The sequence below is a fragment of the Pan troglodytes genome, chromosome 16, assembly GCF_028858775.2.
Source record: "Pan troglodytes isolate AG18354 chromosome 16, NHGRI_mPanTro3-v2.0_pri, whole genome shotgun sequence".
NCBI lineage: Eukaryota > Metazoa > Chordata > Mammalia > Primates > Hominidae > Pan > Pan troglodytes.
In genome coordinates, this window is record NC_072414.2 from 45,759,561 (window position 1) to 46,912,993 (window position 1,153,433).

The 1,153,433-nt window shown below is 36.8% G+C and overlaps 1 protein-coding gene, 1 long non-coding RNA gene and 1 pseudogene across 5 annotated transcripts; 1 reads left to right on the top strand and 2 right to left on the bottom strand.

The window, feature by feature from the left end:
- The first annotated feature begins 67,809 nt into the window (after positions 1–67,809).
- UNC13C (unc-13 homolog C) lies at positions 67,810–855,363 on the top strand. 2 transcript variants are annotated; one of them, XM_054667546.2, is made up of 34 exons: positions 67,810–67,904; positions 107,730–107,910; positions 109,024–109,148; positions 243,394–246,641; positions 372,594–372,616; positions 373,196–373,260; positions 465,119–465,197; positions 467,707–467,778; positions 480,269–480,488; positions 494,491–494,718; positions 495,678–495,819; positions 525,497–525,666; positions 529,429–529,544; positions 531,828–531,991; positions 553,543–553,699; positions 563,447–563,515; positions 565,164–565,253; positions 569,945–570,073; positions 624,717–624,850; positions 646,650–646,735; positions 726,391–726,517; positions 731,868–731,964; positions 732,622–732,765; positions 738,918–738,995; positions 743,548–743,625; positions 757,305–757,393; positions 764,663–764,812; positions 778,468–778,591; positions 781,364–781,420; positions 787,073–787,153; positions 799,441–799,588; positions 849,116–849,208; positions 850,588–850,747; positions 853,579–855,363. In XM_054667546.2, the coding sequence occupies exons 4-34, from the start codon at positions 243,650–243,652 to the stop codon at positions 853,862–853,864; spliced, it is 6,648 nt and encodes a 2,215-aa protein (XP_054523521.1). In that variant the 5' UTR covers positions 67,810–67,904; positions 107,730–107,910; positions 109,024–109,148; positions 243,394–243,649; the 3' UTR covers positions 853,865–855,363. The 2 variants fall into 2 exon arrangements, with proteins under 2 accessions (XP_054523521.1, XP_009427440.1); XM_009429165.5 differs by lacking the exons at positions 67,810–67,904; positions 107,730–107,910; positions 109,024–109,148 and adding an exon at positions 208,899–209,633.
- LOC104002374 (intraflagellar transport protein 80 homolog) lies at positions 278,917–281,707 on the bottom strand (annotated as a pseudogene).
- Positions 716,912–745,825, bottom strand: LOC107968627 (uncharacterized). Of its 3 annotated transcripts, none has more exons than XR_008539589.1 (7): positions 745,615–745,825; positions 741,979–742,078; positions 738,886–739,238; positions 733,855–734,057; positions 724,539–724,654; positions 719,433–719,554; positions 716,912–717,064 (listed from the first exon to the last, which is right to left on the bottom strand). It is a non-coding gene; the product is annotated as an uncharacterized LOC107968627 (long non-coding RNA). The 3 variants fall into 3 exon arrangements; XR_008539590.2 differs by lacking the exon at positions 716,912–717,064 and adding an exon at positions 718,187–718,306; XR_008539591.2 differs by lacking the exons at positions 724,539–724,654; positions 733,855–734,057.
- Positions 855,364–1,153,433: the final 298,070 nt, after the last annotated feature.

Genomic DNA, 1,153,433 nt, shown 5'->3' on the forward strand with positions numbered 1-1,153,433 from the left:
AAATTATTTGCCAATCATATATCTGGTAAAGGACTTCTATCAGAATACAAAAGAATGCTCCAGACTCAACAGTAAGTACACTAACAATTGAATTTTTAAATCTGTTAAAAGATTTGGCCACTTCACCAAAGAAAATGTTACTGATGAAAAATGAACAGATGATGCAATGCCCCACATCATTAGTTATTAAAGAAATGCGCAGTAAGCCACAATGAGATATTACTAAGCCCCTATTGAAATAGCTGAAGTTTTTAAAATATTGGTATTATGAAATGCCAGTGAGGATACAGAAGATTTAAAATTATCAAACAGCGGTGGGGGATTGTAAAATGATACAGAAATTTTGGGTAATGTTTTCCAGTTTCTTCAAAGTTAAACACTTGCTTTGTGATCTATCAATGCTACTCCTTGGTAAAGTGATAAATGAAAACTTATGTTCATATAAAGTCCAGTTTGTGAATACTTATCATAGCTTTATTCATAAGTGGAAACAGCTTAGATTGGTGAGTATACAAACTCTCATATATCTATATATTGGAATGCTACTCAGTAATAAAAAGGAACAAATTATTAATGCATGCAACAACATGGCTGAATCACAAGCGCATTATGCTACATGAAACAAGCCAGGTTGGAGACTATATACTTTAGTGGTTGCCTTGGAGATGGAATACGTATTTTGGATAATAAAACTGTCCCATATCTAGACTGTGTTGGTGGTTACATGACTGTATCTATTTGCCATTTTTGATAGAATCAAACTCCACAAAGTGTGAATTTACTGTAGGTAGACTTAAAGAAAAAACCTAGGAACTAAAGGGTCATTCATTTAACCATTAACCATGTATTAAATAGAACTAAGCAGAGACTAGAATGTGTTTATCACCAGTGTAATAACAACTCACCAAAAGAAAGCAAAACAGTTCAGTGACTGAGTAGACCAAGAATCATTTCAAGAAATATCATATCAGGATGACACTTTACAAATAGAAAAAGAATGGGTTCAAATGCCTCTTTTGTGCAACCTTTACAATATTTATTTGAAATTATTTGCACTTGAAATTATTTACTTTTATGCTTTGGTAGATAATCCCTGAGTCTTCTTTAAAGCAGAGACTTCCTTTTACTAAAACCTGAAATTATTTTAAATTCACGAAAGAGCCAGAGATTTGTGATCTGTGAATTCTGGGCCTGACATTATGTATGTGACTGTAAACAAATCACACAATCTTCAGAAACATATTTATTTTTAACAGTCAGGGGCTCATATATAAACTGTAAGCAATATGCACATGTGAGACATAAGAATTACTAAACTAATTCTGTCTCTGCAGAGGTGCAGACACAGACATGGAGTCTCTTCTTTCTCTCTCTCCCCTCTCTCTCTCTCTCTGTCTGTCTCTCTCTCTCTCCCCTGCATTCTGGCTTGCTGCTAGGTGACTAGGGACAAGCCATCCTTCTAATGACCAACACTAGAACTGCACATAATACCTAAAGGAAGGTACCTTGCCTTAAGGGCAGGATCTCTCCACTTTAGTTATAAAACTCTGTAAGGTCATGCATAATGAGTGTATATCAATTTTCACTGACGAAAGCCTATTCTATAATTGAGACCAAGGATGCCAACTGACCACCTGATCTCAAAAGGCTTGTTAGAGATCCTTGCTCTAAGCAGTTCCCAAACTTTAAATTTCATAGGTCTAAATAAAATTTCAAAGAAAATGGGGGTTGCCAATTTTTATTTTCTGAAGTAACATCATTAAAAATAAAACACATTAAAATTGTTATTAAGCAAAAAAAGTACATTATTATTATTGTGAATTTACAGAATGCCAGGGTTTACGAGGAGATTCTAAAAACTTTCAGAGAGAAAAATAAAGGTTACCTGCAAAGGAACAAGAAGTGTAATTGTTTTAGACTTTTCAGCAGCGATGTGGGATAATAGAAAACAGGTTATCAAGGCCTTCACAGTTTTAAGAACAAACTATTTCCAGATTTGAATTGTATATTCTGCCAAGTTAACAACAATTATAAGACATTTTCATAATGCAGGAACAAAAATGTAAACCTCCCATACACACTTTTTAGGAAGCCACGGAGGATATCTTCAGGTAAACAAATAAATTAACCAAGAAAAAGGAAAGCATGACATCCAGGAATGATGGGAATGGGAATCGATTTGAGAAAGCAGTGAAGGCAAAACACAGCATGAGATACGTGCCCAAAGCCCAAATAGTAGCCAGTTTGTATAGCAGGAAAAAAGCGATGCAGAATAGTCTTTAGAGGAGAACAAGATAGAATAGATGAATTACTTGATATGTATGAGCATTTCAAAAATGATTGGTAAATATTTGACTAGTCGGTTTGAACGCTGGGGAAAAATACTAAAAAATTACCCAAATGCGAAACAATACAAATACTGAATTCAACATTATTTAAAATAAAAGATAACAATTACAAAGATAATAACAGCTAACATTTATACATAAAAATATATAAATAGCCAGGTGCGGTGGCTCACGCCTGTAATCCCAGCACTTTGGGAGGCCGAGGCGGGTGGATCGCCTGAGGTCAGGAGTTTGAGACCAGCCTGACCAACATGGGGAAAACCCGTCTCTATCAAAAATACAAAAATTAGCCGGGCGTGGTTGTGGGCGCCTGTAATCCCAGCTACTCAGTAGGCGGAGGCAGGAGAATCGCTTGAACCCAGGAGGCGGAGGTTGCGGTGAGCCGATATCGCGCAACTGCACTCCAGCCTGAGTGATAGAGCAAGACTCCATGTCCAAAAAAAAAGAAAATATATATATATATATACACACATACACACATATATAAAGTTCATTCTACTTAAAATTTGCTATGAGAAGATTATAATGGACATTTACTCTTCTTTTGGGTTTCTCAGGTTCTTGGGACACTATTTGTAGTTGGGGAAAATTTCCCACTTAACCCACTGCTAACTCCCCAAGATAGAAGGTAAAATATCTTTCCCAGTTTACTTTGAAGCCCGGGTTCAGGTACATAACTTAGGCTTACCAATCAGATGCACCCATAGATTAGCATCAATGCAACAAAGTAGGTGCTTGCAGAATTCAGCCACATTGGCAGCAGAGACCTCTACTTCAGAGGCATCTGTGGCAGTGGCTCTAGTGATAGGGTCCAGAGTACAGCAATAGTGGTGAGAATTCTGCTTCCTGTGCCAATAGCAGTGGTATTCACATTTCCACAGAGCAGTTCTAAACTCTTAAGTTGTCCTTAGCAGTCCTCACGATAGACTTAAATAAACTACTTTTCCGCTTAAACTTCTGGAGTAGGTTTCTGTTGTTTACTACTAAAACTAAAATCATCAGTGAAGAATAAGAATTTAGCATTTACTATTGACATTTCACATGCATACTTTCACTAGATTTTAATCCCCTGGATCAAGAATATGTAATAGGAAAACTATGATAAATACCTGATAATAGTAAAGAATTGAAGAGACTGCAAATGTGTCTTTCTGATCAATCATCAGAGAGGAAAGTCCAGGATTTTCCATTTTTATGCTATTCCACTAAAGTCCTAACTGAAAATTAAAGAATTGTAAACATTATCAAGTCCAACACCATATTTTAGCTAGGATATTAGAAGCCTTAAGAAGTTAAGGGTTTTCATCAAGGTCATGCATTTCGTTTTGACAAACCTGGGCTCAAGTATCAACCTCACTGGTCACTGATCTTTCCCCTAATCCCCATTGTCTCAGTTAAGACTTAGATCATGCTAGTAACTTCTCACTTATTACTCAAATCAAGGACTTAATGTTTTTATAAAAATGAATTTGTAAAGATATGTGGCTTATAAAATAAAACTGTAAAGATAGCCACCCATGTGTGTATGTGTGTGTGTCTTCTTTCCTGAACTGGCAGTGGAACTGAAGATCCTTGGAATGACTTTTAAAGAAGTTATAAGCCTGTATAACTAGGAGCTTAAAAAAATGATGGCAGATTCTTTATTATAGCCATGCCATTGAGCAGCCCTATAATATAACATTTTAGGTGAAAAGTAACATTTAGACAGGCTATTTTTCTAGCACCTGATTTCAAGGTCAAATACATTTCTTCTTCATGTTTTGGAAGTGCCTATATTGAAGGCAAAATGAGAAAAGACAAGTCAATGTATTTTTAAATGACAGAATTCTGTGTCTTAAAAAAGGTGAACATTGAACAATTTGAAATTGTTACTATAACAGTGGTAAACCTAGTTATTTTCCATGCTTTAAATGCTCTGTGCAAGAGCAGAATAATTGCCTGAGACGATGTTATAGAATAAATGACCCAGATGCAGTTTGGATTTTGCAGTCTCCTTGTGAATTCTTCTCAGCTGCCTATATAAATGACTGCAATATTGTGTACTTAATCATCAGCAAATGGAAGTTTCCAGAAGAAAAACTGTGCTATAGATTATAGCACACTCTGACATGAAGGGAAGTTAATTCCCAGAACTTAATTATATTAATATCCCAGAAAAGGTCAAAGAGCAGAGTAGTCTATAGTTAGTATCCTAGTCCTATATTTGTTATCCTGAGAAAATCAATTTAGAACTAGGACTGAATTCCAATTTATGACAGCAACAACAATGCCTTACATTTCGATAATGCTTCTTTAACAAACTTTCATCTATATTGCATTAACTGATCTAATGAAAGGAGAAGATACATAAATAGTAGAGAAAGAATATGACATAGAAATCATTTGCTTTGGACTTTGCATTGTTTTTGGCAATTTTACGTGATGTCATCATTTTGAAGTGAACGGTAATGTCATCCTGAGGAGTTGTTCTTTTGGAATATCTTCATGTCTTTGTCTTCTTAAATAATCCAGCTCATTTCATGGATAATATAAACTTCCTTCAGCTCTCAAGTTTACATTCTCAGAAATATTCCAGATCATCTCCAATTTATCACTCTTTTTTTTAGAGTAACAGATTTTATTTAATTAAAATAGATTAAAAACAGACTATAAAATAATTAGCATTCTCAATAATTTACTATTATTTACATTAGCAAATGTCGGTCATTAGTAGAACCTGTGAGGAGAGAAGCTGACAGAACTGGGACCCTCCACTGTAGGCGAGGGAGCCCCGGCTTCCCTCTTGCTTCTCGGTCTTTCAGGTTCATTATGGCAGCTCCATCACTGAGGGCACCAGGGCAGTGACTACAGCACCGGGACCCATGCTGAAGGCCAAGAGACCTCAAAAGCCAGGAAGAAATTCCTTTCCTCTGGGGAGAATCATCAACGCTCAGTCAAAGCTCAGATGGGCACCTGGTTGGCAATGCTTTTGCCCTCCCTGTAGCCAGTACTCCCCACTGTGCTGGGCCTTCTGCAAATACTCTTTGGGTTGACCCAAACTCAGTTTCTACATAACCTCTCCTCCATCCCCTCCCACAGCAACCGCACAAAACATTTTAGGGAGGATTTTGACAATTTATCCACTCTTAAATGCTGATCCATCCTTTTATGTTTCCTGATTCTTTAACAAACTTTCATATATGTTATTTTAACTGATTTAATGAAAGGAGAGGATACATAAATAATAGAGAAAGAATAGGACATAGAAATCATTTGCTTTTGACTTTGCATTGTCAAAACCTATGACCTATTTAGTTCTGAGTTTCTACTCCCATTATTTCCCTTCCTATTTTCTCACTATAGCTCCCATTTTTTTCTTTATAACAAATGTGAAAATAGTTGTTATATATTTTCTTATTGTTTTCCTCACTGGAGAATTATAAGCTCCATCATGGCAGTGACTGAATCAATTTCAGGACTGTACAGTTAGTAGTGGCCAGAGTGCTTAGCACATATTAGATGTTTAATAAAACTAGTTAAATAATGAAATCAATTACTGAATTTGTGTTACTAATTCAGCACTTGTAAATAAATTAAAATTATACCCTAACTCATATCATATTAAATAATTTTCAAATGAACTATAGATTCAGAAGTAATGAAAAAGAAACTACAAAATGTCTTGAGTTAAATATTAGTAAATATTATAAAATTTTAGTGTGGTAAAGAGCTTTCCTTGTCTATATTTTCCCCCATCTCCTCCACTTTTTTATTTCTTCTTTTTCTCTTCCTCTTTCTTTTTCTTATATTTTTATTAAAAAAACTTATAAAAATCATACACATTTATTATCTTTTAAAAATACCAAAAGATTATGAAGAAGATGAATCTCTTCATAGTCCATGCACTTCCCACCCAACACAAACCAAGATATCTTTTTTTTTTTTTTTTTGCTTTTCATTTAAGAAGAAAATTTTGTATATGGGCGAGAAGTTGGGATAATCTCAGAAGTGACTGACAAATTTTACTGTGTATAATTTAAAATCATCTACACATCGAATCCATATGAAAGTTAAAGGGCATATGACACACTTCAAAAAATACTTTTAAGTCACATTAAAACCATTATGATCTGTAGTAGATGTAAGATGGCAGCAAATTATTTGTCACTCCTCCATTGAGAGGTATCCTTTATTTGCTATCCTCTTGTATCTGGGCTGGCTCTGTAGCTGACCCTAAGTCCTACTATTCCATGAAGAGGGAGAGAGGGTCAAGCATCTGAGCATCCATTTCAGCCTCCAAATAAATCCAGCCTGGGATGCCAATGATGTCATACTTGAGAGACATCCCAAAGGAAATTAGAAGAATTATCTTACTGATCCCAGTCAACTCCACAACTGGGAGATATAATAAAAAGGTTGATGTTTAAGATCTGTACCAAAATATCTCATGTACTCTAAAAATATATACAGCTAGTATGCACACGCAAAATTTAAAAAAAATTTAAGGTGCTGCCATAATGAAAAACCTGAAACACATGCCACTGGCTTTGGAACTAGATCAGGAGTCAAAGCTGGAAGGAACTCAAGAAGACTGTGAAAGTTGGCTTAATCATAAACTCATCTGTACCCTCAAGACATAGCACAGTGTCCAGAAAATGGTATAGATGCTAAGTGTCTGATGAATAAACAAATGAAGTCTTATAAGCTAACAAGTAAGATGAGTATCTCTTTTACTCATGTTATAAGATGGGTACAAGACGGGCAAAAAGAATGTTTTAGTCTGCTCTTAAACCACTAATAAAGACACACTTGAGACTGGGTAATTAAAAAGGAAAGATATTTAATGGACTCACAGTTCCACATGGCTGGGGAGGCCTCACAGTCATGGCAGAAGGCAAAGGAGAAGCAAAGGCATGTTTTACGTGGTGGGAGGCAAGACAGCGTGTGCAGGGGAACTCCCTTTTATAAAACCAAAAGTTCTGAAATAATCTCCTTTGACTCTATGTCTCACATTCAGGTCTTGTTGATGTAAGAAGTGGGTTCCCGCAGTCTTGGGCCACTCTGCCCTTATGGCTTTGCAGGTACAGCCCCCCTCCCAGCTGCTTTCACGGGATGGTGTTGAGTGCCTGATGCTTTTTTAGGTGCATGGTGCAAGCTATTGGTTGATCTACCATTTGACAGGGATAGAGAGTGGTAGTGCTCTTCTCATAGCTCCACTAGGCATTGCCCCAGTGGGGACTCTGTATGGGGGCTTCAATCCCACATTTCCCTTCCACACTGCCCTAGCAGAGGTTCTCCATGAGGGCCCCACCCCTGCAGCAAACTTCTCCCTGGACATCCAAGAGTTTTCATACATCCTCTGAAATCTAGGTGGAGGTGGCCAAACCTCAATTATTGGCTTCTGTGCACCCCAGGCCCAACACCACACGTAATCCACCAAGGCTTGGGACTTACACCCTCTGAAGCAATGGCCTGAGCTGTACATTGGCCCTTTTTAGCCATTGCTGGAGCTGAAGCAGCTGGGATAAAGGGCACCATGTTGCCAGGCTGAATAAAGCAGGGGGGGCCCTGAGCCTCGCCCATGAAGCCATTTTTCCCTCTTAGGCCTCCAGTCCTGTAGTTGGAGGGCCTGACAGGAAGGTCTCTGACATGCCCTGCAGATATTTTCCCCATTGTCTTGGTGAATAACATTTGGCCTCTAGGTACTTATGCAAATTTCTGCAGCTGGCTTGAATTTCTCCTTAGAAAATGGAATTTTTTATTGCATTGTCAGGCTGCACATGTTCTGAACTTTTATGCTCTGCTCCTCTTTTAAACATAAGTTCCAATTGCAAGTTATACCTTTGTGAATACATAAAACTGAATGCTTTTAACAGCATCCAAGTCACATCCTGAATGCTTTGTTGTTTAGAAATTTCTTCTGGCCGATACCCTAAATCATCTCTCTCCAGTTTAAAGTTCCACAGATCTCTAGGGTAGGGGCTAAATGCCACCAGTCTCTTTGCTAAAGCATGACAAGAATCACCTTTGCTCCAGTTCCCAACAAGTTCCTCATCTCCATCTGAGACCATCTCAGCCTAAACTTTATTTTCGTGTCACTATCAGCATTTTGGTCAAAGACATTCAACAAGTCTCTAGGAAGTTATAAACTTTCCCACATCTTCCTGTCTTTTGAGCCCTCCAAACTGTTCCAACCTCTTCCTGTTACCCAGATCCAAAATTGCTTCCACATTTTCAGTTTTCTTTATAGTAGCTCCCCACTTCCCAGTACCAGTTTACTGTATTAGTCTGTTCTCATGCTGTGAATAAAGACATACCTGACACTGGGTAATTTATAAAGGAAAGAGGTTAATATGGTTTGGTTGTGTTCCCACCCAAATCTCTTTTTGAATTGTAACTCCCACAATTCCCAATTGTCATGAGAGGAACCCAGTGGGAGATGATTGAATTATGGGGACAGGTCTTTCCTGTGCTGTTCTCATGATAGTGAATGAGTCTTATGAGATCTGATGGTTTAAAAAATGGGAGTTGCTCTGCACAAGCTCTCTTTGCCTGCTGCCATCTATGTAAGATGGGACTTGCTCCTCCTTGCCTTCTTCCATGATTGTGAGGCTTCCCCAGCCATGTGGAGCTGTAAGTCCAATTAAACCTCTTTCTTTCATAAATTGCCCAGTCTCAGGTATATCTTTATCAGCAGCACGAAAACAAACTAATACAAAGGTTTAATGGGCTCACAGTTCCACATGGCTGGGGAGGCCTCACAATCATGGTGGAAGGCATAAGTGAAGCAAAGGCACATCTTACATGGCAGCAGGCAAGAGAGTGTGTACAGGGGAATTCCCCTTTATAAAACCATCAGCTCTTATGAGACTTATTCACTGTCATGAGAACAGCATGGGAAAGACCCACCCCATGATTCAGTTACCTCCCACTGGATCCCTCCCACAACACATGGGAATTATGGGACCTTCAATTCAAGATGAGATTTGGGTGGGGACTCAGCCAAACCATATCAACTTACAAATATGGTGGAAGAGGAAGCAAACATGTCCTTCTTCAATAGTGGCAGGAAGTAGAAGAATGAGAGCAAAAGGGGAAAAGCCCCTTATAAAACCATCAGATCTCATGAGAACTCACTATCATGAGAACAGCATGGAGGTAACTGCCCGCATGATTCAACCACTTCCAACCAGGTCCCTCCCACAAGACATGGGGATTATGGGAACTAAAACTCAAGTTGAGATTTTGGTGGAGACACAGCCAAACCACATCATTCTGTCCTGGGCTCCTCCCAAATCTCATGTCCTCACATTACAAAACACAATCATGCCTTTCCGATAGTCCCCCAGAGTCTTAGCTCATTCCAGTATTAACCTGAAAGTCCAAGTCCAAAGTCTCACCTGAGACAAGGGAAGTCCCTCCACCCATGTGCCTGTAAAATCAAAAGCAAGTTATTTACTTCTTAGAAACAATGGGGGTACAGGCATCAGAAAATATACCCATTCCAAATGGGAGAAATTGGCAAAAGAAAGGGGCTACAGGTCCCATGCTAGTCCGAAATCCAGTAGGGCAGTAATTAAACCTTAAAGTTCCAAAATGATCTCTTTTGACTCCGTGTCACACATCCAGGGCACGTTAATGCAAAAGGCGGGCTCCCACAGCCTTGGGCAGCTCTTCCCCTGAAGTTTGCAGAGTACAGCCCTTCTTCCAGCTGCTTTCACAGGCTGGCATTGAGTTTCTGTGGCTTTTCCAGGCACATAACGGAAGCTGTAGGTGGATCTACCATTCTGAGATCTGGAGGATGATGGCCCTCTTATCACAGCTTCACTAGGTACTGCCCCAGGGGGAACTCTGTGGGGGCTTCAACACCACATTTCCTTTCCACACTGCCCTAGCAGAGGATCTCCATAAGGGCCCTGCCCTTGCAGCACAATTCCTCCTAGACACGCAGGCATTTCCACACTTCCTCTGAAATCTAGGTGGAGGGTCCCAAACCTCAATTCTTGACTTCTGTGCACCCACAGGCTCAACACCATATGAAAGCCACCAAGCCTTGGGTCTTGCATGCTCTGAAGCCATGGCCTGAGCTGTACGTTGGCCCCTTTTAGCCATGGTTGGAGCAGCTGGGATACAGGGCACCAAATCCCAAGGCTGCACACAGCAGGGGGCATTTGATCCTGACCCAGGAAACCATTTTTCCTCGTAGGCCTCTGGGCGCTTGATGAGAGGAGATGCCATAAAGTCCTCTGGCATGCCCTGGAGACATTTTCTCCAGGTAATGCTTTGGTAATTAGCATTCAGCTCCTCATTACTTATGCAAATTTTTGCTGCTAGCTGAATTTCTCCCCAGAAAATGGGATTTTCTTTTCTACAGCATTGTCAGGCTGCAAATTTTCCAAACTTTTATACTATGTCACCTCTTGAACACTTTGCTGCTGAGAATTTCTTCCCCCAGATGCCCTAAATCATCTCTCTCAAGCTCAAAGTTTCACAGATCTCTAGGGCAGAGAAAAAACGCCACCATCCTCTTTGCATAGCAAGAGTGACCTTTACTCCTGTTCCCAACAAGCTCTTCATCTCCATCGGAGACCACCTCAACCTGGACTTCATTGTCCATATCATTATCAGCATTTTGGTCAAAGCCATTCAATAAGTCTCTAGGAAGTTCCAAACTTATCCACATCGTTCTGTTTTCTGAGCCCTCCAAATCTCTAGGAAGTTCCAAACTTTCCCACATTTTCCTGCCTTCTTCCAAGTGCCTCCAAACTGTTCCAAACTCTGCCAGTTACCTAGTTCCAAAGTGGCTTCCACATTTTAGGTATCCTTATAGTACTGTCCCACTACCTGGTATGAATTTCCTGTATTAGTCCATTCTCACACTGCTAGTAAAGACATACCCGAGACTGGGTAATTTTTAAATAAAAGAGGTTTAATTGACTCACAGTTCAGCATGACTGGGGAGGCCTCAGGAAACTTACACTTATGGCAGAAGGGGAAGCAAACATGTCCTTCTTCACATTGCAGCAGAAAGGAGAAGAATGAGAGCAAAAGGGGAAAAGCCCTTTACAAAACTTTCAGATCTCATGAGAACTCATTCACTATTCCGAGAATAACATGGAGGTAACCACCCCCATGATTCAATTACCTCCCACCAGGTACCTCCCACAACACGAGGGGATTATGAGAATTACAATTCAAGATGAGATTTGGGTGAGGACACAGCCAAACCATATCAGAGAATAAACTGGCATTTCACTCACAATACAAGTATTTCACAGATATATAAAAACTTGCTAAATCTCACTAACATTTGAACAAATTAAAATGGTATCCTGGCTGGAGTTTTAGTTCTTTTTTTGTTTGTTTTGACTATGAAATTGATCAAAAGAAAACGGAATGATACTATTTAGTGTTAGTGACAATCTAGCAAGACGTCCACTATTTGCTTGTGTGACCGAACATCAGTAAGACATTTTTTAGAGGAAGGTTAACTGTATGTACTAAATGCCTCAAAAATGCATATGCTCTTTGACCCAATAATTGTATTTTTAGAAAATTTTCTTGAAAGAAGAAATAAGAATGACACAAAGTTTCAGCAACAAGGATAATCTGAATGCAGCATGATTTTATTGTAATTTTTAAAAATCTGACTTTTAGTAAAACTATAGATTCAGGTGAAACATGTGTAGGCTTGTTTCATGGATACATTGCATAATGCTGGGGTTTGGGCTTTGATTGAACACATCACCCAAATAGTGAACATAGTGTCTGATGTTTCAACCCATTCCCAACCTTCTTTCCTCCCCACTTTGGAATCCCCAGTGTCTAATGTTTTCATCTTCATGTCCGTGTGTACCCTTTGTTTAGCTCTCACTTATAAGTGAGAATATGTGATATTTGATTTTCTTTTTCTGTGCTAATTTACTTATGAAAATGGCCTATAGCTGCATCTGTGTTGCTGCAAAGAACATGATTTCATTCTTTTTTATGGTCAATGCAGCATGTTTTTCTAATAACAAAAATTTGTTTCTGATTGGTTTAGAAATGAATGTCACTGTGGTGCAGCAAAAGTGATGTCACACAATTGTATTTATGGGCTTGAAAAGATGTTCGTAATACATTTCTAAACTAAACAAGCAGATAACACAATGATGTGTTTGGTATGATTTCATGTTTATTAAAATATCGTGTAATATCTAATATAACAATATGTAATATTATTTACACATATATAACCTTTCATTTCAAAATCTTTTCTTTCTAGTCTTCCTTTTCACATATATATTGAAAATATATGTATGCTTTTCAAATATATATATTTGAAAAGAAAAAACGTCTGAGAAAGCATCCAAGGGAGTACTAACATGGTAACTGCATAGCGTGAGTGAGGCTGGAGATGCAGGCAGATACCAGCTCACCCAGGGCCTTCAGTCTGTGGTAGAAAATTTGATTATTTCCTCTATAGAAGCAAAGAGTCTTTGTAACATTTTAAAGCGGGGTAACAATAAGATTTGGTCGTAAGTTGTATTAGTCTGTTCTCACGCTGCTAATAAAGAAATACTTGAGACTGGGTAATTTATAAAGGAAAGAGATTTAATGAACTCACAGTTCCACCTAGCTGGGGAGGCCTCACAATCATGGCAGAAGGCAAAGGAGAAGCAAATGCACAAATTACATGGCAACAGAAAAGAGAGAATGTGCAGGGAATTGCCCTTTATAAAACCATCAGATCTCATAAGACTTATTTACTATCATAAGAACAGCACAGAAAAAAACACCCCATGAATCAATTACCTCCCACTGGGTTCCTTCCATGACACCTGGGGATTGTGCGAACCACAATTCAAGATGGGATTTAGGTGGAGACACAGCCAAACCATATCATTCCACCTCTGGCCCCTCCCAAATCTCATGTCCTCACATTTCAAAACCAATTTTGCCTTACCAACTCCCTAAAGTATTAACTTATTTTGGCATTAACTCAAAAGTCCAAGTCCAAAGTCTCATCTGAGACAAGGCAAGTCTCTTCCATCTATGAGCCTATAAAATCAAAAGCAAATTAATTACTTCCTAGATACAATGGCGGTACAGGCATTGGATAAATGCTCCTGTTCCACATGGGAGAAATTGGCCAAAACAAAGGGGCTACATGCCCCATGCAAGTCTGAAATCCAGCGGGGCAGTCAATACTTAAAGCGCCAAAATGATCTCCTTTGACTTCACGTCTCACCTCCAGGTCACGCTGATGAAAGATAGTGGTTTCCATGGACTTGGGCAGTTCTGGCACTGTGGCTTTCCAGGGTACAGCTTCCCTACTGGTTGCTTTCACAAGCTGGAGTTGAGTGTCTGTGGCTTTTCCAGGCTCATGGTGCAAGCTGCTGGTGGATCTACCATTCTGGGGTCTGGAGGACTGTGGCTTTCTTCTCACAGCTCTAGTAGATAGTGCCCCAGTGGGGACTCTGTTTGGGAGCTCTAACCCCACATTTCCCTTCTGCACTGCCCTAACAGAGGTTCTTCATGAGGGCTCTGCCCCTGCAGCACACCTCTGCCTGGTCATCCAGGCATTTCCATACATACTCTGAAATCTAGATGGAGTTTCCCAAACCTCAATTCTTGTCTTCTGTGCACCTGTAGGTCCAACACCATGTGGAAGCTGCCAAGGATTGGGACTTGCACCTTCTGAAGCCATGGCCATACCTTGGCTCCTTTTAGCCATGGCTGAGGTGGCTGGAACACAGGGCACCAAGTCCTTAGGCTGCACACAGCAAGGGGAGGGTCTGGACCTGGCCCAGGAAATTACTTTTCCCTCCTAGGCCTCTAGGTCTGTAATGGGAGGCGTGGCCCTGAAGGTGAGACATTTTCACCATTGTCTTGGTGATTAACATTTGGCTTCTGGTTAATTATGCAAACTTCTGCTGCAGGCTTGAATTTCTCCCCAGAAAATGGGTTTTTCTTTTCTATTGCATTGTCAGTCTGCAGATTTTCCAAACTTTTATCCTCTCCTTCCTCTTGAAGGCTTTGCTGCTTAGAAATTTCTTCTGCTAGATACCTTAAATCATCTCTCTCAAGTTCACAGTTCCACAGATCTGTAAGGCAGGGGCAAAATGCCACCAGTCTCTTTGCATAGCAAGAGTGACCTTTACTCCAGTTCCCAAGAAGTTCCTCATCTCCATCTGACACTGCCACAGTCTGGACTTTATTGTCCATATCACTATTAGCATTGTGGTCAAAGTCATCCAACAATTCTCTAGGAAGTTACAAATTTCCCACATCTTCCTGCCTTCTTCTGAGTCCTTCAGACTCTTCCAACCTTTGCCAGTTACCCAGTTCCAAAGTTGCATCCACATTTTCAGGTATCTTTATAGCAGCACCCCACTCTACTGGTACCTGTTTACTGTATTAATCTGTTCTCATGCTGCTCATAAAGACATACCTGAGACTGGGTAGTTTATAAAGGAAAGAGGTTTAATGGGCTCACAGTTACACATTGCTGGGGAGGCCTCACAATCCTGGCAGAAGGCAAAGGAGAAGCAAAGGCACATCTTACATGGCAGCAGGTAAGAGAGCATGTGCAGGGGAACTTCCCTTTATAAAATCATCAGTTCTTGTGAGACTTATTTACTGTCACAAGAACAGCACAGGAAAAACTTCCCATATGACTTAATTACCTCCCACTGGATCCCTCCCATGACACATGAGGATTATGGGAACTACAATTCAAGATGAGATTTGGGTGGGGACACAGCTAAACCGTATCATAAGGAGTGCTGTGTGAAATTATTTTGAGTTAAACAAGAGTGAAAACAAGGAGACCAGTTTCGAAATTATTGTTTTCATCCAAGCTTTGGTCTGTAATCTAAGCTAGCCTTTGATTCTGATTTAGGGAAGAATTGTGTCTTTGACTCAGACTTATTTATTAATTTAATGAGGGCATTTGGTGGATGGGGAGGGAGGGGGTTGGACAAGAAGCAGGTTGAATTAGGAGGATGGCGTACAGAGGGTCCAAGCTCCCAAGCTGTTCTGTATACCTCCCTTCACATAGTGCCCTCACCACGGCACGCCATACACCATGTGTGTTGTCTTAAACTTAGATCTCATGACAACCCTAACAGGTGAGTATTATCGTCCCATTGCAAAGGTAAGAAAACAGCAGAGTTTCAAAGAGATAAGTAACTGGCCCCAAATCACACAACTAGGGAGTCAGTGTGCTGCGATTTAAATACTAGGCCATTCAATTCCAAAGCCCTTATGCTTTCCTTTACACTGTCATTTTTTTCTGAGGGGTTGAACTTTGCTCCAGCGAACTTAACCATCAATCTATAAAAACTCCCTATGTTTGAGGCACTGTGCTAAATGCCTTTATTACATCATCTCACTGCCTTCCCTACTTTATGAGCAGTGGCTGTAGTATAGTGGCTAAGGACTTGCACTCCAGAGCTAGTCAGTCTGGGCTGGAATCCCAGCTACTCCACTTACAAGCTATGTTACCTCAAGCAAGGTATTTAACCTCTCAGGACCCCTGCCTTCATCTTCTACAATATGGTGATAGTAATAGTACCTGCTTTCCAGGAAGGCTACAGATTAGGTATTGCAATATAAATTATTCAGAGTAAGGCTTAACACACATTAAGCTTTATTTTTTACTGTAATTCTCCTTTTAAAGATAAGGAAATAAGCTCACAGAGGTAAACTAACTTGCTCAAGACCATACAACTATAATATTGCAACAGTGGTATAGCTTGGTGTTGATGATGAAGTGGAATGATTGGAAGTTTCCTGGGTTACAGTGTGGCAGTGTGGCATGCCCCATCACCAATTAATGTCCCAAAGGAAGAAAAACTACTATTGAAAATGCAACAATATATCATGATGGCACCTGCATATGCATATGTCTTATAATAATAATAATAATATATGTAAAACTTGAGTGAAGTTCTGTGTTTTTCTCTGACTGCTGTAAATATTGAATATTTTTATCAAGATAAAAATACAAGACTAAAAAGTAACAAAGTATACTATACCCTGGAAAGTTTTACCCAAACTATGCTATTAGCTCCCTCCAATGCAATGCTTTTGCTCCTGAATTTGGGGAGGAAACAGTGATATACACTCCTCTGGGATTTGAACCTATAACTACCTAACCCCAAAGTTTATGCTTAGTCCATTGATTTACAGGCTTTCACGCCTATTAAAATACATCGCTGTGTGGTCGATTTAGGACTCCTGAGATAACATTATGAGAAGCTCAAATCTCTCTGAACAACACGAAGTGCCAGAGATGATTTACTGGCAGGTCTGGCTGTTGACAAACTTGTCAAGTGGAAGAAGCTGGTGTAACCTTAGCCTTTGGGATCTCTCAGCCAGTTTGTTTATTCCGGCTCTCACTTCAACTTATTACCACTCTGACAGCACTCCTGTTCCTAGCTTTCCTCCTCCTAAATCCCATTCATTAGCGAGGACATTATGCCCCCATATGTCACTTTAGCCTGTGCTGATACACCAATGGTGCAAGTGGATTATTCCATTCTGTTGTGCATTCACATACAACATTTGAGAAATGTTTAGCCTCTTATTACTTACTTAACAAATATCTAGTGAAGGTCTGTTATGTTTGAGGTGTTGGAGAAGAGACAATGAACAGGCTAAAGACCTTATTACTGTCTTATAGATTAAAATACTTGCATACTTTCAAACTGATTATGTGAAAGTGTAGGAATAATTTCTCCCAAATAAATCTCTTACTTTGTATTCCCCCATTACTCTCTCTTTCTTTCCTTTTGTTTACTTATTCTCCATTATGTATCACAGAAAAAGGTAGAGGTATTGACATTTTCTGTACTCCTTAGCAGAGAATCAAGGCATTTTTAGCTAATGCAGTAACCAATAGTTAGTGTTTTTATCTGTCTTTCTTAGTGGAAAATATTATAATTTTCAAAGCCTTATGAAGAACCTACTAATTTTAGGCTATTTTAAAAACTGATTAGTCCTTTCTTCTCTACTCATTTCTACTTAAGACATTAATTTGAGTTCCTTTGGGTTCTAGAGCATGTACAAGAGTGCTAAAATGACACTGTTTTTACCCAGATGAAGAATCAAGTGATGAAATATCAGACACCATAATGGGGCCCAAAAGATGAGAAAGAGTCACATTTAGAAAAGGAATCCAATTTGCTCAACCTCCTAAGACACTTCATGGGTGCAAATACAAGTGAGGATTATTAAAAAAAATACTCAAATTAAGAAGCCTTTGCTTCTTTTGCAGGATGATAGAATGGTAAGGAACTTGAAAGAGCATCAGGCAGTAATACTCCTCTGGTGGCCGTAACTGCCCATTGTATTGGTTGTCACAATGTTTGAGGTTGTTCCTGGCATTTGGTGCCAGGGGCCCAGGATGGTTGCAGTGCAGCAGTGCTCTAATATGCAGCACTGCTAGTCTGCCCCTTTGTCGACAAGGAAGGAAACATGAGTGGGTCTTTCTCCCAAGGTCTTATGCCCAGCTATAGCATCAAAGCTGGAGACAGAACTTGCAACTCTATTTCTGGATTTGTTTTTTCCACTAGAACCAATTCTCAGTGTGACTGTTCCACAAGTAGCCAAAGGAAAATTGTCCCACTCAAAAAAGCTTCTTTAAGATGTGATATTCTCAGTCACATCGGATGTCATTTCTCTTACTCTAAATTCTACTTTCAGAATGGTTTTTAGTGATATTTCAAAAATCACATACAACCAGTCTTATTATTTTGTAGTTGTAATTTTTTGGGGAGGAGCAAGTGGTTATTTTGTTTGTCACTTCAAAAATGCTTTTATTAAGCTTGATCAGTGGTTTTGTTTACCCCCACTTAAATAAACTTTGACTTCTTTAGAAAATCAAACCTACCTTCAAATGTGTAAGATGTCCTGTTTTTAAATATCGAAAGGAATGAACATACGGTTCTTATTCAACATATAACATATATTGCAAGTGTTTCATAAGCCAGGTTTGTGTTAGGTGCTAAGGGTGCAAGAGATATGATCTTAAAGGAAAAAACCATGGTTCTTTTCTCAGAAAGCCACTTAGTGAAAATAGACAGGAGAGAAGGCAAGTCCAACATTGTGGTCATAGGAGCATGATGAAATGCAGAGAAAGGGCTCTTACCCCAAAGTAGGTGGTCAGAAAGCCCTCCTGAAAGGTTGGCAACCCAGTGAAGAACTGAGATGGTGATCAGACGAATGTCAGTAAGAAGGGGGTTAGGCGGGAGGCGGAGTTTGCAGTGACAGTGAGCCGAGATCACGCCACTGCACTCCAGCCTGGGCGACAGAGCGAGACTCTGTCTCAAAAAAAAAAAAAAAAAAAAAAAAGAAGGGGGTTAGGGCAAGAAGAATGGGAGATGGAAATCTAGACAGAGAATGGAATCTGCAGAGTTTAGGTGTAAAAGGAGATGTGTTGCCATTCATTAGATGTAGAGTACCTGGTTTGAAATTCTTGTTGAAATTAATCACATCCACTTCCATCAAGGTTGTAAAATATGTTTCTGAACCTGGACTGAGTTTGGCATGGATTCTTTTTCCTTCCTCCACTCATTAACAAGACCTTGTCCCCAACCAACACCCTAATTAGGGCTTATCAACCCTGGGAAGAAATGTTGCCATAGTAAAACATAAGGAGACATTAGTTCTGAGTACATTAGGACAGTGTCAAAGAGGGAGGATTTATTGCATTATTGTACACACAACATAATTAAATATTAATAAGAAATGTCACTTTTCCTGTCATTACCAGGCCTTTGTTTTGCAAAGAAAATCTACTGGACCATAGGGTGAAAGATTAACAGTGTTACTAACAAGAGTGTTATTAACAACGCTTGAAAATGGAAAAAAAATGCTTTCACAAATTGCTAAAGGGTAAATGAGGAAAAAGTGATCACTGGAGATACATGCAATAATTAAATAAGTGTTTTTGAGTACTGGCCAAGAACTGTTTTTAATGAGTAACAATAGAAGTACTCTACTGACATTCTTCCGCATTAAATTAACACACCAGCCACACCCACAATTTTACTTTGTAGGTGCTGTTGCATTTCACATCCTGATGTACAAGTGAAAATTCAGTTTGAGCTTCGATAAAATGGAAGAGAAACATTCTCCAGAAGATTAACTATGAAAAGAAAGTAATAAACATGGTAGTGGTAGAAAAGTAAAGGTTTTCTCAAGATAGAAGAGCTTTGTACTTGTTTAAAATCAAATGGCAAGAACACAGGTGGCAAGAGATTAAAGATGCTTCAGAAAAAAAAAAAAACAGACCGTTTAGTTTTTTCTGAGACAATGTAAAAGTATGAAAGAAAATAAACTGAGAAATAAGAATGTAGAGACAAGTGGGTGAGAAACAGAGTCATTGTTTATTTATATTTCATCTATTATCTAAAAGAATTTGAGGCAGCTTAAAAAAAGAACATAGAAATAATGAAGTTAATAAACAGAAAAAAAATCAGGACTTAGAAAGAAGGAAGATGCAAATATGATAGCCATGAGAGCCAGCAGAATTGGAGTGACTGAGTATCAGATTTGGCTCTGAAGTTCTTGGCAGTCAGGGACAAGGGGAAATGTGATATACTTCCATGTACCTTTTGTTGCATAACAAACCACTTCAAAACAATGACTTGGAACATGAACTTATTATCTCTCATGTTTTTGTGAGCAGCTTGTAGGTCAACGAGGAGGTTCTGACTCTAGGTCTCTCAGGGAGTTGTAGTCAGCAGCTAAGCCTTCAATCATCTGCAGCCTCGCTCATTCCCACATCTGGTGCCTGGGCTGGGAAAACTCAAACTGCTGGACTGGACAGCTGGGGACCCTCAGGTGTCTCTGTCTCGATGTGGTCTTTCCAGCTTGGCAGCTTCAGGTAGTTCCAAAGGCACATGATCCAAAAAGAGGCAAGCAGAAGCCATACTTCTTTTATGACTTAGCCTTGGAGGTCACTCGCCATTGCTGCTCAGTAATTCTTTAGAAGCAAGTCTCTAAGGCTGACCTGTGTTCAAGGGAAGGGGAACTAGATTTTCCTTTTTGAAGGGAGAAATGCCAAATAATCTCTAACATGTTTTAACAGATTTAACCATATGGTGTAACAGATTTCTCATTATCAAAAGGGTAGGAGCATATTCAATTGTCCAAGCTCACATTTGATGTTGTCAGTCTTTTCTTTTAGGTGAAGTAAGAAGGAAGATGATCAATCATAATAGTAGAGATGAAGGGAAGGACAGATTAGGGAGAAATGTGTGTTTGGAATATTTCTTTATAGAGCATATAACACCAGCACACTAGAGCCTTGCTTCTTAAAATACGGTGTAGGATCAGCAATATTCATCTACTAGGAGCTTGTTAGAAATGCAGAATATCAGACTGTTGGGGAAACCAGCCCCACACCACCCGGCAGGTACCCCGAGTCCAGCGGAGACAAAGGAATTAGAAGGAGACAGAATAAGAGTTTAAAAGGCAGGTCCAGGGGACCGGAGTGTCGGAGGCTTCCTCACTCCCCGAGCTCCTGGCCTCCACCCAATTTATTGGTTTACAAGCTCTTTGTTCTTAGGGCAAATGGGAGAGGGAGGAAGGGATGAGGAAAAGGATTAATCAGTGAAGGAGAACTCGTGAGTCATTCAATAAGATATATAGCAGTGGCGGTTTCTGTGAATTTCCTCAAGCCTTGTGTGTCTAAACTACTTAAGATCTTTAACTTATCGGGACTGAAATGGGTGGGAGTGGATTTCAGGAGAAGCCAAGATGTTTGATTATACTCCACTGCTTCAAGGCAGTGTTATCTCCCTGAGCAACCTGTGGAATGCCACAGAGCAGTTATGCTCTCGGGGCATAAAGACATGAAGGCAATAAGGAGACTTTTCTCCTCAGAGGCTGCCCATGGCTTCCCATGGGTGTCTCACACAGGGGAGACCAACTCATCTGGCATCCCAGAAGCTCTCTGTCCCACATAGACCTCACTCCAGACCTTCTGAATAGGAATTTCACCTTAACAAAACCACAAGTGATTCCTACACTGGGTAAAATTTAAGAAGTACTGCTCAAGAGGTCAAACAGAGTTGCTGGGCAGTGGAGAGGGACAAATTATTGCTGGGTACACACTTAGAGCAGGCCACATGTGGGACAATAACAGAAGGTGAGTAGGAATGAAGACATTACTACATAGGTCATTTAAAGTTCAAAATTTCATACATTCACTGACCAGAGTGTTTAGGCTGTGTCTTGGAAATATAGGTGGAATTGAAACGGGAATAGGATCTAAATGAGGACAAGGTGCACTTATGGAGGCAGCAGTGTGAAAACAATAGTTGGCCAGGTGTGGTGGCTCATGTCTGTAATCCCAGCACTTTGGGAGGTCCAGGTGGGAGGGTGGCTTATGCCCAGGAATTTCAGACCAGCCTGGGCAACATAAGAAGACCCTGTCTCAGAAAAAAAAGACAGAAAGAAAAGAAAAGAAAAGAAAAACATAGCTGGGCATGGTGGCATGTGTCTGTAGTCCCTGCTACTCAGGAGGCTGAGATGGGAGGATCAATTGAGCCTGTGAGATCAAGGCTGCAGTGAGAATCGATGGTGTTACTGCACTCCAGCCTCCAGCCCAGGTGACAGAGCAAGACCCTGTCTCAAAATCCCCCCAAAAGGATACAAACAAAAACCCCAACACAACAAAGGTTGGAATAAGGCTGGAGAGTTGACATTGCAGAAATATGAACAATGGTATACAAATAGGTAACCAGAAGAAGAAAAATACCAAGTTAGTTTTCAAAGAAAAATAAATATTATTTTTGCATGTTGTAATTGTGTTGTACAGAATGTTACTTGAAGCAAGTAGATTATTTGCTGAGACATTAATTTTGTTTTACAGAAATATCTTCAGAAATGACATTTGTTAGAATGATGAACATCCTGTATATAGTTAAAAGCAGACAGCCAATAGAATAGTATTAAATATTAGCAAGTTGTAGTACATCATTACTGATATTTCAAACAGGCTTGCATGTGTGATTTGTATTAAGAGTATACAAATTAAGAGGGCTTAAAGAGTATAGGGATCCTTGAAGAAATGGCAGATACCAATTTTGGGCCAGGAAATGCATAAAATATATCTGAAATATTCTGTCTTACTGAAAGACAAGGAAGCTATTAGAAATAACTGGGTTCATGTTAATTGGATCCCAGATCCAATTTGAAGGGGATTACACTGGGAAAATACTAGCAACAAAAAAAGAATAATAATGATAATACATTAAGACACATCAAATATACAAAAACTCATTAGTTCTTAAGGATACTCACATACAAAAACTCTCAGTCACCTTTGGAAGATGCTATGAACCAATACTTTATTGTAAAAACTGGTAAATTGAGTAAAATGATCAAGCATTTACATCATATTTCTTGGACAAATAGTATTTTAGGGTACCAAACAGTTAATTTATAAAAAAAAGACTTTTAAAAAGAATTACAGCAAATAAACCAGAAAGCAATAGTAGAATTAGAATATCATCATATAACTCCTAATGAAATAATGGATTTAGGTCATAGTTATCAATGGCTACTAAAACCATTAAGTGAATTGCTGATAGGGAAATTTATAATGGTGATGAGGCTGACAACAGCAAACCTAATGCCCAGCCTTCATGCCACAAAAAAGGGAAAGAACTAGACATTATGTGTCTCTTAATGGAACAACACAACACCCATATACAATAGTCATGCCATAAATCTAAGCCAAATTGGATCAAGACGTTAGCTCTACAGATAATAAAGAAGCCAGAAGAATGTGTGAAAACTCCCCATAGGAGGCAATAAGCAAATTTTAGAAGGTAAGAATCTCTAAGAGGTGGCCCATTTTCCTTTTCTTTTTCTTTTCTTTTTTCTTTTCTTTCTTTTTCTTTTTTTTTTTTTTTTTTAGACAGGGTTTGCTCTGTTGTGTAGGCTGAAGTACAGTGGTGCAATCATGGCTCACTACAGCTTCAACTGCCTAGGCTCAAGTGATCCTCCTGCCTCAGCTTCCCAAGTAGCTGGGACCACAGGTGCATGCCATCACACCTGGCTAATTTTTTGTTTATTTTTAGTAGAGGCAAGGTCTCACTATGTTGCTCAGGCTGGTTTTGAACTACTGGGCTCAAGTGATCTTCCTGCCTCCGCCTCTCAAAGTGCTGGGATTACAGGCATAAGCCCCTCCACCTGCCCTCCCACTTTCTTCAACAAACATATAGTGAAAGAAGAAAAACAGTAAGAGAAAATTTGCAGATTAGAAGGTATGTAACAGACTTACAATTTCACCTCCAACATAGATAGAGCTTGGAAATCATCATTCCTGTCCCTAGAATAATTAAAAATGCCTAAGAAACTGAAAATCAGTCTTTTCTTAGACCCATCTGGGAACTGAGGACACAGGGCAAGAACACCCCAAAACCTGGCAAGATAGGTAAATACAGAGAATCTCAGCCACGGTCAATTTACATGGAACAGAAGTCAGTAGAGCCATAAAGAGGTGAGAACACTAAAATGATAGTTTTGATGAATTTCTGTAGGCTGAGTGCGGATTAGCTTGAGAATGAGAAACCCTGGAGGCTCAGGCTTTGGAACCCTCCACACTTTTGTAGGTTTTACCTCCATAAGCCCACTAGGTTCTCAAGGTAAAGATCTAGAAAAATCCCATTTTGGGCAGGAAGAAGGAAAAGTAACCATTTGAATTATGGTCAGGGAGAAACAGCTTTTGAAATATTCCCATAGTAGATTTCATAACAAATACTGGTCTCCTTAATTTAAGCAAGGGTAAACACTTTACCAAAACATTATCTAACCTGGGGGAAGGGAAATTAGCCAACTTTACGTTCTCTAGCCTTTCTATCTCATTTAAAGAGAGGGGAGAAAATGGCTAAGAAAAACTTGTGACATTTATAGCTCAGGAAGACAGTCCCACTAGAAATCTAAAATATTATCAAATGATTATAGAATGTTTCTTCTTCCCACACCTTACCATCATGTTCTCATCTGTTCATGGCTCCAGGAAGCTCAGAGAACACCAAATACAATAAAGAACAAATAGAATAAATACCAAGAAATAAGCATATTTTACCAAAGCAGCAGAAATTCAAAGACAAAGAGAACATCGCATAAGAATTCAGAGGACGAAATAAAACCAAACAAAGCACCTTATCATTAAAACAACAAGAAGAATTACAGTGGAATACTTGCCGAAACCATGCAAACAAGAAGAGAGTGGAGTAAAATGTAAGTATTGAATAAATAAAAAAGCCACCAACCTAGAATTCTATATTCATGAAATTTATCCTGCAAAAGTGAAGAAAAAGAGTCTTGCTCAGAAAAGCAAAAACTGAGGGAATTCATTAGCAGTAGATATGTCCTGCAAGAACTGTTAAAGAACTTCCTCAGAGATAAAAATAATATAGGTCAGAAACTCAGATCTACATGGAGAAACGGTTCATAGAGAAGGAATAAATGAGAGTAAAATGCAACATTTTATTTTTCTTCTTCTTAATTGATCCAACAGATAACTGTTTGTCTAATTAATAATAGTTAAAATATGAAGGCATTATAGCATATGGATAAGTAAGTAACAGTAATAGCGGATGGGAAAGAGAAATTGAGAATGTTCTGCTATAAGATATCTGCACTACTGGTGAAGTGGCACAGTGTTATTTGAAAGTGGACTTAGATTAGTTGTAAAAGTATGTGGTATACTGTAGGGCAACCACTAAAATAAGGAAGAAAATAATTATAATTGATTTCCTAAGAGAGAAAATAAAATGGAATCATGTGAAATGCTCAATTAAAACCAGAGGTGGCAGAAAAGGAGGAAGATTTAAAAAAAAGAAAAAACAAATGCAATAAATAGAAAACAGGTTAAAACATGGTAGATATTATTTCATCAATATCAATAGTCACTTGAAATGTGAATGTTCTATATTATCAATTAAATGACGGAGACTGTCATAGTAGATAAAGACACAAGACTCAACTATCTGTTATCCACAAGAAGTTTACTTTAAATGTACAAACCCGGATAAATTAAAAATAAAGAGATATAGAAGAGTATACCATGCTATAATAAAAAGAAAGCTGAAGTAGCTATATTAATATCAGACAAAATAGACTTCTGAACAAGGAAAATCACCTGGGATAAAGAGAGCATTACATAATGATAAGTGAGTAAAGTTTCCAAGAAGATGTAACAATACTTGACTTGTATGCACCAAACAACAGAATGTCAAAATTTGTAAGGTAAAAGCTGAGAAAACTGCAAGGAAAAATAGGAAAATCTATTATTATAACGGAAGAATTGAACACTCCTCTTTTAGTAATTGATAGATCCAGAAGGCAGAAAATCAGTAAGGATATGACTAAACTGAACAGTACCATCAATCAACAAAATCTAACTAAAATTTATAGAATATTTCATCTAACAACTGCAGAATACACATTGTTCTCAAGCTCACATGGACACACACTGATTGACCGTGTTGTGGACGATAAAGCACATCTTAAACTTTTTTAAAAAATAGAAATAATTCAAGTTATGTTCTCAGACCATACTGGAATTAAGCGAAAAATCAATTATAAAAAGATAGCTGTAGGTTAAACAACTCTATACTTGATATTAGCCAAGTGGCAGAGAAACAATAACAAACACTTTTAAGTAATACATGGGTCAAAGAGAAGTTTCAAAGGATATTAAAATATTTTAAACTAAACAAAAATAAAAATACATCTTATCAAAATTGGTGGGACGCAGCAAAAACAGTGCCTTGACAAAAATTTATAGCACTGAATGCATATTATTAGAGAATAAGATAGATCTAAAATCAATTTAAACTTCCAACTTAAAAGATTAGTGAAAGAAGTACAATGTAAACCTAAAGCAAGCAGAAGAAAATAAATAATAAACATTAGAGCGAAAATGAAATAAATTGAAAACAGAAACTAGATAGAGAAAATCAAAAAAACCAAAAGCTGGTTCTTTGAAAATATTAATAAAGCTAATAAACCCTTAGCCAGGCTAACCATGAAGAAATAGAAGACAAAATTTACTAATATCAGAAACAAAAAAGGGGTTCACACTGTTGATATTATGGGCATTAAATAAATAATAAATGAGAGAGAAAAAAACAAACAGGTGGAGCAACATGGCAGAATAGAAAGCTCCACTGATCATCCTCCCCATAAAGACACCAACAACTATCTACATAGAAAAAACAAACAAACGAACAAACAAACAAACAAAAAACGCCTTCACAAGAACCAAAAATCAGGTGAGCACTCATAGACCAAACTCAACTGACACCGGCCCACAGAAGGAGCATTTAAAGCAGCCCTAGCCAGTGGGGAATCAAAGATCCAAGCAGTCTGAACTTGAGTGCCCACAAACCTCCCCACCAAGGCTTAAAGGGCTCTTGGTCTATAAGTAAACTTAAAGGCACTCTATGCCATAGGACTGCAGCTCATAGGTGAGTCCTAGGGCTGAAGTAAGCCCAGAGAGAGTGGACTGGGGGTGAAAGGGAATGACATACTGAGACACCAACTGGGGCAGCCAAGAGAGTGCTGGCATCACCCCTCCCCTAACTCCAGGCTGCACAACTCGTGACTCCAAAAACAACACCCCTTCATTCTACTTGAGGAGAAGAAAGAGAGGGGAGGACATTGTCTTGCATCTTGGATACAGACAAAATTAAAAATTAATACCAAGAGGAATTTTAGAAACTATAAAAATGCATGGAAATTAAACAATATGCACCTGAATGGCCACTGGGTCAATGAAAAAAATTAAGAAGGAAATTAAAACATTTCTTGAAGCAAATAATAATGGAAACACAATACACCAAAACCTATGGGATATAGCAAAAGCAGAACTAAGCAGGAAATTTAAAGCTATTAAGTGCCCACATCAAAAAAGAGAAAAAATTTCAAATAATCCAATGATACACCTTAAAGAACTAGAGGAACAAGAGCAAACAAAATCCAACATCTGTAAAAGAAAAGAAATAATAAAGATTGGAGCAGAAATAAATAAAATTGAAATAAAAAACACAGAAAATCAATGAAACAAAAAGGTAGTTTTTTGAAAAGTTAAACAAAATTGACAAACCTTTAGCCAGACTAGCTAAAAAAAAAAAGAGAGATGATCCAAATAAATAAAAGCAGAAATAAAAAAGGAGACATTACAACTGATAGTGCCAAAATTCAAAGGATCGTTAGTGGCTACTATGAGGAACTCTGTGTCAATAAATTGGAAAACCTAGAAGAAATGGACAAAATTCCTAGATACATAGAACCTACCAAGATTGAACCAGGAAGAAACCCAAATGCTGAACAGATCAAAAACAAGTAATGAGATCAAAGCTGTAATAAAAAATCTTCCAGTAAAGAAAAGCCCAGGACCTGATGGCATCACTGATGAATTCTACCAAACATTTAAAGAAGAACTAATACGAATCCTACTCAAACTATTCTGAAAAATAAAGGAGGAGGGATACTTTCAAACTCATTCTACATGGCCAGTATTATCCTGATACCAAAACCAGACAAAGATACCTCAAAAAAATGAAACTACAGGCCAAAATCTCTGATGAATATTGATGCAAAAAACCTCAACAAAATACTAGCAAACCGAATTCAACAATATATTAGAAAGATCATTCCTCATGACCAAGTGGAATTTATCCCTGGGATGTTTCAACATATGCAAATCAATCAATGTGATACACATATCAACAGAATGAAGGATACAAAAACTTATCTTTGTTTTGTAACTTTGTAACTTTCAAGCAATTGGTAAATTTCATATAAGTTATTAGAATCATGAGTATAGCATTGTTCTTAACATTCATTTATTATGATTTTTTAATCCACCTCCTCAGACATTTATCCATTGAGTTGCAAACAATCCAATTATACTCTTTAAGTTATATAAAAATGTACAGTTTTCAAATGTACATCATTTCAATTGATGCTGAGAACGCATTTGTTAAATTCAACATCTCTTCGTGATAAAAACCTTCAAAAAACTAGAGATAGAAGGAACATATCTCAATATAATAAAAACTATATATGACAGATCCACAGCTAGAATCATATAGAATTGGGAAAAACTGAAAGCCTTTCCTTTAAGATCTGGAACATGACAAGGATGCCCACTATCACCACTGTTATTCAGCACAGTACTGGAAGTCCTAGCTAGAGAAATCAGACGAGAAAGATATAAAGGGCATCCAAATTGGAAAGGAGGAAGTCAAATTATCCTTGTTTGCAGATGATGTGATCTTATTTTTGAAAAAATCTAAAGGTTCCCCAAGAAAACTATTAGAACTGATAAAGAAATTCAGTAAAGTTACAGGATACAGATACAAAATAAACACACAAAATTTGTGGGATCTAAAAATCAAAACAATGTGAACTCATGGACATAGAGAGTAGAAGGATGGTTACCAGAGGTTGGGAAGGGTAGTGGGGGGGATATGGGGGAGTAAGCCATGGTTAATGGGTGCAAAAAATATAAAGAATGAATAAGATCTACTATTTGATACCACAAGAGTGTGACTATAGTCAATAATAACTGTACATTTTTAAATAACTTAAAGAGTATAATTGGATTGTTTGCAACTCAATGGATAAACATTTGAGGAGGTGGATTAAAAAATCATAATAAATGAATGTTAAGAACAATGCTATGCTCATGATTCTAATAACTTATATGAAATTTACTAATTGTTTCAAAGTTACAAAACTTTCAATGCTACCCAAACTCACACAAGGAGAAATAGGTAATCAGAATAGGCTTATATTTATTAAGAAATTAAATCAAGAAGCAATAACTTTCAGAGGGGTTCAGATGGTTTTATTGGTGAATTCTACCAATTATTAAGGAAGAAATTGTTCATGATATATACCAATGATACTCCACAATCTCAGAAACACAAAGCGTAGGGATCATTTCCTAATTCTTAAGAGGCCTGCATTATCCTAATACCAAGACATTACAACAAGGAAACTTATAGACTAATATCTCTCAAAAATATAGATATAAAAATCCTGAACAAAGTAGTAGCAAATTGATTGTAATAATATACAAAAAGAATTGGATATCACAAACAAGCAGGATATCTCCCAAATATGCAAGGCTGATACAACATTTGATTATCAATTAACACTATCAATCACATCAACAGGCTAAGGAAGAAAAGTGATATGATCATTCAAATAATGCAGAAGAAGCATTTGGCAAAATACAATACCGATTCATGATAAAAACTCTATTCAAACTAGAATTGGGTGAGCTTTCTCAACCTTATAAAGAACATCTAAAACAACCTACAGCCAATGTGATACTTACTAGTGAAAAACTAAATAATTTTCTCCTAAAATTAGGAGCAACAAGGTGACTATGGCTTTTCTCACCACTTCTATTCAGCCTTGTGCTAGAACTCATAGATAGTGTAATAAGAAAATAAAATGAAATAAAAGTGATACACATTAGGAAAAAAAGGAATAAAACCATTTTGATTCACAGATGACATGATTCTGTATCTAAACCATTGCAATTAGTTGACCGATAAAACATGCCACAAACACCCAAAACCATCCAAAAACCAACCCCTGAAACTAATAAGTGATGATAGCAAAGGATACAAGGCTAATACACAAAAGTATATTATGAAAAGGTGGTCAACGTCACTAATCATCAGGGAAATGCAAATAAAATCTGCAACGAGAAATATAACCACACCAGTTAGAATGGCTATCATCAAGAAGACAAGAGACAAATGTTGGCAAGGATGTGGAGAAAAGGGAATCCTTGTACACTGTTGCTGGGAATGTAAATTGATACATCCATTATGGAAAACAGTATGGAAGTTCCTCAAAAAATTAAAACCAGAACTACCATATGACCCAGCAATCCCACTCATGGGCATGAATCCAAAGGAAATGAAATCAGTATCTCTAAGAGAATCTGCTCTCTCATGTTCATTGCAGCATTATTCACAGTAGCCAAGACGTGGGAACAACCTAAACGTCAGTTGATAGATGAATAGGGAAAGAAATTGTGTTGTATACAGAAAATGGAATATCATTCAGCCTTAAAAAAGAAGGAAATACCACAATTTGTGACAACTTAGATGAATCCTGAGAGAATTATGCAAAGCAAAACAAGTCAGACAAACACAAATACTGTATTACCTTACTTACATGTAGAATTTTAAAAAGTTGAACCCATAGAAACAGATAATAGAATGGTGATTGCCAGGAGCTGGGGCTAGAGGAAATGGGGAAATGTTGGTGAAAGGGCACAAACTTTCAGCTATAAGATGAATACATTCTGGGGATCTAATGTACAGCATGGTGACTATAGTTAACGATACTGTATTGTACACTTTAAATTGTTAATAGAGATCTTAAATTGTTCATACCACACACATGTACACACAAAAGGTAACTAGGTGAAGTGATTGATGTGTTAACTAACCTAATCATGATAATCGTTTCACAATGTACACATATCAAATTATCACATTATACACCTTAAATTTATACAATTTCATTTGTCAATTATGCCTCAATGAAGCTGGAAAACTTTTTTAAAAACACAAAAGTATGTGGATAAACAAATAGTGGTATAGCCATACAATTGTGTGTGTGTGTGTATATATATATATATATATATATATGAAAGGATGAAGAAAAGGCAACGGGATCAGGGAGGGAGGGATGGAAGTGAGGCAGCCACAAGTCAAGCGAGGATTGCTGGCATTGGCCAGAAACTAGAAGAGGCAAGGAATAACTTCTCACCTCCAGAGAGAGCACAGGTTGGCCAACATTTGGTTTTTGTCTCAGTAAAACTGATTTTGGACATATATATATATTTGTGTGTGTGTTTTTTTTTTTTTTTTTACTCTTGTTGCCCAGGTTAGAGTGCAATGGCGCAATCTCAGCTCACTGCAACCTCTACCTCCCGGGTTCAAGCGATTCTCCTGCCTCAGCCTCCCGAGTAGCTGGGATTACATGCATGTGCCACTAGACCTGGCTAATTTTGTATTTTTAGTTAGGACACACATCTATTTTTTTGCTCTGTTTCTCCATGTTGGTCTGGCTGGTCTTGAACTCCTGACCTCAGATGATACACCTACTTCAGCCTCCTAAAGGGATGGGATTACAGGCGTGAGCCACTGCGCCCGGCCTTACAATAGGATATTATTCAATTATAAGAGGAAATGAGCGATTATGCCATGAAAAGACATGGAAGAAGCTTAAATGCACATTTTTAAGTGCAGAAAACCAAACTGAAAATGTTTGCAAATATATATGACATTCTGGAATAGCTAAAACTATAGAGATAAGAAAAATATCACTGATTGCTAAGGATTTTGGTGTGTGTGGGGGGTTGTGGTTGGGGGGATGAATAAGTAAAGTATGTGGGATTTTTAGGGTGATAATACAATCCTGTATGATACTGTGACGGTGGATACTTGACATTGTGCATTTGTCAAAACTCATAGAACTTGACAATAAAAGGAGTAAATGTTAATGTATGCAAATTAAAAAATCTATCAGGATGTTTTGGAGTCACAGGAAAAATGCATATTGTGAGAAGATAATCTAGCTGTATCACAAATGTATGAAACAAGCACACTGAGGGATTTGGGGAAAAGTTGCTGACCTAAGTAACTTTGGAAATAAGTGGAGTCTGTGAGACTAAAGGCAAAAGGAACTGCACATAAGCACTATGTGCAGTTGATACGTTTGTTTCCCTTAAGGATATGGAGTAATGATTCTCATACTGCCATACATTATACTAGAACTGAACAATGAATGGTGGATGGTGGGAGCCAGGTTTCTCAGCATTGTTTTGGGAATATACAGATAAGCAAGGGGAGAGGGCTAGAATGATCCATATGGTAATGGATTACATTAGTAAGAACTAATGTTTAATTTAAAAGAGATACAGGTGATTACATATAGAAATATTTATGAATATGTATATATACATGGGTTAGGACACACATCTATTTTTTTGCTCTGTCAGTTTCTCTAAACTGACCCTAAAAGAAGCAACACTCTAGTAGCAACTAGCATATCTAGTACCCAGATCATAGTTTCTAATACCATTCTCCAATGAAAGGAAGTAGGGCTCCTTGGAGCAATGGCTAATTCTAGGACTGTAGCAGGAAATATACAAGATGAGCCTGGAGCATCTTGTAGTGTTAGAGTGAAAGGAAATGCTCAAAAAACAAACAAAGAGAACAGAAAAGAAACCCACAAACTACCTTGATGTGGGTATGTCAAAGTGGCACAAGAGCTGTATTAAGATAAATAATGCCCCCCAAAAAGTATCAATCAGTTTCTATTCCCTGTAACCTGGTAATGCTATCTTATGAGGAAAAATGGTTTTTGCAGAGTGAATAAGTAAGGAATATTATTTCAGATAATCTGGCTGGACCCTAAATACAATCACGTGTATCTTTTTTTTGTTTTTTTTTTCTCTTTTGAGACAGAGTCTCGCTCCGTTGCCTAGGCTGGAGGGCAGTGTTGTAATCTCAACTCACTGCGGTCTCCACCTCCTGGTTCAAGCGGTACTCCTGCCTCAGCCTGCTGAGTAGCTGGGACTACAGGCACACGCCACCACTCCGGGCTAAGTGTTGTAATTTTTGTAGAGATGGGGTTTCACCATGTTGTTCAGGCTGGTTTCGAACTCCTGACCTCAAGTGATCCATCCACCTCGGCCACCCAAAGTGCTGGAATTGTAGGTGTGAGTCCCTGCGCCCAGCTGACATGTATCTTTATAAGGAGGCAGAGAGAGATCTGACACAGTCACAGGGATGAAGAAGAGGCAACATGATCAGGGAGGCAGGGATGGAAGTGAGGCAGCCACAAGTCAAACGAGGATTGCTGGCATTCGCCAGAAACTAGAAGAGGCAAGGAATAAATTCTCACCTCCAGCGAGAGCACAGATTGGCCAACACTTGTTTTTTGTCTCAGTAAAACTGATTTTGGACTTCTTGCCATTAGAATTTTGAGAAAATACATTTCTGTTGTTTTAAGCCATGGAGTTTGTGGTAATTTGTTACAGCAGCCCTGGGTGATTAATACAAAAGCCAACTGAAAGAGCTCCCAATGTCTGAAGCTGAAAGAATTTGAGTAACAAAATAAAACAAGTAGTACTCGGTAATAACTCAAAGTAAAAAATAAATATCCATGAATGCATACTGATATAAATAAATGATTGAATAATAAATAAATAGGAAGAAGAGATAAATCTCCCATGTAGAATAATTCCAAATAAATTATGCAGATACTCCCACATCCAACAAGGTGAAGCATAACTCTGCTCTTTAAGTGTGGGGTGTGCATAGTGACTTCCTTCCAAAAAGTACAGAATGAAATGGGAGAAAAAGGAGTATCTTTTCAAGCACTATTTCAGTTTGGTGATCAAGTTCACCATTATTGGTCATAAATCATGTTAATAGTCTATACCCTTGATATGTTATAATAAAAATGGCAATTTACCTCTGTTATCTTTCTCTCTAAAACTCATAACCCCAGTTTAATAATGAGAAAAAAAATCAGAAAAATTCTTTTTTTTTTGCTTGTAGTAGTAGCTTTATTCATAATTGCCAAAACTGGGAAGCAACCAGGTTGTCCATCAGTAGATGAATGGATGAATAAATGAGAGTTAGTATATTCAGACAACAGAATATTTTTCAGAGCTAAAAAGAAATGCATTTATCAAGTGATGAAAAGACACTGAGGAAATTTAAATGCATATTACTAAGTAGAAGAAGCCAGTCTGAAACGGCTACATACTATGTAATTCCAACAATAGGACATTTGATCTTAAGGTCTCTGAATACTCTTAAATCATGCCAAATAATAACTATATTATTCTATGTAAAGTTAATACTATGCCGTACATTTACTACACTTCAGATTCATAGAGTTGAAAAAGCTTTATAAATGTAAATACTAAGGCAGGAGTTAGGCACAAGTGTATACAAATGTAACCTACGTTTTTCTTAGAGACCCTGGTTGATACTGGGTCTGATGAACACTCACTTTAGAGAGAAATATAGTTTATTATATATTATGAAGCTAAGAGACAAGCTGATAAAGTGATTTAAAGTTAGAGTAGATGAGACTTGGGTATAAGAAAAGATACTCAAGAATCTCTGGCTGAATATCTATTTAAAACCAGAGAGTTCACTATCATGGGAGGTCTTAGAGGTTATCCAAGTCACCAACTGTGTTCTAAGGGTGTCAAAGAAGCATGCCTGGAAAAATTAAATGACCCACACATCACATAAAAGAATATAAGTAGATGTTTAACATCATGTTCGGTATACTTCTCAAACATCTGAGGTATGAAAGAACCCTGACCTATGAAAGTATACAATCTTGACTTTTAACACCCTGATTTATACACCTACCAGAAATATGAGCTTCAGAGGAAAGTATCTAACTGGAGAGCCTAATTGGAAGTATCAGTTTTGACTGTATTTCCAAAGTGGGTATGACATTTTTCTTTTTTTTTTGAACAGAACAGAGCCCTCAGAAATAACGCCGCATATCTACAACTATCTGATCTTTGACAAACCTGAGAAAAACAAGCAATGGGGAAAGGATTTCCTATTTAATGAATGGTGCTGGGAAAACTGGCTAGCCATATGTAGAAAGCTGAAACTGGATCCCTTCCTTACACCTTAAACAAAAATTAATTCAAGATGGATTAAAGACTTAAACGTTAGACCTAAAACCATAAAAACCCTAGAAGAAAACCTAGGCATTACCATTCAGGACATAGGCATGGGCAAGGATTTCATGTCTAAAACACCAAAAGCAATGGCAACAAAAGCCAAAATTGACAAATGGGATCTAATTAAACTAAAGAGCTTCTGCATAGCAAAAGAAACTACCATCAGAGTGAACAGGCAACCTACAAAATGGGAGAAAATTTTCGCAACCTACTCATCTGACAAAGGGCTAATATCCAGAATCTACAATGAACTCAAACAAATTTACAAGAAAAAAAAAACCCCATCAAAAAGTGGGCAAAGGATATGAACAGACACTTCTCAAAAGAAGACATTTATGCAGCCAACAGACACATGAAAAAATGCTCATCATCACTGGCCATCAGAAAAATGCAAATCAAAACCACAATGAGATACCATCTCACACCAGTTAGAATGGCAATCATTAAAAAGTCAGGAAACAACAGGTGCTGGAGAGGATGTGGAGAAACAGGAACACTTTTACACTGTTGGGGGGACTGTAAACTAGTTCAACCATTGTGGAAGTCAGTGTGGCGATTCCTCAGGGATCTAGAACTAGAAATACCATTTGACCCAGCCATCCCATTACTGGGTATATACCCAAAGGACTATAAATCATGCTGCTATAAAGACACATGCACACGTATGTTTATTGCAGCACTATTCACAATAGCAGAGACTTGGAACCAACCCAGATGTCCAACAACGATAGACTGGATTAAGAAAATGTGGCACATATGCACCATGGAATACTATGCAGCCATAAAAAATGATGAGCTCATGTCCTTTGTAGGGACATGGATGAAATTGGAAATCATCATTCTCAGTAAACTATCGCAAGGACAAAAAACCAAACACTGCATGTTCTCACTCATAGATGGGAATTGAGCAATGAGAACACATGGACACAGGAAGGGGAACATCACACTCTGGGGACTGTTGTGGGGTGGGGGGAGGGGGGAGGGATAGCATTAGGAGATATACCTAATGCTAAATGACGAGTTAGTGGGTGCAGCACACCAGCATGTCACATGTATACATATGTAACTAACCTGCACATTGTGCACATGTACCCTAAAACTTAAAGTATAATAATAATAATAAAAAAAGAAATAATAAAAATAAAAAATAAAAAACAACAAAAAAACCCAAAAATTCTAATAAAGGGGCATCCTACAATATAGTTGACTAATGCTTCTCAAAATTGTGAAAGTTACAAAAATGCCAGAAAGTCTGAGAAACTGTCACAGCCAAGAGGAGCCATTTTGTTTAGTATTTTGTTTAGTATTTAGTATTTTCATTTATTTATATCCATTATGTTTCTTTCACTTCTCTGCTAATCGTACTATTTGAGTCATTTTGAGATGGGTTTATCTTGACTCTTTTTGTTCTTTAGCATTGGTCATGTGCTTCCATGTCTTTGCTTGAATCATACATAATAGACTTGGAGAAGGCTGATTTTTATTCCAGTCAACAATTAACATGGCTGGACTCAAACTCCATCTGTGTCCCCTGAAGTCAACAGTTTCCCTAGGATCTGTAGTTTCCAGCTGCTGCTTTTTAACTAGTTCCCCTGTGAAGTTTAGCTGAGTGGTCAGCCTACATTTCAGGCCAATATTAGCTGCTATTTTGGGACACACCCACTACATGACCCCTTCTCTTCCAAGCTTTCTGGCTGCTCCCCAAACCCTAAACTCTGGCCTTTTATGCTTCAGAGCAGTAAGTCTGCGATGTTCTGCTGCCCTGAGCTGCTGTGCAGACTGGAGATTGTCCTCAGGCAGGAAGCTGTACATTCTCCAATCTCACCAGCTGCAATTTTTGTTTTGTGAGGGCTCCTTTCAGCAAATGGAAGGGCTGGGATCAAATCCAGGAAGTTTTGTCTCAAAGTTTGCGCTCTTAACCTCTAACAATGCTTCCTCTCAAATTTATTTTCCCTGAAGATGAAATACTGGGGATAATTGCTAAACCCACTTATATTTTAGTCATAGCTAATTCTTGTGTTCTATTAAAAAAAAACAACAGAGAATTAACTCGGAGATTCTGAATGCCCCTCAAATCATGCCGTATAGTCTACAGTCATGCTCTTTATGAGAGAACACAAAATAGAAACCTACATCAAGATATCTTGATTGTAGGGCTGGCTCTACCATTAAGTTCATATGTACCTTTGGTAAACTGTCTCTTATCTCTCAGCTCCAGTTTACTCACCTATGAAATGGAGTGATAGTACATTTTACTCTAACAGTAAAGTTACAGAACCATCAGAAGTCATCCACCTGTGTATTTCCTTTTAGTCTCCACTAGAGGGAGAAGCAATACCAAACAGATTTGCTAAAAATAAAAAACAAAAAACAAAAAACCTGACATAGAATCTCCAGTGTCAGTTTATTTAAACATTTTTTTCTGATTATTTAACCCTCTTCATTATAGAAAATGTAGAACATATGAAGAAGCATAAATAACCAGAAAACATCGCCAAAAAAAATCACTGTTGTGTACATTTTTCATCTCTTTTGGCTGCCTGACATCAGGACCTCTTTCGCTGTAGAGGTGAAAATCCCTGCTTTCCCTACCTCCTCTTGCAGCTGGGATGTGGACACATGACTGAGGTTCTGCCCCAGAAGTGGGTCTGAAAACAAGAGAGCATAAGCAGGAAAGAATCCACGCTGGTAAGAGGTGCAGCGCCAGGGAGTAGCAGTGACCTTGGCTCCTGAGGCAGCAACGTCAGTGATGCAGGGGGCACTGATGAAGCCCTGCCCTGCCCCTGGCCCAGTTCATTTGGGAACTGGGGTTTATTGAGTTTCATGGATCTTTCACCAAATTGAGGAAATTTTCAAACAATGGATGGCACAGTGGGACCTCACTAAACTGCTTTTGGGACGATTTTGAACATTGCTCTTGGATTCTTGAACTGGCTTCCTTTAGCCCTTTGTGCCACGCCCAACCACTTCCTGCCTCAAGAGTCCGTGAACTATTTAAAATCTTCTTTTTAAATCTCCTTTTTACTGTTTAAAACAACTAGTTTTTTTTTCTTCTTCTAGTACTGGCAACGATAAATTTTACCCGAAGCCAACTTTCCTGGAGACAATCACTGTTGGTATTTTGGTAAATTTTAAGAGAGCCTTTAAATAATTTTAAAGAATTTGTTAAAGAGAGGGATGTATGGGCTCCAATACAAGTTCCCCAGATGTATTTTTTAAAGTGTTCCAGGTTCATTGAGATGTATTATGGTTGGAGGACCTCTAGTCTTCTGGATACCTCCACTGGAATGTGGATATTCCATGAAGTTGAGTTCACTTCATAACCTGAAAGTTTGCTTCATTTCCTGTATTCCCTCCCCCCACCCACCTTTTTAATGGAGCCTTCTAGTTACCTAAGTTAGATATCTCAGAGACCTCTTTGCCTACTTTCTTTCCCTCACATTCTACACTTGATCTTAGCCAAAAGGCCGAGAAGTGATCCCTCACATTCTATACTTAATCGTTTACATTTATATTTTATTGATGTCTGCATTTTACTGATGCCTGTTACCTGAGGTGTAATAGAGATTTCAGCTGGTTTAGAACTAGATTCTAATGTGGCTAGTATGTGGAGCTAGTTTTTTCTTCTCATCTTATCTCCATGACCTCTAATTGTTCTGACAGACTGATTTTCAGGAAAATTGAGGACACTGATGGACGTAAAGCATGAACTCTCTTCACATTTGGAGTTCAGACAGGGCTGCCAGATTGAGGGTTAGGTTACAGGCAGGTAAGAAAGTATCAGGTTGGTGCAAAAGTAATTGCGGTTTTACCATTACTTTTAATGGCAAAACCGCAATTACTTTTGTACCAACCTAACACACACAGAGAGAATTCATTCTAAGCCGGGAAGGTACCTAGCATGGACCTTCAGCCTCACCCAAAGGGACTAAGGGTCAGAGTGGTGCAAGGTACCATGTAGTAATTGGTAGGTAAACTCATTCCAGCTCAGCTATCCTGGTGATATGTGTGTTCCCTGGAAAAAAAAATGAATTGTTTGTACCCTAAAGACCTCTGTCACTAAACTCTATAGCACCCCATTGCTCCATCTACCCTGCTATGGACGCCCCTCAATTAAATACAATAGGGGTAGGGGCCAGGGGGATGAAACTCCTTTCCACTTAATAAGAGATTGCTGGGCACGTGCTGTACCCTGAGGACCAAGAGCAGTGGTGGCCAGAGAAAATCAGCAAATTTCTAATTTCATCGTGGAAGATGCTAATGGCAAGTAGCAACCTGAAATTTTTGTTGTTGTTCTGTAAACATATGTAAGAAATCGGTTGCAAACTCCCAGACATTTTTTGGAGTGTCTGTGCAGAGGAAGTGCTGCTTCTCTAATGCCCAACCTTGTTTTTACTAACCCTGTTTTTTGACTCTCCCTTAGCTAAGAGAGCCAGACAGACTCCATCTTGGCTCTTTCACTGGCAGCCCCTTCCTCAAGGACTTAACTTGTGCAAGCTGACTCCCAGCACATCCAAGAATGCAATTAACTGATAAGATACTGTGGCCAGCTATATCCGCAGTTCCCAGGAATTCGTCCGATTGATAACACGCAAAGCTCCACGTCTATCACCTTGTAATAGTCTTAAAGCCCCTGCACCTGGAACTGTTTACTTTCCTGTAACCATTTATCCTTTTAACTTTTTTGCCTACTTTACTTCTGCAAAATTGTTTTAACTAGACCCCCGCCTCCCCTTTCTAAACCAAAGTATAAAAGAAAATCTAGGCCCTTCTTCAAAGCCGAGAGAACTTTGAGCATTAGCCGAGAGAACTTTGAGCATTAGCCGTGTCTTGGCCACCAGCTAAATAAACGGACCCTTAATTCATCTCAAAGTGTGGCGTTTTCTCTAACTCGCTCAGGTACAACATTTGGAGGCCCCAGCGAGATTATATTCAGGTACAACACTTCTGCAGGTGGCACTTGGAGCTAGTAAGATTAGAAGTTAAGGGTACATGTAACTCAATCTGCCCTTGCAGGTTTGTGAGGTTAGAGAGCCCCGGCTTCCATAGACGCCTCAAACGTGTCTCCATCCCTCTCCTCTCCATGCTGCTGCTTATGTTAGCTCTTCATTATTTCTCACCTGGAATACTGTGCCAGGCTCTTAACCTGGATCCTGCCTTCTGTCTTTCTCCAACTTTTAATCCATGCTCCACGAGTGCCAGATTAATTTTCTGTGGCACAAGTTAGATTATGTCATTCTTCTGCTTAAAATCACAATGGCCTTCCATTTTCTTTAAAAAAGCATCTGATCTCCTATTGATTTGCAAGATTTTTTTATGATTTGGCTTCAGTTATGCTGCATAGACCTTTCCTGAATTCAGCTTTCCCATCTGGCACCTTACACTTTCGTCATACTTTACTGTTGGTGGTTTCATGAGCTTAGCATGTATTTTATATTTGTGCATTTGAATGTCTTCCTTGTCTTTAGATGACTAAAAGAGTTAACTAAAATGTTTGACACAATTCTTTTTATAGGAGAGTCACAATTACATCCTCTAAGAATTGTTCTTTAGCAAAACGAAGCACAAATCTTTCTTTTTATTCAGAGCCAAGCATCATCTTGTATATGTGCATTTACAGCATTAGCAGTATCTCTGGATCCAACTATTTAATTGTGAGGATCCACTTTGAATAGTTTGTGTTTGGGGTTAAGAGTCATGTTTTCTGCCCACTTGAGGCACAACTTCCTTTTTAAATTTTTGACTCTTTGAGAACTTTTAAAGTGGGAATCAGAAAGAAATTTATACTGTCTTGATAGATACCTTAAGACTGTCTGTCCACCAGATGTCACCCTGACTTCTTAAGAGCCATAGAAAACAAAAGAGCTAGACTTCCTTGTTTGTTATTTTTGACAGTGCATATATAAACTGATGATAGATTAAGTCTTAAATAGGGGCCGGGACAGGTGGGATTGGAAAAAAAAAAACAAGGTTTATTTCTTTATTTATTTGAGACGGAGTTTCTCTTTTGTTGCCCAGGCTGGAGTGCAATGATCTCGGCTCGCCGCAACCTCTGCCTCCTGGGTTTAAGCGATTCTTCTGCCTCAGCCTCTGGAGTAGCTGGGATTACAGGCGAGTGCCACCATGCCTGGCTGATTTTTTGTGTTTTTAGTAGAGACACAGTTTCACCATGTTGGCCAGGCTGGTCTCGAAGTCCTGCCCTCAGGTGATACACCTACCTCGGCCTCCTAAAGTGCTGGGATTACAGGCGTGAGCTACCACACCTGGCCTTTAGTTTTTTGATTTTATTTATTCAACTTTTATTTTAGATGCAGTGGGTGCATGTGCAGATTTGTTGCATGGGAATATTGCGTGGTGCTGAGGTATGGAGTAGGAATCTCATTACCGAGATAGTGAGCATAGTACCTGACAGGTAGATTTTTAACCCACCCCTCCACCCTGTAGTATTCCATGGTGTCTGTTGTTCCCATGTTTATGTCCATGTGTCCTCAATAAAACCCAAGTCTTTATGTTTCTCCAAATCCCTGCTTACCTGAGAGAGGCACCTTTCTAGATAACACTGTCAATTCAACTTTCCTTTCACTGCTTAGTTATAGTTTTAAAAGTACTCTCAGTTAAATTCACAATTCAATTTACAAAACTTTTGCAAATAACCTAAAGTACATGGCCATTCTGCAGATCACATAAGGCTTCTCTTAATTTCAGTGAAACATCTATTTAGACATCATTCACGGTGATAGTCTTTGATAGAGGACCATTGACACAACTTCCAATCAAGTCAGACTGCTGGGTGGTCTCACAAACAAGCAACATGTGTTTTGCTTTTACTAGTCTCTATTATTACAAATAACATTTTTCACTGTCAACAATTAGCATCCTTTTATTCTGCTCTAATTTCGCCTTCTTTTAAGGATTCATCTGTTGTGAGCTTTAATTGGTGTATGGGCGTGTGTGAGTGCTTATACAGTGTATAATAACAAACCAGAACTGCCCTTTCTCATCAGAGATTTTCTACTATCTTCCAAAGCGTGTACTTTGATATTTTAATTGTTTACAGCCGGGCACAGTGGCGCGCGCCTGTAATCCCAGCAACTCGGAAGGCTGAGGTGGAAGAATTAGCTGAGCCCGGGAGGTTGAGACTACAGTGAGCAGAGATTATACCACTGGCACTCCAGCCTGGGCAACAGAGTACCACTGCACTCCAGCCTGTAAAACGAGACCCTGTTTCAAAATAAGTAAGTGTGGATAAAGAATCAAAACTTACGTAGCATCTACCATATGTCGGGCACTTTGTATATATGATCCAAATATGAGTTAAAGTCTTCTTTGTTTTCTGAGAGATTTGCCCCTGATTGATAGAAAATCCCAACCTGGTTGGGTGCCATGGCTCATGCCTTGTAATCCCAGCACTTTGGGAGGTCAAGGCAGGAGGATTGCTTGAACTCAGGGGTTCAAGACCAGCCTGGACAACATAGTGAGACTTTGTCTCTATAAAAGAAAAAAGAAAAAAAGAAAATCCCATCCCATGCAGAGTGAGAAAACATCTGCCTGAGAATTCTTTTTCTTTTTTTCTTTTTTTTTTTAAGACAGAGCTTTGTTCTTTCGCCCAGGCTGGAGTGCAGTGGCACAATCTCAGCTCATTTCAACCTCCACCTCCCAGGTTCAAGTGATTCTCCCGCCTCAGCCTTGGAAGTAGCTGGGAGTACAGGTGTGCGCCACCACACCCTGGCTAATTTTTGTATTTTAATAGAGATAGGGTTTCACTATGATGGCCAGGCTGGTCTCGAATTCCTGGGATCAAGTGATCCACCCTCCTCGGCATCCCAGAGTGCTAGGATTACAGGCGTGAGCCACTGTACCCAGCCTGTCTGAGAATTCTTTTTTGTTTTCTTTGAGACAGGGTCTTGCTCTGTCACCCAGGCTGGAGTGCAGTGGTGCAATCATAGCTCCCTGCAGTCTTGAACTCCTGGGCTCAAGTATCCTCTTCCCTCAGCCTCCCAAATAGCTGGGACTACAGTCAAGTGACATCATTCCTGGGCTAATTTTATTTTTGGTGGAGATAGGGTTTCACTATGTTACCCAGGCTGGTCTTGAGCTCCTGGTCTTGAGTGATCGTCCTGCCTCAGCCTCCCAAAGTGCTGGAATTATAGGCATAAGCCGCTGTGCCTGGCCCATCTGAGAATTCTTGTTGGCAGAGAGAGTGGTGGATGGCTCAATTTTATTGCTTGCTTGCTTGCTTGCTTGCTTGTCTTTCTTCCTGCCTTTCTTTCTTTTTCTATTAAAAAACAAACAGATTAATTGAGCTTTAACTTTTAAACCAAAAAAATAAAAACAACAACAACAAAAAAAACTGTACATATTTAACATACGCATAATTTGATGAGCCTGGACATAAGCATACACCAGTGAAGTCATCACTACAATCAAGTAATAGATATAACTATCACCTCTAAAATTTCCTTGTTTCTCTTTTGTTTTGTTGTTTGTTGTTGTTGTTGTAAAGACACCTAACATGAGATGCACTTCCTTAACAAATTTTTAAGTGCGCTATACAGTATTGGTAACTATATATTCTATGTTGTACAGCAGATCTCTAGAACTTATTCATCAAGCATGACTGAAACTTTATTCCCATTGAAAGGCAACTCTCAATTTCCCACTCCTGCCAGCCTCTGGTACCCTTCATTCTACCGTCTGTTTTTTTCTGTGGTTATGACTATTTTAGATAACTCACATAAGTGGAATCACACTTTATTTGTCCCTCAGTGGCTGTCTTATTTCACTTAGAATAATGTTCTCTAGATTCATCCATGTTTTGTCACAAATGGCAGGATTTCCTTCTTTTCAAAAGCTAATATTCCATTGTATTATACTATGCTTTCTTTCTCCAAGCTTGGCTTTCTACAATAGCTTTGCTATTGTAACTAACACTGCAATAAATGTAGGACTGCAGATATCTTGTCAAGATCTTTATTTTAATATTTTACATATATACGCACAAGTGGGATTGCTAGGTCCTATGGTAATTCTGTTTTTAACTTTTGGAAGAACCTTCATATTCTTTTTGATTGCACTATTTTACAAGGACTCCCTTTTCTCCACATCCTTGCCAATGCTTATTATCTTTTTTTTTTATAATGGTCATACTAACAGGTGTGAGATGATATCTTGTGTGGTTTTGGTTTTCATTTCCCTGATGATTGGTGATGTTGAGCACCTTTTCATGTATTTACTGGCCATACACTGAGGGAAAGGAGAGTCTTTTCAATAAATGGTGCTGGGAAAACAAGTTATCTACATGCAAAATTATAAAATTGGACACCTATTTTTATACCATACACAAAAATAAAGACAAAATGAATTAAAGGATTAAATGTAAAAACTGAAATTATAAAACTACCGGAAGAAAAAATAGGGTAAAGTTTCTTGACATTGGTGTTGGCAATGATTTCTTGGATATGATACCAAAAGCAGAGACAAACAAAACCAAAATAGACAAATGGGATTGCTGTAAACTAAAAAGGTTCTGTAGAGCAAAAGAAATGACAGAATGAAAAGACAACTTACAGAATGAGAGACAATATTTACAAACCATATATTTAATAAGGAGCTAAGGGCCAAAAACAAAAACAAAGGAAAAAAAACTCCTACAACTTAGTAACAACAACAACAACAACAACAAGAACCCAACGAAGTTTAAAAATGGGGAAAGGGCTCTAATAGAAATTTCTGTAAATAAGTAACATTTCTTTTTCTTACTCTGGCTCCATTTTTTGGCTTCCTGCTGAAGCCCTGATCTCACTTGTGTCTCCCTTTCTAAGATTGTTCTTCTCCATGCTCTCCAAAGATCCACACGTGGGACAGAACATGTTTTCCTCTATTTGCCTCCAACCACTAGTCAAAAAGAAATTCAGAAAGTTTAGGTAACATGCTCAAGAGAGCATGGTGATGGAGCAGGGACATACTTCAAGGTTTTCTGCCTGAAAACCAGAGCTATTCCTATTCATCTTTCTTTCTGATGTATTGGCCAATGACATATGGTGGGCAGGGAACTCATGAAATGAAGTGAATTTGACTTATCATGAGATAGTAAAACATTTGAAGTGGTGAAAATTTAAATATTTTTCAAAGAGAAAACTTTTAATATTTAGAGCAATGATTATTTTACTAATATTCATTAATTGGAGATAATGTTCTTATTATCATTATGTAAGAGTTATCTATAAATAAAATTATCTAACGTTTCAATAAGTGGCAAAGTATTTAGTTTCTTTTTTTTTTTTTGAGACAGAGTCTTGCTCTGTTGCCCAGGCTGGAGTGCAGTGATGCGATCTCGGCTCATTACCACCTCTGCCTCCCAGGTTGAAGCTATTTTCCTGCCTCAGCCTCCTGAGTAGCTGGGGTTACAGTCAAGAGCCATGGCACCTGGTCTTCATCAATAATTTTTAGTGTATAGAGTCATGAAATCAAAAGATTTGAGAACAGCTTTTGTAGCCTCTACTGAATTTTTAGGATTTTCAAGACAGCAAAAGGAAATACATAATGTTTTTCTACTTCATACCAGAGATTTTACATATTTAATCATGTTTTATAAATTTTATCTTTTCTTAATTATCTTAATAGAATTGTAAATTTTACACCCATTCCATAATTGAAGAGCTTGAGATCTGGAAATGTTACTTAAAATCCTCATAGGTTAACAAAGGGCAGAAGAGAAATTAAACCTAGGTCTGAATGACTCCAAAGACCATTCTGTCCTGCACTTAAACGTGTAGAACTACAACTGTGATGTGAAATGAGGTGGGCTACAGACATGGCTTTTCAGGTACAGAGACTAAAACAATCTAGGAAGTCCACATCTACCAATTGTGGCTGTAGCTCAGTACACAGTTTTCCAAAACATGGTTTCATTCTTGACAAAATGAAAAAAAAATCTTGTTTGGAATAGGAAGTCAACTTGATTGGATGCATTTTGGGGCCACGAGATCAAACAGAAGACCTGGATAATCTTTTTGTTATATTAATATTTCACCCAGTGTTTTACCATTGCCTATGGGCAAAGAATTGAATTTGACCTGCCTTGGAATTAGATTTTCTTTTTAAATTTTCCATTAAGAAAATATTGCTGACTCTTGTCCTAGATTTTCAGTCTATTAAAAAATATTCTCATCCATGGCTAAAACACATAGAAATTTTTACATTTTAAGTTCCTCCTTAGAACTTAGTGTTTGGGTCTCCCTTTATATCACAATTGGAAAAACATTAAAAATATGAAATTAAAGCAAAATACCTGGAAGCAACTGTATATAGAATCACAAATCATCTATCCAAGAGCTAAGACATTGCTGCTTATTACTATTTATATATACAAAATTAATTAAAGATGTGATAGTTCTCTTCCAAGCTAAACCTTGAGTACCCTTGGAACAGAGACTGTCTCATTCTCTTTGGTCCTGACCTCAAGTGATCCACCCACCTCAGCCTCCCAAAGTGCTGGGGTTACAGGCGTGAGCCGCGGCACCCAACAGTGTCATTCCCTTTGGCTAGCCCATTACCTGCATAGCAACTGGAACGCAGGAAGTACTCAACACATTTGTTTAATTGTCAAATGTAATTGACTTTATTTAAAATGCATTTTTTTCCTAATTTAAATGTCTTTATTCTGCTATGTAATTCATCTCATTATATAATATACTCATTTCCATATCATCTAATTACTTTGGAAAAACAATAAGAAAAGTTGTTTGGTTAGGATCAACGCATTGAAAATTCACAAAGTTTTCTACTATATAATCTAGCTTCCCTAGCAGTTTTTAAGATTTTTCCTTTATCACTGGTAGAAAACATTTTTCACAAATAGAACTTTTTGTTTTTAATTGTAATTAAGGCAGATGGCTAACTTAGTAAATGGGTATTGTTGGGGAAATATAACTAAAAACAAAAACTCCTTATCTAGAAATCATCTCTACAAAGGTAATAGGAAAAGAAAACATTTTTAATATTGAAAACATTGCAACATAATGTAATGGGTATCACAGGCAATCCACTAAGACATTGCTCACCCTTATATACAGCCAAGCAGACAGGACCCATTGTATGCATGTTTTCAAGGTGAACAATAACTCAAGTAAGAGGACTTGATAGCACTGTATGTCACACATAGGTTACCATAATTATACCTGTTATTTGAGTACAATTAACTGTGCTAGTTAATTTGCTTTATCCAGAGGAAATTCAAACTTCTTATATCTTTAGGACAGGAAATAGTTTTGCAACTTGGAGCAAGGTGCCCATCTAAGTCAGACTTAAGCCTACCCCAAAGACTGGGAGATGTAGGTACTATCCTCCTTGATGTTTACATTTCAAAGAAATGGCTACCAGGGACTTGAGAAAGACATTTCTAGATTACATAGCTGACAAAATGCCAATTTAGTCTTCAAAAGAATTTATATACCTTTCAAAGAGAGGAGAAAGAACTTGCAATAATAAGTTTTCTAAAGTAAATGCTCAAAGTAAACGGAGAGAAAGAGGTATTTTTTCTTATTTTCAAAATGAGTAAGAGTCTGATTTTAAATGTGCATTTGTCTTTACAGTATTTACTGTCTAGTTACTTCATGCAAATATTTATGGTAATTGAGTGGGGAGGTGAAGAGAGAGAGGAAGCACTACTATCATCTCACTCATATGTTGTTGCTTTTTATGATTTGCTTTGTTCTCATGTTTCTGAATGTTAAATTTGGTATTTCTTGGCCTATTCATGAGCTAAGGTAACTACTGCTGTGTAGGGGAAAAAGGATCCTTTAGGTTTGTTCTTCAAGATTATGGCCTCTGAGAGTTCTGGGAACAACTTTCTTGACCTCTTAATTGCTCTCTGTTCCCCTAAATGTTAGAAAATCACACAGTTATAGGTGCATAAATACTAAGTTAATAAATAAAGAGGTTAACTGTCTGTTGATGGAGAAAAGAAAAATACTCTGTAAAATATTTAAACAGGTTTATTCTGAACCAATACAAGCAACTGTGGCCCAAGGAACAGTCTCAAGAGGTCCTGAGAAAGGGTGCCTGAGGTGGTTGATGATTGAGTTACAGTTTGGTTTTATACATTTTATGGAGAGCAATATTATAAGCAAATATTTAAATCAATACATTGATTCAGACCAAAAAGGTGGGACATCTTGAATTGGAGGTAGGGTGGGAGAAGTAGGGTAGGCTTACAGGTCATAAGTCGGTTCAAAGACTTTCTAATTGGCAATTAGTTCAAAGAGTTAAGCTTTGTCTAAAGACTTGAAGTCAATAGAAAGAAATTCTTGAGTTAAGATAAGGAGGTTGTAGAAGACTAGGTTCTTGTTTTGTTATGTAGATGAAGCTTCTAGGTAGCAGCTGTCAAAGAGAAAAAATCATAAATATTTCTTTTCAGACCTTTAAAAGTGTCAGACTCTTAGTCTCTCCTAGATGGAGAAAGTCCTGGCTGCATTAATGGAGATTCTTTACAGAAGTAAACTTCCTCCAGAAAGGACAGCTTTGCAGGGCCATTTCAAAATACGTTAAATAAATATATTTTGGGATAAAACATTTTGATTTCTTTCAGGGTCTGCTATCTGTCATGTGATGCTATACCAGAGTCAATTTGGAATTTGGTATCTTATTGCCACAAAGCATCTGTTTTGTCAGTCTTATGATCTCCATTTTAACGTTAATACTGGTGGTCAGTTATGACTGAAGTCCAAAAGGGAAGTGGTATAATGAGGCATGTCCAATGTCCCTTCCTGTCATGGCTAGAAATTCAGTTTTTCAGGTTCCTGTGGCCCAGAGGGGCTCATTCATTCGGTTAGGGGGGTGCATAGGATTCTATTTTTGTTTGAATGTCCCTTTAATCATCACCCAAACTATGTCTTTTTTCCCTTTTTTTCCTCACGTTGAAAAATTATTCTTTGTTATAATCTCCTACTTAAAAGATTTTTGTTGTTGTTACAAATGGCACATTCCAGGTACAGTCCAATAGAAAGTAGGGTTAAGATCATCCCTTTAATGAATGTGTCTGGAAAAGCTTTCATCTCTTGCTTCTTGTGACGCTATACTCTCCTGGTTTTTCTCCTACTTCCCTCACCACCACTTCTCCGTTTCCTTTCAGGTTCCACCTTTTCTACTTGACCTCAAAATGATGGACTGCTTCTGGGCGGAGTCAAGAGTTGTCTGTTTATTTATTGTCATTCCATAGGTGGTTTCTCTTAGTCCTGTGGATTTAAGTACCGTGTGATATTGATGAATCTAAATTTCTACACCTCTGATCTCTTCTGTTAGTTTCAAACTTGTATATACAATAGCCTACTTGAAACTTCAATTAAATGTCTGATAAGCAACTCACATTTAATATGTAGAAATAGGACTCTTGTTATCTCTCAATCTGCCCTTCCCCCAGGCTTCTTAATAGAATGAATGACACCATTACATTCAATTGCTGAATCAAAACCCAAAACAAAATATAATAAAACAGAAACAAAAATCTAGGAGTCATTGACTTACATGGTCCATAACAAACCCATCAGTAAATTCTGTTGTTTCTACCTCTAAAACATATGCTATATCCTCTCCCTTTTTTCATCTCTGTAGCCACCACCCCAGTCCAAAACACCATCCTTTCTTATAAAGACTACAGTTTCCTTTCAACCAGCCTGTCTGCTTTCACTCTTTAACCTCTTCCCCTGTTCTTTCCCCATATATCAGTCACCATGATTTTTTAAAAAATATGAATTGCATTAATTCAGTAATCTCATGATAAAACTTTAAAGACTTTCCATTGACTTAGAATAATATTAAAAATCCTTACTGGCATGTTCTTAACACATTTTGTTCAAATGACCTAGATATTTAAAATGGACAACTAAGAGTAAATATTGGAGAAAAATTCCTGGCATTAAAAAAATAATATTTTAAAATAAAAAGGTCATATTTCTTCTAAAGATATCAAATTAATTGTTAAAGATAATAAGCAAAATATTTTGTAATATTGTCTCAGTGAGATGGATGGGATTTTTTTTATTAGACCATATTTCTAGAGATTAACTTTTTTTTATAGCTAGAATAAGATGGAGTTCAGAGTTCAGCATTAGTTTCATCCCTAATGTGTGCTTTAGGATTATTTTTTGCATAGGCAAATGTCAATTATATAGGTTGTCCAAATATGCCTTAAGAAGCTTAATAATTCATCTTAAGAGATGAATTCTTAAGAATTCTTGTATGTGGTTACCTATGTAATTTTATTTCATAGTCAAAAACTATTAAATCTGTAATTATGCATTTGACAAACCAAGCACATTCTTATCAACATCTGAGAGAGTGGAATTCAACCTAATTAAACAAAACTATACTTCTATATTTCAGAGCATAACTTTCTGGATTGTAATTTGGGAACATTTTGTTCTACACCTGTACTTCAATGGATATTAGAGAGGACTTTAATCAACTTTGTAGAAATTAACAGCAGCAATAAGAGAATGAATTAAGTATGAGCTTATGAATAATACACTATTTACAGAAGAATCTGTAACATTTGATTGTAAACCAAAAATAAAATTCTAAGTCCCCCAACCATCTAAATGGACCCTTCTTCTCAGCCAAGGGCATTCCAAAGTTAACCTGGAAAACTAGTTCAGGCTGTGACAGGAAGGAGTTGAACATACCTCATTACACTCTCCTCCCTTTTGGAATTCGGGCCCACTTGACCAGCATTAATATCAACACAGACCTTAAGACTGATAGACTGTCTGAGTCTGGCAAGAAACATTTACAGTCTATTCTCTGAAGCCTGCTACCTGGAGGCTTCATCTGCAATAAAACCTTGGTCCACACAGCACATTATCTTAACCCCGACATTTCTTTCTGTTGATTTTAAATCTTTAGACAATACTTAACTCTTTTAACCAATTGTCAATCAGAAAATATTTGAATCTACCTATGACCTGGAAGCCACCCCACCACCACCTTTCCGGACCAAACCAATGTACCTCCTACATGTATTGATTGAAGTCTTATGTTTTCCTAAAATGTATAAAGCCAAGGTGTAGCCTGACCACCTTGTATCCATGTTCTCAGGATCTCCTGAGGGCTGTGTCATGGGCCATTGGTCACTCATATTTGGCTCAGAGTAAATCTCTTCAAATATTTTACAGACTGTACTAGTTAGTTTTCGTACTGCTATGAAGACATACCTGACACTGGGTAGTTTATAAAGGAAAGAGGTTTAACTGACTCACCGTTCCACATGTCTTGGTTAGCCTCAGCAAACTTACAATCTTGGTGGAAAGCATCTCTTCACAGGACAGCAGGGAAGAGAATGAGTCCCAACTGAAGGAGGAAGGCCCTTATAAAACCATCAGATCTCGTGAGAACTTACTATCATGAGAATAGCATGGGGGAACTGTTGGAACCTTGCTCAAGATTCTAAGTTCGAGAGGGGCCGCCGCGAGAGACTACTTGACACGGAGGTCACAGCAAAGAGACACTTTTTATTGCTAGCGCGCTAGGGTCTTCAGCACAAGAGGCCGAGAGACCTCGAACGGCTGTTACACACTGCTCATAAAGGCAAAAACTACAAAGTCACACAGGGGGAGGTTACAAATTAAAACAGGGTGGGGTACAATAAGTTGATTGGTTCACACATTTGAAAAGGTTCAAGGCGCGAGGTTTGGAAGCAACTGATTGGTTTCTAATTATGGCCTGAGCCAGCTGTCCTACACTGGTTGGTCAGGGGGCTCAAAGGCGGGAAGGGGTATTTCCTGGAAATGTTTTTCTACTTTGGTTCTGGGAATGTAGGGGACACTACCTTGGACATCTGGTGTCCTTGATAGCTACACCTGGACCTGGACTCCTGTCTATCTGTTGACACACTTGGGTGGGGTACTGTCTATCTGGTAAATGTTTTTCTGACTTGTTTTTCTGAAATGTTTTCCCAAAGTGTTTTTCTATTTTAATGGCTATATTTTTCTAAGGTGTTTTCCCAAAGTGTTTTTCTATTTTAATGGCTATATTTTTCTAAGGTTTCTCAGAACTGCCCCCATGATACAATGATCTCCCACTGGGTTCCTTTCACCACATGTAGGGATTATGGGAACTACAACTGAAGATGAGATTTGGGTGGGGACACAGCCAAACCATATCACAGAGTTTGACTCTTTTCGTCTATAGATTATTACATTTAAATCTGTTAATTGAAATCTAATAAATGAATCATGGGAATAAATAAAAGAGTAGGTAAGTGACTGAATGACAAACAGGAAAATTTCACCTAGTAAAATAAACAAGTATGATTTTATAGTATCCAATCATCTTTTAGCAACAATAAATGAGATGTATCTTTTCCAATGCTGAATAAATATTTAAGAAAAAGAAAACCCCTCCATCTTATCTTAAATATATGTGTACCTTCTTTTTTATATAATATTGACATGAAGAAAATAAACTTAGAAAATTATTTGACTCCTTACTTAAAAAGATCATGCAAAACATGCAATTGAGACACAGGCTAACTCATGGACAGAAGTAGTGTGTAATATCTCTTGGCTGTTTTGCCAGAACTCACCCCCAAAATGGCTTTCCTTTGTGAACCCTGAATATCTCAGACAGGTCTCAGTTAATTTAGAAAGTTTATTTTGCCAAGGTTGAGGATGTGCACCCATGACACAGCCTCAGGAGGTCCTAATGACATGTGTCCAAGGTGGTTGGGGCACAGCTTGGTTTTATACACTTTAAGGAGACATGAGACATCAATCAATATATGTAAGATGTACATTGGTTCTGTCCAGAAAGGTGGGACAACTCAAAGTAGGGAGGCAGCTTCCAGGTCACAGGTAGGTGAGAGAAAAATAGCTTCATTCTTTTAAGTATCTGATTAGCCTTTCCAAAGGAAGTAATCAGATATGCATCTATCTTAGTGAGCAGAGGGATGACTTTGAATAGAATGGCAGGCAGGTTTGCCCTAAGCAGTTCCCAGCTTGACTATTCCCTTTAGCTTAGTGATTTGGGGGCCCCAAGATTTATTTTCCCGTCAAATTTCCCCCCTTTTCTTTTAAAAATATTTGGAGGAAGCATTTTAGAAGACAGTGAGTCTCTGGTCTGGTCTCTCATGGCTAGGACAGTTTATTCCTAGATGGGTAGGTTTTAGGTTATTAGGAAAGCTCATTTTTAGCAGCTTGTGAAGTCTCATGTCCTGTGAAGAGAAAACAGAGGGAGGAAGGGAGAAAAACAACAACAACAAAAAGAACAATCCTAGAAAATTAATATAGCCACATTGCTCTGAAGTCCATATATCAATAGGCAAGTATGAACGCGGCTTATGTATATAAATAAGTTGTTATTTTCTTCTGAAGTTTAAGTTGTCTAGCTTCAGTTTGCTAGGATTTAAGAAAGCATGGCTTAGTTTCCAGTGATTTCAAACTAGGAAAAATGGGGAAAAAAGGTAAAGAAAGAAAAAAAAATTGAAAGCATTATTTTGGAGACTTATAGCCAGGAAAAATTAGAATTCAGTCCAAACTGTAGAAAATAATAAAATTCAAAAAACATTAGGCAAAACTAGAATGTAACAACAAGTATGCTGTAGTTTTTGAAACATATTTTTTTCTCTCTCCAGTTTCCCATTTTTACTAAAGACAAATCATGGTAGGACCAATTTGCTTTATTATACTAGGCCAGATTATTTGTATAAAGTGCAGCAGGAATAATTATTTTTTCCACATAGGCTTTTTAAATTGGCTTTGATGAAACTTTGTTCCATAGAGGGAATCTCAGATAAGACTACTGTAAAACCAAGCCCAGCCATGGATTTGTACCATCAAATATCTATGAGTTGGGTGAATTCCACTCCTCTTGTGGTCCTCAAAAAACATGGGGCTCCTGGGCCTGTCAGAAAATGACATTCTTTACTTACCACAGGACAGGAACTGGGACAGGAACTGCGTAGACAAGGTATGAAGCCAGTTTTCCTAAGGGGCTTTTATTGGCAACTCTATAGGTCAAGTTTAATTTCTTAAAGGAAATCACACCATTCCAGTCAAAGCCTTGGTAAAATAAGCAGTTTCTCCAATTGTGTTCTGTTACAAATGAAAACAGATTCTTATTGCACTTATGCAAATAACTATTGCCATAATTAAGAATACTCACAAATAGTTTCTGAATTCTGGAGAAATAAGGTAGAGAGAAACAAATATGCTCCACATTTTGTTCAGGAGTATACTTAATTGTTAAAAGCTGTTGAAAAGAGCCGGGCGCATTCCTCAGCCCCGGGCTCAAAACAAACAAGCCCAGTACAAACACATCCCATCCTCCCATCCCACCACATATCACCATATATCTCTTAAACTTCCCCCAGGCTCAAAACAAACAAGCCCAGTACAAACACCACCAGGAAAGTCTCCGATAAGGGGACAGATGAGGGGATAGCCGTTCAAAGTTTTACTGAAAGAGCGGGAACCAAAAGAATTCCTTTGTTCCCCTGTAACTTTCAGGCTATAAAAAAGCAAACACTTGCATTGTTCGGGGCCCTCTTGTATGCGGTGGAATGGAGGGACCAGGTTTGAACTTGTAGTAAAGATCCTTGCCGCTTGGCTTTGACTCTGGACTCTGGTGGTCTTCTTTGGGGAACAAACGGTCTGGGCATAACACTGTCAATAGCTCAAAATAAAAGTTTTCTTGACTCTGAAAAACAAAACAAAAGATCAGCAATGTTTTAAGCAAAAAGTCTAAAAATTACTTCTGTCTTCTATTAGTTCAGCCCATGCAGCTAATTCCTTGATATTCATGAACATTTCAGCTCTCCATGAGTCCTGAAAATTTTTCCTCTATTCTGATATCACAGTCTCCAAACTTGTCAGAAACCTGCATTCAATAGCACCCGTTAGAGTTTTATAGCTGATTATAAAACCACCTTCTAAAGTGGACCAAAACAAAACAACTGTCTGTAGATGACAAAATGTTTTAGGGCAGCCATTGTCAAGACATAATTGACAAGGAAATTGTTACCTCTGTGGCACACAATAATTTAACATAACAATTATGATTATTATGGATAATGTACACTAAGTCATATCAGAATTACAGGAGTTATTCATAATTTTGGAACACATACCAATAACATATTTATATGACTACAGCCGAAAGAAAACCAAGCACCATTTCATATTTGACAATGCTTCCTGTACAATTTTTATACTAAATAAGCCAAATATGTCATTTTTCAACTTTAGGGAAGCTAATATCTTAAAGGATTAATTAGGTCAGAAAAAGACATAATTTATAATTTGATTTGGAAAGTTTGTCAAATATCAAAGGTTAAAATACTTGATATCACAACATAGGATCACAGGTCATTGTCAGATAAGTCATTTAACTGGAGTGATATCTCAAGGATTTTTTTTTAAAAAAAGTGAAAACCTTCATTCTTTGAGAGAGGAGACTTAATTTTCCAAATACTAAGCCCTAATAAAACAGGATGAAGCCAATTAAATTTGTTTTTCTAAATGATCTATAAAATTTTAATTTTGACCATAAGATATAGCTTCTGTAAGACTTTTATAACCATTATTAAGGAGTCAGTTAATGCTTCAAGAAAACCATGTTAACCTGACACAGGGGCCCATATGCTGGTCTTGTATCAGTGTGTGCTTGACATTGATGGTTAATTCATAGAGAAAATGTAATTATTTTCTCTCTCAAAATTGGCCCTCACAATCTCACACACCCACCTCTTCTGCAATAGTCCCTGAGCCTCGAGGAGTTGAATAGCTTTAATTTCTGGTCCTGTGTGTCAAGAACACAGTTTATTTTGATTGGCGTCTTCTACTGAACCTGAAGATGAGGCTTTCATTGCTGTCAGTGTTTAAGACTTACCAGGACTTGACGTCCTTTTTAGACCTAGGAATCAAAGCCCTGTAACTCAGTGTCACAAGGACTTTAAAAGCACATACAGAAAGATACGCAGGTGTAATAACCTTAATTAAAAATAATTTTAATCTCAAAATTTTTTCTAAACAAACAAAAACTTAATAATAATGGTATAGGAATTACTCAATAAAAGATAAAATCTGTTAGGTCAGTTACCAGAAGGCAAAAGAAAAGACCTGCAGTGCACAGAAAATTATGTTGGAAGAAAACATTTCCTTTATACCTTTAAGAAAACATTGTTAGCATCAGGCAACAACAAACAGAACCTGAGGGGGAAAAAACCTTAAATGAGCTGAAAATGAGTTGAAGGAGAGTGTTACTATCTAAAGTAGGTCTTTGGTAAAATGAGGCTCACAGTCACTGATTCTTAGAGTATACTTCAGATACAGATTTTAATACATACCTTTCTCTTCAGATTTTTTTTCTAAAAAGACTTAGAGTTATAGAGTTTCAATGGATACCATGGCATTTTGTTTAATTTTTTCTACTTACAGGGTCAGTATCACTTTCAGAAAATTATAGCATTAAAAATGTATAATTTTTAAATAGTATGTTTTTTCCAGAAAAGTATTTTAAAATTTAAATATAATTGAGTAATAATTTTTAAAAAGATAAGATGGTTTCATCATTAATTTTTTTTTTCAAATCAGATACTTTCTGCACCTGTGGTTTTCTTTTTTTAGCTTAATTCTTTTAAAAACTACAATTCAGATTGCAGATACAGTCACAGCAGGCTACCTTTTTAAGGTACGGGTCATTGTATGAGAACATATGTACTTGTTTGTTCTCAAAAAACAGACTCAGCAAGAAATAGGGCATGGTATTTATTCATGCAAGATAGAGTTTTGTAAAATACATTGTAACTTTAGGATATATTTTGTATATTATCTTGAATTTGGTATATGAGCCCATTAATACTATTTTATTTTTCTACACGACAAACAAGAAATATGGATAATCCTAGAATTTTTTTTTATTGTAAAAGTAAAACATATCAAAGATGGGGAAGTTGAAGGAATAAAATACCATACCATTGGCAGTGTAATGGTTTGGAGCACAGACTTTAGGATCTAATTGACTAGATTCAAATTTCACCTGTGCCATTTACTAAAAGCATGTACTTGGCAATGCTATTTTACCTGTCTGGGCCTTAGTTCCTTTATTTGCAAGGTAGAGATCATGTTAATAGTAACCATACCATAAGGTTGTTGTGAGATGAAATGAGTATTCAGGTAATCCATCTGGTTGTATTCACTAAGTATTCACTAAGCATTGCTAGCATCATTTAAGACTACCAGCTGATGATTTCCTAGTGTGCTTTTTCCTCATGTATTTTTTCACATTTGTTATAAAAATATATGTATGTACATATATATGCAACTTGATTTTCTTTCTTTTAAAATTAACATGTAATAATGCTTATTCTTTATAACTACAATGTTGCTAAACACTCTTTGTAGTCACACACACAAAAAATGCAGATAACACACTGGCTCAAAAATCTTGTCCTGGTCATAGTAACCATTTAAAGTGCTTTTCCTAGAGCGTCTGAGAACACTGATCCAAGTAACTGAGAGCAGCCCTTTTCATCTGTGCGAAGGCACAATGTTACAGAAAAATAGATGCTTGTCCCAAGGGAAATTAGATATTCATTTTCACAATGTGTCTTCTGAGGGCACTTATAATGGGGTCCTCATGCTGGCTGCCTCAGTGATAGCTATGTGACTTAAGCCAGTGTCTCTTAGGGAAACAGTCCCGTTTTCCCTCGTCATCAGTTGCTATCTTGTTTCACCCAGAATGGAATTCCCAGAAGACTGCTGAACAAGAAGAAAGCTCTAACATTTTGTGGATTAGAAATATCAGAAGGCTGCTATATTCTGTAGGAGGGAAGAATAATTCAGAAAATGTAAATTCTGGCTGGGCACGGTGGCTCACACCTGTAATCCTAGCACTTTGGGAGGCCGAGGTGGGCAGATCACTTGAGGTCAGGAGTTTGAGACCAGCCTGACCAACATGGTGAAACACTGAATCTGCTAAAAATACAAAAATTAGCCAGAAGTCGCTTGAACCCAGGAGGTGGAGGTTGTAGTGAGCTGAGATTATGTCACTGCACTCCAGCCTGGGCAACAGAGCAAGACTCCATCTCAAGAAAAAAAGAAAGAAAGAAAGAAAGAAAGAAAATGTCAATTCTGTAATCTGGGTGAGTGCATTCTCCTTTTTCTCCTGTGGGACAGAAAGGGAATTTCTCCATTTTGTTTAACATCTGACATAACGTGATCATGAAACATGTAATGAATGCCTGCTGTGGGTCAGGAACTTTTCTAGGTCCTGGGGCTTGAACTCTGTTCTTCAGAAACTCCGATGCGTCATATGTATCCAGACTCATCCTATGATTCAAGTTTTTTCATGATTTGACCTTACCCATTCAGCCAAACTTACCTCCTACATAATGCTCCACTGTGACCAACTCACCTGACTTCATTTATTCATGTCACAGATCCTAGTGAGTGCTTACCACAAGTTGGGTATGTTGTAGGAACTGCAGATATGGAGGCAATCTAAATAAAGTCCCTGCTTTCATAATTTTTAAAACCAGTATGAGATTCAGACTATAAACAAACATGATAACAGTAAATGTCATTATGCAGAAAAAATAAGAATGGAAGGAGAGAAAGCAACTTAGATGGGTATATGTGCTACTTTGGATAGGGTGGCCAAGGAAGTGCTCTTGGATGAGGGGATCATTTAAATAGATGCTTGAATAATTAAGCGGGGTAGTTGTGTGACTATTTAGGGAAAGGGCATTCCAGGCAGAGGGTAGTGTAAGTCAAAGTTCTTGAAATGGAAACATGCATGAGGTATTTGAGGAATAGCAAGCTGATCAAAGTGGATCAGGTGGAATAAACTAGGGGAGACAGTAGTAGGAAATGTAATTAAAGAAATAGCCAGGGGCCAGATCATACAAGACCAGGGGCATGGTAAGGTCAGCCTTTGAGTTTCCTTTCAAGTATTGTGGGAAGCCCTTGGGGGTCTGGGTTGGAAGCATGTTGAGAATAGAAGGTGGCAGATCAGTGTGAAAGCAGGAGGCACTGTTGGCTACTGCAGCTGACTGGTTTGGAAGACCCCTAACTATTATGCTCCTCCCATTTCTGCTTCTTCCCTTTGCTCTGACCCCTTCTGTGGGTGTTATCCCACTCTTCTCTCCACTTACTCAATTATTTGTGATACACCTCATGTCATTGACTGATTTCATTCACTTCCAGTATATTTTATACTGGAAAAGATATTTCAGGGAAATCCTCTTCACATCTTTCAAATAGTTTAACATTTGTGGATTCTGACAATTAAATCTCTGAATTTAAGAATGACTTTTTAATTTTCATCTTTAAATAGATTGGCAGAATTTTTAATGATGAGGATTTGAAAAGAAATACTAAAACTTGATTTAAAATGAATCTAAACCATTCAAGCTTAACCTAAATATCTCATTTTCTTATTCCACGTTTATGATGCTTAAAATATTTTTTTACTTTATTTTTTACGATTCTGTCTACTAAAGTAACATTTTTCTTACCTAGATAATTCTGTTTACAAATAGAATGCAGAAGAGAACCCAGAAGAATATGCCTCTGGGTTGCCAGAAAGGATGCCTGAACTCCATGCTCTCACGTCTACATATTTTCCTCTTATAACCTCATTTCCACAAATAACAGAAGAGTTACATGCTAAATGTCCATGGTGCACTGTGTCAGGAAGCTTCCTTCCTTGCTTGTTCATAGGGATCTCACTTATTATCACACTGCGTGCGAAGAGGAACTTGTTTCTCCCCAGCTGTTGGAATGGTCCACGCGGCACACTGAGCACCATGCAGGGTGGAGTCAGTTCCATCTTGTCTAAACCACTCAATAAGCGGGAAATACTGGGGACACCTGCAGGAACAGCCTGAGGCATTCTGACTGGAAGGAGCAAAGATATATCTGACTTTTTTTTTTTTAAGTTGAGAAATGAAGGGTCATGGGAAAACTGTCATTGACAAATTAGAAAGCATTTCTAAACATTCTGTTATTTTATCCCCACTTCTACTTTCGTCTTCCTCTTTGTCTATTTGTTTTCCATCTCCCTACCTGGGAGAAAGAAGGGTGGGTTTTGTGTATCATCCTCTCTAATTGTTTGGGTTTTTTTTTTTTTTTTTTTTGAGAACTAGAGAGAGATTTCTGGAAATAATGAAAAAATAGAGCAGAATCCATAGAAACATCTCAGGAATGCCTGTGAAAGCACTATTCTTGATAATGGCTTCTGCATAATGCATCTGTATACGTTTAGCATCTATTTTGTATGTTGTAGAGTTGGCACCTGAATTAATCAAGATTAATGAGCTGGTCCTGCAAATAATGAGCCGTGTCTCAATGACTGTGGTGTTCTCAATGAATGCCTGTTGAATTTAATTCAATTTCAATAATAATCTGCCTCATTAAATGAATGACACAAGTCCTGAGAAAGGCAACTGTATATCTGGCTAGTAATTAGGATAGCTGTGAGCAGATAGATAGGCCCTTGTGGACTCCTTAGACAATAAAATGGGCATTTTATTCAGGTTTTCATCAGGGGAGAGTGTGCTAGAATTGCTGTGACATGGCCTTGGACTCTAATAGATCTGGCTGGAAACCTGATATTACTAGTTATCAGTGACATGAAGCATAATTTCACTCAATTTTCTCATTTATAAAATGGTAGTACTGACTGATACTCCCCTTAGACTTTGACAAGAGACCCTGCATTGGACCCTTCCCTGGTACTTTTCTGGCTGTGTCCCTACAGATGATGTGAAGAGTTAGCAAGGTAAAGGAGATGTGCCACCCAGAGGCTACAGTGCCCCTCGCTCTGCCCCATAGACCGACTCCAAGTATGTGGGACTCAGAATTTCATGTTTGAAGGACTTGGAGCCTGGTTTTGGAGCCTGCAAGAAGCGGCCAAGGACTCCATTTGAGAGGTAAGAGGAGTGTAGATGAAGCTTGTATGTTCTGTCCACAAATGTGGGTGTCCACAAACATGCATTTTAGAGAACAGGGAGGAGAAGAGAATAGGAGTGCTTCTGAGATGGGGCAGCTTTCCTAGGCAGCTGTGTTCCCATGGAAAATTCCAAGTCAGGGTATCTGAAATTTGAACCTGGTGTAGCAGGACGAGCCGCAGACAAGAACCCCTCAGACACCGAGTTGTGGAAGGAAAGGGCTTTATTCAGCTGGGAGCATCGGTGGACTCACGTCTCGAAAAACCGAGCTCCCTGAGTGAGCAATTCCTGTCCCCTTTAAGGGCTTACAACTCTAAGGGGGTCCGCGTGACAGGGTCGTGATCGATTGAGCAAGCAGTGGGTACGTGACGGGGGGCTGCATGCACCAGTAATCAGAACGGGACAGAACAGGACAGGAATTTTCACAGTGCTTTTCCATACAATGTCTGGAATCTGTAGATAACATAACCGGTTAAGTCAGGAGTCAATCTTTAACTGCCAGCCCGGGAATGCAGCGCCAGGCTGTCTGACTACTGATTTCACTTCTGTCTTTTCTTTAACTCCTACTTTTTCTTTGAGGCAGAAATTTGTCATAAGACACTATGAGGGGTGGTCTCCTCCCTTACTGGAATTCCAGGTAGTTAAGAAGCCTATTTTTCAAGGCAGGAGTATAGAATATATTTTATTTAGCAGCTTGTCGCTTGATTTTTAAACTATTTTTAAACATTTTAAAAATTTATGATAATTGTAGATTCACATGCAATTGTAAGAAATAATGCAAAAAGATCATTTGTACACGTTGTCTATTTTCTCCCACTGGTAACATTTTGCAAAACTACAGCATAATATCGCAATGAAGGTACAGACATCTATACAATCCAAAGATCTTATTTTGATTCCCTCATTGTACTTGTATTCATTGGTATGAATTGGAGTGTATTAAGCTCTACACATTTTATCACTTATGTAGTTTCCTGTATTTGCCTCCATGGTCCAGACACTACACAGTTTTAATACCACAAGGTTTCCTTGTGGGCTTATTTTAAATAAATAGATATATAGTGAGCAAGGAAAAGAAAATCTCAGCACCCTAAACTCACTATGCCAAAGGGAAAAATTAAGCTTGGAAGCTGAGTCATGCACAAAAACAAACAAACAAAAACCCCAAAACCTGCCTTTCCTTTTGTTCCTAAACAGTTACAAGATAAAAGGCCACATATCTCCCCAGGTGGCATCCCTCACCCTGAAAATGTAAATTAACAGCTTACCTTTATGAGTGTGGGACAAGAGGAGACTAGAAATTGTCCCCTCCACCCTAAGGCAAATGCATATTTGACTTCTTCCTCTACTCTGTGTTTACTTTATCTTACGTAAAGTGCAGTTTTACTGAGCAAATACATAACTGACTGCTCCTCTACTCCCTCATTTTCATATGCAACATGTGGATTCCGTGAGCGCTAATGAAAGCCTCACAAGAATGTGACCATACTCTTTATCTCTCTTTTTTTCTTTCCTCCTTCCCCCTCCTGCCCACTTTTTTCTCTTTAAATATTGAAGCTCTCAAAATTCTCTTTGGAAAAAGTGCAGGCCGCAGATCCTACTGTGCCTTGTGTCTCTTTTTCCCAGGTGCATCCTCAACCTTGGCAAAATAAATCTCTAAGTTGATTGAAGCTTGCCTCAGTCATTTTATTTGGTTTACAATAGAAGTCCCTGGCAAATGAGGGGGAATAGCACTACAATTAAATGTTTGGCTTAGGCTGAATTAAGAGTAACATGCCAGAATGGAAGACTCTTCTCAAGGGGAAAACTCTTCCCAAAACAGAATCCTTGTACTAACCCACAGACTCTACTGAGGATGGTTTGTGTTTAAACCACAGATTCTACTGGGGGTAATTTGTGTTTAGAGATGGAGATTGTGGGAGAATTTGCTTCAAGTTGCTACCTCTGGTTTCTGGGACAAGTTCATACTCTGTCCTTTACTGCTCAGTACTCCACATCTATGAACACAGGAAAAACTAACCCTGGGCTAACCCTTATATTTCAGCAAAGCCCTTGGGTTTCCTGGTAGCTCTGATTTCCAAGAGCTTGTAGGAGGGTTAATGGCCATCTTGCTAATCTTTCAGGAGCCCATAGATTTCTCAGTCTTGCATTCTACTCTAGGTATAGACTTTTGAAGCAACCAGACCAACTCAAGTTCTACTGGGGCAGTTAAGGCAAAAGGAATTGTATTACCTGCTAATCGTGGGAGTTATAAAAAGGATGTGTGAAAAAATGGGAAGCACCATGGGAGGAAGAGATAAAAGGTAAAACTCTCATGGGATGTAATCAGATGAAAAGAACTGTAGTTAAATCATAGCCAGCGTTCAGGTTTGGAAAATTCCCACCTCTAAGCTCCCTGTAGCTTGTCCCAGATGTTCTGTGGTCCGCCCTGGTAACCCCTTAGTGGTTGGTAGGGGCTTCTATTCTGCCCCCTCCACTAGCTATAGCCTGTTTGCTAGTGGACAGTCTGGCTCACTCTGTGAACTCTTTTCCAGTCTTTTGGCTTCTAAGTCTCTGCTTTTTCAGCAGTTGGTTGACTCCTAGCAGAAGCTAAGATCTAATCTGGGAATGACGCCAGGGTTCAGGGCAGCCAAAAGGCAAGAATTCGCTGTGAAAATAAATCTAGTACTGCTTCAGTGACTCTGGGGATGTTTAGCAATGTTATGAAAGCAAACCATTTGTTTATTTTAGCATCCATATTTTTGGTCCATATTCCAAAAATGTGGACCCTAAAATAAATAACTGGTTTCCTTTTGTTTCTCTGTGTGTGTGTGTGTTAGACAAATGACTGGGACCCCAAATTTAGTGTGACTGCAAGCGTGTGTCATGAGTAGTTGCTAAGAACATAATTTCAGGTAGCAAAATTATGTAAGGAAGAGCAGGGGGGAACGGAAGGCAATTTTATTTGCAACTTGAGGGCTGTCAAAATGTAGTCAAAGGGCAGTTGATTTCAGTCTTATAAACCTTTTTAGTTGCTTTAAATTTTTAAATACACAAAAAATTATTAATAAATAAAATTATCATTTTACCATACAGAGGAAAATCACCATTAGTCTTTTGTTTTGGTTTCTTTTATCTGTATGTTTACCATAAATCATATTTGTAAGAATTTTAAAGTAATTTATGATAATTATAGAATATATAGGAAAAATAAAAGATAGGAAGAAAATGAAAATAATTTATACTTCTATGCATAACACCACCACTGACATTTTTATGTATATTGTTCTAAAATATGTATATGCCATTTGTTAAAACGTATGCAATATATACTTTAACAAAACTGAGATTATAGTACATTTTATAATCTACTTTTTCTACCTAATGGTGTATCTTGAACATTTCTTTTATTCTTATAAACCATAACTTTTAATTACCTAATAATATTTTATCACATAGGCATGCCATAATTGACTTAACAGTTTTCCTCTTTTGGATACTTCAGTGGTTTCTAATTTATAATTGTGGAATAGAAAGTGGCAGAAAGTCAGCCCTTCTGCATTTGGCGTCAGATGGCCTTGCTAAAAATGACTCTCCATTCTGTCTGGTGCTTCCAGCCCCTGCTGTTTCTGGAAACTTGTTGTATCTGCACATGGATCTTATTATAAGATGGTATAGTGTCGGGACTGAGAGTGAGGCTGCAGTAAGGCTAGACAGAGCTGGGTTCAACTTTTAACCTGCGATTTTCCTGCTCTCAAAGACTCAGTTATCTCATGATTAAAATAGAGTTATTATGAAGATTACATGAGGTAGTGTATCTCAGTTTATGTAGCTACTTAGCTAATAGTTGTATTATCATTTATTGGTTCTCTTTTTGAGTTGTATTTATTGAGCATTTTAATGTGACAGGCATTGTGCTCAGTGCTGAAGATAAAAAGATGGGAAAAATAAGTCTAGTCCTGGTCTCGTGGCTTTTACAGTCTAGTATTATAGAAAATCATCATGTAATTATGTTTAACAAAATTCAAAATTGTGGCTATGCCAAGTGCTAAGAAAGAGAGATACCTGTTCTCATGAGACCTTTTAATAGGGGATTGGCCATAGTCACAGATGGGCTTTTGTGTTCTCATAAAAGCTGGTCAAGAGAGGGCTGCGGGAAGATTGATATTCAGCAGAAAACATACTACTTGCTCTAAGATCTTTTTTATCTTCTCTCTCAGATGAGCAGAAACTATATGAATGTGATTTTGCAATAAAATGCTCCAGAATGGAACCAGAAAGAAATATTTTTAACTCTTTCCTGCCTGGTGCATCACCTTTGATCATCTTTCTTGTTTATGGCATCTATGCTCACATAGCTTTTTGCACTTGCCTCCGGGATGAACAACTGTAGGAGGCTTCTTTGCCCAAGTGTCTAGTGCTTCCCACCTTCTTTACCTTGCCACCTTGGCAATCTTTGTATTGCCAGCACTTAACAGGGTACCTGGTACACAGTGGTTCTCACAATGCCCAAAGCCAGCTGACTTAAAAGTTAATATGATATTTCAGGGCAGGGCAGACAACACCTGCCTAGGAAGATGGAGAGAGGAAGGAAAGGACTTCTCTTCCCTGAATATGCCAGAAATATAAAGCAAGGAGTGGAATGAAAACATCAAGGGGCAGCTCCTTGAAAGAGTTCAGTGAATCATCTTGTGGGGAAGATAAGAAATGTTTTGAAATATGTCTGAAAAGGGAAGAGGGCATTCCAGATACAGGAGACATCAGGTACGTAAGTAGGAAGGTATGAACAATATCACCTGCAATAGAAAGTGTCGCGATATGGGTGTGCCAGGAACAGAGAGAGACTGGGGAAAGGCTGTTAGATGAATAAATAGGAGATGACCTGGGGAAGTAGTTGGAGCTGAGTTGTGAAATATCTTATGTTTGTCAATAGTTTAGATTTTTTATTATAAGAAACAAATATACATACAGATTGGGGAAAAGCATAGGGCTTTGCAAAATACAAAATTCAATACTGCTAATATCTTACAGAAAAACAACACAGAACAAAACAAATCCTCTCAGCTGTGATCAGCATGCTTAGATCTTGTCTTGAACTTCACAAGCCTCCTAGGGATGAAAACCTACATGGTATGGTACCCTTGCTCCTCTTGCAACCACAGAGTTAATATCAGCTTCACTGTGTGAAGGTAAACAGGCCTTTACACCAGAGAAATATAGCATCTTGTTTTTAAAAATACGTCTTTGGTTAGTTTTAATATTTTTACTTTAAAATATATATTAACGGTAAGATTTTGTAACTATTCCATGAATATATTCCCTCATTATTATCAAAGTTCTTCATATACTAACAGATTAGAAAGTTTTTTGCATAAAAAGTTTATGCAAAAAAGTAAGAAATCTGGCTATTACTGGAGTAAATAAGTGCCTAATATGCCTGCTTCCATTTTGCAATCTATGAACTACAGGTAAGTTTTATGTGAACAGATTCTTGTGTGTAAACTGGTGGTTCCCAATATCTCACTTAATTACCTCTCATCCTATTCCTAGAAGCACACTTAGGGACACATATTGGCTGGGCTGTGGGACTGCCAGCTGCCTAATTCTGATCTCTTCTTTGAGGATTCAGAATTGCAAACCTCAGTCAGAACAGGTTACACTAACTAGTAGACTGTCACACACATTTTGCCACCAAACATTCTGATTCAGTGCCATGGTTGGGGAAAAATAGGTGTTTAAATCAGAGTGCAAGAAAACAGATGTTATGTTCCAATTAGGATAATTTGAAAAGGATATATTATTTATGAGGAACTAATGACAAAATTTTGAGAGAGTGAAGTTCATATCAGAATTTCTAAGGGCCAGAGTAAATGCTTTAATACCCAGCTTTGCATGTTGTTAAACAAAGTTTATTGGAGGCCGTTGTTGTGAACTAGCCTCTTGCACTTGCTCTTAGCAGACTGGATCAAACCAGAATGGAGTCACTTAGACTAAGGGACGGTAATCAAACAATTTTGAAATGGGCCGGTTTTCCAAAACACAGGAGATTCCAGTCTGCCTGACTCAGGATAGTAAGGAAGTTCCCTCAGTTTTAACCCTGTGAGGATGGTAACTTTCTAATAACCAACCCGCCTTGTGTTCTGTATTTCTGCTTTCTTCAGCCATTTTCTGCTTATAAAGCCAAATTTGTCTTCTCAACTCATCAGAATACTCACTCTATGTTATAGAATCACAAGTCAGTGAGATCTTTAAACTAAATTTGTTGTAATTTTGCCTTATAATATCATTGTCTGTTTGGAAAATAAAATGCAACATACCTGTGTGCATACATCAATTATTTTATGGACAATTGACAATTGAAATGAATCGAGAAGGGGGAGAATTGAAGACGGGAGAAGATCTACCACAGCAGTCAGAATTTGTTGAGTCAAATCAGTTTTCTAATTATGAATGCATCACCTCAAGGGAACACAGTTTAAGCAAAAAGCAGTCATTTTGTTGTTTGTTTATGAGACACCCCTGTCTGCTGCTGGGACACATCAGCGGCATCATGATTCTCCAGCTCCAACTCTGCAGGTGTGTTTGGTTTACTGATTGGCTGCCCGCCAAATCAGGAGCTGTTCTGCCTTATTGAAAAGCCCTGTGGTTCACAACATGTTTTCCTAAGTTTACTAAGTGGTATAAACCTCTTAATCTTAAACTACTCTACAGCACCTGCCCTGCCACTTCAAATTAACTTGGTCCTTGTTCTTAATCTTGATTCAGTGCATAAGCTTTTCACTGGCCAAGGTGAGTGCTGAAGTAGTTTTAGCTGCTTTTTTACCCAAGAGGTACCAGGCAGCACCAACTAGCACACAGCCAGCATTAGGAGGCAGTAGTAGAGGTAAATGACAGTCTCTTCTGAAAATTTTAATGCTTTGCTTTTGTATCTGAAAATTTCACTGGAATTGATTTCTTGTATGTAGTATGAGATAGGAATCTCATTTCACTTTTTACATGGCATTTCCCCAAAGGATCATTTATTGAATAGTCCATCTTTTCCCTACTGGTTTGAAATGCCACCACTGTTAAAGATCACATTTATGTTTATATGTGTTGATCAGTTTCTAAGCACTGTATAGTATCTTATTGGTCTGAGTTTTAAAAAAATCAATGCATTATTTTAAATGAAAACTTCATTAACTCTTTAAACTTATTTAGCTTAATCTTACTATTTTGTTGAATAATACTCCCTTGCTTAATCATCAATTTTTTGAATTAAAAAATTTTGCTATAAAAATATAATTTTTGCTAAAAAAGTTCTACAAAACTTTTAAATTAGTTTATAATTTTTCCATGAAAATATCTTGTTTGGATTTTAATTGGAATTACATAAATTTATGAGTCAATTTGGGAAGGATCAATATCTTTAATGTTTGTCTATAAATACGATGTGTTTATCCATCATTTATGTCTCCCTTAATACTTTACAAACTTTATAATTTTCTCCATAAAATATCACAAATCTTTCATGCCACTCACTCATTCATTCATTCCTTTATAGTTTTTAGAAGGCTTACTTGAACCAGAACATTTGCTAGCATACTTGTAGCATATAGATTTTTAAAATGTTTTTTCCATCAATATTTATGGTGCTTCCCATAGATTTTTATGGATATGTTTTTATCAGGTTAAATGTGCTCCCTTCTAGATTTAACTTTTCCTATGAATAGATGTTTAATTTTATTGAATGCTTTAACTCATCTGTTGAGACAGCTAAATGGTTTTCTTCTTCAAACTAAAAGTGGAAAATTATACTAATTGATTTTTAACATCTCTAATATACATTCAACTTGATTATAATGAACTATATTTATATATCTTTTAATTTGGATTGACAACATTTTATTTAGGATATATGTACTATTTTATAAGAGAAATTGACCTATAATTTTTTGTTCTCTAATTTTTTTATCCTTATAAAACAATTTAGTGAAGATTTTCTCATTTTCTGTTCTCTGGAAGAGCTTGTTAAAACATGTAAACATTTAGCATAAATTACCAGTAAGTCCTAAAGTCTTAGAATTTTATGGAGGAGAGAGAGTTGGTTAAAATTTATTTATTCAACTTCTGGTTAAGGTATATTCAGACATTTAATTTGTTATTAAGTAATATTTGATAAATACTTTCATAGGAAATTGAAAATTTGTCCAAGTTTTCAAATTTACTGGTGTAGTTATTCAAAATATTATATTACTTTCTAAATGTTACTTTATCTTTAGCTATGAACTTTTCTGATTCCAAATATTGTATATATGTGTTTCTCCTTTTTTTACATGATTTCTAAAACATGTGTAAAATGTGTATATGCATGTATATATGGGCAGGTGTATGTGTGTGTTTCTTCTGCTGTGAGACATCTGTCTCCCAGCAACATGTTTACTATTTTTTACTGTTCTTCCCATCCCCCAATTAGGACTCATATCTGTAGGTTTCTAAAAACTGCTAACATTTCCAGTGATTCTTTACTTATAACAAGATGAGCAGGATGAAAGGGCAACTTCTCCAACTTCACAGTTACGTGTCTCTGCTAAGATTCCAATTCCTTCAACCCTATATAGAATTAGCAATTGATAACATTATTTATTATTTAATTTTATAATGCATTTAAGATAGTTTTAGAATTGTTTCATTATACTATTTAGTGTCACTCTTTACAAGAATGCTTTTGGTCTTAAAGATAATTTTTTAAATAAAATGTAGCTTTACTAATTTTCATCATTTTCTATTCAACCTTTCAATATCTTTATATTTTAACGTTGACTTCTATAAACAGTTTATGAATTTTGTTTATGTACTGTGACAGTCTCTGTTTTTTAACCTGTTATTTTAGTTCACCTACATTTATTATGCTTACTGTGGGTATTTGGGCTTATTTCTAACATCTTATATGGTGCTTTCCATTTTTTTTCCCCCTTCTGCTTTCTCCCCTCCTATCTTGCCTTCATTGGATTGATCATTGTTGCTCTGTTTGGAAGTTATATATACTATTTTGGTTTTTTGAAGGTTGCCAATTAAATTTTGATATGTATGTGTAATTTAATAATGTCTCATATTAATATCTTTGTTAAGGATTTATGGAAGACTGAACTCTTATCACCAGTCTCTCATTTTGCACGTTATTGCTGGCAAGTATTTTATTCTATCCTGTTTTTTACCATTCTTCCCATCCCCCAATTAAGACTCATATCTCTAGGTTTCTAAAAACTGCTAATATTTCCAGCGATTCTTTACTTACAGCAAGATGAACAGGATGAAAGAGCAGCTTCTCCAACTTTACAGTTAGGTGTCTCTGCTAAGATTCCAATTCCTTCAACACCATATAGAATTAGCAATTGATAATATTGTTTATTATTAAGCATAGAGAATTGTTTCCTACAACAAAAGAATACTAATAGGAAGAAGAATCCATGTTCAGTATTTTAGCTATGAGAAAATGTCTTGAAGACTGCACTATATGCGTGAGAAATTTTCTTCTTATTCTAAATGTCTAATAATTGCCTTTTATTAAGATTTTAGCTCTGTTAAATAGAGATTAATGTGCTAAACTCAGTAATTTACTGAGCGCTTGCAATGGAGTTTGTCAATATTCTCTAGAAAGCCATTAAGACTGTGATCTTTTTCTAGCCAAGCAAAACTAGAGTCGTAATAGGAAGGGGCATGAAAAAAAAACAAGGAGAAAGACCTAGAACAGAGGCCTGCAAGACTTGAGCAGTCATGAGGCAAAGTATTAAGCACCTGAGGTGAAGCCTGAGGACAGGGTTCAAGACCATAGTAAGCAGCAAATGGTTAACACCATCTCCTTTTGCCTTGATGTACATACAGGTTCTAATAACGCTTGCATGCCTCTTCTATTAGCATCTTGTGTCCCATTTTGACTATGAATAAAGGCACTGAGGAAGTATCAATGTGAGCCTTCAAGTTTGGGATGGAAGGACAAAGAGAAACAGATGTAAATAAGCAGGATTCCATGATTACTCATATGTGACCAGAGCAAGTATAAGTATGAGGCATAGCATGTACGCCATGGCCTCATACTGCTCTGCTCACATAGGAGTAATCATGGAATGTATGAGAAGTATGAGGCATAGCGTGGGTATATCATCCTAAAGTATTGGAATTCCAGTGTAGTAACTGCAAGTGCCAAATTCAGAGGGTTATTCTGGCTCAAAGCTATCAGCAGTGAGTGAGAAGTCCAAGTCTAGGAGCTCTGGTGTCGGTGAAACCAATGCGTGGATGGTCTCACAAACAGAAATGGTTTGCTTTCATTTGCCTTTTTGACCACCTACTGTGTGCCACGCAATTCATATACATTATCTCTAATGTTTCCAAGAACCTTAGAAAATTGGGGAATTACAGATCCCTATTTTATATTAAAAAAAACTGAGATTAAAACATATCAAGAGACTTGACCATTTTACAACTACCAATTGGTGGAGCTAGGATTTAATACCAGTTTATTTGACTCCAGAGTCTCTGCTTTCCCCCCTACCTTTGCCATCTCCCAGTGAAATAAACTCCCATTCCTTCCAATTATATCTTGAAAGCTTCAACCAAAAGCAAGGCTAAAAAATACACATTTTTTTCCTTCTCTAAAATATATATCGTGTGGATTATCTTATTCTGCACTTTTACTGAATATCTTCTTTCTCAAGACATAATCTTTATTAAGCACAAATCTGCCGGCAACTAACAGACATTAAAGAAGTTAGTAAAAAAATAAGATATTTTTGTTGAGAATAAGTATATGAAAAAATTGCTACCTACTGCATGAAATTTTGAAGAAATTATGGCATATGTGACAAGAGCTCCCCACAAGGTAGCTGAGGAATAGAAAGTTTATGATTCTTGTTTGGAAAAAAATGTTTTAACATAGATCTGTAGTTGTATTTTTATTTTTTAACTGAAAATGAGGACTGGAAGATTGTCAGGGGTCTCATGTGGATTTGCACTACTTGCCAGAGAAAGTAAATAAGATTGTCACTGCAGCTGATTAATTTTCAGGACAAAATTTGCCTCTTTTCTCTTCAGTTACTGTTGCCATGGTGATGTTATGACATCAAATTTTGCACAGGAGGTTACTACTTCTTAACTGTAGACTCTTGCTTTAGCTGGATAGGAAGAATTTCTGGGTCACTTTGGGGAAGATCTTTATATGTTAAAGCAAGAGTAAGGGTGGAGAGTTATCCATTAAGATGTTGATGTCTTTTTAAATATTCTGAACATGAGTAAGAACATTGAACTCTGACTTGTATTTGCATAAATTGAAGCTTTCAGTAAAGTGCTTTTCTTTGACACTAAAAGTGCAGAATCTCTTACTAGCACTGAGCAGGAGAATGGGAAGCCTCACATAGTGAAAAAAGTATTAGTCTTAAGAGGGGGAAATGAAAATCCAATACTGTCTTTTACTATGTGACTGAATTTAATTCCTCTGACTTTTACTTTGCTCATTCATAAAGTATAAATAATTTATGTTGTTGAAAAGATAAAAGAAAACTTTACAGATATAAAGTATCATTGTAGATACATTTTCTGGCCACTAGCATTCTGATTTACCTTTGGGGAAATTATCTCCACTATTCTCAATTCATGATGTTCAGATAGGGCTGACAATTTCCTAAGATCATTGGCTGAGTTTGTGACTCAGAATTGGCTGATTAGAGTTCTGCATTCTTCTGGGCATAATAAATGGTCAGGATGGACTTGGATTAATTCAAGCCGGGCCACTGAACCCTTCTTGAGACTTTCGTTGAATACATGGAGAAAGTTACATTGTCTTTCAGGTATGTTGCTTAGGTGGTAGGATATAACTCTAAATTGATAGGCATCTTTGTTATGGTTGGAGATATTAAACCTGAAAATGAAGTTGACACACAGAGAAGCTGAGCTGAGAGAGAGATAGAAATTGTATAGTTTGACAACTTGCACCCAGAAGTGACTGACATCTGCTCCTTAACTTTCCTCAAATTATAGTAGCTGATTTATTGCTTAAGCCAATTTGAATTGGGTTTCTATTACTTGAAACTGAAGAAATTTTGAACACCAGGATCATTCTTGTGCTTATTTATATATAATTTTAAGTTATATATATATATAAAATGTAAAAATTAAAATAGATAATAAAAAGTTCTTTGCAATTTAAAAATTAAAATAAAGAACAGAGAAATTTTGCTAAATAACTAGAATTTTACTCACAACTAGAATGGTCAAAGGCCACCCATCTCTGACTTTGAAGTCACTTGCCCTTCAGATGTTTCTCATTCAAATATTTCTTTTCCCATATTAATATTTCTATTTCTGAACAATGAATTGGGTCACCTATTTGGTAAATATAATTCACTTTTGCAGTGGCTTAGGCCTGTGATCCCAACATTTTGGGAGGCTGAGGCGGGCAGATTGCTTGAGTCCAGGAGTTTGAAACCAGCCTGGGCAACATGGCAAAACCCTGTCTCTACCAAGAAAAAAAACCGCAAAAATTATCCAGGCGTGGTGGCTCATGCTTGTAGTCCTAGTGACTCAGGAGACTGAGGTGAGAGGATTGCTTGTAGGAGGACTGCTTGAGCCCAGGAGGCAGAAGTTGCAGTGAGCTGTGAGCGTGCCACTGCACTCCAACCTGGGCAGCAGAGTGAAATCCTATCTCAAATATATACATACATATATCACTCTTTAGGGTGGCTCTTTTTTTTTTGGTTTGTGTGTTTTGCTTATTTTTTTATAAGCAATTAATCATGAGATTAGTAATGCTGTTCTAGGAGGGACCAGTGGGTGAGAAAAGGACCAAGGCTAGAGGTCTGAAGAGGATACTATGTTGTATATGTGGAGAAAAAAGAACCCATGAAGAAGACTGAAAATGAAGGCCATGTGTGCAGAACAAAGTCAAAGGAGTAAAAGAAACATGTAAGAAACATGCTAATGGCCAGCACATCCCAGGTCAGCACAGAAGCCTGATAAGTTAGATACTAAAAAGTTTCCCTTGAAGTCAGGATTTAGGAAGTCACTAGTGAGAGGAAGTCCATGAGATTTGTTGAGAGGCTCTATTTCAGTGGAGTGAGAATTAAGTGAATATTAAAAAGTGGGCATTGAAAAGTAGAGATAACTCATTGAAGATTCATGGAATAAGAGGAGAAAAGAAATCAGATGGAGTTTAAAATCTTTTCAGAACAGAAGAGCCTGAGCATGCTGATTGGCTGAGGAGCAGCCATTTTAAAGGAGATGTGACATATAAAAAGGGGAACTGATAACGGAAGGTCCCAGCTGAAGGGAAAAGAAGTGAATCCCAGAGCATACGTAAATGTGTTTCCTGGAGCAGGAGAGACACAACCTCTGAAATCAGAGGAAAGAAGGAAAAAGTGTGTGTCACTGTAGATAAGCATGTTTGTTGCAAATCAGAGAGCTAAGGAAGATCACCACTGATAATTTTAATATTCTTGGTGAAGTAGAAGGCAAGGTTATCTATGAGATAAGGAAATTTGGTCACTGTTAAAGAGAAACAGAGTCCAATGTCCATTAAAGGCAGCAAGCAGATTTTATTCAGACTACTGCAATGAGAGAGAAATACTTTGGTATTGACTGAGCTCAGTTTTGTTGAAACAAAATGTGGGAGTGTTTGTTTGCTGGGGTGTGCCAAAGGAAAAGTACTGAAGGACACTGAGGCAGGGAAGGTGGGTCAATGTGATAAGGTCATCTGTGTATTTGTTAACTGGTGTTTATCAAAGTTAGGCTCCTGCACTCTCACATAGCCTGGAAGACAGAGCTTTAGCATTCTTGACGATGACATTTCAAAAGGTTGACTTTCAGGTTCTTGAGAATGACATTTTTGGGTTGCAGAAGATGCATCTCAAAGGGACAAATATTTTACAATTGCAAGTTTTCTCAAGTAGAAGGAAGGGTTCCTAAGAAAAAAGAGATCAGGGACCTATAGTCAGATTTCTGCTGGAACAAACAGTAAATTCTTTGGCCAGCATTAAGCTTTTTCAAGCAGGCATGTTAAGGGGACTAGTGACATCATCCTAGAGGCACTACCTTGAGCTGTGAGAAGCCACGCTAGAGGTTGGACAAGGAGAGAGTGTTTGTCACCATGTTGTCTTTGACTTTCTCAAGCTCATACTGAAATGGGTGATACAGGTTTATATCCAGGTGTTAAAGCAGTGAGCCTGAATGTATGAGCTAAGTTTAAGCAATCTCAGAGAAAGCTCTCTAAACTGATTATATTAAAAATTGAAGGCGGGGCACAGTGGCTCACATCTGAAATCCCAGCACTTTGGGAGGCCAAGGTGGGTGGATCACGAGGTCAGGAGTTCGAGACTAGCCTGGCCAATACAGTGAAACCTCGTCTCTACTAAAAATATAAAAATTAGCCCGGGTGTGGTGGCATGCACCTGTAGTTCCAGCTACTCAGGAGGCTGAGGCAGGAGAATCACTTGAACCTGGGAGGCTGAGGTTGCAGTGAGCTGACACCACACCATTGCACTCCAGCCTGGGTGACAGAGCGAGAGTCTCTCAAAAAAAAAAAAATTATAACAGAATGTTCAGCATGGAACAGTATAGAAAACTGAAATAGAGAAGTAGATCAAAAAGAATACAGCCTCACAACTAGAATCAGAAGAGCCTGTGAAGCAGAGCTGGAAGACAACACAGCCCTCCTACTTTGCCTACAGCCTTCAACACAATGTCCTATGATATGAAGTTGGTTTTAATACCACAGCATATTATTTCCTTATGCATTCAGTGTTTTGATCATTCATGAAATTTATTGAATGCTTACTCTATGCTAAGCATGGGTCTAGGGATGCAAAGTTCAATATAATTATAACTACTTATTAATTATGTGTTGTATGTGTTATATTTCAGCTTAATTTAACTGTCAGTAAATTGTATGTGATTCAGTCCATGAAGTGGTACTGTTTTATGAATGAATCTTTTTATTTCCTATAATGCTATGAATCCAGGGAAATTTTAGGTATTAATAATGAGACATGTTTGAACTGTGGCAGACCCAATTGACACTTGCAGGAAGCATCATTTTTCCTTTCTGGGGCAAAATCCTAATATAAACAGTTCCCCGCTTAGGATGGTTTGACTTACTTCTCTTTTTTTTTACTTTACAATGCTACAAAAGCCTTACACACTCAGTAGAAAACATACTCCAAGTACCAATAAAACCATTCTGTTTTTCACTTTTAGTACAGTATTCAATAAATTACATGAGATAGTTAACACTTTATTACAAAATAGGCTTTGTATTAGATGATTTTGCCCAATTGTAGGCTAATATAAGTGTTCTCAGCCCATTTAAGGTAGACTGGGCTAAGCTATGATGTTCAGTAGGTTAGGTGCATTAAATACATATTTTCAATTTACGATGGATTTATTGAGGCATAACCCCATTGTAAGTTAAGGAGCAACTCTACTGACATGATTTGATCAGATCTTTGCATTCACATGGCATTGTGTAGTGTGATGAGGTTTACAACACATAACTAATGAATCTATGCGATTGGTAATAATCTTCATTTGGTAAATCAAGTTCAGTTTTTATGGTGGATTTTAAAAAAATTTGTCGGCCAGGCGCGGTGGCTCACGCCTGTAATCCCAGCACTTTGGGAGGCCGAGGCGGGCGGATCACGAGGTCAGGAGATCGAGACCATCCTGGCTAACACGGTGAAACCCCGTCTCTACTAAAAATACAAAAAATTAGCCGGGCGTGGTAGCGGGCGCCTGTAGTCCCAGCTACTCGGGAGGCTGAGGCAGGAGAATGGCGTGAACCCGGGAGGCGGAGCTTGCAGTGAGCCGAGATCGCGCCACTGCACTCCAGCCTGGGCAACAGAGCGAGACTCCGTCTCAAAAAAAAAAAAAAAATTTTGTCTGCATGCACTTTACATCGTTTTTATGATAACCAATGAGTCCATGAGACTAGTGATGCCACAAACTTGGGTTTGAATTTGTGCAAGTTACTTATTTTCCACATTTGTGGATTTGTGCAAGTTACTTATTTTCCACATTTATAAGAAGAAAATTTTAGTATTTGCTTTACAGAGTTAGATGGGAATTAAATAAATTTTTGTAGGCTACTCATACAGCCAAAGCTGAGCATATTTATGTATTAATATGGTAATATCTGTTTGCTTTAAGACATTTTTAGGTAGTTTTAATGAATGACAAATTTTTTAAAAAATTGTCCAGATTGTAGTATATAGAAGAGATACTTCATATGCCTTATATCCTAATCCAACTTATTTTCAGAAATAATATTTTCAGGAAGGTAAGCCATTTAATAATTCCAAGATCCTTTAGGTAGAAGCTTTAGTTATACTGTGGTGATGTATAATCAGACTGAGAATGAGACAGAGATGTCTCAGAACACCTCAGCAGGAGAGCAAAGCTCTGTGACTGTGAGTCCATAATCTGGCTTTGGAGGAGTCACGTCTTACAGTGTAGGGCCCAGCTGCAGAGGTCAGCGTTGAGAATAGTTGTCCTAGAGAGACCTCACTAGAGCCACTGTTCTGGTCTATAGGTACTTGAGTGCAGGATTGAACCACGATGTCAAGAACAACAACAACAAAAAACAACAAATGCTCAAGGAAGGGGAAACTAGACCCTACATAAAAACAAACAGTTATAGGGACTTTGTGCTAAAATATAATAACTTATTAACTTTCTACAAACCAAGTTAAAGATTTAGCCTAGATCTTGGAGTAGAGCTGAACTTGCAGGTTTTTAACTTTCACTACTTACCAATTTGTATATCAAGAACGTGGAAGATGTTAAATAATTCAGGCTAACAAAAAGAGAAAGGTTATAGAGTATGAACTAGGTAAGGCATTTCATTAGCTATTTTTTTTTTTTTTGAGATGGAGTTTAGTTCTTGTTGCCTAGGCTGGAGTGCAACGATGTGGTCTCCCCTCACTGCAACCTCTGCCTCCCAGGTTCAAGTGATTCTCCTGCCTCAGCCTCCCAAGCAGCTGGGATTACAGGTGTCCACCACCATGCCTGGCTATTTTTTTTGTTTGTTTGTATTTTTAGTAGAGATGAGGTTTCACCATGTTGGCCAGGCTGGTCTCAAACTCCTGACCTCAGGTGATCTGCCCACCTCGGCCTCCCAAAGTGCTGGGATTAGAGGTGTGAGCCACTGTGCCCAGCCTCATTAGCTAATTTTTTATATCCTCCCTAGATTGAGAGGACATGGCCTTTAGATACAGGAAAATCAGCTTCAATACAGGGATGACCCAGTGGAACAAATACCAAAGATGAAACAGTAAGATTAAACATGCACCATTGTGATAAGATAAGCATATATTTTCTTTGCCTACTCAGGAACTCTCTCTCATTGATTGTGTGTTTTGGATGAATTTGAACCTCTGGTGACAGAGGTAAACATGCAAAGATACTTAAGCCAATCAAAATACTTCATGACCTTGACATAATTTATTGAGGATGGGCACATGACATTTCATCTAAGTTATTTTAGTAGTCATAAAATTGTTCATATTTCCTTATCACCCTTATGATGTCTGTAGGGTGTCTAGTGATGTTCTCTATTTCATTTCTGACATTGGTAATTTATTTGTATTCTCTCTCTGTCTTATTGATCAGTCTAACTAGTGGTTTATAATTTAATTACTCTTTTTAAAGAACCAGTTTTTTATTGATTTTGTCTATTTCCTTTTGTTTCACTGGTTTCTGCTGTTATTTGTTTTATATTTTTCGTTCTATTTGAGTTTAATTTGCTCTTACTTTTATAGGTTCTTTTTGTAGAAGATTAGATTATTGCTTTCGTCTATAGCTTCGCCCTCACAAATTATATTATGTCATGTTTTCATTTTCATTCATTTAAAATATTTTCTAATTTGACTTGTGATTTCCTATTGAGATGTGTGTTATTTAATTTCAGATATGTATTTTGGACCTTTTCATAGATAGTGTTCTGTTTTATTGCTCAATTTAATTGCATATTGTCAGAGAACATACTTTGAATTATTTTGTTCCTTTTAAATATATTGAGACTTAGTTTGTGGATAAGCACATGGTGTCTACTGGTGAATATTCCATGCGCATTTGAAAAGAAAGTATATTTTTCAGATGTTGGACACGGTGTTCTCTGTGTCAACTAGGCCAAGTTGATTCTCGGCGTTTTTTAGGTCTTGTGTGTTTCTGTTGATTTCTCTGCCTTCTTGTTCTATCAACCTGTTTAGAATATGAAGTACTGACATCTCAAAATGTAATTTTGGTTTCAACATAATTATGGTTTTTAACTACTTCTTCTGTGTTTACATCTTTTACTTTATGTGTTTTGAAATTACGTTACTAGATCATGCTTTTTTATTGTATTTTTATATCTTCTTGATGAATTGACCTCACTAACATTACCAGCTTCTCTCTCTATTCCTTGCAGTATTTCTTGTTATGAAGACTCTCTTGTGTCATATTAAGAGCAACACCAGACTCCTTCTATTAATGTTTGCATTATATAACTTTTCCCATTACTCTTAATCTACATTTTTATATTTAAAGTGAATTTCTTGCAGATAGCTGCTTATAATCTATTTAGATTTATATTTAAAGTGAAAATTTTTATATATTTTTATATTTAAAGTGAATTTCTTGTAGAGAGCATGTAGTTGAATCTTGTCTTTTCATCTAATATGATATTTTCTGCCTTTTGATGCATTTTGAACATTTAAATTTATTGTGATTATCTATGAGGTAGAATTAAACCTACCATGTTGTTGCTTATTTTTTATCTTCAGCATTTGTTTTGTGCCATCTTCCTTTATTTTTTCCTTCCTTTGGAGCAAGCAATTTTTATAATTACATTTTATGTCCACTATCAATGTATTATTTATTGTCTCTATTAGTACTTACTGTAAGGTCTACAATATAAAACATAATTTTATGGTCTACCTTCAAATAATATTATAAAACTTCTTTATCAAATATAAATCTTATAACATTATACTTTAAGTCCATTCTACTTTTTAGAACAATATTGCCATTAATTTTAAATTTTCATAGGTTATAAACTCCAGAATACATTACTATTGCTACTGTTTTTCCTTTGAGCACTTATATATTTTTTCTTTTTTTTCCAAAAAAGCATTTTCAGACCCAAAATATTTCTTCTTATTGCATGTTTTCATGTTTAATGAAGGCAAGTAAGCCATTAGATTATGAGTCACAAGATTCCCATTCTTTTCCACAAAATGTATTCTGGCAGCAACCATCAATTCTCATGGAAGGGCAACCCTTGTGCTTCCAGGAGATGACATTACAGGGGCTCCTAAGACATTGGCAGCTAAGGGCTCTGGGCATGATGCAGGCCACTGTAAAAGGCCAAGAAGAATAAGCAATATGCTACACATACATATGTGAGACAATGAAGAAGGTGGGCCATGTGTTTAAAAAATTTAAACAATGAATAAAGCATATATTTTAATATTTTCCCACAGCGTTACCACTTACAGCCTTCTTTGTCTTGTCTGTAGATACAAGTTTCTTTTTAGTGTCATTTTCCTTTTGCAAGAACTTCCTTTAACATTTCTTGTGCTGCAGGTTTGCCTTAGTTCCTGTTTGCCTTCATTTTTGAAAGACTTTTTGCTGGATATAGAATTCTAGGGGGCGCTGGGCATGGTGGCTCACACCTCTAATCCTGACACTTTGGGAGGATGAGGCAGGAGGATCAATTGAGGTCAAGTTCAAGACCAGCCTGGGCAACATATCGAGACCCCATCTCTACAAAAAATAAAAAAATATAGGCAGGCATGGTGGCATGCACCTATGGTCCCAGTTACTTGGGAGACTGAGGCAGGAGGATCACTTGAACCCAGGTGGTTGAGGCTGCAGTGAGCCATGATTGTGGCACTGCGTTCCAGCCTAGGTAACAGAGCAAGATGCTGTCTCTAAAACTATTTTTTTAAATTAAATTTTAATTAATTAAAAATATTTAGGGGGGTATAACAACCCCCACTCCCACTTAAGTTCTTTAAAAGATTGCCATTTGATTGTCTTTTAAAATGTATATTTCTGATATGAATCTGCAATCATTCCTTGTTGCACTGAAACAATGTCTTTTATTTCTGGCTCCCTTAAAATTTTTCTTCTTTATCACTGGATTTTGGAAATTTGATTACAATTAGCCATGTGTGATTTTCTTTATGTTAATTCTACTTAGGATTCATTCAGCATATTTGATGTGTGGGTTTACCATTTCCATCAAATTTGGATAAATATTGTCTATGATTTTCTTTTTTTTCTTCTTTCCTGTTCTCCCTTCTCTCTTATAAGGACTTCGTTAGGCATGCATTAAATCTTTGATATTTTCCCACATGTCACTGAGGCTCTGGTCATTTTTTCCAACCTTTTTTTTTTCCTTTTCTACATTTCATTTTGGAAAGTGCTATTACTATGCCTTCCAGTTTACTGATCTTTACTTATGCAGTGTCTAATCTGCTTTTAATTTTATTCTGTGATGTTTTTATTTCAGAAATTTTATTTTTATATTTCTTGGAGTTCTAGTATGTTCTCTTTCGTATCTTCTATTTCTCTTATTATTTAAATTTTTTCTTATATCCTTGAGCATATATATCATATTTAAGTAAACTGTTTTAATATCCCTTGTTATTTATAACTTTGATCATCTATGTCATGCTTAAGTGTGTTTTAATTGCCTTTTTTCTGGTTATTGGTGAAATTTTTCCCACCTCTTTATCTAGTTATTTAAAATTTTCCATTTCTGAATGTTTAGATTTTGTTGTTTTCCGGCAGAGTACCGGACTTTGTTCTGGGAGACTGAGGTTAACTCATTATCAGTTTGATCATTTTGAGGCTTGATTTAAAGCCCCTTCAGGTTAAAAGTAACAGGAGCTACCTTTACTTAAGCCCCAGTTTTAATGCCTAGCCCCTTATGCAGTTTTTAATGAATACTCTTTTTGTTCACTGGGATGTTCAACCATGGTTTCTGGCTCATAACTCTCATAGCCCCTGTTACAGTAAACAGAATCTCTCTCTCTCTCTCTTTCTCTCTCTGTGTCTCATCTCCTCCTGTCCACCTTTCACCTGCCCAAGGCAGGACTCTAACCTGATTGTGGGTCATAAACCCTCATTCCAGAGGGGCCGTGCCCTGTACCCTGGAGGAAGGAATGCTGCACAGAGAGACCAAGAAGAGTCTGAACAGCAAGCCCTTGCAGGCTTTAGATCATGCCCTTTTTGTCCAATCGCATTGTGACGTGGTTGTCCATCGTTCAATCATGCCTGTCCAACGAAGTCTCCATAGAAGCCCAAGAAGACAGAGTTTGAGAGCTTCAGGACAGCCGAACATGTGGAGGTTGCTGGAAGGTGGTGCGTCTGGGGAGGACAAGGAAGCTCTGTACACCTTCCCCTGTAACTCATCCCATGCATCTCTTCATCTGTGTCCTTTGTAGTAATACCTTATAATAAGCTGGTAAATGTGCTTCCCTGAGTTCTGTGAGCCACTGTAGCAAATTAATGGGATCCAAAGAGGGAGTTGTGGGAACCCCATCTTGAAGCTGGTCAGTCAGAAGTTCTGGAGGCCAAAGTTGTGACTGGTATCTGGAGGTAGGGACAGTCTTGCAGGATTCAGCTTTCAACCTGTGGGATCTGACATTTTCCCCAGGAAGATATTGTCAGATTTTAATTGAATTAGAGGAAACCCAGTTGGTGCCTGCCGCTTGGTGTGTGGGGTAAACCCCCACACATTTGGTCACAGTGTCTTCTGTGCTGATTGGATTGTTCAGTAAGAGAATAGATAAAAACACTTTTGAGTGTGTTCGACATTTTTTCGAACAGGCCTTTTACTCTAGCTACTGGAAGCTTGAATGATTCCAGGCCTTACGTGAGCTCTAGAATTTTTCATCTACGGTTTTCTACAATTTCTCCTTTCCTAGAAGTTTTCCCTAGCTTGACATCATGGGGTTTCTCCCTACGTATGTACAGATGGATATTCAGCCACAGACTTAAAGTCACCCCAACATAAATTTCTATAACGTTTTCTCTGCATATTCTATGTCTGTGGAAATTTTAGCCACTTCTGCCTCTCTGAAATCTGAGCTCTTTGACTAGGCTGTTCCAGATCACTCTCACCCCTTGCCCCATGCTGCTGTCTGGTAATTGCCTCAAGGTAGAAAATGTGAACAATTACAAAGTTTACCGTATCGTGTCCATTCTGTCTCTGCCGTCATAGCCCTGCACTACCTATATAGTCCAACATATGAAAATAGTGTTTGTTTTCTATGTATTTTTTAGTTTTCTAATTGTTTATGACAGGAGATTAATTCTGGATTCTAATACTCCTTCATGATTGGAAGTGGAAATCTAGTTACCTGTTTATTTGGGTAGCTAATGGTGAAAGAAAGAAAACTGTGTTATTTATCTAAGAAAATTGCTACAGAATTCATAATGAGTAATCTTTTATGTTTGTGCATGCACTCTGCCTCCTCCCCCATCCACTTAAGGAAATATCTTTTTTTTTTTTACTTCAATTTTTATTTTAAGTACAATGGTACATGTGTAGGATGTGCAGATTTGTTACATAGGTAAACTTGTGCCATGGTGGTTTGCTGCAGAGATCAACCCATCATCTAGGTATTAAGCCCAGCATCCATTAGCTATTCTTCCTGATGCTCTCTCTCCCCTCACCCCTAACTGCAATAGGCCTCAGTGTGTGTTCTTCCCCACCATGTGTCTATGTGTTCTCATCATTCAGCTCTCCCTTATAAACGAGAACATGCAGTGTTTGCTTTTCTGTTCCTGCATTAGTTTGCACCACCCATGCAGATCAAAAGACATGATCTTGTTTATTTTTATGGCTGCACAGTATTCCATGATGTATATGCACCACATTTTCTTTATCCAGTCTATCATTGATGGTCATTTGGGTTGATTCCATGTCCTTGCTATTGTGAATAGTGGGGCAATGAACATACGTATGCATGTGTCTTTATAAGTGAATGATTTATATTCCTTTGGGTATATGCTTATTAATGGGTTAAATGGTATTTCGGCCTCTAGGTCTTTGAGAAAACTCTGGTCTGTCTTCCACAATGGTTGAACTAATTTATACTCCCACCAAGGTTGCAAAAGCATTCCTTTTTCTCTACAACTTCGCCAGTATCTGTTGTTTTCTGACTTTTTAATAATAGCCATTCTGTCTGGCAGGAGATGGTATCTCATTGTGGTTTTGATTTATATTTCTGTAATTGTCAGTGATGATGAGCCTTTTTTCATACATTTGTTGCCCACATGAATCTCTTATTTTGAGAAGTGTCTGTTCATTTCCTTTGCCCACTTTTTAATGGGGTTGTTTGTTTTTTTCTTGTAAATTTGTTTAAATTCCTTGTAGACTCTGGATATTAGACCTTTGTCAGATGGATAGATTGCAAAAATGTTCTCCCATTCTGTAAATTGTCTGTTCACTCAGATTATAGTTTCTTTTGCTGTGCAGAAGCTCTTTAGTTTAATGAGATCCCATTTGTCAATTTTTGCTTTTGTTGCAATTGCTTTTAGCATTTTCATCATGAAATCTTTGCCTGCGCCTATGTCCTGAATGGTATTGCCTAGATTTTCTTCCAGGGTTTTTATAGGTTTTTTTTTTTTTTTTTTTTTGAGATGGAATTTCACTCTGCCACCCAGGCTGGAGTGCAGTGGCGCAATCTTGGCTCACTGCAACTTCTGCCTCCCGGATTCAAGTGATTCTCTTGCCTCAGTCTCCTGAGTAGCTGGGATTACAGGCACACACCACCATGCCTGGCTAATTTTTGCATTGTTAGTAGAGACGGGGTTTCACCATGTTGGTAAGGCTTGTCTCAAGCTCTTGACCTCGTGATCCACCTGCCTTAGCCTCCCAAAGTGCTGGGATTACAGGTGTGAGCCACCATGCCTGGCCAAGTTTTGGGTTTTATATTAAAGTCTTTAATCCATCTTGAGTTAATTTTTATATATGGTGTAAGGAAGGGGTCCAGTTTTAATTTTCTGCATATGGCTAAGCAGTTCTCCCAACACCATATATTAAATAGAGAATCCTTTCCCCATTAATTGTTTTTGTCCGGTTTGTCAAAGGTCAGATAGTTGTAGGTGTGTGGTCTTACTTCTGAGTTCTCTATTCTGTTCCATTGATTTATGTGTCTGTTTTTGTACCAGTACCATGCTGTTTTGGTTACTGTAGCCTTGCGATATAGTTCGAAGTCAGGTAGCGTGATGCCTCCAGCTTTGTTCTTTTTGCTTAGGATTGTCTTGGCTATTTGGGCTCTTTTTTTGTTCCATATGAAGTTTAAAGTAGATTTTTCTAATTCTGTGAAAAATGTTAATAGTAGTATAATGGAGATGGCATTGAATCTATAAATTACTTTGGGTAGTATGGCCATTTTAATGATATTGATTCTTGCTATCCATGAACATGGAATATTTTTCCATTAGTGTGTATCCTCTCTGATTTCCCTGAGCAGTGGTTTGTAGTTCTCCTTGAAGAGGTCCTTCACATCCCTTATTAGCTGTATTCCTAGGTGTGTTTTTCTCTTTGTAGCAATTGTGAATGGGAGTTCATTCATGATTTGGCTCTCTGATTGACTATTGTTGGTGTATAGGAATGCTTGTGATTTTTGCACAATTATTTTGTATTCTGAGACTTTCTGAAGTTACTCGTCAGCTTAAGAAGCTTTTGGGCTGAGACAATGGGGTTTTCTAGATACAGAATCATGTCATCTGTAAACAGAGACAATTTGACTTCCTCTCTTCCTATTTGAATATGCTTTATTTCTTTCTCTTGCCTGATTGCCCTGGCCAGAGCTTCTAATACTATGTTGAGTAGGAGTGGTGAGAGACGGCATCCTTGTCTTGTGCCAGTTTTTAAGGGGAATGCTTCCAGTTTTTGCCCATTCACTATGATATTGACTGTGGTTTTGTCATAAATGGCTCTCATTATTTTTAGGTATGTTCCATCAATACCTAGTTAGTTAAGAGTTTTTAAAATGAAAGGATGTTGAGTTTTATCAAAGCCCTCTTCTGCATCTATTGAGATTATCATATGGTTTTTTGTCTTTAGTTCTGTTTATGTGATGAATTACAGTTATTGATCTGCCTATGTTAAACCAAGCTTGCACCCTAGGAATGAATGATCGTGGTGCATAAGCTTTTTGATGCGCTGCTGGATTCGATTTGCCAGTATATTATTGAGGATATTTGCATCGATGTTGGTGAAAGATATTGGCCTGAAGTTTTCTTTTTTTGTTGTATCTCTGCTAGGTTTTTGTATCAGGATGATCCTGGCCTCATAGAATGAGTTAGAGAGGAGTCCCTCCTTTTCAATCTTTTGGAACAGTTTGAGTAGACACGGTACCAACTCTTCTTTGTACCTCTGGTAGAATTCAGACCTGAGTCCATATGACCCTGGGCTTTTTTTGTTGGTAGGCTATTTGTTACTGCCTCAATTTCAGAACTTGTTATTGGTCCATTCAGGAATGCAATTTCTTCTTGGTTCAGTATTGGGAGTGTGTATGTGTCCAGGAATTTATCCATTTTTTCTAGATTTTCTAGTTTGTGTGCATAGAGATGTTATAGTGTTCTCTGATGATTGCTTGTATTTCTGTGGGGTCAGTGGTGATATACACTTTATCATTTTTGAATGTGTTTATTTTATTCTTCTCTTTTTTCTTCTTTGTTAGTCTAGCCAGTGGTCTATTTTATTATTATCATTGTAAAAAACAGCTCCTGGATTTGTTGATCTTTTGAATTTTTTTGTATCTCTGTCTCCTTCAGTTCAGTTATAATCTTGTCTTATTTATTTATTTATTTTTCTTGTCTTCTCTTAGTTTTGGGGTTTGTGTGCTCTTGGTTCTCTAGTTTTTTTTTGTTGTTGTTGAGATGTTATATTGTTAACTTGAGATCTTTCTAGCTTTTTGATGTGGGCATTTAGTGCTATAACATTGCTTTAGCTGTACCCCAGAGATTCTAGAATGTCATCTTTTGTTCTCATTAGTTTCATAGAATTTCTTGATTTCTGCCTTAATTTCATTATTTACCCAAGAGTCATTCAGGAACAGGTTTTTCAATTTTCATGTAGTTTTGTGGTTTTGAATAAATTTCTTAATCTTGAGTTCTAGTTAGATTGCACTGTGGTCTGAGATACTGTTATGATTTCAGTTCTTTTGCATTTGCTGAGGAGTGTTTTCATTTATCTGATCAATTTTAGAGTAAGTGCCGTGAGGTGATAAGAATGTATATTCTGTTTTTGGGTGGAGAGTTCTGTAGATACCTATCAGGTCCACTTGATCCAGAGCTGAGTTCAGGTCCTGAATATCTTTGGTAATTTTCTGTCTCAGTGATCTGTCTAATAATGACAGTGAGGTGTTGAAGTCTCCCATTATTTTTGTATGGTAGTCTAAATCTCTTTGTAAGTCTCTAAAAACTTGCTTTATAAATCTGGGTGCTCCTGTATTGGGTGCATATATATTTAGGATAGTTAGTTCTTCCTGTTTAATTGAACCCTTTACCCTCACCTCGTGATCTGCCCGCCTCAGCTTCCCCCAAGTGCTGGGATTAGAGGCGTGAGCCACCACGCCCGGCCCCAATCTGGCTATTTCTGTACCTAACTTCCATTTTCTGTATATCACTTTCCTTTTCGTGCCCATGAATCTTTTTCCACCATGTGGTCACACTGGAGTCTCTGAGCCTACTCTGGCTCAGCCTATTCTGTCTGATTCGTGAATGGATCTTTGCTCAATTAAACTCTTAAATTTAATTCAGCTAAAGTTTCTCTTTTAACAATATAATTACTTTTCATAACCCAAATTTTTAGTAGAGTTTGTTAGACACCAAAATAAATGAGTGAATTTTATAGAAATTAAAGAAGAGAGTTAGTTTGTACATCTGGACTGGCACAAGGCAGAACAGAAATAGCATGTATGAGATGGCAAGGCTATCCTAAACTAAGATAATATTGGGACCAGAAGCTCAGAATCAGATTTGGGAAAACTCCTGAGAATTTTTAGAAGTCTTAAGAAAGACATTACATTTGTCAAACTATAAGGAACAGAGCTTTAGCAAATTATTATTGCAGATCTATTGAGCAGAATGACCCTAAGTGACCTCTGTGTTAACCTTAGGCTCTGTGCTGTCTATACCAGTAATATTCTAAGATGCTGAGCATCTATTATTAACCAACTGCTGCTGGCAATGGCAGTCTGCTGGGAGAAAATTATGCAGAGAAAAGATTCCATTTCTCTCTCAAATGTTGGCAGATGATTAGGAGGAAAATTATCTTAAAAGTGAAATTATATAAATGTTATCTGATTAACTTTTTTGGTGACACTTCATTTATCAAACTGAAAGTACAATGGTGAGCTGATGTTAAGATTTTCTTCAGTATTATTTAATAATAATGAATGCAGAGTTATTTTTAAAACAACTTAGTCACCCAGAATTTATTTCATTCCCTAAGGTAGTTCATATATTAAGATTTATGCTTAACATGCTGCTTTCTTAATTTGGAACATGTTATTAAAAGAAAATGACAAACATTGTTTTAGGGCTTTTAATTTAGCTCTTGCAGAAATGATAATTTTAACCTCTATATGAATGTCATATGTCATGTTTAATTTCTTCATTTTTGATATGTACATCTATAATTTTGGTGGCTAGATAAGGTAGGCAACATATTATCTAGCATTCCATCAATTGGAACTCTATAACATTTACATATTGAAAATTGAAGACAATATAAAACACTGAGATTTTGATATGCATTTTAAATGTTTGCTTAGGAATAGTATTAAGTTAAATTATGTTTGGTTTCACTTTAGTATTTTGACATGATATATAATTTTTATTAAAAACAACTTACAGTTGTGTATTCATTATCTCATTTTCTCCTCATAATGAGTTTTTTTTTGTATTTTTTTTTGTTTGTTTTTTTTTTTTTTGAGATGGCGTCTCACTCTGTCGCCCAGGTTGGAGTGCAGTGGCATGATCTTGGCTCATTGCAACCTCCACCTACCGGGTTCAAGTTATTCTCCTTCCCCAGCCTTCTGACTAGCTGGGATTACAGGCATGCCTCACCACACACAGCTAATTTTTGTGTTTTTCATAGAGACGGGGTTTCACCGTGTTGGTCAGGCTGGTCTCGAACTCCTGACCTCATGATCCACCCGCCTCAGCATCCCAAAGTGCTGGGATTACAGGCATGAGCCACCACACCTGGCCCAGATAATGAAATAGGCTCAGAAACAAAAACATGTTTATCTGTGGCCTAATGGTTAACACACTGCTTCTTAAATTTTATAAGTATAAATATGCATATGGTTAATATTAAGGAGTCATTTTAATACTCAAAATATTCATACAGTAGTTAGAATAATTACCCAGCATAACTTGGTCATAGTCACATGATTCAAACTATCATTTTATGCCATAGATATATGTTACTTGATATTAAAATATTAAAAATTATTGTATGTGTTTAGATATATTTATGGGTAATGGTAATTAATATTTGAAGTCTGATAAATCTAAATATTGAAAATAATTATCTTTGATTTTTTTCTTATTTGAGTTTTGTAAATGGGCATGTACAACTCATAGAAGAAGAAAGCTAGTTAACTAGCATTCACCAAAGCATTACCAAAATAACTAAATGAAACAAAAAAGAACCCTATGAAGTCTTCGTAATATTTTAATGTTAATTTAAAAATTTTTAATGTCTCATCGTTAATAAAATAATGTGTTGTGATAGAAATAATTTGTATAATTATTGCTAGATGAATTGATTCTTTTCAAACTTTTTCTTTAGTCCAAATATATCATCCTGACTACCTCACAAAAATTATAAATATGAATGCATGTTCTGGGCCAACCATTTCCAGATTTTAAAATTTCACAGACTACTGAAATTACAAGAAAAACTAATGGAAGGGATAGCCCAGGTTTGTCGATATTTCTTATTCCCACTGAAAACATTAAACAAAACAAATTCTTTGCATTGTTTTTGCAAAATTCTTTATCATTATTTTATAAAACAGAGGGTATTAAACACCAAAAAAAGAAAAAGATAAAAGGAAGGTTGTAATCTTATACTGAAGGAGTCTTTGATAAGAATGATTTATAAAATAAGTACAGGCATACACACACACACACTCATATTTAGTTTTCATTTTTAATGCTATGAACTTCCAACCCCGTATTCAGAAAACTTCATCTAAATGGATACCCAGGGAAGACAGTTCTAGGCTGTTTCCCAGATCCTGCTTTTATCTCCCTGGCCAGATTCTTGGCTCCACGTCTCATTTCTGATACCTATTTGTATTATTTCCATGGCTGAATCCTTCTGATTTCACTCCAGGCTTGGGGGATCTGTTTTCTCTAACAGTTTTGGACTATGTGTTCTCCTATGGTTTTGTCTTTCTCTGCTTCTTTAGGGTGAGAAATATCTGCACTGTCCTCTTGCCCCTTGGAATTCCCACACTAGCTGTGATTCCCCCAGTTTTGATAAGAAATCCGGATATGTTTTTCTCTATCTGAATTCTCTATCACATTTGAGTTCTGCTAGTTATAGCAACACAGACCATCTTCTCTTTCTAGATATTGATGACCCCTTGTTGACAATGACATTTAAAGTAAGAATGCACGTTGTTCAATTGTATAATATAGTTATCTCTTTGTCTTAAGCTTTCAATATGTGTATGGATTTTTTTACTTTAATAATTTATTGAGGTTAGATTCAGATGATAATCATGATATCATGTGATAAGTCACATGATATCATTTTCAAGCAATATTTTACAGGTTGCTTTTATGACCTAAAATGTTAAAAATTTCAAAATTAAAGAAGGATATTTTGAGGATCCTCAGGGAGGTAACTCAAAATCGAAGGGACCAGTAGAAGTCATTGGTCCATCATCCCAGCCACAATTCAGAATCATGATAAATGAATTAATTCGTCATGCAACCCCTATTTAGATGCTTCAGTCATGGGGAGGTAATTGCCCCATAGGGTTTCTCATTCCATTCTTGGCCATCATCATTGGAAATTTCCCTCTTAGAATGACCTGAAATCTGAATCTCTCTTAGAATGACCTGAAATAGCCTTATTTGAAGATAGCTGTGAAATCTCCCAGGAGTCTTTGCCTCTCCAAGTTAAACATTCCTAATCCTTTCAAACCATTCACTCTTCGTATAACATGCTTTTCAGATCCTTAATCTTTTAGACTTTTTTTCTGAATATGTCAATAATTTTAACAGTCTTACATTGTCTTCCAGAGCTGCAATCAATATTACTGAAAAAGTCTTATAAAATTGAGCATGGTAGACTATTATTTCAGGTCATCTGGACAATGTGCTATTATCGATGCATCTTCTTGAAGAGGAGATTCACATAAATGTTGTGATCAACTGAAGTTCCTAGATTTAATCTTTGCTGCTGAAATAGGTTCTTTCTACCCAGTTCATGTACATTTGATTTTCTGAACCAAAATATGGGGCTTTAGACTTATATTTGATAAAATTCACCTTGTCAATGTATTTAAATATTCTCTGAAAGCTAGAGATACTTTACATTATAGAATGACATCATTCTGAATCTTAATTTTATTCAAAATATCATATATTTCTCTTTATTTCATATTATTTGCACATTTGGTTTAGCATTTAAAATAAATTTATGTCAATGACAAGCATTAAAATGAATATGTTCAAGGACTCTATATTTGAGACCTCCTGCTAAGTTTATACTTTGTAATTAATTTATATTACTTGGGTATAGTTATCTAAAAGGCAAGAATCTAATCAAGTATGTTTTATTATTCAGTCTTTGCGTTTATACAAGGATATAATTGGAAACTTTATCACTTGCTTTCTAAAAGATAATGGTATTAAATAGCCATCTGAAACATAAAATGACTCAACTCCATATTTTTTGCGTGTTGTTATTTTTGTTTTTTTATAAGTTCATTGGATTTCTTTCTATCATAATAAAAATATATCATCTTTATCACACTTGTTCTTAGTCAAAAGGCTGAGAAGCAATATATGGTGCTTGTCAAAACTCATTTCTTAGCACGGGTCCTCTAGAAAACAGAGCCTGGGGCAACAATTAAAGTATTGCTGCCTATAGAGGTGCAAACACATGTGTGTTAAGATAAAGGAAAAAAGAAAAGTGAGGTAAAGAAAGACATGAAACACAATGAGTTGGAAGCAGATCCAGCAGATTGCTCAGTGGGCATGTTAGCTTGGCCTTCATTACCTCTCCAGAAGAATTGTAAAGAGGAATCATAACCTCAGAGTAGTCCACGGAAGATAGGTAAAAGGGAGAAATGCAACTGCCTACCTTTCTCTTGTCTCTTGTTTTGTATTAGTTGATGTTCACCCACACTAACTCCCCATAATTCCCACCAGCTCCACTATCTTGTCCCTCCAACTCAGTCCTTGCCTGGTATGTTGTTACTAGCCAGTGTATCATCAGGAGGCATTAAATCTCGGCTGTGAAATGACACCAGATGTATCAGTCTGCTTGGGCGGCTATAACAAAATACCATAGACTGGGTAGCTTAAACAACAGAAATTTATTTTTCACAGTTCTGGAGTCTAGAAGTCCAAGATCAGAGTGGCAGCATGATCGGATTCTGGAAAGGTCTCTATTCCTGGCTTGTAGACAGCCACCTTCTTGCTATGTGCTCATTTTCCTGCACAGAATGAGGTCCAGCTGCTTGTTCTTGTGGTCCAATAACCAGATGCAGACAGACTTGGAAAAAGGGAGTTTATTTCTGCAACAGGTTACAGGGAGAAAGTCAGAGTAACTCACCAGACAGACTCAAAGTTACAAGTTTTTTTCTAGTGCTCGTGTATATTTTAAGCTCAATGCCTACGTGTGGGAGTGCGGCCACAAGCAGGAGTGTTTCATGCAATCTATATCTAATCTTTAACTAGAGCCTGGGGTCTGGAAAGCTTTCTCTAGAGTCTTGGAAAGTTTCTTAAGTGTGTTCTGGTACAAAGTGTATGCATAAGAATGCCATTCGATTAGACTTTAGGGTCTGAGAAAACCCAGGCAGGGTCTTAATAGGTTTGTTTTCACATTCCTGCCCTCATACACCCAGTTTCTCCAGTTCTTTAATGTTTAACTTATGCGTTCATCAAAATTATAGTAAAAGGTTAGTGGAAACCAACTGTTCTGGTTGCTACTAGAAACCTGGCCTGCCACAGTCACATTGGGGAGACAGAGCGAAAGCAATCTCTCTGGTGTCTTGGGGGCTTCAGGACCTCATCTTAAACCTAATTGTCTCTCAAAGACCCCATCTGTAAGTAACATCACTTTTTAGGTTAGGGCTCCAGCATATGATCTGAGGGGTAACAACATCTACTCTGTAGCATTCTGTCCCTGGCTCCCCCAAATTCAAGTCCTTCTTGCATGTAAAATACATTCATTTCATCCCAGTGGCCCTCCAAGTTTTAACTAATTCCAGCATCAACTCTAAAGTCCAAAGTCTCATCTAAATATCACCTAAATCAGATATAGGGGAGACTGTAGGTATGATTCATCCTGAGGTAAAATTCCTCTCCAGCTATAAACCTGTAAAATCAGACAAGTTAATGTGCTTTCAAAATACAATGGTGGACAGGCCTAGGATAGACATTCCCACTGCAAATGGAGGAATCAGAAGGAAGAAAGAGGTGACAGGTCCCAAGCAAGACCAAAGCCTAGCAAGGCAAATTCTATCAGATCTTAAGGCCTGAGACTACTCCTCTTTGGACTGATGCTCTACCCTCCATGCTGTCTGGGGCGGCAGAGTCATGCCCAAGTCTATGTAGGTTGGCCTCACCCTTAGATCAGTATTGGGCAGGAAACTGCAGAAGTGACACACATTTCTAATTGTGTAAATTAGTACAATCTTTCTAAAGATCAACTTTGTGATACAAATCAAAAGTCTATCACATATCACAGTTTGTGATATGTATAAACTGTTACATATCCCTTGATGCAGTAATTCAAGTGATAGCTGTTTATCATAATGATATTGTTATACATGCACAACAGATTTTAATACAAGAATGCTTATCACAATTTGTATATTATAATGAAAAAGTGGAATCCTCAAGTGTCAACAATCAGATATTTGTGCAATCATTCAATAGACTAGTATGTAGCCAAAAGGATTGATAATTAATATCATACTCAGAGCATTTAATATTCCATAAAAGATTCAAGGTGTAATAAATGAATAAAGCAGGTTGCCAGACAACATTATATTTGTAACAGATGCTATGTATTATGTATGCCACACTTGTGTATCTTCACCCTCACTATTCCAGCATATGCTTACTGTGCTTCTAATTTCCAGCATTGACTTCTCTTTGTCTAAATTTTCTTTGCCCATGTGCTTAGCAGGCCAATTATGCCCCTTGATGAACACTCATTCAATAACTGGTGGAGTCCACGATGTAACCCCAGTGGTGAGGTTACTCACCACTTTGAGTCACTTTAAGACAGCTTTGAGGTCCATGTTCCATGCTGGCTGCCAGAGTTCCTCATTTGGAACATTTCAGCTACCACAGTGGTAATGTCCTTGTAGGTACACTTTTTTGGCTGCTTTCTATGCCTTGTTTTACTTTTCCACTGTCCTTTCTGTGTCTCCTGACATCTTCACCCACATAAATGACCAGCACTTGAATCCCTGTCTCTAGGTCTTTTTCCAAGGAAACCCAACGTAAAACACCAATTCAAGCAGAATTTTATTTAAAAACAATATTTATTGAAAACTGACTGAAAATATCTCCATAAGCAATATTATTTATTACTGAGTTTGGTGTGATCACAAATGAGTATTTTCTTCCTTTTGCTTATCTGCATTATCTTTAGTGATTCTGGAAAGGAAAATAATAATAAAAGTTGTGTCAGAGAGGCAAAATCAACCAATACTTTTTCCTCAGTTTACTCTTTCTCAATCCCATTCTTTCTCTTAACCTCTTTCAAAGAAAGCTACTTAATATGAATTCCATTGATTCATAGCGCAGACTTATTGCATAATTATATAATGACTTTTAGTCAAAGGAATATTAAAGGCAATATAGGCCTCAAGTAGTTCCTGTGAATTTCAGTTTTAAACTTTCAATATTCTCTCTACCTAGGCTATATCCTTACATATTTCAGATCTAAGAAATTCTTTTCCTTTTTCATCAGAAGAGGATTGATCTGAAGAAACCGATAGTATTTGCAGAATCATAGATACAGATGTCCCTGAAGAAATACCCTCTTCCTAGATTGTATTATTTATAATAAAGTAACCCTGATTTATTCTGGATAAAATGGCATCGGAGACCATATGATAGGCTTCAGAAGTATTCATTTCACAAAGCATGAAAGGCAGTTGTTTGACTATCATGCAATTCGGTTTGTAAGGGTAGAGAGAAAAGTAAATTTTCTAGACAAATCTGAGTCTATATAATGAATGGTGTAGTAAGTACAAAAGGGCATTAACCAGGGGTCAGAAGTCCCGAATTCTTAGCCTTGGACCAACTACCAATCTCAATTTGTTCAGCTGTGGTTTGGTAAATTTTAGGCAGAGAGAAAAGAATGAGCAATGAGATAAAGTCTGTTGGGAACAGTCAAGTTACACAAATGAATAAATTGATTGAATTTGTACTATTTTTTATTTTTCTACTTTAATGGATATTTAAGTACTGAGAAACATTTCTGTAGCTTAAGAAAATCAACAGTGCAGGTGTGACTGATGAATAGCAAATGCATTTGGCCTCAGTCATAAAGCTGTGGCAGGAACTTCATTCCATTGAGTGACCGCATTAGTCCACTCGGGCTGACAGAATACAGACAGGGAGGCTTAAGCAGCTGAAACTTAGTTTCTCACGGTTTTGGAGGCTGGAAATCCAAGATCAAGGTGTCAGCAGGTTTGGTTTTTCCTGAGGCCTCTCTCCCTGGCTTGCAGGTGGCTGCCTTCCCATCAAGTCCAACTTGACCTTTTTTGTGTGCATGAGCCCCTGGTGTCTCTTCTTCTTCTAAGGACACCAGTCATATTAGATTAGGGCCCCAACCTAAAGGCCTCATTTTAACTTAATCACCTCTTTAAAGACTTTATCTTCAAATAGGGTTATAGGTGTTGGGTGTTAGGATCTCAACATATGAATTTTGATGGGGAAAAAATTTAGCCCATAACAGTGACATGAGTAGGAGAGCAAATAAATGCTGAAGGCTTCAGTATTAAGATCCGCTGAACTCCATAATTTAATAATCAATAAAAATCTATTTAAAATCATACACTATATTTTAATATAGCTTTGAAAATATATATCTAAAAGTATATATTTTATTTTGAGTTATGAATATAGAAGTTTTATAAAAATTGGCTCCAGTTAAAAGTAAGTTGACTGTGAAATATTCACATACAAAAAATCGATTACATATCAAGCCAAAAGAAAAGTGTGAATAAAGTTCCCAGAGTAGAAATTCTGAACCTATACAATAGAATAAGAAATAAATAACTAAAAGATGGCAAAAAGAAAACAAAGTCAAGGAAGACAGTAGAATTACCACAAAGAAATAATTTTTAAAAATAAACTTCTAAAAACTCAGATTAAAGAGGTAAGTAAAAAGTATGTGGTAAACAGGGATAGTAGAGAAAACTTTTCAACTGCTATTCTTCAGTACCTACACGTTATTTGTCATGTGGTTATATCACATAAAAATAAATTAATAAATGCTTAGAAATATGTGGCAGTGAAGACGAAACATTAAACCTTTCAAGTTTTGAAAGATTTAAAATATATGTGCTATACATTTCACTTCAGAAGGCAGATGAATTGCAATGCTAAAGGAATAAACACAACTAATGAAGATAAAAGCAAAAATTAATAAAATGGAAAGCAAAAATTTTGTCTTCAGAGCTGTTTAAGAAGACCACATAGACAACACAATATGCAACATCAGTAATGAGGAGCTGTTTACTCAGACAATAAAGAGATTTAACAATTTTAAATGAATACTAACTATACATTTACACCAATGCATTTTAAAATGTGGCTTAGATAAGTAACTCTTGTGAAAATATTAGCAATTTGGGTTCAAGAATAGTTAGAAACAATAAGGAAAGACAGAGTTCTTTCTCCCACCTTGCCCCTGACCCGCAGGCACCAGATCCAATGTCTGAGCAGTAAATCCAATCCAATCGAATCTTCGAGGCACAGAAAATTCAAGACATTGAAGCTACTGCAAAGCATAGATAAATTAGTTGCTAGAAATTTACTCATTCATACAAATTAACAACTCATTCTATGAAAGTGGTAAGTCACTAATTCTGAGAGTGTTGAAAGATAGCACTAAAAAATAAATTTACAGACTCTTCTTACATATGAACACAGAACCAAAAATATGTAAAACCATCATCTAACATAATCTAGCAGAACCTTAAAACCAGACTATGCCATATTTCAGAAATGTAAAGATGGGTCAACATTTGGAAATGGTTTCAGGTTATTCACTATATCAGTAATTAAGGAGTCAAAGTATATGATAGTTGCTAAAAAGGCCATTTGATGAAGTTCAACATCCATTTCTGAGGAACATCCTCAGTAACTTGGAAATCATATGGCTTAATTTAAAAGCAACATTTTATCAGCAATTAACAGTAGAAATCATATTTCAGTGAGAAACAATAGAGGAATTTCCAGTAAATTTAGGAAAAAGGCAAGGATGCTCACTCTCATTACTGTTATAAAATATCACATATCATACTGGAGGTCAAAGAATACAAATATGCTGGTACAGGAACACAAATAAGCAATGAACAATAAACATGAGAAAACATCTATAGTAACAATAGGAACAAAAAAACTATAATGAACTAGAATTTTTATGTATCAGATAAAACATTAACAATGTTTGATTTTGATGAAATTGCTTCCATTAGTTAAGCCCTTCTTAGGGAGGCATCCACATCCTGCCTCCCTCTCTCAGCAGCCCAGCGTCTGTCTGTACAGATTAGTGAAAGCCGCTTTACAACTTCTGAAGTTCTTTACTAATTCTGAAGCCTTGAGGCATCCACTGAAAATCAATGTCTTTCTTTTCTGGAAAAGACTTTGCAGGTGAGAAAGTTATGAGTAATTGACAGAGGGATGGGATAGGATTGCTGGGGCAGGGAGCTCTGGTCCTGTGGATGATGGCTGTATTTTTTCTTAAATCTCCAAGAATAAACTCACCTTGCCACTGTGAGGATTGATTTCCTTGCTGCCTATTAATATGATTTGAATCCTATTTCCTGTAAAATAATAACTTTTGCATTATTTTGCTAAGGTTTGCTCTTGCCTTTCTTGTTCAAGTGTAAATAACAAATTTTGTTTTATTTTTTAATTTTTTGAGACAGGATCTTGCTCTGTCACCCAGGCTGGAGTGCAGTGGTGCTCCCATGCCTCACTGCAGCCTGGATCTCCCAGGCTCAGGCAATTCCTCTGCCTCAGCCTCCCAAGTAGCTGGGACCACAGGCGCCTGCCACCATTCCTAGCTAATTAAAAATATATATATTTGTAGAGAAGGGGGTCTACCTATGTTGCCCAGACTGGTCTTGAATTCCTGGGCTCAAGCGATCTTTCTGCCTTGGCCTCCCAAAGTGCTGGGATTACAGACATAAACCACCATTCTTGGCCACAAACTTTTATCATATTAAACTATCAATGGGAAATGGCCAGGGAGCTGCTCTCTAATCCCCAGAAGTTTCTGCTGACCACCCTGAATTTGCAGGCAGGCTGTTGGGAGTGGAAGACATTGCAATGCACTTTCCCTGAGAGCAATTGGAGGAGCAATTGTATTACATTCTTGGACTGATCCGCACAAAACCCAGCCAGGGACCATTTGAAATGCCAGTCTATCGTTCTTTATAACAAAAGGGCTAATTTAAGCAAATAAAGTAGGTGGAAAAAATTCACTGGAGGATCTGTCCCTGGGTGATCTTTGCTGGATGTGGAGGTGAATGCTGGGTCTATACTGACTTGTGCCCTAGGGGTCAGGTGAGGAGGAGACTAAGGAGGCCCGGCCTATGCAGTCTGCTCCCCACAGGGTTCTTCTCTTAGCTTAATGTATAAGATATTCCTGCTTGTGAAAATGCCCTGTCCACAAAAAGTCATAGATCTCTCCCTGTTTAAGTCACAGGCAGTTAGGGTTGTTAATTTTGCTCTTGGTCAATCCTTAAAGAAATAAAAATGACCCATGCGGTCTGGAGGGAAAAAGTAAATTTAAGAAAAGAATAAGTTAACTTTGAAGCAGGAGATTCATATTACTCAGAGGTGTGGAGCTGTCATTTGAGGTTTTCTATAGAGATCTCACTAGGGCCATATTAAAAACAAGAATGGGTGGGGCTTGATGGCTCGTGCCTGTAATCCCAGCATTTTGGGAGGCCAAAATAGAAGGATCATTTGAACCCAGGAGTTGAGACCAGCCTGAGCAAAATGGCAAAACACCATGTCTACAAAAAATTTAGTCGGGCGTGGTGGTGCATGCCTGTAGTCTGGGCTACTCAGAGGCTGAGGTGGGAGGATCACATGAACTTGGGAGGTCAAGGCTGCATTGAGCCATGATTGAGCCACTGCACTCCAGTATGGGAGACAAAGACCCTGTCTTAAAAAAAAGTCATAAATACAGAAAGCAAATTGATAATCCATCATTTTGGAAAAGAGATAGACCCTGGATCATGATCTGGGATTTGAAGATACAAAGCTTTAGGGCCCTGGGTGACCTGCAGTTACGTGGATGGCCACATGGGGAAAGCAAACCATTGCAGTCATGAAGTGACCAGTGCCTCCTGTTCAATGCTGCCTGTCCTGAGCTGCCTTGTAGCAAGTGGTCATACACAGGCATATACATTCATGACATTGTTTTCTTTTGATGATGTTTCATGAGTAGAAGAAAATCATTAATATTTCACTCCACGATGTCATGCCAATAAAAAGCGTAATTCATACTAATTCCCTTGTGGGCTTAATCATTTTTCTTTCAATATTAGGATGAATATTAGAATCTTCATTAGAATAACTCCTTGAAAACAGTTAATAATATTTAATTATTAATTAGTAATAATTAATAATACTTAAATTAATTCTTAAATGCAGGGGTCTGTCCCGCAGACCCTGACCCAACGACAGATGAATAATATATGCTGACACAGATATTCTGCCTGTCAGTCTGGCTAAGGGTCTGAGCCCCTCACAGATACCAAGGAAGGTGCTGTAAAGAGTAGCAGTGGCAGCCCCCTCAGCCAGTGAAGCTCGTATTTATTCAGTATAGATTAAATGACAAAGGTCTTGAGTAAACACCACTAGAGGGTAATTGACCCAGTTGCCAACTCCCCAGAGTAGAGAGAAATTATGCACCAGCAGTTGATCAAAGGTTGGTCTTGGGACAACATGAGTAAACAAGCTATTTAGATAAACTCCTCTGCATTCCTTTGTACCTACTGTGAGCTATTTACACAAGGTAAGGATTAGACTGCTTTCAGCCATAACACTGTCCTAAGACTTTTGCAAAATCTTCGAGCCTTCCAAGAAGATTCGTGTCTATATTCTATAACTTCATTTTAAAGTTTTTCCCACCAACCTGACTGGACTCCTACGCTTACAATGTCCCTTTTACATGAAAATAAATCCTTTGAGTTCCTCATTGTCTTATATAATATAGTTTTGTCTAAATCCTTCTCCTTTGATAAAATTGGAAATGTTTTAAGTTTAAAACTTTTTATGTTTCAAGTTTACCAAGTCTCACCCAACAGAAATGAATTTTTTCTATTTTTCTCCTCTCCTTTGAGAAGTCACTTTCTATTTTTCTATAATATTAACATATATCAAGTATTGCTAGTGGCTGATTGTCCCCTGATATGCATTCTCACCTTCTCTGTACCAAAAGGCACAACTGCAGAATTTGGACACGCTGTCCTTTTTCCTTCCCACCCACCCCACCCCCCGCACTGGCTGGAGTGGAGATATCCTGGACCATGTGGGTGAGTGCCTCATCCCAGTGATTACAGAGCAACAAGGTAGAAGAGTCCATGGCCATTCAGCTTACCTTCCTACCACTGCTTATACCTGGATATAAGAAAAATGCACTTCTGTCTTATATAAGCCACTATAGTTTTGGGCTTCTGTTACAGCAATTGAGACTATGTCCTAACTCATACAAACACCTGATATATGCCAGGCAAGAGTTCAGCACTTCATGTACTTTACCCCATCTTCACAAGCCCTCTAAAAAGAGGGTCTTATCCTGATTTTTATTTTACCAATAAGTAAGCCAAAGCACAGAGGTTTAAGAAGTTTGGCCAAGGTCACCCAGCAATTAACTGAATTAACTGGGAGAAGCAGAGCCCCTGCCCTAAAACAGCACACCATACTTCTACTCTAGGATGCTTCTGTCCCTTCCTCATGTCTTTCTTATGATCAAGACCAAGGCCTGCCCAGTGCCCTTGACAATAGTGTTGGAGCCATCCTACACAATAACTCCAACACTATTGTCATCCTCATGCCATCTAATTGCTTTCCCAGTTGCCAGTCACGTTGTGCTCTAATTCTAGTTCATTCTCATTTAGTCTCCAAAATTACGTGCCCCACTCCCCCAAATAAATTTGATTGCTGTATGTGGCTCTTGATTTCTTCTCAAATTCCTTTACAAAGGTGTTCATTGCTGATATGGGTCCTGAATGTCTGTATGACCTCTCTATTTTTATCCCTCTTCCTCTGTCAACCCCATCCCTATGCCCTCATTTTCTAGGCTCCAGTGATGTTCATTGACCTTCCATGCTTATGCCATGTTTAGCCATGCTTATGTTCATTCTTCTCTTGCGATTTTTGCCCATGTAATATTTTATAACTTCTTAACTCCCCCTGACTGACTTCTCCTTATTTAGGTTCAGCTTACATCTTTATTCTGGGAAGCAGTTTCTCATCTCCCAGTCTAAGCTGGCTGATCACTTCCACAGCAGGCTCTGCTCATTTATATCAGATATCACCTTTCTTTTCTTGTCTTTGGTGCCTTCTATGCAAGGCTGTGAACAACTTGAGGGAAGGTCTATTTTGTTCATTGCTGTGTTCCAGTTGAGAGCACAATGAGTGGCACAGAGTAGGTCTTTAGTTAATATGTTTCGCATGAGTGAATAAATGAATGAGGTGAGGAGGGGGCAGCAAATTTCCAGGAGACTCCCTAGATAGCCTGTGGCTGGACTTGGTTCAGGTCTGAAATTGTGAATCCCAGAAATTGGACACATTCATTTCTTATGGTTTCTTCATGCTCGCCTAGCATCTTGATTGAAGCAAGTACTTAAAATGGTCTGCTCCAACATCAATCCTGACGCCAGTGGAAGTCATTACAGTGAGTATTGTGGAAGTGGGTGCTTGTGTTTGAACTCTTCAACTTGAACACACACACACAAAAGAAAGTTGTGCAAGAAAAACTTCCTCTGCTGCTAGTTTCTATAGTTGATGGTGTTAGAATGCTCCTGCAGTGTGTGTATGGAGCTGATGAAACCCTCCCTTCTTCAGGAGAACCTGCAGAGAGCAACTATTATGATGTGTTGAAATGACATCTGATCTAAGATTCAGGAAATCTGGATCATTTTCACATTTCTGGACTTGTAGTGAATCTTTCAGAGAGCCATGAGCCTTCCTTACTGCCTTTGTTTCACTTTCAGTAGATTTCACCATATGCCCCAGCTGCATTTTCAGAGCAGGCAAGAATTTGTGGTGGTGGTAATAGCATTTTTGGGAGGAATATGTCAGATAGGGAGTGGATAAGTTTTTAATGAGTTGGAAAGGTGAAATGACTCTAAGCCACACACATCTCTTCACATTTCTCTCAAAATGACCGCCATTCATAGATTTTTTTTTTTCTTCCAGGTAAGGGGTTGGAGAAATGAGGGAGTAGTGGCCAATGGTAGTCATAATCTAGGTTGAAGAACTTCAACTCAAGTTAGAATTATCCTTTATTCTTACTCCCTAGATTTAGATGGTTGTCTAAATATTTTCATTCCACATGTAAAATGCCACTGCTGTTTATCTCTTTTATGCCGTTTCAACAGTTGTCCCTGTGGTGTAGGCTCCAGTTACTATGAGTCATCAAAATTATTATGACAACTTCCTCTCCAGTCTCCATGCCTTTAGGCTCTGTGTCTTACAATCTACCCACAGACTAGAGCTCAATTAATCCTCATAGGGGCCTGTAGTGACCTGGCCCCAAATCTTCAATGTTCTCGTTACTTTCAGGATGAATTTCAAGTCCTAATAATTCAAGATTCTTACAATCTGGACTCAGTTTATCCTTCCAATATCCTCTCTCATTATCCTTCTAGGCTGGTTATACTGAAATTGATCTTGTTGGGGGCACACACATTAAACCATATTATTTTCTCCAATCCTTTCTTCAGCAAACTGAACTTATTGAAATGACAACGTTTTGCCATGTTCCATGGCTTACAGATTTTTGGTTGCTGTAGTTCTCAAAGCATCCAGAGCAATTTTAGACTTTTTCTTGTCCTTCCACAGGCTTCATCCATGTCTAGGAGAGCTTCAGGATGGGAAGATATTCCCAGCTGTTGCCTTCCTCTTCCTTTCTTCTCCTGGCTATAGATCCTTTGGTGTGTTAAGGAGGAGAAGGGGGACAGGGACACATTTTTTTTCTTTAGTGGCTATTGTTGTAGTCTTTCCTCTGGGCTCAGTCCTGTTTCTCTAACACCAATCACATTCAATGCCTTCTGAGTTCTAGGCCTCCAACTGTTGGTTCTGGGGAGGGAGAGTTGTGAGTTTTCTGTGGAGATTGGGGTTCTTGCAAAAGATCCATTCCGAACCTACCTCTTCCCATCCTTTCTCATTCCCTGACTAAGTAGTACCCCGCAACTTGCTCCTGGAGTATGCCTCTCTTGTTGCTCGCAAGATGGCTCAACTTGCCTCCTCTTCCACGATGTCCATCTGACCCACAGGAAACTCATGGAGCAGCTTTGCCTTGTCAAATTGTGAGCTTGGGAACTGCTCCACAGCCACACCGCTTCTTCCTTTCCCTCCCCTCTTTTGGATTTTTTTTCCTCAGCTCAAAGAGGCTCAGAAGGCAAATCATCTAGCAATCTATATAAATATACTTCCAATTGTGGGAGAAGACATCAGTTACCCTGATGCATGAAGTGATTCTCTTGGAGGCCCTCTCACTTGGCTTTAGGTCGGGGTACTGAGCAACACCTCCCTCCTTCCACGAGGCAGAAAGGGGGAAAATAAGACACACAACTCTTTTTCTAGCAGATGACTTGCATTTCTGACATTTGTTCTGATCTCCATCACCCACGTGTGGACTGAATGGGAAAGTTGTGATGGGGTGATGGTTGTAGCATAGGGGAGATGGCTTAGTCACCTCTCAAAAGACTTTTAAGAGGTATCGGATCTGCCAAGAATTTTCAGAATGCACTATTGTCAGCTGCTGACCATTAGCTTTAAGTTCTAGTCTCTATTTAGGGAAAACAGAAAAAGTCTGAGTAAGTGTTCTTATACATTCCCAAATAAGAATATTTCTTATTTTTAAAATTATTTTTAATAGAGACGAGGTCTTACTATGTTGCCCAGGCTGGTCTTGAACCCCCACGATCAAATGATCCACGCTCTAGTGTAATCACCATCAAGTGATTACAGGCATGAGCTACTGTGTACAGCCAGCATCTATCCCTCTCTCTCTCTCTTTCTTTCTATCTCTTCCCTTCCTTCTCCTTCCTTCCTTCCTTCCTTCCTTCCTTCCTTCCTTCCTGTCTTTCTTGTCTTTCTGTCTGTCTCAGGGTCTTACTCTGTTGCTCAGGCTGGAGTGCAGTGATATAATCATGGCTCACTACAGCCTTGACCTCTAGGCTCCGTCAATTTTCCCATCTCAGCCTACTGAGTAGCTGGGACTATGGGCATGTTTCACCACACCCAGCTAATTTTTGTATTTTTTGTGGAGACAGGGTTTTGCCATGTTGTCCAGGCTGTGGCATGTTTCTTATAGTAAAAATAATAGCTAGATTTTACAGGGAATTTGCTCTGCTCCAGGTATTATACAAAGTACCTTAATACATTATTTAATTTAATCCCCCTAACAACCCAATGCAATGTGCATAATTAGTATTATTCTCATTTTATAAATGAAAATAATTGAGTCTTAAATAAGTTATGCAACTTTTCCAAAGCTACACATGTGGAAAGTGGCAGTACCAGGAATGTCTGACTTCTATCCCCAAGGTGTTTACCTCTATGACATATCTCTCCAAAGACACTATGGACTATGCCTTTACTTACGTTACTGAAATTGGGCTTTAGAGATTATCCAACTAGCTATTTTCATTATGCGGGTGAGAGATCCTTTACCCAGAGAGGACAGGTGAACATCAAGGTCACACATTAGAACTTTCTTTCTTGAAATGCCTCCTTTACCATCCTGTATATCCAAAGTCTATTAGCCTTCAATATGTAGCTCAATACCTACTTTTCTGCCCAAAGCCATCTCTCACATTCCTTTGAAACTTATACCAGGTACTGCTGGTACCACTCACTTGGCACTTCCACATATACTTGGTACTTCTTTAATTGCCATGTAAATAATTTTAAAAATCTTGGCTAGGCGCGGTGGCTCACGCCTGTAATCCCAGCACTTTGGGAGGCCAAGGCGGGCGGATCATGAGGTCAGGAGTTCGAGAATATACAGGCCAATATAGTGAAACCCCATCTCTACTAAAAATACAAAAATTAGCCGGGTGTGGTGGCATGCACCTGAATCCCAGCTACTTGAGAGGCTGAGGCAGGAGAATCGCATGAACCCGGGAGGTGGAGGTTGTAGTGAGCTGAGATTGTGCCACTGCACTCCAGCCTGGTGACAGAGTGAGACTCCATCTCAAAATTAAAAAAAAAAAATCTTATATGCATGTGACTTTCCCCCACATCTATTGTAAGTACATTGAGTAGTGCTTTAAAAATATTTTCTTATATGGCAATTTCAATTTAGCTTATTGAAAATGTATTGAGCACCTACTAAAGTTGTGAGGAGAAAGAAAAGCAGTGTTCATGGTAGAGCCAAGGGCTTACTATGCCATCCTGGGGTGCAGTGTAGCATCTCAGCAGGTTGATGGCAGACTAGCGCAAGATTTCTTTTTTCAGTTATAATCTGAATGTTGTTGGGTATGTTCTGCCTAGTCTGTGTGCTCACTGTAGTTTTGCAACAGGTTGCTGCACATTTTAGCTTTCCTGCCTAGACTCTGAAGATGCTTGAGTGAGGACAATAGCAGGAGGTTGCTGGTAAGGTGATTTGAAGGCTCATATTAGATCAGGGGTGAAGATTTTCCAAAAAACAAGTCACTGGGGAGTAACTTGAGTTTTTAAGCTAGAGTAATGTGATGGGAACTGCATTTGAGGATGATGTATCTGATAGTGATGTGTAAGATTGATTGAGCAGGGAAATGGGGACCAGGTAAGAAATTAATGCTCCCTTTGTTCCCTCAAAGGCTGTGGCACATGTAGTTATAATATAATTCTGCAATAGTTTTGTGGTGTGCATTACACCATTTAGCACCATCCTGTGTTCGATTTTCTGTTGTGGCATTCTTTACTCAAGCACTAGGGTCTGGGCCATGCCTTGCATCTTTGGTGTGTGTCACACAGTGCTTACACATGGCAGACACTGCAAGAAGTGTTGTTTGACTGACACTGACGTGTCAATATTAATTCCTGGGAACAAAAGGTGGTAAGGAAAGGATGCCAATTCATGTGCTATGTCAAGTTAAACTAGAAGTTCTCTCAGATATCTGAGCACAGGGTATGTGTTCTAAAGTGCTTTGGTTTGGTTTTGTTCCCACGTAATGATTTTTTATGCTAAATACTCTTTCCTGTTTAAGATAAAATATTTTTCTTTTTCTAGTGTGACAAACATTCAGATGTGATCTGAATTATTCATGATGACTTTTAGCTTTCGCTCATGTTGCATTTTGAAGTCCAATATTGCACAGACATTTTGGCAGAAAGTGGCACTAAACGAACTCATCAATTCACTGGTATCTCTGGTTTTCTAATTCAATGGAATGTTCAAAGCTCAAGTACCAAACTTCCATTATATTTCAGGGAGGCACCTTCTCAGCTGAGCCCTTCTCAAAATCGGACCTTCTCATTTCAATATTATATTTAAAAATGGAGGCTCGAAGGATTGACTGAATGCCGTGTTAATCTTTGTAGAAATACCGAGCAGGCCTAGCAATTCAGAGGCTCCATGTTATCTACCATATTGCAAAACCAAAATGTTGACATATTAAGAAAATGTTACAGACGTGGATCAGTTTCTTCCCTCTAAAGCCGCATGTCTCGTTAATGCTTACACAGCTGCCATCTTGGAAATCAAAACAGAAGAGCAGGAACTTCTGTTCATGTCAGGTTTTTTGGGTTTCAAATGGTTTTTACTACATTTTTTTTTTGAAAAGTCTGCTTAGATTTATTTATTTTTTCAAAATGAGGGCCACAAAGTGGGTATAAACTGTTATAATTACCCACTCATCTCCATCTTATTGTAGAAGTATTTTATGGTATCTTTAGTCTTTTTATGATTATAAAAAACAACATAGTAACTGTAAAAGCAAAATCACAAATAAATACAGAGATGAATAAGATAAAGAAGGCTTTCTATTATTTCTCTTTCCAGAGATAACTATTGTCAACAGTTCCAGTTTGATGTCTAGTGAGACAGATAGAGAGAGATATGCCAAGATAGTAAATCACGGCATTTCTGTATGTCTGACTATGGAATATTCTTCAGAAATCACTGAGACCATTTATTTTATATTGGAATTTCATCTTGATCTAAGATCCATCAACTTCAGTAGGTAAGTTGGTTTTGGTGAACTTCCTAAGTCCTAGAGATTCTGAAAGTGGTTTCTGTCAGTAATATAGCAAGTTGTCAAGAAAAGGTCCTTCTGGTATAATATGCCAAAAATCCGTGTTAATAAGTTACTTTAATATAATTACTCAATTTGATTAGCTGAATTATGCAAAAGCACATCAGTGTTCCACAGGGGCTTGCAGCAGAGCTCTGAAGGACTCCTGTTCTCCTTTGCCTTGCCCTCTCCAATGCCTTCTGCCCCATCCAGCCCTTCAATGCCATGTTCCCTCCCTGAGAGTGAGAGAAGCTCTTAGAAACATAGGCTCAGGGAAGACAGACCCTAGTTCAGGGAGGTTTCTGCTCTGAATTTCAAAGGACTGGGTAGGGTTAATCCAGCCAAAACCTAGGTTAATATTCATAGAAATTAAAGAGAAAGGGCTTTACTTCCTCAGGGACTAGAAGAGGTCAGGAGAGAAACTAGGTTAAATAGGAAGGCTAGTGTGTTTGTGGATACAGAGAAAGAGAGAGAGAGACGGAGAATAGGGAGGAGGAGGAGGGCTGAAGGAGAAGAAACAAGAAGAGAGAAGAAGGGAAAATTGACCTTTTACAAAACATGTTGAGGTTAAGTGTATGTATGAATAGAGAAATGTACAGATGTTAAGCGTAGAATGAGATGAGGTTTGACACATGTACTTATCCATGTAAACAATACCTAATAAAGACATAGACCACTTTCCTTTGCCTCAGACAGTTCCTTCATGCCCCCTTGTACTCAATATGCCAATTCCACCCTCCTGATCTCGCAACTATGGGGATTTCCATTAGTATACATTCATTTGGACATTCTTGAGCTTCATATAAATGGAATCATACAGTATGTTCTCTTTTGTTTGTTTCATTTATATGTCTTGCTCTTTTTGTTCAATATACATTTTTTAGATTCACCATGTTGATCTACCATAATGCTTTTTTGCTTAGTATTGAGTATGGTTCTACTTTATGAATATACCACATTTGTTTATCCATGAAACTTGCATTTAAAAAAAAATGGTTTGTCTCATTTGTCTTCTGGTTGACACAATTTCAAACTTTGAGCAGGACGTACTTGTGTTCACAGGATTGCTTGGAAATGGATGATAACTGAAATTTGCTGTCAACTTAGAAACTTCATCTGTGATCACTATTATCACCTCCTCATCGCCAAACCTCAAACCAAAGCTGTGCCCTCTGAATCCAGTTGTGGTAAGAATTTTTCATACTCATACAGGACTTTAGAGTTTCTGAAGCATTTTTATACACAACATTTTCTTTTACCTTGATCAACACTCAGAATTTCTAGGTGCCAGGTTTTGAAATGGAGAGTCAGGAATACAGACTTTCTGTTCTCTTTCCTCAAAATTCTAATTTTGTGATGCGATGCTCTGTCAGATTGATTTGGGCCTGCAGCAGGAATTATCATTTCTCGGCATGGCCATAAGGGCCTGGCTGGGGTTCCATTTAGCCAGCCCTGTAGTCCTGCTGATGAGATCGTGTATCTAGCCATGCACTTCTTGTCTGTGCTGCTGTTTGTGTACTTTTGGGCTTTCACACAATAATTTTAAGAAATATTTGGAAGCTATCCTTAAAAAAAAAGAAAAAGAAAATGGAAGAGCTAGCTGCCATAATGAAGATATTCCTAATTCAGTTTACTTCTGAAATCACTAAAGGAAGAAACAACTTTTGTTATAAGTGTCTTATTGCATTGATAGAGATTTACTAATACAGGTCTTTGCTCATGGAACCAACCAACCAAATGAACCTCTGAAGCAATGAATATGCAGATAGAAGCCATTTGATATCTGAAATAACTTTTAGAAAATTTACAATATTATATTATGAGCTCTTTGACTCTAACTTTAAAACAATTTTTTTGCTTTTGAACAATTAAATCAAATCTGAGTATGGCTCCCTGAAAAAGAGTCACCTGCAAATTCTTTTTATGATGATGACATACCTTGTACATTCTGATTCCCTTGTAAAAATAGTACGTAAAAAAAATTACTTTTTTTAGCGAAGAAAATAGTCCTCCAAGATTTTTAAATGGGTTCGATATTCATTCATTCATTCATTGATTCATTTATTTTTAGACACAGGGTCTCACTCTGTTGACCAGGCTGCAGTGCAATAGCACAATCATGGCTCATTGCAGCTTTGACCCCCAGGGCTCAAGTGATACTCCCACCTGAGCCTCCTGAGTAGCTGGGACTACAGGCACACACCACCACACCAAGCTAATTTTTGAAATTTTTAGTAGAGTGGGATCTTGCCATATTGCCCATGCTGGTCTCAAACTCCTGGGCTCCAGCAATCTTCCCACCTTGGCTTCCCAAAATGCTAGGATTATAGGGGTGAGCTACTACACCCAGCCCTTTTTCAATTTTTATATCAAATGCATGTATGGAAATAGTATTTATGTTAATTGTTATATATAGGAACTTGGTGCTTGCAGCTCTTTTAAGTATACTTGTTATTTTTTTTAAGTAAATGCTAATTCTCTCTTTTTATTTTTTTTGAGACGGAGTCTCGCTCTGTCGCCCAGGCTGGAGTGCGGTGGCACTATCTCAGCTCACTGCAACCTCCACCTCCCAGGTTCAAGCAATTCTCTGCCTCAGCCTCCCAAGTAGCTGGGATTACAGGCATCCACCACCATGCCAGCTAATTTTTGTATTTTCAGTAGAGATGGGGTTTCACCATTTTGGCCAGGCTGGTCTTGAACTCCTGACCTCACGATCCACCTGCCTTGGCCTGATTCTCTTTTTAAAACTGGAAAACAAAATTATTATTAGATACAAGCCATGTAATCTAACATAAGACATACGGTATAGTGAAAAAAAATTAAATTTATCATGCTGCGTGTGTGTGTTTGTGTGTGTGTGTGTGTGTGTATATATATATATATGTAATTTTTCTTCTTTGTTTTTAGGGAACACTATTTATCAAGGATGACTGGCATTTTTGTTTAAATCATGTAGTTACTCTGCAAGGTCAAAGGAGGGCCACTAACATGTCCATTTTTACAGACAGGGAAGATAATCCTGCATTATTAAATGGCTAGGAAGAACGAGGCTGGGATTAAAATGCAGGATCTCCGAGACGTATTTTCTAGCGCTCTTTTTGCTACAGTCGCAAATGGCAGAATAAGAGCTCTTGATGCACGGTAGTTTTACTCAGATCTGAGAACCAGAAGTTGGCTAAAACAACTGTATTATAAAGATTGAAGGAACTAGATAGCAAATCAATATTCACACAGAATAAACTGTAATGACCAATTACTTCAATTTCAAAGAAGTTAACTTGTGTTGCGGCTGCTTTGCAATTGTTTTCTGAAGAGCTGAAGGAATAGCTCAATAATGTCCGAACTGCACGTTTGGTTTTCAAAGAGCACTGTGTGCAGTGATTTAGAATCCAACGGCGGGTCAGCATTTAGTGACAGCACGAACAGCCTTCAGCTTCAAGAAGCTTCCTGTGAGGTCAGCTGACAGCTCTCTCGGGACCAAATCCTGACGTATTATAAGGATAACCCAGTCTGCTCTTAAAATGAGAGGATTTCTAACAGGAATTAGTCACGACCTCTTTTTCCTCTCTTTAAAAGCAAGTTGCTTTGTCATCTTTTTTTTTTTTTTTCTGAAATCATCACAAAGAAAGAGTTTGAAAGGGAGTTGTTCTGCTTAAAATATTGCAGCAGATAATAGACAAAATAAGATGGCAATTATTGCTTACTGCCCCTCCATTGCCTCTTACTCTCCTTACAGAATACCCAAGTGGGTTTTAGGATAACAATGGCTGGATTTTTAATGTTCATGAATAAGAGAAGGTTGTAAGTGAGAGTCTGAATTTGGAAGGCAATAAAGAAGCATAGCAAGAGAGAAAAGAGCTGAATTGGAGGGAATAAAATATAAGCAACCCTTTTTCTGTATTGCCCCAAGTGATGCTGGCCTTGTCAAATGCATCACAGTCTGAGCCAAGTTTTCAGCAGTGTGGGTGAGCCACAGCAAGGAAATAAATCTATCATTTAAGGGCTGCATTAACTCCTCTAAGAAGTTGGGGATTGTGTGTGTGTGTGTGTGTGTGTGTGTGTGTGTGTACATGTAAATTTAAATCTAATTGTTTTTGTTTCTTTTGCTCTGTGAAGGAGGAACTTATAAAGTGTCCAAGGTTTTATTCAGAGCCTCAGGGTAGCCTTACTGTTTGGAGAGAGTGCAGCATACCAAAGCTTGCATGGTTGTGGAGTGTTAGAGCTGGAAATTGTGTCCAAGCATGTGGAATGCTTCCCGTATTGTCAAAGTGGCCATTAAGTATCTTAAAAGTTAAGTGCTTTGTCTTGCACTGGGATCATTACTTCTGATTTGAAGACACTTGAAATCAAATTCATGTAAATTTTAAAGAAGTTCCGCTTAAGCACACCTCACTTTCAGCCACTTTAAGTCAGGTTGCCATGAATGGGAAATAATGCAAAGAACAATCTTCAGAGAATGAATAGAGGGTGTCAACTTCTAACTCCTTGGTCACAGTTGGATTGTCCAGTGGTGGACACCTGTCTTTAGCCAGTGATCGGAGCTTTTAAGCACCTGATTTGAAAGTCCTTTAGCCAGTTCTTTCTTGTTACGGAAATTGTGAAGTTTGAAAGCTACATTTTGTTACTTGTAGAGTCCCAACTAATACCTTCATTCATTCGTTAGAGGGCTCATGTTCTCAAAAGTTTTTCAATGGCGTTCCAAGAAGTGGGATATTCCTACTTGCACAAAACCAAAAAGGACCTTGTTAAAATACAAATATTATCAAACAGGGCTGTGCATCATGCCTATAACCCACATGATTACTTTCACATTAATTATCTGTCTGCTGTCCAGTCAGAAACCTTTTCAAGTCTTGATAGAAAACTCAGCACAAGCCACTTTTGAAAGAAAAGAAAGGCCAGAAACAAGGGTCATAGTAGGTGGGGATGAGACACTTAGGTTTGAGGATATCCAGAACGTGCATGATTGTGAGAAATTAACCTCTAAAATGCATATAAAATTATTTCGCTCTGAGAGTTGAATGAAGATTAATTAGGAGAGTGCAGTTTAAGGTACGGAATATGGAATCTAGCTTTTATTTTATATTCAGTAAATGTCATCTATTATCACAATAAAATATTAAATGTTTAACATAATTGAATGTTTTTGGTTTATGAACAAGTTCAAAAGCTTCCATTACCTAATGGTTTGATTTTTATTGTACAGTTCTGTATACAAATATAATATCTTTGGGATTTGCAAGTCTAGGAATTAGTTTTTTCCACACTACTTTTGCTTATAATAAAATTTATATATACTCAAAGTTTTTATTATAATTCATTATTTATGATACTTCATGTAACCCAGTCATTATTTCTATTTGAGTTTGTATATATTTGTTCACTTAATTTTATAATATGTCTGAGTCATGACAGGGAGTCAGAATTACTCACATTGGCAAGCATTGATGACTTGTATAGTCCTTTAAGAAAAGACATTTCAATACTATTCTACTGCCATTTGGTAGGATAACAGGGCCAAATGAAGCATAATTTACATTTATTGAAAATGCATTTGGTGATGGTGGCCCACTGTCGTCCCAAAACTTTGTCAAATCAATATATCCAGGACACAGTTTTGGTGGAGTATAACCAGTGTATTCTTGGGTTCTTGAGTTATGGATTGATATAATCTCTACAGAGGTTACTAAGCATTAAATAGTTAAACAGCCTTTGGAAAACTAGTGTTCTCCACTGAGGATGATACTATTATTTTTTATTAGTAAACTACTTCTGGTCATTTTGGAACAACACACACTGGGGCCTATCAGAGGGTGGAAGGTAGGAGGAGGGAGAGAAGCAGGAAAAATAACTAATGGACACTAGGCTTAATACTTGGGTGATGAAATAATCTGTACAACCACCCGTATGACACACATTTACTTATGTAACAAACCTGCACATCCCGCACATGTACCCCTGAACTTAAAAAAAAAGTTAAAGGAAAAGATTCAGAAAATCTTGGAAGAGCACTATAGCTACCACACCAGAGAAAACTAACTCTGTAGGAAAAGATTTAATAGTGAATCAGCAATTGAATTTTTTTCTACTTAAAATGATGAAATTTATTATCTTACTATGAGGCTTTAGTATCAGCCTCAGAAAAGGGCAGTAAAGCTACTGTTAGAACTGAATTGCTAGCTGTAGCTTTGGGAGCCTCAAAAATGCGGAATTGGTTAATTTTCACTTCTGACATCAAATACTGTTGCTGTTTGCTTTGAAATATTTCCTCTTGGTATCAGCCATAGCCCTGGAAGGGCTGACAAGTAGGATACATGTCTCAGGTTTTGGGGCGGAGTCACAAGCAAAAGATAACTTTAAAGATAACTGTCTTTTGGCATGGGGTTCAAGAGTTACTTTAAATTTCTTAACCTGAAAGGAGAGGACCAAATGCCAATCGGGTCTATCACACATCCTTTCGTAGAACTATTGGTAAAGCAATCAAATACATAAATGACAGAAATGACAGATGTTGGTTCCTTTATTGCTATTTAATGCAGACAAAGCATGTTCTTTCCCAAGATTAGATTTTGTGACAAGACTTTTTCTTTTAGTCGTTATATAATACGAATGGTTATTTGTCAAAGGAGTTATATTTGTCTTTGGCTGTTGCAGAAATCTCAGAGGAAAAATCCTCAGGCTTGATTTTACTTTCAAGAAGTACATAAACATTAACAGTGAGTTTTTTCTTTCAAAATAGGTTTTGTTTTGACTTTGAAAGCCTCACTATTTCCTCAAAGCATTCTAATATTTGGAATAAGTATATAAAATGTTACAGGGTATTTGTATTGCTCTTCCATCATAATTCAGGGCTAAAATTCCTACAGAAAGTCTGAGGGTAGGTTCCTTCTGTTTTTCTCTCTACTATTTCCAGTTTTGCCAAGTTGCCTTGATGCTGCGATCCTGGGGAAATGATGCCAGTACCGTGCATGGCTGAGTTAGGGTGTCCACGAGACCAGTTGAGACCATCATTGTTGTTAAGATGGTTAATAAAAGAGAGTCACAGAGTGCTTAAGGCTGGGAGGGATGGACCACATTAACTATACAATCCTGTTATCTTTCAAATGGGAAACTGTGGAGCAGGAAGACGAAGGGACCTGTCCAGGTCATATGATCAGCAAGCATGAGAGTTGTGATCCAGACTTAGTTTCCATCAGGCAATTTTCTCAGTAATTTCCCAGGATCCTAAACTCTTCACTCTTCACTCCTTCCCCTGCCTATACACAGGGCCTTGTTCTGTCATCCAGGCTAGGATGAAGTGGCACAATACTAGCTCACTGCAGCCTGAACTCCTGGGCTCAAGCAATCCTCCCACCTCAGCCTCCTGAGTAGCTGAGACTACTGGTGCATGCCACCGTGCCCAGCTAATTTTTTGTTTATTTATATTTTTGGAGAAATGGGGCTCACTACATTGCCCAGACTAGTCTCAAACTTCTGGCCTGAAGCAATCTTCCTGCCATGGCCTCCCAAAATTCTGGGATTACAGGTATGAGTCATTGCACCTGGCCAACTACTTCACTCTTTACTTGCTTCCCTTCCATTCCATTCTGCTCTTTGAATATATTGAGTGAGTGGGATTTTCTCACCCTGAGTCTTGGCATTCTCTGAGTAGTTTTTACTTGGACTTACTCTTTTGGAATTTTAGTTCCTGACAACCTAAAGAAGGACTCCCTTCTCTAGTTCCCCCCTCTTTCCCTTTACTCCTACTGCTGCTACTTCTGCTCCTACCAAATGCCTTCTGGAAAAGACAAAACTGTTGAGAAAGATTCATCAGTGGTTGCCAGAAGTTCAGGGGAAGGCAGAGAAGGAAGACTAGGTGAAATCAGGATTTTACAGAACAGTGAAACTATTAGTGACTAATACTGCAGTGGTAGAATCATGAGAATATGCATTTGTCAAAATCCATAGAACTTTATCACACAAAGAGTGGATCTTAATATATATGCAAATTATTTTTTATAAATAGAAAGTCAGGGGATTTCAGGAAGCAATGTGACAAGTGGATACCCCCAAAGTAGGGCGCCTTGTCAGGCTCAGTTCTTTGAACAAACGGAAATTGGAAAAGCCTCAGAACCAAGGTCTTTCCGAACTTCTCCTGCCTTTCTGTTTCCCACCCAATTTTATTCCCCAGTGAGAGTCTTAGAAATCAGAATTCTTCTTCCCTAAGGTGGGGCATAAAAACCAGAACCTCTCTCTTCCAAAGCAAGCCATTAAATCTAGACAGGCCACTGTCTCCAGGCTGACTTCTCCTTTAAAGACCCTTATTCCAGAGGGCTTCTGTTCCATACCTGGGAAGGTGAAATACTATGCAGAGAGGCCAAGAAAAATCTGAACAGACAGGCCTTACTGCATTTGGTGTCAGTCTATTGTCATTGGATCATACTCTTGTGTCCAATAACATTTCTACACGACTGTCTGTTCTTCATCAAACCTAAGCATAAAATACTTTTCCCTGGGTCTTTGGATCTTTATTTCTGAAGGCTCCTATGTCACATAAAATTTTGATGACATAAATTTGGTATGCTTTTCTCTGGTCAACCTGTCCTTATAGGAGAATCGATCATGACCCTTATGATGGGTGAGAAAAGTGATCACACCTTTCTGCCCCTACAAAAGAGAAAATAAATGTACCATAAATGTGTGAAACAACCTCGCTGAAGGGAGTGGGGGAAAAAGATGCTGACACAAATAAGTTTGAAAACCAGTGGAGTGTGCAATACCAAAAACAAAAGGAGTTGGTCATTAAGTCCTGTACTCTCATTAATAAGGTTGTTTCTCATTGGGTATGGGTTAACAATTCTGTCACTGCTATACCTGTATACTGGAATTGATCAATTATGTGAATGAATGGTGGATGGTGGGAACAAGGTTTCTGACTGTTGGGTTGGGAATTTACAGATAACGAAGAGGAAGAGGCTGGAATGATCTATATGGTAATGGATAAGAGTTGGAGACATTGGTGGGAACTCATGTTTAGGTGGTTACATACAGAAATATTTATAGATATGTGTATTTCTATTGGTATATATAAGAAATGACACCTTAGTACCAACAAGCATACCGAACACCCAATCCTGGTTTCTAATATCATTCTCCAACAAAAAGAAATAGAGCTTCTGGGAGAAATGACTGCTTCTAGGACTGGGGCATATACAAGATGAGCTTGGAACATTTGTAGTTCCAGAGAGTTATGAAGTGAAAGAAAACCAAACAAAAACAAACCCAAACCTACCTTGATAGGGATATGTCAAAGGGTCACAGGAGCCAACAAAAAGAGCTTTCAATGGCCAAAGCTAGAAAAAGGTGAGGAACAAATGAAGTAAAGTAGTATTGGACCACAACCCCAAGTATGAAATAAGTATTCATGAGTCCATACTTCTATAAGTAAATAACTGAATAAATTAATAAGCAGAGGAGGAAAAATCTCCCGCACAGAGGAACAAGTGATCTATGAAGACACTGTACCCTAAAAGAGAGGCAGTATAATTCTTCACTCCTTAAGTTTGGGCTATGCATTGTGATTTCCTTCTAAAGAACACAGCATTAAAAAGGGAGGTAGGGGAGTGGAGGAACTCTACAGTGGAGAAAACTGATAAACATTATTTCAACTGGATGATCAAGGTCAGTATCACTAGTTGATAGAACCTGACATAAATCAGGTTGATAGTATGTACCCTTGTTATGACATCATGAAATTGACACTTTACCTCTGTGATTTACCTCCCGCAAATACATGACTCCAGTCTAATCATGATGAAAACATCAGATAAGTCGCAATAGGGCAGCATCCTACAATATACGTGAGGAGTACTCCTAAAACATTTCAAGGTCATCAAAAACAAGGAAAATCTGAGAAACTGTCACAGCCAAGAGGTGCCCATGGAATTATGACAACTAAATGCAATGTGGTATCCTGTATGGAATCCTGGAACAGAAAAAGGACACTTGGTGAAATTAAGAAGATCTGAGTAACTATGGACTTTGGTTAATCCTATATCAATATGGCTTCATTAATTATAACAAATGTGCCATACTAATCTAAAATGTAATAATGTTTGTGTGTGGAAGGAGAAGGGTTATGGAAACTCTCTGTACTATCTTCTCCATTTTGTAAATCTAAAACTGGTCTAAAAATAAAGTTTATTAAAATATTGACTGCATTAAAAATGTCAGTTATTGATATCCTTAAAATCCCCCGTTATTTAATATGTTTATTCTTTTTATTCTAAGGTAATTCATTTTATTATAGGAAATGTGAGGGAACAAAGTATATTAGGGGTAAAATAAACACCCCAAACCATTATATTAAGTGTAACTCTTATTAACATTTTTTACTGCTTATCCTCTTTTTTAGATATACATGGGATTTCATGATTTTTGCTTTTTAATAAGTTGAAGACATATCAGATATGACATTAATATTAGGCAATCCCCTTTCTTCATGTTGCATGGGGTCTGTTTCTTTTTCTTTTTGTTTTTATTATACTTTAAGTTCTGGGGTACATGTGCAGAACATGCAGTTTTGTTACATGTGCCATTGTGGTTTGCTGCACCCATCAACCCACATACATTAGGTATTTTCTCCAAATGCTATCCCTCCACTACGCCCCACCCCCCGATAGTGTGATGTTCCCCTCCCTGTGTCCATGTATTCTCATTGTTCAACTCCCACTTATGAGTGAGAAAATGTGGTGTTTGGTTTTCTATTCTTGTGATAGTTTGCTGAGAATGAAGACTTCCAGCTTCATCCATGTCCCTGCAAAGGACATGAACTCATCCCTTTTTATGGCTTCATAGTATTCCATGGTGTATATGTGCCACATTTTCTTTATCCAGTCTATCATTGATGGACATTTGGGTTGGTTCCAAGTCTTTGCTATTGTGAAGAGTGCTGTAATAAACATACGTGTGCATGTGTCTTTATAGTAGAATGATTTATAATCCGTTGGGTCCATACCCGGTAATGGGATTGCTGGGTCAAATGGTATTTCTAGTTCTAGGTCCTTGAGGAATCACTTCCACAATGGTTGAACTAATTCACATTCCCACCAACAGTGTAAAAGTGTTCCTATTTCTCCACATCCTCTCCAGCATCTGTTGTTTCCTGACTTTTTAATGATCACCATTCCAGCTGGCGTGAGATGGTATCTCATTGTCGTTTTGATTTGCATTTCTCTAATGACCAGTGATGATGAACATTTTTTCATATGTTTGTTGGCTGCATAAATGTCTTCTTTTGGGAAGTGTCTGTTCATATGCTTTGCCCAATTTTTAATAGAGTTTTTTTTTTCTTGTAAATTTGTTTAAGTTCCTTGTAGATTTTGGATATTAGCCCTTTGTCAGATGGATATATTGCAAAAATTTTCTCCCCTTCTGTAGGTTGCCTGATCACTCTGATGATAGTTTCTTTTTCTGTGCAGAAGGTCTTTAGATTAATTAGATCCCATTTGTCAATTTTGGCTTTTGTTGCCATTGCTTTTGGTGTTTTAGACATGAAGTCTTTGCCCATGCCTATGTCCTGAATGGCATTGCCTATGTTTTCTTCTGTGGTTTTTATGGTTTTAGGTCTTATGTTTAAGTCTTTAATCCATCTTGAGTTGATTTTTGTATAAGGTGTAAGGAAGGGCTCATGTTTCAGTTTTCCACGTATGGCTAGCCAGTTTTCCCAGCACCATTTATTAGATAGGGTATCTTTTCCCCATTGCTTATTTGTGTCAGGTTTGTCAAAGATCAGATGGTTGTAGATGTGTGGTGTTATTTCTGAGGCCTCTGTTCTGTTCCATTGGTCTAAATATCTGTTTTGGTACCAGTACCATGCCGTTTTGGTTTCTGTAGCCTCGTAGTATTGTTTGAAGTCAGGTAGTGTGATCCCTCCAGCTTTGTTCTTTTTGCTTAGGACTGTCTTGGCTCTGCGGGCTCTTTTTTGGTTCCATATGAAGTTTAAAGTAGTTTTTTCCAATTCTGTAAACAAAGTCAGTGGTAGCTTGATGGGGATAGCATTGAATTTATAAATTTCTTTGGGCAGTTTGGCCACTTCCACGATATTGATTCTCCCTATCTATGAGCATGGAATGTTTTTCCATTTGTTTGTGTCCTCTCTTACTTCCTTGAGCAGTAGTTTGTGGTTCTCCTTGAAGAGGTCCTTTGCATCCCTTGTAAGCTGTATTCCTAGGTATTTTAATTCTCTTAGTAGCAGTTGTCAATGGGAGTTCACTCATGATTTGGCTCTCTGTTTGACTGTTATTGGTGTATAGGAATGCTTGTGATTTTTGCACATTGATTTTGTATCCTGAGACTTGGCTGAAGTTGCTTATCAGTTTAAGGAGATTTTGAGCTGAGACAATGGGGTTTTCTAAATATACAATCATGTCATCTGCAAACAGAGACAATTTGACTTCCTTCCTATTTGAATACCATTTATTTCTTTCTCTTGCCTGATTGCCCTGGCCAGAATTTCCAATACTATATTGAATAGGAGTGGTGAGAGAGGGCATCCTTGTCTTGTGCTGGTTTTCAAAGGGAATGCTTCCAGTTTTTGCCCATTCAGTATGATAACAGTTGTGAGGTTTGTCATAAATAACTCTTATTATTTTGTGATACATTCCATCAATACCTAGTTTATTGAGAGTTTTTAGCATGAAGGGTGTTGAATTTTGTCAAAGGCCTTTTCTGCATCTATTGAGATAATCACGTGGTTTTTGTCATTGGTTCTGTTTATATGATGGTGTATGTTTATTGATTTGCATATGTTGAACCAGCCTTGTGTCCCAGGGATGAAGCCAACTTGATCGTGGTGGATAAGCTTTTTAATGTGCTGATGGATTCAATTTGCCAGTATTTTATTGAGGATTTTTACATCAATGTTCATCAGGGATACTGATCTGAAATTTTCTTTTTTTGTTGTGTCTCTGCCAGGTTTTGGTATCAGGATGATGCTGACTTCATAAAATGAGTTAGGAGGGATTCTCTCTTTTTCTAGTGTTTCGAATAGTTTCAGAAGGAATGGTACCAGCGCCTCTTTTTTTTTTTTTTTTTTCTTTTTGAGACGGATTCTCACTGCGTCACCCAGGCTTGAGTGCAGTGGTATGATCTTGGCTCACTGCAAGCTCCGCCTTCTGGGTTCACACCATTCTCCTGCCTCAGCCTCCTGAGTAGCTGGGACTACATGCACCTGCCATCACGCCCAGCTAATTTTTTGTATTTTTAGTAGAGGTGGGATATCACTGTGTTATCCAGGATGGTCTCAATCTCCTGACCTCGTGATCCACCCGCCATGGCCTCTCAAAGTGCTGGGATTACAGGCATGAGCCACTGCGCTCAGCTACCAGTTCCTCTTTGTACCTCTGGTAGAATTTGGCTGTGAATCCATCTGGTCCTGGACTTTTTTGGGTTGGTAGACTACTAATTACTGCCTCGATTTCAGAACTTGTTATTGGTCTATTCAGGGATTTGACTTCTTCCTGGTTTAGACTTGGGAGAGTGTATGTGTCCAGGAATTTATCCATTTCTTCTGGATTTTCTAGTTTATTTGGGTAGAGGTGTTTATAGTATTCTCTGATGGCAGTTTGTATTTCTGTGGGATCAGTGGTGATATCCCCTTTATCATTTTTTATTGTGTCTGTTTGATTCTTCTCTCTTTTCTTCTTTGTTAGTCTGGCTAGTGGCCTATCTATTTTTTGACCTTTTAAAAAAACCAGCTCCTGGATTCATTGATTTTTTGATGGGTTTTTTGTGTCTTTATCTCCTTCAGTTCTGCTCTGATCTTAGTTATGTCTTGTCTTCTGCTAGTTTTTGAATTTATTTGCTGTTGCTTTCCTAGTTCTTTTAATTTTGATTTTAGGGTGTCAATTTTAGATCTTTCCTGCTTTCTCTTGTGGGCATTTAGTGCTACAAATTTCCCTCTACACATTGTTTTAAATGTGTCCCGGAGATTCTGGTATGTTGTGTCTTTATTCCCATTGGTTTCAAGGAACATCTTTATTTCTGCCTTCATTTTGTTATTTACCAGTAGTCATTTAGGAGCGGGTTGTTCAATTTCCATGTAGTTGTGTGGTTTTGAGTGAGTTTCTTAATCCTGGGTTCTAATTTGATTTCACTGTGTTCTGACAGACTGTTTGTTATGATTTCCATTGTTTTTCATTTGCTGAGGAGTGTTTTACTTCCCATTATGTGGTCAATTTTAGAACAAGTGCGATGAGGTGCTGCGAAGAATGTCTATTCTGTTGATTTGGGGTGGAGAGTTCTGTCCATATCTATTAGGTCCACTTGTTCCCGAGCTGAGTTCAAGTCCTGGATATCCTTGTTAATTTTCTGTCTCGTTGATTTGTCTAATATTGACAGTGGGATGTTAAAGTCTCCCACTATCATTGTGTGGGAGTCTAAGTCTGTAGGTCTCTAAGAACTTGCTTTATGAATGTGAGTGCTCCTGTATTGGGTACATATATATTTAAGATAGTTAGCTCTTCTTTTTGAATTGATCCCTTTACCATTATATAATGTCCTTTTTTGTCTCTTTTGATCTTTGTTGCTTTAAAGTCTGTTTTTATCTGAGATTAGGATTGCAACTCCTGCTCTTTTTTGCTTTCCATTTGCTTGCTAAATATTCCTCTGTCCCTTTATTTTGAGCCTATGTGTGTCAATGCATGTGAGATGGGTCTCCTGAATACAGCACACCGATGGGTCTTGACTGTTTATCCAATTTGCCAGTCTGTGTCTTTTAATTGGGGCATTTAGCCCATTAACATTTAAAGTTAATATTGTTATATGTGAATTTGATCCTGTCATTATGATGCTGGCTGGTTATTTTGTCCATTAGTTGATGCAGTTTCTTCATAGTGTTGATGTTCTTTACAATTTGGTATGTTTTTGCAGTGGCTGGTACCGGTTGTTCCTTTCCATGTTTAGTGTTTCCTTCAGGAGCTCTTGTAAGGCAAGAGCCTTACACCACCACCAGGTGGTGACAAAATCTCTCAGCATTTGCTTGTCTGTAAAGGATTTTATTTCTCCTTCACTTATAAAGCTTAGTTTGGCTGGATATGAAATTCTGGGTTGAAAATTCTTTTCTTAAAGAATGTTGAGTATTGGCCCCCGCTCTCCTCTGGCTTGTAGGGTTTCTGCAGAGAGATCTGCTGTTAGTCTAATGGGCTTCCCTTTGTGGGTAACCCAACCTTTTTCTCTGGCTGCCCTGAACATTTTTTTCTTCATTTCAACCTTGGTGAATCTGATGATTGTGTGTCTTGAGGTTGTTCTTCTCGAGGAGTATCTTTGTGGTGTTCTCTGTATTTCCTGAATTTGAATGTTGGCCTGTCTTGCTAGGTTGGGGAAGTTCTCCTGGATAATATCCTGAAGAGTGTTTTCCAGCTTGGTTCCATTTTCCCTGTCACTTTCAGGTACACCAATCAAATGTACATTTAGTCTTTTCACATAGTCCCATATTTCTTGGAGGCTTTATTTATTCCTTTTTATTTTTTCTCTAATCTTGTCTTCTCACTTTATTTCATTAAGTTGATCTTCAGTCTCTGATATCCTTTCGTCCGCTTGATTGATTCAGCTATAGATACTTCTGTATGCTTCATGAAGTTCTTGTGCTGTGTTTTTCAGCTCCATCAGGACATTTATGTTCTCTAAACTGGTTATTCTAGTTAGAAATTCATTTAACCTTTTTTCAAAGTTCTTGGCTTCCTGGCATTGGATTAGAACATACTCCTTTAGCTCAGAGGAGTTTGTTATTACCCATCTTTTGAAGCTTACTTTTGTCAATTCATCAAACTCATTCTCCATCAAGTTTTGTCCCCTTGCTGGTGAGGATTTGTGATCCTTTGGAGGAGAAGTGGTGTTCTGGTTTTTGGAGTTTTCCGCCTTTTTGAGCTGTTTCCCCCCATCTTTGTGGATTTATCTACCTTTGGTCTTTGATGTTGGTGACCTTCGGATGGGGTCTTTGAGTAGACTTGCTATTCATTTCTGTTTGTTAGTTTTCCTTCTAACAGTCAGGCTCCTCTGCTGCAGGTCTGCTGGAGTTTGCTGAGGTCCACTCCAGACCCTGTTTGCCTGGATATCACCAGCGAAGGCTGCAGAACAGCAAAGATTACTGCCTGTTCTTTTCTCTGGAAGCTTTGTCCCAGAGGGGCACCTGCTAGATGCCTGCCAGTGCTCTCCTGTATGAGGCGTCTGTCAGCCCCTACTGGGAGTTATCTCCCAGTCAGGATACACGGGGGTCAGGGACCCACTTGAGGAGGCATTCTGACCCTTAACAGAGCTTGAATGCTGTGCTGGGAGGTTTGCTGCTCTCTTCAGAGCTGTGAGGCAGGGATGTTTAAATCTACTGAAGCTGCACCCACAGCCACCCCTTCCCCCAGGTGCTCTGGTCCAGGGAGATGGGGGTTTTATCTATAAGTCCCTGACTGGGGCTGCTGCCTTTTTTTCAGAGATGCCCTGCCCAGAGAGGAGAAATGTGGCAGTCTGGCCACAGCAGCCTTGCTGAGCTGCAGTGGGCTCCGCCCAGTTTGAACTTCCTGGCAGCTTTGTTTACACTCTGAGGGTAAAACTGCCTACTCAAGCCTCAGCAATAGTGGATGTCCCTCCCCCCACCAAGCTCAAGCATCCCAGGTCCATCTCAGACTGCTGCTGTGCTGGCAGCAAGAATTTCAAGCCAGTGGATCTTAGTTTGCTGGGCTCCATGGCATGGGGCCCAAAGAGCCAGACCACTTGGGTCCCTGGCTTCAGCAACCCTTTCAAGGGGAGTGAACGGTTCCGTCTCGCTGGCATTCGAGGTACCACTGGGGTTTGAAAAAAAAACTGCAGCTAGTTTGGTGTCTGCCCAGTTTTGTGCTTGAAACTCAGGGCCCTGGTGGGGCAGGCACTGGAGGGAATCTGCTGGTCTGTGGGTTGTGAAGACCATGGGAAAAGTGCAGTATCTGGGCTGGAGCACACAGTTCCTCAGGCTCCTTCCCCCACGGCTTCCCTTGGATAGGGGAGAAAATTCCCCGACACCTGTGCTTCCCAGGTGAGGCGACACCCCACCCTGCTTCGGCTCGCCCTCTGTGGGTTGCACCCACTGTCCAACCAGTCCCAGTGAGATGAACTGGATACCTCAGTTGGAAATGCAGAAATCACCCACCTTCTGTGTCAATCGCGCTGGGAGCTGCAGACTGGAGCTGTTCCTATTTGGCCATCTTTGCTAATATTGGTATTTATTTCTTAATGGCTTAATAATAGTCAGTTGAATGAATGTACAACTGTTTACCTAAATATTCTTATAGTTGCTTTGGCAGACACCGTAGGTTGGCTCAACAAACCCAACCCCTTTATCCCTTTCCTGATTACTATAGAGAAAGTGAAAATCAAGTATCAATTTTCCAGCTTTCCTTATAGCAAGAAGTGGTCATCTGACTGGCCTGGAGTTATGGGCGAAAGTCTGCTGGCACAGTCACTTTCCCCTCTTACGCCTTGAATGGAGGCATGATGGCTGAAGTTGTAGCTGCTGTCTGAGAAAATAAGGAAGACAATTGTTGAGAGACCTGAGTATCTTGAGACTTCTTGCTATTATGGAAATAGACCCCCATTTATTTATGTCACTTTGGTTGGGTTTTGTTTTAATTATCAAGAGAAACATTTCTTTCTGAAATATTTATTTATTCATTTATTTGACTGTAAATGAGTTTTTTATAATTTTGTAAAACTTTTATTATAGCAAACTTTTGATATTTACAAAAGTCAAGAGATTAGTGTAAATTATTGCCCCATTAACTCTTCACCATGTTCAATAATAATCAACTCATGGACTATATTATTTCATTTAAATATTCCTTGATCACAATTTGTTCCACATAGTATTATATTGATAATTATGTTTATCAATATTACATTAGATATCACTAGATAAATATGTAATTATCTAGTGATCAGTTTCCATGAATAAAGCTTTTACTGTTATTAGGATCATTCCTTAGAAATTTTTTGTCGAGGCTGGGCATGGTGGCTCATGCTTGTAATCCCAACACTTTGGGAGACCAAGGTGGGCAGATCACTTGAGGTCAGGAGTTTGAGACCAGCCTGGCCAACATGGTGGAACCTCGTCTCTACTAAAAATATAAAAATTAGCTGGGTGTGGTCGCAGGCGTCTGTAATCCCAGTTACTCTAGATGCTGAGGCAGGAGAATAGCTTGAACCCAGGAGGCGGAGGTTGCCACTGCACTCCAGCCTGGGCGACAGAGTGAGATTTCATCTCCAAAAAAAAAAAAAAAAAGAAAGAAATTTTGTGTCATGTAATGGTCTTTGTCTTTTGGAAAACAGGTTGTAAGTAATTTAGGCATGGTCTACTACTGCGTAAATCTTAGAAGAGATCATTGAATGTTCATAAATTGATAAAATAAAAACATATATTTTATAAATATATTTCAGACTGTTTTAATAAACATAATGAAAAGATATCCCAGCTGAAGTAAGCTGTATATCTAATTAGTAATACATACAAATCCCTTGTAGACAAGTTTTCTATTCTCCAGCTGTCTGTGAGATTAGAATGTGTGCAGATAGCTGAAGAATGAATAGTGCTTTTTGTGTTTCTTAGGCATTACAGACGAGAAGGATTTACTCGACTTTGAATTCATTATATCATTACTATTTCCTCCAGTTTTATAATGTCAATTCCAAATTATTCAAAGGTTTGTGAAATTGCTGTTCTTTGAGCATTGAAAATATGAACTAAGACTAACATTAATCCATTGTTCAATCTTAATGTCTTTAACAAAGATCGGTCTCTTGTAAAATGTAAAAAAATTAAGTCTGAGTCTGTAGGTAAGATTGAGGCCCCTTAGTCCAGTATATTTTAACTTTAGCATTCTCTTTCTTCAGAGCTCTGCCAACATTTTATTTGATTTTTACTTTAAAATGCATCTCAAACAAAATGATAATAAAAACAACACATGAATTTAAATATGCTAATGTCCATTAGTGACCATCATCAAGTCAACTTTAATTGCCAATGTAGAGTTCCTTAGGAGAACACTTCTCTAGTCATCTTCATGAATACATTTGAATATCATATAAACACATTTTTGGTTGAAAAGTGTGTAACTATCACTGTTTCATTTGGTGTTTGATTTTCACCTTACTTGTAACAAATGTAAAAAAAATACTACTAGAGCATATATATACCAAATACAATTAAGTGACAGTAAGGCAAGATCTAATAATGAATTGTGCCACAGTCTTTCATTGTAGTGTTAGCACTTCCTCTAAGTTGAGTGCTGCTGTGCTCTTCTGGTTCAATTTAGTCAATTTTTCTGAGCTTGTGTATTTGTTTAGCAAAGGTGTCATTTGTAAATACTTCTGTGTGAATCAGTATTTTCTTCTTAATGTTGGATATTAGTATGAGTATTATTACAATATTCAATGTTATTATCATAATAATACATGGGATGGTGAAGTGGATATATGTTTTTCACCCCTAAGCCTTATGGCAGACTAGATACTTACTTAATTTCCACTCCATCCCTCTTCCTTAAAGGGAACCAGGTCATGCTCAGGGCAACTAGTTGCTCAGCTGAAAAGTATTCATGTTTCTCAGCCTCCCTAAAGATGTAAGGAGTGCCTGCTGTGGATTTTTAGGAAATTCTGGCTTTCTAAATGTGGGGACTATCCCATATTCTTTAGCAATTTCTTTTTTATTATGTCTGGCATCATCTTCCATTAGCATTAAAAACCACACCCTAAGGTGAATAGAAACATCAGAGACACCCAGGACACTGATGACCTCATGAAACTACTCCACCTGTCCTGGATGACCTACCTCCTAACTTTTTCTCAAATGAGAAAAATAAACTTCTATTTGGGAAGCCAACATAGTTAGGTTACTGAGGTTTTCTGTTACATGTAATTACTTAAAGACTGTGGAAATCACTGACAGAGTCCAGCCTCCTCATTTTGTAGAGAAAGTAACTGAACCCTGCTTTCCTCCCTCACTTCATAATACCTTATCCAACAGTGAAACTATATGTTTATTTACTATCTGTCTTCTTCACTAGAATGTAAGTTCTATGAGGTCAAGGACTTGGTCTTTCTTATCTATTGCTATATCCCTAGCACCTAGAAGTCTTGTCTCACACAGAGGAGACAATCAAGCTCATTGAATAAATGAAAGAATCAGTGAGTCCTCAATGGGGTCCAATGGACTGGATCCGGAAAATGGTAAAAATAGAGATTAAGATCCAACCTCCTGATTACCAGCTCAGTCATCTCTCATTATACTACTTGATGCTTTGGGAACTTTTTCGAGTACATGGATAGCAACAATAATTTTATACATACATTTATTTTATTTTTTCCTTGTTTTTGTAGAGATGGGGGGTCTCACTATATTGTCTAGGCTAGTCTTGAACTCCTGGCCTTAAGTGATCTTTCCATCTCAGCCTCCCAAATAGCCGGTATTATAGGCGTGTACCATGGAACCTGGCTATACATACATTTAAATCGCAATACATTACCACTCAACTGAATTGATCCACAAGGTCATCACACTGTTATAGCATCATCTATTCAGGCCTCACCCAATGCCATTTTGGCCACTTTTCCTGAATTTCCTTGATGAGAAGCTATCCCTTAAATGACACTCTACGTAGACCCCTTTCTTGGAAAATCAGAAAGTGTATTAGCATATTAAAAGTTCTTCTATGTGCTGTAATTTTAAAAATCCATTTAACTGTACCTTGACCCTTTCCAGATTTATTTTCTCTGAGAATGCCCTGACTGCCTTCATTTTCTGTCTAACCCCTACTAAAAATCCTGGGGGATTAATGTTGTACTTTGAAAAACTCTTGGTCTTGATAACTGTAGTTCTAGTTGAGTATTTGAAGTCCTTTGATTTTGTATGATAAAAACCTTGCTGAGCACTGGCATCTTGTGATAAAAATGCTGCTCTATACAAATGTTCTCTTATTGGGCTAACTCTTCCAGCTGTGAGACCCATGCTGATAGTTCAATATAAGATCTTCTGCATTACTTCCTCCTGCTGGTGCACATAGTCCTAAAAATGCAGACTTTCTCCTTTTATACAGAGATAATGACCACCACCACCACCATCATCATCATCATCATCACCATCTTCTACTGTTAAAGTTGGGACTATTCAATTATTTTTAAACCGGTCATGCTTATCTTTTAAATATGGTGCTAGTGAAACTATTTGAAATGATCAGAGCAAGATGGTAAGGTTATTGAGTGCAGCTTTTCTTGACCTGATTCTAAAAGTCTATTGAAATTCTTTTCCAGACACATACACACACACACACACACACACGCATACACACACACTTTTTTTCTCCTAATAGCTATATTCTTCAAAAAAATCAAACATTTCCCCAAACAGTAGCCTAAAGAGGGAGGTTACCCTGATCTCTTCTGATTCCCTAGTAAATGAGAAAAGAATCAAAAGGTATTGGCTCCCCAAGGGAGCAGGGAGCTGACTATTGACTGGGCCATTTTAAAGTTAGTAGGTTTTTATTCTGGCTTTATTGAGGTATAATTGACAAAATGTGTATGTATTTAAGGTGTACAATATGATAATTTGATATATGTATACATTATGAAATGATTCTATAATTAAGCTACTTAACACATGTATCACCTAATATTCCAATTTTAAAAAAATATAAGAATACTTAGTATCTACTTCCATAACAAATTTCAAGTATACAATACAGTATTATTGGTAATAACTATGACTATATTCGCTATGCTGTACATTAGAGTCCCAGAACTCATTCATCTTGCAACTGAAAGTCTGTCCGCTTTGACCAACACTTCTCCATACACTGCCCCCCACCCCATCCCCAACTGTCCGCCACACCATGCTCACTTCCTCTTGAGGGCTTTGTGCTTATCTCTACTGGCTGGACATTCTTCCAATGTGTTTCCATATAGTAACCTCATTTTCATCCTTGAAGACTCAGATTAATGTCACATCTCAGAGAAGCATTCTCTGATTATATTAACACCATCAGTATTCTGTGCACTATATCCTGTTACACTATTGCACTTATTTATGTATATGTTTATTATCTGCCTATGTCCACTGGAATATAAGCTCTTTGAGGTCAAAGAATTTGATTATTGTGTATCCTTAATGCCTAATAGACAGCATCTCATAACAAGTGCTCTGCAAGAATTGCAAGAATCTGTTGACTCTCTGAATAAATCTAAATTGTTATAAACACATCATTTTCCTCTTTGTCTCAAATCGCTTCCTTCAAACCACTTTCCTTCCAAATTAAACTTCTTGAAAATCAACTTCTTGTGTTCAAAAGCATGCAGTAGCTTTGCTTTCTAAAAGAATTACATTCCAAACTTCTCTTCCAGAATTTCAAGAGACCAATTTTCTTAACTCACTCTTCTTATGCAAACTTTTTAGTCACTGTTCACCAAAATGAGCACTTAGCTGAAAAACCAGTCTCTCTACTTTTTTTTTAGACGGAGTTTCACTCTTGTTGCCCAGGATCTCGGCTCACCGCAACATCCACCTCCCGGGTTCAAGCGATTCTCCTGCCTCAGCCTCCCGAGTAGCTGCTATTACAGGCATGCGCCACCATGCCTGGCTATTTTTGTATTTTTAGTAGAGAGGGGTTGCTCCATGTTGGTCAAGCTGGTCTCAAACTCCCGACCTCAGGTGATCCGCCCGCCTCGGCTTCCCAAAGTGCTGGCAGTCTCTCTGCTTCTGAGATGGTTCCTTTTTAGTTTCTTATCTTTGCTATTGTCCTTCCCATGAGAAAGTCTCACCCAGTTCTGCATGGTTCAAGTCCCATCTCCCCAACAGATAACTACCCCACCCTAGAGAAAGCTCTTCGTTTTCTGCCATATGTATATTTTATTTTATATTGTCATCAGATTAGTATAACATATATCCTATTTCATCTTTGTGTAGAAAATCCTCCAGAAAGTCTAGCCTGAATCCTACTATTAAAATACCCCCTCAATCTTCAATGACATTATTCCGCAAATAGTACATCTATTTAATTCAAAATTAATGAGGGACTAGAATGATACCCTATGGATTTAATAAGGAATTATAATTTTTTAGTATTAAAATATAGTAAGCAGTTTATGTTATTAACAAAATGTGTCCCCAGACTTATTCCAGGATTGCAGACATAAGTGTTTAGGATAGCCATGCAAGTTATAAAAATTGGAGAAGAGGGCCTGATGTATGAATATCAGACACAGAGGAATATTCTGTACTTAAACAATTAAACATGTTCTTTATTTTTCTTGAAACATATGGGCTTTTCAGATTATCTTTTCTTTTAGCTTTACTAGCCATGGTGACAGAGAAATGTTTATTTACTGTAAACAATAGTAAAAGCAAGAGTAATGACAAATAGCAACTGCTGTTTGGACTCATTGTTAGGAAACCAGTGAGATATGGTGGGGATTGTGAATCACTGTAGCTACACAGTTCCTCCAAGGAGGGCAACCATAGGATGTTCAGGGGATATTGCAGTATAAAAATAGAGGCCCAGTGTTCATCAAACTTCTATTTTTTTTTCACTGTGGGCCAAAAATGCATTATCTTCTACTTTAAATCATCCAACTTTTAAAGACTCAGATCAATGTCACATCTCAGAGAGTTCAACAGATCTGGGTCCCAAATCTGCAATCTTGATTTTGTACATTTGCAATACTGACTCATAAAATGTACTATGTTGTTAATCAATTGAGCTACAGGAATAGGCACTTTATGCTCCCTGCTTTATCTTCTTTTTCCATAAGGGTTTAACGTACATTCATTTTTTTTCCCTCCTTTTCAACATTAGTCTTGATAAATTACCAAAAGATGAATTTAAAAGTTTGGTATGTATTTTCTCATAACAAAAGTAACATACATCTCTAAAAATGTGGAAAATACTCAAAAATATATATAAAGTATAATAATAATTATTCTATACACTTATGATTTTTATTCATTTTCTTCTATATTTAATTTATTATATTCGATTAACATAATAGTCATGGGTTTATTTTTTATAAAAAGAATTTCTCCATTAAATTAAAGATTCTTAGTAAGCATCATTTTAATGTCTTCATAGATTTCTTTTTCTTTTTTTTTGAGATGCAGTCTCACTCTGTCATCCAGGCTGGAGTGCAGTGGCACGATCTCAGGTCACTACAAGCTCCTCCTCCCGGGTTCACGCCATTCTCCTGCCTCAGCATCCCAAGTAGCTGGGACTACAGGTGCCTGCCACCATGCCTAGCTATTTTTTTTGTATTTTTTTTTAGTAGAGATGGCGTTTCACTGTGTTAGCCAGGATGGTCTCGATCTCCTGACCTCAGGTGATCTGCCTGCCTCGGCCTCCCAAAGTGCTGGGATTACAGGTGTGAGCCACCATGCTCAGCTGGTAGATCTCTATTACTTGGATGTGCCATAATTTATTTAGTCCCTCCTCTATCTATAGACAATTAGGTTGCTTCCAGGATTTTTCCTTATAATGAATAATGTTGAAATTAACATTTTTGTATATAAACTCTGTCTTTATTGTAAATTATTTTATGAGAAATAGTCAATGGAGTCAAACATATGAATATTTTTGAGGCCAAATTGATTTCCAAAAACATTTTGCCAATTTATAATGCCATCAGAAATTTGAGAGTGCATGTTTACTGCACCCAAGACATTTGGATATTCTCATGAACGAAAGTTTAAAGGTAATTGATTATTTCATGTTTTCACTCCTCTCTTCAAGTCTCTCTTATCTCTGACTTATCTCAGCAGACCACTTTTTTTATTTATGGTGAAAATTGAGGATTCCTATCCCTCTATCTACAAAATTAAGTTATTACCCATTTCCATTTTCCTCAATGGAAGAAATGACCTTTATCCTAAGACTAATACCGCCACATGTGCGTCAGTTTTCACCTCTCCATATATCCTTTAAGATCATGTTCTCTCAGGCATACTTTTTTTCTTCAATATTTTCAATATATCCTACTCTTTTGGTTCTTTCCTCATAGCATATAATAATACTTAAATTTGTTTCATAAAAAATCCTTTCCTCATCCTAGTTTTCCCTTCTAGTCCAAATGGGCTCTTTTTAGGAACCATTCTCCTTGTCCTCTATGATCCTTTAATACTCCCTAACCCTAATCCCACCTAGGTATACCTTCCTAGATACAGGAGACAGACAGATTGAAAGAGGTTGCAGCCAAATTTCTGCCTCAACAGAGCTGGCAGTTGAGGCCAAGATCTGGCAGTAATGGAAGAGAAAGAAGACTGATATGGTCAGTAAGTGTACTGAAAAAAGGAATAACCTATCAGTTAGTGATTGCAGAACATAAGGACTTAATATAAATAGTTTAAAGCAGCAGAAAACAAACATGGTAGTAGAAGGAGTAATTAGGGAAAGAAGAAAACACCTGTAATGACAGATGGGAACTATAAAATATTGAGACTAGCAAGTCTGCTTTATTCAATAACTTATTGAATTAACTCATATTAAACACTTTCTACATGCAAGGCAGTGGGAATATAGTGCTTAAGGGGGTATATAATTCATTGTCAATACCAACAGAAGCAAAAAATTTGGAATGATAGCAGCCAATACAGAAACAGATTGGTAAGGGGTCTTCAGAAGGTTTAGGGGGCTCAAAATGCTTGGTGAGTACTGCATCAAATGGATTCTGATATCAACAATAGCAAAAAGGCCAGTGAAATTCATTTTGCAATAATACAAGGTATGAAGGAAGAAAATAATGGCATAAGAATGGGTGATAGACCAGATGGAGGAAAAATTGAGAAGTAGAAGCTTCAAAGGGTTGGTAGGGACAGTGGTGGGGCTGGAATGCTGGGACATAGTTTCTGATGAAAGCAACTTTGGAAGATGGCAGTTATGATCATACAGTCAATTTGGATTTTGATCCTGTTTGAAATAAAGACAAGATAATGCCAATGTAATTATTTGCTTGTCTAAAACATATTCTCCAACACAGAGGATAAAATAGTCATTAAAAATTCAAATACATTAGGTGACATATAGATATTTGTCTCCATATTGGAACTGCAAAGCTAATGCAGACTGCATAACATCAGATCATCTCAGATTTCAAGATTGGCTTGATCCCAGCAGATGTAACATATTACAGTTCCTGGTGTAAAAGAAGGGCTCAGACATATTGATCGACATAACATGATTCCTTGATGGAGCCTATCAAAATAAATCAGAAGCACATCCATCAAATGTCATTTGAAATATTTCAGGGTTTAATCTCTCAAGAGGAAATGATTTCCATTCTAATTAAGTTTCCTGAATTTGAAATCCAACCAGAGCAACACAAATCCAATCAAAGCCCTCTTCACTATTTTAAGATTGTGACAATATCTCCATGTGGAACTGGATGGCCACAAGGCCAATCAGATCATTTTGTCCTTTTTCACTACCATTGCCCTCAGCCAAATCAACAGAGTGAGAATTCCCATAATCTCCAAGGTGTTCACAATGATCAGATCAGTGACACGACTGTTCAAGACCTACTCTGACAATGTTCTGAAGCCTGAAAGTAGGATAAGGAAAGCAGGCAGTAGACAGTATCTTCTCGGAAAATTGGATGTCGAAGGGCTGTGTTCAAGTCTAGGTTGGACAAAAAGCCATATGTATAACCTAATTTGGTGTGAATGAGAAGTTACTTAATGACTGAAAACATTTCTGACAGCTACATTGGTGTTGTGGAATAGTGAATATAAAGGAAGATATTGAAATTTCCATCTGAGATAGAGAGCAATTAGTATTTAAATCTTGGAAGAATATTAAAAGGAATTATGATATGAAGTACAGTGACACTGTGCAGGGACATACAAGGTCAAAAAACTTGAACTTCAGTGGCTCTTTAATATGAATATCACACACACCTAATAATTTTTAATTGGTTGGCTGGCTTATTGATTGACTAGTTTACCTGGCCAAATGCAAGGCTTAGAATTATGATTTTTAATCTTGTTGGATGTTCAATAAGGAAACCCTTTGGTTGGGGAAAACTGAACCTTCCTGCTGAGATGGTAGACTCTCTTGGTTCAGTTTCCATTTCAGAATAGTACCATATTTATCAAATAATTTCTTTAAGTAGCATTTGAGGAATTTATGGGATTTTAACTTTACTCATTTGTTACTCGTGATAAAACATTTGTTATATCCAAAATAATTTATATACATAAATGTACATTATAAAGCATACTAATTTGTAATACAAATATTATAAAGAAAAAATAAATCTCATTTAAATTTCTATCTATATGCACTGTGCCCTTGCCCTGTACAAATAGAAGATATCATCATAAAAATAATTTCATTAAAAATGAACAAAACCATTGTTTTAGTGTTTGCTGAACTAACTCTTTTCTGTTTGCCTCCAGGTCATGAGGGAGATCATCATATTACTTTCACAAAGTAATATTCTATTTTGGAAAATTCCAAACATACAAAGTACGATATTCTGAACCTTATAGGAAAACCTTAAAATGTTGACATCTCAAGCTTTGTTTCTTGAATAAAATGTTATTTTCATCAACCTCAAATCAGATCATTGAGAAAAGACTCCATGTTTTTATGGGCATGAGCATACATTTTGGAATCAGCTTCTGTGTTTATACCCTGGCTCTACCATTAATTAGTTATGATACCTTGGGCAAGTTACTTAGCCTTTATGATGCCTCATTTTATTCATCTGAAGAATAGTTATAATATTAGTTCCAACCTAGAGATGTTGTGGATTGATGAGACAAGTGAATAAGAACTGTAACAGTACATAGTAAGTGTTGGATATGTTTTTTAAATCTCTCTAAGGAAAATAGACATTCCAAGGGCCTTGGAATTGAGGCATGCATAGACAGAAAATCACAAGCAGATATGACTTATATTTGTGGGACAATGAATGCATAACACACGAAACTCTGCTTAAGTTTAGGTTTTAAAATATAGAAGGCATGTAGTGTAACTATTATGGAAAACAGTATGAAGGTTCCTAAAAAAATTAAAAGCAGAACTACCATATGATCCAGCAATCCCACTACAGGTATAGTCAAAGGAAATGAAAACAGTATCTCACAGAGCTATCTCTACTCTCATGTTCATTGCAGTGTTATTCACAATAGCCAAGATATAGAAACAATCTAAGTGTCTTAAGTGTCCTTTGGCAGATGAATGTATAAGATTTCATCTTTATATATATATTACATCATACATATTACATTTATATTATATTACTTTATACACACACACACACATATACAATGGAATATTGTTTGGTCTAAAAATAAAGAAAATCCTGAACATGAATGAACCTGGAAGACATTATGCCAAATGAGATAAGCCAGGCAAAGAAAGACAAATACTGCATGGTCTCATTCATATGTAGAATCTAAAAAAATATAACTCATAAAATCAGGGAGTAGAATGGTGGTTGTCAGAGACTGGGGGTTGGGGGAAGTGGGGAGATGTTGGTCAAAGAGTACAAAAAGTTTTAGTTGTGTAGGATGAGTAAGTTCTGGAGCTCTAATGTCCAGTAAGGTGACTATAGCTTACTGTATTCTACACTTGAAATTTGCTGAGGGTGGATCTTAGATGTTCTCACCACACACACAAAGGTAACTATGTGAGGTGATGGATATATTAATTAACTTGACTTTGGTGATTATTTCACAACATATATGTATCTCAAAACATCACTTCATATATCTTAAAAAAATAGAGGGCAGGTCCCTACTTTTATCATACTAAGCAGATTGAAATAACAGACACTGTAATACAAATTTAGAGAATATGTAAATATCTATCATCCCAAGCTCTTGCTAGGATGAGGTGTTTAAAGACTAAGGGAACCCTGGGAGTCCATTAAAAGTCTCTGCAATAGGCTTGGCACAGTGGCTCACATCTGTAATCCCAGCACTTTGGGAGGCCGAGGCGGAAGGATCCCTTGAGTCCTGGAGTTCAAGACAAGCCTGGGCAACATGACAAAACCTTGTCCCTACAAAAAATTAGGTGGGCGTGGTGGTGCATGCCTGTAGTCCCAGCTACTAGGGAGGCTGAGGTGGGAGGATCATCTGAGCACGGGAGGTGGAGTCTGCAGTGAATTGTGATTGCACCACTGCACTCCAGCCTGGGTAAGACCCTGTCTCAAAAAAAGAAGTCTCTGTAATTGAGTTATATGAATATCCCAACTACTGCACTAGGTCTGGCAATCCAACATGGACTATTTGCATTCCTGCCTGTGATTTCCACAAAATTATGACACTCAGCATCCACTTTAACAATATGTGCATAGGTAGCATCTGAGGAATCTGTCTAGCAACTATTCTTCTTTTCTTCTAATAAATGGCCCCTGTCTCCCTTTTTGCATGGCATAGAGATGGAACTGTCAGTCAGGATGTCCCATCTTTCCTAGCCAAGGGATCAGCCAGGACAATTGAATTTTCCCTTCAGGAATTGAATCTTGAGTGGAGTGACTCAAGGGCTAAAATGGTTGTTGTCAATTCTTTCAGATGGCCAGACCCAGTACCCTGTATTAGTCCATTCTCACACTGCTGTAAAGATACTACCCGAGATTGGGTAATTTATAAAGCAAAGAGGTTTAAATGACTCACAATTCCACTTGGCTGGGGAGGTCCTCAAGAAACTTATAATCATGGCGGAAGGCGGAGGGGAAGCAAGGACCTTCTTCACATGGTGGCAGGAGAGAAGAGTGAAGGAAGAACTTCCAAACACTTATTAAAACATCATGTCTCGTGAGAACTCACTCACGATCATGATAACAGCATGGGGGAACCACCCTCATAATCCAACCACCCCCCTCTCTCGACACGTGGGGAGTATAGCATGAGGATTATAATTCAAGGTGAGAGTTGGGTGGGGACACAGATCCAAACCATATCAACACAGAAGAGACTGTTTTTGTGTGTTTGGTTGATTTTTTGCAACTGAGAACCCTAGTGCTATTCTGCTTTCTGCTTCTTCCAAAGCCTGTTTCTGAACTTTTTCTTTGGGTGTATGAACTACCAAACATCCTTATGATAATGTCATTATTTTTAACTTAGAATATATTTCTATTTTATGCAAACAACACCAAATATCAAGAGGTATTAATATAGTGAAGTTCACTTCATGGTTTTCCCTATTTTCTCTGATGGTTGATGTAAATTCTTAAAACACCATGTACCAAAAAGAAAGGATATATTTAATTTTTGAAATAAATATTTTTAATCCAAGTAAATATTTGTAATAGAAGATCAGCACTGAGCAGACTAATAGAATAGATGATGTATGATATAGCGAAGAAAGCCAGATGGGAAGAGCTCTTCTTCAAATTTGCCCCAGGAATTGAGTATTCCTCTTATATTTTCTTGTTAAGGACCTTGATCAAGTCACTTAACCTCTCTTTTGGAGTCAGTTTCCTCATACGTAATGTGGAGATAATAATGCTATTATTAAAAAGTTCCTATAGTTACTGACTGAGATGATGCATATGAAAGTGTCTGGCATATAACTTATGAACTTTATAAATAAAAGTCATTTATTATTATCTAAAGAATTATTCAGGTATTTCTCCTTTAGCAGAGAGCAGGGTCTCTATCTATCTTCATTGCTACTATATCTCTAGTTCCAAGCACAATGCTTAACATAAATGATGCTACTTAAATATTTGTTGAATAAATGAGTAAAATAAATAAAAGCAAAATAATAAACAGAGCCATTTTGGAGATTACATCACCCTTGATATTTAATTTGTTTCTGGTTTTATTCTAGTTAGAATTTAGAAATTACTAATTTTCATAGATATTTTAAATACATGTATCTTGAAGTTTTAGGATTTACTGCAATTACTGAGTAGTTAGAAAGAGGGGCAGTGGGAAAAGTATCCTTTAGCTGTTGAATATTCTACCACTTGTTAGCATTTCTTATCAATGTCAACGTAAGAGGAGAATAGGGGCTTAGAAATATTGTCCCTGTTCAGTGTTAGGTGCCCACTCATTGTCCACAGCATATCAGGAACATGCATGTGTCCTTATCATTTAATGGGTGCTCCTTTTTTTGTCCTACTTTTCTTGTTTGTCCTATTTTTACCCCAGCAACCTTACAGAGACTTGCATTTTAGAAGAAAGACTTAGGGAATACTGTAAAGTTTCTAAGTAATGGCATATATACAAGTTCAAATACATTCTTAGGCTTAATAGTAGTTACATTATTCCAGGGCGTACACACACAAAAATGGTCAGGCTAGCAGCACACAAACCTTTGGGGAGTATACATTATGTTAAAAATGTAGTACGCATGCCTGTAATCCTAGCACTTTAGGAGGCTGAGGTGGACAGATAACTTAAGCCCAGAAGTTCTAGACCAGCCTGGGCAACATGGAAAACCTTGTCTCTACAAACAAACAAACACAAAACATACAAACCCAGGCATGGTGATGTGCACTTGTAGTCCCAGCTTGGGGGACTGCAGAAGGAGGATCACCTGAGATTGGGAGGTTGAAGCTGCAGTGAGCCAAGATTGCACCACTGCACTCCAGTCTGGGTGACAGAATGAGAACCTTTCTCCAAAAAAAAAAAAAAAAAAAAAAAAAGTGTATCTAAATATTTGGTTTTATACATTTTTTCAAATATTGCTGTTTTAGAATACTTAATTATATTTAGCATTAGTTGAGTGTTATGGCACAAATGATACATGCTAATTTAGGTCACATTAGCAAAATTATAAGAATATTACAAATGATTTTATTGTTAACATAAACATTATTAATCATTGGTTCAACATATCTATAAACACGTTTGTATATGTGGTTTGTTTATATATATGCACTATATAGTGGTATAAATAATATTGTTTTATCAAAAACTTATATGCATAATAAAAATCCAAGTGATAAAAGTTTATTCAATGTAAACTAAGTTTCCCTCCAAAGGCAGACTACCAAGACCCACTTCCTGAGTGCCAAAGTCCTACTCTTCAGAGAAAATTGCCATCACTAGTTTTCTCCTTATTCTTGCAGAAATGCCCAACATGTATGAGTTATTTATGTGTATCACTTTTTAAAATTCAATATCAGAGCACTTTTCTGCACTGTGCTTTTTTTTTTAACCATTTTATCATGGAGATTTTATTCCATATCAGCACATATTAAATGATATATCTAACAATGAAATATGAATCAAAATGTAGTGTAACCCCTGAAGCACCAAGACATGATTCTCCTGCTGATAGAATCCTACTTCACATTTTAGGGATGAGGAGACAGGCTCAAGAAGGTAATGTGAAAATGAAACAGTGGCTGGGCGTGGTGGCTCACGCCTGTAATCCCAACACTTTGGGAGGCTGAGGTGGGCGGATCACGAGGTCAGGAGATCGAGAGCATCCTGGCCAACATAGTGAAACCCCGTTTCTACTAAAAATATTAGCTGGGTGTGGTGGTGCATGCCTGTAGTCCCAGCTACTCGGGAGGCTGAGGCAGGAGAATTTCTTGAACCTGGGAGGTAGAGGTTGCAGTGAGCCAAGAGTATTCTAAGTCTGGTGACAACCCCCTTTTAAGCTAATTTATCCAAAACCCTTATTTCCCTCACTTCTTTTTAATTCTTTCTTTGAACTATTGCGTTTCATGTTGAGTTTATCCATCCATATATTGCACCTGTCAGTCAAGTGGACATATTTTTTAAGAACACATTGTACAGAGAACCACTTGAGCACTGAATGCAGAGAAAGCAGTGTTACCTCGGTTTTGCTGGAAGTAGGCTTCTTGGATAGTTTTCTTTCTTTGATGAAGTTTCTGTATTTTCATGTTGTAAGTGGAAATAGTTTTTTTTTTTTTTTTATTTGCCTTGGAGCCAAAGTTTTTGTTCCTGGTGGTAGGGAAACTGTGCCTGCGGGCCACAGGACTTATAGGAAAACTGTGGTATGGAGCTCTGCTTGAATTAAAAACTTTTTTTTTCTTTGAGTATCCTTAGCTACTCATCTGGCAAGTGCAGGACCCAGGTGTTGGCCTGAACTCTGCCAAACATATGTAACACTTAAATGTGTGCCGTTTCCCTTCTTGCTACATCCATGTTGTCACTTAACCCCAGGAGGTTTTTATTATCTTTTTGTTAATGTCAGGCTTTGAGGTACGTGGATGTGATTTGGTCAAGGAATAGGCCTAGGCAGATACCCAGGCCTGCATGACTCACTGAGTTTGGCATGCAAGCACACACCTCCACTTATTATATAACCTGTTTGTGTAAGTTCATATTTGGCTTTGAGCCACTATTGCTGTAAAAGGTATAACTGCCCTGTTGACACTGTGCACAAGAGACGTGGCTCTTGGGGCTCGGCTCAGCTCAACATGGCTTGGCATGGTGGGTGCAGACAGAGGGGAGCCAGGATACAGCTCGGCTTGATCGTGCCCAGAGAAAGAGTTAAGGTGCTGACCCTAAAGCCAAGGGAGAGCAGGCCATGCAGTTGCAGGTGTGGGGTCAGCAGGAGCCACAGAGCCAAAAGCAGACAGCCGAGATACAGGCGAACAGTGTAGAGAGCTAGTGTGAGAAAGCTGTTGATGAGAGCTGCTGCTGAATAAAATCATTTTTCACCTGCCTACGGCCCCCCGAGTGTTCTTTCTGCTCACCTACCCACTCCCTCCAGACCTCAACATGACCTTTGGCGTAGTCATGTACCTGACAATTGCGACGTTGGCAGGATGAAGTGAGTAGGTCTTTGGCCCCTGAGGGCTCCTGGGTCAGCTATGTGGCTGCAGCACGGGCTGTACCCAGGGGCAGCGGTGCTGCTTGGATGAGCCCCAATGGAAACGCGGGAGGCAGTGGAGAGGTCTCCTGCAAGTGTGCGAGCACACAGCACCAAGAAGGAATACACCTTTGCTGGCAGCGTCGGATGGGCGTTTCTGACAGCACTGCAGGAAGTACATGCTCAGTTCCACAGGTAAGGGACCTCCCAGCACAAGCTGAGCCCCTGGGGGCCCAAGTGCACAGCTTGGAGCAGGACCTGGGGGTGGGGGACCTCCAGGTGCAAGCAGGGCACTTAGAGGCCCAGATAAATAGCCAGGAACAGGAGTTAGCAACAGCTGTCAGCCCGGCCTTGAGCCCATCCTCCTGGCGGGACACTCCCATTCAGTCTGATGCTGAGGAGGAGGCTCCTCCACTGCGGGATCACCCTGTGATCCATCAGAAGGTAGAACATGAGCAGCCAATGGGACCCCAGGGGAGATCCCAGGACCCCTCACAGTGGTGGCACATACCTCTTATAGTGCTTATACCCCCACTGATTTGAGGGAAGTAGGTAAACAGTCTGGCAGCGTCTGAAGGAGCTGATAGCATTTCTTGCTCCGCCTCTGAGATGGAGAATCTGGCTTCTATCACAACTCACCCTTCCCTTCATCGGCGGCTGCAGCTGTGCCAACGGTTGACACAAGGGCAAAGTGACTACATGTAAATCAAGTGGCTGATGGCAGCCATACGGACTGTTTGGAATGATGCCGGAGAGACCCCAGAAACTGTGAGTAAATGGCAATCATATACTGATTTCGTGCAGTTGCTCTGGGAGACGGATATGCGATATGCAGCAGGCTGTTTGATCGGAATATCTGGGGCCAGATGATGAACGCTTTACCTCCCCCATGAGGGATCTTGTGCTGAGTTCAGCACCCCCGGATGCCTTGGCTCTCCAGCTGCTGTTCTCACCCCGTATGTAGGACACCGCATACACAAAGTGACTATTGCTATGGCAGCCCTTGGGGAGGCAGAAGGCCATTGGCGGGACCTGGGAGTCCACGCCATAAAGAAATGGAAGGTGCACCCTTCACAAGTAACCATCCACGAGATTAAAAGGGGCCCAAGCGGGTGACCCACATGTGGATGTGGATTGATTTACTTGCAGCTGGGGTTGCTAGGGAGAAAATTGACAGGCAACCCAATGGAATGCTGTTGGCTCTGTGGAGGCAATCGTCCCCAGAGCTGCAATTCTGAAGAATGCCCAAGGAGGGGCGAGACAATGTTGTTCAACCCAGCCCCACCTGGAAACTTCAGCTCAAGGACTATTTGCAGATGGGAGAAGACATTAGGCCTTTCCTGTTTGATTAGGGAACTGGCTGAGGTGCCCAATTCGGGGGATCTGGACAACTGGAGGCTATATGTGGAGCTGGCAATCCTCTGGTCCCCTACTAATGTACAGCGGGTCCTAGCACTGGTAGATACTGGTGCAGACTGCAGTCTAGTTTATGGGAACCTGGATAAGTTTCTGGGAAAAGCTGCATTCATTGACAGTTATGGGGGCCAGTCTGTGATGGTGAATCCATATTGGCGTTGGCTACTCTGCTACCCACCTGTACACTCTGTATGTTTCTCCTATACCTGAATATATTCTGGGGGTGGACATTTTGCATGATCTGGACTTACACACCACAGCCAGAGAATTTGGAATCCTGGTTCGTGTAGTAAAGCCAGTACTCCATACACATCACCAGCCCCAAGTTCTGCCACAACCCCAACAACTTACTTCTACTTGTCAATACCGTTTACTGGGGGGTGGTGGGGAGCACACAGAGATAACTGAGACTAATAAGACGTTAGAGGAGGTGCACCCATAACCCCTATGATTCTCTAGTATGGCCAGTCAAAAAGCCTGATGGAACTTGGCAGATGACAGTGGATTATCAGGAACTGAATAAAGCAACATCCCCTCTGCATGCAGCTGGACCTTCCATCATAGACTTGATGGCTGTTTGACAACGGAACTGGGACAGTACCACTTTGTGATGGGACTTGGCTAATGCATTCTTCTCCATTGACATTGCTCCAGAGAGCCAGGAACAGTTTGCCTTCATGGGAGGGTGACGACGGACTTTCACAGTGTTGCTTCAGGGCTTATATGCATAGCCCCACCATATGTCATGGTCTTGTTAATAATGTTATATTCACTTCTGATTCTCTTGCAGGTTTAGAAGCAGCAATGCCCTTCTTGCCTGGGATTGGGATGATGCAGCTGAGACAGCCTTCCTGGTAGCCAAGTAGGCTATTCAGCAAGCACAAGCCCTATGGGTAGTTGACCAGAGGTGCCCATTTAAGCTAGATGTGCATGTGACCACAGATAGTTTCAGTTAGGGCCTATGGCAGTGCGTGAGTGCCTGAGTATGCCAGTAGGCTTTTGGTCCCAATTATGCAAGGGAGCTGAGCTCCAGTATTCCTTGATACAGAAGCAGTTAGTAATAATAGGATGGGTGTGTTCATGGATAACCACCCCCTGGACTGGGAAAGCAGTTAGTAACTGTATATACTGCCCTTCAGGCTCATAAGAGCATGGCAGGAATGGCTACAATCATCATGCAGACAACTTTCCCAACAGTGAGGTGGGTACACTCGTGGGTAATGACCCCATGGACTGGGACAGCACAGACATCCACTTTAGCAAAGTGGGGAGCCTACTTACAGCAGTAAAGTACACTGATTGCAAGTCCCTTAACAGCAGAGTTACAGGAAGTCTTGGGACCTGTAGTCCTAATGCCAAGTAAGGCCATGGGGCCTGAGGCACCCCTAAACCCTAAGCCTTCATCATTAGGAAGGGCATTCTCCCATTCCTAATAGGGCTTGGTACACAGATATGTGTAGGCAGGGAGCTACTGCTGCCTGGATTGCTGCCGCAGTCCAGCCTAGTACTAACACCATATGGGTTAAAACAAGGTGTAGGCAAAGTAGCTAATGAGCTGCACTCAGGGCAATGTGAACAGTAATCACCAAGGTTGCAACACCTATGGTAATCTGTGCCAATATCCGAGCAGTTTATTGAAGCTTACATATGTGATGGGCTTGTGTGCCCAGAGCCTATGTATAAGGCTTATGTGTCAGGCCTATGTGCCCAGAAGTCTATGTGTATGTATCAGGCCTGTGTGCCCAAAGTTTATATGCCAGGCCTGTGTGCCAAACCTGTGTATAAAACCTGTGTGTCCAGGGCCTATGTCTCCCTCAGCCTAGGGGGTGGAGTGTAAGGTACATGGATGTGCTTTGGTCAAGGAATAGGCCAAGGTGGATATCCAAGCGAGTTTGGTGCGTGAGTGTGAACCTCCACTTGTTATATAACTTGTTTGTGTAAGTTCATACTTGGCTCTGAGCCGCTATTGCTGTAAAAGGTATAACTGCCCTATTGACACTGTGCACAAGAGACATGGCTCTTGGGGCTTGGCTCAGCTCAACATGGCTTGACATGGCGGGCGTGCTGGCGTCCACAGAAAGAGAGAGTCAGGGCTGTCCATATTTGCAGATGCTCCCTGGGGAGCCAGGATACAGCTTGGATTGCTTGTGCCCAGAGAAAGAGTTAAGCTGTTGGCCCTGAGGCCAAGGGAGAGCAGGCCATACAGCTGCAGGTGTGGGGGCAGCAGGGGCCACAGGGCGGGAGCAGACAGCCGAGACACAGGCGAACAGTGTAGAGAGCGAGTGTGAGAAAGCTCTTGATGAGAACTGCTGCTGAATAAAATCATCTTTCACCTGCCTACGGCCCCCCGAGTGTTCTTTCTGCTTGCCCACCCACTCCCTCCAGACCTCATCATGACCTTTGGCATAGTTGTGAACCTGACATAGGCTCATTTGGCGGTAATGAGATATGTGATAACTGTTTTAGGTTTATATGACCCTCTTCTCCTTTCCCTCCCCCTAAATATGTGTGTGTATGTATACATATATATTATGTATATACTGTATTCCTTTGTTTCTTTGTCTACTAAAACCAACCATAAAGGAGGGAGCTGCCTTCAATACCTAAAGTATAAGAAGGGTGCCGGGGAATGTCATAATGGAGGCTTTCCCAACTGAATTTGGATTATTTCACTAAAGAGAACATGAGTTGACTCAGCCCTTTCCTCACAGGAGGGAGGGTTCAATTCCCCTGACTTCACACACTCACTCCGTAAGGCCTGCTTTGGCAAAACTGCCACAGGGGCCTGTGGAGCTGACTCTGGTCCTACCTGGTTTCAGTAGAAGGTCCACTTTTTGTTTTTCTGTTTAAAAAAATATGTCCTATGTGTCCTCAGAAAACTGTACTGGAAGAGTGGGTGGAAGGAACTTGTATAGTTCAGCTTCCAGCACTTTGGAATAGATTAAAAAGAGAATCTTTTAAATGAAATCTTAAAAAATAACAAATAAAAGGGCAATATAACAACCGGGCTGTAGAGAAGACAGTGTCTCAGGTATTACAGAGGCCTAAAGAGAACCTGTGAGGAAGACAATTATGAACCTTACCTCAAATTGTAGTAGCTTAGTTAATTAATTAGTATTATAGCACTTATGACCAATGAAGGATAGATGTTTGTAATATGTAATGTTTTCATATAAATAAAAAGTCACAAAGGACTCAAAACACACATGGCAAATAGGCAAAATATTTAAGGGATACCTCAAAAGTGATAGAATATGATTAGTAAATATTTTTAAAACAAGTTCAACTTTACTAGAAAGAAAAAATGAATTAAACAATGTTGTATCATATTTTGCTTAGCATATCAGCAAACATTTAAAAAGTCTATAAACCAAAGTTGTTGCATTGTAGTGCAAAAATAAATATTTGTCAGATCAATCAATAAGTGGAGAGATGGATTGATGACTATTAGGGAAAACATCACATACAAAACCATGGTTGAAATCTATGCATATGAATTAAGGTACATATAGATGCATGGAAAAGTACTTGTGGGATGATATTCATTGCTCTTTAGGTTCCTTGTCTGTAAAATGAAAATAAATGCATTACTTAGGATTCTTTTGTAATTTTTCCCCAATTTTCTTTTTCCCCCAAGTTTCTGTTATGATGTTACATTTCCTGTATTTTTGAAATAAAACTGTAAAATAAGGGTTTAAAACTGTTTAAAAACGGGAAATTGGACATAAATTACTGTGGTGGACTGGGAGACTAGACAGAGTTCAAAGAATGGTAATAGAAGAGTTTGGATCCCACAATTGCCTGTAGTACAAATCAACGTATTAGCTATACCTAAACTTGAAAGGCAGACTATGGGGACTGAGCCCTGTGACTATAATCCAAGTCTTAGGGTCTAGTGGCAAGATTTTCAGGTCAATAGGAAGTAGTCCAACATGATCCATTTGAGAAGGACATCCTGAACAATGAGAATTCTATTTGTGATTTATCTCTACTGTAGCTGCATATTCACTGAAATATCTTTACTCTTAATGAAGCTTCCTTGTGCATTTGAATCAATAGAGTAGGCTGACCTGGAATGGAAAGGATGAGGGGAAGCAGCCCTGAGAAAGAAACCAGAGAGAGAATGGGAAAGGCCAGGACTTGTAAGATGAAAGAAAACTGAGACCTAGCAGTAGTGAAGAGTTGGGAAGTAGAGCTGCTTGCATCGTCGAGCACCTAGAAGCTCTGTGCAGTGTGGCTAAAAGTGTGCTCCTATTTCAGAACTACCAGAGTTCTTTCTAAAAATGTGGATTGCTGGGCTTAACTCAGAAATACTGAATCCCAGTCCCTGAGGATGTGCATTTTAAATGTTTCAAAGTGATTCTCATGCACTTTAGAAAGGTTTGAGAACCATCACACATCAGCATGCTTAAGAAACATCAGGAAGCTTATAAAGAAACTATGTATTCCTGGATCAGATCCCACCACTACAGTTTCTGATGCACTGAAGCTGGGATGCTGTCAGAGTATATATTCTCAGCAAGCATCTTGGGTTTTTGAGGCAGGTTGTTTACAGATTATACTTTGGGAGACAATGTTACAGGTTCTTTGAATACAGTTAAATATTGGCATAAAAGAATCAGATGACCAGACTATGATTTGAAATTAAGCACAGCATCAGTAATGGCCCATTAATTCCTTCTTTGTTTATTCATTTATGATTATGACAGTCCAATCCTGGTGAATTGGTTTAACATTTAAATAGACATATGTGAGAATTTTGTGAAATAATCTTGTTCTTTCTCTTCCCCACACTATCACTATGGGTTATAACAGCAGGGAGTGACTTTTGTGAGCTCACTTCCAGAATGGAAGAAGTAATTTCACCTGATTAATAAGCCTCCCAGCATTCTTTAACAGTTGGGTGCAGCTGAAACCTGCATCAGGAGTAGCTAGTCTCATAGTATCAAACACCTTCTTTCTAGCTGACTCAGCTTTTAAGACTGGAAACCTGAACAAACTGAGAAAGAACTAGGCTCCCGAAAAAAAGAAAAGGAAAAAAGAAAGTTGAGTTCTCTTACTGGCTCCAGAAGGAACTCCTAAAAGTGAGTACCTAGTTCTTAGGTAACAAGTAATCGTTGTCATTTGCCTGAACACAGGCTTGATACTGGTGGAGATCCAGGGAAATGAGCACTTCAAAACTCTCCTGGTGAAAATTTTGGATTTAGAGTAGCATAACTCAGTGGTAATTCAGACCTTGGACAAAAATGTGACACAAAGGGCCTCTTTTCTATCTCCTCCTCTCTTTCCCCACTCCACTCCTCACCACACACAGACATTTTAGTTATTCTGTCATTCTTTCCCTAGAAAGTAACAAAGTGGATGGGCAAGGAATGTTCAAAGTAAAACCAGTATTTTAGGGTTAGGACAACAGGATTTGAGACTATTTAAAATTCTTTGTCACTTACATTGATTTTGAGAAATGGCACTTTTTATTTTATTGTCATTTTCTTTTTTTGCCCTTCCTAAATTTTTAGTAACTTAAAGCACAGTCACCTGTCTTAGCTAAGATAAAGATTTAAAAGGTTTCTGCTCAATAATGTTGAGTTTAGCATGTTTTAAGGAAAGTAAGACATTCTTTGGGCCGGGCACGGGGGGGTAGCAGTTGGAACAAAAGAAGTTGATTGAGAATGCTTGTATAATAAATTCTCTGCCCAAGAATCTCCTGCCAGAATTTTATTTGCTTAAAATGTGGATTGTTTTAAATTTTGTTTTCGTAAGAATGATTGGCTGTTCACTTTCAACCCTTTCTTCCCCTGTGTTTTGTTTTGGCTTTTGAAAGCCACTCCATCGCAGAAGCAACAGGGACGCAAATCAGTGGAGTCTTCAGCCCCTGAGTGTGCTGCTCTCACAGGCTAAGCTGCAGCTCCAGGGAGATGAGCAGGTATTTGGCCTCGAGCCCAGTTTTCTTCCTGTTGTCAACAAATTGTTTATTTCCCTACTCAGATTTTTTTTTTTCTCACTCTCTTATCACAAGTCATGTTTACTAACAGCTTGTTAACAGTCTTTTTGGTTGGGACAAAGGTGACAAATAGTAGTAATTTAACCTTCAACCTTTCATAGTTTACAAAGTCTCCCACTCCCTCAGACGCAGCATCAGTCCATGACCTTGATATTTTTATGTCTCACTATTGAGTCATTTTAAAGTCTGTCCCTGGCTGTGACAGCCAAGGCAGTGCTGAGCACAGGGACTGTCCCCGTTCTTGTAGCTGATATTACACATTGTCTAAGGATAGTGGAGACTGCACTCCCATTGCCTGGTGACTGCTGGGTCCCACAGGGACTCAGAAATGGGCTGTTTTCCAAGGCAAAGACAAGTGGTAAAGTGAGGATTCGGAAGCCAGATGCTTCTTCCTGGAAGTGCCTGTCATCAGAGAGCCTCTCTCCCCCACACCATGGAATTTATCTGGTACTATAAGTCATGGGCTTGTGAATGTGTTTGGGCCATTGCACAGAGCTTCAAAGTACTTTTGAAAATGATGAGAAGCAATTTTTCGACAGTCACAGCATATATGCTTTCATGGCTCTGCAGCAGGCAGAAGTGAATGTGGGATTTCTTTCTCCTATTTTAGTTTGTTTCTGATGATATATGAAGTATAGGAAGCTCTATACTTCATGTGAATTTAACAATATAGGATTGAACCAATTATTTCCTAACTCGCCAATTTTTTTTTCTTAAGTTTTGCAGACTCACATTTTCATAGTACTGCGGAGTAATGCTTAAATATGTGGGTTCTAGGTTTAGTTTCTGACTTAGAACACTTACTAGCTGTGTGAGCTTGGGCAGGTTAAATAATAATTATGGTGTCTCAACTACTTTAATTAAAAAGTGGGGGTTAATCATAATGCCTAATCCGTAGGGTTGTTGTGAGGATGAAATATTGGTATGCTCAGTGATGTGTCTGGCACATCAAAAACGAACATCAGTTATTGGCATGAATAACAGAAGAACTTACTTGTCCTAGGTGACCATGTGTGCCTCAGTGAATCAGCGCTCTTAGAGTAGAGCTCACCTGGTTGAGTAATGAATTAACTTCCTAATTGGAATCAGGGAGGAATTCTCAGAGGACAAATTCTTGGAGCTGCTCAGGTGTTGATTTCTAAACAGAATGCAACTAAGTTCATTTATATTCCACACCAGCACGTGTCCATCTCCATTACCACCATGTGACTGAAAGCACGCTGTAAAATTCCAAGGAGCTGACACAATCTTTTTTATGGAGCAATGTTAATTTTGGATTGTATTTAGGTATATTCAATAGCCATAAATCATAGAGTTACCAAGAATGAGATTGAGAGTCTGTTGGTACTCACAGTCTTCATTCAAAGGCATGACCCAATTGTTCTTTACACTGGAAAATATACAACATATAACATGCTATAGGATTCTCAAAGTAGGTATCTAAAGTTTTGGTTAAAAATATTTTACAGTCAGACTCTGAGTATTTATGTATATTTTTAAATGATTCTCTTGATACAAGTAATATCACAACAAAAATAAAATTAAAATATTAATTATCACACTCCCATATCAAGTTGCTTTTCTTATCCATGTTTTTTTTTTCCAATCCATCTTTTTAGATTAATGTTTGCTTTGTATATTAGAAGACAGCTATATAATTTGGTCTTTTGTCCTTATTAGCCTAATTTACTATGAATATTTTTCTTTTTAAAAGATAATGTTCATAATTAATCATTTCAATGTATAGATAACATTCTATTGAATGGATGTACCTTGTTTTACCACTTCCTTCTTGTTGGATATTAAGGTTGTTTCTATAATATTGTTAAGATAACGCTACAGCATATAACTTCACACAAAACCTCTTTCCCTTTCTCTTGGATTCTTTCTTTAGTCATCAACTTAAAAAGCAGAATTAGGCCAGGCAGGGTGGCTCACACCTGTAATTTCAGCACTTTGGGAGGCTGGTCAGGAGTTCAAGACCAGCCTGACCAACATGATGAAACCCTGTCTCTACTAAAAATACAAAAATTAGCTGGGTGTGGTGGTGTGTGCCTGTAATCTCAGCTACTTGGCAGGCTGAGGCAGGAAAACTGCTTGGACCGGGAGGCAGAGACTGCAGTGAGCTGAGATTACCACACTGCACTCCAGCCTGGGTGACAAGAGTGAAACTGTCTCAAAAATAATAATAAATAAAAAGCAAAATTATATTTATAATTGCTAACTTGATTATTTTATTCTCATAAAACATTAGCTCCTTGGTGTAGAAGGCCTTCAAAGAATAAAGATGTAGCATTTGGAGGAGGTCACGAAGCATAGCAACTGAGAGTGGATGGAGTCTTCTCCATAAGAGAAGGATTTACTTTCTCAAAAAACATTAACTTAGTATTTTGCATGTTACAGGCACTCTATTAGGCCCTGAGGGTAGAACAGTGACCAAAAAGGCACAGTTCTTGTCCTCTTAGAGTTTGAATCTAGTACGGGAGTCATTTTAATCAAATAATTGGACAAATAAGTAATAAATCACACTTCTATTAATAGCCACAACAATAAAAGAGGCATGTGCCATGAAAGTTTAACTATGGGAGTGACCTAGGGAAGAAGCTAGAGGGAGTAATATTTGAAATGAGTTTTCAAGGATGAGCAGGAGTTAAAGTAGGGTGCTGGGTGTTTTCTAGGCAGTGGGGAGAGCATCTGAACTAGCCCTGTGGTAGGAGGGGAAAGGCTCATTGCGGACAAGAAAACCATGCTATGGTAGGTGGGGCACAGACATTGAGGTATCTTTTTTCTATGACGGGAAAGAACATTGCTCTAGAATATTTACTCTAAATGTGAATGGGAGAATTGAATCAATGTCTTCATTATTTTTACTCTGCGAACTTCTCAGCTACTATAAAAACTGGTTCTAATAAAAAGGCCTTCAAAGTTGCTTTGTGGGCTATTTATGCTTATTAGAATATTCCATTTATGATAAGAAAAAGCTGCCATATTATTATATAGCTCTTTTTAAAAGGAAATTCACATCTGTAACTTTATGTCAGTAAAAGACATTTCATTGTCAAGATGATCTCTGAGTGAATATAAACATTCTGGTTGACATTAAAGTTGGCCAATTCTCTGTGGAGACTATATATTGCATATGAAAGGAAGTCAAATTGCTTAAGCATCTCTTTCTCAGAGTTCTCCAATCTAATAACTTCTTCACTGGGATATCAACTTTCTAAATGTCAGGACAAATTACAGCTATTTATGACAGTCTTTCTTGAGCTGTTGAAGACTCAAAATGCCTGCCCTTACCCTCTGGCATGGAGATAGTGATGAGTGGAGTTTGCAGTGCTTTGGGTCCATATAGATGCTCACATGTGATAAATGGGTGTGTTATGGCCACCTCACATTTATATAGCACTTTAAATTTTCTAAAGCATCTTCATGTTTACTTACTGTATTAAATGTCCAGTTTTAGAACCGGAATGGACTTTAAGGGTCATTTGATTTAAATGGGGTTTTTAATGAAAAAAGCATGTGTGTCATGTAATCTAAGACAGTATTTTCTAACTGCGACTTGTGAGTTAGTTGGTTACAAAATCAGTTTAGGGGATTGTGACTAGGATTTCAAAAGTATAATATATTGAAATGCAGTATGAATAATGTTTTCTGAAACTTTTGTTTCAGTAGCATTTATGTTTGTAAGCATAAGCATGTGTTTATTTGGTCATGCTTGAAATTTAAATGCTATGATAAAGTGAATAAGTAATGGTATTACTGGTTTTTAAAAAGCAATGGGTTTGCGAGCTGTGTTCAAACTGTAGCCTTGTAACCCACTAGCTAAGTGACTGTTGGAAAGTCAAATTCTCTGCAACACAGTCTCCTCATTCTAATACCAATTATGTGAATCTGGCTCAAGTTATAACGGAGGGCATATATGAAAAAGGTTCCCAGAAGATGTTTAATTGATATTAATAGTTTTTGAAATCCAACACATATTCACTTATAAACTGAGAGACTTACAAATGAATGGCCAGGTATTATTGACTTAATTTTACAAATGAAGAAATGGAAGCCAATGGGGGCAAATGGCTAATTCAAGACCACTTAACAAGAATGAATCACAATCAAATCCAGCTCTCCTGGCTCTTGGTCTTTCGTACTTACCTCCATTCTTGTCCCTCACCTTTGGAATTTCTTTTCCTGCCTCAGGTTCTTTATTCCTTTTTATATTAAGCAGAAAATAAATAACAACCCTCTTGTGTTTTATTAACCTAAACCTCTGACCTCAGAGTACCATGCTTACGTATTACAGAGGACATCGCTAACCATAAACTATTGACTTACATCAACAGAGCATGCAATATTGAAGAAAGAAACAATGGGATGTCAGAAACTTTTATTTACAGTATTTTTAATTTCAGTGATTAACTGTGATTTTTAAATAAGACATTTAATCTTTCTGTGTCTTACCAGAAAAGTTGGATTGAACTAGGCTATAGCTGAGAACTTTTTTGCTCAAAATATTTTGAGAATATAAGTATTCATTACTTACCAGAAGCGATTATTAATGGTGAAATGCATAAGGTGATCAGTAGTTCTTGTTTACTAAGCTACTCTATACATTGTTCTAGAGGCTTTCTATTAAAATATTTCAGTCTCAGGTTTGTAGAGACCTCCCATGGGAATTAATGTATTCATTTGCATTTATATGTTTGTTAATTTCAAGAGGAATAAAATACTACCCTTTCCATTCCTTGTTGCTGAACTACTGCTTAATCTGTAAGATTCAGAACAAATGATATAATTTCTGCAAAGCTGTCCCATTCACCCAGGTGGAAACAATCACATCTAAAGCCCTTAGTTATACCACTCACCAAAAGGTAATGTGATTATTTTTGTGATATATACAAGACTGATGTATCCTCAGAATCCAGACTACTGCCTGGCATATAATGGAAGCCCAATAATTATTTACTGGATGAAAAAAGACTCTAGAAAAATTTGTTAAGTCTCTGTGTATCTGTCAGTGAATGTAGTAGACAGAACAGTTTACAGATTCTTCCATGATAGAAGGATACATTTACGGTAGAAACAATAATGAAGAGGATTGTGATAACTTGACTAACCAACAACCTTGATAACTTGAAGGATACTTCCCCTATGACCCTTGAGCCATCCTCTAAAAGCAGCCCTGCAACCCATACATTGCATCTTCCTTCAATATTAGCTGTCTCTACAGAGCTCACATTGTTTTCTGGTGGAAATCATTTATTTAGAGCTGCAGAGAGTAGGATTCAGTTGGAAAGAGATGAGTGCACAGAGAGCATGGGATATTGGGAGAGAGTGTGCTTCTTCCTTGGAATGGAACTAACACCTTAAGAATCATCTCTGTTTGTAAGTGCTCCAAGGCTGCTTCTCAGGCACTTTCCTCCCATGCTTACCACATTTGGATAGATGGAGCTAGAGTTAATTCACAGCAGATGAGCAACCAATAGCAATTTAGGTTCTAAGTTGATTAATCCAGGTAAGGGCAAAGTTTATTCAAGAGAGATAGCACGGGCTGGGTGCAGTGGCTCGCGCCTGTAATCCCAGCACTTTGGGAGGCTGAGGAAGGCTGATCACCTGAGGTCGGGAGTTCGAGACCAGCCTAACATGGTGAAACCCCATCTCTACTAAAAACACACAAAAAAATTAGCCGGGTGTATTGGTGGGCGCCTGTAATCCCAGCTACTTGGGAGGCTGACGCAGGAATATCGCTTGAACCCAGGAGACGGAGGTTGCAGTGAGCCGAGATCACGCCATTGCACTCCAACCTGGGCAACAGAGTGAGACTTTATCTCAAAAAACAAAACAAACAAACAAAAAACAAAAACAAAAAAAGAGATAGCACGGCACAGTTCAGTGCTAATAGACTAGATTTGTTTCCAGTGTTGCCATTTACCAGCTGTGTGACCTTGCAGAAACCTCGTAATCTTTTTGAGATTCAGCTCTTTATTTGTAAAAAGGGAGGAATGATGCTTTCCCTTTTCTTTCATGAAATTGTTGTGAAGCTCAACTTAGGAAATAAATAGCTAAATGTTTATAAGTGTAAAATATTAACCTTTTCCATTTATATTTTTATGAATTAAGGAAATAATGACAGAGCAAATTAAGGAAATAGTGAGAGGGTGCACTGTATTTTTAGCCTGTAGTAAGGATAAATTTTAGGTTTGTGTAATAACAACAATGCTGATTATCTTGTGCTTTGTTTAACCTAAATAATTATGTAATTTACTCAGAAAATTACAGTGACTTGATATGCCATACAAACTGGCTTTTAGTTAGAAAAGCTGAAAGCAAGAAGTATCCTTTCCTAATCCCAAAGAAAGCCTATATTTCATTTGACTAAAATCATAGACTTTTGAACACTGAATCATTTTGAACACAAAATTCAAACACCAATTCTTATCACAATCAAAATTTACTTTTTAAAGCACAAATAAATTCTGTTGATACCAAAAATTAATGTTTTCCCTTTAAGATGGAATGTTGTTTATAAACTACGTGTTTAGGGTATATGGTTATACGTGTTTTCTAGCCTGCCTATAACTAAGATTCTCAAGGTGAGATGGGATTTAAGCTATCAATAGAAAATTGTGCTTTCATAGCTGTTATGGGCCAGATATTGAATCAGAATGTTGTTTCAGTCAATGGTTCTTATAAAGAGAGAACAGCGCTTAGTTTCATGGGGAATGTCACAGAAAAAGGGGAATCTGTTTACATTATTTTGAGTCTTTAATGGAGGGAATAAATGTAACCAGCTGATTTGACTGGATGTTCATGGATTTTTACAGTAATTACATGAGATTCTTATTTCAGATAGTCTCTCATAGGGTAGATATCCTCCCAAAATAAAGGTAAAAGAAAGTATACATCTTTTCTTGTTATAAAAAGTTAAATGCTATAGTCTATAAAAGAGGAAACACAACAAGACGCTTTGTTTGGGACCTGTCAAGATTTCAAACCCCAAAGGGTCTGTGTTTGGCAACACAGCCTGTCCTTCCCATGAGCCAGAGGCTTGTTTTCTCTGTAGCAGTTAGCATTTGCCACACACCTGGATTTGGAAGGACTTCTGAGGTGAGAAAAAACTCATTTTAGAGCTTTAGTATAAAGCTTGTCTTGCAGAATAGAAGTGTCAAGCAGAATAGAAGTGTGTTTGCATGTTAAATTCCGGCTTTTCTTAAACTCCTTAGAAAGACAGGCTATCTCTTTTGTTTACATTTTAAAGACATAGCTCTCCCCGTAAAATGACAGGCTCCGAGAGTCTAGCTGCCTCATTTAATTTGTAGTGTCGGGAGAAACAATCCCTGGTGAAAATGTAAACACCAGACTATTATTTACCAGTGACACTAGCTCGCAGTCTAATCTTCAGGTGTCTCCGAAAACTATTTTTAAAGAAAGATCTTCCTTGTTCGGATCTTGTGAATGATCACCATGCCTGACCAGGTGCTTCTCTTTTGTGACTATTCCTGGCTAGGCCTGTAAAATATGAAATGAATTTGCAGACAAGGCTTCGTTATCTGACTCCAAGAACTTTGTGCCCTTGAAGAGCAACCATGGATTTTGGTCAAACCCCAGTGGGAACACAACATATTTTTAAAAGACACCTGTCTGGGAGCTTACAAAGCATATTTGTAAGTAATGAATGCATTTGGCCAGGAGCAATATTATTCTTGTTGATTAAAACAAGATGATTAAGTTTTTTAGTTTTTTTTTTTTCAGTGGGAGAAGTATAACTCATAGACATTAAAGCAGAGGTGCTTTCTGAAGAAGGTGTAGGGAGTAGAATCATTATTTTCCCAGAGTTTAATACAAAATAGTCATCTTCAAGGGAGGGTAGGTAATTGTGAAATGGAAAACTAATTTGTAGGATTTGGAAATGCAAGCCCTGGATTTGAATAATGGCTGCATGATCCTAGGGAAACCACTTGATTTTTGAAACCTCAGTTCTCTCACATATGAGAATAATTATTTTTCTGTCTTTTATTCTATGGATCAAAAAAGGGATATAATATATTTTAAAGTGTTCTATGTATATTAAGGCATCATGATATCACTGCTAATACGATTGAGAGAGGAAAGAAAACACGTAGAGGATAATGAAACAGAAATATTTGTTGTATCCTATATTCCATGCTAGTTATTATGCTATGTATCAAAGAGATAAGGATACAGGACACAGTCACTGGCCTCAAAAAGCATGCCTAATAGGGGAAGTAGGCTTGTCAGAAATATTGCAAGGCAGTGTGGTAAAGGGAATAATAGAGATATCTGCCAGATTCTATGACAGCACCACAAAGGAAGCGAGTAACTTGGCTTGGCTTAAAAGGAAGAAGATACCCAATCTTTAATGCCTGAATGATTGGTGGGAGTTCACTTCATGTTCCAGAGAGAAGGACATTCCAGAGAGAAGGGCATGGGGGAATGGAATGGCAGCACAGGATCAGGGATCTGCCAATAATTTTCCATGCCTATAGCTCTGCCCTTATGTGGGATAAACTGAGTTGGACTGGACAGGTAAGCAGGTGCTGGATTACGGAGGGTTATTTTCTATGAGTAAGCATTTTCCTCCAGAAAAAGGTCTTAAGCAGATAGATTGTCATCCATTTATTTAACACCCATTTATACAGTATTGTACTTTCTATATTCCAGGCACTGTTCTAAGAGCTTTATAAATGTTAACTCATTTCATCCTCATAACCACCAGGCAAAGTAGATACTATTTTTATTCCAATATAATTCTGAGGAATACAAAACAGAAAAGTTAAATAACACTCCCAAGATGAAAAACTAGTGAGTGATGGAATCAGGATTTAACCTAGGCTCTGGAGTCCACGTTTTTAACCACTTCACTCTGCTGCCACTCAGGGTTAGTTCCATGGAGATCACTTTGGCTACTATGCAGGGGATGGACTGGAGAGGAGGAAAGGCTGTAGGCAAGGAGAACAGTTGGGATGTGGGTGTAAGAGTCCAGATAAGAAATGATGCATCAGTGAGGTAAGAGAGAGGGAATGGATGGGTTCAAAGGATATGTTTGGAGATACAATTGATAGCAACTGGCATGGACTGACTGTGGAGTGTAAGGGAGAAGGAGCTAAACATCTCAGTTGTCAGGGTGGGTGATAATTCCACTAACAAGACACTTATTAGAGTAAGAATGGGAGGAGAAACGTCATGTGGACTTGAAAGCAGCTGTGGAATATGAAGGTGCCATGTACAGAACACAAGTGGTTATATGAAGCTGGAATTTCAAAGGAGAGTTCTGAGCCTGAAATTTAGATTTGGGAGTCATCAGTAGAAGTTGTGGGTATGTGTGTGATTGCCCAGGGAAGTTTTAGAAATGGATCCCTACCGGCTTGATCTGACTTGCAGATGTAAGTAGATGGTTTTGCTTCCTTTGGCATAAACTGAGAAGAGCAGGGAGCTTGGAAGAGAATTCCAGGGAGAGCCAGCTACCATCATGTCTCTAAGAGTGAAAGAATGAGAAGAAGCAAAGTAAACGATAGAATGAGCAAAATTATATCACTGTCTTCTGCCAGCAATTAGTTGAAATAGACATGTAACTACTCAAAGTTTGACAACTTCAGAAATAATAGTTTATTAAAGAAGGGATAAAGGACGTCTACATGTTGAAGATTTCAGCACAGAGATTGCCGAGACCAGCTCGGTCAGGGAGACCCTAACCCAGTGGCGCTAGAGGAATTAAAGACACACACACAGAAATATAGAGGTATGAAGTGGGAAATCAGGGGTCTCACAGCCTTCAGAGCTGAGAGCCCCGAACAGAGATATACCCACATATTTATTAACAGCAAACCAGTCATTAGCATTGTTTCTATAGATATTAAATTAACTAAAAGTATCCCTTATGGGAAATGAAGGGATGGGCCAAATTAAAGGAATAGGTTGGGCTAGTTAACCGCAGCAGGAACAGGCCCTTAAGACACAGATCGCTCAAGTTATTGTTTGTGGCTTAAGAATGCCTTTAAGCGGTTTTCTGCCCTGGGCGAGCCAGGTGTTCCTTGCCCTCATTCCTGTAAACCCACAACCTTCCAGCTTGGGCGTTAGGGCCATTATGAACATGTTACAGTACTGCAGAGATTTTGTTTATGGCCGGTTTTGGGGCCAGTTTATGGCCAGATTTTTGGGGCTTGCTCCAAAAACAGAGCATAGAATATCTAACTATGTAAAAAAAAAAAAGTTCTATTTAGACTCTCCTGGAAGGACATTTGAATATGTCTACTTTGAGCTTTGTTATAAGCAAGGTCAATGTGAGTTCTTGCAGTTGGGATTAATCATACAGTTTGGTTCACAGGGATGAGCTTTTTAAGTGCATTTCTGGAGGTACTGCTGCTTTCACAGAGTACTGGGAGCTCTAACTTAGCATTTCACCCACTGTATAAGTGATCTTAACATACAAAAGATTATGTCAGTGGAATAACCAACAATTTCAAGAGAAGAGCATGTTCTTTATGTTCTCTTTGGGAAGACTTCACGTTGAAATTCAGCCTTGAAGACAGTGGTGATGATTACATCATGACAAGAGTCATGAAAGAAAAGGATCATACTTAGTGTTTGCTGGGTGATATTATAGGGATTGTATTAGTCTGTTCTCATGCTGGTAATAAAGACATACCTGAGACTGGGTAATTTATAAAGGAAAGAGGTTTAATGGATTCATGGTTCCACACTGCTGGGGAGGCCTCACAATCATGGCAGAAGGCAAAGGAAAGCAAAGGCACATCTTACATGGTGGCAGGCAAGAGAGCTTGTGTAGGGGAACTCCCTTTATAAAACCATCAGATCTTGTGAGACTTATTCACTATCGAAAGAACAGCATAGGAAAGTCCCACCCCCATGATTCAATTACCTCCCAGTAGGTCACTCCCATGACATGTGAGAAATATGGGAGCTACAATTCCAGATGAGATTTGGGTGGGGACACAGCCAAACCATATCATTTTTACCTCATTGTACCATGTAATTTTGAAATGCCACTAAGAAAAAATGATATCACCAGAGACTTTTTTGATGAGTGTATTTACCTCAGTAATGTTAAAGCATCAACTACTAAAATTTAGAATGATACAGTAAGAAGTCATTTTGATTAGAAAAAAATTAATATTTAGAAATGTTTAACATAGATCAGCTTAGATCTCAATAATATTTTTAGGTGCGTGTGGTAGGGCAGACTACGTTAAATTTGGGCCTTGCTCTTGTACTTACTACTTAACTATCAGCAGAATTTTAAGAGGAAAACTTCTATGTTTGAATATTTCAAGTACAGTGAATTTGATTATAAACACTTTAGAGAAAAACTGTTTCCATTATAATAAAAGTCATGTTATCTGGCACTGCACCCATTGGAAAGTTTTAGAAACCAGCATTTTTCAAATGTAGGTCTTCATTCTTGAAACTTGTTTCAACACTACAACTAAAGCAACAGGCTAGAATTCCTATGAGAATAATATCAAAAAGAACAAAAATAAGATGCTACTGGTGATATAGAAGGAGAGAACTGTGATGTCATTTATTTTAGATATATCTTACTATGTAACAAACTACTCATAACAAAGGCTGAAAATGACAATGGTTTATTATCTGTCACCATTCTGTGCATTGCCTGAGTGGTCCTTCTGCTCTGGTCACTCAGCTGGCCACCTTGACCTGGTAACTGGGCTGGAATGAAGCATGCAAGGTGGCCTTTCTCACATGTCTGGGGCCTTGAAGCTGACTGTCAGCTAAGCTGATTAATTTCTCCTCCAGGTTTTCATGTGTCCTCTCTCTCCACAGTTTCTCCACATGGCCCCTTTCTTCATGGCCTCTCTCTTCCTCATAGCACGACAGTTGAGCTCCCAGAGAGCAGGAGTAGATACTACCAGTCCTCTCAATGTCTGGACTTCAAACTCACACAAGCCTCTACCATTGCATTCTATTGGTCAAAGCAAATCACAAGGCCAGATTCAAAGGAGGGGAAATAATCTTTACCTCTTGATGGAAGGAGTGGCCTGTAACTAAAAGAACTGGTGGAATTCCTGGTGACCATCTTTGGAGATAATCAACCATATCATTAAGAGTAGATTTTCTGGGAAGAGGGCTGCTTTGGCTCTTTCTAGGGCAGTGGTAAATACACAAACACTGGTAGTTATTAAAAAATCTGAATACACAAACTAAATACACAAACACTGGTACTTATAAAACACCCTATTGGTCTGTCTGTGCTAGGAAAAATTGTTCCTCAGTAGCCTTTGCTGGATTTTATTAGATCTGCCCCTTTGTACTCACACTTTATACTCATTACTTGACAGAATCATTATAATTTACAAAATTTAAGATTATACTCTACTAAAGATTATATTTCTACTAATTGTTAGGTTAAATGCTGGGGAAACAGCCATAAACAGCCAGACATAGTTGCTTCCCTCATGCATTTTAGTACTGAGATCTTAAGGTATTTTTCAGTGTAAAGATTTTTAGAGCATGGAAATAAAAGTAAGATTTACACTCAAATGAAATTATTGTCGACCTCTGCAGAGAACACTTAGTTTTGTCAAATGAAAAATACTCTCTAGTCAAAATGAGCTTTTGCTAAATTAAATATTCTTAATTTAAAGGGACACTTAAGAGATTTGCCAGGGAAAGAACCAGCAGTTGACAACTGTCTAATGCCATTCAATGACAGTGACTTCTGCTTAAGTGAGATGAGCTTACCATCTCAGACAGAAAGTTGTTTTATTTTATTTATTTATTTATTTATTTATTTATTTATTTATTTTTGAGACAGAGTCTTGCTCTGTCACCCAGGCTGGAGTGCAGTGGCACGATCTTGGTTCACTGCAACCTCTGCCTCTCGGGTTCAAGTGATTCTCCTGCCTCAGCTTCCTGAGTAGCTGGGATCACAGGGGCATGCTACCACACCTGGCTAATTTTTGTATTTTTAGCAGAGACAGGGTTTCACCATGTTGGCCAGGCTGATCTCAAACTCCTGACCTCAAGTGATCCACTCGTCTTGACTTCCCAGAGTGCTGGGATTACAGCCGTGAGCCATTGCACTTGGCCTTTTTTGGCTTATTAATCATAATGTTTGCATTACAAGGTGGGTGGGGTGTATGCATATGTGCGTACAAATTGTCTTTGCTTCCTTGTTCCTAATCTTGTATGCTTTCCGCTTTCCTGGGTGATGCAGGGTAAGGGCTGATTTACAGGGCTCTTGACTTCTGGCTTATATGCCTAGTCTAAGCTTTAAAATACATGGTTGAGACAACTAAATCAAGGTATACACTTGGGTAAGTTTTGAAAGACTCTGCGACTCTTCTCTTAAAAAGGGGTGAAATCAATAGAGGTGTGTTTTTGTTAAAATCGTCTTTCACTAGCAGGAAGTATGCCTAATGCCACATATAGAACATATGCTACAAATCAGGGTGAGTCCTTGGTGTTACAGTGCTGTCAACGATTCATATCGTAGGCATGAAATCATTTACCAAAATGGAAATGATTAAGCTGATTGTTTAACATCTGGCCCACCATCAGTGTTAGTGTTTTTAATCATCCAAAATACACCCCTCATGTCACTCTTAATGTGTTATATACTAGGTGCTGGGTTAACAGTGCTGACCTAAGTCCGGGCACAGTGGCTCACCCCTGTAACCCCAGAACTTTGGGAGGCCAAGGTGGGCAGATCATGAGGTCAAGAGATTGAGATCAGCCTGGCCAACATGGTGAAACCCCATCTCTACTAAAAATACAAAAATTAGCTGGGCGTGGTGGCACGTGCCTATAGTCCCAGGTACTCAGGAGGCTGAGGCAGGAGAATCGCTTGAACCCGGGAGGCAGAGGTTGCAGTGAGCCGAGATTTCACCACAGCACTCCAGCCTAGCAACAGTGAGACTCCATCTCAAAAAACAAAACAACAACAACAACCACAACAAAAAACAGTGCTGACCTCAGGTATTTAAGTGACAGACCAAAATGTTTAAGTACAGAATAATATTCACAGATACTCCATTCTAAATTATAGACTTTCCATAACCTGTGATGTTAAAATTAATGCAATTTGTCTAACTGCAGGTACTCGGTAAATACCTGAAAGTGTTAACAAGAAAATGAACAAGGGAATGCTTTTTACCCAAGGCAATTAGACATACTAATTTTCTTCAAGAAACTCTCTCTTACCTGGGCTTCCATGACTCCTGTCTCTGTTCATACTCTTCTTACCACTCTAACCTTTTCTTCTGAGTTTCTTTTTCTGCCTTTTCTTCCTATTCCTTTCCTTTAAATATTGCAGTTTCCTTAGCTTTGACCTCTTTTCTTAGTCATTTCACTCTCTGGCCACTCTTATTCATTTGTATGAGCTTTTGATTCTAAGTCCTTAAGTCCTATGCATACTTAGGCCTAGGTCAAATCTCTTTTCAGAACTTTAAAACCCACATACTCAACTATCTCTTAAACATCCCCATTTAATTTTCACAAAAGAATTTTATAATTAAAGATGCCAAAAGAGGAGCTCATTACCTTTGTCACCAAACCTCCATTCCTAAGCTCCAGCCATTCTTGTTGGCACTGTCATCCAGTCATCACCCCAGGAATACAGGATTCATTTAAAGATGCCTCCCTCTTCTCACTTTGATTTCATAAGTGACTAAATCCTGTTGATTATTTTTGTGTAAGATCCTCCAATAACAGGCCTTGCCTTTCTCTTCAACTCTAAATCTACTGCCATAGTTCAGATCCTTATCATCTCAGCCTGGACAATTAGGATAGCATCCTGTTCTTCCTTCTCTAACCTATACTCTATGCTGCCCACTTCCCCCTACCATGAAAGCTTTTTAATACAAAAATTTTATTACTTTGTGGCCCTGCTTAATAATTTAGCAGTTGTCTTCAAATTTTGTAGATATATAATGTACTTCTTCAATAAAGAAAAAACATCAACATATGCATATATATATATATATCTTAAAAACTGTCAACATGTATTACCACACAAATATAAGATGCACACAAATCAAAATGATGGTATTACTATAATGTAGTTAGACATTTAAATATTTACTTCCAACATTTCAGCACTGTATACCACAGCACTGGGGGTGGATACACCCCGCTGTGGAAGCCTCTGAACGACTGGATACATTCCAAAGTTTTAATATGGTTTACACTGTCTGGTCTCTCTCTGCCTCTCTAGCCATAGACCTTAACACGCACAGTTAGCATGCTGTAATTTAGTCATTCTGAACCACTGTAGCTCCCTGAGTGCACTATGCTGTTGAATGCGTCTGTGCCTTTGCTCCCTCTGTTTTCTCAGCTCGTAGCACCATCTTCAGCCTTGTCTATCTGGTGACCATTTATTGAACTTTTAGGTTTCCATTTATAAACCTTCTCATTATTGAAGTTTTTCCTACAATTTTACTCAATAATGCTCTGTAGAGAACTTCCGCAAGAATGATGTGTTAGGCCATTCTTGCATTGCTATAACAAAATACCTGAGACTGGGTATTTTATAAAGGAAAGAGGTTTAATTGGCTCATGGTTCTGCAGGCTGCATGGGATGCAAGGTGCCAGGCATCTGCGTGGCTTCTGGTGAGGCCTCAGGAAGCTTAAAATCATGGCAAAGGCAAAGGGAGAGCCAGCATATTACATTGCAAGAGCAAGAGAGAGAGTGAGGGAGGTGCCACATACTTTTCAACAACCAGATCTCACAAGATCTCACTTGCTATTGAAAGGACAGCACCAAGGGGATGGTGCTAAACCATTGTTGAAAAATCTGCCCCCATGATCCAGTCACTTCCCACAAGACCCCAACTCCAACAATGGATATTAACTCTCAATATGAGATTGGGAGGGGACATCCAAACTAGATCAAACACTCATACCTCACTGCATTTCCTTGTACCTATAATTGTCTACTGATGCCAGACTCTGTAATCTGGTGTAGTAGAGTTCTTTCCAACCCCCGCCTTTTTCTCTCACTTTGTATTTCTAACACTTAAGAAAATAGTATGATTACATGTTTGTGGAATGCATGAATAAATTTATGTTTATCTTAAAATCAGAAGGTAAAGCCAAGTCCTAGAATAACAAGCAAAGCTACCAATTAAAGAGAGTCAGCTATTTCTAGACAACTGTAATATGTTTGTAATTGACATTATCTCCAATCCCTCAAATAGTCGTAGAAGGTATATGTCTTATTCTGTTCATGCTGCTATATCAGAATACCATAGAATAGGTGCTTATGAGTAACAGATACTCATTTCTCATAGTTTTCAAGGCTGAGAAATCCCAGAGCAAGGCACCGACACAGTCAGTGTCTGATGAGGGTTCTGTTCCTTGATTCACAGAGATCTGTCTCCTCACTGTGTCTGCTCATTGTAGAGGAGGTGAGGATGGTCTCTGGGAGCCTCTTTTAATAGGGTACTAATCCCATTCATGAGGATTCCACCCTTACGATCCAGTCAACTTCCAAAGGTCCCACATCCTAATATCATTACACTGGGGAGTAGAGTTTCAACATATGAAGTTAGGGGGACATAAAGATTCATTCCCTAGCAGCATATATTCTTATATCTATTTTACATATGAAGGAGCCAGGATGCAGAGATGAGAAGAGTTTTCTGCACATCAACCAGGAAGTTTAACTATATTGCTGGTGGTGGCCATTGTCACAATATCTCCTACTTTTCTTCTTTTTCTTAATTACTTTTATCCTCCTGATTAAAAAAAAAAAAAAACTCTTTCAATGGTTTCTGATTTGAGGAGGAAGGGGGCCACCCATTATGAGTGTTGCTTACCACTGAGAACACTCCTTCCCACCCACCCACAGTAAGAAACCATAATGTATGAAGGGCATTTCTTAGTTCTTAGCTTTATTCCCCTCTGTTCATTTATTTGGGAGATTTTAAATGACTTTTCTTTGGTTTCAGAGATATGGGGTTTTGTTTTACTTTTCTGCATCTGGTTCTAGATCCATGAAAAACTACTTTGTAATACTTAATCATAAAGAAATGTATAGAATAAAAATAAGGTAAAAAGCAGAGAAATAAGGACTTCTCATGATCCACCTACCCAATTTAAAAATTAGTACATTTTGGCCAAGATGGCCTATTTGGAAGCAGATACAGTCCGTGGTTCTCATGGAGAATGAAAATGGTGAGTTAATTCCATATCTTCAACTGAGGTATCCAGGTTCTCACATTGGGACTGACTAGGTGGGCGACTCAACCCACAGAGGGTGAGGAAAAGCAGGGTGGGGTGATGGTCCACCTGAGAACAGCTTGGAGCCAGAAGAGTCCCCACCCTCAGCCAAGATAGGTGGTGAGTATTATGTGACCCTGCCCAGGAAGCCACACTTTTCCCATGGATCTCTGAAACCCACGGAACAGGAGACCCCCTTGTGAGCCCATGCCACCAGGGTTTTGGGTCCAAAGCACAGAGATGTGCAAAGTCTTGGTGGGGTGCAGGGTGGCCACTCCAGCATGCACAGAAACCTAGGAGTTGTTACGCATATTTTAGCCCTGGGAATTCTGGCAAAGCAGGAGATCTGATCATTTATTCCCCTAGGAAGGGGTCTGAATCCAGGGAATAAGTGGCATCATTATGCGGGCCCCACTCCCATGGCACCTCACAAGTTAAGACTCATTTGCTTGGAATTCCAGCTGTTTAGGAGCAGCAGGCTGAAGACTGCCTGAGACTGCCTGAGACAGACCAAGTTCCTGGGGGAGAGTCAGACACCATCTCTGCAGTTCCAGTCAGCCATTGTAGCCTGCTGGCTCTGGGGAGTTTGGGCAGTCCAGAACAGCAGTCTTCCACAAGGCAGCAGATCATGGCCAGACTGCTCCTTTAAGTGGGACCCTGATCCATCCCTCATCACTGGGTAGGGGCTCCCTGTGGGAATTTCAGCAACACCAGCCAGGGTTATACAAACAGATCTCTGATCTCTCCCTAGGATGGAGCCCCTGGGAGGAGGGGCAGCCACTGTATCTGCAGTTCAGCTGACTTACCTTTCCTGCCTGCTGGCTCTGGAGAGTCTGGGTAGTTTGGATGAGGGGTGTTTCCCCTAGTGCAGTGCACTTGCTCTGCCAAGGGGCAGCCAGACTACTTCTTTAAGTGAGTCCCTGGTCCCATTCCTCCTGACTGGGTGAAACCTCCCAACAGGGGTCTCCAGACACCTACAGGAGCATTCAGGTTGGCATCAGGTCTGTGCCCCTCTGGGACAGAGCTCCCAGAGGAAGGAGCAGGCTGCCACCTTTGCTATTTCACAGCCTTCACTGGTGATAGCTCCAGATGTGGGAGGGACCAAGGTGACTAGGGTCTGGAGTGGACCCCCAGCAAACTGCAGCAGCCCTACGGTTGCTAACAGTCAGTGGCCTGTTTGTTAAAGAAAAACAAATGGAAATCAACAACAACATCAACAAAAAGACCCCCCAAAAACCCATTCTGAGGTCAGCAACCTCAAAGACCAAAGGTGGATAAGCCCACAAAGATGAGAAAGAATCAATGCAAAAATGCTGAAAACTGAAAAAGCCATAGTGCCTCTTCTCCTCCAAATGACTGCAACACCTCTCCAGCAAGGGCACAGAACTGGGCTGAGGCTGAGATGGCTGAATTGACAGAAGTAGGCTTCTGAAGGTGGATAATAACAAACTTCAGTGAGCTAAAGGAGCATGTTCTAACCCAATGCAAAGAAGTGAAAAATCATGATAAAACAATATCGATGTTGATAACTAGAATAGCCAGTTTAGAGAGGACCATAACTAACCTGATGGAGCTGAAAAACACAAGATGAGAATTTCATAATGCAATCACAATTATCAATAGCAGAATAGGCCATGCAGAGGAAAGAATATCAGAGCTTGAAGACTATCTTTCTGAAAAAAGACAGGCAGGCAAGAATAGAGAAAAAAGAATTAAAAGGAACAAACAAAACCTCCAAGAAATATGGAACTATGGAAAAAGACTGAACCTATGACTAATTGGGGTACATGAAAGAGATGGAGAGGACAGAACCAAGTGACAAATCATACTTTAGGATTTCATACAGTAGAACTTCCCACCCTAGCAAGACAGGCCAGCATTCAAATTCAGGAAATGCAGAGAACCCCAGTAAGATACTCCATGAGAAGATCAACCCCAAGACACATAATCATCAGATTCTCCAAGATTGAAATGAAAGAAAAAATGTTAAAGGCAGCCAGAGAGAAAGGCCAGGTCACCTACAAAGGGAAATCCATCAGACTAACAGTGGACCTCCCAGTGGAAACCGTACAAGCCAGAAGAGAGTGGGGGCCAATATTCAACATTCTTAGGGAAGAGAATTTCTAACCCAGAATTTTATATCTGGCCAAACTTAGCTTCATAAGGGAGGGAGAACTGTGTTCCTTTCAGATAAGCAAATTCTGAAGGAATTTGTCACCACTGGGCCTGCCTTGTGAGAGCTCCCGAAGGAAGAACTAAATATGAAAAGGAAAAACCATTACCAGCCACTACAAAAACACAATGAAGTACACAGACCAGTGATACTGTGAAGCAACCACATAAACAAGTCTGCAAAATAACCAGCTAGCATTATAATGACAGGATCAAATTCACATGTAACAATATTAACCTTAAATGTAAATGGACTAACTGTCCCAATTAAACATTACAGAATGGCAAGCTGGATTAAGAGCCAAGACCCATTGGTATGCTGTCTTCAAGAGACCCATCTCATGTGCAAAGACACACATAATAAAGGGATGCAGGAAAATTTACCCAGCAAATGGAAAGCAGAAAAAAAAAGAGTCACACTCCTAGTTTCTGACAAAACAGACTTTAAACCAATAAAGATAAAAAAAGACAAAGAAGGGCATTACATAATGGTAAAGGGTTCAATTCAACAAGAAGAGCTAACTATCCTAAGTATATATGCACCCAATACTGGAGCACCCAGATTCATGAAGCAAGTTCTTAGAGACCTGCAAAGAGACTTAGACTCCCACATAGTAACACCTCACTGACAATACTAGACAGATCATTGAGACAGAAAATTAACGAAGATAATCAGGACCTGAACTGAGCTCTGGATCAAGGAGACCTGATAAATATCTGCAGAGCTGTCCACCCCCAAACAACAAAATACACATTCTTCTCATGGCCAAATGACACGTACTCCAAAATTGGTCACGTAATACGAAGTAAAACACTCCTCAGCAAATGCAAAAGAACTGAAATCATAACAATCCCTCAGACCACAGCACAATCAAAATAGAACTCCAGATTAAGAAATTCACTGGAAACCACAAAACATGGAAATTGAGCAATCTGCTCCTGAAGGACTCCTGGGAAAATAATGAAATTAAGGCAGAAATCAAGAAGTTTGTTTGTACTAATGAGAACAAAGAGAGAATGTACCAGCATCTCTGGTATACAACTAAAGCACTGTTAAGAGGGAAATTTATAGCACTAAATGCCCACATCAAAAAGCTAGAAAGACCTCAAATCAGTAACCTAACATCTCAGCTAAAAGAACCAGAGAACCAAGAGCAAACCTCAAAGCTAGCAGAAGACAAGAAATAATCAGGATCAGAGTGAAACTGGAAGAGATAGAGCCAAGAAAAACTCTTAAAAAAATCAGTGCATCCAGGAGCTGGTTTTTTGCAAAAATTGAGAGAATAGACTACTAGATAGACTAATAAGGAAAAAAGAGAAGAATCAAACAGATACAATCAGATACAAGGGGGATATCACCAGTGACCCCACAGAAATACACACAACCATCAGAGAACACTATAAACACTTCTATGTACCTACACTACAAAATCTAGAATAAATGGATAAATTCCTGGACACGTACACTCTCTCAAGACTGAACCAAGAATAAATTGAATTCCTGAATAGACCAGTAATGAGTTCTGAAATTGAGGCAGTAATAAATACTCTACCAACCAAAAAACCCCAGGACCCGATGGATTTACAGCTGAACTCTACCAGAGGTACAAAGAAGAGCCAGTACCATTTCTACTGAAACTATTCCAAAAATTTGAAAACAAGGCACTCCTCCCTAACTCATTCTATGAAGCCAGTATCATCCTGATACCAAAACCTGGCAGAGATACAACAGAAAACTAAAACTTCAGCCCAGTATCCCTGACAAACATTGATGCAAAAATCCTCAATAAAATACTAGCAAACCGAATCCAGCAGCACATCAAAAAGCTTATCCACCACAATCAAGTTGGCTTCATCCCTGGGATGCAAAGTTGGTTCAACATATGCAAATTAATAAAGATAATTCATCACATAAACAGAACTAACAACAAAAACCACACCATTATCCCAATAGATGCAGAAAAGGCCTTAAATAAAATTTGTCATTGTAAGGTCAGCCAAGAGAAAGGACGAGAGAGAGAGAGAGAGAGAGAGAGAGAGAGAGAGAGAGACCCAAGTTCAGGCAAGCCTTTATTTAACCTGCTGGCTGTTCCATTACAGACAGAGGAGACAGCCTTGAGCTTACAAGATGATGGGTTTATATTGGGGAGAGAGATCCTGGGGTCGTTTGTTGGTTAACTTTGCCATATGTCACCTTGTGATGTTTATGGTAGCAGCTAGATGAAGGAACTTACAGGAGGGAGTAGGTAAAGTTTGTTTATGCTTCCCACCATCTCCCTCTGTGTGGTCTGGATGGTTTGTAATTGGGGTTTGTTTATTGTAGCAAGACCTGATAGGTAAAGTCTGTTGGCTTCACCATGGCACTTAGATAAGGGCTTAGAAATGTAAAAAGGTTTGGGGGAAGGGTGGGCAGCACGGAGAGGTTTGCGGGGAGTGTTGGCAATACCAAGAAGTTTTTGGGGTGGTTTGTCCCTGACGGTTGTCCCTTTATGTTAAAAACCCTGAATGAACTAGGTATTAAAGGACCATGCCTCAAAATAGTAAGAGCTGTATATGACAAACCCACAGCCAATATTATACTGAATAGGGAAAAGCTGGAAGCATTCCCCTTGAAAATCAGGACAAGATAAGGATGCCCTCTCCCACCATTCCTATACAACATAGTATAGGATGTTCTGGCTAGGGTAATCAGGCAAGAGAAAGAAAGAAAGGGTAATCAAATGAAAATAGAGGAAGTCAAATTATCTTTGTTTGCAGGTGACATGATCCTCTATCTAGAAAACTCTATTGTCTCAGCCTAAAAGCTTCTTAAGCTGATCGGCAACTTCAGCAAAGTTTCAGGATATGAAATCGATGTGCAGAAATCACTAGCATTCCTATACACCAACAACAGACAAGCAGAGAGCCAAATCATGAATGAACTCCCATTCACAATTGCCACAAAGACGATAAAATGCCTTGGAATACAGTTAACAAGGGAAGTGAAGGTCCTATTCAAGAAGAACTACAAACCACTGCTCAAGGAAATCAGCACACAAAGAAATGGAAAAACATTCCATGCTGATGTATAGAAATAATATCATGAAAATGGCCTTACTGGCCAGAGTAATTTATCAATGCTATTCCTATTAAACTACCAGTGCCATTTTTGACAAATTAGAAAAAAAATCTATTTTAAAATTCATATGGAATAAGAGCCCAAATAGCCAAGACAATTGTAAACAGAAACAACAAAGCTAGAAGCATCATGCTACCCAGCTTCAAACTATACTACAAGGCTACAGTAACCAAGACACCATTGTACTGGTACAAAACAGACACATAGACCAATGGGACTGAATGGAGAACTCAGAAATAAGGCCACACTCCTACAACCATCTAATCTTTGACAAACCTGGCAAAAGCAATGAGAAAATGATCCCCTATTTAATAAATGGTGCTCGGAGAACTGGCTAGCCATATGCAGAAGATTGAAGCTGGACTCCCTCCTTACATAGTATACAAAAATGAAGATGGATTAAAGACTTAAATATAGAACCCAAAACTATAAAAACCATAGAAGAAAATCTAGGTAATACCACTCTGGACATAGGCATGGGTAAAGATTTCATGACAAAAATGACAAAAGCAATTGCAACCAAAGAAAAAATTGACAAATGGGATCTAATTAAACTAGAGTTTCTGCAATTAAAAGAAACTATCATCAGAGTGAACAGACCACCTACATAATGGGAGAAAATTCGTGTAATCTATCCATCTGACAAAGGTCTAATATCCAAGGTCTACAAGGAACTTACAAAAAATTACAACAACAAAAAAATCCCATTAAAAAGTAGGCAAAAGACTTTTGGAAGAAAATTTGTGTAATCTATCCATCTGACAAAGGTCTAATATCCAAGGTCTACAGGGAACTTACACAAAATTACAAGAAAAAAACAACCCCATTAAAAAGTAGGCAAAGGATATGAACAGACATCTCCCAAAAGAGGACATTCATGGGGCCAAACATATGAAAAAAAGCTCAACATCTCTGATCATTAAAGAAATGCAAATCAAAACCAAAATAAGATGCCATCTCATGCCAGACAGAATGGTGGTTATTAAAAAGTCAAGAAACAACAGATGCTGACGAGGTTGCCGAGAAAAAGGACACTTTTACATTGTTGGTGGGAGTGTAAATTAGTTCAACATTGTGGAAGACAGTGTGGCAATACCTTAAAGACCTAGAACAAGAAGTGCTGCTTGACCCAGCAATCCCGTTACTGGATATATACCCAAAGGAATATAAATTATTCTATTATAAAGATACATGCACATGTATGTTCATGACAGCACTATTCACAATAGCAAAGACATGGAATCAATCCAAATGCCCTTCAATGGCAGACTGAATAAAGAAAATGTGGTACATATAACATGGAATACTATGCACCCATAAAAAGGAGTGAGATCATGTCCTTTGCAGGGATATGGAAAGAGCTAGAAGCTGTTATCCTCAGGAAGCTAATGCAGGAATAGAAAACCAAACACCGCATGTTCTCATTTATAAGTAGGAGTTAAATGATGAGAACATATGGACACATGTGGGGAAACCACATACACTGGGCCTGTTGGTGGGGATGAGGGGAGAGAGAGCATCAGGAAGAACAGCTAATGGATGCTGGGCTTAATACCTATGTGATAGGATGATCTTTGCAGCAAACCACCATGGCCCTTATTTACCTATGTAAAAAACCTGCACATCCTATACATGTACCCTGGAATTTCAAATAAAAATTGAAAAAAAAAAGAATTAGTTCATTACCAAGGCATTTGAATCTGTGTGACTCATTATTATGCCTATTTTCCAGGTAATGATTTTCCTGAAATATTTTTCTCTGTTTCTGTTTTTGAGACAGAGTCTCACTCTGTCACCCAGGCTGGAGTGCAGTGGCGCGATCTTGGCTGAGTGCAACTTCCAACTCCTGGTTCAAGCAATTCTCGTGCCTCAGCCTTCCAAATAGCTGAGATTACAGGAATGTGCCACCATGCCTGGCTAATTTTTGTATTTTTAATAGAGACGGGGTTTCACCATGTTGCCCAGGCTGGCCTCAAGCTCCTGGCCTCAAGTGATCCACCTGCCTTGGTCTCCCAAAGTGCTGGGATTGCAGGCGTGAGCCATTGTGCCCAGCCTATCCTGAAGTTTTTGCTTGATATCTTATTTATGAAATCTTTCTTTTCACTAAGAACAGAAACATGTTTGTTTATATTTTATTCTAAAATTTAAAGTTTGTCATTGACAAATCTTTAATCACTGGAATTGATTTGATATAGATATTAGAGATCTAACTCCATTCTCCATTCCAACCTCCATTTTAATAGCCAATGGTCAAAAAATTTAATGAAATGTTTTACCTTTCCTCACTGACTGGCAGTGCTGCTTCTTCATGTATCAAGTTTAAGTGGCTCTGTTTCTGAACGTGCAATTCTATTTTATTTGCTAATTTATCCATACTTAAGACAAAATCACATTCTCTTGTCACAATCACATAATACATTTTGCAATCTGATAGGACAAATTGACCACTTACTTTTTCTCCTTTTAAGTATCTTCATTATTCTTGGTTCTTTGTAATTCTCAAATAACAAGAATTATCTCCTCTAGTTTCTAAACAGCAACACAATAAAAACAAGAACAAAAATAATAATTTCTCTTTTATTTTGAGAGGGATTGATTTGAAGCCATATAGAAATTTTGGAAGAACTGATATTTTGTTGTCTGTGATAAGCAGATGTCTCTATTTTTAACTGTTTTAAAATATTTATTATTTTATCCATAAAGGGCTTATGCATGATTTAAAAGTTAAACTTCCAGAGTTTTTTTCCCTAAAAAAATTATAGTATTGTACTTCACACTTAAGTCCATGATCTGTTTGAGTAAATTTTTGTATAAAGCATGGATTTATGATTTGTCTATTTCTCCTTTCAGTTCTATCAGTCTCTGTCTGACATATTTTGAGGATCTGTATTTGGTACATGTACATGTAGGATTGCTATATTTTCTTGGCAAATTGGCCCTTTTATGACATTTTGACTCTGGAATGTCTAAGTATCTGGTAATTTTTTTTTTCTCTGAAGTCTGTGTTTTTATCTGATAGTAGCATAGTCACTCCTGCTTTCTTTGATTAATGTTTACATGATATATCTCTTCCCCTCCTTTTACTTTCAGTGTGCATATATTGTTATATTTGAAGTTTCTGGTAGACAGCATATAATTGTATCATGTTTTTAAATCTACTCTGTCAATATCTGTCTTTTAGTTAGTTTACTTGGGTAATTAACACAATATAATTATTTACATTGAACATAAAAGGCTTATGTCTGCCATCTGTGATGCCTCCAGGCTTCCTAATTGATGTGTCTTAAAACTTCAAAAAGAAAAAAAATTATTTTATTATTTTAATCATTTAATTTGGCTTATTTTTTTATTTTAAACTTTTATTTTAGGTTCAGGGGTACATGTGCAAGTTTTGTTATATAGTTAAAATCATGTCACGGGAGTTTGTTGTACAGATTATTTTATCACCCAGGTACTAGGACTAGTACCCAATGGTTATTTTTTATGATCCTTTCCCTCCTCCTGCCTTCCATCCTCAAGGAGGCCCTTGTCGTTCTGTGGTTCCCCTCATAGGGTCCCTGTGTTCTCATCATTTAGCTCCCACTTACAAGTGAGAACATGTGGCATTTGGTTTTCTGTGTCTGCATTAGTTTGCTAAGGATAATGACCTCCACCTGCAACCATGTTCTTGCAAAGGACATGATATCATTCTTTTTTATCGCTGTATAGTATATATGTACCACATGGTATATACGTACCACATTTTCTTTACCCAGTCTGCCATTGATGGGCATTTTGGTTTATTCCGTGTATTTGCTATTGTGAATAGTGCTGCAATGAATCTATGCATCCGTGTGTCCTTATGGTAGAATGATTTGTATTTCTTTGGGTATATACCCAGTAATAGGATGGCTGGGTCGAATGCGAGTTCTGTTTATAGCTCTTTGAGGAATTGCTACACTGCTTTTGATGGTTGAATTAAGTTACTCTCCCACCAACAGGGTATAAGCATCTCCTTTCTCTGCAACTTTACCAGCATCTGTTATTTTTTACTTTTTAATAATAGCTATTCTGATTGGTGTGAGGTGGTACCTTACTGTGGTTTTAATTTGCATTTCTGTAATGATTGGTGATATTGGATTTTTTTATATGCTTGTTGGCCGCATGTATATCTTCTTTTGAAAAGTGCCTGTTCATGTCCTTTGCCCACTTGTTAATGGGGTTATAATTTTTCTTGTACATTTATTTATAGATGCTGGATATTAGTCCCTTGTCAGATGCATAGTTTGCAAATATTTTCTCCTGTAGGTTGTGTTTACTCTGTTGATATTTTCTTTTGCTATGCAGCTCTTTAGTTCAATTAGATCCCATTTGTCAACTTTTGCTTTTGTTGCAATTGCATTTAGCATCTTCATCATGGAATCTTTGCCAGTTCCTATGTTCAGAATGGTATTGCCTAGCTTATCTTCTAGGGTTTTTATAGTTTGGATTTTATATTTAAGTCTTTAATTTATTTTGAGTTGATTTTTATATATAATATAAAGAAGGGGGTCCAGTTTCAGTCTTCTGCATATGGCTAGCCAGTTATCTCAGCACTATTTATTAAATGGGGGGTCCTTTCCCCATTGCTCATTTTTGTCAGCTTTGTAAAAAATCAGATTGTTGTAGGTGTGCAGCCTTATTTCTGGACTATCTCTTCTGTTCAGTTGGTCTTTATGTCTGTTTTTGTACCAATACCATGCTGTTTTTGTTACCATAGCCCTGTAGAATAGGTTGAAGTCAGGTAGCATGATGCCACCAGCTTTGGTCTTTTTGCTTAGAATTGCCTTTGTTATTTGAGCTTTTTTTTTGGTTCCATATGAATTTTAAAATACTTTTTTTCTAGTTATGTGAATAATATTATTGGTAGTTTAATAGGAATAGCATTGAATCTATAATACTGCTTTGGGCAGTATGGTCATTTTAATGATAATGATTCTTCCTATCCATGAGCATGGAATGTTTTTCCATTTGTTTGTGTCATCCTTGATTTATTTGAGCAGCGTTTTGTATCTCTCATTGTAGAGATCTTTCACCTCCCTGGTTAGCTATGTTCCTATGTTTTTTATTCTTTTTGTAGCAATTGTGAATGGGATTGATTTTCTGATTTGGCTGTTGGTGGTGTATTGGAATGCTAGTGAGGTTTGTCCATTGATTTTTTAATCCTGATACTTTGCTAACATTGTTTATCTGCTGAGGGAGCTTTTGGGCCAAGGCTATGGGGTTTTCTAGTTATAGAATCACGTTGTCTACAAACATGGATCATTTGACTTCCTATATTCATATTTAGATGCCCTTTATTTCTTTACCTTGACTGATTGATTTGGCCAGGACTTCTAATACAATGTTGAATAGGAGTGGTGAGCGAGGACATCCTTGTCTTGTGCTGGTTTTCAAGGGGAATGCTTCCAGCTTTTGCCCATTCTGTATGTCAGTATGATGTTGGCTGAGGGTTCATCCTAGATGGCTCTTATGATTTTGAGGCATATTCCTCCAATACCTAGTTTACTGAGGTGTTCTTTTTTTTTTTTTTTTTTTTTAAACGGAGTCTTGCTGTGTCACCCATGCTGGATCACCTGAGGTCAGGAGTTCAAGACTAGCCTGGCCAATATGGTGAAACCCTGTCTCTACTAAAAATACAAAAATTAGCTGGACACAGTGGCACACGCCTGTAGTCCCAGCTACTCAGGAGGCTGAGGCTGGAGAATCACTTGAACCTGGGAGGGGGAGGTTGCAGTAGCTGAGTTTTGTTTTTTTTTTTTTTTTTTAACATGACAGGGTATTGAATTTTATCAAAAGGTCTATCTGTGTCTATTGAGATAATCATGTGGTTTTCATTTTAGTTCTGTTTATGTAATGAATCATATTAACTGATTTGCAGATGTTGAACCAACCTTGTATTCCAAGGATAAAGCCTACTTGATCATGGTGGATTCACTTTTTGATATCCTGCTGGATTTGGTTTGCAAGTATTTTGTTGAGGATTTTTGCATTAATGTTCATCAAGGATATTGTTGGCTCACTTTTTAAAAAGTCATTAACACAGAGTCTAGTGGGTTCTAATAAAAGTTCTATTAATAGCTTGTTATGCTTGGAATGTAAGCAAACAAATGAAACTTTCAGTTTTTCATCTTTTGTTCCCAATATTTCCAAATATAAGTATAAAACTTGATCGTAAACCTATGGTGATGACTTATATGTAACCAATTAGCAAGCCATATGGTCTGTCCTGGACTATTCAGTCTATGTTCTGCTGAGTTCCAAAATTGTATACTTCCTGGATTTTCCAATAAGGCCTAAGAAAAAGCAGGTGGATAGATGATATTAGACTTTTAAGCACCATTAAGTTACAGGCTGTGTCTTTTTTTCACAACATCATATTTAGAGCATAGTATAATGTGGCACATAGAAGATTTTGATTAATATTTGTAAAATGGATGAATGAACAAATGAAATAGAAAGCTGATTTATTAGCTCTCAGCTCAACAACAGTCCTCATTTCATCTTCTTCTGTCCATACTCAATCCCATCTCCAAGGTACGGTTTGAAGTTCAATTCCTTTTGCAGCATTTCCTTAATGCTCTACCAACTGGAAGTAGCTGCTCCTTTTCCTGAAAACTTAGACCATCATGCCTCTGATCACCTTGTACCTCTCATTGGTGATGTTTGTTCACATCTTTTGTTATGACTCTTGAGCTCTTTTTATTTTTTGAAAGGGTCATCTATGTCCCTTCGATCTTGTCACCGCAGCTCCCAACACAGTGTTTTGTATCCATCAGAGGCTTTCATTGAATTTCTACTGCAGAAAATTGTGACTGCCTGAGATGGCTGTTGTTCTCATCTGGGACTTGTTCCATTATAATGGTGAAGGGTTGTCAAGGTTGGAGGATGACTCTTTAGGCTTCACTGTAGAGGAACACATGGGCAGAAAAATATCTAGAATCAAAACTTGTATGTGGTATCACAATGACTTTGTCTTCAGAAACATATCATGATACACATTTTTGAAACTGGCAGCCAATACCTTCTGAATTAAAATTTAATTGTTTTAACTTTATCAGAAGGATTGATTTGCTATCTGATTCAGTAGCGCAATTAGGTGAACATATTCTTAAGGTAAATGAACAAGAACTGAAAATAACCAAAAGAGTAGGCTGGGAGTGTAAGCCAAAACCAAAATCTTGATTTAAAGGTATTTTCCATCTCAAAAGCTACTCATGTAAGAACTAGCTAGATTTTCTAAAATAATAAATCTTGTTTGTTTACTCTTTTTATTTTTAGTTCTTTAAAGTGCCAGGTTACTGTTATTTTTTGAAAGTGGTTCTTGTGGAGATTAAATATGGAAAAATGATACTGCTTTCAGAAGAAAGTACTCTGTTGAGAAACTTCTGTCATAAGAAAGAGCTACCAGTGCAGAGGCTCATGCCTATAATCCCAGCACTTTGGTAGGCCAAGGGGGGCGGATCATGAGGCCGGGAGATTGAGACCAGCTTGACCAACATGGTGAAATCCCATCTCTACTCAAAATACAAAATTAGCTGGGTGTGGTCACAGGCACCTGTAATCCCAACTATTCAGGAAGCTGAGGCAGGAGAATGGCTTGAACCCGGGAGGCAGAAGTTGTAGTGACCGGAGATTGCGCCACTGCACTCCAGCCTGGGTGATAGAGCAAGACTGCATCTGAAAAAAAAAAAAAAAAAAAAAGAGCTATCAATAGAAATCTATTATACTCTTTCAACATAGGGCTAGGAACTTTTATTTTCTGAACTCTTAAATTACAAAAAGGTTGGAGAGGGTAGAAATGATGCGAGAAAGATGTGTAGGAATTAGCCAGGTGAGGAAATGACCTTTCAAGCAGAGGAAAAGGGGACAATGAAGGCACACAGCTGACACAGAGTAGGAAGTATGGAGAGACCTGAGGCTGAATCAAAAGGCAGAAGAATAAGAAATGAAGCTAGAGAGAGGAATCCAGAGCCTTGCATTTATTGTACTTAAAGAGCTTGGAATTTATTCTTTACATAGGATAAACCATTAAAGGTATTTTCCATTAATCTGTTATAACTATTTATTGTGCTAGGCACTGTTCTAGGGATTGAAGATACAGCAGTGGGCAAGACATAATGTCTTCCCTCAAGGGACTTATAATCTACAGAGGAGTACAGAAAATAGATAAGCAATTATAATATAATACATGCTTTACCTTTGCAGTGAAGAATCTTGGCACCTTATTAAGAACTTACCAATATTTTAGGTTGTTCACTCTTCGTGCAGTTTGGAGTATGGCTACAGGTTGACAGAATGTGAGACACTGACCTTATTTAGATAAAGTGCCTGCTACATAGTAGATATTCAGCCAGTGTGCTAAATCCCGGACTGCTTTCTACTTGTTGGGTGGGAGACTTGCAGCTGTTTAAAAAAAATTTAGCACCTGGCTGGGAATGATTTATTGATATAACCCAGGAAATCCATAGACATTTATTTTGGTTCTATGATGTCTGTTATTTTGAGAGAGAAATAAGAAAACTACAAGTTATCTAAAATAATTTTTGTAGAATAATTTCTCAAAGATTTGACTATGATCTTGAGCACTTAGTCATTTTTGCTTCTATTTCTCTATAGCACTCAGTATACAACTCCATTAGTGCTAATTGCAGTGTGTTAATCATCTGATTATATATCCCAGGTTTGGAGAACTATGAGCACACCAGGACTCTGAGATGAATCCCAAACAGAGGACCTGGCACATCAAAGAGAGATTTTTCTCAAAGTATCATCCCAGGACTACCTGATGGGCTTGCAAAAATGCAGATTCCTGGAACTCTGCTCCAGACAGAATGAATCAGATTTTATTAGGAAGGTTGGGAATTTGCACTTTATAGTCCTCAAGATTCTTATGTATACTAAAGTCTGAATATAATGTTTGCTGTAACTGAAACTCAAGAACTTACTCTTTTTGAGTAGAGAAGGTGTCTTATAATAAATTCAGGTTTAACTAACATTAAATTTGACCTTAAGCTCTGCTATTTGTTTTTTCATATTTTTGGAACCACTATTCTCAATGTCAGAAACACAGGAAGAAGATAAAAATGTCAATACACAGAAATGTATCTAGACAAACATCTGTGACACTCTTACCTCAGTACCTTATAAAAGTAAATGTTGGGGGAAAAATCCACATTAACCCCAGTCAGGCAGGCAACTGAAAGAGGCATCTCTATGACAACTTCTAAAACTTAAAATGCAAAGAGGGGGCTTGGTAAAGATGATCAGGTATTGAAAGCCCATCACGTGGAACAAACCTTATATTAATTTGTTTAATTTTCACAGTAGCCATGTGAAGTAGACAATAATAGTCCCATCTTATAGACAGGAAATTGAAACTTGAAGAGGCTAAGCAATTTGCCCAGAGAAGATCTTCATTTTTATTTTTTCTTAAATAAGTTTTTTCCCCTTTTCCTTTTTCTCTTTGCTTAGAAAAGTATCAGCAAAGACTAAAATAAAGATTTTTTTTTTTTGCCTCTGTAGGACTGGATATTTAGTAGCTAATGTGATGGTAGCTTTTTCCAGTATAATTCCTCAGTACTCTAATTTTATAATAATTTCTCATCTCTAACAACAGAATACAATAGCTGGGAAATCAAAGGTGTCAACTGATACTACAAGTGTTTTATATTTAATTTTAGATTACATGCAGTAGATCGGTCTCTAGCATCCAACCACACTGTAAGACATGGAATGCTTCTGTAAGACAATAAACCAACTGGAGAAAATCACATTTGATTCTGGATTCAGGGCTGAAGACACAGAAATAGCCAGGGTTTATGCATTTTTCTCAGCTGAGAGAGCAAGCTCAGGGTTGGCATTAGGTTACCACATTTTGCATTGCTTAGAGAAGACACATCTGTGTTCAAAGAGGGTTTCAGGAAGCCAACTAAGACAAGTCCATGTCTTCATCAACGTAATCCTAAAAGTTTCAGGTCTTTTTGTAACAACAGTTATTATATATTACAAAGCGAAATATAATATAGCAATCTAGTGAAAACAGCCCTATAGTTATACTCTGCTCTGTGATTCTCACGGTGAGAAGAATATGGGTAGATGAAGCCTTTTCTCTGAAGATATTTCTTAAACTGTAAAATATGAGCAGTAAATTCATATTTTTAGGACCTCATTTCTAAGGTCCTTTTGCCAAACTTTTAAAAATGATGATTTATATATGTCTGCAACAAGTGTGAAAATATCTAACATTTCTCTTAATTCTGATTTAACTCAATAAACCTACATGGCTGGGTGACTTGGCATCAGAAATGCCCTGACAGGGAGTCAGCATACAAGCTGAATTGGGGATATTGAATTCCAACTTGACTCATTTCAACATTTTACCCTGATTTCACATCTATCTAATGTATAAAGGCTTCCTATGGTATTCAACACAGTAATGTGAATAATCAAGCCATTTTTTGGGCTGCCCACTATGTGGGCTGACCCAGGTTTGCCAGGGACAGATTGGGTTTAACTCCGTTACAGATTAATTAAAACCTATTAATTATTGTGGTGACCCCTTTCACTCTCAAAAGTGTCCTGGTGTAAATGGTAAATCACATGGCCACCCTATTCTTCACAGCCTTTGTGACATAGGTATTGGTCTCCTAATCCCACAGATAAGGAAATGGTAGTTGGCTTTGAGAGGCTAAGCAACTTGCTTAATCTAGCTAGTGGTGGGGCCAAGATAAAAACTCAGTTCTGTTTGGCCCGCAAATCCATGTTTTTAACCACTACCCTTCAAGGATCCTTTTTCTTCCATATGCTAGGAAAAAATCACTTATAATACAGCGCTGAAACGGGTATCATATCCTTTATTTGTTTTTAAAGTGCAGATAACCTTTCCTCCTAGGACATTTATCTTTATGTTAAACTTAAATTCATCTTATTGAAAATTCAAGTGATTCTTTGGGCTCTGTCCCAGTGGATCTGGAGACCAGCTGGTCATGAGGATTTTAACTTTTTTCAAGTGTATTTATCCCTCAAGCCTCTGTAAATGGAAAACTTTGACTGCAAGGAGCAAAGCCTAGCAGTGCTTTGCATAGCATCCTATACTGCATTGGTTTATGTATCAGCAATAGGATGATGTGAGGGTTTGGGCAATGCTGAGGCATGTAGTCATGAGTTGAGGTGATATTCTTAAGGCCAAGGACACAGTAAACCATTCCTTGGTTGTCCTGAGAAGAAAAGAGGGCAGTATTTCTAAAGAGTAGGGATTCTGAAGATGTTGAATACATTGCCCTAAAGGTGTGCTGATCTGGAGAAAAGTGGGGTATTTAGGAAGTAAATGTGGCAATAGTGGCTAAAATTATGATGTTACCTGGCAGGACAATATCATCTCTATTGGACAGAAAAGGAAATAGATTCATTCAGCTTTTGACTTGCTTGCTCAAGGTTACACACAAATAAAAAGGCCAGATCTTGAATTCAGGGTTTCTAACTAAATAATTCTCCCGTTCATTCTCTCTTCCCCCATCAACTCACCTTCTAACCTATCAATTAATTTATGTTACTAGTTATCAAACATTTGAGTACCAACTTTTGTACCCAAATAGTTCTCAAATTTTGATGGCTATTTGAAACACCTTGGGACCTTTAAAAAATACTGACTTCTTTCTGGCTGCCAATATGGACTTCGTAATTTAATTGCGTGGGCTGTGATCTGGGCATCAGAATTGTTTTAATAAAAAACTCGCCAGATGATTTTAATGTATAACCAAATTAGGAATCCGCTGTGCTGGCACTTGATTGAAGCTAGGCATAAGATGACCCAGACAAACTGATGCTCTTAAAAATTGCAAGGAAATAGGGGATTCAAAGTCCATCCTTCTTACTTAAAGTATACAGAGAAAACATTTAAGCACAGGGACCTATGGTGTTCATAATATTCAGGGCATATGTAATAAAAGTTTCTAAATGTTGCAGTATCTTAGTGTGTCTAATTTTTTTTCCCTTGAGCGGTTTGGGGATGAACACAGCAAAATAAGATTTCTTCAGTGTCTTGTACTTATGTGAAGTGTACAGAGTGAAATATATGCCACTTCTATGTTCAAAACCTGAAGTGAAATAGATGTGAATAAGCTGTAATTGAATTAGCACCTCACAACAGCTGCTTTCAGGGGGTAATTTAGGCTTCTTTTTATATCATGCTTCAGACTTTGATGTGATGAGAGGATTTCAGAATGTACTTTCAGAATTCTTCTTTTCCTCAGAGTCACATGGTTAAATGATCAGAGATCACATTTTATTTCTGTGTGGAAAAACCTCCATTAATCTGATGCAAAGTAGGCACTCTTGAATCCTGAGGGAAATGAGAAGTGGTTTTCCTTTTAAGAGCTTGCCGGCTAAGCAGGCACCTAGGCTGTGCCCATGGGCGCCTGCCTTGTGGTGCTCCAGGTGTTTCTCCTCAGGAGGGCCCCAGAAGTCAAGGCACATTAGCAATGAGTCTTCAACTTCTGTCCAATTCAACCCTAAGGACTCTCTAGATCCAGGGATGTTTCTGGAACAGCAATATTAAGGCATCACCCAAGAGTATTACAAGAGGAGCAAAATAGAGATTCTCCTTTGCAGACTTGAATAAAGCTTGAACCAGTTTGCTGTAAACATGAATGCATTACAAATTGGGGGCAGTTGCTTTGTGGCAGAGACTGGAGGCAATGGCTCAGAGGCAGAATGAATATTCAGATATAACCTGCATGTCCAACAGCCTTTGTTATTACGTATGCCAGCATATTAGATATTAATTTAACCTGTGAGGTCATAGAATCAGAAGGGATAATATGAAGAGATCACAGGGCTTTCTGATTCCCTGTTCAATTGCCTCTAAGCTATTTAACATTTAGGATTTATAAGTTTCCGCATCACAAAACTCTCCTTGCTCTTCCATCTGCTGGAAGCAGTGTCAGAGCACAGTCCAGACCTGCTTGTTAATTGGTGGATAGATGCTACGTGCAGTTGGCATCAAGACTTCCATGGTGACTGTAAGGGACACAGTACAGCCAGGTTGGGGGTGCAGGGTTCCGAGCTTCATAGTGAAGGAGCAGCAAGGCAGCACAGCTTTTCATATCCTCCTTTATCTTTGTCTCCTTTCTCATTCATCATTTCCTATCCATCTTTTAAAGAGCCTGAATTTCTTGTATTCATGGATTGTAAATGGAAAAACTACTAGGTGCCCAATTTTACATACATAATCTCATTTAACACAATCGGTTGGAAATGGTTATCATCAGCTTATTGTTTTCCTGCTGCATTCTTACAGCATGTTCCATGTGCATATCTATAGTGACACAATGTTTTCTATATTTGTCCCACTAGAGTGTGTGCTTCTTGAGAGGAGAGACAATGTTTCTTTCTGAACTGTTACTGTTAAGCACAACAGTTTCATATGATGATAGATGCTGGGCATAATTATAAATATATTTAAAAATTTAGTACCTGGTATTTGCCAAGGAAGTAAATATTGAGTGAAGAAAGAAAACTAAAGTCCAAGAAGTGGAAAAGTGTTTTACACAAAGTTACACATAGTTATAAATTGATTCTAACCCCAAAGCTATCATCCTGCTATCATGCAGTCTCCTTTGATGAAGATGAAACCCAACATTAGATGTCACCGTATGTTTTCACAACTTGCTATTGAGTGAGCTGCCCAGGTTTTGCCATCTAATTATAGGCTTCAAATGGGTTATGAGTTAGATTGGCCTGTTACAAAGTTAGGAATTTAGATGGTTCTCAGGGCAAGCTTATAAAGAAATAGTGATTTCCCTTAATGTTTTGGTTCGTGTTTAAGAGAGAGGGCATTCTCATTCTCTCAAACTTAAAGGAGAAGCTTTATATGAATTACAAAATGCTATGGTTAAGTTTGTGCTTCAAAAAATACAGTAAATAGACTATATGCTTCTAGCCTTACACAGAGTATCAGTGTACTATTAGGTTGTACCATTAGGCTTTCATATCGAAGTCAAAATGACCAAGGCACCAGCATATTTTCACAGTCCAGCTATAATGCTAAAAAGTGAGCTGGCTAGGACATATGAAATTCAACTTGTGGCTCTACTTACAACATTTTCATGACTATAAGAAGAGAACTGGAACATAGATGTTCAGTAGCATAAGTGCCAGAATAGTGCCATTAAGTGCAAAGCAATTTCAGGTGAACATACATTTTGATTGCAAGCTATCTAGATAATATCTTCAATTATCTATAGTATTTCCCCTGCATAGCCACAGATGCTGAATTGCTTTGTGAAGATTTCCGCTTCCTTTTGTACTATGATATCAAAGCTATGACTTTTTCTTACACACACACACACACATACACACACACACATATATAAAACTAGGAGAGAAATCACAATGGGAAAAGAACAACTTAGAAATAGTTTTTGATACCAAACATACTGAAATAAGAAATAAAAAATTATGAGATGGGGTTATTAAAAGACATGATTTTTCAGCTGCTGTATTCTTGTTATTTCATTAGAAAGATATAAGTAGGAATTGAGAAAAGTTGAAACTGCTCCAGCCAAAAAGATGTAGGTAATTAGAGCAATCTACCCTTGGCTGAAACACAATGAAAGTGACAGGGCTGTTGAAATTCCATCTCTAAAGTCTTTAAATACAGTTTGAGTATTTTCTACAGAAATTTGAGGCAGTGATAATGTGTAGGGATATAAATGGGAAGTGGCAGCAGCTCAAGAAAACATGGAAAATAGAGTGTACAGAAAGAGGATTGGTTTTAAAAATCTGGAGGCTTTAAACATGCTCCATCAGCTGGTCTAGTGATAGCACAGCCACTTACCTTCCCCATTCTGATGCCTCTTCATGCTGGCCATTTTAATCCGATTTCACCCATTTAAGAATACTGAGGAAAGAAAATAAATTGTTCTACCATAAAGACACATGCACTCCTATGTTCACCACAGCACAATTCTCAATAGCAAAGACATGGAATCAACCTAGGTTCCCATCAGTAGTGGAGTGGATGAAGAAAATGTGGTATATATGCACAATGGAATACCATACAGTCATAAAAATAATGAAATCATGTCCTTTGCAGAATATGGATGTAGCTGGAAGCCATTATCCTAAATAAATTAATATAGAAACAGAAAAACAAACACCACATGTTCTCACTTATAGGTGGGAGTTAAACAATGGGTACTCACGGACAAACAAAACCTGACAACAGTAGAACTGGGGATTCCAAAAGGGAGGAGGAGAGGGGCAAGGGTTGAAAAATTAACTATTGGGTACTATGGTCAGTTCTTTGGTGATAGAATCAATCGCATCCCAAACCTCAGCATCACGCAATGTACTCAGGTAACAAAGCTACATGTGTACCACCTGAATCTAAAATAAAAGTTGAAATTTAAGACAAAAGAGTATTTAGGGGTGGGAAATTCACATAGCAAATATGTATTTGCTGCCTATAATGCCTCCACCAGTGCCAGCTGCTCAGAAGGCTCAGAGATCAAAAACAGATGTACACCATTTTGCCCCAAACTCTTGTTCTTAACTTTTATGTAATCAGGTCTTAGATGGGGTTTGTCTATAAAACAAAACAGAGAGGTAAAGAGGTTTAGGGTATAGCAAGAGTGTTACTTAGAACTGAAGCTTCATAAGTTAGCAAGTGAAAAAGGGAGAAGCTTGATGATTGGAATAAAGTCAGGAGCTTGAAGGGATGGATGACACAGAGAAATTGAACAGGGAAAACCAAAGGAAACTCTAAGCAGGGAATGATTGTGTAGTTGAAGGAATTCTGAGTAATGCCAATGTCATGATGTGGTCCAGGAATGGATGGTGGAAATAGAATGGAGAGAAGGATTATCAGAGTTGAGGATGTCATGGAACTGACAGGGAGCATTGTTGGCTGGGTTGTCCACGGGACTGGTAAAGTTAAGCTCAAGTGTGTGTGTGTGTGTGTGCGTGCGTGCGCACATCCATGTGTGTAAAACATGGCAGCTCCGCATGTCCAAGCTTATAAAATAGGAGCTGCATGTATCATAAAGTTCAAAACACTGATATTATCTTCATAGAAATATTTTTCACTAAAACAAATGCCAACAAATATAATCATTACTACATATGTGTTCATTATGACAATATTGTGATATTCTAACATGCAAAGTGAGAATTTTCAGAAATGGGAATGTTCTCTTTTGTTTGTTTGTTTGTTTTTTTTGAGACAGAGTCTCACTCTGTCACTGAGGCTGGAGTGCAGTGCCACAATGTTAGCTCACTGCAACCTCCACCTCCTGGGTTCAAGTGATCCTTGTGCCTCAGCCTCTTGAGTAGCTAGGATTACAGGTGTGCACCACTACACCTGGCTAATTTTTGTATTTTTAGTAGAGATTGCGTTTCACCAGGTTGGTCTCGAACTCCTGGCCTCAAGTGATCTGCCCACCTTGGCTTCCCAAAGTGCTGGGATTATAGGCGTGAGCCACCATGCCCTACCAAAAATGGGAACGTTCTCAAAAGTGTTTTTAAAGGCAGTGGCTCCATTTCTTTTGGTAAATATTTTCATAGACTTTCAATATAATTTTTAAAAAATCTCACAACATCGTGAATGTACTAAATGTTGCTAATGGTAAAGTTTACACTATATATATAGTAGTACAGTAAAAAATCATCCCTTATCTACCCTAAGCAAATCATTTTGTTTTATAGCCCAGAAATTCTGAGTAACTTGATATAAGTACCAATTTCTGTTGTTTTTGTTCAATATTCACTTACAGCATATTAAATAAGTACGGGAAAGAGAGGAGTTTGGCCTTATTTTAAACGTAGTTTAAGTCAGCACACATTTATTGAACTTTCAGTAGATGCTAGGAATAGTGCTCAGCCTTGCATGGGCATCAGCAACAAACACCAAATAGTCCCTGTCCCCAGGAGCTCGTAGTCTAGAGGTTAACAGAGGCATCAGTAAACATCTTTTATCAGGAAAAGATATATTTAATGATTTCAACATGGGCTCAGATTTTTTTGTTTGTTTTTTGTTTTTTTGTGTTTTTTTGGTCAGAGGAGAAGGTGGAGATTGAGATAATTTTGTTCTTTATTTCTAGAGGACTTTAAAAGAGGTAATCAAACAGTAACTTGTTTCACATCTAAATTAATAGGAGCATGAGAAATACTACAGCCACTTCTTAAAGAGAGCTGTAGATAATTTTAGACGAAGTTTGTCACCCAATCCCCTTTTTTCTCCCTACCTATACCAATGTTTAAAGAAATGAGGGCAAATTTCTAAAATCAGAACAAACCGAAATTTGGACAGCTCTAGAGACAAATTGCAACATCCCTTCTCCCGAAAACCATCCTCAAATTTCAAATGGACTCAGCCTCAGGGTTTCATATGACTGCCTAATTTAGATCATTCTTTATCTCTTTGTTTTCTCCACTACCACAATCAAAGTGAAATGAACACCTGGGCTTATTGTTGTTTTGCCTTTTTACCTGGTCTTGAAGCCTTTGTGCTGCCTTACTTTCAGTGAAACAGTCTGTGCTCCAAGAGAAACTAGAAAGGGCTGAATACAGATGCTTCAGCTTATTGAGGAGGAAACGGAGGACTTGACTTGCCCAAATTATCCCATCTTTTGATAGTGGAATTATGATGATAAGGCTCAGGCTGTCTTATCCCCATCACAGGCTACTCCAATAGCCTCTGCATCCTGTCTTATTTGTTTTTTAAAATTATTTTATATTGGTATATAGTAGTCGTACGTATTTTGGGGATACACATGATAGTTTGATACCCTTATGCTATGTATAGTGCTCTAATCAGGGTAATTGGGATATCCATTATCTCAAACATTTATCTTTTCTTTGTGTTGGGAGCATTACAGTTCTTGTAGCTATTTTCAAATATACAATCAATTATTATTAACTATAATTACTGTACTGTCGAATACTAGAACTTATTCCTTCCACGTAACTGCATTTATGTATCCATTAAGCAACCTCTCTTCCTACTTCCATCCTGCTTGCCCTCACAGCCTTTGGTAACCACCATTCTTCCTTCTACCTCCATGAGAGCAACATTTTTAGCTCTCACATATAGGCGAGAATGTGAAATATTTGTCTTTCTGTGTCTCACTTGTGCCACTAACATAATCACCTCCAGTTCCATCCACGTTGCTGTAAATGACAGGATTTCATTCTTTTTTATGGCTGAATAATTTACTGTGTATATATCACATTGTTTTTATCTGTTCATCCTTTGATGGGCACTTAGGTTGGTTCCATATTTTGGCTATTGTAAATAGTGCTGCAATAAACATGGGAATGTAGATATCTCTTAGATATACTGTTTTTTTTTTCTCTTGTATATATTCCCAGCAGTGGGATTCCTGGTTCATATGGTATTTGTATTTATAGATTTTGAGGAACCTCCATACTGTTTTCCATAATGGCTGTACTACTTTACATTCCCGTTAACAGTGTATAAGACTTCTCCTTTCTCCATATCCTCACCAGCATTTCTTATGGTTTCTTTTTGATAATAGCCATTCTAACTAGCCTGTCTTATTTCTTATCCTTGTTCATGCTCATGTTGGTGGTCATCTTAGTTTAACTCTGTTGATTTTTCACCCATACCTAGTAGCTTACCCACTCTTTTAAGACTCAGGGTGTCATTTGGTTTTCAGGGCTCAAAGACCTCTAACTCAGTTTGGTAATTTATTGCTTGCACTTCTACTTGATAGAGATTTCATGGCTATGTTTTGTATATTAAGTCTCACAACAGAAAACAGATCCAAGCTACAATATTAAAGTGGGAAACTCAATATAATATAGATGATCCATGTTAATCAGAATAAATCTTACAGCCAAGTTCTTCATAAAGTGGATTTCTATTTATATTTCTTCATGGACTTCATTACAGTATCTGAGCTGGGTATCACTGCAATAAATTGAAGAAGCAGATTTTTACAAATCGCATTTTAGAAAAAGAATTATTGTGGTATTTTAATAAATGGGGTGAACTAGGTAGAAGGCAGCATTTAGAACTCCTGGGATAAGCATTACTTTTCCCATTAAAAGTTTTTACAGTTTACAGTTAAAAATAACAGTGAGATCACCCTCTCTCTTACTCTCTCTGAGACACTAAGGAGATATGCTACCTCCAAGTAGTTGTCTATTTTCCTCCATTTCATGCAATTACGAAGGTTTTTTGAATCTGACTAGAATGAGATCTGGGTTTGGATCCCCATTCTGCTATTGTCACCACAGGCAATAAGTAACCTAAGTCTTAGTTTCTTTACCTGTGTGTTGAGGTAATGCCTACCATAGGGAGTTGTGAGATTGAGTATGACCCTAGAGCAGACGAACCAAGTCTGAAGACTTATGTATATAATCTATATCGTGGTTTTTTTTTTCCTAAATGGTAGCTTGGGTTTTATAGGATCATAAGAATGGAACCAGAATGTCCCTACTCTTTGAGAGACTCTTTTGTATTCTTTGTCTTGTTCAAAGTTTTATTACCCTTTTCAGACAACTAGTGTATCATTTAATGAAAAGCTTTTGAAATAAGTTCAAGGACTATAGTCTGGAATGTACATATGAATTATGACAAAAATAAAACATTATTTGGAGTTTCTATGAACACACAACACAAAGTAAGAATGTGATCTGGAAATGACCCAGATGACTCGTTAAATGGTAACTAACCACTCTGACAACCTAGATCCCAAAGTAGAGTGCTTCTGGAGGGTGGAGCATCATTTGGTCAGTTTTATCAGTTTTTATAGTCAATCCTTTCATATCCATGTCAATAAATCCTAGCATCTAATCAAGTTACATGTGATGGATACTCCCATCTTCTCTGCAGCCAACCTGTTACCTTCATCCCAACTATGCACATATTAAATTACTGTCCCCCACCACATAGCTTTCCTGACTTTATATATCACAGACAAAAAATATAATGAAGTATTATAAATTATTCTTAGGTAATGGACGAGTTATAAACTTCTTTTTAAAAAGTCTCAAAATTGTTTGCTCTGTGTATGTGTGTTTGTATATGTTTGTGTATATGAGTGTATTCCTGCACCTAAAATGGATAGAGGGGCAAAATTCAACTTTTGAGCAACTGCCTATTTTTTGATGGTTCCTAGGTTTTCCATCCTTATGCTTTCCTTCATCCCTGAGGTTTTGCTGCAGCCAGTAGTCAGTGAACAATTTCCTGAGCTCTCTGGGGGCACTCCAGCCAATACAGCATGGCCCAGCAGGGGGATATCTGTTTCTCCCAAGGCTTGCCCACTGGCACAGCACCGGACCATGAAGCCCCTGAGCCTTGGTGCTCTTATTCCTTTGCTGGGGGACTCTGCTGGGGCAGCCCTCCTCTCTGAATTGCTTCACCTCTCAGGAAGTTACTTTGTTTGCAAAGAGGGCTACAGAAGCTGGTGTTCTAGATCTTTTGTCTGAAAGACACTGCCCTTAATTTGTCTTCATGAGGAGGGATGAATGTACACATTGTCATTATGATTCTTTTGTCAGTGGGGCCTTGGATGCATGGTGCACAGTGGTTAAGAGCAGGTTAGAATCAGCAAGGGCAGCATAGAGTGGTTAACAGTTTAGAAACTGTTTGAATCTTGATTTTCTTACTGTGTGACCTCTCTAAGCCTTCATTTCCCTAACAGTTAAACAGAAAAAATGAGGTTGCTGAGAGTATGTTAAATTGGTTAATATATGTCCATGCCAGGAAAAAAGTAGTTTTTAGCCATTGAATAATATTACTGCTGTAACAAAACAGACATTCCTGAAAAGCCTTGTAACTAGTTTCCTATTTACCACACACATATGAGACAATTCACCAAATACAAATATGTACGGTAGCAGAATAACCTGCATTGTAAATGGCACATCAGCATGAGAAATCTACAAACCTACTTCTTAGTGTCAAAAATTTGGGGGAAAAAGAAGGCAGAGAAATTACAAACTCCTTTTCTACTCTTCACTTATTCTTCTTTCTTATCTTTAATGTCTTTCTTCATTTCTTCACTTCTGATTTTATTATCAAATTTTAGGAGTTACTGAGTTAATGTGTTATGTTTTCTTTAAGAGATAGCTCCTCCCTATCTCCATCAAATAGCATGAAATTTGAGGCTTGTGTACTATCAAATTGTTTGCATTATTTTTAATCCATGACATTGATGATAGCTATAATATAATCTCAGATTCCTGATTCCTGCTTGTATTTTGTTTAAACTCTACTATCTATTTAATATCTGACACTGCTAAGCATTTTGCTGGCTTACAGAATATCATTTTTCATGCTAATAACTTTAATGAAAATATCAGACAAATATATAAATCATTATATGTGAAATAGAAGAGTCAGCACAGACTTCAATACACTAATTTGCTAACCATGTTTAGATATTATTACTTTCAAATACTGGTGATATTTGAGTAAATATTTTGATATTCACTCTCTCATTATACGGTTATGATTTCTTTCAAGTATATTATTTGAAATTATTTTATTTTCATGTGTGAGTATGTGTGTGTACTTATTATATTCCAGTTCCACCCCTGTTTCTTACAGCACACATGGCTGATTGCATAATCACATCAATAGAAAAAATATGATTCCCTTAGCCCTAATAGATGCTGTACCAAACAGTGACAGTCCACCTGTCTCAAGAAAGAGACAAACTTATAAAATGCTGACTGTTCCATTTAAGCATTGCCATGCTCATCAGATAACTGGCTGCAAAAATGAATACTGCATTATTAAAGAGAAGAGAGGAATAGACTGGAGCAAATGCCATGGTTTTTAGTGACTTTCTTTTTCTTCAGACATAAAATAGAATCACAGAGGTAAGCCTCTGCTCTAATTAATTCTCTCCTTGGTTACACTGTGAGCCTTCCCTTCACTGCCCTCATCAGAACCACCTGAAGGGAATAACTAATAAGAGTTCATCTGTCATCCTTTGTACATGATAAAATTCAGACTGCTTAGAAATCAAAGGTGCCAAGTTATGCCCACCTGCAAAGAAATCATAATAGAGAATATTTATGTAGCTTTCTCGACTGCATGATTTTTTCACATTACCTTACAGAGGTCAGGAAGCTGATTCTGCTGTCCTAAATTTAAACTACAGAAGGTAGGGTATGTTTTAATGACCCTTCAGCTGGACACAAATTAGACACACCAGCAGAGGGCGAGCATTAGCCATAAGAAAGGCTGAGGTTTACATTATGGTTTATAGAGGCAAACTCTCCCCCACTTACACTCACACAATTATTTTGGGGGCCTTATTTTAAAAGGTTTCTGTTATATGAAGACCCTCAACTTCTGTCTTCACAGCCTACCAAACTTATACTGAGACTTTTGTTATAAAAACATTTTCAGGTTTAGGGAAGACAGACTGTCACAGTGAAATTCATTAAGCTTTGAAATAAATCAAGCCTGCCTGGGTTTGAACCCTTGGAAGTTGTGTGACCTGAAGCAAATTTCTTGACTTCTCTGAGCTTCAGTTTCCTCATTAGTAAAATAGAGATGAAAAGGGTACCTGCCTCATTGTGTTGTTGAGATACCCATATGGGACAATACACGTGTAAAGGATTTAGCTCAGTATCAGCCACAGGGTGAAATTCTGATAAGTATTATCTATCGTTAATTCTCAGTACAAATCCTGGGAAACAGTAGACACTGAAAAATAATAATAATGTCTATAAGAGGAGCCCTGCTAAGAGTGGATTTGGGAAGGCTTGTTAAAGATGAATCTGCAGAACTGAAGGATGAGATGCCCAAGGAAGACATGCATATTTCATTAAGAAGAGGTGAAACCTACAAGAGTGAGGAACCAATGACTGACATTCATGGTTCACAAACTTAAAATGACTAAGAAATTATCAGGGGAATTGAGTGCTGCACATGGAAATGGAAATAAAACAGGCTGGATGGTTTTATATCCAGAAACATAATTTAGTCAAGCAATTGTGTCAGGATAGAGGGATTTTCTACATCTATTTTAGCACCCAAGTTCTTTCTGGCAGGATTTGGGGAAGAACACATATTTTGGAATTTGGCAAATCACAAACAGGCCCATCTGTCTGGAAAGAAATGGTCTTTACCCATTTTTTTTTCCAGCTTGAAACATGAAAGATGTGATTCTAGAGGCAAAAATGGGTTACAATTTTAGGAAATAAAATCAGTAAGGACCAACATCTTTACAGAGTAGGAGTACTGACAAATCTCATGGGAAGAACTGTATCTACCCTTTCATTCTAAATGGTGTATGCAGGGGCTACTAAATCAAACAGCTTGACTAAGTGGGTTTGAAAGAGAATTAACAATTTTGCAGAGGTGTTCATCTACTTGCTGAAAAGAGTTGGTATGATTGATCTGTCTCCCTAAATCCTGAATACTGTATGGAAGTAGGCTCTTAAATCTAAGAATTACACTTAGTACAAACACTATATTTTTACAGCTACTTGCACAGAGCTATCCCTATGGGTGTCAACCAAAAGTAGATAAAATGGTCTTTCTTCAAATAATTACTGGGTAGCCAATATTTTTCTATACTCTAAGGACATGTAATGTACCTCAATAAGGTGAAATATTAGGTTGTAATGGCAAAAACTGCAATTACTTTTGCACCAACCTAATAAATTCTAAAGAGATGTTCAGGTATTCTTCTGTGGTATTTAAATACACATCTAAATAAAACAGGCCTTACTACCTACCTGAGCCAGAAATCTATCCATGAAACAAAGACTATTAAAGATGATATATGAAATGCCACATTTAAAAAACACTCCAAGTAATGTTTTAAAAATAGCATGTCATCTAAAGCCAGATGAAGATTTGAAAACACACAAGACAATTTAGAATCTTTTGGCACTTTGGAGGATCTGACAGCAGCTAGTGTCGCTGGAGGGAAGAGGTAGCACATCTCGAAGCCACGTTAGCCACAGTCATACATGTACATTACATGTATACTAACAAGACGTAGCCTGCCCCAAGATACACATCTTTTAGGTAAGAAAATACAATTGTTCAGAAAAACAATGTTAATGATTCTATAAGTTTTCTTCTCTGATTATACTAATAAGTCCAAAACAAGTTTTTATTTATAATAGTTTAGAAACATTTGGTGCATTACACTCACACAGGCAACACAGCACAAAATAACTGGTTTCTTCACAATGTATTAGGCATAAGACGATTTGAACTATGTTTTATTATGTAAAATTTTTAATGTAAAAAGTAGGCAAATTATTATAATGAACACTCACGTGCCTATCAACTGGTTTCAGTGATTATCAACCCATGACCCTTCAATCATTTATAACCCTCTCTTCCCCTCCTCAGCTCGTATTAATTTCAAATCTCATACATCATATCATTTTACCCTTAAACATTTGAACTCTTTTTAAACACAGCCTTCAGTACAATTACTTCATATATTCACAATGATTCTCTAATACTGAATATCAATTTGGATGTTTAAATTTACAATTATCTCACAAAGAGCTCTCTCCTTTTAATCAGAATCCAAATAATATTTAAATGTTGAATTTATTTATGTCCTTTCAGTGCACTTTCTTTTTTTTCCCTTATTTATTTATTTATTATTATTATTATTATACTTTAAGTTTTAGGGTACATGTGCACAATGTGCAGGTTAGTTACATATGTATACATGTGCCATGCTGGTGTGCTGCACCCACTAACTCGTCATTTAGCATTAGGTATATCTCCCAATGCTATCCCTCCCCACTCCCCCTACCCCACAACAGTCCCCAGAGTGTGATGTTCCCCTTCCTGTGTCCATGTGTTCTCATTGTTCAATTCCCACCTATGAGTGAGAATATGCGGTGTTTGGTTTTTTGTTCTTGCGATAGTTTACTGAGAATGATGATTTCCAATTTCTTCCATGTCCCTACAAAGGACATGAACTCATCACTTTTTATGGCTGCATAGTATTCCATGGTGTATATGTGCCACATTTTCTTAATCCAGTCTATCATTGTTGGACATTTGGGTTGGTTCCAAGTCTTTGCTATTGTGAATAATGCCACAGATTCAGTGCACTTTTATCTATAGGTTTCCCTGTGTCTCTCATTCTCCTTTTTTTATTCTTCTGAAATGTATTTGTTAAAGAAATTAAGTGGATCATTCATAAAAGTCTCATATTCTAGATTTTGCTGATCATATTCATGTGGCATAGTTGACATATTCTTCTATTTATATTTTCTATAAGTCAGTAGTTGAACCTACTGGCTTGATTAAATTCAGGTTCAGTTTTCTTGGGCAAGACTGTTTTATTGATGGTTGTATCTTTTTCTATAACAAGGCACCTGATATCCGGCTGTCTCTCTTTTTGTGATGTAAACAACTATCAATGCTGAGTGTTAGCACTATTTTATGCCAACATTTTTCCATTTGTTTTGATTACCTGAAGCCCTTTTTATAGTCTATTCCTCAAGGAGATATCACAAGAATAATATTCCTTGAGTATTTAAATGTTTATAGCAGATTGTACTCTTTATCCTTGAAGGTGAGTTTGTTTGTGTTGGATGAATGTGTTGAATATCACATTTATGGTTCATATTTTCTTTACTTACTTTATTTTTTTTAACTTCATTGCCGGTTGGCATAAAATTTGCCAAAATTCTGAAGACAGTTTATTTTTTCCTTATGAATGACTTAATCTTTTTTTTTGTCTGGATATCAAAATAATTTACTAGAGTATATCCTGGCATTGCTCTTTATAGATTGATTTTTCTCAGGCATGCAGTATGCCCTCTCAAAACAACATATCTCAATTTTTTTGTTTTACATTTTAGTAAGCTTCCTTTGAATTTAAGTTTTTACTATCTTATTTTCTTCTTTGGGGAAGGGGTTCATGGGTTCATATTATATCTATGTTAGAGTTTCTTTTCTTAGCTTCTATAGTTGTCATTTTATCTTGAATTCTTTTTACATACTTTTATTTAAAGCATAATTCATTTTACTTATTTTCCCAAGGTAATAATACCAGTTGTGTTTATATCGTCTGCATTCTTTCACTTCTAAAATAATATTGCTTCTATTTCTAATTCTTTCCTGATCTGTGTACCCTCACCTCTAGTTTTTCCAATTCTAATTTGTTACCTTCTCCTATCTTGTATCATTTTAATAAACATTTTGAACTTATATGAACTATGAACTATTAGGTTACAGTTTATGTTTTGTGAGCCTGTCTTTATATCATGTTTTCATTTTCTGAGGGGATATCGTTATGATTCATATACTCATTTTTTTTCCTGTAGCAACTTTGTATGGATTTTGAATGTGTTTTTGCTACTTACTTTTTTATAAAATGAGTTTTTAAAAGCACAATTTTTGTTTTGTTTTGTTTTGTTTTTTTCGAATCGTCATGAGTTGAAGTATGTACCTGCTGTTCTCAAGTGACACACTGTGCTTTCAAGTGAGTACCTTTGTTTATTTGGGGGTTTACCTGTTCTCAAGTCCTTTACATTTCTTATTGCTTTCTTCTATTTCCTCTCATACAAAAGCAGACACCAGAAGGATTTTATATCTTTGTTTGTCCCCACTTGCTTATATTTTGTGTTCATAAGAATATCCTCTCAAGGACTTTTATTTGTTATCTGGATTTTTGCTTTGCTATCCTAGTTACTCTCTCTAGTTTCAAGAGATGTTTCCTTGAACTATTCTTAAAGAACAGCTCACCATGTGATTAAGGTGGTGGCAGAAGGGAAGGGGAAGTGTAAGTTACATTGAGCTCTTTTGCTTCAGTGAAGTATTTGCCAAATGGAGATAAATAACTAGAGTTGGCACAAGCCAATTCATTGAAATTCGTTTGGTGGTTTCATATAGATAGTAAAATATGAAACAATACCAACTGTGATGCTTTGTTTTTAAAAAATGTATCTGTAGATTCTGTAGTCTTTGTTCTCAAATAGGTGGCTTCATTTTTTTTTTCAATTATCTGTAGATTTCAAAATATTTTGTATCTTTAGCTTGTAGAAACTACTCAGTACCAATTACATACCTGGAATTGATCTGTACTCTGTGTACAATGGAGAATGTCTCTGATGGTAAAGTGTTATTGTTCTGATGGTAAAGTGTTATTGTTCTCATGGTTTTGCAGACTTGAGGACTTGAGTCTGGATACTAAGAGAAAAATTGTCCTTGTACCTGAGGGTGAAGGGAAAGGTGATCCAACTAAATGCTTATCAAAAGCATAATTTAGACAGGAGATAAGAGACTGCATTATGCAGTATTACTGAAGCTCATTTCCCTAGGCAACCCCCGTGGGTTCAGATTGCTCCTGTGTGAACTAGTTCTTAAATGAATTTTAAAATTCAGTTCACAGTTGTTCTTAGTGAATTAGGCAGGGGACCTGGCTATTGGAAGGCTTCTATCAATCCAAGAGTAAGATACTATTAAGAACCACAGAAATATAGAATATATCAAACACTTACAGTGAGGAAGAACCCAGAGAAGATGGTGGAGTTAAGCAGATATACCCAGTATATTGGGTGACAAAGGAAAGGGGGTTCTTAGTATATTCACTGAAATTCCATAGAAGGAGCTTAGAAGGAGAAGCCCCAGAAAAGGTATTCTGGTATTTCCTTAGCCAGGAAGCTGAGGAAAGATCCTAAATCCCAGGGTCTCACAAGGTCCTGCGTTTGGATCTCTCCATGAAAAAATAGGAGTCAGCCTTCCTTTTGTTAGTAATTTGAGTTCAAGAGAGGATCTAAATTTCTTATCTCTTTGAGCTTTATAGCAAGAATCAAAAGCTGATGGCCAGCAAACTGGAAAGAGTCCAGTTTTTGTTTTCATTCAGATTGTTTTAAACGTTGCAAAGATTTACACAACATTCTGTATTTCTGCTCTATTTTGAAAACCAGCAGATTTAATTGTCTTGTGCTCCTCTCATTAGGCAACTATTGCTCTAGAGAGAGCAGGTACTCTGCAGTTTCCTACAATCCCCACAATCCCCATCTTTTTGAATTTTATCACACTCAACTGACTTAATCCACTGACATAAGCTTCCTTACTATTAAAGTATTTGTGTTTGCACCTCTGTTTTATAGGATAAAGAGAATAATTACATTCCAAATGCCTGGGTTGAGTTTTCATTCCAGAATCTCTGGAGTTCAGAGATCTATCCACAGATAGTAGAAGGCACAGCAGGGGAAAGTGATTGCACATTGATAAAGAAGAGAATCAGGGCAAGATAACTGACTATTGAAAATATGCCTAAAAGAGACAAGAGTAGGGAGGGAGAGTATTTGAGAAAGATGAAACACCACAGGGCAGCCCTGGTCATGCTCTAAGATGCTCAGGATGGAGACAGTTGCAGCATTCTATCCTCTAACTCAAGCAGGAATTTGATAAATTATTTTCGAATGTTAATACATAGCCTGATGCCTCCTTCAGATAGCAATTTAAAAATTGTTGTAAACACACATAATACATTTTGGGAGGCTGAGGCAGGAGGATTTCTTGAGGGCAGGGGTTTGAGGCCAGCCTGGTCAATATAGTGAGACCCTGTCTCTATAAAAAATTTTTAAAAAAATAGCCAGGCATGGTGGCACACACCTGTAGTCCCAGCTATTCAGGATGCTGAGGCAGGAGGGTTGCTTGAGCATAAGAGTTAGAGGCTGCAGTGGGCCATGATTGTGCTATTGCACTCCAGCCTGGGCATCAGGTAAGGTGCTGTCTCAAAAAAAAAAAAAAAATCAAATGAACAAACAAAATCCCATCACTTAACATAAAATTTACCATCTTAAACATTTTTAAGTGCACAGTGTTAAGTATATTCACATTGTTGTGGGACAGATCTCTAGAACTTTTTCATTTTTTAAAACTGAAATTCTATACCCATTACCTGACTTTCTGTTTTCCCCCTCCCCTTGCTCCTGACAACCACTCTTCTGCCTTCTGTTTCTGAGTTTACTACTTTAGATATCTAAAATAACTAGAATCATATAGTATGTTTTTGTTTGTTTGTTTTATGACTGGCATATCTCACTTAGCATAATGTCCTCACAGTTCATTCATACTGTAGCTTGTGACAAATTTTCCTTTTTTTTTTTTTTTGTGAGACAGAGTTTCACTCTTGTTGCCCAGACTGGAGTTCAGTGGCGTGATCTTGGCTCACTCCAACCTTTGCTCCAACCTTTGCCTCCCTGGTTCAAGCAATTCTCCTGCCTCAGCCTCCCAAGGAGCTGGGATTAAAGGCATGTGCCACCACTCCTGGCTAATTTTTCGTATTTAGTAGAGACAGAGTTTTACCATTTTGGTTAGGCTGGTCTCAAACTCCTGATCTCAGGTGATCCACCCGCCTCGGCTTCCCAAAGTGCTGGGATTACAGGCATGAACCACTGACCTCTGCCATTTTCTTTCCTTTTTAAGGCTGAAAAATATTCCGTTGTATATAAATACTACATTTTCTTTATCCACTCATCCATTGATGGGCATTTGAGTCCTTCTAACTCTTGGCTGTTGTGAATAATATTGCATTGAGTACAGTTGTGCAAATACATCTTTGAGATCCTACTTTGGATGGAGCTGGAAGCCATTATCCTCCACAAACTAATGCAGAAACAGAAAACCAAATACCACATGTTCTTACTTATAAGTGGGAGCTGAACGATGAGAACAGATGGACACATCGGGGGAAACAACACACACTGGGTCCTGTTTGGGGGATGCAGAGGGAGGGAGAGCATCAGGAAGAAAAGCTGAGGGATACTGGGCTTAATACTTACATGTTGCGTTGATCTGTGCAGCAACCACCATGGCACATGTTGACCTATATAATAAACCTGCATACCCCACACATGGACGCTGGAACTTAAAAGTTGATTAAAAAATAATAATTCTTTTGGATATATACCCAGAAATGAAATTGCTGGATCGCATGTTTATGCTATTTTTGAATTTTTGAGGAACTTTTCTACTGTTTTGCATAGTAGCTACACCATTTTTCATTTCCAGCAACAGTGAACACAGGCTTCAATTTCTCCACATCTTGCCAATACTTATTTTCTCTTTGTGTGTGTTTTATAATGGCTACTCTAATGGGTGTGAAGTAATATCGTGGTTTTGATACGCATTTCTCTAATGATTAGTGATGTTGAGCATCATTTCATATTCTCATTGGGCATTTGTATATCTTCTTTTGAGAAATGTCTATTCAAGTTGGCAAACCACACAGTGGATAAATGACAGCCTCTTCAACAAATAATGTTGAGAAAACTGGATATGCTACTGCAAATGAGTAACATTGGATGCTTACCTTACACCAAGTACAAAAATTAACTAAAAAATGGATTATAGTTTACAACGTAAAATATAAAACTATAAAACCCCTAGAAGAAAACATCAGGGAAGAGCTTCAAGACTTTCTCAGTGATTTGTTAAATATGACAGTAAAAGCACAGGCAACAAAAGCAAAAGTAGACCAATTAGACATCAAACTTAGAAACTTCGGTATGATGAAGGAAACAGCAAAATGAATAGGTAACTAACAGAATGGGAGAAAATATTTGCAGGAAGAAAATAAAAATGGAAGTATTTTTATTTTTTAGTATAGGATGATTCATTAAAGTCTCTTCTAGCTGTTGGAATTTCAGTGTTATAAGAGGGCAATATTTTAGAGTAGAAGATCTTTCTGGAGTTTTAAAAAGTATACTTTCTTTTAAGAAATATATCTGGAAACTGGAAAATTCGTCTATATGAGAAAGATTTTATTATCTCCCTTTTAATTCTTACTATGATCCTATCAGATATTGCTCCCTTCTAGCATTTCCAGAGGTAAGTATCTCTTCCTCTAGCACCTATTTATAAAATGACAATGATGGTGTTGATAAAAGGAACAGCTGATACTGTCAAGTACTTTATATTTTTAAGTCATTTGGTTTTTACAACAAAAACATGAATAGGTAACACTCTTTATTTTCCTTCATTTTATAGATGACTCATAAATCAAAATTACCAACTGCAAAAATACCAGTTAGAATTATTTTTAAATGACTATGGGTTCATTGTCTTGACTTCCTTTTCCTCCCATGTGATATATTTTATTAATTTGTGATTTAGCTTTTGGTACTTTATAGAGCTTTCTCTCAATAGAGATTGCCAAAGTAACCAAAGAGTTTGCCGAAGGAGAGAGAAAAAAGGGCAAAGACCTGGACAGTGAAGGGTTCTGAAGAAAACGTTACTTAGCTCACAGCTGACCTAGAGTCAACCCTTGTGATGCTTATAAGAGCTTCTTTCTCCCTGGCCCTAAACCAGAAATTAGGGTTTTGTTTTTGCTTTTGCCCTTCTGGGCTCTACAGAATATGTGGATGTGCTCTCTGGAGATAACAACTAGGAAACGGGAGAATCTGAAACCCTGTAAAAAGAAAGGATGCTATGTCCAATCATATTAAATAAAGTGCTCTATGTGGATCTATTTTGATACAAATATTTTAGACCATTTCAAAGAAATATGTTCTTGACTTGCTTCACACTTTATACACATACTAGGCAGTTAGGTGGAAAGGTCTTTCAGTATGATTCTTGGTTATAACAAGAAATTGGGTAATTAAAATATCTCTAGTACCAAATATGGTTTCTAAAAACCTGTTAGACAAAGGACATCGCCACAAAATTTTGAATCCATGCAGTTTGTGGTCAATAATAATTCTCACCCAGTCATCAGGAAGCTTCTGTCACGGTTATTTTCACTGCTCTTGGGGTCATCAGTGCATATTGAATAACTCCTGAATGATTGGCATGTGATGTTATTCACATTTGTACTCTAGCCTTCAAAAAAAGGAAAGGAAGTCATTTTTTCTTGGAAGAAAAACCCAATGATCATTTATCACTGCGTACATACGTATTTAAGACATTCATCCTTTCCAATATTGAACAAGATTGCTCAATATATATATCAACTTTATTGTCAAGCATGGAAAAATGTCTAATGTACATAAGACATTTTGTGAGAATATGAATTTTTAAGATTATAGTTTTCATTTTTGTCAAGCCAAATTGAAATTTGCATTTGGAAATCTGTAAAGAATAGAAAAGGAAAAAAGAAATAGACATATTGAACACATAGTATATACAAACAGAAAACTGAGGCTCAGGGAGATTACATAAATAGCATATGGCCATACAGGTGGAAAGTAGTGGAACTCTGAATCAAATAATGGCTCTTTGGTATTCTAAAACTTATTAAGAATTTTAAAACATTTACTCCTCTGGAAACATCACCATTATGAATGGAGGGCAGATTATAGTAGAAAATGACAATATTTGATAAGAAGTTTAATATATTAATTATTGCTAGCTAATATTTATTGAGTACCTACTACATAATAAGTATATACTATCTAAGTTGCTTTACATGGATTATCTCATTTGATTCATCAGCAAGAGTATAAATAGAAATTATATTTATACCCATTTTGCAGATAAAGCAAGCTTAGAAATGTTAAGAAACTTGACTAAAGTCAGAAAAATTGTACTTGCTAAAGCCCAAATTGGAAACCAGGCACCCTGATTTCAGAGTCTGAGCTCTTCAATGCTGTGCCATATCACTAAATCAGTTTCCTGAATCAACAAAATTTTAAAAAAATCCCCAAAAAGTGGAAAAAAAATTTTTACTTGAGGTCATCCAAATGCTGTGTCTTTTAAAAAATTTAGAACCTCTTTAAAAGTCCCTTCATCTGATGATTTGCTGGAATACAGTGCTGACACATTTTTAATTTTACTGAAGGAAATAAAAAATGAACAACAGAATGAAAGTATAGATGCCGTCCCACCAAACAGCATTCAACATCAAATGATATCTATCCAAAGTCTAACAATCATTACCCAAGCAGAAATATTCTAAAAAAGTGTCTGCTTGAATAATTTACTCCATTTAATTATTAATTTTTTTTTCAAAAAATTACAGATTGTGCCATTTATTATGCTTGTATAAGTAAATACTTGTCTGCTTTACAGGGGAACCAGTTTTGAAGTAGACATTCAAGGCCTGATTTTTAATCCAGTCTTAACCACTTACTAGTTCTGTACAACCAGATAAGTCTTGCAAGACTTTGAGCCTGTTTCATCATTACAATATGGGAACCATAAAATACTACTATAATGTTTTGCAGGTTTTTAAAGATAAGTATCAAATAAGAAAATGTATGTAATAACACTTTTAAGGGTGTTAAGTTTTAGACACCATTATTGCGTTACTGACTCACTATTGTTGGAATATATAGTTAGAAGGTTTGTTCTGGCACAAATTTGTGAGACAGCTGGTGAGAACTAAGGGCACCATTTGGACCAAGAAATAGAACAAAGCTAATTGGCTACACAGAGACTCAACCCGTGTCCTTAGCCTCATTAACTCTGTGCTTTACTAGGCAAGCACACTATTATTCACTCACTCATCAACCTACCTTTTATGAGTCTAGCCTTCAGCTGGGCATTGGTGATATAAAAATGAATGAACCATGGTCTCTGCCCTCAAGGAGCTCACAGTCCAGCAAGGAAAATCAGGCAGATGAGTAAAATAGTAGTTAGCATACTGTATAATAAATCAGTGCCACAACAGAGATTTATGAAAGCGCTTAGAAGGCACTGTCAATACTGACTGGAGAAGCACAGCATCCGTATCTTGTGACAGAATTTGTTGAGCCTAAAATTTTACTTCTTAAATCACTTAGATGCATTTAAATCCCACAGTTGAAAAATCATCTCATTCCTCAGTTGGAGGAGTCAAAAGCACTTTTTTTTTTCATTTAAACAATGAACATTTGTTATCTCACAGTTCCTGTGGGCCAGAAATTCGAGAATAGCTTACCTGGGTTTTTCTGCCTCAGGGTTTCTCATGTGGTTGCATTTAGCATGTCAGCAGTGGTTGCAGTCATTTGAAAGCTTGAACATGGTTAGAGGGTCAGCTTCTAAAATGGCTCATTCACATGCCTGTTGGCAGGAGGTCACAGTTTGTGTCTGGCTGTTGGCAGGTGTCGTTAGTTCCTTGCCACGTGGACTTCCCCCTAGGCTGCTTGAGTATCCTCATGACATGGCAACTAACTTCCTCCAGAGTGAGCAAACCAGAGCGGGCAAACAGGAAGTGGCAGTACCTTATGTGGCCTAGTCTCTAAAGTTACATACTGTCAATTCTACTCAAAAATGCCATTTTAAAGTGACCCATACTTTAATGGAAAGCTTTAATTTAAGAACAGAACTTAACGTGTGTTTTACTACCATGTAATCTATGCTAGGCACATCTTTCCAAATTGCATAAGATGGTTTATTTCCAAATAGTCGTTCTCCTATACATTATTTACTTATATAGAGCTAGAAATGCCAACTTGCTGTTTTAAACATAATCATATTTTTCTCCGTAATTATCTGGACAACTAATCCGTTTTGCCAATCCATTTGCATGGAAACAGAGAGCCAATGATTGGTCAGAGTATCGTTTTTTAAAAAATATAATAGTGAGGTTCAATGGTTGGTTACCAATTCCCTAAAATAAAGATCGAAGTTTTCTAAAACACTGAAAACACAATTCCATGCACACAGGATTGGTTTATGCTTTTTCAAGGATTCCTCTATTGCTTAAAGCCAGATATACAGGCCATGACAGAATTCTACAAGAATGACCCCTTTACTTGATTCTTTTGGTTTAGTCAAGCTTCACTACTACTGTACTAAAAAATAAGCAGTGACCCAGGTTCCTTGCTTTTCTTCCACCTGAACCATAAATGAGACAAATGATCTGGCTCAGCTTATGTCTTGGGGTATGAGAGGTGAATGGTACCCTAGAGGTTTTATTCTTTCTGAAATGACTGCTGAAGCATTTGGAGGAGAAATGATCTTATTATTTAATCCAACCATCTGTAAGTTTTGAGGCATGTACCTATGGATGGGGTGAGTGTATAAGTAGAAATTACTTCTTATCCTGTGTTGTTTAATGTTATTAATTCGAGAGTTTGAAAAGCTCTGTAGAAACAGAATGCATCCTACTGATAAGAATGTGGCTCTTACTGTTGAAATCTCATCGTTGTAATTACATGTTATTCAAATCAGGTACTCAGTAGTGAAAACTACTCATCAAAAGCCAAAACATTTCTACTAGGGATTTTGATGTCCCTGCAGGTCAATAAAGTCATAAAGCTCTGTCACTCTAACGGCAACATATTTTATTAGCAGCCAGTGTCCCTCAGATACATGATTCCTGCCACTTTCAGAGATGTAAACAATTTCCATTTTGAAATATATGACCAGAATCCTGATTATTAGAGCTTAGCACTGCATTCATGAAAACACACATGCTGGCATCGAAGCATTCATGAAACATTATTTCTTCTTTCCAATAAAAACTAATGATTACCACCCCTGGTGTGATTCATTTCCTCTACGAGAATATTTGAATTAGAGCAATATTTTCAAACTTTTCATGGCACTACATACATGGTGGTTTTTTTCTTCTTTTTCTCTCTCTCTTTTTTTTTTTTTTTTTCAGTCTTGCTCTGTCGCCCAGGCTGGAGTGCAATGGCGCGATCTTGGCTCACTACAACCTCCGCCTCCCAGGTTCAAGTGATTCTACTGCCTCAGCCTCCTGAGTAGCTGGGATTACAGGCACCCGCCACCAAGCCCGGCTAATTTTCCTACATACATGTTTTATAGACCACTCATGGTTAGAATCATCTTTCATTTATTTCCTTCTGTAGGTTTAAACATTTACATCACTGACATTAAATCCAAATTTACTGAAGACGTATGCACATTTACCTTATTCTGGGTGCTAGGGTCTCTCAGCTGACCACAGCTTCTGTACTTTGCAGTGGTTATTTCACACCAAAAAATGAAAACAGATTCAGTGAATAGGTGTTCTTTTCTCTATGTATTAAAACACGTTCTTCAAAATAGTGTATTGGCTAGCATGAGTTTTTCTGTATGAAAAAGTCAAGTTTCGCCCTATCAGGTACTTCTAGGTCTAACCGGTTTTCCTGTGCTACTCTCCAGTGCTTACAGCCGGGGGCAGCAGAGCTTTGTCCTGCCTGCCACTCCCGTGATGAGTGAAGACAGGAATAAGACTGCCCTGGTACTTGCCCCTGATGCAGATCATTAGACCTTGAGCAGCTGCTCAGGTCCATTAACAGTCACTTAAGCAGCAGGTAAGGGAAGCTGTGCTGCTCTGAATTAAAGGTGGGGCTGATGACTGGGAATGGGGAGGGCTCAGCTGCTAGTACCCAGCATATATATTGTGTCACATTTGGGGACACTGTTTTAAACATCATGGAGAGGTTATTTATTGGTTGTCACATACGGTAGGTGAAATGTTTTGCCACAAGTTTTGCCACAAAATGCTATATCCGGTTTAACTGTTTATTTTGATGGCAACTATTATTATTGAATATTTAGGTGGAGTCAATTCTAATGTCAGTCAAGACATATTCATCCCTCCATGTACTGAAAAATGCCATACAAATCTGTATATATGCTTCCTATACTGTAACCACAGCTGCTAGTTGACGTTCTTCAGTCCTGGAAATATCCTTCCATTTTCTAAAAAGCAAAGAAAAGTAAAATTTTAAGTAAGCAGTAGAGCAGATGTAGCTTAAAACCTCCAAATTATTTCAGGCCTCAAGCTGCTTTAAGGCTCTATTTTAAGATTCAGTACTTTTTTATTTGTTTCAACAGGAGGATTAGAGGATTGAAAATGCTTTATTGATGGAAAGTGGGAACTGTTACTCCCCCCACCTCCTCTACTCAGCAAAACTAAAAGAGAAAGCAAGTCCATTCAATTCCCAGCCAGATCTTTAAAATGTTAACATCAAATGAAAAGACATTATTCCTAAGTGAGAAGAAAAACCTTTGCATCACTGTAAGTTACCCATCATTTCCCACTTTGATTTATGCATGTGTCATTAATTCAAATTGTTCAGGAATCACCTTCAAATGGTTTTCCACAAAAATAAAAGGAAAAACCAACTGGGATGGGATATCAGTATCTCCTCTATTTAAATACAGGGTCCTGTTAGCTGCATTTGGTGGCTAATAGGGAATGATACTGTGTGCGGTATACTTTCATAATTCCAAGTACAGTCAAGTACATCTGAAACAGTCATTGTTGAATAACATGGGTAATTTAGTATTATCCACGCTATTCCACTAGCAGAATTGGCCATGACTGTCTCCTAGGTCATCATCCAGCGATAAAGGGAAGATAGGCTGAGGAAGCTCTGGCATTCAGGCGTCTCCCAGCGATGAAGCTGTGTCCCACACAGTTAGTTGTCAGTGCGGTGGTGAAGGCCACACCTGGCAGTGGCTACAGTGCGTCTCCTGTGAGCAGGGGCTGTAGCTCACCCTCTCGGAGCTGCTCCGTGCAGCTACGGCGGCAGGAGAGGGAGCCCGGGCGCTCTCGGTGGAGGAGGCTGGGGATCGCAGTGCCGGTGCTGCATTCAGAAAAGCCTCAGCCGCAGCCGGCGATGTGTGAAGTTCCCAGCACGCACTCAGCCCGGCTGCTCCTCACCCTCAAATGTTGATGAGCCTGGACGCTCCTCAACACACGGGAGAGATCCCATTTTGCTTTCTGGGAGAAAGAGATGAGAAATGAGCCGCGGAAGGTATTTGGCAATGAGAAGAGTGAAAGGCAGTTTCTTGCCAGCAGCTAAGTTGTAGAATTGCTTCGGAGGCTACCCGGGGAGTGCGATAGAATTGACAAGAAAAGAACAGACACCGTTGCAGACCAAGGCATGCCTGATTGCACGAGTCGGATCCCTGGGACGCAGCTTCCACTCCTGTTCTAACTATTTGTGATTGAAAAAAGGAAACGAGACTAGAAACACAATTGCAAGTGGTGTTCCTAAAAGGAAAACACATACACTCCAAAAGGAGGGGAAGAACAACCCAGTTGGCGTGCACATTTTTTTTTAAAGGAAAATTCCTCAGGTATGTTCTTTCCTCCGTTGCACGCACTGCTTCATCTGCATGCGATTTTCTGTCTGTATTTTCCTGTCCCTTCTTTTTGTTTGCACTTGGGAATCACAACCATGGGGTTCTCTTAGCGTAGCAGATACATTTGTAAAATCTCGGCTCTCCTGTTTTTATAATGTACATGATTCTATGGAGCATCATGACTTCTCAGTCATTGCTTTTTAAAAAAAAAATCAGAATGATAAATGACTGCTTAGTTTCCAGTCAACTTTCAGGAGAATATCTACATAGGGACAAATAGGGTTGAGATGAAAGGCTGGGATATTCCATAACCCCTTGGAATTTTGGAAGAAAAAAATAGAGCTCAACAGAGAACAAAAGTTGAGGGCTTCTAGGAAAGGGTTAAAAGCCAAGATGTCATACACTAGTGTGTCACCCAAGTGTTTTTCCAGCTCAGCATCCAGTCTGAAGCAAAAGAAGCTTTACCAATGATTTTTTTATTTCTGGTTCTTCGTCAGTTCTTCAAGAAGAAGATCCTGCAGATTTACTTTCAAGAGATGAATTGCTTAAATTGTGTGCTTGGTTCTGTTTTACAACTGTTCTGTGGTGCTCAAGGAGGCAGTCTAAAAAAATCCCTTTGGTCCAACAGCATGAGTAAACCCTAACTTCTGCAATTACATCATCAATATACTTGTATCATCAAGAGTAAGACAGATATACAACAATAGTAATGTTGACTGTCTTTAGTACCTAGACGGAGATGACAACACTTAAAAATCAATTTTCCTCGTTAGGCTTTTAAGGAAAAACAGGAAAGAGGTTTGAGGGTGGGTAATGCATATAAAGATTAGTTTTAAAATACTCTGCATTTCTTTAAGAAGCTAAAATTGTAAGTTTATATAATTTTGAAATTAATGAAAAACTTAATGATTTTTAGAAAATCATCTTACTACCTTTTGCTCATCAATACTTTTCATAAAAGTGGGTTAAATTGTCAATAAATTAAATGTGTATATGTCTATATTAAATGAGATTTTCTGGAGGGGAGAAATGAGAATAAGAAAGTACTACATTTTTGTATATATAAAATATTTAATAGATTTTTAGTGTTAACACAGAGTTAATGTCAAAGCTCTAGGACCCTGGCTTTTAATTATTGTTGTTCCCACTTTCTTATGATTAAAAAGTTCAAATGCAATAGAGGTAAGTGGGCTTTAAATTGTCATTTATGCATACTGTAAAGTAAATCACCACCCTGCTCTTTGAAAACTATAAACCTCATTTTTGCCAAATGGTAGCGATCTGGAGCACTTAGGCCGTAAACAAAATGAGGAAATCATTTGTTTTAAAATTCCACGCATGACTATAACAATAACAATGTCAAAATATGGTAAGTATAGGCAATTCTTGATACCAGAGGAGTGATTTAGAAAATGAGCAAAGTATTAAGTTTGTGTTTGTTAGTAGGGAGTGAAAAATATTGTGTGTTTCTTCTTTGTTGACATCTTGTATAAAGAAGCTTATGATGTCTGTAGGTGAAACACTATAGCAGTAATTTTACTGAATCCATTAAATAGTTTTTTAAACTAATAAACTGATCAAGGATCATCTAAAAGAATATTTGAAACTCTAATTTACAAAATTGTATTTTCAAGCTATAATGGAATTTTGTTGAGAAAGTAATTTCAGTAGAATTGCCAATGTTTTTTTCAGTAGAATTTGAAGGTGGATAGTAGGTAAGGGTTTATTTCCTAGCATTCAATAATTTGTTGTTAGACTTCCATTAAAGAAATCTGGAAACTCCTTCCAGAGATCATCATCACTATGTGCTAGGTAAATTCATGCCCAGGTGAAATACGAGGTAAAGTGTTAGCAAAGCCTAGAGAAATCACTTTTCATGGGCTTATTGTTAATAAAGTAAACTGTTTTCCTTTCCAGGCCATATAATAACTTGCTATGGTTGCTAATCTTTAAATGTGAAGCAATATAGTATGTGGTGCACAGAACTAGTTGCTTAAGAGCCCATGGGTCATTGGAAACACAGGATAGTTGCAGTGATTCCCCTTTTAAAGACAAAACACACCAAATGTATGTTGGGGCTGAGGTGGGGTTGGGAGGAAGGTCAGTGCAGAAGAGTATGTACTTCATTGTCTTTGCTGATTTAGGGCAAACCTCTGTTTTTTGTAATATCAGACACTTTTGGTATGATAATATCTTTTCCCCGATTCTCCAGGCACTTTCATTTCTGTTAACCTTTTCAGCTAATGCAATGCATAAACCCTGCCATAACTTCTCTGAAGTATTATGCCACCTGTACGTTGTCTTCCAGTTTCAACATATACGTTTCTGTTATTCATTCTTTCCATCCCATAGTCTTTACTACAGAAAGGCATTCTCTAGAATTTTTGAAGACATTAGAATCGTTTTGTCACCCAAGAAAAATAATCCTGCTTTGATCTAGAAATTTTAAGAGTTTTAAATACATGCCAAGTTTGTTTCTGAAATACACTTTTATAGCCAGAAAGCCACTTTCTAAATAGGTCATAGTTTGTACCTAATATCAATTCATTTGGTAATATGCATTTAGAATAACTGTAGCAAAAATTGCAAATTTAAAGTATCAAATTTGTATTTCTGTTGTTATTACAAATCCTTTCTGGATCTTAAGTTGTCTGTGGTTGGATCACTAGGCTCCAACTTTCTTCTAGCTTAAAAAAAAGGATTTATTAATAGCCCTCTCAATCTGTAGCTTTTGAGAATGCAAAAGACTGATCACCAGTTCTATAATCTCTACAGAGAAAATGGATGCCACAGCAGTATTTGTTTCACTTGTAGTCTTTTAAGGCATAGGAAGGGAGACAGGAATAAATATTCTAACCTCTAGGTCAAAAGTCCTCCAGAGGAGAATTAGACAATAAGACACACTGAATCGTTTCTCCATCTCTTGTCAAAATGGTTGTGATGCAGTAGGCATAAATGTTTCCCATCTCTTTTATATCCTAGTTATATTGTATATTTTAGTCTCAGCATACAGAAATTAATTATAATCTTGATATGGAAGAGAGTTTTATATTACTCTTCCTATGTAAAGAGTTAAGAAAATATTTTGTAGAAATAAATGCTAGATAGAAAGATAGGAACTCAACATAATAAATTGTACTCAGAGATTTCGAAGTATTTTTTAAAAGTAATCATAAAAGATGGGCTTCCCTTTCAAATATTTTGTTGTCTCCCTACATTTTCACAATTCCATCTTCAGCTTGTCTTTTGCTCCCAACAGCCAATTTTTGTTGGCCCAAATCCTGTATTCAGGATAAAACATACTTTGTTTCTGAGCCTTCTGGTTCTTGAGAATCTGGGTGCAATATGTCTTTTTGATGGGGAAAAAGTGTTTTGCATGAAAATATTTTGCTTCATGTGTTTTATAAGTTGAAATTATTTACTCTAGAAGTAGCTTCTCCAAGCATGTAAAATATAAAAGAAAAAGAGCAGTGATTGGACAGAGTGGGTGGCTATTTCCATTTTATAGGTGGGAAGAACTAATGGCTTAGGCACATTCCCTGAGGCACGTTTCTGAAAGGGGGCACTGATGATATGGTCTCAGAATAACTGGAGGAAGAAGGGTTGTGTTTTGAATCACGTCATTGTTAAGTGGCACACAACTGAAAAAGTCTAAATAGTTGCTTTATTAATGAGAAATCTTAAGTAAAAATTACCAGTGAGATAAAGCTAGAGAATTAATGACACATTCCAACAAGAGTCCAGTGCTTTTTCCTGTCTCATAGAAAGTACTGTAATTAATCAAATCCTAGCTCAGTCACCAATTGTCTGGGTGAACTTTGGCCATCATTTTCTTTGTAAGCCTTTGTTGTCTGTTGGACTGGTTAGATGTTCATGAAGATCGCTTCTAGTTCCTCAACTCAGAGATTCTATAAAAACTGCACTGTGCAGACTCTGTAGGCTTGACTCCATTTCAGATGTAGTTATACAGAATTACTTGACTCTGACTTGCTTCTCCTGAGAGGCTAGAGGCTTGGTAAATAACATTTGTCTACCTGATAAACTGAAGAAACAGTGTTCATGGTTTTAGAATTGAGTAAGAAATTTGTCAACTTGTTTTCCTTCAGACAACAAGGCAGAAGTATTGGCTTAATTATAATCCATGTAACTGCACGTTTTGTATAAGGCTCTTTACTGTGACTCATTAAATATTTGCTGTAGCTGTGATAGATGTTGAAGTACTGCTACTTTGTTAACAAGAAACAAATAGCATTAGGATACTTAGCTGCTAACTTTTTAAGAGTCATTTATGGAACAATGCTTTTAAAAGTAAAGAATATGTACCTACTCTACTTAGTTACTGGAATAGATTGACTCTCTCCAGTGCCTTCCTCTCTGGATTGGCACACTCAATGAGAATATGTTAGACAAAAGAGGGCTGCAGGGAGCTCTCATGGCTGAAGGGGAAATTTAACTATGAAGCTTCTCAGACCTAAGGAAAATTTATATTTCCTTGTCACTTTCAAAGAAGGTTGATTGGTAGGAGGCAAAATATATGGATAACTTCATATATGTAAAAATTAATACTTGATTCTTTTTAGAAAATAATCCCTAAAATTAGAAGATTTTGCTTAATTACACAAAAACTTGCCACAATATTACTGGAGAGTGGTTGAAGAGCATATTTTTTTAAATAATAAATGTAACGCTTGATAAATAAATACAGCAAGTTAAAAAAATTGCCTACCGTAATTGCTTTCATTCTCCATTTAGCCTTGAGTGGGAACATTCCTGATACTCTCTTTCTACTTTTTGTCTTGGTGATCTGAATTTCTTCAGTGGCCTCTATTACCGCTTTGACAGGATTTCCACTAACACGTCTCAAAAGTCAAGAAATTCAGCTCTGGGTCTCTCAAGCAGCTCCTCTTCCTAATTGCTTCAGCTTCTCAGACCCAAATCTCAAATCATCCTCACTGCCTTATCCTTTCTCATGGCTCATATTCAGTTACTCTTGTTTTCTCTTTAACATGTGGTCTCCAGCCATGTCTTCTGTTATCTTCCTATTAACACCACCCTAGTTCAAGTTCTTATAACTTTACGCCTAGAATACTGCTTGAATCTTCCAATTGTTTTATCTGTATGATTCTTTTCTCTGAGCATCTGTTCTGCATACTACTGCCAATTTCATTGTCCTAAAAAATGCTTTGAACATGACATATGTCACTCCCTGATCAAAAATTTTCAAGGACACTATATTGCTTATAAACTAAAGCCTTAAATACTTAGTATGGCAAAATATTTTTTTTTACAACCAAATCTGACTGCCTTCCCAGCTTTCTCTCTTTTTCTATTTCCTTATCCAGTCTCTGCCCCAATTAGACAGATTATGCACAGTTTCCAGATACTGACATTTTATACAATCCCACAGTAGTAAATGATTTGTCTGATTGATTTACTAATGCATCATATACTCTCTTATGAGATTTCTTCTTTGGTCTTGGATTATAGTTAAAACCTATATTTTTGCATGTTACTTTTTAAAAGCCTTAGCTAGAGAATAAATCCCTTAAGTACAGTGTTTGTGCAAACTTTGGCAAGTTACTTAAAATTTCTGCATCTGAATTCTCAACTAGAAAATAATGACACTATAAAGACCATTGCTTCACAGAGTTTACAGGAGGATTAAGTTAAATAATATAAAGGAAGTTCTCAGTGAGCACTGGCTGTAAATTTGTCATTATCTGTGTATTGAAGATAAATGCTCAGTAAATATTTGCTTTTATATTTGAAATGTACATGTTATTAGAGGAAAAGACTGGTAAGGGAAGAAGAGTATGGTATGCAAAGTTGGAAATAACAAGAAAAATAATTCAAATCAGAAGCAAACTGAAACCTCTGCTGTGTCCTAAAATGGTAATGACTTTATCGGCACATTTATGGCAAATTGGGATTGTTTTGGACAGCCTATTTCTGATTAAATCAATTGCCCCAAGATTCTAATATAAGCTTATATGTATTTTCCATAGTGTTATGACAGCAAATCTTAGCGACTTTCTTTTTTTTTTTACTCTTTATTTCTTCTAAAGAAAACACGGGAATACATGTGCAGAACGTGCAGGTTTGTTACGTAGGTATACGTGTTCATGGTGGTTTGCTGCACCTATTGACCCATCCTCTAAGTTCCCTCCCCTCAATCCCCACCCCCCAACAGGCCCTGGTGTGTATTGTTCCCCTCTCTGTGTCCATGTGTTCTCAATGTTCAGCTCCCACTTATGAGTGAGAACATGTGGTGTTTGGTTTTCTGTTCCTGTGTTATTTTGCTGAGAATGATGGTTTCCAGCTTCATCCATGTCCCTGCAAAGTACATGAACTCATACTTTTTTATGGCTGCATAGTATTCCATGGTGTATATGTGCCACATTTTCTTTTTTTCTTCTCAGTTTTTTTTTAAATTTTATTATTATTATACTTTAAGTTTTAGGGCACATGTGCACAGTGTGCAGGTTTGTTACATATGTATACATGTGCTACTATGTATACATGTATACATGTGTTACTATGTATACATGTATACATGTGTTACATAAGTATACATGTGTTATGTATACATGAACTGTCTACCACCTGCTCCTGGGAACAAGAAGAGAGATTAGAGTCTGACCAGCAACCTGATTTATTCTTACTCTTCAGGCTTCTGATTTCAGTAACTGTGGTGAACATGAATGTCAGGATCTAGTGTATATGTAGCTCATGAACACAACCACTGAAAGGCAGAAGATGTATAGCTATGAGAGTGGTGGAAGACGGATTTTTATTAGTAGGGGAGCTGCCTACCTGATGTCATAACCATGTCACATTATAGGTCAATGTCAACTCACTGTGGCGTTTGTCTTCCTCTTATTGATCAGTGGGTTCTGAGACTACTACTTTCGTCTGTTTGGTTTTTGTAGTAACAGTATTTTCCTCATTGGGTGTGTATCCCTTATCCTTCCTCTCTTCCTTTGGTCTAAATCTTCCCATTTTGACTCCAGCTGATAATCTCAACTTTCATTTACCTCCCTCCTGAGCACATCGAACGTGTTTATGTTGTTGTTTCTACTACTGTGGGTCCTGCTTGATGGCATCTAGCTCCCAGTGGATTTTTCAATAGCCACGATTATGGAAAGAAATCCAGGGAGGAATCCCCAATGATCTTTTTTAAGTTTTCTTGGGGAAATTCTTAGAGCATCTATCTACTTCAAGACAGGAGGCAGTGTGCCTCATTATAGACAAGTACACTCACCTGTGATATTTTATGTTGGAAGAAAATTTCTCAAAGAGTGAACAAAAGGTCTGAGCAAAATATGTCTTGAAGTCCTTGTTTGAACTTGAAATGGGGAGGGAATGCCAATTAGGAGAGACAAAGTGTGGGGTCAACTCTAGAATCTACTGAGAGAAAATTTGAGCCTAGCTTTGTAAGTTTTCCTTTTGTTTCTCGATTTCGTGTTACCTTTCTCTTAAGACACTTGATACTATAAGCCTGGATGAATTTCTCTTATAGTTGATTCCACTTCTCTGTAACTCAGGCCCTACTGGCAAGATATTATTTGTTGATTGTTGTTTTAGAAATATACAGAATCCTTCTATAAGAATGAATAAGACATTTCTTAGAATTCTGAAAATTTGATAAGTACAGAAGATATGAAAAAATTCCAAATTTAATTAAGATTATAAAACACTAGATATGTTTTTTAAAAATTATACAGTACCAAGAAAGTACTTATTAAAGTAGTTACAGTTTCTGGATGTCTGTTTTTCAGTTGCTTCTCAGTTCAGTCACATATTGCCTCACTTTTCATTGTGAACTTAATCTCTTAGTTCAGTTATCTAAAACTCCTAGAGGACAGATAATTTACTGTACTACTTAACATCAGATGAAACTGGACCAAAAAGCAAAGCCTGTTATATGTTAATGCAAATAAATTTGTTACTATATGTCTGTGAAAGTGAGTGATAAAACCAACCAATCTGAAATGTAGTGGAAAGACACTCTGAGATCCTATTTATCAGGAATTCAAACATTAATGAACAATTAACTAATTTATGGTAGTAGCTTTAGAATAAGGATAAATATAATAGATATTTACAGGTGAGGATACTACTTATAGATTGGCTTACCTTTGTCTGCAATATTGCAGAATAAGATATACATTATAATGTCATGAAAGATTCGTAAGATTTCTCTTTAGTGTTTTCTACAGTATAAAATATTAAACTATGTTTAGCATAATTTGTCTTCATTTCACTTCCTAATTATTTGAAATTGATAAACAGATATTTTAGATAAATAGGCATTTCTTGGTTGGTTAAATAACACATTGTTAGTGATGAGGAATGGCTGTCTGGGTAATTCAAATTTTATTTTATTTGGCTTGGGAGGTAGTAGAAATTATTGGGAAAGTAAGTTAACCTCCTATATGGATTATTTGCCTTGGGAGAAATAGGCCTGGATCCTAACACATAATCTTGCCAGAGGAAAACAATTGGTTTTAAAGAGGAATAGAAAAGAGATTGCAGTTACACAAAATCCATCACTTCCTCCAGAATAGCAATTCAAAGCCATCATCCTACAGAAAGGAAAGTAGAACATCAGTTCTAAACATGAAAGACAGGCTTTTTGTTGTTGTTGTTGTTGTTGTTTAATATTCTGCAGCACTAGCAGGCTTATCTTAGTTACCTTTTGCTTACAGTACTTCTGCAATTCATTTGCAAAAATGTCCTGAGGACTCAGCAATTGGCTCTGAAAGAAGATGGGGCGGGACTGTCATGGACAACAGCAGATAGCCAAGCTTGGGTTTGAAACATGCCCACAAAATTCGGTGTAGCAATCCCAGTGCACTGATGTGACTGCGTTTACATTTTCTGTTCTTGCTGTGTGCCTTAGGCTATCTGAAGGATGTCTCTGTTCTTTCCTCATTGAGAGATATATTTCCTGTCTCGAGTTGCTGCTTTTGCCCTAATTAAACTATCTATAAAACATTTGGCATCTAGGGAGTTTCTTCTGGGTTAATTACAGAACTGTGAGAAGCTTTTGCAGGAGAAATGAAGTTCAGTTTCAGACGAGATGGGTTTGTGTGAGTTTAATGTGTGGTTACCTGTGCAGAGGCCTAAAGGTTTGGCTTTCCCAATACTTCTCTCCCTCACCATCCAGGCTGGTCTGAATTTCTAGTGCCTGTATCTGGCTTCTCTTCTATTTTCACTAGACTGTGAGTTCCTTGAGGGCAAGTCTTATGCTGTTGTTCTCTTCACTGCAAAACTAGTAGAACGCTTACATATTTTAGGTATGGGAGGAGGAGGGAAGGAAGAAACCCTGGTGAATTAAAATGGTTCTGATGAGATACAGCAGTTTCCTATGTTTGACATTATTAATACAAAAAATAGTTCTTACATAATTTTCTTGATATTTGAAAGAAGAGGGGATGATATGTATTATTATTGGTCAGGGAGAATATTCTAGACAAAATGCTTATGGGACATAAAAAAATAACAAAATTGTTGTGAGTAGAGAGCAGGAGGCTGTTTTTGTTATTTAAAAAGCCTTTGGGTACTTCGCTAGGTTGCACAGAAGAAATGTGAAGATGAATCAAAAAGGATCTACCATCACAAGCTCTTGCATCTTTTGGGGGAAGGAAATATGAATACAGAATTATAAGATTTAGTATTGCAACAGGAACGGTCTCCTAGGGAGGATTTGAAAGTACATTCTTTCCAAGCAAAGAGGTAAAGAGATATCTTGGGTTAGAACAGAGAAAAGTATAGTAAGGGGCAGGGCTATTGTTGGGTCTGAATTTCATGAAGTAGACATCAAAGAGTCACTTCTTGCTGCAGGGAAAATCTACTGTTTGTTGAAATTGCTCACTTTCCAAACACTCTCTGTTCATTCCATTCTTAGAGGGCAGGGTCTGTTGCTGTTTGGCTCACCATTGTGTTTCTCAAACCTAGTATAGTTCACAATATGAAGCTGGTGCCCAGTAAATATTTATTGTGTGAATGAATAAAGTGTTGGTATCTCCATATTGTCAGTATTTTTAAAGCTTTTGAATTCAAATCCAGGTTTCTAGCTAGCTAGATTCCCCTTGAATATATCTTTCACTTCTTCATCATCATCAGTAATCTACTCTGTGTTGACTACCATGCAGGTAGTGGGCTCATAAAAGATTCTTTTAAATAGATGCCATGCTTGGTGTGAGTAAAACAGTACAGAGGAAATTGAGCTGTCTCTCTAATGTCAGCATACGGGTCAATATTTTTGAATTTGTTAAATAGATACCTCCCCTCCAAATTGTGATCAAATATTTCTCATCTAGACACTGTATCTCAATTGCATTTATCAATGAAGGCAAGGTTATGCAACCTCAATTACAGTCCTGGAAAGCTGTCAACAAAATCTGATTAACAAGCACTGCTTAATTGTTAAAAAAAAAAAATATAGGCATTGTTTCTTGGCTTCTGCCTGAAATAATAGCCTGGTAGGAAATTCATGGATTTAAAAAAAAAGAAAAAATATTAATCCAAACAGTTCCTGAAGACACCACAGCAGGGCAGTGGCCTTAATTAAAACTATAACTCCTCATGTTTTACCTATTTTGCCATTAAATCTATTTCTTCTTTGGCAAATGTAGGATATTTCTGTTTTGTTTATTATGCCACGTAAAACATGTTTTCTTTTTTTTACTCTCAGATATACAAATAGCCAAATAGAATAATATCTGCAAGTTAACCATAATTTTAAATTCTCTAGGGAATGAGCTTTTTGTTTTCAGGAAAATTGTGCTAAATGCCTTTGTAAAGCAGTACTCATCTTGATTTACCTGTTTTTGAAAGTATGAACTTATTTATACTAATGTATAATTGCACTATTCTTGAAGACAGCAGTCAGCATGGCTACTCTGACAGCTGCTTTAAAAGGGGGCTAATCCTAAGTGCTGACAGGTAGCACTTAGTTCAGCAATAGTTCGGCATCTCAGAGTTTGGAGATCTCTGACACTGTCATGATAAGGAAACCAGAGGAAAAAATGGGTGAAGAGTCTGACATGATTCGATATTTATGTTTCTTCCTGTGACCCTGTCCATTATTCCTAAGTAGGTTAAAGGACAAGGCTTACTTACTTGAGGCAAAATTCATAAAGGGAGAACAGGTCAGCTTGTCCAAAAGCTAAACAGGCCATGATAACCAGGAGTTTCTCTGCTGAATCTTGGGTAGGCTTGCCTTCTCACTGAAAGAGAGATAGATATGTTTACCCTATTAAAACATACTCTCTTAAAGACTCTCTTAAAGGACTTTAAAAAATATATACCTGTTTTTGTCCCATTCTCTTATTCAGGACTCTTTGAATTATCCCAGACATGCAGATAATTATTCCATGTATCAATGGGGTCATCGATGAAAAAGAGATTATGAGTGAAAAATGAATACAGAATTATAAAGCTTTCAAAAAACCCAGCAAAGGTTAGGAAGATTAAATGCAGAGCGAGAATGAAGGGGCTCTTCTGTCTTGCCCTCTGCTAGCCAAGAAATTGGTGATGCACCTCTAGCTTCAATTGACCTATTTGTATCTGTATATGAAGGACATATTGGAGTTACACTGAAGTGCTATATAATAAAATTTTAAAATCTTTTGTTTTTACTTCTATTTTTCAGTAGTGATAGATGCACAGATCTTTCCTATCTCAAACCCCCTTCCAAAAACTAAAAAATTTCTTTATACTTTCACTTTTATAGTTTAAGTGGATTCAAGTTTCCCTACTAGTAAAGCTTGAACCTCTAGAGCCATCTTGCCATTTTGTTCATTTACAATCAAATTGGACCAGGGTTATGAAGCATTTCCTCAGTGGCTTAACTGGGTGACAATGTATTTCTCCTTGTCCCTATCATGTAATTTCAGCCCTACATTTTCTTAAGGGTCAGAGTCAATTCCTCCTGCCAAGTCTAAAGTGGCCAGGTGGCAACCATATGTTAAAAACCATATGATTTATCCACTGTGTCTCCTGATAGAAGGAGACCCCCTCTGGTAACTAGGTCCTATATAATGACAGAGAACGAAGTTGTAGGGATGGGGAGTACAAATACTCCAGTGGAACACTGAGAGTGGTAATAAGTAGGGCCACACCTACTTCCATTCCTTGGTTCCCAGACTCATGTATTTTATCTACTGGGGGCACAGTACCATGTGATAGTCATGAATTTAGGGTATATACTGCTTTCTGAATTATGAGACTTCTTTCTATTAGGGTATCATTTATAACCTGGTACTTGAAATATGCCTTAGAAGGGTATATATATGTATATGCAGATTGGAATTCTCTGGGCTTTGTTGTGATAGGAATAGTAGAGGGGTATATAATGTTAAATTGTAAATGGTGTGTACTTCCGTGGGTCCAATGCTGCATCTCCACTAAGATGAAGTAGACCGCTCGGTCTAAAATTATGTGGGTGGGAAAGGTAAACATATCAAAAATCATGTCGATTCTAATTAAAATAAAGCATTGTTCTTTCTAGAGCAGAGAAAGTCCAATGTGATCAATCTTTACCAAGTGGCTGGTCCATCTTCTTGAAAGCCGTTGTATCAGGTGCTCAACCTTTGTCTCAGCTGCTGGCAGATTGGGTATTTGGCAGCAGCAGCACCTAGATCAGACGTGGTGAATCTTACTGGGAAGGCTGTCCTCAACCTTCTAATCATCCATTATTTCTTTTGCTTGTATAAATTAAACAATTTCTGTGGAGCAGTGTGCATCTGCTTGCCTCTAGGAACTGCATTCTATTAGCCATCTCCATAGCTCTAAGTTAGGCCTCCATGGCTGCCACTCCAATGTTGCAACTTATTATGGTAATTGCATCCACATTGTTTCTGATAGTTAAACACTACTACCTAACCTCAATTGTTTTTGGGATCCTATTATTTCCCTTGTTATCAGAGCCTAGTCCTGTAACATACCTGATATATAGATGATAGGTATCACTGAGTTACTCAACAAAGTTGTTCAGAATCTCACAATGACCTTACTTATCTCACTGGTGAATGGTGTGTACTCCTATGGAATATTCTTGGCTGATAGGTTTTCTGGCATTATATAGTATATTCACTCTAGTACATCTACTTCTCTGAGACTTATTATCCCTTTCTCTACCGTTTTCCATACTATTTCTTAGTGCAGACCATGAATTTTCAACCTTTTAAGAATTACTCTAGTTTTGTGTTAACATACCTCCTATGGGTCCTTGCCAGGTGTTAAATTTAATATCACTGGAGAAGGAATGTATCCCATAATGATACATTCTTTTCTGTTTAACTTTGTATACCTCTCCATTGATGTAGCACTGACCGAATCCAGTTCATATGTGCTCTCCCAATTCCTACTTGTGCATACATATTGGTGAGGTCTTACACCTTCTTCAATATATAGTCTTTCTCCTCTCTTAACAGACCCTTCCATTTCTCAGCTGGAGAATGCTATGACTTTACTCTAGTTGTTGGTCTGGAGGTCCAGGAGGTTGTTTGTGGTAGATCTTCATGGTGGATGCAAAGATTTTCCTACAAGTAAGAAGCCTCCATATTGTCTTCAAGCAAGGATGAAGTGCTAGCGCCAACAAGAAGGAGAGGGTGACTTTTGCAATCTTAGAGGATTCAGGAAAATCCAGGGATCCAAGAGTTTCAGGTGAATTAACCCAGATGTCCTATCCCATGACTCACAGTCCTATTTTTCCTAAGGCCTTGGCCTTGGCAAATCCAACCTGCCCAAGCTGAGAATTCAACCTTCTCTAGAGATTTATAGCTCTTATGATTAATTCCTGGACCTGGTGCTCAGCTTTATCTGAATCTGTGGCAAGAGGGAAGAATTTATATGGTGACACTGGAGGTCTGTTGTCTTTCAACTCAGCTTTACATTAGTAATGAATCACTCTTCACTTTTGTTGTCTTTCTGTACTGCATCAAGAGGCCCTAGCAACAGTTACTGTATTCCAGAGTATGAATCGCTTCTTCCCCTGAACCTCTCAAATACCTGAGATAGAGTATGTATGCACTAATTCATTCCCTTCTACTCATATCCCATCCCAGTCTACTGCCAGTGAAAACGTTAACAATCACACTGCTATAATACACCACGGACTATCCATTTTCTACATAGCATCAGTGATTAAGTCCTCATTTCTAGTCTAACTGAGGACATAGATAAAATATCTTATCTGGAGTCACTTCCTCAGTGCTCCCTTGCTATCAATTTTCTTAGGTCAGATTCCCAGGGAAGTAGGCTATGAGACAGAGAAATATATGCTGAACTTCTTTTGGATTAGGTAGAGGGAAAAGCTGAGCTGCAATGCATTTGCAATAGAGTCTTTGACCAATCTCACAGGAAACTCTGATGTCAATATGGTCCCTGTATTAAAGCAAGGGGTTCAAGCAATTGAACTCCCACATCCATTAGTCATTGGATGTATAAAGCAGCAGAAGAGAGAGAATGAGCGCTTGACCGTGAACCTCTCTCAGGGAGTGAGTCAACTATGAACTCTTGGCAGCCAACATAACATTTTTGAAAGTTGAAGGGATGAGTGACTTAGTCCTGAAGTGGGTATCTGTGTGGCATGTTATGGCTGTGCCACATCATGTCTTTCCATTCATTCTGAGAGAAGGTGAGGATGGGAGGCTGGAATGCAAAGATTATGGTCGGCATTACATTGACTTGAGTATTAGGGATATTCAGAAAGTGTATGCACTGTGGGATACCTCTTCCATGTCCTTCTTCCTCCAAAGACACAAAAGTTTACTCAGAGGATATTCTAATTGTTGTTGTTGTTGTGTTTTTTTAATCTGCAATGTTTTAGAAAATAGCAGATTGTGGTCCCATGATCTGTGGTGTCAAAGATAGTCTCTCTAATTTCCTACAACATTCTTCTGGGTCTTTGCTTTATAGCTGTAGTCAAGGCCTCAATAATGGTCTGGGCTATGTAAGGGGAATGGACAAACACAAGTATAATTGGAGCCCTATTCTTAATGTAGTTTTATTGAAGAGAGAGATTTTACCTTCCTTTTTGAGAAGGAGCTTTTGATGGATAGACATTGTATATTTTTACCCCTGTGCTTATTATAGGTATAAAAAATTTCATATTACCTTCTTAATTTCTTCCTATTATTTCAATTACACCAATACTTGGACTTGCTATAGATGAAGTTATTAGCTATATCTTTTGTGATTATTTATTCTCAGAGCTTGCTGATACTAAGCATGTTTTATTTTCAAACAGAAGAGACGTTACATGTATAATTTGGTATCCCACAATAAGAATATCAAATTTTTAAAGAACTGGACTTGATATTTAATTTCCTTATTGGCAGCATATATTACCTATACTTATATGGAATGTACTCTATCTTTGCAGAAAACTTTAAAAGATGTCTTGCTATCAGGTATTTTGAAATAATTTATTTATGGATTTACTTAAAGAGCACCTTAAGATACAGGAAAATGAAATTGCAGCTCTCTTTAGTGTGATGCTAATTTAAATTTTAATTATAAATGCCACACCCATTTCACTTGAGTGCCTTGAAGCATAAGTAATGGGCTTTTATCCAAGAATTAGAATCAAATGAAGTTCCATTGTGTGAAGAGAATCACACTAGATCAAATACTCTAAAGAGGAAAAGAGGGGAGGATTCTAATTCTGTAAGCATCTATGTTCTAGTCTGTTTTCTCCCGGTGCAACATTCATTAAAACTTAAAATTCTTACTTTTACTACAAAAGAAGGATGCATTTAGAGTTTTGCACAATTAATGAAGGGAGAACAGCTTGGAAGCCATGTCAATAGTCAAGTGTAAATCTGTGTGGTGAGGATTAATTGAATGTGTTTTTTAATGTGTATAGTATAGTGTCTGAAATATTGCAGAACCTATATAAAAATGTTTAATATTTTTAGTATTTTTAAAATAAAAAAACAAGATAATGACCTCAAGGGAACACTGATGAGGGCCTGAACTAAGGTGGTAGCTCTGGGAATGGAAAAGAGGTAGGAGGTATGGGAATGAGAGAAATTGTGAAGTTAAGGTTCATAAGATTTAGAAACTGGTTAGAGATGTGTGACAAAAAGATGGAATGAAGGGTGAACCTGGATGTCCAGTGTGTATAATTAGGATAACATTGCTTTTGTATATAAATATTCTATGAGAAACTGATGTGACATTATAGTTCATGAATGAAGATAAATTTGAAAATATTAAATATGAGATGTTAATGGTTATATAGACCCAACTGGTCAACAAACAAATAGGAATTAATGCAAAGAATAGAAGATAGATGCAGACATATTGATTTGGTAGTTAGAAGAAAGGGGAAGAAAAGTCTGAAAAGAGGAGAGGGGCCAGTGAAGGACTTTGTTAGGGCTTATTTGTAAAGAAGGAAACCTACTTAAATTGGTATCTTACTACCCTTCAGATAAAACTCTCATTAGCCCCAGTCTTCAACCTAGAAATCAATCAGAAAAAAAGGCAGCCCTTCCCTCTGGGGCCATCTGGTCTCTTATTTCCCCTCTTCTGCCTCTTGTCTGCATTCTTTGCCCGCCCACCCCACCCCCCTGAAAGTTTTTTCAATGTTCAACTTTTACAAGGTTTATACTTGACTGCTTAAGTAAAAACTTTGTCACTTTCTTGTTGAAATGCCTACAAAGGCCTGATGAAAGACTTCATGTTCTCTCTCAAGTTCCCAAGAGAGAAACTTTCTGGACGAGTCTTAATCATGTGACCACCCGGATAGAAGTAGCTGTGGTCAGAGAGAGGCTCCAGCAGGTCCCATTGTCGTGGAAGTAAATAGACTGATTTAAAGAATGCCAAGTAGTTAATGGTTTCAGATGCAGTGATAGGTTGGAGAAGATTAAGATTTTATACAAATACTTTTTATGCCCAATAAAAGAGAAATTTCAGTAGAGTACTGAGGCTGGAACTGGATGGTGAGAGGTTGGAGATGAATGGACTTGTGGAGAAGTAGAGAGAGAGAGGTTTCCATGATGCTTTTCAAGAGTTAGGTGGGAGGTGCAGTAGCTGGAGGAGGTAATGCTATGGAAGGACGGCCGAAGGCTCTTGTTCATTTGTTTGTTTTTTGTTTACAACATGGAAGATATAAATATGCTTATTGCTTAGGCTGGGTGGACCCAGTAGGGAAAAGAGACTGAAGATGTGAGCAAAAGGAGAGATAACATTCCTAGAGGTGGTGAGATGTGATTCCATTAAGAGAACAGGAAGAGATGTGATCCTTGGAAAGGAAGAATTCTTGCATATTAGAGATGTACAGCAAACATACAGTACTGAAACACGTATCTTTTTGAATACTTATTGTAATTTTGTTCCAATTGTATGACAGTGAAGCTTTGGACAACTTCAGTTCGTCTTTAATCAAGAAGACGTTTCTGTATCAGGTAGAGGATTTCCAAGCAGGTTTGAGAGGTGAGGCCTGGTCTTTGCGGTAAAGATTAATGTCAGAAGAACTTTTTATTTCTTTAACACACTGCTTAGGCCCTTATGTCTTTGATTGCAGGGTTGAACCACTTTTTCTGTATATATTCTTATTTTATTATTTACATATTTTTATTGGAGTACAATTTACAGTGAAGTGCATATATTTTAAGCTTGCAATTAAAAGAATTTTTAAAAATGAAAACACTTAACCACTCTAAGATATAGAGCATTTCTATCACCCTAGAAAGCTTTCTCATATCCTCTTCAAGTCAATCTCCACTCTTCATAGCCAACAGTGTTTCAGATTTTGATTATCATAAATTATTCTTGCTTTGAACTTAATATACATAAAATCATAGAGTATGTATTCTTTTGTGCCTGGTTTATTTTGCTCAGCATAATGTTTATGAATGTCACATGCAGTAGTGGTTCATTATTCAAATATACCATAATTTGTGTATTCATTCTCCTGATGGATTTTTTTTTCATTTTTTGGCTATTATTGAAAAAAGCTATCAGAAAAAATCTTATACACATTTGTTTGTGAAAATATGTTTATTTCTCATGGGTGAGTACTTAAGAATAAAGTTACTGAATCATAGGGTGCATGTAGGCTTAACTTTGTAAGAAATTAGCCATTCCTAAGGTGATTTTATTTTACATTGTCCTCTGCAATGTATAAAAGTTTCAGTTGCTCCACATCCCTTCCATCATTTGGTGTAACCAGTCTTTAGAAATTTTAGCCATTTTCATCTGTATGAAATGGTATCTCATTTTGATGTTTTTATTTGTATTTTCTTTATAATTAATGCTGTAGAGTACAGTTTTATGTGCTTATTCGTCATTTGAACACCTTCCTTGGTGAAGTGTTTATTCAAGTCTTTTGACCTTTTTTGTTTATATTGTATTTTTATTGTTAATTTTTTGGGTTGGTGTGTGTGCATGCATGTGAGTGTGATACAAATCAGATGTGTGCATTGCAAAGTCAATCTGTGACTTGCCTTCTTATTTTGTTCGTGGTTTTCAAAGAAGACAAGTTTTTAATTTTGATGAATTCCAAGTTATCAAATTTCTGTTTTATATTTAGTGCTTATTTATACTTCTAAGAAATTTTTCTATACCTTTAGTTTGCGTTAACATTCTTTTATATGTTATACTCACAGCATTACAACTTTACTTCAGCTGAAATTAATTCTGTATGCAGAATTATCTACTTTTCTCGTGTTTATAAAATTGTTCCAGGATCATTTATTGAAAATATCCTAATTGAATTTTTTTGTACCTTTGTAAAAATTAAAGTTATCTATACACATATGTCTATTTCTGGACTTTCTTCTATTCCAATTATTTCTTTTCTCTAGTTATATCAGTATCACTACTACTGCAGCTGTTAGTAAATTTTGAAATTAGGTAGTGTTAATCCTCCAATATTGTTTTATTTTATTATTATTATTTTCTTTTTGAGACCGTCTCACTCTGTTGCCCAGGCTGCAGTGAAGTGGCACAATCTTGGCTCACTGCAACCTCCACCAGCCAGGCCCAAGCTATCCTCCCACCTCAGCCTCCCTAGTAGATGGGACTACAGGTGTGCGCCACCATGACCAGCTAATTTTTGTATTCTTTGTAGAGACAAGGTTTCGTCATGTTGCCCAGGCTGGTCTAGAATTCCTGGGCTTAAGTGATCTTCCTACTTTGGCCTCCCAAAGTGCTAGGATTACAGGTATGAGGCACCACTCCTGGCCCAATCTTGTTCTTTTTATAGAGTGTTTTAAGTATTCTAGAATCTTTCCATTTCCATATACATTTTAGCATTTTATTTCCAAATTCTCAAAAACAAATATGCTGGGATTTTGTTGTGGTCTATTAAATCTATAGATCACTTTGGGGAGAATTGGTATATTAATGTTGAATTTTTAAACTTATGATCATATATTATCTCTTTAGTTATGCCTTAATTTCTTTCAGCAATATTTGTAGTATAGGAAAATATGTCAGTAAATTTTTTCTAAAAATTTTATGATTTTTATATTATAATTGATTTTTATCTTATTTTTCAATTTTTTACTGCTAGTAGTGAGAAACGTAATTTATCTATACTGAGCTTATGTTCTGTGAGCTTGCCAAATTTAGTTTTCAGTTTTTATACTTATTTTGAAGATTCCTTAAGATTTTCACATAAATACTCATGTCAACTGTGGAAAAATGCAATTTAATTTTTTTCCTTTCTAATACTTTTGATTTCATTGTTTTGCCTTATTGACCTATCTAAATCCTCCAATTCGATGTTAAATACAGGTGGTGAGAGTGGATATACCAAGCTTAATCCCTATCTAAGAGAAAGCATTAAATATTTTGCCTTCAATTATAAGCTCATATGTGGATTTTGATTTTATTAGATTGATGACGTTTTCTTCTATTTTGCTAAGAAATGTTTTATGGCATAAATGGGTGTTGAATTTTGTTAAGTGCCTTTTTTTCTTTACATGTACGTAAGTGATTATATGCTATTTTTCTGCCTTTTTAAAAATGTGTTCAATTGCATGACTGATTTTCAAAAATTAAATCAGCCTTATATTCCTGGAATAATTATACTTGATCGTGATCTATTAATCTTTTTACACATTCCCATATTTTATTTGCTAATGTTTTGTTAAACATTTTTCATCTACGTTCATGAGGGATACTAATCTGGATTTTTTCTTCTCTTGTAACGTTTTTGTCAAGTTTTGAAATCATGGTTTTGTGGCCAAATAAAGCAATTGGACAATGTTCTTCCCTCTTTTCTGAAAGAGTTTGTTTCAAATTAACACATTTTTCCTTAAAGGTTTCTAGAATCCTCTAGTTTAAAAATTCCGCCTGGAGCTTTCTTTATGGAAGATATTTGATTACATATGTATATGTAAGATATCTATATATATAAATCTATTCTCTCATACATATAAAATATACATAAGATATATATACATAGTGAAAAATTCTTCCTTAGTTTTTATAATATGTGGTTTTGAAGGAATTGATATATTTTATCCATTATTGAATTTATTGACATAAAGTTTGTATAATATTCTCATTGTCGGTTTAATATCTGTATGATTTGTACTTATATTCTGTCTTTCAGTTCTGATATTGGTAATTTGTATTTATTATTTTCTTCATCAATTTTTATTACCTATTTGTTAACTTCTGGGTTTTTGTCATTGACTTCTTCTCTTATTTTTGTTATTTTCTTCATTCCACTTGCTATGTATTTAATTTGCTCTTTTTTTGACAGCTTCCAAAGGTGAAATTTAGATGATAGATTCTTAGATTATTTAAACCTATACATTCATTTTTAAGCACTGCCTTTAGCTGTGTCCCATACATTTTGGTATGTTTTTTTTTTAAATTATTCATTTCAAAATATTTCAGTTTTGGGGGGTTTTGACCCATGGATTATTTAGAAGAATGTTGTTTAACTTTAAAAGATAGCTGTGGAGATGGAGTGTTTATAGATATTTCATTCTTATTGTTTTTTAAATGTCTTTTATTATGGTCACGATATATAAGCTCTGTAAGATGTTAGTCTTTTGAAATATTTGAGGCTTATTTCAAGGACCAGGATGTGTCTTGGTTAGTGAGCTCTGTGCATATGAATAAAGCATATCTCTTCTACAGTTTTTGTATGTAATGAGTATGTGATATTTTGACAGAAAAATTAGATGACTTCCATATTTTCCTTACTTCAAAGACAGCTAAATTGCTTGAGACAGGCAATTCTGAGGGAGAAGTTTTAAGTTAGAGTGGAGTATGCCTCCTAAAATAGAGTCTTAAAGAATGATTCAAAGACTTCAAGAAATGTCATAAAGATATCAGAGTCAAGAACAGCATCGGGTTATAATAAAAAGAGTCAATTTCCACAAGCCAAACTAAAACTACTGGATTTTAGTTTTGTGCCCTTAAGCAAGTCAAGTAACCTCTCCAAACTTTGATCTACTGAAGATAATGACACCTCCCTCCATGGCTAAGCATCCTAACTATTCTTGGAATCAAGCCACAGAATATATATGAACATGTTTTGAAAGCTAAGTCAAATGAAAATGCAGGTGGTGATATTATTATACCATCACATAGCATAAATCTATAGCTAATTTTAGTAAAATCTAAGAGTAAAACCAATTTTAGATGATCTATCAAGTGGTTTTAACATTGCTAAAATTCATTAAGTCAGCCTCTTGTTCTTCACAGAGGTCTTAGAAAACCACATTAGAAATCAGTCTGAAATTGCCACTAATTACTAAACCCAGTGTGTTGCTTTTAAGGATGTTCTTTTCACATTAGAGTGAGTTTATAGACAGATAGAATGTAATAAAACTGAGCAAAATGAGTTAGCAACACCTAGTCATATGTAAAGAATACTTTTTGAACAGATTTTTGTTTAGACACTCGAGGTGCGGCACTCTTTAGACTTCATAAATTAGACTTGTGGACATCTAATCAATGTACCAACTTCCCAGCAATATTCCTAGTTTCTTGTTATACGTATATTTAATGTAATTTTAGCAAAGGACATATTTTTGGCCAAAATACTTCATTTTGTAGGCAACTCTTAGAGAAATACAAAAAAATTTTTTTAGTTTGAACCTTACTCTTTTGTAATGTGTGATAATTTTTACATCTTAGGAGGGTAATAGATTTGTATTAAGGACAAAATAACTCTTTTCCTCTTCCACCCTACTAACATTTAGGTCAAGTTCTGTTTGTAGCTGAGCAGGCTGGTGATAGTTCATGACAGGTTTTGATAAATTTATTACTTTTTTCCAATGAAAAGTCATTAAACAGCTATTAACTATCAGACACCCTGGTACATTGCTTTGGGAAAATTGAGGCAAAAATGAGGGATTATATTGCCTCATGTTAGATCCTATAATACATGTCATACAGTATAGTAAGGGTGTTTGTATGCATTGGAGAAGGTATCTGTGATGATCAAATGAGCCTGTGACACAGATGGAGGAGTGAATTAGCTCCTGTCTGGGAATTTAAAACACTTTTAACTACATGTAACACTATAGATTTTTATCGTCCTCACGAACTTTCAAAATTAGTGTGAAATTTACTATACCTTAAAAAATAGACTAATGCAACTGAGCAGCTTGCATTAGTCTAAATGAACCCCAAAGAGCGTCTGTGTCACTGTGGTGATTTCTTGGCTGACCTGCAGTCAGTAAACGAGTAGGGGTAGAGGAAGTGTCTGCTCAGATGGGAATCGTATTATTTAATAACAATGTTAACATTTTTAGTACTTTTGATGTTGTGGGCACTTCTCTAATTATTTCTTATTTAGTCATTATAGCAATATGAGGAAGGTGGTACCATTATCTTATTTGTTAAATGAGGAAACTGAGAAACCGAGAGATTAAATAGTTTGCTCAAAGTGCGCCGTGGGGACATGGCACAGCCATGATCTAAAGTAGCCAATCTGACTTAAGTCTTTCCTCTATACCTTCCCCCACCCACAGGGGATGATAGAGCTCAGGTGGGCACCAAATGACACACATGACTCCGTCCCATCAAGGATGGAAATGCTCCGTGATTTAACTGATGTTATCCCACTTGAACAGTATGATGCCGTATGGTTTGGTAACCATACAGAAATTATTCAAATCAGCCAGGCGTGGTGGCTCACGCCTGTAATCCCAACACTTTGGGAGGCCGAGGCGGGTGGATCACGAAGTCAGGAGATCGAGACCATCCTGGCTAACACGGTGAAACACCGTCTGTACTAAAAATACAAAAATATTAGCCAGCGTGGTGGCGGGCACCTGTAGTCCCAGCTACTCGGGAGGCTGAGGCAGGAGAATGGCGTGAACCTGGGAGGTGGAGCTTGCAGTGAGCCAAGATTGCACCACTGCACTCCAGGCTGGATGAAAGAGTGAGACTCCATCTCAAAAAAAAAAAGAAAAAAAGAAAAGAAAGAAATTATTCAAATCCTAACTGTATGTTTGAGTAAGTCTCGAGTAAGTCGCTTAGAAGCTCTGAGTCTAGCTTTTTTTTTTTTTTTTTTTTTTTCTCTTCTGTCTTTAAAATGAGAATAGTATTTTACCTTGCGGGGTTGTTTTCAAGATACAGATTAATCCAGAGAAGAGGCAGAATAGACCTTAGGAGACACAGAGGAGCAGGTAATTTGTTTAAATAGGAATACGGCTCTTTGCCTTGGTATAGGACACTCGGGTGGTAATGTGTCAAACGTGGGGAGAGAAGACGTGAGAAACATTTCAGCTAATGGAAGCTTTTGCTCTAGAATAGCAGTGGTCCTCAATGGCCTTCCTTTATACAGCTTAACTCTCCATCAATAATTCTAACAAATGTCAAAATTGCTCACAGGATTTACTTTCAGAAATCTCTTTTAATCTCAAACAGTTTCCAATTCCAGAAAATTACAGACATTGAGTGTAGAGAATCAAGGTAAAAGTCAAATTATTTAAGGACAGAGTTAGATTGCCCTATCAAAGAATGTTGGGCACAGTGGGAAGGTGCCAAACCCTGGGATGTGATTGCTATAGAGGAAAGGCAGCGCAGCACAGAGGAAAGAATAGTGAAGTCGGGGTAGGAGGCCTGCGTTTTTGTTCCAGCTCGGCTGTATGAACTAAGGCAAGTGTTTTGACCTTCCTAGCTTTCCTTTTCATGCTGTGTACAATTTGAGGATCGGTGCTGTTCAAACTGCACTCCCCAACCTCAACGACTCTGTAGAGGGTTTCTGTAGGCCGCAATTTTTGTGGAAGCAGTGAAGTGGGACTCTAACCCTGCTGCCTTAATTCAGCTAAAGGAGCTCTGCTTTTTCAATCATATTGAGTTTCAACATCTTATTTTGTTGGAAAAAAAGTGGGAGGGGGCTTGTTTCTGAGGATAAAAATCAAAACAAAACAATACCTTATAACAAAAAAACTCATCTTTGAAATGTTAGAATTCTAAGTTGCTTATCTGTAAGCCAGGGTACCTGTACTCTGCTCTCTGTGCATGTGATTAGGAAGATGTTGCAAAGATTGAAAAAGCAATAGTGCTTATCATCATGTAGCTGGGAACGGGGTCGGGCCACGCCAAGATAGTAAACAGGCAAAGCTTATTCAAGGCTCCTCAGTATCTCATTTCTGGAATACCCTCTTACCTGTCCCCTTTGAAGGTGGACTGTTCCCATTCTCAGACTTTAATTTTTTAAAAATTGTTTTGAGTGCATAGTAGATGTATATATGTATGGGGTACCTGAGATATTTTGATACAGACATGCAATGTGTAATAATCACAGTGAATAGGGTATCCATCCCCTCAAGTATTTATCCTTAGTATTACAAACAATCCAGTTATACTCATTTAGTATTTTAAAATGTACAATTAAACTCTTACTGACTATAGGCCGGGCGCAGTGGCTTAAGCCTGTAATCCCAGCACTTTGGGAGGCCGAGGAGGGCGGATCACGAGGTCAGGAGATCGAGACCATCCTGGCTAACATGGTGAAACCCTGTCTCTACTAAAAATACAAAAAATTAGTTGGCATGGTGGCAGGCACCTATAGTCCCAGCTACTTGGGAGGCTGAGGCAGGAGAATGGTGTGAACCTGGGAGGTGGAGCTTGCAGTGAGCCGAGATCCTGCCACAGCACTCCAGCCTGGGCAACAGAGTGAGACTCCATCTCAAAGAAACAAACAAACAAAACAAACAAACAAACAAAAAAACCAAACTCTTACAGACTATAGTCGCCCTAGTATGCTATCAAATATTAGATTGTATTCATTATTTCTACTTTTTGTACCCATTAACCATCTGCCTCTTCCTTCTACCTCCCCGTTACCCTTCCCAGCCTCCAGTAACCATCCTTCTACTTTCTATCTCCATGAGTTCAGTTGCTTTGATTTCCAGATCCCACAAATAAGTGAGAATATGCAATGTTTGTCTTTCTGCGCCTGGCTTATTTCACTTAACATAACTCCAGTTGTATCTATGTTGTTGCGAATGACAGGATCTCATTATTCTTTTTACGGCTGAATAGTACTTTATTATGTATATGTACCACATTTATTTATCCATTAATCTGTTGATGGACACTTAGGTTGCTTCCAAATCTTGTCTATTGTGAACAGTACTTCAACAGGCATGGGATTGCAGATATCTCTTTGATATAAGGATTTCTTTTCTTTTGAGTATATATCCAACAGCAGGATTGCAGGATCATATGGTAGCTCTATTTTTAGTTTTTTGAGGAACCTTCAAACTGTTCTCCATAGTTGTAGTAATTTACATTCCCACCAATAGTATACAAGGGCTTCCTTTTCTCAACATCCTCACCAGCATTTGTTATTGCCTGTCTTTGAGATAAATCCATTTTAACCGGAGTGAGGTATCTCATTGTAGTTTTGAGTTGCACCTCTCTGATGATCAATGATATTGAACACCTTTTCATATGCCCATTTTCCGTTTGCATATATTCTTTTGATAAATGTCTATTCAAGTGTTTTGCCCATTTTTAAATTGGATTATTAGATTTTCTTCCTGTAGAGTTGTTTGAGCTCCTTATATATTCCGGTTATTAATCCCTTGTCGGATGGGTAGTTTGCAAATATTTTCTCTCATTCTCTGGGTTGTCTCTTCACTTTGTTGATTGTTTCCTTTGCTGTGCAGAAGCTTTTTAACTTGATGTGACTCCATTTGTCCATGTTTGCTTTGGTCACCTGTGCTTCTGTGACTCAGGCTTCTTAATGTTCTCTCTACTCTCCCGCCAAGTCCTGAGGGATATCCTGATAAACCATTTATACCAAAGTACAATGTGCCTGATAAGCCTTAAAACCTAGGGGCCCAGTGGTGAGACTTGCATTTCAACAAAGACCAAAATTTTAAATAAAAGAAATAAAGCTCTAATAATAAAAACTAGTATAGATTATTCTTGAGTAGGGGAGTTCTTCAAACATACTACGTAGGTCACCACCTATTTCCCTAAGATTGGTCCTCCTGGGCACAGTAGTATAGCATAGTGTTTATGAGAAAGGACTCCAAAACCAGTCACGTTGGTTGCAATGCTGGCTGCATCACTTCCAGGCTATGTGGCTTTGGACTAGATACTCAGGCTCTCGTATTCTTCATCTGTAAAATGGGAATTCATAACAGTATCTACCACAAGTTTACTATCGAACATTAATGTAATCTATAAAAAGCACTCAAGACAATGCCTGGCATATAATAGACATTAAAAATGGAAAAACATATGTAAGAGCTGTTTGGTAAACAGCTTAGAAGAATAATTAAGGACTAAATATCATGGTTCAGACTATATAGACTGTAAGGACTATAAAGAAAAGAAAAGATGACAAGTTAAATAACTTTTGTGGAAAACATGAGTCTCGATTTCTCATTTGAATGATTTGGAACAGATTAGGTGGAGGACATTCTAGACAGAGTGAAGAACAAGAATAAAACAATGGAAGAATACATGTGTGCATCCACAGTACCATGAAGTGGCCTAGAGCAGAGGGTATACAATCATTCATCGGGAGAAGGAGGAGAAGAAAATGATATTTAAGGGAAATTAGATGGGATATTTAAGGGAAATTAAATCAATGGGGAGGTTTGAAATGGTGGAGGATATTACTTTAGGGGGCCAGTAAACTACTGTAGTATTCTATGTCTAAAATAAGGAGAATGTAAATTATTACAGTAAAATAATTTTAGAGTTAGGCGATTTGGGCAACTACTTCAGCATCTCTGAGGCTCAGCATTCAGCATTCCTGATCATAAACTGAGATACTATCCTTACAAGATTACCATGAAGATTATTTGAGATAAACCACACAAAAGGACTTTGTAGATCCTAAGTGCTATGGAAATATTAGTACTCAGTGCCATTGTTTACTCTTAAACAAAAGTAGCAGCAATGGGAATGAATAAAGTATGTATGTGGGTTGTAGTTGGGTGAAGAAATTCACAAAATAACTGATTAGCTAGAATTAAAGAGTATGCTTGAGTCATTTGACTTTCATTCTTGGGGGAAAGGGATCTTTCTGTTTGTTTTTAAAAAATAGTATATTAGCTTAGGATAAACCTTTTAATCACTTTCTGATTTGATCATTTTTGTTGAAATATTTTAATATTTATTGGTTTATTGCTTTTGCCTTAAAGTAAGGCAAAAAACTAACAGTTCCCCCAAACATTATTTAATGTGTTACTGTGTTCCAGCAATTCTGATTGTCAGAGTCATCCCTGTGATCATCAGTCACATTATATACACATCCTTTTACTCCTTCATGTGGAAAGGATATATAAAACAGGTATAAATCTTCATTGACCTGATAAAGACATTCTAGAGGATGCTTTTTAAAATTTAATCTTTAATATCAACCTATTTGCTCATCATCTGCCTTGTCCCAACTTGTTCCACCTCGACATGCTCCCCTTTATCAATTCTTGTGGCTCCTCACACGCTATTGGTGTATCTGGCTTGCCCTTCCATCTCCAGCTACTCTGGTTTTCTTCTTTGCTGTGTTTGGAGGAGCCTGCTTATAAAGTTAATTGGTTGGTGTGCTGCTCAATGCTGTTTTGCACAGGGGCCCTCTTGCTCAGTTGCACCTTTTCTGCACTTTGTTAGGGTTGCTTCCTTCTCTGTTGCAGTGATTCTGCCCTCCTACCTGATGGGAAGCTTCTTTGAGTCAGCTACTTTTCAAATCACCAAGAATTTACTGTTGAACAGATATGTGGTGAACCATATTTATGTATCACCCTTTTATGTATTTTGAAAGAATTTCTTTTAAATCAGCAATTATAGGGCATTTACTGATGAGGTGCCGTTGTATTGAAAAGCAGAGGCTTTCTTTCTATGTTCTTGTAGGAAAATAATTCTAATCCTAACACAGTCCAGGACACGTAACACAACTTAATGCAAATGAAGGAGCAGTTAAGAGTAAGGTTATTCTATTAGTCTAGGATTAAGCAAATAACAGTAAAGTCAAAAAGTCAAGTGATTCAATAGCAAAGACATGGAATCAACCCAAATGCCCATCAAAAATAGATTGGATAAAGAAAATGTGGTACATAAACACTATGGAATACTATGAAGCCATAAAAAGGAATGACGTCATGTTCTTTGCAGGGACATGGATGAAGGTGGAAGCCATTATCCTTAGCAAACTGATGCAGGAACAGAAAACCAAACACTGCATCTTCTCACTCATAAGTGGGAGCTATACAATGAGGACACGTGGACTCAGGGAGGGGAACAACACACACTGGAACCTGTTGCAGGGTGGGTTGTGGGGAGGTAGAGCATTAGGAAAAGTAGCGAAATGTGTGCTAGGCTTAATACCTAGGTAATGGGTTGACAGGTGTAGCAAACCAGCATGGCACACATTTATCTATGTAACAAACCTGCACATCCAGCCCATGTAACCCAGAACTAAAAATAACAAGAAAAGCCAGGTAATAAGCATATTTCTATACCAAAGACAGGAATACAGATCAGAATAAGGGCCAGTGAGACAAGCGTGAGTCCTGAGGCCAGGACTTGGGGAGGTGAACTCCTTGGGCTGTACCATAAGAGGTCCTGTCCCTTTGTCTTCTTTGTCTGTCTTGAAAGTTAACCTCTAAATATCCAGCTCACCTGGGTATTTAGTACTTTACTGCCTTTAATAAGGAACATAAAATACTTTACTGCATTTAGTAAGGAACATAAAATTGTTTGTTGATCTGAAAATGCTTTAACTTAATTCTGGTAATGATTTAGCAATAAATTTTTGACTGTTTAAAAGTTCATTATCTCCTTTAGCTCACTAGGGTATTAAATAGTTCTCTTAAAAATGAATATGTTAACATATCTGCAAAACATATTTCCCATTAAACACTAATATTAGTTTCCGAGTTTACACACTTTCTGTTCAAATCTGGGGTTCGGAGTCAAGGCTGTGTTTCATGTTAATCGCATGACCTTAAGCAAGTTTTCAGAAACTAAAGCTTGAGTCACTTTATCTGGAAATTAAAAATACTTATTTTTTACAATTATTGTGAGAATGAAATGAGATAAACTTTAGAAAATTGCATATACAGTGCTTGGTACATAGTAAATAATAATTGAATGTTATTACTAAGGCTTCCTATAACAGCATAGTCTATTGTTTTAATCTCTTTCAAAGACTTTCTTTCCAAAGTCTTAAATCTTATCCCTAAAGTTCATTAATGAAGACAATGTGTAGTTATTTAACTAAAGTTAAAATATCTAGAGAGTAAGTTGGAGCTTTGGAATTCAAGTAGTTGAGATGATGTTATCTTTGCATTCACCCTCCAGCTACCTCTCATCTACCTTGAGTTTTTCCTGATTTGAGCTATTTTACTTTAAAAAAATGAACTTCAGAGAGAGGAGTAGGTATGTGGGTTTGTATGGGCTGGGTGTAAGGGTTTGTGTCAGTTACCACTGGTAACATTCACTTTACGTACAAATGATTGTTTCATAGACTCCAGGACTAGGACCAAACTACCTTTTTGCTTTGTTTAGCTGTGCAGTTTTTGGTTGTATCTCTTTATCTCTTTGAATCTCTTATCTCCTCATATAATAGGCATAATAATGCCTTTTTAAAAGAGTTTCTGTGAGGATTACGGAGATAATTTAAGTTTCTGAAACATAACAGGTGATCATTAAATGTCATCTTCCTTTCCTATCTCAGTCACTTGTCTGAAGGAAGTTCCACGCTGGTATTTTGGACTCACCAACTCTTTCCCTAAAGCATCTATGGTTTTATGATGGGATTGTATCACACACAAATACAGTAGGAGCTCAGTAACTAGGAAGGTGAGATTTCAATATTAGGAAATTTTTGCTGGATCATAGAGATAAAAGGTATCTTCCCTTTCACTTCTGACTGCTTCTTTAGAATGCTTTTGTTCTTCCTCTTTCATTCTGCAACCTAGCAGAATTCTTAGATTGCCCCCCACTATATCATAATTTTCACATCAGATACCACCTGATTAGTCTTCTGTAATTGCTTCTTGAACTTTTTCACTACTCTTCTCAGCACTAGTAATTAATATTTACTGGGCTTTGCTATCTTCTAGACATTGCTCCAAAAATTTACATGTATTAACTTATTTAAACCTTACAACTATCCTATGAGGAAATGCTATTTCTGTCCCAATATAATTAATGTACAAGATAAAGCAGTAGGAAAGTAATTTTCTTCTTCTTCTTCTTCTTCTTTTTTTTTGTTGAGATGAAGTCTCGCTTTGTCACCAGGCTGGAGTGCAGTGGCGTGATCTCGGCTTACTGCAACCTCTGCCTCCCGGGTTCAAGTGATTCTCCTGCCTCAGCCTCCTGCGTAGCTGGGACTACAGGCATGTACCACCACACCTGGCTAATTTTTGTATTTTTAGTACAGATGGGATTTCACCATCTTGGCCAGGATGATCTCGAATTCCTGACCTCATGATCTGCTGCCTTGGCCTCCCAAGGAAGTAACTTTCTTATGACCACACAGCTAGTGTATCACAGAGTTGGGACTCCATTGCAGGTAATCTGGATCAAGGGACTGTGCTGAAAGCCAATAACCGTTAGTGCCTATTCCTCAAATGGGATTTCTTAAATTTCAAAACTGTCTACCTTCTGATTGTATTTTGTCAATCCTCTGCTCCCCGTCAGAGGCATCCCTCTCTGGACAAAGTGGATGCTTCTCCACCTTTGCACATGACATGAATGTCTCAGATGCTTCCCTTCTGCTCACACTGCTTCTCCTTCTCTGGATTGTGTAAGGCCCAGTGCAGCCAGTTTAGGCTTACTGGAACCTATATTGTTTATGTATTAGTTCATGGTTTTATTACTTTCATTCATTTACATAATCACCTATCTGACAAACAGTATGAGTCTATTATGTATAAAGGAATATAAAAATTTAAAGTTAAATAGAATATGGCTCCTGCTCTTCAAGAGTTTATAGTCAGATAGGAGAGGCAGACATACAGATAAAATATTTCACATAAATAATTATGGTATTTTGAGAGTACAATGCAGGAGCACAGAGGAGGAAGTGCTGTATGCTGAGGAGGTAAAATGAGCTGATGTTGATCCTTGGCTGGGTCTCAAATGTATAGATATTCTATAGATATTTATGAAAGAGACATGTGAATAGAGAGGGGAAGGGGAAAGGAATTGGAGGAAGAAGGAACAGAATGGAAAAAGGCCCTTTAGTGAGGTAAAAATATGGTAATCAGGGAACTGCTACTACTTCACCATTGCTGAGGCAGATGTGCTTATGGGAGTGACAGAAAATAAGGCTGCTAAAATAGTGTTTCAAGAAGGAGGACATATATTTTTAATTGTATGAATTTTAGAAATTTAGGATTTGAAAAAAGAGTCAAATTATCATTAGGAAGACCACGTCGGATACAATTGCCATAGTCTAGATGAGAAATGACAGTGTTCCTTACTGAGGCATTGCTATGTCACCTCAGGTATGAACATGGGATGGATGACACATGATCTAGAATGACTCCTGGGTATATGCTGTGGGCAAGTGGATGATTATGATGACATTATTGAGATTAGTAATTCAGGAAAATTGCTAGGTTCTGGATGGGGTTTAATTTGGGGCAACTAGGTGGAGATACTAAGTGGCTGAAATGTGGCCAATTCTTCGATAAAGAGTGGCTAGGAGAGAGATGAGCTCAGTTTGGGTGGTTGCTGAAATGGTTTTGGAGTTTAAACATAATTTTTACAGATAGTGAGGGCTGGATAATGAATGATATTCTGGCTAGAGAGGACATAAAAGTTACTGGGGCATGAAAGAGTGTGGAGCCCTTAGTGAATAACAGGTTGTTCTCTGTGGTTGGAATACGAGCAAGTGAGTTCGTGTGTGCAACTGTGGACACCTGTTCCTGAGTTTGCATTTGGTGGGCTTCATTTCACATTGAACTTTCCCGCTCAAACTTTTTCTAACAATTGTTGCCTAGAACAGTAGCTTTGAACCAGTAATGCCAGTCAGGAAATTTAGATTTGAAAACATCAGAGGCATTAACAGAATTGCTACTTTGATTTAAACAAAAAGAAGCATCTGTTTCTAAGTTTGGAAGACCAAAGATTTTGGATTGAGTGATGGGTAGAAAATTTTATTCGACCAAAATTAGTTTAAAAATAATTTATCTACCTGATTGCAGCTTAACTTTCCAAAGCCTTTTCTTCACAGGGAGATGTCACATAGGAGTATAAAAAATGCTTTTTAAATTAACTCAAAAGTAAATTTCTTGACATTTTTATTAGTAGAAAATAGGTCCTGGTTTGTGTTTGTGAATGAATACCAAATTGTTTCAGAGCGGAAGAGTTATACCCTGATAGTATTTGAAACCCAGAAAGACTTGGACTTCTTTAGAGTTCATCTCTTTCGCTCCATCTTTTCTCCTCCTCTTCTATGCTCCCCTTGTCTCTTGTGGAGCTTGGCTCCTGGCCAGAACATGTATCCCCAAATCCCCTGCAGAGCCTGATTGAAATGAAACTGGTAGATTTCCAAGTGGAGAGAGCTGATAAAAGAGCAGATTTCTGAGACAATCTGTAGTTTATGATGTGTTCTTTAACGAATTAAGTAGATTATCTTCCCAAACACATACTGGAATACCAACAAAGCCTTTTGACTGTTACTATTATTCTGGGTTACATTTCACTGATAAAATATTAAGTTCAATTCAACAAAACTTTGAGTTCCTACTAATATGAGGCCCTGTGCTGGCAAACCAGCAAAATTAAATGTAAACGTTATTTTCTTTTTCTTCACATAATTCAAGAAACTAGTCATCACAGAGATTATTTATTTATGTGGTCAGAAAAAGATTATTTGAATGAATCAAAAGAGGTTATATATATATAGATAATATTAATTCGTGAATTTTGAATATCTGGGATGTGAGGGGAATATACATAGATTTAAATCCTTACATTTGTGTAAGTAAACATGATATTAGGAAAGAAAGTAGAGTAGAAATGATTTTATGAAGTCAATATGGCTGTATAAATTGCCTGTCATATTACTTAATGTTTTCTAGATAATCATAATTACCTTTTATTACTATTTCAGTTGTGTCCACCCATAAATGATTTATCAAAAACATTATAAACATAGTTATTGGTAGTGATTTGCTTTAAGAAGTTATTTTAAAAGTAAATTTACATTGAAATTCATATATTCTCCTACTTCCTCTGCAATTTTTCACACATTGTGTATTATGAATACTTTTGAAACGTGTTGGAAATGGAAGAAATCTAGAATTGAATTCTGATATTTATTTTAACATTCATTTCTTTTTAGACACTACATGGAGTTATGTGGAAATGAGAGAGATTCATGAAACCCCTCCTCCAGGAAAGAATGTCTTTCACAGATGGAGCTTTGCTTCTGGTTTGCACAGGACAGCGACAATGTGGCAGAGCCATGCCTGCCCTTCCTGCTCTTTCCAGTGATTCACAGAACATCTGAACAGTGATGCTTGCCTTGGATTTTCAGATTTTCATCCTGATACTTGTTTACTTTTCTGGGGCAGAAAAGCTTGCACTAATTGCTCTCCATGGTGGCTAATTTTTTCAAGAGCTTGATTTTACCTTACATTCATAAGCTTTGCAAAGGAATGTTTACAAAGAAATTGGGAAATACAAACAAAAACAAAGAGTATTGTCAGCAGAAAAAGGATCAAGACTTCCCCACTGCTGGCCAGACCAAATCCCCCAAATTTTCTTATACTTTTAAAAGCACTGTAAAGAAGATTGCAAAGTGTTCATCCACTCACAACTTATCCACTGAGGAAGACGAGGCCAGTAAAGAGTTTTCCCTCTCACCAACATTCAGTTACCGAGTAGCTATTGCCAATGGCCTACAAAAGAATGCTAAAGTAACCAACAGTGATAATGAGGATCTGCTTCAAGAGCTCTCTTCAATCGAGAGTTCCTACTCAGAATCATTAAATGAACTAAGGAGTAGCACAGAAAACCAGGCACAATCAACACACACAATGCCAGTTAGACGCAACAGAAAGAGTTCAAGCAGCCTTGCACCCTCTGAGGGCAGCTCTGACGGGGAGCGTACTCTACATGGCTTAAAACTGGGAGCTTTACGAAAACTGAGAAAATGGAAAAAGAGTCAAGAATGTGTCTCCTCAGACTCAGAGTTAAGCACCATGAAAAAATCCTGGGGAATAAGAAGTAAGTCTTTGGACAGAACTGTCCGAAACCCAAAGACAAATGCCCTGGAGCCAGGGTTCAGTTCCTCTGGCTGCATTAGCCAAACACATGATGTCATGGAAATGATCTTTAAGGAACTTCAGGGAATAAGTCAGATTGAAACAGAACTTTCTGAACTACGAGGGCACGTCAATGCTCTCAAGCACTCCATCGATGAGATCTCCAGCAGTGTGGAGGTTGTACAAAGTGAAATTGAGCAGCTGCGTACAGGGTTTGTCCAGTCTCGAAGGGAAACTAGAGACATCCATGATTATATTAAGCACTTAGGTCATATGGGTAGCAAGGCAAGCCTGAGATTTTTAAATGTGCCTGAAGAAAGATTTGAGTATGTTGAAAGTGTGGTGTACCAAATTCTAATAGAGAAAATGGGTTTTTCAGATGCACCAAATGCTATTAAAATTGAATTTGCTCAGAGGATAGGACACCAGAGAGACTGCCCAAATGCAAAGCCTCGACCCATACTTGTGTACTTTGAAACCCCTCAACAAAGGGATTCTGTCTTAAAAAAGTCATATAAACTCAAAGGAACAGGCATTGGAATCTCAACAGATATTCTAACTCATGACATCAGAGAAAGAAAAGAGAAAGGGATACCATCCTCCCAGACATATGAGAGCATGGATATAAAGTTGTCTACTCCAGAGCCAAAAATCAAGAAGAACAATTGGCAGTCACCTGATGACAGTGATGAAGATCTTGAATCTGACCTCAATAGAAACAGTTACGCTGTGCTTTCCAAGTCAGAGCTTCTAACAAAGGGAAGTACTTCCAAGCCAAGCTCAAAATCACACAGTGCTAGATCCAAGAATAAAACTGCTAATAGCAGCAGAATTTCAAATAAATCAGATTATGATAAAATCTCCTCACAGTTGCCAGAATCAGATATCTTGGAAAAGCAAACCACAACCCATTATGCAGATGCAACACCTCTCTGGCACTCACAGAGTGATTTTTTCACTGCTAAACTTAGTCGTTCTGAATCAGATTTTTCCAAATTGTGTCAGTCTTACTCAGAAGATTTTTCAGAAAATCAGTTTTTCACTAGAACTAATGGAAGCTCTCTCCTGTCATCTTCGGACCGGGAGCTATGGCAGAGGAAACAGGAAGGAACAGCGACCGTGTATGACAGTCCCAAGGACCAGCATTTGAATGGAAGTGTTCAGGGTATCCAAGGGCAGACTGAAATTGAAAACACAGAAACTGTGGATAGTGGAATGAGTAATGGCATGGTGTGTGCATCTGGAGACCGGAGTCATTACAGTGATTCTCAGCTCTCTTTACATGAGGATCTTTCTCCATGGAAGGAATGGAATCAAGTAGAGCAAGGAGCTGATTTAGGCTTGGATTCATCCACCCAGGAAGGTTTTGATTATGAAACAAATAGTCTTTTTGACCAACAGCTTGGTGTTTACAATAAAGACCTAGAATACTTGGGAAAGTGCCACAGTGATCTTCAAGATGACTCAGAGAGCTACGACTTAACTCAAGATGACAATTCTTCTCCATGCCCTGGCTTGGATAATGAACCACAAGGCCAGTGGGTTGGCCAATATGATTCTTATCAGGGAGCTAATTCTAATGAGCTATACCAAAATCAAAACCAGTTGTCCATGATGTATCGAAGTCAAAGTGAATTGCAAAGTGATGATTCAGAGGATGCCCCACCCAAATCATGGCATAGTCGATTAAGCATTGACCTTTCTGATAAGACTTTCAGCTTCCCAAAATTTGGATCTACACTGCAGAGGGCTAAATCAGCCTTGGAAGTAGTATGGAACAAAAGCACACAGAGTCTGAGTGGGTATGAGGACAGTGGCTCTTCATTAATGGGGAGATTTCGGACATTATCTCAATCAACTGCAAATGAGTCAAGTACCACACTTGACTCTGATGTCTACACGGAGCCCTATTACTATAAAGCAGAGGATGAGGAAGATTATACTGAACCAGTGGCTGACAATGAAACAGATTATGTTGAAGTCATGGAACAAGTCCTTGCTAAACTAGAAAACAGGACTAGTATTACTGAAACAGATGAACAAATGCAAGCATATGATCACCTTTCATATGAAACACCTTATGAAACCCCACAAGATGAGGGTTATGATGGTCCAGCAGATGATATGGTTAGTGAAGAGGGGTTAGAACCCTTAAATGAAACATCAGCTGAGATGGAAATAAGAGAAGATGAAAACCAAAACATTCCTGAACAGCCAGTGGAGATCACAAAGCCAAAGAGAATTCGTCCTTCTTTCAAAGAAGCAGCTTTAAGGGCCTATAAAAAGCAAATGGCAGAGTTGGAAGAGAAGATCTTGGCTGGAGGTATTCATGTTTAAATGCTACATTGTGAGCTAATTGTGTTTTAACATTGGGTAGCACTTCTTTAGAGCATGTTCTGTGTTTACTTGGGTGAAAGAGTTTACTTGCAATGACTTTTCATGCTTTACTCTGAGGAGCATTTTGTTTTACTCAGGCAGCTCTCCTAAGAAGTTGGGCTTGATGATTTAAAATCAAAGAATATGTTAAATGGGTCATATTGGAATGAGCCCAAACTTAACCCAACACATTGTGGATCAGATTTCTCTGCTAAATTTAGGCACAAACCTCATTTTACATCAACTAACTTTGTGGCATCAGTTGTCAAACAAAAGTTGAGTGAAACCAAAGGTTAAGCCCACAGCCTGGCATCTATTTCTTGGTTCCATTAAGTTTACAGGGATGGAGAGAAAGGTGTAATCTTAAAAAAAATGTGAAAAGATGGACTCTGAGACTTAACCACTCATTTTCCTATCCATTCAACAATTTAGGGGTTGCCCATAGGAAAAGTTGTGTGTGCACAGGACAGTCCCATGGAAGACCATGGACTCCCTTACAACCTACTGGCACAGTCAGGGAGAGCAATAGAGCCAAGGCCCTAGGTCATGTCTGAGTGGTCACAAGCTATTCTTTGAGAAGAGATCAGTAAGGGGATAGAGTTTAGTGGTTACCTTCTTAAGAATAAAGTCCCTTCTCCACCATGGAAATGAGAAGAATACCTTAACTAACTATTTTAATTGCTTTCTTGTGGGAACAACTTTGGATTATATACTTTTGGAAAGTGATAGTTATATGTAAATGTAAGAGTTTGTTTACTTTCTATTTCTCAACCCAACTTCCTCCGCACTTATTCCAATCCCTTACCATTTATTTTAGTTGCATGCTAATTACTTACATTTTTGGAATAGTCTGTTACTATCTAAATTTAAATGAATTGCATATTATTATTATGTTCCCTGATCATGGGATTGTCATCATTAACTAAGCTATTACTCTACATAATACTTCATAAAGGTATATATGACCAAGTGTTACTTGCTATTATCAAATAACATAATAATATCTGCAGCCAGTAGCTGGTTATGTCTTCTCTGTCTTGACCAAAGCTGTGATCATACTCCCCTAAATGAGCCATTTTGTGGTTGATGTGAGTAGATTATTGAATAATCAGAAATCTTTACTGCTAAACTATTTGAATTTCTAAGACAACTGAAATAACTAGGGTTTGCCACTCTAAAAATCTATCTTTATAAAACAACACAGTTTATGTAATTTATTTAGGAATGATATAAGTCAAAGGGATCTTGAATGCACTGGCTGTTGAGACATTTTGTGTTTTTGTTTTTTTTGCAGGTATGGGTAGTTCTCAACTATATTTAAAACTGATTTAAGAGTGAAAAGTAGTCAAATGTTATGCAAATGTAATGCATATGGTAATAATATCTATCTTATATTGGAGTGATTTTTGAGAGTCAGATATCCTTGTTACTGAAATTCATTTGCTATTTCTTGGGATACAGGCCAGCAGTTTGACAATGTATTTTATTTGCTGTTGATTCAGAGTTTACTCAAAGGCAAATGAAGACTAAGAAGTGCATGAGCATGTGTGTGTGTGTGTGTGTGTGGTTTGTATATATCTGTTGTGACATAATAGAGAAATGTTTTAATGGCAGTTGGTTAATGTAGTTGCTTGAAATGTTAGGCAATATCATAAATAGGACAAGATGATACATTTCAGAAAAATGGATCTTCTTCAACTTCTAAAAATTCCAAATTAGCAAGCCTCTGCAAAGCAGATTGTTACTGATGGTGACCCTTCAACCAGCTAACAAACTTAGTCATCCAGTGAGTGGCACTTAACGTTGGAATACACACATGCTCTTGGTTATCTATAGCCACCTGGTTAAGAATAAAACCACAGATAAAACAATCCTGTGCCATTTACCTGCATATGAGGCCTGGCTATAGAGGACTCAGAACCCTCCATCCTCTTGGAGCTTGGCTTCTCATTATCCTGTGAGCCAACTTTGAATGGAATCTGTTGGATATCATCTGTCCTAGAGGAAATCAGCACACACATCTTTAAGATGGTCTCTGGTTGCTGAATGGTACCAGATTGACTACCCAGGAAGCTGCGGTAGCCTAGATTTTAAAGGCTATCTCTGCTCCCCTTGGCAGCAGTCAGGCAGTTTTCCCCATCCTGTGCCACCCATATGCCTCTGAAGGAAGGACAGCCAAAGAAGGACATTTTCCAGGCCCCTTTCCTGCTCAGAGCATCCCAAAGAGATGCCAATTGTCATGATGGTTTCTGTTCCCATGGCCATCTGCTTACTGGGCTTTGGGCAGATGCCAACATATTTTTTCTCTCCATGGCTACGTAGTTATCATGAGGTAGCAGTGCTGTCTTTTCTCCATAAGTAACCTTAGCCAGATTGGAGTGCAGAGCTCTTGCTGTCAAACTGTGGGATGCTGTCTCTCTGACACAGCTTTATGGAATTATAAGCTCACACATCTGAATTATTTATTTCAACTGTTGTCTTCAGGATCCAGAGGACCAGAAAACTCCAATGTTTATAGATGTGGATATTTGATGATAATGTTTCAGAGAACTTTCACCTTAAACAGCATTCCAGTAGGAAGAGACCTTAGAGTGTGTGTAGCCAGAAGCTTCCCCATGAGGTCAAATTCTTCCATTGTTGCTGGCCCCTGCTGAGTTGGCACCATTTGTGCAGCTGTCTTGATTCCTACACCATGATGGTGACTCTCTGATCCCCCACCTTCAGCCTCGTACCACCTATCAACTGGAATTAACTATTTATTGTCTCCTCAAAATTCCCATGTACTTGCCTCGTATCACACTGACTCTCATATTTATGTGCATTTCTCATTTTCTATTCCAGAATAGTCTAGAGGCAAGTTGTCTTTTTTTTAATCCTTTAACTTGTACTGTGCCTAGACCAGTGTTTTATACGCATATGGCATTGAGTTAATATGTGTTGGATAAATGCCTGAATCAAGAGAGGTGGGATACTAAATAAAAAAACACAAACTTTAAAGTCAAATCCAAATTCAAACTGTGGCTTTTAATTGCTAAGACTATGACTTTATCTCCTGAGAGCTCAGAAGAATAGACATAAAAGCTTATTACTCAGAATTACTATATATTAGGCCCTTTCCAGGCTGTTTACCTGTTTTTCATTCTTTTACTTCTTATAACACCACTATTAATTTTATTTTATTATTATCCCATTTTACAGGTGAGGAAGCAGATGCTGAAAACTTACCTAGCTTAATGTCATTCAGCTAATAAGTGGTGGATCCAGAATTACATGGATTGTTACTTTGGCTATTTAGAGCAGCACTATGCTTACTCACTTCAAAGGTTGTTTTTATTCAAGTTTTAAGTTGGAAAAACTGATAAAAGATGAAGAACAGAGTCAGCCACTAGGTTTAGTTCAACTCAGAGATATTCACAAGAAACCAGTGTGAATATGAAAGGCACTAAGTTTCTGGGACTCTCAGGTTTTGATGTGAAATAGTTCATTCTCAGTGTTTCTACTTCAAATCCTTGGTTCATTTTATAAATCAAGATTTGTAGAGTGCAATAAATACTGTACTATAACAGCTGCTTGAAGGATGTTGTATTTGCAGTCTGATACACTTTACCTGAAATCAGAACCTGACGTCAGTTTGAAGTATTAATAGTTTTCCTAGCAGAAGACCAAAAATCTTGTTCTGAAAGAGACTGTGATATTGGAAATTAGCATACTTCCTAGTTTTTACATCATGTATATATTTTGTTTTCTGAATGGTTATAAAACTGTCAGAATATGTTGACTTCCAAGTAAGGATATAAAACTGAAGGTATTAAAATTTCCTAAGGTAGATACTTTGTTAGACTAGTGGTTCCTAATCTGGCTAGTTGTTAGAATCATCTGGAAAGCTCTTGTAGTAGTTGTTCCTGGGATGTTGTTTTAAAATGACCAATTATTAGCATATTTTCACAGATTATTGTGACTTGGTGGTCCTACAATGGGACCAGGCATATGCCTTTAAATTACACGAGTTACTGATGTAATACATGCCCTTTAATAAAACAACAGCAACAACCACACACACAATTAAAAACATAATAAAACAAAATCTAAAATGAAAAGTAAAAAAGCTCACCTGTGGACAGTCCAGGTCAGGAGGATGCAGTCTGGCTATTCACATGCTCCCTTGACGGTTCTGAGGGATGTGATCATCAGAGCACATTTGAAGAGCACTACTAAAAGCTATGTAGCAAATATACCTGCTCACACGACATTCTTAATTTCCCCCTTTTTTAACTTGAAAGAGATAAAATCAGTCTAAGGAAAAATATTAATAATTTTTTTCTTTTTTATTTCTTTTTTTTTTTTTTGAGATGAAGTCTCATTCTGTCGCCCAGACTGGAGTGCAGTGGCACGATCTCGGCTCACTGCAACCTCCTCCTCCTGGGTTCAAGCGATTATCCTGCCTCAGCCTCCCGAGTAGCTGAGACTACAGGCATGCACCACCACGCCCAGCTAATTTTTTTTTTTTTTTTATTAGAGATGGAGTTTCACCATATTATCCAGGCTGGTCTCGAACTCCTGACCTCGTGATCTGCCTGCCTTGGCCTCCCAAAGTGTTGGGATTACAGGCGTGAACCACGACACCCGGCCGATTTTTCTTAACTTAAAGACAAAAGATGTTTTGTCAACCTTTCAGAGTTAAGTAGATTATTACATTTTGTGAAAAGGCTTTAGTAATATCTACATATGAAAATAGAGCAATAAAGATGTATTCCTTAAAAGGTATGTATGAATTTAAAATTTTAGAAATCATCTGTATCAAAAGTCCTAGGGGATTTTCCTGTAGAAACCATTTAGTGCATAATTTTGCCTACAAATAAATTCCTATCATTCCACATTTTATCTGACAACTTGGGGCTTTTTTTTGTTTGTTTTTGGTAAATCTTCCTTCAAGCATAGCAATACTGGTAATAGTAGAAGGCAACTTATTTGCAAAATGTTCCATAAAAATGCAGTGCATAACAATAACCTTTTGTCTAGTATTTTTTGCTTCTAATACACTAGAATTATCTATAAAGTGATTCTCTTGTTTTTTTTAATTGACATTTTTATTTGACAGTAACATTTTTAATTGACAATAACAATTGTGTATATTTATGCGGTATAATGTAATGTTTTGAGTTACATATACATTGTAGAAAGATTCAAACAAGCTAATTAACATATCCATCACCTTACAAACATATTTTTTTTTTAGTGAGAACATGACAGATCTATTCTTTCAGTAATTTTGAGATATACAATGTTATTATTGACTGTGGTCACCATACCGTGCAGTAGATCACTAACATTTATTCCTCCAGTCTAGCTCAAACTTTTTACCCTTTGATCAACATCTTCCCTTTTCCCACCTCACTCTCTACCCCAACCCTTAGCCTCAGGTAATCACCTTTCTAAAATCTGTTTCTCTGAGATTGACTTTGTTAGATTCCACATATAATTGAGATCTTACAATACTTTTCTTCCTGTGCCTGACTTATTTCACTTAGCATAATGTCCTTCAGTTACATCTGTGTTGTCACAATTACAGATTCCTTTCTTTTTAAAGACCGTGTAGTGTTCCATTGTGTGTACATCTACTTTTTTATCCATTCATCCGCTGGTAGACACTTAGGTTGCTTTCATATCTTGGCTATTGTGAATATTGCTGAAGTAAACATGGAAGTGCAGCTATCTCTTTGAAATATCAGTCTCAATTCCTTTGGATATGCAGCCCTGAGATGCGTAATGACACTTCAGTTGATGATGGACTGCATATATGACAGTCTGTATACATGATGGTGGTCCCAAAAGATTATAATACTGTATTTTTACTGTACCTTTTCTATCTTTGAATATGTTTAGAAACACAAACCTTTACCAGTGTGTTACAATTGTCTACAGTAATCACTATAGTAACATGCTCTATATGTTAAACTGTAAATGTTTATGTATCTAAACATATCTAGCAGCAATAGGCTATACCATATAGCTTACGTGTATAGTAGGTGATACCATTTACGTTTGTGTAAGGTACAGTCTATGATGGTCAAGCAATGACAAAATCACCTAATGACTCATTTCTCAGAACATATCCTTGTTGTTAAGCAACACATGACTGAATATGAAGAAGTGGGATTGGTAGATCATATTTTCTAGTAATTATATTTTTAGTTTTTAAGGAACCTCCACAGTATTTTCTGAAATGGCCGTGCTAATATACGTTCCTACCAACAATGTACAAGAATTTCCTTTTCTCTACATTCTCACCAACACTTGTTATTATTCATCTTTTTGATTGTCATTGAAACAGGTGTGAAGTGATATCACACTGTGGTTTTTTGGCTGTTTCTTTTTTTTTTAAGCAACAGGTTCTCTGTCACCCAGGCTGGAGTACCTTGACGATCATGGCTCACTGCAGCCTCAAACTTCAGGGATCAAGTGATTCTCCTGCCTCAGCTTCCAGAGTAGCTGGGATTACAAGCAAAAGCCACCCCAGCCCAGCCTCTTTGTGGTTTAATTTGCATTTCCCTGAGATACTGAGCATTGTTTGATATATCTTCCATTTACATCTATCCTTTTGATAAACGTCTGCTCAGGTTCTTTGCCTATTTTAAAACCAGGTTACTTATTTTCTTGCTATTGACTTGTTTGGGTTCCTTATATATTTTGGACATTAGCCCCTTATCAAATATATGGTTTGCAAATAATATTTTCTTCCAATTCATGGATCATCTCATCTTTCTGTAAATTGTTTCCTTGGCTATGCAGAAGCTTTTTACTTCGATGTAATTCCATTTGCCTATTTTGCTTTTGCTGTCTGTGCTTTTGGAGTCAAAGGAGACCTTTGAGGAGTGAAGTGGCCAAGGGCTCCTGGAAGCAGTAGAGAACCAGCTAGGGACACTACTTCTTGCTAGAGATAAAGCCTAAAAGATCCAACAGTAAAATTCATCTAGGAGGCAAGACTAGAATCCAACAAATACATGTGTTTTTAAATTGGTTCAGAGGGGAGAAAGATAATATGTATAAGGAGATTAGTCCCAACTGGAGCCAAAGTGTTTAAGTGTATTCTGGTGTGAGATGGAACTAAGAGAAAGGGAAAGAAACCAATAGGTATGCTATTCTATCAGACTCAGTTCTAGGCATTTTAATTTCATACTTGTCACCATAGCTTTGGGAAGAAGGTACTGTTAGCCTCATCTTACAAGTGAGATGACTGAGTCTCAGAGGAGCAAAACAAGGAAGGCCCAACATCATATAGCGAATTAAGGGTGTTGGTTGACTCCTATTGTGCCTTGCCTAGAATCCAAAGTCGATGCTCTTTCCCTGACATCCTGTTGCCAATGCAGGCCAGTCTTGTCATGAAAGATTAAGGCTTATGTTTTTAAGCATCTGTGTAAGTTGTACATTTAAAGTCAGCCAATTTTGTGTTAGCAAATGTAGTTACATACTGAGCTCTCTTAATAAAAGGTGAGTGATAATAGTTTGTGCTAAGAGATAGTATCATCTTTTTAGGAAGTTTTGTAAGTCTGGGGAGGTGATGCTAGTCACTTGAAAAGATTTTATTAGGGGTGAAGAAGTTAAGTGCCAATAAGATTAGTTTTTGAGAATTAAAAAATTTTTATAGAAGGTAAGAAATTCAAAAGGATATACAAAGACCCATGAACAGGAACAACAAAAATGTTGCAGAGTTCATAAACACAGTTAAGTTATGTTATAACTATTAAATGGCTCCCAAACTATAAGACTGGAATACCTGTATTTGCAGGGAAGCTAAAGGCATGGTGCATTTTTTGAGGAAAATATTAACTGACGATGAAAGCCGGCAATTTCCAGGTTGTACTAGGAATGTTGTTGCAAAGCGTACAATGCAAAATACTGTATCTCAGAGATTCAAGAAATGATGTTATGTCAAAACCTCAGATGAATAGTTTTTATTTGCTTGTTTCTGCTCATGTCATCATTCATGTTATTTCTTCAAGCTCAGAGACATATTTTTATAGAAATTATAAATCATTTTTGAGATTGCTGTGTGGAATAAGATAAACTCTGAACTCTGGTGTAAGGTAGCAAAGGATAGCCTAATCAATTATGATGAATTATGTGAGAATGGGGTAGATGGAATAGCTATATCCAGTGGGGCAATTTAGGCTCTGGCATAAAACTCAGGAACAAGAGAGGAGACCGACTCCAGTGCAGCAGAGAAAACCTGCCACCTGGAGAGTACACCTCAGACCACAGATGATGGCTTCTAAAGCATTTAGGACTCTAACTCTGGATATCACTTGGATAGGCTCTCAACATCCCAGAATGAGAACTATTAAGAGAAATACAAATCCTAGGAGGGATTGAGGTACTAGAGAGGTTATCAAGAGAATTACCTAGTTACCTAAACTAAGACCCAAGGTGAGAAATGAGTATCTGAAACAGGTAAAAGCTTTATTGTTCAGAAGGTATCCAAGGACTGAGCCCAATTTGCAAGCAAAATGTTTTGATGCTGAGTCCAAGGGAGATGGACTCAAATAGAACTGTTTCCTGCACTAAAGATAGTAGCTTAGGTTGCCTCCATAGGCTGTAAAACTGGACAGAGCTAAATGCATTGATTGACTTCTACACCATGGCTCATTTCAGCCTATTGTATGCTTCTGTTAAAAAAATATGCTATGAATGCCGGGCGCGGTGGCTCACGCCTGTAATCCCAGCACTTTGGGAGGCCGAGGTGGGCGGATCACGAGGTCAGGATATCGAGACCATCCTGGCTACACGGTGAAACCCCGTCTCTAAAAACACAAAAAATTAGCCGGGCGTGGTCCCGGGCGCCTGTAGACCCAGCTACTCTGGAGGCTGAAGCAGGAGAATGGCGTGAACCCGGGAGGCGGCGCTTGCAGTGAGCCGAGATGGCACCACTGCACTTCAGCCTGGGCGTCAGAGAGAAACTCCGTCTCAAAAAATAAAAAATAATAAATAATAAAAAAAATGCTATGGAATTTTGCTAACCACTTCATTCATCAAACTTGATTTACTGACTCTCAGCTACTTCCAAATATTAAATAAACCATCTGAAGATAAAAGTGATTAATAATTAGCAGATTCAAACAACTGTGAAATAAGAAGAAATGATCCATAGGCAATGCCAAAAGGTCCCAAGATATATTGAGCAATGTCACTTTATTTAGAATAAGTATATCCCTCATCCCTCCAAGCATCTTCACTGCCCTCAACATATCCTTCATTTTCTCCCTAACTCAACCATGATGACTTCAAAAAGGATGCTTTTTATTTTGGAGTATGAAATTTGTTATGCGTGTATGTGTTTTATATAGCATTGGCACACACAAGCACATACTTTCTTTAGTTTTCTTAAGAACCCTAGAAGGTGTGGAGCTTAATAATGGGTAACATTTATTAATTCCTTTCTTATGTGCCAGATACTATTCTAAATACTTCACTAAATCATATCTTCACAATAACCCTATGAAATGGGTATTATATTTGACCTCATTTTATGGATGTGAAACAGAAATACTGTAACCTATCTAAGAGGAGGGGGAAGAAAACCCAGAAGTAGCAAATCCAGTATTTGTACTTTGGCGTTTATCTTCCACATTCTGTGTGCTTAAGCATTACCCCATGCAGCCTAGTTTAGGATTCCAGAAATTAAGTGTCGGTGTTCAAGTATATAAGATGAGAAACTGAGGTGGTAAATATTGATTTACCCGACAGCACCAATTTGTCAGTAGAACTGCAATTACAAGCTATTTTCCCAAATCATAAGCCAGCACTCAAACGATCAGATCTTTCTCCCATTTTACATGATGATATTACAGGCAACATGATTATCCAGGTGTCATTTCTGTATAATTTGTGATAAAAGAAATTGTTGACCGCATATAATCATGGCAACAAGAAATGACAGCTTGAATATAATCTTCTTATTTCCCAGAGATGTAGGTTAAGCTTCTCCTGCCCTTTTAATGCCTTTTCTGATGCTGACAGTGTCTTGTGGAAAGCCCGTGGTTTTAGATTTACATTTCTGTTCTTTAGTGATTACAGTTAAGGCACACATACTGGTGTTCCTATACACATACATAAAATGATAATTTACTTAATGTTTAAAAAAGCATTTTACTATCTGAGAGAAATGAATAGGAAATTCTCGAGCTGATCAACATGCCCTTTGCATTTTCTAGAAACAAAATGCAAATGGAATATTTTTAAAAGTCACCTATCATATATATTGAATCCTCATAAAACATTAATGGAGTAGACTATGGCTGAAGTCACCAAGTCTCTATTCCCTGAAGATAACTACCGGTCATTAATGTAGGTTGTAAATGTAGCATATGATGAGATCAGGTGACAGGCCCAGGATTTCTGAATCCTCCTCTGGTATTCTTTGCACAATAACATGCTCTTAGCTACTTGTGCACGTTTATGCTTCTTTCTTCTAGAAGTTAGAACACCTGGCCTATAATACAAACTTTGGGACTGCGTCAAGGGTATTTCTCTACTGATTGCTAAAGTTAGTGGTTCTCAGGTTGCGGTAAAATCATCTGGAGTCATTTATTAAAGACATAGATTCCTTCATCCAGTCTCCAGCTGATTTTGCTCTAGGGTAACCCATGGATCACATTAAGAAATACTTCATAGTTGATAATTAATATATCATCCCAAGTACTCCTTTCACTCTTTTTTGAGTGATTTGATTAGTTCCATTGGCTACTGTTATCATCTGTATCCTGATGATCCCAAATCAGTGTCTTTGGGCTAATTTTCCTCTGTCAAACCTAGACTGTTATATATATTTATTCTTTCAGTCATTAATTCATGCATTGGTTCATTCTTCAATAAATCTTTAATTTCCTGGCTGGGCATCTGGGATATAGCAGTGACAAATCATATTTGGTCTTTGTCTTCAGTGAAGTGGGTGAGAGGAATTTAATTTTAAAAATTACACAAATATATTGTTTCCAACTTTGATAATGGCTGTAGAAGAAAATCCAAAGTGTTAAGAGAGCACGTTACAGCTTAGAGGTTACAGAAGGCTTCCATAAGGAAATGGAATTTGATCTGAGATTTGAAGAATGAATACATTGAGCCAGGCTAAGAGAAAGGAAAAGATCCCCTCAGGCAGAGGAAATAGCATGAGCCACGTTCTATAGGCAGGAAATGGTATGATGTATTTGAGGAATTGAAAAAAAAAAGAAAAAACAGGAAAAGCATGTAAGACAAATCTGGTGCAATAATCAGAGGCCACCTTTTCTGTGTCTTTTGAATCTTTCGGAGATTTTATTTTTACTCCTAGACACTATGGAAAGCCATGGAAGAGGGGTAAGATAATGAGTTGTAGGAGTTATGTCAAACAAGATATCCTGTTGAACTCTCCTCTTTTGTTTTGTTTTTGAGACAGAGTCTCGCTCTGTCGCCCAGGGTGGAGTGCAGTGGCAGGATCTCGGCTCACTGCAACCTCCACCCCTCCAGATTCAAGTGATTTTCCTGCCTCAGCTTCCCAAGTAGCTGGGATTACAGGCGTGTGCCATCACGCCTGGCTAATTTTTGTGTTTTTTAGTACAGATGGAGTTTTATCATGTTGGCCAGGCTGGACTTGAACTCCTGACCTCAAATGATCTGCCTGCCTCTGCCTCCCCAAGTGCTGGGATCACAGACGTAAGCCACAGTGCCTGGCCTCTCCCTGGGTTTTCTGTCTCAACAGATGGCACCACCATCCTCTGTTTGCTCAAGACAGAGTTGTCCTCCTTAGCAGCTTATTTGACACACTGTAGTGAAAATTTGCACATTTCCTTTTTTTTTTTTTCCTGGCTTTTCAGCATCTGAATTCCTTTCTTATTGGTGTCTCCTTACTAGTAGGTAAGCCCTTAGAAGGAAGTAGTGCTTGGTGTGCTATCACAAAGCTGAAGGGAATAGAAGCGCCTTCTTCCCACCCCTATCAGCCATGCCTTGAGCACATGTCAAACTTGGCTAACTGGAAATGCCTGCCCAGAACTTTGAATTGGGAGGAAGTGCTAGGAGATAGGGATAATTAGACATTGTACATTAACACTGTACATAAACTAATAAATCCAGGTTAATAGTTGCAGCTGCCCATGGTTTAAGTACCAGTAGTGGTGAACTTACTGTAGTGAGTGTTGGCTGGGATCTATGTCATCTTGACTCCTATATCTCAAGCCAAGTTTTTCAGACTTTCAGTTGATTTCATAATGTACACAATGAACTATTTTCTCCTTTTATTAGCAAAAGTGAATTTTCCTATGTGGGGTACATTCATCACCTCAAACTCAGTCATTGAATAAGGCCGGGCAACTTTGCCTTCTAATTGTCTCTCAATCTCCATTGAACATCGGACAACAATGTACCATTGCTGTAGCCTCACAACTAGTCTCCGTCTCTATTTCTTTCCCCATCCCTGCTCTGCCACTAACCCATCACGTCTCAGCATCCAGCGATACATATAAATTGGCAAAACTAAGAATGTCTTTATGTAACTTTTAGAGTAAGGGCAAAATGACAGCGAGCCCATAGCGCTGAAAATTGCTGTTTTCCTGCTGCCTCCCTCATCTCCTGTGAGGCAAGTGGTATGCCTGGTACCCTTGGCATTTTTCCCAGTGCCCGCCAGTGGTCAACCATGACTCAGCCAAGCACAGTGGTTAAGACCCTGGCCTCCAGAGTCAGCCTACAAGTCCTTTTTTTTTTTTTTTTTTTTTTTTTTGAGACGGAGTCTCGCTCTGTTGTCATCCAGGCTGGAGTGCAGTGGCCCAATCTTGGCTCACCGCAAGCTCCACCTCCCGGGTTCACACTCTTCTCCTGCCTCAGCCTCCCGAGTAGCTGGGACTACAGGCGCCCACAGCCTGCAGGTCTTAGGAGCTTGGGCAAGTTGTTTAACCTCACTGTGCTCCATTTCCTCACTTAAAATGTGGTGATAAAATAAATACATAAAAGATGAATTTTCAGCCAAACCAGTAAGTAATCAGTAGGGAGGCAACCTACCTAAAACGCACAGACTTCTTTTGATTTTAAACTATTTATGAGAAATATTAATCAGAAGCCAAATGCTACAATTACCTTCCTAAATATTTCTTAACTAAACCATCCAGAATGCATTTTGGGAATTGATTGTGATTATTTTTGGGTTTGAATTCTTGAAAGACTCTGGGCACAGACAGCTTGGTGAAACTGGACTTAGCATTAATAGCTTCAGTTATTGATGTTTTCATGAAACACAAAAAATGTGCCTCTGCCTGTACTCTCTGGCTTTTTAACTGTGTTGCCTCGGGGCAATTTCAACATAGGGAACCAAATAAGTCAATCAACATTTATTGAGTGCTAGTAGTGTGATGAACTCAAGATTAGGGCTGCAGGGAGAAGGCACATGATACAAACACATGGTTTCCTTCCTTCATACTATTATGATCCGGTTCAAGTGAATTCACAATTATTTCTTGAGCTGACTGTTGTGAGAGGCATTGTAGCTGATACTCATATTATCATTCAATTGTTTTTTGAAAATATTTATTAGCACCTACTGAATGTATACTGTGAATGACATCATGGTTATAAGTAGAAGAGAAGACACAGAAAAATAAATAACTGGATAATTAATGACATTACAATTAAAATACTAATTATTACCTATTCATTAGTATTAGTAATAAGCAAGAAAGTAAGACAATGCCATAAAATGGCACTTATGCAGCCAAACTGACAGAGGTGAGCACTTTGCATGCATTTTCCCACTTAAGCCTTCACACAGCTTCAGAAGGTGCGGCAGAGGTTCCTGGGACCCTATGCGACCCTACTCAGCCTTGCTCTGATTTCAGCTGCAGCTCTGGTGGACCAGAGCATATGGTCATGCTCAGCTTCATCTTTCACTCAAGTGAACACCTTCATCTTTTCAGATCTCTGCCTCAGTCTTCTCTGATATTGAGGGATTCCACTCAGCAACCCTCAACCAGTAAAGGACAGCAGATCCAGGATAAATGCTGCAGCTTTCCACCCTTTGGGAGGGCAATTCAGGGCAGCACACTGAACCCAAGTCTGGAGGTCTTAGCTGAGTCAAGTCCCTATTGTCTGCTGCTGCAGCAGCGGCAGCAGGTTCAGTCATTCATCCTTATATAGGCTTTTTCATCGCCTCTACCTCATTCTCCCTGCCCCCCTTCCTGCTTCCAGGGACCACCTTCCAAACTACCCACCCCCATGTCCGTGTCCCAGGCTCTACTTTTGGCAAGACCCAAATTCAGACCCGAGGTCATGACTATTAATATCCTCATTTTGCTCCTGACGTGACAGATCCCTAGACCATTAAGCTGAATGTTACTTACTTAGTTAACGCCCCTTAAGCAGAGCCAGTATTCAAATACCTGCCCCTGCTGTTAGTTGTTATACAAACTCCTGTGAAAAATATAAAGGTAACTGTGAAAAAGGTCTGACTAATTGCAGTCCAGGTGTGAGAGAACTTAGAGATAATCTCAGACAGTAAGGTCAATCGGGTAGAAATTATTGTTAGTGGTAGTAGTAAGTAAGCAAAAACTTTTGTATAAATGTTGAAAACTATCACAGCAAAATTATGTAGAAGTAAATGTGGCTTCCATCATCCTCTTCTTACCCCCATCTTTGTTTGTATTGCTATAACAAAATATCTGAGACAGGGTAATTTATAAAGAATAGAAATTTATTTTCTCACAGTTCCAGAGGTTGGGAAGTTTAAGTCCCGGTTCAGTTTTCCAGTGAGGGCTGCTCTCTGCTTCTAAGACGGTGCCTTGAATGCTGCATCTTCCAGAAAGAATAAAACACTGAGTCCTCAGGTGGCAGAAGGAGGAAGTGCAAAAAGGGATGAACTATCTTTATTAAGCCCTTTTATAAGAGCCCAAAATCCCATCTGTGAGGGCAGAGCCCTCATGATTTTATTACTACCTTCTAATACTGTTGCATTTGGAATTAAGTTTCAGCATGAATTTGAGAGGATGAAAACATTCAAACCATAGTACACCTCTTTTTCCAGTCACACTCCCCAGTCTCTTAGGCCTGTGATGCTGTGTCTCCCAATTATCAAGTATCTAGTAGCTCATTGGTCTTTGCTTCATCATCCCCTGACCTTCCTTTCATTGCTTTGTAGAATGAGTGATATTTATTGTAACTGATTTTCAGTTGATAAGCTGCATCTCCTGGAGATGTTTGCATTTTATGTCTTTTCTATTATCAAATGGAAGCACTCCTGCTGATAAAGATATTTAGGCATTGGAAATTCAGAAGGGTGCCGTTTTTGGATAGCCCAGGCTGGAGTGCAGTGGCACGATCTCAGCTCACTGCAAGTTCCGCCTCCCGGGTTCACGCCATTCTCCTGCCTCAGCCTCCTGAGTACCTGGGACTACAGGCAGCCGCCACCGCGCCTGGCTAATTTTTTGTATTGTTAGTAGAGACGGGGTTTCACTGTGTTAGCCAGGATGGTCTCAATCTCCTGACCTTGTGATCTGCCCGCCTCGGCTTCCCAAAGGGTGAAGTAACATTATTTTAGCAACTGAACACACATCAGGCTGGGCTTGAAGGAATCATCTTTGGACAATTTGAAGTTTCTACATTTTGACAGGAAGTTATTACTGATAGAGGGACATAGAACCAGAGCATTAGTTGTACCAAATATGTAGGAAGATGCACAAGTGTATGTGTTTGCCTGTGTGCATGTGTGTGCATGCATAATGACTTACCTGTACAGGTAACTGAGCAAATGGCTTTCATTGATGCCTTTTATAGATACTATAGAAATAAGGATCAAATATTAATACAATAAAGCTTTGATATGGCTGCATAAAATTAAGCATAATTATAGTCAAGTATGTTATCTGCTTACATGGTCATGTTATTATCAAAACAAATTATGCAAAATAAATTATGGCATATCATTCATGAACTTTATCATACATTTTGCTTGTTACAACATTTAATTTTTCCACAGGGCTTGATCTTTATGGTCTGCTGCTTAGGTAAATCACTTTTCTTACCACAATGTAAATAGCTACCGGAAGTATTAATTAGAAGGATTTTTTTGTCTTATGGCAAAGGCATGAGTCTACATGTCTTAAAGACTGAGGATGATTATAGAATGAGGAAATATATGTACTTTGCAGTTCAGGGTCAGATGACTGCTTTGTCCTGAGAGGTATTACTCAGTTGCAAATGTACTCATTTATTACAGTAATTTGATTCAATTGGTAGCTTTGCTTTCTCTGGCGTTGTTCATTTTTAGTATGAATGATTTAGAAAGAATAGCAATTTGTGTGGAAGGAAGTGATTTTCATGTCAAGGTACATCAAATCAGGTTGATAGGAAAACACTCCTTTGATTACAAGGCCGGATAAACATGAGAGATGCTTGGACAGGCCTAGCAGCCCAGTCATCAAATAAACTTTTCCCACCTTCCCGGGTGCCTTCATTGCGTTGATGAGTGGTTGCTCAGGTTTGAAATTCAGGTAACTAGTATGGAGTTGTTTATTTTGTTATAATCTATTTAGCACAAGGTATCCAATTTTTGAAAAACTCTCGCTTTTAAGATGCAACAGTAGACAACAAAGGAAGATATATATATATATATATATATATATAGTGACATTTCTTAGAACTCCAGGTTTTCTAGGCTGGAAGGGACCTTCTAAATCATTTAGGCCAATCCTGTCACTTAAGAGCTGAAATAATAATAAGAGCCTAAAGGTTAAATATTTTGTCCGAGAAAATACAAGTTATTGCGCTGGAGGATTTCCTAGAAACTGGTTCTCCTCATGTGGTCCCCCATAGAAGTAATAACAGTATGCTGATATTAAAATAGATTTTCCTTTAAATGAACTAATGGGATTTGCAGCAATCCGGATGGGATTGGAGACTATTATTCTAAGTGAAGTAACTCAGGAATGGAAAACCAAACATCATATGTTCTCACTCATAAGTGGGAGCTAATCTATGAGGAAGGAAAGGCATAAGAATGATACAATTGACTTTGGGGACTCAGGGTGAAAGGGTGGGAAGGTGGTGAGAGATAAAAGACTACAAATTGAGTTCAGTGTATGCTGCTTGGGTGATGGGGGCACCAAAATCTCAAAAATCACCACTAAAGAACTTACTCATGTAACCAAATACCACGTGTTCCCTAAAAACCTATGGAAATAAAAAAAATTTAAGATGTTCCTTTAATAATGGCATAGATGTAATTAATAATGAGATTTATTGCCTCAGAACCCACCCCTTAGTTTATAAAAAAAAGATACAAATAAAAAATACACAATGTACTTCTATTTACCAGTATTCTAATAAAAAGCTGAAAATGCAAAACATAAAATGTTCACACATTTTGGAAGAGGTTAGAGAAACACTGTTACTTTGGATATACCTTAGTTCCTAATTTTTTTAATTAAATGACAAGAAAAAATTCTTTGGATTATTTTCCTAACTTATCTTATTGACTTATCTTATTGTCCTGGGATTTTTGAACTGGAATCTGTCTTGAAGATCATTGAGAGCAGCTGTTCTCAAGCCTGGATGCATGCCAGCATCACCTGGGTGAAATTTTATATACACACATTCCGTGAACCACACACCCAAGGATTCTGATTCAGTGGGCCCCAAGAAGGACCTGGGAATAAGTATTGTGAATAAAATCCCATAAAGTTTTGGAGACTGGCCACGTTAGAGAATCCTCTATCTAATTCAGTCCTCTTGTTTTGCAGATGAGAAAAGCCAAAACCCAGAGATATTATGTACCTGGGTAATTTTTAAATGTTAGGACAGCACATGATATGGTGAGAGAGGGATCTAGCACCCCTCAGGAAAATGATCCAAGCACAAGCCAAATGAAGGTTCTCACAGTGAACTTCTTGAGCATAGGATATCTGTATGTCCTTTCACTTTTCATTTCTGTGGGCTAGAAGAATTATGCAAAAGCAATGAGCTCTCTAATATAAGCCTCTGCTATATACAGTGGTGTTTCATCACAGGGTCATTGAATTTAGTCCAACTTTGCTGGCAAAGACAAAGAGAAAAGGAGATACGGATAATAATTTAAATAGTGCTAGTGATTTCTCTGGCCAATCCATTCTGCGAGCTTTTGTTCCAGAATGGACTTCCCTGGCTTGCTGTCTGTCCCAGGAGGCTGACCCCTGTGTATTGGGTCACCCAGCCTTCTTTGCCAGCAGGCTTGTGGTCAAGTTTGCAGGTCAAATAGCAGAAGGGAAAGGTCAGAGTGTCTTTGCTCACTCCCTGTTTTGGTGCCTCAGCTCTAGCTGTAAGTGTGTGTCTACCACTTACTGCTGTAAGCCACTGAAGCAGCTTGTGTTGGGCACCAAGCACACAATTTCCTCCTTTTGTCTTAGGTGTTAGGCATGACAATCATTTTCTTGTGTACAAAGTCTGTCTCTCTCTGGGGCCTTACCATCTCTTTTTGTTCCCTTACCTTATCTTACACCTCTGTAATTTGTGCTTTTGTTAAAGAAACCTATTTGAATTAGTGGTATTAACTCTGTTTTCTTCAGGCACCTAGGTTAATACAAGATGGGAAATATAATTGTTTCTCTCAATAATTCTAAATTTTTGAGTTTCCTTAAAAAGTCACTATCTCCTTGAACCGAAAATGATTAATGTTTAAGAATACAATGATGTGAAATTCTTAGTGTATTTGCTTGATTTGCATGGTACATTGCTGTACATTTTATCATCTTGCATACATACTACTGTACAGATTTGTTGATACAAAACTATACACAATGTACTTTGTGAGCTGTTTAAGATGTTTTGAAAGATAATTTTGACTACATGATCTTCACTCCTTAGAAGCTGACTTCAGAACCTCCTCAGTGGTTGCAGTTCAGTTCAGTTTGTTTCACTGTATCTATCACAAAAGATTTTAAACCTGGGAGACTACTCTGAAGTAAGAGAACCGACGTAGAAATAACCCAGTTTATCTAATCCTTTTAACCTACAGTTTGCTGTGGCCTAGGAGTCTGAAACTCTTCTTCCCAATGACCACTTCAAAATGCCTCCCAGAAGATATAAACTAGTACATCCACTTCCAAGGATGATTTGGCAATATTTAGCAAAGTTTTAAATTAACATACCCTTCTTCCATTGTTTTTTTTATGAATGACTCTTCAGATATACATTTATAGGGATATTCTTTGCAGCATTGTCTTATGAAAAACAGTATACAACCTACACATGCCTAAAGGGGCCTTGTTAAAAAATGTATAATGTACCCAGAAAATGTATTAGTCCACTTTCATTATAAAAAATGAGGCATATCTAGATGCTTGCGATATATTAAGTCAAACAAAAATCCAAAGTGCAGAATAGCATGTTACATGATTACATATACACACTGTATCTATTTCCCTTTATATCTTCCTATGTTTTTATTTTTTTGTTCTTTCTAAACATCATAGGCATGCATGATTTGTATAAGAAAAACCAAAATGCTCCAGTGATGGTGATGAGAATTTGGAAGCACCCAGTAAACACTGTTAGTCAGATGACAAACTTCATAGGAACTCATTTTCTCCAACTGAGAGATCCTTCTGTATGGGAAGCTCCCTCTACATTTCACTGGCCTTCTTCTACTCACTTTAAACCTAGAGCCCATTCTTAGATGCGTGCACCTTTGTCACTGTGGAGGTGACTGGATTTCTGACCCGATTTACAGAGAGATGCCTGTGTCCCAGCACCATCACTCAGAGAAAAACGTGGAAGCCAATTTGCACAGGCATGGGAAGTTTTCCATCAACCAAGATAGCAGCAACACAAATGAGAATAGATGAGCGCACCCAATGCTAGGAAGCAGAGAGTCTGGGGCAAAATTCCAAAAAGCCGAGCCACTTACAGAAAAGTTTCACAAGGTGGGGAGGTGTTGCAACACCGAGAGGATGATTTGGATTCTTAAGTGCAGCCACTGGATGCCAGAAAGATAGAGAAGATGAAGATATGGTCATACATTTCTGTCTTGAAAAGCAGATCTGGTAGTAATACTTCAGGGATTTTGTAGTCTTCCCATCTAGGAATTGAGGTTATAAAGAATTATTGTCATTCTAGGTGACTGCAAGCCAAGTTGAGAGGTTTCTCTAAAGAGAATGACCCCTTCCTTTCTGAGGACACTTGATTGTCTCTGTCAGCCTTCAGTCTTGTATCCATTCTCAATGAACCTTAGAATTCCAGGATGTGAGAAATTAACCACAAGTTGTTATTGATAAAAGCTTCAAAGTTTCCCTGGCACCCTAATATGCCAAGGCTGAAGATGTCTCTATAATGGTCTAATTCAGTGGTTTTCAACTTGAGGTGCGACTGACACTACTGGGCAGAGGCCAAGGATGCTGTTGATCATTCCGTAGTGCCCAGGGCAGCCCACAACAAAGAATGATCTGGCGCAGGTGGAGAAATCCTGATGTTGTTCAAATCCTTCAATTTACGGAGAAAGAAACTGAGGCCCAGAAATGTTATGCATTTCCTAAAGCCATTAGGGACTGCATCTCTCACTTAACACATTCAAAAGTCGTTCTGTCTCAGTTCTTCAGAAACTTCTTTTGGGGACTCCTTCCAATGTGCCAGTAATATAAATTCACTCAGCTTTGATTTCCACATACATGAAAAGAGGGGAGGGATAGAGCCCAAGTAACTTTCTGCTTTGGCCTGAGCCTGTCCAGGATAACGCAGCCATTCCTTTCTGTGTTACCTCTCCTTAGCAGCACTAGATGCAGTTAAATCTGTTTCTCTCCTTTCTTCTCATCCACCTTCATCTGTCATTCCTGTAATGGATGGAGTTGGGGCAGTTTGCTAAATTGTAGCAAAATTTGAGGTGTTCAAAGACCAAAACAGAATAGATAACTTCCAAAGTTCTTTTGCCTCTGAATTTCTATGACTTTATGAACATGGAAAACCTTCGGTGATTCAATTGAGAGGATTCTGGGAAAGCAGGGAGAGTCATTAAATGAATGGACCTTCTGCTCTTTCTTAAGTCACCAGAAGCAGGCCACTGTGCCTGCATGAAGGGCAGGAATGCCAAGAAAATGAGCCTGCTATGGATACTAAATGTAATTTATTTTATATGATTTGGGCTACTGGAAGACCTAGCATTAAGGGGAGACCTGTCCTAAGTATTTCTGTGTGCTTTCCTAAGGTTTAGGTGTTCCTAAACCTTAAATGCTTCTTGAAAGAGAAATAGCTGCCTTGAGTTTAGCACCACTGCTTCCAACTATTTTGAGTGCTAGCTACCTTTCTAGGATCTACATAATTTTGCAGGTTTCCTGTTCTACAGTTGTTGCCCTTTTAGGCACTCCAGTGATGTGGTTTAAAGTAGGTGCTTCACAGTCAGAAAGATACAGTTTTTTCCACCCTGAGCATCTCCACAATGTGCCATGGGCAAATAGTTTAAACCGTCGGTTCCCTACCTTCTACAGCTGTAAAATTGCGGTAATAAGAGTATTTTTCTCATTGATTTATCATGCAAAAATAAAAAAAAAATTGTCCAAAAGGCTTAGCACAATGCTTGTCATTTAAGTGATTACAAGGCCAATAATTGTTTCACTGTTTTGGAGGAAAAAGCAAGTTTGAATTCATTTATACATCAAAATGAATTTATATGCTTTTTAAAAATTATGCTAGTATCTATATACATTTGACATATGGTAGGAGATACTTCTAACATTAGAGATTTGATTGTTCTGTTTTTGGATGTGGTGTTCACTTATTAGAATAGTTGTCTGATTTATATAAGATACTCCCATAAATTCTTCTGTAAGTGATCTAACACCATTCACTTTGCACTTAGGGACAAAATGGTTAGGTTTGCCATTTATGCAAGTGCTGTTATGGAGTACATTCATTTGGGCAGTTTTCTTTGTGTACTATTAATGTATTTTTTATTAATATTTGTATAGTATATAAAATTTAGCAAATATATGGAAATCTGTATTCTTTTACCAAAAAGTGAGAAGTGTAAAAGCAATGGAGGTTTTTTGCTGTCTTTGAGGCAGCTTCTGAGCAAGTACATTCTGTTTACATATATCATTTTAAAATTAATATTTAATTTATTACAGTTACCTTAAAAATAGATTCTCTTATGCTTTTATGTTATACTTGTATGTATATGTGTGTGTGTATATACATATACATATATATATATATATATTATTTTTTTTTTTTTTTCCTGAGACAGAGTCTGTGTTGCACAAGCTGGAGTACAGTGGTGTGACCTTGGCTTACTGCAACCTCCTGCTTCCCTGGTTCAAGCAATTCTCATACCTTAGCCTCCTGGGTAGCTGCAGTAGCTGGGATTACTGGCACGTGCAACAATGCCTGGCTAATTTTTGTATTTTTAGTAGAGATGGAGTTTCACCATGTTGGCTGGGCTGGTCTGGGATTCCTGGCCTCAAAGTGATCCGCCCACCTCTGCCTTTCAAAGTGCTGGGATTACAGGCATGAACCACTGCTACTGGCCCCATTTGTATATCTTATTCTATTTTAAATATAGGAGATGTTAGCAATCACTTGTTAAAATTAAGGAGGCTTTAAATTAATGTTATCTCCCATTTACAAATGAGGTTAGCAAAACAATTTTTAACTTTTTAAACTGCAGTTATACTTGAAAATATTTAGTTTTCTTTATAAAAACTTTGACTGATAAACAGAATCTTTCCAAGTGATTAAGTAATTCTTTAAAATGAATTAAACTTATGAAGTCAATATCAAGTTATCTTAAACATCTCAACACTGTTTAAGAAACCTAACAGTTCTCTTTGAATAACTAAGATCACAATTTCAAAATCAATTATGTTTCAATTTAGAATCCAAAGACTCCTAAGTTTAATCAAATTATCTTAAGTATTTCTAACATTTTAATACATATAGGTTATTTCCATTTTTACATAAATAATTTTCATGAACTTAACACAGTTACAATGTAATTGTGGGCTTGATGTAGCCTCTCTGTGGTAAATTCCAATCCTTTCTGTTTAAAGAATGGTTGTACTATCTTGGGCCAGTAAAGGCTACAAATTAATGGAATATACGGGGTCTAGATGCAGTTGATTCTCCACTTGTCACTTACCTACAAATCGACCTGCTTTTTATAATTGCTATAGCAACAGGGACCTCATGCCCTTTAGAAGACATTGCCATCTCTTGCATTCAGATTATTGTTATATAACATTTCTGTCCAGTCTCATCGAGATTGTTTGTAATTTTCTTCACTGTTTTGTTAGGTTTTGCACTTATTTGATTCTCTTAGTATGTTTTAATGTTTTCTCATCTGGCTCAAAACACATTTTCTTTCCATTCCATCAGATGTTTCACATGCTTATGTAATACTTTTGAAACTTCATTTAATTTTATTTGCCTGATTTGAGTTGTCAAAATATTCTAGATTCTTTTCATATTGTTCCTGACTGGCAGGGTGACAATGAAACAGAATGACATGCCATTGGTGTTGCATATCCCTTGGGTCTTTGGCTCCACAGATGACACTAAAGTCAAGCTAATGAAAGTAAGGAAAAATAACCAACTAGAATCCCTCCACACAGATATTTCTACCATTGACTTTGAGCATATTCACTTCCAGTTTTCTAAGACTGCAGTGTTCCAGGGCTCAGTTCTTGGACTCTTTTTTTTCCTATTTATGGTTGTATATTTTCCTACTTACACTGGCATTCTCGATGATCCCATTTGGTCCCATAACTTTGAATGCCACTTGCATGCTGAAGATGACCACACTTATATTTCCTAGTATGAACTTCCCTCCTAGACTCTAGCCTATTAGGATGTAACTGTTTCCTTGACTGCTTCACTTGGGTGTCTAGAATCTGATGACTTCTTACATGTCACTCCCCCACCTTCATTTGCTTCCCTTTCCAGCCCCCCATCCTTTGCTTTCATCATCTCTGCACTGGATGCAATGGCCTCCCTGCTTCTTCCCTTGACCCCCACCAGTAGCCAGAGTGAGGCTGTTAATGTCAGTATGTCATAATGTCATCCTCTTTTCAAAACTCTACAATGTGCCTTCCCCACCCCACCCCCATTTTACTCAGAGAACAAGCCAAACCTCTTACTGTGGCCTTTATGCTCTTTCCTCATTACCTCTCCAAGCTCCTTTCTTGTTCTTACTGCTGAAACCTTCAATCACTCTGTTCTAGTCACCTGCATTCACTGTGTTCTTCTAGTTTACCAGGCTCATTCCTATGGGTAGGGTTCCCCCAGAAGCAGACAGACTCTAAGACAGGGTAAATTCAACTAGTTTATTTCAAAGGTGATGCCAAATTAAAACTGTGGGAGAGAGACTAGGAGTCAGGTATAGAAAGGAAGCTGACAAAAGATAGACTTAGGCTGTAGGCAGGTGGGTCCAATCCCACTTAAGAACCCTGACCTTGCTACTTAAGGTGTGGTCGGTGAATCAGCATGATGCTATCACCTGGGAGTTTGTTAAAATGAGATTCAGGCCCCACCCCAGACCTACTTAATCAAAATCTTGTTAAAATTTTAACAAGGGCTTCAGGTGATTCTTACACCCTAATTAATGTTTGAGAAACACTCTCTAGGGGACAGTGTGGAACATGTCTCTGTGTTATCCTACCCAGGCTGGGAAAGCTGGCGGTATTTTTCAACAACTCCCTAGCTGTCATTGGTTGAGTTTTGCTTCCAGGGCTATTAACTTCCAGCTTGCCCCAAGTACTGGCTTAGGATGCTCTTTGGCCTGAAAATAAAGGCCTGCTGGAAGTGAGTCACAGGTGTTTGCAGTAAACTGTCTTCAGGTGTGTAGAGGTGAGCACCCAGAATATGCGTATGGTACTAACAGTGTCTGCAACTGAGCCTTTGCTGTAGCTGTTCTCTCAGCCTGAAATGTTCTTGCCTCAGGTATTCACTTGGCTAAATCCTCTACCTCCTCCCAGTCTTTACTCAGATCATACTGTCTCAGTGAGACTTATCTGTATTTAATTTTGCAACCTGCATGCACCAACCCAGCATTCCCAATTCCCCTCACTCTGCTCTGTTCTCTTTGTAATTGCACTTAGCCTTTGAATTCACTGCATAATTTATCCACTTAATATACTGATTGTTTACGTGCTTCCATGGAAAGTTAGCTACACCAGAGCAGCAGACTTTGTCTGTTTTGCTTATTAATGGATAACGTAGAGGAGCTCTTTACTGTTTGTTAAATAAATACCTTTCTATATTTTAAAATATAAGATGGTAGTATATATAAAACTTTGTATCCTGCATTTGGCTTAGCATTATGTCACAAATATTTCCCATATCATAAAAATCCTTAAATATCATTTTAATTGGTAGTCAAATATTTCATTGTCTCTACAAATTATAATTAAACACTCTCATAACACTTGGCATATTTTCTATTTTCTTTTTGTGATTATAAATAACACTTCTCTGTATATAAATCTGTTTCATTTTAAATATTATTTCTTTAGAATAAATGCATAGAAGTCAAAATATCAAAGACTAAAAATGACTGTCAAGACTCAGAGAGATATGTAAGAAATTGTCTTTTGGAAATGTTGTTCCCATATACCTCTAACCAGCAATGAACAGACATGCCTGGAACACCATACTCTTTTCACCAACCCAAAGCTACATAGCATAGTAGTTAAGAGCATGATTTGGAGATAATTGTCTTGGATTTAATACCAGCTCTCTGATTTATGAGTTGTGTGACATTGGCCAAGTTGCTTATCTTTTCCTCACTTTGTTCATTTGTCAAATGAGAATAATGAAAATAATATTACCTCATGGGGTTGTTGTGAAGATTAAATTACTCAGTATAGATAAAGATGGATATCTGGTACATAATAAATGCTATGTAACTGTTAGCTAATACCATATTGAGACATTTTAAAATTGATAAAGTAATAAATAGTACTTTGTTTTTACTTTATTTGCATTTTGAAGTTGGGGGTATAGTGCTGTCAGTGGTGAAGAGGATTAGTTGATAAGATTTGTGTAATCTTTCACAATCTGATCGAGTACATCTCAACTTAGCATGATGGTGCTGGGGCTTGGCATTCCAGGTTGAGCATTCCTAATCCGAATATTTGAAATATGAAACATTGTGAGCACCAACAAGATGCTGCGATTTTTAAATATGGGATGCTTAACTGGCATATAATGCAAATATTCTGAAATCGGAAAATATTAGAAGTGGAAAACACTTCTTTTCCCAATATAAGGAATACTCAACCTCTATAAAATATCACAATACTTCAGAATCAGGTTTTGGAGCCCTAGATCAAATAATTGTCGGAAAAATCTTATTTTTGACATAAAGCATGAAATGAAAATACATAGGGATTTATCACTGATGAATTTTGAGCTTATCATTGAAAATGTGAATCTGTAGGGATAACTTCAATAGTGACTTTTCAACCCGAACACACCTGCAGGTTTAGGCAAATGGGTAAATATACTGATACTGCTAAGAACAAAAGTTATCCCTATGAAAGAGGAAAGATACAAATACAAAATAGGGGAAGTGAAGAATCTTATATTCCAGTGGATGACAACTGATAGATGGTAACCACATGTCACCTGGTTATTTGTCATTCATTAACTTAGTGGCTTAGAAACCACTTACTGAGTCCGAGTGTGGTGGGTCACGCCTGTAATCCCAGCACTTTGGGAGGCTGAGGCGGGTGGATCACAAGGTCAGGAGATCGAGACCATACTGGCTAACAGGGTGAAACCCTGTCTCTACTAAAAATGCAAGAAATTAGCCGGGCATGGTGGTGGGTGCCTGTGGTACCAGCTACTCGGGAGGCTGAAGTAGGAGAATGGCGTGAACCCGGGAGGTGGAACTTGCAGTGAGCCGAGATCGTGCCACTGCACTCCAGCCTGGGTGAGTGCACTCCACTGCACTCCAGACTCTGTCTCAAAAAAAAAAAAAAGAAAGAAAGAAAGAAAGAAAAAGAAACCACTTACTGAGAATCTACTGTGCATAACATTGAGCATCAATGTTACGAAAGTACGACAAAATGAGTCTATCACACTCCTTGTCCTTCAGAAGCCCACTAGATGCTCCCTATTCAGCCTGGAAACATGACTGCTGCTCTATAAGGAAAGGCTTATTGCATGTTCTTGCCTCAGAACAATAATGGCTTCATCCCAGGACTCTACTAAAATAAGCTTATGGTAAATTTACCTTATATGTGGATGGGTTTTGAAATCATACATTTTTAAAACCATATATTTTTTTTCACAAAGTGGCTAAAATAATTCTGGACATGGAAATTTATTTTAATGCATTTATGCAATAAAGGAGGCAGCCTTGAGCAACATGTCAATTTCATCAGGAGATCACTATGCAACAGACAGAGAATTTGGGCAACATTTACACTGCAATTTCTGGAGATATTAAGCCAGCAGATACAGGAACATGTGTCACTTCATGTATGCCTTGCTAATTAAATGTACATGGACTTTGAATTTTGAAGCCCAGTCAAAGTTTCCCAGTTCTCTTTTAGCAGCAGTTTATTTTTACTCTGGATCTGGTCAGATGTAGAAACCACAGAAATGGAGGCTGTAGGATTCTGTCTTCTCTAAGCAAGTTTGTGCTTTTTTCCTCTGGCTTCCCTCTTAGGTAGGAGCAAAGATGTATGGCAGAGGAGTTTGTAAACATCCAGCCATTTGGGGTGATTCATTTGGTTCTTGTCAAGGGAAGCAGGTTTCTACTCTTGCCACAATTTCTATGCAATCTTGTATTAGTTAATGTGTAGACATCCAGAACTTGGGATACCCTATTTTGGGATGATGTTTTGTCCCTCAGTGGGGTGTCCTGCTCTTTTCATCTATTCTGTGCGATCATACGACTTCATTTACATACTCTTGGGTCCTGGTTTGATAGATGGCTCTATTGACAGGTGGCATTATTAAAGACCATTTCCCTTTGGGCCTTGTATCACTCACAGCTTAGGCTTTAATTTCAGAATAAGTTTTTCTTATTACAACTTTATCAAAATAAATTTACGTAATATAAAATCCACCCTTTTAAAGTGTAAATAAAATTTAATAATTTTTAGCATATTTAGAGATGTACAACCATCACCATAATCTAATTTTGGAACTTTTGTCACCCCAAAAAGAAACCCCATGTTTATTGTCGTCACTCTCTTTTCCCCCTGCCCCCAGCCTCTGGCAACCACTAATCTATCTTCTGTCCCTGTGGAGTTGCCTATTCTGAACCTTTCATATAAATGGAATAATATAAGATGTAGCCTTTTGCATCTGATTTCTTTTACATATTATAATGTTTTCAAGGTTTCTCTATGTTGTAGCACATAACAGTAACTTCATTCCTTTTTGTGCCTGAGCAGTATTTCATATTATGGATATACCACACTTGTCTATCCATTCATCCCTCTATATGCTGATTGGAAAAAGCTATTTCCACTTTTTGGCTATTATGAATGCGGCTATGAATATTTGTGTACAGGTTTTTATGATAACATATATTTAAAGTTTCCTTGGATGTAGATCTAGAGGTAGGGTTACTTGGTTCAGTGGAACTCTTTGTTTAACTTTTTGAAGAATTTCCCAACTGTTTTCCAAAGTGGCTGCACAACCTGACAATCCCATCAGCAATGTGGCAGGTGGGGTGGGGGGTGTGGGGGAGTTCCACTTTCTCCACATTCTCACCAGCACTTGTTATTACCTGACTTTTTTGTTATACTCATCCTGTTCGTGGTGAGGTGGTATCTCATTGTGATATTTTTAAAAATAAATTTTATTGTGTATATTTGAGGTTTACAACATGATGTTATCAGATACATATACATAGTAAAATTGTTATTATGCAGATTAACATATCCATCATCTCATGTAGCTGCTAGTTTAAATTTGCCTTTCTCTAATTACTAAGGGTGTTTTTCCGTGTGCTTATTGGCCATTTGTATATCTTCTCTGGAGCAAAATATATATTCGAATTCTTTGCCCAGTTTTTAGTTTGGTTATTTTTTCTTTTTATTCTTGAATTGTATGATATTTTTATATATTCTAGTTACAAGTCCCTTATGACATATGTGATTTAAAATATTTTCTCTCAATCTGTGAGTTATCTTTTCATTTTCTTGATGGTGTCCTTTGAAACACAAAAATTTTAAATTTTGATGGAGTGTAAATTATCAATTTTTTCTTTTTTTGCTTGTGTTTTTGGTATCATATCTAACCTTCGCCAAATCCAAAGTCATGAAGAGCTATTTATATGTTTTCTTCTAAGAGTTTTATTTAGTTTTCAGATTTGTTTTGAGTTAATTTTTGCATATGGTATAAAACAGGGGTTTAGTTTCATTCTTTTTTATGTGGATATCTAGTTGTCTAGCAACATTTGTTGAAAAGATTTTTCTGTTCCCCATTGAATTTGTTTAACAACCCTGTTAAAAATTCAGAATACTTTTAACCTACACATTTTTCTTAAAAGATATTTATTGGTGAATTTCCATCTTTTTTTTCCCCTGAATAATACAATTGCTCTCTTCAGTATAAATTTTATATATAAGCATTGATGCCCATAAATTTTTCAGAACACCTGTTCTTAACTGGAGGTGGAATTATTACCATGTGTGGTGGGGCCTCTGACCAGCGGGAGGTCGCAGTATTTTTCCTACCACTCTAGATGAACTGATTCTGTGGTGAGTCATACTAATGGGGAGAGTAGGAGTAGCTAATACAACCTGACTGCCTGGCTGAAATCTGTCTTTCTTAACCATACACCTGAGGTGTTTACTGAACAAAGAGTAAGTTATTTTAGTAAATAAATAATCTCTGGGGAAATACTTGGAGATTCTGAGAATATCCTATTTTTCATCAGTCTTCTACAAACTAGCTTTAGCATCCATTGATAATTCTTGCTTGAATTGATAATTACCATCAAGTTTGCAAAATGATGGTTTTTCTAATTCTATCAGTCTTTTTACATGTATTAATTGGCATTCTTCTATAAAGAAGATTTATCATCTCCTTTAATTCTCTTTTTAAAATTTATTGTAGTATCAGTACAGATTCCAGATTCATTCGGTATTCAATATTCTCATCCATTTCCATCATTTCTCACTTTGATATTCAGTTGTCTCAAGTTTGCTGTTTTTTTACCCAACAATCTATCTTAGAGATTACTTCAGTACTTTATGGAGCTCTTTGTCATTGTCTTTATTGCTACATAATACCCCTTTCTGTGGATGTAACAAAGTTTAATCCTGCCAATATCTTGTGAATTGGTGTCTAATAACTTACTACAACAATGAATAGCACTGTAGATGTATTTTTCTATGAGGCGTGTCATCAGAGTAAATACCTAGGGATTTCTGGGTCAGTGTATGAATAGGCTTGTTAGGTTTAGCAATTATTCTCCATAGGGATTACGTCATTCTGGATTGCCATTAGTAATATATGAGTATGCTTGTTTTTCCAGAGTCTCATCAACAGTGTATATTGTCAAACTTCTATATTTTGCCACTCAATTGACATATTTCAACATAATTTTAATTTGCATTTATTTTATTGTGAATGAAATCAATAATCTTTTCATATGTATAAAGATTATTTTTATATTTGTCTTATTCCAAACCACCAGTGTATATAGTTTTGTTCATTTTTCTAGTGGGTTTTTTCCTTCAAACTTTAAAAATATTTTTATATTGGCTATTAGCCTTTTTTGTTGTTGTTCTAGAACATAGACACTTTATTTTTTACTTTTTTATTGTGGTAAAATATATATAACAAAACTCTTCTAACCATTTTTAAATTTTTAAACTTTTCATTGAAATATAACAATATAGAAAATATATAAACAGTACAACTTAGAAGTACACTGCTCAATCAGATTTCATAAACTGAGTACACTCTTGTACCCAGTATCTGGGTCAAGGGCAGAATATTCCAACATTCCAGAAAAGAAAAGAAACATGTTAAAAAGAAAAGATTACTATTAAAAAAAATAGACATAGTAATTCAGATAGGGGTAAGAGACACAATCCCTTTATCCCTTTATACACATGTAACATATTTATATGTAATTCCATATATACACATAAACACACTCTATAATGTACAATTTCCAAAAATGGGTTCACATAAGATTTTCTAAGCGGTATTTATTTTTTAAAAAGTTATGTGGTAATAATTTGGAGACAGATGATTAAGACTAGTCAAAAAGGTTTATCATTTAAGAAGATTTTCACAAATTCAGACTTCAGGGCCTATTGCCTGACCATCTCAAGTCAGGAAAGGAATGAGGAGAAGCCTTCTTACCCATTTTAGATATATTTTTAAAATTATGATAAAATATGCATAACAAAATTTACCATTTTAACCATGTTTATGGGTACAATTCAGTGGCATTAACATTCAGAATGTTGAGCAACCATCATTACCATTCATTTTCAGAATTTGTTCATCCCGAGCAGAAGCTATGTACCCGTTAATCAATAGCCAACCCCTACCCTTCCTTCTCCCCACCCGTCTCTGGTAAACACTGTTCTCCTTTCTATATGATCTTGTCTATGCTAGTACCTCATATAAGTGGTATCATAATTGATCTTTTGTGTCTGGCTTATGTCACTAAGCATAGGTTTTCAAGGTTTATCCTGTTGTAGCATTTATCAGAATTTCATTCATTTTTAAGGCTAAATAATATTCCATTGTATGTACTGTACCACATTTGTTTATCCATTCACGATAGATATTTGAGTTGTTTCCGCCTTTTGCTATTCAAGTAATGCTGCTATGAACTTTGGCGTATAAGTATCTGCTTTTTACACATTTGTGCAAATCCATCCTCAAGTATTTTTGTTCTATAAATAAACTTTTCGAGGCATTTCACAATTTAGAGGTCAAATAGAAATTAATAATAACATACATTTTTAAATAGTTCAATGTTTTATAATCAACATTCATATTTGTTCAGGCTGAAGATTCAGGGATGAAATAATGGGCAAAAAACTGAAATATAATTAACACTACACAGGCATATCATAAGTATACCATAATATTTTGCTACTTATTAGTTTAGAAAAATATAAAACCAAGAAGTACATAAATTACTTTGTGTTTCGTCTTTCTGAATGTACTTTTACATTAAATACACAGCAAGTGCTTATACTTATTTAAAGATTATCCTTTTTTTTATCAGCCAAAACATGCTTATCCTTAATTAATCAGAATTCATTTCAAAATACAAAACTTCTTAAATATAAGCATGGCATGTAGGGCTTTAGACTCATACTCTTACTGGATTGGCTGCTTGATGATTGTTCTCCTTCTTTTGTAATTTCAATCCCAATTTTGGCTTTGATTTTTCTCTCAATCTATTTGGAGACCTTCTGCATGCTGCAAGTATTGTTTATGTTTCCTCTTTACCAAATGTCTCCAAAAACTTTTCTTTTGACACTAAGCAACAACCGTATCAACATGTGTTTTGTATTTTGCAGCCAATTCCAGTGCCCTTTTCAGTTGTAGAGATTAATATTGATCTGGATTGCTTGACAATGAGGCCAGCCTGAAGAAGTGCTATTTCAGCCTCCTGTATGTTTCCACTAAACTTTAGTATGTGGACCATTTTTTGACTCTTTAAATGAAAGACTTTTTATAGAATTGATGTACTGAAACTTATCAATTTCACCAATTGCTGCATAGCCTATTTCTGTAATAGTAATATTTTGATTAGCAACTGCCATAGCAGGTAGACAAGCTCACATGGTTTGCTCCTTAACAAAGCAGCAAAGTCTTACATCATCTTCCCATTTTGAACTGCCTGCATATTCAGGGAGAATAACAGGATATGGTGATACACTGATGTGAACCAGAGGGCCGTTAACTCTTGTTATAGTTACCTGATTTCCAAGAAAACTCACAATTTGGGAATTTTTACTGAATTTATTTGTATCCCTTTCATGTAATGTTTTAGGCAAAGTGTCACTGTCCACATAAACCATATTGGAATAATACCACACTGTAAATTGAGTATCCTGAAGCCTGCAAAGGACATTGCATGTATCACTCCATGCCAAAGTATGCACCATTGTTCCAAGTTTGAGAATTTTTTCTTCCTTCCCAAATTGTTTCACAGAAGTGATATAGATATCTCTATTTTTATCAATGAAAGTGACTTTTCTGTCATTGGTAAGTCCTTTTTGATCCAGAGCAATTTTCAAGATTGCATCCTTACGAGGAAGAAGCTTTCCATCATCTAATAGTTTTCCAGTTGATACCTTGAAGAAAAAGATTATTTTTTCATCAGCTTTGTCTCATTGCTATGGTATCATTACTCAGAGACACAGTCTGTGCATTCAGAATATCTGTTCTCACTGCAGGAAATTTTGGAGATGAAATAAAGGGCCCTTCATATGAATATAAATCGATACTACTAACATCTACAAGAAGAAAATGTCTTTCTGCCTGCAGGATAAAACTAACTGTTCCTTCTTTGAGATCAAATATAATTGGTGTATTCCAGTTCTTTGTGGAGACCACATAACATTGAAGAGACATTGAAACAACTAAGTGTGCAGAGTTCAAAGATACTTTAGTGGCCATGATGGAATTCCAATAAGTTCACTGCATCATTAAGAATGTTACGAACCTGTATGGTCCTTCTTTTAGTTAATATTACTTGAAAGTTTTTCCACTCCCAGTGTTTTTCCACCACAGGTGCAAAAACAATATGCCCAATTCCACACACTCCAGCAGTCTGAGTGCCATCAGTTGACCACGCAATATTAAATATGCTACCAGTGTTTTTCTAAAGCATGTGATCACCCAGTTTTATTACACAAGTGTAAAGTATGAAATGATCCAATAGCAAACAATTCTCCATCTGGAGCCCAGGCAACTAAAGTAATAGGATGCTCATGAGGTTGTGAATTGTACAGTGGGTGGCTGTAACTATCCCATACCTTATATTTACAGTCTTCACCAGCAGATAAGATTATTGACTGAGTTCCAATCTATTTTTAAAATGATGCCATCATAAGCCTTCTGTAAAACTTTAGCATTTGATCGAAGAGGTTTCTTTTTGTGAGACAGAGTCTTACTCTGTCTCCCAGGCAAGGGTGCAGTGGCGTGATCTCGGCTCACTGCAACCTCCGCCTCCCAGGTTCAAGCAATTCTCCTGCCTCAGCCTCCCAAGTAGCTGGGATTATGGGCGCCCACCACCACGCCCGGCTATTTTTTTTTTTGTATTTTTAGTAGAGATGGGTTTCACCATGTTGGCCAGGCTAGTTTTGAACTCCTGACCTCAGGTGATCCACCCACCTCAGCCTCCCAAAGTTCTGGTATTACAGGCGTGAGCCACTGTGTCGGCCACTGAAGAGGTTTAATGATTAGCTGCTTGCCTGCTGTATAAAGAACCTTTTCTGAATCAGGACCCCACACTACTGAATACCATTCCTCAGAAGGCACTCCTCCTTTTCCTGTACTTGATAAGTATATTTTCTGGGAATATTCTCTGGGAGTAGTCAGGAGCTGACCTGGGCTTGCTAAGCTAAAGTTGATCTAAGCATCCAAGTCTTCGACCAAATTTTTATTTGTCCACCTTCTCCAATTGTAACTAATGCTGTTGCTTCATCATTCTGTCTTCCTGCAAGTATTCTCCAGAGTGAGCTGCTACACTTTTTTCCACTCTTTCTAACTTGGAAATCAAATTAAATTTATCATCAGAACTTATGAGGACAAAGCTTTCTGCTTGAGTTTGTCTCATATACTCAAACTCTTTGGAAACCAGTGAAGATCTATAGGGTAAATATCATCAGGAAGCATTACTATTTGAGTTGTTCCACTAGTGAACAAGTTCCTCTTCACTATCTGGTGATCATCACTATATGAATACAGGCCTTCAGCAGTAGTCCAGGCTACACAGCTTACTAATTCTTGATGCTTTGGTTCTCTTAAAAGAGATATCTTCAGTCTCATGACTCCACTTCCAGCAAAAATTTAAAATGCCACTTGATTGTATTTACTCAAGTTCCAGGAAAGCAGTGGCAATTGCTTTCATATAGCTGGTACCAGTTACCAAGAAGCCTCTCGACCTCCTGGTCACCATAGTGACTTCTTGACTATTAGTCTTTTAACTATGATGTATGTTGCAAACATTTTCTCCCAGATTTTTATACTCTTTTATTGTGATTTTTTTGCCTTATAAAAATTCATTTTTATAGAGCCACATTTATCAATCTTTTATTGCATCTGTATTTTAGACATAGAAAGGTTTTCCCCACACTCAGGTTATAAAGGAATGGCTCCATCTTTTTTTCTAATATTTTTATAACTTCATGTATTTCATTTGTATTCTTGATGCATTTGGAGTTTATTCTGACATATGGTATAAGGAATGGATGCAATTTAATCATTTTCCAAATGATTATAGAGTGTCTTGACACTCATTATTTAAAAAGTGTATTTTTTTATCTGGTGGATTGAGTTGACATTTATATAATATACAAACTTCTATTTGTATTTGGGTTTTTTTTCCTGGACTTCCTAATTTTTTCCCCACTGCTTAGTCTCTCTATTCAATGTACTATATCACAGTCTTTCAAATATAGAGACTTTAGTACATATTTCAGTATCTGGTAACACTAGCTGCTGATCAGATAGCTGTGGTTCTATGATGGATATGATTTTTCATTTTCTAACTTCATTCTGTATGTTTCTGTTATACAGACTTTAAATCTCACTTGCTGACTTTGAAAATTTTTGTTGGTATTTTACAGAGGTTATAATAAACACATGGATTGAATGATAAATGACATGTTTATGGTGTTGAAGTGTTTTATCCAAGAAGAAAGGATGGCGTTCCAGTTGTTAAAACCTATCTTAAGTTTTTAATATTTAACTCTTTATGTGCTTAAATTTGTTTTATAAGTTGTTTCCTTCCTGGGTTGTAAAGGTTGTGCTTTAATCATTTATGTATTTATTTAGTTAGTTAGTTTGCTTTCACTTGTCACCTAGAACAATGTCTTCAATATAGTTGTTAATTTGATTTTATAAGTATCCAGTGACAGAAATAGTACTCAGTGATGTGGTTACTATCCAGCTAAAAGGATATAGAAAAATATTAGGTTGGTTGTAATGGCAAAAATCCACAATTACTTTGCACCAACTTAATAAATTTAGAAATCCAGTTGACTCTTAAATTTTCTTATTATTGTTATTATCTTTTAAGATGGAGTCTGACTCTGTTGGCCAGGCTGGAGTACAGTGGCAGTGGTGTGATCTCGACCCACTGCAACTTCTGCCATCCATGTTCAAATAATTCTCCTGGCTCAGCTTCCTGATAGAAGGGACTACAGGTGTGCACCACTACAGGTGTGCGCCACCACACCTGGCCAATTTATTTTTTATTTTTTATTTTTAGTAGAGATCTGGTTTCACCATGTTGTTCAGGCTGGTCTCGAACTCCTGACCTCAAGTGATACACCCACCTCAGCCTCCGAAAGTGTTGGGATTACAGGCGTAAGCCACCATGCCCAGCCTAAATTTTCTTATTCTTAACTCGGAATGTGTTCTAGAACTTTGAAACTGATTTTGCAAAAATACGAATGTAAATTCCACAGTTAACAAATAACCTGAGTGTCGCATTATTTATAAAGCTTTCTGTGACATGCTTCCCTGCCTACCTATATATTTTTTAATTTATGGTTTTTATTGGCTGTATATTAGATGCATATATTTATGGGGTACACAACATATTTTGATACAGACATACGATGTGTAATAATTGCATCAGGGTGAATGGGGTGTCCATCACCTCAATAATTTATCCTTTCTTTGTGTTACAAACAATGCAATTATACTCTTTTACTTATTTTTAAATGTACAATAAGTTAGTGTTGACTGTAGTCCCTTTGTTGTGCTATCAAATACTATATCTTATTTATTCTAAGTTTATTTCTGGACCCATTAACCATCCCCACATCCCCTTTCCTACCCCCAACTACCCTTCCTAGCTTCTGGTAACCACCGTCTACTCTCTATCTCCATGAGTTCAATTGTTTGAATTTTTAGCTCCCACAAATAAGTGAGAATATGTGAAGTTTGTTTTTCTGTGCCTGGCTTATTTCACTTAACATAGTGGCTTTCAGTTCTATTCATGTTGTTGCAAATGACAGGATCTCATTCTTTTTTATGGCTGAGTAGTGCTCCCACTTTTCTTCATCCATTCGTCTGATGATAGACACTTAGGTTGCTTCCAAATCTTGGCTATTGTGAATAGTGCTGCAATAAACATGGGAGTGCAGATATCTCTTAAGTATACTGGTTTCCTTTCTTTGGGCATATACCTAGCAGTGGGATTGCTGGAGTATATCATAGCTCTATTTTTAGCTTTGAGGAACCTCCAAACTGTTCTCCATAATTTATGCCTACCTATCATTTGACTGTTCTTTCTCTGCATCTCCATGTACCACATAGATGATTCTGTATTAGTATCCATCCCACTCTAGTGCTCTTGTCAATCTCTCCCTCTTAGACTGTAAGCTCATTGGAGGTATTGACTGTGACTGATTTGTCTATGCATCCTGCTATCATAATACCTATCTTAAGGCTGCCCTCTGTTAAATTGTCACAGGATGATTTCCTGCTAACAGAATTTTGTGAATAGAATTAAATGTTATGAATCTAGAATTTTATACTGTAAGAACACGCTGATATACCATTGCAGAATCAAGAAGATAGGATCATTAAGCTGGATGTTCAGCATCTACTTGCTGTTTATAATTTAAATATGGGAATGTGACCCAGATTTGAAAGATTTTCTTCACTCCTTAAGAACTTCCCACTTTCTCTACTGGTTTTATAATGTACCATGTTGACTATTTTCAACTATAAAGGCATATCACAGTATCAATTATTTACATTAAACCTGTATTTTCTGTCTATACCCTGCCAGGTAAATGAGAGCCCAAATGACATTTTCACCAACATATTTATTTTTTGTTTTTATTTTTTTCATTTGTTTTCTCTTGCTGACCCTTAATGAAGGCTAGGCAAAAATGGAGTCGACTTTGATGCAGTCAATTTTAATTTTTGCTTAGTGCTCATGAAGTCTGCTGCCCAGTGAGTTTTATCATCTGCATTGTTGTAACATCTGAATCAACTGTGGCCTACACTGTTTGATCAGGATGACAAAATTGTCTTATTTATTCTTCTTCTACAATTATAGCCTGCAGATAAATAGGCATTATTATAGGGGTCAAGCTTGATCATGCTGCTTGTTACATTACAAGATTTTCTCTGTGACTACAATGGCAAATTGATTAGATAAAACTTATTAACATGCAATGCCAAATAATTGATTTATTATACTAAAATACCTCTCATGCCTAAATCAGTTACAATAACTCATTTTTAGTATGGAAAAATCATGCTTATGCATTTTGGGGTTTCCCTGAACACTAAATTAGCTACTTAGGAATTTGTCCTTGCCAACTCAATTATCATATCATATCATTAGTCTCGTCTTCTTTTCTGTCATTTCTCTAGTAAAGTTATATCAGACTAATAATTCAAGTATACTATGGTGAGTGCTTACCTTGAAAAAATATATTTCTTGAGATTCTATTTTTTAATTTAAATATTCTTTTTATATGCGCTGCTACAAAACAAGCAAGTGCTATTGTTGTACTGATAACAGAGATTTATTTGGCTCCTCCAGCTGATCAACTGAGGGATTTTAGTTTGTAGCCACGTCTAGACAAAATGCAAATGTGAGTATTTGATGCTTTTTCTTACCATCAGTATGCATTTGGAAAGTGTTAAGCATTACTTCTCTGAGTTGTTTCATAGAACTAATTATCAAGATTTCAAAGACATCTTTGCATAGATGGTGTTTTATTTTTTTGGAATAAATTTATCCCTACATTTGTTTTCTAGAAAGACACTGATAGAGTCATTCTCATAACAGGATGGGATGGAATTAAGGTAACACTAATAGTTTGGGCATATACCTAGCAGTGGGATTGCTGGAGTATATCATAGCTCTATTTTTAGCTTTGAGGAACCTCCAAACTGTTCTCCATAATGGTTGCACTAATTTATGCCTACCTATCATTTGACTGTTCTTTCTCTGCATCTCCATGTACCACATAGATGATTCTGTATTAGTATCCATCCCACTCTAGTGCTCTTGTCAATCTCTGCCTCTTAGACTGTAAGCTCATTGGAGCTTAGTTTCATGAAAGGTCATGAAACTAAAATATATGTTTTGCTTCCAATGGGTACATTTATTATTGACAGCTGGAAATTTCAGGACACCTGATGATGAAAGAAGAAAAATACTCAAAATGACTGCAAGAGAGTTGTGGGTACTCTCTTCACATCTACTGGATAACTTCCATTAGCTTCTGTGCTTCTCTGTATGATTTCTCTGATTACAAGAGCATGTAAGTCCCAATTGAGTACAAGTAAAAAAATGTCAAGAAATTAACATCCAGCTGAGGAATGCAGCTCCTCACCAGCAACGGAACAAAGCTGGACGGAGAATGACTTTGACTAGTTGAGAGAGGAAGGCTTCAGAAGCTCAAACTACTCCGAGCTAAAGGAGGAAGTTTGAACCAATGGCAAAGAAGTTAAAAACTTTGAAAAAAATTAGACGAATGGATAACTAGAATAACCAATGCAGAGAAGTCCTTAAAGGACCTGATGGAGCAGAAAACCACGGCACAAGAACTATGTGACGAATGCACAAGCCTCAGTAACCGATGCGATCAACTGGAAGAAAGGGTATCAGCGATGGAAGATGAAATGAATGAAATGAAGCAAGAAGAGAAGTTTAGAGAAAAAAGAATAAAAAGAAATGCACAAAACCTCTAAGAAATATGGGACTATGTGAAAAGACCAAATCTACATCTAATTGGTGTACCTGAAAGTGACGGGGAGAATGGAACCAAGTTGGAAAACACTCTGCAGGATATTATCCAGGAGAACTTCCCCAATCTAGCAAGGCAGGCCAACATTCAAATTCAGGAAATAAAGAGAACACCACAAAGATACTCCTTGACAAGAGCAACTCCAAGACACATAATTGTCAGATTCACCAAAGTTGAAATGAAGGAAAAAATGTGAAGGGCAGCCAGAGAGAAAGGTCGGGTTACCCGTAAAGGGAAGCCCATCAGACTAACAGCTGATCTCTCGGCAGAAACTCTACAAGCCAGAAGAGAGTGGGGGCCAATATTAAACATGCTTAAAGAAAAGAATTTTCAACCCAGAATTTCATATCCAGCCAAACTAAGCTTCATAAGTGAAGGAGAAATAAAATCCTTTACAGACAAGCAAATGCTGAGAGATTTTGTCACCACCAGGCCTGCCCTAAAAGAGCTCCTGAAGGAAGCACTAAATATGGAAAGGAACAACCAGTACCAGCCACTGCAAAAACATGCCAAATTGTAAAGACCGTCAAGGCTAGGAAGAAACTGCATCAACTAATGAGCAAAATCACCAGCTAACATCATAATGACAGGATCAAATTCACACATAACAAAACTAATCTTAAATGTAAATGGGCTAAATGCTCCAATTAAAAGGCACAGACTGGCAAATTGATTAAAGAGTCAAGACCCATCAATGTGCTGTATTCAGGAAACCCATCTCACATGCAGAGACACACATAGGCTCAAAATCAAGGGCTGGATGAAGATCTACCAGGCAAATGGAAAACAAACAAAGGCAGGGGTTGCAATCCTAGTCTCTGATAAAACAGACTTTAAACCAACAAAGATCAAAAGACACAAAGAAGGCCATTACATAATGGTAAAGGGATCAATTCAACAAGAAGAGCTAACTATCCTAAATATATATGCACCCAATACAGGAGCACCCAGATTCATAAAGCAAGTCCTTAGTGACCTACAAAGAGACTTAGACTCCCGCACAACAATAATGGGAGACTTTAACACCCCACTGTCAACATTAGACAGATCAACAAGACAGAAAGTTAACAAGGATATCCAGGAATTGAACTCAGCTCTGCACCAAGTGAACCTAATAGACATCTACAGAGCTCTCCACCCCAAATCAACAGAATATATATTCTTTTCAGCACCACACCACACCTATTCCAAAATTGACCACATAGTTGGAAGTAAAGCACTCCTCAGCAAATGTAAAAGAACAGAAATTATAACAAACTGTCTCTCAGACCACAGTGCAATCAAACTAGAGCTCAGGATTAAGAAACTCACTGAAAACCACTCAACTACATGGAAACTGAACAACCTGCTCCTGAATGGTACATAACGAAATGAAGGCAGAAATAAAGATGTTCTTTGAAACCAACAAGAACAAAGACACAACATACCAGAATCTCTGGGACACATTCAGAGCAGTGTGTAGAGGGAAATTTATAGCATTAAATGCCCACAAGAGAAAGCAGGAAAGATCTAAAATTGATACCCTAATATCACAATTAAAAGAACTAGAGAACCAAGAGCAAACACATTCAAAAGCTACCAGAAGGCAAGAAATAACTAAGATCAGAGCAGAACTGAAGGAAATAGAGACACAAAAAACCCTTCAAAAAATCAATGAATCCAGGAGCTGGTTTTTTGAAAAGATCAACAAAATTGATAGACCGCTAGCAAGACTAATAAAGAAGAAAAGAGAGAAGGATCAAAGAGACACAATAAAAAATGACAAAAGGGATATCACCACCGATACCACAGAAATACAAACTACCATCAGAGAATACTATAAACACCTCTATGCAAATAAACTAGAAAAGCTAGAAGAAATGGATAAATTCCTCAACACATACACCCTCCCAAGACTAAACCAGGAAGAAGTTGAATTTCTGAATAGACCAATAAGAGGCTCTGAAATTGAGGCAATAATTAATAGCTTACCAACCAAAAAAAGTCCAGGACCAGATGGATTCACAGCCGAATTCTACCAGAGGTACAAGGAGGAGCTGGTACCATTCCTTCTGAAACTATTCCAATCAATAGAAAAAGAGGGAATCCTCCCTAACTCATTTTATGAGGCCAGCATCATCCTGATACCAAAGCCTGGCAGAGACACAACAAAAAAAGAGAATTTTAGACAAATATCCTTGACGAACTTTGATGCAAAAATCCTCAATAAAATACTGGCAAACAGAATCCAGCAGCACATCAAAAAGCTTATCTACCATGATCATGTGGGCTTCATCCCTGGGATGCAAGGCTGGTTCAACATATGCAAATCAATAAATGTAATCCAGCATATAAACAGAGCCAAAGACAAAAACCACATGATTATCTCGATAGATGCAGAAAAGGCCTTTGACAAAATTCAACAACGCTTCATGCTAAAAACTCTCAATAAATTAGGTATTGATGGGACGTCTCTCAAAATAATAAGAGCTATCTATGACAAACCCACAGCCAATATCATACTGAATTGGCAAAAACTGGAAGCATTCCCTTTGAAAACTGGCACAAGACAGTTTTCTCTCACCCCTCCTATTCAACATAGTGTTGGAAGTTCTGGCCAGGGCAATCAGGCAGAAGAAAGAAATAAAGGGTGTTCAGTTGGGAAAAGAAGAAGTCAAATTGTCCCTGTTTGCAGATGACATGATTGTATATCTAGAAAACCCCATTGTCTCAGCCCCAAATCCCCTTAAGCTGATAAACAACTTCAGCAAAGTCTCAGGATACAAAATCAATGTGCAAAAATCACAACCATTCTTATACACCAATAACAGACAAACAGAGAGCCAAATCATGAGTGAACTCCCATTCACAATTGCTTCAAAGAGAATAAAATACCTAGGAATCCAACTTGCAAGAGATGAGAAGGACCACTTCAAGGAGAACTACAAACCACTGCTCAATGAAATAAAAGAGGATACAAACAAATGGAAGAACGTTCCACGCTCATGGGTAGGAAGAATCAATATCGTGAAAATGGCCATACTGTCCAAGGTAATTTACAGATTCAATGCCATCCCCATAAAGCTACCAATGACTTTCTTCACAGAATTGGAAAAAAGTACTTTAAAGTTCATATGGAACCAAAAAAGAGCCCACATTGCCAAGTCAATCCTAAGCCAAAAGAACAAAGCTGGAGGCATCACGCTACCTGACTTCAAACTATACTGCAAGGCTACAGTAATCAAAACAGCATGGTACTGGTACCAAAATAGAGATATAGACCAATGGAACAGAACAGAGCCCTCAGAAATAATGCCTCATATCTAAAACTATCTGATCTTTGACAAACCTGACAAAAACAAGCAACGGGGAAAGGATTCCCTATTTAATAAATGGTGCTGGGAAAACTGGCTAGCCATACGTAGAAAGCTGAAACTGGATCCCTTCCTTACACCTTATACAAAAATTAATTCGAGATGGATTAAAGACTTACATGTTAGACCTAAAGCCATATAAACCCTAGAAGAAAACCTAGGCATTACCATTCAGGACATAGGCATGGGCAAGGACTTCATGTCTAAAACACCAAAAGCGATGGCAACAAAAGCCAAAATTGAGAAATGGGATCTAATTAAACTAAAGAGCTTCTGCACAGCAAAAGAAACTACCATCAGAGTGAACAGGCAACCTACAACATGGGAGAAAATTTTTGCAACCTACTCATCTGACAAAGGGCTAATATCCAGAATCTACAATGAACTCAAACAAATTTACAAGAAAAAAGCAAACAACCCCATGAAAAAGTGGGCAAAGGATATGAACAGACACTTCTCAAAAGAAGATATTTATGCAGCCAAAAACACATGAAAAAATGCTCATCATCACTGGCCATCAGAGAAATGCAAATCAAAACCACAATGAGATACCATCTCACCCCACTTAGAATGGCGATCATTAAAAAGTCAGGAAACAACAGGTGCTGGAGAGGATGCGGAGAAATAGGAACACTTTTGCACTGTTGGTGGGACTGTAAACTAGGTCAACCATTGTGGAAGTCAGTGTGGCGATTCCTCAGGGATCTAGAACTAGAAATACCATTTGACCCAGCCATCCCATTACTGGGTATATACCCAAAGGATTATGAATCATGCTGCTACAAAGACACATGCACACGTATGCTTATTACGGCACTATTCACAATAGCAAAGAGTTGGAACCAACCCAAATGTCCAACAATGATAGACTGGATTAAGAAAATGTGGCACATATACACCATGGAATACTATGCAGCCATAAAAAATGATGAGTTCATGTCCTTTGTAGGGACATGGATGAAGCTGGAAACCATCATTCTCAGCAAACTATTGCAAGGACAAAAAACCAAACACCGCAGTTCTCACTCATAGGTGGGAATTGATCAAAGAGAACACATGGACACAGGAAGGGGAACATCACACACCAGGGACTGTTGTGGGGTGGGGGGAGAGGGGAGGGATAGCATTAGGAGATATACCTAATGCTAAATGACGAGTTAATGGGTGCAGCACATCAACATAGCACATGTATACATATGTAGCAAACCTGCACGTTGTGTACATGTACCCTAAAACTTAAAGTATAATAATAATAATAATAAAAGGAATCTAAATTTAAAAAATAAAAAAGAAAAGACAAAAAAAGAAATTAACATTTAGGAGCAATCTTTATGTAACAACTAGAAAGGATTGGTACTAGAAAGGACTAGAGTACTAGAAAGGTACTAGAAAGGACTAGAAAGTCTAGTCCAGTGTCTGATTCTTGGTGGACCTCACCTAAGACATTGAATAATGTCTATGCTCCCTCAGAATTTAGGTGACTGGAAGAAAAATGGTACTCTATTTAGTAAATTTTAGTTGTACAAACAAAAGAAACACCTCTTTGCTCTTGGAAGCTTGCCTCCTTTTTTCCCTGGACCAGAGATATTTTTTTGCTAATTGGATCACTCTCTGTTGAAGTTGGGTTGGAGCACAAAGACCAACTTAAAGGCCTCTGAGGAAGTATACAGACCCTATGTCCAAATCCAAACCTTGGAATCTTACCTCCCTTGTCAGCATAATGGTACAGCAAGCCCTTTTAGGCATGCTTAAGTAAGAGAGAGCAAAGGAAACAAGACAGTGGAGAAAAGAGGGTGAGTTTCTCAACATGGTGCAAGAGAAAGTAGAAGGAGGGCTCTCATTCTATAAAACCTTTTCGTAAGCAGTGAGCTTGCTCACTGTATGCAGCCTGATAATGGCTCTAGAATGCCTTGGAGGCAGAAAGAATTAAGGAGAAAAGAAGGAAAAGGGAGAAGATTGAAAACCAGAAAGAGACTTTGTTTCCCCTTCATTCTTAGCATGGGTATGTCAGTTAAATCAGGGTCATGGATGTTTGTAAATTTAAAAAATGCCCCTCAGAATTTGGGCAGCCTGTATCAATTATATACCAAGAACTTCAATTATTCATTCATGCCAAGATGGGGAGTGACTCAAGATGACTTCATATATCTCTGAAGAATCTCCATCCTCAGCTGGGCGTGGTGGCTCACACCTGTAATCCCAGCAGTTTGGGAGGCCTAGGCAGGTGGATCACCTGAGGTCAGGAGTTCGAAACCAGCCTGGCCAGCATGGTGAAACCCCACCTTTACTAAAAATACAAAATTAGCCAGGCGTGGTGGTGGGCACCTGTAATCCCAGCTACTCGGGAGGCTAAGGCAGGAGAATCGCTTGAACTTGGGAGGTGGAGGTTGCAGTGAGCCGAGATCGCCCATTGCACTGCACTCCAGCCTGGATAAGAAGAGCGAAACTCAGTCTCAAAAAAAAAAAAAAAAAAAAAAAAATCTCCAACCTCTGTGTGATTCTCCTAACATGGCAGAGGTCATAGTTTCCTATAGAGGATGATCCCAGCACCACATTCTAAACTGACATGATTCTTCCATCCTAGCCCTAAACTCTCTCAATTCCATTTTTCTTCTTCTTTTCACAAAACTCAACTTTCCAGGAAGCAAAATGACACTGGTCCTAAACATGTGGTGCTTTTTTACATCATTATGTTGTTGAGTATATAACTTCTACTTCAGGAATGCTTTTTACCTTCCATGTGGAAGTACAGTTTAGTCTAAAGCAGTGGTCCTTAGTGTGTTGTCCTTAGACCAGCAGTATGAGTATCAACAAGGGAGCTTGATAGTCATGCAAAATTTTAACCCCACCCAAGCATACTGCTGTTAGAAACTCTACTGGTGGAACCCAGGAATCTGGCATTCAATAAGCCCTTCAGGTGATCCTGATCCTCCATAAATTTTGGGACCTACTCATGTAATAATTGACCACTGCAAATACTGGGAACTGAGACATTAAAATCTCACTGTAGCTTGGTGTAAGTCTAGATATCCCAGTTATTCTACCCCATCCCCTTTCATTGAGAGACAAAATTGTAACTAGGAATGCTCATTGGTCTTGATTCAGGAAGTTGGTGAGAGGGGAAAGAAAGGCTCATTAGTTCCCATTAGGGATAGGCCTGGAGAATTGTAGTGGGGATAGATGAAGAGAAAACCTGTGGTATTTGGTTTTTTTCCTTCCAGGAGGAGAGAGGATGCCTTCCTGTTTCAAAATATCTCCTCCACACTGACTGAAATTTCACCAATTAGAGCTAATAAGAAAACATTCCAGAATATGTTAAAGAGTATGTGGGAAGATGATTAGTCATAAACTTAATGTGAATTAGCTTTCATTCTAACCTGGCTGATATGCTTTAAGTAAATGAGAGTTTGATTTTAGGGAAGGGTAATTCCAAAGCAAGACACACACAAAGCTGAGTAAGAGGTGTGTGGTGGGGAAGGGGGCGATAGGCAAGAATTTAGGATGTTAGAGTCCTTGGAGAGCTTGGACAGGGCACCAAGTGGGAGAAGAGAAGTACTGAAGGTATATGCCAAAGCCAATACCAACTGTTTCCTTCATTTCAGATCCCTCCTAGGAGTCATCAGCTCTCGGTAAAGGATAGTGGTTATTTGATTTTTTTTTTTAACATCCTCACTTACTTCTCCCTCACTCATTTTTATTCTCCTAGATTCAGAACATTGGAGTTTATGGAAGCAAACTAGTATTTTTCCAGCAATAGCATGGAAAATAAACTGCAAAGAAGATTCTGTCTTGAATGAATTCTAGGGACCAGTAAATGCTACAAGAATCACTTGACCTTTTAAAAAATGACTAGTCTTTGTGCTAAGTGTGAAAGCAATGCTATGCTTCCATTGAGTTCCACAAATCTTTTTGGTGCAGGAAAATGCTAATGGGATATAGCACAAAAGCTTCAAGGTGGGAGACACAGCTGCCTTAGAGAGTCTGTCATTGAGAAGGAGGGGAAAGGGCCATTAGACAAATCCGTGTGGAAATACAGGATTTTTGGAGGCACAAAGGACAATAGGAGTTTCATGGATAAAACAGATACCGTTTTTTGACACCCAAGAATTTCTAAGATTTGGCCCACAATCAGGTGAAAACAGGAGATGGATTTAAAGAGCTTTCTTATCCCTCTTTGTGTCTAGCTTCTCACCATCCTCCTACCTCAATTTTTCTTTTTCTTTTTTTTTTTTTTTTCAGATTTGTCAGGTCTGTCACATTTTGTGTCTAGCTTTTGGTTAAATTACTCTCATGAAAGATACTTAACCTATAAAGGTCAAGTGCAGAAAATTGTTCAGAGTCACTAACTTAAGGTCATATGGCTACCTAGTGGCAACAGAGGGATCTATGGCTCCATGATCTTGCCATAATTTCATTTGTTATTTCTGCCTGTAAATAGACCTACTGGCTCTGCATAAACCTGGTTGATTTGTTGCTAAAAAGATTACAAAAATAATTGCAACCTCGAAGTTTGAGGACCTGTCTCTAGCTCACTTAAGGTCTTTCCTCACACAGTGGGGGCTGGCAAGTTGATGCCTCAGATTTCCACTGTGCTCCATAGGATCAGCAGAGAATAAATTTGTATTGAGTCTGTACAGTTTCATTCAATATGCACGTGGAAGCAGTGAAACAAATGCAGTGTAGCTGATTTCCCAAGAGATGCTGCTAACATGAACCAGAAGCTCATTCAGAATAATTAAATGGACATATTCCAAATATATATTTACTCACATCAGTCACTTCCCTCCCCAGTTTCCGGTGCTTCTCGTTCCTTTGTACTCAATCTATCAGCAGGAACCACTACCTATAATCTTGTTAAGAGCAGTTAAATAGGAATAACTACAGGTACTGTTTAATTCACTTTCAGGAAACAGGCTTTAATTGAAGAGTTCCCATCACTTTCCATGCACTTCCCAAAATATTAGAGGTTTTAATTTGCTTTTACTGACCATCATCATGTAAGAAAGCTTTCATGGAAGAAAGTCTTATATGAAGTTCTCAAAATCAGAGAAAGATGAGAGTATTTGAGAAGTAAAATATGTAAATAAATTCACTCTGCAAGGAATTCTAGCTGATGAATATTACTTTTGTTATAGAAAACTTCCTATGTTTAAGATTCATTCACCCCAATGGTATCCTTGGAATTCTGAGCCAATATCTAGATCTCCAAATTAGATATGCAAACCAGACTGTCTTTCTCAGAGGTCTGGACGGCAGTAGGCATTTCAAATGATCTGACTACGCAGGAGCTCACTTTCTAGCTTGGATCAGAGAGATAAACACCAGGTACAGTCAGAAAAGTCCTCAGGGGCCCACCTCTCTGTTGGTGGCCTGCCTTTTGAGCCCTAACAAGGGAGCCAGCTACAGGACTTCTGCTATTGTTTCCTTTGAGTTGCCAACAGCCTTAGTTTCCTTAAGTTCCCAATTCCACTCTCCGATATGCTTTTTCTGCATTATACGATCTCTGCTGCCAGCCCTCACTATTCACCGTTTCCTCACTGTACCCTTTTATATCTCGTGTTAGTTTTTGATAATGAACCATGCTAAGGTGACACAGAATATTGGGCCTGAGCCCTTTCTTTGATATCTGGTTTGTATTGGTAAGCCCCTGTAAGAAACATCCCCCAAATCTCAGTGGCTTATCATAACAAGGATTTATTTTTTGCCTATATCACAGCTCAATGCAGATTAGGAGGCTGTCTTCCAAGTAAGAATGCAAGAGGCTGGGCTCTTTCTTTAGGGTGGCTTTGCCATCCTGGAATTCTTCACTTCCAGTTAGTGGGAGAAAGACCAGTACCTCACAAGAACTTTTGGGGTCCAGTCCGTTCCATTGGCAAGAGCTAGTTCCATGGCCCCAATCTAACTGCAAGTGAGACGGGGAAATACACTCTTTTTGTGCATCTTGGAAGAGGAACGGAGTTGGTGAACACCAACCTACTCTCTGCTATCCTCGTTGCTGAATGACTTACTGACTTCCAATGAAGGGAGCAATATTAAGGAATCACTGTACTGGCTAATGGAAAACAAAGCAAGCACAGTTTGAATTTAATTATTTTTTCTTCCATGATTACTTAACCATATCCCCCAATTTTACTATTTATTAGCATGAACACCTATGCAAAATTCTGAAGATCCAAATTACTTTATCTCTAATTATGACTTTGATATTACTTCAGCAGTTTTAAACAAATAGAAAAAGTTCAAAACATTCTTAACCCAGTCAGCAGAGTCATCTCCAGAGAAGCTTCTGGGAATAGTTTATCTCACTTTTGTGGTGTCAATAAAAGATATGCATGGATGATCTGAATTAATAAGTAAGGAGTTATAGATTGATTAAGATGATAGCTAATGCTTTTCCTGTCTTCTAGCATGATGGCCAGCAGCCTAGCACATAATAAGAGCTAAGAAATACAAGCTGATTTCTTTTTCCCTTCTCTGATGAGTAATTTCTCTGGTGAACCTGAGAATGGTCTTTGAAATCCCTTGTTAGGAAGTTGAAGCTTATGTTTGTTAGAGTTAGTCCATTTTGTGTATTCACTGTTTTCAAACATTTTGTTTTTTCAGACTTGGAAATCCATGGTCAAATTCAATATCATCTGTGCACTTATGTGAAAACACAGAGAGGCGCTATAGGCCAAGGATTTCATTCAGCTCTCAACCCCACTGCAAGGTGGCCACAGGGCTCTAGAGAGCACTCCTCCATTGAGGAAATGGAGACCCACTGAAGTGAGATTTGTGAGGCTCAGAGGTCACGTGTTATGCCTTCAGAAGATGATTTCTAGGCAGTTAATGAAGTTTCTAGGCAGTGATAGGCCATTTCCCTATTTTGAGTAGTGCAGACCAGAGATGAGACCAGTGGCTACGGTATTTGGGCACTGAAAATTGAGGAAAGGGAAAAAGTGCTGTGATGTTAGTGCTAAGATGTCCATCTGGTTTTATCCAGCACGATACTCCGGAAGGCAAAGTCTTGTCCTGCAGAAATATCTAAATTTAATGCCTAGATTCCAAGGATCAGTGCTGAAGGGGAAAACAGAAAAATTGTTTTCTTTTTTTTTAATTTAGGAAGAATAGATTTTGCCACACTAATGCAGGATGTTACCACACTCACTCCATCTAAGACATGGCTTGTTTTGACAGTCTTTTAGCTTATAGCCCTGGCTCATGCTGATATTTTTTAATGTAAATGAGTTTCTTAGATTATTAAGGCAATAATTCTTCCCTATACTCCTATTTGGTTCGACTTCATGACTGACTGTTTTTTAAATCTTGATTGAAGATTCCTGAAAGCGATGTTGCCTCAAATAATTACACTTACCTCAAGGAAAACTGTATTGTCGTCACATAAACATCATCAAATATTTAAATCCATGCCATATTTAAAATGTCTTTTAATCCTTTATTTTATCTCCTGAGAGAACAGTGTATCTTTTAGGTTGACTTTTAGGCCAACACACTCCACACCTAATTTTGGATTTTCTAGTTTCATATTTAATTAACATCTTATGTTATAAAAATGTTTAAATATTTGACTTGTTTCAATTGATTTAAGAAAATGTCCTTTCTCCCAGAGAAGGAGAATTCATTATTTCAGTCAATAAGTCATGCTGTGACAGGTAAAGCTTGTCTCTATGATAATGCATTTGAATATTGTTTTAGGAAATAGCTGTAAGTGTTGCACTGTATGGACAAAATAGAAGCATAACTGCAGTTTTGCAGTTTACAGTTTTGATAGATATATATTTATGAGTACCTATTGTACAAAGCTGTAGGTCCATAATGAACGAAATATTTGTATCTCTCTGAAGATGCTAGGGGATATTCAGACTTATGTCATTAGCCCTCTGAGATTAGATAATTCCTAAGTCCTGACACCTCTACTTTTTCCTGATTAGAATGAAGATAACGATCCCTGTGCCCAATATGTGGGATGCTGTGAGACCTAGTGAGCTCAATACATGTGAAAATACATGTGTAGAAGTGTCAACAGTCTGACTCCTTTTTAAAATTAAGGAGTTAGAGTAATATTGCCAGGTAAAATACAGGATACCCAGTTAAATTATATTTCAGATAAACAACAAATAACTTACACTTGCTAAATCTGGGAATCTTAAATTGGAGTTATTGAGAAGCAGTCTCTGTCATTTTCCTAAGGAAAGAGAAATTTCCCATCCCTTCAATTTCATTACCTACACTGGTGACTGACTTTTCAGGAGGGCCTTTTGGGAGCTCCCGTAGTCAGTGTTAAGGAAAGCCCCAAAGTTTTGAATGTAGCAGCAACGTAACCTGAACAATTCAATAGCCACAACCATTTAAGAGATTTTGATAACTGATTCATAGACACTTTGAAACTGATGTTCAAGAAAAATCATCTAATTTGTTCCATTTAGAGATGAAGACTCAAACCCAAAGTTGTGAAGTGTTTGCCATTATAGAGGTAGCTAGAAGAACGGCCGCAGCTAGAACTTCCTTCTCCTGACTCCCAGGCCAATGTTCTTCCCACTTCACCACACCGGGTCTGGGGGCTAAATCCAAGCAGCCACCTGCTTTTGTAAATAAAGTTTAATTTGGAGCACAGACACATCCATTTGTTTACATATTGTCTATGGCTACTGTAACTGTACAATGGCAAAGTTGAGTGGTTGCCACAGAGACTGCAAGGTTGGCAAAGCGTGTATTTATTATCTGGTAGTTTACGAAAGAAGTCTGCCAACCACTGCTAAAGGAGAATGTGTTGATTGTCTTCACCTCATGATTATAAGTATATAACTGGCTTTGTTCTTCTAATTATCACAGAACCATACTAAATATATATATTTATTCAAAAAGCATAAGCTGCACAATACCATGGATGAACACATAGATTAACTGTAGTAGTCAGTTTCAGAAAAGTGGACTAGAAATTGTCAGAACTTTTCTTTTTCCTCTTAACACTTTTGATCCCATAATGAGGGCAAACTACAGGATTAGTGAGTAATATTGACAGGTCACTGTGCACAGGGCATTATATCTATTTTAGGCATTCTGAAATAAGTTATGGTGTTTGGATGCTGCCATCAAGATAAGCAGTAAGTCACATTAAAAAGTTCATTAGACTTACTTTGTATTACCTAGCACATCTTAAATAATTCTAGGAACACAATGTGATACTCAGTATATATTTATACAAATACAGATGCTTACACTTTAAGCTATCCTGAATATCTTCAGAGAGCAGACTAAGAGACAGAAACAGATCTAAGATCTTGTCTTAGTGTTATTCCTCTCAATATGGCAATGACAAAGGTTATCACTAGAAGGAGTGCGTTCCTCTTCTGTCTGAAAGTGTTTAAGCAGCTCCAAGATGACCTTTGGGAAGTTGTAGAGAAAAGGGCTGGACTACTTGGCTAAATCCCTTTTTGTGCAAAGGTTCTATGATACCAGTCTATGACATTTTGGAAGCCTTGTGTACTGTCTCCTTTGTATCACAGTGACTGGAGTCTTGTCTCAGGCAGCCTATAAGGATAGACATTCATAATATCACAAGTGTGTTTGAATCCTGACCCACTGTCCATGTTTTCCTAACAAGACTGTTTTAGAAGTTTGTTATGTCTGCATAAAATAATCCTGAAAACCACATCCTTAACTAAATTGCTCTCATGTATATATTGAAAATTATTCATGGCTCTATGCTTGGCCAAGTTTGTGTCAAACGTTGTTTTTTATTTTATTTCTTTGAAGCTAAAGATAACTTGTCATGGGCCATGTACTTGGAGAGGTACTTCAATTGCTTAAAAGGAGAAGAAAGAATGTTCAGGTCAGCTCAGAAAAACATAATTTGTTTGAAATCATACAAGTTACACTGTAACGTTAGATAACGCCTTGAACTACGGTGAGGTAGGTATACCTGACCTCCAGGGATTCTGCAGCAGTTACTGGATCTGATTTTCTGTAGATAGTGAAGAGCCATGTGAGGAGTAGTCCTCAATCTTCTGTAAGAACCTTTCTCTTTCCTTGGCCACAGAAGCGATGAAGAGAATAAGCAGTAAATGACATTTATGCTATTCCACATGCTTTATACATTACTTCACTTAATCCACAGAATAAGTTGAGTATTGTTAACCTTCCATTTTGCAATGATCCTTAGACAGTTATGTAATAAGCTCAAGGTCATAGAGCTTGAAGCAAAGGAGCTGGTATTCTGATTTAGGTCTGTTGGATTCCGAAGCCCCTACTAGGGCGATTTTACCACAATGTCTCCCACCGGCAATGAAGAATCCAAGTAACACAGACTTTGGCTTTATGATTTAGCCAAAGCTATTTATAGCCTGTTTTTACATCAATTCAAATGTTTTCATTAAGCCCTTGCTGTGTTCAAGGCACTGAGCCAATTGTTACAGAAATTCAGAAATACTTCATCACCCTCAAGGACCCTCAAGGATCTTATAATCTAGTTAGGCATAAAAGACATGAAGATATGAAAAGATAACTGAAAATGGAAGGCAGCCCGTGCCAACAGCTGACTAAGTGGAATATGTAAGTGCTACAGGGGCTTCAAGGCAGGCAAGTTACCACCAGCTGCAAGTAAAAGCAGAAGGAATGAAATTTGAGTCTGAATGCAGTATAAGATGATGTTACAGCCCATCAGTCAGATGAGGATTGCAGTCTGTACATCACAGTTTGTCTACAGACCTGTTTTGTTAGCTTGCATAGGTTTTTTTTAATCCTAAAAAATTCATATATAAATATGGTTCTGTTTTGTATCAAATTTTTCAGGATACTTGGACCATGCATGTTCATGTGACAAAAGACAGGGCCCATGTTTTCCAGTTAGCTGTGGCCTCTGCTCTCCCGGAAGCTACAGTTTCTCGGCTTCCTTCATCTACATTTCTCATCTGGCCTTGTGGATATTTGGTCAAGATAAGGAAAGTAAAATCCAGAGAGTGAAGTAAAGTTTATTAAGATCCCAACTCATTACTTACAAGCTGGATTCGACCCAAAAATTTCAAACTATTAGTCCAGTTTTATTTTAATAGACCACACTATCATTCATGGGATTTGGTTCATACTTTTTGGTAGAAGATATATAATTTATTATTCAACATCTATAGGGCCTGATGTGTTTGGAAAGGCAGTTTTTTTAACTTTATAAAGATAATACTATTCCTATATGAACTTTTATGAAAGAGTCTAGCAGAGTCTGGTGTAGCATCTGATAATTAATATTTTTAACATGAAATGTATGAATGTTCACCCCAAGTGGCAGAAATAAAGACTAGACATAGCCACCAATTCAGATCAGATTTTTATATCAAATTTCCTTTTTTTAAAAAAATTTGTAAACTTGTAGGATTTCAGAATTGCAGATAAATTGTGGATAGCTATAAATATCAATATTCTTGTGTTGCTCAGGATTTTTATCTATAAATGCAGATAGCAGTTCCTACTTCATTAAATATTTAATACTATATGTAAAAAACAGTGCCAAGAGCATAGTAAAATCTGTAGAAGTAATGGGTATTGTTACTATTTTCTATTATTGGCATTTTTGTGTAAAATATGTATTTCACAAATCAGATTATTGATATTTCTTCTGCAACCAACTCATAAATGTTAACTTTCAAGCATGCAGAGGTACCATACACAAAAAAATGAGACTCCATATGATCAGTTCTGAATGGCTCACTCCAATCCAGTGTAGGCAAACAATGGTCTATGGGCCACATGTGGCCTGCTACCTCTTTGTAGGAACAGCAAGATAAGAATGGTTCTTATATTTTGAAATGGTTGAAAAAAACAAAAAGAACACTATTTCATGACATATGAAAATTACATACAATTTAAATATCAGTGTTCATACATAAAACTTAATTGAAACAGTCATGCCCTTTTTCACATCGTCTCTGGTTGCTGTAATGGCAGCGTTGAGTATTTGCAACAGAGACTACATGTTCCTCAAAGCCTAAAGTATTTATAATCTTGTGCCTTTAAAGGAAAAGATTCCTGACGCCTGCCCTGACTTACTGCTGGTCACGATGTCTCTTGATATCTCTGGCTCCTCACTTGGTTGCCCTTCTGCTTCCTTGTCTGGCCTTCCCAAGCAAACTATTTCACTCTACTTGGTTTCCTAAGATGACCTTAGATTTGCTTCTACTGCCATCTGGGACATCCCTCCTTCTCTGTTGCAGAATTTGATCTTCTCCATTCTTTTATTACTTTTCCCATAGACTTTGTATCTCTTTGTTTTCCTAGTTCTGGGAGTGGAAAGCAGGACTCTGATCTATGGCTGACCTAGAATTAATGTGTGGAAGTACAGGGTAGTGAGCCGGGGTGCATTTCCTCTGGGATAATGCAGTTTGTAATTTCAGATGTTATTTCAAGCTTGTCTGAGATGCCAAACGCCCAGCCTAAAATAAGCCTTCTTTTAGAAAAATCTGTATTTTCACACCATAGGGATTTTGCTTCCTAGTGTATCTACAGATAAAATTGGTAATAAACCCAAATCCAGGGCAACTGAATTTTCCATCAGAATGCCCAGCAAAAGGCCTGGTAGCTGAGGCTGTCCTTTGCACTCTTTTGTTTCTTCAATGGAGCCAACAGAGCATGAAGAGGGGAAAATTGCGCACATCACCCAAAGAGTTTGGAATACCCCATGTTACTATGATATGGGTCTTGACTTGCGTAGATAACACAAGACCTTTTTATCCCCCCTTTCTTTCAAGCCACTATGTTTTCTTTTTTCATACTTTAATGATTTTAATGGGAAGTTCAGTATAAGGTAGGCAGAGATAAGATGGGAAAGGAATTTGAATCATCTGGGAACTCTTAGGAGAATTTTGTCCTCATTTGTCTTATGTAATACACACTTTTGAGTCCTCATAATGATCTGAATAAAAGAACATTTTACTACTTGTAGGTATAATTATATAACTGAGTAATGAATTTACTAACCAAACCTTGACCTTGCCAACAATTCAAACTGCCATTGATCCACAGCCTCTTTCTTCTTCTTCTTTTTTTTAAAATTATAGTTTAAGTACTGAGGTATACATGCAAAACATGCAGGTTTGTTACATAGGTATACATGTGCCATGGTGGTTTGCTGCACCCATTAACGCGTCATCTACATTAGGAATTTCTCCTAATACTATCCCTCCCCTAGCCCTCCACCCCCCGACAGGCCCTGGTATGTGATGTTCCCCTCCCTGTGTCCATGGGTTCTCATTGTTCAACTCCCACTTATAAGTGAGAACATGTGGTGTTTGGTTTTCTGTTCTTGTGTTAGTTTGCTGAGAATGGTGGTTTCCAGCTTCGTCCATGTCCCTGTAAAGGACATGAACCCATCCTTTTTTATGTCTGCATAGTATTCTGTGGTGTATATGTGCCACATTTTCTTTATCTAGTTTATCATTGATGGGCATTTGGGTTGGTTCCAAGTCTTTGGTATTGTGAACAGTGCTGCAATACATATACATGTGCATGTGTCTTTATAGTTGAATGATTTATAATCCTTTGGTTATATACCCAGTAATGGGATTGCTGGGTCCAGTGGTATTTCTGGTTCTAGATCCTTGAGGAATCGCCACACTGTCTTCCACAATGGTTAAACTAATTTACACTCCCATCAACAGTGTAAAAGTGTTACCATTTCTCCACATCCTCTCCAGCATCTGTTGTTGCCTGACTTTTTAATAATCGCCATTCTAACTGGCATGAGCTAGCATCTCATTGTGGTTTTCATTTGCGTTGCTCTAATAACCAGTGATGATGAGCATTTTTTCATATGTTTATTGGCTGCATAAATGTCTTCTTTTGACAAGTATCTGTCTATATCCTTTGCCTACTTTTTGATGGGGTTGTTTTTTTCTTGTAAATTTGTTTAAGTTCTTTGTAGATTCTGGATATTAGCCCTTTGTCAGATGGATAGATTGCCAAAATTTTCTCCCATTCTGTAGGTTGCCTGTTAACTCTGATGATAGTTTCTTTTGCTGTGCAGAAGCTTTTTTGTTTAATCAGATCCCATTTGTCAATTTTAGCTTTTGTTGCCATTGTTTTTGGTGTTTTAGTCATGAAGTCTTTGCCCATGCCTATGTCCAGAATGGTATTGCCTAGGTTTTCTTCTAGGATTTTTATGGCTTTAGTTGTTACATTTAAGTCTTCAATCCATCTTGAGTTAATTTTTGTATAAGGTGTAAGGAAGGAGTCCGGTTTCAGTTTTCTGCATATGGCTAGCCAGTTTTCCCAACACCATTTATTGAACAGAGAATCCTTTCCCCATTGCTTGTTTTTGTCAGGTTTGTCAAAGATCAGATGGTTGTAGTTGGGTGGTATTATTTCTGAGGCCTCTGTTCTGTTCCATTAGTCTATATATCTGTTTTGGTACCACTACCATGCTGTTTTGGTTACTGTAGCCTTGTAGTATAGTTTGAAGTCAGGTAGCGTGATGCCTCTAGCTTTGTTCTTTTTGTTTAGGATTTTCTTGGCTATGTGGGCTCTTTTTGGTTCCATATGAAATTTAAAGTAGTTTTTTCTAATTCTGTGAATAAAGTCAATGGTAGCTTAATGGGGATAGCAGTGAGCCTACAAATTACTTTGGAAAGTATGGCCATTTTCACGATATTGATTCTTTGTATTCATTAGCATGAAATGTTTTTACATTTGTTTGTGTCCTCCTGTCTCATTTCCTTGAGCAGTGGTTTGTAGTTCTCCTTGAAGAGGTCTTTCACATCCCTTGTAAGTTGTATTCCTAGGTATTTTATTCTCTTTGTAGCAATTATGAATGGGAGTCACCCATGGTTTGGCTGTTTGTCTATTATTGGTGTACAGGAATGCTTGTGATTTTTGCACATTGATTTCATATTCCAAGACTTGGCTGAAGTTGCTTATGACCTTATGGAGATTTGGGGGTGAGACAATGGGGTTTTCTAAATATTCAATCATGTCATCTGCAAACAGAGACAATTTGACTTCCTCTCTTGCTATTTGAATACCCTTTATTTCTTTCTCTTGCCTGATTGCCCTGGCCAGAACTTCCAATACTATGTTGAATAGAAAGATCCACAGCCTCTTTCTATTCACAGTTCTTCGAGAATTGGTTACCTTAAAGCACTTTCTTAACTGGTGATGTAGGTTTTTAGTATCATCAATATCGTGTAGTTGGAGTCAGTCAGACCTGTGCTCCAACATTTACTATGGCCTGAGCTGCAATTTCTATATCTGTAAAATATCTTATATCACTCAAAGAATAATAACACAGTCAAAGGAAAGGGTGTATGTCAATGATTCAGTTGGTGCCAATGTAATTGCAGTTTTTACTATCAAAAGTCATGTCCAAGGCCGGGCGCGGTGGCTCATGCCTGTAATCCCAGCACTTTGGGAGGCCGAGGCGGGCGGATCACGAGGTCAGGAGATGGAGACCATCCTGGCTAACACGGCGAAACACCGTCTCTACTAAAAATACAAAAAATTAGCCAGACCTGGCGGCAGGTGCCTGTAGTTCCAGCTACTCGGGAGGCTGAGTCAGGAGAATGGCGTGAACCTGGAGGCGGAGCTTGCAGTGAGCCGAAGCTTGCAGTGAGCCGAGATGGCGCCACTGCACTCCAGCCTGGGCGACAGAGGGAGACTGTCTCAGAAAAAAAAAAAAAAAAAAAAAAAGGAGTGTCCAAAACTGCAATTGCTTTTGCAGCAACTGAATACTTTGTCCAGTATGTCAGACTTCTTGAGCTTTCCATAAGTGATGGTTGTTAATACTATTAGAAGTATTGAGCAGCGATTGTGGAATCTCAGTGTGGCCAACTGCATTGCAACTTACTGAAAATAACTCATGCATAATTTGTATATGTATTGCATTTATGAATATGTGTGTGCTCATATTTAGAAAACATTCCCTGTTTAACTATCATCTTCAGATATAATAATGCCAGAGAATAATTTTAAATATTAAATGAACATGCAAATCAAAATAGTTTTAAATCTGCAAGCTCAACAGGACTTTAGAGATTATCTAGATAATTGCCTTCATTTTACAGATGAGGTTACTTAGTAATTTGTTCAAAGTCACACAGCTAGTTGATTGCAGTGCACTTCAGAATAGGGTTTTCTAGAGTTCTAGGTCACCTCTTTCTGCTCCTTCACTTAGAATCTTATACTGAATTTAACTTCCATTTAAATGCCCTCCACCATTTATAAATGTGGGAAACATTCAGGTTAATTATTTTTTAGTGTTTACAGTTCCCTGGAAAACACCACATTTATTGGGTAGTGGAAATAGAATAGGAGGTTGCTGGCAGAAGAGTGATAGCTAGTCTCTATTACCACTTGATAACGAGTTGGTTTCTGCATAAGAAAACTAGAAATTGGAATTGTCATTACCCACCACCCAACACACAAATACACACCTTTACCTTCATTTCCATGTTCGGTTTTAGGTCAGATCCCTGTGGGAGTATTCTTTGCTGTTAAGTAGGAATAAAGGGGGAAAAATGGACATAGCTGAACAAATATTTCTACTTGCTTTCTTTCCACCAGAGTTGAACTTAACATTATCAGATTGATTTAGAGAAATTATTATGAAAATCCTCTTTGTAATAGTGGTCTTTATGAATTGTTATATTTTTCTAATCTGTAGAATGGATATTTTATCCCCATATTTATGTATAAGAAAATGGTATCTGAGAGATGAGTAGCTTATCAAGTTCACATGGTTAATTATTGGTTAAACTGAGTCTTGGGTTTTGGTCTTTAGGCAACAAGTCCAGGGGCCTGTTATAGTGAAGACTATGAGTCTCTTTCTTCCCTGTATTTATGGGTCTCAAAAAACCTTGGAAGCAAAGGGAACGAGAAAAGGGAATAGGCCATTTCTTACTGAATATCTTGCTTGGAAAACTCTAAAAATGCATTCTTAATATAGATTATTAAACATGTTTCTTATGGTGCATTTTAATACATTTTCTTATTTGCAAATTGTATTTCTTCAGCAAGATTTTCATTCTTAAAACATCTATTTCTTTTTTATTTTTCCTTTTCTTTTCTTTCTTTCTTTTTTTTTTTTTTGAGACAGAGTCTCTCTCTGTCTCCCAGGCTGGAGTGCTTTGGCGTGATCTTGGCTTACTGCAACCTCTGCCTCCCAGGTTCAAGCGATTCTCCTGCCTCAGCCTCCCGAGTAGCTGGAGCTACAGGCATGCACCACCACGCTCAGCTAATTTTTGCATTTTTAGTATAGACTGGGTTTCACCATGTTGACCAGGCTGCTCTCAAACTCTTGGTCTCATGTGATCTGCCCACCTAGGCCTCCCAAAGTGCTGGGATTACAGGCATGAGCCACCATGCCTGGCCAACTACTTCTCAAATTGGCACAAATAGATGCTGTTTTATTAGTCCCATAACATCTAATTAAATTTAATAGCAATAATACAAACCAGTTTGCTAAATTAGAAGTTGCCAACTAAAAAAATAAGCCTGTGTAATTTTCTTTTCCTGTCACCTTTAAAAAAATTTTATTACAGATTTAGGGGTACTTGTGCAGATTTTTTACGTGAGTATATTGCATAATGCTGGGGTTTGGGCTTCTAGTGAACCCATTACCCAAATAGTAAACGTATACCTAATAGGTAGTTTTTCAATCTCTTCTTCCCTCCCAGCCTTCCCTACATTGGAGTCCCCAGTGTCTACTATTTCCATGTTTATGTCCATGTGTACTCATTGTTTAGCTCCCACTTATTAGTGAGCACGTGGTATTTTTTGTTTCAGATTTATTTCACTTGATATAATAGCCTCCAGCTCCATCCATGTTGCTGTAAAATACAAGATGGATGAAGCTGGAGGCTATACATGTGGTTTTATAGCTGTGTGGCATTCTATAGTGTGTATACATATCATATTTTCTTATCCATTCATCCATTGATGGACACGTAGGTTGATTCCATAACTTTGCTACTGTAAGTGCTGCAATAACCATAAGAGTCCAGCTATATTTTTTTATAGAATGATTTATTTTCCTTTAGGTAGATACCTAGCATTAGGATTGTTTAATCGAATTTTAGTTTCACTTTTAGTTATTTGAGAAATCTCTATACTCTTGTTCATAGAAGATGAGCTAATTTACATTTCTGCCAATAGTGTATAAGTGTTCCCTTTCTCTGCCTCTTTGCCAACAAATTTTTTTTAAATAACAGCCATTATGACTGGTGTGAGATGGGTTTTCATTGTAGTTTTTATTTGCATTTCTCTGATGATTAGTGATGTCGAGCATTTTCTCATATGTTTGTTGGCTGCTTGTATGGATTCTTTTGAGAATTGTCTGTTCATGTCCTTTGTCCACCTTTTAATGGAGTTGTTTTTTCTTGCTGATTTCCTTAAGTTTCTCATAAATTCTGGATGTTAGTCCTCTGTTGAGTGTGTAGTTTGCAAATAGTTTTTCCTATTCTGTAGGCTGCTTCCTCTGTTGATTGTTTCTTTTGCTGTGCAGGAGCTCTTTAGTTTAAGTTCCATTTGTCTATTTTTGTTTCTGTCGCATTTACTTTTGAAGTCTTAATTATAAATTTTTTGCCTAGGCCAATATCCAGAAGAGTTTCTCCTAGATTTTATTCTAGAATTTTTATAGTTTCAGGTCTTACATTTAAGTCCTTCATCCATCTTGAGTTAATTTTTGTATATGGCGAGAGATGGGGATCTATTTTTATTCTTCTGCATGTGTCTAGCCAGTTTTCCCAGCACTATTTATTGAATACGGTGTTCCTCTCTCTTTGTCTATTTTTGTTGAGTTTGTAGAAGATCAGTTGGTTATAGGTGTGTGACTTTATTTCTGTGTTCTCTATTCTGTTCCATTGATCTATGTGTGTATTTCTGTACTTGTACGATGCTCCTTTGGTTGCCATAGCTTTGTAGTATAGTTTGAAGTCAGGTAAGGTCATACCTCTGGCTTTGTTCTTTTTTGTGTAGGATTGCTTTGGCTATTCTGGCATATTTTAGTTCCATATTAATTTTAATCATTTTTTTCTAATCCTGTGAAAATTGATGTTGGTAATTTCATAGGAATTTCACTGAATTTTTAGTTTTTTTTTATGGACAGTATAGTCATTTTAATGATATGAATTCTTCCTATTCATAAGCAGGGGATGTTTTTGCACTTGTTTGTATCACTTATGATTTCTTTCATCATTGTTTTATGGTTCTGGTAACGGTCTTTTACCTCGTGGTTAGATGTATTCCTGGGTATTTTATTTTTGTGTGTGTGGCTATTATAAATGGGATTGAGTTTTTCATTTGGTTCTCAGCTTGAGCACTATTGGTGTATGAAATGCAATTGATTTTTGTGCATTAATTTTGTATCCTGAAAACTGCTGAAGTCCTTTATCAGGTCTAGGAGTCTTTTCAAAGAATCATTAAGGCTTTCTGGTTATAGAATCATGTCATCAGTAAATAGAAATAATTTGATTTCCTCTTTTCCTGTTTAGATGCTTTTTCTTTCTTTCTCTTGCTTAATTACTCTGGCTAGGACTTCCGGTACTTTGCTGAATAGAAATGGTTAGAGTAGACATCCTTGTCTTGTTCCAGGTTTTAGGAGGAAGTCTTTCAACTTTTCCCCATTCAGTATGATGTTAGGTGTGGGCTTGTCATATATGGCTTTGATTATTTTGAGGTACTTCCTTCAAGGCCTGGTTTGTCGAGCGTTTTTTTTTTTTTATCATAAAGTGATGTTGGATTTTATTGAATTCTGTTTTGGCATCGATTGAGAGGATCGAATAGTTTTTGTTCTTAGTTCTGTTTATGTAGTGAATTACACTTATTGATTTACATATGTTGAATCATCCTTGCATCCATGGAATAAAACCCACTTGATTGTGATGAACTGACTTTTTGATAAGCTTCTTGATTTGATTTGCTAGTATTTTGTTGAAGATTTTGGGGTCTACGTTCATCAAGGATACTGACCTATAGTTTTCTATTTTTGTTGTGTCATTGTCACATTTTGGTATCAGGATGACACTGGCTTCACAGAATGATTTAAGGAGGAATCTCTCTTTCTCAGTTTTTTGGAAACATTTCCGAAAGATTGGTATCAGCTCTTCTTTGTACATCTGGTAGAATTTGGCTATGAATCCATCTGATCTTGGGCTTTTTTTAGTTGGTAGATTTTTTATTACCGATTCATTTCTATAACTTGTTATTAGTCTGTTCAGGATTTCAATTTCTTACTGTTTTAATCTTGGGAAGTCATATGTTTCTAGGAATTTATCTATTTCCTCTTGGTTTCTATTTTGTACACATAGAAATGTTCATAGTAGTCTTTATGGATCTTTTGTATTTTTGTGGTGTCAGGTGTGATGACACCTTTATCAATTCTGATTGTGCTTATTTGAATCTTCTCTCTTTTTCTTGGTTAATCTAGATATTGGTATGTCAGTTTTGTTTATCCTTTCAAATAACCAACTTTTTGTTTTGTTGATCCTTTGTGTGCTTTTTGGGGTCACAATTCCATTTAATCTTTGTTGTTTCTTTGCTTTTGCTAACTTTGCATTTGGTTAGTTTTTGTTTTTCTAGTTCCTTTAGGTGCAGCATTAGGTTGTTAATTTGAGAACTTTCTATCTTTTTGGTGTAGGCATTTAGCGCTATAAAATTTCCTCTTAACACTGTTTTGTTGTATCTCCATTGGTTTTGGTATGTTGTGTGTCTATTTTTGTTTGTTTCAAAATTTTAAAAACTTCTGCCTTAATTTAGTTGCTTATTCAAAAGCCATTCAGGAGCAAGTTGTTTAGTTTCCATATATTTGTGTGGTTTTGAGGGTTCCTCTTGGTATTAATTTGAAATTTTGTTTTGTGGTCCGATAATATGCTTGATATGATTTTGATTTTAGAACTTACTGAGATTTGCCTTATGACCATTTTAGAGTTTGTTTCATGCACAGATGATAAAATGTATATTCTTTGGTATTGAATTGAATGTTCTGTAGATGCCTATTAAGTCCATTTGGACAAGAGTCCAATTTAAGTCCTGAGTTACTTTATTAGCTTATGCTTTGATGATCTTTCTAGTGCTGTCAGTGGAGTGTTGAAGCCCTTCACTATTATTGTATGGCTGTCTGCCTCTTTTCTTGATACAGTAGTATTTGTTTGTGAATCTTGGTACTCTGATATTGGGTTTGTATATACTTAGGATAGTTAAATTTTCTTGTTGAATTGAATCCTTTATCATTATATAATACTCTTTTATTTATTTTTACTGTTGTTTTAAAGTATGTTTCATCAGATACAAGAATAGCAATCCCTGCTTTTTTTTTTCCTTCGCTTTCCATTTGCATGAGAGATCTTTCTTCATCTCTTTACTTTGAGTCTGTGGGTATCATTACACATAATATGGGACTCTTGAAGGCAACGGCAGGTTGAGTATTGTTTTTTAATCCAATTTTCCACTCTGTGTCTTTTAAATAGAGCATTTAAGCTACGTACTTTCAAGGTTAATATTGATATGTGAGGTTTTGTTCCTCTCCTAGCATTGTTAGCTAGTTGCTTTGTACAACCGTGTAGCTGCTTTATGGGATCTGTGAACTTTGTACTTACTTGTCCTTTTACGGTAGCAAGTATCATCCTTTCATTTCCATGTTTAGAACTCCTTTGATCATTTCTTATAGGGCTGGTCTGGTGGTTATGAATTCCCTTAGCATTTGCTTGCCTGGGAAAAGTTTTATTTCTTTTTCATTTATGAAGTTTAGTTTGTCAGGATATAAAATGCATGAATGTCATTTATTTTCCTTTAAGAAGGCTAAAAGTAGGCCCCTAATTTCTTCTGGTTTAGAAGACCGCTGTTAGCCTAATGGGATTTTCTGTATAGGTAATTTTGCCCTTTACTCTATGCCTTCAAGTTGTCTTCATTAGCATTGACCTTGGATAGCCTGATGATCATATATCTTGGTGATGGTCATCTTGTATAGTATCTCGCAGGTGTTCTCTGAATTTCTTGTATCTGGGTCTTGAGCTCTAGCAATATTAGGGCAATTTTCCTGAACTATTCTTTCAAATATGTTTTCCAAGTTGCCTACTTTTTCTTCTTCTCTATCATAATGCCGATTAGTCATAGATTGGGTTGCTTTACATAGCCCCATGTTTCTTATGTGCTTTGTTCATTAATTTTTTTTAAATTTTGTCTGACTGGGTTGCTTTGTGTTCATTTCAACTTTCCCTTGGATCTCATTGAGTTTCCTTGCAATCTATACTTTAAATTCTTTATCTGTCATTTTAGACTTTTGACTCTGGTTGGGATCCATTGCCAGAGAGCTAATGTAATCTTTTGGAGTTGTCAAAACACTGTCTTTTTGTACTGTTCTCCTCTTGTACAAGTTCTCCTCTTGATTTCTACTCGTCTTAAGGAACCGTCGCTTCTTATTTTTGAGTTTTCTATCATTTTGATGGGACTGTTTTTAATTTTTTATCTTTTCCCTTGAGGGTATGACTATGGTATATGTTGTGTATAATCATCCGGTTTTGTTTCTGGGTGCTTTTGTGGGGGCCAAGGCTCTGAATGGGTTCTTTGGTTGTGGATAGGTTCTGTGTGATAGGTTTCTAAGATGCTGCTTGTTGTAGGGATATATTGGACATATGAGCCCATACACCATCTCCTGCTGTGCTCTGGGTGTGGAGGTCTCAGGGAGCACATCTTCTGTACTAGCAGTAAGACCCTCCGGAAGATTTTTAATTTGGTGGTGCAATTCAGGCTCCATTCCAGTAGGTGGCAATGAAGAGTAAGAGCCGACTCACTCTCAGCTCAGGGGGAAGTGCCCACCCTGATGGGGAGAGACCATGTTGGGGTGTTCTAGGTCCCTGGGGTAGGGAGTGGGAGTGAAGCCTTGTCCTGAGCAGCCAGGAACACGATTCCCTTCCCTATCATGGTCCTGTTGCAGGGCTCAAAACCTCCAGTTCATTTAGACTTTGTTCTTTGGCTCCCAGCTGCAGTGTGGCTGTGGACCTTTGGATGTGGCTATGCCCCTCTGGCAGCGACCACCAAACTGGGCTCAGGGCACAGCCTCTTCCCTCAGTCTGGAGCAGACAACTGTATGGCTTGTCTGGCCTCCGTTGCCAGGGTGCTGCTGCTCTGTGTAGGGAGAGGGAGTTGGGCCCCAATCTTCATGCAAGTCCAAGCAGCACAGGCTCACTTTCTGCCCCAAGAAAAAGCACTTTCTCCAAGTGTACATGTGTCAGCCCCCAGTGGGGAGAACCTCTGCTTTATCCACAATAGTAGATGGGGTGGGGGTCGGGAAATAACGCCCTCTCTATCCCTCTTCCCAGCTGCTGGGTGCTGCCCCTTCCAGAGATTGGTGATGCGCCTTCATTTCCTTTGTCCCAAAAAGAGCTTTGATGGGCTGCACTCCCTCCTCCCTTGGGGCAGCCTACACCAAGGGTTAGATCTCTAGGGACCCCACAGCTCCCCAGGGACTTGATTGTCTGCTGTGCTTGTGAAAGTCTGAGGGGATTATAAGGTATGTTTGCTGGGGATCTGCTGGTGCTTTGTCTTGGGGGCAGAGATTTCCCAGGCAGGACAGTGGCCAATGATAGGTACGTAACCAGTATGGTACTCACCATCTCAGTTTGGGTCTGAGTGGGATGGGGGAACCTCTGTGCGAACTGGCTACCTGGTCCTCTGTCCTCATGAAGTTTCCAAATCGCCACGGACAGTGTTGTCCAGGGCTGTGAGTGCAGGGGGTCTTCCCCACAGTTTGGCAGGCAGCAGATTGCCACAGAGGTGAGGGGAGCAGAGAGGACTCCCACTACCCTTTCTTCGGGGCTCCACGTTGCTCTGGGGTCGGTCTCAGCCAGACTCTTGCTACTTTCCTTTTCTGCACCCCAGCTGTCCTGACTCTCTTCCCTCAGTTTTCTGTTGAGAGCCCGTCCATTCACAGTAACTGTGATCCATGTCCCCTTTTTTCTTCAGTTCTGTACTCTTTCTACTCTCTTTCTATTGGTCAGTTGGATTTAAGTTCCTCATATATAACGGAATGGGTGGGTTGGATTCTAGCAAAGTTCATTTTTTGCAGTTGTGTTTTATGGGTATATGAGTTGTCTTTATAACTCAGAAATAATGGTCGTGAAGACATATCTACCTTCTTTCCTTCTTAAATAAGTTTCATTTATTTCTGGCTTTATAAATTCCCAGCCTTGTGTTTGAATTATTTTCCACATAATTTTCAAAAGTCAGGGGTCCTGGGTCTGAATGTGTCCCCTTTATGGCCATTGCCATTTTTTGGCACGTATCCTTTAATGGGTCATTTCACTTCTTTGAGCTTTAGTTTTCTCGTTAGTAAATGAGAACTATTAATATCCACTTTAGATGTATATTATAAATATTAAATAAGAAAGTATACATAAAAACATGCAGAATATTCAGGTCATATGCTAAGGGATCCATAAATATTACTGCTAGTTGAGTGACTTGAAAAAAATTATCTTTTCTGTCAGAAGAAATACTCTCTTCTCATATAGATGAGATGCTAATGCCATTTGGTCACTCTTTTTTGTCACTATGAATCAGGGCCCCTCAGCCTCAAGATCACAATTGCAAGAATTAAGAAAAATGATCTTTATTTTGCATTCAAAAGTAGGTACATCCTTATTTTAGATAATGTATAAAAATTTATTTTTATAGAAATAAATGGTTCAATTTGTCCAAATTATTATGATAAGAAGACTTCTGAATGTTAATTATGACTTCTGCTAACAGTATTGGTAGAAGAGTAATTTGGAATAACCCTCCCTATGGAGGGAGATTAGAAAATCTAGGCAAATAATTTACAGATATCAGAGAACAAAGAAGCTAGTAGAGAGTTATAGGGCTAAGATCCTAGAGGAGACAAAAATATACAAAGATATGCTCAAAATTTAGGGCTACTTTCTCCTGGTACATTTACCGATTCTAGAAGTGTCAGCGGGAAGTTTAGTTGCACTTTTGACAGGCCCTTAAAGCAAAAGATACAAAACATTAGAGTCCAGAGTCTTACAAAGAAGGATCCCAAGTAATCCCTATACTCAACCTTTTAGTTAGGGGTTCCTCAGAATTTGCTCCAGGCCAGACTTCTAAGAAGCTATAGCTTTCAGTCATCTCAGTCATTGAATTTGCATTAAGGAGACTCTGTATTGTCAGTGCCCAGAAGCCTAGTAGAAGCAAATAAATATCTTCTCTTGAAGAAGATACACCAACCTTTGCCTCGAAGTATTTATACTTTTTTCCAATAAAATTTTATTTATTTATTTATTATTTATAGAGATAGGGTCTCCTTTGTCACCCAGGCTGTTCTCAAATCCCTGCCCTCAAGTGATCCTCTTGCCTTGGCCTCCCAAAGTGCCTTTTAAAAAATCTTACCACACAATAAAAGAAAACTAGGCACAAGACAAGGGTCGGGGTGCTGACTGACACTTCGTGACATTTGTGGGGGTGTGATCAATTTTAAGCTCTGTATTTTATTTTGTGCAATGCACTTTTCTGTCTGCGTATTTAAAAATGATTAAAAAAACAAACAATTATGAAACGATTGTTGGAGCACCTTGGAGACATGTTTGGCCCCTCCTTTTATTTTAGTTGACATGTAATATACATATTTATGTGATACAGAGTGATATTTCAATACATGTATACATGTGGAATGATCAAATTTGGATCATCTGGGTATTTATCACCTCAAACATAGCATGTCTTTGTGTTGTAAACACTCACAGTCCTCTCTTTTAGCTTTTTGAGGATATACAATAAGTTAGTTAACCATATTCACCTTATAGTGCTGCAGAACATCAGACACATTTGGTCTATCTAGCTGTAACAGTGTGTCTGTTAACCAGTCTCTCCTCCTCCCTATACTTCTCAGCCTCTAATGCACACACTTCTATTCTCTATTTCCGTGTAGCCACTCCTATATTTTGCATTCCAGTTTTAAGAGACTCGGAGTGGAGAAAGATATGGGAATACTATAGGACATTCAAAAAAGTTTTTTTTCCTTCGCAAAAGGGATTTATTTCTAAGATCTCAGAAATTATGTTCCCTGTCTCCTTATAACCAAAAATTTTTCAGCAAAATGGTAAAATTGAGGCTGCTCAGTCTCTCAAAATAAAATGTTCATCAGAAGGCCTAGAAAGTAGGCGGGTTTGATACTCCTCTAACAAAGGAAGAACATAAATCCCTTCTCATTTGTGTTTGTTTTGTAATCTTAAGATGAAAGTTCAAAAGAGGGAGAGTGAAATGGCGAAAAACAGGAATTATAAATCTGTTGAAATGCAGCAATGTGCTACCATGGAAATTATCTTATTTGTTTGTAACATTACCATTTATTTCACATGTACTATATGTTGCTTATTTTCTTTCTTTTTTTTTTTTTTTTTTTTTTTTGAGATGGACTCTCACAGTCACCCAGGCTGGAGTGCAGTGGCGAGATCTTGGCTCACTGCAACCTCCGCCCTCCAAGTTCAATGGATTCTCCTGCCTCAGCCTCCAGAGAAGCTGGGATTACGGGCACCTGCCACTGACCCAGATAATTTTTTGTATTTTTAGTAGAGACGGGATTTCACCATCTTGGTCAGGCTGGTCTTGAACCCCTGACCTGATGATCCACCCACCTCAGCCTCCCAAAGTGCTGGGATTACAGACGTGAGCCAACGCACCTGGCCTTTTGCTTATTTTCCACTTCAGTACTTGTCAGTTACTGGAAGCACTATTTTCCTGTCTCCTAGCACTGGACATTGAACATACTTGATTTAGATGTGTCATTCACCTCCTGTGATGTATTTTTCTTATTGTTTTCATTTGAAGCATTATTTTCAAATAATTTCCACTCCAGAAAGTAGAGTGCAGTTTTTTTTTAGATAAATCAAAGACTCTTAAAATTTAGAGAGCCCTTAGAAATCACCAGTTCATCATCAGTACAGGTATACTTTCTATCATATCAGTAGCAGATGGATTTCTAGCCTGTACTTAAACACTACTGGCATCAGGGAGCCCATTATCTGACAGGACAGCTCTGCATTTTTGCAAAACCCAACTACTGAGAAAGTTCTTTTCTGCATGAAGTTCAAATGTGGAACCCTGTATATTTCACTCATCTTTACCCACTTGTATCTTTATTTATGATGTGATTATTTTTATTTCAATTTTCTCAGTAATCAGCATCTGGTAATTAGCATATGCATTGCCAAAGATTCCCTCATGTCCACAGATGGGCATATTACAGGCTTAAATTAGTGTGATGTGGGTGACTACCACAGGTAGATCTCCTATGCCAGAACTACTCCAGTTACCACTGAGGGGGCCTAGAGAGCAGTTGCTTTAGGCAGAGCCTTGTCTATGATGCAAAAGAGGATTGTTACTGATTAGCTCTTGGAACTAAGAAGCTGGATTAAATATAGCTTTCTGTATTATGTTCTTCAAGCTCATTTTCAACAGTTACCAAAGTTTTTGTCTGTGCCAGAGACTTTCCTGATTGAGGAAATTATCAGTAATTTCCACTTCTAACCAATTCTGGTTAACTTAGATATTGGGAGAAAAGGCACTTTAAGGCAACTTTCACTATTGTTTAGAACAAAACTAGTCAACATGTAGACCAAAATGGAAAGAATGTAATTTTACTTACATTTGTCTGTTCTTATTGAAATGCCTACAAGTAACATCTATATAGCCTACAAATCCTGAATATTATATATATATATATATCTTGATTTTAAAATGCCTTAAAATTCCTATTAAAATTGGCTCCTATATTTTTTGTATCAACTGAATAGTCCCTCTTTTTTCCTAATACATTGGCAAAAATGTAGAAGCAGCCATGGGCTTCCTTTTCCTTTTTTTTTTTTTTTACCCCCTCATCCAATCAGCCAGTTCATCTCCTTTCATGGCCGTAATTTGTCAGGATTCAGGCCCCATGGATCACTCCCCCGACATCCTTGTGTATCCTCTTCCAGTTTGAGGCAAGTCAGTCTTGGGCTCTTAGGAAAAGTTGGGCAGACAGGGGACATGCTATTTGGACCATGAAGGGAGAGAAATGTTTTTAATCCACATTGGTGACAATGTGATTATAGATGCACTTCCAGACAAGAGATGCTTTACGTCGGATGGCGGTTCTGCTGATCCATAGGACATTTCATTGTTTTTCACCAAGTCATTATTGTTATTGTTGTTGGTATTTTTGAAATCAGAGGTTGATTACAGACAGGTTTATCTACTTCTGGACTGTAGCTCTGATCAGAGCATGTTACTTCCTTTCTCTACACTGTTCCCCTGAGGGTAAATTTGGTGTGGGAGTTAGGATTGCAGGTGAAGAAGAACATGAGTGCTCTCTGTCTGTTTCATCTCTAAGTCTATAGACAGTGGACACAATGTGATGTACAGTTTGAAGCAGCGTTCACATTGGAAGTAATAAATGGGGATTTAAACATTTTCTGCCTTTTCTTGCATAGTTTACTGTTATTTCTTCCAGTGATGCAGCATGTAGAATTTAAGGAGGAGGAAAACCTAATTTTACACTATTGAAACAGAAGAAATCTTGGATTGGTCCCTACCTGGCTTTGGGGTCAGATAACTTGGTGGGGGGGAACATCCACATGAAGTTACAGAAACTTGATGCTGGCCTTGGCAATGTCATAGTCCTGTCACATACCACAGGCTCATGCCCCAAACATTCTTAGTGTCCCTTTTCCACCCTTGTCCTGTGCTTACTCCTCTGCCTCTTTCATGCCTCCTGCATGCTCCTGCTTTGATAGTCCAAATTCTTTTCCATGTGGTTCAGGAACCTGCCAGGTTATCTTCCCTGTGTGTGTAACATGGAGTTAATGATATCTTCCTTGCTTGACTCTCATGAAAACTAAAAGCAAGGTATGCCTAGTACTAGTGCAGTGTCTAGAACAAAGAAAGCTCTCTGTAGTCAGCAATTCATTATTTGGAAGAATGTGTCTACACTTACCATTACTTCTTTTAGCTTAATGAGGGGGACTTGGGAGACTTAATCGGGGTTTCCTGGGTTTGCGCTTGAGATGGAACAGAATGGCCAGAGAAGCAAAATTTCAATTACTCGTGTGTAGATTTCAGATAAGAGCAGTATTCAGGCTGTATCCTCTTCAAGGTTAGAGGAGAAAACCTGTGAGTATGTGTCTGTCATCGTATGTGCATGTGTGTTCACTGGGGTAGAGAGTGCTGAGTGGAGGAGAAAATATGGCCTTCCCATGTTATTTTCTATTTCCTAAATTTTCAATTAATCCAGTGAAAGCACTTATGGTTATTGCTTCCAATATCTTTTTTTTTTTTTTTCCACAACATGCATCCCTTGCTGGTTGTGTGTTTGATGCACTTCACCTTTGGATTCAGAATGGGACATTCATTTTTACTGTCTGGAGAGAAATTTTAAAGATTCACATGTAAAGTAACTCAGAAATTCAACTCATCATAAAGGTGTTACAAGGTGTCAATACAATTCCCGAATGTGAGGTTTGGTTCCATGTTCCCCTGCTGACTTGTGGGAGTGGGAGTGGAACAAGCGGTAGGACTTCCAATGTGCTGCTTCGGTCCTCAGTGGACTGTGTGAGAGAGAATGCAGATTGCAGCAGAGCTCTGACCCATTTTATTGGGAAGGACTCTGGCACAAACAGCCTGGGGCTCACATGTGTTTCCTTTGCTGATGTACAGGAGAACTCTGACATTGCTTACATTTCTTTCTCCGAGGACATGCATCACCTGCAAATGTCAAATGATAATTTTGTGCTTGCCAAAGGGAATGAGCTCCCTGAAAATGGAACCACTTCAGGATTGCAAAAGGCAGATGTATTCTGTATAGACCTCCTCTTTGGGTCCTTTTAGACTCTGCTGGGGAATTTTTTCAGGTACTGTTTGAGAAAAAAGTATCAGTTATGACTCTGTTGTTTCTATAGAAAACAAAAAAAAAAGCTGGTAAAAAGGCTTAAGGATGAAGGGACAAGAAGTCTTCTCTACCTACTACTAAATGTCTAATTTAAAATAAGAGCAAATGCTTTGTAGTACAATGAAATAATCATGCTACTAAATACTTAGTATATTTGCTCATAATCCTCACAAACATCTTATGACATATTAACCCCAGCTTACCAAAGATAGATTAAGAAAAGTTAAGTGACTACTTACATTTAGAAAGTGGCAACGTCAAGATTCAAATCCATACATTCTGGCTCAAGTTTATGCTCTTAACCAATTATGTTGTATTTAGCCAATCACCAGGAAGTTATTCTGTACACTCCCAAACATTGTAATATTTCAAAATATCTGAAGGATAGGGGTTACTCATCCCTTTTTCCATCTGAATGTCAATATCCTATAGAGATGGTAGTTGTTACAGCATTTAATGGCTCTTTCTGGAGAGACTCTCAGCCTGAAAGCTCCCACGCCCCCATTGATGGGCTAAGTTGCCTGAGACTTTGGCAGGTGCATCAGTTCTGGGAAGCATTAATGTGGCTCTGTCCCTCTATGACCGAGAATGTGTGGTGTAACTGGCACATGTCAGTAGGTACTTGATGATCTTATGACTGAGAAGGACTAAGAAGAATTTGAGGCCTCTGTGCAGAGAGATGAGATGCTCTTGGTGCACACTTAGCCTCAATTCTGTAAGCTCTGAATGTCATCCCAAAAAGCCTGTAAGTCACATACCTTCCACAGAAGCTGGGCGGGGTGGGGGGAGGGGGGTTGCCTCAGTATCCAACCACGACCTTCCTCAGTGGGGTTCCCCTGCCTTCTGGCTGACACTGAACTGCTTTTTGAGGCTAGTTTGATCCTTCTGCCTCTGACCTTTTCAGTTTAAGACCTGTAATTGTCTCTCCCGCACTTAAAACCTCCTCTTTCGTTAAATGATCCTCTCTGGACATGTTCCTCAGCTCTGTTTAACTTGTGCTGTTTCAGCTAATAACCTCTATTTTGTTCTCACCTTGCAGAGCTTCAATTCCATTTTTTTCTTGACTCTTTTCCCCATTTATTCTCGCAGATGGATTTTATAGTCCTTTCTTAGGTTCAACATCATCATTTGAAATTTGTATTGAAGCTGCTTTAAATTCATGTGTTGATTTAGGAAGAGTTGATTTGTTTATAAGGATAAGTCCTTTCGTATCTACTATTGTATGGTTTTCTATTTATTTGAGATTTATTTTCCATCTTTGTAAATTTTTATATGCTTTAAATTTAGTTCCTATTTGTTGATGTGTTTATTTCTATAGATTTTATATTTTTATTCCTTCTTTGAATGGGAATATTTTATTGTATTTTCTAACAGGATATTGCTAGTATATAAAGCCACTATCAATGTCTGAATATTTATTTTATAACTAGTGTTCTTTCTAAAATTTTTTGTTATCTCTTATAGTTTTTCAATTGATACTTTTTTTTTTTAAGAGAAATCATTTTATTGAATTTTTGCTGCACAGGACTTCATGTTTTCCATTTGGCTTGATTCCTGCTTCCAGCATTTTCTCGTTGAGATTTATTCCTTAAGTCTTAGTGTTCTCATTGTTGGCAAACTTTACTTATTATGCATCAACCATATTTCTTTTCTTAGTATTTTTTCAAGAACATGAATACAGTTACTCACAAGTTTGATATCAATATTTACTTGTATTGGATTCAACTTTACTACACCTCTTAGACTTAGCCATTTGAACACGGAGCCCCTCTCTTAGGAGCAGAGGATTGTTACTATCTTCTTAATTTTATTCTCCACATTTCTACCCTTCAAGGCTTCGGCTGTGTTCCACCTTCCTCACTGGTGGGATGTGAGATCCCAGAAGGCTCCTTAGCTGGGGCTGCACAGTGTAGAATTATATATGACCAAATAATTAAAAAATGACAAGGTATAGCATTATGGAGTCAAGTATTTAACATGACTTATTTTTACTGTGAGCTTCCATAATCTTTGAATTTTGAGTTTGTTTTTGGGCTGATAGGGTCACAAAGCATATTCATTACCCAAGTCTTTACAGAGGATCTGCTATAATTTAAAAAAATCATAACCATGATAGTGATAACAATACTAGCAACATTTTATGATTACTGTATCTTGTATTAAGGCTTTACATTCCATTTCTTCTCATAACACAGTGAGGTAAGTGTTATAATCCCTCTTTTAAATCATGTCTTGAAGAGGTTTACTAAGTTGCTCAAGGAAACACATTTAGTGTTGGAGCCAAGGTCTGAACCTGACAAAATCTGTCCCCTTAATCCCCAAGAACACTCCTAGTTGCTAGCGATGCAAATAGTTTGAAGAGAAATACTTAATATCTTTAATATCTTTAGAAGTCCATTGCGGAAGGTAGACATTCAAATAATGAACTCACAGTATAAAAAGTATAAATATACTATAAATGGAGATATATGTGAGTTGTAATGGGAATATAGGGAGAATAATTCCCTATGACATTACTTATTTGTCTTTTAGTGTGGATTTTGGTATTACCTCATTGGCCACCTCAACCAAAAATGGTTTTTAAACTTTCATTTATTGTATGACAAAGATAGGGGAAATTTTTTTACTGCTTAAAGAATAAAAAGCTGACATATACCTGACACAAAATCTTCCTCTGAGAGAAAGGTGAATAATGATTAGAATCTGGAGGGAATCCCTTAGTTTTCAAGATCAAGGTATTCCAGTCCCCTTTAGCCTCCACTCATTCATGTCCTGTGATGCTACGTTCCTTAGGGTCCTATCCTTATTTGTCATCTATTCTTGCTTATAAGTCCTACTTCAGCTTATATTTATGCTGCTATTATTCATCCCCAAGGCTGTGTTCACAGGGTGCTAAAACATGTAAATTACAAAAAAAAAAAAGCCAAAATCAATCTTGTCTATTTTGTTCCCCAATAAAACTTGAGTCAGCCAAATATGTTTAACCGGCTTAATCAATATTGCATAGATAAAATAACTGTTGGAATTAACTTTTTGCTTTTCTCAGCGTGCTTAGTTTTATGTTGACTTAAGTAGGTATGGCTAAACAGTTAAATTAGTTGTGTTTGTTGAACGTTAGTATTACTCCTTAAATTGTCCTTTGCTTTTATGTAAACGTATAATTTGATGATTAACAACTAATGAAAAGCCTGAATTATAATCTTTGTCAAACTGCTCTCTTGAGCAGTTTAATGAGAACATCTTTTATTTTTAAATGAATTTTTATGTTAAAATGTTCATATCAGTGGATAATTACCAAATGCACGTGGGTGCTGCAATGGTCTTGACTTAGCATGATCTGAGAGCCCTTGGAAAGTCACATTTGGGTTCTTCTACAATAATTTAGTGAGTTCTGGATCTGGTGTGACTGTTGCTTGCTGTTGAGCATATGTCTATATCAATAACACCTTTTCAATTCCGATGGAGAAAAGTCACATTCAGCTTTTTATCAATACATTCTATAACACCTGAAAATATGACAGCATGAGCCATGATTTATCCTCAAAATGGTCTTTTCTCAGTTCAAGGTCCCATGGCAAAAATAAGTAAGTAAATATATTAAAAATCTGAATTACTTCTGTGGCAGTTATGAGAACGCACTCCTTGGACTGTGGGGAGCATAATTGACTTATAGCACCAATTGGTGTGCATTGAAACCTTTACTTCATTTCCAAGAAGACAGGCTTCCCACGGGCTACACTCATCAATGACTGAGTGGAGGCAGCAATGCAAAGGCAGACCTGTTTCTTGGTGACATGGAGCTCCTGATAATAAACTTTGGCTTAAGGACTCCGAAGGCCTTACTGACCTCACCTAGAATTGCACTGCTGTCTAAGATGTCTCCGCTAAACTTTCCTTCCGTGTGTCCTTCACCCAGGGTACAAGTCAATTCTACACGGTAGTTTGACAGCACTCCCAGCCTCTCCTGACTCCCTTCTTATTTTCCCTTATGGATGTTACCTCTGATAAATCTCTGTGCAGCTGATCTCTCTCATCTTGATATCTGCTTCTTGGAGGACCTGTTTTAATACTAGCACCTTCAAAGCTAAGACAGTATTATGGGCTTAGTTTAAGGCTAACTGATACTCATGAGTGTGCATTTTATATTGTGCTTTGAGGTAACTATGTAATTGTGTCTTTCAACAAGCTAGACTCAAAGTGTAGAACTTTAAAACAACTGTTTGTCTTCTACTGCCCCTTCAAAATTGTTTTTAGAATTTGTTCTTCCCACCATCTTAGATGACAACTTGAGCAGATCCCACTGACTTTTATTCTCAGATAGCAAAAATGTCCTTTGAACACTTCCCTAAAGTCTTAGTTCATCAATTAAAGTGCTCACTCCTATAAAATAAGCAAAAATCTATTAAAGTTTTGTTACAATTCTCTCTCTCCCCCAGTTAAGGCCTGTGCAGCTATCTCTGAGTTTTGGCAAGTGTTATAGCTGAGCCATTCTCTTTGGGATTGTTGGGGAAACCTGTCATCACAGGGTGTCTCTCACACCTGTTCCACTGATATGGCCAAGTACAAAGTGATTCAGACATTTTAACTGCAATTCTCCCTTATCCCTGAGGTATCTATCCTAATAGCTTCAGCATCTTTCTGGTGAGGTATCCAAACCCATTCTGGTGGCCTTTCTGTGCAACATCTAAGACAACCCCACACAGATTCTCACACAGGTATGGTCCACATTTCTTCCATGGAAAATAATGCATGTCATTTGTCCAATGAACTCTGGGCATGCAGGCTCTCCCAACATGGAAGCCTCACTACAGAACACCATCCACCCCAGCAGGCAGACAGTTACAGTCTCTTTTTCTTTAGATTTCTCAGGCATCGTGCCTCTCAAACTCTAGGACATACAACATACAAATCAAATTCTGTATCAGTCCATTTCATGACATTCTCCCTAGGCTTAATGGTTGAAAAAGGATCTCCTATTTCCCATAGATCGGGTTGTAGTGGGGTAAGCAGGACCATCATCACACAGCATTCTCTCCAAAATTCCTCTAAACTCCAGGATCCTTCTTGGTTACTCCAACCTTACAAAAGCTGGAGTTGAATTTTCTGTTCCATGTCCATGTCACCAAACTAATGTTAAGCAACCTTCTCTACTTTTGTCGTCCCACTTTGCAGCATGAAAATAGTTGGCACCTATTCAGTAGATTGATATTCAGTTTGTGGTCTTAGTACCAGCAGCAGCTTCACCTGGTAGCTTGAAGAAATGCTGAATCTTAGGTCTCATCCCAGACCTACTGAATGGGAATCTGCATTTTTACCTGGTGCCCAGGTGATTTATATTCACAGTCACTTTTGAGAAGCACTAGCTTAGAGTACTCGGACGAAACAGAAATAAGAAATAACCCATTTTAACACTCTGTTACAACAGTATTATTCAACAAATTTATTGACCACTATTAGGTTCAAGACATATTCAAAAGGCTTACTTAGGGTCTTATAGAAAGGATTAGTATATATTAGTAGTTCCATGGGATTTTAGAGGGGAAAGATTATTTTATGACCAGAGATTCAGAAAGGGAATGATTTGACTGGAGTCTTGAAAGACACACAGCACGTGTCCATGTGGAATTGAGGAAACTGGCCATTTTATGTAAAGGGATTAGAGTAAGCAAAGGTGCAGACCTTAGCTATATTTGACTAGAAAGAGAGCATGTTAAGACAATAATGGGGGCAATACGAAGGAAGATATGTAGCTATGTGTGAGCCTTGAATGCTGAATTGGAGTTTGAACTTCATTTAGAAATGAAATGAGAGGGTCACTTTGGTGGGGTGTGGAGTGATTCTCCTTAGCTGCTGCTGCTGAGTGACAACTTGAGACTTTCATTCAGATCTGAAGCTTAAAATATGGCTGGTGCAGAAAGCATAGGTCTGGAGATGAGGGCTGGTTTGTGCTAGGTCAGGGATTCCACGTTTCATCACATGGTCTTTTGATGCTGCTCATTTCTCTATTTGGAAAAAAATAAGTCTGTGATAGACCAAGAACTATGGCCTCAAGAACTCTCAGCAAATTTTAAGAGAGGAACATGCTGGATATAGTATTTTGGAGCCTGTTCTGGAGAAGTGCCAATTTTCTTTCCCCCTTAACAGCAAAACTTATCTAGTTGTCTGTATTTACTGTCTCTGATTCTCCAACTCTCACGCTTTCTTCAATATGGATTATGCCCCATTCTGATAGTGTCTCCTCCCCAGCTGCCAGAGTACCCTTTAGAAATAATCAGATTATAACAATTCCCTGTTTTTGCATGTTAACAACTTAGAATACACACTAACTTTCTTACCATTGCCTGACATTTAGAATGGTCTGGCTCCGACCTTTCTCTCCAACCCTGTCTTGTACTCGTCTTCCTCCTTTAACTATACTGTAGACTTCCAGGCCAGCAGCAGAATAAAGCATGAAGTAAGAGAGATCTAGGGAAAAAGAAAAAGAAAAATTTGCCTATTTCTCTCTCTATATATATGTATGTAAATATGTTTTTAATATTCAAAAGGATATATGATAAAATAACAATTATAGCTATTTTAGGTGAGAGAGAGGATATCGAGCTTAAATGGGAAACTTTTGTCTATACTATTTGAATGCAATTCTCTGCAATAAAAATATATTCCCATATATTTCTGAAGTATATTCCTGAAATTTCTGAAGTCAGAGACTTAACAAAAAGTCTCAGGATACAGCCTTTCCCTTCTCCAAATGCCTCAAATAAAGACAATTTGATCATACCTACTTAGTGTTCTCACAGTAGTGTGGTTATAGCTCTACTCTAACATTGCTTTGTCCTTCAAATATTTATGGAACACCCAGTCTTTTGTATTTGTCTAAGACAGTCACTGCTCCTTCTCTCAAGTTTTACTTTGCATAATTGTTTTGGTGTCCATCTCTCCTTCAAAACTATTATCTATTTTACCACATGTACTATTTGTTAGTTGGCTTTGTCCATTTTAACAACTTGTCTCAGAGGTTTTTTTCCTACAGGAGATATGGATCTACCTCAATCTCCCCAATGTGTAAGAAAATTAGGTGTTTTAATGGAGAACTTGAGACAGCTCTTTCTAAGGAGATTATGTGGTACTGATGAATTACAATGCCTGGTATTCTATGTAGCTTGATGACTATCAGGCACTTTTTCATTTATTTCTCCTTCAACTTGTAATGGAATCTGGGCCCCAAGTGAAATGAGTTATTTTCTAGACAGAAAATATCAGAGGCACAGAAGTTTAAATAACTTAATTATCTTTGTAGCAACTTCTAGGAGTGGATCCAGAAGGAGTTGTGACCTCAAGTCCTCATGTAATTCATCTAGTAGTAATTCATCCATTTGTTCACCTGTCCATCTCTCTTGGTCCACAAAGGATTTGAAATGGTTAACCGTGTGTAGTTACGTGACTGATATTCTTAGATGATTGATCGCTAAGAGGAATTCATCAAAATAATATTCAGATCATTGTTAGAATATCTTGCTTGTAAAATAAGTATTGTGATGGGAACAACACTCATTTATACATAGACTCTGGGGTTTTTAGAAAAGAGTAAGGCTTCCTCTTGAAGAGACATTTCACGTATGCGAAATGACTGTGAACGTTTCTTTGCTTTATCAGTTTAAATGTGCACTGACTGTTGGAAAAGAATACAATTAGGTGTGATTTTGCCAGTCCAGAGGTTAGTAACAAGTCATAGAAGATTCAGTAGTCTCAGCTGGACAGAGTGGCCAGGACAGGCCATTCTGGGGATAGCTGGGCTAAAGCACATGCTCCACTTTGGTGACTCCCTCTGTAGCATTTTTATTTTATTTTATTTTATTTTGAGATGGAGTCTTGCTCTGTTGCCCAGGCTGGAATGCTCTGTGGTGATGTTGGCTCACTGCAACCTCTGCCTGCTGGGTTCAAGCAATTCCACTGCCTCAGTCTCCTGAGTAGCTGGGATTACAGGCATGTGCCACCACGCCTGGCTAATTTTTGTATTTTTAGTAGAGACGAGGTTTCACCATGTTGGCCAGGCTGGTCTCAAACTCCTGACCCCAGGTGATCCGCCCACCATGGCCTCCCAAAGTGCTGGGATTATAGGCGTGTACTACCCCATCCGGCCCCTCCATGGCTTCTCCTTCCTCCCAACTTCCAGGAATTGTAAGAAGCAACAGATTCCCAATCCACTTTTACACACATGGCTCCATGTTCTTTCTAAGAATAAACATGTTGTTTCACTTCATGTTTTTTTTTCTTAGTAGATTATAAAAGAAACACCAGCATAAGATAAACAGGTCTGTATCATAATAGATTACATTTTTCTAAGTTATAATACAGCTGACAAATGTATGCTGTTGAACTTTTTACCATAGGTACACTTTAAAACATTTCACCAGTAAAACATTTTGACCAAGAAAGTCAGTGTTTTCTTTCTGATAGTTTGCAAATGATGATCTTTCTAATCGAGATTTCCATCTTCATCAAATGTCAGCGAATCTCTAAAGGACATTTTCATTCCCTAATATACTGCTAAAGAGGGTTGGCTGAGTTTGAAATAGGTGAGGATGGAAAGTCTGACCACAACTGCCTCTTTAAGTCAGAGCCAGTACATGGATTGTTAATTCTGCGGCTTGCAATGTGTTGCCTTATGTATTTTATCTACCAAATAATTCTCCTGAGAGAAAACTTATCAGAGGCTTAGCAGTCCCTTGGTTTTAATCAAATATGTCCAAAGATGTTGATATCACTTGATGAGCTTGTAAAGTTCTTTACTTGACCAAGGGCAGTTTTGTCAAGAGTTGAACCAAAAGTGATAGCAACTTCAGGATGATCCCCAGCTTCTCTGTGCCTAAGAGTGACAGAACTTTCCAGTGTTCAGTGTAAGAGGCTATAGCATTTAAGTTGGATGAAATGCTCCCCTTTCTATCTTTCTCCCATGGAAAAAGCCAGGTCAGGGTTAAATCTAATTTTCCTCTGGCTCCAAGACTCTGCTGCAAATCGTATTACTGAACTTTGCTTGGGAAGATAGCAAACCCCAATACGTGGTCTCACTATAAATAGATGGCCATGCATCTCAAGGTGACCCTCTCCAGCAACCCTGCTGTATTTCTTCAATACATTTGCTTCCTAATACCCCAAGATGGTCACTTAATTGTCTTTTCCTTTTTCCTTTCCTCCTCACCATTCATGTTCACATTCTGATGAAATTTTTCAAACTGTAAAAGGAAACTGGAAGCATTCAGAGGAGAAGCCCATCATCATCTCACCATCACTGAATTCCTAAACCTAAGTGCATCTGTACTCGAATATTCCCCCTTTGATTAAAATGAAAGAAAATCTCTTGCACTTCATCTGCTTGCAAATTTAGAGTGCAACCCATCCACTCTAAGTTTTTCAAGCATTTTCTCCTATAAAGTAGAAGTGCGCTTCAATATATCCCACATTTAAAAAAATACTTGGCTGGGCACAGTGGCTCATGCCTGTAATCCCAGCACTTTGGGAGGCTGAGGCGGGTGGATCACTTGAAGTCAGGAGTTCGAAATCAGCCTGGCCAGCATGGTGAAACCCTGTCTCCACTAAATATATAATACAAAAATTAGCCAGGTGTGGTGGTGGGCACCTATAATCCCAGCTATTCAGGAGGCTGGGGTATGAGAATTACTTGAACCTGGGAGGCAGAGGTTGCAGTCAGCAAAGATCCTGCTACCGCACTCCAGCATGGGCAAAAGAGTGATACTCTGTCTCAAAAAAAAAAAAAAAAAAAAAAATTAAATTAAATTCTCCTTGCACTCCTCCAAGTACCTTATTTCTTTTCTCCCCTTCACACAATGCAAGAGTTTTCTCTATTTGTTGTCTCTACTTTTTCACTTCTTGTTCTCCTTTAAATTTACTTCTTTGAGAGTTTTCCCACCTGTACCTTGGAATGCTTCCATCAAAGCCAAAAATAAAATCCACACAGTCAAATCTCATTTTCACAGCATAACTTGGTGTGACTGGTCACTCTCTGCTTATTGACATATTCTCCACTCATGGCTTCTTTGACACCACATTCATTTAGCTTTCCTCCTACCTCACGGGCCACTCCTTTTCAGAAGTGTCTCCAACTCCTGCATACAAATTCTAAATTTTGGGGCATTTCAGGCCTTTGACCTGGGCCCCTTTCTCTTCTCCATTTACACTCTCTATGTGATTCCATTCAGCCTTATACTTTTCTTTAAATTGCATTTTTATGCTGAGAATTTAGTTTGTATCTTTAGCCCAGATCTCCACTCTGAGCTTAGTACGTCTATATCCAGTTACCTATGTGAGAGGTGTTGCATACACTTCTCCAACTCAATATCTCAAAAAAAAATAGCTGTTGAAACCAAAAAATTCATTAGCAATCCAATTAACATTATTTCAAAACCTTTCTTTCTACCTGCTCCGTCACTGCCACCTAATCCATGCCATCATCTCTTTTGGTGACTGACCACATGGATTTTTTAAGCACTTCTCCCTGCTTCATTCTTGCTCACTCCTCTTCTCACTCCCCAGCCCATTTTCACAAGCAGAAGGAATGAATTACAAATACATTGACTGAGGTATAATATATAATACACATATAGTAAAGTGCGTAAATCTGAAGTGTACACCAAGTAATTAACATCCAGATCAATACCTGTTGTTAAGCCCATTTCAATTTTTTAATAATTTTTATTTCTAAGATTTCATTGGATTTGTTTAATTTACATTTCTGTTTTATGGAGGAATTCTCCATCTTGTTACATATTTCCTTCAATATATTTATGATGGTTTTTTTTTAAAGCCTGCCTTTGATAACTCTAATATCTGGATAACCTGTTAATCTGCTTCTATCATGGTTCCTTTTTTTTCTTGATTTTTAGTTATTTGGCTGGTAGCACAGAGACAGAATAAAATCCAAATTTCTTGATTCACAGGCTATTACTATTTTTACTGCCGGTCTGCTGCTATTTCTCTGCCTCTGTCTTTTATTGCCATATTGAGTTATTTTACAATAGAGATGTTTCCTTTTGTTCTCATCTCTCAGAGTTCCTATTCCTTTCTCCATTGTTTATAGCTATACTGTATAAATACTTTTAAAGCAAAAGAACCTAGTTTTTTACTAAATAAAATTGTATTTATAATTCCCAAAATAAACGAGGTAAAAGTGGAGTTACTTCAGGTCAAGTGTTGGAGAGACATGGAGTTCATTCTATTTGCTCCTCCTCATTATCCTCCCCCCCCTTTGTTTTTTTTTTTTTTTTTTTTTTGACAAGGAGTCTTGCTCCATTGCCCAGGCTGGAGTGCAGTGGCACGATCTCTGCTCACCGCAACCTCTGTGTCCCAAGTTTAAGTGATTCTCCTGCTTCAGCCTCCTGAGTAGCTGGGATTACAGGCAAGGCACGCATCACCACACCCAGCTAGTTTTTGTATTTTTAGTAGAGATGGGGTTTCACCATATTGGTCAGGCTGGTCTCGAACTCCTGACCTCATGATCCGCTCGCCTTGGCCTCCCAAAGTGCTGGGATCACAGGTGTGAGCCACCGTGCCCGGCCATCCTCCCCATTCTTATACTTGGGTAACCTAGAGAGCCAAAGAACAGATTTCAGAAAACACTGGCATGTGAATCAGTTCAAATTATTAAACTGCTTGCCTTTGTTCAGTGCTCTTTGCATTGCAGCATTCTTGCATATGTATTATCTCATTTGACGCCTGTCTACTAGATCCTGTGTGAAGTATCTAAGACGTGGAATTTGACCATAGTCATATTATAAGTGACTCACTTATAATATGAAAACTGAGACTCACACAGATTAGGCAAATTCCCATAAGTCATACAGATAAACAAATGAACCAAAGTATTATAGCTTGGAGTCTAGTAGGTTTTCTTTCATGTGCATGCATATAAACTTCTGCCAGATCCTTCTTAATACAGTGGACTGAGAGCTAGACACACAGTCTAACCTGAGAATGTACTGGCATAAAGTATTTTTATTAAAATTCAGTTTTTCAACTTTCAAAGATGTCAAAGCGTGTTCAGAAGTACCTTGAGAGCCTCCTGTCCTGCCTGAAGGATTTTCAAGTGCAAAGCAGCCTTGCTGCTGCACGACATGCTTGTGTATGTCACACTCTGGATACACAGAGCTGTCACCTACACACATCTTTCCCTAAACTCTTAAGGCAGGTCTGCAGAACTGGGAATGTGCTGCTCCAGTAGAGGTGTTCTATCCATGTTTTATAGGATGCAAGAAAAACAACAACTAAATTATAGTAAATACCTTTTCTGTATGTAGCTACTATTTTCTACTTTCTCAATGTGGAGTACTTTTAAAAAGCATATTCTTTTAAATGTTTAAATGTGTCTGAGTGTTCATTCTAGTGTTGATGAAATGCTGTCTTTCTTCCTCTGCGTCTCTCTTTAGCCGTATTTCCCTCATATGCTCAGAAGATGCACGCCAGGGGCGTTCACCCAGTTCTGGTGACTCTTGTCTCATGGGGATAAAAAGAAGAACATTTGATTGGTCCTCCTGGAGAGTAGCATTCTTTGCTAATGCTGTTGCCATAGTTCTGGTGTCACTGTCAAAAATAAGTGATCCCTTGGCCAGCTGCAGTACTTGCATCTTGCTGGAAGCCTGTTGGTGGCTGTCGTAGATTAATACTTCTAGTCATGACAGTCGTTTTTCTGGAAGGAAGGTAGATTTTGTCCTCTGTGACTGAAGTTCATTGTCTGGCAGTTTCTGAGGGTACAAATTGGGGAGAGAAAGCTCTCTTTCTGCAGCATTTTTCTCAGAAGTATTTGTTTCATTCCGATCAGAGACTTGTGGTCCAATCATTAGAACTATGATACACAAACACACACACACTCTCTCACAGTACATACACATGCTCTCTTACACATAGACATACATCTCACCATTCTTTTACACACATAGAAACACCTGTTCTCTCACACTTATTTTAAGGAGTTCACCAGGGTAACTAAGCACAGCCTGTCTTCCTTACCTTATGTTCAGGCCTTTGGGAGCTGAGATCTTACATTCTTATACCCAAAGCACTTTCTGTTTCCTGGAACAGGATGAATAATATTTCTTCTAAGAAAAATGCATAGCTGGTCATACGTACAAAGCAAATTATAGTTTACCAACTGTGTTCAAATCAACTTTTCTGAAAACACAATAGTATTACTTCACTTTTGTAGATTAAAAATATTTTTGTCAGTGCAAACCCAACACAATCCTTCTACTAAATTGTCTTAGCTGACTATCTTGTTTCCCTATCATTCTTGATTGCCTTGTTCTTTCATTTAATTAATTTCTGTGACCCTGTCATTATTTTTTTTCTACCTGTGCCATCACCATCAGACCTATCAGACAACTCTCAATACTGTTTTCCAAACACGTAGTTCTTTTTATTTTATTTATTTATTTTTTATGAGACAGAGTCTCACTCTGTAGCTCAGGCTGGAGTGCAGTGGCGCCATCTTGGCTCACTGCAACTCCACAGTCCCAGGGTCAAATGATTCTCCTGCCTCAGCCTCCTGAGTAGCTGGAACTACAGGCGCCCGCCACCACACCCAGCTAATGTTTGTATTTTTAGTAGAGACAGGGTTTCACCGTGTTGGCCAGGATGGTCTCAATCTCTTGACCTCGTGATCTGCCCGCCTCGGCCTCCCAAAGTGCTGGGATTACAGGCGTGAGCCACCATGCCCGGCCACACGTAGACCTGTTAAGATATTGTGTCAAGTCCTTTTCTTTCTTTCATGGTCCTTGGGCCTCTCGCCTCAGTGAGCCCAGGTTTGGACCCATTGCTCTGGATACTTGCTGTACCTGCTTCATTGCTCTTCCTGGGACTTCTGTTAGCACTCATTCTAGGAATTCCCTTCATTGTCCTTAAATGATGCCTGGATTCTATATCTTTTTGGGTTTGTCTTTTGGTTTTCATGGAAGTCAGTAACTTCCAGAGAAATAATCAATAAGAAAACCACTTTTTCATCTTTTTTTTTTCCCTTGGAGAATATTCATGTTTGGAAATGTTTTTGTCTATGCTAACTTAAAAAAATATATTCTTAGATTTTTCCCCCTGGCCACACACAAATTTCTTGATTCTTTTTCTTTGGATTTCCTTTAAGATTTTCATGATTGATCTCTAATGTTCTTATCTGTTTTATTTTCCTTCCCTTTTCTTTGTATTCTAACTTCAGGTGATTTTCTGAACTCCTTTTCTCAGCCCTTAATAGTTATATTTCAGCTATCAGATTTCTAATAGTCAAGAGTTCTTTCTTATTTTCTGATAGTTAAATTTTAGTAGTGTCTTATGCTGCAGTATAATTTTTAGTTTCTCTAAATAATTATATTTACAGTTTTTTTTAAAAAATTCTGCTTCCTAATTGTGTCATATGCTGATTGTGGTTCATCTGGGTTTTGATTTTCCAGTTTGATTGTATCCACCTTTCATATTAGTGGTTTGTCTTTCATTGTTTTGTAATCCTTATCTGTTGGTTCATATTGTAACAATAAGACACTGAGAAGGTGGCTGGTGCTCTGTATTCTCTGCTGGGCTTTGGTAACTGGAGAGTTACACTCTGGGGTATTAAGGAGGCAAGGCTGAATTTGCATTGGTGTGTATGTGTTTGTTTGAAAGTGCTGCCAATGTCACTTTCTGGAAATCTCATCTCTAAGGCTCTTCACTTTGTCTGGAGGAAAGGCCCCAGTTTTTCTACCTGAGGGATATACACCTGCTCCTGTGGTTTCTGGGAGCAGGATGGACAAGAGAACTGATAGTTCAATAGTTCTTATACAGGATTTTATTTAACTTTTTAATTTTTATCTCAGTCTCACTTTTTACCTGGAGTTTCTGGATCCATAGCTTCTCAGAGTTAATTTCTCATGAGAATAAACCTTGGGTATTCTTCCCGAGGCAGTAACAGTCTAACTGCCCATGATGGTGAACAGGACATGGGGGGTCTCAGCAGTGTTTTCAGATGGTCAATTATTCTCTTGCTTTCAGCTCCTTTCTCTAGGCCCACAATTCTTCCCATCTGCTGCATCTCAATGTGGAGCCTGTCAGGGTTCTTCTGATAAGAATAAATTGAATAACTGCCCACATTAGGCCCTTTCCCATTCTCTTTCCTTCATTCTGAAGGTTTTTGTATATTTTTTATTATTATCCTTTGTGTAAAGTCACAACAGGGAGAAGAAATTCATGTGTTTGGCCAATTCGTGAAGTTTAAACGGAAGTCACATGTTGCATTTTAGTCTCAGGTGAATAAGGAATAGAAAGCTGTAAACACTATTAACTACACATGAAAAAAACATTTCTACTACTCTGTGATGAAAATATAGAGACAGAAAAACTACACAGACTATTGCAGAAATCATGAAAATCTGAACTATGTCCTAAGGTAGTAGGAATGAATAGAAGAATGTGAAAGTGAAGAGTATGTAAGTGGTGGTTTCAACCAGATTTTGTGACTGACTGAATATGACAGTAAATAGAATAATTGGAATAAACAAGTAGGATAAAAAGCATGAGATTATTTTATGGCTTTTGACTAGAGGACTAGCTAGAAGCCATCACCATCCTTTGAACAAAGGGAATGCAGGAGGAAGATTGGCAGAGTTGCAGTTCAGTTCTATTTTAAACTTACTAGAGCGGAAATGATCACTAGGTAGATACTTTCTTCTTGGAGTTTGAAAGACAGTGACTCCAGTGAGTGCTGGAGTCTTCTTCAGTGAAGTAGTTGTAATGAGTCCTGATAATTCTGTGTTGGTACAGCAGTCTTTCTAGATCCCTTAACTTATTAAGCAGATTTTAGTAATAAAGTAATTCATATTCAGAAGCATCTACCTTTATTTGAAATAAAGAATTGTAAGACCTCATGAGTTGTAAAAACTCATGTTTATAGAAATAGGAAATAATATATGTAGAACCAGCTCTGAAGCCTACAGTTTGGGATTGTCAAAGTGATAATTTCCTTTCTTATAAAAATGAATCATTACTGATGTTCAAGTCTTGAAGAGAATAAATATTAAAACAAGAACTTGAAATTCTCCAATGACCACCTAAAACTTCTCTTGTTCTTAAAAAACACATCAAGCAAAAATATTTTCAGGTTTGCTTTTAAAAAGTGATTCAGATTTGAGAGGTTACGCAAAGTGACTTGCAGTGAGTTTTCTCAGTAACACTTAAGTATCATTTCATATACATCCTTGTTCTCTTATTGCTCTTCTTTAGTTTCAGCAGAAAAAAAATTATCTCCCATCTTTTCTTTAACTGAAGTTAATCCTTCATTTTCTGTTCCATGTGCCATCTCTTATCATTTTCCCCACCAAATTTATTTCTCCTTCCTCAGTCATTCTATCCTTCCATCCCTCATCTGAAATAAACATTTAATAGATACCTACTATATGACTCAGTTTTAAACTGACCAAAATATCAAACCAGCCCATGTGATTAATGGCAACTAGACAATAGTGAACATTGAATTGAAGGTGGCAGTAGCAGCTGGTGGTGAGGCAAGGAAGAAAAGAAGTGCTTTTCTTGTTTCAGAGTTTTCAGACTAACAGCCACATGGCAGAATACTGGCTCAGGGGCACTCTTGCTCTTATATGTTCCCTGCTGTGTAGAATGAAAGATACTTTCAAAGTGGAGTTACATTCCTGAAAACATACATTATCCAAATTAGTTTGTTTCATAGGTTATTATACAGTCGGTATCATGTGACCATATTGAAATTAAATATATTTTTGTGTAGAACTATATCAGAAAGTTAGAAAATACATTATTACAACTCCTTAAAAGAAAATTGTGACTAATATTTTTGACTGTTTTATTTATTTCAAATCTTAATTCCATATTGCAATTATGCCTGAGCCTTTGTCTAAATTTTTAATTTTTAATACACCAATAATTGAGCTAAATACAGCTGAAAAAATGAGGGCTACCTAGGTTTGAGGGGAAAGAAACATCTATAACAAAAAAATGTATTTTAAATGATAATCTTTCAAATATTAACAAGCATTATAAGCATATAATTAAAAAGCATTTATACACCAGTGTGTTGGTTTAGTTTTTGATGCACTTGAAGTACTTTGATGCATTGCTTGATAAACATAAGGATGTGCCCGGCATTGAGTTAGAATATAGAGTCTAATATAAAGATGATGACCTGGTTCCCATTTTTCAAGGAGCTTGCAGTCTACAGGAGAGGAAGTGAAGTAACACAGTTTTTAAAGTTTATGATATTAATTCAACTTTGGAACCCAGCTGAGAACAGGAGAAGAAATGGACTTCAATTGATGCTGCTTCTTTTATCCAGAATGAGAACTCACCTGTTAGTTTAAAGGGAATTATTATTGCGATATGTAACACAGAGTAGAGTCCTTTCTCAAGCTTTTGTACTAAATAGCATGATTCCCATTACTTTAGGGTGGTTTTACTGTTTACTTTAGAGGAAGCATGAGAATAGATTAGGTCATCTCTCAAAGTCTCTTTATATTTATTCTAGGATTATGTAAGAACTGTAAAAACATCCTTTGGAAAGAAATTTTCCATTAAAACATTTGAGTTGAGTCTTGAGAGGATTGAAATTTTGTCCTTTATTCTAAAAGTTATTGAAAACCGGTATGAGCAAAGGCAAAAGAGTGACGGTTTCTGTGACTTTGAGGCCACAGTTTGTAAAAGAGTAAAAAACATACTTTAGAGAGAAAAGTTTTCAAGTGTCTAACAATATACAAGGATTATCTGGGTTTTATTCTGTTTCGCAGGAATCAATGCTTTGGATCTCTAGACAGCATTTAGAGATAATGGTTGGATGATAGTTTTCTGTTATTTCAATGGAAATGTAGTTTGCTAAATAATCCTTTTTTTTTTTTTTGAAACAGAGTCTCGCTCTGTCGCCCAGGCTGGAGTGCAGTGGCGCGATCTTGGCTCACTGCAATCTCCGCCTCCCGGGTTCAAGCTATTCTCCTGCCTCAGCCTCCCCAGTAGCTGGGACTACAGGCGCCCGCCACCACGCCTGGCTAATTTTTTTGTCTTTTTAGTAGAGACGGGGTTTCACCGTGTTAGCCAGGATGGTCTCAGTCTCCTGACCTCGTGACCCGCCTGCCTTGGCCTCCCAGAGTGCTGGGATTACAGGCTTGAGCCACCTGTAATCCCGGCCTTTGCTAAATAATACTTTTTAAACATCTCAATAAACCATGTAGGCCAAGAAAAAAAATAGCTTGTAAAATAATCATAGTATTATAGTAGATTTGAATTTCAAGTGTCAAATTATAGCAAGTTTTCTTAACTTTTATTTTTCCCATAGCACATAGATTTACCTCCAGTGCTAGATAGGAACCAATGACAATCAAATAAAAAGGCTTGTCCTATTCTGAGGTATAATGTGACTTTCTCTGCTTCATTCTTATTACTTTGTCTGGAAAATAGGGGAGATAAAAAGAGGTGGAGGCATACAGTAAGCCAAATTTCTCTCTCTTGGTTGATTTCATGATGACAAAAAGGAACGTGCTATGGGAGATACTACAGATTCAGGCAACTCTTCAGATATAAGCACTCAGAGGAGGAAGCATTCCTTGTAGTTGTTCCATCTTAGCGTGGTTTGCTTTTCTACATTTAGCCTGGCGGAATTCTGATGTATGGAGTGAGAGTCCGAATCTGGAACATAGGTGCAAACTTTCAGTCCTTTAATCTAGAGTGGGATTCCTGTACTCACTACCTGCCCAGGGGGAAAGTTTACTCACTTTCTCTCTATTATGCACCTCCTGTAATGACAGACGTTTCCTATTTGGGATCACAAATGTTTTTCATCTGTGCTATCTTAGCCTCCAACTAGTGCTTTACAAAGCTGAAGGACAAAAATAGTTAGCAACCTCTCTGCTATCAGAAGTGAGCTTTTTACAAACTATATTTCATTTTCCTTTCTTTCCTTTCCTTTCCCTCTCCTCCCCTCCCCTCCCCTCCCCTCCCCTCCCTTTCCCTCCCTTTCCTTTCCTTTTTTTTTTTTTTTGACAGTCTTGCTCTGTCGCCCAGGCTAGAGTGCAGTAGTGTGATCTTGGCTCACCACAGCCTCCACCTCCCAGGTTCATGCCACTCTCCTGCCTCAGCCTCCCAAGTAGCTGAGATTACAGGCATGCACCACCACGCCTGGCTAATTTTTGTATTTTTAGTAGAGACGGAGTTTTACCAAGTTAGCAAGGCTGGCCTGGAAGTCCTGATCTCAGGTGATCCATCCACCTCGGCCTCCCAAAGTACTGGGATTACAAGCATGAGCCACTGTGCCCGGCCTACAAACTATATTTTCTAATACAGTTGCTATTTTACTTCACGACTTCATTCAGAATAATCCACACCTCATAAACCCTATACACATGGTAATCCTTAATATGAGGTAGGGTCATTATGAAACTGGATTGTGAGTTGCTGGGGTAGGGATGGAGATATTATAGGTGGATATCTCCCTCCTCCCAACATAATCTGTCCAGACAGACTCTGTGACAGCCTTTTCTCCATGAAACTCACTCTGCTTGGTGGCTATCCCATCTGTCTTGGACATCAGCAAGGAAGGAGAGGCCTATTTTCAACATCATTTCCAGCTATTGTTGCAGGTCCTTCTGTTTAAAGTATAAATATTGGCCGGGTGCGGTGGCTCATGCCTGTAATCCCAGCACTTTGGAAGGCTGAAGCAGACAGATCACTTGAGGCCAGGAGTTCAAGAACAGCCTGGCCAATATAGTGGAACCCAGTCTCTACTAAAAATATAAAAAAATTAGCCGGGCCTGGTAGCACACACCTATAATCACAGCTACTCAGGAGGCTGAGGCATGAGAATTGCATGAACCCGGGAGGCAGAAGTTGCAGTGAGCCAAGATTGTGCCAACCGCACTCCAGCCTGGGTGACAGAGTGAGACGCTGCCTCAAAAAAAAAAAAGTATAAATATTAATAGATACTTCTTAACCTAATCTGGGAAGTCCCACAGAAGACAAACAGTACTTTTCAAATATTCTATGCCATATAGCAATACCAATAGAGAAAAATATTATCATTCTGTTTGTTAGGTCAAATGAGATCTGAATGTAAAATCAAATTCTGTCTTCAGTGTATAACCTTGGAAATGAGATCGCTTTCTATGTTGAAAAGATTTGTGGAAAAATATTACAGGAATAAAACAATGCATTTTGTGGTTGTTGGTTTCAAAATGATTAAAAGAGGATTACACTTATTAAGAAAAAATAGGATTGCATGTTATTTGAACATTATAGCTCTAGCTATATGATGTCTTTTTGAGAAAATTAATTATTAGTTTTCCAAACCATTAAACCAGAGCCTGGAGTAGAGATCAAAGTTGTTTTTTTTTTGTGAATTTTCTTTGGTACCAAATATAATTTTTTCCCTTTCTAGTGACTTCCTTGAACAGAACTGATTGGCCTCATAAGTGACCCTTAATAGAAATCACCAAACAGAGGCAGAAATGGAAGCTTGATGACTTAGTCCTTCCTCTTGTAACTGCAGATAAGAGTAAATAATTGTTTTCCAAAAGTTTGCATATACCATTGCACTTCCTTTAATGAGAAATACTTGTTCACAGGGTTACAGCTAGGTTAAATGATCCAAAAGTTAGCCCCATACCAGTCGATTACTCTTATTCTTCCAACAGTTAGAGCAGGGCATAATGCACACTACAAAATTTGAGAGAGAAAATTCTTTTCCTTCTTCCCTGACTTTATACCAGAATTGCTATGTTGGTAAATTAAACATAATTATTCTTTCACTTCTGACTTTACTCTTGGAGAAACATCCTCCTGTTTATGTAGTACAATAAGATGGACAATAGACATCAAAGGCTCCCATATGTCTTCTTTAATGGCTTCCCATAATGCTGAGAATTGTTCTGTAAACATCAAATCATTTAAACCTAGAACTATGTGACCTTGGTAGAAAATGACTTTAACTTACTTAACTTTTCATTTCCTCATAAAAATAAAGTTAATGCCAAAACTCAATTGTTCATCCTTCTTTTTTAGAGAGAAACTATTTTTGTAAATGAAGTCCTATTTGGAATCCCAATTATAAAGCAAATAACATTATAACTGTTCTACTTGATTGGAGGCAGTGGATGCAGAATCCTAGATGTGAAGACCTTGCCTCAGCCCCTGAAGCCTCTCTGGGAAACCACAGGGCCTCTCAGAACACAGTTTGAAAATCGATGGGCAATATGATCACCACAAGACCTTTTGGTTCTGAGACACTTTGATTCCAATAAGTAATTACTGAATGTTTCCATGTTATTTGCTCTATACTCTGGTATAGTTCATGGGAATCAACAGGAGAGGTCCCACTCATCAGAGAATTGCATGATTTGGGTAAACGGAAAGCCTAAGAATTTTTTAGGGTAAGCAGGACCACTGCAAGGGGGCAGAGAGGAGTGCTGTGTTTGGTGGTGAACAGTGAGACATGAAGGGAGATACTGCCCTTCCCCAAAAGGTGGGGGAAGAATCACCAACCTTTCAAAGTTGGCATGCAAAGTCTTTGATTTATAGAAATCATTGCATGCAAAGTCTTTGATTTATAGAAATGGTGGCATGCAAAGTCTTTGATTTATAGAGAACCTTTTGCCACAGAGGTTGAGGCTGGGATGCAACAATGGTGGAAACTGCCATTACCACTTGGCCTTCCACCCAAGCCACTGTGTGATATAAAGCCATCTGCTTGAAGCCAGGGGCACAGGTATAGTTAGGGAACCTGTGAAAATTTTCTTGTTGAAATTCTACTTTCTAAAAGAAGGAAGAAAGTTACTATCCCAAACATTTCCTCTTCACAAATTATGAAGCAACATCATTCATCTGGGGTAATACCTGAGGTTCGTTGCCTCATGCCAAGGAAATCAAGGACATGGACATTTGTGGAGTGAGGTTAAGAGCCGAGGTTTAATATGCAAAGAAAGAGAAAAGAGAGTAGCTCTCTTTCCTGCAGAGAGAGAGGGGCTCCTGAGTGGGTCTTCCAGTCCCATCGTGAAGTGCATGGGTTTTTATAGACTGGATTGAGGAAGTGGTGTCTGATTTACATAGGGCCCAAAGATTGGCCCAGGCATGATGTTTACATAGTGCCTGAAGGAGCTGGCCACCCACCTTAATCTATTATGCAAATGAGGTTTCTACCTGTCCAGCGCCATGTTGTCTGCTTCTTACTGTACACATGGTTGATAAAAGGAAAGATGGAACTGTCATGTTGAATATGTCTAGCCCCTAGGTAGCCTTTTACTATTGTCACATCTGCCGACATTCACTCGTGCAAGCTTCCAGCTTGCTTATCTATGTTTGCAGCTCAATTTTACAGGCTGCTTTTTGTTAGAAAAGAAATAATTTTGGTGCTGCTTTTTATAAAAAGAGAAACCTTACTGAGGACTTTCTTACCCTCACTATCTGCCAAAATAATTTCTTTTTAACGCTCACGTCAGTTGGACCTCTCTGCTCAGAGCCAACCCAAGTTACAGGTTGAGGTCCATGGACAGTACTACCCCTAAACATTGCTTTCCTCTGATGCCAAAAGTCCACATTAAAATGAAAATACTTCTGAGAGAGTGAGTTATGCCTTGATCAAACATTATCTTGCATGTAATAGTAGGTGAAACCAGAGTATGAAGCAACAGGGTTGCAAATAGTTACAGTAAATAGTGTTTTTCAGGTTAAATGGATATGCAGATGTATCTTGATAAATTGTGTCATATTTTACTCTTTATCACGTTAGGCGAGATTTTTTTTTTCCACCTCTCCTCCACACTCAACCCAACCTACATCTTACCCCTTAAATTGCAAACTCGTTGGGAGAAGAGATTATTGCATGTAAAGTCTGTCAATAAATGTTGGTTAAGCAAAAGAGAGATAGAGAAGAGGGAGGGAAGGAGAGAGAAAAGAAAGAATGCTACTGCATCCACTCTGTGTAGCTTTATGGCATTCATGATCTACTAAACGCTGGGATTATTTTAGAGATAGTAGGAAGACAAGTAGTGGGAAAATCAGCATATTTTAACAGTTGGTTAAAGAAGAATATAAGCAGAAAAATCAGAGTGGCAACTGGAACAAAGAAGAAAATCAGGTCAGATATCTGCAGCTGTAGTAGGAAAGAATGGAGTATTAGAAGCTGGTTAGGTCCAGGGAAATCTTTCCGGGGATATTCACACAAAGCAAGCTGTTAAGTTCTGCAGGTTGCTTGTTAAAACATTATAAGATGCTGTAATCCCAGCACTTTGGGAGTCCGAGGCGGGTGGATCATGAAGTCAGGAGATCGAGATCATCCTACCTAATACTGTGAAACCCCGTCTCTACTAAAAATACAAAAAATTACCTGGGTGTGGTGGCACATGCCTGTTGTCCCAGTTACTCGGGAGGCTGAGGCAGGAGAATTGCTTGAACCCGGAAGGCGAGGTTGCAGTGAGCTGAGATCGCACCACTGCACTCAAGCCTGGGCAACAGAGTGAGACTCTGCCTCAAAAAAATAAAGAAAAAATTAAAAGCCTTTAAGTTTACATAGTTTAAAAATAATCTGTAATAATTAAAAATGTACCTGTGTTTGGATTCTGGAAGTGGCTCCTATAAAGGTTACCTTTAGCTTGTCTAGTATAACAGTGTAGTAGATTCCTTCACACCTCTGAAAGGCTTACTTTGTGCATTTACTCAGGGTCTTCCACCTGAACATGCAGCTCTGCCTCACCAGTGTTCACTCACACTATGACTGGCAGCTCTTGGAGACCCTTTTTTATCCCCAAACCACTGCCAAAAACACTAGTATGTAAATTTTGTAGAAAGCATGATGTTAATGTATGCACCCTCTTTCTATGGATTATTTTCTGCAGTCTTAAGGACACACTATGATCCCAATAGCCTGCCACTGGAATACTTTTCATTGACACTTTTAATTAAAAGAAGAAAGCACTAAGGATAAAATTGGGGTCTCCTTATTTGGCTCTCTTGTCCTATATCCTTCCTTCCTTAGGGGCAATCACTATAAAAAATTTAATGTGCGTCCTTCCAGGTTATGTTGCATTATTTTACTATTCATAAATATAGTAGAAGTGGAGCTTTGTGATTTTAAATTTTTTATACAAATAATGCTATACCGGTTGATCTACAACTTGCTTTTTTCACTCCATTTTAGATTTTTGAAAACTACTCACATTGATGCCTATCAGTCTAATTCATTCATTTTAACATATTCTACTATATAAACATAGCAAAACTTATCCATTCCCTATTAATAGGCATTTATACCAGATCATATTATTTTTGCTACTGCAAATAATGCAGTAAACATATTTCTACATATAACCTGCTACCTATATGTAAGAGTTTATGTCATGTACCTAGAGGCAGAATTTTGGGGCAAAGAGATTAGCAAGTTTAAAACTTATTAGATATTGCTATTTATTTCTTCAGAATCTTTGTATAAATTTTTATTATTGGCAGCATTACATGAATGTTTCCATGCATAAGAATGTGGTAGTCTCAGGTATTTAATTATTTTCCATTCCAGTGGCTGTGAAATAATATATCACTACTATAGTGACTGCACAATCTTCATGGCTGAAGATTTGAGCATCTTTTCCTTTGTTTTTAATTCAGATTTCCACTTAATGAATTGGAATTTAAAATGCATTCCCCACTTTTCTATTGGGTTGTTTTTCAAGTTCTTTTATTATAGATGCCAATCCTCTATTTGCTCTATGTTCTGCAAATATATACTGTTCTTTTATTTTTTAATTTTATTATATATTTTTACTTGTAATGTGCTTAAGTTGATCATTCTTATCCTTCATGACTTATGCTTTCAGAGTCCTAAAATATTTTTAGCTCACTGTTTTACATATACTTACATATTTCCTATATTTTCAAATGAATTTTAGAAGATTACATTGATGTTTTAATGTACAAAAATGTATTTGGGTGTATGCTTTGAGAAAGGAAGCTAATATTTTTTAAATTCTTTTTTCCATATGGAAACCAGTTGTGCCAACATTGTCAATTGCATCCTTCACTGTGGTTTTGTGCTGCTGTTTCTTTATTTTATAATAAGTCAGTTCCCATGTACAGGCATATCTTGTTTTATTGTAGTTTGCTTTATTTTGCTTCACACTTCACAGGTACCATTTTATTTTTCTTTTAAAAATTGATACATAATCGATGTACATATTTTGGGGGTACATGTAATAATTTGATATTCATATAATGTGTAAAGATCAAATCAGGGTAATTGGGATATCCATCATCTTAAATATTTTAAAAATAATTTTATTTTAATTTTTTCTTTAAAGTTGTATCTGCTTTCATTTGGATAAAACTTAAAAGGCAGTATCAATCATAGTTTGCTCAAGGATGTGGAAATTCAAAGAATTCATTTTCAGAAATATTCATTGATTACTATATTCCTAGCCCTGGGGATACTGAGGACACTAGGGATACTGACATGAATGACATGATTTCCCTCAAGACTCTCAATCTATAAGGAGATAAAGGCATGTGATTTATAAATTATGGTATGACTTTGATGACCTGATAAGGCAGCAATAGACGCATAGAAGAAGGAGACAGTAACAGTATCAAGGACTGCTTTCCAAAGAAGATGCCACCTCATTGGGTTATTTTTATAGTCATTTTAAATTTTTTTAATTGAGATAAAATATACATATAAAATTTACCATCCACATCATTTTAAGTATATAGTTCAGTGGTAATAAATACATTTATATTCTTTTTTCTCCTTGCCCGCCCCCTCCCCTTCCCAGAATTTTATTGGTTTAATTGAAACATAATAGATGTACATATTTTCAAGGTACATGTGATAATCTAGCACTTTTCTTTAATGTGTATATATCAAACCAGTGTAATTAGAATATTCATCATCTTAATTATTTGTCTTTTCTTTATGCTACAAACATTTGAAATATCCCCTTCTAGCTATTTTGAAATATACAATAGATAATCATAAAGTATAGTCACCCTTCTGTTCTATTGAACATGATGTCTTATTTTTTTGTCTATCTAACTCTATATTTGTGCCCACTAATCAGCCTATCTTTATAACCTCTTCCCCCATACCCTTCCCAGCCTCTGGTAACCACCAATGTACTGGCTACCTTCAAGAGGTCCACTTTCTTAGCTCTCATAGATGAGTGAGAACATGCAATATTTGTCTTTCTGTGCTTAGCATATTTCAGTAATCATAATAACTTCCAGTTTCATCCATATTGTTGCAAATAACAATATTTTATTCATTTTCATGACTGAATAATTTTCCATCGTGTATATATGCCACGTTGTCTCTATGCATTCATCCACTGATGGAAACTTAGGTTGATTCCACATATTGGCTATTGTAAATAGTGCTGCGATAAACATGAGAATGCAGACATTTCTTTAATATATTGATTTTCTTTCTTTTGAGTTTATATCTAGTAATGGAATTGCTGAACCATATGGTAGTTTTAAGTTTTTTGAGGAACCTCCATATAGTTTTCCATAGTGGCTGTACTAATTCACATTCTTACCAGCAGTGTATGATGGTTCCCCTTTCTCCATATCCTTGCCAGCATCATTATTACTGATCTTTTTGATAAAAAACTGTTTTAGCTAGGGTGAGATGATATCACATTATGGTTTTGATATGCATTTCCCTGATGATTGGAGATGCTGAGTTTTTTTTCATATACCATTTGTATGTCTTATTTTGATAAATGGCTATTCAGATATTTTGCCCATTTTTGCTTCCGATTAGTTTTTGTTGTTGTTGTTGTTATTGAGTTATTTGAGCTCCTTATATATTCTGATTATTAATTCCTGGTCAGACGGATAGTTTGCAAATATTTTCTTCCATTCTGTGGGATATCTCTTCATTTTTTGATTGTTTTCTTTGCTGTGCCAAGACTTTTTACCTTGATGTAACCCAATTTTTTTTATTTTTGCTTTTGTTTTCTGTTCTTTTGAGGTCTTACACAAAAATCCTTTGCCCAGTCTGATGTTCTCAAGTGTTTTTCCAATATTATCTTCTAGTAGTTTTATAGTTTCAGGCCTTAGATTAAAGCCTTTGTCTATTTTGATATGATTGTTGTATATGATGTGAGGTAGAGGTCTAGTTTCATTCTTCTGCATATGGTAATAGAGTTTTCTCAGAACTATTATATTTCTCTCTCTCTCTCTCATTTTCTCTATCTCTCTCTCTCTCTCTATTTAGAGACAGGGTCTCACTCTGTTGCCCAAGCTGGAGTGCATTGGGACAATCTTGACTCACTGCAGCCTCAACCTCTGGGCACAAGTGAGCCTCCTGCCTCTGCCTCCTGAGTACTTGGGGCTACCGGCGCATGCCACTAGTCCAGCTATTTTTTGCATTTTTTTTTGTAGAGATGGGATTTTGCCATGTTGCCCAGGCTGGTCTCGAACTCCTGAGCTCAAGTAATTTCCCTGCCTTGGCCTCCCAAAGTGCTGAGGTTACAAATATGTACCACCACGTACATATTTGTAACAATATGTACAGGTACAAATATGTACCTGGCCCCAAACCATATATTGAGAAGACTGTCTTTTCCCTATTATATGTTCTTGGTGTCTTTGTTGAAAATGAGTTGGCTGTAAATGTGCAGATTTACATCCGGCTTCTCTCTTCTGTTCCTTTGGTCTGTGTGTCTGTTTTTATGCCAATACCATGCTGATTTGGTTACTATAGTTTTATAGTATATTTTGAAGTCAGATAATGTGATACTTCAGCTTTTTCTTTATTTTCAGAAAAAAAAAGATTGCTTTGGACTTTTGAGTTCTTACGTGGTTCCATATAAATTTTAGAATTGTTTTTTCTATTTTTGTGAAAAATAATATTGGCGTTTTCATAGTGAGTACATTTAATCTGTGGGTTTCTTTGGGTACTATATTCATTTTAACAATATTACTTCTTCTAATTCATGAACATGGAATATCCACTTTCTTGTGTCCTCTTCAATTTTTTTTCATCAGTGTTTTTTAGTTTTTCTTGTATAGATATTTTACTTCTTTGGTTAAATTGATCCCTAAGTATTTTCTTCTTGTAGCTATTGTAATTGGATTGCTTTCTTGATTTTTTATTCAGATTGTTTGCTGTTGATATATAGAAATGGTACTGATTTTTGCATGTTAATTTTCTAACCTGCAACTGTACTGAATTAGTTTATCACTTCTTATAATTTTTTGGTGGAGTCTAGGTTTTTCTAATATAATATCATGTCATCTGTGAATAGGGATAATTCAACTCATTACCTTCCAGTATGAATATCCTTTGTTTTTCTGCCCTACTTACTCTGGCCAGGACTTCCAGTATTATATTGGATAAAAGTGGTAAAAGTGGGCATCATTGTCTTGTTCTAGATTTTTGAGGAAACGCTTTTAATTTTTCCCTGTTCTGTATGTTAGCTGTGTGTTTGTCATTTATGGCCTTTATTATTTTGAGGTATGTTTCTTCTATACTCTGTTTGTTGGGGTTTTTATCATGAAGGGATGTTAAATTTTATCAAATGCTTTTTCAGCATCTATTGAAATGACCTTACGGTTTTTGTTTTTTTTTTTGGTTCTGTTAATGTGATGTATCACGTTGATTGACGTGAGTATCTTGAACCATACTACTTGGCATCCTAGGAATAAATCCCACTTGATCATGGTGAATGAGTTTGGAAGTATTCCCTCCTCTCCAGTTTTTTTTTTTTTTTTAAAGAATTTGAGTAGAATTGCTGTTAGTAGTTCTTAGATATTTAGTAGAATTCAGTGGTGAAGCCATCAGGTCCTGGGCTTTTCTTTGATCGGAGACTTTTTATTATAGCTTCTATCTTATTACTCAGTAAAGGAAAGCTGAAAGATATTGCGTTTTTTCACAAATCAAAGGTCTGTGGCAACCCTGCATTGAGCAAGTGGTTAGGTAACATTCTTTCAAGAACAGTCTCACTTCATGTCTCTGTATCACATTTGGTAATTCTTGAATTATTTTAATTTTTTTCATGATTATTATGTGTATTATAGTGATCTGTGATCAGTGACCTTTGATATTACTATTGTAATTGTTTTGGAACACCGCATACTGTGCCCATTTATAATGGTGAACTTAAAAAATGTTGTGTGTATTCTGAGTACTCCACATATAGGCCATTACTTCTCTTTGTCTCTTTTTTGGCATCCTGATTTCTGCAGACACAACAATATTGAAATTAGGCCAATTAGTAACCCTACAGTGGCCTCTGAGTGTTTAAGTGAGCTCAAAAGTCACACATCTCTCACTTTACATTGAAAACTAGAAATGATTAAGTTTAGGGGGGAAGGCATGTCGAAAGTCAATAGGCTGAAAGGTAGGCCTCTTGTGCCAGTTAGCCAAGTTGTATAAGGAAAAGTTCTTGAAGGAAATTAAAAATACTACTTCACTGAATACACAAATGATAAAAAAGCAAAACAACTTTATTGCTAATATAAAGAAAGTTTTAGTGATCTGGATAGATCATATCAGCCACAACATTCTCTTCCTTAAGCCAAAGCCTAATTCACAACAAGGCTCTAAGGCTCCACAATTCTATGAAGGGTAAGAGAAGTGAGGAAGCCACAGAAGAAAAGTTTGAAGTTGGAAGAGGTCAGTTCATGGAGTTAAAGGAAAAAGCTCTCTCCATAACATAAAAGTACAAGGCAAAGCAAAGAAACAAGTGCTTATGCAGAAGCTGCTGCAAGTTATCCAGAAGACCTAGTTAAGATAATTGATGAAGGTGACTACACTAAACAACAGATTTTCAATATAGACAAAACAGCCTTCTATTGGACGAAAACAGCACCAGGACTTTTAAAGCTGGAGAACAGAAGTCAATGCCTGGCTTCCAAGCTTCAAAGAACAAGCTGATTCTCTTATTAGGAGTTAATGCAGCTGGTGACTCTAAGCTGAAGCCAGTGCTCCATTTTGCATTCTGAAAATCCTAGAACCTTTGGGAATTATGCTGAGTCTACTCTACTTGTGCTCTGTTAATGGAGCCACAAACCTGGATGATAGCACATTTATTTGCAACATAGTTTACTAAATACTTACACTGCTCAGAAGAAAAAGAAAGATTGCTTTCAAAGTGTTACAGCTCATTTACAATGCACTTGGTCACTCAAGAGCTCTGAAGGAGATGTACAAAGAGATTAATGTGTTCACACCTGCAAACACAACATCCATTCTGCAGCCCATGGATCAGGGAGTAATTTTGACTCTCAAGTCTCATTATTTAAGAAATACATTTTGTAAGGCTATAGCTGCCAAACACAGTGATTTATCAGATGAATCTAGGAAAAAGTCAATTGAAAACCTTCTGGAAAGGATTCGCCATTCTAGATGTCATTAAGGCCATTTGTGATTCATGGGAGGAGGTCAAAATACCAACATTAATAGGAGTTGGAAAAAGTTGATTCCAACCCTCATGGATGACTTTGAGGGGTTCAAGACTTCAGTGAAGGAAGTAACTACAGACGTGGTAGAACTAAAAAGAGAACTGGAATTAGATATGAAGCCTGAAAGTGGGAGTGAATTCCTGCAAACTCATGATTAAACTTCAGTGAGTGAGGAGTTGCTTCTTATGGATGAGCAAAGTAAATGGGTTTCTGAGATGGCATCTACTCCTGGTGAAGATGTTATTGAACATTGTTGAAATGACAAAGGATTTAGAATATTACTACGTAAATTTAGTTGATAAAGCAGCAGCAGGGTTTGAGAGGATGGAGTCCAATTTTGAAAGAATTCCTACTGTGGGTGAAATGCTATCAAACAGTGTCACAAGGTACAGGCAAATCTTTCCCAGAAGGAAGAGTCAATGAATGTGCCAAGCTTCACTGTTGTCTTATTTCAATAAATTGCCACAGTCACCTCACACTTCAACAACCACCACCCTGATTAGTCAGCATTCATCACAATGGAGGCAATAACCTTCATCAGCAAAAAGATTACAATTTGCTGAAGGCTCAGACAATTGTTAGTATTTTTAGCAATAAAGTATTTTTAATTAAGGCATGCACATTATTTTTTAGACCTAATGCTATTAAACTAGGAAACCAAAAAAAGTGTGTGACTCACTTCATTCCAATATTTGCTTTATTATGGTGGTCTGGAACTAAGTCTGCTATGTTTCTGTGGTATGCCTGTATGTGTGTGTTTTGTGGCCTTCTGTTTTGTTGCAATAATTATTTTTTAAATGTGTTGTATGACAATATCATAGTTTCTCAATTATCACAGCTTTTTAATTTCCCTTGATATTTAATAGGGCAATGATGCTCTTCTTTTTCTTCTTTTTTCAGTGTTTGCTTGACTATTTTTGTAGAAGTCTTTCAAAAAAATCTTATTGTGCTATTGATTCTGAGTGTATTGTCTTTATATATTAATTTTTAGAAGACTGTATCTTTATATACTAAGCTTTTTACCTATAAAATTTTGTCAGTTTATTCATGTATTCTTTTATCTCTTTCAAAAATGCTTTATATTTTTCTCTATAAAGGTATTGCACTGCTTTTGTCAGATTTATCTTGTGGACATAATATAATCATTATGTTATTGTGAATGGGTTATTTTTGTATTGTATTTCCTATTTTTATCATTAAAATATGGGCATAGTGTTAAGTTTTTTATGTTGATCTTATATGGAGTGACCTTAACAAGTATTCTTATTGATTTTAATAGGCTGTCTATAGGTTGCTTTGGACTTTTTATGTAGCCAGTAATATTTGCTAATATGACAGCTAGTCTGTAAATTATGATTTTGTTGCAATCTTGTTCCATTTTTTTTTTCTTATTTCATTAGTTAGGGCTTTGGAGCACTTTGTTAAATTGTAGAAATGATAACAGTCCTATGTGTCTGATTTCTGATCTTACACTTAATAATTTCTAAATGGTGTACCATGTTTTTAATAAATACATTTCATCAGATCAAGGAAATTTCTGGAGATTTTCTTAGTTTCTTAAAATGCTTGTGCTTTGTTTTGGTTCTTTAGTTAGTTTTTGGTAGTTGTGAATAAATGTTTAATTTTATTAAAAATAGTTTACTGTATATAATGAGATAATTTTAGGTTTCTTTTTTTTCAATCCTTTAACATAGTGAATTGTACTGATGGATTTTTAAAATTAACTTCTTTGAGGTATAATCTCTCTCTCTGTATAATGCATCCATTGTATGTGTGCAGTTTGATACATTTTTGGCTACTGTACGAATCCTTGTAGCCAATTTCACAATCAAGATAGAAAAAAAAATTAATCACCACAGAATGTTCTGTCATGCCCCCTTGTAGTCAATTATCTTTGCTGTAAAGGCAACTGCTGATCTGATTTTCATCAAGATCAAGTTTTGCTTGATCTTGAATTTCAAATAATGGAATAATGCAGTGTGTACAATTTTGCATCTAGCTTCTTTCAGTTAGCACAATAGTATTGAGAGCTATCCATATTTGTATGTGTATCAGCAATATATTTCTTGTTGTTTGGATAGAGCAAAATTTGTTTATACATTCATGTGTTGATTGACATTTATGTTATTTCCAGTATTTGGGTATTATTAATAAAGCTGCTATGAAATATCACATTTAAGTATTCATGTGAACATGTATTTTAATTTTTCTTTCTAGTAGTGGAATACCTTGGTTATATGGCAAACGTATGTTTAAATTTTTAAGTAATAGCTACCCTGTTTCTAAAGTGATTGTAGTTTTTTACATTCTTCCCTGAAGTGTAGCAGAGTTTGTGTTGCTTCACATCTTATCAACACTTATTATTGTCAGTCTTTTTAATTGCAGCTATTTTAAAGTATGTGTCATGGTATCTTATGGTTTCAAATTTCATTACCCCAAGACTAATGATATTGAGTATCTTTAGGTGTACTTTTCCCTATTCATATATTCTCTTGTACAGTCTCCATTCAACTCTTTTGTCCACTTGTAAATTGGTTTGTTATCTTGATATAGTATTCTAGATACAACTAGAGAGAGATGTAATGAATATCTATGTGTGTTTATATATACTTATATATACATTTATATGGATGTATAAATGATATGGATAATATAAATTATTTTCATATGTATTTTTTTCTTAGTATATATCTTAGTATGTTTTCTTAGTATTTCATTTTCTTAAAGATATCTTGCAAAGAGCAGAACTTTAAATCTTGATTAAATCAAATTCAAAAGTAATAAATCAAAGTAATTTATTTTTCTTTTAACACTGATTTTTAAAACTGCTTATTTGAAAAAAATTATGGATTCACAGGAAGTTATAGACATAGTAGAGAGGTGACAGGTATCCTTCACCAGTTTCTCCCAGCAGTTACATCTCATTACGTAGAGTACAATATCAAAAACAGGAATTTGGCATTGGTGTAATGTGCAAGTATGGTTCTACGTCGTTTTATCACACGTGTAAATTGTATAAGCACCATTGCAATCAAACTATAGACCTGTTCCTTCACCACAAAGCTCTCTCCCTGGTTCTGTCTCTTTATAATCACTCGCACTATTCTCCTTAACCATTCATAGCTCCTGGCAAGTGCTAATGTGTTTTTTATCTTTATAATTTTGTCATTCCATGACTACTATGTAAATGAAATTACAGAACTTCTGACCTTTGGAGACTGGCTTTTTTCACTTAGCATAATGCCCTGAGATCTATCCAAATTGTTGCATGTATCAATAGTTCATTTATTTTTACTGTTGACTAGTGTCCTATGACATGGATGTGCCACAGTTTGTTTAACTATTCATCTGTTAATGAACATTTTGGATATTTCCAGTTTGGGTTATTAAAATAAAGCTGCTATGATTAATCATATGTAGATTTTTGTGTAGACATATTTTCATTTCGCTAGGATAAATGCCTAAACGTGTAATTGCTAGTTGAATTATGAGTGTATGTTTAGCTTTATGACATCGTACACGAGACCCAGTTTCGCAGCATCCTCTCCACCATTTGGTATTGTCACTGCTTTTTGTTTTATTTGTTCTATTAAGTGGGTAGAGACATTTCACTATGGTTTTTATTTGCATTTTCTAAATAGCTACTAATATTGATTATCCTTTCATAAGCTTGTCATCCGTATGTCCTCTTTAGTGAAATAACTGTCTATATCTTTTGCCAATTTCCATATGAGATTTTTTCTGTTGAAATTTGAGAGAATTCTTTACATATTACAGAAACTAGTCCTTTGGTGGATTTGTGATTTACAATTTTTTTTCTTCCAGTTCATTGCTTGTCTTTTTATCCTCCTAACAAGGTCTTTCTAAGAACAATTTTTTAAATGTTGAAGTCCAAATAATTGATTCTTTTCATATTATGCTATTGGTATCATTATTAAGAATTAATCCCCAAGCCCTATGTCTTGAAATTTTCTCCTAAGTTAGCTAAGAGTTTTACATTTTTGTATTTTACATTTAAGTCTATGGTTCATTTTGAGATAATTTTTGCAAAAGATGTGAAGTTTAGGTAAAGTTTCCTCTTTTTAAAATTTATTTTTATTTTTGCCTATGAATATCCAATTGCTCAAGCACTAGTTGTTGAAAAGTTTATCTTCCATTGAATTGCTTTTGAATCTTTGCCAAAAAAAATCAGTTGACCAGAAATGTGTGGGTCTTTTTCTGGGCTCTCTATTCTGTTTCATAAATCTAAATGCCATTCCATCTACCAGTACAACACAGTCTTGGTTGCTATAAATATAAAGTAATCTTAATGGAATAAAGTAATCCCTCCCATTTTATTCTTTTCTATCAGAGTTGTTTTTAGCTATTGTAGTTCCCTTATCTTTCCATATAAGTTTTGGGGAACTCTTGTCCTTAACTATAAAAATAATTCTAGGGCTGGGCACGGTGGCTCACATCTGTAATTCCAGCACTTTGAGAGGCCAAGGCAGGTGGATCGTGAGGTCAGGCATTTGAGACCAGCCTGGTCAACATAGTGAAAACTTGTCTCTAATAAAAATACAAAAAATTAGCCTGGCATGGTGGTGGGTGCCTGTAATTCCAGCTACTCAGGAGGCTGAGGCAGGAGAATCGCTTGAATCTGGGAGGCGGAGGTTGCAATGAAATGAGATTGCGCCACTGCACTCCAGCCCGGGCGACAGTGTGATTCCATCTAAAAAGATAATAATAATAATAATTCTAGGTTTTGGTAAAAATTGTGTTTAGCCTTTGTATAAATTTGGGGATTATCTGTATCTTGCTATGGTAACTTTTCCAATTCACAAACGTGGTACATCTCTTCATCTATTGAGATATTCTTTGAATAATTTCATCAGTGTAATAGGGAGTGTAATAGGGAAATTTAAGTCTCAAACAATATTTGTGTATTTGTTTATTTTTCCTTAGGGTCAGATTTTGCTTTATCTATTTTGCAGCTTTTTATTTGGTGCATGTTCATTTTTGATTGCTATGTCTTCTAAGTAGATTGACTTCTATATCATTATGTGCCTCTCTGTTAGTTTTCTTTGCTTTGAAGTCTGCTTTATCTAATATTAGCAAAGATACTATTGCTTTATTAGATTAACGTTTGTATGGTCTTTTTCCATTGATTACTTTCAAACTGCCAATATCATGAATTAAAGTCCGTGGTAATTTTTAAGCAAAAGAAAACTTATAAACAACACAATACGTACAGTAACCTCTAGAAAAACAATACAAAGAAATATTCTAAAAACTAAAAAATGTTCAAGTAATCTAAAGCAATGCAAGAAAAAAGAAAATACAGAAATGAAAATCAGGGAGAACAAACAGATGACAAAAAATAAAAGGATAAACTTAAGCCTTAACATATCAATAATTACATTAAATGGTGTAAATGCACCAAATAAAAGTTACAGCATAATAAAGTGGATTAAAAAACATGCCTCAACTATATGCTCTCCGTAAGGAACTTAATCCAAATGTAATGATATTGGGAGTTTGAAAGTAAAGCATGGAAAAAGATAGGCCATACAAACATTAATCTAATAAAGCAACAGTAGCCATGCTAATATTAGATAAAGTAGACTTCAAAGCAAAGAAGACTAACAAAGAGGCACATTATATAATGATATAGAGGCCAATCTTAGAAGACATCGCAATAAAAATGAATATGCACCAAAGAAAAAGCTGCAAAATAAATAAAGCAAATGCTGACACAAAGGAAAAACAAACAAATCCACAAATATTGTTTGAGACTTAAACTCCTATACTACACTGATGAAATTAACTCAAGGTGGATTAAAGACTTAAACCTAAGACCTAAAACCATAAAAATCCTAGAAGAAAACGTAGGCAATACCATTCAGGATATAAGCATGGGCAAAGACTTCATGACTAAAACACCAAAAGCGATGGCAACAAAAGCCAAAATTGACAAATGGGATCTAATGAAACTAAAGAGCTTCTGCACAGAAAAAGAAACTATCTTCAGAGTGAACAGGCAACCTGCAAAATGGGAGAAAATTTTTGCAATCTATCCATCTGACAAAGGGCTAATACACAGAATCTACAGGGAACTTAAACAAATTTACAAGAAAAAAACAACCCCATCAAAGAGTGGGTGAAGGATATGAACAGACACTTCTCAAAAGAAGACATTTATGCGGCCAATAGATATATGAAAAAAGCTCATAATCACTAGTCATTAGAGAAATGCAAATCAAAACCACAATGAGATACCATCTCACGCCAGTTAGAATGGCGATCATTAAAAAGTCAGGAAACAATAGATGCTGGAGAAGCTGTAGAGAAATAGGAGTGCTTTTACACTGTTGGTGGGAAAGTAAATTAATTCAGTCATTGTGGAAAACAGTGCAGCAATTCCTCAGTGATCTAGAACCAGAAATACCATTTGACCCAGCAATCCCATTACTGGGTATATACCCAAAGGATTATAAATCATTCTACGATAAAGACACATGCACACATATGTTTATTGTAGCACTGTCCATGATACCAAAGACTTGGAACCAACCCACATGCCCAATAATGATAGACTGGATAAGGAAAATGTGACACATATACACCATGGAATACTATGTAGCCATAAAAAAGGATGAGTTCATGACCTTTGCAGGGACATGGATGAAGTTGGAAACCATCATTCTCAGCGAACTAACACAGAAACAGAAAACCAAACACCGCATGTTCTCACTCATAAGTGGGAGTTGAACAATGAAAACACATGGACACAGAGAGGGGAACATCACACATTGGGGAGTTGTTGGGGAGTGGGGGACTAGGGAAGGGATAGCATTAAGAGAAATAGCTAATGTACACGACGGGTTAATGGGTACAGCAAACCACCATGACACATGTATACCTATGTAACAAACCTGCACATTCTGCACATGTATCCCAGAACTTAAAGTGTGTGTGTGTGTATATATATAGTAATATATATGAAATATATATTTTATATATATTTCATATATATTTATGTATAATATAAAATAATATATTTAATATAATATTTAATATATATATTTTAAAAAGCTTGAACCTTCCTCCTTGGGAACTGTAACTGGGACAAGACAAGAATACTCACTCTCATCACTCCTGTTCAACATGTACTAGAAGTCCTAGCCAGAGCAGTCAGGCAAGAGGAGGAAATGAAAGGCATCTAAATAAAAAAAGAAGTCGAAATATCTCTCTCCTCTGAAGATACGATTCTATACCTAGGATATCCTAAAGACTCTTCCAAAAGACTCCTGGCACTGATAAATAACTTTAATAAAGTCTCAGGATATAAAATCAGTAAAAATGTCAGCAGCATTTCTATACACCAACAAGGTCCAGGTTGAGAGTGAAATCAAGAACACAATCCCATTTACAATAGCCACAAAGAAAATGAAGTACTCATAAATATAGCTAATGAAGGAGGTGAAAGATTTCTACAAGAACCACAAAACCCTGCTGAATAAATCGGAGACAACAGAAATAAATGGAAAAATATTCTATGCTCACAGATTGGAAGAATTAATATCATACGAATATTTATTTTTATATCCTTAATTTATTTGCTACAACTTTCTACTTCTTCACAAAACTTTCTATTTTTTTCATTTGTTTCAGATATATTTAGAATTGTTTTAAAGCATTTTGTTTTAGTGGCATTGGAATCCTTGTCCTGTCATCCTAACATCTGTGTGTGAACATTTGCATCTGTTGATTGTCTTTCCTCATTCCCTTTGATATCTCCTTGGGTCTTGCTATGACAAGTAAGTTTTGCTGGAAACCTGAACAGTTAGGGTGTTATGTTTAAGACTTTGGATCTTATTAAAATCTCGTGTTTTAGCAGGCATGGTTTGACATTTCTCTAGTGATTGAAAGGGAGTTCTGATTCATTTCTACCAGGTTGAGTTGGAAGTCCGGGTTCTTTAGCCTGCCCCCACGGACACCCAAGTGGAAAGGGCTTTATGTTACTTCTGGAAATGGCTGGGAGTTGAGACTTCCCACTGAGTCTCTGCTTACAGAACCCTAGTTGGGAGGGAAATTAGTACCTAACTGCTGCTTCCCATCACTGATATCAGGGGAGTAACCTCCTTAGTACTGAGAAGTGGTCAAAGTCCTGACTCTCAACTAGGCCTCTCAACTGGGTCATTCTCTTGCTTAAAATCAATCTGATTCCACATTCCTCCTCTAACACCATTCCAGTGAGGAAGAAAGGGGCACATCACTACTGCTTCTTTTGGGTGGAAGTTCAGGCTTTGCGTCCCAAGATCAATAGCTAATCTACCGTCTTCTCTCCAATTTTCAGAGTTTATCATATTTTACATATAATGACCAGAATTGTTAGTTGCGTTTGGTGGGAGTAATAGGGAGAGTAGGTCTATTTTTCCTGGAAGTGGAAGTTCCACTAATGAATTTTACATTGTTAAAGCACGGTTTTATCACGGGGGTAAATACAGCTTGGCCAGATGCGTACATATGTACATACATCCACACTGCTAGATTAATTGCAAAATATTCTTTAGGATTTTACTCATCTGTGACACTGGTATGTAATCTTATCATGTACTTTCTTTTCTGATTTCAGTATCAAGCTTATACTAGCCTTAGAAAATTAATTAGGTGCATATCTTTCTGTATCCTACTTCTATAGTCAAATGTATGCTATGTGGAAGTTATCGATTTTATAAATATTTGTTAAAATGTGTCTAATAGTTTAAAATATTAGATATTCTTTCATAGGGAGAATTTTCTACTGATTCAATTTCTTTAATAATTGATATTGTGCTTAGTTTTTCTATTATTTTTGAGTAAATTTTGGTAATTTATATTTTTAAGAAAATTTTTATTTTGATAGTTTAATAGTCTTAGAAAATTATCCATTTCCTTAAGTTTGACCATTAATTGGCATAAAGATGTATATATCATTCTCTCAGAACTTTTCAAAATCTTTACTGTACCTTTAACTATATCCTTTTACATAATAATAATATTGTTTATATGTACATTCTATTTTCTTAGTCAGTGCTGCTTAAGATTTATACTTCCATTAAAACTTTAAAAAAGTCTTTATTTATACTGATTTTTCCATGTCATAAGTTTACATTATTATTTGTCTCTTTTTTGTGTACTTTGAGTTTATAATGTGTTTTTTGTTTTTAGCTTCTTGAGTTGCACTTAAACTGATCTATTTTACTTTTTTGTTATATTTTAAACAAAGTTTTAAGGTTATAACCTTTCTTCTGTTACATTAAATTTATCTCACAAATACATGTATGCATGTGATGTGTTTTAGTGCATTTAGTTTTAATTTTTATTAATGTTTTATCATTTCCATTATGATTTCTTTTCCTATAAAATAAGGCATGCTTAAAAGTTTTCAAATGTGGTTTTCATTTTTGTTTTTGTTATATTTTGTTTTGTTATATTTGAATCACCATTGTTGATTTCTTATTTGATTGGTCTTTTTGATATTCTGTGGAATATGTTGAGGCTTCTTCGTGGCCAGGTAGATAATCAATTTTTTTTTTTTTTTTTTTTTTGGGAGACGGAGTCTCAGTCTGTCTCCCAGGCTGGAGTGCAGTGGTGCAATCTCGGCTCACTGCAAGCTCCGCCTCCCGGGTTCACGCCATTCTCCTGCCTCAGCCTCCCGAGTAGCTGGGACTACAGGCGCCCGCCAACACGCCTGGCTAATTTTTTGTATTTTTAGTAGAGACGAGGTCTCACCGTGTTAGCCAGGATGGTCTCTATCTCCTGACCTCGTGATCCGCCCGCCTCGGCCTCCCAAAGTGCTAGGATTACAGGCGTGAGCCACTGCGCCCAGCCCATAATTAATTTTTAACAGTATTTTATGTGAAAAGAATAAATATATTTCAGTTTGGTATGAATTCTGAACCTACATCTATATTTGGTATAGGCTTAAGATTCCTATCTTCATAGGCAAATCTTTTCCATTCACGTTCCTAGGTGGAAAGAAAATTTCCCTCTGTTTCTCCACTTCCGTAGTTAATTCTTATCTCATGCTTTTATATTTTATGAGTGTTTTTAATAATATTCTTTCTAGTTTTATTCAAATAGTTCTAGAAAGTTATAGCTTTTCTTGTGTACAGATTCTATTGTACCTGGGTTTACCACTACTGTAAAAGTTGCATGACCAATGGTGTTATTTATCTTGGTTTTCAACTGTTAGCATCCCCTGTCCCTAGCACAATGCCTAGAACTTAGGGGCACTTGGTGGATGGGAAACGAATCAATGAATGGAATGTTTCAATATTCCTGTGAGCAATTTTGATTTTTACTGCACTGAAGATTAGTTTTGAGTTGCTTCTTCATTTGTAATAATTGGGAGATTATGTTTGATTTTGAGCTTAAATATGTTTTAAAGTTTAACAAAATCATGTTACCTAGTATTTGTGCGTCTGCATGGAATTTTGGTATATGTGACCAGAGGGAAGAATCCTTCCATGTGGTATCTTATTTTGCTTTATTGCCTGGCAGACTAGAATGGATTTTCAAAAACAGAAAATAAAATTTTGATTGTGTTATATGTCATTCTCTTGCTTGAAAACATTGTGTGATTCTACATTGCAATTAGGATATAATTTATATTCCTTAATACAGTAGTCTCCCTGATGTACTATTTACTTTCCATGGTTTCAGTCACCCATGGTCAACAGCGGTCCAAAAATATTCAATGGAAAATTCCAGAAGTTAATAATGAGTAAGTTTTAAGTTGTATCCCTTCTGAGATAGGTAATGAAATCTTATGAATTCTGCTTTGTCCTTCCCAGGACGTGAGTCATCCCTTTCTTCAGCATATTCATGCTGTATACACTATCCATAGTTAGGCACTTAGTAGTCATCTCAGTTATCACATCTAAACAATGTAGCATGTTTAGGGTTTGGTTGTTATCCTTGGTTCTAGGCATGCACTGGGGATCTTGGAACATATCCTCGCAGGGATAAGGGCTGACTCCTATAAAATATGTAAGGACTTTTATGTTATGAACCTTATTCACTCTCCTTTCATTTCTTGAAATTGTTTACTGTCGCACTCCCATGTCTCAGTCCCTAACACTCTATGCTCTTTCAAGCTTCAATGCCTTTTGAAATCCTTTTTTACTCTGCCAGGAATACCTTCACACATCGACAAAACCCACTCCTCTCCGGAATGAGTCCTTCCCAAACCCAATGTTCTCCATGGCTGAAGAGTTACGGGATCTCTTCTCTGTGCTTCCATATCACTTTGTTCATATCTTTAACATCCTTATGATACTGAACTGTCATTGCAATTCAGTTTTTTTCTTTTTCTTTTTTTTTCTTTTTCTTTTTTTTTTTTTTTTTTTTTTTGACGGCGTCTTGCTCTGTCACCCAGGCTGGAGTGCAGTGGCGCAATCTAGGGTCACTGCAAGCTCCGCCTCCCAGGTTTACTTATGCCGTTCTTCTGCCTCAGCCTCCTGAGTAGCTGGGACTACAGGCGGCTGCCACCACACCTGGCTAATTTTTTGTATTTTTAGTAGAGATGGGGTTTCACCATGTTAGCCAGGATGGTATCGATCTCCTGACCTCGTGATCTGCCTGCCTTGGCCTCCCAAAGTGCTGGGATCACAGGCATGAGCCACCGTGCCTGACCAATTCAGTTTTTTTACATTACTGTTGAGGCTGTGAATGAGTGATCAAAGGTATGTGAGTTATGAGTTAAATCAGCATTAACCTCCCAGCACTCATCCAGTTGCATCCAGAAGTATGTCTGAAACATACACCATCCACAGGTACTTCCTCTGACCTGGAAGCATGTGCTCCTCATTAATAATTCACAAGACAGTTTAAGGAATTCAATAAAAGGGAAGATAAAGTTATTTGCAGACTCATCTAGCATACAGTAGGTACTCTGTAAAGGCTAATGACAGCTCAGCAACCCTCTGATTTCATTAATGATTTTTCTTTGCACTGTTTTTGGCTCCCATGTGATGACTTTCAGGCATACTACACATGTATCAAAGTCGTATCTCTTTTAATATGGTGACAAATAGAGCAAACTGTTTCCAAAGAAGATAATGAATTATCACCAGTGGGAAATTGATACTGTGTTATCACTGAAGAACCTCAGAGCAAAGATGTTTAAGGGAATTCCTAAACTAGATAGGGTGGAACTCAATTTACATACAAACTTGGAGATCTCTTCTATTCAAATTTCCTTCAAAAAGTGTGTTATAATAGAGGTAAAACATTGAGGGAGAAAATACAACATTTTTACTTTTATCTTAGAAGATTGTAAATTGACTATGTCTATCCATCTTAATCTTAAATGTAGGCATTAGGTATTATGAATATTTATTTTTCGTGGTAACTGGTGAATAAACATTCCTCGTTTTAGTGAAAATTCACTACACATACCAAAAGATATCATAGAATTTAGAGCTAGAAGATTTAGATAGATGCTGGTCAAATATTCTTAATTTAGTTATATATGAAGGAAAACTGAGGGTTAGGGAGGTGACATGTTTCCTTAGATTATGTTCAGATTTACTTCTTGGGGATGCTCACACAAGAACCTCTGATGGATCTAATACACAGGAGACACACATATATTATTTGTATTTCTATATACTGAGAATTTTGGTTTTATAGGTCACCATGCAGCATGGTTGAATAGAATAGTGCTGTTCGCCGAGTAAATATTTTATGTTTTTTTATTTTAAATTGTTTGTGGAATCTGAAGACATTAAAATTGTATAACCACTACAAACTTACTTTAATCCCATTTATAGGGGTGGTTTCACTATAAAGTAGATGGATGTACTGTGGTCTCGCATTAATGACATTAAATTGCTGAGCTGCAAAATGAACCTGTTGTGAGATGATATGTGCCTTCTAAGACTAGGAACATTGGGAGCAGCATTACAGGGAGTACCCAGCATGTAATTACAGACATTTTACCACAATTTTACTAAGCAGAACAACTGTATGTAGCATAAAAGGCAATTTATCAGCGAACAAAGACTGTGTGTGTATTTACTATATCTATCTATATACACAATATCTGTATATACATATATGATTATCTGCATATCTGTACATGTTTTATATATATATTACACTGCCCCTTGAATAATAGCCAAGATTTTTGCCTATTGTATGCATTTTACATTTTATTCTTTCCCCAGCTTTATTAAGGCATAGTTGACAAATAAATTAGCTATTTCAAGGTGTTAAAATATAATGATTTGATATTCATATACATTGCGAAATGATTACCACAATAAAAGCAACTAATACATCCATCACTATACTGAGTTACGTGTGTGTGTGTGTGTGTGTGTGGTGAGGACACTTATATACTATATTGACACATTTTGAGAAAACAATGTAGTATTATTGGCTATAGTGGTCATGGTGTGTATTAGATCCCCAGAATTTATTCATCTTATAACTGAAAGTTTGTACACTTTGACCAAAAACTATTTTCCCCACCCCCAGCCCTGGCAAGTACTGTTCTATTCTCCACTTTTATGAGTTCAGTTTTTTTTTTTTTTTAGATTTTACTTATAAGTGAAATAATATTTCTCTTTTCTTTTTCTGCCTTATTTCACCTAGTATATGTCCTCTAGATTAATCAATCTTGTCATGAATGGCAGGAGTTTTTTCTTTTTAATGGCTAAATAATCGTCTGTGTGTGTGTGTGTGTGTGTTTGTGTGTGTATACACATATATACACATAACATTGTCTTCATCTGCTGACAAATAGGTTTTTTGTTTTTTGTTTTTTGTTTTGAGACGGGGTCTCGGAGTCTCGCTGTCTCGCTGTCTCCCAGACTGGAGTGCAGTGGCGCGATCTCGGCTCACTGCAAGCTCCGCCCCCAGGGTTCACGCCATTCTCCTGCGTTAGCCTCCCGAGTAGCTGAGACTACAGGCGCCAGCCACCACGCATGGCTAATTTTTTTTTATATTTTTAGTAGAGACGGGGTTTCACCAAAATAGGTTGTTTTTATACCTTGGCTATGGTGAATAATTCTGCAGTGAATATGGCAGTGCAGGTATCTCTTCAACATGCTAATCTCATTTTATTTAAATTTATACCTATAAGTGAGATTGCTGGATTATTATGGTAGTTCTATTTTTATGTTTTTGAGGAACCTCCATACTGCTTTACTTAATGGCTGTACCAATGTATGTTTCTGTCATCAATGTACAAGAGTTCCTTTTTGTCCACGCCATTACCAACACATTATCTCTTGTGTTTTAATTATAACCATTCTAACAGGTGTGAGGTGATATCTCATTTTGGTTTTGATTTGTATTTCTCTGCTGATGAATGATATTGAGCACCTTTTTAAATGTTTATTAGCTATTAATGTCTTTTTTGAAAAAAATACCTGTTTTAGACCCCTAGCCAATTTATTAATCAAAGAGTTTGTGATTTTGCTATGGAGTTATACGAGTTTCTTATATATTTTGGATATTGACCCTTTATCAGACATATAGTTTGCAAATATTTTCTCCCATTTCACAGTTTCCTTTTCATTTTGCCGATTGTTTCCTTTGCTGTGCAAAAGCATGTTAATTTGATGAACCTGTTTATGTTTTATTTTGTTGCCTGCATTTCCAGTGTCATATCCAAGGAAATTATTGCTATCCTGGCCAATACGTTGCCAATGGTAAATTTTCCTTAAACTTTTATCTTGGAGCTTTATGGGTTCAGGTCCTACACTTAAGAATCCATTCCAAGTTAATTTTTATGTGGTATAAAATAAGGATCCAATTGTATTCTCTTACATGTGGATATCTCATTTTTCCAATACCATTTATTGAAGAGACAGTCCTTTCCCCATTGTGTATTCTTGGCACCTTCATCAAATATTAGTTTGCCATATGTCTGTGGTTTTATTTCTGAGCTCTCTCTTCTGTTCCATCAGTCTATGTGTCTATTTTTATGCTGGTACCATATTGTTTCAATTACTATAACCTTGTAATATAGCTTGAAATCGGGACAAATCATGCCCTAGCTTCGTTCTTTTCTTTAAAGATTGCTTTGGCTATTCAGGGTTTTTTTATGATTCCATAAAAGTTTTAGAATTTTTTTTCTATTTCTGTAAAAAAGCCATTGGAATTCTGGTAGAGAGTCCTTTGACTCTGTAAACCTTTGAAAAAGCCATGGGAATTTTGGTAGAGATTCCTTTGAATCTGTAGGTCACTTAAAATGCAAGCATTTTAAGGATATCAGTTTTTCCAATGCAGGCACACTGAACATCTTTCCATTTATTTGTGTTTTCTTCAATTATTTCATCGATGTCTTTTAGTTTTCAGTGTAGTCTTATAGTTTCCAGTGTACGGATCTTTCACCTCCTTCGTTAAATTTGTATGTAAGTATTTAACATTTTGATATTGTAAATTTTAATTTTTAAAAATTTCTTTTTCAAGATGGAGTCTCACTCTGTCACCAAAGCTGGAGTGCAGTGGGGTAATCACTGCTAACTGCAGCCTTGACCTCCCAGCCTCAGGTGATCTTCCCACATCAACCTTCTGAGTAGCTGGGGCTATAGGCATGTGCCACCATGCCCTGCAAATTTTTTTTTTGTATTGTTTGTAGAGACTGGTTTTGCCATGTTGCCCACTGTTTTAATATTATTTTTTCAGATAGTTTGTTATATTAGTGTATAGATTTTTTTATCATGACACTTTAGATTTGTTTATCCGTTTTAAGTTTTTTGGTGGAGTCTAGGGTTTTCCATATGTGAGTTATTGTCACCTGTAAACAGAAACGATTTACTTCTTCATTTTTTTATTTAGATGCCTTTTATTTATTTTTTTCTTGCCTTATTTCTCCGGTGAGAACTTCTAGTACTATGCTGGATAGAAATGATGAGAGTGGGAGCCCTTGTCTTGTTTCTGATCTTAGGGGAAAATCTTTCAGCTTTTCACTGTTGAGTATGATGTTAGCTATGGGCTTATTGTGTATGGCTTTTATTATGTACAGGTGCATTCCCTTGATATCTAATTTGCTAAGAGGTTTTATCATGAAAAGATGTTGAATTTTGTCAAGAGCTTTTTCTGCATCTATTCAGATCATTATATAATTTTCATCCTTCATTCTTTTATTTTTGTGTATCACTTTTTTTTAACTTTAAGACAGGGTCTTGCTCTGTCACCCAGGAGTGCAGTGGCACAATCTAGGCTCACTGCAGCCTCAATATTCTCAATCAGTCCTCCCATCTCAGCCTCCCCAGTAGCTGGGAGTAGAGGTGTACACCACCATGCTTGGCTAATTTTTGTATTTTTAGTAGAGATAGTGTCTTGCCCCAGCTAGTCTTGCCCAGGCTAGTCTTGAACTCCTGGGCTCTAGTGATCTGCTCACTTGGGCCTCCCAAAGTGTTTGGATTACAGACATGAGCCACTGCACTCAGCCGTGTATGCCATTTATTGATTTTCATTCCTTGAAACATCCTTGCATCCTAGGGATAAATTCCATTTGATCATGCTGTATGGTCCTTTTACTGTGCCATTGAATTTGGTTTGTTAGCATTTTGTTGAAGATTTTTTTGCATCTATGTTCATCAGGAATAGTGGCCTGTAATTTTCTTGTAGAATCCTTGTCTGGCTTTGGTGTGAGTAATGCTGGCCCATAAAATGAGGTGTAAGTATTATCTCCTCTTCAATTTTTTGAAGAGTTTGAGAAATACTGGTGTTAAATCTTGGCACACAATGAACTATCTTGTAATGGGCTTTCTTTGTTGAGAGATAATTGATGACTACTTCCATATTGTTACTCATTATTGGTCTGCTCAGAGTTTATCTTTCTTTATGATTCAGTATTGGTAGGTTGTATGTTCTAGTAATTTATCCATTTCTTCCAGGTTATTCAATTTGATGGCATGTAATTATTCATAGTGGTCTCTTAAGATCCTTTGTAGTTTTGTGCTACCAGTTGTAATGTTGCTCTTCCATTTATAATTTTATTTATTTGATCCATTTCCCTTATTTTCTTGGTGAGTCTAGCTAAGAGTTTGACAATTTTGTTTATATTTTTCAAAAAAACCCTCTTAGTTTCATCTATCTTTTCCATTGTCATTGTAGTCTCTATTTCATTTATTTCTTCTGTAATCTTTATTATTTCCTTAGTTCTGCTGACATTGGGCTTAGTTTGTTTGGTTTTGTATCTAGTTCTTTGAAGTAAAAATTTAGGTTGTTTATTTGAGATCTTTTTTTAAATGTGGGTATTTATCACTGTACCCCTCTTAGAAGTGCTTTTGCTACATCCTGTAAGTTTTGGTATATTGTGTTTCTGTTTTTGTTTGTCTCTAAATATTTATTAATTTCACCTTTGACCCATTGGTTCTTCAGGAGTGTGTTGTTTTATTTCCACCTATTTGTGGATGTTCTAAAATTCTTCCTGTTATTGATTTCTACTTTCAAATATTGTGGTCAGAAAAGACACTTGATATGATTTCAATGTTTAAATTTGTTAAGATGTGTTTTGTGGCTTGAAGACTTTTCCAAAATGTACACTCTACAGGAATATATATTCTGTTGCTGTTGGGTAGAATATTGTGTCATTTTAAAATATTTTCAACAATATGATTATTAAATAACAGAATCTTGGAAAATATAAGAGAATATGAATGAATATATTAACCTATTACTGAAGATTAATAACATTATGGGGATGTTTTTCTCAAGTCTATTTCTATATATAACTGTTTTTGTTTTTACATAGTCACCTTATAACCTGAAGTAACCTCAAACATGAGGTTACTTCCTAATTTTTATTTTATACATCAGGAACATTTTCTATATTTTTATTTAGCCTCTAAATGCATTGATTTTAATGGTCACAGATTATTGCATCAAAGTCATAGAACATAATTTTCAACCCATAGTTCTATATTTAATCATGTATGCTTTTGCAATTTTTTTGTAGTAAATAATGAAACAGTGCCAATCTTAACACATTTTTTAGTATTTAAATTGTATGTTTGCTGGGGTTGCCATAACATAATATCAAAAATTGAGTGACTTAGACTAGCCAAAATTTATTCTCAGAGTTCTGGAGGCTGGACGTTCACTATCAAGGTGTTGGCAGGGCCATACTCCCTCTGAAGGAACTAGGGGAGAATCTACTGAGGCCTCTCCCCAAGTTTCTGGGAATTGCTTGGCTTGTGGAAGCATCACTAATCTTTACTTGATATTATTGTGTGTGCATATATCTCCAAATTTCCCCTATTTTTTTTTTTTTTTTTTTGATACGGAGTCTCGCTTTGTCGCCAGGCTGGAGTGCAGTGGTGCGATCTTGGCTCACTGCAACCTCCACCTCCTGTGTTCAAGCGATTCTTGTGCCTCAGCCTCCCGAATAGCTGGGATTACAAGCACGCACCACCATGCCCAGCTAATTTTTGTACTTTTAGTAGAGACGGGGTTTCACCATGTCAGCCAGGCTGGTCTCAAACTCCTGACCTCATGATCTGCCCGCCTCAGCCTCCCAAAGTCCTGGGATTACAGGTGTGAGCAACCGCATCCGGCCCAAATTTCCCCTTTTTATAAGAACACCAGTCACAGTGGATTATGAGTCCACCCTGCTCTAGTATGGCCTGTTTTAACTAGTTCCATCTGCAGTGGTCCTATTTCTAAACAAGGCCACATTGTGATGTACCAGACGTTAGGACTTCAACATTTAAATTGGGAGAGGTGGGACACAATTCAACCCATAACAAAAATAATTTCCTTAACAGCAGTTTCCAAAAGTGGAATTTTCCTGTCAAAACAGTGTATTGATAGACATGTTTTGAAAGTTATTTTTTAACTTGTATTATTACAATTTTCATGCTCATCAACTATGTATGATAGTGTTTGATTAATAGTATTCTCAACAGTCTTGGGAATTATTTTTAATATCATTAAAATCAGTATCTTTAATCTTTATTAATTTTGTAATCATTAGTTGTAGTTTTAGTAAAATAGATAATTTGTATGCATATTTACCATTGTTGCATTTTAATTTGTCAATTATCTATTAAGTCTAAATTTAAAAATCTCTTTCCATAGGTTTAGTAAATATTCCTTTCTCTTTTTACTTGTCTTTCTTCCTTTAATTATTCTATATTTAAATCTTTAATGTATGTGGAACGCGGTGGCATATGTATGAGATGAGGATACAAATGGATATTATAGATACTTAACCTATTGTCTAAGCACCATTTACTGACTAGTGCTTCTCTTTGTCTTTAATAAAAAATGTTTTCTTAGTCATTAAATTCTTGAGTATAAGGGTTTCTTAATTATATTTTGTGTTTCACTTTTAATCTATTATTTTGCCAGGACCATACTGTTTTAGCTGTTATAAATTATTAATATTTTTATAGATTCATCTCATAGTGCTTCTTTTACAAAATTTTAGATATTTTTACTTGTTTATTAATCCAGTTACACTTAAAATTGGTAAAATTTCAAGTTACAGCAATCTGCCATTAGGATTTTGACTGTGAAATCTACAAATCTGTTAGATTATAATTAATCATCACTATATAGAAAAATGAAATAATATTTTCCATTATTCAGATTTTTAGATATTCCATGAAGTGGTGTAGCTTATTAAAATTGTCCATTCCAATATTTAAGAAATGGTTATTAGTCATCTCCTATATTTCAGGAATGTGGTAAAAGTAAAAAAAACAGAGAGAGAGGTTAAAAAACAGACTACCATCAAGGAGCTCAAATTCTGAAAGGATTGCAGATAAGGAAACTGGCAAAGGATGAAGATTAGCAAAGAGGAATGCACAGTGCGCAATACTGAACCCAGGATGACAGCAGGGAGAAGTGTCACAAGTTTCCAGAAAGAGAGGTTGTGCTTCAGCTAGGTTTGGGACATAACAGGCAGTCCGCTCCATGAGGATGGAGAACAGTTGTTTCACAGGGAGGAAACAGCAATGCAAAGGCACATAGATTTCAAAGAACATGGCACAGAAATGGAACTTCAAGAATGTAATTGTGACTGAAGTTTATGACGTGAATGAGATATAATGAGTGATGAGATTGCATTTCACATGGATTTTACGTTCTTTCATGAGGGCACTGTGTGTCATTGGTGGGTTTTAAGAAGGAGAGTGACATAATTTTATCTTTTTTAGAAAGATTTCAGGGAAGAATACAGCAGGGAGACAAGAAAGCAGTCAAAGTGAACAAAAAAGGTTCACTGGCAATAAATGTGTGTTCAGTGAATGAATGAAACATTGAAAGAACTGATGTATTACCAGATTTAACAGCTGAAAAGTAATTGATGACCTTGTTAAGATTACCTTTATTTAGTGGGATGGTTGAGATGGAAGACAGATATCAACAGGAGATAATGAATATAAAGTACTCGTTCAAAATATTGCATATTTGAAATCATATCTTATTTCATTGTTTTCCAAACTAGTTGCTAGTGTATAGGAAATAACATTATTATTTTGCTTATGGGTTGACTATATAGTTACTCTGTTGACTCTTTTGTTTGCTGTAATAGTTTTCCATGTGATTTTGCATGTTTTGATTACTAGATATAAAATTATAATTCTTGTAAAAATAACTTTCTATTTTGACTTCTAATAATTATATAGTTTATTTTGGTTTGTTTTAATATATAGGCCAGAATTTTCAGAAAGAAGTGAAAATCATGCTGTGGACAGTTTCGTTTGCTTTTAATGGTGATGGAAATGCCCTACTATTTCACACATAAATTACTGACTGTAATAGTATATGTAATACTTTTTTAACATATTACACTTAAAGAAGACCCATTACAATCCCATTTTAAGGAGGTTTTGAATGACTAGAAGGTTTTGATTTTTTATTAGATGACTTTTGCTCCATATGAAAATTAAGATATATATTTTCTGGCCAATTGATATGTCATATTAGATTAGTCATATTATTTTAAATGATACTTTGGGTATAATTTTCTTGAATATGGTATATTCTTCTTCTGCAGTAATGCTAAATTTTATTTATTTTATATAGTATTTTAAAATAATTATGGCCATAAATAAGATTTGTCTTTTATTACTTTACAATACATTTTACCCTGTTTTGCATTTGAAGATACAACCCTGAAATACTGAAAAATCTGCACCAAAATATTTGCTTATGATAGTTAAGCAGCCTATACTTAATGAGTCAAGAGAAGTAATGCATTTCAGATTTTCATCACTAAGGGTCATCATTGAGCTACATGACCTTGGACAAATTTTAATCTTTCCATTGCTCATTTATATAAACAAGGGATTTGAACTAAGTAAACTCCAGTGTCACTCCAGCTCTAGCATTTTGCCAACTTGTATCCATAGAGAAGTTTCTCCAGTTTTATGCTAATAAGCAAAGATGAATTAATGAGTTTCAGAGCAATAGTACTGTGTAAGGTAGTAGTAGACTCTGTCCTATGACAAGGCAAATTTAAACCTGTGTTTAAAAAATGATGATGCAATAGTCCATTCTCCATCTCCTTGTGTCCATGAGCAGTTGGACCTGGAAAATATTGGCCCTATGATTTACCTTACATTGCATCTGAAAGCTGTAGACCAAGCACCCTTCACTGTTCTGTTCAGCTCACCTGAAACATTAGATGTAAAGAGCACCAGATGGGAGATGAGGAGCCCTGGATTTGTGTCCCTCTTCTGCCACTTACTAGCTTTGTGATCTTAATCAAGTCACTTAACCTCTTTAGGCATCAGTTTTCTTATGTGTAAGATGGAATCAACTTAATCTTTTAACTCGTAAACTCTATGATATGAGAAGCCATAAATATATAATCTCTTAATAAAACAACTTTAATCTATAGAGTCATCTGAGGTTTACTTTCCCAAATACTGAACTCAATTAATTCTATCAACAATGTTGCGAGGCAATTAGTCAAAGTATTTGTGATTGTATTTCAGAGTTGGATCTAGGCTATTGACTCCAAAGAGTTTGGTAGCTTATCCAATGTGTTTAGTAAGTGGCAGAGCCTCAGCTGGAGCCCAGGACTTCTGATTCTTCAACTGTGTTCTTTTCTTAATATAACACATTGTCTTTCATTAAATCCTGTAATCACTTTTATACTTTTCAAGCATTCTATTACATTTCCCTGCACTTTAAATTATGAGAACCAACTATCCTTGTACCCTTGGGCTCAACCTTGAAACTCTGTTTATTTATAATTTTAAACAATGTAACATATTAACACTCTGTTCGTGTATATGTTTAAACGATTTCTTGAAAAGTACTCCATCTAACATTTATCCCTTCTTTTCCTGATTCTCTTTCAGATAGCAGTTCTGTGGATGAAAAGGTTTTAAATCATACTTATTCTTCCCTCCTGAGGAATCTTGTCTTTTGTACATGTTTGTTTGTGACATATTAGATCTGTTTGATTCCTCTGTTTTAGTTTTGAAATGTGCATGTTATCCCAGCTTTCCATTATTTGGTTGTCCTTTAAGTGTGCCCCTGATATGTTGCACTTATGGAGAGGTCACACCTTGCCAGCTGCGCTTACCTTAGCTATACTTGCCAACCTAGGGGTCTGCTACTGTCAAACACAGCATCTTTTCTTAAGTCTGGCTAATCATGACCTTTCTGACTGATTCATGATCTTCACTGCACATATCAAGTTTTAAGGGCAAATAGTGCTTGGAATATGACATATTTTCCTGGACTCTGCCAGTGCATTTGTTTAAATGCTGACAGCTAATTTCAAAACCTCTACTCATAAAAACACAGTAGCTTTGACTTGGAGCTGACCCTGCTTAGCATCTGTCATACTAGGTGTTACGTGTGTAGTGCAGCTGACCTGTGTCCCAATTTCGTGTACATAAAACTGTAGTATGCTAAAAGCCTGTTTGTTTTGTTTTTCTCTCACTCTTCATTTAAGGCTCGAATAGTAAGTGGCAATGATTTGGATGCTTCCAAATTTTCTGCACTCCAGTTGTGTGGTGGGTAAGTACCTTCATACCTTTCTAATTTATTCCATTCATAGATGGCACTTGGCTGTGTTCTCAACATATATGCTTTGAATGCAGGATGCTGCATGATTAGCTAGCCTCATTGTTACTTCATTTTACAATAAAGTTGACATTATAGTGTTTTCTTAAAAAAATGTAATACATGTTGACTATAAAACAATTCTAAAAATATCAATACGTATTTGATTATATATATGTCAAAATCACCTAACCAGTTTAACTGTTAACATTATCATTACATACCCAAATAGAATCACATAATTTTATATGAATGAATTCATATTGATACAATTAATGCTCTCTTTCAATGTGCTTGTTTGCACTTAATGATATATGTGCATGAACATTTTTCCTGTCAACAACTCAATGAATATAATCTATACTATTATTTTTCATAGTTGCATAGTATTACACTTAACATAAGTATCAAAGTATTTAAAATTTAATCACAAAAATAATGTATGAAATTTATTTTCTATGTAAAAAATTCAAGCAGTCTCGTCTTTAATGTTAAAAGTTACGCACTGGTATCAGTGTGGCATGAATGTTCATAGGCATTTTTCTGCATGTTTGCAATACATATGTATGTTCATATAAAATAAGTAGTTTTGCATTGTGGTTTTTTTTTGCATTTTAACACAAAACAGTCCACTCTGTTTAAATAAATAAGCATGAATTTAATGCTGACTTTGTATCTAGTGCTGTTAAAATTGTTCTATACATAATGACTCACTTAATCTTTACAATGGCCGTATGAGGTAAGTACTATTTTGACTCTAATTTTACAAATGAAGAAACCAATCCACAAAGCACTTAAGAGATGTTTCCTTCAGACAGCTAATGAGTGACAAAGTAAGTATTCAAGCTCAGTTAATCCAATTCCAGAGCCTGTAATCTCAATTTACCTATCACATTGCCTCTGCAACTTGCCGTTTTCTTTTTTTCCATTTAACAACAAATGCTTTGCCAAATTTTCTACTTTATTATTTTGAAGTGATGCAAATATTTGAAAACATTCATACAACATGTTTTATTCTTCTATTGGTGGGTTTTCAAAATTATTTCTAATTCTTAATTGTAAATTATGACATAATTATAGATACTATGGTAAATATATCACAATAGATTTTAAAAGTGTAATTTGTGGATCAATGCTTATACACAGTTTATATATTCATATATACCTCTTTATATATGAATATAGAGAGATATCTATATAATTAATTATCTATCTATCTGTATAGATTTTTGTTTTAAAACTGAGACCGGGTTTTGCCATGTTGTTCAGGCTGGTCTTGATCTCCTGAGCTCAGGTGATCCACCCACCTTGGCCTCCCAAAGTGCTGGAATTACATACATGAGCCACCGTGCCTGGCAAATAATTTAAATATATATACATATATATGTATATGTGTATTAGATGTTTTATAAATGTTGAAATTTGAATACATTTATGTACAGTATAAATAGAAGCAAAATTTAGAGGCATGTTTTAGTTTTTTTATCTAGGCAAAAAGTTTCACAGTTCTGTTTTATAATACACTCATTTTTTGAAAATCAGTTTGTTATTAAATACATCCACATGTGACTTATTTTAAATAAAATATTTGTAAGATTTAAAGTTTTAAATGTAAAGCTCCTACAAATTAATATATATGTATCATTTTTATTTTGATGTTTCCAAATAGAAGTGATTAAGATGTTATTTCTGTTACATCTCTAACTTTAATGTCCTTGAAATATGTGAAGAATTACTCTCATTCATATTCTAATGTTATAGTAATTTAAATAAGTTATAAAAGCAGCTGTGGTGAAAGATCACTATGAATTATTCAGAGATATTAAGGTAGTGAATAGACTACTCTCTCTACTACAACATCACGAATACTGTGTCTTTAAGTTGACCAGCAATAATAATTTGACAACTAAATAAAATGATTGTCTTAGGAAATAATTAAGTTGAATTCTAATTTAGTTATGAAAAATGTTGGGACGTCGTGTCATGCACCTGGAGGTTTATCTGAGTTTATGATGTTATAGATTCTGCACCTCCCTTCGCCTACAGCATCTATCACTTTGTAAAAATTTGATTTGCTACCTCATGTCTGAATATGGACGTGATCCTTGTCAGAGCAACAGAGTTAATCTACATCCATGCTTTTGTTAAGCACATGCAGTATAAATGTCTGGCTAAAATAGTTCCTCTTTGCATTTCGAATAGATCTTTCCACATTGTTACGTTTTCTGAAAATGCCTCTTTCAACGACTTTCTAAGGGATTTTGGAACTGTGATATATGGGAAGGGGGTGATAATTTTCAGTCATCAAGAGAATTTGTCATTGCCTGAATGCTTATTTTCTCTTAAAGAACCTGAAGGGTACGTTTACATATGAGCCTTCAATCACAACCTCTTTCAGAAAGATGTGCTTATTTTACTTTTTCTATAAATATTTTAGAATATATTTTTAAAATAAAATGAAATACTATTTAAATATCACAACTTCGATTATCCTAAAAAACTATGACTGGGGCAGACTTTTGAAATACGGAGTCATTGCTTTTCTATTACAATGCTGCTAAATCTTTCACTTTTCTACCTTCGCCATCCCCAATCAGTTGAGAGCCAAACGACATTCATCCTTCCCTTAGTTTACTCAAGTGTCAATGAGAGCATAATCTCTACACACTAAAACCAAATTAATAAACTATATACACTGAAACCAGATAATGAAATTAATAATTCTGCTTTCTGATTTCTGCTTAGCTCTCTGTACATTTCCTGTAAGTGTTGCCAGAAAAGACATGACAAATGTCATTCTGTTTTTCCTATCTGTCACAATGAAAGTTCAGACAGGCTCTGGGGAAAAATTGGAAGAGGGACAGAGAAGAGGTGACAGAAAAATAAAAGGAGCAAGAGAAAGTGGGAAAGATACATGTTTTGGTGAAATCAATGAATTTAACATTTATGCCCTTTAGTGGTTTTATAAGATTTTGTTAACTTTTATCATCTACGTAAGCAAAGAGTCATACAGAAAGCACACAGCAACTCAATATGAAAAGTACAAGAGGTTTAGTGGACAGAAATGTCTCAAAGATAAAATGGAGAGGTAGCAGAAGTAGGTGAGAAGAGCCTTTGGACCATGACACAGTTCTTACGTTTGCAAAAGTATATGGAGCAGGAAGGTGAATTGAGTATGAAAAGCCTGAAATTGACTATAATGAGGCTAAAAGAAAGTCATTCAGACAAATGGAGAGGAAAGTTTGCTTATTAGAGGAGTCTTTCATTGGGTACAAGTAGCCAGCTCTATTATCTCCACCAATTTTAGCCATTGGTTGGGAGCAGCTTGGGGAGGGTGTAGCCTTGGGGTGAATGCTGCAGTGGATACTGGAGGTGTGGCAGCTGGAGGCTCTTGCCCAACTATCCTGCAGCAGATTCTCTCTAAGGGATATCTGAGTGATACATGCCCATGGCAGCTACCGAGCATCAATTTGAGGAAACTACCTTTTTTTTTTTTTTTTTTTTGAGATGGAGTCTTGCTCTGTTGCCCAGACTGGAGTGCAGTGGCACAATCTTGGCTCACTGCCAGCTCTGCCTCCCGGGTTCATGCCATTCCCCTGCCTCAGCCTCCTGAGTAGCTGGGACTACAGGCGCCCTCCACCACGCCCGGCCAATTTTTTGTATTTTTAGTAGAGACGGGGTTTCGCCATGTTATCCAGGATGGTCTCGATCTCCTGACCTCGTGATCTGCCCGCCTCGGCCTCCCAAAGTGCTGGGATTACAGGCATGAGCCACTGCGCCCAGCCTGATGAAACTACTTTTATTCAATGATAGTGAACAAAGTCACATGAGTACCTTCTCCAAATGTGAAACACATTTTTAATTAGAATAACACTCCTTTGGTGCTTTGATTGTATATGACTTAAGTTTACCTTTCCCTTGACATTTGTAGTTAGAACTCCACTGGTTGAATTATAAGAAGCATCACAAGGGGTGTGTGTGTGTGTGTGTATTCTGAAAGTACCACAAGTCTATAAAACAGTGGTTGAATTATAAGAAGCATTGCAAGGTGTGTGCATGTGTGTGTGTGTGTGTGTGTATGTGTGTGTCTATTCTCTAAGCACCAGACTTGCATGCCCCACAATTTGGGCAAGTGTATAAAGCAATGGTAGGATTAGGGAAAAACAGTTTGAGGAGGATATTACCATCTTTATTTTCTTTCTTCACTAGTCATTGAAGTTCTTCTCTGCAGCACAGTTCTCATAGCACTAAGTTCCTTGAGCCGATGTGAAATTCCTCTGTCCATGATTCTGAACTAGGCTGGTAACTTCTGTTCAACCTCTACCAGAATGATTGAACCTTATCAGGAAAGAGGCAGTGGTTGCAGAAGTGAAATAATGCAGAGACAGAGAAAAATGAAGAGACACTGTTGAAGGAAAGGACACTGAGATATTGTTAAATTAAAACAGAAGCTTCTATTTTGACCTCATTTTCAAACAGGTACATTTACCAAAAAATATTAATAAGAAACGTATGCTGAGATTTCCAAGGTTGTTCAATTATCACCAGGAACAACTATCTTGGTAAATGTGAACAAGCCAATTTTCATCCAAAGTCCTGCACAATTCCATTGTTTTTCTTAAATTTACCTTAATTAAAATACCCATTTTTTGTTACTGTTGTAGAACTCAATGTCAGTTAGGTTGTTCAACAAAGGAATAAAGCTGGTTTAACATATTTTTAATTTTCTGTCACAGTACTGACATTGCTTTTTTATTTGTCTATAAAGTTGAGATTGCCTACTATCCTCACACTCTCTTCCTCTTTCATGGTCTTGACTTCCATGTTTAGCCAGGGCCTAAAATCTTCCACTTAGCATAGAAGATAAAGTTGTTCCTACTCTCCAGGGGCTCTTCACCTAACTTTTCTCATTGCAGCAGTCTTATCTCTCATAGCTGAGAACTTTTTATTTCAGTTCTTCCTATCAAGTCCACTAATTTGATTCTTCCCTGTTCCCTGAGATAACTTCCCTATTTCTCAAGGGTCAGAAATTCTCCTAAGCCTAGACATGGGCTGTTTCAACTGCCCTTTCTTCTGAGTCAGTGGTTTACCCTACAGCACCATCCTTGCATGCTCTGAACCAGGTTTGCCAAATATTAAGAAAATGACAGCCCCCACATAACACAGTGCTTTAATCATGGAGGAAGGAGCGGTTGTCTTTTATATGGTTAGGTTGTGTCACCTAAATCTCATCTCAAATTGTAATCCCCATGTGTCAAGGAGGGACCTGGTGGGAGGTGATTGGATCATGGGGGGCAGTTTCCCCCAGGCTGTTCTCCTGCTAGGGAGTTCTCATGAGATCCGAGGCTTTAAAAGTGTTTGGCAATTCCCCCTGTCCCTGGCTCTCTGTCTCCTGCTGCCATGTAAGAGACGCCTTTCTTCCCCTTTGGCTTCTACCAGGATTTTACACTTCCTGAGGCCTCCCCAGACATGCAAAACTGTGAGTCAGTTAAACCTCTTTTCTTTATAAATTACCCAGTCTCATGTTGTGTTTTTATAGCAGTGTGAAAATGGACTAATATGGTCTTTGACCTTTTAGTTAGTTATTTTTAGGGAACAGTTTCCTTTCCCTCCAGAGAACTTGGTATAGAAGGAGTTCACTATAGAGTTAGGTAAGAGTGAAATAGAGATTTCTACTTATTATAAGGGTTAACAGATGCAAACAGGGCCCACTTTCATAATTCATTATTGTATAGCCAGTGAGTCATCATGCCCATATTTTTTCAGCTTATTTGTATTCACATTACCACTGATCTAGTTTTAGTCCTCAGTACCTTTTACTTAGGCAATTGCAAACTAATCTTCTGAGACTGATCTTCTAACCAATCTTCCTTTGTTAATTTCTTCTTCCACATTAAATCTAATCTCTACACTGTTAAAGATCAATGTCTTTAAAGCACGGGCCTTTCTACCTAAATATTTTTAATGACTCTTGTTTTTCTTGAATGTAAAGGACAGTTGGACCTCTGTATCTGTGGGTTCTACATCTGTGGATTCAAACAGCTGTTGATTGAGAATATGCTAAACAATAATAATAAATAGCAATGCAACAATAAGAAACACAAATAGAAATACAAGATCACAACTGTTAATATAGCATTTACATTGTATTTGGTCGTGTAAGTAACTTAGAGATAATTTAAAGTATATGGGATGATGTGCACAGGAAATACACAAATACTGTGCCATTTTATATAAGGCAGTTGAGTATCTGCAGATTTTGGTCTCTGACAGGGGATACTGGAACTAATCTCCTGTGGATACCAAAGGATAACTTTATAGCTCTTTTCACATGGCTTTGAATATATTTCTTGATTTCTACTTCTCTCTCTTTTTACTATGGTAAAGTATTATCACTGTTTTTAGTGTTTCTATTTTTTTGGTGTCAGTTCTGTAGCATATATTAGTTTGATAAGTTGCATAGATTTAACAAGATTCTTATCCTCCAACTTGATTTCAAATTCCTAAGGAGTTTAAAATAAGTTGATTTGCTTAAATTATTACAGGAGAAACAACCCTTGACATCTCTTGGCCAGTGTTGGGCACAATCATGCCACAAGGCAGTTGCAGCTGCTCGAAAGGAGCCTCATGTGAGACTTCAGGGAGTATGCCCAATCACCGACTCTTGATTGTATCATGCCTGTTAGTCCTCAGCACACTGTCTGCAGTCCTCACGCAGAGCAAACACATAATGTCCTATGCACAAAGGCTTAATCTAGACAGAGAGTTTCTTAATTAGGAAAACTGTTAACCACAAGGCCGCCAACTTTCTAAAACCCATGAATCAAGAAGTGGTGGCTGAGCCATTAGCTTCCTGTGGTCAAGAAGACTGCCTATCTAATTTTGGCCTACCTCCAGCTCTCTCTAGTCTCAGGAGCACTTGATATCTTCTCTACTTAGAAAGTCATAAGATCATTAGGTTAGCTTTTGATATTAACTACAAAGACCAGACATTAGGGTGACTACTTCAATGTGTGGATCTATGAGACCTCACAACCCCAGACCCATTTAGTGGGAAATATACTTTGGTACAGCATCTATGAAATTAAGATAAAATTTACTATCTATATTCTCAACCAGGCTTAGTTAAACCATAGTTTTCTTGGGGTAGATTATAAATAGTTTCTTTTAGGCATATTTTATTCCTAAATTTATGGTGGCAAAATAATCATAAAACTGACTCAGAAGATTAAGAAAATGGAGCTGTCATCCTGAAGTTGCTAATAGCTCATAGTTCACCAAGTTGTAGATTGGCACCTTTTTGATCATCTCACTTTCTGGCTTGGGTTTATAGCTTAACATTCTTTCTTACTCAGCGGTAGACCATAAACCCAGGAAAAAATATTTGACTATTTCCCACGGTTGATCAGGGATACTGTATAAGACTCCCCCATCTTCAGGTAATATTAGAAAATAGGTCCATCCATCCTCACACATATATAAGAAACCTGATGTCTATTGTAATAGAGGCCATCTTCTGAGCTTTAGGAGGCTGACCATAAAAAGTTATTCCCCCAAATCACATTTTTTACTTCCATTATTTAATAGTATTTAAGAACATGAAACCTCAGGATAATCCTAGTACATGTAAGCCAGGAGAACCTCCAATTTTACTCATTATATGAAAACTACTCTTTTATTCCTTTTTTTTTTCTGAGATGGAGTCTCACTCTCACCGAAGCTGGAGTGCAGTGGCATGATCTCGGCTCACTGCAACCTCTGCCTCCTGGGCTAAAGTGATTCTCTCGCCTCAGCCTCCCGAGTAGATGGGATTATAGGCGCGTGCCATCATGGCTGGCTAATTTTTTTGTATTTTAGTAGAGATGGGGTTTCACCAAGTTGCCCAGGGTGGTTTTGAACTCCTGAGCTCAGGCAATCTGCCACCCTGGGCCTCCCAAAGTGCTGGGATGATACGAGTGAGCCACAGCGCCCAGCATTTACATTCCAGATCAAGATCCCTTTCAAGCCACGATGCACACAATGGTTCTACTTTGGGGAAGGAAATCAGAGCTGCGATCAACTCTGACAACTTTCCTTTAGCCAGTTCCTGGTGCTGGAGGGTTCCATAATTGATCTACACAGCTCTGGTTGGCTTCTTAGAAAGGGCCTGCTTTTCCTTTCATCTTTAGGTGACTGCCGATAAAAACACACTCAATAGGAAATTTACCTTTCCCTGATTTCTGTGAGCCACTAACTCGACCTCATAATATTTGAGATGTACTTTAAAAGAACCCCAAATCACGCACTTCCAAAGGACTAGCATTTGGTAAGACCGTCTCCATATTAGCGATATAAGTTTCATCACACACCCAACTCCCAAAGGCAGTCTTTTCTCAATTAGAAAACTAAGGCCATCAACATAAGCTTAAGCATAGTACTACTTCTATCCCCTCACCCTCATGAACTCATTCACAATTTTTTTTCTCACTCCAGGGTCTATATCTCAAGCCAGTGCTGGTACTCACTTCTGGCTTTGAGTATCACAGGAGTGCCAACTTAATATAGCAGCTAGCGGGGCCAATCCAGCCTCAGAAAAATGAAATTGCTAGTTAAGAAACCTGAAGGCAGTATATTTGTTGATGAGAAAAAAGTATTATATTGAAACACATTTCCTTCTCTGTGTTCAATTTGCTTATTCAACATTTATATATTAGTATACATTTCAGCTCTTTATATATCAGATTCTTAATCATGACCCCTAAGTCTCTAGGGCTTAAATTTATGAGGAAATTAATGAATCTTAGCTACATCAGAGTCAAGCTTAATCTTCTAATGCCTTCCAGATATTCTTGAGTTTGAAGAGTAGCAAATTAAAATCACTAATACATCCTTTATGAAGGCAGTGTTTGAGTCGTCAGTCTTAAAGTGGTGCAAGTTTAGTAACTACAGAAAATATCATGTTACATTGAGCAGAATAATCACTTGTGTTAGAAAATTACCAGCTGTTAGCTGGGAAACACTGAAAATAACCCCACTAAATAAGATGGAAAGTGTAAGAAATACCATGGTTTCTGCACCTACTGGTTCTTTCCAAGCTGTAATTGATATGGCTGTTGAGCACATCTAATATATATAAAAGTCTTAGAGAGAAAAAAAAAAGAGGAACACTGAGGGTGATAATTGTATTTTCCAATGAAGCATATATAGAGTATGTTTTTAGGTATCTTTTAATGAATGAATACCTTATTCCATGAAGGTAGATGACATAGATTCCCTCTTACAGACAGACTATATAGTAGTCAGAGAGAACAATAAAATAATCACTGCTAAAAATGTGTGCTGCTGCTGCTATAAACTTGTAAATAATTACTCACTTCTTATTTAAAGCAACAAGTTTGCTTAATCCATATACTTTCTTAAATATGAAACAGCTTGCTCAAAGAACTGCGCTGTAATCCATATTTTCAGATATGACAAAATCTATCTAAGACTAGCAGATTAAGAGTTCTTAGTTTTTAGTCTGTCTTAACATTTAGAAAGAATATAAAATAAAATAATTAAGCAACACTTTAGATGTCATTTAAAAATGGTATATCTCAAATTCATAATTATTATGATATAAGTAATACTTTTTGAAATGTTGTAATATAACAGACCCATATCTGAGCATTCTTTAGCATTACTTCCTTTAATTCTTGTAGCAACTTTTTGAGGTAGGTATGATAATTATTATTCATATTTTACAGATGAGATAATTCAGAAATCCAGACACTAAGCAAATATCAAGATCAGTGACAGTATCAGAGCTGAGATTTGAACTAGATCTAGCTGACTCCAGAATTTGATTGCTTTGCTTTTATGCAAAATTGATACAATTTTACAAATCAATAATGCTCATTTCTGGATCTGTTCTATTAAATATTGTACTGTACACTTACGTTATATTTTAAATTTAACATTACATTATGTATTGGTCTGAAAAGATTTCTAAGTATATGTACCAAATAAATGTAGATATATTTCTAGATTTCAAAAGTATATTTGCAAAGGAATTTCAGGATATATCCTAGAAAAATATGACCTAGATAAACTAGTAATAGGTTGAATGACTGGACCCAAGGTGTGATAATTCATGATTGATATTGTACTCAGGGGTGGCTCTTATTGAAATGCCTCAGGAATTGCCTTTACATAGATTTTTAAAAATTGGTATATAATAGAGGTACATATTTTAGGGGTACCTGTGGTATTTTGATTTATTCATATAACATGTAATAATTAAACCAGGGTAATTGAAATACTCATTACCTTAAACATTTTTCTTTATGCCTGGAATATTCAAATTATTCTGTACTAGCTATTTTGAAATATATAATAAATTATATATTGTTGTAGTCACTCAACTGATTTATTGAGCACTAGGTCTTATTTCCTCTATCTAACTATATTTTTGTACCTATTAACCTCTCTTCTTCCCCACCTCCTCTGTATTCTTCCTGGCCTCTGTTATTCACCAATCTACTTTCTATTGGTATTTTGATACATGTTGCATTGAATCTGTAGATTGCTTTGGGTAGTATGGACATTTTAGCAATATTACATTTTCCAGTCCATGAATATGGACTTAGATTGTTTTTAACTGGAAAAGATAGAAATATAAAATACATACTTATACAATTTAAGGGTGACATATACCTGGGATAATAACTAGTATATTAATAATGGAATTAATGTCTAAAAGATCTTAGCATATTACAACAATGAGCTGAAACTAACAAGATGGAGTATAAATAGTATATTAACCAAGATAACCTAGGTTATGATACAGTAATTAACAACTACCAAATTTCAGTATATTAATTAAATAAAATGTTATTTCTCATCCATGCCACATTTCCGTTTTTTCCCCTTATTTCTCAGAATTTAAGCATGCAACATTTTCAATGCATATAGATATGAGGAGGAGGGTGCACTTTGATCTTCATAGTTGTTCAGGGAACCATGCTGACAGAGGCTTTGCCTTCATACACGCTGAATCTAGAAAAGAGAAGGTTCAAGTGAGAATTCATGTTAAAGGTCTTCAAGTATTCAAAAGATTAGGTTATAAAAGGGACTATATTGTCCTGAGCTTCTCATTGGACAGAACGTGGATCATTGAAGAAATTGTGTATAGGCAGGCTTCTGATCAATATAAGAAGATATTTCCAATAATAAGAACTGTCTTTGTAAATACTAAGTTTCCTACTGCTAGAGACTTTTAAATAAATTAGGTGCTCAGTTGTTAGAAATATTGCAAAAGAAATTTAAATATCAGATGCTTGATTATTTAAAACCTATTCCAATCTTAATGTCCTATCCTTATATTCTATCATAATACAGTACCTGTATCAGTTAGACATTGCCATGTAACAAACTACTCCAAAACTCAGTGGCTTAAACAATGAATCCTTGGATCTTGTCTACATTCACTCAGGTATGTGTGGTCAGCCCAACAGGGGCCATTGCTCACATTTCTGGAGGCTCTTTGGCTATTCTGGAGTGGGGGCAATTGGGCTGTTATTCATCATCCAGCTGGCCAAACCAAACTTGATTATATGATGGTGACAGGATTCTAAAGAATAAGTGGAAGCATGCAAGGCCATTTGAATCCAAAACTGGAACTGACACCTATCACTTTTGCCACATTCTATTGTGAAAACACGTCATAAGTCCCACTGAGATTCAAGGAATGTAGAAATGAGGCTCTGTTTTCTTTATAAGAGGAGCGAGTGACTGAGGCCATTTTTAACAATAGAGTATAATCATGTATATTCACAATTAAATATTCTTCAAATTATATATTTTCCACAATTTAGAGAAAATAGAATATCATTTCTTATATTTACTTCCACTTAATTATTTGTATTTTAAATAATGGAAAAATAGATATTGCCATGAAAACATCAGAATCTCATTTTCAGTAGTACCTAATTATTCTGTTACAATATGAGATAAAGAGTAATGTACTTTCCAGATGGGTGAATAAAAGTGTTCTGTACATTTAAGAGAAGATGCATTTCTGATTTGGAGTTCTCAGTGCAGACTTTATGGAGAAGGTGGAATTAAATTGGGCTTAAATGTTTGGATTCAATTTTGACACATGGATATGGAAAATAAAATGCAGACCAGAAAGCAGTACAAAACATGAGTTGCATCATAGGCAAGAAAGTGGACAGTAGTATGTCCGATCATGTGGAGGAAAGAAGTGGAAAATATGTTGGGAAATGTAAGTTGAAAGTTTGAATGCCTGACCAAAGATACTAAATATATTAACCTTTGAATAACATATTTCTGTAATTTGAAATACCTACATCTTGTGAAAAATGACTCACTTATTCTGGTCAAACAATAACTACAGGGTGATGGTGAAAATGACAGGGAAGAAACTGATGGATTTAAATTCACAAGATTGTATGATTTTCATTAACTAGAGCAGAATCATCTGCCAAAATCTTAATTTTTAGAAAGACATTAGTCTCCAGAAGCAGGTGCACTCAGGCATAGCAGGCATCTTTTTTGCTTTGAGAATTTTTACACAACTCTGTCAACCATGATAAGCATCACTGTAACGCCTACTCATTATCTTGAGGCTTAGACTCTAAGGTGCCAGGTAGGAAAGGCCAAATCAGGGGATTTGTAGAAGCCATCACTGCTGAGAATCATCTGTATAAATCTTTTTATACAAGATGACATCATCTGCCCTATAATCTTCACATATAAAGACCTCTTCAGGAAACAATACTTGAAACAGTTATTCCAGAGTCACAGAGTGACAGCTACAGAATCTTATAATTTAGAAGTTTCCCCACGTTTAACAATAAGTTGCATTTATTTCTATCAAGTGTGGGAGGCACAAAGCTGTAGTGCAAGTGTCAAGGAAACCACAGATTACATGTAACAGAGTATCCTTTCCAGGCTAGAGCTGAGACTCAGATTTGTCCAGTGTGACATCTGCAAAATCTCTTTCCAATGTGTATGTTTGCTTTCATTGGTTTACACAGGGTCTGAGAATAGAGAAGCTGGACGGTGCCTGCAACTGTGGTTCAAAACTAGACATATTTGATGAAAGACTGTGTCAGTAGCAGTGAAATTGATGGGCAACATAATTTTTGAAAGGCACATAGGTTTCCTGTGAGAAGTCTTATCATAAAGGAAAAAAAGAACTGGGGATGGCAATTCAGACTCAGCAGTTGGAACTAGACATCAGAGGAAAGATGTTCTCATTACTCTGTGTGTGGGTGGGTGTGGCCACCCTGGTTGTATAAGTAACTTTTAAGGAGAGAGAAAAGGACTGTATGTGAACTTGAGCTGTTTCTCCGGGATCAGGGCAAAACTGCTGAGTTCGCCTCTCACCAATTGAGTACAAGCCAGCCATAGGTTACAAATTAGAATTAACACTAAGTGAAGGTGAATAATGTCTTTGCTTTTTCCATTTAGCCAATGGGACTTGAGAAGGGAAAATTCCCACATTGCTTCTGAGGAAAAGACACATGATAATGTGATATACTGACAAATACAAAGAACTTCGAATTAGAAGGCCTAGTTTTAAATCTTGACTCTATTGCTTATTAGTTCTGTTAGTCTGGGCAAGTCATTTAACCTGTGAGTCTTAATGCTCCATTTGAAAACTGTAGATTATACTCATAATCACATTATAATTGCAAGATCATTTAGTATGTTTTACCTTTCTTTTTAAATCTAGCACACATAGAAAATAATAGTTTAATAATACATTATTAAAAGGTAAATCCTTGCTCATGGTGATCAGAGGTAGGGTTTCTTGGAACTGGGGAGTTTCTTAAGTTGCAGTAGTTTTAGTGCTAGAACCAGGAAAGCCCTGAGCAAACCAAGATGAGCTGGCCACTTTATGAGTTTTGAGACACTCTAGCTACCCCAACGGGCTGCTCAAAGGGTTCTTCTGAGAAGATCAGCATAGCTGTAAAACATGTATAGTTCACTAGAAGCTCTCATTTAGAGAATTAAATGTCAAAACAGCATGGTACTGGTATCAAAACAGAGATATAGACCAATGGAACAGAACAGAGCCCTCAGAAATAATACCACACATCTACAAACATCTGATCTTTGACAAACCTGACAAAAACAAGAAATGGGGAAAGGATTCCCTATTTAATAAATGGTGCTGGGAAAACTGGCTAGCCATACGTAGAAAGAGAATTAAATATATTTCTATCTACTCCTAATGGTCTTCTGCCTAAGAAAATGTATAGATTCAAGCTTGGAAAAATAGTAATTGCCTACTCCAGCCCTCTACTTGGCATATATCTTTAGCCATAATTGTTTACCTCTTGAAAACAAGAAAATCATACCTCAAGGAACTCATCTCTAGAAAGACAAAGAGACAAGGAAGAGAGAAGCCTCAGGATAGAATGGTGAGTTCTTTCTAGAACTGAATTGAGTTGTGAGAAGGAGCAACTTTTAGAACAGAAATTTGTTTTGTTGCCTATTTGAGCAAGTAAGTAGACCTCATCAGAGATTCTTCCCTTTCTAAAAACTTTGATGTTTGAATGAATACCTGGCAGATGCTGCCAAACTTCTTTCCTTTCCATGCATGGTGCAGTGTCATTTACTCTTTTTTTTAATTTTTTTTTTGAAATGGAGTCTCACTCTTGTCGCCCAGGCTGGAGTACAGTGGCCCAATCTCTGCTCATTGCAAGCTCCGCCTCCCGGGTTCTCACCATTCTCCACCTCAGTAGCCTGGGACTACAGGCGCGCGCCACCATGCCCAGCTAATTTTTTGTATTTTTAGTAGAGACGGGATTTCACTGTGTTAGCTAGGATGGTCTTGATCTCCTGACCTCGTGATCCACTGGCCTCGGCCTCCCAAAGTGCTGGGATTACAGGTGTGAGCCACTGCGCTCGGCCTACTCTTTTTAATATTAGCTTTTTTTCTTTTTATTTTTTTAAAACTTTTTAGAAATAGGATCTTGCTGTCACTCAGGATGGAATACAGTGGCACAATCATGGTTCACTGCAGCTTCAACTTCTCCTACTCAAGTGATCCTCCTACCTCAGCCTCCCAAATAGCCGAGACCACAGGCCCATGCTACCTCACCCAGCTAATTAAAAAAAAAAAATTATGTAAAGATGAGGTCTCACTATGCTGCCCAGGCTGTTCTCAAACTCTTGACCTCAAGTAATCCTCCCGCCTGGCCCCAAAGTGCTGGGAATACAGGCATGAGCCATCACACCCAGCCAATATTAGCTTTGTTATCTGCTCAGCTGAGACCAGCCTTTTTTCTTCCTATTATTGCAAACTGGGGCATGGGCAGGATTTTATTTTGCTATCTTTGGCAGGAGTGCCCACTTTTCATTGGAGTTAAAGCTAGATACAGATCTTGGCACTACTTAGAAACTTGACACTTTCTGTACCACACCATTAAACATCTCCCTGCTGGCAATGTGTCTTACTTATTATACTTTAGCTATTTCATGCTCACTATTGAGCAGGCTACAATAGAACTGTCGAGTAAACATGCTGATTCAATAATTTCGAAGTTTCACTAGCATTCAAATTCTTCGTAGACCGCAGACCAGGCAGAATGAACACAGTAAATATCTTACACAGACTGAATACCAAAGGATGTGAGTGGAGAGGAAAACTAAAGGAAGAAGACTATACCATTTCATTCAAAACCAAGTCAACACTTTATTAAGTGTGCACCAAGTACAAAAGCACTGTTCGTCCTATGAGTCTTTTTTGATTAGAGGATGCAGATGCCTAACGCACTGTTTCCTTGTGCATGTTGTATTTAGCTATGAAGATAGTTAAAAGGATCAGACAGGCAAGGGACCACAGGAGCTGCAAAGAAAAAACAGGTGTCCCTGTGGCTAAAATGTGTCTTAATAATCTGGCGTTTAAGGGCCTACTTCTGGCATGAACAAACACTTGGACATGGGAACTAGTGGGTCAAGTTTGGTAGATGTATAAGGCTCATGGGGATAATACTGGCACAAAAGGATTTTGAAGATAGGTGAGTGCCAGATTGGAAGGGCCTTAAACATCAGCTAAGAAACATGAGGGTTTTGCCTATATTTTCTAACCTGCTTTTGTAACTTCAAATACCTGAAGGATATTCTGGTTTACCATTATGCAGTAGTGCACTAGAGAGAGGATTAGAATTGTGAGAAGGCAGGGGAAGAGTAATACGTACCTTCCTCTTCCCTTAGTTACTATTAAATTATCTGCCTATCCTGTCCTTCCTTGGGCAAAACATCAATTGTATGCAATTAGAAGTCAGCAAAGGCATTCAAGCCATGAGTTTAAAAATTAAACCTTTGTTGTGTGAAGATTGAGGTAGAAGGAATATATGATACATCACGGAAAACTAGACAATTGGAAGACTTTTGGAATACTATTGGCAAAAAAGGACATAGAAGCTACTCTGTCAGAATAAATAATGATGCTAGCTTTAAGCATGTTTTGCTTGGGAAAAATATGAAACGGATAGTTAAATGGAAGTGTTAGGTAGACTGTTAGTGAGGATCTAGGTCATGGGAGAAAGTTTAGGATTGATATAGTGATTTGAGATTCAGCTCTACAGAAGTGATAGCTAGATGAAAATGACAAAGAGAGCATAGAAGCCTAGACTGAATGATTAAGAAAGAAGGATGTTATTACACCCTCCTAACAATGCATACTAGATTCATTTATATCAAGCAACAGAAAGCTATGACACATGCTTGTTTCATAGAAACTATGAAAGTTGTTGATCACTCCAGGATATCCTTTACTTACTTATGTTCTGAAAAAACTAAATTACAAAGATCCAGAGTCACTTAAACTCTTTTTTGATTTAGAAATAGAATTCATGATCTTCAAATCTGGTATAAGACTCTGATGTCTGGAATAAAGTTCTTGCTAAATAGCTATTCAAAAGTATAGCTGTGGAAAAGCTTCCTAATTTCTCTAAAATGATTTTTATATGCATAAGTAAATAATTACAATTTTCAACTCATTCAGTTGCTGTCAGTATTAAATGAATTGACGTGAACATTTAACACAATTTATGACACATAGCAAATATTTTTTACATGTTGGTCATTAGTAATTGTTTCTGGTTTGTAAATATGTTCTAATATCTATATCTCTAACATATTTCTGATAATTAGTTTAAATCTTTATGATAAAGCTATTTTAATGAGAATGTAAGTAATATACTCTTTCAAATGTGAAAAATCTTTAATTTGCACATTTCTTTTGAAGGTTGATACCTTAGCCTAAAAGGGGTTGGGAAAGCTGTTGTGAGTAACAGGACAACCTCACAATTAAACAAAAGAGCTCAGTTGATCTACACTGAGTGGATTGCTGTAAAAGAAATATTAGCTTTTTTATTTTTAATTTTTTTAACTATTTAGAAATAGGATCTTGCTCTGTCATGCAGGCTGGAGTACAGTGGCACAGTCATGGCTCACTGCAGCTTCAATTTCTCATGCTCAAGTGATCCTCCGACCTCAGCCTCCCAAATAGCCGAGACCACAGGTGCATGCTATTTGTTCTATATGTAGTCTCAAAGTTTTTAAGTTGAATAATAAACAGGGACATTAGGCCAATTTGGACACAGAGAGTGGAGATCTTGGGCTTTTATGTTAGTCATAAAGCCATGTCTTTCTGCCAGGTACACGGACATCGTTTGACAGTGGTACAAGTCCGCTATTTGACAGTGGTAGGCCAATGATTTTGTCTAGTGAAATAGTAGCTGGCCAATTTAAATATTTATTAATTTAATTATATTTTAATATACTGAGAGCATTAATAACAACCACCAGAATTTCTCTTATATTGGGAATAAATATCAATATTTATTTCTATAAGTTCAGAGTTGTTCTCGTTTTGGTGTTTTTAGGTTTTGTTTTATATTAGATACAGTAAGCTTTTTGTCAATTATCATTAAAATTTTGACTTTTTCAGCTGGGCATGGTGGCTCACACCTGTAATCCCACCACTCTGGGAGGCCAGGGTGGGCATATTACCTGAGGTCAGGAGTTCCAGACCAGCCTGACCAACACAGAGAAACCCTGTCTCTCATAAGAATACAAAAAAATTAGCCAGGCATGCACATCTGTAGTCCCAGCTACTCGGGAGGCTGAGGCAGGAGAATGGCTTGAACCTGGGAGGCAGAAGTTGCAGTGAGCCGAGATTGTGCCACTGCACCCCAGTCTGGGCTACAGAGAGGGACTCCATTTAAAAAAAAATGGCTTTTTCCAAGCAATTACATAGTCTGTGTCATAGAGGGATTTGTGATTTTGCTGAAGCACAAATTTATGTTGGTCATCCAGCATTCTTATTTTTTGGCTGCTTTGCTCTCTAGTCATTAGGAAATTACATATGATAGAGTCATGTTGTTGTTACTCATAAATTCATGTGCATGTGTGTAAGTGGCTGATGTCTATAGTTTAGGATTTGTTTTGCTTTTTCTTACAGCAGATGATCTATAACTGCAAAAGGGTTAAGGTGAACTCAGGCAAGTGACTAGATATAATCCCCGGTAATTTGACTAAAAGGCAGGGACTGGTCCATTTCCTTGTCTGGTTCACTCTACTGCCGGTTACCTGTGATTGCAGAATTTAGAGACCTGATTCCTTTGGCTTGTGACACTATGCAATCATGGATAGACAGACCAGAAGGCATTCAAAGAGAATACCTGGGCAGCTCTTGCAATCAGACAGAGAACATATGAAATATTGCGGCCTCATACTAAAAGATTTCCTGGTAAGGAAATTTCAAAATCTCTCTCCCCATCAAATACAATCTGATATTTTGTCACTTTCACTATCTGAATAAGATTCTTTCCATCAAAACCAGAGTCCTGCTTTTACATTAATTTAGCCTATTATGTCCTCTATCCATTGAGACCAGCTCCAGGAAATAGACAGTTCCTTGGCTATTAGTGAGAAAGATTTCCTGGAACTTTCTCCATCTCCTTCCATTGCATACAATACAAACTACTTTATACTTTAGTTAATATGACTCTTAGTTTCCATTTAATTCATTAATTCTCTAAGATCTTACAGAAATGTATTTTTTTAAAATCTCATGTTGGTTTAAAATAGTTCCCTGAATAATCCCTTGTTAAAACTCAACAAGATTAAGCATGAGGGTGAAATCAAGAGATAAACAGATATTGAATAATGCAACATCACTGAGTTTAATTTTGTTTTTTTAAACTATGTTCCCTGAATAGGTGAGACAAGGTAACTGTAGATAAAGTGCCGCGTTTTAGGATTTTCTTTTCTTCTATCTCACTCCTTGTGGTAGACGGCATAATGGCCCTGCAAAGATGTCCACATCCTAATTCCTGGAACCTGTGAATATGTTACCTTACATGGCAAAAGGCACTTTGCAGATATGATTGAATTCAGGATCTTGAGATAGATTACCCTGGATTATTTAAGTGGACCCAATATAATTACAAAGGTCCTAATGAAAGAGGTGTCAGTTTCAGAGAAGATGTGATGATGAATGGGAAGCAGAGACTGGAGTGATACACAAAGGGGCTACTAGCCAAAGACTGCAGGCAGCCTCAACCTCTGGAGCAGGAAAAGACAAGGAAACAAAATCTCCTACAAAGCTGCCAGACGGTGCAGAGCCTTGCAGAGACCTTAATTATAGGATTTCTGGCCAGAATTGTAAGATGGTAAACTTCTGTTGTTATAAGCCATTAAATTTGTGATAATTTGTTACAGCAGCAATAGTAAACTAATATACTCTCCATCAATTTTTTAAATGTGTCTAAATCATTTTTAAACTTTACCACCAGAGTGCTTTGCATCTTTCGGAACACCCACTGTTCTTCTTTTTCATTACCTTCTTCTACCCAGGATGTTTGTTTTATAACTAGAGCCTATTGTGCAAATTCACTGCCATTACTTCCTGAGAATTGGGATTGCTTTTATCATCAATCTAACGGAAGTCATTTACCCAGTATCTGCTAGGTGCTTTATGCTGTGCTAGGTATTATTTTAATGTATCCCTTTCTCTAAGAGATCACAATCTCTTTTGTAATCATGAGTTGAAGAATAATTTTGGAGAGTGAAGTTACTTGGAATCAGAAGAAATAATTATAGTGTTTTCAATTAACTGATGTAGAAAAAAATTTCTAGCTGAAGAATTATAGTTCTCAGAATGTAAATCATAAGCCTGCCTGATTGTGAATTTACGGGATGAATAAGACTAGAGAGCTAATATGCAGTATGAATAATATGGCTGTAATAGCATTTGGTATAGTGGGAGTTTGCTAAGAGAGTGGATTTTAGATGCTCTTACAGAAAAAAAGGGTAACTCTGCAAAATGATGCTTGTGTTATTTTGCTTGACTATAGTAACCATTTCATTATGTGTAAGTATATTAAAACAGCTTGTTGTATACATTAAATATATTCAGTTAAAGAAAGAAAAAAGGAGAGCTAGCTAGCTAAAGGTAATTATATGTAAATAGTTGGAATTTATGTGTCGTTTAATTTAAATTATGTATAATATATACACATGTAATTTAAATAACCTAACTTGAATACACTTTAAAATATGTTTATGCTCCATCTTTTTAAAAAATTGTAGTAGCTATGTAGACATAAAATTTGGCTTAAATGTAATAAACTGTATATCACATTTTCCTAATTATACTGTATATCATTTGGTATACCAATGTGAACCAAGTTAAAAACACTGTCTTCATCTTAGACAATGTGGCTTGGCCAAATATTTGTGTGGATGCTATAAATAAGTAAAAAAATCTAAATAAATAAGTAAATAAAACATCAGTAGGACAGTGCTAAAATTAAAACAACAGAACATGAGCCTTACATCTAGGTAAGAACAGGTATTGCAAGTGGTTACAGCATCTGCTCTGTCAATTCAGCCGGGTTTCTAGAGCCATCAGCCTCTGGCAGTGTTGCTTTCACTAAACAATTATGGAATGTAAATTTGCAGCTCAGTGTCAAATGTTCTGGATTGATGTAAACGATTTGGGTTTAATTTTTCTCAGAACCATCTGGTTGGCACTGAAGGACTAGCAAAAAGGACAGTTCTATGGTTTCTAAACATTAAAAAATCACAGACAGCTCTAGTATTGGAATAATTTCATCATGATATTTTATAATTTGAAATTTTAGCTAATGAAGTAACGGTTGGTTTATCTATAGGTTTTGATATGTCTCATTATATTGTAAAATAACTTTTATTAAAATATGCAAAATATAAAAACAAAATCACTTGTAAAATCCTATATCCAGAGGTAAGTAGAGTGGACAGTTTGTGTATGTGTGTTATTTTAAAATCAATACTCATTTTAAAATTTCAAAGACTCTTGAGAGTGAAGTAAGTTTAAAAAGTCACCTTCCCTTTGCTTCCAGTGTCCCCTTTCCCACTTCCAACAGTGAATCACTGTTTACAATTTTTTGAATACTCTCCCAGAAATACTTTAAAGAAATATCTGTGTGTTTGTGTGTGTATATATGTGATTTTCATAAATATGAAATCATGTTGAGTACAATATTTATAGCTCTATCTTCACCTAAAGATGTTAATAATAAATCATTACTATATGTATATATTTCAATAAATTCTGTAACAATATGGAAAAAATGAACTGTTATAAGCGCTATGTGTCAGGTACTAGTATTTTTTATCCCATTATTTCATTGAATTCTCACAACTATATTAAGTGGTTCCCATTGCTGCAATTTACAGATGAGGAAATGGAGGGATAAAGATGAAGTCTAAGGCCACACAGTCAGTAAATGACAGAGCTAGGTTCTGATTCTAGCCCTGTGTTACTTCAGAACTTAGGTATTGTAGTTCTTACATCAACAAATAAGTTATCATCTTTATATACTATTGTAAAACATTCAAATAGAATAATATAACATAATTTATTTAATCAGCATTTTGACATCAGGTTTTAGGTTACTTCATTTTTATTATTGTATGTAATGTGTTTTCAAAATTATTGCTCTAAATTATTTAAAGTATAATTACTGATTTAGTAAATTGTCCTCAACATATATTTTATTTTTAAAAATTTTGGTTCATTTTATAATTCTCTCTGCTTCCCTCTCTCTTTTTCTGTCTTCCTTTTTTTCTCCCTCCCTCCCTTTCTTCTTCTCCCTTTCTTGCTGATCTGAAAGGTCAAAATGCATCTCATTTTTAAAATTTGTATTTTTTTAACAGATGAATTCAAAATGTTTTCTTATTTCTTGCCATTTGCATTTGTTATTTTGTGATTGTTCGTCTATTGTTCTCATCACATTTATCTTCTGTGATAAATTATCTTTATTAAGGTTTGTAGGAGTTATTTATGTATTAAGGGTATTTTTGGCTTATGTATCAAAGTCACCTTTCCAGTTTATCATATTTTGAATGTTATTATAGCATTATTGATCTTGAACAGATTTTTATTTTACTAAATCTATCCATATTCTCTTGATTTCTGCCTTTAGATAATGCTTATAAAACTATTCCCAACACAAAAATTATGAGAATATTTGCTTCCAGTCTTCTTAGAGCAAACATTCGTATATTTAGCCTGTATTAATTTATTTGAATGTATGATAAGAGACATGAAAAAATATAACTTATTTATTTATTACCCAATCATATCTTTAAAATATTATTTCTCCAAATATTTAACATTTTTATTATTATGTACAAAATTTTATATATTTGTAACCAAATTGTGTTATTTCTGAACTATTCATTTTCTATAAATTTTCAGTCCAATTTTACAGCTTTTTAAAACAAGTATAGGCAATTAGGCAAGAAAAATGGCACAAAGATTGGAAAGGAAGAAACAGAGCTGTCTTTATTTGCAGACAGAATGATGATTTGTATGGAAAACCTTAAGGATTCTGCAAAACAATTACTTGAACTAATAGTGATGTTAGTAAAATAGGTTTCAAGGTTAATATATCAAAATCAATTTTTTTTATCAGCAAACAATTATAAAATGAAATTTTAAGAATTTCATAAAGCTGTATCACAACACAAAACATATGTAGGAATAAATTTTAAATGTGGTACAAGTTCTATAGCCTAAAAAACAGAAACATTTATGAGGGAAGTTAAAGATGACTTAAATAAACAAATTTGCTATGTTAGTGGATTAGAAGGTGCAATACTGATAAAATCTCAGTTTTCTCTCATCTAATCATTGGATTCAGTGCAACCCTACTCAATCTCAGCATTATTTTTCACAAGAATTGACAATCTGGTTCTAAAATTTACATGGAAATATAAAGAACTTGAATATTCAAAGTAATCTTTAGAAAGATGAACAAAGTTTGAGGATATATACTACCTGACTCCAAGATATATTATAAAGCTACAATAATCAAACAGTGGTAAACTGGTATGAGAGTGAAAGATATGAAAGCAATAGAAATACACCCACATAAATATGGGCATTTGATTTTTGACATAAATGATAAAGCAACCCAATAGGAAAAGAGACGGGGCCGGGTGCGATGGCTCATGCCTGTAATCCCAGCACGTTGGGAGGCCGAGGCGGGCGGATCACGAGGTCAGGAGATCGAGACCATCCTGGCTGACATGGTGAAACCCCGTCTCTACTAAAAATACAAAAAATTAGCCGGGCGTGGTGGTGCGCGCCTGTAGTCCCAGCTACTCGGGAGGCTGAGGCAGGAGAATGGCGTGAACCCGGGAGGCGGAACTTGCAGTGAGCCGAGATCACGCCACTGCACTCCAGCCTGGGTGACAGAGCGACACTTGTCTCAAAAAAAAAAGGAAAAGAAAAATAGGAGAAGATACTCTTGAACAGATGGTGCTAGAATGAGTGAAATGAGTGAAAGAATGAGTATCCAAATAGGAAAAAAAAAAAAAAAGAAACAAAACCAAATCTCAACCTCTCACAACATACACATAGGAAAAAATTCAAAATCTATCATATTTTTAAGCGTAAAAGTTGAAACTAACAAACCTTAAGAGGAAAACAAAGGACTGGTACGCAGGGTATATAAAAAAAATCCTACAACTCCATTAAAAAAGTTAAACAATCCAATAAATTATGGACCAAAGGTTTCAACAGTCACATCAAAAGAACATATAGGAGTGGCCAATAAGCATATGGAAAAATGCACATCACTAGTTTTTAGAAATATGAAAATTAAAGGCACCAGGAGACACTACTGTGCACCTACCAAAATGTTAAAAACTAAAACAACTGACAACATCTAATTTTGGCAAAGATGTGGAACAACCAAAACTCTCCTATGGAGAAAGGGAGAACTATCCTTTGGAAAGTGGGATGGTTATATGAATAGATACGTGATAGAGCAAGTATAGTAAAATAATTATAGTAGAATCTAGGTGGTGAGTATAGGGTATGCCTTTAAACATTTGTTCAATTTTGCTGAATGTTTGAGATTTTTAATAATAAAACATTAGAAAATTATAGCTTTCAAATATACTTGACCATAAAGTCAGTTCCCATGTTGTCTTTAAAAAGTTGCTGGCTATTTTCGCTTGTTTACATTGCTATTCTAAAAAAATATCACTTTGAGATTTGTTTGGCCTTTGGTTTACTCATATTAGTGTGGCAATTTCATCGAGTTTCGACAGTTGAAATATAGTTATGCAATGTGTAATTTTATGTTTACATTCATTGTTAAATTTGTTGCTAGATATTAAATATTTCTGGTTCCTTGTAAGATTGGGATCTCACTCATTTTTATTGTAATTGGTTCTTTCTAATACAGATGCTCTTTTAAGAGTTTTCAACGTTCAACTTTTATATGCTACTAAGCAAAAGTGAATCATTCTGTTTATTAATATTTAATAGAAAGGGTTTTTGGCCACGGTCATTTTATTCTTGGACAGCTCAGATATGTCTTGCTTCCTGTTCTTGATTATTTTTGAGGTAGTTTATGAATAGTATAACACAACATGTCTGTTAAATTCAACAGCGGTGTGAGGGTCAAAAAATTAAGAATTTTAAATAGAGTTCTAGGATTATATTGGAAATAAAAGTAGAAAAAATCAGCGAAAACTAAAAATAAAATATAATTATTACACATGCATATGATACATTTTTAACAAACTGAACATTAAAGAGGGCATAAATGAATCTTGCAACTCATAACAAGTGCTGTGTCTATGCAATTAGCAATAATCACCAAGAATCAATAAAAGTGATTAATAAAATGGAAAAATGCTAAGGGTGTGGCTGAAAACATATTTCAATTTGATCACATATCAACCTAATGTTAACTGAGTTGGACAAGTGTAATAGATTCCTGCTGATAAAGTTTTTGTCACATGTTGGATAGGCTAAATGGCGAGGAAACATTTTACAGGGAACTCAGTTATTGAAGAAGTAGAACCAGGCAGAGACCATCAAAGGAAGCAGGCATTTGCTTAAAAGTTTTTCAAATTAGACGAAAATTTTCCCTTTTAAAAAGCCCAAAAGAATGTTTGAATTACTATAGCTGTTTAAACAGCTTTAATGGACCATTTCCCAAGCCTATTTGATAGAAATGCATCTGATGGCTATACGTTTACATTTCTCATAGTCATTTTGAATTTTTGAATTTATGAAATTATGAACACCTTTCCAGAATCCAACCTCTTCCTAAATATCGGATTTTCTCCATGTAGAGGGGCTATTTTTTTTCTTTTTAGTATTTTGCCCATTACTAACCATCTACTAAGCTCTCTTGTCAATTCCTACAGTAATTAATTGCCTACTCGAGTTTCCAGGAGGCATTCTTTGTAAATAATGGCACCTTATGACACTTCTTAGAATTGAAATTCAATGTATTTAACATGACCCAGAAGGCCTGGGCTGCCTCTCCAGCCTCATTTCATGCCTCTCTTTCCTTCCTTTGCTGCACTGCCCACCATTCTGACCTGTTTTCTTTCCTTGAATATGAGGATTGCCCTTTCCAGCCCTAGGGCTTTAAGCTTTCTGTTCTTGCTGTTTGGAGTGCCCTTTGGGACACATCACCTCTCCTCAACAACTCCTGTCCATACTTTACATCTCTACTATGGGGACCTTCTTCCAAGAAACTTTCCCTGGCTCTATAGTTTATATTAGTTCCCCTACCACCCACCTCTTCTGTCTCAGAGCAGCTGGTTCTTTTTCTTCAGGGAACATTTCGCAGTTTATGAATCTATCTTTTATGTGATAATGCATTTGATATCTATCTCCTCTCCCACAAGGTTGTAAGCTTCATATCAGCAAGGACAATATCCTTTTTCTTTTTTTTGTTTTTTTAACATCGCTATATTCTTAAACCTATCATGTACAGGGTACATAAGAGAAAGAGAAATTTCATAAATATTATTTAAACATTGAATTCTATCAAAATGGGTTCCTGTTTCTTGCAGATAAGACCTTACTCTCACATATTTGTTTAGAAGAAAAAAAGAAAAGCTTGTCTCTATTGTGATACTTACGTCTGATAGTGACTTTATAGATTTCCATTTGAGAAGCATTTGTATATGAGAAATATACAACGTGTTAATAAAATAGAGATTCTAATGATGAAATTCTCAAAAATAAAACTACAGGGCAGTAAGGGGAAAAAGATGAAAAAAACAGAATCATTTAGCGTATAGCACACAGGTGATTATCAACTCCTAGCTCCACATTTGGGAAGACAAGATCTAATACATAAAAATATGAAGGGAGTATAAATATATAAAAAGAGATGATCTATATATTCTGGGGAATTTCAAACAACGTCATTATCATTACGTGTGGTACTGAGAGACTGTCAAGTTTTCCCTTTTTAAAATTAAAAATATTAGTAAGTGTTTTTTTATTTCCTTTTTTTTTTCTTAAAATATCTTATTTTTCTGAGGAAGAGACAGCCATTTCATTTGAACAGGTTGAAGGATTTTATCTGTTATACTATACGTCCTGTACTTTAAGCTATTTGAATGTTAGATTAGAGATGGTGCTCAGAAGGTACGATAGTCTGCTAGAGAGAACGTGGCAATGAAGGTGCCACAGGTGATTCCTTTGTGTAAGGATGTTTTGGCTGTAAAGACCCAGAAATCCTCATTCTTTCACAGATACCTAAAAAGTAAACTGGCCTAGCTATATTTTTTAAAAGTCTGAAGAATGTCTGCCTAAAGGTATAAGCCATTGTTTCTGTGAGGGTCTGCGCAAGACTCAGATGGCATCCCTAAAATGGAATTGAGGGGGTTTGTTTACAAAAGGACTATTCACAAAGTCCACGTGTACAAAAATCACAAGGATGGGCATATACGTTATATGCAGTAAAACAAGCCCTTTTTAGTGTGCCAATTAATGAGTTTTGTCAAATGTACACATGCTTATATAACCAGCAGCCCAATAGAAATTCAGAACATTTCCATTATTGCTAAACATTCCCTTATGTCTCTCTATAATCAATCCCAAACCCTAGGTTGTGAGCACTCACTGACCAACTTGCAATTACTATAGATTAGTTTTGTCTGTTCTTGGCAACCAATGCAAAAATGGACAAACAGGATCAGATCAACTTAAAAAGCTTCTGCATACCAAAGGAAACAATCAGCAAAGTGAAGAGACAATCCACAGAATGGGAGAAAATATTTGCAAACTACCCATCTGACAAGGGATTAATAGCCAGAATATACAAGGGACTCAAACAACACTATAGGAAACAATCTAATAATCCGATTTAAAAAATGGGAAAAATATCTGAATAGACATCTCTTAAAAGAAGACAAACAAATGGCAAACAGGTATATGAAAAAGTGCTCAATGTCATTGATCACCAGGGAAATGCAAATCAAAACTACAATGTAATATCATCGCACCCCAGTTAAAAGGACTTTTAACCAAAAGACAGACAATAACAAATGCTGGTGAGAATGTGGAAAAAAGGGAATCCTCGTATACTGTTGGTGGGATTGTAAATTAGTACAACCACTTTGGAGAACAGTATGGAGGTTCCTCAAAAATCTAGAAATAGAGCCACCGTATGATCCAGCAATCCCACTGCTAGGTATATACCCAAAAGAAAGAAAATTGGTATTTCAAAGAGATATCTGTATTCCCATGTTTATTGCGGTATTATTCACCACAGCTAAGATTTGGAACCAACCTAAGTGTCCCATCAACATTTGAATGGATAAAGAAAATGTGGTATGTATACATAGTGGAGTATTATTGAGCCATGAAAAAGAATGAGATCCTGTCATTTGCAGTTACCATGGATGCAAGTGGAGGTCGTTATGGTAAATGAAATAAACCAGGCACAGAAAGACTAAGTTTACATGTTCTCACTTATTTGTGGGAGCTAAAAATTAAAACAATTGTACTCATGGAGATAAGAGTAGAATGATGGTTACCAGAGGCTGGGAAGGGTAGTGGTGGGGAAGTGGGAATGGTTAATGAATACAAAAATAGAGTTAGATAGAAGGAATAAGATGTAGTATTTGACAGCACAATGAGATGACTGCAGTCAATAATGTATTATACATTTTAAAATAATTAAAAGAGTATAATTGGATTGTTTGTAACACAAAAAAAGCATACATTCTTCAGGTGAAGGATACCCCATTTACTCTTATGTGATTATTATGTATTGCATGCCTGTGTTAAAATATACCATGTACCCCATAAATATACACACCTACTAGGTACACACAATTTTTTAAATTGCCTGTTCTTGAATTTTATATGAATGAGGTAATACAGTAAGGATTCTTTGGCTCTAGCTCCTTTAGCTCAGCATAATGTGGTTGAATGTATTAGTAATTTGTGCCTTTTTCTTGATGAGTAGTATACCATTGTATAAATTATACCACAGGTTATCAGTCCTCTGCTGAAATATACCTGGAATGTTTCCATATTATTTTTCATAAAGCTTCTATAAATATTTTTGTATGATGCTTAATTTATGATGAAGTCAAATATATATATTAATTTATGACAAAGTCAAATACACACACACACACAGATATATATATATATATATATATATATATATCTTTACTCTATAGGTCATTTTGGGTCTTGTCTAAGAAGTATATCCCTACCCCATGGTTGTGAAGGTTTTATTCTATGGTGAGCTTTAGAATCTTTATAATTTCAGCTTTTATATTGAGACTTGTGATCCATTATAGTTAATTTTTGTGTACATCGTAAAGGTAGGAAATAAGATTTACTTTTGCTTATATGAACATACAGCTGTTCCAGAATCATTGGTTGAAATACTAGCATCTCCCTCATGAAATTATCTTGGCACTTCTGTTGAGAATGAGCTGACCTAATATGGATGAGCCAATTTCTGAACTCTCTATCCTGTTCACTAATCTTTGTGATGATGCTGATATCACATAATCATAACTTCTATAACTTGATAATAAGCCTTGAAAATCAGAGTGTATTTCTCCAATTTTGTTATCTTTTTACAAGGTTATATTGTAGCCATTCCAAATACCTTGAATTCCCATATAAATTTTTACAAGGTCTACTAAAAACAACCTGCTGGGATTATGATTGACAATGCATTAAACCTGTTGATTAATTGAGGGTTACATCGTCACCTTAAAAATACTGAGTGTTCTAATCAAAGAACATGTAATATGTCTCCATTTATTTAGGTTTTCTTCAATTTCTCTCTGTGCTTTTTTTGCGTGATTTACATTGTACAGTTACTGCACGTTTATTAAATTTATCTCAAAGTATTTTATAGTTTTGGATGCTGTTAAAATTTATATCTTTAAAATTTCATTTTTCAGTTTTTTTGTTTCTCATAAGGAGAGATTAAATTTATTTTGTAATATTGATCTTGTATTCTGCAACTTTGCCAGATCACTAATTTTCATAACATTGTTGCAGATTGCTTAGGAGTTTCTATGTATATGCCCTTGTTATCCACAAATACAGTTTCACTACTTCCTTTCCAAAGTGTATGGGTTTTACTGTTTCTTTTCTTGCCTTAATGAACTGACTAGGCTCTCCAGTAAAGTGATAAATAGAAGTGATGACAATGGACATCCTTGCTTTGTTCTTAATTTTAAGCAGAAGCATTCAGGCTTTTAGCATTCGTGAACTATGTTAGCAGTAGGTGTCTCAGAGTTGCCCTTTATTAAGTTCAGTTCTCTACCTAACAGTTTTTTTTTAATCATAAATGTGTGTTGAATTTGTCAAATGCCATTTATATATCTATTGAGATTATCAGGTGGGTTTCCCCTTTGTTTATATAGGGAATTAAATTGACTGGTTATCAAATTGTTGCATCAATATTGTATTCTTATGATAAACTTCAATAGGTCATGATATATTTCCCTTTTTATCTCTTTGAATTTGCTAAATGCAACTTGTTAATATTCTGTGAAGGAAATTTTTGTTTTTATGCTCATGAGGGCAACTGGTCGCTAGTTCTCTTTTCTATTAGTATCTTTGTTTGGGTTTAGTATAAAGGTCCTGCTGTCCTCATTAAATAAGTAAAGAGGTATTCTTTCTTCCTCTATGTTTCTGAAACATTATTTTCTCCTTAAGTGAGATTATTTTCTTGTTAAGTGATTGCAAAACAAAAATAGTTTTCTTTTATACAAATTACATCTTCTTCAGGAATATGGGTTTTCTTCCAGTAGTGAGCTGGCTTATTTGCGTGATCAACTTTCATTTATTTGTGGAGAGATTTTTCATAGCAAATCTTGTTTTTAATTTTTAATGATAATTGTGCTGTTTTAACTCATATTCATAAAATTTGGCAAATGGTTTAGTTTAGGTATGATTTAATCACTGTATTCTCAACTATAACTTAATGTAGCCTCAAGAAATTAAAAACAAGTTGATTAAAACCAGCTTACCCTTAGAACATACCAAGTTATTTGAACAGTACAATTAAATATGATTCTATCTTAATCATAAATTCTTAAACAAGCAAAGCAAAACGAAGCCTGGGCCATACAATAACTCCAACAGCCCCATCCCCACACACTTCAGAATCAGTTATTTCCTCTAAAGTAACAACATTTAATAATAATCATTTCAAAAGCCCTCGTTTCCTTTTCCAGCTGTGAACAATTTGGGTCATGTACTGATTAAAGCAGGTAAGAATGGAGATACTCCTCTTGATTTCAATTTAATTAAGATGCCAGTTATCCAAAGTTCACAATCTTTGAATTTAAACCCAATCGGAAGGAACCTCACATGAGATTAAATTTTGCTTTTGTAAATCCTTTTGCTGAGCTCAAGCCTATTGACCCCACATGTTTCTCCTTGCACTCGCCTAAGCATGCTATCCCAGTGGTAGTGAGAAGCAGAATAACCTGCGCCTTTATCTTTCTCAACTCCTTAATTCCCCAGCCTTTGGCTACATTCATGACTCCAACAGGGGCATATTTCCTTTCCCCCACTTTTGTTCTCCCTGCAGCAGAAACTAACTTACCATGGAAAAGAAAGCCCTAAATCTTATCTCTCCATCAGCTTTTCTTTATGTAGGATTCCAAGCAAACAAAATATTATTTTCTTAATACCCAGACCGATGTTTGATACTTTAAACCCTGGCCAAGGAAAGACTAAAGAGGAAATAAAGTTTCAAAACAAGCACAAGAGGAGCAGAAGCCATGGTGTCCAATCTGTCTCCAGTAGCACCACGTTATTTGCCCACCACAACTATAAAACAGTAAACCAAGGTGAGTCTTCCCTGGTACCAAATGAATCCTCTTTCCAGTAGGAAAAGAGGCACTTTGTTCCCAAAAACACTGTTGTTGTGGCCCTATACTTTTTTTTGTTTGTTTGTTTGTTTGAGATGGAGTCTCGCACTGTACCCCAGGCTGGAGTGCAGTGGCGCGATCTCGGCTCACTGCAAGCTCCGCCTGCCGGATTCACGCCATTCTCCTGCCTCAGCCTCACGAGTAGCTGGGACTACAGGCACCCACCACAACGCCCCAGCTAATTTTTGTATTTTTAATAGAGACGGGGTTTCACAGCTCCACAGAGAAATACACAGAAACTGGGAGTAAGTTTAGAAATTTTATAGGGATTTGGCATTGCTCTGCCATTCAGACTCATGACGAGTGGACTTATCTTATTGAAAGGGTTATGGGTCATGTGGTGGCACACTGCGTATTTATGAGCCGTGGTTATAAAACTGGTTATGAGGTTTTAAAACCACATACTGGTCTATACTAAATAGAAATTTTTTTGAAAAATTGCTTTTCAGCATAGTGTGAGAAGCACTAGTATAAAACATATATTTAGTGTCTAAAATAATGCATCTGTCATATATAGGATATCTCTTTCCTCATCTCTTACACTTAGTGTAGATGTCTACTCTTTTTTTGTTGCTTGTGGTTTTTTAACATGCTTCTGCATTTCAACTTTATGAAATTTGTGTTAAAACATCCTGAAAAGAATCTGGAAGCACAGTGGGTTCAACATTCTTTTTAACGACAATCTTCAAGATCGTAGTTTTTTTTCTCTGCTAAATTTTATTAAGGCTGCTTCCAGTGGTGTATAAGAAAGTGTCTCCCACTTTTTAGTAGCATCTCTAAATCACATTGTGGACCAGTGGCTTCTAGAAGATAGGAGCCAATTACAGTGAAAGTAGAGATTATTATGTTCTATTAAAGAAACAATATATATTAACTTTTAACTTAGGTTGTCTGTTCTGTTCTGTCTTTTTTCCTCAGTCTTTCTACTTTTTGAGATCTGGCTTACCTTGGCCCTGTAATCTACAGTTACCTTTTATAATGTCTCCATTAGCCCCTGTCTAACCCTTATGATAATATTTCTACATATATTACACAAAAAAATGAAGTTGAAACAATGTTGAATGACTGAAATCCTTTATCAAAAAGTTCTTAAGTAGCAAATTATGATTATAATAATTCATATCCATCTTAAAACCAGGGAGCATGAAACAAAATTGAGCCAATAGACTCAATACTTTTTATGAAAGTCTGACATTGAAGAATAAATTTAATAATATCAAATAGCAACTTAAAAGCACAAATTTGACATGGGTTTAATATTTGAAGACTAAGATATTAAAATCTAATGTTAAAGTTTTGGTTCACTATGTAGTTATAATTTCTGCCTTGCTCTATGGAACAAAAAGATGAATTGTTTATAGAAGATGTCTTATAATGCTATAAAAGAAACATAAATGCTACTGATAAATACTCATCACATTAAGATGAAAATAGATTAATATTCTTTATCATGGGAACACCAGTAGCACTGAGATTGATGTTATCAAACTATCTTCAAACTGGCAGACCGCATATGTGATTGGGTTGCCTGACCTCCCAAATGAATACTTTTCTCTTACTATATAGCCTAGAAATCTGAAAACCTAAAGTGTTTCAAAGGCATTCTGAAAAAAAGATCTTAAAAAATAAAGCAGCAGTATCAAACAGCAGGGACATATAATTTTAGGACTATACCATGCGCATGTGTAGCAGGTAACACACTTAAAGAGAATTGATCCTATGCAGGTACAATTTTATCAAATACTACCATAACTAAACAATAGTGATGGTAATAGTTATCAGAGGTACTGTATGTATAGACTGAGATAATGACTGCATTGATTCGTTGGGTTCTCTGAAGAGGTTCTTTACAAGTTAAGACTATTTTTTAAACACACATACACACAAATTAGCTAAGGCAATTTGCATACTCTGGAAAAGTACTACATGTAGCTCACTCTATGAATACAAATATGCATGTAATCTTCAAGTAAAATACAGGTAGGCATTATATCTCCAGCACGAGTCAGTAGTCTCTCTTCACTAAGAGGTTAAAGAGAGGCCATAAACCAATGGAAAGGAATACCAGAATAAAACAAGCAAAGCTTTATTTTTCACTTTGCTTCTTTGATTCAGTGTGTATTCTCTTCTGTGAGTCTGTTTCCTGATAATTTAAAATGAGTTTTTATGTAGGCATGATATGTATAATTTCAGGTATTGTGAATTGTTAAACTTCCAATCAGTGTACTCAGCCTCCAGTTGTTATATAATATATAGCTATTACTACCTATCTATAGTTCTTACTCTGTATCCATCATCTTCCTGAGTTAGTAAAATAGAACAGCCATGTTATTTCAGTCCCAATAACATGATTTTCTATAATAGATAAAATCCTGTGATATGTTGTATGTAGGCAGTATTATTAAACATTTTTTCTCATTTTTTTCTCTCTCTTTCTATTGCCTTTTCCTTTAGTAGTTTGCTGCCTATGATCACACGAATTTATTACTCAGAATTTTTTAAATGTGCATTTTTATTGATTTTTTATAAAAATAAAAACACTATACCCTACTTTCCTCTATCTTTCCCTTTAACTTCTATCATATTTTTCTTTTAAGCAGGAGAATTATTCTCTATTTTTCAGCTACAGTAAATCAAGTGTTTGATCATCAAGCATGGTTTTCAATCTATACAATCCTGTATTTAGGGTCTCATTGGCTATAAGTTGGTGATGTAAAACCATTTGAAACAGATCTGTTTGTTTGAAGTGGGTTGTAGGGAACCCCTGTAAAAAGAGGGATTCCTCCCTCCCCATATCTTCTCTCCACATGGTCTTTCTCTGCCCAATGCAGAATAGCCTTAATGAGTTTCCATGGTAATTCTTGGTTTTCTTATGAATAGCTTAAAAATCGATGGATATTTAAGATGTAATCCATCGATTTTTAAGCTATTCATGAAGTATCTCAAATTAAAACACAAAGAAAATATCAGCAGATACACAGAAGAGTAACTCCTAGCATCTTAAGTGAACTGTGTTTAATAAGTAGTTCCTAGAAACAGCTGTGGAAACGAAAAGGATTAAATAAACAGATTCCAAGAGGGATAAGCCTTTCCAAGGTGCAAAATGGATGCCTGTTGTTTTCGTCCCTGGAAATAATTACCAGTTCTCGGTATGAATTAAGGGTCAGGCTTTGCTCACACAAAGGATAAAGTAAAATAACAAGATTTCTGTGCAGAACTTGCACAATATTTAAGAAACTCAAGGAGCCCAGAATTCTGTTTGCTTTCTCACCTATTTGCCAAATCTGGGGGTCATGCTGAAGGCCTGGGAGCTTTACAGAGAAGTCTGACCTGTTCCCATACCTTCACAGAATTAAGGAAATAAAATCCCGCTTGAGGAACAGGCCTGCCTCAAACACATAGTTTATCATCTTCTCATGATATCTACCAAATTTGGAAATAGCATGGAATGGAAGGGCAAACAGAAAAACCCAAGACCTACAAAGGCTGACTGAATTTTCATAGTTATTTAGAGTTCAGGAAGTATAAATCTACCAGTTTCCGAAGAGGAAGCTTGGAACATGCCTGAATAACATGAATGAAGCACCAACCCAGCCAATTATTCACTATAATCCATGATTGAGTAGAAGTGATTAACACCCCTCACATGTACCCTACCCATCTTACAGAATTCAACAGGAACCCTAGAAAAAAGGTAAGCTCAACCAGATCCTTTATGTTTCCTTAATATATGATATACACATACAATAAAAAATTATTGAAAATGTGAATAAGCAAGAAAATGTGGCTAATAATCAAAAGAAACAAAATAAGCAGACTAACAATCCAATAATGGATTTAGTCTGTATCTACAGACTTTAAAATTGCTATTATTAATATATCAAAGGGCAGAAGTATACATGCACTAAATGTAGGAATACATGGAGAGTTTCACTAAAGAGTTGAAATACGTGAAACAGGTTGATATTCTAGAGCTGCAAAATACAATATATACGATTAAGTCCTTATTGGATGGGTTTCACAAGAGAAGGGACATAGAGAAGATACTATAAATACAATTAGAGATAGTTCAATACATCTAAAGGAAGCTCTGAAAGAAAGAATACTAATTAAAGAAAAAGAAAATATCAGTATATGAGCTACAGTGAGAAATTCAAATATATGTGCAATTGGAATGCCAAAATGGAGAGCAAAGACAACAGGAAATCAATATTTAAAAACCAAATCAATATTTAAAAATCAAAATAACCAAAAATGTTCCAAAAGTAATAAATGGCATCAAGTTACGAATTCAAAAGTCTAACAGCACCCAAGCAGGATAAATAAGAAATGATCACAACAAAGATCACTGCAGTCAAATTATTAAATATCAAAGAAAAGGAAAAAATATTTAAAAGCAATAGTATGTTCTTTTCAAAAGAGAAGCAATAAAACATAAGGTTAATTTTCCAATAGTAACTGTGAAAGACAAGAGAAAATAAAATGATATCTTTAAGTGCTAAAATAAAAACTAGAATTTTATTGACTTTATTTTACTTTCAGGGGGTATACGTGCAGGTTCGTTACCTGGGTATATTATGTGATGCTGAGGTTTGGGGTATGAATGATTCCATCACTCAAGTACTGAACATAGCACCTGATAGTTTTTAAACCTTTGCCTTTTCTCTTCTCCGCTCTGATAGTCCCCGGTTTCTATTGTTACATCTTTATGTCCATGAGTACCCAATGTTTAGTTCCCATTTATAAGTGATTACATGACATATTTTGTTCTCTATTCCTGGACTATTTTGCTTAGGATAATGGCCTCCAGCTGCATCCATGCCGCTACAAAGGACATGATTTCATTCTTTTTCATGGCTACACAGTATTCCATGGCAATATGTACTAAATTTTGTTTATCCAATCCACCGTGGATGGGCACCTAGGCTGATTCCATGTTGTTGATATTGTGAATAGTGTGATGAACATGCGAGTGCCTTTGTATTTTTGGTAGAAAGATTTGTTTTCTTTTGGTTATATACCCAGTAATGGGATTGCTGGGTCAAATGGCAGTTCTGCTTTTAGTTATTTCAGAAATTGCCAAACTGCTTTCCACAGTGATCAAACTAATTTACATTCCCACTAAGTGTATAAGTGATCCCTTTTCTCTGCATCCTCACCAGCATCTGTTGTTTTTGACTTTTTAATAGCCATTCTGATTGGTGTGAAATGGTATCTCATTGTGGTTTTGACTTGCATTTCTTTGACGATTAGTGATGATGAATTTTTTTTTTCATATATTTGTTGGACACTGGTATGTCTTTTGAGAATGGTCTGCTCATATCTTTCATCCATTTTGATGGCATTATTCATTTTTTTGCTTGTTGATTTGTTTAAGCATCTTATAGATTCACGATATTAGACATTTGTTGGATGTGTAGTTTGAAAATATGTTTTCCTATTTTCTAGGTTGTCTGCTTACTCTGTTGATAGTTTCTTTGGCTGTGCAGACTCTCTTTAGTTTAATTGGGTTCTACTTGTCAACTTTTGTTTATGTTGTAAAATTGCTTTTGAGGACTTAGTCATAAATTCTTTCCCAAGGCTGATATCCAGAATGATGTTTTCTATGATTTCTTCTAGGATTTAAGAATCCTAGTTTGAAGTCTTGCATTTAAATCTTTAATCCATCTTCAGTTAGGTTTTGTATATGGTAAAAGGTAGGGATACAGTTTTATTTTTCTGCATATGGCTACCTCGTTATACAAGTATCATTATTGAATAGGGAGTCCTTTCTCCATTGCTTATTTTTGTAGACTTTGTTGAAGATCAGATGGCTGAAGATGTGCTGCTTTATTTCTGGGTTCTCTCATCTGTTCCATTGGTCTATATGTCTGTTTTTGTACAAGTACCAAGCTGCTTTAGTAGTTGTGGCTTTATAGTATAGTTTGAAGGCAGGTAGTATAATGGCTGTGGCTCTGGTTTTTTGTTTGTTTGTTTGTTTTGTTTTGTTTTGTTTTTTGTTTTTTGTTTTTTCTTCTTAGGCTTGCTTTGGCTATTGGGACCCTTTTTTGGTTCCATGTGAATTTTAGAGTAGTTTTTTCTAGGTCTATGAAAAATGACATTGATAGTTCAATAGGAATAGCATTGAATCTGTAGATTGCTTTGGGCAGTATGACCACTTTAATCATATTGATTCTTCCAATGTATAGAGCATGGTATGTTTTCCCATTTGTTTGTTTCACCTATAATTTCTTTTAGTAGCATTTTGTAGTTCTCCACTTACAGATGGTTTACCTTTTTGGTTTAAAAAAATTTTTATGGCTATTTTAAATGGGATTGCACTCTTGATTTGGCTCTCAGCTTGAATGTTTTAGTGTTGTATAGAAATGCTACTATTTTTTTGTATGTTGACTTTGTATCCTGAAACTGTACTAAAGTCACTTGTTAGTTACAAAAGCCTTTTGGCAGAATATTTAGAGGTTTCTAGATATATGATCATATTTTCCATGAAGAGAGACAGTTTGAGTTCTTCTTTGCCTATTTTATTGCCTTTTATTTTTTCTCTTGCCTGATTACTCTGACCAGGACTTCTAGTACTATGTTGAATAGGAGTGGTTAGAGTGAGCATCCTTGTCTTGTTTTAGTTGTCAATGGGGATGCTTCCAGTTTTTGCCCGTTCAGTATGATGTTGCCTCCGTGTTTATCATAGATAACTCTTATTATTTTGTGGCATGTTCCTTCGATGCCTAGTTTCTGAAGTTTTTTATACTGAAGGGATGTTGGATTTTATTGAGAGCTTTTTTCTGCATCTATTGAGATGATCATATGGTTTTCATTTTTAATTCTGTTTATGTGATGAATCACATTTATCGATATGTGTATGTTGAACCAACCTTGCATCCCAGGAATGAAACCTCCTTCATCGTGGTGAATTAACTTTTTGATATGCTGTTAAATTCAGCTTGTTAGTATTTTGTTGAGGGATATTGGTCTCTAGTTTCCTGTTTTTGTTGTGTCTTTGCCAGGTTTTGGTATCGGGGTGTTGCTGGCTTCATAGAATGAGTCAGAAAGGAATCCGTCCTCCTCAGTTTTTTGGAATAGTTTCAGTTGAATTGGTACCAGCTCTTCTTTGTACAACTGGTAGAATTCAGCTGCAAATCTCTCTCAACCAGGGTGTTTTCTTTTTTTTTAACAACCCACGATTTATCCTCCAGGAAAATATCCTCTAAAAAACCCTGAAGTAATTCATCAGCCTATCTTTACTACAAGACATATTAAAACATTATTGAAATTGAAGGAAAATAATTCCAAGAAGCATGGAACTTTAGGAAAGATAGAAAAGTACCAGAAAGAGAAAATATCTAGGTGGTTATAAAGGAGTATTGATTGTTAAAGAGAAATGATATACAGCCTATAACATATGCAGCAATAAAGTAAATGAAAACAGTAATGGCATAAAGTATTGAGTTAAATATTATGTTTCATTCATTGTTCAGGAAGCTAAAGTACTAATTTCATCTGACTTTAGTAGGTGAGTATTCATGTTTTAATATCTAGAATAACCACTATAATAAAATAGATAATACAAGCTAGTAGAGGAGAAAAATAAAATAACAAAATAAAAACATTTTACAAACCTGAAAGAAGTTAAAAAAGGTGAAATAGGGGGACAAAAGCAGAGATGGGAAAATGAATATCAAGTAGTAATACATATTGCTTCCATTTATTATTGTAATATAAAGTTGATAAATACATTCTTTAAAAGTCGGTTGAGTTTAAGAACAACATTAAATAAATAAATGGTGCTGATTGTACATAGGTGACAGAAATTTGGAAAATGCTGGCACAATAACTACTACAGGGAAGCAGAAGAGAATGTTTTCTGAATTTAGGCAAACTAGATGCAGTTCTGACTATGCTATTAGCTATCTAAATAACCAGCAAATAGCAACTTGTCTTTGCAAAGCAAAAGATTATTTTTCAAAAACTTTCATATATATATGATTTTGATTCCTCAATCACTTTTTATTGAAATGATTACTATTTGCCATGTGTGACTATTTACATGTGTAGGTTATTAAGGGCCAATATATATTTTTGTTTGTGTTAAAATGTCCAAAAGAAATTTACTCACATAGGACATTTATAGAACTGAAGGGCCATGGATTATCGAAACGATTTTCGAGAATATGAGTGATGGACCATAGCCATTCATGCAATAACTATTTATTGATTATGTAATATATGTTAGTCTTTGTGCTAGGCTCAGACATTTTGAGACAGAAAAAAAAAAAAAAAAAAACATGGGACCAGTCATTGCAGACAGTATTAAGTAATAGAATAAGGCTAAGTCTCAAACTGAGCAGTGGCACAGGGAGAGGAACAGTTTGTTTTATTGTGTGAGATCCTGAAATCTTCACAAAAGACCAGACACATTAGCTATGCCTTAAATATTTAATAGCTCACTTACTTGGGGAAAGGACATTCAACCAGTTTTGAAAAAAAAATTGCAAATAGATTCACACTTTTAAAAAGTACAAAAATTACTTGAAATGGATGATTTAATATGTTTAGCATTATAATCTCTGAAATGCAGACTGTACATTCCCTTCACATGAATTGTTACATCTGATTTAGTATGTTTTTAGATTGGTTTTGTTTTGAGGCAACTGATGCTAATAAGAAACTTAACAAGAAAGTAAGCCAAGGCATTTTCCTTTGTTAAAGTTTTAAATGTTTCTCTATTAGATTCATTATCCATTTGCTTTGTAGTTTATTTTTATTTATTTATTTATTTTATTATTATTATACTTTAAGTTTTAGGGTACGTGTGCACAACGTGCGGGTTTTTTACATATGTATACATGTGCCATGTTGGTGTGCTGCACCCATTAACTCGTCATTTAGCATTAGGTATATCTCCTAATGCTATCCCTCCCCGCTTCCCCCACCCCACAACAGTCCCCGGTGTGTGATGTTCCCCTTCCTGTGTCCATGTGTTCTCTTCGATCAATTCCCACCTATGAGTGAGAACATGCAGTGTTTGGTTTTTTGTACTTGCGATAGTTTGCTGAGAATGATGGTTTCCAGCTTCATCCATGTCCCTACAAAGGACATGAACTCATCATTTTTTATGGCTGCATAGTATTCCATGGTGTATATGTGCCACATTTTCTTAATCCAGTCCATCATCGTTGGACGTTTGGGTTGGTTCCAAGTCTTTGCTATTGTGAATAGTGCCGCAATAAACATACATGTGCATGTGTCTTTATAGCAGCATGATTTATAATCCTTTGGGTATATACCCAGTAATTGGATGGCTGGGTCAAATGGTATTTCTAGTTCTAGATCCCTGAGCAATCGCCACACCAACTTTCACAATGGTTGAACTAGTTTACGGTCCTACCAACAGTGTAAAATTGTTCCTATTTCTCCACATCCTCTCCAGCACCTGTTGTTTCCTGACTTTTTAATGATCGCCATTCTAACTGGTGTGAGATGGTATCTCATTGTGGTTTTGATTTGCATTTCTCTGATGGCCAGTGATGATGAGCATTTTTTCATGTGTTTTTTGGTGGCATAAATGTCTTCTTTTGAGAAGTGTCCATTCATATCCTTTGCTCACTTTTTTACGGGGTTGTTTGTTTTTTTTCTTGTAAATTTGTTTGAGTTCATTGTAGATTCTGGATATTAGCCCTTTGTCAGATGAGTAGGTTGCAAAAATTTTCTCCCATTCTGTAGGTTGCCTGTTCACTCTGATGGTGGTTTCTTTTGCTGTTCAGAAGCTCTTTAGTTTAATTAGATTCCATCTGTCAATTTTGGCTTTTGTTGCCATTGCTTTTGGTGTTTTAGACATGAAGTCCTTGCCCATGCCTATGTCCTGAATGGTATTGCCTAGGTTTTCTTCTAGGGTTTTTATGGTTTTAGGTCTAACGTTTAAGTCTTTAATCCATCTTGAATTAATTTTTGTATAAGGTGTAAGGAAGGCATCCAGTTTCAGCTTTCTCCATATGGCTAGCCAGTTTTCCCAGCACCATTTATTAAATAGGGAATCCTTTCCTCATTGCTTGTTTTTGTCAGGTTTGTCAAAGATCAGATAGTTGTAGATATGTGGCATTATTTCTGAGGGCTCTGTTCTGTTCCATTGATCTATATCTCTGTTTTGGTACCAGTACCAGGCTGTTTTGGTTACTGTAGCCTTGTTGTATAGTTTGAAGTCAGGTAGCATGATGCCTCCAGCTTTGTTCTTTTGGCTTAGGATTGACTTGGCAATGTGGGCTCTTTTTGGTTCCATATGAACTTTAAAGTAGTTTTTTCGAATTCTGTGAAGAAAGTCATTGGTAGCTTGATGGGGATGCCATTGAATCTATAAATTACCTTGGACAGTATGGCCATTTTCACAATATTGATTCTTCCTACCCATGAGCATGGAATGTTCTTCCATTTGTTTGTATCCTCTTTTATCTCATTGAGCAGTGGTTTGTAGTTCTCCTTGAAGAGGTCCTTCACATCCCTTGTAAGTTGGATTCCTAGGTATTTTATTCTCTTTGAAGCAATTGTGAATGGGAGTTCACTCATGATTTGGCTCTTTGTTTGTCTGATGTTGGTGTATAAGAATGCTTGTGATTTTTGCACATTGATTTTGTATCCTGAGACTTTGCAGAAGTTGCTTATCAGCTTAAGGAGATTTTGGGCTGAGACAGTGGGGTTTTCTAGATATACAATTATGTCATCTGCAAACAGGGACAATTTGACTTCCTCTTTTCCAAATTGAATGCCCTTTATTTCTTCTCCTGCCTGATTTCCCTGGCCAGAACTTCCAACACTATGTTGAATAGGAGTGGTGAGAGAGGGCATCCCTGTCTTGTGCCAGTTTTCAAAGGGAATGTAGTTTAAATTTCCTTTGCTGAAAGTCGATGAAGAAAATAAATTCTGGTATATACTTGACACTTTAAAAATTATATCTTAAGCCACAAAATAACTGTATGTAATCAATTGGTATATCAAAATAAAATATTTTCTACTTAATTTTATACTTCAGGATTCTAAAAATAAATTTATCTTTTAATTTCACATCATACAGTATAATTTTTCCTCCAAGTGAAGAATGTATGTTATTATTTTAATATTATAACAGAAAAAAATCCACCCACACTGTGGGAAATATTTAATCATGAATTGTAGTAAGAATGGATCAATACCCACTCCATATAAGAACAAGTTAATATTTCTGAGCTTCTAGAGAAAACCTTAATCATGCAGTGGAGAAGTAAGTGTGTCCCTTTGGCTTACATATTACTTAATGCTCACTGCCCTTAATTACCACATTATCATGTTCACTGACACATACAAAGAACATAGTATATATATATATATTTTGTTGTTGTTGTTGTTGTTTGTTTTTTGAGACAGAGTCTTGCTCTGTCACCCAGGCTGGAGTGCAGTGGCACAAACTTGGTTCACTGCAACCTCTACCTCCCAGGTTCAAGCGATTCTCCTGCCTCTGCCTCCCAATTACCTGGGATTACTGGCACATGTCACCATGCCTGGCTAATTTTTGTATTTTAGTAGAGACAGGGTTTCACCATGTTGGCCAGGCTGGTTTTGAACTCCTGACCTCAGGTGATCTGCCCGCCTCGGCATCAATTTTACACGTAAAAGTTGGTATGAGCTCACACATATGCATTTCCTGAGAGTAATTCTTTAAATTACATCAAAATTATAATGTTTAATAAAATATAATATCTCCTGAATCTCTCCTCTTCATCACTACTGCCCTACCTTGACTTGAACTTTTACCGTGCTGTCTTAATTGGCATTTCTACATCCACTCTTGCTCCACAAGAAGATGTTCTCCATACCATAGCAGGAGTGGGCTATTTCAAAATGTAATTATGATCAGGTGATCCTACTACTCAGACTTCTTTAATAACTTTCCATTGCTCATAAAGATCAAAACCATTAATAAGAAGGCCTGACACTTCTCAATAACTCTTTAGTTTTGCTCTTTGAATTCCAGTCACACTAGGTTTCAGTTTCTAAAATATGAATAGGTTTCTCTACAGTTGGCGCATTGTCTCTGATACCCCTCTGCTCAGAGTAGCCTTTCTACCTCCCTTTGCATAGCTAACTCCTCTTCACTGAATCTCTCAGTCAGCCTGTCCTCAGAAAAAGCCTTTCCTGACCTCGCTGACAACATGATTTTTTTCTATAAAAATTTCTTCTGGCGTCATATCTTTATAGCACTCAAGCAGCTGTATTTATACCTTTTAATAATTTGATTAATAATGTCTTATCTCTTCACTAAATAATAAGGCCTACCAGGATTCACACTGTATGTTTTGTTTTTTTGTTTTGTTTTGTTTTGAGACAGAGTCTTGCTCTGTTGCCCAGGCTGGAGTGCAGTGGCACGATTTTGGCTCACTGCAACCTCCATCTCCCAGGTGCAAGTGATTCTCCTGCCTCAGTCTCCCAAGTAGCTGGGATTGCAGGCGCCCACCACCCCACCACCATGCACGGATAATTTTTATATTTTTTGTAGAGATGGAGTTTCATCATGTTGGTGAGGCTGGTCTGGAACTCCTAACCTCAAGTGATCCACCCACTTTGGCCTCCCAAAGTGCTGGGATTACAGCCGTGAGCCTTCGAGCCCGGCCACACTGTATGTTTTTACTCACCACCTGCTCCTCAGCATCTAGAAGAGTGAACTTGGTACATAATGGGATTGAATACATTCTTATTTCATATTCGTACATTATTTAAACTAAGTAGAAAACCGTAACATTTGAAGTTAATTCCAACAGCATAAAAAGGTACACACTCACCTTGTTTTGGATAAACCAAAAATGTATTAAATAATTTTCTAGTTGTGATTATAAAGAGGTAAACTACTTGTGGAACGCATATGCTGGCAACAGGCAAATAATAATTATATAAAGAATTTTATTTTTATTTTCTATATGTATAATTTTAATTGAATAATTACATACAAAGATTTTATGATAATGATAATTGAGTACAGCAAACTACATTTATTTTAAATTCATTAGTGAAGCGGTACTCTGCTAAACAGTTTTCAAATATTACCTTATTTTGTCCCGATAAGAGCAATCGCAAATGATTTTCAAAGCCGGATTGCTTTACTTCAGAGCCTAAGTTCTTAATAAGTACACTATTGCTTTGCTGTGGCAATTTTATGTATGTTATATATTAGCCCTTATTTGTTAAGCATCTGTTATGTGTCAGACACTCTAAAAGTACATGATCTCACTGATCCTCATAGCTGGATAGGCACATATCATGATCCCTATTTATTAGATACCCTATTTGAGGAATTGCATTTGTTGGAAATTTAAAATTGATGATTACAAATAGGGGCAATCACTAATGCTTAGATATAATTATGTTTTCCAAATCAGAGCTTATCTTAGGAAGAAATGCAATCTTACTCTTCCATTGTTACAGTTTCCAAATGCTCTGGAAACAATGCATATGCTTACATAATACTGTTTTGGTAAAACCACATTAAAAATAAGGACTGTTGTTGCTTTGAATGCTGGTTTTTAGGTGAATGATATTCTCCTGCAAAAGTCAACTACTGGTAGATAATTCAGAGATTTATGCACCAAAAATAATAAAATAGCAAGGATAACTCATTGCCTATTATGAGTACTAGTCATCTGTATTCATATGAGACTAGATGAAAAGCTCATTTTCTTTGTCCCACAGGTCAGTGTCTGGAATAAAATTAAAATGTGTAAAAGTGGTTCATAAAATTCTGTCTCCCAGATAAATATTCCCTGGGCAAAAGGGAGAAATGAATTGGAGGATATGGGTGTTAAGTTTGCCTGCACATATTCTACTCAGAATTTCTTTTCTTATAAAGTGGGCCCTCTGATGGTACCATTTTTTAAAAATTCAATTTATTTTAATAGTTCTTCCAAGAAAAACAACAGCGTCATAACACCAGTTGCCTGCTGAATCTTTTATAGCTGTTAGGAAAATGAGCTCCACAAGTAATAACTACTTCAATAGAAGTTCTTAGGAAACTTGGAGCATATTAGAGTGTGGAGCTGTGTCTGCAGAGGCACATGAAAGAGACAGCTGAAGCAATTATGTAGATATTTCGGGAAAATGGAAACAAGATAATTAAGATAATTTGATTAAAAATTGAATTTTTTAATGCAACACAAATGGAAACAAGATAATTAAGATAATTTGGTTAAAAATGAATTTTTTTAATATAAGAAGTTGCCTGGTCATGAGTCAGCGTTAGTTGTGGCAAAGCTTATAGGGCCATGTTCAGATCAAGTTTCCATACAGGGGAGAAATACATGCCACAAGCAGCTGCTTGATTGCGGCGGCATCTTGATTCTTTGATGCCACTTAATGCCCATTTTGGTAAAGATTCTATTTTGGAAAAATGTCGTACTGTAAAAAAATAGAAGTGATTTAGGTAATTCAGGAAAAAACTTAGAAACATATTATGTAACATGTTAGGTCAACAGTCCTAATTTTAGCTTAATGTTTTGCATTTATAAAAGGTTTTAGAGACTAAACTGATTCTACGAAATTGTCCAGTGAGGGAATGCCTTACTCTTAGTACAGGTTTCTAAGGTAATGGATAAGGTCACACCTTCTAGTGTTTTGGTCCCTGCAGATGGCTTAACCAACCCTACAAGTTGGTTAATACTCTTACCTCCATTAGGGTGATAAGGAAACTGAGTTAAGCTAGCAAGCACAACCAATTAAGTGGCAAAGCCAAGACTAAAAAACTCAGACATACAAGCTTTTCTTTTTCTTTTTTTCTTTTTTTTTTTTGCTTAAAAAAGTTTAACAAAACAGGGAATTCCTATGGACAATAAAAATTCAAAAGGCAAAAAGACTACATAGCAATAAGCAAATCTCCCTCTTTCCTGTGCTTCTCGCCACCCATCCCTTTTCCTTAGGGAGAGCTCACTTTACCCATTTAATTTTGTATCTTTTTAGTGATATTCTATGTACATCAAGCATTTTTATATAGGTCTTTATGTATGTAAATAAACAAATGATAGATTATGCGCCATTCTCCACCCTTTTTCAGTTTTTAACATAACATATAGGTCTTTACCTACAAATATAGAGTCACTTCATATTTTCTAGAAGATATATTGTATTCCGTTGTATAATGTATCACAATATCCATGAGGGACAGTAAGTTGTTTCCCATCATATTTTATTACTAAATATACTGCAAAAATTATTATTTTTTATGTGTCCCATTTAGTAATTTTGTTTTAGGTGTGTATTTTATATATAATAGATAAACTTTGCTTATAAACATAACATTTTATTGTTTGAACCATTTACACTTATTGATATAACAGGCCTAGTTCTATCATTTTTGTTTGTTCTTTTTATAATCTGTTTTGTTCTCTAGTCCATCTGTAATTTATTTTAGTAATTTAGAAAGTTGATCTTTTTCATTTATAATATATTTATTCATCTCATTTTTGAGACATTATGTATGCATTTTCCATGATAAGCAATGATAAAATTAGTTTAGTCCATATTAGTTTAGTTCCTCAATTTTTTAGTTTAGTTCCTTAATTTTTTAAGCATTTTTAAATTATGCTTTAAGTTCTGGGATACACGTGCTGAACATGCAGGTTTGTTACATAGGTATACACGTGCCATGGTGGTTTGCTGCACCCATCAACCCATCATCTACATTAGGTATTTCTCCTAATGCTATCGCTCCCCTAGGCCCCCACCCCCTGATAGGCCCCGGTGTGTGATGTTCCCCTCTGTGTGTCCATGTGTTCTCATTGTTCAACTCCCACTTATGAGTGAGAACGTGCAGTGTTTGGTTTTCTGTTGCTGTGTTAGTTTGCTGAGAATGATAGTTTCCAGCTTCATCCATGTCCCTGTAAAGGTCATGAACTCATCCTTTTTTATGGCTGCATAGTATTCCAAGGTGTATATGTGTCACATTTTCTTTATCCAGTCTATCATTGATGGGCATTTGAGTTCGTTCCAAGTCTTTGCTATTGTGAACAGTGCTGCAATAAACACACGTGTGCATGAGTCTTTATCATAGAATGATTTATAATCCTTTGGGTATATACCCAGTAAATGGGATTGCTGGGTCAAATGGTGTTTCTGCTTCTAGATTTTTGAGGAATCGCCATACTGTCTTCCACAATGATTGAACTGATTTACACTCCCACCAACAGTGTAAAAGCGTTCCTATTTCTCCACATCCTCTCCAGCATCTGTTGTTTCCTGACTTTTTAATGATCACCATTCTAACTGGCATGAGATGGTATCTCATTGTGGTTTTGATTTGCATTTCTCTAATGACCAGTGGTGACGAGTTTTTTTTTTCATATGTTTTTTGGCTGCATAAATGTCTTCTTTTGAGAAGTGTCTGTTCATATCCTTCGCCCTTTTTTTGTTGGGGTTATTTTTTTCTTGTAAATTTGTTTAAGCTCCTTGTAGATTCTAGATATTAGCCCTTTGTCAGATGGATAGATTGCAAAAATTTTCTTCCATTCTGTAGGTTGCCTGTCCACTCTGATGAAGCTGTGGAGGAGCTCTTTAGTTTAATTAGATCCCATTTGTCAATTTTGGCTTTTGTTGCCATTGCTTTTGGTGTTTTATTCATGGAGTCTTTGCCCATGCCTATGTCCTGAATGATACTGTAAAGGCAATTTCTTTATTCCTGAATTAGTTTTTGAGTGCAAGATAATGTGTTTGTCACAATTTATATTTCTTCCAGAAAAACTTTTTATATTTAGGGAATATTCTTTCTTGTCATTTGTTTTTTCATTTCTTCTTTGTTTTTGTAGTCTTTGTGACTATCATGTATTAGTTTCCTATTGTTGTTGTTGTTCTGTCATTTTTTAAAAGGAGATGGGTTTTTCTTGTGTCATCTAATAAAGGAGCATTGCAGGCAAGGATAGATTCTCCATGCTTCAAAGTAGTACATTTGGACACAGGGTGATATATCCATGAATTCTTTTAGCCTTTATGTCTTTCCAGACAACTGTGATTAGCAGCTGCCAGACTCTTCACAATACAGCCCCTTTCCTCCACCCTGGTTCTCTAACATCTTACTCATCACATTACTGTATCTGGATAGTTCCTTTGTTTGTTGGTTCTTCCTTGATTTATTTTACTGTCATACCATGTTCAGGACATATCTTTTTCATCATTCCAAAGAATTATTGGCTTTATAAATCAGAGTGGGATCTGTAATTTCAATCAAAGAGTTCTGTTAGTTTCACTTGAGATCTGTAGCTGTAGCACTACTCGGCTTCCCGCTGGGCCTTCAGTCTTCAATGTATTTGCCAGTCCTTTCTCATATATTGTGTTTTGAATTACAGACAATAGTTTTTATCTAAGACAAGTTTGGTTTTATCTAATACAGGTTTCTCTCTCTTTCTTTCTCTTTCTCTGTGCCACACACATACACACACACACACACACAAACACACACATTAAGATGAAAGGAAAAAGGAAGTGAGATTTTTTTTATTCATTTTTTAAATGGAAACTCAAGTAACTCAAAGCTCACACTTGAACTTACTGTACATTACCAATGCCCCACTATTATTTTCCTAAGCATCTAGCATCTTAGATTCATTTTCATCACAACTGAGGCTTCAGGTATTCACAAAGTTGTTTTCTTTTACTTTATAAAGTACTAAGTGAGATGATATTTACTATGTTGTAAATGAGAAACAAAGTGAAAGATTTGGGCTTTAAGACAATTTTTTAAAGTTCTGTTAAGAGTCTTTACATATCTCCTTATGAATCATAAATTCAGCCTCAATTACTACTGGTCACTTATGACCATGTGATATGCTTGGAGACTTCTTGAATCCCTGCTCTAAAAAGCTTGAGTGTATATACAACACATGTTTTCTATCTTTATTCAGTATGTCTTGACATCTCCTCATTTAGGAAATAGCTTCTTTCTTTCAAAAGTTTATCCTTTTTATTTTTTGCCCTAAAGGCAATCACCTTTTACCACTTCCTTATTCTCTTTTTCTCCTTCCCCTCTATCTTAGAAGCTTCCATCTCTGTTGAGCCTCCAATCAGCTTTTCAATGTTCCCTCTGGTTCCACCTACCAAAAAGTCTGCACTCACACCCCCCACCCTTCAGTCAACTCTACCATTCTGTTTTACACTTTTCAAATAAACTAATCGAATAGCTAGGCAACTTACTGTTATTGTTTCTATTTTACTGATAAGAGATTGAGGTGATAAGATGTTAAGTGATCTAGACTTGTACTGTAAGGCCATCTCTTAAGAGAAATTCATCTCCCTACAAAGATTTCCCTGTTACCTCCATAGCACTGATTGCCAAATGTACAAATATGGATTTGATTTATCACACTGCTAGAGAGTGCCAGGGTAGCTTTTATGGAATAATTTTCAAAGTGACATCTGAATTAACACCTAGGTAATGAGATCTGGAGCTACGATGGTTCTGCTGAAGAGAACAGAGGTAGGAATGAGCTTGGCCAACTAGAGGAACTGAAAGAAGGCCAGTGTAGTCCGAATGCAGTGAACCAAGGGAAGAGTAGGTAAAGATGAATTTATAAAGATGCAAAGGCCATATCTCTGAGGGCCAAGTGGGCCTTCATATAGGATGTGGACCTCCTTTTAAATTTAGTAGGAAGCAAGGTTTGCAGAGATCACTCTGGCTGCTCCGTGTAGACCAGTTTGGAGACTATACAATGACCCAAGTTAGATGGGATGATAGTTTAGACTAGAGCAGTGATATGTACTATAGATGATCATATTTTGAAGGTACTTCAAGGTTCTTAGGCAAATGCTGTTTTATCAATATCTCTTGTTTTCCCTGATGTATGCTCTTAAATTGCACCCTTAGCTGAAGGAGTGATTTCTTGTGTGTGGTAACAATAACATCCTCCGTTTGTAGAATATTTTTTATTCTTCAAAGTTCTTGGACATTATTTGTGGCAAGGACAATACTGATCCATATTTTAGTCATAAAATATTTAAATGTTAAAAGACAGTGTTAAATGAAGTTTTAAGGTTGACACCCAACCTATCAAATTTAAGAATTCGATAATATAGTTTGAGTCTGTGGATTAAAACAACATGATATAAAACTCTCCATTGAATGAACATTGCTTCAAAGCTACTTTATGAAATTTAAGTGTGAGATCTGGGTAAAAGGACATGAGCTGCATTGACTGCTGAAGTAGGACTCAGGAGTGGAGTGGGTATGAAGTTGAAATGGAGTGGGATACCACTAGGAGTATAAGAAAGGACACTGTCTGAGCCACAGATCAGCCAGACAGACAGGTCTACACAGACACAGCTGAAGGCCTCTGAGTGGGCTTCTGGTATTAGGTACAAAAATTTAAAATATTTATTTTTGAAAGCAGCATTAAACACTAAACATGTTTTTGTGAGAAAAAAAATAAGACAAAAATCCTCAATGAAACTCAAACAGGAAAGGATCAAAGAATTCATGATTTAGACTCTATTTCCATTTAGTTTGTCATCTTTTCTCAAAAATTACATTTACCTCCTGGCATTCCACGAATAGAATATTGAGTTGGGTTAGCTTTTCAGGATCGGAAGTTTGGTGTGGATGTGTCTGCAATTTTTTTGGTTCTTCCCCATGATCTCTGATACTGCACATACAAAAATGGAATTTCAATCCTGGTTATTCTCCAGCTGTACCATAAACAACTCTGGTAGCAGAGGAAAAAAGCCTACACTCTAAGCAGGAGCCAGGTTTATGCCCTACACCCCTGTTTACATCATTGGCTGGCAGATAAAATGTAGGCTGAGAGAACAGTCGTTAATTTAACAATTCAAACACTGCCATTCCAAGACATTTTTGCACTGTAGCTCTGCTATGGAACAAAGGCATAATGAATAACATTTGTTTTGGAAAGAGCTGTGGGGATGCGAATTCTTCCTTTATTCATTCAGTAAATAGTGTTGTGTGGTCAACCCTGTACTGTTTGGATAGTGAGGTGGTAGAGTAGCAGGACAGAAGCAGCGCCTTTTGCACCATAGATAGACAATGAATACAGCATTAATGTCATGAAGTTCCCAGGTACAAGGTAAGCCACGCTTTATATAACCTAAACTTCTCCTCTGAATATTGAGAATCCCCTAATAGTTGCTCTTTCGTCTCTATACTCTTACAGATCATCTCTCATTACCATTTTATTTGTACTTTCTCTTCAGCAGTGTTTAGCAAAGTGGTTTTGTTGTAAGTGGTATAATATGACATTGCAGAGAAGTGCAGCCAGGAGAGAGTGCTAATGGTTGCAATGAAGACGTCTTATTGCAGTTGGTTAAAATTGTTCAAATTACCTGTTACTTGATAATATACCAAAGCTGAATTAATTTAAAATCATCTGCCCAGCTTACTTTACCACAACTGTGTCTTATTCTGTCTTTTTACTGACACCTTGAATATGTGCAAGTTCTCCCCCTTTCTCATAGAACCAAGTATCCGTGACCATCTTTATCTCATGCCAAACTTATGAACACTGAAACAGTTCCCTGTAGTCATCCAAGCAGATTATGTTTTACCATGTGGGAAAGCTCTTTTATCAATAGGAGATGAGGTTTATTTTTCTCCCTACTAAAAGTATAACACACTCTTATTTTCTAAATAAAATATAATCTCCTCAAGTATATAGGTGAATTTGCAAGAAAATAAGGGAAATTCTTACAGGTCAAGCAACTAGTGAAAGTGGAAATGCAGGGAGACAAGCAAACAGCTGTCAACTGTTCTGGGGCAAATGTTGATCTCACAAGCCCAGATCTTCAGCTTTAGCAGCATGCAGCCTACTGGAGAAAAAAAAAATCCTGCAACCTCCAGAAATGAGACTTTATAGTAGAGATCCCTGCAAAAAGTGGGACTTTTGGATCTATTCCACATTTAATTTTCCATATAATAGAAAAAGAGAAAACATTCTCCAAGTTATTTTATGAAACTGGCGTAACCTTAGTACCCAAATCAGATAAGGACAGTACGAAGCAGGAAAGTTGCAGACCATGTTCACTTATGAGTTTAAATAAAAAATTAATAAATGGAATATTAACATCCAACAATTATATATAAAAGACAATATATCATGACCAAGTTCAGTTAAATCCAGGCTTTCAAGTTTAACTTGACTTGCAGTCAGTAAGTAATGTACCAATCTAGAGTAGCTGATTAAAGGAGAAAAATTATGTGATCATTTCAATAAATGAAAAGTCATTCAAGACTAAAAGTCCTTCATAATTTTTGAGAAAGAAATTCCAGTAAATTATATGGAAAATATCTTAACCCAATGAACTTATATAATAAAAACCTATAGGAACAGTCATGCTTAACAGTAAAAAACTGAAATATTTACTTTAATTCCAGGGATGAGAAAAAGTATCTATTATATCATCACCTCTGCTCAGTATTGTTTTGGAGATTCTAAAGAGCACCATAAAGCACACCAACATGGCACATGTATACATATGTGACAAACCTGCACGTTGTGCCCATGTACCCTAAAACTTAAAGTATAATAATAATTAAAAAGAAAAATTAAAGGTATAACATTTGGAAAATAGAAAACAAAACTTTCATTATTAGCAGATGATATGTTCTACATAGAAAATGCAAAAGAAACTTCAAACAAATTATTAGTTTTAATAAGTACATTTGGCTGGGCACAGTGGCTCACGCCTGTAATCCCAGCACTTTGGGAAGCCAAGGCAGGCAGATCACCTGAGGTCAGGAGATCGAGACCAGCCTGGCCAACATGGCAAAACCCCATCTCTACTAAAAATACAAAAATTAGCCGGGCACCTGTAATCCCAGCTAAGTGGGAGGCTAAGACAGGAATCACTTGAACCCAGGAGGCGGGGGTTGCAGTGAGCCAAGATCGCACCACTGCACTACAGCCTGGGTGACAGAGTGAGACTCCATCTCAAAAAAAAAAAAAAAAAGAAAAATTAATAAGCACATTTAGAAAGATGCTGGATAGGTTTAATATGCAAAACTCAATTGCATGATTACATTTTAAGCACATCTCTGTAAGGAGGCTTTGAGAATAATTGAGTTGTGGGTGCAAACTTTTTCACATTTAAAACTTTGCCTGAAGTGCATCTTCTGGCTGTAAAAGGAACTTTTAAAAATAAAGCATCTGGGGGATATCAGATTAAGATGGAGGATAGGAGGCAGGACTGGCTTGCAGCTCCTGCTCAGACAGAGAGAGCAATATGTGAATACTCACATCATGAACTGTTGCTCCAAGAACTAGTGCAGGAACATACTAGGAAAGTCGAGAGAGTCCACAGACCCTCTGAAGGAACTGGATCACTGCTGCAGGCTCCCTGAGAAAAATCTGTGTCTTTTTGCATTATCAACAAGGAGGCTCGTGGTCTGAGGCAAGTTCTCAGCCCTGGTCACCAGCTGCCTGGAAATAGACTCGGTGCTGTTGGAGGGGTATGATGGGAGTGAGACAAGCCTTTAGGACTGCAGGCTCTGTGGGAGTGGGGTGAGGCTTGTGACTGCCAGCTTTCCCTCACTTCCCTGGAAACCAATATGGCTTAGCAGAAGCAGCCATAATCTCCCTGGGAATGTAACTCCTTTGAACTGGGAGCCACACCCCTATCCCACACAGCACGTTCATCAAGCCCTGCCGAAGGAGGGGCTGAGCTCAGACATGCCTATCCCTACCTCCACCTGGTAGACTTTCTCTACCTGCCCTGGTAGCCAAAGACAAAGCTCATGATCTCTTGGCCCTGCCCACCACCTGAGAAACCTGAATACTTAACCAGATGCCCCTAGGGGAAGTTTGCATCCTCCCTGTAGAACCACAGCTGATGTACTCTTGAAAACACCACCTCCTGGCTAGAGGCCAATCAATACAAAACCAGCATACTAAACAAAAACACAACCAAGGATCCTCACAGTGTCCACTTCACTCCCCTGCTACCTCCAGTGGAGCAGATGCTGGTATCCACAGCTGCAAGACCTGAAGATGGATCATATCACAGGACACTTTGCTGACACTCCCCAGTACCAACCCAGAGCCTGGTAGCTCCACTGGGTGGGCAGACGCAGAATAACAAAAACAATCACTATAGTTTGGCTCTCAGGAAGCCCCTCTCCTAGGGGAAGTAGGAGAGCACCACATCAAGGGAGCACCCCGTGGGACAAAAGATCTGAACAGCAGCCTTTGAATCCCAGATCTTCCCTCTGACATAGTCCACCCAAATGAGAAGGAACTGGCAAAACAAGTGTGGTAATATGACAAAACAAGTTTCTTTAACACCCCCAAAAGATCATAAGCAGTTCACCTGTAATGGATCCAAATCAAGAAAAAAATCTCTGAATTGCCAGAAAAAGAATTCAGAAGGTTAATTGTGAAGAGAAAGGTGAAGTCTAACTTAAATCAAAAATGCGATACAGGATATAAAATGAAAAATCTTTAGTGAAACAAAAAGCATAAATAAAAAACAATTACAGCTTCTGGAAATCAAGAACACACTCAGAGGAATGCAAAATACACTGGAAACTCTCAGCAATAGAATCAAACAAGCAGAAGAAAGAACTTCAGAGCTTGAAGACAGGCTTTCCGAGTTAACCCAACCCATCAAAGACAAAGAAAAAAGTATTTTAAGAAATGAACAAAGCTTCCAAGAAGTTCAGGACTATGTTAAAAGTCCAAACCTAAGAATAATTGGTGTTCCCACAGAAAAAGAGAAATCTACAAGTTTGGAAAACATTTTTGAGGGAATAATTGAGGAAACCTTCCCCAGCCTTGCTAGAGAGCCATACATCCAAATACAAGAAGCTTCAATAAACCTGGGAAATTCATTGTAAAATGATTATCCCCTAGGCACATAGTCATCAGGTTATCTAAAGTCTAGACAAAGGAAAGAATCTTAAGAGTTGTGACGTAAAGCATCAGGTAACCTATAAAGGAAAATCTGTCATATTAACAGCAGATTTCTCAGCAGAGATCCTACAAGCTAGAAGAGATTGGAGTCCTATTTTTGGCCTCCTTAAAAAAAAAAAATTATAAGCCAAGAATTGTGTATTCAGCAAAGCTAGGCTTCACAAATGAAGGAAAGATACAGTCTCTTCCAGACAAACAAATGCTGAGAGAATTTGCCACTAACAAGACAGCACTACACTCCTCTAGAGCTGTTAGAGGAGCTCTAAATCTTGAAATAAATCTTCTAAATAAACCAAAATAGAACCTACTTAAAGCACAAATCTCACAGGACCTATATAACAAGACAATGAAAACAAAAACCAAGGTATTCAGTCAACAAATACTATGATGAATAGAATAGTATCACACATCTCAATACTAACATTGTATGTAAATGGCCTAAATGTTTTACTTAAAAGATACAGAATGGCTGAATAGATGAAAATTTACTAAGTTTTTGCTATTTTCAGGAGACTTATAACAAATAAGGACTCATATAAACTTAAAGGGGTGGAAAAAGATATTCCATGCAAATGGACACCAAAAGTGACTAGGAGTAGCTATTCTTATATCAGACAAAACAAACTTTAAAGCAATAGCAGTTAAAAAAGACAAAGAGAGACATTATATGATGATAAAAGGACTAATCCAACAGGAAAATATCACAATTGTGAATATATGTGCACCTAACACTAGAACTCCCAAATTTATAAAACAATTACTTCTAGACCTAAGAAAGGAGAGAGACAGCAACATATTAGTAGGGGTCTTTAATACTCCACTGATAGCATTAGATGAGTCATCAAGACGGAAACTCAGCAAAGAAACAATGGACTTAAACTATACCCTACAACAAATGGTCTTAATAGATATTTGCAGAACTTTCTACCTAACAACTGCAGAATACACATTTTATTCATCAGCACATGGAACATTCTCCTAGATAGACCATATGACAGGCCACAGAACAAGTCTCAGTGAATTTAAAACCATTGAAATTGTATCAAGTACTCTCTCAGAACCCAGTGGAATAAAATAAAAAGAAAGGAACCCTCAAAACCATGAAAATACATGGAAATGAAATAACCTGCTCCTGAATGATCATTGGGTCAACAATGAAATCAAGATGGGAATTAAAAAATTCTTTGAACTGAACAGTACTAGTGACACAACCTATCAAAACCTCTGGGATACAGCAAAAGTGGTGCTAAGAGGAAAGTTCATATCATTAAATGCCAACATCAAGAGTCTGAAAGAGCACTCAGACAATCTAAGGTCACACCTCATGGAACTGGAGAAACAAGAGCAATCCAAACCCAAGCCCAGCAGAAGAAAATAAATAACAAAGATCAGAGCAGAACTAAATGAAACTGAAACAAACAAACAAAAAATACAAAAGATAAATGAAACAAAAAGTTTGTTCTTTGAAAAGGTAAAATTGATAAACTGTTAGTGAGATTAACCAAGAAAAGAGAGAAGATCCAAATAGGCTCAGTTAGAAACGAAATGGGAGATATTATAACTGATACCACAGAAACACAAAATATTCAAGGCTACAATGAACACCTTTATGCACATAAACTAGAAAACCTAGAGGAGATGGATAAATTCCTGGAAATATACAACCCTCCTAGATTGAACCAGGAAGATATAGAATCTCTGAACAGACCAATAACAAGCAGCAAGATTAAAATGCTAATAAAAAAGTTGTCAACAACAAAAATGTCCAGACCAGAGAAATTAATAGCTGAATTCTATCAGACATCCAAAGAAGAATTGAAACCAATCCTATTGACACTATTCCAAAAGATGGAGAAAGAGGGAATCCTCCCTAAATCATTCTATGAAGCCAGTATCACTCTAGTACCCAAACCAGGACAGGACATATCAAAAAAAGAAAACTACAGACCAATACTCCTGACGAATATAGATGCAAAAATCTTCAACAAAATAATAGGGAACAAAATCTAACAGCATATCAAAAAGATAATCCACCATGATCAAGTGGGTTTCATACCAGGAATGCAGGGATGGTTTAACATACTTAAGTCAATAAATATGATACGCCACATAAACAGAATTAAAAACAAAAGTCACATGATTATCTCAATAGACACAGAAAAAGCATTCGATGAAATCTAGGATCATTTTATGATTAAAATCCTCAGCAAAATTGTCATAGAAGGGACATATGTTAAGGTAATAAATCCATCTAGGACAAACCCCCAGCCAACATTATACTAAATGGGGAATAGTTGAAAGCATTTCCCCTGAGAACTGGAACAAGTCAAGAATGCTCACCCTCACTACTTCTATTCAACATAGTACTGAAAGTCCTAGCCAGAGAAATCAGACAAGAGAAAGAACTAAAGGGCATCCAAATTGGTAAAGAGGAATTCAAACTGTTACTATTTGCTGATGATGTGATTGTATACCTAGAAAACCCTAAAGACTCATCCAAAAAGCTTCTAGAACTGGTAAATGAATTCGGTAAAGTTTCAGGATATAAAATCAATGTACACAAATTGGTAGCTCTGCTATACACCAACAATGAGCAAGCTGAGAATGAAATCAAGAACTCAACCCCTTTCACAATAGCTGCAAAAAAAATTAAATAAATTGTTAAGAATATACCTAACCAAGAAGGTGAAAGACCTCTGCAAGAAAAACTACAAAACACTGCTGAAAGAAACCTTAGATGACACCAACAAATGGAAACACATCTCATGCTCATGGATGGATAGAATCAATATTGTGAAAAGGACCATACTGCCAAAAGCAATCTACAAATTAGATACAATTCCCATCAAAATGCTACCATCATTCATCACATAACTAGAAAAAACCATTGTAAGACTCATATGGAACCAAAACAGAGACCTCATAGCCAAAGCAAGACAAAGCAAGAAGAACAAATATGGAGGCATCACATTACCCAAATTCAAACTATACTATAAGCCATAGTCACCAAAATAGCATAGTACTGGTATAAAAATTGGCACTAGACCAATGGAACAGAATAGAGAACCCAGAAATAAACCCAAATACTTAGAGTCAACTGATCTTCAACAAAGCAAACAAAAACATAAAGTGGGGGAAATCATCCCATTCAACAAATGGTACTGGGATAATTGGCAAGCCACATGTAGAAGAATGAAACTGGGTCCTTATCTCTCACCCTATATGAGAATGAACTGAAGATGGATCAGACTTAAATCTAAGACCTGAAACCATAAAGATTCTAGAAGATAACATTGGAAAAGCCCTTCTAGACATTAGCCTAGGCAAAGATTTCATGACCAAGAATCCAAAAGCAAATGCAATGAAAACAAAGATAAATAGATGGGACTTAATTAAACTAAAAAGCATCGGCACAGCAAAAGAAATAATCAGCAGAGTTAACAGACCATCAACAGAATGGGAGAAAATCTTTACAATCAATACATCCGACAAAGGACTAATATCCAGAGTTTACAGGAACTCGAACAATTCAGCAAGGAAAAAAAATTCTATCAAAAAATGGGCTAAGGACATGAATATACAATTCTCAAAGGAAGATATAAAAATGGCAAAAAAAAAAAAAAGGCCAACAAGCATATGGAAAGATGCCCAACATCACTAATTGTCAGAGAAATGCAAATCAAAACCATAATGCAATACCATCTCACTGCTGCCAGAATGGCCATAATAAAAATATCAAAAAATAATAGATGTTGGTGGGGATGCAGTGAAAAGGGAACATTTTTACACTGTTGGTGGGAATGTAAACTAGTACAACCACTATGGAAAACAGTGTGAAGACTCCTTAAAGAACTAAAAGTAGATCTACTGTTGATCCAGCAATCCCACTACTAAGTGTCTATCCAGAAGAAAAGAAGTCACTATACGAAAAAGATACTTGTACACTCGTTTATAGCAGCACAATTTGCAATTGCAAAAATATAGAATCAGTCCAAATGCCCAACAATCATGAGTGGATAAAGAAAATGTAGTGTGTGTGTATATGTGTGTGTATATATATATATATACACACACACACATATATATGTATATATATACACCTATATATATTTTATGACTGAGTAGTATTTCATTGTGTGTATTCCATATATTTTACGACTGAGTTGTATTGCATTGTGTGTATTTTATAAAATGGAATACTACTCAGTCATAATATATACATTTTCTTTATCCACTCGTGATTGATTGGCATTTATACATATATATGTATATATACACACATATATACACATATACATATATATGTATATATACACATATATACACATATACATATATGTATACACACACACATATACATATACACATGTGTATATATCTGTGTATATATGTATATATACGTGTATGTGTATATATACACATACATATACACGTATATATACATATATACACAGACATATACACATGTGTATATGTATATGTGTGTGTGTATACATATATGTATATGTGTGTATATACATATATGTATATGTGTATACATGTGTATATATACATATATATGTATATGTGTATATATGTGTGTATATATACATATATATGTATAAATGCCAATCAATCACGTATATACATGTATATACATGTATATATACATATATACGTATACATGTATATATACATATATATACTATATATACATATATACACAGACATACACACATGTGTATATGTGTGTGTATATACATATATGTATATGTGTATACATGTGTATATATACATATATATGTATATGTGTATACATGTGTATATATACATATATATGTATATGTGTATATATGTGTGTATATATACATATATATGTATAAATGCCAATCAATCACGTATATACATGTATATACATGTATATATACATATATACGTATACATGTATATATACATATATATACTATATATACATATATACACAGACATACACACATGTGTATATGTGTGTGTATATACATATATGTATATGTGTATTTATACACACACACACAATGGAATGCTACTCAATCATAAAAAGGAACAAAATAATGGCATTTGCAACAACCTGGTTGGAATTGGAGACTATTACTCTAAGTGAAGTAACTCAGGAATGGACAACCAAACATTGTGTGTTCTCACTCATATGTGGGAGCTAACCTATGAGGACACAAAGCCATAAGAATCATACATTGAACTTTGGGGACTCGGGAAAGGTTGGGGGTGGCAAGGGATAAAATACTACACATTGGGTACAGTGTACGCTGCTTGGGTGATGGGTGCACCAAATCTCAGAAATCACGAAAGAACTTATTCATGTAACCAAACACCACTTGTTCCCAAAAACCTATTGACATAAAAAGATTAAAAATTGAAAAAAAAAAAAAAAACCAAAACCACCTCAATTCCGTTTTTACATACTGGCAATAAAGATAAATATAATTCAATAAAAAAGAATTTGCGATATTAACAGTAGTATAAGGGCTGTAGGCATAAACTAGATTGTGGTTGATATTTATGCCATTTATGGAAAAAAAATTAAAGATTAAACAAATGGAGATATTTACCATGTTTACAGATAGGATAACCAAATATAAAGTATCAAATTCTCTCTCAATTTGTCTACACGTTTAATGTGATTACAATTAAAATCTCAACAAATTGTTTTTATTCACTCAAGAAAGTTGTAAAACTTTTCTGCAAAATAAAGCAAAAATAGCTAAAATCTTAAGAAAAAGAACAAGGTAGAAGTACTTACTTTACCAGATTAGTAACTTATTTTTAAGCTAATGATTAAGACAGAGTCATGTTGAGGAAAGCAAGTGAATTATTATCACAAAATTCAGGATAGTAGTTAACCTTGGAGGAGAGGGAAAAAGAGAATATTTGGGAAAGTCGACAATATTGGAAATGTTTTTTGAACCGAGTAGAAAATACATGAGTGATTTTTATTATTGCCATGCATATGTGACCTACATCATTACATATAAGTCATTTAATCATAAAACAGTTTCAATGTCATGTTAAAAATCATTTTAATTCTAAAATATGTTTTATTCTTTTAATATTTACCATCAGACTTCTGTAATCCCATAATTGGGAGATATTATAAGTAATGGTTTCCTAATCCTGACTGATAATCAGAGAACTGAAAGAGTTTTAAAAATATAGATTTTATGACTCCCTAAGGGTCTGTTAAATCAGAATCTTGCTAAATCATATCTTGGGTCAGGGAATATGGTGAAAGAAATAATGATTGGTAGTGTAGTACTCTGTTTTAAAAATCAAACATCCACTCCTCTCCCATTTGTTATTGTTTTTGTTTAATTCTCCTGGTGAGTCTAATGATCAACTAGTTAAGAGAACCACTGATTTTCTAGTTTCTCTTGTCCCCCAGTGTAAGATTTTTCTTTCTGTGCTATCCTAAAAGACAATTTGTCTCAGCTTATGTATTTCTATAGGCGACAAGCTCATTAAGCAATTATTCAACTAATATCAGGTTCTTATTGTTCAAAAGTGTTAATGGTAAAGAAAAATGAGCGAGATACTTTTTGTATAACTCTTAGCATCATGCCTCATACCTGCCACACAGTAAAGGCTCTATAAATATTGGCTATTTTCATGTTTATTATAACTATAGTAATCGATGATGGGTCAAATCCTAACTCTCTGTTATTTCTACCATTTAGCCCCAGTTCTGCTGTCTGGAGCAACAGAAAACAGGCTCCTTTTTTCTGCCATGGGACTTGATTTTTAAAAGCATTGTCCTGTCATCTTTTAAGCTTCTCTACTTTTTGCAGAATTTATGAAGTTCTTATAAGTGTTCAAAGTATAAATTGAAAGGCAAACACCTCACTTTTCACAGCACACGTCTCAGAGTTTATTGTAGGACACAACAGTAGTGTGTCTACAAAACTGGTTACCTGTGAGTTAATAAGGAAGTAATCCAGTCAGCTGAGATTACAGCTGGGCTTCTGAGATTTTAGGACTGCCATAGGATTACATTCAGCACATCTAAGCACAAATTTCTCTAGCTGAACTAATAAGTTGTTACTTTGAAGACATTAGGGTATAATTTAGTTTTAATCAAGGATTTCCTCTCTTTAAAAGTAATATAATGAAATCAGTAATTTTATAGTATTAATGCATAAGAGATTGTCGATTTATAGTAAATATTTAATCCTATAAAGAAATTGTTATTCCTGATGTTATGCACATCACAAAAACTCAGAAATTACCTTCCTAAAAATATTTATAGATGATTATTTTTCTGTTTTTCTTTTTGTCCTGTAATAGTTTCTCTCCCTTCTCTTTGCACTAGTCGCTTACAACCCATTATCCCCTGCTTAACTGATCTTCTTAAGGCTCCTATCCCTCATCCTCCAATCAAGTCAAGTGATAATTTATAAAAATAAAAGTTTTGATAACAGAAAAGGTTTGGAGATTTTTTTCCCATTGGAATTATTCTGAAATCAGCTCCACCTTCTTGAAGTAGTTCAGGGAGACTTAGCATTTCTTAAAGAAAATGGTTGACAACCGGAATATTAATTGTTTTGTTTTGACTTTTAAATGGCTAATGGTTATTACAGAATGAACCATTAATCAATGCACATACTATATAAGGATTCTATCACCTTGCTTCTGCTTCCTTAGACAAAACAGATCATCCTCACAGCTGGGCAGTAAACTAGGATCAGGTGAAGGAAATATCTGAAGGATATAGCTCTATCTAAACCAGACAGTAAATTGTATTAAAGATATTTGTGGCACTTGTCAGGAAGTACACTGTGAAAATGGGAGCCTCATCGCACTTCTAATAGATATACTAAGAGTGAATGTAAAGAGTCAACTCAGTGTGGTCAAGCAATCTTAGTCTAGAAAGTTATAGCGAAGTGAAACTGCACATCAAGAGCTCTTGGCTTATGAAATTGCTCTGGCAAGAACACAGTTCATGAATGTCAGATGTCTATAACTTTGGCTTGTGTTTAGATCGCCAAAAGAAAGCACTGTGCTGAGGTTGTTAAAATATAACCCATTCCTAATGGAAAATAAAACCCAAGGTACCCTAAGTAGCAAAAATACCGTGGGCCCTAAATAAAAGTTTGGATCTCACAGTAGCAGAGAGGAAGCATCCTCAGGCAATGCATTGTACCAAGGTAAGGTAGCAGTGGCACTTTATTGATGATGATGATGATGATGGTGATGATGATGATGATGATAATTACAAGGATTTGAATGCTGGTTGTTCCAAACAAAACTCATGCTGAAATTTGATTCCTGATGTGGCAGTGTTGGGAGGTGGGAACCAGTGAGGGGTGTTTGCCATCATAAATAGATTAATGCTCTCCCTCAAGGTGAGGGAGTTCTTGCTTTCCTGAGAATGGATTAGTTTCAGAAAAAAGCTGGTTGTTAAAAATAGTATAATTTTCTTATTTTCTTTCTCTCATGTCCTCAGTTGTCATGTGATCTCTTTGCACTCCTTTTTCATTTTCTGCCACGAGCAGGAGGAGCATGAGGCCCTCACCACACATAGCTGCCCAATGTTGAACTTAGGGGAGGGAGAGAAGGAGAAGAAACTGTGAAAGTAGAAATACGCCTACTGGCATTTTACAATTAAGTTTTTGAGGGAATGGAATAATTCATCTAAGTTAATTATCCAGATAACTGAAGTACCCATTAAAGATACATATAATGGGGATAATTTGGAGATAATTTTGATTAGATATTTTTCTAAAAATTTGTACATCTCTGACTTCTTAAACAATATTCAGAACACAATATATGTCTTTTCTTAAAATGACTCAATGCCTGTCATGAATATCATTCACTACTGTAGTGATCAAGAGATGTACTCTGAAACCAGACTGGTTGGGTTCAAATCTAAGCTTTATATGTGTCAGTTGTGTGATTTTGGAACAAAATACTTAACATCTCTGTGTTTTAGTATGCTAATGTAGAAAATAAGCATAATAGCAGTTCTATTTCATAAGATTTATTGTATGGCTTTGTCTCAGGCTATTTTTAGTATAAAAGAATACTTAAACTGTAAAATTATTTTAAAGAAAGAGGTTTAATTGGCTTACAATTCTGAAAGCTGTACAAGAAGCATGGCACCAACACCTGCTCACCTTCTGGTGAGAGCTTTGGGAAGTTTACAATCACAGTAGAAAGTGATGGGGAGCCAGCATGACACATGGTGAGAGCAGGAAAATGATAGAAAGAGGAAAGAGGTGCCACATACTCTTAAACAACCAGCGCACATGAACTCAGAGCAAGAACTCACTTATCACCAAGGGGATGGTGCATTCATGAGGGATGACCCCCGCCCTGTGATACTAACACCTCCCACAAGGCCCCACCTCCAACACTGGGGATTACGTTTCACCATGAGATTTTGAGGGGTCCAATAGCCAAACCATAGCATGATTCAGTGAATTAATGTGTGTATGTAGCTATAACAGTACCTGCCAAATAATAAGGGCTGCATAAATGATTATTATTGAACATCTCAAAGTTGTTTACTCATTTATTCATTCCCATAGGATTTATTGAGCAGCTACTGTGTGCTAGGTGTTATTCAAGGCATTTGGTAATAAAGGCCCCTGCCCTCACAGAGCCTGAATTCTAAGTAGAAATGATAGATAATAAAATAAACATAAGTACCTTATGTGTATGATGTGTGTATGATGGTCATAAGAACTATGAAAATAAGAACTAAACCAGAATAAAGGGAATTGGAAGTGCTGAGGCAGGGTAAATTTTGGCAGGGAAGGAGCAGTATTAAATAGAATGGTAAGATTATATAAGTCTCATTGAAAAGATGAGTTTTTAAAAATCTTATGTATCACATACAATAAATAGCCATAAACTATAGTACTTTTGAGGTAAAATAACTTTTTAGTTCTCTCACTTATATATTATTTTGCCCCCAATACATTTATGCTCATCCCATTTGTCAACACAGGCAAGCCAAAATGACGCAAGAACCCTTCCTCTGTGTGACGCAAGTCTCCAAAAGAGAAACATTAACTCCTTTATGCAAAGCAAGTCCATGGCTAACAAACCATGTCACCTAAACTTTGACTGCCTTGCCCTAGACTTTATCATGGCTCAGTGCTCCTGTCCTGAAAGGAAGTCTCTCTTGGGTACTACAAACTAGTCTTTCAGGCCCTCTGATCCTCCTCCCACTCTACTGTGAATGTTCAGCTATATGGAGATTTAAGCACCTGAGGAGGGAGGATTTCAGAGTAGAACTGGAAGCACAATGGGGTAAATGTCTTAGAAACCCAAAGAAGGGAAAAGGGCTCCTGTATTTGAAGTTCTGTATTAACTTTATTTGATATTTGCGAGGAGAGTACAAGCAACTTGCAACCACGATTCTATACTCCAGTTATAAACTAACCCAAATGGTCTAGGGATTCAGGCACAGAGTGAAGTGTATCCTGGACTGACCCTTTACATTTTAGTGTTTTGTTTTTTGTTTTTTGGTTTTTTTTGAGACAGGGTCTCACTCTGTCACTCAGGGCTGGAGTACAGCTGCACAATCACGGCTCACTGCAGACTGGAACACCCAGGCTCAGATGATCCTCCCTCCTCAACCTCCTGAATAGCTGGACTACAGGCACAGGCCACCATCCCTAGCTAACTTTCTGTATTTTTTTGTAGAGACAGGATTTCACCATATTGCCAAGGCTGGTCTTGAACTCCTGGGCTCAAACAGTCGGCCCACCCTGGCCTCCCAAAGTGCTGAGATTACAGGTGTGAGCCACCACACCAGGCCTACATTTTATATAAATGTTTTATGTGTACAAATATCTAGAAGGTTCTACCTCTTAATATCGGCTAAACAACGATTACACATTTTGATTTTAATGTCAACATGATCCAACAAACTAATGCAACTTCTTTAGAATTGGGATAGTCAGTTTATCTATTAGGTTGAAATAAATAAGATAAAATGAGATAATACAGGCAAAAAGTATCTGGTAGATGTTAACATATTTTATTTAAGGTGTGTGTGAGACACTGTTTCATAACTACTGAATATTTTTGAATCAATTTTCTCTAACTATATTAACTTTGAACAAATTATTTAACTGCTGTGAAACACAATTTCCTCCTCTATATGTTAGAAATAATTCCTACTTGAAAAGTTATTGTCAGAGTTACAAAGAATACTCATGAAGAATCTCGTATACTACCTGACATATAGTTGTTGTTCCACAAATGAAATAAATATTTCTTATATTATGCAAAGAAAACTTACTATATATAAAATATATAGAGAGAGTTAACTGCATATAACCAAAATATATATAGTTAACTGCATTAACATATATATATATATGGTCTAACAAAACCAGTGTTAAATGTTTCTTGTTTATTATTTTATTTAAAGGTATTTCTATATTAGCTCTCTAAATCAGTTACTTTGTCACTAATTAGATGATTAATGTTCCCATATAACAAGCATGGTCATAAATGAGGATTGTGTGGCACAAAATATTTATTTTTGTACTGAAATGCAATGCTATGTCAAAATTACTTCATGATGAGAGATTCAAGCATTTATTATAAAAATCTCTTCCTTTTTGAACCATTGGATATAGCTTTATATATTTTGGTTATATGAAATTCAATTATTTATAATTCCATGCACTTATGCATCATCACATATCTCTTTATATGTTTATATGTCTCTTTAAGGTCAAGAATAAACTTATTTTATGTTCTCTACTTTAAGAACTATGAATTTCTGATATTTTACCCTACTTGAAAGCTGACTAGTTAGTCTGCCACAGTTGCATGGATGCTGGCAGAAAATACCATAATCCTGATACAAAGGTCAGCGACAAAGGATTTTATTATTCATGGCAAAGCAGACGCATTGGCTTCTTGTTTGCAATGGTTTCCCTTGTCCCAGTTCCCACAGGATGACTTGGAGGTGGGCCTTTGTGGATGCAGGACACGCAGTGGACTTAAGCAAGTCAAGCCAAACTTTGCTTCACGGGGAGACATTAAATTTATTACACTGATCAGCAAACAAATCTGTACTCTATTCCACAGGAGTAGATGCTACAAAAGGCAGTCAGAGCCTCTACTAGCAAGATGTAAAGAAATGCAGGACATTCATGAAGAATTGTCTGGCAGCACTCTATAGCACTTAGTAGGCTAGGTATCATAGTAGAAACTCAGTGAATGCTGAAGTAAATTAATTTGACCAGGGAATCATTTCAAAGGAGCACTGAATTGAAGTCATCACTGTAAATTACGCAGCTATTTATGTGAACCTCTATGCTGGCTTCCCTTTCAATTGAAGTTCTAAGAAAGATACTGATTTTAAAGAACTCAAATATTTCTATAAATGTTATGTAAAATGATGCTAAGGGTCCATGGCAATCAAAGATAGAGATAAAGGGAAATGAAAATTCAATTAGTGAAGTGACAAATTATAGGAGTTCCTTACTGGGATATTAGCAAGAGTTATGATTAGTTGTGTGCTGGTAAATGTTTAATACTTGTAGGTTTTATTCAAGTAGGAAAAAAAAAGTCCTACTTGGTAGCATTTGCCTTTTTTCCTAGTATCAAGTTATCCTACTATGATCAGTTTCAAGCTATCAATGTGATTATCTCTGAATGTGGAGTTAGGGAAATAGGTCTACAGTTTGCTCTTCCCCTAGAACCGTGGGCTAGCTCCAGTGCACCACTGGTTGTGGTGTACAAAGTGGAAGTAATAACACCAAAAGTTCACTCCCCCACAAAGCTCCATCCTTTGTCCCAGTGTTCCCCATCAATATGAACAGAGTGTCAGGTGCAGTGCTAGTGGGATTTCATGGGATATCCATATTTGGCAGATCTAACATTCATTGCTTAGTCTACAGAAGAATCAAAGGAAATGAGCTTGTATTACAACTCTCAACCCTGTGAGCAGGACTGAGGTCAGGATGCAGCCTTATTTTTCATCCCTTCCAATGCTATTATTATAGATGCAAAAGTCTTCTCCTCCCTCTTACATTGTCCCCGGGTTGTGAGGTAAGAAACAGGAGATTCCGTTTTGCTGGCTTATTCACTCCCACGACCCATTTATTTTATATGGGGGTCCTAATTGTCAGTAGCTCAGATGCTTTAGCTTACACAAGGAGGTTAAGTGACCAAGTTATGAACACTAACATATTTTGGACCAGCACTTGCTGACTGGTTCAACATTGCTACCTTTGTTCCATTATCATAGTGCTTGAAATTTACAAACAAACTTGACATGTTCTCTTTACCTCATTTCAAGGTGAAATAATCACAAAATGGTAAGTAGCTAAGCTTTCATCATGCCAAACTGCTGAGGAGAGATCCATGGGAGAGGTATTATGGACAAACAGCAAGCAGGCATGCACCCAAAGGAAAAATTCAGGTAGATGTTTGTATCATTTTTATGTTACTATTTTCAGAAACATGCCTGATTTTAAGTGACTTACTTACATTCTACTGTTCAGATGATTCTTATCTAAGTCCAGAGAATCATATACAGTCACTGGAAACAGCTCCCACATCAATGTATATTGAAAAATGACTGTTAAATTATGTACACAATACCGTGCTCCTTGTGGGATCTGGGAAGAATAAACAAAGTCTTCTTTTGCTTCTCCAGCCAGCACAACCAAATATCCCAAATCTACATAGTTTTTCTCCCTTCTTCTCCCTCAACCTCAATTAGATCTATGTCTGTTTGTTTGTTTTAACTACTGGATTTAAAAAGTGCTTCCAGAATACAGTACTAGTTTGACAGTCGCTAGCAGAGTTGATTACACATTAAACTAAACATAGATGCATATGTCCTCTTTCAGACAGCTAAAATTACCTTTTGGTTGGGTGTCTGTTTTGGAAAGCTCAATTTCAGTTCCAGCAACTTTACACCTGAAAATGCAAGGCATACCCATTAGGAACAAACAGTACTTTTTTCTCTGTTTAAACCCTGATGGCCTTGAGGAGGCAAACTGCCACGATGCTAAGCACAGTAAGAACAACATTTTGGATTAGAGACATAATGAATCTATTTGTTTTTCAATTTTTAGAGAATCATACCGGTTAGAATAATAACCTTTGCTTCAAACCCCGAGGCAGAAAAGAAAACTTGGACAATCTTCTAATTTCTAATTACTCAGGACCTTCAAATGTGTGTCTATATGCTTGTTTTTGCTTTAGTAAGAAGTGTTTTAAAAGATGAATATTCCACAATGTTTACATATATTGAAACATTAGGTTATACCCTATAAATATATATAATTATTATTTGCCACTTTAAAACTTTTAAAAATGAAAAGAATTCTTTCATTCATTAATTTCATTACTTATTTATTAAGTATTTAATATGTGTAAAATCCTATACTAAATACTAGAGAGGAAAAGTATGTTTTATATAGTTCCTATTTTGGAAGGGTTTTTAATCTAGTGAAAGTCAAACATGTGCAGACAGCTTTAGCACAATTTTTAATGTGTATTATAAAAGGAATAAATGTAGTGCAATGGTAGCGTGGTGAAATGGGTTCTCAACTAATTGATAGTTACTTAGAAACATGCAGTTAAGTCTTGTTAACTTTGTAAGCTTCTAATCATTTGCACAATCCTGGGAAGTTGCCCCTCTGGGTACGTTCATGGGTTGCAGACAAATTATTTTTACATGGAGAACATGCATTTATTCTTGACCTTAAAGATGCAAGTCGTTGAAGAGATGTGTGGTGATGTGTAAGTGCATGTAAGCATAAAGCACTGAATTGCATATAACCAAAAATAGATAAAGCTATATCAAGCAGTTCAAAAGGGGAAAGATTTCTTATTTTGTAGCAGATAGGTAGATTGGGGAAGACATTTCCCAACTGGCCAACCTAACAGGTAGTATTGCTGGAAACTTTCAGACGTGAGGGAATTTTCTCTAATCCAATGGCACCAGAAGTTTACCAGCCAAAGGCAGCCAAAGCCATTGAGATCACATATCCAAGGAGGCAAAGGCACAGACGGAGCTACCAAGGGAGAGAAATAACACATTGCAAATTAATGGTCAGAGAAACTTTTAAAAATTGACACTACAAATTATTATATCTTATCCTTGCCTGTGTGGATCAGTTGGAATCCCTCCAATACCCATTCCCTAATTGCCAATTCATTAAAACAGTACCTGATGTACAGTTTTTGCTTTTTTAAAAATTATGTTTTAATTATACCCTAAAAATTCCATAATTTCTTTTAAAATAATGAGACAACCATGGGATAACAAACAACCAGAGCTTGGCTCTAGTTGTCTGTGAATAGGCTACTTCCTGATGAGATACACAGCCCAGGAGTTTTCTTTATTCTTTTCTTTCGCTAGTCTTTGAAATGAGCAGGACCTGAAAGGGCATTCTTGGTACTGTCTATCAAAGCTAAACTACTGGGTGAGATGTGTCTTTAATCTGAGCTAAACTCTGAGTTATGTTTTTCGTTGCAGTCAACTTTGAACTGTGAAACTATATAAGAGGATGCAAGAAACATTGTCTAATAATAAGAGGGGTGGGCTGTGAAAGTCTGACAACCACTTAATAGTGTTAGTAGTCTCTGCTGTCAGGTACTGCTAATTTTCATTAGTGATAGAAGAGGGATTATTAAACATTTTAGGGTTTATATAGGCAGCATACTTCTAAAGGATAGTGTAATTAAAAGGAATAAAGCGTTTCAGCTTTAAGAAATGTAGTTTCTTTGCTGTTGGAGATTTGATTCTACTTAATGACTTTAAAGTAAAGCCTATTAAGAAGTTGGTCTTTCATTAATTATGAATGATCATACTTTAAAAAACTATGTGTAAATGGCTGCTGAGATTTTCCTGAGATTACTACGAAAATTAGCTTCAAATCAAGGAACATTAATGCACACGATTTCATATTTACTACAGCTTTGAACCACAGAAGTGTGACTTAGATGTTTAAAAACTGACACCCTAAATTGAGACCCTAAATAGCCTGAATTTTAATTAAAGGGATTTTTTTTCAAAAAAATAGTGGATGCTATTATTATGAGAAAGTTTTGGGGCTGCATTTTTTGTTTTCTGTTCTGTAGCATGTCTGAGGCTAATTTAGGTACACAGAACATTATGGAGGGAGTAAGGTTTTTGGTATAGGTAATTGCAAGCTCTAGAAAAGTCTGTATTTTCTACTTGACAAACAATGTGTAAAGAAAATGAGTCCTAGAAGGTACATATTGTAATTGAGTTGTTAAAAGTTAATTCCTGACACTGACATTGTTCCCAAGCCTACCATTGAGAAAACCTTCAGGAGATTGTTGAAAGCTGCATTTAGGCTTTTTTACTTCCTCAACTCATTATACCAAACACCTAGGACCATTTGGTTATTTGTTTTTCTATGAAAAATATTTTTCATTACTGTAAATACAACTTGAAATTCCCTCTGTCATCAGGATAGTGTATCATTCATGTCCTCTCCCACTCTTTGAAAACTTTAAAAAATGGCATTAGCTTTAAAAAATAATGTAAAGGTGAATAATGAGGTAGTCAGCACTTCTGAAACCATGTTTCAAAGGAACAAAGGTTTGAAAGAAAGCCTGCCTAAAGTGTTAAGGAGCATTATTGAGCTTTAATAGGTCAAATGCACAAGAAAAGAGAAAGTAATTTAGTAGAATACAAAGCCTCTCCTTGACAGTGAGGCCATCTTATCTTTAAAATATTATGGCAGTTTGAATTGGGACTTTTACCAGAGTTCATAAAGTGGCATGGAGGGATTGAGAAAAATAGTGGTGAAATTACCTCAGTCAAAACTCTCATTAAGAAGCCCATTAAGGAATCCAGGATTATTTCGACAATCTTTGAGACCACTTCTCTGTCTCCTTTATTTGTCCTCCAATCCATCATGAAAAGCACTCCCAGACTAGTCTTCTTAAAACATCATTTTAATCATGTCAGTTTCACGGCTAAATACCTACAGAAGATAGATGCAGCCATTTTGCCCAACATAAATTGAAACTGGGATAAGCTGGAGATGGGGAAAGTGGTTATTAGAAAGTCAACAAAAAGAGTTCCAGGCGTAACACAATAAAATTCACAACAAATGTACATGGTGATCCAAATATAAAGATGCAAATGAGAGAGGATGTGAGGATGAGAGACAGTGAGTGTGTACATGAAGGAAAGTGGACAAGATTTGATATCTCTTGGATACTACAGGCAAAGGAGGGGTAAAAGACAGGACTGCAGCGAAAGCCTGGAGCCCTGATTATGTCTATCTTGCTGCCAATAATCTGGGTATCTTGCACAAGCATTTATTTTCTTCGCAGCTCATTTTCCACATCCTTAAAATACAAAAATATTGGAATATAGCATTTTTTAGGTTGCTTCAATTCTATAACTCAGATTAGCTGTTATTTAGTATTTTAAACCTCTTTGTGAAATTGATGGCAATACACAAAACAGAGACGAGGAAACAGCTAAAAAATTTCAGGGAAAATAATTGGTTCTGGAATGGATATATTGTCTTGAAATTGCTGGCATGTTTGTGAAAATATTTGAAAACTTTAAAAAAATCGTTTATTGACAGCCAGTGTGTTAGAGGCACTCAGCAGAACAGACATACTCCTTCCCTACTTCAATGGAGTCATTTCCTATACAAATTTACTAGAGAGAAAGCAAGAGAGGGCAAATATGACACAGAGAGAAATAAAGGAAAACATTTAAAAATGATGGGCAATTCAACATGCCACTTAGTTCAGTATTTTATTAATACATGCCCAGAGTGAGCGAGATGAAAGACATTAATATTCTATGCCCTATTTAAGTTTCATTTTTCCCTTGCCTCACAAGCGTGAACATTGTTGTTCTGCTGAGAGTTATTTTATATATTTTTCATGCAACCATGACCTCTGAACTTAAGCCAGTTACATCATCTTATGTTCAACCAAGGGATGAGTGATCATGACAACACAAGAACTATAGCCATACTGGTCTTACTGCGAGATGGCATGTTGGTTTCTAATGTGGCTCCCTCCAAAGAGATCATCAGGTTACTTTAGAGTACTATGTGTTGTTTCCAATAAAGAAAATCATTCTGCTTTACAGCAACAGTTAAGGTATCTAGGAGTTAATGGAGAGAAGATGTGAGAGTCTGGAACAATTAGTACTGAGGAGGAGCTTTATTCTTTGAAGTTTATTTCCATTTTGAGATGGGGCTTAGAAAGATATTTGAGAGGATCAAAGTAGTGTTTTTCAGATATTAGGGTTCATAGAAAAATAAACTTGGTGGAGTCATCTGTGAGACTCTTGTCTGATGTGAAATTAAATAACTGGGACTAGGATTGTGGATGAGGGCAAGGCAAGGAAGTAGCTCAACCAGGATGTGGCATCATCAGAGCTAAGTTGCCAACCAAGGATCAGTAGAGGAAAGAAAGTCTGGAACAAAGCGTAGTCAGAAGAGGAAATGAACAGAGCCAAAAATACAATAGGGGGTATGATCAGAACTTTGTCAACCTGCCCTTCTATTCTTTTAACTCTCTATGCAGATGGGTACCTACAAGTTCATGTCTGCCAGAGACTCTTTCATTAATCTGTTCCTTAGTTTGGATGATTGTAAATACCACAGGGCAGCAGGTGGGCCAGCACACATTCAATCAACTTTAATTTTGTTTCTGTTGACACAAGTCTCTGATCAAATAATTGCTACCAGTAATACATAATCTACTTATCTGTATTATCTCCATCAGTGCTCCCAAAGATGCTTTAAGGCAAGTAATTTTTTTCATTTTCCGCAGTAGATAGATTCATAGAGGATACAAAATATTTACTGGCCCAGGAAATTTCAGGCTCTTATCTTCTTCCCTATGACTTAAGTTCTTGCTGACTAACCCTCTTTAGTGTGAGGTCTCTGACTTCTGCCAGGTCCGTAGGCTTCCATCTTGCTCTTTCCAGGCATCATTTCTGGGATAAAAATCTAAATTTTAAAACAGAACCATGGACTACTTAATGTCACATCCCTCTAATGTCAAGGCCTATTCACCTGAACCTCAACTTTTCATTCATCCTTGCTACATGCCAGAACTAGTTCTAGGAAAGTAGAGATGAGTAATATCATTTTATTGATTTTTTAAAAATTTGTATTATAGTGGAGACATTCCCTGTGAACAAACAGAATGCAGTTTTATAGGGGATATGACAGAAGACTTAAAACAATTGTTCTCAGACATTTTTCTGCTCCAGTTCAACCAAAAAGTAGGACATCCTCCTGTCAGTAACAAGTGTTTACCTTTCAACCCACACATGTGCTGGCAACACATTTGAGGGAAAACAGACATAATTTTCTCCTCCTCTTTCTCCCCTCATTCCCCATCTGTTTTCACTGAGAAATCCTGAAGTTAAGGGTTACAGAGATAGGGAAGAGGGTTACCTGGGGATAGGGAGGAGATACTTATGGATCAGTGAGTGTGATATTACTGTCTTACTTGAATGGTAAGTAGGTGTTAGCATTTGCTACTCAGTGAGGAGGCCAGTACCAGTAGAGGGAATGGTGGAGTAAAAACAGAGAAGTGTGGAATAGTATGATGCCTCCCAAAAACCTACAAGGAGTTCAGGATGGCTGGAACAATGAAGCTCAAAGACAGAAGTTGAAAGAGATGAGCTATGAGGGGGCAATTAAGCCTCACTGGGATGTAAAGGGGTTTGTTCTATATCCTATAAGCAATCAGGGATAGTGAATATAAAAATGACATGCTTAGATTTTGTGTTATGGAAAAATCACTCTGTTGGCAATCCAAAAAATGGGCTGAGGAAAGCTGGGCCATTAGGTCAGAATTCAAGAAGTGGAATAGGGCACTATTGATGAGGAGCTTCAGGAGGGGGACAGATGGCAAAACATCCTATTGTAACAATTCTACAACATACATTTTTAATACATTATAAAAAATAGAAATGCATCTTAATGGGACGTGAAGGACCTCTTCAAGGAGAACTACAAACCACTGCTCAATGAAATAAAAGAGGATACAAACAAATGGAAGAACATTCCATGCTCATGGGTAGGAAGAATCAATATCATGAAAATGGCCATACTGCCCAAGGTAATTTATAGATTCAATGCCATCTCCATCAAGCTACCAATGACTTTCTTCACAGAATTCGAAAAAACTACTTTAAAGTTCATATGGAACCAAAAAAGAGCCCGCATCGCCAAGTCAATCCTAAGCCAAAAGAACAAAGCTGGAGGCATCATGCTACGTGACTTCAAACTATACTACAAGGCTACAGTAACCAAAACAGCATGGTACTGGTACCAAAACAGAGATATAGATCAATGGAGCAGAACAGAGCCCTCAGAAATAATGCCACATATCTACAACTATCTGATCTTTGACAAACCTGACAAAAACAAGCAATGGGGAAAGGATTCCCTATTTAATAAATGGTGCTGGGAAAACTGGCTAGCCATATGGAGAAAGCTGAAACTGGATCCCTTCCTTACACCTTATACAAAAATTAATTCAAGATGGATTAAAGACTTGAACGTTGACCTAAAACCATAAAAACCCTAGAAGAAAACCTAGGCATTACCATTCAGGACATAGGCATGGGCAAGGACTTCATGTCTAAAACACCAAAAGCAATGGCAACAAAAGCCAAAATTGACAAATGGGATCTAATTAAACTAAAGAGCTTCTGCACAGCAAAAGAAACTACCATCAGAGTGAACAGGCAACCTACAAAATGGGAGAAAATTTTTGCAACCTACTCATCTGACAAAGGGCTAATATCCAGAATCTACAATGAACACAAACAAATTTACAAGAAAAAAACAAACAACCCCATCAAAAAGTGGGAAAAGGATATGAACAGACACTTCTCAAAAGAAGACATTTATGCAGCCAAAAGACACATGAAAAAATGCTCATCATCACTGGCCATCAGAGAAATGCAAATCAAAACCACAGTGAGATACCGTCTCACACCAGTTAGAATGGCGATCATTAAAAAGTCAGGAAACAACTGGTGCTGGAGAGGATGTGGAGAAAGAGGAACACTTTTACACTGTTGGTGGGACTGTAAACTAGTTCAACCACTGTGGAAGTCAGTGTGGCGATTCCTCAGGGATCTAGAACTAGAAATACCATTTGACCCAGCCATCCCATTACTGGGTATATACCCAAAGGACTATAAATCATGCTGCTATAAAGACACATGCACACATATGTTTATTGTGGCACTATTCACAATAGCAAAGACTTGGAACCAACCCAAATGTCTAACAATGATAGACTGGATTAAGAAAATGTGGCACATATACACCATGGAATACTATGCAGCCATAAAAAATGACAAGTTCATGTCCTTTGTAGGGACATGGATGAAACTGGAAATCATCATTCTCAGTAAACTATGGCAAGGACAAAGAACCAAACACCACATGTTCTCACTCATAGATGGGAATTGAACAATGAGAACACATGGACACAGGAAGGGGAACATCACACTCTGGGGACTGTTGTGGGGTGGGGGGAGCGGTGAGGGATAGCATTAGGAGATATACCTAATGCTAGATGACGAGTTAGTGGGTGCAGCACACCAGCATGGCACATGTATACATATGTAACTAACCTGCACATTGTGTACATGTACCCTAAAACTTAAAGTATAATAATAAAAATAAAAAAATTTAAAAAAATGCATCTTAATAACTGATGGTTTATTAAAAATATTGGTAGCCAAGCAAATGTTGTGTGTTTCATTGCCTGCACACTTGTAAATGTAGTTAAAAGTACACTGGGAAAGAATCACTTTTTGACTGTTTTAGTGGTGGCATTGCTAAACAACTGCAATGTCTTATTGTTTCATTAAAAAAATAAGGATAATTAAGGGATGGGTAGGAGGCTTGATTGACTGTTTTGGTGCTTTTGGTAAGATTGAGAACCTATCAACATCAAAACCTGTAGCACAGTGGTTTGCTACTTGGGATGAAAAAGACAATAATGGTGTATTATTTTATGTAATACTAAACCACAGATGCTCTTGCTGGCTTAGAAGACAATATTTTGGAAAACATCCCACACGTTGACAATTCTGATGAAGTCTAATTCCAAAGATTTAGACTCTGAATCAGAAGTTTAAGAAATAAGTTAACAATTTATTTTGTGTATATTTTCCCTTCATGTATTGACAAAAATGGTAGATAAATAACAAAAGTCTATGTCATACATAGATTTTTCATGTCAGTTTATGAGGGACCTAAATTTAAATTCTAATTGCTAAGAAAGCATAGTGTCATAATTTAATTTTTTTTCACAATGTTGTATAAAATAATGAAGAGAGATGGTGTTATAGCTCTGACGAAATATGAAATCAAAAAATCGTTAGGATTAATTGTATGTGGAAAGCGAATCACCAATTGTACAAACATAAACATTCATTCAGTGTTGTCAATAATTGAAAAGAGAAGGGAGGATAATACACTCTGAATGGCTAATATTTAGCAGGTGGAAATTATATGAAGTCTATAATAGTCATCAGGAAAATTGTATTATATATATAAAATACATAATGTTAGGCAAAAATGCAAATAGGTTTTCATAGGTTATCATCAAATAACTAACTAAATAAAAAGAGTTGTTTGTAAAAGTCTAACAGACTAGAGTTGTATTAAAGAAGAGGGATTTAGAATGATTGGTTATCTTTTACCTTGCTTTAATGTTCCATAATGCTAAAAAAAAAAAAAAAAGATTAATCGCATAGCCCTATCGAACAATTGTTTTGGCAACACAGAAATAAACAGAAACACTGCATTTTCTCAGACCCACAGTCTTCAATTAATTCAAGAACTCCTTCAGATACAGAGTCTACAAATTTTCTGATTTGTAATAGAAAATAGCAAGTCTGTGAATATTAGCTAAATAACTATCAACTGTCCTCTTGTGGAATGGCAAACTGTTGTCCCAAAATCAGAAAGATTTTTATTTGAAAAATTTGCTTGATAGTTTTTTGGGAATTTTTGTTTTATTTTAAATTTTAAATTTTTGGGAGTACATAGTAGGTATAGATATTCACAAGATACATGACATATTTTGATACAGGCATACAATGCATAATAATCACATCAGGGTAAATGGGATATCCATCAACTCAAGAATGTATGCTTTCTTTGTGTTACAAACAATTCGATCATACTATATTAGTTATTTTTAAATGTACAATAAATTATTGTTGACTGTAGTACTATGAAATACAAGATTTTATCCATTCTATCCATTATATTTTTGTACCCATTAACCATTCCCCCAACCCTCCTCCACCCACCCCTACCCTTCCCAGCCTCTGATAACCATCATTATATTCCCTGTCTCCATGAGTACAATTGTTTTGATTTTTAGCTCCTACCAGTAAGTGAGCGTATGCAGTTTGTCTTTCTGTGCCTGGTTTATTTCACGTAAAAGAATGACCTCCAGTTCCATCTATGTTGTTGCAAATGACAAGATCTCATTTGTTTTTATGGCTGAATAGTACTTCATTGTGTATAGGTACACATTTTCTTTATTCATCTGATGATGGACATTTAGGTTGCTCCTAAGTCTTGGCTATTGTGAACAGTGCTGCAATAAACATGAGAGAGCAGGTATCTCTTCAGTATACTGATTTCCTTTCCTTTGGGTATACACCTAGCAGTGAGATTGCTGGGTCATGTGGTAGTTCTATTTTCAGTTTTTGAGGAACCTCCAAACTGATCTCCATAGTGCTTGTGCTAATTTACAATCCCACCATCAGTGAACAAGGATTCCCTTCTCTCTATATCCTTGCCAGCATTCATTTTGCCAGGTATTTGGATAAAAGCCATTTTTTACTGGGTTGAGGTGATATCACATTGTAATTTTGATTTGCATTTCTCTGATAAACAGTGATGTTTGAGCACATTTTCATATACCTTCTTGCCATTTGTATGTCTTCATTGAGAAATGTCTATTCAGATATTTTGCCCATTTTTAATCAGATTATTAGATTTTTTTCTATAGAGTTGTTTGGGCTCCGTATGTATATTCTGGTTATTAATCTCTTGTCACATGGATAGTTTGCAAATATTTTCTCCCATTATGTGGGTTGTCTCTTCACGTTGTTGATTGTTTCCTTTGCTGTGCAGAAGCTTTTAAAGTTGATGTGATCCCATTTGTCCATTTTTGCTTTGGTTGCCTGTACTTATGGGATATTACCCAAGAAATCTTTGCCCAGACCAATGTCCTTGAGAGTTTCCCACGTTTTCTTCTAGTAGTTTTATAGCTTCTGGTCTTAGATTTAAGTCTTTTATCCATTTTTATTTGATTTTCGTATACGGTGAGGGATAGGAGTCTAGTTTTATTCTTCTGTTTATGGATATCTAGTTTTTCTAGCACCATTTATTGAAGAGGACTATCATTTCCCAATGTGTTTTTTGGCACATTTGTTGAAAATGAATTCACTGTTGATGTATGGATTTGTTTCTGTGTTCTCTATTCTGTTTCATTGGTCTGTGTGTCTGTTTTTAGGCCAGTGCCATGCTATTTTGGTTACTGTAGCTCTGTAGAATAATTGGAAGTCAGGTAAGGTGATTCTTTAAGTTTTGTGTTTTTTTGTTGTTTGTATGTTTTGTTTTTGTTTTTGTTTTTGCTCAGGATAGCTTTGCTTATCCTGAGTCCTTTGCAATTCCATTTAAATTTTAGGATTTTTTATTCTTTTTCTGTGAAGAAGGGCATTAGTATTTTGATAGGGATTGTATTAAATCTGTAGATTGCTTTGGGTAGGTAGTATGGGCATTTTAACAATATTAATTCCTCCAGTCTATGAACATGGAATATTTTTCTGTTTTTTGGTGTTCTCTTCAATTTCTTGCATCAATGTTTTGTAGTTTTCATTATAAAGATCTTTCACTTATTTGATTAAGTTAATTTGTAGGGTTTTATTTTATTTGTAACTATTGTAAATGAGGTTACTTTCTTGATTTTGTTTTCATATTGTTTGCTGATGGCATATAAAAACGCTACTGATTTTTGTATGTTGATTTTGTATCCTGCAACTTTACTAAATTTGTTGATCAATTCTAACAGTTTTTTGGTGGAGTCTTTAGGTTTTTCCAAATATAAGATCATATCATGTGCAAACGAAGATAATTTGACTTCTTCCTTTCCAGTTTAGTTGCACTTTATATCTTTTGTCTGATTACTCCAGCTAGGACTTCCAGTACTATGTTGAATAACCGTGGTGACAGTGGGCATCCTTGTGGTGCTACTGATCTTAAAGGAAAGGTTTTCAGTTTTTCCCCATTCAGTATGTTACTAGCTGTGTGTCTGTTGTATTTTTGGCACTTTTAATGTGTTAAGGTATGTTCTTTCTGGGAATTTGAAGGCTTTTATAATGAAGGAATATTGAATGTCATCAAATGCTTTTTCAATATCAGTTGAAATGGTCATATGGTTTTTGTCCTTTATTCTGTTGATGTGATGTATCACATTGACTGATTTGGGTACGATGAACAATCCTTGTGTCCCTGAGATAAATCATCTTTGGTTATGATCAATGATCTTTTCTATATGTTGTTGAATTCGGTTTGCTAGTATTTTGTTAAGGATATTTGCATCAAATTAGTGTTCATCAGGGATATTGGACTGTGGCTTTCTTACTTTCTTTTTTTGTTCATGTGTCTTTGGCTTTGGTATCAGGGTAATACTGGTGTTATAGAATGAGTCTAGAAGTATTCACTTCTCCTACATTATTTCTCAGAGTAGTTAGAATAAGATTGGTATTAGTTCTTTTTAAAATGTTTTCCAAAATTTAACAATGAAGTCATCAGGTCCCAGGCTTTTCTATGCTCAGAGGCACTTTATTGCAGCTTCAATCTCACTACTTGTTATTGGTCTGTTCAGGTCTTGAATCTCTTCCTGGTTTAATTTTTGTAGGTTTTATGTGTTTAGTAATTTATTAATTTCTTCTAGGTTTTCCAATTTATTGGCATATAGTTGCTCATAGTAGCCTCCAATGATCCTTTGAATATCTGTAGTATTGTTTGCAATATTTCCCTTTTCACCTCTGGTTTTACTTATGTCTTCTTTTTTTTTTCTTATTTAACTTGGCTAAAGGTTGTAAGTTTTGTTTATCTTTTCAATAAAATAGCTTTTTTCATTGATCTTTTGCATTATTTGTTGAAGATTAGATGGTTGTAGATGTGCAGTCTTATTTCTGAGTTCTCTGTCTTTTTTTTTTTTAACTAGTACCATGCTGTTTTAGTTACTATAGCCTTGTAGTATAGTTTGAAGCTGGTTAGCATGATGCCTCCAGCTTTGTTCTTTTCGCTTAGGATAGTCTTGGCTATTTGGGCTCTTTTTTGGTTCCATATAAACGTTAAAATAGCTTTTGCTAATTCTGCGAAGAATGTCAAAGACAGTTTAATGAAAATAGAATTGAATATATAAATTACTTTGGGCAGTATGCCCATTTTCACAATATTCATTCTTTCTATCCATGAGCATGGAATGTTGTTCCATTTGTTTGTGTCCTCTCTGATTTCCTTGAGTGGTGGTTTGTAGTTCTCCTTGAAGAGGCCCTTCACTCCTTGTTAGCTGTATTCCTGGGTATTTTATTCTCTTCGTAGCAAATGTGAATGAGAGTTCACTCATGAATTGGTTCTCTGCTTGTCTGTCATTGGTGTAAAGGAATGCTTGTGATTTTTGCACGCTGATTTTGCATACTGAGAATTTGCTGAAGTTGCTTATCAGCTTAAGAAGCTTTTGGGCTGACAAGATGGGTTTTTTAGATACAGGATTATGTCATCTGCCAACAAAGGCAGTTTGACTTCTTGTCTTCCCATTTGAATACCTTTATTTCTTTCTCTTGCCTGATTGCCCTGGCCAGAACTTCCAATACTATGTTGAATAGGAGTGGTAAGAGAGGGCTTCCTTGTCTTGTGCCAGTTTTCAAAGCAAATGCTTCCAGCTTTTGCCCATTCAGTATAATTTTGGCTGTGGGTTTGTCATAAATGGCTCTTATTATTTTGAGGTATGTTCCTTCAATACCTAGTTTATTGAGAGTTTTTAACATGAAGAGATGTTGAATTTGATTGAAGGCCTTTTTGCATCTGTTGAGATAAGCACATGGTTTTTGTTTTTAGTTCTGTTTATTTGGTAAATTACATTTATTGATTTGTGTATGTTAAACCAACTTTGCATCTCAGGATGAAGCCAAGTTGATTGTCATGGGTAAGCTTTTTGTGTGCTGCTGGATTCAGTGCCAGCATTTTATTGAGGATTTTTGCATCAACGCTCATCAGAGATATTGACCTGAAGTTTTCATTTTTTGTCATTTCTCTTCTAGGTTCTGGTATCAGGATGAGAGTGGCCTCATAAAATGAGATAGGGATGAGTCCATCCTTTTCAATTGCTTGGAGTAGTTTCAGAAGAAATGGTACCACCTCTTTTCTGTACCTCTGGTAGAATTCAGCTGTAAATCCATCTGATCCTGGGCTTTTATTGATTTGTAGTGTCACAGGATCCTTGGAGTGTCAATTTGCTAGCTGGAAACCTCTGTTGCCACCAGGACCTTCTGCTTGAGTATTGCTTATGACCACTTACCTTGTTCCATCCACTTGCCCCAGCCAACTGTGCTTGGCTTACGCCACTGGCCCAGATCCTACACCAGCCAAGGACAAGCCAGGTGCAGAGTGGCAAGGGGTGTGTTGGAGAGCAAGCCTGGGGTCCAGCCACGGTGTAAAACCAAGCTGAGGCTGGCCGCTGAGGCAGGGCAGGCAGCTCCAGGCACCAGCACACATGTTGGCTCTGTGAGAAGGTACAGCTGGACCAGATGTACTCCATGTGGCTTGCGCTGTAGGCACCTGTGTCTGGACAGAGGGATCATGGTGGTGCCTGGAAGCTTGGAGACATCAGAAACTGCAGAACTCCTTAAAGTGTGTCAGACCCCTGGCTCAGGGAGACCTTAGGTCTGGGATCCTGGAGGGCAGCAGCTCTTCTCCTTCTCATTACCCACAGCGTGGCAAGCAGGGAAGAGTGGGGGGCATGTTTCAGCCCTGTTTATGTTACAACTCTTTTAGTCTCACCATTCAGTGGGTCCTGAGTTCTTATACTTTGTCCAGGAAGAATGAGGCACGCAAACAGCTGGAGGGTGAGCAGAGAAGAGCTTCATGGAGTGGCAGAATAGTTTTCAGGAGACCCAAAGTGGGTAGCTCCTTTCCTCAGGCAGATCGTTCTTATTTCTGTTTAAGTCTGGCTGAGTTCAGGTTTTTATGGGCTCAGAAGGGAGGAAGTGTGTGCTGATCGGTCCATGGATGGCCACGGGCGGGCCTGGAAAAAGCACCATAAGTTCTCACTCCTGGCTGTGGACTCCACCCAGAAATGGCAGCCCAGTCCCCAGGCTTCAAGCCATCCCTCGCTTGACGGTGGGGTTTCACCACAGACCCAACCCTTTCCACCCTGGAGCCTGCCTGCTGCCATCAACGTACCATTCATGGCACCCAGGCTGCTTGTGCCAAGGGGCACCTGCCAGCCCATGCTGAGCCACCTGCAGCACCCCCTCCCTCCCTCCCTGAGCTCTTTGGTGCCTAAATCTTCAGAGGGAGACCGAGGGGGCAGGGGGGTAGTGTGTCAGGACTTCCCTGAGTGCACACACACCAGCCAAGTCATGACAGCATTCCAGGCTTGGCTTCAACCTTGTTCCAAAAGTGGCCCAGAGTGAGAATTTTCCAGGCACCAGGAGTGGGTAGAGGCCAGGGAGTGAGATCATGCACTTCCAAACCTGTGGGGACAAGGGGGCTTCCCGGGCCCCCAAGAGCTCAGGGATGCCCATGTCCAGCACCACAGCTAGGTGAGTACAGCTGTGTCCAGACTACCACTGGTAATGTGCTGGGTCAGTCTTGAAGCCGGTATAGTACTGGGTCTTGCCCAAGGCCTGTCAACCACTGACTGGCTACCACCTATGTTCACTTAAGGCCCTGACGCTCCACAATAAGCAGGTGGTAAGGCCAGCCAGGCTTGTGTCCTTCCCTTCAGGATAGTGAGTTCGCTCTCATCGCTGGTGGGTCCAGAGATGCCATCCAGGAGCTGGAGTCTGAAGTCAGAAACTTTAGGAATCTACCTGGTGCTCTATTCTCCTGCAGCTGAGCTGGTACCTCAACCGTGCTACAAAGTCCTACTCACTTTCCATCTCCTTTCCATATAAGAAGAGGTGTCTCTCCCCATAGTCACCACTGCCCTAGGCCCATAGTGAGTACTGCCTGGCTACAGTCAACATTCATTCAAGGCCCAAGACCTCTTTCGTCAGCTTGTGGTGAATACTGCCAAGCCTGGAGTTCTTTTTTCAAAGCAATGTGCTCCCATCTGGCCCAGGGAAGGTCCACAAATGCTGTCCAAAAGCCAAGGCATGGAATCAGGGACCCCAAGAACTCTGGGTGCTGTACCCCACTGTGGCCAAGCTGGTACCTAAGCTGCAAGACAAAATCTCCTTCACCCTTTTCTCTCCGTTTCTCAAGCAGAATGGGTCCCTCCCCATTGCCATCACAGCTGGGAATGTGCTTGGTTACACCAAAGCCAGCATGTCTCTGAGTCTCACCCAAGGCCCATGGCGAGTACTACCTGGCTACGGCTCCTGATTTTTCAGGGACCTAGGGTATTTTAGTCAGCAGGTAATGAATCCTGCCAGGACTGGATTCTTCCCTTCAAGGCAGCAGGTTCCCTTCTGGCCTAGGGTGTGCCTAGAACTGTTGTCTAAGAGCCATGGCCTGGAATGGGAGTCTCAGAACTCTGACTCCTTATTCTACTATGGCTGTGCTGGGTTCCAAGTTGCAAGACAAAGTCCTCTTGCTCTTCCCTCTCCCCTCCTTTCCTCAAGCAGAGGGAAAGTGTCTATCCCAGACCTGTGAGCTGTGCTGCCTGGGGTTGAGGAAATGGGTGGTACAAAGTCTCCCTGAGCCACCTAGATGGTGTATCTCTAGTTCATTTGCCCAAGTCCACTGGCTCTAAGCATAGCACAGCACGAGGATTTTCAGTCCTTGTACCTAGACTACCTCTCAAGTTTATTTAGGACCCAACAGCATTGTAGCCTTTTAGTGGTGAGGCTTATCAGAACTCAGGATCCAACTGCTGGGATGGGCTAGTCCCCACTTGCTAGGGCTGGTGTAAATGCTCCTTCTGTGGGCACTGGCTGAGTTCTGCCTGTTGTTTCTTTCTGCTGTGACAGGACAGCATTGAGTTCCAATGTTCCAATGCAAAGTCCTGCAATTACTGCATTCTCTCTCCCTCAAGCACTCAGATTCTCTGTCCATGCCATGTGGTCACTGCCAAGGGATCGGTGAGGGGTGGCATCAGTAATTATATGCTGTCATTCCGATTCTCTCCAGTGCCTCTTTTAGTGATATGAAGTTAAAACCAAGTATTATAATTGCTCACCTGATTTTTGGTTCTTATGAAGGTGTTTTTTGGTGGATGTTTGTTCAGTTTGGTGTTCCTGTGGAGAAGATGATTGCTAGAGGCTTCTATTCAGCCATGTTGCTCCACTTCCTTGAAAGCTGAGTCTTTTTATTTTCAATCACCTTACCATTTGTTTATTATTATTTTTAAGTGATTGGAATAATTGTACGTATTTATCATGTACAGCTTTATATTTTGAAGTTCATTTACATTGTGAAATGGCAAAATCTAGCTGATTAACATATGTGTTACCTCACATAGTTATATTTATGGGGTGAGTACACTTAACATCCACTCCATTAGCATTTTTCCAGAATACAGTATATTGTTATGAACTATATTCACCCTATTTACAATAGATCTCTTAAACTTACTCCTCCTGTGTAACTAATTTTCTGTATCTTTTGACCAATATCTCCCTAACCTCCCCTTCCCTGCCATCCACCTCTTGTAACTACCACTCTATTCCCTAGTTCTGAGATCAACATCTTTAGGTTGCACATGTCATCAGGATCATGTGGTATTTGTGTTTCTATGGATGGCTTATTTCACTTAACATAATGTCCTTCAGGTTCATCCATTGTCACAAATTGTAGGATTTTTTTTTTAAGACTGACTAGTATTCTATTGTGTATATATACCACATTTTCTTTATGCATTAATCCACTGATAGACACTTAGGTTGATTTCATACCCTGGCTATATTGTGAATAATGTGGCAATAAATATAGGAGTGAACATATTTTTTCAACATATTGATTTCATTTTATGTTAATATACACCCATTAGTAGGAGTAATGAATTATATGGTAGTTCTGTTTTTTACTTATTTGAGGAATCTACACCTCGTTTTCCACAATGGCTGTATTAATTTACATTCCCAACAACAATGTGCAAAGGTCCCTTTTTCTCCAGAGCATCACCAACACTTGTTATCTTTTATTATTTTCATGATAACTCTTGTATCACTTGTGAGGTGATATTTCATTGTGGTTTAATTTTGCATTTCACTAATAATTAGTTGTATTGTGTATTTTTTTATATCCTGCTTGATAGTTTTCACATGATATTTTCCTGGTGTCTTCTCAAATTTCTTTTGCAATCTGTATACATTCAATATGTTATCAGTCAATTTTGAGTGAAAATAATAATTAATCTCTACTTAATCAGTAAAATCAACTTTTATTTTCTTTATCTAAATATGAAGTGTCTTAAAATTACAGAACATATGTAATTTGTATACTCTATTTTGCATTTATTTTATAACAAGACAATTAACTGAACCTGAGTCAAGGCACATAGCAATATACTGTACATCTCAGATTTTATTAAATTCAGTAAACTCATTTTAATATCATTATGGAAAGAACTGAGAAACAAAAGAAAACCACTGAAAATATTTAAGGTATGTTGGCTAAGAGTGTATATTTTAAAGGTCTCGCTACAAAAAATAAGTGAGGTGACAAGTATGTTAATTAACTTGATTTAATCAGCCCACATTGCATACCTATTTCAAAACATCACATTGTACCCCATAAATGTGTATAGTTATGATGTTAATTAAAATATTAATAAAAACTTTGTAATAGAGCTGACATTGAATTTGAGCATGCTTGATTTAGACTTTAAAATAATATCCATTTTGTCATTTTATGTGGCCATTGACTTTCCAACTACTTCCATCGATGTCTTCAGTTTTTTATCCTGTCTGTAATGCCTATAGTCTAATATGTCTTTTTTCCTAAGAAGAACACTTGAATACTTGGGCAGGGGTCATTTGAGGAAGACTGAGGGTATTTTGTACAATGAAACAGGATTGTGATCTGAAGATAATACCTTCCTGAAATACATTGAAAAAATATCCAAATGATGGCAACATCCCTGGATCAACTGGTACATGTGTCTTATTTCTTCTTAGCAAAATGCTTATTGATTATTAAGAACATTAAGTCTGAGGTAAAATGATCCTGCAGTGGAAATCAATCTCTGCAATATATTAGTTTCATTAAATACAAAATAATATTAATTGTAGACCTCAGTTCATATGAGATTGAGAGATATAGGATATCCCAATCAGATAAGCAGTGGAGCACGGTAAGTCATAAACTGTGGGCTCAAACCTTGGCACTGCCATTTCAGATCTTAATAATGACCTTGGGTATGATTTTGAAGGATTCTACGTCTTCATTTTCTTATTTATAAAATGAAAGAAATAATTGTACCTATACCTCATAAGATTTAAAAAAATAAAATGAGTTAACATAAGTAAAGTGCTTAGAATAATAAGCACTCTGTAAATGTTGGGTACAAATATTAGCATTATATCTGTCACCTAATAAGCACCAAAAAAAATTAGTTATCCTTAGTGAGTTTTCTGTCTACAGTCAATGACATCTTAAAACAATCAACTATACCTAAAAGGGCTGAAATGAAACAGCTTCTTTTCTTATCAGACCTTACCTTTAGAGTTACTTGTCTGCTATGGTCTGTTCTGATAACTTCATCTGACTTCTTGTTCATCAAGTCTAGACAGTTTCTTCTGGATTTTAACTATGGTGCATGAACTTAACATCTTGCCTAGAAAGTAAATGATTTATTTATATATGAATATTTCTACTATTTACTAGTTTGTGTTACTTAATCTCTCCAAGATCGCTCCTGGTAAGAAGCCTCCCAATAAATATTACAAAAATAGTTTGCATTTATGTAGACCTTATGTATATTTATCAAGTGCTTCTCTATTCATGAGGTGAGGTCAGTAAGGTAGACTTTTTTCGAAGTCATGGTTTATGACAAAATTTTATATTATTACTTGATGGATAGGCTTATCAAAGTTTCTTGTAGTAATGATGAAAATATAAAAGTATAAGGAAACATAACCTGAGAAGGCTATGTTTTGAGGCTATCTGTGAAGGTTGAGAAAGTGTTTTCATTGTCTTGCAATTTTCCAAATTATAAAATGTAAGTTCAGTGAAATTCAGTGGCAAACTCAAAAGAGGCAGAGATGAATTTTGGATACATGTCTGCTCACTTGGGCTTGTTATTCTGCAGTGCTCATATTTGTCCTAGGTCCTTGGATATCTCTGCTCTGATGAGATAAGCATAGGAGTGAAGTGTCAGGCCCAATAATGCACACGCTTATAACTGTTTCCCAAATTTGTGGGTAAATAAGTTTGATTCAAGATTCTGGGTGTACTTTGAAAATTTGAATTAAGTTTCATGGAAAGGAAACCATAAAAGAAATAATGATTATGATAAAAGAAAATTCACAACTCGTTTATATAACACTTTGCAGTTTATAAATCAGTTTCTCAACCATCATCTGAATTGAATGTGTTTCTTTACATAGCTATGAAAGTTGCATTGTTAGGAAGTCAAAACATTTCAAAATACTTGAAGGTTTATAGTTAACATGATTAATAGGTGCTGTAATGGGAAAATATTTATTCATGCATGTTTTAGTTCATTATTGATACTGTTCACAGAGGAGAGAAAGTAGAAACTACTTGGAATGACAGCCTAATATTGGAGCACATGAAACTGGAAGAATCCTTCTAGATACCCATTCACTTAGCCTTTTTCCATGTATTTGATGTTTTGAATGTGGAAGGGTCAAGTATGAATTGGCAGGGGGTGGGAAGGAATATGGAAAGATGACAGGAGGGAAGCAAGAAGTTACTGATGGAGTAGTGCTGTGTATTCTGAAGGTGGGGCTTAAGAAAAAAAGTTTATCATTCTTTTCCCTTTTCTACTCCGCAGTCTCTTGACATTCAAAAGAGTATGTCACCAATGATTCTTTCTTGTGATGTACATTCTCAAACTTTGACTCACGGTGACTAGCACAGCCCTTAACCTAGAGAGTGCTAATTGTCATTATTCTGGGCAATGAGGGAATCATATTAGCTATTTTATCATAGAATTAGTGGAGAAAGGGGTCTTTTAAATGTCACCTTTCTCCCTGAACACATTCTCTTCAGTTCTTTTCTTCTCTCTTTTCTTCCATCTTTCTTGACCTCTGCTTCACACGTATTCTATTTCTTTATGATCAAAATTAAGGGGGACATTTAGTTGAAGTGCACGACTCTGAAAATCATTTGCTCATCCTTGACATCTTTCTTACACATTTGCAATGGTTTTAATATTTCACACTCACTGCATTTGATCCTCACTTCCAAATACATGTTATGGCATCATTACTATGCATTTATTAATTCATTTTATCTTTATTACTACTTTGTTTTCATTTCTATTGACATGAATTTTATGACACATTTAGTTACTTGTTAGTAGTACCGTGTTAGTAGTAGTGGATAACTGAAGAAGTGTTGGAGTTAGGCTCATGACGACTAAGAAAAATCCATTAAGACTAAGTTTCCTTATATTAAGCTAAGCAGCAAGAACATAGAGGCCATCTCTCTGCTGACGGAAAACTGGACTATAAAATGCTATTAATCTGTCATTAGCCTTTGTAGCCTGTTGCAATGACAGAGATGCCTAGCTATCACCGAGGGGCATGAAATGTGTTGTTCATGGTGAATAAGCTGACCATGGGCAAGAGGTCAGCAAGGGGTTTTGTAGTTCAAGTAAGCATAAGGAGAAGCTATCATCAGTAATATTAGCATCTTGTTGGTTATATTAAATGACTGGATTTAATGCAATAAAAAGTCAAATTCAATATATCAAACTCATTCTAGAGAAACAAATGTTAACACCTCTTAGAAAATTCTTTTAATTGCAAAATAATACATGCTTATTTAAAAATTGAACATTACCAAGTTTATAACAGGGAGTTTTCTCTTTCTCTCACCCATTTTCACTCCACAGAGGTAACTACAGTTATCAATTTCATGATTATTTTTCTAGATGTTTTCTGTGCATTCATAAACATATATACACAAGTTTAGTACACTCCCATGTCAGTACATATATATATATATATATATGGGAGTATACTAAACTTACTAATATGCGAACTTGCTTTTTCACTAAACATCTTATGGGTATTTTTTATGTATGCACACATATATTTACCTGTTTCACTTTAATTATTCTTCCCATTGATTCATTTAATCAATATGCTATTGATGAACATGTAAATAACCTAGCTTTTATTGCTATTATTTAAAAATGCAATAAACATCGTTCTACAACTACTTATTTTAATTCTGTGCATTTACCTGTAGGATGAATTCAGATAAGGGGAACTTGTGGTATAAGGGTAATTACCAATATCTTAAATATGTCCATGACTCCTTGAGACATTATTCTGGAGTTTAATTTGTGAAGCAGAAGCACAAAATAACTGGTATTTTTATAATGAAGGTAATTTATTTAGCACCACAGCCAGACCAAACTTGCACCAAAAATGGTTTGCTTCTGTTTCCTCCTGGAGGTAAGAAGTTCCACAGATCTTACTTTGATTCTTTTGTCTGTGATACTAACAGAAAACAGTGTGTCCATCCAGGCCATGTATAGCTTAAATTTTCAACTATCCAAGAAGATGAGTGGTCAGCAATGTGGTAGCTACAGTCTTTTTTCCTCACTCAACAAAGTCCTAGAAGCTTGTATCTTTGCAGCTTTGTGAATCATTTGAAAACTATGGTATCCATTTCATCTTTTTCACAGACTTTATACCATGAACGGTGGATGTTTTTCTTACAAGAAGTCATTTTACCCATTGCAATTATTGGTTTTATTTTCTCTTTCAGGGCTGGAGGTGGACTTTATGGTATTGACAGCATGCCGGATCTTCGCAGAAAAAAAACTTTGCCTATTGTCCGAGATGTGGTAAGTTACAACTGTTTAATTCTCTTCGATTGCATGTGTGGTTTTTTTCCTTACTAAAATGTAATGTCCTTCTCATTCACTGTCTAGCCTGTAAATATTTCATGGAATAAAAATATATGAGGCCAGATGCTACCTGCTGTTATATTTATTATTATTTCTTTAAAATCTATTAGATGGAGGAGATAACTTAAACCTTTGATAGCTTTTGATATAAGTGGAAATTACAATTAAGTGACTATGACCCTAATAATTGGAGCAAAAAGAAATCACACAGCATGCCAAGCAAGTGAATAGGCTTTGATGTGTTTAGTGTTATGAATGACCAGAAGTTTAATTCACAATGCTTGAGGCTTTATTTAAACTTCTTCACCTTAACACAGTGGACCTGAATACTTTATACAGCAAGCAGATAACATTAATCAACTCTTCATTTTATTATATTAAAGTCAGTTCTAGCTAAATTAATAAGCTCTTCTATTTAAAGAAAATGATGGTTCACTTTGGGAGGCCGAGGCGGGCGGATCATGAGGTCAGGAGATCAAGACCATCCTGGCTAACATGGTGAAACCCCGTCTCTACTAAAAATACAAAAAATTAACTGGAGTGGTGGCGGGCACCTGTAGTCCCAGCTACTCTGGAGGCTGAGGCAGGAGAATGGCGTGAACCCGGGAGGCGGAGCTTGCAGTGAGCGGAGATTGCGCCACTGCACTCCAGCCTGGGTGACAGAGCGAGACTCCATCTCAAAAATAAAAATAAAAATAATAAAAAAGAAGAGAAAACCAAGGTTTTCAAGTTATTAACATCATTATTACTTCTGATCATGACTCTGAATAAATCTGTTTCCTATATTGAAATATGCTGCGGCCACCTTGATAAATGCAAAAAATTGACCATGGCCTGCATTAGATTGTAAAAAAAAAATCATCGTGAAAAAGTGTCTCTTCTATCATCCAAAATATCTTCACATTTTATAGGCATATTTTTAATATTATATGTGATATGAAAAATATATTTTCCCCCATAAAAAGTAAATTTTCTTTCAGCAACAATGTACATAACTTTTTACATCAGTAATTTTTAATTTTGCTAAGAAAGCCTTCATCTGAAGGCCACCACTTTAGTTTTAAAATATGATCCTGACTGAAAAGATCTTACACTGGAAAGTATAACATGTCAGTACATTTAGTTCAGATTTCTGTCGTCACTATGTGGAAATAATTGTAAAGTGTTAGGCGAATTTAACATTGTTATACTCTTTTCCTACCTTTCATGTATCTAATTATTTACACTTTGTTTCCTCTCACTTCTGGAATCTTCAGGCCATGGTAAGTGCTTTGTTATTTATTTAATTAATATTTTGCAGTCTTCTCAAACATAAACTGCACTTACTCATGGGGTAAAAAATGGCAAGAATGGAGAAATGAAAAGACAGACATACAAGAATAAGAAGTTTGTTCTGCAAGAATTTAACCTCTGGTTCAATTCTGAAAGAGAAAATTATGTATGCAACAGGTGCAAACACAGACCAAAATAGGATACAAGTGTGGTTTTAGGGAATATATTTTTCAAAGATGAAACATTTTCTTGGGTAAACTCTTGGAAGTAAGTCTTCAAGGTAAATGTGGAGATGAGTGGAGAGTGACATTCTTACTCAGGTGTGTGCTGAATTTTATTTGAGTTAATGACTTTGTAATGCTGAGGAGATATGTATATGACCAGATGGGTCTCAGGTGATCAAGAATGCATTATTCCACAATGACATCCCTTTGCTCCTAATGGGATAACAGTTTTACTGTTCCCATATGGAGCTTCTGATTTCCAACGTTCTCCATAGCACTGCTGAGTTTCTTGTATTTCATATATTTTGGGTAGGAATAGATAGTGGTGGTTATGGTTCTATTTTATGTGGTGAGGAAACTAAAGGGACTTGACTCTTATTTAAGATCACTCAAGTTACCAGCATCGAGTGAAGAAAATGAATCTGGATATAACAATTCTCGATAAATTAAATGAACACTTAGAAAAAATATCTTGAATAGATATGGAAGAATATTCTAGGGAACTATGAACAACTCAGGAACCATCTAATACTAATTATGATTCAGGGCCATCACCAAAGTCAGGCTGGCTCTCTACCAAAGGTTATGTATTCTGAATGAATATATCACAACCACCTTGAGGAATAAGAAAGTTTGAGAAGCCTCTTGCTAGCCTGAGGTGGTTGAGGGGGCTGGTCATCTTAAGACTGGTCATCTTGCCTTTCTGGACCTCAGTTTCATCATCTATAAAATGTAGGGGTTGGGTTTGATGAGTTGTGGGGACCTTTCCAGTTTTAATATTGTATAAGTCCATATTCTGGGTGAATCGGCTGATTACCAAAATGGCAGGTCCTTACTAACTAAAATATGAACAGTGATAGCCGATATTCTTGCATTTTCACCTTCTGCTGAGCAGTATATGCACGTCAACCTCCCTATGTATTAATAAGTCATAATTCTGTTTGTTTTAGACCCTGGCTGCCCGGAAATCTGGACTCTCCCTGGCTATGGTGATTAGGACATCCCTAAATAATGAGGAACTGGTAAGTACTAGATATTGCTCATAATATCTAACGAGATATTGCTCATAATCACAAGAGAGAAACTGTTCTGCTTGAGCTACTCATCTGTGATGTTTAGTCCAATGTTCGGGAAATAACTGGGAGCATGAGGAAAGCCTGACTCCAAACAAACTTCCTCAGGGACTCAGCCAATCATTGTCTTCTCCTCAAATACTTATAAACCTTCCTATCTTTACAAATGCTGTTGAATTCTAACATAGCTTCCCTGTTATTCTCCCTGTGGAAAAGTCCTACTGATTTTTTACATAGTTTAAGTTTTGCCTCTTTTACGAGGTTTTCCCCAAACATCTTCCATCTTCCTGCCCTTCCAGCTGAATGATTAATTTCCTCCTCAGGACTTTTATAGGTTTTTTTTTTTTTTTTTTGAGACAGAATCTCACTCTGTTGCAGGCTGCAGTGCAGTGGCATGATCTCGGCTCACTGCATCCTCCACCTCCTGGGTTCAAGCAATTCTCCTGCCTCAGCCTCCCTAGTAGCTGGGACTACAGGTGCGTGCCACCATGCCCAGCTAATTTTTGTATTTTTAGTAGAGATGGGGTTTCACCACGTTGGCCAGGATGGTCTCCATCTCTTGATCTCATGATCTGCCTGCCTCGGCCTCCCAAAGTGCTGGGATTACAGGCGTGAGCCACCACACCCGGCCCTTTTATAGCATTTATTCATGACCTCCATAGGGTCATATGATTACGAGTGAAGTTGGCTTGGTATGAGTCCCATCTGTGCCACTTAATGAGAATTATTGTATCCCACAGGTTGTGTTACTTCTTCAAGCCTGAGTTCTCTCATCTACAAAGAGAGGTGACAAGGAAACTGAGAGGATTAGGAAGTAGATACATGCTTAACATTCAGCATAGCTTAGGTTATAATAAGCAACACATACAAGCTTCTGTTTTATTATTTTTATTACAATTATTTTGATTATTTTGCATACACCTTTTCTTTTAAACTCTGATATCCTTGAGGGTGGCACTATAACTTGTTTGTTGTTCTTGTTAAATGATTCTACCACTATGGCTTAGCACACTGTCTGGCATGAGGTGGATGTTTGTAAATTCTGATTGAATGAAAGAACCACACTGATAAGAAGATACAAGTAGGCTGTAATTATTTAGGTCAGGGATTCTTAAATCCGGCTCACTGCAACTCTTGAGGGAGCTTTAAAACATACAGTGATGGGGTCTCATTCTCAGCCACTCTGATTTAATTGGCTTCAGGTGTAGTTCGGGTGAAAGGGATTTTTAAAAAAAATTCTTGTGTTTTGTGCCTGGCATGTTCTGTTCCAGTAAATGTGTCTTGCACATTCTGCTGGGGATTTACTTGAGACAGTTTATCTGCGTCCCTCCCTATGCCTGGAGACTAATATATCCTACCTCCCCAATTTTAGCAACTTTGTCATTCTTGTAGAATAAAAATTCTGCCACAAATATTATATTACCCATTTTAACTTTCTGTAACTTAACATTTAAACACCATTTTTATGTCTATATTTCTCATTCCCTTCCTTCTTCTTTCTGTCATTGTCATCTTTCATCCAAATGTCAATCTTTCCTGGGTTTTTCCATCAGCAAGCTCCCCTACCCAGTACATATCAGTAAAACAAAACATATTCGTTTGACTATCTGGAGGCTACAACAAGTTGATACATTTTCTATTGTGCCACAGGAGAAAAAATGGATTGCATTCTCAGAGTATTATTCTTTCTTTCTCTCTTTCACTCTTTTTATTTATTTATTTTTTGCAGAGGTCTGGCTCTGTCATCCAAGCTGGAGTGCAGTGGTAGGGTCATAGCTCACTGCAGCCTCAACCTTCAGAGCTCACATGATCCTCTGGCCTCTGCCTTCTGCATAGTTGAGGCTAAAGGCATATGCCACCACACTCAGCTAATATTTTCATTTTTTTTTTTAGAGACAGGGTCTCACTATGTTGCCCAGGCTGGTCTCAAACTCCTGGGCTCAAGCAGTTCTTCCACCTCAGCCTCCCAAAGTGCTGGGATTACAGGTGTGAGCCACCATGGCCCCCACCTCCTTATTCTTATCTGTTAGATTTATGATGCCATGTAATATTTTGAGTATAGTTTGGGCACAAGACAAAGCAGACATCCTCTGGTGTAGGAGAAAGCTGCGTATTGCTTGCTGAATCTCAAAGCATCTAGTCTTCTTTTGAGTAAATAATAAAGGCTGAAGAATTTTATTGATAAACTCCTACACTGTTCCTTTCTTATGTTTTAAAACATGGTATTTGATTTGAACTATGAATACCAATTCATTTGACAAGTTAACAGGAAAGCTTAGAAATTAGTGGAATGCTAGTGTATTTTCTGAGTCCTGGACAGGGAACATATCCTCGCTTTAAGGTTAAATTAGCTATTGATCTGCTTTTCAACAACTTAAAAATATCACCTTTACTCCTTTAGTTTCAGAAGGCTTCAGTAAAAAAAACTCTGTGTTGGTGTTGAATGGATGAATAGAATCCATCAGTTACGTCTCAGATTCGTAAAGCCCATTTCCCTGGGACTCATGCCTCAAAAAGTAAATGAACTATGACTTCTGTACAACAGGCATATTAAATGTCACTGTTGACGAGCTGTCGCATTCAGTCATTACACAGGCAACTAACATAAATGCTGGAGCAGATAATTTGCACTCCTTGGTGCTGAAAATCTTCCTAGGCACACTTGATATAAAAGCATAAAATATTTGCTTTTATGTGAAGGGAAATGGCTTGGTGATGTGGAAAATATCAAATGGTACCACTTCTATTTTAATTAAAGAAATGTACACTTTGAAGCTCAGTCATCTTTTCCAAGGACAGAACAGACACTAATGCCTGATGCAGGATGACAGTGGGTCACCTAGCACTGCCTCCTCCACTAACGCTCTGCTGGCCATGGGTGAAGCATCGCCAGTGCCCCCAACCATCACCAACTCCACCTTACCCATGAGGCGCTATTAGGACTGATTGAGAATCTCAGCTTAATAAGCTGTTAAGGATTATGATTTCTGAAAATTTCCATCTAGCTTAGTAACATAGGGAGGACCAACCAATCTAGCATCTAAATACCATAGCAGTAGTCTTCCTAGCACTCTGCTATCCATCACTGTGCTAGTTTCACAGACTGATAATTTCTTAGGTGTGAACCTGACAGTGGGGCAATCAAAGTATATCCATTCGGTAATTCAATACGTGCTTATTGACTATCCGCTATGTGTCCGGTGTTGTTTCAGACTGGAAATAAAGTAGCGAACAACTCAGCCAAAAATCTCTACTTTCATGAGGCTTACCATACAGTGGGAGGGGGATTGAGATACTTAATTTTGTATCCACTGTTGCTGCAAGTCACATGGAAGCTTCTAGTAGGCAAGATCATTGAAACCAAGATAGTCTCGGATGAAGTTTATGGGAAACCAGGTAGAGGGAGAAATGAAAATGACTAAGCATAAGAGGGATCCTAGAGCCCTGTTGGTTCTGTCTGGGTTGATGGGCATGTTAAGGCTGGCAGGCTTCTAGGAAGTGTCCATTCTCAGTAAGGGGAAGTTTGTCTAGGATTCAGACTTCGTGAAAGGGACTGGCAAGAAGTAGATGTGGAGGTAATCAGGAGATCAAACCTGAGCCCTATTTCTAGTATGACACTAGAAAGATAACATGGAAGGAGAAAACTGCTCAGAACACCTCTCTGAGACTTCAACTTCAACCAGAGCTGTAGGCTTACAGCACACCCAGGTACTTCAGACCCCTGCTCAGGAACAGGAACACTTTCAGGCCACCTGGATAAGTTTTGGAGTGAAAGGGGCCTGAATTAGAATCTCAACTCCACCTCTCACTAGCTTTGACTACTTGTTTCTTCTCAGTATTCTTCACCTTCCTGAGATAACTTTGCTTCATCAATAAAATGAAAGTAATAATAGTTACCTCACAGTTTGTGAGAATTAAAAGAAATAGCTTATGTAGAAAGCTCTTTGTTTAGTCAAACCCTTCCCATTCCCCCTTTTCTCTTTATACAGTGGCCGGCATGGCAGGTGGCCATCAGCGCAGTAGGGCAGGAACTTGTGATCAGGGCTGCAGAATACATGCTGAGTCTAATGCCTCCCTGCCCTCTTTGCACCTGGGGGTAATTTTCCTTTCCAGGAAGTACTGACATGGAAGCCAGCAATAATGACACCAAAGTAAAGATTATCTCTTGTCTGCAAGTATTGCTGTTGGTTCTGTTATTCTTCATAAGCACGGACTTTGACTTGAGATCCATGTTGGTCCAGTTCTACAATTTACCTTCTGTAGGGCCTAGGGCAAGTTATGGAAACTTTCATGTCCTTGATTTTCTTATATGTTTACTAATTATATCATATTTTTGCATCTACTTTGCATCATAAGGTAAAAATGACTATGTTTTTCTGTGTTCTTGAACAATTTTGGCATCATTATTAAACTAGCTTAATAAGATAAGCGGGGAAGATTTCCTTTTTTTCCTTCTCTGGGATGGTTTCTATAAAGTAAATTCTGTATCTTGAAGGACTGGCGAAACTTGTCCTCCAAAACCACCTGAATATGGTACTTATTTTGAGAGTAATTTTTTGACTGTTGAATCAACTTATTTAATATAGTGATTATGTTCCCTAAGCATTCATTCTTGAGTTAGTCTAGACAATTTATATTTTTTCAGCAAGTTGTCTTGTTTTTCTAAATTTTTGAATTTAATACCATCAAATTGTTTATATAATTATATCATGGTTTATATAAAAATGTGGGCCATTTTATCCTATTGTTATTTATGTGTATTTTCTCTCTCTTTTGTAAAATTAAAACTGCAGGAAATTTCTCTGGCTTTGCTTTGTTGACTGCATATTATCTCCTTGTTTTCTATTTCATTTATTTATGCTCTTGTCATTTTTAGATTTTTTATTCTTTGTATTCACCCTGAAACTACTTTTCTAAGTTATAGAGTTGAACATATAGTTATTGATTTTAATGGTTCTTATTAACTATTGCATATACACAAAGTAATATTTACAACGTAAGTGAAGAAAATAAATAGTAATAATAATAATCTAACCATGTATCCATTTTTGATGCATAAGTACATACTAAAATTTAGTTAATTTTGTGATTAACAATTTTTCACCACACAGTTTTCCATGGTTCCCTGACTGACTTTGATTGGTTACACAAAAGGAGAGTTACATGGGATCTATTTATAGGAATGGTCAGCCCCCTCCTCACCTTTGTTTTATAAAATCCTAAACATTCTTCTCTTTTTTTTCCTTCAACTTTTATTTTAAGTTCTGGGATACATGTGCAGGATGTGCTTGTTACACAGGTAAATGTGTGCCATGGTGGTTTGCTGCCCAGATCAACCCATCACCTTGGTATTAAGCCCAGCATCTATTAGCTATTCTTCCTGATGCTCTCCCTCCTCCCACCCCCACCCCGACAGGCCCCATTGTGTGTTATTCCCCGCCGCATGTCCATGTGTTCTCATCCTTCAGCTCCCACTAATAAGTGAGAACATATGGGGCTTGGTTTTCTGTTCCTGTATTAGTTTGCTGAGGATGATGGCTTCCAGCTCCATCCATGTCCCTACAAAGGACATGATCTAATTCCTTTTTTATGGCTGCATAGTATTTCATGGTGTATATGTAGCACATTTTCTTTATCCAGTCTATCATTGATGGACATTTGGGTTGATTCCATGTCTTTGCTATTGTGAACAGTGCTGCAATGAACATCTGCATGCATGTATCTTTACAACAGAATGATTTACATTCCTTTGGGTATATACCCAGTAATGGGATTGCTGGATCAAGTGGTATTTCTGCCTCTAGATCTTTGAGGAATCTGTCTTCTACTATGATTGAGCTAATTTAATTCCCACCAACAGTGTAAAAGCATTCCTTTTTTTCTGCAACCATGCCAGCATCTGTTGTTTTTTGACTTTTTGATAATCACCATTCTGACTGGCATGAGAAAGCATCTAATTGTGGTTTTGATTTGCATTTCTCTAATGATCAGTGATGTTGAGCTTCTTTTCATGTTTTTTTGACTGCATGAATGTCTTCTTTTGAGAAATTTATGTTCAAGTCCTTTGCCCACTTTTTAATGAGATTGTTTATTTTTTTTTCTTGTAAATTTGTTTAAGTTCCTTATAGATCTTGGATATTAGACCTTTGTCAGACAGATAGGTTGCAAAAATTTTCTCCCATTCTGTAGGTTGCCTGTTCACTCTTATTTTAGTTTCTTTTGCTGCATAGAAGCTATTTAGTTAGATTATATCCCATTTGTCAATTTCTGCTTTTGTTGCAATTGCTTTTGGCGTTTTTGTCATGAAATCTTTGCCCATCACTGTGTCCTGAATGGTACTGCCTAGATTTTCTTCTAGAGTGTTTATAGTTTTGGGGTTTTATATTCAAGTCTTTAATCCATCTTGAGTTAATTTTTGTATATGATGTAAGCAAGTGGTCCACTTTCAGTTTTCTGCATATGGCTAGCCAGTTCTCTAGCACCATTTATTAAATAGGGAATCCTTTCCTCATTGCCTGTTTTTGTCAGGTTTTGTCAGATGGTTGAAGGTGCGTGGTCTTGTTTCTTATTTCTCTATTCCATTTCATTAGTCTATGTGTCTGTTCTTATACCAGTACCATGCTGTTTTGGCTACCGTAGCCTTGTAGTATAGTTCGAAGGTGGGGAAGGTGATGCCTACAACTTTGTTATTTTTACTTAGGATTGTCTTGGTTATTCAGGCTCTTTTTGGTTCCATACAAATTTTTAAAAAGTTTCTTCTAATTCTGTGGAAAATATTCATGGTAGTTTAATGGGAGTAGCATTGAATCTATAAATTACTTTGGGCAGTATGGCCATTTTCACAATATTGATTCTTCCTATCCATGAACATGGAATGTTTTTCGATTTGTTTGTTTCCTCTCTAATTTCCTTGAGCAGTCGTTTGTAGTTCTCCTTGAAGAGGTCTTCCACTTCTTTTGTTAGTTGTATCACTAGGTATTTTATTCTTTTTGTAGCAATTGTGAATGGGAGTTTGTTCACAATTTGGCTCTCTGCCTACCTGTTGTTTGCGTATAGAGATGCTACTCATTTTTTGCACATTGATTTTGTATCCTCAGACTTTGCTGAAATTGCTTATAAGCTTACTCTTTTGGACTGAGACACGGAATTTTCTAAATATAGGATTATATCCTCTGCAAAAATAATTTGACTTCCTCTCTTCCTATTTGAATACACTTTATTTCTTTCTCTTGCCCAATTGCCCTGGCCGGAACTTTCAATACTATGTTGAATAGGAGTGGTAACAGAGGGCATCCTTGTCTTATGCTGGTTTTAGACTCATAAGAATGCAGTCTCCACCCCAAGCAGTAAATCTTAGACTTCCCACATTAAAATGGCTAAAGTTTCCCCCAGTGTAGAAATCCATAGTATTCTTAGTTTCATGTATTTATCAAATTAATTATCTCATACCACTCGCATCACTTGTATACATTTTTATTGAAAGTTTGAATTGGGAAAAAAGAACATTTATAGTGCATAAAATCTATCATATTTTGTTTTCAGATTATGTTCTGTGTCATAACAAAGGGCTTATGTTATATTGTGCTCTCCTTGAATTAAGGAATCATCTATGTTATTGTTCTGCCCTCTTTATTTGGACTCACCCCATAAGTTTCTTAGGACAATGTTAATTTATATCTGTTATAAAGCAATAGAAGTGAAAGAAAACTACTTACATTCTCACATAGATAGGATATAACTTTTAGTCTTTGTTTGTACTTTCTGCTACAAAAAAGTCACCTGAATAATTTTAGCTCCTACAGTCAATCAATTTTATAGGATGATTACTTAAATGAGCAAATCAGCACTGAAATTATGTCTGTTTTTATAGTCAGGTTTTTATCCTAGCATTGTTCTATCTTCATGTTTATAACAAATTTCAAAAAGATCATATTGTACCTAATGTTTGGTCTGCAAAAATTCTGATGTTTTTGTCCAGAAAAAATAACACTTATACTTCACCAAAGAGTAGATATATTTTTTTCTGGAAAGTGTACATCAAGTATACGAAAAACGCCTCAAAACAAGAAGCATTTTTTTTCTTGAAAGTATCAAAATGTGATATTTGGGGGTATAGGAAAGGTGTGGCATACATAATATCACGAGGAGGATTATTTCCTTCACAGGATGAGGAGGAAAATAGAACTTCATAGGTTAGTCACTGGTTAAAACAGAAAGGAAAAAGGAGAGAAACAATGTGGCAAATGGAGGCAGACAAGCTTTGTTCATGTTATAATTATTAACAGTTGGTAGATTAGAATATTGATGGTCTGAAAACACTAGTCATTGCTCTTGGCAGGAAGCCTGATTCCTTTAAGTCTCAGGCTCTTTTTAGTTTCTTCAGGTAGTGATCAATAGAAAAGGCAATTCATTTCTTTCCAGTGTCCTAATTGTTCCAAAAGTGACATATTAGTTCAACTTACTTTAAATTCATTTTTTGGAGAAGAAAGTTCTAACAAAATATTTCTCTAGGGTGTGAGCATCCTCCCCAGTGTAGTCTATATGTTGTGCTTGCCTACAAAGGCTTATCAGAATGTGAAAACATTCCTTACTCATTTCTACAGGTAAACAAGATGTCTATAACAGCAAAAAAAATTGCCTTCTTTTTTGGAATGACTTAAGCAATGTGAAAATAATGTTTTTTTTTTCTAATTGCAAGAGTATTACGTCCTGTCTATACATAAAAAAGAATATGGGAAGGATATGTATCAAATAATGCCTAACTTTAAAAAGCTAAATTGAATATTTTTATTATTTATATTAGTGCCTTTGTGTTTTATAAGTTATTTTTACAATGAGCATGCACTTTATTATAATCTTAAAATACATATTTTTTAGAAAATACATTTTTATTGTAGAAGACTTGAAAAGTTGTAGAAGATTTGTAAAGTTTAGAAACATTTAAAATAGACTAGCAGCTGATGAGAACACATGGACACCTAGAGGGGAACAACACACAATGTGGCCTATCGGAGGGTGGGGGTGGGAGGAGGGAGAGCAGCAGGGAGAATAGCTAATGGAGGCTGGGCTTAATACCTGGGTGGTGGGATGATCTGTGCAACAAACCACCATGGCACATGTTTACTTATGTAACCTGCACATCCTGCACATGTACCCTTGTACTTAAAATAAAATTTGGAAATTTAAAAAGTTAAATAGATAAGCAGCAAGTCACTCATTTTGCCAAATCCTGCTGTCCTTGGGTCCTAATTCTATTAATTAGGTTTTGCTTGTTCTAGGAATCTCCATGTGTCTGATTCCAAGTTGTTTACCTAGGCCAGAGACCCTCTCTTGATAACATACTCAGTTCCATCCTTCTCCTTCAGCTCTTATTTACAGCTGATTATTAATCTGCCTGCCCTTAGTGTTACTTTTCTTTTTAATGGCTTTTCATCCCTTCAATCTGATTCCTAATGGTAAACTATAGACTTTCATTTGCTTCCATCAATAGCAAATTTTGGGGTTTCCCCTTATTTTCCCCTGCCATGCTTTTATTTAATGCTTCTCGCTCTTTTCACCTTATTCCACACAAAAACCCACACTTTTTCCTTCTTATAGTCTTATTTCATCTTGCCTGATTTTGCTGCTGAGAAAACATCTTGCTCCAAGATGCATTATCCCCCTGAAATACAAGAATCCTCTATTATGAGATTATTTTTATATGCTTTTCCTACCTATTAATTTCATGTTCCTAAACTATCAACTCAACATATACTTTGCTGAAAAAAGAATGTTTTCGTATGGCATTTATTTCAGAGTAATTTTCAGCTTTGATAAATACATGCCCATACCCCCGAAAGTCAAGAATGAAAAGGACTCATCATTTCCCTAAAATGATGAGATCTTATTAAAGGGGATATATACCCTCTAGTAGGTTGTCTAATGTTTTAATGTTTTTCTCTAACTTTAATAGCTCTTAAATATTGGGATTTGTTTCAGTGCCCCATTCAATTGCTTTTCAATGGGCTGTCTAGTAAATGTTTCATGTTTTTTTTTTATTTTTGGAAATGAGCTTTACTCTCCCTTTACATGAAATGAATTATGGCTCCTTAGCCAAACCAAACAAAACATTTTAATGAAATCTGCTCAGCTGTTTATTCAGAACTTTTACTTGTTTTCCTCCAGTATGCTTAATTTTTTAGCAGGGTTACTTATTTTTATTACTTCTACTATAATCTATGGACTTAGAGTACTGACTATCACTTGACTTCAGTAAAAGGAAAGTGGACATAGGGAATTAGATCATATATATTAATCATTTACTTAATCTTGAAATATGTGAATAAGTTCATGTTCAAAAACAACCTTATTCCCAACTCTACTTTCTAAATTTATGTAAGGTACATTACTTACTTTTCTTCCTTTCATTAGCAGATTCTGTTTTATTCCCACTCAGTATTCCATGTAATTAGAATATTTTATTATTCTATTTTTATTATTTTATTGCCATTAAAACAAACGAGTTGCCTGATGCAATTGCAAGTATATAAATTAGTTCCCTTCCTAATTTTTCTTCTAGACCACAAATGCTACATTACGCACACAAACACACACACAGCCCCTCAGCCCAGTTAGAACAGGAGACTCTGTCTGTGGGTAGCTAATGAAAAATCTGTTATGCCAAGGATTATTTCATTTATTTTAATGATAGTGAAGATACTCACTATGCTAGATATTAAAGAGGAGGCAAAGGTGAATAATACATGCTTCTAATTCTCAAAGAACTCTTAACAGTTCTTTATAAGACATCTTTATTATGAAATGAAGCCAGGAGATTTACTTGCTTCAGACACTCTTTATTGAAAAGTGATGGATCCAGTTTTTCTATCTGAATAAACCCTAATATTAGGATCTTCCCCTTGAGTGATGCCTGAATTTGACCATACTGCTGCTCTGTAGACTCACTTGAAGTATAAAGAGCTCTGGAGTGTCCAGCCCCTTATCTAATAGCAAGGATGGATCTAGCCATTCAAAATTAGAAACATTTTTACTGAGGCTCCGTTCCCTGGTAGGGGACCTCCTAGTACCATTACCAAACATATTCTGGGAAAACACAGAGTGAGGGGAATGTAGTAATAAAGGGAAATATGCTGTTACCATACTGTGGAATTGAAAGTTAGTCATTTCAACACTGTGGGAAAATATTCTGAAATGAGATTTAAGGATAATTAATGCAAAATATAAATGCTTCCCTTCTAGTATGACTTACCAGCTAGACTCTTCCTACAGGGTGTATGTAAATATCCATTCATTATGCATCAGGCAGTTGTGTGAAATTATCTGTAAATGTAACCTCTAAGAGTGCTGGTCTTTCTCTCAGGAAGTCACCTGCTTTGTGGGATATGAGAAGCATAGAAAAGGACTCGTTTAACCAATTCTCTTTTCTATTGGCCTGTGTTTATTGTTGTTGGTGGTTTTTTTTTTTTTTAAATCCAGCATCAATACTAAGTGCTTATTTGGTGTTTTGAAGCCTGTAGACTACTTCTGTTATCATTATATAATTTGATCTTCAAAGTAATACCATTTTAAGCAGAGCAGAGGAGGAGAGTGAGTCTTAGAGCCCTTACATTTCTCCGTAGATTACAAGATTCATAAGTGGCAGAACATTTATTCATTAAAAGAAATGTACCTCTACTATGTTCCAGGGACAGTGATAAGCTGTTCAGGCACTAAGAAGAAAAACATGGAAGACAGTTCCTGCTTATAGAGGCCCCTTTTAAATATCATGTAGTTGGGCCTAGGAGAACTCAGATCTCCTACCTACTTGTTCAATAGATTTTTTTTCACCTCACTAATGACTTGTCATTAAAGAGTCCTTCCATATGCTATTAGAAATTATTTCCTTTTAAAATATAAATCACCATGGGAGAGTGCCTCATTTGACCTTATCTACTACTGATGCTTTCTTATGAATTAGGTGATAAGATCCTTCCCTGGTGACGGGTACTGAAAGCAAATTTCCTGCAGATTGAATTACAGAAGCATTCCTTGGGGCTGAGGAGGGGTGAAGTGTCAGGGAGGACAAGGGGATCAGGAAATAACGGCCTGCGTAGAAAGTAAAAGAGGCGTTGGGTTTACAGCATAGCAGGGACTTAGACACTCTCAAGTAATTAGACCTGTGTGCTGCTGGGAAAGAAGCTGCAGACAGTGAAGCCCAGTCCAGTCTGGAAGATTAGGGAGTTCTTTGTGTACAGATAACTGAATTGGGCCCTAAAACATTGAGAGAAGAAAAGGTTAGCAGAGTTATTATGCTTACTGTCATCATGACTTGAATCGGTGATCCAGGGGCTCTCTCAAAATACCATTTTCAGAGAAAAGTGATAAAATGGTTTGTTTTATTTTGAAACAATTCAAATCCACTGACTTGGCGGTGCATTGGTAACTTCTCTCATGTTCACAGAAAATGCACGTCTTCAAGAAGACCTTGCAGGCACTGATCTACCCTATGTCTTCTACCATCCCACACAATTTTGAGGTCTGGACGGCTACCACACCCACCTACTGTTATGAGTGTGAAGGGCTCCTGTGGGGCATTGCAAGGCAAGGCATGAAGTGTCTGGAGTGTGGAGTGAAATGCCACGAAAAGTGTCAGGACCTGCTAAACGCTGACTGCTTGCAGAGTGAGTACTTGGTTTGGCTGAAAAAGTGGTATGCAGAGCCTGCCTTATTCCATCTGTTTCATGTTAGATCACTTCAACTCTTGCTGGTTGTCAAGAAATCCTACCCGCTCCCCTCCCACCACTTACACAAAGATACACATACTGTCCATCAAATCACAGTTGATGATGCATTCTTACAGTGTGGAGCTAGGTGCTATTAGAATCCTCAGGGTGAGTACCTGGAGTGAAATTGCACTCTCATCCAGCATAAACCTTCAAAGTGACTTCCTATCTATTTTCTTTTTTGTCTTTTCTTTCTTTCTTTTCTTTTTTTTTTTTTTTTTTTTGAGATGGAGTCTCACTCTGTCGCCCCAGCTGGAGTGCAGTGGCACGATCTCAACTCACTGCAAGCTCTGCCTCCTGGGTTCATGCCATTCTCCGGCCTCAGCCTCCCAAGTAGCTGGGACTACAGGCACATGCCACCAAGCCTGGCTAATTTTTTGTATTTTTAGTAGAGACGGGGTTTCATCCTGTTAGCCAGGATGGTCTCCATCTCCTGACCTCATGATCTGCCCACCTCAGCCTCCCAAAGTGTTGGGATTACATAGGCGTGAGCCACTGCGTCCGGCCCCTATCTATTTTCTTACTCATACATCATAATAGTTCCATGAGGTAAGTGGGAATATGTAAAATCAGGTTCCCCAAACAGGGATCAAGATATGCTTCTGCATTTACAGCAACTGGAATTCTTTTTTCGAGCCTATCTGGTGCCTGTCTGGCAGGATCCATGTCCTTCTACAGTTCCTGCACAGGCCTTGGAAATGGGATGTCTTGGGTTTGAATGTCAACAACATATGTAACTTACCAGATATGTGACTTTGAGAAAATATTTTAACTTCTTGAGGCTTTATTTTTCTCCACTCTATGGGCAGGAATAACAAAATTTACCTTAGAGGGTTATTGGAAAGGCTAAATGTAATAGTCTCTGCTAAGAGCCTGGCACACGGTAGATGCTCCATAAATATTAATAACCTTTCCATCCTTTCACACTCTTGAATGAGTACATGCCACTTTGGTTTTTATGACAAGTTACCTTAAATTTTTCATTTCCAAAAAAATCCTTTATTTGTTACTTTAGGTCTAGAAATGCTAATGCATCACATTGTAAAATACACATAATTGACTTTTCACTACTTTATTTATTTGGTAGTGTCACTTAAAAACTGCCAAAAAATTATATTTCAACATGATGTTCATTTGCAAATCATATTTTTTCACATCTAAATATTGTCCCCTCTCTTTGTTGTTTATATGGATGTAGTCAATGTAAGATATGTGGATTGCTTGACACTGAAGGGAGAAGAGGAAAATGTCAAAGATTAAATCAGAAATGCTGTCACAGCTGACTTGTTGTAGCCACGATCACATACATTCTTAAGTTTTCTCTATCTGATTAGTATTCTCCATACAAGATTAGATCAGATTGAGGCTGTGTTAATGGTAACAAGTGCATTTTTTAAGCAAAAGAAGTGGTATTCTTTATTTGAAAAATAAGAAGTATAGTTAAGAATAATTATTTTAAAGGAAGGGGGATTGACTTGATATTACTCATTTAATTTACATGCAAAATCTCATAATCTGATTAAAATTCAGCCCAACTGTTTAAAAAGTGAATTGCGTATAGGCATCTTAAGAAATAAGCATATTAGGGCAATGACATTTAAGAAAATAGAAAACACACTGCCATCTAAGAACAAATGGCTTAAATTCCTTAGAGAAAAAAATGATGCCACTCATACCTACGAAATGAATTCATTCTTCTAGTCTTTCAGAAAGGACAGATGCTACCCATTCGTTAAACTTTAGAAACATGTTCATAATCTATTTCCATTTCTTAAAACAACATTTATTATTTTATATTTGTTAAATAAATTATGCAATCCAAAATTTTCACTGACATTGTTCATTAAAATGCACACATAAATTGGAAGAATCAAAAATAGTGCAGAACGGTGAAGGTGGGTATGCATGCCCCAGGGAGGGTTTTTATAAATCCATTTTTACCTTTTCCCTAACATTGACACTCTCATATTGATCAGAAAGAGGTCCTACAAGTATGTATACTTAACTTCATAGCTTTCCATGATAACTATCAATAAAATTTGAAATTCTCCCTACAGAATCAGTGACATTTACCTTAAGAAATGTATCTTATTCATTGTTTTAAGCCAAAAAAATGGCAATGGTGACACTATATATGAGATAATTTCATGAATGCCAACACTGAAGAAAGGGAAAGAATAAAAAGCTAAGAAAATCAGAGTTAGAAGGTATAGCTAATTCAGTCCCCTTTAAATGTAAGACAGTTCTATGATTTTCTTTATAAAATGGCCATTCAATCTCGTAACATTTCCAGGGAAAATTTCAACCCTTGGTAGACAGTTTAACTCATGACTTTAGAATGCTAGTTCATAAATTAAAATTTAAGCCAAGGAGTCTTTCTTTGTAATTTCTACCCATTAAGCCATATCTTACTTCTGGTGAAAATATTTAATGAATTCTATTAAATATGACAGTTTTTCAAGTACTTAAATTAATTATCTAGTTTTCTATAGGTTTCTAGTACTCTTTATTTTGCTAATTCTTTTCTGAATAATTACAGTCTATCAACACACACATGCTAAAAGAAATTAAGTTCTCTACATGTGGTCTGACCAATGACCCATGCAAAAGAGAGAGTATGTAAAGTTACTTCAAATTGATTTAAGTTAGGTGTTTCCTTACCATGAAGTCTTGGGTTTGTGACTTGTGCACCTTCAGTCAAGTGGAATTAGACCAGGTGATGGTGAAATCCAACTCACTGCTCCAGTGCTTCGTTGTGGGTTCAGAGATGCATGGAAATGTCCAGTCAATTCCCCAAAGAGCTTCATCTAACACCCTCTCTAGCTAATTGTACTTGATGGTAGTTCATAGATTTTACCACCTTCTTGGCCCAAAACTCACAGCCACAGGGTGGTAAGAAGGAGACCAAATGGAAACAGGGAGAACAATGAGAAAAGAGACCTGATTTATACTCCTTCAATAAAATCAGTGGCAGCAGCCAGAGTTCACCTGCTTTTTCTTTAATTAGTTCATTTGCGTCTCGTCGCCTAAAAAGACATTTTATTCTTTTTTGGAAAAGGCATTTGGTGGTGAAATAATTTAATTATAATAAATGGAGGAGCAGGTTGTGACCCTGAATTATGTTAACATAACGTGTAAGGAACTTGCTGTAGCACCTCAGTGGTGGTTTTAAACTAGAAAAAGGCCGTGTTGGCTGGGATGAGGGTTGTGTGCAGTGAGTCATCTGTAAAAGAGACATCATATGTAAAATATTTTCCTTGATTATGTTTTCAGTGTAGAAAAGAGACAGCTACAGAGATTGGAAAAAAATGCAAATAATCATGGCACTTTCCTTACACATCTCCAAAGAAGGAATCCCAGAGTCTTACTGAATAAGCATTCTGCCTACTTTTAATTCCAAACTAGAAATTTCAAGCACCTGCATGAGGCCAGAAAATATTTCACGAAACGCTCAGCAAAGAAGCATTTTGTGAGATGTGTTCTTTAGTTCTATGTGCTTTCTACTGACATTATGTTGAACTTATATGTCCTAAGACAAGCAATTAATAAATTCGTAGCATTAATAAAATCTGTTTAACATACTCTTGTTTGCAAATTAGATATTGATTCTCCTTTCTTTGTTGCCCTGTTATCACATTTTGAAATCACATTTTAAGACAGTCAAATATTTGCATATATTGAGCAACTATTGTGGGTAGGAGCTTTATTCTGGGCTCTCAGAGCTGCAAAGGAAGTAAGTGGTATTTTTCCTGGACTCAACCTTATTTTCTAATACATAACTTAGATGAACAGACGTGAACATGTATCTTGGAAAGTTTTGACATTTTACTCTTTCAATAACAATTTTACAGTATATGTTTAAGTAATGAGTACTCAGGAAACTTGGAAGTAGGATTCCTTTTATCCACTGCTACTTAACACACATTTAAGCAAAGGAGCTGCTGAACAAATGTGGTTAAACTAATCAATGAAGGAACAAGAACTACAACTAGAAATAACCTGTTGTGGTTTAAATATCATCTTTCCATATAGGCATACGCTATTAAAGGAGCTTCGAGATTAGTGAGTTAGGAAACTCAGTCTACTGCTTTGGCTGAGTTCAGAAGATTTAGTGTCTCATCAAAAAGAATCAAGCGAATAGCGTAAGCAGGATTAGAACTCAGGTCTCTGAACTCAGCCTGGTGTTCTTTCCTAACTTATAAATAAGTTTGCAAAGTCAATCCTAGGGGGAAGAAAAGGAAAGTTACTGCATTTTATTTTCAGTGCTGTCTCACTTTTTATTATGGGAGAAAGCACATAGGGTACCCCTGAATTTGAGACATTCTATGCTGCCTGCTGTAGCCTCCAAGAGTTCCCCGCCATGATAACTCCTCAGGACCCGCCATCTACAGCCAACCGCCAATAAATCCTCAATGCTCCTGAAATAGGAAAAGTTCCCATGTCCTCCTTGCAGGGCGTGTGATGGGGTGTAGCTCGCTTCTTCAGTGCCCCGCTGCTCAGACTTCTAGAGGAGTATACAGATGGGTAGGGAGCCCCACGGCAGTGTCTAGAGGTGAATGTTTATAGCTGAAGCCCCAGTAGGCATATGTTACAGGGTGCTCTTTAAGTTTAGCTTCCCGCAGGTGGCCTGTGTTAGTCAACTCAATTAGACCCCTCCCTTATCGCAAGGACAGAGGGCTTTCTGTATCCCAGGGTTCTTGCTTTGGTGTACTGGAAGAATTGGATCACAGGTGGGCTTGGAGAATGAGTGCAAGGTTTTATTGAGTGGAAGTAGCTTTCAGCAGATGGGGGAGCCAGAGGAAATGGTTTTCCCTGGAGTCAGGCCGCTTGGAGGCCCGGGCTCTCCTCTGACTGCCCTGGCCAAACTCCACCACGTTCTGTTAGTTGATGGTCTGCCGACGTGACGATTTCTGTCCTGTGCTCTTCCACTCGGCATGCTCCCATCGGTGTCCTCTCAACATCCAGCCACTTGTGTCTTTTTCTACCAGTGTGTTCGTCTGGATGTCCAGCCGCCTGTGTGTTCCTCTGCTGATGTGCTCCTCTCCACATCCAGCGGTCTATGTGTTTGCTGGCTAGAGCCTTAGGGTTTTTATAGGCACAGGATGGGGGCGTGGCAGGCCAGGGTTGTCTTGGGAAATGCAACATTTGGGCAGGAAAACAAAAATGCCTGTCCTCACTTAGGTCCCTGGGCAGAGGCCCAGGGGTGGAGCCCTAGCCAGAGACCAAGCCCTTCCCCTTCAGGCACTTCCCTGACCCCCTTCCATATCACTACCACCTCTCTCCCAGCATGTTATTGCATTGACTTTTCAACAACACTAAAAGGGAAATGAATGCAACGGTCAGTTCCTTAACCCAAAGGAGTAGACTAATAATGGAGCATTTTCAGGTGTTGGGGTTGGCTGCTCGAGAGAGACAAAGAGGATGAATATGCTTTGCATAATGCCATAGAGGTATTCTATATAACATACTCAATGGATATCAATGCATGTTTTTTCATAGTATTGAGCTACTTAAAAATAATCTGACTTCCAGTCTTATTGCAGCTATAATGTTTTTAAAACTTCCCTGGGCGTCATTTTCCTCATCTGTGAAAACAGTTAATAATACTTGTCAATGACCTCCAGCTAGAGACCACCAGGAACACACCCGTAGTTTTAAAAAGTGTGTTTTATCACTTATTACTGTGAGGGAGAACATACACCAGGATGACTATAGGGCATCTCGGCAAGATGGTGCTAGAAAACAGAGGTGTACTCTGGATGGGGTGTTACGTGGAAGTGAGGACAATTCTATGATATTGTGTCTGTAAACATCTAATCTAGAAGGAAGGCAAAGTAGACTGAAGCCACAGCTTTACAGTAGTCCCACCTTATTCGTGTTTTCACTTTCCAGTTTCAGTCCTCCGCAGCATGGTCCAAAAATATTAAATAGAAAATTCTAGAAATAATGTATAAATTTTAAGTTGCACACCATTTTTAGCAGCATGATGAAATCTGCCATCCTTCTTGGAAGGAAAGTCATCCCTTTGTCAGTGTATCCATGCTATAGATGCTACTCACCCCATAGTCACTTAGTAGCTTTCTTGGTGATCAGATTAAAATAAAATAAAACAATGACAACGACAACAACAACGAAAACACTATACAATAAAGATAGAGTTTGGTACTATCTGCGGTTTCAGGTATTCCTGAAGGCTTTGGAACGCATTCCCTGCGGATAAAAGAGAACAATTATACTTCCTAAAGCAACAACAACCACTCGTATTAATTAGGAAAGAGAATATTTGATATTTTGTGGTTTACGCAGTGCTATGCTTTTGTCTATGCTTAGGAAAAATAAGGAAGCGGCCTTGTTTGTCTTACTTTAACACTGTTGCAGGGTGACCACATCTAAGTTTGGCGCTCTTTGAAATTGTTTAGGTACAAGAAAAGAACAATGTAGCCTAGCTATGAGTACCAGGCCAGCTCTGAACAACACTGTGAACTAGTTGTGTTAGCAAAGTTCCTAGAAGTCAGAGTCTAGTTATGAAAAAATAGAAATAAATCTTGTTTTGAAATTTTTGGTGTTTAATTTTCTTTTGCTTTGTATTTTTTGGAAAAGTATATGAAGAAATCTATGAAACTAAATGTGATACAAAGAAAAATATCTTCCTCCTGCCATCGCTCTCTTGGTTTCTTCTCTTTCCTTGCTTAGTAAAAATATTTTGAAAATTGAGCACATTTTGAATCATAATTAATTTGTTCCCCTAAACAATATAGATAGCTTTTGACTCTGTGATGACTGGGAAACCTCTAGAAAATGCTGATGAGATGTATTACCTTTAACATACTGTTATGCAAGCACATTCCTGATTTTGTATTTTCAAAACATGCTTGTTTTCAAACTTGTTCTAAAAGTATGCATATACCAATAATGAGATGATTGAATATGGTGGGTATGGTACAGGCAGAAGAGAAAAAACAGTTTGGCAGTTTTTTGTATGCTCTTGGTGCCAGGCTCCCTGACACTGGTCATTTTAGAGAAGGTGGTAGTTCCTTGGGAAGTGGGCTACCTTCTTGTATTTTCCCACTGTCAGTGACAGAGTTACCTACAGGCTCTCACCTACACGAATGGGAGATGACGCTATGTTAGATTTGTGCTCCTCCAATTACCTACTGTTAAATGTCAGTCCTTTGTTGTTTGCGAAAAATAAGGAGTGTGTGGCTTTGATTCTACAGGAAAAAGGAGGCTGCTAAATTGAAGACTGGGGGAGTTGCAGGTCTGTTCCTTGAAAAGACTGAAGGCATGTTAAAAGAGGAGGGTTCGTATTATCTTGGATATAAAACATCTAAAAGAAATGGGTAGAGAATGGCAACTGAATGTCCACCCACATGATTTTACGGGGGCAAAAAGCAGAGAGACAATGAAAGCAGGCCCACCTACATGTTTTTACTGGGAAATAAAAGAAAAGCAGTAAAGACCCATTTCCCATGTCAGAGAGGCTCCTGGAGAAAGAAAAGAATACAAAAATCCCTCAATATCAGACCCTCTGAATGCTTTCAATGGATGTTAACCACCCACTTTCTCTGGGTCCATCAGTCTCAAATGCAGGTAAGGCTTTATGGATGTCAAAAAAATAAATAAGTTATTTTCTCTAGTTTTTTTAAACTCAAATTTCTTTTATCTTTAAGCCCTTCCTTGGCCCTCATCTAGCAAATAGATATAGAGCATCCAGCATACTGCAGACACCATCCGCGTGAGAGTTTTCCAGTTGTTTCAGAGGTCAAGTGATTATGCAGCTCAAACCCCTAAAATTTCTTACTAATGTGAAATTATTATTATTTTTTTGAAACAAAGTCCCACTCTGTCTCCCAGGTTGGAGTACAGTGGCACAATCTCGGCTCAGTGCAACCTTCACCTGCCGGGTTCAAGCCATTCTCCTGCCTCAGCTTCCCAAGTAGCTGGGACTACAGATATGCACCACCACATCCGGCTAATTTTTTTGTATTTTTTTTAGTAGAGATGGAGTTCCACCATGTTGGCCAGGCTGGTTACGAACTCCTGACCTCAAGTGATCTGCCTGCCTCGGCCTCCAAAAGTGCTGGGATTACAGATGTGAGCCACCACTCCTGGCCTGAAGTTCTTTAATAAATACCTATATCTTCACCTTTTTGACATGCTGAAATCACTATACTTATTCCATTACTATTATTAAAGCTATATGTGTTATCTCATTGAATCCTCATACTGTTAAGGGAGACACTACTACTATTCCTATCTGTTTTTCAGATAAAGAAGCTAAAGTTGAGAGAGATAAACTAACAAGCTCAAGACTAAAAGGTTAGGATCTTAGTCTGTTTCAGCTGCATAAGAAAGTACCATAAATTGGGGGGCTTATAAACAACATAAATTTATTACCCACAGTTCTGAAGGTAGAAAGCCCAAGATGAGGGTTTCAGCACTGTCAGGGCCCATGGAGGGCGATCTTCCAGGTCGCAGACTACTGACTTCCTGCTGCATCTTCACATAGTAGAAGGGGCAAGTGAGCTCCCTTGAGCCTATAAGGCCACTAATCCCATTCTTGAGGGCTCTGCTTTCATGATCTAGCTACTTCCCAAAGGCCTCATCTTTTAACATTATCACATCGGGGATTAGGTTTCAATATATGACTTTCAATGGGATGCAAACATTCAGACTACGCCAGTTAGTTAAGTGGCAGATCAGGATTCACACTCAAGATTGTCTCCTCTACCCAAGTGTATTAGTACATCTTCAGGCTGCTGATAAAGACATACCCAAGATTGGGTAATTTATAAAGAAAAGAGGTTTAATGGACTCACAATTCCACATGGCTGGTGAGGCCTAACAGTCATGGCGGAAGGCGAAAGGCATGTCTTACATGGCATCAGGCCAAGAAAAAGAATAAGAAGCAAATGAAAGGGGTTTTCCCTTATAAAACATCAGATCTCATGAGACTTATTCACTACCATGAGAACAGAATGGGGCAACTGCTGCCATGATTCAATTATCTCCCACCAGGTACCTCCCACAATCCGTGGGAATTATGGGAGCCAGAATTCAAGATCAGATTTGGGCGAGGACACAGCCAAACCATATCACTGAAGCATTGATAGGTACTGTGCACTTTTACCTTATTTAAAAGTGATACTCTTTATATATTTCTTCCATTTATAGTTGGCATTCATGTTCTTGCTTTATGCTGACTATGTAAGTGCACGTGGCATGTAGGTTAACCAAATTCTGTTATCTAATGATGGGAATACAGCCTCTGTTTTCAAAGAATTGCAAATCCAAACCCAAGGGCCAGGTGTATTTTGTCTTTTCATAAGATTTATTCCGCAGGATATTTATCATTTTATATCCAATTTATTCCTGTGGTTTTTTTTTTCCAGAATTGTGGCCTTAGGGCAGGAGTTTGCAAGAATTTCATAACACATTAAATTAACCCAGAGCCAAAGTAAATATTCAATTATGCCAATCATTTTTTCTTCGGCTCCCTCAAGAAGTATTTCCTGTATTTATTGAGTGTATGCTAGTTTCCAAACAGTGTGTGAGACACTTGGAATACACATTTAATAAAATTTGGGCCTTATGAGGTAGCATAAGGAATGGACATATATGCAGGTAGCTATGTCAATGGTGATTGTTAAATATGAAAGAATTTTGTGAGGCATTTGCTTGGAATCAGCTGTTAGAAATATTTACACCACAGAAATCTGCTAATACTACAAATCAGGTTTGGGTTTTTTTGTGTTTCTGTAGGAGAGGAGAGAAAATGTGACTGTTGTGTTTAAAAGACCTCTATTTCCTCTTGAGATAAGATCACATGCTGAGAATGGAGGGTAATGGAGGTGAGGTAGGTGACTTGAGAGTAGAAATGTTTTGGAAGAGCTGTTGAGAAAAACAGCAAAAGGAAAGAACTGAGAAGAAGGAAGAACACTGAAGTTATTATATACATATCTATGTGTATACATAGATATGTATACATATATTCTATATATAATAAACACACATATATGTATATGTATGTATATTATGTATATATGTGTGTATGTATATGTATATACATACACACACCTGTAGTTTTAAGTTTTTATATATATAACTTTATATATGTATGTTTTATATATAAAGTTATATATAATCATATAATCAAAATATATATAACTTTATATATGTTTTATATATAAAGTTACGTATATAACAACTTCAATATTCTTTCTTCTATTTTTAGATTATATCTATAAATTCTATAATTATTTGTAGAAATTATCTATAGATACTTCTTCAGAAAAAAACACAAAAATTGTAAATTGTCATATAAAGATGGTAAAATTGTTAATTTCACCTGAAGTTTAGATGCTTTGTCTGATAAAAATTAAAGAAAAATGAGTTCTAGTTAATTGTCCCATTAAATTACGTAGAAGAGAACCAGTTTGCCCCTCTGTCTAAGGTTGAATTATGGTTGTGTTGTCCGTAATTATATTGTCTTATCTGTCAAGTAATTATTTTTAAAAGTATCAATGATGCATTTCATTTGGATATTATACTGTACAAAGTGCTTTTAGTTTACATTATCTCTTTTGATCTCATCTATTGTTGATCTCTGGTTGGCATATTACTGTATTTCAATGACACTGCTAGACCTTCTACCACACGCTTTGAAGAAAGACTCATGTAAAAGCAAATTTAAAGTTATCTCTGATGACTTTTAGATAAACAAATAAGCCTGAAGAAAAATAACCCAAAGGGCTGGAAATTCATGGCAAATTGTAACTATTTAAGAAAGAGTTTCATTAGAAACGTAAGATATGTGGGTTTGATAAAGAATAGGGCAATGGAAAGTACTTGTAAATCAGTGACAAAAATTTATTATGAATTTGTCTCTATCTCTGAGCTAAACAATCTAAGATGAATAATTTTCTTCTGATCAAAAATGCAAAAGTAGAAATTTTTGTTTGTTTGTTTGTTTTGTTTTGTTTTGTTTTGTTTTGAGACGGAGTCTCGCTCTGTCGCCCAGGCTTGGGTGCAGTGGCGCGATCTGGGCTCACTGCAAGCTCCGCCTCCCAGATTCACGCCATTCTCCTGCCTCAGCCCCTCGAGGTAGCTGGGACTACAGGCGCCCGCCACCACGCCTGGCTAATTTTTTTGTATTTTTAGTAGAGACAGAGTTTCACCATGTTAGCCAGATGGTCACAATCTCCTGACCTTGTGATCCGCTGGCCTTGGCCTCCCAAAGTGCTGGGATTACAGGCTTGAGCCACCGCGCCCAGGAAATTTTTAAAAGCTACATATATTTTTTTTCTAGAAATAACAGAGAAAATGCTTAAACATATGTCTCTATTAACCTGCTGTCCACCGATTGGCAATTTCAGTTTATGGCTTTTTTGTCTGTACATATTAGAATAGATATTCTATAATAACAGCAATAATACATAAGAATAAGTGAAATTTCAAAGCTAATGCTCAAGCTTTCCTAATTATTTTTTTTAATAACAAGAGGCAGTCGTTAAGGACAGAAGTCTGATTCCTGTAGATGAAAAATCTCTTTATATTCTAGCTTTGAATTTGGCAGCTATTGTTTGAGCATTTATTGTGTGCATGGTAGTTAGATGGGCTCTTCCTGAATTTAGAAAAATAATCCAAAGTATATTTAACTCTCCATGACTTTAGCACTCCTTCCTAGAGCCTTTGGGAGCATTAACAGCAAAAATAAGAATAGCTGTTTGGAAATTTGGGAGAGAGTCAACATTTTTATGACATTTCTAACCTTTAAGACATTCCTTGCCTGGCTGTCACAGACCAAACTTTTGAGTCACTTTGTGTCTTGTAGGGAACATTTTCCAGTCACCACTGTCCTTTCCATTTAATGAATATTAACTACTTGAATAAAATATGCCTATCAGATAGTTTCAACTATTTACTCCAGCCTAAGCTAATTTTACTATTTAAGAATTATGGACTGTGTAGTTAAACCAATATTGATAAATTAAAAACATATTAATTGCATGCAATTTACAAATTTGTAGCTATTCCAGGGACAAGTTTCAACAGTGTAGACCATTTACAATGTCCTTTTAAATCATCTTTAGTGGAATTCATTCCTTTTTTTGTCTTCCTTTTTTTTTAAATGTTGTTTAGGTCCTCAAAGTTTAAAATAAAAGATAAAGACAGGTAGACTGCTCTTTCTACCACTGGAATATTCATATCTTTTTGCTTCCTCTATTCACACTCATTATTAGGAATATATTTTTCCACTCTAGGAAACAGGTATTACACTTTCAAATAAATGAACATTTACATTAAATTATTGCTGTCAAATTGTATATGAATTTATCATAAGTAAAGTTAATAGTTGACCTTTCATCTCTTGTCTTACTTTCTATACTTAAATTGGGCTCAACATTCACAAATTAGGTTCAGAGAACATTACTGATATTATCTTTTATTGTAGAAATTGTGCTTGCCTATAAATTATCCCATTTAATCTCTAAATAGTTTATGAGATATTAGTATGCCTATCTCAGAAATATAATAGTTCAGAAAAAAATGAGAATATAAATTAGGCAAACTTACAGTCATGTCAAAGAAAATTAGAGCAATTACTACCTATGAACACAAGTCTTTCGATTATTTTCACTGTATTTCAGTTGCTTCTGTACCAAAAAAAGTTTGATTTTAGCAGTGGCAGTTCCTGTCGACACTGGTACATGACCTTTTGCTTTCTTACTTTAAACTCACTAAGGAATTGTGGAAATTGAAATCATGGTCCGTTATTAACTTGTGTAATACTGGGCAACCCAGAAGGCCATACAGAACAATGAGAATATCTAGCCAGTAGCTTAAGGTTAGGGATCCAATAATGGAATTTTAGAAATCTTTCATTGACAGAATGATTTGTGTTACAAACAAAAATGCCCAGAAAGTTGAGACCAGTCATGAAAAACAATGTCCCAGAAATAAAAAAAGTTTTTAGTGGAAAATGAGTATTCAGTCATTTAAAAGCTCTGGATATATTAGAGAAAGAGAGCTCAAGTCGGTGTTCTATCAGTTACATTATAGGTCATTTAGCCTAGTAGTGTCCAAATCTTTTTTAAACAGCTCAATCATTTTCTTCCCAAGTAGAATCTTACATTCTATTTTAATGTTTAGCAAATAACAGTGATGTGTTTGAATTATTGCTTTCCAAGTGACATTTGCCATTTATATTCTGTCTATTTCTCAATTTCATTTTGGATACCCATTGAAGAAATATGTGTGGTATGTAACACGTTTGATTGTGTCTGTTCTTTTTGCTGTTTTTGAATTCTTTTTAGAAAATTTATTTTCTTTTTTTTTTTATTATTATACTTTAAGTTTTAGGGTACATGTGCACATTGTGCAGGTTAGTTACATATGTATACATGTGCCATGCTGGTGCGCTGCACCCACTAACTCGTCATCTAGCATTAGGTATATCTCCCAATGCTATCCCTCCCTCCTCCCCGCACCCCACCACAGTCCCCAGAGTGTGATATTCCCCTTCCTGTGTCCATGTGATCTCATTGTTCAATTCCCACCTATGAGTGAGAATATGCGGTGTTTGGTTTTTTGTTCTTGCGATAGTTTACTGAGAATGATGATTTCCAAATTTTTGCACAACACCTGATTTAGTTCAGTAATACAAAAGAAAAGCCTGGGAATCATAGGAGGTCAATTTACCTGCCAATAACACAAAGGAGTACTAGTTGTTGTGAATCTCAGCATAGCATTTCATTATGATATTTTTCTAAAAAGCCACCTGACTCCACAGAATGAAAGCACTCATTCATTCTCACTTCCTCCTCCTTTTCCTCCCTCCTTTAGCCATCAAAAAGTAACGGCATTTCCATTCACATCACCATTGATGTTTCCATCATAGGAGCAGCAGAAAAGAGTTCTAAACATGGTGCCGAAGACAAGACTCAGACCATTATTACAGCAATGAAAGAAAGAATGAAGATCAGGGAGAAAAACCGGCCAGAAGTATTTGAAGTAATCCAGGAAATGTTTCAGATTTCTAAAGAAGATTTTGTGCAGTTTACAAAGGCGGCCAAACAGAGTGTACTGGATGGGACATCTAAGTGGTCTGCAAAAATAACCATTACAGGTAAAAATAAGTCTTCTTAAAAATTTGTATTGTAAATTGAGATTTTTATGTGCCCTAGAAATAACTGCTAATAATAATTATAGGTAAAATAAATGATTATTTTTTGAATCATGTTAATATGAACAAGACTAGTTGGTACTTCACATTTTGAAAATACATACTAGATAAGTGAAATAATTTTAGTCTGTGTCTTGTTCTAATCACAAGTTCTTTCATAGGAAAAAGTTTCTGTTTTTCAATATATTCACCTGCAGTGTACAAGAAATGAGCATTTTTGTTGCCTACCAGTGATAAATTATAACAGTAGCTAATAATCTGTTCAGTTAATCTTTTTAAATGAGAAAATCGATGTTATTTTACTTACTCCTGGCTCAACATCCCTCATCCATTTGGTCCTCGAGTCAGCACAATTTGAGTTTAATGATATCTAGTAAATTGGACTTCTGAAGTTGCTTGTAATGTCAACAGCGAGTGACTGTGCAGCCTGTTAACATTTACCAAGACTCTTTACTTACTCATTTTGTATTTACAAGATAAACAAAGATGCTTTCTCAACTATGTAGAGTTGATCAATATCGACGGCAGACTCATAAATAAATCAGTTTGGATTACAGGCCTTTGAATTATGTTGGGTAATTTTTCATATAAGTGTAGGTATATCTTCCTCATTCCTCTGTACATGTATGCAGTAATGTGTATGAGTATATAGCTAATATGTATATGCATGTGTATGTATATAGCTACTTTTCATTAAAGACAAGAGCAAAAATTCCAGATTTTAATGTTGTATATTTATTTTTATTAAATTTTTTTAAAGTTCTGTGAGTCATGAGAATGAAAGCAATGGGGATGCATCTATAAACCCAAAGAACCAAATGACAGAAAAATTGTCTTTGTTATTATTATTTTTTGTTTCTGAGGACTCTGTATGTTAAAATGTTTATTTTGGTTTATTTCAGTGGTTTCTGCACAGGGTCTACAGGCAAAAGATAAAACAGGGTCTAGTGATCCATATGTTACAGTTCAAGTTGGAAAGAACAAAAGAAGAACAAAAACCATTTTTGGAAATTTGAATCCAGTATGGGATGAGAAGTTTTATTTGTGAGTATATAATGTGAAACCTTTACAAATATTAAATTATTTAACAATGAATTTAAGACGGGCATAAAAAGGATGCAATAATTATCTCATATTTTAATAATCTCTTACCCAAAAGTAATAAAAAAGTAAAAGTAATGTTATAAACTCCCTCAATACTCTCATAATATTTATTATTTATTCTTCATCTTTGGAAGCAAGTGAATAAGAAGAATACTTCAAATCAAAAAAAGATGGCATGACTGGGGTGGCTTTGCAGGAGATAAAAAAAGATATACAACATGATCTATAACTTGAGATGACCCAACATAGCCAGAAATGTAATCTTGATTTAACAGTATCTTGACATCTGAAGATTTATAACTAAAGCCAGTAGACTTAGAGCATCTCCTGGCCCATCACTTGGGGTGGAACCATATCTACATTAGCTTATATTATTGAGATGGTTGATGATAAATTTTATAACCTTGCACATTCCATGAGGGCATTTATTTTTAAACCTCTTATATCTTTTACTGAAAAGCAGAAACTCATTTTTCTCTCAAAAGTTCTTTTTTTTAACACTCCTTTGTAAAAAAATGAATTTCAGTTATTATTTGGTAGAAGTAAAAATTCCTACATGAGTTAAAGACAGTCTTTTTTCTTTAGTTCTCTCTTTGCAAATGCTTTAAACAGGAATCTCATTACCATGGTAGGTAAATACACCCAGAACATATAGCTTATTTGGGAATGTGGGCAATATTGTGTAAGAAGTGGAGTTTCTTGCATATATGGCCTGATGAAGGAAGTCTTAAGAAATAGGTTTGGAAAATCAATTGGAACCAAATAACAGAGGGTACTGTAGAATGAACTAAGGGATTTGGAGGATTTCTCCCTTCAGAGTTCTGGGAGAGATTAATATCCCTTTACATGTTAAAATAGAAGACAAGAAATCAATTGGAAGTTAAAATTAAATTTCCTGTTGGAGTCACATAAATGAATAAAGCAGGAAAGGAACAACAAAGGGGAGGGATGAAGACTATGGAAAACTGGAAAACAGGTGATTCCCAGAAAAGAAATGGCTTCCGTTGCCATACGATCATGTAGACAAGATGTAGCTAGAGCTTCCAGTTTTTCAGGAAGCTGGATATCTGAAACCTTAGAAACAGTTTTATTGAGGTGTAATTGACATTACATAAAATCTACACATTTAAAGTGTACATTTTGTTAAGTTTTGACATATGTGTACCTCCTGTCACTACAGACAAGATAATGAACATATCCATCAGTGCCCCAAAATATTCTTTATGCCTCATGGAAAGTCATCCCTTCTGACTTCCCGTGTGCAAAGGCAGTCTCTGGTTTGCTTTCTGATGCTATAGGATACTTTTCATTTTGCATTTTCTAGAATTTCCTATAACTAGAACAATATGGCATGTAATGCTTTGTGTGGTTCTATTCATTCAACATAATTATTTTGAGATCCATCCAAATTGTAGGGTATGTCAATAGCTTATTTTTATTGCTTGTTAGCATTCCATTTTATTAATATATCACAGTTTATTTTACCATTCACCTCTTGATGGATATTTTGGTTTGTTTCCAGTTTTTGGTTAATGACAACAAAATGATCCATATGTTAAATGAATGACTCATACTAAAACTGACATTTGTATGTAAATATTTGTGTGGACATATGTTTTTATTTCTCTTGACTAAATACCTAGAAGTGGAATGAATAGCTGGATCACATATTCGGAATATGTTTAATATTTGAGATATTTTTTCCAGATGAGTGTACCATTTTATCCTTCCACTACAAATGTCTGAGAGTTCTAGATCAAACATATCCTTCCAATACAAATGGTCCTCGACTTATGATAGTTTGACGTAATGATTTTTTACTCTAAGATATATTCATCACGATGTAATCCCATTGTAAGCTGAGGCGTTTCTTAGGATCTATAATTGGGGTATGGTTTCTATTAAATGCCTGTCACTTTTGCACCATCATAAAGTTTATAAATCCTAAATTGAACCAACATAAGCTGGGGACCATCTGCTGTGTTGCCCATGTTTAGTGCATTTTCAACTTTTGATAGTTTTGTCTTACAGTGGGTTTATCATGATGTAACCCTATTGTAAGCTGAGGAGTATCTGTACTTGGTAAGGCCAGTTTTTGACATTTTAGCCATTCTGATCCATATATAGTGTTATAGTGGTTGTATTTTGCATTTCTCTAAGGACTAATAATTTTGAGAATGTTTTCATTTGCTTATGTGCTATGTATCTGCTTTGGTTAAGTGTCTGTTCAAATATTTTGTCCATTTGGTATTGCTTTTGTATTTTGTATTTGTATAGCTTTTATGGTTTTGGGTTTTACATTTAGGCTTATGATACATTTTGAGGTGATTTTTGAGTATGGTATAAGTGATAGACTTAAGTTCATTTTTTTGCATATGGACATATACTTGTTTCTGTGCCACATTTGAAAGCACTATTTTTCTCTACTAAATTGCTTTTACATCTTTGATAAAATTCAGCTCTCCATATATATGTGTCTGTATTTCTGAACGTCATTCTGGTGGTGGTGGTGATGGTGGTTGTTGTTGTTTTGAGACAGAGTCTCGCTCTTTTGCCCCAGCTGGAGTGCAGTGGCACAATCTTGGCTCACTGCAACCTCCACCTCCCGGGTTCAAACGTTTCTTGTGCCTCAGCCTCTCGAGTAATTGGAATTACAGGCATGCACCACCATGCCCAGCTAATTTTTTGTATTTTTAGTAGAGACAGGGTTTCACCATATTGGCCAGGCTGGTCTCAAACTCCTGACCTTAAGTGATCTCTCTGCCTCAGACTCCCAAAGTGCTGGGATTACAGGCATGAGCCACTGCATCTGAACATGTCGTTCTGTTTCTTTGATCTATTTATCTGTTTTCTAATAACACACAGTCTTGATCATTGTAGCTTTATAATAAGTCTGAAAATTGGGTAGAATTAGTCTACCAACCTTCTTATTTTTTCAAATTTATTTTGGCTATTTTGTAACCTATCAATTATTCGATATTAATTTAGGAATTGATTCATCTTTTTTTTACAAAACAAAACAAAACAAAAAAACCCTGATGGAATTTTGGTTGCTTTAAAGCACTGGCTAAGATTTCCAGTATGATGCCAAATCAGAGGTAAGAGCAGACATCTTAGTCTCATTCCCAATCTCAAGTGGAAAACTTCATTTCTTGATTAACTATGGTATTAGCTGTAGCTTTATTGTAGATGCCATTTATCCAGTTAAAAAGTGATTTTTCTATTCTCAGTGAACTGAGAGTTTTGACCAGAAATAGATGTTGCATTTTGTTACATTCTATTTCTGTATCTATTGAGATGATCATATGATTCTGAATGTCATTTTAAATTTTTTTTGCTTTTTCAATAACAAATCTGCAGTTGTCCACATTTTTGCTTCTCTGTGTATAGTATATCTCCCCTACTCCTCCAACTGCTTTTAAAATATTTTTTCAACTCATTTGTACAATTGGTTTATGATTTCACATGGTGTAATATTCTTCCTTTTTCTAGTGTTTAGGGTTTGTTTAGCTGTTTGGGACTGTGGGTCTACAGTTTTCTTTCAAATTTGGAAACATTTGGTCATTATTTCTTTAAATATTCATTCTGCTGTCTGTTTGGAGGCTCTACTTGAATACATATTAGGCCTCCTGAAGTTGCCTCATAGCTCCTTGACACTCTGAGGACTTTTCTTTCTTTCTTTCTTTTTAAATTTTACTTTAAGTTCTGGGATACATGTGCAGAAAGTGCAGGTTTGTTACATAGGTATACATGTTCCATGGTGGTTTGCTGCACCTATCAACCCATCATCTAGGTTTTAAGCCCAGCATGCATTAGGTATTTGTCCTAATGCTCTCCCTCCACTTGCGCCCCACCCCGCAACTTTTCTTAATTTCTTTTTTTTCTTATTTTTTTCTTCTGTATTTCACTTTGGATTACTTCCATTGTGTGTGTTTAAATTCACTAAGCTTTGCTTCTGTAATGTCTAACCTGCTAAAATATAAGCCACTGTATTTTTCATATTAGGCATTTTCTTTTCCATCCTAGGAAATCCTAACTGGGTCTTTGCATCTTCTATGCCTCAACTTAAATTTTTGAAAACATGCAATATTTATAACTGTTTTGATGTCCTTCCCTACCAATTCTAACATCTATGTCCAATCTTGGTCACTTTTGATTGATGGATTTTTCTCCTCATTATGCATTACATTTTTCTGCTACTTTGCTTGCCTGGTAATTTTAGCTTGAATTGCAGACATTGCAAATGTTACTTTGTTGCTTGCTGGATATTGTAGCATCCTACAGGTATTATTGAGCTTAGTTCTGGACATACTTAAGTTACATGGAAATATTTTTGTGCTTTGGATCTTGCTTTTCAAATGTGTTAAAGGGGAACGAAATAGTGCTCAATTTCAGGCTAATTATTCCCCATATAATGAAGGCAAGACTCTTCAGCATACTCTTCCTACTAACTCATGAATTAGGAGGTTTTGTCTTCTGCCCGGTAGAAATTAGTATGATTTCTAGAACTGGCTGTGTGTTGGGCACAATTGCATCAAACTTTTAAATCTTAATCTGGCCTTGGGCAGTTTCTTTATGTGCATGCACTTATCATTACTCAACTCATTTCTCAAGGGGACCCCTGTGCAGATGGTTGAAATCTTCCTTCTGTTCAGCTCTTTTATTTTTGATATTATGCCCTGTGACCTCTAGCTGCCTTGGTCTTCCCCAACTTTCAATTCTGTCTTTCAACTCAAAGAGTCTAATGGACTCTACCTTGGTTTCTTTTTTTTTTTTTAATTTTTTATTTTATTTTATTTTATTTTTATTATACTTTAAGTTTTAGAGTACATGTGCACAACGTGCAGCAAACTATCTACCTTGGTTTCTATTCTTTGCACAGTGATTGGAAAACTCCCTCAAGGCAATAAGCTGAAGTAATCATAGGGCTCACTTTCTTTCTTTCTTTCTTTTTCTCTCTCTCAGGTATCACTGTTCATCACTGACATATCTCCATTATATTGAAAACCACTCTTTGATATATTTTGCTCACTGCTTGATTTTTTTATGTGGGAGGGTATCTCTGGTCCCTGTTAATCCCTCTTGACTAGAATACAAAGTCTGGAAACCTGAATTTGATTGATAAGCAAAAAACAAAATAAAACAGTATGAGAGCCAACATAGGGCATGTCAAAGAGAATAAAATTTCTAGAAATATTGATCCAGTTGTAATCAGTAAAATAAAATAGAAATATTTATTGTATTATTTTAATCCTTCAAAGGGTCCTCCTTGAGAAATCAACTGAGTAATGATAAGTGCAGCCAAATAATGATGCATGTGATAAAACTACCTAGGACCACCCAAGTACTTGATGTGACAGTTCGCAGTGCTCATCCAGACCAGGGCTAGTGCTTGTTCCCACCAGACTGGCTAAAATGCATCATAGTTCATGGGGAAAGTACACAGAAGTACACACCGGAATGGACCATTAAACTATGAATTATCTGTATTATTATTGGCAGTTTTCATATAATTTTCCATGTTGTGTGCCTGGTTTCCTTTTGATAGGAGGCTGTATCTGTACTGGCAGTAACAATATATGTATTTTTTAAACAACATCATTTCAAAGAAGAAATTCAAATTTAACACTGTACCTGGCCATGCATGAACTATATATAAGTACATAATTTTTCAAAATATTTTCCACTTTACTGATAAAATATTTATTAACTTTAAGTGAAGTTACACTTGTAATTCTTTTCTATTTGTCTCCTTTTTAAATGCCAACTTTTTTAACATTAGTTCTTTCTGTCATCAGTTTCCTGAATTCTGAGATTTTATTCTTATTATACAGGTTCTATATCACTGGCTCCAGAAATACTATTTTGAAGCTACCAGTGCATGTTTTCATTTATCATAAAAATGGCATGAGAATTGCAAAGTTACCTTTTCTTTATAAATGGTTCTCTTTTGCAGAAAGAGTTCACAGTGAATTTATGTTCAGACTTTGAAAAATGTATACACGTCACAGATGAACTCATCCATACCTTCCCCTCCCCTGACAGTTCTGCCCTGTGAACTGGGGTGGAAAAAATATATACTGACATTCTGAAAATAAGATGTTTTATTAATAGTGTGACTTTAACTTCTGAGCTTTAGCTTGTCTAATATGAAAAATAGGGATAATAACACATACCTCACAGAATTGTTATGTTTTTTGAGGTAGATACTATATATGAATTTCATAGAACTTGTTAAGTGTTAAAAATGATAGCTGTATTATTATTAGCATTAATAACATGATTATATCTTTGTGCTGAGCTTCAGGTCTTTACACTAAATATGACAGTAATAGTCCCATGCCAAAAAAGTTCCAACTTGAATAGTGAGGCCAAGGGAGAACCAATGAATAGGTTGCTGTAAAAAGAAAAAAAAAATTCTACTAAAATAAGAATCAGAGAACTGAGACTGGGAAATGGATCTGAGAGATAGTTTTGTCCAACTTGCTCACTTCACTGATGAGAAAATCAAAGCTCAGATGGGTTGTAGTACATTCGACACTACAAAGTAGTGCCCTGTTGTGAAGCCACAAATAAGATACAAGCAGAAATTGGGAAGTGTGATTTTTTTTTCCCCTACATCCAAACTCTTCACTTGAAAAATTGCTGCAGACCTAATCAAGGCAAGCAATCACAAAACTGGTAAAATGAAAAGGTAGTTGAAATAATTTTTCAACTTTGGGATTTGGCCTTAATTATCCCCTCATTAATTGCACTTTAATGCCCTCTAGAGATTTTAGTGCTAAATAATTTCAATTTTAATTTTATTTATCTTACTTTAAAACAAAGAGTTTGAATTTATAATCTTTAAAATACTACAGATGTTGTGTGATTTCAGAATGGGGCACTCTGGACAGCATTTGGAGAGAACAGAGGCATAACCAATTAAGCCCTTACAGAAATCTGAGTTACAAGGGGTTGTAAACAAATGTTTAATTCCTAAAATATCACGTGAAGATTAATTAAGATAACACATATGAAAGCACTTTGAAAATGATAAAGTATCATATAAATCTAAGGTGCTGGTTATCTTTGCTCTTTGATCCTAAATTGTATAGTTGATCATTTCATAATTAATTATGACCTTCAATTTCACTTTCCTTTGCTACTGTTAATGAAATGTCTTATGCTTATCATAAACCATTCCCTCAGGAGGAAAACAAGTAAGTCTCTCTCAGTGAGTTATAGAGAGAAAATGCCAGTATGGTCTGCCAGTTTGAATAAGAAATTTGAGAGTTAGGAGATGACATTTTGTTCATATGTTGATGCTGTTCCCTGAGGACTCTATAGTTGAGGCCTTGGTGCCTCCTTTTTGCAAACTTCTGAAATAAAAACAAATTTCATGCTGACTCCCTGCAAGAGTTGAGGTAGGTCATAAAGCTGATAGTAGATATGTGTTACTTAATCTGTTTTTAATAGATATTAACCATTGGAGTAAAGAATTAGGTTAATGAAAGTCTAGTCAACAAAATGCCTGTGATAGGAGTGCAAATTTGTCCTCATTTATAGTAGCATTGAATAGGCATGGGAATGGTAGTTAAGTATTCTACGTATGTAACCGACTGGACAATCAGCTCCACTTACTTCTTGGAGTATCCATTTAATTCCACCTAATTTCCTGAGTGACCGTTATATGTAAAGCACTGTAGTTAAGTACCATGGAAAGTATTGACTTAAAGAGTGATTCCACGTTATACAAAAAGCTCTCTGGCCAACAAGATTATAAACCTGAACACCAGTACTATTCTGGGTCTAACATGTTTCTTGACCAATCCTTAACCTCTTTGAATCTCAATTTCGCCATGGGAAATGTGCTAAAAGTTATTCCCCATCTTGACAGACAGTAACACTAAACTCATAATGCTGTAGTTTAGAAGCATGATTGTTTTGGACCTTTTGAAGTATATGGCAGCCACGTTAAATTCCTAGCTACCCAGATGTGGTGCGCAGAGTGCCTCAGGCCCGTGGGTCTCCACCATGCCATGTGCTGCTCAGCCGGGTCTGAGTATGAGTTAAGCATAAACTAAGCTCTATAAAAGATAATTTATTTAATACCATATTTAAAATATTTTGATAGCATGCAGACTAATATTTTTAAATGACAGCCTGAACATAATCATGCATCTGATTTATTGCCTAGATTACCAACAGTCTTTTCCTAGGCTATGTGGGAAGGGAGTATTTCCTCAGTTGTCTGAGCCATTTTACAGTGATGGTACCAACATCAGCAAGTCATTTGTCACAGAATATGGTTCCACAGTTTCTAAAGCAAGGAGTTTAGTCACACTTTATGGGATTAGAATTTATTTATTTATTTATTTCTCTTTTTTTTTCTAGTCATTGCCTACATTGTGATTATGTCTAGCAGCAGGAAAATAATAATAACCAATTCTACTGTTCGCTTGCTAAATGAGATTGAGCCATTACCTATCCACATACAGCGAAGCCAACAGAACAGAATTTACATTATCACTGCTTCTCACTAGAATCTAAGGGTTTTATAATAAATAGCGGAAGGAGTTATGGAGAGATCTAAATTGAATGTCATAAAATATGAACTTAGGGTCACCAAAGAAAATTAATTCACAGTCAGTAAACTAGAAAATATCAAATCAAGATGCATCTTTAGAGCTATCACTGTAATATTCCATAGGCAGGCGTGCAAGGTGCTATGAACTTGACTTAGTTTTAAATTAAGAACCAAACAGAACTTAAATAAAATCTCCCAAATCTTTAGGGAGCAGTTGAGGGTACAAACAGCAATCTTTGGGGGTAAAACGGACTGTTCTGCAGGAATCTGTCTCAGTCAGAGGAAAGAGAACCCTCTACAATTAAACTAGTACATGGAAAACGGATTAGGTGAGGACAAATTTTAATATATGAGAACAGAAAGTCCTTGCAGAAACCAGGAAAAGACCAACAAATTGTCCCAAGGGCAGAAATGATTATGCTTGTTTATTCCTCTCTTCTTCTCTGAGAGTTTATTCACCTATATCTGTTTTTCCATCTTTCCATTTGCACACACACTCCTTTCACTGTGTCCCTATCTCCCTCCTTTCCCCGCTTTTCCCCTTCCTCGCTTCTCTGCACACTGATCTGATTCTTGATCACTACTCAATAGATTTTCTTGTTTCTCACTTCCCCATGGTATATAATAGCCTTGGCCATGTGTTTCCCAACTCTAGCACTCAGTTTGCTGCTGGAAACCTCTTTGGGTTTTTCAATAATTAGCTCAGTTCATCTTTACAAAGCACCACACAAGTCCTGGGTTATTGGTCTATCAATGATTGGAACATCTTAAAACTATCACTTGTATGTTTCATGTGTGGAATGGAGACCAGGGAAGTCTTAATGGGGCGTGCTAGTCACTCATTTGTGGGTTGAAGCAGTTTCCCCTGAGTGTAGTATTACACTACAACCAACTGATCTAGCAGCATTTTCAAGATCCGAAAACTAAAATGGCAATCTATCTCTACTTGGTTCATTCCCTCACTTCTTGGATGTACCCCTTGTGTAGACCACCTATTTTGAAAGCAGAAAAAGATCGACACGCTAGTACTGTCCCTGGCCAAACTGGGAGTCTGCAGATCCCTGTTGACTCAGATCCATATAGTGTAAAATTCAGCTTTCTGAGCATTTTTTTGGTTAGTATCCGCCCCAACACTCTGTAGATAAATAATTCGTTGAACATGTATTTAAGTGTGAGGTACTCTCCACAGTGTTACAGACACTGAGGTAAATATGTAAGACACATGATTTTTTTTGCCCCAGAGCTTTCATTTTTGCCCCAGAGCTTTCATTACAATTGGAGTGGAGATGATGCTGAGGCTAACATCGTCAATAGGGGGAGCCAGTCCTAGGGAGGTAGGGGAGAAGTGGTCAGTTCTGCCTGGTGCTGCCAACTTGACTTGACAATAGGATAGATATTTGACTCCAAATAAAAGATGTTTAAAGCAATGTAATATTTGAAAGCTGGGCAAAAGAAGTTTTAAATAGGTAAGCAATGTGTTGAAGAAATATTAATGGCAAGGAAGAAATATCTAAAACAAAACCCAAATCATTGCAAATATCATTATAATTATAGGCATGGATATTTGTGTGGTCATTTACTGTATCTCAAATCCTATCATATGTATAATACTTCACAACTAATCATTGTCATTATGATTGTTGTTATCATTTTACAAATGAGAAACCTTTGGGAGACCAATAGATTTGTGCTAAATAATCCATCCCAACAAGCAAAATGGAAGAAACACAACTCATGCCTGTATCTTCTATTATCACATAAATATCCACTTAAAGGTGTGTACTATAAACTCTAAAGCAACCACTAAAAAGAGAAAACAAAAAATGTTATGGTTAAAAAGCCAATAAAGTAGACTTTTTTTTTTTTTTTTTTTTTTTTGAGACGGAGTCTCGCTCTGTCGCCCAGGCTGGGGTGCAGTGGCGCGATCTCGGCTCAATGCAAGCTCCGCTTCCTGGGTTCATGCCATTCTCCTGCCTCAGCCTCCCGAGTAGCTGGGACTACAGGTGCCTGCCACCACGCCCAGCTAATTTTTATATTTTTAGTAGAGACAGGGTTTCACCATGTTAGCCAGGATGGTCTCAATCTCCTGACCTTGTGATCCGCCTGCCTCGGCCTCCCAAAGTGCTGGGATTATAGGTGTGAGCCACCACGCGCGGCCAAAGTAGACAAATTTTAATATCAAAAATGATAAATCCTATAAAGGGGGTAAAATAAACAAATGGGGGAAAACAGAAAGCAAATAGCAAGATGATAGACTAAAACTTAAATATGCCAATGATCGCATTGCATAAAAAACATCTAAATGCCCCGAATAAAAGGCAGAGATTGTCAGATTGAATAAAAAAGCAACATGCAAGCATATCCTGCCTGTAAGAAATACACTTTAAATAAAGACACAAATAGTTATACTACTCGTAGGTATGCTACTTAGAACACTTTGCCCAACAAGAACAGAATTATCTATCATTTTAAAGTACTCACAGGAGATTTGTGTTGATAGCAAATAAACACATGAAAATATGCTCAATAGCATTAGTTATTAGGGAAATTCAAATTAAAACTATGTGAAAATCACATCATACTTAGTATAATAGTATGTTCTTTGTCCCCTAGTATTATTTTTTTCTGCCCTTTTTTGAACCACTTGAATATTTTTTATAATTGTATATGATATAGTTTGTTGGGTTATTTATATCTCATTATTTTGTTATTCTAGTTATTGCTTTAGAGTTTATTATGTATATACCTTTAAGTTATAACAGCCTACCAGTAATATAATATTAATACTACTTCACATACAATATGAGAAAGTTATAATAATACGCTTCTAGTTGTCTCCTCTATACCTTTATCCTGTTGTCACTAAGTGTTGGTGAGAATTCTGGTAGAACTGGAATTCTGTTGTTGGTGGGAATATAAAATGGTAAACCACTTGGGAAAAGAATTCATTCATTTATTGAAAAGAAAATATGTGTCCATACAAAGACTTGTATACAGATATTCATAGCTACTGTTTTGTAATAACTTAAAACTGAAAACAACCCCAAGTCTTCATCAGTAGGTGAATAGATATCAATAGGTGAATAGATATAAGTTGTGGTAAATCCAGAGACTGAAATACTAGTTAATAGTGAAAAGGAATGAGCTGTAGGTATACACAATATCTTGGGTAAGTCTCAAAATAATTATGGTAAGTGACAGAATTCAGACAGGAATTCTTACAGTATAATTTCATCTACATAAAATTATAGAAAATGCAAAATGCAGACTAATTTCCAGTGTAAGAAATCAGATCAGTGTTTTCCTGGGGAGTAAGGAAAGGAAAGGATGAGAGGAACTGATTACAAAGAATCTCAAAGGAACTTTTGGAGAAACTTTTGAAATACAACTTTAATTATGTTAATCATGGTGATGATTATATAGGTGAATGCATATGCCAAGACCTAAAACTATTGTACATTTCAAATGTATGCAGTTAATTGTATTTTAGTTATACCCCAATAAACAGTTGAAAAAAAAACTCTGACAAAAAATAATTCATTCACTGTGTTAGCAGAGTCAGTATTCCACTAATTACTCACACCCCACAAATTCAAGATGATATAAAATTGCTGCTTCTACTATGATGATTATGACCACACAGTAATATCAGTGACCCTGACCACCACCATCCTTTGTGGTCTGGCATTAATGGTTTATAGTGTTCAACACATCTAAAATCTAAAATACAGTATCATGTGCATTTACATCCTTACATTTATGGCTGAGAAAAATGTCTCAGACTTTTGTGAAATTGTAGATAGTATAGCCAGAACTCCAAGTTCCTTAATGGGCTAATTAGGATGTAATACTGTTGTGAATTTTTTATACCTTACTCATTGAGTTCTATATAAAAAATCATTACTCAAAATTAAAAGAATGTGCTATCTCAGGCATATCTACTACTTGCCTTTAACATTTTTCCCCATTAGTCTTACGACATTTGAGACCATTTTTGATACGGTCCTTCCAAATTTTTATGTACTTTATATATGTTACTATAATTTTCCTCACCTAAGTTTTGAGCTACTTAAGGACAACCTCCTAAAATAATTTTGGGTATAAAGTAAGCATAAAAATATGTTTAATAATTATTTTCAAAAGATAATTTCTATAATTGATTTTTTTACCAATGAAAGCATCTTCTATAAACTTTTACTGTTAATTTAAAAAATGTATTCGCACTATTGCTTCACTCTTATTTCTCCTTTGTTTTCAATGACATTTTCTTCCAAATAATTCCAAAGACATTCCTTTCTTTTCTGTGCACGATACTCGAACATTATGATATGAACTCAGATGTTGACATTTTTATCAGCATCTCCACAATGTTTTCCTGCCTGATGAAATGTTAAGAATGCCTTTAGTCTTCATTATATGTTTGTTATTTTCTTTCAGTTATGTTTCTACCCAATAAACTTTGAAGCTGATTTTGACTAGAATTGGACTGGGAGGGACAATAAAATGGATAGCACTTCTTTTGACTTAGTTAAAGCACTAAAATAAGAAGTAGGAAGTAACCTCTTGAGCTTTTATTATGATTAGATCCATATCATCTTTTTTCACCCTGTCCTTACAGAACAACATATAAGGTTAAGAAAGAACAAGATGGAAACCTACCACTAACTCTGGGGGAACATTTGGCATGACTTTTCACTGCAAGATGATGCCTAAGGCGCCCTCTGGCATTCATAGGTTTATTACTTTATAGAACTCTACTGATTGGCAGATAATTAAGTATATGTGCTGGGAAATTTCATCAAAAAGGAGACATTAACTTTATCTTTTTAATATTGCTGCTACAAGGGCCATATTTAAAATGGTTTAAGACATGCTTTAATAAATATTTAATTTGAAGCAATTATTTGTTCCTTGCTTTGTTCCAAGGACGAATTAAAACAAATAATTCAGTTGTATTTTTCAACTGCATGTTCAATCACAAGGATTGAGATGAAACCAAATGATTTGAACCCAATCTATTTCGTAATATGAGAGTAATGTTGTAGAAAAAAAATGATACAGTTGGGGGAAATTAAGTAGCTGATAAATTTATGAACTGGCACTCTAGGCGATCTCAGATTTTGGAGTCTACTCTACAGTTAGAGTCCTTTAAGTACAAGTAGTAGCCGGTGCACAATCAGAGAGAAACAATCCCCTTAGATAACTTTCTGTTTATGGAAAAGTGATCAGCGTGGCATGCAACTCAAAAATAACTCTTATGTCAATGCTCTCTACCGACCTAACTTTCCTTACCATCTTTGGCCACTCCATCCTGACCTGAGACCTCTGACTATTTTGCCTAGCTTTTGCTGTGCCTTTTTAAATATTGGCACCCAACTCTCTTTTCACCACTTTTTAGAAATCTTACCCTTTTTCTTTATCAACCACTCCTTATGAGTATGGATCTTGCGATTTTAGAACTCCAAGAAAATTCTTAACAGCCAGAAGTTTCTTTACTGCTCCCTACTTTAGAGTCACATGTCAGGTTAATATTCTCATGTGAGCTTGAAAGCTTTAGATTTCTTTGAGTAGACAAAATTAATCCCCTATCTGGCGAGAGAGGAATTGGGAAGTTCCCTGAGGAATGGCTGAATTTCTGGAAAAGCATTCACTAATGTCTAAATGATCCTCTCTAGGATCAATGCTGTTCTCAAATGAATCAAATTTAGTATATCTTGATGATCCCAGGGCTTCCTCAGCTTTGTCGTTAAGCTGTACAATGCCGTTCTTCTCTCCATCTCCCCGACACTGATCTCTTCAGTATCTTGATTAATAATCAGACTAGGTTTTGTGAATGCACTAGTTATTTTTTTAATATAATAGTCTTTCTTATACTTGCAAAGTACATACTGGATTTTCAGTTAGGACACATCCTTCTTCATCATGCAGAACTGGTCATTACACAATCGAGCCATGTGAAATTCTTGACATTTGACCCTTTTGACCTATAAACATGGAAATATTATATGGTTCAACCTAAAGTAATCGCTTTCATTAGAATGATTTCTATGTGAATCACCAGTCTTACCTCTTTATCATCGAGAGCACAGTATTTGTTATACTTTTAAAAACATAAGCTATGCTTATGTTTGATCAAATTGGGTTGTTTTATGTTTTATTACACAAACTTTTGGAAATATTAAATACATTCAAACAGGTGTCTGGTAAATTTTTCATTCAGCTGTTCATAAACATATTTATTCAACTTTAGTTCTTATGGCACTTAAGTTTGAATTTTAATGATAAAGGGCAATGCTGCAGACAGATGAGTACCAGTGCCAAAATATGACAGGTGTTGCCAAGTGTTTTGTGGTATTTGTGCAGTGACTTGGCATTTTCAAAAATTCCATCTCTTTGCATTTTTCACGTCTAGCAAAAGAGCCCAGAGAGGACTGAGGTATAACCAACATTACTATTTGTGAATTCTTAAGAACATTTGCTCCGTTTGAGATAATTGGTTGAAGCTTAGACTTAAGTGGAAAAGTTAATTGGAATGTGAGATTTCCTAACATTTCTCCAGCAGTTCCTTGGTGATTAGTACAGTCTTCTTTGTATAAGCCTGTACTGTGCTGTTGTATTGCTCATGTTTGGGATGAGAGGGATGTTAGTTGACAGTGTTTACTTTTGTGATTGCCCCTCCCGATTCAAGTTTGGTGTTCAGATAAAGTCTGTTTGGGAAGCTGATGGAACCACAACTTGCTACTGGCATTTCCGTCATTGCCTCAAAGTTTCTTGAAAGATGGCAGCTCTTCTTTTCTAGCAAGGAAGGTGAGGGAATAGCTAGGAGAAAGGATGCCAGGTGTCTACAGAAATGAATGCTGACTGATCCTGTTTTCTTGCCAAAAATAAACTCTGGCTATTGATTTTGTTTAACTCTTTTTCTCTGGCAAGAAATATTTATTATCTCCTTAGAGGTCTTTTAGATGTGGGAATGTGAAGCTTTTCTTTAGAATTTTTTTCTGTTCAGATAGGCTGATAAGGAAATAGAAAAGTATCGCATGAATATTTATGCCTGTATTTTGTTTACTGTAGGATGGATGTGCTCCCTAAAAGTCAATATAATATAAAAAGATAGGTTTTCAATGATCTCATCAGCAAATATTAAACAGTAAAAATTCTTAGTGTTAATGAGAGTACAGAGAAGCAGATAGAAGGGTAAGCACATACGTGTTTCTGGATAACATTTTAGTAATGTGCATGTATACAGATATGCATATAATATGCACACCTTTAAATCTAGCAAAGCAACTTTTAATAATTTGACTAACATATTTTCACAAGTTTATAAACATATACATATACAAGGGGTTCTGTGGTTCTGTGTAGTATTGCTTCCAACAGTAGATAAATGGAAACTACTTAAATGTCTATCTACTGTACATAGGGGAATAGTTAAATAAATTAGGACACAGTAATATGATGAAATACAATATACTTATTAAAAAGTATGATGTGTCAGGATGTACCCAATGTGTTAAGTTAAAGGGGTAAATGATAAGTACAATACGATCCCATATTTGTCACAATTCAAAGTAGATACATGTATCTACTTTGATAACAATATATCAAACTTTTTAAAGGCAAATACTAATACTAAATAATAACTTTCTATTAAAATATTGACAATAACATTCAGTGAGTCAAGTAATGAACTGGATACAGCTATCACAATAAGAATTGTGCTCATTGGAGATGGGAATTGGTAGAGGAGAGTTCCATATTTCTGAAAAACACATTGTCTCTCTCTCTCTCTCTTGCTCTCTCTCCATATATATGTATACATACAAGTATACATATATAAACATATATGTATGTATATACATACATATACATATATAAACATATGTATACATGCATATATATAAACATATATGTGTGTGTGTGTGTATATATATATATATATATATATACTTTTTAAAAAAATTGTGACAGAGTCTCACTCTGTCGCCCAGGCTGGAGCACAATGGTGCAATCTCTGCTCATGGGAACCTCTGCCTCCCAGGCTCAAGGGATTTTCCTGCCTCAGGCTCCTGAGTAACTGAGATTACAGGCATGTGTCATGATGCTCGGGAAATTTTTGTATGTTTAGTAGAGACGAGGATTTGCCATGTTGGCCAGGCTGTTCTCAAACTCCTGACCTCAAGTGATCCGCCTGCCTCAGCCTCCCAAAGTGCTGGGATTACAGGAATAAGCCACCATGCCCGGCCAACACTCAATATTTTTAAGTCTTTAAACTATCCATATACTTATACAGACTGACTATATAAGCATTAAAAACAATTATAATAGTTTATAAAGTGCTATTATTTTTCCAAAACTTTTATATCCACAATTTTCTTTCCAATTCACTCATTGTTACTAGTGCAAAATGTTTATTAGTCTTTATACAGAGGTTTCCTTTTCTGAAATAAGAAAGTTGGATCATACACTCCAGAAAAATGCTTTATGTTTAAGATTTATTATCAAGACACAAATGCTAAGATCTTTCAGAGAAGGACAAAGAAATACTGAAAGGACTGAGAGAGAGAACCAAAGATATACTTAAAGCTAAATATGTAGTTGTATGTATCTTTTCATGGCATTTTCTTTATGGGTTTGGCATGTGGTGTGCTGGTCATTTGCCTTTCAGCTCTTCTATTCCTTAACTGCTGTTATAGTTTTCTGGTAATTTACAGAATGCAACAGTGGGAGAAATTAAAACCACCAACTCTCAGTCAAATACGAAGTTGAAAAGAATGCATGCATTCATTCCAGAGATACTTACAAGTATTGCCTATGTATCCATACACTCCAAAGTGCTATACTAAGTGATACACATGTACACATTAATCCATTTAATTCTTACAACAGTATTATGAGGTAGGTATCATTATTATTATCACCACTAAACAGAAGACAAAACCAAGGCAAAGAGATTAAGTAGTACAATAGTCAACAAGTGGTGGAACCAAAAGTGAGCTCTCATTTTCATTTTTTTCTTGTTAAGTTTTACTATAGTATAATATACATATGATACAATTTATTCATTTTAAGTGTGCATCTGGATTTGTTCATGTAGCCTAATGTTTTTGAGTTTCATTCATGTGGGGTATGTCTCAGTAGGTGGTTTCTTTTTAATAATGAATACTATTCCATTGTATGTGTACACTACATTTTGTCTATTCTCCAGTTGGTAGAGGTTTGAATAGATTCTACTTTTAGGTATTATGAATAATGTTGCTTGAGCCCTTATTCTTAACCAACATTCTGAACTACATCTCCATAATATGAGTGATTTTTAGGTAACTACTGTAAAAAATTTTGCTATCTCTAGTTCTGATCATGTATGTAGTTATATATACAGAATCATAAATATATGAACACATGTATACATACATATACACATACATATATATCATCAATTCAATATGTATATATGTGTAATTATGATGTGGGATATTTCTCAGCCCCTTCGCCAGACTTGTAGAAGGGGCGCCCTCTCTACTTGTCCCACTGCGCTCAACCTCTTGCAGGAGTGAGCAAGTGGGCGTGGGATATAGCCAGCTGCTCTGAGTGCCAATATAGGAGTAAGCCCCATGTGGGACCTGTGGCCAGACCAGGTGTGTCACTTCAAGGGGAACATGGCACTGCCCAGATAAGGGTGCCCACGACCCCAAAACCCCAGAGGGGGTGTTACAGTGCTTCTTTACTTTTGTTGTCCATGGATGGTGGTGTGTTAGCAGCTCAGTTGGCCCCTTGCCTCATCATGTGGGGTGGCTGCCCTCTGCTGACAAGTGCAAAGGGCCAGTGTGACAGCCTTTTCTTCCTACCTGTACTCAGTGGGTCCCAAGCTCTTGTCTGGTGTCCAAGAAGAATGAGGTCATGTGGACAATTGAAGGATGGTGAAGGCGGAGAATTCTATTGAGTGATGAAAACAGCTCTCAGCGGAGAGGGGACAGGAAGTTCAGGTCATCTTTGCTGGAGTCTCATTGTCTCTCCCTCAAGGTCAGGCCGTCTCTCCTCTACTGACTGAATCTGGGGTCTTTATAGGCACAGAATGGTGTGTGCATGCTGACTGGTTTGTGAGTATGCAAAAAAGGTTAAAGTGAAGACCTCACTCAAAGGTGGACATGAAAACGTAGAAAACCAATTAGGAAAGGGCAGGTATGTGTAAAATAGATGAAGGGTGGGGATCAGTCAGAGGATAGCACATCAAACAGGAAGACAAGTTCTGAATCCAGTCCGAGGATTTAACTTGCAGCTAGGCTTTCAGGCTTTAAACTGTATTCAGCTTTGAGGAGGGGTTTCACCTGCTACACAACCCTATCTGCCTAGGCATCTGGCTGCCTCCTGTCACTATCAATTATATACATACCTTCAACAATATGGGTATATATACAAATCCACATAAAACAATGTATATATCCAATCATATATATACACACACAGAGACATAAATATATATACAAAAGAATATAAAATTTAAGTATTAGAATCATTATAATCCCTACATTATAAGTTTTTTTTGTCTCGGTGATCCAATGTAAAAATTTCCACATTGTAAAAGATATTGCTAAACCTAAATTTTTAATAATTGAATATGATTTTATTGTATCAGTATATATACATTATTTAATCAATCTCCTGGGTTTTATAATTAGGAAATTAGAATGTATTGTATTTTATATATCTATGTTGACATGTCCTTTGCTGTTAAGGGTGGAGTATATTTATACATTTGAATAATGTAATTAGTTACAAGCAGTTACCTGTAATTAAAAATCTAAGTGCCTAGAACATTTCTATGTGATATATATGTGTGTATATATGTGTGTGTGTGTGTGTGTGTGTGTGTATGTAATATTTAATCCCCTTAAAAGTAATTATCATTACTTCAGTTTTCTCGATTGGGCGCAGAGGCTCAGTGCAACTGAGCAACTTTCCCGAAGTCGTATTGCTAGTGAGTGGCTCAAATGGAATTTGAACTAGACAGATCTTTTTCTAAGCTAGTTCTATTATTCCATCATGTCTAATACATATTGACCTTGAAAGTGAAATACAAAAAATGTGTAACTAATACTGTGAATCCCAGATCTTTGAATATTATAGCTAGAATAAGAAAACCACAAACAACAGCAACAGACACTGTTCCAGTCCCTTTACAGTTATATGATCTTTTGTTCCTCATTACAACCAATGACTTTAGAGATTATTGATGTTTAGCTCTTTGTTCTATAGACGGGTAATTTTTTAGAAAGAACACATATCGCCACTTAAATAAAAGTCAGATTTGGGAAGATAATTTCCTTATTAAAATATCAAATAAATATCAAACATACATCCAAAGTGGATCTTGTTTCTTCAAACAAATAGTTTAATTTCTGCTACAATAATTATGCCACTAATTCAAACAAGTATGTTTGTAATATCTAATGAGAAATAAAAAAGAGAGTATAATTACTCCTACCTGTGATGTTTCTCTTATTTATTATGCAAACGATTTTGAATACCTACTTGCTGCAGGCACTAGAGCTTGGAACAAACAAAAAACTCCCAGGACACTTTCACACAGGGATGAATCTTTATGTGGGTTTTGAAAGACAGGTAAGTGTTCACCAGAGGAGTAGGGAAAAGACATCCTTAATGAGGAAAAACATGAATACAGGGTTTGAGCTGGGAAAATACAAGGTGAACCAAAGCAATGGTGAATAGAAATCACCACGAGCACATGTGCACACTTGTGCACACACACACACACTTCTAATTTCTTGAGAGAATAATCTGATCTGCCTGTTCGCTGATATCTCTCGTCTTAAGTGGTCTCTCTTTTCGTAGCAAAATGAACACGGGGTATTTTCCTAAACATTTTTTTATGTTTATTATTTTAATAATTATATTTTACATTATAATTTTGATAGTATTTTAAAAGCTTAGTATTCACTTACTGTTATTATTCAACTGTTTTAATGTTATTTATTAGTCATCAAAACAGCTGTTAAAACAAGTTTATTCTGCAACTTTATCTGCGGAGAAATTATTAGATATAAACATATAATACAAGACTGAAAGATTTATAATCTAATTGTGGGTTCTAGAAGGTGGTTCAGGGAAATTAATGTAGTTTATAAGGTCATATTTTGCCCTTTGTTTCTATGATCTGTTAAAACGTAAGTGCTTTCTTCAGTCAACCCTTAAAAGCCAGTGCATGAACTCCTCTTTTCCTTTTCCAAAAGTCATGCTAATAATATAATTCCTTTCTTGTTCTTATTTTCATTGTTTCCTATGTTATTGACTTCTGAAATGGATTTACAGTGCCTTAATACTACAAAGAAAAACTATGAGAGAATTTAAAGTGTTGAGGACTCTTTTTTTTTTAAAACTCCAATACTCCAATAACTAAATTGCTCCTGTTAAATGTAGGTGAGAAAAGTTTCTCTGCATCAACACTGGGTTTTGAACTCAGAGTTTGTCCATCTACTATAATAGAATTTGAAGATAATAGTGTTAGGGATCTTCATGCAATAACAAGTGAGATACCGATATTGCAATAGAAGTGGGTTACATAATTCATGATCAATCACTAACAGGAAATGTGAAAGTTGAGTGTCTTATAGTATTTCCATTTGCTGGGTCAGAGTTTAAGGAATTAAGCTGTAACTAGAGAATTTAATTACTGTTTGAAAGGCTGCCGCGGCTGCTTTGCCTCGGGATGGCTCTGGCAGGAGGTTTCTGCTGATGATTTTCTCAACTGATGCCCTGCCTTCCAGGCCCAGCTAGAATGAGATCATTCATAATTACTAGAAGACATTTGAAACTACATTTTTTATTGTAACAGAAAATATATAAATAATAAAATAACATTTTTCACAAATTCTATCACCTATATTTTGATATTTTGATATATACGCTTATAGCTTATTTTAATGAATATATATTTTTATATATGTATATATTTATTAATCATGTATATTCAGTAGTTACTTACTTTATTTATTTATTTATTTATTTATTTTTAAGACAGAGTCTCGTTCTGTCACCCAGGCTGGAGTGCAGTGGTGTGATCTCAGTTCAATGCAACCTCCGCCTCCCCAGTTCAAGCGATTCTCCTGCCTTAGCTTCCTGAGTAGCTGGAGTTGCAGGTGTCTGCCACCATGCCAGGCTAATTTGTTTTGTATTCTAAGTAGAGACAGGGTTTCACCACTTTGGCCAGGCTGGTCTCGAACTCCTGACCTCAAGTGATCTGTCCACTTCAGCCTCCCAAAGTGCTAGGATTACAGGCGTGAGCCACTCTGCCTGGTCCATTATTTATTTTATCAGTATATCTTTTAATAAAAGCTGGTACAATACTATTTTAAATATTACAGGATCTTTTTACAATTAAAATATGTAGCTAGAAATTTTAGATGTTCTTAACGAACATGATTTCTAATGGTGACAGCACTTACTATTGACATTTTTCTGGTATAGTTGCAGTGTGAAGTATATTTTAGTTGCTTCATTAGATCTAGCCCAACTATAAGTGCAGTTTTCAATATTTAACAGCTCTCTTCTACTATACTACTTCAGCAATGCTGTTGTATTCCGAGATGGTTACTTGGGCAGGAATTTGTTTTTTTCCATTGAAGTCAGGCAATCAGGCTTTACTGACTTTATGAAAGCCATGAGCATTTCTCTAGGTAGAGCGATCCATCTCATGATGGGTTAAACTCTGATAACTTGGCCAAAAAAAATTTGCTTTAATGATAGGAAATATCTATTTAGACCATATCTAGGAGACTCTATATCTGAAAATACTTGCAAAGGTGGAATAAGCAATTATAAGGAAATTAGTCATTTTGATGACTGCCAAAAGAAAATTGGCCAAATAAGTGATTGGCTCTGCAGAGATATAGCACCTGTAAATTAGAAACTAAAATCAAAACAAAACACAGACACACATACAATAATACTGAGGCCAGAAAAGGAATATATTTTTCTTTAATTTTGAATGGAATAAAAGACCTATTCCCATGGAAACAAAACCAGCTCTCTCTTTAACAATGAAAACATTTAAAATTAGAAATATGAATCACCCTTTAATAAGAGAATTATTTTTAATTAAAGGAAAACTGCAAAACAAATAACTTGGCTCTAGCAGTACTTTATTTATCAAGTTTGTGCAGTAAAAATTCTTAATTTCTGTTGATAAAAGAAAAGCCAAATTCACAAACTGGTAAATCCTAAACCCGGGGTCTTGGTTAACAAATTATTCAGTTCAGAAATGGTTTAGTGAGACTATGCATTCTCCCTCTATTACACATGATAGATTTTTTTCCTCTTGTATGTGAGGATATTTCTCTTGCTGTCAAATTGTTTACTACAAGAGCCTACCATTTCCCAGCTAAAATGCAAACCTGTATATTTTCATAAAAGTCAAGGTTTGTGAAACACATTTTAAATAGCTAAGGAATACCATAGAACACAGCAAGTATAAAAACTAATAAGAGTTCTTAAACTTATTTAAATTTATTTCAGATATAATCAAACAAAATGAACTTACTGTTTTTTATTCTTTTCCTACTTGATCCAATCAGAATTGCATTAATCTCACATTAAGCCACAGCTTTATCAAAGAAGACATTCATTTATTTCATTCAACAAGAAGTTCAGATATAAGTATGGTAACTCAATTATCCCTTCAAAGAACAAAGCTTATTTTATCTTCCTATTTTAACATTTTTAGTGAAGGCTGTTCTACATCCATGTTTCAGGGTAGTAAAGGGAGAAAAAAGAGGAGACAGCATCAGAAGACTATTGCTCATATCTCTTTGGAAGAACTTTGTCTAATGTCCATCTCTAGTTGCAGAAGAGGTTGGGAAATTGCATAAAACTAAAAAAGGGAAGGAGGGGAGTGGTTTGAAAGGTTGTTGTATGAGTGTACTTATAGCATCTGCCACCAACAACCTCTTTAGCTTCTCAGCATGTATATATGACTTTTCTACATGTATGTTTACTTTAAATGAAGTGAATTCATTCTCTTCCTTTCAATGTAGGTAATCTAAAAATTATATTCAGTTACTGCATTTAGCTTGAAGTCCAGGGTCTTTCTGTAGTCTCTTCACAAGCTTCAGGTTTGGTTCTTTGTAGATCCTGGGACACAAATTAAACACTATGTATCTTTGTCCAACACTCCCAATGTATTGTGGAGAGAAAAGAAAATAGGATAACAGCAATTTAAAATTTCTGATTTAGTAAGACAGGAAATGGAAAATACATAGTCTTTGTATGTAGCAACCATAGAGTCCTGCTGGACAGGTATATTCAGGACTTCCTGATCCTAGCAACAGAAGTAGTTTCTGGGTTAGTCAATCTTGTATGACCTGCTGCTTTCTAGATGAATTTCATTTATCAATTTCCCTCTACTAGTTTGAGTCTACATATGGGTAAACCTTCTTTGCTCATTTTATCAGTGCCTACACTCAAGGGTGAGTACTGTGAAAGGTGAAAGTAAATTAAAAAGGGCTCTAAAAGAATGAAAAGTCATTCCATTATCTACAATATCCATAAATGAGGACCATCCCAGGAAATCCAGGCATGTGGTCTTCCTAGCTGGGGAGATGCTCTACTTGGAGTCTTTTTTTTTTTTTTCTTTTAATTGCTGTGAGTGCAGGGACCCAGGAATTACTTTAAGCACAGCTGTAGCCAGCCAAATGTGAGACACATTGGCTAACGTCCATCTCTAGTTTCAGGGGAGGTTGGGAAATTGCATAAAACTAAAAAAGGGAAGGAGGGGAGTGGTTTGAAAGGTTGTTGTATGAGTGTACTTATAGCGTCTGCCACCAACAACCTCTTTAGCTTCTCAGCATGTATATATGACTTTTGGGCAATACTGTTTCCTGGAAAATTTACTAGGCTTCCAGGAGACGGGCTCTAAGACAATTTTATGAGCAAGTAACCACGTAAGCCTGGACAATTTTGTCTCTTAGCTCTTGGCTCCTCTGTTCTGATCAATTCATCTCCCTTAACCTAATGGCTGCAGCCTCAGTTCCTGAAAAATAATATGCCAGGGTGAGAATGCAACACCTTTAATTTGGTTTTTGCCACTAAGCTACCATTCATTTTGACTAGAAGACCTCTTAAAGGATGGTGCTGGAAAAGCCCTAGGGCAACAATTTTATCTATTTCTGAAGTTGCACTTAGAAGCCTCTGCTTGTACAGGTACCTTTTTGTGTTCAGAATCAGCTGGCTTTTCTCAACCCTGCAGAGTTCCAAATTATGATATTCTAAGTCAATTTATATTGCAGGACACTAGCACTTGACCCTCTTTTGAACATGGCTGCTCTCCTTTGCATCTCTACCTATAAACTGTCTAGATTCAGTCTGAATGTATTTCTGTGTATGGTAGTATATTCTTGAAAGGGGGAAACATTTGATAATCACTTGCCAACATTCTGAATTTTATTTCCCACCATTCCCACTAATAAAAAAGCTTCAGCTGGCATGGTGGTCAAAATTTATAGCGAGCAAGATTTGACCAGCTGTTTTGCAATTGCATATCAAAATGTATCGGCTTTCTAGCCTGAGGTGATTAAATCTTCACTCTCTGTGCCAGCATCTCCTCCACAGAGTCGGTTCTATGTTTTTAGACTCTGTTACTTGCCACTCCCTTCATGCTTTAAAAATTATTATGTTAGTGAGTATTCTTAGTTGCAAACAACACAGTCTACTTTGGTTAGTTTAGGCTGAGAGATTATTTGTAGACTACTAGGTCACTCAAGAATGATTGTAGAGGTTAAAGTACTAGCTTCTGAAGCTACTGAGTGGGAACTGGGTCAAATTATGTGGTGACATTTCTTTGGGGAAAACACCGATCAATACATTTGCCCCTCGGGACTAAATAGTACTGTGAAACGCCGTGTCACAGTACTACATAGCATCCACTGTTGGGGAAAAAAAAAAGCAGTTCCCATGATATGGACACTGTACACTGTACCACTTTGAGTTTACACCTTGCTTGAATGCAGGGTAAATACCTGGAACATAGCTGCAAAGGAATCCAGGAGTGTGAGTTATCTAACTTCAGTCTTCAGAAGATGAGCAATACAAGGAGGGATCTAGTCAAAATGAAAGCAGAATGCTTGAGAGGCTGGGCATCCATGCCTATGCTTCCCCACCACAGAATCATAAACTGAAATCTCCAGTTTCAAACCCATCACAACACCCTTACGTAATCTTCAACATTTGAAACAGCAGCCTCACTCTTACCTTTGCTCTGTGAAGTAAAACTGTAAGTTTCTGACAGTTTAAATGTGAAACATAATGGCAAACTTAATATTCCTTAATATTCCTCAAAAAAAGCTGTTTGGAGAAAAAATGTAAGAGCTGGCCAGTCTTTACGGGGAAAAAGTAGAACCAATGTTAGTTGCGACAAATATTAGTAATGTGACAGGTTAATAAGAAATAATTAGGGTTCAGGGCCTAGAGAAATGCTCTGTGCTATTGTTGCACAATAATCTTCTGTAAATCTAAAATTATCCTAAAATAAAAAGTTCATTTAATTAAAAAAATGAAAAAAACAGTCAACCAGAAATGCAGAGAGACTCAAACTCCCAAGACAAATTGCAAGTACGCTTATACAAGGAACATCATTGGTCATTTATAGTTGTCCTTCATCTATTGGTATCACATTTATTTTGAAAAGAAATTTGGAAAGAAAGATAATATTGTCTCTCCCTCCTTTTTCTATGTCATATGTATGTATTATGTAGAAAGACACATGCATATGTCTGTATGTTTACCCATATAGTTACTACTATTTTGTATGGATTGCTATTTGTATGCATATTTAACCACTTAATACAGCTTTACCTTGCTTTTATAGCAAAAACTAGAATCTCAAAAAAATTTGCCTCAAAATTAGATGGATATTTTTTCTTGTGAAGGAATAGATTCTAGAAATGTTTACCAATCTTTATTAGCTAGAGCTTGCTATTTATTGTGCCTGCTATTTGCAGGTAAAAAATGCATTAGAACTCTGTCTTCCAGGGCTTACATAAACTCTGATGATTTATTTATCAAAAACTGACAAAAAGGGACATCTTTCTGCATTTGCAGTGTATTGAGAGTTAAGTTTAAGACGATAACTGTATCTTTTGCTACTCTAAAATGCCTATCTTTTTCTAAGATAAGAATGAAATAAATAAACTAGTAGTTGTGTCTTTGTTTCTACTTAGACTTTTCTTCTTTTTGATAGCAAAGAACTTAAAATGTTAGCCACTTTTAATATAAATTTTGGGTAAATTACCAAAGGGGTTATCATCCAAATATGCTTGCTACAGTAATTTCAGGTGTGGGTTCATAGTTATCTTGGGAATTCTGAGTCGGGAGACAGCTGTGCTGTTACTATTCCGACTGCTCTCCATGGTTGATTGTGGGCTTTGTTAGCTGCTCCAGACACAATGTCATGGATTAATTCTTCCTTTCTCCCCACAATTTCTACCTCATTTTACTAATAAAATAGCTCAAACTTAGATATTTGTATGAACATATTTCTAAGAATGACAAAATTATTTTTTCTTCAAATGTAAAAGGGATTTTATTTTGGTGAAACTTTACAGACTTTAGTGAATATTTGTTGAAAGATACATGCCAGAAATTGTCAATAATAGATATATTAAACATAGGCTCTAACTTCAAAAAGAACGTGGAACTTGTGGAACACTGGCGTCTTATAGCTAATATGGATGAAACATTGCCTGGCACTGTGCTAACTGCTATAAGGTATTATCTACCATTTCCCACAAGCATTTTCTAAGACAAGTGTTATTACCCCATGTTATTTATAGATAAAGTAACTGAGATTTATAGAAGTTAAGTTAGGTAGACATAGTAGTTCTCAACCCTGTCAGACCCAATGAATCACTTTTATGTAAAATAATTCATAATGACCCATTTTATGCTGAAACAAAGTAATGCATGACTTAACCTATCTATAGATGTAATTTGAAAAATCAGTATACAATGTTCCAACTTAAAATGAAGCAGAACTAAAAGTATTCTAATATGTATTTTAACGTGTAAGGGCTTGGCTACAACTACCCTAGAATACATAGTAGACACAGGCTTTCACTGTTGATAGAATTAAGATGAATGTGACCATTTCAAATGCACACTGTTACAAATACTATAAATACTATAGTTCAAATATTATAGTTCAAATACTTTGTGTAGTTTCGACACAGGTGATGTAATTTTTCAAAATGGAAAGCAAGCCTTGGTGAAGTTCTTAACAGCAACAACAAAACCTTCTTTGATTAGTGATTGACATACTAGTTCCTTTCCAGGACATTTCAGTGTCTAGTAAATCATGCAAAAGACATGGTGTTTCTACCTAAAAGAATTACATCCTGAGCTAAGATAATTATCAATGAGTTAAGAAATTTCCTTAATGCCTGATGGGTCATTTTAAATCATGCACACTGTCCTGTACATGGTGGGGTATCTAAATCTCTAGCCTATTCCACTGAATGCCAGTAACGTCCTTGAATGTTCGTGAAAACCAAAAATGTCCCAGAAATTAGTAAAATGCTCTGTGTTGAAAACTCCTATGTTAAGTAGAAACAGTGGTGCTACAATTCGTATATAGGCCCATCAGATTCAAATATTATTCTTGTATGTGCTGTATTATTTTGCCTTATAAGTTAATGAAAGAGACATTATACTGTTAGGAATTCTCAAATACTTTTTGCACCATGAACCTGTTGGGAAGTCTAGTGAAAACCATGGATGTCTTTTCAAAATGTACTTTTTCATATAAAAAATAAAATTCATAGAATTAAATCAATTATATTGAAACATAGTTTTAGTTTAATGATAGGTACAAATAATATTTTAAGGTTCATAACACTTATAATGTTATATGTAAGTATCTGTGGTTGTATTGATGACAAAAATGCTGTTGTGGTTTGTTGCCTATATTCATAATTGAAAATATAAAGATGATCTCTTCCTCTCTCTCTATATATGTGTTTTATACATATATCTATATTAATTATAGATAATACATATATAGATTATATATAGAGATAGATATCTATATCTATCTATATAGATTATATAGATAATGCATATATAATATGTATATTCTCCTTATATGTGTGTGTGTATATACATATATAATATATGTATTTTAATCCAAGTTCAAGAATGCTCAGAACTCATCCATGAACCCTGAAATAAAGCACCTGTGCTAGAGGAAATCATGTACAGGATACACAGAGAGCACAGAGTTGATCGCAACTAAATGGTTCGATAAGTTGCAGGAAAAGTGATATACATCAGTTTACTTGCAGATTCCTAAAGATTGATTGGTTAACAGGCAAAGAAGCCTAGGGAAGAGTGTATACAAAAATCACAGTGTCAGAAAAGACCATAATGTGTGTAGGCAATACTAAGTAGCTTGCCTCAACAAAAGAGGGTGAAGAAAACCTGGAAATTAACCATGGACTAGAATGCACAGTTTGTTCTTTAAATCAGAAGGATTTTGCTCTAATTCTACTTGATTCAATAATACCTTATGTGCTTACTGAGATTTTTAGTTTTTCAAGTCCTTCAGAAAACTATTATTGTCATTTTGTAGTCTGTGAAGTCCACATTCTCAACACCCATTGCAATAAAATTAGCTTTATTTTTATGGTGAAGAATTTTCCAAGCATGGATATTTTTATCAAGATAACTATTGTCAATAGGAAATATGGCATAAGTGAAAATATCACAAGCAAAGATTTCTTACCCATATTTGATTATATCTAAATCAGTTAAAGGAAATAGGATGGAACGGGATTTGATTTTCCCTTGTTAACATTATTTAACTTTTCTTCAGTATATTTGCATTATGTGCCTGCAACATCCCATGGATAGATGAAATGGGTTATCTCATTTACTATGTAGTGTATTATGCCTTTCTAGAATAGATAGAAAATAAAGTACTAACATCAAATGGAATTTAGAGCAGTTTTCAATTGTTGTTAACTTATCCACATTTATTTTCAGTGAGTGTCATAACTCCACAGATCGAATCAAAGTCAGAGTATGGGATGAAGATGATGATATTAAATCCAGAGTCAAGCAACATTTCAAAAAGGAGTCAGATGATTTTCTGGGACAAACAATTGTAGAAGTGAGGACCTTGAGTGGAGAAATGGATGTCTGGTACAACTTAGGTGATTTTTTCTTTATCTACTTGAAAACGAGTTAAATAAAACCCCTGAATACCTGTGGCATGTATTATATTCCCATATAAGTAAAAATAACCAATGCCTTTCCAGGACATTCTGTTGAACTTTAGATGATTCATTTCATTGACAAGAAAAGGCTATTCTTTTTTCAATACTGTTGAAAGACTTTGGTAAATTTGAGGTGAAAGGAGAAAACCCTTTCCAAGAACTACCTAGATGTCTTTTAGAGAAAAATGTTATTGCATTCTTAATTTTTAATGTATGAAATACAGCTTCACAAACCCTTGCCAAATACATGCGAAACAAATAACCTATTATTTAATGCTATTTGACTTATTTCCTTCTTGTCCATTAATGAACTTTTGGCAATGAAGGAAAAATGTATTTTGAATTGCTTTCAAATGATGGTATAAAAGTAGGCTTTGGTTGACAAAGTCAAGTAAATATGTGAACTCATGCAGACTCTCTTGATGAAGATACTGAGAAGGTGATTAATTGGAATGATTTAAAAAATTATTATGGAACCAGAAATTAAATAAGGTAAGTTTTAATTTAACTTTTACTAGAATAAAATAATAACATAGAATTTTCTGTGGTGATTTAATAGTAGTAAAAATATATGAGTCACCTCAGTTTCTGCAAAGGCACGATCTGAAGATGTCTTAATCATATCCTATAAAGTGTTTTAATTAAACTTTTGAGGGCTGGCTGGATATGGATATGAATTAAAGAGTTGACACATTCCTTGGGTTACAAAGAGTTACCACTTAGGATACCAACATATGTTAACAAATTAAAAAGTGCTTTTGACTTTAAAAAAAATCGCATACTTTTAGTAATGAAATAATTGACAAACGGAAAAGGTCACATAGAATTCACAAAACTCTAGATTATAGAATAATTCAATGAAAGAGATATTTAATTTATCTGAACACGGATGATTCAAGTTAAACTAAGAACTAATTATTAAAACTATCTTAAGAAATCTTCCTTAAAGAAGATTTGTACTCTTATGTATTGGAGTAGAATTTTTACCTCTGCTATAATGAGCCACCCCCCAAAGCTTGTTTTAACTATTAAATGACTTCATATATGAAAATAGAGATACTAACTGAGGGTAAATTTCAGGCCATTAACTCTGTGGAACATTCACAAATTATTTCTTTATGAAAGAGGTTTATCTTTATATGGACTTCTTTTCTGTAATAAGTTAACATATTCTTGGGTCGAGGCAGTAAAGTTGTAATTCAGAACAGAAATTTCTCCAATGTATTCTTTTAATAAGACATATATGAGTACCTGGCACAGTGGCTCACACCTGTAATCCCAACATTTTGGGAGGTGGAAGAGGGAGGATTGCTTAAGGCCAGGAGTTTGAGTTCAGACTGGACAACATAGTGAGACCCATCTCTACCAAAAATTTAAAAAATATTAGCCAAGCATGGTGCCATGTGCCTGTAGTCCCAGCTACTCTGGAGGCTGAGGCAGGAGGATCACTCGAGTCCAGGACACTGAGGCTGCAGTGGACTAAAAGATTATGCCACTGCACCCCAGCCTGGGTGACAGAGTGAGACCTTGTAAAAAAATAAATAAATAAGAAGAAGAACCAAAAAAAAAACCATGTACCAGAATATATTCAGAACTTGCTGAGGAATTTGAATATGCTGCTATTAGTAAAATCAGCCATCTAGCTCTTATGCTGAAACTGTCCTTCAGTCTATGAGATGAAAATGTGATGAAACACAATATTGTAAGTCTTTACCTACCCACCCTCAGTAGTTTTTTGCCCTCATTGCTGATGTTTAACCTTTGAGAGTGTGTACAGGTTTTACCTTTTTTAGCTTTGTGTAAAATCTCTAAATACATTCTATCCAAACAAATAACCTATTTCTATTCTTGACACAACCCTCCTTATCACTTAAAATTCATTCCACTACACAAAGGAAGTTTTGACTGAAAGCCTTTGGTGTCCAAGCAGAGCCTGCTTCCCAAAGATCCTTAGGGATGATGACAGTTAAAAATCAAAGAACCAATAAAGCTCCCCTGGAGTTCTGGAAAGAAGTGTGTGACAAAAAAAGACCCTAGGTCTTGCATTTCTCTTGGTCCCAGCAGAGAATTTTTATTTTTATTTATTTATTTATTTTTGAGACGGAGTCTCGCTCTATCCCCCAGGCTGGAGGGCAGTGTCGCAATCTTGGCTGACTGCAAGCTCCGCCTCCCAGGTTCACGCCATTCTCCTGCCTCAGCCTCCCGAGTAGCTGGGACTACAGGCGCCCGCAACCACGGCCGGCTAATTTTTTTTTTTCTTTTTTTTTTTTTGTATTTTTTTGTGGAGACGGGGTTTCACCGTGTTAGCCAGAATGGTCTCGATCTCCTGACCTCGTGATCCGCCCGCCTCGGCCTCCCAAAATGCTGGGATTACAGGCGTGAGCCATCGCGCCGGGCCCAGCAGAGAATTTTAATATTTCTTGAGAATCAACTCCCTCTCAACCAGTAGGAAAATCGCTTATGATCCTGGCACTTAGAAGGGAAGAATCTTTGCAACACAAATGACGATTAAAGAATAACAGTGAAAAGTCAGCAGACATTCCACAAGAGGGAAGTCGTCTTCATGATTTAACTGTACCTTATACGGCTAAAGATACAGCTGTGTTTAGAAAGAGGGCCAATTTAAAGTCCTCCGCACTGACTTTGTGTCGCTTACCTAAATCCTATTTTCATTTGTGAAATGGGTCAGATTGCCTCTGTGTTTTGTATCTGAAACGGGTCTTGAACTTAGGACCCTCCACTACAATCACAGCCTAGATTATGCCTTTATTTATCGCAAAGCTGTTGCTCAGTTTATACCGAACACATACACACGCACATTTTATGGCTAAATTGACTGTATGTTGTTTCCATTCAAATAAACAATCCAGCACTTATAAGTTAGCCTAGGCTATGGACTGTAGGTCTTTATAAATCACTGACAATGAAAACTATTAACATTTTTTTATAAACCAGAACTTTGGCTCATCTTTTCAAGTACAGAAACAAAGAGAAGAAACCAAGCAGTGACAGCTTTCAGATAAAATAATTTCCTATTTTTACACCGTTTTTCTTGATTTTGATTGCCAAATAACTTATTTAATTTCATTGTATAAACTGATCAAATACACAGAAATACATGAGAATGGCAGGGTCTTCTGATTAGTTTTTTTTATTTGGAATATCTGTAAGACGCCTGATAATTACAATACCACAATAGGCAAATATTTTTAATTGTATTTAGGGGAATCATAGTTACTTTTTTTGCATTTTTAAATAGAGACAGGGTCTCACTCTGTTAGACAAGGTGAAGTGCCCTGGTGTGATCATAGCTTAGTATAACCTCGAACTCCTGAGTTCAAGAGAGCCTCCTGCCTCAGCCTCCTAATTAGCTAAGACTGCAGGCAAGCACCAACACATCTGCCTAATTAAAAAAAAAAAAATGTAGAGACTAGCTCTTGCTATGTTGCATAGGCTGGTCTCAAACTCCTAGCATTAAGTGGTCCTCCCACTTTGGCTTCCCAAAACACTGAGATTATAGGCAAGAGCTACCACATATGGCCTCATTATGGTTACTTAATAAGCAACTCTGACTCAGAAAAATAGCTTTTAGCTACTTAAGCCGTTTTTTTGTTTTTTTGTTTTTTAGCTTTTGAGAGGTCGTATGAGAAAAACATTATTGTCAGACATGACTGACCAATTGCCTTTTTGCTTTATCAGAGAAAAGGACAGATAAGTCAGCTGTATCTGGGGCCATACGATTGAAAATCAATGTGGAGATAAAAGGAGAAGAGAAGGTTGCTCCATATCATATTCAATATACATGTTTACATGAGGTAAATAAATGGAATTTTACTAATACAAAATATAAGAAATGTTCTTGATTATGGATTATAAAACAGAATATTTGTTTTAAAAATCATTGAATTTGTAGAGTGGTTCCTGGAGTTCTGACTCTATACTACAGCAGGTGATATACTAAGATGTCATAAATTCTATGTATTGTATTACCCCTGACGAACTTGTCATCTAATGAGAGTTTAGAACAAGCCTGTGAGGCAGGTGTGAATAGGCAATAAGATGATAATGCATAAGTAGATACAAAAAAATTAATGTTCTTCCAAAGAGGAAGAAGAGTGTTAAAAATATTGATTGAAGAAATGAGTCATGCCACATATTTTGGAAGCATTAAATATGTAGTAGTTTGGTATTGCAGGAGAGGATCAAATCGTAATTGTGTTTGAGAACTCCGAGTTAGAGTTCAGATTTTATTGAAGATTTAATTAGGACTCTATTTATAACTAGAAACATAAAAATATGGTGCTGTTTTGATGGCTTTTGGGAGCCAATGTAATAAGCAGTTAATTTTTCTTCCTGTTTCTGAGTACAACAAGCAGTTTCATACATACTGCACAGTCCTCCGTGTTAACCTCTCTTTCTACAAACATGTGAGTATGGAGAGAATGAAGATGTGGTTACTCACCCAAAAAGTAGGGCCTAGTTGGCTTGGAGAGAGGTAAACACCACCCAACATCAATCAAAAGCACAGTTTCACCAGTTCCCTTTTGTGTCTCAGTACAGAAGCACAGACAAATCATCTTGGGAGTCTATCAAATGTTTGTCGCTGAGAGCTTAGTTAGAGGTGTCACGGGAGACTTTCTCTGATGCAAATGATACTTGTCTCATATCAAAAAATAGGTGAAGCTGAGGAATGTACTCTTCTTCATGTTTTTCAAAGTAACAAAGTACCTTCCTCAGAAAAAGACAAGTGAAAGATAGTTCTACTTTTGTGCATATTATTTTTTCTAAATATATTCATGAAAATTTATACATGTAAATATTTATACCCCATTTTACTAAGAAAGAAATGAGGAACCGTGTTTAAATCGTGTGTATATTACACAGTAATTAGGCATAGGACCTAGGCTTAATTTCATAATCACAGTTTTGTGGTTAGTGATATCATTCCCTCAAGAGAGATGGTTCATTTTTCAGACCAATAAAAAGAAATCCCTTGAACTGGCATGATGGAGAATTCTGGCCTTAAAGTGTGGGCAGAGAAGATCTGCAGACAGAGAAACAGCAGTACACTTCACTTTACAAAGTCTTTTCTACTGGTCCAAGTACCAGAAAGAACTGAAATCTAAGAAAAAGTCCTTCAGTTTACCCTGGCTTTATCAGAGTAGCAGTTGCTAAACTTAGAAGCAAAAAGGAATTGAGAGTAGTAATTTTATTTCATTACAAAATTCTCCAACATTCATTTTCAACCTCGATTCATTGCCCTGACTCTTACCATTTTGCAGCCCAAATCCTTTAGTATCATTTACACAGCTAAATTTTGCCTTAACATAGTCAAAATCAGATTATTCATCCAGGGCACTATAATTTACTCAGAATCCCCGAATGCAAAATACGCTCTATCGTGTAGAAATGTTTTCAGGCAAAAACACTGACTTCCTTCTGCAAATGGTTTGGTATGTACAAAATATTTGAATCATTGATTCTGTGTAGACCCACCCAACTTTACTATCTAAAGTGCCTTAGGAAGGTACTTTATCACTTTGAACATGAATAAGGGTACATTCTTCAGCCTCATCTCATATTTTTTGATGTAAGACAAGTATCATTTGCATAAGGGAGTCACCGGTGATACCTCTAACTAACCTCTCAGCTGCAGTGTAATAGAATCTAATTCTGAGAATGGAACTTGGCGATGTATGGTTTAATAAGCCTTCCAGGTGATTCTCATATACTTTAAAGTTTGAGAACCTGTGCCGTATTTGCTGAGGAAACTAAAGCCTTGATTTTTCCGAGGTTACAAAGCCTGTTACTGTCAGAGACCTATCCAGAGCTATTATGACGTCTTGTCCTAAATATTAAACTATGTCCTTCCTTCCCATATTTATATCAGCGCTTTTACCCAGGCAGAAATCAAAGCAGATTTTGCATAAAAGATGAATTGAGTTAGAATAAAAATTCAAGGTATTCCTATTGCTTGCAGATGCTGATGAAACATTAGAGGCAATGACAGTGCAAGAGCATTTTACTGGAAGTTTTAGTTAAATATTTCTTGCCTATTCTGAGGAATCACTGAACAATAAAAAACCACTTGCTTTTAGAATCTGTTCCATTACTTGACTGAAGTGAAATCTAATGGTGGAGTGAAAATCCCAGAAGTCAAAGGGGATGAAGCCTGGAAGGTTTTCTTTGATGATGCTTCCCAAGAAATAGTTGATGAATTTGCTATGCGTTATGGAATTGAATCCATTTATCAAGCTATGACGTAAGTACTACAGAACATTTACATGGTCAATATCTCTATTAAAATATAAAGAAAGAAAGGAGCATTCATCTCACTTCTAATTCAAATGAAACTGATTAAAAAGAGGATTATATTTCACTGTGCATGTTTGATGCTGACTACTCTCTCTTACAGCTGTAAAGTATTAATGACTTGGTAATTCACTACCACCATCCTCCAATCCTTGTTCAGTTCTCCAAGTGTGGTTCCTTGACAAATAGTATCAACAGCACCTGGCAACTTAGCAATGCAAATTATCCACCCCATCCCAGACCTACTGAATCAGAAACTCTGAGGGTGGAATCCAGCAACCTATGGTTTAACAAGTCTTCCAGGTGATTCTCACATACTTTAAAGTTTGAGAGCCAGTGACTTATTCCATATCTGAGGTAACTAAAGCCCTGGTTTGTCCAAGGTCACAAAGCCTGTTAGTGAGAGATACAGGTCCAGAGCTATTATGGTGTCTTGTTCCAAATTTTAGACTATGTCTTTCCTTCTCATATTTATATCAGTACTGCTAATTCAGTAAAACAAAGATTTATTTAGCACCCATAGAACCCAAACAGTATAAAAAATGTGATACCACAGAATTAACTTATTATACTTATAATTTCAGTTGAGGATTTAGAACTGAATTTCAGTAAGGGTTTAGTAATGAACAGAAGTATTCATTACTTCCCCATAGTTTCCTTTTTGAGACCTGGTCTAATTTTATAAGTGCATGTGGTTCAGATATATACCAGGTGTAATTTGTAAATTATTTATATTAGATTACTTTTTTCATATTAACAACAAGATCTCATTTTCATGTAAACTGAATAGATACTGGTCCAGATAAGGAGTCAATTTCAATCATCTTAATGACGAATGAAGACTGGGCCAAAATCAGTGTTCCTTTTCTTTTTCTTTTTTTTTTTTTTGAATATAAGTTCTGGGGTACATGTGCAGAATGTGCATGTTTGTTATGTAGGTATACATGCACCATGGTGGTTTGCTGCACCCATCAACCCATCATCTACATTAGGTATTTCTCCTAATGCTATCCCTCCCTTAGCCGTCTACGCCCCAACAGGCCCCGGTGTGTGATGTTCCCCGCCCTGTGTCCATGTGTTCTCATTGTTCAGCTCTCACTTTTGAGTGAGAACATGCAGTGTTTGGTTTTCTGTTCTTGTGTTAGTTTGCTGAGAATGATGGTTTCCAGCTTCAACAATGTCCCTGCAAAGGACATGAACTCATCCTTTTTTATAGCTGCATAGTATTCCATGGTGCATATGTGCCACATTTTCTTTATCCAGTTTATCATTGATGGGCATTTGGGTTGGTTCCAAGTCTTTGCTATTGTGAACAGTGCTGTGATAAACATACGTGTGCATGAGTCTTTATAGTAGAATGATTTATAATCCTTTGCGTATATATCTAGTAATGGGCTTGCTGGGTCAAATGGTATTTCTAGTTCTAGATCCTTGAGGAATCACCACACTGTGTTCCACAATGGTTGAACTAATTTACACTCTCATCAACAGTGTAAAAGCATTCCTATTTCTCCACATCCTCTCCAGCATCTGTTGTTTCCTGACTTTTTAATGATCACCATTCTAACTGGCATGTGATGGTATCTGATTGTGGTTTTGATTTGCATTTCTCTAATGACCAGTGATGATGAGCTTTTTTTTCATATGTTTCTTGGCTGCCTAAAGGTCTTCTTTTGAGAAGTGTAAGTACATATCCTTTGCCCACTTTGTAATGGGGCTGTTTGTTTTTTTCTTGCAAATTTGTTTCAGTTCTTTGTAGATTCTCGATATTAGCCCTTTGTCAAATGGATAGATTGCAAAAATTTTCTCTCATTCTGTAGGTTGCCTGTCCACTCTGATGATAGTTTCTTTTGCTGTGCAGAAGCTCTTTAGTTTAATTAGATCCCATTTGTCAATTTTGGCTTTTGTTGCCACTGCTTTTGCTGTTTTAGTCATGAAGTTTTTGCCCATACCTATGTCCTGAATGGAATTGTCTAGGTTTTCTTCTAGGGTTTTTATGCTTTTAGGTTTTACATTTAAGTCTTTAATCCATCTTGAGTTAATTTTTGTAAAAGGTGTAAGGAAGGGATCCAGTTTCAGCTTTCTGCATATGGCTAGCCAGTTTTCCCAACACTATTTATTAAATAGGAAACCCTTTCCCCATTGCTTGTTTGTGTCAGGTTTGTCAAAGATCAGATAGTTGTAGATGTGTGGCATTATTACTGAGGCCTCTGTTCTGTTCCATTAGTCTATATATCTGTTTTGGTACCAGTACCATGCTGTTTGGTTTACTTAAGTCAGGTAATGTGATGTCTCCAGCTTTGTTCTTTTTGCTTAGGATTGTCTTGGCTATGCTGGCTCTTTTTTTATTCCATATGAAATTTAAAGTAGTTTTTTTATAATTCTGTGAAGAAAGTCAGTGGTAGCTTGATGGGGCATACTTCCCAAAGTAATTGATAGATTCAGTGCTATCAGTGTTTCTTTTCAAAGTTTACTGTTCATAGCCCTTAATCTCTAATCATAATTCTAGAACAACATAATGTAAGCATGAATGATAATTATTGATAGAGAAATTGTGCATGCTTTTTCAGTACATAGAATGTCCTTATGCTAAATAATAAAGATATATAGATTCTTAGATGTGAAAAAAAAATAAGAAGCCTTAGAGATCACCCGATTGAACCTCCTCAAATCTAGAAACTTTGTTATTGGATCCCTGACTAATGGTCATCATCCCTTGTTCATCCACATCCAGTAATAGGGAGCTCACTACTTTGGAGGGAACTTGTTTTATAATTGGTCAAGCATAATAGAGTCTGTGATTTTGACATCTGTTCCATCCCATGCCAAAGGCTATGATTCAGAACACCTAGTATAAAGTTATAGCACAATTAAAATGCAACTATGATGAACAGTCTAAGAGAAATGAATTGTTCTGCCTAAAGAAAGGTAGGTTACAAAATCAAAACAACCTGCTGCTGGATAGAATCCCATTAAAAGAAAAGATTAAGTTAAATTTATTCTAAAATATCTCTGGGAGCTGATGTTAGATTCATTCATTTCCATCTTTTCTGTGTTCTAAGAAACACAGTCATGTTAATATAGAAAAATGGTAAGTATGTATCACATAGATCGTTGGAAAGAGGAGAATTAGCCCTTCCTTATTTTATTACATTGTATAATGTGGTAACTCTTGCCTCTCAATCTAAGTAAAAGATAAGTATTTTTCTTTTTTTTTTTTTTCCAGTTGATTTAGAAAGCTTATTTTGCCAAGGCTGAGGACAGGCTCCCATGACATGGTCTCAGGAGTTCCTCACGACACGTGCCCAAGGTGGTCGGGGCACAGCTTGGTTTTATACATTTTAGGGAGACATGAGACATTAATATACGCAAGATGTACATTGGTTCCATCCAGAAAGGCGGGGTCAACTCAAAGCAAGGAGGGGGCTTCCAGGGCACAGGTAGAGGAGAGACAAATGGTTGCTTTTTTGAGTTTCTGATAAGCCTTTAAGATAAGTATTTTTCAAAAATATTTTGGATATTTATTTGGTAGCAAGTGACCTGCAGATATGTTGGGTCTCATTGTATTTATAAATCTCAGGAAAGGCAAAACTCCTGTTCACACTAGACAACTGTCTAAGAGCAGGGGTTGGAATTTTTTTTTCTGTAAAGGGCCAGATAGTGAATATTTTGTAGTTGTACCAGTCTCTGTTACACTGCTTAGCTCTGCAGTACTACTGCAAAGCAGCCATAGATATTAAGTAAATAAATGGAAATGGCTGTGTGCTGATAAAACTTTATTTTAAAAAACAGAAACTCGGAATTTGGTCAGGGTTTGGCATGAGGGCATGAGGGCCATAGATTCACTGGTCTAAGGAGTGAAAACAAGGCAGATAGAAATAAAGAAAAAGAATGCCTTAGGTTTTGTGATTCATTGACAATTACACTTCAGTGACAATAATGTGGTAGATTATGTGTACTTGTGGTTATACATTTGATTTAAAAATATTTTTATATATCACATGTTTCTTTTAGCACTGAATACTTATCATGACAAGCCTAACGTTTTTCCCAGCTTAGCAAAACTTCAGACAGGCTTCTTTCTGCCTCTATCGCCCTGACGTCCGTTTCCTCCCAGCCCTTGCAGATTCCAAATGACCTAAACCCACAGGCCTCTGACCTCCTTTCCCTTACAGCATTTACTTTAGAAAACTTACCATTGTAAATTCTTTCTCTGTTCCTTTGAGATGTAATTAAAAAAAAAATAAAAACCTTACCTGATCTTGTCCCTGTTGCAGTAGCCTTAATGAAAATTCCCTTGTCTAATTAACTTTGGTGCAATTTTTGCTTTGGCAGTACAAAATTTTCCATTACTTTGCCAGAAGAAAAAAATTATGTTGACAATCTGATCAATCCTAAGGAAATTACTACCAACATAGATACAATCTCTATTGTACCAATAAAGATTTTATGAATACCAATATTTTTTATTGGTATTCATTAGTTATTAGAAATTATTGTTTTTATACAAAAATATACATGTACTCATTTTATCTCAATCTGTTAATATAATTGTAATCTGTAATTATATCCAGGAAAGAGAATAGAATGGAACAGCATAGAGGTGCACTTGAATTCTATTCCACGACTTACAAATTGAAATTTTGAAGAGAGAAATCATATCTTTCATTACTGCTTCATAAGAAGTTCTTGATACATGATAGAAACTCAGTACATATTTGCAATTGAGAGAATCAGAGGCAGAAGCTCTTTATCAGAATTACATTTATTTTTACCTTCTCCTAGTGTGTTTCTAGATGCCAGAGTTTTTCAGTTGCCAAAAAGAAAGTGAAAATGAAAAGTTTAATTGAGCTGATATAGGGGTGTATGTCACCATTTATGTTGTAATAAGGGTGAGAGCACACTACATTGATTGATCGTTTTTAAAAATTTGAGGAAGTTTCAGAGTACTGACTTCTTTTTTCAGTTAAGAGTTGAAATACAGCTTTCAGAGATAGTTTCCACCATACTTTTAAAATGATGCTTTTGCAATTGAATTGTAACTTGAGCCCTAAGCTATTGCTGGCCAAGCACTAACTCAACTGAAAAAAAAACCTGTTTATGAATAAATCTATCTTTTAATTTAAACCGGTTGACTAATGAATAGGTATTTTTCTGTTGTTCTGAAACCTTGCATCAGGGAACAACAACAATAAAAGTAACCGGAAAGCCAACCAACCAACCAACGAAAGAACAACAAAACCTAGAACGCAACATTTGAAGACTCTCTCAGAATTACTTCCTTTTAATTCTTAAAAAAACAAAATTGGGAAACTCAGCTACAAGGAAGAAATGCTGTCTTTTCTCTATAATAAGGATACTTAACCATTTTCGAAAAAGACAAAAGTCCTTAATTCTGTGGATTTTCCTAGACACTATTTGATCAAAAACAGAAATCAAATTGTACCTTCTTTTGATATTTAAATACTCTTCAGGGTTAGCCAAATCCCCGGGTAATTTCATAATCTTCCTCTTTTATTAGAGATTTCTTGGTTTCTTTTGAGCACATTCCCATTTCTTTGAAGATGGATTTGGAGAATAAATAAATAAGGGGAAGTATGTTTTAAGTCAGAATCTGGTAGTACACTATGGAATTTTTCTCTTGTGAATTTCTCTTCAGACAAAAGAGTCTGAAACTGTTTTGCTGGTAAACCTGAGCATTAGGACTCAACGTCCCAGTGCTCCAAGGTACCTCCAGCTTACTATAAAGCATTCCTCTTTCCACAGAATATTTTCTGTGAGGGTACCATTTATTAGCCCTACCGGTTACATAAAAATAACCCTTTGTTCTGGAGCATGCGTCAGTAGGAGAGGGATTACAATTTTCCTGTTTGGACAAGTGATTGATCAAGGACCTGAAGAATTTGTTCCCACATGGCAAATGCAACCATCCATCTAAAATAAAAACAATTTTCTAACTAATGACAGTAAGAATGATAGGCTGTTCCCCTTCTCTAAGGAACACACCATTCCACATATTTTGCATCATGGGGTGAGGCATAGAACTTGTTTCCATCATCAATATTTTGGGAGTTCTTGATGCTTTTCATCTATATATGCAATGTGTATGTTCCTAATAGTGTTTTGACAGACTAATTGTTCACAGCTGAACACATCCGGGGAATTTTATATCAGTCATTATGGTTTAAACCATCCTCTGGAGATTATTTCTGTCAAGAAAATACATTTTCTTGAGTGTTTAATCAGTCATTTATTGTAACATGAAGGCTAAGATGTCTCACAAAGTCTGAGATTCTGTTAGGCTATGGTTTTGCCTCTACAATAGCAAAGGAGAGGAAAGCATTAGGTCAGTGTTTTTTACCTTGATGTGCTTACAAAACAACCCGTAATGTACCCTGGCACTGGCCATCTTTATCTAATTTATATTTAAATCAGAACTGTTTGGATACAGGTTACTTTAAAGTCACAGTCTGTTTTAACTGCTTTATCCAGGAATCTATCTGTAAAAAAGAGTGCTGCTTAACGGAGTCATTCATTCGTTTAAGAAATATTTACTCAGTGCCTATCATGTGCCAGAAACATTTCTATGGTTACAGCAGTGAACAAGCAGTCAGTCTAGTTTCTCATGAACCCCACATTCTAGAAGATGAAATTAATTTATTCAATAGATTTTCTGAGTATGTAAGTATGAGGACTTATATAGAATGTCTTAGTCTGTGAGGCTGCTATAAAAAATACCATCAATTGAGTGGCTTATAAACAACAGAAATTTATTTCTCACAGTCCTGGATGCTAGAAGGTCCAAAATTAAGGTGCCATCAGATCTGGTGCCTGATGAGGGCCATTTCCTGGTTCATTTATGGCTATCTTTTCACTGTGTGCAATCTTCACATGGCCAAAGGGATGGAAGCTCTCTGGGGCCTCTTTTATAAGACAACTAAAATCCCATTCATGAGGGGCTCCCCACTCATGATCTAATCACCTCTCAACAGCCTCACCACTTAATACTACAACCTTGAGTCATAGGTTTCAACATATGAGTTTTTCGTGAACACAACTGTTCAGACCACAGCACAAGGCAATGGGGAAATAGCAGTAAAAGATAGCTCTTGTCTCTAGTAAGCTCCTGATTTAGGGGGAAGAGAACGAAGAGATAAATAGTAACAAGCATGGGGGCTATAATGGCATAGGTATAGAGGAAGCAAATCCAAGCACAGATGAGAAGTGTCAGAGGAAGCCGATGGGCAGCCTGAGGGCCCCACCCTTACTTGTCCTTCAACTTCTGTCTTCCTCTAAAATGTGTGACTTTTATTTATTTTCCAATCACACACCATTGCTCTTGTACTCAAAATCTCCATAATTGGGCTCTAGCAACCCATAGCATCTTTGAGAAGCTATGATGTTTTTGGTCAAAACAGAAGTGACATTTAAGTGTTTGAGTCATCTTTAGTGACGAGAATGAATAAAATTCTAACTTATCACTGATAAGTTAGAATGCTGAGCTGAATTTGGGGGAGCAAGTGTGATGAATATTGTTTTAGTGTATTTCTAACATCAGAAATGCAGATAGTCTTTCCTTTCATTTTGCATAGTATCTCTGAAATTGCTGCAACAATCTAAGAATCATAATCTTCCTTTTGGTACTTCTTTCCAATCACCTTGTTCTTCTGTTCATTGATTATTTTTAAACTTTAGATGAAAGGCATTTCTAGTCTTTGAAAACCACAAGTTCCGTATGATTTCGGACACCTGTCCCTGAACTGGCATGTGAGTTAGAGGATTGTTTTATTTTTTTTGTTCAACAATAGCAAGTGACATTAACCCAGATGTGCTATTTGAAATACATATTAGGCCAATAATATTTTGACTATTAATGGTTAATAACTTTGTAGCAGTTGCTTTAGCCAAAAACTTGCCAGTAACTATCTCATTATTTGCTTTTTAAATTTTTTTAAAAATTGATTGATAAAATTTTATGTATTTATTATATACAGCATGATGTTTTGAAGTATATATACATTGTAAAATGACTAAATCTAGCTAATGAACATATACATTACTTTACATAGTTATTTGTGTCATGAGTACACTTCCACGCTGTTAGCATTTTTCAAGAATACAATGCATTGTTATTAACTATCATCACCATGTTGTACAATAGGCATTTTGAACTTATACCTCATATCCAAGTGAAAATTTTTATGCTTTGACAAATATCTCCCAGCACCCACCCTGCTAGCCAACTCCAGCTCCTGGTAACTACCATTTTACTCTCTAATTCAGTAAGTTCCTCTTTTTTTATATATTTCACATATGAATGAGATGATCATGTGGTATTTGTCTTTCTGTGCCTGGCTTATTTCATTTAACATAATGTTCTCCATGTTCATCCATGTTGTTGCAAATGATAAAATTTCCTCCATTTTTATGGCTGAATACTATTCCATTGTATGTATATACATATTCTTTATCCATTTATCTGTCAATGGACAGTTACATTGATTTCATATCTCGGCTATTGTGAGTAATGCTGCAATAAATATGGGTGTGCGGATATTTCTTGACATACTGATTTATTTTCTTTGGCTATAAGCCCAGTAGTGGAAATAATAGATTATATAATAGTTCTATTTTTAACTTTTTGAGGAAGCTTCTTACTGTTTGTCATAATTGCTGTAATAATTTACATTACCATCAACAGTGTACGAGATTCTGTTTGCTCCACCTCCTTGCCAAGGCTTGTTATCTTTTACCTTTTTTGGTAATAGCCATTCCAATAGGAGTGAGGTGATAGCTTATCGTGGTTTTAATTTGCATTTCTCTGATGATTAGTGATGTTACATATTTTTCATATACTATTGGGCATTTGTATGTCTTCTTCAGGGAAATGTCTATTCAGATCCTTTGCCCATTTTTTAATCATGTTATTTGTTTTCTTGCTGTTTAATTATTTGAGTTCCTTTTATATTTTGGATATTAACGCTTTATTAAATGTATAGTTGGCAAATTTTTTCTCCCACATTGTAGGGTGGCTCCTCACTTTGTTGATTGTTTCCTTTACTGTGAAGAAGCTTTTTAGGTTAATTCAATCCCATTGTCTATTTTTGCTTTTGTTGCCTGTGCTTTTGAGGTTGTAACTAATACATCATTACACAGACCAATGTCATGCAGTTTTTTCTCTATGTTTTCTTCTAGTAGTTTTACAGTTTTGGGTCTTACATTCAAGTCTTCAATCAATTTAGAGTTGATATTTTATATGGTGTGGGATAAGGGTGGGTCAAATTGTATTCTTCTGCATGTGGACATCCAGTTTTTTCAACATCATTATTAAAGAGATTATCCTTTTCTCATTGGCAGTCCCGTTGAAAATCATTTGTCAGTAAATGTGTGGATTTATTTCTGGGCTCTCTATTCTGTTCCATTAATCTATGTGTCTATTTTTATGTCAGTACCATGTTTCATTATTTGCAGTAAGTATTATCTTTTTAGAGTTTATTACTCTAACTTTTCCCATGGAACTAAAATTCCATTTGTTGAATTCTTCTGACACTAGCACCATTTACTTGCAAAAGTAAAGTCAAGTGTTTTAATGTTAATCCATTGTTTTTAATCATGTCTTTAGGGGAGAATATTAAACATTTCCAGAGATTGCAACAGTACTTTTTGACCTTTTTTTTTGAAGATGTACTCTCTGGTTTTTGAAGAAGTGGTTTGCAGCACCTCTGAGTCAGTCATTTTTAATTACTGGTTGTACTTGTAATCCTATTTCCACCCTGAGAATAATTTAAGTAGTGTTAGAACTGTAGCTGTTAAAAGTAAATGATTTTCAATGAATATGGTTAGAAGCAAGAAAAAGTTTGCCTTGGCTGTAACTACACATAAAGAGAGAACCCGTGCAAACTCAGAGGCGGACATCTTGCCAAATTGAACCTCCTGTAGAAGCCCATTAGCTGAAAGCTCTGCAAAGAGCAAAGATTGCCTCAGGCTGACTTCTGTGTCCAGTGCTTTCTTGCTATTTTTCCTAACCCCTGGCTGCAATAGAATCAAATGCTGATGGTGGAGAGAAGTGATGAATGCAACCGGACACAGCCAACATGTTATTTATATTCAGAAAGGCATAGCATGTTAGAGCATGTAAGGATTAGATCTTCTAAAAATCCTTTCATTTTGCAGATGGAAAAACTGAATCTAGAAGTGATGAAGTTACTTTGTAAGGTCACAGAAGAGGGCTAGGTTTGGCGTGAAGCATCTTTATGCCTTGGTACTTTTAACTCTAAATTGGCCACCCAGATTCCTTTTATCCCGCCTCATTATTTTATATATATATATATATATATATATATATATATATATATATATATATGTATGTACATATACACATGCACACACACTTTGCTGACCATTTCTTCAAGGTTTCAAAGAAATGTAGCCACTAATACTGATTCATATTTTTCCTTTTGTAAGATTTGTCTATTTTTCTTTTTTCCTTCAACCATCCAAGAAATGTTTACTTTGATGCATACTAATACCACCTTTATCACATCAATTGCCTAATCATTTACTATTTAGAGTCATGGAAAGGCAAGTTCAACATAGACTATTGTTTTGGTACTAGGAGCTACCTTCCTTAATTTAGCATGCTTTTAATCACAGTTTCTAGAAAAGGATAGGTATTTTTACCAAACTGGGGAAAAAATTATTGTAATGACCTGAAAATTCTGTTGCTCAGTTTCAGTATTTTATTTTGTAAAATCAGTATCAAATGAGTAAGCTTTTAATCTTGGCTCTCAACCATTTGTTTAAATCCCAAGTCACTAGTTATTTCTAAGAAGTTAATTTTAATGTAAGTTCTAACAGGTGGCAACTACTCCTAAGTATTGTATGTTTAATCTTTAGGTGTATTAAAAACTGTTTAATTTAACTATAACTAAATTTATTACTCATATTTAAATTTTTGACATATTTACATTTCCTTTCAATCAAACAACAGAAGTTTTGCTGATTAATTAGCTCACAAGAAAAACACTATGGTAATGCTAAGTTGTTATTGAAACTGGTAATAAAATATCTAGTGGAAAGAAAAGTAGCATTAAGTGAAATGCTTGGTTTTTCTTATTAGCCTTTTTTGATTTTCCCATATTCACCATTCTCATACCTTTATTTTGCCTTAGGAACTTATGCACCAAGATCATTTCATTAATATCTTTAAAATTCTTGAAATATTTTACTAAGTAAAATTAAACTGGTATCTATTTTACAGTAATTTTATTATATCATGAGGCATGTACTCCTAACTAGAAATTACTTGTCAGTAATACATTTTGAAAGAGAAAAGTCATTTTGTCAGTGATTTGTTTGACTTCTTCAATAAAATTCTTGTTCAATGATATTTTAAAATATTGTAGGTTATACAATTTTGCATGATGTACTTTAAAGTTTATGTAGTTTTTTTCAAAAGGAAAATATGTACAAATAATTTAGTTAAACAAGAATAAAAAACATGTTAAATTATCTTATTAGTGCTTAAGGTTACAATGAGACTTTTAAAATCAACAATAGGCAAAATTTGAATTAGCAAAATTTAAGATGTGTATTTTATATATTTTTTTCTGGTTAGGGTAATAAAACACGTTAATGCTACATTTAAAAATATACAATGTACATTTTTTAAATAACAAAAATGTATAACGCCAACCAGAGATAACACTATGATCATATTTAGCAGTATTTCCTGCTGGGTGTTTGTTTTTGTGTTTTCATGTAGACATATATACATATCTATTTGTGTTTGGTGTGTGTGTGTGTGTGTGTGTGTGTGTTGAAATAGTAAAATGTTTTTATCCTGCTTATTTTGGCAACTTACAGGGTTTCTTTGAATACGTGTTTGCTGACCACCTGGATGTTGTCAGCATCCACCTGTAAACTTTAAACTGAAAGACCAGCCCCTAAAAATTTTCCACTTTCTGCCATTTCTTTATTCAAATGAAGCACTCTTTTAGACTGGGGAAAAATATTTTTTAGCTTCTATTGGTGAGTTTTCTAAGCATATTTCTTTTTCTGAACAATGTAAACAACCAGTAAATTTTGTCTTGCTAAAAGCAGAGCATAAAAGATTCTATATAATCCCCAGGGTATATTGTTCCCAGCGTTCTTCCAGCCCTTTCTTCTAAGTAGCTTCACATCCCATTGCTCATTCCCTATTGTACAGGCAGTATTAGAATCTTGGGAGTTTTATGCTCTTTAATGGATATAGAGTGAGAAGGTGTGGGAAAGGAGAAACAGCTTTACTGCCTGGGGAGTCCATTAGCATGAAATAGGGAGGGATTGATAGCCTTGCTTGGCAGCAGTCTAGGCCCCAGATCTCTGATAAAGGGGGCAGACATTGGAAGGTTTCTAGAAATACCCTCCCATTCCTCTCTGTCAGGTTAGTGTTTTAGGAGTTTATGTATCAGCAGTCACTGAATAGTTCTCCATCTAGCCAGCTGCCTAAAGTTAGAAAAAGTTCCTTCCAGAAACTGGGAAATCTTTGATTGGTAACCTTAATTTCCAATACGGTTGTGATTTTGCATCCTTTTTGGTTTTCTCGGAAGTTTCCATGGGATGCTTAGAGGGATTGAGTCAGGTGCAGCTAGCTACCATCCATCATGCCCCAGAAATCACCTCAGTTAATTTTAATCAAAATGTAAAATATTTCTGTCAGCTTTCTAAGAGGAATACTGGCTTAATGCTTTAGAAAAGTTAAAATGCTGCTTTCAGTTTACTGATTATAAGTAGAATATTATTCGCCTTCAAAGTAGCCATTGTTATTACAGTTTTAACTGCTAAGTACTTCCGCCACATTTTCACAACATAATTGGATGTCTTCATAAACTGTCATACTCAAGCATATGTCCTGTACACTCTAACTCTACATCAATACCTTTAGTTTATATTTGGGTTCATATTACTTTAATTTGTTTTAATTAAGTAATGTTTCTTGGTCAATTAGTATGCACAAGAAAACACTGTGCTAAATATGGGCTGGATATATATCTTAAATTTTGCTGATTCAAATTTTGCCTATTGTTGACTTTAAGAGTCTCTTTGTAACCTCAAGTACTAAGAAGAAAGATAATTCAACTTTTTTTATTCTTTGATAAACTAAAAACTTATGTATATTTCTCTTTGTTTTTGTAAATAAAACTGCATAACATTTAAAGTATATAATGTAAAACTGTATAAAGCTATAATACTTATTGGGGAATAAGTCAAACAAATCAATAACACAATGCTTTTTTTTCTTTCAAAAGTTATCAAAGCATAAACCAAACACATTCCAGAAGGAACAGATACGTATACAAGTAATACACAATATTGAAGAGAGAGGGCCAAAGTAAATAAAATCATTATGTCAAAGATATATCTGTAGTCCCATGTTCATTGCAGCATTAGTCACAATAACTAAGACATGGAATCAACCTAAGTGTTAGTCAATGGGTGAATGTATTGAGAAAATGTACTATGTACTCACAATGGAATACTTTTAGCCTTAAAAAAAAGAATGAAATCTTGTCATTTGCAACAAGATGGTTAAACCCTGGGAATATTATGGTTAAGGGAAATAAGGCAGGCACAGAAAGACAAATACTGCATAATCTCACTTATATGTGGCGTCAAAAAAAAACAAAACAAAACTGGAATTCACGGAAATAAAGAGCGGAATGGTGATTACCAGGGTCTTAGGGAAAGGAGGCGGATTGTGGAGCTATTGGTCAAGGAATACAAAATTTTAGTTAGATAGGAGGAATAAATTCCAGAAATTCATTTTACAACATGGTGACTATAGTTAATAACAATGTGTTGTATTCTTGAAAAGAGCAAAGAGAATAGATTTTATGTTTTCTCACCACAAAAAATGATAAGTATGGGAGGTAGTGCAAATGTTAATTAGCTTGATTCAGCCATTCCATATTGTATACATATTTCAAACCAACATATTGTACATGATAAACATGTAATTTTTGTCAATTAAAAATAAAGAATTTTGTTTTTTTAAATAAAGAGAGTGAGGAGGATAAATTAAGAGAAGCTATACCATGGTGGATGGTTAAGAAGGAGTCTCTAAAGATACACTGCCTGAATTCCAGTCTTTGAGAACCTTACCTGCTCTGTGACTTTAAAGAAAAAAAATTAAAAAAGGAAAGAAGTGTTTAATTACAACAAATACAGAGAGGACATTAGACTTCAGAAACACTGGCAAAACAAAAGCAATTAAGTATTTAAAGACTAAGGTTACCTAGTTTACTTGGTGTTTTCATGCGGTTCATGGTGGGAACAGCAGCTTTCCCACTTGGTTTTATATTTTCAGAGATCATTCTAAATCTTCAGTTATTAACACTGTCAAAATTAGGCTTAAAATTGTTTTGTTAGGAAGTTTGGGTACTACAGAAAAATTCAAGGTTTTGTATCTTAGAGATCAGAAGCAGACAGTAATTCTGTGATATTTGGATTATCTCCAGGTACAAAGTATTTTTTTTTTCCTTCTGACTGTGGTATGTGAAGTGGTCGTTCTTAATGGAAGCATGGCAGGAGTGTCCATTTTCACTTCTACACTTTCTAAATTGTTTTTCTGCTTCCACTACCGACTCATTTGAATCCATCTTTATACCACTTTAGAGTCATCTTTTCAAATTAATCTGATAATGCTAGTTCTTTCTGCAGAAATCTCAGGTAACTTCATGTAGTTCACAAGAGAAAATCAAAACTCCTTGGCTAGATATTGTACCAATCAAGGTTTGGCCTTGACCTACTTTACCTTGGTCATCCCCTGGTACCTCTTCACTTTCCATCTTATTTCCTCTTAGTGCAAACTCCTGTCACTCTATTAACATTGATCTTGCTAAGGTCATGATGATGTTTATTTGTCAAGTCAAATAACTTCTTTTCTGTCCTATTTTATAAGACTCTTACTACACTTAACAGTATCAATCATCCTTTTATCAAGATTATCCTGATTCCTGTTTCCTGGGTTTACTTTTACCTATCTAGTATTTATTTAGTCTCAATTATAGAATTTACTTTTTTTCTTCTTGTATAATTTCCTTTTATATTGCTATTTCCCAGGTGACATTCTCTAACATTTCTTCATTTATTGTACACATTTTCCCTAGGTAATCTTATCCTTTCTCATGGTTTTTGATAATTCATGATGATGATCCCAAATCTAGGTGTTTAGTCCATGTCTCCAAAAACCAGTAACATTCCTACATGGAAGCTCTATGAGCACCTTAAGCTCATAGTTGACTAGATACATTATCCCCACCTTCAATTTTTTTCAATTTTTAGTTCCCAGCTCACTTGGCAGAAGAACCATTCACGTAGTCACTCAAACTAGAACCTTGAAACTTAACCTTTTCTCTTCCCCATCCCGCTCTCCTTATGAATTCTAAGTCCTGACAGTTATTCCTCTCTGAATATTTCTCAAATCCATTTCCTCCTCATCATCTACACATGACTACTCTAGTTCAGACATCCATCGTCGCTTCTCTTCATAGCCTCCTAATTGGACTCTTTACTTTCACCTTCCTTAAACTCATCCTCCTACATGCTCCTTCCATCAAATTAACCTATTTAAAATCCAGATCTGATTATTTCACTTCCTAAGACATGTTGAAGAACTAGAGTTCCTTGCTAATACTTTTTAACTTATATTTACTCTAAGATTTTGAACTTTCTCCAAAAATGTTTTTTGATGCATAGAATAGATCCAACTTATCTAACATGTTACATAAGACTCTCTGTAAATCCCTCAGACTTATCTTTGGCCATACCAATCCTAAATGTTCTCCTGGAAATTTGTGCTCTGTTAACCTAATATTGCTGGAGTTCACTTTACACAATATTTTCTTTCTTTCCATAGTGCCTTGATTTGTACTTTTCCATTCCTCTGGAATACATTCTTTATCCATCAATGATATCAAACTCTATGCCACGCTTGGCTATCTCTTAGTCATTCATTGACTGTTAGCTCAGCCTCATCTCAAGACATCTCCCCTGACCCTCCTCACCAGGCTGTGATATACACATTCTAACTGAGTGTCTTCATAGCACTCTTCTATGCCTTTTTCATAATTTTTGCATAACTGTACTAAATTTATTACATGACCAATTCCCCCAGCAGTCTATAAGCAGATTCATTACTGCATATCCAAAGCTAATATAGCATCTGCCATGTAAGTGTGCTCAGTAAATATTTGTTGGACCAACTTGTAGAGACGCTAAGCTCTTCACTCTTTCATGATCATTACCTCAACTCTCATTCTGTAGTCCTTGTGTTTCCTTCTGACTTCTCCTCTCTTCACCACTATGGGACTCAATTCGGCCTTTGGAGGATTGCCCTGCACCTCCAGGCCTGCTCCTCCATCCTATGGCCCACCCAAACCTTTTGGCTGCCTCTATGATTGCACTTTCTGCTGTACAACAAAATTAGGATTCGAGGTGTGTGCTTCTCAATTAGGAGTATGCATTTTATTAGATCAAGACTATGTTTTAATCAACTCCAGATCCTTACCATTAAGAAGAGTGCCAGGAATACAGTAAGTACATAACCAGTGAAGAAAGTGTACTCTGACCAGATGGCTTTAATAGGAATAAAGTGGTTAAATACTAGAAAACTCTCAGAATAAATTATAATACTAATTCTAATCAATTTTCATAGATGTATGTATATAATTACTATTTGACTATACATTGAAGTTATTTTTAAAAGAGAAGCTTAAAGTGTGAATGTAAGTTTGACATTACTTTTTTCTAACTTTTCTGTGAATAACATATGTTAGCACTAATGATAAAAGTGTGGCGAAGATTGTATTAAACTATATAACTCAAGACTGCACTTATTTACATGACGTTTCCTGAATTATACAAATTTTCACATATAACCTATGAATTATTTATTAACCTCTCATTTTGGTCATGGAAACACTGCTCTGGCATTCAAAAACCACAGTTTCTTAGGGTATTTTTATCATCAAGATGTTTGCTTAACCATCTCAAAGCATAAAATAGGCAAAGGGTGGTTTTTGATACTTCTAATCTTCCCATATTGCATTTGTATTTCCCTCAGATGACTTTTAAGTAGTGAGCAATGTTCAATAATTGTGTCATTTACTTTCAAATTTATTTAGTTTATTTTAAACTGACAGATAAAATTATACATATTTATCATGTACAATATGATGTCTTGAAGCACATATACCCTGTGGTATGATTAAATCTAGCTGATTAACATATACGTCATCTCACATAGTTATCATTTTTGTGGGAGAACTTTTAACATCCATTCTCCTAGAGTTTTTCACAAATACAATATATCATCATTAACTATAGTCACCATTCTGTAAAATAGATCTTTAGGACTTATCCCCCCATTTAATAAAATGTTATATCCTTTGACCAGGATCTTCCCAACCCTGCACCCCCTAACTGCTCCAACCTCTAGTAACTACCTTTCAACTCTCTGCTTCTCTGACTTCAACCTTTCAGACTGTACATATGAGTGAGATCATGCTGTATTTGTCTTTCTGTGTCTGGCTTATTTCACATAATGTCCTCCAGGTTCATCCATGTTGTTGCAAATGGCAGGATTTCCTTCTTTTTATGACTGAACAGTATTCTCTGATGTATATAACCATATTTTCTTTATCCATTCATCTACTGATAGATACTTAGGTTGATTCTATTCCTTGGCTGTTGTGCTGCAATACACATGGGAGTGCAGATATCTCTTTGACGTGCTGATTTCGTCTTATTTGTAGATATATCCATTAATGGGAATGATGAATCATATGATTGTCCTATTTTTTAGGTTTTTGAAGAACCACCATACTATTTCCCTTAATGGCTGTACTAATTTACATTCCCACCAACAGTATACAGGGTTCCCTTTTCTCCACATCCTTGCAAAACACTTCTTACCTATTATCTTTTGGGTAATAGCCATTCTAATAGGAGTGAGGTAATATCTGATGTGGTCTTAATCGGCATTTCCCTGATGATTGGTGATGTTGAACTTTTTTTTTATATACCTTTCAGCCTTTTCTGTGTCTTCTTTTGAAAACTGCCTATGTGGGTCTTTTGCCCATTTTTACTCAGATTATTTGTTTTCTTGCTACTGAGTTGTTCGAGGTTCTTATATGGTTTGGGTATTAACCCCTTATCAGATGTACAGTTGACATTTTATTACAGTTGATTACAGTTGACAGTTGATATTTTCTCTCATCCTGCAGGTTGTCTCTTCACTCGCTGGAATTTTTCCTTTGCTGTGCAGAAACTTTTTAATTTGATGTGCTCTTGTTTATCTGGTTTTGCTTCTTTTGCCTGTGGTTTTGAGGTCATATCAAAAAAAAATTATGTCATTTTTTACATAAATCTTTTAGTTTCACTTATAAAAATCATCCTGTGAATGCCTTAAGTAAGTTATTCCTGTGTCGCTCTACTATTTATGCTTCAAGTAACCACTAAGCTGCTGTTGCTTCCTTAACCAAGCACCAAAAATCTCAAGGTGGCAGCTAAAAAAGTAAAGCCAAGTAATATGGCTGTTTTATGAGAGCACCAATCCTTTCTGAAACCAAGAACAAGATTACTCAGCCTGATGACCTCCAGTATCCCTCTAAAAAGACAATGCAGGGTCTGGGTAATAACCCCCTTGTTTTTGAGTGTCCTAACAATTTATTTTCAAAATTGACTATGGCATTTCTATATCTCTTCTTCCCCCTAGTTCTTTTATTGTCACCTACACCATTTTAGGCATTACATTTTCCACAACTTTTGACCTGTGATTTTAGTCTGACAAATGTAATTACTTGTGAATTGTTGGAAAAAAAAAAAAAGAAATGTGATAGCATAGCTCTAAGAATTTTTAATTTCTATTTTTAACTAATATTTTTTGTTAAATAAATAATATTGTTTGTGGATTCTTAATACATATTAATTATAATCAATTCAGTGTATAATAAAGTCATAACACTTATCATTTCCTTAAAGAAGCAGTCATTAATAATCTAAATCCAGGGTTAATTTGCACAAATCATGGAACTCACATAGCATAAATTTTTATTCGTGATTCTTAAAGATGCAACTTTAAAGATTTAACCTTTTTTGTTAATCAGTATTATGACAAAGTAGGTAGCAAGGTGCCTGGTTAAGATCTAAGAAAAGCCACAGTTTTCAGGACCATCATTTATTTTTTGTGAGTGCCACTCAGGGCAGCTATTTATGTATGTGTTCAATAATACAAAATTCAGAAATGTCTAGATGCTTTGGTGGCACAGTAAGATATGAGAGCAAAATAGGATCACATTATATAGTGAAATTTTCTTTCCTCCATGTATATTTTATCTTTCACTGTTATCATAAGCTGTGCTTTCCATTTTCAAGTCTTTTGTTGTAGTTCAAATGAAAAAGGTTTCCTTGAGAGAAGTAACAAAATTGGACCCTTGATGCTTCTGATGGGTATAAATGATACCATTATTCAAGGTTTAAAAGAAATGATCTTTAAGCATAAAGCTGGCATTATTCAGTCTGTTCTCACTATTCATCTGTTTGCCTAATTAAATCTTGTCTGTAACAAAGTGCTTAGAAAAGAGAATTGCTTACAGAAGATATTTCTTTCTGAAAAAGCATACAAACTGGACTCAAGTCACAGGTTAAATTGACTTATTAATTCAATGTATAATGAGAGGAGGGTGTCTTGCTACTTTACAACTGTGAGAGGCATACAAATGCAAAACAACATTTTGGTGAAAATATGGCATTTCAGGAACCAAAATAAGTAGAAGCAGGGTTGAGGAAGTAGGGAGACTCCTGCGCAGTTGCTTTCCGATGGTGCTAAATTCCACTGGAAATTATACTTTTGGTGCATACATGCAACATTCAAAGTTGAGTTTACACATCTTTGTGGCAAATTACGTTCTTTTTTTTAAAGACACATTTATTCCGCATTATGATCAAACTATTACATTTAGCAATCAACATCAAGGGTGCAAAAAATATCTGCATTAAAAAGGTTCACTGGAATGCTTTACACAAAACAGAAACTAAAATAACGTGTTATACAATTGGTCACAAATATAATCCTTGAGTTTTTGGCCCATACACATGAGTATTGTCTAAAACACATCTTCTTTGACAGCAGCAAGGCCCTGTCACCACTGTGCCCAGCTGAATTCACAACTGTGTTGTAACCCATAGCTTCCTTGTCACTTCTCTGGCTCTCTTCTCCTTCTTAACTTTGGTTCCTGGCAGTAATTAAGATCTTCTGCCACTGGCATAGCTACTGCTGCTACTGGAACCACCATGACCACCTTGGTTTCCTGGTTGGTAAAGTATTGGCCTCCATGACCACAGGAACCAGAGCTTCCGCCTCCAAAGTTTCTACACTTCATTCGTCCAAAATTTGAAGATTGAATCCTATCATTGCCAAAATTGTTGTAGCTTCTACTACTTCCAAAACTGCTTCCATTATTACCAAATCCATCATATTCATCCCCACTGCCACCATATCCACTACCACCACAGCTGCCACCAAAGCCACACAATCACTAACGTTTCCTCCATGACCAAAGTTGTTATTGCCCCGAAACCGCCTCCATGGCCACCACCAAAGCTTTTAGGACCACTTTGACCTCTTCAACTGGGTGAGGCACTAGCCATCTCTTGCTCTGACAGGGCTTTTCTTACTTCACAGTTGTGGCCATTCACAGTAAGGTGTTTCTGAATGACAGCCTTATTTATGGAGCCATGGTCATCAAAGGTTACAAAAGCAAGACCCCTTTTCTTGCCACTGCCTCAGCTATGATTTCAATCACTTCAATTTCCCTGTACTGTTCAAAATAATCTCTTGGGTGATGTCCTTCAACGTCTTCTTTAATGCCACCCACCAAGATCTTTTTCAAAGTTAAGTGGGTACCTGGTCTTTGAGAATCTTCTCTTGAGACAGCTCTCTTTGTTTCCACAACTCTTCCATCTGCCTTTGTGGCCTTGCGTTCATGGCTACATCCACCTCCTCCACAGTGGCATATGTGACAAACCCAAAGACCCTGGAGCGCTGGGTATTTGGGTTTCTCATTACCACATAGCCTGTGAGTGTTCCCCATCGCTCCTCAGACTCACATTAACTTTTTTCAAAGCTTAACCCTCTGATGCAGAGCTTCTGCAGCTGTTCAGGCTCTTTCAAAAACTGACTTCGACATGACAACAGTGGCAAGGGAGACTTTAACAATGCTTTCTCGGCAGCGTCCATGGGCAAAAAGGGCAAATTACACTCTAATTAAGGCACTTTACATTTGTGAATGAGAAATTTTCAAAAGGCCAAAATTGTTTTTCTTTCAATTAGAGATTGTGCAGTTTTCTCTCCTTTTCATAGATGTAGCTGTGGAATTAATTGCTGATGTTAGAAGCTCTGTTGTTGCATGAATTAATTAATTTCTGTCTTAAAAACACTTTATGTTTTTTGTCTTTCAGGCACTTTTCATGTCTGTCTTCTAAATACATGTGCCCCGGTGTCCCTGCCGTCATGAGCACCTTGCTGGCTAATATAAATGCTTTTTATGCTCACACAACAGTTTCAACAAATGTACAGGTTTCTGCCTCAGATCGATTTGCTGCTACCAACTTTGGTGTAAGTATAATTTTTTAAACTTTAAAATTCCTAGCAGCTTATGGGAGTTACATTTCAAGAGACTTTGAACTTAAGATATTCTTGGAATCTTATTGCAGAAAGGACATTTTAGGGAATAAATTCCCATTTAGGGAATAATGGGTTCCAGCTCAAAGTTCATTTGAAACATTTTTAGTAAATTAACTTTGACAATCAATAAGAATTTTCATTAGATTGAATCTTCATATCTTAAAGGATCTTTTTCAGTGAGGGAAAAACATACATTTTATAAAAGAATGCTGGGACTTTATAGGGAATTCTCAACATATGCAAATTTGGTATTCAACATTTCAGATTCACTGCCTTGTAGATATAGTTCCCTAGTAAGTGTGAGCTTGGCTGCCATCTCTGGAACATATTAGGCTCCATTTGCACTTCCTATTGGTTCCTTCTGGTACTGATGGATAGTGGCACATCCTCTAAGTAAAACATGGCATGTGTTTAAGGAGCCTACAAAAAACAATCTGTGCCTAATTAAGGCTGTCCATCTGACATATGCAAAGGCATCAAGAATGCATTGAAAAGTAGAAATTCAGGGAATCAAAGGAGCCCCAAGAATTCGTCTGTTGCATCCATCATTGTAACTCTTTCTCTGCAAATATACTGTAACTGAAATTGGCAAGACTGGAAATAGGATGTAAACTAAGAGTATTTCTAGTAAAGTGGTAAGAGTCAGAATTAAAAATGAGTGGAGATGGAGAAGAGAGAATAGATACCAAAGGTTTTCAGGGCATAAAATCAGCAGCCTTAATAGCATTTGGTACGTTTGGGGACATGGACAGGGAGGGAAGGAGAAGATGCCTGGAAATATTCCCAGGTTTCTGGTCAAGGCAAATGGGTAGGCAGTAGCGCTGTTCAGTAATCCTGTGAGACAGGTTTTTTGTTCTCTCTTTTTTTTTTTCATGGAGGAAACTAAGATCAGTTGTGGGAAGGTGATTTTTCATGGCACAATATTGTTTCCTCTGCACTTCCAATTTAGTTTACTGAATATATTTTTGTTACAGAGTATATTGTTTAGAAATCAAATTTTGAGTTATGTGTCATAGAAAAGAAACACTTGAGACACAGCAAATATAAGAGTGAAAACCCAATAGGGAAAAAGATGTGCTCCTGTGTTTACTCTTTTTCTGTCCTTTTCCTCTAAAAGAGAAATGCATGCGAGGTGTATGAAGTGAATTAGAATAATCAAAGGAAAGTATAATTGCTATTTAACGCCAAATCAAATAAAATGCCAGTAAAGGAGACTACTCTTTGGGTTAGGAGTTATGCAGTTTCCGTTTTTATTGAAATTTAGCAAGTCAGTTTAGTCATCTAAGCCTCAGTTCCTCAACATGCTCAATGAAGAAGATAATTCTTACTTTAACATGTTTCTCAAATTTAAAATAATGATAAAATGAGATAAAAGATGGCAAGCCAGTTGATAAAAGTTAAAAGTGTCAGTGTATAAAATATGAGAATTTTGTCTCTCCTGCCTTACCTACAGTATAACCTACAGTATCAGCTACTTTTGTTAGACAGATTGACTCTTGCAGAAGCTGGAACCAAAGAACGTTCCCTAACCAGTTCAACAAAATCCTGTTGTTACCAAATACCAGATCATAGAACAGCTTTGTTATAAAAACCTCATCTTAGTAACAGCACTTGCTGTCTTGGGATTTTACCTATAATATAAAGCATGCTGCACTATGAAATTGTTTTGCTTCTAATATTCCGTCTGTGTATATTGTGAAGAAAAAGCCACCATCATGGAACATTGAGCCTTTCTCCCTCTGAGAAAGATGTGTTTAAGTGATTAATATCCACCATAAAAACTACCTAGAGGAAAATTAGATAACATGCTCCTTTACTTCATGTTGACCCAAAGAAGAGACAGCAGATTGATTTCAGTACATTTTAGTATTTCAGTGTCAGCGTAGTTATAACAAACTTCATTTTGTAAATCCAATAACTTATTATAGAATAGGGCCAAAAGAAAGAGAAATGTTTCTTCAAACTACATCATGAAAAGTTGGTGGTTTGGTATATAAATTTGACTATATTTTTCTAACTATCAAAAATAATGCCATTTGATGAGTCAAATATACCTAAGTATATCTCCTGCCTCTACATTGGAACCTCAGGTTTTTATTCACCTAACTTAAAGCTGATTCTGTCATCTGGGACTCAATGACAATTATATGCTCCCTTCTTGATCCTTCTCAAAGGTGCATAGCCCACACATTTTGAGACTCCAAATAATAAACCTGTAGAAAAAGCTTTCTTACCTATGAGAATTGTAAAACAGATCTTTAAGAAAAGAAAACCATTACACATTTAGACCTTTTCAAGTATAAGTCTTATCTGAAATCATGATGTGGATGAAATATGTTCAAAAATAAAGTGGAAAGGACAGAACCCTTGGGTGTGCAGAAGAGATGCAAGCAAAGTTTACCTAGGAAAATGGCTAGACCAATTGGATGACAATGATTTTTTTTTCAATGTGATTTTATCGCACCATTGCACTCCAGCCTGGGCAACAGAATGAGACCCTGTCTCTAAAAAAAAGTGATAACTGTAAAAGGTAAGGTAAACTATTTTGGGAAAAGGGTAGTATATAATATCATTAACTGTCATAGAGAGTTCAAGTAAAATGGAGAAAGAAATCAGCCCATTGAATTTGGCAAGTAGAAGGTCATTGGTCAGTGAAGCAATTGAGGTTGAAGCCTGATTTCATGAAGTTTGTTCAGTGAATGGCATATAACAAGCTTGTCCAACCCACAGCCCATGGGCCACATGCAGTGCAGAGTGGCTTTGAATATAGCCCAATACGAATTCGTAAACTTTCTTAAAACATTGTGAGACTTACGCATGATTTTTTTTATTGCTCATCAGCTATCATTAGTGTTAGCGTATTTTATGTGTGGCCCAAGACAATTCTTCTTTTTCTATTGTGGCTCATGGAAGCCAGAAGATTGAATATCCCTGGCATAGAAGCACAGTTATATAAATTAAAGCTCAATTATTCCATAAATATGATACAGTCATTAAAAATCGAGTTTTTATGGAAGAGGTTCAATAATTGAGCAGTGCCCATGATAATAATAAATGAAAAAGGTATGCTAAAAAACTCTATATGCAATTTAATTCCAACATTGAAGACACACACACACATACATACACACACTCACACACACACATACAGGTTTAGAGATAAGACTGGAAGGAAATGTGCTCAAATACCAATGATGTAGCCACCTAGTTGGGTTATAGCTGACATTTTGTTGGTTTTGTTTTATATGAATCTTTATATAACAGTCTTTTTGTTATTATTTTACTTTAAGTTCTAGGGTACATGTGCACAACGTGCAGGTTTGTTACATAGGTATACTTGTGCCATGTTGGTTTGCTGCACCCGCCAACTCATCATTTACATTAGGTGTTTCTCCTAATGCTATCCCTCCCCCAGCCCCTCACCCCTCGACAGGCCCCGGTGTGTGATGTTCCCCTCCCTGCGTCCATATGTTCTCATTGTTCAACTCCCACTTATGAGTGAGAACATGTGGTGTTTGCTTTTCTGTTCTTGTGTTACTTTGCTGAGAATGATGTCTAAAATTTTTTATAAAATACCTTAAGTCTGTATTAACTTTATAACAACATTCTGAAAGAAGGCATGAAATTGGATGAGGAAACAGACTATTCTTTCAAGGAACTTAAATCAGAAGATAAAAAGAGAGATTGGGCAAGAGTTAGAAGGTTTTTCCATATAAAAAGAGACTTTATTTTTTTTTATCTGCTTGGGTAGGGATTTTTAAACTATTTAATAAGGTAAATATAAACATGTTTATAGAGTGTTAGGAAAGGAGTTAGTTGCAAGAGTGAGGTTGCGAATTTCTCAGATGGGAGAATAAGTGACTATAAGTACTATCTCAGAGGAAACGAAGGAAGTGCAGTCATGAGGGCAGAAGGAGAGGCTAGCCTTTAGAACGAGAAAGGACAAACTCTGTTCTGAAATTCAAGGAAATAGTGTGAGAGTCCTTGCAGAGAACACTAAGCTTTTGATATAGAAGTGAAAAGTTGGGGTAGTTGTACCTTATTTTTTAATCCTTCTTTAAAGTTGTCAGGAAGGACAAGCGTTGCTCATTAACAAAACAATGGGCTGTGAAATGGTTGCAGAGGGGAAGGGGGGTGGTAAAAGTTTGGATAAGCTACTGAGGGGAATACAAAAAAGAATGTTTCAGGGACATGTAAAAGAAAATCCTAGTAAACTGAAAGTGTCATTTGCTGTTGGGCACTATAAATGTGTTGTCACAATTCTTGTGACAGTGAGACTTTCTTAGAGTGTGTCAGCATTCTGATGCTTATCTACTAGGAGATATAGCTGATGGTTGGATTGACTCTAGGCTGAAATTTTGCAGAAACGAGGCCATGGGAAGGTAAGGAAATTCATATAAAGATAATGGGGTGAAGGTAAAGTGATTTGCCATTAGCTCTAGTTTTGGTAAGTGGAACCATGAAAAGCATGATGGATAGCAAGAGAGAAGGAGGGGAGAAGTGGGGAAAGGGACAGAGAGAGTGGAAGAGAGAAAACAGGCAGAGACAGAGGATTGTGGGAGGAACATATTAATAGCACCTTTCAGTTAGCATTTTGCAAGGGAAGTCTCAGGTCCAAAAGGTAACTCAGGGAGTAGATTGTTGAAAATTGATTGTAGAACAGTGGTGTGCTAAAACTGGCTGGTACCTGCTCATGAGAACTGATCAGTAAATTTTCAGGAATATTGCAAGCTTGTTAAACACAGCCATCCTTGAAATTGGACATATTAAAAGTATTTACAACATGAAAGTTAGCAAATGCTAAAAATCAAGGCTTTTTGCTTTCAGAGAGCCACTTTACCAGCGCATCACTGAGTATAAATGTTATTTGGAGTCCAGACAAAGAACTTTACTAGATAAAGTGTCTCTATGTGTGTTGAACGCACTCATGGGTAGATCAGGAGTTGAAAAGGAACAAAATTCCATGAGGTGGGAGGCAGTCAATATTTTAATTTTGAAGGTGTCTTTAGGAAATTTATTTAGTGAATTATCTTGAAATACAAATATCAAATAAATCAATCGTAAAATTAATATTTTTGAGCTGTTTGTTTACTTGAGTATATACATGCTCAATATATATAACCAAGTATAAGTGATATTTTTATTGACTGACCAACCTCTATAATATTTTCTTTCTACACATTTTTGGCTGCATTTTCTTTGATCACGTCATATGACAAAAAAATTGAAATATTATTTTTATAATTTTTTTTTTTACTTAGCTGAGTTGACATATTTTTTAATGGACACTTTAGAAGAGTTTATTTCACTTTCACAATGCCACATGCGTTTTAGTGATTTTCATAAAATTTGGGAAAACACCAATTATTTTTTTCATATGTGATGTAAAAGCAAAAATTACAGCTGACAAAGTTAAACAGGCAAGGCAAACTTTATTCAAGACTATTGCAATAGGGAAGAGAGGCCAGAGCTCAATTAGAGCTCAACTCCACTGAAATGAAAGGCAGGGCTGAAATAAGGAGAAAGTATTGAAGGATGATAGTGGGGAGGTTGATCAATGGGATGTAACCAGTGCACTGAGTAATTTTGAGTCTGTAATTTTTTCTTCTGCGATTAGGCCATCTTTGTTTGCTAATTACAGCCATGGAAGTTAGGGTCCTATCTTCCCAAAGAGGGTGGGAGGTAGGAGTGCTCTCTCCTTGATGATTACATTTCAAAGGGAAGGCTCCCAAGTCTTTTAGGAAGGCATTCTTGGATTATGAAACTGGCAAGAGGCTTTAAAAAATATTTCCATGTCAAGGGGCAGAAAAAGAATGTACTGTTACAACTTTTCTAAATAAAATGCTTTAAGAAAAGGGAGGTCGAGACCTAGAGTCAGGAAGAAGCCTATCTAAAGTTTAACCAGGCTGAGGGGAAGGCTAAGCATGTCTTGATCAGTGAACAATAACATTTCAATGCTTTTCAAGTTTTCCTGTGAAGGGCCTCTTCAAATATACTTTGAATTGATGAAATTTATTAATTATTTTGTCATTGAAAGCATCATTTTAGTGGCCTTTCATAATAGTATGATATTTCTTTTGGTATCAGAATTAATCTCAAATCAATAAGAGCTATAAATATATGTCCAATATGTTCATGTTTAACACTAATTGAATTATTTAAAAATTACCAAAATTGCCTATACATTACTTCTGTTTGAAAAGTCTTTCTTAATGAATTGCTGTTTTTGGTATGATCTGGAAAAAAAGTGTTACAATTTGCTTGTCGTGTTCTGAATTATTTTTATCTTATTCCTGAAAATTTTACAAAAATCTAAGATAGCATGAATACATAGCCAGCTCCTCCCAGGGTTGCTAAAGAAGGTGAGGGCTGAAGAGCTTAAGCATCATTAGCTTCTGGTTAAATTCATCCCTGCTGTTGAAGCCAGAGTTTGAGAAAGAAAGAAAGAAAATAATGAGAGATGCTGAGGATGATGCAGAAGTTATCATACCCCTTCCTTACAAGAGCTTTTCCTTCCACGGTTCCCCAAATCCTGGGGGGAACTTCCTGAAGGTGCACAGTCCGGGGAGCAACTAACTACCTCTTCCCCCTGCCCATGGGCCAAATGCAGTCCACTAACTCACCAACTGGTTTTGTAAGGCCCATAAGCTAAGAATATTTTTTAATATTTTCTAATGTTGAAAAAAAATTTTAAAGACTGTTATTTTGTGAAACATTAAAACTATCTAAAATTCAAATTTCCACATCCATAAATCAAGTTTCACTGGACAACAATCATGCCTATTAGTTTACATATTGTCTATGGCAGCTACTGTGCTATAGTGTCAGACTGAATAGTTGAGACAGGGTTGGCAAAGTGAAAAATATTTACTAAGTATCCCTTTGTAGATAGTTTGCCAATCTCTGGTCTGGTTATTCTGGTCAACTAATTAAACCAAGTTGTTGTTGGTTTTTTTTTTTTTTTTTGCTTGGATTTACCTTTTATTATTTTTTTTAATTTATTTAAATTTCTAATTGGATACATAATAGTTGTACATATTTATGGGGTACAAGATAAATTTTGATACATGCATACAATATGTAATGATAAAATCGGAATAACTGGAATATCTATCATCTCAAGCATTTATCATTTCTTCATGTTGGGAACATTCCAATTCCACTCTTTTAGTTATTTTGAAATACACAACCAATTATTGTTAACTATAGTTGCCCTATTGTGCTACCAAACACTGGATCTTATTCCTTCTAACTGTATTTTTGAACCTATTGTAATATTTATTATTATGTTTATTATTGATTTGCCCCCTACTAGACATATGTGGCCCTTATTTAATTAAAAAACTGAATAATGTGGCAGTTTTAGATATTGTGCCATGTCCCTTGGGGAAACATTTTTTAATCACCCAGTCTTTCGTTATTCCACAAATCACACCCTACAGGCAGTAGGCTTGCTCTGCTCTGCAAAGGGAATCTCACTCTAGTTAAATAGAAATGTTGTAAATAAAATTAAAGTTCAAGCTGTCCTGCTGTTTAAAGAATCTCTATGAAAATTCAATCAGCAGCATACTTTTAATTTCACATCATCTGATGTTGTTCTGGCTTTCAGTGACAAGAAGCCCAGCAGTTTTCTTCACAGTTTTCTATTTTCCTTGAATGTAAATTTTCCAGCTGGGCACTGAAGACTAGGTAGGGAAACCAAATGTGTGAACTTTATCAGTCAGAAATCTTTTCAACTCCATGAAACAGAAACTCACGAAATACATTTAACTAAATAGGATTTCCCCCTTTGCTCCCCCGCTCATGGAACCTAAGTCCACAGAGGTAGGGAATTCAGAGCTGGTATAGCTGCTCAGTATTGTAATATTTTAAAAGAGTGGGCAGATGGGGTAAGATGGATGTAGGCAATCCTTTTTTTTTTCCATTCGTTCTTTCCATTTTCATCTAATGGGCATGAAATAAGCACTCTATCTTCTGGAGGCTATTAGAGTTTTAGGTGGGAAAAGGGAAGAAACACAGAGGGCAAAAGTTGAAAAGTCTGAATGCTATACCTAACAAAGAATTATGCAGCAAACACTAATGTAACAACAACCAGCACCATTTGCCCCAGTGAATATAAGAGGGCCGATGATTTGGGCCACAGTATGGTTGATCAGTCACTTCAACTGTCTTGATGATTTGTGCCAATCACAGAGATAAGATAAGGCATCCAGAGATGTTACACGAATCACACTCACTTTGATAATCATCTAAATGATTAACTTTACTGTGGCCTAAACTAATTATTGTAGTGATTCTTCTGTTTTTCTATCTGGATTGAGGGCCACCAACCCAAATGCATGGAAGTTGGAGAGTTAAGAAAGGACTGTATAGCTTGCCTCATCCCCTGGGAAGGTATAATGGAGAGTGGCAGAGAAAGATCTAAGACGTTCAACTCATCTGTATTTTCTGTAGGTTTGTTGGGATAAAGGGTCTTAACCTGCCTAAGAAGATTGCATACTTCTGGAAGGCAGGGCTCATTTCTTAGGCTCCTTTATTGCCTCCACAGAGGTTAACACAGAGATGATACTCAAACTTTCTTATACTGATGTATAAATCTGATGATGGCAGTTTATTCAGAAAATTGGAGTTTCAGCTTAGGAACAATTTGTCACCTCCTGTTAATATTCAGCTCACTCCATCAAGATCAGTGACTTCGAGGCATAAGAGTTATATACCCCATAAATCCACCTCCTCTGTGAAACTACTGAGAAAAGCTTTCATTTTTGTCAATATCCTCCAAAGTGCAATTTGGTGTTTACAGAATATTAATGTTGGCAGGGGCATTTTATGTCATTTAATCTTACCTCTCCCATTTTATTTTTTGATGAGAAAACTGGAATTCAGAATAGTGGAGTGTCTACCTATAAGGTTTGTATGTGTGACTTTTATGTTTTGACTTTGTTTTTGTTTAATCCACCCAACTTTAACCACACACTTAGTAAGAGAAAAGCTCTTTATTCTCACCATCTTCAAATACTTCTGTTAAGAGGACAGTTCAACACTGATACTGCATCAAGTGGAAGCAACAGAAGTTTTTTGGCTGCATGTTTCTACTAATTTTAGCACTAAATCACACACAGCCTTTAAAAGCAATTGATCCTTTCAGATTATGAAGTCTGCATTTGCTTCCAAAAAGAAAATATTTTTTCAAATTGGTTTTGACAAAAACAACACCTGCTCCCACTTCCGTAGGTGGTAGAAGTGTAAAAAACTGTAATATATTGTCTGGAGAAAGGGCATGAAGTACAGGAATAAAAAGAAGAATGGGTTGCATTTTCTCTTGCTGACGCATTATATTGTTGTGAATTATTACACATAGAGAAATGTACTGGCAATTTATTTGTCTGATCTCTTTCTACAAAATGCAAGTCTCTAGATACTTTGTTAGAACAGTTACACATTTCTCATTCATCATAGAGAGGAAGTATGACTTATTGAAAAGACCATGAATTTGGTGTCAAAGAGACCTGAGTTTGAATCACTGCTATGCCACATAGTAACTTTATGATCTTGGACAAGTCATTGATATATTTGATCCTTCCTTTCTATAAAATAGAGACAAAACTCAGAATTATTATGAGGTCTTTAGAGTGGTCATTTATTTCCATTCTCCTATTTTGTGTTTGCTTTGTACAGAGGGAAAAATTCATAAAACTACTGGACCAGTTACATAACTCTTTGAGGATTGATCTGTCAAAGTATAGGGTATGTACAAATTTACTTGCCTAAAAGAAAACTGTTGTTTGGTCTAGAGAATTTCTTGCCATATTGTAAAAATTACCCATCATGTAATAGAAAAATAAAAATATTGATCTCAGGTGCTGTCACCCTTAGAAATAATCCAGCAGGTCTCCTTTTTTGTTCAGATTCTTTGCCCCACGTAGACTACAACAATACTCTGTGTGTGTGTGTGTGTGTGTGTTTGTGTACGCACTTGAAGCTTTAATTTTGTAATTTTTAAAATAGCCATCAGATTCAATGACCCTCAGCTAATTCATGAAGTGGACTATGGCCCAGTCCTCATTTTGAAAGCTCATCCTTTGTTACTGAAATACTCTTCTGATATTTCCCCAATTTCTGAGCTTCCTACTTAATTTACTGCTTCATTCTCTTTCCTCCTGGATCATGGTACCAAGAGTACCATGTGTTCTTGCAAAGCTGCCCAGAATTCATTGTCAACAATTCTATATATCACCTCCTGGGGAAACACATACACATACCACAAATATATTCATGTACATATGTGCATAAATATACACACATATAATTTTAGTTACAAAATATCTTAGTTATAAAAATTTAGTTACAAATTTTAGTTATAAAATGTCTATAGTAATAACTAATAGATGCTCTCTTGTATTTTACATTCTTTAATAATTTATCCTAAACATCTTTTCTTATTTTAACATATCTATCTCCCATGCATTCATTTTTAATTAGTCTTTTATTGACAGATACTTTAATTGCATACTTATGGAAGTTATAATACCAAATTTAATTTGGTATTATTTCATGTTGGTTATTTCATGTTGGATCTGTGGCCAACATAATGAGAAGAGAACAACCATTAAGCCATTGAGAGAGATATTTGGGGGCAACAAGGACCTGAAGCCACCTCATTCACCATCTCATCATAGGCACACTAACCCTGTTCAAGTTCATGAATATCTCGTAATTAGTGATGGTTTTCCTAATGGCTCTTTAGAAAAGCATGTTAACATGTGAAATTGACCAAAGTAAAAATTGTTTCTTAGTTCAAACATTTTATCATTATAACTTTTCATTCCTTCAAAATTATAAACATCTGTATTTTTAAATGATACTTCTCATCAAACCTCGCTAAAAGAAACCTTTTTTTAAAATCCATAGTATTTCAGGAAAGACTATATGATGCAAACTTATTTTTTTTAACTTTTAAAGTTTTTTTGTGACTAAAAGTAAATGCAGCACATGTATAATTTCCGAAGTGTTTTTTAAAAAGTAGTTATCTTGAGAAAATCATGAAAATTTTTTCCTATGTATGCTATACTTCCTCCTTTTAGTAGCAAGACTATTTTAGAAGCAAGCATTAATAACATCATAACATTGTAATAATGATACTGTTTTGCATTTATTGCATTGTTAGTATAAATAGAAGAGTGCAGCTTTCCAAGAGTAAAAATATAATATTTCCAAATTGTTTATGTTCTATAAAGTTTTATGACAAAAATATTTTAAGAATACCTTAAGAGTATTTTTAAAATTGTATACAGTTTACTTTCCATTTTCTTTCATGAGAAGCTAGTTTTAGTTTATTTTCCCACTAGAAGTTTACTGCTGACAACCTTATCCATTTTGTTTCCTAATTAACCAGGAAAACTTTCCTGCAAGCAATACTGAAAGACTGCAAGACCTGAAATCAACTGTTGACCTGTTAACAAGTATCACCTTTTTTAGGATGAAGGTATCTCATTTTATTTCTGTCACTGTTTTGGTGTGACATAGAATACATTCATCCCCTGGTAAAGTCTTGCCTTACCCTCCTCTTGATCAAGTACTGTGTTAACCCCATCGATTAAGCTGTACTATCTTTGCCTGAACTCGATGAATCTTCCAATATAAGGTATAGTGAAGAAGAGATTATCCTAGACACTTAAAATACTCTGATACATTTGGCTCTAATTTAGTTCTCAGTTAAATTTGTCTTAGATAAAGCTCTCTAGTAAGTGGATGTGGCACTTACAAAATTTCCAAAGAACGTTAAATGGAAATGGAGTTCACTTCTAATTTTAGTTTTAACTTAGGTGTTTTGCTGACTTTTTTGCTACAAGAAAGTAGCTGACTCTTTTAAGTTTACCCCAATTGTGGCAACTTCCTATTTTCAGCACTGGGAATGTCTGTGTAGGAATATATTTGATCACCTATCTATTGGTATAATTGGCTAGGCCTTACAAACCAGGTATTTCTTTTTAGATATATCATTTCTGCTTTAATTGCAAGTTTTCTGCAGTCATAGTTCTGGCTTGCAGTGCAACTTATGTAAAGCATTTTCAGAAACTACTTGCCAGGCTGTGGGCTAAAATATACGCTCTTTGAAAGACAGTATTACAATGCTTATTCAGAAAATTCCTAAATAGGAACAATTTTTTTCTTTGCATTTGCCCATAATTTTTTTCACTAGAACCTCTAAAAGTGGCATTTTGTAATAAAAGAGAGACACAAAGGGAAACCATACTATATCAAAGTTCATTTAGATTCTTTAAAGTTGAATTAAAATTCATTTGGTTTAAAATCAGGCTAACTAGGTGACTAGGATAAATAGACTTTACATCAATTCTAATCTACTGTCAGTAGCTACTGGAACAATGTGCAGCTAATGATGGTGAGACCCAATCAAGTTGACTTAGATTGACAAGTGATGTCTGCCATTGACACTGAGGAGTGAGGAATGGGAGTGAGGGTAGGGTGTGAAAGCACAGTGCTACCCATCTGCCATGCCTCCTTGTTTAAAAACACTATCTCCTTAAACTTGTAACTATTCTTCCCCAACCCTCACTACCAGTTGATTACTTTGCTTCCTATTTCAATGAAAAAAAAAAAATAGGAGGAAAGAAAGAGGAGCATCCTCAAGCTCCAATCACATACTCCCACCACCTACCCCAGTAGGTACTTCCTTGTATGTGTCCATATATTCTTTATTTATTTATTTATTTATTTATTTTTTTTTTATTTTTATGATACTTTAAGTTTTAGGGTACATGTGCACATTGTGCTGGTTAGTTACATATGTATACATGTGCCATGCTGGTGCGCTGCACCCACTAACTCGTCATCTAGCATTAGGTATATCTCCCGATGCTATCCCTCCCCCTATTCTTTCTTTTTTAGTATTGATGAGCCATCTGTTTTCTTAGAAAATGTGGTCTCTTCTACTGGTGCAATTGATTTTGTCTTCTCTTGTGCACTAAAATATTGTTCCAGCAATCCTCTCCACTCTCCTGAATTGCCAACTTTCCCCTATGTATGTGCTATTGATTTTACAGTCTTCAAAATACTGCTTGGCATCACTTTCTTCTATAGCTACTACCCCAGTTCATTTCCCTTAATAGCAAAACTCCTTGAAATAGTCATCTATACATTTCCTTCCAATTAATTTTCTCCTATTATCTTTTGAACAAATTTTCTTCTCCTGTTATTCTTTTTTCTCATTGCAGAGAGTAAAAATCACTCTTTTGTTGTACAGTCCTATTAGTTTTGACAAATGTATAGTCATATAACCACCAGAGCAATAAGATACAGAACAGTTCCATGAGCCTACAAAATTCCCTTGTGCTATACCATTGTTGTCAACCCTTCTCCCACATGCTGGTAACCACCGATTTGTTCTTTGCCTGTAGGTTTGCCTTTCCTAGAACATCATGTAAATGAAATCATACACGATGTAGCATAACACAATAGAGATCATTGGTGTTGAGTGTATCAACAATTCACTTCTGTAAATTGCTAAGGAGTAATTCTTTGTTATGTATGTGCTATCGATTTATCCATTCCCTCACTGAGAGAAGTTTGAGTTATTTACTATTTTGGTTTCTTACAAATAAAACTGTTTTAAATAAGCATGGGATTATAGTTGTAAACATACGTTTTTATGTTCCTTGGGTTAAATCCTCAGCAGCAGTGTGTGAGAGTCCCAATTGTTCTGCATCCTCTAGCAAAACTCTTGGGATTTTCCATGTTATGTATGTATGTATGTATATATTTATTATTCTAGTAGAAGTGACGTTGCATTATCTTAATGTATTAATTTTATTTGTCTAAAAATTAATAATATTGAGAATTTTGGAGGGGTGGATTTTCTATCTGAATATCTTTTTTTGTGAAGAATGTTGAAATTTTTACCCATATTTATTAGCTGGTTTTCTTACTGTTAAGGGCATTTTAATTTTAATTATTTTAAATTGATAGATAAAATTGTATGTATTTATTGTGTACAACATGATGCTTTAAAATGTGTATACATTGCAGAATGGCTAAATCTAGCTAATTAACATATGCATTACCTCACAAAGTTATCATTTTTTTGAAGAGAATATCTAAAATCTACTTTCTTGCATTCTTCAAGAATACAGTAGTCTCAAGTTTTGAGAGTTTTTATATGTTTTGAATACAATTTTTTGTCAGATATGTGATTTGCTATTATTTTTGCCTTGTTTGTGCCTTGTCTTTTAATTGTCTTAAAAATATCTCATATAGCAAGTTTTTAATTTTGGTCTACTTTATCATTTTTTTTTCTAATTATGGATAATGCTCTTGGTTAAACCAACATCACAAAGAGGTTTTTTTGGTGTGTTTCTTCTAAAAGATTGGTTTTACCTGTTATATTTGGGCATATTTTTTATTTAGAATTTTGGGGATTGTTTTGCTGGTTGTTTTTGTTTGATATAAGGTGTAAAGTGTGAATCAAGGATAACATTTTACATATTTATGTTTAATAGTTCCAGCAGCAGTTATTAGAAAGATTTTCCTTTCTCCATTGAATTGCTTTCATATTATTGTAAAAAATTAAATTGACCATATATGTATGGGTCTATTTCTGAACTCTCTATACTGTTCAATTGTTTGTACATCCACCACTATCATCCTGTCTTGATTACTGTGACCTTATAGCAAATCATTAAAAAAGATAATGTGCATCCCGCCTCGTTTCTTCATTTTTCACAATTGTATAGGTGATTTTCATTCCTTCTGGGATTTTAATTGAGATTGCATTTCATCTATAGATAAATCCGGAGAGAACTGACATTTTAACAATATTAAAACTTCAACTCTGTCCTTAGTTTTTGACCACACTGTAATCAGACTTTTACTCTCTCACTTCACCAAAAATAATTTGTCAACATCTCATGTTTTATTTCTCTCCTGTACCATTGGCTCTTTTGGGAGCGGGGTGAGGGTTGCTCTCTACTGCTTTATTCCTTCTCATTTGTCTGTTGTCACAGATTTAGAATTATGTAAGATTTAACCGGATTTATTTCTTGGACCTCTTCTCTTCACTATCCATACTCAACCAGCGTTGTTTCTTTACATTCTTCTGTAAGCTAATAATTTCCAAATTTATATCTCTAACCAGAACTTTTCCACAACTGTAGATTCATTTATCCAAATATCTTCTTGAAATTCATGTATATGCCTAATAGGCTTCTTAAACTGTTCAGAATTGACTCCTGAGCTCCCATCCACAGTTTTTCCCATTTAAATTGAAGACACCTCCCTTATGGCAGTTGCTCAGGCTAAAATATTGGGGTCAACTGGAGTCAGCTCTCACACCAGTCATCCAGTCTGTCAGAAAATCCTGTTAGCTCCTTTTTTCTAAATTTTACCAGAATATGATTTCTTCTAATAATTTCTAATTCTACCACATTGGTCAAGCATCATCTTCTCTAGACTAAATTTTAACATTATTCTCATAATTGGTCTTTCTATTTTTTTCATAGCCCACTTTAAGGCAGCGTAAGGGAGCCTTATAAAAGTTAGTTATTTTGCTAAAATTAGGCCATTTTGCTCTTATGCTTAAACTATCCAGTTCCTTCCCACCTCGCTAAAAGCTAAGATTTTTATAGCGGTCTATATGTAGTTTCCCCTTGTTTTCATCCTACAGCTTCATTTACTATTGCCGTTTATTGTATTAATTCTATTCCATTGAAACGCTTCCCATCCTTCCTCTGTTTTACTTTTCAACATGCATCATCATGTAATATATTTTACGTATTTATTTTATTATCTACTTGAACTTAAGCCCATGAGGAAAGGGATTTTTGTTTCTATCGTTCATTGCTGTATCACCATTATCTGGCATATAGTAAGTGATGAATATTTGTTGAATGATGGAATGGAATGAAATCAATGCATGAAGTACTAACTGGTCACATTAAGTGTTTTCATTTGAGTGTTTACAGCCATTATCATTTTCAGTAAGTTTTCGTATCAGAAAGTTAAAATGTTTACACATTTAAAACCACATGGTAAGATGACACTTACTGAACATAGAAAAATCAACTGAAAGTATTTATTGAATATATATTTGAGTAGTTTATACTAGATTAAAATGTGTTATTGTTGCATTTGAGAAAATAAATGTCTGTCTTTGTCTGTCAGGTTCTGGAGCTGCAAAGCCCCCCAAAAGCGAGCATGGTGGTGAAGGACTGTGTAAGGGCTTGCCTGGATTCTACATACAAGTATATTTTTGACAATTGCCATGAACTCTACTCCCAGCTAACAGACCCGGTAAGAAAATATGTATGTCTTTTATAATCGCCACTTTTGTTTCTAGTATCTGTTTCAATAAGTTTAGCATGATAGTAAATAGAAAAGTATGTTCATTTAATTTCACATTAACTGCAAATTTGAGAATTTCCATACCTTTTCTTCATATTTGAATATCACTTTCACATACATGAACTAATTCGCTCCTTAAAATAACTTTATCTAGTAAAGGCACATATTATTTAAGGTTTTAGCTGGAGAATCAGTTTCAGAAAAATGAAGACATTTTCTCAAGGTCACAAGGTGGGTAAGTGGCAGATTTGGGACTAGACATTAGGATTCCAACTCCTGTTTCTATGTTCTTCCCCTAACTCATACTGCCTCCCATATCATTTTATTTTATTTATTTGTTTTTTGAGATGGAGTCTCACTCTGTTGCCCAGGCTGGAGTGCAGTGGCGCAATCTCGGCTCACTGCAACCTCCGCCTCCGGGGTTCAAGCGATTCTCCTGCCTCAGGCTCCCCAGTAGCTGGGATTACAGGCATAAGCCAGCATGCCCAGCTAATTTTTTTTATATTTAATAGAGACGGGGTTTCTCCATGTTGGCCAGGCTGGTCTCAAACTCCTGACCTCAGGTGATCCGCCCGCCTCGGCCTCCCAAAGTGCTGGGATTACAGGCATGAGCCACCACGCCTGGCCCATATGTTAATTTATTAAGAAATATTTCAAAAATACAATTTAAATCAAAACCACAATGAGATACAATCTCAAGCAGTAGTAATGGCTATTATTATTATTTTAAATTTTTATTTCCATAGGTTTTTGGGGGAACAAGTGGTATTTGGTTACATGAGTAAGTTCTTTAGTGGTGATTTGTGAGATTTCGGTGCACCCATCACCCAAGCAGTGTACACTGAACCCAATTTGTAGTCTTTTTTCCCTCACACCCCTCCGACCCTTTCCCCAGAGTCCTCAAAGTCCATCGTATCATTCTTATGCCTTTGCATCCTCATAGCTTAGCTCCCACTTATGAGTGAGAACATACAATGTTTAGCTTTCTATTCCTGAATTACTTCACTTAGAATAATAGTCTTCAGTTCTATCTAGGTTGCTGTGAATGCCATTAATTCATTCCTTTTTATGGCTGAATAGTAGTATTCCATTATGTGGAGATATATATATATATATATATATATATATATATATATACATATATCACAGTTTCTTTATTCACTCGTTGATTGATGGGCATTTAGGCTGGTTCCATATTTTTGGAATTGTAAATTGTGCTGCTATAAACCTGCATGTGCAAGTATCTTTTTTGTGCATGGACTTCTTTTCCTCTGGGTAGATACCCAGTAGTGAGATTTCTGGTTTAAATGGTAGTTCTACTCTTAGTTCTCTAAGAGATCTCCACACTGTTTTCCAAAGTGGTTGTGCTAGTTTACATTCCCATTAGCAGTGTAGAAGTGTTCTCTTTTCACTGCATCCATGACAACATCTATTATTTTTTATGTTTTTACTATGGCCGTTCTTCCAGTAGTAATGTGGTATTGCATTGTGGTTTGGATTTGTATTTCCCTGATCATTAGTGATGTTGAGCATTTTTTCATGTATTTGTTGGCCATTTGTATATCTTCTTTTGAGAATTGTCTAATCATGTCCTTACCCCACTTTCTGATAAGATTTTTTTTCTTACTAATTTGTTTGAGTTTCTTGTAGATTCTGGATATTAGTCCTCTGACAGATGTATAGATTGTGAAGATTTTCTCCCACTGTGTGGGTTGTCTATTTACTCTGCTGACTGTTCCTTTTGCTGTGCAGAAGCTCTTTAGTTTAATTAAATCCCACCTATTTATCTTTGTTTTTGTTGCATTTGCTTTTAGGTTCTTGGTCATGAAGACTTTGGCTAAGCCAATGTCTAGAAGGGTTTTTCTGATGTTATCTTCTAGAATTTTTATAGTTCGAGGTCTTAGATTTAAGTTCCTTGATCTATCGTGAGTAGATTTTTGTATAAGATGAGAGATGAAGATCCAGTTTCATTTTCCTACATGTGGCTTGCCAATTATCCCAGCACCATTTGTTGAATAGGGTATTCTTTCCCTACTTTATGTTTTTGTTTGCTTTGTTAAAGATCAGTTGGCTGTAAGTATGCGGGTTTATCTATGTGCTCTCTATTCTCTTCCATTGGTCTATATGCCTATTTTTATACCAGTACCATGCTGTTTTGGTGACTATAGCCTTACAGTATAGTTTGAAGTTAGGTAATGTGAGGTCTCCAGATTTGTTCCTTTTGCTTAGTCTTGCTTTGGCTGTGTGGGCTCTGTTTTGGTTCCATATGAATTTTAGGACTGTTTTTTCTAGTTCTGTGAAGAATTATCATGATATTTTGATGGGAATTGCATCAAATTTGCAGATTGCTTTTGGCAGTATGGTCATTTTCACAATATTGATTCTACACATCCATAAACATTCAGAATGGCTATTATTAAAACATCAAAAAACAATACATGCTGGTAAGGCTGCAGAAAAAAGGGAATGCTTATACACTGTTGGTGGGAATATAAATGTGTTCAGTCACTGTGGAAGGCAGTATGGAGATTTCTCAAAAAACTTAAAACAGAACTACCATTTGACCTAGCAATCCCATTACTGAGAATCTATACAAAAGAAAATCAGTTTTTCTACTAAAAAGATAAATGCACTCATATATTCATCACAGCACTATTCACAAAAGCAAAGACATGGAATCAACCGAGGTGCCCATCCGTGGTGGACTGGATAAAGAAAATGTGGTATATGCACACCATGGTATACTATGTAGCCATCAAAAAGAATGAAATAATGTCCTTTGCAGCAACATGGATGTGTCTGGAGGCCATTATCCTAAACAAAATAATGCAGGAAAGGAAAACTAAATACTGCATATTCTCACTTATAAGTGAGAGCTTATAAAAAGGGAACAATAGAAACTAGGCCTACTGGCAATGAGAGAGGGCTTAAAAACTAACTATCGGGTCCTATGTTGAGTACCTGGGTAAGGGGATCAGTCGTACCCAAACCTCAGCATCACACGGTCTATTCAGGTAACAAACCTACATATATACCTCATGAATCTAAAATAAATGTTGAAATTATTTTTAAAAATTTCAGGAATACAAAAAAATATATAGAAAGCAAATCAAACATGTATATGCTTACTACCTATGACCATGTTAACATTTTCCAATATTTCTCTGCTCTTGTTTAAAGACATTAAATGTTACACATAAAATAGTATTTTGCTTGGGAGGCCGAGGCAGGTAGATCACGAGGTCAGGAGATCGAGACCATCCTGGCTAACACACTGAAACCCCGTCTCTGCTAAAAATACAAAAAATTAACCAGGAGTGGTGGTGGACGCCTGTAGTCCCAACTACTCAGGAGGCTGAGGCAGGAGAATAGCATGAACCTGGGAGGCAGAGCTTGCAGTGAGCCGAGGTTGCACCACTGTACTCCAGCCTGGGCGACAGAGCGAGACTCCGTCTCAAAAAAAAAAAAAAAGTAGTATTTCGCTTTGTATTTCCCAATCCCATCCTACTCCTTTTTTGTCCATTGGAGACAGACACTATTCTAATATTGGTGTGTTTGAACGTATTTTCACATATGATCAATGAACGCTTGAGTTTTATGTTCTGTGAATTGCCTGTCAATCTTTTGTGTGTGTTTCTCTTGGTTTTCTTGTCTGTTATTTTTTAATTTATAGAAAAATCTAAAAATATTGTGGATACTAATCCTTTTTTGGTTATATGGATTTCATAGATTATTTCCCTCTTGATGACACATCTTTTTGTTATATTGAAGTTTTCTAATGCATACTATGACATATATAGCTATTACTTCTATAAAATTGGAATTTACAAATGTATTCTAGCTTGGGCAACCTGGGCAACATAGCAAGACCCTATCTCTACAATTTTTTTTTTTTTAATTAGCTGTGTATGGTGGTATGTGTCTATAGTCACACCTACTTAGGAGGTTATGGTGGTTAGAATGAGCCCAGGAATTGGAAGTTAGAGTGATCTATGATTGCTCCACTGCATTCCAGCCTTGGTGACACAGCAAGACCCTATCTCTATTTAAAAAGAAAAATGTGTCTATCACCTATCCTTTCAGGAAGAGTGCACTTGGTCCACTAGATATTAAAAATTGTGTGATTATCCATGAAACATTCTGTTTACTTGGGAGAGGCAAATTCTAGAAAGCAAATATCAGATGAAGGCAAGTAAGACTCTTCCAAACTGGATTTTTAGCTAGGTTTCATATAGTATGATATATTTCTGGGGTCACTGTTTTTTTTTTTGTTTGTTTTTTGTTTTTTTGTTTTGCTTTATAAGAAAACAAATTAAGCTGAGTTTGGCATTGCATAAGCAAAACAATATATAACCGCATACTTGTTCATAACTTTAGCTTATCAACTCTGTTAGATATGCTTAGTTTTAAAACTTGGTCCTCCAGGATTTCTAGGAGCTAAATCGGTGCTCACTTGTACTTTCCCATGAGTAGTTTTCTAATGACCTTTCTTTGTCTAATCTCTACTTTCCATCTTCCTATCTTCCTCCCATAGGACTCTTTCAATTCTTTTACATTTTTCAACATCATTATCTTTATTTTACCTAAAGGCGGAGATTGAAACTTTTTATTGTACCATGTAATTACCCATGCATAACTTTTTTTTTTTTTTTTTTGACAGAGTTTTGCTCTGTCACCCAGACTGGAGCGCAGTGGCGCAATCTCGGCTCACTGCAAACTCCGCCTCTTGGGTTCAAGTGATTCTCCTGCCTCAGCCTCCTGAGTAACTGGGATTACAGAGGCCCACCACCACGCCTGGCTTATTTTGTATTTTTAGTAGAGACAGGGTTTCACCACGTTAGCCAGGCTGGGCTCGAATTCCTGACCTCAGGGGATCCACCTGCCTCAGCCTCCCAAAGTGCTGCGATTACAGGCGTGAGGCACCGCGCCTGGCCCCATGCATAACTTTATAATCAATCTTACCAGACATTACCAGGTTCAGTTTCCTACTCCTCACACTCCTGAATCAAACTGCTCTGCTCTCATGAGCCCTAAATTTTATAATTTCCATGAATCAGCCATCCTTTTTCACATCCCTGCATTTATGCATCCTGTTCCATATGCCTGAAAAAACTTTCCCTCCTTCCCTGCTTTCATCAAAATCCAGCTCAAATATGATCTTTGTTGAAAAAAAAATTATTCATTACACCTATTAAAGAATGGTAAGGCAGACTATTCAAAGAGTACTATTACAATAGTTATACAGGAAGGCTACCGCAATAGGATTTTATAGTAGAAAAGAGAAATTGAGCTCAACTATGAATACCACAAGGAAAAGTGGGAATTTATAGCCAAGGAGCTGAGTTAAGGGGAGGGGCTTACTGGATAGAAATTACTAAGAGGTAACATTTGGGGTAAGGGAGGTCCTGGCTAACAGATCTGATGGGATTCTTGCTGAAGGCAGACCAGGGTGATCAAATATCACCAGTAGCATTGTAGAGGAAGGAAACCTGATCAGATATCAAAGTGTGATCAGATATCAAAAATGAAAAATTCTGGCTAAACTGAGAAGATTCTTGCTAAATTGGACAATGCAGAAACTAACATGGAAGTTCAAAAGTTGGGGCCTGGTTAAAAAGAGAGCTCAGAAGAGTTTGACCAAAGTTTGGTCAAAGAGAGAATCTTTATCATTTCCTCATCTACTAATTAATACTCAGTGGATGAATTAAGCTGCCAAAGTGAAGTGGCATACCTTACTTGATGTCTTTCTAATACATAAATAATAACAACAACAATAATAAACAGTTTATTTCTGTAAGAGAGCTTCGTAGGTAGTTCCCATAAAGCAAACATGCCCCTAACAAAAAGTAAATGAATTATGTCACATCAAAATAATCTAATATAGCTTAATATTTTCTGACTTGGCTTTCAGAAAAGATAATTATATAATTTTCTTACTGGTTTTATTTTTAGGTAGATAGATCTTAGATTTTATGCGAAATTTTGTCAATGTAGGGAATGCTTGGGGCTAAGCTTTAAATCTTGGAAAAATACTTTTTCATCAACATTGTTATTATTTGAAATTCTAAAGGAAGCATCCATTGGAGCTGAATTATTTAGGGGGTTAATGCTCTCTTGAGCCCTTTTGAAGCCATCTAGGAATACTTCATGTGATTAAGGCTTATCTCCTCTCAGTTGGCTGCAACTCCATGCTCCTAAGAGCTCAAGTTAAGACCTTTTTGTCTTACAGCATATGTCTCACCTGTCTTCAAATTCTAATTATTTAGTTCAAAATTAAATACCTTCATTTCAAAATATATCCAGAATCAGACCACTTTTCACCAGATCCATGCTTCTATCCTGGCTCAAAACCATAATCATTGTTCACTTGGATTACTACATAACTTCCTAAGAGAGCTCAATGTGTCTACCCCATCATCTTATGTCTGTTCTCAACAGAGCAGCCAGAATTATTTTTTAAAAAAGGAAGTCAGATTATATCGCTCTTCTGCACAGAATGTTTTAAGGCCCTTCATTTAAGTTAAATTCAAAGTCCTACAAAACTCCACATGATCTGGCCTATGTTACGCTTCTCACCCCTCTTACTCTAATGCTGTCCCCTTGCACATGTCACCATGTGACTGGAGAGCCAATGAAGAGTTGATGTGCAGGGAAGTAATGTGAACAATGCTTTACCCCTGCTTTTTATGACAGAGACAGAACTTAGGACAGTGCCGAGTAGGTGTTCACAAAAGCATTTGTTTAATGAACTGAATACATAAATAAACTGATTTTTCTCCAGTAATACAGTAAGAAATTATAGGTATATTTCACCTATTATAAACAAGATTGAATGAAGTGCCCTATTCTGTGGTAGACTCTCAGTGCTTGCCTAAAGCCTCTTGCACTTACTCTGGGTCATGTGGCAGGATCCCAGATGATGAGATATGGGAAAAGTAAATGAAGGCCACTTCTAGTCCCAACCCATAAAAACATCTTGTCACCTGCAGTGCAATAACCTGGAAGGATACATATTGCAGATGGCATAGCTACCAGGTGGTGAAGGGCTGCCTAGTCAGCCTCGGACTTTGGATGTTTAAGAAATAATCTTTTATTGCATTAACTCACTGATATTTGGATATTTATTTGTTACCATAGCACAATCTGGCTTATTTTGACTAATAGAACTTCAGTTACTTTTCCAACCTGCCACCCCACTATATATTTAAAATATATCCATGTTTACGTGACTATCCTATTTACAAGTCTGGACCAGCTCCCCATTTACTCAGAGGATGAAGTCCAGACTCTCCCATTATCCACAGTGCCTCTAAGGTCTAAGCCTTGATTATCACTCCTGACTTCAACATCATCTCCACATTGCATTCCATGATTCAGTACATTAAACTCCATGGTGACTTTGCCTGCCTTATATTTACCTGCCTGGAGCGTGCATCCCTTCTCCAAACTTCCCTCCAAACAGCTAACCCCAGCTCAGCTAACCTTTTCTTCAGAAAGCCTTTATAACCTCTTCTAGCTGGATTTGGCGTTTCGGTTCTCTATGCTCATAATACCCTGACATGTCACGACCACTGCACTTATCATGGTGAATTTATCAGGTGCATCATGTGATATCAGTTAGACCTGTCTTCCCAGCTAAACCGTGAGTTTCATCTTTGTATTCCCAGTGCCTGGTGGTATACCTGACTCTGAGTAGGGTTGATAAACAAAGTAAATATCTAGTAAAAATAACATTTAAAAAAAAAGGCAGTGCCTTAGTTACTTATTTGTAGTATCCTTCAGTGACTCTACATTAAAACCTATGGTAAGGAACGTAATCTCTGATATTAAAACCCCTGAGTTCAAATTACAGCTCTACTTTTTAGCATTGTGGACTTTGTTAAGCTATTTAGCCTCTTCATGTCTGGTTTCTTCATCATATTCATGCTACTTCTGTTTTCTTTGAATCCTCTCCAGATAATATAATGCCTTGCCTGAAACAAGAAATTAAGAATTCCAGCACTGTTAGACACAGTACAGTCTGATTATTTAAATGTGGAATCATACTTTCTCCCTCCAGAGGGATTTTGAAGAACCATATAAAAATAAAATGCTTAGAATAAGAAAGGAAAATCGATTTGATAGAAAAGTAGAAAGAGCTGCAGTTAGAACAAGCTAGAAGTGTGGTCTCCGGAGGCTGGCTGTGCACTCGGTAGGTGGTATTTTCCTTGGCTGAATTGCCAGGCTCCGCATCTGCACTTCAGTTTAGCTTAAGAACTCCAATGTGTCAGTGTAGACAGAGGTCGCTGGACTCACAGAGAGATACACAAAAGATCAATCTATAAACTGGATAGATATCTATCCAGCAGATACCTAATCAGCCCTATTATATGCCAGGCACTGGTGTAGGCTCTTAGGACATATCAGAGAACAAACGATAGTTTCTTTAAAATAAAAAATAAAATTTCAAACAGATTGAAAATGTTTTAGTTTACACTCTCCCAGGTGACCATCTATGTGAAAATAAAACCTGTAATCTGAAGGTTATTTTAGGAACCTGGAACAAGAGCAGGATGAATTAGCTGGATAATATTAATAGTGATTATTGCTAGCATGAACACATCCATTTTAATAAAATCTACATAAAGAGACCCCCAATTGTGGAATGAGGAGGATAGATAAGACTTTCTTTTTAAATGTGTTTTAAAAGAATTATGCTGAGCTAATGTCAGCATTAACTCAGTTCCGTGGAAACCACTCAGCGAAAGAACTTTTCTGTTGAACAATGAAAACCTTTATTAACTGATTTTACAGTCTCCCTCCAACACCTACCCTGAGATCAAAACTTGTTTACACAGAGGTCATCCACAAGAAGATGTCAAAAACCAATAAAACCTTTCTGCCTAAGATTCTGCTATTTTAAATTTATATATTTTGGTAAATTTTAAGTTGTTTATTGAATGACTACCTAAGAAAATTGTATTAAGATATGCCTTAACTAAAACACACGTACACTTTTAGTTCTGAAGCACACTTAGGGACTTTTTAAAATCTTATTTTGAATCTGATTAGAAGGTTTGTAACTAAAAACAGGAACAAACGAAAGTTCTTGACATTCATGTAATGATTTCTTTTGAAAATCATTTCTCCAAATGACTGTGTTTTGCTATAAGGCAGCATGAGTGATACAGATAGATGAATGCAGAGGAAAATGTGCTACCTACAAGTGGGAGTTGTATGTAAAATCAGTAGAAACATATTTCTCTCTTTATTGACTTTTGGATACATACACACACACATGCACATATATGCTTAGTCTCTTTGTTTCCCTCCCAAGTCAAATTCTCTCACTTCTTATCTCAAAGGAAATCTGTGTTATGAATTTCTTATTAGCTTTGATGAACATAGTTTCATCTTTGTGTACATTTATTACATATATCTATTATTTGTGATACTGTCTTTATCTCTATCAACCTGTGATATAATACATTTTAGAAATAGGTAATACAGTATTATTGTTGTATATACTAATTCTAGAACCAGATTGTCTAAATGTAATGATTCTTCTATAATTTTTAAAGCTCAATATTAATTTTTGAGAGCTATCTATGCTGATTCATGTATGTACAGTTTATTGATTTTTACAACTGCCTACAGCATATACGGCAATTTACACATCAATTCCGATTTTTCACAATTACAAATAAGGCTGCAATGAATATCTTTGTAGTAGGTGTGTAAAAAATTCGGTATGGTCTCTTAAAGGAGAAGGGAATACCCTTCTTTCCTCTACTTTTTCCCTTCCACTAGACAGAATGTGGACCTGATTTTGAGCCATCTTGTACCATGTGGACAGAAGCACCCTTTACTTTTCACAGGCATTAAAATACCTTTTGTCTGATACCCATGGTAACATTGAGTTTAGTGAAAACAGAAACTCTATTTATCTTAATATTGAATTTGTAGCATATAACACTGTGCAGAGATCAATTAATACTTACTAAATGAAAATTCTATCAAAAAACATCTCTTTGTATTAGACGGAATGTGATATGTATACCACAATTTTTGGCCACGTTATCCTCTGAAAATTCTTTGAGAGAGAAAATATCACCGTAGAATAGTCTAAAGGGGCAACTTACCTGAATTTAAATGTGGAAAATTTCAGAACGTCCATGCTTAATTTGTGGATGTATCTTTCTCAGTTATTTTAACCCAAAAAGTTGATTTAGCAATTTGTCTTTTTCCCTTTCTTTTGGTTTTGCTCTAGCCAATTTCTAAATAATTCAGCAATGAAAGAAAAGTTAAAATGTGCCCTGAAATGTACATGTAGAAAAATATCCAATTCTATAACTCTTAATTTGAAACATGATTTAAATAGTAATCATTACAAAACTGGCTATACTATGTCCCTGATTTTTCTTAGATATTTTTCCAGCAATGTACTTTCTTATGTAATCATTGGCATTAGTTAGGGAATGATGTTTATTCTGAAAGAAAGGTGCCTTTTTACCACCTTATGTGCTCCTTGTCTTAGTTCTAAATCTGAGTAAATATAAGCATAACTTAGAGTTAATATGTTTATAATTTGACATATACAAATATATCAAATTATAATTTATAAAATATTTATGTTATAAATATATAAAATATCATTTGATATTCTATAAAATGTATAGAATAAATGTTATGAAAAGAAAATTTCTTTTTAAATGCCAGCTTCATGACTAGTATATAAAATTTTACTTGTAACAAGAAATTGTTCAAAATGAGTAGTATATTGCCATGTCTTATGTATTTTAAAGAAGAAAAATATATGAAAATTCAGAGCCTGAAAAATGACTAGCCAGTTATGCTTCTATCACCATATGCTTTAATTTTCATAACAAGGTAAATAAAGTAAAAAATGAAACCATAATAAATTCTTAAAATATCAATAACATACATAGTATGTTGTATTAGTAAAACTAGTGAAATTTTGATTCTAAAACTGAATTACGACAATACATGAAAAAAATTATAACCTCACGTTGTTAATAAACATTGATGAGAAAAGTCTAAGTAAAATATTAAATATTAAAGAACATGACTTGGTCAAGTAATTTCATCTCATGAATGCAAAAATGGTTCAACAATAACAAAAAATGATCAATTATAAATTTAATGGTGATATGGGACATTGGAACCTTCATGCACTTTCAGTTGGCAAGTAAGCCGGGAGCCAGTAATCTAACTCTGGGTACATATTTTCACAAAGTTCACCAAGGGCATGTTTACTAGGATATTCAATATAGCATTGTTTGTGAGACTGAGGAGATGGAGGCAACCCAGGTATCCTTCACAGAAAAATAGATCCATAAAATGTAGTGGGTACATACCATGGAATATTGTGGGGCACTTAGGAAAATGGGTTAGATGTCTACATAGTAACATGGATAAAAAGTAAAAACAGTGATAAGTGGAAAACAAGGGAAGAAACATAATGTTGTATATTAGCACAATAATATTTTCCTTTTTTTTTTTTGAGACGGAGTCTCACTGTGTCGCCCAGGCTGGAGTGAGTGCAGTGGCACGAACTGGGCTCACTGCAAGCTCCGCCTCCTGGGTTCACGCCAGTCTCCTGTCTCAGCCTCCCAAGTAACTGGGACTACAGGCGCCCGACACCACTCCCGGCTAATTTTTGTATTTTTGGTACAGACGGGGTTTCACCGTGTTAGCCAGGATGGTCTTGATCTCCTGACCTCGTGATCCGCCTGCCTCTGCCTCCCAAAGTGCTGGGATTACAGGCGTGAGCCACCGCGCCTGTCCTATTTTTCTAAAATTTAGATAAATACACAAAACAATAATAAACATTTTACAAGACTGAAAAAAATAGGCAAACACCAAACTCAGTATGTGGTCTTATGTAAGTCAAAAGGAGATGAAATTGTAGAATGGTAATTAGAAAGAAATAGAAAGATAAGGATGACGGATGGAATGAATCGACAGGCAGACAGGAAACTTGCATGATCTAAATTCCTAAACAAGGTTCTAACCTCTCCTCCACCTCAAAAAAAAAAAGAGTAAGTCTAAAGGTCTGCAGCAAAATATGCTATATTTGTGGTATCTCTGGAGTCAATTACCTAAACTTTGTATAACTTTTCAATTGATACGAATTTAGCATCTAACAAGTATAAAACTCAGATTTAATGTTGACTCTTTCTGCCCCACGTGGCCATACACGAAATTGAAATGGCGACCTCTGAAATTGTGTCGTGTTATAGCCATAAAACTGCTGTAGTGGAGTCAAGAGGTATAATCAATATTGTGTCATGTGATTTTTATTTTAATGTGTTCCTTCTTCAGAAACTTTCATTCTTTAAAGATGTTTTTCCTTCACAAATGGTGATAGGAAAAAATGAATTCATCTACAATGTGCTTCTTTATATTTTAATACTATCAAGTAAGTTGTTTGGAACATATAATATTTCATTGAAGACTATGGTTTGAGTTACTTCACTTAAAATTTTTCTATTTTTCACATTGTGACTTTGTATAATAGTTACCCAGGAAATTGATGAGTCTTGAATCTATTAGTTTTAAAATATAGTTGTTGATTGGGATGGGACATTTTAGTAAGTCAAATTACTCCAAGCTCATGAAAAGTCCAGTAAACATAAGAAAATGGAAACATAATTTTTTTTTACAATTGTTTGACTCTAGTATTTCCCAAATTTCCTGCTGCTAAAGGGTTCTTGGCTACTTCAGAAAATACAGGATATCCAGTAAAGTGCGCAGGAATCTGTATTTTTTAACAAGTTAATAGAATGATACCTGACATTAAGCAACTATTCCATTAAATAGAACTTTGTCACTATGGATTCTGATATTCTATTTACTTTTTAGTTTTTCTTTTTAGTAAGTATCTAGAGAAAAACTTGCACTGAAAATTAAACTGTGAAAAGAACTACAGTATGTAAAAAATCTGTTTAAGAACTGTTTTTGCCTAATAGTCTGTATTATTTCCCAAGGCTTGCGCTCCTCTTCCCCAGTTTCCCAGAAGTTACACAATTCTTTATATAATTCCTTTTAAAGAGAAAAAAAATGGTAGATGTTACTTATATTACTGAATCCTTGGTAAAACAATACAGCAATTAAGATCAACACGGAGGCAGTATGGTGGAGTATATTATAAAACCCTCCAGTGTAGGAATTTTATCTCTCTTGCTCACCAATGCATTTTTTATATCCAACCTAACGCTTCACACATACTAGGCATTCCATAAATAGTGGATATAATAGTTGCCATTTTTATTTATAATACATTTTATTTATAATCAAAACCATAAGATTTTAATTTTAATTTTAGTTTTACAACTCCACTAATTATAAAGAATTGACAAATCACTCAGTAGCCACTGTTTTCTCATCTCTAAAATAATGCAATATCTTTTGTCTCTACTTCAGAGGTAGTAGAACTCTGATTCTAAAATCAGGAGGTGTTTACACTTAGTGAGGCAACTAGTGAATTAGAAAGTAGTGTAGAAACATAAGTAATTAAAAGAGAGAAATATACAGAGATAGAATTAAAGTTAAAATATCATTTACTCAGTGATTTCATGGAAATCTTGGGGTGAAAGTTAAAATTTAAAATGAAATTTTAAAGCAAGAGGTCAGGAACTCTAATCCATCTAAAATTCTCTCTATATGGTTAAGTTTAATGCATTTTTAATTGCTATTTTCAGCCTTCCAGGAAATACTGATGTAGTTATTCTCATAGTTTTGATTTTGTTTATATATTGTGATTATACAAATATATAACACATATATACATTTATATAATTATATTTATATAATTAATATATATTTTATATAAATGTAATTATATAAATGTATATATATACATATATAGAGAGAGAGTGAGTCAGGTTATCCTCTCTGAAGAATATTATTGGTCATAATTGTTTAATTCATCACCAGCAACAAAATCATGTGAATAAAATGGTGTTGCATTAATGAAATGGTATTTAATGTGCTGATTAGACATAGTCTCTTTTATTAAAAGTCTCATATTTTGTAGCATGTTTCTTCTAAAGTTCCTGATTCATCAGAACAGTGTCAAACAGAAGGCATAAAACAAAAATACAGCAATTAATTATGCTAAATTCTAGAATATATATGTATTTTTGCTATCACTCATAAGTGGTGTCTATATGTAATCTCTGATAGATGGCTAGCAAAGACAGACTAGATTGTAATAATCCAGTAATCCAATTTCCCCTTGCTCTCTCCAGAACAAGTTAATGGATAATGGAATCTCCCCAGGAAATGAATTGGTCCCTTTCTTTATTTCCATGATGCGTTTTATTTTCCTTAAATATGCTATATGGCTCTCTATAGAGGTGTTCAATTTTGTTACCATTCCTTAAAATATCTTATTAAAAATGCAGTTTATGTATCCTGTTTTATTGATTTTTACAATTTTATCTGTTGAAAACTTCTATCTTTGAGACATTCTTCTTTGGCAATGGTGAAAATGGCCAAGAGGAAGCATTCAAAATTATGCAGGAAGATTAGTTTTGAGCTTTCTGTCTCATACAGGAAAAAGGATTTAAATGTAATTCATTTATTCACATATATACAATAAATAAAATTTGTTGACTTCTTGTTGTGTACCAAACACTAAGAATAAGAGAAATTGCAGTGAACAAGACAAACACAGTCAGTATCCTCATGGGACTCTAGCCAGAGAGGTGAGCATTAAAAAAATTATTAGACCAATAACTGAAATAGTGTCAGATGCCAGGCAGGCAGGGAAAATATGATGTAGTATTAAAAGAAAAACCCATCCTAGTCTGGGATGTAGGGAAGAGTAGAATTTAAAATAATATGGTTTCTGTTAGAAATACATCCAGACAGACTCTGCTGGAGGTGGTAATTCTGGAGATGTGTCCCTACAAAGACCAGGGAAATGTCACAATCAATCAATCAATCAGTCAATAAAACAAAACAAAACAAAACATTATCTTACTTTCATTCAAAATCCCAGTGTAGTAGTACCTAGAATTCTATAGAGAGAGTTGTATTTTTCATCCCAGCGAAGAGGTACGGTAGAATCACTTTCGTTGGGCTTCTGCTAAAACTATCTTAGCTCTTTCATCTGTACTGTGCCTAAACCAATGGTCAATCATCTGGCCTCATTTACTTAACCTCTCAGAAACATTTGTTATTGGCCACTCCATCCTTCCTAAAATACTTTATTTTCTAAATGTCTAATTGCTATTCTTACCAGCTTTCCTCTGACCTCACTGACTGCTCCTTTTTGAATTCTTTGCCAAATGCCATCCTCTACCAGGCCTGTAAATGTTAGAACTCCTGGGGTTCTGTCCTTGGCTTTTACTTTGGCTACACCGCTTCACACACAAAACAGTCCCATAAAAACTTGGAGGACGCCAACCAATTGAAAAACAGAGTTGTCTCCAAGCCAGGATGAAGGAGCCAGACCCTTTTGCTTTGATTCTGGAAACAGCTCTTACAATTCCTAGGGAAGAATTGGTTGTCCTGCCTGCTTCATGTCAGCAAATAACCTTGTTTTGTTTTGGCAAGTAGTGGATGTCTTAGGAAGAGATGCAGCTTTGAAATCAAACCCACCTGGATTCAAATAGAGGCTCCCATCAATTAGGAAGCTATTGAGTCTTGGACAAGTTACTTCGTTCTTCTAAGCCTCAATGTTTTCATTTAGAAAAAAAAAAGGATAACAATAATTACTCATAGAATTGCTGTGAGGATTAAATGAAAGAATGTTTGTGAATCATCTTACTCATAGGTATTCAGGAGATGGTCCTTTTCTTTATTCCAGCAATACTTGCTTTGTTTTTGTGCTAAATTCACTGACCAGACAGGAGTTTGTGCTATAACACCATGCACTGAAACACAAACAGTTTTTGATTCGGTGCTGCTTCTACTGATTCTGTTAGCCTTATAAAAATGGAGGCGATTATAACACACAAAATACATAGTTTGCTGGACCTACCAGGATTACTCTGAAATGCATATACTGTCACTCTCCATCTGCTTGCAAAGCATCTTCCAGGTATTTGGAAGCATTGGAATGTGCTCTCTAATTAAACTTGGCACTGACAGCCTATAAAAATTACTGGAAATGTACTTCATTGTGCTTTTCTTCTTTTTGGCCACATAGCTTCTGGAATAGGTTTCCTTCAGTGATAGTAAGAGGAACAAGGTTGTACAAACCAAAGTAGTACTTCCAACTCAAGGAATATCTCAACTTTACTATTATTCAAAGAAAACAACTTAAAGATCAGTGCCCCCAAATTCTGCATAAAATGTAACTTGGAATTAAATAATATGGGAATAGTTACTTGCTATGGTTTGAATGTTTGTCCCCTCTAAAATTCATGTTGAGATATAATCCCCAATGTGGCAGTGTTGACAGATGAGGCCCTTAAGAGGTGATTGGGCCACAAGGGCTCTGCCCACATGAATAAATTACTTCATTTATGAATTATTGTGTTAGTGGGCGATCATAGGAGTAGAGTTGGTGGCTTTATTGGAACAGGAAGAAAGACCTGAACTATCATGTTCAGCCTCCTTGCCACGTGATGCCCTGTGCCATCTCCAGACTCTACAGAGAGTCCCCACCAAGAAGGCCTTCACCAGATGTTGCCCCTCGACCTTGGACTTCTCAGCCTCTGCAATTATAAGAAATAAATGTATTTTCTTTATAAATTTCCCAGTTTCAGGTATTTTGTTACGATCAGCAGAAACAAACTTAAAACTTTACTTAAGTAATTATCAAGTATCAAAGACAAGCAAGAATTAGAATTATTTCTATGATCATGCAGTCTACACATGTCATGTTTCATTTCATTATCTCTGAATTAATCTTGATTTTTAATCTCACTTTGCTTTTTTTTTTGAGACAGAGTCTCACTTTATCACCCAGGGTGGAGTGCCATGGCGCGATCTCGGCTCACTGCAACCTCTGCCTCCCGGGTGCAACCTATTCTCCTGCCTCAGCCTCTCTAGAAGCTGGGATTACAGGCACGCACCACCAAACCTGGCTAATTTTTTGTATTTTTAGTAGAGACGGGGTTTCACCATGTTGGCCAGGCTGGTCTCGAGCTCCTGACCTCAAGTGATGCTCCCACTTCGGCTTCCCAAAGTGCTGGGATTACAGGTGTGAGCCACGGCACCCAGCCCTCACTTTGCTTTTAATTCCAGTTTTATTTATTAAATTTTTTGTTAATATATTTCTCAGGCACATAATTTAAAAGATTTTTTTTTAAAGTATAAAGTAAAAATTTTCCTTCTCATACTTTCCCCAAGTACTCAGCCTCCCCTCCTGGAAATAAACAATATTATCACCTTTCTACATATCCTTTCAGAGATACTGCATTCATACCTATGTATATATATGCTTTCCAAATATGAACATGTCATAGATGTATATATAGATATGTTTGTATATATGAAGACATGTACACATACAGATATATGAATCACCTTTTTTACACAAATAGTAGCGTATTATACATACCGTACTGCTCTGTGCTTCATTTAACAATATGTCTTTGAGATGGTTTCATCTCCAATGCACTAAAATATTCTTATTTTTTATGTCTGCGTGGTATTCCACTGAATGGACATTTCACAGTGTATTTAGCCTGCCCCTGTTGGTGGAAATTCAAGTTGTTTCTAAGGTTATGTTTTCACAAATGATGCTAGAAAGACATGATATATATCTTTTTGTAACTCATAAAAGTATGTATCAAATAACATTCAAAATGTGTATTTGATTGATGGAACAAATGTCATATAGATTGGGAATTTTAGTAGATACCAACAAATTAACCTCCAAATAGGTTTTATTAATTTTCAGTCCCTCCAGCAATCTCTAAAAGTGTTTTTTTTCCATACCTTGTCCATATACTGTTCTACCCAAGATGTCTTAGTCCTTCTGGGCTGCTATAACAAAAATACCTTAGACTGGGTAATTAATAAACAACAGAGATTTATCGCTCACAGTTCTCAAAGCTGGGAAGTTCAAGATCAAGATGCCCATAGATTTAGCGTCTGGTGGGATATGCTCTCTGCTTCCAAGGTAGTGACTTCTTGCTGAAACCTCACCTAATGGAAGGGGCAAAAGCAGCTTTCAGCCTCTTTTATTAGGGCACAGGTCTCATTCATAAGAGCAGAGTTTTATTATTTGATAATTCCCCAAAAAGTCCTAACTATTAATCCTATCACATTGAGTATTAGGAATACTTTAGCAATAAAACATATGAATTTTTGTGGGATACCCAACATTCAGACCGTAGTCATTGTCTTAATAGTTTTTACAAATTTGATAGATATAAAAAATTACTGCTGAGGAATTTCAATTTACATTTATCTAAATATTGATAAGTTTAAACATATTTGTATATTAAAAAGGCACTTCAATGTTTAATCAAAGTTTTCTTCATTTTTTATTGATTTATGTATTCTGATCTATAGGACCTTGTTCTATTTTAAGGAAATTGCACTTTGTCTTGATAAAGGATTCAAACATAATTTCTTTAGATTTTGTTTAAATTTCTTTAGTTTTTTTTTTTTTGAAGTTTACAGTGTTAATTGTATCAGTTTACAGCTTATAGGATTTATGTTATGTTGTAAACTACAGTCCCCACTTTGAGATTATTTTTAAAAATCTCATCCCATCTTTCCATCTAGAATTTTTAGAGTATTTTTAGGTTAAATGTGTATGACTCACCTGGAATTTATTTTTATATAAATTGTGATGAAAACATTGTCTTAAAGCAATGTTTTATTATAAATTTCAAAATAAAAGATAATTATGAAGTATAGAGCAGAATCAAATCAACAAATGTTTTTGCTTTGCATTCTCTCCATCCTAAAAAACAACCTGGAATATTTTTTAAATATTCTTATTTTCTTCCATTATCCGACAGGAGTTTCTGCACATTGTTTTCATGAAATATTAAATTTGAAAATATTTGTTAAGCTCAGCTTTAGGAAAAAATAATTTTTTATTCTAATATTATTTGAAATTCTTAAATTTTTAGCATTATACATTTAAACATACTTTTTGTACACTGATAAATATTCTTAAAAGATAAAGCAGAAATTGAAGAGGTTTCAGCATATGCGTAGATTAAAAAATAACTTTAAGACTCTAAAGTTAGCGTAAAATTAGACATATTAGCAGGTATAAACGTTTTAGGAGAAAGTAATCTGGGGAGATAATTACTGAGAAATCCAGGGGAAAAATACAAACACATTCCTTCAACCTTTCAGTAAACTGTTCTTTGGTTTCCATATAAATTTCCCTTGCTCTTGGAGTAGGACTTACAAAACACATTTTTCGCATATATATGAGAAAAAACACACACACACATATGTGTGTGTGTATGTATGTAAACCATTATTTTATATGTGTGTGTATGTATGTATATACATTAATCTTTTCTCTATTATTATCAAAAGCCCAAAAGCCAGTGAGACTTGCCTGTACTAATCATAGTGCACTAAGATATCTATTAACTCTTTTTATTTAAAAAATATCTAGGAGTTTCTGCATTTACTCAGTATGCAATCGAGCTTTCCTAGCACCATTTATTAAGGACTGTCTTTTCCCCGGTGTATATTCTTTCCAACTTTGTCAAAAATAAGTTGGCTGTAAGTATGTGGATTTCTTTCTGGGTTCTCTGTTCTATACCTTTGGCCAATGTGTCTGTTTTTATGCCATTACCATGCTGTTTTGGTCACTACAGCTTTGTGGTATGTTTTGGGGTCAGGTAGTATGATGCCTCCAGCTTCATTCTTTTTGATTAAGATTGTTTTGGATATTTGGGTCTTTTGTTGTTCCATACAAATTTTAGGATTGGTTTTTCTATTTCTATGAAGAACATCATTGGTATTTTCATAGGGATAACATTAATCTTTAGCTCCCTTTGGGTAGTACAGACATTTAATATTAATTCTTCCAATGAGTGGACACAAGACACAAAATGTCATTCCAATTATTTGCATCTTCTTCAATTGATTTCATCAGTTATCTTATAGTTTTCAGTATAGAGATCTTTGACCTCCATGTTTAAATGTATCACTATTTTATATTTTATAACTATTATACATTGGATTACATTCTTGATTTATTTTTCAGATAGTCTGTAATTGGTGTGTAGAAATGCAACTAATTTTATATGCTAATTTTGTATGCTGCGGCTTTACTAAATTCATTTATTTACTGGTTCCAATATTATTTTCGTGGAGTCTTTGGGATTTTCTGTATTTTTAATCATGCTGTCCTCAAACAGGGATAATTTGACTTTCTCCTATCCAATTTAGATGCCCTTTATCTCTTTCTCTTGCCCAATTGCTATAGCTAAGACTTCCAGTATTGTGTTGAATAAAAGCAGTGAAAGTGGACATCCTTATTTTGTTCCATAACTTAGAGAAAAATGCTCCCAACTTTTCCTTATTGAGTATGATGTTAGCTGTGGTTTGTCATATATGGCCTTTATTGTGTTGAAGTATATTACTTTTATATCTAATTTGTTGAAGATTTTTTATCGTGAAAAAATGCTAAATTTTATAGAATGTTTTTTTCTGTGTCTACTGAAATATTCATATTTGATTTTTTGTTTTTTGTCCTTGATTCTGTTAGTATGATGTATTACGTTTATTGATTTGCATGTGTTGAACCCTCCTTGTATTCCTGGCATGATTCCATTTGGTAATAATGAAAGATCTTTTTAATGTGTTGTTTAATTTGTTTTGCTAGTGTTGAGAGTCTTTGCATCTATATTCAACAGGGATATTGTCCTATAGTTTTCTTTTTTTGTTGTATCATTGTCCGGTTTTGATATCATGGTAATGCTGACTTTATAAAATGAGTTGAAAGTATTCCCACCTCTTCAATTTTTTATGATGAATTTGAGAAAAGTTAATATGTGTTCTTCCTTAAATATTTGATAATTCAATATTATTGGCAAATATTTATTAGCCGTGAAGCCATCAGGTCCTGGACTCTTCTTTGATGGGAGAGTCTATTATTGCCTCAGTCTTGTTCCTTATTATTAGTCTGTTCAGGTTCTCTATTTCTTCATGATTCAGTCTTGGTAGGCTGCATGTGTTCAGGAATTTATACATTTCTTATAGATTTTTCCACTTGTTGGCATATAATTGTTCACAATATTATCTTTTGTATTTGTATTGAATCATTTGTATTTCTGTGGCATCTGTTATGATGTCTCCTTTTATCATCTCTAATTATGCTTATTTGAGTCTTCTCTCTTTTGTACTTACACTAACTAAAGGTTTATAATTGTTGTTTATTTTTTGAAAACCAAGTCTTGGTTTTGTTAATCTTTCATATTTTTAAAATCTCTATTTTATTTATTTTTGTTCTGTTCTCTGTTATTTCTTTTCTTCTACCAATATTAAGTTTAGTTGGTTTTTGTTTTTCTAGTTTCCTAAGGTGTACCTTTCTTGATGTAAGTGTTTATTGCTGTAACTTCCCTCTTAAAACTGCTTGTGCTGTATCTCATAGGTTTGGGTATGCTGTGTTTCTGTTTTCACTTGTCTCAATGAATTATCTAATTTCTTCATTGACCCATTATTGTTCAGGAGCATGTTGTTTAATGTATGTGAATTTGTACAGTTTCCAATATTCCTTTTGTTATTGATTTTTAGGTTTTTTCATTGTAATCAGAAATGATACTTGATATTATTTTGATTTTTAAAAATTTAGTGAGACTTGTTCTGTGACCTAACATATGATTTGTACTGGAGAATGTTTCAAGTGCTGTTGAGAAAAAAATTTATTCAGCAGCTGTTGGATGACATTTTCTGGAAATGTCTGTGACATCTATTCAGTCTTGAGTGCAGTTTAACTTTTATATTTCTTTGTTGATTTTCTGCCTGAACGATCTGTCCATTGCTGAAAATGGAGTACTGAAGTAATCTACTATTATTTTATTGCATCAATTCCTTTAAGTCTATTAATATAGTATTTATATATTTAGGTGCTCTGATATTGGGTACATATAGATTTAAAATTCTTGTGTCTGCTTGCTGTATTGACCCCTTTATCATTATATAATTGCCTTTTTTTCACCATGCTTGACATAAAGTCTATTTTATCTGATATAAGCAAAGCTACTTTCAGATTAAAGAACTCGCCTTAGCATTTTTCTTGTAAGATAGGGCTAGTGTTAAGGAATACACTCAGCCTTTATTTGCCTGGGTAAGTTCTCTCTCCTTTATGTTTCCTGAATAGCTTTTCTTGGTACAGTATTCTTCGTTGGCAGGTTTTTTGGGCTTTTTATTTTTCCCATCAGCACTTTGAATACAGTATTCCACTCTCACTGAGAAATTCTCTGAAAGGTGTATTGGGGCTGTGTTGAATGTGATATAGTTCTCTGCTGTTGCTGTTTTAAGTATTCTTTATTTGACTTTGGTTGATAATGTGATTATTATTTGCCTTGGGAAATTCATTTTTGGCTTAAATTTGGTTGGCAATCTCTGTGTTTCTTGTACCTGAATGCTGTCATCTTTCTCCAGATTTGGGAAATATTCAGCCATTATTTGCTTAAATATGCTTTCTGGGACTTTTCCCTTCATCTCCATTAGGAATTTTTATTAATATTTGGTGGAACTTAATTCACTTGATGGTGGCTCATAATTCTCATAAGACTTCTTTACTCTTTTCTATTCTTTTTTCTTTTATCTCCTATTTCGTATATTCTCTCTTCAAGCTTGTTAATTATTTCCCTTCTTTGATCAAGTCTATTGTTGACGCTTTCTAATGTGTTTTTCAGGTCAGTTATTGTATTCTCTATTCATTGTATTCAGTATTCTTCAATTTTAAGATTTCTGCTTGGTGTGTTTTTACTTGTGTAAACACTATTTCTTTGTCAATTTTCTCATTTTATTATTAGATTATTTTTCAAATTTCATCAGTTTTCTATCCATATTTTCTTGTGATTCCCCTGAACTTCTTTAAGGAGATAATTCTGAATTTTCTGACAGACATTTCATAGATAGTCAATCTGTGCCCCTTGCTGAAGCTTTGTTGTTTTCCTTTGGTGATGTCATATTTCCCTGAGTTTAACAATGCTTGCATTGATGTCTTCACATTTGAGAAGAGAATCACCTTGCCCAACTTTTGCAGTATTCTTTGGTGGTATTAGACCTTTACTACTTAGTACCAAAAGTTAATCCTTTGCTTCCAATTCTGGGGAGGACTTATAGCGAGCACTAGAACTAAAACACTGCACTGGAACTAAACTGCTACCCTACCTTTCTTTCGCGGTTTGAGTAAGACTTACTCTGTGAGTTGAAGCTGAAATGCTGCATCAGAACTGAATTGCTGCTCTGCTATTATTTCCCAGTCTGTGGAAGACTTATAGAGACTATAAGAACTTAAATGCTGTACCAGAATTATATTGCTGTCCTATTTTTCTCTGGTCTGATGAAGACTTAAGTGGCACCAAAACCTAATTCCAACATTTTAGTTATTTCTAGGACAGGAGAAAGATTCACATGAACATCTGGGTTTGTAAAAAATATGGCCAGGGATTTGGGCCTTCTTGCATATTGTACCTACTGTAGCTCTATGTCTCCAGCCAGTCTCCTTACTGTGGCATCCATGCTGATTAGAGGGAAGAATAGCTGCCAAGATCTGTGTACCACTCACTGTGATAAGAGACGTACTCTTTATCCAATTTACCCCAGGTGATTGAGCCTTCCTGGCACTCCCAGTCTTTCCAGTGGGATGGAACTGGAGTTGGCTTCCCATGAAGATTATCAGACCAGTGGAGAGATTGAATATCTACCTCCAACTCCTTCCTCTCACCTCAGAACCCACAGGTCTAGGGAAATTCTTTGCAAATGGTGTTATGCCAGCTTGGAGGAAGGAGCAGCACAGACTAAAATGACTATTTCTCCTACTGGTCATGCCTTCTCTCGATACTGTAGGCCCAAGAGATTTCTTCATTACTCCCCTGAATTCAGGGTGGTGGTCTTGTCTTTGAATAGTTTCTAATTATATTTTTGTGGGAGTAGTGATACAAGGGAATCTTATATTCCACCATCATGCTGACATAACTTCTCTCAGTTTTTTTCCATTGCAGGGTTCACAAAAACAGAGTTACAGAACCATAACATCACTTTCAGATATATGCATCCTTAGGACCCACTCAAGAGCTACTGAATCAGAAACTCTTGAGGGTGGGGTCCAACATTCTGCATTTAAACAAGTCCTCCAGGTACACTCTAATGATCAAAAATCACTCATCTACTGCATGACTCAGACAGGTAAAGGGAAAGTTAAAATGTGGAAAAAGCTCTGAGAGAAAAAAAAGGTGTTCTATGAGCACATAGGAGGCTCACATAATCCACTGGGGATAGACAGATCATGAAAGGCTTCTAGGATGAGAAGAAGCCATATAAAGAATAGGTAAGTTAAGTGGGAAGGATGTGTTAGGGAAAAGAAGGATGGGGCATGGTGATGGACAAAGGGCCATAGAGAATATTACAAATAAAGAAAAGTCCCACAAGTGCAAGATCTCAGCGGTAGGAGAAGGTTGATGCCTTTCAGAGCTGAAAACTGAAGCAACCGTAACCAATTACAGTGCTGAGCTAATCACGAGGTTTGTTTTGTTTGCTTGTTTTTGAGACAGAGTTTCACTCTTGTTGCTGAGGCTGGAGTGCAATGGCACGATCTCGGCTCACTGCAACCTCTGCCTCCTGGGTTCAAGTGATTCTCTTGCCTCAGCCTCCCGAGTAGCTGGGATTATAGACACATGCCAGCCCACCCAGCCAATTTTTGTATTTTTAGTAGAGACGGGGTTTCACCATGTTGGCCAGGCTGGTCTTGAACTCCTGACCTCAGGTGATCTGCCCCCCTCAGCCTCCCAAAGTGCTGGGACTACAGGTGTGAGCCACCTCACCCAGTCCTAATCATGAGGTTTTTATCAAGGTGAATATGTCACAAGTCATTTGATACTAGTATCAGTGAAAGTCATAAGGACTGAAAATTATTTCCTTTTACTGGTGACAAGTCAGGTTAAAGAAGAAAAGGGATGTTTTGTAAACCAAGTTAATGGATTTGGATTTGTCCTGAAGGAAATGTGGAGCCACTGAGAATTTTAAGCAGCAGCATGGCATGATCAGATATGTGTTTATAAAAATGTATCTGACTACAGAATTGAGAATTAATTGGAGGGGCGAGACTGGGAGCAAGTAGAACAGCTATAACAACAGACTATTTGGATAATCTGTCTGTGTTAAATTTCCTGATTTTCTCTTGCTAAAGAATTCATTTACAAAAATATGCCCTAGCTTTTTGATGTATGTTGAATAAAAATAATACATACAGAAAAATTAAAGTCTTATGTCTTAAATAAGGATTTCCATTTTAAAGGTCCTGAGCAATTATAGATATTTGTTAAAAAGTAAGGGGAACTAACAAGCAATTTTCAGTATATTAAAAAGCCCAACAAGTGTCATACATTTGTGTAAATGCAAATTAAAAATTCATGGTTTTCTTTTTAATTTGGGGCGAATTACATCAATTCAGTACAGGCACTCTAGTGATTTAGTGCTGATTGGAAACTCCAGCTTGACCTTTACATATTGCTGGAGAACAGAAACATCAGAAAATGAGCTTTTTGCTTAACAGATGCTATATGAAAGAAAAAACAATGAAATTCAATGGTAGAAAAATAAATCCACGTGTCTTGATAGTTGAAGATTACAAAACATGACATTTAATCTATTTTATAATATAGCTGGACCCAAGTGAATTAGGTAGTCATCTAAGTATTTATTAGACCAAAAAATGACTCCCCCCCAAGAAAAATTTAATTGCATGAAAATAGCTTAATTTTTGAGATAGTCATATTTTATTTGTAAGTAATTACACTCAGAGCTTCTATGAGAGGGAAAAGTTAGCCACCAACAAAGCTCAGAGACATCAGAATTTGAGCAGGGTCCCAAATCAATGTTCGTTTTTCTTAGATGTAGGGAGCTACTGGGGTTTAATGTCGTTTTGTACACATTTAAATTCAATTTAGTATCATCTTTTGAGTGGCAGCTTCTTTTGGAAACTGACTGAGCTGATGACAGTTTATACTTTTAGTGAAGTACAGTAAGACTTCACTGTAGTGACTTTTTTGTTGGAACAAACTCACACAAATCTAAATAAGACATCCAAAACCTTTATGGAAAATAGTGCCCACTAGAAGTGTAATATAGTACTGATTGTACCTATGATATTCCCATTAAATGACTTAATGAACCTTATTCAATGTAATTTGTGTCTAGATGGTGCTGGTAACACACTTAGCTAGTGATTGATTCTCACTGATGAGTAGCTATGTGAATTAGAAAACTATGAATGAGTCTAATTATAGTATGCTAGAGCTACTGCTAGATGTACATAAAAACGATCAAACTCGGGCATAACCACTGTGCAGATGAATGCTTTTCCATATGTGGATGCTCACACTAGCGCTATGTCTATGGCAATAGCTCTGATTAGATTGCAAAGTAGCCCCTAAGATGGCACAGCTCAACTGCCATTCCAATTTTGACAGCCTTTTTTTTCTTTTTGCCATTTAGAGAGAGAAAGAACTCCCCGTCAGATCTGCAAAGCTGCAAACCCAGCCACAGGCTTGGTCTGTTTTCTTGGCCCTCTCAGTATTTTCCTGTGTCCTTTCTGTTCCTGACTTGGCTGAATGCAGGCTCCCCACTGAGATCCTTTTCTCTGTATAACTCTTCCCCTTCTGGCCAGCTGGTCCTTTTCGGAGGCTAAGTTCTTTGTATCCATTGGAAGTCTCCCTCTCATTTTCATAGCATCTTCGGGAAAGGTGTTTCTCTGATTATTGCACAAGGTCCTTGAATTTAAAGTAGTTTTCCTCTTTTTTAAAAACCACTTTGTTGAGGTATGATTGATATATTTAAAAACTATACATATTCAGTCTATACAACTTGATAAATTTGGGGATAAATATACACCCATGAAACCATCACCACCATCAAGGCCATAAACATATCTATCACCTCCCAAAGTTTCCTTTTTATTTGCCCAAATTAATTTAACATATATTCATAAGATATCTTTTGTATTACATAGGAATTTGGGATGGCATATAAGACCATGTTGATTTATGATTTTATGTGTTAACTATGAGCCTTGGGAGACTCAGGATTTATGATGAAAGAGTTGGAGTCTTTCTAGTGGGCCCTTATATGACAAATGTCCTAGGCTCCTCACTGGCACTGCTCACCGCTCAAAAAAAAAAAGAAAAAAAAAAAAAAACTTGACCCAAGAGACAGTCCCACTTTGTGAACATCGTATATTCTTTAGAACTTTTTTAGTTATACTATGTCTTCCTGAAGGTTCAGTACTTGGCCTGCTTATCTTAGTTGTAAAATCATCGCGAGTTTTTATAAGGGAAGGAAAATATATCATTTTCAATTCTCCATCTTGAAGACCCTTAGAATTATGTTAACTGTTGTGACCTTTGCAGCACATTGGGAAAAAGTGTTCCAGGAGAGTTTGTGATTATTTAATTGTTCCACAGAAGAAGAGCTAGTTGGGATATTGCTGGGATATATTATTTTATGTCCTATTTTTTTAATGACTCCCTTTGAATTACAGCATCTCTCTGTTAGATGAAAAGGCCTTATATTTATTTCAAAAGCATCGTTTATTATGGTTATTCTGTTATTTAGAATTTATTGCAGATGTTTCATCTACATATAATTTGGGTGATGCATTTTCTAGTTGCTATATAACAGATATATTTCCATAACATGGCAAAATGTAAAGAAGCTGGCAGCTTGGGGTATTTATGTTCAGCCCTCTTCAGATTTTCCTTATGGTTTTACAGATATGGATTTTAATCATGCTTTGTACTTTGCCTGAGATTCATTTTCCAGTCCAATTTTAAATCCCCAGGACAAAAAGCATTTCTACCTGAAAACATTTTACTGTATTTTAGTTATGTGCATATGAACACACATACACACACATACATCCATCGATATGTGGTACATTTAACCCACTGTAGTTTTTTGTTATTTTTTTGATATCTTAGGTTTACAAGGTTTGTGTGCTAAAATGGTAAATATTATCTATTAAATAATATTTTTAGAAAATAATTAACTCTTTGACCCAGGATATTAACAGTAATTGAGAAAATCAGGGTTGGCTGGAAGAAACAAATCTGACCTATTGCTGGAAATAAAAAAGAGCTCTCAGTGATTTTTTTTATTAAGCATCATCTTGGCAATGAATGGTGTTTTGTTAATGCAGTGTTTTTCTTCATTTTTCTGAAAAATGGCTAACCTATCTTTAAAGCAGATTTGGACAACTCTTGACTATATGCATGGAATACACTCAGTCCTCTGGTGGCTACAAGGCCCTAACATCCCTGTTACAGCACAGCAGGATACTATTCCTTAAGAGCCAGTTAGGCCAGGAATTGTTGAGCTCTCACACAACTGTCTTCTCACAGGAAAACTGGGTGGCTGTCATTGAACCTCAGGGGATACAGTGACCTTATGATTCATGTAATTTAATTATGCATAAGATCAGGCAGATTAATGACATGACATTTATTAATTTAAATATATTAGTATTAAAATTGTATTCACATTAATATAGTTTCTCAGAAGCTATCAGAACAGAAAGTACCAATAAAACATAAGAAATATGCCAACCCCTACACACTTTATATTCCAAACCAACCAAATAGTTCTTCCCATGTATGGCTCAGATTTTCCTCTAACCTTGACTTTTCTCATTAAAAAGGTAGTAGCTCTCCCTGCACCTATATTTACATTTTCCAATCCTACCTATTCATAAAGGCACAATGTGAATACCATCTTTTCTGTAACAAATTCTTGATAGATTTAACAGTAAATAATTTCTCCCCACCCTTAATTCCTATTTGGGAGTTTGTTCCACTTTATGTTACTGTTATTTTTTGCAAGTCTTAGCTTTCCCATTATGCCACAGGCTCTTTGAAGGGAGGATCTGAGTTTAATTCATCTGTGAGAATCACTTCCTTGCCCCTGTCCATACACAGTACTTTCCACAAGGTATCTGCTCCATAAATACTGATAGAACGAATGAATCAAAAATATTTAAAAGTTTTTAGACAGAGAATGTAAATGATCCAACAAATTATAGCATACTAAAAGCTGCTTTTAACCCCTCCTTCATTCTGGAGTCCATTATAGCATCTAGTCTCAGTTAAATCTTAGGTTGTAGACTGAGGCAAGTCAGTTCTGTCCCACAAAATTGTCTGTGATGGTAGATATATTTTATACTTGCACTATCCGATATGGAAGCCTCTAGCCACATGTAGCTGTTGACCACTTGAATTGTACCTAGACCAATTGGATTAGTGAAGTTTGTACTTTATTTACATTTATTTTAAACTTAAATAGTCACATTTGGCTAGTGGCTACTGTATTGGAAAACATAACTCTGGAACTCAGAACAAATGGCGACGTTCATATTGTATTAAAAAACTTCAGCTGGACTGCAACTAGGGTTCACTAGGCTGAGACTTTCAGGGTAATGCAAGTACATGGTTGACCCTTAAATTTTGCACTCAAGGACACCCCATGTGCTTCACCTTAGTCTCAGCCATGCATTTCAGAGATTACTAGCCAGAGTTTCTTACTACTGACACTTTACCCTATGTTTTTGGGCCCATGTTAAACCACAGATGGCACTGAGATGCTATTACTGACTATTGGAGAGTCATGTTATCTAAAGAATGAATTGTTCACAGATCTAATGAAATTTGTTTTCTGCTACAGTGAGAATTATGATGTTTTCTTTTATTCTTTTCCTTTCCCATAGGAGCCTTTTAAATTATCAAATATCCTTTCCATAATCAAATCGAATGTTATCTCCTCTATGAAGTGACTCTTGGTGCTTTGTATATTCACTTCTCCTGACAAAAGTGTGGTAGAAATGCCAAGTGTTAGCTCTATAGAAGTGCCACAACATGTGAGTTATGGCAAAGAAAAATTCAACAAGTGCTATTAGGTACAACCAATGAGCCCCCGAGAAACCAATGTGGTCTGCTATTTCTTACCACCCTTAAAAACACAAGGAGAATTAACTTCACTGTGCCTCAGTTCCCCCACCCCACAGCATGGTGATGCTAACACCTAATTTATGTTAATTTTCTTAAGTGCTGTTTAATGAGTATCTGCTATATGACTGATATTTGCACTAAAGGCAGAGATTTTATTCATCAAGAGAGATTTTGCTTTTTGTTTCACAGAATAGACCCAACAATTAAATAAGCAATTGCAATAAATGTCTATCATGACTACAAAACTCTTGTTTTAGTGAATGGAACAGAGTAGGCACTCATTAATTCCAGTAATATCCTTTCAAATATTAAAGCTGAGGAGTCTATTTCATAAGGTCCAAAGAGTAAATGTGTTAGTAGGACATGACCATGTTAAACAATTGTAGATTAATTTTACCAAAGCTTGTTGGTAAAGGAAGAACCATTAGAATAATCTCCTCCATGAAGTAATGATTTGTTCAAGTATAACTTATAAAGTCCTTCAGAGTTAAAAATGAAAGGAAAAAATACATTTTCTCTAGTTAGCACAATTGGTAAAATTAAACATCCCTGTATTTTGATAGCTACAAGTAGATTATAGAAATAGACCATCTGGGATCGATGATTAACCTCCCCCCTGCAAAAAAAAAGTTGAATGCTAGAGGACATCAGTTGAATGCATTTTAATTTCATGTTATTATTGGTAGTTTTGAGCTGCAGTTATTTGGGATAAGGTTAATTCGTAGACTTTCTCCCACAACAAAAGCATTGCCTTTGCTGAAGCCCTTTTGTTGATTTACTTGCTGATTGCAATCCAGCATAACAGCCACATTTACAATTAAATTGGTAATTGACTATTTAGATCACTGTTCCCCATGCAACACTAAACTTGTAAGTAATGATTCAGGCATTAATAAGCAAGCCACACAATTTTAAAAATGCACCACAAATTTTATATCTACCTAATGAATTGATAAATCCAGAAGAAAATTCCAGTTAGATACTATCTGCTATAAAATTAAAGATAGAATATGAACAAAACATAGCCTAACTTTAGTTATTTACAGATGAGTTATCTAGTTTGAAAGATTCTTAGATTCTTTTCTATATTTTGGTCATCACAATGTCACTGACATTACTTCACCAATGCATGGATAAACAATGAAGAAAAAACGACACTCAGATTAGTCAACTTGCATGCCTATAAAGGGCTTGTAATAGTGTTGAGCCTGAGATAAGAAGAAAAACCAAAAGGGTATGTGGGCCTGTCTGTGCTCTTCTAATAACGCATCTCGCTTGTTTCTACTATTTTTAAGAAAAATGAGAGTTGGCTGTATTAGAATCTCTGGTTAGTTAGGGATCCTCAGTTTCCTGTTGACTACATACTCTCCTTGTGTTTTTAAGGGTGGTGAGAAATAATAGGCCACACTGGTTTCTTAGGAGCTCATTGGTTGTACTTAATAGTGTTTGTTGAGTTTTTCTGTGCTATAACTCACTTATTGTAGGACTGCTATCGAGCCAACGCTTGGCATTTCTGCAATATTTACTATTTTCTTAATGTGTTTATTAACTACTTCCACCTCTTTCTATGCACAGATAGGGGGAAAAAGCCAATATGGTGGCTTGCTACATCTTTTCAGCAAGCGTCAAATTGTACAGATATCCAGTCTCTTCACTGACCCCATTTAGTCTGGCTGTTAGATACTGAGAAATAGTCATTTTAAGAACAGCAAGGCCCTAGGAACTGTCTATTGTTGCTAACCCTGAGATACATTTTGGAATCCTGAATCACCCTCAAGTGATTTAGTTCACTAAATACATCATAATGAAATATAGACATTTAGACATATAGATTTACTTACTTGTCATTAAGCCTAGGGAAAACCAGGACTTGCAATCTTTAAGTCCCCTTTCAATTCTAAAACTCCCTGACAATGAGCAATCTGACAGTTATATCATGATACGATCATGTCTGCCACTGCTTCAGTGCTAATTCACATTGAATTGCCCTTTCCTGCCTCTTGACTTTCAGATTAGTTTTGATAAAACACGAATATGGTATTTTCTAGCTGATCATTCTGATTTCTAATCTGACATGTTGTCATATTTTTATTTATAGATTTTGGTTTACAAGTCAGCACTCCAGGGAGATTTCTGGTTTTTTGACCTTCACTAAGGGTCTCTTACATTCAAATAATATCTGAATATGGTATAAGTATCTGAATTTCACTCATATTATAAAGCTATTTTTAAAAATCTCAATTATAAAAATTAAAATATCCTGCATTAAAATATAATTTTTTTACTAATTATAAACTTAAAAAGTTTTTAATTGACATGAAATCACATGTTAGTGTACAACATTTTATTTTGAAGTATATGTACATTGTGGAATGACAAAATATAGCTAATTAACATATGCATGACCTCACATAGCTATGATTTTTGTTGTGAGATTACTTTATATCCACTCTCTTAGCACTTTTCAAGAATGCAACACATTGTCATTAACTATAATTACATATTGTACAATTGATCTTTTGAACTTATTTCTCCTATCTAACTGAAATTTTGTATCCTTTAATCAAGGTCTCCACAACCCATCACCCAAACTCCTACCCCTGCCCGACCATTCCAGCCCCTGGTAACCATCATTTTACTCTCGGCTTCTAAGAGATCAACTTTTTTAGATTCCATATATGAGTGAAATCATGTGATATTTGTTTTTAATACCTGACATTTCATTTAACGTAACTGGAATGATTATCAAACATTATCAAAATGACGGAAATGTATAGAATATAAGCTCTTAGGTCCAATTAAACACATACACTACTCTTCCGCCATTCTTGCCATCAACATTGCACCCCATTAAGTTTCCAAGTTGAATAAAGCGGAAGGCTTTATTCAAAATGTCATCTCAAGACTTTTTTGAATGGCCTGAGGCTTAGGAGCAGTTCTTAGTTCAGTAGTCTATTGTGGTTAAGAAACTTTATTATAGAAAGTTTTAATGTGATATAATTAAAAGTTTTGCCATTCTGTTTGGCTTCTCCAATCTTATTTCCATGTGTAATTTTTTGATATTCAGGATTTGTTTATGGCTTTACCACAGCTTTAAAATAAAATACCCCTATTTAATAATGGATATATATATATATACACACACACACACACATACCAGTGGAATACTATTGAGCCTTAAAAAAGAGGGAAATCCTGTCATTTGTGGCAACACGTATGAACCTGGAGGACATTATGTTAAGTGAAATAAGCCAGGCACAGAAAGACAAACACTGCATGATCTCACATATTTGTGGAATGAAAAATAATTCTACTCATAAGAACAATGAGTAAAGTGATGGTAGCCAGAGGCTGAGGGAGGGGAGATTGGGGAGATCATGTCCTTGTTGATCAAAGCACACAAGTTTTAGTTAGAAGGATAAAGTTCAAAAGATCTATTGTACAACATGTGACTATTATTAATAACAATATATTGTATATTTAAAAATAGCTAAGAGAGTAGATTTTAAGTGTTCTCAGCACAAAAAAGCATTATAGTATGTGAGGTAATGCATATATTAAAAAGCTTGATTTAGTCATTCTGCAGTGGATGCATATATCAAAACATCATATTGTGTACCATAAATGTATACAATTTTTACTTGTCAATTAAAAAGTATAAAATTAAAAAATATAGTAATATGTCATATCAGTGAGCTTTATCTTATACTTGTTTTCTATTAGTAATAGAAAACATATCAGTTACCTTTTCCTTAAGAGCCTAGATTATTGAAAAAATATTTTATTGTGAAAAATGTCCTACATAAAAATAGTGAATATTTATGATTTATAAAAAGATAATAAGATAAGCACCTTAATACTAGTGACCCAAGTTTAGAAAGAGAATACACTGATAACATCAGTCTCCAAAAATAACCACACTCTTGAAGCTTCTGTCAATGATTCCTTTTCTTTTCATTATAGTTCTACTACATATAAATATTTATATACTTTATTATCTAATCTTGTTTTTAAATTGGTATATATGGAATCATACTAAATATGTTTTTCCATGTTATGTTCCTTGGCCTCCACATTATGTGTTTGGTATTCATTCAGGCTTCTGTTTGTAACTGTTTGTTTTACTTTGGATTCCCTGAAAATAGATTCTGAGGTGAAGAATTGCATGCAGAAATTTCACCTAAGAATGCTCTAAAGCAGTGCTGGCCAATAGAACTTTGTGCAGTGGTAGAAGCATTCTATACCTGCATTGCCTAATAGAGTAGCTGTAGCCACTAGCCATAGGTGACAATCGAGTTAGTCAATTTAAAAATTTAAAAATAAATTTCAACATCCACATATAGCTTGTGAACTATGGTACTGGATAGCAGAGCTCTAGAGAGACATACCTGTAAGAAAGTAGGAAGCAGAATTGGACAGAGGTAGAAGCTGACTCAGCCAGTCCTCTGGGCACATCTAGAACTGGGATAGGCTGTCAAAGGTGTCCCCAGTTGAAGCAAAGCAACTGAACTTTAGTATGACAGCATGAGACAGTCATTGGTGCTGCCTCCTAGAAGAAGGAGCAACCTTGGCTGAGTCAGCTCTTCACTGGAAATTAAGGGCAATTTCCAGTGAAGAGCATATCTGTGAGCCTTTAGCAGCCAATATTACCAGAAGCAAGTATTACAGGATACTGGGAGTGTTGCTTCATTAGCCAGAAAACTTTGTGGCCAGTGGCACCTTTGCCTGAGTTTTGCTCGAGCCCACTGGACTTGTTTCACCCACTCACACTGGCAGGCCATGCTTGGCTTGTGCTACTGGCCTGGATCCCATTCCTTCAAGGGTGAACCAGGCATGAAGCAGTGAGGGGTGTATGAGTGAGCAAGCATGGAGTCCGGCTGCTCTGCACAGCCAGGCACACTGGCTGTGGTGGGGCAGGCAGCTCCAGATGCTGGCATGGGTGCCAGCTCCCTGCAAGGCTGCAGCTGGTCCAGGCTTGCCACAAGCAGCTTCCACTGCTGGCACCAGGGAACATGGTGGTGCCTGGAAGTCTGGAACACCAGGAACCATAGAGTCCCAAAGAAGGTGTCACAGCCCTGGCTTGGGAGCTTCTAGTCTGGGTTCCCCGAAGGGCTGCAGCTCTTCTCTTTTTCTCTCTTCTCTCCTTCTTATTGCCCGCAACATGGTGAGCAAGGGGCATGTTTCTGCCCTGTTTGTGTTACAGCTCTTTTAGTCCTGCTATTCAGTGGGTCCCAAGTTCTTGTCTCACATCCAGGAAGAATGAGGTACACCGATAACTAAAGGGTGAGTAAGGTGAAGAGGTGCTTTATTGAGCAACAGTACAGCTCTCTGGAGACTCGAAGTGGGTAGCTCCTATCCATAGGCAGGCCATCCTGTCAAGGGTGCAGTTTTCAGCAGACAAGAAACCCAGAGTGGGTAGCTCCTATCATCAGGCAGGTCATCCCAACATCTGCTTAGCTCTCAGCTGAAAGAAGACCCTCAGTGGGCAGCTCCTCTCTGCAGACAGGTCCTCTGAATGTCTCCCCAAGTCTGTCTGAGTCTGGGGTTTTTATGGGCTTCAAAAGGAGGAAGTGTGTTCTAATTAGTTCATGGGTGGCTATGAGAGGGCCCAGAAAAAGCACCATAAGTTCTCATTCCAGTCTGTGGAACTGGCAGCCCAGCCCCCAGCTTCAGGCCTTCCCAGGCCCTTTCCACCCAGGAGCCCATCTGCCTCCCACTGTCATCAGCCTGTCAGCCCAGGTGCCCAGGCTATTTGTACTGAGGGGCACCTGCAGGCCTACACCAAGGCAGCCTCAGTAACCCCCACCCCGGCCTCCCTCTCATGCCCCTCAGCACCCAAAGTCTGGAGGGGCCAAGGCAGCAGGGAGCTGGCATTTCAGCACCACCTCCAGCAAGCAAACACACCTCTGGGTTGTGACAGTGCCCAGGCTTAGTCTCAACTTTGCTTCAAAATTGGAGCGGGCACCAGGAGCAGGAAGAGGCCAGGCAGCAGGAGCAGGCATTTCTGAGTCTGCTGAAGAAGGGAGGCATTTCTGAGCCTGCAGAGGAAGGGAGGCCTTCTAGGGCCCCTGAGCTCAGGAATGCTCAGGTCTGCAGCTGCGCCCAGAGGGGCGGGATTTCCATTCCTCCAACTTGGAAGGGGTGGGGGCTTCTGCCTGTTCCTGGCTCCTGCTAGCTCTGTGGAGCATGCAGTCCTGGCTGCGCCTCGCCGGCTGGCTGCAGCTGTCATCTTCACAACAGCCTCTCCAGATGGGCTGCCACTGCCATCATTAGGGGATTGGTGCTAAGCTCTGGAGAGATTCTGAGCAGATCACTGCAGTATCCATGATAGAGCTGATCATTTATTTTTACTGCTCTATAAGAATTTAATTCTATAAATAAACCACAGTTTACTAATATATTCTATAGATGATAAGAGATTTAGGTTATTTCCAGTTTGAGGAGGTATGGCTATGGTAAACCATGTTTCTCTAAACAGTCCTGTATATGTCTTCTGGTGAATAAATGCAAGAATTTCTGTAAGATATATACCTGTAAGTAGAATTACAGAAAGTTAGGATATGTGTGTAATTGACTGCACTAGGTAAAGCTTGGATGTTTTCCACATAGTTATAGAGTTTACAAATTGCAGCCTCTCATTCAGTGCCTCAACTGTATCAAATGAAAGGTTTATTCAAAATTTCTAATCTACCTTGCAGAAAATAAGCTTGGATATTTTAACATCATTTTTCTCTGAATGCAGTGTTGAAATAAATTTAACCCTGTAGTGGTTGGCACTAAATTCTAAAATAACCACCAGTGAGTAATGCTATTGTTTAATGCTTTTCCCTTGAATCTTGACTGAATCTGTGACTTGCTTCTAGCCAACGGAGTACGGCAAAAACCATAAACAAAAACAACAAATATAAATTCACATTTAGATTATTTTGTAGGTTAAAGGTAAAGGATTTTTACAGATGTAATTAAGGTCCTTAGTAAGTTTGAATTGAATCAATGAAAAGAAAGACTACATTGTGTGAGTCTGATTTAATCAGGTGAGCTCTTTTAAAGGGGGCTTCAGCCTTTTCTGAGGTCAGATACATTGTTTTTCTGGTCTTAAAGAATCAAGCCTTCCTGAATTCTAGAGATGCAAGGAAATTAATTCTTCCAACAACGATGTGAGTTTGCGTGAGGACCCTGAACTCAGATGAAACACCACCGCCAGCCAATGGCTAGATTGCAGCCCCCTGAAACATAGAGCAGAAGACCCAGCGGAGCTGTGCCTGGACTCCTGACCCATTAAAACTATGTGACAATAAATGTATATTTTTTTAAAGCTGCCAAAATTGTAGCAATTTGTTACACAGCAAAAGAAAACAAACACCCATTTGCAGCAAAATTTCCCCTTTTTTTATCACAATATTTTATTTTCTCCATCTGACTATTACCTTTTCTTGAGTATTTTTTATTAGAGTCAGAGACTGTATTCTTTCTGTCTTTAAGACAATCCTTAATTCCTGGAGAAGAGACATTGAATATCATTCAAATTGCTTTCATGTAGTATCTAGTAGTAACTGTGTCCTTTCAAATAAATTTTTAACTTTCCCAAGGATAAATGTACTTGTAGGAATTCAAGGATTGAATAGAAGTTATTTATGTTTATTTCAAAGATAAAATATATAAAAATAAATTTCCTGGAACATCTAAGAATACCTAAGTTTAAGAAAAGAAAGGTATGGGTTACAGTATTTTAAGATTCCTCTAAAGACAAAAAGGGGTTTTAAGAAGATAACAATGACAGAAACATAAGGAAAATTTGGATGATACCTGAAACATAACCAGAAAAAGCATATACGAGTTTAAATTTTATAAAGAACAATGGAATTATGTTATTACAGATAAAACTAGCTGCTAAATTAAATACATTTAAACTCAAATATGAGTAATAAGTTTTATTGTTACATGAAAGTCTAAAAATCAGTCTGACTGATACTCAAGTAGTCTTCCTGTCATAGTTTGGGTTGTCCAAGAGCAGGGCCTAAGAGAAAGACTCGAAGGTAGTTTATTTGAGATGTGATCCCAGGAAAGAGAAGCTGAATATGTAGAGAAAATGACATAAAGAACAAAGAAAAGCAGTAACATGTGCTATAGTGAGCTGGTAAATCTATGCTCTGTTTCTCTGAGAAGCCATTGAAAACCACATGAAACATATTTGAGAATTGTCCCAGTGGAAGATGGTGAGTTCAATAGGTTTAATGATGTCCCCCAGAAAGACTTGTTGTTCACCCAGAACCTCAGAGTGTGACCTGATTTGGAACAAGTGCCTTTGCAAATGTAACTAAGGTAATCATCTTGAGATGAGATCCTCCTAGATTAGAATAGGCCCTAGATCCAATGACAGACATTCTTAAGGGAGCCAGAAAAGGAGCAGACACACAGAGAGAAGAAGCCCTTGTGAAGGCAGAGGCAGAGATCAGTGTTATGCAGCTACAAATTGAAGAATATCACAGCCTAGCAGCCGTCAGGTGCTAGGAGAGAATCATGAGATGGATTTTCCTTCAGAGCCTCCAGAAAGAACCAACCACTGCCCCATAGGGCTGCTTGGGCTTCCTCACAGCATAATGGCTGTATTTTAAGAGCAGATGTTCAAGCATCAAGAGCAGAGACAAGCATTGAGAATTGCATTTCTTAAGACTACAGCCTGGAAATAGATCGATTCTGCCATATTCTATTGGTCAAAGTCACCCATGTTCAAGGGGAGAAAAACAGACATACTTTTTGAAGGAAGAATTGACAAATAATTTGAAACTATCCTTAACCCTCCACACTTGTTAGGTGTGTACCCAAGAAAAAGGAGGAACAGATTAGGTGAACAGCTATTCAGCCTCTGTCATGATTGGAGCTTTTTAAGCTGTTTATCCTTTTAAGCAGTAACTGTATATTTTCATCAACATCCTATGAAGTACTTAAAACTTGTCTTAATCCATTCAGACTGTTATAAGAAAAGTCCTTATACTGGGTAATTTATAAGCGACAGAAATTTATTTCTCACAGTTCTGAGGCCAGGAAGTTCAAGATGAAGGTGCTAGCAGATTTGGTGTCTGCTAAGGGTCCATTCCTTATAGATAGCACAATCTTTCTGTGTCCTCACATGGCAAAAGGAGTGAACCAGCTCCCTCAGGCCTCTTTTGTAAGGGCATTAATCCTCTTATGGAGGGTTCCAGCCCCATGATGACCTAACAACTTCCCAAAGGCCTCACCTCTTAATAGTATTGCATTGGTGATTAGGTATCAATGTATGAATTTGGCCGTGGGGATTAGACCATATCACTTATGGATTACGTTTTCATATCTGTGAACTTAGTTACAAGTATATAATCATAGGAATGCATATTAACAAATGCACAGGGCATGTAATCAATTTTTAGATACAGTATGGGATTTTTTTTTTGGTACAGCATTCCCTGAAAAAAGTGATGTTTTTATATATAGATACCCATGTGTACCTGGAAGTTTATAACATTTGGAGACATCAGATACTAGAACATTTTTATTATGTTACACTAAAATCTTCTCTGTTGAACATTTTACTCACAAGTAAAAGTATTAGTATTATTTTCTTGACCACAAGAAACAAATCCAAGTTATCTTCTAGTCTTCTGTACAACAACCCATCATGTATTTGAAATCAGCTATCATGTTACTCCACAGTTTGTTATCTTTGTTCTAAGCACTACCAGTGCTTTTAAAGAGGTGATATATGAAGCAGAAAATAAATGCTAGCCAGATATGATCTATTGCATTTTTCTTTTTTAATACAAGTGTAATTTACCTAAAGAGAAAGGAGCAGCTATTAGTTTATTAAAATGGTAGTGTTTTATATTCAAGAAACTTTCATATGCATGTCTCTTGGATCCTCAGGGCCTCGTCAATTACTACAGCATATACCATAAACTTAATTAAATGTAAGTATTCCCCCATTTTGGTAATACATATATAATATTAAATATATTCTACACATACACTTGCTATAACTATCAGAAATATAGAAATATATATGTATATATTATCATTTCAATATTAGGAATCTAAAGTTTTGAAGAGATTAATTCTTTGCCCAAATTTATACAATAAATTAAGGGTAAGCTGAGACCAGAGTATAAGTTTCTGATCCTATGTTCAGTTACTATTTTTCTATTATACCGTGCTGTTAAATAATTTATATATTTAAAATTCCACATTCAGAATTGTAATATTTTATAATTATGTATAGTTTAATTGACTATGTACAGTCTATTCAAATTCAAGGAACAATTTTGAGATGTTGAAAACCACTTAGAGTGCTCAAACACTTTGAAATGCAGTTTTGGCAATTTAAATGTCAGGATACCTCTGACTCATTTAAACTGAAAGGACCCTGTAAAGACTATTGAATATTTTACGGTAATGAAACTGAAATATTCTAATATATGGAAATTCCTAGTTTTGTTTCTAACCAAATTAATGTATTTTTAGCTTTTGATAATTACTCTTAAGACCAGTAGTTGCTCAGTTTTTTTGTTTTCAGTTATTAATAGCAACAGTCTTATTATGTTACTTGAGAAAACTAGTAATCCCTTAGTAACTATTAATTTTAAAAGTAATGTTTTATATAGGGTCTAGTATGAAAGTCTATCAACAGCTAGAAAGGATACTACATAAATACCTAGTAAACTATTTCACTTCCTCTTAAAATTAGGAAATTGTGTGTAGTTGGAAATTCATCAGGTCTGAAGGTGAAAGATACATCTTTCATTATCATGACAGAATACAAAAATCTAGCAAACTCATGACTGATACTGGCACCCAAAAGTAAGTGTATTACTCTTGTTTCTAAAAAGCAAGTCCTGTTTTTAATCTGACTTTATTATAAGTTACCTTTTATAGCCTTTATTAGACCTTTTTTTATACCTTTATTATAAGTTACCTTTTACAGTGAACTTTTCCTATGAACATGAGACTTCATAAGAGCAGTGCTATGTATGTAAGGCCAAATTTGCGGGCCATATTTTCAGTTATCCTGATTTAGTAGGTCTACAATAGGGGCTCTAAAATCAACTGTATTTCTATCAAGCAACCTACATGGTTCTGATGGAGAAGATCCATGGACCAAACTTAGGAAAGCAATGGTCAATAGGAGCTGTGAATATTGGCCCCAATTCCATTCCACATACGTTTCTTTTACATTCTCTGTATAATTTGCAAGTCACACTTTGCTCAGGTATTTTTGGTATGGGTTTTAAAATTATTATTTTTTAATTGAAAGATAAATTGAATGTATTTATCATGCACAACATGATGTTTTGAAGGATATATACATTGTGAAATGACTCAATCTAGCTAATTGATATATACATTGCCTCACATAGTTATTATTTCTATGGTGACAACAATTTATATCTATTCTCTTAGCATTTTTCTAGAATACAATATACTGTTAACTATAGTAAACATGGTGTACAATAGATCTCTTGAATTTATTCCTTCTAACTAAAATTTTGTGTCCTTTGACCAACAGCTCTCTAAGCCCCCACCCCCAACCTTACCCTAACCACCCCTGCCCCTGTTAACACCATTCTACTATCTACTTCTATGAGATCAACTTTTTTAGGTTCCATACATGAGCGTGATTTTTGTCTTTCTGTGCCTGGCTTAATCTTAATCCCCTTAACATAATGTTCTCCAAGTTCATCCATGAAGCAACATTTCCGTTCTTTAACACTACATAGGATTCCACTGTGTTTATACATATGTATGGTTTTTATCCACTCATTCATTGATAGCTACTTAAGTTGATTCCATATCTTGGCTATTGTGAATAATGCTACAATGAATATGGGAGTGTCACTATCTCTTTGACATACTGATGTAATATCTTTTGGATATATATACAATGGTCAGCTGAATCACATGGTAGTTCCATTTTTAGTTTTATGAGAAAGAGACTGTTTTCCATAATAGCTGTACTGATTTACATTCCCACCAAAAGTGTGCGAGAGTTCTCTTTATGTCCTAACCAACACGTGTTATCTTTTGTTTTTTTGATAATAGCCATTCTGACAAGTGAAAGGTGATATTTCATGGTGGTTTTAATTTGCATTTCCCTGATAATAAATGATGCTGAGCATTTTTCTGTATACCTGTTGACTATTTGTATATCTTCTTTTGACAAATATCTGTTTAGGTTCTTTGCCCATGTTTAATTGGGTTATTTGTTTCCTTGCTATTGAGTTGTTTGAATGTCTTACAAATTTTGGGTAGTAACTCCTTATCAAATGTATAGATGGCAAATATTTTTCTGGTTCTATAAGCTGTCCCTTCACTATTTTGAGTTCTTTGTTGTACAAAAGAACAAAGTTTTTGTTTAGTGTAAACCCATTTGTTTATTTTTGCCTTTGTTTCCTGTGCTTTTGGGATCACATCCAAAAAAATCTTAATCCAGTCTAGTGTCATGGAGCTTTTCTCCTATGTTTTCTTTTAGTGATTTAATAGCTTGTGGTCTTACATTGAAGTCTTTAAAGATTTTGAGTTGGTTTTTGTGTATGGTGTCAAATAAGGATATAATTTTATTCTTCTGCATGTGGATGTCTAGTTTTCTTAACATCATTGATTGAAGAGATTGTCCTTTAACTATTGTGTGCCCATGGCATATTTTTGAAAATCAGGTGGCTAGGATTTATTTTTCAGCTCTCTATTCTGTTGCATTGATCTGTGTGTCTGCTTTTATATTAGCACCATACTGTTTTGGTTACTATGGCTTTGTAGTATATTTTGAAGTCAGGTAGTGTGATGCCTCCAGCTTTTTTTTTCTTTTTTTACACAAAATTGCTTTGGTTATACAGGATCTGTGGTGGTTTCATACAAATTTTAGGATCGTTTTCTCAATTTCTGTGAAGAATGCCATTGGCATTTTGATAGTGATTGCATTGACTCTGTAGATCACTTTGGGTCATATAGATATTTTAACAATGTTACACTTCCAATCCATAAACATTGGACATCTTTTTATTCATTTGTGTCTTTTTAAATTTCTTTTATTCCTATTTATAGATTTTAATTTAGATGTCTTTCACCTTCTGGGTTAAATTAACTCTTACATATTTTTTGTAGCTATTATATATATGCACCCAGATTCATAAAGAAAATATTACTAGATATCTAAAAAATCTAAAAATATCTTTTAAAAGGATACAAACTTCAACACAGTAATAATGGAAGATTTCAACATCCTACTCTCAGCATTAAACAGATCTTCTGGACAGAAAATCAACAGAGACATTGGACTTAAACTGAACTTTCGACCAAATGAATCTAACAGATACTTACAGAGCATTTTATCCAACAACTACATATTCTTCTCATCAGCATGTGGAACATTCTCCAGAATAAAACACATGTTAGTCCACAAAACAAGTTTCAAAATATTTTAAAAATCAAAATTATGTAATGTATCTTCTCAGACTACAGTGAGTAAAACTAGAAATCAATAGCAAGAAGGACTTTGGAATCTATACATATACTTGGAAAACAAACAACACACTCCTGAATGACCATTGGATCAATAGGAAAATTAAGATTTATATTAAAACATGTCTTGAGAGAGAGAAAAATGGAAATATAAAATATTAATTTCTGCAGGACATAGCAAAAGCAATGCTAAGAGGAAAGTTTATAGCACCAAACAACTACATAAACAAAAAGTGAGTCTGGGTTCAGTGGCTCACTCCTATAGTCCCCACACTTTGGGAGACTTGGGAGGCAGAGGCAGGTAGATTGCTTAAGCCCAGGAGTTTGAGACAAGCCTGGGCAACATGGCAAAACTCCATCTCCACAAAATGTACAAAAATTATCCTAGTGTAGTGGCATATGCCTGTAGTCCCAGATACTCAGGAGGCTGAGGTGGGACCCAGAAGGTTAAGGTTGCAGTGAGCCAACATTGAGCCATTGCCCTCCAGCTTGGGCGACAGAGTGAGACCCTATCCCAAAAACAAACAAAAAACAACAATGAAAAAAAACTCAGAAAGATTTCAAATAGTCTCATTGTACACTTCAAGCAACTAGAAAAGCAAGAATAAATCTAACCCAAAATTAGCAGAAGGAAGGAAATGATAAAGGTGAGAGCAGAACTAAACAAAATAGAGACTAAAGAAACCAATGCAAAAGTTGGTTGTTCAAAGAGATTTAAATATTTGATAAACTGATAACTAGACTACCCAAGAAAAAAAGCAAGAAGCTCAAAACAGACGACCTCAGAAATGAAAAAGGAGACATTATGACTGATATTTTGAAATACAAAAGATCACCAGAGATTATTATTAACAACTATACACTAACCAACTGAAAAACCTAGAAGAAATGAATAGATTCTTGGAAGCATACAACTTACCAAGATTCAATGAGGAAGAAACAGGAAATCTAAACAGGCCAATAATGAGGAGCAACATTGAATCAGTAATGGAAATTCTATGAACAAATAAAAGCTCAGGACAGGATGGATTCAATGCAGAATTCTACCAAACATATAAAGAAGAATGAATACCACTTTTTCTTAAACTATTCCAAAAATTGAATAGAGAATTCTCCCTACTCATTCTATGAGGCTAGCATTTTCCTAATACTCAAACCAGACAAAGATACACACAAAAAAGCTATAGACCAATATCTCTGATAAATATAGATGCAAAAATCCTTATGAAATACTAACCAACTGAATGCAACAACACATTAAAAAGATAATGCATCACGATCAAGTGAGATTTATCCCAAAGATGGTAGCATAGTTCAACATATTCAGGTCAATAAATGTGATCTATTATGTCAGCAGAAGGAAAGACAAAACCCATAGGATTATCACAATAGATGCAGGAAAATATCGTTCTTTTATAACAACGCTGAGCAAACTAGGCATAGAAATATCATACCTCAAAATAATAAATACCATATATGATAAACCCACGCTAACATCATACTGAAGGGGGAGATTTGAAAGCATTTTCTCTAAGAAATGAAACAAATGGTGAAAAATGCCTGCTCTCACCACTTCTATGCAACACGGTGCTGGAAGTCTTTGCCAGAGAAATCAGGCAAGAAAAATAAGTAAAAGTCACCAAAATTAGAAGAGAGTCAAACTGTCCCTTTTTGTAAATGACATGATCTTAGGTCCAGATAATCCAAAAGACTACCAGAAAATTCTTAGAACTTATAAACAAAGTCAGTAAAGTTGAAGGATACAAAATCAACATACAAAAATCAGTAGCATTTCTATCCACCAATAATGGCATACCCAAAAAAGAAATTAAGAAGGCAGTCTCATTTTCAATAGCTACAAAAAAATACCTAGGAATAAATTTAATCAAGGAAGAGAAAGACCTCTACAAGGAAAACTGCAAAACACTGATGAAAGGAATTGAAGAAGACACAAACAAATGGAAAGACATTACTTGTTCATGAATCAGAAGAATTAATATTATTGAAATGACCATACTACCCAAAGCAATCTATGGATTCAATGTAATTCCTATCAAAATACCAATGCCATTTTTTACAGAAATATAATACACAATTCTAAAATTCATATGGAACAAGTAAAGAGCTGAAATAGCCAAAGCAACCCTGAGCATAAAGAACAAACCTGGAGGCATCATGCTATCTGACTTCAAAATATATTACAAAGCTATTGTAACCATGACAGCATGGTATTTGTATGAAAGTAAACACATAGACCAATGAAACTGAATAGAGGACCCAGAAATAAATCCACATATTTACAGCCAACTCATCTTCAACATAGACTCCAGGAACATACACTGGGGAAAGCACACTCTCTTCATTAAATGGTCCTGGGGAAAATGTATAACTATATGCAAAAGAATGAAACTGGACCCCTGTCTCTACTGTATATACAAAAGGCAACTCAATATGGACATGTTAAACCTGAAATTATAAAACTACTAGAAGAAAACAGAGGGAAAATTCTTCAGGATATTGGTCTTCCGAAAATCTTTCTAGGGAAAGATTTTATGGCTAAGAGCTCAAAAGCATAGGCAACAAAAACAAAAATAGACTATTGAGACCACAGTAAAGTTAAAAGCTTCTGCACAACAGAGAAACACTCAACAGAGTGAAGAGGCATCCTCTTGAACTAAAGAAAATATTTGCAAATTATTCATCCTACAGGGCACTAATATCTGGAATATACAGGGAACTCAAACATCTCAATAGTAAAAAATAATAATTCTATTAAAAAGTGGGCAAAGGATATGAATAGATATTTCCCAAAAGAAGATATACAGATGTCCAACAGGTACATAAAAAATGCTCAGTATCACTAATCATCAGGGAAATGCAAATCAAAACCACAATGAAACATCACTTTACTCCAGTTAGAATGGCTATAATTTTTAAAAGACAAAAAATATCAGATGCTGGCAAGGACGTGAGGAAAAGGGAATTATTACACACTGTTGGTGAGAGTATAAATTAGTACAACTACTATGGAAAACAGAACTACCATAGAATACAGCAATCCCGCTACTGGGAAACATGTACTCATGTATTTATTGCAGCATTATTCACAAAGATTAGTGGAAAGATATGGAATCAACCTAAGTGCCCATGGTGAATGATGCCCACTTTCACCACTTCTATTCAACATAGTACTGGAAGTCCTTCGGTACTGTGGAAAGATATGAAATCAACCTAAGTGTTCATCAAGGGAACAACAGATAAAGAAAGTATGGTATATATTCATAATAGAATACTACTTGACCATAAAAATAATGAGATCATGTCATTTTCAGTCACATGGGTGGAACTGGAGGTCATTACGTTAAGTACAATAAGCCAGGCACAGAAAGACAAATATCACATATTCTCATTTATATGTGGGAGCTAATAAACTTGATGTGGAAATAGAGAATAGAATGATAGATACCAGACACTGGGAAAGGTGGGTTGTGGCAAGGGTTGGAGGGGGGCAGGATGAAGCAGGGTTGATTATGGATATAAAAATATAGTTAGATACAAGAAATAAGTTATAATGTTTGATAGCAGACTAGGGTTACTATACTTAGCAATAATATTATGCACATTTCAAAGTAATTGGAGAACAGGACTTGAAATGATATCAACAAATAAAAATGATAATCATTCAAGGTGATAAATACCCCAAATATGCTGACTTAATCATTATATGTTCTATGCATGCGATGAACACTCACATGTACCCCAGAAATTTGTAAATTATTATATATCAGTAAAAGGAGAAAAAAGAATGCTCTAAAACTGGGTGAAAATCAAATGGAAATTAACTTACAGCTAGACCTTGATTGTGCCTATAATTCTCAAACTGCAAATGAGTGCTCAGGAGTTGTGACGTTTGAGAACTCAGGAAGTGCAAAGGCATTTAACAAAGGTATCAATCATTTTGTTCTCTGAAAGCTTTTCTTCTCATTCAAGATATATAACACAAAATAAAAATTAGCTCCATATTATTAATGTGAGGTGATGGTTGCCATCTGTATCTATAAACTCGACCAGGTCTTGGCATTGAGGCTAAAGAGAAAAAACCAAGGCTACTAACTTGTGTTATGTGCAGTTAAGAGGATGTGGAAATTAAGATAACCCTCAGTTTACTTATCTCTAAAGTGATGATAATGGTATTTGACTTTAGTATTTGGAAATAAATGAAGAACATCCAAGTGAGAATAGACAGTTTATTTATTCAGACATTGCTATAGCAATGAAGTCAGCTACCATCACTAGCACTTGGCAGAGATTGAAAGTCAGGCAGGGAAGTGGAAAAGCCTTATAATAAAAAACATGGAAGGCCTCAGGTGTGATGTGTTTGGAGCATGTTAGCATGGGAAAGCTAGGAGTCAGCTAAATGGAAGTGACACATCCTGTGTGATTTGTTTAGGGAGTATATTTGGCTTTCTCTTGTTGGTTTTCAGTTAAAAATTAGGGCAAAATATAAGGAAGCTGGCAGCCATTGACCAAATCCTTACCATTCCAGGTCAGTTGCTGCAAAGGTTGTGGTTTGGCCTCCTGCACTTGTTGATGCAGAGATTGTGGGCCAGAGTTCTATCAGATATGGTCTAGACATTATTCATTTGTATGTTCAGTCTTCATGGCTAACAGTTTTTTTAATGAGAATTGAATTGTAATGAGTTGAAAATATGCTTCTGTTGCTGCTTTTGGAAGTAGTGGAGATAGCGTTAGGTGGTAAGTTGAAGGCAGCAGTATCTGGAAGAGAGAAGAGGGGCATGTGGCTCCACTGATGTCAGGAATGTCCCAATAGGTTACCTTGAGCTAGGGGAAGAGGACTTAGAGAAATTCTCTTTCTCAATCCTGTCTAAATGTAGAGTAGAATAATTGCCCTCTATTTTCCTAGCTGATAAACTGTCCTCATTGCTCTTCACAAGGATCCTTGATCTCCTGGGTATCTGAAACTTTAGGTTCTACTTATAAACTGATGGTGAACCCCAATATTGGGGCCCAGACAAGGAGTGTTCTTGGCATCATGCAGGAAAGAATTCAAAAATGAGCCAACGGAGTGAAGTGAAAGCAAAGCAAGTTTATTAGAGCAACAGAGTACAGGAAAATGCCTGCTCCATGACAAAGCAGGGCTACCCCATAGGCGGAGTAGCACTTGTGGATCTAGCACCAGTTAGCTAGATTTATAGCTACTCCTTAATTATATGGTAAATAATTTTCTAGAAAAGGGATGTGGAGTTCCTGGAACTGAGGGTTTCTTTCCTTTAAACCATGTAAGATAACTTCCAGGCATTGCCATGGCATTTGTAAACTGTCATGGTGCTACTGGGAGTGTCCTTCAGCATGTTAATACATTATAATTAGTGTATAATTAGCAGTGAGGGCAACTAGAGGTTGCTTTCTTCCCCATTTTGATTTTAGCTGGTTTCTTTACTACATTCTGTTTTGATCAGTGGGATCATAACCCCACTGATTTGGAGAACAAGTCCTGCTGATCTCCTACCTCAAAACTAATGAGAGAGGGCCCATTTTTCTAACCTATGAACTTCTATAGCTAAGATTTCCTTATCTCAGAATTATGAATAGGTAAACAATCAATTTGTATTCAGAAGAAGTTGCAAACACATCATATGAGAGCTATCTAGTGAATGATTTAATGTTATTTTATCTTGCCACATATTTCTCACATTTTAAAGCTTACCTCTTTTAAAATATTCAGGCTTACATCTATCTTGCTTTCTTTTTTGTTTCTTTATATCTACCCTGTCCTGATTATTCAAATTCTTGGCATCAGCAAACCTTGTTGCTAAGATCTTTAATCATTGCTTAGCTGCCATGACTACAGCTACCTTGCTATGCACATTGCAAAGCACTTATACACACACACAAGCACACAAATTCTTTAAGTTATGTTCAGAAATACCACAGTCCCTTTGGCCTCTCCTAGACTTCCTCATTTCTAGAGCCCTTCACCTAATCTCCATTCTTGATTCCTATTCCCATGAGCTGAATGACGAAACACAAATATCCTACTGACCTCAATTTCCTGTCCTGCCTTTTTCACTCCTTGTTTCCTCTAGATCTGTTTCTTCACCTTCCCTTCCTTTTTTTCCTTCCTTCCTCCAGACCAAAATATATAATTTGTTCTAGCACTTCAGTAATTCTCTTCAAATATTTAAATCTCATTCTCCTTTCCTGTTTTTATTGTATGCTCCGGAAGCACATCCAACATTCTGGCTTTTAGGCTTCAGCATTCAACACTGGAGAAAACTCATAATAGTCCAGCGTAGTGTCACTACAAGTTCAGAGATCCACCCCACACTGCTTGGCAATGCCACTATGGGTCCAACTCGAGGCTGTCTCTCATTCCTCACAGGTGCAATTTCAAACTTTTACTACCCCACCAGTACACTGTGCACCACCTCTTCTCTGAAGAAGGAAATTCCTAGCTAATTTTTCTCACCACCAACAAGGCTTATCTGCAAGATTTTTTTATTATCTTACTCAGAGCAAGTCACATTCTTATTTATGCTTGAAGCTAATTATTCCACATAGACTCTGGATCTCATTCTCTTCCGTTTCAGCAGGGGCCTCTCTCCTTTACCTATGTCTCTTATAAAATTTTATTCTTATTGTTTTTTAGACTTTTTCTCTAAGGTTTTGTCTGTGGTCACATATTTATCTCTCTCTTTTTGAGTAATCTAATTTACTCCATAATTTCGGCTGCCACATATATACTGGAATTTTTTTTGATCTACATCAACATGTTCAGAATGCTTTTGAAACTTCAGACAGGTCTACCTAATTACCTTCTAGATTCCTCCTTTTCTCTTTCTCACCCATTAGTCAATAAGTTCCAACAATTTTACTTCTTAACTCTTTAAGTTAATAAGTAAACTGCCAAGTCATTTAGAACACAAATGTAACCAGGTACTCCTATGTTTAAAATCTTTTAATGGTCCTTATCATGTTTGGTTTCAATGCAAACTCCTTGACATGACACACAAAACTTTTCATGATTTCACCCCTGCATTTATCTCTCTAGTCTTTTATTTCCCAAAGCATGTTCAGAAGAACACTTATCCTGTGAAAAGTCTGGCACGATGAGATGGGGGAACAGGAAGGGAATGGAGGGCTTTAGCAAGTTCAAATCCATTTAAGAAACTAATGCTTTAGTATTACCTCTTAGAGAAGTGGTTCTCAAATTGGTTTCTGGAGCAGAAGCACCAGCATTACTTGAAAGGTCACTCTCAATACACATTTTCAAGCTTTACCCTAGACCTACTGAATCAGGAACCATGGGTCCCAGGACATAGCAACCTGTCTGTGTTTGTGAGCTTTCCCAGTGGGGCTGATATACACTAAAGTTGGAGAACCACAATCTTAGAGAATCACCATGCACATTAGCATATTAAAGGCTTCAGGAAATCTGAAAATAACGTATTTAACTTTGTTTAAGCAAAAATTTTGAAGTTAGTTGAGCATTGGCCCTTGTGTGTGTAAGTACATGATACTAACATAGAGTAGAACAAACGTTGGAGAAGCACACTTCATCAAAAGCTGTTATAGCCCATTTTACTAGTAATTATTCAAATATAGTAGGCATCTGTCATGTGGTTTTGTGTGTACACAGCCTGTCTTTGCATTTTTCTTTCTTTTTTTTTTTTTTCTGTGATGGAATCTCGATCTGTTGTCCAGGCTGGAGTGCAGTGGCACAATCTTGGCTCACTGCAACCGCCACCTCTCAGGTTCGAGCAATTCTCCTGCCTCAGCCTCCCAAGTAGCCGGGACTACAGGCATGTGCCACCAAGCCCAGCTAGTTTCTGCATTTTTAGTAGAGATGGAGTTTCACTATGTTGGCTAGGCTGGTCTCCAACTCCTGACTTCAGGTAATCCACCTACCTCAGCCTCCCAAAGTGCTGGGATTACAGGCATGAGCCACTGCGCCCGGCCCATCTTTGCATTTTTCTACCAGAGGTCTCCTCCCAACCCAAGTCTTGTCAGCTCCTTAGAAGCAGCGTTTCACAATTACATGTTTATTGAATGAATACATTGAATGCCACAGAAATATTTTATAACAGTTTTAAAAGTATTGTATAAGTTCCACTAAGTTGAAGATATCATTTGTTATTTCAATACTGTCTTTTGCATGTAATGGCTCTTTCTATATACTGATCTCTTCTTGATGGAATATACTTATATTTTCTTATGTGATATCATGAAAGTGTAATATACATCCCATCAGCTTGTCTGTAAAAACTTTTCTCTATATGCTTTTCTGTAATGAAATGACTTTGTAAACATGACCATTGGAACTTTCTTCAGATAATCCTATAACCTGGCAACTTTCCACTTTCAAAAAATTACCTCCCCATTATACCCTTACAGGTTTTCTGTAAAGTCTGTTTCTTCAATAATCTATTAACAAAATAATTTTAGTCACTATTATAATAATTACTATAATTATGATTGATTTACTGGGTCATATTTTAATAAATGTATTTTTATTTGCTATTAAATGATTTATAATTACCATATTTTCTTGATATAACAAATGTTATTTCATAACATTATTCATAGTAATGTTTCAGTCAATATGAATATATTTATTATAAGCTTTTCTTAATTTCTACTACAATAACCTTAATTTTTCCAATCATAAGGTTAAATGCTCTATTAGATTTCTAGGGTATATTAAAAAGTTTCACATAGAGAAACTTAATTCTTAAGAAATCGAGTAAATATTATAATACACCAGATGAGACCTCATCCTTTCAGCATGCAGTCTATTACAATATGCTATTAAAGTAGGGAAAGCCTGGTTTATGATAGTATTGTGTGCTATATAAAAACTTAATGATTCAACATCCAGTTTGATTTATTCTAATGCAACAAACATATGATGTGAAAAATAGCATCATCAGTAATCTTCTGGTGTCATAAAAAAGAGTGATGGAAGTACAATTTGCGACAGGTAAGGACTTGGGAATGAATGCATATTTCAACTACTTCCGTCTCTCCTCCTTTCCATGTCACTCTTTGCAAAAATGATAAGTGGCTGTGATGTTACACATATCATGTTTAATAATTTTCTTTCATTTAATCACATTACTTAAAATATATAAGACATATATTTTGGCTATGTACATATGACGATAATTAATGATAGTGTTCTAATACAAATATCTCCCCACTGTGGCTATTGGAAGTAGTTTTATTTATAACCTTCACAACTCACCAGGTTATCTGGATTTCTAAATCCTTTAGAAATCTATTGAGCTTAATATAATGCACAAATAATTACATTATAGTAGTGATAACAAAATTCTGTTTACAAAATAAAAATAAATTTTAATAAAATTTCTAACTTAAAAGGCAGCAAAGCTTGACATTTGTAAGCCTGCATTACTGTCCATTACTTCCTAAAGATTCACTAATATAACCCAGGAATTGAAAGAAGAAGCTTGCCAAGAACTTTCAAGTTGTTCTCGGGGATCATATATACATACTTCTTAAAATCCTTTGGAGATTGCTTATCATTTATTCTGGATATTTGAAGTATTTTGTGTCAGCCACTAATTTTTTTTTACCATTTTAATCTAGTTCTGCAAGTTTTAACATCTGTTGCATTTCAAACATAAATGTAAATCAAAGGCTCTTGGATGTATCCTAGGGAAATATATGCTCTTAAAAGTACATTATAGTCTAAGAATAGAGGTGTCTAGTACTAAGTGAGTTCACTATAGGGCTGTCTTTCAAGTTACGCGAGAATAATTAAATGACAACTCAACAAAATATGGTTACATATCATGATTTGCACTGGAACATATGCATATACAACCATTCAGCCGAGAGGGTGGCTGATCTGGTCACAGCAGAAGACATGGCAATTGGATATGGCAATAGTTTGGGCCAAATACAATCTAATACCCATTTTACATTAGAGTCTTTGAGTTTCTGGAGCCATAAGTTGATGTTTTCAAATATCCTGCACCTATAAGCTTGTAAAGGGTTTAGCAAAAATTTTCATATACTTAAGCGAACATGTATCTCTGCCTATATTTTTAGCCAATTTTAACAAGTAAATGTAAAAGAAGTGCTCTAAGAGGAACACCCACCAAAATAAATGACCAGAATAGCTTATCTCTATGTTGTAAAGATTTGCATATGTTGAGTATGAAATTTATATGTGAAACATTCAAGATTGTTATTGTACTCTGTTAACCTCAAAGTAAATCTAGATCATCCTATGTCACATTCTGCTTTCTAGACTGAGAGTTGAAGACTTTGAGCAGTGAGGTAAATTGAGAAAGATTCAAAGACATTTTTAAAAAAGGAAAAAAAGAGAAAAAGACAAACTTACAAAATTTTAGTTACCTAGATAAATTTGTGCGTAAGAAGGGAGAATTTAAGTCAATTAATGTTGCATATATAGTGTGGGATTTAACAGTACTGAGTTTGAGTAACAGTACTGACAGGCAGCTGTCAGTTCTGCATACTTACTGCTGATGTAACTTTGAGCAAAATATTTAGGCAAGATAAATTTTATGCATACACACACGCACACACAAACACACACCTTTGCACACACAAAATTCAATCTTCATCCTTGGAAGAAGCCACATTAAAGGCATAATTTCTAATAATAATAATTCTTAAGGTCATGAACTGTAATCATCAGAGGCAGGAAAAACCTCTAATCCAGAACAGCAACAACAACAGCAACAAAGCAATGGAAGTTAAACCAAAATTTAAAAAGTGATTAGAAATACAAGCCAGGCCACTGTGAGTTTATTCTATTGGATGTCATTCAATGAATAAAAGAAACCTGAGTTTAACAGCTTTGACTCCCATAATCTAAGTTTCATTTCCACAATCATTTTTCTTTGATCTTCTATTTGACAGTGACATCTAACTAAAGTCATCCCATTTAACCTTTTCTTTTGCATGTTGCTTGAACTTGTGAGCAGAGTAAGAAACAGGATATTCCTCGGGAAGATCAGGGACCAACCACCAAGAATTTGGATTTTTGGCCCCAACTTATTACACTGATGGTTACTATTATTGATGAAGATAAAACTGCCTACACACCTGTCCTGAATCAGTAAGTACAATGTTTTGGAAATGAATGGATTTTATTCCACTAAAGTTCAAATAATACATATTTTAAGCGCAACATATTCTGACGACAATAATAAACTTTTCCATAATTAAGCTATAGAAAATAGTATTTTTCAACTTTTATCAGTAAATATCAATTAAATGATATTATGAATTTTTAGTTTGAGCTCCATGGAGTATGATTCTTTGGATATGGAGAAAAATATTTTCCAAGATTTGATGTTTATGTAATGTAAAACTTTTCCTCCAAATCCTTTCATAGCTATACCATTGTCTCAAAAGAAAAAAATGTACACTCCCCCAAAACTAAAAATAATTTTGAAGAGCTGGTGTTAAACATATTGCATTGTGACTTTTTAATAATAAAGATTTGGCAAAAAACCTGCTTTCAAAATAGCTGTGCATATTGATTTAACAAATTTAATAAAATATTTAATAAAACAAGTTGATTTTCACAAATTATAATCTAAAGTTCATGCCTCTAAGACATGGCAGATGAATTAAAATTCATGACCATTCTAGAAGAGACCGTAAAAATCCTCATTTTATCAAAATACAACTAGCTGTGTGACCTTAGGCAAATTATCTAATTTCCCTGGGTCTCAATTTCCTCCCAACTAAAATAAAGGTGTTATTATTAGATGATTTCCAAGATCCAATCCAACTTTAATATTGCATATTTAGATTTTATTTTACACCCACATATTAAAGACCATAAAAGCAAAAATAACATCAGACTACCAGCTAGGCACTTGCAATCTGGTTAATGAAGAGGATTGTCTTGACAATATTAGTTAGACCTGAAATGTTTTGGGTAGCAAAGATAGCAGAAATAGACAAACAATGAAGTAGAACAGTGAAGTAGACTCAGACTTACTATGGATAAATGACTGTATTCTTATCCTCTGTACTGGTCAAGACCGTTAGGGTCATTGTTTATGTTCAGTCCAATTAAAATTCCAGTTAAAGAAGAAATACATTTAAGTATTTCAGTCTTCATCCTTTTCTACTTACTATTAACCACCCATTTTCAACAGTCCCCCAATTCCTCCTAATTGTGGAGAGAGTGGTCCTATTTTTGGTATACAATCATGATAATATCAAGTTTGCCCTTTCACTTTCTTCTCCCTTTTCCCCCACACCTAATTCTTATATCTGCCTTTTCTTCCTGATGGCCTTTGTGTTTCCTAATCTCTGTACAGACTTTGCTCTTCTATTCTCTTCTGTTAGGACTAGAAGATCTTCTCTCAATCTATAACATGTCGTCATCGCATCATGGGTCCTGGGAAGTACTTCTCAGGTCTCTGACAGCTTTGTAGAATAGAGTTGTTTTCTTATTTACTCTTTGGACCTTTCCTGAGGACAGAGTAGGTTTCTGAAAGATTGGGAGACCGACAACTTGTTTCAAGACTGTGTCCTTGGACTGGGATAGGCCATTTTACAAATGGATACTGGTTGAAAACAAACATCTACTGAGAAACACAAATTCAGTTCTATGAAGAAACTTTGGCTTTAATAATCAAAGAAATTTCTTATGTTTACCAAGTATCTTAAATCAGGATTTGACCAGTAAAAATACATTATAAAATCATGGAAGAAATTAAAGTATCCATGATTTATTTGTAATCATGTGCCACAAAATATATACAAAGATTTTAGTTGACTTTATGTAACTGTAGTAAAGAAACTGGAATAAATACGTTTATTTATGGCAAAAATAGATTTAAAATTATGAACTAAATTAAGCCTACCAAGTATAAAAATTAGCAATGACATGTGCAAAGGAGAAAATTGTTTTTGTTTTTTTCAATTTTGTTTTTAATGTCAGAGTTTAAGTCCACTTTTTTCCTTTGGAAACCTGTCCCTGAAAAAACCAAATGCCTTCCTCTATTTGGAATCCATTTTTTATTATTGTGTTTGGTCAGATTTTAAGGATGCTGTGAAACTTTTTTTCACATACTGAAGATCATTCAATTTAGTTTCTCATTTAATTTAATAAATGCCTTAAGTGAACTCATCTGGAGACCAAGATGGCATCCTGGTGGCCAATGCTGCATTTGTATAATGTGGTGAGATTTCATTTATATCTGTTTCTTTGTTTGAATACTGCATCGTCACATTTATGCTTAATTAATCATCTCCTTGGTTACCTAAACTAATGCAGAATTTCACAAAGTAAAAAATCCAGACCACTAGGGTAAGGATCACATGGGCTACTAGCTGGATTTGCAGATCTGAGCCCCATCCCAAATCTATGGAGTCAGAAAACCTGCAATTGACACAGAAGTCTGCAATATTAATAAACGATCCCTGTTATTGTGTCTTATGGTCACTAGCAATGAAGGCACAGATCAATATGTGAAGGGCATGTTAAAAGTAGCTTGGGTTTTGTTTTAGAGGCAAAGGCAAGTGTATTTAATGATTTTAAAACATAGGACATTTTAAAATCTCTTTCAATGTAATCCCTGATTATTGATTCAGATCATTTAGTGAAGTTCTTATTGTTATCATGAGTTTGAGAAATCATTGTAGGCTTTTGCTTACTCAAATTTGATAACAAGTTTACAGTGACGGTAGAATATAAGCATGAGGGAAAAGACTTGTATTTTGTTGACTAATGTATATTCAGGCATACATATTTGTTGAATGAATTAATAAATTAAAGTAAATTTATACATGTAGTCAGTGTTTGTTCTGTCTATTCCCATGTTGATTTATTAATGAATTACAGTGTTTGAGTAATATTTTCTCAATTTTTAAAATTATTTATAATGAATTTTAGATGTTTTAGAAATTTCAATATTTCATTAAAACTAAATAGTATTAAGCAGGGTACTTTCAGATTTAGGTCCAGGTTTCTGTCTCTTTTTCTTTCTCTCTCTTTCTAACAGGTTTATTGAGGTATAATTGAATATAATAAAATTTCACGTATTTAAATAGTCTAATTTGAATAGTTCTGGCATATGTATTTAGCCACAAAATTATTGCTATTTTCAAAATAATGAAGATATCCATTACCCCAATAATTCATCCACTTTTGTAATTCATCCACTCCTCCACCATCCCCAGGCAATGCCCCTCATCTGCTTTCTAATACTATGAATTAGTTTGGAAATGTTATCATTATGTGTAAATGTAATCATAGATTCTCTCCATTCTTTCGTCCGGCTGCTTTTATTCATTACATCTATTTTGAGTTTCACCCATGTTATTTATTCATTACAACTATTTTGAGTTTCACCCATGTTATTGTATGTTTCTTTTTATTTTTGAGTAGTATTCCATTGTACATATATACCACAATATGTTTATTCATTCATCTGTTAAAATTTGTACTTTTTCAAGATTAGGTTGCTATGAATATTTGTTTACAAGTCTTTGTATAGACATACTCTTTTATTTCTATTGAGTTACGTGGTAAGTATGTACTTAATATTAAAACTGCCAAACTGCTTTCCAAAGTGGCTGTACCATGCCAACACTTGGTTTGATAAATCTTTTAGTTTTACCTATCCTAACAGGCATATATTATCTAACTATGATTTTAATTTGCACTTTCCTGAATCCTAATGATACTGACCATATTTTTATCTGAATATTTGAAATTCATATATCTTCTTTGGTGAAATTTCTGTTCAAATCATTTTCCCATTTCCAAATTAGGATGTTTATCTTATTATTGTTAAGTTGTAAAGGTCTATAATAGATAAGAGTCTGTCATCAGAAATAAATGTTGCAGTATATGCTTCTAGCTTGTAACTTTCTTTTCCATTATCTTACTAGTGCCTTCTGAAGAGCATAGTTATTGCGCATTTTTTAAAAAATTTTGATGGAATAGTCCAATTTATTGATCAGTTTCTTTTATAGTTTAAGCTTTTAAAAAAATTCTATTTTAGAAATCTTTGCAATCTGCACAGTCAGCTTGCAACACCACAATTTTCTTCTAGACATCTTACATTTAAGTCTATAATTCATTTCAAGCCAATTTTTGCTTGTTAACTGGTGTGATAATCAAGTTTAACTTTCTTTGGATCGTTTTCATATGGTTATCTATTTTTTTATCTCTACTTGTTGAAAATTATTCTTTCCTCATTGAATTGCTTTGGCATCTTGGAGAAAACTCAATTGACTGTATATGTAAGAGGTTAATTCTGAAGTTCTTTGTAATCTGTTCCACTGATCTATATATCCGTAATTACACCAGTACTGCATGTCTTGGTCACTATCATTTTCTAACATATTTTGAAATATTATAGTAAAATTTACTCAACTTTGTTTATATTTTTGAAAATAGTTTGGCTCTTCTAGCTCCTTTGCAATTCCATTTAAATTTGTATCAGTTTGTCAATTTCTACAAGAAAAAGGTCTGCTGGACTTTTGATTGATATTGCATTAAATATATAAATCTATTGGGGAGGAAAGAAAACAGCAATATTGAATTTTATAATCCATTAACACGGCATGTACATGCATTAAGGTCTTATTTAATTTCTTATTTTGGTGAAAAGGTGTTACATATTCTTTGTTAATTGGTTTCTAAGTATTTTTATTACTATCTTAAATGGTACTTTTAATTCTAATTTCTCATTCTTTGTTAATAGTACATAGATATACAAATATATATCTTCAGCCTTTCTAAATTTACTTTTTTGTAGGTTCCTTATGATTATTTAAATAAATTATATTCTTGTCTAAAATAAATATGGTTTTACTTATTTCTTTCCAATTTAGATGTATTTTATTATTTTTCTTGCCTTATTGTTCTGGCTAAAATCTTCAGTACAATGTTGACTAAAATTAGTGAAGAGCAGACATTCTTGCCTTATTCCTAATCTCATAGGGAAAGCATAGAGATTTTTACCATTGAATATCATGTTAGCTAACTGTTTTTCATGGATGATGCTTTATCAAGTTGAGGAAGTTCTGTTCTGTTCTTATTATTCCGAAAGTTTTTATCATGAAAGGGTGTTGGATTTTGTCAAATATCTTTTCTGCTCATAATAGGGTAATCACATAATTTTGCTTTTCAACAATCAGTATGGTGAATTGAACTAAGGAATTTTTAACTTTAAACCAACCTTGCATTCCTGGAACAATCTCCACATGGTCTTGATGTATAATCTTTCCTACATAATATTATATTTTATTGATAAAATTTTGTTAAGTATTTTTGCCTTTGTGTTTATGAGGATATTGCTCTATGGTTTTATTTTCTTATAGTGCCTTTTTCTGTCTTTTATATCAATGTAATGATGGTTTTATAGAAAGAGTTAGACAGTATTTCCTCTAGTATAATTTGCCAAAAGAGTTTTTATAAAATTTGACATTTTCTTTTCTGAATTTTTGATAGAATTTACTGGAAAAATCATCTGGGCTTAGAGTTTTATTGTAGGAGGTTTTTAAACTAAAAATGTTATTTCTTCATTAGATATAGGGCTATTTCGTTTACCTATTTGTTCAAATAGGTAACCTAAATTTAGGTTTTTGTAGTTTGTATCTTCAAGAAAGTTTTCCATTTAATCTAAGTGGTGAAATTTTCCATCATGTAGTTGTTTATGCCAGTCTATTATTATTTTTTTATGTCTATTAAATCTGAACTGATTTTTCCTCTCTCATCCTTAATATTGATATTTTGTGTCTTCTCTCTTTTGTTCTGTCCAACTGTCTGAACGTTTATAAATTTTACTGGTCTTAAGAAACAGCTTTTGATTTTATTCAATGTTTTGTTTTTTGTTTTAAATTAATTTTTTCTCATTCCTTTACTATTGTCTTTCTTCTGTTAGTGAAGATAAATCTTAAATGGTTATAGCAGTAATCCAGTGAGAAGATATGAAAGCCTTGTATAAGATGATGGAGAGTTAAGGTTAGATTTGTGAAATAAATCAAAAGATCTTTATGACTAAATGCACTGAGTGGAGTGTTAAGGAAGAAAGTAGAGACCATGGAAATGTCATATTTATAGGGGCATCATTATTGGAGATAAGAAATACAGGAGGAAGTATCCATTTAAAGAAGTTCACAGTGACTTATATTTTGATATACAGATATTTGGTTACCTGTGGGTCTTCCAAGCATTATATGCAACAGACAATTGTATACATAGTAAGAAAGTCCTTTAGGTTGATATCAATTAAATACATAATGTAGAGAAGTTTTGCTATATGTGCCTAAAAGTAAGCAATCTTAATTATTTCTAAATATTCATAAAATTTTACTCATTTTACTTAAACTATCATGACTTCATATTACTTTGTTTTTGTTATGCAGACCAAAACATAAGCAGAAATATGTTTCATCCATTCTGTTATCTCATTTGTTCTCATGCATTGTACTATAACATGTAATTTCTTTTAGTTTTCTCCAAAAGTATACATACAGTGAAGTCTCAACTCATTTTCTCTCTGCATTAAGTGTAGATAGCAGAAAGTATCTCAATGTATTGAGTAGAAAATGGAACAGTTTTAAAAGTTGTCTTTTCCATTTGCAAGGATAAAATCTGCCTATTTTTCCCCTCTCAGGGTTATGTGATGAGCCAGAACATTAGTTTCAAATTGCATGTTTTTAAAGATAGTACGTTTTATTTGCTGAAGTGAGGAAGTTTAGGTTTAAGCTACTTTGATCAGGGATTTGCCCTTTGTTCTTTCTGTTTTGGAAATAATGTTCAGAGTATTAAAGTTATTGATTTGTTTGCTTACACTATGGCTTCCCTAAATTACTTTTATATTTAAGAAATTGTTATGAAAGTGTTTATCCTACTATAAAGTACAGAGACTATGCAGTAGAGTCCTGTATATCCATTATTCAAATTCAACAATTATCAAAGTTTGTGATGTTTTCTTCATCTATACTCTTGAGTTTTCACCTTCTTTTTCTTTTGGCTGAGTTATCTTAAACAAACTTGAGACATTTTATCATTTCATCCCTTCTTAGTTTAGTATTTATCTCTAAAAATTATGGCTTTCTTTTGTACATCACAACTGATAACATTAACGGTAAGGCCCTGGTATTGTGTAATCCCTATTCCATAATCAAATGCTCCTGATTTTCTTTAAAGAAGATATTTTTACATTGGTTTGTTTCAGTCAGGATCCAAGTAAGGTATTAGCATTGCATATGGTTATTATGTGTTACAAGTCTCTTTCATACTAGTTAAGTCCCGCCTCCCTTTTATTTTATTTATACCATTGACTTCTGAAAGAAGCTATGTTCATTATCCTTTGGAATATGCCACTTTCTGGGTTATTCCATTTGCTTCCTTGTGGTGCTATTTAACTTGTTCCTTCATAGTCAATACTCTCCATAGCTGAACATCTCAGATTCATTTTTTTAAGAACACTTCATAAGTGACTGTGTGTATTTCATACTATATCACATCAGGTAGGACATTATCTGGTTATTCCCTTGCAGTGATGTTAACCTTGATTAGTGCTGACAGCCTTATTTCTTCATTGAAAATTTCTTCATCAACCTTTCCTATAATGGTTTCATTTATTTATGATCACTTCAGAATTTGCTATTTTATTAGGGATGACAAAACGGTGGGTTTTTATATTTTTTTATTATACTTTAAGTTCTAGGGTACATGTGCACAACGTGCAGGTTTTTTACATATGTATACATGTGCCATGTTGGTGTGCTGCACCCATTAACTCATCATTTACATTAGGTATATCTCCTAATGTTAAGAAAATGTGGCACATATACAACATGGAATACTATGCAGCCATAAAAAATGATGAGTTCATGTCCTTTATAGGGACATGGATGAAGCTGGAAACCATCATTCTCAGCAAAATGGTGGTTTTATAAGGTTATCATTTCTTCAACATTTATTCATTAGAATTTTTTGTAAAGAAGAACTTTCTTTCATTAATTAGGTTTACTTACTTGGTTACCCATATGTATAATAAATATAGGAAAGCTAAGGTAAATATTTAATTATTTCTTTTAACGTATTTTATCTCATTCTTTTCTTTTCTGCTCTATTGGACTTTTATCATCTTTCATTAACAGTTTCATTTCAATTTAATAAATATGTATTGAACCCTTAATATATGCCAGTCACCATGCAAGGCTAGAGTCACAAGTATTTAATTTGTAAAAGAGATATATACGAAATTAATCAGGAGTCTGAAAGTGGTTAACTACTGTGCCTGCCACAGTCACAAGTCATTCTGTGATTAAACTCCTCCTACACACCCTTGTTGACGCAGCCTTATGAGAAAAATTTTGCACAATAAGAGAAACTAGGTTCACTCTCTGGAACTGTACCAAGAAATACTAAGAGTGAATCGGCTGACAGGGAGAATAGACACTGAAAGTTTATGAATTTGGAGATACCTGTAGCAGGTGATCAACAATCGAGAATAAGTCAGAATGAAGTATGAACAGGACCAAAGATCGCGTTGAGAGAGAAGAAGGTAGTTGACAGTGAGTGGAGGGAAAGGATACTTGGAAGGAAAAGCAGATACAAGAATAGCAGAGTCACATACTGGAGGACTTTGTACCTGAAGATCCACATCTGTGGTCGTTCAATGCACTCTTCAGCGCTGCCTTAAATCCGGAAGGAGCATCTTGTCTGTCTTGTCTGAGGGTCCCTGAAGCCTAACTCCAGGGGCTGTTTGACTCCAGTAGACAGAGTTCAGCTTTTCTTGGGTTCCAGTACAATGTGATAATGGAGTTTAGTCTTGTTTCTCCATTACCCAAAGTATCCTTACAAAAATTACTTTTTAATTATTTGTAGTTACTTGAGCCTCTGATTTTTGGAACCAAAGTAGCATAACTAACCCAATATAATATTATATGAAATGACACATGTATTTCAATATAGTTGCAGTTTGTTTGCTGTTGAAATGTAAAAAAAAAAAAAAAAATGCTTTAATTTGAATTCTTAGGATCTAGGTGAATGGTTCATTTCCTACAAGCGATCAGTTTTGCAGACCTGCAGTTCATAGTGGGCAGAATAGGTAGCGAAAAAACCCACAGATCTGTTAGAAAAATCTACCTAACACTAAAGATATAAAGTAAAATTTCAAAAGTAATTTAAAAACTGTTACTCATGTATATCATAGCCATTTTGAATTTTAAAACAGATCAAGTGTGTTACTCTGCAGTTTTCTAAAGTATTACATTATATGGAAAGAATTCAAATACTTTTCTAAGTGCACAAGAGTACTGCCAAAGAATGCTTACCAATAATTATACTAATTTAAACACCTCTGAAGATTTCAATTTTCTACCTCCCTGACCACATATCACAGAGGTGAAAAAGAGTTGATATTGAATTTTTCAAGGTTTGTCATGCTTGCTGAAAGATTTTAACACAACTAGATATTTATATGTTATAAATATCATAATCATTATATAGGGAACCATGGGGAATTAGCTGGAGACAGGCACTATTCTAAGCATTTTTACAGTTTAATGTTTAATCCTAAATTTATTCTAATGATATCAGTACCATTATCATCCCCAAACTGCAGATGATGAAACTTAAGCATAGAGAGGACTAACTTACGCAAAATGACTTATCTAGTAATAGGCAGAATCAAAATGTAAGCAGCCCTTTGAAATAACAAAAGGGTTAATGGTAACAAAAGGATCCCATAAATAAGATGGTGAGCATTAATCCTTCCAAACATTTCTGATATTTTAATGATTAATCTGGATCTGATTGCAACATCTTTTAGGCTTTCTATGTTTTAGAAATTAGGAGGCAAAACTTAATTCATGAGACCATATCAGGATTTGTAGAGATAATGCACAGAAAGCACCTGGCCTAATGCCTGCATTGAGTAGGTGCTCCACAATGGTAATCTCCATCTCTGCTCTACTGCCTTAAGCTCCCTGCCCTGCAATATGAACATGAGGACTTGCTTGTACCAGGTCTTGCAGTTCAAGAAACAGTTATCTAAACTCAGTAAATTCTGTTGACTATTTACCCCATGCACATCACACACGTTATTTAGGCTGTCCCTGGCCATCTCCAACTCCTTTGTCATACTGCCAGGTGGTATTTTCATTGTCTTATGCAATGCTGATTTCAAGAGTTAACTTAGAGCTGGGCTCATGCTGGTAGGCCTAGCTACTTGGGAGGATGAGGCGGGTGGGTCTCTTGATCCTAGGAGTTCAAGGCTGAAGTGAGCCATGATCAGACCACTGCACTCCAGCCTGGGTGACAGAGCAAGATCCTGTCTCTGACATAAATAAATAAAAACTTTTAAAAAGTGGAAGCCAGGAGCAGTGGTTCACACCTGTAATCCCAGCACTTTGGGAACCCGAGGCAGGAGGATTTCTTGAGGCCAGGAGTTTGAGATCAGTACATAGTGAGACCCCGTCTCTACAAAAAAATACAGAAATTAGCCAGGCATTTTGCCACATGCCAGTAGTCCCAGCTATTAGGGAGGCTGAGGCAGAAGGATCTGCTTGAACCCAGGAGGCAGAGGCTGCAGTGAGCCAAGGCAACACTCTGAGCAATAGCCTGAGCAACAGAGTGAGAACCTGTCTCAAAAAAAAAAAAAAAAAAAAAAAAAAGCTTACATGGATCCATTCACAATTTTGTTTTTCATGTTAAAATTAAATATATACTTAAATATCTGAGTTCATTAAAATAATGCCTTGAAACAAAGAGAAAGCAAAAAGATAAAAAGGGTGATTGGCTTCAAATGGCACTTATGATCAACTTGCTTTATGGTACAAGAGAACCTAAGTACAAAAGGAAAAATTTCTACCACAGCATTAATTCGTAAGGATGGCTTGTAATTTACTAGTAGAGTCCTGATTAATAAAATTTGTGCTTAGTTGTTCACTACATTCATGATAATAGCAGTTAATTGCACTAAATGCATGTCAAGCATCTTAAGTACAGAGCATACTAACAAAGGCTTAATAAGTTTTATAATGTAAAAAGGGCACAACAAACTATCTCTTAAGTTCTAGCTATGACAAAGAAATTTCAGATGCATACACGACAGGCAGTTACAGAGAACCATTGCTTACTTATTTGTAATAATTAACCTACTTTTCTTCAAAGACAAACTTCGCATATCAAAATAATACTTCTCATTTAATGGATTCTAATTTTATCCATTGTGACTGATGAATCAGTATTATCAAATTTGGCAATGACAGATTATGTTTTCCTCATTTCATGAAGAAATTTGCAAGATAATAAATTGGGTTATTAAATTGTTGTGTCTCATAAGATTCAAGATTTAAAACATTTGTGCTTTGTTAATTAATTGCTGCAAATTAAAAACAGGAGACAGTCACAAAATGATGGAATGGATCAGTTATTTCATTAAACCTCCTCTTTATGATGGTAGATTAAGTTAAGCTATGACTGCATTGAAAATGAAGAAGAGGTGGAGCTCTACCTTAGAGAATTTAATTTGTGCACAAGAAAACCTCATGAATTCAGACTAGTGTGAGAAGGGTTAATTTAAATATATATGGTACATAGGAATATTTAATATACCATATTTATGTGTACTTCTTTTAACTTCTAAGTATGTACGACAATTTCTACAAAGTTACAAAATGGTTGTGGAAAGGTAAACCTCTTTCAGTTTTGCTTCTATCATAGTTAGGAATTTATTTGTAGTTAATGTATGAATTGTTAGTGTACAGCTCAATACTTCTGAAGTTCATAAAACCATTCAGTGCTGTGAGTACATAAACATTTTCCTTTGCAATCAAGTTTATTGCTATTAACTTTATTAACAAATTTTCTCCTACAGACTAAATACCTAGTAAGTACAAATATAAATTTTCATTCACTTTATGTGATTATTTTTATGTTAGAAATCAATGGAATCTAAATAATATTTTCCTGTCTGTCTCATTTATACTTAGAATTTCATCATTATCAGCAGGAAACATTTATTGAGTACTCACTATGTGCCAGTGACTATGCAAAATATTTACATGTAAAATCTCATTTAATCCTCACAGCAGCCCTAGAAACAGTCCCAAGTTACACAATTAATATCATCCCCATTTGACAAGTGAGAAAATGGAGTTTTGAAGATTACTCACTGCTCTACTGGGTAAATTTGCTAAGCAGCAGAGGAGAAATGAAATTGCTGTCTTTTGGAATGCATTGCTATTTAACTTCTATATTATACTGCTATGTATTATGCAGAAGAAATAGACAAAAATGTGTTAAATTTTGGAAAATAAGCCTCTAGCAAATATGCAGATGGTATAGACTCCTTAGGTAGCCCCCACCAAAAGGCAGAAGTATTCAATTGTGGAATGTCAGAAAAACAAACTCTGCCTTTTAAATAATGATTTGATACTGGGACTACAGCATAGAAAAAGCGTATAAAAAATTTAGTGTCAAAGTGAGATTACATATTTACAAGTCTATAAAGGCAAGTTAGACATGGTGAAAAAAACGCTATTATGGAAATATTATTTTGTGGCCCCTTAAAAATTAGAAACGTAAAATGTAGCCATTAGTTACCCAGAAATTGATAAAATCTATGTTGTCTGAAAAATGGAGTGTTTCTCCTTTCATTTCCAGTACCGGCTTTCCTCTTTCACTTACTGTATTTTACTCATAATTGTTCATTTTTTCTCCCCTATTTCCACAAGGCAGAAAAAAATAAAGAATTGTTTGGGAAACTGTTAGCTTTGCAAATGTTACTAAGTTATATTCTGGCTGCTAAAATGGTTTAAATAGTATGGAGAGAAAAAATTATATACATATGTAGGTATTGAGAAGACTGTGTAAATGTAATGAATACTGTTAGGTAGTAAAGAGATGCTATGTTGAGAGAAGTGGGGGCGGGGAAAGAATATCTTATCCTTCTATCCTCTGAGTCCTCAGCTGTAGTCACTATAACAAGATCCATTAACAAGAGAAGAGCATACAAATTTATTTAACATAAGCTTTATATGACATGGGAGACTTCAGAGGAAATAAAGACCTGAATAAATGATTAAATTTGAGTATATTTTGTGCTAGGTTCGACGAAAAGTGGAGAATTGAGGGGACATGTATAGAAGCCCCCAGAAAAGTATAAATACAGTAAACTTGGAGAAGCAGCAAGGCCTGCTCATTCACATTCCTTTTGACATCCCTGTCTTCAATGATAAGGATGCTTCTTTCTTTCCTTTTGATATAGGAGCAGCACCTCTCACATAAGGATCTTATTTCCTGCTTCAGAGAAAGATCAGAAAATCCTTTCTAGGTTTTATGTCTTGCTGCAGGGGAAAATCATAAAGTCCTAACTGCATGTGCCATTTCTCAGATTCCTTCCACTTGAAATATGCAATTTGCCAAGGTGCCATATTTTGGGGTAGCATGTCCTGAATCCTGTCAGGAGAAATGTTTTATAATGCTAGATGAAATTGGTTAAAGAGAAAAAATGTTATTCCCCTTATTTTCATCAGTTTGGAACTACAAAGCAAACATCAATAACATTGTGCCAGTTCAGTTAAACCTTGTGTCACGAGTAAAATTACGGAATTTCCACAGTATAAAAGCACCAATCCTGTCACTAATTCTTAATATTAAGTGAGCTCAGACCCATTTATAGTCACTATGCACTTCTCTTTGCCCTTATCATTCACAACTATTTAATCATTGCTAATTCTGCCTTGAATACAACAGAACACTTAAAGGGAGGTGATACTTGAGCTGTGCTTTCCAGGGAGAGAGAGAGGTTATTATCTCATAGAAATTAAGAAGAAGAGAGAACAGGAAGGTGGAAAATGATCAGAAGATATATAGAATGTCAGGCGTGTCAAGAAATAATAAATAATAGGGGTAGCTAGATTATTCATGGTAAGGGTTGGGAAATGAAGGTGAAAGAAATGAAAGTTGGGGCCAGATGGTCAGAGCAGGATAGTCATATTAATGAATTGAAACTATCATATGCTAATAAATGTGTGACAAGCAATTTATGGTTTTAAAGCAGTAGTTAGAAATATGATGGCCTGTGTTTTTAAAGGTAAATTTGGTGATAATATAGAAGATGTATCAGAAGAGGGAAAAATAGAGGCAAAGACATAAACTAATTGATTAGTGCAATTATTAAGGCAAATGAAGGTAGCGACTTGAATTGGGGGTGTGATATTAGGAACAGGGAAGAGAGAGGCAAATTCCATAGGTAGACCAAAGAAAAAATTCCCAGGAGGGTGGAAAGGAGGGGACGCTGTGGATCGTGGCAGAGGTGGATGACTCTGGTAGCTATCTAAATTCATTAGCTAAATAGTATTGCCATTAATTTAACTATGAAATACGTAAGAAAGAGTAAGAAAAGTTCTTCCAAATGTACAAAAAGTACCATAGAGTGGAGGTAAAGTAAAATAAAATACAGGCTTCGGAAGAACTTGTGTAACTGTTAAAGAAAGAAACTTTGCATTCTTTTTATTTTCTATCATGGGATATCTATTATCTCTATAGGTAATAGCACAACCAAAATTGAAACCAGTGTATCATAATGTTTTATAATGGAAAAAAACTTCTAAAACTGATCAGAATGAGACCTCAGACCCCAAATATTGTTTTCGGTATAGAAGCAGATCTTAGCAAGAAGTAGATCTTGAGATTTAAATTTAAAGAGGGACTACTACATAAAATATGAAGCCAATAATTTAAACTGTAAATATTTTGAGGAAAAACCCAATAGCCTAATACCAACAAAAAAGAAAGAAAAAGTTAACTGTGAAAACATTTTCAATGCATGGGAATTTTTTTGTTGTAAAAGAAAAGAATGGGCTGGGTGCGGTGGCTCACACCTGTAATCCCAGCATTTTGCGAGGCCAAAGTGGGCAGATCATGAGGTCAGGAGATCGAGACCATCCTGGTGAACACGGTGAAACTCCGTCTCTACTAAAAATACAAAAAATTAGCCGGGCATGGTGGCGGGCGCCTGTAGTCCCAGCTACTCGGGAGGCTGAGGCAGGAGAGTGGCATGAACCCGAGAGGTGGAGTTGCAGTGAGCCGAGATGGCGCCACTGCACTCCAGCCTGGGTGACAGAGTGAGACTCTGCCTCAAAAAAAAAAAAAAAAAAAAAAAAAAAAAGGGCAAGAACCATAGGTTCTGTTTCTGATTCTGTCTTTGATTCATTTCATGTTCTAGTACACTTTCCTCATCTCTAACGTTACTAAGTCTAAAATGAACGTTATTAAATTTCCCTTTACATCTCCTCTAAATATCAAACAAACTCATTGAATATTGTTTTTTCTTTATTGGAAAGATCTCAGTGCTTAACTCCTGACACCAATTTTTAAATTAGAAATAATAACAACTGAATAGGGGTTTTGTGAGAAACAAATTAATATTATCCATCTTTTAAAAGAACTCGTGTATATAGTAAAACTCCGATTGATTCTACTTCAAAATTGAATTTCAAAAATGATATGATTACAAAAATAATCATATTCAGCTTCACAGGCTTTATGAAGTAGAAAATAAGAGTTCTAATGTTTATTTATCATTTCTGTGAAGTAAATCAGTAAAAATTAAAAGCGTGACTCCCCAACCTAAGCTTTACAAATTTTCAGTAGTTTGGTGTGTTTTCTTCCAGCTAATCTTTCACACATATAAACATAGAAATTCATTTAATAATGTTTGCTTCTATAGTGTTTTTTATGAAATATACGATCATATTTTATATGCTAATCTATAATTTGCTTTATTCACCTAATACTGCCTGAGAGACATCTATTCATGTCGATTGAAAGAGATCTGCCTTGGTCATTTCAATAGCTGCATATTTTTCCGTGGTATCATTTAACATCAGGATGATGCAGCCAATGAGGGGACTCCTGGGGCACAGACAAGAGAAGGGGATAGGGACAACACAGATATTGGTATAGAAAAGAACTGAAGTCCTGTAGAGAGTCATTAGATAACTATTAGAAAATCAACTTCAACAAAAGCCTGAATTTTCATCAATTTTTAATTGTTTCCAGTCTGATAAGTAAAAAATTTTTACTCTTATTAAGGTGAACAGCTCCTTTCTTGTGTCTATTAGGCTTTGATTTTTTTTAAATTTCCCTTTCATCTCAGCCACTTTTCCTTTCATTTCTTCTATAGATTTTTAACATGTTAATAATATTATATGTTCCTTTTATATTAATAATATTCTTTTTGTCTTTTATATAACCTGTATATATTTTTCCAGTTTGTTGTTTTATTTTAAATGAGGGTTTTTGTTTTGCTTTTTCTTTCCAACTTTTATGTGAGGTTCAGTGGGTACATAGGCAGGTTTGTTACATGGGTAAATTGTAAGTCATGGGGGTTTGATATACAAATTATTTCATCACCCAGATGATAAGCATAGTAGCCAATAGGTAGTTTTTAGATCCGTACTCTCCTCCCACCCTCCACCCTCAAGGAGGTCCCAATGTCTTTTGTTCCTTTCTTTGTGTCCATATGCACTCGATATTTAGCTCCCACTTATAAGTGAGAACATCTGATATTTAATTTGTGTTCCTGAGTTAATTCGCTTACACTGATGACCTCCAATTCCATCCACGTTGCTGCAAAGGACATGATTTTATTCTTTTTTATACCTGTGTGGTGTCCTATGGTACAAATGTCCCACGTTTTCTTTATCCAGTCCACTGTGTATGGGCTTCTAGGTTGAATTCTATGTCTTTGTTATTATGAATAGTGCTGTGATGACCATACAAGTGCATGTGTCTTTTTGGTAGAGAGATTTGTTTTGGTTATATGCCCAATAAAGAGATTGCTGAGTTAAATGGTAGTTGTATTTTACATTCTTTGAGAAATCTCCAAACTGTTTTCCACAGTGGCTGAATTAATTTACATTCCCACTAGCAGCGTATAATTGTTCCCTTTTCTCTGCAACCTCACCGGCATCTGTTATGTTTTTACTTTTCAATGATTGCCATTCTGACCAATGTGAGATAATATCTCATGGTGGTTTTGATCTGCATTTCTGTAATGATTAGTAACATCAAGAATTTTTTCACACGCTTTTTGGCCATGTGTATGTCATCTTTTGAGAAGTCTCTGTTCATGTTCTTTGTTCATTTTTAATGAGATTGCCTGTTGTTTTTGCACGTTGACTTAAGTTTCTTACAGATTCTGGATATTACCTTTGCCAGATGTATAGTTTGCAAGTATTTTCTCCCATTCTGAAGTTTGTCCCTTTACTCTGTTGATAGTTTCTTTTGCTGTGCAGAAGCTCTTTAGTTTAATTAAATCCCACTTGTCAATTTTTCTTTTCATTGCAATTGCTTTTGGGGTCATCATAAAATCTTTGCCAAGGCCTATGTCCAGAATGGCATTTTCTAGGTGTTCTTCTGGGTTCTTATAGTTTCCAGTTTTACATTGTCTTTAATTCATCTTGAGTTGATTTTTGTATATGGTGAAAAAGATCCAGTTTCAATCTTCTGCACGTGACTAGCCAGTTATCCCAGCATCATTTATTAAATGAGGAGTCGTTTCCCCATTGCTTTTGTCAGCTTTGTGAAAGACCAGATGGTTGTAGGTGTGTGGCCTTATTTCTGGGCTCTCTGTTCTGTTCCATTGTTCTATGTGTCTTTCTTGGTGCCAGTATCATGCTGTTATGGTTACTGTAGCCTTGTAGTATAATTTGAAGTTAGGTAGTGTGATATCTTTGGCTTGGTTCTTTTTTCTTAAGATTGTTTTGTATGTTTGGGTTCTTTCTTGGTTCCATATGAATTTAGAATTTTTCTTCTAATTCTATAAAAATGTCATTTGCCAAACTGCTTTCCAAAACAACTATAACATTTTGCATTCTCAAAAGCAATGTGTCAGAGTTCCAGCTCGTCTGCATGCTTGCATCTTTGCTAGCCCTTAGTATTGGTGGGCTTTTGCCTTTTGTTTATTTTAAGCTATTCTAATAGACATGTAGTATCACATCATAATTTTATTGGCAAATATCTAATGACTAATAATGTTGAGCCTATTTGCATGTGTTTATTTCCCATCTAATTTTTTTCTCTGCTGAAGTGTCATTCAGATCATTTGCCCATTTTTATTGCGTAATGTTTTTTCTCTATTATTGAGATTTTAGTGTAATGTATATATCCTGATATAAGTCCTTTGTCAGTCACATGTTTTGCAAATTTTTTTCTCCCTGTCTGTGGCTTATCTTTTTGTTTTCTCAACAGTGTCTTTTGAAGATCAGATTTTAATTCATGAAGTTCAATTTATCAATATTTTATTTTATGGGTTTACACCTTTGTGTTACATCTAGACAATTTTTGCCTAATATAAGGTCATAAGGATTTTCTACTATGTTTTCTTTCAGAAGTTTTATAGTTTTAGGTTTGGCATTTTGGTCTGTGGTCCTTTTTGAGTTAAATGTTTAATTTGTTGCAAGGTATGAGTCAAGATTTATTTCTTTTTTGCATGTGGATATTCAAGTATTTTAGCATCTCTTGTTGAAAAGACTGTCCTTTCTTCACTGACATACTGTTACACATTGTTGAAAATTAGCCACTCTTGTAAGAGTAGCCACTCTTGTCTTGTAGTTGAAGACATTCTGTATAAATTATTATATTTTCATAGAAAGCTGCAAATACAAGTAATGTTTGTTCTTTACTTTTAAAAAAAACATTTTTTCCTCTTCTAGTGCTTTTACTTTGCTATGTCAATTTTAGAATCAGTTTGTTAATTTCCACAAGAAATTCTGCTAGAATTTTGATTGAGATTGCATTGAATCTATGAATCCATTTGAGAAAAGATAAAATTCTAACATTACTGAGTGTATCAGTCTATAAATACAATATATTGATGTAGGCCTTATTTAATTTCTTTTTTCAATACTTCATAGATTTCTTCATATAAATCTTGCATATATTATCTTAGATTTATAAGTATTTAATAACTTTTGATGCTGAATTAGTCCATTTTGACACTGCTATAAGGTGCACATCTGTAGTCCCAGCTACTTGGGAGGCTGAGGCAAGAGAATCGCTTGAACCCGGGAGGTGGAGGTTGCAGTGAGCCAAGATCGCACAACCGCACTCCAGCCTGGGTGACAGAGTGAGACTTCATCTGAAAAAAAACCAAAAAAAGTGCCCGAGACTGAGTAATTTATAAAGGAAAGAGGTTTAATTGACTCACAGTTCCGCATGGTGAGGGAGGCCTCAGGAAACATAATCATGGTTGAAGGCTGAGGGGAAGCAAGCAGCTTCTTCACAAGGCAGGAGGAGAGAGGCAAGAGCACAGGAGGGAACTGCCAAACACTTTTAAAACCATCAGATCTCATGAGTACTCACTCACTATAAGAGAACAGTATGGAGGAAACTGCCCCCATGGGGATTACAGATCCCTCCCTCAACATGTAGGGATTACAGTTTGAGATGGGATTTGGGTGGGAACACAGAGCAAAACCATATCAGATGCTATTATAAATGATACTGTTATTTTATTTTGAATTTCCAATAGTTCATTGGTAGTATACCAAAATACATGATTTTATATTCTGTGACCTTATATTTTGTAGCTTCTTAAATTAGTTTTTTAGACATTTTCTATGCAGACAATTTTTAGTATGCCATTTTTTATGTAGAAAACCATGTTGTCTGTGAAAAGTCTTATTTCTTCCTTTGCTATCTGTATGCCTTTTATGTATTTCTCTTGCATTTTAACAGAATTTAGGAACTCCAGCACAATGTTATGTAGAAATACTGAGAGTCAACATCATCATCTTCATCCTTAAGTATCAAGTGTGAGACTTAACTATAATTTTAGCAGTAGGGTTTTGTAGATTCTCTTTATGAGGTTAAAAAAGTTCACTTTACTGTCTTTCAGAGGGATTTTAAATCATGAATGAATGTTGAAGTTTGTCAAATACCTTTTCAGCATCTATTGAGATGATCATAAAATTTTTCTTCCATAGTCTAACAACATGGTAAATTATGTTGATTCATTTTTGAAGGTTGAATTAACATTGTATTTTTGGGATAAACCTCTCGATCATAATGTATTATTCATTTTATATATTGTGAGATTAAATTTGGTATTTTTTGTTGAAGATTTTTACATCTATGTTTATAAGAGATATTCTTTAGTTTTTTGTGTGTTTTAGTTTTTAGTTTTAGTTCTTTGTTTCTTGTATATTGTACTGTAAAGTTAATATAATCTTATTCTTGATTCAAATAAATTAAAATAGCTAAGCAATTTTGCCTTTTTATAAGCATAAAGTACTCTTATTATATCACTTACAATTTTGATGCCGCATATTAATTACATAAAATCTAATGTACTACAAAATGTGTGATGCTAGTATTTATGCTCAAATGAAACCTTTTGAAATAAATTGTTTGCCTAGGGTTATTTTTATATCAGTAAAGTAAAATTTAATATTGAAAACTAATTTATATGTATTCAGATTGTATTAAATTTTTTAGAAAAGTTCTGAACTTAAATACTTGATAAATGTAAAGCTTCTGATTTAAGTTTTAAAATCGAATGCCTTATTAGACAAATTGATAAAATTGGCAGTCAGTAAGGGAAACTGATGCAACACACTCTAATTTTGATGGAAATATGGACTAGAGTAGTTCTGTATGTGTCAATAGTCTTTTCTTATTTGAGGTTGTCTTGAGGTCATATTTCCTTAGGTAACACTTTCCATACAGGATTATACTCTTTTTTATTCGAACCCCCAAATGTGGATGAATGTGAGAGCTAGCTCTGTTCTTTGATATAAATATTTTTATTCATGTGTGCAAGTCTGTATATATATAGACAGAAAATACTTCTAGTCTTACATTCTGGCATGGAGTGAGTGTTTACATTGTAATAAAAAGACTCGGTCATCATATTCATTGGGCTTATATTATTAGGAGCCTTATCATGAGACTGAAAACACATGCAAACAAAATAAATTTTTAGAAGCAGTCAGAATCTTGTTTTTAACCTAAGCTTGTTTAGTCTAAAACACAGACCTGCCTGGAAGTTCTGGAGTACAGATTAGTGGGTGTGTCCACCAGGAGCCATTTTGCCAGAGGGAGTGAGGAATCTTTGTTCATATAATTCACATGAAGATAATAGATAATAGAAAAAATAGAAGTACTTAATTGTGCTTCAAAGAAAATGGCTGAGGGGCATATATGAGGTGTGATTTTTTAGTGTCATATGGTGATTGCTTTTCAGCTTCATCTGATCTATCCTCAAAAGTGAGACATAAAAAGACGGAGTCGGCCAGGTATGGTGGCTCATGCCTATAATCTCAGCACTCTGGGAGGCCAAGGTGGTTGAATCACCTGAGGTCAGGAGCTCCAGACTAGCCTGAACCAACATAGTGAAACCCTGTCTCTACTAAATACAAAAAATTAGCCAGGCATGGTGGCACACGCCTGTAATCCCAGCTACTTGGGAGGCTGAGGCAGGAGAATTGCTTGAACCCGGGAGGCAGAGATTGCAGTGAGCCAAAATGGCACCATTGCACTCCAGCCTGGGCGAAGAGTGAGACTCCGTCTCAAAAAAAAAAAGAAGAAGAAGATGGAGTCTTCGATAAAAGTGAAGGAGCTCTTGAGACACAAACACTCATCACAAGACATCCACAGGGAGACCCAGGCACCATTACTTTGGCACTGATATAATGAAGTCTCTTTTCTTACCATCCAATAACTTTTTAACATTAAACTCTAGTGTGTAACATTTTTTTTTTACCTACGAAAGTTCATAAAGAGAAATGTCATAAATAAAAGTATTTATGAACTATGTAATAACTACTGTGGTATATATGTAAAATGCTGTATTTTGGTTTTTAGGCATGCTTTTCTTCTTCATACACTAATACAATGTGTTTGGTTTTAGGTTTCCTCAAGAGCTGAACATGGGAAAAATAAGTGCCGAAATTATGTGGACTCTTTTTGCTCTGGATATGAAATATGCATTAGAAGGTAATTATAAATATTTATACTTATTCGAATACATGTTAGAGTTAAATGGTGATATTGTGTTCTTGGCTTTAAATGTTAAGAATTGAAACATTAAAACACTAATTACTGTGATCAGTTTAGTTCTAAAACTTATTTCCGTATGGTGAAAAGATAAGGTCTCAAAGTACTCAAAAAGCCCTAAAGAAGTATATACATTTTTAATTATATGGTCTAAGTTCTTGGATCATAAAAGTATTTCACTGATAGGATTATGCTCATATGCAAGAATACTTTATGGTAGTTCATTTACCAAAGCAGGCCATATTGAGGGGGTGGATGAGTTGTTTAGTCCAGATATTTGTCTACGTGGACTTGGAAATAGTATCCACCAGGAGGCGGGTCAAAATCCTACCAAGTTTGCTCAAGAACAATGGCAGAGGTCTTCACCCGAAACTCCACTCTGAATAAGTACAAATCATTCAGTGTAGAAAAGAGAAATACAGCTCTAAGTTAAATAATTCTATAAATATTCTTTGTGCACCCTCATTCTGTTTACAGTTAGAGATAGAACCATAGACCTGGTTACTATCCTCTAGAAACTAACAACCTAGTAGAAAAATTTCTTTGTACTTATTCAGTGAATCTATATTGAGCCCATAGATACTAAATGACCGTTGGTGCACTGGATGTAGGGGATGCAACAGTGAACAAGATAGCCCTGGTCCCCACCCTCATCAAGATTGCAGAGGAGGACTACAAGAATGCAAACAGTTGCAATGTGGGGTGGTGAGGACTTATGATGACGGAGTGTCTGGAGAAGCACCTACAGCAGACCTGGGGCTAGGGGCCAAGGCAGGTTTACTATGGGAACTTCCTCTAAGAAAATGTAACTTTGATAAAGACCTAAAGGATAGGTAGGAGTAAGAAGAGCTTTTGGTAGGACAGAGCACTAGCAATTAGAGAAAGCACAAGGTGCATTTGAGAAGAGAGAACTCAGTGGGCCCAATGATCAAGAAAGAGGTAGCAAGAAGTAAGACAGGAGAAATTAGCAGGGACCAGCAGACAGGGCCTTGTGGGCCATCGTGAGGAGTTTGACTCTGTGCTGAGAGAAACAAAGTCCCATAAAGGATTTTCAGCAGGTGCATGTCTTACTTAGATTTGCAACTTAGAAAAATCATTTTGATTACAATATGGAAAATAGGTTGCGAGAGTGAGACAGGTTTTATAGCGTTTGTGTTTATCATGCTAATGTTTAATAGCTTTCCTGTACCAGGTTGCAGAGGGAACATTCAGTTTTTCTTATTTGGAAAAAAAAGGTACTAGATAGATCATAATATCTAGTTTTGTGATAAAGTCAGGCTCTCCCACTCACAAATAGAGAGGTTTATCTAATCTTTAAAATCACACCAGAACTGCTCAGAGGTACAATTCCTTACTTTGCAATGAGGTGTTTCTTCTACAGTTTATTAATGGCCCAGCCCTTCCTACCTCTTCCATCTTTGTCTCCTACTAACCACATCCTTTTACATCTCTCTGCTTTCACTGTCTCTTTGGGACCCCAAGATTCTCTTACATCAGACAGGAACTACCAGTCCACTCAGCAAATAACTTTTTTTCAGAGAGCATTCACTACCCTAGGCCTATACTCTGCATCCCCCAACCCTCCTTGAAAGTCTATCAGGCATCTGAAAATTTTTAGGGTCTGTATAGATTCTTAATCTCCTTTGTCAGAACAGACTCTTCTCTGCTGTTCCCTATAGCAGTTATTGGTGCCACCATTTATGCAGCTACTTAAGCACTTACGGGTTATCATTGATTCCTTTATTGTCTTCGCTACAATAAAAGTTTATTCCTGCATGAGGGATTTTTTGGCCAGCTGCTCTGATGCCTGGATTTTTCTTCCCACCAATCTTCATAAGCAGCCATGTAGGGCTCAGCTACTGACACCTCCTCAGAGAAGATTTCCCTCACCGCATTATCTGTAGTAGCTCCCAGGAATAACTTTATTTTAATCTGCTGCGTAACAACTGATTTTATTTGTTTATTTGTTTGTTGATTTGATTATGTATGTGTCTTTTTTACCACAATGTATTTTTTTTGTCTGTGACTTTTACCAACGTATCTACATTGCCTATAATGATGTTTAGAAAATAGAAGCTACTCAATAACTACTTGTTGAACAAATAAATTGCCAACTTTACCAGGTAATCCCAACTCAATGGATTAGTGGCAAGGGCAGTAGAGGAGACATCATTTTGTGACCGTCTTTTGCTGTGTGACCTTGGGAACATTCCAAGAGCTCAACACCTTTGTGTTTCACTGTTCTCCCCTTTTGTTTGAGTAGAACAAAACTCAGTGCATTTTCAAACATTTATTGCCTTTTTGTATCATAATGTATAAGCTAAATGTTATAGAAAGTTGACAATTAACTTTACCATTTAAGTTTTAGAGTAAATTTAAAATTTACTCTAAATCTATGTCTTAGAGTAAATTTAACTGGGGACTTGGGTACAATTCTGCATAACCGTATTTTCCATATTTAACTATGATTCAGCATACTTCATATATATTTTGAAGATTAAAGTGTTTTAATGCTTTTTAGTAGAATAGATGGTCTTACTAGTGACATTTTCAATTATATGAGATTAGAGCTTTTTGAAAAAAAGAACTATGTTAACCATGTGTCAGTCCTTAACACAAGCCTGGCATGTAGTAGTTGCTCAATAAATAATGGTTGCATGAAAATCTAAGGTGCACTAAAGCAGTGTGTAAATGAATATATATGTGTAGATTAGCGACATAATTCAGAACTATTTTCATTTATATTAGAGCCAGGCAGTTGTACATTGTTAAAATTTCCTATATGTTTTATGTATGTTTGTTTGTTTGTTTGAGACGGAGTCTAGCTCTGTCGCCAGGCTGGAGTGCGGTGGTGTGATCTTGGCTCACTGCAACCTCCGACTCCCTGATTCAAGCCATTCTGCTGCCTCAACGTCCCAAGTAGCTGTTTTCTAGTCCCTTCTATATTGAAGTACATTGTTCATCAGTTTAATTGTCCATGTTGATATTTGCACAACAGAATAGTAAAGCTTTAGCTCATCAGAATGGCTTTTAGCCTCAATCCTTACCCAAAGGCTTTCTAATATATAACAATCTATTTTACATTAGCAAACACAGCCCACAGAACATATGGCAAAATGCTGCTTTTATGAGATAAAACCACATTTTAGCCATCAAACAGATTCCACAGACTGGTTAATAAAAATCAGCTATCAGGCTGTCTAATACAAAGTCGAAAAATATTCCATTAAATCCCCTATGTCGTTTTAGTGGGGAAATGGAGATCAGGGAGAATAGACGTTGAGAAGCAGGGCAAGACCAAGGTGGACAGATGTGTTTCAGGCTCACCTTCCTCTGCTTGTTCTGCATGTTTCTTCCCACACCCTGTCTGCCCTGCCCCTTCTTTATCTATATCTTATGAGCACCTGGTGCGTTTAGGGCTTTCGAAGAGATTAAACACACTAAAGCATTTGGGGCATCCTGGTTATCCCTTCCAAAAGATCTGAAATCACAATAAGGAAATAAACACATTATAATTAAAAACTGGGATGGTTGGGGGGTTGGCAAATATATCCTGCATACACTGATGAGCTGGAAGTGGCTATGTGGGAATAAACATAAAAGACAATAAAATGGGAGCAAGAAATGAAGCTAATTAGCATCTGCTTTTCACCTCTAAACATATATCTCAGAAATTTAGGAGATTCTTGCCTCCTTTCATCTTTACATTGAAGGAAAGCATCAGTGTTAATACCATTGACCTAAACTTGGAAGCACAGTTCCTCTTTCACACTTATAGTAAGCACATTCCACAGTTTCCTCCACTGGCAGTTCCCTTCCAACCCGCACATTCCCTCCTCCCTTGCAATTGAGTTGAAACTACTTGTTTTGTATATCTGGAGTAGATAGAGAAGGCAAGCTCTGTATAATTAATCTAGAAACATGCTGACTAAACTATTTGGTTTCTAAATAACAGAAGAAAAATAGACATCTAAGACTGTTTGTAATGCTATTATTTAGGTACACCTTTGGCCATCTACTAAATCACTTTGTTATCTATTTCGGTAAAAGATAATTACAATATGTTTACCTGACTAATATACCATGCTCTTTTGATAGAGATGAATACATCAGAGTAGGTGTGTAATTAACTGGTCAGCCACTTTCTCTGGTCCAACTTAAAAAGTAATCAAATGGTAAGAACAGGGCTAAACTAACTTCTCAGGTCCCACTTGTAGTATAGGCAAATCTATTTGTTGAACACACAGCTGGGTGCTCTGATACTATTAGAAGTTCAATGGCTAATAACTTCAATAACTTTTAAATCTGTCTTTCTATTATACGATGGTGAACTTTAGCAGAATCTCACGTAAATGGAAATGAGTTTCCAAAAGCCCACTGAGCTGGTATTAGAATCAGGATATGGAGACTTCCCTGTTTAGATATTTTTAATTAGTAGATGGTCACTATATAAATAGAACATAAGGCCTTGATGAGTATTTTATCCCTGCCTGAACTCAAACTCTAAGATTCTAGTTTTATCTCATATAATTCTGCCTCTTTGGTTTTGAAATAAGGAACAACAGTGGGCACTGACATTCAAGGATTTAGTTAAGTTACCTGGTCATCTGTGCTCCTGGAAAACACTGAGCTTTCTCACATTTTTTTGTTTCAGATGGTATTAGAATTTAAATTTCTTGTTAACTCAATTCAGAGTCTGTGTTGTCGTGAATACAGCTGGTCTCTCACTGTTGAGCTTGGTACTCACTCAAGTATGACAACTTTTTTTCTTTCTCTCATATGTGAGGCCTCAGGAGACTAAAAGCCTGAGACTGGGTGATCTTTCTGTCTCCCACGTACAACATACCCACTTTCTAGTTAATTGTTTTAGTAGCTAATTATTTTTGGTGTGCTTAAGGAGTCAGAAAAGAATAAGATGAACAGATCCCCTGCAGTAGCACCAAAATAGTAAAAGAGAAACTCTCAGCTTGGATACCTAAAAAATATAAGGTTTAGGGTTAGTGTATCAGTTACCTATTATGATATAATGAATTATCCCAAAATATAGTGGCTGGCAACATACATAAGTAGCTCCTGTTGTTGAAGAACTGATGGGCTGGGGGATTGCTTTCCTAGGTGACATACTTACATGGCTGTTGAGCAGTTGTGGGCTGTCAGCATGAGACCTCAGTTGTTCTCAGCATGGACCTCTCCACAAACTCCTTGACCATCTCCAAGATACAGCTGCTAGCTTTTCCCAAAGTGGGCAATGCAAGAGAAAAGTCAGAAGCTGCCATCTTTATTATCTATACTGTGAAGCCACACTTAGTCACTTCTACAATATCTCGTTGGTCGCACAGTTCAGCTTGTTCAGTGTGGGAGAGTATGCGAGGTGATGAACTCTAAGAGTTAAGGATACAGGTGTCATCTTGAAGGCTGGCTAGCACAATTAGTATTTGCCTTTCTGATCATTTCTGTATAATATTAGCATATTCTTATTTTAGGTCAGGTTTTGGTTTGTGATGATTTTAAACAAAAATAATAGTCAGTGTGGATAAAACCATTTTTTTTCCCTTCGGCTTCATTTCTCTCAGCCCTTCCCATAACAACAGGAAAATGAGGTGAGCAAGAAATGACTGTTGAAATTTTATAAAAATAAATTATTTTCTAAGATGCTAAAGCTCTTGTTAACCCTCTCTAGTTTTCCTCACCAAGCTCCCCTGGGAAGGGAATTCTGGTTCACTGAAAAGAAATTAACCAGACACTTTCAGGAAAGGCATTCATTGATCTACTGTGCTCTCTTCATTTCAGAACAGTGGTTTTCAACACTGATTATACATTAGAATCACCAAGGGTAGAGCCTTGGCCTTTTGAAACATGCCCAGATTTTTAATCTTATTTAGCAGTTGCCTATTTAGCACTTGCTAGGTACTGGTTTAAATGATTTATGAATATTAACTTATTTGATCCCCACAACAAGCCTATGAAATAAATACTATCTTTATCCCCCTTTTAGAGAGGTTATTTTGCCTGAAATTATATTGCAATTGAATGGAAGAGCCAAGATTCCTGGTGATTCTAGTATGTATTCATACTAGATTGATGTATTCATGATTGAGTACCATTATTCATAATGTTAATTACATTTTGGTAGCCTTCTTGGAGAATCTAATAAAATATGTAGACTGTATTACTAGAAAAATGCTAAATAGCCTATACATCAAAACTCTGCATATATTCTCCCAAAGATAGGTATACAAATGCCCTATAGCCCAATCATTGACTTCTTCCAAGGATCCATGAACCCCAGGTTCAAAACTTTTGCTTGCTAGAGCAGTGATTATCCCTGGACCGGCAGCATCAGCTAGGCAGTTGGTGGAAATGCAAATTCTTGGGCCCCATCCCACGTCTACCTAATCAGACATCCTGGGAATAGGGCCCAGCAATTCCTGTTTTGACAAAACTTTCAGTTGCACCTGATGTGCACCAAAGTTGAGAACCACTGCTCTAGAAAACCGCTGTGTGGAAGCAGGTGATTTAACTAGCAAATGAACCCATTTCATGATTCTTTATAGACATCTCATTGTTCTTGGCTCATCCTTATGCAAGTAGAAACTATCTTCTGTTAAAACTTGGCTTATTTGATAAAAATGATCACCAAAGGAAAATTACTCACAAATATTCATTTAATTTTTCATTAATACACACACTTATATATTGTGTATTCAAGGAATTCCCAGAATGCTTGCTCTGTGCCAGGCATTATGCTAGCAAGGCTCAATGCAACACAACAGGCATGATCCCTGCCTTGAGAAACTTTTACTTTACAATAAGCAAATAATTACACAAATAAACATATAAGATTTAATCAGTGATATGGATGAAAAAGCATGTCCATTAGACATCTCTAACTTAAATGTTTAAAGTAAACCTAGAAGTACAACCTTCTCACCCAAACCCTATTCCTCTCTTGGTCTTTTTTATTACAGCAAAATATGTTACCATTTGTGGATTATCAGACATTATCTTTGATTCCTTATTTCTCTTGCTCTACCACCATCTCCAGACACTTGACATAGACAAATCCATAAATACTTACCTATTCTAGCTCCAAAGCATGTTTGGCTCTCACACTTCTCTCTATCTCTACTACCTCCAACTAGTTCTAGCCACAGGCCCCCTTCACTTTGATACTTATCATAGCCCTCTAAGTAGTTTGCACATTTCCACTCTTGCTTTCTTATGATCCATTAGCTCATAACATTCAGATTGACTTTCACACACTTAGATTACACCAAGACATTCCCTGGAATATAAAAGTTTCCAAAGGCTTCCTCTTTCAATTGACCAAAATCCATTATTTTTACTATGGCGTATAATGTAGCATGTAGTCTGGGCTCTACCCATCTTTCCAACTTTACCTCATTCACTTTCCTCTCACTCAAATGTAGCCACACTGTCCTCATGACTTCCTTAACTGAGCCAAATGTCTTCCCACACCAGGGCATTCATATTTGCTTGCTTTTCTGCCTATGAAGCTGTTTCCCTTCTCTTCATAGAGGGCTCTTTTCCATTCTTCAAGTCTCATTTCATGGTCACCTTCGTTCACAACCCTACCCTGACCATCCCATCCCTCAGAACACTCCCACGCATCTCCAACTCTTTTTTCTCCCCAAAACACTTATTATATCTGAATCATATTATTTAGCCTGGTTATTTGTTCACTTCTTTACTACTTTTTTTCTGTTTTTGATGCCTTTTCCTTTTTTCTGTTTGTACATGTTTTGGTCACAATCCAAAGCAAAAAGAAAATACACTTCTACAGCAATATAGTACACACACACACACACACACACACACACAACCAAAACAAAAACTTCATGAAATATAAACATCATGATAAAGATAACAAATTCTGAAATTGTATTTCTTCATAGCTGTGTGTGTACATTATATATATCTGTATATACATGAAGATATTACATGTTTATAATATATAACATACATATATGACATATTGCATATAATTTATGTATATATATTTAAATTCTGGTCATAACCCTCTAAATTGATGTTATGACCCACTGATGGGTTGAAGCTAGCAGTTTAACAACACTGTTCTTAAAAATAAGCTTCATAGAGTATGAAACTTTGTGATTTCATTTAAAATTAAATACTCCTATTCAAAAAATAATAATTGAATATTTTGAAAATATATTATGCCACCTTAAATCTCACAAAATACATATTTTAGATATATTCAGATATATTTCTATGTTGATAAGTTTGCCAGTATAATACAGCATATAGATAATTTCCCCAGCAATATTTGGAATTTGACACAATTTGGGGCCTGCTTTTGTGTACCTAGCTCTTTATTTCTAAATATACATAAAAAAATGTTATATTTATGCATAAAAATGTTTTCTCTTCAAAGAAATTAAGATATTCGTGGTGAATGATCACATCTCTTGGGCAAGGTATTTGAATGGAGCATTTGAAAATAAAAATCTATAGAAAGCCATTATTGCCAGAAGGAAAAATATAGTAAGAGTTCAATCAAGAAAATAAAGTTGGTATTGTCTGAAAACAAGGAAACAGAGCTAACTGCATTTTGCATATGTCATTATCATAACATGGTAGGTTTTCACTTATGTGAAAATTATATATTTAACTTTATATTTTTTCTATCGTTTTCCTGCTATTAGTTTTTCAGCCATGTACCATCTGGGAAGAGATAGGAGGAAAAAGAAAAGGGAAAGTGATGAAAACTTGCTTAGATTTTTCTTCCTTATTAGTGGTTTTTAGAATTTTTTTAGAGAAATAATAAATTGAAAGAATTGTTAAAATTAGTTTAGAAAATTTCGTTTTAAAAAAGAAACAGAAATATTTACATGTTATGGCCTTAGGTGCTCATTGCTGCCTTGCTACCTATAATAAAGAGGATAAAATTATTTAGGAACAAATGGATATTATCTAAACTACTTGAACTTGAATTGTGGAACTTGTAAATTTGGCTGTCTCCTCATTAAATCAAATGAATCACAAGCCCAACAATGCATGTAGATATGTAGATATAACCAATGAAAAAAAAATAGCTGTGACTATTTTTGTAATATTTCGGTAAAAAAATCTGTGACTTTGTTTGAAGACTGCTGATACTCAGCCAGTGAAAATGTTTTGGCAACAAAAGAAACTTGGGAAGGAGGTAGCAGTTGGCATGAAATCAGCTTTCTAGAAACTTTCTCCTGATGAGAAGCTTAGGAAACCATGTTTTTTGTTTGTTTGTTTGTTTTTATTTGGAAACCTTCCAGGGAAAGCTCTGAAGAAATTACCTCCTGTTGGTTCTGTTGGGTTGACTGTCAATTACACATGTTTGTTTTAAGTGTGACCTGGCTGCAAATTGAGGAGAAGGGGAAAGGACTTGGCTAAAGCCGATTTATGCTTTAGCTCAAACCTTTTCAAGCATTATAGATAACATTCACATGTGTGTTATGCTATCAAGAGAATACCTGTAAATGGTTTGTGGTGAGTAACTTCACAGACATATTAATCCTATATCAATGGGATATTCAATTTGGCAAAAACAATAGAATTAGGGGCAAGAAAATGGCATTTTTAGAATCATAGTAGAAGAGGAAGATATAGGCTAGACCTGTTGACAGTCTGCTGGCTGGAAAGGACAGGAGCAGCTTGGATCATGGAGAACATCTTGGAGAGAAAACAAAAATGTTTCGTGGGTAAATTAGTGTATTGTGCTGTGCTCTGCTCTGGTCATCCCTCTGCGTCTCCCCAAGAAACTTCATTGCACTCTGCATTACTTGTCATTGGAAGGGTTCTTTAAGAATGCTCCAAAATGCTGATCTTAGCTTCAAAATGTGTCCTGATAAGCCAAGGCTGACATGCTATGTATACAATGCCATGTGCTACAAGAAACTCCAGGCCTTTCTGGCCTACCAGGGACCACTTCAGCATGTGAAAGAGTATGAGTGACATTAGGATATAGTTTATTCTTTTACATGAATAAACAAATTATTTGTAAACCTTAGTACCATCACTAGAATGAGTAGAAACACATTACAATGAGTAAAAACTCACAATTCACTATGTAGATGGCAGAGTTCAATGACACCATGACCCCAAATCACTGCTCTGGCTTATTGGAAAAATACGAAAGCAGTAAGTAAAAGGATAAAAACTGGACCTGGGGCTACAAGAGAAGATTTCTACAATGAAGGGAGGCAACAAGTAGTAAGTGGTTTGCAAATGGGAGAATTCACAGTACAGGTGAATCACAACCCAAGTTATGAGGCTAAAGAATTTTCATGCTATGCTCCACATAAGAAAAACTTACATGGACAACCAGGCATGAGAGATCTTACTAACAGACCCAAAGGCAAATGACACCTAGAATTAAGTGATTCCTTTCTCAATTATTGTAGTCCCTCTTAGTGCTACTATTCAAAGAAATTTATTCACCTCCTGAGAAGTTAGTCTAGATCAGTGGCCTTCACACTGCGTTCTATGGAACACTAAGTTAAAACTTCAGGGACTGCTTTGGTGGTAGCTAAGGTTCAGAGAAGAATGACTACTAGCCAGCTATTTTTTCCTCTGTGTGACATAGTGTGTTTATTAGTCATCTATGCAACAAATTATCACCAAAGTTAGTCCATAAAATGATGCAAATGCAAGTATATCATCTTAGAGAATTTTGTAGGTCAGGAAGTCTGATGTGGGTTTCACTGGGTTAAATCAAGGTGTTGGTAGACAGCCTTTCTTTCTGGAGACTCTAGGAGAGAATCCATTTTGCTTTCTCTCACAAGCTTCCAGAGGCTTCCCACATTTCATGGCTGTGGCCATCTTCCAAATTCTTTGTCAGCAATATCCAAGTATTTTTCTCATGACTCTAACAATGACTCTCCTGCCTCCCTCTTCCACATTTACATGTCCTGTTGAGTACATTGAGCAGAACTAGAAATCCAGCATAATCTTTTGTCTTAAGGTCAGCTGATTAGCAAACTTAATTCCAACTGAAGCCTTAATTCTTCTTTGTCATTTAACAGAACATATTCATATTCAGTAATCTGGGCATGATTTCACTGGGTCCTCTGTCCTAGAGTCTCTTACAGGCTGAAATGAAAGTGTCATACAGGACTTGGCCTCATCTGAAAGTTCAACTGGTGAAGGATCTGCTTCCATATTATCTCGTATGGTTGTTGACAGAGTTCAGTTTCTCAAAAGTTATCACATGGATGGCCTCACTTCTTCCTTGGCATTTGGCCTGTGGCCACCTTCATTATCTTTACAAGTAGTCCCCTCCAACATGGTGCCTTGCTTTATCAAAGTATGCAAGTCAAGAAACCAAGAGTCTGAAAACAAAAAAAATAAAAGTTGTAATCTCTTATAACCAAATCACAGAAGTGAGAACTCATAACTTTTGTTGTATTTTAGTAATTAGAAGCAAGTCATTAGGTCAAGTCTATGTTTAAGGGAAGGGGACTACTCCAGAGGGGGTAAATAGTAGGAAGTAGAGATTATTTGGGATTATTTTAAAGGCTGCCTACCATGGAGTGTTGTTTAGTCTCAAAGACATTGGCTTTAGTCAGACAAGATGAGTACAAAAATCTGTCTCCATTACTTACCTGCCATGCAACACTGAGCAATTGTTTTGTCAACTCTGTACATCAATTTATTCTTCTGAAAAATCATATTGTTGTGAGGATTAAATTAGGTGCTACGTGTAAAATGGTTAGAGAATTTCCTGGTACATAGTAATAAGTGCTCAAATATTAGCTTTGGTGATGATGATCATCAGTCTTCACTTGAATGAAGAATTCAGTGCTAAAACCTGAGTTAACCATTCAGCTAGATATATTCTAAAGCTATATCTGAATAAAGAATCTATATGTTTCATTAATGACCTACAAATTCAATTTTTCTACTCTTAGAATATATAAAGCATAACATTTTACAAATACCAGAGGATAATATGACCAAATAATTTCTTCCTTTACTATTGAAAATGTATATGATATGGTTTGGCTGTGTCCCCACTGAAACCTCAACTCGAATTGTGTCTCCCAGAATTCCCATGTGTTGTGGGAAGGACCCAGGGGGAGATAATTGAATCATGGGGGCTGGTCTTTCCCATGCTGTTCTCCTGGTAGTGAATAAGTCTCACAAGATCTGATGGGTTTATCAGACGTTTCCACTTTTGCTTCTTCCTTATTTTCTCTTGCTGCCACCATGTAAGAAGTGCCTTTCTCTTCCCACCATGATTCTGAGGCTTTCCTCAGCTATGTGAAACTATAAGTCCAATTAAGCCTCTTTTTCTTCCCAGTCTCAGGTATGTCTTTATCAGCAGCATGAAAACAGGCTAAAACAGTATATTATTTTTCTGATTTAAAAACTTAGAAAAAAATTGAAAAATACAAAGTACAAAGAACTTCAAAATTACCCAGTGTATTTATCCAAAAATTATGTATACACTTACATATTTGCTTTTCACACATTTAATACAATTTTATATAAAACATTTATAACTTTAATTTTACATAATAATTAACCAAAATACTTTTTGTGAAAGAAATTGTAGCTTATTATATTTTACTATTGACAACTTTTCTTTTTATAGTCATAAATGTTCTCGACTTAGTTATTTGGTCAGCCTGTACCTGCAGGTCAATTTTTTGAGGGGAAATATTCATGGATTATAACGTTGTAAGTCCCTGCATGTCTGAAACTACCTCTGTTGTGCTTGAAAGACAGTGTGGCTAAGTATATAATTCTTAAGTGATACCTATTTTCTCTCAGAACCCTGTGGCTACTTCTCCATTGTCTTTTGGTATATAGGGTTATAGCAAAGAATTAGAAGACCAGAATAATTTTCTTCTTTGAACACAGCCTGTTCTGTTTTGTTTCAGCCTAGATGTGAATAATACTTTTTATTTATTTCAAGGTTGAAAATAAACTGAAGGGTTTCTTTCATTGTTAGTTGTGCCTAGTACTCCATGAGTGCTTAAACTTTGTAGACTCAGATATCTCTTTAATTCTAAAACATCTTTCTACTGTTTCTTTGTTTTGATCTGACAAAAATCAAATCATGTCTCTCTTCTGTTCATGACCCTTGTCACACACAGAATGAAATCCAGTCTTTACCCTGAACTGGAAGGCCCCGCATTGTTGCTGGAGGCCCTGTCTCTGAACTCATCTCCTATGACTCCCAGCTCATCCCTTTGCGACAATCACTCTGAACTCTTTGTCCTTCCCCAATCACATCATACAAACCTGTCCCTCAGGTTGTCTGCATATCTGTTCCCTCTGCTTGGAATACTCTTTTCCTGAATATTCATTTCAGGTTTCTGATAAGGAAATCCTTTACTACTTTATAAAATAGGAAAGTAGAGCCACCCCCAATCTATCAGCCACTGATATACTTATTTGTTTATTGCCTGTTTCCCACCTTAGACGGTAAGCTCTGTGAAAGGTACTTTTCTGTGTTGTCTACTGTTATAACCCTAGCATCTAGAGAAGAATCTGTCATGTGGAAGGTAGGTACCTAACACGTGTTGCATGAGTAAATTCCTCAGTTTAGGTTCCTGGTATGCCCTCTGCGCTAGATCTAAAGTGGATATGAGTAAGCACAGCTGCAGAATCCCCAGGCAGTGTGCCCTTTGATCCCTTGTTTGCTTCTCCACATATTGATAGATTGCAAATGTGCTTGTACTATCCCATGGTGCTCCCTGACTCCTGCCCCACCCTTTCTCGGATTGGTGGTTGATCAAGCACTGAAGGATTTCTGCCTCTTTCTTCACATGCTTCTCTCTCTTCCCCCCAGCCCCCAATCGGGTCCCGTATTTCCCATATATTGTATAATTCCTTAAAGTTTCTTGCATGTGAATGCTATTCTTCTCTAGAGTCTAGGCTTTTAAAGGATTTTGTAGCGATGAAATGAAACAATGCTCAAAATGCTTTATTACATTAACAGAGTTGTGCAATCACCATTATAATTTAAATTTATTCATCATTGCAAAAAGAATCTTTGTACCATTAGCAGCCACTCTCTGTCTTTCCCTCTCATTGAACTGTAGACTTTAAATGGGTAAACTTTATGATATATAAATCATATTTCAATAAAAAGTAATTTATAAGTGAAAGTATTATACAAATGTTTTTAATTATTATGATTGAAAGAGCAATACAGAAATTCCTGAGGACAAGTTAAAGCATTTTTCTTTTATGAACTTCCCATATTTTTCCATGTCTTTATCTTTCTAAAAGTGTAATGATTTCTAATGTTATCACATTATCCATAATTTTCCCAAATCACAACAGTTATTTCCCACAAATGATAAAAGGCAGTATAGAAACATATAGTTATATTTAGCCTTAACATATTAACTATAACTAGTATTTCTCCCATTATTTCTTTAATCAAATTCATTTATGTATAGCACAATAGAGGTGGATAATTTCCATTATAAATAGGTATTGATATTTGTGAATATTTATTCACTTGTAATTTTAATCAGATTTTTTCTTAATTGAATTCTACACAAGGTACATTCAGATTTTATCATTTACTAATTTTTATTATTTATCTCCATGGGAATTTGATATTGACATATTGAAGGCAGTGTAACGACAGCGTTGCCATTTTGCTATTCCTTTAATTTATTTCTATTTGCCTAAGGAGAACTATGTCAATCACTCTGGGAGTAAGTAACAGAAAGTAAAAAGTAATATAGTTGTGGATAAAATGTAAGTGATTTGATTTGGAGAATAAAACTGAATTTTAATGGTATTTTATCTTTTATACTTAAAAATGCATATGATACGTCAAAATGCACACTTGTAACTAAAACACTTTATTTCCAAAATAATATGCCAATTTGAGGGTGGGAACATGGGAGCAAATGTTTGTATAACTATCGCTTATTTTTTACAGTATTCTATACATTCAGCATTTTTTTAATTTAACCCTAAGATAACCTCTAATCTAATAGTATGTTGACATGTTTGATAAGTGAAAATTTCAGATTCTATATTCAGATTTTTGTGAATAAGAAAAAAGCTATTCATTCTATTTTTTAAGTTGTGCTTTATCAATTCTTGTATCACTTAACTTACGGTGATAAAGCATTTTTACATTTAGTTTTTTACTCTTCAAATTATGAAAGTGTCTGGAGCATATTGGTTACTGCTTGATGACCAAGTCCAACTGATATCAGCTATTAAGACTTTTGGAAAATTTGTGGTCAGTTGTAAAAGAAATCCAAAATTATTTTACTACTAGTCTTTTCATGCTTCTTTCATATTGAATTTTGCCTTTCATTTATATGTTTGGATTTTTTTTGCTTTCTTATCATGCTGAAGGTTTAGACATTTTTTTAATGTGTTAATTGCTCAAACTCATTAGCCTGTTAAGCCTCTCAACATCATATAAGGTAAATCAGCATTAAATATTAATAGAAATTAAGGTACACAGAGGTTAAACAACTTGTCAAATTACATTTTCTATACCATTGCTGTTAAAGGAGTTATCTTAAGTCTTGTTTTATCTTGTTTAAATTTGCACTAACTGAATAAAATTTTGCATGAGAATTTAAAACACATTTTGTTTTCACTGCACTAAATACTATCTCAGGAATTTCAAGAACTAGAATGAGCTTTCTGGGAAATGGAGGTCTTTCATTCAGTTATTCCACTGAGAGGTTCTGGCATTTGATGACAATATTTAAATAGCTAATGTAACTGAGGGAACAGTTGGTGAGTGGGTTTGAACAAATCTTGCCTCCTTAGTGATCCAAGTCTTCCCACGGGAAATTTCAGATGTCATGAACCATGTTGCAACTTCTCTTTAGAGAAAACCTCGGCAGAAGATGGTACACCCAAAGCAGTTACATTAACACTTTTTACTTCCTACTGCCCTTGCAAACAAAGTAATTTGTTAAGTCACTACTCAATCAAGAATATTCAGAATAATTATTGCTGACAGAGTACTGGACTTGGAGATTTATTTTGTGAATGTTTGCATTTGTTAAATTATATATCCAAGAAATTTAATGTATAAAGCAGAAATTCAGGTTTATTACATGTGCAAATTTCCTGGAATAATTAACAATTTTAAATCTTAGATCTTCTCAAATATTGTGTGGCCATATTGGGGGATCATCTCTGCCAACTTTACTTCTCTGAATCACAAGCTTTTTTTTTCTGCCTAGAGAGCCAATACTTTTTCTGTGCCTTCACAGTAGTTCTGAGAACTTATCTCCTTTTTCCATTAATGGCTAAATATTTGGAATGTCTAATAGGGTATCTAATATGCAATATCACATATTGTCAGTACATATTAGTATATTAGAGTGTACAACTATCTGGTTTTATCTTAAACTCTGAAATTTGATGTCAAATATTTTTATTGTTTCACTATTCTTGCAAAATCCAATTTTTATAAAACAGATCTACTTAAAGTTAATATGCACTGCAGTCTATGTAATATGAATTAATTGCAACTGAGGAAGTATTTTTCAAGACTGTTGGTTTTACATTCTTCAAATTACTTTCTTTGGTAAAAAACTTCTGTATAAATTGGAAAATCATATGTGCAATAAGCACAAGCTCAGAGAATTATACCATATGGTCTCTGTAGCTATAATACTTGGAGGTATCAGATAGTCATTCTTTAAGATCATTTTAAAAATCTACTGCACAGATTCTTTCTAGAGATCACATTAATCAATTTTTACATTTCAAAATAGCTAGAAGAAAATAATTCACATATTCCTAGAGTAACAAAAAGATAAATATTAAGGTGATAGATATTCTAATTACCCTAATTTGATTATATGAATATATCAAGTTAGCACATGTACCCTGAAAACATGTACATCTATTATGTATCAATAAAATAAACAATTTTTAAAGATATGACTTCTATATATTTATATTTAAATACATTTTTAACAACCACAACAATGTTACTCATTTGACCATTTAATAAGCTAATATTTAAATAGCTACTCTGTGTCAGGCACTGTGCTAAGTACTTGGGACAATAAAGACATAGAATCTCTGCCCTAATAGAGTCCATAGAGTCAGGGAGATAGGTATTTAACAATTATTCTTGCTTATTTAAGTAAGAGCGACTGTGATACCTGTTAGAAAAAATGAGTGTGTGGTGTTAGAAAAATAATTGAGAGGGGCATTTTGTCAGGTGATTCAGAAAAGTGTTCCATGAGGAAGTGATTTTTGTGCCAAGATTTCACAAACAAGCAGGATTTAACCAGTTGAAAAGGGTTTGTGCAATCAAATTAGAACTCAGGATTAAGAAACTCACTCAAAACCGCACAACTACCTGGAAACTGAACAACCTGCTCCTGAATGACTACTGGGTAAATAACAAAATTAAAGCAGAAATAAATTATTTCTTTGAAACCAATGAGAACAGAGACACAACGTACCAGAATCTCTGGGACACAGCTAAAACAGTGTTAAGAGGGAAATTTATAGCACTAAATGCCCACATCAGAAAGTGGGAAAGATCAAAATCAACACCCTAACATCACAATTAAAAGAACTAGACAGGCAAGAGCAAACAAATTCAAAAGCTAGCAGAAGACAAGAAATAACTAAGATCAGAGCAGAACTGAAGGAGATGGAGACATGAAAAACACTTTAAAAAAATCAATGAATCCAAGAGCTGGTTTTTTGAAAAGATTAACAAAATAGCTGCTAGCCAGATGAGTGAAGAAGAAAAGAGAGAAGAATCAAATAGACAAAATAAAAAACGAGAAAGGGGATATCACCACTGATCCCACAGAAACACAAACTACCATCAGAGAATGCTATAAACACCTCTACACAAATAAACTAGAAAATCTAGAAGAAATGGATAAATTCATTAACACATACATCTTCCAAGACTAAACCAAGAAGAAGTTAAATCCCTGAATAGACTAATAACAAGTTATGAAATTGAGGCATATCCTACCAACCAAAACAGCCCAGGACCAGATGGAGTCACAGCAGTATTCTACCAGAGATACAAAGAGGAGATGGTACCATTCCTTCTAAAACTATTCCAAACAATAGAAAAAAAGGGACCCCTCCCTAACTCTTTTATGAGGCCAGCATCATCCTGATACCAAAACCTGCCAGAGACACAGCGAGAAAAGAACATTTCAGGCCAATATCCCTGATGAACATCTTTGCAAAAATCCTCAATAAAGTACTGGCAAACCAAATCCAGCAGCACATCAACAAGCTTATCCACCACGTTCAAGTCAGTTTCATCCCTGGGATGCAAGTCTGGTTCAACATATGCAAATCAATGAACATAATCCATCACATAAACAGAACCAATGACAAAAACCACACAATTATCTCATTAGATGCAGAAAAGGACTTCAATAAAATTCAATACCCCTTCATGCTAAAAACTCTCAATAAACTAGGTATTGATGGAACATATCTCAAAATAATAAGAGCTATTTATGACAAACTTACAGGCAATATCATACTGAATGGGCAAAAGCTGAAAACATTCCCTTTGAAAACTGGCACAAGGCAAGAAGGCCCTCTCTCACTGCTTTTATTCAACGTAGTATTGGAAGTTCTGGCCAGGGCAATCAGGTAAGAGAAAGAAATGAAGCATATTCAAATAGGAAGAGAGAAAGTCAAGTTGTCTCTGCTTGCAGCTGACATCATTGTATATTTAGAAAACCGATTGTCTCAGCCCAAAACTCCTCAAGCTGATAAGCAACTTCAGTGAAGTCTCAAGATACAAAATCAATGTGCAAAAATCACAAGCATTCCTATATACCAATAATAGACAAGTAGAGAGCCAAGTCATGAGTGAACTCCTATTCACAATTGCTACAAAGAGAATAAAATACCTAGGAATACAACATACAAGGGACGTGAAAGACCTCTTCAAGGAGAACTACAAACCACTGCTCAACGAAATAAGAGAAGACACAAACAAATGGAAATAAATTTCATGCTCATGGATACGAAGAATCAATATCGTGAAAATGGCCATACTGCCCAAAGTAATTTATAGATTCAATGCTATCCCCATCAGCTACCACTGACTTTCTTCACAGAATTAGAAAAAGACTACCTTAAATTTCATATGGAACAACAACAACAAAAAAGCCCGTATAGCCAAGACAATCCTAAGCAAAAAAACAAAGCTAGAGGCATCACACTACCTGACATCAAACTATACTACGAGGCTATAGTAATCAAACAGCATGGTACTGGTACCAAACCAGATGTATAGACTGATGGAACAGAACAGAGACCTCAGCAATAACACCACATATCTACAATCATCTGATCTTCAACAAAATGACAAAAAGAAGCAATGGGGAAAGGGTTCCCTATTTAATAAATGGTGCTGGGAAAACTGGCTAGCCATATGCAGAAAACAGAAACTGGACCCCTTTCTTACACCTTATACAAAAATTAACTCAAGATGGATTAAAGACTTAAGCATAAAACCGGAAACCATAAAAACCCTAGAAGAAAACGTAGGCAATACCATTCAAGACATAGGCATGAGCAAAGACTTCATGACTAAAACACTGAAAACAATGAACAAAAGCCAAAATTGACAAATGGGATCTAATTAAACTAAAAAGCTTCTGCACAGCAAAATAAACTATCATCAGAGAGAACAAACAACCTACAAAATGGGAGAAATTTTTTGCAATCTATCCATCTGACAAAGGGCTAGTATCCAGAAACCACAAAGAACTTAAACAAATTTACAAGAAAAAACAACCCCATCAAAAAGTGGGCAAAGGATATGAACAGATATTTCTCAAAATAAGGCATTTATGCAGCCAACAAACACATGAAAAAAAGCTCCTCATCACTGCTTTTTTTGATTTGAAAGACATGCAAATCAAAACCAAAATGAGATACCATCTCACGCCAGTTAGAATGGCAATCATTAAAAAATCAGGAAACAACAGACGCTGGTATAGATGTGGAAAAATAGGAATGCTTTTACACTGTTGGTGAGAGTTTAAATTAGTTCAGCAATAGTGGAAGACAATGTGGCAATTCCTCAAAGATCTAGAACCAGAAATACCATTTGACCCAGCAATCCCATTACTGGGTATATACATAAAGGATTATGAATCATTCTATTACAAAGACACATGCACACATATGTTTATTGCAGCACTGTTCACAATATCAAAGACTTGGAACCAACCCAAATCCCCATCAGATAAACTGGATAAAGAAAATGTGGCACATATACACCATGGAATACTATACAGCCATAAAAAAGGATGAGTTTATGTCCTTTGCAAGGACATAGATGACACTGGAAACTATCATTCTCAGCAAACTAACACAAGAACAGAAAACTAAACACCACACGTTCTCACTCATAAGTGGGAGTTGAACAATGAGAACACATGAACACAGGGAGGGGAACATCACACACCAGGTCCTCTAGGTGGGTGGGGTTGGGGGACTAGGGGAGGGGTAACATTAGGAGAAATACCTAATGTAGATGATGGGTTGATGGGTGCAGCAAACCACCATGGCACATGTATACCTATGTAACAAAACTGCACGTTAGGCACATGTATCCCAGAACTTAAAGTATAATAGATTTAAAAAATAATAAATAAAAAAAGAAACTATCATCAGAGTGAACAGGCAACCTACAGAATGGGAGAAAACTTTTGCAATCTATCCGTCTGACAAAGGGCTAATATCCAGAATCTACAAGAAACTTAAATAAATGTACAAGAAAAACAAAACAAAACAAAACAAAATCAAAAAGTGGGCAAAGGATATGAACAGACACTTCTCAAAAAAAGACAGTTATGTGGCCAAGAAACATATGAGAAAAAGCTCATCATCACTGGTCATTAAAGAAATGCAAATAAAAACCACAATGAGATACCATCTAACACCAGTCAGAATGGGGATCATTAAAAAGTTAGGAAACAGCAGATGCTGGAGAGGATGTGGAGAAATAGGAATGTTTTTACACTGTTGGTGGGAATGTAAATTAGTTCAACCATTATGAAAGACAGCGTGGCTACTCCTCAAGGATCTAGAACTAGAAACTGGTAATTGTTTCGTGACTAAAATATTATTAGCATAATCAAATAGCTAAAGATGGACACGTATTTCTTCTAGAAATACCATTTGACCCAGCAATCTCATTACTGGTTATATACACAAAGGATTATAAATCATTCTGCTATAAAGACACATGCACATGTATGTTTATTGCAGCACTATTTACAATAGCAAAGACTTGGAACCAACCCAAATGCCCATCAGTGACAGACTGGATAAAGAAAATGTGGCATGCATACTACACCATGGAATACTATGCAGCCATAAAAAAGGATGAGTTCATGTCTCTTACAGGGGCATGGATGAAGCTGGAAACCATCATTCTCAGCAAACTAACACAGGAACAGAAAACCAAACACTGCATATTCTCACTCATAAATGGGAGTTGAACAATGAGATCACATGGACACAGGGTGGGGAACATCACACACCAGGGCCTGTCGAGGGTTGGGGGTCAAGGGGAAGGAGAGCCTTAGGACAAAGACCTAATGCATATGGGGCTCAAAACCTAGATGACGGGTTGATGAGTGCAGTAAATCACCATGGCACATGTATACCTATGTAACAAACCTGCACGTTCTGCACATGTATCTCAGAACTTAAAGTAAAATTAAGAAAAGAAAAAGAAAAAGAAATTTAGAACAATAAAAGGAATAGAAAAAAATGCGTTTTTGCTATGCAGTTATTGTATTAATTTTTTAATGAAAAAATGATAAGCAAAAAGTGCGTAACAAAATGTTTTTATTTAAGCTGCTGGTTTTAAATATTAACACTGACCCTGTTAGTCCATAGCCTGCAAAATTTGAAATTTACATTTCTCTGATGGCTGCCTACAATGAGATTATTTAGTTTATGTGCATATGCATTCACCGATTTGGCATGTCTGGTAACAAACTTGTCTTTTCCCCATTGTAAAATTAGTATCCCCTTGGATAATTGCTTTCACTGGTCACCGTTTTGCCTCAAATATTTTTTGTGTGTGTTGGCAAATCCCCAGAAAGTTCCAAAAGAGGAAATACATGTCCATCTTTAGCTATTTGATTATGCTCATAATATTTTAGTCACGAAACAATTACCAGCTGGCAAGCTTTACATACATATTCAATAGCATCTAAATATTGTTGTTACATCTATTATATAAGCTTCAAAGGAACTCACTCAACAGATGCTCTAAAATTTATAAAACTTGTAACTCTCAAAACATTTGGGCTTCTTGGTAATATAATCTGAGTCTAATCTATGACTGATTTGATTGTTCACATTACAGCTTTTCCTTCCTTAGATCTATCTAGTTTGTTTATTTTTGAGGTTCCCACATGTTCCATTTCTTCAGGATTGAGCCATTTTCCTGTAAGTCACACCACAAAGTTTAATAATACAATAGCTTTTGAGGGGAGAGTCTTGCTAGGTTAGTTAGCACTTAAGGCATATCAGAGAGTAGTCAGTTAGTCCAGTTCTGATCGATTGCAAACAGGAACACTGTTGACAAGGAACAATAATGATCACTCAAGGTCACACAGGTGGTTAGAACGCAGAGGACATGTTTGAACCCATATCTGCAGAGCCTATCCGTATGGTTTCTGCTATACATTTTATAGGATCATGATTAAGACCAAGTTTTGAAATCCATGAAATTAAAAGGATTTTAAGTAAGGTACTTACAAGCATCTCAAGGTTTTGCTACATTTTAGGTATACGATAAAAGCAATGTTTCATTCCTATGTCCTTCAATCTCTTACCTTGTATTCTTTGAGTATCTAAAACTCTTACATTTTTCTAGTTAGCAGGAGTAAGTGCATTCATAAGAGGAAACTAGGGTAAAATACATTTCAAGTCATCACCAGTTTAGTCTCTTTACAAAATATTTGGTGAGGTTACTCTTAAGGAAAGCCTATAGACTCATCTATAGAAAAAAAAGGGCACATGTCTGGAACAGCTCGCATTAACTTTTCAATGTAAAATCACCTATCCAGCAGGTGTAGTCCCATAGAACTTCTAAACTGCATAAAGTCAGTGACTGAATCCTTCCAAACTCAATGGATTCTCTGAAGCGTGTCTTCTAATGGCTCTGATTCCTCTACTAAAATATGGATGGAATATAAAGATGTCCAACTGTTTGCTCTTCTTCTAGTAAAGACTACAAGATATGTCCATGTCTACAAAAGAGCTGCATTTTAAACATTGAATTCTTTTGTCTAAGTCTTTGTGTTCACCAATTGTAAGCAAGCACATTTTTAAAATGTAGATTTAAACGGGGCTGACCACTCTGCTCTAGTCAACATAAGGAGTCCTCTTTCTAAGTTCCTGGTTTCATATAACCAGAATCTTCTTCCAGTCTCTAAAATGGCAAGCAGAACATACCTTAATGTTTATGTCCTTGCCATCAAGGCATAATTTCTCTAATTTGTTATCTAGGTAAAATTTCTCAATCTCTTAAACTGCTTATAATTTATACAACTATAAGTTGCAATTAGTACCTCTAGAGAGTTGGTGGTGAGGAAATATTTCTAGAATCCCACCAGTACATCAAGAATTTATCCTCTCCTCAAACCTATTCTTTCTCCTATATGTCCTACTTTTAATTGTACTTGACAGCTTCACTCTGACCTCAGTAACCCTTCAAGATCGCTAAGTAACATTAAGTTCTTCCCTCATATTTACACTTTACTCAGAGTTCAAGCTCTTAACTCAATATCTTGTGTTGTTTGTAAATAGCTTACTCAAATATATTTTTTAATTTAATGGGTTTTAGAAGTTTAACTTATAAAGTTCTCACCCTTAAGTATCTGGTTCTCTTACCCCTTCTTCTCATACTTACCTGTTACTGCACTAGATCAGGACAACATTATCTTCCCATAGAATCCTTCCTAGATGCCAGGCCGCTCAAATTACCTATGTCCTGCTGCTGTATAACATCCATCTAAACTCAACGCATCTCTCTCACAATCTCTGTTACATGGAATAGTTTGAACTACAAAACACTTCACTGGGATACCAGTAATAACAGTAGTAAGTCCAAAATCTTTTAAACAAATTAATTACCTAATCCTTCATGAAAGTGCCATTTATGTGTAGGTGTGTTACTACTCCCAAAAGATCAGTAAGAACCCAGTGCCTTTGGTAGGTTTCTTTAAACTATGTAATCTAGAGTTTACAATAAAATATATAAAATAGGATAAAATTCTCTTCTTCAAGGAAAATGAAAATTGATAATTTTGATAATTTTGAAGTTATTTGACTTGTATATATTGCTTAATTATAATACAAATAAATTTTAAATTTTAAATTACCAAGATCCTACCATCCTATTTTCTAGTCCTATATAAGCATACAAAATTTTATATAATTGTAATGATAGCATAGATGCATTTGTGTATTTTCACATATTTTTAGATTTTTGCATATTGATACAAAGTCTCAAGTTTTTTATCAAAATGTGATATTTGTACATATTTATGGGGTACATGTGATATTTTGTTCCATGCATATAATATGCAAGGACCAAGATAGGATATTTAGGGTATCCATCATCTCAAATATTTATCATTCCTATGAATTAGGAATATTTCAAATCCTTGCCTTTAGCTATTAATATTTTGACATACACAATATATTATTGTTAACCATTCTCACACTACTCTGCTGTTGAACATTAGAACTTATTTCTTCTATCTATGGTTGTAACCATTAACCAACTTCTCTTCATTTCACCCCCACTCCTACCCATACACTCTTCTCAGTTTCTGGTATCTCTGTCTCATGGTTTGGCTGTGTCCTCACCCAAATCTCATCTTAAATTGTAATCCCCATAATGTATCAAGGCAGGGACCGAGTGGGAGGTTATTGGGTCATGGGGGTGGGTTCCCCTATGCTGTTTTCTTGATAGTGAGTGAGTTCTCACAAGGTCTGATAGCTTTATAAGTGTCTAGAATTTCTCCTGCCTCCACTTCTCTCTCCTCCTGTCACGTGAGAAGGTCCAAGGTGCTCCCCCTTCACCCTCCATCATGATTGTAAGTTTCCTGAGGCCTTCCCAGCTTTGCAGAACTGTGAGTCAATTAAACTTATTTCCTTTATAAATTACCCAGCCTTGGGTATTTCTTTATGGCAGTGTGAAAACAAACTAATACATTATCATCTACTCTCTAATGCTGTGAGAATCACCTTTTTAGCTCCCATATATGAATGAGAACAGGCAGCACTGTCTTTCTGTGCCTGGCTTATTTCAGCTAACATAATGACCTCCAGTTTCATTCATGTGGCTCCAAATGACATGATTTCATTATTTTTTATGGCTGAGTAGTATTCCATTGTGTATAAATACCACACCATCTTTATCCATCCATCCGTTGATAGGTACTTGGGTTGGTTCCATATCTTTTCTATTGTGACTAGTACTGCAAAAAAGATGGGGCTGTAGGTATCTCTTTGAGGTAGATAATTTCCTTTACTCTGAATAGATACCCAATAGTGGGATTGCTGGATCCTACAGTAGTTCTATTTTTAGATTTTGGGGAAATCTCTTTACTGTTTTCCATAGTTGCTATATTAATTTACGTTTCCACCAACAGTGTATAAGTGTTCCCTTTTCTCTGTAACCCTGCCAGCATCTATCATTTTTAATCTTTTTAATAGTAGCTATTCTAACTGGGATAAAATGATATCTCATTGTGGTTTTGATTTGCATTTCCCTGATGATTAGTGATGTCGAGCATTATTAATATACATGTTAACCACTTGTATGTCTTCTTTTGATAAATGTCTATTCATGTCATTTGCCTACTTTTTGATAAGATTATTTATTTTCTTACTGTTGTGTTATTTGAGTTCCTTCTATATACTGAATATTTGTTCCTTGTAAAATGAATAGTTTGCAAATATTTTCTCTCATTCTACAGATTGTCTCTTTACTCTGTTGGTTATTTCATTTGCTCTGCCGAAGTATTTTAGATTAATATAGTCCCAGTCCCATTTGTCTTTTTCTCTTTCTATTGCCTGTGCTTTTGTGGTATTAGCCCTGAAATTCTAGCCTAGACCAATATCCTGAAGTGTTTTCTTCAAGTTCTCTTCTAGCAGTTTTATTATAGTTTCAGGTCTTATGTTTAGGTGTTTAATCTATGTTTGGTTGATTTTTGTATATGATGAGTGATAGGGGTCCAGTTTCGTTCTTCTACATATAGATGTCTAACTTTTCTAGCACCATTTATTTAAGAAGTTATTCTTTTCCTGATATATGTTCTTGGCACCTTTGGAGGGAATCAGTAGGCACCCTTATCAAAAATCACTTAGCTATAAATATGTGAATATATTTTAGGGTTCTCTATTGTGTTCCATTGTTCTATGTGTCTGTTTTTATACCAATACCATGCTATTTTGTTTACTATAGCCTTGTAATATGTTTTGAAGTCAGATACTGTGATGTCTCCAGCTTTGTTTTTTGATCTGAATTTCTTGGGCTATTTGGTGTCTTTTGTGGCTACATAGGAATTTTAGGATTTTTTTTTCATTTATTTGAAAAGCTACATTGGTATTTTAATAGTGGGTACACTTAAACTATTGATTGATTTATGTGTATGATTGTTTTAACAATATTTCTTCTTCTAATCCATGAGCATAAGATATCTTTCTATTTGTGTCATTTTCATTTTCTTTCATCAGTGTTTTGTAGTTTTCATTGTAGAGTCTTTTATCATCTTTGTTTAATTTATTCTTAGGTATTTCTTTGTAGCTATTATAAATGGGATTTTCTTCTTTCTTTTTAAACTAATTCATTATTATTGTATAGAAACACTACTGCTTTTGTGTATTGACTGTGTATCTTGTAATTTTATTAATTTGTGTATACATTTTAAGAATTTTCTGATAGAGTCTTTTATTCTTTTCCAAATATAATGTCTTCCACAAAGAGAGATAATTTGACTTATTCTTTTCCAATTTGATGCCTTTTTTTCTTTTTCTTGCCTGACTGCTCTAGCAAGGACGTCCAGTACTAAATTGAATTGAATGAAATTAGGCATCTTTCACCACTTGTTCCAGTTCTTTTTGTTGTTGTTGTTGTTGTTGTTGTTTGAGAGAGGATCTCACTCTGTTGCCCAGGCTGGAGTGCACTGGCTCCCAGGTTCAAGCGATTCTTCTGCCTCAGCCTCCTGAGTAGCTGGGATTACAGGCATCTGCCATCATGCTCAGCTAATTTTTGTATTTTTGTAGAGACCGGGGTTTCACAATGTTGGCTAGGCTCGTCTTGAACTCCTGACCTCAGGTGATCCACCTGCCTCAGCCTCCCAAAGTGCTGGGATTACAGGTGTGAGTCACCACGCTCAGCCCCAGTTCTTAGAGGAAAGGCTTTCAGACTTCCTCACCCAGTATGATGTTAGCTGTGGGTTTGTCATGTATAGTCCTTATTATGTTGAGTTATGTTCCACTATGCCTAGTTTATTGAGAAGTTTTATCATGAAAGGATGCTTTTTCTACATCCATTGAGATGATCTTTTTTTGTCTTTCATTCTTTGATGTGATGTATCACATTTATTGATTTATGTATATTGAGCTATCATGGCATTCCTGGGATAAACCCCACTTGTTCATATTGTGCTGTCTTTGTGATGTGCTGTTGGATTTGTTAGCTGGTATTTTGTTGAGGACTTTTGTGTCTATGTTCATCAGGGATATTGGCCTGTAGTTTATTTTTGTTGTTGTGTCCTTTTCTGGTTTTAGTATCTGGGTAATTCTGGCCCCATAGAATTCACTGAAAATAATTTTTTCCTCTTAATTTTTTGGTAATAATTTGAGGTTAATTGGTATTAATTCTTCTTTATATATTTGCTAAAATTTGAGAGTGAAGTCATCTGGTTATGGGCTTTTCTTTCTCCACAGACTTTGTTACTGATTCAATCTCATTGCTCAGTGTTGATCTGGTCAGGTTTTCTGTTCTTCCTGATTCCATCCTGGAAGTTTATATGTGCCCAGGAATTTATCCATTTCCTCTAGGTTTTCCAGTTTGTTAGCACATAGTTGTTCCTAATAGTCTCTGATGATCTTTTACATTTCTGTAGTATCAGTTATAATGTCTCTTTTTTCAATTTTGACTTTGTTTATTTGGATCTTTTTCATTTATTCTTGGTTCATCAAGCTAATGGTTTATCAATTTTATCTTTTCAAAAATCCAATTTGTTTAATTGATCCTTTGTATTTTTTAATCTCTCTTTTGTTTAGATTTAGTCTGTTCTTTATTATTTCTTTCTTTCAACTAATTTCGGATTTGGTTTCTTCTTGCTTTTCTTGTTTCTTGAGGAGCAGCATTAGATTGTTTATTTAAAAATCTTTTTACTTTTTTGATGTCAGCATTTATTGCTAAAAATTTCCCTCTTAGCACTGCTTTGACTTTATCACATATATTTTGCTATGCTGTGTTTCTATATTTATTTGTTTCAATAAACTTTCCGATTTCCATCTTGATTGCTTCATTGACCCAATGATCATTCAGGAGCATGATTTATAAATTTTCATGTATTTGTGTAGTTTCCAATAGGTCCTCTTTGTATTGATTTCTAATTTTATTTTATTGTTGTATGAGAAGATACTTGATGTGATTTTGATTTTTAAAATTTGTTGAGACTTGCGTTGCAGCTTAACATATACTCTATCTTGGATAAAATTTCATATACTGATGAGAAGAATGTATATTCTGTAGCTGTTGAATAAAGTGTTCTGTAAAGGTATATTAAGTTCATTTGCTCTAAAATTTAGTTTAAATTCAAAGTGTATTTGTTAATTTTCTGTCTAGATGATCTGTCTAATACTGACAGTAAGTTCCCTACCATTATTTTAGTGGAGCTCATCTTTCCCTTTAGATCTAATAATATCCACTTTATATATCTGGATACTCCAGTATGGTTACATATATATTTAGAACTGTTATGTCCTCTTTCTGGATGATCCGTTATCATTATATAATAACCTTCTTTGTTTCTTTTTATAGTTTTTATTTTACTTAAAGTATGTTTTATCTGGTGCAAATATGACTTCTCCTGCTCAATTTTGGTTGTTGTTGATGTGGAATATCATTTTTCATTCCCTTACTCTTGATATATGTATATATATACACAAATATATATGTCATATATATACATATATATAATATGTCATATATACATATATAATATGTCATATATACACATATATATGTCATATATACATATATAATAAGTCATATATACATATATAATGTCATATATAGTCATGTATATACATATATATGTGTATGACATTTGTATATGTCTTTTCCATTCCTTTACTTTCAGTCTATATATGTCAGATACAGGAAAAGTGATCTTTTGTAGGCATGATATAACTGTATCATGTACTTTCATCCATTCTTCCAGCCTATATCTTTTAAGTAGGAAAATTTAATTTATTTCAATTCAAGGTTATCATTGATATATGAGATTTTGTTCCTGGTATATTGTTAATTGTTCACTGGATCATTTGTATATCCTTTGTTTCACTTTTTCTCTCCTATTATTTATTATTGTGGTTTGGGATTTTCTATAGTGGTAACATTTAAGTCCTTTCTCTTCCTAATTTTTGTGTGTGTGCTCTACCAGTGGGTTTTATCCTTTTGTGCATTTTTATGATGATGGATGTGATCCATTCACTTCCAGGTGTAGAACTGGCTTAAGAGTTTATTTTTTATATATATATTACTTTTATATATATGTATTTTTTATTGTACTTTAAGTTCTAGGGTACATATGTACAACGTGCAGGTTTGTTACATATGTATACATGTGCCATGTTGGTGTGCTGCACTCATTAACTCATCCTTTACATTAGGTATATCTCCTAATGCTATCCCTCCCCCCTCCCCCCACCCCATAACAGCCCCTGGTGTGTGATGTTCCCCTTCCTGTGTCCAAGTGTTCACATTGTTCAATGCCCACCTATGAGTGAGAACATGCAGTGTTTATTTTTTTGTCCTTGTGATAGTTTGCTGAGAATGATGGTTTCCAGCTTCATCCATGTCCCTATAAAGGACATGAACCCATCATTTTTTATGGCTGCATAGTATTCCACCGTGTATATGTGCCACATTTTCTTAATCCAGTCTATCATTTTTGGACATTTGGGTTGGATCCAAGTCTTTGCTATTGTGAATAGTGCCGCAATAAACATACATGTGCATGTGTCTCTGTAGCAGCATGATTTATAATCCTTTGGGTATATACCCAGTAATGGGATGGCTGAGTCAAATGGTATTTCTAGGGAATGGGCACACTGTCTTCTACAATGGTTGAACTAGTTTACAGTCCCACCAATGGTGTAAAAGTGTTCCTATTTCTCCACATCCTCTCCAGCACCTGTTGTTTCCTGACTTTTTAATGATCTCCATTCTAACTGGTGTAAGATGGTATCTCATTGTGGTTTTGATTTGCATTTCTCTGATGGCCAGTGATGATGAGCAATTTTTCATGTGTCTGTTGGCTGCATAAATGTCTTCTTTTGAGAAGTGTCTGTTCATATCCTCCGCCCAGTTGTTGATGGGGTTGTTTTTTTCTTATAAATTTGTTTGAGTTCTTTGTAGATTCTGGATATTAGCCCTTTGTCAGATGAGTAGATTGCAAAAATTTTCTCTCATTCTGTAGGTTGCCTGTTCACTCTGATGGTAGTTTCTTTTGCTATGCAGAAGCTCTTTAGTTTAATTGGATCCCATTTGTCAATTTTGGCTTTTGTTGCCATTGCTTTTGGTGTTTTAGACATGAAGTCCTTGCCCATGCCTATGTCCTGAATGGTATTGCCTAGGTTTTCTTCTAGGGATTTTATGGTTTTAGGTCTAACATTTAAGTCTTTAATCCATCTTGAATTAATTTTTGTATAAAGTGTAAGGAAGGGATCCAGTTTCAGCTTTCTACCTATGGCTAGCCAGTTTTCCCAGCACCATTTATTGAATAGGGAATCCTTTCCCCATTTCTTGTTTTTGTCAGGTTTGTCAGAGATCAGATAGTTGTAGATGTGTGGTATTATTTCCGAGGGCTCTGTTCTGTTCCATTGATCTATATCTCTGTTTTGGTACCAATAACATGCTCTTTTGGTTACTATAGCCTTGTAGTATAGTTTAAAGTCAGGTAGCGTGATGCCTCCAGCTTTATTCTTTTGATTTAGGATTGACTTGGCAATGCAGACTCTTTTTTGGTTCCATACGAACTTTAAAGTAGTTTTTTTCCAATTCTGTGAAGAAAAGTCATTGGTACCTTGATGGGGATGGCATTGAATCTGTAAATTGCCTTAGGCAGTATGGCCATTTTCACGATATTGATTCTTCCTATCCGTGAGCATGGAATGTTCTTCCATTTGTTTGTGTCCTCTTTTATTTCGTTGAGCATTGGTTTCTAGTTCTCCTTGAAGAGGTCCTTCACATCCCTTATAAGTTGGATTCCTAGGTATTTTATTCTCTTTGAAGCAATTGTGAATGGGAGTTCACTCATGATTTGGCTCTCTGTTTGTCTGTTATTGGTGTATCAGAATGCTTGTGATTTTTGCAATTTGATTTTGTATCCTGAGACTTTGCTGAAGTTGCTTATCAGCTTAAGGAGATTTTGGGCTGAGATAATGGGGTTTTCTAGATATACAATCATGTCATCTGCAAACAGGGACAAGTTGACTTCCTCTTTTCCCAGTTGAACGCCCTTTATTTCTTTCTCCTGCCTGATTGCCCTGGCCAGAACTTCCAACACTATGTTGAATAGGAGTGGTGAGAGAGGGCATCCCTCTCTTGTGCCAGTTTTCAAAGGGAATGCTTCCAGTTTTTGCCCATTCAGTATGATATTGGCTATGGGTTTGTCGTAAATAGCGCTTATTATTTTGAGATACATCCCATCAATACCTAATTTATTGAGAGTTTTTAGCATGAAGGGCTGTTGAATTTTGTCAAAGGCCTTTTCTGCATCTATTGAGGTAATCATGTGGTTTTTGTCTTTGGTTCTGTTTATGTGCTGGATTATGTTTATTGATTTGCATATGTGGAACCAGCCTTGCATCCCAGGGATGAAGTCCACTTGATCATGGTGGATAATAAGCTTGTTGATACGCTGCTGGATTCCGTTTGTCAGTATTTTATTGAGGATATTTGCATCGATGTTCATCAGGGATATTGGTCTAAAATTCTCTTTTTTTGGTTGTGTCTCTGCCAGGCTTTGGTATCAGGATGATACCTCATAAAATGAGTTAGGGAGGATTCCCTCTTTTTATATTGATTGGAATAGTTTCAGAAGGAATGGTACCAGCTCCTCCTTGTACCTCTGGTAGAATTTGGCTGTGAATCTGTCTGGTCCTGGAATTTTTTTGGTTGGTAGGCTATTAATTATTGCCTCAATTTCACAGCCTGTTATTGTTCTATTCAGAGATTCAGCTTCTTCCTGGTTTAGTCTTGGGAGGATGTATGTGTCAAGGAATTTATCCATTTCTTCTAGATTTTCTAGTTTATTTGCATAGAGGTGTTTATATTATTCTCTGATGGTAATTTGTATTTCTGTGGGATCGACGGTGATATCCCCTTTATCATTTTTTATTGTGTCTATTTGATTCTTCTCTCTTTTCTTCTTTATTACTCTTGCTAGTGGTCTATCAGTTTTGTTGATCTTTTCAAAAAAACCAGCTCCTGGATTCATTGATTTTTTGAAGGGTTTTCTGTGTTTCTATCTCCTTCAGTTCTGCTCTGATCTTAGTTATTTCTTGCCTTCTGCTAGCTTTTGAATGTGTTTGCTCTTGCTTCTCTAGTTCTTTGAATTGTGATGTTAGGGTGTCAATTTTAGATCTTTCCTGCTTTGTCTTGTGGGCATTTAGTGCTATAAATTTCCCCGTACACACTACTTTATATGTGTCCCAGAGATTCTGGTATGTTGTGTCTTTGTTCTCATTGGTTTCAAAGAACATCTTTATTTCTGCCTTCATTTCGTTATGTACCCAGTAGTCATTCAGGAGCAGGTTGTTCAGTTTCCATGTAGTTGAGCGGTTTTGAGTGAGTTTCTTAATCCTGAGTTCTAGTTTGATTGCACTATGGTCTGAGAGACAGTTTGTTATCATTTCTGTTCTTTTATGTTTGCTGAGAAATGCTTTACTTCCAACTATGTGGTCAGTTTTGGAATAAGTGCAGTGTGGTGCTGAGAAGAATGTATATTCTGTTGATTTGGGCTGGAGAGTTCTGTAGATGTCTATTAGGTCCACTTGGTGCAGAGCTGAGTTCAATTCCTGGATATCCTCGTTAACTTTCTGTCTTGTTGATCTGTCTAATGTTGACAGTGGGGTGTTAAAGTTTCCCATTATTATTGTGTGGGAGTCTAAGTCTCTTTGTGGGTCCCTAAGGACTTCCTTTATGAATCTGGGTGCTCCTGTATTGGGTGCATATATATTTAGGATAGTTAGCTCTTCTTGTTGAATTGATCCCTTTACCATTATGTAATGGCCTTCTTTATCTCTTTTGATCTTTGTTGGTTTAAAGTCTGTTTTATCAGAGACTGGGATTGCAACCCCTGCCTTTTTTTGTTCTCCATTTGCTTGGTAGATCTTCCTCCATCCTTTTATTTTGAGCCTATGTGTGTATCTGCATGTTGGATGGGTTTCCTGAATACAGCACACTGATGGGTCTTGATCTCTATCCAATTTGCCAGTCTGTGTCTTTTAATTGGAGCATTTAGCCCATTTACATTTAAGGTTAATATTGTTATGTGTGAATTTGATCCTGTCATTATGATGTTAGCTGGTTATTTTGCTTGTTAGTTGATGCAGTTTCTTCCTAGCCTCGATGGTCTTTACAATTAGACATGTTTTTGCAGTGGCTGGTACCGGTTGTTCCTTTCCATGTTTAGTGCTTCCTTCAGGAGCTCTTGCAGGGCAGGCCTGGTGGTGACAAAATCCCTCAGCATTTGCTTGTCTGTAAAGGATTTTATTTCTCCTTCATTTATGAAGCTTAGTTTGGCTGGATATGAAATTCTGGGTTGAAAATTATTTTCTTTAAGAATGTTGAATATTGGCCCGCACTCTCTTCTGGCTTGTGGATTTTCTGCCGAGAGATCCACTGTTAGTCTGATGGGCTTCCCTTTGTGGGTAACCCGACCTTTCTCTCTGGCTGCCCTTAACATTTTTTCCTTCATTTCAACTTTGGTGAATCTGACAATTATGTGTCTTGGAGTTGCTCTTCTCGAGGAGTATCTTTGTGGCCTTCTCTGTATTTCCTGAATTTGAATGTTGGCCTGCCTTGCTAGGTTGGGGAGGTTCTCGTGGATAATATCCTGCAGAGTGTTTTCCAACTTGGTTCCATTCTCTCTGTCACTTTCAGGTACACCGATCAGATGTAGATTTGGTCTTTTCACATAGTCCCATATTTCCTGGAGGCTTTGTTTGTTTCTTTTTCTTCTTTTTTCTCTAAACTTCTCTTCTCACTTCATTTAATTCATTTGATATTCAATCACTGATACCCTTTCTTCCAGTTGATCGAATCAGCTACTGAAGCTTGTGCATTCATCACGTAGTTCTCGAGCCATGGTTTTCAGCTCCATCAGGTCCTTTAAGGACTTCTCTGCCTTGGTTATTCTAGTTAGCCATTCGACTAATCATTTTTCAAGGTTTTTAACTTCTTTGCAATGGGTGTGAACTTCCTCCTTTAGCTTGGAGAAGTTTGATCGTCGGAAGCCTTCTTCTCTCATCTCGTCAGTCATTCTCCGTCCAGCTTTGTTCCATTGCTGGTGAGGAGCTGCGTTCCTTTGGAGGAGGAGAGGCACTCTGATTTTTAGAATTTTCAGTTTTTCTGCTCTGTTTTTTCCCCATCTTTGTGGTTTTATCTACTTTTGGTCTTTGATGATGGTGACGTACAGATGGGGTTTTGGTGTGGATGTCCTTTCTGTTTGTTAGTTTTCCTTCTAACAGTCAAGACCCTCAGCTCCAGGTCTGTTGGAGTTTGCTGGAGGTCCACTGCAGACCCTGTTTGCCTGGGTATCAGCAGCGGAGGCTGCAGAACAGCGAATATTGCTGAACAGAGAATGTTGCTGCCTAATCGTTCCTCTGGAAGTTTCATCTCAGAGGGCTACCCGGCCATGTGAGGTGTCAGTCTTCCCCTACTGGGGGATGCCTCCCAGTTAGGCTACTCGGGGGTCAGGGACCCACTTGAGGAGTCAGTCTGTCCGTTCTCAGATCTCAAACACTGTGCTGGGAGAACCACTACTCTCTTCAAAGCTGTCAGACAGGGACATTTAAGTCTGCACAGGTTTCTGTTGCCTTTTGTTCAGCTATGCCCTGCCCCCAGAGGTGGAGTCTACAGAGGCTGGCAGGCCTCCTTGAGCTGTGGTGGGCTCCACCCAGTTCCAGCATCCTGGCTGCTTTGTTTACCTACTCAAGCCTCAGCAATGGCGGGCACCCGTCCTCCCGCCTCGCTGCTTCCTTGCAGATGGATCTCAGACTGCTGTGCTAGCAATGAGCGAGGCTCCATGGGCTTGGGACCCCCCGAGCCAGACGTGGGATATGATCTCCTGGCATGCCGTTTGCTAAGACGATTGGAAAAGCACGGTATTAGGGTGGGAGTGACCCGATTTTCCAGGTGCGGTCTGTCACAGCTTTGCTTGGCTAGTAAAGGGAATTCTCTGACCCCTTGCGCTTCCCAGTTGAGGTGATGCCTTGCCCTGCTTCAGCTCACACTCGGTGCACTGTGCCCACTGTCCTGCCCCCACTGTCCAACAAGCCCTAGTGAGATGAACCCAGTACCTCAGTTGGAAATGCAGAAATCACCCATCTTCTGCATTGCTCACACTGGGAGCTGTAGACTGGAGCTGTTCCTATTTGGCCATCTTGGAACCACCCAAGAGTTTCTTTTAGGGTCAGTCAGTTTTTGCTTGTCAGGGAAAGACTTTATTTTGCCTTTATTTATGAAGGATAACTTTACTGTGTATGGTATTTGTGGTGGATACTTTCTTTTTCTTTTCAGCACTTTGAATATATCATCTCTGTAAGAGATGTAAGCTTCTACGTGTTATTTTGTTAAATAGAGTTGTTTAAATATTTTTTCCTCTCCTTCTGGGTCACTGAAAATTCACATATTTAGTCATTTTATGCTAAAGAGTTTATTGCAGGGTCAGTCTAGTGATGAGGAATTACCTCAGTTTTTGCTTGTCAGGGAAAAACTTTATTTTGCTTTTATTTATGAAGGGTAAATTTTTGGGGTATAGTATTTTTGGTGGATACTTTTTTCAGCCTTTTGAATATAACATCTATGTAAGGGATGTAAGCTTCTACCTAATATTTTGTTAAATAAGTTTTTTTTTATTTTTTCCTCTCCTTCTGGGCCTCTGAAAATTTACATATTTAGTCCTTTTATGCTGTGCCATATGTCATGTAGGCTTTGTTTCTTCTCTTTTTAAAAAAATTGTCTGACTGGATTATTTTAAAGACCTGTCTTTAAGTTCTGAAATTCTTTCTTCTGCTGGATCTAGTCTTTTGTTGAATAAATGCATTTTTTACTTCATTCAATGAATTCTTCAGTTCCAGGATTTTTTGGTTATTTTATATTATAGCTATCTCTTTTGTACATTTCTCATTTATATCCTGAATTGTTTTTCTGATTTCTTTGTGTTAGTTATCTGTATTGTGTTGTTCCTTACTGACCTTATTTAATATCATTACTTTTAATTTTTCTGGTATTTGATAAATTTCTTTTTCATTGGAATATGTAGCTGCAGAATTATTGTGTTTTTTTGGAAGTGTCATATTTCCTTCCTTTGTCATGTTTCTTGTGTCCTTATCTTGGTATCTGTGCACCTGATATAACAGTTGCCTCTTCCAATTTTTTGGATTTGCTTTCATAGGGAAGGACTTCATACTGAAGGTGTATCTGTGATTTTGGTTAGGTAGGGAACATTGGCTTTGATTCTCAGTGCATGCAGTAGTGTATTATTTGTATCATTTATTTGACCATACACAGCCAAATCAGTGGTATCTGTGGTTTCCTCAGTGACTTAGGGTGTGATTCTTAGTGGAGACTGTGGCGAAGCTTTGCTTAGGATGGAGACATCAGCTGGGTGAGTCCTCAGACCCCAGTGTGAGCAGTGATGGAGCAAATGTAGCTGTTCTTGAGCCCAAGAGCAATGTACACTGGCCTCCATATTGGCAGGTCCAGGAGGGCCAATTCTTAGGTCTCCACTTGGTTTGCTCAGATGCCGGCAGTGGCAGCAGTTGGTCAGGTAGATGGGTGGGTCCTTGTGGCCCTGGATAGTGCATGGATTATGGCAGTTATAGTGGTGGCTCAATGCTCTGGTTCCCAAGCCATCTGCACTGGTGTTGAACATGGCTGAGACAGGCTGGGCAAGCTGGTCTTCTGTCCCACAGGTGGTGTGTAGGGGTGGGTACCTACAGTGGTGGCACCAGCAGGCTGGATGGGCCCATCTTCAGCTGCTGAGAGGAATGTTTAGGTGCAAATGCTGGTAGATAGGGCAGGACAATCCCAAGATTCCTGGACAGCATGATCAGGTACTAGGGGAAGTTGGAGAAAGCCAGGTTGGGAAAACCTGTCCTCAGATTTCCCCATGGTGCATAGAGGTTGGCTGTGGTCAGACGCAGTGATCCTCAGACCCCGGCAGCATGCTTTTGTGGAGATGGCTGCATCTGCACTGTGGCCCTGCTACTGCTAAGGGCCAGTTTGCTTTCAGTGTCAGCAGCCATAGGTAGCTGGCTGGGGAGTGTGCACTTTGGCCCCAGGTGGCAGCTGCCAGTGGAGCAGCCACTTTTCTATGTGCATGAAAATGCACAGCAGCCCTTCTTTCTGGGAAAATAGAGTTGCTGCCAGTGGCTCACATTTTAGCCCAGGTGGCAGTAGCCAGCAGCAGAAGTGGCTCTCAGCAGGGGATGACAATGGGATTCTAAGGGTGTGGAAATGCAGAGGCTGTTGAGGCCCAGGGCAGGATGCATTCTGGTGGTGGCTAGGTTCTCAAAATGGCACCATTTTGTAGCTGCTTAGGGCTTGAGTTTCCAGTATGAGGGACCAAACCTGAGCTCATTCTCTCTCTCTAAAGCAATGCCATTGCACAGTCTCCAGGCAGCTCTCTATGTTTATCTCTGTGCCCACAAGTGTCAAGAAACATTCCCTTGGTAGGATTGGAGGGGTCCATGGTGGGAATGTAGACTGCTAGGGATCACTCACTTACCCTTTTCCTGCACTGTGGAGTCTCACTGGGCTCCCAGATGATACTAGCTGAGCAGGCTACCTTGCTTCTCTGTCCTTCCTTCTTTTACATGTCTCCTGTCACTTCTCTGTTGAATCCTGATGTTCTCTCTTAGAGGATGTATTGAAAGCATGATTACCAACTCACTATTTGTTAGATGCCTCTAGTCAGCCATCTTGAAATCCCTCTTCAGATGGTTATATAATATTCCACCAAATCCATAACCTTCAGCTTTTTAACTACACCCTATATTTGGATAATCAGGTTGTTAGATTTTTTAAGTACTGTAAATAATGCTACAGTAAAAAGTTCTTGTATTTTGCCTTTTCCTCATTTTGTTTACATCTTTGTGCAAATTATCAGGAATGAATTTACTGAGTCAAAGATGATTAACATGCTGTACCTTTTGAAATATATTGACAAATTTTTTTCTGATGTTTTCAACAGTGTTCACTGCCACCAGCTATAAATAGATATTCTCAGTTAAGCACACTTTTGACAAAATGGAATGTAGGAATTACTTTTTTTGATATAGTATATTATTTTTAATTTAGGTGAAATACACATAAAATTTACCATTTTAAAGTGTGCAATTCAGTGGCATTTAGTTTATTCACAATGTTGTGCAACGAGCACCCCATCTAGTTACAAAATATTGTCAGTTTCCCCCTCCCTCAGCATCTGATAACCATCTATTTACCTTCTAGCTCTGTGGATTGGCATATTCCAGACATTTCATATAAATGCAATCATAAAATATGTTGCCTTGTGTCTGGCTTCTCTCACTCAGCATAATGTTTTCAAGGTTTACCCATATTGTAACATGTATTAATACTTTATTCTCTTTTATAATTTTTTATTGTGATATATATATATATGTAAAATACAATTTACCATTTTAACCATTAATATGTGTACAAATCAGTGGCATGAGGTGCTACATTCACAATGTTGTGCTACTATCACCATCTATTTTCAGGGCTTTTTCATCTTCCTCCCCAAGAGAAACTCTGTACCCAATGAACAATAACTCCCTGGCGGGGTGCAGTGGCTCACGTCTGTAATCCCAGCACTTTGGGAGGCCAAAGCAGGCAGATGACCTGAGGTCAGGAGTTCGAGACCAGCCTAGCCAACATGGTGAAACCCCATCTCTACTAAAAATACAAAAAGTTAGCCGGGCGTGTTGGCGGGCACCTGTAATCCCAAGCTCTCAGGAGGCTGAGGCTGGAGAATCACTTGAACCCGGGAGGTGGAGGTTGCAGTGAGCTGAGATCACACCATTATACTCCAGCCCAGGCAACAATAGTGGGAAAAAAAAAAAAAGAAAACAATAACTCCCCATGCCCTTCCTCCAAGCCCCTGATATCTTCTATTCTACATTCTTTCTCTATACATTTACCTATTCTGAGTACCTCACGTAGGTGGAATCATACAATTTGTGCATGGCCTTTTGTGTCTGGCTTCTTTCACTCAACATAATGTTTTCAAGTTTCATCCACAGTGTAGCAACTCCCAGTACTCTATCTCTTTTTTAAATTTTATTCATTCATTCATTCATTCATTCATTCAATAGTTTTAGGGGAACAAGTGGTGTTTGTTTACATGGATAAGTTCTTTAGTGGTGATTTCTGAGATTTTAGTGCACCCATCACCTCAGTATATACACTACACCAAAACTGTAGTCTTTTATCCCTTACCACCCTTGCCCCCAAGTCTCCAGAGTTCATTATATCATTATTATGTTACATTACCATAGCTTACCTCCCACTTATAAGTGAGAACATATGATCTTTGGTTTTCCATTCCTGAGTTACTTCACTTAGAATAATGGTCTCCAACTCCATCTAGGTTGCTGTGAATGCCATTATTTCATTCCTTTCTATGGCTGAGTCATATTCCTCTCTCTCTCTCTCTCTCTATTTCTCTCTCTCTCTCTCTCTCTCTCTCTCTATATATATATATATATATATATGTAACTTTTTTAATCCACTCATTGGTGGATGGGCATTTAGGTTGGTTTTGTATTTTTGCAATTGCAAATTGTGCTGCTATAAGTATGCATGTGCAGTGTCTTTTTCAAATAATGGCTTAATTTTTCTCTGGGTAGATACCCAGTAGAGGGATTGCTGGATCAAATGGTAGTTCTACCTTTAGTTCTTTAAGGAATCTCCGTACTGTGTTTCCACAGTGGTTTTACTAGTTTACATTCCCTCTAGCAGTGTAAAAGTGTTCCTTTTCAGCACAACCACACCAACATCTGCTTTTTTTTTTTTTTTTTTTTTGATTATGGCCATTCTTGCAGGAGTAAGGTGGTACTGCATTGTGGTTTTGATTTGCATTTCCCTGATCATTAGTAATGTTGAGCATTTTTTCATGTTTGTTGGCCATTTTATATCTTATTTTGAGAATTGTCTATTCATGAACTTAGCCTGATTTTTGATGGGGTTATGATTATTATTATGATTATTATTTTGCTGATTTATTTGAGTTCCTTATAGATTCTGGATGTTAGTTATTTGTCAAATGCATAGATTGCAAAGATTTTCTCCCATTCTGTGGGATGTCTTTTACTCTGCTGATTATTCCTTTTGTTGTGCAGAAGCTTTTTAATTTAATTAAATCCCATCTATATATCTTTGTTTTTGTTGCATTTACTTTTGGGTTCTTGGTCATGAACTCTCTGTTCGTCATTGTCTAGAAGAGTTTTTCTGATATTATCTTCTAGAATTTTTATGGTTTCACGTCGTAGGCCTAAGTCTTTGAGTTGATTTTGCATAAGATGAGAAATGAAGATCCAGTTTTATTCTCTACTTGTGGCTTGCCAATTATCCCAGCATCATATGTTGAATAGGGATTCCTTTCCCCACTTTGCCGAAAATCAGTTGGCTGTAAGGATTTGGCCTTACTTCTGGGTTCTCTATTCTGTTCCATTGGTCTACATGCCTGTTTTTTATACCAATATCATGCTGTTTTGATAATTATAGACTTGTAGTATAGTTTGAAGTTGGGTAATGTGGTGCTTCCAGATTTGTTCTTTTTGTTTAGTCTTGTTTTGGCTACGTAGGCTCCTTTTTGGTTCCATAGGAACTTTAGGATTGTTCTTTTCTAATTCTGTGAAGAATGATGATGGTATTATGGGAATTGCATTGAATATATAGATTGCTTTTGGCAGTGTGATCATTTTCATAATATTGGTCCTACCCATCCATGAGCATGGGATATGTTTCCATTTGTTTGTATCATCTATTTCTTTCAGCAGTGTTTTGTAGTTTTCCTTATAGAGATCTTTCACCTCTTTTGTTAGGTTTATTCCTATGTATTTTATTTATTTATTTATTTATTTATTTGCAGTTGTTGCAAAGGGGTTTGAGTTCTTGATTTGATTCTCATCTTGGTCACTACTAGTGTATAGCAATGCTCCTAATTTGTGTACATTGATTTTGTATCCTGAAGCTTTACTCAATTCGTTTGTCAGATCTAGGAGCCTTTTGAATGAGTTTTTAGGGTTTTCTAGGTATATGATCATATCATCAGTAAACAATGACAGTTTGACTTCCTCTTTACTGATTCGGATGCTCCTCATTACTTTCTCTTGTCTGTCTGCTCTGACTAGGACTTCCAGTACTACGTTGAATAGAACTGGTGAAAGTGGGCATCCTTGTCTAGTTCCAGGTCTCAAATGGAATGCTTTCAACTTTTCCATGTTCAGTATAATGTTGGCTGTGGTTTGTCATAGATGGCTTTTATTACCTTAAAATATGTCCCTTCCATGCTGATTTTACTGAGGATTTTAATCAGGAAGGGATGCTGGATTTTATCAAATTCTATTTCTTTGTCTGTTGAGATGATCATATGATTATTGTTTTTAATTCTGTTTATGTGGTGTATCACATTTACTGACTTGCATATGTTAAACCAACCCTGCATCCTTGGTATGAAACCCTCTTAATTATGGCATGTTATCTTTTTGACATGCTTTTGGATTCAGATAGCTAGTATTTTGTTGAGGTTTTTTGCATTTATGTTAATCACGGATATGTTCTGTAGTTTTCTTTTTTTATTATGTCCTTCCCTGGTTTGGGTATTACAGTGATACTGCCTTCATAGCATGAGTTAGGGAGGACTTCTTCTTTCTCTATCTTTTGGAATAGTTTGAGTGGGATTGGTACCCATTCTTCTTTGAATGTCTTATAGAATTCAGCTGTGAATCCATCTGGCCGTGGACTTTTTTTGGCAATTTTTTTAAAGACTATTTTAATCTTGCTACTTGTTCTTGCTCTGTTCCGAGTTTCTATTTTTTCCTGGTTTAATTTAGGAGGCTTGCGTCTTTCCAGGATTTTATCCATATCCTCTACGTTTTCCAGTTTGTGTGCATATAGGTGTTCAAATTGCCTTGAATGATCTTTTGTATTTCTGCGGTATCAGTTGTAATATCTCCCATTTTGTTTCTAATTGAGCTTATTTGGATCTTCTCTCTTCTTTTTCTTGGTTAATCTCACTAATGATCTTTTGATTTTGTTTATCTTTTTAAACAACCAGGTTTCTGTTTCATTTATCTTTTGTATTTTTTTGTTTCAATTTCATGTAGTTCTGCTCTGCTTTTCGTTTGTTTTTTTTTTTTCCTTTTTTTTTTTCTGCTACTGGATTTGGGTTTAGTTTGTTCTTGTTTCTCCAGTTCCTTGAGGTGTGAGCTTATATTGTCTACTTGTGCTGTTTCAGATATTTAGATGTAGGCATTTAAGCTATTAACGTTCCTTTAAGCACCACTTTTGCTGTATCCCACAGGTTTTTATTAGTTGTGTCATAATTATCATTCGGTTCAAGGAATTTTTAATTTTCCTCCTTATTTCATTGTTGATCCAAATATCATTCGGGGCAGATTATTTAATTTTTATGTATTTGTATAGTTTAATAGTTCCCTTTGGAGTTAATTTCCAATTTTATTTCACTGTGACCTGAGAAAGTACTATATATAATTTTAATTTTCTTAAATTTATTGAGACTTGTTTTGTGGCCTATCATATGGTCCGTCTTGGGGAATTTCCCATGTGCTGATGAAAAGAATGTATATTCTGCAGTTGTTGGTTAGAATGTTCTGCAAATATCTGTTAAATCCATTTGTTCTAGGGTATAATTTAAGTCCATTGTTTCTTTGTTGACTTTTGGTCTTAATGACCTGCCTAGTGCTATCAGTGGAGTTGACATTGAAATCTCCCACTTTTATTTTGTTGCCATCTATCTCATTTCTTAGATATAGTAATAATTGTCTTATAAATTTGGGATCTCCAGTGTTAGATGTGTATATATTTAGAATTGTGATATTTCCTATTAGACTAACCCTTTTATCATTATAGAATGTCCCTCTGTCTTTTTAAAACTATTGTTCCTTTAAGGTCTTTTTTTTTTTTTTTAAAGGGAGTAGCTACTCCTGCTCACTTTTGGATTCCATTTCCATGGAATATCTTTTCCACCCCTTTACCTTAAGTTTATGTGTATCCTTCTCTGTTAGGTGAGTCTCTTAAAGACAGCAGATACTTGATTGGTGGGTTTTTATCCATTCTGCCATTCTGTATGTTTTTAGTGGAGCATTTAGGCCATTTATATTCAATGTTAGTATTGAGATGTGAGGTACTGTTCTATTCTTCATAGCAGTTGTTGACTTAATATCTTTTTTTCATTGTGTTATTGATTTATAGGTCCTGTTGATTTATGCTTTAAAGAGGTTCTATTTTGGTGTATTTTGAAGTTTTGTTTCAAGACTTAAAATTCCTTTTAACAGTTCCTGTAGTGCTGGCGTGGTAGTGGTGAATTCTCTCAGCATTTGTCTGAAAAAGACTTTATCTCTCCTTCATTTATGAAGCTTAGTTTCTCTGGATAAAACATTCTTGGCTGGTAACTATTTTGTTAAGGAGGCTAAGGATAGGACCTCAGTCCCTTCTGGCTTGGAGTTTTTCTGCTGAGAAATATACCATTAATCTGAAATCTACTGTTTCCTTTATAGGTTACCTGATGCTTTTGTCTTATAGCCCTTAAGATTCTTTCCTTCATCTTGACTTTAGGTAACCTAATAACTATGTCCCTAGGTGATGACCTTTTTGTGATGAATTTCCCAGGTGTTCTTTGACCTTCTTGTATTTGGATGTGAAGATCTTTAGCAGGATCAGGGGAGTAATCATTGATTATTCCCTCAAATAAGTTTTCCAAACTTTTTGATTTTTCTTCCTCTGCTGGAACACCAATTATTCTTACATTTGGTTGTTTAATATAATCCCAAATTTCTTGGAAGTTTTGTTCATTTTTTTCTCTTGTTTCTTTGTCTTTGTCAGTTTGAGTTAATTTGAGAGCTTTGTCTTTGAGTTCTGAAGTTCATTCTTCTACTTGTTCAATTCTATTGTTGAAACTTTCCAGTGTATTTTGCATTTCCCTAAGTGTGTCTTTTATTTCCAGAAGTTGTGCTCATCTTTTCTTTATGATGTCTATTTATCTGGAGACTTTTGCATCCATATTCTTTTTTTTTTATTTCTTTGAGTTACTTTTCACCTTTCTCTGGTGCCCCCTTGAGTAGCTAAATAATAATAATCAAACTTCTGATTTCTTTATCTGGTAATTCAGAGATTTCTTCTTGGTTTGGATCCACTACTGGAGAGCTAGTGTGATATTTTCTGAGTGTTATAGAGCCATGTTTATTCATATTACCAGAATTACTTTTCTGGTTCCTTCTACTTTGGGTAGACTGTTTCAGTGGACAGATCTGCGGCTCAAGGACTGCTGTTCAGATTATTTTTTCCCATCGGGTGATCCCTTGATATGGTGCTCTCCCCCGAGGAATGGGGCTTCCTGAAAGCCAGACTCGAGTGGTTGTTATTGCCCTTCTAAGTTTGTCCACCCAGTAGGGCTACTGGGCTCTGGGCTTGTGCTGTGGAATGTTTGTAAAGAGTCCTGTGATGTGATCCATCTTCATGTCTCCCAGCCATGGATACCAGCACCTGCTCCAGTGGAGGTGGCACAGGAGTTAAGTGGACTCTGTGGGAGTCCTTGGTTGTAGTTTTGTTTAGTGTGCTGGTTTTCTTGAATGCTGGTTATGCTAGTAGTGAAGCTGTCACTTCAACAGACTCAGGACCTCTGATTAGCCAGGTTATTGCTGGCAGTAGAATTAGCTGTTGTCTTCTCTTTCATTGGAGCAGGGTTGTTCTGTTATGAGTGGCTGTAATGGCTGGAGTTGGTTGGCCTCCAGCCAGGAAGTGGCACTTTCAAGAGAGCACCAGCTCCAGTAATAGAAGGGGGATATAATCTTACCCTAAGTTGGCCAGGGTAAGTACTCGGGTTTCTCAGGCAGTGGGCAGGGTCATAGAGCTCCCAAGAGTTTATGTCCTTTGTCTTCACAGTTTTCCAGTTGTCTTGCAGCATTTGCAGTAGCAAGCTGCTTCTTTCAAAGGGTCTGTGAATTTTTTTTGGTTTTTCTGGTATGTTCTTGCAGTGGTCCTTGAAGCAGAAGTTCACAAAATGAATCTCCACACACTGTTCTGTCCATCCAAGTGGGAGCTGCACGTTAGTCCTCTCTCCTATTGGCCATTTTCCTCTCAAGTCTAGAATATAGGAATAACTTCAAATCTGCTGTTGTAATAGTTATAAATTAAAAGCTTATTTTTCGTTTATATTTTTTATTTATTTTATAACAAAAGAGTGGAACATATTTTATATTTGTTGACTAATTTTATTTCTTGCATTTTTATTCATGACTTTCCCCTTAAATATTGGTCTTCAATCAGTATTGTTTGAATTTCTTATTTTTATGACTTATTTATAAAATATAATTTTTAATTTTTAAAACAATTGCTGCATATATTTTTCTTAGGATATTTTTATTCAAGTTATATTATTTTTGTTGTAAAGATTTATTATAGGTTGAGCATACCAAATCCAAATACTCAAAATCTGAAATGTTCTCAAATTTGGCATTTTTTGAGTGCTGACATGACACTCAAGGGAAATGCTCGCTGGAATATTTAGAATTTGGATTTTCAGATTAGGGATGCTCAATCAGTTAATATATTGCAAATATTTCAAAATTCAAAATCCAAAACACTACTGGTTCCTAGCATTTTAGATAAGGGATATTTAACCTGTATCTCATATAATCTATCTTTGTATTTACGGTTTCTTTTAGCTTGAATGTCATCTAGCAAAATATTTTGTTAGTCTATAATTTGATTTATATATGTGTGATGTTCTTTAATCTCCATGGTCTTCATTTTAATATTAAAAATCCATTAATAATTGGGAAAATACTACATGTATTTATGATTATGGGAATAATTTAGTAGACAGAGAAAAATTGATAATGCAGAAGAGAAAGTACACAATTGTGACAATTGAGTCATTGAGTAAATCAGGTAGGATTCAGTAAATAAATAGACTGGCTACTCTTAGATAATAGTATGAGTAGGTCAGCCACAGTAGCAGAAGGAGAGGCAATGTATATGTCTACAGAAGAGGGCAGATTGGTAAATGTGGTAGTGGTAGATGTGGATACTAACTGATCAGTTGAGAGTGAGGAGATTTGAGGGGTTGTTCAATGTTTGAAGAAAAAGAAGAATACTGGTATGAAATACTAACTTCTGAGAGTAGGAAGCAAAGATAGTGAAATGCAGAGATCACTGTCAGTACTGGTCTTACCTTCAAGTGATGACCACAAACCTTTTGAGTTTTGTGGCCATCACTTGAAGGTACGACTAGTCAGCAGAGTTGTATGTTTTCCAGTCATGTTTAGGTACTGGGATACAAGCACAAAATAGATAAGGATTTGGGTTTACCCAAGTTAGGCCTTTGCCAGGGGTGTGTGACAAAGAAAAAGAGAGGCCAAGTAGTTGAGCATGTATATAAAAGAGAGACTACTATCATGAGCCACAAACTCATAATAAAAAGAAAATAGAATTATGAAGGGATTATTTATAGAGAAAATGTAAATCTCAGTGGATATAAGAGGGAGTGAAATTGAGAGGTGACAATGTGCTGGTGGCCCTCACTCACTCTCAGTGCCTCCTTCGCCTCAGCGTCCACTGTGGCCATGCTTGAGGAGCCCTTCAGCCCACAGCTGCACTGTGGGAGCCCCTCTCTTGGCTGGCCAAGGCTGGAGCTGGCTCCCTCTGTTTGCAGGGAGGTGTGGAGGGAGAGGTGCAGGCCGGAACCCGGGCTACGTGCTGCGCTCGTGGGCCAGTGCGAGTTCTGGGTGGGCGTGGGCTCGGCAGGCCCACACTCTGAGCAGCTGGCCAGTGCCCCCGGCCCTGGGGAGTGAGGGGCTTAGCACCTGGGCCAGCAGCTGCGGAGGGGGCGCCGGGTCCCCCAGCACTGCCGGCCTGCCCGCGCTGTGCTTGAATTCTCACCAGGCCTCAGCCACCTCCCCAGGGGCAGGGCTTGGGACCTGCAGCCCGCCATGCCTGAGCCCCCCTACCCATGGGCTCCCACGCAGCCCGAGGAGCCTCCCTGACGGGCGCCGCCCCCTGCTCCGCAGCGTCTGGTCCCATCGACCACCCAAGGGCTAAGGAGTGCAGGCATGTGGTGCGGGACTGGCAGGCAGCTCCGCCCATGGGCCCAGCGTGGGATCCACCAGACGAAGCCAGCTGGGCTCCTGAGTCGGGTGGGGGCTTGGAGAACTTTCGTGTCTAGCTGGAGAATTGTAAATGCACCAATCAGCACTCTGTGTCTAGCTTGGGGGTTTGTGGATGCATCAATCAGCACTCTGTGTCTAGCTAAAGTTTGTAAATGCACCAATCAGTGCTCTGTGTCTAGCTAATCTAGTGGGGACTTGGAGAACTTTTGTGTCTAGCTAAAGGATTGTAAATGCACCACTCAACACCCTGTGTCTAGCTCAAGGTTTGTAAACGCACCAGTCAGCACCCTGTCAAAATGGGCCAATCAGCTCTCAGTAAAATGGGCCAATCAGCTCTCTGTAAAATGGGCCAATCAGTAGGATGTGGGTGGGGTCAGATAAGGGAATAAAAGCAGGCTGCCTGAAACAGTAGAAGCAACCCACTGGGGTCCACTTCCACGCTGTGGAAGCTTTGTTCTTTCGCTCTTTGCAATAAATCTTACTGCTGCTCACTCTTTGGGTCTGCACTGCCTTTATGAGCTGTAACACTCACCGTGAAGGTCTGCAGCTTCACTCCTGAGGCCAGCAAGACCACGAACCCACTGGGAGGAATGAGCAACCCTGGAGGAGAGGAACAAGCAATTCCAGACGCGCCGCCTTAAGAGCTGTAACACTCACTGCAAAGGTCTGCAGCTTCACTCCTGAAGCCAGCCAGACCACGAACCCACCAGAAGGAAGAAACTCCGAACACATCCGAACATCAGAAGGAACAAACTCTGGGCACACCATCTTTAAGAACTGTAACACTCACTGGGAGGGTCGGCAGCTTCATTCTTGAAGTCAGTGCGACCAAGAACCCACCAATTCCAGACACAAAATGAAAACCAGGTAAAGGAGTAAGATGCTCGTCAAAAGGCAGAATTCTTGAAATTGAGAGTTGAAGGGAATGCCATTGTTGGTAATGACATGACAGAGGGTAAGACTATGGGAGGGGATGGCTGAGATGGAAGAAGGGACAAGCCCAATGGAGAAGAGAAGGTCAGAGACTTAGAGCCAGGGCACTAAAAAGGTCATCTACATAGTTATTAAAATCGCAACAAATGATGACAGGAGTGATGGTGACGATAAAGAAGCAGTTAACTAACGAATGTAAATTATAAATATCAGTAGTAATTTCTATGAAATTTTTATCATGTAAGATTTCCATTAACAGCAATTAAAAGTGCGTAATTCTCCATATCTTGCCAACACTAGGTATTATCAATATGCTCAATGTTTACTAATATCCTAGGTGAAAAACAATATCTTGGAATTTGAATTTTCCTTTTTAATAATTGATACAGTTGAGTCCATTTTCCTATATGATCATTTTTATTACATTTTCCATTCATGAACTTTATCAGTTTTTCTGCCAGCATATCCATCTTTTATTAGCTATTTAAAATAAATCTTCCTGGAATACAGAAAACTTTCTCTGAGCTATCATTTATCTTCCAAGTATTTTTAAATTATTTTTGTGTTGATATTTTGGTGAAGCATTAAATTTTTTTATTCTTGAAAATAAACATAATTATTTATTTGTTGATTGTACATAAAACATCAGAATGATGAGATGTATTTAATAGACTTTTTCTTCTAAAGGATGAAAACTCACTGTATATGAGTTAAATGTATTTTTGAAAATTCTGTAGTGGTCATAGTACAAGGAAAAGGACTTATCTTAAGTTTAAAAACTTTTAAATCAAATTTTTATTTGAATAATTTTAGAAGGAAGAACCTTAGATTCCCGATAGCAGTCACATACATAGAAGAGGTGGTATTGCTCCAGATAAATTCAGATTATCCAGTAGAAAATGAGTGTAAATTAATGTAATGTTAGTAGAAATGCATGTTTATTGACTATTCTCCTGGCAAGTAAAAGGTATTAAGGACTTACAAATGGAATGCTTTTAAATGATAAATAGTATTCAAAGGTATTCATGGATTGCTTTTTTTTTTTTAACCTCTTAGAACTTCTATTACAGGCTTCACTAAAATTGTCATTCATTGTCTAGCCCCAATGATTATAGAAGTTGATTTGTTATAACAAATATATACAAATAATGCATTATACTCTTTCTGTATATTACACAGATAATACATATCTGATGGCAGCATTCAGTATCATATAATTTCAATATATATTGAAGCTATTGTTATCTACTTTTGGAATATGCTTGTGAGGTACCACAGCTTGAAAGAAATAATGAATAAAACTAAAAGGAAACAGTCAATAAGACAGTGACCAGAATAGGGTAAATTCTAAGATTTCAAATGAACCGTGCTAGTATATGATTCCACTTATCTTCAGTTTACCCTAATACAGTCAATCGATCATCAAGAATACACCAGAAAATACTTAAATGTTATAGTATTCATAGTTTATTTAGCCAATCCTTCCAATCCTTTTGGCCTCTGAATGCTGAATTTAAATTCATTTATTTAAACATTTTATGGCTTCTATGCTTTATAAATACTTTGGTAGATACGATAAAACAAATAAGGATCTGAGTTATAGCCTGCTTATGGGGAAGGGTTAATAAGAAAATGAAAGGAGCCATTAGTATAACTCCCTACTGAGTAAGAGGTCAACATGGAATGGTACTAGTTAGTAATAACTTATTGAATTATGAGAATTTGAAGCTACATTTAAGTAAAATGATGACTATGGCTGAGGCTAGATAAAATGATAACTCATTCAAGATGGGGAGAAAATAGTCAATGTGAATGCACAGAGGCAGGAATAGTAGTATGATTCCAGAAAGATGGTCAAAGTGTGGCATTTTAATATGACAGATATTCAGCTAACAGGATTGGGGATACATAATGAGGATTAGACTTTGGAATTCAGAAACAGAATTACCAGAACAAAGATATCAGGTTAAGACTACATAAGAAGCAATGTAAGGAGGATGATGTTGCATATATTTAAGTTATTTTCCCCTAAAGCCTGAATTATTCCTAGAAAAGTGCTTTCAGATGTCAATGTGCAAAAAGATTATGTGCATAGACAAGAATCTTGTCCATCAACAGATGAATAGATAATGAAAATATGGTCTGTATACACAGTGGAATATTATTAAGCCATAAAAAGAATGGAATCCTGTTATATGCAGCAACATGGACGGAACTGAAGGTTATTACATTAAATGAAATAAACTAAGCACAGAGAGTCAAATTTTGCATGTTCTCACTCATGTGGGAGCTAAAAAGAATTGATCTCATGGAGGTGAAGAGTAGAATGGTGGTTACCAGAGGTTGCAAAGGCGGGGAAAGAGGTTGGTTAATGGGTACAAAAATACAATTAGATAGAAGAAATAACTTCTAGAGTTTGATAGCTCAGTGGGGTGACTATAGTTAACAAGAATTTATAATATATTTCAAAATAACTGCAAGAGATTTAGAATTTCAGAACACAAAAGAACAGTAAATGACTGAGGTGATGTATATTTCAATTACCCTGATTTGATCATTTCACGTAGTATGCATGTATGAAAATATCTCATGTACCCCATTAATGTCTACAGCTATTATACATCAATTTCCAAAAAAGTCAGCTGAACTCTGGATACTGGTATTCTGACGTATGTGACAAAAGGGCATGTTGGAGATCAACTTCAGGCTGAATTTGCCTGTGGAAGTAAATTGATCTTGAGACACTATTGTGTCAGGATGTTGCATCTTTAAGACAAAAAAATTACATATGTGATTATTCTCTTTTGGCAAATAAAAACAGACCCCACCCCCACACACATATTTGTATTCCTAAGAAGCGTATCAGTGTTCTATGAACATTCAGTGGAGGTGGGGTGGGATTGGAAGATTGATTTTCCCATTTATTCCAACAATCAGGTATTATTTTAGTAATTTGAAAAATATCAAATAAAATTCAAAAAGAGAAAAATGTAATAAAAGATTAATAATGGCTATGCAAATAAGCAGTAAATAAAGGTGACAACAAGAAGCATCTTAAAATATTATGATAAATTGGGAAACTAATATTTGATCCTAAAGAAATTAGGAGACCTGTGAATTTCCAGAGCTACTGTATTGAACAGCGTTATTCTAGAGAAGTAGTTCCAAACCTGACTGTGCATTAAAATAAACTGTGACAGTTGTTAAAATATTCAGACTTCTGGGACCTACATTGGAGTTTCTAAATGAGAATGTCTGGGCACAAAACCATATTATCTATATTTTAAACAAGGACTGGAAATACAGCTGTGAACAAGATAGACATGGTTCCTTCGTTCATGGGGCTTACATTTTAACAGGGAAACGTAATTTTAAATAACTCAAGAAGAATTTTTCAGTAAATGATGGAGTTTTCCAAAATTGTAGTTATTTGATGAAACTAATTATGATAATGATGGCTATTTAAATCCAAATATTTGCCGACAATTTCTAAACGAAAAACAAAAAAGGACACAAACTTAACTTGAGTATAACTAGAGGACAGAGATGACTACAACTTTCTTTTTTTTTTTTTTACAAGATTTTAAATTTTCATCAGTTTTATTATTGTTTTCATTACCTCAAATATTTATCATTTCTTTCTGACGGGAACATTTAAATTCCTCTCCCTTAGCTATTTTGAAATACACAATAAATTATTATTTACTGTAGTCACCATGCTATGCAATAAAACACCAGAACTTATTCCTCTTGTTTAACCTAAACTGTCTATGGTTTCACTAATATATCCCCTTCCCCATCTACCCTGCTCTCCCATCAGCCTCTGATAACCACAATTCTATTCTCTAATTCTTTGAGTTTGACTTTTTCAGATCCCACGTCTAGGTGAGATCATATGGCATTTGTCTCTCCATACCTGACTTATTTCACTAAGCATAATGTCCTATAGGTTCACTCATGTCAAAAATGTCAGACTGCCCTGCTCTTTTAAGGCTCAATAGTATCTCATTGTGTGTATATTTCCCATGTTTTTAAATCCATTCATTAAATGATGATCACTTCAGTTGTTTCCCACATTGAATAATATTTCAATGGACATGGGAGTGTAGATGTAGATATCTATCTCTTCAAGATACTGATTTCAATTCCTTTGGCTATACACCCAGAAGTGGGATTGCTGGATCATATAATAGCTCCATTTTCAGTTTTCTGAGACACTTCCATACTGTTTTCCAAAGTGCCTGTACTAATTTACAGTACCACCAACAGCATGTATGGGTCCAGTTTTATCCACATTTTCACCGGTACTTTTTATCTTATATCTTTTTGATTATAGCCAATCTAATAGTTGTGAGGTGATATCTCATTGTGGTTTTAATTTGCATTTATCTGACATTGAGCATTTTTCATGTATCTGTTGGCCATTTCTATATATTCTTCTGAGAAATGTCTACTTAGGTCTCTTGCCTATTTTTAAATAGGGTTGTTTTATTGTTATTGAGTTGTTTGAGTTCATTGTATTAATGTATTTTGGATATTAGTCTTTTATCCAATGTATTTATTTGAAAATATTGTCTCCCAATCCATGGGTTGTCTCTTCACTTTTTTGTTTCCTTTGCTGTGCAGAAGCTTTTTATTTTGATTCATTCCATCCATTTTTGTTTTGGATGTCTATACTTTTGGAATCTTAGCCAAGAAATCGCTGCCCTGATCAATGTCGTGAAGATTTTCCCCTGTGTTTCCTTCTAGAAGTTTTACAGTTTCATGTCTTACTTTTAAGTCTTTAATCTATTTTGAGATGATTCTTGTATAAGGGGTGAGTTAAGGGTCCATTTTCATTCTTTTGCATGTGGCTATCCAGGTTTCCCAGTATCATTTGTTGAAAATACTGTCCTTTCCCCATTGTGTGCACTGGCGCCTTTGTCAAAAATAAATTGACTATAAATATGTGGATTTATTTCTGGGCTCTCTATCCTGTTCCATTGCTTAGTATATCTGTTTTTATGTCAATACTATGCACTTTGTTTATTATAGCTTTGTAAGTATTTTGAAATCCAATAGTGTGATGCTTCTCCTTTGGCTCAAGATTACTTTGGCTATTTCAAGACTTTTGTAATTCCTTACAAATTTTAGGATTGTTTTCTCTATTTCCGTGAAGAATAGCATTGAAATATTTATAGACATTTTGCTGAATCTATAGATTGATTTTAGCACTATGGACATTTTAACAATATTAATTATTCCAATCCATGAGTAAGGGATGTCTTTCTATTTTCTCATGTTACCTCCAATTTCTTTTATCAATGTTTTAGAGTTTTCAGTATACAGATCTTTCACCTCCTTAACTAAATTTCCTTCTGTGTTATTTTTTATGTTATTGTAAATGGGATTGTGTTCTCAATTTCTAATTCAAACAGTTTATTATTACTGTATAGAAATGATACCAATTTTCATAAGTTGGTTTTGTATCCTGCAACTTCACTGAGTTCCTTTATAAGTTCTAGGAATGTTTCTTATGTAGAGTCTTCAGGATTTTCTTTATATAAAATCATGCCATCAGCAAGCAGATTTTTTTTTCCTTTCCCATTTGGATGCCTTTCATTTCCTTCTGTTGTCTAATTGCTCTGGTTAGGACTTTCAATACAGTTACCCATCAGTATTCACATGGCTCTGGTTCCAGGACCCCCTATAGATACCAAAATCTGTGCATGTTCAATCCCCTTATCTAAAATGGCTCAGTATTTGCATATAATTAATGCATATCCTTTCATATACATAAAATCCTGTCTAGTTTACTTATAATGCCTAATACAATGCCAACACATCACTTCATTTATGTGGGTTCAGGGTAGTACTTGGTACACAGCAAATTCAAGTTTTGTTTTTTGGAATTTTGTGGAATTTTTTGTGAGTATTTTCAATCAATGGTTGGTTGAATCCATGATATAAAACCAACAGTTATGAAGGGCTGACTGTACTATGCTGAACAGAAGTGGTGAGAGTAGCCATCCTTATATTGTTCCTGAGATCAGAGGAGAAGTCTTCGGCTTTTTGCCATTCAGTATGATGTTAACTGTGAGCATGTCATATATGGTCTTTACTCTATTGAGGAATATTCCTTCTAAAACTAATTTGTTGAGTGGTATGTTTTATCATAAAGTGATGTTTAATTTTATCAAGTGCTTTATCTGACTCTATTAAGATGCTCATATGGTCTTTGTTCATTCTTTAATATAACATGAATCACATGTATTGATTTACATATATTGTACCATCCTTGCATCCCAGAGATAAATCCCACTTGATCATGGTGTTCATTCTTTTTAATGTACTGCTGAATATAGTTTGCTAATAATTTAGTTGAGGATTTTTGCCCATCTATGTTCATCAGGATATAATGAAAATAAATGTATCTGTCTGGCTTTGGTATCAGTTTAATGCTAGACTATGAAATGTGATTGCAAGTATTCCTACCTCTTCAATATTTGGAAGGGTTTGAGTAGAATATGTATTAGTTCTTCTTTAAATGTTTGGTAGCATTCAGTTGTGATGCTTCTGGTCCTGGACTTTTCTTTAATGGGAGACATTTAATTACTGATTCAGTCTCCTCACTCTTTATTGGCCTACTCAGATTTGCTATTTCTTTGTGATTCAGTCTTGGTAGATTTGATTTTAGGACTTTATCCATTTCTTCCAGGTTGTCTAATTAGTTTGCATATAGTTGTTCACAGTACTTTCTTATGATCCTTTGTACTTTGTGTTATCAGCTGTAATATCTCTTTTTTCACTTATGATTTTATTTGAGCTTTCTCTCTTTCTTCTTAGTCTAAGAAAACAGCTAAAATTTTTTCAATTTTGTTTATCTTTTTAAAAGCCAATTTTTTGCTTCATTAGTCTTTTAAATTGCTTTTCTAGTTTTTATTCCATTTATTTATGCTTTGATCTTTGTTGTTTCCTTCATTCTGCTAATGTTGCATTTAGTTTATCCTTGCTTTTTAGTTACTTGAGATGTAACTTTTTTTTACTTTTAGGTCTTTCTTTTTTAATGTAGGCATTTATTGCTATATATTTCCCTCTCAGAACTACTTTTGCTGCATCCCATAATAATCTCAAGATATTTTCAAATTTTTTTATTTTTTTAACCCTATAGTTTTTTAGGAGCACATTGTTCAATTTCCATATATTTGTTAATTTTACATAATTTTTCCTGTTATTGCTTTCTAGTTTTATATAATTATGGTTGGAAAAGATACTTCATATGATTTTGATCTTCTCAAATTTGTTAAGACTTTTTGTGGCCTAATATTTGATCTATCTTGGAAAATGTTCTGTATGCACTTGGAAAGAATGTGCATTTGTCACTGTTGGATAGAATATTCTGAATATGTGTGTTATGTCTGTTATAGTTCAAGCAAATGCTTTTTTAGTTGATTTCTCTATTTGGGTTATCTATCTATTGTTGAAAGTAGGATACTGAAATTCCCTACAATGATTGTGTTGCAGTCTGTGTCTCTCTTCAGATCTCTTAATGAGATCTGTAGTTGCATATGTAGGTGCTTCAAAGTTGGGTGTATAGATCTTTACAATTGTTGTATCCTCTTGATGAATTGACCCTTTATCATTTTATTATGACCTTTGTTTTCATAGTTTTTGGCCTAAAGTCTGTTTTGTCTGAAATAAGTATAGATGCCCCCATTCCCCTTTGGCTTTCTTTGCATGTTCTACCTTCTCCTATTCCTTCACTTTCAGTCTATGACTTTTCCATAAGGTGAAAAGACCTAACTATATGCTATATGTAGGTAGCATATAGGTATAGTCTAACTTCTTAAGACTTATTTTGTGGCCTAACATATGATCTATCTTGGAAAATTGTTGGTTTACACTTGAAAAAAATGTGTATTTTGTTGCTGTTGGATGAAATCTTCTGTATATGTATGTTATGTCTGTTTGATGTTGTTCAAATTAATGCTTTTTAAATTGATTTTCTATTTGGATTATCTGTCTATGACTTGTCTATAAGGTGAAAAAGATCCAATTATGTGTTATATGTAGCTAGCATATAGTTGGGTCTTTTAAAAAATTAATCTATTTAGATACTCTATGCCTTTTGATTACAGAATTTAATCCACTTACATTTAAAACAATTGTTGATAGATAAGAACTTACAAGTGCCATTTTGGTATTCGTTTTATGATTGTTTGCAGATCCTTTATTCCTTTCTGTACCTTTGCTTTCTTCCACTGGTTTCATGGCTTTCTGTAATAATATGCTTTGGATCTTTCCTTTTTATCTTTTGTACATCTATTATAGCCTTTTTCTTGTGGTTACCCTAATGCTTACATAAAGCCTCTCATACTTTAAAACTGTCTATTTTAAGCTGATAATCACCCAACTTTGATAGCCAAGAAAAACTCTACACTTTTATTTCCTCTTCTCCTTGTTTGTGTTTGATGTCACAGTTTACATCTTTTAATAATATGCATCCATTAACACATTATTTAAATTTTAGTTGTGTTTAACAGTTTTGCCTTTTAAACTTTTTACTGAAGATTATCATTGACTTGCCCATTGTTATGTCAGTTTTATAGTGTTTTGGATTTGACTTTTCTTTCATTAAAAAGTACTTACTTTTACCAGTAAGTTCTATACTTTTATATGTTTTCATGTCAGTAATTAGCATCCTCTTCCTTAATCTTAAAAATTTGCTCTTAGCATTTCTTCAAAGGCAGGTCTAATACAGATGTACCAGTGATAAACTAGACCCGCCATTCTCTTCTTTTATTTGTCTGAGACAGTATTTATCACTCCTTCCTTTTTTCTGAAAAACAGAGTTGCAATGTATAGTATTATTGGTTGACAGTTTTTTTCTCTTTCATAATTTTGAGTATATCATCTCACTTACTTCTGGCCTAGAATGTTTCTTCTGAAATATTTACTGATAATCTAATAGACGTTCTCACATATATAACAATTTGCTTTTCCTTTGCTGCTTTCAAGGCTCTCTTTTTGTTTTTAACTTGTTTCCTTTTTTAAAAATAATTTAAACATGTATTTCATATTTGGGGAGTCGGACATGTACAGATTTGTTGCATGGGTATATTGCATTATGCTGAGGCTTGGAATATGAATGATCCCATTACCGAGGTAGTGAGCATGGTACCCAATAGTTATTCAACCCTCTTTTCCCTCTCTCCCCCACCACATCTAGTACTCCCCAGTGTCTGTTGTTGCCATCTTTATTTCCATGAGTACCTAATGCTTAGCTCCCACTAAAAGTGAGAACATGTGGTATTTGGTTTTCTGTTCCTTCGTTAACTTGCTTAGGATAATGGCCTAAATATGTATGCATTAGATGTTTGTTGGAGATTATTTTATTGATTATTTGTTTTATTTTATTGATACATAATAATTATACATATGTATGGGACATATAATATTTTGATACATTCATACAAAGAGTAATGATCAAATCAGGGTAATTAGGATATACATTGCCTTAAACATTGATCATTTCTTTGTGTTAGGAACAGTTCAAATCTTTTAGTTAGTTTGAAATATACATTGAATTATTGTTAACTTTAGTTACCCCCGCTGTGCTGGCAAACACTACAACTTTCTTACTCTTTCTTTGTAACTTTATGTTTGCACCCATTAACCAACCTCTCTTGATTCTCTCCTCTACCCTTCTCAGCCTCTTATAACTATCATTCTACCCTCTAACTCCATGAAATCAGCGATTTTAGCTCCCAAAATTTGTCTTTCTGTGCCTAGCTTATTTGACATCATATAATGACCTCTGGTTCCATCTATGTTGCTGCAAATGCAAGATTTCCTTCCTTTTTACAGCTCAATAGTATTCCATTGTGTATATATACCACCTCTTGTCTTTTTTCTTTTTTTAGTTTTTTTTTATAAATTTATATATGTTTATGGGATACAAGTGCATTTTGTTACACATGTAGTGGTGAAGTCAGTGCTTTTAGGGTATATATCACACGAATAATATACATTGCATCCATTAACCAGTTTCTCATCATCTTTCCCCCTCCTACCTTGTCACCCTTCTGAGTCTCTATTATCTATCATTCCACTCTCTACATCTGTGTGTACACCTTTTTAAATGAGAACGTGTGATATTTGTCTTCTGTGTCTGGATTTCTGCAAAAGACATAATGTCATTATTTTTATGGCCAAATAATATTCCATTGGGCTTACTGCATTTTTTAATCCATCTATCCATTGATGAAAACTTATCTTGGCTATTGTTATTAGTGCTACAATAAACACGGGGGTGCAGGTATTTCTTTTATATATTGATTTGTTGATTTGCTTTTTTTGGGAGGGGTGGTAAATACCCAGTAGTGGAATTGCCAGAACATATGGTAGTCTTATTTTTAGTTTTTATGATAAATCTTCTTACTGTTTTCCATAATGGCTATACTAATTTACATTACTACCAAGAGTGTAAGAGTTCATTTTTCTCTGCGTCCTCACCAGCATCTGCTATTTTTTTCCTTCTGATAATAGCCATTCTAACTGAAGTGAGATAATTTCTCATTGTGGTTTTGATTTGCATTGCCCTGATGATTAGTGATGTTAAGCATTTTTTCATATACCAGTTGGACATTTGTATGTCATTTTTTTTTGAGAAATTATTCATGTCCCTTGCCTGCTTTTTAATGTAATTATTTGTTGTGTTTGTTTGTTTTGTTTTGCTGTTTACTTGTTTGAGTTCTTGTATGTTCTGGATATTATTTTTGTCAGATGAATAGTTTGCAAATGTTTTCTCTCATTCTATAGGTTATCTCTTCACTCTGTTGATTGTTTCTTTTGCTGTGCAGTAGCTTTTTAGTTTAATATAGTCCTGGTGTTGGTCCATTTGCACTGGTATAAGGAATACCTGAGGCTGGGTAATTTATGTCTTTTTGGCTTATGTTTCTTCAGGCTGTACAAGAAGCATGGTGCCACTATCTGCTTCTGGTGAGGGCTTCAGGAAGCTTCCACCCATACCAGAAGAAGAAGGGGAGCAGGCATCACACGACAAGAGAGGAGAAAAGAGAGAGGGAAGGGAGGTGCCAGACACATTTTAACAATTAGATTTTATGGGAACTAAAAGTGAGAGTTCACTGAATCCCACAAGAAGGATACCAAGCCATTAGTGTGAAGAGATCCATCCCCATGACTCAAACACCTCCTATTAGGCCCTACCTACAACATTAGGGATCAAATTTCAACACAAGATTTGGAGAGGACAAATAGCCAAATTATATCACTCTGATTTGTCTGTTTTTTCTTTTGTTGCCTGTGCTTTTGAGGTCTTAGCCATAAAATAGTTGCCTAGACCAGTGTTCTGAAGTGTTCACCCTGTTTTTGTAGTGTCAGGTCTGATAGTCTTTAATATATTTTGAGTTTATTTTTGTATATAGTGAGAGATAGGGGTATGGTTTTTTGTTTTTTATTATTATTGTTATTATTATACTTTAAGTTTTAGGGTACATGTGCACAATGTGCAGGTTAGTTACATACGTACACATGTGCCATGCTGGCGTGCTGCACCCATTAACTCATCATTTAGCATTAGGTATATCTCCTAATGCTATCCCTCCTCTCTCCCCCCATCCCACAACAGTCCCCAGACTGTGATGTACCCCTTCCTGTGTCCATGTGTTCTCATTGTTCAATTCCCATCTACGAGCGAGAACATGCAGTGTTTGGTTTTTTGTCCCTGCGATAGTTTACTGAGAATGATGATTTCCAATTTCATCCATGTCCCTACAAAGGACATGAACTCATCATTTTTTATGGCTGCATAGTATTCCATGGTGTATATGTGCCACATTTTCTTAATCCAGTCTATCATTGTTGGACATCTGGGTTGGTTCCAAGTCTTTGCTATTGTTAATAGTGCTGCAATAAACATACGTGTGCATGTGTCTTTATAGCAGCATGATTTATAGTCCTTTGGGTATATACCCAGTAATGGGATGGCTGGGTCAAATGGTATTTCTAGTTCTAGATCCCTGAGGAATCGCCACACTGACTTCCACAATGGTTGAACTAGTTTACAGTCCCACCAACAGTGTAAAAGTGTTCCTATTTCTCCACATCCTCTCCAGCACCTGTTTTTTCCTGACTTTTTAAATGATTGCCATTCTAACTGGTGTGAGATGGTATCTCATTGTGGTTTTGATTTGCATTTCTCTGATGGCCAGTGATGATGAGCATTTTTTCATTTGTCTTTTGGCTGCATAAATGTCTTCTTTTGAGAAGTGTCTGTTCATATCCTTTGCCCACTTTTTGATGGGGTTGTTTGTTTTTTTCTTGTAAATTTGTTTGAGTTCATTGTAGATTCTGGATATTAGCCCTTTGTCAAATGAGTAGGTTGCGAAAATTTTCTCCCATTTTTTACGTTGCCTGTTCACTCTGATGGTAGTTTCTTTTGCTGTGCAGAAGCTCTTTAGTTTAATTAGATCCCATTTGTCAAATTTGGCTTTTGTTGCCATTGCTTTTGGTGTTTTAGACATGAAGTCCTTGCCCACGCCTATGTCCTGAATGGTAATGCCTAGGTTTTCTTCTAGGGTTTTTATGGTTTTAGGTCTAACGTTTAAGTCTTTAATCTATCTTGAATTAATTTTTGTATAAGGTGTAAGGAAGGGATCCAGTTTCAGCTTTCTACATATGGCTGGCCAGTTTTCCCAGCACCATTTATTAGATAGGGAATCCTTTCCCCATTTCTTGTTTTTCTCAGGTTTGTCAAAGATCAGATAGTTGTAGATATGCAGCGTTGTTTCTGAGGGCTCTGTTCTGTTCCATTGATCTATATCTCTGTTTTGGTACCAGTACCGTGCTGTTTTGGTTACTGTAGCCTTGTAGTATAGTTTGAAGTCACGTAGCATGATGCCTCCAGCTTTGTTCTTTTGGCTTAGGATTGACTTGGCGATGCGGGCTCTTTTTTGGTTCCATATGAACTTTAAAGTAGTTTTTCCAATTCTGTGAAGAAAGTCATTGGTAGCTTGATGGGGATGGCATTGAATCTGTAAATTACCTCGGGCAGTACGGCCATTTTCACGATATTGATTCTTCCTATCCATGAGCATGGAATGTTCTTCCATTTGTCTGTATCCTCTTTTATCTCCTTGAGCAGTGGTTTGTAGTTCTCCTTGAAGAGGTCCTTCATGTCCCTTGTAAGTTGGATTCCTAGGTATTTTATTCTCTTTGAAGCAACTGTGAATGGGAGTTCACTCATGATTTGGCTTTCTGTTTGTCTGTTATTGGTGTATAAGAATGCTTGTGATTTTTGTACATTGATTTTGTATCCTGAGACTTTGCTGAAGTTGCTTATCAGCTTAAGGAGATTTTGGGCTGAGACAATGGGGTTTTCTAGATATACAATCATGTCATCTGCAAACAGGGACAATTTGACTTCCTCTTTTCCTAATTGAATACCCTTTATTTCCTTCTCCTGCCTCATTGCCCTGGCCAGAACTTCCAACACTATGTTGAATAGGAGTGGTGAGAGAGGGCATCCCTGTCTTGTGCCAGTTTTCAAAGGGAATGCTTCCAGTTTTTGCCCATTCAGTATGATATTGGCTGTGGGTTTGTCATAGATAGCTCTTATTATTTTGAGATACATCCCATCAATACCTAATTTATTGAGAGTTTTTAGCATGAAGCATTGTTGAATTTTGTCAAAGGCCTTTTCTGCATCTATTGAGATAATCATGTGGTTTTTGTCTTTGGTTCTGTTTATATGCTGGATTACATTTATTGATTTGCATATATTGAACCAGCCTTGCATCCCAGGGATGAAGCCCACTTGATCATGGTGGATAAGCTTTTTGATGTGCTACTGGATTCGCTTTGCCAGTATTTTATTGAGGATTTTTGCATCAATGTTCATCAAGGATATTGGTCTAAAATTCTCTTTTTTGGTTGTGTCTCTGCCTGGCTTTGGTATCAGGATGATGCTGGCCTCATAAAATGAGTTAAGGAGGAGTCCTTCTTTTTCTATTGATTGGAATAGTTTCAGAAGGAATGGTACCAGTTCCTCCTTGTACCTCTGGTAGAATTCGGCTGTGAATCCATCTGGTCCTGGACTGTTTTTGGTTGGTAAGCTATTGATTATTGCCGCAATTTCAGACCCTGTTACTGGTCTATTCACAGATTCATCTTCTTCCTGGTTTAGTCTTGGGAGAGTGTATGTGTCGAGGAATTTATCCTTGTCTTCTAGATTTTCTAGTTTATTTGCGTAGAGGTGTTTGTAGTATTCTCTGATGGTAGTTTGTATTTCTGTGGGATTGGTGGTGATATCCCCTTTATCATTTTTTATTGCATCTATTTGATTCTTCTCTCGTTTTTTCTTTATTAGTCTTGCTAGTGGTCTATCAATTTTGTTGATCCTTTCAAAAAACCAGCTCCTGGATTCATTAATTTTTTGAAAGTTTTTTTTTTTGTCTCTATTTCCTTCAGTTCTGCTCTGATTTTAGTTATTTCTTGCCTTCTGCTAGCTTTTGAATGTGTTTGCTCTTGCTTTTCTAGTTCTTTTAATTGTGATGTTAGGGTGTCAATTTTGGATCTTTCCTGCTTTCTCTTGTGGGCATTTAGTGCTATAAATTTCCCTCTACACACTACTTTGAATGTGTCCCAGGGATTCTGGTATGTTGTGTCTTTGTTCTTATTGGTTTCAAAGAACATCTTTATTTCTGCCTTCATTTCATTATGTACCCAGTAGTCATTCAGGAGCAGGTTGTTCAGTTTCCATGTAGTTGAGCAGTTTTGAGTGAGTTTCTTAATCCTGAGTTCTAGTTTGATTGCACTGTGGTCTGAGAGACAGTTTGTTATAATTTCTGTTCTTTTTCATTTGCTGAGGAGAGCTTTACTTCCAACTATGTGGTCAATTTTGGAATAGGTGTGGTGTGGTGCTGAAAAAAATGTATATTCTGTTGATTTGGGGTGGAGAGTTCTGTAGATGTCTATTAGGTCCGCTTGGTGCAGAGCTGAGTTCAATTCCTGAGTATCCTTGTTAACTTTCTGTCTTGTTGATCTGTCTAATGTTGACAGTGGGGTGTTAAAGTCTCCCATTATTAATGTGTGGGAGTCTAAGTCTCTTTGTAGGTCACTCAGGACTTGCTTTATGAATCTGGGTGCTCCTGTATTGGGTGCATATATATGGGATATCCAGCTCTCCTGGCACCATTATTGAAGAGGGTATCTGTTCGCCAAGGTATGTTCGTGGTGCCTTTGTAAAAATTCAGTTGGCTATAAATCCTTGAATATATATGCTGTCCAGTGCTTCAAGTGCTCTGCAGTGCTTCAATAATCACGGGGATTATTGAAATCCCCGACTATTATTTTATGGGGGTCTCTCTCTCTCTTTAGCTCTAAGAATATTTGCTTTATATATCTGGGTGCTTTGGTATTGGGTGCATATATATTTATGATTGATATATCATCTTGGTAAATTGATCCCTTGATTATTATATAATGTTCTTCTTTTTCTCTTTTTGTGTTTTTAATGTAAAGTCTCTTTTGTCTGCTATTAGTTATTCCTGCATGCTTTTGATTTCCATTTTTGTGGAATAATTTTTTAATTCCTTCACATTCAGTCTATATGTATCTTTACAGGTGGAGTAAATTTCTTTTAGGCAGCATACAGTCAGATTTTTAAAAATCCATTTAACCTGTTTACATCTTTTAATCAGAAATTTAAAACAGTTTGCATTCCAGGTTATCATTGTTAGGTGATAACTTACTCCTGTCATTTTGTTATTTGTTTTCTGATTGTTTCATATATCCGTTTTTCTTTATCCATCTTTTATTGTTTGCCTTTACAATTTGTTGGGTTTTCAAAGTGATAATGTTGGGTTCCTTTTAGTTTTTTTTTCTGTATGCACTCTACTAGTAAATTTTATACTTTTTTGTTTTCATTATGGTAGATATCATCTTTTCACTTCCAAATATAGGGATTCCTTAAGCATTTCTTGTAAGGCCTGTGTAGTGGTGATGAATTCCTTCTGTTTTTGTTTGTCTGGGAAAGAATTTACTTGCCTTTCAGATTCAAATAGTAGCTTTGCTGGGTATAGTATTTTTTGTTGGCAGTTTTTTTGTTGTTGCTGTTTGTTTGTTTTTCTTTTGCACTTGGGATATTTCATCCTATTCTCTCCTGGCCTGTAAGCTTTCTGCTGAGAAGCTACTGTTGGTTTGATGGAGACTCCCTTATATGTGAGTTGACTTTTTCCTTACTGTTTGGAGAATTCTTTCTTTGTATTTGACTTTTGGCAGTTTGATGATAATATTCCTTGGAGGAAGCTTTTGGATTGAATCTGTTGGAAGATCTGTGAGCTTCCTGTATTTGAACATCCATATTTATTGTAAGACTTGAGAAGCCTTCATTTAGCTCTGCTGTGGTCTTTATTGTTTATTTATTATGTAAGCTATTATATTTAATAATATAAAATGGTTTTCTATTCCATTGGCTTTCTTCTCACCCTATGGGACACTGAAGTTTTGAATATTTTGTCACTTTATAATGTTTCATGTGTTACATAGGCTTCGTTCATTCTTTTTTTACTCTTTTTTGTTTTTTTAGTTTTGTCTGGCTGGGCTATCTCAAAAGACCTGTCTTCAGGTTTATAAATTCTTCACTCTGCTTGACCTTCTCTATTGTTGGAGTTCTCAATTATGCTTTTTCATTCATTAAATATTTAGTTCCATGATTTTTTCTTTATAATGATGTTTATCTCTTTGTTGAATTTCTTATTCAGATTATGAATTTTTTAATTCATTCGTATTGTTTATCTGGGTTCTCTTGCACTGTATTTCTTTAGTATTACCATTTTTAATTAATTTTTAAGTATTTCATATATTTCCTTTTCTATGAAATTTGTTACTAGAGAATTATCGTGTTGCTTTGCAGGTGTCATGTTTCCTTGCTTTCTCTTATTTCTTGGGTTCTTGCATTTACTATCTGCACACCTGGTGTAACAGTCACTTTTTCTAATTTTATGAATTAGCTTTTATAGGGAAAGCCTTTTTCCTATAGTCACCTGTAAGGAAATCAGATTAGCAGCAGATTTCTCAGCAGAGGGGATGTCAGCAGGGCTTCAGGGATCTATAGATGCACTAGCTGTAGGGTCTCAGGGTACAATGTATTCTCATGAGGACTTGGCTCTCAAAACCTATGTAACTATAGTATTGGTTTGGTAGGATGCTTTGGTTTTGTTTCTGGCAGGGCATAGTAGTGTGTTCTCTGTACCATTCCTTTGGCTGTAATCAGTATCATTAATGTCTTGGAGTTCCTCTGTGGTTTAAGCTGCCGTTATTAGTGGAGGTTATGGCAATGCATTGCTGTGGATGGGATGCTAGGCATGCTGGTCCTCAGGTGCCAGTGGTGGTGGCGTCAGTATGCGTAACATTGGCAGTGGCAGTAGTGGTGGTGAGCCAACCCTCAGGCCCATGAGTGATGCATGCTGGAGCCACAAGTGGCAGTGCAGGACTGGGCAGGCCAGTCCCTGACCCCTGAGAAACACACCTGGGTGCAGACTGCAAGAAAGAAATTGGCCTTTCCTAATGCTCCTGGATGACATGCACATGCTACAGTGGGGGACAGGGTGAGCTGATCTTCAGGGTTTTGGAAGGTGTGTGTGTGTATACCTGCAGTCGGCAGGTGGGTTGGATCAGTCCCCAGGTCCAGGATGATACATGCAAGTACTGGTTGCAGCAGCAGTGGCTTTCAGGGCGCAATATAGTCTGGTGAGGCTGGGCTCTCAAAATAGCAGAATGCTGCAGCTGCTTGGGTTTTGGGGGGTTTATGGGACAAGGATGGGCCTGTCTTTGGGTCCCTGGATGCTGTATGCAAGCACCAGTGGTGGTGGGCAGGACACAGAATCCAGAGGACATGAAAAGTTGCTGCATCTGTGGTGGGTAGAGCAGCCCTGTCCTCATGTCCCCTGATGGTGCATGGGGATGCCAGCAGTGGCAGGCAGGATGGACCAATCCTCAGGCCTCCAGATGACCTGTGTGGGTATAGGCAGCAGTGGTGATGTGCAGGACAAGTCTCTCCTCAGGTCCCAGGATGACATGTGGATGGGCCCATAACCAAGGCCCTTGAAGGCACTTGCAGGTGCGTGGCAGCATTGCTCCTGTGAGGGGCAGGGTTGCTCTGCATGGCAGTGGTCCTAGGCAGGTGGCTCTCAAGCCCTGGGGAATATACACTGTGTCTCGCTTTTTTCTCGTGGCAGCCTCTCTGGTGTGCTGTACCACATGTTCCCTGGGGTGTAAGGCACTGCATGGGCTAGAGTAGTGGAAACTCAGCTGCACTGCCATGTCCAGCTAGTGTCATGATACTGCAGTCCTCGGGAAGGACACAGGGGGATGTCAGCAGAGCTTCAGTCATGTAAATGCAGGAGCTTTTAGTCCTCAGGGCACAGTGTAGTCCAGTGAGGGCTAGGCTCTCAAAATAGCACAGTATTGCTGCTGTTTGGGTCTTGGAGGGGTTACAGGACCCAGCGTGAACTCCTTCTTTGAATTAATCCAATCAAGTGAACTCGAAGCAGCTCCTATTCCAGTCTCAGGGCCTGTGAGAGCCAAAGGGTTCTCCTGTGTTAGGAATTTAGGAGCGGGCGGTGGGAATTTAAACCACTGGGGATCTTTTGTTCACCTTTTTCCCACAATGGGAGGTTCCTCCTGACTCTGAGCTGATCCTGAGGGGCCAGCTACTTCACTTCTCTCTCCTTCCTCGCCTCAGAGGTTCTCTGTCTCTTCCCTGCTGAATTCCACTGTTCTCTCCCAGATGCTGTATTCCACATGTGGTTACCTACTTGGTGTTTAGGTCCCTCTATGTGGAGGAGGCAAGTGCCAGGTACCTCTAGTTTACCCATCTTGAAGTCTCCTGCAAGTGCCAGGTACCTCTAGTTTACCCATCTTGAAGTCTCCTGCAAGTGCCAGGTACCTCTAGTTTACCCATCTTGAAGTCTCCTGCACATTTAAAATGTTGATATATATTGCCAATTTTTCCCTAATGGGAAAAGCAGTGTATATTTTACTTTTTGTCAGTCTGACAAATATCTCATTAAATTGTCATTTCTTTAAATATGAACATAGTTATACATTTTTCACATGTCTAAAGGCCATTGTAAATGAGAATTTCTTATCCTCTGACTTTTTAATGAACTAGTTTATTAATTGTTATTAATTTATAAAAATCATTTGAATATTAAGAAAATTTAACTATTTGTCAGAAGTGCTCTAAACATTTAGGTAGCTTTTAACATTATTCAATTGAAATTTTACAGTGAATATTAATTTTCTAATATGGTGAATACTAGAGCTGCAACTCCGTCATAATGTGTAATCTTATTCTCCAAGTGTCTTTTCTTCTTATGGCTTTGTTTTATTATTTCATAGAAAATAAGACATCATCTTACTACTTTGCATGCTTTTAAATTAAATTTATCTTCTGCTCTTCAGCTGGTTTTTCAGAGATCTGTCTTAACCTTGGTGACAGTGTCTGTCAACATATGCCAGTCAGGTCACCTGCATTATATTCATCTGAATGCTTATATGCACCTGAATGCTTATTCCAGACTTACCAAATCTCTGAGAGTAGGGGTCAGGAATCTGCATTTTAACAAGCTCACACTAAGGTTTGTGAACTCCTACTCTAAATAATCCAGATGATTATTTAGAACAATTTTTCTTTGTTTTTAATTTCTTTTCATGAGAATTACCCTGTTTTCTTTTCTTTTCTTTTTTTTGAGACGGAGTCTCACTTTGTCGCCAGGCTGGAGTGCAGTGGCGCGATCTCGGCTCACTGCAATGTCCACCTCCCGGGTTCAAGCCATTCACCTGCCTCAGCCTCCCAAGTAGCTGGGATTACAGGTGCGTGCCACCATGCCCAGCTAATTTTTATATTTTTGGTAGAAATGGGGTTTCACCCCGTCTTCCTCTGCCTCCCAAGGTGCTGGGATTACCGGCATGAGCCACTGCGCCCAGCCCTGTTTTCTTCACGTTACTTATTTTCTGTCTTTGCCATTGCATAGGATGTTAAGGTTATTTTAATTGTGAGAAACACTCTCCCTACAATGCAAAATGCCACTGGAATTTCTTTGTCTCCCTCTCACCTTTTTACCTACCTTTTACCAACAGAAACACACATATTCACGGAACATACACAAACACACACAGTACATACACACACACACATGCACGCTCACACACTTCCTGGCTAGTTATCTTCTGGAAGTGGTCTTCCATACCTTTCATATATTGAATTATTTGTTGCAGGGTTGGGAAGGATTATGAATCAGAACTCTGGCTTCCCTGAAAAAAAAAAAAAAAAAACCAGCATCTAGGAAGCTGATGATTGGCTACACAGTTTTCTCTTATATGCATTCATACCTGGCAAGCAACTGGAGGTGAGGAAGAGATGAACAGCAAGAGTAAGGATTATAATGGGAGACATGGTCTTAGGTGCTCAAACACATCTGAATGGGTCATTGTATTGCAGTTTTATAAATCCAGTTGTTTTGAAAATTTCCCCTAGGTCCTAGCCATGGTTATTGATTGGTTTTACTTTTTAGCGAGCATGCAAGTATTCATAATTTTCTGTGTTCACTTATGCGTTTTCACTGTAAAATTGAGACATGATACATTAGGAACTCCTATCCAGATGTTATTTTAAAACCATGAGCTGAAATTGAACATGTCGGAACTAAAATGGCATACAGAGAAAGGAAATTTAGACTTATTAAACAAATACATTATCAATAAAGTAAGTAAATAACTATTCCCGCCAATAATACATTTTAAATTGATCAAATATTTAGGATGTTTTTACTTCCTGTCAAAATATAAACTAAGTGAACATGTTTTCACTTTATCTTCATGACCTATCAGTTGGGCCCATCTCCTTGGTAAATAATAAGGAGATGAAGGCAAACTCAGAAAAGCTAAGGAAAAAATAGCTTAGTTGAAATCTACCAAAAAGAGAAATTCCTACAGTTTGTTTTTGTATGCTGTAAATCATTGATAGAAATCAATTTCCTCCCACAAAAAAGGATCTCAATTACAGGTTACATTTAAATAAGTAATGAGAAAATGTACCATAAATTTCAAGAGATAAAATCCACAAAGATTTGAGTGTTTTAATAAAAAACTATAAGTAATGATTTTGTAATAAAAGTTATAAGATTCTGAGACATACTTGAAACTGATTATTTATGAGTGGTTAATTTGAACTATTATGGATGAATTTTTTTTTTTGTTTTATCAACAATTCTTAGAAAAAAAATTGTTGGCCTTTTATTTTAATACAGAAAAAAAAAATGAGTAAGATGCAGCAGTGACTTTTTCCCATTGGAAGCTATAAACCAGCAAAGTTGTAGGCCAAGTCCAATGTTGATTAGTCTGATTGATGATCCACTTCATTCCCAGTAAGACCTAGAAGAAAATGAAGAAATGGAAATGGCAAAGAAACTGGATACAATCTTTACATTCTTTCATCCATTTATCTATTCATCTATTCATCCATCTATGGTTCTAAGCAAACAAGATTGAGCAAGGATACAAAATTTCAATAAGTTACCATTTCTGGTCTCAGGTTATTTTAGTAGGAAAGAGGTGAGAGGTAAGGCTATGTAGTGGAAAGACACAGAACCAAGATTAGACTTCATGCCTCACCGCTTTTACCACAATCATCACTGCTACCACCCAAGTGTCCAAGCTGCCCTGTCCCTTGTTCTACTGCAGTAGCCTTCTGCATCTCCTTCTGCCTCCACTTTCTCATCCCTGTCTTCTGTTCACCAGATAGCAACCGAAGTCATGTTTTACAGATGTAAATCAGACCAAAATCATGCAGTTTTATTCCATAACTCTTAGAGGAAAATGTCTCAGTCATGGGTCACAAGATCCTATGTGACCTAGTCCGGGTTTCTCTCTGAACCCAGATCTCAACACTCTCCTGAACTCACTTTGCTTCAGTCACACTGGCCTCCTTGCATCTCTTTGAGCTTGTCAAGCACACTTTTTTGCTTGAGGGCCATTTCACTGTCTGTATTCTCCACCAGGAGTGCTCTTCCAGAAGATGGCTCTGTGGTTTGCTTTTTGACTTCATTCAGTTCTGCTCTCTTGTCATCTCATGAGCCACCTTCCGTGAGCACCCTATCAAAAACGGCACTCCAGGCCCACTTCCTCCCCTTACATTACATTATATATTTTTTTTCCAGAACACATACCTCACATTATACTTCACATTATATTGAATGGCATTTATTGTCTGCCACTTGTCACTATATTATAAGCTCCATGATGGCAGGGACACCGTGTCTTTTTCTTTGCTGTATTTCCTGTATAGAAAATAGTACCCAGTGGCCGGGCACGGTGGCTTATGCCTGTAATCCCAGCACTTTGGGAAGCTGAGGTGGGCGCATCACTTGAGGTTAGGAGTTCGAGACCAACCTGGTCAACATGGTGAAAACCCAGCTCTATTAAAACACACACACACACACACACACACACACACACACACACACACACAATATCAGTGTGGTGGCGGGCGCTTGTAATCCTAGCTGCTCCAGAGGCTGAGGCAGGAGAATCACTTGAACCCCCAGGAGGTGGAGGCCGCAGTGAGCCAAGATCGCGCCACTGCACTACAGCTAGGGTGACAGAGCAAGACTCCATCTCAAAAAAAAAAAGAAAAAGAAAAAGAAAAGAAAAGAAAAAAGAACATAGTACCTGGTTCATAGTAGAATAGTCAATAAATATATGTTGTATAAAGGAATGAAATCCACATTTTAGTCCTTAGTTCTAATTCTCACAGATATACTTTGTACTATATTTGTAGGATTATGGGTAAATATGCAAAGTAAGTGAAACTTATTTTTTTTAATACACTTGGTCAATGATTTGTCAATTAATGCCAAGAGCTTTGGACACCTATCTTTTATCACTATGATCCAGCCTGTTGGCTGTCTCTTTTTTAAAAATGCTCTTTCTCTTTCCATCCCATTCTTTTTCTTTATAACTATCCATCTCTATTTCCAACATCAGATTATGTGGATCTACCTGTATACTGCTTCCTAATTTTTCAGGTCTATGGCTTGGACAAGTCATGCAGCATTCTTCCAAGTCATATCATGGAGTGACTCTTCCTCTAAACATACCAGTATGGCTTTAGATCTAGACCAGAACTATATATAAGCCAAGATTCAAGTAGGTCAATCAGAGAGTATATCTAAGAGGATGTCCAACTGGAACATACCTCATAGATCAAGGCCAGAATTCTAAGTGGATCAATCAGAGAGTATATCTATGAGGAATGTCCAACCTCACATCATTCCTGGTTTAATGAACCCAGGGATCCTGGATTCATTCCGGGTTTCCGCTGAGGAGTTGTTTGTAACTATGAGCAGAACTACCAGCTGCTACTCCTCTCAAGAGTAAAGCTTCCTTTGGCATGAGTTTCAGTGGTCATAAAGTAAGGCACTATTTCTTTAATTTTCTTTGCTTTTTTTCCTGGTATTTTGCTAAGATTTGATATCAGAAATGTGTCATGAAAGAAACTTCTATATCTTTTTTCTTACCCTACAAAAATTAACTATATTTGTTCCTCCAAAGTCATTGATTCTAAAGAAAGTTTATTACCATAATGGCCAGGCACAGTGGCTCACACCTGTAATCCCAGCACTTTGGGAGGCTAAGGCGGGTGGATTACTTGAGGTCAGGAGTTTGGGACCAGCCTGGCTAACGTGATGAAACACCATCTCTACTAGAAATACAAAAGTTAGCCAGGTGTAGTGACACTCACCTGTAATCTCAATTACTTAGTAGGCTGAGGCAGGATAATTGCTTGAACTCAGGAGGTGGAGGTTGCCGTGAGCCAAGATTGTGCCATTGCACTCCAGGCTGGGCAACAGAGCAAGACTCCATCTCAAAAAAAAAAAAAAAAAAAGAGAGAGAGAAAAGAAATTTGATTACCATAATTCACAATTGTGACTAATCTTTCCTTTTTGCCTATTTTCCTCTCTAGAGGATTTACATTGGTCCAGATGATTTTTCCTGACATATTATGTATAGTCATTTATTTTTTCATTTTTATTACTCTAACCTTTAACCTTGTTAACACTATAGCTTACTTTTGGCAGCCAGGATTTTGATGATTTCTTGCCTCCAAAGATATCCCAACATTATAAGATCTTTATAAAGTTTCTCTAAAATGGAAAATGGTAACTCATCCTACCTTATTTTTTCAACTTCTAATTACATGGCTTACCATTCTTAGCATATAAAAAAGAACTCATGATCCCATCTAAATATTGTTAATGTGAAGTTATAATTACCTTGGAAATGCTTACATGTGTTTTGTATCTATCATAGTCTGTCATAGTTTAGAACCAACGTTTCTTGGTGATAAAATTTTGTGTTTGTGAGCACACAATAGCTAGTAAAACATTATACATACTGAGTCCTAATACAGGCTTTTTATTTCATATTGTTTCCAGACCATTCATATTACCACCTATTAGAGCTAGAGCAGGCTGTGAAACATGGAGAGGGATGATTAAAATAGTCTTAATGAAATTATATGTTACAAACTATAGGATAAAGCAGTGTTTATGCAATAAAATGATGTCACAAAGTAAGGACTGGAAAACAACACTGTGATGATAGCAGCAAATTTTCCTTTGGCATGAGAATGGGTCAAGAATATACCATTCCTGTTATGTAAACCAAAACATAATTGTACACTATACAGAAAAAAACTCATGAATAAACACTGACTTTCTGAAGAAAATACATTATTTTCAAGTGAATGCTGGTAAGCACCATTTAAAGGAAAATAGTCACATTCTTCCCAATTGCCAAGCCTTTTCCTTGTACAGTTTTAATGAACCATTTTTATTCTGGTAGTAAAATATTCATATTTCTCATTGAAATTCAAAGATTAAATTTTGTACAAAATTATACTGCAGTGTGGAAAACTAATTAAATGTTTTATTTTGTAAATGTAATGAGCTAGTTAAATCTTTGTTGCCAAAATTAAAAATGTAGGAGGATTGATGGCTAAAGAAATTCTAAGAGTCATTCACATCAGTTGAGATTGATGCCATTTTGTCAACGCAGTCTACCACTAAGCAGAAGATAATTTGAGTAGAAATAAAGGTAATTTGAACTATATTTTTGAATTTGATATGACAATATCTTACATTGATTATTTGGTAGGCATTAGTTAGGATATAATTGTAGTTTATTTTAAATATCTCCTGTATAATATGTGATTACTCATTATGGAAGGCATATATGAACACATAAGAAAAACAGGCACTTGGATTTTGGAACAATAACAGCTCACTTTTTATAGAATCATTTAAGAGGCATTAACTACCCAGAATGTAACTGAGAGACCATAAATATGAAACAAGGATGACAGGAAGGTAAAATATGTATTAGATTATCCACAAAGCCTATGTATTTTACTTGTATGATTACTCCCCATTCAAAGCCTGTATACTTTTATCTTAGCATGAACTTAACAAATTTGATTAACTGGTTTTCTGTGCAGTGGTGCATCAATTCATAGTGGAGTCAGCTAGAGTTACACTGATACAGTTCCAACAGGGCAAGGAGACAGCCTCAATGTATGTGTGTATATATACATCTATATGTATGTATATGTATGCAAGAAGAAAGAAGCAGGAAATTAGAAAGCAGAGCACTCTGGAGGATAATTAATAAGTGGGTATTAAGCTTGGAAAATCTTGTTGTGATGTAGCAGAGCCCGAAATTCAATCATACAGCAAGGAAGCCTGGAAAATGTAGTCTGGTTGTGTACTTGAGAGGAAAAGGACATAGTTTGGTAACCAGTTAGTTAAACCTGCCACAAATACTGGGGTTCATGATGATTTCTTTACTACAAGTCACTGCAAACAAACCAACAAAATCTTATGTTTAGTATTTGCCACTTAAGGGCAAACATCACAGGTAGATCTCATTATATAGAAGCATATCATTTCTTTTCCTTTTTGTTTGTACTGTCCTCAAGATCAGACTTGTATCACCAATTAACTCAATGTATTGAAAATCTTTTATTATATCAGCTGAAGTGCATAATGCATGAAAAAACCCAATTACTCTTTTGTTGAACTGGCAGAATGGGCAAACAGATACTGAGCTCCCCTGTTTCTGTCCACAGAGAACAATAAATATCAGCTGATAGTGCATGAGAGAAATATAGCATAAAGGGATAAAGATTAATTCCCATGGGTTTAGAAGCAACTTTGTAAGGAGGAAACTATTAGTAATTTTTCTAATGTTTTTTCCCAGCAAAGAGGCTGGTAAAACCCTGATACTTAGAGTTATCATAGCAGGTACACTCTTAGGAACTAGAATGAGTAGTCTCTAGATAAGAATAAAACTAGTTTTAATTCTTTAGAAAGATTTAGGTATCTTTCCTATCTCCTTTCCCATATCCATCCTCAACGGGAAGACTTGTGAAGTGAAGAAGTGGTCTGCCTATGTGTGGCTGCAGTAAAGTAGACAGAAGTGTTTCTTTTGTGGGAACAACAGGAATGAAGAGACTGCAGGAATGTAGGGAGTTTGCAGAGTCCAGGAGGATGAATTGGAGGAGATCTATAAGTTCTGAGCAGAGCAGCCAGATAAGGAGGAAGAAACAACTCGAATGAAGAACAGATGGGTTAAGCAAATAAACTGAAGGTCTTGTCTGAAAAACTGACCAGAATGCGGCCTACTGCTGGCTTTTACCTGCTTTCCAAAGTGTAGAGGCTAATGCATTGCAAGGGACAGGGATTGGGAAACTTTTTTTTTTTTTTAATGGCATGGCATAAATTCAACATTCACCCAGACTTACCACCAAAATATTTAAAAACATGAGTAGAGAGACAGGAAAAAGCTCAAGGTTTTAATTGGAAACATAGTTACATAATTTTGCGGACATGCACACATCTTAAATAGTATCCCATTTAAGTAAGAAAAATGTCTTGTTTTATGTTTCTTTTGACATAAATTCCTCTCTCCCACTAAATACCACTATCAGCAGATCATTTCATTATTAAGTTGTTCACTTAAAGCACAAAGTACAGCTAAATTCATCTCCTCCAGGAGACCACAACATCCTGTACCTGTTGAAAATCAAGGCACTTGCCATATTGTATTGAATTGAAAGTTAACCTATCACCCTTTCCTCCCTAAGCTCCATCCACTTCAGATCAATGTGTTTATATTTATCTTTCCAATGCCTCACATGCAACCTGGGGCAAGAGACACACCCAGTAAACATTTTTTGGTAGTAAATGAAACTGAGTTGCTTTTTTCTTTAGCATTCTCTTCATGTACAAATGCTCTTGGAAGAAATAACACATTAATTCAGGCTCATTCCTAACATTTGCAGAGGCAAGAGCAGAGATGAAGATCCACATATCATAGACCTAAATAGTTATAATTTATAAATCTAACTAATAAACTGTTAAATAAAACATATCCTAACTTCCTACCAAAGAAAAAAAAAACCTTCATATCAACATGATAAAAGTTGTACGTAATAGCAGTTATATTTTAAGATGCTAAAAGCTGGAAAAATGCAAAAGTTAAAATGTAATTATCAATATGCATATTTGAGTGTTGTGCTTAGATTGGTAATATTTTTGTTTTTAAATAAATGTATGCATAAATCAGTATATTTTTTCAGAAAATATACTTTCTCACCTTTATTTTAGCAAAATCACTAATTTGTTCTTACAATAAAAATTTTCAAATATTTTGCATTTGGCTTAATGTGGTGCCAAACAATACCTTTCCTAAGTCACATGATATCTGCTTGCTTTCATTATTTTCTGTTTTTAAAATTTAGGCACACCTGGCCGGGCGCGGTGGCTCACGCTTGTAATCCCAGCACTTTGGGAGGCCGAGGCGAGGGGATCACGAGGTCAGGAAATCGAGACCATGGTGAAACCCCGTCTCTACTAAAAATACAAAAAATTAGCCGGGCGTGGTAGCGGGCGCCTGTAAGTCCCAGCTACTCGGAGAGGCTGAGGCAGGAGAACGGCGTCAACCCGGGAGGCGGAGCTTGTAGTGAGCCGAGATCACACCACTGCACTCCAGCCTGGGCGACAAAGCGAGACTCCATCTCAAAAAAAAAAAAAAACAATTTAGGCACAGCTTCATTTTGAAATGTTTTCTCTCTTTTTGCTTTTCAGCCTTTACTTTTTCTACTCTACTTATATATTTTCTTTTTCTACCTAATCATAGTTTACACACCTTGTTAATATTTAAAGGATTAAAAAATAAAAGGTTGCCGTATTCCAAACACACATTTGAGTCTATAGTTTATACAAAGGTTCAATTTAAACTTTCAAATACAAAAATTAAAACAAAATTATCTCTATATGTGTTCTCAGATACAGTTTATATATAGTTTTCAGAAAGTTTTTTCTAAAGTACCCAAAATATTTATTTAAATGAAAACAAAATACAAATTATTAATATTAGATATAAATTTCTAAGGTAAATCATTTGAATACAGCTAAAATTTAGTTAAACCTCATGTATCTAGATTTTAAAAATAAAATAAAACTATTGACGATTTTAACATTAAATGGCCATCTAGTTGGCAAAGAAGTATCAGGCTTCATGTGTATTAACATAGAAATTTACATGCATAAATTTAAACATAATATGAATTATTTAATACTTAACATAGTTCTCAGCCATTATGTGCACCTGTTTTGATTAATGGTACTGCAGTGATTTATGAGTATCTTCAGACACATACAGTTGAACCAAAGGAAAGTAAGCAAGTGGGTGCTTGTTAATGATGCTTTATTATGCAATAATCTGCTGCATTTCTGCTATCCAAAGGAAGAATTTGGCAAGTTAATTAGTTTGCCCCTCCTCTTACCTAAGTGCTTCCAGAGCACAAATTTCTCCCCACACTCCAAAGCAGTATCTTTCTGTTGTCAGCAATGGTACAACCCGCAAACCTTGGTAGCATTTGGACATTGTCACCTTTTGTTTCTAGGACACAGGAGGAAAAATGTTCCAAAATGTTTCTCTGGGTCTTAGAGGGTGTTAATCATAAGAGTAGGTGATGTTACTCACAAGAGGAAATATTTAGTATTCTGGCTTGTTCTGTGCCAGCACCAAGTGTAAGATCCCAAGTGATAGAGGAGCCCAAGAGCTATTTAATGATGAGTCTATATTTGTGATAAGTTGAACCTTCTAAATTCATCAGTCGAGCGAAGGTCTCCATGATCTGGGTTTCAGGGTAGTATTGTGTGAAATTTCTACCTGAGTTTATCGAGTAAATGTTTTCTCTTAAAGAGCACAGGGATATTAGACATCTGAAGAAAGACGTTAGGGGAGAGCTTACACTGAATGGTGAAAACAGTGAAATGAATTTGGAGGGAGCTAAAGCAAAATATCATCTTGACTAAAATCTTGTTTGGGAGTTTGGTCTAGAAGTATTAGTTTATTACTCTTGGTTCTATGTGAGTACATGTCTTTATGTTCCCCTCCCTCCCTTCCTTCCTCTCTCCCTCACTCTCTCCTCTCTCTCTCTCTCTGCTCTACAACTTGTCTTAAATTAATCATTGTTCAGATAATTTGGAAATGTTTGACCTGGGGTTGAGTTCTCTCTTATGTTCACGATTGGGATTTTACTCCCTCTATATTCCGGTTTTGAAAAGCAGGGATGCCTTTAATTTGTTTATAACAATCTAATTCTTCAAATAGTGTTTTAAGAATTTAGCTTGGAATGTAAAGTATAGGATGTTTCTGCTATAAATCAAAGTCCTTAGGAGACTCACAGACCTCAAGCAGAATTTCTCAGAGGGCACATTCAACCTGGATATAGCTAGGTATATTTTAGTTTTCATTATGTTTACAGTTGTAGCGAAAACTGGCCAAATATTATTAAGGAGGGAAAAATAGCATAGATAAACATTCTCAGTAACATTATTATTTGTCTCTATTCCCCAGCCCTGTATGTCCAGGTCACAATAGCTTAACAACTGTGATAAGCTATATTTTTTGAGCAAGAGAGAAAAAAATGCCACATATTAGGAAATCCTGCTAAGAATGTATCAAAAAAGCCAAAGGGTGCAAGATAACTTTAGGTAAACCTACAGAATGAAGAATAAATCATGTGCCTCATAAGTTAGAGATATTTTCTCTCCTTTTCAACTATTTTAATGCTTTAGGGGGCAAATAACTAGGCCAGAAATGTGATCTACTCACTTCATATCTCCAATATTGATTAATCAATGATTATAGCTCCTGACTCATGTTTTATGCATGCTTAGAACAACATGGCACATGTATACATATGTAACAAACCTGCATGTTGTGCACATGTACCCTAAAACTTAAAGAATAATTTTTAAAAAAGAATTTTAATTCTCTCTGTCACTTTGTATCAAGCTAAAAGCAGTAAAAATATGAAAATTTGCAGATAAACAGAAATTTTAGTATGTTATTACTCTGTAACTACATCTGACTTTTCACATTTTTCAGTAAGCTGGATTAGAACATTGAAGTTATTTTGCATTACTGCTTGACCTATTCTATGTGGGACTTATAATTATTTCTGCATTTTATAAAATTTTAGGTCTGCTTTTAGCAATTCATTATACCTTTACATCTAATATACTATTTTCTTCCTTTTAGAAATTCTATTAATAAAAATAGATTGGAACATAGCAGCATTGTTGGCAAACCAAGCTTTATTAAATATTTGATTTTATCTGTTATAGAACATGAAAATCAGCGGTTATGCAAGAGCACCGATTATATGAATTTGCATTTCAAAGTTAAATGGTTTTATAATGAATATGTGCGTGAACTTCCTGCCTTCAAGGATGCTGTTCCTGAATACTCCTTGTAAGTAGTGATTTTAACACACACACCCTCAGATCTAAATTCACATTCCTGTAAAATTACACCTGAATTGTGCAGCACTAAAATCTCTTCACATAATCTTCATTGGAATGCAGAAATTTCCATTATGAAGTTAACATTAAAGGATTTGCATGTCTTTGGGAACCATATTTAATTGAATTGTGTTGCATATTTCAAATACGCCCTACCTGGATATTCAACTCAAAGACAAAAAACGCATAATAAGACCTGGCTCATGTGATAACATGAATGATTTTCTGTAAAAATACCAGAACACAGATTTTTTTTTGGGAAAGTATGGTGCTTGTATATTGACCTATATATTCAGATTTTCCTTTTTATTCAAACTTGTAACTCTCTTAGGAATTCATATTTCTAAAAATAGAAATAGTGGTTTAACAGGGAACTTTCTCATAAATATGCCTCTTTCAAACACATTTTAATCACACAAGGACTCATGTAATACTTTGCATTTGATATGTATTAGAATTCTGTTTTATTCTATTGATGGGGTCTTCCCTATGCCAGGCACTTTCCAAGTGCTGTAGAGCAATAGAAAATAAAGACCCCCACCCTGAAAGGAACTTATACTCTAGGAGATGCTGATAAGCTTAAATATCATTATAAAGCAAGGCAAAGTGAAATATGTGCTAATTTAAGGAGCATAAGCAAAGCGCAATAGGGTTTCACAGAAGAGAGAAATTACCTCTATTTGGGGAACTCCACACAATATTTATAGACAGGATAGCATTTGATGTAGACTTTATAAAATTTGCCAGGTTACAGAAAGAAAAGGGAGAAAAAGCATTAGGATGAAAATGAAAGTTATGAGCATAATTATGGAGGTAAGAATATATGAGCTATCATCCATAGGAAGTGAGGCATATTTCCATTTTTATAAAATTAATAGAAAGTAATGTTTTAAAAAATAATGTAGGAAAAGTAGTTTTGAGCTAGATTGTTATAAATAAATATTGTGAAGCTTGTACCACATTCATCAGGCATTGCGGGAGTTGGAAGAGACAAGGAATGGGGGGCAGAGAAGAGATTTAGAAGGTAAGTGATTGAAGTGAGTGATTTAGAGATGAAATTAGAACAGCCCTTTAACACAACTTTTCTCATACAAAGTATATAAGAAGTAAGGGGACAGTGGGATAACTTAAAAATGCTATACTGTAGGGTATAGGGTGTTGGGGAGATTTTGGTCAAAAGATACAACATTTTAGTTAAGTAGGAGGAATGAGTTCAAGAGATCTATTATACAACGTGGTGACTGTAATTAGTGTATCATACTCTGAAAAGTTGCTAAGAGAACATATTTTACATGTTCTCACCATAAAAGTGATAAGTATGTGAAGTAATGCATTTGTTAATTATTTCAATTTAGCCATTCCACAATATATACATATTTCAAAACAACATGTTATACTTGGTAAATACATACAACTTCTTTTGTCAAATAAAACATACTTAAAATAAATACAATAAAATTATAGTCTTTATGTTAAATAAAGGCCATACTGAAAATATAGAGTGATTGCAGCAAGTATGCAAAGGGTGAAGATGTGGGAGAGAAATTTTGAAGATAGAATTTACAGAATTTGTCAACTAAAGACATATGGGGTTAAAAGAAAGAGGAAAGGTGAAGATTCCTTAAAGAACTAAAAGTAGATCTACCATTTAATCCAGCAATCCCACTTCTGGGTATCTACCCAAAGGAAAAGAAGTCATATACAAAAAAGATCTTTGTACATGCATGTTTATAGCAGCACAATTCACAATTGCAAAAATGTGGAACCAGCCCAAATGCCTATCAATGAACGAGTGGATAAAGAAATTGTGGTGTGTATATATATATATATATATACACACCATGGAATACTACTCAGCCATAAAAAGGAATGAAATAATGACATTCACAGCAACCTGGATGGAACTGGAGGCCATTATTCTAAGTGAAGTAACTCAGGAATGGAAAACCAAACATTATATGTTTTCACTCATAAGTGGGAGCTGAGCTATGAAGAAGCAAAGGCATAAGAATGATACAATGGACTTTGAGGACTTGGGGGAAAGGGAAGTTGTGGGGGAAGGATAAAAGACTACACATTGAGTACAGTAAACACTGCTTAGATAATGGGTGCACCAAAATCTCAGAAATCACCACTAAAGAACTTATGCGTGTAACCAAACACCACGTGTTCCCCTCAAAACCTATTGAAATGAAAAAATTTTAAAAATAGAAAAATAAGAAAGAGGGAAGAGTTAAACATGAAGTCTGTATGCCTAAGTTGTTGGTAGTATCATTGATCAGGAATAGGGAAGTAAAACAGAGGAGCTATTTGCCAGATGCTTCTGCTTCTGGCTCTGTCTAGACACTCTACGCTAAACTAAAATCAGACTAATATTTTCCCTGATGGCCAACAAAAAAGGTAAATAAAATTAAACAGCATCAGAAAGACAACAAAGACAACAAAGGCAACCAGGACTTGAGAATCTAAGATCCCTGAGAAAAGAAAAATGCACTAAGGTGAGTCCTGTATTTTGTTGCATCTTCTCTCTCATGTTTTCACCCCCATACATCTGGCAATTTGCAATACGGGGCTTGCAGAGCAAACAGCCAACAGTAGCTCAGAGTTTACAGCTGTCTCCCTGGACTGGAGAAACAATATGGGTTATGGGGCTATGAAGGCTGCTTGGATTTGTGAGACCAAGATCCCAGAGAAAAGGAAACCACAGAGATATGAGTACAACATTCTACAGGCAGTTCCCACTGAAGGCATTTTCTGATGCCTAATTTGCCTATGTGTTGAGATTGGGGCAGAAGAAAATCAAGTAGAAAGTGGCCACTAAGAGATTGGGAACTAAGTAGATACTTTAGCAGTCTCATAGTGCTGAAGGGACAAATGTTAGAGGTCAAGGCTGATCCCCTTTGTGCCTACTTACAGTAACAGTGTCTCCTTCTGTTGCAGCAGTAACCACCTTCTGATGCCTAATAGCATAGATTAGTTTTATAGATTTTTATACTTTATATAAATGGAATCATACATTGTGTACAAAAAATAAGAAAGAAGGAATATTATAAACACTCTAGGCTTTCAGGTGAGATTTTTGAAGGTCTCTGCCCTAGAAATAATGACAAAGTGGAAATAGACCAACCTAAAACCCAACACTGTCTAGATCAAAAGTCCACAACTTTTCATGGACAATATATAACATTCATCAAAAAATTAAAGGCTACCAGACAAAAGGACTAAATAACTATCTGGAGATTATGCTTCTTCAGCAATGAATTGAAAAACCAGACCCCAACAAACAGTAAGAACAAAGAAGTTTGAAAAATCTGAATAAAACATTTAGAGATACCTATCTATATAGGTATGTACTTTCTATATCTATATCTGATCATCCAGAGTTTCCATAATTTTTCATTGACAATGCTTACACACAAGAACACCCACATAAAATTTATAAACAAAAATGTTAAAATACATATTGTTATTAGGTACACATGTACATTTACCAAAATAGACTGTCTCCTGAGCCATAAAACAAAACTAATACATGTTAAGGGGAGAAATCATGTATTATATATTCTTGACACTGTAGAATTAAGACACAAATCAACTCCAAGAAGATAATTAGATAACTACAGAAAAGCAGCAGAATATTCTAAATACTCATGAGTAAAAAAAGAAATGATGGTAAAAATTACAAAATATTTTGAATTAAGTGCTAATAAAATATGGCATATCCAATTTTGTAGAATGCAGCTAAAACAGGAAGTAGATGAAAACTCAAAATGTTTTTGAAGTAGAATTTTAAAAGTAAGTGTGGTCTATTTAAAACTTTATTAAATTTCTGTATTATAGCCACAAACAATTAGAAAATCATATATAAATTGTACCATTTAAATAACATTAAAATCACCACAAATAAATGTGATGAACGGCATACAAGCCATGTTTTCAAGCAACTATAAAATATTATGAGAGAAATTTAAGATGAACTAAATGAAATCTGTAACATTCCTAAAAAGATGCATTATTATAAAGATAGCAATTCCCCCCACATGGACCTACAGTTTCAATACAACCCTATGCAAATTTCAAAAGATATGTTTGTGCAAATTGACAAGACTTTTAAAATGCATGTAGAAATGCAAAGTGCTTAAAAATACAAAGGCAATCTACAAACTGGAGAACTACATTATTGGTTAGCTAATAAAGTAGAGTTCTTAAGAGAGTGTCATGTTAATGCATTTCTCAGTCCGTTCTCACACTGCTATAAAGAAATACCTGAGTCTAGGTAAAAAAATAAATAGGTTTAATTGGCTCACAGTTCTGCAGGCTGTACAAGAAGCATAGTGGCTTCTGATTCTGGGAAGTCCCCAGGAAGCTTTCAATCATGGCAAAAGGCAAAGAGAGAATGGGGCATCTCACATGGGGGGAGCAGGAGCAAGAGAGAGTGAGGTGGGATGTGCTGCACAGTTTTAAATAACCAGATCTCATGAGAACTCAAACACCATCACAAGAACAGCACCAAGGGGATAGTTCTAAACTATTCATGAAAACTCCACCTGCATGATCAAACCACCTCCTACCAGGCCCCACCTCCAACATTGAGGACTACAATTTGACATGAGTTTTGGTGGGGACACAGATCCAAACCATATCAGTGCATAACAAATAAACCAAGGGAATAAAATAGTCCAGAGGCCAATTCACATGTATGGCATAATGACCTGATTTGCATCAAAGATGCAAATTCAATGCGGTGGGGGAATAAAGGGTGTTCTAAATAAATGGTGCTAGATCAACTGGGCACACATACAGAAAAAAGAATTTATGCTCAGAATGGAGAAAAAAATATCCTACACAATTTCCAAAAATCAGTTGTCCATAGATTATAGATCATAACTAAGGAGTCTGAGGTAAGCACCCAGGATCGGTTACAGATTAGTGTGAATGGGTAGAAGCTATACGGCAAAGAATTTAAGAATGAGGAAATGTGTTGATAGGGAAGAGAGCACACAAGGTCTACATTTTACAAGAGTTTGAATTTTGAAGGGAATTACAGAGTAACTATTGGAAACTAAGCATATTTGAGGCAGCATGTGAAGAACCAAGACAGGGGTAGAGGTTGGAGGTAAAGAGGAGGAGATTGATTTGATGGAGAACAGGTAAAGGTCTCTGAGGAAGCAAAACTGCAAGAGAGAATGAAAGGAGATTGTTGATTCTAAATTACTCTCATATACAAAAAGAGCAGCATTCCTGTTAATTGTATGCAAATGATGTCCTTTGTGGTATGTAACATTATTAATTTGTTGTAGGTGGTTTGAACCTTTTGTCATGCAGTGGCTAGATGAAAACGAAGATGTCTCAATGGAATTCCTTCATGGAGCACTGGGAAGAGACAAAAAAGATGGAGTGAGTTTAAATTACCTTAAGAAAGTTCATTGCCATGATTCAGTCACATTGCTTGCTTTTAACCTAATGGGAATTATTAGACTCATTGTTATTAATTGTTTCCATTCCCCAGTGACCAAAATTAATTTAAAACACAATTTCAGTGGTCTGGTCAGAACCCTAGAAACTTGCCTACATTTATTAAAAAAAAAAAATCAGTCACCCATTTTTCCCAAGATTTTCTTTAATTCTTACATTAATCTGAATCTACAGGTTTCCTAACCTTGTACAAAACATCTTTGTTGTCCTGGAACTTTTCCAGGATTTCTAGATTAGGAGCAGACATTCTCCCAGTCCCTGTGCAGCAGCTCCCAAAATCTTGAGCCACAACCGGCTTGCTAAGCTAACCTATTGGCTGTGGAGAAAATGAAAGACAAAAGAACCAGTACCTCAATTCAGCAGTGGAAAAACCAATTAGCAGTAGCTTGCCCCATGATATTAGTTCCACCACACTTTCAAGAAAAAGAGATTAATGATTTTAAAGTGGGTAAGCATTTTATTACTGGGAAATGTAAATATATGATACGGGAGATTCCGTTGTTGATGGGAAACAGTGAAGATTTTTCCATTCCGCCTCTAATGTACTGTTTGGGATGGTTTCACCTCCTCTCCCCACAGTTCCAGCAGACATCTGATCATGCTCTCTTTTCTTGCTCCGTGGTTGATGTCTTTGCTCAGCTGAATCAGAGCTTTGAAATTATTAAGAAACTGGAATGCCCTAATCCTGAAGCATTATCTCACTTAATGAGAAGATTTGCAAAGGTAGGTTAAATAAAATGAATCTTCTTTTTTTCTGGGTCTGTGGCAATCTGAAAAATGCTATTGTTTTGTGGTGTTAGTCTTCTCTGTCACCCCTATCCCAGTTTCTTTGTAATTCTGTACTAGTAAATTCAGTCGTTTCCAGGATTCCCATCTGATTTCCTACACTTCCTATTTCTTTAATATGGATTTATCATCTTAAAAACCTATTTATTGTTCACATCGAGGACTCAGTTACTTATAATCGAAGAAATTACCATGGATTTCCAAATTACTCCCATTTCGAATGTGGTGTTTTCTAGCTGAAAGTAAGCCTTGGCAATTTCACATTCAAATTGCCAAGTGTTTTAGCAGACATTGTAGTATAGTGCAATGTATATTGAACTTGGAGCCATGAAAACTGATTTCTGATTACAAAACAACCAATAATTGTAATTGAATCTCAATCGTTCAAGTTTTTTATGAATTTAGTTTTCATATTTGACATATTGATTTTGATAAACCAAGTTCATCTTAAGGCCCTTTCTCCTCTTAAAATCTAAAATGGCTTACCATGTGCTTACTACTTTGCCAAGAGTTTCAAGGGAAATATAAGAAATAAAAGAAGCAGCCACTGTCTATCAAATCTCAAAAAAAATCCATATAATATGCAAGACCACATGACATAAACTAATTGAAAGATGACGTGAAAAGGGACAATTCAGCTTCAAGCTTAGTGAGATCAACCGTAAATTGAGTGGAAGGAAATCTGATGAGAGCCGAAATAGACAGAGGCTTCATGACAAGGGCAGGGCTCGTAGAAGACTAAAACGGAGAAGTTAGAAAAGTATTCTAAGCCAGAGGAATAGCAGGAACAAAGGAAGAGGTAAAGCTGAGACTGACATGGGAAGGGCAGGGAGAAACAACCCTTGTGGGGAGAAGCAGTAGGAAATGTTGGAAGAGTGAAGATACCCCAGATCTTGAAGAACTTTGCTTCCCAGGTTGAGAAGTTTAGACTTAATGTGCTGGTCAGTTTAGGAAACGCAGAACCTTTGGAGATTTTTATGCAGGGTAGTGACATAACAAACATAGTAATTTAGGGAAACTACTTACACAGTTCTATGTCTGGCTGATCTAAATATAAGTCTGGTTCCATGGATTGAATGATGACTGAGGTTTTAGGCTGTTCATTCAACAAGTGCTTGCTGATATGCCTCACTCGCACACACTATAAGCCACCTTGAGGGATGTAGTCATGAATAAGCATAATCTCTGACCTCAGAAAACTTGTATGGAAGGGCCAAAGCTGCAAACAACTATGACAAAGTCAAATGTTATAATCAGAGCATCTCAGAAGTTGAAAGAGGCCCAGAATATAGATAAAGAAGCAGAGACAGACAGAGAGACACTAAACTCTATTATATTTATTTGCTATGAAATATTCTGATCTTGTCTTCATTAATTAAGAAGACTAGCCTCCTACTTTTAAAATATTAAATAACAGCCAATAATCATTTATTTAAACCATTCTTAGAGCTGACTTTCTGAGTCCCCTTAGATGATTCTAATTTCCCAATATAGTGAAATCTGTAGAGCATAATTCTAAAAATTCTCTAAGTCTTTTCTTGATGAGCAGCTGTGTTTGGGTGAGTGCCAAGAAAAGAATGAAACTGGGTCATTAGGAATAGCGTTTGACAAAGTATGTCACGTACTATTCTTGGAATTCTGTAGGATGTAGCGGAAGCAGGCTCATATGAGAATTTAAAAATCTCAGGGTTAATATATTAAGGTTAATATATTTAGTAACATATGATAATTGTACCTGATATTAGAAAAGTAACTCGAATTCACCCTCAGAGTAGTCAGGCAGGTAGGTTATGTAAGTTGGGAGACATGAGTGCACGGTAACAGAGTAGAAAGAATGCTGAATTGAGATTCCTAGACCCTGAGCTGCAGCCACCCGTTTGTAGCTGTGACCTTTCTTCAGCTGTAATACTGAACATAGCCACAATATGCCTGCTTGGGTATGACCAAATGTACTGAATGGAAGTATAAAAGGGTGGGAGGTCACAAGGAAGGTCATATTAGAATCACACTCAGGAAAACACATTCTCTGAAGCAAGAAGAAAAGAATCAGCTTCCATGTATTACTGAGATGTGTGCTTTTACTGGTGCAATAAAAAAATCAATTAAGTAAAACATTTTTAATCCATGGAAATTCAACAATATCCAATTGTCAGCAGGAAATAATGTAAGAACAATGAGAAGCATTTTCTGGAAAAGAAGAAATTAGTAATTTTCATTGAAAAAGAAATTCTATTTTATTGGAATGATTTAAAAATCTCTTGCCAGCATTTCTCTTTTTAACTCTTGCAGTGGCTTACTATATAGAATAATAAATAAAAAGCAAAATCAATTAAACATAAATATAAAAATAAGAAACATCAGTCAAATCCATTTTACCATTATCAGCCTTTCCTTTTTTTTTTTTTTTCTTTTTGAGACAGAGTCTCACTCTGTCACTGGAGTGCAGTGGCACAATCTCCGCTCACTGCAACCTTCACCCACCGGGTTCAAGTGATTCTCCTGCCTCAACCTCCCAAGAGTAGCTGAGATTACAGGTGTTCACCACCATACCCGGCTATTTTTTTGCATTTTTAGTAGAGACAGGGTTTCTCCATGTTGGCCAGGCTGGTCCCAAACTCATTATCAGCATTTCTATCTATAATTTGTATTTTATATAACAAAGTAGATAAAAATCGTTTGTGTTTACTACAATTAGCCATTTCACAAGAACTGCAAACTATTGGAATTTGTTTTTATTTCATCAGATGTGACTGACTAATTAGTCTTGAAAACTCTACGCTTCTAAGTATTGGAATCCTTATATCAAAATATACTAAAATCCCATTATCTTTATGGGATTTATATTGATTTAAACAGTCTCCTGGAGATCAGACACATTAATTGTATCTGTAGAGATTTAAACATTTTTGCATTTTAAAATGGGATTTAAAGGGACAATTTATTCTTACTAAACAGGATATAAGACTAAAAAAGGTACCAAACAAAATGCTTCAAATTTCATATCAAGAACATTCAGAAGCTATCATGAGTGATAAAATGGGCACATGAGTAGTTAATATTCCTATGACCATAGTGCTGCTCTTGACAAGTATGAGTAATTTAATTTAAAAAACAGATATGAAGTAATGTTATTTTTAATATTGCTTAGAAACAAATAAACAAATATTAAGTCCTGGGTATGAGTCTGGCTGTTTGCCAGGTGCTGGAGATACTGTGGTAAATGATGCACACATATTTATTTCTATTCCTTGTTCTCTGGGAACATAATTCTAATTTTTAACAATAATAATGATAATTCATTGAGCATTATTATATGCTAATCACTTTATACATTTTCTTATTCTTCACAACCATCTAATTAAATGGGTACTATTATTTTCCCTAATTTCCATCCATGATGAAACAGACTAAAAACGTTTAAATAATTGAAATGATATGGATAGAATCCTTTCAACCACTAAACTATACTCACTTCTCATTCTGGTGTGATCAGAATTAAGTTAGAAATTTGGAGAATAGAATCTCACTATTTGTTTTTTACCCTTAAGGTCAAACCTAGGCATTTATGGTGACAGAAATGGGAGACCCTATCTTATGTTGGATGTGTTAAAATACATTACATAAATCCGTGAAGTCACATTTCTAATGTTGCTGGATCAATATGACAGTTTTCTTGTCTTCCTTGTGTTGCTCTAATACTGCATTTTTCCATGCATAAAATGTGAATGAAAAGATGGATTTTGAACCACACTTCTTATCTTACTGATCATAAGAGCAGTACACTAGATGGAATAACTGGAAGTGTTGACAGGATATTTAGCTCACTCCTAACAGGGTGGCATTAGCTCAGAAAAACACAATGCCTTTGTCTGAGTAATTGATGGCTGTCCCACTCAATGCTCCACCAGTACCTGTGTGTCAAATCAGACCTGATTGTAGCTGAAAGATATTTTAGTCACCCTGTCTAATCCTTTAAATGCAGCAGAATCACTCTCTGTACTGCCACACTCCTATTAGAATTTCATTTTATCTAATCTGGAACTTTTTGAATAGCAGCTCTTTATAGGCATCCATAAAAGAGCCCTCTACTCCTCATGACTATTTCTTTAGAACAAGATGCAACAGTCCCTGCTAGGCTGTTTGTTCCCTCTGTCTGCACTATACTCTCTTCTGAAGACCAGTAGTTCCCCAAAGATAAAATCATGACCTAAGCTCACACACCCAGAAGTCTTATGTTCCAGGCCTTGCCAGGTGCCCCTTCCATCACAGCTTCTCTCTGAAGAGTTACCTCCACCCTGCCATGCATTCGTTAAGATAGTGGTTCTCAAACTTTGTATGCATTGGAATTACCTTAGACTTGTTAAAACCCAGACAGCTGGAGCCCACCTCTGGCATTTCTGACTCAGTAATTTAGGATAGGACCAAATAATGTGCATGTCCAACAAGTTCCCAGGTGATGCTTATAATGCTGCTGATTCCAGAACTACATTCCGAGAAACAATGAGTTAAGCATGTCATAAGCAACAGCTTATTAGTATTAAAGAGCTATTGTGTGATAGTGGTTTACTTAGCTGAATAAATTAGAATGAAATTGAAGTTGCCCACAAAATGTACTTTGCACACTCTCATTCAAGTGTACATTGTACATTAGTAAAGATGGGAGTTATTACGGCAGTGTACTTGCAACTCTTATAGGCACACAGCTTTAAGCTATATTCTTTTTTTTTTTTTTTTGAGACAATCTCGCTCTGTCGCCAAGGCTGGATATATTCTATATGACTGTGCACTTTGTCTTACCTGCAGCCCATCCTGACTTGCTAACCATTGGCATTTGTAGGCTATTACGTGTGAGATCCCGGGATTCCTTGTCTCTAAGCATAAATTCAAGGGACTAAGGTTTTCCTATGAAGTAGACTCAAGCTGTAGGCCATAGGGCATACTTCAAGAATTATTGTAAAGGTTATCCAGCTTGCTCTTTCTTCTTTAGAAAATGATAACAAAGGCAAAAAACAAAATCTATGCTGTTCAGCAAGTCACCCGGCAGCTGTAGGATGTAGGGGAAGCAGAATCATAAGAATTAAAAAATCTCACATGGCAGTAAGTTGTAGAGGATTTTCACACAGCCCAAACTTTACCTTAAGCAAGTTACAATGTCTGAGTTACAACGATTGCCTAAAGTCAGGTTTATGGTTTGTGTTTATATGTTGTTGTGTATGCAATACAATATAATAATTCTTCAAGTTTATAATGTCATCAAGAAGCTGTAGAATGAGAGTAGTATTCATACGTACAAATGAATAAGTATTTCATAGGTAAGTCCAAAGTAATTCAACATTATGTCTAAAGTAAAATTTGAAGAGACACATTTGAAGATAATTCAGTCTGATCAGTCATCTGTTTACCAGGATTTATTGGTCTGCTGCTTGATGAGATTTTATATTTTCAAGGTCAACTTTCTATTTGAGCTGATGCATATTATCACGTTACTGTGTACTTCAACGAAGTATTGATTTTCTGTCTGTGTGTTATCTCTTATTTCAGGATTTCATTGTGATTTTCAAAGTGTGTAAGCAAGCTTATAATCAATTTAGCGAATTCAGGTTTATAAATTAAACATCTCTTCTTCAGCTTAACTCTTTGGAGTGTCTCCCTCAGTTGATTTTGAGCCACTAAGAAAATTCAGGCATATGTTGTACAAATAAGAAAATAAAAGCTTTTTTGTCTTTACTTTTCTATCAAAAGAGATGACATTTCTACTGCTATTGTTGCCTTATCTCTTCTAAGAAAATCATATCTACATTTGGCTTATGATAATTTAATCTATGTATAAAAGCAGTAGAGTGCAAACACATTCATGCATCTTTAAGTAATTGAAATAAAATTTAATTAACATGGTTTATTTTCCTCTGCTTTGCATAATTAATGAAAACAGAGGGCATTCTTAGGCTCAGAAACAGTTGTTAGAGGGAGAAAAAAATGTAGAACTAAGATGAAAAAGACAGCAAGAAGTTAACTTAGGATTAAACTTTTTAGCATATTTGTAAACTACATACTTACCTGGGTAAAGTTCACAATGTTTTCTTTCTTAGACTATCAATAAAGTGCTGCTCCAGTATGCTGCAATTGTATCAAGTGATTTCAGTTCACATTGTGATAAGGAAAATGTGGTAAGTAAAAAATGTCTCTACTTTCAAGTATCTCTCGGTTGAGATTTACTTCTTCAAAGTATGAGTAGGCAAGATAAATTGTTGACTTTCAGTTTTCACATAGGATAATAAGAAATAAGGATCTTAGGAAGCTGGAAACTTCTCCAGGGTTCTTGAACTGGTTTTAATACAGGATTTACAGGAAGGTAGAGAGTGTCTCAATGCCAGCCAACTTGTGGTTTTCCATGTAGATAAGGAACAAGACTAGAATAAATCATTGAAAATCAACATACTCATAAAATACTGGAGCTGAGAAAAACAAGGGACTTAAAAATTAGATGAGTATTGGCACCAACTAGTTTCATTTTGGCATTAATACTCAAATAAGTGTAATTTAGTCTTTCAGTTTTCAAATAAATTGCAAACGTTAATATATGGAACAATGCTGATTTCTATTCTGAATTATTAAAATAGCTTTTTTAGATGATTGAGAAAATATTTATAAAATTCAAACTAGTATTGCAACTTAATCAAAGGCATAAAGAAAAGCTAGATAAAGGTATTTGAAATATAGTAAGATTTATTTTATGATGGAAGGTGAAAGCTTTCTTATTCAATCTGTAATATTAGGAGAAATACATTGGCAGCATTGTAAACATTTTGAAAAACAGTAGCTCTGAAAAAAAAAAGTGTTTAAAAAGTGAGTATAGGGTTTTTTTTTTAAAAAAAGAAAAACCAGTTTTTTCCCCCTCCAAAAATCAGTTTCGCTATCAGGTGAATCTAAATTATTCTAAAGAAAACTACTAGTTTTCTCCCTGAAACCTCAGTGACCTCTTGCTGACAGCTCATTAAGATAAGTCAGTCCTAATGGTTCTTGAGAATTCCATAAGATGCTTCTTTTCCTTAAATTAATATGCTGCCCAGAAATTTTATTAGAACTTTTTGACAACTCAAACAATTATTTCTTATTGCTATTGATTATACTCAAAAAGCAAGATATTTATTTATTGAAAGTATATTATTTCTGATTACAAGATAATACATGTCTAAAGTGTTACATTGAAAATCAAAACAGTATCTGATAATTTCACAAAAGGATCCTGTTTATACTAGGACAGCCAAATTGAAGATTTTGAAAGGTGACCATGAGCTCCTAAGGCTAATTCCTGCCATTCAGAAAGGCAAATTAGTTTTTAAAAGCCCCTGCAGAGTTCCACTTTATGTATTAACATTCTATATTATATTTTACATTTAATAAACACTGAGATAAAAATCATAACCCAGTATTTATTATATTATTCTATGTACTCTTTCTGTAGGTTTTATACTTGGAAAAATTAAATCTTTATAAAAAGAAACAAAAGCCCTCCAAATATTACAGCAAAGGAACTTCCTTTTCCTTCCCTCAGTGCTTTTCTTCCATAATTACTAATATCTTGACCAGCCTTATACACTGTTGCTTAAATGCCAAGTATCATTTTAGCTTTTATAAAAGAATATCACTTGATTACTAGGCTTATGTTTTCATTCAAGGCAAATTGAAATGCTTTTGTACATTTCCATGAGTATATATAGTTACTATTCCAGATATTTATGATTATTTTAATATCAGATTTCAATATCAAGATCACTGAAACTTGTACCTCTTTCAGTATATCTATGGCAATATATCTATTTCATCTGCAAATTGAGCTAGAAACATCTAAATATAGACATCATTTAAGATACGACCATAATACAGGCCGGGCGCGGTGGCTCACACCCGTAATTCCAGCACTTTGGGCAGCTGAGGTGGGTAGATCACCTGAGGTCGGGAGTTCAAGACCAGCCTGGCCAACATGGTGAAACCCTGTCTGTACTAAAAATATAAAATTAACCAGGTGTGGTGGCGTGCACCTGTAATCCAAGCTACTTGGGAGGCTGAGGCAGGAGAATTGCTTGAACCCAGGAGATGCAGGTTGCAGTGAGCCAAGATTGTGCCATTGCACTCCAGCCTGGCCAAAAAAGAGTGAAACTCTGTCTCAAAAACATACAAACAAAAAAGATATGACCAAAACATTTGAGTTCTCTGGGTTCAGAATTAAAGACCAGAGTTAAATAAAATATCCATGTCAGAATAATTTGTTTTCTACTGTAACATTTTAAATTGGAAATGGGTCAAAATATTTTTATTTATTTAATTTCACATTCCAAAATATAGCAAGACATCACAATATAAATTAGAATTACTTTTATTTTAAATAATCTTTAAAATATTTTTAAACTCAGAAACACTTTGGCCATGTAGAAGTGTTCCTAGTCTGAAACTTTCATATTCACTATGTTTCAGTTTCCTAACTTTGTTCCAGATTGAGATAAAATTAAAGGTATTATTCTATTTTTAGGGAAAAAAATCAAGATATAAAAATAGGAGGATACAAATTGACTAACATAGTTTGTTTTATCTTACTAAACTCAAAAAGCAATATCCCTGAATTAGGGTAATGTTTCCTTTGCTATCAGTTTCCTTTTTTCATTTACTATGAAGTTGTTCTTTTTTTCATTTACTATGAAGTTGTCGAAAGTAAAAACTGTTTCATGATTAAATTTAAGGTGAATTTGTATAATCTGTTCCCAGTAGCAGTTTGATGAATTGATTCAGTAAAACTGCACTTTGAACATTTCAAGGTCAGGGAACTCTTAATGAAAAGGGAGAGTCTCAAATTTATTTTTGTTTCCCTCCGGATAACTGCATCTCCTCTTTTTTCTCTGTAGTCTAACTTGGGGTCAATAGCAATCCATGTCAAGTGAGCCAAACTGTCCATGTTTATTTTGTTCTCAGTAGCTCTTTTTCATCAGAAATCATCATAGAAGAGTTGGCAGTTGGCCTTTATTTATAAAGCTAGTACTAGGGTCCTGTTACATGTGACAATAAAGATTAGCTTGAATGTTAATATCAAATAATCTACGAAGAGTCTATCAAGCTAACTTAGACATGGGAAACAAGGTGATAATAACCACTCACCTGTGTAGTCTTCCTGTTTCTCATTATAAGTCATTGTTTTACTTTGACCTTGGATTTCTCCCTGGTAGGATTGCCCAGATTCACACCAAATCTTCCCTTTCTGCAATTAAAAGTAAATGTCAATGACCCTACCTCCTAGTGAAAAGATAGGCTATTGGCTTAGTTTGTGGATTTTGGGTCAAGATGCTGAATCCTCTGAAAATGTGGCCCTACCCACTATGGAAAGGACTAAGCCCAGATCAAGTAGTACTCACTTATGGCTATGGATCAGAATCATTTGTGGAACATTTTGATTCAGCTAATTAAAACAGAATATTTGGGGGATACATCTCAGATATCTGTGTTAAAAAATAAAGTTTTTAAGTGACTGGAATCAAGGAAACAGAAAGGAATTATTAAATTGTTTGCATAAATCAAAGTGATGATGTGGTCATTTTAAGAGTCAAGTAGAAAGTTTTTCAAAGGTCATTAATGTGGCTCAAGTAATAATAAAATCTTTCCACTGATAAGACCTAACACCTCTCTGACATCCCTTGAGTCCTTTGCATGACTCTGGTTATTGGGTTATTTCTCAGCAACTTGGAAGATACATCCATTTTCCTTCCTTTGTCTATTTCTCTTTCTGTGTCTGTTTTTCTCGGATATACTGGCTCTTAGGAATCAATATACAGCAAAGATTAAATGATTCTATAACTATTATGAATTGTTTTCTAATTATGAATTAATGTTTACTATTCTAAGTTCACATCTAGACCTGTCGCAAAGCTTTACATCTTTGTTATTATTATTATATTATCTGGCTCCTTGGAAACAAGTGGAGAAACATTTTCTAAGCATGTATTATATGTACACCACTGTGCAGTAGTTTGTGAGTAAGAAAAGCAGAAAGAGACACAGCAGCATGTACAATGTATTTAAGGTTAGCTGGTGAGAGTGAAAAGCAACTCAAATGTAAAGCAATGTAAAACAAATGCCAAGTGAGTGATAAGATAAAATCCAGGAAAAAAGAACGCTCTAACCTGAATGATGGATATGAGTCAAATAAGCAAGTAGGAAAATGAGAAGAAAAACACAGGTTAAAGCCAGAAGAAAAACACTTCGAATACCAGCATGTGGTCTTTACCTGCAGCCAGAAAATATATTTAAGTTTATTTTTAAAATGTTTTTGCATTTAAAAAATCACATGGTATTTTGTTTTCCAAAACAGTAAAATAACAGAAGAATTTAAGCTAACCTTTTTCTAAAAGTAAATCTATAAAAACAAAAAGTGTGCTTACTTTCTAAGTATGAAATGTTACAATGTTAAAGATAAAAGAAACTTTAGCAGCAAGTCTCCAATGGTTTATTGTCTGAGTATGTTATTAAATTTCATTCCCCAATGTGGCATTATGTTTCTCCATTTCCATTCTTAACTGTTACAAACTATAATGTTGAAATAGCAGAATTAGTATATACATCTAATATAATAGGAATCCAAGATAGCTATTTTCCACCACTTATAAGTTAAACTCATTCAATAATTTTATATAAAAAGATTGCTCATAATAGTCTTTTTTTCTATATTTAAAGCCCTGTATCTTGATGAACAATATTCAACAACTGCGGGTCCAGCTGGAAAAAATGTTTGAATCCATGGGAGGGAAGGAGGTGGGTATCTTTTTCTCCTACATTTGCTAAAAACCTACTTAGAGATTATTAGCAGCATATCTCTTGCTATGAAAGTGTCTTAATCAAGTTTTTACATGGTTAACTAAGAACAGGAAATGATAATAATCTCAAATGTCATTAACAACTAAAATGATTATTATCCGCAACAGAATACTTTAGAAAATACATTAGAAGTGAATGGGAGGCAGAAGGTCTTATGTGTATGCGCATGTATGTTTGTGTATGTAGTCATATATACACACATATATATTTGTATGCTAATGACTTGTAAAATTCCACAAATTGTGTTTTTCACTGTCTTGTACAATGTCAGCTTGATATCAGTGTTTGGTCTGAAATATGCTTTGTGGTGCTGTTGGTTTTTGAAATACTGGAGTTTATTTTTCACATTGAGAAAGCTCTGTCAAAAACGTGTTGTGTGATGTGTCTGTAACGTGTCATGTCTTTGTCCAACATCTTTGACTTGCAATTCCATGAGCAGAAGAAGGAAGGAGAAAGATTCTTTTATGAGGTTTGTGATAGTAAGCATCTTATCCCTTACCTGGCTGTTCCCTCCAACCCTCACTCCATACCTAAAGACCATTGCATTTTCTACTTATTCCCATTTGCTTGTTTGGAACAGGCAGACGGTGAAATACTAGCTCTGCACCTGCATCTTCCTGCCTGCCACAGTCTTTTCTTTCATAAACTGACCTAAGCATTCAGGGATTGAGGACTGGAGAAGGTGCTGAGAGGGAAGGTCATGAAGCAGGGTTTCTCCCCATGCCCTTATTCCCCTGGAAACAATCTCAAGGGCAGCTATGTCAAGAGTATGTAGATACGTACTTCTGTTTAAGATTCCTTTACATTGTTCCTTCCCGTGGGAAAGTTTCTGAGATGTGCGTAATGCTAGGATGCATTTCAAAGTAAATATCCCTTTTATTTCTAAATTTATGTGACTACAAATGTTTCTTTTAAGATTGGTTCCTTCCCATGTGATTTTGCTTTTAACCCCAAGGAGATGTTTTTACACTTCCCCAATGTCTGTTTCTTTTTCAATATTTTGAAAAATGAACTTGCTATTTAGCATTCTACAATGGTGAAGCACTAGAATATATGTGTGATGATGCAAAACTTTAAAAAAATGAACCTTTATGAGCTGTGCCTTCATTGCAATCTCAGTTTTATTTGTATAAAATAAGACCTCATTCCCTAAAGTGTGTTAATGCTTTATGTAAAGTTTGAGGGCATTGATCTTATTTTAAAATTATTCTGCTGAATTAGGTAAGCACAACCAATTAAGGAACATAATGTGAGATTTCCTTTTCAATTTTACTGATGTTTTATATTCAGACTTGAAGTCCACTTAGCATTTAGAAAAGTGATGAAGAAATTATTGATTTCATGTGGGAAATATTATCTCCTTCCTATAAATTTTAAAACCCACAAATCATTTAAGAATAAAGTTATATTTAAAATGTCATATTTCCATAAATTTATCCTTATGCTACTTATGCTATTTCATTACTATTCTGTGTTTAAACTCTAATGTGAATAACATATTGTTGAGCTGAATTTAACCAGATAAATCAGACCTGTACTTAAAGGAACCTGGATGGGCCAAGCCACTTGCTAATTAAAAATGTTATGAAGTGGCTTGTTCACCAATCAAAAATGAATTCCTTATTTCAGATAGAATTGCTGGTTTGAAATATACAGGTTTCACACTGTTCATTTTATTTCAAATACATGACTAAACCATAGAACTCCTCCTCTTATTGAAGAACATAATGAAAACAGAAATACTGAGCTTGGTACCTTCTCCCTTTAAAACTCTTGCAATGTCTACTTGCTAAACTCCTCAGACACGATTTAAGAAGAAAACATAAATAAATCAGTGACATAAAATGAATGCCTAGCTTCTAACAATGTAATCTTCTCCTTTCTTTTTCTAAATATTTTTTTCATTTCTTTCCTTCCTCTCTTTACCCTTTTCTGTGATTTTCTGTTTCTCCTGTTTTCTTTTTCTCCTCTCTATGCATAGATCTTTTCTCTTACTGTCTTCCATTTTCAGCTCAAAGTTTTAGGTAGGGCCAGTCAGCATTTGCATAGAGATTGATGAAATGTCAGGAGGAAGCAAGACTTGCATTCAAGTCTGAGTGCATCATGTGTCCTCTCAGAAAATAGAAGCTTAATTGATACAGAATTATGATAGAGATTCTGATTACTCTGTGGTCTCTAGGCAACAGAATTTCAAAATAATAAGCAGAGTTCTTCTGATATTGTTGTATAAACATGGCAGTATCTAAATGGTTTCCTTAACTTGGGGCTTTTATAAAGATGAAAAAGGATTTGATTGAAAATTATAGAATTCACCCTTTGATATGAGAAAATTACAGAATTCACCCTTTGATGTGCAACGCTTGATACAGACAGGTTCAGGGGCCTTTAAAAGTTATGCAATGTGTTCTAATTCAAATTCCCAGTTTTTTCCTTACAGTGGAACTGGTTGTAAAACCTTTCACTGGTATTATAACCAATTCCACTGTAAATAAGGGAAATAGTCCAGGCTAGACCTTATTCTTCATTTAAGAGTTTCTTTTTATTTTATCCCCCACCATCTGTGCTGATATATGTACTTCTTGCTATAAAAACTAAATAGCAAATAATTGCTTGTGCACTTGCTCAAAATGGTTTTTAATGCTATGTGTTTATTAGCTGGCTTCTAACAACAGCATTGCTTTCCTCTAATATTATACTATCTGCAAAGTGCTGGCTGCTTACAGGCATGACTGCGTGCTACTGCAGCTCCCTGCTGCTTTAACCTGATCACCATGTAGTTGAGGCAGCTGTTTTTTCTTCACAGAATCAGCCTCTTTTCCCTCTGGAAATAAAAAGAGTGTTTAAAACCCTTTTTCAGTGGAAAAATTCACTCTCTGTATGGAGTTCAAATGGAAGCATTGCTTAACACCATGATGATCTTGGGATTATGTTGTTGACAATGGTTCCAAAAACAGTCACTTAAGCAATCATTGTTAGACAGTTGCATGGACAATATCCTATGGGCCATGTCAGCACATTTACTTTCTAATGCCCTATTTAGGGAAAAAAAAGTCAAAAGAGAAAAGCAAACCACTAATTTTCTTCTCCTATAAAGTGATTTTCCAACACACTTCTCTGCATACAAATCAGGGGCATGTTTTGGCATAACATCTCTGATTCCTCTAGAGAATATATAAAAAAAAACTCACAAACCATGAAGAAAAACTAACCTTTAGGAATGGAGTACAGAGTCTGTTTTTTTAAAAAGCACCTCTGGTGATTTTTTATGTGGATAGAGTTTTGGGAATCACTATACTAAAACAAATAAAATAGCCAACCCATGTTATAGATGTACTAGAGCTACAAGTTAATTTGCACTACAATCCCCATATAATATTACCTGTCCCTTTATAACACAATAACAACAAAATGATTATCAGGGTGCCATGTAATAATTTTCATTCATTGGTGAGTGATTACGTTAGGTTACATTATGTTAATAGCTTAATTATTTCATGAATATAATTTATTATCTATCAATTGCAAATAATTACTTAGCTTGTATTCATTTTGTAACAAAAACCCATTGCTGCAGCCCATGAAAAGGACTTATCATTAATTTGTAATCTAATATATACAGGTATATGAAAAAAATCCAAAATTTAATTTCTTTTCAGGAAGTTATAAGATATGGATTTTGAAACTCTAAAGAACTTGTATTATGATCATTGATTTAGAAGGTGCATTAATCCTTCACAATATTTTATTGGTGTAGTCGTTTTAAATGCTGGACTCCGTAGTTATCCATAAGCCCACTAACTGTTGATGTTACTTCAAATTGTAGTTAGCCGTTGTTAAGACATTTAGGGAAAAAGGAGGGTTCGTTTGTTCAGCTAAATTATTTTCATCTGTTGACCACAGGCAGCTCCATTAGGTATAATGATAATGCTATTTGTATTGTTATGACTCAAAAAAGGATTGACTCTTCTGTGTCATATCATGGTGGTAAAATTTCCCATGAGAGTAACTTCACATAAGTCCAAGCAGAATAGAGCCAAGGAATCTGGACCATAACCCCATCATTTTAAAAATATGGATATTGTAATGGTCAACTAAATTATCCTTTTATTTCAGAGATGTATATCTATGTCGCTTTTAATTTTTAATGACAAATTTGATGTGTCAACTAGAAATTGCATCTGACTGCCCAAAAGTGTGTGTATGTAGCTCATTGAAATTCATTGTAATACCTATTAGCCACATGGACCAAGTCATTAGCTAAGCAACCCTAGACCAGGAAGGAAAAACATTAATCATCATCATTTTTCACTTGCCACTAGCCTCTCAACTTTATACGTGCTGAGGCAACAGGAGATGAAAGATCAGAGCTTCAAAGGAAATAATACTCCATGCCAGTAGTTCTTCTTGAACTTCAGCACGCATCAGAACTACCTGATGAGTTTATGAAAAACACACATCACTGAACTCTACCCCCAGTGTATGTGATTCAGTACGTTTGGGGCAGGGCCAGGTGATTTGCATTTCTAAGGAATCTCTGGGTGATGCTGATGCTACTGGTCTGGGGACCATGCTTTGAGAATTACTGCTATATGCTTTCCGAAAAAGAATCAGGCCAGGTGTGGTAGCTCGTTCCTGTAATCCCAGCACTTTGGGAGGCCAAAGTGGGTGGATCACCTGAGGTCAAGAGTTCGAGATCAGCCTAACATGGCAAAATCCTGTTTCTACTAAAAATACCAAAAATTAGCCAGGCATGGTGGTGGGCGCCTGTAATCCCAGCTACTCAGGAGGCTGAAGCAGGAGAATCACTTGAACCCTAGAGGCGGAGGTTGCAGTGAGCAGAGATCGCACCACGGCACTCCAGCCTGGATAACGGAGTGAGATGCTGTCTCAAAAAAAAAAAAAAAAAAAAAACGAATCAGATAATTAGAAAATAACACAGAATACCCGTTTTTCTTATTTGTACACCAGTCCTGACCAGCCTTTCTGTGTTTTGAATCTTAAGAACACCTGAGATTCAAGGTGTTTGTATGGAAATTGGAACAGCATGCAAGAGTGCAGGCAAGTATTTGTATAAAAGAATAGGATAGTCCCAAAATAAAGGTAGTCAATTTGCAATCATATACAAAATTCTTGCAGTTTTTTAAGATTCTGGCCTTTATGCTTGAATTTTATATGTAATCTTATAAAAAATGGTGTTATAGTTAACAGAGGCCAAATTTTACATTCAGGTTTCTAATCTGTCTCGCCTTTTCTTCTTAATATAGAAATATAAGTTACTAGTTAATAAATTAATAAGAATCTACTGTTCTCATATTTTCAGGAATTACAAAATATAGACTAAATTATAAAGTATATATTAGATAATAAAATAGACAATTTCAAATTGTCACATTATATCTTTCAGTTCTAAAACTGTTTTCTAAAGCAATTTGAAAAGTTCTTCTTATTTAGTTAGAATATCCATTGTTGCCTATTTACATGTAGTTTATCTGCAGGTGGGCAGAAATTGGGGTACAAAATAAAAACATTTTTTAATGCCTGGGGCCTCAAGGAGATTACAAGGTGTAAGGGACTTGGTAAAACATAATTAGACTAGAGATGCCTTTTAGCACTTACTGAAGGATATTCAGAAGCCAGCTGTTCCACGTCTTTCTCCACCTCTGTAAGCATCTCTTCCCCTTGGGGCTGACTGCTGTATGAAAAAAAGATCTGAGCACACTGAATATGATGACAGAATTTACTCCTTCACTAATTCATTCAACAAATATTTATTTGCTGAGCACTTGTTATGAGCTGTAAATTTTACTAGGAACTGGAGATACATTAATTACTAAGATACAGACCCCACCCTCAAAGAACTTAGAAGTTTTTAGGGGAATCAGAGCAATTAAAGAGATAAGGTTTGTGAGAGAAAAACAACAAGGACACTCCTAAACGTGAAGATATCCTTCAGATGAAAGTTTTAATTGTTATAACTTATCCTGCAACAATTCAGAAATAAACTCAAACCTCACCTCTTGTTGTATAAATAGAGGTAAAAAGGGAAATGTAATTTGGCTGACGTCAGTAAAAGCAACCAGTTATAGCCTCATAGCCCCAGATAATAAAGAGAATTGAATATTTGAAGTGCTGGCCTTTTATTCTGGCAACATGCACAGACTGCCTGGTTTCTTTCTCCTCCTAACCATCTCTGCAATTAGATTTAATAAATTGAACTTAATGGAAAATTAAGAGAATAATAAGGGCCAATAAAGCAAATTATATTGAAGCGATTTAATAAATATGTTTAATAATTTAGCACTACTACCACATAAAGTTTAGCTAACTGCTAAGCTTGTGAAATTAAGAAAAGGTGCTGCTGAGGAGGTTGAAAGGTTTTTTGGTTGGCGAGCCATGTCAAAATGAAATACAGACCGAGGCAGGTGATGCTTGTTAACCTCATTTCCCAGAGCATTTAAGAGAGCTCACAGGGTTACTCATATACTGCCAAGTCTCTTTTTAAACTCACCTCTCTCTGAACCTTAAGAAAACTTAAGGAGAAAGGACACATGCCCCAGCAAGGAAGGAGAGGGAGAAGGCTTCACTTTAACTGCCATCTTCTATAATAAATCTATTTCATTATCTTGTTGTGATCACCTTCAGTTGCTCATGCCTGCTTTAACAAACCATAAACCAATGCCATTACTGGTAAAATTTAACTTCTTTAACCCAGTCAATTCTCTTTTTTGCCCTACTAAGCAGAATAGTCCTCAGACACCCTGAGATAATGGCTCACAGAGAACACTCTGTCCCCAGAACTTGATGGTCAACAGGTCCTGAATTCAGTTGACTTGGTGGACTATATTCACATCGCTGAGCAGTGGTTTATAACACATGCAGGAATGTGAAGAAACAGCCAAATGGGTCAGACAGAGTAGGTCAGGGGAAAAGGGCAGAACAAAATTCTAAACATAAAGTGTCTCGTTGATTCTATTCCTAACTTATCCCTACCCAGTCCATTTTCACACTTAGCCAATAGATGCAACATATAAGCCCTAAATTCCTTTCCCATTGTTATAAAACAGGGATTCCTGTTTTTTTAATGAACATTTTCAGAAGAGAATTTCTTCAGAGGAAATAGCTTCTAAGAATGCAGCTCTTCAGTCCCCATGTGGCTCCAAAAGCATAACACATTATCTGTGCTTTGGTTTTACCCATTTGGAAACAACGAGGAAGTTGAACTATGTGATTTCAGAAATTCTTTTTTTTCCCTAAATTTCTGTCATTATAAGGACAATCCACATGTTAGCAATCCATGAAGTAGAGGAATAGTGTATGTGTTGTAGGTGAGAAGGGAAAAAATGTATAAGAGAAAAGAATGTCACATCACTCATATAAAGCCTGAAGGTGTAATTTAAAGGAAAACAATTCATAGAAACAGAAAAAGCCAAAATTCCTTATATTCACTAACTCAGAACTATATTGAGTGAATTATAAAAGGTAAGGCAATCTTTTTTTTTCCTTCAGTTGTCTAGACTGAAGAACCTCATTTAACATATCTCAAAGGCATTTTGTTGATTTGAAGCACAGTGACAGTTGGATTTACTGCATACTCTCTTTAATTAGGATGGGAGACAGCTATTGATGTTCAACTTTTTGAAACCCAGAAGTTAGAAACATGAATTTATACAACTGATACCTCTAGTATAACATTCATGCGAATCTGAATAGGATAAAGAAAATGCCATAGTCTGTCTCAAAATTGTCATGTAAGTTCTTGGAGTTTCTCCTTAAGAGGCATTTTAAAACGAAACAAAAAACAGGGTAGTATGGTTAGAGCTGGGCACATTTGTTTCCAGTAGAGAGGACCATGTATTCTTTTACTTCTGACAACAAACCACAGTATTCATGCTGACACCACAGGCTTATGAAGTGATTTAGGGCATTTCCAGGAAAGTACCCTACTTCTAGATTCACTAGGGAATTTTTGCTGAATTCTCAGTCATATATTTTAAGTTGAAGTAGACCCTATAAGATGAAAAGATTCCGGTCAAGTGGAAGATTTGAAGGAAAATGATCTTTTAAAAAGAAAAAATAAAAAAAGCAAGAGCCCAGATAAGATTGTGAGAAGTTGCTTGAAGCAATTCCCTGGTGGAAAGCCAGCTTGAAGGATGATACGCCAGTGTCATGATCATATTTGGGTTTATTACACCAGTTAGGAGGATGAAGGGGGGAAACAGGAAATAGGAACACAATGTGTAGATGATTACAGTGGGCTAGAGGAGAAAAATTCAGAATCTGGAAGTGAAGAGGAAAAGACAGGTGGATAAAACATTTCAGAGATATCACCAATCATATTTGGTATGGAAGTAAATATGGAGGGAAGAAAACAGAAGTCAAAGATGACTTTCACATTTCTGCCTTAAACAATTGTAGGCCATTAACCAAATCAGAGGAAATAAGAAGATAAATAAATTAAGAATGGTAATAAGTTGTGCTTTGATATGCTACAGCTGAAGTATGTATGAGCCATCAAAGTGGAAGTTTACTAGGGACTTGGAAATATAGACATGATTCTCAGGCATGCTGTTAAGAATGTTGATAATAGATTTGGGGCCCTTAGCATATGGGTGATAATTGAAGCCATGGGCATGAATTTAATTGCTCAAGGGGAGTACAGAGTAAAAAGAAAAGAAGATTGAAAAAGGAGAATTGAAGGACACTAATATTTCAGGGATATACAGAAGAGGAAAGTTAACAGAAGACAGACAAATCACAGGCAGTTAGAGAAGCAGGGAAGGACCTTGGGAAACAGAGCAAACAACAGTATGAATGAAGGCTAAGATAAATAAGGTCCTTGAAATTAAGAAATCATTGGTGACCATATGGAAACACGTCAGTGGCATATCTGTAACAGAAGCAAGCCACATTGCAGAGAACTAATGAATGTTTAGGAGAAAAGGATGTGGAGTCAACAAGTCTGACACTGTTGTAAGCAGTCTGAAGATCAAAAGAAGGAAGGATATTGGCTAGATGTCAATGAGAATGTAGTTCCAAATAAGTTTGGCTTCTCTTTCATTGTCTGTTGTTTATTTTAACATAAATGTTACTTGAGCATATTTATAGGATGGGGTAATAAAATTAATGGTAGAGGGAATGAAAAGGGAAAGAGATAATTGATGGAACAAAATCCGAAAGAAGGAACCAAGAGTGCCAGTTAAACAGCATTTTTCTTGGAAATAAGGCTTTTTCATGGAACTAGAGGTGAAATTTTTATTTATTAATGTTTTAATGCAAAAATATTGGAGAGTATGAAACCCACCAGAATGATTAAATTTTGGCCCCTGGTGAGATGGCCAGGAAGTTACCTTCCTTCCTGATTTGCACTTCTTTACAGAAAATAACAAACCGATAACACTGATGAGCTGAACACAGGAAAGATAGCTTTGTAGCCTGTAGGAAATGAAGGAAATGAGATAGTAATAAAGACTGTGGAGAAGAAATAAAATTCACACTAAAGATCTTTAATTTCTTCCATGCAAAGTCTATTTTTCAAGAGTTTATATTGAGCTATCTGACGAGTTTAAATGACTTTTAAATGACTTTGCAACTCATTGCTTGTAACTCTAGCAAGAGCTTGAGGGTCAGTTTAACAATTGCTGCTGTAAGAGAATATATAACATGTATTTTCTTTAGACCTCTAGGGAAATAATCTTTTCTGGAAAACAAACAAACATGTAGTGTGGGTATGGTAACCATTCTTCTGAACCAAACAAATAGCAGGGAAACACCTGACATGGTCTGGCAATGAGATAGATATTTGAAATCAGGATTAACTTGATAACTCTGGAATATATGGTTTCTAAGGAATGAAAGATTTCAAGGGCAAAATATCCTATTCATAGTTAATGCAAGGTATCAGTCCAAGGAGATGAAGATGATATAGGACTGCTTCTGTGAGGGAATTTTTATTCTTCTGTCTATCCTCACTTCCTTCCTCAACATGTGGTGAATGCCCATGCATGCAGGACACTGGGACAGATACCCAGGATAGAAAAGTATGAACAAGTTCTATGGAAGAGGTAGATTTATAAGAGAGCATTTAGAGAGAACACTGCATACACAGTTATAGTAAAGAGCATAGTCAGTGTAGAGGCTAGATCTACTAACTGCCTAGGGCTAGCTACACTTGAGCGAAAATTTGCAAAAGGAGATAAGTGAATTACCTTTTAAAGAAAAAGGAAAAGTAAGCCTTAAGGAAAATAACTTAAGATGAAGGAAAATAACTTAAAAGATGTCTTTCTGGCCAGGCGCGGTGGCTCACGCCTGTAATCCCAGCACTTTGGGAGGCCAAGGCAGGTGGATTACCTGAGGTCAGGAGTTCAAGACCAGCCTGGTCAACATGGTGAAACCCCATCTCTACTAAAAGTACAAAAAAAAAAAAAATAGCTGGACATGGTGGCAGGTGCCTGTAATCCCAGCTACTCTGGAGGGTGAGGCAGGAGAATTGCTTAAACCCAGGAGGTGGAGGTTGCAGTGAGCCAAGATCGGGCCACTGCACTCCAGCCTGGGCAACAGAGCGAGATTCTGTCTCAAAAACAAAACAAAACAACAACAACAACAAAAAAAAGTCTTGCCTACTAGCTGGCTCTCCCAGACAAGTTATATCTATTACCACAGCTCAGTGGTATAAAATACCTCAATGGTGTAAAACTCAGTTAATACCTATGTGGGATTATAGTTTATTCTGATCATCTGAACCATACTTTGGCAGCCTAGATTTTGAAATTCCCAAGCCCTTCGTAGAGTGGGGAATTAAATCTGTCTTGAAAACTTTATTTTAAATTCAGAATTTGACTCAAAATCCTTAAATTTTCATTGTGTATATTCCTCATTACATAGAAACTTTATTTTTTTAGCCAGCCAACCAATTAAGTTGTTCATACACATGCTAATTGAGTTTCTACTTTAGAATACACTGTGACTTATGAATATTCGAAATTTTTCTGTTCTTTCCCTCTTAATTTTTGCTTTTAACAATAACTCTAAATAACAATACAAAAAGATTCAAGATAATTTTGATGTTATATTACTTATATAACTAGGATAAGGTTTAAATCTTTGAAAAAAGATTAGATTGCCTTTTACCTTTACAAGGTACCCAATAATTTTAAAAATATGCTATTGATAATTCAGGCAATGAGCTCTCAGCTCCCAATCTATTATTTCTTAAAATTTTACAAAATTTGTAGGAGTAAGAAAAATGTCCTCAATTTGGACACATAGAGTAATGCAGAAGAACTCAAAAACTGGTAGTTTTGCTACCTAAAGAGATTGTTTTATTATTAGATGAGTATGATAATTATGTCCATTATGCTCATTATTGAAAAAGATCTGCAATTTGAAGAGCCATGTACATTGGCCTCAGAATTGCTTTGCCTGTTTTAATGGTATGATTCAGATCATGTAAACGTTAAATACTTAACTGAAACTAAAACTTTTCCTTTTGTGGGAGGGACTGGTTACATAGCAGAGACATTCCGTCTGCACCTGCTTAGAAACATACCTATGTATCCAGAAATTAAAATTGTCATCCAATGTTCAAATCACTGTAGTCTGGCAGTTTTAGGTTGTCAAGTAATAATTATTTGATAAGAAATATCTATTCACCAAATACCTAAGGTGGACTAAAATAATTCTATAAGAAAATAGCATAATTTTGTGCAAGTGACCTATGTAGCCATTTCTGTATGACTTTGAAGGGCTTATCTGGTGATAATCCTACCTCAATGTGAACAAATTACCTCAGTGTGTATATTAAACTAATATGGAAACCAAAACACATTTTAAATAAGAAGCAACCCCCATTTCCTGAAGGAAATGCTGCTTTCAGAGCGATTCCGTTGGAAGTGGTGGAGGTGGTAGAGGTATAGGTGGGGAACTACCACCCATGTGAGCAAGAAGTGGAGAGCCTGAAGAAAGCCACATGGGAGAACTCATCTCTCATTCCCTCTTCCCCAACATTTTTATCAAATGAAATCAAGGTAAAATTGTTATTAGCACAATAACAAGAAAATATCATTTTAAAAAAATTCAGCCTGCATGATTCCTTAGGATTGGAGTGGAAAATCCACATATGTTTTCTTGGTTAGGGGTTAGGGAGTTATACTTTGTTAGGCAAATTGTGATTAAATTCATTATCCATATTTTAAGTCTTTTTAAAATAAGTATGTACTATCTAATTGTCTTTCTGAATTACTTCCCTGCAACTGGTTATAGTTGAATAGAACTCTGGAAAGTATGAAGCTCACAGATATGTTAATTTTCTCACTCTTATAGAAGTCTCTATCTGTTATGGTAGCCTGTGTGTCTGGACAAGAGCTGTCACCATAACTGATTACTGAGACAGCAGAAAAAAGATACAAGGAGTCCAGAAAAATCACATTGCCTCTGATAGAGGGCAGAAGCTAACCAATCCTGAAAGTTACGCGGATTTGAGTTAAAACTGATATAAAGGATTGGTTTGATATAATTAATAAAGTCTCAAATGCCAAATGCAATATTTGATTTTCATTCCAATGTTTTTAGTCACATCAGTACAACTTAGAGCTACCCAGCTGCAGAGATATGTAAATAATTCTTCTTCCTAACAGTTCCTTAGTATCAGAAAGTAGTCTTGGAGGATTATAGGACTTATGTCCAATGCACACTCATAGGGATACTTCTTGGTTCTGTATCGGCTCCCAGGAGTTTAAACTGATATTAGGTCCTATATTTAGTTGGCATTCTTAGATTCTCTTACTTATACTAAGTCATGCTTTAATTTGTTTTACTCCCCAAACTTGGCTTTATCCTGTCCTCTTCTTTTCAATAGTAGATCAGCTTGGGCAAGAACTAATGATATTAATGGTAGGAAACTAAATTTCTAAAGGTAGAAAGAAAGAAAGAGTCACATTCCAATTTCAGAGAATATTTCAGATTGCTATTTACGTGAATTTCTCTCTGCTTGATACAATAGATCTATTATCCTGAACTTTCAGCTGTAAATTAGCAACCAGTAAGAAAAGTCAGGCCTATCGTCTCCAGAAAAACATGGGCGTGCTTGGATACCTTGTCTATCCTATTACTCTTAATTCCAAAGTTGGGGAAATATGAAAACACCTTTAAATAATGCACAACACAATATTCAAAAGTTAATTTTTAACAACTTTTATTCTTAATGTGCCTATTTATTTACAGGGATATTTAAGATTTAAATAAATTTTGAAGCAACACATATATTCAGCTGAAGTATAACAGGTTTTCTAAATTACAGAATTATCATGTTCTGGAGGATATTTTTGTCATGCCTTGCATCTCATTGCTATAACCAACAAAGGCTTTGTTATCTAGCTGTTACTTGTATGCATGCCCTGCATTTCAAACAATTTTTTGTATATGAGAACCCCTTGGTTTCTTTAAAGTTTCCTAAATGTTTAGATTTGATTTCAAAGACCAAGAAAAAAAAAAAAAAAAAGAAGAGAAAAAAGCTTACATGTTGTTGAAAGTTACCATATAATAATCAAAATGCTTGTAAGCAAAACAGAGGCATGCTTTCTCAAAACTCCAAAGTAATATTGTTTATGGTCTCTCTGCAGCTAGATTCTGAAGCTAGTACTATTCTAAAAGAACTTCAGGTTAAGCTCAGTGGGGTCCTGGATGAGCTCAGCGTCACTTATGGTGAAAGGTAAGTGGCCTCTGTTGTCATTATCTAAATTAGATAATTAGGTGTCAGTTCATGATATTCTTGCCTTCAATGCTGTTTCCTCTGACTGACTAAATCTACTTAACTTCAAGACCCAATCTAAATGTCATTTTCTCTGAAACATCTGTTATGACCCCACAATCTAATAGTGCTATCTCGCTATGCACTCCCTAGAACTCTGTGCATCCTTCGGTCGGATAACACCTATAACACTATCCTCAGAGTTTTGTTTTACCTGTCTATTTCCCACACTCAGGACAGAAACCATATCTCACACCTATATGCAGTTCTAGTGTTTAGAGCTGGGTGACTGGCTATTGAAAGACTAAAGACAGGGAGGGAAGAAAAGAGAAAAACTTCACATATATAAGAAGTATGAGTTGTATTCATACCATGCATATCAGTGTGGTTGCCGTCAGTATAGCTGGATCAACAACCCTATACCAAATTGTCAGGATTCTTGGTTTTAGGGCCTAGCAATCTGAATACAACTACCCCATGGGAAGGAGTTTGGAAACTATTGATATATCTATATATTTTAAATGTTTGTTAAAACTGGCTTTATCTGTGATATGAATCTAAAGAAAGATAAGTTCACCCCAGTTAAATTTCACTTCAGTTCTGTAGGAAAAAGCTATCACCTCATCAAAATGTTAAAATAGCTAGGAAAGAAAATATATTTTTTAAGAGGTTCATTAATATAGAATTTGCTTTAAATATGAGTTCAATAGCTGATGTATTATTTTAAACTATGTGTTCAATTTTCAAAAGAGACTATAAAGATTGCTCTTCAGGGCCGGGTGCGGTGGCTTATGCCTGTAATCCCAGCACTTTGGGAGGCTAAGGCAGGTGGATCACGAGGTCAGGAGATCGAGACCATCCTGGCTAATACAGTGAAACCCCGTCTCTACTAAAAATATAAAACAAACAAACAAAAAAGGAGCCAGGCGTGGTGACGGGCTCCTGTAGTCCCAGTTACTCAGGAGGCTGAGGCAGGAGAATGGTGTGAACCCTGGAGGTGGAGCTTGCAGTGAGCCGAGATCGCACCACTGCACTCCAGCCTGGGCAACAGAGACTCCGTCTAGAAAAAAAAAAAAAAAAAAAAAAGATTGCTCTCTTCAGGTAGGGACTATCTCTGGCCACCATTCATCACCTGTTGTTGTGTTTTAGAAAGATCCACTATTAATAAACATTTATCAATTAGTTATGCCATTTTTTAAATAAGAAAAACAAAAGACTCTGAAAGCATCATACTTTTCTTCTTAGATGTAGGAATAAAGCAGAGTGAAGAATAATCTCCCACTTAGCCTTCTCTTCATTATCAGAGGTGTGTCCGTAACTTCCTTAAGCAGGGTGGCCTTGTCTTCATGGAACTCACCTTCAGGGCTCAGCTGCTGAGCCAGAGCAGCCTTGCTGTGTTGAGCCAAGGGTAGTCATTCTGCCTCTGCAGTGTTGTTAGCTGATTCGATGATCCTGCCTACTTCATCGGGATGTTAGTCAGCAATTTCAAGGTTCTGTTTACCTGAAGTTGGAGAAACATAGATTGTTCCAGAGATGTAGGGTTCATTGGCTCTGACTTGGGGTGACACTGAGAGATGAAGAGGCCTTTGCTGAGCCATTTCAGGTGTGTCTCTCTTTGTTCTAGTTGCAAATTAACATGGGGTTAGCAGAAAGACTGTTGCCTTCAGTCACAGAGGCAACATTAGAGATTATTTAGCAAGGTTAGGGGGAGGAAAAAAAAGAGGTCAGGAATAGCTAGAGTTGTTCAGAACTTTATGGAAAATAAGATGACTAAACAGAGTAGAAACTAGAATATAAGTAAAGTATATTTAAATTATTTTCTGTAAAATATCTAAATCATTCTGATGATAAGTGCTTTTTGTTTTGTTTGGGGAGGTGGAATATTCAGGTTATAAAGGCTAGAATATGTTTTCTGATTCGAAAGGTATCTGGATAAACCACAGTTATGAAAGAAGGAGTAGTATCCTTAGGAGGACACTTGAAGAGCTTTATTTGTATGAAGCCAGCTATTTTAGCCTAAACAGTAAAACCTGCGGCTACCCAGAATCCATTTATTATTGATTTTTTAAATATAGGAAAGAATTTAGTACTCTGTTCAATTAGGGTTTATTAGGACTATTGGAATAAATGGGCTACATGTCATGCTTTCCTAATAAAAAATATAATTATTATATCCTTGTTGCTATGTTGCTGTGGCTTTATTCCTCACACTACCAATCAGGTCTATATTATACTGTCAGGGTAGAAAAGTCTACAGTAATCAATGTGATCATGCTGTGAAGTCACAATGCACAATTTTAGTCTGAACCTACTCTTCTTAAGGTCTAAATTGGCAGTGTAGAGTTTTAGAATTAAGTGCATAATTAATTGTAAAAACCCACTTGATTTTATGTTATTAAAACTCATAATTAAATAATTCTACTATATGCAGCTGTTAGGATGTCTTTGCTGTAAAGTCAGAGCTGAGCCAAACCACACATTTGTGGAATCCTGACATGCTCACAGGGCACCTACCTGGGAACTGAGACTAAGTGATATAACCTCAACAGTAACTTGAAGATGGTCTTAAAACTTTCAAAGGGTGTGCCACTAGGGTTTCTGCTTACACATGTTTTGCAGTTTGGTTTTTGGTTTGTTCCTTTTTTTTTTTTTTTTTCTTATTAACCAACACCTTTAGTACTAGAGGCTGGCTAGATTAAGCAAACAAAAAAATTCAGGAATATTTCATAGGCATTATTTTGTGAGTGTGTGGCTCCTTGGGTGCTCAGAAAATCTGTAATTATTTCCTGGCACTACTTTTATTCAAACCAGTTAATACAGGCTTTTTTAAAACCTTTTCTTTTTCTATTTTTCTTTTTCTAGTCTATTCTTTTTCTATTTTTTCACATAATAGGAGCATAAATAAATTTCACATAATAGGAACATAACTGTCACACCCCTTGTCCAGTCTATCCCCCCACCCCAATGCTCTAATGTGAAAATCAGTGCAAAAGAAAATCAGCGCAAAATCAGTCTATCTCCCCACCCCAATGCACTGATTCGAAAATCAGTGCAAAAGAAAGTAGTCATTTCAAAGGTGATTTTGAGTACAGCCAGCAGGATCATTGATGACCCAGTGGTAAATCAACTAGTTCAAAATATTTTCAACATGATTTGCCTTCCTTTTCTATTGCCCCAAGTATCTACTACCTTTACTTTGATTCAATACACACTCCACCACAAACAACATCCCCTTCCTCATTTTCCCCACCATCTCTTGCAACCTCTACCTGACAAAAGTGCAAAGGCAGCTTCAGTCAGATAAAAGTGAAATAATCAAGGATTTAGACTCTCTTGGATGACAGCTTGGAAGAGAATGTTCCTTTAAAGCAGATAAATATGCAGAGAGCCAAGAAATGAGACAAATTCAAAGGGGCCAGCTGAGATGCAAGGATCAAGGAACCAAATGTAAATGCCAAGCCCAGAGGGGCAAGAATGGTGTTGTCAACAGTAAAGAAATCCAAGAATTCAGGAGCCAAAAATGGGGACAGATCAAACATGATGGTAGAAGTGGAATCAGGCCTTGAATATGTACACAAAATTATGAACATGTGTATGTATAACCCTGCTGTTAAAGGCCCAGAAGCAAGAAAAACATCCAAGTTGTGATAATTTAACATTTATTAAAATTTTTCCGTATTAAGCATGGAAATATGTATATGGAAAACCAAATATGGAAAACCAAAAACTAGAGAAATGAAATACTTAACAAGAGGTCAACTAAAATATTTCCATAATGTAAATTCTAAAATAAAAGTTCTCATATTTGCTCTAAGAACAAAACACTGTGCCTGTTCTGTTCATTGATATACCTTCAGCACCTAGAACAGTGATTGGCACATAATAGTTTAGTAAATATGTGGAGAATGTATGCATGAATAAATAAGTGTGTATATTTTATTTAATAAAAGCATTATATAGTGAACATTCCTAAACTTCTATTTAAAATCTGAGGAATTTATGCACTTGGATACCTCTCAAATACTAACTGTATCATCATTGTGTGTGGAGGAGGAGAGGAGTGGGATTGACTTGACTGCAATACTAAAATGAATTCCCTCCTTCTCCTCATTACCATTTCAATCATTTGACCATTTTCCAAGCTTTCATTGATCTTCATTCTCCTAAGTAGTTTTTCTTGCCTGCCCACACATTTGTTATTATTACTCCTATTGTTGGAAACATGAAAATAGCAGACAATATAGAGGAATGGTGGTGATGCTAACAGTCTCCAAGATTTGAATATCTTACTACTTGCCATGCTTACTTAGGTAAGAACCATCAAAACTGGTGTAGGGGATATACAGAATGAAAAAAGCAATACGAAATATTGCTCTTCGTGACACTTAAATCCTTAGAGTGGGTGAGGCAATAGAGGTAGGTGGAAGGAGATGGTCCATTGATGCATTCAACACATATTTCCTTTTTAATAGCTTTATTGAGCTATAATTACCATGTAAAAATTATGTATATTTAAGGTATACAACTTTGTTTTGATATACATATCCATTATAAAATGATCGCCACATTCCAGATAATTGACGTATCTATCACCTTCATGGAGTTGCCATTTGTGTGTTTGTCTGTGTGCATGTGTGTGTGCTGAGAACATTAAGATCTGTCCTCTTAGCAAATTTCAAGTATATAATGCAGCAGTTTTAACTACTGTCCCAATATTTCCTGCACAACCTCTTTGTGCCAAGCATGGCATCCTGTGCCATGGTATGGGCATGCAGCACTGAACAAAACAAAATTCCTGCTCTCATGGGGCTTACATTCTAGGGAGGGAAACAGGCAATAAGCAAATAAATTAAATTATGCAGTATGTCATATAATGAAGAATGCCATTGAGAAAAAAAGAACAATAAGGGAACAGAGATGGATGGGAACGCTTGAGTGAACAAGGAAGATTTCTCTGAAGTGATATTTGATATATGCCTGAAATAAATGAGGGACCAAGAGAGCTATGAGAATTTCCTTCCATGGCAGAGGGAATATAACAGTGGCCATGAGATAAGAGTGTCCTCAGAGAATTCTAAGAACACCAGGAGGTCTGTTGTGGCTGGTGCAATGAAACAGAAGGAAGAGTGGCAAGAAATGAGATCAGCGAGATTGCCAGCGCCAGATTATGCTGGGCTTTCAGTCTGTCAAATACAACTAGAGTTTTTTCTAAGTGGAGTTGGAAACTATTGAAGATTTTTAGCAAAGGAGGAACATGATCTGGTTTTTATTTTAAAAGGCTATCTGTAGAGGGTTGAACCGAAACAATTTAGGAAATTATTGCACAGGTTCAAGTGGGAGGATGGTAAAGGGGTCTATAGTGGCATTTTGGGAAGTAATAATAAATCCTTGGATTTAGGATACATTTTGCTGATAGGTTGGATGTTGAGTATGAGAAACTCATCAGACTTTGAAGTGGAAAGATTGCATGGGCAGTTAAATAAAATAGTCTGGAGTTTGGGTTAGAAGTCAGGTCTGCAGATGTGAATTTGAGAACCACCAGTATATAGATGCTATGGAAGCCATGGGACTAGATGTGATTGCCAAGAAAGTGACTGCTGATGGAGAAGTGAAGTGGTCCAAGGATAAAGCCCAGAGGATCACAGTGTAGGATTTCCAAACAAAATACAGAACACCCTCAGTTAAACTTGAATTTTAGATACATAAGGAATAATTTTTAGTATAATTGTGTTACAGATATTACATGGCCATGTTTGTACTAAAACTATTCACTGTCTGAAATTCAAATTTAACTCGGTGTCCAGTGCTTTCATTTGATAAATATGGCAACCTTACTCCAATGGTTAGAGGTCAGGCAGTTGAGAAGGAGCAGCCTGTGTGGTCAGAGGAAAGCCAAGAAGGTGTGGAGTCACAGAATCCAAATGAAGAAGGTGTGTCCAGATGCCAAGAGTGTTTCTTTTTTTTTTTTAACAACAAATTTTATTGAAATATAATTCACATACCATAAAATTCTCCCATTTCAAATACGCAGGTGAGTGGTTTCTAGCATATTCACGGAATTGTGCAACTCTCACCAAAATCTAACTTTAGAACACTGATATCACCACAAAAAAGAAACCCCATACCCATTAGCAATAAATCCCATTCCACTCTCCTTTCCAGCCCTAGAAAACCACTAATCTCCTTTCTGTCTCTATGGATTTGCCTATTCTGGATATTTTATATAAATTGAGTCATACAATATGTGGTCTTTTGTGACTGGCTTCTTTACTTAGCACAATGCTTTTAAGCATATGGTTGATTTATATGGTGGCAGTGGCAGTACTTCATTTTTCTTTTAACTTTTATGTTATGTTCAGGGGTATATGTGCAGGTTTGTTACATAGGTAAACTTGTGTCACAGGGGTTTGTTATACACATTATAATACATCATCCAGCTATTAAGCCTACTACCCATTAGTTGTTTTTCCTGATCCTCTCCCTCTTCCCACCCTCTGCCCTCCAATAGACCCCACTGTGAGTTGTTCCCCTCCACGTGTCCATGCGTTCTCATCATTTAGCTCCATTGTGGAAGACAGTGTGGCAATTCCTCAAAGACCTAAAGACAGAAATACCATTTGACCCAGGAATCCCATTACTGGGTATATACTCAAAGGAATATAAATCATTCTACCATAAAGACACATGCATGCATATGCTCATTGCAACACTATTCACAATAGCAAAGTATGGCATCAACCTAAATGCCCATCAACCCTAGACTGGATAAAGAAACTACGGTACATATACACCATGAAATACTATTCAGCCAAAAAAAGGAACAACATCATGTCCTTTGCAGGGACATGGATGGAGTTGGAGGCCGTTATCATTAGCAAACTAACACATGAACAGAAAACCAAATACTGCAAGAGTCTTTTTAGAGCAGTCATTTTCCCAAACCGTGCTCAGAGGAACATCTCAACTGTGACTATCAGAGGTGGGGACTGAATGAACCTCCACTCAAATTAATTCAACCTGAAGAACAGCACTTTTATCTGCCTTACTTATAAGTATTACACGTAAGCTTTCATTGCAACAAAAATTTTTGCAGTTAAACAGTGAATTCGAAAACTCATGAGCAGGGGAATTCACACCAGTTGAAACAGATCAAAATCCTCAGGGTGAAATTGAAACAGGCTCAGGCAAAATGTATTCTTATATTCTAGAATTTATATTCTTTATTTTTAGTTTCCAGGTTATAATTGAAGAGTGTATAAAACAGATGAGTTTCGAACTAAACCAAATGAGAGCAAATGGAAACACCACATCTAATAAGAACAGTGCAGCAATGGATGCAGAGATTGTGTTAAGATCTCTTATGGATTTTTTGGACAAAACGTAAGTTTTTTTTGCCCAGTTTTCTCTTTACTTATTGCCCTAAATTTGACTTGTAAGGCTTTAAGAAAACATTGATTTCCTCTGTGTAAGGTAGCATTAAAAGTCTTTCTATAGAAATAAATGAATTCAAAGATAAATAAATAAATTCATTAAAGAGCAACATACCTTTAATTGATTACTAGATAAAAATAAATTAGGAATGACTTTGTACAAGAAAGGAAAGAAGGAGGGGAAATAAATTTTATAACTAAGGAGGTTGCTGTTCTGAGGCAGAGAAAGATTTAGAACTTCATGTTCCTTGGATACCATATTGTTTTCAATCCTCCTGGACATAGAGAAAGACTGAGCTGAGTCCAGAATAGCTGATTTCATGTCAGAAACCTGATGAAAAAGAGAATAGCACAAATATGACTAGAATTAACTTAGCTCAGAGGCAAGCAGATAGCTGCCTGACCCAACCTCCAATAACGATTTATTGAGTGCTCACCTGTATCAAACCATATTCTACACACTGGACAGTGAAGAAAAAGAAAGCCGAAGTCCCTGATACCATGGAGATTACAGTTTAATAGTGGTGGGAGTGCATGGGAATGCAGGCCATTATGACTGACTAAGACAAATCCTTAACCTGAAAGTTTGGTTGGTTGCTCTGTTTGTTTTTAAGGTTTTTGTTCTGTTCCTACTCTTAGAAGTTCTAATTTAGTAAGTTTGAGGCAGGGTCAGAGCACCTACATTTTGTAATGTGTCCACAGTTGGGATTGGGAATCATTGATCTAAAGCAACCAGAAACATGATTTCTTGAACAGTGATACTCAAAACCAGAACTGAATGTAGAAGAGAAAAGTGAATAATAATTTTGAATGCCTACCAAGGGACCAGTGTCATATATGTTAGTTTACATAATCTCATTTATTATTGTTGTGGCAAACTAATATCAAAAGGACCAAGATTTAAATAAAAGAAAAATTACAATGTCTTTCTTTAAAGACAAGGACAACAGTCACCCCACTGTGCTGCTGCTGCCACCAGCACACGTAAACACCACTGCATCGCTGCCACCAGCCATTGCCCCAGCAAAGTGCTTTGGCCAGCACTCTCCATCAGACTGTTGTTACCAGAAGACCAGGAACACCTTCCTGGTGCAGCAGGTGCTTATCGTTGAGGAGACAGAAAACAAAGTAATGGGCCTGGTACCAGGCCCCAGGGTTAGGGCATGCAATCCAGGAATGCCAAGTTAAGCCTCGGCCCCCTGAAATCTTCCAGAAATGAAGCCAGTTGACTTTGACTGAACCCAATGTATACCACAGTCAAATCCTCAAAGCCTCAAAGGCATGAAAGAATATAAAAGCAAAAAAACACTATTCGAACAACAGCAACTTAAAAGATTAAAGGAACATTAGCCCATGCAGATGAGAAAGAACCAGCATGAGAACTCTGGCAACTCAAAAAGCCAGAGTGTCTTACTACCTCCAGACAACCACACTAGCTACCCAGCAATAGTTCTTAACCAGGCAGATGTGGCTGAAATGACAGATAAAGAATTTGGCATCTGGATAGGAAAAAAGATGAAAATTCAGGAGAAAGTCAAAAGCCAATCCAAGGAACCCAAGGAATCTAATGATAGAAGGGCTAAAAGACAAAATAGCCATTTTAAGAAAGAATCAAAGTGGTCTGATGGAGCTGCAAAACTCACTATAAGAATTTCCTAATATAATCAGCAGTCTTAGTATCCAAACTAAGTTTTATAAGCATAGGAGAAATTATATCCTTTTCAGACAAGCAAATGCAAAGGAAATTTGTTACCCTAGACCTGCCTCTCAAGATGTCCCTAAGGGAGTGCTAAACATGAAAATGAAAGATCAATACCTGCCAACACAAAAATACGCTTAAGTATATCAACTATAGACACTATAAAGTAACTACACAATCAAGTCTGCATAACAACCAGCTAAAGACACAACAACAGGATAAAATCGCACATATCAATATCAACCTTGAATATAAATGGACTAAATGTCCCACTTAAAAGGCAGGAAGCTGTCTTTAAGAGACTCATCTCACATGCAATGACACCCATAGGCTCAAAGTAAAGGGATGGAGAAAAATCTACCTAAAAAATGGAAAACAAAAAAGAGCAGGGGTTGCTATTGTAATTTCAGACAAAATAGGCTTTTAACAAACAATGATCCAAAAAAAACCCAATATCATTATATAATGATAAAGGGTTCAATTCAACAAGACTTAGCTATCCTACACACATATCCACCTAACACTGGAGTATCTGGATTTATAAAGCAATTTCTTAGAGACCTATGAAAAGACATAGATAAATACACAATAATATCACCATCCCACTGAGACAGATCACTGAGGCAGAAAACTAACAAAGATATTCAGGACCTAAACTCTACACTTGACCAAAAGGATCTAACAGACATCTACAGGATACTCAACCCAACAAAAACAGAATATACATTCTCCTCATCTGCACTTGGCACACACTCTAAAATCAATCACACAATCAGCCACAAAACAATTGTCAATGAATTCAAAAAATTTGAAATCATACCAACCATACTCTCAAACAACAGTACAATAAAATTAGAAATTAATACTAAGATGATCTCTCAAAACTATACAATTACATGGTAATTAAGCATTCTGCTCCTGAATGACTTTTGACAATGAATTTAAGACAGAAATCAAGTAATCCTTTGAAAATTGTAAAATAAAAGGTAAAACATACCAGAATCTCTGGGACATAGCTAAAGCAGTGGTAAGAAAAAAGTATATAGTGCTCAACATCCAGATCAAAAAGTTAGAAATTATCAATTTAACAACCTAGAGAAGCTAGGAAAACAAGAGTAAACCATAAACCAACCGAAAAGCCAGCAGAAGAAAAATCACCAGAATCAGTTGAACTGAATCAGATTGAGAGATGAGAAACCATACAAAAGATCAATGAAACAGAGTTTGTTTTTTGAAAGCATAAATAAGATTGGTAGACCACTAGCTAGACTAATAAGGGAAAAAGTGAGAAGATTCAAATAAACACAATCAGAAATGACAAAGTGAGCATTACCACCGACCCCACAGAAATCCAGATAACCCTCAGAGACTATTACAGAGACCTCTATGCACACAAACTGGAAAACCTAAAAGAAATGAATAAATTCCCAGAAACATACAAACTACCCAGATTGAACCAAGAAGAAATTGAAACCCTGAACAGACCAATAATGAGTTCTGAAATGGAATCAGTAATAAAAAAAAGCCTACCAACCAGAAAAGGCCCTGGAGCAGATGGATTCACAGCCAAATTTTATGAGATGCGTAAAAAAGAGCTAGTACCAATCCTATTGAAACTATTCCAAAAATTGAGGAGGAGGTACTACTCCACAACTCATTCAATGAGGCCAGCATCATTCTGATACTAAAAGCTGGCAAAGACACAACAAAAAAAGAAAACTTCAGGTCAATATCTTGATGAACATAGATGCAAAAACCCTCAACAAAATACTAACAGATCAAACCCAGCAGCATATCAAAAAGCTATCTCAGGATTATCATGTAGGATTTATTCCTAGGATGCAAGGTGGTTTAACAGATGCAAATCAATAAATGTGATTCACCACATAAACAGAACTAAATACAAAACCCACATGATCATCTCAATAGATGCAGAAAAGGCTTTCAATAAAATTCAACATCGCCTCATGTTAAAAACCCTCAACAAACTAGGCATTAAGGGAACACACTTCAAAATAATAAGAACCATCTATGACAAACCCACAACCAACATCATACTGAATGGGCAAAAGCTGGAAGCATTCCCCTTGAGAACCAGAACAAGACAAGGATGCTCACTCTCACTGCTCCTATTCAACAGAGTACTAGAAGTCCTAACCAAAGCAATCAGGCAAGAGAAATAAATAAAAGGCATCCAAATAGGAAGAGAGAAAGTCAATCTCTGTTCACATATGATGTGATCGTATACATACAAAACCCTATAGTCTCTGCCCAAAAGATTCTAGATCTGATAAACAACTTTAGCAAAGTTTCAGGATACAAAATTAATATACAAAAATCAGTAGTATTTCTATGCACCAACAGCATCCAAACTGAGAGCCAAATCGAGAACACAGTTCCATTCACAATAGCCACATACACACATACAAGAAAATCCCTAGAAATACAGCTAATGAGAGAGGTGAAAGTTCTCTAGAACAAGAATTACAAAATATTGCTGAAAGAAATCAGAGATGACACAAACAAATGGAAAAATATTCCATGCTCATGGATAGGAAGACTCAATATTGTTAAAATGGCTATACTACCAAAGCAATTTACAGTTTGAATCCTATTCCTATCAAACTACCAGCAATATTTTTCACAGAATTAGAAAAAAAAATTTCAAAATTCATTTAGAACCAAAAAAGAGTCTGAATAGTCAAAGTAATCCTAAGCAAAAAGAACAAAGCCAGAGGCCTCACAGGACCTGACTTCAAACTATACCATAAAGCTACAGTAATCAAAACAGCATGGTACTGGTACAAAAACAGACACATAGACCAATGAAACAGATTAGAGAACCCAGAAATAAAGCCACACACCTACAACCATCCGATCTTCAACAAAGTCAACAAAAACAAGCAGGAAGGGAAAGAACTTCCTAGTCAACAAATGGTGTTAGAATAACTGGCTAGCCATATGCAGAAGATTAAAACTGGACCCTTTCCTTTCAGTGTATACAAAAATCAACTCAAGATGGATTAAAGATTTAAATGTAAAACCTAAAACTATAAAACCCTAGAAGAAACCTAGGAAAAACCATTCTGGACATAGGCCCTGGCAGTTTTTATGATGAAGATTCCAAAAGCAATTGCAACAAAAACTAAAAACAAAAAATAGGACTAATTAAAGAGCTTCTACAGAGCAAAAGAAACTATTGTCAGAGTAAACAGACATCTTACAGAATAGGAGAAAATATTTGCAAACTATGTATCTGACAGTGGTCTAATATCCAGACTCTATAAGGAGCTTAAATACATTAACAAGCAAAAAAAAAAAAAAACCCATTAAAAATGAGCAAAGCATATGAGTAGACACTTCTCAAAAGAAGAAATACAAGCAGCTAACAAGCATAAAGAAAAATGCTGAACATCACTAATCATTGAAGAAATGAAAATCAAAGCCACAATGAGATACCATCTCACACCAATCAGGATGACTATTAGTAAAAAGTTAAAAAATAACAGATCCTGATGAGGTTGTGTAGAAAAGGGAATGCTTATACACTGCTGGTAGGAATGTAAGTTAATTCATCCACTGTGGAAAACAGCTTGGAGAGTTCTCAACTAACTTAAAACAGAACCTCCATTCAACCCAGCAATTCCATTACTGGGCATATATCCAAAGAATATAAATTGTTCTACCATAAAGACACATGCATGCATATGTTCATTGCAGCACTGTTCACAATAGCAAAGACAAGGAATCAACCTAAATAGCCCATCAATGGTAGACTGGATAAAGAAAATGTGGTACATATACATCATGGAATACTACACAGCCATAAAAATGAATGAGATCATGACCTCTGCGGCAACATGGATGGAACTGGAGGCCATTATCCTTTGTGAACTAACACGGGAACAGGAAACCAAATACTGCATGTTCTCACTTATAAGTGAGAGCTAAACACTGAGTACAAATAGGCACAAAGAAGGGAACAATAGACACTAGAGCCTACTTAAGAGTGGAGGGCGGGAGGAGGGTGAGAATCAAAAACTACGTATTGGGTACTATACTTGTTACCTGGGTGACAAAATAATCTGTACACCAAACACCCACAGCATGCAATTTTCCCATGTAACAAATTTGCACATGTGCCTTCTGAATTTAAATAAGAGTTGGAAGGGAAATAAAAGTTGGATATTCTTCCAGGTAATTAAACTTATTCAGTGCATTTCTTTTTCTTTCCATCTAAATTTTCCCACAGTCGTAATTATAAAATATTTAAATAGGTAAGGATAAAAAAGAAATAACTCATAGGAAAATATCTTCTGTATACTATGACTTCTGTTTTAATTCCATTTACCTTTGGTTGCCTTCTTACTACATAAGTCTAATGTTGTTATTTATTTAATGTCAATATTTGGTAGGAAAATTAAGCCTTATATTTTGTTCTCTGTGGGGAAATATCTAGAAGATAGGTATATAGGTAAGTAGATAATAGGATGTAGGTAGGGAAGTAGGTGCAGAAGAAAAGCAGAAGAAAGGAGAGAGGAAAGGGAAGAAGTAAAGAAAGAGAGAAGGAGAAATACTTTTCCTCATTTCTTTAGTTAATTAATGTAGACTTTCACTTTTACAACATAATTTTCTATACATTCTCTGGACATTTTTATCTTAGTATATGACTCTTTTCTATGGACAACACAGAAATGGATCACTATAAACACCCCAACATTGGTTGTGAATGTGATGGTGATGAATAGCAGGCCCAAGCGATCCCAATTCACTTCAACCTCTCACTGGAATGCCTTCTGTTTTTTAGAAGTCCAATCAGTAGTTTGGAGAAGTATTATTTATTATTAGCAAAACTATTTGCTTTCTATGTCCTGTGGCCAAAGTTGTGGAACATAACAGAAAGTTTTAAGTAATCTTGGTACTTCCAACTATTATATTAGCTGAGTGACTTTGAATCCATTTCACCATCTATAAAACGGGGCTAATAGATAAAATGGGTTGACTCTTATTTTCAGTACATTTTGATTCTTATTTTTACTCAGTCTTACTAAAGTATAATTAGAAAATTATGTCACCATATGTGTCATATCTTTTAATTATTGGTGGAAAGAGATAACATATAAAGTTAGGAAATAATCTATGAGCTTTAAGCATTTGTAAAAGACATTTAAAACTTTTGAAAGAAATATGTCACGGAGAATTGCAGAAATCCTCAGGGCTAATTCAGAATGCATAACTTAAAAGCCACTGCATAGGGGAGATGCTTAAAAGCCAGATATTGATTCTGTTTTCAAGGAGCTAATAGTTTAGGAGGAGAAATAAGAAAGGAACACAAATAAACGTAAGATGTAAAGTGATAATGAGTACAATATTTATTTCTACTTCAAAGAATGAATAAAAATTTGATTTGGATTGGGTATTTAAAGGTGGATAAAGTTTAGATATATGAAAATGATGGACAGGCATTCCAAGGGGAGGGAAAACAACTAGGTAAATTTTCATGAAAATGCGATTAATTATATGACAGGAAATCTTTATTGCCAACCAATACACATGGCATTTGAAAATTGTCTGATTAATTAGTTTTGTATTTAGCCAATCTAGATAGCTCAGGTTCTAAAATATATGCTTTTCAGCTTACATTATCAAGTTGATTAATTCAGACTGAATTAAAGAGGCATTTGCTAGTTCGCCATTATTTTCTATTATTTAAAATAAACAATAGAGGTTTGAAAGTCTTCAAGGTGGTTTGAGAAAATTCCCTTAGAAATCATGTTATATTGCGAATGTATAAGCTCTTTTTGTCTTTGTGCAGCCTCTCTAAATAAAACATCTTCTTTATGTTGCACTTTCTCCACTAAGACCTCACCCCTTCACAAATTGAGGTGTAAACTGCATTTTTAACTAGCAGAAATCCTACGAGCTGCGCACATGACAATGATTTTACTCCTATTCTTCTAGTTCCAGTCTAAGCAGGGTTAGTCAGCATGCCAAGTATGTGAGCTGACCGTAAACACAAGATTAATTCTTAGACTTGGATCTTTGGAAAGTGGAAATTGTACATCTGCAGCAAAATTGGCAGAGTTGTTGTGTCTCCAATCACACCAGGAATTTTTCTGTGGATAGCCTTTGTTATTCTGCCATGACACATCTGCTGTTTTCTACCCTATGTCCATGCCAAATACTCACCAGCAAGCTAAAAATGGTACCCCTGAAAAACAGTTTTCAAATTACAGGAGCTGGAGTTCCACATACATGCCTCAGTGGTCCCCAACCTTCCTCTTTATCCAGAGAAGGTTGCTTTCACATATTTTTATATATTGGGCTTTTACATACACAGTGTTAGGATAAATACTTTAACATAAAAATGTGTCTTGAAAATCTCTCTATATGCCTCTCACATGTCACACGCCTTTCAATGTTATCCATTGTAATTATATAAATACAATTATGTATATCTTTAAATATTAAAAACAGCCAAATGTGTCTGTCATGACTAGAGCCCAGGTTATAATTTCCGAGTCCAAAAGCATACAGAGTAGCATTATAGGGAGTCAATGAGGCTGCCCTGAAATATATGACCCATCTTTGGCTCTCTGTGAAACAGGTTTAATTCACTTAGAGACTCAAAGAGGCCAGGGTCATATGATAGTATATTTAATAGATATTTATGCAGCACTGTGTCTTCAAATAGGCTGGAACATCCTGCATAAGCATATTCATCAGAGGTAGTATGGGACATTGGAAGACAGACTGGATTTAGAAGAGTCAAACTTTGAATCTAACTTACTAGCTTCACTTCCATGGACAAGTACCCAAGCCTCTGTGCCTGTTTTTGAGTTGTAATATGGGTATACTAGTAAATGAGAAATATATACAGAAGAAGTTTCTAAAGAATAGCTTGTATAGGTATTATACAAATGCTAGATAATGTTACGTCATTATGTCACCATGAGAAGAATTTGTAAGGAATACCTTACACCTATTAAAATAGGTAATTTTTTATTCTTGATTGAAATTATATACACCTTTGCCATGTTGTTATGTTGGTCCAGTGCCCAGTAGTGCTGAAAATGTATTTCCTTGGTGTTCCTAGACCATGAACATTGGCATATACTAAATACACATTGGGGTAAGGGTGAAAATCGTGTGCTTTGGGAGACTGACTCCACTATGGAGAATGGTCTACCTTCTGCTGCTGTAACATGGGTTAAAAATAAGGGTTCCATTGTCCTTTTCTCAACTGTCATGCCAAACCTAGGTGACCGATATCAGAAATTGCTCTAGGTTTAATAAGTATTAAATATGAATAAAAAGGGATCATTTGCCTTTAAAGATATTTTACTTTGTGTGCTTTAAAAGTTATTTTTCATTGTTTTCAAAGAACTTATTTATTTCTGCCTTGATTTCGTTATTCACCCAGGAGTCATTCAGGAGCAGGTTGTTCAGCTTCCATGTAGTCATGCGGTTTTGAGTGAGTTTCTTAATCCTGAGTTCTAATTTGATTGCACTGTGGTCTGAGAGACTCTTTGTTATGATTTCCATTCTTTTGCATTTGCTGAGGAGTGTTTTACTTCCAATTATGTGGTCAATTTTAGAATAAGTGCAATGTGGTGCTGAGAAGAATGTATATTCTGTTGATATGTGGTGGAGAGTTCTGTAGAAGTCTATTAGGTCCACTTGGTCCTGAGCTGAGTTCAAGTCCTGAATATCCTTGTTAATTTTCTGTCTCATTGATCTGTCTAATATTGACAGTAGGGTGTTAAAGTCTCCCACTATTATTGTATGGGAGACTAAGTCTCTTTGTAGGTCTCTAAGAACTTGCTTTATGAATCAGGGTGCTCCGGTATTGCGTGCATATATATTTATATTAGTTAGCTCTTCTTGTTGCATTGATCCCTTTACCATTTTGTAATCCCCTTCTTTGTCTTTTTCGATCTTTGTTGGTTTAAAGTCTATTTTATCAGAGACTAGGATTGCAACCCTTGCTTTTTTTGCTTTTGATGTGCTTGGTAAATATTCCTCCATTCCTTTATTTTGAGCCTATGTGTGTCTTAGCACATGAGATGGGTCTCCTGAATACAGCACACTGATAGGTCTTGACTCTTTATCCAGTTTACCAGTCTGTGTCCTTTAATTGGGGTATTTAGTCCATTTACATTTAAGATTAATATTGTTATGTGTGAATTTGGTCCTGTCACTATGATGCTACCTGGTTATTTTGCCCATTAGTTGATGCAGTTTCTTCATAGTGTCAATGGTCTTTAGAATTTGGCATGTTTTTGCAGTGGATGGTACCAGGTTTTCCTTTCCACATTTACTGCTTCCTTTGGGAGCTCTTGTAAGGCAGACCTGGTGGTGACAAAATATCTCAGCATTTGCTTGTCTGTAAAGGATTTTATGTCTCCTTCACTAATGAAGACACAACATACCAGAATCTCTGGGACACAGCTAAAGCAGTGTTGAGAGGGAAATTTATAGCACTAAATGCCCACAGGAAAAAGAGGGAAAGATCTAAAATCAACACACTAACATCAAAATTAAAAGAACTAGAGAAGCAAGAGAAAACAAATGCAAAGCTAGGAGAAAAGAAATAACTAAGATCAGAGCAGAACTGAAGGAGATAGAGAAATGAAAAACCCTTCAAAAAATCAATGAATCTAGGAGCTGGTTTTTTGAAAAGATTAACAAAAATTGATAGACTACTAGCAAGACTAATAAAGAATAAATGAGAGAAGAATCAAATAGATACAATAAAAAATGATAAAGGTGATATCACCACTGATCCCACAGAAATACAAACTACCTTCTGAGAATACTATAAACACCTGTATGCAAATAAACTAGAAAATCTAGAACAAATGGATAAATTCCTGGACACATATACCCTCCCCAGACTAACCCAGGAAGAAGTCAAATCCCTGAATAGACCAATAACAAGTTCTGAAACTGAGGCAGTAATTAATAATGTACCAACCAAAAAAAGCCCAGGACCAGATAGATTCACAGCCGAATTCTACCAGATGTACAAAGAGGAGCTGATACTATTCCTTCTGAAACTATTCCAAACAATAGAAAAAGAGGGACTTATCCTTAACTGATTTTATGAGGCCAGCATCATCCTGATAACAAAACCTGGCAGAGATACAACAAAAAAAGAGAATTTCCGGCCAATATCCCTGATGAACATCGATGCAAAAATCCTCAATAAAGTACTGGAAAACTGAATCCACCAGCACATCAAAAAGCTTATCTACCATGATCAAGTCGGATTCACCCCAGGATCCAAAGCTGGTTCAACATACACAAATCAGTAAATGTAATCCATCACATAAACAGAACCAGCAACTTAAAACACATGATTATCTCAATGGATGCAGAAAAGGCCTTTGATAAAATTCAACAGCCCTTGATGCTAAAAAAAACTCTCAATAAAATAGGTATTGATGGAACGTATCTCAAAATAATAAGAGCTATTTATGACAAACCCACAGCCAATATCATACTGAATGGGCAAAAGCTGGAAGCATTCCCTTCGAAAACCAGCACAAGACAAGGATGCCCTCTCTCACCACTCCCATTTAACATAGTATTGGAAGTTCTGGCCAGGGCAATCAGGCAAGAGAAAGAAATAAAGGATATTCAAATAGGAAAAGAGGAAGTCAAATTGTCTCTGTTTGTAGATGACATGATTGTATATTTGGAAAACCCCATCGCCTCAGCCCAAAATCTCCTGAAGCTGATAAGCACCTTAAGCAAAGTCTCAGGATACAAAATCAATGTGCAAAAATCACTAGCATTCCTATAAACCAATAATAGAAAAACAGAGAGCCAAATCATGAGTGAACTCCCATTCACAATTGCTACAAAGAGAATAAAATACCAAGGAATACAATTTACAAGGGAAGTGAAGGACCTCTCCAAGGAGAACTACAAACCACTACTCAAGGAAATAAGAGAGGACACAAACAAATGGAAATAAATTTCATGTTCATGGATAGGAAGAATCAATATTGTGAAAATGGCCATACTGCCCAAAGTAATTTATCGATTCAATGCTATCCCCATCAAGCTACCATTAACTTTCTTCACATAATTGGAAAAAACTACTTTAACTTTCATATGGAATCAAAAAAGAGCCTGTATAGCCAAGACAATCCTAAGCAAAAAGAACACAGCTGGAGGCATCATGCTACCTGACTTCAAACTAAACTGCAAGGCTACAGTAACGAAAACAGCATGGTACTGGTACCAAAACAGATATGTAGACCAATGGAACATAACAGTGGACTCAGAAATAACACCACACATCCACAACCACCTGATGTTGAACAAACCTGACAAAAACAAGCAATGGGGAAACGATTCCCTATTTAACAAATGATGTTGGGAAAACTGGCTAGCCATATGCAGAAAACTGAAAGTGGACCCCTTCCTTACACCTTATATAAAAATTAACTCAAGGTGGACTAAAGACTTAAACCTAAGACCTAAAACCATAACATCCCTAGAAGAAAACCTAGGCAATACCATTTAGGACATAGGCATGGGCAAAAACTTCATGACTAAAACACCAAAACCAATGGCAACAAAAGCTGAAACTGACAAATGGGATCTAATTAAACTAAAGAGCTTCTGCACAGCAAAAGAAACCATCATCAGAGTGAACAGGCAACCTACAGAATGGGAGAAAATGTTTGCAATATATCCATCTGGGCTAATATCCTACAAGGAACTTAAATCTTAGTCTACTTAATCTATAAGGAACTTAAACAAATTTACGAGAAAAAAATATCAAAAAGTGGACAAGGATATGAACAGACACTTCTCAAAAGGAGACATTTATGCGGCCAACAAACATGAAAAAAAGCTCATTATTACTGGTCATTATTACTGGTCATTTGCATTAGAAATGCAAATCAAAACCACAGTGAGATACCATCTCACGCCAGTTAGAGTGATCACTAAAAAGTCAGGAAATCACGGATGCTGGAGAGGATGTGGAGAAATAGGAATGCTTTTACACTGTTGGTGGGAGTTTAAATTAGTTTGACCATTTTGAAAGGCAGTGTGGCGATTCCTCAAGGATCTAGAACTAGAAATGCCATTTGACCCAGCAATCCCATTACTGACTATATATCCAAAGGATTATAAATCATTCTACTATAAAGACACATGCACACATAAGTTTATTGCAGCACTATTGACAATGTCAAAACTTGGAACCAACCCAAATGTCCATCAATGATAGACTGGATAAAGAAAATGTGGCACATATACACCATGGAATACTATGCAGCCATGAAAAGTGATGAGTTCATGTCCTTTGCAGGGACATGGATGAAGCTGGAAACCATCATTCTCAGCAAACTAACACAGGAACAGAAAATGAAACACCGCATGTTCTCACTCATAAGTGGGAGTTGAACAATGAGAACACATGGACACAGGGAGGGGAACATCACACACCAGGGCCTGTCGGCCGGTGGAGGGCTGGGTGAGGGATAGCATTAGGAGAAATACCTAATGTAGATGTCGGGTTGATGGGTGCATCAAACCACCATGGCATGTGTATACCTATGTAACAAACCTGCACATTCTGCACACGTATCCCAAAACTTAAAGTATAATGGGAAAAAAGTTATTTATCTTTCCAAAGCCTGTTGATTTAGAAAACAACATAAGAAAAGAAGTATGCTGATTTCATTTTCTATCAAATATAGAGAATTATCTAATGTACAGAATCATGAAATAGTTTTTTTGAGATTATACATTTTGCATAATAATTTAGTAAATGGAATTTAGCATTTGAAAATCGTAAAGGCCTAAATTGATACCTTGATCTGAAATTTAAAAGTTTATATATATATATATATATATATATATATATATATTTCTTTTTTCAGATTAAGTCTCTCAGCAAAAATCTGTGAGAAAACAGTCCTCAAGCGAGTTTTAAAAGAGTTATGGAAGCTAGTTCTCAACAAAATAGAAAAACAAATTGTTCTTCCTCCTCTGACAGATCAAACAGTAAGTATATAAAGTTTAGTTATGCTTTCATTAACCCATCTGTTTTCGGTTTAAGTGAATGGTTTTCATCCAGATGAAATACTAATTAAATCCCTTTGGGGAAAAAGTGTTTGGTATGCAGTTTCTTAACAATGATCATTCAAATGATAGTTTCCTATCCAAGTCAATTTTAAGTAATGGCAATAGCAGTCAAACTTCACGTTGCTTGACAGTCAGAACTTAACCTCTTAAAACATGTATCAAAGTTCTATTTATAGTATTATCTGGTTTACACATACAATTTTTATTTAATTTTACTGACCTCAAGAAAATAGAATTAAGATACAATGTATCCACTGTGCTTCTTTCTTAAATTTTACAGTTTAAGGAGATAGTTACACCACTGTTATTTGGATTTTTTTTTAACCTTTCTATTATGCTTTCATCTCTTACCTCCCCACTTGGAAGTTAATAGAGGAGGCATCTTTTAGTGAATCTGAAAAATGTGATTGTATCACACAAAGAAAAAGGAAAAGAACCAGAAAGATCAATTGGCTGCAAAATTAGACAGTGGTCAAGTGGATACACAGAGCCAGGTATCTCTGTTCACATATCCTGAGCCAAACAAGGGAAAAATAACACTAATAAGCACCTGTTATGGGGTAATGTATTTTTTTCTCCGTGACTGAGGAAGATAAATCGATGCAAATAATGAGTAAGTATAAATGGAAATAAAATATGCATTATTATACATTAGTTATACACACTCAGTCCATGTTTATTCAGTGAAAGCATATGCCTAGAAAACACTTTCTTATAAAGTGTTCCGAGATGCAAATATGCATGTGTTTTTGTTGATTTACTGCCAGACGGTGAGTGATAAAATATAAATTACTTTGAGTTTCGCTTAATGCCATGAATGTGTGCTTTAATCATTTTATAGCGTACATATATATAGGTTCTAAGTCACATTTATAAATACACACACACATACACACACACACATACACATTCTACTTCAATACATAATATATTTCCATAACACCGGTTAGCACTCATGTAGTTGTTCAATAGAGGAATGTCAGTATAATCTGGAAGTTGGGTTGGTTTATATATAAATTTCCCTAGGTCAGAGGCTCTGGAATGTAATAGAAAAACTATAACTTCAGCAGAAAAAGAAAAAGCTCTCACCTTGGCTACTTCACAGACCTGTTTTAAAAAGGAAAAAAGAGGAGAGTAACTGTACATGGGTTCCCTCTCTGGAAAACTGAACCTTGCATGACTGTCACAGATTGCAGGCTACCTTCCCCGTCTGCTGGTAGCTCCACTTGCATGAGCATTGTCTCAGCCCACTTTTGAACTCTGTTGTTTTGTTGTTGTTGTTTTGTTTCTTTTGCTTCTTTTTTTTTTTTTTTTTTTTTTTTTTTTGGAGACAGAATCTCGCTCTTTCGCCCAGGCTGGAGTGCAGTGGCGCGATCTCGGCTCACTGCAAGCTCCACCTCCCAGGTTCACGCCATTCTCCTGCCTCAGCTTCCCGAGTAGCTGGGACTACAGGCGCCCGCCACCATGCCCGGCTAATTTTTTTGTATTTTTAGTAGAGACGGGGTTTCACCGTGTTAGCCAAGATATTTTGCATTTTTAATATTCCTTGAGGCAACCATTAGCTTCACTGAGTTCCCTGCTAGCTGTCCAAGCCATATCCCAAAGTAGCAGTTATGGTTTTGATAGTTCTTTAGTAACAGAATTGCAAGGGCTTGGACGGTTCTGCCCATTGCTGTTTTTCCCATAAGCCCTATTATTTTTAGTGTGCAATTTTGTAGAATATGAGGTTTTTCAAGAATGTATATATTATGTTACAGTAGAAATGCTATCTATGACATTTCATTTTCTGTATAAGGTTTTCCCTAGGAAAGCTTACCATCACCTAAAATTTCTCTAGCATTGAGATATCCAAGTATGAATACATATCATTTATTCATTCATTAAATAAATATTCTTTGAGCTCCTACTATGTACTAGGCACTGTGCTAGGTGACGGGACAAAATATGAGCAAAATTAACCACGGTCGCTATTCTCAAACTTATAGTCTTTAATTCTCCAATAAAATACACACTCCGATAAAACATCTAGATAACATTTGTTCAGAATAGCTAATTTTCCTTCCTGTGACAATATTTCAAGCTGTAATGAACTTGGCCAAATTTAGTACTTTTCCAGTCACATACACCAACAGACATGCCTCTAGTTTTTCATTCTAGTAAATCATTGGATAGTTTATTCCAGTGTTTTTCAAATTCATTTCCCCAGGGCCTTGGGGTTCTAGAGAAAGCCTCTGGCTGAGGGAGGGGTTAAGAGGGTAGTCGCTAATAGACTGGACAGCATTTTAGAAGGAGCAGTTCCACCTTCTTTAGCCCCGTATCTTCAGATTTTGCATACATTTATTTTTGCAGGGAGTAGAATGAGGAAGTTGCCTCTGCTAAAAATAAATGAATAAAAGTTAAAGATCACTGATTTAATCCATATACTACATTAAACTGGCTACATTAGTAGCAACCTACTTATTAACCTAAACTTAAGACTTTCAGAAGTGGGACACCTATGAGGACTGTTATACTGCCAGTGGTACTAGATATATTTGACCCAATCTTTATAATAGGCCAATTAAGGGCATCTGGCATAAGCCATAACTCTTATAAGGGAAATAAAGAAATTATCTGTTGACTGCATTTCTATTGTGACTAATACTGAATATCTTAAGACTGAGTCTTCTCTCACTTTTTCTTTGTTTCTAGGGTCCCCAGATGATTTTCATTGCAGCTAAAGATCTTGGACAATTATCCAAACTGAAGGTAATAAAAATAAGGAAATTACTCTTTCATGGAAAGTAGTGAGTTAACTACAGTTCTGCAAGCATCCTCCTCCTAGTGATACTATCTAGCATGGCAGGATTAAGAAGATGTATGTCTGTGATTTCACAATCTGCTTTAGGAATTTTTAACTTTGTATTGCAGCATTTAGCATTATTGCTTCTGGATTAAATTAGAGAGCATATTTTCTTTCATATATTAAACTGGCTTGATATGAACAAAGACAAAATGGAACACTGCATAGAAATCCAGTGAAGTCTAGAGAAGTCTTCAAACCAAGAAACACAGTACGGGAAAATGAAACTCATCAAAGCAGGCACTGAACTTGTCAACATGTTCAGTCCCATTACAAGTGGGGGATGTTCTGACTAAATGACCTTGTGCTTAGTTATAATTTGAGATTCCCAAAACTCTGGATTTATGCAGGTAACTTCAGTCCCTGTTCCTCTAGCATAGGAACTTGACTGGCTAAAATACATGCTATTTTTATTCCATTTCTACCTACTAGAATGTAGTTAAGGGATGAGTTCCAGACACAGGTAACCTTGTTTCAAATTCTTAAATGCTTCCTACTATGTGACATGGGCCAAAGTATTTAACCTCCCTAATCTTCAGATGTGGCTCTTGTAAAATGCAAAAAGAATAGTATCAGTTATAAGGATTGTTGTGAGTATAAATGAGACAACACATACATTATCTTTGTTTGGTAACTGCAAAGTGTATGTCACATCCCACTTGCAGAGGGAGCTATCTTCATTCCTCCCCCAGCTGGTAGCTCAAAGTTAGGTGCCATTGAGTATTGGATTGTTTCATATGTACAGCACAGGGGAAAAACAAAATGTATAATTATTTACTGAGGTAAAATATGTGCCTTATAATTTCACTATTCTATTTTATCATCCACATTATCCCATTCCTAACACAAAAATTAAAACCAGTAATCCATCTGGAAGATATAACTATCACCTAAAATTGTCACTCACACGTGTTCAGTGCTGCTGCTGGTTGGAAGGAAAGATAAAAGGTAGATGTCACTGCCAAACTATTATTTTGGATCTTGGATCTCTATCCCTTTCTGTATCCCTTTTATTACCTCCCTGGGATTTCTGGAGCCTACTTTGAAAAGTGGATTTATATATTGAGGAAGTTTCTCACATAAAACCATGAAGGTGAAATAACATAGGTCTTATTACAAAAGAAATGGCCCTGGCCATGCATCTAATATCTGTGTGATGTTAGTAAGCACACTCCATCTCCCCAGGCTTCAGTTTCCTGAGTTGAGTGTTCTATCAGCTAGAACTATTTCATTTTCAAGTGATGGAAAGCCAAACATAAGCAAACAGGGAATTTACTGCTACATGAGATTTTATAGTCCAGGGGTAACTCTGGTTTCTGTTACTGCTTGATTAGGGATTCAAACAATGTTACAGGACCCAGATACTCACTGCCTCTCGACTCTGCCCTTCTCCTTGTTTGATACGTTGCCATAACAGACCTTCATTTCTGTGTGTAAGTTGGTTGTCTCTGCTCTCACATCCTTTGATGTAACATCTTTTGAACTTCAAATATTGTAGAGAAAAACACCCATCTCAGTGCACGGAATCACAGCAAAGTCTCCTGGAATATCAGTAGCTCTGAGGAAGTATGATCACCATTGCCAAACCAGTCACCATGGTCTGAGAAGTGACATGTGCCAATTGGCTTAACTCACATACTCACCCTGAGGTTTGGGTACAACCCAATCCAAATCCTATGAACTCTGATCGAGATAGAGACTGGTTCCCTAGAGGGTATATACATGCTCTGTGGGAAAAATCAGGGTCCACAGAAAACATAACACTTTAGCATGCTTTGTGGTCCCATTATTTTCTCAATTCACTGAATTCTTTTTTAATTCTAATAACCTAAAAGCACACTATAAATACAATGACCTAACAGGATTATTTCAACAACACTGAAATAACATGAAGGACTAAAGATAGTCTTTGTATCTACTGATGATGAGAAAAATAACTTCGTTCTGTATCATATTCCATTATTGGCTTTTGAGATTTTTATTTTTAAATTATCAGTCCATTTAGTTATTACTATTTGAATTACAGAGCAATAAATCTCCTACAGTATTATGCAAAAACCTGAAACTCTAGCTGGCATGAAGAACTTCAAATTGTATAAAACGATTTCCTCTTATTGTATTAGAATGTCACTCCCATTTAAAAAAAATGTTAAACTATGGGTCTTTAAATTTTTAATATATTAATTTGAAAGCAGATATGATGTGCTGAAAAGGTGCTATTTGAAATAATTGTACTGATAGAAAATTTCAGAGCTCCTATTCAGGAGTATTGATAGATAACTGCCTAAAGGAACACAAGATCAAGAAAAATGGAACAATGTGGGGAACTAATTGGTTTTCTGTGTTTGGCTATGATTTGGGATTATTTCATTAAACATGTATTTATTCAACAATTTGACATTTTCTATTACTTCATAATCTGGAACTTCATTAGGTGTAATATATATTATATATAATTATATTATATATTGTAATATATAATATAATATATAATTATATATTATATATAGTTATATTATATATTACAATATATAATATAATATATAATTATATATTATATATAATCATACTATGTTGTACAATATATAATGTAATATATAATTATATATTATATATAATTATATCTTACAATGTATATTATATAAATATATAATTATATTATATATTACAGCATATAATATAATATATAATCATATAATTATATATTACAATGTATACTATAATTATATTGTACAATATATAATATAATTATATATTATATAGTACAATATAATATAATTTATAATTATATTATATATTGTACAATATATAATATAATATATAATGTATTATATAGTACAATATATAATATATTATATAGTACAATATGTAATATAATATATTATATAGTACAATATGTAATATAATATATCATATAGTACAATATATAATATAATTTATATATTGTATAATATAATTATGTATTCTATATTACAATATATAATATATAGTATTCTATATTACAATATATAATATATATTGTATTATATGTTACAATATGTAATATATAGTATTCTATGTTACAATATATAATATATAGTATTCTATGTTACAATATATATTATATACTGTATTCTATGTTACTATATATTATATATTATATTCTATGTTACAATATAGAATATTATATATTGTATTCTATGTTACAATATAGAATATTATATATTGTATTCTATATTACAATATACAATATTATATATTGTATTCTATATTACAATATACAATATTATATATTGTATTCTATATTACAATATACAATATTATATATTGTATTCTATATTACAATATACAATATTATATATTGTATTCTATATTACAATATACAATATTATATATTGTATTCTATATTACAATATACAATATTATATATAATATATAATTGTATATAATATATTCTAATATACAATATAATTATATGTAATATATAATTATATTATATTATATATTACTATATTATATTATATATTGTAATATATAATTATATATAATATATAATATAATTATAATATATAATATATATTACAGAAAACATTTATAATGTGTATTACATATAATACATATTAAATATATGCTATATATAACATATATTTGCCTCAAAATATTTCATATAATCAGATTTATTTGACATAAAAGAAAATATGCATAAATCTTCAGGAACTGGTGATATAATATCAAAACCAATTGATGAAAATACACTTGAGACTCTGAGTTTACTGCATGCTTTTTTCTTGGGCAATAACTCATTGCTGGCCTCTTTCAGAGATCCCCTTACTTGAATGATCTGTTGCTAAATTCTAAGAAATTATTTCTAGTAAGAATTATATTTCTAGCACCAGCGTATATCACTTATTAGCATCTGTTAGAAAATAATGTGACCACATTGTTAAACCAGTCAAGACTGATGAAGCCAGATAAATTTATTTGATAGAAAATATTTTTAATTACTTGTCTGAAAGCATTTTCCCCTATAATTCAGCAAGCATTTCTATTACTCTTTGAGTCTCAATGGGTATATAATATTGCTATTTAAAAACTGTGAAATGAACTCATATGATTAACTTGAAATCCCCGTATCAGAGAAAGATGCAGTAAGATGTATAAATATATATCATGGATCCATGAAACATTATACCATGTTGTTAGCAGTATCCAAAGACAATGATTCTATTGGAGCATATAAAATCTGTGACACACATTGAAGGAAGTACAATCCAATTACCAAAAATTTACTGAGTGCCTAGCAGATAACAACTGCCAAAATAGACACGGAAAAGCTGAAGGAGTGAGCGAGACATAGATAGATTATTATCTTCAGGAAGTCGTGGCAGCTACCAAATAAAACAGTAAGATAAAGGCCAAAATAGAAGGACAAGCCACTGGGTGTGATTGCATGGTTTGTGCATTGCACAAAAATGCATACCTAAAGGAGCAAGTGACAGCCAAAATTGAGCCCATGTTCCACTTGCCAAGCCGTATGTGTTAACTTGAAGCTGTCCTCTTATAAAAAATAAGACACCTTTTATTATTTACCAAAGGCACTGCTTTACTCATCATTCCATACCTGCTCAGAGCTATGTTCACCCATGTGGGACTTTTCTTCTAATTCTCAAAGTCACCTACATAAGTTTAAGCTCCAGAAGGACAAAAGTTTTCCCTGTATTAAACAATATATCTCATTCTCTGTGAACAGTGCTGGCACATAATAAACACTCAATAAATATTTGTTGAGTGTTGTCGAATAGAATAATGGCAGCCCTGGGATGATTGTATCAATTCTGGGGGATCAGACATTTTTAAATTTTTCTCTTAGTTTTTATTTCCTTTATTATTTTCTTTTTCTGCCATCATTTCCCTAAATAAGCTTTGTATGATGGGTTGAAACAGACCACAGTGAACAATGAAGAAAATCCATTGTAAAATAACGAAATAAGTTTTAAAATCAGTTCTAAAATACTTAAAATGATTATAAAATATTTAAAATAGTCACAGCCAAATTTAGTTAATTCTTTGGGGCTTTTCCCAGGAATGAGTAAGAATTGAGGGCATCTAAGAAGAAGAATAAAGTGGAGGCATCTAAGAAGAAGAATAAAATGGAGGCATTATATTTAAAATAGACTTTATCAGTAATAATTGGGAGAGGCTTAAATTTGCTCCTTAAATCCTTTTCATGATTGATATTCCTCAATGTGACAGACATAAACCAAGGAAGTCAGGTGAAAAAATTTCATCACGCATTTTCCAGGTTTCTCTGTTTTTTCCCTAACTTTAGCTTGCAAATGAAAATAAAGCTACACCTCTATCAAAGCACTTCTTTTTAAGTAAATATTTAACATTTCTTCCTTTGACAGAGAGGAGATTTATAAAATATATGACAATCATTTTATTTTAAATGCATTCATGTGCAGAAGATATTTCAAATAGGAAATTTTGCATATGGGGATAATACAGATTATGTTTTAAAGTAGTTGTTGAATATATGAACTGGTTGTTTTATAAGCAATTCTTCACCTGTTTTCCAGGAGCACATGATTCGAGAGGATGCCAGGGGTCTGACGCCAAGACAATGCGCTATAATGGAGGTAGTCCTGGCTACCATCAAGGTGAGATTATAATGCTCCTATATATACATCGAGAGAGGCCCCCATTTACCTCCAGAGATAGGTAGCCCTGATCTTAGCCATGTATCAGTAGAGCTGCGCCATTCAAAGAGATAGTAGATAGTTGAATAGATATAGGTTGGTGCAATAGTAATTGTGGTTTTTGCCATTAATACTATTGCACCAACTTAATACATTCCTGGAGGATGCCAGATTTAGCCCTGTCTATCTCCTTATGACATCCACAATAGACTGTCCTTATACTTGCTTCTTTTGTCTCTCTCTAAAGCATAAGTGAAACCTATGTTTTACCACATGTTCTCAAAGAAAGACATGTACCCTAAAACCCAGATAACGGATGCTTTGAGAATATTTTGGGTAGACAGAATTTGTTTTTATATGTTTTCTATGCATGTTGAAATTATTTTTAAAATATCAACCCTCCCTTCTCGCTTAGTAAGTACAATAATTTCATTTCATTTTCTGCTGAATACCCAAAGATGTCGTTTGTATGCATCAACTCTTTTCATAGCCAAAGATTAAAAGTTATTGTAGTGTATGCTAAATATGTGCAGATCTCAAAATGTAACCTAGAAGTTATTTTCAAATAATTTCTTTTATATTTATATCCATATATATTTATATGTGAAAGTTTATTAAAGAGTTTGAAAGATGAGTTTGTCTTCTAAATTCAAATGATGTCCAAAGTTTTTACTCTTCACTGGGGGAAACATCTACTATCCAAGATATGTGAATAGCATAGCTACTAACTATACTGTAACTGTTAGCTACCATGACGCATTTGTAGAGCATAGAACAGTTCTACTGGATAGAAACAATGGTATTCATTTCAACAGAGTTCTATCTGAATAACAGTCACATACTTTCACAAAACTGTCACCTTGTGGCTTTTGTTTTGCAGTTTCAGCATTTATATGAGGCAGTCTTTTGCTACTGCAGTGGTAAAAACTGCCAAATTAAAGTTGGGAGGTGAGAGTTTTGTGACACCTGGAGGCACCTGGATCACAGAAATGGAGTTTCTAAAGAGGTAGCCAAAATGTTGTCTGGAAATATGGAAAATTTGCAAAATAATTTTGAGGAAAAAATGAACAACATGAAAAAGAAATAAAATAAAAAACTTTAAAAGTTTTTTTAAATTATTTTCAAAAATTTGAGGAAGAAATAACTAATCTTTGCAGTTATAGTAGCACTAATAGCTATATAAAAGGACATGCTAGTAGAAAAAAATTAGCTCTAGCATGCACCATGAAGAGGAAGAAAAGAAAAAAATTTGGCATCTGAATTCAGCTCTTCATGCATTTTATTAGGTCAATGCATGGCTTTAGGAAAGGAAGGAAAATGTGTCCTGTGGAAATAGGGAATGGTATTCACTGTGTTCACAGATCTGGCTTCTGTCTCTAACTTCAACATTTCTCTAATTTTTATTGATGGGGCCAGATGATCACCACCTGCTTGCTGAGTTCTTCTCAGAGTCTAAGATAATGTTGATCCTCAAGCAAATTCCTTTTATCTTGACAGCTCACCTATCCTATCTTCCTGTTTATATCATCTATACTAATATTTTAATTCAGTCTCAGAAACCAGACACCGGCCTTGTTCTTTGTGGACAAAACTACTATTTGGTGTCCTAGGTCCAGTAAATGGGTCCATGCCATTTGTCTTGTTTCTCCAGGACTGGCGTCTGACTCTGGTCCTCCTGAGCCCCAAAGCGTGTGTCAGTTCTCCAGTTCCCCTCTTCCCTAACTTCTGTGATGCCAACTCTTTCTCTAGGCACCTCCATGCTAGGCCTGCTGTGCCTGCTATGAGACTCTCTTGACCCTGTGCCCTGCCCATCTGCCAAGGTATTCACCTGATATCTGATTTTCAATGGCTGTCATCAGTTTGCCAAAGCTGAGACTCCCTTTATCTTGTCTGTCTGTGAGATTTGCACCAACTTACTGTCCTACCAAACATTAATTGTGAGATTGACTACAAAGGAATTCAAGAGAAGGAAGAGTACAACTTAAAAGAGTTTTAACTCCAAGAGCTAAAGATTCAATGTCTCCCTGGAGCCCAGCCAAAGGAGCACTATAATGCAAGCAGAGACCTTATGAGAAAGATGACCTTAGACCAAAGGAGCAGACGCTACCCATGCTAATTTCCAATGGCTGCTAAAGAGATAACCTTTAATTCCTCTTGAGCTCAATTTAATTGAATAAGCTAGAAATGAGAAAACAAAGAAGGAAAATGCTATGAAGTTTTTAGAATATAGGCTGAAATAATGTTTTACATTTTCAAATTTCTCTTATGTATGTGCATCATTTCACCTGCCTTGTAAATATCCTGGGTGTTAGATAGGTCAAGAATGATTAAGAAAATGTGGCACATATACACCATGGAATACTATGCAGCCATAAAAAATGATGAGTTCATGTCCTTTGTAGGGACATGGATGAAATTGGAAATCATCCATTCTCAGTAAACTATCGCAAGAACAAAAAACCAAACACCACATATTCTCACTCATAGGTGGGAATTGAACAATGAGAACACATGGACACAGGAAGGGGAACATCACACTCTGGGAATTGTTGTGGGGTGGGGAGAGTGGGGAGGGATAGCATTGGGAGATATACCTAATGCTAGATGTCAAGTTAGTGGGTGCAGCGCACCAGCATGGCACATGTATACATATGTAACTAACCTGCACATTGTGCACATGTACCCTAAAATTTAAAGTATAATAATAAAAAACAGAATGATTATTCACCTTTGATAATAGAGAAAATTAAAAGTGAAGAGATTTCCATTGTTTTTCCGAGGCCATAGCTCTGCTAGTAATTGGCAGAGCTGAGAAAGGACTCCAAATTCTAAAGCCAGTGTCCTTGCTTCTATGTCACATTTTTTCAATAAGTATGTACAAAGTTTAAGTAAAATGTAGCAGGCTAAAAGGGATACTTCTTCAAAGAGATTACTTCTTGCTATATTAAAATACTATGTCAATTACTTAGATTCTTTTCTAATTATTTTAAAATAATGTAAAACCTTTCAGCCTCTATACAATATTGATGAAAATATTAACTTTTCTAAATATTAAAACTTTAATTGGACTGGAACTATTTTATAACACCAGTCACATGTAGCTTCTATTATAAGTCAAGAGTGTCAAATATGGCAGGAGTAACAAAAATTATGATCATCTGCTGCAGGTAGGATGGTTGGGCTTTGAGACATTCCATTTACCCGGGAAAGCAACCAAATCAACAATGTTTGAAAGTAAAAGTAGAAAAGTGGCAGCTATGAGACAGGTAATCAGTCACCTAATCTATATGTGCAAACTAATAGGGAGGCCAATAGGGAAACTTTAAAGGCGTTCTAGCTGGACTTTGAGTTCCAACCCCATATCTCAAGAAGACTCAGGACTGACATGAGATTCCCCTAAATGTAGATTTCTTTCAAAGAGAAATAGCAGTTACACTTTGACCTGAAAAAATGCTGAATGATTTAATTTTTCCCACCCTTTTAAATTCCCCCAGAACCCCTGTTATATGGGCCTGAACATGACACTACATTGTATGTTGCAAATATATTTGGCTTCCTGCAGTGGCAATACTGAGGTTTCTCCAAAAATAATAAACGTGAATCAGGACCCTCTAGAAATCTGCATTTCTTGGTATAAGGAAAGGAATTTAACTATAAATTCAAATATAGCTTTGGAACTTATTACTTTCTTATTTAATCCTAGATAATACCATTTCTTATGTTCAGGACTCCAGGCAAACATAAGAGCATGGTGATGAACCACATTTTATTCCTCTGTGTTTCTTACCCTCGCAGAGGTTCTACCCTATCCTGCTATCTCCATTGTCCATGGGGTGATTCCAAGGGCTTTTTCTCAGCATCTTCTTTTCACCATTACAAGTATAGCTTTTGCCTTGGTTAAAATCCAGCTACTCATGAGAAGAACAAAATAACCTACCTAGTTTAGAGGATTGCAATTCAAATATCATTATTTGAGAGCTTACTGTAGGTAGAAAATATGGTGAGCAATGAGGAGGTGGTTGGAGATGAGAGCACTTGCCTTTGACTTGGGAACAAAAACATGTATAGTCAGCAAAATAATTGTGGACAAAGGATGGGGGAGGGCAGAGAGGGTGATGAATTTTCTCTGAATGTCCAGGGAAAAGCTTCCCAGAGAAGGACATTTGGGGATGTAGAGGATAAAGAGGGAAAAAACAATGGGAGAAAGGCATTGCAGGCCTATAGAAAACACAGCATGAGTGACGGAAGAGAAGGCATTGGCCGGTATGAAAACTTTAAATAGTCTAGCGTAGAAGAACCGATCATGACTGGCTGAGTATCACAGGGAATGAAAGAGGAACATTGGATTGGAGCCAGAATGCTGCGGCTTAAACACCAAAGTAAAGAATCTCAACTTTAGTTTGTCAGCAAAAGAGAAACACTGAAATATTTTATGGGCGGGAAGAGCATATTCTGATATGATGTGTTAAAGAGGACTCCAGTTGTGGTAGAAAATAATTTTTTAAAATATCTGTCAAATAATTTCTAAAAAAAGAAAACTTTAGTGGCTAACCTCTAAAATTGTAAAGTTAAGGTGGGTTATGATTATATCCAAGTTTGCAAAATGAGCTGTCTGCCTGGATTTGCCGAAAATATGATACAGGTATTGGAAAGAACAAAGTAACGATGGAAAATTGCTACGAAAATAGTATATTTAACAAAAAAAGGGAATTCTTCTTATAATCTTGTAAGGAAACAATAGCATATTCCCATGAGTCAGTAAAAATATTACATTGTGCAAGATCTTCAATCTTGAAAAGTTTGAAGAGTTAGAAGAATTCAGAGAGTTTTATTGGGATTATAAAAAAATAGCTTGCCAAGCATGCAGGCAATATTTTTCCTGATTTTTTAAAATTTAGCAGTACTATTTTTTTTTTGCCTCTCAAATCACAACCAGGTCTCAAGTGCTTTATTTTCTGAAAAGTCATGAAGAAAAAGAAAATCTAGTTATTTTTCAAGATAAAGAAAATGATACTTCGTATATAGCTCCTTCCTACCCCCGAGGTGATAATAGTGCTCCTTATCACACATCCTGACATTTGTGACACCAACGTATTAATGTATCTAGGGTGGAAGCCTTTACAAATGTCAGAAGGTGGCTATGAATTACAAAAGTAAAGAAAATACTGGAAACTACGTGGGAAATTATACCACTAACAAGTATAATATCAGGATAGGAGGTGATTAAGAGAGAGAGAGAGAAAGACACCAATGTGCAAATTATTCTCCTCTCCTATGGAAATAATACTACTACTTAAAAGATTATTGAAAGAAAATTACATGAGTCATCACATACAAAGCAATTAAAGCAGGCATATAGAAAACGCTTCACAAATATTAAGTTGTCACTTATATTGCCTGATGATTGGTTCATTTTGGAGGCTTCTCTTTCTACTCTCAAGTCCAAGACACCACATACTCTACTGCAACCAGTGTGTTTCTTTTTTCCTCCTTTCCCAATAAACCCTTAATTCCCTCTCAAAGGAGCTGACTATTAAATCTGACTCTTTCCCCCAAGCAATAGTTCAAATCCTTAAGGCTTTGTTCTCTGGCCTTTTGGATTCCTGGGCCCAGCACTTTTTCCCTATAAGAGCACAGCCCTGGTTAGATTCTTTAACACCTGAGACTCCCCTTTGAGAAGCAGTGCTGTTCCTTCTCTCCGGGAGTTTCTAGTCCAGATTAAAAGCTGAGAGAGGTACATTGAAAATGAAATAATGATACATGTTAACTTATAACAGTGTAAGAGATGGAACAGGTGATCCAAATACTAATTGAGGGAAACAGATTAAAAATATCATAAAGTTTTAGAGGATGTGATCAACCAGTATGGACTCGAGATCAGGAAAAGCTGCAATGGTCTTGAAAGACAGATGGGCATTTACAGGCTGGATAGAAAGTTTTTTTTTGGAGGAAGACTCATGACATGAACATCAACAGGAAAAAGGAATTTCACCAGGGAAAGGCACAAGACAAGAAGGCTTGGAGGCAGTGAGTAGACTACTCTGTGGACTGGCCTGGACTTTACTAGGTGTTTGCATAATGAAGCAGTGTAAAATGAGGTTGATGGGAAATGTTTAGGTTGAAAATACAGAGGTCCTTTTGTGTCCTCAGTAAAAAAGAGGATTCATCGATGATTTTAAAATGTTATGCTAAAGTCATTTCACCAATAGGAATCTTAAGGAAATGCACAAATTAGATTGCATAGTTCAAGATTGTAGCCAGAGATTTGAGTTCCAGTTATTTAGTTCATAAGATGATGAGAGCTATCAGCAAGGTGGTGGCTTTAGGAGGAGAAAGGGAAAGATGGATATGAGTGACACAAGCCAGGGAGAGGTGTTGGAACTTGGCAACTGAATATGGGGCAAAAAGGAAAAGGAGCCCAAAATGCCTCAGAGATTTCAGCCCCAGCGACTGAGAAAGCATGGTTCCACCAAGAAAAATGGGAGACAGCCAGGAAGGCTATTTTCCTAGTGCCATGTTGGAGTTAGATGCAATGGCAGGAATGTGGAAATCAATATTTAAGAACCTGCTTGAGATAGGGGCTGATGCTTAAAACACAATGCTGAGTTCTATTTGAGTTCTATGTTATTCTGCCAATTAAATATATTTCTTACAATTGGAAAGAACTCCAGCATTCACATAGCTCTTCCAGTTAGAGTAATTACCATTTGACAACACCAAAGGTAGAATGGATATTTCTGCTACCATTCTATAAATGAATTAACTGATAGCCTAAGAGGTTAAATAAACTATGCAAAAGTCTGACTGTATAGGGGACAGATGAAGAATTATATTTTCTAGCATATTATAAGGATCAGAGAATCAAAGAGGTTAAGAGAATTCTAGACTCTCAGAATTGGAAACATGACTGAGCATCTCCCACTCTTGCCACGTCATCTACAATGTTGTCCGCACATGGTCTTCCGGCCACCACTTAATAGCAGCCAGTGATGGGACCTCACTAACTTACAAGTGGAAGTTTTGATTTTTAAGATGCATTATTATTGGAAATTTTTGATGAATGTGTCAAAGAAAAATCTGCTCTCCTGCTATGTATTGGTGCTCCTTCTGTTCTTTGGAACTACTATAAAATTATTCTGTTCCCTTTTCTGTGTGATAGACTTTCAGATATTGAAGAAAACTATCATGCCATCCTATATCATCTGAAGCTGTTTATTGAATAACATGCCTTGTAGACCTTATGAAATTCTGGTCATCTATTTTTAAAAGGCCTCCACTTTTCATATTTCTTATAAATGATGAAGCCCAAGAATGAACTTAATATACCAGATGTGTTCTAACCAATGAAGAATGTTCCTGCCTTACCAAACCCTTATACTTGACCTGTCTACCTCTGTTGATGCATGATCAGATTTCACTTGCTTTAATAGCTGCCTTCTCACTTATGAAATCATGTTGAATTTGAAAGCAAATAAATCTTTATGACTTTTTAAAATTTTCTGTTGTTAAGCCACATCACCCCTATTCTGTACTTTGTGGTAAACATGAATATTGATATGTATTATGAATTCTGGCTTTTTACTTTCCTCTTTGCCATCTCATTCTAGAAATGTTGACCCAGCATTCCAGACTACCGGGACCCTTCTAAAGCCAAATTTTGTCATCCAATGTAACAACTTTAAGCTTCAGCTCAATTGCATATCTGTCAAACATGCTTTCTGCCTTTGTTTTTTTAAGTCCATAGCGAAAATATCAGCCATGATAGAGAGGAAGAGAGAATGTCATCCAGCTAATGTCTTTATCCTTCTTTGCACTAAATGACCAACTCCTCCATAGTCCTTCAACTGAGAGGTTACAAACTCTTTTCTTCAATAAGGAGGAAATGACCTGTCCTATTTTTTGCCCATTTTTTCCTGCTACTTTAGGCCAGTCTAAGTCAAACATCTGAACAGATCAAACTGAAGTTTCTTACATTATACTGCAGGCCATAGAGGAATTACAAGAAACCAAGTCTTGGTCTTTTGTTTAGAATCAATGGAAAATAATGCACTTTTCACATATTTAATGTTTTCATTTTACTGGGCTTTAAACCCCACATTTACAAATTCCTTTCTACCATGTTATCCCCCAACAAAATGCCCATTATAATGAGTAGTAATCAACTATACTGCACTGAGCTATGGATAGTGGGTTTTGTCTAATAATTAAGATATTTACTTCTGTACATCACCCTCACATTTATATCCTTCAAACCCAAGTCTCAGCAAAATGCAGATTCTACTCTCCAGTTCCTTCAGAGTCATGGGCACAGAGTCAAATTTGAATGTAAAATCTCTGAATGCCAAGGTCCATGTAATAACTGCAGCCCCCTTTCTCCTGATTATCTGTGCCAGTAAGGTAACCAGACTGGTGCTCTTATATGCTGTCATTCCAGGTTTTGAACACTGTGTGAAAGGTTTTCATAATGTAGAATTCTCGTCAAGTTTGCATTTGCATAACCATAGAAATCACCTTCTTCACGCTTATGGCGTATGTTATTTGTCTGTGTCCATTGAATGGGATATTTTCATTCTTACCACCTGGCAATTTGTTTTCTCTTCTGACATAGCTACCCTCTGTCCTGGGTTTCTGTCTCGGGACATTTCATATTGTAAAATGCACTCAAAAGACAAAGACATTAGTTTCTGCCCTTAAAAAACTTCTGTTCAGTAAATATCCTGCTAGAGACTTTAACAGAATAACAAGTAAAACTCTATGGCTAAAGAAGAGGAAGTCAGTTGAGTATCGTAACCTAAAACTATAGGGACCTTTGGGTTTACCTCATGTACAAGCACACACCTTATTTATGATTTCATTTCCTGATTAGTCCCCAAAGTCCCAGAGTTCTACAAAATAATGCCTTAGGATTAAAAACATGCCTTTCTATAAAACTATTTTAAAAGATTCAAGCACAGATACAGTTTATGCTTTCATAGCTTAACTCTTTTTACCTTCTCCTATGAAGCTTTCTAGGCCCTCAACAATATCTCAATTATATGAAGTTCAGTGACATTCTTCTGTTCTTGGGTTTCCCAAATCATATTTCATGGAACACTTGTATTCCCAAAAGTATTAGCCCAGTGATATAGGTGTCCTATGGCCTAATAATTTTAGCAACAAGGTATATTAATAAACGATCACACAGATCTCTTTACCACAGTATGCCTCAGAGCCTCTACCATGTTAATAAGCGTTGCGAATTTTTAGGAGTGCGATGTCATCTCTTAACTTCCATAGGCCCTCTACTACCTAGAGGCAGCACAAGTTTAGTGATGGGTATAGAATAACAGTGGAAAACAGTATTTTAAAAACTATGTCAAAATTATACTTGGAGAACTACAAACACTTTAGTTCTCCTTAGATAGTGCCGAGACTCCCGGGGTTTCTCTTGGTTACTTGGTGGGATTGTCCTCTGTCTCTAGTTCATGAGGGTGAATTACCTACTGGCTGCTAAAGTTAAAAACAACAGTACTTAAAAACTCATAACCACCAAAGATGTCACTTCTTTGGAAGCCTTTGCTGGCTCCTTAGATAACAGAATTGCATGCCTCCCCCATTATCTGTATTTTCAAATCATTTTTCTAACACCTGCAATGTATTGTTGAAGTCATTTGTTTAAATGTTGGTTACATTTCCTACTAGATCATAATCCCTTTTGGAGCAACCACTGTGTCTCTTTTGCTTTATAATGTTAGCATCCAGAACAAGATCTGGCTTATGATACAGATTTAATAAATATTTATTAAAGAAAAGGGGGAGAAAACAGGTGGCACAGCAGACACTACCACAGATGCTGTCAAGTATTAAGGTGACTGAAGAATCCACAGTGCAATCTTACAAATTAGACAGTAAATCTTGTGGTCATCCTTATAAATGCTGTCACTCATACTACTTTATATACACTGTTAAAGAACAGTTTTTAAAAGAGAGTATAATTGTGATATTCATGCAGTTATAAAATGTGTCAAAATGTTATTCATCAATTAGTGAGAGAACCAAGTAAGATGTTACTACTGTCTCAAAGGAGAATTCCAGAAACCAAGCATATACAAGCCATAAGCAAAGCTGGAATAGAGGCAAGACAGATTTATCCGCAAAGCAATATTCAGTTTTATTCCACCCCAAATAATTAATTTGTATTACTAGGGACAAAAATCATCTATACTGTTATTATTAATTTTCTACAATTTATAGAGTTTTAAAATAGCCCAAGGACAATGAAAAGTGAAAATAACACAAATGTGTATCATAGACAGAATACCCACTAATCTTTTCTGCTCCTTTTTCCCCAGAAGTGGCAAATTTTCATTTTATCAGTTTTGGTTTTCCTTCCCTCTCTTCCTCTTCCTCTTCCTGCTCCTCCTCGTCCTCTTTTATTATAATCATCTAGCACTTTTGCTCAGGTTTTATAAGACTGGGGCTTACCTGAGAAATATTAAGAGAGAAAGTGCCTTCCTTTCCAGAGTTCCCCTCCTACTCTTGGCTCAGTTTCTAGCATTGCTCTTTACTCTCAGGCACAGTTATTTCTTTGGATGGCTCCTTGATTCATTATGTAAACAGTCCTCCAGAGAGCACCCCACCACCCTTCTAGGTGATACAGAGTCAAGACCAATCTACATTTATGTGTATCCCCCTCAATACATCCATGAAATCTTTTTTCCATCCTTAAATACTGTGTTTCTCAAAGAAAGGAATTGTCGTATTTTTTCATCCATTAAGGCACCTGAAACAGCTCTGGACTAATAGTCCTCTAAATACTTTCTGCATGTGAAAATGTTTAACATTCTTTATAAGATCCAGGTGTAGAACAATTTAAAAATTACGTTTTGTCTTTTCCTAAAGAGAAGACATTTTTTCTGTGCCTCCTTTTCATAGCATATGTAGTTTTTGCCAAAGCCTGTGTTTTCACAGAGCACCTAGCTAGAATCAGTAAATGGAATTTCAAAGGACCATAGGTTTCTTTCTTCCTGGGGAGGGTATCTGTAATTGTACCAGTCTTTCTTAAGTTTAAATCCCAATTGCCTAATTTCTCTGGCCTACACCCTGAATCTCCTCTACAGTATACTCTCTGAAAGTACAACCAGATGCTTGCCAATACCCATAAAATTTTTCTGCATCTCCTCTTGAATAGGGAAAACAAACTGAGAAAACTATGATATTTCAGCTCATTGAAATGTCTTGCCTGAGAAATTCTTAAGGAGTGGGAAAGAAGAATGACACATACCCATTTAGGAGAGCGTCTCTGAATAATTTCTTGAGCTTCTTTGACATATTTTGTTCTGTGCTAATTATAGATCACAGTGAGCCACAGTTACTAGTGAGTGCTTTGTTTCCTCTAGCATTGTTGGTATGGGAAGAGAGAATGAGAACTGTTTATCTAACCTTAATAGAATGTTATAAATCTATTATCATTTATAAACAGGTAGAAAAAAACAACCTTAGTTCTATCATATATCTCTAGACAGTCTGCATTTCCAAGAGCTGTCTGTCTGTGCATAACGCTTGTAGTATGAAAAATGCTAACATCCCTCAGTGACCATATTTATTGTCAATTACCATATATCTTCTCTATTATCTTATTTATAAATATTGGAAAATTTTGAGTTTGGTTGAATAAAAATAGCAAAAAAAAAAGTTTTATTATATTTATCAGGCACAAAGTTCAAGGGGTGTTGGATTTCCAAGGACCACTCTGCTTCGTCAGGTTGGCCTATATCTGCACCACTGTGTGATTAGAGGATGGGGCAGATGGAGTGGCAGACACCTGACCTAGAATCTCAAACTGGTATCTGGAAAATATGTGGCTGGAAGCTACCTTCCCTATGAAATTTTGACAACCCTTGGTATTTTTCTCATATTCAAGAAACGGAAGTCAATAACCAGGTTGATAATTGTTACCTAAACCTGTTATTCTATAAGGATTCTGACTGCTACATCAGCATGATCTCATTTGTTTAAAATTTTGCATAAGAGATAAAGGCTTAGGCCTTCTGGGATATGAGGTCTGTGATGTTGAGTGTCATTTCAGAGATGTCTAGGGACCTGAATTAGACGTTAATAACTTAGCAATGGGAAAATGATGGAACCATTTTTTTCTATCTTGCATTGATCAAATTGTATTATTCCATTTGAGCTTCTCTATTAGAGTAATAAATTCTGTCCTCCAATACTTCTCTCTAAATGCCTCTGCTTATTTTTTTTCTTTGTAGCAATACTTTCATGCAGGAGGAAATGGCCTGAAAAAGAATTTCTTGGAGAAAAGCCCAGATCTTCAGTCTCTGAGATATGCTCTCAGTCTTTATACCCAAACTACTGATGCCTTGATAAAGAAATTCATAGATACTCAAACCTCACAGAGTAAGTAACACATAGGACCTGAGAATAAGGTAAACTGAATACTAAAATAAAATTTAACATCAGAATTATTATACATAGTCCCAATAATTTTTTGCTGTTGTGAATTGAAGTATCATTAAAAATGGAGAGTTATGGTTAATAGAGAATACCAATTTTTTAGTGTTCATGAATTATAATTTTATAAATAATTTTAATAACACTAAGATGTATTTAATACTAAAGCTCTATGGAATGGCTGACTTGTTGGTGATTTTAACTTCCATAAAACTACTTTAAGTAAAATCTACTTTTTAATATTTATGACCAAGATATTTTCTTCAATTCAGTATAAAAGACTCAGTGGATTTCTGGTCTTGGTATCTTCCAAAAAATGATAATAATTCCCTAAATCCTAATTTCGAATGTAAAATCCTGTGCTCTGGGGTTTCCATAAGGGAAATCTTATTTTACACTCATTTCATATGAAAAAAATTACAAGATTTCTTTGAAACAGGCCAAGAGGCAGGCTTGTTTCATGTGTTTCATATCTTTGAAACTCAGATATGTTTCATGTGTCAAAGTTTCCACCTCATAAGCTTCTAGGATATTACTGTTCAAAAATTTTTCTTTCAAGTTGCTTTGTGATTTATTATATTTTGGTGATTATATGCATTTAAGATCTGGCATTTCTAAGAGATTATTGAAAATGTCAGTACGAGTCAAAAGAGCCAAATGCAGGCTCAAACTTCAGAACCTAATAAGTTATACTACAGAAATAATAAAAGTAAGTAAGAAGACACTAACTTCATTCATGAAAGATCCTTGGAAAAGGGAACATACAGATAAGTTTTTAACTGTGATGAAAATACCCTGGACTCATCATTGTTTCCTCTTGGATACATTAATTTTTCTACCTATATCAAAGATAAAGCTAAAGGTGCTAGGTAGGTAGTCTGCCTATAACACTTTGTGCTTTTTGATACTGTCCAATTAAAAACTACAATTATCCCTTTTCATATATCTCAGGTTATACTCTGGGATATTTCCAGAAAGGGAAAAGTCGAGCTCATGAGAGATTGTCAAGAGATGCAGAAATATTCAAAACATTATTCCCTGAATGCATGCTCATGCTCCCTCAAGGTTTTCTAAACTTTATAAATACGAATACAATTCTAATATATCAAATAAATAGTGTTGTAGCTTTACTCCAAGAAAGAAATGAGTATGTAAAACTTTTGCTTCATCTTTATAGGTTTACATTTATGTGTACACCCCCCCCAACACACACTCATATACATATACAGACAGTCATCCCTCGGTATCCCTGGGTAATTGGTTCCAGGACCTCCCACGGATAACAAAATTTATGGATGCTCAAGTCCCGGATATAAAAAGGTATAGGAGTTGCATATAACATATGCACATCCTCCCATATATTTTAAATCATCTCTAGAGTATGTAGAATATGAAAAAATGTAAATGATTGTTATATAGTATTGTTTATGGAATAACAACAAGAAAAAAAGCCTATACATGTTCAGTACAGATGCAATTTTTAAAAATATTTTCCATCCGCAGTTGGTTGAATCTATGGATGCAGAACCCATGGATATCAAGGGCCGACTGTGTGTGTGTGTGCATACATCTATGTATGTTTGTTTGTGTGTGTGTGTGTGTGTATATATATAATCAACTATGGCATATGGAATTTGGCATAATTATCTTTTTATTACATGTATTATATGAAAACATTAAAAACATATGGGAAGAGGAGAGGATTCTTAATTCTAATAACTCACTGACAATATAATTGGTTTTACTCTTAGTTTATTTCCTATTTCCTCATTTTCTGTTTTTTTTCTGAGTATTCAATTTTTTTTCAGATAACTGAAATTGGTAGGATATAGATATGAAATGGTTTTTAATTTTCTCCGTTAACTACCTGTAAATATGCCTTGTGGAAACTTATTTCCACCTCCTCCAGCCCTCCTATCCACCCTCGCCCAGCTGCCCTCACCAGACATGCTCAGGCCCAAAGGACTTAGTGTATAAAAGGGAGCCTGATGTGCCACTTACTCCTCCTTCCCCATCCACTTACAGGTCCCTCTATTCCTCAGTGTTTTGGGGAATGGAAACTAAAGGGGAAGAAGAGGCCCTCAATGCTTCCTATATGGTTGCATCCAAATGCTGGTCTCTCGTGTGTGTTTCTGGGGACCCTCCTATCTGTACATTTCCTTGAGGAGTGAAATCTATTTCAGATCGATTCCTGTCAGTGTCTCCTGTGACTGCCTACTGCAGCATATGCCATAGATTCTTGCTACTTGAAAATCCATTCCTTGTGGCTAGCCCTCTGGAGTGGGATTCCAGCAAGTAAGCTAAAGCCCAACTTCCTCTTGTGAGGTTCACTTGAGCCATACAAAACTCATACATTTTTTTCAAATTGTTGGTGGTAATGGAGACTTCTCCACTACTACCCACTTTCTCCACCCTGCCATTTCTCTAAAATTCTCTTCTCTACCTGTACATAAGCATTTATACTTCCACATTAGGGGAGGGACAATGCTATGGCTTGATGTAACATGACCATGTTCAATAAAAAATGGAGGCAAGCTAAAGTCTTCTCAGTTAGTGAATCCAGGATTTCTGAGTAATACTCATTCCCTCTCTTTTTTTGATTCTATCACAATCCCATCTCAATATTCATGACCATAGACTGAGTAATAAAGTTAGCCAACAATACACCCTTTGGAAAATTGTGATGGGCAAGAGAGATCGATGAAAATTAGCTACATTTTAGAATTATTTATAAAACCATAAAAATGAAAATATAGTAGAAGATACAATACTTATTTCTGTAACAAATCCTAAAGTTATAAGTTTGTACTTATGACTTCCAAATTCTTCTGTCCAGTCCATGTTCTCTTTGGCGCCAAAGGAAACTCAGCTTCCAAGATCCCTTAAGTGACAGAGAAATATAGAAAAGTTTAATTATTGGGGTCTTCTTTATATAAAGTGCTATACAATTCTTTGAACATTTGACACTGGACATGCTGAAATAGAGGCATTTGGGTTCCACCCTTTGTATTCCATTGGTGCTCTTCCTGCAGATGATCATTTCCAATCAATGGTAGGATCCATTATCCTGTACCTGTTTTATTCTGGTGGCATGGTGTCGAAAATGACCAAATGAAGTCTCAGTTTCCAGTGCATATTAGTCCATTCTCATGCTGCTAATAAAGACATACCCAAGAGTGGGTAATTTATAAAGGAAAGAGGTTTAATGGACTCACAGTTCAGCATGGCTGGGGAGGCCTCACAATCATGGCAGAAGACAAAGGAGGGGCAAAGGCATGTCTTACATGGTGGCAGGCAAGAGAGTGTGTGCAGGGGAACTGCCCTTTATAAAACCATCAGATCTCATGAGACTTATTCACTAGCACGATAGCAACACAGGAAAAACCCACCCCCGTGATTCAATTACCTCTCACCAGGTCCATCCCATGACATGTGGGAATTATGGGAGCTACAATTCAAGATGAGATTTGGGTGGGGCACAGCCAAACCGTGTCACGGTGTAAATATTGTTGCAATTATCCAAATAACTGTCTAGCACTTAGCACAATACCAAATACCCATGAATAGTCATTGTATTTCATTTTTGTTATTTTAACTTAGATTTTGTTATATGATTTAGGAAGATCATACTGGTGTTATAGTATCAGTCAAATATAAAGTAGTAATAGCTGACACTGCTTACTGCAAACGCCTGCCACTCTGCCTGAGGAGCCACAGGCACAGGCTCGGTCCTATGCAGGACCAGCTGGAGTGCCAGAGGGTTAATGCCTCAGGGAGCAGCCCCCTACCAGTGAAATACAGGAAGTTGGTGGGTAAGAAAGGAAGAAGGGAAAATCTCTATCTTCCTCATTTGTGACCAACTCTGATGTGTATTCTACATATACAGCACTCCAGAGTTTCCCTATGAGATGGGATCCAGTTTCCCTCAGAAGGCTGGCTTGACACACACTTACTTACTTTTTACTTACTTATTTTTTTAGCTTATTTACTTTTTTTTCTTTTCTCACCTCCTGGCTCCTTTCCCAGTGTTTCCTGTGATCCCTCCCCAGGCAGACCACTTACCTTTTGATGCTTGTCTCAGGTTTACTTCTGGGAGAACCCAAACCTAAGGTCAGGTGGCTAAAAAGCAGGGCGCCAGATCCTGGGTCAACACGTATCTAGACTCTGTGCCCTGACCTCTATGTACACCTCTCCTTGAGGACAAGCAAAAAGGCTCACTACCTTGAATGAATGTTTCCCCATTACTTGGGCTTTTTCTCTCATGTGTTCTTAATTTAGAAATACAGAACTAATTAATGAAATACAACTTTTAAATGAGCATTATCTGGGAAAAAAAGCTGTATTTTTTTCCAAATAGTAAGCATAATCATTTACCTTATGATCATAAAACCCAAAGTGATTTTTTTGTCTCTTTAATTTTTTTTTTTTTTTTTTTTTGAGATGGAGCCTTGCTCTGTCGCCTAAGCTAGAGCGCAGTGGCACGATCTCAGCTCACTGCGGCCTCTGCCTCCTGGGTTCCAGTGATTCTTCTGCCTCAGCCTCCTGGGTAGCTGGGATTATAGGTGCACGCCACCATGCCCGGCATTTTTGTATTTTTTTTAGTAGAGATGGGTTTCACCATGTTGGCCAGGCTGGTCTCAAACTCCTGACCCCAGGTGATCTGCCCACGTCAGCCTCCCAAAGTGCTGGGATTACAGGTGTGAGCTACCGTGCCCGGCCTGTCTCTTTAATTTTAATTCATGTTCTGTGGGGGAAATTACGGTTTCAAACTGCATTGAATCATTATTTAAGTGTTATTTAATCAAAATGTGTGTTGTATAAAAAGTCTTGTGATTCTTTAGAAATCTAAGTGCACTTTTAAAAGCATTTGTGTTTTACTTTTCTTATTCTCATATAATTTCCCCTTACTCCATTTTCTTCTTTTCCTTTCTCATCTCCTTCTCTTTTTTCTGTTTTTCTCCCTTGCTTGTGTTAGAAAAGTAACTATTGCATTTAATATAAGGAAAAAGTCAGTAACTTATAATCGATTTTTTTCACTATTTTCAGGCTTTAAGACATACTTCCCTTTAAAAATATGTTTAATTGAATTCAACTTTTTAATAAACGGGTTTATAATAAATGGTTTAATAAATGGGTTTCTAAGTATGGAAATGCCTCTTGTATCTTGCTCGTTTATTCTTTTTTCCTTCTTCACCTCTTTCTTGCTCTTTTCTCTCCTATTTTTGTACTCCTTTCCTCCTTCATTATTCTCTTTTGGAAGAGATTTGGATGTCATCTTTCTGTAGTAGTTAGACAAAAAGAAAAAAATACAAGGAATTGAATCCCATTAGAAATTTATGAGCCAAATAATTCAAATGTGATCTATCATATTGGAAAAACAGTCTTCTCTCTCTGTTCCAAACATGGAAAATAAACAAATCCAAAATGGATGTAGAAGTATTCTTAAGTTTTTAAGTGGAACTGAGAATTAAATATATAAGAGTCACATGTTTATTATTCTAGAAATGTACTGCAATATTAAAACACCATCTTATTCTGCATCCATTTAACAAACATTTACTGAGTGTCCCCTCTGGGCTAAGTTTCATACAGTGAGAAATATGTTCAAAGGTGGATATGATGTTATGTATGCAAGTTGCTCTAATATGGTGCTTCTCAAGTAGGGGTGGTTTTCTCCCTCAGGAGACATATGGCAATATCTGCAGAGCTTTGGTTGTCACATCCTGGAGTGGTGGTCATGTTACTGGCATCTAGTACAGAGGCCAGGAATGCTGCTAAACATCCTACAGTGCACAGGACAGCCTTACCTGTAATAAAAATTCATCTGGCTCTAAATACCAATAGTGCTCAGTCTAGGACACCCTAATCTAACACAGGCTGAAAAGTGAGAAGTGAAATTTTGGTCTGAGGAGACAGAAAAGGCAGAGAGGTAGGTGAGTATATTGGGTCATGAGAAGGTAGAAGAAGAAATGTATTCTGGATAAAGAAACTCTCCAGGAAAGTATGTACTTGCGCTCTTATTTTAAAATCCCAATATAGCAAGCATGTCCACAGTATATTTTTACTGGCGAAAAAACATAATTTTTTTAAAACAAAATTCACCACATCACCCCCTATTTTAATCAATAGATATTATTAAAAGTATCTTAAATTTCCTTGCACCATTAAAATATGTAGAAATACTGTGGTAGGTTTAATGTAACATTAGCAGAAATTTTAATATATGTTGGAATTACGACATGTTATTTCTCCAAAATTTGACTCAGTGGTTTAAAATTGATAGTTAGCTTGAAATATTACATTTCTTATTGCTGTTTTTTCTCAAGAATGCATTACTTACAGTTTTAGAAGCTGGTAGAAAATTCATTTCTTGCATCTTGATTACAATGTTAATTTTAAAAAAAGGTTTTTCTCTAACAACTATTTCATGATACCAAGGGCTCTTTGAATATTTCATGCAGGAGCAGACAGTGAAAAATGAATAAAACTTGAACATATTAAATACAGTTTTTTCGATGAATAACACAATTTGAAATAAGGCACAGAATGATTAATTGCTGAGCCATCCTCTGTTTCCTTCTCTGAGTTTTATTGCAGCTTGAGTGACCTGAATCACAAAAGCTTTACACAGAAAAGGGATATTTTATATAGAAGTTACAACAGTCCCATAAAAATATTAATAGTTAATGCCTATGTGAATTAAAATACAAGAGCTGAAGTGTTTGTACTCTATGATCTGTCCTCTTTTTTCATTTTTAATGAGTGAAGTCTTTGAGTCTGCTTATTTTAAGTTTCTTAACATTAAATTAGATCATTTTGATCATTTTAATAACCTGTATCCTGCTGAAGTAGAGTATAACGTATTTTAATTTGAGATGGAAAGCAGATAGCTACTGATTCCCATCCTGGAATCTATTAATATACTTCAGTACGCCTAGTATATTGCATTAATGTCATGTGGAGATTTCTCACTCTTCTTTTTATTGGTCATTTTTATAATTTAAGTGGAAGAAATATGTCATTTATTTATTTATTTATTTTGAGATGGAGTCTGTCTCTGTCACCCAAGCTTGAGTGCAACGGCATAATCTCGACTCACTGCAACCTCCACCTCCTGGGTTCGAGTGATTCTCCTGCCTCAGCTTCCTCAATAGCTGGGATTACAGGTGCCCGCCACCACACCCAGCTAATTTTTGTAATTTTAGTAGAGACGGGGTTTCACCATGTTGGCCAGGCTGGCCTTGAACTCCTGACCTCAGGTGATCTGCCCACCTTGTATCCAGAATATAGGATGAAAAGTTTAAATACCAGATTATATATCCAAGCACACTTTTATTGTCAGGTGTAAAATTTGGAAGCATCTCACACATAGTTATTTGGGATCATACCACCTAATGAAAGCATTATCTCTAATTATATTCCTCAAACTATATTCCAGAAGTAGAAAATAAACCCTTTTCTGAAATGGTTCACTGTGGAAAGAGTGAACCATTTTCTTATCAGTAATGCAGAAGAACTTAATATTTCATTGGCAGAAAAACTGTTCTCAAATTTAAAAAAAAAATAATGAGCTTTTTGGCCAAGGGCCACCGCTGAAATTTCAACTGGATAGCCACCTCTGGAAAAAATGCTGAGAAATGTCTTCAGTTCCTATGCTTGGCCATTTTCAACTTAATACTGATTTTAAAACATAGAAGTTATTTCTCATATTGGCTAAGCTTGTCAGAGATAATCAGAGATCTGGAATCCTATCCAGCATGTCTATGTCACTCTCTGCCCCTTAGGCACCATTGGACTATCTAGAATTTCCTTCTAAGACAAGAGGTTAGCATTTCTCTAGAGTCTTAAGTGTAAAACTGAGGAGAATCTGTGAAATATGGCTCTTCAAACATTGCAGTCTTTCTGATGACATTCACTTCACCAAGGTGGATGAGGGTCTTCAGAGCAGTCAAAGAGCTACGCACAAATACCTTTAATAAGAGGGGTACTGTGATATGATTCTAAGGATGTTGACTCCAAAAGTAGAAATGGCAAATATTAAATAAGGTTACAGTGAAGATAAGCAAACATCTTGTGCACTAACCAAGTTGTCTACCTCTGTGCTGTTCCTCCCTCGAATCCTGCAAGACCAGTGACATTCTCCACACTTCTCAGATTAAGACACGATGTGTAAAGATTTTACTCACAAATAGATTTTTTAAACTTGCTAAGGTAGTTGGTCAAGTAGGTAAGTGACAGGGACAATGCCCCTCCCACTGTCTCACACTCGTTTTCACCAGAAAGAAATCAGTCTATCATAATTCCTTCCCACAGCCCATGCTTTCTTCTCACTAGCTTTAAATAATTGGGTGTACTTCCTTCTCCATACTCTACATGTTAGTATCACTGAATCTCTCTTCTGTTCAGGAGATGATCTTTAAGCTGATACTTAGTTTTCATGTTGGCAATAAATCCCCTCCGCAAACTTCTAACTTCTTCCTCTGCTCCCCAGTTTCACTTCATTCTGGCTGCAGTTACTGGGTAGGCTCAGTAGCCAGGACACCTTTTAAGTAATAAACAGAGGAACTGACGTTGTAGAAATCCAAGCTAAATGTAAGAAAATACATCCTGCTTCCAGGACACTCTTTCTAATATAGCCTGGAGTCTACTGTACGCCTGTAGGACATTGCTGCATTGCTCTGTCCTCCCTGTGTCCCTCTTCTCCACTCTTGTCCCCCACCAGCACATGGATTCATCTTGTGACAGTTCCCTAGCACAGTGAGTCATTTGGTGATTGATAATTGGCAACCCTCTCTTCTTACAATGTAAGCCCTAGTAGGACAGGCAGTTTGCATGTTCATCTTTGAAATCTAAGTGCCCATTACAGTACTGGATGCAAAGCAGGTGCTTACTGAGTTATAGAACAAATGAATGCTATAAAATTCAATGCAGAAAATCTCAAATTGTGTAATATAACATAGTTCTCATATTTGAGTGTATGTGATTACAGACTTTTATTGTAGCAACTATGTTTGTGGTCCTGTTCTAGACACTAGAACATCCAAAGTGTGTATGTGTGCATCCTTAGAAAAAAGCTTGTAATTTTACAACTGATACTATTCACTAATTATCATACAAGATAAAAGTAAGTGCCATTGGAGAAATACAAAGGGGCATATAAAATTAGAAAGAGAGAAAAAGACTACTTTTTTTTTTTGGCAAACTCTTGAAATCATGATGTTTTATTCAGTCTGTTACATGAAACTCAAAAACCGACCAGGAAAAAATGAAGTATGCCACTGTGCACAGTTTAGGTCACTGAAAGATCCATTTATCCTTTCATGTGACTTAGTTTTAGGAGCATTTGTCATATGCCAGGCTTTGTGCTAGGTAAATTACCATGAAAGTCTATGCCAAATATCTCCATTTGCCCCTCCTAATCTACTTTCCCCCACTCCGCAGGAGGCTGAGCTGTGTGGGTCACAGTCTTGAGCAGGCTTACTCCCTGTTTCCCAAGTGGTTCAGAGAGCAGGGAGCCCCTCCTAAAAGGGAAGACTACATTCAGATATTCCTTCTCCAGGCTCCCTCTGGACAAGGTCCTCTCAGCCTGGCTCTGTCCTTTGACTGTAAGCTTCTCAATGTCTTTCCTAGAAAACTCTCTCTTTCCAGGTTCCAGTAGCTCCTTCCTCCCCTCATGGTTTACAGATGAGGGCAGTTAGCAGTTCCACTTTCCCTTGTCGTTTCCCTAGAGCCCAGCGAAATCCTCATAAAAAGTCTCTTCTCAAACCATCCTAAAATTCCTCAAATTCTGGTTTCCATCTGTTCACTATTTACACTCTGATACTTGAAAAATCTTTAGAGTTTTGCCAGGTTTTCTTCCATGGCAACTCCTTCATTTGGGTCAAAGATTAACATGTTGAAATAAGCATTTCAAGTATCAGAATAATCCTCTTTGGAGTGAGAGAAAACATCAAATTTTGATGACTCCTTTGTCCAGAATGAACAAAAGAGCTTTCCACAGAAATATTTCCATTATAATCTGGGCAGGACATCAAAATCCCGAATCCCACTTTCTCAGAATACAGTTTATTTGGCCCAGCATTTTATCTTTTCTGGAAATCTGAAATCAGATTAAGACAACTGGGAATCATTTGTAAAGTCACTTGTAAAGTTTAAGAGTTCTCACAGCATAGAATAAGCACATGTTTATTGCATGTGATGCCGTGGGGAAATTATCACTTTTAATGTACTGGCAGACTAAAATGTACATATTTTTAGCTCGGAATAGGTGTACTTCTAGTGTTTCTTCATTCGTCTTTTGTCATGAACACTTGAAAGATTACATTTTTTATCGCACTCACATTTTTAATCAACAACTGTATATATGATGCATTTCTTTATTTCTCAATTTGGTGAGAGCCAGATCTTATTCCAAGGTTATGCTGAATATCAGTGATTAGAATCCCTGTTTCCTGACTTCAAGTGTTCCCTGTTACTTGCCTCTCAAGTACTAAGATTGGTTTAAATAATTATGAAGGTAACATACATATATTTTCAAAAGAAACAAAAGCACTCGACATTTGTTTACATCTAAAGTTACGTATAAAGTTTACATATAAATAACCACTCACACTGCAGTTTACTACCATTTATAAGCACCTTCATGTATTTTTGTCACTTGAGTCTCAGAACAACCCTCTAAAGTCAGACAGAGGGCCAGCACCATGGCTCACGCCTGTAATCCTAGCACTTTGGGAGACCAAGGTGAATGGATCGCTTGAGGTCAGCAGTTCGAGACCAGCCTGGCCAACATGGTGAAACTCCGTCTCTACTAAAAGTACAAGAATTAGCCGGGCATGGTGAAGCTGGGACTACATGCCTGGCTCCTGGGTGCCCTTTTGTGACAGTCATCTCACCCAAGAGCAATGGATGTCACTGAAGTGATTTAAGCAAGAGTGCAACATGGGTAATAGACTGAAGGGAGACAAGACAGGAGCAGACAGACAAGTTCCAGCCTCCAGTAAAAATCCAGGTGAGACACGGCATGGGGCTTGGATGGTGGAATAGTGACAGAGAAATATGGGCAGACTCATGATGTAGTTCAGCAGTAAAATAGGCAAGTGTTAGTGAAATAAATCTTAAGTTAATAAAAGTTAGGATATAAAATTTATTCTACAGGATTCCAAAATAAAGCAACAATTACTTCTGTGTGATGAAAGTGTGGTTGATTTTTTTTTCTCTGCCTGCTTATGGTTTTCTGTACTTTCAAATTATCCCAAAATGTCTAGATATTTATTTTTGAATTATAATTTTATTTAAAAATATAAAAAATACACTTTCTTATGCAAAGTAAATTAGTTTAATTGATTGCCAAGGTGCAGTTTATTCAAAGTGGTAGATTTTGAAGTCTTCTAAGGCCTTGGATTTAAATCTGAGCTGGAATAAACAGCCCAATTAAACTTTCTCTTGGCTGGGCATGGTGGCTCATGCCTGTAATCCCAGCACTGTAGGAGGCCGAGGCAGGCAGATCACGAGGTCAGGAGATCGAGACCTTCCAGCTAACACAGTGAAACCTCGTCTCTACTAAAAATACAAAAAATTTAGCCAGGCATGGTGGCACGCACCTGCAGTCCCAGCTACTTGGGATGCTAAGGCAGAAGAATGGCTTGAACCTGGAAGGCAGAGGTTGCAGTGAGCAGAGATCACTTCACTGCACTCCAGCCTGGGCGACAGAGCAAGACTCTGTCTCAAAAAAGAAAAAAAAAGAAAAACTTTAGGATTTAAAGAATCTTATAATTGCTTTGTGAGTAGCACAATCGCCTGGAGTGGGACCCACATGTTACTGTATAATACACCGATTAAAATTAAGTGCTGAGTTAATGATAAAGCAGGTATTTTGAAAATTGTGTAATACCTTTTTATTATGGGTAGCTATGATACTTTTTAATATTTTTGTTACTGCTGTTTGTTTTGTTTTAGGTCTGGTTAGAAAGTAAAACAGGTTAGAATAAGTTGTCTGGGAATCTTATGGAAATGCTGACATGTCAGAAAATTACTCTTCAAATCACTGAGTCAAGAAAGCAAAATGCAATACAATTTCTCTGCACCCACTGAGCCACCACGCCTGTTTTTGTTCACTGAGAACAGGTTTGGTGACTAATGGGGTCAGTGGCGTTAATTGGAAACTGCAGACTACTGCCTCACAACCTGCACGTGTCCTTCACAGCTGATTTCTGAGCGAAGATGGGACATTTTCTCCTACAGTTATCCTTTGGCACTGGAAGTTAAGCCTTGCTATTACGTGTTTAATCTATCTTAGAATAAGGAATATAAGCTATGTTAAATGGCATAAAAATAGTAAACCTAAATCTTTAAAGGTTGGAAGCCAACCTTGTACAAACCTCTGGTGTAAAACTCTCTGCTTATTTATGGAAGAAAGGCAAGAAATGCGACAACAGGTGAATGGAGAGCTATGCAGTCATGGCCCAAGCATGTGCTCTGGTTCTGCCTGGCTGTAAGACCTGGGATAAGTCACTTATCCTCTCTAAGCCTCAATTTTGTCATCTGTAAGAATGGAAAGCGTAATAATTCATACCGTGTGGAGTTGCTGGGAGAACTATAAGTGATAATACCCGTGAAACACTTTGCACATAGAAATCCCCATAAATGTTCATCATTCTTATGGCATCATCGTCTTCATTAGATGTACTCTGTCTCAGAGGTGACTCTTTCGTTTACAAAACATTAAGAGAGACCCCTCAGGATGCAGCTCCCTAAGCAAGTAAGCCAGTAATCACGTGTTCCTCTGTGAGCTGTACCTCCACATTCCTAAGAGGCTCTTGGAGTGACTGAGAGATCTGTGACACCTGAATGATTCACACCTGCAGTTTCTAGGAACCCCTTCTCCATACACTCCATGGTTGTCAAATAATCATATATTTATTGAACCTGTACTGTGCACAAAGCACTGTGCTAGGTATGTGACACCAGGGATAGATTCTTTGCTCCAAGAAGCTCATGATGAAGATAAAACAACTGTATGAAGAGAAAAAAGAATCATCCAGGGTAGTTTATGCTAGATGCCAGATGAATCTAAAGATAAAGAGTAGAGGCTTTCAGAAGGGGAGAGATGACTGTGATGGGAGAGTTGGGAGCCTTCGGGGAAGATGTATGGTTCAAAGTGGGTTTTCAAGAAGATGTGGGTCTCAAGTAAAGAAAGGAGAAAAGTAGGCATGTCAGAAAGACACAGAGATCAAAGCGACAAGAAGACCAATCAGAGTGGAGTAGAAAGGTGCTCTCAAAGTATAGTCCCAGAACAGCAGCCTCAGGATTACCTGCTCAGGCTGTCATAACAAAATACAAAGACTGAGTGGCTTAAACACAAAAACTTATTTTCCAGTTCTGAAGGCTGGGAAGTCCAAGATCAATGTGCCACCAATTCCATTTCTGATGAGGGCTCTCCTCCTGGCTTGCAGACAGCCTTCTTCTTGCTGTGTCTTCACATGGCTGAGAGAGAGATCCTAAGTTCTCTCTGGTGTCTCATTTTATAAGGACACTAATCCCATCAGGCCAGGGCCCCACCCTATTACCTCATTTAACCTTAGTTATTTCCTTAGAGGCCCCATCTCTAAATACAGCCACACTGGGGATTAGGACTTCAACAAATGAATTTGGGGGAGATACCAACATTCTATCTATAGCACATGGAAACTTCTCAGAAGTGCTAAATTTTGGGCTTTACCCTGAAACTACTGAGTCAGAAACTCTAGGAGTCGGGCTCAAATATCTCTTTTAATCAGCCTTTTTGGTGCTGCTGAGTTTGAGAACCGCTAAAGAGTCAATAGGGCAAGTGAATGGAGGGGAGATGAAAGAAGTAGATTGTCATCAGAACTTGGAGAATTTTGAGGCTCAAGAATGTGGAGGCTGGCCTTAGTCAGTGGGAGACCTAGAAGGAGAGGAGGTCATACAGGTTAGTGTAAACCATTTATTTTGCCATCTGTTTGTGGGAGAAAGGGGAGGAAGGAAAGGAGGAGAGAAGGAAAGAAGGAAGGAATTAAGAGAAAGGGAAGGAAGGAGAGAGGGAGGGAATGAGGAGGGGAAAGAAGAAGGCCTTTTGGAAAACAGTTTCATAGTTCAGGTGTTCACATTCTAAGTATAGTAATAGCAGGAATGGAGAAAAGGGATGAAGATGATAAATATTATTAAAATCTACAGCTCATGCCAGGGTCAAGCAAGCAAAGGAGAAAGGGGAATTAGGTAACTTGTAGATCTGTGCAACCTACCACTGACGAAAGTGTGGAAGCTTAGACAGGGAGCTGATTTGAGGCACAAATTCAGTTTTATTTATTTGTGCTGATATTAACAGGAGGACATCTAAGTGACTATGTCTACTAAGATATGAGATATAGTTAAGAGAGTAGTCAGTTCTGCAGCTAAATTCAGGAGGCGATTCTTGAATCCTGTGCAGCCTTTGCAAGTTCTGAGGAAGGGCGCACAGTGAGAGAGGATAAACGAAGTCACAGAGAAAGCCACTATTTCAAGGAAAGCAAAGGCCCAGAATGAGGGTGAAGATGAGGGCAGAGTAAATATCAATGATATTTAAACATTTTTGCTGGTTAGCCCCTCAAAAGGCCTCTCAGTCTGAGCTCTGCAGAAGGGACGTGTTTGCAAGTCACTGTGAGTCCCCTGGGTAAATCAGTGTGCCTATGAACTGGGCCAACTAGCCAAAACTGTGAATTATGACGACCACCACTACTGTTAGCCTGACTCCTTGTTAAACAGGATAATGGTTTTCAGTACCAGCTGAAAGAATTTTAAAATGTTGACCATTTATATTACTTAAGTAATGTGCTACCATTTATAAGTAATATAAATGTTGGCCATTTATATTACTTAAGTAATGTGCTACTGAAACTCTAAGGGGGTTTCTGTAACGGTAAACTGACAGTTCTCTAATGCAGTTCAGCATCACCTGTCGGGCTTGTTTGACCACAGATTGCTCGGTTACACTCAGAGTTTCTTATTCAGTGGGTCTGGGTGGGGTCTGAGAATTTGCATTTATAATAAGCTCTCAGGCACAACTGATGGTGCTGGTTTAGGAACCACAATTTGAGAACCGTTGTTAAGCCTCACGCCACGCCATGCCTATCATGAGAGCCACCTGTAGCTAATTCAGGGTAACTTGTTGACTGCAAACTATAACCATAGGCAGTTTCTTTAGCAATATAAACCTCTAGATAAAAGAAACACTCAAAAATCAGAATAGGAACATATAGAGTCAATGAAAAATATTTTTTTTCCAAATGAGAGCATGTGTTTTACAGCCTCAAAAGAATATTTTCATGTAGACTGCACTAAAATAACAAGATAAACCTGAAACTAAAGCTTAAAAAGGCCTTTATGAAACAAAAACAGTTTCACACCTGAGGTAAAGGGCTACGTATGTCCCTCGATTTTTTCTCATATCTTAGCTTTCATTTAAATGACATTGCCATTTTACATATAATAGAAGAACCTAGAAATTTGATTCCTGCTTATTAGGGCAAACCAAAGGGGTTATTTCCAATTATTTTCAGTTCAGTTTTTCTTCACGTATAATAGAAATGATTTAAAAGCCAGGTTTTGTTGGAAACTGCCATAAACGTGGTTAATAGTTGCTGCCTCAGCATCCATTTTCAGGCCTGACCTAAGTTGTCTGAAGCCCAGTCTCACTGTATCACCTCTGGTCTGGGTAACACTTCCCCTCCCTGAGTGGTTGTTTGTAATGCGGCCCATTTGCTCTTCATCGCACTGACACAGAACCCACACATCACACAGCTGCTGACCATGATCAAACCTAATGGCCAACACCAGAGTACTGTGAATAAGTCCTGCTTCCTACTTGTTCTCTTAAATCAGCCTAAGCCACACCCCCACGGGAAAGCCCCAGGACAAAGCTCCAGGCCCTCCCTGTGCTCTCTGGCTCCCCATGGCCTCCAGACTTCCCCTCGGGCTCCTGCCGCTCCCTGGACCTCTCTGGGATGTGTAAGTAAGAGATTTCTTCTGTTCCTGCGTTTTGGTTTCACCTCCTCCTTGTGCCTCACCTGACTGACGCCCTAGAACCTACCTTTCCCCCTGGCCAGGGCTCTCCTGGAGATTGGCTGGTTTCTGGCCCCCTCCAAAGAGAGACCTGAAGACCAAATTAGGAACCTAAATATATAAATCGCAACAGAAAGCTTGGTCGTTTACTGACAATATATATTTATACTGTAAAATGTGTTTATGATTTAGAACACACTAGACCTATTCTAGCTCTAAATTGCATTGCTATCTTGTAGTATGCAGTTAGGCCTCGTTTCATTTCATTTTCCAACTGAAGTCATTTTATTCCCTCAGTTTATAAATACCTCGAATTCTTTAGCAGAAAAGGCAAGGTAACTTGATAGAGCATCCCCCTTTGTGACCATAACCTCCAGTGCAGAACAAATTAAACGTGCAAAACTGTGAGTGCCATGTCCTACATTGTTAAAGAAAATGATGTTGAAAGGCAGTGAAAGTCCTTATGAAGAAATTCAAAAGAGTAAAAGAATAGACAGATGAACTGGAAAGGGAAAAGGCAGTTTTTCTTTCCTTTAGGAGTAAGCCAATTTGGAAACTAGCTGGTAAGTGTTACAGTCCATTTAGATGACAGGCATTCTTCGTATTCACTAAGAAAACATTATGGTACAAATGTTCACTGTGCAAAGCACACCTGTAATATTTCATCTGGTCCTCTCAGTGACCCTATAAGGAAAATGAAACATTTTCAGATGAGACCGGGCTTCAGGGTGAAAGTAGGTGGCTGGTGAGACTTATATAGAGAGTAAGTGGTGGAACTGGATTCAAATCCAAATTCTTCCAACTGTAAGCACAGGGCATTTTCCACCAATCAGCCCACTAACCAAAGAAACCTAATTTTTCCAAACATTTAAAGTGATGCTATGGCCATTTGAGTAAAACCAATTTTGGCCTATACTTTTGATTCCCCATCACCAGACTACCATTGGTTATCCGATATGGGCAGCAGAATTAAGAGGTAATGAAGTCTAATAGAACCTCTCATTATTTGTCTGGATGCAGTAGTAACAGAGATGGTGATATAGTTTGAACGTTTGGCCCCTTCAAATCTCATGTTGAAATGTGATCCTCAGTGCTGGAGGTAGGGCCTGCTGGCAGGTGTTTGGGTCATGGGGCAGATCCTTCATGAATGGCTTGGTACCCCCGTCATGGTAATGGCTGAGTTCTTGCTGTATTCATTCACTGAGATCTGGTTGTTAAAGAGTGTGGTACTGCCCCCCGTGTCTCTCTTGCTTCCTCTCTCACCATGTTAGGTGCCAGCTCCCCCTTTGCTTTCTGCCATGATTGTAATCTACCTTAGGCCTCAAAAGAAGCAGATGCTGGTGCTGTGCTTCTTGGGCAGTCTGCACAACTATGAGTCAAATAATCCTCTTTTCTTTATAAATTACCCAGCCTCAGGTATTCGTTTATAGCAATGCAAAATGGACTAATACAGATGGGGACATGTAGGTATTAATTTAACAGATGCTTATATATTGCCTGTATTCTCACTGGGACTGGGAAGTGTTAGAGAAATATAAATGAAAACATAATCTCCTCCTAACCCAGAAAACTTCTCCACAAAGGTAGGAGAGAAAGAACACAGTTTTATTGAGTAAGCATTAAACCAGAGTGAGATGCACGTCTCAGGAAATCAGCTAAGAAATTGCAAAGACAGAAAAAAATCTCACCTTTTAATATAACAAGCAGATATAACCTTTTATATACAAATTCTCAAGGTAAACAATAACTTGTCCTCAAGGGGACTTTACAGCACCATTTGTCAAACAACTTTCATCCTAAATTCCCTTAGTAATTGGGGTAACCGTCTGTGTTAGACAATTGGCTTTATCCAAAGCAAAAATAAATTTCTTATATCTTTATAAAAGGAGGTTGTCTTGCAACTTGGAGTAAGATACCTGCTGAAATTACCCTCCTAGCCTCCTACAGAACCTGATAAATAGAGGTGTTATCTTCCTTGATAATTTTCAAAGTGATGATTCCCCGGTCTTTGAGAACAGTATCCTTGGGTCTTAAAATTAGCAAAAGACTAAGTTAGCTTTTAAAAATTTTTGTATACGTTTCAAAATGACAAAGAGGTACAAGCTTTCTAAAGTAAATACCCTAAGAAAAGGATGTTTCTTTCCTTACTTTTAACGTGGAGAACATATTAGTCATATATTCCTTATAGGCTTCTTAACAAAATACTACAGATTGGGTAACTTAAACAAGAGAGATTTATTCCCTCACAGTTCTCGAGGCTGAAAGCCCAAGATGAAGGTGCCAGTGGGCTTGGTTTTTGGTGAGATTGCTCTTCCTATCTTGCAGACAGTTACCTTTTCATTCTGTTCTCATGGCCTTTTCCCCGTGCACAGGGAAAGAGATCTCTGGTGTCTTCCTCCTCTTAAAAGGACACCACTTCTATCATATTGGAGCCCCATCCTTGTCACTTCATCTAACCTTAATTAACTTTTTAAAGGCCCTTTCTTCCAATAAAGTCACATTGGAGGGTGGGACTTTTACAAACAAATTTAGGGGGAGACAAAATTCAGTCCATAACAAAGAGTTGAGCTTCTTATTTTTAGTTGGCATTTGCCCTTACAGGAATAACAAGCCAGGCTAAGTCCTTGTCATCATGCAGATGCAAGTAATGCAAGTTGCAAGTAATAATCAAGGAAGTAAACAGTAATGAGTGAAGGCCCTTGGCTTAAGGATAAGAAGAAACCAGCCAGCTCCTGGTTAGCCAGGGAGTAAATCGTGCATTCCTGATAATTTGGAAAGGAAAGAGCTAGAAAAGTAAATGTATGGAAGCAGGATCATCCAGATAATCGATGATATACCTAAGCTGTACAGACTGTTAGGCCATCAATCAATATTTACCAAATTCCACTTACACATTCATTTACTCACATACTCAACATTTAGTCACCCCTAGATTCATTTTACGTACCAATATGGCTGAAAACTACCCAGATAATGTTTTTCCTTCCATCACTTACTACCACCATAGATTTTATGAAATTATTAATTAGGTTTCAACTTAGATTTCAATTTCAAACTGTTGTGTCATGTTGATTTTACACAAATACTTATAAGGTGAAATGACAGAATTTTATGAAATTATTAGGTTTCAACTTAGATTTCAATTTCAAACTGTTGTGTCATGTTGATTTTACACAAATACTTACGAGGTGAAATGACAGAATTCTCCTCCTACCTGGACAGTTCACAAAACCCATGAAACATATATATGACTGAAGCTTCTTCATATGTGCTCAGAGTCTATTGTAAGGAAACAGTTATCTGCATGTCTTCCCAGTTTTTAAAAACAACCACCAACTAATTCATATAATAGAACTCACTCAAAATAACTCAGAGACAGTCTGGACAAAATAGAGATATGATAGTTTAAAAGATAATGTAGTCGTATAACTTCCACATATAGATAGTAAACTCACAACTAAGGAGTTTGGGACCAGCCTTCAGGACCTCAGTACTCCACTCTTCTAATGTATGGTCATTCTGTTGGTAGAGTGGATTTTCATCACTGGAGGCAGATGTTACACTGTTCCTCCCCTCTGGCAATCAGACTTGGAGGAAGGCAAGTGAAGGCCAGGTGAAACTGAGCCTCCACCCACCTCCCCATGCCCAGCCAACTCTCTGATTCACTACCTTGTGCATCTCCTCTCTACACAAACAGCAAACATCTTTTTACTTTATTCAGTCAAATAAAAGGTAGACCTCTTCATGTAAGATACTGACATGTTCAATAATAAAATATTTGAAGTTAAGTTAGATACATTTTAATGACTAATTGAGTTATATTTTTAAGAAATAAGAGATAATTATTCACTGTGCATTTGTTATGCCAAGTTTCAGATGAGACTAACATTGGCCCTGGGCACAATGCATGGGTGAATCATTTTAGTCTCAGGAAGATGGGTTTTGTATGGTGCTCTGTATTAGGCATAATCACAAGGTAGATTGGAGAGTCCTAGAAAAGATGATAGAGAATGGGTAGGACACCCTTCCCCCGACCAGCAGACTGCTGGTTGCATGGTGAAGCTCTTTGTTAACCTTGGCTTCTGCCTCTCTAGCTTCCCATATGGTTCATTAATAGCATTGGGGCACAACGCTTATCTGCTGAAATGCAACGGAAATGCTGATACATTTTAAATTTATTTCCTGAAGTAAATTGAACTTTCCCCTTAAATATGGTCACATTATTAATTACTTTAAATCTCAGCTCTGCCACTTACTACGTGTAACATTAAGTAATTTAACTTACCTATGTCTCATTCCCTCATCTGTAAAATGAGGTTGACAGTAGTGTCCCCTAAATGTGGTTGGTGAGAAGATTAAATAAATCAATATATGTAAACCTCCTAGAACAATGCCTAGTGCATAACAAATACTTCATAGTAAATTCTTTTTTTTTCCATAAGTTATTGGTGTACAGGTGGTATTTGGTTACATGAGTAAATTCTTTAGTGATTTGTGAGTGTATACTCAGCCAAGGAGTATACACTGCACCATATTTGTTGTCTTTTATCCCTACCCGCTTCCCCTCTTCCTCCCAAGTTCCCAAAGTCCATTGTATCATTCTTATGCATTTGCATCCTTATAGCTTAGCTCCCATATATCATTGAGAACATGCAATGTTTGATTTTCCATTCCTGAGTTGCCTCACTTAGAATAATAGTCACCAATCTCATCTAGGTCATTGCAAATGCTGTTAATTCATTCCTTTTTATGGCTCAGTAGTATTCCATTGTATATATATACCAGTTTCTTTATCCACTCGTTGATTGATGGGCATTTGGGTTGGTTCCACAGTTTTGCAATTGTGAATTGTGTTGCTATAAACATGCATGTGCAAGTATCTTTTTCAAATAATGACTTCTTTTCCTTTGGTTAGATACCCAGTAGTGAGATTGCTGGATCAAATGGTAATTCTACTTTTAGTTCTTTCAGGAATCTCCACACTATTTTCCATAGCAGCTGTACTAGTTTACATTCCCACCAACAGCGTAGAAGTGTTCCCTGATCACCGCAACGACACCAACATCTACTGTTTTTTTATTTGATTATGGCCATTCTTGCAGGAGTAAGGTGGTATCGCATTGTGGTTTTGATTTGCATTTCGTTGATCATTAGTAATGTTGAGCATTTTGTCATATGCTTGTTAGCCATTTGTATATCTTCTTCTTCTTCTTCTTTTTTTTTTTTTTTTTTGAGACTGAGTCTCACTCTGTCACCCAGGCTGGAGTGCAGTGGCACAATCTTGGCTCACTGCAGCCTCCGCCTCCTGGGTTCAAGTGATTCTCCTGCCTCAGCCTCCCGAATAGCTGGGATTATAGGCAAATGCCGCCATGCCCAGTTAATTTTTGTATTTTTAGTAGAGACAGGATTTCACCATGTTGACCAGGCTGGTCTTGAACTCCTGACCTAGCAATCCACCTGCCTCAGCCTCCCAAAGTGCTGGGATTACAGGCATGAGCCACCGCTCTCGGGCTCTGCCCAATTTATTGGTTTACAAGCACTTTGTTCTTAGGGCAGATGGGAGGAGGAGGAAGGGATGAGGAAAAGGATTAATCAGTGAAGGAGAATTCATGAGTCATGTGATAAGATGTATAGCAGTGGTGGTTTCTGTGAATTTCCTTGAGCAAAGGCATGTGTCTAAATTACTTAATATCTTTAACTTATCGGGACTGATACAGGTGGGAGTGGGTTTCAGGAGGAGCCAAGATGTCTGATTGTACCCCACTGCTTCAAGGGAGTGTTACCTCCCTGAGCAACCTGTGGAATGCCGTTATGCTCTCGGGGCCTAAGGACATGAAGGCAATAAGGAGACTTTTCTCCTCAGAGGCCACCCATGGCTTCCCATGGGTGTCTCACACAGGGAAGACCAACTCAACTGGCACCCCAGAAACTCTCTTTCCCACAAAGGAGGGTCTCCTTTTTCCACTCCCAAAGATGCAGCACTCAAAGTATTTGGGGTGTCGCCCGGTCCCTGCAGCCGCCTTCCTTCAGGGGGTCTGTGGTTCCTCTCAGGATTGCTGGTTTGTTCTTGCAGTTCATCTGGAGCTAAAATTCACAGTGCAAGCCTCCACAGGCTGCTTTGTCTGTGGCTGCAATCTAGTCCTGCCTCTCGTTTGTCTTGATCAATAAGTAGATTCTTAATTATGGAATTTGTGATTATTTTGTTTAAGTTATCTAAGGCAATTGTGTTCAGATCTTATTTTGCCACTAAAACTACATTGGAAATACATTCCCTACCACTTGTGCTAAGAGTGGTTTTAGTGATGCAATTGCATAAAAGTTTCTCCAGAAATAATTCAGAATTCTTGGATAGCTTCTATTTGTTTAATTCTTTGGCTTATCTGGACAGATTCGATTTTCCAATGAATTAGACTTGATCTTTTATAGAAATGTAGCCAAATAATTGAAAAGTAATTTTCCATTCGTTATACTAGTTACTCAATCTCTTAAATGATTACATGAAGTAGATAACATATTTCTGCAAAGCATAAGAAATATTACATATGAAAATGCCTTTAAGAATTTGAAGAAAAAAAAAGTCTTCAATAGGAGTTTTGGTTGTCTGCTTGGGCTTGGTTTGAGTGTTTTAAGTAAGCTTATTGGTATTTTTGGTCCAAAACCCAGCATGACTGAGTCAAGTTGAATTGGACAGGGTTTGAGCTACTGAATCTGGAGGTTCAAACCAGAAATGTGTTAAGTTCCATCTCAGAGGTTATCTTTATCAGAAAGTTGTATTTTTTTCATGGCATATAAATATGCTTATCCCAACTGTGGGTGTTTTTTCTACCAAAAGTGCTACATTAAAAAGAATATTTTCTATATCACATGCCAAACATGCCTCCCTGTGAATTTTAGATAACTAATTTCCCACAAGGAAGGTGACTATGGAGGCCAGCTTTGTTGTTTTTACTTTTGTGGGATTTTCATCTAGGAATTGGAATATAAAGAGTATAGCCATGATGCAAATTGAAATGACTGTAAGTCCCAGGCTTGCTTTGAGGAGCTACCCTCTGATATGCATATGCACACACACGTACAACAATAACTCAAGAGGCCAAATGAGAGCACCACTAGGGTCAAATATGACCATGATGGGAGGCATTGCACAGGCAGGAGGACTGGGGATATCATTTGAATGTTTTGTCTTTTCCAACTCGCATGTTGACACGTGATCCCCCAGTGTTGGAGGTGGGATCTAGTGGGAGGTGTTTGGGTTATGGGGGCAGATCTCTCATGAATGGTTTGCTGCTCTCCCCATGGAAATGAGTGATTTATTGCTCTATTAGTTCACATCAGAGCTGGTTAAGAGCATGGGACCTCCCTCTTCTTTTGCAATGTGACACAGCTACTTCCCCTTTGCCTTCTACCATGAATAAAAACTCCCAGAGGTCTCACCAGTAGCTGAGCAGATAGTGGTGCCATGCTTGTATAGCCTGCAGAACTGTGAGCCAAATAAACCTCTTTTCTTAACAAGTTACCCAGTCTCAGGTATTCCTTTACAGCAATACAAAATGGACTAACGCAACTGGGAAGTCCCATCCTCAGGAAGAGCTGTCCCCAATCTTTTTGGCACCAGAGACTGGTTTCATCTTGGGCAGTTTCATCCCAAAACTCATAAGGAGTGAACAACCTAGATCCCTCACATGCGCAATTCACAATAGGGTTCATGTTCCTGTGAGAATCTAATGCTGGCTGATGTGACAGGAGGTGGAGCTCAGGTGGTAATGCTCACTGGCCTGCCGCTTATCTCCTGCTGTGCATTCCAGTTCCTAACAGGCCACAGACCGGTATCATTCCACAGCCTGGGGGTTAGGGACCACTGCTCAGGAAGGTAAGAGCCAAGGGCAATAGCAGCGTGCCAGCGAAGAATCCTACCAGGTACGTTAGGAGATAGCTTAACACCTTTGGAATCCAGGGTCCTCTGGTAGGAAGATATTCCACCGAACCTGCAAGCCAAAGTTTCTGTGCATGTAAGGGGTTTATTTTACTTAGCCCAGGGTCTGTGGTCCTCTGCTTATGAACTCCAGATACGTCTGGGGTAAGACATGGAAGGAGAGGGAAGAATTTTGGTCATGGAGAATCATCCCTGAGACACCGCAGAAGGGGCAAGAGAGTACTGGCTGTGTAAAACATAATAATTACATAAGAATTAAATTTTGATCTTTTTCATAGACTGGTAACCTACACGACACATACTAAGAACTTAAAATATTTGAGTAAATAAATTAGTGAATAATGTATTAACACATAGTGTCAGAGATCAGAGGAGACTACTAACATTAATGATGATTTCAGGTGTTAAAGCAATCACAGTATGTACAATTTTTATTGAGTGTCTAAAAATACATCATATCCAGCTAATAATATAAACAATTTTCCAGTTATACCTAATACTCGTGGAGCACAGTAATGACTCTTTCAAAATTGAGGCATTAAATGTATTCCAGGGATGCAAACTTAGTCTTAATATTTTATGAACAAAATAATTAATGGAGCTACCTAGCAAAGGAATATGATGCCTATTTTAGATGTTTACATGATAGAAAGCAGTCAAGCTTTAAGACTGGTAAAAACTTTCCAGGCATATTGTAGAAGACTCCTACAATGAGTGAAAGATTTTAACCTCTAAGGTCCTTTATTTTGTTTTTGAGACGGAGTCTCGCTCTGTCGCCCACACTGGAATGCCATCTTGGCTCACTGCAACCTTCACCTCCCTAGTTCAAGCAATTCCCCTGCCTCAGCCTCCCGAGTAGCTGGGATTACAGGTGCATGCCACCATGCCTGGCTAATTTTTGTGTATTTTTAGTAGACACAGGGTTTCACCATGTTGGCCAGACTGGCCTCCAACTGCTGACCTCAGGCAATCTGCCCGCCTCGGCCTCCCAGAGTGCTGGGATTACCGGCATGAGCCACCGTGCCCAGCCTAAAGGTCCTTTTTTTAATTCTAAAATTCCATGACACTGCTTTGGGATTTAAAAAATTGAGTGAAAACCTGTCCATATACAGAGATAGTTCGATGCTCTCCAGAGGCACATCCAGGCACAGCACATAGGATCTGAGTGAAATAAACTTCTGTTGAATCAACCTGAAGGAAGCAGCACTGGCATGTGTTGAGGTTTCCTAAAAGAATTCAATTTGTATTGATTTAGTTCAAGCACTGTAAAGTTTAAGTTGTAAAATTGGAGTCAATTTCTATTAATTTGATGATATAACTTTTACTAAGCATTCTAAATTTTCCCTCTTTTTAAAAGAAAAATTGACTGTTTCCATGTCAGAAAATACTTGAAGCAAAAATATTAAGCTCTGAGAGTTTATATAAAAACATTCATGCACTTGTCATTTAGCAGACACTCAGAAAATGTTAGCTGTATTGTACTGAGGCACAAATACGTATTTGACAAGAGTTTGTATTCCTTCAATAACAGTAGGAGTATTTGTTTTGTTTATTTCTGTAACCTTGGCATCTGATGCTCAACAAATATTAAATGAAAAATCAATTGTGCTATGGTAAAATAATATAGTAAAAAGCTATTCTAATCATATTCTACTTTTCCCCACTTAATTTCTCATAATAATCATACATTTCAGTAATAGCTCATTTTACTTTAGTAAATATATCCATATTCATGATATTATCTGGTCACACATACATAGGTAGAGAAATATTATCATTCCCATCTTACCAATGAAGAGAAACAGAGGTTCAGAGAGGTTAAATAATCACATTAGTAACCAGGATACAAATCCCTGCTTCAAGATTCCACGTTCAGGACATTTTCTAATAAACATGAGGGTTTATGCCAGCTTCAGAGGTACAGATCAAGAAAAGAGAAAGCCTGAACAATTTCTTCTGCATTTGATGCCTTTTTGCTTTCTTTTGCTTTGAGTTTGTGTCTTGTACAAGCCTGCAGTGTAATCTCTATTTCTTCAGTATCTGCTTGCAATCATTGTTAGATTTTTATGCTATTTGTGGATAAAAATGGTAAGAACTATTTCTTTCACTCCAGTAAGACTATCCAAGTTTCCAAAAGTAAGATTTTTCCAACGATATTTGTTCATTATGGATCTAGGGCACTGGAGGAGCCTCAAGAGAGCGATTGTTCCTATAGTAGTGAAATGTTCCAACTACCCGAAACACATGGTTGTCTAGACTGTTTTTAGGAATTTCCTTTAAGTAGCCTACTTCAGTGGTTAGTTGTACAGTGAAAAATTCCTCCCCACATACAGACAAATTTTCTCTGGGTCTGTGTGAAGCCTATTATGTTTCTGTCTCCTATGGAAATGAAGGACATCTGCTTCTTTTCTTCTTGAGTAGTACTTATAACATAAAATAGTTATGGTCTCCTCACTCTTGTTTCTCTCGCACCTCTTCCTAACCATTGAAAGTAAACTTGAAGAGAATGATAATTATCTAGGCACTTAAGTTAGAGGCATTGGAAAGATTAACTTCTTCTCTTGCTTTTGTAGTAATTGTTTTGAATACTTTTGTTTTTTTAGGAAGAAATTTCCTAGGTCTAATATAGCAGGCATATGACCATTTATTAACCTCTTATACGACCAGGTAATTTGGAACAGAGAGAATAATGAACACCATTCCTACTCTCCAGAGTAGTTTATGATCTAATTTTTCAGGGCATAATAAATAAGTATGGGACAGTGAGAGAGTGATTTCATGGTAGCACATATTTGTGTGAGAACGTGGTAGGCCCTGGACTGTGCCTTGATCTTATCAAAGTGAGACCTCTCTAAATTCCTCAAGAATAGTGTTATCTAGGGAACACTGTGTAGAAAAGGGGTATCTAGGGAGGGATTTTAATGGAGGCATATGATTTAGGGATGAGAGCATTTTTCCATGAACACAAAATGGTATCACCAAAGGCAAAGATGTAGGAATGAGCAAGCTGTATTCAGAGTATAGGGGAGCAGGCCAGATAAGCTGGAGCAGAAGGTCCAATTTGAGAACAAGATGAGCTCAGCTAGATTAAGTTAGTTTATAGGGGGCCTTTTAGATTCCTTTGTCCCTATGGTACTGACCTATTGCTAAATGCACAATAATTGTCAGATGTGAATACACATTATAATTCACTTTTTTGGTACCTTATTTTTCAGGTATTTATTGATCAATAACGTGTCTGAATTATGGATTATTCTCACCAATCAGTGTTTGTTTTTTATCTCTTTCTTATACAAAATAAATATTGTATCTTTGAAAACAAAGCTTTCATACCTTAAGAAAACCCCGTACATAGATCATTTATTCATTCATGGGACTAATGTTAACTGAGTGTCCATCATGGACCAAGCACCAATCTAGATGTGGATGATATAGCATTGGATACGTAAGCCCATACTCTCAGGTAATCTATAGTCTAATGCATGGGTGTCCAATCTTTTGACCTCCTTGGGCCACATTGGAAGAATAAGAATTGTCTTAGGTCACACATAAAATACACTAATACTAATGATAGCTGATGAGCCAAAAAAAAATTGCAAAAAACATCATTGTTTTAAGAAAGTTTACAAATTTGAGTTAGGCTGTATTCAAAGCCATCCTGTGCCACATGCAGCCTGTGGCTCGAGGGTTGGACAAGCTTGATCTAATGGGTTAAGCTAGAGTAAACCCCTACATTCTCACAATTCTTTAGTTCCAAAGAACATTCAATATGGCATGCAATGAATATGAGTAAAATAAGCTAAATAAGCAACAAACATGTTTTGGTGACCTATATACCAGGAACTCTTTGGGATGCCGCAGGGAATCCAGAGGGTAATAGGGTCTTTAATGTCAAAGAGAAGATAATCTCCTGGTGCAAGAGGCCACAAACAAAATGACTTAAAAACCTAAGCCAGACCTACAAGAATATTACAGGAAAGTGCTGTGGTTTAGAGGAGAAGGAGAGCACTTGATGGTAGGACTGAGAAGACCCTAGGGGAACAGGTTAGGGAGCTTTGGTAGGATCTGAATAGTTACCAATACACAGAAGAAAAGACAGACACAAAATGTGGGCAAAGTGGTGTAGAAATTGTCTTACTTGAATCAGAATCTTGCATAGGCTAATAAAAATTAACTTTGACTCTGCCAGCAGGAAAAAGTATGCAAGTTCTGATGATCACAGAGAGTACAAGACTTTCTCTGTTCCTTATCCATATGCTTTTTTCCCTTTGGGGACCTGGTTGAGTGGTTCGGACATCCATCTCCCTTTCCCTGTCCCCCATTCCAAAGGAGTTTTGTCACTAAATTTAGCAACAGGAAGAAAGAAGTAAAATCATCCAGGTGCCATCCTTAGGGTGACTGCCATTCACTTAAGAATATGTTTCTCCTCAAAGTGGAAATGCAGAAGCAGGCAAAGGTAAGGAAGTACTGGGGAAGAGCATGGCCTGGTCTCTGCAATCTGTTGTAGTGATTTCCAGTCTCTCCCACCCACTACCCCATCTGAGAACAATGGGAGGATTGACTTGCACTCCCCTCTTACTTCCCTCTGTGAGCCCACAGCCAGCAACCCAGTCCTCCTGTCTTGCCCTCGCTAGCTCCTCCCTTGGCCATTTTATTCTGGCATAGACTGAACAGGCAAATATTTCTTCATCAATTAGCAGCTGTTGAAAAGGAATGAGCTCCTCAAGGGCCTCTGAGGACCAAGAAAGCATCCAAAGAAAGCAAACCTGTAGTGGTTTCCATGGAGTTGTGCAGCCTGGAGGTAGAAGGGGATAACTTTATTTCAGAAACAATTTAATTACCCTAGTAGCTTGTTTACACACTATGCAGAGTAACCAACACAATTGTTTCTAATTCTTGGAGAACAATAGATTAATTTCACTGGGCTGACAGTGGGACAGAGTGAGAACAAGAATAGGAAGAAAATCCTCTCTCTCTCACACATAACTGTGCCCTCCTTACTTTCATGGAAGTGAGAAACAGCCTTTCAGTGGCCACCATAGTTCTAACATCAAGAAGCTAGAATATTTTAATATTTAGAGATGATCAGTAGATTATATGCTTTTAAATATTCTATTTTCATTTTAAAAGCATGAGCATACTTTAGAGGATGCTCTAAGTTTTCTTTTCATTTTGAGATTATCAATAGATCTTATGTTTAAGTATTTTAACCTTTATTGTAACATACAGCACAGAACAAAGAGCCACATAGAACAAGTGTAAGGACCACAAAAGTCATCAAAGAAAACTTTGCCAGTCACCCCAGAAGTTCCTCCATACGTCTCATCAGTCACAGTCCCCACCCTCCCTCCAAAGTGACTTTTCATTGTAATCACTTCTTTGCATTTCTTGATAGTTTTTCATGCCCAAGATTGGATCCTTGGACATCAGTTTCACTTGTTCATTTTCTTTTAAACATGATGTATTTTAAAGTCCCTTTCATTTACAGATCCCTTCTGTACTTTATTATCTTTTTAAGAGCAAGCATTTTTCAATTGTAGATTATCTGACAGACTGGATTTTTCTGATTTAGGATGGACACAGTGTGATTCCACATATCCTTCTGTGTTCCTGCAAGTTGGCCTCTGTGTCTGGAGACTGGACTCAGGTTTCATCCTTGAGGCAAGATAATAGGTAGGATCAGTGGGGAGATTTCACAGAGGCTCTGGTGCATCTGTTTAGTCCTTCCTCCATTCCCATGTGCCTCTTCCACATAGACACCAGTCACACAAAGAACTCATAGCTGTTTGTGGCACCTCTGGCATAATCCAGTTTTGGCAGTCAAGGAGTTACCTTGACACCTGTCTCATGGTAAATGTTTTCCTTGGGTTTCTGGCCTCAATAAGTAGTTGCTTTGTTTGTCTCTGTGTGGATTTGGGAGGATCCAAAAATTAGGCTGCCATCTCTCACACATCTTCCTAGAATTCTGTGAAGTATGAATATTTTTTAATCATATTGAATGCATTTTGAAGGTATTGATTCCTCAATTATTGATGAGAAAAACACTTGACACAAATCACTTTACTGGCAGCTTTTGAAGAACACACCCTGTATAGTGAAAGATGCTTATCTGGTTGTTCATTATTCCACAGTTAAATTGCTGCCAGAACTGTTGGTAGCACTGCATTCATTCTTAGATATATATAGAAAATCACTTGTTTAATACTCCAGTGTGGATCTATAAGCACTCCCACCCCTGAAACCATTCACATGTGGATAGGAAAAATATGAAGAACTGGCCAGGCACAGTGGCTCACACCTGTAATCCCAACACTTTAGGAGGCCAAGGCAGGCAGATCACTTGAGGCCAGGAGTTTGAGACTATCCTGGGCAACATGGTGAAACCCCCGTCTCTACAGAAAAATACAAAAATTAGCCAGGTGTAGTGGCAGGTACCTGGAATGCCAGCTACTTGGGAGGCTGAGGCAGGAGAATCACTTGAAACGGGAGGCAGATATTGCAGTGAGCTGAGGTCGCAGCACTGCACTCCAGTCTGGGAGACAGAGGGAGACTCCAAAAAACAAAACTTCTGTCTAGATAGACTTTATTGAAAGCTTACACCTGAGCACGGCTTTTTTTTTTTTTTCTCCTACCTGACTGAGTGCAGCCTTCCCACTCTTTGTTACCAATATCTAAATGTTCTTTCCCACTTATTCAGAGCCTGTGATATCCTCTGGTTTCACATGCCTGGTACACAGTTTTCCAGGCCTTGATCTGCCTCTGACGCTTTCACCCTCAGCTTGTTGATGTGAGAGCTGAACTCATGCCCATTTCCTTTTGGAGTTGGCCTTTTCTTCACCCTATAGTGGACTGGTTGGTTTCTGTTGTCATCCATGTCCTGGCATTGTGTATATCACAATGTGGTCTGATGACACTGTCACATGTCATCTAAAATTTCCAAAAGTATGAGTTAAAGAATGCAGAATTTCCCACCACAGAGATGAACTAAAATATGTTTAGTTTTGCATCTAATACCTGTAGTTTACTTTCAGTTTTTCCGTTAGGAAACACAACGAAGTTTGAAATTACTTTTTTCCTTAAACCAGGAAAGAAAGAAAAAAAGAAAGAAAAACAGCTGTAACACCTCTGAGTTTAGGTGCATAATTTATTGTAAACACTTTATTTTGAGAGGGGCAGTTGTAGTTTTGGGGGATCACTGATACCTCTTTCCTCAAGGGGCTAACTTTCCTGGGGAACTCCCTGCTTCCAGTAAGAGCTCCAATTCTAAATATTGATTCCAGAAAATAAGAGGCCACCTCTGTGAGGCGAGAATCCCCACTGGTCTTGTCACCTCTACAGTCAGCAATTCCTCTAAGACCTCTTTATTTCTGGTGGGATAATATTTCCACTTGAACACCTCTTTCCAGTGCCAGCACAGGGCAATACTCTGTCAGCAGTGTTCTGGAGGACTTTGAGTTGTTCAGATGTTGTTACTCTGACAGGGCATTGAAGAGGAATGCTGTCATAATAGAGAGCATGAGAAATCAAACAAAATGGAGTTCTCCTCATGCTTAAAATGTAGAGTCTAAAACCTAATAAACGGTCTGGACCCAGACCTACCTAATTAACAAATCTGCACTTCCGGCACATGTACCCTGCAACTTAAAAAATAAAAATAAAGTACAACTGGGGGAAGAAAACAGCTCTGTTCTGTGTTGAGATGGGTAATTTCCTCATCTCCAAAGGATGCTGCATCAGCAGGGGAACTCACTGGGAGTTTATTCCCAGCTTGGAGTTAGGATTCACTGCCTGAAACGAGAAACAAGACCTGCTGGGTAGTAAAGCTGGAGGGAGAAGTGATCAGTGGGAGGCTCACAAACAGGTAAACAGTGGCCCCAGGGGAGGGTCAAACAATCAGCAACCAATTTGTCTGAATGGCAGCTTAATCAGTCCCAGCTGGATCAGACAGCTGAGTTCTAAGAGGGGCCACAGTGCCCTGTAGAATCACTGAAACTGCTTTTAAGCTTAGCACTCTGAGCCAATCCCCAGTCTTAATGAGGTGCTCCTCCTGTGTGCTTCCAGGGCCCCTTATGTTTCCTATCACAGCACAGATCCCACTGGATTTTGTTTACTTATCCTTCCACAAGCTTAGAAGCTCTCAAAAATACTCTTTTGTCTTGCTTTGGAGCCCCCAAACTTGTAGGTCTTAACCTTGGCTGCATATCAAAACCACCTACAGCCCTTTTTTAAAAAAATGTAGCTGCTGGAGCTCCACTCCCAAAATTCTAATGTAATTGTCCTGGCATGGAGCCCACCCTTGTTTTAAAGTTCCTCAGGTGTTTCCAGTATACAGAGAGGGTGAGGAATCATCCTAACCAAGTTTTAATGCTTGAAATGCAGGTGCCCAGTGAATGTTTGATGGATGACGACTGAGTCAGTCCTGGATTCAGTAAACCAGGATGCAGCTAGAAGACAGCAGGATCTGGTCAAACCTGTATTACTGGATCGCTTAAATGCTTTGCTAGCATTATGCCATGAAGGCAAACTTCATGAACATTTTCTCTCAGTATAAACATCATTCATGGACATTAGGCCAGTGCTACTTGCAACTATGGATGACAAGGCTTTGCAAACAGGGAAAATAAACTAGAGCCAAGTGTTATACCCTGGGCAGAGCACTGTCTGCCTCTGCCTTCTTTAAGAAGCCAAAGGCATCCGTGTGTAAAACCATTATATGACATTGCTAGGCTACTCCTGTTTCCCACTTCTGGTGAGAAAGACTTTGCAAAATACAACAAATCTGTCTTTGGCTATTGGTTTGTTATTGTTATTAAAGTATAAAAGAAAAGTACAATTAGTGAGCAAACATTCTATTACTTGTCATTGTAGCAAGTCTTCTTAGATTCTATATTACATTTCTCTGAAGTTGAATCAATATTTTGCTTTTCAGCACAGATTTCTAGCAAGGGCCTAAGACTTGGAATCTTATTGAAAATGACAGAATATGATATGACAAACTTTGCAAAGTTTTGCAAGATTTTTACAAAACAAATTTATAACTTGAAGGAATTTATTTTAAAACAAATTTAAGAATGCATGTGTTCCATATTTGATCAGTAGGTAACTTCAAAGGTCATGATGATCCTATAAATCATCTGTGGGTTTCTTAGGGGAACCTAGGGAGTCAAACTTACTTTGTCATTTAGTTAGCCTTAATTTTTAAAAAGAAAGAAACTTGAGCTATGCAAGTGCATTACACAAACCCAGAGTTTCAGAGCAAGTAAGCGTTAGAGATGTTAACCACCAGTGTTTGACGATTTGCGTGCGGTGAACTAAGTGCTTTACATTGTTCAATCCTCGTAGTACCATTAAAAGGAAAAAACTATTTAATTTTTCCAATGAGGAACTAAGAGTTAGAGAGATTAAGGAATTGCTCAAAGTCATGCTGAGTTAGGAGCTAAATCTCAATCTTGAGCATCTGACCCTACAGCCTGTGGTGTCAAACCCTCTGCTGTGCTCTCTTTCTACTGGGACCAAATTGAGTTGAAGGTGCTGCGTTAGCCATAGGAATTACACGGATGAATTTGTCACATACTCTGTCCTTAGAGAGCTTACAATTTACCGAATTGGAAATATATGTATTTTGTATGCAAATGACTATAATCAAAATAGAAAATACTAAGCTTTAAATGAATTATACACAGTCATGGTTTATAAAGAGACTATTTCCTGTGGAGAAATCAGGGAAGGTTTTGTGGGAAAAAAATTGGCATTTACATCAGCTTCAAATATTAAATTTAGTTTTTTAAAACTTTAAAAAAAATTATGTAATAAATTTGACTTAAATGAGTTGATATCTAGTTCTATGTCAAATCCTGTGTTATGAATGCAAGTAATGGTTGGTAGTGACAGATGTATGGTACCAAATAGTTGAAGAGTAGAATGAATTTTAAGAATGCGAGAGAATCTTGGTTTGCAAGTGAGAACCAAGCCACAGATCACAGGGATATACTAGGCCACAGAAATTACTAGAAGCCAGTATTTTAACTTCAGAACACTGTTTCTTATCTCTGTTTCTCCATGCTTGTTTGCCCTTTTTCAGAGTCAGTTCAATACATTCTTTAGAAAGAAAAAATATTATTAATCCTATCTTCTACCTGGGAGTTCCTCAGCACAGTTTGAATTTAGGAGATTGTTAGAATGACCGTTCTTGTAGAGAATACAGTCTTTGGAAGTTGAGATCTATTTTTTATTTTTTAAATGTTTCAGACAAGGTATTAGTCCATTCTCACACTGCTATAAAGAACTACCTGAGACCATGAGATAATTTATGAAGAAAAGAGGGTAAATTGACTCAGTTATGCAGGCTGTACATGAAGCATGGCTGGGAGACCTTCAGGAAACTTAGAATTATGGCAAAAGGCAGAGGGGAAGCAAGCGCATCTTTCCATGGCAGACAGGAGAGACAAAGGGAAGGGGGAGGTGCTACACACTTTTAAACAAGCAGATCTCTTGAGAACCCATTCACTGTCACAAGAAAGGCAAGGGGGAAATTTGCTCCCATGATCCAATCACCTCCCACCCGTTCCCTCCCCCAACACTGGGGATTACAATTCAACATAAGATTTGGGTGGGGACACAGAACCAAACCATATCAGACAAACAGTAGTTTTTATTTTTGTGTGTTTATTTCATAACTTCTCCTCAAAACGAACGTGCTCTCCTTGCATTTATTTGAAAAAACAAAAAGCCAGTTTCTCTCCACTAAACAGATGAAGTTCAAGATTTTTAGAAGACAATAGCATTACGGGATAAGTCAGAAAACTGAAATCATGTCTATGTATTCCAGATCTTTTTCCAAAAAAAAACACTTATATTTAAGTTTACTATAAACATTAAATGAGTTGTTGAAACTAATGTAACAGAAATTAAATAGATCATCTTACTCAAATAAAAACAAAAAGACATAAAGGAATTAACATTTATAAGCACCAAATATGTGTTAGACTGTAATTTCAACCAGTGTCACCTCATTTTGTCCTCATGATCTTGTGAAGGGAGTGTGACTATTTCCACAGATAATAAAACATGAATCTCAGGAATGCTAAAATGATTGCCCAGAGCACAGGTATGTGGTACAGCCAGAATTCAAATGCAAATCTTTCAGATCACAAAAATATCTTCCAGTAGAGTTATTTATGTATGTATTTTATTCACTTCTCTGAAGGTACAGGATGTGATGCACTCATTTTTATTTTTGCTTTTTCGTTTATATTTCTCAACACCTAGCAAAGTGGCAGGTTTAATGTGTTAACAAACAAATGAAGAAATCATGTTTATTTTTAGTCTATATTTTTTATATATTTCAGATTCCAGATTCTTATTCAGCACTGTGTCACGATAAAAAACAAAATACACTACGGAAGAAAAGGAAACACTGAGGGTTTATTGCATTATACCCTCTGTTTATTGTATCTGCTGGGAAATGAAACCATATATATTCTCTATTTCTCTTCTGACAAATGTTATTCATTCTGTTCATTACAGTTCCTTATCTTGCTATACTGTCCTTGCTGAATTATGTTAGATGAGACCAATTATTGATTTAAAAGATCAGAGCAGTACATTACCACCCTCTTGCCTTTTCTGTAGGATAGTTAAATTTGTGTATGCCTGCTTCTTGCAGAGTGGCTGCTTCAAAGTGATGGTGAGAGTTACATTTTACTATTTCAACATTAGCTTCTAATGTTTCTGAAGTCTCTGGTATTAAATGAGTTCTCAGCCAAATGTTCTGAACCCTGGGAACTACTGCTGTTAATTGTGGTCATCTCTTGGATGTGTTTGCATTGTTGTCCATAACTAAGCTGATTTCACTTTTTAATGTCTTTTTACTGCTGCTGCTTGAGTATTTTCCTGGGTGAGCATTCTTGATTGATTACTGGAATGAAGTCAGTTCTGTCTTCTGCTGTCACCCAGGTACCAATTATTGGATCACTGTGGACACTGCTCCATCTACCCACTGATGCGCATTACCAATTTTCCTCTCAACACTGTTCAGTGACTCACTCACATGCTCACAAATTCAGCAGTTTGTTCATGATAGCTGCTTGGCGGGGTGGATAATATCCTGGTCAAAATGACTGAGCCACATCAGTAATGTATGTATTCTCCAGACAGGGAAACCACAGGGTTTTAAATCAATGAACTGAACTTGTCATCTATATTTTCCTGCTCTAGTTTTCTGGTTCTTTTTTTATATGTTTAAACATTTTAATTAAGTGCTAGATGTTTGTTAAACAATTCAGATAATATGAGAGTGTATGATAGCAAAGCTAATACACTCAGCCAACACCATCTCTGTGTGCTTTGTTTATTCTCCCAGACCTTCAATCATACATGTATAAATACTTCTTTCTTCCCCCTAAAATAGAGTAATATGCATGTAATTGTCCAGTCTCATGCTGCTAATAAAGACATATCCAAGACTGGGTAATTTCTAAAGAAAAAAGGTTTAATTGACTTACAGTTCAGCATGGCTGGGGAGGCCTCAGGAAACTTACAATCATGGCAGAAAGGGAAGAAAACGTGCTTCTTCACATGGTGACAGGAAAGAGAAATGCCAAGCAAAGGGGAAAAAGCTCCTTATAAAACCATCAGATCTCATGATAACTCACTCACTGTCATGAGAAGAGCATGGAGGAAGTGCCCCATGATTCAATTACTTCCTACCAGGTCCCTCCAATGACATGGGGAGATTATGGGAACCGCAATTCGAGATTTGGGTGGGGACACAGCCAAACCATATCAGTGCATATTGTAGTTTTTTTTTAAATAGATCTTATATACAAAAGAGTTCCTTCACTGTTTCGTGTGAATTCACAGTATGTCGTATGATATATGATGATGTACTCACTAGTTTACTACTTACAGACATATCGGTTGTCTTTAGCTTTTTTTTTTTTGAGATAGAGTCTTGCTCTGTCGCCCAGGCAGGAGCACAGAGGCGCGATCTCGGCTCACTTCAGCCTCTGCCTTCCAGGTTCAGTAATTCTCCTGTCTCTGCCTCCCTAGTATCTGGAATTACAGGCACACACCACCATGCCTGGCTAATTTTTTGTATTTTTAGTAGAGGCAGGGTTTCATGATGTTGGCCAGGCTGGTCTCAAACTCCTGACCTCAAGTGATCCACCCACCTCTAAAAATGTTAGTCATATGTGTCTTTGTGTATTTGTGCAAGTTTTCTGTAAGGCAGGTTTATAGAAATTGCTAGGTAAACAGGGATGAATAATATTTTAATAACCACCAAAATAATAGCTAGCAACTAGACTTTACATATGCCAGGTATTTTAAGTTCTTTTCAAGTGGTAACTCACTTAATCTTTACAACAATTGAAATAGGTAAGAACTATTACTCCTATTTTACAGATGTGAGATTTGAGATTAAGTAACTTACTCAAGGTCATCTAGCTGATACTTAGCGAAGCCTGGATTCAAACCCAGGCAGTATGGCCCAGAGACCATCACGTACCTTTTACATACACTGCATCACTATTAGGTTTCATCTCCAAAATTTGTGTTTCAATGACCAGTTTTTGTTTTTGCATCAGTTATTCCATCAATCTGACCAATAGTAGTAAGTATTAAAAAAATTTTAGACAACTATACTTTTTTAAATTTAGCATTAAAACTGTTTTAATCTTGGCATAACTTCATGATGTAATAGGTTTGATCTGTAGAAAATCACAGGGATACACGATGAGGTGGCATATTAAGTGACAAAATGGATGGTATGGGGAGAATACAGTAGCTACAAGTGGCCATCAGTAGTGTTGGTCAGAGTGATTGGGGAAGCTATGTGGAGGTGGCAGAGCTTGGAAGTGGAGTAGTATTTGCATATGTGCAAGGAAGGATTGTAAAAAGGGATATTGCGGAGTGTGATAAGAGGTAAATTTGTTTATAATTGATAGAACAATTTCTAAAGCTTAGGATTGAATTTAAAATTTCCACTCAAATCAGCAAGAGCCCTTGGGTTTAGAAGGGGTTAACAGGATGCAATTGGTATATTGGGAAACTTAGTCCTACTGCATTAAATAAAATAAATACTAAAACTATATAAAGAACAATGGACATGATTTAGTTACTGGTTAGGGTCAATAATAAAACAAGATAAATCCCATGGGATTGCCAATGATTTGAGCTTGAATAGGAAAATAATATTACCAGGTTTGAAAATGCGGAAGGTAAGCACTTGGAGGAACTTTGAGAATATGAAAAATTAACTTTGAGATTCCGCTAAAATAAAAACAAGCAAGGATATTCCTTAGGCTATTAGAAATGGAGTTTAATTGAAAGATCAGGATAGGGACTAACAGTACGAATATTAAAACGATTAAAGTTTGAGAATAGAGAAAGGAGAGTGGAAAGCCAAGAGCTCACAATAGTGGATGGCAAAAGCTAAACAAAAAGCTAAACAAAGGAAAAAAAGGAAGCTACAATAAGTAATGCAGAGAAGTAGATAGTTAGGGAAGCCAAGAAGAAAAGAACTGCAAGAAAGTAATCAACCACATACAGGCCAAAGACATAGCAAATACCAAGGACCTGAAAAAACACATATAGCTGGCTAAAAAAAGATCACTGGAGACTCCCAATTTTCAGCAAAATTATGCTTGAAGAGAAAAGTAAGCACAGATGGACAGTACATTCAAGAAATCTGATTAAGATAACACCTAAAGAAGAGAAGGTCCATCCATAAGTTGGTTGAGTTCTTATTTCTGAAATAGTCTCTGGAGGAACTTTTAAGAATCCTGAAAGATTCAACTATTTTAAACCCTTCTGGAAAAGTATATGCATATACTCCTTTGAAACCCCTATGATTGTAAGTAAGTAAGTTATAAATCCCTCTTTCTTGATAACTGTTATGCTTTAGCCAGTATTAAATCAAGCTCTCTTAATACACGTTTTGAAATGTTCCAACTACATTTATTTTATTTTTATTTAAAAAGTAACACGGAATTGGAAAACAATAGAAAATACAGAGTAGAGTATAAAGTATGCTTCATCAGGCTTATACAATTATGTATCCATTTACATGACCTTGCAACATAAGTAAGTATTTTACATGATATTAACTCTGTGAACTGTCAGGTTTACAACTGTTGCACTGATCACATGGATATCTCACTTAATGATTTACTCAGCAATTACAAAATAAGTTTATTTCTCATTTTCAACCAGAATTTTACAAAACACCGTATTTCACATATATTTTGAATAGTTTCATAATTGAAATTACTAAACTCAAATATGCAGAAAGCATGTGATACCCAAGTTGCTTTCCACCTGGAATCATTGTTTTAATTTCTCTTCCCATCATCAATAGTGGACTCGAGTAGTTATATTTTTCACAAAATCTCTAGCATTAGGTGGTTGTATTTGTTTAAAATATATGCTAATGTTATAAGCAATGCTAGATACCTTACTTAAAGGTGTGGAAAGGTTACACATTTTCCACATGAACCAGTTAGAAATTTAACTGTGAATTGTGAATTGTCTATTTCTTTATTCATTTAGAGTTTATTTATTTGTATGACTTCTTTATACATTAGGGATAGTAACCGTCTCTCTGTAACATCTGTTACAAAACATTTTCCCAGTTGACAGATGGATTTACAAATGTTTTTTGTTTTTAAGTTTGTGATTTGATTTCAAGTTCCAAAAGATTTTCCACATACAGATATCAAATGATTCCAGTTTAACTTTTTCCCCAATAGTAAAAACTTCTCCTAGAACATTTAATTGAATAATTGTGCTCTTTCTCATTGACTCCATTCATTTACTCTAATTTCGCATAGTCTTATTTTGTTTGCTTTAAAAGGCAATTTTTAATGACTTACATGTGTTATTGTTGCAAACGAAGTGGATATTTTTGAAAAATCCCATTTTAAACCTACCCTCCAAATATGAATAAGGTTTGAATAGGTATGAGCATTGAATTTTATCACATCTTATTAGACTTTGAGATATTTATTAGGGTAATAGTTTAAACCAATCTTTTCTTGTTACTATAAGTTTTAATAAGCTTCATTTGGTCAAAGGCTTGCATTTTGTCAGTATTTCACTTAGAATTTTTATACTTATATGAATTAATTCAGTGGGGTCCTAATTTTGTGCTCTCCATGTCACTATTATTTAGAGGTTATATTCACATAAAATTAGGAGATTATTAATTTTCTCTCAAGAACAAGAGACTTCTAAAAAATTTTACAAGCAGACAACATAATTACCTACATAGAAAGGATAAATAGATCAATATAAAAACAATTAGAAGATTTACTCACCACAAAATCAATAGCTTTTTTACATAATAGCCAATTAGAATAGCCAATTAGTATATAAAATTAAAATATCCTATTTAAAAAAATAAAACAACATACATACAAATGTAGCAAAATATGTATAAAACCTCCAAAAGATTTTGAAATTCAGAGCAAAACATAAATATCAAGGTTACAATTTCCAAATTAATCTATAAATACAATGATCAAAATCCCAACAGGTGACATATGCATGAATCATAAAATATTCATGAATGGCATACTATACAGTAGTTTAAGTGAATTACAATGCTGTCTATTTAACATGGATAAACCTCAAACAATACCTAGTGAAATAAAACTGTATAATGATACTCATAATACTGTTAATATTTCTAAAACCTAGTAAATATTAATGAATAAATATTTATGGATCCATAAACCAAGTATAAAGACATTCAAGTGTAATAGTTTCTGAATTCATGATAATGGAGAAAGAGACCAGGGAGGAGAACTCTTGGGGCCTTAACTATTTCTATAATATCTTTTTTAAAAAGCTAAAAATCAAAATAGAGATATAAATCTTGATAAAATGCCAGGCTTATAACCTTGGTTTATCGTGTTTAATTTACAATTTATCTTTTAAATAATATTCTCAACTTTTCTAATTGTGTCACTGTGTATTTGGCAAATATTTATCTACTACGTACTAGGAACTGTTTTAGGTAGTAATTACGCATTTGTGACCAGGGCAAAGATCTTTCCCTTATGGAGCTTATATCTTGGTGGGAGAAACTATTATACGTTGCAACATCAGAAGTGCTTGAAGAAAAATAAAACAGGGTAAGAACTCCAGCCCCATTTCCTGTTGCCCCAGCTACTTTAATTAATAGCACAAGTAGTTCCCCATAGGGACTTAGGGACTTAGTGGAGAGAGGTTGCTGATCATCATACTGCTTTCCTTTTTAACTCTTAATCAGATACAATAATGTTCGTGTTCTTCTCTTTCCTCTTATGAAACTCAGGTCAATTGACTTATTTTTTTAGACTCTGGCTATAATTGAAAAGCTTTCTTTCTAGCGTTAATATTTTTCTCTCATTATTGCTAGTGTCTTATTCTGTTTTAACACCATATTGCATAGAACTTGGGTCATTGCTAATACCCACATCCCCAAACTCCCAAGACTTTCATAATTAAAGGGTTGTCATGAGCATCTCTGAGCTGGCACAAAGCAAATTTTAGACTCTATAGGCATCTATTCAAAGAATTTGAATCTCTTTGAATCTTTTTGAATCCATAATTTCCCTGAAAATATAGTAACTTTCCCCTGTAGCTGTTATATTACAAGAAAGAATACTTTTGTGTGGTAGTCAGGTAGTCAATACCAACACTCACTACAACCCAACAGCTCCGGTCTTAGGCTCTATTGGCTGAAATATGTATTAATTTTTCTGGGCTTTTGAAGTTTTGAAAATTACTTTTTATTTACACATGAGGAAAAACTGGCTGGATTAAAATTCTAGGATCATATACTGTCTCCCTCATAACTAGGTATTGTGTAATTTTTTCTTGAATTTTAGGAGGAAAAATACAGGGCTGCTAGAATCTTCTTCCTTTTCTTCTTGGATATTTGTTATATACTTAGACATTTTGCCCTTTATCTGTAAACATTTCATCCAGATACATGCTGGTATAGTTTATACTTTTCTAATTTTTCTGAAATGGAATTCTTCTAAAAATTAAACTTTTAGCTCAAGAAATTTTGTTGTGACTAATTTTTAAAATCCTGATTTATTTAGGAATACTGTTTTCAGAGAGAAGCTTTCTCCAGTGAGTTCTGAAGATAGTATCTTTTTCTTGTTTTATAGAATTTTTGTTTCAGATGCCCTTTATTGGGTTTTATATGTTCACTCATCCTCAAATGAGATGTATTTAGACATAGATTTTTCAATGTGTATGTGACCTGGATTAACCTTAGCCACTTTTTAAATTTTTCGTGGGTACATGAGATGTTTTGATACAGGCATGCAATGTGAAATAAGCACATCCTGGGGAAGGGGACATCTATCTCCTCAAGCATTTATCCTTTTACTTACAATCCAGTTATACTCTTCAAGTTATTTAAAAATGTACCACTAAGTTGTTATTGACTATAGTCACCCTATTGTACTATCAAAAAGAGGGTCTGTCTTCTTAACTTCCTTTGGTTACTGATAGATGCATTGGTCTGAAGCCAGGGCTGTGGGGATGCATAGTCCCATGACTGACTGACTTCATCTGAACTAACTTGGCTCCCATTACTATATTTATTTACCTCAGTGATCACCAAGAAGAAAACATCCTGATGCTCTCATCCTTCAAGATGTATTATTCCCTAGTCTCTTCCTGCTTATAATGCCTGGTGGGAATACACACTGCCATATGGAGAATCTTTTTTTACCTCCACCTCTCTCTGCTCGATAGTCATGTTTGCTAGTAATTGTGGTGCATGAATAGATTTGAGAGATGCTGATAGGTCAAGTCAAATAGATAATGACTGTCTACATCTGAAACAGTTACCAGGCATTAGTTGGGGTTGAAAGTCGTTTTGTTTATTTTTCCCCAACTGCTGTGTGTTTCCAGGTGGAAACAAGTAACAGTGACTGGCCAAATCCACACGCTACCTACTGCCCAAGTTCTTCTCTTGTTTGACAATCTAACCAATTCTGTGGATTCCAAAAGACAAGCTAGTTTGTCAGTGGAAAGAATCCAGAACTGAAAAATAAGACCTACCACTAATATTGCCCCCTTTATTGAAACATGTTCAAAATACTAAGCCTCAACTTCTTCATGTCTAAAACAAAAAGACTGGATCAAATGATTTCCAAGGCTCCCTTTAGCCCTAAAATTCTTCCATCTAAATATGTTTCAATCCTAAACTATTTAAAGTTAGGATACCTAAATTCCCAAGGCAATTCTAAAAGATAATTAACCAACATGGTGACTTACCTCATGGATTTCTTACTAACCTCTCATCAATTTCTCAGCAACACACTTCAGCAAACTGTAGCCATGGAGACTCACTTAATATAAAGTAGTAGATGTAAGCTTTTTCAATCAGCAGTAAGTTTAAAGTCCAGAAAGCCATGAAAATAGGAAGTCCTAGGAAACAAAGTTAATTTAAGTATGTCTACATAATTCCTGTGGAGTTTGTGACATATACCAATATTACAGTCAGTGATACACTGCATTTCAACAGTGGTCCCATAAGATTATAATAACATAACACCACACATGTTTGTGGTAATGATGGTGTAAATAAGCCTGCTGTACTGCCAGTCATAAAAAGTATAGCAATATAATTATGTACAGTTAGAAAAGACTCAAGTTAAAAAAAATTTTTTTAAATGATGTTGAGGATTCTGACCCTGTGTAGGCCTGGGCTAATAGTTTAACAACAACAGCAACAAAAGCTTTTAAGTAAAAAAAATCTTTAAAATAGAAAAAATTTTACAGCATAAGGTTATAAAGAAAGATGACGTTTTTATACATCTTGAGCTATGTGTTACTATGAAAGAGTCAAAAGGTTAAAAAATAGTTTACAAAGTAAAAGGTTACAGAAAGGTAAGTTTATTATTGAAGAAAATCTTTTATAATGTAGCCTAAGTGTTTAGAGAGTCTGCAGTGGGTACAATAATGTCTTAGGCCTTCATATTCACTCATCACTCAGGCATTGACTCAGCCAGGGCAACTTTCAATCCCACAAGCTCCATTCATGGTAAGGGCCCAATATAGGTGTCTTTGTTTTATGTTTTATACTATATCTTCTCTATGTTTAGCTATGTTTAGATACACAAATACAGGTGTTACAACTGCTTACACTATTCAGTACAGTAACATACTGTAAAGGTTTGTAGCCTAGGAACAATAAACTATACCCTACCACTTAGAAGTGTCATAGGCTGTACCACCTAGGTTTGTGTAAGTACACTTGATGATGTTCTCACAATGAAGAAATCATCTAACACATTTTTCAGAATTTATGCCCGTCATTAAGTGACATGTGACTGTAGAGTTTAGTGAAGTGAAAATGCAAAATAAATGTTAGAAAATCTTAAGATAGCTAGGTCCTATATAAAAGTAATTTTTTTAATCTTTTGTTTCATATCCTGTCTTTTAGTGTAGCCATATTTTAAATGCCATTAAAACTAAACCAGGTCAAAATTTGCTTTTTTGTCTTTGATGTAAAAAAAGAAAAAAGTGGAGGGGCACGGAGGAGAGATATGGGGAGAAGCTGTTCAATGAGCATCAGAGCACAGTATATACTATATCTTATAAGTTAGAGATCTGAAGTCAAATGTCAGCTTTGCTCTTTATTGACTTAAACAAGCAACTAACATCTGAATCCCAGTCTTACCATCTGTAAAATGTAAACAGTACCTTACAAGATCTTATACCTGAAGCACTTAGCACAATGCCTGGCATACATAGGTAATAAAAAATTGTAGCCATTATTGTTGTCACTGCCATGAATTCTTCCAAATATATATTAAATAACATGGAAATAATGAGCAAAGACCAGGGAAGAAAGCACTGGAATGGATGAGAGAGGAAAAAAAGCTTAAGTCATTCATTGTCCATTTATTCATCATCTACCATCTTGGATGATGCCTAATGACTTACAGAACTGAATGTGGAGGTAGGTCATTCCAATCCAGAGTCCTGGACCTGAAGATGGAGGAGCTATGGGGCAGATGAGCCTGATATTTAATGGTGATATTGCCAGAGTGGTTGACCTTCATAAATAATCTACCTCTTTGTTTTGTGGGGCCCAGCAAAGGGGCCAGATTCAAATTTGTCAGAAACCTAAGCAATTGGTTAACTTATAGGGGTCATTTGAGAAGCTGTAATGTGTTTTCTATATCATGTTTCATATAGGTCATTACCAATTAAAAGCATTATATGAGTAGTCATTATTAAATGTGTGAGACTGTTCATTCCCTCACATAGCATACTAAAATTATGGTAGGTGAGAGATTCCAGTAACGTGCTTATTAATCCCGTGTTATAATGACAGTAAGCAGGAATTTTTAATCCTCAAAAGCTGCTCTTCTGAAGAGAAGTTCAAATAAAGCAGACAATGAGCTCTTTGAGCTTCCTGCCCTCTGTCAGTGTATGCTCACAAGGGCACTACTCATTCTTGAAGTATTCATGACCCAATAATGTTAGTGACAAAGGGCATGTTGCAGACACACAGATGGTTATTTCACATGTAGTCTAATCCCTATGGATTTAGAATAAGCAAGACTATGTAACAGGCAAAGCCTCTCATTAAATTTTTCTGAATTGCTCACTAAAACTTTGTTGAATAAAGAATATGATGTTAGATTATTTCCATATTCAAATCCATAGGAAATGGAAATATAGGCTGCCTTTTTGAGCAAATAACTAGTCGATTGAGATATCCTGTGTTCAACTTCATAGTGCTTTGGTTCAATTTCATTTTTACCCTGGGATAGACAATTGACAAATTTCACTGTACACATCATATTCAAGGACATAGTAAAGCAAATCTTCCGAATGTGAGGTAAAATATGTGGCACAATATAACACACATGTAACTCACATATGACTGAATTAAGCAGCTTTTAGAGTTTCAGTACCAAAAGCATTAAATGAATCAACGGAAGTATATGTATAGTTCTTTTCACAGTAATACAGGACTATGAAAATAACGGGAGCCAAACTGTGCAAAGTAATCTGGATAACTTACGGAAAAAGTTAAAATTCCACTGTGACTTTTAAAGACATTTTGTCAAAAAACAAAACAAAAAACCTCTTACTGTCAATTATAAACATACAGGGAAATTTAAAATACAGTAAAAATAGTTGTCTAATGAGTTTTATTGTAAAAGTCTTCTTAAGAGTAGTTTAAACAGTGTTTGCCTCTTTCTTCTCATGGTATAGTAAGGGGCAAGCAGCTTTTCTATGCCTTGGAAATGGATCCAAACTTAGGACTACGACAATCCACCAGCATTGTAATCCTTTCAGTTTTTTATGTCATCACCTACCTGAGAGATCCTTAAATGTGAGCTTTTCTCCATGTAAATTTTGCTAAGATATCTGTATCTTTCTCCTCACTTATGTCAATAAGCCCAACTTCAGTAACCTCCTTGGATGCTTATCTAGAATCCCTCCAATGGCAGCAGTGTCAACATTCCAAGGGTCAGTAATTGCTTAGATTAACTCATTTGCGCTGTATGCATGTTTCACTCTAGCATTATCCCTTATCCTTTCTTTGCTGCACTTTCATGTTTCCTGGCCAAGTCCATCTTTTGATTATCCAGGTTTGTAACTGCGAAACTAAGTGGCCACACTTTGTTGTCTGTGTGTGAACAGGAACACAGTGACCAATCACCTGCTTTGAAAGAAGAGACTGGTCACTAATGACATGTATCTTCTATCCACACAGTGATTAGTGGACTACAGGATTAGCTTGTGAAGTTTGCCCTTCATGCAATTACACACATTTAATATCCCATGGTAACTGAAATTTGAAATGGTCAGAGGACACTAATGTTGTTTAAACTGTGGAAGCAACTACTGTCAGCCTATTTAATCAACAAATATTTAATTGTCCATGTAATGCACATCAAAGCATTGTATTGTATGATTGAGAAGTATGGATTATTAATAATAAAGGCATTCTGTTAAGGAGAAAAATCTGCATAATTAACTGTAATACTAGCTATAGCGTGTGTACTAGAGAGTGGTATAAACATAGGGCCGTGAAAGCAGAATCATTCAGTTTCAAAGTGAAAATTCTAAATAGCATGACTACTAGGCAATAAGAGCAATGATAATCAATACTTTCTAGCCCATTGTTTCTAACCCACAATTGTCAGAAAATTTATGTTCCTCATTGCACTTTAGGGTTGTACTACCTTACACAGCCAGTTCTCAAGACTATGTTTGACCTAATTGAAGAGTAAATTTTGTCTTAGAAAAGGAAATATGTATTTTGAGAGTCTAGTAAATGTTTCCACCCAGGAGGTTTCAGAAAAGTGTTCAGGCACTGCTGAGTACATAAGCAAGATTTTTAAATCCTCTGCCCCTGACGTCAATACAACCCTCAATAACTGATTAAAAAACACACACACAGGTAGGGTGTATAAATGGAAGACCGCAGACAAGCAATTTGAGAAAGGAAAAACTTACATTGTGTACGTTTAGAGTCCCTTCTTAAAGGTTTTAGGCACATTTCCTTAGATGTTACTTGTTTTAAAACAGCATAAGTCTTCCTTCATAACTAAGGACATCAAAACTCACATATTGCCCTACTTAGAATGTTATGGCCAGGTGCAGGACTTTGGGATCTCCCAATCCAGGTTCATACTGTATTAGTTAGTCGTGCTGCTAGAAAATTACTCATTTCTTAAGGTTTCATTCTGCTCACATTAAAGCTTTGGCTCTATTCTCGGCTGGGCATGGCAGCTCACACCCATAATTCCAGCACTTTGGGAGGCCCAGGCATGACGGTCCATACTTCTAGTCCCAGGTACTTGGGAAGCTGAGGTGGGAGAATCACCTGAGCCCTACAAGTCGAGCCTAGAGTGAGCTGTGATTGCACCACTGCACTCCAGCTTGAGCAACAGAGCAAGACCCTGTCTCAAAAAAAAAAAAAAAAACCTCTCTCCCAAAAGCAGGCTGTAATCATGCCTTCAGTAGTACAAAGAGTAAAAGATAAAGGTATGACCTCCTCTCATGACTTCTTTCTCCTGGTGGTAGTCTCCCTGGTGTCGGGGGGAGGAAGGAAAGAAAAAAGATGACTCCATCTGTACTTCAGTGGTGAGGGGTCATTGTCTATTTCGTTAGTGTGAAGGGTTGTTCTAAAATTCTTATGTCCAAAGTGACCATTTTCTGTCTTCCAGTCCTTTTATCATCAAATGGCTGTGCCAAGGAGAGAGGCCCTTGTGGTGAATTGCCTCATCTCAGCAGGTTCTCTTGAAAGGTTTTGGCCCAAATCTTGATGATTCTCTCAAGATAGAAACTGAAAGTCTTTCAGAATCTTTTGTTCCGGGCTTTCAGCATTAGCCTTCATTTTTATGAAAATAAGATCTTTATTAATCTAACACATTGCAAAAGTTACAGTCTCTATGGTAGAAATTAAAACTCCACATAACTTTGACAAAAATACTATGCTTTTAAAAACTATACTGTAAACTTTTGTAGCATAATAATTCATTATAGTTTATAATAGCAAGGAATTAAACAATTGAAATATGGTTAAATTATATATTCATTATAATGGATTAAATGTCAAACATTAATGTTTTATTTTCCAAGCATGTAGTCGTTGAACATGTACTTTGTAGTGGCAGCTTTATCTACACTGAACTGGAATGACCTCCATGATACATTTTTAGGTGAAAAGATAAAGGCCTGGTAACAAATAGCTAGAGCATGGGCTTCAGTTTGGGGAAAAATGTGTATGTTCATAAAAGATATGTTAATGTGAATATAGTAAGAGGTTGGTGTTATCCTCATTTTACAAATAAGAAAACAGAAGCTTAAGAAAATAGAATCACAGAATCAGTGGTGACATACTGTGATTTGAATTCATGTTTATCTGAACCCAAATCACAGGCCCTTTCCAACACAGTAAGTTTAACCCCTGACTAATCTTTTCCAGGAGACAGTTGACTTTTTAAAATGCTATCGGTACACCTTATAAATAAATTGTTGTAATATATTTGCATGTGGGGCTCCCCTGGCCAACTATGAGTTTCATGAAGGCAGGGACCCTAACAAAGCTACCTTTCTGTTCCCAGTGCTCCGGTATGGCACATTGTGGAAAAGCTCTTAAAGTAATAAAAAGCAATGGTGCATCCTTGTGTGCAAGAAATGAATATAACTTCATTAAGTGGCTAGTAAATCAACCCTAGTTCTTTAAACTATCATAATAGTAACAGAATGTCTTAGGATTTCTGCAGGCCCAATGACATTTTAGTTCAATGGGGTAATTATTACATCCAAGCTTCCAACTTGCATTTCATACTGAAGTGAATATTTATCATCACCTATTATGCACTATTAATGGAAAGAACTATTCATTTCCAATAATACATTTTATGTTTCTGATGCATAGAATGAAATTGTCCATTATTAATGAGTCTGAAAGCTCAGGCCAGTAAGCCTCTGCTTATTTTCAGGTCGTTCCTCCAAAGATGCCGTGGGTCAGATATCTGTTCATGTGGACATCACTGCCACCCCAGGAACGGGAGATCATAAAGTCACTGTAAAAGGTATACTTCTGGTCTAGATAAATCAAAACAGCCTTCTAAACTTCTGCAGCAGTACTGATATCAGCAATGTGACTTTTCTTGCATTTAAAAAAACTGCATAATTATTTTAGGGCATGCACAGAATTTCCTAATGAAACCCAAACTTTTGATTAAAAATAGAAAAATATCAATGGCACTAATGTTTAGCATGCATTATTCAAAATATATAAATACACTGATTAAATATCCAAACTTACTTTATCAGATATTTATTTTGTGGTTGGTGCCATGATATTCATTGAACACTTGCACTTTAAATATTAAGTCAGTATGTTCTTACTATTCACAAAACCTACTGCTTTTTCTATATGATTTCCAACAACTGGCTTAGAGTTCTTTACAATGAGTGGCTCAATTTGTGGGTTTTACATTGTAAAAACAGCCTGAATGCAGGGGTAATTTCAAAGATGAAATTAAAGGATTAGCATTTTGTTAACAATACGCTCGTTCTATTTTTATATTAGTCACTTCAATACCCACTTTGAGCAAAACTAGGGCTGCCCAACATATTTCAGAATTACATTACATATTGTATCTTTACATCATAAAAGTAAAATAGCTATATTTTAGAATAGATTATATACAGTAGTATATACTGTCAATTTCCTTAAATATTTTTGAAAAATGTTGCCAACATGTGAAAGTTTAATGAATATTTTGCAGTAGTGATTTTAATTATAAGACACTTCGCTTGAGGATGAGCAAAGATATTTACACATGAGAATGTTCATTTAGTATTTTTTTATGACGACTGAAATTTAAAAACAGCTATAATATCTAACAAACAAGTGACTGGCTAAATATAGGATGAAATAGCCACAGAGCAAAATATTATTAGCAGTTGACAAAATATATAATGAATTAGAAAATTAGCCATGATAGACTTAAAAAAATAAAGCTATTTATAAGATTGCAACACATTATAATATCATTTTGTATATAAAGTAACTAAATATTGAAAGCATACAATCCAAAATATTGTCATTGACTGGTAAATTTATAGCTTTTTATCTATTTCCTGATGAGCATATCTTAATGTTCAATACGAACAACACCATGTTTTTACCAAGAGGAGGAGAGTGCTAACTTTTCATTAGTAACAGATATCATTTTAACTGCAGCTAACTAACTTTTCACCAAAGCTACACAGCTTCAAGCTGAAAGCTCCATCAGGTGTGCCTTCCAGAAAGAAAATTGTATTTTATTGTTTTGGAGTACAGTGTCTTGTCAGTGGAGTTAGGGCACTATTATTAAGTTTTGGCTTCATAAATCACTTTTAAAATTTCACTCTAAATTTCCACACATCTGTTTGCTAAAATGTGATATTTCCTTTTTTTTAGTGATTGCTATTAATGACCTAAACTGGCAGACCACGGCAATGTTCCGCCCCTTTGTGGAAGTTTGTATACTGGGACCCAACCTTGGAGACAAGAAGAGAAAGCAAGGCACAAAAACAAAAAGCAACACATGGTCACCAAAGTACAATGAAACATTTCAGTTGTAAGTCATAAACCCACCTTACTTATTCCACCAGGCAATAGTTACTGTACAGCTGACCTTACTGAGGGATTTGGAGTGGGAAGGGCTAAGGAAAATGAAGAAGGCTCTGTTTTTAGTTCCCTTCCATTCATTCAATATCTGTTCAGTGCCTGCCACGTATCAGCCAATGTTATAGTCATTAGGTGTATATATCATAGGAGGTGTCTGAATGAATCTTTTGCAGTGCACTCATATAAGTTACTTTCTACAGATGAGGAGTGTATGATAAAGTCACAAATATTTGTCATATGGCATTAAATACAATATGCAGAACTATGTGGTAAGTGCTATGACTAGCTGCTTTGCCTGGGAGGTCAGGGAAGCCTCTCTGAGCATGTGACTTTTAAACTGAAACCTGTCCAAATAAAAAGCCAGACATGGAAGAGCAGAACATTTCAGACAAAGTGAAATAGCTAGTACAAGGACTCTAAGGCAACAGCAAGTCTGGGATATTTAAGAAGCAGCACATCATAGATAAAGGAGTGAGATCCAAGTGAGGCCAAGGTACAGATAGTGTGTCACATAGGGCTTTTCAATTCTAAGTTCAATAGGTGGTCCACTGAAGGGTTTTCAAATGAAGAGATGAGATTTACATCTTTATTTTGTTTGCTGTGTACAGAAATAATTATACGGTGGCAAGACCAAATATGTAAAGATCAGTTAGAAGGCTATTGCAATAGTCCAGGCAATAGCTATTAGTGACTAACCGGATCCTAGTAGGGAGATAGATGGAGAAGATTCTGTATCATGTGTGGAAAGTAGATTCTTGCCATAGGCTGGAGGTAGAACATGAAAGAGTAATTCGGTAGAACATGAAAGAGTAATTCCCGAGAAAACTCAGTTTAGAGTAATTCAAAATGAGCTTCCTTACAAAGGAATTTACAAAGTGGTTAAGAGTAGAGAAATTTGAGTAATCATGGGAACTGGGGCTAATAGTAACCAGGCTATTACCATACTTATGCCTGAAAAGAGGAGAGAAAGAGTCATTACTAAAATTAGGAAAGTGAAAACTTGATGTATGCTTGAAATGTATTATTGAAATACACTATTAATGGAACTATTCATTTCTTTTCAGTTTGATGTATACATTTCAAGTATACATCAAGTTTGAAATGTATACTTGAATGTATACTTGCCTTGAAAGCAGCAGTGACATTCCATGAAGGGCAACAGCCTACTGGAGGCAGCCCCACAGGCAAAGAGCCAGGGAAATAAAGACTCTGACCTCACTCTCCTCACTGCCAACCTCTTGATGGGGTTCCCTTTTGGCCAAAATCTACCGGAAGCAAGAAGAAACCCTACTGAGATAGTCCCAACAGATGAGTTTTCTATTGCAAACAGCAAAAAGGAGGGTGGATCCACAGGGGGAAACTGGGCGATACCTGGCACTGAATAAAATCAAAGATGATCCCTAAGTTTTTGGCATGAGGAGTTCGGAAGATAGTAATTTACCAAGATGGAAGAAGAAATGATAAAAATGTTTTAAATCTATTAATTTGGTGATGCCTGTCAGACTCTCAAGAGATGTCATTTAATTCAATAAATATAAATAATCTAACATAGAGAGGTTAAGAGGCGTAGGACAAAGCCCTAAGGATTTACACGCCAATACAGTCTCTTACAGGTTTTTTGTTCATGATTTCCTATAGTCATTTCAGCACTCTGCTCTGAATATTTCACCCTCTTATCATGTATTAAAACGGAAGTATCCTACTCTATCGAAAGGGTCCTAATAGATCACATTCCCTGCTAATAAACCAGCTTACAACATTTCACTATCTATTTCAACTTACTCAAAAACCTGGACCCAACTAAAGTTTCTTGTTAGATATAACACAGTGAGCTACTTAAAGGCAGCATTTTTAATTCATGAGATCTGATTCCCATCATATTTTGCTCTTCTACTCTTATCCCCTAGACTTCCATTTTCTTTCACATAATTTCAGATTCTCCCTAAAGTACAAAGTTTAGTTACCAATGTTCCTGGAAATGAAAGTTTGACTCTGCAAAATGTTTCATCAGAAAAAAATCACCTGTAAAAGGAAGGAATTTGGAAGCTGGTACTGCTGAGGGCTAGATGTACATTCATTAGAAAATCAAGAATATGAGAATGAACAAAAATAAGGGGTGGAGGAAGACAGACTGTATCTACCATATCACCACTTGGCCTTGGCCTTCTTTATTATGTTGACACTAACAAGCTGTCTTAGGTGGTTGTTAGGAGAGGCCACACACTTGACAGGTCTAACTAACTGTTACCATAGGAAAGAATCGGCATTGAATCACCAGGCTCTGCTGGAATTGATTTACTCTGGAGATTTGTATCCAATTTAGCATATTGTGAATAGTGCTTGATGGGCTGTGCAGTGTATTCCCCTGAGAAAAGACTCCTACATATAATAGCTTATGCAGGATTTGGAGGTAAAGTGAGAGTAGTAACTGATATTGAAACGGCATAGAAATTCTACCAAGAGGTACCCATTACCCTGGCCTAGCCCCCATGACCCCTTTCCAACTCCACCGCACCCACAATCAGGAGATTCTGCCTCGACTGATTAAGTGTAACATAGTATCTTAATTCCCATTTTTTTCTGTCTTTTCTATCTAGGGAAAAAGTCATTTTAAAATTCGCTTTCTAAGCCAAATTTAAAGGGTTAAAATACACTGATATCCTATTTGCCAACATAATAATCAGATCCAATGTATACAATTTTCAGCAGTATTTGAGAACCATAATGATGCCTAGTGGAAGTAAAGTTTTTGCTCAAAATTTGTATTTTTAATCCACACAGCATTCTCGGAAAGGAAAATCGACCAGGGGCTTATGAACTTCATCTCTCAGTTAAGGATTACTGCTTTGCCAGAGAAGATCGAATTATCGGAATGACAGTCATTCAGCTACAGAACATAGCAGAAAAGGGAAGCTATGGGGCATGGTATCCTCTTCTGAAAAATATCTCTATGGATGAAACTGGTTTGACTATCCTTAGAATACTCTCTCAGAGGACCAGTGATGATGTGGCTAAAGAATTTGTAAGACTTAAATCTGAAACAAGATCTACTGAAGAGAGTGCTTGAAACAAACATTGCAAGCTAAATACATAACTATAATTGTTTGACTACTGCATGCATGTGCAAATACATGGGAATGTTTAGTTCACTACATTTCAATGTTTGCCAGTACTCATGTATGATGTCTACAAGGTATGTAAAAAACCTGCTGAACTTTTATACCAATTCTGGTCTTTGGGAAATAAGTGTTCCATGAAGTGCCAAAATTATGATGTAAAGTGAAATATCAAGAACACCTTTTAAAATGTTTATTTTGTTTCTTTACCAATTTCACATTCATTAAACATAATTTTTAAAAACTAGTCTTTTGAGTTTGCCCATCAGTTGTCTTTGTTAAATGAGATTATATTGCCCATAGATCAGAAAACATTTATTACTCAATTTCCATTTTATTTACTTACCTCATTATAGATGTCTTACAAATACCCTTTTCTACCATAACTAGAAATGCAGTCACTTCTAGAAAGCATTTGTAATTTTATAGTCGCAGATATTGTGATTTTTGCATACACATTAAAATAGAAAAGGTGGGAAATATTTTCTGCTGACCAGTTTCCAACCTTTCTGAAATATCACTGTGAAGAAATGCTGTTAAAGCAAACTTACATAAAGCAATGCTAGAGTTTGTTAACAATGTTTGATATATATTGACAAAACTTTGTTCTCTAAAACTGCCAAGATCACATCACATTTGTAAAAATGGTAAGTTGTCATATAGTGTTATGTCTTGGCTTTACCATATTTCATTCTTTAAAAAATCATTAATGGTTTAGAAATGGAATGGTTTAGAAATGGGATGGAAAGTTTACTGAAAATACCTGTAAGTAACTATATTGTTAATATCTTCCCTCTGACAGTTATGACTCTATAATCAGTTCAATGCTTTATTTTTAAAAATATTCAATGATTAGTATTGAATGCAGCATTACTATATATTGTACTGATGCCAGAAGTCATGTTTTCATCCACTTAGTGAAAAAATAGTAAAATTAAGTCGGAAGAAATTGCTTAAAATTTTGTAATTTGTATTTATAAGCCCCAAATGCATCAAATGCAGTAGGAGAACAATGTAATACAGCTTGGTACCTAAAAATATAGCTAAGTTGGTTTTTGAATATAAAACAGTTTATGAATATGTGCATTTTCTGTATTTTTATGATTTGACTTTTTAGAGTCTATGCCAAAATATATGGCTGTAAAACAGTACTTTGTAATTATAACTTACGGTCATAACTGTTAGTGGACTACTTACAGAAGCAGAAACAAGAGCCTGTTATGATTGTGCTTTGTGAACAAGCTGATCTAATACGTTAAGTACAGAAGTGCTTAGTATCATGACTGTCAGAACCATTCTGCTACTGACTATGAAATCACAGACCAGTGAGGTGAGCTAATTCATGTTAAACTGTTAGGCCATTGCTTTGTTAATGACTCCTCTAAATGCATAGTGTGATGCGATCCTCTGGCATATGCTTTAATAAATGGATGTATATGGAGCACATGCAGCATTGTATTGTATCTTCTGCCTTTTTATTTCATTTATGCAATATCATCTCATTTAGGAATAAAAACTCCAGGCTCTTTTGACCATATGTAATAGTCTTCATATTATTTGGTTCTAACATCTCATTAAAAGTTTAGATGTCAGAATGGCTATTATTAAAAAGTCAAAAAATAACAGATGCTGGCGAGGTTGTGAAGAAAAATGTTTGTTTATACACTGCTGGTGGGAGTGTAAATTACTTCAATTATTGTGGAAAGCAGTGTGGTGATTCCTCAAAGACCTACAAACAGAATTACCATTCGACTAAGCAATCCCATTACTGAGTACACAGCCAAAGGAATATCAAACATTCTACCGTAAACACATATGCACGTATATGTCCACTGCAGCACTATTCACTATAGCAAACACACGGAACCATCCTAAATGCCCATCAACAGTAGACCAGATAAAGAAAATGTGGTACATATACACCGTGGAATACTATGCAGGCATAAAAAGAATGAGACCATGTCCTTCACAGTGACATGGATGGAGCTGGAGGCCATTATCTGAAGCAAACTAACACAGGAATAGAAAACGAAATACTACATGTTGTCACTTACAAGTGGAAGCTAAACGATGAGGACACATGGACACTAAGGGGGCAACAACAGACACTGTGGCCTACTTGAGGGTAGGAGGAGGGAAAAGATAAGAAAAAGTATCTATCACGTTACTAAGCTTACTACCTGGGTGACAAAATAATCTACACCAAAACCTCCGTGACACACAATTTACCTACATAATAAACCTGGACATGAACCCCTGAATCCAAAATAAAAGTTTTTTTTAAAAAGTTCAGATGTTAAAATTCATTCCACAGGTGTTGCGTTCATGGAAACCACTATATATTGTAATGACGAGGAAAATAAGGATGAACTAATGTATCTACCTATATATTGCTAAATACCGTTTAGTCCCATGAACAAAACTCAACATGCAACATGGTTAAAATCTCACATTATAAAAGTTTTCATCAATTACTTGAAAAATTCATTCTAGATTTATGTTATAAATATTTTACAGAACACTGACTTAAGCTCTTTAGGAGCACATATTAATGTCATAATACATGATACATTTGAGTAAAAGGCAGTTAGGATTTGCATTGATCACTTTAAATTGAGCAAGGTATTTTTTCCCTGACATGTTTAATTGCATCCAATTATTCTGTCTTTTACAATGTATACAATATATATCAAAGCCTAATAGTGGCAGGGTGAATTAAGTCTATTTATTACTATCATAAAGTACAGGTACTAATTTTGAAATGATTATAAATTCTGTAGACTCTGTTTTCCTCTCAAAGCACAAGTATTCCCGTTGTCTTCAAAACAAAGCCTGTTATATTTACTTACCCAAATTAGTAGTCACTCTAAGGTTCCCAGTGATCTCTGTCAATTGAGTGTTGCACTAATGTGTGTAGCAATTTATTCATCTTATTCTAGATAAAACACACAAAGGCAAAGCTCTGTTGCTTGTCTATGGATAAACCTCACATTACAGGTCTTTAAAGATACACGTGTAAATCAAATTGAGCAAACACAAAGTATTTAAACCCAGAGTGGAGTATTTGCTCTTCGAAGGAATTTGAATGCATTAAGTAATCAGATGTCCCCATTACAACCTGCGCTAATTTATCTACTTCTAGGATAATTTATATCTTGAATTTCTCTTAAATGAGGCACATTTATAAATGACAATGCTAGCTTAATGTCTTTTATTTGGTCTTTTTTAAAAACAATGCGTGAAACAAGATTTTCTCCTTTTAATTTCTCTACATTACATAAAGATATGACTATACTAGCTAGCCCCTTTATGGACTACTATAGCAGCTTTAATCTTTATACTCAAATAATAAATGATCATACTTATACATGACTCAGGGACTATCCTTGAATAAATGTCTAATTCCACCTACTTAGAAAAATTCTTGGGCACACAGGCAAGAGACTGCCCTCCCCTGTGGAATGAATTTTAACTCCGCTGATATTACCTGTGTTTATACTCAAGTCCTTTGTTTGAAATAGCTGCCCCTTTGCTCTTTTGACTCCCCAGGCCTCCACTGATCACTCATCTCTGTGGTTCAGGCTTCTGGAGTGTGATTTTTAGAATAAAAATCTAGGATATGTGATATGAAGGAGAATCAATTCCAATTTGTGAATGTTAAATAATACATATTTAAAAGTGCTCATGTTTTTTCACATCATGACAACTTTCAAATCAGGATACATGTATAATCCTTTGGCATGTTATGGTTTAATTGGTGATTTTTTTCTCCCTTAATAGTACATGTTTCTTCTTATAATGAATGACTTTCAGGCATCAATAAGCATATTTATTAAAAAGTATATATAAATCGATGAAAATAAAGTAATGCTTAGTTGTCTATTTTAAAACATAGTTTGGCTAGGCACAGTGGCTCACAACTGTAATCCCAGCACACTGAGAGGCCGAGAAAGGCAGGTTGCTTTGAGCTTAGAAGTTCGAGACCAGCCTAGTCAACGTGGCAAAGCCCCATCTCTACAAAAAAATACAAAAATGAGTCAGGCCTGGTGGCATGTGACTGTAGTCCCAGCTACTTGAGAGGCTGAGGCAGGAGAATCACTTGAGCCTGGGAAGCAGAGGTTCCAGTGAGCCAAGATGCATCACTGCACTCCAGCCTGGGCAACAGAATGAGACCCTGTCTCAAAAAATATGCATATTTTTTAATTTGCATATACTAAAATTATCTCTTTTGGCATACATTTCTGTGTTATGACAAATGCGTAGTCATGTATTAATCACAACAGTCAAGATATGGGACAATTCCCTCATGCCTCAAAATTCCACGTTACCACTTTATAGACAAACACTTTTCCTACTATCAACCCTCTGCAGCACTGGTTCATTTTAGTCCCTCACGTTTTGTGTATTCCAGAATGTCATATAAACAGAACTATACAGTATATATTCTTCTGAGCCTGTATTATTTCACTTGGCACAATGCACCAGAGATTCATCTACATTGTGGCATGTATCAATTATTACCTAGTTTTTATTGCTGAATAGTACTGCACTGTATGAACATTAAAAAGATTTCATTCACCACTTTCTACACTTACGTTGTCTGGCAATATTATGAACAAAGCTTTTATAAACATTCACATACAGGATTTTGTGTATACTTATTTTTATTTTTCTTGGGTGATTATCTATTAGAGTGTGATTTCTAGGTCTTATGATAAGTATATCTTTAACTTCATAAGGAACTTCCAAACTTCTTTGAAAGTAGTTGTAAAGTTTTACATTTCCAGAAGCAATGTATGAGAGTTTCAGTTGCTCTGCATCTTTGCAAGCACTGGGTATCGTCAGTTCTTTATTTTAGTTCTTCTTCTGATATGCACAAAATAGCATCTCAACATGCCTTTAATTTGTATTCATCTGAAGACTAATAACATTGAGTATCTCTGTGTGTGCTTTTTGACATCCATATATTTTGTTTAGTGAAGTATCTGCAAATCTTTTGCCCATTTATTTAATGAGTTGTTTATTGTTGAGTTTGGGGACATATTTTTGTATTCCATATACAAACCCTTTGTCAGATATGAAATGTGCAACTATTTCATCCCAGTCTGTGGCTAGTCTTTTCATTTTTATAACAACCTCTTTAAGAGAACAAAAGGTTTTCACTTCCATCAAGTCGAATTTGATGAAATCATTTTTTCTCTTTTATAGATCATAGCTTTGCTACCATAAGAATTACTTGCCTCACTCAAGGCCAAAAATATTTTTTTCTCCTATGTTTTCATATGGAAATTTTATACTTTGGGGTATTACAATTTGGCCTATGAACCGTTTTGAGGTTAATAGAGGTTGTAAAGTTTGAGTTAAGGTTCATCTATAATTATTAAATTACAATTGAGTAATTAATTAGAAACTAATTTTCATAGGCATGTCCAATTGTTCCAGCACCACACGATTCATTGAAAATACTACAGTTATCACTTTGAATTACCTTTGTACCTTCATCATAAATCAATTGACCAAATGTGTGTGGGTCCATTTCTGACATCTCTAGTCTGTTCCATTGATCTGACTCTATACCTTATCACCAATGTGACACTGTAGCAATTACTGTAGCTTTATACTGTCTTGAACTCAGGTAGTAAGAGTTCTCCATGTTCTTCTCTTCAAAACAGTGGAGTATTCTACTACTTCTCACTCTCTATAAAAATTTTTAACAGCCAGCCAGGCACGGTGGCTCACGCCTGTAGTCCCAGCACTTTGGGAGGCCAAGGCAGGCAGATCACCTGAGGTCAGGAGTTCAAGACCAGCCTAACCAACATGGAGAAACCCCGACTCTACTAAAAATACAAAATTAGCCAGATATGGTGGCGCATGCCTGTAATCCCAGCTACTCTGGAGGCTGAGGCGGGGGAATCACTTGAACCCAGGAGACGGAGGCTGCAGTGAGACGAGATCACGCCATTGCACTCCAACCTGGGCAACAAGAGCAAAACTCTGTCTCAAAAAAAAAAAATAACAGCCTACTGGGATTTTGACTGAGAACTTATTAAATCCATACACCAATTTACAAACAACCGATGTCTTAACAATATTGAATCTCCAATTCATGGGCACAGTATATGTCTCCACTTATTTACATCTTCATTGATTTATTACTGTCTCATGGTTTTCAGCATACAAATCCTACCAAGGATTTCTTCTGTATGTGTACAAGAGTATAAATGTTACTTTGAGAATAAAATTCAAAATCCAATTGTTTATTTCCTGTACAAAGAAAGATTTTTGTATATTGACTTGGTATCCTGGAACCTCACTAACCTCATTTTATTAGTTTTAGCTTTTTTTTTAATTCCTTGGGATTTTGTACATTGACAATTATTAAAGAGAGGCAATTATTTTTCTTCCTTTCCACTCTGTACACATATTTCTTTTTCTTTCCTCAGTACACTTGCTAAGGCTACCAGTCTTATTTTGTATAGGAGTGGTAAGCACAGATATGCTTGCTTTGTTCTCAATCTTAGGGAGAATCTATTGAGTCTGTCACCATTAAATATGTTAGCTGGAGGTTTCATTCATGGCTTTTATAAGCTTAAGGAAATTGCCTCCTACTCCTACTCTTTAAAAGTTTCTATCATAAATGACTTTTGAATTTTGTCTAATGCTTTTTCTCATCAATTAGGATGATAATTTTTCTGCTGTAGTCTATGTGGTAAATTACTTTGGTTCATTTTTGATTGTTGAAATAACTTTACATTTCAATAGTAAATCCTACTTTGTCAAAATATATGCTCTTCATTATATATATATATTCAGGTGTGTAACATTTTGTTAAAGATATACTATATAGACTGTATATACATATATACACATATATACATATATACATATATTATATATATATATATATATAGTGCCTCTTATGGTCTATAAATCATGTAGAATATAGAGTATATATGGCCTCCAAAAGTGTATGGGGAATTCTCTTCTTTACTCTCTCAAAGAGATTGGGATGAAATGGTATTAATTCATTCTTAAATATTTGGTAGAATTTAACAGTGAAGATGCGTGGGCCTATATTTCTTCTTTATTGGGAGGTGTTAAAACACCAATTCAACTAATCTAATAGGTATTAAATGAAGAGCCAATGTCAAAACAACATATGCTTTAGATGAAATAAATAGTACATATTGTAATGATGAAGACAGCAAAAAGAAACAAATAATAAGAAAAAATATTACATGTGGGACAAGATGACCCTTTATTGTGGAAGCCTGCCCTGTGCATTGTAAGATGTTCAGTTAGCATCTCTGGACTCTACCCACCTTATGCCAGGAGCACATCCCAAGTCCCTCAATTATCATAACCAAAGTGTCTCCAGACATTGCCAAGTGTCACTTAGGGTGGTAGGCAAAAGTAATCCAGTTCAGAGCCATTACTGTAGAGGCTTTAGATTCAGACTGATCTGAGTTTAAGTTTTGATTTCATGAATAGCTTCAAGACATTGTACGAGTTATTCAACCCTTCTAAGCCACAATTTTTCTCATCTGTTCAATGATGATTACTATTCTTATAAAAGTATTGTAAAGATTAAATAAGTTAATGCATACAATATTTAGAATAGTAATTGATAAGCACTCAAATAATGGTAGCAATTAACTATTAAGCAATGAGACAAAACACAAAGGACAATTGAATAAAAGAACTGACTGCTCACGGAAGAAAGGCTGATAAGGTAAACATAAGTAATAATTAAAACATGTTTGGAAAACAGTTTTACCTTCAAAAATTGCATTTCTAAATGAAAGAATTCATTGCTCCAGAATAAACTGATAAAGTATAGGGAAAGTTAGGGAACCAGATCAAAAAATAAGAAATAAATGTGCTCTATTTCTTAACTCATAATTTGAAACAAAAATCATGCTATGGGTGTTTATCAATGACCATATATAAACATTTTTGGAAAACTTTAATTCACCACTTATGGAGTTAAAAATAAGATTTCTTTCTTCTAAATCAATGTAGAAGAATAATAAAGACCAACAAAATCATCCAAATAACAATAGAAAATTGAATAGAAATACAGGAGACAAGAAAAATCAGAAAGCATAAAATAAGAGAGAACACTTTCCAAGTGTGACAAATGTGACAATAAATTACAGATGATACAGGATTACAGTAACAGGGTTAAATTAAAGCTTTTGACAATAATCATACAAGTACAAACTAGAAAACCGAGGTAGAGGGGCACATTAGCTAAAAAGATGGCTAGATTGAGAAGTGACATCACCACGATACTGGAGTAGGTAATACCAGCCTTCATCTTCCCTGCCAAAAATAAAATATAGGCAGCAATTTACAAATCAAAATAGCCCTAGCAGGGCTCAAGGGCCTATTAAAGAATCTGCAGCAACACAATGAAGTAAAAAAAAGATAATATCTAAATAGAAAGGATCACTGGTGAGATTAGCATACCTGAGACACCAGGAGATGGCTAGGAACAAAGAAAAAAAGCAGAGGTTGCCGGTATCAGCCATGCAGCAGGAACTATCATGGTCCCCAGTGGCCTGCTCCACAGAGGACACTAGAATGTTGTGCCACTGAGGTAACCAACCAGTTACTGCCAGGGAATCACAGAAAGAGAGATGCAGCTGCATTCCCCATAACCTCACTATTAAGCCACTATGATAAAGGAGCTGCCATTTCTCCCAAACCTACATGTGTCTTGAAGTGTGAGCAGCGGCTTTCCGGTGAGTGTCCACAATCCAGACCCAGGCTATGTAACTACACCCACCCATGTCTCAGACACCACAGCCATCCTTGTAGTGAGTTAGTTCACACTCTGGGCCTGGACCCAGGCTCTCACTGTGCATGTCTGTGTTCCAGGATTCAGCTAAGCTACCATAGAGAAGTAGGCCCCGCCTTGACCCCAGAACCGGTGTAACCGCAAACACCTATTCTCTCATTCTTGGTTCTCTGGCTGCTTCAAAAAACCCTGTTTGTCACATACTATTGCCAACATGGTAGGGGAATTGACTGTGCCCCACACAGCTGTGCCATTTCCAACCTGGATCTCTGAGCTGAAGTCCTTCAATGCATGCCTGTACTTTAGACCTCACTCAGCTCCATGGCTGCTTCATGGGTGCCACTCATTGGACATAGGTACCACTGCAACCATGAGCAGGCCCACAAACCAGACCCACTGCCAACAAGAATCCGCTTAGCTACAACTTCCCCAGAGAGAGAAAAAGAGATCAGGAGAATCTTAGCAGCCATTGCCACTGAAGATTCCAACAACCCTTGCAGCCAATGCAGACATTCAGGCCACTGAGGATCTTGTAAATATTTAGGGATATCAACTTCAGTTGTCAGAGCCACACAGCAACTATAAAGATGCACCCTTGCTACTGCCAGAACTGTTGCACCTCACCCAGCAAGCACCCATGCACTCTACCATAGGAAAAAGTTTTTCCACCAGGAAACCAGCCTATAAAGTCTGAAAGAGGTGACTCCTCCACCAAATATTCAAATATCAGCATGAGGCAACAAGAAACATTAAAAAAAAAACAAGGAGAAATATCTCCAAAAGAACGCAAGAATTTTCTAACAACTGACCTTAATAAGATGGAGACACACAAACTGCCTGACATATAGTTCAAAATAACTATTTTAGAGAAGATCACTGAGCTTCAGGAATACAGAGAAACAATTCATTAAGATCAAATATGCAACAAAAATGAAAAATTTAACAGGAAGATTAAAATTATTATTATTGTTTCTTTAAAGACAGAGTCTTACTATGCTGCTCATGCTGGATTTGACCTTCTGTTCTCAAGTTATCATCCCACCTCAGCCTCTTAAGCAGCTGGCACTATAGGCACGTGCCACCACACTTGGATTGATTTTTTAAAATCTCCACAGCTAAAAAATAAAAGATACAATGAGAAATGCAATACAGAACATCAACAGAAGAGTGGATGAAGCAGAAGAAAGAATCTGTGAACTTAAAAACAGGTTATTTGAAAATACACAGTCAGAGGACAACAAAACAATATAAAATAAAGAAAGCTGACAGGATTCATGAGACAGCATCAAAAGAGCATATTTTTGAACATGAGAATTTAGGAAGGAGAAGGTCAACAAACTTAATGAAATAATACAAGAAAAATTTCCAAATCTTGAGAAATATATAAATATGCAGGTATGGGAAGGTCAAAGACCTCCAATCAGATTCTATTCAAATAAGACTACACCAAGACAAATTGTAATGAAATTGTCAAGAATCAAAAGGAAAAAGAGGATCCTGAAAACAGAGAAAAGCAGCATATCATTTAAGGGAGTTCCAATAAAGCTAGCAGTGGACTTGTTAGTAGACACCTTACAAACTGGGAGAAAGTGGTATAATATATTCAAAGTGCTTAAGGAAAAATAATATGCCAACCAAGGATACTTGATCCAGAAAACTGCATCTTAGAAATGAAGAAGAGGTAAAGACTTTCCAAGACAAACACAAGTTGGGAGAGTTCCTCACCACCAGATATATCCTATATAAAATGCTAAAGGGAATTCTTCATGAAGAAATAAAATGATACTAATAAGTAACAAACTCATAGGATGTCATAAAGCTCACCAGAAAAGTAAGTACACAAATTCAGATTACTATAATGCTATAATGGTGATGTGGGAGAACTTACATTTGTAGTGTGAAGGTTAACAGGAAAAACCATTAAACATATTAATAGCTACAATAATTTGTTAAGGGAAAACAATACAAGATGTAAATTGTGACACCAAAAAAAAATGTGGGAGAAGGGGGATATGGAGTAATAGTATAGTTTTTTATTTAATAAAAATTACTAGCTTAAAATTGCATTTTATAACTATAAGATGTTCTATGTAAGACTCATGGTAACTACAAAACAAAAACCTATGGTAGACACACAAAATATATAAAATAAGGAATCAAAGCATACCACTAGAAAAAATCACCGAATCATAAAGACAACCATAAAAGAAGAAAGGAAAAAAGGATCTTCAAAACAACCAGAAAACAATGTTTAAAGTGGCAGTGGTAAGTTCTTACCAATCAATAATTACCGTGAATACAAGCAGATTAATTTCTCTAATCAAAACACAGAGTCCCTGCATGGATAGAAAGACCCGCCTATACTGTATAGTTGCATAGCTGCCTTTAAAAAACCCAATTTACCTTTAAGAAAACAAAGATTGAAAGTAAAAGGGTGGGAAAAGATATTTCATGCAAACAGAAATCACAGGAAAGCTAGGGTAGCTATATTTACATCTGATAAAATAGATTCTTGATATGGTTTGGTTATGTCTCCACCCACATCTCATCTTGAATTGTAGTTCCTGTAATCCCCACATGTTGTGGGAGGGACCTAGTGGGAGGTAACTGAATCATGGGGGCAGATTTTTCCTGTGCTATTCTCATGACAGTGAGTAAGTCTCATGAGATCTTTGAGGCCTCCCCAGCCATGTGGAACTGTGAGTCCATTAAACCTCTTTTTCTTTATAAATTACCCTATCTTGGGTATGTCTTCATTAGCAGTGTAAGAACAGACTAATACAATACCTTAAATAAAAGACTATAAAATGAGACAAAGAAGGTTATTCATTCGTGATAAAGTGGTCAACTGATCAAGAAGATATAACAATTATAAACATATATGCACCCAACATTGGAACGGTTAATATATAAAACAAATATTAAGATATCTGATGGAGAGATTGACTGAAATAAAAAAATGAGGAGGGAAATTCAAAACCCCACTTTGAACTATGGACAGATCATCCAGACAGAAAGTCAACAAGGAAACATTGGACTTGAATTACACTTCAGACAAAATAGACCTAGCAGACATATATGGATCATTCCATCCAACAGAAGAGAGAACAGAATAGGGAGCCCAGAAATAAATCCATACATTTACAGTCAACTGATTTTCTGTAAAGATGCCAAAAACACACAATGGAGAAAGTAAGATCTGTTTAATGAATGGTCATGGGAAAACTGGAAATCAACATGGAAAACAAAATAGAACCTCACCTCACACTACATACAAAAATCAAGTCAACATGGGTCGAATATTTATCTGTAAGACCTGAAACTATAAAACATAGTGAGAAATCTTCATGACACTTGTCCAGGCAAAGAATTTTTGGATAGGACCCCAAAAGCACTGGAAACAACAGCAAAATTAGACAAGTGAGATGACATCAAACCAGAAGTTTCTACACATCAAAGGAAACAATCAACAGAGTAAAGTGACTGCACAGGAGAAAATATTTTTAAACCATATATCTGATTAGAAATTAATATCCAAAATATATGAGGAACTCAACACCAAAAACAAACAATAAAAAAACCACCTAATTTAAAAATTGGGAAAAAACTAGAATTGACTTTTTGCCTAAGACATATACGTGGCCAACAAGGATATTTCTAAAGGCTCAACACCACTAATCATTTGAGAAATGTGAATCAAAACCATAATGAGATATCACCTCACACCAGTTAGAATGGCAATTACCAAAAAAACAAAAAAACAAACAAAAAAGACAGAAAGGATTGGGAAGGATGTGGAGATAGGGAAACCTTGGACACTGTTAGTGAGAATGTAAATTACTACAGACATTATGGAAAACAGCATGGAAATTCCTAAAAATAAAAATAAAGCTGCCATCTAATCTGTATTCCCACTACTAAGTATATATTCAAAGAACATAAAGTCAGTATACTGAAGATATATTTGCCCTCCCATGTTCTCTGCAGCATTAGTCACAATAGCCAAGATATGGAATTCACCGAAGTGTCCATCAAATGGGTGAAAAAATAAAACTTGGCATATATATACAATGGAATACTACTAAGCTTTTAAAAAATGCTGTCATATGTGACAACATAAGTAAACCTGGAGATAATTATATTTTAAGTGAAATAACCCAGGAAAAAAAAGATAAATACTGCATGATGCCAATTATGTGAAATCTGAAAAAGTTGAACTCACAGAAACAGAGAATAAAATGGTGATTACCAGAGGCTGGGGTATAAAGGGATTCAGGAGATAGTGGCCAAAGGAAATAACATTCCATTTAAATAGGAGGAATAAATTCAAGAGATCTATTATACATCCTGGTGACTACAGTTAATAATAATATATTGTATAACTAAAAATTGCTTTAAACATTATAGTGTTTTCATCACAAAAAAATAAGAATGTGAGGTATTATGTATGTTAAATAGCTTGATTTTTTCATTCCATGATATATGTATATATACCAAAACACTGATATAGAAGTGAAAAGGAAACTATTTAGCAGATAGTGAGGGTAAGGAAGTCCTTGATAAGGTTTTTCCTTTACTAAAAAGCAGGCCCAAAATCATTTTCTAACAAAGAGCAGCCTGTAAAATTGAGCTGCAGACATAGACAAGCAAGCTGGAAGCTTGCACAGGCAAATGCCAGCAGTTGTGCCAACAGAAAAATACTACCTTGGATTAGGCATGTTAAGAATGGTGGCTCCATCTTCCCTTCTTTGCCAGCCATGTTTACAGTAAAAAGCAGACAAGAAGGTGCTGGCCAGGTGGAAAGTCTATTTGCACAATAAGATTAGGGTGGGGCAACCAGCCTTCCCCATGTGCTTTGCAAAGGTCAAACCTGATAGAAGCAATCTGTGAGCCCTACATAAATCAGATACCTCCTCCTCAAGCCTGCCTATAAAATCTGCTGCAGTCTGCCACTTTTCTCATTTTTGGATGCCTCTGTCTCTCTTGCAAGGAGCTGCTCTCTTCTCTCCTTTCTTCCGCCTATTAAACTTTCCACTCCTTAACCCACTCACATGTGTTTGTGTCCTTAATTTTCTTGGTGCAAGTAAATGAACCCTGGGTATTTACCCCAGACAATGATGCCACTTCAACATCATGTTGTATACCGTAAACACATAGAATGTTTACTTGTCAACTAAAAAAAAAAAAAATTAAAAACCATAATATTGTAACAGGCCCAGATAATTGCAAACATACCAATTTGTAATGTGGAGACAGAATTTAATTAAACTGCCTTAATCTTGATGAAAATACTTTTTTGTAGCATGAATTGAACAAACTAAACTTTGGTAAAATTTAAGAACTTACATTTAGCCTTAGCATGATAAAAAAAAGAATTTAGAAGAAATGATATTTCAGTTACTTAACTTTAAAGACTAAATGTGATAAATTTAAATTCAATGTTAAGGAGGAAGAAGTCAAGATGGCACTCAGGAAGAGGAATGACAGTGATAAGTGAATTCAGCAACTAGAACTGTAATATACAGGTTCATGCACTGGGACTGACTACACAAACAAATCAACCCATAGAGAATGAGGAAAAGCAGACTAGGGTAATGGCCCACCCAGAGGCAGCACAGAGCCAAATGAACCCCCACCCCAGACAAGGGAAATGGTGAGCGATTGTGCAACCCTGCCTGGGTTCTTCTCCCATGGACCTTTGCAACCCCCGGATCAGGAGATCCCCTCATGGGCCCACACCACCAGAGCCTTGGGTCCAATACACAATAACTTTCGTATTTCTTTTCCTTTTCTTTCTTTTGAGATGGAGTTTCGCTCTTGTTGCCCAGGCTGGAGTGCAATGGCGCGTTCTCGGCTCACCGCAACCTCTGCCTCCCGGGTTCAAGCGATTCTCCCGCCTCAGGCTCCTGAGTAGCTGGGATTACAGGCATGCGCCACCAGGCCCGGCTAATTTTGTATTTTTAGTAGAGACAGGGTTTCTCCATGTTGGTCAGGCTGGTCTCAAACTCCTGACCTCAGGCGATCCTTCTGCCTTGGCCTCCCAAAGTGCCGGGATTACAGGCATGCACCACCGCGCCCAGCCAACTTTGGTATTTCAAAGTTAGTATCTTACCCATAACTTTTGTCTATTGGAAGGGCTGTGTGGAGTCTCAGCAGAGCAGCCACTTAGGCACACACAGAGAACCAGGAGTTTTACATACTCTGGCCCTGAGATCCCCTGCAAGGCAGGCCGATCCATCTGTACATAGCCCTAGGAAAGGGGCTGAATCCGGGGAACCAACAAAATCATTCTGTGGACCCCACTTCCACGGCACCTCACGAGTTAAGACCTACTGGCTTGGAATTCCAGCCAGTCAGCAGCAACAGGCTGAAGCCTATTCCTGGGGGAGGGGCAGCTGCCATCTCAGTGGTTTGATAGACTCAGCCATTCCAGCCTGCAAGCACTGGAGAATCCAAAGGGTCCAGATGAGGAAGGGTCCCCCACAATGTAGTACAACTTCCCTGCCAGATCATGGCCAGACAACATCTTTAAGCAGAACCCCAATCCATTCCGCTTCACTGGGCGGGACCTCCCTGTGGGGTCTTCAGCCACTTTAGCCAGGGTTATACAGACAGAGCTCTAATCTCTCCCTGGTACAGAGCTCCCATGGGAAGGAGTGACCACCATCTGTGGTTCGGTAGACTAAGCCATTCCAGCATGCCAGCACTGGACATTCCAAATGGTCCAGAAAAACAAGGGTCCCCCCACAATGCAGCACACCTACTCTACAAAAAAGCAGCCAGACTGCTTCTTTAAGCAAGACCCTGATCCCATTCCTCCCAACAGGGGTCTCTAGCCACCTCCTACAGGCACACTTGGGCCAGCGACAAGTCAGCACCCCCCAAGATGGAGCATTCAGAGGAAGGAGCAGGCTATCATCTTTGCTGTTTCACAACATTCACTGAATATGAATTGCTTTTGAGCGTAGGCAGAACATTTAGAACATTTAGAAAAAGAGCTAAACTCAAGGCAAACTCAATATATTCCAAAAGATCAGTAACACACTGTCTTTTTTGACCATATGCAATAAAGTATGAATAAAAAAGTGAGAGCTGAAAATCATATATGTTTGAAAGTCAATGTCTTACCAACAACCTTTGTCTATTGGAAGAATAATAATAAATTTAAAAATACTTGAAGCTGAATTAAAGTAAAAACAGTACCTGTCAGAATTGGTATGTGGGGAGGCAGAGCAAGATGGTGGAATAGAAAGCACCACCAATGGTCCTCCTACAAGGACACCAAGTTAACCATCTACACAGCAAAGAAAAAATAATAACACCATTATAAGATCCAAAAATCAAGTAAGCACTCACAGTACTTGGTTTTAACTTCATAGTGATGAAAGGGGCACTAAGAAGATAGGAAAAAAAGGCCTGAATTACCGACACCATCCCTTCTCCATCCCCAGCAGCAGTGGAGTCTCTGGGTCCTGTGGGAGGGAGAACATAGCAATTGTGAGGCACTAAACTAAGTACTGGCCAGGCATGGTGGCTCATGCCTGTAATCCCAGCACTTTGGGAGGCCGAGGCAGGCAGATTGCTTGAGCTCAGGAGTTCAAGACTAGCCTGGGAAACATGGTGAAACCCTATCTCTACCAAAAATACAAACAAAAAAAGTTTAGCTAGGCATGATAGCGTGTACCTGTGATCCCAGCTATAGGGAAGATGAGGTTGGAGGATTGCTTGAGCCTGAAAGGCCGAGGATGCAGTAAGCTGATATCATGCCACTGCACTCCAACCTGGGTGACAGAGTGAGACCTGAGTCAAAAAATTAAATTTATTTAAAATAAAATACAGTAAGTGCTGTCCTGTTGGAACACAAACAAAAACAAAAACAAACTCAGCCTGCCCATGGTGGGAGCATTTAAACCAGCCACAGCCAGAAGGGAATCACCGACCCCAACAAATTGAACTTTAGTCTCTGCAAACCTTGTCACCAAGGGCTACAGCACTCTGTGTCCACACCCAACTGCTTACTGACATTTCTTCAGAAAAGTCTGAAGTACTAAATTGAGCATTGCCAATGGTGAATTCAGGAGCTTCCCTCCACATCTTACTACCTTAATTATTTCCTACCACAGTAATTATCTTCTGTTGAGTTAAGCAACCCAACAACTTACAGGTCAGCTTAGAATGCTTTCACTCACCTTCCACACCCAGTCCATCATCAAGTATTGCCAATTTAAGATTCTAGGTATCTAGAATCTTTTCCCACCTTTTAATCTCTCCACTACCACCAGGGGCTACACAACTGTCATAGCTCTTCAGTACTACCATCGATACCTCTAAATCTTTCCACTTAAATCCATTTTGGCCTCTCTTCTAATCTCCTGTACAGTTTTGCAACCAAGTGCGACTTTTTCAAAAGCAAATCTCATAATGCAAGTACCTTGCTTAAAACAATATAATATCTTCCTATTGTCTTTATGATAAAGACCAAAATTAATAATATAACCTAAAATTAATAATATAACCTGGCCTCTGGTACATCTTCAATATATCACGTTCTATACTCCAGCTTCTCTGACATTCTTTATGTTCATCAAATGCATCTTCCTCATGCCACACCTGAGTCTTTGCATACGTTGTTCTCTCTGCCTAGAAGTTATTTTCCTACCTCTTCTTTACTCCACGCTTCTCTATTTCTTTATTCCAACTCAGCATTAAAATCTCATCCCAAACTCTCCTTATTGAGGAATTTGCCTTTGAGTCCTAGTTATCTGATATGATATAGTGTCCTCTTATAGTATCTTATTTTGTCTCATATATACATATATTTTTGTTTTGTTTTTTTGAAATGGAGGCTTGCTCTGTCGCCCAGGCTGGAGTGCAGTGGTGTGATCTCAGCTCACTTCTACCTCTGCCTCCCAGGTTCAAGTGATTCTCCTGCCTCAGCCTCCCTAATAGCTGGGATTACAGGTGCCCACCACCATACCTGGGTAATTTTTGTATCTTTAGTGTTTCACCATGTTGGCCAGGCTGGACTCGAACACCTGACCTTAGGTGATATACCTGCCTCGGCTTCACAAAGTGCTGGGATTACAGATGTGAGCCATCACATCATGCCCAGCCTTTGTCATATATTTTTATCTATAGCACTAAATCACAATGGCAATTATATACCTTTCTGATTATTTGGCTTATATCTGCCTGTGCCCTCCCCCAGAATACACACTAGATGCTCTAAGAAATAGATAACTGCCTTTCTCATTATTGTACTCTTATACAGAACTTGGCACAAAGCAGATGCTGATATAAATATATATGTGGAGAGATAGATATATCTATATATAATTGATATTATAAATGAATAAATACATAAATATTCCAAAATATTATTAAAGGCTTTCTTTCAATAACAGTGCTCTGGATTTTTTCCTTCTTTTAACTACTTTTTTTTTTTTGCATTTACTACACCAGTACTATTAATTTCTAAAGATGTGTGATTTTTTTAAATCTTGAAATGCAGAGAACGATTAGATTCTCTCCATATAAGTAAGGCATCTTAATTGATCCAATAACACTAACTCATTCCTCGAGAGCAATGGCCTTTGCAAAGGCCAAGGCATTCACAGAAAACAAGTGACCAGAAAAAGTCCACAAAAACATTTTTTCTCAGTATAATAAACATGTGTAAACCCAGTCCTGGGCTAGAAATAGAAAATTCCAATTATCCTTAAGCATGACCTCCAGTTTCTACACATGTCCCATGAGTGCATTTTCATCCATCATCATTAAAAAAAAAAAGAAAGAAAAGGAAAGAGGAAAAGGGAAAGAAAAAGAGAAAAAAAAAGAAAATGAAAGAAAAAAAAAAGACAAGAAAAGGTATTCCCTCCAGAATTGAAAAACCTGTAAACCTTTGACAGAGTACTTAGATCTTGAGAACCTGTCCAATGTTCAGAGTTTAAATGCCATTTTACTTAATCCCTTTGCAGGGAACTTGCTTACTTTATCCTGATCTTTCTACTGTGTATAAAGTCAAATAGCTTGTTCTCTTCCCACACAGAGCTCCTGCTCCAGAGCTGAGATTCTTTTGCTGATTTTGACCTATGCTTTTCTTTTTTGGACCTCTTCCCTCTTACTAATTGACATATGGTCCTGCCATAAAAAGCGTCCATCTGAGATACACAATAAATGTTTTTTAAGTGCTGGTTAGCACTATATCAGTTATCATTCATTTTAGGAAAAGAAAAAGCAAGCATTCCACAAAGGTGCTGGCATAGTCTTCTTACATGCCCATAATTTAAGGACTTTTAGCATTTGTAACTCTTATTATTAAACATGGTATTAGTTACTAAAAGTGTTTTCAAAATGCTAAATAATTATAAGCATCCTCGTGAAGAAAACTAATTGATTCAAACAAATGTCTCCCTTGTTTGGGTATTATGTAGGAATATTGTTTTAACCACTTTATTTTTTCTGAAATTAGATAAATTAAAGCCCTATTACTTTTGGTTGGTATTTTAAAACTACTTGGATAAAACATCTCAAATATCCTACTTTGTCCAAGGAAATGCAGGTTTATGTTAGGCTGGGTTTTACTGTTTTTCTCTTTTTGTGGTGATGTTTGATTTTAGTCATTTTAAAATGCTAGGTATTACATCAGTTGTTTCCTGAAACATGTATCAACATTCCTCAGGAGTCCATGGCATCATAAAGTTTTGGGAGTCCCTCTTACTGACAGATAGCAGGATGTAAGAATAATGAAGAACTTTGGCATCAAGCAGACCTAAGCCCAATCTGTGCTCAACATTAAATAACTATGTGACCTTGAGCACTGTTTTACTTGAGTTTCAATATCTACTTTTGTAAATTGAATCTAATAATATATACCTCATGAGTTTGTTTTGAGAATTTATTAGAAAAATACATGTGAAGCCCCTGCCACAAATTCTAACAAAACTTTAACAGAACGCTAGTAATTTTTCATCAGTTAATTAATGTATTCATTGAACAAATGAAAACACACCTGCTCACTCATATTCAAAACATTAAGTCCGTTTTTATTGTTTCTTTATAATGACTCTTAATGCCAGTCAGTATATGACTCTGAGATATTTTCATGTACAACTAATACTTAGAAGAGAAGTTGCATTGAAATCTGCCATTATGCCACAGACATAATCTGAGGTCCTGAGATGGATCTCCTTTTCATCAAATCTATATTTTTTGCTGGACTCTGTGATTGCTCAGTGGAGACACTTCATTTGGAAGATAGAATCGTGTGTATTTCCCACTGGAAGACCAGCTCCCCGCTTCAGTCTTCATGCCTCTCTGCTATACCCATCAGTCAGAAATTCCACATATCGGCACCAAATAAACACTGTCTCCTTTGAAAAAAAAAAGTCAGGACGATATTTAAAATCCTCAGAAGGTACTGTTTAAGTCCTTTCTTCTCTTCTAAGATGTCTTCTCTCATTATTAGTGAACCCAGTGACACTATAGATTCACCAATTCCTCTAATTTCCTGGAGTGCATAGTCCCATCACCTGTCAAACTAAGTGTCTCAAGGAATCCTTCTCCCTCAGTTTCTGCCATGGTCAGCCTTCTCTTGGGGCCACAACTCACTTATTTTCAGTTAGAGAAAAAGTCTGGGGGGAGAGAAATGCTTTTCAAACATACTTATGTTATTCTAAACATTTCTCTGAGCTCACAAGACAAAATATCCAAATAGAAATTAGCTTAAAGCTCTGTTTTTACCTACAATGCCCTTGTCTTCATCCATTTTCCTCAGCTGGCACGCTCCTACTGGCCTTCCCTTTATTTAAACCCAGAAGTCATTTTGTAGGAAATGTTAGTACATCTCCCCACCCTAACCTCACACAGAGATGTCCCTTTCCTATCTCATGCACCTATTTACTTCTGGTATTTCCCATGTTAAACCTTTATTTCTGCACGCTGAGGGCTTGGAAAAACTCTCGAAGTTTATTGAATGTATAAACAAACATCACATCACAAACAAACCAGAAGTCCCATTAGATACAGCCACACAGACTACTGAACTAAAAAAGTCCCCAAGATTTGCACTTTTCCTCATCTTAATACAGTATCCAGCAGTGAACTCACTCATGTCCTCTCTCTCAGAAACGTCTTAAGACTATTTGGCATTCAGTTTTATAGAACTCTAATATGAGTCACACATTTCAAGAATTTTATTTCTTTATTATGTCTGTAGTTTTGTGACCAACTGTAGCTCACTCAAATCCCCACCCGCCAAGGCAGTAACATTTTCATTGCAAGGGTGTGACCTACAATCCTTCAGAAAGACTCTCACCAGGATAAGAAGCCTGAAAGCTAAGGAGGCTTCTGGCATCTGAAGCTCAACAGAGGTGAAAGAGTGAGTTGGGAGAGAAAGAAAAACTTGTCTTTATTCCATCCTTTTGTTCCCCAAAGATCAATGTAGGCTGTTCTCTCTGTGGCCTGCTATACATATAATATATCCACCATGGACTGGCCATGTCCCCAATAACAGGTTATTTATCATGTTTGTTTTTAATCCCCAATTATAACTATCTTATTAATGGGGAAATCTGATCCAAGGACTACAAAGAGCTACATGATACCTATTGATTATGACTTTGGTGATATGTTATATAAACTGCTCATTCTTGCTATCTATATTAATAATAATGGCTTTGAAATTGCTTTATCAAGTTACCTTCTCACTGCCTCTAGCCTAGAAGATGATACTAGTATTACACTGGTCTCCATATAGCCTACGTTTTTGTTTTACTAATCTATCTTGAGAGACTACCTACAACTCCATATTGAAATTCCTTGCCTAGAATACAATGCTGGCAGAAATATGCACTCACTCTGGTCATGAGCCTACTTCCCTTAGACCTACTTTTTGCTTTAACCAGGCCACCTCATTGTACTCTGTCTCTACCCATGACTCATGATACTCAGTTTCATCTCTGTGGCTTTGTTCCAGGTGCTGTCTCAGCTGATAACAGCCTCTGAAGTCCTCCCAGTTCGTCTAAATCCTATTTATCTAGATCAAGTTCCCATCTACTTGGCTCAACCTGGTCTAGCCACATTGAAGCTAAATGTGCACATTCCATAATGGTCGTTACCGGGGTAGGGTTAGAATACTGTAAGAAGCTGCATCAGGGTCCAGGGGACACTCTTCCTGTGGGAATAGTGTTGAAAGTCTTGCCTGTCATGGGTGCGAGAACACCCATCTTGTGGTGGCTTCTCCTACATTTACTATCCAGCCAGCCCTAATAGCCAAGACATTCATGAGAGAAGACACACTCTTTGGATAGTATGCTTCTAATTTATTGCAACATCCAAAGAAAGAAACCAGGCTTTCTCACATACCATCATCTCACAGTCACAATTCCTGCCAAAGAACAAAATACTCAATGTCTAAAATAAATGCAGAAGGGGGTTGCCAATCCAGAAAGCTTGCTAAAAATGAGTTTCAGAAGAGGAAATGCAGTCAAGGCAGCTGGCTACCACAAACGTACACAGCAGACCTGATGGTGGGAAAAAGCAATCACCTTCCATAGAGTCGGATGGAGTCTAGAGGAGTCCACCATTCCCATGGGAAAGTGTCTAGGAAACCACATCTGGTTGACTACTGTAACGTTCTTCACCCAAGAAATGATATAAGATTATCTATTTGGTAGCCAGTTTCATTTATAAATATAAGAGGGGTCAGAGACCTCAAAGATTTTATGTCAATGACTTTATTTGTCATGGATGTACTTCTCAGCAGCTTTGTGCCTTGGGAAAGATACTTACCTTCTCTTTACATCAGTCTGTCTTTCATCTCTGAGATGAAACATATGGTAATGGGGTATAGTCCCCTTGGGGCAAAAATGCTGCTCTCTGCTTCTTAGATTGTTACATTAAATTACTATCAGCTCTATGAAATCATTTCCAATTATAAGTTACAATGGAAGCTCCCTGAGATGTCACCTTCCTGCAAGACCCCCTCAATTACTTGGAATGACTAAGTTAACTAGTATGCCTCCAGTCAAGATGTTCCATGATATTCCACTTTACCTCATTGAAAAGACATGATCTTAACATTAATGTGCAAAATAAGTCAATTCTGTCTAATTTCTCATAAGAAGTAGCTGACATTTTTGGAAATACTATATTTATTTTTTATGATAAATCATATTAAATACCCTGACCTCTCCTGAAAAAAAAAAACACACAGCCTTATGAAGTTTTTACTCCTTCCAATACAATACTGCTTATTTAGTACCCTGAAATTCTGTTTGCCTTGTCTCTAAAGCTCTCACAGCTAAATTTTAACTTTCTATTTTGGGAACTTATCATTTCAGTAATTTTCCAGCAAAATAATTTTATTCACAACTTATGGAATGACTAGACTGTTTCACAGATGCGCCCAGAGTGTGAAGTTAAATGTCTCATTAAACAGTAAGCTAATATTAATGAGAAATGGAAGTTCTGTGTCAGAATCTGATAAACCTAAAAGTTTGAAAAGCTTTGTCCACTTCTTATATCAATGTATTCCCACAGTAAACAAGGGTAAGAGAGGTCTTGACAGCCTGGACAAAATGTCAGTTAGGATCTGTATAAATAAATAATGTAAAGGATTTTATCTGGAAAAATCAGTTTTGTCTTTATTAAATTTTGAGTAAAGATATTTCTAGAAACTATATCTCCTGTCATCCTCAGAAATATCCCTCTGCTTCTACACAATATCCCTCTGCTTACATACACACACACACACACACACACATACACATACACACACACACCTGATTGATGACAGTAGCATTAGTATAGTTCCCTGTCACATGTTTCTCACATTTTCACACACCTATTAAAATAAGCTAATGCTCCCATTTTGATGGATTCTTCAGTAAGAAAAAGGGCACAAGGTGAACAGATCTCTAAAACCCTTCTGTTAAAAAATAAAGCATATCATGTTTGTTCCATTGAACTGGCAAGCTCATTTTGCTTGTTTTATTATAATTATTGTCTTAGATAAGACAATCCATTGAATTGTAGCTAGAATTTTGTGTACTACGCTGACTCAAAATTCGAGGCTAGGAAGACAATTTATGTTTACTGCGTGCCTGCAGTATACTATAATGTTAGATGTGTATTGTATTGAAACCTTAACTCGATCCTAAGCTCCTTTTACAGGTTTATTCACTCATTCATTTGTGTAGTCCTTTATTGATCAAACATTTATTGTATGTTTTTGATGTACCAAGCATGCTTCTAGTCTCTGTGGACACATCAGTGAACTAAACAGACAAAAACTACTTGCCTAGGGGAGGTCTCACATTCTAATGTGGAGAAATGAGGTAATCAAAGCTTAAAAATGCTATGCAACTTGCCCAGGATATTTAAGATTTAAGTGTTTCCTAAAATCTGGTTCCAGGAACATCTATTTTAAAGTCACTGAGGATGCTTATCAAAAGGATGATTCCATCTCACAATCATAGAGTATGGGTAAGTTCCAGGAATTTGTTGTTTTTGTTTGTTTAAAGAACCACAGTGATCCCTTTATGCACAGAGATTTCTGAAAGACCTGGAGCAAACCAACTAAAGGTGTTTGGCGTCATGCTTACATCTGTCCAGATTTCTATCTCAGAGAAAAGTAAAGGTATATAAAATAAACAAAGAGATGTTTAGAGAAGCATTGTTTATAATAGAAAAAAAAAGAGAAGACAGAAACCAAATGTTCATGAATTGTGTTCACCAATTGTGGTAAATTGTGGCTCATACATACTGAAAAAATATTCTGCAGCCATGTGTACACATATACACATACTTAGAAAGATTCTCACTTCCCAATGTTAAACAGAAATCCCAGTTGCAGAATACTATATAAAATATGATTACCTACTCATCACTACAGGTACAATTTAAATGTGGTAGATATGTACGTATATATATGTTTCTATAGGCACAGAAAAGAGTATGCAGCAAAGCGTCAGTGTTTACATCATCAAGAAAGAGAGGAAGGGGAAAAATATAATTTTACAAATGTATATACTTTTTTATTTTTTAATTATAATAGCATCATTTTATAATAAAAACACAAAGAATGGTTTTATGAAGAAATATTTAAAATATAAATACAGAAATAATTATTTCATAGAAAAATAATGTTTTCCTATGGAAAGTAAGAGGGTAACTTATGAGTGACATAATGAGATACAAGAAAGTCTTGGATTACAGATGAGAGGCATGGATGCTAACCAAAAGATTTCAGGCTTCAGGAGGATATGAGAAATAAAAGTTATATTCCTAGTTTCTGATATCCATAACAATCTTATGGAAGAATTCCACCTACTTATTTCAAGTTGTCAGTATCTCTTTACTTCATGAAAATATGCTCTTATTCTTTACTACTCAGTTCTTCCCCCCCACCCCCAGCAAAAAAGTTACACTCAAACTAAATTTTAGGGTAAACTCAATTACTTAGCAACATCTATCAGGCTACAAGGAGGTTTTGTTTTTCTTAGAAGGGTAAATCATTTCTCACCTTAAAAGAAAAACGCGTGGTTATTCTCTGGAGTAATCAATTGATTGTGGTGTTTCTTTTTTTAGTCATAGGTCACATGGGAAGCAAGTAGAGGAAATGGTTATTGGAAACCACCGGAAGTTCCTGAAAATAGCTATCCAACAGGAGCTATAGCCTTGGGCAAACATACACAGCCAATGGCCAATGGAGAGAGAACAGAGAAACACTCTAACCTCTCTTTCTTTCCATACTCCAATCTTCTGATGCTCCCACCCATTGGCCAATTCCAACCAAAAGCTGACAAAACAGGGAGCATGGTTTACACAATCCATAGAGGACAACCTTCTAGAACAGAGAGCAAGATATAAGTGGAGAGTAAATCTGGAGAGGAAAATTGAGAGTATCCAGCAAAAACATGTCATGAATGTCTACGCATCAAGTTCTAATCCTTATGTTGAAATTGCCAGCTGTGAATGAGCTGAATGAGACCACGTCCATGAATGTTTCTTTTTCACTACCATGGAACCCACAAATCAAAGGTATTCTCTTTCACCTAGTATTAACAACTTCTATTTTTCCTGCCTGAGTCTATTCTCAGATACTGTTAACCCTGGTTGATTGACACAGGGATCTCAAATGTAATCCTAACTGACATTTACTCTTCCTTTAAAAGCTGCTTAACTCCAGTCCATGGAGCTATTAGCTCTCCCTGGATTTGCTACAGAAAAATGCCAGACAATGATGGCCTAACTTTTAACGACTGTTGAATAACTATATTCAATTATTTTGCAAGGGATCGGGAAACTGTAATTAAAGGTGCTAGGGGGCACTTGGCCCTCAGTGTAGCTTTAGGTCTGCTATAAATGAAGAATTCTCAGGAAGCTGCCAGCTCACAAGATGGTCTGTGGGTCTGTCCTAGCACTTTCTTCACGATTATCCAACCAGTGACTGGTCTAGTATTATGTCCAATTCATTCTGTCTACTGACAAATAAAATGCTTTCTGAGAACTACTTGGCAATTGTGCAATTAGAAGAGGTGTATTTATAGCTGATGTAAATACAGTTTTTCCACTAATAGGTCCTCATCAACTCTAGCTTTAAGATGGAAGGGTATTAATTAACCACTAGGAGTCAACTCCAGCTATATTTGGAACAGTCCCATTTCTAATATTTTACTACTCCCATTGGCTTTAGTAATTTTTGAAAAAAATAAATATTTGAGACTTAGAAAATGTTTTTCATAGCTATGACCATCACTTGTTGGGTCATAAGATTGTTTCTGATTAATTTGCAAGCTACTATACACCAGAGCCTGAGAAATGTTTTAGAGCAGCGGTCCCCAACCTCTTTGCCACCATGGATGGGTTTCCTGGAAGATAATTTTTCCATGGGGTGGGGGTGGGGTGGAGGCGGGGGGCGTTAGGTGGGGGTGGTCGGGGAAACAGTAGGTATGTGTTCAGGATGAAACTGTTTCATCTCAGATCATTGGGCATTAGTTATATTCTCATAAGGAATGCACAACCTAGATCCCTTGCCTGCTCAGTTCACAATAGGGTTTGCACTCCTATGAGAATCTAATGCCACAGCTCACCTGATAGGAGGTGGAGCTCAGCTGGTAATGCTTGCTCATTTGCCACTCACCTCCTGCTGTGCGGCCCAGTTCCTAACAGGCCACGGACCAGTACCTGCCTGCTGCCCAGGGGTTGGGACATCTGTTTTAGACAACTGAGATTTTTTTTTTCCTTAATAATAATAGCTCCTGTGTGGGGAATACCTACCATACACCAGAAACCATGCTAAGCTTTTAGATAATTTATATGATTAATTCTCATGACGTAAGATAAATAGCACTATCATCCTTAGTCTGATAAGACTCTATGGTTTAGAGAGGTTATAGACTTGTCCAAAGTCATTCATACAGTAAGTAGTAGAGCCCGTAAAATCAGAATGCAGGTTTGTCTGATTCCAACGCCCATATTCCTACCTTCCCTGGTATTTGTTCAGCTAATAAAACCCCTGAAAGAACACCAATCTCATTGCCTCAGAGGTCCAGATTAGCTGTGTACGGGGAATGTAATTGTGTACGTAGGTGGTAACACATGAACTAAACATTAGATATTGTTATTCTTTCTGGAGGTCAATGCCTTATTAACTCTTTATGGTTCCTGAGCTCCATTAAGAGTCATGAGCTTACAGGTGGGAATTGAATTTTTCATGTGCCTTTTGGGGAGAACTCCTTGAGTTTTCTTTTGCCAGTTTGGGAACTGTACAGCCTCACAATGGGTGTCAGCAACCACTTGGATAGGAAGGGACAGCAGGGGTTTGCTAGTGGAAAGATGATGCCAAAGAATGTTTCTCTCAGTCCATTTTCTTTTAGTAAGATATGACTTGTACTAAAGTTCAAGAAAAATCAGCTTTTGGGTGACTAACCTAACCTTTGGAGAACAAGTATGGTGTGCAGAATGGGGTCAAATTGAAATAAGTTAACAGGCAGAGTTATTTATAATGATAACAAGAAATTCTACTAGATTCAGACACCATTAGTTGGCACTGATATCCTCAGGGATCTCAGGACCTAATGTGTGAGCAAAATAATAAAACAGTTGTTGGTGACAATGATCATGTAAAGCTATAGTATATACAGGTATGGTCCTACATATCCAAAAGAATGTAGTATCAGATTAATTTATGAACAGTATCTTTTACATAATAAAAAGTTATTTTGTACCCTCATGTGATATTTGAAAGTTAAAAGAATATCCTAGAGGAACAGTACTTTAAAGAAAATCCCTGAGCTAGAAGAAGGCTGCAGATGTCAGTGGTAGTACTTACTAAGTGGAGTTGTAGCAGGGAAAGGAGAAAGGCAAATCCATCACTCCAGTTAAAATGTACAAAAAGTACATTTAAAGAGAAAGATAAATTTCCATTGCTTCAGAAACTCCTTTAAAAGCATCCTTCAAGTGTCCTTGCCACTGATTAACTTCTTGAATAGATTAGAATCTCCCCAAAAGTATGTTCCATGGACAGCTCTTAGTTTCCACTAGAGCTGCCAGTAATGTGAAATGTCTCCTTCAAGACACACAACAGAGTAAAATACACCGCATATGGGCCATAACACCCACAAGGCTCTTTGTGTGTCCAGTGATCGAGAAACACAGAGTCAGAAAGAACTCCAGAACCCAGGGCTGACAGCAACAGTGCCAGGTCACCAGGATTGGACTATTCTAAGGCCCAGAGTGGGAGTCTTCAGAAGGAGTCTGTGATTAACCTTTGACATCACATATAAAGCTCAGATACCATATAATAACTATGTTACCTTTTTTTTAAAAGTATGAACTAAGGGATAGTAGAATGCTTACTTTCTCTCCCAGACTATCAGTGTCAACTTGGCATTTCAGGCAAGAACTTAACCTCTCTTAGTCTACTCACACATACTTGATTAAGTCTTTTATCCTAAACAAATATGCAGGCGAACAAATGACAGAGCTAGGATTCACGCCATGATCTGTCTGACTCCAAAGTCTGAGCTATCAAGCACTACACTCTTTTGCTTCCACTAAGTAAAAATAAATCATTATTAATTTTAATAAAAATGAATGTGTTTGATGTAAATTTGAATTTGCTACCCTGATTCCCATAACATCTCCTCCAAAGGTAATTTATGGAAATGAATGAAAATCTAATAGAGTCGATATACATTTGAAAACCAGTTCTCCAAATAAACAGGAGTATGTAGAGTTATTTAAACAATAAAAAGAATAATGCAAATCTGTTTATTAACTCTGAGGTATATGTCTATGAGTGTTGTTAATTCTGGACTAAAATGGTACTTACTTTCAGTAAAAAGTAAAATAGGAAAATCTGTAGAAATCTGACAGGCAGAGATAATGTTTCACATAGGTCTCCCAAGGTCATTTGACTATTAAATTATAGACATGAAGTTCAAGTGTAAGTTTGTTATTATTTCAAAGTACATTCTCTTTCCACTACTACACAGTATTAAAGATATATTGCAATACTTTCATGTAGAACACAGTTCCCTGCATTACCATATAATTCTTAACAAGCCATTAACTTGACTTACTTCTAAATAGTTTAACTGACATGTCAGCATATAAACAAGGAGTATTGTTTATTACCTAATTTATATTTTAAAGAGTTTTTAAAAGTCAATTTTATCAAAAATATTACCATTAGAAGTTACTGAAACATATCAACAACCCAAACTTTCAAAGACCTGATACTACAAAGTCCAAATACTAGTTAAAAATTCAAGCATTAAAATAAAATTGGAGTGGACTCAGAAAAACTTTCAGTTCAGGAGTAGGGGAAAATGGTAGATAGTAGGCAGGACTAACTCGCAACTCCCACTCAGACAGGCAGAGCAGCGCATGGAGACCCACAACATAAAGTTTTGCCTGAGAACTACCACAAGAACATACCAGAAACGTCAAGGGAATCCACAGACCCTTTGAAGGAGGCGTACTGCCACTGCAGGCTCCATGGGACAGCCAAGGAACTCCGAAGACAAGGAACATAATCTCTTGTGAGCTCTATGGCCCCACCCACCACCTGAACCTTTCTATAATACCACAGCTAATGTGCTCTTGAAAGTGTCACCTTCTGGATAGAGGCCAACCAACACAAAATCAGCACACATTTATCAAAAATACAACCAAGGACCCTCACAGAGTCCACTTCACTTTCCTTCTACCTCCACCAGAGCAGGTGCTGGTATCCATACCTGAGAGTCCTGAAGATGGATCACATCACAGGAATCTTTGCAGACACTCCCCAGTATCAGCCTGGAGCCTGGTGGCCCCACTAGGTGGCTAGATTAAGAGAGAAATAACAATCACTGTAGTTCAGCTATCAGGAATCCCCATTCCTAAGGGAAAGGGGAGAGCACCACATCAAGGAAGCACCCCACGAGACAAAAGTATCTAAACAGCAGCCCTTGAGTCCCAGATTGATCATCCCTCTGGCACAGTCTACCCAAATGAGAAGGAACCAGAAAAACCATTCTGGTAATATGACAAAACAAGGTTCAATAACACCCCAAAAGATCACACCAGCTCATCAGCAATGGATCCAAACCTAGACGAAATATGTGAATTGCCAGCAAAAGAATTCAGAAAGTCGACTATTAAGCCAATTAAGGAGGCACTAGAGAAAGGTGAAGTACAACTTAGAGAAATTTTAAAAAAAGATACAGGATATGAATGGAAAAATCTCCAGTGAAATAGATAGCATAAATAAAAAACAATCACAACTTCTGGAAATGAAGGACACACTTAGAGAATTTCAAAACGTACTGGAAAGTCTCTGCAATAGAATTGAACAAGCAGAAGAAAGAACTTCAGTGCTCAAAGGCAAGTCTTTCAGATTAACCCAATCTGACAAAGAAAAAAAGGAATAAAAAAATAAACATTGGGAGGCCAAGGTGGGTGGATCATGAGGTCAGGAGATCGAGACCATCCTGGACAATATGTTGAAACTTCATCTCTACTAAAAATACGAAAATTAGCTGGGCATGGTGGTGCATGCCTGTAATCCCAGCTACTCAGGAGGCTGAGGCAGGACGTTGCTTGAACCAGGGAGCTGGAGGTTGCAGTGAGCCAAGATCGTGCCACTGAACTCCAGCCTGGTGATAGAGCAAGACTCCATCTCAAAAATAAAAAACAAATTTTTAAAAAGCCTCCAAGAAGTTTGGGATTATGTTAAATCACCAAACCTAAGAATAGTTTGTGTTCCCAGGAAGAAGAGAAATCTAAGAGTTTGCAAAACACATTTGAAGGCACAATCAAGGAAAACTTCCCTGGTCTTGCTAGAGAACTAGACATCCAAACACAAGAAGCTGAAGGAACACCTGGTTAATTCATCACAAAAGATCATCACCAAGGCACATAGTCATCAGGTTATCTAAAGTCAAGATGAAGGAAAAAATATTAACAGATGTCAGGAAAAAGCATCAGATAACCTATAAAGGAAAACCTATCAGGTTAACAGCACGTTTCTCAACAGAAACCCTACAAGCTAGAAAGAATTGGGGCCCTATCTTTAGCCTATGTAAACAAATAATAATCAGCCAAGTATTTTGTATCCAGTAAAACTAACCTTCATAAATGAAGGAAAGATACTGTCTTTTTCAGACAAATGCTTAGCGAATTCACCACTACAAAGTCAGCACTACAAGAAATGCTAAAAGAAGTTCTAAATCTTGAGACAAATCCTCAATATACACCAAAACAGAAGCTTCTTAAAGCATGAATCTCACAGGACCTATATAACAATAACACAATGGAAAAAAAAACAAAACAAACTATTCAGGCAACAAATAGCATGATGAATAGAATAGTACCTCACATCTCAATACTAATAGTGAATGTAAATTGCCTAAATGTTCCAACTAAATGATACAGAATGGCAGAATAAATAAGATTTCACCATCCAAATATCTGCTGTCTTCAAGAGACTTACTTCATACATAAGGACTCACACATAACGTAAGGTAAACAGGTGGAAAAAGATATCCCATGCAAACAGAATCCAAAAGTGAGCAGGAGTAGCTATTCTTATATCAGACAAAATGAACTTTAAAGCAACAGCAGTTAAAGACAAAAACAGACATTATATAATGATTAAAAGGACTAGTCCAACAGGAAAATATCACAATCCTAAATATATACACACCTGACTCTGGAGCTCCCAAATTTATAAAACAATTACTACTAAACCTAGGAAATGAGATAGACAGCAACACAATAACAGTAGGAGACTTTAATACTTCACTGACAGCGCTTGACAGCTCATCAAGACAGAAAGTCAAAGAAACAATAGACTTAAACTATACCCTACAACAAATGGACTTAACAGATATTTACAGAACATTCTGCCCAACAACTGAAGAATATACATTCTATTCATCAGCACATGGAACATTCTCCAAGATAGACCATATGACAGGCCACAAAACGAGTCTCAACAAATTTAAGAAAATTGAAATTATATCAAGTACTCTCTCTGACCACAGTGGAATAAAATTGGAAATCAACTACAAAATGAAGCCTCAAAACCCTGCCAATACATGGAAAGTAAACAACCTGCTCCTAAATGGTCTTTCAGTCAACAAATAAATCAAGATGGAAATTTAAAAATTCTTTGAACTGAACAACACTAGTGACACAACCTATCTCTGGGATACAGCAAAAGCAGTGCTAAGAGGCAGTTCATAGCATTAAATGCATACATCAAAAAGTCTGAAAGAGCACAAACATACAATCTAACGTCACACCTCATGGAACTGGAGAAACAAGAACAGTCCAAACCCAAACCCAGCAGAAGAAAAGAAATGATGAAGATCAGAGCAGAACTAAATGAAACTGAAACAAAAAATACACAAGTTAAATGAAACAAGAAGCTGATTCTTTAAAAAGAGAAGCAGAATTGATAGACCATTAGCAAGATTAACCAAGAAAAGAGAGAAGATCCAAATAAGCTCAATTAGAAATGAAATGGGATATATTATAACTGGTACCACAGAAATACAAAATATCATTCAAGGCTTATGGACACCTTTACACATATAAACTAGGAAACCCAGAAGAGATGGATAAATTCCTGGAAAAATACAACCCTCCTAGATTAAACCAGGAAGATATAGAATCTCTAAACAGACCAAATAACCAGCAGCAAGATTGAAATGGTAATTTAAAACTTGTGAACAAAAAAAAACTCCAGGACCAGATAGATTCACAGCTGAATTCTATCAGACATTCAAAGAAGATTTGGTACAAATCCTACTGACACTATGCCAAAAGACAGACAAAGAGGGAATCCTCCCTAAATCATTCTATGAAGCCAATATCACCCTAATACCAAAACCAGGACAGGACATATCCAAAAAAGAAAACTACAGACCAATATGCCTGACAAACAAAAATGCAAAAATCCTCAACAAAATATGACCTAGCTAAATCCAACAGCGTATCAAAAAGATAATCCACCACGATCAAGTGGGTTTCATACCAGGAATGCAAGGATGGTTTAACATCTGCAAGTCAATAAAAGTGATACACCACATAAAAAGAATTGAAAACAAAAATCACAGATCATTTCAACAGGTGTAAAAAAAAGCATTTGACAAAATCCGGCATATCTTTATGATTAAAACCCTCAGCAAAATCAGCATAGAAGGGACATAGTTTAAGGTAATAAAAGCTGTCTATGACAAACCCACAGCCAACAACATACTGAACAGGAAAAAGTTGAAAGCATTTCCCCTGAGAATGGAAACAAGATGAGGATGCCTACTTTCACTACTTGTATTCAACATAGTACTGGAAGTCCTAGCCACAGCAATTAGACAAGAGAAAGAAAGAAATGGCATCCAAATCAGTAAAGAGGAAGTCAAACTGTTGCTGTTTGCTGATGACATGATTGTATACCTAAAAAGTTCTAAAGACTCATCTAAAAAGCTCCTAGAGCTGGTAAATGAATTCAGCAAAGTTTCAATGTACATTAATTTTGTAGCCCTGCTACACACCGACAGCAAACAGGGTGAGAATCAAATCAAGAACTCAACCTCTTCTATCATACCTGCCAAAAAATTAAATACTTAGAAGTATACTTAACCAAGGAGGTGAAAGACCTCTACAAGGAAAACTACAAAATGCTGTTGAAATAAACATTAGATAACACAAACAAATGGAAACGCATCCCATGTTCATGAATGGGTAGAATAAATACTGTGAAAATGACCATACTACCAAAAGCAATCTACAAATTCAGTGCAATTCCCATGAAAATACCACCATCATTATTCACAGAACTAGAAAAAAAGATACTAAAACTCATATGGAACCAAAAAAGAGCCAACATAGTCAAAGCAAGACTAAGCAGAAACAAAAAATCTAGAGGCATTACATTACCCAAATTCAAACTTCACTATAAGGCCATAGTCACCAAAATATCATGGTACTGGTATAAAAAAATGCATATAGACCAAGGGAACAGAATACAGAACCCAGAAATAAGGTCAAATACTTACAATCAACTGATTTTCAACAAAGCAAACAAAAACATAAAGTAGGGAAAGGACACCCTATTCAACAAATAGTGCTGGGATAATTGGCAAGCCACATGCAGAAGACTAAAACTGGACATTCATCTCTCATCTTATGAAAAAAAAATTGACTCAAGATGGATCAAAGACTTAAATCTAAGACCTGAAACCATAAAAATTCTAAAAGATAACATTGGAAAAACCCTTATAGACTTTGGCTTAGGCAAAGACTTCATGACCAAGAACCCAAAAGCAAATGTAACAAAAAACAAATATAAATAGATGGGACTTAATTAAACCAAAAAGCTCCTGCACATCAAAAGAAATATACAGCAGAGTCAACAGGCAGCCCATGGAGTGGGAGAAAATCTTCACAATCTACACATCCGACAAAGGACTAATGTCCAGAATCTACAAGGAACGCAAACAAATCAGCAAGAAATAAAACAACCAATTCCATCAAAATGTAGGCTAAGGCAATGAATAGACAATTCTCAAAAGAAGATATACAAATGGCCAACAAACATATGAAAAAAGGCTCAACATCACTAATGATCAGGAAAATGCAAATAAAAACCCACAATGCAATACCACTTCAATTCTGCAAGAATAGCCATAATCACAAAGTCAAAAAATAGATGGTGGCAAGGAAGTGGTGAAAAGGGAACCCTTTTCCAGTGTTGGTGGGAATGTAAACTAGTACAACCACTATGGAAAACAGTGTGGAGATTCCATAAATAACTATAAGTAGATCTACCATTTGATCCAGGAATTCCACTCCTGGGATCTACCCTGAGTTAAAGAAGCCATTATACGAAAAAGATACTCGAACACTCATGTTTATACCAGCACAGTTCAGAATTGCAAAATTATGGAACTAGCCCAAATGCCCATCAATCAATGAGTGGATAAAGAAAATGTGAGATATTTATATCTATATCTATATATTATATAGATATAACATAGAATACTACTCAGCCATAAAAAGGAACAAAATAATGGCATTCACACTAACCTGAATGGAATTGGAGACCATTATTCTAAGTGAAGTAATTCAGTAATGGAAAAACAAACATTGCATGTTCTCACTCAGAAGTGGGAGCTAAGCTATGAGGATACAAAGGCATAAGAATGATACAATGAACTTTGGGGACTCAGAGGAAAGAATGGGAGGGGGGCAGGGATAAAAGACAACACTTTGGGTACAGTGTACACTGCTTGGGCGATGGGTGCACTAAAATCTCAGAAATAACCACTAAAGAACTTATTCATGTAACAAAACACCACCTATTCCCCAAAAACCTGTTAAAATGAAAAAGAAAAATAATGAGCAATGGATGATGGTGATGGATGCACAACAAGGAGAATGTACTTAGTGCCCTTGAACTGTATATTTAAATGGTTAAAATGGAAAATTGTATGTGAGGTACATTTTAACCACAATTTTTTTAAAACTAATGAAGAGTATTAAAAAGTGTTAGAGAAGAGTAGAAAATAATATTAGCAATACCATTATATTCATATATCATATTTTGTTATGTTGATAATAAATACCAATACAAACTATTATATTCATATTATATATTTTTGTTATGTTAATAAATACCAATACAATGCATACTATGTGCCAAATACTATTTAAGCATAGAAATATAGCCTATTTCACTACTTCTCCCAGACCAGTCATAAAATTAAACCTTTTTAAACATTAAAATAAAAACAAAAATAACCTTTGAGTTTGACCCTTAGCTTATTTCCTGCTTGGTATTTGATTTTATATCCTCAAAGCATTCTAGAGGGTAAAGAGCATATATTTGCTAAAAGCTTCCCAGTAGTCACTGTTAATTGCTAAAGAATACCCTGGCCACCCAAACTTTTCTAGAGCCAATTACAGCCTTCTGTGAACAGAGGTATGGATAGAACAATACCTTATATGATACACAAAATACAAGCTAGTTGGGATTTTTGATGCTTGTCCTATTTATTTAAGTAATAAATCATGGAAGATCAAATAAGATAAAGACTGTAAGAAAAAGAATCTTCTTCTTTTACCCTTTGTTTATATGGGTTAACATAGAAAAGAAAAAAAGACTCAATTGAAAAGTGAGAAATATTATTGGACTTATAAAATCCTCATGGAATTCCCTCTTTCTAAAATAAGTTTAAATCAAAACAGTATGATTCCCATTGCACTGTAGGAGTCTTATAGAAAGAAAACGAACAGGATGTGATGAAAAAGAACACCAAAGCCAGAGAGAGAGATCTGGATGTAATTTAGACAAGACAGTCAGAGAAGAAATCTCTACCGATATGATGTGTAAGCTGAAATGTGAAAAATACATGGTTTTCTTAGCATAGCTGTTTGAAGTATTTTTCTATTTCATAGCTGGAAGTGGAGTACTCAAGACAGCACTGGGAAAAGTGTAGTTTGTAAGGGTTTGTAGGATAAACAGTATGGTTTATATGAAAACACAGGAGGCTGACAGCATAGGCCTACATGGAAAATAATAGAGAAATTAGCTTTTACATATGATGGGAAATCACTAAAAGGGAGTAACATGATCAAATTTCTTTTTAAAATTCTCTCTGTGCAGGCTGTGTGAAACAGACAGACTTGAGGGGCTCTAGACAGAAAGACCAGTGAGGTGGCTATTGAAATAGTCTGGAAAACGTGGTGGTGATTTCTGTCCAGAGTGATGAACAGAATATTATTAAAGGTCTACTTGGATGTAAAATTAATACACTTGGCTGATAGGTTGCATGCAGAAATGGAAATGAAGACACTCGGCCAATAGGTTGCATGCAGAAATGGAAATGAAGACACTCGGCCAATAGGTTGCATGCAGAAATGGAAATGAAGGAAGGCAAGGTTAATTCTCAGTTGCCAGCTCCAGGCACTGAATGGATGGGTTGAGGGGAGGGTGTCACTGACTGGGGTTGAGCCCAGGAAGACTGAGAAGACCCACTGTGGGAGGACAAAGCAAAGGCTCCATCTTAGAAACATTCCATTTCAGATACTTGTGAGACATTCCAGGGAATACCACAAGTAGGTAATTCATTAGGTGAATGGGATGCAGTCCAATCTGGAGTTTTTATACTGCCAGTAACTCAGGATCTTGAGTTTTAATGACTACACAGGGGACAAAGAAGAAGCCTTAGGTCTGTTCAAGATTTGAATATATACATTTTTATAAATGCGAAACTCCAAGGGGATACACACTCAGTAGCAGCGAGGACAGGGGAAAAAAACTGCAACAATGGAAGATGTCAGAGAACAGTTTTTTAGGCAGGACTCTGAGTAGAAAAGAGAAAAAGGCTCCCAGTAAAATTTGCTACAGAAAGCAAATTCTCATGCAAGTTTAGATGAATTCGTATTACCTACAATGTCCAGAAAACTATTATATCTTATAAATGTTCTTTTGTTGATAAATTAAGTTTTAGGATTCTCTTTTTATTGTATATATTTAAGGTATATAACATGATGTTTCAATATACATATATGGAATGAAATTGTTACTAAGGACAAGCAAATTAATATATCCATCATCTCATATCGTTACCATTTTAACATGGCAAGAGTACCTAAATCCTACTCTTTTAGTAAAAATCCCAAATACAGTACAATCCTATTAACTATATTCCTTATGTTATACATTAGATCTCTAGATTGTTCATCCTACATATCTGCTACTTTGTGTCAATTGTACTACATCTCCCTATTTCCTACCCCACCTCACCAATGATAATCACCGTTTTATTCTCTATCTTGTGTATCTGACTTTGGAAGTTAATTTAAAGTTGTCCTGAATTCAAAGTACTCCCTGGAATCTGGTAGGAAATAATCCAAATACAAATATGTAATCACAATAAACATAAAACTTTTCTGTTAAAAACAGTAATTATCACACTATATTTGTAAAAATCATCTAGCCATACACCTAAGATAAAACACACAAAGGGATAAAAGTATTGATAAAGGCATACCAGTAAAATACTACGGGAAAAAAAGCTGAGAAACCTATTTAATATCAAACTGTATATGCGTTAAAGGAAAAAGTATTATTAGCAATAAAAAGGGTAATTATATGATAATAGTTTCAACAAATATAATTTTTATAAAGTCACATTCCCCTAATAACATAGGTTAAAAATAGTAAGAAAATCAGACAGGACAGTAGTAACTAAAAGAAAATACCAGCACAATAAGAGATTTTAACATACTTCTATCAGTCAATTATAGGTCAAGCACAAGGAAAATCAGCCACAATGTAGAAAAATTTCAGTAACACACTCTCTTCAAAAAATGATGCTGGAAGCCGGGCGCAGTGACTCACGCCTGTAATCCCAGCACTTTGACAGGCCAAGGCGGGCGGATCATGAGGTCAGGAGATCCACACCATCCCGGTTAACACGGTGAAACCCCGTCTCTACTAAAAATACAAAAATTAGCCAGGCGTGTTGGCGGGCGCCTGTAGTCCCAGCTACTCAGGAGGCTGAGGCAGGAGAATGGTGTGAACCCAGGAGGCAGAGCTTGCAGTGAGCCGAGATGGCACCACTGCACTTCCAGCCTGGGTGACAGAGTGAGACTCTGTCTCAAAAAAAAAATGATGCTGGAAAAACTGAATATCCATATGCAGAAGAATGAAACTAGATCCCTATCTCCTACCATATACAAAAATCACATAAAAATGGATTAAAGGCTTAAATCTAAGACTTCAAACTATGAAACTATTACAACAATGAATAAACTAGGTGTCATGGACCCAAGTAGAACCAAGCATTCAAAAACTTGAGAATATACAGTCTTCTGAATCATATAAGAAATATATAGAAGACTGACCATGTACCAATCCATAGCAGAAATTTCAACAAATTTTAAGAAACTCATATCATAGAGACTTATCCTATGATCACAATTAAATAGGTTGTGTTGTGTTAAAAAGTTATCCCTAATTCCCAGTGACTTCAGATATCAAAGGTATATTTCCCCCTCATGCTACAGCTCCAATGCAGGACAACAGAAAACTTGGCTCTTCACAATCAGCCAGGAACCCAGGCTGAAGTAGGCTTGCCATTTTAGTTTCTGGAATGTACAATATTCTCCACTGATCAAGAGGGAAAGCAAGAGATGGAGGATCCCACGTCGACTCTTAAATTATTATACTTGGCCCAGGCACATAACACTTCCACCCATGTGTGTTTAACAGAGCAAGTTAAAGAGCTTGAACTAATTGCAAGGGGGCTGGGAAATATGGAAGACCTCATGGGTATCTTGAGAGAAGTATAAAGTTCTCTGCTCACACCCAGCTTTTGGATCACTTTGCTGCCTTCTTCCTGCACGTAGAGCACATTCAACACCTCTCCAAGTTGATTTAATAACACAAATGCAGAACCTCAATATATGCAATTTAGCACACAAACAGAAAAAAACATATAATATCATATTTTAAGGGAAAATATAAGTTAACTTGTAATTATTTTTAACTTAATTACTTATAAGTTAACATAATAACTCAAATTTTATTCATTATAAATAAGACAACTATAAAGTATTGTGTTGATATAGGCAAATAGATTTTAAACTTTACACAGAAAAAAAAAAGAAACATGCAAGAAAATCCAAGAAAACACTAAAGAAAACCATGATGGGAAATAACTCACCAGACATTAAAACATAGTATGAACACTGTAAATAAAATGGTATGGTACAGGTACATGCGTTGACAAATAGACTAGTGGACTAGAAACAGAGAGACTCCAAATGGTACATATGTGAATTTAGTATATATTAAAAGTGTCATCTCAAATTCACAAAGATAAATGTTTTAAATAAATAATGCTTAGGAATCTTGTTAGTATTTGGGAAAATATAAAATTAGATTCAGTTCATACCATGCATAAAAACAAACTTTAAATAGATCAGGGACTTAAATGTAAAAATGAAAACTTACAAGTAGTTAAAAAAAGGGGGTGAATTTTTCTATAATCCATTTATAGGGAAAGGCTCTGAAACTGTGACTTAAAAATCCAGAGGCAACAAAAGAGAAAATTTTAAAATTTGACTACATAGAAATTGTTTTAAAGTTGTCATGGCAAAAAACATATCAGAAACTAAGTCAAAAGGCCACTGATGAAATGGGAGAAAATGTTTACAACATGTGCTGCAAAGGGCTAATATCCCTAATATGTAAAGAACTCCTAAAATTTGATGAACAGAGCATTAAAAATTCAATACTAATGAAGAAAAGACATAAACAGATAATTCACAATGAAAAGATTTTAAAACAGTCTTTGAGGACACAGGAGTCAACCTTGAAGGAACTTCTCACAGGCAAAAGCAGGGACAATTTGAGTAAAAAAATAGGTAATGATAATAGTGAATGATACGCCTCAGAATAAATATCTGTCCATAAGTCCATCTAATATAAATAACGAGAAAGAATAAAAAGAAAAGGAAAGCAACAAGACAGTTCTTCCTTACATTAGAATTCCAATCGATTAATGTAGAAAGAATAAAGCAAAGAGAAACGGAAAATATCCAATAGGCGGATACCACAGTAGTAATTGTCATAGGCAAGAGTCGTCTATTAATAAGAAAATTAGCAGGCAAAAGTGTAAGAAGAACCAGAATACTCACAGTCTCAAATATACTTACTAATTGAACTACTTAATTCATATTAAACTAATTTATTAATTTAAAAAGAAAAACAGTAAATTTATAGTCAAAAAAACTAATAATTTTCTTTAACTTCAACACGTTAAACAAGCTACCAAATATAACATCACCAATAAGAACATATATCAATAACATATAGCTTCTGATATGATACACTGCAAATGGTATAAAATCATTCTGGAATATTCCTGCCAAATATACGTAACTTCAAACTAATTATGAAAAATCATAGGCTATACCCAAATTAGTGGGACATTCAAGAAAATAACTGTTAAGTACCCCTCAAATGTGTCAAGATCATGATAAAGACAAACTAAAAAATGTCACAGATTGGGGCAGATTAAGAAGAGATGAAAACTAAATAAAATGTGTTATTTAGCATAAGTTCCTGAATCTGAAAAAGTATGTTAGCAAAAAAGTTTGCAAAATTCAATTGAAGTCTTTAGATGAGTAAGTAATATTGAATCAATGTGAATCTTCTGATTTGGGTCATTGTGCCATGTTCCTTTTGGAAGCTGACCTTAAGGGAAGCTTTGTAAAGACTGTTCCATAACTCTCTGTACTCTTTTGCAACTTTTTATAAGTCTAAAATTATTTCAAAATATGTTTATGATATAATTGAGTGTCTAAAGCAGAAAGCAGTAAAAACATATTGTAAGGTTTAAAACATATATAGAAGTAAAACTGGGACAAAAATAGCACAAAAGATGGGAGGAAAGAAAAAAGTATGCTTTTGTGAGGCTTTTATACTAGATGTGAAGTAGTATATTATTTGAAAGTAGACTGTGAAAAATTAGCAATAGTGACATGTGTATGTGTATACATATATAAAACTCTAGAGCAAACACTAAAAATTAAAATGGTATAAACAATTGAAAGAAAGATAGATAAGGCAGATACATAGAAAAGGCAGAAAATATCACTGTATTTACTTACAAAATTCTATGATGACCAATGAAGAGACAACAATAGAATATATAAACTATTCAAATCACTAAGTTTAGCATGTTTATTAATAAAAGATGAATATGAAAACACACTTCTGTATACTAGGTGAGAACACTTAGAAAAAAGGTGCTATCTTTTTAAGCAAAGATACTGAGCTTAAATTCTGGAAATAGCTGTATTATTTTAGGCCACACATTTTGCTGAAAACAGCTAGAAATCTGGAGGTACATTTCATCAAAATAATGTATAATGTCATTAGGAGGCTAATTAGAATAGCAGTGAGGAATTGTAGGGCCAATATCTAGATCAGTAGGTAACACAGAGAAATGAGCCCCGCATTTGCAGCATTTTTTTTTTCCCTCAAGGCCATCAGTGATATGTGAAACAACAGACTGGAGTCTAAGGACAGAACATACAGAATCATTGACTTACTTCATGGAGGCTAACATCCTTCAGGTTCATCTATGCTGTCCCAAATGACATAAATCCCCCCTGTTTAAAGCTGAATAGTATTCCATTGTGTATAATTACCACATTTCCTTTACCCATTCATCTACTAGTACACACTTAGGTTGAGTCTCTATCTCGGCTGCTGTGAATAATGCTGCAATGAACAAGGGAGTGCAGGTATCTCCTTGAAATATTGATGTCAATACTTTTCATTATATACCCAGACATGGGATTGCTGGATCATAGAACGGTCATATTTTTACTTCTGTATTTAAATTAGGTTACTGGTTTTTCTTGCTATTTAGTTAAGCTATTTAGTTATATATCTTGGATATTAACCCCTTATTAGATATATGGTTTGCAAATATTTTCTCTCATTCTGTAGATTATTTCTTAACTCTGTTATTTTCTTTACTGTGTAGAAAGATTGTAACTTAATCCAAACCCGCTTGTCTATTTTAACTTTTGTTACCTATGCTTTGAGGTCTGTATCACACGATCTCACATGCAGAATCTAAAAAAGTTTAACTCATAGATGCAGAGAGTATAATAGTGGTTACCAGAGGCTTAGGGTAGAAAGGGAAGGAATGGGGAAGTGGTGGTTAAGAGGCACTCAGTTTCAGTTACACAGGAGGAAACTATTGTTTTTTTAGATCTACTGCACAGAAGGATGACTACAGACAATAATTTATTATATATTTCAAAATAGCTGAGAGTAAATTTCAAATGTCTCACCATGAAAAATGATAAGTGAGGTGACAGATTTGTTTATTAGCTTGATTTAGTCATTCCAGGCTGTGTGTGTGTGTGTGTGTGTGTGCGTGTGTGTGTGTGTGTGTATAAACATTAAATTGCACTCCAAAATGTATGAAATTATGATTTATTATTTCAAACAATATTAACTTTTAAGAATTCACTGGGCTTTGGGGACAAAGATTTTGGTTCAAGATCCAACAAGAAGAGTAAGACCTGGTAAATCCCCCATGGCTACACATTAAAGGAATAAGGGTAAAGTGGAACTGTATCTACCCTCATAATCTAGGATCATCTCATTTTCTGATTGGATGATGGTGTTCCATGCTTAGCTGACTGCAAGAAACAAAAGTGACTCCATGTTACAATAAGATCATCCAGAGCCTCAAAATAGTTTGATAGCTTTTTCTAAACAATGTTTAGCACATAGCAGAAAATAAGTCAGCCTATGAAACATATGAGTTAACCTAAAATAAAGAGAAAATATACAAACCAAAGTAGATCAAGGTGTTAAGATTAAAATCTTAAAACTTTAAGCATTCATATTACTTGAACATATTAATCCTGTTAGGATTCAAATTTTAAAATTAATTTAATTTATAATTTTTTTAATTTTTAAATTAAAAATTTTAAATTACAATAGAAAATTTAAAAATGTTTAAATTTTAACCTTAACAGGATTAACATGTTCAAGTAATATGAATTTCGTTGCAGTAGTAGAAACTTAAAAATCAAATATAAATTCTGTTTAAAAAGATACAATAAGTAAAACACTGAATTCATCGGACTTTGGAGATGGGAGATGTATTAGTCCATTCTCACACTGCTATAAAGAACTACCTGAGACTGAGTAATTTATCAAGAAAAGAGGATTAATTGACTCATGGATCCACAGGCTGTACCGGAAGCATGGGTAGGAAGCCTCAGGAAGCTTACAATTATGGCAGAAGGCAGAGGTGAAGCATACATATCTTACTGTGGTGGATCAGGAGACAGAGTGAAGGGGGCAGTGCTACACACTTTTCAAACAACCAGATGTTGTGAGAACTCACAATCACAAGAACAGCAAGGGGGAACCACCCCCATGATCCAGTCACTCCCACCAGGTCTTTCCCCCAACACTCAGGATTACAATGCAACATAAGACTTGGGTGGGGACACAGAACCAAACCAAATCAAGAGAAATGTTAAACAGAATATAAATTGTAAGAAAATATTTAGAGTAAATCCAAAGAGAGAGAGAGTAAAGAAAAGCAATACTTGGAGAGATATTAGCTACGAATTTTCCAAAACTGATGAAAAGCACAAAGCCACAGATTCCAGAGGCATCACACACAACAATAAGAAGAAACAGAAGGAAACACACATCAAAGTAAAACTGCAGAAAATCAAGAACAAAGATTACTGGAAGGCAGCAAGACACACAGCGAGAGAGAAAGGGAAAGAATTTGTCACTCTGTCCAAAAACTAGAAGTGACAATTGACTTTCGACAGAAACAGTGGAAACTACAAGACAATATGTCAATATAAAAAATAGGGTAAAAAACAACTAGAAACCTACGATTCTATACCAGCAAAAATATCATTCCGAAATAAAAAAAATTAAAAATGTTTTCATATAAATAAAACTGAGAGAATATTTCACTAGCAGATCTGAATTAAAATTTTCACTAGAAGATCTGAATTAAAAGGGGCTGAACTGAGTATTAGAAAAAATACATTAAATAGCAGTTTAGAGGTACAAGAAGAAAGAACAATAAAAAAGATAAACATTAATTGCAGGAAACAACAAAAATGATAACTAGTGAGAATTGTACTTGATGACAACAAATATGACTACAATAAAAATAAGCACAATAAAATTAGCAACATTGATATAACTTGATAATGGTAAATGGAATTAAGTATTCTAAATTCTTCCCACTGTCCACACATAACTATATTTTTTAATTTATGTTAGGCTTCAATGAAACAATGATACGTGGCAATCACTGAAAGAATAGAAAAAATATACGTAGGCCAGGTGCGATGGCTCATGCCTGTAATCCCAGAACTTTGGGAGGCCGAGGCAGGCAGATCAGGAGGTCAGGAGTATGAGACCAGCCTGACCAACATGGTGAAATCCCCTCTCTACTAAATATACAAAAAAAAAAAAAAAAATTAGCCAGGAGTGGTAGCGCTCGCCTGCAATCCCAGCTACTGAGGAGGCTAAAGCAGGAGAATCACTTGAACCTGGGAGGCTGAGGTTGCAGTGAGCCGAGATTATACCATTGCACTACAGCCTGGGTGACAGAGTGAGACTCCGTCTCAAGAAAAAAAAAAGAAAGAAAGAAAGAAAAGAAAATATGTAATTACCAAGCTAACAGAAGAAAAAAGGGAAAATAAATTGAAAACAAATACAAAAGTAGGGGAAAAAGCAGAGAAAGGGGAACTTTATATATCCATTATAATATTAAATATAAACAGCTTAAATAGTCCAAAGATAGCAAGGTGTTTTTTTTTTCTTTAATAAAACATACCTTCAGGTTTCTACTTGTTGACTGAGAGTGAGGATCAAGAGATGAGACAAAGGAGTAAATTTTGAGGACAATAGAATTTGTTCCATATTTTAATTGTGGTGGTAGTTAGATATAAAAATTTCTCAAAACTTTAAAAAATGTTTTCGGTTCTATACTCAAAAATGTATGCTATTAATATAATAGTGTTAATTTTAAAAAGGACAGTGAAGTCAGCTTTAATGGGTACCTACTGGCCAAATCTACAATTTGATCATGAAAATAAAAAATAACAATGCATTACAACATGTTGAGAAAATGAGATCCATAAGTCTATACTATATAAATAAATAAGACTAGGGATATCTCTTCTTTAAAGCAAAAAGACAACTAAAAAACTGAATGAATAAATGAATGATAGAAATATAAAATCAAAATTCAGAATCAATATAGTGGTAGTTAATTCAGTCAGGAATCATCAGTAAATGCAAAGGCTAGAGGACAGTCATTTGATGAAGAACCAGATACTGACATAGCCCTAGAGTATTTCCCCCAAAAATACTATCAATTACAGGGGGGAAATGGTGATATCATTGTGGAGATAACGAGGAGGCATTCACATGGCCAAGTGATCAAGTTTAGCCTGTATGTTTTCTGACCTGAGAGGAACATCCTGATTTTTATCATATTTCTGACAAGAATGTATCACTTGAATAGGGTCATGAGGAAACAGTGGAGGAACCCAGGTTGAGGGACACCATAAAGATTGCAAGGCCTCTATTCTATAAAATCTTCAAGTCATGAAAAACTGAGACAGCCTGAGAAACTGTTTAAAGGAGATGTAAGATATGTAACTAAAATCTATGCATGATATTCGACTGAATCAGGATCAGATAGAAAAACGATACTTTGTTGGGATAATGAGATTTAAATGAGGTCTGTGAGTTGGATGGTGGTATTGTATTAATGTTGATTTCCTGCTTTGGATAATTATATTGTGCTAATAGGAAAGAATAGGTGGAATAGTTCAGGAAAAGAAAAATGATAATGATCATAAAACAGACATTATACACACATACAATATACATTATATTGAAAGAGAGAGTTGAAGGTTATTTGGTGAAACACCAACAATTAGGGCATCTGTATGAAGGAGTAAGGGAATACGAGAGGTTTTTTATACTGTTTGAAATAGTTTGAAATAGTTCTAAGTAAATTATGAAAAAAGTAATAAGAAATATCTACATATACTGATAAGCAGTGATCATTCAGCACATATTAAGTAAAAAAAATAAGGTGTAGAGCAGTTTATGGTGTGTTTATCGTGTGTCTTACTGTTAGCAATAATACTGGTATTGTTATTTTACAATTATTATATAAATATAGAACAAGATAAATATGGTAATTTTATAAAGAACTAAGATACCCAATATAAAGGAAAAGGAAATAAATATATTTTTTAATGATTAAATGTATGTATTTTTAAAATGTATTCTTTAGTTCTGCTCATTAAAATAACCCGGAAGCACTAAAAACTCAGTAGCAATGAACATCACCATTTCTTAGATGATGGTGTCCAAAACCAATCCAAAAGAACTAGGGCTCCTTGGAGAAATTCGTTAATTCCTGATCATGTGCAGAAAATGTACAAAATGAACCTGGTACTTATTTTCGTGTAAGGAAAATAAGTATCAAAAAGTACTTACTGGGCTAGTGTCAAAAGGATACCAAAAAAAAAAAAAAAGAAACACAGTAGCCAAAAGTGAAAACATTAATCAACATGGTTAATGACTACAGTTGATCAAAATGTCAAATAAGTGTTAAAACCCGTGAATTCAAAGTGATACTTTTTGGGATGAACAAAAAAAACTATTAATTTTTTTTTTGGAGATTGCCAGAATGCCATCAAATTAATCTGAAAGTTAAAATTAGTTAATTGAAAGCCAACAAATTAATTCTGAAAGTTAAAGAAATAAATCAAATACTGATCTTGTTTTCCTGTATGAACTGTATTTCACAATAAACAGATAGTTCTTCCACTAATCCATTGAGTGACTTTGTGTGAGTCTCTCTCCACCTCTCCGAGCCTTGTTATCCATCTATAAATGAAGATAGTAATGCCTGCTTTATAGCAATGTTAAGAGCATTAAAATAGACAATATATGTAACGCTTCTAGTACAGAGGCTTCTTTTCTCTGCAGAGCTTTTTATAATACTTAAGGACATTTAACCTGTCATGCACTTGTTTTGTATTCTACAGACCATTCTCCAGTTCATTCATTTATCATAAAACTTTACCTACTGAAGGGTCTACCACATATTAAGCACTGTGTTAGAGTTGAAGTATGAAAATTAAGACATGCTTCCTGACCTCAACTTTTTTTTTCTTTTTTTTTTTTCTTTTTTTTTTCTTTTTTTTGAGACATAATCTCACTCTCTTACCCAGGCTGGAATGCAGTGGCACGATCTCAGTTCACTGCAAGCTCCGCCTCCCAAGTTCACACCATTCTCCTGCCTCAGCCTCCCGAGTAGCTGGGACTACAGGCATCCGCCACCACTCCCGGCTAATTTTTTGTATTTTTAGCAGAGACGGGTTTCACCGTGTTAGCCAAGATGTTATCGATCTCCTGACCTTGTGGTCTGCCCGCCTAGGGCTCCCAAAGTGCTGGGATTACAGGCGTGAGCCACCACTCCCGGCCAGAACTTTTAATCTAGTAGAACCACTATCCAAAAGACAGTTGTTGAATCAAACAGAAATTTCCAGACCCGTTTAGATTTCAGAAGCCTGTCAAGGCAGTTCTCTACCACCCATGCTTCTTAGGCTTAAAAAAAAAAAAAAAGACGACAGCAGCAGTTTTGGTAAGAAAATAATAAGACAGCCAAATTAACAGACCAACAAGTAACAAAAAATAGATATAATATGGCTTAGAGTTATAGATGACGGTGTCCAGAGGGTATGTCTATATTCAGTCTTAGCCTGCCTGACAGTACACCGGCACCATTAAGCTATTCATGTCACGTTAACTGAATAGGACAAATGGGGCAGGAATGAAGATTAATGAAGACAAACAGCATTTGAAATGGCAGGATCTAATTCTAGGTAAGCTGCCTTAGAGATGACAGCCGAAATTTGCTCATACCCCAAAACTACACCCAACAGCAATTCATTATATGTATCAAACGAGATGAGAATCAACGACCCAGAGTATGTGCCTGTCTTCTGGGAATCTCCTGCACGCAGGTGGCAAGCCGGATGCAAAAATCTATTACGTTCTGGGTATAAAGGCTTCTATTGTAAAACCTGCATATAAACAAGGCTAGTGTCCGCTGAGAAATCTTGAGTAATCATGACTTTAAAAAAATGGTATCTTGGTTGTGTGTCAGCTGTTATAACCAGTTGTGGATTAATTTTTAACTATGCACTTTTTCTTAGAGTATTATGTATAAACACTCAAACAAAAGCGAAACAAAAGAAAGTAAAAGCAGCCAGTGGATAAACTTGCATTTTTTAAATGCTGAAAATCATTCACTGAACGATTAATTGCGGAAATATTTGGTACAGTGAAATGCGTAGCCTACAGAAAATAACAGATATAAAATGGTGAAAATAACAGACATAGAAATGGTACAAATGACAGAGATAAACATGGCCTCTTCAATCAGTGCATCCCAACATTTTTCACCTTGTGTCATACATAGAAAATGATGACATCTTTACAGCACTCGAGTAGGCTACTGGAGGCAATTGGCCGGGAAGCTCTGTTATCTAGGTCTTGCTCAGTTGACCCAGTTCAAAATGCTCCTCCAGTGAATTCACTGCACACCTAAGCTAAGGGTTTTCAAACAGTACTGTGAGTGGTCTTATGAGTTCTGAGATGGAGCTGGAGGAATTCTGGTTAGGTAGACCTCTACACTCTCACCCCAGAGCAACTCCACTTTTTTCCGTCTCCTTAAAGAAAAAAAAAAATCCACTTACGAAAAAATACATTTGGCAAATTAATTCCTTCATTCTAAGACAACTGTAATTAAATTTTAAAATAAAAAAGAGCTTGGAAACTAGATATCTAATTATTGCAATATTCCTCAACCCTGGCTACACATTAGAATCAACTGGAAGGCTTTTAAAAGATACAGATGCCTGGGCCCGACCCTCAGTGATTCAGAATCAGCCATAGTGTGGCTCAGGCATTTGGTAATATTTTAAAACTCCCCAGCTATTTCTTATGTAGCCAGGTTTGAGAAGCACTAAATTAGACCTGGCAGCCACGTAGAAAAAGGACTGAAATAAGAGTCAGTTGACACTCACTTATCCTTGCCAGTGTTATTTGCCAGTTACAAACAACTTGGAGAATGGGCGTCTACTAATTTTCTTGTTTATTAGACATTAACACTTATATGTGAGTTTTTCAGACTAGGACATTTCACCAGGAAAGAAACCAAGGTGGTCAATGATAGCAGGAGGATTTGGAGGCTACAGTCCGAGAGTTTTGCGACTTTTTAAAAAGAGAAAATTTTAGAGTACAATAGAAAAGAAAAAAAACATAAATTGGTAAGGACTGAGTATGCTAAGACTTCATATTATTTTCTTCACCCCATTCTCTTTCACCCTCTATGTGCAAGGTAGGAATCAGGGTTACTTGAAAATGGAAACTAACGGGAAAGGGTATAAAGCTGGCAACCTCATTAAGGACAAAAAAGGAAAAAATAATTGAAGCCAATAGAGGCCATGAAGGAGAAAATCTGAAGCAAAGATCTGGTTTGCCTGTTTTGTTTTCTAGAATCCTAGAATTTCTGGTAAAAGTGGCATACAGATGAAGAAAATCTATAAAATTTCTGGGAGTAGAAAAAGTCAGTTGTGTACAAGAGATTATGTAATCATTTTTTAAACTGGAGTTTATTCAAAGTTCTCATTTGCTGAAATAATAATACTGATTATTTAATGAATACAGTCCATGGGCCAGATGTTTTAGAGGTTTTATATACGTTATCTCAAATATATTTTTATAGTAATCCTTTACTTACGCTCTAATTCTTACTATTTCCATGTCCTGAAAGGTATTTATTTGTATTTTACAAAATAAGAAATTGAACCTTGAGGAATACAGATATCAAGTCCTCATGATCAGAAGCCAGGATAGATATTATTTGAGTTGCTTTCTGTCTACCTCCAATATCTAAAGTTTTTGCACAGCACGTAAACACACTTAGGAATTAAAGCATTTGACAAAGCATTGAATCTGTGGTAAACATTCATAAAATTTTGGGAACTGTATGGAAAGGAAGAGAAAGCCCAATATTTCTTTTTAATTCTCTTTAAAATAAAAAGCTTGCGGTATAAATATTGAAAACATTATGCAATAAAAAGTTAAGTGACAGTTGTCAGGTTTGGAACTAGGAATACAAAGATGAAGTAAAATTGGAGCAAGAGAAGGAGGGATTAATCAATGCCAGATGCTTTTCAGTTAGGGTCTAATAAGGATTAGAAAAAACACATTTTGTGGATCTAGAAATAAAGCGAATATGTAATAAATAAAAACATCACAGTTTTTAAAACAAGCTCAACACTGTTCCTTCTGGCAGGAAAAGGGAAGGGGGAAAAAGGAGGAGAAAAACGTCTATAATTTTGTGTTTTAGAAAAGTACTAGCCAGTTCAGGTCACCAAAGACCATGAAATAATAAAAATAGGCAGAAGACATACATGTTCAGGATTCAGAACACAGGGAGGGAAGAGGAGTAACGAAGCAGGTAAAATTTGCTCCTGTGAATGCATAGTCCTCTGTGCAAAAGGAAAATCTCAAGAGGGTGCTTCAGAAAGAGATGGGAAGAAATACAAATGGTGATGGGCTTACAGTACTGAGACAAGAGAAGGAAAAGTAAAACAAATCATTTTACTACAAAGATAATTATTCAGTAAAAAGAAAAGATAGGGCCGGGTGTGGTGGCTCATGCCTGTAATCCCAGCACTTTGGGAGGATGAGCCAGGTGGGTCACTTGAGCTCAGGAGTTTGAGATCAGCCTGGCCAACATTGCAAAACCCCATCTCTACTAAAAATACAAAATTAGCCGGGCCTGGTTGCGCACACCTGTAATCCCAGCTACTTGGGAGGCTGAAGCACAAGAATCACTTGAACCCAGGAGGCAGAGCTTGCAGTGAGCCAAGATCATGCCATTGCACTCCTGTTCTATCTCAAAAAAACAAACAAAAAAAGATCTTTGAGGACAAGAAAAAGAAACCAGTTCCTTTAGAGAAAACTATGTGGTCAATTAGCAGTATAAGAGAGCTATTATATTTGTGAGTGACAGAAATGTTTTTCTTTTTGATTGCTGTGATGGTTATAAAGCCGTATATATGTGCCAAATGCATCAAATTGCCCACTTAGAGAATTTTAATGTACGTAAATTATATCCCAAGAAAGCAGATTTAAAAATCAAGTAGGAATGAAACAAAGTGGACAGGGTATTCAGAGAAAGAGAAATCTGAAAGCATAAAAACAGGACATTGCAGCCGCCAAGATTCATAAAAGAACTTCCAGGAAGACAGAGGCAATTGAGTAACAGCATATTAGAATATGAGGCATTACAAGTGGAAAAAGAATAAAGGAATTACAGAAGACCTTAAAAAACTAAAATCACACCAAATGGGGAAAACAAACAGGCCAAGTGATTTTTCTCTTCTCCACCTAAAATGTCATGTCATCCTAATAGATAGGCAGTGCCACATATCTACTGGCAAACACAATGGACCATTTGGGAGACTTCACCATGGTGCCCACAGAAAGCCAGGCTACCATGGTACTTCTTAATTTACACATACTGTATTTTCAACAAATAAACAACAAATAAAATGCCCAGATTAGAAGTGGATTATGTGTCTAATTCCTCCAAAAATAACATGATTTAAGGATATCACATGTTCTTATCTAGTACAAAAAAATCTTGAAGTTGGAGTGGGGAAAGTTAAAAAAAAAAAGGCGGGGGGAATATCAGAAGAAAATGATGGGGATCCAAATAATACAAATAATTATATAAATTCAAAATAAATGCATTTACTCAAAACTAAAGTGACCCAGTAGTACTTACAGCAAGCATGGGTAGAAAAAAAATACTGAGAAAAATACTTATTTTCTGACCATGTCATGTCATGACTTTTTCCCAAAAAGTGAGAAATTTTGCAAAAAGATGCAGTATACCCAATGCACAAATTTATATTACTATAGATAAATTTAAACCATGAATAATCATCATCTAAAAAAGTACATTATAAAAGAAAACCCCAAGGTTTTATGGTACAGAATAGATACTCCAAGTCTCCATCCATATAAGAGATTACACATTATAAGCAAAAGGGGGAAATTAGAGAAGACAGATTAGATCATTCTCATCAAACAGAGTCATAGTGGTTAAAGCAGAAAATGACCGGAAAAACAGAAACACTGTACTTACCAAAACCTTACAGTTAGAAAGGAGAGAGTGGTAAGAGCCATAAAGGGGAAAAAATAGCTGACTGCTTGAACTTTAGTAAAAATCATGGAACATGACAAAGGAGGGAAGTATGAAGAAAACATCTAAAAGCTGTCAATCTAATCAATGGTTTTCTAGTCAAGATTTTGTAAAATAACCTTTGCCTAAAACGTTGTTGATATGATACTAGCATCCCTATCCATCCCTGGGTTAGTTGCGGAAAAAAAATAATAATAAGTGAAAATGAACAGGTTGCTCTAGTAGCCTCTTGAAGTCCATAGAAATTAATGGAGTTCCCAGATCATTTTACAGAAAAACTTATCAAAATTTAGAAGAGCGTAAATATGTATAATGAATGAAGGTGCCGGCCAGTCCAATCATTGCTTATGCAATGGATATTTTTCCGGAAGTTATCAAAAGATGTCAAGAGTCTGCAAGAGAAATGGGGTAAGAGATGAAAGGGCAAAATTCAAAAGTACAAAAAAAAAACAAAAAAGGTGAAAATTAAATACAACTGAATTGAAAAAGCAAAACTGATGGATGAGTCAAGAATGATTATTTGCCGTCCTTCGCGGTAGAAACAAAATGAAAATAAGTGAAGTAGGCCAGGCAAGGCTCAAGCCTGTAATCCTAGCACTTTGGGAGGGCAAGACGGGCAGATCACCTCAGGTCAGGGGTTTGAGATCAGCCTGGCCAAGATGGTGAAACCCTGTCACTACTAAAAATACAAAAATTATCTGGGCGTGATGATGCATGCCTGTAAGCCCAGCTACTTGGCAAGCTGAGGCAGGAGAATTGCTCGAACCCAGGAGGCGGAGGTTGCAGTAAGCCAGATCGCGCCAGATACCCAGCCTGGGCAACAGGGTAAGACTCCATGAAAAACAGAAGGGAGGGGAGGGGAGGGGAAGAAGAGACAGAGAGAGAAAGAAAGAAAATAAGTGAAATAGAAAGGGAAGTATATTCATAGGAAATTTATTGGCTGATAGAAAATGTGAATATGTCCTGGTGTCCCCTTTATTCTTATACTCTAGTTGTGGGACAGCTCTTAGCCACAGGGTCCCTTTTCGTTGCCCTATCAAAAAACACAGTACCCTTGACCAGAAGATTCATTGTGTATCTGTAACTGGAGAAAGGAAGTTTGGGCAAAATCAGTGCAGAGGAGTTCAATGTCTGTATAAAAACATCACAGGTACCTCATAAGTATATATACCTACTATGTGTCCATAAAAATTAAAAAAAAATTAAAAAGCATTTTACAAAAGCAGGAGATGGTAACAATTGTAGTTCTTGCTCTAGATTTTACCCACCAGTTTTGAAAAACTAGTAGAAAGATTTCTGTCTAATGAGGAAACATTTTTCAAATAAAACTAGACAACACACAAAAGGGAAAAATACGGTATGGTTGCAGATGAAGCCTGAAGATTTAGAAAGAAAAAGAGCAAAGGATTCCACAAAGAAATCTTGAAGGAGGTTTTTTTTTAACACTCATAAAATACATATTGATTATAATGATCTTAGCAACCGAAGGAAATTTAAGAGAGTTCACAGCAGGGATGTCACATGGAATATCTTGCTTTGAATATTCTAGTCCAAACCAGAACAAAATTGTGAGTTTATGAGATGAGAAGAGAGCACACCTTCAAGAGAAAAGATTGGGGAAGTGGCATGCCAAAGCATTAAAAATCTGAAGACAACAATTAAAGATGAATCTGCTGAGACTATGGAAGGGGAAAAAAGCACCCAATTCTCAGCAGTAATAAATAGCTTATGGGGAGGTTCTTACTTTCATCTCATTGATATTAATAGTATATCAGGCCAGGCGCAGTGGCTTACGTCTGTAATCCCAACACTTTGGGAGGCCGAGGTGGGTAGATCACGAGGTCAGGAGCTCGAGACCAGCCTGGCCAACATGGTAAAACCCCATCTCTACTAAAAATACAAAAATTAGCCAGGTGTGGTGGCGGGCCCCTGTAATCCCAGCTACTCAGGGGTCTGAGGTAGGAGAATTGCTTGAATGGAAGGCAGAGGTTGCAGTGAGCCAAGATAGCGCCACTGCACTTCAGCCTGGGTGAAAGAGTGAAATCCTGTCTCAAAATAATCATAATAATAATATCAATAATTAAAATTCCGTAAGTTAGAGAACGTCCAGAATTCCTCACTCTTAACATGTAAGGAATTACATATGTATATATGCTAAGAGGACCTGGTAGTTAGGGGGTATAAAAAAGTAAAGAGGTGAACAGAGTGAGGTGTCAGAACATCTTTATTACACGTCTTACAAAAGCTCTTTTTGTTCCTTTTGTTCACTATTATAACCTCAAGACCTAGATAAATGCCTGAATAAGTTTCTACTCAATGAATTAACAAACAAAAGAAAAAGTTTAATAAATGAACTTGACTTTTTCTGGTGATCATATCAGTAATATTAAAAAATATATATATTCTTTTACTAAAAATAAAACCCCAGGAATTACAATGTTGGCAACTTGGCAACAGCATAAATGCAGATATGAATATGTAAAAGTTACCAGAGAAGAAATCAAGAAGGTTAGAGACATTACCAAAAAGAGGAAGATAAAAACACAGGAGGAAAAATATCAACATTTGGGGATCATGGATTTCATTAGAATCCAAAATACATTGTTTATGAGTAAGTTGGAGTGAGAGAATTATAAGAGGTGTGTAAAGAAATTTAAAATAAATAAGCCAAGATTAAACGGGCCACTTCATGAGACACTATTCTCTGCATTCTCTGTGCCAGAAGAATTTGTCCAGCCAAGGATAAGCCAATGATCTTGGTGAGAAATTACAGCAGGACTACAGAGGAGCAAAAGATTTGGAGAGTGGAAGCACGAGATGATACCTACATTACCTTTCAGCCTAGATTCTAGGTTTTTGTTCTTAAATATTAGTATGCTTTTTACATTAAAGCAGAAAACAGAAGCATAAGAAAATGAGATCTTTGTGTTGTGCTGAGCCCATTTCTCTCTAGAATAAAAGGTAACTGCTTGTTGTTTTAATACAGATTTTTTAAAAAGGAATAAAGGAAGCGTAGATAGGGTGACTGCATGTTAATAAACAATGCTGAATGTATTTTTTTCCAGAACCACCATACAGACCAAGGATCGGAAAGACAAGTTTGAGTTTGCAAGATGCCTTTGCTCAAAAATATCTTTTCTCACGGTTAACAGTCATAACTGATAGAGACAGGAGGCAGCCAAGGGCCCAGTGAAGCCCTGCCTTCAAGCATAAAAAAGCCTGAAGGCTGAAAACTCAGACTGCTGGTCCCAGATGAAGCTGGCCCTTTCCCAACTGTTTCTGTATAATGACCACCTGAGCACTCCTGGACAGAGTGGAACCTCGGGAAGCTCTCACTGTTTGCAGAGGGGAGGAGCCTGGCCTCTCCTGTTCCTGTGTGGTGACCTGGGATTCAAACTGCCAGCAGGATTCTCTCTCACTTGGCTGAGAGTTATTTTTCCTTTTTCCTTTTCACCCAATAAATACTGCTCCTCAGCCTTCTATGTGTCGGTGAGCCTAATCTTTCCTGGTCATATGACAAGAACCTGGTTATTTCTATGACATAACCATATCTTAGTTAATTTATCTCAAATTCAGTTATCTGTAGGAATGGGTTATAAGGCCTAGAGTTTGGCAGTATAAAAACCTATCAGTAATTTACCTCTTATTTTTATCTTACTTCCAAATTAATATATTGGCTATGAGAATGAGAGATTTCGTGGGGTTATATGAAAGACATTTGATATCTTTGGTGTAGGATAGAAGAGCATTTGAAGGAAAACAGTAATTAACGGAGTTTGGACCTCAAAACATAAACTGACCAATCTGAAATTTTGTCTAGAACTCTAGTTATACCCAACACACAGATGAATAGTGATATTAAGACCAGTTTGGAAGACAAAATTCCTAGGTTTCTTAATTTTACTTAGCTTTCCCAGTTTAGATTTACTTACCCAAACTTACAATTCCAGAGCAGTGTATCACCATCCTTTTCCTGACTTTTATTTATTTGGGGTAGGATATATTGACATCCACAGAGAGGAGTAAATGATAATGATAAAATAATTAACACTTCTTGAATACTTACCTTTTCTCAGGCTTGTGGTTAGGGTCACGCATACAATTTTTTTTTAACTTCACCCATCAAACACTACATAATCTGCATCTTGTCTCCCTTTCCAAACTAGCCCCCTTCCATTCTTTCTCTAGCCAACTATGCTGCAGCCAAACTGACTTTTCAGTTGCTCAAATACATCAAGCTTATTTCACTTCAGGGCTCACACTTGAAGTTTGCTTTAACTAGAATATGCTTCTTCTCTTCTACCTGGCCTTCTCAAAGCTGATTTTTTCGGGGGAAGATGGAGTCATTCAGTTTCTAGTCAAAAGTAACCTACTGCCCACACACTGTAAAACAATCCCCACCTGACTTCATTAATTCTGTATTCTTACCCCACTTTTTCTTCAAGGCACTTACTACCTGAAGTTACATTAATTTTTCTCCATGTTTATATCTGTCTCTTCCCAGTAAAATGCATGCTTTGCAAGGGCAAGGGACAGCTTCTCCCTTGTTCACTCCTGTATTACTAACACCTTTATTACTGACTATGGATGCTCAAATTCATTTTTTGAATGAAAAAGTATATTCATGATCTTTACAACAATAGTATGAAAGTGATGCTTTTTACATTACAAAGTAATGAGCTACAGAAAGCAGTTAAGTAAGCTTACCAGTGTCACTAGATAATTAGTGGCAAACCATTTCCTTATAGTATCCTCTGGCTACAAGTAAAAGCTTCTATGTTCATCACAACACTCAGTCTCTTCACATCCCTTGACTCATATTTTTTCGAATGATAAAGAAATGTATTTAATGACTAAAATGCAACTACCCAATTTGAGAATGTTTATTTGGCTATGATAATATAAACATGTAGAACCAGGAATAACAACAGTTAGATGATTATCCTTACACCTTTTTAATAAGAGTGGGCTGAGGGGTTCTACTGCCTCTAATATAAAGCAGCAGGAAGTATGACTGTCATCCTAACAAGAAGAAAAAGCTGGGAAATCTACAAAATCATAACTTTCCTTAAATCTATCAGAGAGCTGAGGTTTCAGAACAATTACGTGAACTGAGTTTCAAAAGGGAGACAGGACACCTGAACTGTTTCACTTTTGACAAAACACATGAGAAAGAAGCAAGTGCCATTAAAAAAAAAAAAACAAGAAAGAAGAAACAAGCAAAATAACTAATTAATTCTTAAAGGCTGACTGTGGATTCATGTGACAGACAGTTTGAGATCCCTGGAAGCTCAGACACAAGGATATGTCTACATTCACTTACAAGTTCTTTTCCATAAGCCACCACCAGGCACTCTCAAAAAAGACTTGATTCAAAGAAGGAGATCCAAGAAAGAACCACTTCGTGGTGCACAGACATAAAATATGCCCATTCTCTGAGCCATCCTTTCTATGACACAAAAGACAAGCCATGGGAGAGGGTTAGAAAATCCTATTGCCCTAGCAGCCAGAAAGAATAGTAGCAAAATTGTCTGCTGCTGAGGGAGGGGTAGGAATGTGGAGAGAGACCCCCATTATGCCCAGATATGCAGATGGAGCACGAACTTTGAGAAAAACTTTGCGGTACCCCAACCCCTAAACGAAACACAAGGCAGAGGCAGCCCACTGCTGTAAGCATTTGAAGGCTGTGGTGCACTGAATATAACAACAAAATATCCCAGCTCAATTACTTACTAAATTGACTCAACTCCCACATCCATGACCTAAAGAAGGGGTGGCCCATTTCCAGGCATAAATATTATTCACCTCAGTCTCTACCATTCTTCTATACAATGTTTGGCCTCTAATTGAAAAGTATCAGAAACACAAAAAGACTAGAATAAAAACAGCATTTTAGTGAAACATCAGTTAAAAGAACTAGAGCCAGAGATGACTTGGATGTTAGAACTTTCAGATCAACAAAAAAATCTATGATTGAGATTTTAAATAATCTAGAAGAAAAGAAAGGCAATATGCAATAACAGATGAGAAATCTCATCAGAGACATAAAATATATGAAACAAGGAGTCTAATGGAATGCTGGAAATGTGAACAGACTCTTTAGCTTTTAAATTTTCACTGGCCAAAAGAAAATTCTAAAGCTATATATGTATACTCTGATTTTTACAGATCTTTAATTATATAGAACAAATATCATGTGCTAAACTTAGACTTAATCCAAGTTTTAAAAACAAGTGACTTCCTGTCTGATACTGCTGTTTATCTCAGTCACCAAGAGAAGTGAACTAGCACCCCATCAACTCTTCCACTATCATATAGATTCTTACAGTTCCGATAGTTTGTACATTCCCTTCCTTCAAATCCCTTTTCCTGAGACCTTCAGGAACAGTCATACTATACCTTGCTTCAGCTATTCACTGTTTGTGTAGATCTGAACAAGGTAATTTACCTTTCTGAACTTTAATTTCTTTATCAGTAATAGAAAAAGAATAACAATTACCAGGTCACAAATATGTTAGAATTATAAGTAATATATGTCAAATGTATGCTATACAGAAGACACCCAATAAGTGGTGGCCATCATTAATATAATTTGGTGCTTGTGTGCATAGCATAGCCATCCTTATATCTGAAAATGGGGGAGAGTTGCTCAGGTGTCTCTAGTGCACTTATTTATCTATAATGGATACAAACAATATTTGTCAGGAGAGTCAGAACAAGATCCTCCTTAATCCAGGTCAACATAATTGGAAGAGTCACATCAGACTTCTGAACCCTGGTTTCCTCAAATGTAAAATGATCAAGCCAGATCATCTCCAGGTTCTCTTGAAATCCTAAAATTCGGGGGAGGAGGAGCCAAGATGGCTGAATAGGAACAGTTCCCATCTACAGCTCCCAGCATGAGTGACGCAGAAGACGGGTGATTTCTGCATTTCCAACTGAGGTACCGGGTTCTTCTCACTGGGGAGTGCCAGACAGTAGGTGCAGCACACCATACACAAGCCAAAGCAGGGCGAGGCATCGCCACCCAGGAAGCGCAAGGGGTCAGGGAATTCCCTTTCCTAGTCAAAGAAAGGGGTGAAAGATGGCACCTGGAAAATCGGTTCACTCCCACCCTACTACTGCGCTTTTCCAACGGGCTTAAAAAACGGTACACCAGGAGATTATATCCCACACCTGGCTCAGACAGTCCTATGCCCACGAAGCCTCCCTCATTGCTAGCACAGCAGTCTGAGATCAAACTGCAAGGCAGCAGCGAGGCTGGGGGAGGGTCGCCCGCCACTGCCAAGTTAGTTGTTTGATTAGGTAAACAAAGAGGCCGGGAAGCTCCAACTGGGTGGAGCCTACCACAGCTCAAGAAAGCCTGTCTGCCTCTGTAGGCTCCACCTCTGGGGGCAGGGCACAAACAAAAAGACAGCAGTAACCTCTGCAGACTTAAATGTCCCTCTCTGACAGCTTTGAAGAGAGCAGTGGTTCTCCCAACACGCAGCTTGAGATCTGAGAACCGGCAGACTGCCTCCTCAAATGGGACCCTGACCCCCGAGAAGCCTAAGTGGGACGCACCCCCCAGTAGGGGCGGACTGACACCTCATACGGCCGGGTACTCCTCTGAGACAAAACTTCCAGAGAAACGATCAGGCAGCAGCATCTGCGGTTCACCAATATCTGCTGTTATGCACCCACCGCTGCTGATACCCAGGCAAACAGGCTCTGGAGTGGACATCTAGCAAACTCCAACAGACCTGCAGCTGAGGGTCCTGTCTGTCAGAAGGAAAACTAACAAACAGAAAGGACATCCACACCAAAAATGCATCTGTACATCACCATCATCAAAGACCAAAAGTAGATAAAACCACAAAGATGGGGAAAAAACAGAGCAGAAAAACTGGAAACTCTAAAAATCAGAGCACCTCTCCTCCTCCAAAGGAACGCAGCTCCTCACCAGCAACGGAACAAAGCTGGATGGAAAATGACTTTGATGACTTCAGAGAAGAAGGCTTCAGACGATCAAACTACTCCAAGCTAAAGGAAGAAATTCGAACGAATTGCAAAGAAGTTAAAAGCTTTGAAAAAAAATTAGACGAATAGATAACTAGAATAACCAGTGCAGAGAAGTCCTTAAAGGACCTGATGAAGCTGAAAGCCAAGGCATGAGAGCTACATGACGAATGCAGAAGACTCAGTAGCTGATGCGATCAACTGGAAGAAAGGGTATCAGTGATAGAAGATGAAATGAAGCGAAAAGAGAAGTCTAGAGAAAAAAGAATAAAAAGAAATGAACAAAGCCTCCAAGAAATGTGGGACTGTGTGAAAAGACCAAATCTACATCTGATTGGTGTACCTGAAAGTGACGGGGAGAATGGAACCAAGTTGGAAAACACTCTGCAGGATATTATTCAGGAGAACTTTCCCAATCTAGCAAGGCAGGCCAACATTCAAATTCAGGAAATACAGAGAACCCCACAAAGATACTCCTTGGGGAAGAGCAATTCCAAGACAAATAATTGTCAGATTCACCAAAGTTGAAATGAAGGGAAAAAAATGTTAAGGGCAGCCACAGAGAAAGGTCGGGTTACCCACAAAGGGAAGCCAATCAGACTAACAGCGGATCTCTTGGCAGAAACTCTACAAGCCCGAAGAGAGTGGGGGCCAATATTCAACATTCTTAAAGAAAAGAATTTTCAACCCAGAATTTCATATCCAGCCAAACTAAGTTTCATAAGTGAAGGAGAAATAAAATACTTTACAGACAAGCAAATGCTGAGAGATTTTGTCACCACCAGGCCTGCCCTAAAAGAGCTCCTGAAGGAAGCACTAAATATAGAAAGGAACAACCGGTACCAGCCACTGCACAAACATGCCAAATTGTAAAGATCATCCAGGCTAGGAAGAAACTGCATCAGTTAACGAGCAAAATAACCAGCTGACATCATAATGACAGGATCAAATACACACTTAACAATATTAACTTTAAATGTAAATGGGCTAAAAGCTCCAATTAAAAGACACAAACTGGCAAATCGGATAGAGAGTCAAGACCCATCAGTGTGCTGTATTCAGGAAACCCATCTCACGTGCAGAGACACACATGGGCCCAAAATCAAGGGATGGAGGAAGATCTACCAAGCAAATGGAAAACAAAAAAAGGCAGGGGTTGCAATACTAGTCTCTGATAAAACAGACTTTAAACCAGCAAGGATCAAAAGAGACAAAGGCCATAACATAATGGTAAAGGGATCAATTCAACAAGAAGAGCTAACTATCCTAAATATATATGCACCCAATACAGGAGCACCCAGATTCATAAAGCAAGTCCTTAGTGACCTACAAAGAGACTTAGACTCCCACACAATAATAATGGGAGACTTTAACACCCCACTGTCAACATTAGACAGATCAAAGAGACAGAAAGTTAACAAGGATACCCAGGAATTGAACTCAGCTCTGCACCAAGTGGACCTAACAGACATCTACAGAACTCTCCACCCCAAATCAACAGAATATACATTCTGTTCAGCACCACACCACACCTACTCCAAAACTGACCACACAGTTGGAAATAAAGCACTCCTCAGCAAATGTAAAAGAACAGAAATTATAACAAACTGTCTCTCAGACCACAGTGCAATCAAACTAGAACTCAGGATTAAGAAACTCACTCAAAACCACTCAACTACATGGAAACTGAACAACCTGCTCCTGAATGACTACTGGGTAAATAATGAAATGAAGGCAAAAATAAACATGACCTTTGATACCAATGAGAACAAAGACACAACATACCAGAATCTCTGGGACACATTCAAAGCAGTGTGTACAGGGAAATTTATAGCACTAAATGCGCACAAGAGAAAGCAGGAAAGATCTAAAATTGACACCCTAACATCACAATTCAAAGAACTAGAAAAGCAAGAGCAAACATATTCAAAAGCTAGCAGAAGGCAAGAAATAACTAAGATCAGAGCAGAACTGAAGGAAATAGAGACACAAAAAACCCTTCAAAAAATTAATGAATCCAGGAGCTGGTTTTTTGAAAAGATCAACAAAATTGATAGACCACTAGCAAGACCAATAAAGAAGAAAAGAGAGAAGAATCAAATAGATGCAATAAAAAATGATAAAGGGGATATCACCACCAATCCCACAGAAATACAAACTACCATCAGAGAATACTATAAACACCACTATGCAAATAAACTAGAAAATCTAGAACAAATGGATAAATTCCTCGACACATACATCCTCCCAAGACTAAACCAGGAAGAAGTCGAATCTCTGAATAGATCAGTAACAGGCTCTGAAATTGAGGCAATAATCAATAGCTTACCAACCAAAAAGAGTCCAGGACCAGATGGATTCACGGCCAAATTCTACCAGAGGTACAAAGAGGAGCTGGTACCATTCCTTCTGAAACTATTCCAATCAATAGAAAAAGAGGGAATCCTCCCTAACTCATTTTATGAGGCCAGCATCATCCTTATACCAAAGCCTGGCAGAGACACAACCAAAAAAGAGAATTTTAGACCAATATCCTTGATGAACATCAAAGCAAAAATCCTCAATAAAATACTGGCAAACCGAATCCAGCAGCACATCAAAAAGCTTATCCACCATGATCAAGTGGGCTTCATCCCTGGGATGCAAGGCTGGTTCAACATATGCAAATCAATAAATGTAATCCAACATATAAACAGAACCAAAGACAAAAACCACATGATTATCTCAATAGATGCAGAAAAAGCCTTTGACAAAATTCAACAACCCTTCATGCTAAAAACGCTCAATAAATTAGGTATTGATGAGACATATTTCAAAATAATAAGAGCTATCTATGACAAACCCACAGCCAATATCATACTGAATAGGCAAAAACTGGAAGCATTCCCTTTGAAAACTGGCACAAGACAGTCATGCCCTCTCTCACCACTCCTATTCAACATAGTGTTGGAAGTTCTGGCCAGGGCAACTAGGCAGGAGAAGGAAATGAAGCGTATTCAATTAGGAAAAGAGGAAGTCAAATTGTCCCTGTTTGCAGATGACATGATTGTATATCTAGAAAACCCCATCATCTCAGCCCAAAATCTCCTCAAGCTGGTAAGCAACTTCAGCAGTCTCAGGATACAAGATCAATGTACAAAAATCACAAGCATTCTTATACACCAATAACAGACAAACAGAGAGCCAAATCATGAGTGACCTCCCATTCACAATTGCTTCAAAGAGAATAAAATACCTAGGAATCCAACTTACAAGGGATGTGAAGGACCTCTTCAAGGAGAACTACAAACCACTGCTCAATGAAATAAAAGAGGATACAAACAAATGGAAGAACATTCCATGCTCAAGGCTAGGAAGGATCAATATCGTGAAAATGGCCATACTGCCCAAGGTAATTTATAGATTCAATGCCATCCCCATCAAGCTACCAATGACTTTCTTCACAGAATTGGAAAAAACTACTTTAAAGTTCACATGGAACCAAAAAAGAGCCCGCATTGCCAAGTCAATCCCAAGCCAAAAGAACAAAGCTGGAGGCATCATACTACCTGACTTCAAACTATACTACAAGGCTACAGTAACCAAAACAGCATGGTACTGGTACCAAAACAGAGATATAGACCAATGGAACAGAACATAACCCTCAGAAATAATGCCACGTATCTACAACTATCTGATCTTTGACAAACCTGAGAAAAACAAGAAATGGGGAAAGGATTTCCTATTTAATAAATGGTGCTGGGAAAACCGGCTAGCCATATGTAGAAAGCTGAAACTGGATCCCTTCTTACACCTTATACAAAAATTAATTCAAGATGGATTAAAGACTTAAATGTGAGACGTAAAACCATAAAAACCCTAGAAGAAAACCTAGGCAATACCATTCAGGACATAGGCATGGGCAAGGACTTCATGTCTAAAACACCAAAAGCAATGGCAACAAAAGCCAAAATTGACAAATGGGATATAATTAAACTAAAGAGCTTCTGCACAGCAAAAGAAACTACCATCAGAGTGAACAGGCAACCTACAGAATGGGAGAAAATTTTTGCAACCTACTCACCTGACAAAGGGCTAATATCCAGAATCTACAATGAACTCAAACAAATTTACAAGAAAAAAACAAACAACCCCATCAAAAAGTGGGCAAAGGATATGAACAGACACTTCTCAAAAGAAGACATTTATGCAGCCAAAAAACATGAAAAAATGCTCATCATCAGTGTCCATCAGAGAAATGCAAATCAAAACCACAATGAGATACCATCTCACACCAGTTAGAATGGCAATCATTAAAAAGTCAGGAAAGAACAGGTGCTGGAGAGGATGTGGAGAAATAGGAACACTTTTACACTGTTGGTGGGACAGTGGACTGTTAACTAGTTCAACCATTGTGGAAGTCAGTATGGCGATTCCTCAGGGATCTAGAACTAGAAATACCATTTGACCCAGCCATCCCATTACTGGGTATATACCCAAAGGACTATAAATCATGCTGCTATAAAGACACATGCACACATATGTTTATAGCGGCACTATTCACAATAGCAAAGACTTGGAACCAACCTAAATATCCAACAATGATAGACTGGATTAAGAAAATGTGGCACATATACACCATGGAATACTATGCAGCCATAAAAAATGATGAGTTCATGTCCTTTGCAGGGACATGGATAAAACTGGAAACCATCATTCTCAGCAAACTATCACAAGGACAAAAAAACAAACACCGCATGTTCTCACTCATAGGTGGGAACCGAACAATGAGAACACATGGACACAGGAAGAGGAACATCACACACCAGGGACTGTTGTGGGGTGGGGGGAGGGGGGAGGGATAGCATTAGGAGATATACCTAATGCTAAATGACGAGTTAATGGGTGCAGCACACCAACATGGCACATATATACATATGTAACAAACCTGCACATTGTGCACATGTACCCTAAAACTTGAAGTATAAATAATAATAAAATTTTTTTAAAAAAGAAATCCTAAAATTCTATGATGCTAAGCCTGGAGGAGCTGTTAAACTGTGATTTTCAGTAAGATAATTAAGGAGGTTTATTTTTCTTTCTAAGCCAATTAGAATGTTTCTTATATCTACCATGAATTAATGTATAATGGAATCAGAAGATAGGCCAAATTTGACATCTGTCTGTGGAATAACTGAATTAAATGGTACATACATGCCAGCACCTGGAGTTCAGGTACACTCATTTTACCTAACAGCAGGCAACTGTTGTTTTCTTAATCTTTTCTGCTCAAAGTTTTATGTTTGTTTATGTTGAGCTTTTTCTGTGATGTGAATTTTCTTATTTTTCTTTATACAATCATAAAGATTTGTGATCATTACCCAATTGCTACCTAATATACACATAAATTTCCACTAAATTTCCATCTGTAAAAGTTTGTATTTGTAAAATAATTCTTTAGCATCTGGCTTTATTCTAGAACTGTATGTGGCAAGATTAGTAAAACTGAAATGAATCACACATTGGATTAACATGAAACATTTGGTGTTGCCATCAAGAAGGTTTACTGAGCTGGAAATTAATGTAAAAAAATGTTCTAAAGAGGGTTGTTTTTAAAACATTTCATGCTTTTTACGTTTCATCATTATGGCTATTGAAAGACCTTGGACTAATCCCTCTGTATTTCAGGGTAAGTAATCACAGGAAAATTAACATTATAGAAAAGCCTAAAAATTATTTTTATTACACATATTTCTTTTAATGTAAAAAATCAAAATATTCAATAATACAATCAGTCCTTACTTAACACCATTGATAGGTTCTTGAAAACTGTGACTTTAAGCCAAATGATATATAATGAAACCTATCTTACCGCAGGCTAATTGATATAAATAAGTAAGCTCCTATGCCACATTTCTAATCACAAAAACATCACCAAACCTCTAAATAAAGACTCTAAACACCTCTAATATTAAACACTGAAATAACTGTGAGATCAACATACATTTAAGAAGAACTAATAAATTCAAGATAATTATTCATCCAATTATTCCAGGTCAGGGTCATGGTGGCTGGAGCCTATCTCAGCAGCTCAAGGGGATAGGAAGGGACAAACTCTGGACAGAACACCATCCCTTCACAAGGCACACACACACACACACACACACACACACCTGCGCTCACTCAGACTGGCATCACTTACACACACCAATGCATCTAACACACACAGGCATTAGGACATGGGAGGAAACCAGAGTACTCAGAGAAAACTTATGCAGACACAAGGAGAACATGCAAAATCCACAGAGAATGTGGCCCCAGCCAGGAATCTATTTTTTTCTCATCAGTGATATAACTAAACTATGTTGAACAAAATGATGTTTTTTGAGAACTTGATGTATCTGGATTTTCAGCCAATTTTTTTATTGTATTCAAATGTCATGTAGGCTCCATTTGCAAGGAAAACAATTTGATGTTAAAATAAGAAAAAAAAAAAACTTCCTTCCTATAAAAAAAAGTTATAAGCACCACTGATTTTTAAAATACAGAAAATTATTTTGTCCTATGGTAAAAGTAGTCAAGGAATGGTCATTTGAAAATCAAATCAACTGTAAGAAGAGGGTTCATAGTTCTTCAGAAAAAGAAAATATTTCAGGAAATTTCTCTTTTACTTCAGGGGACCCATGATACAAAGCAATTGAATCCTATTTATACTTCAAAACTGACTTTACACAGGACCTTATAATTGATAGCTGAATAATTTTGAAGACACAATAATAGACTACATAAATTAAAAGAAGTCGTGTTTTTCAAAGACTACAAAACTTTATAAGGTGATTTTAAGCTTCAAATATCCATTTTCCTTTGTTGGCTTACCAAAAATACTTACTTAAAATATAATAACATAGCTACAAATTTTTAAATAATTTGATTCCTGCTTCCACAACAGTGAACGCTAACAGAACTTGTAGGAACCAGAGAGAATATAGTTAGGCTTTGAGGGAATCAAAGCCTGTAATGAACACTTGTCCCTTCAGATCTCCTCATGTAAGGGGACCAGAAGGATCCTGGCACTAAACAAATTAACAAATGCATGTGAGCAACAGAGCGAGGTGGTACCCAAAGGCCAGCAACTTACTCTGGCAGATCCAGGGAACTCCTAAGCAAAGCTAAATCCTACACTATGGTTCCAGAGTTAACAGGATTAACTTCCCTAAATTGATAGAGGAGTTTCAGCATAATTCTATCCCGAGTTTCTAAGAGTAGAAAAGTTCATCCCCAAGCTATGCTGAATATTTCAAAAGCCTAACAGAATTAATGTCTTAAATTATAACAGATATTTAATAGACAAAAAAAATCATGGAATTAATTTATATTATGAGAGATGCTAAAAATTATCCACAAAAATAATTTTTAGATATTTGGAAAATCTCTAGGCAGGGCAATGAAGCTCACAGGGAATATGTGATTTTTCCTCCCCCGCCCTCTTTCCTTTTACTTTTAGTTTCTTCTGCATTATCTTTGCTTTGCTCTCTCTCTTCCTTTCTGTTCTTCTTTTTTTCTTTCTCTCCAACTTTTACTAGCAAAAACAATCAATCATTCATTCTGGATCACTGGCACACACTGAAAGAAAACCATCTTCTTGACTCTCCTACTGTTACGGGATCTCTGGGGTGTCGATTTTTCTAACTGGAAACCTCTGTGGCCATGGTGCCTTTGCCCAAGTTCTTGTCCTGAGGAAGAATGAGATACACAGACAAGCGAAAGGTGAAGAAGAAGAGTTTGATTTAGTGTTAGAACAGCTCAGAGGAGTGGGTAGCTCCTCTCTGTAGGCAGGTCATCCTGTGGAATGTTCAGCTGTCTTCAAAGAGGAGGCCCTGGAGAGGATAGGTCCTCTCTGTAGACAGGTCTTCTGGACATTTCCGCAGGTCTCTGAAGCTCTGAGCGGAGAGGGTAGCTCCTCTCTGCCGGCAGGTCGTCTCTGCAGCTCTAAGCACAGAGGATACTCCTCTCTGCAGCTGATCGTCTCCGTGTCTCTCTGCCCTCTTAGTCCTCTGGCTGTCCTCTGCCCTGCTCTGGCTGAGTCCAGGGCCGTTGTGGACCTCAGACGGGAGAAAGTGTGTGCCAGTTGGTCCGGGGGTGACCATGGGAGGGCCTGGAAGAGGCACCAGGAATTCCCACTCTGGTCTGAGGAACTGGCAGCCTAGCTCCCAGCCTTCAGTCACTGCGTGGCCTGAAGGTGGGGCCTTACTGGAGACCCGCCCCCTTCTGCCCAGGAATTAATCACCCTGCCGCTGCCATTCATGGCCCTGGGGCTCAGCCCCAACCCTGCTCCAAGATCAGAGCCAGCATGGGAGCCGAAAGAGGCCAGGTAGCAGGAGAAGAGATTCTCCGAGCCTGCAGGGATTGTGGGGGGCGAGGGGACCTTCCCAGGCCCCCATGGGTGCAGGCTGCAGAGATGCCCAGTTCCTGAGCCTGGGAGGGCAGCCACAGCTGCACTCGCAGAGCTCCCACCCGGCCAACTCAGAAGGGGAAGGGTTCCTGCTTGTCCCCAGCTCCTTCTTGCTGAGTGGAGTGGGAGGACCAGGTCGGCAACCAGGGGTTGGGCGGTTGCAGCTACACCCAGGAGGGGAGATCCTGCCTGCTCCCGGTCCCCCGCAAGAGCACAGGGAGGCTCAGATCCACAGCGCAGTCTGGGCAGCTGTAGCCCCACCCAGGGCACCTCTCTGCTGCAGCCGGAGTGATGACAACAGCCACTGCCATCACTAGAACCTGTAAAAGTAGCCGATTGCTCCGTTTTTCTGAGCCCACCGTGATACATACCAGACTCAACACAAATAACATTGCTTTCACTTGCAAATTATTATTTTTCTCAGAAATTTGGTCATAAGAAACTTGGAAATATTTCATAAAGCTCATATGTCTACTGACTTGCTCCATCTTGTAGACAGTCTGGTAGCTTGACACCATTTATTCAGACTTTTGAAGAATGTATGCCTAGGTTTATAAAAGGAACTAGATTAACCCAATAGGCTAATAGGAAAGAACAATACCAGCAGAAAAATAGATCAGTGCTCCACAATTATCATATCCTCTTATAAGTCCTAGTTTCTGGTCCCATCAATTGTTTGTTTTTTGATATTACCATATCCTATTATGTGCCCACATCCTACCAAAATACATCAGTCATGACATGATGCAATGGTTTCTCAAACAACTATATGGTATTTATCAGTTGGTGAAGCTCCATTCTAAATCTAAGAAATGATTAGTGATAACTGTAGCAACATGCAGCTCTTGCAATGAGAGTACAGCTCAACTTCTTCAGATTCATCCTCTCAAATAGGTTATGTCTGCTCAGAAAATAGCACAGTCCTTTTCTCCTGGGCCTGAAGAGGATATCCTTCCAACTTCTCTTCTATGTGAATGACCATCCCTTGAAAAGAGTCCGAATATTTTCACCACCTGTTGAATATGTATTCAAAACACACACACTAAAAAAATGATACAATGAAAGTCACTGGTCTTATTTTGGGCAACTCTGAGTCTTTTGTCATATTCATTGTGCATCAGATTACTCAGTCTCATTAAATGAGGCTACCTGTGTGATTTTAGGCAGTGAGAGATAGATATTTTTTACAAGCTGGTTGTCTGCCTAAATTCTGTTGCTGATGTTTTTCTGGGCTACTCCTTGACTGAGTTTTTTACCTTAACAACACAACTGGAATGTGCCACACTACAGTTTTATTTTTAAGTAAGGTCCCATTGGTCAAATTCAATTTATGTGACTTTAGCAGATACTTCTAATAGGCCAATACAAGCCAGTAATTGTTATAAATTAGAAAGCTATTCCACACAGTTCTAATTTCAGAGAGCAAAATTATCCTCACTAATCTTGAGTACTTTGTATTTTTCCATCATATTAACAGTGCCCTTGGCTCTCCCATATATTCTCATTTTGGCCACTAATGTTTTGTCACTTTGCTGCTCACAAAGCACATTTGTCTTGTTCTTTTCTTCTTACAAAATGCCTATGTCTACTCACAGCAATAAATGTGAGAATGCAAAGCATTGCAAAACAGCACACCATATTTACTAGTAAGAATTTATGGAAAAGTTTAAATCTATGATTTCTCAAACCTTCCAGCTCTAATATGTCATCCAGCATTTAAACACAGGTCTGTGCACATCTTTCTCCTCTAGAATCACAGTGATAAAAGATAAATTGTCTCCTGTCTTCTTTCACAGCCTTAACAGTAATTATAGAAGTTCATGCTTTTACATTTATAGTCCTAGTATATATAGATCAAGGCCATGGATGTAGGGGTGCCTAAGCAAGTACAGAGAAATTTTGAGAAAAGCACTTCAGGGGTTTGTATACATAAAGAATGAAGGAACCTCATGGGGGAAAATATCCCATCCTCAAACAACAAAAGCTGAAACACATGTTTGATGAGGTGCAGTAGACTAGTGCAAAAACAAAAACAAACAAACAAATAAAAGATTGATTACTTTTTTTCTTAAGTTTTTAATTAGTATGGGTATATAACAGTTGCATATACTTATGGGGTACATGTGATATTTTGATACAGACATACAATGTATAGTGAACAAATCAGGGTAATCATGATATCCATCACCTCAAGCATTTATCATTTCTTTGTGTTAGGAACATTTGAACTACACTACTACTTTAATTAGCATCTTCCAAGAAACAAACACAAAGATGGGATTAAACACTGACAGTTTTGTTAGGGAAAATACCTGTGTGAAAAAGAAGTAAGGAGGCAGCCAGAGAAGACTTGGAGAGTCAGCAGACCATCATGATTTGGAGTGAAGAAGAAACAGGGAGAAAGTTGGCTGGATGCGTCTTAGACCACCACATGGTCGAAGAAAGCTTCAGTAAAGCCTTCAGGAAATTGGCCAATAACAGTCCTGTGTTTCCCTGAAATGAGTCAGCTTTCTTCCCTCAGTCATTAACAGGGATTGTCCTGGAAGAAGCATGGCTTCTGTGCAAACACACTCTTGGATTTCAGGGTGCAGCAGATGGGGACTTAATTACACTCCTTAATTGAAGGTCTGAAAGGCACATGCCCCTCGTCACCACACCTATGTATTTGTCACTATAATCATTCATTTGCCCAGCATCCCTTAAGTCCTCCTTGAGGGGCTTCAATAAAAGAACAAGTAAAAACTAAATATGTATCTTCACAATAAAAATATCTTCACGACGTCTAGAGTCAAGGGCATTAACATTACTCGTACCATAGACTTTGGTCTCTAAACTCAAGCAGCTTACTTGGGAGGGGAGTGGTTTGAGAAGCAAGGTAGCTGCCATTAAATAAATAATTGCCTATAAATCCGATTATAATTTTGGTAAGATCTACAAATAGAAGCGCAGGGTTCTTAAAGCCTATAACATAATACCTTGCCATAAGATTTATTCAGGTGCTCAATAAATACTTCCAGTATACCTACTTTGGTTCAGACACTGCACTGCTAGAGTCCTCAAAGAAAGATGCCTGACATGGAGATAACACCACCCTCTTTTCATCAGTCCGTTGCAGTCTCAGTGATGATACCAGTCGGTGGAAGCAGCCACAGTAACAGTGTCCTTTGCAGTGAGAATATGTGGGTCCAGTGCCTTCATTTCAGAAACCAGCTGTCTGGATACTGGACACAAAAAATCTTCATTGGTAGAAGCAAACGCAACTACTTCATACTTTGCTAGAACTATATTTTATTTAACTTATGGATCAGCACCTCATTTCTGTGTCATATATCACATGCCCGGCATCGTGCCACCTAATGAGGAAAAGAAGTGCCCCCACATGAAGTAGAATAGAGTGGTACCCTCACTGTGTATGCTTTCAATCTTTTAGGGGCCTAAGCATCACAGAAGTGTAGCTACCATTAAAACTAAGAAACAAGCAGATAATAAAAATAGCTATTGTTAGGAAATAGCCATGATGTTTCACATTCTAAAGGCTACCAGAATTTTTTAGAATTATCAAACTCATGCTGGGTAGGTGGACATAAATAGGAAAAACATGGCTTTGTGTTAGCTATTTTTAAAGTTATTCTTGTATAAAAAAGGACACAGAATATTTCATTTAACATATGGATCAACCCCATGTCTCCGTGTTGGATATCACATTTCCAGCATTGTGTCACCTAAAGGAGGAGGAGAAGCTCCCCCACACAAAGTATGTTGGAGTGATACCCTAGCTGTGCTGGTTTTCATTATATTGCAACATATTTCATTCTATGTAAGGCTGATTAAATGTTCAGTTTGTTGTCTATTTTTTTTGACCAAACTAAGAGGAGTAAGAGTGTACAAGCTCTTTGTCAGCTTTGAAGTTAAAACAAAAGTGATAATCTAATCACATCTGACAAGAAGTAGGCTTCAAAAACCTGGATATATCAAGATTATTTGAAATATAGATCTACATCTACTATTTTTAAGAGTGACCTTTGCCCTAAGTATTCACTGTGCCTTGAGATATTACCCAACGATTGTATGAAGTCATCAAGATTAACATTAAAACATTAATTATCCAGAACCTGAACACAAATCTCTACAGTATCACAGCAAGTCATGTGATTCTCAATCCAGGGTACAACAACATTTCACTAAGTGCTATACAAAGATAAGAAGCCTCTTTAGAGATTTCTTATTTCAGAGTGCAAGCCAAATGAGGGGGCTTGGCTTTGCCAGCAGTGCTTATTCCACCTGAAGTTGTAAAAGTAGCTAAACAGCTGAAACAACACACTGAATACAATATAGTGATCAAAATGCATTTCTTTAGCAAACAATGCTTTCAGAGGGTGCATAGATATACTGCTAAAATTTTGAAGAAACAAGCATTAGAGTGAATGACGTTAAGTATGGAAGGTTTTTTAATATAGTTGGATGAAAACATATTTCTAATATCCTATTTTAAAACATTTGCTACATTCTGTTTGTTTGTTTGTTGGTTGGTTGGTTGGTTGGTTTTTGAGACGGAATTTCGCTCTTGTTGCCCAGGCTGGAGTGCAATGGCACGATCTCAGCTCACTGCAACCTCCACCTCTCGGGTTCAAGCGATTCTCCTGCCTCAGCCTCCTGAGCAGCTGAGATTACAGTGGGATTACAGGCATGCACCACCACACTCAGCTAATTTTGTATTTTTTTTTTTTTAGTTGAAATGTAGTTTCTCCATATTGGTCAGGCTGTTCCCAAACTCCCGACCTCAAGTGATCCACCACCTCAGCCTCCCAAAGTGCTGGGATTACGAGCATGAGCCACCACGCCCAGCCTACATTCCGTTGTAATAATACATTAAGAACTGTTTAGTGAAACACCAAATGAAAGAGTACACACACACATACATTCTCAAAAGTAAATATATTCTTTAACTTAAAAAATACAAGTATTTATTTTTTTAAAACCTGCAAGTGTAACTACTGATGGAGTTATACTTTAACCGGAATCTTTAAGTGACAGGCATCATTTAAATTCATTCAGTTATTCATCGATTCATTTACTCCAAGGTAATATTATATTCTTTGACTGCATATCAAACAATTGCAGCAAAAGCTTACAGCCATAGTTCTACCCTCCTAATTAGATCTGTAGAATAAATCTTTAGACGCCTAAGTAAGGCCAGAACCTTGGAGATTTAAGTTCAGCCCCAATCAGTTCCCCACAGGGGAAATCCAATTCCCAGTAACATCAGGATTAGCACATAGGGCTTGGTACCGGGCTGTCTTTATGTGAATATTTCACTAAAAGCATAAATATATTTTCTCAAGAGGTAGTCTACACATGCATTCTCCTTGACTGAATCTTGCATTCTCTAAACTTAAGTAGATTAAACACAGATAAACACAGATTCCCATTTTATGGGTTTGGTTTTACTATAAGTTATATCATAGCTTTCAAGACTTAAAAGTGTGCCTAAATAAAGTAAAAATGTAAGTAATTATTATTTGTTTGGCAAGTAAAATATTTCAGAATGAGGTTCTAGGTGGTGAAGATATTAAGAAATCACTGGTGCCCAACACTGTTGGACTATATTCATTTTAAACACATTTTGGTTCTGTCCCCTAATCCTGCTATGCTAACAGGGATATACTGTTTTTCTAGAGTTCCTCTTCAGGAATTCAGGTCATATTTCAGATCCTCCAGACCTCAGATGTGGTTCAAAAGATCAAGAGGCACTTCCTTAATTCAATAAATATTCATTTAGGATCTACTATATGCCAGTATTCTATGGAAGCTTAATTTTGTAATATGGTTTTGGGCATGTGTACATATGTACAAAGACATATATATGAAGATATTACCCATAGCATTGTTAATAATGAGAAATAAGTGGAAATGATTCAAGTATTTATCAATAGAAGATGATGTAATGATTCACCTGAACAACAGAACTTTAAGATCATCAAAAAGAGTTACATCGTTACGTATTAATATGCAAATATGCCGAAGGAATAAGACCAAAAGTTGTAAAATATATTTAATTTAAATTTTAAAAAAGGCTACAGTAAGAAATGCACCAAATGTTAAAAGGTATCATGATTTAATTAACTGTGTAAAAATGAGAATTTCAAAATACTGTGTAGAATACTTAAAATACCTAATGAGACAGGAAGAAATCATTAAAGTCTTATACATGTGAAATTTTGCTCCTGGCAAAGCACTTAAAAGAGCTGCAGAATTTTCATATTAGTTATAAATTATTATACAGAGAAATCAAATGGTTCATGATTTTTATGATAAATGCTCCCAAGTGATTTTAAAATGTATATACATATTTAATTTATCCTTTCAAGATAAAGGTCATATTTTTAACAGTGAGTGAGACAAGTGGTTTCTTAAAAAATAAAGTTATACTTCAGCAAGAATAGTTTGGAAATTGATATTTGGAAACTTTCCTAGAGTCATGTCATTTTGATTCCAAGAACAATTTAAGTATATTACCTATTTAAAATTTTGTCACATATGATCACTTCAGAAATTTGGAAGGAGAGTACCCTAACATTATTTCGATAGCTTTCACAGTTTCAGTGGGTTCTGTGCCAACTTGTTAAAAACTACAACAAGGCAGCACTTTCTGATTACTTTGCAAGAACAAGTGACTGATTGATACAGTAGAAGATGGAAATTTACTATATAAGTTGAGAAAAAATTTGCATAGTTGGTGCTTAAAATTGAAATATGGAAGTACACAGTCAAAATATTTTACCTATCAGAGTGTGCAATGAGAATCTTGAACTTTGTTCATCTATAGAAATAAATGGGGTATTATTTCTTCTTAACTTGTCTTTCCTCAGGAATGATCACTAGAGTCACTGCTGTCACAGTTTGCCTTCCTACTTTGTCCTTCTATTTCATTAAATGTTATTAGCATTTATATAAGTATTAGTATCACTGCCTCTATAGTACTAATTCCCTCTGTACCTCATTTTCACCAAAGGAATGATTTCAACTGTACCTACAACTAGAGATCTTATGATAATCAAATAATAATATGGATATGAAATTACAGTATACATGATAATGTCTGAAACTAATTTGAGATATTAACAAATTGCCTTTGTCTATTTATCTTAAACTGCATTCGCTGTGTCTCTCAATACTGTGAGGCTCCCAAAGATTTCATATCTATTATTTTTATCCCCCTGAAACACTGATAAATAACCACTTACTCCCAGGAACTAGGCTCTTATTCATTTTCCCATGATCAAAGAAGTTAGCACAGAAAGTATGTAAAGATGGTAAAAGGCTTGGGGTCCTCAGATTGTCAGGTAATCCATATTCCTCATAGCCTGACTAAGCACAAGAAAAGGAGCATCCACCCCAATATATATTTGATGTTCTGATGTTGATTTCTCCAGTCATCCCTTCACACTCTTCACCAATATAATGCAAATAGCTGCTGTGTCTCCAACAGGAATTAAGAAGAACATGTTACACTCAGAGTATGAATCTGAATCTTTTTCTTTTGGGATGAACAAATCTAACAAACATAAAAAGTATAAATTCCAAAATCACGATGGCACAGTGTAAAACACCTTGACTTATCATAAGATTCTGCACATCTATTACCGCTGGATGACTGCATAACTATTAATCAACTAACCATACAGTGATGCCCAGAACTTGATAACTACTCCAAAATACTATGTATTAGAATTATTATTGTAATTGTAACAAAAACCTCTAATCCTCAGTTTCACCATATTAATAAAATACGTGTGTGTCGGGGGAATAATGTCTGTGGCGCAACTTATCAGACCTTCTATGAGAATCAAATAAAATATACCTATGAAACTTCTATGAGAATCAAATATAATATACCTAAGTTATACCTATGAAAAGCCCTTGAATACGATACAGTTCAGTATAAATATGTTAATAGCTTACATAGGACAACACGTCCCTGATGGTTTTTGTATCCTAATGTAAACAGAATGGTAGCAATTATAACTTGGTTACAAGGAACTTTACACGTTACTGCACTTACAAATCTATTAACAACAAAGAGTCCCAAGATGAGATAATACGGAGTCATTAAGGGAGTCATTAATCCCAAATCCATTTTTGGAGAACTAAAGCCCATGAGCTGATGACAGATGCTTAAAGAGACGCCAGTTGTCTTATCTTAATGCAGTGAGTATCTCCCTCCACCACACAAACTTCCAGGAAGTTTTCCCAGCTAGTCATTTGCAGATTTGTAACCACCCATTAAGACAGTATGTAAGTGTGCATAATTTTGAAAACACTTTTGCTGAATTCTCTCTTTATAATTACGATAGATGAAACTTCTTCTTTTGGCTCGTTTATTAAGATAGGATTCATGAGGCTTGTGATAGGGTGACCATTTAGGTAGAAAATGCTGTAAAATATGCAGCATTAGCAATAACAAATTCCCATAAATACTGAAGCCATGGGAAAACTTTGAATGAGGAATATAAGCATGTTTATATGCCATATAGTAATGTAACATGATAATGTATATATTTTGTTCATTTTGAAATGTAAAATATATTCATTTTTTGCTCATATTTGCTCATTTTGATCTTTAAACTGAATGGATCAAATAAAATTATATCTATTATCACTTCTTTCCATATGCATCTGTGAACAAAATTGAACAAATAGTTCACATGCAGTTATAGATTTATAAACTGAATACATTTTAAAATGAATATGTTAATTTTCAGGTACTGTGTGATGGTTTTCAATAAATTGAGATGGTACCAAAAAAAAAAAATCCTGCTGTAGTTCTATACCCAAAGAAAAAAATACTATTACCAGTTTCTATATAACCTCTTAGAAACAGTATTTTACTTTTTTATTCTAAATGGAACTATTAATAGAAGAGCATTGAGAACTATGTCCATAGAGCTTTCAAAATTTTTGAAGAACAAGTAGAAATTCAAACACAAAAGAAATATTTAGTGACAACTAAAACAAGCCTGAAGTGTTCAAAAGAAAAATAAGCAGGCTAGTTTATGACAATAACATTGATGTGTTTTACCACACAAGTGCAGGAATGTAGCTGGCCCTCAAAGATAGTGAAGTCGGTCAGCACCTGGAAACAGTAAGAACTTGTGACCTTCACCTTCTGTCTCTTATCTCTGCATATCTGCTTTCTTTCTTTTATACACAAGCTTTCTCTCTCCTAGGTTCATTTACATGGTGTATGGTGGCTCCATAACAACTAAGAAATTTTCACATAAGAAATATCCTCTATTTAAGAAATAAAATCTGAAACTGAGTCTCACGTTTTAGTTCTAGTAATAATTTCACATTAATGGAGAAGCAGTTTGTATTAGTCAGGGTCCCAACACAAAACAGAAGCTGTTACTTTCAGCAGAAATTAATTAAGGGAGTATTTACAGCGATTGAGGCAAAAATTAAGGAACCAATAAAGGATATAGAGACCCAGGATCTACCAACAGAAAGAGGACTTTATTACCCTAGACTCGAAGGAGCAAAGAGAGGGAGCCAGGAGAGGGAGCCTTGGGAGAAGCAGTCTTCCAGCAAAGGTTACAGCTAAAAATAAATACGACCATTGAAACAACCAGAGTGACAAGGCAGAAAGACAACGAGGGAAGAAACATCTAGACCTGTTTCCCGTACTCCAAACCCATCTGCAAGCCAGAGGGTAAAAAAATTCCAGTTAGGGGGTCTGTAGGGGCCAGCCCCATAGGCACAGGGCGGGGCCCAGAAGAATGCAGAAGAAAGATGGAGAAGGATGGAGAAGAAGATGAATAAGATGGGAAATGGGGGTAGGCAGATAGGCAGAAGAGAGGGGATAGAGGAAGACAGTAACAAATAAATAAAAATTTAAAAATCCCAGCATACGCTCTAAGAACAAACATATGCTCTAAATAGTCTACCTAACTTGAAATTCTTTCTTCCCCATTCAATCAGTCATGACCAAAATGTTAGATCACTAAAGGGTGACTAGAGGTTATCCCTATAACAACCTGTATTTGTTCTTTCTAGCAGTCATTCCATTTGGTTTATACAATTATTGGTTCACCTATAATATTCACATATGCTATTTTTGGTTTCCTTAAGTTTCTTGAAAAGCTACTTGACTGCTGCCTTACATTATATGCAGTTTTTGGGTAGTCTGATGCCAGTTTAATTTTCATGCCTTTGTAGGTGTTACTCATCTTTTTACCTGGAGATTCTGATTACATTATTTTTATGCTTATTTTTACTGTTTTGGAGTTGATTTTTGGAGTTTATTTTTCTAGATCAATTTTCCAAAGTACCAGATGGCCACTTTCAATTGGAGATTTAAGTTATTTTATTTCTGGTAAGTTTTTTTTTGGATTATAGTTTTAAATATTGTTTTTCCATTGTTTGGTTTTTCCATCATCAGGGAAACCAGTTATACATATGTTAAACCTCCTTTGTTTTCTAATTCAACTACTTTGTTCTCTGACTCTTTATTTTTATGTCTCATTTTTATTCCCTTTGATTTTTTTTTAACTTTCCTTTGGGCACTCATAATTTACCCTTCATTTCTTAAATATTTTTGTCTTTTTACTGTACTAGTTTCCTGAGTTCAATCAACTCTCATTATCTTTCTTCCTATTGGGGTCAATGTCCTGCCTCAATGTTTGTATTTTTAATTCAAGGTATCTATATGTATATACTCAAAAGTTCTTTTAAGAATATTTAATATGTGGAGTATTATGTTACAGTTTTCTCCCCCTTTAAGGTAGGTCTTTCAAGGGAGATTTTTAATCAGCAGTGAAGCTTTTATTAGCATTTTCTAATTTTTTTTTACAATAGTCTGCTTTTTGCTGCTCTTTTTTTTTTTTTTTTTTTGGACATGGCTCAATTACAAGAGTATTCTCTTTTGTTAGTTCTTGTCTCTTTGTGCAGTCTCTTTTACAGATACTGCTGTTAGGTTGGGGAAGGAAAGGAACTGGAAAGTCTTACTTCAGTTTTTGTTTCTGTAGTATTCTTAACTTTCTACTCATATTGCTTTCATTTGCATCACTGCTTTTATTTTTGCAAGAAATACTTCCCCCTCCCCCTCCATATGTCCGATTTCCTTCCAGAATGCCACCCTAAAGTTGATACTTCCTGTCCTACACACTTGCAAGTCCCTTTTAGGTAGCCAGAACGAGTGACCTATGTTCTGTGTTTTGACTTTTATTGTTGCACTTTTTCTTTCTTGGGGTGACTGTGTCTTTTTTTCCTAAGTTCTCTGCTCCCCTCTACTCTTTTGTAGACATCTTTAAGCCTCCCCTCCCTCTTTACTTTTATCACAGGCTTGCAGTGGCAAGTGCATAATGAAAAATTTGTTGACATATCTTTCCCCCTTCTTACAGGTAATTAGAAAGATGTGGTGTTCTCTGTTTTCTGGTAATGCAAGAAGTATGGGTCATGAATAGTTTAATGTGATCTTTTTATTTTATGTTACTTTAGAATAAAGTCTAGGAGATAATGGAATCAGACAGGTATCGCTATTCTCCAAAGCCCTACAATCATTTTTATTTGAAAAAAATTAACAATAAATGCATGCATATGATGAAATAAAATCAAGCAGTGCAAATAAGTATATAATGAAAATATGTTTCTCTCCCACTCCAGAACCATAATCTCCAAGAATTCCTTCTCAAAGATCCTGGTACACATTTTATGGAAGAATCTTCCATAGATACTGAGTACAGATGCGATATATTTCCATGTATTTGTGTTTATATATAAGAATTCTTTATTTCACACATAAAGTATTAAATACACACCATTTTATAACCATTTAAAATGTAAGCATAAAATATACACAAAGAGATAGTTCTCTTGTTAGCATTATAGGTCCCATAAACCAATAGAAAATATTTGAAATTATTTAAAATTATTTTCCCTTTTGCCTTTAATGAAATTAATAATTATATTTAAATCTATCTTCTTACTATATATTTTTATTTTTGGCCTGTCTATTCTATATTCCTGTATCACTCCTTTTGGGTTGAACAAATTTTATTATACCATTTCTTTCATTAGCTTGTTACTTCTCAATTCTTTTTACTATAGTTTTACTGGTTAAAAGATAAAGAACTATATTTACTCTTTCCTAAACAATGCAAAGCTCTCAGTATACTTGAACTCTATTCCTTTCTGTTTGCCATTATTCTCATGTATTTTTAAATATCTAAAATAATATTTGTATTATTTTAAGTCAATTTTCAGTTAGATTAACCCATGGGTTTACTTTTCTCATTTCTCTTTATTATTTCTTGCAATTTGGAGCTGTAATCTATTATCAGTTTTCTTTTCCCTGAACAACACAAATTAGCATATACTTTAGTGTGGCTCTACTAATAATTTCTCTCACTTATTGTATAAAATTAGATTTACTTTCTTTTCATTTTTGGAAGATATTGTAATTGAGTATTAAATTCCATAGAATAGTAGGTTGGCAGTTATTTCCGTTCAATAATTTCAAGATATTTCATTTTATGACCATTTCCGTCTCTTCCAAGGTCCACTGTCATTCTTACTTCTGCTCCTTTGGAGTTATTTTTGTCTCTCTAGCCACATTAACGATTTTTCTTTTTTAGCATTCTTACTATGATGCATCAAAACTAAATTTTCTTTTGACATAATGTGCTTCAGGCATAACTGTGATCTCAAGTCTTTCCTCTGTTTTCCCAAAATCTTAGTAATCTTTTCTTCACGTATTGCTTTTGTTTGATTCTCTTCTTGATTCTTTAATTCCACATGTTAAAACTTTTAACTATATGTTTGTGTTCTTTTCTGCATTTTGCATTGCTGGACTAAAACATTCATGGGTTTTTTTCTTCTTTTATTTTCTATTTCACCAATTCCCTCTTCAGGTGTGCCTAGTCTGCAGCTGAGTGCATTCACTGAATTGCTAGTTTCAGTTTAATTTTTGTCCTTCACTTAACCTATCTTCACCATGGTTTGTTTTTTCACCTGATCTTTTCTGGTGAAATCAGTGACTTCTAGACCCCACCAGGACCATATTTATCAAATGACCAATATGTCTAATCAATCTCTAATCTTCACTTCCTAGAGCAAATATCTACACTACTTTATATTGAAATTTCGTAATTCTTAACATTTATTCTGCATGCTGCAGAAAACAACAGACTATGAATCTACTCTTCAGAAGATATGTTGGAAGTATTATTAGAAATGTCATTTAGAATTGTGTTTCACTCCAATACAGGAAGAATAAGAACCTGCTATGAATATGCAACCTTGCTCTTTTTTAAATTCATTGTTTTTAATTTTTGTGGGTACATAATAGGTATACATATTTATAGATTACATGAGATCCTGTGATACAGGTAGCAATTTGTGATCATATCAGGATAAATGGGGATATCATCACCCCAAGCATTTATCCCTTATGTTATGGACAATCCAATTATACTCTTTTAGTTACTATAAAAGTACAACAAAATTATTTTGACTATAGCCACCCTGTTATGCTATCAAATACTAGGTCTTATTCATTCTTTCTAACTATTTATTTTGCACCCATTAACCATTCCCACTTCCCTCCAACTCGCCCTATTTTCCTTCCCAGCCTCTAGTAACCATCCTTCTACCCTCTATTGCCATGAGTTCAATGGCTTTAATTTTTAGTTCCTATAAGTGAGAACATGTGAAGTTTGTCTTTCTGTGCCTGGCTTATTTCACTTAACGTAATGACGTCCAGTTCCAACCATATTGATGCAAATGACAGGATCTTGTTCTTTTTATGGCTGAATAGTATTCTAATGTGTATATGTACCACATTTTATCTATTCATCTGTTGATGGACACATAAGTTACTCCCAAATCTTGGCTATTGTGAACAGTGATGCAATAAACATGGGAGTGCAGATATCTCTTCAGTATACCAATTTCCTTTCTTTTGGGTATATATTCAGCAGTAGGATTGCTGGATCACATGGTAGCTCTATCTTTAATTTTTTTAGGAAACTCCAAACTGTTCTCTACAGTGGCTGTACTAATTCACACTCCCAACAACACCGTACTAGCTTTCCCTTTTATGTACATCCTCATCAGCATTTGTTATTGTCTGACTTCTGGATAAAAACCATTTTAACTGAGGTCAGATAACTCATCGTGGTTTTGGTTTGCTTTTCTCTGATGATCAATGATGCTTAGCACCTTTTCATGTATCTGTGGTCAGACCGGTTCTCTGCTCTCGAACCCTGTTTTCTGTTATTTAAGATGTTTATCAAGACAATACGTGCACTGCTGAACATAGACCCTTATCAGTAGTTCTGCTTTTGCCCTTTGCATATGATCTTTGTTAGACCCTTACTAGTAGTTCTGCTTTCTGCCTTTTGAAGCATGTGATCTTTGTACCTACTCCCTGTTCTTACACACCCTCCCCTTTTGAAACCCTTAATAGAAACTTGCTGGTCTGAAACTCAGGTGGGCATCACGGTCCTACGGATATGTGATGTCACCCCGGACGGCCCAGCTGTAAAATTCCTCTCTTTGTACTGTCTCTCTTTATTTCTCAGCTGGCCAACACTTATGGAAACTATAAAGAACCTACGTTGAAATATTGGGGGTGGGTTCCCCCAATATTTATTAAGATTATTAGATTTGTTCCTATACATTTGAACTCCTTCTACATTCGGGTTATCAATATCTTTTCAGATGCATAGTTTGAAAAATTTGTATCCCATTCTGTGGGTTGTCTTCACTTTGTTTCTTTTCTGTGCAGAAGCTTTTTTACTTGATGTTATACCGTTTGTCCATTTTTAAGTTTGTCTGCTTGTGCTTGTGGGGTATTAGTTAGGAAATCTTTGCCCAATTCAATGTCCTGGAGAGTTCCTGAAAAGTTTCTTTTAAGTAGTTTCAGTAGTTTGAGATCTTAGATTTAAGTCCTTAATCCACTTTGATTTGATTTTTGTATACAGTAAGAGATAGAGGTCCAGTTTTATTCTTCTGCATGTGGATATCCAGCTTTCCCAGAACCATTTATTGAAGAGACTGTCCTTTCCCCCAATGTACGTTCTTGGCACCTTTGTCAAAATGAGTTCACTGAGATGTACAGATTTATCTCTGGGTTCTCTATTCTGTTCCACTGATCTATATGTCTGTTGCTATGCCAGTACCATGCCGTTTTGGTAACTGTAGTTATGTAGTGTAATTTAAAGTCAGGTAATGTGATTCCTTCAGTTTTGTTCTTTTGGTTTAGGATACCTTTCGATATTTGGGGTCTTTTGTGGTTGCAAGTAAATTTTAGAATTATTTTTTCTATTTCTGTGAAGAACATCATTGGTATTTTGATAGAGATTGCATGGAATCTGTATATTGCTTTGGGTGGCATGAACACTTCAACAATATTGATTCTTTCAATGCATGATCATGGAGTGTCTTTCCATATTTTTGTGTCTTCTTCAATTTTTTACATCAATGTTTTATAGTTTCTATTGTAGAGATCTTTCACTTCTTCGGTTAATTCTTAGATATTTTATTTTATCTGTAGCTATTATAAATGGGATTAGTTTCTTGACTTGTTTTTCAGATTATTCACTGTGGCATATAGAACTATTACTGGTTTTTGTATGTTAATTTTGTGTACTGCCGCTTTACTGAATGTCAGCTCTAATAGCTTTCTGGTGGAGTAGTTGGGTTTTTCCAAATATAGGATCATATCATCTGCAAACAAGGATAATTTGACTTCTTCCTTTTCAATTTGGATGCCCTTTATTTCTTTCTCTTGTCTGATTGCTGTAGCTAGGACTTCCAGTACTATGTTGAGTAACAGTGGTAAAAGTGGGCATCCTTGTCATGTTTCCCCTCTTAGAGGAAAGGCTTTGTTTTTCCACATTAACGATGATACTACCTGTGAGTCTGTCATCTATGGCATTTATTATGTTGAGGTATGCTCCTTCCATACCCTTTTTAACAGTTTTTTTAATCATGAAGGGACATTGAATTTTATGAAATACTTTTTCAGCATCATTTGATATAGTAACTTATGTCTATAAACATCCCTCTTCTTACTACTTTCACCGTATCCCATAGGTTTTGGTATGTTGTGTTTCTATTAACCTTTATTTGAAGAAATGTTTCAATTTCCTTCTTAATTTCTTCATTGACCCACTGGTCATTCAGGAGCATATTGCTTAATTTCATTGTGTTTGTAAAGTTTCCAAAATTCCTCTTGCTATTGATTTCTAGTTTTATTTCATTGTGGTCAGAGAAGATGCTTGATATTTCATTTTTTGAAAGTTTAAGACTTGTTTTGTGACCTAACATTAAGAATGATGCAGCATGTGCTACAGAGGAAAAAATGTGTATTTGGCAGCTGTTGGCTAAAATGTTCTATAAATATTTATTAGATCCATTTGTTCTATAGTACAGATTAACTCTGATGTTTCTTTGGTGATTCTATCTGGAAGATCTGTCCAGTGCTGAAAGTGGGGTGAAGTCTCCAGCTATTAATGTATTGGGATCTCTCTCTTTACTTCTAATAGTTCCTATATATATCTTAGTGCTCTAGGGTTAGGTGCATATATATTTACAAATTGTTATATTATCTCACTGAATTAGCCCCTTTATCATTAAATAGTAACCTTGTTTGACTCTTTTTGCAGTTTTTGTCTTGAAGTCTATTTTGTCTGATGTAAATATACCCACTCCTGCCTTTTTTTAGTTTCCATTGGCATGGAATATCTTTTTCCATCTCTTTTCAGTTTATGTGTATCTTTCCAGGTGAAGTGTGTTTCTTGTAGGCAAAAGATCATTGGGTCTAGTTTTTTAATTCATTCAACCACTCTCTCTTTTGATTGGTAAGTTTAGTCTATTTATATGCAATGTTACTACTGATAAATAAGGACTTACTCCTGCCATTTTTTAAATTGTTTTGTGGTTGTTTTGTGGTCTTCTCTTCTTTCTTTCCTTTTTTCCTATCTTTTAGTGAAGGTGATTTTCTCTAATTATGTGATTTCATTTATTGCTTTTTATTTTTTGTGTATCTATTGTAGTTTTTTATTTGAGGTTACCATGAGGCTTACAAAAACCATTTCATAACCTATTACCTCTTATTTTAAGCTGAAAGAAACTCAACACTGGTTGCATAAACAAAGAAACAAAAAGAAAACGAAAAAAAACTCTATACCATAACTTTGTCACCCTACATTTTAATTTGTTGTTTCTATTTATATCTCATTGTACTGTCTATGTCCTGAAAAGCTGTTGTAGTTAGTATCTTTGATTGGTTTATCTTTTAGTCTTTCATTTAAAATAAGAGTAGTTTACACACAATAGTTACAGAGTTATAAGATTCTGTGGTTTTCTATGTTCTTACTAACACCAGTGAGTTCTGTACCTTCAAATGATTTCTTATTGCTCATTTACATCCTTGTCTTTCTGATTGAAGTACTCCCTTTAGCATTTCTTATAGAACAGGTCTGGTGCTGATAAAATCCCTCAGATGTCTAGGAAAGTATTTACTCTTCATGTTTGAAGGATATTTTTGCTCAAAACACTGTTCAAGGTTAAACGTTTTTTCTTTCAACACTTTATATATATCATGCCACTCTCTCCTGGCCTACCAGGTTTCCACTAAACAGTATGCTGCTAGTTGTTCTTTCTCTCTTTCTGGTTTTAGGATCCTTTCTTTATCCTTGACCTTTGGAAGTTTGATTATTAAATACCTTGAAGCTTTCTTCTTTAGTTAAATATGCTTGGTATTCTATAACCTTCTTGTACTTAGATATGAATATCTTTTTCTAGAAAGTTCTCTGTTATTTGCACTTTTAATAAACTTTCTACCCCCCTCTCTCCCTCTACCCTCTTTTTAAGTTCAATAACTCTTATTTTGCCCTACTGAGTCTATTTTCTAGATCTCATAGGTGTGTTGCATTGTTTTTCAGTCTTTTTTCTTTTGTCTCCTCTGTGTATTATCAAATAATCTGTTACGGTCACTAATTATTTCTTTTGCTGGATTATTTCTGCTACTAAAAGACTCTGATGCATTCTTCAGTATATCAATTGCATTTTTCAACTCCGGAATTTCTGCTTGATTCTTTTTAAATATTTCAACCTCTTTGTTAAATGTATCTGATAGAATTCCAATTTCCTTCTCTGTGTTATCTTAAATTTATTTGAGTTTCCTCAAAACAGCTATTTTGAATTATCTGTCTGAAAGGTTACATACCGCTGCTTTTCCAGAATTGGTCCCTGGTGACTTATATAGTTCATTTTGTGAGGTTATGTTTTCTTGGATGGTCTTGATGCTTGTGGATTTTTGTCTGCGTCTGGGTATTAAAGAGTTATATATTTATTGTAGTCTTCTCAGTCTAGGCTTGTTTGTATTCATCCTTCTTGGGAAGGCTTTCCAGATACTCAAGAGGACTTGAATGTTGTATTCTAAGCAGTATCTGCGCTAGGGGTCACCTCAAGTCCAGTAATGCTGTGGTTCCTACAGACTCTTAGGGGTATCCCCTTGAAGGTCTTGGATAAGATCTGGAAAAATATGCTATAGATTACCAGGCATGGACTCTTGTTCTCTTCCCTTACTTTATCCCAAACAGAGTCTTTGTTCTGAGCTGCCTGAAGCTGTGGATTAACATAAACATTCCTTTAGCCACTGCCACAAAACTGTGCTGGTTCAGAACTGAAGCCAGTACAGCACTGGGTCTTGCCCAAGGCTGGCTGTAACCACTCCCTAGCTGCCACCTATGTTCTCTCAAGGCCCTTAGTCTCTACAATCAGGAGGTAGTGAATCCAGACAGACCTGTGACCTTCTCTTAAGGGCAACACCAAATTCCCTGGTGCCTGCAGTGGAAACTGTTCGTGGTATGCATGGTCCAGCCACAGCCTTGCATGCAGCCAGCACCCTGTCTGTGAGCAGTGGCTAGACACTGCTCTCACTCACACACCCCTCACCACTCCACACCTGGCTCACCCTTGGCAAGCATGGGATCCCGGCTGGTAGCATGAGCAGAACACAACCTACTGGGCCAAGTGGGTGGAACAAGACCAGTGGGCCCAAGCAAAACAGGCAATGGCGCCACCGGCTACAGAGGTTTCCGGCTGCAAAAGTGACACCCTAAGGATCCTGTGACAAAGGGCCAGCAATGAGTTCAATTTATTGTCTCACAGTTGCTGTGCTCTCCCTCTCCCAAGAGCACAGGCTCTCTCTTTGTGCCACCCAGCCACTGGCAAGAGTTGGAAGAGAGGTGGCATCAGTGATTCAAAACTGTCCTCTTTCCCTCTTCACAGTAACAAACCTACACATTCTGCACTTGTATCCCAGAACTTGAAGTAAAATTAAAATAAATAAATAATAAAATAAATAATAAAAACTAGTTATAGCTTACATGGTTTATTTAACTTAGCACCTAAGTCATCTTCGGTGTTAATGTGAAGTTAATGAAAATCATTTGACAAATATTTGTCATGCACCTCCTATGTGCAAAGGACAGTAAAGTTGTACCACTCATGTAACTTAATGTACTCTCTGATTAAGAGAGGCAGGCAGTAAGTAAACACACTGGTAAATACAAAATACATTTTACCAGATGATGACAACGGCTATGGAGAAAAACAAAATATGGTAAGGATGGGGAGGAGTGGGCAAGGAAGGGTACTACGTTATTGTCAGGATGACAGCATGACATGAGATGAAAGACCTGATAGGCCTGAGAATGTAAGCCATGCAGATTTCTGGGGGAAGGGCATTAGATGCCAGAGAAAAAGGAAGTGCAACATTCCTGAGTTAGTAGCATGCCTAGTAGGTTTGGGAAACAACACAAAAGTCAGAAAACATGTGTTATAAATGAGGTTAGAGTAGATATAGTGGAACCATAATGTTTAGGGCTTTAATAGTTACTACAAAAATTTTGACTTTTAACTTGAAGCATAGGAAGCCACTGGGAAATTTTAGGTGGAGAAGTGACATAACTTGACTTTGTTAAAATCTCACTCAGGCTAACACATTGAAAATAAATAGCAGAGCATGGGGCATAAGGAAGCCAGGAGACCAGTTAGAAGGCTATTGCTATTGGCATACTAATTGTGGCATGTGGTCATATTCTAGATGTTTTTTCAAAGTAGACTTGACAGCATTTGTCAATAAATACTACATGAAGATGATGGATGACTTCACAGTGTTTGGCTTATGCAAGTGGAAAGATGAGTTATCAAGATGTGAAAGACAAGGCAAAACAAAACTAGAAATAGTATGGCTGAGTTTCTTTTTAGACATAATACATTTTAACAGCTATTAGACATCTGTAGGGAGAGTTGAATAGGTCATAGAACACACAAGTCTGTATTCTGAGTGAAGGTAGAGATACAAATTTGGAAGTCATCAGTTCATTGGTAGTAGTTAAAGTCTTTACATCAGATAAGATAAGCCAGTGAGTGAGTGTGAAAACTAGTAGAAGTCTGATGCTTGAACCTTAGAATATTCCAATATTCATAGATCTTAGAAATGAGGAAAAAGCAAACCAAAAGTTACTTGCCAATGCAACAGTGCTATGGTCTGAATATTTGTGCCCCCCAAAATCTGTATGTTTAAATCCTAACCTCCAAGGTGATAGTATTAGAGGTGGAGACTTTGGAAGGTGATCAGGTCAAGAGGGAAGAGCCCTCACGTATGACACTAGTGCTCTTCAAAAAGAGACCACAAAGAGCTCGTTTTTCCCTTCTGCCATGTGACATTACAATGAAAAGACAGCTGTCTCTCAGAGGAACTGGGCCCTCTCCAGACACCAAATATGCCAGCACCTAGACCTTGAACCTCTAAGCCCCTAGAAATGTAAGAAATAAATTTGTTGTTTATAAGGCACCCAGTCTATGCTAGTTTGTTACAGCAGTCAAAAAGAACTAAGACAAGAAACCCAGAGGCTGTTAAAAAATAAATAAAACAAAGATTGAACAAGTGATCATGACAGATTAGGTATGACAAGGACTAGGAATTGACCTCTGTGCTTAACAATATGACCGTAACTTAAGACTTCTATAGAGGGGTAGAGATAAGGCCTGACTGATGTGAGTTCAAGCAAGAATGGGGAAAAGGGAACTATATATACTGAGACAACATGCACAGGTAATTATTTTCAGGAGTTTTGCTGAAAGAAGCTAAAAGAAATGGAACAAACTAGAGATAAATGTGAAGTTGAGCAAGTTTAATTTTTAGTATATGATTACAGCTTATTTGAATAAACCAATAAGAGTAAGAAATTGATGATGCAAGAGAAGCAGAACAATTACTAGAGTCATATCCGCAAGAGGGGATGGGCTGCAGTGTAAAAGCAACGGGGTTGGCCTTCAATAAAGGTACAGACATTTCACCAATAATTAGAGCAAATGCAATATAAATAAACACAAAAGCAGTCAACTTTTTTTTTTTTTAACTCTGTGGAGTAGAAAAAGGATTAGACTTAGCCAGGTTTGAGATTTTTCCAGAAAAAGTCAATGCACAGACAAAGTGGCCATGAAGGTATGCCCAAGGGGGTGATTATAATGATTGGGCATGGACTCTACATGAAAGTGGAAGTGAAAAAAAAAAAAAAAGAAAGTGGAAGTGAGAGCATATGGTATGCGAGAAATATTGTAATGGTAGCAAAAGCAATGGAATGCAGGATGCTGGTAGGATTTAAGAATTCTTAGTGTCAGGGCAGTAGAAGGAGTAAGCTGGAAAAATGGGAGTGGTGTTTGGAGAGTGTAAAGCTTAAAATGAAGATTATGGAGAAGAGCAATTATTGACAATGCCAACATCTTGGTCATGACCATAGAAGTATGTGCCTGAGACAGGGTAAAAAAAAAAAAAAAAAAAAACAATCGCTGGAGGGGAGGAGGTAAAAAAAATGAGGTAGCATATATGTGAAAAATAATATAACACACATACATATATACACATACATATTTTATATGCATATATTTTACATATACGTCTATGTATTGAGAAAAAGGATGTGCTAGGTGCTGAGTTTGAAAAAATGTGCAGGAGAAAGACCTGGAGATCTGTAGATGCCTGCAACAAGGTGGAGTAATAAAAGGTTCAATATAACAGCTTGAACTTAAAGCTGGGTATTTTTAAGGAGAACTGTCTGAAAGGTGCCAAGACAGTATGTGCTTATCTCCAGGCCCAGTAGCAGAAGAATGCAGAAGGAAAAAAAAAAAAAACCTTCTTAAGAGGGCTTCATGGGAAGCCATTTCCTTAGAGAGAGTCGAGTTTCATAGAGTGAGAAGAATGTTTGGTAAATAGGTTAGGAATGCAGAGTTTTGCTGATAACAGACACTGAGTCCCACACCCTTGTGGGGATGAAGGATAAATCTGGGTGATGAAGAATGACTTGGAAGTCTTAGAGATCATAGAGTAACTGACAAAATCAAAGATAAAGTGGAAAATGGGATTCGTCTTGGGTCCTTAAGCAGGATACATTAGGGATGCAGCATGTGTTGGTAAAAAGAGAAAGGGGGTCTTGATAAAAGTGTTTAGAGTCTCAGGATCCTTTCTTCACTAATATTGATGAAGTATGAAAGGCAGATGAGATGCTACATTTAGTGAGATATTCTGAAACACATATACAGAGAAAATCTGATCTGTGTGATAAATGCTAAGGAATATATACAATGGAGTTTGAGCCAAAATATTGTAGGGTATGTGGAAAGCTAGTATTATTAATTAACTCACACAATTAATTATAATTTTTGTTGGAAACCAAAACATCTATTTATTTCCCTGATGTTAATAAAATAAGCCCATCTGATTTATGCAATGCTATTTTGCAATAGTGCAAATAAATCATTGCACTGTCAATTTCTACCTGTTGGCTGGGTATCTAAATCTTGGAGATATTTTTATTTTTATTTTTGTGATGGAGTCTCACTCTGTCACCCAGGCTGGAGTGCAGTGGCACAGTCTCGGCTCACTACAACCTCCACCTCCCAGGTTCAAGTAATTATCTGCCTCAGCCTCCCGAGTAGCTGGGATTACAGGTGCCTGCCACCATGCCCAGCTAATTTTTTTGCAATTTTAGTAGAGACGGGGGTTTCACCATCTTGGTCAGGCTGGTCTTGAACTCCTGACCTTGTGATCCACCCGCCTCGGCCTCCCAAAGTGCTGGGATTATAGGCATGAGCCACTGCGCCCGGCCTGGAGATAAATTTTTAATCATCAACATATAATATCCACATTTCAGACACTCAGAAAACCCAACCTTGAATTGAAGATAATTCTTAAGAACAGTAACTATAGAATACTCTCCAGTCCACTACCACAGTGCACTGTGCTTAAACCGCTAATCCCTGGTAACACATGCAATAGCCTTACGATGTTATTTCCATTTTTCAGAGGAAAAAAAATGAGACACAGTGAGATAAAACTGTCCTAGGTCATGCAGTGAATAAATATTTAAACATGATATATCTGAGCCTAAACCACTGCCAGAAACCATGATGTCTGTCTTTCAGGCTTCTGCAGTGAGTACTTCTCAAAGCCTAGTTCTTGGACCAACAAATTTGTAAGAAATGTGAATTCTGCGACCCCACCTCAAACCCTTGAACCACAAAGTCTGCGGATGGTGTCAACAATTCTATATTTTCATAATCCTTCCAAGTGATTCTGATGCACGTTCAATTTTGAGAAAGTCTATAGTAAGGAGAGATAAAACATCAAATTATTGAGAGCACGATAAAGGGCAGAATAACTAACCATTACCCTAGGTTATTTATTTCTCTCTTATATGGGTGGTGTGTGGGTGGGGGTGGTATGTGTTGGGGGGTGGGTATGAGTATGTATATGTGTGTATGGGAATGGGGTGTAGTACTAGCTAACACCCCTCCTCTGTTATAAGTACCTTTAGAATTATTATCAACTTCAGGAATTACTGAAACTGTTATGAGAGTCAAATAATTTGGAAAAATACATCCAGCTTATTATAATCTTGCCACTCTGAGGAGTTGGTTATCAGCACAACTGTTGTTTTTACTTTTTTAGTGTATTAAATATATGAAGAAACAATAACTCTTACACTTCCAAACATTAAAGCTCTCATTTTCACTACAAAATCTGGTGCCTTATAAGTGTGTGAGCTCTCAGTTCTGCCAGAAATGAGACTTCGCAAAACAGGACAGTAATGTCACAGGGCTATGAGACAAGAGAACTGTCATGACATTAATCTCTGACTCCATATAGGGAACGCCTTATTATAAAAGGCATTCTTGCTGCTGCAGAACTGTTTGCAGGGCAGCTGAATTACTGCAACAGCCATTTAGTCTCTTCTTTTTCAGTGAATAGAGAGTCAATATGAAATAGATTGCAACTGACTTTTTTTATATTACATGAATAATTGATATTCATGGAAAATGTTTTCTAAAAATAATCATAGCAAGAGTTCTCTCACCTAGTTCCACACTTTCCAACCAAAATAGATACCACTACAAAACGATTAATCATTCAATACTTTCCCTTTAGCCCTGATGGCATAATGATAAACTAAATTCACCAGGAAAGAACTCTCAGAGACAGAAAATCCTACATCTATTAATTTTTGTGAGGCAAGGCCTATGAAAATAAATGGTGGTGAAAGGTAAGTAACAGCTTGCATTTGTTCACCTCTGCTAACTTTTATTCCAGCTACTTAATATCTATGATATCATATGTACCATCATCATAGAGGCAATTGAGAGGTACAATTACCCCCATTTTACAGAGGGAGAAACAAGGGCCATAGATGTTTAACAAACATGCATAGGTAATGGTATACGTTGTGTTTAGAACTTGGATTGGAATCTGGTTCTCTTGACCATCATACCTCTCTATCTGACAGTGCCCCAATTCTCTCCTAAACTTCTGAGTGACCTGTCTAGGAAGAGTATGCTCCACTGCCACTTAACAAGTACATGATCATCTAAACCAGTAGTTCTCCAAGTAAAACAGAGGGACACCTTTCAGGGGATGTTTTTTATAATAACACTAGGATGTTATCAGCCTTTTTCACTTGCATTCATTCAGGAGTGTGTGGTGGAATTTTCCAGAGGCTACATGGTATGTGATATGAAAACAGACAAAGCAGAAGCAGAAAAGAATATCCAGCTTTCTTCTGTTGTCATCTAGACGATTTACAAAAACATAAAAATGGCAATCTTCCCAAATTTTTTGTTTTAAAAATTTTCATAAAATTTATATCAACGTATGATTTTAATCATTGTTTCTTAACTTCTAATATGATAAATGGTAACATATAATCTGTATTTTTTACAAGTTATTGGAGGCCTCAATCACTTTCAAGAGTGTAAAGGGGCCTGACAATGAACATTTTAACAACTGCTGAAGAGTTGACCAACAAATAAATTCCTATGCTTCAATTATGTTCTTTCATTTACTCATTCTTCCTTTCTTCATTCAATAAATATTTCCTGAGCCCTATAATGTGCAAAGAAGCTCCAGATACTGGGTGTACAGTAATGAACAAAGTAACAGCCCTTATTCCTAGTAAGGGTAGAAAACAATCATCAATGCATAACAGACACATGTTATAAACTTCCATATATATTTTAAAGAAGGAGAGCAAGATGCTATGAGGTAGAACAATAGAGGGAGGAAAAAGAACCCTCATATAAATTAGGAAGGCTGTACTGAGGAATAAGAAAGAATCATATGAAATGAATGACAGAAAGAAGGCCTGACAGAGGAAACACCACGTTTTTAACATCTTAAGGTGATAAAGAGTTTGATGTCCTCAAGGAACTGAAGCATAGACAGGCAGTTAGAGTATAATGAGCAAAGAAGGGACAGAAAAGAAAGAGGTTGGAAACTGAGCCAGGGACTGTATCTTACAAACCACCATATGTCATAATAGAAAGTTGAGATTGTATTCCATGCACAGTGGCAAGTCCTTAAAGAATTCCAAGCAGTAGAATAGCATGATGTCTATTAAGTGGGCAGTAGTGATTGAAAGAAGGAAATCTATCAAAGTTAACCAAAAGAAACAGAAGAGGCAAAAAAATCTGTGGATCGAGGGGAGGAAATCTATGCATTATCAAAACCTTGTGGAGAAACAGACAAACTAAGGAAGAAGAAACTGCAGAAGAATTACATTTTTTTGAACAATAAGGTGAGGTGAGCTAAGAACACAATTGGAGTTTGACCAAATGGACCAGTGTCCACTTGAGTTTGACCCCCAGGTGCCACCCCAGCTTACCCTAGACAAGGAACCTTCCCTCTATATCTATAATATAATAACAATAAAGCATACAAATGGAATAAACAGTAATAAGGAGCAGAGAAATATATGCTCCATCTATTAGCTCCATCTAAGAGGTTTTAGGATGAGGAAGTAATGTGAGTTCGGTGAAAGAGTAAATTTGAGTCTGGGTATGACATACCATCTTTGACAAGGGACCTCAGACTGAGAAATGGAATCATGATGTTCTCTTTGTAAGTTGGTCTTTGATCAGGACAATTTTAACATTTATTGCTTAGACTGCTCCCCTGCCCTAACTCTCACCCAGGAAAGTTGGGCCTGCTCTGTGAGAGGTAGAGATAGAGCCCAGAGTCAATAATCTGACTGACATTTATAAAAGTTCACTATAACTGCCATGTGAGAAGAGACTGGAAAAAGGGGAGCAAAACTGGAAAGAGTCATTAGAAGGCAATTATAATTGTCAAAGGGAAAGATGATGATAGCTTGGGTAAAATGGTGGTGTTGGAAATATAAAGTAGATGACTGTGTGACAGGAATTAGATAAAAAGCTAATAGAGTTCTTGATGCAATGGTTTGTGAAAATCAAAAAAGGGAAAAATAAATATTACTCCCATATTACTAGTTTGTGCAGCTGAATAGGTGATGACTCTATCAACTCAGATAAGAAAAACTGGGGGAAAACATGGCGAGTAAGAGAAAAGAGAATCAAAACTCAGACATGTTAGGTTTAACTTATTTGTGAGACATCTCAGTGGAAAATGTCAAGGATGCAGTTGGCTAAAATAAATAAACAAATAAATAAAGTTGGAGCCCATAGGAATGGTTTGTAATGAGGACACACATTTTGGAACAATAGACATGCGTATTGGAAGACATAAAATTCTAAGTGCTGCCTTAACATCTTTGAGCCTGAAAAAGGATTAGGTTCAAAGGCCTAACCATCATCTCCCCTGCTTGCTCCAAATACACTCCACACCCTGTGAGAATTGCTCCACTCCCAGCTACTCCCCACCTGTACTAGCTGCACCCCACTCAGTCCTTAACCTAAGTGGTTTCACTTTTCTGCAAGCCAGAATTCTTCAAACAGGCCAATCACATCTTTCAGTGGGAACCCTGGGACCCCCCTACACCCCTGTTACTACAAAGCCTGCCTCTCACAGCCCCTGAGCGTTAACTCTATTCCAAAGTACAACCCCCATGTCACCTGCATGGTATGTGGTATCCTCCTCTCCCAAATCCTGAATATGTGTAACTAGTAAACTTCTGTGAGTGTAAGTCTCATCTATCCAGTGTTGGGTGTCATGTATTTGGCCATCTCATACTACTTAGGACTAGGGAATCTCCCTTTCACCAATAACATGAATAGCAGATTATCAGAATAACAAGTACATGGTATATAATGCCACTGAGATGAATGAAGTCATCTAGGCACAAAATTTTAAAGGGAGTAGCCATCAGGTACAGTGATGATCCAGCAGGAGAAGCTGAGAAGTGACATGAGAGAATAAAAGGAAAACCAGTTGGTGAGGAGCCCTGGAAAACAAAAGGAAAGATTATTCAAAAGAAGGATGAAATTTTACCTATCCACACTCAGCAACTGAGAGTCACTGATGTTAATAAGGCACGAGCAGGTTCAAGGGAGTAGTGAGAATGAAATCATACTGAAGTTAATTAAACAGTGAGTGAGAGATGAGGATGTGAAGACAACATGTCTTTTTGCAAGATTCAGTAATAAAAGGGAGCAGATAAATAGATCACTATCTAGACAGAAAACTGGCATAAAAGAAATGAGTCTATTTGGGTTCTGGTAGGAATAATCCAATGGGGAAAAAGGTTGATGATGCTAAAAAAAGAAGGGACATTCAAAGAAAAGAGGCCCTTGCAAAGGCAGGGTCTATTAGTCCATTTACACACTGCTGTAAAGAACTGCCCAAGATTGGATAATTTATAAAGATAAGAGGTTTCACTGACTGACAGTTCAGCATGGCTGAGGAGGCCTCAGGAAACTTACAATCATGGTGAAAAGCAAAGGGGAAGCAAGGCACCTTCTTCACAAAGCAACAGGAAGGAGAAGTGTCAAGCAAAGGGGGAAGAGCCCCTTATAAAATCATCAGATTTCGTAAGAACTCACTATTATGAGAACAGCATGGAGGAAACTGCCCCCACTCCAATTACTTCCACCTTGTCTCTCCCTTGACATGTGGGGACTATGGGGATTACAGGGATTATAATTCAAGATCATATTTGGGTGGGGACACAAAGCCTAACCATATCACAGGGTGAAGTACAAAAGATCCCATTTGGAGAGAATGGTCTTTGATGAGAGCAAAAACTCATCACCCTTGTAAAAAATAAAACTTTGAGTATGAATCCTAGTGCTTTGTAGATATGATATTAGAAGGAAGAGAGAGCTCTTTTCTTGTGGTTTGAATTTTTCCATTGAAGTATGAGCAAGAGTATTTGCAACTAAGACTATAAATGTGAGGAGTGAAAAGACAGCAGGAAAGAGTTTATGTGGAAAGTGGAGAGAAAGCCCGCTTGAAAAATCACAGTGGAATTCTGAAAATGTAGTCATTCTTAATTAAATCAGTCCTCGATTGTCTGCACATCACAAATTTAACAGTAACTGCTACAATTTTGGAAGCCCTACCATCACTTCACATATATTATCCTTTATTTTAAACCTTACTACAACCTTATGATGCTGAAATTGTTTTTTCCACTTTATATATAAGAAAATTGAAGCTCAAAAATGTTATGTAATTGCAAAGTTAAAAAGTGACAGAGCAGTTGAGTTCAGTTCTATCCAATGTAAAAGCTGTTGCTATCTGCACCATATCAGTTTTTATCAAACTTGAATAATGCAAACATATTTTAAAGTGAAACAAGTCTCATGGACTCCTAACATTGAATTGTTAAGTCATTTGATCTTCTCTTGGCATCAGGAGATTTGTAAACCAAAATAAAGATGCGGCCACTAAAGTTGTGTGAATCATTTGTAAGGTAGTAATTTAAATGAACCACAGTTTTCTTAAGTTTTTTCCTCCTAGGGTGACTGCAATCTTCCCCCTTCAGACACATCAAGACAATCACTACACCTCCATCAAGTGAGCACTCAGCTTTGTACACATTACCTTGAGAAAATGCAGTGAACAAAGTCATGTAAAATAATCCAGGGTTCCTATGAAATAATGGCAACTTCCTAAATCTAATCTCTTTGCCCGTAATCTAACTACCATATGGAGAAAAAAAAGTGAGCAAATAAAACTACTTTTAAAACATGCCAAAGAATAAATTTGGAGACAAGGAATATAAAACAGTTTACACACTTGAGATTTCAACAAGATGGCTGACCAGAGATGCCTGGCACTCACACCCCTAACAACAACAACAACAACAACAACAACAAAGACTAGAGCAATAAATAAACAATTAAAATTCAAGTATAGTGTCTAAAAAGAGAACTGGAGTACCGCAAGGGAGGTGTGAATTCCCTGTGAAGCATGGACACCCAGAATAGCAGCATAGAAAGGGGAGCAGAGCACCCTGCTTCTGGTACTACATCACCTCCAACAAGATTGACTGGGAACCAGAAAGGACTTTCATTTGCAGGGGAAAAGGTAAGCAGAAGATCTCCAGCAGCTCCATTACATAGAAGTCACATACAGGAGAATCCTGCAGCCCTCACAGACCATGATCACAGCTGGATGAGCTGCCTAGAGGTTCACATGCCTACACTGCTCCAAAATACAAGCCCATATGGTGCACCCCTCACTTCCAGTGACACAAGTTGCTATAGTACAGCGTCATCTTAGAACTGGAACCAATAACCAGAGTGTACCTTTCTCTGAGGGCCAGTGACTACTCTGTCTCTCCATCCATGAGGCTCTGTCATTTTTATCATGCTTACACATGTGACTACAGCACCATATTCCCAGTTATTGAAAGCTTGGGCCCAGTGGGATGTACGTACTCCAGCATCTGAGCCCCTCCACTGGAGAGGCTATGCCAGAGCCAGTGGATGCATTGCGTATGTGACTCTTCGGCCTGAAAACCAACCCAGCAACCAGAAAGCTTTGCCACCACTGCCACAAATCCCCACACTCTAGGCCACTAAGGCACCTGCAGAAATTGCTGATGTGGATTTCAGTGGAAGAATCTGCATGGAGACTACACTATTATGTAGTCTTCCAGAACCAAAGCTAACAAACTACCCAACGACACCCTAGGACAACAGCTACAAGAAGATGTCTTTCCTTTCAAAAGCTATTCCATCAAATTGGAAGAAGTGACAATTCCATCAAATGCACAGATATCAAAGTAAGGATAAATGAAACACAAAAATAAACAAGAAAATATGACACTTCCAAAGAAACAAAATAATTATTTAATAACAGCCTTGCAAGAAAAGGAAATTTATGAAATGCCAAAGAAGGAATTCAAAATCATAATCATAAGGAAACTTGGCAAGTTACAAGAACATACAGATAAACATTTCAATAACGTCACAAAATGAGGAATTTAACAAAGAAAATGGGAAAAGAGCCAAACAAAAATCCTGGAACCTGATGAATTGAGAGCTACAACAACAGACTAGAAGAAAGAATTCTGAACTTGAAGATAAGTCTTTGGAAATAACCATGTCAAAGGAGGAAAAAATAAGAAGAAAAAGTAAGCCAAAGGGACTTATGTGATATGATTAAGTAAATATATCTTTACATATATTTACATATATATTTGGTTGATATGCTTAATATATATTAGAGGAGCTCCAGAGGCAAAATAGGTGAAGAAATGCACAGAAAGCCTATTTAACCAAACAATAGCAGAAAACTTTGTAAGTCTCGAGAGAGAGATAGACGTCCAAATCAAGGAAGCTCAAAAGTCCCTAAATATATTAAAACAAAAGTTCCTCACCTGGCAACATTATAATTATGTTAGACTGCTCTTGAATCACTACAATGCAGTATTCAAGGGTGGGTAATTTATAAAGAAAAGAGGTTTTATTGGTTCACACTTCGCAGGCTGTACAGAAAGCATGGCACCAGCATCTGCTCACCTTCTAATGAGGACTCAGGAAGCTTACTATCAAGGCTAAAGGCAAAGGCAGAGCAGGCATCTCACATGGGGAGACAGCAAACAGGGGGAAGGTACCACACATTTTTAAATAACTAGATCTTATGTGAGTTTACTCACCACTAAGGAGATGTCACTAAGCCATTCATGAGGGCTATGCCCCAATAATCCAATAACCTCCCATCAGGCCCCACCTCCAAGACTGTAGATTACAAATTCAACATGAAATTTAGAGGGGATAACACCCAAACTTTATCAATAGCCAAACTGACAAAATACAAAGAGAATTCTATAAGTAGCAAGAGAAAGAAAAGAGTGAAGCCACATACATGGGAATCTCCATTAGAGCATCAGCAGATTTCTCAGCTGATGCATTGCAGGCAAAGAAAAAAATGAGATGATATATTCCAAGTGCTATATAGGGAAAAAAACTGCCAGCCAAATATACTATACACAGCGAAACTGTCCTCCAGAAAAGAGAGGAAAAAAAGTCCTTCCCAGATGAGCAATACTACAAGGAATTCATCAGCCCTAGTCTTAAAAGAAATGCTTAAGGGAGGAATACAATTGGAAGCAAAATGACAATAATTACTATTATGAAAACACATCAAAGTATAAATTCATTACTAGAGGTAAATTCATAATCATTCAAATCTCTACTATGAAGGTTAAAGTCAATATGGTCAAAAATAACTACAGCTATGATTAGTTGTAAAAGAACCCACTATACCAATATGTATATTAAGGTAAAAGTAATGTATTGTGAGAAGTGGGTGAAAGTCTAGAGGGTTTCTATACAACCAAAGATAATTTTCTCTCAGCCTAAATTAGTCTATTTTAGCTACAAGATTATTTATATTACCCACACGTTAACCTCAAAAAAAAAAATGCAGCAAACACACAAAATAGAAAGGGAATGAAATCAAACCTTAGCACCAAAAGGAAACAGAAATCACCAGACCACAAAGGTAAACAAGAACAAAAGAAAAAACAAAGGATCTACAAAACAACCACAACAGAATCAGCAAAATGGAAGGAATAAGTAGGTACGTATCAATAACAACCTTGAAGGCAAATGAATTAAATTCTCCAATTAAAAGATATGAAATGGCAGAATAGATTAAAAAACAAGATCCAACTATATGCTCCTACAAAACTCACTTTACCTGTAAGAACACATCCGATTTGAAAGGAAAGAGATGGAAAATACATTCTAAGCAAAAATAAAAAGTGAGCAGGAGTTGCAAAAATAAAAAGGGAGAAGGAATGGCTATGATTGTAATAGATAAAACACACTTTAAGTAGAAAACTATGAAAAGAACAAACAAGGTTATTATATAGTGATAAAGGAATCTACTAAGCAAGAGGATATAACAACTATAAATGTATACATACCCAAAACTGGAGTATGCAAATATATAAAGCAAATATTATTAGATCTAAAAGGAGAAACACAATGTAATACAATAATAGTAGAAGACTTTAATATCCCACTTTCAACAATGGACAGATTATGCAGACAGAAAATCATAAAAGACATATTGGACTTAAACTGAACTCTAGACCAAATGGACATAACATTTACAGAATATCCTACCCAACAGCTATAGAATATACATTCTACTCAACTGCACATGGAACATTCTCCAGGACAGATCATGTTAGACCACAAAATACGTCTTAACAAACTTAAGAAGATAGAGGTCATATCAAGTATCTTTTCTAATTGTAACAGTATTAAACTAGGAATCAGTAACAGGAGGAAATTCTGAAACTTTACAAATACATACAACCTCAACAACAGGCTACTGAATAACCAATGGGTCAATGAGGAAATTAAAAGAGAAGTTAAAAATTTTTGAAACAAATGACAACAGAAACACAACATACCAAAATCTATGAGATACGGCAAAAGCAGTACTATGAGAGAAGTTTGTACCTCAAAGTACTGTTTATATAAATGCATATATCAAAAGAGTAGAAAGATCTCCAATAAACAACCTAACATTGCACCCTCAAGTAACTGGAAAAGCAGGAACAAAATAAACTCAAAATTAGTAGAAAAAGATAATAAAGATGAGAACAGAAATAAAAAAGAATAAAAATACAAAATATTGATGAAATGTAAACTCAGTTTTTTGAAAAGATAAAAAAAATCAACAAATCTTTAGCAAGACTAAGAAAAGAGATGACAAGTAAAATCTGAAATGAAAGCAAAGACATTACAACTAATACCACTGAAACACAAGAGATCATGAAAAGCTTCCAGCTTTTTGTCTAACATCTGGAAAAAGAAAAAGATGCCATGTTCACCACTTCTATTGAACATAGTAGGTAAGTGAAAAAGTAATTGAGTTTTTTGCCATATAGTACTGAAATAACAGTACTGCAAGTCCTAACCAGAGCAGTTGGGCAAGAAAAAAGTAAAAAGAAGCATCCAAATTCTAAAGGAGGAAGTGAAATTGTCTGTTTGCAGACAACATGATCTTACCAGTAGGAAACCCTAAAGAATTTTTTTAAAAGCTACTGGAATGAGGAAACTAAGTGAAATTGCAGAATACAAAATCAATACACAGAATGACAATTAGCAAGATGGCTGACTAGAGATATTTGAAACTCATCTCTCCCACAAGAAAAGACCGTGGTGACTGGAAGCCCAGGAGGGTGGCAATGTAGACATTCATCCTCTGTAGCCCCGTCTCTCCACCTGGATTGGATTGGCCCAGACAATGGAGGGCAATTATAAATATGTAAGTCCCCAACATTGGAACACCAAGACATGTAAAACAAATGTTATTAGATCTACAAGGAGAGATTAGACTCCCAATACAATAACAGTTAATGACTTCAATATCCTACTCTTAGCATTGGACAGATCATCTAGACAAAAAAATCAACAAGGAAACATCAGATTTAAATTGCATTATACATCAAATAGACCTAACAGATATTTACAGACCATTTCACCCAAAAGCTGCAGAATATACATTCTTCTCACCTGCACGTGGAACATTCTTCAGGACTGGCCATATGTTTGGACACAAAATAACTCTCAAAATGTTTTACAAAGTCTACATCATATCAAGTATCTTATCTGACCACAATGTAATACAACTAGAAATCAATACCAAGAGGAATAGTTGAAACAATACAGATGCATTGAAATGAAATATGTTCCTGAATGACCGGTAGGTGAAGGAAATAATTAATAATAACATTTAGAAATACCTTAAACAAATTAAAATAGACACTATATGCCAAAACTTATGGGACACAGAAAAAAAATATTAACAGGCAAATTTATGGTAATTAATGAGTACATCAAAAAAAACAAAGATTTCAAATAAACAACTTAACAATAAATCTCAAAGAACTAGAAAAGCAAGAACAAACTGAACCCAAAATTAGAAGGAAATAAAGAATAAAAATTGGAGCAGCATGAAACAAAATTTGGACTAAACAATACAAAACATCAATGAAACAAAAAGTTGTTTTTTAAAAGATAAGCAAAATTGACAAATTATTAGCTACACTGAAAAACTTGAGGAAAGACCCACCTAAATAAAATCAGAAATGAAAAAGAAGACATCATAATAAAAACTGGAGAAATACAAAGGATCATTAGAGACTACTATGACAATTATAGACCAATAAATTTGCGTACCTAGAATAAATGGATAAATTCTTGGACACATACAACCTACTAAGACTGAACCAAGAAGAAATAGAAAACCTGAACAGACCAGTAACAACTAACAAGACTGAATCAGTAAGAAAAAATCTCCCAAAAAACAAAAGTCCAAGACTGGGTGGTTTCACTGCTGAATTCTACTGACTCTTAAAAGAAGAACTAATACTAATTCTTCTCAAACTATTTTAGAAAACTGAAGTAGAGGGAACTCTTTCTATCTCATTCTATGATGCAAGTATAACCCAGATAATGAAGTCAGACAAGGACACAAGGAAACAAAAGAAAACTACAAGCCAATATCCCTGATAAATATAGATGTAAAAATCTTCAATAGAATACTAGCAAACTGAATCCAATAATACATTAAAAAATACCTTATGATTAAATGAGATTTATCCCAGGAATGCAAGGGTGGTTCCAGATTTGCAAATCAGTAAACATGATATATCACATCAGCAGAATAAACAACAAAAATATTAATAAACAACAAAAAACATATGACCATCTCAATAGATTCAGAAAAAGCATTAGACAAAATTTACCTCCCCTTCATGATAATTTCTTCAGGAAGGAAGGAGGGAGGGAGGGAGGGAGAGAGGGAAGGAAGGAAGGAAGGAAGGAAGGAAGGAAGGAAGGAAGGAAGGAAGGAAGGAAAGTATGTCAGGGAGACAGAGAGAGAGAAGAGATGAGATTAGGAATAAAAGGAAAGAACCTCAAAATGGTAAAAGGCATATATGACAAACCCACAGCTAACATCATACTGAATGAAGAAAAGCTGAAAGCTATTTCTTTAAAAACTGGAACAAAACAAGGATGTCCATGCCCACCATTCTTATTTAACATAGTAGTGGAAGTTCTAGCAAGAGAATTAGGCAAGGAAAAGAAATCAAAGCATCCAAATTGGAAAAGAGAAAGTCGAATTATCCTTTTTTGTAGATGATAAGATTTTAATTATATAAAAACCTAAAGACTCTACCAAAGAAACTCATAGAACTAATAAACAATTTCAATAAAGTTGCAGGATACAAGATCAACATACAAAAACTCAATAGTGTCTCTGTACATACACAACAAACTAGCTGAAGAAGAAATCATCAAGACAATCCCATTTACAATAGCTAAAAAAAAGAGAAAAAATACCCTAGGGATAAACTTAATCAAGGAAGTGAAAGATGTCTACAAATTATAAAAACATTGATGAAAGAAAGTGAAGAGAATGAAAGCAAATAAAGAGAACTTTTATGCTCACAGAAAGAATTAATATTGTTAAAATGGCCATACTGCCAAAAGCAATCTACCAAGTGAATCGAAGCTTTAACAAAATGCCAGAAACAATCTTTACAGAAACAGAAAAGCCCATTCTAAGATTTGTATCGAACCACAAAAGATCCCCAAAGCTAGAGAAATCTCAGATAAAGGGGAGGGAAAAGCTGGAGGCATCAAATTACCTTACTTTAAAACATACTACAAAGCTGTAATAACCAAAACAGCACGATATTGGCATTAAAACACATATTTAAACCAACAGAACATAATAGAGAGCCCAGAAACAAACCATGTATTTAAAGCCAACCGATTTTCAACAAAGGTGTTATGAACACACTATGGGGAAAAGGTCATCTCTTCAAGAAATGGGTACTTGGCAAACTGAGTATCCACATGCAGAAGAATGCAACTAGACTCTTAACTCTCACAATATACAAAAATCATCTCAAAACTCTCACAACATACAAAAATAATCTCAAGATGAGTTAAAAACTAAAACGTAAGATCCCAAGCTATCAAAACACTAGGAGAAAACAAAAATGTTTCATGACTCTGGACCGGGCAAGAATTTTTTTGAGAAGACCTTAAAAGCACAAACAACAAAAGAAAGGATAGACAAACAGAATTACATGAAACTAAAAACGTTATGCACAACAAAAATTCAATCACTGAGTGAAGGCATACCCTACAGAATGGGTGAAAATGTTTGCAAAGTATGCATCTAACAAAGGGTTAACATTCAGAATATATAAGAAACTTAACATGAAAAAAATTTGATTTTAAAATGAGCAAAAGACTTGGATATTTATCAAAAGAATATAGACAAATGTCCAATACACACATAAAAAAGTCACTATCACTAATTACGATGGTTAATATTAAGTGTCAACTCAATTGGATTGAAGGATGCAAAGTATTGCCTCTGGGTGTTGCCAGAAGAGATTAACATTTGTGTCAGTGGACTGGGAAAGAAAGGCCCACCTGCATTGTGGATGGGTCCACATCTATCCACAATGGACCCACCATCCAATCCACTGCCAGTGTGGCTAGAAAAAGCAGGCAGAAGAAGGTGGAAGAAGCTGACTTGCTGAGTCTTCCAGCCTTCATCTTTCTCCCATCCTGGATGCTTCCTACCTTCGAACATCAGGCTCCAAGTTGTTCAGCTTTTGGGGTCTAGGACTTACACCAGTGGTTTGCCAGAGACTCTCAGGCCTTCAGCCACCGACTTAAGGCTGCAATATCATCTTCCCTACTTTGAGGTTTGGGGACTCGGACTGAGCCACTACTGGCTTCTTTGCTCCTCACCTTGCAGACAGCCTACATGGGACTTCACCTTGTGATCATGTGAGTCAATTCTTTTTAATAAACTCCCTTTCGTATATACATATATCCTATTATGTCTGTCCCTCTAAAGAATCCTAATACACTAATTATCAGGTTAAGGTAAATCAAGACCATGATAAGGTATTACCTATTGGTGACATCTTGGCTGTCACCAAAAAGACAAAAGGTAGGTCTTGATGAGTATATATAGAAAAGGGAACCCCTGCACACTATTGGTTGGAATGTAAATTAGTATAGCCATTATGGAAAACAGTATGGAGGTCTCTCAAAAATAGAACTATCATATGATCCAGTGATCCCAATACTGTATATATATATGCAAAGAAAACAAAAATCAGTATTTCAAAGAAATAATCTGCATTCCCATGTCTGTCACAGCACTATTCACAATAACCAAGGAATGGAATCAACATGTATCCAGTGGCAGATGATGGATTAAGAAAATATGGTGTATATATACACAATGGAATAATATTCAGCCACAAAAAAAGAACAAAATCCTGTCCTTTGCAAAATCATGAATCAATCTTACAGACGTTTCGTTACATGAAATAAGCCAGAGAAAGACAAATACTGCATATTCTCACTCATATGTAGAATCTAAAAAGTTCAACCTCATAGAATTAACTGAATACAACTGTAGTTACCAGAGACTAGAGAGGGTAGGGGGCAGTGGGAGCTAGGCAGAGGTTAGTCAGTAGATACAAAGTTACAGGTACAAGGAAAAGTTCTGGTGTCATATTGCACAGTAGGGTGACCACAGTCAACAAAAAAATATTGTATATCTAAAATAACTATAAGAGAGGATTTTTAATGTTCCTACAGCAAAGAAATGATAGATATTTGACGTGCTTGATGTGCTAATTACTCTAATTTTATCATTGCACAATGTATACATGTATGGAAACATCACATTGTACCCTATCAATATACAATTAGTCAAGTACAAGTAAAATAATTTTTTAAATATAGTATAATTTAATTTATATGTAAGAAAGGCAATAAATATATGAAATTAGTAGAGTCAGCTTCGGACCCCAATCCAGGGTAGATAATCAGGTAGTGCCCTGCAGAGAAGAGAGAAGACAGTGGACAGCTAACCATGGTAGAGCGCAGATAAAACCTATGTCAGAGGGAGTCAAATATTGAATGGGGAAAGCCACTAAGACCAAGTTTGAGACTTCATAGATCAAAGCATAGCTCCTGAGAAATCAAAAAGAAGGGGATTAAAAATGTGTGAGGCTGATGGTGGCATCTTGGAGAGGGGCATTCTTAAGGCTTGTGAAGGGAAAGAAGTAAGCAGTGGGGCCGGGTGTAGTAGCTCAAGCCTGTAATCTCAGCACTTTGGAAGGTTGAGGCAGGCAGATCACGAGATCAGGAGTTCAAGACCAGCCTGACCAACATGGTGAAACCCCATCTCTACTAAAAATACAAAAATTAGCTGGGCATGATGGCACATGCTTATAATCCCAGCTACTCAGGAGGCTGAGGCAGGAAAATCACTTGAACCCAGGAGGCGGAGGTTGCAGTGAGCCAACATCATGCCATTGCACTCCAGCCTGGGCAACAGAGCAAGACTCCATCCCCCACCCCGCCCCCCACCAAAAAAAAAAAACAAGCAGTGGAAATGTGGAAATATAGAAAGAAAAGGGAATTGCAAAATTAGAAGACATGTTATCAATTTCTTTCCTCATCACCCCAAAAAAATACACGAAAGATTTTACCACCCCCAAAGAAGAGGGTGCTATTAACTAAGACATCTAGAAAACAACAAAAACTTCAGAATAACAGACAGAAAAATCTTGTATTGGTAGTCCAGGAAAATATAAGACATTCAAAATAAGTAACAATGGCAAAAGCCATCCCTACAAGGCTACTAAAGGGAAAAAAATTAAAAACATTTTAGCTGATAAAAATCCCCTAAAATAAACCCAAAGCAGAGAAAATCTGCATTACAATATCCCAACTGGAATTATCTATCTTTAAACAACTGTTTGGAGATATTTCAGAAGATTCTGAACCACATATTTAAATCTTTCAATATAAATGGATTAAAAAGGGAAGCTATGAAATGAGAGTCAATTAAATTCAAAACAAAATGAAAACAAACTGAAAATTATCTCAGAAATGAAAGCTAAATTTAATTACAATGTATGTAAGAGAATAGATAAAACTTTAAATATACTAAGGAGAACTGAGAAATGAAAACATCCAAGGAAACAAAAACACTATAACAAAGAAAATGATTTCTTAAAAAAGAATTATAGAGTGATAAATAAGTAGATAAACAACAATCCATCAAATTATTGGAGTCCCTACAGTTCCTAAATACAAATGTTACATATTCTGAAAATGTAGAGATAATACAATTTTTAAAAAGAGAAGAGAAGGGAAAGAGAAAAAGGAACATGGAATAAGCACAGTGATTGCCCTAAATGTGTGATGTTGGAATCAAAATATATTCCCTTGAAGCTGAAAAACTAAAAAAACCAAATCAAGCTCAAATAAGAAAACATATATTGAAAGTATCATTTTTAAAAAATGAGTATAAAAGTAACAACTAGAACAAATATGTTCAAATCTGCCAATACAATAAAAGAAATTTAAAAGAGGAAAACACATATCTCATAGAGGAAAAAATACAATAAATATAGGATCAATTAATACAAAGAGAAGCATAACATTAAAAAATGACAAAGCTGGGACCACACTTAACAAGCCATAACAATAATTGTAAATGGGCTTAGCCCACCTATTTTTTTTAAAGACTTTCAGATTGATTCTCAAGCAAAATACAAGTCTACACTGTATGCAAGACATGAAGATACACCTAAAACAAAATACAGAAAGATTATGAATAAAAGGCAATACATGGGCAAACATATGTGAAACAAGTGCAAACACTGAGAAAACAGGATTTGCAATACTGATATCAGGCACACAGGGCAATTCATGCCAAAAAATTTAAACAAAAAAGAGTGCTTTGTAATACTAAGAAGAACAATTTACAATAAAAGTATCATTCATGAATCTATACACCAAAATCCCACAGCAATGGCATACATAGAGCAGAAATGACAAATATGCAAAGAGAAACTGACAGAAACACACTCATAACACACCACTACTCTTAGTCTAACACAGGTAAAATAAAGAAAATATAAATAACGGGTTCCAAGATGGCCGAATAGGAGCATCTCCAGTCTACAGCTCCAGTGTGAGCGATGCAGAAGACAGGTGATTTCTGCATTTCCAACTGAGGTATGGGTTCATCTCACTGGGGCTTGTCGGACACTGGGTGCAGCCCACACAAATGTGAGCCAAAGCAGGGCAGGGCATCACCTCAACCAGAAACACAAGGGGTCAGGGAATTCCCTTTCCTAGCCAAGGGAAGCTGTGACAGATGGTTCCTAGAAAATCCGGACACTCTCACCCTAACACTGCGCTTTTCCAATGGTCTTAGCAAACAGCAAACCAGGAGATTATATCCCGCACCTGGCTCGAAAGGTCCACGCCCATGGAGCCTCATTCACTGCTAGCACAGCAGTCTGAGATTGACCAGCAAGGTGGCAGCGAGGCTGGGGGAGGGGCATCCACTACTGCTGAGGCTTGAGTAGGTAAACAAAGCAGCCAGGAAGCTCAAATTGGGTGGAGCCCACCACAGCTCAAGGAGGCCTGCCTGCCTCTGTAGACTCCACCTCTGGGGGCAGGGCATAGCTGAAAAAAAGGCAGCAGAAACTTCTGCAGACTTAAACGCCCCGGTCCGACAGCTTTGTAGAGAGTAGTGGATCTCCCAGCATTGAGTTTGAGATTTGAAAACGGACAGACTGCCTCCTCAAGTTGGTCCCTGACCCCCGAGTAGCCTAACTGGGAGACACCTCCCAGTAGGGGCCATCTGACACCTCATACAGCCAGGTGCCCCTCTGAGATGAACCTTTCAGAGGAAGGATCAGGCAGCAACGTTTGCCATTCTGCAATATTTGCTGTTCTGCGGCCTCCGCTGATGACACCCAGGCAAACATGGACTGAAGTTGACCTCCAGCAAACTCCAACAGACTTGTAGCTGAGGGTCCTGACTGTTAGAAGGAAAACTAACAAACAGAAAGGACATCCACACCAAAACCCCATCTGTATGTCACCATCATCAAAGACCAAAGGTAGATAAAACCACAAAGATGGGGAGAAACCAGAGCAGAAAAGCTGAAAATTCTAAAAATCAGAGTGCCTCTTCTCCTCCAAAGGAATGCAACTCGGGGAGAAACCAGAGCAGAAAAGCTGAAAATTCTAAAATCAGAGTGCCTTTTCTCCTCCAAAGGAACGCAACTCCTCACCAGCAATGGAACAAAGCTGGAAAGAGAATGACTTTGACGAGTTGAAAGAAGAAAGCTTCAGATGATCAGTAATAACAAATTTCTCTGAGCTAAAGGAGGATGTTTGAACCCATTGCAAAGAAGCTAAAAACCTTGAAAAAAATTAAACGAACGGCTAACTAGATTAAACAGCATACAGAAGTCCTTAAATGACCTGATGGAGCTGAAAACCGTGGCACAAGAACTACGTGACGAATGCACAAGCTTCAGTAGCCAATTCAATCAAGTGGAAGAAAGGGTATCAATGACTGAGGATCAAATGAATGAAATGAAGTGAGAAGAGAAGTTTAGAGAAAAAAGAATAAAAAGAAATGAACAAAGCCTACAAGAAATATGAGACTATGTGAAAACACCAAATCTACGTCTGATTGGTGTACCTGAAAGTGACGGGCAGAATGGAACCAAGTTGGAAAACACTCTGCAGGATATTATCCAGGAGAACTTCCCCAATCTAGCAAGGCAGGCCAACATTTAAATTCAGGAAATACAGAGAATGCCGCAAAGGTACTCCGTAAGAAGAGCAACTCCAAGACACATAACTGTCAGATTCACCAAAGTTGAAATGAAGGGAAAAAAATGTTAAGGACAGCCACAGAGAAAGGTGGGATTACCCACAAAGGGAAGCCCATCAGACTAACAGCAGATCTCTCAGAAGAAACCCTATAAGCCAGAAGAGAGTGGGGGCCAATATTCAACATTCTGAAAGAAAAGAATTTTCAACCCAGAATTTCATATCCAGCCAAACTAAGCTTCATAAGTGAAGGAGAAATAAAATCCTTTACAGACAAGCAAATGCTTAGAGATTCTGTCACCACCAGACCTGCCTTATAAGAGCTCCTGAAGGAAGCACTAAACATGGAAAGGAACAATTGGTATCAGCCACTGCAAAAACATGCCAGATTGTAAAGACCATGGATGCTAGGAAGAAACTGCATCAACTAACGAGCAAAATCACCAGCTGACATCATAACGACAGGATCAAATTCACACATAACAATATTAACCTTAAATGTAAATAGGCTAAATGCCCCAATTTAAAGACACAAACTGGCAAATTGGATAAAGAGTCAAGACCCATCAGTGTGCTGTATTCAGGAGACACATCTCACATGCAGACACATATAGGCTCAAAATAAAGGGATGGAGGAAGATCTACCAAGCAAATGGAAAACAAACAAAAAAAAGCAGGGGTTGCAATCCTAGTCTCTGATAAAACAGACTTTAAACCAACAAAGATCAGAAGACACAAAGAAGGCCATTACATAATGGTAAAGGGATCAATTCAACAAGAAGAGCTAACTACCCTAAATATATATATGCACCCAATACAGGAGCACCCAGATTCATAAAGCAAGTCCTTAGAGACCTACAAAGAGACTTAGACTCCCATACAATAATAATGGGAGACTTTAACACCCCACTGTCAACATTAGACAGATCAACCAGACAGAAGGTTAACAAGGATATCCAGGACTTAAACTCAGCTCTGCACCAAGCGGACCTAATAGACATCTACATAACTCTCCACCCCAAATCAACAGAACGTACATTCTTCTCAGCACCACATTGCACTTATTCCAAAATTGACCACATAGTTGGAAGTAAAGCTCTCCTCAGCAAATGTAAAAGAACAGAAATTATAACAAACTGTCTCTCAGACCACAGTGCAATCAAACTAGAACTCAGGATTAAGAAACTCACTCAAAACTGCACAACCACATGGAAACTGAACAACCTGCTCCTGAATGACTACTGGGTACATAACAAAATGAAGGTAGAAATAAAGATGTTCTTTGAAACCAATGAGAACAAAGACACAACATACCAGAATCTCTGGGACACATTCAAAGCAGTGTGTACAGGGAAATTTATAGCACTAAATGCCCACAAGAGAAAGCAGGAGAGATCTAAAATTGACACCCTAACATCACAATTAAAAGAAATAGAGAAGCAAGAGCAAACACATTCAAAAGCTAGCAGAAGACAAGAAATAACTAAGATCAGAGCAGAACTGAAAGAGGTAGAGACACAAAAAAACCCTTCAAAATATCAATGAATCCAGGAGCTGGTTTTTTGAGAAGATCAACAAAAATGATAGACCGCTAGCAAGACTAATATAGAAGAAAAGAGAGAAGAATCAAATAGATGCAATAAAAAAATGATAAAGGGGATATCAACACTGATCCCACAGAAATACAAACTACCTTCAGAGAATACAATAAATACCTCTATGCAAATAAACTAGAAAATCTAGAAGAAATGGATAAATTCCTGGATACATACACCCTCCCAAGACTAAACCAGGAAGAAGTTGAATCCCTGAATAGACCAATAACAGGCTCTGAAATTGAGGCAATAGTTAATAGCCTACTAACCAAAAAAATCCCAGGACCTGACAGATTCACAGCCAAATTCCACCAGAAGTACAAACAGGAGCTGGAACCATACCTTCTGAAACTATTTCAATCAATAGAAAAAGAAGGAATTCTCCCTAACTCATTTTATTAGGCCAGCATCATCCTGATACCAAAGCCTGGCAGAGACACAATTTAAAAAAAGGGAATTTTAGACCAATATTCCTGATGAACATCATTGCAAAAATTCTCAATAAAATATTGGCAAACCAAATCCAGCAGCACATCAAAAAGCGTATCCACCACAATCAAGTTGGCTTCATCCATGGGATGCAAGGCTTGTTCAACATACACAAGTTAATAAACATAATCCATCATATAAACAGAACCAAAGACAAAAACCACATGATTATCTCAATAGATGCAGAAAAGGTCTTTGACAGAATTCAACGGCGCTTCATGCTAAAAACTCTCAATAAATTAGGTATTGATGGGACATATCTCAAAATAATAAGAGCTATCTGTGACAAAACCCACAGTCAATATCATACTGAATGGGCAAAAACTAGAAGCATTCCCTTTGAAAACTGGCACAAGACAGGCATGCCCTCTCTCACCACTCCTATTCAACATAGTGTTGGAAGTTCTGACCAGGGAAATCAGCCAGGAGAAAGAAATAAAGGGTATTGAATTAGGAAAACAGGAAGTCAAATTTTCCCTGTTTGCAGATGACATGTGTATATTTAGCAAATTGTCTCAGCCCAAAATCTCCTTAAGCTGATAAGCAACTTCAGCAAAGTCTCAGGATACAAAATCAATGTGCAAAAATCACAAGCATTCCTATACACCAATAACAGACAAACAGAGAGCCAAATCATGAGTGACCTCCCATTCACAATTGCTTCAAAGAGAATCAAATACCTAGGAATCCAACTTACAAGGGATGTGAAGGACCTCTTCAAGGAGAACTACAAACCACTGCTCAACGAAATAGAAGAGGACACAAACAAATGGAAGAACATTCCATGCTCATGGGTAGGAAGAATCAATATCATGAAAATGGCCATACTACCCAAGGTAATTTATAGGTTCAATGCCATCCCCATCAAGCTACTAATGACTTTCTTCATAGAATTGGAAAAAACTACTTTAAAGTTCATATGGAACCAAAAAAGAGCCCACGTCGCCAAGACAATCCAAAGCCAAAAGAACAAAGCTGGAGGCATCACACTACCTGACTTCCAACTACACTACAAGGCTATAATAACCAAAACAGCATGGTACTGGTACCAAAACAGAGATATAGATCAACGGAACAGAACACAGCCCTCAGAAATAATACCACACATCTACAACCATCTGATCTTTGACAAACCTAACAAAAACAAGAAATGGGGAAAGCATTCCCTATTTAATAAATGGTGCTGGGAAAACTGGCTAGCCATATGTAGAAAGCTGAAACTGGATCCCTTCCTTACGCCTTCTACAAAAATTAATTCAAGATGGTTTAAAGACTTAAATGTTAGACCTAAAACCATGAAAACCCTAGAAGAAAACCTAGGCCATACAATTCAGGCCATAGGCATGGGCAATGATTTCATGACTAAAACACCAAAAGCAATGGCAACAAAAGCCAAAATTGACAAATGGGATCTCATTAAACTAAAGAGCTTCTGCACAGCAAAAGAAACTACCATCACAGTGAACACGCAACTTACAAAATTGGAGAAAAATTTTACAATCTACCCATCTGACAAAGGGTTAATATCCAGAATCTACAAAGAACTTAAACAAATTTACAAGAAAAAAACAAACAACCCCATCAACAAGTGGGCGAAGGATATGAACAGACACTTCTCAAAAGAAGACATTTATGCAGCCAAAAAACACATGAAAAAATGCTCATCATCAGTGTCCATCAGAGAAATGCAAATCAAAACCACAATCACATACCATCTCAAGCCAGTTAGAATGGCAATCATTAAAAAGTCAGGAAACAACAGGTGCTGGAGAGGACATGGAGAAATAGGAATACTTTTACATTGTTGGTGGGACTGTAAACTGGTTCAACCATTGTGGAAGACAGTGTGGCAATTTCTCAAGTATCTAGAACGAGAAATACCATTTGACCCAGCCATCCCATTACTGGGTATATACCCAAAGCATTATAAATATGCTGCTATAAAGACACATGCACATGTATGTTTACTGTGGCACTATTCACAATAGCAAAGACTTGGAACCAATCCAAATGTCCATCAATAATGATATACTGGATTAAGAAAATGTGGCACGTATATACCATGGATTACTATGTAGCCATAAAAAAGAATGAGTTCATGTCCTTTGTAGGGACATGGATGAAGCTGGAAACCATCACTCTCAGAAAACTATCGCAAGGACAGAAAACCAAACACTGCATGTTCTCACTCATAGGTGGGAACTGAACAGTGAGAACACTTGGACACAGGGTGGGGAACATCACACACCAGGGCCTGTCGTGGGGTGGGGGGAGAGGGGAGGGATAGCATTAGGAGATATACCTAATGTAAATGATGAGTTGATGGGTGCAGCACACCAACATGGCACATGTATACATATGTAACAAACCTGCATGTTGTGCACATGTACCCTAGAACTTAAAGTATAATTAAAAAAAGATATAGATATGTAAAAGAAATAAGGTAGATCATATACATATATATATCTCATGTATATAATCTTAAAAAGAAAAATATGTATTTTAAAATAATTGGCAAACAGACTGTATATTTTCAAGGTGTGCAATGTTATGATTTGATATACATATTCCTTTTGTTTGTTTTTTGGAGATGGAGTCTCGCTCTGTCACCCAGGCTGGATGGAGTGCAGTGGCACAATCTTGGATAACTGCAACCTTTGCTTCCTGGGTTCAAGTGATTCTCCTGCCTCAGCCTCCTGAGTAGCTGGGATTACAGGTGCATGCCACCACACCCGGCTAGAATTTTAAAAAGTGAAATTCTGAACTCAAAAGAAGAGAACTAAGTACACCTCATCATGCCTGTAATCCCAGTGCTTTGGAAGGTCAATGCATGACAATGGCTTCCAGTTCAGGAATTTGAGACCAAACTGGGCAACATAAGGAGACACTGTCTCAATAAAATATAAAATAAAATAAATAAAATAAAATAAAATAAAATAAAATGCCCAGTGTGGTATTGTGTGCCCATAGTTCCTGCTACTCAGGAGGCTGGGACAGGAGAATTACACAAGCCCAGGAATTCGAAGCTGAGGCTGCAGGCAACTATGATCTGGCTACTGGACCCCAGCCCAGGGAGAGAGGGAGACCCTGTCTTAAAATAAATAAAAATGGTTCCCAGACTAGATGGAGATGGCTGACTAGACACAGCCAGCAAGAACATATGCCATGGAAGGACTAAGAAGGACTATTCAGTATTATTAAAAAAAAAACACTGGCGCAGTCTGAGCACATATTCAGAGGGAAGGCGCTGAGAATAGAGGGAGAATAGAGGGAGAACAGAGATGCTGGGCTGAAGGAAGAGGAAGCTGGGAACTCTGCCTGGGGCTACCCCACACCAGGATTCCTTCGTGGCCCCCAATGACTACTGGCAAGGGGTGAATTGAACAGTCAAGGAATGACCTAATCTTGCTATGGACCTCTGGAATCATGGCAGCAATAGATCCCGTGACACCCATGGACACTTGAGCTTGCAGGGAGGTGTAGGACTCCAGCCTCTGAAGTGCCCAGAGTGTTTGGTGCATGAATGTGTTCAGTGGAGTATGACCAGGGATGCCTATCCCCCAAGGTTCATCATGTGCCTTTTGGAGACTTTAGCCTTAGAGGAACTGTTAGGCCTGAACAGAGCAAAGTGGCCTTGCCTGTAAGATGGGGCAGTCTGACTTGAGAGCCCCCTTGTCAGCTGGCATCTTCCAGGGCCTCAGCCTCACTGTGCGCATTTGCAGTACATCCTTGGATGCCCATCCAGAGTGCCTCCAGCACTGAATCCACCTTATAACACAATCAAACCCCCAAGCACATCAAAAAGATAAAAGAAAAAGAAATCCAAAGGACGGCAACTTCAAAGATTAAACGAACATCAACCCACAGTGATGAAATAGAACTAGCACAAGAATTTAGGCAACTTAAAGAGCTGGACTGTATTCTTACCTCCAAACAACTGCACTAGTTCCCCAGCAATGGTTCTTAACCAGGCTGAAATGACTGAATTGACAAAAATAGAATTCAGATATGGATAGGAATGAAGATCATCCAGATTCAGGAGAAAGTCAAAACCCAAGCCAAGGATCCTAAGGAATACAATAAAACAATCCAGGAGATGAAAGATGCATGGCTATTTTAAGAAGGATCAAATTGATCTTACAGATTTGAAAAACTTAGCTTGAGAATTTCACAATAAAACTGCAAGTATTAACAACAGAATAGACTAAGCTGAGAAAAGAATCTCAGAGCTCCAAGACCAGTTCTGAGATAATTCAGTCAGAAAAAAATAAAGAAAAAAACAATAAATAAGAATGAACAAAACCTCTGAGAAATATGGGATTATATAAAGAGACCAAGTCTATGACTCAGTGGCATCCTTGAAAGAGAAGGCAATAAAGAAAGCAACTTGAAAAACATGTTTCAGGATATCATTCATGAAAGTTTCCCCAGCCTTGTTAGAGGCCAACATTCAAATTCAAAAAATGCTGAAAATCCCTCCAAAATACGACATAAGAAGACTATCCCCAAAACACTTATTCATCACATTCTCCAAGGTCAAAATGAAAGAAAAAATGTTGAAGGGAGCTAGAGAGAAGGAGTAAGTCATCTACACAGGGAAACCTATCAGGCAAGCAGCGAACCTTTCAGTAGAAATCCCACAAGCCAGAAGACATGGGGGTTCTATATTCAGTATTATTAAAAAAAAGAATTTCCAACCAAGAATTTTGTATCCAGCCCAACTAAGCTTCTTAAGTGAAAGGGAAATAAGATCCATTTCATTTTTCATTAAAAATAAAAAACAAACAAAAATCCATTTTAGACAACCAAATGAACAGACTAATAATGAGTTCTAAAATTGAATCAGTAATAAAAAGCCTGCCAACCAGAAAAAGCCCAGGACCAGTTGGGTTCACAGACAAAATCTTCCAAACGTACAAAAAGAGCTAGTACCATTGTTACTGAAACTATTCCAAAAAATTCAGGAGGAGGGACTTCTCCCTAACTCATTTTATAAGGCCAGCATCATCCTGATACCAAAACGTGGCAGAGATGCACAAATAAAGAAAACTTCAGGTCAAAATATTTGATGAATGTCAGTGCTAAAATCCTTAACAAAATACTAGCAAACTGAATCCAACGACACATCAAAACACTAATCCATAAAGATCAAATAGACTTTATCCCTAGAATGCAAGGTTGGCTTAACATATTCAAATCAGTAACTGGGTTTCATCAACATAAACAGAACTAAAAACAAAAAAAAAAATTGATTATCTCAATAGATGGGGAAAAGGCTTTTGATAAATTTCAACATCCCTCATGCTGAAAACCCTCAACAAACTAGGCATTGAGAAAACATTCTTCAAAATAATAAGAGCCATCTATGAAAACCCTATAGGCACAACATAGTGAGTGGGCAAAAGCTGGATGCGGTCCCCTTGAAAACCAAAACAAGACAAGGATGCCCTCTCTCACTCTTCCTATTCAACACAGTATCAGAAGTCCTGGCCAGAGAAATCAGGCAAAAGAAATAAATAAAAGAAATCCAGAAAGGAAGAGAGGAAGTCAAACCATCCCTGTTTGCAAATGATAGGATTTTGTACCTAAAAAATCCCCACAGTCTCTGCCCAAAAACTCCTTGATCTGATAAACAACTTTGGTGAAGCATCAGAATACAAAACCAATGTTCAAAACTCACTAACGTTCCTATACACTAACAAAAACCAAGCCAAGAACCAAACCAGGAATGTAACCTTATTCACAACTACCACAAAAAGAATAAAATACCTAGGAATACAGCTAACTAAGGAGGTGAAAGATGTCTGCAATGAGAATTACAACCACTGCTCAAAGGTATCAGAGGAGACACAAGTAGAAAAACATTCCATGATCACTGATACAAAGAATCAACATTGTTAAAATAGATATACTGCCCAAAGCAATTTATAGATTCAATGTTATTCCTATCAAACTACCAATGACATTCTTCACAGAATTACAAAAAAAGAACTGTTTAAAAATTCACATGGAACTAAAAAAGGAACCTGAAAAGCCAAGGCAATATTAGCAAAAAGAAAACAACTGGAGGCACCATGTTACCTGAGTTCAAACTATAATAGAGGGCTATAGTAACCAAAAGAGCACAGTACAAGAACAGACACATAGATCAATGGAACACAACAGAGAGCCCAGAAATAAGACCACACACCTACACCCATCTGATCTTTGACAAAGCTAACAACAACAAGCAATGGGGAAAGGACTCTCATTCAATAAATGGTGCTGCAATAACGGGCTAGCCATATGCAGAAGATTGGAACTGGATCTCTACCTTACACCACATACAAAAACCAACTTAAGATGGATTAAAAGCTTAAATGTAAAACCTAAAACCACAAAAATCCTGAAAGACAACTTAGGCAATCCTATCCTGGACATACCACCTGGCAAAGATTTCATGATGAAGATGACAAAAACAAATGCAACAAAGACAAAAATTGACAAATGGGACCTAAATAAACAAAGGAGCTTCTGCACAGCAGAAGAAACTATCAAAGGATTAGAGGAAGAGCAGCAGAACAAAAGGCAGAATAGAAGGCTCCTCCAAGGAGCATCCCTTCTCCACAAGGACACCAAGTTAACATCTATAAATACTTAAAAAAAAAAAAAAAACTTTCTTAAGAACCAAAAATCAGGTGAGCACTCATAGTACCTGGTTTTAACTTCATAGTGCTCAAAGAGGCACTGAGGAAACAGAAAATACAGTCCTGAATCGCTGACACCACAACTCACCCACCCCTAGAAGCAGCTGCTTGGCACAGAGAACATGTCTGGGCACCAGAGTAGGGAGAATACAGCAACTGTGAGGCACGGAACTCAGCGCTATCCTGATAGAGTAGAAAGGAAAACTAGATTCATTTGATCTGAAGCTCATTCACAAAGGGATCATTTAAAGCAGCTCTAGACAGAGGGGAATCGCTAATCCCAGTGGTCCAAACTAGAGTACCTACAAACCTTGCTCAGATAGTTACAGCATTCCGTGTCTCCAAGTAAATTTGAAAAGCAGTCTAGGCCACAAGAACTGCAACTCTTTAGTTTTTTTTTTTTAAGACAGGGTCTCCATCTATCACCCAGGCTGGAGTGCAGTGGTGAGATCTTGGCTCACTGCAACCTCCACTTCCCGGGATCAAGCAATCCTTCCACCTCAGCCTCCCAAGTAGCTGGAACCACAGGCATGTGCCACTGCACCCAGTTACTAAGGGCTGTGACTCTTAGGTGAGTCATAGTGCTGAACTAGGCCCAGGACAGCGGACTGTAGGGGGACATGACATACTGAGACGCCAGCTGGGACAACCAAGGAAGTACTGGCATCACTCCTCCCCTAACCCCAGGCTGCACAGCTTGTGACTCCAAAAGAGACCCCTTCCTTCTATTTGAGGAGAGGAAAGAATGGAAAGGACTCTGCCTTGCATTTTGGATGCCAGCTCAGCCACAGTAGGATAGGGCACTAGTTAGACTCATGAGGCCACCGATCTAGGCCTTAGCTCTGAGATGATATTTCCAGATACATTCTAGGCCAGAAGGGAACCTGCTGCCTTGAAGGAAAGGATCCAGTCCTGGCAGCATTCATCACCTGCTAACTAAAGAGCCCTTGGGCCCTGAGGAAACATTGGCTTAAAGTCTGGCACTACTCCTCCTGGACTGGGGTGGTGGTGGCTACAAAGTAAGGCTCCTCTGCCTATGAAAAGGGGAGGGAAGAGTAGGAAGGATTGTGTCTTGTGGTTTAAGTGCCAGTTCACCACAATACAATACAACACCAGGTAGACTTCTAATGTTTTTGACGCTAGTTCCTGGCTACAGGACAGCATCTCTGTACCCACATGAGGACTAGGAAAACTTGCCACATTAAAGGGAAGGACTGTGTTGCCTTCATCTATGACCCAGCACAATCATAGTGGTGGTGGCCACAGTGGTGTTTGTGTTACTCTGCCATCAGCTTTAGGTGGCTCAAAACAGAGACAGAGACTCTGTAGGTTTGAGAGAAAGTAAAGGAAGAGAACCAGAGCCTTTGCCTGGTAATCCAGAGAATTCTCCCAGATCTCATCCAAGACCGTCAAAGCAGTACTTCTACAAGTCTGCAAGAACCACAGTGTCACTGGACTTGGGGTGCCCACTAAAGTAAACACACTGAGAGCACAACAAGCACATCCTTTCAAGTATCTAGAAAGCCTTCCCAACAAGGATGGCTACGAATAAGCCCAGATAGTGAAGACTGCAATAAATGCCTAACTCTTCAAAACCCATACACTGAAGAACATCTACTAGCATCAAAACCATCCACGAAAACATGAGCTCACCGAATGAACTAAATAAGGCACCAGTAACCAATCCTGGAGAAACAGAGATATGTGACCTTTCAGGCAGAGAATTTAAAATAGCTGTGAAGAGACTCAAAGAAATTCAAGAAAGCACAAAGAAGGAATTCAGAATTCTAGTAGATAAATTTTAAAAAGAGATTGAAATAATTTAAAAGAATCAAGCAGAAATTCTGGAGCTGAAAAATACAACTGGCTCACTGAAGAATGCATCAGAGTCCTTAATAGCAGAGTAGATCAAGCAGAAAGAATTTTTTAGCTTAAAGACAAACAATTTGAAATGAATTCAGCAAAGTTTCCCTTACAAAATTAATGCCCTGCTAGACAGCAACAGTGACCAAGCTGAGTATCAAAACAAGAACTCAACCCCTTTTACAATAGCTGCAAAAATAAAATAAAATACTTAGGAATATACTTAAGCAAGGAGGTGAAATACCTCTACGGTGAAAATTACAAAACCTTGCTGAAAGAAATAATAGACAACACAAACAAATGGAACACATTCCATGCTCATGGACAAGTGGAACCAACATTGTGAGAATGACCATACTGTCAAAAACAATCTACAAATTAAATGCAATTCTCACCAAAATACCACCATCATTCTTCACAAAACTAAAAAAAAAAAATCATAGAATTCATATGGAACCAAAAAAGAGCCTGCATAGCCAAAGCAAGACTAAACAAAAAGAACAAATCTAGAGACATTACATTCCTTGACTTCAAACTATGCTATAACGCTATAGTCACCAAAACAGCATGGTACTGGTATAAAAATAGACTTATGGGCCAAGGGAAAAAAATAGAGAACCCAGAAATAAATCCAAACACAGACAACTGATCTTCGACGAAGCAAACAAAAACATAAATGGAGACAGAGACCCTATTTAACAAATGGTGCTGGGGAAATTGGCAGGCAGCATCTAGAAGAATGAAACTGGATCCTCATCTCTCACCCTATACAAAAATCAACTCAAGATGGATCAAAGACTTAAGTCTAAGACCTTAAACCATAAAAATTCTAGAAGATAACACTGAAAAAAAAAACTCTTTTAGACATTGGCTTAGGCAAAGATTTCATGACCAAGAACCCGAAAGCAAACACAACAAAAACAAAGATAAACAGATGGGACTTAAGCTAAAAAGTTTCTGCAGAGCAAAACAAACAATTAGCAGAGTAAATGGAAAACCCAGAGTGGGAGAAAATCTTCACAATCTACACATCTGAAAAATGACTAATATCCAGAATCTACAAGGAACTCAAACAAATCAGCAAGAACAAAGCAAACAATCCCATCAAAAAGTGGGCTAAAGACTTCAATAGACAATTCTCAAAGGAAAATATACGAATGGCCAAGAAACATATGAAAATATTCTCAACATCACTAATTATCAGGGGAATGTAAATCAAAACCACAGTGCAATACCACCTCACTCCTGCAAGAACAGCCATAATCATAAAATCAAAAAATAACAGATGTTGGTGTGGAAGTGGTGAAAAAGCAACACTGTTACACTGTGGATGGAAATGTAAAATAGTACAACCACTAAGGTAAACAATGTGGAGAATCCTTAAAGAACTAAATCTACCATCTGATGCAGCAATTCTACTCCTGGGTATCTACTCAGAGGAAAAGAAGTCATTATATGAAAAAGATACTTGCATATGCATGTTTATAGCAGCACAATTTACAATTGCAAAAATATGGAACCAGCCCAAATGCCCGTCAATCAATGAGTGGATAAGGAAAATGTCACACACACACACACACACACACACACACACCATGGAATACTACTCAGACATAAAATTGAATGAAATAATGGCATCACAGCAACCTGGATGGAATTGTAGATAATTATTCTAAGTGAAGTAACTCAGGAATGGAAAAATCAAACATTGTATTTCTCACTCAGAAGTGGGAGCTAAGCTATGAGGATGCAAAGGCATAAGAATGATACAATGGACATTTGGAGACTCAGAAGAAAGGGTGAGAGAGGGGTGAGGGATAAAAGACTACACATTGAGTACAGTGTACACTGCTTGGGTGATGGGTACATTAAAATCTCAGAAATCACCACTAACAAAATTATTCATGTAACCAAACACCACCTGTTTCCCAAAAACATATTGAACTATTTAAAAATGTTTAACAAAAACAGAAAATACACAGAGGAGACAAAACAAAAAAGAACGGGAAACAACGAAGCCTGCCTGAAGTATTCAGAAAGTAGGTTCAAAAGGGCAAATCTAAGAGTCATTGGCCTTAAAGAGGAGGTAGAAAAAGAGATGGGCATAGAAGGTTTATTCAAAGGAATAATAATAAACTTCCTAAACCTACAGAAAGATATCAATATCTAAGAACAAGAAGGTTACAGAACACCAAGCAAATTTAATCCAAAGAAGACTACCTCAAGGCATTTAATAATCAAACTCCCAAAGGTCAAGGATAAAGGATCCTAAAAGCAGCAAGTGAACAGAAACAAATAACATACAACGGAGCTAGAATACATCTGGCAGTAGATTTTTCAGAGGAAACTTTACAGGCCAGGGGAGAATGACATAACATATTTAAAGTGCTGAAGGAAAAAAAAACTTTTATCCTAGAATAGCATATCTGGTGAAAATATCCTTCAAACACAAAGGAGAAATGAAGACTTTCCCAGAAAAACAAAAGCTAAGGGATTTCATCAATATCAGACCTATCCTACAAGATACACTAAAGGGAGCACTTCAGTCAGAAAGAAAACGATATTGATGAGCAATAAATAATCACCTAAAGGTACAAAACTCACTAGTAATAATAAGTACATTGAAAAACTACAACATTTCCAGACATAGTCAGTACAATAAGATATAAATAGAAACAACAAAAAGTTCAAGAGTGAGGAAAAAGTTTAAGACATAAAGCTGTTATTAGTGTTCCTTTTGCTTGCTTGTTGGTTTATGCAAATAATGTTAAGTTGTTATCAGGTTAAAATAATGGGTTACAAGATAGTATCTGCAAGCCTCATGGTAACCTCAAACCAAAAGAGACATACAATGGAAACACGAAAAATAAAAAGCAAGAAACTAAAGCACATCACTAGTGAAAATCACCTTCACTAAAGGAAGACAGAGAGGAAACAAAGAAGAGAAAACCCCAAAATAAACAGCAAGCAAATAACAAAATGGCAGGAGCAAGTCGTTACTTATCAATAACAACATTACATGTAAATGGACTTAAGTCTTCAATCAAAAGACAGACAGACTGGTTGACTGCATGAAAAAAAAAAAGACCCATTTAGCTGTTGCTTGCAAGAAACACACTTCACCTGTAAGGACACACACAGATGAAAATAAAGGGATGGAAAAAGTTATTCCATGCCAATGGAAACCAAAAGGGAGCAGGAGTTTCTATACTTAGACGAAATAGATTTCAAGACAAAAACTGTAGGAAGAGACAAAGAAGGGCACTATATAATAATAAAGGGGTCAATAGAGCAAGAATTTATAATAATTTTAAATACATATGCACCCAACAGAGGAGCACCCAGATATATAAAGAAAATATTATTATAGCCGAAGAGGGAAATAAGCTTCAATACAATAATAGCCGGAGACTTCAATACCCCACTTGCAGCATTGGACAGATCTGGCAGACAAAACATCAGCAAAGAAACATCAGATATAATCTGCACTACAGACCATATATATCTAATAGATATTTACATAACATTTCACCCAAGAACGTCAGAATACACATTCTTTTTCCTAAGCACATGGATCACTCTCAAGAGAAGACCATATGTTAAGTCACAAAACAAGTCTTAAAACATTCAAAAAATCTGAAATAATATGGAACATCTTCTCTGACTGCAATAAATAAAACTAGAAATAACAGGAGCAATTTTGGAAACTCTAAAAATGAATTAAACTATATGCTCCTGAATGACCAGTGGGCCAATGAAAAAACTGAGAAGGAAATTGAAAGATTTCTTGAAACAAATGATAACAGAAACACAACATACCAAAACCTATGGGATACAACAAAAGCTGCACTAAGAGGGAAGCTGATAGCTCTAAGTGCCTATATCAACAAGAGGAAACACTTCAAATAAATAACGTAACAATGCATCTTAAGAAACTTAAAAAGCAACAGCAAACCAAACCCAAAACTAGAGGGAGAAAAGAAATAACAGAGATCAGAGCAGAAATGAAATTTAAATGAAAAAAACAACATAAAAGATGAATGAAACATGAAGTTGGTCTTTTGAAGTTAAATTGACAAGCCTGTAGCCACCGTAAATAAGAAAGAGAGAAGATACAAATAAATCAAATCGGACGTGAAAAAGGAGATATTACAGCTGATACTGCAGAAATTCAAAGGATAATTAGCAGCTACTGTGAGCAACTGTATGTCAATAAATTGTAAAATCTACAAGAAATGGACAAATTCCTAGATATATACAACCTACCAAGATTGAACCAGGAAGAAATCCAAAACCTGAACAGACCAATAACACATACCGAGATTTAAGCCATAACAAAAAGTCTCCCAGTAAAGAAAAGCCAGGGACTTCATGGCTTCACTGCTCAAACTGTTAAATAATAACTAATATCAATCCCACTGTATTTCAAAAAATACAGGAGGAGGGAATATTTCCAAAGTCAATCTATGAAGCCAGTATTGCCGTGATACCAAATTCAGACAAAGACACATCAATAAAAGAAAACTACAGACCAAAATCTCTGATGAATATTGTTGCAAAAATTCCCAACAAAATACTAGCAAACCAAATTCAGCAATATATTGGAAAGATCATTCATCATGACCAAGTGGGATTTATCCCTGGGATGTAAGGATGATTCAACATATGCAAATCAATCAATGTGATACATCGTATCAACAAAATGAAGAATAAAAACCATATGATCATTTCAATTTATGCTAAAAAAGGATTTGATAAAATGTAAACATCCCTTCTTGATTTAAAAATAAACCATCAAAAGCTGGGTATAGAAAGAAAATACCTCAATGTAATAAAAGCCTTATATGACAGACCCATAGCAGTATCATACTGAATGGGAAAAAACTGAAAGGCTTTTTTAAAGATCTAGAATGCAACAAGGTTGCCCACTGTCACCACTGTTATTCGACATTGTACTGGAAGTCTTAGCTAGAGCAATCAGATGAGAGAAAGATATAAACTGCATTGAAACTGGAAAGGCAGAAGTCAAATTATCCTTCTTTGCAGATGATATTATCTTACATTTGCAAAAACTTAAAGGACTTCACAAAAAAACTATTAGAACTAATAAAAATTCAGTAAAGTTGCAAAATACAATATCAACATATCCAAATCAGTAGCATTTCTATATGCCAACAGTGAACAATGCAAAAAAGAAATTTAAAAAGTAATCCCATTTACAATATCCACACATAAAATTAAATATCTAGGAATTAACAGAGATGTAAAAGATTTCTAAAATGAAAACTATGAAACACTAATGAAATAAATTGAACAGGACACCAAAAAAATGGAAAAATATTCCACGTTCATGGATTGGAAGAATCAATATTGTTAAAATGTGCATACTAGCCAAGGCAATTTACAGATTCAATGCAAGCCCTATCAAAATACCAACGACATTCTTCACAGAAATGAAAAAAATCCTATTATTGAAATGTATCACAAAAAAACTCAGAATAGCCAAAGCTATCCTAAGAAAAAAGAACAAACCTGGAGGAATGCTGTTACCTGACAGGTAACCAAAACAGCATGGTACTTGCATAAAAACAGACACATAGACTAATGGAACAGAATACAGAACCCAGAAACAAACCCACACACCCACAGTGACTCAGTTTTGACAAAGGTGCCAAGAACACACACTGGGGAAAAGCTAGTCTCTTCAATAAATGGTGTTGGGAATCCTGGATATTTGTAGGCAGAAGAATGAAACTTGACCCCTCTCTGTGACCATACACAAAAATCACATCACAATGGATTAAAGACTTAAATCTAAGACCTCAATTTATAAAACTAATAAGAGAATAGATTGGTGAAACTCCAGGACTTTGGTCTGGGCAAAGATTTCTTGAGTAATATACCCAACAAGCACAGGCAACCAAAACAAAAATGGACAAATGGGATCATACAAAGTTAAAAAGCTTCTGCACAGCAAAGGATACAATCGACAAAGTGAAAGAGACCACCCAAAGTATGGGGGAAAATATTTGCAAACTACCTCTCTGACAACGGATTAATAACCAGAATATATAAGCAGCTCAAATAACTCTATAGGAAAAAATATAATAATCTGATTTAAAATGAGCAAAAGATTTGAATAGACATTTTTCAAAAGAACACATACAAATGGCAAACAGGCATATGAAAAGGTGCTCAACATCAATGAGCCTCAAAGAAATGGAAATCAAAACTTTAACAAGATATCATTTCACCCCAGCCAAAATGGCTTATATCCAAAAGACAGACTATAACAAGTGCTGATGAGGATGTGAAGAAAAGAAAATCCTGTACACTATTGGTGAGGATGTAAATTGGGACAATCTCTATGGAGAACAGTTTGTAGGTTATTCAAAAAACTAAAATTTGAGCTACTGTATGATCCAGCAATCCCATTGCTGGGTATATACCCTGAAGAAAGAAAAACAGGATATTAAAGTGGTATCTGTACTTCTATGTTTGTCGCAGGACTGTTTATAATAGCTAAGATTTGGAAGCAACTTAAGCGTCCATCAACAGATGAATGCCTAAAGAAAATGTGGCACACATACACAATGGAGTGCTATTCATCCTTAAAAAAAGAACAAGATCCAGTTATTTTCACAAACATGGATGAAACTGGATATCATTATGTTAAGTGACATAAGCCAGGAACGGAAAGACAATGCACATTCTCACTTATTTGTGGGGTTCAAAAATTCAGAATAATTGAACTAATAAACACACATAGTAGAAGGATGGTTTCCAGAAGTCAGGAAGGGCAGTGGGGAGGTAGGTATTGATAACGGGTGCAATAAAATAGTTAGAAAGAATCAATAAGACCTATTATTTTATAGCACAACAGGGTGACTATAATCATTAATAACTTATTTGTGTATTTTTAAATAATTTGAAGTATAATGGATTGTTTGTAAATCAAAGGATAAATGCTTGAGGGGATGGATACCCCATTCTCCTTGATGTGCTTATTTCACATTACATGTCTGTATCAAAACATGTCATGTACCCTATAAATATATATACCTTATGTGCCTACAAAAATTTTGAAAATTTTAAATTAAAAAATAAATTTAAAAAACAATCAACAGAGTAAACAGCAACCTACAGAATGGGAAAAAAATATTCACAAACTATGCTTCTGACTAATGTCAGAAAATAATGCCATTAAAAAGTAGGCAAAGGACATGAAAAGACACTCTTCTAAAAAAAGACATACATGTGGCTGACAAGCATATGAAAAAAAAGTTCAACATCACTAATCGTTAGAGAAATGTAAATCAAAACCACAATGCGATACCATCTTACACCAGTCAGAATGTCTACTATTAAAAAATTAAAAAATAACAGATGCTGGTGAGGTTACAAAGAAAACGGAATGCTTATACGCTGCTAGTGGGAATATGAATTAGTTCATCGATTGTGGAAAGCAGTTTGGCAATTTCTCAAAGAACTCAAAGCAGAATTACCATTAAAACCAGCAATCCTATTATTGGATATATACCCAAAGTAATATAAATTGTTCTACCATAAAGACACATGCACACGTATGCTCATTGCAGCACTATTCCCAACAGCAAAGACATGGAACCAACCTAAATTCCCACTGATGGCAGACTGAATAAAGAAAATGTGGTACATATACACCATGAAATACTATATAGCCATAAAAAGGAATGAGATCATGTCCTTTGCAGCAACATCAACGAAGGTAAAAGCCATTATCTTACATGAACTAATGCAGGAACAGAAAACCAAATACTACATGCTCTCACAAGTAGAAGCTAAACATTGAGTACACATGGACACAAAGAAGGGAACAACAGACACTGGAACTTACTTGAGGGTGGAGGGAAGGAGGAGGGTCAAGACTGAAAAACTACCTATCAGGTACTATGCTTACCACAGAGGTGACAAAATAATCTGTACATCAATCCCCAGTGACACACAATTTACCTTTGTAACAAACCTGCACACATACCTCTGAACCTAAAAGTTTAAAAAAAAGAGTTGATAAAAAGTAAATCAAAAGAAAGCATAAGGAAAGGAAAATGTGAGATAAAAACAGAAAAATAGTAGATATAATAAATAAGAACTTTAGTACCTTGAAAAAGTTAAAACAGACAAATTAGAAAGGAAATAAGCATAAAAGCAAAAAAAAAAGACAAGAAAAAATAATAATTTAACTCTAATTATAAGGGACTATTTTGCACTACTCTATGCAAATACATTTGAAATCTGCATTCATTACTATCCAATAGAACTTCTAAATCATGAAAATATCCTACATCTGTACTGTCCAATAGGTAGCCACTAGCCATATGTGTTGAGTGAATACTTATACATTTAAATGTGGCTCAGGTGACTGAGAAACTGAATGTTTTGTTTTATTTAATTATAATTAATTTAAATTTGAACAGCCTCAAGCAGCTAGTGGCTATTGCATCAGAAAGCATAGAAGATGAAATTGAAATTTTCCTAAGACAGTGTTATTTACCAAAGTCAAATCCAAAAGAGTATTTTTTTAAAAAAAGAAGCTTAAACAGACCAACTCTATAAAAGAAATAATGTTATCAAAGAATCTCAATCTCTCTCTGACACACAGACTACACATACACACACACACACACACACACACACACACACACAGGTGTTAACAAGGAAAAGGAAAGCTCTTCTTTATAATATAGAACAGGGCTTTGGCAAATTACTATCCATGGCCCAAATCCTGCTGCAGACTGTTTTCCTGCAGTCCATGAGCTAAGAATATTTTTTTACACGGCTAAAGAAAAAATAGAATATGTAACTGTAACAGAGACCATATGTAGCCCACAAAGCCTAAAATACTTAGAATGTGGCTCTTTACTGGAAAAATTTACTGGCCCCTGATCTAGAAAAATGATTGAAATTTTAAATCACCATTTTGCAAATACCACCAAGGTAATATGAGATTCTGGCAAGCAATTACTCCTAACACTATAAGCTAACATATTGTTAGAAAAAGGACATTCATATATCTCTATCACCCATCAAACGTTTATTAAGTACAGAAGTTGAAACTTGCATTTTAAATGAAAACATCAAACTTAGCTTCACCAATATTCAGACAAAGTGACATTACAAACTCCTGATGTAATGCAATGGGAAACGTAGTATTTGCTGAAACATTTTATCCACAATCGAATCCAGAGGGAACAGTTAGACGAATCCAGTTTGATTGAACATTCTATGAGACAATTAGTCTGGACTCTTCAAAAATGTCAAGGTTGTAAAAGATGAGGAAAAAGGGCGGAGGGTGAGCAACATTGTAGACTGATGAAAATAAGAAACATGACAAAAAATCCAATATATGATCCCTAATATAAAGAATACTTGAGAGCAATTAGAGACATTTAAATTTAGACTGTATACTACATAATATTATCAGTAGCAAATGTCTTATGCTTATTATTGTAGTAATATAAAAGAATGTGCTAATTTTAGGAAAAATACCTTAAGTATTTTTGGATGATCTTGATGTCTGAAACTTGCTTTAGAGCAGTTCAGAGCTCCCCCAAAATGTGTGTATGTGCATGTATATGTGCGTGTGTGTAACAGAGACAGAGAATGAGTGTGTGTGTGAAGAGGGAAAGAGACAGAGACACACAAAGCCAATCTCAGAAAATGTTAACAATTTGTGAATCTAGGTAAAGGGTACATGTGTCTTTATGGTACTTCTTTTTCAACTTTTCTGAGTTTAAAGTTTTATTAAAAGTTGGAAAAATTTTAAAGGCATTTGTTTATTCAGAGTGAACATGGTCTTCAAATGTATTTGCTAGATGCTGGTTTCCTGTAGTTTTTAATATTTTCATGCCACCTGATTGCCTTATGACTAAAATAAACTTAGCTAGGAAAGAAAAATCTGTGTAGACATGAAGCCAAACAATTTCTCCACTGAATAGGAAAAGAAAGTATTAAGCTTATTGGCAAGTAATATTGTTATAAATTGTTATTCTCCTAATGCAGTGTAACCAATTATTACCTTGTGTCAGCATCTACTAGTAAGGAGAGACAAACAGGCAGTATTTATATACAATTACACTAAGACGAATTCCTTACAGCCTGAAAAACAATATATCAAACATTAATAAAAGATACAGGAGGTGTTTCTTCAAGATTTACAGGACAAGAAACCACATTATCTCTTTTTATTATATGATTAACTATTTTGAGAAACATATTCAGGTTTATGGTTATAATAGACAAGAATACAAGGTGCATAAGCAACTCTGTCATCTTTCATCATTACAATCTCGCCAATCTGGAATGCAAAAAAATGACACAGGTAGGAAGGGGCATTGGCTTAAGAGGAAGAAGACCAGAGTTATGGCTTCAGCTCTGCTTCTAAATAGCACCAATATTTTTTGGTAAATCACTTCCCTTCTCTGAGCTTTAGTTTCCTCATCTATCAAATGTGGCAGCTGAACTGAATTAAGATTGTTGGAACTGCAAGATCAAGGGCTATTTATTCTTCAAGGACTGGGAGACCAGATGGCAATTTAGAACAATTTTATATGAAATAAAAGTTGAATGTGATGTGAATATTATTCATTAGAATTCAGTGGGACACAGGGAGAGGAGACCAAGATATAGCTAAAAATGATTATCAGCTTCAGGAATCACTCCCTTCTAAGACCTAGGGGCTGCATTCGGTGGGGAGAGACACTTGACCAGAGCCCCAGAACATTTTGGATGAAGAATGGCCCCAAGAGGAAGGGTGGAGATTATATTGGGCCACAAAAAATGCCACTGACTGCTTGTTGTGTGATATGACTTTTCTATCCTAACCCACAAAAATCTTTATGTATTTGGTGGGTTATAATTTTTTCACGAATCCTAGAAAGAAGTAATATTTGGCAACCAGGTAGCAACAGAAGTTGAAAACTCCCTCAGAAATAGAAGAGTAAACTCTGAGGAAGTTAATCCAGAAATGCCCGAAAACTGCGAAATTGGGGTGTATAGAGCACCCCTTCATTAAACTCCATCTTAGAAAAAGACTCCGTTTTATATTTCATATGGCATTTTGCCAACAAGGATAAGATGTTTTACTTAACAAATAAAAATATAAAGACTATGTTCAAGCAGATAAGCACATAAACAAACACACTCTTCCACTATAGGTTCTCACCAGAGGACTCTGACTATAAAAAAAGCAGACCTTCAGCAGCTTCAAACAGCTGCCTTAACTGACTGAGTCTTGCAGTGACCCATGATAAGCACTTGGCATCTACCTCTAAAGGCTCTGCCACATCAAAGACTCTTCCTTTGGAGAGTCCATTTGGAGACCAATGGACCAGACCAGGAATCCTTTTGTCTTCTTTGCTCCCGCTGGGACTTGCTCATTAACCCTTTCTCCTATCTCTTTCTCCTCTTGATGTTAAGTGTTACTTTTGTTTGTTGTGTAAGGTTTAACCTATAATATTTATATATAGATTAAATATACTATTATGTATGGTATATAATATAGACTGACTTGTGGAGTGGATTGAGCCTGTGTGGCCATGGCTCTGACTACAGAGTGAATGGGAAGTACTAAGGAGAATTGTCTCCTTAGGAACTCCATGTAGCTCGTGGCTTTTGTGATTAAAACAGTTATCAACAGAAGTCTGACTCTGAGTAAAGACATACACATGTGTGAACCTGGACACCTCTAACCCTGCACTGCTCATGACATGGGACTTTAAGAAAAAATTGCCTAAACTACTGAGGACATGGATACCACCAAGTGAGCTATGGGTTAAATCAAACGGAGTAAGACCATAGGTGAGTAGAATGCTTTGGAAATTGATTATCTGATTAACTCTGAGTTACTCTGGAAAACTTGTCAGTCAATTCTGTTGTGTGTGGGGTTTTTTTTTTTTAAGTACATAGCAAATTTTCTTTCCTAAATAGGCACAGTCTCCTGAACGTTACTGAATCTTCCTTTGATCATTTTACATTTTGTAATATCTCTGAGTCATTATTTTAAACATCATTACCTCTGTATAGGGATTGTAAATATGGATATGGGATGTGAACATTGGACTGAATCTGTATAGGACTCAGGCATCCCCGGAAGGTGATTTTTGGCGGGAGATAAATCTTGAGTGTGAACTAGTTTTCACTCTTTGTCCCCTTCTCATGAAATATGAGCATAGCAACAACAACAACAACAGCAAAAAATAGGTTAATTGAGGATTCTGATTAGTTTGGCTTCATACGTTTATTTATCAAATTCTTACTGTATTTTGCTTTAAATCAAAGTGAATCGAATTAAAATCTACATCCCCTATTCTAATTCCCTTTAATCAGACTGCATTCTTTCAACAGCTATGAGAGGAATGTTGTTTTGCCCACACATTTTCAAAGAAGTTACTGGAGCTTATAACACACAGGTCATTATTTAAACTTTAAGAATTCAGAAGCAGAAATTCTACTCACAATTGAACTTCACTGAGTTGGCCGACACAGTGTTTTAAATTCTAATTCTACTGTAGAGCAAACTCAGATTGAAAAGTTGAGGACAAATAACGTGTATTGTGTGTGCTGGGAAATTGCATCATTAACAGAACCTTTGATACACAATGGCAAGCCCTGTTTAAGATGTATATGCTCCTGGGAGCTTGTCCTATCATTCTTCCATTAGATGATATGTACACAGAGCAGTGTTCAGAAACTCTGAGTGGCATTGACACTAATTTCCAATAAGGTTTAGAAAACTTTCTAGACATATAAACTTTATCAGGCCAATGACATATTTGATTCTAAATTAATACTTGATTTTAAATCTTTTCTTAGAATAAAATGCTTACTTGCCCAAATTCTTTGTTTAAAAAAAGTAGAAATTTCATGTGAATGGACAACTGGTAAAAGGAAACTATGTCTTCTTGGAATGGTTCACAAAAGATGGTTCACATCACCCATGGGGATTTTGGACAGGAGTTCTTAAGGCAGGAGAGTAGAACAAAATTCTCAAGGTTATGTCTTGCTACAATTAAAAGAGAGGTTTAAACCTTAAGCTCTTTTTAAAAAAGTTTTCCATATGCTCAGGATAAGCACTCTGGTATCATAGCAGAAATGAAGCATGCATGAACCAAATAGTGTCAAAATCTCACTCAACAAGGATCATCTAGCTACTACCGTCACTGCCACTGCCACACGATGCCACAAAGATCAACCGTAAGCACTGATAGAGCACCATCCCTCGGAGATCAATTAGCCACTTATTTTGACAGATACCACTACATTTTTCCAGTATAGCTTCCACAAATACCACTATCCAACAGTTTACAGGGCATTTGACCCACTAGCATGCACCTCACACACTTTCACATCAGACAAGCAACTTACTTTACACCAAAGGCAATAAGGAAGTGGGCACATGACCATGAAATCCACGTTCTACCACTAACTTTACTACTCAGAAACTGCTGACCTAAAAGTGTATGGGAATCACTTATTGAAGGTGCTGCTGAAGCCCCACACTAATGACAATATCCTGCCAGCCTGGGGCACCATCCTCCAATATACAAAATCCATACTAAATCAATGACCACTATTTGATGCACTGTCCCCCAAAGAAAAAATATATGGGTCTCAGAATCAAGGCATGAAAGCCACATGGCCCCTCTTACTATCACCCCCAGTAACCCACTTTGGGAATGTGTGCTTCCCATTCCCACAATTCTGGGCACCACAGGTTTAGAGAACTCTTCTACCAGCAGACATAGCAAAGTCCCATTAGATAGAAGATACAGCTGCCACTTCCACACTTTGGGCACCTTGTGTCCAGGGCCCGAAAAAAAAAAAAGGATTTGGGATAATCACCATCCTGGAAAAGGTACACGACCTAGTCGTCAGGAGGAAAGCTGCTGCTACACATTCGAGAAGTGGGCAATCAGCTTAACACCAAGGTGGTTGGCATATGTTAGTATTCCATCATCTAATTTTAATAATAAACCCATAATTGCCACAGCCACAGCCTACGAAAAGTAAACATTAACTTGGTCCCCTCAGGAAGGAAGATCTGGGTTACTCACAAAGTTAGCATCCTTGTACCATTATAAGAACCAAGGTAAAGGGCTCCAGAATGGATCAGAGAGTTTAGCCTAGAGCTCCCTGTCCCCAGCAGCAGCTGGGGTTGCAGTTTCTCCTACTAACCTTTTTCCCTTAAAACCTTATAAGTTTACCCAAAGAGACAGTCTTACCAGAGTCTTAAAGCAGCTACCCTGAAAACTTGTATGAAACAAATGGCCCCAGAAGTATGGATGAATTGTCACGAATGCTGCACTGCCCAGATCTCTATGCTCTATTCCCCTAAAGACTCAAGGATATATACCCTAAGCTGGGTATGACCTCACTGAAAGAGCTTCCCTCTTCCCCAGTGAATCCCGACCCAAGTACAGGGGATAAATGACCAGCTCCTCTCCCCAAAGAGGAACAACCCTGAGGGGCTACCCAAGCTTCAGAGATCCTTTTGGAGTCAGCTGAGTCCCTGTTGTGATGCATCAGAGCCTCAATTCTTCCTAGGCCCAACCCTAATTCCTTTCCTTTCCCCACACCCCAGGTGCTGAACCCAAGTCCACTCCCTAAGAAAAGTCCTTCACACTCATTGCCATCTGAGTCTGTTTCCTAGGGTAAACAATCTACAACAAATTTTATGTATCCCTGGCAGACTAACAGCAAAAAGTTAATATTGCTATTTTACTTGGGCCATAATTTTTTTCTATAGTTTTGCAGTATTTTTTCTCCTTACTGTCTTCTAAGAGCAAAGAAAATTCTCCAATCAATGTGTTTATACTCTAGTAAGAGCTGTACTATACAAGATTTTTAAATATGTAAGACATCTTTGATTCCTCCAATATAAATACATGTTTAACATGGCCAAAAAATGTTAAGACAAACAGAAAAAAAGAAAATTTGATTATGGAATAAAGTATTTGTGTATTTAAAGCAAAGAAATGGCTAAAATGTGTATTGTACTTGATTTGCACATAACCAGAAATTGATCCAATATATCAGAAATCAAGTGACTTCTACACTATGATCAGATTGTAGCATCATTTACTAGCCTTTCTTTCTTGTTTTCTTCTCCCTTTCTTTGCTCATCTCTTCATCTCTGGAATCTGTTTTTAAGCCTGAAATCTCAGTAGCTGTGCCTTCCTACCCATTGCTGTTCATCTCTGAAACGTGTTTACCACCCTGGATGTGCCTGTCTCTTTATTAGCTGTCTGCTGACTCGAGAAAGCTACTACCTAGTCCTGCAGTATCCAGCAGTTTCCAATATTTGCCTTACTTAGACTCCTTGCCCTAGCTAACTTTTATTTCTTCTTAGTGGGTAATGCAATGCAGTCACAGCTTACTCCTGGGTTAGGTTCTAACATTAGTCTATTAGGTGAAAATATATATCAATGATAATACTCTTGCAAATCTCATCAGATCAGAAAAGAAAATATGTATCTCAAAAATGCATCACTGCTGGTTTTTCTTTCAGCATTTGAACCAATCACTATGACGTGTTTGGCTTTCATTTATGGTAATACATTGTTCAAACCAGGTCTGTGTTTAAATACAAAAGTTCCACTTAGCTTAGCAAGATGTGATACTATAAAATGCATGAGGGAAAGGCCATTCCTGTTCGTTGAAGGAAGTCACTGGTAGACTCCCCTGAATGCTTTAAATGATTACTTTTCCTCAATCTTTCATTTTTGTTAGTTCATTTATGTTGGTCATTATACATAATTCTTTATAAATTTTTAACCAATGCATAATATTTGTAAATTTTTATGGCATACATGTGATATTTTGATACATGCATGGAGTGTGTAATGATCAAATCAGGCTGTTGATCAGATATTTAGGATATTCATCACCTCAAATATTTATCATTTCTTTGCACTGGTAACATTTCAAATCTTCTAGCTATTTTGAAATACATATTGTTAATTATAATCACCCTACTGTGCTATCAAACAGTGGTATTTATTTCTTCTAACTATATGTTTGCAACCACTAACCTCTGTTCATCCCCTCCCACACACATAAACCCATCCCAGTCTCTAGTAACCATCATTCTACACTCTACCTTCATGAGGTCACCATTTTTAGCTCCCACAAATGAGCAAGAACATGCGGTATTTGTCATTATCTGCCTTATTTCTCTTACCATATGGCCTCCAGTTTTCATCCATGTTCTGCAAATGAAAGGATTTTATTCTCTTTTATGGCTGAATGGAATTCCCATATATATATATATATATATATATACACACACACACATATACCACATTTTCTTTACCATTCATCTGTTGATGGACATGCAGGTTGACTCGATATTCTAGATAATGTGAACAGTGCTGCAGTACACATGGGGTTGCAGGTCTCCCTTTGATATACTGATTCCCTTTCCTTTGGATAAATACCCAGGAGTGGGACTTCTGGATCAAATGGTAGCTCTATTTTTAGTTGTTTGAGAAATCTTTATACTGTTTACCTTAACAGCTTTCCTAAACTACACTCCCATTTACAGCGTTTAAGAGTTCCTTTTTCTCTGCATCCCTGCCAGCATTTATTGTCTTTTTAATAATAGTTATCCTAACTGGGAAAGATGACATCTCAGTATTGTTTTCATTTGCATTTCCCTGATGATTAGTGATGCTGAGGATTTTTTTCATAGACCTGTTGGCCATGCATACTTTAATTCTTACAAATGAAAACCACATATGCAATGTAACCCAGTGAGTTAGGCATGGATATGATACCCATGAGATCAACTAACCCTGGGAAGTGGCAGGACCCGACCTATGCAAATGCCATGTCTTCCTGAAACCCTGTTCCAGAATTGCTTTCATGTGACTCTCTTTCTACTCTTTCACACTATCTCTTTGTTTACATACTTCCCCCAACTTACATATTCCCAACCACTCCATTTTAATCTCAGTGCATGACTGATTTACAGCTTTGCCACTCTATGTGAGCACTGACCCCAAAAGGGACTTCCAATCTGTTTAGTTACTAGATTATAATACAGAAGAGAAAAATAAACATAACATTGAATTCCTATACCCATATTAGCTTTTTACAAATCAGATCAACCATGGCAGTGAAGACTCACCATTCGTCTTTTGGTTCATTAATATTATAAGGAAATCTATTCCTGTGGGCAGACATTAAACATGAGAGAAATTAACACAGTTGCACTAATGCAATCACAATGTCAATAATTTATAATCTGGGAAAAGCAACTGGTAAACCACATTTTAATTATACAGGCTCATCGTGACACATCACTTATGTGACATTTTAAAACTCATTCACAAAATAATTAATCCAGACAAGAAGGTTTTAATAAATTATAACCAGATACATTATACTAGCATAATTTTCTCTCAGCATATTTTTTCCTATACTACTGGACATTTGTAAGAATATCGCTGGGGTCAGATATATTCATACTCCTTCATTTATCAAGCTGTACAAGTGTTTTTAAATATATTAGTTTAATATGTTACCAACAAGAAAACAAATTCCTCAGTAAACAAATGGGTATCTGGAAACAAGATGCGTTGTTCATGGATTTCATATTTGCTTCCAGGCTGCAATACATGGAACAGTAAAGAGTAGCTTGGAAATTAAAATCTGTTAAATTCAGGAACATGCTGGATAATTTTAAAAGTTGGATGGTTATAAAGATGCAAACCCATGTTTCATTTATGAAAAACAAAAGTTTCTATTAAGAGCATTAAAAATTTGAAAAAATGTATTTTTTATCATTTGTTTCTTGACAGATCTAAATTCAGTATTGTCATTGGGCTTTTTTTTGCAAGAGTTCTGGTGAAGAATCTAGTTTTAAAACACCCAAGACATGCTCAACCCTTTGACATTCTGGTCACCATGGCTCTCTACCAAGTTGGACACTTGAGAAGCAATGCTTTTAAGTCTATTTAGCCAGTTGTCTATGTTTAAAAAAAAAAAAAGCAAAACAAAAAAACTCTCCTTACATTTGCATTGCTCATTAAAAAGTACTCCCACATGCATTAGCACATCTGATCATCTAAAGACAATTTATTTGGGACAGATATTATCCCAATTTACGGTTGAGGATACTAATATCAGAGAGGTTTGGACTTGCCCAAGGTCACACAGTTTTGATTCTGGAAAGCTTCTAATATAATTTTAACTTTTATACCACCATACTACTGCTGCAGTTAGAGAAAATGTGCTTTGTTTATATTGGCATCACTCAGCCATAGAGCAGTGTCTGACACCTAGTTGTTTAATGTATGTTTTGTAAATGAATGAATAGAGAAATGATTGAATGTCGGAGTCACTGTTGGGTTCTGTAAGAGAAATTATTTAGCTACCTTTGGCAGGAAATGAATCCCTTCAGCTCATTACAGTGGCACCAAGAGCTCCAGAGATCTGATAAATTTTGAAGATTCCTAAAACATGAACACCTGAAGGCCCAGTTGTATGCTTTATTTAGAAATCCCCACCTCTTGTTGTGAGTCAAGTTAACTTGGGTATGAGATGTTTAGCATTAGCCTCATGGCAACCCCAAGGCAAAAACCTATAGTAGATACACAAAAGAGAAAAAGAAAATTATCAAAGCATATTACTACAGAAAATTATATAATTACAAAGAAAAACTTCAAGAAGGAAAGAAAGGAATAATCTATAAAATATCCAGAAAACAATAAATAAAGTATCTATAGTAAATATTTACCTAACCAATTTAAATGTAAATGGCCTAAAATTAATAAAGTATACAGAGCAGCTAAATGAATTTAAAACAGGACCCAACTATATGCTGCCTACAAGGGACTCATTTCACTTGTAAGTAAACAAACAGACGGAAAATGAAATGATGGAAACAGATATCCCACACAAATGGAAACCAAAATAAAGCAGGAATAGCTATACTTATCAGATAAAATAGCCTTTACATTCAAACTGTAAAAAAAAGAAAATAAAGTATTATATGATAAAGAGGTCACTTCATTAAAAGGATAAACAATTATAAATACATATGGACTCGATATCAGAGCACCTACATGAATAAAGCAAATATTAACAGATCTGAAGGGAGAGATAGACAGCAATACAATAATTGTAGGAGATTTCAATATCACACTTTCAGCAACAGAAAGATGATCCAGGAGAAAATTAATATGGAAATATTGGACTTCACCTATATTTTCTTTATTTTTTCCCACCTCTACTTTCTTTTTTTTTTTTTTTTCTTTTTTTTTTTTTTTAGTATTTATTGATCATTCTTGGGTGTTTCTCAGAGAGGTGGATTTGGCAGGGTCATAGGACAATAGTGGAGAGAAGATCAGCAAATAAACATGTGAACAAAGGTCTCTGGTTTTCCTAGGCAGAGGACCCTGCGGCCTTCCGCAGTGTTTGTGTCCCTGGGTACTTGAGATTAGGGAGTGGTGATGACTCTTAACGAGCATGCTGCCTTCAAACATCTGTTTAACAAAGCACATCTTGCACCGCCCTTAATCCATTTAACCCTGAGTTGACACAGCACATGTTTCAGAGAGCACGGGGTTGGGGGTAAGGTTACAGATTAACAGCATCCCAAGGCAGAAGAATTTTTCTTAGTACAGAACAAAATGGAGTCTCCTATGTCTACTTCTTTCTACACAGACACAGTAACAATCTGATCTCTCTTTCTTTTCCCCACATTTCCCCCTTTTCCATTTGACAAAACCGCCATTGTCATCATGGCCTGTTCTCAATGAGCTGTTGGGTACACCTCCCAGACGGGGCGGCTGCTGGGCGGAGGGGCTCCTCACTTCTCAGAGGGGGTGGCCAGGCAGAGGCACTCCTCACTTCCCAGACGGGGTCGTGGCCGGGCAGAGGCGCTCCTCACTTCCCAGACGGGGTGGCAGCCAGGCAGAGGTGCTCCTCACCTCCCAGACGGGGTGGCAGCCGAGTAGAGACGCTCCTCACCTCCCAGACGGGGCGGCCGGGCAGAGGCGCTTCTCACATCGCAGACGGGGTGGCTGGGCAGAGGCACTCCCCACATCGCAGACAATGGGTGGACAGGCAGAGACACTCCTCACTTCCTAGACAGAATGACGGCCCGGAAGAGGCGCTCCTCACTTCCCAGAATGGGTGGCCGGGCAGAGGGGCTCCTCACATCCCAGACGATGGGCGGCCAGGCAGAGACGCTCCTCATTTCCTAGACGGGGTGGCGGCTGGGCAGAGGCTGCAATCTCAGCACTTTGGGAGGCCAAGGCAGGCGGCTGGGAGGTGGAGGTTGTAGCGAGCCGAGATCACGCCACTGCACTCCAGCCTGGGCAACAATGAGCACTGAGTGAGCGAGACTCCATCTACAATCCCGGCACCTCGGGAGGCCGAGGCGGGCAGATCACTCGAGGTCAGGAGCTGAGACCAGCCCAGCCAACATGGTGAAACCCCGTCTCCACCAAAAAATACAAAAACCAGTCAGGCATGGCAGCATGCGCCTGCAATCCCAGGCACTGGGCAGGCTGAGGCAGGAGAATCAGGCAGGGAGGTTGCAGTGAGCTGAGATCGCAGCAGTACAGTCCAGCCTCAGCAACAGAGGGAGACCGTGGAAAGCGGGAGATGGAGACGAGGGAGAGGGGGAGACCGTGGAAAGTGAGAGACGGAGACAGGAGACGGGAGACAGAGACGGGACACGGAGACGGGAGACGGGAGACGGAGACGAGGGAGAGGGAGAGGGAGCAACCACCTATACTTTCAGTCAAATGGAGCTAAGAGACATATGTAGAACATTCACAGGATATTCTCCTCAAGCCCACATGAAACATTCTCCAGGATAGAGCATATGTTAGGTCACAAATCAAATGAGAATAGAGAAACTGTAGGGAAAATATCAATAAAATAAAAAATATAAAAAATAAAATAAAAATATCAATAAAACAAAGAGGTGGGTTTTTGCAAAAATAAGTAAAAATGAAAAATCCTTACCTAGACCAACTAAGGAAGAGAGAAGATTCAAACAACTGAAATCACAAATTAGAGAGGAGACATTACAACAGACGCCCCAGAAATGACAAGGATCGTAAGGGACTTATAAACAGTCATATGCCAACAAATTAGATAACCTAGAGAAAATTCATAAATTGCTAGCAACACACAACCTAGTGCGATTGAATCAAGAAGAAATAGAAAACAAACCACTAACAAACAAAGTTGAAGTAGGAACCATTTACTGATTAGGAGATACTTTCCCCATTGCTTGTTTTTGTCAGGTTTGTCAAAGATCAGATGGTTGTATATGTGTGGTGTTATTTCTGAAGCCTCTGTTCTGCTCCAGTAGTCTATACATCTATTTTGGTACCAGTACCAGGCTATTTTGGTTACTGTAGCCTTATCATACAGTTTGAAGTTAGGTAGCACGATGCCTCCAGCTTTGTTCTTTGTGCTTAGGATTGTCTTGGCTATACAGGGTCTTCTTTGATTCCATATAAAATTTAAAATAGTTTTTTCTAATTCTGTGAAGAATGTCAACTGTAGTTTGATGGGAATAGCATTGAATCTATAAATTACTTTGGGCAGTATGACCATTTTCATGATATTGTTTCTTTCGAAATCCATGAGGATAGAATGTTTTTCCATTTGTTTGTGTCCTCTCTTACTTCCTTGAGCAGCGGTTTGTAGTTCTCCTTGAAGAGGTCCTTCACATCCCTAGTGAGCCATATTCCTAGGCATTCTCTTTTTAGCGATTGTGAATGGGCGTTCATTTATGATTTGGCTCTCTGCTTGCCTATTGTTGGTAGGAAGGAATGCTTGTGATTTTTGCACATTGATTTTGTATCCTGAGACTTCGCTGAAGTTGTTTATCAGATCAATAAGTTTGGGGGATGAGATAATGGGATTTTATAAATATAAAATCATGTCATCTGCAAACAGAGACAACTTGACTTCCTCTCTTCCTATTTGAATACCATTTACTTCTTTCTCTTGCCTGATTGCCCTAGCCAGAACTTCCAATACTATGTTGAACAGGAGTGGTAAGAGAGGGCATCCTGGTCTTGTACCAGTTTCCAAAGGGAATGCCTCCAGCTTTTGCCCATTCAATATGATGTTGGCTGTGGGTTTGTCATAAATAGCTCTTATTATTTTGAGATATGTTCCATGCAAAGACCCATCTCACATGCAAAGACACACATAGCCTCAAAATAAAGGGATGGAGGACAATTTACCAAGCAAATAGAAAGCAAAAAAAGCAGGGGTTGCAATCCTAGTCTCCAACAAAACATACTTTAAATGAACACAGATCAAAAAAGACAAAGAAGGGTATTACATAATGATAAGGGAAACAATTCAACAAAAAGAGCTAAGTATTCTAAATATATATGCACCCAAAACAGGAGCACCCAGAGTCATAAAACAAGTTCTTACAGACCTACAAAGAGACTTAGACTCCCACACAATAATAGTGGGAGACTTTAACACTCCACTGTCAGCATTAGATCAATGAGACAGAAAATTAACAAGGATATTCAGCTCTGGATCAAATGGACCTAGTAGACATCTACAGAACTCTCTACCACAAATCAACAGAATATACATTCTTCTCAGTGCCACATGGCACTTATTCTAAAATTGACCACATAATTGGAAGTAAAACACTCCTCAGCTAATCCAAAAGAACTGAAATCAAAACAAACAGTCTCTCAGACCACAGTGCCATCAAATTAGAACTCAGGATTAAGAAACTCACTCAAAACCACACAACTTCATGGAAATTGAACAACCTGTTCCTGAATGACTCCTGGATAACTGATGAAATTAAGGCAGAAATAAATAAGTTCTTTGAAACCAATGAGAACAAAGAGACAACATACCAGAATCTCTGGGATACAGCTAAAGCAGTGTTAAGAGGGAAATTTATAGCACTAAATGCTCACATCAGAAAGTTAGAAAGATCTCAAATTGACACCCTAACATCACAATTAAAAGAGCTAGAGAGGCAAGAGCAAACTAATCCAAAAGCTAGCAGGGGACAAGAAATAACTAAGATCAGAAAAGAATTGAAGGAGATAGAGACACAAAAAGCCCTTCAAAAAAAAATCAATGAATCCAGGAGGTGTTTTTTGAAAAAATTAATGAAATAGGTAGACCGTAGCTAGACTAATAAAGAGTAAAGAGAGAAGAATAAAATAGACACAATTAAAAAATGATAAAGGAGGTATCACCATTGACCCCACAGAAATACAAACTAAGAGAATACTATATCACCTTTGTGCAAATAAACTAGAAAATCTAGAAGAAATGTATGCATTCCGGGACACATTCACCCTCCCAAGACTAAATCAGGAAGAAGTCAAATCCCTGAATAGACAAATAACAACTTCTGAAATTGAGACAGTAACTAATAGCCTACCAACCAAAAAAAGCCCAGGACGAAACGGATTCACAGCCCAATTCTACCAGAAGTACAAAGAGGTACAAATCTGAAACTGCTCCAAACAATTGAAAAGGTGGGACTTCTCCCTAACTCATTCTATGAGGGTAGCATCATCCTGATACCAAAACCTGGCAGAGACACACACAAAAAAGAAAACATCAGGCCACTATCCCCGATGAATATCGATGTGAAAATCCTCAATAAAATACTGGCAAACCAAATTCAGCAGCACATCAAAAAGCTTATCCACACAATCAAGTCAGCTTCATCCCTGGGATGCAAGGCTGGTTCAACATATGCAAATCAATAAATGTAATCCATCACATAAACAGAACCAAAGACAAAAACCACATGATTATATCATTAGACGCAGAAAAGGCCTTTGATAAAATTTAACATCCCTTCATGTTAAAAACACACAATCGGCCGGGCGCGTTGGCTCATGCCTGTAATCCCAGCACTTTGGGAGGCCAAGGTGGGAGGATCATGAGGTCAGGAGATCGAGACCATCCTGGTTAACATGGTGAAACTCCGTCTCTACTAAAAATACAAAAAATTAGCCAGGCGTGGTGGCGAGCACCTGTAGTCCCAGCTACTCAGGAGTCTGAGGCAGGAGAATGGCATGAACCCGGGAGGCAGAGCTTGCAGTGAGCAGAGATCATGCCACTGCACTCCAGCCTGAGCAACAGAGCGAGTCTCCATCTCAAAAAAAAAAAAAAAAAAAAAATGCAATCAACTAGATATTGATGGAACATATCTCAAATTCTGCTTACACTCTTCTAAAGTTGAGAACTAGAGGGAATACTTCCAAAGCCATGTTTGAGGCCAGCATCATTCTTATGTCAAAGCCAGACACAATAAGAAAACTACAGGCCAATATCTCAGATGAACATAGATGGAAAAATCATCAAAAGAACATCAGCAAAATGAACTCGAGAACACATCAAAAAAATTCTAATGACCAAGTTGGATTTATCCCTGGTATGCAATGTTGGTTTAAAAAAAGGCATATCAATTAATGTGATAAACCACATTAACAGAATTAACGACAAAAACCATCTGCTCAACAGATGCAGAAAAGGTATTTGACAAAGTTGAACCTTCTTTCATGGTAAAAACACTCAACAGTGTTTTTACCATGAAAGAATGGTAAAGAGGCTGAAGAGACAACTTAAATACTTACTGGGAGAATATATGTTCCAACCATAATCTCTCTCAAGAGGTTAATACCTAAAATATGCAAGGAACTCAAACAACTTAATAGCAAAACAAAAGAATAACCTGATTAAAAAATAGGTAAAGGACCTGAATAGACTTATTTCTAGAGAAGATATACAAATGGCCAACAAGTACATGAAAAGGTGCTCAACATCACTAGTCATCAGGGAAGTGCAAATCAAAACCACAATGATTTATCATCTAACATCTGTTGGAATGCTCATTATAAAAAAGACAAGAGATAAATGGTGGTGAGGGTGTAGAGAAAAGGAAACATTTGTAGACTGTTGGTAGGAATGCAGATTTGTGTATCCCCTGGAAAACTTCACAGAGCTTCCTAAAAGAAATTCAACATAGAACTACCACACGACCTAGTGATCCCTCTTCTGGATATATACCCAAATATAATGAAATCACCACCTCATAAAGGTATCTGCATGCCCATGCTTATTGTAGCATTATTCACAATAGCCAAGATAGGGAAACAACCTAAGTATCCACTGATAGAGGAATGGATAAAGAAGTCATGGTATACATACACAACAGAATACTATCTGGTCTTAAAAAAGGAGATTCTGCCATTTTCAGCAACATGGGTGAACCTAGATGATACTATGTTCGCTGAAATAAGCCAGATATAGAAAGACAAATACTATACTACAGGATCTCACTTATATGTGGAATCTTAAAAAAATAATAAACACAAAGCGGCAGAGTAGAATGGTAGTTGGGAAAGGCACAGGGGAAATGGGAGATGTAGGCCAAAGGGTACAAATTTTTTGTTTACACAGGATGAATACATGTAGAGAAACAGCATACAGCATGAGCACTATAGTTAATAATATTGCATTTTATATACTGGAAATTCATTAAAACAATAAATTTTAGAAACTCTTACCCCACGCACACGTACATGCACAAAGGAAAGGTAACTATGGAAGATAATATATTATTAATTTGACTGTTGTAGCACTTCACCATGCAGAAATACACAAAAACATGTTGTACACCTTAAATTTACACAATAAAAAATATTACTTATTATTATTGAAAAATAAAATTATTTTTCATAAAAATTAACATGTAACTTATATTAAGATAATTATATATTTTAAAACATTTCTCAACATTGTTAATATGGTGAATACTAATAGAACCCACATAAACAAAAAAATAAAAATAAATATCTCTGCCCCATTCTACTGAGAGATCTTCAGGGAAAATATTCTAGTAGTCCAGGTAAATTTTTTTAAAACCCTATGAATAAGTTGTGTGGACATAATTACCAAGTCAAATAAGAATCTGTCTATGAATCATCAGTTATTTCAGTGTCCTAGGCATCACTAAAAATAAGCCTCAAGACAACATGAACCTGGAAAAGAATTTAAATTTTCCCCATTCAGATGTATTGTTTTTGTTCACCGGTAACTGTAGGAATTTTTAGAAATCAAGATGCGTTCTACACGTTCACTGCATTCAATAGTATGGATGTCATGAAAATGTTCCCTTATTTATCTGTATGCCTAATCATTCAATTGTAATATGAAGTAAATACTCAGTAATTCACTTGAAATACTCTTCTCTAGTTACTGCAAATTTGAGTGATTATTCAAATGTGATCCAATGAGGTAGAGTAGGTTGATTGCCAACCAGGTGCCCATCTAATGTATTCCTCCTGAAAGGCACCAAAACACAAGTGCTTGCAGGTAAGAAGCATAATATAATTATTTCTTCTTACTTCAATAAAGTATGCTTCAGTTTACTACTGTGAGCCAGGGAGGAGTGACGAAAAAGTGGAATGGACTAAAAACTCTGAGAAATAAAGCATGGCTAAGACCGACAGCCAGAGAAGCTGTGGTTCTGAAATTAGCTGCTTTCTCTCAAACACTAGGAGACTTTTCTTTCTCATAGAGATTAGCTTATTTTCCTCACAGAGGTAGAAGGGGACTTTTGGAAATAAAAAAAAAATCACACATTGCTGTATAGGAAGAAAACTTTAACTCAAGAAGATATTTCACAGTGATATGAATGAAAACATAAGGCAGGGCTATCCTGACAAAGACCAAATATGCAATTATATAAGCCAATATTCATCATCTTTCTCAACATCATCTACTGAATTTCTACTATGTACCAACAACAGGTTAAGTGCTTTCCAGGTAACCTCACGAAACCTTTATGAGCCAGGTACTTTTATGAAACCTTTTCAAATGAAGAAATTAAAGCCTACAGAAGTTGTAAGTTACCGGTCCAAAGTGGCTAAGCTACTAAATATCAAAGATTCCTCTCACTCCAGAGTCCCAGTCTTCCCAAAGAGCAAAGAAGAGACTAAAGTGTACCTAGAATAAAAATACCGTGTAGTATTTGGATAAGAAAATGAAAGTTACAGGAAGAAGGAGAAAGCACGCAGAATGGGAAGAGAAGAAAACAAGTTATGTTTGTGGTATAATTAGAAGACTGACCAAGTCAGTGGAGGATTTGTAGTGAGGAATGCGAGGAAGCAAACTAGAATAGTAGACTGGGGGCCAATCAGTCAAACGTATTTAAATGCTAGTCTAAAACCCATGGCAATTGGAAGCCATTGCACATTTTTAATCAGAGTCCAAGACTAGAAGAATCCTGTGCTTGTTTTAAGAAAAGAAAACACACAAGCTCATCAGAATTTACAGCTAAAATTAATTTTATTGACGATCTGTTTAAATACCTTCAATTTAGGGATTAGACACTGAGACCTGAGTTAAGGATCCCTACTCTTCACTACTGCTACTAATTTAAAAATCAAGATAAGTGAACATTACATTTAGCTGAGAAAAGAAATAACCAGTAACTGCCTTTTGAATATGAACCTTTTAATCACAGTTACATTGTTTTGTTCCTTGTGAATCTGTAATCTTCTAAAGAAAATAGATTCCTATCTTTATGATAGGAACTTTATGAATGTAGACACTTAGTAAACAAGCAATATAAGTGGTACCAGCTACAGAGTATGGATTTAGGAGAAGTAATTGACATGAATTGGGGGAAGGTCATATGCCCCATTATAGCCATGTTCCCCAAGAACCCCAGAATGCCCTTCACCCATAACTGCTCAATGACATGTTGGCTTTCAGGTGAATGCCATAGAGCTTGCTGGCCAAGGAACACAGAGAAGACAGATCAGAAAATCCCTTGAGTCACTTGCCTACAGTAAAATATCTCCTCTTTGAGGCTCTTTGCGTTCTGCACTCTCTCAATAGTCAGCTACATCAAATCACTTTTCCTCTTTTTGTTTCTATTCATTTATTATTTTTTAAGAGATGGGGTCTCACTGCATTGTCTCACAGGATTGCCTCAAATTCTCAGGCTTGCCTCAGACTTCCAGGCCTAAAGCCATTCTCCCACCTCAAGCCTCCTGAGTAGCTAGGACTACAGGCTCATGCCACTGCATCTGGCTCTTCCTCTTATTTCTGACCACTGACTTCTAGAATTTCCTGCTACGTGACACTGCAATGTGAACTTACATGTATTTATAGAGGCTGCTAAGAAAAGTCCCAGAAGTGCTGTGTTCCAAATCTGAGAACAGAACTTTGGTTTGCTTCATGTATTGATTTTCAGGCTAGGGAAGCAGATGCATCCTTAAAATCAACTTATGTCCTTCCCGTCCCTGGGAAGGCTTCTCCAACTGCAGACTCCTTAAAACAAGGAAATTATATTTCTAAAAACGGACAAAGGTACGAAAGCCATGTCTGATAAATTTAAGTTCTCATAGCATAGTGGTTAAGAAAAAGTAAGCAATAAAAGTGGCATTGAATATACGCATTCACATATGTGAGACAAACATAGATTTGTGAAGACAACCCACTTTCAAAACAAAATATTGACAGAGTTTAATGTTTTTGCTATATCCCTTCTTCTGAATCAGCTTATGCAGATCTTTAAGAAATATTGCAATAGTGTTGAGATCTAAGGTATGTTCTCCTTCAAATTATAGGTTTTGCTTCTTTGAAAGGACTTGAAGCAATGCTTACTGGTTAAGTTACTGTCTTTTGTACGAGCATTTTCTCTTGTTTCACACATCTTTGCCAAAAAAAAAACAGTTTTTGTCACTTTTTGTTTGACTCCCTTTCCAGTTAACTTGGTGCCTAAGGGTAAGTTTTTACTGTATTTTCTCCATAAACTGAAAGGATAGACGTAATTTCTCTGTGGACAACCCCACAGAGCCACCATCATTTGCTAAAGAACAGTTGCTATATGCTTTTGTGTTCACATGTGCTCAATTAAGTGTGGCTTATATTAAATATAGCACAGATGTTTTATTACAAAACCAAGATTAGAAAAGGGTTACTACAGCCAACTCCACACTCATCTCTCTTACCATTTAGTTTCTACCATTCTTTGAGTCAAACTATCAGCGTTGAACATCTGTTTGCCTCCCATTATTTGGCATTTCTCTTCGGTGCTTCGCATAGTTTTTAAATATCTATCATAGTCCTACTCTCTCCCAACAAGTACAATTGCTCAAATAATTAAATGAGGACTACCTTGGTTTAGATAGTGCCCTTTCATGTTTTCTCACTTAAGTCTTATAAAAACTAGTTTTACAAGACCTTAAAGTTATGTGATTCAAATTGGCAATATGTAGCAATATGTTAATCTTTGATCCGTCAATCCCACTCTTGGGAATTCATTCCAAGGACCAAAATGTATGTACCAACTTCATATATTAAAATAATACCAGGTTTGGGGGAGGAGCCAAGATGGCCGAATAGGAACAGCTCCGGTCTACAGCTCCCAGCGTGAGCGACGCAGAAGACGCTGATTTCTGCATTTCCATCTGAGGTACCGGGTTCATCTCACTAGGGAGTGCCAGACAGTGGGCGCAGGCCAGTGGGTGCGCGCACCGAGCGCAAACCGAAGCAGGGCGAGGCACTGCCTCACCTGGGAAGCGCAAGGGGTCAGGGAGTTCCCTTTCCGAGTCAAAGAAAGGGGTGACAGACGCACCTGGAAAACTCCCACCCGAATATTGCGCGTTTCAGACCGGCTTAAAAAACGGCGCACCACGAGACTCTATCCCACACCTGGCTCGGAGGGTCCTACGCCCACGGAGTCTCGCTGATTGCTAGCACAGCAGTCTGAGATCAAACTGCAAGACGGCAGCGAGGCTGGGGGAGGGGCGCCCGCCATTGCCCAGGCTTGCTTAGGTAAACAAAGCAGCGGGAAGCTCGAACTGGGTGGAGCCCACCACAGCTCAAGGAGGCCTGCCTGCCTGCCTCTGTAGGCTCCACCTCTGGGGGCAGGGCACAGACAAACAAAAAGACAGCAGTAACCTCTGCAGACTTAAATGTCCCTGTCTGACAGCTTTGAAGAGAGCAGTGGTTCTCCCAGCACGCAGCTGGAGATCTGAGAACGGGCAGACTGCCTCCTCAAGTGGGTCCCTGACCCCTGACCCCCGAGCAGCCTAACTGGGAGGCACCCCCCAGCAGGGGCACACTGACACCTCACACAGCAGGGTATTCCAACAGACCTGCAGCCGAGGGTCCTGTCTGTTAGAAGGAAAACTAACAAACAGAAAGGACATCCACACTAAACACCCATCTGTACATCACCATCATCAAAGACCAAAAGTGGATAAAACCACAAAGATGGGGAAAAAACAGAACAGAAAAACAGGAAACTCTAAAATGCAGAGCGCCTCTCCTCCTCCAAAGGAACGCAGTTCCTCACCAGCAATGGAACAAAGCTGGATGGAGAATGATTTTGACGAGCTGAGAGAAGAAGGCTTCAGACGATCAAATTACTCTGAGCTACGGGAGGACATTCAAACCAAAGGCAAAGAAGTTGAAAACTTTGAAAAAAATTTAGAAGAATGTATAACTAGAATAACCAATACAGAGAAGTGCTTAAAGGAGCTGATGGAGCTGAAAACCAAGGCTCGAGAACTACGTGAAGAATGCAGAAGCCTCAGGAGCCGATGTGATCAACTGGAAGAAAGGGTATCAGCAATGGAAGATGAAATGAATGAAACGAAGCGAGAAGGGAAGTCTAGAGAAAAAAGAATAAAAAGAAATGAGCAAAGCCTCCAAGAAATATGGGACTATGTGAAAAGACCAAATCTATGTCTCATTGGTGTACCTGAAAGTGATGCGGAGAATGAAACCAAGTTGGAAAACACTCTGCAGGATATTATCCAGGAGAACTTCACCAATCTAGCAAGGCAGGCCAACGTTCAGATTCAGGAAATACAGAGAACGCCACAAAGATACTCCTCGAGAAGAGCAACTCCAAGACACATAATTGTCAGATTCACTAAAGTTGAAATGAAGGAAAAAATGTTAAGGGCAGCCAGACAGAAAGGTCGGGTTACCCTCAAAGGGAAGCCCATCAGACTAACAGCGGATCTCTCGGCAGAAACCCTACAAGCCAGAAGAGAGTGGGGGCCAATATTCAACATTCTTAAAGAAAAGAATTTTCAACCCAGAATTTCATATCCAGCCAAACTAAGCTTCATAAGTGAAGGAGAAATAAAATACTTTACAGACAAGCAAATGCTGAGAGATTTTGTCACCACCAGGCCTGCCCTAAAAGAGCTCCTGAAGGAAGCACTAAACATGGAAAGGAACAACCGGTACCAGCCGCTGCAAAATCATGCCAAAATGTAAAGACCATCAAGACTAGGAAGAAACTGCATCAACTAACGAGCAAAATCACCAGCTAACATCATAATGACAGGATCAAATTCACACATAACAATATTAACTTTAAATGTAAATGGACTAAATTCTCCAATTAAAAGACACAGACTGGCAAGTTGGATAAAGAGTCAAGACCCATCAGTGTGCTGTATTCAGGAAACCCATCTCACATGCAGAGACACACATAGGCTCAAAATAAAAGGATGGAGGAAGATCTACCAAGCAAATGGAAAACAAAAAAAGGCAGGGGTTGCAATCCTAGTCTCTGATAAAACAGACTTTAAACCAACAAAGATCAAAAGAGACAAAGAAGGCCATTACATAATGGTAAAGGGATCAATTCAACAAGAGGAGCTAACTATCCTAAATATTTATGCACCCAATACAGGAGCACCCAGATTCATAAAGCAAGTCCTGAGTGACCTACAAAGAGACTTAGACTCCCACACATTAATAATGGGAGACTTTAACACCCCACTGTCAACATTAGACAGATCAACGAGACAGAAAGTCAACAAGGATACCCAGGAATTGAACTCAGCTCTGCACCAAGTGGACCTAATAGACATCTACAGAACTCTCCACCCCAAATCAACAGAATATACATTTTTTTCAGCACCACACCACACCTATTCCAAAATTGACCACATAGTTGGAAGTAAAGCTCTCCTCAGCAAATGTAAAAGAACAGAAATTATAACAAACTATCTCTCAGACCACAGTGCAATCAAACTAGAACTCAGGATTAAGAATCTCACTCAAAGCCGCTCAACTACATGGAAACTGAACAACCTGCTCCTGAATGACTGCTGGGTATATAACGAAATGAAGGCAGAAATAAAGATGTTCTTTGAAACCAACGAGAACAAAGACACAACATGCCAGAATCTCTGGGACGCATTCAAAGCAGTGTGCAGAGGGAAATTTATAGCACTAAATGCCCACAAGAGAAAGCAGGAAAGATCCAAAATTGACACCCTAACATCACAATTAAAAGAACTAGAAAAGCAAGAGCAAACACATTCAAAAGCTAGCAGAAGGCAAGAAATAACTAAAATCAGAGCAGAACTGAAGGAAATAGAGACACAAAAAACCCTTCAAAAAATTAATGAATCCAGGAGCTGGTTTTTTGAAAGGATCAACAAAATTGATAGACCGCTAGCAAGACTAATAAAGAAAAAAAGAGAGAAGAATCAAATAGATGCAATAAAAAATGATAAAGGGGATATCACCACCGATCCCACAGAAATACAAACTACCATCAGAGAATACTACAAACACCTCTACGCAAATAAACTAGAAAATCTAGAAGAAATGGATACATTCCTCGACACATACACTCTCCCAAGACTAAACCAGGAAGAAGTTGAATCTCTGAATAGACCAATAACAGGAGCTGAAATTGTGGCAATAATCAATAGTTTACCAACCAAAAAGAGTCCAGGACCAGATGGATTCACAGCCGAATTCTACCAGAGGTACAAGGAGGAACTGGTACCATTCCTTCTGAAACTATTCCAATCAATTGAAAAAGAGGGAATCCTCCCTAACTCATTTTATGAGGCCAGCATCATTCTGATACCAAAGCCTGGCAGAGACACAACCAAAAAAGAGAATTTTAGACCAATATCCTTGATGAACATTGATGCAAAAATCCTCAATAAAATACTGGCAAACAGAATCCAGCAGCACATCAAAAAGCTTATCCACCATGATCAAGTGGGCTTCATCCCTGGGATGCAAGGCTGGTTCAACATACGCAAATCAATAAATGTAATCCAGCATATAAACAGAGCCAAAGACAAAAACCACATGATTATCTCAATAGATGCAGAAAAAGCCTTTGACAAAATTCGACAACCCTTCATGCTAAAAACTCTCAATAAATTAGGTATTGATGGGACATATTTCAAAATAATAAGAGCTATCTAGGACAAACCCACAGCCAATATCATACTGAATGGGCAAAAACTGGAAGCATTCCCTTTGAAAACTGGCACAAGACAGGGATGCCCTCTCTCACCGCTCCTATTCAACATAGTGTTGGAAGTTCTGGCCAGGGCAATCAGGCAGGAGAAGGAAATAAAGGGTATTCAATTAGGAAAAGAGGAAGTCAAATTGTCCCTGTTTGCAGATGACATGATTGTTTATCTAGAAAACCCCATTGTCTCAGCCCAAAATCTCCTTAAGCTGATAAGCAACTTCAGCAAAGTCTCAGGATACAAAATCAATGTACAAAAATCACAAGCATTCTTATACACCAACAACAGACAAACAGAGAGCCAAATCATGAGTGAACTCCCATTCACAATTGCTTCAAAGAGAATCAAATACCTAGGAATCCAACTTACAAGGGATGTGAAGCACCTCTTCAAGGAGAACTACAAACCACTGCTCAAGGAAATAAAAGAGGATACAAACAAATGGAAGAACATTCCTTGCTCATGGGTAGGAAGAATCAATATCGTGAAAATGGCCATACTGCCCAAGGTAATTTACAGATTCAATGCCATCCCCATCAAGCTACCAATGACTTTCTTCACAGAATTGGAAAAAACTACTTTAAAGTTCATATGGAACCAAAAGAGAGCCCGCATCGCCAAGTCAATCCTAAGCCAAAAGAACAAAGCTGGAGGCATCACACTACCTGACTTCAAACTATACTACAAGGCTACAGTAACCAAAACAGCATGGTACTGGTACCAAAACAGAAATATAGATCAATGGAACAGAACAGAGCCCTCAGAAATAACGCCGCTTACCTACAACTATCTGATCTTTGACAAACCTGAGAAAAACAAGCAGTGGGGAAAGGATTCCCTATTTAATAAATGGTGCTGGGAAAACTGGCTAGCCATATGTAGAAAGCTGAAACTGGATCCCTTCCTTACACCTTATACAAAAATCAATTCAAGATGGATTAAAGATTTAAACATTAGACCTAAAACCATAAAAACCCTAGAAGAAAACCTAGGCATTACCATTCAGGACATAGGCGTGGGCAAGGACTTCATGTCCAAAACACCAAAAGCAATGGCAACAAAAGCCAAAATTGACAAATGGGATCTAATTAAACTAAAGAGCTTCTGCACAGCTAAAGAAACTACCATCAGAGTGAATAGGCAACCTACAACACGGGAGAAAATTTTCGCAACCTACTCATCTGACAAAGGGCTAATATCCAGAATCTACAGTGAACTCAAACAAATTTACAAGAAAAAAACAAACAACCCCATCAAAAAGTGGGCAAAGGACATGAACAGGCACTTCTCAAAAGAAGACATTTATGCAGCCAAAAAACACATGAAAAAATGCTCATCATCACTGGCCATCAGAGAAATGCAAATCAAAACCACTATGAGATATCATCTCACACCAGTTAGAATGGCAATCATTCAAAAGTCAGGAAACAACAGGTGCTGGAGAGGATGTGGAGAAATAGGAACACTTTTACACTGTTGGTGGGACTGTAAACTAGTTCAACCATTGTGGAAGTCAGTGTGGCGATTCCTCAGGGATCTAGAACTAGAAATACCATTTGACCCAGCCATCCCATTACTGGGTATATACCCAAAGGACTATAAATCATGCTGCTATAAAGACACATGCACATGTATGTTTATTGCGGCATTATTCACAATAGCAAAGACTTGGAACCAACCCAAATGTCCAACAATGATAGACTGGATTAAGAAAATGTGGCACATATACACCATGGAATACTATGCAGCCATAAAAAATGATGAGTTCATGTCCTTTGTCGGGACATGGATGAAATTGGAAACCATCATTCTCAGTAAACTATCGCAAGAACAAAAAACCAAACACCGCATATTCTCACTCATAGGTGGGAATTGAACAATGAGATCACATGGACACAGGAAGGGGAATATCATACTCTGGGGACTGTGGTGGGGAGGGGGGAGGGGGGAGGGATAGCATTGGGAGATATACCTAATGCTAGATGACGAGTTAGTGGGTGCAGCGCACCAGCATGGCACATGTATACATATGTAACTAACCTGCACAATGTGCACATGTACCCTAAAACTTAAAGTATAATAAAAAATAAAAATAAAAAAAAATAAATAAATAAAATAATACCAGGTTTTAAAATGACCACAATGTCCAGTAATAGGAAATTGGTTAAATAAGTTATGATACATTCGTATGATGCAATAATGCATCCAATATCCATCTTCATGTTAAGGATCAAAGGAAGCATCTAAAACTATCAATATTATGACATAAACTTGTATGTATTTATTGACATGTACACAAAAGAGCTGAAAGTGTATTTCACAAAATAGTAGGCTTATCAGTGCTTTTCATCTCTATCCTTTCCTCTCTTTTCTTTTTAACTATAAATAGTATATATCTCATGTGAGATACACATATGTGTAAATACCCATATGTATAAAATTTGTACCAAAGTACTTACCATAATTTTAAGAAAAATAAGACTTATCTTACCACTTAGATACGACCCAGAAATTCCACTGCTAGGTATGTACCCAAAAGAAATAAAAACATATGACCACACAAACATGTGTACATAAATTTCTATAGCAACATTACCAATAATAGCCAAAAGGTGGAAACAATCCACATGTCCATCTTAAGAATTTTAAAATGTGGTAGCCATACAATGATTATTCAGCCATAAAAAAGTACTGATACACACCTCAAAATTATTTAACCTTGAAAACAATGTCAAATGAAAGAAGCCAGTCAAATAAAACATACGTTGTGATATGCTTTGGCTGTGTCCCCACCCAAGTCTCATCTTAAACTGTACTTCTCATAATTCCTACGTGTGGTGGGAGGGATCTGGTGGGACATAATTTAATCATGGGGTGGTTACCGTCATGCTGTTCTAGTGATAGTGAGTTCTCATGAGATCTGATGGTTTCATAAGGGGTTTTTCCCCCTTTTGCTTAGCACTTCTCTTTCCTGCCATCATGCGAAGAAGCACGTGTTTGTTTCCCCTTCAACCATGATTCTTAAGTTTCCGGAGGCCTCCCCAGCCATGTGAAACTGTGGGTCAATTAAACCTCTTTCCTTTATAAGTTACCCAGTTTGGGGCAATTCTTTATAGTAGTGTGAGAATGGACTAATATACATTGCCACACAATATTTTTATTGAAAGATTCAGAATAGGAAAATCTATAGAGACTGGGAGTATATCAGGGGTTGCTTGGGGATGGGGGGGGATGGGGCAATGGGGGTGGACAAATAAAGGGCATGGAATTTCTTTTTGAGGTGAAGAAAACTAAAAGTGACTGTAGTGATGGTTGTATACGTCTTTTAATATACTAAAAGCTATTACTGTATACTTTAAATGAATTAATTGCATGATATATGAATTATAACTCAATAAAGCTATTTTAGAAAAAGGAAAAAATAACATTACTAGCAGTTTACTTTGGAAACAACTTTACATTTGTAACAGACTTTTTTAGAAAAAAAATCACAGGACTAGATTCTTCAGTTACACAAATATAAAGCAAGTATACACCTCTTGACTTTGGAAAATTATGGAATCCCAACAATTTTCAATGCAGAAGCTGCAGGCCAAAATATTATATATTCTGTATGTGAATGTAAATTGAGTATACTTCTTTTTAGGATCACTTGCCTTTAGAAAGTTAGATCCTCTTCCCCCCATCCCCACATAAACAAATTTAGTCTGAACTGTTGGTATCACATATGAAGTTAAGATTAAATAGTTTAATCTTTTAGAAATGTATGGCAACTATCATGAATGTGTTTCTTGGGTCAGGAAAGCCTAACCACATCATTGTAGGTGAGGTATGGGTTTTTATGAAGGAATGGCTACTACCACTGTCAAACATACAAGATCATTAAATAAGCAAGATTTCCTCGGACAAGAGGGGAGGAGACCTGCTTTTCTTTCTGGCACCCAGGAAGGTTGTCTCCTGGTATACCTGGGACTAGATGGCAGAGGTTACTTGCTGATGGAGCTAAGATGTCCCTGACTCAGCAGGAGCCTGCCAGGAGCTAGGCATGAACTCTCTGGTTTGCTTAGTATCTACATACTAAGAGAAACTATTTCTAATAGCAGTGTAATAGGTTTCCTCTATTGTGCTCTATGTATCTGCATTTACTCAAGTTCTATGATACAGCATTTCCTCACCTGAAATATAATTTGGGGAAATTAAATGAGGGGTTTATATTCATCCTGTAAGTAAACTGATAGAAGAGTAGTATGACCCAGAGAAGCCACTGGATTTAGTGAAGTGATCTAAGAATTCCTGAGATTTAGAACAAAAGCAGAATACAATCCAATAAAACAATTCCCAAATACAAGCAATGGGTTGATTTGCAGTACATGTTATGCATATTCTGCACATACATTTTTAGGGATTTCCAGAAATTTTTTTGGATTAAAAAAATGGACTTCCTCCTGTGAACTAAAGGATGGGGTCTGAAATTATTATAATGTAGATATTTAAAATAAGGGCTGCATTATAATGATCTGCACATGTATCCCAGAACTTAAAGTATAATAAAAAAAGAAAAAATAATAAAGATGTATAATAATTAACTAGTTTTCTAACACTCCCATGTTAGAAAGAGTTAAACATCATCTATGAATACCTCATGTTTCTCAACATTGATAGGAAATTTAACATTTTTACTTGCTAGGTCCTATCAATTCTGATTTAAAATATTTTATTTCCATGGTTCTATTAGTTCAAAATAAAACAAGAAAGTGCTCCTGGCTATCATATTTGTGATCTGTATACTATAAATGCACTCTTCTATTTGCTCTTAATTATGTACAAAACAGAAGATATAAAATATTATTGTGATGTTTATAGAGCAAATAAAATTTTATGCATCAAAAATTAAAACAAAATAAGGGCTCAAATGTCAAATACATAAGATTGGAAAACCTCAAAAACAAATTTATTTCTTTTACTTAGAAAAACAATTGCATGGAAGTAATACATTATCATCACATCTGGGTTGTAACATGAGAGTTTTCTGTTTTCTTATTCATACTTTTCTTATTTTTCATTTTTTGTTGTTGTTGTTGTTTGAGAGACTGTCTCACTCTGCCGCCCAGGCTAGAGTGCAGTGGCACGATCTTGGCTCACTGTAACCTCCACCTCCCGGGCTCAAGCCATTCTTGTGCCTCAGCCTCCTGAGTAGCTGGGACTACAGTCACATGCTGCCATGCCCGGCTTTTTTTTTTTTTTGGATCTAGCAGAGATAGGGTTTCACCATGTTTTCCAGACTGATCTCGAACTCATGGGCTTAAGTAATCCACCCACCCCAGCCTCCCAAAGTGCTGGGATTACAGGCATGAGTCACCATGCCCAGCCTCTTATTCATACTTTCCTATGCTAAGTTTTCCAGCATGCACTGTTATAAAAGCCTGAATTGCTTTTATAGTCTAAACAAAGAATATGTTATATTTTAAAATCATGTATTTATGTTGTATATAACATATTGTAGATAGATATAATTGTAAATATATTATTCTTCCCAAGGTTAGGGAATAAATAAAACTGCTGATTTGAATTTTGAAAAGGTTGAACCTTTAGAAGGTTCATGTTTATATTGAGATTAAATCTGCCCTAGATCTAAATCTGTAGTTTATCTCTAACATGTCAATAAGTCCTACTGTATTTGAAAACAATTAAAATATCCTTCCTGAATCTGCTCTCCTTTAACCTCATACTTCATTTCATTCAATTCCTCCTTAGAAGATATGGATTAGAGTTCCTTTACTCAAGAGTGATATCAAAATTATTTAACAGCATATATTATGGATATGATCAGTCAAAACCAGCTGCCAACTAATCAAAAAACTTGCAAATCAATCAGAACGCATGCCACCCAATCAAAATGAACACAGGTGAGTGCCAGAGCAGGGTCCTAGAAGCCAGTCTATTATATCAGACATTACCTCATTAGTTGCTAAATCATGGGAGACATTCAGAGGTCTCAGAAGGGGCAGGAGGCTTGGAGTAGCCACTAATAACCAATACACATGAAAGTGTTTTGCTGTTTTACCTTGCATAGCTGTAACAATTACGTGTTGACTATCAGCCCTGCCTTCATTTTCCTTCTAATGTCTTCTAGGGTCTCTAGGTTCCTTTTTAAGTGCTGTAACAATAGAGTTATGATGGAAAAATTTATTTCTGCTCCCTCTCCAAACAATGCTAAAGTGTCAGGTAAGCAATAAAAGAAATACAGTACTATATTAAGTGATAGAGCAAGAGATGTTAACCAACTTTTGGAAGATGGAAAATTTCTAGGTGATAGCTGACTTTACATAAAGGAAAAAGGTGTTGCCTAAGAAGATGCTAAGCAAGATTCCAATGAGAAACAAGCTAACTCATCTTTTAGAATCCTAGGAAATTTCAGACATCGGAGATGCCAGGTATTTCTGAAGTTAAAGGGGGTTAAGGATCATGACACTGAAAATGTGGCATTGCCTAGAAGTCTGTAAAAGAACAACTGGATTCTGTCTTTCCCTGACTCCATGCAACCAAGTAATTTCCTCTTTCTTCCATGTCTCAAGAGTTAATCAATTTATTCTCTGTAGAAATTGAGTCCAAGTGTGTCAGAATCCAGGTCATGGAGGCACAATAACAGTTGAGGTGAGGTGCCATGCTAGAAACAAGATTTACTGAGAGTACTAGATCCAGTCCCCTTCCCTCCCCCAAATTCTGAAATATTTACAGACAGGTTTATCCATCCAGGCAGGCCTTTGGAGGGTTAGTCTCTGGAGAAAACATTGGTGAGAATGTAAAATGATACAGCTACTTCATGAAGTATTTTGGCAGTTTCCTAAGAAGTCAAACATACACTTACCACTTGATCTAGCCATTTTACTCCAAAGTTCTGAAAGAAAAGAAGCACAAGTCCATGCAAAGACTTGTATACTGACATTCACAGCAGTTTTATTTGTAATAGCCAAAAACTAGGAATGCCCTCAATATCCATCATGAAATATAGAAAAACTGAGGTGATTATATACAGTGGACTACTATTAAGCAATAACAAGAAATGAACTATGGCATAAGTAACAATATGGATCTCAAAAATAAATCTCAAAATAATTTTTCTGGATGAAACAAAAGACAAGACAAAAAGGAGAACACTCTACATGTATGAGGAGTGGGGAATGAGCAAATGTGGGAGCAAAGGATTACAGAGAGGCATAAGTAAACTCTGGGAGGTGAAGGATATGTTCATTATCTTTGTTACAAAGGGTTCACAAGTTTATAAATAGGTCAAGACATTACATTCTATGATTCAAATATATGCAATTATTGTAAATTTTAAATATACAGTTTGTGTATATTGAGTATAACTTGATTATTTGATTGATGGATAGATTAATTGATTGACTGATAGAAACATAAAGCCAGGAATCCCCCTGGAGATCTTTGCATTTCTAAAGTTTGGGTCAGTATTTTAAATTGTCACCTAACTAGGTTGTTCCCTTTACATCACCAGTGAATGAGAATGACCTTTAGGTCTCTGGCATTGCTATTTTTTAACAATTATTACAGAAGTCATTTTGTAGTTATATTCTTATTTATGCTTTGCTTTAAATGCAAAGTTTCCTCAACAATGGACATCAGTATCCAATAACAAACAGCAAGTATTAATGCCTTTTAATATAAAATTTATTGAGAAGTCAAAACACAAAATTTACAAGTACAGACATGATGGTTTTGCCTTAGTTTATTTTATAAATAACCTCAGATCGTGCTAAATGTCCAAAGTTACGTTACCTTCATTTGAAAACTTTGGTTCCTTTTATGAAGAGGTTCTCTCAATTTAATATATTTGCTTTATGTCTGATTTAGAGAAGTATATCAAGTACTATATCTACAATTTAATCTTTTCTGCTGGAAGATGCACGAATAATTTTATGCAGTCATTTGGAAAAGGTTGAAAATATCCCAGTGGATGCAGCTTAATTCAGTGCCTTTACTACTTTATTGATTTCATTTTGAATGATTTGTCCATGTTGTGCTTTATAAATCATTTTTACCATATGCCTGGCATGCTTCTATCTTTATATTACCCCAATTTTCTTTTATCCACATGCTCTTCAGAATCATAATTTAACTCAAAGAGTTTCATACTGGCTGCATATCACAATCACCTGTTAAAACACCAATGCCCAGGCCCAACTCACACAGATTCTGACTTAATTGTTTCAGGTAGGGCCCTGGCGTACATATTTTTAAAAGCATCCCTAATGTGCAACCAATATTGAGAATCACTAACTATCTTACACACTGTCTATATCAGAGTTTCCCAAATGTGCGTGAACATAAGAATGTTCAAACAAGGTACCTCAAAAAAACGAAACGAAACAAATGGCTCTGAATTCCCAAATTCCAGAGCCTCAAGCAAAACCTCATGAATCAGGAGCTCCACAGAAATAAGTAGGATCAAGAGCCTCAGATTAAGAAGCATGGTTTCACAAGACCCCAAAGATATTATAATTAATCCCAGAGGTTGGAGAAGAAAAAGGACATATAGTACCTTCTCACACCAACATCTAATGCAGCATCGTTTTTAAAACTTTTACCTCCTAAATACATGTGAAATATCTCTATTTACCTCCATTACCCCTCATCACCCTTGTAGTCTAAGCCCCTATAAACAAACCTCAGTCTACTGCAATATCTCATTCTCCCACCAGGTTTCTGGCTTCCATTCTTGCCTTACTCCAATCTGTTTTTTCCATTAGAGCCAGGCTTATGATTTGAAACATCAATCTTACCATGTCACCCAGGGCTTAACATATTGCCCACAGCTCTTAGGTAAGTACAGTACAAAACTTTCACAGCCTGGTCTGGCTCCCACCTTTTCCAGCCTCCTTTAGGACTCAACTCGCCTTTACTTGCTGTCATCTGGCCATGATAGCCTTCTTTCAGACTTCATTCTGGCTAAGCCCCGGACTGCCACAGGCCATTTGTAGACACTCAGTCCTCTGCTTGGAAAGTACATGCCCCACCCCACTACTTTATCTAGTTAATGTCTATGCATTCTTCACAAGTCAGGCAATAGCCAAGCCCTCACCTTCCTCTAGACAAGTCAAATCTTGCAACTTCAGGCTTTTTAAGTAGCATACACCACTCCGTCTTAAAATTTACCAGAATTAAAACACGCATTTATCTGTATGACTTCTCCTTTCCCCAAAACCTATTTGACTGTAAACTCACTGGGGACAGGACATTTTTGTTCTCCAAGATCAGACTGCCTAGGTTCAAACCCTAGCTTATTGATGTGGTAACTGTGGGCAAGTTATTTGTCCATTTGTGCCTCGGTTTTCTCATCTGTAAAATAAGACCCATACCATTATGTACCTCATTAGGTTGGTTTAATGATTAAATTTACATGTAGAAAACTTAGCACAGGGCTTGCTACCACTATTACTATTATTATTATCATTACTAATACTATTATTTTGCACAGCACTTAGCACAATACCTAGTTGTGGTTAACAGAATAATAGTTCCTAATTGTAGAAACTTGTGAATATGTTACTTATGGCAGAAATAATTTTGCAGATGTGATTGAGGTTATGGACCCTCAGATGTGGAAATTACTTAGGGTTATTATTAGATGGGTCCAATCTAATCACATGAGTCCTTAAAAGCAAAACAGTAAATCAGAGAGATGAGGTAGAAGAAAGAGGAGAGACTGAAATTCTGAGAAGGACTCAATCTGCCAATGCTAGCTTTGAAAATGGAGGAAGGTGACCATGAGCCAAAGAATGCAGGTGTCTGCTAGCAGCTGGGAACTCAGCAAGGAGATGCAGTGTCAGCCTTGTAGCCACAAAGAAATGAATTCTGCCAACAATGCAAGTAAGGAGAAAGTCGATTTTCCCCAAAGATTTTTATTTTAACCCAACCCTTGTCCTGACCTGACCCGAGAGATAAAATTTCCCTCTACTACACTACAGCATCTCTAGCCTCCAAAGTAAAAATTTGATATACACATACCACTTGAGAGTTTGCATATCATTTATCTACATTATCTCCTCAGTTCCTCTCCTTGTAAATCTAAAAGCTTTCAGGTTTGCAGCTTCAAGGAAAATCTATAAAAGGAAGATATTGCTGGGCACAATGGCTCATACCTGTAACACCAGCACTTTGGAAGGCCTGCGAGGGTGGATCACTTCAGGTCAGGAGTTTGAGACCAGCCTGGCCAACGTAGTAAAACCCCATCTCTACTAAAAATACAAAAACTAGCCAAGTGTGGTGGTGGGGGCCTGTAATCCCAGCTACTCGGGAGGCTGAGGCAAGAGAATCACTTGAACCCAGGAGGTGGAGATTGTAGTGAGCCGAGATCTTCCATTGCACTCCAGCTAGGGTGACAGAGCAAGACTCCGTCTCAAAAAAAAAAAAAAAAAAAAAGGAAGATACTAAATGTAATTTATGTAATAACAAGTAAAAATAATTAAACACTTACTTTGCGCCTGGTACTATTCTAAATATTTTGTGCCTGATAACTCACTTAACCCAGATATTAACATGGTGGTAATTATTCTGATTAATTTCCCATTGTCATTGTTAGCTTTAGAGCAATTGTTTTTTCAGATCCATGCAGCCCTGGTTAAACTGAAACTTCTATATTACGGCAGCAAAATTAGCCAAATATTTATGTTGTTACACATTTAAGCCCAGCAATTTAAAATACATTTTAAAAAATCAGCAGACTTTTCATATGCTATATTTCTAACTTTAATAGCATAATGGGTTTTTTAAATCTTGCATTTAAATAATGAAATATGTTTAGATAGCAACAGATGTATACAGAAGAGATGTACCCCAGATGTAAATCTCCCCAGAGAGACATTTAATTTGTAAATGTTTAATCATAATTTCAGGTGTTGATTAGCATAGCAAATAATTCTTTTAGGCAAAATTATTTTTATGACTTGACTTAGTTATTAAAATGGAAATTAAATAGAAGAACAGAAATTCAGGGCATTATTTTGTTCATAGGCATTCAAGCCTATATCAAATTGTATAAGTTCTTTTAATGATTTCATACTACTATTATATGACTTTGGTATTTGTTTAAATTTATGACTGACACACAGTAATAGCACATATTTATGAGGTATAACATGATACTTCAATACACGTGCAAAAACTTACATCATTTTCGTGTACTTTACCTTACTGTGCTTCCCAGGTAATTGCATTTTTTGGTGCTTTTTTTCCCCACAAATTGCAGATTTGTGGCATGGCAACCCTGTGTCAAACAAGTCTATTGGCACCATTTTTCTGATAGCATGGTGCTCACTTTATGTCTGTCACATTTTAATAATTCTTGAAATATTTTAAACTTTTATGTTATCTGTTAATTCGGGTGATCAGTGATCTTGGACGTACAAAATCGTAATTACTTTGGGGCACCACGAACCTTGCCTATATAAAATAGCAAACTTACCCAATAAATAAATGCTGTGATGTATTCTAACTGCTCCACCAACTGGTTGTACTTCATCTTTTTCTTTCTCCTTGAGCCTCCCTATTCCCCAAGACACAACAATATTGTAATTAGGCCAATTACCAACCCTACAAAAACCTCTAAGTGTTCAAGTGAAAAGAAAAGTGGTATGTCTCTCAGTTTGAACCAAAAGCTAAAAACGATTGAGTTTACTGAAGAAGGCATGTTAAAAGCTGAGGTAGGCCAGAACTGGACCTCTTACTCAATTTTTGTGCATATATAGTAGGAGTATGTATTTATGGGGTACATGAGATGTTTTGATACAGGCATACAATATGAAATAAGCCCATCATGGAGAATGGGGTATCCATCCCCTCAAAATAACTTAAAGAGTGTAGTTGGATTGTTTGTAACGCAGAGACTGATTCTTATCAAAGCAGATGCCAGCACCATGCCTCCTATAAAGCTTGCAGAACCATGAGCCAATTAAACTTCTTTTCTTTATATAAACTACCCAGTCTCAGATATTCCTCTATAGCAATGCAAAAACACCTAACACACTCAGTCAAGTTGACATGTAGAATTAACCATCACACCAAGCCACAGGAATTTACATTTGACTTTCCTCACCTCTGTCATGACATATTATAATACAAGATTATATATATCAGCCCATTTTCATTGAGTATTTTTCTTGTTTTCTATTTTGCTAGTTACCTTGGAATAATCTTAAGAGACAGAGGCAGAAACTACTTCAATTCCACTATTTTGAAACTGAAACACCCCAATCTGAGTACCCTAAATAGGCTATTCTGTTAGGCTGCTTTGGCGTTGCTATATGGAAATATCTGAGGCTGGGTAATTTAAAGGGAAAAGTAGTTTAATTGGCTTACAGTTCTGTAGACAGTACAAGAAGCGTGGTGCCAGCAAGGGGGACCAGGTGTCTCACATGGCTAGTGCAGGAGCAAAAGAGAGAGAAGGGAGGTGCCACATACTTTTAAACAACCAGATCTCAAATGAACTCAGAGCAAGAACTCACTTATCTTCAAGGGATGGTGCTAAGCTCTTCGTGAGGGATCCACCTCCATGGCCCAATCACCTCCCACGAGGCCCCACTTCCAACAATGGGAATCACATTGCAACATGAGATTTGTATGGGACAAACATGAAACATATCAGCCATCATGGTACTTTCTCCTCTTTATCTGATATTAGAGATCTTTATGTACGTGATTTATTTCTGCTATAAAACTTATGCTTCCTTAAAAGAGGCTATCTGCATCTACTCCACGGCCTAGCACACTTCCTTTTATATGCTACATTCTTTATGTAATTGTGGAATGAATAAATTAAAAAATTAATAATACTAAATCAAAACAATATCATTTTTCTTAATCTCTTCCTGTAAATTTTTCTGTAGAGTATACAGGCTTGACTGTCTCATGTTTTCTGGAGTTATACTAAAAAAATTAACTAAAATTTAGCTTGGTTCTAGAAGCCATGAGGGAAAAATAAGACAAACAGAACAAAGCAAAGGTGCAATCAATGCCCTCAAATAGGTCACAATCCTTTTGAAATTCTAATATTCACAAGAATATAACCAGAAAAGACTAGAAATAAAACATTAAATATTTTGTCATAATGTGAGTTCAAGTGTAGAGGGGTCAAATCTAGGATTTCATAACAGATTTATAGTTTCAAATGTCTTTTTTATCATAGAACCATCTCCTTTGCAAGATGACCCTAATATTTTCTAGAATCAGCCTGTCTACTTACAATTTTCTAATTACGTTTAGGAGTCAGGTATCCTGAAGAAACCAAACACCATTTTATGGGCAATAACTCTCTTGACTCCTTGGAATAATCATCACCATTCAGTTTGCATTTTCATGAGACTGCATTATTTATGACATTATAAATGCTTCTTTCTATTCCAAATGGTTCTGAGTTACCTTCATCAATAAATCAATAAATTATGTCTGTACCTCAGAAATCCTCCTCAGGTGTTTGTTAATGGCAAGCCATTTGCCAAGGAGCCAAGAATTCAGAAACTGAGCTTGTCTTGAAACACATAATAGCTTTCCAAAAGCTTTGAGACAGTACTAGACTGATTTCCAAAGTCCCTTCCAGTCCACATTTCTGTGATCAGATAGATGACAGATAGATAGTTATAGGTCAGTAGATATATAGACAGATACACAGATAAACATAAACATGTTTTTAAAATGGCCAAGTTTGGTCTAACAATATTTCTTGACTTGCCATGTCAATAGTCAACATATGAATAATAAAATCTGCTTTCGAAATATTTTAATTCCTTGTAATAACTTCAATGTGTCAGAAGGACCATCCATATTCAAGGCATCTGATATTAAAATAAAGGATATCTTTTGTTGAAATTGAGTTATGATTAATAGAGAGATGCTAAGTGAATAGACAGACAAATGGATTAAATCTTATGGGTAAGGGCTTTGCTTCCAGATGCAGAGAGCCTTTAACTTGAATCTCAATGTTATTACTTGTGAAATATGTTATGTTGGACAAGCTACTTTTTATTTCCAGGCCTTAATATCTCCATCTTTAATGTGGGTGTGATAATGGTATTTACCTCCAAAAAGGGCTACATTAAATGAGATTACACATATTAAGTATTACATAATTCTGGCATATAGTAAGTGCTGAGTAAATGTTAATGCTTTAATCAAAAGTAACAAGTGTTCCAAAAAGCAAATCTTTATGAAAGTGTACGATGCTCAGGACATGATGATACCCTTTTTCCTCCCTGGACAACTGAAGTAAAGTGAAGTAAAACAAGACATGACAAATATGTTCACCAGATGCAGAATGATCTGGGCTCTCTATAACATGCTCTCCTATCACTTCCAGTAACTCTAATTTCTATCTATTCCAAAGTACTTAGAGCTCACCTAAAGTATTATTCTGTGACATGCCTTCGGGTCTTTTTACAAGTTTTCTCTGACTAAAATTTCCATCCCTCCCCAACTACCTCCCCATTCTTAACTGGAAAAGTCTTACAAATCTTGCAAGAGCCAGTTCAAGTACTTCCTTTTCTGTGAACCCTGCCTCTCACCTAAAAAAAATAGAATTACCTACTTCCTCTTTTACTCCACCATAGCACTTATAGATGCCTCTACTAATGAAACTCTGTTTCATAGTCTTTTGATGTATCAGTTTCCCCGGCTGGTCTGCGAGCTTGTTGAAGGTAAATACTATGTCTTATTTACCTCTGCACTGCTAGCACATAGAATAGAGCCCAATAACTAGTAAGAGATTAATATTGAACTAATGACTGAATAAAATATAGTATGTTATAAATGACTCATGTGTGAGTCACTGTTTCATGTGACAGAAAACCCAAAATGACAATGGTTTAAACAATTTACAAGTGTTTTTCTCTCTTATGATGGAAGTCCAGAGTGAGGCACAGTAGAGTCAATACAGAGGTCTTACAGTCATTGTCATCATGACTCAGCCTCCTTCACATGCTCAGTCCCTGGGATGTGGCTCTGGTATTCATGGTGTCAAATGAAAGCTGGTGCTTCAGCCATCATTTCAGTGTCCTATCATATTTCAGCAGCAAAATGGAAAACTAGGATAAAGGTCATCTTAAGACAACATCTTGGAAGTACAATAGTCCCCCCTTATTCACAGGAGTATGTTCAAAAACCCCTGTTGGATACCTGAAACCACAGTAGTATTGAATTCTATACACACTGTATTTGGAGTTCAAGTGCATTTGCCTCTACATACATTTTGATGAAGTTTAATTTATAAATTAGGTACAGTAAGAGATAAAACAATAATAAAATAGAACAATTATGACAATAATGTATTATACTAAAAGTTATGTGAATGTGATCTTTCTTTCTCAAACTATCTTAATATTTTTGGACCACAGTCGACCACAAGTAACTGAAACAGGAAAGTGAAACCACAGGTAAGGACACACTACTGAACTACACAGCACTTCAGCTTATTGGTTAGAGCTTTGTCACATGACCACATGTCCTAAGGTGTTTATCAATAGCAAGAGGTAATCAGGCATTTTCAATCCAGATTCTATCACCAAAGAAGAATTAGTGAATCCATATTAGGAGCACTGGGCAGTAAAGAGGTAATTAGAGACCAACTCAATCACTTCTGTTCACATTATTTTATGGTAACATAGAGTTTGGACCCAGAGATCTTTAAGATCCCTTGCAAGTCTTTCTTTTCTAATATTGTAAAAAAAAAAAAAAAAAAAAAAATTAAAGCTGCAGATGGTAGAAAACAATTGTGTGCATTTATACTATAACATAGTTATTTTAGTCCCCAAAATCTGTATTTTTTAAAAGAATTCCACTATTAAAAGAGCCAAAAAAGGAAAATGGAAGAGTGGGATAAACCAATATTTCCTAATAAAATTTAAAAGAAAATCTCTAAAGGCAGCTTTTTAAATGTTAAATATATGTATCAGCCTATGTCAGCAGCAGCAGTTATGGGGAAGTCACCCCCTGATTATCTCCATCAATATCCCCAAACTCCCAAGTGAAAAATAACATTATTTTATATAAATAACTGGGATTTCCTCAATTCTGTACTAAGCATTTTAACATTTTTATTGACCTGTAATATGCTTTAAACAATCTACTCACGCATCAAACACAGCTTTAGAATAAGCCCCCAAACCTTCCTGCAACCCCATTCTCTACCACCACCCTTGATGGCAAAAAGCCCATTCTCATAGATGTCCTGGAAACACCAAGCATCTAGACTTGAGGAGTAGGAAACTCATAGGCACCACCAAACATCAAGTTTTCAAAACAAAATGAATTTTTATAGCTGACAGGTATTAAAGGCATTTAGTAATTTGTAAATCACAATCTGTTACCAATCCAGCCTTGAAAAAGCTCTATCTTCAAATGTAAACCCCCAAAAAACCTCAATCTGAGATGTCTCTGTAAAGCTGTAGAAAGCAGTCAGCCAAGGGGACATGGCAGTGTGTGCTCTGAGCTAACATTCCATACCTGCTGCTGCCAATTTTCTGCAAAGTGAACTCGTGTGACACTGTTTTTTGTCTTGTTTTAGCTACTTACCTGGTATTTTCATTCCAAAGAAGTCCAGTTAGATTTCAAGGTTCTGTCATATAAACACCCATAGAAAATGTTGAGCTGCTTTTTTAAGTTATGTGCCTCATACTTCGGTCCTTGTAACACTTAAGAATCCAAAATTATTTCATTTTCCATAATTCAGTTTTGACTGGTAGCAACAAAAATATATAGAAATTCTAATGGTTGATCAATAATTTTCTAAGGCAGCAGACAGACTGTAAGAAATTCATTCTTTCTGTGCAGTTGACTACTTACCAACAAGATTACCTACATCTCATGTCATGACCCTGAGAATTGCAAAATGATTATCATTATCTTGCCCTCCAAAAAGAAGAGAGGTTTTAAACTGACCCATTTCACATCTCAGAAATTATTTGGGCCTGAAATTGGGTAAAACATCCTAAGGGCCTGGCAGTCTCCTTTGTGCTTTGATAGCACATAAACCATCAAAAAATTAGAAACAGTTTTGAAATTGAGTCTAACGTAAATACAATAAAAAAGATAAAGGTTATACTTGTTTAATAAATGACAATGGAACCAACTGTCCCTGCTGTCCCTGGGAGAATGCCACCAATGCATTCTCCTGGCTTATGAAGAATAAGTACCTCACTCCATCCTCAGCCAGTATGCTTTCTTTTCTAGCCAAAGGAAAGTGTCATCACTACAACTGTTACAATCCCCCCAAATCTCATAAACCCCTTTCCAGGACATAGTCCTATACAAAAATACTACACTCCCCAAAGAAAATCATTCACAAGATTCCTATAATCTATTGGATCAAATTTATGATTTCATTCACTCATGCATTTTTTTATACTTTGGGGCTTCTGTGTTCAGCACCTAGATAAAAGACAGATTATATCAACTCTACTTTAAATGCATTGCCAAGACCCTCAAAAAAATTACTAAAAGACAAAAACAGTGAAGAAAGAAAAACAGGGAGCTGAAATAAGAATGTTACGTGATCTCAGAAACCAAGGCTCTGTCAGAACAACAGCTGATGTTAGAAACTAGAGCTTTAGGGATTAACTGCTTAGGAGAAAACAAGAAAGTAGGTATAAGTTCACCAAAGTGTCTGCATGTGTTGGGGGAGGGTACTGAATTTGAGATCCACACGTAGAATTGAACCCCGAAAGGAACCACATCATCAAAAGGAAAGGTAGGCTAGAAAAAAATCCACCTGCATGCAGTAATGACAACTCACAAGAAAATCTATTAATCTCTGTTAACATGTTGTATGGAAATTAACAACAACAACCGTCTCCCCTAAGAATTAGTAAACATAGTCCTCTCTTCACATGGATGCACAATTGAAATTGACATGACATGTACAATAGAGAAAAATCTGATTCAAAAATGTAATGTGGTACTGAAAAGGTCTTAGAAGGATTCAGTGAGAAAAATCAAAAACCTGTAAGGAACTACAATTAGATAGACGGCAAATTTCACAAGAGCAAAATATTGTACTTGACAAAGTTAAACAAGTGAAGAAGACTTTATTCTAGACTACTGCAATCAAGGAGACATACCCCAATGCAGTCTGACCTCAACTCCATTGAAATAAAGGGCGTGACACTCTCCCAAGGAGACTAGGAGATAGAGGTGTGGTCTTCCTTGATGATTACATTTGTAAAGGATGACTTCCAGGTTCTTGAGAAAGATATCCTGGACTGTAAAATCAGCAAGAAGCTTTTAAAAAGGATTTACATCTCAAGGAAGCGGGGGGAAAAATTACAACTTGAAGTTTCTCAAAGTAAATGCTTTAAGAAAAAAGAGCTCAAGAGGTCCCATACCTAGAGTCAGGAAAAAGCCTGCCTAAAAGTTGAGTCAAGCTGAAGGAGAAACATTAAGACCATCTTGGTCAAGAACTGTATATAAAATTGGCAAATATATCTTTATTGTGGGAAATTTAACATCTTTCCATAACTGAAAGGTCAAATTGACAAATATTAGAAAGAAAATAAAACATCTAAGCAATACAGGTACCATTTCAATTAGTTTATCATAATCAATAATTAGATAATACACTTTCTTTATAAGTACATACAGAATATTTATAAATACTGGTCATGTACTAGACCACAAGGCAATTTCAAAGAGTCAGTATTGTACAGATTATTTTCTGGTCACAAAGGAATTTTATTAGAAAACAAATATATTTATTATTTTTTAATAACAATATTTTGAGGATCTATTATTTGCCAAGCCTCTTCTTGGGGTGAAAGGGAGAGGGGAATCTGGTAATGATGCTGAGATTTCTAATAGGTAACTGGATGGATTGGGGTCCATTGACCAAGACTCCTTCATTTATTTATCAGATAACATTTTAGTTCTACAGTGTTCTGGTATATGACATTCAGAATATTTCTATTCTGAACTGTCATTTTAGCATTATCTTCCCCAACCCAAATCCTTGAAATGCAAGCTTGTCCCTGTCTTCTACTGCACAAAACAAGTTGAATCTTAATGAAAGCATTCATCCCCCGACCTTGACCCAGCTCCAAGTAAGGAAGAAGTAGAATGCTCTCCATAGGGAAAGGAAAATGAATCAGGATTTGTAATTTTTATGCCTGTATCTGACATTAAAAGTATCTCAATATTCCTTTAATCACTAGCACAAAATGTCTACACCAGTCCAAAAGATTTTCCTTATGCTGACTACCACTGAAGTTCAAATGCACAAATTCTTCCCCCATCCTTCTAGGCTCACAGCTACATTACATTTCCAAATGTCCTTTCAAGTTAGTGTTACTGGACAGGGGTCCTGATCCAGACCCCCAGAAAGGGTTCTTGGATCTCACTCAAAAAAGAATTCAGGGCGAGTCGATGGAGTAAAGCGAAAGCAAGTTTATTAAGAAAGTAAAGGAATAAAGAATGGCTACTCCATAGACAGAGCAGCCCTTGGGCTATGGTTGCCCATTTTTATGGTTATTTCTTGATGATATGCTAAACAAGCAGTGGATTATTCATGCCTCCCCTTTTTAGACCATATAGGGTAACTTCCTGATGTTGCCATGGCATCTGTAAACTGTCATGGCATTGGTAGGAGTGTAGCAGTGAGAATGACCAGAGGTCACTCTAGTCAGCGTCTTGATTTTGGTGGGTTTTAGCTGGCTTCTTTACTGCAACCTGTTTTATCAGCAAGGTCTTTATGACCTGTACCTTGTGCCAACCTCCAATCTCACCCTGCGGCTTACAATGCCTTAATTATCTGGGAATGCAGCCCAGTAGATCTCAGTCTTATTTTCCCCAGCCCTTACTCAAGATGGGATTGCTTTGGTTCAAACACCTCTGACATTTGGTATAGCTACTTGACCAAGTCCTGAACAATGATATGTATGCAGATGTAATTAAAACTCAGCATGGCCCAAAAAATCTACTACAAGTTCACCTTCCCTTCTCCACCCACTGGCTGAGTGGAAAGGAACTCAAGAGTCAGTAAAAAACAGTGCCACTTTGGAAAGGAGATTGTAAATTTTCTTCCTACAGAAAAATGATAAGTATGTGAGGTGGTAGATATATTAAATAGCTTGATTGAATCATTCCACAACGTATACATACATATCATAACATCACATGGTATCCTATAAATATACATTACTCAATTAAAAATTAAATTAAATTAGACTTTTTAAAAAAGAAAACAGAGTCACACAGTGAGTTCTGTTCTTCCTAAAACTGCTACAAATTGTATTGTCTGTTATACTGCTCAATGTCTTTTACATACCAAATTGGAAATTAAGAGACAAAATCATGTCTCATCTGAAGACTCAATACATTTCCATTTATCAGACAAATTCTCATGTTTCCTATTCTTTCACTGCCAGGAAACGAAGCTAAATGTAAGGCCCATTTCACACTATTATTTAACTGTTTTAACATTATTTTAAGCTATACTAATAGGTACTTTAAAAATTCTGCCTCAATTTCTGCTGGAATTGGATAAGATAGAAATTATGAGTAAAATAACTGATTCAGGTTATGGCTCTGCTTATGCAGTTCCCCAAACCTGAAAAGTCTCTTTCTGTTTGTTGAATCCTACCCAACCTTCCAGACACAATTCAAATACCATTTCCATGAAGCTACCACCAAAAGACTTCAACACATTTTGACCTCTTTCCTTTCTAATCTATTACTGTACTTTTTATCTGGAAAAAAATGTGTTGTCTATACTAACATTTCCCTATTGCACCTTCTATATCAAAATAATCATGATCTCACCCCCACATGATAGTAGTTGTACTTTCTGCATTCCATAAGAAATTTAAAAATCCCATAGGCATAAACACTGTACCATTTCCTTCACTGTGTATCCTCACAGCCCATGAAAGAGGAAGCACAAATTCATGCCACACAATTTAGCCAAGTAATAGACCATTTTCCTTCTGTTACATTCTAATTCTCAGATATAGAAGAAAACTTTCTAGACATCTACTGCCAAGTACTATATCATTATGATGTCTCTCTAAGATCCTAGTAAAATGCTGGGTCCAAAATAAGTTCTGAAACAGCCAACAGTAATTCACTGGCCCAGAAAGAGTAACTCAGGAATGACTAAAACCAAAGCCTGAGGATTTTAACCTCCTGATCAAGGATCTCTTTCCCACAAACCCTAAAAACTAAAAAATCCTGACTCATATTTTTGTCTTTCTTTCTTTTTCTTTTTTCTTTTTTTTTTTTTTTTTTTTTTTTTTTTTTTTTTTTTTTGGTCTCAGAAACTCTTTACCACAGGGAGTTCAAGGTATAATAAAAGAGAATGTGCTCTGGAGTCCTGGCAGAAAAACCCTTGAGTCTTAGATGTCATCTACATATTGTTTGACATGGTTCCTTATCTTATTCAACCTCATCTTCCTCTTCTCTAAGATAGGAATGGCAATTACGAACCTCAAAAGGCTAACATGAGAAGCAAATTAGATACTACCTGCAAAGCATATGGCACAGTGCCTTGCATACAGAGTCACTCAGTATTTTCCCTCCTTCCCTGCTAGAGTAATCTGTCCCAACATCCACATGCACTCAATGCTCTGAGGCTACCTGTCCTGATTTATCATTCTCCACTTGAAATTAGAATTTTAGAGGCTATGAACACTTACAAATTGAAAACTTAAAATATATCAAAACAAATTAAATGATCACCCTTTTTTTAAGTTTTATAAAAATGCTGGAAATTCTGCCTTGAAAGTTACCAAGATGGACCTGGATCAACTGTCTCAGACTCAACTACTTACTGAAGAAAAAACCAAAGGGGAAAAGCCTATTTCTCATACTTCAAAGCTCTATAGTTTATTTCATGAGAATTTTTTTACCTTCATTCTGATGTCTATCAAACTACAAGAGAATGGCAAATAACCAAGGAAATAAATCTATTAAAAATTCAGTAGCAGCATGCTAAGACTCATATTGTCAGTTGGCATATGGTGAACTAGCTGCCCACACCATGTGTTCACTAATTCTATGCATGATCTTCCAGAATGGTCTTTTGAAGTTTCTCACCCTGTAAAACAACAACTTTTTTTCAAAAGATATTGTAGACATTTGTATTCAAAGATACAAATCTTTGGTCTTGACCTAGCCTTCTGTTGTTTTATGTTGCATTTTATACTATTGTCAAATCCGTAATTGTTTTACTTTTTAAGTTATTTCAAATGCTCTCAGCCTATATGAAAATACTTCTCTCTGTGTTAAGTGAACTGAATATAGACTTCTAAGGAGCTGGTATATAATTAAAAACCATTGGCTGGGTGCAGTGGCTCAAGCCTTTAATCCCAGCACTTTGAGAGGCCAAGGCGAGTGGATCACGAGGTCAGGAGTTCGAGACCAGCCTGACCAACATGGTGAAACCCCATCTCTGATAAAAATACAAAAATTAGCCGGGCATGGTGGCACACACCTGCAATCCCAGCTACTCAGGAGGCTGAAGCAGGAGAATCGCTTGAACCTAGGAGGCAGAGGTTGCAGTGAGCCAAGATCATGCCACTGCACTCCAGCCTGGGTGACAGAGTGAGACTCCATCTCAAAAAAAAAAAAAAAAAAAAATCAAGTACTGTGCTTTAAAATATGAAATTACTATTTCAAAATATAAGCATATATTACCTGGAAGTATTATTGATGGAATGTAAGAGTTTATAGAAATATTATATTTAAGGGATTATTCTGTGATGCATGATTTAAATCCATTTTTAATGAACTACTCTGAGCCTTTACACATGTAATTACATTTAGTCAAAAGAAATGCATACTAGTATTATTTAAGCACCACCTCCAGCTCCAAGGAGGACTTTGCATTTGAGACAGTATTAGCCACTGCTGATAGTGTGAGAATCCAGAGAGGGCTGCCCAAGAGCAGAGGAAAAGTCTTGATGAGACAAATACAACTTGTGTATCCATGTAGTGAGCAGAGGAAAAGTCTTGATAAGACAAATACGACTTGTGTATCCATGTAGTGAGCAGAGATTTTGGCTTCTAAGAGGAGAATTAAGGAAAAAAGGAAAGATAGGTAGAAAGAAAGGATTAGGGCAACGATGAAGAAATATGATAACTGGGAAAGGGTAAGTTGGGATTGTGTGCTTAAAAACTTCTACTCTGAAATAAGCTAGGCACAGAAAGACAAACTTCACATGTTCCCACTTGTTTGGGGGAGCTAAAAATTATAACAATTGAACTCATGGAGATAGAGAGTAGAATGATGGTTATCAGGGACTGGGAAGGGTAGGAGGTGGGTGGGGGAGGGGATGAGGATGGTTAATGGGTACAAAAATGTAATTATGTAGAATGAACAAGATCTAGTATTTGATAACACAACCGGGTGACTACCCTCAGCAATAACTTATTGTGCATTTAAAAATAACTAGAAGAATATAATTGGATTGTTTATAACAGAAAGAATAGATGCTTGACATGATGGATATCCTCTTTACGTAGATGTGATTATTATGCAATGTATGCCTGTACTAAAATATCTCATGTATACCATAAATACATATATACCTACTATGTGCCCACAAAAATTTAAAAAGAAAATGTGAAGTTACTTAAACCTTCTCCCCAGTCCACCTCCAACTCCACATCTCCACCTTTTCAAACCCATTGCCAAGGTCGTTCACACAGGTGGATCAATTTCCCAAGCCTCTGCTTGGTAGTTGCCTCTATCCCTCCTTAGTCATTTTGCCTCCTCATTCCCATTGCCTCATGAGCAGCCCATGTTTGCTTTAAAAAAAATAAATAAATAAAATTTTTTTTAAAACTTCCTTATATTTCTCCTATCCAGATTTGGCCTTGACTAGCCCAGTAAAAGACTCAAACTCAGATCCAGCCTGTTGCCAAGGGACCAACCTGTTTACTGAATAGCTATGGATAAGCCTAAGTTAAAAATTAATAGGACTAAGGCATAGGGTTTCATGGTAATTCTCTGTATTTTCCATTTAATTATTATATAAACCTAAAAATGCTCTGAAATAATAGTCTATTAAAAAAATTATTACAACTTAAAGTAGTAGCAACTGTGAAAATACTAACAGATAAGGAGAACCTAATTTGCACAGACCTGGGTTGATCAAAGATAAGATTGTTTGCTAGCCATGGCCATTAGCAGTACCTAACTGGCTGTAAGTATGGAATCCTAGCATCCTGCAGAATCTAAAGTCAAATAAGATATGATAAAGTACAGCATATTTTGTCTCCTCCCAAGTGACTCATAAACGTTTGCATTATTTTCACCCACTCGTTAGTTTCCATTTAATATAGACAGGAAAGAATATAGGGTGCAGATGAGATTCTGCTTCACCTCTACTATTAAGACAACTGCCCTCTTACCCAATTCAGAATACTTAGGGGTGACTGACCTAAGATGCCTTTTTAGGTTAGAGATGCACAAAAAAGAGTCTTTAATTCACAATTCATTAAAAGGATTAATTCATCAAAATTTGGACCCATTAATTCATTAAAAAGATTGAAGTACTACTGTACTCCAAGCACAGTGCTTATTACTAGAGATAGCTCAATAAGTAAGATATGACCTATACTCAAAAAAAGCTCACCCATCTATCACCTATCACCAGAAGTAAGAGACACTCACCATCTTAGTCCATTCAGGTTGCTATAAAAAAAATACCACAGAGTAGATGGCTATAAAAAAACAGAAATTTCTTTCTCACAGTTCTGGAGGCTGGAAGTCTGAGATCAGGGTGCCAGCATGGTGAGGTTTTAGTGAAGGCCCTCTTCCAGGTTGGAAATTGCCAACTTCTCCTTGTATCCTTACCTGGAAGAAAGGATAAGGGGTCTCTCTGAAGTCTCTTTCATAAGGGCACTGATATGGTTTGGATTTATGTCCCTGTCCAAATCTCATGTCAAATTGTAAAAGGGGCCTGGTGGGAGGTGATTGGATCATGGGGGTGGATTTCACCATTGCTTTCTCATGATAATGAGTGAGTTCTCACAAAATCTGATGCTTTAAAAATGTGTGGCACTTTGCCCTTCTCTCTCTCTCCTGCTGTGACATGGTAAGACATGCTTGCTTCCCTGTCACCTTCCACCACAATTGTAAGTATCCTGAAGGCCTCTCAGTCATGCTTCCTGTTAACCCTGTGGAACTGTGAGTCAAACCTCTTTTCTTCATAAATTACCCAGTCCCAAGTAGTTAAGTTCTTCAAAACAGTGTGAGAATGGACTAAAACAGAAAATTGGTACCGAGAATGGTGTACTGCTATAAAGATACCTGAAAATGTGGAAGACATTAAGGAACTGGGTAATGGGCAGAAGTTTGAACAGTTTGGAGGGCTCAAAAGAAGACAGGAAGATGTGGGAAATTTTGGAACTTACCAGAGACTTGTTGAATGGTTTTAACCAAAATGCTGATAGTGAGATGGAAAATGAAATCTAGGCTGAGGAGGTCTTAGATGGAGATGAGGAACTCACTGGGAACTAAGGTAAAGGTCAGTCTTGCTATGCTTTAGCAAAGAGACAGGAGGTATTATGTCCCTTCTGTAGGGATCTGTGGAACTTTGAACTTGAGAGAGATGATTACGAAGAAATTTCTGGTGAAAGAAATTTCTAAGCAGCAAAGCATTTAAGATGTGACCTGGCTACTCCTACCAGCATACACTCCCATGCATTTACAAAGAGATGGTCTGAAATTGGAACTTATGTTTCAGAGAGAAGCAGAACATAAAATATGAAAAATATGCAGTCTGACCATGAGGTAGAAAATAACAACGCATTTTCTGGGGACAAATTCAAGCCACCGACTGTAGAAATTTACATAAATAAAGAAGAGCCAAATGTTAGTCACCAAGACAATGGGGAAAATGTCTCCAAGGCATTTCAGAGAGCTTCACAGCAGCCGTTCCCATCACAGGCCAGAGGCCTAGGAGGAAAAAAATGGTTTTGTGGGCTCTGCGAAGCCTTGGGACATGGCACCCTGCATCCCAGCAGCTGCAGCTCCAGCCATGGCTAAAAGAAGCCAAGGGACAGTTCAGGCCATTACTTCAAATAATGCAAGCCCCAAGACTTGGCAGTTTCCACGTAGTGTTTGGCCTGCAGGTGTGTAAAAGGCAAGAGTTGAGGTTTGGGAACCTCAGCCTAGATTTCAGAGGATGTATGCAAATGCCTGGATTTCCAGGCAGAAGTCTGCTGCAGAGGTGAAGCTCTCATGGAGAACCTCTACTAGGTCAGTGTAGAGGGGAAACGTGAGGTTGGAGCCCCCACACAGAGTCTCCACTGGGGCACTCCCTAGTGAAGCTTTGAGAAGCAGGCCAACATCCTCCAGACCCCAGATTCACTGACAATTTACACTATGCACCTGGAAAAGCCACAGACACTCAACACCAGCCCATGAAACCAGCTACAGGGGCTGTACCCTGCAAAACCACAGGGATGGAGTTGCCCAATGTTATGGGAGCCCACCTCTTACATCAGCATGCCCTGGATGTGAGACATGGAGTCAAAGGAGATTATTTTGGAGCTTTAAGGTTTAATGACTGCCCTGCTGGGTTTCAGACTTGCATGGAGCCTGTGACCCCTTAGGTTTTGATCAATTTATCTCCTTTGTAACAGAAGGATTTACCCAATGCCTGTACCCCCATTGTACCCTGGAGGTAACTAACTTATTTTCACTTTTACAGGCCAATAGGTAGAAGGGACTTGCCTTGTCTCAAATGAGACTTTGGACTTGGACTTTTGAATTAATTCTGGAATGAGTTAAGACTTTGGGCGATTGTTGGAAAGGCATGATTGATTTTGAAACATGAGAATGACATGAGATTTGGGAGGGGCCAGGGGTGGGATGATACGGTTTACGTTTGTGCCCCTACCCAAATTTTATGTCGAATTGGAAGAATGCCCTGGTGAGAGGCGACTGCATCATGGGGGCAAATTTCCCCCTTGCTGTTCTCATGATAGTGAGTTCTCACAAGACCCACAAGATCTGATGGCTTAAAAGTGTGTTGCATTTCCCCCTTTGCTGTCTCTCTCTCCTGCTCTACCATGATAAGACATGCTTGCTTCCCCTTCACCTTCTGCCATAACTGTACGTTTCCTGAGGCCTCCCAGTCATGCTTCCTGTTAACTCTGTGAAACTGTGGGTCAATTAAACCCTTTTTCTTCATAAATTATCCAGTCTTAGGTAGTTCTTTATAGCAGTGTGAGAACAGCACTAATCCCAATCATGAGGTCTCTTCCTTCATGACATAATCACCTCCCCAAAGCCCCTTCTCCCAATACCATCATTTGGGGGTCAGAATTTCAACATATACATTTGTAAGGTGACACAAACATTCAGATCATAGCATTCACAAATAACAAAAAAATAAGATGAAAACTGTATCATGAAAAGAGGACAAAATATTACAGGTGTCCTGACTTTTCACTGGGACTGCTTCATGGTTACAGTGCTACCTGAGACAATATTTGAAGGACAAATCAGGGTGTTATTCATAACTACTCAATTCAATTCCTCACACTGCAGGAGAATTCTACATCCCTGCCCCCTTAAATGCAGAGATTGCTATGTGACTTGGTTTGTACCCTGAACAGAAGTGGAAAGGTTATGTGCTGTTTGCCTTGGCCCCCTTTCCTTTGCAGTTGAAACACCTGCAGATTTACAAACAGAGGTGCTCTATCAGACCACGTACCAGGGCAATGACCACTGAGACCTCTCCCTTTCCCTCATCTGGCTGCCTCCCTAAGACCCTGACAAGGCCATCAACCTAGGAAAAAATAAGGCTGCACATTGCAATCTTTCCTCATTTTCATCGCCCTCTCTGGTAGCCAATATTTGCTCATCTCATTTGCCATTTTCCTCCTCCTGTCAGGAGTGTCCTTGCCAAGCTCAGGCCTTGCCAAGCTCAGGCAACTCCAGACCCAACCTTCAGCCAAGAGAGCTTCCTGCTCACTGAATAGGAACAATAGTGAGGTCAAGATGGACCCATGACATTAGTAAAGAAATAACCCTTTGCTGTTATAAGACATTGAGTATTTTGGAGGTTGTTTATAACTATAGTACAACCTACCCTATCCTGGTTGGTACATTAGGTTTTGAGTTTGTGGCAAGGAAGATACTGCACATAAATGGAGAGAATTCTGGAACTCTGAAAACATTATGAAAAGCAATAGTTCAACACTGTTATCACTTAAAGCATATAAAAGGAAAGCATGAAGCCTGCTGCGTTTGAACCTATATTTTAAGAAAATTTGCAATTTCTTATACCCAGTGATATCTATTTCTAGCTCATGTAATTTTTTTCCTCAAATTTTCGTTGATTTCTCTACCTGCTTTGATTGCTTTTATTTAATCTCTCACACACAAAATGATTCAATATTATTCCCTCATTTCCAGGTGACATTTAAAGATTGGACTAAATCCAGCAAACTCTGATTTATGCGGCTCTGATAAACCATGACATTTCCCAAATGAGTCCATAAAAAATGCATAGATGATAGATTCTACTGATGTTCTGGGGGCATAAGGATGATTTCTGCACTAAAGAAATACATAAATTCTGCCTTTAAATTGTCATTATGTACCTATGGCTTCTTGCTTTAAGAAGTAAGATGAATATTTTAAAAAGTGCTCTCTTCAAAATTTAGAAACTATGCTCTGACTGGGTAAACCTGTGAACAAGTAACCAACCTTTCATAGCTACTTTCTCACCTTGTAATAAAAATACATAAAGTTTACAATTATTTTATAATGGCCTTAGTGGAATTGAATGGCCACGTGTAACCTAAAGCCATCATTCACTTTTAATTTACAATAAATCCAATGTGTCTTTCATTCATATAGCCTGTTGCTAGCCACAGAGGGCTTTCACATAAACTCATTTAATTTAAAAACAACTCTGAATAGCATAATTAGACTCATTTTACAAATGAGGTTACTGAAGCTCAGAGAAAGTATACTTTTTCTGTTAATAGCATTTATTATAAATTCTATGTTACAAAATTATGTATAACTAGAATTTAAACCCCAAAACCTTACTCCTTGTATTCCAGTAAGCTTGGTACACTCAATACTTTGCCCAAACTTCCCACATACAGAGCCACAGGTACTATATTAAATGCTCCCTTCCCTCGACCTCTGCTTTCTGCTGGTCTATAAGCCTGTGCTTGCTCCTCTTCGCCTTGCTAACCCCAGGTGCAAAGCCTTCAGTGCTGACTCAATCAGTGCTTTGACATCTCAGAGCTTCTCCTTCATTGCCAAGCCCTAGCTTTTTATCCTTCTTAGGCAGTATCAAATCTCGCTCCTTCCTCACTGCTATCCCTTGGCTTCCCAAGTAACCTAGAGCCCCAAATGCCACACTTTCCCAATAATTCCCTATCCTTCCACTTTAGCATTTTATGCATTCTTTTTATGCATATGTGTACAAAAAAGACTCGTCAACAAAACTACTCCTTCTCATTGTTAGTACTTCAACATGTTTTTACATGAAAATAACCCATATTTTAAAGCCCAACCTAAACTAATAAAATGTTTTAATGTACATTCTTCCCATATAAACTACTGGGATTTGCTTTGGCTGTTTCTAGGTCACATACATATCACCAGTCACAGTGATTTGCCACAACCCACAAACACATTTCACTACCTATATTCTATAGACAAGTCACCAGCTCAACAGCAAGCATCAACAGAGATCAAGAACTGTACACACCCCACAGAGCCAAAAATTATGCCACCATTCAGAAGCAACTTCCATAAGAGGATGTCAATAACCATTGCCTAACAGACATAATTCTCTGTAGAACAAGACATATCGTGTGCAGCATAGAGATCAAATGATTTGCTAGAATTTTTGTGACACATTAGGAAAAAAAAAAAGATGATAAAGCAATTCATTTTTGCAAGCCAAGTAGCAGTAGTTGCTATCCCTGACTGTAATCTAGGGGTTTGATAAGAAAAAGAATTGTAAAATGGTTGCAGTGTTTTCTAAGTCTGGTTGAAAAATATACTGAGATCACGTGGCAAAAACAAACCTAAAGCTTTCTCAATTTGTGAAGAACTACAAGGGCCAATGCTTCTTTTAATGTTAGAGAAACCTTTTTTAAAATCTTGGGTGAAAAGGTAAAATTTTAAGAGGGCAAAGACCATGCCTTGGACTTCTATCGTATATTCTGTAGTGCCCAGCTCAAGCAGAGTGCTTAGGTCATCATGGTACAGTGAAACATTCCCAGACTGAAAGTTAAACAACACACCTGCTCCTCTAAGCCCTGCCATTGCTTTAGATACAATCTGTTACCTTCTCCCTGCCTCTGCCTCCTCATCTGTGACATGAGGGGAATAGCCTAGGTGACCTATGAGGTCCTTCTGTCTCTAACTCATTGGGCTCTCATGACTTCCTTCAATCTATGCTCAATGGTAGTAATAGGCTCATGCAACTAATTAATTTTCTGCTCCTCATCTTAAAACTCTAGGATTGGTAGAGCTATTTTGAGCAAATTTGCTAGTAAGATTTTCAGTAGGTCAAAGATATCTTTTCAAATGTAAAATCACTGAAAACTGCCTGGAACAGGATAGAAAATAAAAACAGCATCTTTATTGGAGCCAGAGGGTTAAGCTGAGCTTAGGGAATTGCTCACTGCTGAAAAGAATGAGCACAAATGAAGGTGAAACAAATTGAAAAGAAAAATAGAAGGGTTATTACTATGGGCCACCAGCTTTCTTTATCAAATCCTAACAAGCCTTTCAACCCTGATTCTCTCAGCCTCAGAAATGTTTACTGTGATGAATCCAGCAGCTCTACCTCATAACTAGGGGTCTGGGTTGGTTTCATGAATGTCCACTCATCAGGATTCATCGCCTTTGAACAAAGAGCTAGTGACTGTGGAGCATTTGGTTTTCTTGTCAATTTCTATTCTATTCTTCATTTCTAAGGAAAAGAAAAAAATAGTTTGGCCTGACAAAACAATGAAGTGATATGCATAGCCCTATTCTCCTCATAAATTCCCCTGAAGTTATTAATCCCAGTTGCCAATTAACTCAATTATCTTTCTATATCACTAACCTTTTTTTTTTTTTTCTTTGAGATGGCAATCTCGCTCTGTGGCCCAGGCTGGAGTACACTGGTGCCATCTCGGCTCACTGCAATCTCCACCTCCTGGGCTTGAGTGATTCTCCTACCTCAGGCCTCCCGAGTAGCTGGGATTACAGGCATATACCACCATGCCCGGCTAATTTTTATATTTTTAGTAGAGACAGGGTTTTACCATGTTGGCCAGACTAGTCTCAAACTCCTGACCTCAAGTGATCTGCCCTCTTCGGCCTCCGAAAGTGCTTGGATTACAGGGGTAAGCCACCACGCCTGGCCTGTTACCAAACTATTAAGAAGCCAAAATGTTTATTTATTCAGATATAAGTTCCCACCAGCACCTAGGAAGTCTACTTTTCCTCCAATATTATTTTCTTCCAATGTCACTGCCATCCTCTCAGTGCCAAGACTTGAAGCCTTAGCATTATTACTAAATTTTCCCTTCTCTAGCCCCAAAACTTAGTCATTTGACCCATCCTCTTAGTTACACTTACAAAATGTTTTTGAAATTCACTCTACTTCACCCACTTCTGCTATCACTTCCCTACTTATCCTATAATACATCTTGCCTAGATCATCAAAATGAATGTTTTTTTTTTCTCCCTACTTGGTCTTAAATACAGCTTAAATGCTTCTTAAATACAGCTTAAATGTTTCTTAAATACAGCTACCTTCAAAATAATCTCCCCAAAGTACATGTCACGGCTCTGCTCAAAACTTAGACTTCTTCTTTACCTACAGAATAAAGTCTGAGTCCCCTTAGCCTAGCATTAATATGACCGTGGCCTATACTTCTAAAATATATTGTTCGTTATTTACTGGTTTTAGGTTAATTAGCTATGATGGTTAATTTTATGTGTCAAGTTGGTGAGGCCATAGTATCCAGATATTTGGTCGAACAGTATTCTAGATATTTCTGTGAAGGTATTTTCTATTGGGTATAACATACACTATTTGGGCAACAGGTACACTAAAAGCCCAGACATTGCCTCTATGCAATATATCCATGTAACACAACTGCACTTGTACTCCCCTAGATGTCTAAACATTTAAAAATTATTTTAAACATTTAAATCAACACACTCTGAGTAAAACAGATTACCGTCCATGATGTGACTCAGCCTCAACCAATCAACTGAAGGCCTTAACAGAAAAAAGACTGATCTCCCCAAGCAAAAAGGAACTCTGCCAGCAGACTGCCTTTGGATGCAAACCGCAACACCAGCTCTTCCCTAGTTCTTCAGCCTGTTAGCCTACTCGGCATATTTTGTACTTGCCAGCCATCGCAATGTGTGAGTCAATTCCTTAAAATAAATCACTTAAAATCTCTGTCTCTCACTAACCATTGTTTCTGGAAAACGATAATTAAAACATTACCATATTGCAAAAAAAGATTTGGTGGAAAAATATACTCAGGAAATTCTAGTTTGAAAAAAATAGAATATTCTTCTTTATTATCTGTGTTATAAAATTTAATTGTATTCTAATGTAAACTCTGAAGCACCAAGTCATGCTAGTTTGCATCCCCAAAATACATAGGAAAAAAATGTTGTCAATGATAAGCTGGTTGCAGTTTAAACCAGCTGGGAAAAGAAGATGACAGAATACTCTTAGAACCACCACTTTATCCAGGTAACCACATTAAGAGAACTGCTTGGGTATGAATAGCCACCACCTCCAGGTGTAGCTCAGATGTGAGAGGTTTAGGCAAGTTAAATTATTCCACATGAGACATGAATTGGAAATGTGGAGTTGTTTTTTGCTATTGGAGACAGTGACTTGAAGACCTTCTAGATAAAGTGAAACTGACAGTCGAAAGAGATTCCACCAAGGTGGGAGGCAGTGGTCCAAAGAGAAACATGGCCAATGTAATTCTAGGTACCCCTATTCCCAAGCCTTTGAGGAACAAAGACAGAAGGATTATTATCCCAGAGTTCTGACCTTGAAATAAGGCCTAAGAGTTTCTTACAATTTTTTAAATAAACTGAGCTGAAAAATGTTGAGCGACTTGTCTAAATGAACACAGCCAGGGGCAGATCTAGGAAGAGAACATAGGTCTTCTGACTCCTATGCCATGCTGAACACAGAAAGCTGAGGATGCAGAGTCTAAACATGGAGGAAGAGGTGAAGGGGCAAGTGAAAAGAAAGACTGGAGATCAAAAAAGGATATAGATGGGGCAAAGCCCAGAGGAAGGAGTTACCCACAACGTGAAAAAATTCACTTTGGAAAGTGAAGGGGATACAGCACCTCTGAGAAAAGAGAGAAGGCACTTGGAGGTAGAAAGGAGAGTGGCATGAAAGAAATAGTTTGAGGTGGAGAGGAGGGAAGTTGAAGAAGCATGTTAAACTGTTTCTTCTTCTTAGGAAAGTGAAAAGCTGAGAGCGAGGGGGAGAATACTTCAGATTCAGGTAGCCTAACGTGAATCCAGCTCTACCACCGGCTGTAGGTGCAACTTAAGTCAAGTAACTTTCCTCTGCTGTACACAGGTAAAGCATGACATGTTATAAGAAGTCAATTAAGGTGTATTATAGTTGGTGTTATAATGAAGCTCATCTCGCTGATTTATTGAACAATTTATGTAGTGCTTACTATGTGCCAAGCACTGTTCAATGAGCTCTACAAACATCCTACTGAATCATCATAGCAACTCTATCAACAGGTAGCATTATCAAATCTCACTTTACAAATGAGTTTGAGGCCAGAGAGGTTAAATGTCTTCTTTAAGGTAACAGATGGTACATAAATCAGATAAACATGTAAATCACTAGATGTGCTGGAAGTCAAGCATCTTTATCCTCAACTGAAGTCTCACCAAATTTAAGCAGTTAATTGTGTACTCACTAGCAAAAGAACTACAGATATTAAAAGCAAATTATAATCCTCAAACTTGATAGCTAAAATTCAAAATACAAGTAGACATCTTATATTTTTAGCATTCTGTAAACAGTAAACCTCTCATAATATTATCTGTTATTCAATTTTCAGCAGTTTATGTTTCTAGAAATTTACAACATATTAAAAGAGAAGCCCCTCTTTATGGTAACACATAAGACAATGAAGCCTTTATCTTAGGACAAGGTATATGCTCAAAACTTCTTCAAGATGTGACACCAAACTATGGTTTACCTATGTGTAAGTTTATACATGCTGGGACCTAAAGAGTTTTAGAACAATTTCAGAAAATATTAACATTTGCAATCATTATAATCCTATGTGTTTTGTCACTGTAAAGGTTACAAGCACTTTCACATACACATTATGCTATTATCATCAATTCTATGGTGAAGAACGGCCATGGGACATTGTGGGAAGGGCACAACTTTGGAACGAGGGAAATCTGGGTTTGATGCCTCCTCTCCCTGATAGTGGCCTGCTCCTTAATCCTGAGACACTTTTAAAATTATTTTTTAATTGACACAGTGTAATTATACATATGTACAAGGTATAATTTGATATTTTGGTACATGCCTGCATTGTATAATGATCCAGTCAGGGTCCTCAGTGTATACATCATGCATTTATCATTTCTTCGTGGTGAGAATCTTCAAAAGCCTTTTTCTAGCTACTGCGTAACATGCAATAATACAGTATTTTACTATTAACCATAGTCACCCTACTGTGCAATTGGACACCAAAATTTATTCTTCCTATCTAATTTTAACTGTATACCCATTGGCTAACCTCTTCTCATTCTTTCTTTGTCTTTTTCCCCTCCCAAGTCTCTAGTAACCACTGTCCTACTCTCTGCTTGTAAGGTAATTTTTTTTTAGATCACTCATGTGAGTAAGATCATATCATATTTGAATTTCTGTGCCTGGCTTATTTCATTTAACATGATGTCCTCCAGACTCACCTATGATGTCTAGTATTTTTCTGCATGTGGATATCCAGTTTTCCCAGCACCATTTACTGAAGAGACTATCTTTTTCCCAATGTGTGTTCATGGCATCCTTATTCAAAATCAGTCAGCTATAAAAGTGTGGATTTATTTCTGAGCTCTCTATTCTGTTCCATTGGTCCATGTGTCTGTTTTTATGCCAGTACCATGTTGCTTTGGTTACTATAGCTTTGTGGTATATTCTGAAGTCAAGTAGCATAATGGCTCCATCTTTCTTCTCTTTGCTCAAGATTGCCTTGGCTATTCAAGGTTTTTTCTGGTTCCATAAAATTTTGGGATTTTTTTCTTATTTCTATGAAGAGTGTTATTGGTATTTTGATAGGAATTGTATCTGTAGATTACTTTGGTTAGTATGGCCATTTTTAATATCAATTCTTCTAATCCACAAACATGAGTTTTCTTTCCATTTATTTGTGTCCTCTTCAATTTATTTCATAAAAGTTTTGTAGTTTTCAGTGTAGATATTTTTCACCTCCTTGGTTAAGTTTATTATCTTTTTGTATCTATAGTAACTACAATTTTTGTCTTGACTACTGGATATTTCACTCTTAGTGTGTAATAATATTACTGATTTTTCTATATTGATTTTGTGTACTGTACTTTACTGAATTGGTTAATTAGTTTTTAGTGGGATCATTAGGGTTTTCCATGTATATGATAATGTCATCTGCCAACAGGGACAACTTGATTTTCTCCTTTTCAATTTAGATGCCTTTGTTTTATCTCCTGCCTAAGTGCTCTGGCAAGTATTTCTAGTTTTATATTGAAGGGAAGTGGTGAAAGTGAACAGGATTCTCATATTACAGATCTTAGAAGAAAAGCTTTCAACTTTTTGCCATTCAGTATGGTGTTATGGGTTTTGTCATATATGGCCTTTATTGTGTTGAAGTATGTTCCTTCTGAAATGAGAGAAGTTCCCCCTTTTCCCCTTGCAGGGTGTTCAACAGGGATGTGGCTCTCTTCTTCAGTGCCCCACTGCTCAAACCCCTAGGGGGGACATGCAGACAGATAGTTGCAGAGGTCATGGGGAACGTTTTTGGGCTCCAACCCCAAGGCAGTGTGTAGGGGTATTTACAGCTCCTGAAGCCCGAGTTGGCATGTGTTATGGTGCACTCTTTCAGCTTTGCCATGTGCAGGCGGCTAGTGTTAATCACCTCAATTAGACCCTCTGCCTTATCGCAAGGACAGAGGGTTTTCTGTATCCTGGGTTCTTGCCCTAGTGTACTGGAAAAAATCGGATCACATATGGGCTTGGAGAATGAGTGCAAGATTTTATTGAGTGGTAGAAGTAGCTCTCAGCAAGTTGGATGGGGAGCTAGAAGGGGGATGGAATGGAAAGATTGTCTTCCCCTGGAGTCAGGACGCCCAGCAGCCAGACTTTCCCCTGACTGGCCCCAGCTGAATTCCCCTCAGTGTTAGCGTTGTTCTGCCGTCACTGACCTGCCAGTGCCTGCTGGTGTCTATCAGTGTGTTCTTCTGCTCCTCTCAACATTCAGCTGCCTGTGTCTGTGCCCGCTAGGGTCTCAGATTTTTATGGGTAAAGGATAGGGGGCATGGTGGGCCAAAAGGCAACTTTTGGGGCATGAAAACAGAGATGCCTGTCCTCATTTAGGTCCATATGCACAGGCACAAGAATGGAGCCCTCCTTAGGGATCCCACACTTCTCTAACCAGCACTTCCCTCCCCTCCCTCCCATATCATTTCTATCTCCAATTGATATTGAATCTTTTTGATGAAGGAATATTGAACTGTACTGAATGTTTTTTTAGCATGTGTTGAAATAATCACATGATGTTTTTCTTCCTGATAACATGGTATATCACGTTTATTAGTTTGTGTATGTTAAACCATTCTTGCATCCCTGGGATGAATCCAACTTCACCATAGTGAATAATCTTTGCAGTGTGCTATTAGATTGTTAGTGTCTTATTGAGAATTTTTACATCTATGTTCATCAATAGTGTTGATACATAGTTTTCTTTTTGTGTCGTATCCCTACTTGGTTTTGAAATCAGGGTAATGCTGGACTTGTAAAATCAGTTTGGAAGTATTCCCTCCTCTTTAATTTTCTGGAATAGTTTGAGTAAAATTGGTATTAGTTCTTCTTTAAATGTTTGGTAGAATTCAGCTGTGAAGCCATCAGGTTCTGGGCTATTCTTTGATCAAAGACATTTTATTACTGATTGAATTTTCGCACTTGTGATTGACATGTTCAGATTCCTTTTTTTCATAATTTAATTTTGGTAAGTCGTATGTGTCCAGGAATTTTTCCATTTCTTCTATTTATCAACTTTTTGACAAACAGTTGTTTAGAATAGTCTCTAATGATTCCTTATGTTTCTGTGGTATCAGTTGTAATGTCTCTTTTTTCATCTCTGATTTTATCATTTTTTCTTAAATATTTGTCAGTTTTATTTACCTTTTTAAAGAGCCAACTCTTTCTTGTTTTTTATTTGTTTATTTATTTTTAGTCTCTATTTCACTTATTTCTGTTCCAAGCTTCATGGTTTTCTTCCTTCTCTCAATTTTGGGTTTAGTCTATGATTGTTTTTTAGTTCCTTGAAGCATATCATTAGGTCATTTATTAGAAATCTTTCTTTTTTGATGTAGGGTTTTATTGCATAATATTTCCTTTAGAACTGCTTTTGCTGTGTCCCATAGGTTTTGGTATAATATGCTTCCATTCTCATTTATCTCAAGGAAAGTTTTAATTTTCCTTTTACTTTCTTCATTGACTAATTGTTTGATTCATTGTTTGGGAGCATGTTGTTTAATTTTCATGTATTTGTACAAAGTTTCTGAAGTTTTCCTTGTTGACTTCAGTTTTATACCATTGTGGTTGCAAAAGATGTTTAATATGATCCCTATATTCCTAAATTTGTTAAGACTTGTTTTGTGGTCTAACATATGATATATCCTGGATAAAGTCTCATGTGCAGTTTAAAAGAATATGTATTATTTAGCCATTGGACAGACTGTTCTGTTACCTTCTGTTAGTCCCATTTATGGAACAATTTAAGTTCAACATTTCTTTGGTTTTTCGGATGATCTACTCGATGTTGAAAGTGGTACGCTGAAATCCTCTATTGTCATATGGCAGACTATCTCTTCCTATAGGTCTCCTATTTGCTTTATATATATGCGTGCTCTAGAGTTGAATGCGTATATAACTATTATATCCTTCTGTTCAATTGATACTGTTATCATTATATAATGATCTTCTTTGTCTCTTTTTATGGTTTGTAACTTAAAAGCTATTTTATCTGCGATAAGTTTGGCCACTCATGCTCACTTCTGGTTCCCACTTGCATAGAATGTGATTTTCTATCTGTTTACTTTCAGTCTATGTTTGTCTTTAACACTGGAGTGAGTCTCTTGTAGGCAGCATATAGTTGGTTTTTTAAAAAAATCCATTCAGCCACTCTATATATTTTAAATGAGTAATTTAATCCATCAACATTCTAGGTTATTTCCAATAGTGACGGACTTATTCCTGTCATTTTGTTAAGGATTTTCTGGTTGTTTTATAGGTTCGTTGTTCCTTTTCTCCTCCTTTGTCTTTTACCTCTGTGGTTTGGTAGTTTTCTGAGTTGCTAAGCTTTGTTTGTCATTTGTTCATCTACTGTAATTTCTTTTCTTTTTGATTACCATGGGGTTAACAGAAAAAGTATTGTAGTTATAATAAACTATTTTAAGCTGGTAGCAACTTAACTTTGGTGATATCAAAATACTCTAGACATTTTACCACCACCCCTTACAATTTATACTTTTGTGCCTTAATACTTACTTATATATTATGTGTTCCTTAGCCACTAATTGTAGCTGTTATGGTTTTTAGTCACTTTGACTGTAAGCTTCTACACTAGAGAACTGAGAGATGTACATAGCACCTTTACATAAATGGAGGATTCTGACCTGACAGAGATTTTGCCAGGCCCTTGCTGCTCTCCAGCACACTTCTGTAGTTGCTCTGTTCAAAATACAGTTACTTTTTGTTTTGGTCCCCTTTTGTGGGAGGGACAAACACCACATAACTCTAGTCATTCATCTTTGTAGGGTCTCTGGCAGTGCTCCTCAAAAACTTCTGAAAATTCTCTATGGTCAAATCTTCTCATCTCCAGAAATAAGAAATGTAACTTCACCAAGTTTTATACAATTAAAATAACGTGTGTAAAAATTTCCAGCACCATGCCTGGTTTATTTTTGGGAAAAGGGCAACCACAATCTATGGAAGCCAAGTTCCCCTTGCCTGTCTTATCCAACCCATTTTCTCTGTGTCTAGAAATTTAAAATATGGACTGAATCAATAAAAATGTGCCCAACCAAACACTCAGTGATGATAAAGCCATTGTTCACATTGTTCATGTTCTTGTGAGGGAAATAATATTACAGTCTTAAAATTTTATTACTCATGGGAAAGAAAGTACACATTTCACACTGACTTTTCCTTATACTGTCTTGACCCCTCTAAACATCTACTTAAAATTGAGATCAAAATTCGGTTTTATTCATGAAGGCTATAGATTTGACATTTTATATGTCAAAGGCCACTGAAAATAGGCCCTCGCATCACCTCTGGGCTGCATAACCAGTACTATTTGGATAGCATCTCTAAAAATATTGAGGGCCATGCAATATCCTTGATTGAATCTTGGAACAGAAGAGGGACATCAGTGGAAAAACTGGTGAAGTATGAGTAAAGTCTGTAGTTTAGGTAATTGTAATGTATCACAGTTAATTTTACTTCTGACAAATGTACCAGGATTCTGCAAGATGATAAACTTAGGGGAAACTGGGTGAGAGATGTACAGGAACTCTCTGCACTATTTTTGTAACTTATGTGTGTCTAAAATTATTTCAAAATCAAAAGTTATTTTTTAAAAATCACTGAGGGGAACCAAGTTTCATATAGCTGAAGGAAGGATTTACATATATGTAAATGGGAAGAGCTAGAATGTAATCTATGGTGTTGCATTGGAAATGGAGGGAGAAGACTTTATTCGGGAACACCATGACTTGTTGATTTTAAGGTCAGATCCAGATCCTGAAAAACGACCTTGTAAGCCATAGTAGAAAGTTGGAACTTTGTTGTGAGACAACTGCTCAAAGGCTGTGATAGTTTCCCAGGTCTTTTGTCTGTACCAGCAAATCATGCAGTGCCGGGCGTACTTCTAAGACCATCTGGGTCTTACCTGCAAATTAGGAATAAGTTGGCAAGAACCACCACACTACCAGACAGAATCCTCCATGATTGAAGGTGTAGGGAGACTCCAAGTGCTGTGCCTAGCAGGAACCAGAATAATAACAAAGTGGGAACATGATCTTACCAAAGTAATTACACAGAGTGGAGTAATACACAGGGTGGAGTGCAAAGTATAGATCAAGTCCATCTGATCAGGGGTTTTCTAGTAATATGAATGGAAAATGTGTACCAGTGGGCCCTAGAAGGCATCTCATAGCTAAGGGGACAGGAGAAGGCTCTTAATGAGCTGTGCAGAGCTGAACAATGCATGAAAAATCCTCACCAGTGACTGAAGGTCATGAAGCTTGTTGCACAAGCCAAAATCTCAGACTGGGGAAACACAGAATACTTTAGACATGCAGGGACTCATGTTCTCAACCAGGGTCCTTAATCCATCATAGAGGCTTTCATCCTAATCCAAATTCGCCCACCCAAAGTTATTACGTGAATTCAAAGATATTTCACCTCCCTGCACCTCAGGTTGCTTCTTTTTAAACAAGGGCATTAGGCTAGTTCATCCTTGAAGTCCCTTTTAACACTGATTCTCTATAATTCATACTAGACATGCACATTTGTAAGACCCTGAAAAGATGTGTCCATAATACTTACACCTGGAGATACCAGCCACTTTTTTAGCACTTTACTTGCCCTAATTTAATGTGCATATGACCCTATGTAACTGCTACTTTATTATCTCCATTTGATAGATAAGCAAGGCAGAGTGAGATTAAAGAACATTCCCAAAGTTACACTGCTAGTGAGTCAAGGAACCAAGATATGACCATGAGCAGACTCAAGATGGTGAAAAGCACTCAGATTCAACGTAAATTTCAAAGGTGGTCTTAACTGGACTTGCTGTTGGAGTGCATAGGGAGAATGAGAGAAAGGTAATACAGATGATGAACTCCACCTCCCCTTCTTGACCTTGTTCCTGCAAATATCTTTTTGGGACGATATGCCCCAAGGCAGCACATTCACAATGAGGAAGCAGCTGTTCTTTAACTTTTCCTTTGTGAGCAAGGCAGAATATATAATTCCTCATTTCCTTCTCCAAATAAAGTAAACATGTAGCAAAGGGCTAGGCATACCAACTGCCTACTTTAGCAGAGGACTCAGTTTCATCACAATGGGCATTTCCATCTGTGTAGAACTCAATATTTGCAAGGCTTGCCTGTGGCTTTCAGATTAGGGCCTGGCTTTCCCCTGATGTACAAATATGAAGCACATGTAATAGAGGTATGTATTCTTTCAGCATTGAACAAGTCACACTAGAACATAAAACAGCCCTTACTCTTACAAAAGTGTCTTATTTGTTGCTTTTCAATGTTCTAAAAAAAAAAAAAAAGATAAAAATCTAGATGATGAGTCTTACTATAAAAAAATTTCTAAAGTCACCACTCTGTTCTTCTAAAAAGGCACAAAGCACATTATACACCCAGGGGTGATTTCCCAGAACTCTTAGATGTTGGGAGACAGTTGAATGAAAGTCCTTAAAACATATTAATGGCTCAGAGTCAGCATGGAGCAGGGATGGAAAAGAGGTTTCATTTTGTATGCCATCTCCAAAGCTTGGTAATAACTGCCTAGAAGCTCAATGATAAAGTGCAATGATCAATTAGTAGTATCTGCCAAGATGTAGAAAGAAAGAATGGATACATGCATGTCAAGTATATCCATCTATCTTCCAAAAGGAGCATTCTAACAACTAAAGCTGTTGAAATAGTGTGTGGGCTACCTTGTGATAGAGTTTCCTTATCACTGGAAGTGTACATTCAAGGACACTGTTTCATCGGTCATTGTTAGTACTTGCTGTGACTCCGCCAGTAGATACTAACAGTGGATATCACTGTGGGTTAGGAATATGGGGCGATTTTAATGATCTTCTTTATATCTTCATGCATGCCCTGCATTTTTACAATACAATTATGTTATTTTGTAATCAGAAAACAGTCATTTCTGTTTATTTAAAAATTAAGTATTTGGAGGATAAGAGGGCTCTTGAAATTAAGTCTGACTGGGAAAATATTAGGGGGGCAGCAACCTCCTTCAATTTTGAATATTTCTTTTAACAAATTATTCAGTAAAAAGGTTTCGTCTCTAAGACTTTTCATGAAATGTCATCCCATACATAGTATATAGGATCTGAAAGTCAACTCTGCAAGAGACACAGACAGACAGACAACAAACTAGGAGACAGAAACAGAAAAGAGAACCAAAGTAGAATTCTTGCAATGAAACTTTAAGAGAAGCATAAAAAGCCAAGAGATGGTGAGGTCAAACTTGATGACCATCCTATTTTGTCAGGAGAGTATGAAATAAGAAACCTGGACTCAGGCAGGTCTGAGAAAGCATAACCTACACACAAAGAGGTCATGTGAGCAACACTTAAGAGACAGCTCCAGAGAGCTCCTTCCTGATGTGTGACCTTGCATAAGCCACTTAATTTTTTTTGTGCCTCTTTCCTTGTCTGCAAAATGGGACACTGATTGCATTTATCTCCAAGCGCTGCTCTGATGATTAAATGAGTTAACACAGGTAAAGAACTTAGAACAGTGCCTGGTACATAGCAAGTAGAATACATGCTTACTGCATTTTAGGTTTTTTACTTTACAAAAGAATTTGATAATTAACTATTCATCTATAACAAGTAGATTGACATAAGTGAAATTCAAAGCTTTTCCCATCTCAAACATTAAAAATGCTCTGTTTCTGCGGTCAAGGTGGGACCTATGAGACAGATATTAACAACTGTACCACAAAATAAGAAAGTCTTTGAATAAGGAAGCAGAAGAATAGACTATACTTTGAAAACACCTAAGCTGCAAATTATATGCAGCAAAGCTAAATGAATTTATAAACATCTTATTGAAAGCCAAAAAACTTCTAGCAAGCAAGCAAGCAAGAATAGGAGGACTTGCACATTAACCATTATCACTAAATTAGGATATGTGAAGCAATATTGTTACTTCTTTTGTTTTTGAGACAGAGTCTCGCCTTATCACCCAGGCTGGAGTGCAATGGTGCAGTCTCGGCACTGCAACCTCCGCCTCCTGGGTTCAGGTGATTCTCCTATCTCAGTCTCCCGAGTAGCCAGGATTACAGGCACACACCACCATGCCCAGCTAATTTTTTGTATTTTTAGTAGAGACGGTGTTTCACCATGGTGGCCAGGCTGGTCTTGAACTCCTGACCTCGTGATCTGCCTGCCTCGGACTTCCAAAGTGCTGGGATTACAGGCGTGAGCCACCACGCCTGGCCTGTTATTTCTTTTTAATTAGACTTCCGTCCCAGTTGTTTTAATTAATGTATAAAACCATAATAACTGTTTTCATAAGTTTACTCATGACTTGGGCCTAGCCCTATTTTTCCCACAATTCCTTCAGTATTTCTAACCATCTTCTCCTACCAAAAAAAGATTATGAAAAGAACCTTCATGGATGGGGTAGACTGAAATAGATGTTGAAGTCAAAATTTAAGTAATAAAGTAATGTAGTTTTTAATCCTTTATTTTTATTTTTAAATTAATTTTAAACATCCATTTCAATTCTATAGTCAAAAGACTCACCAGCAATGCCTAGGGACATTATTAATGACACTCTTTTAACAGACTTAGAAAAGTCAGAAACTATACTAGAACTTCTTCCAATTTACTGTCGACCTTACATTCCTCTCCCTGATTCCAAATCCAGATTTGTTTCTACAAACAAAGGAACTCTGGGTTAACTGAATTACTGTCTGGTGATCTCAGCTCAAATCTTAGGTCCACTTTGATTAGCTACATGAATCCAAGCAAGTTCTCAAACTTTGCCGCACCCTTTCCTTTTAATAGAGTTTTCTGTATATTAAATATAAAACATATTAAAACCTAATACATGTGAAAATTATATCAGGTCATATATATAAATAAGACCAAAGATGTTGGATAAATGAAATATTGCATCCCCCACCCTCTCCCAAGAAAACCTGAACACACTCAGGCTGAAGAGTAATGAAAACACACTTTCATTAGAGTGTGTGAAAGTTCAGGGGAAATAAAAGGTAGTCATAAATAAAGAAAACTATTCTCACATCCTTCATTTAACTCACTTCTAAAACTGTAAGACTGGGGAATTAAAAAGTGTTTAAGAAATGACAAGAAATTAAAGAGACTATCTCTTTTCCCCTTCCCCCTCCCATGCTGGGGTCTCTTACTACATTTCTTCCACCACCCTCTACACCTATCTAGACATCCTCACATCCTTTCCTTTCCCTTCATTTTGGTCAGAAGTCTTCTGTTGCAGACCATTCATCTTTGGAGAGTTAAGAGGAGCCAGGGTTGAGGTCAGATGAGAGGAAGGAGGAAACTAGCTGATTGAAACCTTCCCCAGGCTGCAGAAAGAGAGGTAGAGAAGACCTGTGAGTCAGTGAGGGCTCAGTCAGACATTTCAAACAGAGCAGGATTAGCGCAGTGAAATAACTCATTACTACATTTTTGGAAGTGTAAATTAGACAGGCAAGGTGATCAACCCAGAAATAAGAAAACTGTGGGAAGCTACAGCTAAAGCACAGCTGTCTACATCCCCAAAGCTGGAGACACCACGGGGTCATAGAGCCCAGGAAGCTGCTGCCATCATTGCTGGTACCCTTGCTACCCTGCCTCCACCACAGCCAGAGGAAGGATCCTCTCTTCCCTCCTTACTTCCAAACATCACACAAGTATCTCCCTCTGCCCTGCTGGCAAATGCAGTTCCCAGGATTACAACACAGTGATTGAGGAAAAAATCTAAAATGAACAGGCATTGTGTTAAAGGTCAAGAAACAACAGCTGGTACATCCCCATTTTTCATTATTTCACTGTAGTCATTTTTTTGTTTTTTCTCTCTAGCTTAACCCAAAAGGATAATAAAGAAGTCTGAAAATCAAGGTAAAAAGTTTATGCCTTGGCTGGAGTGTCCCCTGTATCATGTATCTCAAGAGCCTAAACATGGTGGGCAAGGTACAAGAAGGCCTGGGACCTGCCCCAACACCATAGTTAAAACTTAACATCACATGACATTTTGGTCCCAATGGTGGAACAGTGAGGGAAGCTCACTGTAAATTGCATCACTTTTGAGGAAACAAAAGACTATACATTGCTTTGCCTTGATCACCTTTACATTCCTCACACCTATCATACAGTTCTAGGAACCTAGTAAATAAATGCACAGTGTTTCCTTATTAAACCTTCTTTTTTTTTTTCTTTTTGAGATAAAGTCTCGCTCTTGTCCCCAGGCTGGAGTGCAATGGCGCGATCTCCGCTCACTGCAACCTCCGCCTCCTGGGTTCAAGCGATTCTCCTGCCTCAGTCTCCTGAGTAGCTGGGATTACAGGTGCGCGCCACCATGCCTGGCTAATGTTTGTGTTTTTAGTAGAGACAGGGTTTCTACTAAGCGTTTCTACTAAATGTTTCTACATGTTGGTCAGGCTGGTCTCGAACTCCTGACCTCAGGTGATTCGCCTGTCTCGGCCTCCCAAAATGCTGGGATTACAGGCGTGAGCCACTGCGTCCGGCCTATTAAACCTTCTTAATCAGGATTATAGCCACGTGGGACTTGGAAATAAGACTTGGTATCCCTGAACATAGTAATATAGGAGTAAGCCCAGCATGATGTGGTCTCCAAGTTATAACATCATCTTGCCCTCTTCCATCTATTCCCCCATGGAGTGTCAGCATAATCCTTTAAAATAGGCTTCAGATCTCTCTCTGTCTAAGCTTAGAACCCTCTAACAGCCACACATCTTTCTCAGAGTCAGGTTCAATGTCCTTCCAATGGCTCCTGTTATCTCTGATTCATCTATTTTTCCAGATGCTCACATCTCTCTAATCCTATTGGCTCCTTACTATTCTTGGAACATGTTGCAATGGCTTTTTAAAAATATACCAACTGACGAGACTACAGTCCCCGATTATTCAATCAAACTCTATTCTAGGTGTTGCTGTGAAGGTATTTTGCACATGTAATTGAAGTTCCTAATTGTTTGACCTTAAGTAAGAGAGATTATCCTGCATAATCTGGTGGCCTAAATTAATCAGATAGGATTTAAGAGCAGGGCTATGGCTTCCTCCAGTAAGAAGAAATCCCACCTGTAGACAACAGCCTTGGCCTGTGTCCTTGGACTTAAATCCTGTTCATACTATTTTCTTCCTGACTGCCTGCCCTATACATTTCTGACTTGCTTAGCCAGCCCCCTTCATCACCTGAATACATTCCTCATCACTGATCTCAGGGCATGTGTACTTCACTGGCTGAACCCTCACTTAGCACACATGCCAAGTATTCTCCCACCTCAGAAACATTTACACTTCTCTCTTCCTGAAAACCCTCTGATAGGTTTGGATGTTTTGTCCTCTCCAAATCTCATGTTGAAATGTGACCTCCAATGTTGGAGGTGGGCCTAGAGGGAGGTGTTTGGGCCATAGGGGCAGAGCCTTCATGAATGGCTTGGTGCTGTCTTTGCAGTAGTGAGTGAGTTATTACTCTATGAGTTCACATGTGATCTGGTTGTTTAAAAGAACCTTCCAAGTCCCCACTCTCTCTCTTTTTCCAAGTGACACATCAGCTCCTGCTTCACCTTCCACCATGATTGTAAGCTTCCTGGGGCCTCAGCAGAAGCAGATGCTGGCACCACACTTCCTGTGCAGCCTACAGAAATGTGAGCCAAAATCAATGTCTTCCTTTTATTCATATCCAGTCTCAGACAATCCCTTATAAGAGTGAAAACTAATACATCCTCTTTCTCTAGATTGATGCATGGGTCACTTCCTCACCTCCTTCAGATATTTGCTAAAAGGCCACATTCTCAGAGACACCGTCTCAAGCCACTCTTAAAACTGCAGCTTCTACTCCTTGATATTTCCTATCTCCGTTCAGCTCTATTTTTCTTAACAGCACCATGTAATACAGTCTTTATCAGCTGTCTTCCCCCTGATAGAATCCAAGCTGCACAAGGATAGAGATTTTTGTCTCTTATATTCATTGGTATTTATAGTACCTGAGATATAGCAGTTGCTCAGCAAATATTTAATAAATAAATGAACAAATACAACTATGTATTAGTGCAGTTGATAGAAATGGTCCTCTGCCTTCATGGTCCAGTTAACACTTCAACTCCTCTGTTGGGACCAAAACCCAGCCCTAAACTCTAGCTGCCTTGGTTGGAAACTTAAGACTAACATTTGTCAGCAAGCCACCCAAAAGATGTCTGCTAATTCTCATACCCAAAATACAGGTTTGGTTCTTTCTCGAGCAGGAAGACAGTCCACAACACCACCACCAACACTTCTGCCACTGGTGAGCTCACAGACCTACTGGGCCTTCCTCATAAAAACATCTGACCAAGTATGTTTTCTATTCACTGCATTGTCTTGGGCCGAAGTTGCTATGCTAGAATCAGATATGTTTATCTTCTCCAGATCATAGTATGCTAGTTACTTCTTCCTTCTCACTGAGCTCTCTGAGAAGTCAAATTTCTCAGTTTTAGACCAACTACTAAACAACTTATATTTTTAGGAGTTTAAGATTGTTTTATGTACCTAGAAATAAATAAACACTATTTCTTGGATGACTTGGCCTTTGAATTTGGTTTTTAAATTTTTAAGTCAAGTCTAGTTAGGTTTTGTTCCCATTCTTAGTGAGAATATGGGGTGGAAAATGAAAATTACTTTACATCCTGTGGTTAGATAACGTTCAGTAGGGGCTGATAGCTAATCCAGTATTGACACCTGAAGTTGTGAACAAAACCTCTCCTAGAAAACCTAGAAGGCCGGGCGTGGTGGCTCATGCCTGTGTTCCCAGCACTTTAGGAGGCTGAGGCAGGCAGATCACTTAAGCTCAGGAGTTTAAGACCAGCCTGGGCAACATGAAAAAACCCTGTCTCTATAAAAAATACAAAAATTAGCCAGCTGTGGTAGAGAGTGCCTGTAGTCCCGGATGCTTAGGAAGCTGAGGCAAAAGAATTACTTCAGCCTGGGAGGTGGAAGTTTCAGTGAGCGGAGATCACACTACTGCATTCCAGCCCCAGTGAGAGAGTGAGACCCTGTCTAAAAAAGAGAGAGAGAAGAAAAAAGAAAGCCTTGAAATAATTTATCCTCTTTATTGACTACTATACAAAGGAAAAGCCAAGCAGTTAAATGTAGTACCTAAAAGGTACCTCACAGCCACTAAATCTGAAAATAATACGAAGTGCTTCTACATCTCTCTGGAACTCCTTTTTACTGAAGAGTTCTTTCAAAGTAGAACAATTCATCAATTTAACTCACTAATAGAAAGACATTTAATTAGTCCTTAGAAACAGGTGGATAATGTATAATTGTTAATTCTCTTTATGTCTTATTCCCACATATTCTATTTTATATGTGCTAATAGGTATTAATAGGAATTCTACAGCTTTGAAAATGAGTTGAAATATCCATATTAGTTTCCAGCTCCACTGGTGGAATGAGGAATATGGTCATGTCAATAAACACACATTGGGGTAGGTAAAGATCTTTTAAACATATTCCAGAACATGAATAATGGAAAATATTGATGTATTTTATGACATCAAAATTGAAAATTTTGGAATTCACTATCAACGAAGTTAAAACCGAAGTGATAGATTGGGTGAAAGCATGTGTAACACAGATAATAGAAAACCGTTTCTCAGGAATGCATTTCTAAAACTCCATGAATGTTTTTAAAAGATAAACAAATAGAAAAATGAATGCAAAATGAGAACAGGAAATTCACAGAACAGCTCAAATGATAAACATGTAAAACTATGCTCAATATCACAGTATTTAGGCAAATGTAACATTAGTAAAATGGTCCTAGTTTTGTCCATCAGTCTCACCAAAATTCAAAAGCTTGATAATACTAAGTTTGACAAAGGTGTTAAGAAATAAGTATCCTCATTATTTGAGGAAGTATAAATGGGAACACTTTAGAAAGCAATTTATCAGTATCTATTGGCATTTTTAATGTATATTCTTTTTGACCTAGAAATTCCACTTCTTGGTATCTATATACTCGCATGTGTTTGCAAAGAGACTTTAATTTCTGTATTCTTGGAATGGCTAAAGAAAAATATGCATAGGGGAATAGTTAAATAAATGATAATATACACATTCTGTGTACTCATAACAATGGAGCATGAAAAAGCAGATCTAGAACACAGAGTTAAAAACACAGTATGTAGTGGTCCTATTTGGATTTAAATACATACAACAAACCTCAGCTTTTCTGCGTTTTCAAATGAATATAGAAAAGATACCAATGACACTGATTACAGTGGCTTGTTCTAAAAACAAAAAAACACTCAGATTGAAGCGGCCTAGGAGGGACGGTTTCTAAAAAATGAATGTTCATTTTATTTATTCCTGCTGAAATTCTCACAGTGACAGATCAGTCATATTACTTTTATAATTAAAATTTGTTGCCAAGAACTATCGAAAAAATTTAAAAAGCAAACTCTTTCCACCTTGACTGGATATAAAAAGGTATTTAATTGATTCTCCTATTTCCTCAGTACCTGACTAACTCCTGTTCAACAGTCTAGCTCATGTGTAATGTAATTTATAAAGCCTGTCTTGACTGATCCCTAATCATATATATTCTGCTCCCAACTCTGTATTTATTCCTCTAATATGGTTTTTTAACTCATTGTTTTATATAAAAAATGATTTACCCCTAATTTGAATGGCCCCTAAAACAATAAGCCTTTCAAGAACAAGAAATCTGCATCTATGGTCTCTAACATGGGGACCAGCTAATGACTGAAGGAGTGAATGAATAAAATCACACTTTCTATAGCTCCTCTTCACTTAAATTTAATTACAAGCAGCCCTTGTCTTCCTAGATGCCTGACAAGATTTTTGACTCAAGTCTTGCTCCTCTTGTCTGTCAAACTTAACCTTTTAAACTCTGTTTAGACCCCCAGTCCTGGGTAGGTCCTATTTGTACTCTTACCCTCTCCTTCAGCACATCCTTCACTCTCTTACTTGATCCTGCAGGAATGAGAGAGTATTGTATGACGGGGTTAGAGAGTCACCAAGGAAATCTTTGAAGACAACAGCTAAGTCAAACAAATCTTTGAATCTCCCACATCTGTTGCAGTGTCTGTCACTTGGTAAGTGCATGGTGAATGAGTGAGTGAGCGAACGAATGAATAAAAAGTAGCTCAGGTCAAGTAAACACAGCCCCAAAGTCATGACAGGTACCACTTTCTCAAGGAGGTCCTCCCTGATCCTCAACCTAGAGGAACACCCGACAACCCAAAACTTATATTCTGCAAATAAGAGCTAACAATTCTTTTGCACTAGTAATATAAATGTCACAAATTGCACAAAGTGAAATAAATTTAAGTTGTAGAGACATCACCTAACCCTTCCTGAAAAACTATTACCTTCATTTCATGTACAATTTGAGCAGAACAAAGTAATAAAGATTATGGGTTCCAGAGTCAGACACCTTTGAGTTTGAATCTTTCACTTACTGATTGTACCACTTTATTTGAAGAGTCTATTTACTCTTTATGCCTTCTTTTTTATTATCTGAATGAAATGTAAATTCAAGCACCTTTCTCAAGGACTGTTGTGGGTCAGTGCAGACAAAGTATACAGCACAGCATCTGGCACCTGTTCAAGTGAAACCTGCTATTTTTTTTGTTACTTGGTTTTCTGTTTCACAACAGAATAAAAGCAGAAAATTAGAAGGAAGGGGTGTAAACACGTGAGAGAAATCAGTGACCAAGGATAGAAAAGAAATTGCTAGAATTAATCTGGGGCTGCTCTGTATAGCTCCACAAATTTAACAGTCCCGAAGTGCTGAGAGAGCTACAGCACAGGACAGCACTGCTGTCAGCATTAACATCCAAAAGAAAACAACTAGCATTCTGCTTACACTGTTTGAAAAAGCAGGAAAGTATGTGTGACGATACATTTTTAAATTTGTATTTGAGTGACTATTATAATTCCTTCTCTTAGGAAGAGATATGTTGAGGAAACGTGTACATTGTTCCAATAAGGATACGTTAATTGCTAGAGGTCATGGGATTCTGCTGGGCTCTGGACTACAGAGTCATGTAAGACAAAAACAAAACCTACTCTTTTCAACAGAAGGAGAAAGTTGTTCCTGATTGGGAGGTGACACAAATGGGGAGTGATGGAAGGGAGAAGGCAGAAAAGTGAGCAAGATTGTGGACCAAGATTATGCAAAGAACTCCTGAGATTCTCCCAATCTTCAATAAAGTCTACAAAAATCAAACACATTATATAGCTGAATGTCTTCTGAAACTGGCAAGGCTTTACTTTCTAAAACTGGAAGATGCAAAAGCTGGGATTTTTAGAAATAGTGGCAAGACCCTGCTTTGCTCAGCTATATAAACTGGGAAGGGACTAAAATTTCAATGAAAACACAGGAATAGAGAATCACTCCCCATAAACATAATTTGAGATAACCTACATAATAAAGTTGTCAAAGATCCCCATCAAAAAATGATTCAAATTCCTTTCAAAAGCTCTTGGAAAATTAGCCAGGCAGGGTGGCATGTGCCTAGCTACTCAGGAGGCTGAGATGGGAGGATCACTTGAGGCCAGGAATTTGAGACTGCAGGCAGCTATGATCACACCATTGCACTCCAGCCTGGGCTACAGCACATACCTGTCTCTTTCTAAAAAAAAAAAAAAAAAAAAAAAAAAATTTAAAGATAGACTAACATTTTTCAGAATAATTTCCATGTTGCCAGGACATAGTAAAAAAAATAGTACTGACTCCTTCTGAGCGTGATTTTCACCACAAAGGAGTGGCGGTCTCTGGATATAATGTTCCTTTCAGGCTTCCCAAGACGTGGCTTTGTTCTCACATCCTAGCTCACACTGGGAGCAGAGCTGTGCATGTGAAAAGGGCTTCACATTTCCTAAGTTCTGTGAAGATCAAGGCTTGTCTGTGCGTTCCCTTTCACATTGACTGTGAAAGTGAGCAACACGCGTGCCCTGAAAGTCAGTAACACTAAGAGGAATGGACTCTAGGATATGAGGACAGATGTCTCTGCCTCAGGCTCCTTTTAATAGCTTCTTTCCAGAAAGAATCTCTCAAGCCATTGCAGGTCACTTTGTTTCCAGGCTGCTCTAGGGGTCAATACCACAGGAAAAAAAAAAAAAAGAAGCCAATTTCCTAAGTCATGTTGCAGCCACCTTTGCCTCTCTATCCTCTACCCCTAGTGGTTCAGATTGTCTCCATCTATGAGTGAGGTCGAGACTCCAGCAGCTGAGCCACTTTTCTGGGCATGGCGTTGCCTGAGACCCACAGGCCACACTGAAACAGCAGAAGCTGTTGCTGACCACGTCAGCACTCCAACTGCTGCCTCCTCCCAAAAGCACCTAAACACAGGCTGAGAGCTGTGTGTTCTGGGAGAGGGGAGCAGCAGGAGTTTCTCCAGTCTTCATGACTTCTCTTGCTCCCTTGACAGAGGCAAACTGAACAAACATTTATTGAGCACTTACTATACACATAAGGTACTTTGCCACACATTTAGCATATTATCTTATGAAATCCTCACAACAAATCTGAGTAGGGGTTTTGTTCCCATGTTAGAGGAAAGTCTGTCCTTTACAAGCCCTTTAACACTGCAGAAAAGAATTCCCAACTGACAGTGGTTTGAAGATTTTTGATGTAATAGTTAAAGCACAGGCTCTTAAGGCAGTATGCATGTTTTCAAATTCTTTTTCCACTTAGTACATGTAACCTTGGGCAATTTACTTAAAACACTTTATGCTTCAGCTTCCTTGGTTTTATAATGGGCAAAGACTAGTACTGTCACCCTAGGACTGGTGTGAGGATAAAATAGGTTAACCCATGTAAAGATTCGGGCCTGATTAGTACAGGTCTGGGGTGAGGGATGACCGTACTAGGTTTACTGCTTCTGTGATGTCAGTGAGGACTAAGAGTTTCCCTTTATTTCATGCTTCACATTTTAAGAAGGAAGAAAGCCTTCCTCAGACCATAGAGAAGCTGACAAAGCAAATACCAACATTCTCAGACTCTAGTAAAGTAAAAGCTCAATGAGTGCAAAGAATGACTGTTGTTCAGACCAGTAACAAAGTAAGGAAACTGATTTTCAGAACTGTTAAGCTGCTTAAGGTTGCACAACTTATTCCATGGCAGAGCTGGAATGTGAAAAACAAATCTGATACCTCTGCTAAGATGCCACTTCCCAGATGGCTTCATGCAGGTTATATTTGTTTGCTATGACTGTTGCAACAAAGTACGACAAACTGGCTGGAGCTTAAACCGCAGAAAGTTATTGTCTCAGTTCTTCAAGCTACATGTCCAAGGTCAAGGTGTCAGCAGGTTTGGTTCCTTCTAAGGGCTGTGAGGGAAGGATCTATCTCGTACCTTTCCCCAAGTTTCTGATGGTTTGCTGGCAATCCCTGCCATTCCGTGGCTTGTAAAATCATTACCCCAATCTCTGCCTTCATCTTACATAGCATTCTCCCTCTGTGTGTGTGTGTGTGTGTGTGTCCATGTCCCCCTATTTCCCTTTTATTAGGACTAGAGTCGACTCTAATGACATCATTTTAACTTAATTACTTTTGTAAAGACTGTCTCCAAATAAAGTCACATTCCGAAGTACCAAGAGTTAGGACTTCAACATAAAAATTTTGGCGGGGGACACAATTCAACCCATAACACAGGTGCAACCATTTTACATAAAGACCAAGAATCCACTGGTGTAATGTACATACAGTCTTAGCAGAAAAAAACAAAAAAACTAGGGGATAAGGGTGTGACATTGTTCTAGTTATCCAATTGTAAAAGAATGAACATAAAAACGCTGATTGAGACAAAATCATTCCCAAACACACTACAGGGGAAAAGTACACATTAATTGAAGTCAAAAATAGGTATTCCTTCAACCTGACTGGTAACTATTTTGAGGAGGAGAAAAAATGCTTTTTGTTCCTTTGCATCTTCCTTGTCTCCAAAAAGGCATAATGCATTATTCAGAATGCAGTTATGCTTTGCTTGATGGAAGTACTTTTAACTGAAACCTTCGGGGAAAGAAAACATGAGATACAAAATATTCTCTTCTTTCTTACTTTTATAAGGGAATAGGTCAAAATGTAAGGATTCTAAAATTTAGCCCACTAAGGACAGAAGCTTTGTTCTTAAATTAACTCTTATTTTGGGTTCCTCTTCCTACTAAGCAAAGGCATGTCACTGGTCACAAGCAGATGAGGAAAGAACTCAAAGGGCCACAATTGGAAAAATCAATTTCCATGTTTCTCAATGTTGAGATGACTGTAACAGCTAATATTAGAGAAGTGAAATAAGTCAGTCATAGAAAGACAAGCACTACATGATTCCTCTTGCATGAGGCACCTCAATTAGTCAAAAGTACAGAGGTAGACAATAAAATGGTGATTCATAGGGAATGCAGAGAAGATGATATAGAGTATTGTTGAATGTATATAAAGTTAGTTATATGAGATGAGTAATTTCCAGTGATCTGCTGTACAACATAGTGCCTACAGTTAACAATAAGGTATTGCATATCTAAAATTTTGTTAAAAGGGTAGATCTCATGTTAAGTATTCTCACCACCACAAAAAAAAGGGGAGGAAGACACAAGGAAACTCTTGAAGGTAATGGATATGTTTATTGCCTGAATATGGTGATGATAACATTAATATAGGCATCTGTTCAAGCTCAAATTATATACATGAATTATATTCAGGCTTTTGTATATCAACTATTCCTCAATAAAGATAGGAAAATTAGTATGAAATAAGCAGTTACTGTGTGCTAGGCACTATGCTAAGCAAAGCAAGACACTTTGCATGGGTTATTTCACGTATTGTTCATACAATTTAATGAGAAAGGAATTATTTCCATTCCCATGTTATAGGTAAAGAGGGTAAAGCATAGAAAGATTGTTCAAACTAATTACTTACTCTTCAGTGGCAGAGCCAAGGGTTTGAACCCAGGTCTGCTTGACTTCAGAGCTCACACTGTTAAAAGAACAAGCTTCACACTCTTGAAAAGAACAAGCCATCATCTGGACTAAATACCAAATTCTAATTTTGCTACTGGTTCTGAAACTCTGGGAAATCTTTTGGCTATAAAAGCTACATAAAACCTGTCTACCTCAATATAGGGAAAAGCTGGCATTTTCCCTTAGACCTCTTGCCTTTGGATCAAAATCATTTTACTGTACATGTCCTTTGTCTTAGTATGAGAAGTAATTGATTTTGGTTCCCACACACCACCACATAAAGACTCGCTGTCAAAGTAAGAGTTTTTCCTGAGATGCATGCCTTCAATGGTAGCCCCTCTTATATTCATCTTAGATTTTCCTCACCAGTTATGTTTCAGCTCATAAAAGAAACTCAATCACCATCTGCATCCAGCCTCCTTTGTGCTATTTTCGGCTTAGGATGCTTTCACATTCAGGTATTTTATTCACCTAGGGGGCACCCTTATATGTGATGTCAGCTTAGTTGTTCTCCATATTATGAGCCCATTTTCCCAAACATGACCTACTAAATGATCTGTTCTTTCCCCCACAGACTTGTGGTGTCACCATATGTACATGCATCTGTCTTGGAGTTTTCTACAAATTCAATGGTGCGTTTCCCTGTTTTTGCCCCAATATCATATACATTTTACTACCATGACCTTGTAATACATCTTAATATCTGGTAAGGCAAGTACACTTTCTTTCTTCTTTTTTTTATCATTTACCTAATACGTTAAGGAAAAATTAACTCAACCTATGTTTTTCTTAAGTCCTCACACCACAACAATCAACACAAAAGATTTCTGGGACTAAATGTATGAAGATTTCTCTCCACACACCAAGCAAGCAATCAGTTCTTCAGATGACACCTGCTGTATGTCCTCCAACTCAATCCAGTTCTAACACTATCCACCTGGAGATATTCTCAGACACCACAGGGCAAGGGCTCAGTCTTACAAGACTGCCCCCTCCCTCCTAGCAGTCACAGGTCTGGGTCTCTGAAAATTCTGACTAACTGGCTACAAGTTGGGCTTCCCACAATCCCCACTTTGGGTTCAATTAAATTGCTACAGTGGCTCACAAAACTCAGGAAAATTTATCTACATGTATTATTATAAAGGATATCACAAAAAATACAGACGAAGCCATGCATAGAGTGAGGCACATGAAAAGGGATGTGGAACTTCCATGCCCGCCCCAGGCTCACCCTCCAAGAACCTCAGGTGTTCAGCTATCTGGAAGCTTTTAGGATCTTGTCCTCTTTCTATAGCTACGGACTTCGTTTGATAGGCATGAATGACAACCATGCATAAATGTGGCTGGACAAAAAGGATATGAAACATTAACAGACCAGTGGGGAAACCCAACAAGGCCTGTCTGTTCAGGTTCTTCTTGACCTCTCTGTGCACCATTCCTTCCTTGAAGGTATGGAAACAGCCTCTTCTGAAATGGGGATCTTACAAGCAGACAAGTTAGGCCAGAGAATTTCTTTACGGCCAGCTTCAAGACAAAGGCTAGGGAAGATTCCCGCCTTGGGGAGAGAAAAGAGCAGGAAAAGGAGGCGGGAGAAGGTCAGAGAGACAGACTGTTTTCTGAGCCCTGCTTCTGAGGCCTAAAGCACTCCAACATTATAATAAAAGATTCTACAAGGGCTATGGGAGTTACGAGCCAGGAACTGTGGATAACAACATATATATTTTACACCTAGCCATTTGTGGACCATTATTTCTCCATAGAATTTTGAATAGACTTTGTAGCTTATTCTCTTTCTATATGCTGGAGCAACTTTATGAATTAACAATTGACCTTGAAGCTATGCTAAAAGTCATTTAGAAAATCATCCTGGGCGCTGCAGCTCATGCCTATAATTCCAGCACTTTGGGAGGCCAAGGTGGACAATCACCCGAGGCCTGGAGTTCAAGACAAGCCTGGCCAACATGGCAAAACTCCATCTCTACTAAAAATACAAAAAATTAGCCAGGCCTGGTGGCAGGTGCCTGTAATCCCAGGTACTCGGGAGGCTGAGGCAGAAGAATTGCTTGAACCTGGGAGGAAAAGGTTGCAGTGAGCTGAGATTGCACCATTGCACTTCAGCCTGGGCAACAAGAGTGAAACTCCGTCTCAAAATAAAAAAAGAAAAGAAAAAGAGAGAAAGAGAAAGAGAAAAAGAAACCCATGATGGCTGGGTGTTTATGGTGTGGGAGGTTCTGACTATCTAATTTCTTCAATATTTATTGGTCAAAGTTCTGTATTTTCTCTTGCACGTATTATAGAATATGTGTTTTTCTGGAGTTTATCACTTTTATTTAATTCTTCAAAATCATTGCAACTCTGACTTGATATTTTTATCTTTTTTCTTCAAATTCTTTTGTTTACATTGCATAGTTTTTTCTTGTTCCATTTTGACAGATGTCTACCTATAATATTCATTCTTTCAAGGAATTAGCTTTTGGGTATCTTAATCTTCTCTCTGGCTTAGTGTTATTCCTGTTCTCTAATTCACATATTTCTTCTAGTCTTTATTTTCATCTTTCCTATTTCTTTCAGTTTGTTTTCTTTCTTCTAACATAACATTGAATGACTAGCTCATGTTATCATATATTAAATATCATTAATGTTTATATGAATATTATTAATTCTAAGTAATAATTTCCATTCACTATTTCCCCTTAAACTCAAGGTTATTCTGTAAAATTTTATTTTAAAACATATGGGCTTGTTAAACTCTTTGAAAAGTGATTTCTCATTGTATTGCATTATAATCACAAAACCCTCTGTATTATATAGATCCAGTGAAATCAAATGAAGCTTTTATTTTTATTTATTTATTTTTTTTTTTGGAGACAGAGTCTCACTCTGTCGCCCAGGCTAGAGTGCAGTGGTGCGATCTTGGCTCAGTGCAACCTCTGCCTTCTGGGTTCAAGTGATTTTTCTGCCTCAGCCTCATGAGTAGCTGGGATTACAGGCACCCGCCACCATGCCTGGCTAATTTTTGTATTTTTAGTAGAGACGGGGTTTCACCATACTGGCCAGGCTGGTCTCGAACCCCTGACCTTGTGATCCACCTGCCTCGGCCTCCCAAAGTGCTACAATTACATGTGTGAGCCACCGCGCCTGGCCAGAATTAAATGAAGCTTTCTTAGGTGCCTATTTTATTGTCTATTTTTGTAACTGTTCTGTATAGGCTCTACTGCAGTAACTTCTAACTCTTCCTCCTACACACACGCTGGTCAAAAACTAGTCTGTCTCCAGAGTGCAGAGTTTTAATGTTTATACAAAACAGATTTCTTAACACAGAGATCTGTACTAAAATCACCACTTCCTCAATCCTACCTGTCCTCTGCCTGTCTAAACTCTTCATTGGCTTCTCACTGTTTCTAGGATAAAGACAACGTGGCTCGAAAACTGTGCCCATCTCTGCAGCCTTATCTCCCCACCATGCCCACTTCATGCCTGATACTCCAGCTACAACACATTTTAAGTTCCACTGCACGAGACTCTTTCCATGAGGTCTACGTTTTCCTGAGGATATATATGATTTAGCCACTCATAATTATGATAGTTGACACACAATAAACCATGATTGGTGATGTGGGAAAGTAAATGCATGCCTCAAAGTTTAACAACAAAAAAGATGACCCTGGTTTCATAGAAATAATGTCCTAAAGGAAGTTTAGTGGCCCTTTAAAAAAATCCAGGGTAAGAGCTTTCTGAAGAAGAAGGAAAGTAGTGAACAAAACACGCAGTATGTCTGATTAAACAGAAGGATTAAAACTGTTAAGTGTCATCCATGATGCCCAGAAAACTTTGTTATTGTCAAGTTGACTCCTGAAGTTCTGTTTTCTGCCATAACTTCCTTTCTTTACCCTAGAGAGGCTATACAAACATCATGGCCTAATATTTATAAACATGTCCCCTTGTTGGTGACTCTGATCTCAACAGCAACAAACAAAAATCAGCAAAGGCCTCCTTCAAGCTCTTAGAATGTCTGTTCGTAAAGAAACCATAGAAGAATTTGGCTTTTCCTACCCAAACAGAACCAGCTGGGATGAACAGAGTGTAGTGAACTATTATCACCAAAGCAACGTGCTTTTCCTTTCTGTGCCCACAACCACCACACACACACACATACACACACACACACACACACACACCCATCAATATTCCCCAAAGCATAGTGATTTGTATAAAGATAAACATTGCCAGGCAGTGACTTCTCTGAAGGATTGTGAAGGAGGAAAAGCTGGGTCTTGTCACAATACATTTCACATTGTGCCTCTAACCTTTAATGTCAAAAGTCACATAATAATCAAGGAATAGTAAATTTCTTTAAAAAAAAAGCCATCTTCCTTATAAATCCAATTAAAATAACTCAACTCTGAGTTCTAGAACTAGAGGAAATTGACAGCAAAAGTTCACTTGCAGGTGGTTCTTTCTCCTCCCCATCCCCCTTATATGGAGTCTTCTTCCCTAGGCTTTATTACTGAGAGTCATACACTCATCTCATCTGACCCTCTACAGAGTTGTTAGGCCTTTGGTCCTGCGTGTTATCTGTTCAAAATGTGAAAGCCTCACATTTCTTTTATTTCTAAAAATGTCTATAGTGCCTCAAAGCTTCTTTGTTCATGTACACAATTTCTAAGCTATTAAGGGACCCAAGGAAAAAAAAAAACCATAATCTAGGCAACCCCAGGCACATCAAGATTGAACAGAAGAAAGGTGTCATTTCCTGACCCCATATATCTGCTTTTGGAAAGGTTCAATCACTTAACTTTAGCATGGTATTTAGGTCTCTGCTATTATTGAGGGTCAGATAAAAGATGAGAGTCAGGAAGTCAAAACTTGATGTAAAATTAATGGAAACTGACTAAGTCAAGAGGGTATATTTGGTGGGAAAATCTTGTAGCAAGAAACCAGGCAGCTGCCCAGGAGCTGGATGAGAGAGTGGAAGGAACACTGAAGTAGAAGTCTAAAAACTTGGGTTCAATCCCAGCCCAGCCAAGAACAGGCCCATGTGACTTTGCAAAGATCATATGACTTCTCTGAAAGTCACTTTCTTTATTTTTAAAGTGGGAATAATAGCATTTACCTTGACAGTTACTATACGGATGAAATAAGATTATTGATATAAAAACTCCAAGCATATAATAAACACCCAGTATATGTTTGGGAATCTGAAACTATCCTCCTAGTGAGCCCCCAGGTTTCACACATAGGTCAAATACCTAGTCATCCAACTCTGTGGTATCAGAACCTGACATCAGGGGAATGTGTCAGGCCTCCTAAAGAATCTCTCTGCAGGCCATACTTTCTGAATCTGATAAGCCTCACAGGTGTTTTTCATAAATATGCCATTCCCAAACTAGGTGACAACCAGATTCTTCACTCCTTTGTAGCATTTACAAGACTTAGAATAATACTAGGAGCACAAGTTGTATTTTGATACACATAAGAAATATATAAAAATATTTAAGGGAAAATTGACAGAACCTTGTTACTCAATATATTGAGCTAACAATAGTGGTGAAATATTCAAGCCAATCAAATTTTTTGCCTCTTAGTCATGAACTCCTTGCCAAGTACAGTTCACGTGTTCAAGTAAATTGCACACTTTTCTAGCTAACTGGGAAATAAAGTATTTCTTAAAAAGTAATAGAGATCTTTTCTGCCTGGAATTAGCTATCTAAAATAATATTAATAAAAATGAATAGGTATGTTGTACTAAACAGAGGTATTAATAAATGTAGTACATTCTAAATTTTTATAAATTGAATCCTCTTTTTTTTAAGAATTTATCTGAGACATCATGGAAGTCACCTTTTTTTTTTTTTTTTTTTTTTTTTGAGACTGAGTCTCACTCTGTTGCACAGGCTGGAGTACAGTGGTGCAATCTCAGCTCACTGCAAGCTCCACCTCCCAGGTTCATGCCATTCTCCTGCCTTAGCCTCCTGAGTAGCTGGGACTACAGGCACCTGCCACCACGCCTGGCTAATTTTTTTGTATTTTTAATAGAGACGGGGTTTCACTGCATTAGCCAGGATGGTCTTGATCTCCTGACCTCGTGATCTGCCCGCCTCAGCCTCCCAAAGTGCTGGGATAATAGGCGTGAGCCACCGTGCCCGGCTGGAAATCACTTTTTAAAAAACAATCAGATTTCCAGTTATAAAATACAGATTTCCTTTCAGAAATTCCAAATCAAGTAATTCAACTAACACAAATGATAACATAATACAAAACCAAGTAAACATCAAACAACAAAAGGTATGAATAAGCTTCCAAAAAACCTAAGGTCAAATGACTATGGAAAAAGATACTGAGATGACATCTCAGGCTACAGTCTCAAAGCTGGCAGAGTTCATGTCCTCAAATAGGCGGCACACCCAAAAGGCAAAGCCAACAATATCTGGAGTTTAACAATAGGGAAGGAATGCAGACAACCTTCTCTAAATCAACTTTAACATTAAAGAGAAGCAAGGCTGAATTGAGATAAAAAAGGAGACGGACCCTTGCCAGACCCTACAGCTTCGCATTCTTGATGGCTAGAGAGAAATAAAGGCCAAAAGAACTCCTTTCACACACACCAGTGTATTATGGGAAACTTTTGGCCAGTATAAAATATAACCTAGGTTCTTTCCCAGTCTGAACCACCTGCAAATACATGGTCTGGAAATAACTCACCAAATTCAAAGATGACAAATAAAACAAAACCAGGCCCAGAACTATACAAGCATGTTATTATTATTTTTTTTAATGTTAAGGGGAAAGAATCAAAAGATCAATGGTGGAGGTGGCGGGCAAGATGGCTGAATATGAACAGCTCCGGTCTACAGCTCCCAGCAAGATCAACTCAGAAGGTGGGTGATTTCTGCATTTCCAACTGAGATACCCACCTCATCTCATTGGGGCAGGTTAGACAGTAGGTGCAGCCCATGGAGGGCAAGCCGAAGCAGGGTGGGGCGTCGCCTCACATGGGAAGTGCAAGGGGTCAGGGAACTCCCTCCCCCAGCCAAGGGAAGACATGAGGGACTGTGCCATGAGAAATGGTGCATTCTGATCCAAATATTACACTTTTCCCACAGTCTTCGTAACCCGCAGACCAGGAGATTCCCTTGGGTGCATATACCACCAGGGCCCTGGGTTTCAAGCACAAAACTGGGTGGCTGTTTGAGCAGACACTGAGCTTGCTGCAGGAGTTTTTTTTTTCACACCCCAGTGGTAGTTGGAATGCCAGCCAGTCAGAACTGTTTACTCCCCTAGAAAGGGGGCTGAAGCCAGGGAGCCAAGTGGTCTATCTCAGCAGATCTCACCCCCATGGAGCCCAGCAAACTAAGATCCACTGGCTTGAAATTCTCGCTGCCAGCACAGCAGTCTGAAGTTGACCCGCGACGCTCAAGCTTGGTGGGGGACACCCCTTGTCCGCCATTACAGAGGCTTGAGTAGGCAGTTCTCCCCTCACAGTGTAAACAAAGCCATGGGGAAATTGAAACTGGGAAGAGCACACTGAAGCTCAGCAAAGCCACTGTAGCCAGACTGCCTCTCTAGATTCCTCCTCTCTGGGCAGGGCATCTCTGAAAGAAAGGCAGCAGCCCCAGTCAGTGACTTAAAGATAAAACTTCCATCTCCCTGGGACAGAGCACCTTGGGGAAGGCATGGCTGTGGGCACAGCTTCAACAGACTTAAACGTTCCTGCCTGCCAGATCTGAAGACAGCAGCAGATCTGTCAGCATAGCACTTGAGCTCTGCTAAGGGACAGACTGCCTCCTCAAATGGGTCCCTGACCCCCATGCCTCCTGACTGGGAGACACCTCCCAGCAGGGGTCCACAGAAAGCTCATACAGGCATCTCTGGCTACCATCTGTCAGATGTGCCTCTGGGAGGAAGCTTCCAGAGGAAGGAACAGGCAGCAATCTTTGCTGTTCTGCAGCCTCTGCTGGTGATACCCAGGCAAAAAGGGTCTAGAGTGGACCTCCAGCAAACTCCAACAGACCTGCAGCAGAGGGGCCTTTTAGCAGTAAAACTAACAAACAGAAAGGAATAGCATCAACATCAACAAAAAGGATGTCCACACAGAAATCCCATCTGAAAGTCACCAACATCAAAGACCAAAGGTAGATAAATCCATGAAGATGAGGAAAAAACAGCACAAAAAGGCTGGAAATTCTGAAAACCAGAATGTGTCTTCTCCTCCAAAGGATCACAACTCCTTGCCAGCAACAGAGCAAAACTGAATGGAGAAGGAGTTTGATAAAATGACAGAAGTAGGCTTCAGAAGGTGGGTAATAACAAACTCATCCAAGCTAAAGGAGCATGTTCTAACCCAATACAAGGAAGCTAGCAACCTACAAAAAGGGCTAAAGGAATTGGTAACAACAATCAACAGCTTAGAGAAGAACATAAATGACCTGGTGGAGCTGAAAAACACAGCACAAGAACTTCCTGAAGCATACACAAGTATCAATAGCCAAAGCAATCAAGTAGAAGAAAGGATATCAGAGGTTGAAGATCAACTTAATGAAATAAAGTGTGAAGACAAGATTAAAGAAAAAAGAATGAAAAAGAATGAACAAAGCCTCCAAGAAATATGGGACTATGTGAAAAGACCAAACCTACATTTCATTGGTGTACCTGAAAGTTACGGGGAGAATGGAACCAAGTTGGAAAATACACTTCAGGATACTATCCAGAAGAACTCCCCCAACCTGGCAAGACAGGCCAACATTCAAATTCAGGAAATACAGAGACCACCAAAAAGATACTCCTTGAGCAACCCCAAGACACCTAATCGTCAGATTCACCAAGGTTGAAATGAAGGAAAAATGTTAAGGGCAGCCAGAGAGAAAGGTCGGGTTACCCACAAAGGGAAGTCCATCAGACTAACGGGATCTCTCTGCAGAAACCCTGCAAGCCAGAAGAGAATGAGAGCCAATATTCAACATTCTTAAAAGAATTTTCAATCCAGAATGTCATATCCAGCCAAACTAAGTTTCATAAGCAAAGGAGAAATAAAATCCTTTACAGACAAGCAAATGCTGAGAGATTTTGTCACCAAAAGGCCTGCCTTACAAGAGCTCCTGAAGGAAGCACTAAATATGGAAAGGAAAAACCAGTACCAGCCACTGCAAAAACATACCAAATTCTAAGGAACATCAACGCTATGAAGAAACTGCATCAACCAATGGGCAAAATAACCAGCAAACATCATAATCACAAGATCAAATTCACACATAACAATGTTAATTTTAAATGTAAACAGGCTAAATGCCCCAATTAAAACACACAGACTGGCAAACTGGATAAAGAGTCAAGACCCATCGGTGTGCTGTATTCAGGAGACCAATCTCATGTGCAAAGACATACATAGGCTCAAAATAAAGGAAGGGAAAAATATTTACCAAGTGAATGGAAAGCAAAAAAAGTGGTTGCAATCCTACTCTCTGATAAAACAGACTTTGAACCAACAAAGATCAAAAAAGACAAAGAAGGGCATTACATAATGGTAAAGGGACCAATGCAACAAGAAGAGCTCACTCTCCTAAATATATGTGCACCCAGTACAGGAGCACCCAGATTCATAAAGGAAGTTCTTAGAGACCTACAAAGAGACTTAGACTACCACACAACAATAGTGGAAGATTTTAATACCCCACTGTCAATGTTAGATCAACAAGACAGAAAATTAACAAGGATATCCACGACTTGAACTCAGCTCTGGACCAAGCAGACCTAATAGACAGCTACAGAACTCTCCATCCCAAATCAACAGAATATACATTCTTCATTCTTCTCAGCACCACACTGCACTTATTCTAAAACTGACATCGCACTTATTCTAAAATTGACCACATAATTGGAAGTAAAACACTCCTCAGCAAATGAAAAAGAATGGAAATCCTAACAAATAGTCACTGAAACCACAGCGCAATCAAATTAGAACTCAGGATTAAGAAACTCACTCAAAACCGTACATCTACATGGAAAGTGAACAACCTGCTCCTGAATGACTACTGGGTACACAACAAAATTAAGCAGAAATAAGTAAGTTCTTCGAAACCAATGAGAACAAAGACACAACATACCAGAATCTCTAGGACACAGCTAAAGCAGCATTTAAAGGGAAATTTACAGCAGTAAATGCCCACAGGAGAAAGCAGGAAAGATCTAAAATTGACATCCTAGTATCACAATTAAAAGAACTAGAGAACCAAGAGCAAACAAATTCAAAAGCTTGCAGAAAACAAGAAATAACTAAGATCTGAGCAGAACTGAAGGAGATGGAGACATGAAAAAATCCTTCAAAATATCAATGAATCCAGGAGCTGGTTTTTCAAAAAGGTTAACAAAATAGACAGACTGCTAGCCAGACTAATAAAGAACAAAAGAGAGAAGAATCAAATAGAGAAAATAAAAAATGATAAAGGGGATATTACCACTGATCCCTCAGAAATACAAACTATGATCAGAGAATACTATAAATGCCTCTATGCAAATAAACTAGAAAATCTAGAAGAAATGGATAAATTCCTGACACATACACCCTCCCAAGACTAAACCAGGAAGAGGTTGAATCCCTGAATAGGCCAATAACAAGTTCTGAAATAGAGGCAGTAATTAACAGCCTACCAACCAAAAAAAGCCCAGGACTAGATGGATTCACAGCTAAATTCTACCAGAGGTACAAAGAGGAGCTGGTACCATTCCTTCTGAAACTATTCCAAACAATAGAAGAGGGACTCCTCCATAACTCATTTTATGAGGTCAGCATCATCCAGATACCAAAACCTGGCAAAGACAAAACAAAAAAAGAAAATTTCATGCCAATATCCCTGATGAACATCGATGCAAAAATCCTCAATAAAATACTAGCAAATCAAATCCAGCACCACATCAAAAAGCCTATCCACCATGATGAAGTCATCTTCATTCCTGCGATGCAAAGCTAGTTCAACTTAATAAACATAATCACCACACAAACATAAACATCATCAATAAACAAATCAATAAACATAATCCATCACACAGACAGAATCTATGAAAAAAAAACACATGATTATCTCAATAGATGCAGTAAAATTCAACAGCCCTTCATGCTAAAAACTCTCAATAAACTAGGTACTGATGGAATGTATCTCAAAATAATAAGAGCTACTTATGACCAACACACAGCCAATATCAAACTGAATGGGCAAAAGCTGAAGCATTCCCTTCAAAAACCAGAACAAGGATGCCCTCTCTCACCACTCCTATTCAACATAGTATTGGAAGTTCTGGCCAGGACAATCAGGCAAGAGAAAGAAATAAACGGTATTCAAATAGGAAGAGAGGAAGTCAATTTGTCTCTGTTTGCAGATGACATGATTCTATACTTATAAAATCCCATCGTCTCAGCCAAAAATCTCCTTAAGCTGATAAGCAACTTCAGCAAAGTCTCAGGATACAGAATCTATGTGCAAAAATAACAAGCACTCCTATACACCAATAATAGACAAACAGAGAGCGAAATCATGAGGGAACTCCCATTCACAATTGCTAAAAAGAGAATAAAACACCTAGGAATACAACTTACAAGGGATGTGAAGGACCTCTTCAAGGAGAACTAAAAACCACTGCTCAAGGAAATAAGAGAGGACACAAACAAATGGAAGGACATTCCATGCTCATGGATAGGAAAAATCAATATTGTGAAAATGACCATACTGCCCAAAGTAATTTATAGATTCAATGCTATCCCCATCAAGCTACCATTGACTTTCTTCACAGAATTAGAAAAAACTACTTTAAATTTCATGTGGAACAAAAAAGAGCCACATAGCCAAGACAATCCTAAGTAAAAAGAACAAAGTTGGAGGCATTATGCTACCTGACTTCAAACTATACTACAAGGCTACAGTAGACAAAACAGCATGTACTGGTACCAGCCAGGAGTGGTGGCTCACGCCTGTAATCCCAGCACTTTGGGAGGCCAAGGCAGGCCAATCACGAGGTCAGGAGTTCGAAACCAGCCTGACCATCATGATGAAACGCCGTCTGTACTAAAAATACAAAAATTAGCTGGGTGTGGTGGTGCGTTCCTGTAATCCCAGCTACTCAGGAGGCTGAGGCAGGAGAACCACTTGAACTCAAGAGGCGGAGGTTGCAGTGAGCCGAGATCACACTACTGCACTCCAGCCTGGGTAACAGAGTGAGACTCCATCTCAAAAAAATAATAATAAAATAAAAATAAATAAATAAATGAAACAGCATGTACTGGTACCAAAACAGATACAAAGACCAATGAAACAGAAAAGAGCCCTCAGAAATAATGCCACACATCTACAACCATCTGATCTTTGACAAACCTGACAAAAACAAGCCATGGGGAAAGGATTTCCTTTTTAATAAATGGTGTTGGGAAAACTGGCTAGCCATATGCAGAAAACAGAAACTGGACCCCTTCCTTACACCTTATACAAAAATTAACTCAAGACGGATTAAAGACTTAAATGTAAGACCTAAAACCATAATAACCCTAGAAGAAAACCTAGGCAATACCATTCAGGACATAGGCATGGGCAAAGACTTCATTACTAAAACACTAAAAGCAATGGCAACAAAAGCCAAAATTGACAAATGGTATCTAATTAAACTAAAGAGCTTCTGCACAGCAAAAGAAACTATCATCAGAGTGAATAGGCAACAGACAGAACGGGAGAAAATTTTTGCAGTCCATCCATCTGACAGTGGGTTAATATGCAGAATCTACAAGGAACTTAAACAAATTTACAAGAAAAAAATAACCCCATCAAAAAGTGTGTAAAGGATATGAACAGACACCTCTCAAAAGAAGACAATTATGTGGCCAACAGACATATGAAAAAAAGCTCATCATCACAGGTCATTCGAGTAATGCAAATCAAAACCACAATGAGATACCATCTCATGCCAGTTAGAATGGTGATCATTAAAAACTCAGGAAACAACAGATGCTAGAGAGGATGTGGACAAATAGGAACGCTTTTACACTGTTGGTGGGAGTGTAAATTAGTTCAACCATTGTGGAAGACAGTGTGGCGATTCCTCAAGGATCTAGAACTAGAAATACCATTTGACCCAGCCATCCCATTACTGGGTATATACCAAAAGGATTATAAATCATGCTGCTATGAAGACACATGCACACGTATGTTTATTGCAGCACTGTTCACAATAGCACAGACTTGGAACCAACCCAAATGCCCATTAATTATAGAATGGATAAAGTAAATGTGGCACATATACACCATGGAATACCATGCAGCCATAAATAATGAGGTCATGTCCTTTGCAGAGACATGGATGAAGGTGGAAACCATCATTCTCAGCAAACTAACACAGGAACAGAAAACCAAACTCCACGTTCTCACTCGTAAGTGGGAGTTGAACAATGAGAACACGTGGACACGGGGAGGGGAACATCACAGACAGGGGCCCGTTGGGGATTGGGGGGGTAGGGGAGGGATAGCATTAGGAGAAATACCTAATTTAGATGACAGGTTGATGGGTGCAGCAAACCACCATGGCACGTGTATACCTATGTAACAAACCTGCATGTTCTGCACATGTATCCCAGAACTTAAATTATATTTAAAATAAAAGGTGAATTGTAGGAAAAAAAGACAAAAATATTGCTATCAAGAAAATAAATATCATCAACAAAGATAGCAACTGAATTAAAAAATATTGAAGCAAGTACCTCCTTAAAAATACCTCAACATAGATGATTAACTGCTACGGAGTTATGTCAAAGACAAAAGCAAAAGAAAAAACACATGCTTAGTTCACACTAATGTGGGAAAGAAAACTAAAACCATCACAGAGATGAAAACCACATTGAAAAAGACACAAGGCAGGGTCGATACTGCTAAAACCAATACCAGAGAATTGAGAAAAACAAGCAAAATAAAATGAGCAAAAAAATAAAATAAAATAAATCCAAAGTTAAAAATGATAGGAGACAGTCAACATAAAAGCAAATGAGATTCAATGCCTAACTTTCTTCCCTGAAGAACAGAACTGCAATCATAGGTCAGGAAAAATAGACCATGATCTATCCATCTATAATGAGTAGATGGACTGATGTGTGCAAGTATAAGGGACCGTGTACCTCAAACTATCTGTGGCAAAGTGCTACACTTTAATTTTTTAGTCCATTTCAGGCTGACACTTTTATTTCAAGTAACAATGATGATGACGATGATGACACAGTGACGTTAAGTAACTATAAAACTTTCTAAACGCTTACTCTTGTTTTGTGCATTTATCTTAGGAACATCTCAGCACTGGTCTCTGAACAACACTTAGATGATCTGATTTACACAGAGCTGAGTAAATTGTCCACATTGCAGTACAGAGAGATAAAGATAGAAAATATAAAGAATGATAGTGAACAGAACGAGAAAGACTTCCACTAAGCTGAGCTCCTAAAGGAGAGAATATGGTGAAGAGGGAATATTTGAAGACATACTACCTGAAAAATTTTCAAGAATTAATCAAACATGAATTTTCTGATATGAATCACAAATCTAAAGCAGAGGAGCCAAGATGGCCGAATAGGAACAGCTCCGGTCTACAGCTCCCAGCGTGAGCGACGCAGAAGACGGGTGATTTCTGCATTTCCATCTGAGGTACCGGGTTCATCTCACTAGGGAGTGCCAGACAGTGGGCACAGGTCAGTGGGTGCACGAGCCAAAGCAGGGCGAGGCGTTGCCTCACTCGGGAAGCGCAAGGGGTCAGGGAGTTCCCTTTCCTAGTCAAAGAAAGGGGTGACAGACGGCACCTGGAAAATCCGGTCCCTCCCACCCGAATACTGCGCTTTTCCGACGAGCTTAAAAAGCGGCACACCAGGAGATTACATCCCACACCTGGCTCGGAGGGTCCTACGCCCATGGAGTCTCGCTGATGGCTAGCACAGCAGTCTGAGATCAAACTGCAAGGCGGCAGCGAGGCTGGGGGAGGGGCGCCCGCCATTGCCCAGGCTTGATTAGGTAAACAAAGCAGCCTGGAAGCTCGAACTGGGTGGAGCCCACCACAGCTCAAGGAGGCCTGCCTGCCTCTGTAGGCTCCACCTCTGGGGGCAGGGCACAGACAAACAAAAAGACAGCAGTAACCTCTGCAGACTTAAATGTCCCTATCTGACAGCTTTGAAGAGAGCAGTGGTTCTCCCAGTACGCAGCTGGAGAACTGAGAAGGGCCAGACTGCCTCCTCAAGTGCGTGCCTGACCCCTGACGCCAAGCAGCCTAACTGGGAGGCACCCCCCAACAGGGGCACGTTGACACCTCACACGGCAGGGTATTCCAACAGACCTGCAGCTGAGGGTCCTGTCTGTTAGAAGGCAAACTAACAAACAGAAAGTACATCCACACCAAACACCCATCTGTACATCACCATCAAAGACCAAAAGTAGATAAAACCACAAAGATGGGGAAAAAACAGAACAGAAAAACTGGAAACTCTAAAACGCAGAGCGCCTCTCCTCCTCCAAAGGAACGCAGTTCCTCAACAGCAATGGAACAAAGCTGGACGGAGAATGACTTTGACGAGCTGAGAGAAGAAGGCTTTAGACGATGGAATTACTCTGAGCTACGGGAGGACATTCAAACCAAAGGCAAAGAAGTTGAAAACTTTGAAAAAAATTTAGAAGAATGTATAACTAGAATAACCAATACAGAGAAGTGCTTAAAGGAGCTGATGGAGCTGAAAACCAAGGCTCGAGAACTACGTGAAGAATGCAGAAGCTTCAGGAGCCAATGCGATCAACTGGAAGAAAGGGTATCAGTGATGGAAGATGAAATGAATGAAATGAAGCAAGAAGGGAAGTTTAGAGAAAAAAGAATAAAAAGAAATGAGCAAAGCCTCCAAGAAATATGGGACTATGTGAAAAGACCAAATCTACGTCTCATTGGTGTACCTGAAAGTGATGTGGAGAATGGAACCAAGTTGGAAAACACTCTGCAGGATATTATCCAGGAGAACTTCCCCAATCTACCAAGGCAGGCCAACGTTCACATTCAGGAAATACAGAGAACGCCACAAAGATACTCCTCAAGAAGAGCAACTCCAAGACACGTAATTGTCAGATTCACCAAAGTTGAAATGAAGGAAAAAATGTTAAGGGCAGACAGAGAGAAAGGTCGGGTTACCCTCAAAGGGAAGCCCATCAGACTAACAGCGGATCTCTCGGCAGAAACCCTACAAACCAGAAGAGAGTGGGGGCCAATATTCAACATTCTTACAGAAAAGAATTTTCAACCCAGAATTTCATATCCAGCCAAACTAAGCTTCATAAGTGAAGGAGAAATAAAATACTTTATAGACAAGCAAATGCTGAGAGATTTTGTCACCACCAGGCCTGCCCTAAAAGAGCTCCTGAAGGAAGCGCTAAACATGGAAAGGAACAACCAGTACCAGCCGCTGCAACATCATGCCAAAATGTAAAGACCATCGAGACTAGGAAGAAACTGCATCAACTAACGAGCAAACTCACCAGCTAACATCATAATGACAGGATCAAATTCACACATAACAATATTAACTTTAAATATAAATGGACTAAATGCTCCAATTAAAAGACACAGACTGGCAAGTTGGATAAAGAGTCAAGACCCATCAGTGTGCTGTATTCAGGAAACCCATCTCACGTGCAGAGACACACATAGGCTCAAAATAAGAGGATGGAGGAAGATCTACCAAGCCAAAGGAAAACAAAAAAAGGCAGGGGTTGCAATCCTAGTCTCTGATAAAACAGACTTTAAACCAACAAAGATCAAAAGAGACAAAGAAGGCCATTACATAATGGTAAAGGGATCAATTCAACAAGAGGAGCTAACTATCCTAAATATTTATGCACCCAATACAGGAGCACCCAGATTCATAAAGCAAGTCCTGAGTGACCTACAAAGAGACTTAGACTCCCACACATTAATAATGGGAGACTTTAACACCCCACTGTCAACATTAGACAGATCAACGAGACAGAAAGTCAACAAGGATACCCAGGAATTGAACTCAGCTCTGCACCAAGCGGACCTAATAGACATCTACAGAACTCTCCACCCCAAATCAACAGAATATACATTTTTTTCAGCACCACACCACACCTATTCCAAAATTGACCACATACTTGGAAGTAAAGCTCTCCTCAGCAAATGTAAAAGAACAGAAATTTTAACAAACTATCTCTCAGACCACAGTGCAATCAAACTAGAACTCAGGATTAAGAATCTCACTCAAAGCCGCTCAGCTACATGGAAACTGAACAACCTGCTCCTGAATGACTACTGGGTACATAACGAAATGAAGGCAGAAATAAAGATGTTCTTTGAATCCAACGAGAACAAAGACACAACATACCAGAATCTCTGGGACGCATTCAAAGCAGTGTGTAGAGGGAAATTTATAGCACTAAATTCCCACAAGAGAAAGCAGGAAAGATCCAAAATTGTCACCCTAACATCACAATTAAAAGAACTAGAAAAGCAAGAGCAAACACATTCAAAAGCTAGCAGAAGGCAAGAAATAACTAAAATCAGAGCAGACCTGAAGGAAATAGAGACACAAAAAACCCTTCAAAAAATCAATGAATCCAGGAGCTGGTTTTTTGAAACGATTAACAAAATTGATAGACCGCTAGCAAGACTAATAAAGAAAAAAAGAGAGAAGAATCAAATAGACACAATAAAAAATGATAAAGGGGATATCACCACCGATCCCACAGAAATACAAACTACCATCAGAGAATACTACAAACACCTCTACGCAAATAAACTAGAAAATCTAGAAGAAATGGATACATTCCTTGACACATACACTCTCCCAAGACTAAACCAGGAAGAAGTTGAATCTCTGAATAGACCAATAACAGGCTCTGAAATTGTGGCAATAATCAATAGTTTACCAACCAAAAAGAGTCCAGGACCAGATGGATTCACAGCCGAATTCTACCAGAGGTACAAGGAGGAACTGGTACCATTCCTTCTGAAACTATTCCAATCAATAGAAAAAGAGGGAATCCTCCCTAACTCATTTTATGAGGCCAGCATCATTCTGATACCAAAGCCAGGCAGAGACACAACCAAAAAAGAGAATTTTAGACCAATATCCTTGATGAACATTGATGCAAAAATCCTCAATAAAATACTGGCAAAACGAATCCAGCAGCACATCAAAAAGCTAATCCACCATGATCAAGTGGGCTTCATCCCTGGGATGCAAGGCTGGTGCAATATACGCAAATCAATAAATGTAATCCAGCATATAAACAGAGCCAAAGACAAAAACCACATGATTATCTCAATAGATGCAGAAAAGGCCTTTGACAAAATTCAACAACCCTTCATGCTAAAAACTCTCAATAAATTAGGTATTGATGGGACGTCTCTCAAAATAATAAGAGCTATCTATGACAAACCCACAGCCAATATCATACTGAATGGGCAAAAACTGGAAGCATTCCCTTTGAAAACTGGTACAAGACAGGGATGCCCTCTCTCACCACTCCTATTCAACATAGTGTTGGAAGTTCTGGCCAGGGCAATCAGGCAGGAGAAGGAAATAAAGGGTATTCAATTAGGAAAAGAGGAAGTCAAATTGTCCCTGTTTGCAGACGACATGATTGTTTACCTAGAAAACCCCATCGTCTCAGCCCAAAATCTCCTTAAGCTGATAAGCAACTTCAGCAAAGTCTCAGGATACAAGATCAATGTACAAAAATCACAAGCATTCTTATACACCAACAACAGACAAACAGAGAGCCAAATCATGAGTGAACTCCCATTCACAATTGCTTCAAAGAGAATCAAATACCTAGGAATCCAACTTACAAGGGATGTGAAGGACCTCTTCAAGGAGAACTACAAACCACTGCTCAAGGAAATAAAAGAGGACACAAACAAATGGAAGAACATTCCATGCTCATGGGTAGGAAAAATCAATATCGTGAAAATGGCCATACTTCCCAAGGTAATTTACAGATTCAATGCCATCCCCATCAAGCTACCAATGACTTTCTTCACAGAATTGGAAAAAACTACTTTAAAGTTCATATGGAACCAAAAAAGAGCCCGCATCGCCAAGTCAATCCTAAGCCAAAAGAACAAAGCTGGAGGCATCACACTACCTGACTTCAAACTATACTACAAGGCTACAGTAACCAAAACAGCATGGTACTGGTACCAAAACAGAGATATAGATCAATGGAACAGAACAGAGCCCTCAGAAATAATGCCACATACCTACAACTATCTGATCTTTGACAAACCTGAGAAAAACAAGCAATGGGGAAAGGATTCCCTATTTAATAAATGGTGCTGGGAAAACTGGCTAGCCATATGTAGAAAGCTGAAACTGGATCCCTTCCTTACACCTTATACAAAAATCAATTCAAGATGGATTAAAGATTTAAACATTAGACCTAAAACCATAAAAACCCTAGAAGAAAACCTAGGCATTACCATTCAGGACATAGGCGTGGGCAAGGGCTTCATGTCCAAAACACCAAAAGCAATGGCAACAAAAGACAAAATTGACAAATGGGATCTAATTAAACTAAAGAGCTTCTGCATAGCCAAAGAAACTACCATCAGAGTGAACAGGCAACCTACAAAATGGGAGAAAATTTTTGCAACCTACTCATCTGACAAAGGGCTAATATCCAGAATCTACAATGAACTCAAACAAATTTACAAGAAAAAAACAAACAACCCCATCAAAAAGTGGCCGAAGGACATGAACAGACACTTCTCAAAAGAAGACATTTATGCAGCCAAAAAACACATGAAAAAATCCTCATCATCACTGGCCATCAGAGAAATGCAAATCAAAACCACTATGAGATATCATCTCACACCAGTTAGAATGGCAATCATTCAAAAGTCAGGAAACAACAGGTGCTGGAGAGGATGTGGAGAAATAGGAACACTTTTACACTGTTGGTGGGACTGTAAACTAGTTCAACCATTGTGGAAGTCAGTGTGGCGATTCCTCAGGGATCTAGAACTAGAAATACCATTTGACCCAGCCATCCCATTACTGGGTATATACCCAAATGACTATAAATCATGCTGCTATAAAGACACATGCACACGTATGTTTATTGCGGCATTATTCACAATAGCAAAGACTTGGAACCAACCCAAATGTCCAACAATGATAGACTGGATTAAGAAAATGTGGCACATATACACCATGGAATACTATGCAGCCATAAAAAATGATGAGTTCATGTCCTTTGTCGGGACATGGATGAAATTGGAAACCATCATTCTCAGTAAACTATCGCAAGAACAAAAAACCAAACACCGCATATTCTCACTCATAGGTGGGAATTGAACAATGAGATCACATGGACACAGGAAGGGGAATATCACACTCTGGGGACTGTGGTGGGGTGGGGGGAGGGGGGAGGGATAGCATTAGGAGATATACCTAATGCTAGATGACGTGTTAGTGGGCGCAGCGCACCAGCATGGCACATGTATACATATGTAACTAACCTGCACAATGTGCACATGTACCCTAAAACTTAAAGTATAAAAAAAAAAAAAAAAAATCTGTAAAAATACCTAGTAATTGAAAGGCCATTAAAATAATCACTTAACATTGAACTTTCAGAGCTATACAATTTTCTGTGTATATAACTGAATAAAGACAAGTTATAAAAAAAAAAAACAAATCTAAAGCAAATGAATAACAAGAAACCTACACCTAGCTGCATTTCAGTGAAAAATGCACAATACCAAAGACAAAAAGAATACCATAAAACCATGCAGATTTTTTTAAAAGATATTTGAACAGTAAGAAAACACCATGATTAAAAAATGGGCCAAAGACCTGAACAGACACTTCACTAAAGGTATACTGATGACAAATACATATGTGAAAAGATGTTCTATATCATATGCCATCAGGGAAATCCAAATTTTGTAAAAAATGAGATACCATTACACACCTACTAGAATGGCCAAAATCCAGAATTATGACAACAAATGCTGGTGAGCATGTGAAGCAACAAGGACTCTCTTTCATTGGTAGTGGAAATGTAAAATGGTATAGCCACTTTGGAACACAGTACAGTGGTTTCTTATAAAACTAAATATACTTGATGATCGTGGGTGACATCAGCAAGATGGCAGAATAAAAGATCCTCACGCATCACTCTTCCCACAAAAGTAAAAATAGAAATTATTCAAGGACAATAACATTACCCTTAATTTACCAGAACTTGACAGAGAAACAGAGAAACCCTTGGGCCCACCAAATTGGAAGAAGGAACCATCATTTTAGACTATACCACACCTCGTCCTTCACCAAGCCAGCATAATGTCACTCTCAGAGAATTTCCCTAGACCCATGGTTGCCAAAATGGGAAGAGAGAATTGGAGGTGGACGTTCAAGCTCCACACCAGTCTTGGAATCTTTGCAGGAAGCTCACTTCAGTCCCATCCCATAGGAACCACTGAAAGTGCCAGGATGGCTGAATTGCAGACAAAAAAAAAATGGGGGCACGAATTGCAGTGACCAGCACATGGATCTTAATGGCTGATCTGTTTTCTGATCAGGAAGGATGCCATGCTGAGGAGACTGGCCAGCACTGCATGGGAAATGACGTGTAGGAAGGCCTGGATCCCTGGCCAGATTTCTCACAAAGCCCAGGTATTTTCATGGAGCTGTTTCCTGACCCAGAACTAACTAAAAGGTTGGTGATTAAGTCCCAGGACTTGCTTAACTCTTTCCCAGACCTGGAAACAATGGCAGGGAAGCAATTTAGTTCCAGTGCAGCCTTTAAGTTCTGAGGTTCACAATAAGTCTTCCTCAGACTAGGAAACAAGGAAAGGGCAGCAATTTTGTTCTGGTGCAGCTGCAGGTTTTAAGCTTTGGCACTCATTATAAGCCTTCCCCACAGTAGCAAGCAATAACAGTTTAGTAATTAAGCTCTAATATTAAGTAAGTAGCAAAGACTTGATATCACTAAAGAACACCTGCAAAAGTTGGAAGACATGGCTGTCTCCTCAAAAGTGCAGATGTCAATGTAAAGACACAGGGATTATGAACATTCAGGGAAATATGACACCACCAAAAGAAACAACAAAGCTCCAGTAATGGACCTGGAAAAACGGGAGCTCTATGAAGTATTTCCCAAATAATTCAGAATAATACTCTTAAAGAAGTTCAGGAAATCACAAGAAAATACAGATTGAAAAATAAATAAAATTTAAAAAACAATCCAGAAACAAAATTAAAAGGTTGACAAAGAAATACAATTTTTTTAAAGCAAACCAAAATTCTAGAAATAAAGCATGCAATAACTGATCTGAAAAACTCATTAGAAAGCTTCAACAGCAGACTTGATCAGACAAAGGAAATAATCAGTGAGCTCAAATACAGAACATATGACATTATCCAATCAGATGAACAAAAGAAAAAAGAACAAAGGAGAATGAAAAAGGCCTACAAGATTATGGGATACCATCAAGCAAACTAACCTCCATATAATAGGAATTCCCAAAGAAGACAGTGAAGAAAGGCCTGGAAAGAGTAATTTTAAATTACTGGTTGAACATTTCCCCAGTCCGTAGGAAAATGACACCATCCAGATACAGAAAGCAATAAAATTCAACCAAAAGAGAAACTCTCCAGGGCACATCATAATCAAATTAACAAAAATCAGACAAAGTAGCAAGAAAAAGAAACATATCACATTCAACAAAATCCAATATGGCTTTATGTGGATTTCTCAGCAGAAACCCTTCAGTCATAAGAGAATGAAATAATATATTTAAAGTGCTTTGAGAGGGAAAAAATGCCAGGCAAGATATTACACTGAGCACAGGGATTCTTCAAACATGAAGGAGAGATAAAAGCTAAGGTAATTCATCAGCAGCAGGTCTGTCTTACAAGAAATGCTAAAGAGTTTTATTCAATTAAAAAAAGTAGGCTAAAATATAACAAGAAAATATCTGAAGGTATAAAACTCACTGTATAAAAGACCACAGACAAATTCAGAATACTCTAATATTATAATTATGGTATGTAAACCATTTATACCATAACTAGGAAGACTAAAAGACAAAACTAGTAAAGGCAATAATAACTACAATAATTGGTTAATAGATAGGAAATACAAAAAGATGTAAATTGAAACATCAAAAAGTCAAACAGTGGTGGAGAAAATGGTGTTAAAATGTAGAGTTTGTTTTTTATACTTTTCTTTGCAATTGAAGTGGAGTTGTTATTAGTTTAAAATAACATAAGATATATTTTATAAGTCTCATAGTAACTAACCATAAAGCGAAAGCCTATAATATCATACACTAAAAATGAATAGCACAGAATCAAAACATACTACCAGAAAAACATCACTTACGCACAAATTAAGAGTAAAAGAAAAAAGAAAAAAAGAGATCTACAAAACAACCAGAACACAAGTAGCAAAATGGCAATACTAAACACTTATCTATAAATAACCTTAAATGTGAATCATTTAAATTATCTACTTAAAAGACAGAAAGTAGGACAACAGATGAAAAAGCCCCAACTATATACTGTCTACAAGAAACTCACTTAACCTATAAAGAAACACACAGACTGAAAGTGAAAAGATGGAAAAAGATATTCCAGGTAAATGGAAACCAAAAAAGAGAAGTAGCTATAATCAGATAAAATAGACTTTAAGTATTTTTTTTTAAAAAAGGCAAAAATGCCACCATATATTTATTGAAGGGTCATTATAGCAAGAGAATATGACAATTATAAATACGCATGCACCAAACAGTGAAGACTCAATCACATAAAGTAAATATTAATAGACCTAAAGAGAAACATTGAGTATCATACAATAATAGTAGGGGACTTCAACACTCCGCTTTCAGCAATAGACAAATAATTCAGAGAGAAAATCAACAAAAACTGCACTCTAAATCAAATGGACTTAACATTTACAGAACATTGTACCCAATAGCTACAGAATATACAGTTTTCTCAACAGCACATGGAACATTTTCTGGAAAAGACCATGCTAGTTCATAAGTCTTCACAAATTTTTAAAAATCAAGTTTATTTCAAGAACATTTTATAACCACAATGGAATAAAATTAGAAATCAGTATCAAAAGGAAATGGAAAACTGTACAAATTCATGGAAATTAAACTACATGCTCCTGAACAACAAATAGGTCATGAAGAAATTAAAAAGGAAATTTAAAAATTCTTGGAGACAAATGAAAATAACATACCCAAACCTATGGGATACAACAAAAGCAGTTCTTATAGGGGAAGATTATAGCAATAAATGCCTACATCAAAAAGTAGAAAGATGTCAAATAAACTATCTAACATTGCATGTCAAGGAACTGAAAAACCAAGGACAAACTAAATCCAAAATAGCAGAAAGAAATAATGAATATCAGACTAAAAATAAGCAAAATAGAGATTTAAAAAATATTATAAAACATTAACAAACCCATGAGTTTTTTTAAAAAAGATCAAAAGTCAACAAACCTTTTAGCTATACTAGGAAAAAAGAAAGAAGACTCAAATAAAATCAAATGAAAAAGAAGATAATACAACTGATACTAGAGAAATCCAAAAGATCACAAGAGACTGTTATCAACAACTATATGCCCACGAATCTAATAAAAGAAACAGGTAACTTCCTGGACACATACAACCTACCAAGCCTGAAATGAAGAAATAGAAAACCTGAACTGACCGATAATGTGTAACAGGACTGAAGCAGTCATAAAAAGTTTCCCATCAAGGAAGAACCTAGGATCTGATGGCTTCACTGTTGAACTCATTTAAAAAGTAACACCAATTCTCTTCAAACTATTGCAGAAAATTGAAATGGGGGAATATTTTCGCACTCATTTTAAAAGGTCAGCATTACTCTGATTCCAAAACCAGACAAGGATATAACAACAACAAAACAAAACTACAGGCCAATATCCCTGATGAAAACAGATACAAAAATTCTCAAGACAAAAAACAAAATCCAACAGTACATTAAAAAGTTTACTATGATCAAGTTGGACGTGTCCCAGGGACACAAAAATGGTTTAACATTCACAAACTAATAAATGTGAAATACCACATTAACAGGAAGACAAATGAAAACAATAGAATTTTAATACATGCTGAAAAAGCATTGGATAAAATTCAACATCCCTTGATGATAAAAATTCTAAACAAATTGGGGATAGAAGAAACAAACCTCGATTAGGAGATCGTGGCAGATGGGAGGCAGGACTAGATTGCAGCTCCAGACAGAGCAGCAGCTGACAGCTCACACTGTGAATTTTAGCTCCAGATGGACTGCAAGAACAAACCAGCAATCCCGAGAGGATCCACAGACCCTGTGAAGGCAGTGGACTGCTCCTTCAGGACCCAGGAGACTCCCCCAAAAACTGTGTATTCCCCAACTGCAGAAGTGAGAAAGGGAGACCCTCCCCTCCCTAACACATACCTCCACTGGAGAAGCTGAATGTCTGTTTGAGGGAGAAGTTTCTGACTTTACCTGGAGCTGAGTCAATTTGGAGAGCCGAGTGAAATACAGGGGTAGAGGAAGCAGCAGAAAGGCCCTGAGAGCTCACTGGGTATCCAAGCAGGCCATTCCTGCCTGGCACCACAGGGATGCATCAGGAGGATGATCAGAGGAGCAAGGGGCAAAACTCCACAGGGAGAAGGAACTCTCTAGGTGAACTTTGTAACAATTTGCATAGGGCAAGAAGCCTCCTGGCTAGAACTTGGAGGAGGGAGCAAGCATCCAATGTGTTTCTTAAAAATGCTGCCATTATTCCTTTGCTTTATTTATTGCTTCTGAGAAGTCTAATAACAGTATAATAATCTTGGCTTTGTAAGTTACTTGATCTTTTTTCTTGGAAGCACTGAGAATTTTTTCTGAGTCATTAAAGCCTAGTGGTATACTAGGATATGCTTGGAGCCAATTGATCATGGTAAATCTTCCAAGGTTCCCTATAGACCCATTAAATGTGTAAAGTCATGCCTTCTGTTATTTCTGAAAAGTATTCTTGATTTATAATTTCATTATTCCATTGTTTTTTCTGCCTCTTAGACTCCAATTATAGATTTATTCAATCTCCTTTTCGTGATTTCCATTTCAACCACTTTCTAAAACATTTCTATCTCATTTTCATTTTGTTGGTTGTTTTTGCTAGCTTTCTTAAATGCCACTTGTTAAATTTTTAATTAAATCAATTATCTCTTGGATACCTTATAATTTAGACATTTCTGACATTTTTTATTCAATTTCTTGCCTGAGTCCAATCAATTCTTATCTTGATTTCTATGCAGTTATTAATCTTTAGATCACTGATTTGATTATTTTACATGTGTTATTTGAGAATATTTAATTTGGTTTGGAGTGCTATGATACCATTTTTTTCTGTTTAAGAGGTTGGTTTTCAGGAAATTTATCAATCCATAAGTTTTAATTCTCATCTTCTGTTTTCTTCTTGGATAGTTTTGTATAGATAAGACTTTGCATTTCTGTATTGCATAGACGTGGCTGGCATTTGGGGTGGCTTACACATGGCTATTTCAATAATTACCTTTTCTATCTGTGTGTCAGTTTCCTTAATTCATCGCTTTTCTAAGGAATCAGGGAAAAGGATTTTTTGTCCTTTAAATTTTTAGTTTTCTTTTGTCTTGAAGGAGCCTAAATTTCCCATTCCTTTCTCTTTTCTGCTCAGTTCCTAAAGGGCAATTTCCCCTTCATTTGTATCCTCTTCCTGAAGTATTTCCCTTCCAAGATTTCTTCCTTAGGCCCTACATATACTTTTAAATCCTTTCTCTGTGTCAGTGTTCTGATTTCCCGGGACTCTCTTTTACCATTGTCATGTTTCAGTGTAAACACCCAGAACTTTCTCTTTCTGGAAGTGGTTTTATATCAATATCCTCTTCCTTTTCCAATATAGTGTTTCTAGATAGTTCGCCTTTCCACAAAGACCTGGGGTAGGAGCTTAAAATATGATCCTACTGTAAATTAGTGTTTATTTTTGTACTTATGGGTAACGTGCAGTTTTAATGTTCTCTGTCTTCCAGGTATTCTGAAGGTATGTGGTTTTAACTTTATCTGCTTATTGACCTATGTAACTGGGGGACTGGGTAGGTATGGAGAGATTCAGATTTCCAACAGTTGTTATTACCTCAGCTACACCTACACTGACTTTTGGCAAGTATTGCCGGAAATTTATACTAGATTGGCTAGCACTTCTGTTTGTTAAAATAGAAAAAAAAATGCTTGAACTGTAGGTATATTACTCGTAGCACTGCTTTTATAATATTTCATACTCGTAGAAAGAGGCTAAAGCAAAGCCTATAGACATCTTCTAGAGTTTTCTGAAATTTTTAAAGTTTATTAAAATAGTATGAGGTTTAAAAGAAAAAAAAACACTTTTGCCATTAGCTTAGCGTTGTCAACATGTTTAAGCTAAGATTTTAAAACATTCACTATTATCACACTTTTTAATCCCAAAAGAGCAACAAAATATCAAAGAATAATCCTTAGAATGAAAATGTTTTTCAAATGTCCTTAATATTTTTACCTCTACCTATGACTACTTTATCATAGATAACACTAATCTTGGACTGTATTTTGGAACCACTAGAGTATACATCTTTCATAAAGTAACTGAGACCCAGAAAGACTAAGTAACTTACCCAAATTAATCTAAGAGCTATGACCAGTCCAGGGTCTTTTCTAATGTATCATGCTGACTTTTATATGTTTTAGTAATAGCAGTGAAAACCTTTTACAAGGGCTACATGTTTGTTTGTATTTTGTTTTATTTGTTTCTGGTTCTTTTTTGGTTCCTCATCTGTATCATAAGACTATACTATGTTGAAAAAACACTTGTTTATTTGCCCCACGAACACTATTGTATTACTGACAGTCTTACTGGAAAATTTCATGAGAAAAAATTTTCCTGCTTTCCTCAGGATTCTTTTTTTTTTTTTTCTGAGACAAGATCTCACTATGTTGTCCAAGCTAGAGTGTAGTGGCTATTTACAATCAGAGCCATAGTGCACTGCAGCCTTGATCCTCCTGCTTCAGCCTGCCAAGGAGCTGAGGTTACAGGTAAGTGCCTTACTTTTCTCAGTTGTAACCAATGGGCTAGAACCATAAACTTCAAATTCTCAATGTAAAAAGGAAATTCTGTCATTTAAATTTTCACAACACATTATAACACGGTATTTAACTTAAAGTGTATGAAAGATACTTGCACCAAGAGTTAGTACTAAGATGCCACTCTGAATTATTGATGTAACATTGTTATTTGTCAATGAGGAGTAAAAATATTAAGGTTTTTTCCTGTACTTTCTGCTTTGCCCTCTATTTTTTATAGGTATGCTGTATGTCTCATACTAAATCTGTGAGTATCAATTGTGCATTTTTCTATATTCATTATAGCCACTAGCACAGAGACTGACAATCGGTTCACTTGTAAAAATCAATTAATTATTAAACTATGTAAGAAATAACACTGAGAGAAAAATAGACTATATTAGAATGAGTGGTGAAAGCACCATCAGGTACAGAGGCAAATGGACACATAGCTACCAACACACATTCAGCAGAGGGAAGAGAGGACTCCAGAGACTAGGATGGAGGCACTTCCCATCCTAGAAGAGCCACAAAGGCCCAGAGAAAGATATACACAGGTAAATAACTGGGATTTGCAGAGGGTCCATTAGAAAAAGGGTTGTTCCTCCATGGGAATGGTTAAGAGATCACAGGCAAAGATCTAGCAGGACTTCATCTTACTGAAGGCAGAGGGTTCAGCTCTGAGTAAAGGGAGTAACAGTCAGGGAGAAGGCAACTCCACACCAGGTAGGGACCCAGCCCTGGACACTGAGATCCAAGGAGGACAGGTGAGAGGCACAGTAAATCAGCATCCCCTTCTCCCTTCATGCTTTCCTCCTCTTTCCTATCTATCTCACTTAAGCCTTTTTTCTCCTGCCCTAAGCTTTTATTTTCAGACTCTTCTAAATTTTCTCCAAACCTCTCATTCTCGCACAACTCTGTGGTCCTTTTTTTTTTGTTCACTGCCTTGTCAGCCTCTAGATATTTAAGCTTACATCACAATCTGAATACTATTTATATTTTATCCTACCTACATATAGGAGAAAAAGCAAGCAATAAAGGAGATACACACAAAAAGTAGCCAGGCATGGTGGCTCACGCTTGTAGTCCCAATACTTTGGGAGGCTGAGGCAAGAGGATTGCTTGAGCCCAGGAGGTTTAGGCTGCAATGAGCTATGATTGCACCACTGCACTCCAGCCTGGGCAACAGAGTGAGACCCTGTTCCTAAAAACTAAAAATAAATTTGTAGAAGAGACACTTATGAAAAGTACAAGTTACAAAGAACCACAATGTTGCTGAGAAAAACACTCAAAACTTTTAACAAATTAAAAATTCAACCTATAACTTCCATGTAAATAACATCAGAAATTACAGAAGAAACGTTACAATTGATACCACAAAAATATAAAGGATAAGAAAATGCTACGAAAAATTATATGCCAACAAATTGGATAATCTAGAAAAAAATGGATACATTCCTAAGACATATAATAACCTACCAAGATTGAAACAGAAAGAAATAGAAAATCCGAACAGACTAGTAATGAGTACGAAAACTGAATCAGTAATATAGACTCCCATTAAGAAAAGACTAAGACCAGACGGCTTCACTGCTAAAATCTACAAATATTTAAATAAGAACTAATACTAATTATTCTCAAACTCTTTCAAAAAATTGAAGAGGGGGAAATACTTTCAAATTCATTGTATGAGGCCAGCATTACCTTACACCAAAGCCAGATGAGGATACTAAAAGAATGGAAAATTACCGATAAATATCCCTGATTAACACAGATGCAAAAGTCCTCAAAAAAACCCAGCAAATCAAATTCAACAACACATTTCAACAACAGATTAAAATGATCATACACCGTAATCAAATGGCATTTATCTCTGGGATGCAAGGATGGATCAACATACTCAAATCTATAAATGTGATCATCACTCTCACAAAATGAGGGATAAAAATTATGATCATCTCAATAGATCAGGAAAATCTTTGACAAAATTCAACACTTTTTCATGATAGAAACTCTCAATTGATTAGATATAGAGAGAAAGTACCACAGCACAATAAAAGATCACATATGACAAAGTCCTGGCTAACATTCTTAAAGGTGAAAAGTTGAGAGGCTTTCCTCTGAGATCAGGAACCAGACAAGGATGCCCGGTATCATCTCTTCTTTTTAACATAGTACTGGAAGTCCTATTCAGAGCAATCAGGCAATAGAAACAAAGAAAATGCTTCCAAAACGGAAACGAAGTAGTTGAACTACCTCCAGTTGTTGATAACATGATTTGTATACAGAAAACTCTAAAGACTGCCAAAACAAAACCTGTTGGAACTGATAAAGTCAATAAGATACAAAATCAACAAAGAAAAATCAGTAGCATTTCTATACACTAACAAAAAACTATCTGAAGAAAAAAAAGGAAATCTCATTTATAAAAGCCTCAGAACATTCACAGGAGTAAATTTAATCAGGAGGGTAAAGATCTCTATACTAAAAACTATAAAATATTGAGCAAATAAATTGAAGATTACACAAATACATGGAAACATATTCTTCATGGATTGGAAGAATCAATATTGTTAAAATGTCCATACTGGCCAAAGCGATTTACAGATTCAACACAATTCCCATCAAAATTCTAATGGCATTACCCTCAGAATATTTTTTTTAATTCCAAAAGTCTTATAGAAACACATAGGACTCTGAATAGCCAAAGCAATCTTGCGGAAAAAGGAACAAAGTTGAAGGCATCATGATAATGGATTTCAACATATTTTACAAAGTAATTGTAATCAAAACAGCATGAGTGTGGTACAAAAACAAACATATTAACAAATCAAACAGGACAGGAAGCTCACAAATAAACCCATGCATTTACGGTCAATTGATTTTTGAGATAGGTACCAAGAACACAAAATGGGGGAAGGACAGTCTCTTCAATAAATGATGTTGGGAAAAGTAGATAGCTACATGCAGAAGACTGAAACTGGACCCTTATCTTACACCATATTCAAAAATCAATTAAAAATAGATTAAAGTTTTAAATATCGTACCTGAAACTGTAAAACCACTAGAAGAAAACATGGAAGAAAAGGTCCACAACATGGGTCTGGGAAATGATACTTTGGGCATGACCTCAGAAGCACAGGCAACAAAAGCAAAAACAGATAAAAGGGATGGCATCAAACCAAAAAGCCTCTGGAAAAGAAACAACAAAGTGAAGAGCCATACAAGAGAATGGGAGAAAATATTTTCAAACTATTCATTCAACAAGGGACTAATCACCAGAATATACAAGGAACTCAACAACTCACTAGTAAGAAAATAAATTACCTGATTTAAAAATGGGCAAAGGACCTAAACTGACATTTCTCAAAAGATATTAAGTGGCCAACAGGTATATAAAACAATGCTCAGGCTCATAATCCTCATGGAAATGCAAATTAAAACCACAATGAGAGGTCACCTGACACCTGTTAGAATAACTTTCATCAAAAAGATAACGTGTTGATGAGGATGTGGAAAAAAGGGAACTCTCATACATTCTTGGTGGGAATGTAAATTAGTATAACCAGTATGGAAAATGGTATGGAGGCTCCTAGAACAACTAAAAATAGAACCACCATATGATCCTGTAATCTCACTTCTGGGTGTATATCCAAAGGAACTGAAATTGAGTCAAATTTCAGAATGTCAAAGAGATATCTGTACTCTCACGTTCATTGTAGCATTATTCACAATGGCCAAGATACAGAATCAACACAAGTGTCCTTCAGTGGATTAATGGATAAAGAAAATGTGGTACATGCATGCAAGGGAATACTATTAATACAGCCTTTAAAAGGAGGGAAATACTGCCATTTTCAACAACATAGATGAATCTGGAAGACATTATGCTAAGTGAAATAAGCCAGGCACAGAAAGACAGATACCACATGATTTCACCTACATGTGGAATCTAAAAATGTTCAACTCACAAAAGTAGCGTAGACTGATGGTTACCAGAGGTCAGAGGAGCTGAAAAAAGAGGGAATAGGGAATTGTTGATCAAAGGGCAGAAAGTTTCAGACAGAAAGAAAAGGTTTTGAAATCTATTGCACAGAACAGTCACTATACTCAATAATAATGTACTGAATCAAATGTCTGACCCTAAGAAATCATAGGTAATCAAATTGATGAGTGCTAATTCAGTTGATTTAATTATTCCACATTCTATGCATGTATCAAAACACTGCACTTCACCCCATAAATGTATATTTGTTAATTAACAACAATAATAAAAAATTAAATATTGAAACTAGGACTTCCAGGTAGCTGAAGAAAATGACAGCTGTCTAGCTACCTATTTTTCCACGTTTTCTCCAAAAGCAATACACAACAAGAAAGGGGAAATAAATCTCCACAAAAAACATACACTGAGCATAATTTAAAGACAGAATGCTGATACTACAAACTAGCACTTAGAAAATAGAAAAATCATCAGGTCTACATTATCTACACAATTTCTAATGTTCCTGCCCCACTCTTGCCTTTCCTTCAAACTTTGTGGTGGGCAAAGGCAGACTGAAAAAAACCTGCCAGGGATACAGAAGAGAGAAGCTAGCAAAAGGACATAGAGTGGATCTAAAATCACCTGTAATAATAAAGCATCCTAGCCTTCATGTATACAAACAATAAACAGAAAACGTCATTACAAAGAAAATGCTGCTTACAACAGGGACAAAGACTACATGCTTAATAAATGTGCATATTTAGGCCAGGCACAGTGGCTCACGCCTGTAATCCCAGCACTTTGGGAGGCCGAGGTGGGCAGATCACAAGTTCAGGAGATCGAGACCATCCCGGCTAACATGGTGAAACCCTGTCTCTACTAAAAATACAAAAAATTAGCAGGGCGTGGTGGCAGGTGCCTGTAGTCCCAGCTACTCAGGAGGCTGAGGCAGGAGACTGGTGTGAACCTGGGATGCAGAGCTTGCAGTGAGCTGAGATTGAGCCACTGCACTCCAGCCTGGGAAACAGAGTGAGACTCCATCTCAAAAAATAAAATATAAAAATAAAAAAATAAATGTGCATACTTAATATATAAAAATCTATGAGAATAATTGTTAAATACATATTAAATACATAAAAATAGAGTTGAACAACTCTGGAAGTGATGACAACAATTTAAGGATGTAAGGTCCTCCCAAGTTAGTTTATAAACTTAACACTACCACAACAAAAAATACTAACAATCTTCTTATGGATAAACATAAAAATAAATATAGATACATGTTCGTGCATGTGTTATTATTTATACATACATTTCCTAGTTCTGTCTGCTGACAGGGCCTAAAAAGAATGTTACCTCAGAAGCCATAAGCAAACCTATCACCCAGATCTTGGGTTATAAATACCAGTTTTTCAACAGAGTCAGAAATCCTTGGAAAAATTGTTGGATTTTTCCAGATCTAAGAGTAAGAAAATACAAAATAAACCTGAAATATCTTGTGGTGCCAGAGAGTAAGGAAGTGCCCCCAAACTGACAGGCAACATTGATGGAAAACAGGAACCAATTTTAAGATCCTAATAGCAAAATCTGAGATAATTTGAGCAATAAAATAACGGCAACTTGTATCATAGCACACAGAACAAATATCCATGAATCCATACCGATATAAATAAATTATTGAACAGGATGGTGGCAGCCAAGATGGCCGAATAGGAACAGCTCCAGTCTACAGCTCCCAGTGTGAGCGATGCAGAAGATGGGTGATTTCTGCATTTCCATCTGAGGTACCGGGTTCATCTCACTAGGGAGTGCCAGACAGTGGGTGCAGGACAGTGGGTGCAGTGCACTATGCATGAGCCGAAGCAGGGCGAGGCATTGCCTCACTCGGGAAGCACAAGGGGTCAGGGAGTTCCCTTTCTGAGTCAAAGAAAGGGATGACAGACAGCACCTGGAAAATCGGGTCACTCCCACCCTAATATGGCACTTTTCTGACAGGCTTAAAAAACGGCACACCAGGAGATTATATCCCGCACATGGCTTGGAGGGTCCTACGCCCAGGGAGTCTCACTGATTGCTAGCACAGCAGTCTGAGATCAAACTGCAAGGTGGCAGCGAGGCTGGGGGAGGGGCGCCCACCATTGCCCAGGCTTGCTTAGGTAAACAAAGCAGCCAGGAAGCTCAAACTGGGTGGAGCCCACCACAGCTCAAGGAGGTCTGCCTGGCTCTGTAGGCTCCACCTCTGGGGGCAGGGCACAGACAAACTAAAAAACAGCAGTAACCGCTGCAGACTTAAATGGCCCTGTCTGACAGCTTTGAAGAGAGCAGTGGTTCTCCCAGCACGCAGCTGGAGATCTGAGAACGGGCAGACTGCCTCCTCAAGTGGGTCCCTCACCCCTGACCCAGAGCAGCCTAACTGGGAGGCACCCCCCAATAGGGGCAGACTGACACCTCACACGGCCGGGTACTCCTCTGAGACAAAACTTCCAGAGGAACGATCAGACAGCAGCATTTGCAGTTCACAAAAATCCGCTGTTATGCACCCACCGCTGCTGATACCCAGGCAAACAGGGTCTGGAGTGGACCTCTAGCAAACTCCAACAGACCTGCAGCTGAAGGTCCTGTCTGTTAGAAGGAAAACTAACAAACAGAAAGGACATCCACACCAAAAACCCATCTGTACATCACCATCATCAAAGACCAAAAGTAGATAACACCACAAAGATGGGGAAAAAACAGAGCAGAAAAACTGGAAACTCTAAAAAGCGGAGTGCCTCTCCTCCTCCAAAGGAACACAGTTCCTCACCAGCAATGGAACAAAGTTGGACAGAGAATGACTTTGACGAGTTGAGAGAAGAAGGCTTCAGACGATCAAACTACTCCGAGCTACAGGAGGTAATTCAAACCAAAGTCAAAGAAGTTGAAAACTTTGAAAAAAATTTAGACAAATGTATAACTAGAATAACCAATACAGAGAAGTGGTTAAAGGAGCTGATGGAGCTGAAAGCCAAGGCTCGAGAACTACGTGAAGAATGCAGAAGTCTCAGGAGCTGATGTGATCAACTGGAAGAAAGGGTATCAGTGATGGAAGATGAAATGAATGAAATGAAGCGAGAAGGGAAGTTTAGAGAAAAAAGAATAAAAAGAAATAAACAAAGCCTCCAAGAAATATGGGACTATGTGAAAAGACCAAATCTACGTCTGATTGGTGTACCTGAAAGTGATGGGGAGAATGGAAGCAAGCTGGAAAACACTCTGCAGGATATTATCCAGGAGAACTTCCCCAATCTAGCAAGGCAGGCCAACATTCAGATTCAGGAAATACAGAGAACGCCACAAAGATACTCCTCAAGAAGAGCAACTCCAAGACACATAATTGTCAGATTCACCAAAGTTGAAATGAAGGAAAAAATGTTAAGGGCAGCCAGAGAGAAAGGTCGGGTTACCCACAAAGGGAAGCCCATCAGACTAACAGCGGATCTCTTGGCAGAAACTCTACAAGCCAGAGGAGAGTAGGGGCCAATACTCAACATTCTTAAAGAATTTTGAACCCAGAATTTCATATCCAGCCAAACTAAGCTTCATAAGTGAAGGAGAAATAAAATACTTTAAAGACAAGCAAATGCTGAGAGATTTTGTCACCACCAGGCCTGCCCTAAAAGAGCTCCTGAAGGGAGAACTAAACATGGAAAGGAACAACCGGTACCAGCTACTGCAAAATCATGCCAAATTGTAAAGACCATCGAGCCTACGAAGAAACTGCATCAACTAATGAGCAAAATAACCAGCTAACATCATAATGACAGGATCAAATTCACACATAACAATATTAATTTTAAATGTAAATGGACTAAATGCTCCAATTAAAAGACACAGACTGGCTAATTGGATAAAGAGTCAAGACCCATCAGTGTGCTGTATTCAGGAAAACCATCTCACATGCAGAGACACACATAGGCTCAAAATAAAAGGATGGAGGAAGATCTACCAAGCAAATGGAAAACAAGAAAAGGCAGGGGTTGCAATCCTAGTCTCTGATAAAACAGACTTTAAACCAACAAAGATCAAAAGAGACAAAGAAGGCCATTACATAATGGTAAAGGGATCAATTCAACAAGAAGAGCTATCTATCCTAAATATATATGCACCCAATACAGGAGCACTCAGATTCATAAAGCAAGTCCTGAGTGACCTACAAAGAGACTTAGACTCCCACACATTAATAATGGGAGACTTTAACACCCCTCTGTCAACATTAGACAGAGCAACAAGACAGAAAGTCAACAAGAATACCCAGGAATGGAACTCAGCTCTGCACCAAGCTGACCTAATAGACATATACAGAACTCTCCACCCCAAATCAACAGAATATACATTTTTTTCACCACCAAATCACACCTGTTCCAAAATTGACCACATAGTTGGAAGTAAAGCTCTCCTCAGCAAATGTAAAAGAACAGAAATTATAACAAACTGTCTCTCAGACCACAGGGCAATCAAACTAGAACTCAGGATTAAGAAACTCATTCAAAGCCACTCAACTACATGGAAACTGAACAACCTGCTCCTGAATGACTACTGGGTACATAACGAAATGAAGGCAGAAATAAAGATGTTCTTTGAAACCAACGAGAACAAAGACACAACATACCAGAATCTCTGGGACGCATTCAAAGCAGTGTGTAGAGGGAAATTTATAGCACTAAATGCCCACAAGAGAAAGCAGGAAAGATCCAAAATTGACACCTTAACATCACAATTAAAAGAACTAGAAAAGCAAGAGCAAACACATTCAAAAGCTAGCAGAAGGCAAGAAATAACTAAAATCAGAGCACAACTGAAGGAAATAGAGACACAAAAAACCCTTCAAAAAATTAATGAATCCAGGAGCTGGTTTTTTGAAAGGATCAACAAAATTGATAGACTGCTAGCAAGACTAATAAAGAAGAAAAGAGGGAAGAATCAAATAGATGCAATAAAAAATGATAGAGGGGATATCACCACCGATCCTACAGAAATACAAACAACCATCAGAGAATACTACAAACACCTCTATGCAAATAAACCAGAAAATCTAGAAGAAATGGATAAATTCCTCGACACATACACCCTCCCAAGACTAAACCAGGAGGAAGTTGAATCTCTGAATAGACCAATAACAGGCTCTGAAATTGTGGCAATAATCAATAGCTTACCAACCAAAAAGAGTCCAGGACCAGATGGATTCACAGCCGAATTCTACCAGAGGTACAAGGAGGAACTGGTACCATTCCTTCTGAAACTATTCCAATCAATAGAAAAAGAGGGAATCCTCCCTAACTCATTTTATGAGGCCAGCATCATCCTGATACCAAAGCCTGGCAGAGACACAACCAAAAAAGAGAATTTTAGACCAATATCCTTGATGAACATTGATGCAAAAATCCTCAATAAACTACGGGCAAACCGAATCCAGCAGCACATCAAAAAGCTTATCCACCATGATCAAGTGGGCTTCATCCCTGGGATGCAAGGCTGGTGCAATATACGCAAATCAATAAATGTAATCCAGCATATAAACAGAACCAAAGACAAAAAACACATGATTATCTCAATAGATGCAGAAAAGGCCTTTGACAAAATTCAACAACGCTTCATGCTAAAAACTCTCAATAAATTAGGTATTGATGGGACGTCTCTCAAAATAATAAGAGCTATCTATGACAAACCCACAGCCAATATCATACTGAATGGGCAAAAACTGGAAACATTCCCTTTGAAAACTGGCACAAGACAGGGATGCCCTCTCTCACCACTCCTATTCAACATAGTGTTGGAAGTTCTGGCCAGGGCAATTAGGCAGGAGAAGGAAATAAAGGGTATTCAATTAGGAAAAGAGGAAGTCAAATTGTCCCTGCTTGCAGACGACATGATTGTATATCTAGAAAACCCCATTGTCTCAGCCCAAAATCCCCTTAAGCTGATAAGCAACTTCAGCAAAGTCTCAGGATACAAAATCAATGTACAAAAATCACAAGCATTCTTATACACTAATAACAGACAAACAGAAAGCCAAATCATGAGTGAACTCCCATTCACAATTGCTTCAAAGAGAATCAAATACCTAGGAATCCAACTTACAAGGGGTGTGAAGGACCTCTTCAAGGAGAACTACAAACCACTACTCAATGAAATAAAAGAGGATACAAAGAAATGGAAGAACATTCCATGCTCATGGGTAGGAAGAATCAATATCGTGAAAATGGCCACACTGCCCAAGGTAATTTATAGATTCAATGCCATCCCCATCAAGCTACGAATGACTTTCTTCACAGAATTGGAAAAACTACTTTAAAGTTCATATGGAACCAAAAAAGAGCCTGCATCACCAAGTCAATTCTGAGCCAAAAGAACAAAGCTGGAGGCATCATGCTACCTGACTTCAAACTATACTACAAGGCTACAGTAACCAAAACAGCACGGTACTGTTACCAAAGCAGAGATATAGATCAATGGAACAGAACAGAGCCCTCAGAAACAACGCTGCATATCTACAACTATCTGATCTTTGACAAACCTGAGAAAAACAAGCAATGGGGAAGGGATTCCCTATTTAATAAATGGTGCTGGGAAAACTGGCTAGCCATAGGTAGAAAGCTGAAACTGGATCCCTTCTTTACACCTTATACAAAAATTAATTCAAGATGGATTAAAGACTTAAACATTAGACCTAAAACCATAAAAACCCTAGAAGAAAACCTAGGCATTACCATTCAGGACATAGGCATGGGCAAGTACTTCATGACTAAAACACCAAAAGCAATGGCAAAAAAAGACAAAATTGACAAATGGGATCTAATTAAACTAAAGAGCTTCTGCACAGCAAAAGAAACTACCATCAGAGTGAACAGGCAACCTACAAAATGGGAGAAAATTTTCGCAACCTACTCATCTGACAAAGGGCTAATATCCAGAATCTACAATGAACTCAAACAAATTTACAAGAAAAAAACAAACAACCCCATCAAAAAGCGGCCAAAGGACATGAACAGAGACTTCTCAAAAGAAGACATTTATGCAGCCAAAAAACACATGAAAAAATGCTCACCATCACTGGCCATCACAGAAATGCAAATCAAAACCACAATGAGATACCATCTCACACCAGTTAGAATGGCAATCATTAAAAAGTCAGGAAACAACAGGTGCTGGAGAGGATGTGGAGAAATAGGAACACTTTTACATTGTTGGGGGGACTGTAAACTAGTTCAACCATTGTGGAAGTCAGTGTGGCGATTCCTCAGGGATCTAGAACTAGAAATACCATTTGACCCAGCCATCCCATTACTGGGTATATATCCAAAGGACTATAAATCATGCTGCTATAAAGACACATGCACACGTATGTTTATTGCGGCACTGTTCACAATAGCAAAGACTTGGAACCAACCCAAATGTCCAACAATGATAGAATGGATTAAGAAAATGTGGCACATATACACCATGGAATACTATGCAGCCATAAAAAAGGATGAGTTCATATCCTTTGTACGGACATGGATGAGATTGGAAATCATCATTCTCAGTAAACTATCACAAGGACAAAAAACCAAACACCACATGTTCTCACTCATAGGTGGGAATTGAGCAATGAGAGCACATGGACACAGGAAGGGGAACATCACACTCTGGGGACTGTTGTGGGGTTGGGGGAGGGGGGAGGGATAGCATTAGGAGATATACCTAATGCTAAATGACGAGTTAATGGGTGCGGCACACCAGCATGGCACATGTATACATATGTAACTAACCTGCACATTGTGCACATGTACCCTAAAACTTAAGGTATAATAATAATAAAATAAATAAATAAATAAATTATTGAACAGATAAAAGTTGGGGAGAAGATACCATGATTCATTACAGAAGAATTCCAATTAGAAGGAATGGTGGAATTATAAAATCACCATCAGGCAAACACAGTAATAGTTATTGCAGGCAACAGCCACCAATTGGAGGACAAAACTGAGATGAGAAACAGTACCTTCACATCATCAACAAGAATTTTCCCGTAAGAACATATTAACTACATAGGATAAATCAGCAACTTTACAATGAAGAAACCTGGCAGTCACCTTCTTGACCAGGTGATCAAAGTTGACGTCACAGCAGTGGAACCCGATCAATGTCACAGACCCTATGAAATGACCCACAGAGATGGAGGAGGGAGTCATATCATTTTTGTGGTATTTTTGCCAAAAATGCATATCCTTGATCTAATCATGAGAAGGTATCAGATAACCCAAATTGGGTAACAGTCTCCAAAATGATCAGTATTCCTCAAGTGAATCAAGGCTATGAAACACACCCACACAAAAAAATAAAAACGACAAGACTGAGATTGTGTGTATGGAGTCTCAGGTCTAAGGAGACCTGATAACTAAATGTAATATGGAATTTTAGATTGGTTCTTGAACAAATCCATGGCATTGGTAAGAAAATCAGTAAAATGTGAAGAAGGTCTATATATTAGTTAACAGTATTACATGAATATTAATATGCTGGTTTCAATTATTATACTTTAGGTAAGATGTTAACATAGGGAAAGATATTTTAAAGGTTATAGGAACTCAGAATAGTTGTAACTTTACTGAGGTTTACAATTAGTTCAAAATAAAAAGATTTTTAAAATAGAGGCAAGAAATGTAACATAAAATGAAATTTTCTTCTGCCAAATTTTCTACTAAAATACTGCCAAATGGGGTCAAATTTAATAATTTTCTAACAGATATTTTTGGGCATTGACTATTTACCAGGCACTATCTGATGAGAGGAATACAGTGATGAACAAGACAGAAAATCCAAGTCTACAGTCAGTAAACAATCATATTTTAAACGGGTTAAGGGGAGACAAAAGAAAGAAATACATACATAAATTTAAAAATATGAGCTAAGAACAATGGACTGCAATGCAGGCAAATGGAAGAGCGAATGCAGTGCCTCTGAGGTAGGAGTATGGTTCAGGATACCTGCATTTTTCTTACTTCACCATTTTCCCATGGGAAAATTAACTTGCACCATCCTCAAATAATTCTGTTCCTACCAGGTAAATGCTCCAGCATTTAATAGCTTTCATAAATCTTTGTCAAGCAACCACCTGTCAACAATTCCCATGTCAACCATAACTGCAAAACCCTGGTCTGATCCCACAGCATCTTGTGATATGAGGATTGTGCTAACTTGGTACTATCAATGTTCACAGCCCTGTGATCTTTTCCCAAGAGGTTTTGAAGAATCTATTGACATCTTATCTAAGAATGTAGCATCCGAGTGCATCTATGCAATTCAGAGAGGCTGTTTCTCCAAAATGTTGAGAACTCTCTCACAACCCTACATCATAGAAAGATTCTGCTCTTTGCATCAAGAACGGAAAAAGCATAAAATCAGTAAATCATGTAGTCTTTCCCTGTAAATAAACTTTATGTGTGCTGTATTGGCACAGCAATGCTGTGAGCAAAAACTGATACTCTAGAAACAACATAATATAGCTGTTCCTAGGTCACAAATTTATTGGCACAAATAAAGTGATATAAACAACTACAAGCCAAATTTCCTACCATTGCGCTTATGTGGTTATGAAAAATATCCATGTTGCAAAAATCTCCCCCTTCCTGGTTCCCAATATTTCAGGTAGTGCCTCAGGGTGTTTAACATACAAAAGCCAATCTATCACCAACAGTCACCCTAAAACAGCAGCCATGACTTTTCTGCTGCCTTACAGTGGATGTCCTCTGCTCAGTAAGCTCCACGACAGTGGCTCCGGCTTCTGCTGTTGATCATCCCAAACCTCAGAGAATGCCATTATCTCTGCAAGGGGGGTGCCCGCTCCATGTCTGGAATAGTTCTACTTTCTGGGATCAACAAGTAAAAAAAAAAAAAAAAAAAGCCTGTGGGGCTGATTCTTTTGGTCCCCTCTATTCCTATCCTCTCTAAAAGCTGAGAAACATAGTATCTTTTCACATGCTGTATAAAGAAAAATACACAAACATCTCCTCCCTATTCCTTTAAACATTAGATACAATTACCCCTATGATCTTCATCTGGGGCCACCTACCATCCCAGCTAACAGAGCTTCCAGACACTTTACAATTACAATTAGCTACAAACTATTTGTTACTACTTTTTTTTTGTTTGTTTGTTTGTTTGTTTTTTGGAGACAGAGTCTTGCTCTGTCACCCAGCCTGGAGTGCAGTGGCGTGATCTCTGCTCACTGCAACCTCTACCTCCCAGGTTCAAGCGATTCTCCTACCTCAGACTCTAGAGTAGCTGGGATTACCACCATGCCCGGCTAATTTTTGTATTTTTAGTAGAGACGGGGTTTCACCATGTTGGCCAGGCTGGCCTTGAACTCCTGACCTCAGGTGATCCACCCGCCTCAGCCTCCCAAAGCCCTGGGATTACAGGTGTGAGCCACTGTGCCCAACCGACTCATTTATAAAAGCACCTTGTAAACTACAAAGCATGCTACAAATATTAACTGTTAGGATTTGATTGATTCCTTTTGTATTTTTTCTAATTTGGTCATGAGGTTTTTTTCAAGAAAGTAACTACTAACTCTGTCCCTTCCCTGATGGAGAGTCACGGATTTGGTGATGGTGATTACAGTGGGTCTTTCACAGGATACTTCTTTATCATGGCAGATGGCCTAATACCTAAGTGTCTGACCAGTGTTCAATTGTCCTTCTCACAGAAAAATCATTTCTACTGGCAGACACCCTTGTGGCTCTAGTCTGACCTGTGTCCGGTTTACCTCTACTAAGACAGCCACTCTCTAGGAGAGCCCCAAGCAGGAAAGAAGTTAGGTTCAGATGTGGTAGTCCCGTGAAACACAGAGGAGGCAACTCAACAAGACACATGAAGTAAGAAAAGCAATATATTACTTATAGATCACAGAGAAGGCCCTATGCTACATAGGACCAACAAGAAGTAGGAAGCCATCTGGGGCATGGACACTCAATGAGTATGTGGGGAGGAAGAGAGAGAGGGACCTACGTGCCAAAGCCATTACAGGGGTCCAGAGCATTACCCAAGCAGGCTTCTAGCAGGCAGTTCTGATTAGTGACTTTAGAGCAGGCTGACACAAGTTCTGTTGAGTCACACTGTGAATGAGAGGTGGTCACCGAAGCATATATGTGCAGTCTGTGCAGGTTATGGGGTCAGCAGAGTAAGTCAAATAGGTTGAATCTAGCTGTCCCATAAAGGAGTGGCCACCCAGAGGTGATTGTATAAGACAGATATCTGGATCAACTATATTAGGGAACTGGAGAAGGCAGAAATGGGAAACCAAGTCAAGGTTGACTAAGGTCTGCTTCTGAAATGAGAAATTTAAATCTATATTCACAATAAATGCAAAGACAACATAAAATTATAAGAATTTACTGCAATTATTTCTCAAAGTTTAGAAGAATTGGTGCTCTGGGTTCCATTTCCTGTATTATTTTTCAATAGCTAAAGTTATTTTTTCCCAAGCAGAAGGAAAGTTATTTTTATTTAAAAAAAAATTATGCCTGATGAAAAGGGAATGTTGTCTTTGTTTTCAAGGAGGCTTGGTGCATTTTCATGGATACTGATGTAGGCAATAGCAATGATACATATTTTTAAAAGTAAACCAAAGTTATGTGGTGAGTGGGCAGGATACCTAATAGAGTGGATTATATTCACGTGTTCTCCCACTTCACTTTGGATAAATCTCTATTAATATAACAGTAATCATATTATATGATTACTCTTACCTGCTTACATGACTAACCCCATAGAGCTGGGCTATACTCTTCTTTGTATCCCTACATCTAGGCAAAGTTCCAAACATATAGTACGTACTCAATAGGTAGTTGATAGATAAGAGGAAAAAATATTTTAAGTTAAAAAATAAAGTTGGTCTAGATCATATACCTTAAATCAGTAGGTCATAGACAAGATCTTGACCTCACTTGAAACACATTCACCAATTAGAAAAGGTGGCTGGGCGCCGTGGCTCATGCCTATAATCCTAGCACTTTGGGAGGCCAAGGTAGGTGGATTGCTTGAGCCCAGGAGTTCGAGACCAGCCTGGGTAACACATGGTGAAACCCTATCTCTACAAAACAAAATACAAAAATTAGCTGGGCATTGCCTTGCATGTCTATAGTCCCAGCTACTGGGGAGGCTGAGGTGGGAGGATCACCTAAGCCCCGGAGGTCAATGTTGCAATGAGCCGTGATCACGTCACTGCACTCCAGCCTGGGCAACAGAAGGAGACCTTGTAACAACAAAAGGAGGCAGGGAGTGGGGGAGGGAGATAAATTAGAATAGCTTATCCTCAATATTTTTCAGCTTTTCTTCAAATACCAGCAACACTGCTTTAACATTCCCAACATGGCATCAGTCAGCTGGAGGTAAATTGCAGCTACCCCCATTGGTATATCACAGCTCATCACTAGCTCACTTTACTCACTACCATAATCCAGTGGACCTGACATTTGATTTTATGAATCCTTGACCAGACGATCTATATGGTTACTTCTATTATATGTTTTATTAACCCCTATCTTCTTGCACATACCCTGGGCTTCTCCAGAAGACAACTGCTCTGTCTTCCTTTTGAAATCCCACATTGTTCAGTGTGACTATACCCACAGCAGCTGAGTCCTGCCGCACAAAGCACACTATGCGCACAAGTAGAAAGTGTGATTCATTTCTGTCCATTCTGAAATCTGAATCATTTTGTAAAATAAAAAATCAGGGATCTACAGACTTTATGTAGAAATTGATGCCTTGTTACTCCTTGTCTTTCCAAAAGAGGGAAAAACAATATCTTATGTAAGATCTTCTTGGAAAGAATCTGATACTTAAGCAGCTAGCTACTTAGAAAAAATATAAAAAATAGTTAAGGTACTTAAATAAGAATTATGTCTATAACTTACTTTAGAATTTATGCTTTTCAGAGAGCTTTCACATCCATTACCTCATTTATTCTTTACAGCAACGTGTTCCTAACTAGACAAAATGAACATACAACTCTCCTCACTACAATAATACCTAATACTCAATGCACTAAATGAATGATTAAAGTCAGATGAACACCCCAAATAGGCTAAGAGACTAATTGTTCTACATCTCTAAGAGACCTCAGGTACTATCTAGTTTTTAAGAACAGAAAACAGGTGCCATGAAAGCCTCCAATTTGCCCAAGGTCACACATCTAGCTACCGACACAGGAAAGAGAAGAAGTCAGTTTTGTCTTAACTTGGTGTTTCTATAAAGCCAAAGTGTTCTTCATCCCATTACACAAGGTTAAATTTGCAGGACAGTTTTATTGGTTAGATTTTTTAACTACATGGAAGGTTGATGGAGGTGTCTGAACGTTCCCATATTATGAAGAATCTAAATTTCCCTCAAAGATAAAAAATACATTAAAATTCTCAGTTATAAGTAGGCATGTCAATCAGCCTGTCACAGAAGACAGCCAGACTGAATCAGAGAAAAGGTCCCAGCTTTGGGGAGAAAATACAAATGATACACTTTAAATGTTCTCACCGTCTCTAGCCTCAAAGTTCATCTGGCACAGACAGGTGAGCTCTCAAAAAAAAAATCCTCCTAACAAGTTGATGGATTTTTATTAAGGTTTTTCTCTAATGGCATTTTTGAGGCTTGAAGATAAATTAATAGTTCATTTCTCATTCAACAAATTCACAAAAACGTTCCAAATATCAGGAAATATATTGGTCAAAAAAAGTGGTTATATATTGTATATGTGTTTGGATAGTGTGGAACCCAGGTTACATGTTTAATTTAAAATCACAGTTTCTCAAGGCTTCAGAGGGAATTATTATGAAAAATATGGACCTAGAGTGGCTTTATCATTAACTCACTGTAGGAACTTGAATTTAAATCTGTTTTCTTACTTGTGAAATGAGATCACAAGTGCCTTGCCCATGTTATTGTGAGAATCCAACTCGATTTTCCTCATCTGATTCTTATGCATTTACATTGCTATTAGGATCAGGAAAGTTGATGGGAAGCCTGATCTTGACCTCAAGGATATGTCACTTCCCTCTCAGGGACCCTGTTCTCTTATCAATAAATTAAGGGAAGGTAGAGGGGATGGGTGGACTAGGATGTTCTCCCTGGATTTCCTCACAGCACTGATATTCTATGGGCTACAAATCAGTATGACATGCTAAGAATAAGACATCAAAACTACTGAGGACACAGACAGAAACAAAAGCATGCTAGACAATGAGCTACAGCTCTTACCAGCTGTGCAAGTGTCAAAGACAGCAAGACCATCTTTACAGAATAATTCTCAGAGGCTTTGGAAGAGATTGCTAACAAAAGACTTCATGGCAGTCCCCCCATCCATAAGAATCTACAGTGAAGAAGGCATGTCCCCTCCAGGACAGCTCTTAGTACAAAAGTATATTCCGAAGAAGACAGAAGAGTGTGGATGAGTAGAATCGTGAAGGGGAAGTACTGGAGATGAAACAGGGAAGTGAAATATACTAGGATGTCTAAGTGGAGCCAAACATGACTTGCATTTTTGTGTAACTAGTGAAACCTTAAAAACCTCCCTGGAATCTCTCTGCATGAGATAGTATTATTAAATTCTCTGTGTTGGTTTGTTTTCTAACTTGGAAAATCTGGATGAGAGTGGGAAATGAGGATAGACCAGGAAAAGAAATTGCTCTCCATTTAGCCCTTAGCACTGGTTTCAAACATCAAAGGGGAGCTGGTTTAGGACTAAAATAAGAAAGACTATGTGAGCTGCTGACAGTAGCTGGGATGTTGCTCAGGAACAAGACCACGCAATGCAACAGAACAGAAAACAGTTATCTTGATGGAGATTCCCCTCAATAGCTTTTAGAACACAGGGGAAAAAGCACTCTGTGCATAAACAATGTTTGTGCTTATGTTTGTGCACTGTTGTCCTTATGTTCCACTTCAGGCAATACCGAAATCCCTTTAAGTGGATTTCAGGGTAGCAGATGTCAACATGATGCTAAAACAGGAACACAAAGAAGGTCCTCCATAGGATTACACATGACAGGCTGTTTTCAGAGGAATTCCCAGAAGTCCTAAGAAGATCTGGAAGAGACTGAAAGTCTCACATGATCAGATGGATAACTGACACTAACAGGTCATTTATAATATTAGGCTTTACAAGAGTTGGTTCTTCTTTCCATTTCTGATTTACTGATGTAGTTTGTTTGGGGACAACCACACAATGATGATGCCTCCAAGGTGTCTAGTGTGGTATCATGGGATGGAGCTTGCAACTAATTATAAGCCCCCAGATTCCTCCTATTATCTGACCTATAACTGGCACTACAATTCATCTCTTTTTTTTATGCATTTTATTTCCTTTAATATGCCAGATTCTCTGTGTACCTCCTTTACTTTTAGGGTGATTTTTTTTTATGATCTTTTTTTTTAATACTTTAAGTTTTAGGGTACATGTGCACATTGTGCAGGTTAGTTACATATGTATACATGTGCCATGCTGGTGCGCTGCACCCACTAACTCGTCATCTAGCATTAGGTATATCTCCCAATGCTATCCCTCCCCCCGTCCCCAACCCCACCACAGTCCCCAGAGTGTGATATTCCCCTTCCTGTGTCCATGTGATCTCATTGTTCAATTCCCACCTATGAGTGAGAATAAGCGGTGTTTGGTTTTTTGTTCTTGTGATAGTTTACTGAGAATGATGATTTCCAGTTTCATCCATGTCCCTACAAAGGACAGGAACTCATCATTTTTTATGGCTGCAGAGTATTCCATGGTGTATATGTGCCACATTTTCTTAATCCAGTCTATCATTGTTGGACATTTGGGTTGGTTCCAAGTCTTTGCTATTGTGAATAGTGCCGCAATAAACATACGTGTGCATGTGTCTTTATAGCAGCATGATTTATAGTCCTTTGGGTATATACCCAGTAATGGGATGGCTGGGTCAAATGGTATTTCTAGTTCTAGATCCCTGAGGAATCGCCACACTGACTTCCACAATGGTTGAACTAGTTTACAGTCCCACCAACAGTGTAAAAGTGTTCCTATTTCTCCACATCCTCTCCAGCACCTGTTGTTTCCTGACTTTTTAATGATTGCCATTCTAACTGGTGTGAGATGGTATCTCATAGTGGTTTTGATTTGCATTTCTCTGATGGCTAGTGATGATGAGCATTTTTTCATGTGTATTTTGGCTGCATAAATGTCTTCTTTTGAGAAGTCTCTGTTCATGTCCTTCGCCCATTTTTTGATGGGGTTCCGCAAATAAACTAGAAAATCTAGAAGAAATGGATACATTCCTCGACACATACACTCTCCCAAGACTAAACCAGGAAGAAGTTGAATCTCTGAATAGACCAATAACAGGAGCTGAAATTGTGGCAATAATCAATAGTTTACCAACCAAAAAGAGTCCAGGACCAGATGGATTCACAGCCGAATTCTACCAGAGGTACAAGGAGGAACTGGTACCATTCCTTCTGAAACTATTCCAATCAATAGAAAAAGAGGGAATCCTCCCTAACTCATTTTATGAGGTCATCTCTTAACTCTAGAGTTATACTAACTCCTTTCTTACCACCTACATGCAGTTATCAAATTTAGTCATTTTATTTGTTTTATTTTTAATTTTTATGGACACATAATGTGTGTGTGTGTGTGTGTGTGTGTGTGTGTGTGTGTGTGTGTATGGTGTACATGAGGAATTTTGATACAGGCATATAATGGATAATAATCACATCAAGATAAATGGGATATCCATCACCTCAAGCATTTATCTTTTGTGTTACAAACAATCCACTTATACTCTTTTAGTTATTTTTAAGTGTGCAATGGAATTATTAGTGACATTAGTCACCCTGTAGAGCTATCAAATACTACATCATATTAATTCTTTCTAATAATTTTCTGTGCTCACTAACCATTCTCTCTTCCCCCTGCCACCCCCTACTGCCACTACTCTTCTCAGCCTCTGGTAACCATCATTCTACTCTCTGTCTCCATGAGTTCAATTGTTTTAATTTTTAGCTCCCACAAGTAAGTCAAAACATGCAAAGTTTGTCTTTTCTATTTCTGCAAAGAATGCCATTGGGTTTTTGTAATAGGAATTGCAATAAACATGTAGACTTCTTTGGATAGTATAGTCATTTTAACAATATTGATTCTCCAAACTCATGAACATAGAGTATCTTCCCATTTATTAGTGAATTCTTCAAATTTTTTTATTAGTGTTGTATAGTTTTTATTGTAGAGATGTTTCACTTTTTTGGTTAATTCCTAGGTATTTAATTTTATTTTTAGCTATTGTAAATGGGATTACTTTTTAAATTTCTTTCTCAGATTATTTGCATTGGCATATAAAAATGCTACTGATTGCCATAAAAAAGGATGAGTTCATGTCCTTTGTAGGGACATGGATGAAGCTGGAAACCATCATTCTCAGCAAACTATTGCAAGGACAAAAAAGCAAACACCACCTGTTCTCACTCATAGGTGGGAATTGAACAATGAGAACACTTGGACACAGGAAGGGGAACATCACACACCGGGGCCTGTTGTGAGGTGGGGGGAGGGGGAAGGGATAGCATTAGGAGATATACCTAATGTAAATGACAAGTTAATGGGTGCAGCACACCAACATGGCACATGTATACACATGTAACAAACCTGCACGTTGTGCACATGTACCCTAGAACTTAAAGTATAATAAAAAAAATTAGATTCCAAAAAAATGCTATTGATTTTTGTATGATTGTGTATGCTGCAACTTTACTGAATCTGTCAGTTCTAAGAGGTTTTTGGTGAAGTCTTTAGGTTCTTCCAAATATAAGATCATATCACCTATAAACAGAGGTAATTTGACGTCTTCTGAATTTTGGATGCCCTTTCTTTCTCATCCGATTTCTCTAGTTAGGACTTCCAGTACTATGTTGATTAACAATGTCCAAAGTGGGCATCCTTGTGGTGTTCTATATTATAGAGGAAAGGCTTTCAGTTTTTCTCCATTCAGTACTGTGGGAGATTGATCAGAGTGGTGGGAGAAATTATAGGAATAGAAGCAAACCTTCTTGGAAGGCCAGGGGGTTTTGCAAAATCTTTGAAAGATAACTTCGCTGAAGGCAGCCAGATTCTCTTTTCAGGAGCCTGACAGCTTAGGGTGTCGATACAAAGAAATGTAGAGGAGTTTACCTAAATAGCTTGTTTACTCATATTGTCCTAAAACTGACCTTTGATCATTCGCGTGCAGGACTGCTCTCTACTTGGGGGGTCAGCAATATTATTTATCTACAAAGAGTGTTGACTCAAGCCTTTGTCATTAAATCTGTACTAAATAAATGCCCATAGCACCAGCTAGTCAGGGCCGTGGCTGCTACAACTCTTCCTGTGAACAGCCTGGTCCCCTAGCCCACCCTTTCACTGGATACCTGTGCCTGAGTACATTCTGTCATCCGTCGTTCAGCCAGGGTCTGCGGGTCGGACCCGGTAGGTGATGCCCCATGAGAGCAATGCTGCAACAAATTGCAATGGAACCCTCAAAAACAAAGGTGAAGAAGACTGTGCAGTCAGTAATCAGCAAATCATTGGTGCCCACTCAGGATTTCCAAGTTCGAGGGAATTGTTCAGGCTAGGGTTTCATCATGGGACAATAGTTATCAGCTCAACAGAAACAGTATTTAAAAGTATTGAAACAGCTGCTAAAGCTAGTGGAGACTCGCTTTCACAGTCTCAATTAAAGGACCTAATCCAAACTTTTGTATCCCATAACCCATAGCTCCCTGAAGAAGGTATGCTAGACATAGAGCTCTGGGAACAAGTGAGGAGAAATCTTAAACAACATCATATGCAAGGGCAATGGGTCCCAGTAACATCTTTAATGTTATGGGCTTAAATTAGGGCAGTTTTGGTCCTGTTATACACAGAAGAGCCTAAGAAGGGGAGGGAGGAAGAACCTACCTTACTGCCTCCTTATCCCTCAGCCCTGCTATCACCAGGCCAAAATCACAAAGAGGAGAAGGAGGTTTTGCCTGAGCCCCCTCGTCTAGTAAATTAGAAAAAAGACAAGGGATAGGCTACAGCTATGGGACCCTGTCTTATGCAAGTGGCATTAGAAGGGGAGCTCTTAGTCTGTCCAGTAATGCTAGATCAATAAGGCAAACAGATAAAAAGGGGAATTAGAGAACATGAAGCCACTAGCCCATTTAGAAGAGGGTTAATTGAGGTCACTCTGCAGACCTCTTTCTGATAATGGCCACTGTTATTTCTCCCCTACCCCTGATGTGGCTCTCTTAAAATCCTATTTGAGTAGAACAGTGGCCTTTAAAGGGAGAGAAATTACAAAGAGCCCATGAATTAGTTGAGGAGCAATTAAAAGTCGGCCGTATAGAACTGTCAAACAGCCCTGGGAATTTGCCCATTTTCGTCATTCCCAAAAAGTCTGGTAAATGGAGACTTTTGCATGACTTACATGCTATTAATGCTAATTTGCAAACTATGGGGCCCCTTCAGCAGGGGCTCCCCTCCCCTATGGCGATTCCTCGAGACTGGCCTATAATCATTATTGACTTAAAAGACTGCTTTTATACTATTCCACTTGCAAAGCAAGACAGAGAAAAATTTGCATTTACAATACCAGCTATCAATAATGAAAGGCCAGCTTGCCGATTTCACTGGAAAGTGCTTCCTCAAGGAATGCTGTACAGTCCTACCATGTGTCAGTATCATGTAAATCAGGCTTTGCTCCCCAGTAAAAAAAAAAAAAAAAAAAAATCCTAATTGCAAGATTATTCATTTTATGGATATTTTACTAGCAACCCCAATGCAGCCAATGCTTTTAAGTTTATGTACCTCTGTCATGAAGAATACACAGTTAAGAGGTTTAATCATAGCACCTGAAAAACTACAAATGTCCTCTCCTTGGAAATATTTTGGATACATACTAACTTCCCAGTCAGTAAGACCTCAAAAGGTTAAATTAAATACTAGCAACTTACACACCTTAAATGATTATCAGAAATTACTAGGCAATATTAACTGGCTTCATCCCACCTTGGGCATAACTACTGATACAGAACCTCTTTTTTATCTTAAAGGGCAATACAGCCCTAGACTCTCCTAGATATTTAACTCCTGCAACACAAAGGGAAATGGAAGAGATAGAACAAGCTATCTCTCAAAGGCAACTAGATCACATTGACCCATGGTGTTCAGTTCAATTATTTATTTTTCCTACCAAACACTCCCCTACAGGGTTAATAGGACAGATGGCCCCAGAGCTATGCTTTCTAGAATGGGGTTTTTGTTCACATACCAGGACTAAGACACTCTCTCCCTATATCCAGTTCGTTAGTAAAGTCATCTATTCAGGCTGCAGAAGATGCAATCAGTTGCTAGGTTAAGTAAAAGGCAATTTGAAGCAGTATTGCCCTTATCTGTGGACCTGCAAATAGCACTCTCTGATTACACAGGTCATATAGAGCATGCCCTTCCTGCTGACAAACTCTTTCAGTTCTTATCTCACACTTCTGTGGTTTTGCCTAAAAAAGAATTCAATCCCCCATACCTAACGGCTTTAACACTGTTTACTGATGGCTCGCTTAAACATGGAAAAGTGGCTGTCTGGTGGAGACCACAAAATTTCCTCACTGGTTCTGGATTTACTAACATTCAAAGAGCTGAGGTTGGAGCCTTAATATTGGCTCTGGAGACTTTTTCCACTCAGCCCATCAATATTGTTAGTGACTCTGCTTACTCTGTTTATATTTTGCAGAACCTTGAGACAGCCCTCATTAAGTCCACTCTGGAGCCCACCCTATGTGCTCTTTTTCTCTGACTTCAGCATTTGCTAGATCAACATACACATCCTATTTTTATCAGACATATTCAAGCCCACAGCTCAGGGCCTGGCCCAGTGGCTTATGGCAGTGATCAAGCAGACCTACAGGTTATGACATCACTGCTTGACCAAGCCACCCAATCGCATCAATTTTCCACCAAAACTGGAGAAACTTATCTAAACAATTTCAACTTACCCAGAGACTAGCTAAACAAATCATCCTGCAATGCCCAGATTGCCAGCTTACAGGCACATCCCCTCCTTCAACAGGTGTTAACCCTAGTGGACTGGAACCTAATCAGTTACGGCAAACAGATGTTACTCACATCCCTGAATTTGGAAAACTTAGATATGTACATGTATCCATTGATACCAATTCTCACTTAATCAGCACCCATGCTTTCCCTGGAGAATCCACCTGATATGTCATTAAACATCTTCTTTTAACTTTTGCATTTATGGGGTGCCCATAAAAATTAAAACTGATAAAGATCCAGCTTATGCCAGCTCACAATTTTAACAATTTTGTCACACGTGGAACATCCAACATTCCACAGGCATCACATATAACCCCCAAGGACAGGCCATAGAACGTGTCCATTCCACTCTTAAAAATATCCTCAAAAAACAAAAAAGGGGGAATATGAGTAAGGACCCTGCAACACTATTGGCACAAGTCTTATTTACCCTTAATTTTTAAAATGTAGATGATAAACTTCAATTAGCTGTAGAAAAGTACTTTGCTAAAACCTTTCAAGACATAAAACCCACAGTTTTATGGAAAGATGTAAACAGTAATGTATGGTGTGGTCCAAATGAATGCTTAACATGGGAAAGAGAATATGCTTGTGTTCACATCCCCTCAGGTCCTCTTTGGATTCCAGCACGATGCATCAAACCATACCATGGTGTGGCTAGGACCCAACCTGGTACCAGAAATGAAGAAAATGACCCTACGGGACCCGTAGCCCCAGACGATGTGGCTTGCTCAGATGACACAAGCCCCAGACATTACCTGATGGATGCTGAAGAAGACAACTCAAAAGGCCGAGCACATCCTGCTCCAGATACAGACACTGTTCACTCCAGATAACGTGTTCCTTTTTATGCTCACTTTGCCTGCTACCTGTACCTACACTTTATTAAGCCCATCTTCTAAATCCACCTTTTTTCAGCCCTGTTACTTAGGCAAACACCCCCTCCCAGCAACTGACAACGTGACTGCTTGGCTAAGAGGAATTAACATGTCCCCAGTGGGGTTCCTCAGCAACAGCCATATGAAAGGATATGCAAAAACATCTCTCTTGGATAGACCCCCCACTCCTAGGGGTCACTCCTCAATTGGAACAGAATGTTGCTAATTATACTCATGTTTGTTTTATGTTACTTACTAATTCTAGGATGCAAAGCCAGAGTACGAGTTATAACCACTGCACCTAACAAGCCTGTTGCTGCACACATCTGCACTCTTCAATCAACAAAGCCTAATGCAAAAAAACAGAAAAGGGGGAGATGTGGGAGATCATTCAGGATGGTGGGAGAAATTACAGGAATAGAAGCAAACCTTCTTGAAAGGCTGGGGGTGGGTTGCAAAAGCTTTGAAAGATAATTTGGCTGAAGGCTAAATAGCTTGCTTACTCATGTTGTCCTAAAACCAACCTTTGATCATTCATGCACAGGATTGCTCTTTACCTAGGGGGGTTGGCAATATTATTTACCCACAAAGAATGTTGACTCAAACCTTTGTCATTAAATCTGTACTAAATAAATGCACACAACACCAGCTAGTTGGGGCTGTGGCTGCTACAACTCTTTCTGTGAACGGCCTGGTCCCCTATGCCACGCTTTCACTAGATACCTGTGTCTGAGTGCGTTCTGTCATCCATCATTCAGCCAGGGTCTGTAGGTTGGACCCAGCACAGTATGATACTAGCTGTGGGTATCTGGGCTTTTATTGTGTCGAGGTATACTCAGTTTGACAATTTTTTATTATGAAAGGATATTGAATTTTATCAATGCTTTTTCAGCATCAGTTGAAATGATCATAAGGCTTTTGTCCTTCAGTCTGTTGATATCATGTATCACAGTGATTGATTTGCATATGTTGAACCATCCTTGCATCCCCGGGATAAATTCTACTTGGTCATGATGAATGATCTTTTTAATGTGTTGTTAAATTTGGTTTGCTAGTATTTTGTTGAGGATTTTTGCATCAGTGATCATCAGGGATATTGGCACGTAGTTTTGTTGGGATTTTTTATGCATCTGTCTGGTTTCAGTATCAGGGTGATGCTGGCCTCATAGAATGAGTTTGGCAGTAATTCCTCCTCCTCTATTTTTTGGATTAGTTTCAGTATGATTGTTATGAATTTTTTAAATATTTGGTAAAATTCAGGAGTGAAGACACTGGGTCACGGGTTTTTCTATGCTGGGAGACTTTATACCACAACTTCAATTTTGTTACTTGTTATTGGTCTATTCAGGTTTTGGTTTTTTTATGGTTGAGTCTAGGTAGGTTATATGTGACTGGGAATTTATCTGTTTCTTCTAGGTCTTCCATTTATTGACATAAATGCCAATTGGCATATAGCAGAGCAGCTCTATAACGATTCTTTAGAATTGCTCAGAGCAGCCTCTAATGATTCTTTGAATTTCTGCAGTATTGATTGTAATATCTTCTTTTTTCATCTATGATTTTGTCTTTTTAGTTAGCTTGATTAAAGGCTTGTCAATTTTATCTCTTCCAAAAAACAATTTTTTGTTTCACTGATCTTTTGTATTGTTTCCTTCATTTCAATTTCATTTATTTCTACTCTAATCTTTATTATTTCTTTTCTTCAGCTAACATTGGGTTTGGTTTGCTCTCGCTTTTTAGTTCTTTAACTGCATTATTACATTGTTTATTTGAAGTTTTTCTTCTTTTTTGATGTAGAAACTTATAGCTTTTGAATGTTTTAAGACTTGTTGGGTGGCCTAATATATGCCTATCCTTGAGAATGATCCATATGGTCTGGAAAAGAATGTGTATTCTGTAGCTGTTGAGTGAAATGTTCTGTAAATATCTTTTAGGTCCATTTGGTCTATAGTGTAGATTAAGTCTGATTTTTTTGTTGATTTTCTGTCTAGGTGATCCATCCAATGCTGAAATTGGGGTGTTGAAACCTTCAGCTTTTACTGTATTGGGGTCTACTTGTCTTTAGCTCTAACAATATTTGCTTTATATATCTGGGTGTTCCAGTGTTGAATGTGAACATATTTACAATTGTTATCCCCTCTTGCTGAATTGACCCCTTTCTCATTATATAATAATACTCTTTGTGTCTTTTTATATTTCTTGTCTTGAAGTCTATTTTGTTTGATATATATATTGCTACTCCTGCTCTTTTGTGGTTTCTATTTGCATGGAATGTGTTTTTCCATTCCTTTATTTTCAGTCTATGTGTGTCTTTATAGGTCAAGTTTGTTTCATGTAGGCAGCAGATCATTGGGTATTGTTTTTTCATCCATTCAGCCATTCTATTTCTTTTGATGGTAGAGTTTAGTCTATTTATATTTAATGTTATTGTTGATAAGTAAGGACTTACTTCTGCCATTTTGTTGTTTGTTTTCCGGTTGCTCTGTGGTTATTATCTTCTTTCTTTCCTTCCTTCCTGTCTTCTTTTTAGTGAAAGTTATTTTCCTGATAATATCATTCAATTTCTTGCTTTTTATTTTTTGTGTATTTGTTGTATGTTTTTAGATTTTATGATACCACAAGGCTGGCAAATAATGTCTTCTAACTCATTGTTTTAAATGGGTAACACTGATTGCATAAACAAACAAGCCAAGAGAAAACTAATAAAAAAAAACTCTACACTTTAACTTTGTCTCCCTAACATTTTGTTGTTTCTATTTATAACTTAGTGTACTATGTCTTGAAAACATGTTTTAGTTATGTTTGATCAGTCTGTCTTTTAATCTTTCTACTTAAGATATGAGTAACTTACAAACCACAATTACAGTTTTATACTATTTCATGTTTTTCTATGTACTTACCAATACCAGTGAGTTTTGTACCTTTAGATGATTTGCTGTTACTTGGTAACATCCTTTTCATTGACAGTTAAGAACTCCCATTAGCCTTTCTTGTAGGACAAGTCTGGTGTTGATTAAATTCCTCAGATTTGATTTGTCTGAGAAAGTCTTTATTTCTCCTTATTTTTTTCCAGATATACTCTTCCAAGGAAAAGGGTTTTTTCTCAGTACTTTATGTGTGTCATGCCAGTGTCTCCTGGCCTGTAGGGTTTCCACTGAAAAGTCTGCTGCCAGACATATTGGAGCTCCATTGTATGTTTTCTCTGGCTGTTTTTTTTTTTAATTCTTTTTTTATCCTTGACTTTTGGGAGTTTGATTATTAGATGCTTTGAGGTAATCTTTGGGTTAAGTCTGCCTGGAGTTATATAATCTTCCTGTACCTGAATATTGATACCTCTCTCTCTAGGTTTGGGAAGTTCTGCTATTATTCCTTTGAATAAACTTTCTATGCCTATGTCTTCCTCTACCTCCTCTTAAGGCCAATAACTCAGATTTGCCCTTTTGAGGCTTAGATCCTCTAGGCGTGCTTCATTATTTTTTCATTCTTTTTTCATTTGTCTCCTCTGTCTATTTTCAAATAGCCTGTCTTTAAGCTCACTAATTCTTTCTTCTGCTTGATCAATTCTGTTTTTAAGAGACTCCGGATGCATTCTTCAGTATGTCAATCATATTTTTCAGCTCCAGAATTTCTGCTTAATTCTTTTCATTTCATTCTCTTTGTTAAGTTTATCTGATGGGATTCTGCATTTCTTCTATGTTATTTTGAATTTCACTGACATTGCTCAAAACAGCTATTTTAAAGTCTCTATCTGAAAGGGCACATATACCTATCTAAGACTGGTCCCGGCTGCCTTTTTTAGCTCATTTTGCGAGGTCATGTTTTTCTGGATGATCTGGATGCTTGTGGATGTGGCATTCAAGAGTTAAGTATTTATTTTAGTCTTCACAGTCTGTGCTTCTTTATACCTACTCTTCTTGGGGAGGCTTTCCAGGTATTCTCAGGGACTTGGGAGTTGTTATCTAAGTTTTTGGTCACTTCCACCTTATCTGCATTAAATGGGGACACCCCTAGCCCAGTAATGCTATGCCTCTTGCAGACTCATAGAGGTATTGTCTTGGTAGTCTTGAATAAAATCCAGAAGAGTTCTCTGGATTACCACACAGAAACTCTTTTTCTCCTCCCTTACTCTCTCCCAAACAAATGGAGTCTCAAAGTGCTGAGATGCCTGGACCTGCAAAAGTGGTGACACAAGCCCTCCTATGGCCACTACCACTGGACTGCACTGGGTGAGACCTGAAGCCAGAATGGTACTAAGTCACACCCCAGGCCTGGTGTATTCACTGCCTACCTACTGCCTATGTTTGCTCACAGACCTAGGGCTCTACAATCAGCAGTGGCAAAGCCAACCAGGCTTCTATTCTTCTGCTCAAGGCAGCAAGATCCCCCTGGTTTTGGGCAGGTCCAGAAATGCTGTTCCAGAGCCAGGGCCTAGAGTCAGAAACAGTAAGAATCTACCTGGTGCTTTACTGCAGCTGAGCTAACACCCAAACCACAAGATAAAGTTCTTCCCAATCCTCCTTTCCCTTTCCACAAGCAGAGGAGTCTCTCCCCATCTCCTTCACTGCCCCAGGCCCACAGCAAGTATCATCTGGCTACAGTCAACATTCATTCAAGGCCCAAGGGCTCTTCACTCAGCTTGTGGTGAATGTTGCAAAGCCTGGGACACATCCTTCAGGGCAGTGAGCTCCTCTTTGGCCCAGGGTACATCCAGAAATGCTATCCAAGACTCAAGTCCTGGAATCAGAAACCTCAAGAGGCTGCTTCTTGCTCTACCTCACTGTGACCAAGCTGGTACCTAAGCTGCAAGACAAAGTCCCCTTTGTCTTTCTCAAATAGGAGTCCCTGTTCTTTGCCACCACAGCTGGCAATGTGCTAGGTTACACCTGAAGGCTGCACATCTGAGTTTTACCCATGGCCCACAGTAAGAACTACTTGAATACTGCTGGTAATTACTCAGGGCCCAAGAGCTCTTCAGTCAGCAGGTGATGAATCCTGCCAGGACTGGGTCCTTCCCTTTAAGACAGTGAGTTTTCTTCTGGCCTAAATTATGTCTGGATATGTTGTCCAGGAACTAGGTCCTGGAACGGAGCCCTTAGAATTCTGCCTGGTGCCCTATCCTACAGTGTCTGAGTTGGTATCCAACTTGCAAGACGAAGTCTTCTTTACTCTTCCCTCTCCTCTCATGTGGAAGAAAGGAGCCTCTCTTAGAGCTGTAAGCTGCACTGTGCTGTGCTGCACTGCACTGCCCAGGGTTAGAGAAGGTGTGATGCAAGCACTCCTTGGATTGTCCCACCTGGTGTCTCACTAGGTCACTTGCCCCCCAAGTCCACTGGCTCCAATCCCAGAACAGTATCAGGACTTGTGCAGAAACTGCCATACTTGTGGCCTTTCGAGTTTATTTAGAACCATAGAGCACTTTAGTCCACTGTGGCATGGCCTGCCAGATCTCAGTTCTGACCACTGGGATGGGCTATTCCTCTCTGGCTAGAGCTGGTATAATTACTCCTTCCATGAGCACCAGCAAAGTTCTGCTTGGTATTGCTTTCCACTGTAACAGCACAGCACTGTTTCTACTCATAGTCCTGGAAATCACTGTGCTCTCCATCCCCTAAGCACACACATTCTCCATGCCACCTGGCCACTGCCAAGGTATAGGGTATGGATGGCATCAGCAAGTCAAGACTGTCTTTTCTACCCTCTTCAGTGCCTCTTTCAGTGATATTAAGTTAAAACCAGATGCTGTGATTCCTCACCTGGTTTTTGGTTCATATGAATGTGCTTTTTTTTGTGCGGACAATTGGTAGAGGCTTGTGTTTGGCCATCTTGTTCTACCTCCTCCTTGGTTTCTTTTTATGTAACTGTCAAGATCCTCCCATCCTCTAAGTCTCACTCATCACTTCTTAGAATAGTCCATTGATCTGCTAGTTGGTTTCTCTATCTCTATCTCAATCATAATATCTACATTTCATCTTTCACTTTGTTGCCAAAGATATCATTCTTCTCTTTAAAATCTTTTGGAGATACCTAGTTGTCTTTAGAATAAAATTCAAATTACTCAGTGTAACTATGTTCTAGCTCCTACCTACATTTCCAGTATTAAATCCAGGTTTATTGTCTTGCACTGTGCTCTCTTACACGTATGTGCCTTTTACTCCTGCTGCTCACCTTTGCCTACCCCTTGCCTCACCCTCCCAACTCCAACTGTTCAGTCAAACCTCACTCATATGCTTACCCACCCAAGGAAAACTAGTCTAACTCCGTATCTTGGGTAAAGGCACCATCTTTGCGCTTCTAGAAGATCCATCTGTGGCTTCATCTATCTTGTATTACATGTTTGCACTACCTTGTCTATGTTCCCACCAGAGAGAATGCATTTTTGGGGGCAGATTCTATGCTCTGCACCTCTAAATTTTTAGTACATAGAGCAGAATCTGGTATACAATACACATTTTCTAAAGTTGAGAAAACAAGATAGTGATTGAAGGAATGAATGCATAAATGTCATGACTTTCCAATTCATCATCAGTAAACTAGGATTAACAATCTGTTTCACAACATCATTCTAACAATCAAATATGATAATTTTTAAACATTTTGTTGGAAGTTAAAATGCCAAAGAATCAGTTATTGTTAATAAAAAGTAATGATTACTATTATACTTATAACTGTCAATTTTCTTGGCCCCTGGCCCTTCCACTCCACCTTCTCTGCCAGTCTCCAGCTTTGAAGTCCCACTGTCCTTTTCCTCTGCTTCTATTTCTCTCCTATACAGTCCTACAGGAAAAAAAACTTCATAAACAAACTGATTAGCTCCATTATAAATTTGTGATCTCCAAACTCAGCTGGATTCTCAATGTTTGTCAGCATTAATCTTTAATTACTTTTCCATTCCAAATAGCAGCTGTTAAAACATTTACCATCCTCTAATCCCATCCCTCATCCTTGATGAATAACCAAGACTCAAAATTCACCAAGACATTAATTTGATCAACTGTCATCTCCTCAACATCTAATTTCCAGTATCATTTTTCTTTCATAGTGCTCTGAAATTTAGATCTTTTAATCATTTCCAAACTTAACTCCTCTATTGATTTAATAGAAATATTTTAGCTAATTTTTTCTACTCCTAGATATATGTGCTGACACAAGTCAGCTGGTATGTAAATTGAAAAAAAAATGTAAAATCTTCAGTGAAACCCATTCTCCAATCAAATCAGGATGGATGCTTTCAGCTGAAACTAAAAAAAGAAAAAGTCAACTCAAACTAGCTTATACAATTTTTAAACATCTAATTCATTAAAGGGGAAGTCTATAAGTAGGACAAGATTTAGAAATGGTTGATCTTGCATTTTATTCACATCACCCAAGAAGTACATTCTTTCTATTTCTCCACTATCATGCACAGCTTCATCTTCATTCTGGTTCCCTTGTGATTGTAAGTCATTAAGTTGGGGCTAATTGGTTCCTAATTTATACATGATGGAAGAAAAACCAACTTCTTATGAGGCTCTCTGAAGAAGAAATCTTTCCCAGAAGCCTCAGTAAACTTTTCCTCATATCTCATTACATCACATGTCCCGTTCTAAACCAGTTATTAGCAAGAGGGATAAAAATACTTTCACGTCATTTGAACCCACCACTACAGCTGAGCACAATTTTCAAACCACATTAGGAATGGTAGAGATGCCATCAAGGAGCCAACCACCATATCCATTATGACATCCAAGCTGCTCTCTCGCACACGTGGGCATTCCACCTGTAGTTGGTCCCTTGTGGTTTGGTGAATAAGATTTCCTCCCGTGTCAGCAGGTTTCTGCTCTTCTTCACTTGAGATACACCTTTCACAAAGCCCTGAAGAGGAATATAGCACCAATGCCATAATGCCAATATCTTCTAGAACAATGAGAATTCTCTGCTAAGATAGGTAAATTCTAAAGCCACAAACCTGTATTCTCTTCAGTCATCTTTACACCTGAATATTCCTGTACTCCATGCACAAGTACAGCAAGTAGGGCCATCTCCTCAATCCTGGGTTGTGCTTTTCCAACTGAAACCCTCATTCCCACAGCCAGTATGGGTCTCTCTGGGAACCCAACCTGGGCCAGACAACAGACAAAATACTGTCCTTATTCAGCTTATGTCCCAAGCAGTCTTATTTGAATTTCTTGCTTCTTCAGACACAAATTTTTCATGCAAATATCTCATGCAAATAGACTCCATTTCAGCCTCTTCACTAGTGTTCTCTTTAACTGCTCAAACTCACCTGTGCCACAATAGTGGACAAGGCCTAGGGAAACTAGCAGGTAGTAATGGGATATGATAAGCTTTGGAGTTAGAGAACTTCTGGTGCAAATATACACTCTACAATGTTTTTATCTCAGCTTTAGTTTTCTCACCTGAAAAACTGGATTAATAGCTAACTTCACATAATTCAGTCATTTTGGGTAAGTTACTTTACCTCTTTTGGTCTGCAATTTTCTCTACTGTGAAATGTGGTTTATAGGGCCCATAGCTGCATGAGTATCAAATAAGATAGTGAACAAATATCTAAAAGGATTCTTGACTTATAGTAAGTCATCCATAAGTGTTTTCTCCCCAATTCGTTTTATCCTTCAGTTGGGTAGGAATGTGGTAGGGGTGATGTAATAATGGTAAGTTATGGGGTGACTATGTACTAGGCACTGTGCTAAACTCTTTATACTCCTTATCTTAGCCTCAGCAAGAGCAGCCCATCTTGTTATTAAATGTCCTCTATCTTAGATGAGAAAACTGAGGCCAAGAAGGGACATGGTTACACATCTATAAGTGACAGAGCCAAGATTGAAATCTAGGGCTCTCTGATTCTGATGTTTGTACTCTTAGCTACTACAACATCAGCCTCACTAGCATGGCTTCATGTGGGACAAGGCAGGTAAGATAAAATAATGGCAACACTGGGACTCTTATGTGAATGTATTAAAAAATAAGAAAATTTGGCTTGTCAAAAAATAAGAAAATACCCCCTCAGTGGACCTTGTCCCTGAGAAAGGAATTGCAGTTTATCATTTAACCTTCTCTCTCTATTGCTTTGACCAACTGTTCTTGATCTATCTGCCAGAATATTTCCTTTCTGAATTCTCTTACCAAGTTGTGCAACTTAAATAAGTTACAGTGTCTCTGTGTTTTACCTTCATCACTAACAATGGATATCAACAGTATTTTTCTCATAGATGATAACATATTTGTAAAGCACTTCACCCAGTGTGTAGTAAGTTCTCAAAAACAACTATTGTTATTCTTGAATTATATGTCAATGTCACCTGAGGTAACCAGGTCTCTTAAAAATCTAGCTAAGACTAGCATGAACTTCCATTTTTACATTACGAAAAAGTCTCATGACCTCCCCAATATTTGTGCAAACTCCTAGAAAATCAGGGAGTGCCTATATTCTTGTTACATCTGGCTCTAAGCCCTCCTGAACTACTGCAGCGTACAGATTGTTTTGCTGTCCTCTGTATGCTATTCTTATTTCTAATTGCATCTTCTAGACATGAGACTCAGTTCCTTAAACTGTTTAACATTCATCCTCTCTCTCCCTCTCTCACACATACACACACACACACACACACACACACAGCATGCACCTGCATCACTTTGCAAGTCTTTTCTGTGTGAATACCACATAGGATTTATATGAAGCAAACTGAACTTAAAAAGTCAGGAAACAATAGATGCTGGTGAGTCTGTGGAGAAATAGGAATGCTTTTACACTGTTGGTGGAAGTATAAATTCGTTCAACCATTGTGGAAGACAGTGTGGTGATTCCTCAAGGATCTAGAACCAGAGATGCTATTTGACCCAGCAATCCCATTACCCAAAGGATTATAAATATTTCTACTATAAAGACACACGCACACATATGTTTACTGCCATACTATTTACAATAGCAAAGACTTGGAACCAGCCCAAATGCCCATCAATGATAGACTGGATAAAGAAAATGTGCCACATATACACCATGGAATACTATGCAGCCATAAAAAAGAATGAGATCATGTCCTTTGCAGAGACATGGATGAAGCTGGAAGCCATCTTTCTCAGCAAACTAACACAGGAACAAAAAACTAAATGCTGCAGGTTCTCACTCCTAAGTGGGAGTTGAACGATGAGAACACATGAACACAGGGAGGGGAACATCACATACCCAGGCCTGTCAAAGGATGGGGGCAAGGGGAGGGATAGCGTTATGACAAATATCTAATGCATGTGGGGCTTAAAACCTAGATGATGGGTTGACACGTGCAGCAAACCACCACGGCACATGTATACCTATATAACAAACCTGCAAGTTGTGCACATATATTCCAGAACTTAAAATAAAAACAAAAGATAAAAAATAAAATTATCCCTAACTGGAATAGATCCACCAGCTTTCTCTACATAGCACCATTGAATTTACTGCAGTTCCCAGAGGACCATGTCTTGCTGATGTATTTTCGACAGAAAGCATCACAATTTGTAGCAGAGGATTAAACAAAACAGTACTATGGGAATTGAAAACAATTAGATCAAGAATTTAAAAAATACAAGTCATATGTTTTATAATATCTGCCCTACTGAATGTGTGATCCAAACAGGTAATCAAATCCTATCATGTCAAATAGAAGTTAGCAAACAAATCATTCAGGTACTTCCAAGCAATGTTAAAATCTGCACTCATAATTTCAAGCTCTCGATTTGAAATATTCAAGAGGTGAGAAGATGAATTAAATGAACCTAAGCATCCACACAAAACAACCTACCCCTGCCTAACTATCTCTACTATCTCATCTTTCTTCATATTCTGTGCCAGCTACTCAATGGCCTTCTACTTTCCCCAATTCCCAGTTTTACCAAACCTCATTATCCAAATCAGTTTCACTGTCAATCAATATCCCTACCCTTGGACTACCATCTACCCACACAATTTCCATGCTTCTCAAGGCTACTTCCCACCAACCATCATGCTTCCAAGTATACTGAGAATTTTCAAATTCTGGTCTGTTCTTTTTCCCACATGACAAACCCAACTTCTTCCAACTCATTTCTCAATTATTACCAACACAGACTGTCAATCCTGAGGCCATCAGCTTGTTAAGTGATGCCCCAGAGCAGAGCTTACCAAGTTAGCCTTCAGAAGAAGGCAGAAAGAAATTAGCTGGGTGTGGTGGTGCGTGCCTGTAGTCCCAGCTACTTGGGAGGCTGACTCAAGAGAATTGTTTGAACCCGGGAGGCTGAGGTTGCAGTGAGCCGAGATCACATCACTGCACTCCAGCCTGGGTGACAAAGCGAGTCTCCATAAAAAAAAAAAAAAAAAGGCAGAAAGAGCAATTCTATTAAGTAGATGTGAATAAAGGGCAGCAGGAATGAAATTCTTCAGGCTACCAGGGGAAGGACTACAGGACTATTGGTAAATCTGGATTGAGAAACACACCATTCTGCCCATTATTACCCTGTAGGTAGAAACAAAAATGAATCAATGTGCATGCCTACGTGAATGGTCTTGAAGATACAGATAAATTCATGTGATAAAATGCTTTCTCATTAATCTATTTCATTATTCCTATGGAAATCAGCATTGACAAATAACACTTTGGGCCAAAAAAGAAATACTTTACTTAAAAAACCCCACTGTGTTTCCTAGCTCTAATTAAGTCAGTTTAATTGGGAAGAATGTGTCACTAAAGGTCATCTGGCTAGAATTTCTGAACTTTTCTCCAAATTCCACTTATTATCTCCCTTATATGTCTTACGTTCTTCAGTATTTTTTCTAACAAACAAACTAACTGCATTATGCATTAGCGTTAGGACTTTTGAAGTACTAGAAATAGCCTTCAGACATCAATTACTACCTTTGAAGACTCTAGGTTTTCTACCATTGATCTAATCTATCCCCTTCCTCTAGAAAAAATATTGCTAGAACAAAACCGTTTCTTACTTCTAAGGATAAAAGGAAATGAGATGAAGCAGAGCTGTCCTGGCCAGCTGTTTAAGCCACTGACTAAAATAACAAGAGCAAGAAGTTTAAAATACCTGGTCTATTTTCTCAAATAAATTGTCCTTCTTTGTCAAAGATCAATAGCTGTAGATATTTGGCTTTATTTCCAGGTTTACTTTTCTGATCAATTGATCTGTGTGTCCTTTTTTAACCAATACCATGCTGTTTTGGTAACTATAGCCATGTAGTATAATTTTAGGTCAAGTAATCTTGTACCTCAGGCTTTGTTCTTTCTTGCTTAGTATTGCTTTGGCTATTTGAGGTCTTTTTGTTGTTATCGTTCCATGTGAATTTTATGATTTTTTTTCTAATTCTGTGACAAATGACATTGTATTTTGATAGGGATTGCATTGAATCTGTAGATTGTTTGGGGCACTATGGTCATTTCAATATTAACTCATCCAATCCATGAGCATGAAACATTTTTCCATTTCTTTGCATCATCTCCAGTTTCTTTTATGAGTGTTTTGTAATTTTCCTTGTAGAGATTTTTCACCTCCTTAAATATATTCCTAGGTAATTTTTTGTAGCTATTGTAAATGATATTGCCTTCTTGATTTGGTTTTCAGCTTGACTGTTATTAGTGTATAGAAATGGTACTGGTTACACTGAGAAAAGGCCACCCTTTTCAATAAATGGTGTTGAAAAAATGTATTGCCATATGCAGAATAATGAAACTGGACCCCTAACTCTCAACATATACAAATGTTCAATTCAAAATGTATTAAAGCCTTAAATTTAAGATCTGAAACTATGAAAATACTAGAGGAAAACCTAGGGAGAACTCTTCTGCACATTGGGCTAGGCAAAAAGATTATAACTAAGACCTCAAAAGCAAAAGCAACAAAAACAAAAACAGACCAATGGGACTTCATTAAACTAAATAGCTTCTGCACAGCAAAAGAAGTAATAAAGAGTGAAAAGATAACTGGCAGAATGGGAGAAAATATTTGCAAACTATGCATCCAAAAGGGGACTGATATCTAGAATTTACAAGGAACTCAAGCAGCTCAACAATAATTTAAAAACCCATTAAAAATAGATAAAAGACTTGAAGTGGCATTTTTCAAAATAAGACATACAAATGGCCAATAAGCATACAAAAACTGCTCAACATCATTAATCAGAGAAATGTAAACTAAAACCATAATAAGATATCATCTTACATCAATCAGAACGGTTTTTCTTCAACTTTTAAGTTCCAGAGTACATGCGCAGGATGTGCAGGTTTGTTACATAGGTAAACATGTGCCACATTGGTTTGCTGCACAGATCAACCCATCACCTAGGTATCAAGCCCAGCATTCATTACGTATTATTCCTGATGCTCTCCCTCCCAGCTACAACAGGCCCCAGTGTGTGTTGTTCCCTGCTATGTGTCCATATGTTCTCACTGTTCACCTCCGACTTGTAAGTGAGAAATGTGGTGCTTGGTTTTCTGTTCCTGCATTAGTTTGCTGAGGATAACAGCTTCCAGCCCCAACCACATCCCTGCAAAGGACATGATCTCATTACTTTTTATAGCTGCATAGTATTCCATGGTGTATATATATCAGTTTCTTTATCCAGTCTATCACTGATGGGCTTTTGGGTTGATTCCATGTCTTTGTTATTGTAAATGGTGCTGCAGTGAACATACACGTGCATGTGTCTTCATAAGAGAACGATTTATATTCCTTTGGGTATATGCCCAGTGATGAGATTGCTGGGTCAAATGGTATTTCTGCCTCTAGGTCTTTGAGGGATCACCACTCTGTCGTCCAGAAGAGTTGAACTAATTTACATTCTCACTCTGCAACCTGGCCAGCTCTGTTGTTTCTTGACTTTCTAATAATCGCAGAATAGCTATTATTAAAAAGTCGAAAAGATCAGATGTTTGCTGGAACCAATCTAAAAGTCCATCAATGGATGAGTATCTGTTGTGCTATATACACACAATAGAACACTAGTAAGCCTTAAAAAAGAATGAAATCACAGGGTTTTTTACAGCAACATAGATGGAACTACAGGCCATTATCTTATGTGAAATAACTCAGAAACAAAGTCAAATGCTACATATTCTCAATTATACATGGTAACTAAATAATATGTAGACATGGGCAATGAGTGTGGAATGATAGACATTAGAGACTTGGAAGGGGGGTAGGGAGCAAGGGATGAGAAATTACTTACTGGGTATAATGCACATTATTTGAGTGATGATCACACTAAAAGCCCAGACGTCACCACTATGCAAGATATTCATGTAACAAAACTGCACTTGTACCCTTAAATTCATATAAATTTTTTTAAAAGTTTCTTCATACACTAGAAAGCACATGTGTCACTCATTGACATCGTGTTTACCTAACAAGTCCAGCAACTTACTTAGAAATATGACTTATTATTGCATGGACTCAAATGTACCTTTGTCAAATCACATTTCCCAAAACCTAACTATGTACAAGAAGGAGCTAATAGAAAGAGCTGAGTTGGCCCGGCACGGTGGCTCACGTCTGTAATCCCAGCACTTTGGGAGGCCGAGGCGGGTGGATCACGAGGTCAGGAGATTGAGGCCATCTTGGCTAACATGGTGAAACCCCATCTCTACTAAAACATGCAAAAAAAAAAAAAAAAAAGCCAAGCGTGGTGGCAGGCGCCTGTAGTCCCAGCTACTCGGGAGGCTGAGGCAGGAGAAGGGCGTGAACCCAGGAGGCGGAGCTTGCAGTGCGCCGAGATCGCACCACTGCACTCCAGCCTGGGCGACAGAGCAAGACTCCGTCTCAAAAAAAAAGAAAAAAGAAAGAGCTGAGTTAGCCTGAAATAAGCGTAACTTTCATCTTCCAACACCAAAAGAATTTTTTGTATTTTTTCTCAAATCTTGCCATTTACTTGTTTGACTATTAAAGTTGGTAGGTATTCTAAAGCACTAACGGTGCAAATGGAGTAAGCTCTCACTGGGTATTAACGAGAATTCCTTTTATAGAAGACAAAAAGTCATTTTAAGTAACTCAAGCACATAGGAGACCACAACCGTTCATGTCATCAAACCCTAAAAACCTAAGTAGTGTTGGCTTTAAGATCAGTTGGATCCAAAGACTCACAATATATTAGGGCTCTCCCTCTTTCCCCCTTTCTTCTTCTGCCCTTCTCCCCTGACGCCTCGCACCACCTCCTCACCATCTGTGTGCTGGTCTCTTTCTCTCAGGCACAGAACACAGCTGCTGACCACTCTGAAGTCACATACTAGGACCTCACAGTCTGAAGAGTGAAATATTCCTCCCAATTCAGCATGATAAGCCCCACAGAGGACTCTAATTAGACAGGCATGAAGCATGAGTTCATGGGTTAAAAGAGGAGGGGGTTATAGGTTTAGTGTGATTGAAAGGACTTACCAGGGATGACAATTCCTCAAAGGAAAGCATCTTTCTGCTGCTACCAGAAGGATGGGGAGGAGAAGGAGGAAATCTGCTGGGCAGAGGAAAAATATATCATAACAATTTATTCATCCGTGGCCTCACATCAGGAAAGTCAGGTGTGATTACCTGCACAGTTAACATGAATTTTCCCATGATCTTCCAAAACTGATACACACGCAAAATAAAAATTTTAAATAAAAAAAATTGGTGTCTGTTTGATGACATGAACTGTTGTGGTCCCCTTTGTGCTTAAGTTAAAGAACTTTTTGTCCCCTGCAAAAAGAATTCTGATTAGTACCCAGGGCAAGCTTATTCCATTTGCACAACTAGTACTTCGGAAATATTATTCTTCCTGCTCTGAATGAGCCCATCAATCATTGCACACTTAAAATAGTTTTAATGGCTGGGCATGCTGGCTCATGCCTGTAATTTCAGCTCTTTGGGAGGCCGAGGTGGGAGGACTTCAGGCAAGGAGTTCGAGACAAGCCTAGGCAACATAGCGAGACCCCATCTTTACAAAAAAAAAAAAGAAAAAAAAATTAGCCAGGCTTGGTGACCCACACCTATAGTTCCAGTTACTCTGGAGGCTAAGGTGGTAGAACCATTTGAGCATGGGAGGTCAAGGCTGCAACAAGCCATGATCATGCCACTGCCCTCCAGCTGGAGCAACAGAGTGAAACTGTGTCTCAAAAAATATACATACATATTTTCTTAGTTCTTCCTCCAAGCCTAAATAGAATTTCTTTCTAGCACTGGACTTCTTAAATGGGTATCTTGTATTCAGACATCTTCATGAACAAATGCAGAGCTTTAGGCCTATTTTGAATCTAAGAAAAAGAAAAACTGTCCTGAATAGTTCGTCCATAACTTAGTAGATTTTCTCTGCTTTTTCTTAGATGATGTTAGAGAAGCCACAGTTTAACATTCCAGAAGTTTTGGGTTGGTTGTTTTCCTCTAGCGTTTTGAGTTCTAAGAGATTGTGCATCTTTCCATCCATTGTCTGGCAGAAATAGAGAAAGATGGACAGGTACGGAAAGCAGAGCTTCCTGAAATTTGCTAAATATCACACTTACCTAGAGAAAAGTTCTTCTTACAAGGAACATACAAACAGACTCACTTAGAGCACTACCTTCCTCAGCACTGGAATATGGCTCTCAATAATTCTGGTTCTCAAAGGCTATTTGCCTTCACCTAACAATTTCTGTAGTTATCTACTTAATGATCAGTTATTTTGAAAACATGCTTTTCATAACCCTAGTTCTTAACACATAAACAACTTTGCATATAATGTATTGAAAGGTCTTATAACCCCTTTTAACAAGGTATAGCTTAAAGAAATAGCAAAATAGTGAGCTGTAATAATTATTTCTAACACCATGATTTTAGGGAATAAAATACACTAATATTCCTTATAAGAATGCAACTCTCAGCCACGCACGGTGGGTCATACCTGAAATCCCCAGCACTTTGGGAGGCCAAGGCGGGCGGATCACCTGAGGTCAGAAGTTTGAGACCAGCCTGACCAACACGGAGAAACCCCATCTCTACTAAAAATACAAAATTAGCTGGGCGTGGTGGCGCATGCTTGTAATTCCAGCTACTCGGGAGGATGAGCAGGAGAATGGCTTGAACCCGGGAGGCAGAGTTTGCAGTGAGCTGAGATCGCACCATTGCACTCTAGCCTGAGCAACAGAAGTAAAACTCTGTCCCCCAAAAAAGATAAAAGAAAAAAAAATGCAACTCTCTTCCACATGCAATTCCTATTTGTATCAGGAATAGTTCCTCTAAAGTGAATTTATATACCTCTAATTATTGGATGAAAGCTTAATCTTTTCTGCAAAAGCACTTCTAAGTTGATTCATGATTTTTTTGTCTACTAGGACTAGAATAAAGGCAGGGGAAATGAATTTTCTAGTATCCGTCACAGAAAGTATCTGTTTATAGAGAGTCCTATAAAACTTCTATTTTAGCAGAACCCTTTGGGATATTAGTGCCCAGTCTCTAAAATCTACCACAAGAATTTGAAGAACTGGTGCTATTTTAAGTGAGAAGTGGGTACCTTCTTAAACCTTTCCCTAAACGACTATACTTAACATATACATACTTGGAAATATAGGGTTTTTTTAATGATTTAGCATTTTATTTGATTGTATATACTGTATTTCAGCCCCAGAACAATTGCAGAAAAAACGCCATTTTAAATGCATAGAATTGGGCTTACCAATGACAGCCCAAAGACACTTAATAGAAAAAGAAAAACTTGCTTCATAAGATGCAAAAATCAGGCGGGCTCTTGGGATCTCTGATTCCAGGACTTGATTCTTGGATGGCATTTCTGGACCTGCCCTGGGTCAGAGGGGAGCCCACTTCCCTGAAAGGTGGATCAGGCCAGACAGCGTTCACCACCAGCTGACTTAAGAGACTTTGAGTCTTAAGGGAACATAGCTGTTAGTCTGGAAATATTCCTTGCGGCCCACAGTGGCAGTAGCTATAGGGCAAGGCTCCTGTGCCTTTGGAAAGAGGAGGGAAGAGCAGGAAAAACTGTGTCTTGTGGTTTGAGTTCCAGCTCAACTGCAATATCATAGATCACCAGGTAGACTTCTACAGTTTTTTACTCTAGTCCCTGACTCCCAGACAGCACTACTGGACCTACCTGAGAAAATGAGGACTTCAGCACCCTGAAGGGAAGGACAAGGCCTGGCTGGCTTTGCCACCTGCTGATTGTAGAGCCCAGGGCCTTGAGAAAACATAGGCAATAGACAGGGAGTGATTACAGCAGCCTTGGGTGAGACCCAGCACTACACTGGCTTCAGGTCTGACCCCAGTATAGTCATAGTGGTGGTGGCCACAGGGGTGCTTGTGTCACTCAGTCTCCAGCTCTAAGTGGCTCAGAACAAGAGACAGACTGTAAGTTTGGGAGAAATAAGGGAAGAGAACAAGAGTCTGTGCCTGGTAACCCAGGGAATTCTCAAGGATCTGGTCCAAAGCATCAGTGCAGTACCTCTGTGAGTCTGCAAGAACCACCGTGTTACTGGGCCTAGGGTGCCCCTAAAGCACAATCAGCTTATATCACAACACTCAAGTCCTTTCAAATATCTGAAAAACTTTTCCAAGAAGGACAGGTACAAATCAGTCCAGACAGTGATACCTAACTCCGATGTCCAGACACTGAAGAACGCCTACTAGCATTAACACCATCAAGAAAAACATGACCTCATCAAATGAACTAAATAAGGCAACAGGGAAACAATCCTGGAGAAATAGAGCTATGTAACCTTTCAGACAGAGAATTTAAAATAGCTGTGTTGAGGAAACTCAAAGAAATTCAAGATAAGACTGAGAAGAAATTCAGAATCTTATCAGATAAATTTAACAGAGATTGAAATAATTGAAATGAATCAGGCAGAAATTCTAGAGCTGAAAAATACAACTGACATACTGAAGAATGCATCAGTCTATTAATAGCAGAATTGATCAAGAGGAAAGAACTAGTGACCTTGAAGAGAAGCTATTTGAAAACACACAGAGGAGACAAAAGAGAAAAGAATAAAAAACAATGAAACACACCTATGAGATCTAGAAAATAGCCTTAAAAGGGCAAATTTAAGAGTTATTTGCCTTGAAGAAGAGTTAGAGAAAGAGATAGGGGTAGAATGTTCATTCCAAGTGAGAATAACAGAACTTCCTAAACCTAGAGAAAGATTTCAATATCCAAGTAAGAGAAGGTTATAGAACACCAAGCAGAATTAACCCAAAGAAGACTACCTCAAAGCATTTAATAATCAAACTCCCAAAGGTCAAGGATAAAGAAAAGATCCTAAAAGCAGTAAGAGAAAAGAAACAAATACCATACAATGGAGCTGCAATATGTCTGGCAGCAAACCTTTTAGCTGAAAACTCACAGGCTAGAAGAGAGTGACATGATATATTCAAAGTGCTAAAGAAAAATAACTTTTGTGTTACAATAGTATATCCAGCAAAAATATCCTTCAAACTTGAATGCAAAATAAAGACTTTCCAAGACAAACAAAAGCTGAGGGATTTCACTAATACCAGACCTGACCAACAAGAAATGCTAAAGGGAATACTTCAATCTCAAAAAAAGGAATGTTAATGAGTGAGAAATCATCTGAAGATACAAAACACCTGGTAATAGTAAGTACACAGAAAAACACAGATTATATCACTGTAACTGTAGTGTGTAAACTACTCTTATTCTAAGTAGAAAGACTGAACAATAAGCCAATCAAAAATAACTACAACAACTTTTCAAGACATAGTAAAATAAGATATAAATAGAAACAATAAAAAGTTAAAAAGCAGGGAGATGAAGTTAAGGCATAGAGTTTTTATTAGTTTTCTTTTCACTTGTTTATGCAAATAGTGTTAAATATTATCAGTTTAAAATAATGGGTTATAAGATAGTATTTGCAAGCCTCATAGTAACCTCAAACCAAAAAGCATAAAATGGATATACAAAAAATAAAAAGCAAGAAACTAAACATACCACTAGAGAAAAATATCTTCACTAGAGGAAGACAGGAACAACATAAAGAAGGAAGAGAAAATCAGAAAACAAATAACAAAATGGCAAGAGTAAGACCTTGCTTGTCAACAACAACATTGACTGTAAAGGGACTAAACTCTCCAATCAAAAGACATAGACTGGCTGAATGAAACAACGAGATCCATTGATCTGTTGCCTACAAGAAACACATTTCACCATAAAGACACACATAGGCTGAAAATAAAGAGACAGAAAAAGATATTCCATGCCAATGGAAACCAAGGAGCAGGAGTCACTATACTATATCAGACAAAATAGATTTCAAGACAAAAACTGTAAGAAGAGACAAAGAAGGGCACCATGTAATGGCAAAGGGGTCAATAAAGCAAGATAATGTAACAATTTTAAATATCTATGTACCCAACAGAGAAGTACCCTGATATATAAAGGAAATATTATTCCATCTAAAGAAAGAGATAGGTCCCAATACAAGAATAGCTGGATATGTCAAAACCTCACTTTCAGCAGTGGACAGACCATCCAGACAGAAAATCAGCAAAGGAATGTCAGACTTAATCTGCATCACAGACAAAATGCATCTAACAGATATTTAGAGAACATTTCATCCAAGAGCTGTAGAATACACATTTCTTTCTCAGCACATGGATTATTCTCAATGACAGAGCATATGTTATGTTACAGAACAAGTTTTAAAACATTCAAGAAATTGAAATAATATCAATATCAAGCATCTTCTCTGATCACAATAGAATAAAACTAAAAATTAATGACAGGAGCAATTTGTAAACTATGCAAACACATGGATACTAAACAATATGCTCCTGAATGACCAGTGGGTCAATGAATAAATTAAGGAGGAAAAGGAAAAATTGCTTGAAAATAATAATGGAAATGCAACATACCAAAACCTCTGGGATACAGAAAAAGCAGCACTAAGAGGGAAGTTTATAGCTATAACTGCTTACATCCAAAAAGGGGGAAAACTTCAAATGAATAATATAATAATGCATCTTAAAGAACTAGAAAAGCAAGAGCAAACAAAACCCAAATCATTACAAGAAATGTAGAGCACAGCAGAAATAAATGAAATTGAAATTTAAAAAATAGAAAAGATTAATAAAATAAGTTTGCTTTTTGAAAAGTTAAACAAAATTCACAAACCTTTAGCCAGACTAAGAAAAAAAGAGAGAAGATCCAAATATATCAAGCCAGAGATGAAAAAGGACATATTATAACTGATACTGCAGAAACTCAAAGGAACATTAGTGGCTGCTATAAGCAACTATACACCAATAAACTGGAAAATCTAGAAGAAATGGACAAATTCCTAGATACATATAACTTACCAGGGTTGAACAGGAAGAAATCCAGGGCAGAACAGACCAATAACAGGTAACAAGATTGAAGCCATAATAAAAGCCTCCAAGTAAAAAAACAAAAATAAAAACCTGGGACCTCATGGCTTCACTGCTGAATTCTACCAAACAGAGAACTAATACCAACACTATTCAAACTATTCTGAAAAATAGAGTAGGGAATACTTTCAAACTCATTCTACAAGGCCACTATCACTCTGATACAAAACCCAGACAAAAGCCCATCAAAAAAAGAAAACTAGAGGACAATATCACTGATAAATATTGATACAAAAATCCTCAACCAAATACTAGCAAACTGAATTTAACAATGCATTAGAAAGATCATTCATCATGACCAAGTGGGATTTATCTTAGCGATGTAAGAATTGTTCAATGTACACCAATCAATCAATGTGATTCATAAAATCAACAGAGTGAGGGATAGAAACCATATGATCCTTGTCATTGATGCTGTAAAAGCATTTGATAAAATTTCACATCCCTTCATGATGAAAATCCTCAAAACAATGGATATAGAAGGAACATACTTCAACATAACAAAAGCCATATACAACAGATCCACAGCTAGTATTATACTGAAGGGGAAAAACTGAAAGTCTTTTCTCTAAAATCTGGAACACAACAAGGACGCCAGCTATCATTACTGTTATTCAACATGTTACCAGAAGTCCTAGCTGGAGCAATCAGACAAGACAAAATTATAAAGGACATTCAAATTAGAAAGGTAGAAGTCAAATTATCCTTGTTTGCCGATGATATCATCTTATGTTTGGAAAAACCTAAAGACTCCACAAGAAAACTATTAAAGCTGATAAATGCATTCAGTAAAGTTGCAGGATACAGAAATCAACATACAGAAATCAGGAGCATTTCTATATGTGAACAGTAAACAATGTGAAAAAGAAATTTTAAAAGTAATCCCATTTATAATAGCCACACATAAAATTAAATACCTAGTAATAAACTTAACCAAAAAATTGAAAGATCTTTATAATGAAAACTATAAAACGCTGATGAAATAAATGGACGAGGACACCAAAAAATGGAAAAATATTCGATGTTCATGCATTGGAAGAATCCGTATTGTTAAAATGTGCAAATTACCCAAAGCAATCTACAGAGTCAATGTCATTCCTATAAAATAACAATCACATTGTTCACAGAAATAGAAAAACATCCTAAACCTTATATGGAATCACAAAAGACCCAGAATAGCCAGACCTATCCTAAGCAAAAAGAACAAAACTGGAGGAATCAAATTACCTGACATCCAATTTTACTACAGAGCTATATAGTAACCAAAACAGCATGGTGCTGCCATAAAAGCAAACACATAGACCAATGGAACATAATAGAGAACCTGGAAACAAATCCACACACCTACGGTGAACACATTTCTGACAAAGGTGCCAACAACATACATTGGGAAAAAAACAGATTTCAGTAAATAGGGCTGGGAAAACTGGATATTCATATGCAGAAGAATAAAACTTGACTTCTGATCTCTTGCCATATAAAAAAAATCAAATAAAAAATGGATTAAAGACTAATCTAATACCACAAACCATGACACTACTACAACAAAACATTGGGGAAAATCTCCAGGACATTGGTATGGGCAAAAATTTCTTCAGTAATACCCCACAAGCACAGGCAACCAAAGCAAAAATAGGCACATGGGATCATATCAAATTAAAAAGCTTCTCCATAGCAAAGAAAACAATCAACAAAGTGAAGAGACAACCTACAGGATGGGAGGAAATATTTGCAACTACCCATCTGATAAGGGACTAATAACCAGAATACATAAAGAGCTCAAATAACTCTATAGGAAAAAAAATATAATAATTCAATCAATAGATAAGCAAAAGATTTGAATAGACATTTCTCAAAAGAAGCCGTACCAATGGCAAACAGGCATATGAAAAGGTGCTCAACATCATTGATCATCAGAGAAACAGAAATCAAAAATACAATGAGGTATCATCTCACCCCACTCAAAATGGCTTATATCCAAAAGACAGGCAATAGCAAACACTGGCATGGATTTAGAGAAAAGGGGACACTTGTTGGTGGGAATGGAAATTAGTACAACCACTATGGAGAACAGTTTGGAGGTTCCTCAAAAAACTAAAAATTGAGTTACCATATGATCCAGCAATCCCACTCCTAGGTAAATAGCCTAAAGAAAGGAAATCAATATATCAAGGAAATATCTGCACTCCTATGTTTGTTGCAGCTCTGCTTATAATAGCATAGATTTGGAAGTCACCCGTGTCCATCAACAGATGAATGGATAAAGAAAATGTGGTACAGATACACAACAGAGTACTATTCAGCTATAAAAAAGAATAAGATCCAGTTATTTGAAACAATATGGATGAACTGGATATCATTATGTTACATAAAACAAGCCAGTTGCAGAAAAACAAACATCACATGTTCTCACTTATTTGTGGGATCAAAAATCCTAACAATTTAACTCATGGATTTAGAGAGTAGAAAGATGGTTCCAGAGGCTGAAAAGGGTGATGGGAGACTGGGACAGTAGCTGGGGGTGGTGGGGATGGTTAATGGTTACAAAAAAATAGAATGAACAAGACCTACTATTTGATAGCATAGCAGGGTGACTATAGTCACTAATAACTGTACATTTTAAAATAAAGAGTGTAACTGGATTGTTTGCAACTCAATAGATAATTGCTTAAGGGAATGGATACCCCTTTTTTCATGATGTGCTTATTTCACACTGCATGTGTATATCAAAGAATCTCATGTACTCCATAAAGACACCTACTGTGTACCCACAAAATTTAAAATAATTTTAAAAATTAAAAAATAATCGAATTTATGTTTTTATTTCCAATGTCACTAAAAAAACACATTTGAAGTATATTTAAGAAAAATATTATAGTAATTCCTGTTTTGTCCTTCTTGGTTTATTTATTATATCAAATAGATCTAGAATCATGATTTTCTAGGGGAGTAGGCATGGAAGCATGATGGGGTAGGAAAGAAGAGGAGGAGAAAGAGAACAAAAGCTCTTGCTGTGTCTGGGGAGAGAAGGTTTTCAGTGTGATGAATTTACAAAACATTCAGTAATTTCTTAGTGGATCATTTGGAAAGGTACTGAATTAACCAATTATAGCTGTATTTAGACACAATGATCAGGTAAGTTTCCTAAACATAAAATTAATCTCATAATTTAAGTAATATTTTAAAGAAATTGAGCCTAAAATTTTACATTTAAGAAGCACAAAACACTTCCTATACCTGGAACATTTCAACTATAAGGTGTACTTTCCTGGAAAATTACCTTTGCAACAGTAGCTTGTCAAAACAGTGGCCTATAAAAAAGAGTCTAATAAAATGTAGAAAAACACATTATATCAAATCTGCCAAACAAGATTCTCATGAGTTTCTGCTGACTAACCACTCAATATTGCACAAGGTTTTATGCTTACCTCAGCATTTGCACTAAATAAATATAACGCAAAAGTGACACCTATTACCAATACTTAAATGCATAGAGGAACGAGTTTTTAAAAAAATCTCATTTTCAAAAGCATCAGAATCAGAGAAGATGTGATAAATGTGTGGCCCAAATCTCATATCTTAAAACCAAAATCACAGAAACGCAGAAAATTGTGTTTCCATGGCCCTGAGCCATCTCAATTCCACTAGCTAATTTTGCTAGGTTTCTGAGTGTGAGTTCTTTATCTTTCCTGCCTTCCTGAAGGCTTAGCACACCTCAAGTATGACAGTGATGATCTGAAGCCAGTCTGAATACCAGAGTGGCTGTCAGTAGGGATCTGCCCCAGTCTGCAACAAAAGAACAGATAGGTAATGAGCCAAATCTCCAGGGCTTGTCCGGAGAGTAGCCAGTTGCAGGCATCCCCAAGCAGAGTAACCCTTGGTCCACAATCTCTCCTTCCCTAGATTCCCTGCCTAATCAGTTGGCTTCTGCCAGGGACAGACCATGGAGGACATTAGGAAATCGGTGGGCCTTCCAGTCAAATGCCCTATACATACATGCCAAGGATTAAAGGACATCAAACTTGTAAAGGGCCTCTCTGCCTTCTAGCTCAAAGTTTCCCCAGCACTGTGATCTCATATTCTTACAGCCAGGACATCAAAATGTCAGTATTCGTAAAAGTAAGCTTTTTCATATCACTGGTGGGATTGTAATGTGGTCCGACCTTTCAAGAGGATGCAAGATATGCATGCACTTTGACATAGTAATTCCACATTAAGAAACTTATTCTTAGGCCATTATCAGGGATTTGATCGGAGCCCGGTGTAAAGGGCATGACTTGGACCTATAATTTAGTAAATCAAAGACTTATAAGTGATTCTAATAAAACTAGAGAAATGGTCAAATAAATTGTAGCAGATCAACAAAATTAAATATTATTAAGCATGAAAAATATACTTCTGAACAATATTTAACATCATGAGTGTTCATAATTCAACTGAAAAAAACATCATAAAATTCAACATATAGAACTGTGCTTTAAAAAACATTTATAAAATGCATGCGCATAAGCTGAAGACTAGAAGAACATACAGATTTTAACATTGTCTACCTCTTCATGATGGAATTCAGTGATTTTTGTCTTTGTGCTTTGTCAGCATTTTCCAAAATATTTTAAATAAACATGAGTAATAACTAACATATATTTTCTTTCAAAATGTATTGAACAAAAACAGAAGTTATTTTAAAATCAAGAAAAAAATGACCATCGGAAAATAAATCACAGTCCAAAATTTCATGCTTTCTCCATAAGTTTTAGATACTGAGAGGCTGTAGTGGAGTATCTACCTGAATTTGAAGGGAAAATCCAGAAGCTGGGCAGAAAGGGAGGGTGACTCTTCTAACCTCATCAAATCAAGATGTCACAGACTCTGTGATGCTGTTTCCATCACCACCACCTCCCACTTAAGTTCCCTGAGAGCCTCTATGTATCATCTCTCCAATCTCAGCACCCAGAACTTCACAGCATCTATGAATTCTAGAAGAGACTGCTGCTAAAATTACAGTATCAATCACTGCTCTGAGATTACTTTTTCTAGGATAATGTAAGATTGTAAACAGCAACAGAACTTCAATAGCAATACACAGACCCGCCACTTACATAGTTAAAAGTGTAGAGAAGATAATTGTTTACCTATCACAGGATATCTTTGGAACCAGGAATGCATTGAATGCATTGAAATAAAAATCATTTGCCATTGAATACTAGATTACAGCTGTCCAATTAGATTTCTGTGCTGTTGGCCCAACTCCAGAGCCAGAAAAGACCTCAGGAAGCTGAAAACTCCTTAGAGGTACAAGTCTGTATTCGACCAGGAAGTCTGTACTAAGTGATAAAGACTTGTGGCATGTCCATGTAATCACAGTCTAGGGAAGCCCCTTTGGAGGCTCTTGAAAATAGTACTCTCTGAGCTCATGTCCCTTAATCCCTAGCCCCCAGCACAGTTCCAGGAATTCTAGGTATAAAATTCAATCAAAGATATATGATGACCTAATGAACCCAGGAACCTTCTGGATCTTCAGAAATCACAGAATATACAACTCTTCCCTTCCTCCACCCACACCAGGCTTCCTTGTACTTCCAAACAACTATACCCAACCAAACTGTTGGTGGCTTATGCCTGTAATCCCAGCACTTCGGGAGGTCAAGGCAGGCAGATCACCGGAGGTCAGGAGTTTGACATCAGCCTGGCCAACATGGTGAAACCCCCCATCTCTACTAAAAATACAAAAATTAGCCGGGTGTGGTGGCAGGCGCCTGTAATCCCAGCTACTCGGGAGGCTGAGGCAGAAGAATTGCTTGAACCCAGGAGGCGGAGGTTGCAGTGAGCCAAGATTGCGCCATTGCATTCCAGCCTGGGGACAAAAGAGACTTAATCTCAAAAAAAAAAAAATCTGTACTGGTCTATCCACAATTAATCCAAACTTTGGGCATGACTTCAGTGGTCCTGGATACTCTAGGGACAACCAAAGCAGTATTCTACTATATCCCTGGTACTAAGCTACATGCTAAAGGGCACACACATTTCTCTGACCACAAAATCAAAGAATTAGACATATCATTTGGGGACAATCACAAATCAAGACCAATCCTAGACAAAATTTCACAAAGGTAAAGTTTCTTTGGGTCCTGTACATTTTTCTCTTAGTTCCTTGCCTTCAATTTTGTACCTTCTCTACCTTCCCCCACCAGAGACAAGCTGGACTAAGTATTCCCTCAGGAAATTCTTCTCAACAACTCCCCCTTGGGCAGAATTTCTCAAAATGCCTTTCCCAAAGCACTCCTTGGCCAAGTGATTTGGTGAAACTCAGCAAACTGCATCTTCCTCCTGGAGATCAATATTTAGCCTTGACCTATTTAAGACTGAAAAATGTTATAGTAAAGCTTTTGTTTAATCCTGCATTTGCCAAACATACTTGATCATAGAACTACTGGTCACCCCATCCCAACATAATCAATCTCTCTTAGCCCCTAGTGGAACTAGTATTTTGGAGATTATTATTTGGGATGTGCTTTAGGACATAACCATTTATCTTTTCAATAAATGTGTTAGAGGATCTTTTAATTCATTTTTACATTGACATATCAAATTGTACTATTTATCCCATATAACGTGATAAAGTATAGCTACACCGTGAAATGAGGAAACCTGGCTAGTTAACATATTCATTACCTCACATAGTTATCATTTTTTATTCACTTTTAGCATTTTCCAAAAATATAAACAATAGTCACCATGCTGTACAACACATCCCTTAAACTTATTCCTCCTGTTTAACAGATATTTTATATCCTTTGGCCAGTATCTCCAAAACCACGCCAGCCCCTGGTAACCATCATTCTATTATTTACTTCTATAAGATCAACTTTTTTAGATTCTACGTATGAACGAGATCATGCAGTATCTGTCTTTCTGTGTCTGGCTTATTTTACATAATGTCCTCCAAGTTCATCCGCATGGTTGCAAATGACAGAATTCTTTTTTAATGGCTGAATGGAATTCCATTGTGTATATGTAACACATTTTCCTTATCCACTCATCCACTGAGGAACATACAGGTGGACTTCATCTCTCCACTGTTGTGAATAATGCTGCAATAAACATGGGAGTGCAGATATGTTTTCTACATGCTGATTTCATTTTGTTTAAATATATAGCCAGTCATGAAATTGCTAGATTATGAGATAGCTGTATTTTGATTTCTTGAAAAACTCCATGTTTTCTATAACAGCTGTTTGTAAATAGAATTGTCTTATTGATTTTTTTTTCAGATAATTCACTATTAGTGTATAGAAATGCTATTGACTTTGGTATGTTAATTTGGTATCCTGCAAGTTTACTGATTTGTTTCTTAGATCTAATCACTTCTCTGACGTGGACTTTGGAGTTGTCTATATTTAAGATCATGTCATTTGCAAACAGGGACAACTTAATTTCATTTCTGATTTAGATGACTTTTTTTTTTTTAAGACGGAGTCTTGCTCTGTCGCCCAGGCCAGCGTGCACTGGCATGAACTTGGCTCACTGCAAGCTCCGCCACTCAGGTTCACGCCATTCACTTCATTTACAATAATGGTCTGCAATTCCATCCAGGTTGCTGTGAATGCCATTATTTTGTTCCTTTTTATGGGTGAGTAGTATTCCATGGTGTGTGTGTGTGTGTGTGTGTGTGTATGTATATATGTGTGTGTATATATATGTATATATAGTATGTGCATGTAAGTGTATATATATATAGCACGTATATAGATATATGTGTGTGTATATAAATATGTGTGCATATATATATATAGTGTGTAGATTTTTTTTAATGTCCCTTCCTGATTTCAGTATTAGTGTAATACTGGCTTCATAGAATGATTTAGGGAGGATTCCCTCTTTATCTTGTGGAATAGCGTCAATAGGATTGGTACTAATTCTTCTTTGAATGCCTAATAAAATTCAGCTCTTAATCCATCTGGTCCTGCCTGGACTTTTTTGTTGGCAATTTTATTACCATTTTAATCTTGATGCTTGTTTTGGTCTGTTCAGAGTTTCTATTTCTTCCTGGTTTAATCTAGGAGGGTTGTATATTTATAGAAATTTATCTATCTCCTTTAATTTTTCTAGTTTATGCACACAAAGTTGTTCATAGTACCCTTGAATGATCTTTTGTATTTCTGTGGTATCAGTTGTAGTATCTCCTATTTTGTTTCTAATTGAGCTTATTTAGATTTTCTCCCTTCTTGTTTAGTCTCGCTAATGGTCTACCAATTTTATTTATCTTTTCAAAGAATCAGCTTCTTGTTTCATTTATCTTTTGTATTTTTGTTGTTTTTTTTTTCATTTCATCTAGTTCTGCTCTGATCTTTATTATTTTCCTTCTGCTGGGTTTGGGTTTGGTTTGTTCTTCTTTCTCTAGTTCTTTGAGGTGTGATCTTAGACTGTCTATTTCTGTTCTTTCAGACTTTTTGATGTAGGCATTTAATGCTATGAGCCTTCCTCTTAGCACCGCCTTTTCTGTATCCCAGAGGTTTTGATAGATTGTGTCACTATTATCATTCAGTTCAAAGATTTTTAAAATTTCCATCTTGATTTCATTGTTGACCCAGTGATCACTCAGGAGCAGGTTATTTAATTTCCATGTATTTGCATGGTTTTGAGTCTTCCTTCTGAAGTTGATTTCCAATTTTAGTCCACTGTGCTCGGAGAGAGTACTTGATATAATTTCAACTTTCTTAAATTTACTGAGACTGTTTTGTGGCCTGTAATATGGTCTATTTTGGAGAATGTTCCATGTGCTGATGAATAGAATGTACGTTCTGCAGTTGTTGGGTAGAAAGTTGTATAAATATCTGTTAAGTCCATTTGTTCTAGGGTAGAGTTTAAATCCATTTTTCTCTGTTGACCTTCTGTCTTGATGTCCTGTGTAGTGCTTTCAGTGAAGCACTAAAGTCTCCCACTATTATTGTGTTGCTATCTCATTTCTTAGGTTTAGTAGCAACTATTTTATAAATTTGGGAGCTCCAGTGTTAGGTGCATATATATTTAGGATTATGTTATTTTGCTGTTTGGCTAGTCCTTTTATCAGTTCATAATGTCCCTCTTTGTCTTTAAGTGCTGTTGCTTTATAGTTCATCTTGTCTGATATAAGAATCACTACTCCTGCTCACTTTTGGTGCCCATTTGTACGGTGTATCTTTTCCACCCCTTTACCTTAAGTTTATGTGAGTTTTATGTATCAGGTGAGTCCCTTGAAGACAGCAGATAATTGGTTGATGAATTCTTATCCATTCCGTTATTCTGTATCTTTTAAGTGGAGCATTTAGGCCATTTATATTCAACATTAGTATTGAGATGTAAGGTACTATTCTATTAATCATGCTATTTGTTGCCTGAATACCTTGGGGGGGGGTGTGTGTGTGTGTGTGTGTATGTGTGTGTGTTTTATAGGTCCTGTGAGATTTATGCTTTAAGGAGGTTCTATTTTTGTGTATTTAAGGATTTGTTTAAAGATTTAGAGCTCCTTTAGCAGTCTTGTAGTGCTGGCTTGGTAGTTGCAAATTCTCTCAGCACTTGTTTGTCTGAAAAAAGACTATCTTTCCTTGGACTTACGAAGCTTAGTTTTGCTGGATACAAAATTCTTTGCTGATAATAGTTTAAGGAGGCTGAAGATAGGGCCCCAATCCCTACTAGCTTATAGGGTTTCTGCTGTTAATCTTGTAGGTTTTACTTTATAGATTACCTGGTAATTTTGCCTCACAGCTCTTAAGATTATTTCCTTCATGTTGACTTTAGATAATCTGATGACTATTTGCCTGGGCAATGATCATTCTGCAGTGAATTTCCCAGGTGTTCTTTGAGCTTCTTGTATTTGGTTTTCTAGATCTCTAGCCAAGGCTGGGGAAGTTTTCTTCAATTATTCCCTCAAATATGTTTTTCAAACTTTTAGATTTCTTTTTTCCTCAGGAACACCAATTATTCTTAGGTTTGGTCATTTAATATAATCCCTAACTCCTTGGAGGCTTTGTTCTTTTTTTGGGGTTTTTTTTTTTTTTTTTTCGTTCTTTTGGGTTTTTTTTTTTTTTTTTGTCTTTGTTGCATTGGGTTAATTCAAAAAACCTTGTCTTCAAGTTCTGAAGTTCTTTATTCTGCTTGTTTGATTCTATTGCTGAGACTTTCCAGGGCATTTTGCATTTCTCTAAGTGTGTCCTTTATTTCCAGAAGCTGTGATTGTTTTTTATTTGTGCTATTCTACTTGATTTTTTCCTTTCATATCTTGTATCTTTTTTGATTTAATTAAGTTGGACTACAACTTTCTCTGGTGCTTCCTTGATTAGCTTAATTATCTGAATTCTTTTTCTGGCAATTCAGAGATTTCTTCTTGGTGTGGATCCATTGCTGGTGAGCTAGTGTGATCTTTTGGGGGTGTTCAAGAACCTTGTTTTTTCATAATACCAGACTTGTTTTTCTGGTTCCTTCTCATTTGGATAGACTATGTCAGAGGAAATATTTGAAGCTCAAGCGCTGCTGTTCATATTCTTTTGTCCCATGGGGTGCTCCCTTGATGTAGTGCTCTCCCTCTTTTCACAGGGATGTGGCTTTCTGAGAGCTCAACTCTAGTGATTGTTGTTTCTTTTCTGGATCTAGGCACCTAGTGAAGCTACCAGGCTCCAGGCTGGTACTGGGGGGTGTCTGCACAGAATCATATAATGTGAACTGTCTTCAGGTCTCTCAGCCATGGATAGCAGCGCCCGCTCCAGTGGAGGTGGCAGGGTAGTCAAATGGACTCTGAGGGTCCTTGGTTGTACTTTTTTTTTTATTGCACTAATTTTGTGCTGGTTGACCTCCTGCCAGGAGTTGGTGCTTTCAAGAGCACATCAGCTCTGGTAGTATAGGGAGGATCAGGTGGTAGGTGGCATCCTAGAGCTCCCAAGAGAGCATGTCCTTTGTCTTCTGCTACCAGGGTGGGTAGAGAAAGACCATCAAGTGGGGGTATGGTTCAGCATGTCTGAGTTCAGACTCTCCTTGGGTGGGGCTTGCTGCAGCTGCAGCTGCAGCTGCTGTGGAGGACAGGGGTGTGGTTCTCAAGCCAATGGAGTTTATGTTCCCAGGGGGATTATGGGTGCCTCTGATGTATCGTGCAAGTCACCAGGGAAGTGGCGGAAAGCTGGCAGCTACAGGCCTCCCCCAGCTTCCACAGATGCCTGTGGAATAAGTTCTAAGAACTCAGTTCTTAGAACTACTTCGCTGTGTCCCACAAATTTTAAGTTGTGAATCAATTTGTCTCAAAATTTCTTTAAATTTCTCTAAAATTTCACTATTGACCCATTGTTTGTTCAGGAATACATTGTTTAATTTCCATGTATTTGTGAATTTTCTAAAGCTTCTCCTGTTACCGATTTCTAGCTGTATACTGCTGTCATCAGAAAAGATACTTGATGTAATTTCAGTCTGCTTAAATTTGATAACACTTGCTTTGTGGCCTAACACATGATCTTGGAGATTTTTCCATGTGCAGTTGAGAAGAACACGAATTCCACAGCTGTTTAATGGAATGTTCTGTACATGTCTGTTAGGTCCATTTGGTGTAGAATGTAGTTCAAGTTCAGTGTTTCCTTGTTTTCTGTCTGGATGATCTGTTCATTGCTGAAAGTGGGTTGTTGAAATCTACAATTATTATTGTATTGCAGTCTATCTCTCTTCAAGTCTATTAATATTTGCCCTATATATTTATGGGATAGAATGCTGATTGCATATATATTTATAATTCTTATATCCTCTTGCTGAATTGACCGCTTTATCATTACATAATGATCTTTGTCTCTTTTTACAGTTTTAGACTTTAAATCCATCTTTTCTGATGTAAGTATAGCTGCTCCTGCTCTCTTTTGGTTTCCATTTGCATGGATTTCTTTTCCCATCCCTTCACTTTCAGTCTGCGTGTTTTCTTACAGGTGAAGTGAGCCTCTTACAGACAGCATACAGTTGGATCTTTTAAAAATATATTTATTCTCTATCTTTCACTGGAGAATTTAACCCATTTATATTCGGGGGTTTTTTGTTTTGTTTGTTTTTGTTTGTTTTCTCTGAGACAGGGTTTCTCTCTCTTACCCAGCCTGGAGTACAGTGGCGCAATTTCGGCTCACTGCAACTTCCACCTTCCAGGTTCAAGCAATTCTCCCCCACCCTCAGCCTTCCAAGTAGCTGGGATTACAGGCACACACCACCACATGCAGCTAATTTTGCTATTTTTAGTAGAAATTGGTTTTCACCATGTTGGCCAGACTGATTTCAAACTCCTTACCTCAGGTAATCCACCTGCCTTGTCCTCCCAAAGTGCTGGGATTGCAGGCGTGAACCACCACACTGGATGATTTTTGATAAGCAATGACTTACTACTGCCATTTTGTTCACTTTGTAGTCATTTGAAGATCTTCATTCCTTTCTTCCTCTCTTGCTACCTTCCTTTGTGGCTACTGATATTCTCTAGTGGTATGTTTGGAATCCATTCTTTTTATTTTTTGTGTTTCTACTATAGGTTTCTGCTTTATTGTTACCATGATGTTTACAAAAAAAATCTTGTGATTATAACAGGTTATTTTAACTTGATGACAACTCTGATAACAATGACACTGTTATTCTGATCCCTTTTCCTGACATTTTGAATTTTTGATGTCACAGTTTATATCTTTTATATTGCATATTTCTTAACAAATCATTGTAACTA

Bases quoted from the DNA above. Each gene is read 5' to 3' on its own strand.
- UNC13C (XM_054667546.2), top strand. From the start codon at position 243,650: ATGGTGGCTAATTTTTTCAAGAGCTTGATTTTACCTTACATTCATAAG. The intron at 563,516-565,163 runs GTATGTACAAAT...CTAATTAACCAG, and splicing joins TTGATCTGTCAAAGTATAGG to GAAAACTTTCCTGCAAGCAA. The intron at 731,965-732,621 runs GTGAGTTTAAAT...CTCTCCCCACAG, and splicing joins GAAGAGACAAAAAAGATGGA to TTCCAGCAGACATCTGATCA.